Source organism: Balaenoptera ricei, chromosome 2 (assembly GCF_028023285.1).
Source record: "Balaenoptera ricei isolate mBalRic1 chromosome 2, mBalRic1.hap2, whole genome shotgun sequence".
In the NCBI taxonomy this organism is placed as follows: Eukaryota; Metazoa; Chordata; class Mammalia; order Artiodactyla; family Balaenopteridae; genus Balaenoptera; species Balaenoptera ricei.
Window position 1 is genome coordinate 154,060,905 of NC_082640.1, and position 1,077,611 is coordinate 155,138,515.

Below are 1,077,611 nucleotides of genomic sequence, written 5' to 3' on the forward strand. Positions count from 1 at the left end.
TTAACCATAACAGAGGATTGGAATGATGAGGAACTGGCTTGTACAGGAGTGATTAAACTTTTCTTATAAAGAAAAGTAAATATTTTAGGTTTTGGGGGCCATCTCTGTTGCAGCTACCAACTCTGCTACCGTAACATGAAAACAGCCATAGACAGTATGTAAATGAATGAGCATGGCTGTGTTCCAATAAAACGTTATTTACACAAACAGGCAGTGGACTGAATTTGGCCTGTGGGTCACAGTTTGCCAACCAGTGTGCTAGTAAGAAGTAAAGAGAACTCTAGGGAATTCCCTGGCAGTCCAGTGGTTAGGATTCCCCACTTTCACTGCCAAGGGCCAGGGTTCAATCCCTGGTTGGGGAACTAAGATCCCGCAAGCTGTGTGGCATGGCCCCCCCCCCAAAAAAAAAGAACTCTATAAAGGCTAAAAGAACAGATAAAATAAAAAATAGATATAATTTAAATTTTTAATAGCAGATATACTATAAATAATACAACATAATATAATATATAATAGCCCCTACCTGGGGCTGAGATGGAGCTCCCTAGGAAAAGACCCCTTCTACTCCCAGACTGAAGCCCAGGGCTTGCTGGAGAGTATAGCACACTGAATGGCAGAGAAGTCACTGTCTGCTGCACCACTGAAATTTGCTGGAAATCCACTGTGCTAGGGAAAGCTGTCCACAGAGAAGTGTCTCACTGGAGGCACTCTGCTACAAAACCACCTGAGGGGAGGGTTGCTGGGGGAGGCTGCCGGCCACTGAATGCTGATGGGGCCAGGCACTTGATGGTGCAGAAGCTGCGTGGACCACAGGAGCCTGGCACTGCGGGAGCCAAGCCTGCTGCAGAAGCCTGCAGAGCTAGCGCAACAGAACCAGAAAGCAAGCCCCTTTCCTTCCGCAGTGTCTCTCCAGTGCCATCTATTGACAAAGCATAATATCGTGCCAGATGCCAAAGAAGAGAATATAGAAAATAGAAGGGTCATTTTACACACTCATAAAGCAGGCAAAAAGGATGAATTGGAGCTGAAAGGTAATAAATTGATAACTGGCACCAGAGGGAACCCAGAGGATGTGGTGTAATAGGATGCATTATAAAGGCGTTTAAAGAAGTGGGTACAACACCAAAAGCATGATCCATAGAAGAACAAATTAAGTTAGACTTCATCCAAATTAATAACTTCTGTTCTTTGAAAAATAAAGACTGGGAGAAAATATTTGCAAATCACATATCTGATAAAGGACTTGTAGTCAGAATATATATTTTAAAAACTCCCCAAACTCAAGATTAAGAAAACAACCCAATTTTTAAAATGGTCTAGTGGTTTGAACAGATACTTCAACAAAGAAGATATATAGGGACTTCCCTGGTGGTCCAGTGGTTAAAAATCTGCCTTACAATGCAGGAGATGAGGGTTCCATCCCTGGTCGGGGAACTAGGATCCCACATACTGAGGGGCAACTAAGCCCGCAAGTCACAACTAGAGAGCCTGTGTGCCACAACTACTGAGCCCGAGCACTGCAACTACTGAGCCCACATGCCGCAACTAGAGAGAGAAGCCCACGCACCACAACAAAGAGCTCGTGCACCGCAGCAAAGATCCCGTGTGCCGCAACTAAGAACAGACACAGCCAAAAATGAAAAAGAGGAAGGAAGGAATAAAGAAAGAAAGAAAGGAAGGAAGGAAGGAAGAAGGAAGGAAAGAAAGGAAGGAAGGAAGAAAAGGTATATAGATGGCAAATGAGTACATTTTTAAAGTGCTCAATATCATTAGTCCTTAGGGAAATACAAATTAAAACCACAATAAGATGCCACTACATACCTACTATAATGGCTAAAATAAAAAAGACTGACCATATCAAGTATTGATGAGAATGTGGAGCAACTGGAACTCTCATACACTCTTTCTGAGAATGCAAAATGATACAACTACCTTGGAAAACAGTTTGGCGATTTCTCAAATAGTTAAATGGGAGTTAAACGTACATCTATCCTATGACTCTTAGGTAATTTCCCAAAAGAAATGGAAGTTTATTCATTCAAAGACTTGTATGTGAATGATCATAGACTCTGTGTTATAATAAAAAAATAGGAAACAACCCAAGTGTCCATCAACAGGTGAATGGATAAACAAATTGTAATACATCCACACAATGAATACTACTCAGCAATAAGAAGGAATAGACTTTCAATGCACTCAACAGCCTGAAGGAATCTCAAAGTAACTATGTTGAGTAAAAGAAGCCAGGCCAAAATGATTCCATTTATGTAAAATCCTAGAAAACGCAAACTGTAGGTTATAGACTGTGGTGATAGAAAGCAGACCAGTGGCTTCCCGGGGATGGGGGGAAGTGGAGAGGAATGGGAGGATTTTACCAAGGGGAATGAGGAAACTTTTGGGGTGATGGACAGGTTCATTGTCTTGACGGTGGTGATAGACTGTGTGATGAGTGTATGGTAATGTGAAAACTCATCAAATTGTATACTTTTAACATGTGCATATAAATTATACCTCAATAAAACTGTGAAAAATAGAAGTAGGTATTGATCAAGTGTGCCATGCTACTGAGAAGTCAGGCAACAAAGAACTGAGACGTGCCCACTAGATTCAGCACTGTATCAGTCATTGGTGACTTTGGGGAGAACAGCTTCAGAGAAGAGGTGGGGTGGGAGCCTGATTGGAGGAGGCTGTGAGAAAATGTAGCCAACGTTTTCAGGCTGGGGAGGAGAAAAGAGTTTAGTATCAGGAAGAGGAGGTGGGATGGTAGGAGCATTTTTATTTATTTAATTTTATTTTTTTGGCCACACCGCGCGGCTTGTGGGATTAGTTCCCTGACCAGGGATTGAACCTGGGCCTTTGGTAGTGAGAGTGCGGAGTCCTAACCACTGGACCACCAGGGAATTCCCTGGTAGGAGCATTTTTAAAGAGCACAGAGGAAAAAGTTAAAGATAAAGGGGAGATAGGAGATAAATGATAGAGTAAGGTCCCTGAGAAAGCAGGAGATGATGGGCTAGAGACAAATTCACTTCAGGAGGAAAGGAAAATATGATGAGCATGAATTCAAATAGACTTCTAAACTTGGTAGCAGAATATTCCTTCTGGTTGTCCCTATTTGTGTGTGTGTGTGTGTGTGTGTGTGTGTGTGTGTTAAGAGGTCAGGATACATGTTGAAATTGAGGCAAGGAGTTTAAGAGGGATAGTGAAGGTTTGAAATAATCTTTGTGGAGATTAGGTTGGTGGCAATTAGGGAAATAAGAAAAGATGGACAGTTTCATTGGAAACCCTGGGTGGCGTTGGTGACTATGTACTTATAATGGCATCACCATGCAAGGTGACATGATTTGTCTCTAGCAGCTCTCATCAGCCAGCTGCACAAAGAGGACCAACGCATGGGTTCATCCAGAGTTGGGGTTTTCAGGCTCTTAGGGCAGAAAGACAAGGGGGTCAGGGGGCTGAGGATATTGGTAAGGGAATGATTGAAGTGATGAGTATGAAATCTCAGTTGGATAAAAAAGGAAGTGATGACAGCAGGGCCTTATAGTGGTCTGGAGGTCCTCCTGGGGTTAAATAACTGCTACGTTGGGATTCGTGCCACAAGAGAGCTAGATGAATAGGAGGTGCTGTGGTGGGGTTGTCTGAATGCAGGATTTTAGAGGTGGATGGTTCCAGGTGTTGACAGGCTGAGGGGTGGAATGAGGTAGAGGAGGTTTCTGATGAGGAGGAGGTCAAGGGCCTGAGGGTCCAGGGAGTTGCTGGCACATCTATGAAGATAATGAAGTCACCTGGATGATGGCAGTGTTAGGATGAGAAGGCTGAGAAACAGGCACCAAAATCATCTGCGAAAAAAGAGACATGGGAGGGAAGTAAATCCAGGACAGGGTCAGAGAGGAGGAGCCTCATGACTTGGGGCTCAAAGGAGCAGGCGTTTCATGTCAGGATGGAGGAAGGGTCTGGAAGTGGGGGTGGGCTGTGGAGAGGACAGTGATACCCTGCCCCCGGGAAGCTGAGGCATGTGGGATACGGGAGAATAACGAGCCTCCACTTCAGAAACTGCAGGCCAAGAGGTGTCCACAGGACACAGCCAGTTCTCAGCTGAGGCCGGGAATTGGGGGTACATTAGAGATACAAAGGCTGAAGATGTGAGGGTGTTTCTTATTCATGAAAATGGAATTCCGGTGAGAAGTGTGGAGGGGAGAGGATTGTGGGCTTGGGTCAGGGAGAAGATCAATGGGTTTATGTTTGGGAATGTTCACTTAGCAACCCTGTGTGCAGTGTGGTATGTTTGTTCTTTCAACAACCAAGAAAACTGTCAGTGTGGATGCACTGTGATAAGGGCTGTTGTACAAATAGCACAGGGCATTTGCAAGTAGTGAAGTGGAGCACGCCTAGGGGAAGGCAAACAAAACTCCAGCCGATGAAGGAACAGGATAGTCGAGAGGCCAGGAGGAGGGGCAGTTGAGCCAAGTGAGCCAGTAGATGGGATGGAGGGGTGATCAAAGCATACCAGGTATGGGTTTGAAGGCACATGGTGTGATGGAGCTCACAGTGTTCTAAGAACGTGAATGAGTCTAGATCAAAGGGTGGGGATGGGTGAGGGATGGTAGATCAGGTCAGAGACAGGCAACGTTCAGATCATGAAGGGCCTGTGTGCCAAGCTAGAGTTCGAACTTTATCCTGAAATCAAGCCTGTGAAAGGTTTTAGGCAGAATGAGATAATTGGATTTATGCCCAGCTGCTGTCCTCCCAAACAAATTGTAATGCTCAATAAACCAATTTCTCCCACCCACACTTCTCTGAGCTCCAGACCTATATTTCCAGCTACGTGCCAGACCTCTGCCTTTGGCTGTCCTGGCCTCTCCCTGTGTGTGCCTTGAATCTAGTGAATGACACCACCTTTCTCTATGCCTACATCCAATCTCACGGGTGCTGTTAGAGAAAACCATGCTCCTGGGGAGGTCGGTGCCATGACAAATCAATGGTTAACAGCAAAGCTGTCTAACATGCATATTCATTAATTTGCTCCATTATCATGCTCAGTCAATGTTTGGAGATGACCCAGTCAACATACTGGGTTCAGGATAGAACTGATCTATGGCATATCATTTTCTTTGTCTCTTCCAAGCTTTCATTTAAAAGATAAATCCATACAGAGTAAGATTTCATTAGTAAGGCTATCTATTACTTTCTATTGCTTAAGGAAATTATTTTGCAAATACAGGCTTAGCAAGAATTCTCCAGGACAGTTCTCTTAAGTTGTTTTTTCAGTTATCTATAGTTTTGTAACACACTATATATGTTACAATCCACCCACACATAAAGATTAAATAGAATTTATTTTATAATGTTCATGATCTGTGGGTCAGAAACTCAGGAAGGGTTCAGCTAGGTGTTTCTTCCCCTCCATGTGGTGTTGACTGAATTACTCCACGGGGTAATCCATGGAGTAATCCAGATGATGTCTGGGTTGGTCCAAGAAGGCTTCCCCTTACATGTCTTGAATCTCGGCAGGATAGCTAGAAGCTGAACTCAGGTGGACCACTCTCCTTCTCCATATAGACTCAGGGCCTCTCCGTGGTCTTTCCAGCAGGCTTGTTCAACTTCTTCCAAAATGACAGAACTCGAGGAATGATATTTAAGAGATAGAAAATTTCTTAACGTCTGGGCTTGGAAACTGGCACAACATCACTTCCGTGTAGTCTATTGGTCAGAGAAGTCACACCACAGTCACACAGAGCCCACCAAGATTCAAAGAGAGGAGGGGCACATAGACCTACCTCTCCAATTGTCAAGAGACCAAGAGAATGTATGCCATCTTTATTTTTTTTTCTTTTCCATTATGGTTTATTACAGGATATTGAATATAGTTCCCTATGCTATACAATAGGACCTTGTTGTTTATCCATTCCATATATAATAGTTTGCATCTGCTAGTTCCACAATTCCCAATCCAACCCTCCTCACACACCACCCCCCCTTCCCAGCAACCACAGTGTATGCCATCTTTAAACTGTGCTCTTGCTCGGAATCTAGAAGGATATTTTACAAGTGAAATTATTCTTTTGGTATTTCTGTAAAATTACTGAAATCGTTATCATTCAAGATATGTGTGAGGGCATTGTTCAAAAAATTTTAATATCAATTAATTTTTATTGAGCTGTAATTAACATACGACAATATTCATCCTTTTAAACTATACAATTCAGTGGTTTTTATCATATTCACAAGGCTGTACAATCATTACCACTGTCTAATTTCATAACATTTTCATCATCCCCAAAATAAACTTTATACCCTTTGCCAATCACTCCCTATTCCTTCCTCTCAGCTACTGCCAGGAACTAATCTACTTTCTCTCTCTATGGGTCTGCCTTTAGAGATTTCATAAAAATGGAATCATACAATATGTGGCTGTTTGTGTCTGGCTTCTTCACATAGCATAATGTTTTGAAGATTCTTCCACATTGTAGTACATATTAGTGCTTTATTCCTTTTTATGGCTGAGCAATAATTCATTGTACGGACATTCCATATTTTCTTAATCCGTTCATCAGTTGATGCACAGTTTAGGTTATTTCCACTTTGGGGCCATTATGAATAATGCTACTATAAACATTTGTGAACAAGTCTCTGTGTAGATATATATTTTTATTCATTTTGTAGATGTAACTAGGAATGAAATTGCTAGATCATATATTAACAACACTATGTTTAATTGTTTAAGGAACTACGAGACTGTTTGCCAAAGAAGCTATTTTACATTCGTATCAGCAGTGTATGTTGCCAGTTTCTCTACATCCTTGCCAATACTTGTTATCATCTGTGTATTGATTTTAGTCATCCAAGTGGGTATGAAGTAGTATCTCTTTGTTGTTTTGATTTGCATTCCTCTGATGACTAATGATGCTGAACATCTTTCCATGTACTTATTGGCCATTTTATTTTTAGGTATGTATCCTTGGAGAAATGTCCACTCTGATCATTTGCCCATTTTCAGTTGGGTTATTTATCTTTTTATTGTTGAGGAAAGTCAGGATTTTGACCCAGGAAATCTGGCCCCGCAACCTGTGGGTCTAACTCTCATGCTCTCCTCCCTCTTGGTATGCATCATGGTTACAAAGTGGTACAAATTTTGTTTTATTACTATTTACTCTAGGTAAGAAGTAGGATGAAAAGACATTTAAAAACTGGAAAATATAGCTTCTCTTGGAGGTGATAACTCTCTTGGTTTGGGAAAAAAAACATTTATAACACCTTTAGGAAGGCAACAGGTACCCAGTGGAGACAGTTTAATAAAGAAATAGCTAAACTGCCTTGCATGAGAAGATAAAGGAATTTGGGGGTTTGGGCGAATAGCCAAAAAGGAACAAAGATAAGACTCCCTAAAGAAGAGACTTAACAAATCATCACATTGCATACTTTAAATATCTTACAATTTTCACACTACCGTATATAAAATAGATAACCAACAAGGACCTACTGTATACACAGGGAACTATACTCAGTATTTTGTAATAACCTGTAAGGGAAAAGAATCTGAAAAAGAATATATATATACATATATATATATATATATATATATATATATATATATATATACACAACACACATATGTGTGTGGGTTTGTATAACAATATCTGTGCTGTATACTTGAAACTAACACAACACTTTAAATCAACTATACTTCAATAAAATAAAATTTTAAAAATCTTACAATTTTATTAGTCAGTTATGCCTCAAGAAAAGAAGAAGGAGGAGGAGGAGGAGAGGGAGGAGGAGGAGAGGGAGGAGGAGGAGGGGGAGGAGAGGGAGGAGAAGAAGAAGAGGGGGAGGGGAGGAAGGAAAGAGGAGTAGTATTAGTAAGAAACATGTCAGGAACTAAAGTTTATAGATAAAAGTAACCAGTGAAAATTTTTCGGTGTCAAGGTAACCAAAGGACTTTAAGAACAGGCCTGTTTAAAGTTTAGTATTAAGTCATTTATGTTGCTGAATTATAAACCCCCTCTATTTTCCCAAATCTTGGAAAAATCACACAATGTGTGAATTCACAGAAATCTTCGGGAGATTGATTGTTGGTCTTCCCAATAGATATAGGAAAGGGATCTAAGCCAACTTTATGTAAAATCAAAAGATGGGATGATTTCACTAACATTCGATTACATCTTATCATTAAAATGTAACACAGTGATCAAGGATTGTTAAAATAAATGTGGCAGAGTGAATTGCTGAGACCTTAAACTTATGTTTTGCTTTTCACTGCTCTGAAAAGAAATCTCCATGTTGATTGTTAGGGGTGGGTGTAGGGGAGCCAGATGTCGTATCATAGTATGAATGTGGTCCGATGGTGCCCAGCACTGTTAAGTATGTGGATAGGACACCAGTAATAAGATTTGAAATGTATGGAGCTAGAAGCTAATCAGTGGAAAATTCTTCCAATCATCAGAAGTGTAAAAGGTAAGTGGAATGTGGACTGTTTTGTTCTCATCAATGCCTAGTCAAAATGGAAATTATTCAATAATGCAGCATATACAATTACAAATGTACCATTTTTTCCTGTTTTTTTGTTGTGAATACATGAAAAATAATTGATCAGAATTTCCGTTTCTAGGGCGGCAATACTACAAACCACAAGTGTATGTGACTGTGTATGAAAGTACATAATTTATGCAACTATCAATAATTCAAAACAAATTTGAATAAAACCTCAATCTAAGCATGAGAAAACATCAGAAAACCCAAATTTAGAGGCATTCTACAAAATAACTGGCCAGTACTCTTCAAACGTGCCATTGTACCTAACAACTAAATGTAGTGTAGGGTCCTGAATTAGATCCTGTTCAAGAAATAGAACATTAGTGGGAAAACTGGTGAAAATAAAATAAGGCCTTCAGTTTACTTAATATTATTATACAAATGTTAATTTCCTAGTTTTAATTATTGTACTAAAATTATTTAAGATGTTAACATTAGGGGAAGCTGTATGAAGGGTGCATGGGATCTTTCAGTACTATTTTTGCAACTTTTCTGTAACCCTTAAAAATAAAACTTTTTTCAAACAAATTTGATCATCCATGATAGAAGTAAGGCTGAATTATCTTTTAATTCTGTCTGTGGAAAATTATATTTACAAAATCATTGTCACAGCAAGAGGCCATCAGAATTATGCAGCCAAAAAAATGAGAAAAAATATCATTAAACATGTCAGGCAGTTAGTTAATAAAAATATAATTTTCTGGACTTTGTGATCTTTGTGGCAATTAGATTTTTTTAATTTTATTTTTTCTTTTATTCAAGTACAGTTGATGTACAATATTATATGTTACAGGTGTACAATATAGTGATTCACAATTTTTAAAAGTTATATTCCATTTATAGTTATAAAATATCGGCTATATTCACTGTGTTGTACAATATATCCTTTTTTAATTTTAAATATCTATTTTATTTATTTATTTGGTGGTGCTGGGTGAAATACAGTGAAATGCACAAATCTTAAGTGTGTATTCACTGAGTTTCAACAAATGCATAGATCGCAAGATGTAGAACATTTCCATCACCCCAGAAAGTTCTCTCATTAGGGGTGCACAGGTCCCAGCCATGGCAGACTAATGGAGTTATCAGAATTAAGCTGGGAGGAAGGCCAAAAGTTTAGGAGATAGCCAGCACCCCTAGGCCCTGGAAAGGTACTAATAACTGATCCTGGGCAGTAAGCAGGTTTGCTTCGTTAGACTCCAGCTGAGTCAAAGGCACAGGATACAAAGCAAAACATTACTGGGCTCTAATCCTTTCCAAGAATACACATACTGAAGTTGTATCATCCTGTTATCCTGAAGGCCCTACCTCTTGGAGGGCAGTGGTTCTCAAATGGGGTAGTTTTGCCCCCCAGTGGACAGTTGGCAATGTCTGGAGACGTTTTGGTTGTCACAGGGGGGAGTAGTGCTACTGGCATGTATGTATAGAGGCCAGGGACGCTGCTAAGCACCCTCCAAAGTACAGGACAACCCCTTACAAGAATTTTCTGGCCCCAAATGTCAATAGTACCCGCTGTCGGTAAGTGTCCCTGACCAATAGGCGGAAAATCAATAGACGTTACATACTATCAGTAAACTTTTTTTTTGAGAAGGATAATGAGTTTATTTCACCTTTTAAAATCGAGAAAAAGGAACAATCGGTGCTCGCTTCGGCAGCACATATATTAAAAAAAAAAAAATTGGAAAAAAGGAACAACCATTATTACTGGGTAAAACAAATATAAAAACTGTGCTTCCACTTGGGTCAAGTCAGGGGTAGGGACATGGGAAGAGGCAGCAAGTCCCTCATGGCTGGAAATAGAAATATCTATGTGGTACTACATAAACACTTTTAGGGGGGTGGCAGGCAGTTTGTGGTAGGAAGGTTGGATTTGGGACCTTCTACTTCTCTGCCTAGATTCCAGAATCTGTGATTCTAAGACTAGGTGAAAGGAGGGAGAGAAGTAGAGGTTTATCATTCTTCCTCCTGCTCTAATTTGTAAGGGGCTTCTTCCAAGAGTAACCAGGGCAAGGATAACCACGTGGCCAGTGCAGTATGACCCCATTTGAATTCAGACCAAAATTCAAATCGTAGAGCAGCTTTCCAGCTTCGTATCATGTGATCTCTTCATAGCACACCCTTCAAGGATGGCTTACCTTCTGACCTGTGATTTATCAGTGTCAGGAAGAGGTGTTACAGGTGGTGAATGCTTCCTCATAGCTGAATTTTAGGTCTGTTCCTGCACTGGTTCTCCTGATGTTTTCATCTCTTTCTATCACATACAAGATTGAAGTCCCTAAAAAACAGATATCAGATTGGTCTGTGATCCTTTTGGTGTTGATTCCAATGATGAAGTACGTCAAGATGATAGTTTTGCTTATATAGCAACACATGTTTAAGAATGTCTCAATACTGGTTTGAGAAATAGCTTTGTTTTGTGATATTGCAATGGTTAATTTAACAAAAATAAACAAGTAAGTTGTTTCAAAGTGATCTTGTTTGTTTTGCTCAAAACTTTAATTTTTAATAAGCCAGAGGTTATGAGTTCACAAGGTACAAAAGGGAATATTCAGTGAAAAGCCTCCACCTATTCCTGTCCCCCGTCCTCTTAGAAGCAACCATTGTTATCTACTTCTTGTTATCTTTTCTGAGATAGTCTATGCATACCAAATAAATATGTCCATATAGTCCCTCCATTTTTTAAACAAATAGTAGCATATTATGGACACTGCTCTGCTCCTTGTCTTTTTACCTAATATTCTCAAAGATTGTTCCATGACCATATGTTAAAAAAAGTATTCTTTGTTACAGCTGTATAGTATCCATTGTATAGCTATGGACATTTGGACATTTGGAAGGTTTCCAAACTTTTGCTATTACACACAGTACTGCATGACAACCTTACAAAAACAAGAAAGTGGAATGTCTAGGTCAACAGGCATGTGTTTTGATTAATTAGATGTTGCCACACTTCTCTCTGGAGACTGTAACAATCAATTCTCCCAGTAGCATTTCATCATTATTTATTCACATTCTCACCAGTGGACCATGTTATATAACCTTTTTGATCTTTGTCAATTAAGTGAAGAGTGGCTCCCAGTGTAATTTTAAAAAAATATTTACTTATTTATTTTTACTCATTTAGGCTGTGCCGGGTCTTAGTTGCGGCACACGGAATCTTTGTTGCCACATGCGGGATCTTCATTGTGGCATGCGGGATCTTTAGTTGCGGCATGCAAACTCTTAGTTGCAGCATGCATGTGGGATCTAGTTCCCTGACTAGGGATGGAACCCAGGCCCCCTACATTGGGAGTGTGGAGTCTTAGCCACTGGATCACCAGGGAAGTCCCCAGCTCCCTGTGTAATTTTCATTTGCCTCTTTCTTATTATGAGTGAGGTTAAAGAATCACTTGTATTTTCTTTTCTGTAAACTGTGATTTCAATTGCATTGTTTATTCTTTTTCTTAGTGATTTTTAAGAGTTCTTTATACACTAAATAAATTAAACTCTTGTCTGCAAAACATGTGTTTCCTATCTTGTTATTATTAGGTTTTATCACTCTAAAATCATTTAAAAAATTGTTCAATGGTTTTTCTTAATACTTTAATGGTTTCATTTTTCACATTTATATCTTTGATCTATTTCAAATTTTGGTGTAAAGAGTAAGGTAAGGATCAAGTTTACTTTTTCCCAACTGGCTACCTAGGTATTATAATACTTTATTAAATACTCCGTCTCCACCACTAACCCCCACTGATTTGAAATGGTGTTTTTATCATATCTCTATTTCCATTTGTATTTGGGTCTATGTCTTGGCTTTCCATTCTGTTCTATTGATTTGTCTGACTATTCACCTGCTTGTACCACACTATTTAAATTATTATAGTTTTGTAATGTCGTTTAACATTTGGCAGGACTAATCAATCACCTGATGGTGGTCTTTGGATTATAATATTTAATAACATGTGTTTTCAGCAAACTATTTGTGTGTTTCCGTAATTCTAGATGCCTTATCTTCCTTCGAATATCTTTTCTATGCTGCTCCAGAGCACTACATGCTGTTCTTTAGGGCTCTCTGCCTCGCAGACAAGCTCAAGATAAATTGAGTATCATCTCCACAGGTGCAGGGGATCTTGAATTTGATTCAATAGTGATAGGGAGCCTACAGGACTTTAGTACAAAGGTACTCAGATTTGAGGTTATTAGATGTACTTTCCCTCGCATCATATGGCATTGTGTCTGTTTCACTGGTTGACCTCAGCTCTGATTACACGGGGTAGGGACGACTCAAATAAAACACCCACAGATCTTGTTTTCACATATAATCTAAGAGATGTTGTAGACCCAGTGTCACCAGGTATTGGAGAAAAGTACTCTGTCCAATCAGCAGGACCATGTTGGCCCAGCAGACATCCACTAGGAGGCAGGCACTGGGGAGCACCAGCAGAAAGTTCCCCTCAGGGGCTTCTGGGACTTTGCAGTATTTGCAGCTGACATTGCTGCAGTGAACTGGACCCAGAGCAGGAGAAGCGGGAAGAGATGGGAGAGGCAACCTGGGAGTCAAGAGGGATTCCCCTTGGGAATGATCCGACTACTCCTTGTTCTGTTCATCAGGTTCTTGGGATTTGCAAGGGGCAGGAATGGAACCAGGAAATGCTCAGTAAGTGTATGTTAAATGGATGGATGAATCAATGAATGAAGGAGTGAGCACCTGCCTGCCACAGGAGTCTTCTTTCATCACTCGTGTCTTCTTGGAGCCTCCTCTAGCTTTGCAGGAAGGAGCAGATCTGGGGCATGACTCTTGGAGTCCTGTCCAGGAGAGGAATACTGAGTGAGTAAAGGCTGTGAACCCTACATATCCTCCTCCCATCCCCTCACACACCTCCAGAGGGTGCTGAGAGTTTCTGCTTGGTTTGTTTCTCGTCTTTACCCTCATCTTTAATAGCATTCAACTGAAACATCACCTGCATTCATTAGCTTTCCCTTTTCTACACTAAACCCTTGAATAAAGCAAGTAGGACAGAAATCAATACAGCTAATCATAACAGCCAACTCTATTTTTTTTTTTTTTTTTTTTTTTTTTGGCCTTGCTGCATAGCATGCGGGATCTTAGTTCCCTGACCAAGGAAAATGTCCCCCCTGCAGTGGAGGTGCGGAGTCAACCACTGGACCACCAGGGAAGCTCAAACAGCCAACTCTTTTTCTTTTTTTTTTTTTTTAATTTATTTATGTTTTGGCTTCTTTGGGTCTTCTTTGCGGTGCACGGGCTTCTCATTGCAGTGGCTTCTCTTGTTGCGGAGCATGGGCTCTAGGCGCCCGGGCCTCAGTAGTTGTGGTGCGTGGGCTTCAGTAGTTGTGGCTCGTGGGCTCTAGAGCGCAGGCTCAGTAGTTGTGGCACAAAGGCTTAGCTGCTCCACGGCATGTGGGATCTTCCCAGACCAGGGCTTGAACAGGTGTCCCCTGCATTGGCAGGTGGATTCTTAACCACTGTGCCACCAGAGAAGTCCCTGAACAGCCAACTCTTTTTTTTTTTTTTAATTTATTTATTTATTTTATTTATGGCTGTGTTGGGTCTTCGTTTCTGTGCGAGGGCTTTCTCTAGTTGTGGCAAGCGGGGGCCACTCTTCATCGCGGTGCACGGGCCTCTCACTATCGTGGCCTCTCTTGTTGCGGAGCACAGGCTCCAGACGCGCAGGCTCAGTAATTGTGGCTCACGGGCCCAGTTGCTCCGCGGCACGTGGGATCTTCCCAGACCAGGGCTCGAACCTGTGTCCCCTGAATCGGCAGGCAGATTCTCAACCACTGCGCCACCAGGGAAGCCCCCAGCCAACTCTTATACAGTGTCTACTATGTGCTAGTCTCCATCTCAAATTTCCTACCTATTTAATTAATTTACTACTTAAAAAGGTAGGTGTATATTTTATCATGCCATTATGCAAGTGAGGAAAGTGAGTTAACAGAGAGGTTTAGTAACTTGCCCAGGGCCACCCATCTGGTAAGCAGTTCAGCTGAGATTTGAACCAGGAAGTCCACTCTAAGAGCCCATGCACTGAAACACTATACCTTTTCTTTGGCATGTACAATACATGTGTGTGTTAACTTCATTGAAACAGAACATAAAACACAGTCAAGTGCACAAATCAAGTGTGTGACTCAGTGAATTTTCACAAGGTGAGCACACCTGTGTAATAGCAACCCTCCCCAAAGAACAGAACACTACCAGCCCCCCCAGGAGATCCCAACATACCCCGCCCCAGTCTCTACCCCTTCCCCACCAAGGGAAACACTCTCCTGAATTCTCTCACCTCTCTTCTGGGGGTTTCTTCCTTGTCTTTCTATTTTAATCACACTGTATTTCAAGTATCATGGGGTCTGCTGCTAAAGTTAAAAATATTCTATTTTGGGGCTTTCCTGGTGGCGCAGTGGTTGAGAATCTGCCTGCCAATTAAGGGGACACGGGTTCGAGCCCTGGTCTGGGAAGATCCCACATGCCGCGGAGCAACTGGGCCCGTGAGCCACAATTACTGAGCCTGCGCGTCTGGAGCCTGTGCTCCGCAAGAAGAGAGGCCGCGATAGTGAGAGGCCCGCGCACCGCGATGAAGAGTGGCCCCCGCTTGCCACAACTAGAGAAAGCCCTCGCACAGAAACGAAGACCCAACACAGCCATAAATAAATAAATAAATAAATAAAAACATCTGATTGTCTTAAAAAAAAAAAATCCTTAGCCTCATTTCATTTAAAAAAAAAAAAAAAAAAAATATATATATATATATATATATATATATATATATATATATATATATATATATATATTCTATTTTGCAGGAGTGGAGGTGAGGGTGGTGGAGGGAACACATTCCCCAGATAAGAGAAATGACTGAGGGTGGGAAAGTTAGGGGCAGTTCTCCATCTCCCCTCATTCTCTTTGCCAGTAAGTGTGAGGCTCTGCTCTTTTCTCCAACCTTCTCTCCTGGGACTACATCTCCCAGCAGGCTGTGCTCTGACAGCTCTCGGATTTAAATAGGATTCTGGGCTACGCTTAGAGCCAGGCTGTTGCTGAACACCCAGGAGCGAGAGGAGCTGGAGGAAAGAGAAGCAGCAAGAAGCAGCCAAGAGTTGGAGCCAGACCAGGAGGAGCCCGAGCCAGAGTTGGAGTCAAAGTTGTTCTTGGTAAAGCAGCAGCAACTAAAGAAGTTGAAAAGATGCTGGTTTTCTTAGGACTGCTCACCTCCTTCCTTTCTTTCCTGTATGTGACAGCTCCATCCATCAGGTTTGTCTTAATTCAGTAACTCATTCAATAGTTTACAAAGCCCTGAATTGGGAGCCACGGAGCTTGTAAGAAGATGAGTTCTTAGCTGCAGAAGGAAGAGAAAGGGATGGAGGCCAAGGGAGAGAAAGTCAAGGCAGGAAAAGCAGGAAGGAAGGAAGTAGCTATGAATACCGTGGTGGAAAACGAGAAGGAAGCACCTGGGGCTGGGAGAGGAGGGGCGGGTTTGAATTCTGATGCTATTGGAAGGCTGAGTGGATGACTGTTAAGTAGCTTGACAGACATCTTATGGGGGAGTCCTTGCTCTTTCACTCTATTCCCTTGGGTTCCTCTGAAGGTCTCCCTTTCTTCACTGTCCCTAGTCAAGGTGGCCCTGCTGCGTTACGGTGGGTGGTCATTGCCGAGGGACTCAATTGTTAAGTACCAGGCATCTGGGGAAGGGAACAAACTCTCTTCCCTTTGAGACTACCCTCAACTAACATTTTGGGTTGGCTCTTCTGTGTGGGATTTCTGGAGATGTCAAAGAAATGTGTGTTATGAGTAGAGAACTTTTAAATTGTTGAAGATAAAGAAGGTTAAATGGACATATCAGAGACAGAGTGTTGCTCTAGGTCCTGCCATAGAAACCTGGGTTTGGGTTCCAGTTTTGCCACCATTAGCAAGTGACTTGAACTTCCCTGAGCCTCAGCTTTCTCCACTGTAATGTGGGGATAATAACAGAGTGGTTGAGAGAATTAAATTCCCTTGGAAAATGCCTAGCCTAGTGCTTGGCAGCTGGATGATGCTCAGGTAATGTTAGTTTTACTTCCTCCCGTCCTATTTTTGGGAACTTATCAAATCAACTCTATGTAAAAGGATGTTCTCTGCACAGAGGTCTGAACAAGGGAGGTTTTCTCTCTGTGCATTGATGGCGAGTATGAAATCTCTAGTGGGATGGCAGAATATTCTAGCTCTCTAAAACTGGAGAGGCAGCCCAAGAGCCGTATTTCTATATGGGACCCTGGAGGTGCTGTTCATCAGTTACTCACCATTGATGCTTATTGAACGTGAGGGCTCAGGACCACTGATTCCACTAATGCCCATCCCCCTCATGTTCTTAGGGCAGGATAGAGAAGGAAGATGACCTCCGGGAACCTCTAGAGATAAGAGCGAGGTATCTTTGTTGTTTAACAAGGAACCATTGGCCCTGGCTCAAGAGAACTTATTCTATTTGCCCAGATGATCATTTGTAGCTTCCGGGCACGTGACCTCCCAACCTGAGCTGATAAGCAGGAGACTGCCTTGCCCACTGGGAAGACGCTGTCCCCTGAAGATTAGCTTCTTTAAGTCTCCTGACAACAACGAAAAGAAATCCCTCTTTGAGGCTGGGTGGATTTTATGTATCTCAGTCTGGGATTGGAAAGGATGGTGCATAAATGTTTTGTTTCTCTTGCCTGTAGGAAGTTCTTTGCTGGTGGGGTCTGTGGAACAAACATGCAGCTTCCCGGGAAGGTGGTGGTGATCACCGGTGCCAACACAGGCATCGGCAAGGAGACAGCCAGAGAGCTTGCTCGCAGAGGCAAGTCCTTCCTTTCCGTTTCCACAGGGCAGCACCTCCTGCCTTTCTCACTAGAAACTACTCACGTTCCCTTATCTTTCCTCCTGGGCTTAGAAGTTCTGGCCAGGAACTCAAGGAACCTGGGATTCAAGTCCAGCTGTGACACCAACTTACTCTGTGGCTTAAACTTTCCTTCCTTCCTGCTCCTTCCCTATTATATAAAGTAAGGAAAACAGTGATGTCCGTGTATAATATTGGTCAGGTCAGTTATTCTAAAAGGAGATCCTAAGCCTTGTTAAATATCAGGGTGTAAAAACCAGGGTTCCCAGCCTGGGGTTAAGCTGATAGCAAGGAAAATCTGGAAGCGGCAATTTAGCCACTCACTGCTTTAGGGATGACGCGGGGAATGCTCTGTCCACCAGTCCCAAACTCACTTACTAGACTCTTCTTCAGCCCAGGGTCTGAACACATTGCTGTCTGTTTGTTTTGGCCCCAGGAGCCCGAGTATACATTGCCTGCCGAGATGTACTGAAGGGGGAGTCTGCTGCCAGTGAAATCCGAGCTGATACAAAGAACTCCCAGGTGCTGGTACGGAAACTGGACCTATCTGATACCAAATCCATCCGAGCCTTTGCTGAGGGCTTCCGGGCAGGTGAGGCCCTGGGGGTTGGCTAGAGAGGCAGGAAGCTGGGTGTGGGAGTGGCTGCTCCACCCTGGACCAACTCTGACCCTTACATCAGACCCATCATGGCTTCCACTGCACAGGTTCTGCCACACGAACCAGCAGGGCAGGGAATTGGCACGGGGATGGCGGGTGGACAGGCTGGGCGGGATCCTTATCATCTTCTTGCCTCAGCGGTGGGAATGCTGGAGGTGACAGCTCCCTGTCTGGGCTTGTACCTTGGCATCGAGGTGTGGCCCCGATGCCACTCTCTTCTTTCATCCTGAGAATCAAACTTCTGTGGCCATAGGCACAAGAGGAAGTTGTGCTGCTGCCAATATTCTTCTGTATCTTGGAAAATGACCATCTTCTATCAAGGACTATGAAATCCATGAGGGACAGGAACCATGTCTGTCTTATTTTACCACTGTATGCCCAGTGCCCAGCCCAGCTCAGAGTCAGTACTAAGTACACATTTGCTGAATGAATGGATGAATGAATGAATGGTGTCCAGGAAGATAACAGCAACTAAAATTAGAAACCCAGGACTTCCCTGGTGGTGCAGTGGTTAAGAATCCACCTGCCAATGCAGGGGACACGGGTTCGAGCCCTGGTCCAGGAAGATCCCACATGCTGTGGAGCAACTAAGCCTGTGTGCCACAACTACTGAAGCCTATGCACCTAGAGCCCGTGCTCTGCAACAAGAGAAGCCACCACAACGAGAAGCCCGTGCACCGCAACGAAGAGTAGCCCCAACTCGCCGCAACTAGAGAAAGCCCGGGCGCAGCAACAAAGACCCAACGTAGCCAAAAATAAATAAATAAATAAATAAATTTATATATATATATAAAATTAGAAACCCAATGACAGTGGCTACTGAATATCACTGAGATAGGTCCAAAGGCAAGGAACAAACACTCAGGACTGGCAGCTAGCTGACTCCTTGCTAACCACATGGTCTCCTTGGTTGTGCTCTTTAGAGGAAAAGCAGCTTCATATTCTGATCAACAATGCAGGAGTGATGATGTGCCCATATTCCAAGACAGCTGATGGCTTTGAAACCCACCTGGGAGTCAACCACCTGGGTGAGTATCTTAGAGTGAGTAAAAAGCGAGACATATGCCATCATGTTCTCTGTAGGGAGATGACCCTGTACCAGTGCTGAGAATCTCCACTGGTCCTCATAGAGACCAAGATTCTACTAGACTGGAGATATTGGTTTTTCTTTCACTATCTTCTCCTAACCAGTACAAAAAACAGAGCTCCTCCTATTCATACCGTTAAGAAACCCCCAAACTTAGGAGATCCCAGGAAGAAGAAGGTCCTTCTTGAATGGGACTGTGGTAATGCAAGACCTGCCAAGCAGGGTCAGAAGTGGGGGTGCAGAAGTCTGTGTTTGGCTGGAGGGGGGGTCATATCCATAACTAAGGACCAAGCAAGCAAGGGTTGGTCCATTGTGGAGGCAGACCTTGAGGACTTGAGGCATGAGAGAGGCTAGTGTTCAGAGCTCGAGGCAATGGCTCTAGTGAGGGGAATCACAGAACAGGTTCTCTGATCCTCTGCAAATGTTATTTTCCCTGACGATTCCATCCTTCCTTCTGTACATGCCCACAGTTGTGTGAGCATAACCAGATGGGGGATGTCAGAAGCCATCAGTTGCTCCTGACCGGGGCAAGGGCAGAGGAACAAATAACAACAGATTACGTATATATTGCCTTACCTGTAGTCCAGCTCTGGCCCTTGCCTTGAGGACTCCACTAACTCAGACTGACTGCCCATTAGCACTAAGTTACTCATGGTATCAAAATGTTCACACCCAGAAGATAGTGAGCTAGTGATGAAGCCCTGTCATACATCAGCTCCCACACCCCAAGCCCAGGCTGCGGTCCCACTCTTCAATCTCCCCTGCTGGCTCTCCTCACAGGCCACTTCCTTCTCACCCACTTGCTCCTGGGGCAGCTGAAGGAGTCCGCTCCTGCACGGGTGGTGAACCTGTCATCAGTGGTCCACCTCGCTGGCAAGATTCGCTTCCATGACCTCCAGGGTGAGAAGTCCTACAACCGGGGTTTTGCTTATTGCCACAGCAAGCTGGCCAATGTGCTCTTTACTCGTGAGCTGGCCAAGAGGCTCCAAGGTAAGTCTAGAGAAAGGGCCAGGGTTAAGACAGCAAAAGCAGGGGCTTCAGTCCAGATTAGAGGTTCACAGAAACTTCTGAAGTCAGGATGTCAAACGTGCACATTTCAGTGGCAGCTCTGTGCATTAAGGAGAATGAGGTTGTAAAACAGAGTAAAAACAGAGTCCTTGCCCTTGGGAAGCTTAAAACTGAACAGAGGTCAGGAACCTATAAACCTTATGTGTTTTGTCACATCTTATTTCATATTTATCATCTCATCTGATTTTTCACAACAACCTCTTGCAACAGGCAGAGTAGGTATTGTTTTCACTATTTTATGGGTCCAAACTGAGGTCTAAAGAAGCGGCCGGCTCAAGATTATATGGCAAGTGAAGGAGTGAGGACTGGAATGTGGGGACTCTGTTTTAAACCAGGGTGCTTCCTTCGCTGTGCCATTTGCTGAGGTTTACAGCGTGATCTGAGCTACAGAGCTGCCACTCGCTGCCTGGAGTCAGGGTTTCAGATACTTGGGTCTGAGTTCTTGCTCTACCACGTAGTAGCCACGTGTGTATACAAACATGTCCCTTTAACCTCCCTTGACTTCATCCCCTCAACTGGAAAATGAGGTGAGGCCACTCTTGATCCTATGATTCTGTGCTCCCCTGGAGTTTTTGCTGAGCTTCTGACACTGACATCTGTGAATCTGGAGGACCATTTGCTACAGTGAATAAGCCAGAGTTTGGGGAAAATGGTATTTACTATCAGAATGCAGAAAGTAGAAGAATAGGGTAATCATTTAAATGAATACTAATAATGACAACGATAATTGAGAGTTTGTGTGTGCCATATACTATCTGTGTCTCAACTCATTTAATACACTATTCCTATGAGGTAGGTGCTATTATTTTCCCCCTCCCTACAAAAGAAGAGATAGGCACAGATATCTTAAGAAACTTGCCCAAGCAAGATATATTAATTCCGAGGCGAGCCAGGATTCAAATCCAGGCAATCTAGTTCGGAAGTCTATGCTCTTTACTCTACATCGAGGTTCAGACCTTGGCCATGAAACCAGCTAGGTGTGACCTTGGGCAATTTACTTAACCTGTCTGTGATGAGAACTCAGTTTCCTCAGCTGTAAATGGGCTTCTTAATATTACCTACCTCATGAACCTCTTTGAGAGTCAAATGAGTTAACACATAAAACACGTAGCACTGCCCTTGTACATAATAAGTACTAAAAATAGTGGAGGCAGCAGGGGTGTCTTGGGGGCATGTTAACTCTCATCATTTCCATCAACACCCCTCAATCTACACCTCATAAAATGTGCTTGCCCGGCAAATGCAATTCACAACAAGGTCCTAGCTTCCTACCTTCTAACAGGATTGCTGCCCCTAAGACCCTCCAATAGAAATTCCAAAGATACCATTTAAGCCAAAGATTAAGATGACATTAAAATAGAAGGATGTTCAACCAAGCATTCCTTTTGGAGCATAGAAGGCTGAGAAGGCTATAGATCTTTCTGGATAAGATCAATTAATTACTCATGAGATTCTACCTGGCTAGAGGTGGTGTCTTCTGAACACTGGGGTTCTGTTTCCCAAGTCCCTTCTTCTCACTCGTGCATGTTGCTGCAGGAGATAGCTGTTTCCCTGGCCTCGGAGTGTGTCTCTGGTGTGACTGTGCCCTCTTTGTCCTAGGCACGGGGGTCACCACCTACGCAGTGCACCCAGGCATCGTCCGCTCCGAACTGGTCCGACACTCCTTCTTGCTGTGCCTGCTCTGGCGGCTCTTCTCTCCCATCCTCAAGACAGCGAGGGAGGGGGCCCAGACCAGCCTGCACTGCGCCTTGGCTGAGGGCTTGGAGCCCCTGAGCGGCAAGTACTTCAGGTGCGCAGAGGCCGCATGCGTTCTCCCCATCACCTGTGTGCATGGTGAGGCATAGGACTCCCTGGGCTTTGCACCTCCAGTGGCCAAGTTTCTGCCTGATGGGGGAATCCAGGTTCACGTTGGGCCAGTAGACCAAATGCTGTTACTTTTCTAAGGAAACTTACATTTGAAACATGGCAAGAGTTGGTTTTATGGCTCTGTTTCAAACCTGTGTGCCACAGTTCCAGGTAAGCCTTTGTAGAGCCTTTTTCTCTTCCTTGAAGCTTTTGGCTGACTTCCTTCATGAATTTTTAAATGACACATAGCACGAAACTCCAGGGCAAAATCACCTGTCCCTAGTGTGAACTCTGTCTCCCAAAGCTGCGAAGACTGGCACTATCTGTTGGAACATAAAAATAGACATTCTGGTGTTGAGGTTTATCACAAACTCAATGGGCAATCAGAGTCTGGGAATATAGGGAAGCCCAGATTACATCTCTTTCCATTCCATGACTTGATCCAGCCCAGTCTGCTTTTCTGTCCCACTTTGTTCAAGATGGTTCATTGGTACACCATTTATTAAGTGAAGCATTGAAAATAGCCTCAGTGTCCAACAATAGGGGAATGGATAAATTATCATAGCTAATGTTGCTTGAGCTCTTACAACATGTTTGGCACTCTTCTAAGTCTTACGTGTATTAATTCATATAATCATCACAACTCTGAAAGGTAGATCGTATTATTGTCCCCATTTTACAGATGAAGAAACTGAGGCACAGAATAATTAGCTTGCTCAGGGTCATATAGTTTATAAGTGGTAGGCCTGGGATTTAAACCCAGGCAGTCTGGCTCTAGAGCTGTGCTGTTCAGCATGGTTGCCACTAGCCATATATGGCTACTGAGCACTTGAGATATGGCTAGTCCAATCTGGGACATACTGCACGTGTAAAATGTACACCAGATTTTCAAGACATAGTGTGAAAAACAGAAATGTAAAATATCTCATTAATAATTTTTACATTGATTACATGCTGAAATAATTTGGCTATGTTGGGTTAAATAAAATATACTACTAAAATTAATTTCACCTATTTCTTTTCACTGTTTAAAAAATACTTTAAAATTTCTATTAGGAAATTTAAAATTACACATGTGGTTCACATTTGTGGTTCGCATCATATTTCTACTAGACAATGCCACCCTGGAGTCTGGGTGTTTAACATCACTGCCTTAATCATGTGATAAAAAATAATACAGTCACTATATAAAAGTATTTTCGAATAATATTCAATTAATGGGAAAATGTTAGTGATATAATATTATGAGAAAAAACTGAAGTATAGAACTATATAATTATTCACTGTAAATACATAGAAAACAGTCTGAAAGGATACACAGCAAAACATAAGTAGTAGTTACTTCCAGGGAGTTTGAGGAAGAGTTGGGGGGCGGGGGACAGTGTGAAGGAGGATTTTAACCTTTTACTCTAGGTATTCCTTTATTATTTAAAAATAAATTTTAAAGATTATATATTAATTCATTACTTGTAAAATTAAAATTGTACATTTTTAACAAGAGAAAGGTATCCTCCCCAAACTAGGTACAGTATGATCCCAGTTTTTTTTTAAATTAATTAATTTTTAAATTTTTAAAATTTATTTTTGGCTGTGTTGGGTCTTCATTGCTGTGCGTGGGCTTTCTCTAGTTGCGGCGACTGGGGGCTACTCTTCATTGCAGCGCACAGGCTTCATTGTGGTGGCTTCTCTTGTTGTGGAGCACGGGCTCTAGGTGTGTGGGCTTCAGTAGTTGTGGCTCGCAGGCTCTAGAGCGCAAGCTCTGTAGTTGTGGTGCATGGGCTTAGTTGCTCCACGGCATGTGGGATCTTCCCGGACCAGGGCTGGAACCCGTGTCCCCTGCATTGGCAGGAGGATTCTTAACCACTGCGCCACCAGGGAAGTCCAAAACTTCTATTTAAAGAAAAACACCATGAACACTGTGCTCTGCCCCAGCCCCCCTCACCTGCTCATCCCAAAACAAAACAGGGATGCTTAGTCAGGGGTTCATGGGGCACAAGGGGTCTGTGGATAGAATTTAAGGGGTCTTCGAACCTGGATGGAAAGATAATTTCATCTTTAGTTTCACTAACCACCATCTGAAATTTGCAATTTCCTTTGATTATGAATGTAGGAAGTGAACCGCAGTAGTAGTGATACCTGTGACTTTGTCCCCAAGAAAACTATCAATAATTTCATGTCACATTGCAATTGTTGCAGACACCTCAGGATATCACTTCTGCTCTTCAATACTTTGAAATCTGGTGGTGATTAGACCCAGTGCTAGCTCTTCTAATAGAACACATTACTATCCCACACATTGTTTTTAAAATATTTTATACTATATATAAGATAGATAACCCTCAAGGACTTACTGTATAGCATGGGGAACTCTACTCAATATTCTGTGATAACCTATATGAGCAAAGAATCTAAAAGAGAATGAATATATGTATATGTATAACTGAGTCACTTTGAGGTACACCTGAAACTAACACAACATTGAAAATCAACTACACTCCAAAAAAACTAAAATTTTTAAAACGTCAATACAAAAAAGAAAAGGAAATATTTTAAAACTGCATTTCAATACAGTTAGTTTCTTTTTATCTAATGTATTTTATTACACATTTAGAAATATATTCTGAGGAAGAGGACATAAACTTTTCCAGACTGTCCATTTTCACTCCTGGATGTTCACCCCCTTTCTATGCCCTCCAGTGACTGCAAGAAGACTTGGGTGTCTCCAAGGGCCCGGAATAACAAAACGGCTGAGCGCTTGTGGAACGTCAGCTGCGAGCTGCTGGGAATCCGGTGGGAGTAGAGCTGGTGGAGTAGGCACAGCTGTATCAGGCCCAGTCTACAACATAAGGAAAGGGGACCGAGGAGAAGGCCCACCCTGCAGGATTGTCCTGGCTGGCTGCTGTTGCGAATCCTGCCCTGCTCTGATACTCCTGACCCTTCTAGAAATCTTCGCACACCCAACCCTCTCGTGAGGCTGGCTCATGGCACGAGACAGTCACACCTACAGAGTATTCTTCTCCAAGACTTGCAGAGTCGGCCACCCTTTCGGGCCAGGAGGACTGGGCAGATGCCAGGCTGGGCACGGGGATGGCAGAAGAAGCTGGGAAATTGGGTCAATTTCCTTACCGAGACCAGCTAGCACGCTCAGCTGAGGTGACAGGAGCATCGACGTCACTTCTTTCCAGGGACTATAGACTCAAAAACTCTTGACTGATCTCTTTCCTCTTTGAAACATTAATCTGGGGTCTGGACCAACTCAGGAAAATCTTGGCTCAACCTTGGCCGATTTTAGTTCCTTCCTCCGAGCATCCTGGAACCACGATGTGAAGCTGGACCTTCCTGTTTTCTTTTTCCAGTACTGTTTTAAAAATTAAAAACAGATTTTTTCAGCTTTACGGAGATATAATTAACATATTGTGTAAGTTTGGACCATCCCATTTTCAATGTAGATGGTTTCTTTTTCTAAAGAGTTCCCTTTTACCTCAATTTTTAGAGAAAATAAAGACTGCACATTCACCTTATTACCTTATTTATTCTCTCAGGGTAGCAAGGGAGAAATGAAACCAAGTTGTTGTTTTTGTTTTGTTTTGTTTTAATATTTATTTATTAATTTGGCTGCACCGGGTCTTTGTTGACGCGTGTGGGATCTTTGTTGTGGCGTGTGGGATCTTTAGTTGCAGCATGTGGGATCTAGTTCCCTCACTGGAGATCAAACCCGGGCCCCTTGCATTGGGGGCACAGAGTCTCAACCGCTGGACCACCAGGGAAGTCCCGAAACCAAGTTTAATGAGTACTATCTCACCCTACCCACCCACCCATAACCTTCTTATAATATCTCCTCTGGGTGCAGAATAAGATGGTTCAGTTGAGTATTTTCTCTAGTTTCTTCCAGCTCTCATATTTGATTATCTAAGAAGTGATAGGAGTGACAAATTATACAGATGCTGAGCTTCACTATAGGTTAAGCCCAGAGGTAGTAGAGGACTTCATTTAATTTGATACACAGATGCAGAAAAACCAAGCTCTGATAAACCCTCTGCCTAAAATCATAGCTCTTTTCTCTTTTGGCCTCCCTGCTCTCCTCTGCTGTGGCCTTGGGTGACCTGTTTCTCACCTTAAGTGCTGAAGGTCTCCAAGAAGAGCAGAGAGACATGCCAAATCTTTTAGCCAATTGACCCAAGAAGTTATGTTATTGCTTCCAGTTTGAAAGCATCCGAAGGGCATGTGGTGACAAAAATTCCCTTTCCTTCCATAGCAAGTAGACTTGAAAAACAAACAAAAAACCATTTTACTCTGGAAATTTTCGAATAGATGAAAGTAAAGCAAATAGTATCATGAAAAACCCCACGTACCTTCCTGTCACCCAGCTTCAACGTTGTTAACATTTTGTCAATCTTGTTTCATCTATTTTTCCCATGACATTTTTTTGGGGGTCGGGTAGATATTTTATTCTATTTTATTTTTAAAATTTATTTATTTTATTTTTGGCTGTGTTGGGTCTTTGTTGCTGCACACGGGCTTTCTCTAGTTGCGGCGAGCAGGGGCTACTCTTTGTTGCAGTGCGTGGGCTTCTCATTGCGGTGGTTTCTCTTGTTGCGGAGCACGGGCTCTAGGCACGTGGGCTTCAGTAGTTGTGATACACGGGCTCAGTAGTTGTGGGTCATGGGCTCTAGAGCGCAGGCTCAGTAGTTGTGGCGCACGGGCTTAGTTGCTCTGCGGCATGTGGGATCTTCCCGGGCCAGGGCTCGAACCTGTGTCCCCTGCATTGGCAGGCAGATTCTTAACCACTACGCCACCAGGGAAGCCCTAACACAACATTTTAAATCAACTGTAGTTTAATAAATAAAATTAAAAAACAAAAACAAGTATAGTCATTTTTATCAAATTGGAATCTTCTCTCTCTGGAACATTATTTTCAGAGAACAGAATGCTAACAACATTCAAAAGATTGTTCTTTAAAATATATGGAATCCTTAGAGTTTGTGTGTTTGGAATCCTTTGGGCTATTACATTTTACACTTTTTTGTTTGCCAGATTACTTGCTAGTATGATTGGCTTAATGAAGTTCATCCGATTCTTGACTTGTATCAAATGCCTGAAGTCTGAAATTTGAAAAACCTCTTTGTATGTTTTCTAAGAGACTCAGAGAGCTTGGGGCCAATTGCTGGGGGCAGGGGGGCTGAGAGCCTCAGTCTGGAGTACAGGGGCTGGGGAATGGCAACCGAGCAGGGCCTAGGACTCAGGACCAAGACAGAAGCTTGAATATAGAATCCTCAGAGTCTGTAAATGCTAGAAGGGGCCCATCTAACTTGGGGAGGCCGATGAAAGCAATCTGAGTGGGAATCTGACACCCAAGAGGGAAGGACAGCCTAATGGCCTTAGGAACTTTGTAAGATGATGGCTGACCTTAAGGTCATGGTGTTTGGTAGAGAAATACTTCCTCTTGAGTTTTAGGGCGGGGGTTGGGGAAGATGGCGTTCCCTGCATTATCACCTAACCCTGGTCTCTGGAAAACACAGAAATTGCCCCAATTCTGCTTCCCTAGTCATAACTTCCATACTGTAGATCCCCTCACTTCCTGAAGAATGGCTCTACTTGAAACATGCCTCCTTTCCTGCCATCCTAGGCAAGTGGCACAGCTTAACCAGTCCAAGGAGGTACAGGCTGGAGGTGGTTACTCCTGACCACAATGCTATGCTGCTTCTCATTGAAAGAAGTCTGTGAAATATTATTTGGCCAGGAAAAATATTTTAAATTGGAAATTTTCTCTCCTATCAAATTTTCGGATGCGTTTATACCTAACAGTAGTGATGCCAACTATGGGAGAGCTGAGAAGCAAAGAATGCAAAAAAACAGAAAACAAAACAGACAAAAAAACCCAAAGAGGTGTGGGTATTGATTTCACATTTTGTTGGTATTTTCGGGCTATCAAGCAATCATTGTTTCCCTTTCTCCCTTGTTCAGATTCCAGACTCCGTCATTGCTCGTGGCCTTCGGGTGCTCCCATGAGACAGCCTCCCTCAGCACTACTCCTCTTTTGGAATCCTCTCATGCTCAGGCTTCATCTTGCTTCTGTGTAGCTCCCTGCCCAGCACCGAAAATGTTGCCTCATATGTTCAGCCTGGGCAAGGAATAAGTACCAGCCTTGGCCTCTTGCTATGTTTCCTGAAGAGACTTGCCCCAAGGTCACCACCACACAAGGGAAAGGTCTTGGCTCAGCACAGACAAGGCTGGGAATCCAGTGGCTGAGTCACCCTTCCACCTTCCCATCTCTGCTCCTTAGATTCTCCCACGACCACAGAGCCATTTTCCTTCCAGTCTGTTTGTGCTATGGATATGGCTTCCAGGCTTCCTGGCTTCCTGGAAGAGTGCTCCTTACAATACAGGAGACAAAATCATGGATGAAGGCACAGGAATGACAGTCACCACGGATTTCTCTGTTCCTAGGTGTCTCTCCAGCTGCCCCAGGTCACTGCCTTCACTATTCCTGGTTTCTGTTATGCTTTGAGACTCTCAGCTAGCCTAGCCCAGGTAAGGAAAATCTTTCCCTTTGGCTCCACTGAGATTGGCTTACATTTCTTAAAAATAAAACTTGTCTGGGAAACTAAAGGGAAAGGAAATCAAAGAGACATATGAAAATTGAGAAGCAAACAGTTCCAGACCACAGATTACCTAAGGGATGACTAGCTGCCACAGATTACCTTAGCTGGCACTTGGTCCTTGTCCAATTCAAGTCTGTGCTATGTGTCACCATGCCTTCAAGCCCTGGAGGATCTACCTTGTGTGTTTGGCCTCTTTTACAAGATAGACACCCACTTTGAGCAATCTTAGGCCAAAAAAACATGGAATATTTTGCTCATAAATTCAAAGAAGGGTTGAAACTGAAAAGTGGGAAAGGGTAGGGATAGATCTCAGAAATAACTAGAACTCAGGAATCAAGAATCACCACATTCCTATATATGTGCCTTTCTCTGGATGTGGGCTTCATTTCAGAGTAAGTGGCAAGACACTTGGCTGTTGAAAACTCTCAAGCTTTACACCTTGTGGTTTTTACCATTGAAGAGGCCCTGCAGCTATTTTCTATTTTTAGTATTTAAAGAATCTCAGGTTTGGCTTGCGTCTGATGCTCACTAGGAAGCATTCAGCTATGGTAAAGGGGGGAAGAGTCATGTGAGAATGTGACAGCTGTAGAGGTCGCATTTCAAATCAGGGAGAAAAACGTGGACTGTTCAATAAATGATGTTGAACAAATAGCTATCCAGGGACTTCCCTGGTGGTGCAGTGGTTAAGAATCCGCCTGCCAATGCAGGGGACACGGGTTCGAGCCCCAGTCCGGGAAGATCCCACTTGCCACGGCGCAACTAAGCCCATGCGCCACAACTACTGAGCCTGCACTCTAGAACCCACGAGCCACAACTACTGAGCCCACGTACCACAACTGCTGAAGCCTGCGTGCCTAGAGTCCATGCTCCACAACAAGAGAAGCCACCGCGATGAGAAGGCTGCGCACCACAATGAAGAGTAGTTCCTGCTCGCCGCAACTAGAGAAAGCCTGCGCGCAGCAACGAAGACCCAATGCAGCTAAAATAAAAAGTGAAAGTATTAGAAGAAAATATAGGAATATATCTTTAAGACCTTAGAAGAGGGAAGGTCCTTTTGAGATATGAAAAGCAAAAAGCATACAGGAAAAGAGGAATACAAATAAAAAACACACCAAATATTAAGTTAAAAGTCGTGATGTTGATGGGTATTCTTGTAATTCAGGTCAGGTATCCTGGGAAATAGATTCTGAGATGGACATTTGCACACAGGGAGTTTGTGGGGAGTTCTCTTGGGATCAATACCTAAGGGGGAGTGATGGAAGTAGGATTGGGCAAAGGGCAAAGTGGAACTGTGGTGCAGTCACACAAAGGCTTGGATGATCCTGATCCCACAGGGAGCTCTGGAACTGAGCTGTCCTGAATTGAGGAAAGGAGGTTGACTTTTATTCCCCACATTGACCAGTCAGTGGATGTGGGCAGCTTCCACGAAGGTGGAATGACCTGGGTGAAGGCAAGTTCTAGAGAGAGACTCAGCTGTGAGCTGTCAGCTACCTACGTTCCCGGCATCTGGGGGAATGGGGGCATCGTTTCTGAAATGAAGAAGCTGGTTGGCACCCCACAGCATCTGTTACACTGATATATAGATCAGAGAAAAGAGTAGTAATCACATTATATAAAGAACTTTTACCTCTCAGTAAGAACAAGACATAGTACCCAACAGAGCACTTTGCAAAAGATATAAACAGGAAATTTGCAGAAGAAATAAAAATGGTCAATACACCTTAGTAATGATCAGGGAACTACAAATCAAAACAAGATGTGATTTTTCAACGGGCAGATTGTGAAAAATTAGAGAGCTTAACAAATTTTGGCAAAAGTCTAGGAAATAGATATTTTTATACACTGCTGGTATGAGTGGAAGAAATGGTGATGCCATTTCTACCCAGAGATCTACTTCTTAATATCTGCAATAACATTACTATGTGTGTGTAAGGAGGCATTGCTTGTACTAGAAAAAAATTGGAAACAACCTAAAAGTCCATCAATTGGAGAAAATGAAATAATCTTTGGTATAATCACGCAATGAAGTAGTACATTGGATTTGGGGTAATTAGTCCAAAAAAATGATTATACACACACACACACACATATATATATATATATTTATATAAATTGATGAGTTGCAGAATGATGAATATGTGCAGGTGATAAGATTTATATTTAAAAATTACACACATCTAACATGATACCATATATTTTCTATGGGTACATATATAAGTACGTAACAGCACAGAAAAAGGTCGGAAACTATATACAATGAACACACAAGAGAGGTTGCCCTTGAGAAGAATTATGGGAAATAATATTTCAATTAAAAAAAAATAAGAATATTTTCATATTTTACTTGGAAATTAAAAATTAGTAGTTTCAGCAGTTGCTGTTGGCTACCACTGTCACTGTGGCCCTGATTAACCTATTGCAGTGCTCTCAACCCTAGCTGTATTTTAAAATATATAAAATGCCTTGGGACTTCCCTGGTGGCGCAGTGGTTGAGAATCCGCCTGCCAATGCAGGGGACATGGGTTTGAGCCCTGGTCCGGGAAGATCCCACATGCTGCTGAGCAACTAAGCCTGTGCGCCACAACTACTGAGGCTGAGTGCCACAACTACTGAAGCCCGCGCGCCTAGAGCCCGAGCTCTGCAACAAGAGAATCCACCGCAATGAGAAGCCCACGCACCGCACTGAAGAGTAGACCCCGCTCGCAGTTACTACAGAAAGCCCGTGCGCAGCAACGAAGACCAAACAACGAAGACCCAATACAGCCAAAAATAAATAAATAAATATATATAAAAAAAAAAAATATATATATATATAAAATGCCAATGCCTAGGTCTTACCTCAGATTCATGTTTAACTATTCTGTTCTTGGGCAAAGCTTTGGGAAGTCCTGGATGATTTTAATGTGCAGCTGGGGCTGTGAACTGCTGATACAAGGCAATCATGGTGAGCACATTTCCCTTGCAAGTGATTGATTCGTTATGGAAAAAGCATGTGCCTCAATCATGGGGTATGGAAGCTTCTGGGAGACGGCTTCCTCACTGACTAAAAAGTGAGACATAGGAAGAAATTTTCTGTCTTCTTCTGTTGGACATTGTCATGGCTGAATATGACATCTGAATCTACCACAATTATCTTGAGTCATGAGTGGAGCTGAGCTGACCCAAAGACCAAACTCACATGCTGAAGATGGTAGAGGGAAAGATAGAAAGAACCTGGGTCGCTGACGATAAAGCAGTGAGTCACCGAATTAGCCAAGACTGGATTGCCCTCCCTTAAGACTTGTTACATAACACGATAAATGGTCCTTATTGTTGAACTCTACGTCCTAACTGACACAATAGTATTATGTTGAGCCATATAAAATTGCTGATATTCTACCATTTTTTAAAACTACTTTTTTCCATCGTCACTGCGGATGCAAGGCAGATGTCTTCCTGACCTACTTTCATCACCTTCAATTTCATTATCTGTTTCATTATATTTTTCTCCACCCCAAAGATCTGTCATCTTTCATTAATTTCAGTATCCACAGTGATAACTGATCTAACATCCCAGTACAGAGTCTTAATAGCTCTGCTATTCATTCACAGGTATTCGTCCAAATTTTAATCTATATGTACAATCTATTTTTTCTACATATGGATATATGATATCTCTTAGCCAAAACAATCAGCTGAGAAGATAAGAAAACATGATGTACAACTTGTTCTGATAGAAAATAGATTAACTGCTGTAACAAACAATGTTAAATTTTAGTGGCTTAATGCAAAAAAGTTTATTTCTTGCTCTTGTCATAATCCAATGCAGGGATCAGAGTGGGAAGGTAGCTCTGCTTCACATGGTTTTCAGCTCAATAAAGTCACTAATTACGTTGTTTTAATCGCCCAATATTTTGTGTTCTAATGGCAATAGTTATTTAACTAAAGGATTAAAAAAAATACAAAATGTACTTGTATTCAAAGTATATGCAATTTAAATATATTTTCATAAAAATGTAAATTAAAGAAATAAAAAAATTATTTTAATGTCTTTATTTTTCTTCTAAAATATTTAAATTATCTATCAAAATTAAAAGGCAAAATATAAAACATTATAGGATGAATATCAACATTTTAAATCAAAATTATTTAAATAAACTAATTTTTTTAGTTTTTAAAAATTTAATTATTTCTATGAATTTTTATAAAAATAAAACTATTCATGATTCTAGTGTTCAATGTCCCTTTAACCGCCAATGTAAACAATGGATATCATACTTCTTGCATGTTTCCTCTACGCCTACATGTCTATCAATTTAAAAGTAATATAAATTAATTATTTTGTAGCCTCCATTGTACGTGTTGCAAACGCATACATACTGAAATATGGAGAGACAAGAAAATAGACACTCAGCACTACTACGTGAAAATGATACTCATTTTAATGCAAGTCTCCATTACGATCATGCTGAGAAAGAATTTGACAAGTTAATTAATTGTCTTTTCCCCAACTGCTTCCTCTCTTCAAATTCTCCCTGCACTCAGAAGCAGCAGCACAATCTACACACCTTGAGAGCATTTGGATGCAGTCAAGGTGTGCTCCACAGTGTTAGTCATGGGAGCCGATGTCCAGGGTATCAGGTTGTATTATGTCAGAACTGAGCACCAGAGCCTAAGTAAAAGAGATGTCCACATATTCTTAAATATATTTACTATTTTCTTGTCCATGCTTGTGAAATGTAGGGCTTTTAAAAGTGCATGACTGAGGAAAGGAGCCCTTCTATAGTACAGTCCTGACATAGGTGTTTGGACCTCCAGCCCTGGGAATTCCCAGAAAAGAGGCCCCTTTCATGTGCCAGGGCCCATGTCTACCATGAAGGTTTAATGTCGATCTGGCATGAAAGAAAGGCCGAGTGTTTACTGAACACAATAGAATTTTGCCTCATACAGTACCTGAGAGAGTATGATTAGACAGCAAATATCTCAACTCAAATAACAACATGGTACTGTAGGAAGACCAAGAGAACAGTGGGTATGTATATGTTGCCCAAAGCACTAGTATTTGAAAGTGTCCTGCGTGTCCACTCAGACTCAGTTCCTTGATCTCCTCAGCACTGACCTTTTCCTCCACCCCTCTTCGTCTCCCATTCCCATGACAAGGACCACACCTGGGCACTTTGTCATCACATGAACTTGCTGCTTCTCAGATATCTTAACTTCCAACATCCCACTCCAACCACAACCTTCTGCTCCCCCAGCTTTCTCTCTTGTCAATTCCCTGTGCCATTATCATCCCGTCTAACAAAGGCTAGAAGAATCCAACTCTGATTTCTACTTTATTTTCTGCTGGAGAAAATCAGTCAACCTGGCAGATTGGAGCCACTATCAATCACTGGTCCTCAGTGTCAACTGGGCTTTCAGTGCTGCCTGATCACCTGTTCTTCCAGTCAAGGATGGATCCAAGAAAGCTTATACAATTCATGGGATCATCTTTAAAAGAAGAATACAAAATTACAGTTACAAAATTAGGTACAAAATTGAACATTGATTTAGAATGAAGAAACCCACCCACCCCCAACCAAAAGTGATTAGAGCCGTGGCAATTCAAGATCTTCTGAGATCTCTTTAGGTAATTTGACAGCAATGCTTGCATAAAAATGCCTTCCGAAAGCAACCTGGCTTCCCCTCCCCACCTAGTATACAACTTCCAGCAACTCCCTTAACTCACAGGGGCCCAAGTAAGCTTCAAAAACTTCATAGTGAAAATGCCGCTTAGGTTACAATATGGAGAGGTTCACGTCCTTTCCATATTCTCAAGCCACTCCACCCAACAGCTCCCTTGAACTATTAACAGCTGATTTCTCCTCTGACTTCATGGAGAACTGGGAAGCCATCAGTCTTAACTCCCTCAACTTTCTGCTACCAAACCAGCAAACTTGTCTATATCCCACTCATATTTTCTTCCTTGCCTCTTCCCACAGTAGAAGAGGTGTCACTCCATCCATTGTTTAATCTTCATGTTGAGAATTTCTCTTAACATTTGTCTCCTTCTTTCATCAAAGATGAAGTTCATGTTTCTATTTGTTGCCCTCCTTGGGTTTTTGGGTGTGGTTTGCAAGTAGAGCCATATGGAAACTAGAGATACACACTTGCTCCCTTGGCTTCTGTGACTTGCATTCTTCTGGTTCTCCTCCTCCTTCTGGGACTTCTTTGCAGGTTCTTCTTCCTCTACTTGCCCCTTAAATTGTAGATACCCTCACGCCAACATTAGATCATTCATTTATTAAAAAAAAAACACACACTTTGTGCCAGGATTGTTGCAAGCATGGGCGGTAGGAAGTGAGCCAGAGAGATCCTGTTTCGGCCCTCACTACAAGGACACGCGGCAGAAATGCCCATGCTAGTCTGGGGTGGAGGGAAGAGATCTGAGAAGACATCCTAAACCAAGTAGCATACGCTTAACAAGACTTGTTCACTAGGTGAAGAGAAGGTAAAAAGTGGTCCAGGCAGCAGGCTCAGAGGGGGCAAAGCATATATCACATCTGAGAAGCTGAAAGAGGAGAGTGGGGGTGGAAGGTGAGAAATGAGAGGTAGGTAGGGATCCAGTAAGGAGGGGCCTTATGAGCTCTGGTGAGAATTTGGACTTTATTATTATTATTATTTTTTGGCCACGCCACACGGCATTCAGGATCTTCCCCGACCAGGGATGGAACCCATGCCCCCTGTGTTGGGAGCTTGGAGTCTTAACCACTGGACTGCCAAGGAAGTCTGAATTTGGACTTTATTCTGAGGGCTACAGGAAGCCTCAACTACTACCCAAACTTGGTAACATCTCTGCTTCTACTTTTCCCCCTGACTAACCTGTGCTCCATTCTGCAGCCAAAGTGACCTTAAAATTTGTCACGTCACGTCATTCTCTTGCTTAGAACATTTTGGTGTCCTTCTATTATCCAATGGGTTAAATCCCAAACTCCTTAACAAGCTTACGAGACCCCACATAACCTGGTCACAGCATGCTGACCAGGCTCCAGCCTGATGCGATTTCTTTGATTTCTCTCAGTTAGATACTCTGTTGTCTCTGGACCCCTTTCTCCCGCTACTTGTATCCTGAGCATCATGTCTGCTGGGAAGCCTTCACTGGCCTCCCTCCAGTCTGTATTCAGTACTCCTCCCATGAGCTCTCATTTACACCCTGGACATCCTCTCAATATTTAATATATGAGACCGGGCATCTGCTATGACTCTGTAAACTCCAGCATACAGCTCACAATATAACCTTAATATTTGTTGAATAAATAAGTGAACAAAAAATAAAATAGGGGATGTAGTCAATGTCTTCTATGATCACTTCTAGCTCTAAAAAATACATAGTTCTTTGTAGGTGCTGTCTGATGCAGGTGATTTAGGAACAGTTCAATAATTTACTTTTAAAAAGATAGTGGGAGTCAAATTTCTATTCATTGAGTTCCTATTTCCATTAAATTGGAGTAACTACTATATTGGATTTTTCCCCTCTTAAAATATCAACACAGAAATGAAAAGTATCTTCTCAGCTTTTCTTTAAATATGTTCAATCTTGCCCATTTTCCCTACAAGCAAAGAATGTTTTTCTCTCTAAGGAAATGACTTCTATACTGGTAGTTTCCTTAAATGAACTATTTCCATTAGTTCAAACCAATTAAAAAATTCAGCTAAATTTTTTAGCTGGGCACAGCCCATCATGTGCCAGGCTCAGTCCTGGGGATATAAATAAGGCATTTGAACTTATAGTCATTTGACCAGCTTACAGTCTGGAAAAAGACTCTTGAACAGATAACTTTAAAATGTTTCACTTTCTCAACTATTTCTGGTTCAGGACATGCTATATTCTTTACAGTTTAATTCAAAAATCTTTATTTACTGGTAAATAATGTGCAAGTAATTTGTGGCTGAACTCAAAAGGTGAGCAAGAGATGATCCTTGCCTTCGAGGAGCTTATGGTCTATGAGGTAACAAAAGGACAAGTAAAAAAATGACTGTCAGGAAGGCACAATAGGGGAGTTTTAAGAGACACAGAAGGGTTAAAGGAGTAAGAGTCCACATCCACGGGGTGGGAGCAGAGAAGGAAGAGGGGAACCAGAAAACAAAAATGTTCTCAGCAGAAGTGCCATTTGAAAAGGTCCCTGAAGTACTGATAGAATTGATGTAGGTGCCTTATGTAAATGGAATAATATATTATTTATTATTTGTCCTGTTGTATCTGGCTTATTTAACTTAGCATAATGAAAAGACAATTTTTATGTAATCTAATGTATTGCTCATGAGTTTTTAAAATACACTGTAACAGGGCTTCCCTGGTGGTGCAGTGGTTAAGAATCCGCCTGCCAATGAAGGGGACACAGGTTCCAGCCCTGGTCTGGGAAGATCCCACATGCCGCGGAGCAACTACGCCCATGCGCCACAACTACCGAGCCTGAGCTCTAGAGCCTTCAAGCCACAACTACTGAAGCCCGTGCGCCTGGAGCCCGTGCTTCACAACAAGAAAAGCCACCGCAGTGAGAAGCCCACGCACCGCAACGAACAGTAGCTCCTGCTCGCTGCAACTAGAGAAAGCCCACGCGCAGCAACGAAGACGCAAGGCAGCCAAAAAAATTAATAAATAAAAATAAATAAATAAAATAAATAAAGTACACTGTAACAAAAATAAAGGACCATCAAAACCTAGAAAAACATGTTTGCAACATATATGACAAACAAAGATCAAATTCCTTACGGTGGTTACCAGGGGCTGGCAGCAGTGGGGGGACGGACAGAGAGTTAGTGCTTAATGGGTACAGAATTTCAGTTTGGGAAGATGAAAAAGTTCTGGAGAGGGACAGTGGTGATGGCTGCACAACAATGTGAATGTATTTAATGCTACTGAACTGTACACTTAAAAATGGTTAAAATGGTCATTTTTTTGTTGTTGTTGTTATGGGCATTTTAACTACAATAATGACAATTAAATGTTTCAAGGATCCTTGGGTTTGTATCTGCTTAGAAAGACTTCCTATGCCTGAAGATGATAGAGTTGTTTATTCTTCTAGAAGTATTGCTTGTTAATATGGAGTTGGTAGGAGGACCAACTTTTGGATAGGTGTTTGAGGTGAAGAAAAGAGGCTTCTGCAACAGTCAGGGGAGAAAGTGACAAGCACCTGAAGTAAGGTGATGCAGTGGAAGGGCCAGTGTCTTCTGACTGGGAAAGTAGGATGAAAGGATTTGGCTTTCAACTGGATATATGCATGGTAGGTACTTGAATGTTTGTTGATTGAGAAGGGAACAGAAAGTCAATACAGAGAACCCCTGAGGTTTCTAACCCAGGCAGCATGCACAATAGTAATAATAACATTAATTAATTGATACTAATATTCACTGACACAGGAAGATTAGGTTTGTGGGTGGAATAGGATGTGTTCCATTTTGGACATGCTACTATTTTTAGAGGCAGGCAGGTCAGCCATCTGGGTGAGTTCCAGGAAGCAATCAAAAGGTGGATCTGCTGTGGAAAAAAGGGGGAGAAATTTGACTTGGAACTCAGCCAATCAAGATGATTGCTGAAGCTATGGGATTGTATGGGAGAGTATAAGAGTGTCAAGAGAGAATGGATAAGACCTTGAAGAATTTTAGCCCTTCAGTGGGATGAAGAGGAAGTATAGCCAGAGCAGCAAATAATTTGTAGAAAAGGTACTTGAAGGGGGCTTGACGAAAGGGTTTTAACAACAGAACACTGGAGGGTTGGGGTAGCGGAGGTGGTTAAAGAGTTCCAAGCAGAAATAAGAATGTGAAGAAATAGGGAGCAGGAAAGCACTCCACCAAAGAAGCCCTTCAGTAAACCAGATGTTGAATAAATTTATTGTAGAATCGGAGGTTTCAAGGATGGGTTAGTCAACATCATTACTGTGGAAGAGAGGATGATGACCCAGAACAGGCCATTTCCCTCAGGGTAACTGTGACTATTGATATTTGGTTGCTTGAGTATGAAAAGTCTGACAGCGTTTGATCTACTTCACTTAAGCTCCAGCCAAAGATATCTGGTAAATTTGGAACATCTCAGGTTTCTAAACATAGTGTCCTCTATCCTAGGTTTAGGTTGGGTGTTCCAATTTCCTTTGTTGTGACGCATCTTTGTGCCAAATCCCAAACAGGTGGTTTTCAGGTCTACTTTCATCATTACTTTTTGTTTGTTGTGTTTGTTTTTGAAGTTTTGTTTATTTTTTTAAATGAGAAATTGGATGAGATCAGGTTTCGGGGGAAAGGTGATAATGGCAGCAATGCTACTGTTCAAATATCATACTGCACACGCGTGCTGTCAGAGGGTGGCAAGAAAACTATCTAAGCCCAACTTGAGTTCTACTTTCCCTAAAGACCCTACACCTGATTTCAGAGTCACAGTTTGGTTGCTATTAAAAAGATACGTAGAATTAACAGCTTGAAAAAAAAACTTCAGAGTTCCATTTTTCATTCTCAGACTGGCAAAGATCTACAAAGTTTGATAACTGTGGGAAAGTAGGCACTGTCCTACAGTGCTGGTGGGAGAGTGAATTGCCATGACCTCTTTGGAAGGCAACTGACAATATTTACCAAATGCACATATCCTCTGACCTAGGGTATTCGAGATGATTCCCTGCAGCATCATCTGTTGAGGTAAAGATGGCAACAACCTAAAATGTCCATCAACAGAGACTGGTTAAATAATTACAGTGTACCTTCACCACGAAATACTTTAGGCGTTACTGCTTCTTTATGCATAAAATAGCTCTGGAACTATATGTTAGAAACTGGTCACCCTGGTGGCCTCTGGGAGGGCACTGGGCTAAGGGGACAGGGGTGGGAGGGACTTCTCATTTGCCTTCTATACCTGATGAATGTATAACCTACCTCCACCCACCACTCTGAATGAAGCAAAACAGTTTCCTGGTGGCAGAGAGTACACTAATAGTTTTTAACATATTAGGAATCTTGAGATAAATCCTAACCAGAGTCCTGAGTTATGATGGGAATCATTTAGAGAAGTTCAGGAGCTGAAGGCCATCTCATGTTTCCCACTCACCTTTTCTCTCCACACAGAACACAAGGCACGAAGGAAGGGAAGGATAAGAGCAAGACAGCACAAAGGAGCCATGAAGCCAAGAACTTGTAGGACAATTTATTAAGACTTGCTTGTAGTAAAACATTCAACCCTTTGACGTGTCCATTAGTTTGTTATTTTGTTTTTTGTTGGAGACCACAGCTTGATGCCCAAAAGCCTTTAGCCTCATCTTATGTCAGTCTAGTCAATGGTTGCCTATTTTATAGTTCAACTAGTTGAGGAGAGAGTCAGGAAAATCTGGTCTTAACATCCCAAATTAAGGGCTGTAAGATTTGCAACCCATTTATATAAAGTGCTTATGTTCAGTGCAAAAAGGGCAGACTCAGAAGGGCAAGCAGATGCCAGGAAATGATGTTTTCTGGGAGACAGATGCATTCTATGACTCAAAGAAGGAAAAGCCACTTGTCACACTTCCCCATAAAGGGGTCTAGTATTTTCTTTTCAGCCTCTCCCCTAAGAGGACCAAAACTTTGAATCTGACAGATGCTCTTACAGTTGTTTACTATTAAAAAAACCTGGTTCAGAGGGAAATCCACAGGGTTTCTAAGCACCAGAGATAGTGACTTTGGCTTCTAGCTCCCGTTTCTCTCAGCAGCAAACGTGAGATCAACAGGCTGAGCTCTGGCTGGTGGGAGGCTCGCAGATGCGGAGCTTTCCTCACACCCCTCATTTGCAAATCCAAGTCATGGACTATGGCAGACCTTTTCCAAAATGCTGTCACATCTCCGGTGGGAAGACAGACCAATGCTTATTAAAGGAGCACTTCACCTAGTTGCCCAACTGGACATGACCTATTTCATCATCCCCTTGTTTAGTTCTTTTTTTTTAAAAAAAAATTTATTTATTTATTTATTTATTTATGGCTGAGTTGGGTCTTTGTTGCTGTGCACAGGTTTTCTCTAGTTGCGGCGAGCGGGGACTACTCTTCGTTGCGGTGCATGGGCTTCTCATTGCAGTGGCTTCTCTTGTTGCAGAGCATGGGCTGTAGGCGCGCAGGCTTCAGTAGTTGTGGCGCACAGGCTTAGCTGCTCCGTGGCATGTGGGATCTTCCCAGACCAGGGCTCGAACCTCTGTCCCCTGCATTGGCAGGCAAGGATTCTTAACCACTGCGCCACCAGGGAAGCCCCCCTTGTTTAATTCTTGTCTGCTGGCCCAACTTCAAAGTGAACCTGTGACTCCCTTTGTTAAGACAAAGAAGTGCACTGCCTTCTCAATGACCTTGGGTCTCTGCATGTCCATCCTTCTGTTCCGAAGAGACTGAAGAGAAGCAGGAGGGAAGAGGAAGTGATTTCCTAACCAATTTAAGGGGCACAAATAGGCCTGTAACTCAAACAGGCAAAGTCTAGCCATTCAGTCCCAGGGTCTTGGCTACTGTTTCTCTCCCCAGACTCTCAAAGAGAAGCTACTTTCTCTCACTTTGCAGCAGGGATATTGACAAAGGCCAGTTCTTTGCTTGTAAACAACTCTCCTGCAATCCTGTTTGGAGAGGTTCCCTCTTCTCTCCCTGTGGATAAACGTGATGGCACCCCTCCTGCCCATGTGTAGGGCTCCAGACCCCATCACGTGTACGGGTAGCCACAGCTTTCAGATGCCAGCACCTGAGGACCTTTCTGTTCAGACCACCTTCCAAAGATTCATGGTAACTCTTGGCGCTCGTGAGAGAAGAGACACTCAGAATGGTTTTATACCACAGGAAGCACCTGCCCTAAAGCCATCTCTGAGTTTGGGGAAGGGAAGGAGGGAAAAAGAGGCAATCCTTTTGATGCTGCTCTATAATTCTCTGTTAAAACACTTCTAGTCACGAGGAGCTACTGGAACGTCTCCACACAGAGGGAACTGTGTACAAACAGGATGAACCCGGGTTAAGAACCAAAAACGCGGGGAAGGTTTTCAGACCGGCAGAAGTCTAAAGTAAAGTGCCTCTTTGCAGTGGGGGGAGAGTTTCATTTGTTCAGAAATGCCTCGGCGTAAACATGAGCGCGATGGGCGTGCACACACACACACTCACTCTGAGGTAGAAAGAACTGGCCATCTCCAGACACACACACACACTCCACAATTTTACAGAAACATGGCACTTGCGTGAAAGGTCCTGTCTTTGCCCAGGATGGCAAGTCGGGTCCAATTCCAGCTCTTTCCCACCTGGGGTGGAGCCAGGGAAGTCCCGTCCCACAGGAGGAAAGAGCTGGAAGCATGCCCATCACTCTCCTCCCACAGTTGTCAGGCCCCGCAGCCCAGGGTCACTTCCTGGAGCCCGAGCCGTGGGCACCCCGGCTGTGGCTTGTCAGAAGCCACTGGGAGCAGATGTCTTGCACTACTGCGTCCCCACTGCTCTTGGCGGCCTGTTGCACCTGCTGGACGAGGACTGCGGCCCGTGAGTGTTCTTGCTTCACAGCGATCAAGTAGGCAGAACGCAGCTTGCAACACGTCAGGTAGGCCTGAACCTGCCAGTTGGGTGTAAGAAACAGCGGGAAAGAAACCATCACTAACAAGTCACCAACAGGCACACAGAGAGCTCAAGCAGATGAGATACCACTTCTCACCTACCAATCAATAATTGGGTTCTTGCCTTTTATTACATTACGGCCACTCTTTAAATATTACAGTGTTATTTTATAGTGTAAAAAGTTATTACAAATAAGCTAAGAATTTCAAAAAGAAGGTAGGCAGGCAGAGTCTGGCCTCTATCCACTCCCTCCAAGGCCCTCCTCTCTCCTGGGCTCTCCAGCTTCCTCCTGGCCTCACTGCCGACAAACTGTGGTTTTGTAGTTATTTGGCTGATGATTTGACTGATGACTGCCTCCTTGGCTAGGATGGCAGGAATAGTGTCCGCTTTTTCTAACCATTCCTGGTGCCTAGCACAGGGTCTGGCATGCAGGTGTTCAATGAATATGCATGAAGTGAATGAGTGAATGAATGAGTCATCATACCTGCCCCCTACAATGGGCACACAGAGCCCCTTTCTCTATTTTCTGTTTCTGACCTGCTGAATTAAAAATCTTTTAACAGGAAATGTGGGGAAGAAAACGCAGACACACAATTAGAAAAACTCTAAATAAGGCGTGATCCCAGGTTGATCTGACTTGCAGTTTGGCACAGAGGCAGCTCAGTTTCCTACATTCAGGACACCCTCCAGCTCAGGAATGCCCAGCTGGGTGGAGACGAGAGCCCCTGCCTTCCCTGGCCACGACGTCACCAGCAACCCCCTGGTTAGCCAGGGTTCCAGGCCAGCGAACAGCAAGGCCCAGGCGAGTTGCCTCAGAACTCCCGCTAGCAGCTGCCTTTCTGCCGTGACAGTCCTTCTGGTGGTTGGAGGGGACTCTTCTCTCTTGATGTTTCAATGCTCCATCTTCTTTTTTTACCTTGGTCACTAAAGTCTTCCTTTCCTAAGCTCAATTATAGATAATCGCCTACAGCTAGAAGACATGTTCTGACATGTCTGAGCTCACTGCAGTGATCAAGTCCTGCAGTACGGTTATCTACCTGCTGCCCTAGGACATTCGCTTCACCCAGGCCCTCAGCTCCGCTTGGCACCAGTGTACGTTAAACAGAATATCACAAGTTGGCAGGCAAAGTTCCTACCTAGAGGAGAAGGGCATTTTTCCAGAAAGTCTGGAATAGAAACTGAACGTGTGACCTGAGATCACGTAAGTGTGTTAGAACAGCTGCTGCCAGGAAAAACCTGAAAAAGTAACAACAACGGTGTAGCTTTCAGTGTCCATCTTTCCCAGGCACAAAGTCTCTGTCCTACAGAGCAGGCGGATCACTGAAGGCTTGGAAAAGAACCATAGTCGGAGAATCTAGAAACCTGGGTGTCTGGCCTGGCTGTCGGGTTCTCATTTGGATTCTAGAAAAGTAATTTTCCACATTTCAGGATGTCAGAATTCCATCCTTTCCACAGGATCTCATCAGGATGTTGCAGAATTAAGTGAAGAAATGTTACGAACAGGTTCTCCCTAAACCCTCAAACGAAAAATGCCCTGCAAATCAGTCCAGGGATTAGCAATACCGCCAGGGGGAGCAGCAAAGTGGTTGCGTAAGAAGCTGTTTGCCTAACATTAGTGTTCTTCACAAGGGACTCAGCTGCCAGATCATTCCTCTGCTAGTGGCCAGGGCAGGCTGGCTTGGTTTTCTCCTGCCTCTCTTGGCCTGTGGGCCTTCCTCCAGATGGCAGGTGGATTGAACCTGCGGTGAGCCACAAACAGGAGCAGCTGGCACCCTTCACAAAGGTTCACCGATTTCCTACTCAACAGGAAGAGCTTGCAGGCCTCAGGGGCAAGGCCTGTTCTGGAGACTGAGGCACCAATAGACATTGTTTGTCAAAGGGTTGGGTGGGTTTTTTCCTTACTGTAGAGGGTACCCTTGTTCCTCCAGGATAAAGAGATGCTTGCTCACTCTGAGAACCTCATTCAGTGAGTCAATCTGAAGATGAAAGTGAGGATTTCCTAGGGCTCTGAGAGAAAACCTCCATAGGAAATGGAGAGTTGAGAGCAGCCTAGGACATATGTGTCTTGGGGGATAAAGAAATGCGAGGGCAAAGGCTCATGTGGTCAGGTTTCTCATGTTCCCCACCTATTCCCTCCCTTCTACGCCCCTATCTGGGTCTCAGCCCCACCTCTGATAACAAAGAGGCCGAGATACAGGTTGAATGGTAGCGAGCAAAGGATAAAGGTGAAAAGGCAAGTCCAAAGTGCTGTTCCCGAGCGTTACTGGGTATGGAGACAGTTCTGCTCACCTTGTTGTCATCACTGTTTATCGCCTGGATCAGGCCCTCCAGCTCCTGTGCAGAACAGAGATACAGTAGTCATGACATGGAGGGGTCCCCAGCGTGGGAGCCGGGGCCCAACCCAGCCTCAGCCCAGCCGTTCTGACTCAGGGTGGGGATGCCTGCCTGACCCTTCTCTACAAACTCATCTCCTGGGAATTCCCTGGCGGTCCAAAGGTTAGGACCCCATGCTTTCACTGCTGAGGGCCCGGGTTCAATCACTGGTCGGGGAACTAAGATCCCACAAGCCACGTGGCATGGCCAAAAAACCCACAAAAACCAAACTCAACTCCTGCTATAAGAGCAACAGAAGAAAGCTAATGATAACACTAAGCTTGGGAATCTGAGAAGCAACAGCAAACAAGAGGCCTGTCCTTGGCCTTCAAGAGAGGATGTGGGGTTTCCCTGGTGGCGCAGTGGTTAAGAATCTGCCTGCCAATGCAGGGAACACGGGTTCAAGCCCTGGTCTGGGAAGATCCCACATGCTGCGGAGCAACTAAGCCTGTGCACCACAACTACTGAGCCTACACTCTACAGCCTGTGAGCCACAACTACTGAAGCCTGCACGCCTAGAGCCCATGCTCTGCAACAAGAGAAGCCACTGCAATGAGAAGCTTGCACACCGCAAGGAAGAGTAGCCCCCGCTTGCCACAACCAGAGAAAAGCCCACATGCAGCAATGAAGACCCAACGCAGCCAAAAATAAAATAAATAAAATAAAATAAATTTATTAAAAAAAAAAAAGGATGTGGCTTTGTTCACCCCAGTAGGAAGCCATCGGGGGACAGTTTTGCAGGCGACATGCTTCAAAGGCCACCTACAGGCCCACGATGACCTCCTCTACAATCACAGGGAGAAACTCAACTCTGTCGGTCCGCAGACACTTCCGGGTGCCAACAGCATCAGACAATGGGATGCTGAGGGACGGTCTCTGGATATAGTGGTTATCACCATGAATTTTCTTTCCAGGGAAGGGTTGATTAGTGAGGCCATCATTACAGAGGGGTCAGAAAGACAGAGGGATCGTGTAGAGTTTCAGGTACAGTATGGGGGAGAGAAAAATAAACAGGGGGATGTGAAGACACTGAAATAGATAGAGGAGCTGAGAGTTCTGGGGGTGAGCGCACCTGGGGTGGAATTCTCTTGAACGCTTCCAAGCAGTTGAGGAGGATGGTGTCCCCGTCACTTTTGGCCGCCATGCCTGACTCGCTGACACATTTGAGCAGCTGTCGGATCTCACTGTACTTCTCCCTCTCCACCAACTGCCGGGCGGCTTTGCAGTAGGTTGCGGCAGCGTCCAGCTGGAAGTCCTAGAACAGAACATGGGGTGATGGGTGTAGGGAGGCAGGGACACCAATGGCGGGAAGGAAGGTGACATTTACAGAGCTCCCACTGGGCTTGGGGTAGACAAGACTGTAGTCCCAATAGAGAACATACATAAACAAACAATCAGCAAAAAGTTCCTCTTTTGGAGTTTGGCAGACATTTAGGAAGCATCCATAAATATCGTAACTTTGATATCTACACTGGTACATCTCACTTGCTGCCGTGTCACTTTCTGAAAATATTCTAATCAAATGCCCAAGACCAGTTCATTCTCTCTCTAACGAGTCACCTTTCTCTTGGAAAATGGATGTCGGGGGCTGATATTGGCTGCCCTGGACACTTGGTGCTCTGTTAAGAGATGCCTTGGTGTTAGGAAACAGACCAATTCACCAAAAGACTGATTTGCTAGAAACTACCAGATAAACATTTTGTTGCCTTGGGGTCTTTGTCCAACATGGAAAATGGGTGGGAAGAAAGAAATCTGTCAGATTGTTTGTTGTCTTTGATCCTTTAGGTGCACAGTGCGTGAAGACCATGTCTGCCTGGAGGGTGATGGGCCTCAGCGTGCCTGTGTGTCACTGTGTGGTGGGGAGTGGTCTGGCTTTTCATGGTTTTGGCGCCCTGCTCCATCCTCTGCTCCAGAGCCACAGCTGTACCCGTGTCCTCTTATCACAAGCAACAGAAAATGTAAGCCTCGAGCCGGCTCATGGGCAGAAGGATGGAGGGGCAGCTCTTGCTGCCAGTGGCCCCTCCCACTGAATAGGACCCCCGCACCGCAGCCCCTCTGCCACCTCCTCCAGCCACACTCCCCCGCAATGAGGACAGCTGTGTGGAACTCTCCTAGACCTCGTTTCAGGTAGTTATTTGATAGCTTTTGATGAACTCGTCATTGGTTGCTTGGCTTTTGGCAAAGTGGCCTACGGTCTTGAATTTGACCTAGTTCTGTAACAGCCCTCCTGTTGATTTCATCCTTGATGTACATGTAAATCTGCTTTCCTTGGGATAAAAATTTTCTGAAGAATGATCTCTCACAGAACTGTGGTCATGTGCTAATCGCCCTCGGTATAATCCTGAGTAATCTGAGTCATACCTGCAGAACACGGAATGCAATTCCAAAACCATCTTCTACATTTTTCCCTCCTAGCATGACCTGAAAATGAGAGGGAAACATGCTTGAAGAAGCAAGAATTACTGGAGCAGCCCCTCAATCAAGAACGAGGCCCTCATTCATTCATTTATTCAACAAATATTTGTGGAGACTCTACTGAGTGCAGGCACTAGCGATACAAGAGTAATCAAAACGGACTCGATCTCCAGCCTTCCGGGGCTCTCATTCCATCGGGGAGGCAGCCATCAAAAGAATGACTGAATTAATGATAACTAGACGATTACAAGTATGATAGGCACTCTGAAAGAGAGCAGCCTGCCGGAGGTCTGACGCATCGTGCATACCTTGCAGGCAACATCCATTTTCATGTGGTTGTTTCCAAACAGGGTTGGCAGAGGCAAGGGGGTGATCTGAGATGTCCCAGCACTTTCGCAGCGATGTAAGAACCTGGTCACTTCCATCTGCAGCTGAAGTGTGTTCATGTGCCTATGGTGACAGGAGATGCACAGTCTAGCCTCAGGAGGGGCCTCAGGAGTAACTAGGGCCAGGTGACTGAGAAATCATAATAGGATGGCAACAGAAAAGGCAGAAGGATGTGGAGGGAAAAGAGATCCAAAATACCCTCTGAGCAGTTACGACAAGACAAAAGTGGCTGATGAGTGTTTATGGAGCACGGTGTGCTACTAACAACAACAGCGGTCGAGAGAGACATGAACCCTGCCCTGCAGAGTCCAGAGGCCAGAGGAGAGATGGATAACAGACAGACACATCAAGTATCTAGCGATTGGGACCGTGAAGGGATAAACGGTAGCGGTGGAGCATTTACTTCAGATGTTGTGTTCTCAGCAAAAACGCTGAGAGGAGGGAAGGACTTGGGGTGCTGAGGAACCCCCCGGAGGCCAGGGTGCCTGAAGCGCCACGAGAAAGGAGAGAGTAGCATGAGGTAAGATGGAGATGCAGGCAGGGGCCAGATCACCCAGGACCTCTTTTGCCTCTTGTAAGGGGTAGGGGCTTAGTCTGACTGTCACATGTGATCCCGGTTCCTGCCCCTCCCCTACCTTCCTCTTCTCCTACAAGCTCCTCTGGCAGCTTTCCAGGCTTGTACCGGACACTGTCATCCAAGAATGATTCCTGTTACGTGTGTGCGTGTATGTGTTTGTTTCCCAAGAGTTCAGAGATGGGCAAGAGCAGCTGCATCACCGACAGACCCTCGGTTCCAGCCTTTCTGCCCCACCCCAACTGTTCCCTGAACCCCAAGTTACCTTGACACATCAGCTGCCGTCATCTTCTTTCGGAAGAAGGTGGTTTTCTTCCTTCCAGTACGGCGGGAGGTTTCTTGGAGGTAGATCTTCAGGTGGTCCTTGGCCTTAAGCAGCCAAGAGAGCTTCTCTCCCAGCTCCGTATATGTCTTTGCTTTGTGACTGAAGAACCGAATACAGGTCATGGCGGCCCGGATGTGGTCCTGGAAGAGGAAAATGAATGTTCAGGTCAAAGGAGATTTGGAGGGCGGGGGGTGTGAGGAGAATTCTGATCTGATTTCCCCCCGTGAAGCCTGGCTGCCAGCACCCTTTCCCTCAGAGGCCCAAGAGATCCGAAAGTGAACTGACCGCCTGGGACCTTAGGTAGGACGTTATTCCACCACAAGAGATCTTTAACAAGGAGACTTCTGATTCTCCATTCGACTTGCCTTCACTTTTACTCTGGCGTTGAATAAGCCAATTTCTCTGTGATTTACTGTTGGCCACCCTCAGACAGATTGGAAGAAACATGGTTCCTCTCCTTTCATACATCTTCTCCAAAAACACTTATTTCTCCTTCATTCCTTATGAATTCTGCATTCATGCCCCATGTTTATCTTGAAACTACCATATCCCTCTTTTTTATCTTTACATTCCCTGAATTCTGAAGAATGCTATTACTGACAAGATTAAAGTCTGCCTCTTTAGGATGAGAATGGAAATCCTGATATTATGTAAGAATGCTAGAGAGTAACATGGATTTGCTGTAGGCTTAGTCAAGGAGCAAGGCCAGGAGCAAAAACGACAGTCTTGTTCCCTCATCCTGCATGGTCTCCCCACGTGGCAGGCCAACAGGGACAGAGGTAGAAGGCAGGATGGGGCTGCTTTTACCTTCATAAACTGCTGTAGCTCATACAGAATGTGGTAGTAGTTCTTCTTCTGTAAATGTTGGCAGGCGGCAATCAAGTACTTTCCCCAGCTTTCCAAGGTTGGATCAATGGATTCTAGCAAGTTTTCTAAAACGTGTAGCTTCCCACTTTTATAGCTTGGCTGGAAAATGCCTTCTATGAAGATTTCTGGGGGACTCTCCTGGAGCAGGGCAAAGCAAAAAGTCAGAAGTCTTGAGCCTGGTTCTGGCACTGTCTGGGACGCATTCTGAGTTTCCTTCCACTCACAGCCCTTCAGCATCCTCCCACAGCGGTGCGTCTTATCTGTTTGCACATCACAGATAGAACCCTTTGAGAATCCCGCTCGAGTGACTGCTCCCCTTCTCTCCTTCTCCGTACAGAAAAGCTCCTTGACAGAGTTATCTGCACTCCCTGTCTCCAGTTCCTCTCCGGTGACTGTCTCCTGAACTCACTCACATCTAGCTTTTGCACCTACAACTCCACTGCAACTGCCGCTTAGGTCACCAATGACCTCTATGTTGTTAAATCTAAAATTCTTAGTCCTTGTTTTCCACCTGCTCTGTCAACAGCTTTTGATACAGCTGATGGCTTCCTCCTTGAAAAATTTTCTTTATTTGGCCCCCAGGATACCACCCCCACCAGGTTTTCTTTCTACTTCTCTGGCTATGCCTTCTCGGTCTCCTTTGCTGATTCCTCCTAATCTCTCCAGGGCTTAGGAGGGAGCTGTTCTCTTTTCTTTATTTTGGCTGCGTTGGGTTTTTTGGCTGCGCGTGGGCTTTCTTTCTAGTTGTGGCGAGCGGGGGCTACTCTTCGATGGGTGCGCAGGCTTCTCACTGTGGTGGCTTCTCTTGCTGTGGAGCACGGGCTCTAGGTGCGCAGGCTTCAGTAGTTGCAGCACCTGGTCTCAGTACTGGTGCCTCGCATGGGCTTAGTTGCTCCGTGGCATGTGGGACCTTCCTGGACCAGGGCTCGAACCCGTGTCCCCTGCAAGGGCAGGTGGATTCTTAACCACTGTGCCACCAGAGAAGTCCCTGTTCTCTCTTCTTTACTCACTCTTTTGATTTCATAAGTCTTAGGGCTTTAAATTTATCTATCTGCTGATTATGTCTAAATCTCTATTCCCAGCCTGTTTATTCTTTCTGAACTCCAGAATTGTATACCTAACTTATACCCAACTGCCGACGCAAAAAGTCCTCTTTGGTATCTAGAGAACGATACATATTGATATAAAACTGCACTCCTGATTGTTTCTTCCCAATCTGCTCTTTCTGCAGTCTTCCCCTTCTCAGATGGCAATTTTGTTCTATTTGTTCAGGCCAAAAACCTTAGCCATCTTTCTCTTACACCACAACATAAAAGTCATTAGCAAATTCTATTGGCTACACCTCAAAATACATACAGAATCTGTACGTAGCTGACCACTTCTCACCACCTCCATGTACCATCCTGGCCCAAGTCATCATCACCACTTGCCTGGATGATTGCAATGGCCTCCTCCCTGGTCTACCATCTTCCACTCCTGCCTCTTTTTTGACTAATGCCAACCAATCAACCTGAATGATTCGGTTAAAACGTAAGTCAGATCATGTTACTTCTCTGCTCAAAATCTTCCAATGGTTTTCCTTCTCACTTAGCACAAAGCCCAAGTCCTCATAATGTCTACAAGGCTCTAAATGATCTAGGTCCTGTTAGCTTTCTGACCTTATCTGCTACCACCCTTTCCCCAGCTTACTCTGCTCAAGCTGCCCTGGCCTTTGCCCTTGCTACTCCCTCCACCTGGACCATGCTTCCTCCACAATCTGCACAGTTCATTCCCCACCTACTTTAGGCCTTTACTCAGATGTCATCTGTCCTGGGCACCCTGTCTAAAATTATACAATCCATCCCTTCCCTCTCCCCCACTTTACTCTTCTTATTACTCGTCACCTACACTATGTATCTTATTATCTTGTTTACTGTCTCTCTCCCTACTATAATGTAAGTTTTAAAGAGCAGCTATTTTTGTCTGCCTTTTTTTTTTCATCACTGTTGTGAAGAATAGTCCTTGGCTACTTAATAACTATTTCTTGGATGAATGAATACATGATAAATATCATAGACCAACTCATCAGCAAAGTGCAAACACATACTAATCTGCTCACTTCTGAAGTTCATCTGTGGTTCAGAGACCGTGAGTCATAAACCCCCATTCCACAGTCATAGAAAAGAAAACCATTTGGCCATTCAACCCCTTAAGAATTTCCATTTTGGGACCTCCCTGGTGGCACAGTGGTTAAGAATCCGCCTGCCAGTGCAGGGGACACGGGTTCAATCCCTGGTCCGGGAAGATCCCACCTGCCGTGGAGTAACTAAGCCCGTGTGCCACAACTACTGAGCCTGCGCTCTAGAGCCCGCGAGCCACAACTACTGAAGACCGCATGCCTAGAGCCTGTGCTCCGCAACAAGAGAAGCCACCGCAATGAGAAGCCCGCTAGCCGCAGTGAAGAGTAGCCCCCGCTCACCGCAACTAGAGAAAGCCTGTGTGCAGCAATGAAAGGAAGACCCAACACAGCCAAAAAAAAAAGAACTTCCATTTCATCCATTCATCTATCCACTCATTCATTCATAACTGGCACTAGGCTAGGTGCCTGAAGACACCCGGAAAGGTAAATATGGGCCTTCTTGCTCCAGATGCGAAGACACAATTGTAAATAAATAGTTGCAATCCAGTGGGATAAATGCAATAACAGAGTTATGTTTCTGGTACAGTGATGGTTTATAGGAAGAGGTGAATGCTCAATACAGAGGGTCTGGAAGGATAAACAGGAGTTTTTCAAGAAAACAAGGAGGGGCAGGGCATTCTAGGTACGAGGAGACAGCAATGCAGACTCATGGAAGTAAGAAAGGGCAATGGCACAACCAGGAAAATTTAAGTAGTTTGGCAAGTCTGGAATATAGAGCATAGCTAGGATTTGCAGTGAAAATAAACTGGAGAAATAAGGGGGCCTGATACTGTTGGGTCCTGCATTCATGCTAAGGAATTTGGACTTCATCTTGTGGCCATGGGGATCCACCGAAGGCCTTTTAGAGAGAGGAATAACATGAATTAAGAATAACATAAATAACATGTACTATGTTTTAGAAAGCTCACTCTGGGGCAGTATGGTGGGTAAGGGGTGAAAAGGCAGGGAATGAGGCTAGAAACACCACATCTTCCATGCTCTAGGCATTCAGTCGTAATTTTCACAATGTTTTTTTCTGTTGTTCCCCACCTGCTTGAGCAGTTCAAGGGTAGTTGTGATTACAGGAGATAAAAAGAAGCCTTCTTTCCTAGCTCTGACTAATGTAAAGCAGGGGCAATGCTGTCGTCAGCTTATACCGAAATAAGTAAGTAAGCAGCTTAACCCTCTGGAGTGGTCATCAGTTAGAAGAAACAGAACTGGGTGAGGTGAAGTAGCTTTACCTCAAAACTCTTTTGGAAACTGAAGAAAAGGAAACAGGTTAGCAATTAAACGCCAGATAATATAACTTTTACAATATCCTTGACACCCGGTTAAGACACAGTAGCTAAGGCAGTAGTAAAAACATTTCCCTTTCGCTGTCCTGTAGGGGTATGGCTACCACGACTCTGTACTGTTGACTCACTTGGAGAAATCCTAGAAGATATGCCTATTTGTAAACTTTCAGTGGCTGCCATTTTGGATGAAGGCAGCAGATTGGAATTAAAGCATACCTCAAGCTCCTTTAATTTTATATGAAATTTGGTACTAATCAGTCAATTCCTCAGAAAAATTTCATGGGACTGGGGCTTCCCTGGTGGAGCAGTGGTTGAGAGTCTGCCTGCCAATGCAGGGGACACGGGTTCGAGCCCTGGTCTGGGAAGATCCCACATGCCGCGGAGCGACTAGGCCCGTGACCCACAACTACTGAGCCTGCGCGTCTGGAGCCTGTGCTCCGCAACAAGAGAGGCCGCGATAATGAGAGGCCCGCGCACCGCGATGAAGAGTGGCCCCCGCTTGCTGCAACTAGGGAAAGCCCTCGCACAGAAACGAAGACCAAACACAGCCAAAAATAAATAAATAAATTTTAAGAAAAGTTAAAAAAAAAAAAAAATTTCATGGGACTTTCAGATAAAAAAGAGAAGGCCAAAGAGTCATGGTGAAACAGAGTTCTGACTTGGCTTAACAATGGCTCCAAAGAAATAATGCACTTCAGGGGTGCCTTTGCCCCCCGTGGGAGGAGGGCAGAGGATGTCAGAGGAAAAAATGGAGGGCACACTCTCCTTCTATGAGATACTTGTGGCCCAAATTTAGGATCTGGCTCATGGGTGCTTCCTGGCCTTTGTGGTAACAACCCTGAGTGGATGAGCATTGGGGTCAGCAGCAGGACACAGCCCAGAGCAGGTGGGAAGTGTGTGGAAACAGAGAGGTTAGGCAATTTGCTCAAGGTCACACCACTTACACCAAGCATATCATTCCAGAGACCATGCTCTCAGCTATTACTTGGTTCTGCTAAATTTCTGGGAGAAGGGATGAAATTTGTCACTGCCAGTCAGAAGGGCCATCTGGGATCCAGGTTAAGACTTTCGCACACTCATCAAATCATGATTTGTGCAGATAGAATTTGCCATTTGTGTTTTGTTTTGCTTTGTTTTTTTGGCTGCACCATGAGGCTTACAGGTTCCTAGTTCCCCGACCAGGGATTGAACCCGGGCCCTCGGCAGTGAAAGTGTGGAGTCCTAACCACTGGACCACCAGGGAATTCCCTAGAATTTACCATTTGGACCTGACTTTGCCAGAGATGATCTCATAGCTCAACCCTGGGGTAAGGTTAAGGGGGGTTACTGCCTCCATGAAAACTGGATGGGCCAAGCCAAGTGGGCAAAGCAGGCACTGCCGTGTGAGAGCCATGTCTGCAAGTCCCACCTTGTGGAGCAGGTGCAGCAGGGCTTCCCGCAGGCAGCTGTGCCTCACATAGAAGTTGATGATGGCCAGGTTGGTGCTGTAGTTATGCAGGTAGAAGAGGCATTCTTGGTAGTAGGTGTTGTTCATGATCTTCCCTTCAGGAATCACCTCCAGAGAGAGGCTCTGGGTCCGAAGGGTAGCTTCCAGCTCTTTCAAGGTGGCCAAGTAATCATCATCTTGCTGCCAAGAGAGGACAGACTGTGAGGGAACAGTGGAACTCAGGGAGTTCTCAGCAGCCGCTGGAAATACTGTTTTCAAAGAATATTTAACAATGTGGAAAAGTGCTCACTATTACATAGTTTTAAGGGTAGAAAACAGGCAGGATATAAAATTCTATATATTATAAACTGTATAACACCAATTAAATCAAAAACATAACAAAGAAAACTCACTAAAATCTAAATATTGCTTAAGTCTGGGTATGGGATTATATGTGATTTTCATTGTTTTAAAATTAGTTTTCTTTTTTTCTTGAAATTTGACTCTTTATGACTTATCTAACCATATATAATGGAAAGAACGAAATCCAAACCTGACAGCTCTGAGCCAGGGCTGCCACTGTCAGCTGAATGGAAGCTGATACTCTCCCCAGGCCGTTACTGCTCCTGGGCCTCCCCCTGGCCCTGGAGCCCACCCTCTGCCTGCTGTGCTCTTACCACGGATAGAAGTGGCCTCGCTGTGGACTCCAGGTACTCAACCACATCCTGTACCAGTCTTGAGCCATGACTCAGCTGATTGAGGTCGAGAGGGGGCTTCAGACAGCGACTAAACTTCTCCCGTGCAGCGGCGAGGTTCCCAGCTTTGAGGCAGGCCATGCCCCAAGCGTGCCATGCCCCGGTGGTATCAAGGCCAGTCTTTGTGGAGACCTGGAGGAAAAACTGCTCCTTTTAGGAAGAGGCACCCACAGCCATGCCTGAGGGTCCCAAAGACCGATTCTATCCCCTTGGTGTTGGTCCTAAAGACCAATTCTATCCCCTTGGTGTCGGTCCCAAAGACCGATTCTATCCCCTTGGTGTCAATCATTTCCCTCCCTACCACCCCACCTGCCATTACTCTCACGCTGGCAAACTGGACATGCCCTAGACACTCCCCATGGCCAAGGACAACTAGAGAAGGTAACTCGCTGGGGTAGATGTCAGCTTTGTCTGTGCCTCACCTCAACGCCCAGTTGGTAGTACTCAGCTTCCAAAAGCTGGTTCCTTAGCCTGGTTACTGCGGCTGGTTGCAAGATCTGATCCAGAGATGGCACGTGGCGATAGGCAGCAGCAACTAAAATATTCAGCACATCTACCTTGCTGATGTAGCTACAGGGAGGAAAAGGGCAAGGCAGTGAGGCTCCACAGGGTCATCCCAAGAACAGGTGCTCCTTAAAGGTTTTCTATTTCATTTCCAATGTGAAATGTGATAATGAGAACTGTGAGGTACATGGGAGAAAAGACTCTGGAGTCAGACTCTCGGAAACTCAACTCTATCACTTAGCGGCTCTATGACCTTGGGCAAGTTAGTTAACCTTTCTCAGCCTCAATTTACTCATCTGTAAAATGGACAGAATAACAGGGAGTTTTAAGGATAAAATGAAATAACCGAAGGAAAAGAGCTTAGGGTGGTGTCTAGAGCTTTGTAGGCACTCATCAAACGTTAGCTATCAATACATGGAGTACGGACGCTCCGGGACACTCAGGTCTCCTATTTTGAGGCAAGGCCTTTATACCGAACGCTGGGAGCTCGCAAGCTACCCGTTTCTTTTTGCTTCTCTGGAACCTTGCTTGCTTGGGAGAGCGTATATGGACTGTATCGGCAGCCAGCACTCCCGGTCAGTACAGAGGTCACATCACTACCATCCTCTGGAGGTGCTGCTGGGCAGGGGCCTCAGATTCGAGTGCCCTGGACTTGACATCCTTTCTCTGGGTTAAGGATGGACTCTTGTTACTAGGACTGCTGCCTTTGATCTTATTCCTGACACCTGGTGATTGCAAAAACCTTATAACAACGGAGCCCAGAGAGCTGTCTGGGATCATTCTGTTTAGCCCTGCCTGAGACAGGCCTACACTCAAGGTTCTTGAATCTTGTATCATAATTCTATCAAAACCCTCTGCGGATCCTGACTTGTCCACTGATTTCCCTGGAAAGGGATTTAGTACATCAGTGATTCTCAACCTAGTGGGGATGGGCAGGGGAGAGTATAGTGTGTAAAAGCAAATTCGGTATCATAATGTATTGGACGTGTGTAACAGGTGGTGTGAGTTTTGTTTTTAAACATTTATTTATTTGTCTACAGAAGAAGGTATGAGTTAAAAACAGTGGAAAAATACTCTGCAAACCAGGAGTTCTAAACACACATGAGAGATGAATCTACTATCATCAGCAACTGGGCACAAGTGCAGCGATTCCCTGGGGTGAGTGTACCGATTCCAGGGCTGGGGAGAAAGAATGTGTAATTTGAAACCACTGCTATTAAGCGTCAGAGAAGCCCATGGCACCTGGGGATGGGTGAGAATCCTACCGAAGCAAGGACTTCCTTAATTTCTGCTCCCTTAGCCCAAAGTGGATATTTCCTCCATCTATATTAGATTTTGAAGGAAGTATAGGACTTGCTGTTAGATTTGTTCTCCAGCCCCCATCTAAGTATCCTTTTCTGTTAATAAGATTTTATCTCATTTACATTTCTGATAGTTGAGAAATATTTAGATATATCTTTATTTTTGCCTTAAATTCTACCTTTTGCTATATAAAATGGTTTCTGTTCTTTCCTTCCCTTCTCCTCCATTTCTGATAAATTTGTAGAGTTTTGGTTCTTTTCATGGTTATTTAAAAAAATTGTATTTAACATATTATACAGCTCATATTTCATTTGTCAACTTGAAAAATGATGTAGAATCTTTTGCCTCTTGATATGAGTGAAATTAACTCCTTTATATTTCCTTCCACTTTCTGTCCTACCTCCTTCTGCCTTTCTCAACCTTCTGGTTTTTGCTAATAAGAATAATAAAACTAACATTTTTGGAGTACACAGGCTCAGTTCTTAGCCCTTTATATGGATACAGTACTCTCACTTTACAGCCATATGAAATAAGTATTATTATCACCCCCATTTTCTAGAGGAGGAAACTGAGGCCCAGAGTGGTTAACAGACTCTAAGATTACAGAGCTAGGAAGCGGTGGAGCTGAGAGCCACTGTGCTCTCTGTTATCTGGTGAGCTTGCAGGCCAGTACTCTGGGCAAGTGCCTGAAGCACTGACACGTCAAAGAAAATTATGCTCTTCGCTCTCAAATCTGGCTAGGACTGAGAGCTGGGAATGCACAACGTGAGTCACACATCTGGGTGGATAAGCCGGGAATTGGGAGTTTTCACTGTCAGGTTAATGAATGGAGGCAGAGCAGGTTGTGTAGGGAGCTGGGGCCTAATCCTCGCTTTTCCATAGAAACTTCTACTTTATGACTCACATTCCTCCCTGGGACATAGGGATAGACCAGTCCGCAGTGTGCTTGATAGATCTGTTACCCAGAACTCCCTGAGGCCACAGTCCGAATTTGGTCAAGACTATGGTAGAGGACACATCTCCTTTAAAAGCCAGAAAGTTCCACAGAGACTAAAGGTGCTCTCCAAAATTGATTTTCATTACAAATTAACCAGTCTTTCTTTCCAACTGGAAAAGAAAGACTCTATAGCTAGAGAACCTGCCTTGAGGATCCACTCAGGGAAAGAGAAGAACACAGGCTGTCAACGTAGGGAGAGGAAAGACTGCTTGTGATCTGGTAACAGCATTTCATCAACGTCAAAGGGAGATGCAAAACAGTTCAGCATGTCTTGTCAGAGGATTGGGAGGTGAAAACCCACAGTAGGGTGAGAAAAAGAAGCTGGATAGACATGACCACCATGTAAAAGAAGAGAGACTCATTTCCACTTACCTGTCACAAAGAGCCAGGTCCTGGCTCCGGCCCGCCTTGACGAACATCATCTTGGCGCTGAACAGCAGCTGCTTCATGATGTCTGTGAGCAGCCCTGCGTCCACCTCCGGGTTGGTGAGCCCCTGGGACAGCCTGCAGCAGTGCTCAATCAGCTGGTGGCCGCAGGCAACGCTGTCCTGGTGCAGATTCAGGATGGCGATACACAAGGAGGCACTGGGGGCCTGGCCCAGGTGGAAGAGGAGAGAAGCACACTGTGAGTTCCTGGAACAAAGCAAGTCTTCAAATGTAGCTGGGAGGGAGGAATTATTCTTCCCGTTTCACAAAGCTTGAAAAATCCTGAGGGAAGGAGCCAAAAATCCCACAGCAAAGCAGAAGTAGAGCTAAACATACTTCAGAAGTTCTAAGTAGCACTGGCAAAGTTCTGGCTGCTAGGTTTTTGTCTCCTTACAGGGAGGAAGGCAGCTGTGTCCACGTGTTACCTACTTCTTGGGAATGTCTGTAGGTGCCCTTCTTTTTTAGTCTACTGTCCCACTAGCGCAGGTGCTCCTTAATGCTGGCTTGGATGATAGTCATCTTGCTTGTCTGGCTACCTGGAGAAGTCTTTGTTTCAAGCCACTAGAAACAGTGCTGCTAAATTAATATTCCTAAAGCACACTCTGAAACCTTCCATGGCCCTGATGCCTACCAAGTACATATATCTTACTGCAGAGTGCAAGGCCCTACACATAAATAGCCTATTTCAACCCTACCTTTCCTGCCTCTCTATTAACACCCTATGTTCTCTCCAAATTAAACCACTTCTAATTCCCCAATCATTTTTGATACTGTGCCTTCGCTTGGATGTCTGAGTTTGGAACTCTTTGTCCTTCTCCTATCCTCACTCCACTCAGGACACCCCAACTTCTGCTTGTCAAACTCCTACTGCACTTCCAAGGCTCCTCTTAAATGCTACCTCTTCCACGAAGCCTTTCCTGATTTCCTCTTGTGTATTTCTCAAGCTGTTCCTCATTTTCTGCTTTAACTGGTTTACTTGTCTTAGCTCCCACGATATTACACTGTAAGCAAGTGAAGGCCTGCTTGTGTTTGCCCAACTCTGCGTTTCCTGCCATGCTACTACACATCATAAGGAAACTCAAATGACCGTCACATTTTATTGCTATTACCTGCTCATAGTAAAATTCACTCCGCACCAGCTCATTTTCCTCCTCATTCAGATCCAAAATCCATTCCACCTCAGCTGCTTTGGGGACTCTCACCACAGCTGAGTATGGAGGGCTTTCGCTCTTGGGGCTGTCTGGTGCTGAGAAGACAAATGTCGTTCATGTGTCATTCACTGGCCGGCAGTCCAGTCTAGCCCAGCCCAGGGAGCCACGAGCTGCAGGCAGATCCCTGCCTGATATCTTAGGGCCCTTCCTCTCCTTTTGGTCCCTTTTATTTCCTTTAGGAGACCACCTTGGGTACCTCAAACTTTCTTCTCCAGGCACAGACCTGGAATGAGTGTTACAATGTTTGTCACACAAACTTGTTGCTTCACACGAGAAACTATGAATGGTGCATGCTTCCCAAATGGAGGGATGAGCCACTAGCTATTCTAAAAACTAACCTGCCCAAACTATTAATAGTGATTACCGAGGGGAAGGAGGGAGCATTGGAAGGCAGGATGGTGGTGAAGGGAAACCTAGGGGGGGGAAGAAAGAGAAATAAGCTACTAAAAGTTAAGAACCAAATTCTTTGGCTGCTGGCCTTCTCGATGCTGGAAGCTAATGGGCCAGTATGATAGGTTAATATGATGACAAACCTTAAGGGAAATAGCCTGACAGAAATGCCAAGAATTTTCTTTGGTCAACCTGTTGGACCGAGTTGCCACTGAGGGTGTCAGTTACAGCAGATATGCTGAAGGAAGAGCCAACTTGAGCATAGAGACAAAAAGTCACAGGGAGGGAATTCCCTGGTGGTCCAGTGGTTAGGACTCCACACTTTCACTGCCGAGGGCGTGGGTTCAGTCTCTGTTTGGGGAACTAAAGATCCCACAAGCTGGGTGGTGCGGCAAAAAAAAAAAAAAAAAAGTCACAGGGAATGTGATTCAGCCTTACCTCCTGGTTGTCCTGGATTCTCCTCTGGCGCACTGGAAACAGAGAAAGAAAAAGTGAAATACCTGAATCCCGCCTCATGCTCTTTGTTTTGAGCTTAGTGTATAGCACTGACCTTTACTGTTACTCGAGTGAGATTATCAGGGAATCATCCAAAACTCTTTTCTCTCCCTCACCTGTCACAGCCAACCACTTACCACTTCTTGCCCGTTCCATTTAAAATACTTGTTTAAATGTCCCCATCTCTCTCCTCATCCCTGCCTCAGAGAGGGCCCTCATCATTTAATGCTAGAGCCTTTGCAATAGCTTCCCAATTGGTCTCCTTGAGTCTACCAAGCTATTCTCTACTTTGTAGCTACAGCAAGCTTTCAAAAATGCAAATCTGGTCATGCTTCTGCTTAAAATTCTTTGATAGCTCCTCAGGGTAAAATATTCCACATTTGCAGTTTAGCAGACAAAGCTCCTTATGGCTTGGCTGCCTCTTGAGACCATCTCCTACCACCCATGACCTCTGCTCAACCCATAAAAGTCCTCCCCACACTGCTACGGGCTCTGATCAAGTTCAGTTGGTGCCACCAACCACTAAATTCCAATGTCACAAGCCACAGCCCAAGTCTATCACCTGCACGAGGAGCCTTCTGGTCAACCCCAGCCCATGCTGTCAAAGAGCAAGCTCCAAGCCTTTGTGCCATTCCCTAGGTCCTCCCAGCTCAGCTGCCAGCCTCTGAGTCCAGAACCTTAGCCCATCACTTACCTATTTACACTTCCTCAAAGGACTCACATTTTCTCCTGCCCCTACCTTTGCAGTTGTTACTCCCACTTTTGGGCATGCTCTGTTTCGGCTTCTTTTCCTACCAACTTCTCATCCTCTAAGTCTCAGACCAAGTGCCACACCTCTAGAAAACCCTCCTGATCACTGGGCTAAGCTGGGTGTGTCTCCGCACTGCACTTACCCAAGGGCTCTGTGGTCTGTGTTTTGGCTGTCTCCCCACTAAAATGGGGGCTCCTCGAGGGCAAAGTGATTATTGCTCAGTGATTGCTGAATGAAAGAATCCTCACTGATACCAACTGCTCATTTCAAATCTCAGCAGTATGAAAAATGGGTAATTTCCCTGTCCCCCACCCAGAGGGAGGCAGTGGTACGCCAGGGTCACAGAAACTGTGGTATGAACGCGGCATGTCTTCCTTCCTATCAGGTCAGTAATCACCATGGTAAATAATGTTAAAAAAATGTTCATAGTAAAAGAAACACGAAAATGCTGTTGAGCTATTGGGCAGAATGTAAAATCCCTTTAAGTCTGTTAGTAAAACATGAAGAAGTCAAAGTAATTTTCCTCTTGGATGGCTGCTTTGGCTCATATTCCCACACGCTCTAGGAGTCTTAGTTTCACCCTCCTCTGCTGCTAGAAGTAGTGGAAAAGATTGAGCAATACTGGGCTGGCAAACACAGTCTTGACCTGTCTTGCCAGAGGCATGAGCAGTTTCTGAGGCTTGTTCTCAGCTGAACTGTGCACAGGAAAGTGTGTGGACTCTTCTAGTTGTGGATAACAAGCCAGAATGATGAGCTTAGTGAGAGCTGATGCAAGTGAGGCCCCAACATTCAGTAGCTGAACGTGTCTTTTGGAGTCCAGCTGAGACCAACTGAAGCAAGAGTGGTTGGAAAAGAGGTGAGGTTGTTGGAAAACTAAGATCCATGGCCTCAGTTAGGGGACAGGCCCATGGCCTCAGTTAGGGGACAGGCCAATGGCCTCAGTTAGGGGACAGGCCGAAGAATTAAGTGTCCTGATCCCAGAGAGAACATCATGTAAGAGCTCTGATCTCTGCTTCTATTCACCCCTACTTCCTCTCTTAGAAGTCTCTCTGACCAGGGTCAAACATTACACTGTAGAGTTAATGGCATTTCAGTGTGAATGTGAAATGAAAACTTTTTGTAATTGCTCAGATTTGAGACGCTTTCCATAATGAGACTCCTAGGATTGTCAGGACCCGGGGGAGGGTGCAGTGGTCAATAGCAGCAGTGGCCCCGCTGCAGGACACTCACTCTTTGTTGAAGTAACTATAGCACTGGTCACACACGCGAGTAGGGTTCTCTCGGCAGCCTTCCACCACCGTTTTCTTAGTGGAGCAGGAACTGCACACTAGCCGACCACAGCGGCGACAGTGATGACGCCTGTTAAACTGAGGAGTGTCATCAGGAAGAGAAGGAGGAAGAGAAGGTGAGACTGCAGGACCTGTGAGCAGCCGTCAATACATTTATCCTTGGAATTAGCCACCTGTGACTTACTAACAATACCATGTGCTTGGGCCTCTATTGAGAAAGAACACACTAGTCCTTGCCTTCAAGAAGCTGACATTTAAAGATCTCTCTCATCTGATGGACAAAGATGTCCAAGTCATGGACAGTTTTTCAACAGCTCCTGACAAGTCTTGCCTGTTTGTGGAGGAAACATGTGAAGACACCGCAAAAAGCAGTGGGGAAGAAGTGACTTTCTCAGCCAGTGAGGATCACATGTCTACATGGTATTGATGATGATGAAAAAGTGTCCTTTTTTCAAGATGCTTTTACAAATACTGCCTTATTTCATCATAAGAGGTTGATAGATATATTACACCGCTTTTATACACGAGGAGGAAACAGACACAGAGAAATTACATCATCATCCTTTTCATCGGCGGAGCTGTTGTGCCAGTCAGGTACTGTGTTCAGTGTGGTAACATTTGTTACTGTAGTTAGTGTTTATAGCTCCATGAGCCAAATAACCTATCATCCCTAGTTTACAAGTGAGCATCTGAGACTGAGAAAGTTAATAGTCACATTGCTAGTAAGAGGCAGTGCTGGTATTAGAACTGAGGTCATCTGGCGCCAGCACATAAAACCATTACCAGGTCACCCGTCTTTTTGCGAAAGACACAGGAGCTAGAAACGAGATGCCCCGGCATTTGGTGACTTCTCCCGTGCAATACCACTCTGGCTCTTTTTATTTATTTCATGAGAATGGCAGAGATTTTAGAATTTAAGGCTCCTTGAGGGTGTCTACCATCTGTCTAAATTCAGAAAATATATTCTGGTCAGGTCAAAGATAAATCCAGAGCCTTAGATCTGGTAGTTAGTTCTTCTGAACATACTCATGCCCTCTTGGGGACAGGAGGTGACTATAAACTCAGGCTCAGGAAGTAGAGATTTCCTTTAACTTCTCCTGCAGGTAAAGCCGGAGATGGATGCTGCTTACCATGGTGAAGCGCTCCCTGCAGCAGACCATGCAGGTGCTCTCACTCTCATCCGGTACCCACTGGTGCCTGGCAGGGGGCGTTGCTGGGGGCACAAACTCCAGTGGCGGCTGACTCTGTGGGAAGCTCCTCTCTCTCGGACTGGGGGAATGCACAATGGAGACACCTGGGAGTCAAAGCCAGAAGTCAGAGTAAAAGGTGATCAGTAGTCCAGCTAATAAACAAAGAAGGGATGAGAGAGTTAGAACTGTACCACTTTACAAACCCCTACTGATATCATAGATCCAGTTATTGATCATTGATGGCTGACTGCAAAAAGAGCATTGTGTGTCTCCTGATGGAAGGCACACGACCACCTATAAAATATACTAACCAAAAAATATTAAGCCTGAATCAAATCAAGCTTCCAGATCTATCTACCAGTGTACTGGAAAACACAGGGGACGGAGACCCAGATTGCCATGGGGTGATAATCAGCAAAATGCACCGTGTGGGACGCTCTAAAGGACAAATGACCCAGTTTCCTCCACAAATAAAAAGAGGTAGGGGAACCTATTGATTAAAACAGATTTAAGAGAGAGTTTAGCCAAATGCCATGTGTGGACATTATTTACATCTTGATTCTAGAAAGACCAATTCTAAAAAAAATCTTCATGAGACAACTGTGGAAATCTGAATAGTGACTGGATAGTTGATAATAATAAGGAATCATTAATTTGGTTTTAGGTATGAGAATGATGTTATGGTTTTGTTTTATAAACGTCCTTACCTTTTAGAGATATACACTGTTTTATTTATAAACAAAATGGTATGATATCTAGGATTTGTTTCAAAATAATCCAGTAGAGGGACAGGGGTAAAGATGAAACAAGAATGGTCATACTGAGATGATAAACATTGCAGCTGGGTAATAGGTATGTGACGCTTCATTACATTGGTCTCTCTACTTTCGTGTACTGGAAATTTTCTGTAATAAAAAGTTAAAAAAATTAAGTAAACCAAAGCTGCTCAGGCTGACTTATGCAGATTTGTGAAGCTGCTCATATCCCTGTATGTCTGAGCCCTTCTGTCAGGTCTGCTGATTATTGTGAAGCATGGCTAATTCTCAAAGCATGGCCACGAAATGCCACGGTCTTTGTTTTATGATATCTAAGGAGATTTCTTGTCAACTAGCAGAATGATGTTGGCAGGTCACAGAAAAAGAGAACTGGAAAAACACAGTGACTCTTCGCAGCACCCAGAAGAAGAGGGGCTGTCGACCTGTCCCCAGAAGCCTGCTCTCCTAACTGTTGGCAAAACAAACACTTGCTGAGCTGCTTCTGAGTGTAGGCCATTGGGCAAAAGTCAGGAGACTGTGGGAGAAGAGGGGTGGTGAAAAGGGGTGACCAAGACATGGCAGAGGCCTTCAAGGACCTTGCACCCTGTGTGGGTGACAGACATAAATAACTACCTGCAGGACAGGGTCAGAATGAACATGAGGACTAAATAAGTCGATCCTCCTTATTAGTAGATTCCGTATTTGTGAAGTTGCCTACTCGCTAAAATTTGTTTGTAACCTCAAAATCAATATTTGCATTGCTTTTGCAGACATGCACAGAATGGTGAATAATTTGAGTTGCCTGGTATACAGCTTCTCATCTGGGGTTGAACAAGGTAATGTTTTGTTTTCTTATCTCAGCTCTCATACAGAGATGACCAGAGGATGCAGATGGTAGGGGACAGTGCAGCAGGGTAGTGTAAGAAGCTCCACTCTGGGGCTATTTGGACAGGGTTTGAATCCCAAAGGCTCATTAGGCACTCATTAATGGGGTGGCTTCAGGCAAGTCACTTTAACACCCTGAACCTCTTTTTCTCTTTCATAAAATAAAGAAAATAGAATCTACTGGGATGAATTGCTTTCAATTTGAGATTATAATGTATGTGAAATGTGTGTGTGTGTGTGTGTTTGTGTGTATATGCATGTCCACACGTGTATACACACATGCGCATGCGTGTGTTTTCCCTAGCAGCAATGGTTTGGTATTTGCTAATTCAGTGTTTGTGGAGCCTTCACAGATATACTACTGCAAATAATAAGAATCGATTGTATGTTGAATTTTCTGGGATACAAAAAGCTGGAATGAATCAAGAAAAACAATTAATAAGAATGTTGTGACTGGAAATGAAAAAAGAAGCAAAAGAATCAGAAAATCAGAGTAAGGCAAGATTAAACTGAAAAATGGGTAACTCTCAGAACCTGTCCTTACCAGGAGCAGCAACAGAAGAGAACTCCGCTGATGGTGACCTAGACAAGGTCTCGAGGTCTGAAGCCGGACTGACAATTTCCTGGAGGTGAATCACAGAATCTGTAGGGAGGGAAAATGTTGACAGATTGTTCTATCATAAACATCCTTACTTGCTGTGCTAGGCATTTAGTTCAAAGCCCTGTTGGTTTTGCTGACTGTCATACCATGACTCTACTAGGTATGCAAAGAATGGCAGAGGTACTTCTAAGACGACAGCAAGCATGCTTCTTAAATGCCTCAATAAACAAACTATGTTAGGCACGTGAGATAAATGAAGTAGACACTAGGATTTTACAAAATAAATCTAAAGATGCCCAGGGGGAAGTAGAAGACATTTAAGTGGTGGTCCTGGAGGGTAGGGAGTAAGAAAAAAAAAAGCTGGCTGGGAACATCAGCCCCCATTTATTTCATTTTCTTCATTCTAGAAGAGGCTGAGTCAGTTCACACACTAGTGACATCTGATGTGATCCTGGGAATAGCGCATACCCTCAATACAAAATGATGGCACTTAGGAGCCCAGTGCACCAAGGCCAGACAGAAATCACCCCCAGCATGTTTTTGTTATTTATTTTTGGCTGCGTTGGGTCTTCGTTGCTGCATGCAGGCTTTCTCTAGTTGCGGCGAGTGAGGGCTACTCTTCGTTGCAGTGCGCAGGCTTCTCATTGCGGTGGCTTCTCTTGTTGTGGAGCACGGGCTCTAGGTGTGTGGGCTTCAGTAGTTGTGGCACGCGGGCTCAGTAGTTGTGGCTCACGGGCTCTAGAATGCAGGCTCAGTAGTTGTGGTGCACAGGCTTAGTTGCTCTGCAGCATGTGGGATCTTCCCAGACCAGGGATTAAACCCGTATCTCCTGCATTGGCACACGGATTCTTAACCACTGTGCCACCAGAGAAGTACCCCCCAGCATGTTTTGTTCCCCGAACCTTTATATTATTATGCACGTGGTGGTTATCTACCATCCTTTCATTCTGGTTATCCTGCCACTTCCTCCAAGACTGAGATCTCTCCTATATAAAAGAGCTATCTCTCCTGAAGTGTATCCTTTCACTCTCAATCAACTCAAAATTATAAAAGAGGAAAAATGAAAACTAAGGATGTAGCATGGTATCTCCTTCTCCATGTAGAACCCCCATCGAGGATGCTGGCAGTTACCTGAGCGTTTCTCCCGCAGAGGGTACAGAAAGTCCAGGGCTTTTCCTGCGTATCTGGAAAGCAGCGAGTCCACCTCGTCCATGGTGAAGCCAATCTCCCGGCCGGCCAGCAGCTGGTGCAGAGTCTGCACAGCCATGGTGGCCCAATCCACTTTCATGTTCATGAGCAGCTGCTCCAGCATGAGCAGGGGGTTAGAGGACAAGTGGGAGTAGCTGGCCCGGTGCTGCTCGGGCAGGGTTAGCAGGACCTGGGTGTGGGGCAGAGCCACAGAGTGAAGAAAACAGGACACGAATTTCAGAAGAAAGCCAAGATTCTTACTGGGAAGGGGGAAGGGTATCTGGGACCACATGGCACTTGGCCAGCTACTGAAACTGGCTAGGAGTCTCTTAGGAGGCAAGGCTAGACTCCTCTCTAAATCCTCCAGGTGGCAATCAAGAAGAGGGGCTGGCAAACTTTTTCTGTAAAGGTTTGGATAGTAAATATTTTAGGCTTCATAGGCCATAAGGTCTTTGTGGCAACTACTCAACTGGTAAATGAATGTACATGGCTTGTGTGCCAATAAAACCTGATTTATAAACTCAGGCAGAGGACTGGATTTGGCCCACAGGTGGTGGTCTCCTGACCCCTGGCCTAGACCAACCAGGCATGGTTGACCTCTGCCTGATCCTTAAAGCCACCATTCTGTCCATTTGAGGCTTTACTAGAATAAGCAATATAAGGTGGACTAAACCTGGCACCTCCAGTGTTCTACAGGTGAGTGATGACTCTAAATTCCTCCTGGAGGTTGTTATCACTGGGCTTGAAATACGTTCACTGGCTCTGCTCATTGCCAATTTTCAAAGATTCCATTTAGGTACAGTACATCCAAAAAAAAAAAAAGTGTATCCTCTTTAAAATCATGTTACATAGTTGAACTCTTAGCAAGTGGGCTAGTGGTCATATTCATGGCTCTCCCAGCACTCATTCTATTCATGGGGCGAGTTCTACACTCAGGGGGCAGTATATATGACTTCCAATCAGAATCATTATTAGAGAGTTAGAAGGCCTTATCTCTCCCCAAACTCTCCTTCACTGGATTACTTTTTCTAGCTTATAATTTCTTCTATTAGTGTCTCCAAGGTTACACCTCAAAGGTGAAGACTTATCTCATTGCCTAGACAATTAACCCTTTTCCTTTAGCACAAAGTACTTTTAAGGATTTAAAGCAGTAGTTTTAAATCCTCGAATCAGAATCCTTTTGGAAGACAGGCAGGCCCTGTCCCAAAAGGTTCAGTTTTAATTACTCTAGGGTGGAGATTAACTACTGCTATTTTTAGAAAGTCCAGGTGATTCTAATTCATGGTCAGAATTGAGAAACCTTGGTAGAGCAGATGCCAAGGAAAGCATAAAGAGAACTTAAGAGGACAGTAAAATTCACTTTGGAGGCAGAGCAGTAAGCGAACGGGAAGTCCTAAGGGATGTGGTGGGCTGTTAGGGTCAAGATTTTATATACCACAGGTCAAGGATGGCAGGTGCCTGGAAGGGCAAGTTCTGAATTGGGTGCTGGGCCAGCAGTCCCTCCCTCAGGCATGCTTTCCCAACACCCCCTTCTCCTCCTGACCTTGGATCCCATGTACAGTGCCTGGATTTCACAGCGTCGGTCAGCGGTCAGTTCTCCATAGAAGTGGGTGGTGAGGTAGTTGGCCAAGAAGTGAGAAGTGGCCAAGCTACAGTGCTGGTCGAGGGACTGCTCTGTGACCTCAAGGCACATGGTGAGGTCAGGAATTCTTCGCAGGAGCTGTTGCAGGAGGAAGGTAGAGGAGAAAGGTGAGACCTGCAGAAGAACTCTTAGTCCAGCCTTGTTTTGTTTGAGAACAGAACCTTTAGGTTTAGTCACTGTGGATTAACCCCTTCTCTGCACTCATTTTTTCACCACCCCCGAAGCTTCACATATGATGGCTTTGACAGGACCAGAGATCAGCAGAGTCTTGGACCCAGCTGCCCATCTGGCACCTAATGCAGGGCTAGGCACCTATAGGGAAGATGACTCCTGAAGGACAGCTCCTGAAGGACATGGAGGGGCAGATCTGAGACTGCGAATACTTTGCATGGGATCCAGCAGGAACAGAGCCACCTGATTTGACTAACCTTCTCGTCCCCTGCCAAAAGAAAACTGGGAAGAGTTGGAGGCTTACTTGCAGAGCCTTTTCATGATCTCCTCTTTCTAGAAGGTGGAGAAGATGCTTTTGATGTAGGTTGATTAAATGTTCTCTTGGAATGGGGTATAGGCAGCCCCACTCCTCACACAGCTCATACTCCTGGAAGGAAACACACATGCCTTCAATCCCTTTAAATTCCTGGCCTTGTCACTCATCCAGCTCTTGACTGATTTTTCTCAGCAGTCTTGAGTCTGCTAAAGCCCCAAGAAAGTTTGGGAAGTGCTGATGGGAACTTCACCGTGGGATTAAAGTGGGATCATAAAGGACTAGAGTGGCAAGGTAAGTTATGAAAATGATCCAAGTAGGCTGACTGTTCAGGATGTCCTTTTTCTTTTAGCTCTACTATAAAAAAGAAACAGATGACATACAGCTACTGACACTTGGTGTCAGCCCTGGGAAGATACTAAGGAAGTGGGGAAGACCGAGAAGACTGTCCAAAGGAGACAGCGCCTACTCAGCTCTGACTGTTGCCATATGAATGTGCAGGCCCAGTGGTGCCAGACTTTTAAAAATGCCAAAAAAATTTTTTTAATTAAAAAAATTCCCTATTTTACAATGTTGGCAACGAAATCAATATGAAAAACTAAAAATTCTGCAGAGCAATACTACATGAGCCAAACAAACATGCTGGGGTTGGATTCCATTGATATCACCCCTTGTTACTCCCCCCTCCAACACCAAATTTGTGAACTCTGGATTAAAGCTTCCCAGAGCTTTGTCCATGTATTCTAATATGATGGCATCTGGAAGGCCCTCCCCACAACTCTGCCTGGGGCCACCTTCTTCAGGATGCTTCCTTGTTTCTTGGGCTGTCTTAGGCACCTGGCTGTGCTCCCACCATAGTCTGGGCTTACTTCGGTCACTTGGTATATCGCAATCACCCAGGGGTGTGTCTCGCATCGCCCTGCCCTGCTCCCTCCTTTCCCAAAATGTGAGCTGCACAAGGGCAAGGACTAAGCTTAATTATCTTTGTTTCAACACCATCTAGCACAGTGGTAAATAACAGACAGTGAATAAAGGTTTCCCGGATGAATGAACATCTGAATAAATACATCTACATTTTGAACTATGGTATATCAGCTCCTTAAAGGGTAAAAAATAGTCTCCTTAGCACTCAAATGTCCAATAAACACATGAAAAGACAATCAAGGTCATTAGTAATCATGGAAATGTAAATTAACACCATAATGACATACCATCTTATTGGCAAAAAACGTGAAAAGCTGGATAATGCCAAAGTTGCTAAGAAGATGGAACAACAGGAACTGTGGGTGGGAGAACAGGGACAGGACGACGGATCTGAAGAGCAACGTTGTAACATCTTAGAAAAGGTGAGGATGCGCATGCCTCATGATCCAGCAATTCCACTGCCAGGTATACATTCTGTACCTACCGTAAACAGTGTAGGAAATCTTGCGTATGAAAACAAGGGTGATAGTACAAAAGTGTCAACTGTATTATTCTCTATTCTTCTATGTATGTTGGTAAGTTTCACACACACAAAAGAGAAAAAAAAAGTGTTATGTAGTCATAGAAAAAAATGTGAACCCTGATACGCGGAAAGAGGTCTACATAACCAGCTAAGGCATAGCAACTCTGGAAAGAGGAGGAAGGGGAATAGTACCCAGGAAAATGGTACCTTGGCTTCTAGAATCACATTCATGACAGTTGATGGGTCCTCGACACAACAGTTCCTCAGGGTCTGCCAGTCACACCACATGGGGGTAGCCTGCAAACCTAGGATCTAAGGAAAGACAGAAAAAGCTATCAAACCACACTGCAATTTCTCTGCTCAGGAACAAGTCATTGGAGTTTCCAGGGATGGGCCATACCCAGGTCTCTGTCCCAAAGTCAGGCTGTCAGAACTTGCCAGGAGAGAGGAAGGATTAGAACGAACGGGACAAAGAGTGTTTGGAGAGGTGAGAGAACCTATCCAGCAAGTATAATCAGGGAGCAAAGGCTGTGTGGGGAGGCCAGGATTGGGGCCTTTCACTTGGAGGACAATTCTCAGAGGCTTCTGTGCTTTGCAGATTGTTCAGTCTTCTGGAGTCACTTGTCCCCTGCCCCTCCAGCTCAAAACTCTAGACAGGTTATTCTTCTGTCCTGAATGCTCTGTGGGATCACCTTTCATGCAGCATTTTAGCTCTGCATGAAAACTGCTATGGAAGAGTGGAAAGAAAATCTTTTTCACCTGCCACTTTCACTTTCCTTGGTTGGGCTCTGGGCTCTGTTTTGTTCCAAGCACACATGGAAAAATTAGCATATATGTATACTTGTTATGTAGCTGTACCATCGAAATCTGTCTTCCTGAGCCTCTTGATCTTGAACATGACACATAAATCCAAGAATCTTTCACTGTGAAACTGTCAGTCTCATGCATCCCTTTCAAAATGGCTCTTGAAATTTAGCTGAAGTTTAAAACAATCTTTAAAGAACACATAATAGAGATTAAATTCTATAAAAACTCTTGAACAACAAAAAAACAAAAAAAAAACCTTTTGAACAACAAGATACAATATACAAAAAACATACAAAGAGTTCAAATATACAGGGATACCTTAGGGATACTGTGGGTTCAGTTCCAGACCACCACAATAAAGTGAATATTATAATAAAGTGAGTCACATGAATTTTTTGGTTTCCCAGTGCAAATAAAGTTATGTTTACATTATACTGTAGTCTATAAATTGTGTAATAGCATTGCCTACAAAAAATGTACCTGCCTTAATTAAATATTTTATTGCTAAAAAATTAGTTTTAGCAATTAATTTGAGCATTCATCTAGTCATAATGTTTTTTTGCAATAGCAACATCAGAGTTCACTGATCACAGTGACTTCCCCGGTGGTCTGGTGGTAAAGAATCCGCCTTCCAATGCAGGGGATGTGGGTTCGATCCCTGGTCAGGGAACTAAGATCCCACGTGCCGTGGGGCAACTAAGCCTGCATGCCACAACTACTGAGCTCGTGTGCCTCAACTAGAGCCCACGTGCCGCAAACTACAGAGCCCATGTGCTCTGGAGCCTTCGTGCCACAACTAGAGAAGAAAAAAACCCGCACGCCACCACTAGAGAGAAGCCCATGCACCACAATGAAGAGCCCGCGCACTGCAACAAAAGATCCTGCGTGCCGCAACTAAGACCTAATGCAGCCAAAAATAAATAAAATAAATAAATGATAAATAAATCTTTAAAAATAGTTATAAAAAAGAGTTCACTGATCACAGATCACCATAACAAATATAATAATAATGAAAAAGTTTGAAATACTGTGAGAATTATCAAAATGTGACACAAAGACATGAAGTGAGTTAAGTGCTGTTGGAAAAATGGTGCCAAGAGACTTACTTAATGCAGGGTTGCCACAAACCTTCAATTTTTAAAAAACATAGTATCTGCAAAGTGCCAATAAAGCAAAATGCAGTAAAGAAAAGGTGTGCCTGTACATATGAAAAAGGCATTGTGGACTGTAAAGCATCATTCCAGTGTTAATTTTATTATAAATTTTTAATCCTTGTCTGACATGTACATATTTAAAATTATAGGAGTAAATAAAATAGGAACCAGATAGAGGCTCCCTCGCTCTTCACCTAAGAATGGAAGCCAGATACAGAGCAGAAGCCAGATACAGAGCAAAAGCCAGGCCCAGATTTTCTGTTTCTTAAAATCCGCCATCACATGAGAATAGGCTGGAGTTGGTAATAAGGTGAGAAGCCTATTTCCTTTCTCTTGATGCCGAATCTTATACCTTCTGATACACCAGCAGCTCTGCTAGCTTTCTCTGTAGCTCACACTCCAGCCCATCTTGGAGAGCTGTGTCTGAAATGCAGTAGGCCAGGATCTCCAGGCACGACTCCAGGGGCCACCGGTCCACAAACTGCAGTGTTAGCCGACTTCTCAGAGATGCATCCTTCACAGCAAACAGGTACTGCCAACCTTCTTTGACTACAAGACAAAAAGATGCTCAGCAAGCCTGGCGCTGGAGCTCAAGAGTCCAGGTTACTTTTTAAGAGAAGGGCTTTGTTCAATTTCATAGAACAGGAGCTTGGAGGATCCTGAAGATCCTTCTGACCTGAATTAGTTTTTACACTTGGAACACTATAGGAGACATACTATACCCTGTTTCTCTTTATGCAAATGTAATCATAGTCATGGGACTTTCTGAAGAGAGGGAGAAAAGGAGAAAGGAGAGGAAGAAAAAGGAAAGATTTTCTCCTTTCCACCGGGCAGCTGAGCCCCTGCCCAGAAGCCACTCCCCACAGCCCGCCCAGCTCTTGCTCCCCCTAGTGGAGGGCTGTAGGTCATTGCTCTCAACTCTGGGTACACATCAAAGTCTCCTGGGGAGCTGTCAAACAGGCCCAGAGTCTGTTTTTATAAATAAAGTTTTATTAGAATACAGCCACACTCACTTGTTTATGTATTGTCTATGGCTGTTTTCATGCTATGATGGCAGAGCCAAGTAGTTGCAACCGAGCCTGTATAGCCTACAAAGCCCTTTACAGAAAAACTTTCCTGACCCCTACTTTAAAGCAAACACTTGCCTGAACCCTATCATGGGCTTCTGGAAACAGGGCTCTGATATTTGTAGTTTATAGAATTTCACAACGATTCTGCCATGCAGGGTTGAGGATATTGGTTATGAGTGCTTGTCCTAAAGTTCGATGGACTTGGGTTCTAAGCTCTGCTCTACCACTGACTATCCTGGGCAGTTTCCTACCCTCTGAGCCTCGTTCGCCTCTCAGTATCATGAGATTATGGTGGCACCTTTCTCTAGAGTTACTGTGAGCACCAGATGCGGTGATCCACTCAGTGAATGCCCAATACTATTACCACTGGTGAAGGAGGGAGGCATGGCTTTCTGCTCACCACCTGCCGCAGCACAGCTCAGGACCGCATCCTGTATGCTGCTCAAGTTGTCCACATCTCGCCCGTACACTTCAGTGAGCTGAAGGGCCCGGTGCCAATCTCTGGCCACCAGGGCTTCCTCGAAGGCCTCGGTGAGCACATCCAGGGCTATGGGAGAATGCAGGCCCAGGAGGACGGTAGAGAGACTGGCCCGGCCGCAGAGACTCGCTGCCAGACTCTGCCCCTGCTTGGAGGACCCTCGTAGGGGCTCCCAGGCAGCTAGGAGGGAGGCCTCAAGCATAGGGAACTGTTCCAGGAGGCGCTCACACTCCCGGGCTACCTGCTCTGCAGTCAGAGGCACCTCCCTGCGGCCACGAAGCTCCTTCCAAGACAAGCCGGGCTTGGTGGTCTTTAACCCCTGGGAAGCCCCCAGACAGGCCACGGTAGCCAGCAGCTTCGAGCGGGACTTAAGGAAGGCCAAGGCAGAGGAGGTGAGGGCTGGGCCTGCTGAATCCCTCGGGGAGGAAGGGGGCTTTCTCTCCAGCGTGGGATTCTCAGTTGGCTTTGAGGAGCTCAGTGTAGAAAGTGGGAGGTCCTCCAGGCAGTGGGAGGTATGCAGCTGGGTCAGGATGCCCAGCTGGGTCAGAAGGGATGATGTCTGCTGGCTCTGACGGGAAGAGCAAAGGGCAAGGGGCTCACAGCAGCAGCTGACAATGACCTGTGGCACACTCAGGCTGAGACCCTCCCGGGCCAGAAGGGCTGCCAGCCTGGAGGGAGAGAAGCAGAGGGCATGTAAGGCCTCAGTGCCTGGGCACCATCACCCAATCTCAGAATTTCTTTATGTGTAAACAAGCAAATGTAAATGTAGACTCTCTAATTGTTCCCCCACCCCCTCTCTTTTTAACTCAAAAGGCAGCCTATTAGACCCAATTCTCTGCCCCTTGCTTTTTTACTTAATAACACATCTGGGAGATCTGTCCATATCCCTCTACAGAGAGGCCCCTCATTCTTCTTTCACAGCTATATAGCATTCCATTATGTGGAAGAAACTGAATTTAACTAGTCTCCTATTAGCGGACAATGGCTATGCCATACAAAGCTATAATAAAATGACTTGGTACATACAGCATTTTTCATACTTATAATAAAGGATAAATTCCCCAAGGTGGACTGTTAGGTCAAAAATGTGGTTTGTCATTTTAGTGGATATGGACAAACTGCCTTCGCACAGGGGCTGTACTAATTTATATCCTGCTGGCAATCTGTGAGAATGCTTGTTTTCCTACAGTCTCGCCAACTAATGTGTTATCAAAGTTTTGGATTTTTGCCTACTCATAAGTGAAGAGTCACCCCTTAATTTTATACTTGCAATATAAACATTAGAGGTGGAGAGAGAGAAAGAAACGAGGCACACTGAATTTTAATGTAGCTTGTATAAGAGTAAATGCAAATTAAGGGAAAAGTCTGGAAGAAATCTCAACTTCCTGTATTGAACTCAAACACAGCCCCACTGAGCCCTTGGTTTCCTTGATGAACAATTAGGAAGGCCCAGGCCTGGCTCCTACCTCTCTGGGGGAACTTGTCGCTCAAGCAGGAGGTGTGACACCAGTTGGGAAGAGCTCTGTTGCAGGAGAACAAAGGGGTTTCCTACCTTGACCTCTACGTGATCTGCAAAAGTAAAGAAAGTGATCTTTGCACCACTGATTGCAACATTCACAGCGCTGTTTTCTATAATCAATAAAAAAGTAGTGTCGAAACTACATGGAGGGGGCTTCCCTGGTGGCGCAGTGGTTGAGAATCTGCCTGCCAATGCAGGGCACACGGGTTCGAGCCCTGGTCTGGGAAGATCCCACATGCCGTGGAGCGACTGGGCCCGTGAGCCACAATTGCTGAGCCTGCGCGTCTGGAGCCTGTGCTCCGCAACAAGAGAGGTCGCGATAGTGAGAGGCCCGTGCACCGCGATGAAGAGTGGCCCCCGCTTGCCGCAACTAGAGAAAGCCCTCGCACAGAAACGAAGACCCAACACAGCCATAAATAAATTAATTAATTAATTAAAAAACAAAAAACAAACAAACAAAAAAACTACATGGAGGGCTTCCCTGGTGGCGCACTGGTTAAGAATCCACCTGCCAGTGCAGGGGACACGGGTTCGTGCCCTGGTCCGGGAAGATCCCACATGCTGTGGAGCAACTAAGCCGTGCACCACAACTACTGAGCCTGTGTTCTAGAGCCCACAAGCCACAACTACTGAGCCTGTGTGCTGCAACTACTGAAGCCTGCGCCCCTAGAGCCTGTGCTTCCACACAAAAGAAGCCATTGCAAGGAGAAGCCCGCGCACCACAATGAAGAGTAGCCCCTGCTCGCCCGCCGCAACTACAGAAAGCCCGCGTGCAGCAACGAAGACCCAACACAGCCCCCCCAAAATAATAAAGAAATAAATAAAGAAATAGAAAAAAAATTTTTTAAAAACACAAAACTACGTGGAAAGCCCTTCTGTTGATATTTTTCTAGGTAAAAGGTATTCTTGACAGGATGCTGACCACAGGTTTATCTACGCCTTACCACTGTTCTAAAGACTTCCAACTACAGACAAACTTCAGGGAGCAGGCCTAGCCACAAACAGCTGATCCTGCTCCCTTCGATATGACTGAAGTGTAGGTAATACTCGCTCTGCGGACTTGAGTAAGAATCTGGCACTCGAATCAGAGACTTAATTCCCCTGGTGGGTCCTCATATCCACAATAGATCGAAGATCTGGGAGAGGTATTTTTGAGTCATTAATGCCATCAAAACGTATTGAATACTCTCCTGTGCTGTACCATTGTACGAGGCATCAAGGAGACAAAGGTGAATAAAACACAGAGGTGAGTAAGAGAGGACCTCACATGTAGTGTCCTCGGCTACTGCTGTACCCAGAGCCTCTTCAGTGTGCGCCTTCCTCTTCCTTGCCCCTAAACACCTGTGGGCCAGTCCTGACTCTATTTTCTCTTTCTTGCTACTCACCAGGCTCAGAGCTCAAGCTCCGCAGGAGAACAGCAGCCAGCGTGCTGCAGTACCTGAAGAAGGTGCCCATGTAGTCAGTCTGCCTGCCGCCTGCTGGCATCTGTTTGCCCAGGTTCTTCTGGAGGAGCTGAGTCTGGATATACACAGGGTGGGCCTCTGCCTCCAGAGCTTTCTCGGCCACCTGCTCCACCAGGGAGGTGAGTGGAGTACTCCTGGGCTCTGGGAGGAGTTATGAAAGGAGAAGGCATGTAGTGTTGAGTCTGTGCATCTGGCTTTGGGTCAGTTTCCAAACAATATGGGAACTGCGCCTCTGTACACTGTGTGGGACATCCTATAGGCTGGCTGCTACGCTGACAAGGCAGTTATAAAATCCTAAGTTGGTTGCTTATACAAGTGATTCTCAGCCAGGAAGAGCTTTGAGTCTGGAGAAATCAGGGTGGACAGTTCCATTTTCACCCATGTCGAGGGTGGAACAGCTCTGTGAAGCTCACAGCACTCTTTTGCGGAAGGGTTAATCAATGTTTACGCAGTCCCTTCTGGGTATATCTCTCATAAGGAATGAGAAAAACGTGCCAGCTAATGGAGTGCTAAGCAGCCCTTCACTTAGGAGGTGGGGCAACAGGTGGAATTAGTTACGAGACAGGCCCTGGTTAACTAGAGGGCTGGTAGGGCCCACTTCTGAGTCCTCAGCCTCTGCTCCAAAGTACTCTTTCCCGTTCCACTGCGTCCTCTCCCCATTTCAACCTCATCTGCTCCCATGCAGTCGGGCCTGTACCTGGCAGCTCCAGTGCTTCTCTCAGTGACTGAAGGATCTGCTCCAGCTGCTGGGCGAGGGTAGCGTGGCTGGCGACACAGTCCTCGGTGAGGCTGGGCCAGCACATCTGAAGCAGCTCAGCAATGCTGCACCGTGGGGGACCTCCCCCCTTTTCCTCTACACTCTCTACGGAGAGCAAATGAGAAAGAAAAAGTGAGGTCTGATGCTGACCTCATGTTCCGAGGCCGGGAGATTAAAAAGGGGTAGTAAAAAGCAGCTCACCTGATTTGATTTGTCCGGCTGACAGAAGTGGGTAATTGAGAATCTTACTGATCTGCTGAAGAACGCCTGGAAAACCTCGAATGCCATCAGCACTGAGGAATACGTGGTCTAGCCGGCGACCTGGAAACAGGATGAATCGAGAAGGAATGCAGAAAAAAATACGGAACTCTCAGAGATTGACACTCGGTCCTGTATTTACCTGTGAAGTTTTATCTTCTCCAGTATTGAGGAAGAAACATATGCTGTGCCAGTTTTCATGACAACCAGCATACCTGGCTTATTGCATGCCTGCTGTTCCAGGGCTACCTCTGGCAAGATGCCTCAGCTGTCCACAGCAGCAGACCCAGAAGCTCTGGCATTCCTAGGGAATCGCTGTCCCAAGCCGATCAGGCACTTCTTGTGCATTTGCCTTGGTACTTCCTTCAGCCGAGAACTTGAGCTGGGATCTTATCTGTATCTTGACACCCTGACTAGACTATAAATAACTTTATGGACAGAGATTATTCCTTATACCTCTCCTGTACTCCCATATACTTGGGATAATCTGGAAATGCAGTAGGTACTAAATTAATTCCTGATTGATTGGCATGAAACCAATCAGCTTGAATATTATTAATAGCTTGGATAATATCTCCATTCATTTTAGAATATAAGTACTAGATGAGGGAGAGGGAAATTGTTCGATAAAAACAGCGTTATGTATGCCACGGCATACTTTCCTAGAAGGACTATGTCAACGTTACAGGACTTTTAAATCAACAGCTCAGAAGTGATTTGGAAGGGTGTGCAGAATAGAGTTAACACAGCAGGCCTGAGACAGCTATCCTTAGAAAGGGCTGCTTGCAAGGTTGGTCCCTGGTTGGTGTCTGTGAACTTGACTGGTAGAAGGTCTCCTACACTGATATAAAACTTTCCCTAAATGATGAGAGCGACTGATTGTGCCTAAACTGTTTGTACAATGTGGTTTATGCTGAACACCTGCCTTCCTCCTGAGAGCGTGGAATTTTGGTACATGCTGGGCAGAGGTTCCCTGTCACCAGCTCCCAGTAAAAACCTTGGGCACTGGCTCACTAATGAGCTTCCGGCAGACAACACTTCCCACTTGTTTGTTGTCACAACTCATTGCTGGAGGAGTTAAGCACATCCCGTGTGACTCCAGTGGGAGAGGACTCTTGGAAGCTTGTGTCTGATTTCCTCCAGACTTTACCCCATGAACCTTTCCCCTTTGCTAATTTTGCTTTGTGTCCTTTTGGTGAAATAATTCGTAGCCATGAGTATGACTATATGCTGAGTCCTGTGAGTTCACCCATCGAATCACTGAACCTAAGGGAGGCTATTCATATCATATCTATTCACCATTCCTCCCTCCATATTACTCAGAGAGAACATGTTTCTTTCTCTCTCCCTGGCCAGTCCTTCCAATGCTGGGTGTGTGTATCAAGGATGGGTGGGGAGTGGAACTTTGCCTAATTCTTTCTTCACATTCCTCTACCTTCATTCCTCCAAGAGTTCCATATACACATTCTGGGATATTATTAACCTCAAGGTACAATCCTCCCTCCAACTGTGATCCACTAAATTTTCCCTTATACCTGGTTTACAAGCTTCAGACTCAGGTTTTAGGTTAAGTGGGATTCACTCTGGAGGAGGTATGCAGTTTAAGGGCACAAATTCCATTGGTACCATTTTTGAATGTATATTTCTTCCTTGAATTTACCTATAAACCAGAAGAGAATTTCCCCAAATGACTGGAATTTGCTATATCTGTTAAGAAGGCGAGACTCTCAGTAAACTATATTTAAGTTGCCAGACCGGACATGAGGAAATGAACTAATAATCCTTTCTCCCCATCCCTCCTTCCCCGATAACTTTCTTCTTGCATGATTATCAAGCATCTCAGAACCCCATCTCCTCATTTGAGAATTAAGGGATCAAGCAAAAACAGAACACTCACCCCGACTCTCAAGGCTGCTGTTCAGGCGCCGCTCAGCGGTTTCCAAGAGCTGCTTGCCGGTTTTCCAGAGCTGGCACCGAGAGCAAGCCAGGTCAAATGCAGCCATGGCGGGGGGGCTGAGGTCTTCCAGAACCTCTCTCAGGGGGGCAGTGGGCTCCACCGCGCTACTGCTTATCCAGAAGTCCTCCTGGAGTGTGGGGATGGGGTCTCCCGAGGTGCTGAGCAGCTTGTCGGTCACATCAGAGATGGAGTAAAATACCATCCCTGGACACCCAGCAGTGGGATACAAGGCAAGAGGTTAAAATGACTCTCACTAGCACTTTTATTCTGAAAAGTAGTTATTTAAAAAATGTCTGAGGTCCTTCTGCACAGTATACCATCAATGCATATCAAGACCATCATTACAGCCCACTCCTACGGCATCAAAACAATGGCATGGAAAGAAAGACCAAGAGAAACTCAAAAAGGTGGAGAGGAGTTAGGACTTCTTCCAAATGGGATCTAAAAGTAGGGTGAAGTGAGGTAGATCTGTGTGTGCTCATCAGCAAAGATCTCTAAAATACACCACTAAAAAAGCAAGGTAGAAAATAGTACTTGTTGGAAGAGCTCATTTATATTAAAAACAAAAAGGATATGCATCTATTCTTTTGAATTTGTAAAGAAAATCTCTGGGAGCTTATAGAAGGAGCAACAAGTGATGGTAACTTGATATACAGAGCCTAGACCAGCAAGAGATGTAAAAATATGGGACAAGTTTCCACTTTCAAGAAATAATGAAAGGATGAGCCCTTTCTGCAGTGCAGCCAAGGGTGGGAATTGACATCTGTGAATCCCAGGCCACAGGTGTTATTTACAACTTCTTCACTTGCTAGAAAAGTAGAATAATATGCTTTATCCCTGAATGATTACATGGGAAGAAAATAATCAATTCCCCAAATCCCAAGATTAATGGCCATCAAAACACATGGTGGAAACTGCATTCACATTCTTCAGTTTAAGTCACGTAGGACAAGCTTAATGGAGGAGCTCGAGGGGCAGGTAAGTGACCACTGTGGTCGGCGAGGTTAGGCACAGCTAGAAAATGACTCTGGAGGTGTCAGGAACGCTGTTCTTCAAGGCAAGCGTCCTTCTCTAGGTTTCTGCTCACCTTCATGATGAGCCTCTGATTTGGGTGGTTTTTCCCCCATACCCTCCTCCCGCAGCTCCCTCACCACCTGGCAACAGGGAAGCCGGACCTGCGGCTGCAGCGCTGCCAATGGCCTGCAGAGTTGAGCGGCCGCTGCCTGTTCTTCGGATGGTGCCACTACCCCCGTCCGAGTTCTGGTTTTCGATCTTGTGCTCTACTCGGGCCAGCTCCTGGATGACCTCCTGGTAGCGCTCCATGAACAGCAGCTCCCCGGAGCTGGGCGAGGACTTCAGGTTGAATGTGAACACCACCTGCCACAGGAGAGGAAGGAGTGTGGCTTGCGGCAGGCCCGCTGAGGTGGAGAGTGTCTACAGATCTGAGGTCTTGCTAGTCATCAGACTCTGGCCCTGAGACATCTGCTTTGTGGGGCTGGAAGAGCACTGGACATTCAAAGAGTAGGTCAAATGTAGAAATGACTCGTAAAAGTCAGCAAGAGGGCCACTGAAGCCCCAGCAGAAAATAGGCAAAAGATGTGGACAATTTCAAAGGGAAAATACACAGGACTAATACACAGGTAAAAATGTTTTCCCTTCCCAGTAATTCAGGGAATTTAACATTAATACTACCTTGCATCTACCATAATGACAAAGTGTTATAATAAACCCTCAGGGGGTGGTGGCAGAATGAACTGTCACAACCTTTTTGAAAAGCGATTTGGCAGTCTACAGAGCTTTAAAAATGTTTATATTCTTTGACTCAGTCATTTTTATGAAAAACTTTCTTAAGGAAATAATTCAAAAGTCAATGTATAAAGGTGATAATCTTGACACTATTTAATACAACTATTACCAGGTTGAAAATAAATGTGAGTTAACAGGGAATGGTCAAATGCAGCTACTAGATCAGACTATCATAAGGTCACTAAAATAAGTTACTAGGTAAATGCTTATATTATAATGTAAAAAAGGCACAAAGTTTTAGATTCAGAATGATCTTGGCTCTCTATAAAAGTCACATACATCTTGGAAAAACATTGGCAAAAATATGCTTTTATCTTTAGTATTGGTTGTTCTGGACAATAGGTTAAAAGTAATTTCATTTTCTGGTTAATACTTTTTGGTATTTTCTTATAAATTATGCACAACTTGCTGTGTAACCAGGTTTAAAAATAAAACCTTTTATTAAAAAAGAAAAATGAAAAAAAGAAAAGATCAGAGCCCCAGGAAAGGAAGAGGAAGTGAGGACATTTAGCGGTAAAGCATCAGGGGGCTCGCAACTGACTTCCTCTTGGTTTGGGTGTCAGAAAGGCTGGTGAGGGTCCTATCCTTCCCAGAGGGATAGAATTATCATTATCATTAAAGTACAGGATCTAAAATGTGTCAGAGGAAGTTAAGTAAAAATTATCAAATCACCTAGATGTCTCCATGATTTATTCCTCAACAAGTAAACTCACGTGAAAGAAAAATTCTGATCTATGTGTTAAGGGACCAGTGCAAGCGTCATAAATATACCAAGAGAGTTTTAAAAACTAGAAGAGTGGGCTTTTATGCTTTTAAATTTAAACAATAGCAGAGGATTCTTGTATCTCTCACAGCTTGCACATAATCCGCTTAACATTCCAAGAGGTAGCACAAGCAGGTATGATATTTAACTCCAAGTTTCAGATGAAGACGTCAAAGCTCAGAGGGAGTACAGTGTTTCTGGTTTCTACTCCCTGCACTTTTCCCTACACAACATTCTAATTTGCTAGCTCCCTACACTTCCTGTATGTTAAACTGGCATTCTATTTATTATTAAAAATTGTCTGCATAGTGATTTCTAACTATATAAAACCACATATGTGTTCAGAGAAGGACTACAAGGAAAGAAAGAAAAATATTTCAACGTCTTGACGGTGGCCGAATATTTTCTTTTATCTTGTTAAAAAACTGTTTTATGTTCTGAATACAAACAGATGATTCAACAGCTTAAGTCTCCTCCTTCTGGATCTTGAAATCCACAGTGCTCAAGATCAGGCTCCATACATGGAAACTCCCTCCTGCTTCTCCTGCTAGACGTGGCCCCTCAGGTGCGCCCGACTGGCTCTGCTTGCACAAGCATCTGGCCTTACCTGAGGCCCCGCGGGTCCCAGACGGCAAAAGGCTACCTTAGCGTTCTTTACTGTGACAAAGTAGAGCCTAGGCTCCTAACACCTGCTGCACAAGTACCCGCCTCACCTGATGGGCTTCTGCGAAGTTCCCCCGGAGGATGCAGGATGCCAGCAGTGACTCAGGTGGGGAGAACATCATGCGGATGAGTGAACTTTGAGGTTGAGGCTGCAACCGGCCATCCAGCTCATTCTTCCCAGATGCAGCGCTCAGACTTCCTTCTGTCGGGACACAAGAACGTCGGAGGCCAAGGAAGGGATAAAAATTGAGGAAAAACTATTCTGTCACCTGCTGCCAAACTCCTATCTTCTCAAAGTCCTTCTCTAAAAGGTCTGTAAATGGATCTTGAATTTTCCTCAAATGAAGTGCATACCTATGCTATCATCTTTTTCTTTCTTTTTTTTTTAAGTTGAAGTATAGTTGACTTACAATATTGTGTTAGTTTCAGGTGTACAGCAAAGTGATTCAGTTATATATATATATATTTATTTATATATATTCTTTTTTTTAAATTCTTTTCCATTATTGGTTATTATAAGAAATTGAATATAGTTCCCTGTGCTATACAGTAAATCCTTGTTGTCTATTTTATATATGGTAGTGTGTATCTGTTAATATGTTATCATCTTTGAATATAAGACTTATGTACCAACAACCTTCCTTGGGTATTCACCTCTGTTTCTCTCTACTGATGGGTAACTCAGCTGATAGTGAAATAGCCCTTTCCCCACTGAACACAAGCATGAACTGCTCAGTCCAGGTTTTCACACTGTGGTGTATGGCAACTCTGTATCAGGGCAAAGCTGCTGGAAGTTGGCAACTGGTTGGGACTCCCATACCTGAAGTACTTGTGCTCAGCTCACTACTCGTACTTTCCAGGGATGGGTTGGAACCTCTGTCCCGGCCGTCTAGAGGTATTAGGAGGAAAGAGAGAAAATCAACCATCAGTGCCTCACAGTGTAGAAAGTGAGAAGTTGGCTTGAAAGCTGAGATCTGGGTAGAGTGAGAAGATAATGGGTAGCTACTATACCAGTGGCTCCTTCTACAGTAAAATGCAAATTCCTACAGACCAAAGGTACAGGGGTGGGCTTAATATGGTCCCAGTGCTCATTTGGATAGTAGCTTATAACAGTGGTTTCCAGTCTCTGGGTCTCAGAGCCCCAGGAGCTTTCAAGTTACTTCTAGGGGTCAGCGACCCCCATTGCTCACTAAGCACTGTCAATAGTCTGAAAAAAAAATTAAAGCACAACTATTATGACGTGGAACCAGTAGGGTGCCAAAGAGGGTCACAACATTTTCTGACATAGAAAAAGTTGTCCTCATAGTTGAAAAAGTAGGGAACCAACATATAAGGCCAGGCTGATCAAAGACCATGATATTGGGACTTCCCTGGTGGCGCAGTGGTTAAGAATCTGCCTATCAATACCAGGGACACGGGTTCGAGCCCTGGTCTGGGAAGATCCCACATGCCGCGGAGCAACTAAGCCCATGCACCACAACTACTGAGCCTGCGCTCTAGAGCCCGCGAGCCACAACTACTGAGCCACAACTAGAGAAGCCCGCGCACCGCAACGAAGAGTAGCTCCTGCTCGCTGCAACTAGAGAAGGCCCATGTGCAGCAACAAAGACCCAACACGCCAAATAAATAAATAAATTTATTAGAAAAAAAAAAAGACCATGATATTGAAAGTCCTGGAGAAAAAGCATCTTCTTCTCAACACCTGCTTTCCTACAGCTGTAGGAAAAGAGAAGATGGATTGTGCATTCTGGGCTGGATGGGTCAGGTGGATGCAAACTGACTCAAAGCAATCAACTGAGCAACTTAAGGGGCTCAGCCTTTAAGTTTTCCATGTTTCTCCCATGGTAGTCTCCACCCCAGTCAGCATGTTTACGTCTCTTGTTGCCACTTAGCTAAAGCCTACTCATTCTTCTGAGCTTGATTCAAAAGTCAACTCTTTCAGAAAACCTGTTTCTCTGCCTTTGTAGACTATGCTGACCTCCCCCTCCATGAGATCTCTTCGGTTTTCAGGCCATGCCTCCGGGCATTTTAAGTTTTTCATGTATACTGTCTATGCAGGTAAATTATAAATTCCTTGAAGGCAAAGTCCTGGTTTATGCCTCATTCACCTCCCTCAAGATACCTAGCATTTTTTTTAGCACACAGGAAACTCTTTATGAACTCCCTGTTAATTATTTAAAAACTACCAAAAACCATAATGGAAATTTGATTATCTAAAAATTTAATATTTCTGTATAATGCTTCTGTGTTAAACTCCTTTAGAGAAACTCATAATCAAAGTCAAAAGACAAAATGGAGCAAAACTTGTAGCACAAAATGACAGAATATTTTCCTTAAGGTATAGAGAGCTCCTTACAATTCAACAAGAAAGACAAACCCAACAGAAAATATGTACCTTAGACTGAAAAATATAAACGGCCAATAAATATATGAAAAGACATTCAATCTCAAACTAAAAATTAGTATTAAAACAATGACACACTATTACCATATTAATCATATTGGCAAAGACTAAAAAGAAACCTGATACTACTCATTTTTGATGAATGTATATGCAAATAGGCACTTACATACAGGTGATGGGAATGTAAATTGGTCCACCTTTTTTCGGGGCAATTTGTTATATCTGTATTTTATACCCATGTATACTTTGACCTTCTATATTATACTGCTAGGGACTTATCCTATAGATATACTCACACAAGTATGCACAGACATACGTACAAGGTCGTTTACTGTAGCATTGTTTATAATAGTAAAAAACTGGAAACAATTTAAATGCCCACAAAAGGGTACATATGACAATGGACTACTAAGCAGCCTTTCAAATAAGTGAAGAGAAGTGAGTTCTCAGTATAGAGTACGATACGTTTACGTATGTAAGAGGATATAAATAAAAAAGAAAGTTGCAGTTCTCTATATGTAGTATGATGCACCTGTGTATCTAAAATGATATACATGCTTGTATTTCATGGAGAATTTTTCGAAGAAAACTATTAGCAAGGGTTACTTTGGGGGAGTGGGATTAGGATAATCTTAGATCACTTTTGTTTGGACATTATCTTAAAGGTGAATTGCTTTAAGATACTTTAAGATCTTATCTTTATCATTAGTGTTAAGGTACTTTAAGAACTGCTTTATCTTGAAGAATATTAGACAAGTGGCACTATACCATTGGCCGCTTGTGGGAAGGAGGCATGGAGAGAGTTCTTCAGATTACCTGCCCGGCTCCTTCTTGTCCGACGACCCCGGCGGAGACGGGGGTGCCATGTGGCGATGGGCCGGTATCTTCGGGAGGGTTGCTCCTCTGAAACAGCAAACCCAGTGGGTCATACGGGAGGGTGATCAATTTTTTTTTTAATTGAAGTATTGTTGCTGTACAATATTATATGTTACAGGTGTACAATATTGCGATTCACAATTCTTAAAGGCTATACTCCATTTATAGTTATAAAATACTGGCTATACTCCCTGTGTTGTACAATATATCCTTGTAGCTTATTTTATATCTAATAGTTTGTACCTCTTACTCCCCCTACTCCTATGTTGCCCCTCCCCCTTCTGAAAGTGATCAGTTTTGATTTGACCCACCTCCTGGGGTAACAGGTAGGGGAAGATCTGGACTGGCCTGTGCGACGCTGAGCGGTACCCCGGAGTTCTGACGCAGGTGGCCATGGCGATATGCCCCGAACTAGTGTGACTTCATGCACTCCTAGCTGTCCCACATTCCCGAGACTTTTCTCCCTCCTCCCTTTGTTATCTCCTCTCACCTGAGCCCTGGTTGCTGGTCACCACCTTGTACCTCCACTGGGCCTCAGAGAGAACCTTGGAGAACTGGTGCAGGCGGCTCTGCAGTCCGTCTCTGCTGCTGCTGCCCAAGCCACTCTGGCCTTCAAGCAGCTTTGGCTTCTCGGGGGCGCTGCGGCTGCTTAGCTCATCCAGCTGCTCCTGCAGCAGCCTAAGGAAGGCCCCCATTACATATTCATCAGCCAGGAACCCACTGACACCGCTAGTAAAGTGCTTTAGGTCCAAAAAGCTGTGCCTGTGAGGCTCTGGGGAACTGTCTTTTGGCTCTGCCTTCAGACAGCTTGGAACTGTGTAGGCCAGGCTCCTGGAGGCCCCCAGGGAACCCTGTTCTGACCTCCTCTCAGGCTGTGCTACGTGCTGAGGGCTCTCTGACGGGGACCTCAAACCCAACGGGCCCCTCCCCTCAACGTCATCATCCTCAGCGTAGTCCTCGGGCAGGTGAGGCTCTGGGTGAAGATCAGCAGAGGTGACGAGGAGCAATGAGAAGACGTTTTCTAGAAGTTCCAGGCACAGAGAGTCAGGAACACTGCACAGATACTGCTGACACCTGGCCAGGTATGTTGAAAAGAGATCTGAAGCACCTGAAGACGCATGTATAAAAGAAGAGGCCAGAGAAAGAGAAGGAAAGAGAGAAAATGCAAACATTAGAAACAGTACTCGCCAGACTCAAACATTCTCCCAAGTTTAACTCATTTCTTTCTTTGTAGTGACTCAGAGAACTGTGGTTACAGTCAGAAGACTAAGAGGCTATTGAGCCATGTCTTTTCATGATTTGTAGAAAGATTTTGCTCCCTTAACTAAAAGTACAGTTCAGTGAACACTCATTATTTTGTTTCTGCTTTTTACAATTACATTACTCCTCATCTCTGAGAAGCACTCCATATTTCAGTTCCTAGAATGAAGGCAGCCTGGAGACTCCTTATTCCTCAATTCCTGTTTGCACTCGTTGTTATACTACAGGTGATCACAGCCTACCCAGATCTCTTAAGAAAATGACCATGCTCTGAGGCGAAGGTCTATTCCAAAGCTGCAAGGGAGAGATACTTGACCACCAGTCACAGAAGGCAAGGTAAGGAGTTATAAGTTTTTAAGAAAAATGAGAGCTAATAGGACAGAAGGTTCTTTCAAACTGTAGGCTGTGACCCATGACACTGACTTAGACGGCTGCATTTGAAAAAATGAAATAAAACAGAAAAATAATCAGGAGTGTGCTCTGTTTGGAAGGGTAAGTAATGTTTCTTAAAACTTATTTCAGTTTACGCATCACATACACACATATACACATACACATGAAAGCACAAATTATATACCTAGGTGCAAACTGGAGTGATGTGAAATGCTATCTACTGTGGACTGGAGTATAAAAAAAGAAGCATTTGGAAAACACTGTACGAGGTGCTCAGGCTCTGTTAGAACTTATGCAGATCACTTGCTTTCTCCATGTCCCTTTGATTCACGGAGGCTGATAAATGGATGAAATTATTCGTGGGCATAATAAAACCAAGGCCACCTCCCAGCCCTGGTGGCAAAGGGTTCCCACACAAAGAACCTGCTGGGACAGGTTGTTCCCAGCTCCCGCCAGGGAAGGGGTCGGGGGCGGCGCTGCACCTGGGGAGGAGAGAGAATCGTTCACTGGCTCTGCAGCCGCGGCCAGGTCCTCAGAGGGTCCGTCTTTGCATTCCTGGCACTGGGAGTGCCGGTGTGAGTTCACACAGAGGGCATAGATGGCATACTTCATGGCACAGAAGCTCCGGTAGAGTGTCAGGTTCTGACAGCGGCTCAGGTGCGCAGGGACCGTGGCGTCAGTTGAATCTGAATTATAGAGAGAAACAGGCAGAACTTCAGAGATGCTTCTTTTTTTTTTTTTTTTTTAATTTATTTTATTTTTGGCTGCATTGGGTCTTCGTTGCTGCGCGCTGGCTTTCTCTAGTTGCTGCGAGCGGGGGCCACTCCTCATCGCAGTGCACGGGCTTCTCATGGCGGTGGCTTCTCTTGTTGTGGAGCACGGGCTCTAGGCGCACGGGCTCAGTAGTTGTGGCTCGTGGGCTCTAGAGCGCAGGCTCAGTAGTTGTGGCGCACGGGCTTAGTTGCTCCGTGGCATGTGGGATCTTCCCAGACCAGGGCTCGAACCCGTGTCCCCTGCACTGGCAGGCAGATTCTTAACCACTGCGCCACCAGGGAAGTCCCAGAGATGCTTCTTTCAGGCAGGGGCTGCATGTATGGCTGAAGCAAAGAGATGCCACACTGCTAGTCCCCTAGGTGTTCTCACCCTCTCTCCTTTCTGGCAGTGTGATCTGCGTCCCTTCCAGGCCTTTTTTTCTGTTCAACAACTTTCAGTCTCTCGGTTTCCTTTTCCCCACCAACCTCCCCTCTACATGTCTGTTCAACCTAGGCCTCGTGGCTATTTAACAAGTCTTTCCCTTACATTTCTTAAAATACTTGTTTTTCCTTTTTTAAAAAAATAAAACTTAAAGTACATGTTTGGTCTACCTTTCGAATGCCACATTACCCAACAGGCAGGCTTAAAATGTGTTTAGATTGAGAAATAAGAGAGCAAAGGTAACACGGCATTTAAAAAAAAAAATACTTGATATTTTTAGGAAAGCCTTGAAGCAGACATCATGAGAAAAACATAAACTCTGTTGAGATTCTGTACACTTGTTTAATAATTTATAATTTTTCATTAAAATTTTGTTTTGAACTTAGGAGGAAGGAAGGTTACCATCTTTACAGAATCTCTAAACATCTTAATCTACCCCTAATTCTTATCATAGCAAAAGTATAACCTGTTCAAAGAAAAAACATTAAATGTAATAAAGCAAAAAGAAGAAAAAAATACCACCCATAAGCCTACCAGCTAAACACAACCACTGCTACATTCTAGTTTAACCCCTTTAGTAGTTTTGTGTACATGTATATGTGTTTGAGTGTAACATTTTATATACTATTTAATTTTCCTACTTCTTAAAAATCCTTTAGAGCATAAGCATTTGATTATGTTTCTTTACAAACTAAATCTCTGCTGGCTGCATATAGTTCTACTGAATGAATCCCTTGTCTAGGCATATTCCTCAAGGGCAGGACATTGGAATAGTTAGGGATGCTTTGCTACTACAATGCTGCAACAAGCCCCTTTATGTATAGGTTTCCCAGTGATTACTTCTTAGAAGCTTGGCCTTGCCAAGGTCAGGGTAATAAGCAGAACAAAGTCAATATTGTTCTATGGCCTTGACCTCTTCATGGCATTATTGCCCAGAGCCAGGACTTGCAAGCACGATGAGAGGGAGTGGCTCCTTACATTTTTGCCCCAGATGCCTCTCTTGCCTCACCCTAGTCCCAGCCCTATTATCACTCCTCTTTTGCCTTTTCCAAGTTCAAGTTCTAAGTGTGTTCTGGTGGGTCATCAGGGATAGATTTCAAACACTTCTTCGGAAGCCTTTTGTACTTGTATGTAGAAAACAGAGAGTTCCCAGTTCTTTTAGGAAATCTGCTAAACAAGTTGTCTACCTTTCCAAAAAAATATAGAATGTAGTAACACTAGTTTTACAATTAGTGGTAGGTCCTTTAAAAAAGTAAATCAAAGCAATATCTAGGCTGACAGACATCTACTGCCATATGAGAATGTTTGTTTCTCTCAAAAGTAAGGTCCCTGGCCTGTGTAGTAGGTTGTGACCACACTATCATATGATTTTTGAGAGCAAAAAGAGTGAGCTTGTTAATGGGGACTTGAATTTTAAGCAAAGATCTAAGGTTAAAACAAGGCTTTGTTACTGTTTCAGGCAAGTCTTTCTTCTAAAAGAAAAACTCTAAAAAAAACTCAAAAAAAGAATCTTCTAGAAGAAAGACTCTTTACCTGTTCAATAGACTATGAAGAAGATATGGGAGGGAAGGAAGGCACAAAATGTGCTGTAAGAAAGCTTATGAAGCATGGAGAGACTCACCAAGAATTTGCATAAATACTGCCAATGACAATGCTGTGAATTCAGACGGCAGTTCCTAATTCTGTTTCAGTGAAATGAGGGTATGCTCATGGTTCCTGAGCTGGATCCATGAGGACAAAGGTTCCTATGGAATTGTTCTCATAGGATTCCCAAGCCTCACCAAGAAAGGGGAAGATGTCCCTACATCTTGTAATCTGATTGTGGCAAACAGCACTAATTTAGAGGGTACCTGCTGGACCACCCATCTTGATAGATCCCAGCAATCACATCTAGATAAATCTTGTGCTGTAAGAAACATCTGCAAGATTGTCCTAAGCGGGAACCTTGCCCAGGTCACTCCATCGCCAACTCACCATGCTCTTGCTGGGGGTCCTTGGCTGGCACCTTCTGTAGGAGCTTGAGGACATCTTCCTCCCTGAGGGCTGGAAGGTTTGTAAGGTGATGGAGAGAGTAGAGCACTGAGTGGCTTTCTCCACCATGTAAGTGACACAAGAGATCTCTCTTTGGTATGGGGTTGCTGAAAGGGAAAGTTGGGAGGATGGAAGGGGAGGCAGTTTATATAATTGCTTTGAGAAAGACCAGTCTCCATTCCCTCTTATTCTTTCTCTTTGGCCTGTAACACCACAGGTTTCACTTCCCCGAACACTAAATTTCAGTTGGTCTATGATAGAGGATAGCATTTATTTACCCCCAGGGAAGGACATTCATCAAGCTGGCTTCACTTGTCTAGCAAGGACCTAGGAAGGGCCTCTGTGCTCAGCAGGGTCTAGAAAGGGCCCACAGATTAAGCTTCCTAATTTCTGTAATTTTCCTAGCTGAGAGCTGACACGAGCTTCTCTGCTTTTCTTTGAGTCAGGGCCCCTTGCTACTTCCCCCAGCGGCCTACTCGACTTCAGAAGTGCTGGTGAGGTGGGTGAAGAACAAAATAAGAACCTAGATCTAGGGAAGACCCAAGGCTAAGTTATCAGGAAAACACAGGGCCGTGCACACATTTCAAGAGGCAGTTGTTGAATAAAAATGTGATCCAAGATAACACGTGGCTAAGAATGTGGACCACACTCACTAGCTGTGTGACTTTGGGCATCTTATTTAACACCTGTGGGCTTCAGGTGCCCCACCTTTAAAATGAGGATAATATTGGTGTTTACCTCACAGGATTATTGTCAAGCTTAAGTGAAATCATCATGTAAAGGGCTTAGAGCAATGCCTGGTGTATAGTAAGTGCTCAGGAGATGTGAGGTTTTGTTCTTGTGATCACTGTCATCCTTAAATTATCCTCTAGTTATGACCTTATGGCTATGGTGAAGATAATCACTACTTATGTTTCTTTTGTGGTTTAATAGCTGAAACAATTATTTGTTGCTGGTCAACACTGTCAACTTAAACCATTTACAGGGAAGATGTCTTGAAATGGCCACACGTGCAGAGCATGGGTCAAGTGTGTCCAACGGTGGGAAGGGGGCTGGCTGTGCAGGGCCGTACCTGCTCTGCTGCACACACCACTCCAGGACCTCCAGGTGAGCCCACAGCCCATCACAGGCATCCCTGAGGAGCTTATCACAGCCTTGGTCCTGTGTTGATACGGGAGAAGAAAGAGATGCTGACTCAGGCACCTGGGGTCAGAGATGTGACCGACTTCAGGACCCTGCATTCTGCCTCAGCCCAAAGTGCCACCACACTCATTTCTGGAGCAGCTTGGGCTGCAGAGTGAGAGTTACCTGGGTCCTGTGGAGTGTCTGGAGCAGCCTCTTGGCTGACGCTAGGCTCTGGCAGTGTGTCCAGCCCAGGAGCACGAGCAGTCGACTGAGAGGGCTGAATTCTCTATCTAGCAGGCAGCCAAGACTTGGGAAGTCTTCCTCCTTCAACAGGGTGAGTGCTGTCACCTGGAAGCCAAAGGAGGCTGCTAGAGGCAGCTCTGGGGACTTGCTGCTAATCAGGGTAAGAAGCTTTTCAGTATGGAAGGGAGGTTTCTGACAATGACAGAAGTGGCCAGTTGAATAAAAAGTGTTTACGAAAACACTAGACTGTAAGCTACTAGAAGGCAGGGATTGACTTCTGTTGTATCCCCAGATCCTAGCATAGTACATAGTACATAGAATGAGGTTAATAAATAGCTGTTGAAGAACTGCCCTGGTGGTCCAGTGGTAAAGAATCCCCCTTCCAATGCGGGGGACATGGGTTCCATCCCTTGTTGGGGAACTAAGATCCCACGTGCCGTGGGGCAACTAAGCCCGCGTGCCACAACTATGAGCTCGTGTGCCTCAACTAGAGAGCCTGCGTGCCACAAACTACAGAGCCCACACGCTCTGGAGCCCACGCATCACAACTACAGAGCCCACGTGCCCTGGAGCCCGTGCACCACAACTAGAGAGAGAAAACCTGCACGCCACAACTAGAGAGAAGCCCGTGCGCCGTGACGAAGAACCCGTGTTGCAATGAAAGATCCTGCATGCCGCAACTAAGACCTGACACAGCCAAAAAAAATAAAATAAAATACAATAAATAAATATTAAAAAAATAAATAGCTGTTGAATTAAACTAAAGCTCAGTTGCAATCTGGAAGGAGAAGGTTAAAGTAATTAGAGTCCCCTGTCAGCTAGGCAACATATCGCTGCCACTGTCTTTTCTTCCTCGCACCCTCCAGAAAGCTTACATGTATCCAACATTTCAGTGCCTGCCCAAGGACTGATACAAAATGCTGGCAGTTCTAATTATGAATGATACTGGTTCTCAGAGCCTTCCGGAACTGTAGGATGGACACAAACTAGACGACTCACTGCTAATTAAACTGCTTTGTGTTGGATAAATGAGTGCGAGAGAAAGGAGGAGTGAAGAAGCCTGGAGAGAGTCCCTGGGTACTTGAGTGGTGGAGAAGCACTGAGTTTGACTTACCAGGATCTGCTCGAGGAAGTGCTTGCTGTTGCTCAGGCAGTAGAAATAGGCCAATTTCCAAGCCTGGGCTGGGTCAGGATTGGAGAACAAGGCTAGCATTGCCCGCTCAGGATCTAGATGAGCCGGTGAGACTGAAAATCAAACCAGATGGGGTCACTGGGGAACTGGACTCTTCTTTCCTAAGGTAAAGCCCATTTGAAAAACCAATTGATATGAGAGTTCACTCTTTTAAAAAGTTAAACCAGGTTTTCTACACTTCTATCTTAAAGACTCTTTACTTCTCTCAGTAGTTTCTGAAAAGTTCTTTTCTGCTATGAGTATTACTTCATTTTTTTTCTCCATCACTCCTTCTTAAGCTATGAAAGCTGTGCTTTCAAAGAAGAACATCTTGCCCATTTTTGCTTAGCTTCTCCCATTAGGTTTCCTGAACAACACGGAAGGGAGCAGGCTAGAGGGAGTCAGAGGGGTTGGGCAGAGTGGAATTAGAGAAGCAGTGCAGGGAACACACCTTTTCCCGAGGGTGTGGGCATCGGTGGCTTTTCTGGGGCCTTCTCTGCATAGGTGTGGCCATACAGGGACACCAGGCCCCGCCCGGCCTTGTGCAGCAGGCAGCCGAGCAGCCGCTCCTCCCGCAGGGGACTCGCCTCCGACCTGCTGGCCTCCAGCAGTTCCTCACACAGGAGACGCAGCTCAGCCCCGAGCGGCTCTGCAGGGCAGCGCAGAGTCCGCAGGGCTCCGTAGATGGCATCGACTGCCCCTGGGTGCCCGCTGGCAGGACCCCGCAAAGCTCGCAGTGCCTTTCGAATGAGGTCCACCAGCGCCTTCTGCAGGGGCCAGCCTTGGAGGCCCGTGCCGTCTTCCTCCCCAAGCAGGAGCTCCAGCAGGGCCTGCGCGGGCTGAGGCGCCTCCCGCAGGAGATCCCAGAGCAGAGCGACAGCTTCTGAGCTGAGCCAAGGGGGCCAGCTCTCTTGCCTCTGATTTCCGTCAAGCACAGGGTCTGCTGCATCTTGTGCTAAGACCGTGTACAGCTCCTAAATAGAGGATGAAGAGAGGGAGGGGCGGTATGTCCAGAATGTTATCACTTACATGTCTTCATGTTTTCCTCTTTTCAGTGTATATATATGCACGTGTGTATATACAATAGTAGCAATAGCAAATACTTCTGTAGTAGTTAGTATGTGCCAGGTCCTTTACACGGAAAAATTAAATTAATACTTACAACCACCTTAGGAAGAAGACACTACTATTATCCTCATTTTGAAGGTGTCCTCAAATCAGGGGGTTAAGGCAAAGAGAGATTTGCCCAAGGCCTCCATGCTCAAGCTAGTCACCCCCACCCCCATTGCCTCTGAAATGTGCATTGTCAATCTAAATCAGGGACTGCAAACTCATAGACCAGGTAACAGATGGGAATAAGACACTATGCCCAGCTCAAGGCATCTAAATTCAATTTTTAAAAGAACACTACAGACCAGTTTTTAACCCCTGATCTAAATCCCAACCAAGATTTTGGATACAGCCCATTCTTCATCCTTCCCGAAAACCTTCCCCAGTACCTCCAACTCACACAATTCTCCCTCTTTATTGGGCTTTCAATGTTCTTAAAATTAGTACCATATGGCTTAGTACCTAATTGTGCCATGTGTGTATTTCCTTCCTCCCCAACTAGATTGCAAGCCTTTAAAAGGCAAGATCTCTGTAGCCTATAATTTGTTTGGTAGGTTATTTCCCACACTTCAGCACCATTCCTGTGGGTGGTGCTCAGGGATACCTGTTCATTAACTGCCTCCAAGATGGTCACAGGACCATGAGTCCTTGACCTAATACAAGTGAAAGTCCCTACCTTAAATCCTATTGTGAATATGTCTTCAGTTAGCTGGTGGCTGGGTCATGAAGAAAATAAGTATTGAGCCTCAGACCATCCCTCAGGCACTTAAGTATAGATCTAGTTAAGATTGTGAATCTGCTCCCAGAAGGTGGTTGTAAAGATTAGCTATAACACATTCAGTGCACCTGTTACAGAAAAGGTATTCAGCAAATACAAACTAGTTCCTTTCTCCCTTTATATTCCCTGCCACATTCTGGTGAAAAATTTAAACCCCTAGTTTAAAACCAAGTTAGGTATTCCTTTTACATGAAATGAAAAAAAAAATTAATCCTCAGCTATAATTAGTACTTCTGGCCAAGCTACCTCTAAGAATTCTACAATCAGGTAAGTTTCCCCTATCTCTAAATTCCCCTCAAGGGGCCTCCACCTAGCCTGGTCTTGCCTGAGAACAGAGAACTGCCAACATCTTGGGGACCTGTTTCTGCTGGATCCCTGAAAGCTGAATTTGTTGAGTGACTGCAAACCTGGGCAGACAGGTCCAGGGCCCTCTCTCACCTTGAGGATGTCCTCTGGTATGTCACCTGGGAGGTCTTCTGACAATAAAAGAAACTCAAGTTTTCTCCGGAAACCAGCTGGAAGTAACTTCTAGATGAATCATAGAAGGAAGCATAGAGATTAAGCATATGCTTTAGCTGACAATTATAAGTAAATACTTCTTTCCGGTTCATCTTATTTCTCCTGTTTTCTCTAAGATAAAGTACTTCTGACCATTAAATTCCTGGGTATGTCTTCAGACACTTTTCTTTATAAACGGAAACAGCTGAACTGAACACATATTCCTCTTAAATACTAACACTTAAATCCCACACTGTTTAGCCTCAAATGCCAAGGCTTGCTTATTTCATGTGATTTTTTTCCTCTAACTTGAAGTCCTTCTCCAAGACTCTCCCTTGCAGTGTCCAAAACACCCAGTTATGGGTAAGCTGGGATGGAATGGCCCACATGATCCTCTTTTGGCCTAAACCCGTTTTTGGTATTCAGTTTTAGTTGGAAAATAAAAGTAAAAGGGGAGAGATCTAATGTTTATGAAACACTTATTATGTGCCAGGTACTATATGCCATATTTTCATGTGTTTTTAAAAATCTCATTATACTGCTAAATCAAACAAAACTATGGCATCAGGATGTTTTTAAAAATAATCTTCAGTAATGATGAAATGGTTAGGAAGTATTTTCTAATCATTTCAAGCATGAAAAGGAAAAAGTGACCCCATTGTTTGTTAATGAGACAGGACATCAGAGACTAATGTATAAAGGAAGAGAAAGCCTCTGACTCTTCCTGCACCTGCTTGTTTCACAATAACTTCCCTTCACCTGGTCCTTAAAACTAAAATGATAGTCCCTCTTTCTCCAGACACAAATATAAATGAGATGAAAGTCTGGGACTAATTCTGATAAGCACTCTTTTAAGTTAGAGACACCTGTAAATCATGCCATCTGAATGCTTATATAATGCTAATGATTGGAAGGTGTAGAGAAAATTCATTCTGGCACGCTGAAAGTTAGTGATTCTATCAAGGACTAAGAGGAAGGAATAGATAAGCCCAGACAGCAGGCCCTTAATAAAAGAACTGGTTAAGATTTTAGGACTTTCATTAAAATCCTAAAGACTGGCTAGCTTGTATCTTTTTTTACTGGTGAAATTACTTTATGCATATGCAGGGTCATAGGCAACTAACATTCCTAAAACAGGCAAGAATTTGCCCAATGTTTCCAAGCACAGATTTTCTTACTATAAAAGCAAGCCATGTTCAATGCAGAAAAAGCAGAGAATACAAACAGGCAAATGAAAACACACTACACAACACACACACCCCCCAAATCTTTCCACTGAGGGAGAACTATAGTTACAACTGTGTTCTAAGGGTATTCAGACCATTTTCTACATATGCATATATGCATGCATAACATACTGTTTTCTAAAATTTTTTTTTTCTTCACATACCAGAATATAAACATCCTTCCATGTCACTGAAAATTCATTTACCACGTAATTTTAATAGTGCCATGGTATTTTACAAGTAGATTAATCAGTCTTGGATTGTGGACATGGGAGTTGTTTCTATTTTTCCTTTATTAGAAGCAGCATGCTGTGGACATCATGCTGTTCACATGATAAAAGATAAAAGGGCATAAGGCAAAAATGGATGAAGGAAAGGGAAAATGGAATCAGTTTCAACGAATAATTCAACAGGAGCTTTTGGCAGCAGGTGGGAGACTGGAGCAGGAGCAGCCAGCAAGTTCCTAGAAGATGAAGGCCAGTCCAGGAAGGCCAAGTCCCTAGAAGATGAAGTCCAGTTCTGGCTTTGTAGAACTACCTCAAGAACGCATTTGAAGTCTTGGTCCTTGTATTAAGTTTTAAAACTCTCTGAGGTCCTTGTATAAAGTTTAAAACATTCCCACGACTGTTTAAATAACTGAGGTACTGGAGCTTTAAGGACCAAATGATCTTCAATTCTGGGAAAAACAGCTCTTAGTCTGTTAAAAGGAGCCAGGGAAGTGAAATCCACCTCCTGATCTGGTTGACCAACTGTCCAGAAATTTAACAACCACCAATCAGCCATAAAGTAAACAAATACCCTCTGCTGAGGCAAAAGTTCATCTGGCTTGACAAATTCCATGTTTGTACTGAAAAGCTCCTTAGTCAGTAACAATAACATCTGTTATTTTTTTTCTTTTCTCTTTGAAGATACTATTGAATATTTTAGCTGAAGATGTCTCTTTTAGATCTGAAACTACAGCCAACTCTTAAACAACCTGGGGTTGATTATTTTTCAGTTTTGCTTCTTTTCCTTCCCTCTCCTGCTGATCTTTTTGTCATTTCTCTTTGCTAGACCATTACCAAAAGCCTGGATAATAAATACATTTAGATTAGTAACTTCTGGTGCTTTTTGACAGCTAAGTGAAGAAGGGTAAGTGTCAGGCCAAAGCAGAACTAAAGACAAAATTCATTCTGATGACTGAGAGAAGTTAAGAAGAAAATTAGGCTAAATTATAGACATTTACAAAATAGAATTTATGGTTTCTTGCGGCTTACCTGGTGGTGCAGTGGTTAAGAATCTGCCTGCCAACGCAGGGGGTACGGATTCAAGCCCTGGTCTGGGAAGATCCCACATGCAATGGAGCAACTAAGCCCGTGTGCCACAACTATTGAGCCTGCGCTCTAGAGCCCACGAGCCACAACTACTGAGCCCACGTGCCACAACTACTGAAGCCTGCGTGCCTACAGCCTGTGTTCTGCAACAAGAGAAGCCACCGCAATGAGAAGCCTGTGCACTGCAATGAAGAGTAGCCCCCGTTTGCCGCAACTAGAGAAAGCCTGTGTGCAGCAACAAAGACCCAGTGCAGCCAAAAATAAAAATAAATAAATAAATAAAAATTAAAAAAAAAGAATTTATGGTTTCTTAATTTTAAGTCTATGTAGGCTAAAAATATTGTTGAGGTGGAAAAAGCAGAGGACTGATGACTCGAAGGCAGAATACATTGGTTCCAGCTCCAATTTTGCCAACTAACTTTATGGTGTGACCCTGGGCCAGTCATTTCTTTTCTGAGTCAGAGGTTCCTCACTTAAATCTTAAAGTCTCAGGTTTAATACAAAATTGCCTGAGAATTTTTTTAACGGATATCAATTTCTGATAATTAACACATATTTCTAAAAGTGCTTTGAATGGTAATTTTTCTTAAAAAAATAAAAAATAAAAAACCCTTCCTTACAAGTTTTCTTTCACTATTAATTTGCTCACTTTGTTTTCATATTTGGTAACTTTTACTTCAATTCATGTGAGTTGTTAAATTATTAATTAATGATGTTTAAATCTATAAGATTTCACTGTACTGGACTAGTTAAAATAAGATTTTTGGATGAACAACCAAGTTTCAGCTCAGCCCATTCTCCATTACTTGAGTATTATGAGGATTAGACTTTATTCACTATCTTGCCACTTTCACTGAGTTCTGCAAAGTTCTGTTTGGGCACAAGACTCACAATAGTATTTAACACAATAGTATCACCTCAGATGGTAGGTTAGTGAATTAATGCCAATGTAAGTTAGTGAATTAATAAATGAATTTAGGTAAAGAGACAGCAATAAATACTTAGGCCATTCTCACTGTCAATACTGAGAAAGGAATATGACAAACCTCAAAATAAAGGAAGTAACAGACAAAAGGGAAATTTCATAACTCCTTCCAGGTTCTTTTCAGTCTTGGCCTCGGGCAAAAATTTTAAATGTAAACCTACTTACCTTTTCCAGGGCCAACCATTTTTCCAGTACAAGAAGCCAGACCCAGGCTAATCTTTGAGGGTTGATATCCTGTCCACATCTGAAAAATGTAAAAAGAAAAAATTTCTAAACAAAGAGTCTCTACTGACCTTTTCTCTTTTGTGATCCAAGATTTAGATTTCACTACTCAGTCTGTTTTAAACCTGAACTGGCAAGACATTGTCCTGAGAAATTTTTGAATGTATATGACAGATCAATAAAACGAGAACCAGAACAGAACTAGCAGCTTTCATTAAAAAAAAAAAAAAAGTCACAATTCTACCTCCACCTCCCTATCTAGTCTTTAAAACAAACTAATATTACACAGAAAACCATAAGAGCAAAGCTATCTGAAATAGAAAACTTGAAATCTTGAAAACAGAATCAAATAGTCAAAGAAAAAAGGAACTTCATAAAAATTTATTTTTAACTCTATGCCAGAAACAGGATTATAGGAATTCATAAGCCTTTCTTTGAAGTTAGTAATTTAAATTAGACAGCAATTGGCTAGAATCCAAATTTAAGGGAAAAAACAAAGGAAGAAAAGAATCATGTAAATCTCCATTCTATATGTGCTAATACAGTACTTTCTCATAAATAACTGCCAGAGTAAGGAAAAGTGAGGGAGAGACTGAATGTTTAACTCCTATACCACTAATTGTTAATAGCACTGCCAGGAAGAACTTCATTCAAAATTCAGATAGAGAACATTGGTTGCCAGGGGACAAGGAGGGATCAATGTACAAAGAGGAATTCCCAGGGAGCAAGGGAATTCTTTCGTGGTGATGAAATAGTTCTGTACCTTGATTATACTGGTAGTTATATGAGTCTAAGAATGGATAAAGATACACAGAACTACACACATAAAGGTGAAGGCAGATTGGGACTTCCCTGGCAGGCCAGTGCTTGGGACTCTGCATTTCCAATGCAGCGGGGTGCGTGGGTTCGGCCCCTAATAGGATCCCGCATGCCCTGAGGCACGGCCAAAAAAAAAAAAAAATGGATGCAGATTTAAAAAATGGTGAAAACTGAATAAGGGCTGTAGTCTAGTTAACAGTACCAGTGTCAATTTCTTGGTTTTGATATTTACTATAGTTATATAAGATGTCACAATTGGAGGAAGTTGGGGAAAGGGTACTCTTTGTATTGTTTTTGCACTTCTTGTGAGTCTATGCTTAATTATTTCAAAATAAAAAGCTTTAAGTAAATTCACTTCTGGTCCTTTGTTAAAGCTACAACAATATCTTCAATTTCACAAGCAAGAAGGGAGCAGGTTTGCTCTTTTGGGGGTAAAGAAAATGCTTTTCAACGTAGTTGCACTATCTACTTTAATGATAATAAACAAGAAATGGTGGTTCCAGGCTTAAATACCGCTCCAGATGATAATTCAAAGCCAAACTGATAAAGTAATAAATAGGCATGTATTATAGAGGTAAATTTTCAGAACATGTGAAATACACTCTACTTTTGTTAATTCTTCAGAGGTGATTGAGTGAGGCACATGGACCAGAGCTCAAGTACTGAACCTTGCGTCTCCGGTCCTGTGACTGCCTGGCAGGAAGACTGAGTTCCCTTACCTCAGCTGACTGGGACACACGACCAGCGCCTGAAGTATATCTTCCACCTTCTTTGGGATATCCCCTTGGGCCTCGTGTAGCTGAGGTACACATGCCTGTGCCAACTCCCATTCTCCTCTCCGAAGGCATTCACAGAAAAATCCAAAAAGCTGCTTCTGAGAAGCAGTTTCCTCTTCTCCAAATGGATGATGCATTTTCCCAGCACAGAGTGCAGGGAGATAGAAAGAGATGAATTACGCAAAACACATTGTCAATTTTCTCATTCGTGGAGTACCTCCTAGAAACAACACACACCCGAGTCAGAAGAAAAGGAAGGAACTATATTTAGACAAACTAGCCAGTACTAGCCGCACTAGGAAAGGCGGGGCTTACTTTTCTAATTAACGTTGTAAATTTGATTTGACAGGTTACTGTCTCTTTTGGGAAGTTCCACCTTTCCCCAAGGGGTGGATCCCATCTCTCTAGGCGCATTCAATATTTAACGAATATTAATCGTCATATTAGCCCGCGGCGCAGACCCGAAACTCCACTTCCGTATTTCCTCCTGAACTTTATGCCTAATCCGGCTCCAAATCCCCAGGTGGTCGCCTCTTTACGGATGAGAAATTCAGCAGGAACCTCCCTAGTTTGAGCCCTCTTTTAAGGCAGAGGATTGAAGATCAGGAGAGGAATCTGTGTCAGAACTGGACGGCAGTTGGGATTGGGGCTCAGGGACGCTCCCTACCGGGGTCGTGGAGAGCGCTCCCGCCTTCTCTGGGGCGCCTTACACTCACCTGCTCCCGGCGCCCAAATCAGCAGAGCTTCCAGCGCAGCCATGTTTGAGCTGAGTCAGGTGACAAATCCCGTTCAGAAGGTTGAGGGCGGGAGAGGATGACGACTGACAGCAGCTATTCTAATTGGTCAATCGAGGAAAGATGCAAATAAAGCGCCATATTTGTTTGGGTCACGTGACTCCACCTCCGCATTAGAGGAAGCTAGGAAAGAGGTATCAGCTACCTGGTTTAGGACCACCGCTCACAGTTTTGACAGATCCTCCGCTTGACACCTTCCGTTTTGCCTTCAGTGGAGCAAGTGGCAGGAATCGCTGTGTGCCTTGATTTTTTTTCTTTTGTTCTGTTTTCTCCCTAGTTTGAAGTTAGCGTTTACTGAGCGCCAACCAGTGACATTGCTTTGCCACGCTTTGGGTATACCCAGAGCAAGGAAATTTAGGTCCTCCTCCATTATTGTTCATCCACTTGGGCTCCCTTATAATCCCAGAACCCTACGTTCTGAATTCCCAGTTTCTTCTGCTTAACTCCATTCATTTATTTGCTCATTTACCCCACGACCGTTAATTGAACTGTGTGCTAGGGCCTACTTTAGAAGCTGAATAAGATACGGTCCTTGTCCTCAAGGAGACCACAGTCTAGTGAGGGGGTGCAGGTCAATAATTAGGATGCAGTGGGCTAAATTATAAGATAGAGGTATGCACGGGGAGATGGGAGCAAAGAATGAGCAAAAGCCTTTCTCAAATATAATAATCTGAAACCGAGTCTTAAAGTAACGGTTTACTAGTTTGCTAATCACAGCTGCTTTTATACTGAACCTTCTGTTTGGTTTCCTTGGTGTTCTTCAACTATAGACTCTCACGTTTCCCCATAACATGTTTTCGGTTTGAGCAATTTTATTCAGCGTTTTCCAAACTATTTCACAACCAAAGTGTGGTGAAAAAAAGCAAACCAAAACAAACCAAAAGCTCTCTTCCAAAACCTCTTCGATGATTTGTGGATTCTCATCTATTCCCAGAAAACTAACATGTCTCTGGTCCATTAATCAGTTTTTAAATGAAGTGACAAAAGAAAGAAGAGAGAAAATTACAAGCAAGTTTTTTCCTGGCTCATATTCTCCTTCCTGATGTTCCTCCACCGGATTTTGATAATCACTGTATTGAGAAGTTGGGACTCGTAGACTTATTACAGAATGTGAACTACAATTCCCAGCAAGCAGCGGAGCCGACCTGGGCCTGTGCCTACCTTTTATTGGATATTTCGCCAGGGTGACGACCCAACCAGTGCTTTGTTTGTTGCTTTGCGTCCTTTTCCGCGGGGAACTGTGTGAGGGGTAGGGGAAACTTTGAAAGTTGGATGCTGCAGACCCGGTACTGGAAAGTTTCATGTGGGGGGCGGTTTGGGGAATTGGGGTGCGCTCATTATTTCCTGCTCCCTTTCTGGGCCAGTGTTGTTGATATCGGGGGAGCGGAGAGTCACTCTTGGGTGCAGGGCACGCCCCCTTAGGTCCATAAGGATCTTAGCTTGAGCCCCGCCGCAGATCTTAGGCGTCTGGCTTTCCTTTGTGGGGGACGCTTGGAAGCTGCACCTTGTTGGGAAGAGTTATTGCTAGGGGATTCTGGGGTGATGTTTTCGCCTCTTGATGTCCACCCGTGTTCCCACTTGTGGGCAGTTTGAGGTCTAGGTAGGGGAGCCCGTCATTAAGGGAAGTTTAATGTCTGACCCTCTTCAGATGGTGTTGAAGAAGAGGTATTTAATAGCGTGGAATATGGAGTCAGATCCCTGGGTTCGAACGCTTACTCCACCATGTGCTAGTTGTTAGACTTCGCTCAAGTTTTTCAACTCAATGCCTCAATATTAGTCTCTAAAATGGGGTAAAACATCTGAAGCTCTTGGAACAGTGGCACCTAATAAGGGCTCAAGAAATATTAGCTATTATTTGTTAATTCACAGTTTCCATTGACCATCTAACATGTGGATATTTTTTTTCTTGATGAGGAGAGGATTCAGTTTCCAGGATTGAACATCTTCCCTCACACCCTCAGTTACATGCTCGTGCACACACACGCAGAGCAGGAATTTACGGTTTCTGGTGGAAAAAACAAACATGCAAGCCATAACAATACGTTAGGAAGATTATCGAACAAATGTGTACACAGTGTAATGAGAACATTGGAGAGGAAGAGCCTAAGTAGCGGGAAGTCTTTGGAGGAGAGTCAGGGAGGCAGGGAGGCGCTTGTGTAACCTACCAACGTTACCGCCGGAGGGCAGTTCACGTGAGGCAACTAATGCTGTTTTCCTGAATGAATTGATCATAATCCCTAGCCTTGAGCACTACGGAACCAGGCACCATCCACATCCTTCAACCTTCACTGCATTCCTATGAAGCGGATATTTGAATGACGCTTGTTTTTCAGGTGAAGAAACTAAGATACTGGGAGGCAAGTGATTTTGCCAGAAAGGCCAGAATGTGGGCCTTGCAATCTGATATATAAATGAGAGGGAAGTGAGGGACCAGTTTATGAAGAGGCTATAGGCCATCATAAAAAGTGTGGAATTTACCCTGTGGTCTCATGGTCCCATGGGTGGTTTTAAAGGATGAGAGTGACAGGATTGGAGCAAATTTTTAGGAGGCTACCTCTGACAGGATTGTGACTTGCAGGTCAGTTTGGTGCTTATTCCTCTCTGCTTCCACAGCACATTTATATTCCAATGACAATACTTGCTGCATGACTGTAATTATTTGTGTATATATCTCTTTTCGTCTTTTACTGTGAGTTCCCAAAGGGGAGGAAATATACTTAGATGATTCTTGTGCCGTAGAAGCTCAGCAGAGTGTGTGCTTAAGAAGCATCTGTGGAAGGAACAAATGAATGTTTTTGTTTGTTTGTTTTTTTGTTTGTTTTGCGAGGCAGGGAGTGACCAGAGGCTGTATGCAATAGTCTAGGCAAGTGATGGGAGTGGTCCTACTAAGGCAGAGGTAGCAGAGTTGGTCATTGTTAAAGTATTCCAGGTAGTTTGGGGTTTATAGTTCTCCTTTTTGATTGAATTTATCAGTCTAAATTGTGTCATTGCCCAGAGCTACCTGATCTGTGAAGACCCTAGGCAATGATACAGCAGATGTCACTTGGTAAACTTTCTTTTTGAGAGACAGAAACCAATACTGACAAATTCCCTTTGAGTGAAATGAGAGGGATGTATTTTGTGTTTGTGGGAAGGATGTGTGTGTGTGGGAGAGAGAGAGAAGGACAGAGAGCGGGAGAGAGGAAGAGAGTGTTAATCTGATCCGAGAATATAGATGTTAAGTAGAAATTTGGGCCATGGTATTGGAAATAAATATCTACATTCTCAGTATATATTTTTGTTCCAAAATGTGACTCTTTTTCTGGTAATTATATTGTTTTATCCCCTGGAACAATGAAGAGTTCCTATTTCTACTCTATTCAGAGGATATTTTGCCATCTGAGTGAGATACACAGCTTCTCCTTTGCATGAGTTATTAAGGGAATCAGAGTGATTCTATTCTAATGCTCTGAAGACAAATATATCATGAGCCTCATTTAGCCCTCACAGGGTTCAACCAGAAGAGTGAAATTTAATTGCATGTGGGGATGTGAGCAGCTAGTATAACAAAAAAACAATTTCAGTTTGTAAATAACACCTGAAATAATAAAATCTCATTTGATTCAGAAGGTTTGTTCTGATTCATAGAAAAAAGAGAGTTTAAATATGATTACAGACTTGTAGTACAGTATACAGGTTAAGAGGCTAGGCCTAAGAGTCAGGCTTCCTGGGTTCGAATTCTGGATCTACCATTTACTTTTTCTGGTAACAGTGGAATGGCTAACCTTTCCAGGGTTTAGTTTCTCATATGTAAAAATGAGATCAGTGATCAGTCTTCCTTATAGGGCTGTTGAGAAGCTTAAATGTGATAATTGATGTAAAGCTTTGGAACAGTGCCTGGTATACAGTAGGTGGTCAATAAATTTATTATTGTTACAGTGCAATGAAAGTAAAGACTTTCTGGGAGTGCTGTTTGGAAATGTGTGTATTAATTACACATCCAAATAAAGTTTATAAATGCACTGAAAATCTTAAGATGCTATATAAATGTGAAACGGTTTTATTATATTTGTGTAATAAGTTTTAAAGAATTGTGTGAATTGCACATTCTTATATTGTTTTGTTTCTGTGTGTGCATGTTTGACAAACGGTTGTCTCCCCTGTTTAAAATATTTGGAAAGATTTTATTGCCTTCCTTTATTTTATCAGTAATATTTTAAATACCATACGTTTCATTTTGTATATGGAGACGCTTGAAGGATTTTTTATTTTGTAGAGTGTTTTCGATAGCCCATCTACTGTTGCTTATGCTATTTTCCAGCTTTTTTTCAAGGTTCTTCTTTATCTTGCTGCATCTGAAGCCATGGGTAGCAAGAAACTAAGACGAGTGGGTTTATCACAAGAGCTGTGTGACCGTCTGAACAGACATCAGATTGTTACCTGTCAGGTAAAATTTATTTAATTTTTTTCAGTGAGAAACTTTAAGTACAAATTAATCTTTTCTCTTTTCTTTTTCTTTTTTCTTAGATTTTTTCTTTTGATGTGGACCATTTCCAAAGTCTTTATTGAATTTGTTACAACATTGCTTCTGCTTTATGTCTTGGCCTCTTGGCCATGAGGCATATGGGATCCTAGCTCCCTGACCAGGGATCGAACCCGCACCCCCTGTAGTGGAAGGTGAAGTCCTAACTACTGGACTGCCAGGGAAGTCCCACAGATTAATCTTGTGTACCTAAATAACTCCTTTTTTTTTTTTTTTAAAGACACCAATTGTACTTGAACATTTGTTACTTTTAAAAAAAAATTAATTTATTAATTAATTTATTTTTGGCTGTGTTGGGTCTTCGCTTCTGTGCAAGGGCTTTCTCTAGTTGTGGCAAGCGGGGGCCACTCTTCATCGTGGTGCGCGGGCCTGTCACTATCGCGACCTCTCTTGTTGCGGAGCACAGGCTCCAGACGCGCAGGCTCAGTAGTTGTGGCTCACGGGCCTAGTTGCTCCGCGGCATGTAGGATTTTCCCAGACCAGGGCTCGAAACCGTGTCCCCTGCATTAGCAGGCAAATTCTCAACCACTGCGCCACCAGGGAAGCCCAGTAACTCTTAATTACACCTGAAATATGAACATTTAGGTTTATAAGAAAAGATAAATATGGTGCTTGCTAATTTTAAATAACAAACCACTTAGCTTGTATTTCCAAATGTGATTTCATTTATCCAAATTCAAGATTTTTGCATTTTGGGTGGGATTGGGTGGGGAGAATGCTCATAGCAGGTGAAGTACACCTGCGCCGTTTATTTGGGATTCTAGAGAAGTTTTGTCCTCATAAAAGAAATTTTGCAGTTACATGAGAAATATGACTCAAATGAGGAGACAGTATTAAAAATGGGTAATTTCTCTTGAAAGCAAGAAAAATTAGTAGTTAGGATTATTTTTCTATTGATGGAGTGAGAGAAATATATAAAGCAGATGTTGTATATTTAAGCAAAAGAGTAAAGCAAATCCCTCTTAGGAGGCTAAATAAGATTTAAGGTTTTCTGTTAGGATTTAATCCTTAATAAGACAGACTTTCAGAGCGTGCTGCAATTTTTTAAAAATTGCTTTGTGTGTTAATGTCTGTGCTTCCTCTGTTATGCATTTTATAATCCTGATGTTCATACTTTGAAACACTCTTAAAAGTATGAAATTTAACATTTCATTCCATAGTCAGTTTTATTTATTTATTTATTTGGCCGCATTAGGTCTTCGTTGCTGTGCGCGGGCTTTCTCTAGTTGCGGCAAGCGGGGGCTACTCTTCGTTGTGGTGCGCAGGCTTCTCATTGTGGTGGCTTCTCTTGTTGTGGAGCACGGGCTCTAGGTGCCCAGGCTTCAGTAGTTGCGGCATGTGGGCCCTAGAGCTTGCGGGCTTCAGTAGTCGTGGCGCATGGGCTCTAGGTTGCGTGGGCTTCAGTAGCTGTGGCATGCCGGCTTAGTTGCTCTGCGGCATGTGGGATCTTCCCGGACCAGGGATCGAACCCATGTCCCCTGCATTGGCAGGCAGATTCTTAACCACTGAGCCACTAGGGAAGTCCCTCCATAGTCGCTTTTATTCTCTTTCAATTATTAAATACTTCTTCTGAATGATTTCATAGCTTAGGAAGAAACTCATTTTTTTTTTTAAGTAGTACAAACTTGTATTTATTTATTTTAACATCTTTATTGGAGTATAATTGCTTTACAGTGGTGTGCTAGTTTCTGCCTTACAACAAAGTGAATTAGCTATACATACACACACATCCCCATATCTACCCCCTCCTGCGCCTCTCCCCCACCCTCCCCATCCCACTCCTCCATGCAGTCACAAAGCACCGAACTGATCTCCCTGTGCCATGCGGCCGCCTCCCAATAGCTATCTGTTTTACATTTGGTAGTATATGTAAGTCCATGTCACTCTCTCACTTCATTCCAGCTTACCCTTCCCCCTCCCCATGTCCTCAAGTCCAATCTCTACATCTGCGTCTTTATTCCTGTCTTGCCCCTAGGTTCTTCAGAACCTTTTTTTTAGATTCCATATATATGTGTTAGCATATGATATCTGTTTTTCTCTCTGACTTACTTCACTCTGTATGACAGACTCTAGGTCCATCCTCTTCACTACAAATAACTCAATTTCGTTTCGTTTTATGGCTGAGTAATATTCCATTGTATATATGTGCCACATCTTCTTTATCCGTTCATCTGTCGATGGGCACTTAGGTTGTTTCCATGTCCTGGCTATTGTAAATAGTGCTGCAATGAACATTGGGGTGCATGTGTCTTTTTTTTTTTTTTTTTAATTATTTATTTATTTATTTATTTATTTTTTGCTGTGTTGGGTCTTCATTTCTGTGCGAGGGCTTTCTCCAGTTGTGGCAGGCGGGGGCCACTCTTCATTGCGGTGCGCGGGCCTCTCACTATCGTGGCCTCTCTTATTGCGGGGCACAGGCTCCAGACGCGCAGGCTCAGTAGTTGTGGCTCACGGGCCTAGTTGCTCCGCGGCATGTGGCATCTTCCCAGACCAGGGCTCGAACCCGTGTCCCCTGCATCGGCAGGCAGACTCTCAACCACTGCGCCACCAGGGAAGCCCCCATGTGTCTTTTTGAATTATGGTTTTCTCTGGGTATATGCCCAGTAGTGGGATTGCTGGGTCATATGGTAATTCTGTTTTTAGTTTGTTAAGGAACCTCCATACTGTTCTCCATAGTGGCTGTATCAATTTACATTCCCACCAACAGTGCAAAAGAGTTCCCTTTTCTCCACACCCTCTCCAGCATTTGTTGTTTGTAGATTTTCTGATGATGCCCATTCTAATTGGTGTGAGGTGATACCTCATTGTAGTTTTGATTTGCATTTCTCTAATGATTAGTGATGTTGAGCATTCTTTCATGTGTTTGTTGGCATTCTGTATATCTTCTTTGGAGAAATGTCTATTTAGGTCTTGTGTCCATTTTTGGATTGGGTTCTTTGCTTTTTTTGATATTGAGCTGCATGAGCTGCTTGTAAATTTTGGAGATTAATCCTTTGTCAGTTGCTTCATTTGCAAATATTTTCTCCCATTCTGAGGGTTGTCTTTTCGTCTTGTTTATGGTTTCCCTTGCTGTGCAAAAGCTTTTAAGTTTCATTAGGTCCCATTTGTTTATTTTTGTTTTTATTTCCATTTCTCTAGGAGGTGGGTCAAAAAGGATCTTGCTGTGATTTATGTCATAGAGTGTTCTGCCTATGTTTTGCTCTAGGAGTTTTATAGTGTCTGGCCTTACATTTAGGTCTTTAATCCATTTTGAGTTTATTTTTGTGTATGGTGTTAGGGAGTGTTCTAATTTCATTCTTTTACATGTAGCTGTCCAGTTTTCCCAGCACCACTTATTGAAAAGGCTGTCTTTTCTCCATTGTATACTCTTGCCTCCTTTACCAAAAATAAGGTGACCATATGTGCGTGGGTTTATCTCTGGGCTTTCTATCCTGTTCCATTGATCTATATTTCTGTTTTTGTGCCAGTACCATTCTGTTGTGATTACTGTAGCTTTGTAGTATAGTCTGAAGTCCAGCAGCCTGATTCCTCCAGCTCCATTTTTCTTTCTCAAGATTGCTTTGGCTATTCGGGGTCTTTTGTGTTTCCATACAAATTGTGAAATTTTTTTGTTCTAGTTCTGTGAAAAATGCCATTGGTAGTTTGATAGGGATTGCATTGAGTCTGTAGATTGCTTTGGGTAATATAGTCATTTTCACAATGTTGATTCTTCCAATCCAAGAACATGGTATATCTCTCCATCTGTTTGTATCATCTTTAATTTCTTTCATTAGTGTCTTATAGTTTTCTGCATACAGCTCTTTTGTCTCCTTAGATAGGTTTATTTCTAGGTATTTTATTCTTTTTGTTGCAATGGTAAATGGGAGTGTTTCCTTAATTTCTCTTTCAGATTTTTCATCATTAGTGTATAGGAATGCAAGAGATTTCTGTGCATTAATTTTGTATCCTGCTGCTTTACCAAATTCATTGATTAGCGCTAGTAGTTTTCTGGTGGCATCTTTAGGATTCTCTATGTATAGGGTCATATTGTCTGCAAACAGTGACAGCTTTACTTCTTCTTTTCCGATTTAGATTCCTTTGATTTCTTTTTCTTCTCTGATTGCTGTGGCTAAAACTTCCAAAACTATGTTGAATAATAGTGGTGAGAGTGGACAACCTTTTGTTGTTCCTGATCTTAGTGGAAATGGTTTCAGTTTTTCACCACTGAGAACAATGTTGGCTATGGGTTTGTCATATATGGCCTTTATTATGTTGACGTAAGTTCCCTCCATGCCTACTTTCTGGAGAGTTTTTATTGTAAATGGGTGTTGAATTTTGTTGAAAGCTTTTTCTGCATCTATTGAGATGATCATATGGTTTTCCTCCTTCAGTTTGTTAATATGGTGTATCACGTTGATTGATTTGCGTATATTGATGAATCCTTGCATCCCTGGGATAAACCCCACTTGATCATGGTGTATGATCCTTTTAATGTGCTGTTGGATCCTGTTTGCTAGTATTTTGTTGAGAATTTTTGCATCTATGTTTATCAGTGATATTGGCCTGTAGTTTTCTTTCTTTGTGACATCTTTGTCTGGTTTTGGTATCAGGGTGTTGGTGGCCTCGTAGAGTGAGTTTGGGAGTGTTCCTCCCTCTGCTATATTTTGGAAGAGTTTGAGAAGCAGAGCTGTTAGCTCCTCTCTAAATGATTGATAGAATTCACCTGTGAAGCCGTCTGTTCCTGAGGTTTTGTTTGTTGGAAGATTTTTAATCACAGTCTCAATTTCAGTGCTTGTTATTGGTCTGTTTATATTTTCTGTTTCTTCCTGGTTCAGTCTCAGAAGGTTGTGCTTTTCTAAGAATTTGTCCATTTCTTCCAGGTTGTCCATTTTTTGGGCATATAGTTGCTTGTAGTAATCTCTCACGATCCTTTGTATTTCTACAGTGTCAGTTGTTACTTCTCCTTTTTCATTTCTAATTTCTATGGTTTGAGTCTTCTCCCTTTTTTTTCTTGATGAGTCTGGCTAATGGTTTATCAATTTTGTTCTTCTTCTCAAAGAACCATCTTTTAGTTTTATTGATCTTTTCTATTGTTTCCTTTATTTCTTTTTCATTTATATCTGATCTGATCTTTATGACTTCTTTCCTTCTGCTGACTTTAGGGTTTTTTTGTTCTTCTTTCTCTAATTGCTTTAGGTGTAAGGTTAGGTTGTTTATTTGAGATTTTTCTTGTTTCTTGAGGTAGGATTGTATTGCTATAAACTTCCCTCTTAGAACTTCTTTTGCTGCATCCCATAGGTTTTGGGTCATCGTGTTTTCATTGTCATTTGAAGAAACTCATTTCAGCCTGACTCTTTCTGGTCATCTGTTTGTGCCCAAACTCTTTCAGGCACAAGGGCAGCGCCAACATACACCTGAGTTGGATTCTGCTGCTATGTACTGTTACTTGGTGTGTCCTCTGGTATATTCCAAGGTGGATAATTAGAGGATAAGATTATATCATCATATCTTTTAGTTAAGGGCTATTTAGGGGCAAAATACTATAAGAAACATATAAATCTTTGATCTATAATAAATTTTGTTTTTGTTTTTTTTTTAAATCTTTTTGGATTTATTTGGCTGTGCCGGGTCTTAGTTGTGGCATGTGGGATCTAGTTCCCTGACCAGGGATTGAACCCAGGCCCCCTGCATTGGGAGCGTGGAGTCTTAACCACTGGACCACCAGCGAAGTCCCTGATCTACAATAAATTCTGCTTTATTTACACATGGATAGTGTCAGTTGAAAGTTTCCTTTTAATTCCAGTATCTTTGTTGCACATATATATTTAAAATATTTTCTTTATGTTTTTTAGGACTTTCTATGTCTTTCCCCACTGGAGCTTATGAAGATGACTGGCCTTAGTTATCAAGGTGTCCATGAACTTTTGTGTGTGGTCAGCAGGGCCTGTGCCCCACAGATGCAAACGGTATGTATATATTTTAGAATTATGATTTGATTTTTATTTTGAAATGATTCTGTATCTTGTTTAAAATCTTTTGGGTGATGAGGCAAAAGCAAAAATAGAGATGAGCACCTCAAAAATACCAACCCTCACAGCATAGAGTTAGTCCTCTAATGAGAATATATGTAAGAAATTTATGTAGTTTATAAGCTCATGGGAGACAGTTCCTAATTATGGGAATGAGAGGGTAATAGGATTTTTTTTTCTCTGTAGCTGGTAGTGATATTTCAAAAGGTCATCTTTCTCTTTTGTTTGTTTGGGTAGAACTTGTGAACCTCATGGTTAAAGTATAATATACTATTAATTTTAGAATGCTCCTGTCTCTGTAATACTAACTTTTATCATCATTACTTACTATGCATCATAAAGTACACCTGTTGGACTTATACTCTCTTACTGATTGAATGAATAATACTTGAAAACTTATCCTCACTCCCGAGAAGAGTTAAAGTGTTTTGTAATAAGCCCTCATCAGGTTGTACTATTATTTCATACTTTCTGTCTCATGACTTTAACTTTTCAAAATGTAGGTTTAGTGCATGGTAGAAAATATCTTGTTTTCCCAGAATAAGAGTTGCCTAAAAGTCTGTCCGGTGTTTTGCAAATGTATTTGTTTATGTGGGTTGTAAGTTACTTACCTTACTACCTTATATTGAAATTTGGTAACCACCAAGCAATAAAGTAGGGTCTAACTCTGTGAAGGAGGAAGGAAGGAATATTTGTCTCATTTGAAGCTTTGAAAACAATGAACAAATTGAGGATTTTCTTTTGTTCAGATTTAGCTCTTATCTAAGGAAAATACATTAAAGGCAAAATAGTCAGAAGGAGAATTAGAATTGGAGTTAGAGATGGGCAGTAGTCTTAGCTTTGTCATTGATCTGGTATCTTTGAACAGCTCACTTTGTTTTATGGGAGAAGTGAGAGAGTTAAAATAGTATCTTATGATTCTGTGACGAGGCTCAAGTTAACTTGTCACTGTTTTGAAGGTTGTAAATCACCAAGAGAACATTTTGGTTTGACATCTGTCATTCTATTTGGTCAATATCTATGGCATATTCCTAGTTAGATAATCAAGTAAGAGATTGTGGGTAGGAATTTCACCTTTAGTCTCCACTTCCATCACCACTTTCAGCTACAATGTCACTACCATTCCAAATGCCAGTTCAAAGAGCCATCTTTCTCCTTCGTTGTAGATTACTCTTGTAAAATTCTTTAGATTTGAATCCTGTCTTAAATATTGGCTTAGCCTTAGTTCATTCCCTCACAAAGCTTTTTTTGTTAATTTATTTATTCAGTCATTTATTCCTTCAACCAATATTTATCGAGTGCCAGCCACGGATCTGTCAGGTACTGGGGATATTATAGTGAAGATGACTGATAAAGTTCCTGCCCTCATGTAGCTTACAGTCTAGTGGGAACAGTCAGACAGTAAACAAATAATTATATAAATGATTAGTTAATTGTAGTAATGACAAGTCCTATCAAAGAAAAGTACAAAGAGCTTAGAAACTGAATAACAGGGACATTACTTAGTTTAGGGGTCCTTAGGAAGGGCTCCCTCAAGGAAGCGATACTTCAGCTAAAACCTGAAGGATGAATAGGAGAGAGATGGACAAAGGAGTTGGGAAGGGAGGGAGCAGGGTAGAGTTTGCAGGCACTGTGACTGGGAAATGCAAAGCCCCTGAGAAGAGCAGGAGAATGGTGCTTGTATGGTAAGAAAGTCAGGCCAGTGTGAATGAACGTAGCGGCAAGGAAGAGAGTGGCAAGAGATGAAGCTGGAGAAGCAAGCAGGGGTCAGGTCACTGGGGCCTGCAGACCACGTTAAGGATTTTGGACTTTATTCTGAAAGCAGTGACAAATCTTCAAAGGGAGTAATCCAATACGTGTTTTTAAAAACTCAGTCTTTAAACATAGACAAGTGATTGAAAAGGAACAAGAAAATATTTGTGAAGACTAGTTAGGTATCTATGACTGTATTACAGACAGATTGTGACATGGACTATTAGTGTGGTACTGATGCTGACGGTATAATGTCAGTTATCGTGAGAGATACTTAGGAGGTAGAATGAATAGGATTCGGTGATGATTTGGCTGTGGGTGGTGGTGAGGTACAGGAAAGTGTCAGAGATGATTCCTTGATTTTGCTTTGAAAGATTGGGTGGTACCGTTTCCTGAGATGAGGAATATTGGAAGAGGATCAGGTTTGAGGGAGGCAGATCATGAATTCGTTAGTACCTGTCGAATTTTTGGTGCTTGTGAAACATTGAGTAGAGATGCGAAGTAGGCAGTTAAATATGTGGACTTTGAGCTTGAAGGAGGGGTCTGCACTAGAAGCGTGCATTGGGGAGTCATTGGTGTGAACATGGTAGTCAAAGCCGTGAAAATGGGTGAGAGATTGCCTACAAGGTATGTACAGTAAGAATGTAAGTGTGCCCAAGACCAAGTCCCGAATCCAGCCAACATTTCAAGATCAGATTAGATAACAATGAATCTAAGAAGCAGCCTCCAAAGTAGAAGAAAACTGGTGGTGTGTCATATCGCAGTGTCCCTCTTTGTCTCACTTATGTACACACTATTATTTCTGAAGTCTTGTTCTGTTAGTTCATTTTAGTAGCTTTTTGAGTCACGAGATCTATTATTCTAGTAATTACATTTACAGTTGCAAAGGAAGTACTTTAATGTTAACAGATTGGGCTGCCTTTACATGTCTGTAAAGTGTCCCCATGCCCACCTATGTTGCCTGATAGACTGTAGGCAATATTTAGGTATTTCTAAATCAGATGAAAGGCACACGCCTTTACTGTAGCTTTTCTAGTTATTTTATGTGCGTGAATGTAGCCTTTAAAAAACTCTGTGGCAATCCATGGTTTAACTGATCTAAGAACTCAGTAGGTGAGATTAGACAAGAGTGGGCACATTTATGGCTCATAAGTATTAATATACTGGTCTTCCTACGTCCTCATAGGAGCAGAAGAGCCTTGGATTTGAGACCTAGACTTATTAAATTGTAAACTTTAGGTGGGTAGAAACTAGGTCTGTTTGGGTTACCACTGTATTCCCAGAGCTTATCATAGTATATGGCATGCAGTTGGCAATTATTTCATATTTTTTGAATGAATGGAGGAGTGAAAGATTTCAGTTCTGTGGCTTGACTTCAGTTTTGGGCAACTTAATATAATAGTAGTAATTTTTAATGTTAGAGATTGCAGAGAGGCAAGTGTTCTTACACATTGCTTGTGGGTATGTAATCATGTTAACCACATCTGCAAAGACCCTTTTTCCAAATAAGGTAATATTCACAGGTTCCAAGGATTTGATGTGGCTGTCTTTTGGGAGGCCATTTCTTAGTCTACCCCATCCACCTTCAAGCTGTTCTTCGCAAAGCAACCTTGGTTTGAAATGGTAGCTTGGCCGTGTCACTCCCTGTTGCTCTCAGCCTACACGCCACACTTCAGCAACGCTCTTCCTGATTCGGCCCCTGCTTATTTCTCCAGCCTCATTGCTTGCCACACCACGACCTCACGCCTTCTTTCAGCCGTTCTAAATTAACTCTTTTTGTTTTTTGTAGTTTTTGTGAGTTTCCATTTCCTTTCTTTCTTGCTTCTTGACCTTTCTTCGTACATTCTTGTCTCTTTGGCAGGAACATGCACGTTCCCTTTGCCTGTCTAACAGTCATTTCAGGTTTTAGCTCAGACGTCCAGATCTCCCTTGAAGCCTTCCTATATCACAAAATCCAGATCAGGTATACTCTCTCCAGGTCTCCACTTGCCCTATCACAGTATCTCTTATTTACGTGTATTGTAATTACTTAGTTTCTAGTCCTAGCTTCATAGTCCCTAGTTGGCTATAAGTACTTTGGGGCAGGGGCTCTGTCTTTTATATCACAGCCCCCAAATCTAGCACAGTCCCAGCACAGAGTAAATAGTTGTTGAATAAATAAATAGTAGAGGGAAAAAAAGGGGATTGGGGTTCCAATTGCTAAAATTTGAGTTTGGAGTTGACTTATGTTTTTGAATAAATATGGAGGTTGAAAATAACTTAATCTCTTCTTTGTTCAGGCTTATGAGATAAAGACACAGAGGTCTGCTGCTCCATCACCAGCATTTTTATCTACAACCCTCTCTGCTTTAGATGAAGCCCTGCATGGTGGTGTAGCTTGTGGATCCCTCACAGAGGTAAAAAAGAAACTTTCCAAACCTTCTTCCATTGACTTAGAACCTTCAGAGCCAGGAGAAAAAGGTTAACTAAAAACATAAATTATTTTGGGAATATTCATCTAAATTAAATTATAAGTACCTCAAGGGCATGGTTCTCCACTCAGTCCCTAGTACAATACTAGTACAGTACATCAAAAGGAAGATGGTCCAAAAAATCCTTGCTGACTGACTGAAATCTGCTTGGGTTGCTGTTTCTTTGAATTAGAAAGTGATGAATATTATGAAATAATATGAAACAATTTGGAGGAATTAGAAAAGGATCACTACTTAGTGTATTAGGAAGGAAAATTTGAAATTTTATTAACATGCGGGCAAATTATAGTATTAAACTGAAGTGAGCTATTTTTACTTCCTGTTAAAGATAAAATTTGGTTCTAGGAAGTAATAGGTCATTGTATTAGTTATATATTGTTGCATAACAAATTACCCCCAAACTAAGTGGCTTAAACAACAATAAACATTGATTTCCGTTTCTTTGGGAGTGGCTTAGCTCAGTGATGTTGGCGAAGGATGCGAGGGGGCAGCTTGGTGCCGGTTGTTGGCGGGAGGTCACAGTTCCTCCCCAGAGGCCTCTCCACAGGTTGCTTGAGTCTCCTCATGGCACGATGTCTGACTCCCTCAGGCAAGATGGAAATGGCTATTCCTTTGATGATTTAGCTTTGGAAGTTATACACCGTCACTTCTGCCACTTTCTCTTCTTTAGAAGCGGGTAATTAAGTCCAGCCCACATTCAGGGAAAGGGAAATTAGACTCTACCTTTTGAAAGAAGTGTCAAGAATTTGAGGGTATTTTAAAAGCACAACAGTTCTTTTCCTTGAAAACTGCATTCATGTGCTTACTGGTCCTCGAGTGGTGACTCCATAGACTATGTTTACCAGTACACTCCTGAGGGACTTCTTGCCTGAGAGTTCTAGAGGAATAGATGCTTGAAACAAACTTCTAGCAAGAGTAGACGCTTATATTCTGATAGGCATAAATTTAACTGTAGATATTTTCCCTTGAAAATAGGGAACCTGTTTTAGATAGTATACATTATTTTATTTCCGGTCTTCCAAGCAAGAAAGATTTTTTTTTTATAAAGTTTTTTTTTTTTAAGTTTTTAATTTATTTTATTTTTGGCTGTATTGGGTCTTCGTTGCTGCGTGCAGGCTTTTCTCTGGTTGTGGTGAGCGGGGGCTACTCTTCGTTGCAGTGCGTGGGCTTCTCATTGTGGTGGCTTCTCTTGTTGTGGAGTACAGGCTCTAGGCATGCGGGCTTCAGTAGTTGTGGCACACGGGATCAGTAGTTGTGGCTCACGGACTCAGCAGTTGTGGCTCGTGGGCTCTAGAGCGCAGGCGCAGTAGTTGTGGCACATGGGCTTAGTTGCTCTGCAGCATATGGGATCTTCCCGGACCAGGGCTCGAACCCGTGTCCCCTGCATTTGCAGGCGGATTCTTAACCACTGTGCCACCAGGGAAACCCACCAAGAAAGATTTTAAAATGTGTGTGTGCTATGCCTAGTAGATGCCTATTGGATAGTAGGTAAATGAATGAATAAGTGAATTAACCTTTAATAGAAATTAGAATGTGCTGTTGCAGGGCACTGCCACCAGATGGTGCCAGAATCCTATCTTACATTATCTTTTTGTGATCTAGTTGGACCTTTGCTGAAATAGGTTTATTTTTAAAAAAAAGAAAGAGGCTTTATAGTAATTGTGATCCACAGTTATAAACTTACTTATTTAAATAGCAAAACTTCGGGAAGATTAACCAACAAATACTTTTTTATTTTTTAAGTTTTGGAATAGTTTTCAATACTTTTTCATGTAGCTTTTATCAATTCTTTCTGAATCCAAGAGATAGTTACAAGCCATTAGATGTTTTTTCATCATCTGATTGGCTGACATGGAATATAAATACCCTGATTGCTTATTAGAGGCAAGTTCTCTACTTTCTGTTTCAGCTACAGGTCGCCTCTGCAATCTTTTTGGGATTTTTCAGCTGAGAACAGGGAGTATTTGTTGACCTTGTATTAAAAACAAAAACTTAATATCTATCTTATGTATACAAGATTAAATACATCCTGCATGTGTAAGTTATGAACATTTATGAGCCTGTGACCCAATATAAAACGCAGAACAATACTAAAATCATTGAAACCAACTGTGGGCTCCTCCCTGATCCCATCTTTGGCCTTCTGTTGGGAGGTAACTTGGATCCTGAATCTCCACCATTTCTATACTATTTTTTAAAAATTGAACTATAGTTGATTTACAATATTATATTAGTGTCAGGTGTACAGCATAGTGATTCTACCATTGCTATACTTTTTTTCCCCAATGGTTACCAATACCTATAGTTTTCCTTTATCACCCATATACATAGGAAATGTAGCATTTTATTTAGTTTTGCTTATTTTTGAGCTCTATTACACCATATATTGGTGATTAAATCATATCTCTTCTATGAATTGATTTTTCCACTTAATATTATTTTCTAAGATTTATCCATGTTGCAAGTAGCAAGAGTATAATTCACTTTCACTGCTGTGTCATACTCCATTTTTAAAATACGGCCACAGTTTATTTATCCCTTCTCCTGTGAGTGAACATTTGGGTTGTTTCCAAATATTAGCAGTTTGCTGCTAATATAAACAAGTCCTGTAAAAACTGTTGTACATGTCTCCTGGATCACATGTACAGGTATTTCTCTAGGGCAGAGATTGGCAAACTACTGCCCAGTGGTCAAATCCGGCCAGCTGCCTGTTTTTTATAAATAAAGTTTTATTGTAACACAACTATGTTCATTTGTTTACATTTTGTCTGTGGCTGTTTTTGAGATACAAGGCAGAGTTGCGTTAGTTATGACCGACCTCATGGTTTGCAAAGCCTAAAATATTTACTAGCTGGCTCCTGTCTAGGGTATCTGCCTTGCAGTGATTTGCTGGTTATTATAGAATATGCACATAGGTAACTTTGCAAAATCAGGACAAATTGTTCTCCAGAGTGGTTATGCCTGTTTACATTCCTATGAGCAAAGTGCACGAATACCTCTTGCTCCATGTCTTCTTGCCTTGGTATTACCTGATTTCTCAGTTTCTGCCCATCTTTGTGACCTTAGTTTTCATTTTCCTGATTACTAATGAGCTGGAATATCTTTTTATAAATCATTCGGATATTTAAAAAAATTATTTTATTTTATTTTTTTATACAGCAGGTTGTTATTAGTTACCTATTTTATACATATCAGTGTATACATGTCAATCCCAATCTCCCAATTCATCACACCCCCACCCCCACCCCCCCGCCACATTCCCCCCTTGGTGTCCATACGTTTGTTCTCTACATCTGTGTCTCAATTTCTGCCTTGCAAACCAGTTCATCTGTACCATTTTTCTAGGCTCCACATATATGCATTAATGTACAATATTTGTTTTTCTCATTCTGACTTACTTCACTCTGCATGACAGTCTCTAGATCCATCCACGTCTCTACAAATGACCCAAATTTGTTCCTTTTTATGGCTGAGTAATATTCCATTGTATATATGTACCACATCTTCTTTATCCACTCATCTCCCGATGGGGACTTAGGTTGCTTCCATGACCTGGCTATTGTAAATAGTGCTGCAATGAACATTGGGGTGCATGTGTCTTTTTGAATTATGGTTTTCTCTGGGTATATGCCCGGTAGTGGGATTGCTGGGGCATATGGTAATTCTATATTTAGTTTTTTAGGGAACCTCCATACTGTTCTCCATAGTGGCTGTATCAGTTTACATTTCCACCAACAGTGCAAGAGGATTCCCTTTTCTCCACACCCTCTCCAGCATTTGTTGTTTGTAGATTTTCTGATGATGCCCATTCTAACTGGTATGAGGTGATACCTCATTGTAGTTTTGATTTGCATTTCTCTAATGATTAGTGATGTTGAGCAGCTTTTCATATGCTTCCTGGCCATCTGTATGTCTTCTTTGGAGAAATGTCTGTTTAGATCTTCTGCCCATTTTTGGATTGGGTTGTTTGTTTTTTTAATATTGAGCTGCATGAGCTGTTTATATACTTTGGCGATTAATCCTTTGTCTGTTGATTCGTTTGCAAATATTTTCTCCCACTCTGAGGGTTGTCTTTTTGTCTTCTTTGTAGTTTCCTTTGCTTTGCAAAAGCTTTTAAGTTTCATTAGATCCCATTTGTTTATTTTTGTTTTTATTTCCATTATTCTAGGCCATGGATAAAAAAAGATCTTGCTGTGATTTATGTCAAAGAGTGTTCTTCCTATGTTTTCCTCTAAGAGTTTTATAGCGTCTGGTCTTACATTTAGATCTCGATTCCATTTTGAGCTTATTTTTGTGTATGGTGTTAGGGAGTGTTCTAATTTCATTCTTTTACAAGTAGCTGTCCAGTTTTCCCAGCACCACTTATTGAAGAGACTGTCTCTTCTCCATTGTATATCCTTGCCTCCTTTGTCATAGATTAGTTGACCATAGGTATGTGGGTTTATCTCTGGGCTTTCTATCCTGTTCCATTGATCTGTATTTCTGTTTTTGCACCAGTACCATGTTGTCTTGCTTCCTGTAGCTTTGTAGTATAGTCTGAAGTCAGAAAGTCTGATTCCTCCAGCTCCGTTTTTTTCCCTCAAGACTGCTTTGGCTATTCGGGGTCTTTTGTGTCTCCATACAAGTTTATAGATTTTTTGTTCTAGTTCTGTAAAAAATGCCACTGGTAATTTGATAGGGATTGCATTGAATCTGTAGATTGCTTTGGGTAGTACAGTCATTTTCACAATATTGATTCTTCCAACCCAAGAACATGGTGTATCTCTCCATCTGTTTGTGTCATCTTTAATTTCTTTCATCAGTGTTTTATAGTTTTCTGAGTACGGGTCTTTTACCTCCTTAGGTAGGTATATTCCTAGGTATTTTATTCTTTTTGTTGCAATGGTAAATGGGAGTGTTTCCTTAATTTCTCTTTCTGATCTTTCGTTGTTAGTGTATAGGAATGCAAGAGATTTCTGTGCATTACTTCTGTATCCTGCAACTTTACCAGATGCATTGATTAGCTCTAGTAGTTTTCTGGTGGCATCTTTAGGATTCTCTATGTATAGTATCATGTCATCTGCAAACAGTGACAGTTTTACTTCTTCTTTTCCAATTTGTATTCCTATTGTTTCTTTTTCTTCTCTGATTGCCGTGTCTAGGACTTCCAAAACTATGTTGAATAATAATGGTGAGAGTGGACATCCTTGTCTTGTTGCTGATCTTAGAGGAAACGCTTCCAGTTTTTCACCATTGAGAATGATGTTTGCTGTGGGTTTGTTTTATATGGTCTTTATTATGTTGAAGTAGGTTCCCTCTATGCCCACTTTCTGGAGAGTTTTTATCATAAATGGGTGTTGAATTTTGTCAAAAGCTTTTTCTGCATCTATTGAGATGATCATATGGTTTTTATTCTTCAATTTGCTGATTTGGTGTATCACATTGATTGATTTGCAAATATTGAAGAATCCTTACATCCCTGGGATAAATCCCACTTGGTCATGGTGTATGATCCTTTTAATGTGTTGTTGGATTCTGTTTGCTAGTATTTTGTTGAGGATTTTTGCATCTATATTCATCAGTGATATTGGTCTGTAATTTTCTTTTTTTTGTAGTATCTTTGTCTGGTTTTGGTATCAGGGTGATGGTGGTCTCATAAAATGAGTTTGGGAGTGTTCCTTCCTCTGCAAGTTTTTGGAAGAGTTTGAGAAGGATGGGTGTTAGCTCTTCTCTAAATGCTTGATAGAATTCACCTGTGAAGCCATCTGGTCCTGCACTTTGTTTGTTGGAAGATTTTTAATCACAGTTTCAATTTCATTACTTGTGATTGGTCTGTTCATATTTTCTGTTTCTTCCTGGTTCAGTCTTGGAAGGTTATACCTTCCTAAGAATTTGTCCATTTCTTCCAGGTTGTCCATTTTATTGGCATAGAGTTGCTTGTAGTAGTCTCTTAGGATGCTTTGTATTTCTGCGGTGTCTGTTGTAACTTCTCCTTTTTCATTTCTAATTTTATTGATTTGAGTCCTCTCCGTCTTTCTCTTGATGAATCTGGCTAATGGTTTATCAATTTTGTTTATCTTCTCAAAGAACCAGCTTTTAGTTTTATTGATCTTTGCTATTGTTTTCTTTGTTTCTATTTCGTTTATTTCTGCTGTGATCTTTATGATTTCTTTCCTTCTACTAACTTTCGGTTTTGTTTGTTCTTCTTTCTCTAGTTCCTTTAGGTGTAAGGTTAGATCGTTTATTCGATATTTTTCTTGTTTCTTGAGGTAGGCTTGTATAGCTATAAACTTCCCTCTTAGAACTGCTTTTGCTGCATCCCATAGGTTTTGGATCGTTGTGTTTTTATTTTCATTTGTCTCTACGTATTTTTTGATTTCCTCTTTGATTTCCTCAGTGATCTCTTGGTTATTTAGTAACGTATTGTTTATCCTCTGTGTGTTTGTGTTTTTTATGTTTTTTTCCCTGTAATTGATTTCTAATCTCATAGTTTTGTGGTCGGAAAAGATGCTTGCTGTGATTTCAGTTTTCTTAAATTTACCAAGGCTTGATTTGTGACCCAAGATGTGATCAGTCCTGGAGAATGTTCCATGTGCACTTGAGATGAAAGTGTAATCTGCTGTTTTTGGATAGAATGTCCTATAAATATCAATTAAACCGAAGGCCTGAACCAAGATGGCGGAGAAGAAGGATGTGCTCTCACTCCCTCTTGTGAGAACACCAGAATCACAACTAGCTGCTGGACAATCATCGACAGGAAGACACTGGAACTCACCAAAAAAGATACCCCACATCCAAAGACAAAGGAGAAGCCACAATGAGACAGTAGGAGGGGTGCAATCACAGCAAAATCAAATCCCATAACTGCTGGGTGGGTGACTCACAGACTGGAGAACACTTATACCACAGAAGTCCACCCACTGGAGTGAAGGTTCTGAGCCACATGTCAGGCTTCCCAACCTGGGTGTCTGGCAATGGGAGGAGGAATTCCTAGAGAATCAGACTTTGAAGGCTAGTGGTATTTGATTGCAGGACTTCGACAGGACTGGGGGAAATAGATACTCCACTCTTGGAGGGCACACACAGAGTAGTGTGTGCATCGGGACCAAGGGGAAGGAGCAGTGAACCCAGGGGAGACTGAACCAGACTTAACTGCTAGTGTTGGAGGGTTTCCTGCAGAGGCCGGGTGCGGCTGTTGCTCACCGTGGGGACAAGGACACTGGCAGCAGAAGTTCTGGGAAGTCCTCCTTGGCGTGAGCCCTCCCAGAGTCTGCCATTAGCCCCACCAAAGAGCCCAGGTAGGCTCCAGTGTTGGATTGCCTCAGGCCAAGCAACCAACAGGTGGGGAACCCGGCCCCACCCATCAGCAGTCAAGTGGATTAAAGTTTTACTGAGCTCTGCCCACCAGAGCAACAAACAGCTCTACCCACCACCAGTCCCTCCCATCAGGAAACCTGCACAAGCCTCTTAGATAGCCTCATCCACCAGAGGGCAGACAGCAGAAGCAAGAAGAACTACAGTCCTGCAGCCTGTGGAACAAAAACCACATTCACAGAAAGATAGACAAGATGAAAAGGCAGAGGGCTATGTACCAGATGAAGGAACAAGATAAAAACCCCAGAAAAACAACTAAATGAAGTGGAGATAGGCAACCTTCCAGAGAAAGAATTAAGAATAATGATAGTGAAGATGATCCAAGACCTCGGAAAAAGAATGGAGGCAAAGATCAAGAAGATGCAAAAAATGTTTAACAAACACGTAGAAGAATTAAAGAACAAACAAGCAGAGATGAAGAATACAGTAACTGAAATGAAAACTACACTAGAAGGAATCAATAGCAGAATAACTGAGGCAGAAGAACGGATAAGTGACCTGGAAGATAAAATGGTGGAAATAACTACTGCAGAGCAGGATAAAGAAAAAAGAATGAAAAGAACTGAGGACAGTCTCAGAGACCTCTGGGACAACATTAAACGCACCAACATTCGAATTATAGGGGTCCCAGAAGAAGAAGAGAAAAAGAAAGGGACTGAGAAAATATTTGAAGAGATTATAGTTGAAAACTTGCCTAATATGGGAAAGGAAATAGTTAATCAAGTCCAGGAAGCACAGAGAGTCCCATACAGGATAAACCCAAGGAGAAACACGCCAAGACACATATTAATCAAACTGTCAAAAATTAAATATAAAGAAAACATATTAAAGGCAGCAAGGGAAAAACAACAAATAACACACAAGGGAATCCCCATAAGGTTAACATCTGATCTTTCAGCAGAAACTCTGCAAGCCAGAAGGGAGTGGCAGGATATACTTAAAGTGATGAAGGAGAAAAACCTACAACCAAGATTACTCTACCCAGCAAGGATCTCATTCAGATGTGATGGAGAAATTTAAACCTTTACAGACAAGCAAAAGCTGAGAGAGTTCAGCACCACCAAACCAGCTTTACAACAAATGCTAAAGGAACTTCTCTAGGCAAGAAACACAAGAGAAGGAAAACACCTACAATAACAAACCCAAAACATTTAAGAAAATGGGAATAGGAACATACATATCGATAATTACCTTGAATGTAAATGGATTAAATGCTCCCACCAAAAGACACAGACTGGCTGAATGGATACAAAAACAAGACCCGTATATATGCTGTCTACAAGAGACCCACTTTAGACCTAGGGACACATACAGACTGAAAGTGAGGGGATGGAAAAAGATATTCCATGCAAATGGAAATCAAAAGAAAGCTGGAGTAGCAATTCTCATATCAGACAAAATAGACTTTAAAATAAAGAATACTATAAGAGACAAAGAAGGACACTATATAATGATCAAGGGATCGATCCAAGAGGAAGGTATAACAATTGTAAATATTTATGCACCCAACATAGGAGCACCTCAATACATAAGGCAAATACTAACAGCCATAAAAGGGGAAATCGACAGCAACACAATCATAGTAGGGGACTTTAACACCCCACTTTCACCAATAGACAGATCATCCAAAATGAAAATAAATAAGGAAACACAAGCTTTAAATGATACATTAAACAAGATGGACTTAATTGATATTTATAGGACATTCCACCCAAAAACAACAGAATACACATTTTTCTCAAGTGCGCATGGAACATTCTCCAGGATAGATCATATCTTGGGTCACAAATCAAGCCTTGGTAAATTTAAGAAAATTGAAATCGTATCAAGTATCTTTTCCGACCGCAACGCTATGAGACTAGATATCAATTACAGGAAAAGATGTGTAAAAAATACAAACACATGGAGGCGACACAATACACTACTTAATAACGAAGTGATCACTGAAGAAATCAAAGGGGAAATCAAAAAATACCTAGAAACAAATGACAATGGAGATACGACGACCCAAAACCTATGGGACGCAGCAAAAGCAGTGCTAAGAGGGAAGTTTATAGCAATACAAGCCTACCTCAAGAAACAGGAAACATCTCGAATAAACAACCTAACCTTGCACCTAAAGCAATTAGAGAAAGAAGAACAAAAAAACCCCAAAGCTAGCAGAAGGAAAGAAATCATAAAGATAAGGTCAGAAATAAATGAAAAAGAAATGAAGGAAACAATAGCAAAAATCAATAAAACTAAAAGCTGGTTCTTTGAGAAGATAAACAAAATTGATAAACCATTAGCCAGACTCATCAAGAGAAAAAGGGAGAAGACTCAAATCAATAGAATTAGAAATGAAAAAGGAGAAGTAACCACTGACACTGCAGAAATACAAAAGATCATGAGAGATTACTACAAGCAACTCTACGCCAATAAAATGGACAACCTGGAAGAAATGGACAGATTCTTAGAAATGCACAAACTGCCGAGACTGAACCAGGAAGAATTAGAAAATATGAACAGACCAATCACAAGCACTGAAATTGAAACTGTGATTAAAAACCTTCCAACAAACAAAAGCCCAGGACCAGATGGCTTCACAGGTGAATTCTATCAAACATTTTGAGAAGAGCTAACACCTATCCTTCTCAAACTCTTCCAAAATATTGCAGAGGGAGGAACACTCCCAAACTCATTCTACGAGGCCACCATCACCCTGATACCAAAACCAGACAAAGCTGTCACAAAGAAAGAAAACTACAGGCCAATATCACTGATGAACATAGATGCAAAAATCCTCAACAAAATACTCGCAAACAGAATCCAACAGCACATTAAAAGGATCATACACCATGATCAAGTGGGGTTTATCCCAGGAATGCAAGGATTCTTCAACATACGCAAATCAATCAATGTGATACACCATATTAACAAATTGAAGGACAGAAAGTAGGCATAGAGGGAACTTTCCTCAACATAATAAAGGCCATATATGACAAACCCACAGCCAACATTGTCCTCAATGGTGAAAAACTGAAACCATTTCCACTAAGATCAGGAACAAGACAAGGTTGCCCACTCTCACCACTATTATTCAACATAGTTTTGGAAGTGTTAGCCACAGCAATCAGAGAAGACAAAGAAATAAAAGGAATCCAAATCGGAAAAGAAGAAGTAAAGCTGTCACTGTTTGCAGATGACGTGATACTATACATAGAGAATCCTAAAGATGCTACCAGAAAACTCCTAGAGCTAATCAATGAATTTGGTAAAGTAGCAGGATACAAAATTAATGCACAGAAATCTCTTGCATTTCTATACACTAATGACGAAAAATCTGAAAGTGAAATTAAGAAAACACTCCCGTTTACCATTGCAACAAAAAGAATAAAATATCTAGGAATAAACCTACCTAAGGAGACAAAAGACCTGTATGCAGAAAATTATAAGACACTGATGAAAGAAATTAAAGATGATACAAATAGATGGAAAGATATACCATGTTCCTGGATTGGAAGAATCAACATTGTGAAAATGACTCTACTACCCAAAGCAATCTACAGATTCAATGCAATCCCTATCAAACTACCACTGGCATTTTTCACAGAACTAGAACAAAAAATTTCACAATTTGTATGGAAACACAAAAGACCCCGAATAGCCAAAGCAATCTTGAGAACGAAAAATGGAGCTGGGGGAATCAGGCTCCCTGACTTCAGACTATATTACAAAGCTACAGTAATCAAGACAGTTTGGTACTGGCACAAAAACAGAAATATAGATCAATGGAACAGGATAGAAAGCCCAGAGATAAACCCACGCACATATGGTCACCTTATCTTTGATAAAGGAGGCAAGCATATACAGTGGAGAAAAGACAGCCTCTTCAATAAGTGGTGCTGGGAAAATTGGACAGATACATGTAAAAGTATGAAATTAGAACACTCCCTGACACCATGCACAAAAATAAACTCAAAATGGATTAAAGACCTAAGTGTAAGACCAGACACTATCAAACTCTTAGAGGAAAACATAGGCAGAACATTCTATGACATACATCACAGCAAGATTCTTTTTGACCCAGCTCCCAGAGAAATGGAAATAAGAACACAAATAAACAAATGGGACCTAATGAAACTTAAAAGCTTTTGCACAGCAAAGGAAACCATAAACAAGACCAAAAGACAACCATCAGAATGGGAGAAAATATTTGCAAATGAAGCAACTGACAAAGGATTAATCTCCAAGATTTACAAGCAGCTCATGCAGCTCAATAACAAAAAAACGAACAAGCCAATCCAAAAATGGGCAGAAGACCTAAATAGACATTTCTCCAAAGAAGATATACAGATGGCCAACAGACACATGAAAGAATGCTCAACATCATTAATCATTAGAGAAATGCAAATCAAAACTACAATGAGATATCATCTCACACCAGTCAGAATGGCCATCATCAAAAAATCTAGAAACAATAAATGCTGGAGAGGGTGTGGAGGAAAGGGAACTCTCTTGCACTGTTGGTGGGAATGTAAATTGATACAGCCACTATGGAGAACAGTATGGAGGTTCCTTAAAAAACTACAAATAGAACTACCATACGATCCAGCAATCCCACTACTGGGCATATACCCTGAGAAAACCATAGGTCAAAAAAGTCATGTACCAAAATGTTCATTGCAGCTCTATTTACAATAGCCAGGACATGGAAGCAACCTAAATGTCCATCAACAGATGAATGGATAAAGAAGATGTGGCACATATATACAATGGAATATTACTCAGCCATAAAAAGAAATGAAATGGAGGTATTTGTAATGAGGTGGATGGAGTTAGAGTCTGTCATACAGAGTGAAGTAAGTCAGAAAGAGAAAAACAAATACAGTATGCTAACACATATATACGGAGTCTAAGGGAAAAAAAAGCCATGAAGAACCTAGTGGCAAGACGGAATAAAGACACAGACCTACTAGAGAATGGACTTGAGGATATGGGGAGGGGGTGGGGTGAGATGTGACAGGGTGAGAGAGTGTCATGGACATATATACACTACCAAATGTAAAATAGATAGCTAGTGGGAAGCAGCCGCATAGCACAGGGAGATCAGCTCGGTGCTTTGTGACCACCTAGAGGGGTGGGATGGGGAGGGTGGGAGGGAGGGAGATGCAAGAGAGAAGAGATATGGGAACATATTGTATATGTATAACTGATTAACTTTGTTATAAAGCAGAAGCTAACACACCATTGTAAGGCAATTATACTTCAATAAAGATGTTTAAAAAAAATAAAAATAAAATAAAATAAAAAAAAAAAAAGAAAAAAGAATGAAAAGAAATGAAGACAGCCTAAGAGACCTCTGGGACAACATTAAATGCAACAACATTCGCATTATACGGGTCCCAGAGGGAGAAGAGAGAGAGAAAGGACCTGAGAAAATCTTTGAAGAGATTATAGTTGAAAACTTCCCTAACATGGGAAAGGAAATAGCCACCCAAGTCCAGGAAGTACAGTGAGTTCCATACAGGATAAACCCAAGGAGAAACACGCCGAGACACATAGTAATCAAATTGACAAAAATTAAAGACAAAGACAAATTATTGAAAGCAGCAAGGGAAAAATGACAAATAACATACAAAGGAACTCCCATAAGGTTAACAGCTGATTTTTCAGCAGAAACTCTACTAGCCAGAAGGGAGTGGCATGATATACTTAAAGTGATGAAAGGGAAGAACCTACAACCAAGATTACTCTACCTGGCAAGGATCTCATTCAGATTCGATGGAGAAATCAAAAGCTTTACAGACAAGCAAAAGCTAAGAGAATTCAGCACCACCAAACCAGCTCTACAACAAATGCTAAAGGAACTTCTCTAAGCGGGAAACACAAGAGAAGAAAAGGACCTACAAAAACAAACCCAAAACAATTAAGAAAATGGTCATAGGAACATACATATCGATAATTACCTTAAATGTGAATGGATTAAACGCTGCAACCAAAAGACACAGGCTTGCTGAATGGTACAAAAAGAAGTCCCATATATATGCTGTGTAGAAGAGACCCACTTCAGACCTTGGGACACATAGAGCCTGAAAGTGAGGGGATCTAAAAAATATTCCATGCAAATGGAAATCAGAAGAAAACTGGAGTAGCAATACTCATATCATATGAAATAGACTTTAAAATAAAGAATGTTACAAGAGACAAGGAAGGACACCACATAATGATCAAGGGATCAATCCAAGAAGAAGATATAACAATTATAAATATATATGCACCCAACATAGGAGCACCTCAATACATAAGGCAACTGCTAACAGCTGTAAAAGAGGAAATCGACAGTAACACAATAATAGTGGGGGACTTTAATACCTCACTTACACCAATGGACAGATCATCTAAAATGAAAATAAATAAGGAAACAGAAGCTTTAAATGACAGAATAGACCAGATAGATTTAATTGATATTTATAGGACATTCCATCCAAAAATAGCAGATTACACTTTCTTCTGAAGTGCGCATGGAACATTCTCCAGGATAGATCACATCTTGGGTCACAAATAAAACCTCAGTAAATTTAAGAAAATTGAAATCATATCAAGCATCTTTTCTGAGCACAACGCTTTGAGAATAGAAGTGAATTACAGGGGAAAAAACGTAAAAAACACAAACACATGGAGGCTAAACACTACGTTACTAAATAACCAGGCAATCACTGAAGAAATCAGAGGAAATCAAAAAATACCTAGAGAGAAATGACAATGAAAACACGACATCCAAAACCTATGAGATACAGTAAAAGCAGTTCTAAGAGGGAAGTTTATAGCTATACACGCCTACGTGAAGAAAAAAGAAAAATCTCAACTAAATATTCTAACCTTACACCTAAAGGAACTAGAGAAAGAAGAAAAATAAAACCCAAAGTTAGCAGAAGGAAAGAAATCTTAAAGATCAGAGCAGAAATAAATGAAATACAAACAAGGAAAACTATAGCAAAGATCAATAAAACTAAAAGCTGGTTCTTTGAGAAGATAAGCAAAATTGATAAACCATTAGCCAGACTCATCAAGAAAAAGAGGGAGAGGACTCAAATCAATAAAATTAGAAATGAAAAAGGAGAAGTTACAACAGACACCACAGAAATACAAAGCATCCTAAGAGACTACTACAAGCAACTCTATGCCAATAAAATGGACAACCTGGAAGAAATGGACAAATTTTTAGAAAGGTATAACCTCCCAAGACTGAACCAGGAAGAAATAGAAAATATGAACAGACCAAACACAAGTAATGAAATTGAAACTGTGATTAAAAATCTTCCAACAAACAAAAGTCCAGGACCAGATGGCTTCACAGGTGAATTCTATCAAACATTTAGAGAAGAGCTAACACCCATCCTTCTCAAACTCTTCCAAAAACTTGCAGAGGAAGGAACACTCCCAAACTCATTTTATGAGGCCACCATCACCCTGATACCAAAACCAGACAAAGATACTACAAAAAAAGAAAATTACAGACCACTATCACTGATGAATGTAGATGCAAAAGTCCTCAGCAAAATACTAGCAAACAGAATCCAACAACACATTAAAAGGATCATGCACCATGATCAAGTGGGATTTATCCCAGGGATGCAAGGATTCTTCTATATATGCAAATCAATCAAAGTGATACACCATATTAACAAATTGAAGAAGAAAAAACATGTGATCATCTCAATAGATGCAGAAAAAGCTTTTGACAAAATTCAACACCCATTTATGATAAAAACTCTCCAGAAAGTGGGCATAGAGGGAGCCTACCTCAACATAATAAAGGACATATACGACGAACCCACAGGAAACATCATTCTCAATGGTGAAAAATTGAAAGCATTACCTCTATATCAGGAATAAGACAAGGATGTCGTCCACTCTCACCACTATTATTCAACATAGTTTTGGAAGTCCTAGCCTTGGCAATCAGAGAAGAAAAAGAAATAAAAGGAGTACAAATTGGAAAAGAAGAAGTAAAACTGTCACTGTTTGCAAATGACATGATACTATACATAGAGAATCCTAAAGATGCCACCAGAAAACTACTAGAGCTAATCAATGAATTTGGTAAAGTTGTAGGATACAAAATTAATGCACAGAAATCTCTTGCATTCCTATACACTAATGATGAAAAATCTGAAAGAGAAATTAAGGGAACACTCCCATGTAGCACTGCAACAAAAATAATAAAATACCTAGGGAGAGAAAAGACCTGTATGCTGAAAACTATAAGACACTGATGAAAGAAATTAAAAATGATACCAACAGATGGAGAGATATACCATGTTCCTGGCTTGGAAGAATCAATATTGTGAAAATGGCTTTACTACCCAAAGCAATCTACAGATTCAATGCAATCCCTTTCAAATTACCAATGGCATTTTTTTTGGAACCAGAACAAAAAATCTTAAAATTTGTATGGAGACACAAAAGGCCCCAAATATCCAAAGCAGTCTTGAGGGAAAGAAACGGAGCTGGAGGAATCAGGCTCCCTGACTTCAGACTATACTACAAAGCTACAGTAATCAAGACAATATGGTACTGGCACAAAAACAGAAACATAGATCAATGGAACAAGATAGAAAGCCCAGAGGTAAACCCACGCACCCATGGTCAACTAATCTATGACAAAGGAGGCAAGGATATACAATGGAGAAGAGACAGTCTTTTCAATAAGTGGTGCTGGGAAAACTGGACAGCTACCTGTAAAAGAATGAAATTAGAACACTCCCTAACACCATACACAAAAATAAACTCAAAATGGATTCGAGACCTAAATGTAAGACCAGACGCTATAAAACTCTTAGAGGAAAACATAGGAAGAACACTCTTTGACATAAATCACAGCAAGATCTTTTTTTATCCATGACCTAGAATAATGGAAATAAAAACAAAAATAAACAAATGGGACCTAATGAAACTTCAAAGCTTTTGCGTAGCAAAGGAAACCATAAACAAGATGAAAAGACAACCCTCCGAATGGGAGAAAATATTCGCAAACGAATCAATGGACAAAGGATTAATCTCCACAGTATATAAACAGCTCATGCAGCTCAATATTAAAAAAACAAACAACCCAATCCAAAAATGGGCAGAAGACCTAAACAGACATTTCTCCTAAGAAGACATACAGATGGCCAAGAAGCACATGAAAAGCTGCTCAACATCACTAAGTATTAGAGAAATGCAAATCAAAACTACAATGAGGTATCACCTCACACCAGTTAGAATGGGCATCATCAGAAAATCTACAAACAACAAATGCTGGAGAGGGTGTGGAGAAAAGGGAACCCTCTTGCACTGTTGGTGGGAATGTAAATTGATACAGCCACTATGGAGAACAGTATGGAGATTCCTTAAAAAACTAAAAATAGAGTTACCATATGATCCAGTAATCCCACTACTGGGCATATACCCAGAGAAAACCATAATTCAAAAAGACACTTGCACCCCAATGTTCATTGCAGCACTATTTACAATAGCCAGGTCATGGAAGCAACCTAAATCCCCATTGGGAGACGAGTGGATAAAGAAGATGTGGTACATATATACAATGGAATATTAGTCAGCCATAAAAAGGAACGAAATTGGGTCATTTGTAGAGACGTGGATGGATCTAGAGACTGTCATACAGGGTGACGTAAGTCAGAAAGAGAAAAACAAATATCGTATATTAACGCATATATGTGGAACCTAGAAAAATGGTACAGATGAACTGGTTTGCAGGGCAGAAATTGAGACACAGATGTGGAGAACAAACATATTGACACCAAGGGGGAAAGCCGCGGGGGGGTGGGGGTGGTGGTGTGATGAACTGGGCGATTGGGATTGACATGTATACACTGATGTGTATAAAATTGGTGACTAATAAGAACCTGCTGTATAAAAAAAATGTGATCAAATGTATTTTTTTGGAAAGAAGCAAAAAAGACCATATTTACTGTCTAAATTATATAATAATTTAATGATATTTAGCATCTATTGTACATGTACTTTTATTGCAGATTTTATTTGCTTTGGTAATAAAAAAAAATAAAATAAAACGTGAAAAAAATTAATTCATATTCGTCAAAGATAATGGTTTTTAGAGGAGAGTGTGGTAGTGAATAGAAGTCATTGACATTCCTTGATCTGAGTTGACTGGGTTCAGTTTTTGAAAATTCATTTAACTCTATTATGATTTTTGCACTTTCTGTATGTTGTTTGTTATACTTCAAAAAAAGTTTAATAAATAAAAATGCTCCATAAAAAAAAGAAAATCAATTAAATCTATCTGGTCTATTGTGTCATTTAAAGCCTGTGTTTCCCTATTAATTTTCTGTCTGGATGATCTGTCCATTGGTGTAAGTGAGGTGTTAAAGTCCCCCACTATTATTGTGTTACTGTCAATTTCCTCTTTTATAGCTGTTAGCAGTTGCCTTATGTATTGAGGTGCTCCTGTGTTGGGTGCATATATATCTATAATTGTTATAATCTCTTCTCAGATTGATCCATTGATCATTATGTAGTGTCCTTCCTTGTCTCTTGTAACATTCTTTATTTAAAGTCTATTTTATCTGATATGAGTATTACTATTCCAACTTTCTTTTGATTTCCCTTTGCATGGAATATCTTTTTCCATCCCCTTACTTTCAGTCTGTATGTGTCCCTAGGTGTGAAGTGGGTCTCTTGTAGACAGCATATATATGGGTCTTTTTTTTTTTTATCCATTCAGTGAGCCTGTGTCTTTTGGTTGGAGCATTTAATCCATTCACGTTTAAGGTAATTATCGATATATATGTTCCTATGACCATTTTCTTAATCGTTTTGGGTTTGTTTTTGTTGGTCCTTTTCTTCTCTTGTGTTTCCCACTTAGAGAAGTTCCTTTAGCATTTGTTGTAGAGCTGGTTTGGTGGTGCTGAATTCTCTTAGCTTTTGCTTGTCTGTAAAGCTTTTGATTTCTCCATCGAATCTGAATGAGATCTTTGCCAGGTAGAGTAATCTTGGTTGTAGGTTCTTCCCTTTCATCACTTTAAATATATCTTGCTACTCCCTTCTGGCTTGTAGAATTTCTGCTGAGAAATCAGCTCTTAACCTTATGGGAGTTCCCTTGTATGTTATTTGTCGTTGTTCCCTTGCTGCTTTCAATAATTTGTCTTTGTCTTTAATTTTTGCTAATTTGATTACAATTCGGCATGTTTCTCCTTGGGTTTATCCTGTGTGGAACTCACTGCACTTCCTGGACTTGGGTGGCTATTTCCTTTCCCATGTTAGGGAAGTTTTCAACTATAATCTCTTCAAAGATTTTCTCAGGTCCTTTCTCTCTCTCTTCTCCCTCTGGGACCCCTATAATGCGATGTTGTTGCGTTTAATGTTGTCCTGGCGGTCTCTTAGGCTGTCTTCATTTCTTTTCATTGTTTTTTCTTTATTCTGTTCTGCAGCAGTGAATTCCACCATTCTGTCTTCCAGGTCACTTATCCGTTCTTCTCCCTCACTTATTCTGCTATTGATTCCTTCTAGTGTAGTTTTCATTTCAGTTATAGTATTGTTCATCTCTGTTTGTTTGTTCTTTAATTCTTCTAGGTCTTTGTTAAACACTTCTTGTATTGTCTCGATCTTTGCCTCCATTATTTTTTTTTAAATTTATTTATTTTTGTCTCTGTTGGGTCTTTGTTGCTGCACGTGGGCTTTCTCTAGTTCCTGTGAGCGGGGGCTACTCTTCGTTGAGGTGTGCAGGCTTCTCATTGCGGTGGCTTCTCTTGTTGCAGAGCACAGGCTCTAGGCGCATGGGCTTCAGCAGTTGTGGCTCATGGGCTCTAGAGCACAGGCTCAGTAGTTGTGGCACACAAGCTTGGTTGCTCTGTGGCATGTGGGATCTTCCTGGACCAGGGCTCGAACCCGTGTCCTCTGCATTGGCAGGCGGATTCTTAACCGCTGTGCCAGCAGGGAAGCCCTGCATCCGTTCTTTTTCCGAGATCTTGGATCATCTTCACTATCATTATTCTGAATTCTTTTTCTGGAAGATCGCCTATCTCCACTTCATTTAGTTGTTTTTCTGGCGTTTTATCTTGTTCCTTCATCTGGTACATAGTCCTCTGTGTTTTCATTTTGTCTGTCTTTCTGTGAATGTGGTTTTCCTTCCACAGGCTGCAGAATTGTAGTTCTTCTTGCTTTTGCCCAAAAATAATTTTATTAAGGTACAATTTAAATACTCTAAAATTCAACCTCTGTAACTGTGTAATTTGATTATATTAGTGAATTCATAGCAAATCATCACCACAATCGAGTTTTACAACATGTCCCATCATCCTAAAACATTCCTTCATGCCCAATTATAGTTCATCCCAACTCCAATCCTCATCCCTAGGCATCTAGTGATCTACCTTTTGTCTACATATTTGCCTTTTCTAAACATTTCATATAAATGGAATCAAATAATATGTCACTTTTGTTTTTGGTTTTTTTCACATAGAATGATGTTTTTGAGGTTCATTCATTTTGTAACATGTATTAGCAGTTTGTTCTTTTTAATTGTTGAGTAGTATTAATAGTATTCCATGCTATGGCTGTAACACATTTTGTTTATCCAACCGTCAGTTGATGGGTACTTGGATTGTTTACAGCTTTTATCTATTAGGAGTAATGCTGTTATGAAAATTCACAAACCTGTCTTTGTGTGGACATAGGTTTTTACTTCTCTTGTGTAGATTCCTAGGAGTGGAATGGCTAGATCATCCGCTAGGTGCATGTTTAGCTTTTTAAGAAACTGCCAGACTGCTTTCCAAAGTGGCTGTGACATTTTACATTTTCACTAGCAATTCATGATGGTTTGTTTTTCCACATCCTCACCAACACTTAGTATTGTTTATCTTTTTGATTTTAGCTGTTCTAGCGAGTGTTAGTGGTATTCATTGTGGTTTTAATTTGTGTTTTCCTAGTGACTAATGATATGAACACCTATTCATGTACTTATTAACCATTTCTATGTTTTTCTTAAATGAAATATCTGTTCAAATCTTTGGCCTATTTTTTAATTGCTTGTTTGTTTTTTGTTATTGAGTTGTGAGTTCTTTGTATATTCTGGATACAAGTCCTTTATCAGATATATAATTTGAAGTTATTTTCTTCCATTCTGTGCCTTCTCTCCTCATTTTCGCAATGGTAACTTGTGAAGTTTTTAATTTTGTAGTTTAATCTGTCAGTTTTTTCTTTTAAAGATTGTACTTTGGTGTCACCTCTGTGAATTTCTTGTCCAGCCAAGGACACACGTTTTTGCTGTTTTCTTCTAGAGTTTTATATTTAGGTTTTACATGTAGTCTGTGATCTATTTTGAGTTAATTTTTGTGTGATCTATTTTGAATTAAGTGGTAAAGTGAATTGTGGAATATCTCCTCTTTTTTTATATTCTGTAATGGTTTGTATAAGTTGAGAATTGTTTCTTGAAAATTTGGTAGAACTTGCCTGAAAAATTGTCTGATCTTGGTACTTGTGGGAAAATTAACACAATTAAATAAATTATTTTAATGATTAAAGGACTATTCAGGTTTTTTATTCCTTTCAAGTAGTTTTGGTGGATGATATTTTTAGGAATTTGCCCATTTTCTTTAAGTTTGAAAATTTATTGTCATAAAAGTTTTCACTGTATTCTCCTTGTCTTTAAATCTGGTTTTATATGTGGTTCTACCCACCCTTTTCATTCCTAATATTATTTACTTTGTCTTCTCTTTCCCTTCCTTTTAAAAAGATCTGGTCAAAGGTTTGAGTATTTTATAGTCTTTTCAAAGAACTGTGCTTTTTGTTTTGGTTCTTTGTTGGTTTTCCTTGTCTTCTACTTCCATGATTTCTGTTATTTTCTTATTATCTCCCTCTATCTAATTGTGTTTTTTCTGGGATTCTTATCACCACCCCCCAACTTCTTAAATTACACATTTAATTAATTAATTTTCAGTTTTTCTTCTTTTTACTCTGAGCTTGTAAGGCTATGAATTTTTCTTGCTGCATTCTTTTTTGTGATAAAGTATTTTCATTTTTATTTAGTGCTAATAGTATTTAAAAATTTCCATTATGATTACTTGTTTAACTCATGTTTTTTTGGAATGTTTGAATATCTGAATTATTTAATTAAAAATTTACCTTTCACATTTTAATTAGATTGTCAACCTAATTGCATTTTGGTCAGAGAATTTTGTGTGATATTGAGTCTCAGAAATTTTCTGAGACTTCTTGTTGTTGTTGTTGTTGTTTTTTAATATTTATTTATTTATTTATTTTTATTTTGTAGCTCCGGGTCTTAGTTGCAGCAGGCGGGCTCCTTAGTTGTGGCAGATGGGCTCCTTATTTGTGGCGGACAGGCTCCTTAGTTGTGGCTCAAGGATTCCTTAGTTGCGGCTCACTGGTTCCTTAGTTGTGGCATGCGAACTCTTAGTTGTGGCATGCATGTGGGATCTAGTTCCCTGACTAGGGATCAAACCCATGCCCCCTGCATTGGGAGCATGGAGTCTTAACCACTGTGCCACCAGGAAAGTCCCTGAAACTTGTTTTAAGGATTAATATGTGATCAACTTTTGTAAGTGTCCCGTGTGTCCATGAGAAGAATGATTATTCTCTGATTGTGTGTTCTGCCTGCGGCCATTAAATTAAGCTTGTAATTTGGGTTGTTCAACTCTTCTTTGTCTTTGCTGATTTTTTTTCTCAACCTGACCTGATACTAATTCAGAGAGGGTTGTTAAAATACTCCGTTATATTGTTAACAAATTTAATTGTAGTTCTCTTATTTTGTATATTTTGAGCCTATTTTATTATGTTTAAATTAACAGATTTAGAATTGTGTATTACTGGAGAACTGAACCATGTACTATGGTTCTTCTGTGTAGCACTTGTCACCGTTAAAGGTTTACTGTTTGTGTGATTAGTTAATGTATGTCTTCCTCATTGGAGAATAAATTCCAAGTGGGCAGGGATTGTCTTCTTCTTATTATTATTACATCCACAGTATTAGCACAGGTAGAAGGTACATAATAAATATTAATTGAATGAATGAATTTGTTTTCATTTATTTATTTTTTAGCACTTCTTTAGTACTTGTTTGCTATAATGTTTTGGTTCTTGCTGTCTCTCCTACACTCTCCTCTTTGGTCTTTGAATAAGCCAAACTTGAGGAACTTTTAATGTTATTATTCTTTCATGGTACAATATTTACTTTCGTTTGTATGCCATTTGTTTTTCAATATAGTACATTTAAGGAATATGATTTTTCTACTTCATTGATTTTTTATTAATAAACATCAGTGATTCTTTTATTTTAGAAGTTTTTTTCTTACAAGTTTTAAAGTTGAATATCTCTGATTCTATATATCTATATCTACATATTTATTTATATAATTGTGGTTACATACTGCTGTTTAACAAATCATTCCAAAACTTCGTGGCTAGAAACATCAATAAATGCTTATTATCTCACACAATTTCTGTGAGTCAGGAATTCAGAAGCAGCTTAGCTGGCTGTTTTTGGTTCTGGTCTCTCATGAGATTACAGTTAAGATATTGGCTGAGGCTGCCATTATCTGAAAACTTGACTGGAGCTAGAGGAGATGCCTCCAAAGTGGCTCACTGACCTACAGAACTGTGACATAATAAACGGGTGTTGTTTTAAAGCTGCTAGGTTTGTGGTCATTTGTTACATAGCAATAACTCATACAGGTCTCAGTGGAGATGTCTAACTAAATTGCATTGCACGATCTTTGTTTCTGGTGAAAAGTTCAAACCTGGAGTCCTGGATATCAGATAGAAGTTAGATCTGGTGAAGGTAAGAGGTAAGGCATCTAGTTGAGTAAACTTAGACTAGGCCTGGAGATGACTTGAGGGAGTAAGAATAAATCTGGAAACATTCTGCTGTCACTTTTATAGCTGCTCTTTCCTGACTCTGACTTCAAAACACCCTAATTTATTTATCATCAGTTTTGATTTATGTGAACTGCACTGAATCTGTGTATGTTCAGTTACAGCACCAAGATTAAAAGTGGAATTAGAGAAGTGCTACTCATGCCAAAGGCAAAGCAGCAGAGGAGAAATCAAAGAGAAACCAACTCTGCTGAATCACTAATGGAAGTGAGCTACAGGGCTTTGTCTCATTCCCAGAGAACATCAAATTCCTCACTTATGGAATATATAAGCAGATAATTCTGCATCTATTATAACAGTATTGGTAGTAAAGATATGTTTAAAGTTTAACCTTTAAATGTTTGCGTTATGTGGAGATCAGACCATGTAATGGTAGCCTTCTCACATGAGGTAATACAGATCAGATCAGTGTTTCTCAATCTTTTTTTCATTATCACCCCCTAAGGAGCTTTTTAGACATTTTTTCCCCTAATAAACCCCCACCCCCCCATGAGATTTTAATACCATAGATATACTGTATATCTGTTTATGTACTGTATGTGGATCTGTGCTTTATATGGAAAAAGAGTAAAATCCCTCCTCCCCAATCAAAAGCAAGTTTTGCCTTTGGGGTCACTATCATCCCTGCTGAGAGTGCATGACAAAGATGCTGATGTGATTAGGTAAAATTAAAGGTTGTATTTAAAGGGATCATTAAAAAAGGTATTTTCATACTGTAATCCAGAGATTACAGGACTAGAGTACTGGTCCAAACTCATGTCAGCGAAAAGAGATGTAGCATCTGCATGTCTTGTTTGGAGAGTATCTCTGGAAGGGTAAACCTGTGAAGCACTGCCAAATCTTTACGACATTTAAGAGTAATGGTTACACCCAGATCCTTGCTGTAAGTAATGAGAAACAATGTAGCACGTGTCTACATTATTTGTGTTTCCTGAGTCATTTCTATGCTTTGTTCATGATTTAAGGAGACCAGGTGTCCTCCTTGAGTAGGGCAGTTTTGCTTTGGAAGTGACCATCCTACTGTCCCAGAAAGGTAGAGGCAGGACGCCAGAGTCCTGTTTCGGCTTCCTAACTTTTCCTCAGAACAGTTAAATATTTCAGTTCTGCTTCTTTTTAGTTGGCAGGGTGGGCTGTGGTCTGAAGATCACAGGAGACAATAAGTCAGGGCTTGTAAATTCAAGTGTCCACAAGGGCCTTGGCATATATAGAAATGTATCAACAGTGAAGTAGAAAACATAAATGCTTTATCAGTCAATTTTGGCTGCTCAAGTCTGCTTACAACAACAGCAAACAGTAATTTTTCTTGCTCATGGGTCTGCAGGTTAGCCAGGGTGGGTCTCATCTCCTTCAAGCTGCAGTCAGATTCTGGTTGGCTCCACGTGCAGCAACAGCAGTAGGAAAACTAGGGAGAGATTTCTAATCAGCGTTCCTTGAATGTGGTCTGCTGATGGGATTTGTTTATCCTGCCCAGTGTTTTGAAAGGCAGGACAACCAGGCCTTTGTCCTAGTACAGGAGTTTAGCATATGTGGTTGCTTGAATCATTGTTCCGAATTCTTCACTCATTTCCTGATTTAGAAATGAACATCTTTCTCCATAAAGGTTTCATAAAGTCTTTTATATGGCACATATTATATGATTGTTAAATAAATTATATCTCTTGACAGTTTGATTTTTTTTTTTTTTTTTTTTTACTGTGAAGCTTGTGGTACTTGTCATTTCCATGTCCTCTTGCCTTTTTTCTGTTCTGTTCCCCTCCCTTCTTTTTTTCATTCCCTTCCCATTTACTTTAAAAACAGCAGTTGTCAGTATTGAGTAAGAGGGAGTGGTGGACAGAATTTAAGATATGAAATCTTCCACTTGTTGATATAAAGTAATTTAAGATGAAGATTTCTTTCACAAGGCAAAGAGCTACCCAACCTTTCTGAGATTGTTTGCTTTTTGTTTCTTTGTTTGTTTGTTTTAGGATTCAGAGAGTGACTCTTAAAAAGAATTCTGTAGGTCTGAAGACCTAATCGTATTTATACATAATAGTAGAGCACATGGAGACGGGTAGTTAGATGCTGGGGGAAGGGGGCCATTAAAAAGATGCTATGACGTTTCCACGTGCTCTTTTCTCAGATCAGAACCAGGCAGTCCTTAAATTTTCTCTGCAAAGTATTGGCTTGGTGGATTGCCCCATCCTCATGCCCCTATTTTGAATGTGGGGAAGAGTTACTAGGTAAGATTTTAGGCCCCAGTAGGTCCAGGTTTCACATTCATCTCTACCAGTGAATCTTTTTTAAGACTAAAATGACTAGGCTTCATTTTCACTTTAATATAATTAGACTTTCTTTTCTTGGTAATAATTCTCTTCCCCCTTTAAGGCAATTGCTAATATTTGCTTCCTTGTTGATATTCTAGTGATTTTCACTACCAGTTGTTTTCTTTCTGTTCTTTTACATTTCTCATGCAGGATTGTTGAAACTCAGGCTCTAACTCTATGAAGCTAATTGTATTTTACTGGTGTCTTCCGTGTGTAAATGCTGTATTCACTCTGAGTTTCCAAGAAGCAAATCTCTTAGACTATTCTGGTTTGGCATGTTCTCTCTTTCTAACCACCATTGGAGCTGAACCTGGGAACTGAACACAATTTGAAATTTTGTGGTTTGGCTGCTAGAAGTCAGAGCTAAAGTATCTGAAGCTAAAAATTATTAATGTTGAAATGTTTTAACCCACTAAGTAAACCTGAAAAAATAATGAAATTTAACTCCAGCCAGCCCATAAAAATTGCATATAGCATATTTTTTTGAGGTTAGAGAGGAAAAATATATGAAAATGATCTGAGATTGCTAAAGAATTAGAAATCAGTTATTATAGTTTAAAGAAAATGTTAATATCCAAATTTGAATGCAAAGTAAAACAAGCATACAAAAACCAAATGAACCCAGAAATCTTATGTTATTCACGTGATATTCTACTTTTCTCAAGACTGTACTGAATCAGTACATAAAAATAATGTTGCAGGTAAAATACCAGTTGCACTTGTTTAACTTCAGATTTTTTTTTACATGTTTTCTTTGAAGATGGAATAATAAGATAACACCTTACAGTATCATGGTATTTGATACTTTACTGAATATATTCATATATAACATCTTAAAAAATGTTTTTAAATTGGGGGCTTGTTTCACCTTTCCACTAAAAATCACAAAGCATTTCATGGGTTTAAGCTCATTGAATCTTAGAACATATCTAAAACCGGGCATGTAGATACTATGTATAGAAAGGAAGTCCTTTGTTCCTCGTTAGTTAGAACTCTGAAGAGTCATCATTTCTCATTTTCAAGATCCCCTTTCAACTATTATTGATAGAAGTTTCCTTTGCTCTGATGTCTGGTGATTAATTTGATCCATGTTGTCCTTGATGATGATAAAAGGTCCATGAAAAGTGTTTTGGGCTCTTCAAAACTACCAGTCTCCAAAGGACAGTATGTAAGATGGTCCATTGGGTTGTGGGAAGAAGATATTAGAACTTTTATTGGTATTTCAGTTTAAAACATGAAATAAACCTTTATTGATATTTAATAAGTGGATTGACACTGGCATCCTCACTTGGTCTGTATGTTCGACTGTCATGTGTCAGGTATAGTCCATGAGGAAAGGATACAGAAGGTTGACAGGGGCACCTTGATTGTATCTTTATTTTCAACATATTGGGATGAATTATAGTTCTGCATGTACCTAGTTAGGTGGATTTATTGATTTAACTAAATCATACCTCACAAAGCAGACAAATGGCATAAAAAGATTCCTGCAAAGAAACTATATATTGAAGGCAATACTAATAATGTGAGCAGAAGTGAACCACATGTACATAAAAGTCAGAGCTGATGACTCTCCTACAATTAATGAAGTAAAAATCAATGACAGTCTAATCTCATCTGTGAAGACATCCAAAATATTTGAAATTATAAAGAAAACAGTTTGATATATGGAATCGTATCCATTATTGTTAACAGTGAAACTTCCTCTGTTATTTTGTTCCTTGAAATACTGGCAAATGATAGTAGGAAGCCATCATAGTTAAGAAACACATCACAGGAAGACGAATCTCCACAGGTTTTTCAGTGACGTTTAAAGTCATGTGATACATATTCAATATCTAGAAAAATTTCACTAAAATTAATGATAGATATTTAAAAGCCTCTTTTGGGTTTTCTTAAGAGCAAAAGATCAAATGCAATACATTGTTAATACTGTCAGGGACACTCTTGTTCTTCCTGTCCTGTTACAGTAAAGTGGATGAAATAAGACATAGGAGACAACATGGCAACAACTTAAATGGATTCTTTTGCGAATAAATACTTTCAGATGGAAATCATTGCTGATGATAAGCATCAAGAATTAAAACGTTATTCATTGTGGAAAGATGCTATATAATAAAAGTACAGAAGTTTCTAACAGGGCTCAGATTATCGTATTAATAAGCTAGATTCTGTTTCAGTAATGAAATACATGAACTAAATTATTTTTGGGCCACAAAAGTAAAGATATATCAAGGAAGATATATTCTCAAAAATAAATGACTTCTTGAATATAAAGCAATGTTTATGAGGGAATTTCCTGGTAGTAATGTTAATGTTCTGACTTTGACAGGGGTTTAGATTGCATATGTATATACATTTGCTGGAACTCATCAAATGATACACTCAAGATCTGGGCATTTCATTGTGTGTAAAATTTACCTTAAAAGAAAAAAAAATCATACACATTAAACTCAGGTTAATTATATACACACTGAACTGTTAGGTGAAAGTATATTTATGTCTTTGACTTACTTTGAAATGCATTTAAAAACATCTAAGATGGACTGATGAATGGATAGAAGGATGGATTCATGGATAGTATAGTGTAGTAGTATACTGTACTATATAGTATAGTAACAATAAAATGGCAGTTGCAGAGTCTAGGTGGTGGGTATACGAATGTTCTCTGTAAAATTCTGAATTTTTCGGTTACATCATCCTTAGGCAGTCTATAGCAACACAGAAGCTGATGTCAGATGTGTGAAGAGTGCTTCAGGATGGTACAATTTTTATAAAAACCTGACTGGTAAAGTATTGACTCTTTGTGGTATAGTCTGTAATGAGATGAGGAGTGACCATGAAAGTCATTTGAATCACAAGAGCTTCTTTGGTTATCTCACAGCAAAGATTGTAAAAGACTGTTGAATTTAAAGATGGGTGAAACTTTTTTTTTTTTTTTTTTAAATTAATAGTAACCTTTTATTTATTTATTTTTTATACATTTACTTTTGGCTGGTGTTGGGTCTTCGTTTCTGTGCGAGGGCTTTCTCTAGTTGCGGCAAGCGGGGGCCACTCTTCATCGCAGTGCGCGGGCCTCTTCACCATCGCGGCCTCTCCCGTTGCAGAGCACAGGCTCCAGACGCGCAGGCTCAGCAGTTGCGGCTCACGGGCCCAGCCGCTCCGCGGCATGTGGGATCCTCCCAGACCAGGGCTCGAACCCATGTCCCCTGCACTAGCAGGCAGACTCCCAACCACCGCGCCACCAGGGAAGCCCACTTTTTTTGTTTTTTGAGTGAAACTTTTTTAGAATGAAAAGACAAGATATGTCAAATTTGCTGACACTTTTTGTATAACAAGTGGCTATGTAATATGCCACCTAGCAGATTGAAAATCAAGCAAGCAAGCAACCAATGGAACACTCTTACTCCATCCCTTCAAAGTAAAGGATATTTTTACAGTGAGTGGGAAAGTAACTGCTTCTTAAAAGACAGAGATCAAAATACAGAGTGCTTTTCAAATCATTGCTTGGAAATGTTTCTTTTTTAAATAAATTTATTTATTTATTTATTTTTGGCTGTGTTGGGTCTTCGTTTCTTTGCGAGGGCTTTCTCCAGTTGTGGCGAGCGGGGGCCAATTTCATCGCGGTGCACGGGCCTCTCACTGTCGCGGCCCCTCGTTGCGGAGCAAAGGCTCCAGACGCGCAGGCTCAGTAGCTGTAGCTCACGGGCCTAGTTGCTCCACGCCATGTGGGATCCTCCCAGACCAGGGCTCGAACCCGTGTCCCCTGGATTGGCAGGCAGATTCTCAACCACTGTGCCACCAGGGAAGCCCCGGAAATGTTTCTTTTATCATGTGATTTTTGTCATCAAAGATGTGTATCTTGTGAAAACTTTACTATCTGCACACTTTTAAAAATTTTAACAATATTTTCTATACTGTTAAGAAATCTTCCAAATAGTTTCCTTTGATTGTGAAACCAGTTGTTAAAAATGTTAAAAGTCAATATCTTTTGATTAGTTTACAAGAATAATTAATTGATATGAGGGAAGATGGAAATTTATTAGCCAGAGTTCAACAAAAACTTTTGATAATTGAAAAAGGTATTAAAAAAAATAAAATGATTTCCTAAGTACAACAAATCATGTATTTCTTTAACTTCAATCCTTGCAGTTTTGCAATTATCACCTTCTCAACTGTAATTGAGCCATTGCAATTAAGTACTGAAATAAGCAAAACTTAGGAACTGACATTTCAGTTGCTGAATTGCAAAATATTTAAATCAATATTTAAAAAACAGCATACATAGTTTCATTTATTTTCATTGTTATCTTTGCTCCACTAAAAGTGCTAATAAGTTTTTATGAGAGTGAAAAGATCTGTACAACTAATATATGTTATGAAACTATTGATTTGTATTGTATTTTAGAATTAAAACAAGATATGAAACTATTTTTAAATGCTTGTAATCTTTATTTTTTAATCCCTACTTTATGTGGTTTTATACTGCATAGAATGTATTAGTAAAATAGTATATATATAATTAATACATATGCAATATATTGGAGGTTCATACTAAAATTTTTATTTTATTTTTTTTTCGGTTTGTTTGTTGGAGTATGTAATCAAAGAACTTTGGAGTTTTCACTGATCACTCATGATCTGGCACACTGTTATTATTAGCAGCAATTATTTATCCTAAAAGTCTGAATCATTGTTTTAGAGATTATAAATCAGCACATGGTTTCTAGCTTGTGAGCCTTTGTTTTTTTTAATGTTAAGCTTTGATAAATGAAGTGTACCCTTACTCTAAATTCCAAAAACAGTGGTTCTCAAATGTAGAGCAGCATCAGTGTCAACTTACTAGAAATGTAAATTATTAGGCCCTATTTCAGACCTATTGTTAACCAGAAATGCTGGTTAATGAGCTTGCCAGGTGATTCTAATGTTCACTCATGTTTGAGAACCATTGGCCTCCATGATTTAGACTCCTGGGTCATCCCTTCTTATTTCTTCCGGCTTCATAGTATATCTGAGACAGTTTCTTCAGATCTAGTGTATCTCAGTCTTAGCTTGGACTTTTGTTCATCTCTACCTGAGATTTTCTTCTCTCATTTCCTCCTCTTCTTTTCCCTTCTTCCTATTGTGAAAAATTGTTCATTAGTGTTATCCTCACAAAAGGGATAGTGTTTTGGTTCTTAAAATTTGTATGCCACAGCCAGTATGACAAATAGTGTATTAAAGGGAATATTTTTAATATTTTCAAATTAATTTTTGTTAACTACTTCCTGTTGGACTCAAATATGCCTGTGATTAACGTCCTATTCTTTTCCATCTATACCCTCTTGTTTTCGAATTTTATAATCTCAAAATAGCTTTCCACCAACTAAAATTTTAAAATATACACTTCAAAGTATGAATCACCTAGATTCAGTAATTATTGAATTTTGTTTTATTTGCTTTATCTCTCTTCTACACAGACACACACAGAGACACATACAATTTTTTTCTGATTCATTTGAAATTAAATTGTATATATCAATACCTTTTACTCCTAAATACTTTTAAGAATAAAGATCAAAGTACCTTTCAATGGGACTAGTACAAAATTGTTTTGAAAGGCCAATTTATAACAAATGCTAAACCAATTATTAAAGCCTCTTAAATATTTTCAAGATCTTTCTATAAATGTCTTAATGAGGAAGAGGTATAGAACTCCAAGTTGTGAATTTATAAATGAATCCTCAAGGCTTTCTCAACCAGTTTTTCATCTGAACTACAGAACACAGAGGATGGTTTGGGTGACTATTTTCTCATTTCTCCCAAGGATGGTGCATAACTAGTACCGGTTCAGATGCATAGGGGAGAGGTTAATTTATTACATACAAGGGGCGTATTAGAATGTTCTCTCTGGGAACCCAGGTTAGTTGGACTGTATAAGTGGCAAGTTCTTAAAAGGATTTTGCTTTGATTAGATTGTAATGTTTATACAAATAACAATTTTTTTTTTTTTTTTTAGATTACAGGTCCACCAGGTTGTGGAAAAACTCAGTTTTGTATAATGATGAGCATTTTGGCTACGTTACCTACCAACATGGGAGGATTAGAAGGAGCTGTTGTGTACATTGACACAGAGTCAGCATTTAGTGCTGAAAGGTGGGAGATTTTATTATTTTTCATTACAATGCTTTATTTTTGTAACTTATATACAGCATGTAACATTTACAAACAAGTTAACATTTTTTATCTTTGAGAATACAGAGTGTTAGATACTGTTTTAAAGGAATTTTCCTTTTAAAATTGACACAGGCAGCAATTTCTTTTTGCCTTTTCTATCCCTTTCTTATTGGTTTGAGTGGGGTTCCTGAATAAGCTGTGTTTTGCAGAAAGTCAGGAAGAAACAAGTTTAAGAAACAGAGAGAGGTATGTAAGTAGAAAATGGAGAAGAGGGAAAGTTAATAAGACAGACAAAAGGTAAGCTGCTTTGTAAGTAATTTCTAGTTGGAAGTAAAATATTAGTGAATGGAAAAATTGCAATTTTCAAAACATTTTTTGCTTGAGAAATATTTTACTTTAATCTTTGGAATAGTATGGTATTAAATGCAAGAAACACACTGACGGTCAATATATGCATGCTTAGAAAGAAAAGATTTCCTTAGTTTGGCAAGGACCTTTATTTTAACATTCTATGAGAAAGGCATTCAGTCATTTGTGTAACTCTTTATACCTGAAGATAAGTCTGATCTCCTCTTCCCCTGCTCTGATTGACGTTCATAAGTAACAGTGCTTTATATATCTAGAGAATGATTCAATTCTGTTTTCTTAGCCAAGGTATAGTATAGGTATAGTTCTTTGGGTCTTTCTCTAGTTATATCACAGTGAATCTTACTTATTTCTCTCTAAGAGTACTACAAAGATCAAAGTGTATTACCTGACCAGATAAATTCCAAATGGATTATTTTGCCTAGAGCTTACTTGCTTTGTTCTACATGTCTTGATTATGTATTCTTTCTAAGTATATGCCACTGGTTTGTCAGCTCTTTGAGTTTGTGTTATATCTTTGTATCTTGAAAGCCAAATCCTATGACTGACACATACTAACTGCTCAGAAAATGTTTGATAAATGAAGGAATTGACAGGAATTGAAGGAATTGCTCTCAGATCGTGGAATCCAGATACCATATCCTACTAAAAGGAATGAGGGTTCCATGGGGGAATGGCTGATTCTAGCTATGGAGCAGAAAGTTTTGTTTGTTTGTTTTAGTAAAAGGCAAAAGATTTATTCAATCTGAAGAGAAGCCAGAGTATTAGGAGGTTTTTAAGTTGAGTCTGAAACATCTTATGTGATAGCAAGAAAGCTATCAACGACTAGCTAAGGGAGTGTCAGAAGGACTCTGGAGTCAACCTGAAGAGCTCCCACTGGCCAAAGATGAAACAAATTGAGCACCAGTAGAACAATAATAGAAGTTGATTGAAATACATGGAATATGTTTAAATTCATGATTCTATAATATTAAGAAATGGAAAGCAGGACTTCCCTGGTGGCACAGTGGTTGAGAATCCGCCTGTCAATGCAGGGGTCGTGGGTTCAAGCCCTGATCCGGGAAGATCCCACATACCGTGGAGCAACTAAGCCCGTGCACCACACCTACTGAGCCTGCACTCTGGAGCCCATGAACCACAACTACTGAGCCCGCATGCCACAACTACAGACACCTGCATGCCTAGAGCCTGTGCTCCACAACAAGAGAAGCCACTGCAATGAGAAGCCTGTGCACCACAATGAAGAGTAGCCCCCGCTCTCCACAACTAGAGAAAGCCCATGCGCAGCATCGAAGACCCAACGCAGCCAAAAATAAATAAATAAATAAAATGAAAAGCAACAAATTGATTACCATTGGAGAATTCTGGAGAAGCAACTTATTATTTTGAAAATAAGTTAAAAAAAAAAAAAAAGAAATCAAGCATTTATTCTCTTTTCAATACGAACTGTATTACTAAGTAACAAATTACGAATTTGTATTACTAAGTAACAAATGTCTCTTTTATAGAAGTATTCCAATAATAAATGATGAAGGAATGATACAATATAACCAAATTATAAACCCTAATAATCTAGTGATCTAAGAACTGAATATTGTGATATAATAAATACATATTTTGTTGTCATCCTGGTTACTGACAAACAAACTTCTAAAACCTTTGGAATTTCCTGAGTGATAGAGCTGAGAGGAGCATAATTTGTTATTCGTAATTAGCCCCTTTCCAACCATACCTGAGTTTATGCTAACGAGATGACTCTTGGTGGGTCCCTAGATTGCATCTGAAGGGGGCTGGTAGCCAGAGGAACTGGTCATGTAATTATAGGGTTGAACTTTCAGCCCAACCTCCCCAACCTCTGAGGAGGGAAGAGGGACTAGAAATGGATCAATCAGCATTCCCATTTAATTAATCATGCCCATGTAATGGAGTCTCCACAAATCCCTCTAACTTATAGGGTTTGGAGAGCTTCTGGGTTGGTGAACACATTGAGGTGCTGGGGGGGATGGTACTCCTGATTTATAGCTGGTTGGTCTGAAGTACCAGAGGCCTGGGACTTGTGATTGATGTCTGAAGTGGGGGCAGTCTTGTGAGTCTGAGACTTTAACCTGCGGTGTCTGAGTTAACTCCTAGTAGTTAGTGTTAGAATTGAATTGACTTGTAGGACACCCAGTTGGTGTCCATAGGGAACTGGAAAATTGCTTAGTATAGAAAACCCACACATTTGGTGTCAGAAGTGTCGTGAATAAAAACCGTTCATAAACAGAAAAGTGTGCTAGCATCACAAAAAGGCAACCAGTCATTGTGGTACTTGCTGATGGAAGAATAATCAAACCAGAAAGTGATCAAGCTTTCAGATCCAACGACCAGTTTACAACATATACAGAGAAGAGAGCAACACGTGAAACTACACCCGAGGGATGTAATCAGAAAATCCAAACTGTGGAACACAACAAACAACAATTTGTAGGATTAAAAAAAAGAGTTGGAGGATAAACTTCTGGATTAAAAGAGACTTAAAAGATGTATCGAGGACATTTAGGTTGCTTCCATGTCCTGGCTATTGTAAATAATGCTGCAAAGAACATTGGGGTGCATGTGTCTTTTTGAATTATGGTTTTCTCAGGATATATGCCCAGTAGTGGGATTGCTGGGTCATATGGTAGTTCTATTTTCAGTTTTTTAAGGAACCTCCATACTGTTCTCTATAGTGGCTGTATCAGTTTACATTCCCACCAACAGTATTACTCAGCCATAAAGAGGAATGAAATTGGGTCATTTGTAGAGATGTAAATGGACCTAGAGTCTGTCATACAGAGTGAAGTAAGTCAGAAAGAGAAAAACAAATATCGTATATTAACGCATATATGTGGAATTTAGAAAAATGGTACAGATGAACCTCTTTGCAGGGCAGGAATAGAGACGCAGACATAGAGAATGGACCTGTGGGCACAGGGGGGAAGGGGAGGGTGGGATGAACTGGGAGATTAGGATAGACATATATACACTACCATGTGTAAACTAGATAGCTAGTTGGAACCTGCTGTATAGCACAGGGAGCTCAGCTTGGTGCTCTGTGATGACCTAGATGGGTGGGATGGGTGGGAGGGAGGTCCAAGAGAGGGGATATATGTATACGTACAGCTGATTCACTTCATTGTCCAGCAGAAACTAACACAACATTGTAAAGCAATTATACTTCAATAAAAAAAAAATTGAGCTTAACAAAAAGATGTATTGCTCACATCACATTGTACACCTTAAACTTAAACAATGTTATATGTCAATTATATCTCAGTAAAGCTGGGAAAAAGACATAGTGATCAATTGTAATGTGATAAACTTATTTGGATCTTTAACAAATAAATGGTAAAAAAAAAAACAAAAACAGAAGCATAAACATGTGACACTGCTGGAAATCTGAACGTTGAAACATATTTGATATTAAAGCCGATACAAATATATTTGATGCTAAATCTGGTAAAGACATTGGCTCACTCAGGTTGTCCAGGTGAAAGGTACTCTTTAAAATGCCAATGACTAGCTTTCAACTCATAAGCCAAGAAGGTATTAAATAGCCAATTAGGTAATAAATAGCTAATGTATAAATAGCTCTTACAAAGGTCCTGGGGCATTTGCTTAAAGAATTGAAGGATTAAGGTTATTCTGAAAACAGCAGTTTAGTTCACTGTAATTGGATTCTTGCTTTTTTTGCACCACTTTCAAAGCTGAGTTTACAATGTCTTCTTAAACTGTTGCATTATTTCATTGTTATCAGTATTACAGTTCAGAGTAGGTTAAAAACCTATCAGTGAATTAGGTGAAATCCAGTAGCAGGTGACTAGTCTACATTTTCCATATTAATTTGTGGAGATTTTTGTTTGTTTTTCTTTGTCTTTGCATTTAGTCTAATTGGCTACTTTTTGCATTCTCTGTATTAGTTATTTTCCTTCATTATCTTTTCCTGCCTATGTACATATTACTTAGTACTTGCATTAGAGGCAGGCTGGAAAATGGAGTGGTAAAATTTTTGTCCCTTTTGTTGGAATTATGTTGCATAATTCACAAGGAACTCTTATGAAGGTCATTTGAAGACAAGGGTTGAGATGTATATTGTTTTTATTTTTCTAGTCTATTCTCCACAACACTTGAAAAGTGTGATCATCTGGTGCTAGGGTCAGGTGGAATCAAAGGTCCCTATGCTCTTTTGTATAGATGCCAGACTTGGTGTTCTTATAGTGCCTTCTGGAGTTTGTCATGGCAGCTCAGAGCATGGAGCTGGCTCTGTGATGCTTGGTCACATTTCATTTGTGCTGTTACAATATTGTTTGATCCCTATTTGGAGTTACTGGGGAAGGTTGGTCAATCAGTTAGGAAAGCTTTCTCCTGCAAGCAACTGGATACACAAAGAACAGCGGCTTAAAAAACAAGAGGTTTATATTTTTCCCCATAACAGGAAGACCTGAGTAGGTGGTTGCTGGCACTGGTTCTGTCTCTCAGTGATGATAGAGACCTAGGGCTGGTACATTTTAAGCATAATATCCATTCTGTGCTCGAGTCAGTGAGAAGAGAAAGAGCCAATTATATCTTTTATCAGGAAAATATACTTTTCAGAGTAGCCGCCTCCTCCCCTCTGCTGATTTTCTTTTCACGCTCTGGAATCCTTCTGCAGATTTACCACTTGGTCACCCCTACATGCAAGGGAGGATGGAAAAGTGAGGGTAAAACATATTTGTAACAAGTGTGATGGGGCTGGTTAACATAACTGCCTGAGTAAAATTGGGGTTCCCATAGCAAGGAAGAAGTGGGAATGGATATTGGTAGGTAATTAATAGTGTCTGCCACAACTGGGATAGTTTTTGGACTTAGATAAAAGATAAAGCAGGAAAATATAAGACCCAAAAAGGAATATGCTTTAGCTTTCTGTATGTCTCTGTATGGATAATTGTCTCCATTTTGTCCTTCAAACAAGCTCTCCGAAAAGCACAAATGAGGGCTTCCCTGGTGGCACAGTGGTTAAGAATCCGCCTGCCATTGCAGGGGACACGGGTTCGAGCCTTGGTCTGGGAAGATCCCACGGGTTGCGGAGCAACTAAGCCCGCGTTCCACAACTACTGAACCCACGTGCTGCAACCACCGAAGCCCACATTCCGAGAGCCCATGCTCCAAAACAAGAGAAGCCACCACAGTGAGAAGCCCGCACACTGCAATGAAGACCCAACGCAGCCAAAAATAAATTTAAAAAATAAATGAATTTAAAAAAATCAGTTAAAAAAGAAAAACACAAATGTGAAAGTGAATTGAAGGATTAACATGAAGGAAGATTAAAGGATTAACATATAGAGAATTTAGGGTAAGTGAAAAAAGTGGAAAATAATTTCTGTCAATAAGTTGCTAGATATCTTTTTATCAAGAAGGAGGAAAAAAACAGAGGAAGAATAAATAAAAACAAGTGAAGTTTAAAATGTATTAAAAAAAAAGAAAGGACTTCCTTGCTGACGCAGTGGTTAAGAGTCCGCCTGCCAATGCAGGAGACACGGGTTTGAGTCCTGGTCCAGGAAGATTCCACATGCCGTGGAGCAACTAAGCCCGTATGCCACAACTACTGAGCCTGAACTCTAGAGCCCGCCAGCCACAACCACTGAGCCCACGTGCCACGACTACTGAAGCCCGCACGCCTAGAGCCCGTGCTCCACAACAAGAGAAGTGACTGCAATGAGAAGCCCGTGCACCACGACGAAGAGTAGCTCCCGCTTGCCGCAACTAGAGAAAGCCTGCACGCAGCAACGAAGACCCAACACAGCCCAAAAATAAAGAAAGAAAGAAAGAAAAAAAAGAAAAAAGAAAACCTTGAGGGTGGTATACTTAAAAGCACTTTGGAATGGTTAGTTATATATTTTTTTAAAGCAATACACTAGCTAGCTCATTTTTACATATTTTTGAGAAGTATGTTAATCATGCTTGTTCATCACAGGCTGCAATTGTATTTCTGTACTGCTTAATAATTAGATAATAGTATAATCTGGTGCTAAACCCTCAGGTACTCAGGGACTGCCTTGGGGAGAGGGGAATGCTAAACAGGCAGAGTTCTGGATCTCCTTCTTCTGATTGATTCAGGAAAAGTCTGTTTTTATTTGTTTTACCTATTGGACTTATGCTTCGGGTCTCATATAGTCTTAGATGCTATATGCTGTACATACCTTGAGACTATGGATAAATAGGTTAGTGACCTGTCTATGGAAATTTTGGCAGCCATGAAAATTCCAGTATACATGAATTGAATGAATACTATATTATCCCTATTGGGGATAATTAGAAAAAGATGGAACTGGAGGTTAAGAATAAAAAAGGAGGTAATATGGATGGTAGTAGTAATAGAAATTTTTGAAATAAAACTTTGGGAGAAATAAAATGGATAAAGGAAAATAAAGCAATCTTAGAACTGCAAGTGGATATGTGTGTGCGGAGGACGGAGGGATCTGGGGAAGCAGGAGATGGGACCCAGGACCCTGGAAGTTGGAGACTTGGGGAGGTGGGACATAGAATTGGAATTGTAAGAGGCAGAAGTAGACATTTCTGAGATGTCATGAGATCAGAAGAGCTTTGAAAACTAGGAAGAAAGATGTAGTCCAACAGGGGAGGAAGAAAATCAAGTAACCACAAAACTGTAAAATTACAACTATTATAACTAAGTATACAAAGGAGAGCTATATGTTGTGTTGGTACCATGTGGAAGCAATGGCCAAGCTTAGATCTGAAGGAAGTTTTGTACTTGGTATTAATGTCATTTCTGAGGGTGCCAAGTACCCTACAGCCAGTGCCCTTTAATTCCTACCAAACTACCTAGAGTATCACTCTTTCTGAACCAGTGTATCAGGGAGAGGCATGTAGTGGTAGTGCCCAGCATGACTTTGGCTGATTCTGAAGGCAATACCAGTGTGGTCTTAGGACCATTTACCTACTTGCTAGTTGGTACAAATCCAGATCTTTAACCCAGGGGGCAAACAACAGGGGAGATAAATTCCCTTTTACTATTTTTTGAGATGGTTTCATGAGTCTGAGTAGGTTTTTCTTAGTTCAGTTCCAGCTGTCCTATCATTTGTGAATCGAGGTGAATTAGTGGCGAGGGAGATCCTGAAGAGTTTTTATGATAGAAAATGAAAATTAGTCATAAGTACTTATTATCACTAAAACAAAACATTGGAATATTCTGGAATCTGTAAGGAACTAATAGATTCACGTTGTTATACTTTGTAATACCACAGTATTGAGCAAGTACATATTGAATTAATGAACAGGAAAGTATTACATGAAGCTTTGAGAAACCATAAACTTATATTTCAGCACATTTATGATGCTAGATTTCAACTAGAATTTTGGAAAACTTTTTTTTTTTTTTTTTTTTTTACATTAAGCATGTGTTTGGTTTCAAGTTGGCACGTGGTCGCTAATGTAAAGCTTTTCTTTCCTTTTATAAAAGAGCTGTGAAGTAACAGGAGGAACTTATAACAAAAACCTTGATCTGAATCCAGTCTTCTCCACTTTAGTGAATGGTAATTCCATTTCTCCAGCTGCTCATCCGATTAGTCAAGAAATCCCTTCGATACTCTATGGAACTGTATCTGGAGTGCAGTTACTTCTAATCACCTGAGCTGTTCTCTAGGTCAAGTCATCATCTCTATCTGGACGACAGCACTAGCTGATCTTGCTGTCACCCTTGCCCCTCCGTAGCCTCTTCTACATTTGGTAGCTAGAGTGATTCTTTAAGAAAAGAAAAGAAGTTGGATCATGTCAGTCCTGATCCTAGGTTTCGCATTTTACTAAATGAAAACTAAAAAAAAAACCCCCAAAACTCACAAACATAGAAATCTTATGTGGTCTTGGCCCCTGGCTAGCTCTCTCACCTTATTTCCTTTTATTCCGCCTCTTGGTTCCTGTGTTCCAGCTACTACAAGCCTCCTTGTTATTCCTCCAACACCCCAGGCATCTTCCCACATCTGGACTTTTGCACTTGCTGTAATTCTCTCTTCCTGTGTGCTGTTTCACTGGATAGCCACATGGTTCACTTTCTCATCTCCCTTAAACCTTTGCTCAAATGTCACCGTATTAAAGAGGCTTTCCCAGACTACCCTCCATGAAATAGCTCTTACTTCTGTCTGTCACAATCTGTTCCCTTAACCTGATTCACTTTTCTTTAAAAGCACATATTATCCGACATGTTAATATATATTTATTTGTTTGTCTTTGTCAGTAGCATGTAAGTTCCATGAGGGAAGGATTTTTTGGTTTAGTTTTGTTGTTGTTATTCATAGCTGTATCCTTAGGTCCTAGAATGGTGCCTCGCATATAGTAGGTCCTCAAATATTGAATGAATGAATCTTAAATGCATCTTTTGAAAAGAGTACTTTTAATAAAAAAGATGTCCACTAGATGGCACTGCTTTCAAATTTTATGTAATTAATGTTTGGAAGGAAAACATAAGATCTTTTCTTTCGCTTGCTGTAACCAAAAAAGATCTTTGTGGTGAAGATTGTCATAAGAAATTCTACGATTAATGTGAGGCATATAGAATACTACATTTGTATTTGGTTTTTGATTTATATATTTTTAGATACTTTTTCTAAAATAAAAAACATTTGGAGAAACTTATAGAAAATGACAGCATATTCGTATGTAAATATCCATTTGATACAGGTATTCAGCATGGTAACTGTGGATAAGGTTAGTTCAGGTCCACACATTGACCACCCTCCTTCTGAGGTGCCTTTAATGGAATGAGAGAGCAGAAATAGTTTCCAGAGCCTTTGACCATCAAGCCGCTGGTTGAACTCCAGCCTAGTGTTAGATTCAGAAAATTATTATCGTCTGTCAGCTGTTCAGTTGTTGTTGCCAATGACTTAGGTACTCTGAATCTGGTTCCTAATGCGACTGGGTATCCAAATTTTGAAAAACTTCCATGTTTCTGGCAGGTGTCACCATCCCTATCCTATTAAAAATCAGCAGGTTCCAAGTGTCAGAGCTTTTTATCTGACTTCTCTGACTAGCACTAAACTCAGCAAATAGTTGCCCTAATCAAGAAATTTACACATTTTCCCCAGACTCTCTAAATTTGCCCATTCTGCTTTGCCAGTGTCATCTCATTTCTTCTTGCTTTCATCACTTACCTCATTTCCTCCTTCTTTTCCAGTCCCTATGCCTCCCTCTCTCAAGTAGTTTTCCTGAATGGTCATTTGATCCATTCTGTACTCAACTTTTTACACAACTTTCGGTACTATTCCTTACTCCTAAAGTAATTTTTCCTCTTCCTGTTCGAACCAATGATGCCTTTTCTTTTCAAATTGTTCAAAATATACTTTTTGAAGAATGTTATTAACTAGTTTTATTTTTTTTCTTTCCTGTTTTAGAGTTTCTCTTTCATTTCTGAGTATGGCATATGTGAGGAACTTATTTTCCTCTCTTTAACATTCTCAGCCTCTTCTTGGAGCTCATTAACTATTTAGAAATGAAAACACTCTTCTGTAATACTTTTGTGTTGTTAAATGGAACATAAAATATAGTATTTTTATGTATATAGTATATATATACTATATATACTATAGTATATAGTATTTAGTATTTATTGTCCTTCCTCCCAGTCACCCTTGGATGGTTAAGTATGGGGCTGATAAAGTATCATTTTAAATAGGAGACAATTACACTCAAAGATTTACATTTTTGTATTTTTAGCCAGAAATATTTGAAATTTCTAGTACCACTCCATGTCCTGTATTAGTAACGATTATAGTTGCATCTGTTTCAACTTGTCACTCTCTAATGCTCGGCCTACCCCATGCATTAGATCTAGCTTTGAGGTCGGAATTCAGTGTTCAGAAAATAATTTTTTGTTTACTAAGGAAATATTGGACACATCCATTTGTTTAGAAAATAGTTTCCTGTTTACCAAGGAACTATTGGATAGCACTTATTTTGTATGTATTTAAGTTTTAATTGAGAAAACATATTTTTCTGGTCTGAGACATGGAGATTTACTGATATCTGATTATTAGAATGATAATATTCTATATTCAAATATATTTCATTTCTGAAAATGAAAGCATTTTTCTTATTTACTAAACATATGGTGCTAGTCAAATTTTCATTTGTAAAAAACCATATATTTTTATGTTAAACCTCAGAGATATTGCTTGCTCAGCATTAGATGAGATTAAAAGCCCTTGCTAGGCTTGTGCTCTGACTGGTAATCTCTTTTAGTGCTTACAAACGAGGGCTTACATTCCATAATTGTATATGAAGCCATTTTGCTTACACCTGCTCTTTTTTTTTTGATACCTGCTCTATTGATAAGGCTTTTTTTCCAGTGTTACTTACGGCTTATGAGTTTCCTAAGTAAAATTTATGTGGCCTTAAATATTGACTATTTATTTATTTATGTATTTTAATTTTTTGGTACAATTTTTAAAGGTTACTTTCCATTTAGTTATTACAAAATATTGGCTACATTCCCCATGTTGTACAATATACCCTCGAGCCTATCTTAAACCCAGTAGTTTGAACCTCCCACACCCCCAACCCTATATTGCCCCTCCCCTCCCCTCCCCACTGGTAACCATTAGTTTGTTCTCTGTATCTATGAGTCTGCCTCTTTTTTGTTATATTCACTAGTTTGTTGTATTTTTTTAGATTCCACATATAGGTGATAACATACAGTATTCATCTTTCTCTGTCTGACTCATTTCACTTAGCATAATGCCCTCCATTCATGTTGCTGCAAATGGCAAAAAAATAATGACTGTTTTTGCTTGTGCTATTTTTTCCTCCACAGACTGGTTGAGATAGCAGAATCTCGTTTTCCCAGATATTTTAACACTGAAGAAAAATTACTTTTGACAAGCAGTAAAGTTCATCTTTATCGGGAACTCAGCTGTGATGAAGTTCTACAAAGGTATGCTGTCTTAGATTTTGGTATTTTAGTAATACTTTGAAGGTTTATTTTTTGTTTTTCATGTTTTCAGCTTCTGAGTAAAAAAAAGTCCCTACATATTAGGATTATGAGAAATGATTATTTCAGTGTTCTTTATTTACTACTATTGGTTGAAGTATTTCTTTAAAAATGAAAAATATTTTAAATGAATAAAATGTTTTAGATTTAACTAATTAAGTGATATATTATCTACTGTTCCATTAACAAATTACCCCAAAGTTTAGCAGCTTAAAACAGTAAACATCTGTTATCTCACATAGTTTTTGAGGGTTAGGTATCTGGGAATGGCTTAGCTGAGTATTTCTGGCTCAGGGTTGCTCAAGAGCTTGCAGTTAAGCTGTTGGCCAGGGTTGTAGTCATCTCAAGGGTCGCTTGAGGCTGGAGAATCTTAGAGAATTCCAGGATCATTCATGTAGTTGCTGGAAGGCCTCCCTTTCTTCCTGGAGAGGCCTCTAGTTCTCACTATGTGGGTCTCTCCATAGGGCTGCTTACAACATGTTGTTGACTGAAAAAAAAAAAGCACACAACCTAAAAGTTGAGAATTATGTTTTATTCAGCAGACATACTGAGGACTTAAGCCCAGGAGGCAGCCTCTCAGATAGCTCTGAGGGACTGCTCCAAAGAGGTAAGGGAGAAGCTAGGATATAGGAGGTTTTGCAACAAAAACAAGGTAGTTGGAACATCAGAAAATTACTGTTAATTAAAGAAAAAACAAACATCTTGAGTTAATGAATTTAGCACTTTTCTATGTATGGGAAGATGCAAGAGTCTGGGCTCATTGAAATCATTCCTTTGATATGCACCTTAACTGTCTAGGGCCAGTATCTTGCTTTTCTCTATCCTGAATTCCCTCAGGGTGCACAGTCAGGGCAGCTGCAGTGGCTGATGGCTTGATGGCCTCAACATCTTTTGTTTACTGATGTGGCAGGCGACATTTTTGGTCCACAGTGGTTATCTTGCCTCCGCCAGAGCCAGTGCTCTGAGAGAGAGTGGGCAAGTAAGAAAGAGCCCAAGATGGATGCTGTAGTCTCTTACAACCTACTCTCAGAAACGGTGTACTGTCATTTTGTCATATGCTATTGGTTCACAGGACAACCCTGGTACAATGTGGGAGGGGACTCCACAAGGATGTGAATACCAGGAGGTGGGAGTAAATGGGGAGCATTTTGGAGCCTGGCTACGGCAAGCAGTTTTGCTCTAAACTGGAGCTTTAGCAGTATCATAAGAAAACCAAGGGGGCTACCCTGGTGGCTCAGTGGTTGAGAATCTGCCTGCCAATGCAGGGGACACGGGTTCGAGCCCTGGTCTGGGAAGATCCCACATGCTGCGGAGCAACTGGGCCTGTGAGCCACAACTACTGAGCCTGCGCGTCTGGAGCCTGTGCTTGCAACGAGAGGCCGCGACAGTGAGAGGCCCACGCACCGTGATAAAGAGTGGCCCCCGCTCGCTGCAACTAGAGAAAGCCCTCGCACAGAAATAAAGACCCAACACAGCCAAAATAAATAAATAAATAAATAAATAAATTTAAAAAAAAAGTGGATAAGCAGTAAAATCTACATTTGAGCTGATACAAATTGTCAGAAGAGAAATAAATATCGACACGTTTCACATTTGAGGTAGATTAGGTAAATGTTTGATTAAAAAAAAAAAAAAAAGGAAACCAAGGAGTGAAGCTAAATGAAAACATTTTGGCCTGTTTCCAAAAGAGTGCAATATATATAGAAGAGCTGAAAATAATGTATGTTTATTGACTATCTGCAATAATTACTGTAACTTAGGGAAGAATAATTTGTTGTTTTAAAGGTAGTTAACGTTTCCATGCCCTATTTTTTTAAATTATACCTTAAATTTATCCACTGTTTTATAAATTCTGCTTTTACAGGATTGAATCCTTGGAAGAAGAAATTATTTCAAAAGGAGTTAAACTTGTGATTATCGACTCTGTTGCTTCTGTGGTAAGAAAGGAGTTTGATACACAACTTCAGGGCAACATGAGAGAAAGGAACAAGTTCTTGGCAAGAGAAGCAGCCTCTTTGAAGTATTTGGCTGAGGAATTTTCAATCCCAGTAAGTTTTTCTTTTTCTCTTTTTTTCCTCTTTCTTTCTTTTTTTCCTTTCTTTTATATTTTCACTAACCTATAACATAAAATAATATAATTAAAAGGAAATTAAAACATGACTTTTTAATGGTAGCACAGTCTAATTGCTATAGCAAATACCACCATCTTCTAAAATTTGTTCATCTCTTGAGATTATTTCGTCCTTTTCACAATTTGAGCCTAAGAAGATTTAAATATTGTTTTCCAAAGTTCCTATAGTCAGTACTTTTCTTCTCTCTCATTGTTTAGTTTTTGTGCATGTTTTTGTATTACTTTTATCACACTGAGATAAGTAATAAGTATTAAAACTCCATGAAATTGCCTGTGTCTATTTCTATACAGCTTTTTTTTTTTTATGGCGGAAGTTGTCAGTTTTATAAGTATTTAAGGTTTAGATATTGTTGTTGTGTTCAGTGCTGTTTTGTACACCATAGGATTTGGTTTGCTTCAAAAGCCAGAGGTTGATTTTTTAGGGTGTTTGGAGTGATAGTAATGAAAGCGTAAGTAAGGAAAACTTGAAAAATTACTCTTGGCATGACTTTCAGTAGTGGGAATTGTGATCAGGAAATCTGAAGATGAGGTGTATTGCAAGGGTTTGTGGTGGGTAAGCTACAAGGCATACATGAGTACTAAGTTATATTCCCATTAGCAGTGTGTGGAAGAGTGCAACTTGCTCTGAAGTCTCACCAACATTTAGCATTGTCAGGCTTTTCAATTTTAGCCATGCATCATCACAACAGAAGATAGGAAAATTCCTTAAACTGGGATGAAATTTAGTGATGATTTTATAATTTTTAGATTTGTTTGGAAAATTAAAACCTTGGATCTTTGTAACATAGAGAATATGTACTGTTAGTGGAAACTACCACATAGCCTTTGAGATTTATAAACCTAAGCAAGAAGTCGAGGGAGAAAATATGGCATTCAAAAAGTTCTACATGTTTTAATGGCTTTTAAATTCATATTTTGGATTATATGGTATAATTCCCGGTGAATAGAGTGCTGTAAAGCTTATCTTGGATGATGCTTATCTTTTAAATTTTATTATGGTTGCTTAAAAGGACAAATTCAAATCCATATTTTCCCTGGTCAAGGAGAATAAGGGAATTTAAAAATATTTTATAGAGTTACTTGATTGAGTGGAAAAGTTAAGTATATATGTTTATTTTATTCATATTGTTGTCTGACTTAATCTTGTGTAAAATATGAAAATTCGCTTTTTAAAAGTTATATTTGTTTGTTTTTATTTATTTAAAATATTTATTTGTTTGCGCCGGGTCTTAGGTGTGGCAGGAGAGCTCCTTAGTTGCGGCATGCGAACTCTTAGTTGCGGCACGCATGTGGGATAGTTCCCTGACCAGGGATGGAACCTGGGCCTCCTGCATTGGGAGTGCAGAGTCTTATCCACTGCGCCACCAGGGAAGTCCCTGTTTGCTTTTAAATTGTAATTGTAGGCTAATATGTTTCAGTTTTTTCTGAGGTGATTATTTATTTTCCTGAGTGAGAAAGGGGCTCTGCTTTTCTTTGTTTTTAATAGAGCCCTTTGAAAGAATAGGTACTTAGTATCCCCATATCCTGCTGTCTTTGCCTTTGTTTTTCTGTTCAGAGGTAAATGCAGAATATAACATGTACTTATGTAACACAGTATGGTATTGGTTTTTCTGACAAATCAGTATTGGTTTTAGAAGGCTTTTGAAAAATACTTCCTTTAGGAAATCTCAGAATTTTCCTAGCCTAATTACCTCACTTAAATGGAAAATCATAAACTTTTAAGCTTTTATGCTATACTTTGAATAGGTGGCTTCATATGGAAGTAAATGCCTTAAAAGGTGTGTTGTTTTCTGGTTCATTATACCTTTCAAATTAGCAAACCTTACGCTTCCTGGTACTTAAACGTGCCAACAAACATTCCTGCCCCAAGAAGTGTTTGCTGTTCCTCAGCCTGGAATATCCCTCCTCTATATCCATTATCCATATTGTCTCCTGTTATTAGTGAGGGCTTCCCTGACCATATAAGTATTAACCACACTCCCTGCCTCTCCATGTCTCTTATTATGCTTTATGTTCCTCCATCATAGTTTTCACCCTCTAGCATTATATATTTATGTTTATTGTTTGTGTGTCCCCACCACCCCATAGTACGGTTAAAAGGATTCTGTCTACTTTGTTCATGGCTTTATTCTCAGTACCAGGAATAGTGCCTAACGCATAGTAGGCACTCAGTAAATGTTTTTGAATGTATGAATTTAGATACTGCTTTTCTTCTTAGACTTGATTTAATCTTATGTATGTTTATACTGAACTTAAATTTTATTATTTGCTTTTATCTCTACTTTGATCCTATCTTTAATATTGTTTGCTATTTATAATAGTAATAAAATGTAACTTTAGATGGCAGAATCTTATTATATGGGAGCTGGACTCAGTTCACACTGGTGTCTTATAGGAAGAAAAAGAATTCTTAAGATTCTTAAACTTGGAAAAGGCTTTAGAGATCTAGATAGTGTCACAGAGCCAGGAATTGGAAGAGATTTATCTCAGTTTAGTAAAACTGTGGTAAGCGAATGTCTGATGGCCTCTGAAGATTGGGTAGAAAGCCAAGCATTCCAGCCTGTTCTTTGGCTGTGGATCTGAGATGGTGGATAGGGCCAGGATACCTGGCATTTTGATACACTCTAGTTATCTTCATTCAAATGAGAGTAAAGAGTAAAACCAACTTGGCTGTGGGTTGAGTACTTCATTGAATTTAAATATTTCTCTACAGTGAACTTTCAGTGCTTTTAAAATGTGGGAAAAAAGCTTAAAATATAATTTGTATTTAATTTTGATTGTCACATTGTGTATATGTTTGTGTATGGTATGTACAGTTGTCCCTCAGTATCTGCAGAGGCTTGCTTCCAGGACCCCTGCAGATACCAAAATCTGTAGATGTTCAAGTCCCTTATATAAAATGGTGGTCCTCCTTATCCGTGGGTTTTGTGTCCAGGGTTTTGCATCAAAAATTCTCCAAGTAAACACAGCATTGTAAAGCAACTATACTCCAATAAAAATTAATAAAAAATAAAAAAGTAAAATGTATCATAGATTAGAAAAAAAAATTCTCCAAGTGAGAATTTTTGATCCATGGTTGGTTGAATCCACAGATATGGAACCCATGGATATGGAAGATGATTATATGTGTGTTTGTATGCAAGTATGCCTGCGTGTGTGGAGATTTCAACATCCTTTCTCAGTAATTGATGGAATTAATGGGCAGAAAGTCAGAAGACTTGGATAACATAATCAGTCAACTTCATCTAATCGGTATTTACAAAACATTCCATTCAAATGCCTGCAGAATATGTATTCCTTTCTGGTACACATGAGATATTCACCAATATAGACCATATTTGGGGACATACAATAAATCTCAACATACTTAAAAGATAGAAATCATACAAAGTGTGTTTTTTGACCCCAAGAGAATTAAACTAGAAATTGATAACAGAAACATGTCTGGAAAATCCACAGATATTTGGAAATTAAACAAAAACACTTCTAAATAACCCATGAGTCAGAGAATAAATCACAAGAGAACTTAGAAAATATTTTGAAGTAAATAAAAATGAAAATACAATATATCAAAATTTGTGGATTGCAGCTAAATCAGTGCTTAGAGGGAAGTTTATTTAATTAAATGCTTATACTGGAAAAGAAAAGTTTTCAAATCAGTGATCTAAGCTTGTAAAAAATACAAGAAGAAGAACAAATTAAACCCAAAATAAGCAGAAGGAAGGAAATAATAAAGATAAAAGCATGAATCCATGAAATTAAAAATAGGAAACAATAGAGAAAAGAATCAATGAAATAGAAAGCTAGTTCTTTGCAAAGATTAATAAAATTGATAAAACTGTCCCCAGACTGACCAAGAGAAAAACAAATTAGCAATATCAAGAATGAAAGAGGGGATATCACTGAAGGTCCTACAAATATTAAATGAATCATAAGGGAATGTTATGAGCAACTTCATTTCAGTAAGTTTGATAACTTAGATGAAATGGACAGATTCTTTGAAAGACACAAACTATCAAAGCTTACTGAGGAAGAAAGAGATAACCTGGATAGTTCTATATCTGTTAAAGAAGTTGAATCTGTAATTAAAAATCTCACAAAGAAAATGCTAGGTCCAAAGTCTTTACTGGTAAAATCTATCAAACATTTAAGGGAGAAATAATGTCAATTCTATACAAACCTTCCAGAAAATTTATAAGAAAACTACAGAGTGGTGTTCCTCATGAACATAAATACACAAATCCTTAAAATATATTAACAAATTAAATTCAGCAATAAATAAAAAAGATAACTGCATCATGACCAAGTACAGCTTATTTCAGGAATGCTTCATTGATTTTGAATGCAACATTAAAATATAAAATTTACTACAGCAACACATTAAAAAAAAGGATCATCTCAGTAGATGTAGGAAGGAAAAACAATTGACAAAATTCATTAGCTATTCATGATGAAAACTCTGAGCAAACCAGGAGTAGAAGGGAACTTTCTCAACCTGATAAAGGGCATCTACTAAAAAACTACAGCTAACATCATACTTAATGGTGAAATATTGAATTCTTTCTTCCTAAGATTGGGAATAAGGCAGAGATGGCCTATTCTTGCCATTTCTAATCAACAGTGTATTGTAGACTCTAGCCAGTGTGATATGGCAAGAAAAAGAATTTAAGTATACCTGTATTTAGATTAGAAAAGAAGAAATAAGACTATCTTTATTCATAGACAATATGATATGTTTGGTAGAAAATCCCAAAGATTTTACCCAAAAAGCTACTAGATTTAACAAGTGATTTTAGCAAGATTACAGGATATGAGAATCGATATATAGAAATTAATTGTTTCTTTATATGCTAGTGGTGAACAATTAGAAACTGAAACTGAAAACCTATACCATTAATAAGAATACCAAAACCATGAAATCTTGGTGATAAATGAAACAAAATATATGTCAGATTTTCATACTGAAAACTATAAAGCATTGATGAGAGAACTCAAAGTAGACCTAAATAAATGAAAACATAGCATGCTCATGGACTGAAGACTCACCAGTGTCAAGATGTTCATCCTCTCCAAATTGCTCTATGTATTCAATACACAATCCCAATCAAAATCCCAGTAGGCTTTTGGGTAGAAGTCAACAATCTGACTGTGAAATTTATGTAGAAAAGCAAAAGATAGAGAACAGTTAGAACAATTTATAAAAAGGAAAGCATAGTTAGAAGACTCACACTCCCTGATTTTAAGACCTACTAGAAAGCCACAATAATTAAGACAGTGTTGTATTGGTGATAGGATTGACACCAGATCAATGGAACAGAATAGAGTGCAGAAATAAATCCATAGATTTACAGTCAGTTAATTTTGAACAAAGATGCTAAGGTCATTCAATGGAAAAGGGATAGTTTGTCAACAAATTGTGCTAGAACCATTGGATATCCATATGTAAAAAACAAACAAATCTTGACTTGCACTATTATAGAAACCCAACTCAAAATGGTTTACACACTGTAACATAAAACCTAAAACTATAAAACTTCTGGAAAAAAAACATGGGAGAAAATATTTGTGGCCTTGGGCCAGGCAAAGATTTTTTAAATGACATTAAAAATATGCACCAGGGATTTCCCTGGTGGCGCAGTGGTTAAGAATCCGCCTGCCGATGCAGGGGACACGGGTTCGAGCCCTGGTCCGGGAAGATCCCACATGCCGCAGAGCAACTAAGCCTGTGCACCACAACTACTGAGCCTGTGCTCCAGAGCCCGCGAGCCACAACTACTGAGCCCACGTGCCACAACTACTGAATCCCACACGCCTAGAGCCCGTGCTCTGTAACAAGAGAAGCCACCACAATGAGAAGTCCGTGCACCGCAATGAAGAGTAGCCCCTGCTCGCCACAACTAGAGAAAGCCCACACACAGCAATGAAGGCCCAATGCAGCCAAAAATAAATAAATTTATTAAAAAAAAAAAAAAGAACCATAAAAAATTAACATTTCTATTCTTTGAAGATACTTAAGAAGATGAAAAAACAAGCCACAGACTAGGAGATAATATTTGTGCAACTCATATGTTAAAGGACTGGTAACTAGAAATATAAAGGACTATGAAAACTCAGTAACAATCTAATTTTAAAAATGGGCAAAAAAATGGGCAAAAGATTTGGATAAACACTTCAGCAAAGAAGATATATAGGTGGCAAATAAGTGCTCAAAATTATTAGTCATTAGGGAAATGCAAAGTAAAATCACAATGAAATACTACTATACACCTATTAGAATGGTTCAAAAAACAAAAGCAAAAACCCTGACAATACCAAGTACTGACAAGGATACATGGATACAGAGCAGCTCGAATTCTCCTACATGCTGACGGAAATGCTAGATGGTATTGCCACCTTGGAAAACATTTTGACCGTTTCTTGTAAAGTTAAACATCTACTTTAACTATATGACCGAGCAATCTTTCTCCTAGGTATTTTTTTTTACCCTAATAAATGATATATATCATGCAAAAATCTGAAAATGTTTTTAGTAGTGTAATTCATAATCACCAAACACCAGAAACAACCCAAACAGATCTGGGTTAGAATTCAGACTCCTCCATTTACTACCTGTATAACTATAACTTAATTACTTTTCTGTTTTTCAGTTTCCTAATGTGTAAAGTGAGAGTAATAATGCCCAACTTTATTTTTATTTATTTATTTTTAAAATAAATTTATTTATTTATTTTATTTTTGGCTGCGTTGGGTCTGTGTTGCTGCACATGGGCTTTCTCTAGTTGAGACAAACGGGGGCTACTCTTTGTTGCAGTGCGTGGGCTTCTCATTGTGGTGGCTTCTCTTATTGCGGAGCACGGGCTCTAAGCACGTGGGCTTCAGTAGTTGTGGCGCTCGAGCTCAGTAGTTGTGGCACACAGGCTTAGTTGCTCTGAGGCATGTGGGACCTTCCCGGACCAGGGATGAAACCCGTGTCCCCTGCATTGGCAGGTGGGTTCTTAACCACTGTGCTACCAGGGAAGTCCAGTAATGCCCAACTTTAAAACAGTGGGATAGTGCCCATTTTTCAGTAGATCCTTGGAAAAGAGGATAGTACTTAAAAAAAAAAAGTATTTCCCTTATAGTAGTAATTGGTTGTTCTTTTGAATTAAATATACTTAGCACAGAGGCTCATATACAGCTTAACAAATAAAAAAAGCTGTAAGGAGCCCTTATATCTAATATTTAACACCTTCCTTTTATAAATCAGAGAATCTTATTGTCTTATTTCCTTCCAGAAACAGTAATACTTTGTTTCCCACTTGTTTGCTCCAGGACTTTCAGATGCCAGTGAGCCCATACTCATTTTGCCCTGTTAACTAACTGTGCCAAAGGTCAGTAAACTTCTGTGAAGAGCCAGATAGTAATATTTTAGGCTTTGTGGGCCCTAATGTCTCTGTTGTAACTACTCAACTCAGCCATGGTAGCATAAAAGTAGCCATAAACAATTTGTAAACGAATGGGTATGGTTATAGTTCAATAAAACCTTGTTTACAAAACCAGATAGAGGGCCATGGGCCCCAATGTGCCATCCCCTGATCTGGACCCTTCTCTTTTCTCTCTAGCCGTGGACCCAGGGCTGGTGCTACCAGTAGATTAAGGAATTTGGAGGAAAGGTACGAGAGCAGTCTGCTGATAAAGCAGTGTTTTCTCAAACTAGTTTAAGGCATTGGCCCCTTTTAAATGCAAGTGATATGCTCTTAACCCCCATTTCTGACTTCAGATTTATTATAATATCACAGAAATATATAGAATTATAGGGGCTTCCCTGGTGGTGCAGTGGTTGAGAATCTGCCTGCTAATGCAGGGGTCACGGGTTCGAGCCCTGGTCTGGGAAGATACCACATGCCGCAGAGCGGCTGGGCCTGTGAGCCACAATTACTGAGCCTGCGCGTCTGGAGCCTGTGTTCCGCAACAGGAGAGGCCGCGACAGTGAGAGGCCCGCGCACTGCGATGAAGAGTGGCCCCCGCTTGCCACAACTAGAGAAAGCCCTCGCACAGAAACGAAGACCCAACACAGCCATAAATAAATAAATAAATAAATAAATAAACAGAGCAGCCCTAAACTTTGAAAAAAAAAAAAAAAGCAGATGTTCAAATGTCAACATCTAAAGATCAGTCCTTGAAAACCCTAAGTCCACTATAAATAGCTACAGATTTGTATCTATTTAAAAAAAAAAAAAAATTATAAAACTAGCTAATAACTCTTCATATTAAATCATACTTATGAAACCATAAAAATGGGTTGTATTGAATAAACAATACTATTCAAAGTAATTATTCTAATGTTATAGATGATCATTTGCTAAATTAAATTATCACTTGCAATATAAATATCTTATAGCATAGCTTCTTTTGAATTATATGTGTGCGTGTGTGTGTGTGTGTGTGTGTGTATGTGTATTTACTGTAGTTCATATGATGACTCAACTTTGAACTACTACAAAACCTTCTTCTGTTTGGGAAGGGTAACATCATTTGGCCCTTACCTGGGCATGAATGCATTTACGTTTGAATTCTGCCATTACTTTTTTCTTATTAGTCTCTGACAATTAAAGTTGTACCACTTGACATCACTTGATTGAAAATATCCATTAATATCTGTTGGCAGTTTTTAATTATAAAATGCCTATACTAATATTTTGAGGCTATCATTGAAATGGAAATATAAAATTTAAAAATTCTCAGAGACAATTTACAAAACTTTGAATATGTTCACCGACTACAGTTTGAGAAACACAGTTGTACTAGTCTCGTAGAAGTTTTTTCCTGAAATTTGTGGGGGAAGTTTAAGGGACACTCTGCTATTGGGATGTAGGATGAAAAACCTTTGTCTTTTTTTTTTTTTAAATTGAAGTGTAGTTAATTGACAATGTTTTGTTTGTTTCAAGTGTACAGCAAAGTGATTCAGTTATACATATACATATATGTATATATTCTTTTTCAGATTCTTTTCCATTATAGAAGATCTTTGTCTTTTTAAAGTGTGTCCATGCTAGTATTAGAAAAAACAGTAGGCTCTAAAACCATTTATAATTAATGAAAATAACATAAGAGAAGAATTTAAATATTACCTGTATAAAATAAATTGTGGTTATGGTTATTTATGTTGCTTGTTATCATTGATTTCTAAATATCGTACAAAACAGTTATTATACATATTGTTAATTATGTATCAGGTTAAAATAATGAGATTTTCTTGCCAAAAAAGACCTTTAGACCTTAAGGTCTAAAGATCATTTAGATTAGCTCCTTCATTTTATAGATGACACTGAGGCCGAGAGGTGACCTTACTTGTTCTCCTATTTTTAGCATAGGAGAGGGCAGATGAATGGGTAGAATGTAAGGTCTTTTGGGTGCCAGTTCTGAGGTTTTTTCCTACAGTAGGATTCTCTTTTTTTCTGAGATCTACAGAATGATGGTGGTGCTTCTTTGAAAATGCTTCCAATGCATCCTGAACAGGCCCGTACAAATACCAGAAAAGTGCACAAAATGCCAAGATCTAAATTTTTACTGTTTCAGAGAATTTTCAACACGGTAACTTCAGTTGTTGGTATATGAGTAGCACTGAAGTTTCCTGTCTCTTTCCCCTCTATCTTCTTTTACCTTCATTTCTTGATATTGTACAAATGTTTTCTGCTGTAAGGGAACTAGTACCAGTTACCAATATTTAGAAAACTGGTATATCAAGAAAAATTTGAATATACTATTTAAACATTCTAAGAAGGAAAAGTCTTATTTTCATTGAAAGTTGTTAAAATCCAAATTATTTTACTGAGATGTGGTTTTGACAGGTTTTTCTCTTGTTGCCATCTGTTTTCTTGATTTTCTCTTGTTTCTGTCTGTGTTATTGATTGTATGTTTTTTGAGAAAATGCATTGCTCTAATTTATTGCATAATGCGATTTCTTTTGAAATATTAATGCTCATAAAATATTTAAAGCTGTTTAGAAAAACGAATTAAAATGTATATTCCCTATTATCATATTTTAAGGACACAAGGGTTTAAAATCTTTGGCAAGTGGAAACTATTTGTTTTTGTTTTGAGGCAAATATTACAAGGTTAAACTTTTTACTATTATTTGACAAAAGCATAAAAATATTTTTTTTCTCAGTTTAATGGTAAATTTCATATGGGCCAGAATTTCTCTTCTTTTACTTTTAGCTGTCCCATCATGCAAAGTGGGTTTAACTTATAGGATTATGACTTATCTTAGATACTAATAAATATTGAAAATTAAAAAAAAAGGAAGCTAGGCCAATGCGTTTAAAATAATTAAAGTTTTGTTAATTACAAAATTGTAATAGAATGTTTATGACTTGTGAGATCGAGGAAAAAGATATGTATGAACCCAATTTTAACATTTATTCTCGTCATAAATGTAAAAATTCAGGACTTGCATTTCTGTGAAAGCCTAATGAAGTTTCTCTAATTGTGAAATAGAAACCCTACACTCTAGATATATGTAACTAAGCCATTAAAACTCTAGAGTTACATTTTATTGTTGTGTAATGTTACTGTATGATTTTTCAGAAATCATATAATTTTTGGTTTACTTTGATTACTTTCATATTAATTACTGAAAGCAAACACTGAGAATTCTATGAGGTAAGAAAAGTCTTTTACATTTTTTTTTGTTTTTCTTAAGTGCCTTGTGTTTGCTAACTCACATTTGAAGTCAGATTATCCTTAAAGATGCCCTATATTCATTCAGGTGGCTGAAACTCATAGACTAGACTAAACCTTTATTTTATTTCATTAGTTAGTGAGAATAATTCTAGAAAAATTATATCTTTCCTTTGTGTAGCTCTTTATAATTTATAAAACTTTGTTTTTATTGGTTTTTAAAAAAAAATAAATTTATTTATTTATTTATTTTTGATTGTGTTGGGTCTTTGTTGCTGTGTGCGGGCTTTCTCTAGTTGTGGCGAGTGGGGGCTACTCTTCCTTGTGGTGCGTAGGCTTCTCATTGCGGTGGCTTCTCTTGTTGGGGAGCACGGGCTCTAGGTGCACGGGCTTCAGTAGTTGTGGCGTGAGGGCTCAGTAGTTGTGGCTTGTGGGCTCTAGAGCACAGGCTCAGTAGTTGTGGCGCACGGGCTTAGTTGCTTCACGGCATGTGGGATCTTCCCGGACCAGGGCTTGAACCCGTGTCCCCTGCACTGGCAGGTGGATTCTTAACCACTGTGCCACCAGGGAAGTCCCAAGTCCTTGTTTTTATTGTTGACTAGAGCAAAAAGCTAGAAACAATTTAAGATTAATGAGTGGGTGATTGGCTAAATTAATGGTGGAACATCCATACAATGGAATACTGTGTTGTTAAAACGAATGAGATAACCCAGAAATGTATTCACAGGTTGTGTAGGAAAGTATTAACTCAGCTGGGGTGGGTTGCTCAAACCCAGCATATTCCCAAGGAAGTCTTATCTTCAGGACTGCCAGCTCCTGGGAAATGAACTCAGAACCTTTGGAATATTCTGCTTAATAAGACTGTTTTTGTATGCCTGATGCCTTGTTCCACACAATACCAGTTGAATCAGGTAGTTTATGCAAACAATGTGATTTATGGAGAACACCTATTTGGCTCTGGGGACTAGAATCTCAGTAGCTAAGGTCAGTCATGCAGGCCCTGCATAGTATGTGACTGACTCCCAGTAAAAACTCTGGACACCAGAACTTGGGTGAGCTTTCCTGGTTGACTTTGCTTCACATGTGTTGTCACACATCATTGCTGGGAGAATTAAACACGTCCATGCAACTCCACTGTGGGATGACACTTGGAAACTGGTACCTGGTTTCTCCTGGGCTTTGCTCATCCTCCTTTTCCTCTTTGCTTATATCAATCTGTATCCTTTTGCTGTACTAAACCATAACTGAGTGTAAGAGCTTTTCTGAGTCCTGTGAGTCCTTTCAGTGAATCATTGAGCCAGAAAGTGGTGTTAGAGACCCCTGACACACAGGGGCATCAATAGATAGGTGCAAGAATGTTTATGGGAGCTTAACTTAATTGCTCAAAACCGGCAAAATTTAGTTATTAGTATTGCATCAACCTTAATTTATTGGTTTTGATCATTGTACTATGATTATATAAGATGTTAACATTAGGAGAAACTGGGTGAAGAGCATACTGGAACTCCCTGTACTCTTTTTGCAACTATTTGGTGAATCTAAAATTATTTCAAAATAAAAAGTTAAAAAAAGAGAGTGTGTTGGGGTGCTTTTATGTTCATAAATTGGCTCTGGAAGCTCATTAAGAAACTCCATTGGTGGCATTTGGAGAAGGAAAACAGGGGCTGGAAGAGGACTTTTATTTGATGCACTGGATCTCTTCCATTTAGTTGTCTGGTCCTGTAGATATTACCTAATACCTCTTCAATTTAAATGCTGCTCTTCATCTTTCAGCAAATCTATCTGGCTCCATTTTCAATGTGTATTAAGTACCATCATCAGATTAATTCCCATCATCTTCAATGCTATCTACCCTGGTTCTGGGTGGTTAAGAGTACTGGCTTTGGAGTTAGATGTGGGTTTGAATCATAGCTTCATTGTTTGCTAGTTTTATGACCTTGAGTAAGTTATTTATCCTAGTTCGAACTCTTAGTTTCCCATTTGAAAAATGGGGATAATAATATCTGACTCATAGGGGTGTGAGGATTAAATGAGACAATGTCTGTAATGTTCTTTGTACAATGTTTGACACATTCAGTAAGAGGTAGCCATTAATCATTAACTTTAGTAGTTACCTCATTCCAGGTGCTTGGTATATTTTATCTCTCTCCTCCTGTTTTTTTTTTTTTTTCCTCAGAAGGCTGCAAGCTCCTCAAAAGGAAAAATCATGTCTTACGGCTGTATCCCCTTCTAGCTGTTCTGTTGTTGGTTGCTGTTACTGCCTAACCCTCCTATACTTGGTTCACTCACTTATTCTTTGGATCTCAGTCACTCTAGTTTTTTTTTTTTTTTTTAATCTTTTTAACACAGACTTTATTGAAACATAATACTAATACAGAAAAGTACACAAATTATAAATGTATACATCAATAAATGTTCACAAAGTGAGCACATTTGTATAGTCAGCACTAGATAAAGAAACGGACCATTACCCCAGAAGCCCTCATGTCCCCCTTCTAATCAAGGGTAACCAATATCCTGACTTCTTACAAAACCAGAGGTGAGTTCTATGTATCTTTGAAATTTAATAAATGGAATCATTTAGTTAATACTTTTTCTGTGTCTGGTTTCTTTTGCTCAGCATTGTATTTGTGAAATGAATTCAGTGTAAGCATGTAATTTAAGGTTTTTTTCTTTTTTGAATTTAATTTATTTTTTTATACAGCAGGTCCTTATTAGTCATCAATTTTATACACATCAGTGTATACATGTCAATCCCAATCGCCCAATTCATCCCACCACCACTCCCACCCCCCACCACTTTCCCCCCTTGGTGACCATACGTTTGTTCTCTACATTTGTGTCTCAATTTCTGTCATGCAGACCGGTTCATCTGTACCATTTTTCCAGGTTCCACATATATGCGTTAATATACGATATTTATTTTTCTCTTTCTGACTTACTTCACTCTGTATGACAGTCTCTAGATCCATCCACGTCTCTACAAATGACCCAGTTTCGTTCCTTTTTATGGCTGAGTAATATTCCATTGTATATATGTACCACATCTTCTTTATCCATTCGTCTGTCGATGGGCATTTAGGTTGCTTCCATGACCTGGCTATTGTAAGTAGTGCTGCAATGAACATTGGGGTGCCTGTGTCTTTTTGAATTATGGTTTTCTCTGGGTATATGCCCAGTAGTGGGATTGCTGGGTCATATGGTAATTCTATTTTTAGTTTTTTAAGGCACCTCCATACTCTTCTCCATAGTGCCTATATCAATTTACATTCCCATCAACAGTGCAAGAGGGTTCCCTTTTCTCCACACCCTCTCCAGCATTTGTTGCTTGTAGATTTTCTGATGATGCCCATTCTAACTGGTGTGAGGTGATACCTCATTGTAGTTTTGATTTGCATTTCTCTAATAATTAGTGATGTTGAGCAGCTTTTGATGTGTCTCTTGGCCATCTGTATGTCTTCTTTGGAGAAATGTCTATTTAGGTCTTCTGCCCATTTTTGGACTCAGGTGTCTGTTTTTTTAATATTGAGCTGCATGAGCTGTTTATATATTTTCGAGATTAATCCTTTGTCCATTGATTCGTTTGCAAATATTTTCTCCCGTTCTGAGGGTTGACTTTTTGTCTTGTTTGTAGTTTCCTTTGTTTTGCAAAAGCTTTTAAGTTTCATTAGGTCCCATTTGTTTATTTTTGTTTTTATTTCCATTACTCTAGAAGGTGGATCAAAAAAGATCTTGCTGTGATTTATGTCAAAGAGTGTTCTTCCTATGTTTTCCTCTGAGAGTTTTATAGTGTCCGGTCTTACATTTAGGTCTCGAATCCATTTTGAGTTTATTTTTGTGTATGGTGTTAGGGAGTGTTCTAATTTCATTCTTTTACATGTAGCTGTCCAGTTTTCCCAGCATCACTTATTGAAGAGACTGTCTTTTCTCCATTGTATATCCTTGCCTCCTTTGTCATAGATTAGTTGACCATAGGTGCGTGGGTTTATCTCTGGGCTTTCTATCTTGTTCCATTGATCTGTCTTTGTTTTTGTGCCAGTACCATATTGTCTTGATTACTGTAGCTTTGTAGTATAGTCTGAAGTCAGGGAGTCTGATTCCTCCAGCTCCGTTTCTTTCCCTCAAGACTGCTTTGGCTATTTGGGGTCTTTTGTGTCTCCATACAGATTTTAAGATTTTTTGTTCTAGTTCCGTAAAAAATGCCATTGGTAATTTGATAGGGATTGCATTGAATCTGTAGATTGCTTTGAGTAGTATAGTCATTTTCACAATATTGATTCTTCCAAGCCAAGAACATGGTATATCTCTCCATCTGTTGGTATCATCTTTAATTTCTTTCATCAGTGTCTTATAGTTTTCAGCATACAGGTCTTTTGTCTCCCTAGGTAGGTTTCTTCCTAGGTATTTTATTATTTTTGTTGCAGCGGTAAATGGGAGTGTTTCCTTAATTTCTCTTTCAGATTTTTCATCATTAGTGTATAGGAATGCAAGAGATTTCTGTGCATTAATTTTGTATCCTGCAACTTTACCAGATTCATTGATTAGCTCTAGTAGTTTTCTGGTGGCATGTTTAGGATTCTCTATGTATAGTATCATGTCATCTGCAAACAGTGACAGTTTTACTTCCTCTTTCCTAATTTGTATTCCTTTTATTTCTTTTACTTCTCTGATTGCCGTGGCTAGGACTTCCAAAACTATGTTAAATAAGAGTGGTGAGAGTGGACATCCTTGTCTTGTTCCTGATCTTAGAGGAAATGCTTTCAGGTTTTCACCATTGAGAATGATGTTTGCTGTGGGTTTGTTGTATATGGCCTTTATTATGTTGAGGTAGGTTCCCTCTATGCCCACTTTCTGGAGAGTTTTTATCGTAAATGGGTGTTGAATTTTGTCAAAAGCTTTTTCTGCGTCTATTGAGATGATCATATGGTTTTTATTCTTCAATTTGTTAATATGGTGTATCACATTGATTGATTTGCGTATATTGAAGAATCCTTGCATCCCTGGGATAAATCCTGCTTGATCGTGGTGTATGATCCTTTTAATGTGTTGTTGGATTCTGTTTGCTAGTATTTTGTTGAGGATTTTTGCATCTATATTCATCAGTGATATTGGTGTGTAATTTTCTTTTTTTGTAGTATCTTTGTCTGGTTTTGGTATCAGGGTGATGGTGGCCTCATAGAATGAGTTTGGGAGTGTTCCTTCCTCTGCAATTTTTTGGAAGAGTTTGAGAAGGATGGGTGTTAGCTCTTCTCTAAATGTTTGATAGAATTCACCTGTGAAGCCATCTGGTCCTGCACTTTGTTTGTTGGAAGATTTTTAATCACAGTTTCAATTTCATTACTTGTGATTGGTCTGTTCATATTTTCTATTTCTTCCTGGTTCAGTCTTGGGAGGTTATACCTTTCTAAGAATTTGTCCTTTTCTTCCAGGTTGTCCATTTTATTGGCATAGAGTTGCTTGTAGTAGTCTCTTAGGATGCTTTGTATTTCTGTGGTGTCTGTTGTAACTTCTTTTTCATTTCTAATTTTATTGATTTGAGTTCCTCTCCCTCTTTTTCTTGATGAGTCTGGCTAATGGTTTATCAATTATGCTTATCTTCTCAAAGAACCAACATTTTTGATCTTTGCTATAGTTTTCCTTGTTTGTATTTCATTTATTTCTTCTCTGATCTTTATGATTTCTTTCCTTCTGCTAACTTTGGGTTTTGTTTTTCTTCTTTCTCTAGTTCCTTTAGGTGTAACGTTAGATTGTTTATTTGAGATTTTTCTTCTTTCTTGAGGTAGGCTTGTATAGCTATAAACTTCCCTCTTAGAACTGCTTTTGCTGCATCCCATAGGTTATGGATTGTCGTATTTTCATTGTCATTTGTCTCTAGGTATTTTTTGATTTCCTCTTTGATTTCTTCAGTGATTGCTTGGTTATATAGTAACGTATTTTTTATCTTCCATGTGTTTGTGTTTTTTACGTTTTTTTCCCTTTAATTGTTTTCTAGTCTCATAGCATTGTGGTCAGAAAAGATGCTTGATATGATTTCAATTTTGTTAAATTTACTGAGGCTTGATTTGTGACCCAAGATGTGATCTATCCTGGAGAATGTTCCATGCACACTTGAGAAGAAAGTGTAATCTGCTGTTTTTGGATGGAATGTCTTATAAATGTCAATTAAATCTATCTGGTCTATTGTGTCATTTAAAGCTTGTGTTTCCTTATTAATTTTCTGTTTGGATGATCTGTCCATTTGTGTAAGTGAGGTGTTAAAGTCCCCCACTATTATTGTGTCACTGTCGATTTCCTCTTTTATAGCTGTTAGTAGTTGCTTTATGTATTGAGGTGCTCCTATGTCAGGTGCATATATATTTATAATTGTTATATCTTCTTCTTGGATTGATCCCTTGATCATTATGTAGTGTCCTTCCTTGTCTCTTGTAACATTCTTTATTTTAAATTCTCTTTTATCTGTTATGAGTATTGCTACTCCAGCTTTCTTTTGATTTCCATTTGCATGGAATATCTTTTTCCATCCCCTCACTTTCAGTCTGTATGTGTCCCTAGGTCTGAAGTGGGTCTCTTCTAGACAGCATATATATGGGTCTTGTTTTTGTATCCATTCAGCAAGCCTGTGTCTTTTGGTTGGAGCATTTAATCCATTCACGTTTAAGGTAATTATCGATATGTATGTTCCTGTGGCCATTTTCTTAATCGTTTGGGTTTGTTTTTGTTGGTCGTTTTTTTGTATTGTGTTTCCCACTTAGAGAAGTTCCTTTAGCATTTGTTGTAGAGCTGGTTTGGTGGTGCTGAATTCTCTTAGCTTCTGCTTGTCTGTAAAGCTTTTGATTTCTCCGTGGAATTTGAATGGGATCCTTGCCAGGTAGAGTAATCTTCGTTGTAGGTTTTTTCCTTTCATCACTTAAGGTATATCATGCCACTCCCTTCTGGCTTGTAGAGTTTCTGCTGAGAAATCAGTTGTTAACCTTATGGGAGTTCCCTTGTATGTTATTTGTCATTTTTCCCTTGCTGCTTTCAATAATTTTTCTTTGTCTTTAATTTTTGCCAATTTGATTACTATGTGTCTCGGCGTGCTTCTCCTTGGGTTTATCCTGTATGGGACTCTTTGTGCTTCCTGGACTTGGGTGGCTATTTCCTTCCCCATGTTAGGGAAATTTTCGACTATAATCTCTTCAAAGATTTTCTCTCGTCCTTTCTCTGTGTCTTCTCCTTCTGGGACCCCTATAATGTGAATGTTGTTGCGTTTAATGTTGTCCCAGAGGTCTCTTAAGCTGTCTTCATTTCTTTTCATTCTTTTTTCTTTATTCTGTTCTGCAGCAGTGAATTCCAGCATTCTGTCTTCCAGGTCACTTATCCGTTCTTCTCCCTCAGTTATTCTGCTATTGATTCCTTCTAGTGTAGTTTTCATTTCAGTTATTGTATTGTTCATCTCTGTTTGTTTGTTCTTTAATTCTTCTAGGTCTTTGTTAAACATTTCTTTCATCTTCTCGATCTTTGCCTCCATTCTTTTTCCGAGGTCCTGGATCATCTTCACTATCATTATTCTGAATTCTTTTTCTGGAAGGTTGTCTATCTCCACTTCTTTTAGTTGTTTTTCTGGGGTTTTTATCTTGTTCCTTCATCTGGTACATAGCCCTCTGCCTTTTCATTTTCATTCATCTTTCTATGAATGTGGTTTTTGTTCCACAGGCTGCACGAATGTAGTTCTTCTTGCTTCTGCTGTCTGCCCTCTGGTGGACGAGGCTATCTAAGAGGCTTGTGCAGGTTTCCTGATTGGAGGGACTGGTGGTGGGTAGAGCTGGCTGTTGCTCTGGTGGGCAGAGCTCAGTAAAACTGTAATCTGCTTGCCTCCTGATGGGTGGGGCTGGGTCCCCTCACTGTTGGTTGTTTGGCCTGAGGCAACCCAACACTGGAGCCTTCTCCGGGCTCTTGTGGGGCTAATGGCAGACTCTGGGAGGGCTCACGCCAAGGAGTACTTCCCAGAACTTCTGCTGCCAGTGTCCTTGTCTACATGGTGAGCCACAGCCACCCCCTGCCTCTGCAGGAGAACCCCCAACACTAGCAGGTACGTCTGGTTCAGTCTCCGTGGGGTCACTGCTCCTTCCCCTGGGTCCTGATGCACACAATACTTTGTGTGTGCCCTCCAAGAGTGGAGTCTCTGTTTACCCCAGTCCTGTTGAAGTCCTGCAATCAAATCCCACTAGCCTTCAAAGTCTGATTTTCTAAGAATTCCTCCTCCCGTTGCTGGACCCACATGTTTGGAAGCCTGATGTGGGACTCAGAAGTTTCACTCCAGTGGGTTGTCAGTCACTCTTCTTAGTTCCACTCTCAACAATGTGTACAAAACTCTGTGCTAGGCACTATGAGATCATAATGATGAATAAAACATAGTCTTTGCCCTTACGGCATCTATAAATAAGTTAATTGTAGGAGACAGATAGCTTTCTGTGGTATAATGGAGAATGAAATAAGTACCTTGTCTACTGTTCTTTTTCTGTTTCTAACAGATTTGTAAATACCTTGGTACCCCCTTCTCTGTCCTTTACTTGGGACTGCAGATCACACAGAGAGAAATAAAGGGAGGTAGCATAGATCTTCATAGGCTCCAGCTAAATTCTGTTGCGTCTAACCTTGACCCTTACTGTCCATTCTCATTCAGAAAGAGAGTGTTCTTTTGGAGACAGATAGTCGTTAAACTGATAAAGTATAAGCATAGTTCCAAAGTTGAGTTGGTAGGAAAAAGCTAGAGATGAAAGCAGGTTGCAGCTCTTAGATTTTAGTGTTACTTTGCATATATTACAGGGTGCCTTGATGTGTTTGTAGAATTTTCCAGTTGAGAATCTTAAGGTTGTGGCTGAGTGTCAAACTTCAATTCTCAAGTCAGAACAGAGATGCAGAGAAATGAGGTGTTTTATCCAAGACTGCTCAAGAAGTATTTGCATAATTGAATACTATCACTTGCTACTTCTCTCTTGGATTATTATTGCAATGTGTTAATTGGTCTGCCTATCTCTTTTTCTGTCTAGGTACCTACATAATTTTCCCAAAGTATATCTCTGATCTCATCCTCTGATTAAAAGCATTTCATGGCACCATCTTTTTTATGGAATAAATCTACTAGACTATCATCACTATGAGGGCAGAGAACTTAGCTGTTCTGTTCACACTTGTATCCTTTGCATGTAGGATGGTACGTGGCACAGAATAGTTACACCAATCAGTATTTGTTGAATGATTCAGTCTAAGTTCCTGATAGGATATTCAAAGTTCACTTTCATATGGTTCCAACCTACTCCTCCTACCTTTCTCTTTGGTGCTGGCTGCTGGTCTATCCCTGTCACCCTATGTTTATTCTAGCTGTGGATGTCCTTCTCTTTCATCTCTCCCTTCCTAAACTTTACTCTTCTTTCATGTCTGAGCTCTCAAGTTTTCTCTCTTTTCTGAGATTTTTGTGTCACTTGATTTTTAGATACCAATTGATTCTACACACAGGTTTTAGCCTCAATCAATTCTATCTTCTTTTGTAGTACATATGGTCTTAACTTCTTAATTGGAACTTTAATCATTTATTGCTTTGCAGTGTTACTTAAATTTTTGTATGTTCATGTCTGAGCTCCTTAGTTATATTAGGAAGCTCCCTGAAAACAGAGCTATTTTTATGTATCCTTTAGAGCTGCTTATATAGAATAGTATCCATATTGAATAGTGTCTTAGATTAAGTGTCCAGTATATATTTGTAGAATGACTGTATCACTTTTTCTAGTCATGCGATTTATGAAATGCATATTTAATTAAGTGCCTACTTGCGTTCTTACAATACCTAAAGGGAAAACATTCTAACATTCTTTATAAAAAGTGAAAAGATACTTCGAAACTAAACTTTGATCTCTCCCCCATCCCTTTCCTTCTCCTTTAAAATTGATTTGTTCATAATTTGAAAGCTCCGTACCTTTAATTTAATATGATATATGAACTTCTGTGAGACATCATCAATCAAGATTTTATACAAAGAGCTGTGATCGTCAAGGTGGGAATTTAACATTAGTGCTCTGTATATACTATAACTCTAATGCCTTATTTAGAAGTTTAATAATATTGGATGATATTCTATTTTATGATTTTTAACTTATCAAAGGAGAGCATTGTAGAGAAATGGGATCTTGAGTTTAATGGAGTACTAACAGCTCACTGTTTAATTAAATTCAAATAAACAATTCGAAATACAATCTTGGCTATATGAGAGGTTGCTCAAAGGATACTCTCTTGTGTTTTTAAAGACAAAAATTATTTCTTTGGTTCATATTATTGTATGTCCTTTGTCTATCTTGAATGTGTTCATTGAGTTAATTCCACTTAACTTCCAAGTATATACATGTTGATATGTTGTTAGTGTTTTAATTTTACACTTTTAAAAACTTTGTATTAGTGCTCGCTTCGGCAGCACATATACTAAAATTGGAACGATACAGAGAAGATTAGCATGGCCCCTGCGCAAGGATGACACACAAATTCGTGAAATGTTCCATATTTTTATCTGTCATACAGAGTGAAGTAAGTCAGAAAGAGAAAAACAAATACCGTATGCTAACACATATATGTGGAATCTAAAAAAAGTGGTTCTGAAGAACCTAGGGGCAGGACAGGAATAAAGATGCAGACGTAGAGAATGGACTTGAGGGCACAGGGAGGGGAAAGGGTAAGCTGGGACGAAGTGAGAGAGTGGCATGGACATATATACACTACCAAATGTAAAATAGATAGCTAGTGGGAAGCAGCCACATAGCACAGGGAGATTAGCTCGGTGCTTTGTGACCACCTAGAGGGGTGGGATGGGGAGGGAGGGAGGGAGACACAAGAGGGAGGTGATATGGGGATATATGTATACATACAGCTGATTCACTTTGTTATACAGGAGAAACTAACAGAATATTGTGAAGCAATTATAGTACAATAAAGATGTTAAAAAAAACAACTTTGTATTAAAAAATTTTTTTTTATTCTTTTTTTTTTTGAACTTAATTCTTTGAGAAGCTTAATTCTTTGACATCCTAAATCTTGACTTCTTTTTGGAAGCTTCTAGTTTTATCATTTCTGTTTTTCATCAGTTTGTTTAGCCAGTAACTTTATTTCTCAGATAATTTATAATTTTAATAGAGTTAGAAGTCCTAGGCAAAGTTTTAGTCTTAAAACAGAAAACAACTTTAATTATTGCAGTTAGAATGTTTTCCTTTATTGAGTATAAGAATTAAAGTAGGCATTTAATTGACTTCATAAGATTTAAGGAAATTTTCCAAACATTTAAGTCTATGTAAACACATAACAGCTGTAGTTTAAAGGTTTTACCTGTCTTCCAATACAACTAAAATAATTTAAAATAGAGGATATTAAAAGTTAGGTATTTCTTTTGTTTTTTTAAGTATAATTGATTTTTTAAAAAAATTTATTTATTTGGCTACGTTGGGTCTTCATTGCTGTTCATGGGCTTTCTCTAGTTGCCACAAGCGGGGGCTACTCTTCGTTGTGGTGCGCGGGCTTCTCATTGTGGGGGCTTCTCTCGTTGCGGAGCACAGGCTCAGAACTGGGGGCTTCAGTAGTTGTGGCACGTGGGCTCAGTAGTTGTGGCTCATGGGCTCTAGAGTGCAGGCTCAGTAGTTGTGGTGCACGGGCTTAGTTGCTCCGCGGCATGTGAGAGCTTCCCGGCCCAGGGCTTGAACCCGTGTCCCCTGCGTTGGCAGCAGATTCTTAACCACTGCACCACCAGGAAAGCCCTCTTATTTGTTTTGATTCTCTTAATGTTGATTCAGTCTCTGCTGGGAAATGTCTTATTAAAAGTAAAACAGTAAATCAAATGTTAGCTCTTTAATCCCTAATACTATTTTGATTTTTATAGGAGAGAAAAATAAATATATGTGGGTAGAAGGAGAACAACTGATCTCGTTCTTACCATTAACGGTTTGAAAACCTAAACTTCTTTTAAAACTTGATCATAAATGTTTGGGTTTTGAAGTCCCTTTTAAGATCAAGGACCTTATTTAGTATCTCAGAGTTTGTATTGTTTTACTGGCAAAAGTACGTAGTTGTTGAAATTGGTCTGGTTTATTTAAATCATCTTGAAATACTTGAAAGGCTGTAAATTATAAATAGCTGCACCTTATCGAGTACTTACTTTGTTCCAGGTACTGTAGTGAGTACATTTCAAACATTTTTCATTTAATATGTTAAATAACTTTATGAGGTAGGTTATATTATTCCTGTTTTATAGTTGAAGAAATTGAGGTTTGTAAGGGTTAAATAACTTTCCCAGAATCACACGGCTAGGTAAGTGGAAAGGGTAGGATTTGAACTCAGATATGTCTGATTCCAACGCACATGTTTTTATTTCCAGTGGAACTTTGCTTCCTAATGCAGTTGTCAAAATTATTTTGCTCCCTTACCTCTTATTTTAATACTAAAAGCTGTTCAATACTCAGAATTCTTTCTTCCAAGCCTTTTTCAATGGGAAGTCTCACACTTTGCGTAATGCTTTGACTGTTGTTTGGAAGTGTAATGGTAGAAGTGCTTCTCTGTTAGTTGTATTGGTATTTCAAGTAAAAGAAATATTTGAATACTTGCAGTTTTGATTGCTTTTCCACTGCATATAAATTGTACATGTATGTTGAGTATGATTAATGACTTTTATCTGCTAGTGAATGTGCTAAAGACTTGTTGGGTTTCTATATTTTCCAGCTGGAATTGGCCAGCCATAGCTTAAATCCTGTGGTAAGTATGCTCTCTTAGGAAAATAATTCCTAAACACTTGTACTTTGGACCTCTCTTAGGGAACATCTGAAGTACAGACAGCCTCCTAAGATTTTGCTTTGAGGTTTAATGAAGACTTAATGTGTGCTGTGACCGGACAGGAGACATTTCAGTTTCATGGCATTTCCAGATGTGTCCCGTAAAATTGGGTGTTCGTGAATTTAATTAAAAGTTCCTAGGAACTTACAACTTAAGGTAGTATCATGACTCAAAGGATCTTTAGTGTATATATTTGAGGGAGGGACAGTTTTGACTTGAACTGGAATAAAGTGATGCTTATAGTTATGATAACCAAAGTGCAGTATTTTAAAGCAATTCTGAAAATGTTACAATGTGAAAAGTTTTTTTTTTTTTTAAATGCTCCTAGTTTAAAGTTACTGCAGTTGGTTTCATTTCTTAGACTATATTGTAATGAATCTCTCTTTTGTTTTTCTTTGTGATCTTTAGCTTAGTTTACTGGGTTGTCCAATGACATGAGATTGGCCTGCTCTACAGCCTTAGAAATGACAGTTCTCTGTTCAACAGTAGACCTCTCCTTTCACTTTTCTCTTCCCATCTTTGGGAATCATGCTTTGAAGAAGTAAACATTTTATAGAAATAGCAAGATGCAGTAGAAAGTACCCCAGAATTTCAAGTCAGAAGATATGAGTTTAAGTACCGAATGTATTTCAACTGTGTGATTATGGACCAGTCAATTCTCCTTCCTCAGCCTCAGTATCCTTATCTGTAGAAAGGGCATAAAAGTTCTTGCCTCATAAGCCTTAATTTTATTATTACTAACGATAGTAATATTATTACTAATACTATAGTAGATGAATAATAGTAAATACATATTGCTAAATTACTAACTTATAGAGAGTTTTACAGTTAACAAAGCACTCATATATAATAATTTTATAGGAAGATCTATCTACCTCTCTATGAAAGGACTTTGTAAATTCTGAAGCACTATGTGAGTATTAGTTGATATTTTCATAACCAACTGAAGTGGCTGTTTTCAGCTTTAGTTATTAGAATGATGAATCAGAGTTGTTTAAATTTAGGTGACATTTCTGTTTAGCTAAAATAAAAGTTTTGGAATGTTTTCTGACTAGTGTTAAGATTTATTTTTAAATTAAATTGCAGTAACATCTGATTTCTATATTACTCTCCTCATTGTTTAAAGAAATAGAGACTCGCTGAAAATCATGAGCGGTCAGGAGTACTTGGGGGCTAGTGTCATTTCTAGGAACTACAGTAGTGTTACTGTTCCACTAAGAGTAAGTTTATCATTTATTGCTAAATCTGTGTGATTATTTAAAAATAAATATTTAGCACTTTATGTTTACAAAGTACCCTGCAGTTGTTAATTAGCCTGCATCAGTGTTTATCTCTATAAAAGGCTGAGCTAGTGCCTGTATTGGTCAGCTTTGTACAGGATTTCCAGACACCATTGTGATGACTCAGTCTAACTCTGGGGTCAGTTGATATTTGTCTGTATACTGCAGGGCATTGTCAAAGCTTATTCCATTGTTCAGTCACACCATCATTTTCCCAGAGAAATTATTCTGAAAAAAAAAAACTCCAGAAAAAAATTATAAAACCTTTTCTGTGCATTTGTTTCAGAACCTCACAGTTTCTAGGACCTAGAAGTTCTTTCTAAAGTATAACCTAAATATTTCCCTTCAGAAGTTAAATAGCTAATAGTTTTAAGGTAACTACCGATTAAGGCATTTTGTAATGAAATAGTCTTTGCCTTCAAGACTCTTATATTCTACTAAGTGGATGTAAGACACATATTTAAGAAAATGTCAGTGTAGTATGAGGTAGTAGATAATGAGTTCTAACCAAGTGGTTGTGGCATGTACTGTTAGTTGCCTACCCAGTACTTATTTTCATCCTCCCATTGTTAATGGACCCCGATTATGTTTTGGTGGCAGTGTGTCCACCTTAGCTAAGTTCATGGCAATCATGTTCCCTGATTTCCCAGGTTCTTTGCAGCTGAAGATGGTCATGTGACCCAGTTCTGGCCAATCATATCTGTTTTAGTTCTCTATTGCTGCTTAATAAATTATTCCAAAATGTAGTGACTTAAAACAACAAATATCATTTATTATTTCTCCTGTGGGTCAAGAATTCATATAAAACCAGTGGTGACCACTTGTCTCTGTTCCACGATTTCTGAGGCCGCAGCTAGAAGACTCAAAGACTGGGGGCTGGGGTTGTATTGATGTGAAAATACTCCTTCCTGTTGTTTGGAAGTTAATGCTTGTGTTTGCTGCAAGCCCAGCTGGAACATTCACACGTGGTCTCATCGTGGTTTCTGGGTTCTAAGAGTTTCCTGAGAGAGAGAGCCCCACAGATGGAAGCTGTATTCTTTTTATGATGGTGCCTCAGAAGTCACATATTATCACTTCTGCTGTACTCTGTTGGTCAAAACTATCACAAGTCCCCCTTTCAGATTCAAAGGGAGAGAATATGACTTCTCAGTTGGAGAAGTACCTATCACATTGTAAAAAGAACACGTGGGCTGGGATAAATATGATGGTGTGGCCACCTTTGGAAAATACAGTTTGCCACCACATTTAAGTGAAGACTTATTAGTAGGGAAGGGGAAGCTTCTAAGGAAGCTTTTACTTTCCAGATAAAAGGGAAGTGATATTTCTGGCATGGTCCTTTGTTGCTTGTCCCCTTTTCCTGCCTTGAAGGAGCAGCAATCATCTGTGCTCATGATGTGATAAACCAGTACACTAAGGATGTTGACATCATTGGATGTCAGCCCTGGACTGTCTGCTTTCAGACATTTTCTTACATTACACAAATAAATACCTATTCACTTAAAGTGCTGTAGAGAGGTTTTCAGTTTTTTAATAGCCAATCATAATCCCGAGATCTTAATGGTTGTCAATATTGAGTGTGCATAGAAATCACCTGGAGGGCTTGTTAGGGCTGACTTAAAGGGAGAGATGGAACTTGGGCTAGACAGGTAAAATTTGGACAGTTAGGATTAGGGAAGCAATTCAAGTATTACGAATGGAATGAGCAAATACATAAAAGCAAAAAAAGTGTAAATTTTCTTTTAAACTTCCGTAAGTTAGTCAGCTTACTTGGAGCAGCAGTTTTTACTGAGGGTGGGAAATTAGGTTAAAGGGGAAGTAATAACTAGATTAAGAAGGCCCTTGAAGGGCAGAGAGACATTTCTTTTTCATTTTGTAGGTAGTTAGATGCCCAGAACTTATTCGTCAAAGGCTTGTACTCCTTGACTAACGTTTGCTCATTTCCCCCACTCCAGCCCCTGTTAATCACCATTCTACTCTCTGTTTCTCTGAGTTTGCCTTTTTTTTTTTTTTAAAGATTCCACATATAAGTGAGGTCATACAGTACTTATCTTTCTGTATCTGCCTTTTTTCACTTAGCATAATGTCCTCCAGATTAATCCATGTTATTGCATATGACAGAATTTCCCTCTTTCTTTTGACTGAATAATATTCATTCATTGGTTGACACTTAGGTTGTTTCTATACCTTGGCTATTGTGAAAAATAATACCCTTAAAATTTTTATCTTTCACTAGATTTGTGTAGTGCCATATTTATGTAGTGACTTGAATTAGGTACCAATTAGAATTCAAGTTGAATATCATTGACCCACATCTGAAGATAGCTTTGTAATAATTTATATTGTACATCATAGGTCTGATTTTGAACTAATAGTTCTCCCTTTATAATGTTAGTGCCGAATACAAGATAGAATCCTTTATGAAATAGTGAGCCCAACCTGTAAAATGATCACATTCCTTTAGTATTAGTAGTTTTAAAAAAAAGTCTCATCTGTTAGTATATTATGACTGAGATGTTTGCCAAGTTTTTCTTAGGAGCAACTGTTGTGCAAGCTTTGAGCCCATATAGTTGACTCCAGCCTTTGCTTTCTGTTTACTAGCAAAGAGTGTTTCTTCTAGAGAATATTACATTTCCTGAGTCTAGAAGTTCTGCGAGGCAGAGCAACATTGAGGGTCAGATCACACAGCCCACATTTTTGGTATTGCTTTCAGAGACCTCTGACGCAGTTTTTGTGACCCTGATTTTTGTTTAAACTAAATAGTAGTTGTTTGGCATTTGTGACATATGTGGCTAAGTCTTTTTTAGACAGTTTTCTCCACAAATTGTTGCTCTGTGTTATTAAAGGGAAGTGTTTTTTTTTTTTTAAACAGTTTTATTGAGTTATAATTTACATACCATGTAATTCACCCTAGGAGGAAGCCTTGCTTCCATGGAAAGATTGATAGATTTGAGACCAAAGCTCACATTTCTCTATCCATTCATTTATTCATTTATATATCCCACATTATGAATTTATTTCCTACGTTACTGCTAGGCTACTATATATCCTATTGCCATTATTATTCTTATTATGCTATAATCTTATGCATTCTGTAGTAATAAACTTCTTTGTCATTTTAGATTGATAAGTATTTTGAAATTATTTTTATAGTTATACTGTAATATGAATTCTAATAGGTGAAAGAGCTTTGAAAGCCATCCTATAAAAGGCAGTAAAGATTTTGAAGATGTCCCAGTCCAGTGAGATTTCTAACAGCTGGAAAAGTTGATGCACTGGATTCAGAACCAAATGATAACATTGATGGGATGAGGGAGGAAAATATTTATTTATATTGGATGTTGTTTATAGCCTACTAAGCATCTGTTCCTCTTTCTTCCTTCCTAACGGACCCATGATTTTTTCAGGATTCCTCTACTTCCATGTAACCAATAAGCATCAGGAAAGCTGATTCCACCTCAGTTCAGGGGTGGGCCTGGTTGGTCCAAAGGTTACTTTGCCGCTTGGTGGTTCAGGGATGAGCACATGACCTAATCCTTGCAAATAGGATGCAAGGAAAGTTTTTTAAGCTTTGGGGCTGTTCTTCCCTGCTCTTACGAGAGATCCATGGGAAGCCACTCTGTATCTTCTGTGGAACATTACCAAGGAAACATGTAGCCCTGATTACTGTTATCTTCCATACTGTACCCAAGAAGGTGGAGCCAACCTTAAGATGAAGCTGACATTTTGGATGGTATCTCAGAGAGATAGATAAGCTATGGGTTCTTTTTTTTTAAAAAAATATTTATTTGGTTGTGTTGGGTCTTAGTTGCAGCAGGCGGGCTCCTTAGTTGCGGCTCGTGGGCTCCTTAGTTGTGGCATGTGAACTCTCAGTTGTGGCATGCATGTGGGATCTAGTTCCCTGACCAGGGATTGAACCCGGGCCCCCTGCATTGGGAGTGCAGAGTCTTAACCACTGTGCCACCCGGGAAGTCCCAAGCTATGGGTTCTTGATGACATTATTGAACAGTCTTATCTCTGGGTTTCCAGATATGTTAATCTATGTATTTCTTGTGGTTTCAATCCCTGGTATGGAAACTGTGGTCCATGGACTGGCAGCATCAGCATCACCTGTGAGCTTGTTGGGAATGAAGAATTTCAGGCCCTGCCCTAGTCCTGCTGAAGCAGAACCTCCATTGTAATGGGCTCTCCAGATGATTCAGATGCACACAAAAGCTGGAGAAGTGTTATTTTAAGCCACTTTGAATTGAGTTTTTGTTTACTTACCAATGAAAGCATCCTACTATGACATTGTAGAGTTTTTTCTCAAAGGAGCTACAGCCTCCTCCAGGCATGCCATGTAGAAATAATGGGGTTGGGGGAGGCACCATTTCTGATTGTAATAGAAAGAGCATTTATTGGATCATGATACAGAGTTTAAAAAATTCTCATCACACTTTGACTGACGTATGGGTTTTTTGGGTTGTTTTTATAGTTATTTTTAGATGAAACCTAAAACTAAAGTCCTTGCTACTTGTGGTCACAAAGACCCTAATGTTATTTTTGGCAAGTCAGGAGATGTGCGCTTAGCTGTGCTGGCTGAAAGCCAGCTTGGGGAGTTGCATCTTACCTCCCCTAGGGTTACCCCTTCCCGTTCTCTCCTCAGTCCCATTCCTATTTCAACTAGTTAGAGTTTTGTACTGCATTTCTATTCCAGAACCATTAACCCATTAACCTCTGGGGAGTTCTTCTTGCAAACTGCTGCTTTTTAGACCAGATGTATGTTTCAGTTACATGAATAGAGAAAATAATTTTGTCCCCCTGCTGTAAATTGTAAATTATTGGTATATATGAGGGTTAAAGATAGCATGAGTAAATTAAATCCACTAGCAATCTAGGAATTTTATTTTAGAATTTTTTTTTCTTCCACTTTTTGTGCAGAATGAGATGCAGCATTCCAAAAAAGCAAAACAGATTATAAAATTATACTTCTTCTTTGTCCATTTTTCTAGAGGCCTTAATGAGCCTGTGGCAGGATAAATTGGATAATTCAATTCACAAATTAGTTGATCATTTCTGTAATTAATTGAGGATGAATGGTATCTGGTATGCTTTACAGTGAGAACTAGCAAAGGTCTGTATTTAATCAGAAGGTTGTTAGCTCTAAAAGGAGTACTTTTAATGGTAATACCACTATGCCAATTGATTTTATTATTGTTCTTTGCTGAGTTTTTACTGTGTTAGGCATTATGTTAGTTACTATGAAAATTTATCTCTGATCCTTAGACTTACTCTAAAAGGTAGACCATTTTATCCCCATTTTAGACATGATAAAATTGAGGCTAGAGGGAGTAAGTAACACTCCCAAGATCATATAGTTAGAGCCCAGGACTGGTGCACCCAAGCTCATTCGGGTCCTCAAGGAGTTTGATTTCTACTGAGTGGGAGACTGACATGTAAACAGTGCACTGTAATACAATGAGAGATAAAGTAACATTTTTAAATGAAGTAAAATTTCAAGATAGAGATACAAATGTAGAGGAAGAGGGGATTAATTCTAATCCGGAAGAGCATGAAAAAGGTAATTCATCTTCCTTCCTATTGCTTTAGTTCCTTGATAAGCTTCTCCTGACTTCTCTCATTCTCTTAATGGTATCACCATTTTTTTTCAGTAATCAAGACTCAAAACCTTTGATATGTTGATTTTCTTCATATTCTCACATTTTATCAATCTGTAAAGTCTTTTTCGTTCTTAGTAGATTTTCTTGCTGTCTCCTACTGTTCATTCCCACTTCTATAAAGCCTAGTTTTATCTATCACTGTATCATCTAGGCCAGTAGTTATCAACCTTTGGTGCACCTAAGATTCATCTAATGGTGCTTTGTCAATGTACAAATAGATTTGATTCATTAATTTGAGGTCACAGGTGAAACTGACACACCTCAAAGTTGAGAACCACTTACCTAGGGCAGTGGTCCTCAAAGTTCGATCTGGGGCTCCCCAGGGTAGGGTGGGTGTCCCTGGGAGTCTCTCAGGAGTATGCAAAGTCATAACTATCAATATTTTCATAGTTGTACTAAGATGTTATTTGCCTTTTTCATTGTCCTGGCTTTGCACTGATGGTGAAAAAACAGTCAAGGGTAAATTTGTAGTGCTTTACTCAAATTAAGACAGTACTGCCAAACTATGTTAGTAATCATTGCATTCTTCACTGCTACACACTTGTGAAAGAAATCTAGTTTTGCTTAAGAATGTCCTTAATGAATCAGTGAAAATTATTAATTTCATTAAATCTTACTGCTTGAGTACATGTTTTATTATTACTCTATTTGACAATGCATGTGTGCATTCTGAAGTACAATGGTTGTCTCAAGGAGGAGCACTTTTGCAGTTGTTTGAGAGCTAAACTATTTTTTTTCATTGAACACCATTAAAAAAAAAAAGACTGATAGACAAACTGTGGTTATTCAAGACTTTGATATCTGGCAGAAGTTTTTCCAAAAATGAACAAACAGAATTTTATTATTGCTAGTGGTAAAATTTAAGCTTCCAAGCAAAAATGAAAATGTGGAAAAAACTTCCCAATACTTGAAGACTTTTCTGATGAGATTGATGGTGTTTGAAATGTGTTGACATTGGAAAGATAACCAATATATTCCACATGACCAATGCAACAGAGCCCCAAAAGTTCACTGACAGTAGTTCAAGTAGCAGCTAACCTTTTCTCTACATCCTCACCAACATTTGCTATTTTTTTTAACATCTTTACAACATTTGTTATTTGTGTTCTTTTTGATGATAGCCATTCTTACAGGTGTGAGGTGATATCTCATTGTGGTTTTGATTTGCCTTTAAAAAATGACCACTTGTTGAGCTTTGGTGTACTATCAAGGAAGCATATCTATAGTTATCTGTAAAAGCTGTTGAAACACTTCTTTTTCCAACTACATATCTGAGGCCAGATTATCTTCAGATATGTTAACCAAAACTATGCATTGTAACAGATTGCAGAAGTAGATGTGAGAATCTAGCCATCTTTGATTGTGATTTACAGACATATAAAACAGTTCCACTCTTCACAAATTTTTTTGGAAAATACATTTATTGTTCATAAAAAATGTGTTAAGTTAAAATGCAATGAGTTTATTATTATTGTCTTAAAATAAATGAGTAGATAGGCACTTAAGCACTTAGTTTTAGTTTCTAATATGGTAGATATCAATATCTAACATGGTAAATATCAACATATAAAAAAGCTCCTTGGGAACCGCATTAATTTTTAAGCGTGTAACAGGGTCTATAGTGGGTTGAGTATTCCCCAAAAAGATATGTTCAAGTTGTAATCCCTGGTCCTTTATTTGGAGACAGGATCTCAGCAGACGTATTCAAGTTAAAATGAGGATATGGTGGATTAGGGTGGGCCCTAAATCCAATTACTGGTGTCTTTATAAGAGAAGGAAGAAGGAGATTTGAATACAGAGACACAGAGGAGATCTATAAGGAAGAATGCCACGTGAAGACAGAGGCAGAGATTGGAGTGATGCAGCTATAAGCCAAGGAACACCTAGGATTGCCAGGAGCCACCAAAGCTAGAAAGAGGCAAGCATTCTTCTTTAGAAGCTTCAAAGGAGTGTGACCCTGCTGATACCTTGATTTCAGACTTCTAGCCTCCAGAATTGTGAGAATATCTTTCTGTTGTGTTAAGCCACCCCGTTTGCGGTACTTTGTTAGGATAGCTTAGAAAAGTAATACAGGATCTTGAAATCAAAAAGTTTGAGAATCTCTAACCTAGGCTACCCACCTCTCTTTTTTTCCAGATTTTGTCCTGTCAATACTGCCTGCTCACTACTGCCAGGTTACTCATCCTGAAACAATTATTATGCTTCTCTTATTAAGAAAATGTCAGTGATTTTTTAAAATTACCTTTCAAATAAAGTTCAAACTCTTTAGTTTGTGTTCAAAGCCATCTATAATCTGGCTCTAACATACTTTTCCAACTTTGTGTCCCACATTTTCCTAAGATACTATACCCTTTGGAATATTCATTTGAGTGTGCATTCAATCATGCATTCATTTGTTCATTCCTTTGTTTATTCAACAGAAAAAAAGTACCTGTTCTGAGTTTTTATTCTAATAGTGTGTTGTCTAGTATGGTAAGCACTAGCCACAGGTGGCTATTCATTTTAAGTTAAATAAACTTAAATAAAACTAAAAATTCAGTTCTTTAGTCTCAGCGGCTGCATGTGACTGGTGACTACTGCACTGGACAGCACAGATATAGAACATGTCCACTTTGTAGAAAGTTCTTTTAGATAGTGCTATTCTTATAAATAGTCTACTCCCTTCACCTTGCCCTCAAATCGCCTTGCATTTTCCTTCCTCTTCATCACTCCTAATATGCCCTTCCCTGCACTGGCTCTCCCCACCACACACCCCATGCCTTTCCTCCAATTCCCTGGCATATCAAAATCTACTTTTGGTTCTGACTTAAATAATTCTTTTAAGATGACTCGAGCTGGATATAATCCCTTATTTCTATTTCTGTAACACTAATTTTATTCTGCGATATGTTTGTCCTGACCTGTACTTGTCCCCTGGCATGTAAGATAAACAGTTATGGTATCTTTCCTACTAAGCTCATTGAGGGTAGGAACCTTGTTTAATAGACTGGGACACATTAATCATCATAATGTAAATAGAAGAAAAGAAAAAAAATCCAGACAGATGAAGTAAATGTTTAGTGAATATATTAATTTTAAAATCTTAATTTGTACTAAAAAATCCTCTCAGGCACCTCTGTATGGTGGTTAGGATGCCTTAGGAATAAGAATTATACTTCTATAGTATTTTTCTTTTTTTTGGTCTCCTGTTTCGGAACCAATGGATGTCTCATAAGCTCTTCAAATTCTTTGTGTCTAAAACTCAACTTCAAATGCATGAGTGGCTCCTATTGGCCAAAGATGAGAAAATTTGAGTCTCAAAAACAAAACAGAACACCCTACACAATTGATTGAAACACATTTAATACATAAAATAATATATATCATAATGATAAAAGGAGAAATACCCAACATCTCACTGGGAACCATTGGAGAAACTAGGGCACTAATTCCTTAGTCTGAAAATTGGCAATTTAAAGGAAAAAATTCAGCATTTACCCTATCTTCTGTATTAGCTATACTTCAGGGAAATCAAATAGCCCTTTACAGAAGAATTCCAGCTAATAAATATGGAAGAAATGATAGAAATAGAAGATCATCATTTTGTGACCCCCAGAAAAAAATGATTGATTTAAGTGATAATCATCGATAGATAAGTTTTTTATTTTTTTAAAATTATTTAATTATTTATTTATTTTTGGCTGTGTTGGGTCTTCGTTTCCGTGCGAGGGCTTTCTCTAGTTGCGGCAAGCGGGGGCCACTCTTCATCGCGGTGCGCGGGCCTCTCACTATCGCGGCCTTCCTTGTTGCAGAGCACAGGCTCCAGAGGCGCAGGCTCAGTAATTGTGGCTCACGGGCCTAGTGGCTCCGCAGCATGTGGGATCTTCCCAGACCAGGGCTCGAATCCGTGTCCCCTGCATTGGCAGGCAGACTCTCAACCACTGCGCCACCAGGGAAGCCCCGATAGATAAGTTTTTGTTTTGTTTTGTTTTGTTTTTTAAATTTATTTATTTATTTATTTATTTTTGGCTGTGTTGGGTCTTCGTTTCTGTGCGAGGGCTTTCTCTAGTTGCGGCGACCAGGGGCCACTCTTCATCGCGGTGCGCGGGCCTCTCACTGTCGCGGCCTCTCTTGTTGCGGAGCACAGGCTCCAGATGCGCAGGCTCAGTAGTTGTGGCTCACGGGCCCAGCTGCTCCGCGGCATGTGGGATTCTCCCAGACCAGGGCTCGAACCCGTGTCCCCTGCATTGGCAGGCAGATTCTCAACCACTGCGCCACCAGGGAAGCCCAATAGATAAGTTTTTAATGAGAGTTTAAGTATGATTGCTTGTGTGTTTTGTTCCTTCACCTGTATGTGTGCGATGCCTCTTTACCTAAGTATGCATGTCTCTTTACTAAATATGCACCTAAATAGTAGAATGTCCTTTAGTCTGAGTTTTCACACGAATAGATGTAAGAAATAGTCTTTTTTTTTTTAAATAAATAAATAAATAAATTTATTTATTTATTTATTTATTTATTTATTTATTTATTTATTTATTTATTTTTGGCTCCGTTGGGTCTTAGTTTCTGTGTGAAGGCTTTCTCTAGTTGTGGCGAGCAGGGGCCACTCTTCATCACGGTGCGTGGGCCTCTCACTGTCGTGGCCTCTCTTGTTGCGGAGCACAGGCTCCAGATGCACAGGCTCAGTAGTTGTGGCTCATGGACCCAGTTGCTCCCCGGCATGTGGGATCTTCCCAGACCAGGGCTCGAACCCGTGTCCCTTGAATTGGAAGGCAGATTCTCAACCACTGCACCACCAGGGAAGCCAGAAATAGTCTTTTTGACAAGAATACCACAGAAGTGATGCGTATTCTTTTCAGTGTATCATAACAGAATGTGCATGATATTGATTTGTTCTATTACTGTTGGTGTTAACTTTAATCACTTTGTTTAGGAAGTATCTGCCAGGTTTTCTACTGTAAATTTACGATTTTCCCCTTTGGAATTAAAGTGTCTTATGAGGAGATAACTTTGAGGTTATAAATATTCTGTTACTCCTCAAGCTTTCATTATTTTAGCATCCATTGATGCTTCTTGCCTGAATCAATTATTACTATGATGGTTGTCAAATAGTGATTTTCTAATACTATCATTTTATCTACATTTATTAATGGGCTTTCCACTGTAAGGAAGAGGTTTCCTTTTTTTCTGTTTATTTATCTATTTATTTATTTTTATAAGCATGAACTCATGAATTTTTTTTTTTATTCAGTGATCTGTAAACCATTACTGTTATTTATTCCGATTCTGAAATTGTCCCAGATTTGGCCAGTGGAAACCTCATCTAGCTCGCTTGTATGTCCTTCTGGCAAATCCTCATCATTCTTTGAGTACTTTCCTTCTACCATAAAATGATGTTCCAATGCTCATCTTGTATTGGGTTGGCCAAAAAGTTTGTTTGGATTCTTCCAGAACATCTTATGGAAAAACCTGAACGAACTTTTTGGCCAACCCATTCTTTCCCAGGCTTAGAATCAATTCTTGCTTCTTTTAATAGAAAATAGTATTTAGAGGGACTTCCCTGGTGGTCCAGTGGTAACAAATCCATCCACCTTAAAATTCAGGGGATGCAGGTTCGATCCCTGGTTGGGGAACTAAGACCCCACATGCTGCGGGGCAACTAAGCCCGCGCGCCACAACTACTGAGCTCGTGCGCCTCAACGAGAGATCCCGCGTGCCACAAACTACAGAGCCCACGCGCTGTGGAGCCCATGCGCCACAACTAGAGAGAGAAAACCCTCATGCCACAACTTGAGAGAAGCCTGCGTGCCTCAATGAAAGATCCCGCATGCTGCAACTAAGACCTGACGCAGCCAAAAAAAAAAAAAGTAGTATTTAGAAACCAAAATCTGGGTAATTGGTATGCTCATTGATTCTAGGTCCTTTTAGCAGACATAACTAGGGGAAAAAAGCATGTGTGTGTGTGTGTGTGTGTGTGCGCGCGCACGCGCGCCAGCATGTGTGTACGTGCACATATGCATCTATTTCTACATTTATGTTTACATCTTTATCTACTTCTATCTGTGTAAAATCCTGACTTCATACTGATACTGCCAGTTCTACTCCAGTATCACAGGTTCATGATATTCTTCTCCCTTTCTGCATTTGTAAATCCCTTCTCCAATGGTGGGAAACCTGACTCTCATTTTCCATAGTATGTTTACTTATTTACTCAATCACAGAATACACAAAGTGTTTCAGAAATGCTAACCTAAACCCCTGGGGGAAAACTCCCTACTATTTAGAATTTACAATTTGTACTTAAAAGAATCTTTAAGCAGGGACTGTAACTCTAATATTGTGTTTAAAAGCTACTTTGGTTCATTCTTTACCCCCTCCCCCCACTCCCACCCCAGTGTGATTATGTTATACATTTGAAAAATAGTTCTGTTAATATACCATTTTAGGGTTTTCCCCCCACCCTGCTTGATTTTATTTCTGCATTTATGTTTTAAAAATTAAAAAAATTTTTTCTGGTTGCACCAGGAGGCTTACGGGATCTTAGTTCCCTGACCAGGGATCGAAGCCGGGTCCATGGCCGTGAAAGCGCCGAGTCTTAACCACTGTACGGCTATGGAATTCCCGCTGCATTTATTTTTAACATAGTTCTAAAAGTTAGAAGTATACAGAAGTTAGAAGTATACACAAAGAAAAGTCACGCCCCCGTTTCTTCTATCCCATTTCCACTTGCTCATCATTCCATCCCGTTCCACCTACCTCCAGTAGATAAAAAATCTCGTTAAGTTTCCGGTTTATCCCTCCTGTGTTTCTCTTTGCATAAAAGCATATGCATGCAGATGTTCTTCCCCCTATTTCTTCTACATAATGCAGCATACTATAGATACTCTTTAAAAATTTTTTATTGAGGTGTCATTCACATAGAATAATTTTTACCCTTTTGCAACCATCACCACTAAGTCTAGAACATTTTTATTACCCCCAAAAGAAACACCATACCCATTAGCAGTCATTTTCCACTCTCCTGTCCTCCCAGCCCTTAGCAACTACTAATTTGTTATCTGTCTCTATGAATTTGCCTATTCTGAATATGTTATATAAATGGATTTGTACAGTATATAGTTATTCTTTTATACTTTGCTTTTTCTGCTTAGTATTATAACCTGCAAATAACTCTGTATCAGTTCACAGACATCTTTCTCATTCTTTTTTACAGTTACATTGAAGTCCATTGTGTGGATATGCCATAGTTTGTTAGTTTATTCAGCCACTCTTCTATATGTGGATATTTAGGTTATTTTCTAGTACTTGACAATGATAAACAATGCTGCAGTGAATAACCTTGTGCTTATGGATGTTAGTACTGTTGGAAGTATATCTTCATGGTCAATTCCTAGAAGTGGAATTGTTCGGTCAAAAGGTAAACTCATATGTAATTTTGTTAGTAATTGCCAAATTTTCCGTAAGAGTTGTACTAATTTGCATTTCCACCAGCAATGTATATAAGAATAGCAGCATAGTATGTTATACTTGTTAATTTTGCTTATCTGATAGCTAAGAAATGGTATCTCAGTGCATTTTTCTTATTATGAGAAAAGGTGAACATCTTTTCTTAGGTTTAAAGGTCATTTTTATATCTTTTTGTGTAAATTATTGATTTTTTGCACATATTTCTTTGGGGTGTTTGGACTTCTTTCCCTTAATTCTTAAGGGTTTAAAAATTTATTGGTGATTATTAGCCTTTTATCTGTGATGTATTTTACAAATACTTTCTCTGTTTTCTTTTGACTTTTGTACATTTTTTTGCCATGCATAAGTTTTTTATTCTTATGTAGTCATATATAAACATATTTTCTTTTAAGTATATCCAGAATATGAGTCATAGTTACAAAGCCTTTCCCTATACTGAGGTTAAAGAGGAAGCCAAGTACTTGTGTTTTCTTGAAGTATGTACATACAGGTGATCTTCATTGTTTGTGGATTCTGTATTTGTAAAATTGCCTCTTCACTAAAATTTATTTGTAACCCCAAATTAATACTCTTGGTGCTCTTGCAGTCATTTGTAGATATATGCAGAGTGGCAAAAAGTTTGAGTCACTCTCGTATTGTAAATGGTGTCCTTTTCATAGTTTTGTGCTTTTTGTTGGTGATTTTACTGTTTAAAATGGCCCCAAAGCGTAGTGCTGAAATGGTGTGTCCTCAGCACTTCAGTTAAGCACAAGAAGACTGTGATGTACCTTAGGGAGAAAATATGTGTATTAGATAAGCTTCATTTAGGCATGAGTTATAGTGCTGCGGCAGTGTGTTCAGTGTTAATGAATCAACAACATGTATTAAATAAGGTGTCTTTGAACAAAAAACACACATAAAACAAGTTATGTGTTGATCAGTTGTTGAAAATATTATGTGTGACCAGAGGCTTGTAGGAACCTAATGCTGTGTTTCACCTAGGAGCAATGATTCAGTATTTGCGAATTCAGTGTTTGCAGAGACTTTGTAGAACATAATTGCCATGAATACCAAGAATTGACTATAGTTTCATTTTTTACATTTTGATCTCTGATCCTTTGGGATGTGTGTGAATGATTTGTTGTATGGACCTAGTTTTATCTTTTTCCAAATGGCTAAACAGTTGTTCCACCACCATTTATTTATTTATTTATTTATAAAATCCATCTTTGTTCTAGTGATTTGAGATACCACCTTTATCATTACTAAGTTTCTATATGTATGTGGGTCTGATTTTGGACTCTATTTCGTGTTCTGTCTATTCGTGTGCTGCTACTGCTTTTTTTTTTTAACTTAAAAAAAAAATGTAAAGACTCAGGTCAGGAGAACTAGAAGCCCACGAGAGAAACCTAGGCAGGATCACAGTTCAAGGCAATCTGCATGTTTTAATTATAGAGGTTTTGTTTTATGTTCTAGTGTTTGGTAGGGCTAGTTCCCTCTCATAAGTATAGCCTATTTCACTGGCTAATACTTTCAGTCAGTGTTGAATAGTAGTGGTGATAGTGGGTATCCTTGCCTTGCATTTGATTTTAGTGGGTACATCCCTAGTGTTTCTTTATTAAATAAGATGCTGGCTTTAGGACTAAGGTATGTATTATTTTATCAAGTTAATGAATGATGCTTTAATTTTGATATAGTAAGACTACTAGAATTTTTAACTTAGTGCTGGGAAGGTCTAAGTAGACAGAGGAAATGAAGTTGAAGTGGAATGAAGTAAGAAGCAAGTGAGAAAGGAAAAGGCTTTGGAATGATCAATAAAACTGCTCAGTGGGAAAGAGGATGCTGTTTTTAATGGTAACACATTTCACCATTCACCTGGTTAATTAATCTAAGGCTGAATGTCTGCACAATAAGATAGTAGAAATAATTCTAGAAATATTGTATCCACTCTGCCTCTACTATATTCCTGGACTTTGCTGGCAGCTTGAGTGAATAAAATAGTTACTTATATGGTTGTAACCCTGAAAATTGATCTTTGCCTCATTTCTGAACTTCCAGTTTTTCCAGAAATCAAGTATGATTTTCAGCACTCCTTATAGCAATCGTTAATGTTTGTTGAGTGCCTTATATTACTCGTAAATGCCTTATATTAGAATATATATATATGTGCATATTTACACATGTACACACACACACACACACATACATTGTCTAGCTTCAAGTGAGATTTAATCCAGAGGGCTCAAATGATTTCATCAAGAGTCAGCCTTCTTTCTCTTGATCTTTCTGTTCTACTTTCTTCAGTGTTACCCTCATTCTCAGGGTCTACTTTTGGCAAAACAGCTTTAGATTTATGTCTTCACTTCCTCGTAGCTCCTGTACAAGTCCTTGGGGTTCATTCTGACCGGACTAGCCCCATCATATGCCCACGGTGGCGGGAGGGTTTGCTGCACCTGCTGGACCTGGATGGCACACTCCAGTCCTACTGGTGGGGATGCAGGCTCCTCCCAAAACACCTGGTCTGAGAATCTGGAGGGGTTTTCAAAAGAAATGGGGTATATTTACCAGAAGAAAGGAGGATTAAATGACGGTCAGGCAAAAAACAGCAACTGTTTGCTGCACTAACTGAGTAAAGTTTACTGGATGGACTTGAGTTTAATAGTGAATGAAAAAATTGTGGTATTTTGGAGAAAGGAAAGTGCCTGAATGAATTCTTTGGAAATAGACACCTTACTGCTTACTTTCTCCCCTGCTTTGGCAATAGCTTACTGTTTTTTTCCAGAACTGATTCCTGTAGCTTTATTGGATTCTATCATACTTGCTGGGAGGGAAATGACATCAGGTAAGTAGTGAATGTGAAAATAAGCAAAACAGTTCTGTTTTCCTGCAACTTTAGTCCTGCCTCCCAGACCTACTGCCAGAGATGAATAAAAGGCCTCCTCCCAGCTTTCCTCTTAACTTGAGGGGGTGAAGTGTGTCTTTCTTACATAACACAGAGAATATTTATCAAATGACATACTTGTACCACAGTACTGATTCTCTTTGTTAGTATCGTCTATAAAGTTACGACATGTATAAGTCTCTATCCTTCCTTTCTAAGCCTGCCAATACAAAAAAGTAATATTTCCTCTTGGAGCCTGAGGCTTTTTCCCTCCCTAGCTCTTATTTAAGGAGAATATGCAATTTAGATGTTTGAATAGGAATAGAGGAAGCAGCCAAAAACTTTTCAGTAGTCCAGTTAAAATACATAATAGCATGTGTTTAAAGTAAATCTTTGGAAGAAAGGTTGGAAAATCCTGGATAAAGTCATATAGTATGTACATCAAAGGCATGCCTTGCTAAGTAAAAGTGGGAGGAAGCAGTACATATCCTACCAGGGGGTCAGAGATTCCTACTTAGATGTTCCTCTGGCAACCTTGTTCCCATCTAGGTAGTTGAAGGGCTGAAAGAAATTTCCAGTCTTGTTTAATCTGCTGGCTTTTATCGAGTTAAATGCCATCACTTCTACAGCTTCACACATTTGCATAAACACTCTCCCTCAGAATTTATACAAAGGGTTATATTTTTTCCTTTGTTGGAAATATAAGAAAAAAACGTGCAAAGCTTGGAAGTCTATAGAGGATTCACCTCATTTTAATCGTAGACATGGACAAGGGGCAGTCTAACTTAAACATGTAGACTTTGGCACCAGGCCAACAAGAATTCTAACCAGGTTTTTCATGTTTTGGCTGTGTGTCCTTAGACAAGTTAATCTTTGTGGGCCTTACTTCTCTTACATATAAAAGTCATTCATTCATTCAACACATTTATTATTAATTACTCTTCTATGTGCTGGGGATGCATCAGTAAACAAAACAATGAAGGTCTCTTCCTTTCTGCAGCCTATATTCTAGTGGGGGGAGAAGCAAGAGAGAGAAATTATGTGTTAAAAATAGTAATTGCTGTAAGAAAAGAAAAAGCAGAGCAGGGTCTTAGAGAAATGGATTAGGGAGGAGAACAGGTGCAGAATTAGGGTAGTCAGGGTTGACATCATTGAGAAGGTGACGTTTGAGTGAAGTTTTAAATGAGGTTTTAAAATGCTCACTCTGGTTGCCACCTGGAGAGCAGACTATAGGGGGTTAAGGAAAAAAGCAGAGAGAATTGTTAGGAAGCTTTCATAGTAACCTAGGTGAGAGATGATGGTGACTTAGTTGTAGAAATGAAGATGGTGAAGAATGGTTGAATTCTGTATACATTTTGGAGGTTCAGCCAACAGGATTTTCTGATGGCTTAGATATGTTTTGTGAAACAAAAAAAGTAGCCTAGGCTTTTGGCCTGAAGAACTGGGTGGATGGAATTGTTATTAACTGACAAGAGGAAGACTTTGGGTAGAGCAAATTTTAGGGGGAAGATCAGGAGTTCAGTTCTGTATGTTGAGTTTGAGATGTCTGTTAGGCACCCACATAGGGAAAAAGACATACACCCATAGGGTGCTTGTGATGATTCAATATGGTGACTATAAATCATTTAGTACGGTACGTGACATAATTTTCTGTGTGAGATCAGAGAATATATTGCTACATGAAACAAGAATAAGAAGTTGCAACGGGGATATTCAGGGGCAAAGAGCTCATAGAATATAATAGCAGAACTTCTAAAAATAATAGATTGGAAGACTGAGGAAATATCCCAGAAAATAAAAGTCAGAGAGATGCAAAAATATTAGAGAAATATTAAAAATCATAGAGAATCCATTTAGGAGGTCTAACTCCTTTCTAATGGGACTTTCTGAGACACAGACCAAAGAAAACGAAAGGAAGAAATTATCAGTGAAACAAGACAAGAAAAATTTCCAGAACTGAAGGACAAGAGTTTCGAAAAGGAAAGTGCTCAGCACTATGAATGGTTGGAGGTGAGGGGGGCGGGGGAGAGACATATTACCAAGACATTTTAGAGCACCAGAGAGGAAAAACAAGTCACAAAGAAAGGAACAGAAGTTAGCAGAATGTCAGACTTTTCAAAAGTAACACAAGAAGCAAGTAGACAATGGAGCAATGCCTTTAAGGTTCTGAGGGAAAATGATTACAAACATAGATTTCTATGTCCAGCCAAATAATCAGTCAGTTATGAGGATAAAATAACAATATTTTCCAAATGCAGGGTCTCAAAAAATTTATCTCCTATACATCCTTTCTCAGAAAGCTATTGAAGGATCAAAAAGAGAGGTAAGACATGAAAGAGACATGAAAGAAAAAAGACGACATGAAACCCAGGAAAATGGGATATAACACTAGAGAGACATAAAGGAAATTCCTAGAATGATGATGAAATAAAGCAGGATGACAGCTGAGTAGCAGGTCTAGAGATGATCAGTAAGTACAGTTGGGGCAGGAGGATGTAAGATCCAGGGAAGATGTCTCTAAGAAGAAGATTGAACTGACATATGATGTGTTTGACTATTCTGAAGGAGTTTCATAGCTCTTTCAGAGAGTTAGGGAATAAACTGTTCCCAACTTAAAGGAGCTTACACTGTAGTATGGCGTACACACAAGTAAGTGGGTAATTACTGTATTCTGTGAAGGTTTGGAAAGCTTAGTACTCTGCTCCTAGACCACCCATAGTTGGAATGTAGGTTTAGAAATCTAGTATTTAGCTCCTTCAGCATCTGTAATTGAACTGTCAAACCAACAGCTTGGGGCTAACTGTTGGGTTAGCTGAAAAATCGTTCCACACTCTAGAAAAGAAAGTTTTTTCTTTTTTCTTTTTCAGGGGATAGGCAGGGGGAAACTACTGTTAGCTTAAAGAATTTAAAATATATGTATATATGTTTATTTTATTTATTTTAGTTTTGTATGTATGGCACTGTATATTTATAAAAATGTCTTGTTTTTATTTTTTATTATTATTATTATTTTTGGCTGCACCATGCAGCATGTGGGATCTTAGTTCCCCGACCAGGGATTGAACCCGCACCCCTTGCATTGGAAGCGAGGAGCCCTAACCACTGGACTGTCAGGGAAGTCCAAGAACGTCTTGTTTTTAAAATGAGTGTGGAATAGTGCAAGGGAAAAAACTTTCAGTTGTTAATTTAGGTATAGAAAGCAACTAAAATTTCTATATTATAATTAAATTATAATAAATTATAATTATTAAATTATAATCAATAAATTATAATTATTTTATCCTCCCAAGATGGCTTATACCCCATTGACTTATGCCAATAAGGTAATGTTTTCCCAATATAATAATGAACTTTTTTGTGTGTGGACTTCTTCACTCTAAAGTTATTTTGTAGTTGGAGATTGATTACAAGCAAATTCAAATTGCACTGTTCAAAGAATACTTCTTAATTAATTATAAACCTATTTGGCCTAGACTTTGCATTTTTCTTGGTACACTTTGGCCATAATAAAAAATGTAGCAGTTTTGTGTCACATCAATATTTCTCACATATAAATATGGAATGATATTTATGTCTTATCTAATTTCTCACTTGGTCAGTTAATATATATACTGTACAGATAAATGGAGCGAGTACATAAAGAAAAACTGCAAGGGGAGAAAAAGATAATCTAAATGAAGATTATCACTTTAAAGTTTTAGTATCATGTAAGATTTTATGGTAGTTAAATTCCTATAATAAATGGTTATCCTATAATATATGGTTTGGGAACATAAGTTAATTCACTGAACAAACACTGATAGAGCACCTGCCATATGTCAGGCTCTGTGCGAGGTCCTGAGAATACCGGGCAAGTTAGGACATTATTCCTGCCCTCTGATAATTCTTGGTCCCAAAGAAAGAAATTTAACTTATAAACAAGTAAATGTAATAAAATAGAGGGTTAGAAGTACGGTAAATGATATTTACCAAATGTATAAAGAGAGAAGGTCATCCCAAGAAAAGTATGGATTAAGAAGACAGACATGGAGAGGTAGTACTATCTGTGGAAATGGCAAACATTTTTATTTGTTTGTGGCATAGAGTAAGAGGAAGGGCTTGGGAAACACATGAGTGCCATCACGTAGAGCAGGGGTGCCATACTCAGAAATTTAATCACTTCCTCCTAGGACAGTGTTTCTCAAATTTGTGTGATCATAAGAATCACGTAGAAAGTTAAAGCAAAACAAAACAAAAAACCCCCTAAAGCTTACCCCAGACCTGGAAAATCAGCATCCTCAGAGGAGGGCTGGGAATCTGTTTTTAGCCAGTGCCCTGCTAGTTCTTACTGTAACCAATTTATTGAACAAGTCCAATTTATTAGATATAAGCAAGTATTGTTTCCCAAAATTTCTAGTCTAGGTGACTTCAAGCAAGAGCACACACCACAACTTTCCTGTGTGTGTGTGTGTGTGTGTGTGTAGGAGTATGCATGTATATATGTATGTATAACTTTGGGAAATATATTCTCCCAGTGCAGGCTAGAGCTGTGACTCAGACTCCTTGTGGTCCAACTCAGGGATACTGTGTTTTCAAGATCCAGGTCCTCTTTGGCAGCAGAATAAGTGAATAAGGGAATTAGAGGTTTTCAGGGTGGTTAGTGGAGGGCAGTGTTCTAAATCTTCTAGTTCTGCCAGATACTGGTGGTCTCTACCAGGGCTGTGATCTTAGTATAGATGATTATAGATGTCCAACTTCATTCATTCTGTCAGTGAGGACCCCCACAGAGAAGGGTAACCGTGGCTTCCTGCACTGGTCCGTGTTAGCGGTGTGTTCTTCACAGGGTAGGTGTACTCCCGGGCATCCCCTTTCCCCATCCTTCTTTTACTTCATGCTTCTGAACTTGGGGGCATTGGAACCGATAAAGCTCTCTTATGTGCCCCCCAAGGGCCCCAGTCCTTTTCTTACCAGGCAAGCTGTATTCTCTACAGTCCTTTTTTGGGGTTTGGGCTTTGGGCATGGACTACTCTAGCTAGTGCTCTTCTTTCAAGAATCTCCAGACAGGGACTTCCCTGGTGGCTCAGTGGTTAAGAATCTGCCTGCCAATGCAGGAGACCACGGGTTCGAGCCCTGGTCTGGGAAGATCCCACATGCCGCAGAGCAACTAAGCCCATGCACCACAACTACTGAGCCTGCACTCTAGAGCCCACGAGCCACAACTACTGAGCCCACGCACCACAACTACTGAAGCCCGATCGCGTAGAGCCCGTGCTTCGCAACAAGAGAAGCCACCGCAATGAGAAGCCCGCTCACTGCAACGAAGAGTAGCCCCCGCTCACTGCAACTAGAGAGAAAGTCCACGCGCAGCAGCAAAGACCAAACGCAGCCAAAAATAAATAAATAAATTAAAAAAAAAAAAAAAAAAAAGAATCTCCAGACAGTTAGCTACATATCTCTCTAGTTCAAGTGCTTACAGGTTCTGCAGCTCAGCAAGCAGCCCACTTGGAATCAAGCTGCCAGTCTCTCCTTGCAGACATCTTCGCCTCCCAGTCTCTATGACCAGTTCTCTTGAGGTGCCCGTGTAGTTTGATGATGCCACTCCCACGAGGCCAGACTTCCAGGCTCTCCCTTCCCTTGCCTTAGTTCTGTCTTTGGGAGGGTTGGTTAAATGCACCAGCTGGTTTTGCTACTCCTTAGCAAACCTTGGGGGAGAGATCTGGACATAATTTTCGGTGCTTTTCCTGATTTGGGCATTTACTGCCTCTTGCTCTCAGCTGTGGGCCCTTGTCACTGATTCAGGGACAGTAGGACAAATGCCACTTAATATCTTGTTAGATTATAATCAGGTAAGTTTAGGAAACGTTTTTGCAGAGGAATATATAATCAGATTTGATTTTATAGTGTTTAAAGTGTAATTTAAATAAAAGATCTCAAAGGAATTATATCTTTGCTGATTCTACCAGAATTGAATTTGTCTGCTTTAGGGTAAGAAACAAAGTAAATATACTCATGACTATGAATGTTTGTATAGTATCAACATCAGTAACTTCTGACAACTTAATTGTAGATATAAAGACATGGGTTCAGTGTATCTGGTGCTGCCAGAAGACCAAACTGGCACAACAGAAGAACTGGAATTCATTGATATTTCTTAGTTAACTTTCAGGTTTTTCAGTTTTATTATGTGGTACTTTCTGGATAAAGGGAGCTTAGACCACTAGGTGGTGCTTTATAACTAGAAAATACAAGTACTCCCTTACTACTACTAGGGTCAATCTAGCAAAGCAATGGCCAGTGAGAACAGCTGGTGCCAGTCCTAAGACACAGGTTTAAAATAAAAGAGAAAGGAAGAAAGGAAGAGATAATGATAAAAAGAGAAAAAGGAGTAGGAGGGCAAGAAGAGAGAAAAGGAGAAAGTAAACAGGTATATTGTGAAGGAGGTTGTCAAATACCATCAGTAATTACCTCAGGAAAGTGGCTCCTATGCCATTTGTTGCTGATTTATCAATATTTCCTTGTTTATTCATTTATTTGATATGCATTTAATGAGAGTCAGCTGAGGATACCATGGTAAACAAGACGTTCTCCCTACCCTCTGAGATTTTACAGGTAAAGGGAGCTTAAGATATCTGAACTTAAAATCTTGACCCTTTCTTTGTAGAGTATGTTAAATAATATGGAAAAGAATACTTTTAAATTTTAGTTTTGTTTGTTTCATATCCTCTATTTCAATCCCCTACCAGAGAAAACCTTTCCTAGAATTCAAAAAAGTATTCTTATTAAAATATTTGAAAATTAGCTCCTCTAGGGCTAGTAATTCAGGAATCCAGAGCATGCAGTTCATTATTTGGCTCTTATTAACGGGTATGCGGGGGTCGGGGTCTAAATGTGTTGAGTGAATGATAGGTTCAGATAGGGACCTCAGCAAGCCATCTCCTGATCAGAGTCTACAGCCTTCCTGGCTCTTTGTAGAATTCAGGCTTCTGATTTTGAACACTTTCCTGACAGCACCATACTTCCTCATCAACTATAGCACGCTGCTGCCGTTGCCTGTTTACAAGGCATTCTGTGTTTCTCCATAACAGTGAATTCTTTTATGGTAGAGTCTGTGTCTAATTTAATTCATTCATGTAATCCCAGTGTTTGGCAGGTGTGAGTGCTCAATAAATTTTGGTTGAAAGAATGAATAAATCTTATTACTTATATTGTACTTGGTAAAAGATAGCTTCCTAATAGGACACCTTTCTGAAAGAGTTAATTTTTGGATATACCAGGAAGACCTGCCTTTAACACTTTTCACATACATGAGAGAGTGTGTAGACAATTACTTTGAAGTATAAGATGAAGTACACTTTCAAAGATAACCAAATGATACACCAGTCATTAAGATAGAGATGGATTTGTAATGCCAATTCTGTAAATACAACTCTTAAATTTTAATGTTGGATTCTGTTGCTTGACCTTGGATAAATAGCCCACCTGTAGTTTTCTAATTTTTTTATTTCTAACATAATAGGGACTGATGGCACCTATTATTAACTACTTCAGGCTCTAGGACCTGCTGTGGACTTCATGTTACAAAGATGTACGTTGGAACTAAGTCGGGGTTGAGTATAGGAGTAAAAGATAGGAAGACGAATTTCACTGCGGGTGAATTCTACTGCCCCCAGAAGTCAATGTCAGTAGATCAACATCTATTTATTGAATGCCAGAGCTTTAACTCAAGAATACATATCACAAAATAGATGTATCATTATAGATCTCAAAATGCTTGCTATTTTATAAAGAACATGTTACAGAAAGCCTTCAAATAACAAATGCTTTTTAAACAGTTTTATTGAGATATAATTCACATATCATACAGTTCACCCTTTTAAGGGTAGATAATTCAGTATGTTTTTTTTAAGCATATTCACAGATTTGTGCAGCTGTCACCACTAACTCCAAAACATTTTCATCACCCCCCAAAGAAACCCCATACCTAGTAACAGTCACTCTCCATTTCCCCCTCCCCCAGCCCATGGTAATTACGTACCGTTTTCTGTCTCTATGGATTTTCTTATGCTGGAAATTTCATAAAGATGGAGTCATATAAGATATGGTCTTTGTGACTGGCTTCTTTCACTTATCATGATATTTTCAAAGTTTATCTGTGTTGTAGCATGTTATCAGCACTTCATTCCTTTTCATTGCCAAATAATATGCCATGGTATGAATAGACCTCATTTTGTTTATCCATTCATCAGTTGCTGGACATTTGATTTGTTTCCACTTTTTGGATATTATGAATAATGCAGTTATGAGCATTCACGTACAAGTTTTTGTGTAGACATGTGTTTTCCTTTCTCTTGGTTATATACCTAGGAGTAGAATTGCTGGGTCATATGGTAACTGTAAGTTTATCATTTTGAGGAGCTGCCAAACTGTTTTTTCAAAGTGGCTTTACCATTTTGCAATCTCATCAGCAGTGAATGAGGGTTCCAATTTCTCTATGTCTTTGCCAACCCTTGTCTTTTTATTTTTTTTAATTTTAATTACCACCATCCTAGTAGTGGGTGCGAAGTGGTATCTCACCGTTTAGTTTTTTTTAAAAAATTAATTAATTAATTAATTTTGGTTGCATTGGGTCTTCGTTGCTGCATGCGGGCTTTTCTCTAGTTGTGGTGAGCAGGGGTTACTCTTCGTTGCGGTGTGCGGGCTTCTCATTGTGGTGGCTTCTCTTGTTGTGGAGCATGGACTCTAGGCACACGAGCTTAGTAGTTGTGGCTTGCGGGCTCTAGAGTGCAGGCTCAGTAGTTGTGGCACACAGGCTTAGTTGCTCCGTAGCATGTGGGATCTTCCTGGACCAGGGCTCAAACCCGTGTCTCCTGCATTGGCAGGTGGATTCTTAACCACTGTGCCACCAGGGAAGCCCTCTCACTGTGGTTTTGATTTGTGTTTCCCTAACTGCTAAAGATACGGAGAACCTTTTCATGTGCTCATTAACCATTTGTGTATCTTCTTTGGAGAAATGTCTATTGAAATCCTTTGCATGTTTTAAATTGGACTGTTTGTCTTTTTGTTATTGAATTGTAAAAGCTCATTATATATTCTGGATATAAATCCCGTATCAGATACTTGATTTTCAGATATTTTCTCCCATTATGTCTCTTCACTTTCTTGCTTCTTTGAAGCAAGGTGGTTTAGATTTACCACCATAGAAGGTGGTATAGATTTATTGCAGTGTGTTTACTTGTTATATCAGGTAGGTTGCCATGAAGGGGATGAACAAGGTGTTGACAGTTGTCTTATATTGATACCCAAGGCTGTTCCCTAAATCAGTATGGAACGCAATTATAGGAAGCCAAAAAAGAGCTGAACTACTAAGAGTGAAACATAATGTCTTCTAGCATATAACATACCCTCTTCCTGCTGTCTTTGTCTTATCCTAGTTACAAACTAGTAGAGAAATGCTAGGGGTTGGGATAGTGAGAAGAGAATAGTTGTTTCCCTCTTTTGTGGTTCAGTCAATGTATGTTTTTAGAGATATAGCTAAAAACAAAACAAAAACCAATAAAGGGCCAACTGGTTCCAGCAGGGATGGCAGTAGTTCTACTTTAGTCAAATCACTATCAGAGAAATGTCCTCACAATTGATCATAGCGCTACAAGCTGTTGTCTTTCTTTGACTTTAGATAGAGTGAGAGTTGCCCTTTGGCTACAAAACTTCTAATTTAGATGGTGGAGAAAATGGAGGGTCTCTGTCGTGTTTTTCTATTAGTAATTGGGCAAGTGGACTGCTCTGATGAACGTGGAGTGACACACTGAGATGGTTGTGATCACTTGCCCATCTTTTTGGCCAGTCTTTCCCAGTGGTCCATTCGAGAACATCTTGGTCCCCTTACCACACCTTCAGCTTGATATCAAAGTGCAGTGGTAATAATGAAGATATATATATTTTTAAAATAAATTTATTATTATTTTTTATTTATTATTGGCTTCTTTGGTTCTTCGTTGCTGTGCACGGCTTTCTCTAGTTGCCGTGAGCGGGGGCTACTCTTTGGTGCAGTGCGTGGGCTTCTCATTGCGGTGGCTTCTCTTGTTGCAGAGCACAGGCCCTAGGCACGTGGGCTTCAGTATTTGTGGCACGCGGGCTCAGTAGTTGTGGCTCGCGGGCTCTAGAGTGCAGGCTCAGTAGTTGTGCGTGGGCTTAGTTGCTCTGCAGCATGTGGGATCTTCCCGGGCCAGGGCTCGAACCCTTGTCCCCTGCATTGGCAGGAGGATTCTTAACCACTGTGCCACCAGGGAAGCCCAGTGAAGATATTTTAAAAGTTGACTGAGATAAACTTAAAAATGGTCATATGTGGCAAATGATAGGCACAGATGAGTGATTTTTTTTTTTCTTTTTTGCATTGAGTGTTTGAAATAGAATACTAAGAGCCTTCTGAGAATGATGTTCAATGTCCCGAATTTTTTTCCTGGAATGGCCTATTAAAACCATTATGGATTCTTTTTTTTTTTTTCTTTTTGAATTTATTTATTTTTTATACAGCAGGTTATTATGGATTTTTGACCAAGACTTCTCAGCTGTATTATGTGAAAAGGTTTGGGTTTTGTAAAGTAGCTTGGCATGTGCTACAGTGCTTTTTAATTTTTTTAAATTTTAATATTTTACAATATGAGCGGGAATTTCAGACTATAGGTGACACTTGTTTATGTGAACAGTTCCCCAAACTTTGCTTTCTAAAGTGTAACTGTTAAATCTTTTGGAATAACAGTACAGTTGTCTCTTTAGAAAGATCCTTTACATTGATGTCTTATGACTGGCTTAAGTTCTTCTGGCACATTCTCTCCTGATTCCCCTCTACCCCCAGAAAGATATTTTGGATCTTCTTAATCTGTGCCTTGTTCAGAAAGAAGAGGTGAGTCAGATAAATTTTCTAACACTAACATTTTTGGGGGAGGTTGCACCATATAGTTTTGAATCCAGAATGTCATTAACTGTCACTTTTGCTCTTTTGGGCTGGTGGACAAATTTGTAATCAAATATACTGCATAATGGTGACATAATTGAAGGTGTAGGTTTATCCTTAAGAACACAGCCCCCAAAACACTTGTGTTCAGTATGTAATGTCTAAGGTGGTTGTGAAACTCTTTGCTGTCAAATAGCGGGGACTTCTCCATCAATTTGCGTATGGTTTGCTTTGTAGATGACACTGTCTTTGAGTAGAAAACAGTTGACACTTCCATGTCCCATTGGCATTTCTGGTTAAGTGTAGCTCAAATACTATTATGTTAAACTTTCGTGCCTGATAATGTGCTCTTCCAGACTAAGGAGTCAGCACTCTGTGACCCTAGAGGAATAGTCTCATTTGACAATTTCAGTACCACCTAAGATTTTATCTAGTGTGTGATCTAGTGACTGTTATATTGGAGTCTAGGGAGATAATTGATAACCTTGGTCCTGGGTTCCAGGGGATAGGATATCTGTCATAGAAGAAAGGCAATGATTAAAGGAGCAATATTTATTGTTGTTGATCAGCTCTGACTGTGAAACATTTAAGGCATTTGGGCTCTAATTTGAAAGATTAGTTGAAAAATAATTATTTAGCACTTATTCTGCGCCTATTACTTTGTTAGGTACTGGGAAGTTAGAGACATAATTCCTGATCCTGAGGTACTTACATTTGGGGGAAGATAGGCAAACAGGTAGATACTTAAAAAAAAAAAATACATTGAGGTAAGGACTTTACTCTTTTTTTTTTCTCCCCAATGTGGAAGCATACACGAAGGGGGATTAACAAATACATCAGCTGTGGAAAAAATTATTTTTTTAAAGGCAAGAATAAAATAAATGCACAATTCAGAATATTGATGATCATTGGGAGGGAGGCAGAAAGATGGGATCCAGGAGGAGCCCATGTATAACTTCATTGGGATTGGGACTATTCTAATTCATAAATTGGGTGATGGGTTCATAGGTATCTATTTTTATCATTACACTTCATAACCTATATAACATACATATTCTTCTGTATCTATTAAATGCTACATAATTTTAAAAAATCAAGATATTTCAGTAAACATTTCCCAGTCTTAATTTATTACAAGCATTTACTTAGGATAAATTGGAGAAAAACTGAACTCAGCCAAACTTTCTCTGTCTGTTTAGTATCTATTCACCCATCCATCTGTTTTTTTACTTTACTTAATTTTTTGAAATATAATAAAAATAATGTAGAAGTTTTTTAACATGACTTGAATGCCCTGTTTCTGTGCTCCCTAAGGTTCCATGTACTCCCTGTAGAAAACAGTTTATAGGTCAAAAGGATTCTGTCTGGACTGGCCAGCCAGACATTTAAGTATTCATTACCTCTGTGTGTGTGTGTGTGTGTGTGTGTGTGTGTGTGTGTATTTAATGATGTTTGTGCATGGCTTAGCTAGGGATTTTGAAATATTTGTAGGGTTTTCCTATTTGCTGGGTTGTTTTAGAATTGAGAGCCATCAGCAGAAAAAAAACAAGGAAGAATACTATTTCTTCTTTCATCTATGTCCCATATTATACAAGTGTTCACTGAAAGTAGCACCAATTTTCTGGGAAAGGTCATGTCTGAGACTTTTCTCACCCTTTACCCCTACTCTCCAATTCATGTTTCCCTTTTACAATGTGGTCATGTGCTTGCTCAAGTCTGGCTTATGAACCGTGTAGAATATTTGTGCAGTTTTGTTTTTTAAGCCCTACACTGTGCACATGATGCATTATTTAATTTGGAATGGGCTCTGAGTTTAGTCACACGTGCTTCTTGTGGTGTTTATCTTGGAATCCACAAGTGGGAGGGAAGTATTTTTGCATTTTATACATCTGGACGTTGTTCATGATCCTCTTGTGACTTGGAAATTCTCTGTGGGGCAAAATCCAAAGAACAGTATTAAAAATAACATGGAGTTATAATGACATCTGAGTAAAAACCCTTGAGAATACTGTTCTGATCCGGCAGAGTTTGATATTGATGGTGAACTTTTTCAGTTGCCTGCTTCACTGTTGGCCTGAGTAGTTTGCTGGGATTATGGTTACCTGACACCCTTGCATGTAGGCTAATGCGCTGCCAGACTTTCTGAAAGTCTACAGCAGATTTAGCCTTTTGGGAGGGGAAGATTTTGCCTTGATTTTGCATGGGGTAAGACAGGTGAAGTAAATTCTGTTTATTGCTTCTGTGCCTTTGCCACTCTCTTGCTCCACAGGCATCTTAAGATGCGGATGACCTGTGAGGATCTTTCCAGTCATTCCCTTGATCCTGATTCATTCCATCTAGTTTAGAGCTAAAGGTTGATCCTGAGAACACCTCAGGGGCTGTGTCAGGACTGGGAGCGGGGCGGGGCAGGGGCGCTAGTAACCTTATCTTTCCCCTGATTACGCATGAGAAGTTGTTTTCAACAGGATTGGACAGGTATAGTACAGTACCTCCTCTTTTTGGCTAGGGTTCTGCTAGAATGGAAAAAGTGAGAGGGGATGTACCGAAGCCTTGCAGCTCTTTGAGTGAGTTTGCATATGGACAGTATTGCTTTTTGGCTCCAATCTAGTTTTCTTTCATTCCCATGTCTCATCTTTTATGCAGCTGCAGAGAGCAGGCTGGGAAAGCAGAATGAAAGCTTCAAACAGATTTGCACTTGAATAAAAGAAAGAGTGATTTCTCTTGGTCAGAGTACAGACCTGACTGAGGAGGAAGTTGTTTGCTTTTTCACTTTCTGAGTAAGGACTGTTTGCTTTTTTCCCTTCAAATGTAATAAAGAGGGGAAAAAGCTAATAAGTTGGACCTGCTAGTTAAAATTCATATAGAATTTTCAAATGTGCTTAATAAGGTTTATCATATGATTATAAAAGAAGTAAATAGTTGGAGGGCAAAGGTCAAACTTTGGTTGAGGTTTTAGAATGAGTTGAATATGAAGTGGTTTGAGTGCTTGGATAAGACTACTCAAGTAGGAGCTGTTTCTCTTTGCTGGTTTCTTTGGCCTTTACTTTGGGAACTTTTTCCCCTTTACTTTCGTAATGCATTTTGCAACTTTCAGTTAAAAAAAAAATCCAAAAGAGTTCAAGCTTTTAGCATATAAACACATCCTGGTCCTATGATGGGAATCACAACATAGCCGAGAATGGCTTGACTTCAGCTGGAGAGAGGTTAATAGTAGTAGCTCCAAGGGTTGATACCAAGATCATGCTTGTTTAACGTTTTAATGACTCCAAAAGGAAATGGTGAAATCTGCTGATGACACCAAATTGTTTTTGCTGATCCAAACAGGGATTTCTGGGAAGCTTCTTCACAGTATTTGGAAGAGTGGAAGAATTGGGCAATGTGGTAGCAGACACACCAAACTTGAAGTGAAGGTTTATGTAGCAGGAGTAATGTCAATACATTGAAGTTATGAAGCCTGCCAAGTCCTCCAAGAGGAAGACTGTGGGGTCCCTATAAAGGAGTTGGCTTTGATTCCTCTCATGAAAGAAGATTTAGGACAAAGAACATTTTGGTATATAGAAAATGAAAACTCCTATGGTAATAGTTGTAATTATAAAGTATAGTGATTTAAAGATATGGTATCTGAGTTTCTTTCTTTGCTAATGCCAGCAGTACTATATCCAAATAAGTGCTGTTTCCCTCAAAATAGCCATGGAAGATTGTATACTCATTTTATGCACGCTCCTCTTTTGGGGAATAGCTCCTAGTACATTCTTTTGACTATTTTCTGTGGTGGAAGGTCTTCATTTTTTAGGTTATTTTCGATTTTTTTAAAAAATTAATTAATTAATTTTTGGCTGCATTGGGTCTTTGTTGCTGCACGCGGGCTTCTCAGTGTGGTGGCTTCTCTTGTTGCAGAGCACGGGCACTAGGTGCGTGGGCCTCAGTAGTTGTAGCACACGGGCTCAGTAGTGTGGCTCGCAGGTTCTAGAGCACAGGCTCAGTAGCTGTGGCGCACGGGCTTAGTTGCTCCATGGCATGTGGGATCTTCCCAGACGAGGGCTTGAACCCATGTCCCCTGCATTGGCAGGCGGATTCTTAACCGCTGCGCCACCAGGGAAGCCCCTATTTTCGATTTTTGATATAGCTAATGGTCATTTAGAAACAAGTGAATAAGATGAATGATCAAACTAGATAAATTTAAAATATAAATTATAGTAGTGAAACTAATTTTTTTTTGATTGCTTCAAAATTTTCTGGAGGACTTCCAGAATCATATGTGAAATGATTACCACAATCAAGTTAATTAACACACTCATCGTCTCACATAGTTATTATATTTTTCTGTGTGTTGAGAACACCTAAGATTTACTTTCCTAGCAAATTTCAAGTATACAATACCATATCATTAACTATAGTCATCATGCTGTACATTAGATCCCCAGAACTCATTCATCTTATAACTGAAGGTTGTACCCTTTGATGAGCATCTCTCCATTTTCCCCACCTAGCCCTGACTAACCACTATTCTACTCTCTGTGAGTCTGACTTTTTTATATTCCACATATGAGTGAGATCATACAGTATTTATCTTTCTCTATCTGGCATGTTTCACTTAGCCCAATGTCCTCCAGTTTCATCCATGTTGTTGCAAATGGCAGGCTTCCCTTTAGAATAAGTTCTTGGTTGATTTATTTCACAAATGTTACTCATTTAGATAGGTAAGTGGTAGAGTCTTGTTAAAATACTTGTTTCACTATATTATAGATACACCATGTTTATAAGTGACCTTTTCTTTTTAAAACTGGTAGAGCTCTATGTCCCCCAAGTGTACTCTTAGGGAGGAATCAGGAGGTTGTATAGTAACTGGAGATTCATTTAATGCATTGATATTTTCTCACTAAAACCTCCATCTGTGTAATGAAAAAGACCCTGTGGGTTAATAAATAAGATAGTCACTGTTACAGTACAGGAGCTGTGGGCTGGCCATCTACATCCATCCATCCATCTATCCATCCATCCATCTATCCGTCCATTTACTTGAGAAGAATAAAGACACAGCCCCTTACCTCAAGATTTCTTTTTCTGCCATGCCAGTATATCCATGTGAAACAAACAGCAGTCAGTTGCACCCGTGTCAGTGGAGTAAGTCAGTGGTTTTCAGACTTTATCTATGGAAACTGTATTTGGATTAAACGAGGGCAGGATGGGAATGCTGTTGAATTTTTGTCTTCTCTTTTCCCCCTTGATGAGAATCTGTGGAGTAACTTTTGAAAAGCACTGGTACAGAGAATAAGTTATTTGGAAGGTCAGAAAAGAGTTTGTGTACTAAAAGCAGCTAGGGAGGCTTACTTCATTTCTTCCTTACTCTTCTAAGATTATTATTGTTTTTTAAAATTTATTTATTTTATTTATTATTTTTGGCTGCGTTGGGTCTTCATTGCTGTGCGCGGGCTTTCTCTAGTTGCAGTGAGCGGGGACTACTCTTCGTTGTGGTGCGCGGGCTGCTCATTGCGGTGGCTTCTCTTGTTGCAGAGCACGGGCTCTAGGCACACGGGCTCAGTAGTTGTGGCATACGGGCTTAGTTGCTCCGCGGCATGTGGGATCTTCCTGGACCAGGGCTCAAACCCATGTCGCCTGCATTGGCAGGTAGATTCTTAACCACTGCGCCACCAGGGAAGCTCTCTTCTAAGATTATTAAAATTAAGAATTTCCACTTATCAGTCTTATGCTTCCCTATCTTGAAAGTCAGTAAAACACAAAATCCACCCACATATTTAAATTTATGACAGAGTTTTGCCTTCATAGTTCTCTGTGTTTAAACTCATAAAATAGAAGTCAGGAGAACTTCTAATCTAAAAGCAGATGGATAGCCCAAGAAGAAAATGTCTTAAAGCTCCACAGTCCTAAGTGCTGGGCCCCAGACTGGCTGTGTCAAATTTGACAAAGCTTTCGAATTTCAGCTCAGACATATTGAATCAGAATCTCTGGAATAGAGCCCAGGTATTTTAACAAGTTCTTCTTTGCATAAAAATAACACCTCCTAAAAAATAGATGTATACAAAAAAAGCTTAAAGATAGAATGATGCTAAAATGTATTGAAATAAAGCATGATATGGAGTTTGTCCTATGGAGTTCTGATGACTGAAGTCTGATTAATCATTATTTGAACCTACCAATAGTAATAGAAAGCTTGATATCATGGTTAAGAGATGGGTTCTGGACCTAGAATGTCTGGATTCAAATCATAGTTTGGTCACTTACTAGTTGTGTTACCTTGGGCAAAGTTTTAATAACTTCTCTGTGCCTCAATTTCCTTATCTGTAAAATGGAGATAAAACTAATGACACCTCAAAGGATTATTGTGAAGATTACGTGAAATATTGAGTGAAAAGCACTTAAAACACTATTTAGCACACAGTAAGCCCTCAGTCAAACTTTACTACTATTATTACTTGTTCTTCTAATTACAGAAGTAAGTATTTGGTCCCTACTGTGATTTCTTCTTATAATGAGTTCAGGCCTACTAAAGAAGAAAGTGAAAAGAAAGCAGGAAAAATGATTGCTCAGATATGAGTGTGTGTGTGTATGTGTGTGTGTGTGTAGGTAGGTAGGCATTTACACTAAGTATATTGTATAAAAATATATAATGGGGAAAAAAAGCACACCCTCTTTAATTTCTTCGGAATAGGATTTTAAAGTAACAGATTCTACATTTACTACATTTTGCATTTCTGCCCCACTCTGATAAAATGAGCAAAAGTGATGTGATCCTAACAGACACAGTAGATGGCGCTTTAGACTTAGTTTTTAAAGAAACTGGCACTAGAAGGAAAAAGTAAAGCACATTTTAATGGGCTTTAAAAAATTTTTCACCACCAAGGCAAATTTCATCTTAGAGTATGTGCCTTTAAGAAGAAAGAATTTTTTTTTTTGACAAAGCTGGATAATAATTTTAGCAAAAATAAATCTCCCAGTTGCTATGTTTGTGCCAGGTTTGTCACTTGGAAAATGTTAGTTGTGTTTTAAGCCACAAACATATAAGGAAGTTATTTTCTTTCAAAACATTGCCTTATTTTTGAGATTGTCCCCCCCTCCCCACCCTGTCTCTGTATTTAATATTTCTTTTCCTAGTTTTTTTTGGGCCCTTTATTATTATTAATTTATTTATTTAATAAAAATGTGGTCATAAAATTACTTTGAATCACATCCATTTGTAATGTAGTCATATTTAAAAATTCAGCTATATTCATTCTAATAGGCCTGAAAGTGTAGGTCTCCATTAAAAGATAATTATAGTACTTTTGTTACTACCATACTATGCTTTATGTACTTGATCTTACTTAATCCTAGCAATAACTCTATGAGGATTGTTATTCTCTTTTTTTTTAGATAAATAAACTGTCTCAGAGATGTTTAGTAACTTGCCGAGCTCACATACTTAGTGGTAGAAGTAGTAGCTGCTTCAAGAGGTTCATCGGTGCACTATAGGTGTATTTTTTGAGCAACTACTGTGTGTCAGGCTTGCTAAGTACTGGGCATAGTATAGTGACCAACACTGACTGGGGCCTTTCCCTTATGGACCTTGCAGATTGTTAGATATTTGATAGCATCTCTTTGAAGTCTACAAGATGGGGAATAGTTCATGGAGATGCAAAAATGTACATCAGAGTCACTGTGATTTTTAGGTAGATCAGGGAGCCCTTTTACCAAAGAGAAAGACTCATACCTAGCTTGAATGTATTGCTATTTTAAAATACTTATTTAGGTATACTCATTCTAGCCAAGGGAAGAGCAAGACCTCTCTTCTCTCTCCAACTCTTTACAGTTAAACCATAAAATCGACAATAAAAAGCAACATAAGCTAAACTGTCTTCCAGATAAGGATCAGGAAGAGTAAGGAAAATGCGAGTGTACTAGAATGTCAAAATTTTCCATTGGTTAAATGGTATTAAAATGTATAAAGCAAGAAAATGTCAGTGAGAGTCTGAGAGAATAATGTAGTTTGTGCACAGTAAGACCATGGTAACTTCTAGATGGTTTCACTTATACCATTTCGTGAAACCTTTTGATGTACAACCAGGCTAGTGATACCCTAAATTGCTAAGTACCCCTTCCACCTGGGACATTTAACATTTTTCTTTTAATTGATTTCTTTTTCCAAAAGTTTCACTCTATTATTTTCACATATGATCCCAAACTCCTATGCTAGAAAAAAGTATGTAGTTGATGAGGAAACATAGACCAAGAGTTTTAAATTGAGGCCCATACCTGGGCTTCAGTAAGTCTTCAGAACTCCTGAAATTGTATAACATTTTTTGTGTAAGTACTTAGGAACATTACTCTGGGAAGAAACTCCATAGCCTTCACAAGATACTTAAAGAGTTCTATGACCCTTAAAAAGTTAAGGATTATTATAATTAGGACTCTACCCAAAGGAGTCTGCTAGATTCACTGCAGTTCAGAGTGATGAAAAGAGAAGTATCTTCCCAAATAGCATCTTGGAGAAGGAAGGGCTGTTTTGTTCCTTTAGGGATAGTAGTTTTGAGAGTCTGAGTGAATTTGGGATTTGAAGGTATGTGTTTAACTGTGGAGTTTTGGAACTCTCAACTCTCAGTAGGGTATCTTGATTTCAGTGGAGGGATACCTTTCAGGGAATTTGAAAATGCTTCTTTCTAATATAGTCTTTTAGTCAAATGAATGGTTATTTTTAGAAAATGAAATAGAAAGGGAATAGGAGTGGGAAAAGAGTTGTTAGATCTTCTCAGTGGAATAAATAACTGAAGAAATTAATTCCTAAATCTTAAATTTTATCACAGGTGAAAGAAGTTCCTTTAGATCAGATAAAAGTCTCTGGTATAAGTTGTTTGATAATACAATTTGATTTTTTTTTTTGATACACGTTTAAGGGGGTAGGAGATGTGTATATTTCTTCTCTCTTTTTTTTTTAAATATAATAATTAATTTTATTTATTTTTGGCTGCATTGGGTCTTCGTTGCTAGGCGTGGGCTTTCTCTAGTTGCGGTGAGCGGGGGCTACTCTTCATTGCGGTGCGTGGGCTTCTCATTGTGGTGGCTTCTCTTGTTGCGGAGCACGGGCTCTAGGCGCATGGGCTTCAGTAGTTGTGGCTCGCAGGCTCTAGAGCACAGGCTCAGTAGTTGTGGCACACGGGCTTTGTTGCTCTGCGGCATGTGGGATCTTCCCGGACCAGGGATCGAACCTGTGTCCCCTGCATTGGCAGGCAGATTCTTATCCGCTGTGCCACCTGGGAAGCCCCCTATTTCTTCTCTCTTCCCTATCACCTCTCTTGTCCTAACCTTTGTGTATACTTTGCTGAAGAGCAGGTAGTTGTAACTTACAGTTATGTATTTCTGATTAAACTCTTACCTGTGGTTCCAGATAGATGAATCAAGAAGTAAAATTAGGGCTTCCCTGGTGGCGCAGTGGTTGAGAATCTGCCTGCTAATGCAGGGGACACGGGTTCGAGCCCTGGTCTGGGAGGATCCCACATGCCGCGGAGCAGCTGGACCCGTGGGCCACAACTACTGAGCCTGCGAGTCTGGAGCCTGTGCCCCGCAACGAGAGGGGCCGCGATAGTGAAAAGGCCCGCGCACCGCAATGAAGAGCGGTCCCCGCACCGCGATGAAGAGTGGCCCCCGCTTGCCGCAACTAGAGAAAGCCCTCGCACGAACCGAAGACCCAAACACAAACAAAAATAAATAAATAAATAATAAAGTAGCTATTAAAAAAAAAAAAAAAAAAAAAAAAAAAAGAAGTAAAATTAGATTTCTTAATTTGATATATTTAAGTCTTTTATTTTGATCTAATAATTTTTTGATCAGTGATCTTTTAATTCTAGTACAGTCATGTATAATAATAGTACCTATCAAATAGGGTATGGTGAAGATTAGACTAAATTATAAATGTAGTGCTTAGTGTAGTATCTGGGATTTAACAAATGCTTAACAAGTATTAGCTATTGCCATCTTCGCCATCATCATTATCATCATCAGTAGTAGTAACATATGTATTATATATCCCCATGACTGAATATACAGCATAAAATCACCCAAAGACAAAAAGCCTCTTGTTTAAGGGAACACATTATCTCAATAGTTAAGAGAGAGTTTCCTGTAAGGCATGTTTATCTTTCATTCATGGATATGGTAATATGGATAGCTCTTTTGATGTGAGAAAAATAATGTCGTTAAATCGATTGTAAGTTTCATGAGGGCAAGGACTGTGTTTTATTTGCCTGTATCCTTAACTCTCATTTTATTGTCTGGCCCATGGTTGGTGTTCCATTAATTATTTGTCTTTATCTATGTTTTCTTTGTTTTTCCTTTAGTTTCCAAAAATACTTGCTGTTTCCATATTCAGAATTCCTTATGAAAGAGTCACATTAGTATTGTGACTTTTAGAATTATTGATTAATATACAGATCTTTTTTGGAACGAGGATGGTTTTTTTTTTATTTTTTTTATTTTTGGCTGTGTTGGGTCTTCGTTTCTGTGCCAGGGCTTTCTCTAGTTGTGGCGAGCGAGGGCCTCTCTTCATCGCTCTGTGCGGGCCTCTCACTGTCGCGGCCTCTCTTGTTGTGGAGCACAGGCTCCAGATGCGCAGGCTCAGTAGTTGTGGCTCATGGGCCTAGTTGCTCCGCGGCATGTGGGATCTTCCCAGACCAGGGCTCGAACCCGTGTCCCCTGCATTGGCAGGCAGATTCTCAACCACTGCGTCACCAGGGAAGCCCACGAGGATGTTTTGTTTGAAGCAAATTACTTGGGAAACAAGGCTTAACTCAACTTAAGAACATTCAGGCTTAAGACTTTTTGTACAAAGGCAAATATTTGGTCTTAAACAAAAAACTTTATCTTCATTTGTGTATGTATCAGGCAGTCACTGATGTTTAACACTTAAGTTACCTAGTGTACTGGTGTATATATAAAAATGGAAAAACCTACTGCCTGGAGAACAATGTCTTCAATAAGATATTTAAGAAACACTCTTTACTCTCCTATTTTAGAGAACTTTACATAGCGCAGCAAACATTTACGACTACAGGAAACATGATATTTTTCAGAAATGAATACTGGGACTTCCCTGGTGGTCCAGTGGTTAAGACTCTGCTCTTCCAATGCAGGGGGTGTGGATTCGATCCCTAGTCAGGGAACTAAGATCCCTCATGCCGCAGGGTGGCCAAAAACTTAAAAAAAAAAAAAAAAAAATGGAATGAATACTGATCATAAATAAGTATGGCCACTGTGACAAAATTAGGTAAATAGTTCTTTCTGTTAAGGAAAAGCTCTGTCTTTTGGAGATGTATTTAGATTAAGTGCTAAATTGGACATATATGTTAGTATTCCCACTGTATACTAGAGTCTAGCTATACATAGGCTCAGAGTAATTTGTTGTAGTTTACAGGAACATTGTAGATATGACCCTTTTGAAAAACAGACTCTCATGAGGCTTGGTTGGTTCTAGAATCACGCAAGGTTGAGTTCTGGTTAGGGGACATTTTACTTCTTTGGTCATAGCAATGTTGTCTCCCTATTGCCTACAAATAGGCAATGAACTCTGGATACCTTCTGGGACAGAGTAGAAAAAGTACGTATCTCTTGTAACAGGAATTGGGGTCTGGAGATAAGTGATATTTAACATGCAGTGTTATAATATTTTGTTCTGGTAGCAAATTTGCCTACAGTAAATTTGCCTAGTTGGTAGCCTGTGGTTTGGTATCCATTGAAATATACTATTACTCATTTGGTCTGGAGTTGAGTGAGGTTTGTAATAACAATATCAGTGTGTTATCAGAGGGCTTTTGTTCTTTTTCTTTCTTCTATGGTAGTGTGCTATTATTGTTAAATGAAATTTTAATGAACATCTTTAGAAGAATAGAAATTGAAAAATTACTTATTAACTAACTTCAGCCTTTAATGTAGCATCCTTTTTTTCCCCCTAAAGCTTATTGTCCTCTTGGTTTAAAAGGTTTAGACAGAGAGGAGTAAGAATGGTCAAAAGTTTTGAAATTGGAAAGCTGAAAGCTGTTTCCTCTTGATCATGTGATCGCAGGAGTCACAAAAGAGCGGGCCTCTTTATCAATAGGTGAGAGTTCAAGCCTATCTGAATTTAGAATATTAAATTATATTTTAACCATAGTAGCATTGTTTTAAACTAATGTAAGTCATAATTGACTTTATACCACTCTGTTGTTTTATGAGGTGATCTCATGTAGCTGCAAAGTTGTTTATAGTTAACCCTGAAGGTACCTCATTCTCATAAGGGCACCTTCTATAGCTTGGTGTTTATTTGCAAAATAAACCACATTTTTCCCCTTGTCTTATTAAAATGATGGAACCATTTTGTAGCGTATGGAAACATTTCTGCACCTCATGTTCTTTTGAGCAAATAATCCCATGTGATTTACAAATGTTGGTAAAAGCAATAGGTATTTACAAACGCTATTAGAATGGTAAAACTAATATATAGGTATTAAAAACAAGTTCTTCATTAGGATAAATGAAGACCAGAATGAATAAAATATTAGTCACTCTTTCCAGTGTTTTAATTCCAGAATGACTTTAATTTTTTTGCTACTTTAATTTTTGTTGATACTATAATACCAGTAGCATTACAAAAGATTCAACAGTCCTCTCGATAGGTAACCAAATATTGCCCAAACCAAAGGTAGAAAGTTCTCCCTGGCTTCATTTATAGAGAAAATGATACCTGGACGTTTAAAAAAAGTTGTCCAAACTCTTGAAAGTATCATTGTCAAAACAAAATGCATACCTGGTTGAGATTTTAAGCATATGAAGTCTATGCATGGAAGAATGAATGAAGTATTTCTGTAATATTAACGAATGATCAGATATATTGGGAGAAATAATATTAAACCTTGCCCTATATTCTGACTGTATATGAACAGAGCCAGAGCACTTGTAAAAAATAGTAACATATCACTGCAATAAGGTATGGTCTAAACTTGTTCCTAAATGACATCTTGAAGTTTGGCCTTGTCCAAAAACATTTTTTGAGGAAGGACCGATGGTATAGCTGCTGTCTTCAAGGAAAAAGAAAAAGCGACATCACAGCCTTATATTAAACTTCATGAGGTGAGGTAAAGGTGTCCTGTGAAAAATTTTTAAGAAGGAAGAGCAGGAGGTAGAAGAAGGAAAGGAGCTTTTCAAGAAATAGAAATAGTTTAAGATATTAGGGTATCTAATATTGTCAGGAACACTGCATGTAATGAGATTTTTGGCAGAGTGCGACTTCAGAGTTCTCTGAGGATTCTAAAAGCAAAAATTGTTTTTTCAACACAAAACTATTTCTGAATCAGATGTTCTTTGGCATCCTAAACTGAGTGTCTGCAATTACATCAGCTGTTTGTGAGACTTCATTAATTCAGTGCATATTCTAGACACGTCTACTATAGGATACAATGCTGAGCATTTCAGAAAGAACAAGAGGATTATGATATTGTTTCTGTCTCAGAGAGCTTATTATCTAGTGAGGGAGAGAACATACATATGCAAACATCTACAGAACAAAGCAGAATGAACCATCCAAGAAGACTCTATAGACAAGACAGATTACATCCTTTTGTCAAGACGAATGCTTCACGAAGGAGGACATGTGAACCGGATGTTGTTGTATGTATAGAATTTGGACAATTTAAGATGGGATTGGGGTAGGAGTTAGGCTTTTGGCAAAGAAAGAAGCATGAGCAAAGATGGAGCAGAGGTGAAGATGTGGGACGTATTTAGGAACAGGGAGTAGCTGAGGGAGGGTGAAGTATAGGTGTCATGGACGAGAGTAGTAGGAGACAAAATGGGAAATAAAGCTTGGAGCCAGGGTACGGAAGGTTTTAAAAGTGAACTGAAGAATTTTGGACTTTATTCTCTAGGCAGTGAGGAGTCCATGAAAACTTTTTAGCAGTGACGGGACAGGAGCTAATGGCTGTGCTTTAGGGTAATTAACTGGAAGGATACAGTGGTGTAGGGAGAAACTAGAACTGAGAATTGAAATTAAGAGGTCATTGCAGAGGCCCACATGAAAAATAATCAGGGCCTGGCATAAGGTGTGGCAGTGGGAAAGAAAAAGAAAGGAGAAACATTTGGTAGGTAGAATCAGCAGAACGGAGCTGTGACTGTGTGTGGGAAGTAAAGGAAAAGAGAGAATTCAAGGACGATTTGCGTCTGGGTAAATAGGGCATTGGTGTTGCCATTAACAGAAGAGGAATATTAGGCGGAGGAGCTGGTTTGGGGAATTAAGATTCGTTAAGACAGAGGTTGAGGAAAAAAAAAGATTAGTTAAATGCTTGAAATGAATGGGTAGGGGCACATAAGAATGGTAAGAGAGAGAAAGAAACAGGAAGAGAAGAGAAGATGAAAGATGAAGCCTTAAGAAATACTTACCTTTGGGAGTTTGAATAGAAGAAAAGAAGTTAGCAAGAGTGGTCAAAGAGGGGAGGAAAAGATCAGGATGCTGTGCTATTAAAAGGTCCCTCTTAGGCTGTGTGACCCTGTTTTACTGCAGTCACTGCAGTTTGACTGTCCCTGTGGTCCCTACTGTACTCCCCCAAAGACTTTTCACTGTGCAGTGAATGGTCTTTCTGCCAAAGAAGAACCCCCAGAATTTCTGGGAAATCAGTTACAGTAGCCCTCTAACGCAACTTAATTGCATTGTTCTTTTTATTGAGACATCACAGGAGGAGCTATTATGACCGATAATCAACAGGAGGGTATAAGAATCAGAGGCTTCCATTCTGAGTGCCAAGACTATATACCATGCCTGAGCTCACCTGATAGGTGAGATTCTATGTGCTTAATTCCCCACTTGGGACAGACCCAGTGTGAGTCTCTTGCTTCTTTTCCTGTATCTTATGAGTGAGGGAAGGCTGGTAGGCATTTTGTAGGTGTAGAGGCTGGCTCTCATGTTTGTTCTCTAGATCAGTGTGTGACTTGGAAACCAAGAGGTGAAAGAATTTTAGAATTTAGTCAGTAGTATCACGTGCTCCACGGAGGAGGAAGTAGATGAGGATTAAGACAAGACCACTAGGTTTAGTGGTTTTGAGGTCACAGATGGCCTTGAGAAGATAGTTTTAGTACAATGATATGGGTGGAAGAATCCAGGAAGTTAAAGAATAAGTACATTATAAAGAATGGAGTTAACTGTTGTAAAGTACTCTTTCAGGACATGAATGAGAGTAGAGAGATAGGAGCACTAGGATGAAAAGAAGACTTTTTTTTTTTTTTTAATGGGAAAATGAACATATTTGTAGGCAGAGGTAAGGGAGCCTTTGGAGAAGGAGAGAGAAGGTACTGGGGAGGAGAGGGTTCATTACAGACTGACAGATCTTGGAGGAGTCTGGAAAGAAGGAGATCAAGAGTATGCGTTGAGGTATTGGCATTGGGAGGGAATATTTAGAAATCAGAGGAGAAAGGACAAAAGATGGATGAAGGTAGGGGAGCTCCCTGGTAGAGAGGACAAATGCTGAGGGAAGATATACCATGTGACCTCAGACATCTCATTAAAGAAGGAAAATCCATTTGCCAGGAATGAGGAGAAGGGAGAGAGGAGAAAAGATGTGGAGTGGTTGCAGTGAGAAATAGTTAAGTTGAGATAAGTCGTTGAGTTTCACTGAGGACACAATTGAGGATAATCTTATCTCTTGCCTTTCTTTAGTAAGATTTATGTGGGTTTTTTGTTTTTTACTTAAAAGGACAGAAGAAAGTTCCATGAAAGTTTACACTCAGAAATGTGAAGAATTTTATTGTCAGCTAATTCACGCTGATGCACATATCTTGGATCCAGAAATATAGATGATGATGGGACTGTTACTGCTTATGGGTGGATCACAAAAAAGCAATATACACTTAGGACTTGATGGCTCTTTCAAGTGTTACAAGGAAACAGAATTTCTTCAGGGACTTGTTCTAGGAATGTAGCTTGGGATTTCGCCAAGCATATCTTTTCTGTCACTCAGTGGCATGGTTTTGCATGACACAGTGTCTGAGTCCTCTTGTTTATGATTTCTTCTGTTTCATATGAAAGATATTTCTCTAGGTTTGGAAATACACCAAATCAAGAAATAGCTTGATGTGTAAAAGATGTTTGACTCATCCAAGAAGACTTTTAATTTTCTGAATTTGTCATGATAAAAATGGAAATACTACATATAGATATTGGTGGTAGTTCAGAAAAGTGAGACATTAAATTCTATGTGGCCAACATTCATTGTGTTTAATGAACTTGACAAACATCTATAGAACAAAGCAGAATTGAACCATCTAAGTGGACTCCCAGATCCCATCCTTTTTTGTCAAGGTGAATGCTTCATGAAGGAGGGGCACATGAACTAGACAATATAGTACATATAGAATTTGGACAGATGAAGATGGGATTGGGATAAGAGGCTTTTGGCAAAGAAAATAACATGAGCAAAGATGGAACAGAGCTGGAGATATGGGACATATTAAGGGACCTTCTTTCCTTAGTTCCTTTTCTGAAAGTAAAGACTTTAGGTAACTGCTTGTGGAGGACACTCAGTCCGGATAACATAACATCTTTCTTTTTCTTGTTGTACATTAATGGTGGTTGTCTGATTTTTAGAATTACTTGCTATTCTTAAACTGGAAAGAAAATAAAAGAAACATCAAAGTCTTTAAGTTTTAGCAGTTGGTATCTCCATCCATTTCAACTAAACAGTGTTTTTAAATACCTACTATATATAAGATGATGATGAACAAGATAAAATTCGTGCCTGCAAAACGTGCGCACTCTTTTAAGAGAAATTTCACCTTGGAAATTTTAATTGTTTGAGCAAACTATGCTTTAATGTTCAATATATTAAACAATATAAGCAAACCAAATCGTGCATAATATTTTATATTCCCATTGTGATTCTAGAGCTACACTGTCCAATATATTAACCACTAGCCACATGTGGCTATTAAAATGAATGAAAATTAAATAAAATAAAAAATTCAGTTACACTAGTAACATTCCAAGTGCTTAGCAGCCACATATGATTTGTGGCTATTATTCTGGACAGCACAGATAGTGAACATTTCCACTGTTGAAGAGAGCTCTATTGGGCAGTGCTGCTCTAGAGGTCTAGAACATATTTTAATTGTTTTGGTCAGGTGATTGGCTTAGTCATTCATCTCTTCAATAAACCTTCATTAAATGCCTGCCATGTGCCAGGTGTTGGGCTAGAGCTAGATGATAAAGTCCTAGTTCCTGCCCACATGGACTTTTCAATCTTGTGGAGGATAGAGATAAATTAACAGGTGGATAAAATAGGATGTGATAAGTGCTACCACGGGAGGAGAAATTCAAGAGGCTGTGAACGTATATAAGGAAAAGTACGGAAGCAAAACTCAAGGTTTACCTCTGGGGAAAGGTCAATAGGTATTGGCTTGGCTAAGCTGTGGAGAGTGAGTGAAAGGATGATCCCAGCAGTGTAAAACACCTGGATGTAAAAGAACATGGCACACTGGAGGGACAGAAAGATGTTCACTGTGACTGGGGCCCACATAATCTCTAAGATCTCTTAATTCAGAGTCTTTCTTTTTACGATATATTTAAACTATTTTTAAAAACAGGCTCCTTCCTTTTCTGAAAGGAGAAAAAGGTCCCTGGTCCCTCTCACTGTTTGGGGAGCTTCTTATATCTATTTTATATTTGTAGATCCTACAGTTAGAGGAAGACAGAAGAGGTAAAAAGAAATTGGAGGAAAGAAGGAACAAAGAGAGAAAGATGGCCAGAACAAGTTTAAAAGAAATAGGACAGGTAATATTTGATGGGGAATAACAGTACCATTTATAACACTCAGATTCCCTGTCTCTAATCAAAAGTTCAGATCAACCATCTCAAAAGCTCATGTCCCAAATGGTTAACTTGGTATCATGAAATGTATTTATGTGAGAATATTTTTGATAAGGTATCTAAAAATTGAATTTCTATCCTGATTCACTTCATTAGAAATCATAATAGAATTTTCTATATTCTATTTTCATGAGTCTGTGCACTTACAGTGTATGCAACCAGGAAGAAATTTAAAAGCTATTATTTTATTTTTATAGGGCAATAAATAGTCACTGTAAGTTCAAAACCTAAGGTTACACAAGGAGTCAGAGATGGAGTAGGATCAGGACACAAAAGAATTGTATCTTTACTCAGCCTTCACCAATTCCAGAGATTATTCTATGTATTATACAAAATACATTACACATAATAAATCTCTCACTTTTGGTAAATATTTAGCTGTTGTTGATTTATTTCTGCCCTACTGGCAGCCATCACGTCTCTGTTCTACATTGTGAAAGTCTGTTTATCTGACTGTGTCGACATCATCTGCTCTAACATGGAGGCTTCTGGAAGGCAGGGATCATGTCTATTTATTTTGCATAATGCTTAGCATAGAGCTCTGTACATGAAGCTTTATTTTCAATTGATAATGATGATTTTATGTATTTCTTTTCTTTCCTGTCTTCAGATTGGTCAAATCTTCTGATAACAATTAATCCAGTAGAACACAGAGGTGAAATTAACTGTTAAATGCCTAGTCAGGCTGGGTAGCAGAATGTCTCACACAGCTATATGAGGTCTTATGCCACCACCAAGAGGTACCCTCTTGTAAAAAGATGAAAAATACAGAGAAGCCACCCACATTGGTTTTCATGAAGGAAAATTTGGTGTCTAGTTTTACCACCAGTGCTTGTCAAATAAACTTGGTATGGAATCAAGGCTGAATACAGTAAACAGAAAATTCAGATAAAAGCTAAGTGAAAAAAAAATCCTCTTTATTTTCATCCCTATTCTTATTTGGGACAGCCTTCTGGAATAGTGTTGGAAGGTTGAATGTAAGTTTGATGAAATGGAGGTGGAGCCAAGTGAACAAGGTACTTTTTGAAGATCCTCCAACTCTTGTTTGAGTAAAAACAAATTTTACTAGTGTATCCTCCTTCAAATTGTCTATCTTTTTTTAAACTTGCATCACTAAATTATAAAACTAGGCATCCAAAAGCATTATGTGGATACAACTATTAAGTTTAGTCTTGTTAGAATATTCCAGACACTAAAAAGAAACTTCCTAGACTCTTAAGGTACCTTTAAAAATTTCCTTAAAAACTTTCTTTTCCCCCTTACCTTGCCTTTTCTGCTCTTTCTCTAGATTTATCATGAATTTTTCTATTATATATTTCAGGGAACCTTTAAGGGTTACTTGCTACATCTTTTATTGTAGTCAGTTTTTTACATAACTTTATTAACCTATTATAAGTGACATTTCTTCTATTTGATTTCTAGATTCTTCATTTTTATTTTTTATTCTATATTTTATTGAGGTTTATGTGTGTAAAATAAATCTTATCAGAGGAATCAGTTATTAATCCTGAAATTTAGATTATGATTTTTAGACTTTCAGAAGGTTTCTGTTTGATTCTCTTGGGTTCCTTTGAGCAATACTTACTTTTGAAATTTATGTTAGCATTGAAAAATAAAGATAGCCCAGGAATAAGTGTGCTCATGTATCTGTAAGTGTTATTAGATGATTAATGATTCATTTATAAAACAGTCAAAAGTTATCATGCTATATCTTCTTTCTCGTATATATATATATTTTTTGACGTCTGAAACTTTTCTTTATCAATTATAATTTGCCTATTCCTTCCAAGAATAAGACTTTCTTTGTAAAATCACTTTACAAACTTTTTTGAAATATACAAATATAAAATTAACATTCTATATGAAGTATTTAAATATACTATTCATCTCAGCAGATGAAGAATCAAGTTCAGAGAAGTTAAGTGGTTTATTCAAAGTCACACAGCTTCAGGACTTCCCTGGTGGTCCAGTAGTTACGACTCCATGCTTCCAATGCAAGGGGCATGGGTTTGATCCCTGTTCGGGGAACTAAGATCCCACATGCGACACAGCACGGCCAAGAAAATATTAAAAAACAAACAAACAAAAAGTCACATAGCTTCGTAGGAGCTGAGACTCAAATTCAGGAATGGTTTGATTGCATTTCACTTGATCTTTTCATGACATCATTTCATTTCTTCCTAAAAAACATTCAAGTCTTTTATGATTAATTTGCATAAATCACATTTGTTTTCTTAGTTATCAGCGAAAGTTCTTGTTTTCTTCAGCTCAACGTTTCATAAGAGCCTATAGTTAGGCTTTTGTTCCAGGACCCTGACCCCAGATTTTAGAAATTTGAAAGCATCAGAGTATAGGTATATCAGTATATCCACAATATATCTAAGAGGAAATACATTTAAGAGAAATATATTTTCAAGAACACTGGATGGAGCCTGGACATATTAATCAACAATTTATCAGACTCTGAAAGGAATTTCCTTGTCTAGATACAGTTTTTTTTGTTTTTAATATATTTATTTATTTTATTTATTTATTTTTGGCTGCATAGATACAGTTTTGATGGAGAAATCATCTGAGGTCTATACGTGCTTAACCTCTGAAACAGAAGAACAAGATCAGTCAGGAAAAAAGGAGAGGTTTTCACTCACATGTGTTGTGTATCTCTGTCTGAGACAGATCGTGTGCTGGTGATCAGAATACTGGCACAGCTTAGTTTACTATTTTTCAAAAACTGCCACTAATCAGCTTGAGGAAGAACATTATTCTTGGAAAGTTATACATTTTGAATCATTGGCATAAAGATTGTTAATCCTTAGCTGGGTACTTCAGTTCTCTTAAAACTTATAGCTCAATATCAAAAAAACAAACAACCCAATCCAAAAATGGGCAGAAGACCTAAATAGATATTTCTCCAAAGAAGACATACAGATCGCCAACAAGCACATGAAAGGATGCTCAACATCACTAATCATTAGAGAAATTCAAATCAAAACTACAATGAGGTATCACCTCACACTGGTCAGAATGGCCATCATCAAAAAATCTGCAAACAATAAATGCTGGAGAGGGTGTGGAGAAAACGGAACCCTCTTGCACTGTGGGAATATAAATTGATACAGCCACTATGGAGAACAGTATGGAGGTTCCTTAAAAAACTAAAAATAGAACTACCATACGACCCAGCAATCCCACTACTGGGCGTATACCCTGAGAAAACCATAATTCATGATGTTCATTGCAGCTCTATTTACAGTAACCAGGACATGGAAGCAACCTTCGATGTGTCCATCGACAGATGAATGGATAAAGAAGATGTGGCACATATATACAATGGAATATTACTCAGCCATAAAAAGAAACGAAATTAAGTTATTTGTAGTGAGATGGATGGACCTAGAGTCTGTCATACAGAGCGAAGTAAGTCAGGAAGAGAAAAACAAATACCTTATGCTAACATATGTATATGGAATCTAAAAAAAAAAAAAAGGTTATGAAGAACCTAGGGGTAGTACAGGAATAAAGATGCAGACATAGAGAATGGACTTGAGGACATGGGGAGGGGGGAAGGGTAAGCTGGGACAAAGTGAGAGAGTGGCATGGACATATACATACTACCAAATGTAAAACAGATAGCTAGTGGGAAGCAGCCACATAGCACAGGGAGATCAGCTTGGTGCTTTGTGACCAGCTAGAGGGGTGGAATAGGGAGGGTGGGAGGGAGATGCAAGAGGGAGGAGATATGGGGATATATGTATATGTATAGCTGATTCACTTTGTTATAAAGCAGAAACTGACACACCATTGTAAAGCAGTTATGCTCCAATAAAGTTGTTATAAATAAATAAATAAATAATGGGGGAAAATACTTATAGCTATCTAAATTATAGCTATATAAGCTGTATATGTATGTGTGTCTCTCAATATCAGTGTACGAGTAACAGATATGTTCATTGTGAAAAAAATTAGGAAATTAAGGTAGGCAAAAATGAAATAAAAATCACTGACTACAACAGAAAGCTATTAAAATTTTGTCTGGGGCTTCCCTGGTGGCGCAGTGGTTGAGAATCTGCCTGCTAATGCCGGGGACACGGGTTTGAGCCCTGGTCTGGGAGGATCCCGCATGACGTGGAGTGGCTGGGCCCGTGAGCCATAATTACTGACCCTGCGCGTCTAGAGCCTGTGCTCCGCAACGAGAGAGGCCGCGATGGTGAGAAGGCCCGCGCACCGCGATGAAGAGTGGCCCCCGCTTGCCATAACTAGAGAAAGCCCTCGCACAGAAACGAAGACCCAACACAACCATAAAAAAAAAAAAAAAAAAAAAAAGCAAACCTTAAAAAAAAAAAAAAATTTTGTCTGTAGTCTTTTGGGCTTTATCTTACATGTATAACATGTATACACACACACATAAATCAAACACAGTATACATAATAAAAATAATAAATACACTTTAAAAAATGCACTCATATTGATGAAAAGTGAGATTGTAGAGCTACGGAAACAAATTAAGGAGTAGAACAGCACCATTAAAAAACTAATAAGTGAGAACCAGTAAGGAATAGAATAGAGATGGCTGAAAATTTAATGGTTTGGAGCAAAAGCTTGAAACAATCACAGTAAAAACAGGGGTGAAAGATTAAAGCAAATTGGTTAACAATGAAAGATATGACACAAAGGTGAGTCAAGGAAAAGATTACTGGTGTCTGTGAGTTAGAGGACTCAACAAATGGAACTAAAAAAGTATTTAGAGAATTGATACAGCAAAACTTCACTGAAATGAACAACTGAATCTGCAGATCAAAAATACACATTGGATACTGAAATTGGTAAAGAAGAATCAGTATCAACTCATATCCTGGTTGTTCCTGAAGAAAGACTTCTTCGGTCATTCACACAAAAGCAAAAGTCACCTGCAAGGGAGAAAATTAGACTGGTCTCAGACTTCTCCACAACAAAGTGCAATACTAGAGAAGCTGTGTCAACAAAGTTCAGATTCAAGAAAGTATGACTAAGAACATTGTATCTAGCCAAGTTGTTGAAGAATAAAGGCAGCAGGCATATATATAATCCTCAAATGTGAAAGAACCTTGAGAATACAGCATCTGTGGGATCTTTCTGGAAAACCTACTTGTTAAAATTTAGCCAACCAAGAGATGAGTCAAAATAAAAACTGGTTTTGAATATTAAATACGTTTATATATAAATCTCAGATTTAGAAACTGTAAAAACTGTGGTAACAGAACAGAATATGAACGTGAACATTATACATCGTGGCAAAGTAAAACAAAAATTGGGGGACTTCCCTGGTGGTCCAGTGGTTAAGAATCCACCTTCCAATGCAGGAGACGCTGGTCAAACCCTGGTGGGGGAACTAAGATCCCACATGCTGCGGGGCAACTAAGCCCACGTGCCGCAACTACTGAGCCCGCGTGCTCTGGAGCCTGTGCACCACAACTAGAGAGCCTATGCCATAGCTACTGAGCCCACGTGCTCTAGAGCCCATGTTCCACTGCTAGAGAGAAGCCCGTGCGCTGCAATGAAGAGCCCTCGCTCCGCAACGAAAGATCCTGCCTGCTGCAACTAAGACCTGACACAGCCAAAATAAATAAATTAATTAAAAAAAAACAATTGGGAGGTAGGTGGAAGGGAAATGGAAATTATTAATCTCCTTATCTTTCATAGCAACAATTCAGTCAATATAGTCTAAAATTTAATATAGTTTTAAAGTAATATTAATCTCCTCTATGGTTTTTTATCATTTTTCATAAACATGGATTTTTTACAATTAATGTTTTTTGAGTGAAGAAGCAATTATCTAAGGTTTAAAATTTCTTCCGTTTTGTTTTAGCTTCTGTTACTTTCAAGTAAAATTAAAATTGATATATTTTTATTTTTAAAAGTGAGTATACTTTTATCCTAGAAATAATAAATTTATTTTTGTTAATCCATCTATCCATCTGTATATGTGAGTAATTGTCTGGAGTGATATTCACTAAATCTTAATACTGAATATATCTCAATGGTGAGATTTTGGATCATTTGTTGCATTTTTCATTGTATATTTTGTATTATTTGAATATTGATAGTGAGAATGTTTTAGTGAAAATGACACAATGAATTTATTACCCTGAAAAATGGATTTATACTTATATACAGTTTTTCAAATATAGAATTTAATACCCTCATTTAAAAAAAATTTATCATGACCCTTTTCCTCTTGTCATGATGTTTAACAGCTCACAGTATTTTTATGGATGTGTTGTATTTCTTCTTCTGATCTTGATCGCAGTTTCTTCATTTGTAATTATAGAGTTGGATTAGATTAGTAGTTTCCAATCTTTTTCTTTAAACAGTAGAACCTTTTCAATAAATAAAAAAATTTATAACTTGGAATATAGTTTCAAAGCTGTACGGATTAGGTAATTTCTGAGGTTTATTCCATTTTACCACAAAAATTAGTTTGTTTCTTAGGAATTTTTTTTTTCTTGAGTGACTGCTTTTCATGTATTAAAAAAAGAAAAATCAAGCAATAGCCATGATCTTAAGAATCAGAATTTTAAGGTGAAAGGGAGGGGCCTTTAAAAACCATTTCATCTATTTCCCTAATTTTAGATACAAAGAAATCAAGTTTAAGTTGCTTTACTAACATTACACAGCCCGCTGAAATGTATGAGACTTCAGCCCAGATCTGCTGACTTTCTATGCTGTTCTTTCCCCTACAGTACATGTGAATATATATATATTTTAAAAGATGGGCAGGAAAGATACAATTTTATCTTAACCTATTTCACATGTAGACTAACTTGTAAATGTCAGGAAATACACTTAATTTATAGTGTATTTATTTTCTTCCTCATGAAAAAAAGATCAGCAGTGCAGGCATTTATTGAACTCTGAAGTTCCAGAAGTTAGAAAGGAAAGTGAGTGGGATTTTGGTAAGGAAGAAAGCATTTACTTGTCAAAGATTTGTAATTTACTGTGGTTACTGAGATTAAAATAAAACTAAAACTTCACTTGGCAGAGGATTAAAAACAAAACAGCTCCAAAGTGTGTGCACATTATGGAGAAGATGCCATTTTTCCTTCAGGCGTCCAAGGGGGGAGGCAATATTGTTTCTTTGTGTTGCCGGAGTTGATTTATTTAGTTATGATTTCAACATGCCTACCAGGCAAACCCCAGAAAACATTGCACAACATTAACCAGAACAAATGGTGTTTTTTTTCTATATCCCTCCCCCTTAAGGTTTTCCAAATAGAACTTCAGTTTTTTTGTTTTTTGTTTTTTTTTCAAATTGTTTAAATGGCTCTGATTATGTTTGACTATTGGGTGTGGCAGGTTTTAGACTCTTAAGTGGTACTACAGGTTCCTGAACAAGAAAGAGAATTAAAGGTGAGGTGACTTGATTATTGGAATGTGTGGAATGTAAAGTCTGAGCGGTATTATGGTCTGCCGCAGGCTGCTCTTAGTAATAGACTTCTTGTTAAAAGCCCTATTATTATTGGAAATTTATTTTGGAAATGACTAAAGAAGAAATTTGACAGGAAAGTAAAACAAACCACCTTGTCTCATATTTCCTTTCCACACAGGCACTTTGAAGAGCTATCTTAAATATTGTCAAGTCTCAATTATCCTGGGATAGGTTAGCATTAGCACCATCCTCACAAACTTGAATTAAACGCACATGGCGTTGCACTAGGTACAGCTCAGAGACAATTAGCAAATGAAATCCTTATCCTTTTGGAGCTTGCTAAGAGTTGATAGCCTAGCACGTAGTTCAACAAATCCCAATCTTATTTTTCCACACACTCTCTAAATACCCCCTCCCTTCCTGTATTCTCTCTCTTCTTTAGTGGCTCCCCATCCTCTCAGCTGGAAACATCACATCCATCTTGAGTCCTTATGTTCTGTTAGGCTCCCCACCAATCTATCCATAAGTCCTGTCTCTTCTATCTCCAAAATCGCTTTTGAATATGTTTGTTTCCTCTTCTTCATTCTCATAGCCATTGCCCTTGTTTAGGCCCTTTTCATCTTTCATTTCAATTCTTAGGAGAGCTGCTTATCTACTTTCAGGCTTTCCATTTTCCAGTCCATCCTCCACATTGCTGTCAAATCTCTAAAGACAGATCTAATCGTATCATTCTCTGGCGTAAAAACCTTTGATCGGCCTCCATTACCTTCAAGGGATAAAGTCTAAACTCCTTAGCTTGTCATGTAAGGGCTTCATAGTCTGGCCCCAATCTACTTATTCTCGCCTCATTTTCTGCCACATTTCCTCCTCCCCCCACCTCTGTTACCAAACACACATATACATTTACTCTTGTCCCACCAGCTTCCTCATAGTTTCCTGAGCTTGCCATCTCCTTGTACTTTTGATCATACTGTTCCTTGCTCCATACACACAGAATACTCTTTCTTGACTGTCCCAATCCCCAATCCCGGTCACCTCCCCACCAACACCAGAAAATGATGACTATTTTCAGTTTGGTATCTATCCTTCAAAGCAAACCTTTTTTTTTTTTTTTTTAATATTTATTTATGTATTTGGCTGCATCAGGTCTTAGTTGCGGCACACGAGATCTTCGTTGCGGCACGTGGGATCTTTCATTGCAGCGTGCGGACTCTTTGTTGGTGTGCGTGCTTCTCTCTAGTTGTGATGCATGGGCTCCAGAGCGTGGGCTCAGTAGTTGCAGTGTGTGGGCTGTCTAGTTGTGGCACACGGGCTCAGTAGTTGTGGTGCTCAGGCTCTCTAGTTGCAGTGCATGGGCTCCAGTGCACAGGCTCTCTGGTTGTGGTGCGTGGGCTCTAGAGTGCGCGGGCTTAGTTGCCCCGTGGCATGTGGGATCTTAGTTCCCCGACCAGGGATTGAACCTGCGTCCCCTGCATTGGAAGGCAGATTCTTAACCACTGGACCACTAGGGAAGTCCCAAAGCAAACCTTTTTATGTGTGTTGACTTAAAGACAGATGTATGGGTAGATAAATAGGCTTATGAAAGACATACAGTGCTTTGTGTTTGGGTGTTTGTGCATGCTTTCCCCACAAAAATAGTATCATACGTATTGCCTCTCATTGGTCAAACTTTCTTTCTAGATTCTACAATTTATCTTGGAGATCTTTTTATATTAGCACATACAGATGATGATTTACCACACTTTTTCAGCTTCTACCACATGGTATCATGTTTAGGACTAGCTTGAATTTTCCTCTTCTCTTGTAATCTCATATGGACAATTAGAAGGTAAAAGAGAAAAAAATTATAGCAAGCAAGTATAATTTCTGATGCCCATTAAATAAGGAAGAAGCTTGTAATTGCTGGCTGGGGGAAGGAATGTTTTACTTAAAACTTAGACTGTCTTAGAAACACTGTTGGACCCAGTTCAAAGGATATCACTGACATTAACACCCTCTCCCCTCCCTTTCCCCTACCCCACCTCCCCAACTATTGCTGAAAATTAAATGTACCCAGGGCTCTTTGTGGTATGTGTACATCTGGTTTTCCCTTTTCCATATGCTTAAGTCCTCCCTCCTCAATTGCTTCTGTTTAGCACTTAATTTAAATTCCCAAATTAATCCAAGGAGCAAATTTGAAATCTGTAAATTGAGGGGGTTTGATGATTTTTTTAGGCCTTTTAGAGCTCTAGGATTCTTTTAAGTAATAGTTTTATTTCAGAGAATACATTCTGATAAAATGAAACTTTGTTTGATTTAGGTTGTAAATATAAGTAATTTAAATATAAATATAATATAAAGTAATATAAGTAAATATAAGTAATTTAATAATATTGAAATAGATGAAACTTGTGATGTTTGTCACTCTTCCTTGAAGAATATTTATAATGATCATTTAATCTTCAAAGTAAACCACTCAAAGGACTTGATAACTGTCCTTTATTATTACCACCAAGCTCTAGGCTTAATTAGATTGGACTATTAGTATCTGATTTTTTTTTTTTCTTGTATAAAGCTAAGAAATGTAGGGCTAAGTCAAGTCAAAGTGAATGGGAGATTCTGAGAAAGTATTCCTCAGATGTTTGCACTTATTGTATGCTTTTGAGTGTTTAAAGATTTAGAGGTACCACCATATATCAGGAACAAAGAGTTAGGAGTCAGGAATGGGGGAGTCAGTCCCAGCCCATCACCGACTCACTTTGTGATTGCAGGTCACTCCTTGCTCTTAAAATTTCCCATGTGTAACATTTAGTAGATTATTTCTCACTCTTAACTTACCCAGGGATGTTTTGTGAAATAATAAAGATAACCACTGCCAGTTATTTTGTGCTCCTTGGTAAAGTTTCTGCATAAATTAACGCCAGCACTAGGGTGGGTTATTCCATTATTTGAGAGAGTTCTTAAAAGTGAGAGAAGGACCCAAAATAGGTCACCGAAAGTTTTTATCATTTCTCCTAGGCTAAGGAAAAGTTTTCTGTGTTAGATAGAACAATGCTGAAAACTAATATAAAAGTAAAGGTTTGTAACATTGTAGGAGCTAATTTTTTTTTTTTTTTTGCTGCGTTGGGTCTTCGTTGCTGCATGTGGGCTTTCTCTAGCTGCGGCGAGCAAGGGCTACTCTTTGTTGCAGTGCCCGGGCTTCTCATTGCAGTGGCTTCTCTTATTGCGGAGCATGGGCTCTAGGCACGCGGGCTTCAGTAGTTGCAGCACACAGGCTCAATAGTTGTGGCGCACGGGCTTAGTTGCTCCGCGGCATGTGGGATCTTCCTGGACCAGGGCTCGAACCTGTGTCCCCTGCATTGGCAGGTGGATTCTTGACCACTGCGCCACCAAGGAAGTCAATAGGAGCTGATCTTGATGTATACAGTTCTTTCCAACGCTAATGTTCTGAATCTTTTTGCTGCCTTTTACAAAAGTTAGTGACCCACCTTATAGTTAAGTTTTTTTTTTTTTTGGTTATATTTGTTGAAATATTCTCCATGAGTTCTCTCATTTACATAACCTTGGAATAGAAAGTCATATGTAAAATTTGCCACTTTCCTTGAATTCTTATCCTTTCTGTGGAGTTATTGTGTTAGGTTCTCTGTCTAAATTCCACTTTTCACTTTCTTGTGATTGGTTGTTTTTTGTTATAAAAACCTCTAAGAAACTTTTAACCTCCTTGAAAAATACCCGTTGTTCTTTTGGTTGATGCAGACACCAATAAACTTCCTCTTTAAAGAAAAAACAATTGTAGACAAAAGGAGATATTTATTTGAGGAAAGAGTTTAAAGAAATGCATTTTTTTTCTCATTGTACTTCTTTACAAATTGATGTCACCCCAGGGGGTGTGAGAAGTCTTTCAAGGCTTAATGTCCGACTGGTGAACAAAACTGACACTTGATTGCATGAAGTCCAGCAGTGTTTTGCTGTGTCGTTTCTGCATCTGGAGACTATTCTGTTATGATGTAAAAAATTAAGATTACAATTTTTAAAGTATATATTTCACAATCAAAGTATTTATAAACACATATGAAACTTGTTCTACATGTAACCTATGCTGAAATGGAATGGTCATGTTTATAACTCAGTAGGTAAACTACTCTGGAATGTTTCAGACCCGTCTCAGTTGAGGCAAGACATTTTGAACTAATAATGGAAGGAAGGGTCTGTTTCCTTATTCAGTACTTTCATATGAATTTAAAAAGATGGCTGATGTCTGGTTAGTTCCAAATTTAAGTTTGCTATACTTATGTCAGTAGAACATGTTTTCTTTCTGTTTGTAGACTTAGTAGTGTTGGTCTTGGAATTTGGATTTGCAGGTAAAAAAAAAAAAGTTACTGTTTTTGATTCCTCTTGAACTTTAGAATTCAAATCAGTCAAGTAACCCAGAAGGGCAGTTAGGATACCACTGACATGCTTTGTGTTTCTGTTGTTTTTCCTTTCTTTGCCTGCAAACTTAACTTGTAGTTTTGTACTTGAAAATAAATTACTATTAAAATAAAAGCAATTTAATAGCATTATAGGAAACTTGGATAATGGAGAGAGGAAAATGAACTGTAGTAGATAGGATTTGAGGTGAGTCTTGAAGAATGCACAGTACTTGATGTATCCCAGGCTATCTCTTGGACATTTTTTGATCTGTGTGACTGTTGTGTGCTATATGTTGTATAGCTGTGGTCATTCTGCCTTGGTGGAAAAAGTTGGATATTTATTCTCTAACTTCAATATAATCTTTTTTAAAATTTCCTAATTTTTTTAATTTTAATTTTTTATTGAAGTATAATTGATTTACAATGTTATGTTAGTTTCTGGTGTCTAGTAAAGTGATTATTATACATATATATATTCCTTTTCATGTTCTTTTCCATTATGGTGTATTACAGGATATTGAGTATAGTTCCTGGTGCTATACAGTAGGACCTTGTTGTTTATCTATTTTGTATACAGTAGTTTGTATCTGCTAATCTCAAACTCCTAATTTATCCCTCCTCCACCCCCTACAATATAATCTTAACATTTCTCCATCTGTAAAATGATAATGGCTATATAATTTGAGATATATTTAATTCAGTGCAGGCAAACCTTTTAAATTTGTGGAAATGACTTTCACTGTGAGTGGATTTAAGATAAAAGATAGCATTGCACATTAGCGCATTCTTCCACGTTTAAGACTGGAACCACTTTTTTTTTTTGGCATAAAAGTAAAGATTAGGCTCCCAAGATAGTTTGAGTGCCTTCTGCATGTTCTAGCTGGCAATAGTCTTAACCATTTTATATCCAGCATCTGGTTTATACATGAAACCCCTATAATTAGCCAGTAGTACTTCTTTGCCTTGTCTTTCGGGAAGATTTATAGTACGCCTCAGGTGGTGTCAGGTAGCAGGCAGAAGACTGAATAGCTAACTCTCTTAATTTAGAAAAAGTGTGTATTCCTGATACCAACATTGTTAAAATACGATTTAAAAAAATCGTTTTCCCTCTTCATTTGACATGATTGATAACTCTACTGGCTGAACAACCTAAGAAGCTTAAGCTTGTTGGGTGCGGTTTTAGAGTCTCAGGAAAGCTGGGAAGAACCTAAGCTTTAGAGGGGTTAGGCTTGTGGTGTTCTGGAGTGTTATGCAAGGAGGAATTACTGGGCCAGGTGCCTTTCATGTCTGTATCTGCCAGAGTAAAAAGCAAGAGTTTGTCCCAGTAAAATTTTCATATGTTTTCTTCTCAAAGCAAAATGGCTTTTTAATACATGCAAGAGTCCAAATACTTCATAGGTAATCAATCTCAAAAAAAGGGAAGTTTGTTTTCTGGTTGGTTATCAAGTTGATACACACTTCTATTGCTGTGTTCTGCTTAAACCATAATTATCAGAGAAATCTTGGTAAATAGGATTTTCTGAAATGAAACCTGTTAATTACATCAGACCCTTTGGCTTTATGTGAAACTATTATCATGGCATGAATTGAGAGCTGATTGTGCAACCTACTCATTTGGAAAATTCTTCACCTCAAATTTTACTTCAAATCCATGACTTCTAATGGAAACGGCATGGTGAGAGGCAACACTAGATTTCTAAGCCTAACTCTTTTCCTTAAAAATCCCTCAGTGATCAAATTGCCTTGAATGAGTAGATCCCAAACCAGGGTTTGGGATTAGTTAGTTTCAAAACATTTTATCAAACATTCTTCTAGGGACAGGTCTATGCTGGCTAGATCCACAGAAATCAAAATTATCAACATAGTGATGACAATGTAATTAGCCACCATCTATCAGCAGTGTATAATCAACCATATCTGAGGCTGCTGAAATGTCCACTGTGGTAAAAATTCTGGCTCTACCCTTGACTCTTATTAATGACCCTAAGGATTTTGACTGAACTCTGTAAGTGGCCTTAAATCTAACCTGCGATTTACTGTGTAGTTCTAGGTAAATAGTGTGCAAAGTTAGGAAACTAGATCAAAACAAAACTCACTTCATATCTAGGATAAATTATGATAGAGTGAGAAATTGGCAGTAAGAAGTTTTAGTGAATAAGACCCTCTAAGAAAGCCGAAGTAAGTGCTTGTTGCATTCAGACTTTTACAAAAAACTTTGTCTAAACTGTTAAAGTAGATTTTATGTAAATTGTTCATGCTAAATATTTGCATTATATATTCCTATTCCTTTGTACTTCCCATTTGATGAAGTTTTCAAATTGTGGTTTGCTGGAGGGGGAAAAAAACCCCCAAAACCAAACCACAAAGGACAAATTGAATTACAAACCTGGTGTGGTCCTTTAACTCAATTACATCTAATTTGTGTTATTTTAGTCATCCTGGGTGGCAGCTGTTCTGCATGATTGCCCACAAACAATTTCAGTGTAAGAATTTGTCCTGATTAAGACTCCTTAAGATTGGTAGTAGCCTATTTCTATTTTAAGGGGCAAAGTTATAGATTAATTTTGTGTTATCAGGACCATTTTAAAAGTTAAAAATTTAGTTGGTTTGCTCTTTAAATTGACTTAAATAGTAAACATCTAATGTTTATTTTAAATGTTAATTTTTTAATAAGTTCACCTCATTTTCTTATTCTGCTTCAATTTAAGTTTCTCCTAAAAATAGCCTCTTAATTACTTCATTCAGGCAATTATCAATTTGAAAGCAAGGGAATATGGAATTTTAGATTTTGATATACCTAAATAAATATTTTGACATTCTACACCAACATTTGGAATGACCTGGGAAGAAAGGACAGGAAAGAATATGGATTTAGGATTGTTCAGTATAATTGAGATGGAGGTTTCAGTTAGAGTTAAGATTGAGTCTGAAATGCAGTTGAATTTACAGAAATGAAGAATTTGTAAGTTCTTCAGAATTTATAGAAATTGGAACTCAAGGGACTCATGCAAAAACTGACACAGGAACCACTTATATGAACAGTGTCTAACAATTGATACTAACTTGTTCTTCACTCATCTTTTTTTTTTTTTAATAAATATGTTTTCATTGCTATTATTATTATTTTTTTAAAGTTTTGGCTGCATGTGGGCTTTCTCTAGTTGTGAGTGGGGGCTACTCTGTGTTGCGGTGCGTGGGCTTCTCATTGCGGTTGCTTCTCTTGTTGCCGAGCACGGGCTCTAGGTGCTAGGGCTTCAGTAGTTGTGGCATGCAGGCTCAGTAGTTGTGGCACATGGGCTTAGTTGCTCCGCAGCATGTGGGATCTTCCTGGACCAGGGATTGAACCCGTGTCCTCTGCATTGGCAGGCAGATTCTTAACCACTGCACCACCAGGGAAGTCCCCACTCATCTTTCTGTTTTTAATGATTATTTTATTTTCTGGGGATGCATTTTCTGAGCAAAATACTCAGTTTAGGTCATGGCGTATTACTAACTTGGATGGTAAGAGGACAGTTAAATGTCTTTTTAATATTAGAGATGAAATCTGAAAAATATATAGATGCAGAAGAGAACATACATGATAGAAAGACCTCAACTAGTTTTCTAAGGTGGGAGAATGGGACAGTGCTAGGTAGGCAATTATAGTGAAGAGATACTGTCCAACACAAATAGAAGAAAAATCTTAATTCCTTCAAAATGATGTATGAATATGTTTGTAAAGACGTTGTCTTTCTACTACATCCAGTAATTTTCAATTAGCAACTGAACATCTGCTATGGATTAGGTATTGTTCTAGGTACTGGGCCTTCACTGATCAATAAGCTACAAGTCCCTACTTTGGAGGGATTTACATGTAGAAGGGATGGCAAACATGTAAATAATAATTTATAGGGAATTCCCTGGTGGTGCAGTGGTTAGGACTCCAAGCTTTTACTGCCAAGGGCTTGGGTTCAATCCCTGGTCAGGGAACTAAGAGTGCAAGCTGCGTGGCCAAAAAAATAAATGAATAATACTTTATAGCACCAAATGGTAGGTGATGTGATGGAGGTTTGGGTAAATTCAAAGCTTCATATTTTGTTAGGGGAAAGTATAGGACTAAAGTTAGGATGTTAGATCAAAATGGAAGTGTATTTCAAAAAATACTACTGTATATGAGGCATACCTTTCACTAGGCATTTAATCAATTACTAGTTGACCCATAGACTTAGGAATATATATTAAGTTTGTGGTGTCTATCAGCTGCCTGCAGTACTTCCCTATCGTTGTCTTCATAAGGAAGAAAGTAACAATTTGATCACCTTTTTTTTTTTTTTTTTAAGACACCAATTGTACTTGAACATTTGTTATTATTATTTTTTAAATTTATTTATTTATTTTTGGCTGTGTTGGGTCTTCGTTTCTGTGCGAGGGCTTTCTCTAGTTGTGGCAAGCGGGGGCCACTCTTCATCGCGGTGCACGGGCCTCTCACTATCGCGACCTCTCTTGTTGCGGAGCACAGGCTCCAGACGCGCAGGCTCAGTAGTTGTGGCTCACAGGCCTAGTTGCTCCGCGGCATGTGGGATCTTCCCAGACCAGGGCTCGAACCTGTGTCCCCTGCATTAGCAGGTAGATTCTCAACCACTGCGCCACCAGGGAAGCCCTGATCACCTTTTATTCTAAGCATTTTCTTGTATATTATCTCACTTTAATTAGTTGTGAACTATACCAAGTTTAGTAACATTTTTTTTAACATTTCATCATCCTGTATTCTTCTTTTACTTCTGACCCTATCTACCTATCTGCTCCTTGAAACTCCCCTCACCCCTTGGTTTTCAATGGCAGTCTATTTTCTGATTTCCCTCCTGCCTTTCTAACCTTCCTTGGTGTCCCTTTTGCTGGCTTCACTTCTAGAGTAGTTATCTATTGTTATAACAAATTACCTTAAAATTTAGTGGCTTAAAGCAATGAACATTCATTATCTGACTGTTTCTGTGAGCCAGTAATACCATATCTGTGTTATTCACATGCACATGATAAACATTCAGACATTCAACAAATACTGTTGATGTTTCATAAATGGATGCTATTATTCTAGTTGAGGTTCTCATCACTTCACACCTAAATGACTCCACCTACTTCTTTGTTGGCTTCCAGTCTTTATCTCCATGTTGCTGTTAAACCAGCCTTTCTAAAGAAATTCATGCTGCTGCTTCTCTGATCAGTAACCAGTTGTGACTCTCATTGGACTAACTTTAAGTTTGTATTGGTCTTCTTGGTATTCAAAGCATTCCATGTATGAGCCTCACCCTATTTATTTAACCATGTTTCTTAACAAACACCTACTTTAGTTAAACTGGTTATTTATGCCTTATACATTTATATCTTATACATTTATACCTTATATACATGTACCTTATACATCAACCCCCAACCCCATCCCTAATACTATGTTCAATTTTACTTTTTTGTTGCCTTTATTACTGATTTTCTCCTAAATTTTATTGATTCTCTCTCAAATCTAAATATGTTCTTTCCACCTTTTCCATAAAGTCACTTTGGACTTTTCTGGCCCACCCTAGTTTTTAATCTTTGAATTTCTGTTACTTAATGCTCAATACCAAACAGTGTACTTCTTTATCTTTAGTTTGAGTTAATTTCCCTTCCCAACTAGAATTCCAATTATCAGAAAGCACAATTCTTTCATCTCTTGAGTCTCTAGTGTACTGAGTCTGTAAGCACATGTTGGTTGATTGAGAATTAGAAAACTTGACTCACCTGTAAAAAATCCTCTTTGCAATGCCGCTGAATGAATTTTAACTCCCAGAGCAATAAATGAGGATGAACTGGGACTTCAGGACAGTTTGGAACTACATTTCATCATTTTCCTGAAAAGAAGCATTGCTGTATAAAGTGATTAATTTAAAAAACGTTCCCTCTGGCCAATAATCAAAACTGGCTTTTAGTCTTGAACTATCAAAGCGAAAGTTTCAGTTGCCTGGAGAGAACAGGTATTAAGTAGCAAGCAGTTCAAGGTCTCTGATCCCTAGTCTGCTTCAGCTATGGGCCTAGCCAACCCCTTTGGCGTAGATAAGTAGAACAAGGAATTTACTTTTATCTTCTCTGTCTTGAAAGTTTCATGGATTTGATTCACAAAGAAAGGGTAATAATTGAAATTTTATGTCAGCATCTTCTCATTCATCTAGAAAAGTTAAAGTTAGATAATAATATTAATCAAAATATAAGAACACATATGGCCTGAAAATATAGTCAGGGCTAATTGTGTTCCCTAATACTCAGTATAATTTTGCACCAACCCTGGAGAATGAGGCCTGAGAGCCAGTGGGAAGTAAAGCTCCAGTTCTTTTGGTAGCTTTTAGTTCTGTGCTTTTGCTAAGATAGAATTCTATTCACATTATTAGTTTCTATCAATATTCCCTTGTATGCTCTTATTTTTTTACTTCCCTCTTTCTCTGCCTTTCTGTTCCTCTTTGTTACTTCCCTCCAAAGCCATAGGTAGGGTATTTGGTCATGGTTAGAATATAAGAAGAATGTTAAAATTTTCATTACAACCATCTCAAATTCTTTTTAGGTTTGTATTTTAGGATTATTTATAATATCAAGTCTGTGATTTAGGTTATTATTTGCACATTTTTGGTTTCCCTGTGGCTAAATTACTGATGTTTATACAAAAACTTTTTTTCCCTTGTTATTTGCTCGTGTAGGTGTTTCAGCCAAGATTCTTGACTTTAGCACTGGAATATTTGAATTAGAGAAATTAAGGAAGTTGAAAACGTTAAAGCTCTTGATTCTGGCCTTTTATCTGTATAGCTAATAACTTTTGGCTATGTTTCCTGGAGAAGATAAAGAATATCAGTTGTGAATTTACCTGGTTACTGCCCATATCACCTTGATTCATACATCCTGCCTCTGTGTTCCTTCCTCTAGTTTCCCTGCACCTCTCAGGGCCTCCTCATAAATGCCAATCCAGTGATATTAGCTCTATTACGTCTTTTAGTTTTCTTCTTTTCTCATCCCATACTTCTTCATGTATACCCCTTCCCTACCTAAAGCACTACCTCCAGCTATGATTAAAGGTAAAAGATAAAGAAGTGGGAGGAGGGAGAGAGTGAGGAGGGGCAGAGACACAAGAAAAGTGTCAGGAAGAGAGATGAGTGTAGTCCTCAAACGACTCACTGCCCTTTCCAAACACTTCCCTACTCTGCCTTGTTCCTGTTGTCACCACTTTAATATTTCTAAAAGGAATTTAAAATAAAAATAAAACAAATTTGTTTGAATTTCAGTTCTCAACACTCAAATAAAAGTGCTTTTCTGAAAATCACCAATGATGTCCTTAAATTTCATGGTTTTTGCTTAGTCTGTATCTTCCTTGATCACTCTGCTGCATTTTATAGAAATTTGAACATTCACTTCTTGCTAAAAGGAGAAGGCTTATTGAATACAACTTTTGCCACATGAAACCTTGCCTAATCAGCCTCATTTGAGAGTACACATTTCATTTGATGGCATTTGCAAATTATCCAACCCCCCTGCCCCGGAACTTGCTATATGAAAATGCTTCCATATGCTAAAAGCTAGTCTACTTATTTTGCTGAAGCAGAAAAAAAGAAAAATGTACTTTATTGACTTGCTGTTTTATAAACACGAAGCTACAACGTGGGCAGATTTGGCAATGGCAGCCCCTCAGAGTTCACTGTAAACAACTTTGCAGCCCTGAGGCTTCTCTACGGTCCAAGATGAGTGTGGAGAGTTTTTTTGCTCCACAAAAGTAAATTGTTAAAAATGCATTTTTGACTTGTATATGGTTCTAAAATATTTAAATACAGTTAAAATATAGTATTAGACTTCGATTTCTAACAGATTTGGACATTTAAAATAACTAAGTACTTTAAGTTTCAGATTCTTTGTTTATCTGAAGGCCTTTATTTCAATAGCCACCACTCTGGTCTTGGTCCCCAGCACCACATGCCTGGATTATAGCAATAGTCTTCTCATTGAGCTCCCTAACATTCGTCATTCTCCCTTTTAACCTATCCTACCTGGTGCTGTAGGATAATCTTTCTTAAATAACTTTATGCCTTTTCCTATCAACTGATCTCATTTATACTAATCTCACCAATATTTCTGTCAAGACCTGACTTACAATTTCCTTTATGGAGGCTTCCTAACAATCCCATCTGGCCCTGTTTTTTCCACAGTACTTTTCAACCAAGCTCCTGCTCTGTTATATATAGTTGATTTATTGAAGATTTTCTTGTTGTTGTTGTATGTGTGTTCTTTCCTTTTCAAGTGGATATCAGTGTGATAGAAATATGGCCTGCTATTTCTTTTGACTGGATTCTAATACACTTATGAGCAAATAATGGATATAAAATATATATATTCTGTTACTACAGGTTATCAGTTAAAAATTGTGGCTATTTGCTTAAATTGCATAAATTATCAAATAGAAGAGCTGAATGATGGTACCTGAACAGTGCTTAATATATACTAAAGACTCTAAAATAAATCCTACTGAAGGCTGTAGGAGACTGTACTTTGTCTTCTTTATAAAGATTTATTGCTTGGCTTTTAGAATTGATGGTTTTATCTTTTAAGTAAAGAAATTGGTCTGAGGTTCATGTGATTATAAATAGAAATTCTATTATTTCATTTTTATCACTGCAGCATCTTGCACCAAAAACATATTTTAAAGAACAACTTTGAAAAAGGAGATAAAGTTCGAGGACTAACACTGCTTGATTTCATATTTTTTATTTGAATTTTTGAATTTTATTTAATTTATTTTTTTTACAGCAAGTTCTTATTAGTTATCTCTTTTATACATATTAGTGTATACATGTCAATCCCAATCTCCCAATTCATCCTGCCACCACCACCCCCGCCACTTTCCCCCCTTGGTTTCCATACGTTTGTTCTCTACATCTGTGTCTCTGTTTCTGCCCTGCAAACTGGTTCATCTGTACCATTTTTCTAGGTTCCACATATATGCGTTAATATACGATATTTGTTTTTCTCTTTCTGACTTACTTCACTCTGTATGATAGTCTCTAGATCCATCCACGTCTCTAAAAATGACCCAATTTCGTTCCTTTTTATGGCTGAGTAATATTCCATTGTATATATGTATCATATCTTCTTTATCCATTTGTCTGTCGATGGGCATTTAGGTTGCTTCCATGACCTGGCTATTGTAAATAGTGCTGCAATGAACATTGGGGTGCATGTGTCTTTTTGAATTGTGGTTTTCTCTGGGTATATGCCTGGTAGTGGGATTGCTGGGTCATATGGTAATTCTATTTTTAGTTTTTTAAGGAACCTCCATACTGTTCTCCATAGTGGCTGTATCAATTTACATTCCCACCAACAGTGCAAGAGGGTTCCCTTTTCTCCACACCCTCTCCAGCATTTGTTGTTTATAGATTTTCTGACAATGCCCATTCTAAATGGTGTGAGGTGATACCTCATTGTAGTTTTGATTTACATTTCTCTAATAATTAGTGATGTTGAGCAGCTTTTCATGTGTCTCTTGGCCATCTGTATATCTTCTTTGGAGAGATGTCTGTTTAGGTCTTCTGCCCATTTTCTGGGTTGTTTGTTTTTTTTAATATTGAGCTGCATGAGCTGTTTATATATTTTGGAGATTAATCCTTTGTCCATTGATTCGTTTGCAAATATTTTCTCCCATTCTGAGGGTTGTCTTTTCGTCTTGTTTGTGGTTTCCTTTGCTTTGCAAAAGGTTTTAAGTTTCATTAGGTCCCATTTGTTTATTTTTGTTTTTATTTCCATTACTCTAGGAGGTGAATCAAAAAAGATCTTGCTGTGATTTATGTCAAAGAGTTTTCTTCCTATGTTTTCCTCTTAGAGTTTTATAGTGTCTGGTCTTACATTTAGGTCCATAATCCATTTTGAGTTTATTTTTGTGTATGGTATTAGGGAGTAACACTGCTTGACTTCAAGACTTATAAACCTAGGGCTTCCCTGGTGGCGCAGTGGTTAAGAATCTGCCTGCAAATGCAGGGGACACGGGTTCGAGCCCTGGTCTGAGAAGATCCTACACGCTGCGGAGCAAATAAGCCCACGTGCCACAACTACTGAAGCCTGCGTGCCTAGAGCCCATGCTCTGCAACGAGAAGCCACCTCAGTGAGAAGCCCGCGCACCACAACAAAGAGTAGCCCCCACTCACCGCAACTAAAGAAAGCCCGTGAGCAGCAATGAAGACCCAACACAGCCAAAAATAAATAAATAAATAAATTTATATATTAAAAAAAAGACTTATAAACCTAGAACAAATAAGACGATGTGGTATTGGCATAAAGATAGAGAAACAAATCAATGGAACTGATCCACACATAATTGAACAACTGCATTTTGACAAAAGTTTAACTAACTGGAGAAAGGCCAATCTTTTAAAAAGATGATGCTAAAATAGTTGAATATCCATATTAAAAAATGATTCCTATCATACCATATAAAATATTAACTCAAAAGGGATCATAGACTTACATGTAAAACCTAAAACTGTAAAGGAAAACAGAGAAAAATCTTTATCTTGAGTTAGGTAAAGGTTTCTTATACACAATTCCAAATGCACGATCCATAAAAGAACAAATTGATAAATTGGACTTCATCAAAATAAAAAAATTTTGGTCTTCAAAAGAGAGTGAAAAGACAAGCCACAGACTAGGAGGTAATATTTGCGGGACCTATGTATGATAAAGGACTTATACTCAGAAAATACAAAGAATTCTCAAAACTCAGTAATAAGAAAACAAACAATGCAACAAAAAAATGAGACAAAAGATTTAAACAGATATTTTACCAAGGAAGATATATGGATGACAAATAAGAACATGAAAAGAAACTAAACATCATCAGTTATTAGGGAAATGCAAATTAAAACAACAATGATGGGCTTCCCTGGTGGCGCAGTGGTTAAGAATCTGCCTGCCAATGCAGGGGAACCTGGTTCGAGCCCTGGTCTGGGAAGATCCCACATGCCGCGGAGCAACTAAGCCCGTGAGCCACAACCACTGAGCCTGCGCGTCTGGAGCCTGTGCTCCGCAACGGGAGAGGCCGCGACAGTGAGAGGCCCGCGCACTGCGATGAAGAGTGGCCCAGAGTGGCCCCCGCTCTCCGCAACTGGAGAAAGCCCTCGCACAGAAACGAAGACCCAACACAGCCAAAAATAAATAAATAAATAAAGTTAAAAAAAAAAAAAAACAACAATGATATACCATACCTATTGGTATGGCCAAAATTTTAAAGATCGACCATACCAAGTGTTGGTGAGGATGTGGAGGAACTGGAACTCTCATGCCCTGCTGGTGGGAACATAAAATTATGCAATCACTTTGAAAAACAGTTTAGCAGTTTCTTTTTTCCAGCTTTATTGAGATATAATTGATACTTAACACTGTGTAAATATAAGGTGTATATGTTGATTTATATACCACAGAATGATTACCACCATAGCATCAGCTAACATTTCTATTCTGTCACATAATTACCAATTCTTTTTTGTGGTGAGAACATTTAATATCTACTTTCTTAGCAACTTTCAAGTATATAATATAGTATAATTAGCTGTAATCACCATGCAGTACATTAGATCTTGTTAACCTTTTAACTGGAAGTTTGTACCTTTGACCAGTATCTCCGCATTTCCACCATCCCTCAGCCCCTGGTAACTGCCACTCTATTCTCTAGCAGTTTCTTAAATGTTAAACATACACCTATCATTCAATCCACCCATTCTACTCAGCTTTTTACCCAGGAGAATTAAAAGCATATTTCCATACAAAGATGACTTGTACATGAATATCATAGCAGCCTTATTTGTAATGTCCAAAACTGGAAATCACCCACATGTCCGTCAACAAGTGAATGGATAAAAAAACTGTAGTGTATCTATGCAAGAGATTACTACTCAGCAATAAAAAGAAATTAATTACTGGCATATTGCAACAACATGCATAGCTTTCAAAATAATTATGCTGAGTGAAAGAAGGTAGACCTTCACTCCCCCCGCAAAAAAGTATATACTGTTATTTCACTTGTTTAAAATTCTAGAAAATGAAAACTATTCTATATTGACAGCAGATCACTGGTTACCTAGGGATGAGGGGCAGGGGAAGAGGAAGAATTACAAAGAGGCACAAGGAAACTTTTGAGGGTTATTAATATTTTCACTATCTTAATTGTGGTAATGGTTTTGCATACATGATTCAAAGTCTATCAAATTGTACTCTTTGAATATGTGTAGCTATTTTATAGGTCAATAAAATTATATCTCAATTTAAAAAAAAGAAAAAATATTGTAAAGAGGTGTTAAAGGTGCAATTTAGCAGCAAAAGCAACATCATTTAACATATACATTAGCATATTATAAATAATATATAAACAAATATATATATTTATAAACATAAATATAACAACATATACATTATTGAAGAGACCCACATGTCACCTACCATGTTTAGTTTTACAGAATTGCTAGAATGTTATCAAAGAAGACCATCATATAAAGGGAATTATTATACCCTGACCATCCAGCACTCATCTTTCATTCTGCATAGAGGATCTGTATAGCTACAATGATAATAATAAAAAAAGGAACAGCAAGCTTTAGTTTTAAATTCTGGTGGACCATCTCAATCTTTATCTAAATATCAATATTTTTCTTTTTTAAAAATTTTTTAAATTTATTTTTTATTTATTTATGGCTGTGTTGGGTCTTCGTTTCTGTGCGAGGGCTTTCTCTAGTTGTGGCAAGCGGGGGCCACTCTTCATCGCGGTGCGCGGGCCTCTCACTATCGCAGCCTCTCTTGTTGTGGAGTACAGGCTCCAGACGCGCAGGCTCAGTAGTTGTGGCTCACGGGCCTAGTTGCTCTGCGGCATGTGGTATCTTCCCAGACCAGGGCTCGAACCCGTGTCCCCTGCATTGGCAGGCAGATTCTCAACCACTGCGCCACCAGGGAAGCCTGGAGCTAGCTTTTTTATTAAAGATTTAGTTTGGTTCTCAAAAGTTATAGCTAAGTCCTGATGAGTAATTTACTAATGACTTATGTATCTTCCTGAATCTTATGTATCTTCCTATCTTTTATCTCTTTGTGTCACTGTGCCTCTGTATGAATTGCCAAAGTTTCTGTGATTTCTATTGTCCTTTGCCTTTTGTCTATCTTTGTTCAGCTGGACCCTCTGCTTTTCTCTCCTCTTTAGTATTTACCCCTCTAAGCCCTACAGTGCTTCAGATGCCACATACGTCAAACCTTTCGTGACATTCTATTCATACATGTTATATATGCCTCTTTTGTGCTTAGGGTGGTCTGTGCCATTTATCACCAAGGTAGGGACGGGGGGGAGGATGCCCTGGATGTTCCACTGTGCTACAGGAAGAAAATATTAGAACTTTACAATTATTTTAAATCTCATCCTGGTTAATTTTTATTTTTTGGTGTGTATATGTGTTATAATGTACATTATAAATTATTATCCAAACAGAAGACATAAAATAAGTAAAATACATATAATGGGGATGGGAGTACATGCCCAAAATGTGTTACTGATGGAGCATACACCAAAAAGTTCGGGGACCACCGCTGGTAATATATCTCTAATTGTCGGGTCTGTTTCTTCATTTGTAAAGTTAGGTCTAGGATTGGGTTAGATAATTTCTAGGGTCTTTTGTAGCTTAAATGTTCATTGAGTTAAAAATGTTATTAAAAAATATTTCAAGCATACAGAAAAGTTACAAGTATGGTATAATGAATTCCCATATGCCATTCACATAGTTTTATCCACTGTTAACATTGTGCCACATTTCCTCTTTCTCTCTTAAATACATATATACATACATATCATTATACTTTTGTTCAGAACCATTTGGTAGTAAATTGCAGAGGTTGTGACCATTCAACATAAATACTTTAGCATGTGTCTGTTAAGAACAAAGACACTCTCTTATATAGACACAAATTCAATACTGGATTATTATCTAGTATATGGTGCATATTCAGATTTTGCATATTGTCCCAGTATGACCTTTATAAGCTGTTTTTCCCCCAATCCGAAGATTGGAGGATAGGATTTTTTTTTTTTTTTTTTGTCGTGTCCTTTTAGTTTTCTTCACTAGAGCAGTCTTTTAAATTTTCTTTGTCTTTCATGACACTGACGTTTTTAAGGAGTATAGGCCCTCAGTTTTGTGGAATGTTTCTTTTGCGTTTGTGTAACCGTTTCCACTATACCTTGGTTTTTTCTTTTTTGTAGTTTAATTCTCTGTGTGTGTGTGCACACGTACTGTGTGCTCATGTGTGAGTCTTCTTTTCTAAGCTAGATTGTAAGTTCCTCCGAGACAGTGATGATTCATCCTGTTCATATTTGTTCTTCACACTTCCAATCACATATAATACTTTGCCTATAATAAATGTTGCAAATATTCACAAACCAAAAGTTCGTTCATATTCTGTAGGTTAAAAGGATGCTTTAAAACATACAGAGAAGGATATAACAGATTAATTAACTCTCAGTAATTAAGGATGTAAAAGAATGCCATGGTAACAATAGAGGCATTATGTTTTATTGAGTCTTGAAGGAAATTGGCTACTACAAAGTGTAATATAATATGGGGCATGCTCAGAACACTGTGAATCCTGTACTCATTGATGTATTTCTTTTCATCATTCCTCTGAGGAAACCCTTTGCAATAATGTTTGACCTCTTCCATATACACAGTTCCAAAATAGCATTTGCATCTGTTATGGTATTTTTTTTTTTTTTTTTTTTTTTTTTGGCTGCATTGGGTCTTTGTTGCTGCGCGCTGGCTTTCTCTCTTTGCGGCAAGCGGGGGCTGCTCTTTGTTGTGGTGCGCGGGCTTCTCATTGCGGTGGCTTCTCTTGTTGCGGAGCACGGGCTCTAGGCGTGCGGGCTTCAGTGGTTGTGGCTTGCGGGCTCTAGAGCGCAGGCTCAGTAGTTGTGGCGCACAGACTTAGTTGCTCCGCGGCATGTGGGATCTTCCCGGACCAGGGCTCGAATCTGTGTCCCCTGCATTGGCAGGCGGATTCTTAAACACTGTAGCACCAGGGAAGTCCCTGTTGTGGTATTTCAGTGGGAAGTGAAATTAGAATGAAAACTCTTAGACATAAAAATATGTTTCTCAAGATTGGAAGTATCTTAAGGTTGTCAAGAAAAGGTATTTATTATCCTTAATTATCCTTTCATTATCACCTAAGCAAAGTTATAAGAAAGTGATTCATCCAAAGTGTCAAGGCAGGCACAAGTTAAAAGTTTTCCATTTTAAAATCAGCATCTGAGAAGATGCATTGTAGCCTTTTAGAGGCTGATTTCCCCAAAACCCATCAATTATTTGTAAATGTCCATAGTGAGCTTGAATTTATTATTTAGGATTATTTAGGATTTTTAAATCGGTAGGCTTTCAGGAAGTCTCAGAACATGGTTTTCTCTTCTTTTGATAATTAACATTTAATATACTGGTTTTCTTAGTATTGACTTTCATAACTATCATCTGGGGCAATTATTGTCTCAGTTGATTATTTATCTCTAAAGGCCTATTCTAACTCTACATTTATCTGAACTTACTGAATAACTCCTCATTACTCAGCACATACTTTAGTGAAGATATTCTTAGGAGTAACGGCTGACCTTCTCCATATTGTGGTTCGTCTGTGTGTATGTGCCTGTGCATAACTTGGCAGCCGCTTCCTCAGAGAAATAACAGTCAGTGTGGTTCAGCCAAAGTTTAGAGGAGTGAAATGACTGAAGTGGGAGTTTTTTGTCTAATGCCAAGTGATATTATCCTTGGTTCTTTCTTATTGAATTGCTCAGGTAGCAGGTAGTGTTTCATTGCCTTGGAAGGTATTAAAAGCACAACAATACAAAGCAAACAAACAAACCAAGAAAACCCAACAACAGCCGACAAACAGGAAATACCAGGTAATTCATATGCTCTACTTTCTTGCCACAGTGTGAAGCCAAAAACTCTTCCTGTAACTGAAAAATGTATGCTTAGATCAAAATCTGATTTAGAGAATGAAAAACATCTTATCTATTTTTTCCAGGATCAGATTTAATAGAAAACTGGTGATGCACTAATCTTTTCATAGACATGACTTGGGAATATTTCATATATTTGTCAATTTTTTTAAAAACTGAGTTTTTTGAGGCTGATATCTACTGCAGCAGGAAGAGAGGTCCTGTTATTCACTGAATTGTATGAATTAAAGGCATGATCAAAGAACAGGCCATTGAAAATGATGGCTCCTGCAGGATTAAAATTGCTTTGATCTTCTGTTTTGACACAATAAGTTTATCTTTAATTATATGTGATGATAGTTGATTACTGTACACTTAGACTATTATAATGTGGATTGTAAAATGTAGTTTGCACTATATAATAACTTGAGCACCCATTTTTCAGTAGTTATGGGTTTGCAGAGGTATGTTTTAGTTTTGTTTAAGTGAAAACTATTAGATTTCTGAATTAGCAGGCGCTTAAAATGTAAAATATTTGGCTGCCAGGCAAAGTGTCTTTCCTGTAAAATAAGGATTATCAGTGTGCTCTATTGGACTCAGTGTCTTATTTTATAAAGGTAACAGAATTATGTATGGTTATTAATCCCTGATCTATCCACTAACTGGCTGCTTGACTTTAGGCAAATCACTTAAGTTCTCTGGGCCTTTGAAAAATGAAAGCCTTTGACTGGATGAAATTGTTACTGAATACAGGTTCGTGTACCTGATGCACAGTGAGGCCAAATAAACCGAAATGTCAAGAGTTTGGAGCAGAGAAATGTTTACTGCAGGCCAAGTAAGGAGAATGGGTGACTCGTACTCTAAAAAACCCCCGATAACAATATCCCAGGTTTCAACTCTGAAGTTCTGTAATTATACTATTCTATGATGTCTGTGATAGACATAATGCAGAATAAAATAGAAATTCCCAACACATTTTCAAAAGAAAGATTTTTGTAAAATATTGCATGATTTAACGGTTTCTGACCTTGCATTTTGATATGGAAATGAGATACTTAAAAAAAAAACCTACAGTGACTTTTTCATTTTGCTGGGTGGGGGCAATGGATTGGTGGGAAACCCCACTCTAAGGCCACAATTGTCAAGAGAACTTCCATTTGAAATTTCCTGTGTTATGCCATCACCTTAGCCTTGAGGGTATGAGGTCTTTCTTTGAAATTGCCTGTTTTGCTTGCTTGAATTTACATGCTGAGCCCTGGATTTTTCCCAATTTAGGCAGTTATATGCCCTGCTTATGAAATGTCTATAAGAGTTTGAACTGGATTTTAATTCTCCAGAGGAGATTACAAAATGATTCTTTCTTTTCAAATGGTAGCCAGTTATAGTGATTTGATTCTTAACACTGTTTCATCAGTTTTGCCAATGTTCCTAATGGGACAATCAGGCAAAAAACAAAAGCAAAAATGAATAAACAAACAAAATCCTTCAAGTCCAGGGGCTATTTGGATAATTTAATTAGGGAGCATAATAGTCTATGTGTTTTTATCCTGAATTTTGCGTATCTTTGTCATATGACAATATTTTACTTGCTTAAAAGACATCTTCTGTTTTAAGAAACTTTTCCCTAACTATGGTTAGGACCCTCTAGAAACATGCATGATGATAGGTCCATAGTAGAATTTTATAAATATAAATTTTTAATATTTATTTATTTTTTATATTTTTATAAATATAAATTCACTCAATAGATATTTAAGTGAATTGCAATTTCAGAAATATTTTCCAAACATAAACATGAAAGATTTAAAAGACAGGATTAATGGTTGAAGTTACGAAGCTTCTTAACAAATGCTAGAATTATCTTTGTAAGACAAATGAATTGTATTTTTTTCTTCATTTTTTAATTGACTGTAAGATTCATTACTTTAAATTCTGATCTGTCACACGTAGCAATTGGGTATGATTATTTACTGCCTAGGAACGAAGCATGGGTACTTTGATTTGAGTTTGGGTTTTTTTGTAGTTTTGTTTTGTTTTTTTTTACTAAAGGATCATAGTATGTTTTATTTATAAGTACTTTGGGATTTTTTTTAAAGCTAAAGGCTATAAATACATATAATTTGTACTAAGTAGGTGGCAGAGTGAAAAGCGAAACCAGAAAGGTATAATTGTATAGCTACATCTCATGCTACTGTCTTCTTTGCTCACAGTCTATTGCTATGTTAAGATTTTAGAATTTGTTTCTTTTTAGAGAGGGTGGAAAGGTGAAGTCTTAATATAAACCATTTCCAGGTAGGTAACTGTATACCATATACTAATGGAGAAGAAAAGTAGTACAGGTAAATCAAAGCAGTAGATAACGATTGCTCCTCTTTATTGGTAAAAAGAGCATGGGAAAGGCAGTTGGGAACTGGAGCTGGGTGGGCACTTAAATCTGGAAAACCCATTGTTGGTGTCTTTTTTCCCTCTGCTTCTGTCTGCAGCTTGGTCAGGATCCCTTAAGATGGAGCTGCAGACAGAAGGATGAGGGGGGAAAAGAGAGAGGACAGATCACTGAGGCTAAGGCAACAGCATCTGTGGGTTCTCTCTCTTTCTTGTTCTGTGCAGGTGGTGAGTCTGACATGAGTCCTCAATAAAATTCCAGGTTAGATGATTTAGCAGATCAAGACTCAGAAGGAAAAATGTTGATCTCTAAGGAGCCAACCTGATTTTATAAAAAAATGTTATGGTAGATTAACCTAAATTCATTGTCCTTTAGCAGGTTATTAGACTATTAATCACACAATGTAAGTGTCTGAATTTTATACAGCTTTTTGGTATGGTCCATCATGATATTGTAGGCAAGATGGGCGGGAGAGATATGATAATACAGTTATGTTGATATGTAACTGGTTGAACAATTATCTGAAAGGGTGTTAACAGGAAAGGAAGACTCTGGGATACTACAGGAATCTTGTCTTCAGCTTCATGTTATATATAAACAAAGAGTTAAAAGAAAGTATAGCTGGCTCACTGATTAAATTTGTAGATAATACACAGTTGGAGAAGAATGGCTAAAATTACTAGATGATAGCGACAGGAATCAAAAAGGGATGATGGACTTGACCAAGAAGATAAAATTTACTGAAAACAAATTTATAATGTAATATATAATACTCTGTATTACAGAATGGGGGAGAAATGGCTTAGATGTAGGGGTAGAAAACAAAGACTTGACATCCTTAAGTTAACAGAAAACTCAATGTGAACAACTTTATTACCTTCCTTTACAAAAAACACAGTATGATCTTAGGCTACATTAATAGAATGTCTAGAATAGGGTTGGTGATAGTCCTGCTTTATTCTAGGTGCATCAGATTTTCTTTTTTTTAAAGATTATTAACACTTTAAGAGTGACAGATTCAAGCACACCCAGGAGAAAATGGCTAAAATAATAAAGATATTTTTCATATAAGCAAGCTAAAGAAGGGATGTTAGCCCATAAGAGGTCATAATAGCCATCTAATCTTTTTTTTTTTTAATTATTTATTTATTTATTTATGGCTGTGTTGGGTCTTCGTTTCTGTGCGAGGGCTTTCTCCAGTTGTGGCAAGTGGGGGCCACTCTTCATCGTGGTGTGCGGGCCCCTCACTATCGCGGCCTCTCTTGTTGCAGAACACAGGCTCCAGACGCGCAGGCTCAGTAGTTGTGGCTCACGGGTCTAAGTTGCTCCGCGGCATGTGGGATCTTCCCAGACCAGGGCTCGAACCCATGTCCCCTGCATTGGCAGGCAGATTCTCAATCACTGCGCCACCAGGGAAGCCCTGCCATCTAATCTTTGATGGGCAATCCTATAGAAGAGAGGTTAGCATGAGACTGTGAGGCTCCACAACATAAAATGATAACCAATGGTTGTATGTTGTATGGAGATCGATTTTGGCTCCGTATAAAGAAGAGTTTTCTGATCCTTAGGAGTGTCCAAAACAATGGAATGGGCTGCACTGGGAATTAAGCAGTGAGTTTTCCAGGGTGCTGCCAAATTGTTTTCTAGGCCTGTGGTAACAGAAGACATTTATTCATCCTATAAGCAATAAAACTAGTTGGTTTCTGAGATGCAGCCTGACTTTTCTTTGTTGGTGTGTTCCCCATTTGTTTACAACCAGTCTTGCTTCCTGTCATTTGGCTATGAAGCAGAAAATGTCTTTGACCATAAATGGTAAAGCAGGAATCATCTGTATAGGTTATTATCAAAACATGCCTGTTGCTTTTGCAAGGAGATTTTTCTTGTCTGTTCACTCATAAAATATCTTTCTGAAATTAAAAGGACTTAACATAAGAGTTTAGAAGGGAAAATAATGTTTCTAGGAAACATTATTTATATATTTGATACATTTTTATTAGCACCAAAACCCAGATGATCATATGGCAGCTATTAGAAGATAGTACTATGAAATGAATACATGCAGACACATCAGAATAACCAAGTTCACTGGTTTGTTCTCTCATTTGTTCTTTTACTCATTCATTCATTTATAATATTTTTTGACCACTTGGTAAGTGCTGGGCACTTTGCTAGGTGATAGGAAGCTGATATATACTACAATTTCTCTCATCAGACAACTGTTAATAGGCTCTGTTTCTTATAAGTTGCCAAGAAATACTTTCATTTAAAGTAATAAACAAGTATCACTCCTTATTTTTTATTTTTTGATGATAATAAACTACAAAGAAAAGTATAGGGAATTCCCTGGTGGTCCAGTGGTTAGGACTTCACGATCTCACTGCCAAGCGCCCGGGTTCAATCCCTGGTTGGGGAACTAAGATCCCACATCCCATATCCTACAAGCCATGTGGTGTGGGGAAAAAAAAAAAAAAAGGTATAAAAGGAACTCTGGAAAATCCTGAAGTTAACTCTGGATTATATGTATTTATACAAAAATCACAATTTTGTGTACATCATTAGTATGAACATTGCTTTGAAACTGGATTCTCAGGTGGAACTTGGTTTTTCAGGGTTCTCTTCATTTAGCATCAGTATTTTATATATTTTATTCTTTGGACTGTTCATATCCATGTTGCTCTTTGAAAGGAAAAATAAAATACCATGTAAGGGGCTTAAAAATACTAAATACTATTCTTTAAGAAAAAAGTCTTTCTTGCTCTCTTGGCTAAATGTTTTTAGCTAGTTTTAATTCAGTGTGCATTATTGCTAGGTAGACAAGAATGATCTTGAAAAAAGAAAGCTTTTGAAATATTAAGCCAACAAAGGCGTTGCCTGCAGGATAAGTTAATAGTTGAACATATTCACTGGTTATGCTGCCAAGTTTTATCCTTAATTTATTTTAATATAAGATGGTTACTCTGTCTTTCATCATAAAAGTACACCTACCAATGTTAGCTTATAAATCATTATCACACCCAGGTAAGGTAGATTAGTGGTATCTAGTTTTATAATTAGAAATATAAAATGAGAAGCAAGTCCTCTTCTGTGTGACTATATAGCCAAGCAGTGTTTAAGTCAGAGAGGGTTCCCCACTGGTTGATCTTCAAGTGATCTATACATGACTAAGACTATTGTTACTGCCATTTGTCTTTCTCTGAAGTTTTCCAGGATTCTTTGGTGAAATGTTAGCTCCCACCAATCGGTCTTCCCATCCCCAACTTATGGTCTTCTCTAACATTTCCCATAATCATCTCAAGATTGCAGAGAAATGGAAAAGATATTTATATACTCATGTTGATAACAGCATTGTTTACAATAGCCAGAAGATGGAATCTATCCAGATGTCCATCAACAGATGAATGGGTAAACAAAATGTGGTGTATACATACAATGGAACATTATTCAGCCTTAAAAAGGAAGGATATTCTGACACATGTTACAATATGGATGAACCTTGAGGACCTGAGTGTAATAAGACAGTAGTAAAGACAAATAGTATATGATTCCACTTATATGAGGTACCTAGAGTAGCCAAACTCATAGAGACAGAAAGTAGAACAGTGGTTGCTAAGGGGTGGGGGAGGTGGTAGTGGGAAGTTGTTTAATGGGGACAGAGTTTCAGTTTTCCAAGACGAGAAACTTCTAGACATTGGTTGTACAACGTGAATATACCTGACACTGCTGAACTGTATACTTATAAATGGTTAAAATGGTAAATTTTTTGTAATATGTACCTTACCACAATTAAAAAGAGAACTTTCAAAGGTATTTCAAAAGGTTAGCTAAATAAAAGTGTTCCCTTTACATTAAAAAAAAAAAAAAGTTGCAAAGAAATGAAAAACAAAAACAAAGAAATGGCCTCCACCAAAACAGACTGGTGACCAGATTAAGGATTTCTGGCTTTGACCTTCAGAATTTGGACTGTGAGACAAACCTGGTAGAGGATATAACTAAGTCATTTACTCCACATGTCCAAAACTGAACTTAGCATCATTTTTTTTTTAAATAAATTTATTTATTTATTTATTTTTGGCTGCGTTGGGTCTTCGTTGCTGTGAGTGGGCTTTCTCTAGTTGTGACGAGCAGGGGCTACTCTTCGTTGTGGTGTGTGGACTTCTCATTGCAGTGGCTTCTCTTGTTGTGGAGCACAGGCTCTAGGCACACGGGCTTCAGTAGTTGTGGTGCACAGGCTTAGTTGCTCTGTGGCATGTGGGATCCTCCCGGACCAGGACTCGAACCCGTGTCCCCTGCGTTGGCAGGCGGATTCTTAACCACTGTGCCACCAGGGAAGTCCCTGAACTTAGCATCTTTTCCTCACAAATTTGTTCTTGCTTCCTCTGTCCCATTTTAGACATATGAATGTCAACTCACACTTCTTTTTGTCATTTACCCTCCAAATACTACTGATGGCCAAATCCTGCTAATTACATATTCTTCACCTTTCTCTTATCTGCCTTCTCCACGTCACTGATACAATTTATTCATTTAAGGAATACTTTGTTAGCAATATATGTGCTAGACTCTGTTCTAGTTGATTGAGATGTATCGATGAATAATAAAAAAAAGATTCCTGCCTTCATGAAGCTTGTGGTGAAGACAGATAATACAGACTAGATCTAAGAGTTAAGTGAATTGTATAGTATTTTAGAAGGTGTTAATGCCATGAAAAAAGAAAAAGTAGGATAGGATGGGGGTTTGGGACTGTGCGGGTGTGGAAAGAGTTGTGATTTAAAAATGGTGGTTTGTGTAGACCTCACTGAGAAGATGAAATCTGAGCATAAACCTGAAGGAGGTAAAGGAATGAGCCACGAGAATATCTGGGGAAAAGCTTTCCAGATAGAGGGAAGAAGCCAGTGCAAAGGCTGTAAGCATGCCTGGTGAGTTCAGGGACCACCAAGGAAGCCAGTACATCTGGAGTACAAGAGAGCAAGGGGAAGAACCATGGGAAATGAGATTATAGAGCTAACAGTGGTCAGTTCGTGTAGGGCCTTTGTTGGGCATTGGGTGGAGGGATGCGTTGAGCAGAGGAGAGACACCTGATTTATATTTTAAAAGAGTCACTTTGATTGCTGGGCTGAGAGTGGATTGTGTGAGCAAGGGTTGAAGCAGAGAGACCAGTTAGGAGGTCGTTGGAATATTTTAATCAAGAAAAGAAGGTAGGGCTTCCCTGGTGGCGCAGTGGTTGAGAATTTGCCTGCCAATGCAGGGGACACGGGTTCGAGCCCCGGTCTGGGAAGATCCCACATGCCGCGGAGCAACTGGGCCCGTGAGCCACAACTACTGAGCCTGCGCGTCTGGAGCTTGTGCTCCGCAACAAGAGAGGCCGCGACAGTGAGAGGCCTGCGCACCGCGATGAAGAGTGGCCCCTGCTCGCTGCAACTAGAGAAAGCCCTCGCACAGAAACGAAGACCCAGCACAGCCAAAAATAAATAAATAAATAAGCTTTCATTTAAAAAAAAAAAAAAGAAAAGAAGGTAGCTTGGACGGAGTGGTTAGTGGTAAGTGGAGGTGGTGAGATGAGGTTGGATTCTGGATTTTTAGAAGACAGAGACAACAGGAGTTTCTAATAGATTAGATATTGGGCATAACAGAAAGAGTCAAGATAAATCTAAGGGGCTTTTGTTGTTGTTGTTGTTGTTCTGAGTAACTGTATTTCCCATCAACTGAGATGGAAATGCTATGGGTAGAAGAGGTTTAGAAGGGAACAACAGACCCTGAATTGTTGGACTTGTTAACTTTGAGACGTCTATTTGAAAGCCAAGTGAAGGTATTGAGTCAATAGTCAGATATGTGAGTTCAGAATTCAGTGGAAATAAATTTGAGAGTCGGATGCAAATATATGGTATTTAAAACCAAAGACTATATGAACGCCCTGGAAGAATGAGTAGATAGGGAAAAGGGACAAGAACTGAGCACAGTGCTCTTCGACACTAAGAAGTCTAGGTTTGGGTGAGATGGGGTAAGAAAGGGAATTGACAAAGGAGACTGAGAAGAAGCAACCAGTGAGGTAACGGGGAAGTCAAGTGTGGTGTCCTGGAAGACAAGTGAAGGAAGTATATCAAGGAGAAGAGAGGGATTCATCATCCCCTTAGTTAAGGTTTCCTTAGTCATTTCCTAAGTTATACAATATCCTCTGTGTATATATGTTGTTCAGTATCCATATTTCCAACCCTGTCCCCAGCCCTTTCCATATACCTTATCCTTTTCCTACTATCTCTGTTATCAAAGTGCTCTTTAAAACAAAGGAACAAAAATACGAAGACACAAAAACACAAAGAAAATGTTAGTCTGCAATTAAAAATTTATCAGGTACTCCCAGTTGTCTTTGAAATCCATACTCCTTTTCATGATATGGATTTTTATGATCTATCATCTCTATTTCTCTAGTCTCACCTCTGTTCCCTTTCTATCTTCTGCTTCAGCCTTACTGAATTATTTACTGACTCATACTATCTCATGCCTCTTCTCTTTCCGGAATACACTGCGTTTTCCTGCCTTCATCCTCAAATTCACTTATTGAAAATCTGTATATCTTTCAAATCTTAACTCTGGCATCACCTTTGGTGAAGGCTTTTCTGTAGAACTTACCTCCAAGCAGAATTGACCCTTTCCTTCCTTGCCCCAATATAGCAACTACATACTTTTCTCAAATATCTTTAGATTATTGGGTATATATAAACATATTTGGTTATCTGTCTTTCTTCCTCATAAGCTTTTTTTTTTCCAAAGATTTTTTTTTTTTTTTTTGATGTGGACCATTTTTAAAGTCTTTATTGAATTTGCTACAATATTGCTTCAGTTTTCTGTTTTGGTTTTTTAGTCGTGAGGCATGTGGGATCTTAGCTCCCCGACCAGGAATCGAACCCGCACCCCCTGCAAGTGCGGGTGGAAGGCGAAGTCTTAACCACTGGACCACCAGGGAAGTCCCCCTAATAAGCTTCTTGAGGGCAAATATTATTTCTGATTCGTCTCTATATCCCTAGATTCTTTCATAATGTGTGATACATAGTGGTACCAAACAATTGCTTGTTAAAAGGTAATTTTTTTGCTTTAAACAGTCTTTGAAGGAATTAAATAAATGAAGAAAAAAGTCTTTTATGTTTACTTTAACATTAAACACTAATATTTAAATTAAATTCATTTTATAAATTTATTAAAGTTTAATTTATAAAAAGATTTAATATAATAAAATAATTTATAAATCATTCAGTATTTATTAGTAAATATTAAGTATTGAAACTAAATATTAATAATAAATGTTACATATTTAACTTTTCTGGTGTTCTTTGTTCCTTTATATAGATCCAGGTTTTCATCTGGCATCATTTAACTTTATCCTGATGAATATTCTTTAACATTTCTTTTTTTTTTTTTTGAATTTTTGAATTTTATTTTATTTACTTTTTTATACAGCAGGTTTTTATTTTTTTACTTTTTTTCAATTTTATTTTATTAATTTTTTTATAGAGCAGGTTCTTATCAGTTATCTGTTTTATACATATTAGTGTATATATGTCAATCCCAATCTCCCAATTCATCCCACCACCACCACCCCCCACCAACTTTCCCCCCTTGGTGTCCATACGTTTGTTCTCTACATCTGTGTCTCTATTTCTGCCTTGAAAACGGGTTCATCTGTACCATTTTCCTAGATTCCACATATATGTGTTAATACATGATATTTGTTTTTCTCTTTCTGACTTACTTCACTCTGTATGACAGTCTCTAGGTCCATCCACATCTCTACAAATGACCCAATTTTGTTCCTTTTTATGGCTGAGTAATATTCCATTGTATATATGTACCACATCTTCTTTATCCATTCGTCTGTCGATGGGCATTTAGGTTGCTTCCATGACCTGGCTGTTGTAAATAGTGCTGCAATGAACATTGGGGTGCATGTGTCTTTTTGAATTACGGTTTTCTCTGGGTATATGCCCAGTAGTGGGATTGCTGGGTCATACGGTAATTCTATTTTTAGTTTTTTAAGGAACCTCCATACTGTTCTCCATAGTGGCTGTATCAATTTACCTTCCCACCAACAGTGCAAGAAGGTTCTCCTTTCTCCACACCCTCTCCAGCATTTGTTGTTTGTAGATTTTCTGATGATGCCCATTCTAACCGGTATGAGGTGATACCTCATTGTCGTTTTGATTTGAATTTCTCTAATGATTAGTGATGTTGAGCATCCTTTCATGTGCTTGTTGGCGATCTGTATGTATTCTTTGGAGAGATGTCTATTTAGGTCTTCTGCCCATTTTCTGATTGGGTTGTTTGTTTTCTTAATATTGAGCTGTATGAGCTGTTTATATATTTTGGAGATTAATCCTTTGTTCCTCGATTCGTTTGCAAATATTTTCTCCCATTCTGAGGGTTGTCTTTTCGTCTTGTTTGTGGTTTCCTTTGCTTTGCAAAAGGTTTTAAGTTTCATTAGGTCCCATTTGTTTGTTTTTGTTTTTATTTCCATTACTCTAGGAGGTGGATCAAAAAAGATCTTGCTGTGATATATATCAAAGAGTGTTCTTCCTATGTTTTCCTCTAAGAGTTTTATAGTGTCCAGTCTTACATTTTTAATCCATTTTGAGGTTTTTTTTTGTGTATGGTGTTAGGGAGTGTTCTAATTTCATTCTTTTACATGTAGCTGTCCAGTTTTCCCAGCACCACTTATTGAAGAGACTGTCTTTTCTCCATTATATATCCTTGCCTCCTTTGTCATAGATAAGTTGACCACAGGTGCGTGGGTTTATCTCTGGGCTTTCTATCCTGTTCCATTGATCTATATTTCTGTTTTTGTGCCAGTACCATAGTGTCTTGATTACTGTAGCTTTGTAGTACAGTCTGAAGGCAGGGAGTCTGATTCCTCCAGCTCCGTTTTTTCCCCTCAATATTGCTTTGGCTATTCGGGGTCTTTTGTGTCTCCATACAAATTTTAAGATTTTTGGTTCTGGTTCTGTAAAAAATGCTATTGGTAATTTGATAGGGATTGCATTGAATCTGTAGATTGCTTTGGGAAGTACAGCCATTTTCACAATATTGATTCTTCCAATCCAAGAACATGGTATATCTCTCCATCTGTTTGTGTCATCTTTAATTTCTTTCTTCAGTGTCTTACTGTTTTCTGCATGCAGGTCTTTTGTCTCCCTAGGTAGGTTTATTCCTAGGTATTTTATTCTTTTTGTTGCAATGGTAAATGGGAGTGTTTCCTTACTTTCTCTTTCAGACTTTTCATCATTAGTGTATAGGAATGCAAGAGATTTCTGTGCATTAATTTTGTATCCTGCAACTTTACCAAATTCATTGATTAGCCCTAGTAATTTTCTGGTGGCATTTTTAGGATTCTCTATGTATCATGTCATCTGCAAACAGTGACAGTTTTACTTCTTCTTTTCCAATTTGGATTCCTTTTATTTCTTTTTCTTCTCTGATTGCTGTGGCTAGGACTTCCAAAACTATGTTGAATAATAGTGGTGAGAGTAGACATCCTGTCTTGTTCCTGATCTTAGAGGAAATGCTTTCAGTTTTTCACCACTGGGAATGATGTTTGCTGTGGGTTTGTCGTATGTGGCCTTTATTATGTTGAGGTAGGTTCCCTCTATGCCCACTTTCTGGAGAGTTTTTATCGTAAATGGGTGTTGAATTTTGTCAAAAGCTTTTTCTGCATCTATTGAGATGATCATATGGTTTTTATTCTTCAATTTGTTAATATGGTGTATCACATTGATTGATTTGCATATATTGAAGAATCCTTGCATCCCTGGGATAAATCCCACTTGATCATGGTGTATGATCCTTTTAATGTGTTGTTGGATTCTGTTTGCTAGTATTTTGTTGAGGATTTTTGCATCTATATTCATCAGTGATATTGGTCTGTAATTTTCTTTTTTTGTAGTATCTCTGCCTGGTTTTAGTATCAGGGTGATGGTGGCCTCATAGAACAAGTTTGGGAATGTTCCTTCCTCTGCAATTTTTTGGAAGAGTTTGAGAAGGATGGGTGTTAGCTCTTCTCTAAATGTTTGACAGGGGCTTCCCTGGTGGCACAGTGGTTAAGAATGTGCCTGCCAGTGCGGGGGATACGGGTTTGAGCCCTGACCCAGGTAGATCCCACATGCCGTGGAGCAACTAAGTCCATGCGCCACAGCTACAGAGCCTGCGCTCTAGAGCCCACAAGCCACAACTAGTGTACCCGCAAGCCACAACTACTGAAGGCCGCGCACGTAGAGTCCGTGTTCCCTAGCAATAGAAGCCACCGCAATGAGAAGCACGTGCACTGCAATGAAGAGTAGCCCCCACTTGCTGCAACTAGAGAAAGCCCACATGCAGCAACGAAGATCCAAAGCAGCCAAAAATAAAGTAAATAAAATAAATAAATTTATAAAATAAATAAATAAATAAATAAATAATAAATGTTTGATACAATTCACCTGTGAAGCCATCTGGTCCTGGACTTTGTTGGAAGATTTTTAATGACAGTTTCAATTTCATTACTTGTGTTTGGTCTGTTCATATTTTCTATTTCTTCCTGGTTCAGTCTTGGGAGGTTATACCTTTCTAAGAATTTGTTCATTTCTTCCAGGTTGTCCATTTTATTGGCATATAGTTGCTTGAAGTAGTCTCTTAGGATGCTTTGTATTTCTGCGGTGTCTGTTGTAACTTCTCTTTTCTCATTTCTAATTTTATTGATTTGAGTCCTCTCCCTCTTTTTCTTGATGAGTCTGGCTAATGGTTTATCAATTTTGCTTATCTTCTCAAAGAACCAGCTTTTAGTTTTATTGATCTTTGCTCTTGTTTTCTTTGTTTCTATTTCATTTATTTCTGCTCTAATCTTTATGATTTCTTTCCTTTTACTAACTTTGGGTTTTGTTTGTTCTTCTTTCTCTAGTTCCTTTAGGTGTAAGGTTAGATTGTTTATTTGAGATTTTTCTTGTTTCTTGAGGTACCACTGTATTGCTATAAAATTCTCTCTTAGACCTGCTTTTGCTGCATCTCATAGGTTTTGGATCATCGTGTTTTCGTTGTCATTTGTCTCTAGGTATTTTTTGATTTCCTCTTTGATTTCTTCAGTGAACTCTTGGTTAATTAGTAACGTATTGTTTTTCCTCCATATGTTTGTGTTTCTTACGTTTTTTTTTCCTAGTAATTGATTTCTAATCTCATCGTTCTGTGGTCGGAAAAGATGCTTGATAGGATTTCAATTTTCCTGAATTTACTGAGGCTTGATTTGTGACCCAAGATGTGATCTATCCTGGAGAATGTTCCATGTGCACTTGAGAAGAAAGTGTAATCTGCTGTTTTCGGATTGAATGTCCTATAAATATCAATTAAATCTATCTGGCCTATTGTGTCATTTAAAGCATGTGTTTCCTTATTAATTTTCTGTCTGGATGATCTGTCCATTGGTGTAAGTGAGGTGTTAAAGTTCCCCACTATTATTGTGTTAGTGTCGATTTCCTCTTTTATAGCTGTTAGCAGTTGCCTTATGTATCGAGGTGTTCCTATGTTGGGTGTATATATATTTATGATTGTTGTATCTTCTTCTTGGATTGACCCCTTGATCATTATGTGGTGTCCTTCCTTGTTTCTTGTAACATTCTTTATTTTAAAGTCTATTTTATCTGATATGAGTATTGCTACTCCAGCTTTCTTTTGATTTCCCTTTGCATGGAATATCTTTTTCCATCCCCTCACTTTCAGTCTGTATGTGTCCCTATGTCTGAAGTGGATCTCTTCTAGACAGCATATATATGGGTCTTGTCTTTGTATCCATTCAGCAAGCCTGTGTCTTTTGGTTGCACCGTTCAATCCATTCACATTTAAGGTACTTATCAATATGTATGTTCCTAATACCATTTTCTTAATTGTTATGCGTTTGTTTTTGTAGGCCCTTTTCTTCTCTTGTGTTTCCCACTTAGAGAAGATCCTTTAGCATTTGTTGTAGAGCTGGTTTGGTGGTGCTGAATTCTCTTAGCTTTTGCTTGTCTGTAAAGCTTTTGATTTCTCTGTTAAATTTGAATGAGATCCTTGCCAGGTAGAACAATCTTGGTTGTAGGTTCTTCCCTTTCATCCCTTGTTGCTTTTAATAATTTTTCTTTGTTTTTATTTTTTGTCAATTTAATTACTATGTGTCTTGGTGTGTTTCTCCTTGAGTTTATCCTGCCTGGGACTCTCTGCGCTTCCTGGACTTGGGTGGCTATTTCCTTTCCCATGGTCGGGAAGTTTTCGAGTATAATCTCTTCAAATATTTTCTCTGGTCCTTCTCTCTCTCCTCTCCTTCTGGGAACCTTATAATGTGAATGTTGTTGCACTTAATGTTGTCCCAGAGGTCTCTTAGTCTGTCTTCATTTCTTGTCATTCTTTTTTCTGTATTCTCTTTCACAGCAGTGAATTCCACCATTTTGTCTTCCAGGTTACTTATCCGTTCTTCTGCCTTAGTTATTCTGCTATTGATTCATTCTAGTGTATTTTTCATTTCAGTTATTGTATTGTTCATCTTTGTTTTTTTGTTCTTTAATTCTTCTAGGTCTTCATTAAACATTTCTTGCATCTTCTTGAATTTTGCCTCCATTCTTTTTCCGATGTCATGGATCATCTTCACTATCATTATTCTGAATTCTTTTTCTGGAAGGTTGTCTGTTTCTACTTCATTTAGTTGTTTTTCTGGGGTTTTTATCTTGTTCCTTTATCTGGTACATAGTCCTCTGCCTTTTCATTTTGTCTGTCTTTCTGTGAATGTGGTTTTCGTTCCTCAGGCTGCAGAATTGTAGTTTTTCTTGCTTCTGCTGTCTGCCCTCTGGTGGATGAGACTATCTAAGAGGCTTGTCTCTCTCAGTATTTTTATGTTTCCCTTTATATCCACGCAATAAATAATTTTAGTTATTTTGCAGTATTTATCTATTTCTGTATCTTTGTCATTCACATAGCTGTTTTATTTACTAATTTTTCTCATTTATGGGTCTCATTCTCTTGCTTCCTTGCGTGTCTGATAGTTTTTATTAGATGCTGGACACTGTAAATGTTATTTTGTCAAATGCAGAATTTTATTGTCTTTCTATCAAGAGTTTATTAGACTTAGTTATAGCCAGTTGTTTGAGTTAATTTTGGATCAGTTCTTTTGACCTGGGTTGGAGTGTGTCTAGAGTTGTCTTTCCTCTAGGGCAGTGGTTCTCAAAATATGGTATCTGAACAAACAGCATCAGTATCATATGAGAAATTGTTAGAAATGTGGATTCTAGAACTTTGCTCCAGAATCACTAAATCAAAAACTGTGGGGGTGATGCTTAACAGTCTGTGTTTTAACTAACCCTCCTAGTTTTTTGATGCATTCTAACTTTTAAGAAGTGCTACTCTAGAGCTACTAGGGACCCTTCTGGAGTCTCTATGCAATGCTCTAGGTATTCATCAAGACCTGTACTTTAGCTGGTCAAAATATTTCACAGCCTTGTATGAATTCTGGATGTTATTTAGATTACCACTCATTGAACTTTGCTTGTCTTTGTGGCATTTATTCTGTGCATGTGCAGCTTAGTTTTCATCCAGAGTCTCAAGAAGACCCCTATACAGATTTTTCAAACTTTTCTCTGCATAGCTGCCTCCTCTTTAGTACTCTGTCCTGCAGATTCCATCCCCTTCCTCCTCTAGAAATTCTGAACTCTGTTCAGCCCAACTCAGCAAGACGTCTATACTCTGTTTGGGTTATCACTCACTGTGTTGCATTCCAGAAAATGCTTCCAGACAGACATCCTGGGTAATTTGGGAGCTTACCTTGGTCATTTCCCTTAGCTTAGGGATCCAGTCCTATACTGACTTTTGTCCAAGGTGTAACAATAATTCTTTTGTATATTTTATCCAGGTTTCTCATTGCTTATAATAGGAGGACAGCTCTGGTCCCAGTTACTGCTATGGCTGGAAGCCAGGTACTTATTTTTTATTGTCATGAGTTCATACGAGAGCTAATTATATGAGAAAAGTGAACATTGTATTAATTTCTTCATATTATTTCTAGCACTACTAGAGTGCTGTATGTACTACATAATAGACACTGTGCCAGGATAGGAATATTCAAACCTAAATAGGATAGGGCCTTTGCCTTCAAAGATCTCGTAACCTATGAGGGTGGACTGACATACAAACAACTCATCATAACTCAGTCTATGGTGAAGGCTATAATAGAGGCAGCATGAAATTATATAAAGACCATGGACTTTGAAATCAGACAGGCTTCATTTGAATCTCATATCCATGACATTATTGTGCTGTGTAACCTCTCATAGCCTTAGTTTCCCATTCTGCAGAATGGAGAGAATAGTACTTTGTACGACTGTTAAGAAGATTAAAATGAAATTCTTTTATAGAACGTGTAGTAGAGGCTCATGAAGTGGTAGTTTCTTTCTTCTTAGAATAAACATAGGATGCAGGAACAGAAATTATTACCGTAGAATTCTTGAGGGAAGAAATGATGTTTAAATTGTGTCTTGAAGGTCAAGTAGGATTTTGATATATGTTAGATGTGTTCTAAGGACATTCTACTTTTATGGAACCAAATGAGCAAGGGCTTAAAGGAGTAAAAGGCAGGGAAGCTTGCAAATATACTTATGAAAGTTAGGGTAGTCCAGAGCCTTAAGAAAAGCAGTTTGGATCTTAAAAAGAAAAAAAAAAAAAAAAATTCCTAGTATTAGGAAAGTAAAAATGAATCAAAAAGGACAAACAGAAAATCTAACCCGTAGTACAAGTATACTTCCTTAGTCCATTCCTATTTACTGCCATGACTAATAAATTTGGGCAGGCCTGTGGAAAATTCCTGTGGGCTGATATTTTCCTAACCACTTTTCAAAACTACTTTAAGTTGATATTCTAAGCTGATCATTTCATTAATATTAAACTCCAGAGCATGTCCCCAAGTTTCCAAGTTTGCTAAATTGTTTTTCTCTATTATCTGTTTTCTTGGGTTACTTCCATTTTTCTTCTTTCTCATCCTGCAAACATTGATTGTCTAGGTTTTCTAAGTGGTAATATGAAAGTACTAAAAAGATCTTTCTAAGACTCTGGTATGTCTTTCTGTGTTCACATTTAGTAAGAATTCTAAAGGGCTTAAAAAACTGTATAAATAATTTACATTTTTCTTGGTGAGGGATCATAAACATAAACTTAAGTTTAAAGAGGATTTTAAACTTTATTTCACTGAGGCTAAGATTTGTCCTAATGAGGTTTTTGTTTGTTTGTTGTAAATTATTATTTTTTATACTGTCTATTAAGAATCAGATGGCTTCCTGGATTGAGTTTGCTTCACTTCTCCAGTAGGTAACTTTTATCTGACCTTTAGGTATTTATTCTAATATAGTTTGGTTTGGTTTTTGAAGCTCTGGAATGTTTTAGAAAAAATAAGGCTTGGGACTTCCTGGCTGTCCAGTGGTTAAGGGTCTGCACTTCCACTGCAGGGGGCATGGGTTCGATCCCTGGTTGGGGAACTAAGATCCCACATGCTGTGCAGAGCAGCCAAAAAAACCAAAAAAAACCATAAAGGCTCATGGAGAAGAGCTGTCATCCCTGAAAATGAAAAGATCAGAAATAGGAAAAACAAAAGTCAGATATCACCCTTGAAATCTTGATTTCCGCAAGTCCTTTGCCTCCGTCTCTGATACCAGTCATTTGGAAGTCTATCCCTCTCCTTCTCTGTGATGTTTTCACCAAAAATCCTCTTGTGTTTGTACTAGGATTATATTGAGTTCCTAACTTAAGTGGGGAGAATTTACATATTTATAACAGTGAATTTTCTCACTCATGAAAATGTTTTTTTCTCTATTTATTTAGGCCTTCTTCAGTAATATTATAGAGTTTTATCCCCAAAGAACTTATACATCTTTTATTAGATTTATTCTAATAAAAGTTTTTAAGAGTGTTTTAAAAATGGGAGTTATGGACAGTCAAATTGGCAATTGCCTCAGAAAATTGATTTTAAATATAGATTTTGAATCTAGCAAACTTGCTTTACTTGCTTATTAAAATGACTTGTAGATTTTCTTGGATTTTCCAGGGAGAGAATCATATCCTATGCAATGGCAATTCTTTCCTTTTCAAATCTCATACTTCTTTATTCTTGAATGGAAATGGTGATAGTGGGACCTTATTTTGTTCCAGATTTAAAGAGACTTCTTCTAATGTATCATTTTTCATGTTAGAAAGTTTCTTTTTGTTGCTGAATTGGTGGACAATTTTTAAAGTAGTGAATCAGTATAGAATTTTACAAATGTTTTTTCTGTGTCTACTGAGATAAATCATATGGATTTTCTCTTTTATTAATGTAGTAAAATATGTTAATGGATTTTCTAGTGTTAAACCATTCTTATATCCCCAACGTCTATTTGGTTATATAAAAATAATATATTCCTAGGTTTCTTTCTTTAATATTTTGTTAAGGACTACCGTGGGATTTTTCTTTCTAGTATTATACCTACCTTCTAGATCATAGGGTAAGCTTGGTAGCTTTTCCTCATTTTCTATTATCTTTAAACATTTATATAACATAGGATTTATTTCTTCCCTGAAGATACGGTAAACTTATTTTATACCCTCTGTAGCTAGTGTGGAGTTTTTAGGTGGGAGATTTTTTGTTTTGTCTTAAATTTTTTAAAAATTGGAGTATAACACACATGTGGAAAAGTGTACAAATCATAAACGTGTAGCTCAATGAATTTTCACAAACTGAACAAATCCATGTAACCAGAATCCAGATTAAGAAATTAAAAATTACCAGCACTCCAGAAGTCTTCATTGTGTGCCCTTTCAGCCACTGCTCCTCCCTAGTGGTAACCACTACTCCAATTTATTAGAAAAGTAGTCCCATTATTTAGAAGAATTATTTTAAAGATGTAGTTTATGCAAAGAAACTTTGATCAATATAACATAATTTTTTTCTACTTATTTTTTATTTGTTTATTTTTTATATATTTTTTATATTGGAGTATAGCCGATTAACAATGTTGTGATAGTTTCAGGTGCACAGCAAAGTGACTCAGCCATACATATACATGTATCCGTTCTTCCCCAGACTCCCCTCCCATCCAGGCTGCCACATAACGTTGAGCAGAGTTCCCTGTGCTATACAGTAGGTCCTTGTTGGTTATCCTTTTTAAATACAGCAAGGTGTACATGTCAATCCCAAAGTCCCTAACTATCCCTTCCCTCCGCCCTTCCCCCACCCCGGTAACCATAAGTTCATTCTCTAAGTCTGTGAGTCCGTCTCTGTTTTGTAAATATGTTCATTTGTTAGATAGTGTCTTTTGAAGCAAACTTTTAAAACTTTTAATGAATTCTAATTTATCTATTTTTTTCTTTTGTTGTTTGTGTTTTGGGTATCATATTTAAGAATCCATTACCAAATCTGAGTTGCAAAGATTTACTCTGTGTTTATAGTTGTAGTTTTTACATTTAGGTCTTCCATCCATTTTGAGAGTTTTTGTACATGGTGTCGGGTAAGGGTCCAATTTCATTCTTTTGCATGTGGATATCCAATCTCAGAACTATTTGTTAAAAACACTAGTTTTTCCTCATTGAATGGTCTTGGCACTCTTGTTGACCATAGATCTATGGGTTTATTTCTAGATTCTTAAGTTTTTTCCTTTGTTCTATATGGCTCTCCTTATATCAGCATCACACAGTCTTGATTACTATAACTTTTTAGTATATTTTGAAATCGGGAAGCAAGTCCTCTTCCTTTGTTCTTTCTCGAGATTGTTTTGGCTATTCTGGGTCATTTGCATTTTTGTATGATTTTTAGGATTAGCTTGTCCATTTCTGTTTTTAAAAAAAAACAACTGGAATTTTGATAAAGATTGTATTGAATCTTAGGGGAGTACTGGTATCTTAACAATATCAAGTATTCAAGTCCATGAACATCTTTCCTATTTTTTTTAAGATCTTTAAATTCTTTCAGTAATGGCTCTTGCCACTTCATTTGACATTGTGCTGGAGGTTCTAGCCAGGGCAATTAGGCAAGACAAAGAAAAGACAACCAGATGGGAAAGGAAGAACTAGAACTATCTCTATTTGCAGATAGCGTGATCTTATATATATAACCTCCCATAAAGAATTCCCCCAAATGAAAAATAAAACCTATTTGATATAACAGATGAGTTCTCCAAGGTTGCATGATACAAGATCAATGTACCCAAATCAGTTGTGTTTCTATATACTAGCCATGAAATGTGAAAATGAAATTAAGAAAAGAATTCTATTTATAATAGAAAGAAAAAGAATAAAATACTTAGGAATAAACTTCACCATGGAAGTGTAATACAGTCAGCGCTTCCTATCCATTGATTTTGCATCTGTGGATTCAACCAACTATGAATCAAAATTTCTGTCCACAGGTTTTTGGTATTGGGGCGGGGTGGGCGCTCCCTCCTGGAGCCAGTCTCCCACCAATACTGAGGGACAGAGACAGCTATATTGTTGTCCTCTGATTTTCTTGTTTTACATCTTGCATTTGGGGGATTTCCCTTTATTCATTTGAAACTCATCTGTGTTTTTAAACCAGAAACCTTTGTGTATCTTATTTAATATTTCTATATATTTTGATTGAAGAGAGAGTAACTGTATATCTGTGTGAGTGGTTGGAGAGTTCTAGGTTGGATTATTCCCTCATATTGCTGGAATTTCATCAGTAGATTTTCTAGGTGTAAATAGTTTTCAGTAGCTCCAACCCAATTTTAAGAGAAAGGTAATAAGGACTTTTCCAGCATAAATTAAATGGAGCAGATTAATAACAAAGTGCTGATAAATATGACTACATGAAAAACTTAAACATCTCTACATTAGAAAAACTTTAAAGGCTGACAACAAAGAGGTAGAAATATTTGTAACATGTATGTTGATAAAGGGCAAATCTCTCTCTCTATATAAAGTGTTCTTAAAAATCAATGATAGAAAAAAGTGCTAACCCCAACAGAAAATGGCCAAATAATATTTTTTTAAAAAGAATTCACAGAAGAAATACAACTTGTAATAGAAAAAAAATATTTAGCTTCATTGATAAAATAAATGCAAATTAGAATAGTGACGTTATTTTTTGCCTTGCATATTTTCAAAAAATATGATGCCTTTTGTGGGCAAGTATGGAATGGAAAGCCTCATAACTCAGTAGCAGAAATGTAAGTTGGCGTTGCCTTGTCAAAGACATTTGACAACGCTTATAAAATTTGGTATAATATATCTGTATAATTTAAACCAGTAGTTCTACTGCTTGGAATTTATTCTAAGAAAATAATCATTATTTTGAATACAGATTAAGTACAGTGATGTTCATCCCAACATCAACTTTAATGGCATAAATTTGGAATCAACAACAGAGAGACGGTTAATTACATACAGTAGAATATTTTACAATTATTAAAATTAGTATTTTTAAATGTGGGCAAATTGCTCTTCAAGTAATGTTAATGTTAAATGAAAAATAGCAATATACAGAGCTATGTAAAAAAGTATAACAGTTCCATAAAAAACAACAATCACCCCCACAACAACTATTAAACATGTACACGCATACACATATATAAAAATAGACACCTCTTTATATTGGAAATAAATACCCCATCTCATTGATAGCAGTTATCTTTGGGTAATATTTTCTCCTTTAGATAGTTCTGAATTTTCCAGATTTTCAAGAATAGATATATATTGCTTTTTAATTAGGAAAGAAGTACAATGATTACGAATAAGATGTTTTCACATAGATTAAACAGGTTATTATGGCATGGTGAGAATTTGTTCATATGGCCCTAGGATTTTCTTCCTTCGGTTTATGAGTTAAAGTGCTGATGGTTGTGAACTAGTTTGCTAAGTGATAGGAAGCAGCTTTGAAACTTGAAGTATTCTAAATCTTAAGGGTTTACAATGAAGAAAATACTTGGGCAAATAGTGTCAATAAGCCTGATATATATTGCTAACTTGTCACCAGTTCGGTTAACATCTGTGTGAGGATAACTTTGTTATTCCTTAACTTTGTTATTCCTCCCCCATTTATTACAGTCTCCCATCCCACCCTTTGCCAAGCCCATACAAGTAGTTCCGTGTTGCAGTAATAAGCACTAGGCCCATTTGACTATTTCTCTCTCACTCTAACCTCCTTCCAGAACCTAAATGTTATATTTTATTTATTGTTGTGAATATGTTAATGGGATTTCCCTAAATAAGGAGAGGCATCTTCCTGGTTTTAGAGTCATGGTCTCTTTAATTACAGTGGAGTTTTCATATTACATCTAGAGTGGAAATCTTAGTTAATTCAAGCTTATTTTGCATCTCCTGTTTATCATTGTACTGGTATTAGGGGTATAGCAAAGAATGGACCATGATTTTTGCCATTCTGTAGTTCCCAGTGGAGACTTTTATAGGCAGGAGAGAATGGTATAGTATAGTATAGGCAGGAGAGAATGGTATAGTAATTGAAAGAATGAGCTACTTTATGGGTTTAAATGCCTGCTTTATTGTTTATCAGCTTGTTATTTAACCTCTCAGCATCCTCATCTCTAAAGTAGAAATAACAGTGCTTCCTTCCATCACTCTCTATTTGCTTATATCTTTCCCTTTTCTTCATTGAACTTGTCACTTCTAAGGCATTATGGTTTTGTTCATTTATTTACAATAATGTAAAATCCTGGTTCACTCATGTATTTCCAGCGTCTAGCATAGGATCTACTACGTAATAGCTCTCAGTAAATTGTTGTTCCTTCTCCTGGGAGCATTATTTCTACATGTTTGCACATAGCTTATCCTCATGCTTTAGTTAGTCCCCTGCCCAAGTATCACCTCTGTGGAGGGGCCTTGCTAGACAACCTCATCTATAAAATAGCATCCTCCATTATTCTCTATTTATCTTGCCTTATTTGTCTCCATTAACGCTTAACACTACTGATGTTATATATCTGTCTGTTTTCTTGCTTATTGTCTATATTTTCCACTAGAATATAAGATCTCTGAGTGCTAGGACTTTTTTTGTTTACTCCTTGATCCTCAATTTCTCGCCAGGCACATTAGGCTCTCAAATGTTTTGTTGAATGAATAAGTGCATAAAAGTGCTGAATATATGGATGCATAGGTAAAGGGATATTGCTTACTTTATAGGGTTGCTATCAGTGAAATGAAAAAATTCACGTGTTGTACTTCCATAATGACTGATACAAGTAGATGTTTAATAAATGCTAGCCATAATGTAATTCTGCTCCGAATTTCTAATTCTTACAATAAATTTGCAAAAGTAGTATTTTTTTTTCTTTTTTTTTTTTTACTATTTTATAGATAAGAAAATTGAGGCTCAAGATTTGTTCAAGGTATAGTAATTGCTGGCTAGTAAGGGCCAAACTTTAATCTGGGATTCAAACTTTAATCTGCCTTTTTCTTCAGCTATGGCTCTTTTCACTGCTGTGTTACTCTCAAAAAAATTTAAAGGAGGCTCTTGGGGACGGTAACATTTGAACTGGCTTTGAAAGATGAATAGGAATTTGCTTGGCATAACAGTGAGGGGAGGGGTGTTCTAAGCAGAGGGAACACCATGAGCAATGACAGAAACCATGGTTATGCAGGTACACATATGGGAACTAGCTCTGGACTCTGAAGAGCAGCAGCAGAATTTTTATGATTGGGGTGGAATGGACACTGTGGCTCAGCCTTGTGAGTAGATTTTACAAGTTCAATGGGTATGTCTCTGGCACACATGCAATAGACCTGAGCTGTCCAAAATGGTAGCCAGTGGACACCTGTGGCCATTTAAATATAAATTAATTAAGATTAAAGTAAAATATTAATTCTCCAGATGCACTAGCTGCATTACAGGTGCTCAAGAGCCACAGGTGGCCAGTGACTGCTATATTGGATAGTGCAGATATGGAACATATCTATTGCAGAAAGTTCTGTTGCACAGCATTGTTTTACACAGTTAACACATGATTGGATAGAGGACTTGAGCAGAACCTTTACATAGAAGAAGAGAGTAGTGAATTAAAAAGAGCCTACATTTCCCAAACTACAAATGTTTTTAAAAACAGAGTGGGGGGCTTCCCTGGTGGCGCAGTGGTTGACAGTCTGCCTGCCGGTGCAAGGGACACGGGTTCGAGCCCTGGTCTGGGAGGATCCCACATGCCGCGGAGCGACTAGGCCCGTGAGCCACAATTGCTGAGCCTGCGCGTCTGGAGCCTGTGCTCCGCAACAAGAGAGGCCGCGATAATGAGAGGCCCGCGCACCGCGATGAGGAGTGGCCCCCGCTTGCCGCAGCTGGAGAAAGCCCTCGCGCAGAAACGAAGACCCAACACACCCAAAAATAAATAAATAAATTAATTAATTTAAAAAAAAACAAAACAAAAAAAACAGAGTGGGGAGCAGTTTTTGGAAATTCTACACTAATCAAGCTTAAAAAGGTCAGTTAGACTGGTTTTTCTCTGTAGATGAAAACTTCAATTTATTTGGATTGGATAGAGATACAAAGCCAAAAGCTTTAGGAGTATTGGGACATCACTACATGGACATAGATTAAAAATTATCTAATGTGCCTCTCTACCCTGCCCCATTAGCCTGGCATGCCAAAACAAATGGAGTCAGAAACTTGGAATAGCCAATCCCTGATCTAGGCTCTGAACCATTACTCATTAGGTAAAGAATTGACTTTACTTAATATGGATCTATCATCATCTTCATATTTACCGAAGTTTATGTCCTGTCTCTTCTCACTTTATGAAAACTTCACATAAATCCTCAAAATATCCCTGTGAGGTTGGCTCTGTTTCTTCAGGTACAGAAATAAGAGTGCAGACGGACTTGTCCAATATCATATAACCAGGAGGTGGTAGAGCCAGTATGCAGTCTCACATTTTCTGACTCATAAGTCATGTGCTCCTCAAACCACCTTTACAATGAGGATACATCGCTTTAACCTGGATAAAAAGGAATGTAAAACTCTTATGACCAAAATGAGAAGAGCTCAGATGAAAAGTAGGATGAGAGGCTTTAAAGAAGTGACTGTTTGGGCAGCAACAGATTGATCCTCAAAATCACTGAAAGTCACCAAAGTCCTCTCCTTTAGAGTAGTAAGAGAGTAGCAGGAGGAAAGCAGTCTGCTAAAACTTGGTAATTAACTTGATTTGCTATACTGAGGAGCAGCTGGGTGAGAGAGCATGTTTGATGCTGGGAGTCTAATGAAGTATTACAGGTAAAAGAAGACCTGTGCTTGGACTTTGTAGAAAGAGATTTAAGGGAGGTGGATTAAAGTACATTTTGAAGAACGAATAGACAACATTTGGCATAAGTATCATTATTCTAACAGTCAGGCTTAAAATGTTGGTCTTCCCAAAATTCTACTCAAGATTGATTGTGTCATCCTCTGGACTATGATAATATGTTGTTTATACATATATTACAGTATTGATTATGATCAAACTTCATTTTCATCATTTTTGAATGCCTTGTACAAAGTAGGTTCTCTGTAAATGTTTGCTGGACTGAAACTAATCATCTTTGACCATGCTTTCTATCTTATTCTCAGACTTAAGAAATTACCAGTTTGTGACAATTTTTAGGCTCCCTCTATCTATTTATCTGTTTCTATGCCCACTTCTACTTTCCTTCCCACCACTTTAGCTCAGGCACCAGCCACCTATTTTGTGGACAATTGAATAGTTTCTTAATTTTATTTTGTTTTTCCTTCAGTCTTTCAACCTTCTAATCCGACCTGTACAAGATATCTAGATTACTCTTCTTCAGAGATTGCTGTTACCATTCCACTTTAATTCAGTGGCTTCCCATGATCTATGCATTAAGTGCAAATCCTTAACTTGATATTCAAACATTTTTATATTTAATTGGAACATACCTTTCCACAGCACTAGGGAAAGTTTTAAAGGAAGTAAGTTCTTAAGAATTGCTTACTGATGTGTTTAGATGGCTTTGAGGTTCAAAAGATTTTAAAGACTAAAACAACGTAACAAATGTCTTGAAAACAATAGAAATCGATATATAATTAATTGCTTGGCCATGTGATTATTCCATAGATGCGTAGAAGTTCAGGGAAAAAGGTCATTGAAACCTTGGGTCATCAGACCTACAGCTTCATTGGAGAAGCTGAGAGTTGTTTGGGATCCTGAATCATTTATTCATTTTATTTATTCAGACCAAATTTCTCCCTGCTTTTCTAACAAATATGTAAGGTTTTAGAGTAATGGGCTCGGTTTTGTCAGTATAAAAATATTTCCTTTGTCAGAAGAATTCAGATGCTTATAAATAGATACTTGTGCTTAAATGTCATTATTTTAAATGTTATAGGATCCCTTCCCAGAACTTTGAAAATGTATATACCTGAGCTATTTCTTCTCATCAGCTTCTACTGTGGACAGTTAGTTTGAAGTCATATTGGAATAATTTGAGGAAAAGTAGAATTTGGCAGATATAGCATTTGAGTATCTATCATAAAATTGAGGTTTCAAACAGGATATAGCATTGTTTAAGCTCAAGTTATAATAAATAGAATTTGTCAGTTGTGTAGTAATATAGGCTCAAAAGTGCTATTTTTATGGGTGATAGTTTTTTTCTGTATGGTTAGCTGCTCTGTTTTGTTTGTACTCAATACAAAGAAATTTATATTTCTTTGTCTTTTGGATGATCTTTTGGTGAAAGAAATGTAGAGTGTTAAACACAATAATAAAAATATCAGATGCCGTGAAATAACACTTCTAATTTTCCAGGGATTTTCAAAAATGGAAGGGTGTAAATTGGCTGTACCTTTTTGGTGATTGGTTTGGTTACTTTTCTTGATGACTGTTTTAACTAATTAATTCAGCAAGATAAATTGTTTCTATTATCATGACATGGCCAACACCTTAGTTACTAGTGTTCAGCTATCTATTCTTAGTCTGTAAAAAGGGCTGTCTTTGAACCTATACTTACTGCTTTTTATTTACTTAAACTTTATTTACTTTCGCATTCCTAAGCAAAATGAATAAAACTTTTTATACATGTGATTTCATTTCCTCACTCCAGTACTCATTCCAGTTTCTATGGGCCTTTTGATTTATAGGCACTTAAAAATCTTTCCCCTTCCAATTTGAATTTAAGTAATCAGCTTCTTCCTAATTTGGAACTTCAACTTGAAAATTAGTGTGTTTGATTTGGCATTAGATTGGGCATTTTAGATGAGATCAGATAACTTTGGTTTTAGGTGATCACAGAAGTATTTGTCAAGCAGTATCTTTGTAGCTTTGAAGAAACTGGAAAACAACTTTTCTACTAAGATTATGATTCTCTTTAACAGTCACTTTAACTGCAGTTGGGTCCTGGTTGTACCAATTCCAGTTTAAACAACTGGACCTTGAACCTGTTTTCATTCTGATTAAGAAGTTTATTTATATGTTTGGGAATACAGAGGCACAACCTGTTAACAGTTGTAAATTTGGTTGATTAAGCTCTGTGTAGACAAATTTACTAGGGAGAACTGTTCCCTAAAAATTCCAGTTCACTTACATGTGAAGGTAGTCTGGCTATTTCTCACCAGTTTCCATCATTTCCTGCCAAGAATAATAAACATTTTCTTGTAAAGGATTGACACTAGAGGTTAGAAGTATTCAGTGTTTTATCAGTCACACTGGGCTATCTCAATAAACAAACAAAGAGATATCCATGTAGATGCCTGGAAAAGCAGTTAGACCCTAGAGAGATCATTTCTTTCAGACAGTCTTCCAGACCTTTTCAGTGTTGGTGAATGTCAATTATGAATAGACATTTATTATAATGGAAATTATGGATGTTTGGAGCTACATTTTCACTTACCAACAGTTCATGGAAGCTTGTGGTTTCAGTGGATAATAGTAGGCTGGAGCCAGAAACGATGTTTTCTTAATTCAGTATAACTGTAGATGCCATTATAAGTATTATAATAAAAATGGGTTTATTAATTTAAACTTCTAGTATTCAACATTTCCCTATAGTGGTCTGTCGGGCAAACTATGGCCCAAGGGCCAGCCCACAGAATGTTTTTGTGGTGAGCACAGTCTAAGAATGGTTTTACATTTTTAAAGGGCTATAACAAACAAACGAAGAATATGCAGCAGAGACTACATATAACCTTCAGAGACTAAAATGTTCATCTGGCCCTTTAAGAAAAAGTTTGCCAACTCCTACTAGTATAGATTAGCAATAGTCATGGTGATGATCCATTACAAGGATCCAAAAAGTGCCATCGGAATCAACAAAGCGAGATGAAAGTATGGAAAATATGTTTTCCATAGTTTTAGTTCTAGGGTATTTTATTTCTGATTTGCATGTGGTATGTAAAATAGAGATAATACCAGTAGCCTTCTAGGGCCGTTAGGAGCATTGACTCATGGCTCCTTGCAGTGCCTCACACATGGAAGAAAACTGTTATCTATCAATGTTGTTATAATACTGTGTTGAATGCCTGACAGTTGTTTCTGCTTTGTTTTATGAGTCTCTGTTCTGTTTTATCTGGGCCCTGTTTGCATTATATTTAATTTTATAAGCCACTTTAAAATCTTTTTGATTTTAGTTGAAATGCAAATCTTAAGTGTAGCGGTTTTATTGTTCCTGGTCCTATGGCTGTGTAACAAATTACCCCAAAATTTAGTGGTGTGAAAAAATAGGTTATTATGCTCACAGATTCTGTGGATCAGGAGTTTGGACAGGGCACAGCAGGATGGCTTCTCTCTTTGTTCCACAATGTCTGAAGCTGGAAAACTTCAAAGGCTGGGAACTGGAATCATCTGAAGACTCATTCATTCTGGCAGTTGTTGCTGGCTGTTGGCTAGGAAGGCTCCAATTCCTCTCCATATGGGTCTCTGCTTGTGATCTCTCCAAATGGATTAGTTTGGCCTTCTTTAAGTGTGCTATCTGGGTTCCCCAGAGCATGCATTCCAAAAAGAGAGAGCCAGGCAGAAGCTGTATCCTTTCTATGACATAGCCTTGGGAATTACAGAACATCATTTCTTTCCTTCTTTGATGTTCAGAACAGTCACAAGTCTACCAAGTTCAAGGGGAGAAAAAAGACTCCACCTTTTGATAGGGAGTGGCAGGGTTCTGGAAGAGCATGTGGGACCAGAAAAAAGGCTGAGGACATTTTTGGAAATACAATTTACTATAATTATATCATTTTATTTATTTAACAATCACTTATATAGGATTTAATCAATATGCCAGACACTAAGTACTTTACAAATATTAATTCATATAATTCATAATAGTCTTATTTTACAGATGAAGAAACTGAATCAGAATATTGGATTAACTGGAATACAACATTCTCTGACCTTGATGGATAATAAAGAAGTTACTGTGGTTTTTTTAAAATTTGCATAGTATTATTTATTTAAAGATTTAAAAATATTTCAAATGCACACTTCTATTTCTTGCATTAGAATGCATTTAAGAGAAGCATAGTTTCTAGTAGGTAATTTCTTAAATGAGTGCAGTGGTCAAGCCTCCAAGATTCCATCCTTACATATTCTTAGAGCTGGGCTATGGTAAATAAGTTGGGATTTCTTCATGAAGCAGGTTTCAAATGAATAAGTATGAATAATACTCTGACAACAATCGTGTACTAACTTACCAAACTTGAATGATAGATTGATTCTGTGTCCTTTTATGAAAATCAATACAATATCTTGGTCTAGGTGTGATAATCTTACCTAATTGCTATCTTTACCTTCACTGCTGTTGAAATCACACCCTTTTGTTGGTAAGGTCAGTGACCTTTCAGTCTCCATTGTCATGAAGGCGTTTTATCAGGGAGAAAGAGTCCTCCTTCCCTTTTTCTTTTTTCCATTAACACTATGAGTGTTTGTTGGACATATTTCAAGCCCTTGGGTTTTTTTGTTTTGTGTGGTTTTTTGTGTTTTTTTTTAACATCTGTTGATAGATTTTTGCCTTGGAGATTTAACAGTCTCTGACCAAGTTGTTTATAGCTTTTCAGTCTTTTTTGTCCCTCAGAATTCAGTAGTGATGTTTTAAAGGTGGGCCAAAGTGACTTTCACCCTGGTTCATTTGTGACACAGTTAACACTATATCTCCTAGTCTCTCCACACACACACACACACACACACACACACACGCACGCATATGTATATCAAGTATAAAGTATGCAGATAAGAAAAGGTTAGCTTTGTTAGATTATCAAAACTCAAATGAAGTGTCTAACATTTTGGGGGGAATATTTAAATTTCTTTCTAATTGGAAAATTTGGGGTGTTCTTTTAAAACAGATATTTGATTAGGAGTACGTGTAGAAATTTGCATATCAAAACTTGCCAAATCTAAGACTCACTTATTTTATTTTTTTAAATTTAGAGAGCTAAGAGAGAGACCAGTACTACTCTGAATATGAATGAACTGATGACATTGAGTGGAATATGTAATATAGAAGCATGCATTATTTATTTATTTATTTATTTAGACTTTGAAGTAGTAAGAATGAATGCAAAAAGGAGCTGTCCTGTTGTTCATTCATTAATCTGAGATGTGGTATGCTGTAGTGGCAAAAAACAGGGGCTCTAGACTTAGACTGACTGCATTTATATTCTAGCTCTTCTGCCATCTGCGTGATCTTCGTGATTCCGTTTCATTGTATGTGTAATGGCTGAGTTCTCTCATTGGTCAAGACAGAACCTACCTCATAGTGTTGTAGTGAAAATTAAATGATTTAATATATGTAAAGTGCTTAGGACAGTGCTTAGCACATTGTAAACTCATAAATGTCAGCTCTTATTCATTAATCCATTCTTTCACTCACTCACTCATTAAAGAAACATTTATTGAACATCTACTATGATGGGGATAAAAAGATAAAGGAAGCTCTGCTCTGAAGGTATGAGTAGTATAGTGGAGCAGAGGTATATAATAGTCATTATAACATAGGATGAGGGGAGTGATATGTTATAAAGCAGTTATATAAAAGTGCTCTGAAAAGGAAGAGGATGGAGTTTTTGATAGCCTTAATCATTTTACTTTTCTATGGCACTATTTATTCATCTGAAAATGTTCTCTTTTGTGGACCTTTTAAAATTCTTCAGGACATAATCTCTCCTTTCTTTGCATCCCTGTATCATTTTTATCTCATGGTATTTATCATTTTTTACTTGAAGACTTCAACATTTCTGTATCACCGACAGCCACTCAACACAGTACTCTTCAAAAATACTTTATAAACATTTACCAAGTGGCTCAAGTAGTAAAACGGATTAAAATGCTTAGATGTCAGTCTCTGCTCCCATCTTTTTGAGGGCTTTTAAAATGTGTAGATAGGTTGAAAAATACACAGTTTGAGGGTGAAATAAATAAGATACATGTATAGCTCACCATCTGAATTATCAGGCTAATTCTCTGGATTCTCTAGGAGGGTAAAAAGCCCCATTTGTACCATTTTCCAATTTCCATGGTATGAATACTCCCACTATGGCCAAATGCATGCTACAACATGACATCACTGAATGTTGACGGAAGAGATGTGCAGTAGAATACCATTATATAGTAGTGTCCCCACAATATAGATACAGTAGATGTTAACAACTCTGAGCCAGGATAGTAGCAAAATGTAGTAACACAATGAAAAATGATGAATTTTGAGTATTTGTTTTATTTAAAATTTATTTAATTATACATTTACAAAATTTAATTTTTAATGATCTCTGTATTTAACAACTGGCTTAGGAAATTCCTGAAAGTTTAGCAATAAGCACTTGTGAACTCTACCACATCTCTTTACCCAGGCCCTGCTATTTACTGATTGTATGACTTTGGCTCGTAATTTCACTGCTAGAATTTAGGCTAAGGAAATTATCTGTGAATTGGAAAGAACACAAAGATATTTATCTTGGCATTATTAGCATAACAAAAAGCAACCTAATTGTTTAAAGTGAATTGTGGTTAAGAAAATTTATTGGAATGTTTCCTAGAATTAAAAGCGACTTATGTTGTTGGTTTAATAACAACATAGAAAAATGCCATATGTTGAAGTGAAAAAGAAAAAAATGCTGAATATCTAATCTATATAGAATTATCAAAATTTTTTAAAAATATAAAAATATGTTAATTAGAAGGAACTGTTAGTGGTGAGGACATGGCTGTGTTCTTTATCCTTTTCTTCATTTTACAAATTTCCAGTAATGAGCATATTTTATATTTATAATGAAAACATAGTATCATCTTTGTCACAAAACCAAATTCTAAATAATACCTCTAATTTTGTGTTGAATTAAAAGCATTATCAAGATACATCTTTCCAGATTTAGACATTAAATATTTTTTCTAACAACCAATAGAACATACAAATTGAATTAGGTTTTTATAGATCAATACTGGATTTGTTTTTCCCCCTGGATTTCATGTACAGGTTATCATAGATTTCCATGGAAGATTTTGAATTTTTGTAAAAGTATCCTACGTTAAAAGCGTTAACTTCGGAATTACCGATTTAGAAAGGCTGCTTAGTAGTTAAGTAGCTAACTATCACTTTAAGAAAGTTGAAGACATATTGTTCCAAAATGATGCTGGCTTCTGTGTCCCACATTCCTGTCTAATCTATGCATTGTTAAAAATTTATTTGACCATTTATAGCTCTTCTTTTGTGAAAGAATTTCTCAGACTTTTTCAAATTATCTTTAAATAAAAGCAGATAATCTAATTTCACACACTTCCAGAAAATGGTTTTAACTATTTTCCCTGTCCCTTTTTAGTCAATGACTGGTTAACTATAGTAGACAATTTAGAAAAGCTAAGCTTCTGTGTGATTTTTTTCTCCTAAAGATGAAGATGTGATGAAGCAAATCACCTGTGGCATACCTTGTAGCAGGAAAATGCTTTTTTGGTGACTTTTAAAGGTACCAATTTAAATGTCAAAGCAAGTTCTATTAAGATTTTACCTTTGTTCCAAGGTTGTAATGTCTCTTACCACTTTATTTACTTGGTTTGGATGGGTTTCAACAAGGATTTGGTTTAATGTAATTCTCTATATTTTTATGGGGGAGAAATTGAAGCGTTTCATGATCTCTTGAACTCTCCCTCCTAGGAACTCCTAGTACTTCTTATTATTTCTGTGTTTGTGTCATGTGCTAACCTTATTAACCTTTTGAATTACTCAGCTTTTTATTTGTCTGGATTGTCTTTCTAAAATACCATAAACTCCTTGATGCAGAGATGTGTGGGCCATGGGGTATGATAGGTAATGAACTTTAGAGTAAGTAAATCTGACTTTTCACTTCCCAGCTATGGGACCTTGGGTAATTATTCTTTGGGCCTCAGGCGTCTTATCACCAAAGTGAATATAATGATCTCTAGTTTGTGGGGTTACTGAGGGGGTTAGCGGTAAAGTATGTAATGTTCCTGGCATATAGTAGGTATTCAATAAATTAGTTATCAGGTAATCAGTAACAACTGAGTGAATGACTGTATATTAGTCTGCTTGGGCTGCTATAACAAAACACCATAGATCAGGTGCTTAAACATGAGAAATTAATTTTCTCACAGTTCTGGAGGCTCAAAAGTTGAAGATCAAGGTGCCGGCCAATTCAGTTCCTTTTCCTGGATTGCATGTGGCCTCACATGGTTAGGGCTGGGGGTAGAAAGAGAGGGGGGGGGGGAAGAAGCAAACTCTTTGAGTGCACCCCTTCCCTTCAAGGGCACTTCTGGGAAGTTGCACATAGCACTTCCTCTTTGGCTAAAATTTAGTCACATGGCCATAACTCCAGGAGCAACAACCAGGAAATATTGTCTTTTGGTTGGACATCAGTGTACCCAGCTAAGAATTGGGGTTCTTATTACTAGGAAGAAGGGAGAAAATGGGCAGCGGGGGATAATTAGCTTTCTATACTGCAGTAATCATTTTTATTTTCAAGTATTGTTCTGTTTATTAGGCAACTGATAATGCATTGACTTTTTAAAAAATATGTAGTCCTAAATTCTAAAAATATGTATTTCTAAAAGATACATAGAAAATTTGAGTTGCTTGAGATCACTCATGGAATATACTTTAGTTACTAGTCCGGATCTAAAGAAGGTAATGAGCATCGCCTCTAATCCTGTTTTTCTTTTCTTTTTTAATGTTTGAACTTTAATGTCTTTTAAAGAATCATTAAAAATTACTTTAAAAAAGTACAGTAGAGATACAGTTCCTTTTAGAAAAAAATCAGAAAATATAGAGGACTAAAACATAGAAAACATAGAAAAGAAAACCACCTATAATTGCACTATCCGCTATTAACATTTTTAGAGTGTATCCATTCAGACTTTTTCTGTGTTCATATGTAAAAATTCATTGTTTTACGTGACGTGTACAGAATTTAAGTTTGGGAAGATGAAAAAGTTCGGGAGATGGATGGTAACAATGGTTGCACAACAGTGTGAGTGTATTTAATGTCACTGAACTGTACACTTGAAAATGGTTAAATGGTAAGTTTTATGTTATGCATATTTTACCGCAATAAAAAAAAACATTTATTGTTTGCATAAATGAGCTCGTACTCAATATCTTATTTTATAACCTACTTTTTATGTTCAACAATGAAAAAGAACACCTTTCCATATAAGTAAGTATATTTTTGCCCTGTGAATCTTGTGGCTGAGTATTTATTTTATCCTTTGGATAACACCACCTTTTATTGAGGGCAGTGTTAAGGAAATAAAAAGGAGTGTTAGCCCTTTCCTTTTTAAGTGGATTCACAGAGAGCTTTGTGATGCATGGCAGAGGACTTGGGGAAATAACCAGATGGTGGAAACTGAAAACCTCCCCTGGGTCCTTAAACTGTGTCTGCCTTGTTCAAATGACTCTCTAAATAAACTGCTTTACTGTTCTGATGTCAACATGGCAGCTTTGCTTTCTTTTTTTTCCAAGTATAAATTTTTTTTTTAATTGTCTAAAAGGATGTTTATTCCGGACTAGTGGTTTTCTTGGATTTCTGCCCTACTATGTTAATGTCATATTAGAGGAATCAGGGCAAAAGAGAAACATAGATGGAGAATATTGCACCCTGAGAATTGGTTCCTTCACACAAGGATCAGATGCCAGTGATGGCAGGCATGTCTGAAATTTCAGCATTGGTAAGCCACTCTTAGGAAGGTTCCTCCTGACTTGAGGTCTGGGTCTCTCCTGAGATGCTATTTTTTCTACACCTCTTTTGAGAGGATACCCATCATTTTCCCACACTTTCACACTCACAGGGTCATTGTCTTCCTAAGCTCCCCCTACCTCTTTTAGACCACCATTTCCTCATCTGCTCTAAAATACTCTGCTTCTTTGAGGATGCTTTTGCTACTCAGCTAAACCAACTCGTATTTCTTTTCTGGGCTATCATTGTCCCCCAGTCCCTCTACTTTACTCTCCATCTTCTTGTATTTGTACCTCCATTTCTCCCATTATTCTTCTTCCAATTCCTTTGTCTCTTCATCTTTTTTTAAAATCACATCTTTGATACCTTTTTCTTTCTCTCTTCTGAAATTCAGATGTTTTCCTCTCTGGCCATAATTTCCTTATCTTTCCAGCTAATCCACCACATCTTCAGCCTTATAAGGACTTGCAATTATATGGGATGCATTCTTCACTCTCCTTTCTCTTCACTTCAGGGTCCATGGACCATAACTCTAACTTATCTCTTGTCAGCTTACTGAACTCCTGGGCCCCATTATCAGTCATGTCTGCTTGGTATATTCCTAACTGTGGGTGACTCTGAGCTTTTTCTGCCATTGCTCCTGAGCTGCTGAGTTCAGTTGGAGAAAAATATAGAGTGAGGCAGATTAATGTCTCCATAAATACAGGGCCCTCACCTCATCTGTCCTCTCAGCATTACCCAGCAAACTTGTGTCATTCCCTAAATAACTCTCTCCTCCATTCTCCATGACAATATACTTCACCTGGGGCTTCTCCTGCTGGTCCCAGCTTGTGTCCCCCTGAGCCCCTCATATAAAACAGTTCTCCCTAAGCTCTCTCAGCCCCATTACCCTGCTTAATTTCCTCCATTAGCATATCACAATGTGAAATTATCTTGTTTATTTTATGTGTTCCCCTGCTTAAATTTAAGGATCATATGAACTGGTAACTTCATCTCTTTTTTTACTACTATGACCCCGGTGCCTAGAATAGTACCCAATGCATTTTGTTCAATGAATGAAGGACAATTTCAATTATTTTCTACTCTTCTCAAACATCTTACTCATTCATTCTGTCTTGATCCTCAGCAAATGACTACTTCCAAGTCAATAGGAAAGATAGAAATCTTCCAATGGAAAACTCGTTCCTCATCTGCCATTAGAAGTAAACCTTTCACGCAGACGTAGAGAATGGACTTGAGGACACGGGGAGGGGGAAGGGTAAGCTGGGACGAAGTGAGAGAGTGGCATGGACATATATACACTACCAAATGTAAAACAGATCACTAGTGGGAAGCAGCCACATAGCACAGGGAGATCAGCTTGGTGCTTTGTGACCACCTAGAGGGGTGGGATAGGGAGGGTGGGAGGGAGACGCAAGAGGGAGGAGATATGGGGATATATGTATACGTATAGCTTGATTCACTTTGTTATACAGCAGAAACTAACACACCATTTTAAAGCAATTATACTCCAATAAAGATGTTAAAAATAATAATAATAAAAATAGAAATTAAAAAAAAGTAAAGCTTTCCACATGTTTTTTTTTTTTCCTTTGTCCCTTCTGTTATGAAAAAAGGTTTCCCTCATTTCCTAAAGTCCGGGGCCTATCCTTTTCCACCTTAGAGGGGTCTTGATTTTTCTTAATCCTGTCTCTCTCTTAAATCCTGTGTGTAGCATGGTGATTATGAGCATGGGCTTTGTAATCAGACATACTTGGATTCAAAGTTGAGGTCTGTTGCTGTGAAATTTTGGGCAAATTATATACTATCTCTCATCCTCAGTTTCCTTGTGTGTTAGTTGGGGATAATAATACCTATGTCATAGGGTTGTTGTGAAGATTGAAAGATTGAATATTTTTATTTTTAAAGTGCTATAAGCTTTGTGGTTGGAACAAATTAAGCACTCAAAAGAAAGGTCTTTGTATTATTATTATTATTTCTGTATTATTATTATTACCTCCCTTTCTACTGGCTTCTAAATTTATTAAGCTCATCTTTAAAAATTGTCCTATTTCAACTACATATTTAGCACTCTATTTTTCTCTTCCCCATCACACCTCTTCTCCAGTTTTTACCTCCTGCTCATTTTGGAACCCACTCCAGTCTGGCTTCCCAAACATTTCAGATTTTATTCCCAATCCTGATATCTCATTACTTTCCTGCCCTTCCCTCTCCAAACCTGTTCTGCCTCCAGTGACTACATCTCCCAGCGGTTCAAGTCAGAAACCTGGGAGGTAGCCTTGTCCCCTTCTTCTTCTTCCTTCCCTACATTCCATCACCAAGCAGAATTCTGATAATTTTACCTCCTAAATAGCTCTTCAATTTTTCTACATCTCTTTTTCCTTAGATGCCATCATTCCAGTCCAAAGAGCTATCATCTCCCAAAAAATTGTGATAACAGCTTTCTGTCATTCATTCCTGTACCACACTATTCCATACTCCACACTGTAGATAGAGTGATCTTCTAAAAAACGCAAAGCTGATAATATTATTCCCTTTTCTAAACATTCCAGCGACTTCTTATAATCCTTAGGGCCAAGCCCTTCTTGATCAGATCCTACTTATTTCTTCAGCTTTATCTTGCACCATGGTTCCCATTGTTCATGCCCTAGCCCTGTTGAATTTAATTTCTTTCCACTTTGTTCAGCTCTTTCACGTACTGTTCCACCGCCTCTTTCATCATTCCTCTTTCCTGCTTAAGCCTCTGTTCTCAACCTACATTTTACTTCCTCAGATGGGCCTTCCCGCAGGGTTGGTGTCCCTGTGGTCTGTTCCATATCATTATATCATCATAGTGTTTGTTACATATGAAAGTTCCTTGTCTCCTCTCACGATCCCTGAAGGCAGGAACCATGTGCTGTTTGCTCATCAGTGTATTTCCTAGTAGAGTGCCTGGCCTATAGTAGACACTCAGCAAAATTTTATTAAATGTTGTTGGTAAATAATTAATTCAGTGAGGAGAAAAACCATCCTATGTCACAACATTTGTTAGTGTTTAGAGCTACATATGGTATTCCTGTATTTAGCTTTGAATATATCTTTAAACATAAATAAATGTGGAAAATAATAAGACTGCTTTTCAACACATGCTCTTATTTTTCTATCTTCACACATTCCTTTATTTTAAAATCTTTTAATGTTTGTTTTTATTCTATACTACAAACACCAGTTTTTTTCCGTCCATTTGGATGCTTTTGAGTGTAAAATGCCACTTAACATCAGGACGTCTGCCAACTTTCATTCAGTCTTACAGCTGTATTTGGATGACATTTCCATGGACAATTTTGTGACGTTTTTCAACTAGATGTTGAGTCTAAATCATGTAGTCTTCTAATGGTGCATTTGAGAAGATAGTGAAGCCCACTGAACTGTCTTGTTCTCCAACAAGCTAAATAGAAAGCACTAGGAGGACATAGGGCTGTGGCTTAGACTTTTTGGCTCTTCATAGCCCCTCCACAGGCTGTTTGCATGCGTGGAGACTGCAAAGGGGGAACCTGTTGCTGGATTAATGACCCTCTCCTTCCCAGTCAACCTTGGGTCTAAGTAGGCTATGGAGCTGAATCATCCCTGACAAGGAAAAATGAATGCTCTAGAAAGACATGGGTGACTAGAACCTGCTAGCTAAGACGCATTGTCTTCAAGGTTATTTATGAAAGCTTCATTATGGAAGGTAGTTGACACTGATTGTGTTTTTATTGTTCCTAAGGAAGAAGTCCTTTTTTTTTTATATCTGAGAAAACAAACAGATTGCTATATATTAGTTTTCTTTGCCTTACTACCTTACTAATATGAGTACCAACTCTTTGACTGTTTGTTTGATAATGTAGTTTGGAGCAGCTTTTGTTCATTTTTTAGTGCATCTTGGATCAAAAACGTAATTAGGAAAATTTTACAGGGAAATATTCCTAATCTTGTCATTACTGGGCCTTTCATACTGTTGGAATTAGGATTTGTCAGAACTCTTTTCCCAGAACAGATTAGACTTTTGTTTTTAGACCAGTCAGGATTATTTGCCTTCTTAAGTCTATAACAGGAATGTTAGGAAGATAGTTTATTTGTATAACCCCATTTGATACAAAATTATCATTAACTAGAGGTAATTTAATGGATGTCCCTTGTGCACAGTTTCAGGCAGACCTAGATATCACTTTTAGCAAAAAAGGTAAATCTGTTGTTTTAAAATCCCTCAGAGGAAGATTAGTCTAGTTAGTTACGAAAAAGTCCTTTAGGGAGAAAGAGTAAGCTGTTCCATATTTTTCAGATTCTGCTCTGGCAATTGTCTATACCCAGAGAGCCTGGAGGGCTCCTCTGAAGAGTTTGGGATTCCTAATGTTGCAGATTAAGCAAATTCACCCCATGTGCCTTGGATTTCAAGCAGAAGCAAGAAGAGGATATGACAAAGGAGTTAACTTTGCGCCTCCAATGTTAAATATATTCTAAATCCATTTTGGGTTTAGGTCTGCTGCTTGGTTGCAATATGATCTCTGGTTCTTTTGGATTCTGATAATTTAATTTACTCAGTTCTTTTACTTATATAAGTTAAACTGTCAAGAATTTATATTCATGGATTTCATCATTTTATCTCTTATTTCCAGAGTCTTTTTTTTTCTTTTTTCCTTATCTTTTTTTTTTTTTTTTTAATAAGGCAAGGCTGAGGAGGCGGCTTTTTTTTTTTTTCCTCTTTTATTTATTTATTTATTTATCTATGGCTGCGTTGGGTCTTCGTTTCTGTGCGAGGGCTTTCTCTAGTTGTGGCAAGTGGGGGCCACTCTTCATCGCGGTGCGCGGGCCTCTCACTGTCGCGGCCTTTCTTGTTGTGGAGCACAGGCTCCAGATGCGCAGGCTCAGTAATTGTGGCTCACGGGCCTAGTTGCTCCGCGGCATATGGGATCTTCCCAGACCAGGGCTCGAACCCGTGTCCCCTGCATTGGCAGGCAGATTCTCAACCACTGCACCACCAGGCAAGCCCTTTCCTTATCTTTTAAAAAAATAACTTAAGGTGTTTGTCTTAGGAAGGTTAGCAGGATGTCAGTTTTAAAGTGTTCAGAAAATGAGTTGTTTTTGTTTTATGTACATGCTCAGATACTCTGTGTAAACGTCAACTAATTCAAGGAAAATTAATTCAAGTCTTTAAAAAGTGAAGAATTACTTTCTCACAAATTAACGCATTCTGAGTTATATTCTTGGGTGGGACACAAAAATAAGAAAATATAACATTAATCTCCTCTTGTTGAGTACCAATATGCAAGGAAAGCTTACCTCATTGCTACTCCAGCACTCCGGAAGGTGGATTCCAGCTGCCATTTATTAAGTTAACTCTGTGGGAAAAATATATCCAGAGTTAGATAGGGAACAGCAATCAGGATTCTCCCCCTCTCACTATTTCCTTCTGCTTGATTGTGGTAGGAAGGTTTGGGCCAGCAGGAGCTGCCGCTGATATTCTGGATGCTGAGAGGACCATGCCTTCCTCTGGTAGTATAGAAAATACTGTCCCCTGGTAAGAGGCCCCAGGGCATAATGGAAAGAACACAGACATTTGAAGCAAGATGGACTTGGGCTCAAATCCCTGTTCTGTGATTTACTTGCTGTTTAGTCTTAAGCAAACTGCATTTTCTGATGCTTAGACAGATTAAATGAGTTTGAAACTGAGGGAGAAAAAATATGACATTTTATGTTTATGGTCTGATTCACCCAGTAGAGCTGTGCCTCCTGTTTCAGAGCATAAAAAAGTAGGTACAGCCTTCAAAGGTCTATTACTATTATTGCCCTATTGTTCCTGACCATGATACCAATTTATTAATGACATAAACTAAGATTTATAACAAAACCTAACACCACATTTAGGTATCCTTGGAATACAAAGAAAATAACAGAATTAGTTAATGGTAAAAGAAGTTAAAAGTGATCTACTGCTCTTTCCTAGAAGATTATAATGATTAAAGATTGGTTATATGGTAGATTTCAAACCCTAAGGATTAGAATTTTGGTCAATGGAACAAACACAGATTATGTTAAGGTGTAGAATTTTTGCTAAGATTGTTTATGCACTCAGTTATTCTCTCCTTTTTTACTCTGTATGATTTCATTTCACATTGTAAATCTTCAAATGCTGCTGTCTTGTTATATGGCCTGTTAGCAAGTACCTGGCATTTGAAGTGTGCGGCTATTGTGAATGGAACTTCTTTCTAAGGAAGAAAAAGTAAACTGTTGCCATCGCTATATGCTCAGCAGTTAAAAAAATAGAAATGATATGCATTAAACACATGAGAGAGTTTATAGAGAAGATTCAATTGAAACCATTGTGCCCCAGTACCTTAATAATTTAAATGCAAATACTGGCATATATCCAGAAAGTAAGGTTCAATTAAATACAGTTGTTTCATCTTAAAAAATCATCTTTCTACCAAGAAATCTTGGCAGCCATACTGATGACTTCTCATGAGAGGGGCAGATGGGACTAAAAAGAGGCATGAAATCTTTTTTTTTTCCCCACTTTCTAATTCTTCATTTTTTTAATGTCAGGAGGAGCCAGGCCTAGAAATCAAGCACTCTGATTTCTCCTCTGCTTTTCTAGTCATAAGTTTAGTTACTATAGCTGTCTCTTATCTGTTCAGATGTTATAATTTGTAGTGATGGCATAAGTGGATGTAATGGAAGTGGAAATTGGATATGATCTAGATGGCAGTTTATGGGCTTAGTTTCAAAGACCATTTTTACCTGGAAAATAAATAAGAAGGGTTAACAGGCATTTTCTAGTGATCTGTGGTTTATCTGTTCCTCGTGTTCCACCTTGACTTAGCACTAGTTTCTCAGGAACCTCTAAAACCTCTCCTGCCTATGTCAGAAATCATTTTTTTCCTGAAGAGATCAAAGCTTTTATGGACATTATTTATTGTAGTCTCACAATATTCTAGGGAGCTAAGTACAGTTTACGTGGCTCCATCTTTATTTTTGAAGTCAAGTGAGGAACAGATAAATCTCTTCACTAAGGTTATAAAGTGAGGCCATAGTAGAGGCAAAAATAGACTCCTTAGTCAGAAACATCTCCTAATTCTGGCCCTTGCATCTAAGATGCAGTAGATTGTTTGGCCTTTCTCTAAACAGGCCTTTGACACTTAGAGTGTGTGGAAAGTATGTGCTTCCGTCAACGAGTTTTGCTGTTTAGTTATTCTTTGCCTGTTAAAGTAATGACTAGGGGACTGAAGAAAATAGAAAGTACTTCCAAACCTTAGTTCAGCCTCTGCCTTTAGTTCATGTGAACTTTGAACACAGAGTGCTTTTATTTCCCTGGGAGTACTTTTCTGTCTTTATACTCAGAAAGAATTTTTCTTTAGGGCACTGCTGATACTGAGAAATTTTAGGGAAATTATTATTATTTTTTTTAATTAAAGCTTTATGTGTGAAAATTAGACCTTTGAAATAATGTATATTCCAATACTAGACCACATTGAAAGAGAGGATTTGGGGAGATAACTGCAAATTTTTACATTTTAAAATGTAGGTTTAGTGCCTTTTCCCCCTTTTTTCTTTTTTCCCTGAAAGTCATTGCAAAAATGGATTACACTTTAAAATTACCCTAACTCAGCAACTTATATTACTGTGCATTAAAGTTCTTAAAAATGAAATCGTGTGCTTATAATAAATATTTTGTTAAAATAATTTTTCAACTATGTTTTCATTTGAGTATTTTACCACTCAAGGCTTATTAAATTTATGATTTTAATTGTTTTACACACCCCACCCTTTTCTTTTTTAGTATCAATAATGCTTATTTGGAATTTTTAACACAAGACAGGAATTGTTTTTCTTCTTTCCTTTTCTTTAAGGGCTGCTTCTCAAATTAACCTGCATGCCTAAACCTGCGTTATAATTCAGAAGGAACAGTGGAATCTATTGCATATGATCTTTTTGTAAAGCCGGGTTAGCGCCGCTGTCCTCCTGATCTCTTAAACATTGCAATTTTTGTAAACTTTTCCATGTGCCTCCAGCATCTCCAATTTGTGAACGAGTCTCACTATATTTATCCCTATTGTGTACTTCCACGTTTGTTTTGCAGTGTAATAACACTTGACAGTTATAAATTTTTCCATATGCTCCATCTTGTAGAGATAAACAATATGAGTGCTGTACATTTCCCTCAGCTTTGAAGACTTACTTTTTGAAATAAACAATTCCATAGGATATTATGCTCAGTTTTGGAAAGTAATTTACACATACTTTCCATGAAAGGGAAGGCAGTGAATTTTCACCCTTTTAATGTGAAAATTTACCCTTTTAGTGTGAAACTGGTTAATTGAACTTTTCTAAAGGATTGAGAGCTACTTAATTGCTTTTAGTTTTTCAAAGATTAACCAGGCAATGCAGAGCTATTTTTGAAAGTCTTTAAAAGTGCTAGTTAACATCATAAATGACCATTTCGTGGAATAAGTTCTCTCATTCTCTCACTGGTTTACTTTGGCTATAGGGATTAGTGAAATGGCTTTGGATTTCCTTAACATTTTCCCTTTTATCTTTACAAATTGAAAAGTTAGTATTGCCATGTAATGATGGCATCTAAAGCATTTATATTGTGGTTGCTTTTTTTGTCTATGGAAAGAATCCTTATGATTCACTTATAAGGAGCTATTTCTTTTACTTTCTGTTCCCTTAGGAAATCAAGTCTTTCTGACCAGTTTTAAATGTGGAAATTGATGCAAACATCTTTATTCTTATCTCCATGTCCTTTTTTACCCAAACAAATATCTTCTGCCTACATTTCTTTCCCCCAAGATGCAAAGGTGCTTTTATTACTTGATTTCCTAAAGGCTCTGGGTGTATAAATGTTTCATATGTTTTCTGTTGTTAACTACAAACTTGACTACATAAAAGATACAAATTGCAGTATTGCAATTTTTATTTATTTTTGGTTTTTTTTTGTTGTTGTTGTTGTCTCTTTAACACACAAAATTCATCATCTTTGTCCAAGAGATTTTTAACTTGGAAAACTGAAAAGTTGTTTGTAAACCTGGTGGAATAGCAACAATGTGTGGGATGTGATTCGAGACCAGTGGTGGGCAGGATCCAGCCCCTACCAGCTCCTGACAACAAACTATTAAATTTTCAGAAATTTTCTGAGCTGGTTATCAGTAAAAATTAAACTATATAAACTTATCATTAAAATAAATTACATTAAAAACAAAAAATAAGTACTCAAAACTCATCACTTCATAATTATTTTTACTACATTTTACTGTTATCAATGCTCTTGAAGTCATTTGTGCCTATTTTATCTGCATTGGAAATACTGTATAATGGTGTATACTACTGAACACTTTTTCCAGCTCTGTGTTCACTGACGTCATGTTGGTAACTTGAAATCAGCCACAAAAGAGGTACTAACCCCATGGAAATTAGCAAACACAACAAATCAGGACTTGATTTATTGTTTTGTTAATTGTCTAGACTTAAGAAAGCGATAAAGCGTTAATAATGTAGATTAAACTTGAAAGTGTGTCATGTCTATAGCCACTATATTTTGAATAGCACAAAAAACTTGAGAAAATATTTTTCCAGTATTTGAAGCTATTATCCGATCCAGCAAAGAAGTGGTTCACTCCATGGAGAAATGAATGAGTGAAGTTCTGATATATGTCTGTGTTCGTGTTCCTTTTTCTCATTAACTTGAACAAAACCGTCAACCAACTAAGCAGAATTGTAAGAATGATATATTGCTCCAAGTATACCAGACATCAGATGCTAAATACATCAGGAAGCCTTTTATAGTTCTCTTCTGAAAACCATGCTACTCACAAACATGCTGCCTCTTTTCCAACTCATCTATGACTTTTCCTCTCTTTGCTCTTAAGGTTATTGTTAAAGGCTATGACAAATTCATTTGTTCAGTCATCCACACCCATCCCTGTGACCACAAATCACCTTCGAATGGTGTTACAAAAAGTCTGTGGGAAAAGAGAAACATCTTAATACTGGATTTATGAAATCGTAGCTTTCCTTCCTTGGAGACATAATTCTATTATTTAACCCACTGTTGGGAGGTTGTTTAGATTTACATATCAGGGGGAAATGGCTTTACTCAACGGAATTTGTTTTCCTAAGCCTTACGGATAGTGATCCATGATAGCATATGCAATTCACACAAGTAAATGTGGGTGAGAATATCATATGGTTAAAGTTCAGTTTCTAAGCCTTGAGTGACCAGAAGGTTTTGAAATACATTCAGAACTCTATTGCACACCTGCTCCTTATGATGGGGTAATCTGGTCAAGCCCCTGCCTTCAGAAACTTAGTAACCCTATTTTAATTGATGTTTCAACTTCAGTCAGTTGAGTATCACCCTCATCATTTTTGTCATATCCATGTATCTCTTGTACCTTTATTTACTTAGTAATTTTTAAAATTGACTTTTTCCTTTTAACATAGCTTTATCCTAGGTGACATTACCCATGAAATCTTGAGTTTAAGGTAATTATCTTGAGTTTTAAGTTATTTTTTTCTAATACTTATTAAAATATTGCCTAACAGTTACAATTTTTAAAAGTTTGTCCTTGTACCACCAATGGTATGCATACCACACTTTGGGAAATATGCTTCTGGTGGTAATAACTAGGCATTAGGCCAAATAGTTTTGTTTCCTCCTCATGTCAACTTTATGAGGTAGGCATTGCTATCTCTATGTAATAAGTGCGGAAACTGAGAAATTAGAGATGTTAACTAACTTGTCCAGAGTCATGAGTTGAGCCAAAATTTACTTGACCAAGATCCATACTAACCCTTGCTACCCACAGTAGGATTTGTAGACCAGCAGTATCAGCATCACCTGGGAGCTTGTTGGAAACGCAAAAGCTCTGGCCCAGCTCCAGACCTAATTAATCAGAATCTGAAGTTTAACGAGATTCCCAGGTGATTCTCATGGACGTTAAGATGTGAGAAGCCTTGATCCAGACTCCTGTGCGGTCTGCCTACTGTAAGAGAAGAAGATGGATGCTTCGGCCGTTGATTTGGCTGGTCTCCTTTTCTCTCTGCAGTATTATTTCCTTCATGCCCTGCTGCTCTGAGATACAACTGGTTTTTGAGAAACTTGGTTATCGATGGGAAGGTAGGAAATAGTATTCTTAATCATTTTGGTTATTTTTCTCTCCTAAAGTCATCTTTTGTTTGCTTTCCTTTTTTCCTTAATTGAGGTATCAAGGCTAGGCTGAGAGGTCAACATTTTCACTCTTTTCTCCTGGTTTCCTTCCCCAGAATCCCCAGATCAAGTTCTTGCCCTTTGAAATGGCCTGGTCGTTTTTTTCCTGCCTACCCCAAAACTGCTTAGGTCCTGAGCACTGTCTGCACAGCTACAACTAATTTTCAATTATTCTTGGATGGTTGTAATAGTATGTATACCATCCTGACTCTTGGCTTCTTTCCTTCTGCCTGCTGCTCTCTGCCACTTAGCTATTTTATTGCTGGCTTTTCTTTGCAGTAAGCTGTGCTTACCCTCTGCATTTGTGAGGCCTCTGTTTCCATTCTGCCGTGCATCTCACTCTTGCCGTTGCTCGCACAATTGGAAGTTTTAATACAAGCAACAGCCTCAGGAGACCCTATTAAGACAATCTTCTGGAAGTGGTCAAAGTGTTGGGAATTTGACGGTTGGTTCTGGGAATATCAGGAATGGCTGTGACTGATGAGCGTAACTGGCTATAAATTTTGAAGTATCCCAGTGTGTCATCAGTATTTCATCAGCTTATTGTCTTTGTGTTTTTTTCATAGAATTTCCCCGTGAATCCTATGCCTGGAGGAGTCTGCAGGGTTTCTAGACACTGCAGCCAGTTTGGACAGTTACAGGCCTTCTGTCTTGGTATTTATGTAGTTGCTCGTTCAGTCTCCAAGACGACTAGTTAATTGAGATGAGTAGAAGTTGGATCTATCATGAGGTCAGACCTTGCCTTCTTGTTCACTGGTGGCCAGATACACGTCACAATAGTATTTCATTTTCTTAACTTTGATACTGTTAAAAGGGAGTTGACTCATTTGAATTATAAGAGGCACTGAAAGAAAACTGTACTATTCGTTACATATTGTAAAGGGAGAAACAAAGAGGAATGGTTGTTTCTTACCGTAGTAATTTCAGACTCTGAAAGATTTGTTTATCAGCCAACTGTAGACACACCTATCCCAACCCAGATTTTTTTTTAATGCTCTTCAGCTTTGTAGTCATTTAGACTTGAGGTTTTTTGTTTTTTGTTTTCTCCTTTCTGGCACATTTTTTGGGTATACACCCTTCTTCCTTCCCCTTTGTCATTTTCTTATTTCCTTGAGAAAAGGAGAGTCCCTCTTAGAGTGTAGAGTAAACATTTCTTTGTGAAGTGTGACTTATTGACGCTTCAGGGGTTGTCAGTGTATACACAATAGAGAAGGTAATGGAAGCTCCCAGGCATGCCAAGTCAGCACTTTGTGCATGTGAAGGCCAAAGAGCACGTTAAGCAGGCTGAAAAAATTTTAACAAGTCAGAACATTTTACAATTTCCATATTTATCAAACATGTCAGGGGATGGGATCACAAAGCCTTCCAGGGATTAACTGCCTCTAGGACTTGAACTGTTTTATTAAGATGGAGGAAGCCAAGTTCTCAACACCCCATGATTTGCTCTAATAACCACAAGAGTTAGAATGTAGGTGATCCTTGCTGAATGAAAGGTAATCCTGAGGCTAAAATGCTCCTTGAATGGGGGAAAAAAAAAAATCTTCTCTCAACAGACGAACTGTGTGTAAATCTATCTGACAGACCTTTGGAGTTTGAAGTTTATTTACCTAGAGCTTCAGTTTTATTAATTCTCCGGTTGGTGGTTCTTGACCTTTGACACTTAAGGGCTTAGAATATGAAGCCTAAGTAGATGTTCGGAAACATGCAGACATTCTCAAAGAGGGGTGGCCATTGGGTTTTTGGGGCTTGGCAAAGCATCCTAGAGTTACTATTTGTTTTCAAATGTTTGGGGTTTGGCAGATCCTAAGATGCATTTTGCCAAGCATTTTCCTTTGAATTTTAGTACAGGAATATCCTGGGTGGAATTTAATTGCTTTATTGGTGATTCATTTGCATTATACCGATCAGAATGCTGTTTTGGAAAAGATACTTGATGACTGACAAATATTAGGAGCTTTACAGACAGCTTTTTTAGTACCAGCATTTTCTTAGATGAGGATAGAAATGGAATTCAAGCTCCAAATATTTTCAGTAAGATTTGGAACTTGGAATCTTTAAGTAGTGGTTTCTAAATTTGTTTATCACTTTTTCCACAAAAGCAAACCAGACTGCTTCCCTGGCTTGATCTGCAAATCTTTACAAAAGTTGCAGACCTGATCTGCAACCTTGTGCCAACTCTTAATTTGAAAATTAATGTTAAAGAAAAAAAAAAGGTTTTCAACAAATAAGTAGAGAGAGCAACCCTCTTCTGGAGAAATAAGCTGGAATTAAAACAACAACCCAAGGAGACTAAGCATAGGGTAGATTTTGGGTTCTAAAGCCAAATTACCAGGAATGACAAAACCCTTGGGGAGGACTAAAGTTATATAAGGTGCCATGAGCTAGCTTTTCCATTACAGTTTGTAGAAAAGCTTGTAAAACAAGGAAGCATGCTGAGACTTTACAAATGAGGACTAAGCCATAAACTTTTTAAAGAACGGAGAAAGGACATGGCTAAATGGCACTGAACTTCTTACTGCCCATTGGGTTGCAGCAAAGCATGATGATAAAAACAAGCTTCTTCTTGTCTATCGCCAGCTTCCTATCTTTTATAATTGGCCCAGAAACAGCAGTGCCAGCAACTTGAATGACTACTCACTGTCTCCTTGAGAAAACAGCAATGCAAATAATCATCTAACAGGAGAAGGAAAAAGCATTTCAAACAAATTGATGTGGATGTCTTCACGTTCAAATTATTTTAAAACTAACTGGTAGGAAATGTCAGGAAATTTTAGTTATGAATTCTGCTAACTGGTGTTAGGAGGGGACAGAATCATATAGACTCTTTTATTTGCTTCAGATAGTGGGGTGCAGGAGGCTATGGACGTGTGGTTGAGCTAGTGTTGATGGGTTTCTTCTCTCCCTTATTCCATATGTTCTTCAAACTGCTTAAAATGCCAAAGAAGGAGGAAAATCTGTTTTGAATCCTTGGCTTTATCCTGGTACTGGTTTAACTGGTGAGATTATTAGGTGGTCTATAGAGAACCACACTGATGTAGGTCTAAGATTTTTTATTTGGGCCAACTTTAAGTAATTGTAAGTGTTCCTTTCAGTGTAAGTAAAAAGTCATGTTTTTCGTCTTAAACTTTGGTCCTGATGACCTTAAAACAGACAATTTGCTGAAGACAACCTTTTCCTTTTTCTTTTTTTCTCTTCTCTTTCTCTACCCTTCTTTTCTTGTTCCTCCTTCCTACCCTTTCTTACTGGTTATAATCTAATTAGTGGGTGCTTATTAATGACCAGCGGGAACATTGTGACATTTTACTTTTTGCCTACTTACAGTCTGTTCTAGCAGGGAGGATTTGTGTGAAATTGAGAGGAGAAGATGGATCCCACCCATTCGATACTATTACTTTTTAGAAAATCGAAATGATTTGTTGCATTGTTGAGAGCATACCTTACATTTGGACAATAGAGAATATAAGTAAACGTTTTAAGGGCAGCTCTTGCTTTATACTTCTTATCTCCCACAGTGCCTTTTACATAGTAGAGGCTGAATACAAAATTGTTACTGATTTTAATTCTGTTAATTTTTGAGTATGAGGGAAGATAAATTAATTCTGTATCTTAATATGTTATGCAGGAGTGGTAAACAATATTTTCTGCCAAAAATCCATTAACCATAGGAAACAAAAACCAGTGAGGATCATATAAGTAAGAAGTAATTTAGTTTTTACAAGTTTAATTTTTTTAGAGAGAAGAATAAAATGTTCTGCAGTCTGCATTTGAAATTAAAATCAAGAAGCAAAGCGTTCTCGTGAATAAGTATGTGAAACAATAATGTGAAAATACCTTACCTCTGTATTTACTACTGTTCTACAGTAGATATTAATTAATGACTGGAGGACAAGCCAGGGTGTAATATGGGATAGGAGAAAAGAGAGCATCTTATTTAGCCTAGGCTGCTATAACAAAATACCACGGACCAGGTGGTTTAAACAACAGATACTTATTTCTTATATTTCTGGAGGCTGGGAAGCCCAAGGTCAAGGTACCTGCAGATTCACTTCTTGGTGAGCACTCTCTTCCTAGCTTGTAGACAGCTGCCTTCCTGCTCTGTATTCATCTGGCCTTTCCTCAGTGCTTGTGTGTGGAGAGAGAGTAGGACCTCTGTGGCCCTCTTCTTGTAAGGGCACTAATCCCGTCACGAAGATCCCACCTTCGTGACTTAATCTAACCTACTTACCTCCCAAAGACCCCACCTCCAAATACCATCACATGGGGGGAGTAGGGCTTCAACATATGAATTTTGGGGGGAATACATTCAACCTGTAATAGAGAGCGAGACATGCAAGCTGTCAGGAATGACGTTTTACCTGCTTAAAAAAGAAAAGCTTTATAGATTTGTTCGGGGTTTAAAATGATTAGATTTTAAAAATTTAAATATTTAAACTATTTTCTCAATTCTTCTCAGTTTTTTCTTCTTAGATTTAGTAGCAGCACTACTGGAAACCCTGGCTTCCTCCTCTGGAAATTGCAGAATACTGTATTTCATTGTAGAAAAAAAGGTTCTGTGGAAGAGCTTGTACATCTTGTAGCCATTTGGAATATTGCTTCTAAAAAACGTTTAAAACCATCTATAAACTTTGTGGTTTTCAGTATAAAATGGGATTAATTATTGATACTTCTCTACAAACCATATAGAATTATGCTGTGGTCCAATTTAAGCTCATTAGATGAAAGATCTTCCATTTTAGTATAGTGTTTATAATATATAAGGTATAGGATAATAGGATTCTAGGGATTTTTAAATTCTAACATCTCCTGTGTTTCTACCGTATTAAGAGGCCATTTCACATCATGTACTCACTGTAGGAGGCTTTTACTATATAATATGTCATGATCTGCATAAAAAAGATTTCTATTTAGAAGTAAGCTTCTTCAGAGCCAATTTTTATTTATTTATTTATTTATTGGTGTTTATCATTCCAGTGCTTTTTATTTTTTAATCTTTTTAAATGTTTTTTTAACTTTATTTATTTTTGGCTGTGTTGGGTCTTCATTGCTGCGCACGGGCTTTCTTCTAGTTGTGGCAAGCGAGGGCTGCTCTTCGTTGCGGTGCACAGGCTTCTCATTGCGTTGACTTCTCTTGTTGTGGAGCACGGGCTCCAGGCGCAAGGGCTTCAGTAGTTGTGGCTCATGGGTTCTAGAGCACAAGCTCAGTAGTTGTGGCCCATGGGCTTAGTTGCTCTGCGGCATGTAGGATCTTCCCGGACCAGGGCTCGAACCCGGGTCTCCTGCATTGGCAGGCGGATTCTTAACCACTGCACCACCAGGGAGGCCCCTATTTATCTTTTATGCGTATGATTTTTTTTTTTAACTGAAGTATAGTTCGCTTACGAATGTTGTGTTAGTTTCAAGTGTACAGCAAAGTGACTCAGATATATATATATATATATATATATATATATATATATATATATATATATATATATATATTCTTTTTCAGATTCTTTTCCATTATAGGTGATTAAAGATATTGAATATAGTTCCCTATGCTATACAGTAGGTCCTTGTTCATCTTTTTTATACATAGTACATATAAAATTTTGATTCCTTAAAATCAGAAAGCAAACGAAAGAATAGCAGGTAGACAACTTTTAAAGAAGCAGAGGGAATAAGAAGGAAAATAAAGTTTATGAGAAGAGTTTGGTTTTGTTAAGGGAGCCAAGGTATTCAACAGAGGGAGATGACAAAATTCTATCAGTCTCTGCTTGCCAGAGGAAGTAAAACCCTCTCTGACTTCTATGCAAAATCCTGTTAATACTAGATATTTTCACATTATGATTATAAAAGAAATATGTGCCTGTTGTGAGAAATTTGAAAAGAATGAGAAAAATAAAGGAGGGTAACCATGTAACGCCACCCACCTGGAGATAGTGACTTTTTTTCATGGTTGCATGACTTTATTAGTGCAATTTAGTTTTTCCACCTTTATTGAAATATAATTAACTTAATATAACATTGTGTTAAGTTTAAAGTGTACAGTGTAATGGTTTGATATATGTATATAGTATTGTGAAGTGATTACCATGATAAGGTTAGTAATATATCCATCACCTCACAGAGTTAGTTTTTGTTTGTTTGTTTTTGTTTTGTTTTTTTTTTTTTGTGGTGAGAACTTTTAAGATCTATTCTCCTAGCAACTTTCAAATATACAATACAGAATTGTTAACTATGGTCACCAGGCTGTACATTACATCTTCAGAACTTATTAATCTTAAAACTGGAAGTTGGTACCCTTTAACCGTATGCACACCCTCCACCCACCCAGACCCTGGCAGCCACCAATCTGCTATGTTTCTCTGAGTTCATTTTTTTAAGATTCCACATGTAAGTGTTATCATACAGAATTTGTCTTTCTCTATCTGACTTAATTCACCTAGTGTAATGCCCTCAAGGTCCATCCATGTTTCCATGTTGCTGTAAATGGCAGGATTTCCTTTTTTGTTTTTAATGGCTGAATTGTGTGTGTGTATGTTTGTGTGTGTATCACATTTTCTTTCTCCATTCATTTGTTGATGGACACAGATTATTTCCATATCTTGGCTATTGTAAATAATGCTGCAATGAACATTGTGGTGCAGCTATCTCTTTGAGACAGTGATTTCATTTCCTTTGGATATATACCCTGAAGTAAAATTTCTGAATCATGTGGCAGTTCTATTTTAATTTTTCAGGAACCTCCATACTGTTTTCCATAGTGGCTGCACTAATTTGCATTCCTACCAACAGTGTAGTAAAGTTCCCTTTTCTTGAACCCTCTTACACTCTTGGTGGGAATGTAAATCGGTGCAGCCACTGTGGACAGCAGTATGGAGGTTCCTCAATAAACTAAAAATAGAATTGCCATATGATCCAGCAATCCCACTCCTGGGCATATACCCAGACAAAACTATAATTTGAAAAGATACACGCACCCCTATGTTCATAGCAGCACTATTTACGATAGCCAAGACATGGAAGCAACCTAAATGTCCATCGACAGATGAATGGATAATGAAGATGTTGTACATATATACAATGGAATATTACTCAGCCATTAAAAAGAAAAAAATAATGGCATTTGCAGCAACATGGATGGACCTAGGGATTATCATATTAAGTGAATTAAGTCAGAAAGAGAAAGACAAATATCATATGATGTCACTTACATGTGGAATCTAAAATACAACACAAATGAACATATCTATGAAACAAAAACAGAGTCACAGATATAGAGAACAGACTTGTGGTTGCCAAGCAGGGGGTGGGGGAGGGAAGGGTTGGAAGTTTGGGATTAGCAGATGCAAACTAGTATATATAGGATGGATAAACAACAAGGTCCTACTGTATAGCACAGGGAACTATATTCAATATCCTGTGATAAACCTTAATGGAAAAGAATATGAAAAAGAATATATATGTATAACTGAGTCACTTTGTTGTAAAGCAGACATTAAATACAACATTGTAAATCAACTATACTTCAATAAAATTTTTTAAAAGTTCCCTTTTCTTCCATCCTCTTCGGCACTTGTTATCTCTTGTCTTTTTAATAGTAGCCATTCTAACAGGTGTGAGGTGATACCTCATTGTGGTTTTGATTTGCCCTTCCCTGATGATTAGTGATGTCGAGCATCTTTTCATATACATGTTGGCCATTTGAATATCTTCTATGGAAAATGTCTATTCAGATCCTTTGCCCATGTTGAATAAACACTGTCTTGGCCTGCAGTTGGTTTTGTTGACCACTGTTTTTTGTTCTCATTACAATGTCCCAGGCACTGTGTTAAGCATTTTACAAATATTATCTCCTTTCATCAACACTATGAGTATAGATATTATTATGCCTTGAGGTTGTGTTTCAGGGAACGTCTATAAATGAGTCTGCTTCTTTAAGTGGGCTTCACTGTATGGAGAGAATGCAGAAAATAGGAAAGAAAGCTAGACATCATTTATCTGTTCTTTTCATTTTCTCCTCCTTTCTCTTTCTCTGTCTCTCTTTCTTCTTGAGGTTTTATTTTGGAAGGAAGGAAAAGGAATTTTTTTCTTTTAAAGGATAAAATGTTTTTTAACTGAAGTCTTATCTGCCGTGTTTAGTGTGTGAACAAATTCTAAATTGTGAAAAAGTCTTATCAGAAGAAAGGCTGCTTTGAAAATGATATGGCCATGTTTGTTGGGTGTTCACTCCTCTAAAGCCTAGATGAAGTATACAGGGGAGTAACTGAATTTTATAATGTTTAGATAGCTACCTAGTGAGTAAGCATTCTTTATGCATTTAATAGGAAGTTAAGATCAGCCTCCATAGAGCTTATATGATAGAACTGAGTTAAGCAATCAGTAACTTGGACATTCTGTTAGCTGACTGAGCTGCTACTCAGACCCTGGGCCAGGCCCCACTTACCTCTAAGGTGCCAGGACACATCAGAGTTCCTAGAGGTTGCACTGATGCTTGTTGCAGAATACCTCTCTGAATAAGTGCCCCTGTTCCTCTGCCAACACCCAAGGCCTATTCATCTTTCCTTCTCAGAGGCACTCCTTGCCCTCTCCTTCTCCTTTTGGATTCCAGACAACTCCAGATTTCCTGGGTCCAAGTGGTCTGTAGTTCCTAGAGCCCAAGATCTCCTTGGAATTGCTATTAAGACTTTGAGATTTTATAGCAAGAGTTTGCAAACAGTCCTTCCGAGTATCTCTTGGGTTTGCCCCTCTGTATCTATCACCATAGCCAAGAGAGTAATCCAGGCCTTCATTACTTCAGCAGCCTCCTAAACAGCCCTTTTGCTTCTTCCCTCATTACTCACCCTCTTACATACCATCTCCAGATTTATCTTTCTAAAACATTTCTCTTCTGTCATTCCTCTGCTCAAGAATGCCTTGAGCATCAGGCCTAAATTTCTCAGCTTGTCTGCCAAAGCCCTCTCTAATCTGACCACCGCCTACTGGGCAATTTGATTTCCCATTCCCACATGAAACGTCCTTTGCGGTCCACAGGTGTGCATTTTAGCCTGTATCCCTTTGATTGTCTTTTTTTCCCACAGGTCTAGAAAATCCTTAGTTCTCTTTAAAATTTGCCCAAATCTTATCCTCAAATTCTATTTCTTCTATTAAGTGTTTCCTAATTCAATTTTCCTAAGTGTTTCCTTTTTCTGTACTTCCTCTATAGGCAGTATCATATAGATAAAATCATGTTATTATGAAAGTTATAAACTTCTCATCAACCATAATAAAAATTGAATGAGGGCTTCCCTGGTGACGCAGTGGATAAGAATCTGCCTGCCAATGCAGGGGACACAGGTTCGATCCCTGGTCCGGGAAGATCCCACACGCCGCAGAGCAACTAAGCCCATGTGCCACAACTGCTGAGCCTGCACTCTAGAGCCCGCGAGCCACAACTACTGAAGCCCGCTTGCCTAGAGCCTGTGCTCCACAACAAGCGAAGCCACTGCAATGAGAAGCCTGCGCACCACAACGAAGAGTAGCCCCTCCTCGCCGCAACTAGAGAAAGCCCCCGCGCAGCAACAAAGACCCAACACAGACAAAAATAAATTAAAAAAAAAAAAAAGAAAGAATGAATGTGTTTCCTTCTCTTCATCATCGTGGTAAAGCAGGAACCCTTTAAAAGCTTATTCTGTTTTATTTTTTCTTCTCCAGCTTTGTTCCTATCACCCCTCCTTGATCATTCAGATCATTGGACTATTATCTCCTCTCCCTTCCATTAAATTTCTCTTTTTTCTTTTGAAAGACTCATCAATATACCGGCATGCTCTAGTATGTATCACATTTTAGTCTATAGTGAAAAGAGCTTGTTTTTTCTTACACAATATTGTATAATTATTTTCATGTAAAACGTTTTTGAATCCTACATAAAAAGAACCTGAAATCCCATCACTGTAAGAAGCCTATCATGAACATTTTGGTGACTATCTGTTCAGGCATTTCTATTTATACACACATTGACACAAGTGCCATGCTGCTTTTCATGAATATCTTTACAAAAATGTATATGTTTTTGGAGAAGGAAGTTAATCTTTTTCCCCCTTTTCTTACTATCTCTTTGGGCATCCATGTTAACAAGCTATAAGTCTAAGCATTCACCAAGCTCATTTAATCATATACAAATACAGGGACTTCCCTGGCGGTCCAGTGGTTAAGACTCCGTGCTTCCACTGCAGGGGGCACGGCTTCAATCCCTTGTCGGGGAACTAAGATCCCTCATGCCATGCGGTGCGTCCAAAAAAAAAATCATATACAAATATAATATGTATAATGATATATATATATATATATATATATATATATATGGGGGAATATAGTGTTACATATGTGGAGGAGAGCGTATTTTGCCAAAGTGGGATCATATTATATACAGTTATTGGGATTTTGCCTTTCCCCTTAACTGTATATTAAGAAAATCCTTCCAAAAGAATTGCTTTATGTCTAACTCCAGAAGAAATATTAACAAGGAATTTGAATTAATAAGGGAAAAATCTGATTAGATGACTAGATACTAAATATATATGTGTCTTAATAGCTTTTCTCTATACCATTAAATAACTAGCTAAAAAAAATAATTATTGTTCTATTCATAGCAGTGTCAAAAATCTCAAAAATCCTTAAGGGTAAACTGAAAGGGAAAAAGTTACCAGATTTCTGGAATTCTGGTTTTCTTAAAAAATGGAGAAAATAATGTTAAAGTTTATATGGAAAAAGTAATGTGTGAAAAGAACCAATAAGCTTGTGAAAAAAGATAAGCTACTTACAATTTTTAAAATATAAATATATATTTAACATTTTTTTCTGTGCTGCTAAATTCTTCTACAACATGGCTTTTAACGGCTGGTATCTTTTTTTTTTGGCCGCACCGTTAGGCATGCGGGATCTTAGTTCCCTGACCGGGGATCAAACCTGTGCCCCCTGCAGTGGAAGTGCGGAGTCTTAACCACTGGACCGCCAGGGAAGTCCCCTACTATCATTTAAATCGTTTATTTTAAGTTTAGGTTATTTCTTTGTTTTGAATATTTTTTTGCAATTATAAATACGTTGTGGGGAGCATCCTGTGGATAAATTCTTGTGAACGACCCTGATTGTTTCTATGAAATAAAAACCTAGAAGTAAAATTGCTAGATGGATTTTCACATTTTTAAGGCCTTTGCCACAAGGGTGCCCATTATTGTGCTACTAACAATAGACTTTACTGATCTAATTCCCAGTGGACTCTTTGTTTACTAAAGAGACTGAACATTTTTTCACATTTGTCATTTATATTTGACAAGTATATTTTTCTTTTTTGACAGCTGTTTTTAGGGGAACTACAAAGGGATCAACTCATTAGCTTTAGAAACTAAGAAAACTTACTTGAGGCGTAAGGCATTTTGAGGTGTAAATGGTACACAAATTACAATCAAGCTACAGACTCCAACTTTTTTGAACATGACAGAAAGATCTGGTTTTTTTGCGTTTCTCTCTGCTTCAGTCTCTATGGCAATTAGGACATTAACTATAACAGCTTGAGGAAATAAGTGATAAGCACACTGTGACATCTGGGGAATTCTATACCAGAAATCTCTTAAATTTTCTTCTTAGGTCCAACTTGGGTAACACCATCAAGGTATATTTCTTCAGCTCCTGCTATTAATTAATTAGCAATAATAGTAATAATTAAAATTTCATATATCCAACATATACTGTGTGCCAGGCACTGTGCAGTGTACCTGAGATGGAATTTAAATATTTTGTTTCTTTTGACTGATGGGAAAATTTACCCTTAAGAGGGATTAACTAACTTGCCATTGAGTGAGAGGACAGAACGAACTCTGCAGTTGGCCTCATTACCACTAACTAGAATCACTCCCCCCATTCAGTCTTTTCTGTCATTACTCCTAACTCCTGCTTCATCACCTCTAGTCATTTCTAGATTTCTTTACTCTTTTTCTCTCTTGGTGTCTTCCTTTTCTCTGTCTCACTTCCCTGCCTCCCTGTCATATGGACACATAACTGCCTTCTTCTGCTTTTTTTTCTGTGTCTTATCACCCATTAGTTTTATAGGTAACCACATTTAATTTAACCTACCTATAAGCTTGATCTCCTTCCGTAGCAAAAGGGAGTGGTTCTACAGCCCATTCAGTTGGAAAGAATGTTTATTTGCCTTGTTATTTAATTGAGCTGTGGGTGCTGCCATTTAAATGCTGATCGGTTTTCTAATAAAGGATCCTAGTAGAATTAGGGAGCTGGAGTTTTGCTTTTTATTTTAGATCTTTAGAATGTAGTTTTTGGAAAAAAAAAAAAAAAGGTTACTTTCCCCTGAATGGCTCTGAAAGGTTGAGTTATATGTATGAAAGAATAGGCTCTTGAAATGTATTTTGGAAAATTAGGAGTATGATCAACTTATTAGGAATGCCTAGGCAAATCTTTGACATGAATAACTTGTCCACCTGTCTCTGCTTTGTTCTTTGGAATGAAAGAATGTATGAATCAAGCAGAATCTGTCTTTTTGAAATATCTTTATACCCTATCTCTGACTTCTATGTTTTTGGGTAACCAGAATGGTAGCATAGGACCCGGCATGAAGTAAGTGCTCAATAAATGTAAATTGCCTGGGTAAGTAATGGAATGAATGAGTTAATTATAGAGACTGAGAATGAGAAGATAGAATGGTTGTTCTAGAAGTGATTATTCCCCTCCAGGTAAGGCTTATTTAACTCTGGACTGTACCATCAGAAGTCCTTGTATACCGAAGTTGAACCTTTCTGGTCAAGAAGAAAGAACCTGTTGGATTCTTAAAAAGCACCTTTCATTCCTAATTTCCTTAAATACCTGAATCTATTATCTTGAGTAACTCTAATTAAGGTCCCTAGATCCCTCAGATTGTCTTAAATCCTTAGTTTTCTCCAAGAGTTCACTGTATCTGAGAAATACTGTAATGTAATCTGTTGATAAGTGTTCTTACTTTACTCTGAGATCAGATTGATGTGTGTGTGCTGTGTGTGATATCAGTATTTAAGCTGGTAGATTGTTCACATACACATATATCAAAAGCAGGACAAATGTTTTTTATAGAGTAGAAACTATAGTTCTTCCTTTCAGTGATCCATTCTTCTGTGTGTCTGATGTATTTGTAATCATAGGGGAAGGGTGTAGAAATTTGATTCCTAATGAGGTTCCAAGCTCTGTTCCTTCTTTCTAACTTGAATTTAGAGTTTTATAACTTACGAGTGAGGTTCATCTGTTGAGCAAATATTAATTGGATACCAGCTCTGTGCCAGGTTCTAGGCATTAAGGTTAAAGCAGTGAATAGGACTAACTTTTTAACTTTTTATTTGGACATATTTCAGTAAAATTCGAAAAATATTACAAAGAATTCTAGAATAATACCCTTCACGTAAATTTTCCAAATGTTAACGTTTACCACAGTTGCCTTACACACACACAGACACATCTTTATATTTCTGAACCATTTTGGAACTGAAGACATGATGTCCCTTTATCCTTAAATGCTTCCATATATATTCCTAAAAAGAAGGACGATCTCTTATATAACCATGATACAGTTATTAAAAGCAGGAAATAAACATTGATATATTACTATTATCTAGTCTATAGACCTTATTCAGATTCTTCCAGTTGTTCCAATAATAGCCTTTATAGCAAATTAAAATCCCTGATAATGTGTTGCATTCAGTTGCCATGTCTCTTAATCTTTACTCTTGGGCACTTTATTAGTCATCCTTGTCTTCCACTACATTAACATATTTGATAAGTACAGGCCTGTTATTTTATTAAAAGTGTATCATTTTGAGATTGTCTAATGATTCCTTATGATTAGATTCAGATTATGCATTTTGGGCAGTAGTACCACAGAAATGATATTTTGTCCTTATCTACTCCTATGAAAAACTATGAGTTCATATGGATAACTTCCATTCCAATTCAGTATCACAGAGTTCATTTTATTATTCCTCCTTTCTGTATTTTTAGCTCCCTTCTTTGACAGTGAGAAATTGGATCCATTATCTTCAATATATTTACTTATTTACTCAATCCTAGAATACAAAGAAAGCAGTTTCAGAATTACTAACCCATATGTCCACAAAAAGGAACCCTACTAACTGTATACAGTATTTTAGAGTGCTTTGCTTTTAGCCTAATAAATATTGTTGTATTTATTATAGTGCAAATAACTGTGTTCAAAAGTTACTTGGATTAGTTTTCCATTCTGTGTCCCCCTGCATTCCTCCATCAAGTGTGGTTGTATTATTCATTTGAAATACAAGTTCGGTTCACTTGTTCTGTTTATATTTCATTTTTGAGTCTTCTGTCACTCTTATTGTTTGTGTGTGCATGTGTAAAACATCAACATGTTTCCAAAACTCAGAACTGTACAAAAAGGTATACTCAGAGAAACATCACCTCCAATTCCTTCTATGTCATTTCCATTCTGCATCTTTTCTACCCACCCACATGTAAGTATCTAATCTCTCTCATTTCTTGTTCATTCTTCTGGTGTTTCTTTTTGCAGATATGTATATATTTCTTATTTGAACAGATACTTCTATATTTCTTGTTTCCTCTTCTTTCTTACACAAAAATGTAGCATACCATAGATACTCTTTTTTTTTTTTTTTTTTTAATAGTTTGCACCGTGTAGTAATATGCCAGTTACTAAGCAGAAATGCTGACATATCTCGAGTGGTCGAAGGTTTAAATTTATTTATTTATTTATTTTTGCTGTGTTGGGTCTTCGTTTCTGTGCGAGGGCTTTCTCTAGTTGCGGCGAGCGGGGGCCACTCTTCATCACGGTGCGCGGGCCTCTCACTATCACGGCCTCTCTTATTGCGGAGCACAGGCTCCAGACGCGCAGGCTCAGTAGTTGTGGCTCACGGGCTTAGTTGCTCCGCGGCATGTGGAATCTTCCCAGACCAGGGCTCGAACCCGTGTCCCCCTGCATTAGCAGGCAGATTCTCAACCACTGCGCCACCAGGGAAGCCCCATAGATACTCTTATGTATTTTTTTCTTAATAATATATCCTTATATCATTCCATATCAGTTCAAAGAGATTTTCCTCATTCTTTTTTTTTCCAACTGCATAATGCTCCATTGTGTCAATATACCACAAGACGACATTTTTGAACCAACCTTTAATTGTACGGAGGGAACTTTTTCCTCTTTAAGTTTTAATCAGTTTGGAGAGCTAGTTAGGTCATGGTGGTAGTAATATATTGTAATAATTTCCCCATACTCAACAGTTTAGGAATAAACTAACATTCCTAATAAGTGAAAAGAACTTATCTAAATATGTAATAAGTTTGGGCCTTAGTTTCTACATCTATAAATATGAAGGCATTGGTCTAGGTGATCACTAATGTCCTTTCCATCTTGAATATATTGATTTTGTATCCTGCAACTTTTTTTTTTTTAACATCTTTATTGGAGTAAATTGCTTTACAATGGTGTGTTAGTTTCTGCTTTATAACAAAGTGAATCAGCTATACATACACATATATCTCCATATCTCCTCCCTCTTGCATCTCCCTCCCACCCTCCCTATCCCACCCCTCTCGGTGGTCACAAAGCACCGAGCTGATCTCCCTGTGCTATGCAGCTGATTTCCACTAGCTCTCTATTTTACATTTGATAGTATATATAAGTCCACGCCACTCTCTTACTTTGTCCCAGCTTACCGTTCCCCCTCCCCATGTCCTCAAGTCCATTCTCTACGTCTGCGTCTTTATTCCTGTCCTGTCCCTAGGTCTTCAGAACCATATATATATTTTTTAGATTCCATATATATGTGTTAGCATACGGTATTTGTTTTTCTCTTTCTGACTTACTTCATTCTGTATGACAGACTCTAGGTCCATCCACCTCACTACAAATAACTCAATTTCGTTTCTTTTTATGGCTAAGTAACATTCCATTGTATATATATGCCACATCTTCTTTACCCATTCATCTGTCGATGGACACTTAGGTTGCTTCCATTTCCCGGCTATTGTAAATAGAGCTGCAGTGAACATTGTGGCACATGACTTTTTTTTTTTAATTATTTTTAAAAAATTTATTTATTTATTTATTATTTGTTTTTTTGGCCGCATTGGGTCTTTGTTGCTGTATACGGCTTTCTCTAGTTGTGGCGAGCGGGGGCTACTCTTCGTTGCGGTGCACGGGCTTCTCATTGTGGTGGCTTCTCTTGTTGTGGAGCACGGGCTCTAGGTGCACAGGCTTCAGTAGTTGTGGCATGTGGTCTTCAGTAGTTGTGGCTGGCGGGCTCTAGAGCACAGGCTCAGTAGTTGTGGCGCACGGGCTTAGTTGCTCTGCAGCATGTGGGATCTTCCTGCACCAGGGCTCGAACCTGTGTCCCCTGCATTGGCAGGCGGATTCTTAACCACTGCGCCACCAGGGAAGCCCTGGCACATGACTCTTTTTGAATTATGGTTTTCTCAGGGTATATGCCCAGTAGTGGGATTGCTGGGTCGTATGGTAGTTCTATTTGTAGTTTTTTGAGGAACCTCCATACTGTTCTCCATAGTGGCTGTATCAATTTACATTCCCACCAACAGTGCAAGAGGGTTCCCTTTTCTCCACACCCTCTCCAGCATTTATTGTTTGCAGATTTTTTGATGATGGCCATTCTGACTGGTATGAGGTGTGTATCCTGCAACTTTACTGAGTTTGTTGATTCAGTTCTAACAGTTTTTTGGTGGAGTGTTTAGGGTTTTCTATGTATAGTATCATGTCATCTGAAAATAGAGACAGTTTTATTCCTTTCCAGTTTGGATGCCTTTTATTTCTCTTTCTTGTCTAATTGCTCTGACTAAGACTTCCAGTACTATGTTTACTAAGAGTGGCAAGAGTGGGCATCCTTGTCTTGTTGCTGATCTTAGAGGAAAAGCTTTCAGCTTTTTACCATTGGGTATGGTTGTAGCTGTGGGCTTGTTATACATAGCCTTTATTATGTTGAGGTACCTTCCCTCTACCCACTTTCTGGAGAGTTTTTGCCATGAATGGATGTTAAATTTTGTGAAAAGCTTTTTCTGCATCTATTGAGATGATCCTATGATTTTTATCCTTTATTTTGTTAATGTGGTCTATCACATAGATTGATTTGCAGATGTTGAACCAACCATCCTTACATCCCTGAAGTAAATTCCACTTGATCATGGTGTGTCATCCTTTTAATGTATTGTTGATTCAGTTTGCTAATATTTTGTTGAAGATTTTTTGCATATGGTTCATTAGAGATATTGGACTGTAATTTTCTTGTAGTGTCCTTGTCTGGTTTTGGTATCAGGGTAATGCTGGCCTTGTAAAATCACTTTGGAAGTGTTTTCTCCTTAATAAATCCCTTGGAGGATGAGTGATTATTGATTTATTTATGTACTTATGTATGATTAGAGTATTTAAGAATTCTGATATACTTGCTGATGTGCAGATAACAGTATTAGTGTATATCCTTTACCACCTACATTAAGAGAGAAATCATTTATCATCAAAGGCAAAAATTCTCTTCTACAAATGATTCACAAAAGAGGTTAAAATAACAAATTGGACAACCTAGAAGAAATGGATAAATTCCTAGAAACACAACCTGCCATGAATCATGAAGAAATAGAAAATCTGAACAGACCAATTACTAGTAAGGAGATTGAATCTGTAATCAAAACCTCCCAACAAACAAAAGTCCAGGACCAGATGGCTTCACTACCTCATGGAATCTTACCATGTGAGATGGAGAGCAGTCATGTGATAACAGCAGCCAGAGATCAATAAGCAATGCTAGATATAGAAATCTTGGATATTTTAAAATATAAGATTATTTATATCTTTGTAAAAATATAAGATAAAATATCACACAGACACACTTTCTGGATATTTATAATGTCTACTAGAATTTGGTTACAATATTATCATTTGCCAGTAGATGCCACTATCTGATATGATATCCTCTTAACAACCAGGATATTATATTCCTTACATTCCAGGCCTCAAATACTCTTTAAAAAGTAGTTTCCTCCAATGTCTATTTTATAGACGGAAAGTCTATATTGCAAGTTTATTGAAAATGAAGGTCATTTCAATTGTCTTGAAACTTTAATATTACAAAAGCTTTCCTTTTCTCCTCTTTCTGTTCTCCTTTCCTTTATTTTTCTCTTCAGAGTTTACATTTTCCTTTTTTGAATGAAATTTCCTTTTGTTTATAGTGTTATTAACAAGTAAAGTGACACTTGACTTTATTTTGTCTTGATATTGCTGTAGCAGAGCATGTGAGATTCCTTCAAGCTTCATTCCAAGGTTGGCTCTGATTTTGTCAGTTTTCAGCACATATATATATTTTTTGAAATAGGTATTGTATCTCAATTGAATATTTCCTAAGAAACAGGTATAGCACTAAAAAAAAGCTAGAAGAAAATGAAAATATCAGTAAGTGTTGATGTGAACCTCAGTAGAGAATTTCCTAAGCATAAGAGCAATGGAAGAAATAAAAGATTAATAGATTTGTGTTAAAATATTAATAGTTTATTAATACAAAAAATTTAAATAGAAAAATAATAAAGTCATATATTTCGAAGGCATACTTAAAATTTAGTTATTTAGTTTTGTTTAAAGATAATGCCTAATGCTGTGTGTGATACGGGCACACTCATAGACCTCTGATTGGGGGTTTAAAATGGTAGAGCTTCTCTGGACTGTAACTTGGTGTCATAATATCAGGAGTTTTGAAATTGTCCATAAACTTTTTTTTTTTTTAACATCAGGATTAATAGAATATCTACCTTAAAGAAATAATCATATATATATAAATATTTATATATAAAGATATTTACTGCCTTATTATTTAAAATTAAAAATAGAAAACAATCCAAATATTTCACAGGGATTAAATATGTTGTGTATTTATACAATATTATACAGTATTATGAAGTCATTAAAATGTTTATAAAAATTTTAATAATGTTTTCACATGCTTATGTTATAGTGATAAATAAGACAGGAAAATAAACTACGTACAACATGATTTCATATATTTGAGAGAGAAGACTTGAAAGACATATACCAATGGGTTATGAGTGATTTTTATTTTATATTTTCTGTATTAAAAAAATTTTTTTAGAAATCACGTGCAATTTTTATAATAATCTAATGGATGTTATTTTCTAAAGACAGTTTCTTCCTTTCACCTGGTAAGATCAATCTATTGACTTGTAGTATATTCCAAAAGAATAATCAGAAATATAGAAAAGCATTCATTGTCATATTCATAATTGTGAAATTCTGAAAGCAACCTAATGTTTATGAGAGTTAAGGAGGATGATGGTTCAATTAGAGGAGAGGATATCATGTTTGCAAAGAATTTTTAATAGTATGAGGAAACATAATTTAGGGGACATTTTACAAAATTGTATATACAGTTGAGATCTCAAACCATGTTGATAATGCCTGAAATAAAGTATGGAAGGGATACAGAAAAATGTTAGTCTTTCTGCTGGATGGATAGCATGATAAATACTTTAAAAATTCTTTTCGCTTTTCCTGCTTTTCTATTTTTCTAGAAAGAAATATATAGTGTTTTCACTTTTGTTTGTTTGTTTTGCTTTGTTTTGGCCTAAAACAACAGAAATTTATTTTCTCACAGTTCTGGAGCCCAGAATTTCAAAATCAGTGTGTTGGCAGGGTTGATTCCTTCTGGAAGCTCTGAGAGAAAATCAGCTCCATGGTTCGCTCCTAGCTTCTTGTGACAGCTGGTAGTCCTTGGCATTCCTTGGCTTGTAGCTTCATAACTCCAGTCACAGCTGATCTCTGTCTTCACATGGCTTTCTCCCTGTTGTTCTGTGTCTCAAAATTTCCCTCTCCTTTCTTTTATATGGACACTGGTTGTTGGCTGTAGAGCCCACCCCAAGTCCAAAATGATCTCATCTTATATTCTCTTTTTTTTTTTTTGGAAGTATAGTTGATTTACAATATTGTGTTAGTATCAGGTGTCCAACAAAGTGATTCAGTTATATATATATATTTTTTCAGATTATTTTTCATTGTAGGTTATTATAAGATATTGAATATAGTTCCAGTGCTATACAGTAAATCCTTGTTGCTTATCTATTTTATGTATTGTAGTTTGTATCTGTTAATCTCATACTCCTAATTTATTCCCCCTTCTTCCCCTTTGATAACCATAAGTTTGTTTTCTATATGTGTGCGTTATTTCTGTTTTGTATGTAGATTCATTTGTATTATTTATAAGATTCCACATATAACTGATAGCATATAATATTTGTCTTTCTCTGTCTGACTTCATTAAGTATAGTATTCTCTAGGTCCATTCATGTTCATGAAAATGGCAATATTTCATTCTTTTTTATGGCTGAGAAATAGTCCATTGTTTATGTATACCACATCCTTGTAAGCCAGTTGTCTGTTGATGGGCACTTGGGTTGTTTCTATGTCTTGGCTTTTGTAAATAGTGCTGCTGTGAACACTGGGGTACATGTATCTTTTCGAATTAGAGTTTTCGTGTTTTCCGAGTATATGCCCTGGAGTGGGATTGCTGGATCATATGGTAACTCTATTTTTAGTTTTTAAAGGAACCTCCATACTGTTTTCCATAGTGGCTGCACCAATCTACATTCCCATCAACAGTGTTGGAGGGTACAGAGTTTTAATTAAGGGAAAAGCATTTAAAACAAGACTGATTATAATAGAGAATTTTGAGATCACATTTGATGTGAAAAATGACATTAAGATTTTCAGATGATTAATTCTTCAAGCAGTGTATTGCACATTCCTAAATAGAAACAAGACAGGAAAAAAAAATGGAAAAAGCATTAGACTGTTGCACAAAGGTGATTTAATATATTTTACTCACATGGCAGAGCATACTCATTCAGCAAACATTGTAAGAAAACCTTCTAGGTGCAGACGAAAGTACTGTGCACTCGGGGTATCTGAAAAGGCATGATCCCTGCCCTCAGGGATCTTAATATCTGATAGGGAAGATATAAGAGATGTTCACAAAGAACTGATAAAGTTAACACATTTAAGGTGACATAAAAGAATGATTAAGGGGCTTCCCTGGTGACGCAGTGGTTGAGAATCTGCCTGCCAATGCAGGGGACACGGGTTCGAGCCCTGGTCTGGGAAGATCCCACATGCCGCGGAGCAACTAGGCCCGTGAGCCACAATTACTGAGCCTGCGCGTCTGGAGCCTGTGCTCCGCAAGAAGAGAGGCCGCGATAATGAGAGGTCCGCGCACCGCGATGATGAGTTGCCCCCACTTGCCGCAACTAGAGAAAGTCCTCGCACAGAAACGAAGGCCCAACACAGCCATAAATCAATCAATCAATCAATCAGTCAATCAATCCCCCCCCCCAAAAGAATGATTAAGTATTCCCGAAGTTCAAAGGAAAAGGAAAAAAATCACTCTGGGGGGATCAGAAAAGATTGTGGAAAGGGTGGCATTTAGGTGGGCCCTTAGAGAATGGGTCTGATTTCAATAGTTAGAAATGAAAGGGAATGCATTCCAGGCAGAGGGAAGACATGATCAAAGAAACAGAGGTGAGAAAACGCAGAAGCAATTTTTAGATCAGTGAAAACTCTTTTTAAAATAACAACTTTTTATAACACTTAGTATTTACAATTTTGTGGTTTGCAGAGTTGCACAACCAACACCTATATCTAATTTTAGAATATTTTCTTCACCCCATGAAGAAACCCTGTACCCATTAGTAGTCATTCCCTACCCCCTGCCCCCACCCATTTCTCCCACTTTCCAGCCCCTGGCAACCACTAATCTATTTTCTGTCTGTATGGATTTGCTCATTCTGGATATTTCATATAAATGGAGTCATACAATATGTGACCTTTTGTGACTAGTCTCTTTCACTTAGCATAATGGTCATCCACGTTTTAATGTGTATCAGTGCGTTATTTCTTTTCATTGCCAAATAATATTACACTGTGTGGATATATCACATTTTATTTATTCATTCATCACTTGATAGACATTTGGGCTGTTTCCACTTTTTGGCTGTTATGAATAATGCTGCTATGAATATTTGTTCACAAGTTTTGTATGGACGTGTTTTCAGTTCCCTTGGGTTTTTAGCTAGGTGTGGAATAGCTGGGTCATATGGTAACTCCTCGATTGTTGCAAGCCTTTTGGTTGATTTCCAGAGTTCTGGAGGAGTTGATTTTGACAATTTTGCTACCACTGGATGCACCTGGTGATATGGAAGGAACTATTGAGGGAAATATTGGTTGTTTGAAATTGGGCTTCTGTGTGTCAGTTTCCTTATCTCTAACTGGGATGATATTACTTCTCTATACAAGAAATGTTCTCTGGGCATAGAGGCACTTTTTCCATGCCTTTTCTTCACAGATGGGGGAGCTGAAAGTACAGTGTTTTTAGTAGTCGCATCTCAGTAGCCATAGACAGAAATCAAGTATCTTATCCTGATAAGTATTTTATCAAGTGTCTTACCAACTACAGGTAAGAATGAATGACTAATATAATATTATATGTCAACTGTACTTCAGTTTTAAAAAATGAGTGAGCCGGAGAAGTTTAACCTGAAGGAGAGTGAATATAAGGGAGTAATAGGGCGTCTTTCTTCAAAAAGCTAAAAAATTGGCACATGGAAAGCAGAATAAATCCAATTTCTGTAGAAGGCAGAGTAGGACCAGTGGATCAAAGTTATAGGAATGCAGATTTTTAGTTACTTCTAAAAAGGGACCTGACAATTAGAGCTGACTTTTTCTGTTCAAAAGTAGTTAGCATGAGCTACTTCTTAGGGGGCTGTCAGAGTAATTCCTGATTGGGAGAAAGTTTGAGCTAACACATCTAAGGACCTCTCTTACTTGAAGAATACATCTAATATTTTTCATGTGTTGCAGCAGATTCTTGCTTAAACAAACTTTAGTTCATTTCTATTACTTATTACATGAAAGTGAAAATTTCCTTTAGGAATATAAGGGACCTCTCAGAGTTCAAGGAATATTTGTACAGCTAGACTTCAGAAAAAAAAGAGCTAAAAAAAAAAAAAAAAAAAAGAGCTAAGATAGCTCTGAGAAACTCAGCTGAACCCTTGTTTTAATACTCTGCCACTGACATGTTTAGCTTCCAAATACCAGTTTATGTGCCTCTAATTTCATATTCTCAAATGAGACACTCTGATTGCCTTGGTTTGTGTTATGAGTCTACCCTTGATGCAATCAGCTATAGGCAAGGGGTAAAGGTCATATAATAGAAAGTTAAAATGGTGGTAGTCCTGGGCTTTCTCCTCTGGATGGTAGTTAATAGCTCTAAGAGGAGAGATGGAATAAGTTGTGGGCTAGACACTCCAAAAGTTATTTATTACATTTCCCAAAATGTCAGTGGTAGAAATAGGGCTAGGATTTGGACTGTTTAAGTCTATTTCGGACAAGTATTTATTATATAAATATTATATGCAAGGCACCATGCTAGGTGATGGACAGAATGTAGAAATACAAGATATGGTCCCTGCCATCAGTATTTATAATCACTCTGTGCAGTAGACTGTTTGTTATTTAATAGGTCATCTTGCTTAGGTTTCACTTTGGAAGGATTAACCTACTGATTATGTTGAAAAGCTCGCTATAAACTGAAAAACGGGTTCAAGTTGAATATTAAAACATTTGCTTTTTTCTAGATATCCACACATGTAACATTTGTGTAGGCCAATTCTAAAAGACTTCAAAAACACAAAACACCCAATTTCTTCACATCAAACAAACAAAAATATGAGTTGTATATCTTACATTGCTAAGAATATATCATAGTAAAATGTGTGCTTACTCCTCTTTGTACATGAGGAGGAAGCTTACAAATGTTTTAAGTGTCTGTGAGCTACCCAGTACCTCGATATGCCACGTATATAACATAACATACACATGATGTGCAGATATTATATGAAGGATTATGCGTATTATTTCTAATCCTTATGTGCATTATTTTAAGGGTATGTACTTATTTCAGTTGAATGACTAAGAATATTGTATTATTTCCTGTCTGTGTTTAAGCTGCATTTAGGTTTGCAGTGTGTGAAAGGTTATCATTTCTGTTTTACATTCAGCTCTTATTCTTTCTACCAGTGGAATAGTTTATCGACAGGAGATGATAAAGTAAAAATAATGCGACATATGTTAGATTCTCAGCGTTAGCCTTTTTTTTTTCTTCCTAAATAAAGATGGTGAAGGTTTTCTAGGTGGAAAGTCACATTAAAACCTTATAAAGATAATTAGTAGCAGACCTAGCAAATTGTTTGGATGTTTCCTCAAAGGTGAACTTTAGCTATAATGTAAAAGGTATTTGATTTCCACTTGAATAGGCCATTGGTTTTATCGAGACCCTATATTTAACAATATCTTGGTCTATTTAAAATCCTGGATTTATTTTAAATGGCTATCCAAATTTTCATGGTACAAAGGAGTTAACATACTATACCTTCTTCTGGGAACCTGTGTCGTCTTAGAACCTAACCAACTTTGCCATGGATGTTTCTCAGAGACTATTTTTTCTAAATAATCATTTTATCTTTTAGAGCCTAGTGTGCATTTTAAAAAGTTGTTTCCCATTGTTCATATATTGTTAACTCTCCACTCTCCCAGTATAATTTCAGGAAAGGAACACTTAAGAGCATATGTTCAGTTAAAGCTTCTGCAGATAAATTATTACTCGCTCTACTTTTTAAGTTTCATGTGGTCTTGGCAAATTATGCCTAAATTGTAGTCAAAATATGCTTAGAAACTTATGGTCCCATTGATTTTTATAATATTTGTGACTGTTTAAAAAAAATGTACATCAATCCTACAGAGACCTTAAGTTCTACTTGATAGCAATGTTTAGCATTTACTTCTGCCTAAACTCTGATATGTTCAAGAAAGCGGAGGGTACCATAGCAGTATTTTCATTATTAGTTGCAGCATAGAATATTACTAACAATGTAAGTAAATATTTTAGAATTAGAATGAGCCTGCCTCTCTCAATGAAATCTAAATCTTTTAGTTGATTTTTATTTTGTCACTGCTGCACCCAGTGCTCTCTGAATATTTAGTCAAAGTGTATTAACAATATAAAAGACAAAAAGGCAAAAGTTTTTTTTAACGTGTATATTTTTTTCTCATTGTCCATTACATTAGACTACATCTATGCCATCTATTTTAAAATGAATTTTATGCATCCCTTTCTGTTTCCAAAAAGATTTCGGGTGTGTTTCTCACTCTCCCTCTCTCTCCATCTCCCCCGCCTCTCTTTCACACACACACACACACACACACACACACACACACACACACACACACACACACCCCTCCTAGAAATCAAGGACCATGTCTTTTCTTTCTCCCCTTTCTTTTACACCTGGCTAAAATTATATTCTGTATGCATGAAAGTGATCCTTGTATATATTACCTTGTGGTTATTAGGTAGTTCACAAGTTTCCTGAAGGACAGGTAGGAAAAACAAACGGGGTCCTTCTTTCATAAGGAAAGATTAGAACATGGCATCAGGTGACTTAGCCTTAGTGTTCTTACTCAATCATTACTTCTGTAAACCTGTAACTTCTTTTTCTCCACATTGTTACTTTTCTGCTTCATGCCTGATTTTCCTATTTGCAAAATGAGAATAAAAACAGTTGCTTCCCATTTACTTCATAGAGAATTTAAGGAATGGGCTAGTGTTCCTTCCCCAGATGTATCAACTTAATCTTATTTGTATATTTTCTGTCTGTACTTCTAATTCATAATGTCCAGTTGTATATATATTTTCCATTCTTTTATTTACATTCTTTTCTTTCTCTGGGATTTTTCAAAATCAAAGCATGTTAATCACATTTCATAATGCATTGAGTACTCAAGATACTTTTCAGACATGGGCAAATGTTTGAATAGCTGCATTTTGTTTTGGAGTGTCTATCAAAACCCAGGACCCAGACCAGTGAAGGGTATAATAAGAGGGGATGTCCCCAACCTGAAGTGCTGATCAGTTCCAAGGTGAGTGTTTCAGTCTTTTCTGAAAGCCTCTCTGGTCTACTCAGATACCTTCTTTTCTTTTAACCTAGATGATCATTTATGAAACAGTGATATGGCCGAGGGTTGAGTTTGATGGTCTCTTCAAGAGTATTAACTGAAAAGTTTGATATCTCATCTGAAGAACAGATGTTTTACCGCAATCCTCAACACATATGTGCCTGGTCTGCTTGATACTGATTGAGAAAAAGAAAAATAGTTTAGTAGTCAATATCTGGTGTCACTATCAATTACAGATAAACTATTAACAGTTACATTTCAGCATAATTATAATTTTTGAAAAAGAGAGCATTGACACTTAGACACAAACTATTAATTGATGGAATTTCACTGAAGGTTAGAGCGAGAGTAATGGCTACCATTTATAAGGCTGTGCAAAAATCCTGGCCCTGATGTGATTTATGAAGGCCAGTGGGAGCAAATACTTGGTTGAAGACCCAAAATTTTTAGCACTAACATGACCTGGAAAAAATGATCTCGTCCTGACAGATTTTGAAGTCAGGAGTTAACAATTATAAATCTCTATCACTTTACTAGGGCTCTTACAGATTTTTAAAAATTTTGCATTATAATAAGACGCCTAAAAGATGTCATTGTTTACTACTCTTTAAGAGTGTCTTCCAGAGATCACAGGTTTTGGGTTGGCATAACTGATACTGAATTTGTTTTTCTTTGTTAGAAGGTGGCCAAAGATTCAAATGCTTCTTGAGCCTGTTCCTAGAATGTGTGGGCAGGGCTGTGGCCCAGCTCCACAGAGCATCCTCAGCTTTCTGTTAGCTGTGGCCCCAGGACATGTGTCTAGGTTGCACAGTCACATCATGAAATAACATAGGTATTTTTTTAGAAAGAGAGGAGCTAGGGCAGAATCCATTTTTTGGCACTTAAATTTAAAACCACTTGTGTCAAAACTTATTTCTGTATTTATAGGTATTTCCTAATGATAGATAAATAAGTTAGGCAAAAACATCTCATTTTTTTTCCTTTTTCACAATTAAGGAAAATAAGCTTCATCAGTAGTCACTAATTAAAACTTAATGCTGCCTCTTTTTCATTGCAAGTACTATATTGATTTGAAGAGCAGGTTATTGAGGAAAAAGCTGCCATAGAGGGGTTTTTTTTTTTTAACTTAATTACTGTTTTATTAGGAGCTCTTACCAGTGCCATGTTAATGGAATGTTGAGGTACACATTGACCTACATATTAACAGAATTATTTAGAGAGTGATAAGTAATTTTTTCCCCCTGATGGACAATTATGCATTGTTTTGGCAAATAAGATTAAAAAAATTTTTTTTACAGTAGGTCCTTGTTGGTTATCTAGTTTATTTACTTTTTAAATTAATTTTTATTGGTGTATAGTTGATTTACAATGTCAAATAAGATTTTTTAAAAAATATTTCAGTTTTATTTATTTTGGAATAGAAATACATTCACCTGGTTCAAAATTCCAGAGGTACACAGCAGTATATAGAAGTCTTTTGCTCACTCTTGTCCCCAAACCACCATATTAAATATTTATTTATTTTATTTATTTATTTTATTATTTTCTTAATGTTTTTGGCTGCGTCCGGTCTTAGTTGCGGCATGCAGGATCTTCGTTGAGGAATGTGGGATCTTTCATTTTGGTGCGGGATTCTCTCTAGTTGTGGCGTGTGGGTTTTTCTCTTCTCTAGTTGTGGTGCGTGGGCTCTGTGCTTTGCAGCACGAGGGCTCTCTAGTTGAGGCATGCGAGCTCAGTAGTTGTGGTGCACGGGCTTAGTTGCCCCACGGCATGTGGGATCTTAGTTCCCCAACCAGGGATCGAACCCGGGTCCCCTGCCTTGGAAGGTGGATTCCTTACCACTGGACCACCAGGGAAGTCCCCAAACCACCATATTAGTCTCTCTGAAGCACAGCTTCTGTTACTAGTTTCCTACATTTCTTTCCGTAAATGTTTTATACATATAGAAGATATACATGTGTATGTATATATATATATATTACATATTTATATTTATATGTAACAAAAGAATTTTCCTTTTCACAGAAATGCTTACTACTATTCCACTCTTGCTTATTTTCATTTAACAGCGTATCTTGAAAATCATTTCATGTTGGTCTGGAAAAAGCTTTCTTGTTCTTGTGGTCTCATGGTGTCTGTTGTATGGGTGCATTGTAGTCTTATTTAACCTAGGCTCCTACTAATGGACATTTAGGTTGTTGCCAATCTTTTATTTTCACTAACAATGATTAATACTGCTTTCTGCTTATTTTTCACTTCCGAATTCATTTCCTGCTTTTGTCAGGGCCTAGATATTTGTACCAGGAACTGAGAGCTATTTATTCTGACACATTTGGTGTTTGTATATAGACATCCAGGTAAATGTACACACTGCTAAACTATCTAGTTCTAGTCTCTTTCCCTAGGGTATTCACCTATGATAAAACCTATTTATTGGAATCCTTAGGCTATACAAGTGCTGGGTCACAGCTCCTATTGGCAAACTAGAAAGTTCCAATTACTAATCTGTGATTTCAATTACTATGACATGTTCTGTGTTTCAGTTAGAGGGAACAGCCCTTATTTGGTGAGACTCAAATAGTGTTAATGAAAAATGTATCATTGATAAGGCAGGCTAAGAAAATGGGAACCATCTAAGCTCTTAGGGTGAGATGAGTATAGAAAATCAGAACAGTTTTACTGTTTGATTTTAAGGTCTTCATACATTATTTCAGTCTACATCTGTTAGGGCTACAGCTGGGACATTTGATGATCAAAACTCTTAAGGTAGTAATCAGATACAGTATTTAGACAGCAAATCAGTGAGCAGGTTTGTTGATCTATGTACATTATTCTAAATCTTGACGGTATCATATGAAGCACAAAAAATAAATATTGTCACAGCCAGCAATGGAGGTTTCAATATTTAATCACTAGATTGAACCACTTTTCCCCTAAATTTTTCACTCACTGAATCATAACTGCTGGTCTCTTAGCTTACTCTGATTTTGTGCAGAAAACATCATATCTTAAAAATGTGGTATCTGGGAAAGACAATAGAAATAAAGCCATTTGAATTGTTATATATTGGCATTGGTTTGATGGTTATTCGATTAAGATAGAAATGGAAAATATTTCTTATTTCTTGACTGTAAAAAGAAAAAACAGTTTCCAGTCATTGCAAGTGAAGCATCTTGAGTTAGGTTTTTTGTTTTTGTCTTTGTTTCCTGAGAGAAATGTAAAGAATTCCACTTATTTATTTTTATCTTAGGAATAGGAAGCACATCATCAAGTACAAGAGATAATAAAACATACCTCCTAACTATGTTATGATTGGTTAAGTAGAGCAGAGGAGGTAGAGAGGGGATGTGAAGGAGAAACAGTCTTTTTGTTTCCAAAAGTCATGATGAAAATCAGTGATAAAACATTGTGCGTGTGCATTTGCACATTGGAGTATTTTGTTATTGTGTTTTTTTTGGTTGTGAATAGAGAAAGAAAGGACCTTTCAATAAAGAAAAGAATAAATTTTATTAGAACTTGTTATAAATATTTTTTATTCTCAGAGCTGAAATGCTAAGCCATTATTTAAATTTTATCTCCATTTTTTTTTTGATTGGAGAAATCCATTAACTTTTACTTTAGAAAGTGGACTGTGTCATATCTCATTCTACAGAGGAATAAATGTGTTTATTATCTTGTGAATTATCTTGTGAAATCCTAATATTGTGGCATTTGGAAATAGTGTTACTCTGGTAGTACCTTGTTTTTGACATTGACATTTTGGACTGGATAATTCCTTGTTGTGGGGGCCTCTTCTGTACGTTGCAGAAGATTTAGCAGCAGCTGTGGCTTCAACCCACCAGATGCCTGTAGGAAACCCTCCGGTCCCCTGCCCTGGGGGACAAAACTGTCCCCAACTGAGAACCACTACTATAGACATACATGTTGATTCTACACAGCAGGTTTAAAAGTGGATCCCGCACAGTATTCAACTGTCTGATGCACTTCCCCAGTATTTGTGATCTGGAGCAGCAAAGCAACACAAAGACACAAATTTGGGGGCAATATATATATTTTTCCTAAGACCACCACTCAATCTTGGGGCAATTTTCGAGAAACATTAAAGCTAGCTCTTGGGTTCTGAATTGGTTGATTAATTGATTGGTCAATTGATCGATTCGTTCACTCAGCAAAACTATACTGAGCCCCTGCTACATGCCGCTTTCAGTGTTGGTGACATGTGTGCTGCTGTGTGGTTCTTGTGGCTATATGTAGTGAATTGGTGGGTAGTAAGCCTGCAGGTAGAACAGTTAAGAAGCTGTTGGGTGAAATATAGGTGAGAAATGATGGTTGCCTGGATTTGGGTAGTGAGCTGGGATGATGAGAAGAGATTTTATACAAAGATATTTAGGAGGTAAAAACATTAGGATTTGATGATTGATTGGAGAAAGGAAGGAGTCAAGAATAATTCCCAGGTTTCTGGCATAGTTAAAAGGGTGAAGAGTGTTGGCATTCACTAAGAAGAGGAATAGAGTTGGAAGAATGGGCTTTTTGGGAGAGTGGGAGCAGATATTGATTTTACCTTGTGACACTTTCAGTTGAAGGTGCCTTTGAGACATCCAAGAGGATGAGCTAGACAATGAACTTGAGAACTATTTTGTTCCGTGTTCTATCCCCCATTCTTTGGATGGTGTTTACATTTCTAGGAATGGAGGCAAGTTTAGCCTAGATATATAGATTTTGTGTTCTGCAGGGTGTAGCTGGTGTGATTGAAATCAGGGAAACAGATGAAATTTCCCAAGGAGAGGGCCTATAGGGAGAAGCAACATTCTGGGAGATATGTTTGCTCAAGGAACTGAAGAGGAGGGGCTGGAGAAGTATGAGGAAAATCAGGAGTGTATGGTTTATGGAAGAGAAGAGAACGTTTCCAAGATAAGGGAGTGTTTAATGGTTTTGAATTCAACTAAGAGGTCAAATAAGATGAAGACTGAGAAGACCATTGAATTTTACAACTGAAAAGCATGGGTGACTTTTTGAGAACCTTTTTGGTAGACTGGTGGTTGCAAGAGTTCAGGAGATTTGGTTAAAGAGTAAGTGAGAGTAAATGGATGGAATCAGCATGTGTAGGTCATGCTTTGATGTATTTTGGCTATAAAGAAGAGACTGGAAATAGTATGTGAAGGGTGGTATGGGCTGGGAGAGGGCATGTGGGCTTGAGCACGTTTAAATGCTGATAGGAAGGGGACAATGGAGACACAGACGCTGATGCAGGAGAGGAGAAAATGGGGATGGGATCAACTTGAGATGGGGTAGGTTCAGAGCACAGGGAGAGGGACTAATCTTAGATAGGGTAACCCTGCAAACTGGAGAGATGTCGTTAGTGATTGAGAGTGTTCATATTCTTCTGGGATTAGTTTCCAGTCTATGGGGCCTTTTTAGGGAATGATTCTTCTGGGGCTTCCTGAAGGCTCAGAGTGACAGAGGCATTAAGAGACTCCTGGCAAAGTCCATACCATTTCTAAATTCCCTAGGGTACATTGATTCCCAGAGGTTCATTTAACGACTCTTTATTTTGGGTAGCAGGCATGTTCTAGAATTGGACTCCGAACCTATGGGTTAGGTTAGGGCTTGGTGTCCAATTATTGTCTAAATAAGCAGAGTAGCAGGGTGCTTTGAACGCCTCTGAAGACTTACCCAGGTGTTGAAGTACAACCTGGAGATCACCTACAGCCAGTCTACTTTAATTAACAAATATGTCATTCGTATTATGATTCTTTATTATTACTAATCTACATGATAGATTGTTGATTGTAGAAAACTCTGGGTTATTATAGTACTAAGTTTAAAAAATGATACCGTTCAAGTGTTGAAGGGTTTTTTATAGCTCATTTTCTCCTGTGGTTTAATAGAAAGAGGGTAGGCTTTTGAGCCAGAAAAAAAAAAATGGATTCAAATCCTGGCTCCGTCATTGACTAAGCTTATGTGGCCTTGAGCAAGTCATTTACTTTGTAGTATCCTCATGACAATAATTCCTGGTGATGTCTAACTTGCATCACGGTTAATTAGAGGTCATGCATATATATCAGTACTTTGTTGATCTTAAATAGAAGCTGATATTGTTTTTAATTATTTAAAAATAATTTATTATTTACTATTATAGGACCCTTAGCGAGCACACTCTGAATTTGTTAGAATTCCAAATCAAAAATCAAAGATCTTATTTTTCCATGGATCTAAGAGAGATTAATGGTGATGTCCTTGGTCTAAGTTTTGGTAGGGACAGAAGATTACAGAAGTAATCCTGGGCCAACTGAAAATATCTTTTATTGGGCTTCATGTTTATTTACATAGTAAATAAGGAGAAAAGAGGTAACATTCTAGATTTTAAAAGTCTGTGGAAGTAAATCAAATTTTTATTGGATCCTGATTATTTTCTATTAATGCATCTCAGTTAGATGTTTTTTTTTTTTTTTTTTTTTAATAGACTTAGCCTCTTCAACCCCTCTTTTCTTTTGTTTAGTAATTCCCTTTCCCCTCTCTTTTTCCTCTTCTTGCTTTTCTTCAGATTATTGGGAACTTTCTCGTGTTGCAGCATTTGCTGCTATCAGTCATGCCGGGAAAGCTTCTTGTGCACCAGAAAAGCTATCAGATGTTTTCGTGCAAGAGAGAAAAGAGAGAGAGAGCTAGAGAGATAGGAGGAGGGGAGGGGGTGGAGGGGGGCTGGGAGGGAGGAGAGAGCTAGAGGAAGGAAGGGAGAGAAATGGTGTCTCGGGTCCCTGTGCTGGTGTTCTTCCTCCTTCAGAGAAGCTTCAGATACTGTTTGGCTCTGGCTCAGTTGCTCTATGGGTGTCACTGAAGAAGGGGGTCAGGGAGGGGGAGAAGGCAATTAAAACCTTGAACACTGTAAAGGCCCTTCTAATTAAGTGGTGAGGATGGAAAAATAAAATTCCTTCTTAGGCTTTATTTCTGTTCTCCCTTTAAAAGTCTGCTGAGGGATTGGAGCTCATGTCCCTTAGAAAAGATAAAGTTCAAAATAACAGCTCTGGGAAGAAAACGTTTTTATGAACTTTTCAGATAAAGCCATCCTTATTTGATTCCCTTGGACCCCCTCGCCTCTATCCTCCCCACCCTCACCGTCACTTCAGACTGAAGCACCCAGGACACAGTTCAAGTATCTAACTGCTCTGTTTCCTATGTGCAGCTTGCTTTTGGTCCTTGCTGGGAAATGCTCTGAAAACTGAACTGGCCACAGAACACAAAGGCCAACCCGTGTTGTCCCTCCTGGTAGCGCACTGTGTGATTTGTTCCCACTCCTGCTCAGGACTCATTAGTCGCTCAGTACAGAAAAGGTTGCTCCCCTGGAATAAAAGGAATGGGCCCAGCTCGGAGTTCTTTTTCTCCATTTGCTGTGTTTTATTTGGGTGCACTCACAGCCCCACACCTTCATTAGCGACCTGGTGCCGGTGGGGACAGGCACAGTGCTGAGACTAGCTTTTGCTGGTTCCCTGGGGTGTATCGGAGATCTCAGAACTCAATACCCTACTATGAAAATAAAATACTGTGCTTCAGACGACCTCTGGATGGAAAAAAGCCATACGTCCCAATCTGCCAGGGCCTCTCAAATTGCCATCCTTGCCAAGAGCCCGTCCCACCCCCCAGCTTCCTCCCCTTCCTCTGAATGTGGTTCTTTTGGTAGCCTCTGTGTCAGGTAAATGTTTATGTGTGTGTGAAAATGCAGGCTTTGGGCGAAAATCTTTTGTATTTAAAGCACAGCTCGGGATAGTAGTTTCTTGTGAGAACTGTAGGCAGCAGATATTTGTGAGCTTTTATGCCCCAAGTGATATCATTTCAGATTTATATAGGAAGTTTGGGAAAGGGTGTGAAAACTTAGAGATGCTATAGAAAACTGAGTTGTATATTTATAATTCAAGTTGTTTTTCCTAACCTTCCAGAGTGACCCAGTTCTTGTCTTATTAAAAACCCAATCACCTGGAGAACTCTCCCTGATACCAGAGCCACATGTGTTCGTGAACTTTGTAATAAAATGTGACACTAACATGAACGGTGTCCATCAAACCTTTCTTTAAAGCACTTGGGGTACTCAAAGCATTGTGTCTTGTTCAACTTCCCGTGTTAATATGCTATAATTCTTGGGAACTGATTACTGTACTTATTTTAAGGCAGTGTGGGAAAATAAAAATAAGAGACCTTTTGTTATTAAATGACCATTAGAGCCTTGAGTAGAGCTCAACTTTCTTATCCTTTGATTGTTGTCACATCATCACTGCAATAACAGGGTAAGATTTGCAGTTCTAATAAATTGTTCTAAATTCTTTTTTTTTGTTTGTTTTGTTTGTTTGTTTTAGTTGCAGTGAGCAGGGGCTACTCTTCATTGCTGTGCGCAGGCCTCTCATTGTGGTGGCTTCTCTTGTTGCGGAGCACGGGCTTCAGTAGTTGTGACTCGCAGGCTCTAGAGCGCAGGCTCAGTAGTTGTGGCACACGGGCTTAGTTGCTCCGCGGCATGTGGGATCTTCCCAGACCAGGGCTCGAACCCGCGTCCCCTGCATTGGCAGGTGGATTCTTAACCACTGCGCCACCAGAGAAGTCCAAATTGTTCTAAATTCTTTAAATCTCAAAGTTCATGGTTATTACATTTAAATGATAACATTCAGACTGTATGAGATATTTAGAGCCTTCATTTATAGAGAGTATTCAATAATTTAAGAAAAATCCCCTTGGAGTCTACAGGAAAATAATATACATTTGGAAATGTGAGATGCTGTTTTTGTTTTGTACTTCAGGTTTGCAGACGTGCTCTAATTTTCTACAGAAAGTTTTGGATAGAATCTTTGTTTAAAAAATTTATAGAGATAAGAGAGAAATATTTTCATAGTCTGGGTCTACACAATTTTATATTGCTAAAAAAGAAGTGGATTGTCCCTTCCTGCTACCACAGACAGCAGTATAGGAACATCTTTGGACTTTCCAGGGTATGTACTCAGGGGTAGGATTGCAGGGTCATCGAGAATACACATTCTGAACATCCCTAAGTACTCCCAGATTGCTTCCCGGAAAGGCTGCACGCGTCTGTATCCCACCAACAGTAGATGAATGCTCCTGCTTCCCCACATCCTTGCCAAGATTTGCTATGTTTAGACTTTCTCATTTTTCCAAACTGATGGGTGTGAAGTGATATTTCATTTTAATTTACATTTCTCTGATTACTAATGAAGTTGAGCATTTCTTTATATACTAGTTAGTTATTTGGTTTTTTACTATCATGACTTGATTTAAGGTTTCATGTTGATATAGACCTTAATTTTGAGTTTGGCAAATATATGCAAAAAATTACGTATATTTTAATTTTACAGTCTATGCTTTGAGGATCCAAGGCCACGGGGTTGCTCTCTGACACTTTTTTCTGTTAGCCATGTTACTTTTAAGCTTTAATTCATCTAGAGGTCACTTTTGAATATAGTGGCATTGTTTGAGACAGCAGATTCATACTTTGGAACATGATGCAGCAGTTTGGCATGAACTAAAGGGCCATACTGTATCATGGATGCAGTTTGAAGAGAGGATTCAGTGAAAAACAGAAGAAGGCTATGGATGCATAGTACATAACCACTTATGAAAAAATTCAAACATGTATATACACAGGACAGAACTTTATGTTTTTCAGGTAAACAACCCATATCCAAAGATAGAACCAGACAATTAAGTGTTTGCTTATGTAGGAGTAGGACAGAATGGGGATTAGAGATAAAGGGGAAAAAAACCAATAAATGAAAATAAACTCAAGAGAGGGGCCTTGCATAGATAGTAATAGTGTATTCTGGGCTGAGAAGTGTTATTAACCCAGTGGTTTGGGGATAGGGTGAATATAATTTAGAGGGGTAACCAGAAAGTAGGTTAGGTGACTAGCCAAAAAAGGTTAATTGAAGGAAAATAAAAATAAAATATTTTAAGTGTTGTGATTCATAAGTAAGATAGCCTGTAAGGAAGAAAAATGCTCTTAAATAACTACATCTGGTTGTGGGTTTTTTGTTTTTGTTTTTGTTTTCTGTATTAGTTCTGTTGGTGCTCTGTCCCATGCCCCCTCATTTATTTTATGTCTGCATACTCATTATACTAGCACTCTATATTTTTTATCTCATTTGTTCCTCATTACAACCTGCGTACTATAAATAAAGGAAACAGACTCAGAAAGTGGAAGTGATTTTTCTAGGGTCATACAGCTATAAGGAACAGAACCAGGATTTGAAGCCAAGCATAACTCCAAAGCTTGTCTTTTTTCTACCTGACTGCATTATATTTTTCATAGGCCATCTTCAAAATCCATATTTGTGTAGAGTGTGGTGTCTTCATTAGGCTTCTTAATTTTGAAAGAGGACATTAACCCTACCCTCTGCTCCCACTGTTGCTAAAAGAGGTGGACATCTTTAAGTTGCATCACAGAAAGTCTGTATTCAGATTCCTTTTAGAGATTAGAACTTTGAACTCTCTGTTGTCCAGTTGCTCAAAAATCTGCTTGTAGAAGATTGGTATTAAATCATGGGCCTTCAATGATGGCTGTTGTATCAAACAGTGGGATGAAATTGACTATCTGTCAGTGATGGAGTTTTTGAGGAGGCCTCAGTACACCACACCCCATCATCTTTAAGAGGACCTAGAGATGAAATTCCTCCCAGACCTCAGGGTCAGGAAACACTGATTCATTTTCTAAAAAAAAAAAAATCTTGTGGCCATTATGAATCTTATATTTGATTATATTTTCTTCTCTAAGTGGATTAGAGCCAAGTTTGCAGATCATTTCTCATAGCTGTGGGGGAATAAACAATATGCATTTGTGTGCTAATCTTACTCCTAGCATTATTTTCCTGTGTTCCTCTTTGATTTCGTGTTTCTTATTTGTTTGTATTGAGTGTATTTTCATAAACTGTCACAAATCATTTCATTGGTGCCGAAAATATATAATATCATGTGTAAGTTTTCCTGACTTGACAGTTCTATCATATTCCTGCTAGGAAATGTCATGTGTACACGTTCATCTTTCTCATTTGTTTCCTCCATTCTTTCATCGCCTTCTAATTTTCCATTGTTTATTACAGATTTCTCCCTTGATTAACAGACTAGTTAGAATTTCAGTGGTGCTTTTCATTGTTGACTGTCAACATAAAGAGTTATGTTTTTAGACAAATTAATCTTGTAATTTGTATTTCTCTAAGTCCATGTTTTTAGTAAAAGTATAAATTTTTATGAAAACATAAATAAATTTAACTAATTTGATTTTTTTCATCTGAAGATAAGAGTAGGGAAATTTGGAATCTCAGAGGAGTGCTATTATAGAAGGTTTTGAGAGTTTATATAGAGAACAGAATGATTTTTTTCAGCTTGTTCTCATGAGGGCAGTGAATTCCCTGTCTATTGCCTAATGGACATCTCTAATTGGATGTTCAACTGCTACTTCAGATTGCCTGAAACTTCACATATAATTCCCCTCCCCAATAAAGTTACCTCCACCGTTTCCCCCTCCCCATTCCCCATTCCATTTCCTGATTTGGTGACTGGTATTACTCTGTACCTCGTCACCCAAATCATATACATGTGGCAGTTGTATTAGACTCCTCTAATCAGTCACTCAGTTCTTTATGTTTACCTACTTCACAGCTTTTAAGCTGGCTCTTTTCCAGGCCCATTGCTTTTTACCAATTCCAGTGCCTTGCACATAGCCTTTCCTAAGCAGGCACTCCAAATTTTTGGTTGAAGAAATGAAGAAATGGATGAATGAATTTGGGAATGAATTGTCTTCATTTCATTGCTTCTGTCTGGACTACTGCAAGATCCTACCTTCCTGCCTTTATCCTGGCCCCTCCTAATGTCGTCAGAGTGATATTCCTAAAATGCAAATCAAATCCTGTCACTCTTCTGTTTAAAACCTTCAGTGACTCCTTCCAGCTTCCAGGATTAGGTTTGGTTTAGTATCAAGCCCCTTCATGCTAAGTCCCCTGCATCTTTTTTTTTTTTTCATTTTTGAATTTTATTTTATTTATTTTTTATACAGCAGGTTCTTATTAGTCATCAATTTTATACACATCGGTGTATACATGTCAATCCCAATCGCCCAATTCATCACACCACCACCCCCACCCCCCTGCCGCTTTCCCCCCTTGGTGTCCATATGTTTGTTCTCTACATCTGTGTCTCAATTTCTGCCCTGCAAACCGGTTCATCTGTACCATTTTTCTAGGTTCCACATATATGCGTTAATATACGATAATTGTTTTTCTCTTTCTGGCTTACTTCACTCTGTATGACAGTCTCTAGATCCATCCAGGTCCAACAAATGACCCAGTTTTGTTCCTTTTTATGGCTGAGTAATATTCCATGTATATATGTACCACATCTTCTTTATCCATTCGTCTGTCGATGGGCATTTAGGTTGCTTCCATGACCTGGCTATTGTAAATAGTGCTGCAGTGAACAGTGGGGTGCATGTGTCTTTTTGAATTATGGTTTTCTCTGGGTATATGCCCGGTAGTGGGATTGCTGGGTCATATGGTAATTCTATTTTTAGTTTTTTAAGGACCCTCCATACTGTTCTCCATAGTGGCTGTATCAATTTACATTCCCACCAACAGTGCAAGAGGGCTCCCTTTTCTCCACACCCTCTCCAGCATTTGTTGTTTGTAGATTTTCTGGCGACGTCCATTCTAACTGGTGTCAGGTGATACCTTATTGTAGTTTTGATTTGCATTTCTCTAATAATTAGTGATGTTGAGCAGCTTTTCATGTGCTTCTTGGCCATCTGTATGTCTTCTTTGGAGAAATGTCTCTTTAGGTCTTCTGCCCATTTTTGGATTGGGTTGTTTGTTTTTTTAATATTGAGCTGCATGAGCTCTTTATATATCTTGGAGATTAATCCTTTGTCCATTGATTCGTTTGCAAATATTTTCTCCCATTCTGAGGGTTGTCTTTTCGTCTTGTTTATGGTTTCCTTTGCTGTGCAAAAGCTTTGAAGTTTCATTAGGTCCCATTTGTTTATTTTTGTTTTTATTTCCATTACTCTAGGAGGTGGATCAAAAAAGGTCTTGCTGTGATTTATGCCAAAGAGTGTTCTTCCTGTGTTTTCCTCTAAGAGCTTTATAGTGTCTGGTCTTACATTTAGGTCTTGAATCCATTTTGAGTTTATTTTTGTGTATGGTGTTGGGGAGTGTTCTAATTTCATTCTTTTACATGTAGCTGTCCAGTTTTCCCAGCACCACTTATTGAAGAGACTGTCTTTTCTCCATTGTATATCCTTGCCTCCTTTGTCATAGATTAGTTGACCATAGGTGTGTAGGTTTATCTCTGGGCTTTCTATCTTGTTCCATTGATCTATGTTTCTGATTTTGTGCCAGTACCACATTGTCTTGATTACTGTAGCTTTGTAGTATAGTCTGAAGTCAGGAAATCTGATTCCTCCAGCTCCGTTTTTTTCCCTCAAGCCTGCTTTGGCTATTCGGGGTCTTTTGTGTCTCCATACAAATTTTAAGATTTTTTACTCTAGTTCCGTAAAAAAATGCCATTGGTAATTTGATAGGGATTGCATTGAATCTGTAGATTGCTTTGGGTAGTATAGTCATTTTCACAATATTGATTCTTCCAATCCAAGTACATGGTATGTCTCTCCATCTATTGGTATCATCTTTAATTTCTTTCAACAGTGTCTTATAGTTTTCTGCATACAGGTCTTTTGTCTCCCTAGGTAGGTTTATTCCTTGGTATTTTATTCTTTTTGTTGCAGTGGTAAATGGGAGTGTTTCCTTAATTTCTCTTTCAGATTTTTCATTATTAGTGTATAGGAATGTAAGAGATTTCTGTGCATTAATTTTGTATCCTGCAACTTTACCAAATTCATTGATTAACTCTAGTAGTTTCCTGGTGGCATCTATAGGATTCTCTAGGTATCATGTCATCTGTAAACAGTGACAGTTTTACTTCTTCTTTTCCAATTTGTATTCCTTTTATTTCTTTTTCTTCTCTGATTGCCGTGGCTAGGACTTCCAAAACTATGTTGAATAATAGTGGTGAGAGTGGACATCCTTGTCTTGTTCCTGATCTTAGAAGAAATGCTTTCAGTTTTTCACCATGGAGAATGATGCTTGCTGTGGGTTTGTTGTATATGGCCTTTATGATGTTGAGGTAGGTTCCCTTCCCTCTGTGCCCACTTTCTGGAGAGTTTTTATCATAAATGGGTGTTGAATTTTGTGGAAAGTTTTTTCTGCATCTATTGAGATGATCATATGGTTTTTATTCTTCAATTTGTTAATATGGTGTATCACATTGATTGATTTGCGTATATTGAAGAATCCTTGCATCCCTGGGATAAATCCCACTTGATCATGGTTTCTGATCCTTTTAATGTGTTGTTACCTCCTACATTTCTCTCTACTGACCTTGTAGTTTCATCGTGTGACTGTGTGTTCCATCTCCTCCCACATGCTGTTCATTCTGCAGAACCTAACTATAGGTTCCCTGGAGAACTTGACTGACTCTGCCAGTCTGAATTAGATGTTTTTTCTCATTGCCCTCATATTCCTTTATGCACAGCACATGGCACATCCCACATTAAACTGTTATCATGACTTCCTTATCTAGGGGCCTTTTCTTAATATGGGCTCTTTACTCCTAGACAGTGTCGAACATTTAGTGAATAACCAGTAATTGCCTGACTTACTGACTGAATACGGAATAGAATAAGTCTGTAGGTTATCATCCAATCTAACCATTTTTTCAGTAACTATTTATTGAGTACTTACTACATATCAGATATTGAGAGGCTGGGGATACCGCAGTGAACAGTTCCTACACAGTCAATTATAAAATTAGCAAATAGATGTACAGTGTTGGGTAGTGTTAAGTGTTATAAGGAAAATGAAGAGGGATATGGAGATTCTAGAGCATACCGTCAAGCAAGGCATGTCTAGAGAGGAAACCTTTGAGCAGAGACCTGAATGAAGAGAGAGGAACCATGTGGCTCTGGTGGTGGTGTGGGGAAGTGTGGTTCTAGGCAGAGAGAATAACATTTCTGAGTACGAGGCCCTGTTCTAGGGGCCCTGGGGACAACAGTGAACAACACTGTTTATTGTTTAACTGTGCAGTGTGTTCTTTTTCAGTATTACATATCATACCTTTCTTTAATTGCTTGATTTTCTGAAATTGAAAAATCCCACCATAGGAAAGTCCCTTTGTTCTCCCTAACTGCTTGTCACTTCCTACTCTTTTCTCCAGAAGGAGAACCCCTAGACTTTTATTATTTTGGAGCTCCTAACACAGTAGGATACTGATTCAGGGGGCAGATCCTCAACCTAGCCATATTTAATCATGGTGTTCAGGGTTGTGTGAAAGTGTCTTAGATATTTCTGCCTTTGAGTTGACACGAATTGTGTATGTCCATAAAATTCCCTTACTGTAACCTACAGTATCTACATGTAGATACTACCATTTCCTTTGTCCAGACCCCCAATGTAGCCCACAATCCTGGATAAAACATTTTTAGATCCTTTTGCCTCACTGAGACAAGAAATCACAATTTTTAAAAAATTGAAGTATGGGTGGTTTACAATGTTATGTTAGTTTCAGGTGTACAACACATTGATTTTATATTTTTATAAATTGTACTCCATTTAGAGTTATTACAAAATAATGAGTATATTTCCCTGTGCTGTACAATATATCTTTGTTGCCTATTTATTTTATACATAGTAGTTTGTCTCGTAATCCCATACCGCTATCTCGCCCCTCCCCACTTCCCTCTCCTCACTGGTAACCCCAAGTTTGTTCTCCGTATCTAAGACAACACAATTTTGGATGTTATTCCTTACTTTGTGACCTGCTTACTGCGTAAGTTAAGTCTGCTCTGTGGCAGTTTCGCATTTGTAAGCAGGGCACCCTTCCAGTTAAGTTGTAAAAAAATCTCTCTTTAAATAAGTCTCCATGCCCTTGAAGAATAGGAGCTCCAGAAACGTAGAGTCCAGAGAGAAAAAAAGAAAGAACATTCCAAAGAAAACTGTGTAAATTTGCAAATTTGTTGTCCCCTGGTGGCAGCTGACAGGTGGAATGACAACCCAACCAAATAACACTAGGGCCATTGTGATAGGAGGGAACTTAATATTGTTATTGTTCCACTTGATGCAGTTTGTGTGAGGCTTTGCCAGCTCTTGTATTGAGAACACCCAATCGAGTGGAAGAGTTTTTGGATTCTGCATTTAGAGCTGCCCAACAACTGAGGAAAACCGATTAAATCTGGAAGGTGGCAGCTCACTCGACAGGCTTCTCCGGGTACCCTTGAGGAGAGTCAAAGATAAATACCACGTTTTACGAGAGGAGTGTGGGGTGAGAGGGAGTGCCTGGGACAGGAGCTAAAATTTCACAGGGTGGGAGACGTTCTTACTGACTTTCTTCCTGATCACACTCTTGTCTCATGACCTCGTTCATGCTCAGATTAGAGCCAGCCCTTGTAAACATGTGTGAGTTTGATAGGGAAGGAAGGAGATAGAAGTGTATTCCTAACTACCTGAACTGTAGAGGCAAAGTGATCAAATACAAATTTCTTTAAAAAATGCCTTTCAAAGCTATTTTATAAATCATATTGGATGATCGTTTGCTTGTGGGATATGTAAAAACTCTGGCCTGTCACCCAAAGGTTTATTTTTGAAAGTCTGTAATTTTTTTCAGGAAAAGTTCATGGGCTTTCAATATGGGCCATGTTCCAAGTTCAGGATATTACGTCAAGGCCAGGTGGTACTCAGCTTCTCTGTTTACTGGGTTTGGACCCTGGTCCCTCATCCCTCCGTTGTGCCTTACTTTTTTTCTTTTTTTAAATCTTTATGAATAATTTTTACTTGAGTTTGACCTACCTCAGAGGGGCTATGGATATTTAACTGGTTAAAAATAATTCATAGACTTGTAAGCTTTAGAGATCATTTGGCCCACCCCTGCCATTTTGTAAAGAGGAAATGGAAGCCCAGAGAAGTCAAGTGGCTTGCTTAGGGACCGTCAGATGGCAAGTAAATACACAAGGACTCCACCCAGATCCTGACCGCACCCCTCTCTTTTTTTTTTTCCTATGTCGATGCATATCTTTTGAGCTGCTTAGAGTTCAGTATTACATACAGTGGAGAGAACTATAGCAGTTTACTTTATTGATTTATATAGAATAATTAATGAAATAATTGAATGAATTTTTGTATAATTCAAAACCTCATATTCAATCTCTTTTTTCCATCAAACCTTCTCCGAGAGCAAATAGAAAATAGATGACCATGTTAAGTTTCAATTTGTTGTGTTTCTCTTCCTGCTGTGGCAAATATGGTAATTAAAGAAATAAAATGAAGTAGCACAAAGTTAGTCAACCAGCAGATGAAGAACAAAACCAAAGGTAATAATTACATTATTAAGTGCCAATAATTGAGATTCTAAACTATGACTCCCATGAATATAGTTTGGGTTGCTGTGACTATTATTACAACATTTTATGTCTCCACAACCTACAGCACTTTCTCATTCTCTTTTCCCAGTGTGAAAAGTTGATTTAAAATGCTAGTACAAATTGAGGAAGGAAAGCTTTTTGAGATTTTCTTAGAGGATAGGCTGAAGAGGAAGGATCCTTGCCCTGACTAGAATTAAGGAGGAGAAAATATATTATTGACTACTTCCAGCAGACCACTTCTGGCAGAGAACAAACAAATTTTTAAAAAATTAATTTAAAAAGGCATTAGTATCAAATAATTCCTCAAAAGAAAAGTGCTTTATGGATGAAAAATATAGTTAATTACTCCTGTAGAAATGTAGGGAATTTTGCAGGTTCAATATTTTGTTCCCTATTAGAAGAGATAGTTGGCATTTGTCAGTATTGGTCGCCAGTACCACTAGTTGTCAGCATTAGTTGTGGCTAGCCTGGCCTATCCTCCTTCTGTCTTTGTTTTAGGGAATAGAACTCACCCAGTCACAATTTTCAGAAGGGCAGAGGTAACCTCCTTCAGTGTGACCATAGTACTGTTTATGTTGGAGACAAATCCCAGAAACTCAAGGTAACAACATACGCAGAGTGAGAGAGTATATCCAGGAGATTTTTATTTGGCATTTTTACTGCTAACAGTCTACAGAAGTTTTAGTATTTAGTGCCAGGTCAGGCTTAAGGGGCAGTTTCTATTTCTGTGTGTTTTTGAAAGGTACAAAGAATCAGCAAAAAGATTATATAGTAGATAATAGACAATGGAGATTCTGGCTTCTATAGAAACTTTCAGAGATACGCGGGAAGGCAAACAGCTGCTTCTATTTTGTTGTTGTTGCTTTAATTAAAGGAACTCAAGAAACACAGTGTATTTTTTGGTTCTTTGAGCAAGGCCTTTGTTTGCAAAACTCTTGGAAACCCACCCCCCTCCCCAAACCTGTAAATACTTTTGTGACCGATTAAAAAAGCAGGTAAACTGAGAAACAAAGCACTTAGAAGATAGACCTAGGGTCACACACACGGTGTGACCAAAACCGAATTGTGTCTTAAAACTCAGTTATCTAATCTCCCCACTCCACTGCGTATTCTGCTAGCAGTCATTCAGTAAAGTGCTTTTCAACACTGTGGAGTCTTGCTATAAACACAGTGGCTTTGGAACAGGGTTATCTCTAGACTGTTGACATCATGTCTCTGCTCACATACCAATTGGGTGAATATTGGCCCACATGATTCTTGTAAGTGGATTACAAGGAATCCATGATAGATTTCATTCACTTCTGATGAAACCAAGAACTTTGCCTCTCAAGCGCCTTGATGAGATATCGTTATTTGTTTATTACTCAGGGTACAGGTAGGGGCTCTCGGAAGTCTAGGGCTTTCAACTGAGAAAATCAAATCCATCATTTTACTGAGCTTACACAGTAAAGGAGTTAGCTAAATTCGTAAGGTTTATACTTTATTTTTACATGTTTACTTAAGACTACAGATACGAATAGGACTGTTGAGTCTGCCCAGGAGGCAGAACCGTTGTTTTGGATGAAACTAAATGAAATCCTCCTGATGCAGTAAAAGGTTGAAACAGTGGGAAAGACTTTAAGTTTGTGCCTTCTTCACCTTTAAACGCCAGGAATTTTTTCCCCCCATTTGAGAAAGATGTTCTAAGGTCTAATAGGAATAGCAATATCTTTAAGATTACAAGGAATAAAATACCAGAGCTTCCAAGTACTAAAAATTAGGAATAGCTCTGGCAGTTAACTAACTTTGCACAAGTTACCTAATTAAGTGAGTTTGTTTCCTGAACTCTAAAACAAGGATAAATGCTCTTCAGGTAAATGCTCTTCATAGTTGCTTCAAGCTTCTAGGTTCTCTAATTACTGTGTTATAGTCATGCACTGATAATAAAAAAAAATTTAGATATGTGCATAATTTTATTTTGCAGTAAAGAAGATGGTTTATGTTTATCAATAGTAGACTTGAAATTTCTTTTGTGTATGTATGATTGGTTATACATGGCCAACGAATGGAAAATTTCAGGTTGTTAATAAGAAATGGTTAACAATGGTTTCTTCTGAGGAGCAGGGCTATGGGTTTGCGGGTAAGAGAGGAAGAATTTTACATTTATTTTATACTTTCGTTTGCTAACTTTTCTTTTTTTTTTTTTACTAAATCCATGCATGGTTTAATTTTTTTTAAATTGGCCTTATTATTTTTCAAAGGACAAAAGGAAGACTTTCAAATCATCAGAGAATGTTTACCAGAATAATAATATCTGTAATTTAATTTCAGACTCCAAATATTTTATTTAACCTTAAAGTATTATTTGAAATTATAAGTAAACTTTTTGCTTTTATTAAAGGTCTTTTAAATCCTATCTATCAATGAGAGCAGCTACTTTTGTGTGATGAAACAAGCAGCCTTTTAAAAGCATAGAGGCAAGGTTTAGCAGTGTTAATGACAGGATTATAAAGCTTCTATTTATTTGGTCCTTTGAAGATCTTATTCTTTATCCTATCTGTAACAGTTTCTAGAATTATCTTCGTTTGATTTGCAGCTATGGGAATGAAATAGAGGTGGGAAAAAAATTGGTTTTCAAACCAATTAGTAATGATGAGTGCCAAGTTTAGAGTGTCTCACAGTTATATTGCCATGTCTTAAATGCAAAACAGTAGCTCTCTCTTAATCCTCTTACAAGATAAAACTACAGGAAATGAAAAAGTCTGTTGAAACATTAGAAGGCATTTTTAGAAGCTGCTTATGGCAACTGGACTTGAATTTTGGTTTGAACATTGGTTTTTGTCTTCTTTTCCTATTTTTACAGATGCTTCTATGAACTTTTGAGAAACCATAAGAACCCAGAAACCAGATGTTTCTAGCCTGGCATATTTGTGGGGTTCCTTTTCTTTTTATCTTTTCTACTTTTTTTCTTTTTGAAAAAAAATGAACTTTACAGAAAATGAGAACCTAAAGGAACATTCCATTCTATTTTTGAAAAATTGGAGTACCTTCTTAGCACTGTTAGTATATTTATATTATTATAATCAGTATAATATAGACGTGGTAGGTTTTTTATTTTCAGTTGTTCTATCAAACCTTGAACATTTCCCCCTATCTGGATCAATGTTTTCTAGCCTTACCCAGATTCAACAGTAGCAAGTACAGTGGTCCCTTTGTATCCTAGGGAGATTGGTTCCAGGACCCCCATGGATACCAAAATCCAAGGATGGTCAGGTCCCTTGTATAAAATGGCATACACTTTGTATATTACCTATGCACATCCTCCTGTATACTTTAAATTATCTCTAGATTACTTATGATACCTAATACAATGTAAATGCTATTCTATAGTTGCAAATACAATGTAAACACTATGTGAATAGTTGCCAGTTCTTGGCAAATTCAAGTTTTGCTTTATGGAACTTTCTGGATTCTTTTCAAATATTTTCAGCGCCCTATTAGTTGAATCCAAGGACACGGAACTTCTCATATCAAACCTGCTGATGTGGAGGACCGACTGTAAGCAAAAGTTAAAGATGAACTGCCACATTGGAGTTGTTAAAGTTTACTTTCGTTCTTATCAGATTTGCATTGCCTCTGGCTAAATTTATTTGTATTTCCACTTCTTTTAGGTTTTGGTACCATTATGATTTGGTTTACTTGTTACTTCATTGGCGCATTAAGTTATTTTTGCTCATGTCGATAATCTCATGGTAATGATGATAATAACTATTGTTGCTATTTATTAAGCCCTGATCTTTGCTAGATACTACTTTAGACATTTTGTTCATTCATTTCGCAAATATTTGAGTACTTTTTATGCCCCAGGCATTAATCTAGGGGCTAATGATATAGTAGTGATTAAGACCAAAAAAGCCCTTAAGAAGGTAATGTATCATATATTGTTTCTAATCTACATAAAATTGTACAAGGTAGATATTGTCTTAATTTTATAAATGAGAAAGACAAGGCTAGAGAAGGAAAACAAATTTTCCAGCATTCTGTAACCTATAAGTGACCAAGTTTTAGTTTGAACCTGTCTTATTTGATTCCAGTCTGCATTCTGCTCCATGCTACTGCCTCATGATAATCAGTACTATTTCCTTCTTCGTTAAAGATGTTTATAAACATCCAGCATTGGTTTGAACATGCTTGATTATAAACATAATTATTCCTTTTTAACCTTGGTGCTTCAAGAAAGCTAGAAGAGACACTCAAACCCAATACTTTAAGCATCAAAAAGGGTACAATACTTAGGAATAAATTTAACCAAAAAAATTTTAAGATTTTTACACTGGAAGCTACAAAACATTGCAGAAAGAAATGAAAGAAGCCTAAACAATGGAAAGATATCTCATGTTTATGGATTAGAAGACTCAATAGTTAAGATGGAAATATTCCACAAATTGTTCTACAAATTTAATACAATCTCTATGAAAACCTCAACTGATCCTAAAATTCATTTTGACTCAGAATAGCCAAAGTAATCTTAAAAAGAAAAACAAAGTTGGAAGACTCAACTTTCCAACTTCAGAACTTAATCGCAAAGCTATAGTAATCCAGATAATGTGGTGCTGGCATAAGATAGAAATATAGATCAGTGGATTAGACTTAAGAAAATAGATCAGTGGTTGCTAGGGTCTAGATAGAAAGAAAAATGGGGAGCGACTACTAATGAGTTTTTCTGGGAGGTAATGAAAATGTTTTGGACTTAGGTATTGATGATGGTGGCAGAACTCTGTGAGTATACTAAAAAAACACTGAATTGTAAAAGAGTAAATTTTACGGTATGTGAGTTATTTCTCAATAAAACTGTTACATGTATTTTTTAAAAAAACCCTGTTACTTTGGTTTTGGGAGTTTGGGTTCAATTTGGATTATCTGTTTGTGTTTGGTTATTTCAATTTGAGTATAGTGTAACCAGACTTTTATTATCCATGAGGACCTTCAATCTGCTTTGTCTGTCTGTTGCCTTACTTTATACCAGCTAGCCTTATTATGTATAGGCAAAAACTGATACAGAACAGTATGATGCCATTTTTGTTTATACTTCCTTCTTGATCCCTTTTTAAAAAACCTTAATGTTATATTATTTTTCAAACCAAGAGTGGCATATTGTTGTAATTACATCGCTTGGAAACATGTTTATTTTCAGGATTTGATTTAGAAACTGCTTTTACTCCTTTCTCTGTTATTCATGGCACTTGATGGCCACACACTTGAAATGCTCCCTGGCCAGAACACAAGAGTCTTGGGGGGTCAGTGTAGAAATGATTCATGGTTTGATAAAATGCAGGCAGGTGGAATATGACTTTTATAATGTGGCTGTGAGCCCAGCTTATGGTATGAATTTGTACATGTCTCTTTCTTTTGTAAACATGGAATTGAAGTAGGTTTGATTTCTTGATGTTCTGGCATGGTGCTGGTGAGAAGTGTGAGTGTCCTACCCAGAGCATTCTGTAACAGGAAGCAGAGTTTTCTGAGAGAAATAAGGAGCCTGGCAGAAAGAGAAGATAAAAATTTTTGCTGGGGGACAGTTCTTTTCCATTGATATTCCCAATGCATTTCCGCAGGGTGTGTCTGGGGATCCTCTGCTGTAGTTGCTAGATAATATTTCCCCTTTTGCAGGGTGATTGGATAAAGAAACCAGTGATTTGGGGCCTGGAGTGTAGACAGCAAGGAGCCATGGTTCTGAATGTGGTGTCTGGCCCCGGCATACTTGTTGGTGATGGTAATGTAAGCGGGACTGGAAAGAGCGGGCGGCAGTACTTGATAACAGGAGGCACTGGCATCACCAATTTCATTTCTGGTCTTCCCTTTTAAAATAGATTGTGTTTTAGAATCTTGTCAAATTGAGTGCTGAGTATCCCTGTAGCCATAGCCTGCCTGCCAAGTCATTGGCATACATGGAAAGAATTCTGTAAAGCTTCAGTTGCCAGCTGCATTTGAATTGTTAATTTTAATCAACTCTCTCATACATTGGTCCTACCCATCAGCAACTTTCCCTCTTTGCCATTTAGTCTTTCTGCCCAATTCAAGTGATAGCAACCTCCAAATTTAGCTCCCTTAATTCCTGACTAACCTTATAGTTGTTGCTTTCAGTGGTACCATGGGCAGTTGGCATATTTTTTTTAAATTTTTTTATTTTCTGTTTTTCAAAGCAGTTTTGAACCTTGATTAATAGTGATCCATTTTGCTTAAACTAGAATAGATCATTCAACCTTTAAAGGTGGCAGGAGTGGGTTCCTTGAATAATGACTATTTGTTCACCTAAATTTCTAAACAAATATATGGTTTCATGCTAAAAATGCATTTTAGTTATTACATCATCTTGGTGTTAAATGGAATCTTGAGATATCATCCACCCTCTTCTTCCTAACGGAATGCTTTAGCTAAAAGCACCCTAAGAAATTAACAATCTTAATTTTAAAAGCCTCTTCAAAGAGATAACTCATTCTAGAGTTTACGGGTTTTCACAATCAGGGGAATTGTGCTTTAAAATTTTTTAAATTGCTTTCCTTAAGCAAGGTTAATTCAGTTTTCTCACTTATTTTTTCCTATTATCATGTCAGGTAGATTTTGAATATGTTCACCCTCAATCTGAAGCAAGTCATTCTTCTCTACTTTACACTAAATATTTCTCTCCCAAATAGGGAAAAAAATCTCTTAGACAAGTGGCTTCATAGTCACCCTTGAGTTATAGCTCCCTCGAGTTCAAGTTGTGCTTGAATTGAACATAGATGTCTGATTTTACTACCCGGAGAGATGCTGACACTTAAGTGTTATTAATAGGTTGGAGTCTCCGAAGTCCAAATTCTGCTGAAGTTCATAACTAGACATCTGCCATTCCCAAGAACCATTACATTCAGGAGCTACTGAGAAATTGGAAAAGTAAGTTTAGTGTGTCTTCTGTGAAAGGTGGAAGTTTCAGGTGGAGCAGGGCTGTGCACAAAGGGCAGCAGGCCTGTTCTTTGAGGCTCCCTTTTGTGTTCAAAATCCTGGTGGGTTAGAAACTCAGAGAATGATGCAATGAGCACGAGGGGGCTGAAAAGAAGTGGAGGATGAGGAAGTTCTTAACTGCTGAAAGGAATTGGAAGGTGTTCACACTATCCCATAATCCCCTCTTCTTACCATTATTACTTTGGTAAATGGACAAAACTGAATTTCCTTTTTCACATCTGCCTCAAGGTTGTTTCCTACATTGGATGGAAGGGAATTAGGGAGGGAGCAAAGTGGCATCACTTACTTTAATTTCTTTTTTTCGGACTTTGGATGCCGAAGTCTTGTTGATGGTCAGTTTAGGTTTTCATGAGCAAAAGTAGGAATAATAATTATTACCATTTATTGAATACAAAAATTGTGCTAAGCACTTTTAAGTACATTGTTTTATTTAATCTATGCAGCTCTGTAATATAAGCGTTTCTCTATAAGTTAATGAATGTAAAGCACTTAGAATAGTGCCTGAAATATAGCAAGAACTCAATAAATGTTATTGTTAATACCCATTTTGAAGATAAGAGAATTTTCTTAGAATAGCATTGGTAGAATTTGAATCCATGGCTATTAAACTCTGAATTACATGCTTTAAACCATTATGCAATGTCGTGTCCCTTTCCTTCAAGAACTAAGCTTCCTTTACAAAAGTCTTTCCTGATCTTCTCCGTTATATACATTCTAGGATCATACTTGTTTTTTAATTCTGTATTCTGACTTGTTCCAGTTTGTGAGTCCTAAATCCTCCCGCCCCCACACTTATCCCTAGGAAAGTTCATTCTTCAAATTATCAAGGTCTGGACCAAATTTATTTAGTGAGAATGTAGAATTCTTCTTACAAGATTTTAAAAGGACAAGTAGATAATTACATGAAAGGATCTGTTTAGGCTCTTTTGCTGGTAGGGGGTAGACGGAATAACCTTTGGATCACTTCCACTTGTGTAATTCACCATTTCGGCAGGACAGCAACATTTCAGGCCAAAGTTCAACTTTTTTTTTTTTTTTTTTTATTAAATTCTTTTATCGTTGCCAGGAAACTAGAGAAAATGAATTCTTCACAGTATGCTTGTGCATGCAACTTGAAACGGTTTGCACACTAAATGAAATTAAATGAAAGACAGCTGTTTGGGAAAGAGCTGTCAGAAACTGATTGGGTTCTATTAGGGAAGAATAGAGGCTAGGAATAAGTTTTCAGAAACAGGATATCAGTGGTTTAAAAAGCAAGCAAATTTACATACACAAAAGCTCTCTTGTGGTTGTGCTGTTGCATGTCTTTTCAGTTCATTCATCTTAAATTATTATTTGCTCTTGGTGAGTAGGTGTCTGCTTTCCATACATCAAGTGTGCGGCAGTTCTTTCTTTTCTGAGAAGTAAATACAGCACAACCCCACTACAATGCCATTCTGAGTACTTTCGTTTTGGTTAAATTGCAGATCCAGGAATGTTCACCAAACCACTTCCTTTACCCAGAACTTCTCTCTTTCTGCCAAAATGCAAAAGAGGAAGGACCACCTTGGGCAGGTTGCCAGAGGTGATGCCGGGGTCTCCTAAAATGGCTGCTGCTAGCAAGTAGGGAGCAATTACATCCCATAACAGACTCAAAGCAGATGGTCACCTGTGGTGATAAGAACTGTGATGTTATTAAGCCTTTGATTTGTGATTTTACTTTGTACTTTCAAAGCGTTCAAGTTATGTTACCTGTGTGATGTTCCTCCCTGCCCCCAAGACCTCATTGCTCCTCGTTTGGATATGTGTTCCTGGGTCTTACCCTAAAACCCTGCTTCTGACAAAAAACTTCACTCTACTGTCTTCCAATCTTCGTGCTAGATGGTAGCTCATAGTAGGATCTCTGCTGGGCCCTCCAGCGGCAGATACGGTGCTACACATGGAACTGTCTTTAAAGGAATTTTTTAAAAACCTTTGGGGTCGTACTGTTGAAGTATAACTTATCCACAGCATAAGCTCATTCAGGAAATTCACTTAGCATTCGACGTTAGGAGTCCTAGGATAATGTTGCACTCATACAGCTTTAGTCTCTGGAGCCTCTCCTAACATTGAATTTTTATGTTTTCAACTCCGTTTAACAATGGTCTTCCATAATTCATTGAGATCCTATCTCAACTGCCTTCTTTTGAGATCATGCTTGCTGTCCCCTCAGCACCTTCTTTATTTTTTATGATTCAGAACACAAGTGCACGGTCACCCGCTTGGCTGAGGTTAAGGAATCCCTTGATTCATAGCGTGCACGTCTACAGCTCTCCCTCCATATCTACCAACCTTGTCACAGTGTAGCTCCAATTATTGTTCCTGGAGTATGTGAACCCAGGTCTCCAGGAGACTAGGAAATGGTACCATATCTGGTCTCGCCAACTAAGCACGTGGACGTATTTTCAAACTGAGTCACAGGAACGTCCTGGGAATCCCATAGTTCCCCATTTATAAAGCCACATGTGGAAATAAGAACAAAAGATTAAAATGCCAGTAGTCACTACTTTATATTTATTTACTTAATTGAAATATTGTTGATGTACAATATTATATAAGTTACAGCTGTACAATATAGTGATTCACAATTTTTAAAGGTTATGCTCCATTTATAGTTATAAAATATTGGCTATATTCTCTGTGTTGTACAATATACCTGTGTAGCTTATTTTGTACATAATTGTTGGTGCCCTCTTAATCCCCTAGCTCTATATTGCCTCTCCCTCCTTCCCTCTCCCCACTGGTAATCACTAATTTGTTCTTTGTATCTGTGAGTCTGTTTCTCTTTTGTTATATTCACTAGTTTGTTGTGTTTTTTAGAGTCTACATATAAATGATATCATACAGTAGTTGTCTTTCTCTGTCTGACTTACTTCACTTAGCATAATACCCTCCAAGGCAATCCATGTTGTTGCAAATGGCAGGATTTCATTCTTTTTTTATGGCTGAGTGGTAGTTTCTTGTGTGTGTGTGTGTGTGTGTGTGTTTGTATGTGTATATATATATATATATATATATATATATATATATATATATATACACACACCACATCTTCTTAATCCATTCATCATCTGTTGATAGACACTTAGGGTTGCTTCCATATCTTGGCAATTGTAAATAGTGCTGCTATGAACATTGGGGTGTATGTTTCTTTAGTTTCTTTGAGAAACCTCCATACTGTTTTCCATAGTGGCTGCACCAACTTACATTCCCACCAACAGTGTAGGAGGGTTCCCTTTTCTCCACATCCTCACCAACATTTGTTATTTGTGTTGTTTTTGGGTGATAGCCATTCTGGCTGGCAGTAGTCACACTTTAGGTTCAGCATCTTCTCTAACCAGGAGAAAAGTGCTAACAAAATAAGTACATCTTGATTATTTTCTCTACTTCTCTGATATAATTTACATATAATCTTACGTGAGTGAGTAAATGGCCTCCCAGTGATCACATTACAGCTCCTACACTCAGTATTACTTCTACCAAGTAAGTGGGGCAGGCACCAGTTCAGAGGCACCAGCAAAGATCCCCATCTTTCCAAAGACATTTCCTGAAGCAGATGTCATTATTGAAAGTAAGCTGTGAGCTTACCAGTGATTTTGTTGGTGAGAATATTTGCTTCTTAGTTCTGGAACTGCTTCTGTTAACTCCTCTGAATGCTTTCTTCCCTTTTCTCCTGGTTAAGCTCCAGAGTAGATACCAAAAACATTCCTCCTTTTGATCAGGAAGATTTTGGGCACTCATTCTGTGAATGCTCAAATGGACAGTCTATGGAAGTTAGGAATGTTCCACCTCTTACTTTCTCTGTATCACAGAAAGAATTAAATCATCAGACTTGTCTCATTGTTACCTAGTTAAGGAAGATTTAACTGTTTGTATAAATTACCTTATATATTCTGTGCCAGTTTCCCTTCTTATTCATTCAGAAAATGTTTATTGAGCACCTGCTATGTGCCAGGTACTGTGCTAGGACTGATGTTAGAAAAACTGGTGAACTATATCCCCTGCTCTTGAGAGCTTATGGTCTGGTGAGCTGTGAGGAAAGTGTTTTTCTGAGTGTTGGTATGATAATTACTTGCTGTTAATGGCATTTATGTCAATAATAGTTTTAATAGTGTATTTCTCTCCTTCTTCATCTGGCCAATGTGATATTTTTTTCCCTCCACAAAATATGATCAGCGCTTTTGTCTACCTGACCTCAGATGAGATGACAAAATGTGCATAGGGATACATGACACAGCCACAAATATAATTCTTTATGCAGATAGTCTTTCCGAATTCTGGGCACATTTTAATTTTTAATGTTGTCTTAGCTGTAGTAATATAGATTGAATTATCATGTGATCAAGCTGGAGTAATTGTTTTTAGTGTAGCCATAAGAAATCAAAGCTGACAGCTGGGATGCAGCTGTGTCCCAGCTGGTTCTGTTGAGCTCTATTCAGAGGGAAAAGCGGTGGCAGCTCCCCAGGCTCCCCAGCTCCAGGAGACGGTCTTCTTTAGTCACCCACGGCAAGCCCTGCCAGATGCTTTTGAGGCCAGTGCAATTAACACTCAGAAGTGAGACTTCAGCAAAAAGGTATTAAGAATATAGTGCATGTTTAGTGGGCATGTCATCATCATTTTCTTCCTTACAAATTTAATAAACCCCTGACATAAAGACTACTTACCTTATGTGATCAGGCAATATTTTCCCTGAATTAACAAAGACATGCTTTTAAGGTTGACTGTCTTCAAGTTCTCTAAACTGTCATTAAGATTTTGACCTATGCTGTCTAATTTTTGCCTGAAAATATTTATAGATTCTACTGGGTAGAATAGCATATTTATGTTTAAAATATATTCAGCTGGTTTACTGACTTTATTAATTCTCACCAGAATTTGCATTAGCTACTTTTAGCTTTCTTGGAGGCAAACCATTGTTTGTAACTTAATCAACATTGTCCCTATTGTAAATGATACTGTAACAAAAGCTGGAATAAAATTTTTGCCATGCATAACAAATGAGTGACTAGTATCCATAATATATTCAGAATTGTACAAATCAATTAAAGAAAACTCATAAGAAAAATAGCTTTGAAAAGGGCTTCATAGATGAAGAACTATAATTTGCTAATAACGTCAATAATACTTAAAGAAATGGAAATTTTAGTGCATTCTGTGGGAAAGCTCTTCCTAATACTGTGAGCAGAAGGGTGTGATAGTGAGACAGGTGCCCATTAGGAAAGGTTCCTTCAGCCAGACATCATTCGAGGTTCTCTTGGGAATGAGTTCTCACTCAAACAGTGCGAGCAGCTTTTTGTTCAAGGCTTTCTCACATGTAACATATTCTAAGGCTCTTTGCAGCCTAGAGCCTCAATTTTATTATTAGATCTGATTGCTGTGAGAAGGCTTGATCACTTTCCAAAAAAAGTGATTTTTTTTTTCTCATGTATGGCTGCTTTGATGCATATTAGAACTCACATCTGGTCATGAGGGTAACTGGATGGAACCCTTAAGCACAGTCGCTGTATTGACAGGCTTTATTTTAAGGATGAGCATTTTGAGGTTGAGCTTCCCGCAGTCAGTTCATACATAGGTCTTTCACCTGTATGAATTAAATGATGCAATTGAACATGTGATTTCCCAGCAAAAGATTTCCCACAGATAGTACATCCATGAGGTTTATCTGCAGTGTGACTCTTCTGATGAATAAGTCAGCTCTGACTTCTCTCTGTAGACCTGCCAACATTCAGTACATAGAGTTTCTCTCCAGTAAGAGTTTTCTGGTATGAAAGAACTCTCGATCTTTTGGTGAGAGTTTTTCCACATTCGGTATATATATAGTTTTTCTTCTCTGTGGACTCACTGATGTCCTAGGAATTGCAGCATCCATGCTTGTTTTACTATTTTGTCCTAAATACTTGTGATCCTTGTTAGTTCTGAGTTATGGCAAACCCTTCAGCCTCATTGAATGACATACTCTTTATATTTTTTTTGTTTTATATCTGAATTTATTAAAGTAGAGTTGGACTGTTTCTCTGTTACATAATAGAAATTGTTCCAAGTTACAATATTGGAAGACCATTTGTTTTATGCTGATCCATTTATGTAGGTTGCATACTGACTTGCTATAATAATCCTTCAGCTATGCAATCTGAGTGTCACACAGTTGAATGACAGTACTTCTCTTATCTACCAGCTTAGTATGATAGTCACTCTTTCAATTAAGCTTGTGAGGGATATACATAACCTTTTGTCATTAAATTTGTGCAGTTTTATATGATGGTTTCTGTGTTCTATTTCATAATATATCAACATGTTAAAATTGTTACTTCAAGAGTATTTGTTTTCTTAATCTTGTTACTCTCATTGTGATGAGTTACTTATCAAAATATGGGCTAAATATTTATTAACTTGTGTTTCATTGTCATGTGTTTAATGTACAGTACAAGTAGAAATATTGGTATTTCCCTAAGTCGTCCATAAAATCAATTTTATTGGACATCAATTGATTTGTCAGAATTAATTATTATTAATTACAAATCATTTTTTTAAGTACTATTTATTGAGTGCATACTACAGAACAGATACTATACTTATATCTCATGTACTATCTCATTTAATCATCTTAGTAATTTTTAGTATGGTACTGTGTTTTCAAGTGAGTAATAGTTTCGGACTGGCTCAGTAGAGCATGAGTGGCAGTAATTTGAAGGGATTCATTGAGAAAATATGTAAAACTAGAGCAACAGAGGCTAAATGATTCAAATCTTGTTCAGATATAAAATTTTCTTTTAGCCTTTATAGGATTCTGACCTTTGAATAGTGAGAGAATATGGTCTTCTGTTTAAGCAGAGCATTTGAGAGTCATGAGATTATATTGTGAACTTTAAATTTTTACTATCTAACTCCCTAAATCATTATATTTCTCTTACATTCCCCAACTGGAAACGTTGAGTGAATGTGCTTAGCTATTACTGAGGTGCATTCACAAGCTTAGAGCATCTGTGAATACTGCTTGGCTTTTCGTTAGTTGTGTTTGTTCCTGGTTCTGCATCCTAAGGAATTGGACTTTGCTTATATAAAGAGATGTCTATAAAGCCACAGGCAAGTAAAGTTGGAATTTCTTCCTTGGGGAAATTTGTAGTGTAGAGTTATAAGCAAATATTAAGGTTCAAAGCAGGCAATATAATGAGCACATTCAAGGAATTAGTAAGTATTTATGTAACACTTCATGTTTTCAAAATGTTTTACAGCCATATTCATTAACTTACATAAGTCCCCTGGAAGGTAACAATGTTATTACATCTGTTTTATAAGCAAGACAGGCAAAATATAGGCAAGTTAAGTGGCAAAGAGGAAGAGAAATTAGGACATTGATTCTAAGGCTTGGGCCTATATCCTATACCATCTTACTCCTTTAGGGAAATAAAGAAATAAAATGCTTCTGTTTTGTTGTAGACTTGGGCATAGTGCCTATTTGGGTAATTGTTTAGATATTTATATAATTTTACACATTATTTCATATTTTGGTCATATGGCTGAAAGGCCTTCCAACAGAAATTCTAATGAATGAAATTTTGAGCTTATTAACTCATGGTTAAGGTCCCTAGTTATATTGGGTTGGCCAGAAAGTTCTTTCGGGTTTTTCCGTAAATGCTTACAGAAAAACCCTAACAAACTTTTTGGCCAACCCAGTAAATTCTCCATAAAATGTTGCATATGTCATGACCAACATATTGGTGAATATGTCCAGGGGATGCTCAGTGTTGACCTTGATAGAATACACTGTGAGACCAACTGAGGGATGACCCAGGAGAGCTGACCTTGCTGACCACACGCTTCCTGTATATCACTCTCTCGCTCACTCTGTTTCTCTTTGTACTTTCCTTTTCCCCCCAAAGAATAGCAAATTTCTGCTAAAGAGCAATAAATTTTCTCATAACCTCAAAAAGGTAAAACGAGAAGAACTTCCATAACAGAAGAGATTAGAAAATCACTCAGCCTCTTGTGTTAGAAAGCGGGAGACATGATAAATTACTGCATTCAATTAACTTTTCTTTCACTTACTAAGTGCACAGAAACTGCTTCAGCACCTTGAGGTGTGACCATAAGGTAACGAACAGTGACTTTTTGGAATAAATATAGCTTAAGGTACACTGTTTAAATGAATGCCATTCTTCAGCGTAGCCACTCTTTACACTAATTCAACAATGCTGTCATTGCAAAAAATATTTTTAGACCTCGTCCTTTTGAATTGCCTTTAGAAGCCATTTATGAACTATAAAAGAAAACAGTCTCATATTTACTTAAAGTCACACCATGTTTTTTTAATCAACCCCTCGCCTACCAAGAAATTTATTACCCAGATAGATTACTGACCTTTTCACCAGTCTTTGTTCTGCACTAATTTTTCTTGTCTTTTTTGTTTTCAAAATCAGTTCTATACTTCAAAAAAATAAAGATTTGCCATTAACAAGGGTATTTATTAATTTTTTAACTTAAAAAAAATGACTTAGACTTATGAAGTTACAAAACACTATGGAGTTCTCATTATCCTTCACCCAGCTTCCCCTAATGTTAGCGTCTAACTTAAGTATAGTACAGTTATCAAAATCAGGAAATTGACATTGATAAAATACTATTTGCTAATCTACAGACATTATTGAAATTTCTCCAGTTTTCCCTACTAATATACTTTTTCTGCTTCAGGATACAATCCAGGATCCCACACTGCATTTAGTTGTCACATCTCCTTAGTCTCTTATAATCTGTGACAGTTCCCAATGAGAACATTTAAAAGAAAGTACTCCCCCTGAAAAGAAGAGCAATAGACTCTGAATGTAATTCCCTAAATATCTGTCTCTGTCACTGTCTTGTCAATATTTGATTTGTTGTGACCTACCATGTGCAAAATTTGTGCTGATTGCTGACATAAAAAGAAAAGTAAGACATGCTTGGACATAAAGGAGCTCACAGTGCATGAAGGCAAGAGACCTGTCTGATACCATGGTGCCAGGTGTATATCGAGCTCTGGATTTTTTCATGATCCTCAGAGCCTCTTGTTTCTCTGCCTTCCTTTCCATTTCGTCTGCTGTCACCTTAGTTCAGCCTCTCACAACCTCATGCCTTATCTATCACAGTAGTTTTCTAACTGGTCTCTCTAACTATAATTCCCTACCCGCTTCCAATTCACCTAAAATACCTCTTATATGTATCATCTCTCTATTCAGTAACTCTTTGTAGCTCACCCCAAGTTTAATTTCTTAATAATTTCCCAGTTTCTTAACTTGGCACTCTAATGTTTCTGTTAATCACTGGACCTACTCTAATAGCTTTCTAATTGGTTGCCCTATATCTGCTCCTGCACCTTCATATTATACAGAGTGATCTTTTCAAAATGTAACTCTGACCACACCATACTTCTGTTTAACCCTTTCAGTGATTTCCCATTGTTTATAGGATACCATCCAAAATCTTTAGCAAGACCTATTAGTCCTTGTATGATCTGACCATAATATTATTGCCTCATGGGGTTTTGGGAAGGATTAGATGAGTGAGAACTCATAAAGTGCTTAGAAAAGAGCTTGGAATGTAGTAAGCAGTCAATAAAAATACAAAATCTTATTTAATTAAGAATGGTGAATTTTATAAAATGCCTCTCATCATGTAAAGACATGATTATGTAATTTTTCTATTGATGTTCTAATATGGTAAATTATATTAATAGATTTATTAATACTGAACTATCCTTACATTCCTAGTATGAACTCCATTTGGTCATAGTGATTATTCTTTCAAGGTACCACTGGATTCTTTTTGCTAATGTTTTATGTAGAACTTTGTACCCATAATGACTAAAATTTATTTGTACTATTAATTTTTTTATGTTAGTTCCTCATTCTCTAGTCTTTCTATTAGATATCTTATTTCCCTTTTGTAGTACTTTTTGCTACTATAATTAGTAATTATTTGTCCAATTATTCACTTGATGTCTTTGAAGGCAAGAACCAAGTTTGTTTTGTTCGCCAATATACCCCTTACACCCAGTACAATTCTGAGAGCACAGTAGGTGCTCAACAAATATGTATTTATGGAATAAAGGAATGAATTAATTAGTAATAATACAAGGGAATAAATACATTTTTTTGCAGTGATACAAGTGGCTTTAGCTTCTTCTAGTGCAATAAGGCGCTATGTCAATACTGTACAAGTGCTTTAAAGTTAAGCAATTCCAAGCAGGGAAATTTTCAACAAATAGTGGCTCTTTTCCCTGTTTCCTCTGGTCTCATAAATATTTGCAGTTTAATAAAGAAGTAGAATAATCTTATAGGAGAAGTTATTGTATAGTTCCTTACCTACAGCACTTCCAGTTAGGCTGTAATTCTTATTTAAATAAGAAACACTGTATTTACAAAGATAAATGGGGCAGAGGGCTGAAAAATGTAGCCCTTTGTCATTTGTTCTCAAGAATCTGACCATTTAGAACTTCTTGACTTTTTGTTTTTCCTAACACTTACTTTTAAAGGGAAAGTTTGAGCATTAGGCGTAACCTACTACTGTCAAAGTTCATATAGAAGAGGGAGAATCTGATTGGACCTAATCCATTTTTAGATTGGTAAGAGGGCACTGACCAACCTATGGATTGTGGATCCTAGGTCAAGTTAGTACCTTTCATCCACTTGGCTGGGACATGTGGGAAGAGTCATATGGCGTAAACTTTGACTGTTACCCCTCAACAGGGTGAAATAATGTCTCTTAGAAGCATGTGGGTAGGCAGGTGCCATAATACGTATCTACTACAACTTCTTACTACCTTGAATCATTGGAAAAGTTTCATAAATGCTCTGACTTTTAGTTTCTTTACTTTTAAAATAAGGCTAATAGGGCATAGTTGCAAAGTTAGTGTAATGATTAGAGATAATATATGTGAAATGCCTGGTACACAGCAGTACTCAGTAAGTTATAGCTAGTGTTATTCATCTATGAGATAATAATAAAAAGTATTCTAAATTGGAACACACAAAAGAAAGCTATAACTTCCATGGGGTAAAAGATAATGTCGTGAACTCAGGGACACTAACTTTCTTATAACCCATTTTTCCACATCAATTTTTATATTATGCCCCTTTAAATAAGTGGTTATAGAGAACTCTACTTCTAGCAATATAATAGAAAATGAATACTTTACACCTAAAAATTCTGGTTAAAATATAAAATCTATCTTCTTAAAGCACAGTTCAGCTGGAGATAAAGTAAGAGAAATAACTGTAGGCCAGAAACGACTGAAAAAAGAAAACTTTTCCGAAGGAAAAAACTTGCAAGGATTTTCTCCTGAGAGTAGCTACTAGTCCTTAGTGAACTAGAGCCTGGGTTCTAGTGGACACCTGACTCACTCAGAGTTGGGGGGATAGAACACAAAGTTGGGGCTCAAACAAGATAAGAGGTTAAATGGTTCTTATAGCTCAGACTCCCTAGGGGTGATACTGTCAATGGGTAAACTAGAAAAAAAACTCATCCTAAAGCAGGAGACCTGTCCTTCTCAGCCATGGCTCTGGATGGATCAAGAAAAACAAAAGGCACTGGGGGTGGGGGCATCTCCAGTCATTCATTCATTCTTCATTCAACAAATATTTGAGTGCCTATTCTGTGCCAGGCACAGAATTTTAGACACTGGGCGGCAAAGATCTCTGCCCTTGTGAGAATTTCTAACCAAAACCTGGCTAATGAAGGTTTAGGGCTAGAAATTTAAACCATTTATGTGGCCTGGAAACCTGCAGATTAAAATTTGATATGAAGAAGTTTCTGTTTTGGTGATGTCCCTGGATTGGTAGTCCTCACAAGCATCTGTAGTATGAATGCTTACTACATTCTAGGTACTTTTCCAAGCACTTTATGAGTTCTCACAAGTAATTCTTCCAAAATCCCTACGAAGCAATAATATTATCTTCAAAGGCACAAAGAAGTTAAGTAACTTATTTACTCAGGACCACATAGTTTATATGTAGAAGAATTTAGTTGCAGAGTTTGTGCTTTTAACTACTATACTATGTTGTCTTTCATGTAAAGACACTTTTTTCATATATGTATGTATATATCTCATTTGAGAGGCCAACATCTTGCTTAATAGGGAAACACCAAAAGCATTTCCATAACATTATTAAGACAATGAATACCTCTATTCCCATTATTCCTTAATATTGTTATAGAGATACTGGCCAAAGTACTCTTACAAGAAAACAATTAGAGGTTAAAAAAAAAAAATTAGAAAGGAGAAGTGTTAACCATACTTTATAGCTGATATAATTGTATATCTGGAAAACCCAAGTGACTCAACTGAAAAGCGTATAAAGATAAGAATGCATAATGACAAATGCTGAGGAAGAAGAGTATTGAGATGGAGCTAGTCCATCTTTTTAATAAAAATACTGAACTATAATTTAAAGACTATGATGTTGGACTTCCCTGGTGGTGCAGTGGTTAAGAATCCGCTTGCCAGTGCAGAGGACATGGGTTTGATCCCTGGTCCAGGAAGATCCCACACGCCATGGAGATAAAGAAGAAGGTAAAGAAGTTTGATCAAAACTGGATTGTCAAGGGTTTGAGAAAGCAGTTGGTCTCATACTCCTGGTGGAATGATAAACAACTTCTGTAATGGACAGTCTATAAAAAAAACTTAAATGCATGTATCCTTTGACTAAGTAATTCCACTCTTAGGAATTTTCTTGCATTTGTACTTTCATCTGAGCAAAATGACTGACATAAGTGTAGTTATTGCATCATCGTTTGTAATACCAGAGGTTTGGAAACAACTTAAATATCCATCAGTTGGGGACTGATTAAATATAATATGGTATACCATAGAATATGCTATGCAACTTTTTAAAAGAATGAGGACGTTCTACAGTGGTAACGGAACAAAATCCAAGATATATTAAGTAAACAAAGCAAAGTGAGAACAGTAAGTCTAATGTGCTACCATTTGTATAAATTAACACAAGTACATACCGTATCTTTATAAGATTGTTTTTAGGGAGGGAATTGATGCTTGGGAAACAGGAAAAGAAAGAGACTCTCTTTTCACTGCAAGTCCCTTTATATTTTATATCATGTTCTGGCTTTGCCTGTTCCAAAAAATAAAATTAACCATGTAAATGTCGTGAATTTATTAGTCTTTTTAAACGTGAGATGATATCAATTCATGGTTGCATTTCAGACTGTTATTGAAAAGACCTACATGCACAGGAAACTGTGTGGAATTTCATTTGTTTCCCTTAGAAGGATAAAAGCCTGGTTGGCCCTGCTCTGATTTGACTGTGTTTCTGTAGGAGCTAATATTCCAACATGATGCATTAGCTCCCTAGGCTCTTGTGATTAGTGGTCTATAGGTCAGAGACCTATGATGTGCTGTTTAAATCATCTGGCAAATAGATGTTTGGGGGGTAGAACTCTTTCCCCATTTCCCCATTTTTTAAAAAGAAATTTAATTTTATAGTGGTAGCACATTGTGTGATAAGCACATATAAAGATTGGAGCCATCATTTTGGAAATGTCCTTAAATGGAAGGAGGGAATGTAAACTCATAATCCCATCCAACAGTGCAGGTCCAGCCTTATTTTTCCATTCCTACAATGGAGCTGCTGGGTAACACTGAGTAAGCAGTTTCATACACTTTGACCTCAAGCCTGTGTATTCCTAACGGAGGAGCAATTATGTTGGTACCTTTCTTATTCAGAGGGTGGTAGATTAATGAGACTTTGGGTAGTTTCAAGCTTCTAGCTAGACAAAAAGGACTTTTATATACAAGATGGTGTGATTTTGCACTTAGGTATTTCATTATGACATCTCTGTTCTTCGAGGCCATATATGAGTTTTTCCTAAAGTAAAACAGTGAACTACCTCCTTGATGTCACTGAATTTGCAGATTGTTTTGGTTCATTTTGAATAATGAATAGGTCTCATCAGTTGTTAATAAAAAGAAGACAGATTTTCTTTTTCTCATAATGACATAAAGATACAGTTGAAAGATTATATAACTTTCTCAAGCTCTCATGAGAAACCAGGTGACAAAAGCTAAGTTTTCCCACATAATGTCATATTGGATGAGAAATGTATCCTTATTTAAAATATTATATCAGCGAGTCACAAGCTTTACAGTGCACTCATGCCAGCAGTAACATTACTGAGCCCTATACCAGGCACATAACAAAGAGGTCTGAAAATTGGATAGGGCTCTAGAATCCATTTATACAGCATTCAAAAGAAAATTAATTTAGAGTCAGGCAAGTGGAACTGCAGAATTTAAGGGGGTGAAAAATGAATTTTCTGTGTTCACTTCTTTTTTTAATCCTCTCGTTTTCTTTAGCTGATGTTCTTCTCAGATGCCAGAGAGACCAGTCATGGTTGCCAGATGACTGGGCTCTGCTGGCTCATCAAGGGTCTGTGTGGCAGTGCTTGTTTCCATGAGAGCTGGGAGAAAAGATGCAATGGAAAAAGCACATGTAGCCGTTTGTAAGTAGCTGGCTATGTAATTCTCAGTGCCCTATGCTCCTCAAAATGTGAACTTACTCTGATAACCCTTACAACTGGGGCGTCATGAATACAATTCCAGTGCCTGTAAGCTGAGCTTATATGTGAGCAGTGCAGAGCACTTTGGTTACGGTGTACACATCCAGGTTTGCAGGGTTAATCGGTGCAGTTTGACTTTGGTCAATTCGATTGCCAAGAGGATTGGATATGAGTGGGAAAGACAGAGTGCCTCATTTCTGGAGATACTGTAATCATTTAGATATTTCAGAGATATATTTTTTAATGGTAAATCCCTTTTTGGGTGATCAGACAGTTGATCTTTAACTATCATGTAATCTGCTATGAAATTTGATGGTAGGCTCTTTTCCGAGAACTGGAGTTGCATCAAAGCCCATTCTCGTGGTGTTATTTAGAAGTATATTAAATATAACAAGGTACCAAGGTCCCACAGGGATCACATAAAAACAGAGTTTATTAAGAAGTTCCTGAAATGATACCTGTGAAGTCAAAAAACAAGACATCTCCATACCTGATCTTCATAATGACTATCAGTATTTATGTTGAAGGGAGCTCTTACTCAACCTGATGTTTTCTCATGGTGCTAGATCTGACATGAATTACTTGGCTGCAATAATTGTAATGAAATGGAGTTTGAATTATATACATCTGTGTTATAGCCATGCAGTTTCTTTGGGCTAATGATGTTTTTTTCCCATAGTAACAAAAAAGAATCATCATTCTTGTTATCAGTTTTTAAATATTCATACTTAGCTCTTGGTTTGTATGGACTAATTTTCTGATCACTTTCACTACCTTGGTTCTGTTGTGCATATTATTTTTCTGGGGGAGCCATTTAGTTCTTGTGTAGGCCAAAAAACATCTCACATTCAAGATGCAGAATTACTTTTCTTCTTTATGGATTATTCTGTTGTCAAGTCTTCTAGTCCTAAATCACTGTCAGCAAAGATTAGAAGCATCAGTCAGAAGTATTCTACTCCTTTGAACAACTATACAAAACTGTAACTACCTCCCCACCTCCCAAATGGGTTTTACATTGTGATACCTCTGATCAGTGTGAGATCGCTGCTGGACTGGAGCAGAGGCTGTGCAAGGACCCTCTTGTCAGCAGAGGAGCTTTTTAGCTTCCTTTATGCCTAAACTGCACCATTTGTCTATACCCAGAAGTGAACAGCTTGTTTTCCAATCACAGTGGGTTCTTCTGCAGTTTGACCTTTTTTGGAAATTAGGTACGCTTTCCAACGTATATGTTTTGAGGCCCTTGGGTATTTGAACCATTTCCTAGCCTACTTTCCCAGACATAAAAGATACCATGTGTGAAATATGTGGAATGAGAATGTCAAGGTGTTTGGGTGGATTCTTTCTGCAGAAAATATATTTGCTTATTGCAGTTTCTCTGTAAAGACTTTCAAGTAAGTAAGGGAAAATCTAAAAGCACCTCTTCAGAACTGAAGCAATTTATGTGTCCCAGTATAAATAGAACCTTCTAGAGTATAAGCCAGTGAACCGCCACAAATACCACCTCCTTTATGTAGCCTTCTTCATTGCCCTTGTTGAAAAGAAAGCAGTCATCCCTGCTCTGCTTTTCCAAAGCATTTTCCACTTACAAAAAAGTGCTTATCTCCTATCTCAATCTGCCTCTAATTAGGTTTTTTTCGTTTCTCTCCCCATCCACCATTGAAATCAGGGTAGGAATTTTGTCTTACTCATTTTGTATTCCTCCAACTGTTAAATCCAGACTGTTGATTGTAGACATAGATCAGGCACCGGCCCCAACCCACCTGATTGATTTCTTCCTCTAAGAAGGTCTGTTAACTCCCTCATCTCTGCTAGGATTATGTGCTCTTAAAAGCACTGCTCACACACTATTCCAGTGACTTGCTTGTATAGCTGTTTCTTCTATTAGATTGCATACTCCATGGGGACACGACTATACCCTCCATCTGTATTTCCCCAGGGCCTAGCAGTGTTGGGACACAGAGAGTACTCATTAAATTTCTACTGAATGAATGTTGGACTTAGTGAACAGTGGCCTTGAGTTATATGAAATGGGAAAGATAGAGGCCCATTTACCAAAGTCAGCTGTACTGCATAATAATAATAAGGCATAAATAAAAGTTTCACATTACAATACATGCACACGCTTTAGTGCTTTTTGTCCCTGGAGAACCGTACGTACTCAGGAAGTATTCTGCTTTATGTTCATATCATCAAGACAAGAAGGATATGTTGCTTTTAATTCTTACTTTAAAACCCAGAGATGATAATCTATTATCTCTTAGAAGGTTAAATAGAATTGTTTTCTGTTTTTTTGTCTGATCCATAACCAGATTTAGACTTGAATTTTTGAGTTTTCTTTGTATCTACTGATAGAATTGCCTGTTAATTAGTCTGTCTCTCCCAGGAATGTGCACTCCCTGGGTGTGGTGACCGTGCCCCTTATCCCCAGGTTCCTAGCATAGAGCCGGAAAAGTATGGTAGATGATCAATAAATATCTATTAAATTGAATGTAAAAATGAATATGACCCAATTAGAAAAACCTATATAAATTCTTTATCTTAATTTTCAAGTGAAAGTTCTCTTGATTGCTTGGGAAGACTCACTGGGCCAAATGGCTTTTAAGATAAATGTTGAAACTTTGCAAAGATGGGTGGCATTTAAAAGCTAGAATATGGGTCTGGTGTTGGTTGTTCCCAGATTCCTTTTTTAGAAAATTAAGCTTCATTCCTTTAGAAGCTTAATCCTATTTGTTTCCCTATTTCTATCTTAGATTCTCACCCAGAGAAACAGACTTTCAGAAAAGGTAATGTGAGGAGCAGTCAGTTAGATCATAAGAGTAAAGTTTCTCAGCGGTCAGATTTTCTGTAATTTTCAGATTGAATCTGACAGAAGTGCAGGTTTCGTTAATAAAGAGCTTATAGATCCTGCTCTGCCTATTCTCACATGAAATGAATTGGTATTAAATACACAACTCCTAGTAAGTTATCACTTTACTTTTAAAGTGGCATTAAATAATTTTAATTTAGACTCTCAAACTAATTTTGATACCCCTCTAATTTTAAAAGTTAATGTATCACTGAAATCAATTTTTCTTTATTCCCAAAGATAGCTTCCTAGAGATGGAAAGATATCTAATCTTTTCTACTTCCTGTGGCATATTATGTAAACTAAGCCACTTGCAGTATCATTTACTACTTTATATCTTTTTTTTATCATCATGGGCACTGGTCTTGCTTCTGGAGGAATGATCTGTGAATGAGAAAGCCACACAGTGATTTAGCTGCAGGAGACCTTAGAGACCACCCATTTTGAGCTCTTCATTTTACAGATGAGGAAATAAAGGCTCTGGATGTTAACTGACTTCTTAAGATTACACCATGGTAGAGCCTAAACTGGAACCTGAGTCTTTTGACAGCTTGTCCAAGACCCTTTCTACTGTGCCTTATAGGTTTTCTTTATCTAGTGAGGCAAGATGCTCACTTCCAGGCCCTTATTGCTGAAATTGACCATCAGAGTTGTATGAGTTGAGAGTTTTGGGTGGCTAAAATGTAAAACACACAGCCAAGATGTAAAGATTTAAATACACTACATTATTCTTTCAGTAGAGAGCTAGACAGTAGGTACAATGTAGATACCATAGGGGAACGACAGTAAGGTACCTCTCAGTTAATGAGGGAAGTGAGGTTTTTCCTTAGAGGTTAAACTAGAAATCAAGAAGTACTGGCTCCCAGTGGATGTTTATACAAAAGTCTTAAAGACTATTATGCCAAAGCAAAAAAAGATGACTGCAAATCTAAATAGCATGTGTTAACATCCCAGAGAAAGAGTGTATCAGTCAGAAAATGTGTTGGCCAGCTATTGAAGCCTAGACAAGGTCTATCACAAGGTAAAGGTTACCTGTGCCTTAAGCATCATGTATGTCAGTGGTTCCCAGACGGTAGTGCACTTCAGAATTAGCTGGAGGGCTTGTTAAAATACAGATTTCCGGGCCCTACCCCCCACATTCCCATGGCCCAAGAATTTGCATTTCTAACAAGTGCCTAGATGATAGTGATGCTGGTTGGGGAACTACATTTTGAGAATCACGGGTCTATAGGTGTATTATAATGTTTTCTATGTTTGTGTAACAAACTACTAAACTGTTAACAAACTTAGTAGCCTAAAACAACATTTGTCTATTAGCTCACAGTGCTGTAGGTCAGAAATAGGGGACAGCATGGCTGAGTTCTCTGTTCAGGCCGAAATCAAGGTGTTGACTGACAACATTCTCATCTGGAGCTCAGGGTCCTTTTCCAAGCTCATTCCTGTTTTTGGCAGAAATCATTCCCTTGAAGTAATGGTACTGAAGTCCTGTTTCTTTGCTGTCAGCTCTAGCCAGAGTTGGGGGCTGCTCTCAGTGCCTGGTGGTCACTGTCATGTTCATAGAGGATGCCTTCAAGGGAGAAACTATGCTAGACTGGCGGACTCAAATGCTCCTGGTCTAGGTAGTGCTTGATTTCTCTCAGGAGATTAATAAATCAGTATCCTGATTACATCTGTCAGCTCCTGTGAACTTATTTAATGTGAATCTCCTCTTCGTATAAGGTCCCATTCTTACTGTGTTTAATAGATTCGGTTTTGAGACTGATTAGCAGAGATTCAGATCCTGGATGAAAATAAACTCACCAAAATGGAAACCAATGTTAGGGAGCAGACTGGGCAGCGTGCCTACTTTCCTAGGCATCATCCCTAGCTCCTGCTTTACAACTGTACTTGTTCTTCAAAACTAGCATATCTTAGACTAAAGCCATGATTAAAATTAAAATGGAAAAGTTCTCAGAAATTCAGACAAAATGTCCACTGGTTTTTCTTTAGCCGGTCTCCCCAACATCTCCTTGAGATTGCTGAGCGATATGAAGTTTCTGAACCAAAGTGGGATACTGAAAATAAAATGATAAAAGGTAAAACAGTGGCAGCTTCACTTCATTTCCCTTGGAGATTCCTGCCAACATCAGGGAGGAGGGGTGCATGTCAGTTACAAATGGTTAAGAATTAACAACTAAAGCTTTGTGATCTACTAGTTTTTAATGCCTGGTCTATATGCCTGATTGTGTATGTGTGTGTTTTATTTCTGTTTTCCTAACTTTGTTTCTTTATCCCTTAGGAGAAGGGATATCAATGGCCCAGAGGTCCTTTAATACACATTTAATTAGCTGATTTTTTTAATATAACTCAAATATCCAAATATAGAATTCTTAAATTCCTTTAGTAAAGATTGATAATAGGACTATTCTTAGTTCATTCCTTTGTTAACTCAGGATAGGCTCACATTGCCAGAGAATAAAACTCAGTCTCTATTTCAGTTCTTTCCTACAGTCAGTGACAACCATGTCAGAACACTGGTGATAGTAAACCTTTGTAGACTAAACTGGAATGAGCTACATAAACCCAACAAAGTGAAATGTTACTCAGATTTTTAAAAGTCAACTATATAAATTAGGGCAGGAAATATTTAATTTTATAGAATTTAGTATGAAAAAGACCTAAAATTTTAGTTCCCTATAAACTCAAAGTCTGCCATCAGTGTCATACACTTGTGACATGGACTTTTACATAAGCCACATTTACATAAGCACATGTCCAGACCAAAGATGGACATATTATCCCTATCTCTGCTAAGATCAGGCCACCTTTTGTTTGACTGTTTGGAAATATTTTGATAAATGACTTAGGAGGGAATCATTCAAGTTAGAGATTGGAAGTCAAGTCACATGAAATAGTACAGTTTAACAAACTGGAGTTACGTAGTCTAAAAAGAATTTTGGGGGTATGTTTCAGTTAGGATTCTTTGATTGCATAAACTAGTTAAACAATAACGTACCTCACTGGAAGAGTATCAAGGGGTTTACAGACTCAAAGAGAAGGTGGAAGAATCAGGCTAGAAAAAATGGGCGCCACAGCAGAGGTCTCAGTAAGCCTGGTGGTCATATTCTGCAGGGTTTCACCGCAGAGTGATCGTGCCTCAGCAACCTTCAGCATTTTTGTCAAGATTCAAAACTAGGGTGTCTACCTTGGGCCATGTGCTCACTCTTTGGCTAGAGGAAGGCAGGATACCTTGACTCACAGTCCCACCAGGCTATATTCAGTAGGGGAGAGGTAATTTCCCACAAAGAATTGGGGTGCTATTATTGAAATAACAGGGAAAGGGTATGCTAAATGTCAAAAAGTAACATTTGTCAAAAAGTAACAAATGTCCACAACAGGTTATGTGATCATGATCTTTGAATGTTTGGAAAAGAGGTGAGACTTGGTACAGAAGTAGGGCAATGGTTAGAATGTCAAGGGGGTCTTACTGTATTTCAACTTGAGGAAAAACCTTCTAACAATTAGAGGTATTAACAGGCTGCATTGTGAGGTTATGGACCTCTCATTTTTATTAGGATTCCTTTGGTTGCATGCAGCAGAAATTTGGCTTGCACTAGCTTGGTAAAAAGAGAAAATTATTAGAATAATACTAGGACTATCTCATGTGAACAAGGGAAGGATTGACCAGCCAAACTGTGGGAAGGGCAGACATCCCACTGGGTCTCAGAAACAACTAGAACAAGGGACTCAAATGCATCTGGCCCTACTTCTGTTTCTCCCATCACTGCTTCTCTCTGAGTTTTGGCTTCATTTTTTTTTCTTTGCAGACTCTCCCTCATGTACGTTGTGTGAAACATGGTTGCTAAGAGTGCCTGAGTTTCACATCTCACAGTGCTGCAGAGAAACTCTCTTTCTCTATCACATTTGAGAAAAATTTTGGGACTAGGCTCTGGTCCAGCTTGGGCCAGGTGTCCAACTCTGGGCAAATCAACTAGGGCTAAGGGACCGAATACTCAGTTTGGTTCAGGTACCTTCTCTGGACTGAACTCTGGAGTACAGGAGAAATTTGGCTGTTGGTAGAACCACAACTGAGAAGAGCAGTTCACCACAGAATAAAAAGGGATGCTTTTGTCAGAAAGGAATGTGGTGGGCAGGTAAGACAATAAGTATCCATTGCTCCATCCCTGTACATGTTCAAACAAAGGTTGGATCAGTCAGAGATATTACAGAAAGGATTCTTACGTTGGTGGAAATTTGAACTGGAATTCTTAGAACCCTAAGCTCTGAGAACTTAGAACCCTAAGTTCTTTCCAACTTGGAGATACAAAGATTCCAGCTGCTTTCTAAATAAGGCAGGCATATATTAGTTTTGGGTTGTACATGAAAGTTTCTTTTTCTGTGTATTACCACTCAACAGTTATTCTAGTTGGAAACCAGGGAACATTTACCCAGCTTTTTTTTTTTTTTTTAGTTTGAGAGCAGAAGAAAATATTTTATTATTTAAAAATGAATGTCCAGTGGAGGGGTCATGTATACTTAAAAAAAAAATGGAACTTAGGGACTTAAAATCACATAAATTATCTTCAAAGGGATAGAACACTATTAAATTTGAATTATTTGTTTTTTTTTAATTTTTAAATTTTATTTTATTTATTTTTTTATACAGGAGGTTCTTATTAGTCATCAGTTTTATACACATCAGTGTATACATGTCAATCCCAATCGCCCAATTCAGCACACCATCATCCCCACCCCCCCGTGGCTTTCCCCCCTTGGTGTCCATACATTTGTTCTCTACATCTGTGTCTCAACTTCTGCCCTGCAAACCGGTTCATCTGTACCATTTTTCTAGGTTCCACATACATGCGTTAATATACGATATTTGTTTTTCTCTTTCTGACTTACTTCACTCTGTATGACAGTCTCTAGATCCATCCACGTCTCAACAAATGACTCAATTTCGTTCCTTTTTATGGCTGAGTAATATTCCATTGTATATATGTACCACATCTTCTTTATGCATTCTTCTGTTGCTGGGCATTTAGGTTGCTTCCATGACCTGGCTATTGTAAATAGTGCTGCAATGAACATTGGGGTGCATGTGTCTTTTTTTTTTCCTTTTTTTTAAAAAATATTTATTTATTTATTTATGGCTGTGTTGGGCCTTCGTTTCTGTGCGAGGGCTTTCTCTAGTTGCGGCAAGTGGGGGCCACTCTTCATCGCGGTGCGCGGGCCTTTCCCTATCGTGGCCTCTCTTGTTGCAGAGCACAGGCTCCAAACGCGCAGGCTCAGTAATTGTGGCTCACGGGCCTAGTCGCTCCGTGGCATGTGGGATCTTCCCAGACCTGGGCTCGAACCTGCGTCCCCTGCATTGGCAGGCAGATTCTCAACCACTGTGCCACCAGGGAAGCCCGCATGTGTCTTTTTGAATTATGGTTTTCTCTGGGTATATGCCCAGTAGTGGGATTGCTGGATCATATGGTAATTCTATTTTTAGTTTTTTAAGGACCCTCCATATTGTTCTCCATAGTGGCTGTATCAGTTTACATTCCCACCAAAAGTGCAAGAGAGTTCCCTTTTCTCCACACCCTCTCCAGCATTTGTTGTTTGTAGATTTTCTGATGATGCCCATTCTGACTGGTGTGAGGTGATACCTCATTGTAGTTTTGATTTGCATTTCTCTAATAATTAGTGATGTTGAGCAACTTTTCATGTGCTTCTTGGTCATCTGTATGTCTTCTTTGGAGAAATGTCTGTTTAGGTCTTCTGCCCATTTTTGGATTGGGTTGTTTGTTTCTTTAATATTGAGCTGCATGAGCTTTTTATGTATTTTGGAGATTAATCCTTTGTCCATTGATTCGTTTGCAAATATTTTCTCCCATTCTGAGGGTTGTCTTTTCGTCTTGTTTATGGTTTCCTTTGCTGTGCAAAAGCTTTGCAGTTTCATTAGGTCCCATTTGTTTATTTTTCTTTTTATTTCCATTACTCTAGGAGGTGGATCAAAAAAGATCTTGCTGTGATTTATGTCAAAGAGTGTTCTTCCTGTGTTTTCCTCTAAGAGTTTTATAGTGTCTGGTCTTACATTTAAGTCTAGAATCCATTTTGAGTTTATTTTTGTGTATGGTGTTAGGGAGTGTTCTAATTTCATTCTTTTACATGTAGCTGTCCAGTTTTCCCAGCACCACTTATTGAAGAGACTGTCTTTTCTCCATTGTATATCCTTGCCTCCTTTGTCATAGATTAGTTGACCATAGGTGCGTGGGTTTATCTCTGGGCTTTCTATCTTGTTCCATTGATCCATGTTTCTGTTTTTGTGCCAGTACCATATTGTCTTGATTACTGTAGCTTTGTAGTATAGTCTGAAGTCAGGGATTCTGATTCCTCCAGCTCTGTTTTTTTCCCTCAAGACTGCTTTGGCTATTCAGGGTCTTTTGTGTCTGCATACAAATTTTAAGATTTTTTACTCTAGTTCCGTAAAAAATGCCATTGGTAATTTGATAGGGATTGCATTGAATCTGTAGATTGCTTTGAGTAGTATAGTCATTTTCACAATATTGATTCTTCCAAGCCAAGAACATGGTATATCTCTCCATCTGTTGGTATCGTCTTTAATTTCTCTTCATCAGTGTCTTATAGTGCTCTGCATACAGGTCTTTTGTCTCCCTAGGTAGGTTTATTCCTAGGTATTTTATTCTTTTTGTTGCAATGGTAAATGAGAGTGTTTCCTTACTTTCTCTTTCAGATTTTTCATCAATAGTGTATAGGAATGCAAGAGATTTCTGTGCATTAATTTTGTATCCTGCAACTTTACCAAATTCATTGATTAGCTCTAGTAGTTTTCTGGTGGCATTTTTAGGATTCTCTATGTATCATGTCGTCCGCAAACAGTGACAGTTTTACCTCTTCTTTTCCAATTTGTATTCTTTTTATTTCTTTTTCTTCTCTGATTGCTGTGGCTAGGACTTCCAAAACTATGTTGAATAATAGTGGTGAGAGTGGACATCCTTGTCTTGTTCCTGATCTTAGAGGAAATGCTTTCAGTTTTTCACCATTAAGAATGATGTTTGCTGTGGGTTTGTTGTATATGGCCTTTATTATGTTGAGGTAGGCTCCCTCTATGCCCACTTTCTGGAGAGTTTTTATCATAAATGGGTGTGGAATTTTGTCAAAAGCTTTTTCTGCATCTATTGAGATGATCATATGGTTTTTCTTCTTCAATTTGTTAATATGGTGTATCACGTTGATTGATTTGCGTATATTGAAGAATCCTTGCATCCCTGGGATAAATCCCACTTGATCATGGTGTATGATCCTTTTAATGTGTTGTTGGACTCTCTTTGCTAGTATTTTGTTGAGGATTTTTGCATCTATGTTCATCAGTGATATTGGTCTGTAATTTTCCTTTTTTGTAGTGCCTTTGTCTGGTTTTGGTATCAGGGTGATGGTGGCCTCATAGAATGAGTTTGGGAGTGTTCCTTCCTCTGCAATTTTTTGGAAGAGTTTGAGAAGGATGGGTGTTAGCTCTTCTCTAAATGTTTGATAGAATTCACCTGTGAAGCCATCTGGTCCTGGACTTCTGTTGGTTGGAAGATTTTTAATCACAGTTTCAATTTCATTACTTGTGTTTGGTCTGTTCATATTTTCTATTTCTTCCTGGTTCAGTCTTCGAAGGTTATACCTTTCTAAGAATTTGTCCATTTCTTCCAGGTTGTCCATTTTGTTGGCATAGAGTTGCTTGTAGTAATCTCTTAGGATGCTTTCTATTTCTGTGGTGTCTGTTGTAACTTCTCCTTTTTCATTTCTAATTTTATTGATTTGAGTCCTCTCCCTCTTTTTCTTGATGAGTCTGGCTAATGGTTTATCAATTTTGTTTATCTTCTCAAAGAACCAGATTTTAGTTTTATTGATCATTGCTATTGTTTTCTTTGTTTCTATTTCATTTATTTCTGCTCTGATCTTTATGATTTCTTTCCTTCTGCTAACTTTGGGTTTTTTTTGTTCTTCTTTCTCTAATTGCTTTAGGTGTAAGGTTAGATTGTTTATTTGAGATTTTTCCTGTTTCTTGAGGTAAGCTTGTATAGCTATATACTTCCCTCTTAGAACTGCTTTTGCTGCATCCCATAGGTTTTGGATCGTCGTGTTTTCATTGTCATTTGTCTCTAGGTATTTTTTGATTTCCCCTTTGATTTCTTCAGTGATCTCTTGGTTATTTAGTAGCGTATTGTTTAGCCTCCGTGTGTTTGTGTTTATTATGTTTTTTTCCCTGTAATTGATTTCTAATCTCATAGCTTTGTGGTCAGAAAAGATGCCTGATGTGATTTCAATTTTGTTAAATTCACTGAGGCTTGATTTGTGACCCAAGATGTGATCTATCCTGGAGAATGTTCCGTGCGCACTTGAGAAGAAAGTGTAATCTGCTTTTTTTGGATGGAATGTCCTATAAATATCAATTAAATCTATCTGGTCTATTGTGTCATTTAAAGCTTCTGTTTCCTTATTTATTTTCATTTTGGATGATCTGTCCATTGGTGTAAGTGAGGTGTTAAAGTCCCCCACTATTACTGTGTTACTGTCGATTTCCTCTTTTATAGCTGTTAGCAGTTGCCTTATGTATTGAGGTGCTCCTATGTCGGGTGCATAAATATTTACAATTGTTATATCTTCTTCTTGGATTGATCCCTTGATCATTATGTAGTGTCCTTCCTTGTCTCTTGCAACATTCTTTATTTTAAAGTCTATTTTATCTGATATGAGTATTGCTACTCCAGCTTTCTTTTGATTTCCATTTGCATGGAATATCTTTTTCCATCCCCTCACTTTCAGTCTGTTTGTGTCCCTAGGTCTGAAGTGGGTCTCTTGTAAACAGCATATATATGGGTCTTGTTTTTGTATCCATTCAGCAAGCCTGTGTCTTTTGGTTGGAGCATTTAATCCATTCACGTTTAAGGTAATTATTGATATGTATGTTCCTATGACCATTTTCTTAATTGTTTTTGGTTTGTTTTTGTAGGTTCTTTTCTTCTCTTCTGTTTCCCACTTAGAGAAGTTCCTTTAGCATTTGTTGTAAAGCTGGTTTGGTGGTGCTGAATTCTCTTAGCTTTTGCTTGTCTGTAAAGCTTTTGATTTCTCCATCGAATCTGAATGAGATCCTTGCCGGGTAGAGTAATCTTGGTTGTAGGTTCTTCCCTTTCATCACTTTAAGTGTATCATGCCACTCCCTTCTGGCTTGTAGAGTTTCTGCTGAGAAATCAGTTGTTAACCTTATGGGCGTTCCCTTGTATGTTATTTGTCATTTTTCCCTTGCTGCTTTCAATAATTTTTCTTTGTCTTTAATTTTTGCCAATTTGATTACTATGTGTCTCGGCGTGTTTCTCCTTGGGTTTATCCTGTATGGGACTCTCTGCGCTTCCTGGACTTGGGTGGCTATTTCCTTTCCCATGTTAGGGAAATTTTCAACTATAATCTCTTCAAATATTTTCTCTGGTCCTTTCTCTCTCTCTTCTCCTTCTGGGACCCCTATAATGCGAATGTTGTTGCGTTTAATGTTGTCCCAGAGGTCTCTTAGGCTGTCTTCATTTCTTTTCATTCTTTTTTCTTTATTCTGTTCTGCAGCAGTGAATTCCAGCATTCTGTCTTCCAGGTCACTTATCCGTTCTTCTGCCTCAGTTATTCTGCTATTGATTCCTTCTAGTGTAGTTTTCATTTCAGTTATTGTATTGTTCATCTCTGTTTGTTTGTTCTTTAATTCTTCTAGGTCTTTGTTAAACATTTCTTTCATCTTCTCGATCTTTGCCTCCATTCTTTTTCCGAGGTCCTGAATCATCTTCACTATCATTATTCTGAATTCTTTTTCTGGAAGGTTGCCTATCTCCACTTTATTTAGTTGTTTTTATGGGGTGTTATCTTGTTCCTTCATCTGGTACATAGCCCTGTGCCTTTTCATCTTGTCTATCTTTCTGTGAATGTGGTTTTTGTTCCACAGGTTGCAGGATTGTAGTTCTTCTTGCTTCTGCTGTCTGCCTTCTGAATTATTTAAGATGATTTGAAAAAACTTTTTATTTTGAAATAATTATAGATTCACAGGAAAGTGCAACGAAATGTCCAGGGAAGTCTCCTGTGCCCTTCACCCAGCCTCCCCTAATGTTAATATTTTGCATGACTCTAGTACAATACCAAAACCAGGAAACTTGCGTTGGTAAAATCCATTGAACTTACTTTTCACCAGTTGTTATATATGCACTCATTTGTCTGTGTGTGTATGTATGTAATTCTGCAGTTTAATCACATGTGTAGCTTTGTTTAACCGCCATCAAAATATCTAACTGTACCATTACCACAAGGATCTCCATAGCCACACCCATACCGTCCCCCAGTCCCTAACCTCTGGCAACCACTAACCTGTTCTCCACATCTATAATTATGTTATTTCACAAATGTTATATAAATGGAATCATGCTGTATGTGTCCTTTTGAGATGGACTTTTTTCACTCAGCATAATTTCCTTAAGGTTTGTCCACGCTGTTGTGTGGATATATAATTCATACCTTGTTATTGCTGAGTATTATTCTATGGTATGGATGTACCATAGTTTGTTTAACTATTCACCCTTTTAAGGATATTTGGATAGTTTCCGTTTGGAGGCTATTATGAATAAAGCTGCTATGAACATTCATGTACAAGTTTCCAAATGAAATTGTTTTCATTTCTCTAAGATATGTGTCTAAGAGTGCATATCTGGGTTGTTTGTTAAATCTGTTTTTAGTTTTAAAAGGAACAGTCAAACTATTCCCAGAGTCGCTATTCCATTTTACATTCCCCCCAGCAAAGTTTGAGTCTTCTAGTTTCTTTGTATCCTCTTCAGCAATTGGTGTTATCACAAATTTTTATTTTATCCATTTTGATAGGTGTATAGTTAATTTCATTGTGGTTTAAATTTATATTTTTCTAGTGACTAATGATATTGAACATCTTTTTATGTGCTTACTTGCCATTTGTGTATCTTCTTTGCTGGAATGTCTGTGCACATCTTTTTTCCTTATTTTCTAATTGAATTGCTTGTTTTTTTAATGTTGAATTTTGAGCATTCTCTTCATAGTCTGGATACAAGTCCTTTGTTAGATATGTGGTTTACAGATATTTTCTACCAGGCTGTAAATTGTTCTTTCATCCTCTTAACATGGTCTTTTGCAGAGAAAAAGTTTTAAATTTTGTTGAAGATGATTCTATTTTAAATAATGAAGGAGTAGATTTTTCATGTTTGTGATTGATCTAAAGAATTTTAAATTGCCAAATTACCTGCTCCACCTTCTCCTTTTTCTGCTGAGACATGGTTAAATTTAAAACAAGTAAAATCATTTAGCATACGGTGTTCAAATGTAGTGGAATGCCTGTGTGTTTGACTCTATTCTAAAACCTATTTTTTTCTCTTTAGTGGTATTTTAATTAATGAAGAAAAAGAAAATTCAGCTTCTTTATGGAGGTAGTTTCATTTTTAATTTCAGCAAGATATTACAGACTGGAAAGAGGACACGTGATTCTACTTGTACCACTGACTTTGCAAATAAAGACACCTCACATTACTACTATTTTCCTCTCCACACAATCCCAAACACACCAGGAAGTGCAGCCACATTCCATATTGCTTTGCTTATACATGTTTGTCCTTTGGGTTTTCCTTTGGGCAGTCCATTTTTCAGTCTAAAATACTGCAGCACCTACCAATACATCAGGGTTATAATGGGGAACAGGATAGACATATAGGTGCTGCCCTCATGGAGTTTACATTTTCGTTCTTACTGTAGACTTGTGTTGCCCGTCAGTGTTTCACTGATTCAATTAAACATCCTTATTTCCCATTTCTTGTTACAGAATCTTTCTTACTCATCCAGAATAGTGTGTCCAAATTTCAGTGAATGATTTTAATGCTTTGGGAGTGGTTGCATTCCATTAAAATGAAAACCAAGCCAAACAAGTAATACAAGCATACACATGAAAATATGTTATGAGGAGGATAATCCTCATATTTAGTTACTTTCTTGCCAATTAAGGAAATTTTTGGCAGAGACTTAAGTTATCTTAAAAGTGATTGAGGATTCTAAATATGAGACCTCAAAGTCTCCCATTCAGCTTATTCTATAAAATGAAGCCCAGCCATTTGAATTAACTGGTTAATCAAATACCTTTTGCATAGGCCATGTTTTTAAAAAATTTGATCTTGTGTAATTTATAATAGCTGTGATTCCATGTTAGTTTTATGGTATAAATGAGACACTTTTTCAATCTGTAAACTGGCTGACCTATTTGTAGTCTGGCTTAAATGTAAATTGCTCAAACATAGAGAAAATTCTAAAATAGCATCTAAAATGTGTTAGTTAAAAAATCAAAATTGGTTAAGAAACATTCTGAGTTGAGATTTTAATTTTGAGTTAAATTCTTTGTTATTCAATAGGATAACAAAGTGATAGGATAAATAGAATTAAGAACAGAGGGAGAAAGAAACTAATATGCTCACATCTGTGAGAGACGATATTCTTTAGCATTGTTATAGCTGAACTTTGGAACCTACATCAAAGTGGAGAGTTCTTGTAGATTTGTAATAGTCATTGACTGATTAGAACTTTTTTTATTAGAAAGTAATACAAAAATATAAATAAAACTCTTTATTAGGTTGTATTTGTCTATAAGTTACATAACTTCAACTCCAAGTGATTTAACAAAAGGAAATTTACCATTTTGTCATTTCACATGATGAGAATACAGACTTGGTAACAATTCAGCGACTCACTGATTTCATTAAGAACTCATATTCCATCCATTACTCTACTCTGCCATTTAGTGGGGAGGCTTTGGTCTCAGACTAGCTCTCCTCATGTTCGCAAAGCGGCTGTAGCATTTCTATCACAATCTAAAGCAACAATATCCAAAGACAGCAGAGACCCTCCCTTGTGCAACTTTTTTTAGGAATAAGGAAACCTTTCAGAAAAGCCACTTGACAGACTTTCCCATATGTTTTACTGACCAGAATTCTGTTATGTGACCATTTTTTTTTTATCATCTTTATTGGGGTATAATTTCTTTACAATGGTGTGTTAGTTTCTGCTGTATAACAAAGTGAATCAGCTATACATATACATACATCCCCATATCTCCTCCCTCTTGTGTCTCCCTCCCACCCTCCCTATCCCACCCCTCTAGGTGGACGCAAGCACCGAGCTGATCTCCCTGTGCTATGCGGCTACATTTGGTAGTGTATATATGTCCATGCCACTCTCGCACTTCGTCCCAGCTTACCCTTCCCCCTCCCCATGTCCTCAAGTCCATTCTGTATGTCTGCATCTTTATTGCTACCCTGCCCCATTTTTTTTTTTTTAGATTCCATATATATATGTTAGCATGCAGTATTTATTTTTCTCTTTTGACTTACTTCACTCTGCATGACAGTCTCTAAGTCCATCCACCTCACTACAAACAACTCAATTTCATTTCTTTTTATGGCTGAGTAATATTCCATTGTATATATGTGCCACATCTTCTTTATCCATTCATCTGTCAATGGACACTTAAGTTGCTTCTATGTCCTGGCTATTGTAAATAGAGCTGCAATGAACATTGTGGTACATGACTCTTTTTGAATTATGGTTTTCTCAGGGTATATGCCCAGTAGTGGGATTGCTGAGTCATATGCTAGTTCTATTTTTAGTTTTTTGAGGAACCTCCATACTGTTCTCCATAGAGGCTCTATCAATTTACATTCCCACCAACAGTGCAAGAGGGTTCCCTTTTCTCCACACCCTCTCCAGCATTTTTTGTTTGTAGATTTTTTGATGATGGCCATTCTGACCGGTGTGAGGTGATACCTCATTGTAGTTTTGATTTGCATTTCTCTAATGATTAGTGATGTTGAGCATCCTTTCATGTGTTTGTTGGCAATCTGTATATCTTCTTTGGAGAAATGTCTATTTAGGTCTTCTGGCCATTTTTGGATTGGGTTGTTTGTTTTTTTGATATTGAGCTGCATGAACTGCTTGTAAATTTTGGAGATTAATCCTTTGTCAGTAGCTTCATTTGCAAATATTATCTCCCATTCTGAGGGTTGTCTTTTCGTCTTGTTTATGGTTTCCTTTGCTGTGCAAAAGCTTTTAAGTTTCATTAGGTCCCATATGTTTATTTTTGTTTTATTTCCATTTCTGTAGGAGGTGGGTCAAAAAGGATCTTGCTGTGATTTATATCATAGAGTGTTCTGCCTATGTTTTGCTCTGAGGGTTTTATAGTGTCTGGCCTTACAATTTAGGTCTCAAATCCATTTTGAGTTTATTTTTGTGTATGGTGTTAGGGAGTGTTCTAATTTCATTCTTTTACATTCAGCTCTCCAGTTTTCCCAGCACCACTTATTGAAGAGGCTGTCTTTTCTCCATTGTGTAGTCTTGCCTCCTTTATCAAATATAAGGTGACCATATGTGTGTGGGTTTATCTCTGGGCTTTCTATCCTGTTCCATTGATTTATATTTCTGTTTTTGTGCCAGTACCATACTGTCTTGATTACTGTAGCTTTGTAGTATAGTCTGAAGTCAGAGAGCCTGACTCCTCCAGCTCCATTTTTCCTTCTCAGTATTGCTTTGGCTATTTGGGGTCTTTTGTATTTCCATGCAAATTGTGAAATTTTTTGTTCTAGTTCTGTGAAAAATGCCATTGGCAGTTTGATAGGGATTGCATTGAGTCTGTAGATTGCTTTGGGTAGTAGAGTAATTTTCACAATATTGATTCTTCCAATCCAAGAACATGGTATATCTCTCCATCTGTTGGTATCATCTTTAATTTCTTTCATCAGTGTCTTATAGTTTTCTGCATGCAGGTCTTTTGTCTCCTTAGGTAGGTTTATTCCTAGGTATTTTATACTTTTTGATGCAATGGTAAATAGGAGCATTTCCTTAATTTCTCTTTCAGATTGTTCATCATTAGTGCACAGGAATGCAAGAGATTTCTGTGCATTAATTTTGTATCCTGCAACTTTACCAAATTCATTGATTAGCTCTAGTAGTTTTCTGGTAGCATCTTTAGGATTCTCTATGTATAGTGTCATGTCATCTGCAAACCGTGGCAGCTTTACTTCTTCTTTTCCTATTTGGATTCCTTTTATTTCTTTTTCTTCTCTGATTGCTGTGGCTAAAACTTCCAAAACTATGTTGAATAATAGTGGTGAGAGTGGGCAACCTTGTCTTGTTCCTCACCTTAGTGGAAATGGTTTCAGTTTTTCACCATTGAGAACGATATTGGCTGTGGGTTTGTCATATATGGCTTTTATTGTGTTGAGGTAAGTTTCCTCTATGACTGCTTTCTGGAGGGTTTTTGTCATAAATCAGTGTTGAATTTTGTCGAAAGCTTTTTCTGCATCTATTGAGATGATCATATGGTTTTTCTCCTTCAGTTTGTTTATATGGTGTATCACATTGATTGATTTGCGTATATTGAAGAATCCTTGCATTCCTGGGATAAACCCCACTTAATCATGGTGTATGATCCTTTGCATGTGCTGTTGGATTCTGTTTGCTAGTATTTTGTTGAGGATTTTTACATCTATGTTTATCAGTGATATTGGCCTGTGTTTTTCTTTCTTTCTGACATCTTTGTCTAGTTTTGGTATCAGGGTGATGGTGGCCTCGCAGAATGAGTTTGGGAGTGTTCCTCCCTCTGCTATATTTTGGAAGAGTTTGAGAAGGATAGGTGTTAGCTCTTCTCTAAATGCTTGACAGAATTCGCCTGTGAAGCCATCTGGTCCTGGACTTTTGTTTGTTGGAAGATTTTTAATCACAGTTTCAAGTTCAGTGCTTGTGATGGTCTGTTTATATTTTCTGTTTCTTCCTGGTTCAGTCTCAGAAGGTTGTGCTTTTCTAAGAATTTGTCCATTTCTTCCAGGTTGTCCATTTTATTGGTGTATAGTTGCTTGTAGTAATCTCTCATGGTCCTTTGTCTTTCTGCAGTTTCAGTTGTTACCTCTCCTTTTTCATTTCTAATTCTGTTGATTTGAGTCTTCTCTCTTTTTTTCTTGATGAGTCTGGCTAATGGTTTATCAATTTTGTTTATCTTCTCAAAGAACCAGCTTTTAGTTTTATTGATCTTTGCTATTGTTTCCATCATTTCTTTTTCATTTATTTCTGATCTGATCTTTTTGATTTCTTTCCTTCTGCTAACTTTGGGGATTTTTTGTTCTTCTTTCTCTAATTGCTTTAGGTGTTAAGGTTAGGTTGTTTATTTGACATGTTTCTTGCTTCTTGGTGTAGGCTTGTATTGCTATAAACTTCCATCTTAGAACTGCTTTTGCTGTGTCCCATGGGTGTTAGGTTGTCGTGTTTTCATTGTCATTTATTTCTAGGTATTTTTTGCTCTCCTCTTTGATTTCTTCAGTGATCTCTTGGTTATTTAATAGTGTATTGTTTAGCCTCCATGTGTTTGTATTTTTTACAGATTTTTTCCTGTAATTGATATGTAGTCTCATAGCGTTGTGGTCGGAAAAGATACTTGATACGATTTCAATTTTCTTAAATTTACCAAGGCTTGATTTGTGACCCAAGATATGATCTATCCTGGAGAATGTTCCATGAGCACTTGAGAAGAAATTGCAATCTGCTGTTTTTGGATGGAATGTCCTATAAATATCAATTAAGTCCATCTTGTTTAATGTATCATTTAAAGCTTGTGTTTCCTTATTTATTTTCATTTTGGATGATCTGTCCATTGGTGAAAGTGGGGTGTTAAAGTCCCCTACTATGGTTGCGTTACTGTTGATTTCCCCTTTTATGGCTGTTAGCATTTGTCTTATGTATTGAGGTGCTCCGATGTTGAGTGCATATATATTTAGAATTGTTATATCTTCTTCTTGGATTGATCCCTTGATCATTGTGTAGTGTCCTTCTTTGTCTCTTATAATATTCTTTATTTTAAAGTCTATTTTGTCTGATATGAGAATTTCTACTCCAGCTTTCTTTTGATTTCCATTTGCATGGAATATCTTTTTCCATCCCCTCACTTTCAGTCTGTGTGTGTCCCTAGGTCTGAAGTGCATCTCTTGTAGACAGCATATGTATGGGTCTTGTTTTTGTATCCATTCAGCCAGTCTGTGTCTTTTGGTTGGAGCATTTAATCCATTTACATTTAAGGTAGTTATCAATATGTATGTTCCTATTACCATTTTCTTAACTGTTTTGGGTTTGTTCTTGTAAGCCTTTTCCTTCTCTTGTGTTTCCTGCCTACAGAAATTCCTTTAGCATTTGTTGTAAAGCTGGTTTGGTGTTGCTGAATTCTCTTAGCTTTTGCTTACCTGTAAAGATTTTAATTTCTCCATCAAATATGAATGAGATCTTTGCTGGGGAGAGTAATCTTGGTTGTAGGTTTTTCCCTTTCATCACTTTAAATATGTCCTGCCACTCCCTTCTGGCTTGCAGAGTTTCTGCTGAAAGATCAGCTGTAAACCTTATGGGGATTCCCTTGTATGTTCATTTTTGCCTTTCCCTTGCTGCTTTTAATATTTTTTCTTTGTATTTAATTTTTGATAGTTTGATTAATATGTGTCTTTGTGTGTTTCTCCTTCGATTTATCCTGTATGGGAGTGTCTGTGCTTCCTGGACTTGATTGATTATTTCCTTACCCATATTAGGGAAGTTTTCGACTATAATCTCTTCAAATATTTTCTCTGTCCCTTTCTTTTTCTCTTCTTCTTCTGGGACCCCTATAATTCGAATGTTGGTGTGTTTAATGTTGTCCCAGAGGTCTCTGAGACTGTCCTCAGTTCTTTTCATTCTTTTTTCTTTATTCTGCTCTGCAGTAGTTATTTCCACTATTTTATCTCCCAGGTCACTTATCCGTTCTTCTTCCTCAGTTATTCTGCTATTGATTCCTTCTAGAGAATTTTTAATTTCATTTATTATGTTGGTCATCATTGTTTGTTTGCTCTTTAGTTCTTCTAGGTCCTTGTTAAACGTTTTCTGTATTTTCTCCAATCTATTTCTAAGATTTTGGATCATCTTTACTATCGTTACTCTGAATTCTTTTTCACGTAGACTGCCTATTTCCTCTTCATTTGTTTGGTCTGGTGGGTTTTTACCTTGGTCCTTTATCTGCTGTGTATTTCTCTGTCTTCTCATTTTGCTTAACCTACTGTGTTTGGGGTCTCCTTTTTGCAGGCTGCAGGTTCATAGTTCCCACTGTTTTTGGTGTCTGCTCCCAGTGGGTAAGGTTGGTTCAGTGAATTGTGTAGTCTTCCTGGTGGAGGGGACTAGTGCCTGTGTTCTGGAGGATGAGGCTGGATCTTGTCTTTCTGGTGGGCAGGACCGCGTCCGGTGGTGTGTTTTGGGGTGTTTTTGACCTTACTATGATTTTAGGCAGCCTCTCTGCCAATGGGGGGGTTTGTGTTCCTGTCTTGCTAGTTGTTTGGCACAGGGTGCGCAGCACTGTAGCTTGCTGGTCGTTGAGTGTAGCTGGGTCTTAGCGTTCAGATGGAGATCTCAGGGAGAGCTTTCACTGTTTGATAATACGTAGGGCCAGGAGGTATCCGGTGGAGCAGTGTCCTGAACTCGGTCTCCCACTTCAGGGGCTCAGGCTGGACACCTGGCCAGAGCACCAAGATCCTGTCAGCCACGGCTCAGAAGAAAAGGGAGAAAAAGAAAGAACGAAAGAGAGAGAGAGAAAGATAAGTAAAATAAAATAAAGTTATTAAAATAGAAAAAAATTGCTAAAAATAAAATATAATTAAAAAAAAGAAAGAAGAGAGCAACCAAACCAAAAAACAAATACTCCAATGATAACAAGCACTAAAAACTATACTAAAAAAAAAGAAAACAAAAAACACAAAAAATGGACAGTCAGAACCCTAGGACAAATGGCAAAAGCAAAGCTATACAGACAAAATCATGCAAAGAAGCATACACATACACATTCACAAAAAGAGAAAAAGGAAGAAAAAAAATATATATATGTATAAAAAATTTAAAAAGGCAGAGAGCAACCACATCAATAAACAAATCTTCCAATTATAATAAATTCTAAATACTAAACTAAGATAAACATAAAACCAGAAACTAATTAGATGCAGAAAGCAAACCCCAAGTCTACAGTTGCTCCCAAAGTCCACCACCTCAATTTTGGGATGATTTGTTGTCTATTCAGGTATTCCACAGATGCAGGGTCCATCAAGCTGATTGTGGAGATTTAATCCGCTGCTCCTGAGGCTGCTGGGAGAGAGTTCCCTTTCTCTTCTTTGTTCGCACAGCTCCCGGGGTTCAGCTTTGATTTGGCCCCGCCTCTGCATGTAGGTCACCTGACGGCATCTGTTCCCCGCCCAGACAGGAGGGAGTTAAAGGAGCGGCCGATTTGGGGGCTCTGGCTCACTCAGGCAGAGGGGAGGGAGGAATACGGAAGGCGAGGCGTGCCTGTGGCGGCAGAGTCTGGCGTGATGTTGTAACAGCCTGAGGCGCTGTGTATTCTCCAGGGGAGCTGTCCGTGGATCACAGGACCCTGGCAGTGGCATGCTGCACAGGCTCCTGGGAGGGGAGGTGTGGATAGTGACCTGTGCTTGCACACAGGCTTCTTGGTGGCTGCAGCAGCAGACTTAGTATTTCATGCCTGTCTCTGGGGTCTGCACTGGTAGCCGCGGCTTGCGCCCATCTCTGGAGCTCGTTTAGGCAGTGTTCTGAATCCCCTGTCCTCGTGCACCCCGCAACAATGGTCTCTTGCCTCTTAGGCAGGTCCAGACTTTTTCCCGGACTCCCTCCCGGCTAGCTGTGGCGCACTAGCCCCCTTCAGGCTGTGTTCACGCATCCAGCCCCAGTCCTCTCCCTGGGGTCTGACCTCCGAAGCCAGAGCCTCAGCTCCCAGCTCCCAGCCCCAACCCACCCTGGCGGGTGAGCAGACAAGCCTCTCAGGCTAGTGAGTGCTGATCGGCACTGATCCTCCTTGCGGGAATCTCTCCACTTTGCCCTCTGCACCCCTGTGGCTGCGCTCTCCTCCATGGCTCCAAAGCTTCCCCCCCGCCACCCCGCCGTCTCCGCCAGTGAAGGGGCTTCCTAGTGTGTGGAAACTTTTCCTCCTTCACTGCTCCCTCCCACTGGTGCAGGTCCCGTCCCTATTCTTTTGTCTCTGTTTTTCCTTTTTTCTTTTGCCCTGCCCAGGTACGTGGGGAGTTTCCTGCCTTTTGGGAAGTCTGAGGTCTTCTGCCAGCGTTCAGTAGGTGTTCTGCAGGAGTTGTTCCACATGTAGATGTAGTTTTGATGTATTTGTGGGGAGGAAGGTGATCTCCATGTCTTACTCCTCTGCCATCTTGAAGGCGCCCCCTTACGTGCCCATTTTAAAATCAGATTCAGGCAAGGAGAATGTCATTACCATGTTTGACTAGACTCCATGCTGTCCAACAGAACTTTCTGTAGTGATGGAAATACTCTATATTTGTGCTGTCCAGTACAGTAGCCACTAACCACACATGGCAGTTTTTGAGCAATGAAAATGTGGCTAGTGCCAATGAGGAACTGAATATTTAAAATTAATTCAAATTCAACCATATATGGCTAGTGGATGCCATATTGGGCCACATAGGGGTAGATCAGTCATTTGAGACAGAATGGATGTTGGTTCGTCAACTATGACATTCAGTACATCTTTCAATAAAACAGTCAACAGGTGGTGCATTTGTTTTTTAAAACTTTCTAATTAGTGACCCACCACCAAGGAGGCTCTTTTGAAGACAAACCAACCAAATAAATAAAACAAGTGCACACACTTGCACGGGCTAACAGTAGCAGCATCTCCTAGGTGAAAGAGTAAGGTGGGAGATCGTGGTATGACAGCATGTGGCATGGTCCCACTGATAATGGGGGTTGGATTGGGATATAACTGGCTACAAACTCTGCAGGTGAGAGACAGGCTGCTCTTCTCCATTAGGAAGCTGTTTTTTGTTTTTTGGTGTTTCTGTTTGTTTGTTTTTTGCAGTGTTGTAAATAGGGAATGACAACTCTTATTAATATATAATGCCAAAGCCTGCCTGCCTACCTTGTAGGTTGTACAGCCAGGGAAATACATAGATGGCACCTGGGAGGATTTATACATCCAGTAAATCTTTATCAATTACTTGCTATGCCCCACGTAGTATTCTAGGTACTGAAAAGATAATAAACAAGACTAAGACTGGTAAGCAAGTTCCTGTTTTAATGGAACTTAGTTGTTACAGACAAATAACTAATATATTTCAAATTGTGGTAAGTGTTAAGAAGAAAAAAAGCAAGGTAATAGGTAGAGTGAAGAAAATAGCCTTAACAAATGCCTAGATCTGTGACTGTCTTGTCAAAAGCTCAGAGGTTTTAAGTTTTTCTTCTGAGAAAAGGACATTTGGTTTTATAGGCTTATTTAATTTAACAGCAAAGAAAAAAAAGTCTCTGGATTAGCTATTTGCCACAAGAAAGGAAAATTAAATTAGTTTCCGTGAATAGTTTCCTGAATGAAAATTAAATTTTGCCTGAGATGTTATAGTGAGCCTGGTAATAGTGACCTGATAATAGGATGAAGTTTATTTCTATTTTGATCATGTTCTTTTGTATCCTTTGCCTTATCTGGAGAACTTTGGCTACTTAAGTCAACTTCTGGGCTCCAGCTCTCTCAACCATAAAATGGCATTATTAATAATAATAATTAATTATATGGATTCTGGAAAGATTAGCTATTATCAGAATAATTATGAAATGCTTTATAAAGTTGTAGGCCAAAGGAAACATTAAGCATTCTTCATTAAAATTGAGCAAGTCATTTAACCTCTCTGGGTCTTAGTTTTTTCTTAGTTTTTTCATTTAACCTCTCTGGGTCTTAGTGGTGAAACAAAGTAGTTGTATTGTCAAGAATCTTAGGAAACAGATCCTCTCTTTCAGTGCTGTTGGAAATAGGAATTATTATAACTCTTCTGGAGAGCCAATTTGCAGAATAATTTCAAGTTCTTTAAAACGTGCAAACCTTTTTGCCCCAAGGATCAGAATTCGAAGAAGTGTTCACAGGTGCATGTTTAAAGATGTTCATCATACTGTTGTTTATAATGGCAAAAAGACAGTAAATGGATGTTGAACAATTGGCATTTGGTTCAGCTATGGTGCATTCATTCCCTGTGAAATTCTATGCAGCTACTAAAGATGATGATAGCATTAATAGATATTAATGGAATTGGAAAGAAGTTCACGGTGTACTAGCATTTGTGGTAATCTGCCTCTTCACTTTGGCCTACTGCAGTCAAGAGTAGTAATTATGATTACTTAGAAAAAATCTAGCAATAGTGGCAGGTAATTATTGGGCACTCCAATATCCTGGGCACTCCAATATCCTAGGCACTAGGCTAAGCTTTATTCACATATTATCTCATTGAAGTTTTGTATTAACCCTACTGAGTAGGAACAGTTTGGAACCCAGTTTTGCAGATGAAGAAACCAAGGCTCATAGGAATAATGTACCTTGTCCAAGGCTTTAAATGCAGAAGTAGCAAAGTCAGAATTTGTAACCTAGTCATTTGACTGCAGAGCCTACGTTCTGAAACCACAGGCTAGGTTGCCTCTCTGTAAACTGTCTTTAGGTTCTAGATAGGGTAGCTATCACAGGTATATTGTGGAAACTCCTTCACATCCTTTCCTGTAACTGCACCCTTATTTGAGAGTACTTTGGTCCGAGTATGTGGCAGAGGAAGGAGTGGTCCACTCTTTAATACAGAGGTCAGCAGACCATGGCCAGTGAGCCAAATCAGCCTGCTGCCTATTTTTGTAAATCATGTGTTATTGCAACCCAGCCATGTTTATTCATTTATGTATTGTCTAGGCTGTTTTTGCACTGCAAGGGCAGAAATGAGTGTTTCAACAGAGACCATATGGCCATTTGTATCATCTTGTCCTTTACACAGAAGGTTTGCTGAAAGAAATCTGGAAGGGTGTGTGCCCTATTACAGTGACCATTTTTCTTTCCCTAAAGAGAGTAACTTAAAAGACAAAACAACCCTAAGGACTTCCCTGGTGGTGCAGTGGTTAAGAATCTGCCTGCCAGTGCAGGGGACACGGGTTCAAGCCCTGGTCCGGGAAGATACCACATGCCACAGAGCAACTAAGCCCGTGCACCACAACTATTGAGCCTGTGCTCTAGAGCCCGCGAGCCACAGCTACTGAAGCCCATGTGCCTAGAGCCCGTGTTCCGCAACAAGAGAAGCCACTGCAATGAGAAGCCCGCGCACCGCAACCAAGAGTAGCCCCCGCTCGCCACAACTAGAGAAAGCCTGCATGCAGCAATGAAGACCCAACACAGCCAAAAAAAAAACGACAAAACAACCCCGTTTTAGGGCTACTATCCTGCACAGGCCACAGGGATACAGGTAGTTGTAGGGTTTTCCGAGGCAGTGAACAAGAGCAGTCTATTTCAGGACAACTGAAGGCCCTCTGTGCGCGGCTGACTGGCATTCTCTAACTGGGTCTTCGTTGCCTTGAAACTCTGCCTGCTGCTGCTCCTCTGAGATGGAATGTGTATTCACAAATGAGGCGCTCCATTAGTCATGGTGCATTTCCTGGGCCCTGGAGACATGGGCATGACATCACCAAGGGCCAATTAAAAAAGGCTCCTCTGTCACACAAGCCCCTGAACCTCTTTAGAGGTCTGTATGGAGTGTGTGTTCTGTTCCTAGCCCTCAGGGTGTGATTTGAGACTGCCTTCCTCATCCAGCCATATTCTGGGCACAGAAGTCTAGCTTCCAGACCCGAGAGGCCAGGACAAGTTTGAAAATTTGCAGAGCTGGAGGCAGATTCCCATTTAGTATTTTTTTCCAGGGCTCAGGTTTTTATTCCCAGTTTTCCACTCTTAATGACGTTACTTTATGTGGGGAAGGGAGGGTGGTGAAAGATGCAGTCTGTGTTAGGTAAAAGACACTTGGCAGTTAGAATTTCTGGATAAGTATAGGTTGGTAACATAACAAAATCGGAAGCATATTTTGCCGTTTTTTTACATGGCTCTTGTGTGTAGCTTAACATCATAAAACAACATCTTTTAACAGTAAGGGCTCCTAGCAAAATTAGTGTGGCTTAGAATAGGGCAGTTACCAAAGGAACTTTACTGAGGGGAATTAGTCACTCATTAAATCTTTTATCTTCAGGAAGAAAAGAAACTTCTTTTTTTTCAATTCTTTTTTCTTAGAATTTAAGCATTTTAGGTATACCCCATGCCACACCCCCTCTTCCTAATTTATATATGTGTACTTATTTATGAAAATGACTTGTGGAATTTAGCCTCAGAGATAACTGTTCATTCTGTGCACCAGAAAGTTTACTGAAAGACTTGTTTTCTAATTGGTAATAGCTCAGTCTCTTGCTAACAAGCCATAATTGTAAAATTCCCTCTTTAAAAATTATTCAAGGAAACAGGCTCAGGACTCAACGTGAGATTACACTGGACAGACTTTTATAGTTTAATCCAGGGACTGAACCCAAAACTTGTGTTTTCCAGTCTTCACAGGCAATCTACGGTTGAATGAGAATGATTCTTTTAGTATTTTTTCATGTTTGAATTCTTTTTAATGAAGTCTAAGAGAAATTACGAGACACAGCCATTTTTGTGAGTGTTATGTTATCTGTGGCTACCCTAAACCACAGAGGATGCCACCCCTACAGCTTAAAAAAAAATCCTTGTTGTTTCTACAAAGATAAAGATGATGATTATTTTTTTAAATTGTAGAGGCTTTTATTTTAAGAATCACTTGAAAGCGTATGAATTTATTCCTATTTCCTAAGAACAGATATACCAGTAATTAAAGGAATTTCCTCTAGAACTGTGCAATATACTATAAAAGAGGGCACCTTTTAGCATTTCAGAGATTCCCCCCCTTAAAGATCTCTATGTAGTTTAAAACATTAATTATTAAAATTTCTAAACATCTCTGGTATTTTTAACGGTATATGTGTGTGTGTGTATATGTGTGTGTGTCTGTGTATATATATATGTGTATATATATATATATATATATATATATATATATATATATATTTAGATTTTATAGGTGAGGAAACTGAGGTACAGAAAGATTGAATCTTCTACCTTGTGTCATTCATAGAAGCAGATATTGAATGTGTAGATCATTCTTACCAAAACCCTTAAGAGGATATTCCTCTCTGTCTTTACATAAAATTGTTCTTGTTTTCCTTTGCTAGCTTCCAAGCTCTGCCTCGTTAACAACAAATTTTGTATTCCACAACCCCTTTGACGGAGACAAAAGAGCAGGTTAGCCTGGGCAGACTGGAGCAAGCCTGGAGAGGGGCCAGTTACCACAGGTGTAAAGGTGTGGGGCTGGGGCTCTGGGAGATCTCCTCCTGCCTTACTCTTGGCAGAGGACTTAATTCTCCTCAACCCCATCCCCCAATTTCTCACACCTGAACTAATATTTTGCCACCTCTCAGAGGGTTGTCATGAACACTGATGAGTTTAATGCCGAAAAAATGCTTCAAGCCTTTTGGAAAAAAGGTCTGTCTTATATAAGTACACAATTAGTATTGGCCACAGCACCGGTCACAAGCCTCTTGAGTGGGCAGTAGGCACCCTTGCATGAAGTTAACCAGATTCTTGTTTTGGCGAGGACAGACTCTGGAATGAGGTCTGCTGCTGCCTTGAGAGGACACGTCTGGTTTGAAACGTTGAAAGCCAGGTGATCCTTTTAGCAGCTACGCAGTAATGTCTCTTCACTGCTTCTGTTTCCTGCTAATTTGGGGAGCAGCAGATGCCTCCCTCGGAATCCCTCCCAGAGCGTTGGCATGCCGTGCTGATCTTCTCACTAAGCCCTAAACTTTTCCCACAGAAGAAAAGTCTCGAAAGGCTAGTCCAGAATAAGATAGCGAGAAGTTGTGAGAGATAGTCTGATTGGTTTATGAAAAGGTAAGGATGAGTCATGTCACTCCTCAAGGCACTGGCATCCATTTATTACACCAAAGCAAACACTGAAAGAAGAAAGCCTTTAGTCTCATTAAGGAACCCAGACAAAAATCCCACTTAATCCATCTTGCTTTTCCTTTTCCTCTAACTCAGCTGGTGTGCAGGTGTAGGGCAGCTTGGCAGAAGCTTTGAACATTTGGAAAACGGAGTCATTACTGAAAGTCACTGACACACACTTCCCTTGGAATGCTGCTGATGTCATGGAAAACTGGGACCTTAGCAGTAACCCCTAACAACCAGAGCTACAGTAAACAGTAAATGTTACCTCCACCAAGGCATTGGTTTTTAAAGAGTTTTAACAGGCTAGGGCTTGCCAGCCACAACTCATAAAAATGTTCGTATAATTTTACCCTGCTCTCTAAAAGCACTGGATAACGGCTGAGGTTTCTCTGCCACTCGGGTATGCAAAGCCAAATCCACGTCACTTTCAAGGTTCACTATTCAGAATTTACGGCACTTCTTTTCCATTCCTCTTCATACCCCCTGCCATGCTCACAGGATTAGGCCTGGGAGATTTAATACTTTTTCAAAGAAGTCTCTTGTCTTACTGAGCTGCCTCCATTTCTGGTGATGGGGTGAATCTGTGTGCTAGGTTTTGCCTAGTGTTTTATTAGCCTAGCGGTTAACCCAGTCTGGTTAATTTGTAGCCCTTGATCAATAGGTTATATTCCAACCAGTAGTTGGGCAAAGTGACACCCTGTAGTTCAAACACTGAACTAGGTGCATAGCAAGAGAACAAGCAGCACGTGCTGTCGTGTAGAGTTGTTGAGAATGGTTGCTGTCAACAGTTTAAGAAAGGAAAGGAAGACATAGAAACCAAGAGATCGGGAGGAATTTTCTCCCATGATTGGCTTTTTTTTTTTTTTTAGGAGAGAGGTTAGAGGAATATTATTATGTAAACCAAAACCAGCATGGCTTCTTTTAGACCTGTCCACAAGGTGGGAAGAAGCAGAATGCTTGTGCAAGGCATTGTCAAGGTGACCATATAACTTACCGTCCAAACTGGATACTTTGGAGAGTGAAGGGGCTCTACTAATAATTACTCTGGCGCAATGGGAATAAAGCTGGACTGTCTCAAGCAAAGCAGGAATATGGTCACCTCCATCACTGTGCTAAGACCCACCCAGCCCAAGCCCTTTGAGGAGGCAGTCTTCACAATGCCAGAGAGAGTGGACCCATTCATGCAACCTGGGTTGTCTCAGTTCCAAGAAAACAAGTCCACTCTTAGAATTAGTGGCCTAGATAGGGAACTCTTACTGCAAGATTTCCCCTTAGTTAAAACCTCAAGTAGAGTAAACTTGAACTCATAGTCTTTATTTACCCAGTTTTGAATATGACTTTTATCGCCATAGACCAGTGGTTCTTAAAATGTGATGAGATACCTGAGGGTCCCCAGAGATCCTTTCAAGAGATCTGTGAGGGTGAACTTTTTTCATCATAATATTAAGGCATTATTTGCCTTTTTCATTCTCATTTTCTCACAAGTGTACAGTGGAGTTTTCTAGAGGACATGTGAAGTATGATATTGTAATGAAGAGCCAGATTAATGAAGAACCAGATATTGGAATGTATTAAGCCAGACATTAAAGAGATTGGCAAGACTGTAAAACAGTGGCACTTGTCTCACTAAGTTTTTTCATTTTAGAAAATACAACTATTTTTCATAAAAATACATTATTTATGTTGAGGTTATAGGTTTATTAGTGTTACTTTTAAACAAATCAACAAATACTTAAAAATTATTCAGTTTTAATTTCTTTTTTTTAGTTTTTTTAAATTTTATTAAAGCATAGTTGATTTACAGTGTTGGGTTAATTTCTTCTGTACAGCAAAGTGAGTCATTATACATACACATATATATATATTCTTTTTCATATTCTTTTCCATTATGGTTTGTCACAGAATATTGAATATAGTTCCCTGTGCTATACAGTAGGACCTTGTTGTTTATCCATACTATATATAATAATTTGCCGCTGCTAATCCCAAACTAGAGATTATCATACTAAGCAAAGTAAATCAGAAAGAGAAAGACAAATACCATATGATATCAGTTATATATGGAATCCAAAATACGATGCAAATCAACATATCTAGGAAACAAAAACAGACTCACAGATATAGATAACAGACTTGTGGTTGCCAAGGAGGGATGGGGTAGGGAAAGGAAGGAATAGGAGTGTGGGATCATCAGTTTTAACTTCTGATATGGTCAACATATCCCTCATAAATAAAAGCTCTATGAGTCCTTAATAGTTTTTAAGAGTATAAATTGGTCCCAGGTGGGAAAGGTTTGAGAACTGCTGTTCTAGACCTTTCTCTCTCCTGAAGGAACATGCTGGTAAATTGAGGTGATAAATTCCCTGTGAGAGAGACCATCTTTATTCATTATCTCATCTACTACAGCACCCAGCAGAATGCCTTGCCCACAGTTAGTGCTGTTTATCAATATGCATAGATGAGCTCCTGTGACAGCTCTGAAAAGTTACCACGTTCTCTCATGTTTGGGTGTTACATTAACATTATTGTTTTTTTTTAATTGAGGTATAGTTGATGTACACTGTTGTGTGTTTGCTTTTTTTGTGTGTGTCTTTGTCTGTTGATATTTAATGTGTTCTAGTACTTTTTGTTAAATAATATTATTGATATTTTGACATAACAGTAATGATGTCATTTTTTTCCTTCCAAAGTTTTATGTAATAGATCAAATTCTCATATGAAACAATGTTAGATTTAAAAAAAAAACATGAAGAATAATAGAACTCATTACTTTTATTTTTTTAACCTGCCAATTCTTCTTTATCCTCATCTCAGGTGTCACCTTCTTCAATTAGCCTTCCTGGACCTTCCCAGGCTGGCCTGGCACCGCTCCCATGTGCTTTCTAAGTAACCTTTATTACTGGAAGTACTACTCTGGTCATGCCATTGACATTTTGGTTTCCCCCAGTTAGCTTTGCATGCCTTTATGTCAGAAGTACTGTCTTTAATTTCCTTATTCCCAGAATTGAATAGTACTTGGTAAAGGGTAAGCACTAGAGTATCTGTTAAATGAAAATGTATGGAAGGAAGGAAGAGTTAGCTAATTTAACTATTTAGTGAAGTGTTCAGTGCCCCACCTGCCTCCCCAAAATAGAGGGTATTTATTGCATCTTTAAAATATCACAAACAGGTCTTAGGAATTATCCAACATCTTGTTTCCATAGCTGGACAACTTTTAGATCTTATTTATCAGCCTGTTGAACTATTCCTTTTTAGAAGACATAGATATCATTCCCCCAATTTTTCTGATATTTTTAACTATTGTGACTTGCCAAATCAAAGCAGCTGAATTTGACACAAGTTCAATATAGTTTCCTTCAAGAATTAACTCATTTTTCTGGGCTTGAGATACCCTGTGGATGTTTTTTCCACCCAGGACATTTTAGAGTTCAATGAGAGACCTATTCTGAATGAGGATATTGATGGGGAGGTGAGCACACATAGACTTCACCTTGTAACGACCCCCAGTGTAACGCCCTTGCTCATGTTCTTTACACAACTATAGATAGTGCCCATAATGGCCAGTCCTTTGTTTCCCCACCGTATGTCAACCCAGAGCCTCTTCTTTTTCCTTCCAAGACGACTGAGATCTACATTGATGTGATTGAAGTCCCTCCGCAGGGTGCCTCTGGGGCCCTTCACAGTAACTATGCATCCCTTCAGGGTGATGTTGACATTTCCAGAATGTCGAGAGTCTGATTGTTGAGAAGTGGCTTCATTCTTGCAGTAGATGCAGCAAAGGGAGGTGAAGTATTTTTGTTTTCATTTTTTAATGTCATATTTTAACATGGTTTCCATAGTACTGAAAAGAAAATTTTTAGTGGAAGAAACCACAATTTGAGATTGCTTTGTTATGACCTTATGTATAAACCAATATACAGTGGGCCCTGCATATCCGTGGATGTGGAACCTGTGGATACGGAGAGCCAGCTGTACTGGGGCATTTTATGTAGGGGACGTGAGTGTCTGAGGATTTTGCTGTCTATGCGGGGTGTCCTGGAACCAATCCCCTGTGGATGCCAAGGGGCCATATTTCCACCTATCTCTCCACACTCATAAACTCCTTTTCAGAGTAGGAATCTTTTAAGCCCTTAAAGGTTGGTTACCTTTTTCTGAGAATGTGATATTTCTCAATATCAGAAATTATTTCTTTCGGCAAAAAGGGAAAAATTCCATTTTATATATATATATATATATATATATATATATATATATACACACACACACAAACATACATACATACCACATCTTCTTTATCCACTCATCTGTTTGATGGACACTTAAGTTGCTTCCATATCTTGGCAATTGTAAATAATGCTACTATGAACATTGAGGTGCATGTATGTTTTCGAATTAGTGGGAATTTTGTTTGTTTGTTTGTTTTGTTTTGTTTTCAGATATATACCCAGGAGTGGAATTGCTGGGTCATATGGTAGTTCTATTTTTAGTTTTTTGAGAAACTTCCATTCTGTTTTCCACAGTGGCTACACCAATTTACATTCCCACCAACAGTGTACGAGGGTTCCCTTTTTTCCGCATCCTTGCCAACGTTTGTTCCTTGTGTTCTTTTTGATGATGGCCATTCTTACAGTTGTGCGGGATAACTCACTGTGGTTTTGATTTGCATTTCCCTGATGATTAACAATGTTGACCATCTTTTCATGTGCCGCTTGGCCACCTGCATTTCCTCTTCAGAAAAAAGGCTATTCAGGTCTTCTGCCCATTTTTAAATTGGGTTGTATGGGTTTGTTTTTTTTTATGTTGAGTTGTGTGAGCTGTTTATATATGTTGGATAGTAATCCCTTATCAGTCATATCATTTGCAAATATTTTCTCCCATTCAGTATTCAGTAGGTTCTCTTTGTTTTGTTGATGGTTTCCTTTGCTGTGCAAAAGCTTTTAAGTTTAATTAGGTCCCATTTGTTTCTGTTTTTGGATCTGTCTCCTAAAACAAAGGAAATAAAAGCATTCTGCTTGGTTTTAGGTTGAGTCTTTTCTCTGAGTGCTGTTAGTTATATGAGTCTCCAAGTCTCTTTCTTTTCCTTAAGACCTAACATTTTGTATAATTATTTACCAAACTTATGTGTGAATTCTTGATCAGGAAACAGAGAGAGAATATGTCGCAATTCTTATCAAGTCCTCATTTAAAAAGGGTTTGGTGGGGGAATAGTAGTATTTTGTCTGAGATAGAGTCCTAAAGGAACACTGATTTTTTTGGACAGGGCACTGGCTGGATGGGAATGGGAGAGCTGGATATTTGTCCTGACTTTGCTACTCTCTAAATATTAGTATGATTTCAGCAGATCACCTTACTTCCCTTTGCTACTCTTAAGTTTCCCCATCTGTAAAATCAGGCTGGATTAGAAGGTCTCAAAGGCCCCTTGCAGATCATCTAATTCTATAGTTTGTTTTGTACTCTGTCAGGATTTCATGTTCTTGACGTTCTTAGTTGACAAGTAAGGTGTGGGAGGAAATGACAGTCTTGAGTAACCAAAATGGATTTTGTCTACCCGTATGCGCTAATCCCCAAAAGAAGAAGAAAATGCAAATCAGCCAGGGGCCGAACACGAAAACGGTGACAGCAAGGAGAACATTGAAGCAGACAGCTGAAAGCTTCATTTCCTGGCCCGTCTGCCATGAGAAAGGCTGAGACTGCCAAAGCCTCCAGGCAATCAAGGCCAGAACTTTGGCTCACTCTTATTTTGAACTACCCCCATACCACACACACAAACCACACAGGAAAATTGTCGCTCTCTCTTCATATTTGTGCATTTTGGCTGCACTCCTGTTTATGCCAAGTCCTTGCCTAATCCCCTTCCTTCCAGCTGTCACTATATTCTGCCTGTTGCTTTCCGGGCTTTGGAAAGCAGCTGCAATTTTCAGTGGAGGCCCAGGGGTGGTGGCCTTGGCGGTGGGGCGTTGTTAGGGTGTGTGGACTCTGTCCGAACCAACAGTCACTTTTACCTGGTTTATAGGCAGTTTGAGGAGTGTTCTCACTCTCCTTCCTTGGCGAATGTCAGAACTGATGGCTTTAATTTTTTTCCCTCTCCTCCCTCTTTGGGGAGTTTATCCCCCCTCTACATTCCTCAGCCTTTTAGTCTGAGAACGTCCTGTGGAAGATTTGGTTTGTCTTAGGTTCTTTTGCCAGGCTGCTCATCTTCTTCTTTTTTCCACATAAAACGTATTTATCTATTGGGAGAGCTTAAGATGGATAACCAGAGCTTACAAGCCTAGAAACTTGACCCCTTCTCATCTCTGACAGTATATCCCAAGCCATTAGGTCTCCCAAGGCCCAGAGAGCTCTTGGTCATTCGCTGTCCATCCAGCCTCTAGTTGGAGAGCTAGCTTCGGTGTCCTTTCACCTCTGGCATGTGAGGTTTTCCCATTGAGCTTGTCTGCATACATCTCGTATTGGCTCTTAGTGATGGTAACCGAACAAAGAGACACTTGGTTCTCATCATATTAGAAAGCTGAGCAAGAATCAGGAAATCTGCTTGAAGAATCTTGGCTGAATATAAGGAGAAGCCATGTTATTATGAAGGTTTTAAATCATTCCAGTGTGCACAGACTGACCTTGCTGGCCTGAATATTGAAAGCAGAACAAAACTCCCACCCAGTCATTGTTTTTGGCTGATGAAGAGAGCCTTTTTAGGTACAGTGGGTTGTTCTCTGCCCCTCTTTCTGGAAACTGCATCAACTACCTTGCCGTCTACCTAGCAGTGCACACACTCCTGTTTTCCTTTGTTTTTTTAAATAAATTTATTTATTTATCTATATTTGTTTTTGGCTGCGTTGGGTCTTCGTTGCTGCGCGCGGGCTTTCTCTAGTTGCGGCAAGTGGGAGCTACTCTTTGTTGCAGTGCGCGGGCTTCTCATTGTGGTGGCTTCTCTTGTTGCAGAGCACGGGCTCTAGGCGCACGGGCTTCAGTAATTGTGGCACGACACACTCCTGTTTATATAAGAGGAACCTCACATAGTTCTCAGAGCCTGGTGAAAAAAAACTCAAGGTGTGTCTGTGTTTGGGTTTGTCTGATGGTTTCTCCTATCTGTATGAATTTTGTATTTTATTTCAAAGAATTTAAATTTTAATTGATGTTAAATTCAAATAGGTGAGTCTATTTGATAAAATTCTTTGGTGATAGGATACTGTTTAACTTTATAGGTACTATATAAAGTCTTTTTATTCGTGCTGGGAATATAATACTACCAAGCCATTTTTTCTTTCAATTCTGCTGTTTTATCTCAATCCTGGACTTACTTGGCTATATTGTTTCTAATGCCCAGTTAACCCTTCTGTCACTCATCCTTTCTCCCAGTCCACATTTTTTGCCTTGTCTATAATTCATAGAATCATAGTTTGATAAAGCATGGAAGGGTCCTTAGATGTTAACTACCCAAGCTTCATTTTATAGATGAAAAAGTAACAGGATTAGGCCAAGGTCACATACCTGCCAGAGCTTAGGCTCACAAGTGTTTTTCCACTATACTACTCCAGACTCCATGTGTCAGGAATTTTCCAAAGCACTAGACTAGTAATAGCTACTTCAACAGGCAGGAAGTGCATCTTACTGGAAAGGGCAGAGGTTTTGGAGCCAGAGAGATTTGGGTTTGAATATCTTGTTCTGCCACCTACTGGCAGGGTAAATTGGGCAAGTAACTAAAGCTTTTAGGGACTCTGTTTCTTCCTCTGTAATATGGGAATAATAATAAGAATACTTTAGGGTTATTATGAGTATTGCACTATATGATCTGTATAATGTGCCTGTTATACATATTGTGTTCAACAAATTATTATTATTATTATAAAAAATCTACTGATCATAGGAAATATTATCTCATATATATAAATAATAATTTAAAATAGGTATTTTATAATTAGCTATTCTGAGCCGTTCTTGTTCAATTGTATTCTCCTAAAGTTAGCAGTAAAATATGAATGGAGTGAGTTGTCCGGAAATGAATTCCTGAAAGTTATTTATACCGTGACAGTGATTCATGCATTTCCCTTTTCTTTATAGCTTTCATCTGTACTTAGCTACAGTGTATCTTGTCCAAAAATTTTTGTACATGTTGAACTCACCCTAGGAAGACATCTGGAGTATACTTGGGTTTGGCCCCTGGTTTTCATTTAGCTAAACACTAGGATATAAATCTAGAATATAATCTACATAGAATGTTAAATTCATATTTTTGAGAAGCTTGAGATATTTAGTGTTATTCTGAAACTCTTTGTGTGATGAACAGCTTCGATGTGAAATTATATGTACCTGTTTGGAGTATAGGTTGACGTTATCTTGTGTTCATCATAAAAGGGCCCAAGATTGTTCTGTTAAAAGGAAGTAGAACTACGTTGTTGAACCCAATAGCATGGGGAGGAGGAATGAGTTAGGAAACAAAAGCTAAGATTGAATTAGCAAAGGCCAGAAGCAACAAAAGAAAGTTTGGAAGCTTCAGAAGGAGTGATTCAGGGGAATTTCAGTTGTGGGCCTCTCAGATTGCATAGATGTCGTTGGCTGACTGGAATGCACTTAAGCTTAAAGTGGATGGAAGGACCTTGAGAAACTAGACAGAAAGAATTTCGCTTCTCTAATAAAGAGAGGGCTTGGGAGAAAGAGCTTTGGCTTAGATTTTAGACAGAAGTTAAGTGCAACTAGAAAGAGGCACTATGTGCTTTCCTCCATATGGAACCCTTAATTGCTAAGGCACTTTCAAGTTCATGTAATTTGGTCCATAACTATGGTTAGATACATAGACTTTTCTTTCCTTGGTCGCTTTTTCAGTAAGGTGAAAGTTAAAGAGTGCAGCAGCAGTGGAGAGTGGAATGGATATTCCTTGTGCCTGTTCCTACCTGCTGTTATATATTAGGTTACGAGCCTTAGGCCAGCAGTTTCTTAAAGATAAAAGTAGGCGTGAGTTTGGAGGAATATTGGATAATTGAATATGACCAGGAAGTAGATGGTGCTATTTTGCTAAATTTTGGGTTCATTCAGATGGGATCAAACCAGAGGAATTTGGCAAGCATTGGGACTCACCACTTAGAACCACACTGAAATAGTTGTGGTAGCAAAAGAATTTCTCCAGGAGACTTATTCCACTTGAGGCATAACAGCCAGAGATTCCTGGCCCTTGAGGGGAGAGTGCCAAAGCTGATAAATTTTAGAACAATCAACTGAAGTCTATAAACTCAGGAGAAGTAGTTCAATTAGATGGTACTGGGACTAAATTGTTTCCATAATTTTCACACAGAAGACATAGTATGAGTAAATGTGTCCTATAATCCACTGTTTAGAATTAGCTCCTCCCTAATATTATGTCCTTTCCTTGAGATTTAATATATTGCAGTTTAATAAATGAGAAGATTATAAAAGAATTTAATTTTAAGAACTTGTGTTTGACTTCTTCTGTATTCGTGAAATTCTGACATGTTAACCTTACCATTTTTTAAGACTTTTCTGGAAGAGTTCTTCATGACCTAAAATTTACCTTCCTGTTTAATCATTCTCTGAGGCTTTTTATACTCTGGTAAAATTAACTACACTTCATCATCATCAGTATTGCTTATCCCTTGTCACCTGACATCTATCCCTGTATTGTCCAATTGTATCCCCTTCAATTGCCCAGTCCACTGACTTACATACATTAGGTTTTCATTAAATATTTTTTATTTAATGGTGAATGAGGAAGTACTTTATATTTTAAACAACTGACTATTGTGGAGAAAGACAACACAACAGGAAGGAATTACTGTGGCTAAAGAGTCAAACAGGAGACTAAAAATGGGAGCTTTAAAAATTTTTAACAGCTTTATTGAGTCATAATTGACATCCAATAAAGAGCACATATTTAATACAATTTGATAAGTTTTAACATATGTATACACCCATGAAGTCATCACCACAATCAAGATAATGAACATGTCCATCATCCCCAAAAGTTTCTATGTAGCTGTTTTAATCCATCTCTCCCATCCTTCCCCACCTTACCCTCCTCAAGCAAACCACTCATCTGTTTTTGTCACTATAGATGAGTTTGCATTTTCTAGAGTCTTATATAAATAGAATCATACAGGGTAAACTCTCTTTGGTCTATCTTTTTCACTCAGCTTAATTATTTTGAGATTCATCCATGTTGTTGCATCTATCATTATTTTATTGGTTTTTATTGTTAAGTAGTATTCCATTGTATGCATATAACACAATTTACTTATCCAGTCACCTATTGATGGATATTTTGGGTTCTTTCCAGCTTATGAATATTATAAATAAAGCTACTATGAACATTTGACTACAAGTCATTGAATAGAGGTATGCTTTCTTTTTTCATGGATAAATACCTGAAAGTAGAATGGCTAGATTATAGGATGGTGCATGTTTAGCTTTGTAAGAAACAAACTGTCTTCCAAAGTGGCTGTACCCTTTTGCATTTCCCCAGCAATGAAGTCAAGTTTCTGTTGTTCCACATGCTTGCCGGCATTTAATAATGTTGGTGCTTTGAATCTTAGCCATTCTAATAGGTGTTTAGTGGTATCTCATTATTATTTTAATTTTCAAGTCCCTAATGACATATGAGGTTGAGCATCTTTTAAAATACTTACTTGTCATCTGTATGTCTTATTTGGTGAGATGTCTATTAAGATCTTTTATCCATTTTTAAATCAGATTGTTTAAGAGTTTTTAGAGTCCCTCGAGTCCCTTGTATATTTTGGATACAAGTCCTGTATCCAGTACGTGTTTTGCAAAGATTTTCTTTCAGTCTGTGGCTTGTCTTTTCATTCTCTTAACAGTGTCTTTTGCTAAGAAGTTTTTAATTTTAATGAAGTCCAGCTTGACAATTTTTTCTTTCATGGAGAGTGCTTTTGCTGTTATATCCAGAAACTCATGGCCACGCCCAAAGTCACCTAACTTTTCTCCTATGTTATTGTCTAGAGTTTTATAGTTTTGTGTTTTATATTTAGTTCTATCATCCATTTTGAGTTAATTTTTGTGAAGGGTGTAAGGTAAGTGTCTAAATTATTTTTTGTTTTTTTAATGTGGATGTCCAGTTGTTCCAGCACCATTTGTTAAAAAGACGATCCTTCTACGTTGAATTGCCTTTGGCTCCTTTGTCAAAATTCAGTTAACTATATGTGAGTTATGAACTCTCTACTCTTTTCCATTGATCTAGTTATCCGTTCTTTCACTGATAGCACACTCCCTAGATTACTGTAGCTTTATAGTAAGTCTTGAAGTCAGGTAGTTTCGGTCCTCCATCTTTGTTTTTCTTCAATATTGTGTGGGCTACTATGGGTCTTTTGCCTTTCCATATAAGCTTTAGAATCAGTTTGTCCATATCCATTAAGTAATTTATGGGGATTTTGATTGGGATTGCATTGAATCTATAGATCGAGTTGGGAAGAATCAGCATTTTGAGAATATTGGGTCTTCCTATCCATGGAATATCTCTCCATTTATTTAGATCTTCTTTGAGGTCTTTCATCAGAGTTTTATAGTTTCCTCCTATAGATTTGTATATACTTTGTTAGGTTTACACCTAAGTATTTCTCTCTCTCTCTCTCTCTGTGCCAAGATAAACGGTGTTGTGTTTCTAATTTCAAATTCTAATTGTTCATTGCTGGTATGTAAGGAAGCAATTGACTTTCGTACATTAACCTTGTATCCTGTCTTCCTTTGGATTAAGTATTTTTTATGATTCCATTTTACATCCTTGATTGTCTTGTTAGCTATAACTTTAGTTGTTTTGGAATTTATAGTATACATCTTTAACTTATCACAGCCTATCTTTAACTGCTATTATACCACTTTACATATAGTATAAGAATGTTACAGTAGCTGTATAGTAGTTGTCATATATTTTACTTTTACATGTTATACATGTTATGAATCACACAATAAAGTTTTGTTTAAGCAGCCAGTTGTCTTTAAAATATATTTAAATAATAAAATATCTTACATATTTACCTACTAGGTACCATTTCCATTGTACTTTATTCCTTTGTGTAGATCCAGATTTCCATCTGATGTTATTTTCCTTCTGCCCAAAGGACTTACTGTATTATTTCTTGTAGTGTAGGTAAGCTGATGATGAATTTTTTCAGCTTTTGTATGTCTAAAGAGCTCCTTATTTTACCTTTGTTTTTTGGAAGATAGTTTTGCTGGGAATAGAATTCTCGGTTGACAGTTTTTTCTTTCAGTTTTTTGAAGTTGCGCTACTGTATTTCCATTTTCATTGTTTCCAACTAGAAACTGCACTTATCTTTGTTTCTCTGTATATAATGCATCTTTTTCTCTTGTTCCTTTTCAGTTTTTTTCCTTTCACTGGTTTGAGCAACTTAATTATGATGTACCTTCATGTAATTTTTCTCATGTTTTTTATGCTTGGGATTTGTTGAGCTTCTTCATATGAAGAGTTATAGTTTTCTTCAAATTTGGGAAAATCCTGACCATTATTTTTTCAAAAGTTTTTTCTTCTCTTTTTCTTCTATCCTCCTTCTTGGAGACTCCTATTACACATATAGTAAATCACCTGAAGTTGTCCCATAGCTCACTGATGCTCTTTTCATTTGGCTGATTGTTTTCTGTTTCATTTTAGATAGTTTCTATTGCTGTAGCTTCAAGTTCATTAATTGTTTTTGTCTATTTCTATGTTTACTAGTTTCTATTGTTGTGTCTTCAAGTTCTCCAATGTGTAATCTACCATTAATTCCATCCAGTGTATTTGTCATCTCATATATTATAGTGTTTATCTCTAAAAGTTTGATTTTGGGTCTTTTTGCTATCTCTAACTTTTCAAACATATGGAATATAGTTATAATAACTATTTTAATATCATTGTCTACTCATTCTAGCATCTGTGTCAGTTCTGAGTCCATTTCAGTGATTGAGTTTTCTCCTTATTATGGGTCTCACTTTGCTGCTTCTATCTATGTCTGGTTATATTTGATTGGATGCCAGACATTGTGAATTTTACCTTCTTGGGTGCTGTATATTTTTGTACTCCTATAAATATTAAGCTTTGTTTTGGGATGTAGTTGAATTATTTGGAAACAGTTTGATCCTTTTGGATATTGCTTTTAAGTTTTTGTTTTTGTTTTTTTTTGGCAGGACCAGAACCATTTGGTTTAAAGATAATTATTCTCCACTATCAAGGCAAGATCCTTCTGTATACTGTACTCAGTGCTCCATGATTTATGACGTTTCCATTCTGGTTGATGAGGATAGGCATTACTCCTGGCTTTGTCTGAGTGCCAGGCACTCTTCTCTTTACTTCTATCAAATCTTTCTTTCTCCAGCCTCAAGTAATTTCCTCACATGCATGTACTAATCAGTACTCTGCTGAGTATTTGAGGGAGACTCCACAGATCTCTCATGTGAACTCTAGCTGCCTTGTTCTTCCCAGTCCTAGGTTCCATCTCCTCAACTTGAGTGGACTCCATCTGGGTTTCCTCTCCCTGCATCACAGCCTAGAAATTATTAGTAAGCTGGGGCAGTCATAGAGCACTCCTCATTTTTTCCATCTCTAAGGGATCACTGTCTTTCATTGCCTGATGTCCAGTATCTTGGGGAAAAAAAGTTGTTTCATATGTTTTGTCTTAAAAATATTTTTTTGGTTGTTTTAGGTGGTAGGGTAAATTTGATCCTGTTACTCCATCTTGGTCAGAAGAGAAAAAGCTTCTTTTAAGTTTTCAATGGTGGTTATAGAAATGACCAATAGCAAGACAAGGAGTCTCTAACTGAAATACCCATGATGTTTCCTCATAAATTGAGAATTTGGAAAGAGAATTAATCTCAGAATTATCATTATTTTTTCATCCACTTACATGCATCACAGACATTTACATAACAAAATTCCTTGTACAAATGGTTGATCACATCAATGGGTAGATTATTGAATTTGAGGGAGAAAGACATACACAAGCCACTAGAATTATACGTTTCATAGAACATATTATGTAAAAAGGAAATGATGCCGAGTGAATTGAGTTGGTATCATAGTACAGTATTATTTTAATTTCTTTATTTAGTAAATAGCTGTGAGATTTTTGGTTTTGTTTATTCACTTTATTTGTGCTTTACTGGGAAGCCAATTGATTTTTGGCAAGAAAAGAAGCAGAAAAAAATACCAAAATGCTAGAGAAACATAGGTTATCTTCTGTCTGTTCTTACAGCCTCTATAATGTCAGCCAAGTCAATAAATGTTTGCCAAAAATCCAACTAGAATGTGATAAGGTACTTGCTGTAACTGCTTTCTCCTTTTATAGACAGTTTGAAAAGTAGGAAAGTTCATGGATAAACAGCAGTAATTAGAATGCAATTGTGAATCTTGGGTGCAATTTGCATGTGTGAGTTTCAGATTGACTTGGCCCTCAGGGCAGAGAGACCCTTCTAAGACTAGTAGCACAAAGATTTGGAGTTCATCTGCACAGTTTATGTGGCTAATTAGCACTTAGGGTTTCTTCAATAGGGGCTAGTGAAGTAAGAACTAGATAATATCTTGTAAGATCTTTTTTTCTTTTTTTTTTTTTTTTTCCTATCTTGTACTTAGAAAAGGGGCTTGGACTGTTGAATTGGAATGGAACAATTAAACAGACTTTAAAATAAAGCCCTGACATTCTGGCTGCTTGCCTGCTCTACTGGGGCAGCTCTGGTTCCAGGGAGAGAGAATGCTTTTTTTGTTTGTTTGTTTGTTTCCAGACAATTTCCTGCGTCATCACATTTTTTGTGTGAGCCAAGTGTTTGAGGTTGGTGATGTTGACAGAGCCCTTGGAGAATGGAAGGAGTTCATCTCCACAGAGAAAGGCTTGTGTATTTCAAGTTCGAAAATTCCAGAATATTTTTCTATAACATTGTTATTGCTAGCTTTTTATTGCTGGTCTCCCCTTATCTAGTTAGCAGCTTTTTAGGTGGATTAATGTTTTAAGTCAAGAAAGCATTTTAGAAAAACTATTTCTCTTGGCATTTATGAAACTCAAAACCACATATCTTGCTCTGCTTGGGTCTTCGTTTGGCAAATTGTGCATGTAGTATTCCCAGAAGGCTTAGGGTTTTTTTTTTTTTAACTATAAATTCTATGTTTATTAATATTTAATTTCCCTATAATAGAATCATTGCATGCTGAGTGACATTTTCTCATGAATTGTTTGGGAAAATATAAAATATGTTTGAACTATAATTATTATGATGATTTCCATTTATTTACAAATTTCCTTTTATTAATAATGTACCCAAGGCTATTCTTGATAATTTGAGAACAGAAATTTTGTTATATATATATATATATTTTTTTTTTTTTTTTCTGGTACGATTTGGAACTCTTACATAAAGGTATAAACTCTTATTCACAATTGAGTCCTCAGTCTGGTTCCATAGCACCTCTGATTCAAAGAGGGTGTTGCAGTTTATAAAAGACTTACTTTTGGTAGTGGAGGTGGTAGTTTTGGGAAAATGGGGATAGAGGGGGAGATGTTAGGTACACGCATATTTCTCTAACATCTGTTAATGTGCCAGGTGCTGGCCCAGACATCTATGTTATCCTTTTATAAACTGTCATTTCTGAATCTCAGAAAATGGCCTGATTAGGTGGGATTTGGAGAACTAGAAAATCTTTCTATTATTATTTTTTAAACCTATACCTATAAAAGAGAGTTATTAAGAGTTCATTTAATATGATGCTTCTTTTTCTCTGTTTCAGATTTAAACTGTTTTTCTATAAGCTAATCAATAGAGGGATGATAAACATTTTAAAGCATGTTATAGCAAAGGCGTGGCATTATGAAAAATGGGACATTATATGGAAGCAATAGAATAAAATGTATGGAATTAGGTAGTCTCAGAATTTTAGAACTACTTTTAGAAATCACTTGGACCATGTATTTCATCTGACAGATGAGAAAACTGCTATCCTCAACATGTCAGCCTTGCCCAACAGAGCTAGTTAGTGCAGATATAAGATGGAAACCTAGGTTGCTTAACTGACAGTTCACTATCCTTTCTATTATATCCTCATTCTGTTTTCTGCCTTCCACATGAGCTCTACATCCTAAATTAAAACAATAATAACAGCAATCACAAGTGATTGTGTTAAAAATACAATTTAAACCTGTTTGTTGGTTGGTTGCTTTATAGCTGGCTTGTCAAAAAGTCTTAGGGAGTCAGGTATTGGGTAGGTCATGGCCTCTAATCTTATTTTCAAAGTTGGAGAGAAATCATTGGAGACGAATTATATAAACTTTTAAACTATTCATTTGAATGTTTAAGTAGTTGTGATCTCTGCTGTGATGGTCCTAGAAGACATTACTCAGGCCGCAGCTGGCTATTCTTGAGACCACAGAAAGAGAAAGAGCCTCTGCCCTGATGTATTCCATGAGGTGAATAATAGGCAACATTTAAGGAACACCTAGCTCATGGCAGACTATTCTCATCACACCCTTCCCACAGACTTTTTTCCTTCCCCACATCCCATCCCAACCTTCCTTGACCAAATGCAATGAACAGGAGCTGTTGTATGAATTGGAAGGAAAATGTCTGAAATATATGAAGTTATAATGACTTGGTAAGTGCTATAAAACTACTCTATAACTGAGTTGGAAGTTGCATCATCCATGCCTGTGGCACTGTGGACTGGGCCCAAATGGTATAATTCTCTACTGTAACACTGAAGTAATGTTTACATCTGCCAAGAAAATATTTTAGATTTCAAACCTGTGAAATGGCCAGCTATAATTGTTCAATTCCAGTGAACCACAGGTATATTTAGTTTCCTTCCTTTACTTCTTACTGTCTTCTTTAAGTAGGCTGAGCCAACTAATTAAGGATTGTGCTCTTGTATGACTCTGCAAGGTGAGCTTTAAAGTCACTCAATATATTTGAATGCCTACATATTATATAGCACTGCTGTCTTAAATGTGCAAACTCCGTAATAGAGTGTAAGTCCATTTCATTTAGAGAAAACAATTATTTTCATCTACATATGTCAGAGTAATGATAGAAGTGGCATATTGTAATGACAGAACATGAGGAGTCAGAAAATTTAGATTCATTTTTCCCCCTACTGTTGATTCTTCATTTGATCTGACTTGAATCATTTCCTTTTTCTTTAGTTTCTGTATCTGCTGAAGGTGAATAATAATACTTTCATTTGCCACACAGAGGTGCTGGGAGAATGAAAGACAAATTTTTCCAAAGCACTTTGAGCTGCTTAAAAGGAAGACTTGTTTAAACAAAAGTTGATTCCATTTTCTGTCTTGTTATTTCTTATGTTCAGATACCATAGAAAGTGTTAGAAGAGACTCAAAAGGTTTGGTTGTTTTTTATAACTTCATTATAAAGTTATTATAGGTAGGTAAGGTAGGTAAGTAGTAAGTAGGTAAGGAGGTGAGTATAATTGCTTGCATTTTACAAACAAGGAAACTGAAGCCCCAAAAGATTTGTTTATTTTGGGGCTTAAAAGGAATATCCTTTTATGAGAATTGGGGGAAATTAGTGAGAGTATAGCCAATAACATTGGCCATGAGTTGATAATTATTGAAGCTGTTAATGGGTATATGGGGGATCATTATACTATCCTGTATACCTTGTCTGTGTTTGAAATTTTGCATAATAAAAAGTTTAAGATTGATTTAAAAGAAAGAATAGCCCCTGTTTTTATTTACAAAGTCCTTTTCAAAAGCTACTGAGTTCGTTTATCTCATAGGCATGGAGAATTCTTTATTTCTTAGGGTTCAGCAAAAAATTGGAAAAAAATACTTACATGCATGGACCAGAGCACGGGCATTTTAGTTTTTCATATTTGGTGTTTATATTCTATTTCCAGTGCTTTCTGAGTCACTTGCTACTCTTATCACTTTTAATGTAATATACTATTTTTTAAGAATTAATAGATTACTTTTTTTTTCTTACTCCTGTTCCAGATACTCGTCACCTTCTCTTTGTTGTTGTTGATTTTAAGTTTTCATTTTCCTATTTCTGGAAATTGTTGGGAATTATAAGCAGTCACTTATTAACCCGATTACTTTATGCTTCAGTAGACTTGTCAGTGGGCGGCCATGTGAATTATTTCGGCTTTTAGAGACACAGATCAACCTTGCTACCCCATACCCGCAATGGAAAGCTGCTGACCTCCCCATTGTAGGATCTTATAATCAAATGGCATTTGAAACATGTGAGAGCACTCATTAAACAAACAAACAAAAATCACCCTCAACCTGGGTTATTTTCACTGGTAGACTTGAATGGTTAGAGCTTGTCATTTCATAAGCTCCTAGATAACACAAATGCTGGACTGAAAATGCAACATACTCGGTATTCATTTGTTTTTAGACATCAAAGGAAATTAACTTAGAATGTAATCATAGAACTTTAGAGTTAAGAAAAATCTTGATAATCACTTGGTATAGCCCTTTCAGTGTATGTGTGAAAAAACTAAATATTAGAACGGCCAAGTAATTTGCTCAGTTACGTAACTTAGTACTGGCAGAGCTGGAACTTGAACTCGAGTTTCTTAGCTTTCAATTCAGAGTTCTTAACTAGGTTGCCTCTCAAGTGCATTTAAGTCCTTGATGTTGTTTGTGAACACTAGATATGCCTCTGCTTTTTATAGCTTAGAGATTTTACTGTTCTGGAATGCCATGCTGAGCCATTTTGGAGCCTGGGGCAAAAGGAGAAATCGGTGATATTGACCCTGCCTTTATTTAAAATTGTGATGTTTTCTTCATCATGGATTTTTGGCATTAATTTTGATTTTTAAAATCGTGTGTTAAAATATTATTTACCTTGCTTCTACCTTGAATACTGAGTTTTACATCTGAGGTAGGTGTCTCACTAGATTCAACCTAGTCCCATCCTTGTTATTTTGATTTAATCCACTATTTAATCCTTCTTTCAGTCTCTTGGTAGTTAAAAAAAAAAAAAAAAAAATCAAGCTATGGAACCTTTATACTCAAAGCAAACCCTTACTGTTGGCCACCTAAAAATGATGGCAACAAAGAGAACATACCAGAATTTGCATGTGCCATTCATTGACATCATAGTAGGTAACTTAAAGCATAGTAATTTTTGGATCCATGAATTTAAGCTCTTTTAGAATGTCAACCAGTTTATTGAAAAGAACTCAAAGCCAAGTCATGGGTTCTGTTGTCTGATCCTTGACTGCATTGTATTTTGAGGTCTTACGTAATTGTGTTTGTATTGATTTCTATAAATTGAGAGCCAGAAGAAGGAAGCTCTTTATAGCCTTATTGTGTTCATTGTTTTACTTGGTCTTTTCAACAAGCGTTTGAGATAGGTAACTTACAGGTTAGGACTCTTTCAGTTCCAAGTGATAAAACCCAACTCAACACTGGCTTAAGTTAAAAGGGAATTCACTAGCTAACATAACTGAAGAACGTTAAGGGGTAGATCTGACTTCAGGTATTACAAATCGTTTCATCAGGGCTTGGTCTCTCTACATCTCTTGAATCTGTTTTCCACTAGGTTGGTTTTTCCCACACAGAAGCTCCAGGCTTATGGTCCTACTAGCTTAACAACTTCAGGAGAAAGGGAATGAATCTTTCCTCTTTCTCCAGCAAAAAGCCTCAGAATTGAGTATAATTGGCCCAGCATGGGTCACATGCCTATCCTTGAACTATTAATTACTGCCCCGGGCATGCAGTTATTTCACTGGCTAAGCCAGCTTCATATGCTCAACCTTGGAGCAGGAGATAGACTGAGGGTGGAAAAGCTGTTTCTCCTAAAGGAAGAGAGGACTTCTTAGCCCCTGCTCCCCAAAACGTATGCTGGAGGGCAAAGACAAATGTCTACTAGGATGTCGTTATACCCATTTCATTAATGAGGAAGTTGAGGCTTAATTAAGTTGATTTTCATAAGGCTACACTCTAATGAGTGATAGAGTCTTAATTTTGATTCCAATCTGCCTAACTCTAAAGCCCATCCTCTATACTTCACACCTTGTTGTATCCCCGGAATACTACGCTCCTTCTCCTAAATGAAACTATGGTGGTTGCCATTTCTTTCTAGCAGTTGTTTTCAGCTGGGGTAATTTTGCCTCCAGAGGAAATTTGGCAATGTCTGGGGACATTTTTTGGTTGTCAGAACTGTGCAGAAAGGTTGAAGGGGTACTACTGGATGGAACCCAAGGATGCTGTTAAACATCCTACAGTGCACAGGACAACCCCTCATGTGAATAATTACCCAGCCTAAAATGCCAATAGTGCTAAGGTTTAGAAACCCTGCTTTATAATAAGGTTCCATTTCCAGCCTATTACTGTTAACAAAAATTTTGAAAGAAAGATGTAATACAGAGCAAGATTGAAAGAATTCCAACATCTAGGTATAATTAAGTAACCTTTCAATTCAGGGAGACTTTGATTTATTTTCATAACAACCACTATTAGAATACTGAGTTCTCTTGTTTGAATGGGTAAATCGAAATAGCACATTTAATACATTCCTTTTTTTAAAAAAAATTGTTTTATATAGGCTTTAGCTAAATTCTCAGGCATAATTTTTTTTATTCCAAAGCCATATACAATTTCCTTAAAATATAAATCTAGGGATATTTTAAATCAAATACTGAATGCTTTTATTAAAAATTTTTTTTCACAATATATATCTCCATTTATTTTATCTTATTTGATTTCTTTCATCAGTTTTGAGTAGTTTTCAGCATACAAGTACTGTCATGTTTTGTTCGATTTATACCTAAGTATTTCATTTATTTTAGTGGTTATAAATAGTATTTTTCCTAGTTTTATTGAGGTATAATTGACAAGTAAAATTGTATGTGTTTAAAGTATACAACATGATGATTTGGTATATGTATACATTGTGAAATGATTACCACAATTAAGTTAATTAACACATCCATCACGTCACATAGTTACCTTTTTTGTGTGTGTGGTGAGAAGGCTTAAAATCTATTCTCAGCAAATTTTAAGTATACAGTACAGTATTATTAACTATAGTCACCATGCTGTACATTAGATTCCCAGAACTTAATTCATCTTATAACTGAAAGTTTGTAGCCTTTGACCAGCATCTCCCCACTTCTTCCCCCCACCCCAACCCCTGGCAACCATGATTCTACTCTCTGCTTCTCTGAGTTTGACTTTCCTTTTTTTAATATTCCACATATTGGTGAGATAATACAGTATTTTTCTTTCTCTGTCTGGCTTATTTCACTTAGCATAATGTCTTCCACATTCATCCATGTTGTCACAAGTGGAGGGATTTTCTTCCTTTTTTATGGCTTCTGTATCAAATTTTCTTTATTTATTCTCAACATTTAGGTTGTTTCTATATCTTGGCTGTTGTGAATAATGCTGCCATGAACCTGGAATGCAGATATCTCGCCCAGATACTAATTTCGTTTCCTTCAGATATATACACAGAAGTGGGATTGCTGGATCATATAGCAAGTCTATTTTTAATTTAATTTCAGTGTCCCTATGTTCATGCTAGTATATAGAAATGATTTTTGATTGTTTATCTTATATCCTTTGACCTTGCTAGAACTCACTTATTAGTTCTAAGAGGGTTTGTTGGGTATATTTATTAGTTTCCTTTTTTTTTTTAAGTTCCAATACAGTTGATATACAATATTATTGTAGTTTCAGGTGTACAGCATAGTGATTTAACATTTAAATACATTATGAAATGATCACCACGATAAGTCTAGTAACCATCTGTCCCTATACAAAGTTTTTACAGTATTATTGATGATATTCCTTATACTGTATATTAAAAATCCCTGTGACTTATTTATTTTATAACTGGAAGTTGGTACCTCTTAAATCCCTTCACTTATTTTGCCCATCTCCCCTGCACCCTCCCCTCTGGCAACCACCTGTTTCTTCTCTGTATCTATGAGTCTGTTTTCCTTTTGTTTTTTAGATTCCACATGTAAATGAGGTCATATTTCCACATATAAGACATCTGACTTATTTCATTTAGTAGGTACCCTCTAGATCCATCCATGTTGTCACAAATGGCAAGATTTCATTCTTTTTTATGGCTGAGTAATAGTCCGTTGTGTGTGTGTGTGTGTGTGTGTGTGTGTGTGTGTGTATACACCACATCATCTTTCCATTCATCTATGGAGGGACCACTTACATTGCTTCCATGAATACTGAATGCTTTTGAAACAAATATATAAGTTTATCTCAGAAGCCTTTTAAACATTTCAAATAGAAGATTCTATACCAGAGGAAATTATTTTTGAACCTCTCAGCCAAAGCATTTTTTAAAATTCTGATGCTAATAGGAGGTTTAATGTACTAGAAAATGTACAGCATTTTTTTTCCTATAAGCCTGTCCTTTGTGAAAGATTAATGAAGGCAGAAGAGTGCGTTTAATATATTATAGCTGCTAGTTATGGGGTTTGACACTTCAGAGAAATCAAGCTGCTTGTTTAATGACAGGAAAATAGTTTGAACAGTCCACCTCCTTCAGACTGTGAGTGGTTTCTGGACTGTGCAAATCTGAATAATCCTAGCAAAGCTGTGCTAGTCACACCACACATAGTATTCCAGTAGAATGATTGAATGATTAGAGGGATACTACAGAAGGCATTGACAAGAGAAATCTTCCACAATCTAGCAAATCAAATTTATTATTGGAATTGGAAGATTTTGGACTTAACATTTTCTAATTTTGCCAGTTTTACCCAAGTAATTTTTCAGTGTTATGTTCCAGGTGCCTCGCAATTCTGTGTGTGCACAGAATTACAAATCCATTTCTCTCTCTGACTGTTTTCAGCTTCACTGGACCCAAACCAAATCAACAACGTTTTCTCTGATTTCAACCAGATAATTCCTCCTTGCCTTGATGTGTCACATGGGAGACCCTCCTCCTGTCTCTCTTAATCACTTGAGGTCCCTTCAGCTTATGCCTGTCATCCCCACTGGCTTGGCTTCATTCTTTACCTGACCACACTACCTAGTCCTACCGATTGCTTTCGTTTCTTCTGTTTTCTACTGGCCTCACTCCCCTCCCCTTTATTATATTTCCTCCATGCATATTAATCCTACCTCCTTCTGTGTTCCAAGCCTTATTTAGTGGCTCCATATCCCTAGACCGCCCCATTTCTTAGTTCGTGTCCTCACCTACTAAAGTGTCTGATGTCTACCCACCTAGCATATTTTAGTAAGGTATGTGTGTACAGAAAGACCAACCATTCATTGTTAATAAAATCCAATTTGCAGTTTCCTTGGAAATAAGGCAACTGCTGATCTTCAAACCACCCAAGGTCTTAGTCTCTAGAATGCAAGTTCCCTTGGCACAGTAGAAGGGGTAATAATTACATGTCTACAAAACATTTTGGGAAATTACCTTGATAAATGGTGCTGGGTAAAATGTTATAATTTATTAGTATAGTCCTGCTGTTTTCCTTGAAAAGAAATGTTCCTGGAGATTTGGAATTTCTTCTCTCTCCACTGGTATGTGTTTTCCTGGTGCTGTCAGAAGTTTACTCCTCCTCACAGCTTTGTGGTGTAGGTTGGTATTCCCAGTTTTACAGAGCAGAGAGAAGAGAGATCACTTGACTAAACAAGTCATCTGACTTGTTTAGAATTTCACAGCAAGCTAATTGCAGAGACCTTGAGTTTCCTGCCTCTAGTTTCTGTGACATAAATGTAAAATGATTTAATTTGCATTGCTATTTATATGAATGCCTTAGAGCATTTCCTTTCCTTTAATAAAATTGTGAAAACTCTTACCTGGTAAAGAGATTGTTAGTATAGAAAAGAAATGAACTAGGGACAATGTACCTGAATTTGATTACTGCCTTTTCAACTGACTAGCTGTAAGGGATGTTGGTTCCTAGGCTCTCCTTTTGAATTGTGAAAGCTATACTCTACATTGGTGATGTTCCTTGAAGTCCTTTGAGAAAAACAAGACAAAACAGAAAGCTTAAAGTACAAAGTGTTATTATTGATTAACTTAAAATGACCCTCGTTTGTTTGCAAAGCTCCAGTTTTGTTGCGGCAGGTGATCCCGTTGGTGAGCGTTGTGGAGTGTGGTGGGAAGCAGCCAGGTCTCAGTAATTTCTTCTGGATTTCTAGAACTGTTTTTCTGTTGAGTTGAAGTGAGGAAACAGCTGGTGGAACTGCTTTTGGTGCTGCCATGAATGTGTCTGGGAAGAAAAGGGTGCATTCCGATGGTATGTTAGGGGGATGTTAGCTGTTCAGGAAAAATAACCCTTACCAAAGTTAATGGCTCCCACTAGCATTTTCAGTAACATGTACCAGATGTGGGTAGTTAATTATTCTCAGATCTGATAAGTACCTGCCAGCCAAGGCTAATTTTATTTTCAGTAAACAGTGGCCAAAGGTCCTAGCTGTTCATTTGATAGGATAGGGCCTGTTTGCACTTATCTATTAATAAAAGCACAACACTCCTTTAGTTTTCCTTTCCCAGGGCCAGATAAAACATTTCAGACACTCAACGTATTTGTCTCAGTAAATCAGACAAAGTAAACAAATCTGGTGGATTAACTTGGTAAACAGAGAGTGGTTAAGTGTTACCTTTGGAGTTTAGCTCAATGCCATATAAATAGCATTAATCGCATGGTATTTTCAATAACCTTTATAGAGCAAGACAGAGTTGTTTTTTTTTTTTTCTTTTTCCTTTCTTTCTTCCAACCACTAGGGATATAGTGTGTTTCTTAAGTACTTTCAGATGTCCTTCAGTAGGAAGATTTGAAAATAACTTTAAAATGAAATTTATTCTTTTGTCCCATTAGTAACGCATCGGGAACCTTGCACCAGTTAATGTCGTGTGTAAACCTGGAACTCTCTGTGGTTCATCTTAGAAAGAAAGTAGAACTGCACAGTGGCATGCAGGCTTTGCCGGATAGAGATAACAGACATCTAGAGGTTATTGATTTGGATGGAACAGTGGGAAGGGGGTCAGCTTTTAGGGTGGAGAGAGGGGTAGGTAGGCAGAAATTCAGACTTTATTCATCCAGAATTTTTCTCTTGGACAGAGTCCTATTAGGGTCAGAAGTGCTATTTATTTTGTGATGTAGATGCTTGTCTTGTGAGAACTAGCATGAAACAGACCAGTTATTTCACACTAGCCAACAAAGCACTATTATTTCAAAGTAACTTCCAGTCACACCAAGCCTGGACTGGATTTGTACTGGTGACCTGGTGGTGTAGGGCTCCAGTCTCATGCCAGCTCTCTGTATCATCTTGTCTCTCTCATTAAACTTTCTTTTTTTTAGTAATGATCAACACCAACTCTCTTTAACCAAGATATATTGTCTTTTGCATTGGCTTTATACTTGAGATTGTAAGTACTTGATAAAATTTTTTTAGTTTTGCATGCTATAGAATAATCCACTTAATTTGGTAAACATGGTACATAAAAGAAATAGCTGAAAGGCCTTAGAGAAAATTCCCTACTCACACCTCCATCCCCGTTCCTCTGTCGCTGGATGACTGCAGTTATCTTCTTGCCACCAGACTTACCCAACTGCAGTCTATTCTCATACCATTTCCAGATTAACCTTCCCAAAATGCAAGTCATAAAAGTATTAATTTCTCACTTAAAAAAATTTGGCAGTGGCTTCTTGTGTTCCTGCAAGAGAAGATTTAAACTCCTTATATTGATTATCATTGTGTTAATGATCTTTGCCTTGTTTCTGGCTTTGAATCCTCATTGGCCTATGCTTCAGCCACGTTGAAAGTTTGTGGGTTCCTGAACATACATGTTGTTGAACAATCAACAGTTTCTCCATCCACTTCTTTGATGAATACCTATTGATTTTTTAAAACCCCAATTTCAGCACAAAGTCTCTTGTGACTCAAGTGGAGTTGATTACTCTTGTCTCATCATACCCTGTGCATACTTTTTATATCGTTCCTATGAAACCTATGGCACTTGTTTTGTATATTTCCTTTTCTTCCTACTTGATTACTGGAGGGATTGTATCTTGTCCAATTTTGTATTTCCATGTCCAGCTGAGTGGCTGGCACAGAGGTAGGACCTGGTTGATGGATGGATGGATAGATGGTTGAATGTATGAATGGATGGATGAAGTAAAGTCCTATGACCATATCTCTGTGCTCAAATTCCACTCCCTTTACAGTGTTGCATGGAAATGGCCCTTAAAAGTAACCAGATTAAGATTTGATAGGTAGACTTGCTCTTTACTTGTATGATTGAAGGACCAACATGAATGCTCCCGTAACCCTTATACCTACCCAGAGACTTCATAGTCTGAAATTTCACCTTGAAGACTCATTTATGGTCTTCTGATATTCCAGCTACACTCCCTGCCCTCTTTAGGACTTTATAAATTGTTGCCAAGTCCTTCCATAAGCATTGTCTTATTTAGTTTTGAAAACAACCTTATTAGATAGATTTTTATCATATATATTTTAGAGGTAAAGAAATGTAACTTCAAAGCAATTCACTCATCTGCCTAAGGTCATTCCATTGTCATGCACAAGCTAGGGCTGAGCCCAGGTCCGCTTAGCCTAACATCCTCTTTTCCTTAGCCCCTTGCCTTAGAAGGAGACACAAATCTATTAGGCATTAAATACCTCAGGATATATTAATCAAGCAGATCACTTTCTCCATGCCAGCTTATCAGAATTCTGAGGAAATAAGAGTTCTGATTTCTAAATTAGGAAGAAGTAGTATGGAGAGAGAAGATGGAGGATAATTTGGAGACTTGGTCAAGCACAGGGAGTTTGGTTGGATGTGACATTGGGCCTAGGATGGACACTATCTGAACATAAATATAGCAAATTTATATTTCTTAATTCACTACTTCTTTAGTAAACTACATTTTAACTTTAATAAAAGGTACATAGAAGTTTCTGTCATCATTATATTGATAATCATCCCGATCTTATCAAAGTATAAGATGCTAAATATTGAAAATCATATCCTTAATATCCCCAGAAGTGTCCTTTAAACATCTTTAATATAGTTGTTTCATTGGGAAACAAACTATTTTTATGACACAGGTAACACTGGTGGGACTATGATTTGCTCTTTGTCTCTCATGTCAGAGGCTTTCTTTCAAAAATCTGATGTTCTTTGGCAGCCCATTCATGTTGAAGAGTAAGAGGTGCATGCACATGTGTGGGCATGCTCACGTGTGTATCACACACACACAGGTGCTCTAGGTATATGGCCAGTTTTATTGATTGGTGTCTTCATTAGAAGGTTTTTGGCACAGACCCCACTGTTCTGTGGGTGGACCTTCAAATGTCTGCAACTGTATGTCTTTTCTCTACAGCTCATCTTTTTGTCCAGGGAGGACTTTAGCAATTTTCTTTTTGAGGGTTAAACAGCTGGTTGTCAGAGTTTAGGGAGCTGAAGGAGGGAAAGAGGCTAGAGGTGGGGATGTTGTCTCTCCCAGGATGTAGACTCTTACTTAAATCTTCCACTTCAGTTCAATTCAATTACCTCCTCCAGCCCCACCCTCTACCTTTGAGTCCAGAACCCCTTTACATCCATTTCACAGGGAATAAACCTCTGAAGTATGTGTAGGATGTCACAGCTAAACTCATAAAGTGTGGGTAGGTTTTGAACACAAGGAGATCAGAAAACCTTCCTGCAAAAGGAATAATGCAAACGAAGACATGAATTCGGAGGAAAAAACAGAGTAAGTGGGAAACAGCCAATAATTCACTTCTCTTAGAGTGAAGCACAGAAGAAGATCTGTATTTGAGGAGAAATGAATGTAGGAACAGAGGCCGAAGCTTCAAAGACTAAGAAGCGTGGACTTTCTTCTGGAGGTGTCAAAGAGACAGCTTCTGCACACTCATTCATTAATTTATTAAGATGGTTTCTGAGTGCCTGGTAGATCACTAGTGGGGGGTTAAAAATGAGTTAGACTGGACTGCTGCTCTGTGACTTTGACACAGTTCACTGTTTTTCAGTTGAGGTCTCAACATGGGAAGACTTCATATTTCTTATGTATAATGTTGGAGCTCACAGATTCTAAGAAGCTTATCACACTTGGGAGACTTGATGTTTTTTGTGATCTGCATTTCTCCAACAATGAGACCGTTTTGTTAGAATGTGAGAGCTTGGAAATGTCTTTCATCCTCTTGGCAGTGAATGTTATTAGTTACAGCACAAGTATCACTTCTTGGGGTGGGCCACATGATCATGGAACCAGAGACACTTGGATGGGAAGAGGCTCGAAAGAACATTATCACTTTGTAAATGGAATTAAATTTAATGTTTAATAGAAATGGACTTCTAGGATTTTATGCCATCTGACCAGAACCAAAATGCAAGGCAAAACTGTTGTGTATTGCCTAGCGTGGTGCCCAGTTCTGCAAAGTCCCTTTAAGCTTTTGATGATGACAGCGGTGAAAATTTAGAAGTAGTTTTTGCCTACATACGTATACCATGGTAAAGCAATTTTCTTCCTTAGCAATCTAGGAAGAACATTATATTTATAGATCTCAGCTACAAATTCTCTCCTTCAGACTGTTTGCCTGAGCCTTAAAAATATGGCATGATTACACAAGCACTCTGGAATTTAGATTAAACAGCATTCAGTTTGAAAATCTAATCATATCATCTAAATATCATTAAGTTATAATAGGCTGATTGATAGGGACCAACACTGTTTTTGCCTGGTGCTGCATGCCTTTCACTCAGCCAGCTTTTTCCAGCTAAGATGTTGATAAAGGCAACTATAAATCTTAATAGCTGGAGACAGTTTAAAAGCATAGTTCACTGGGGAAGGTCACACCCACTTAAGTGACCTATTTTGTATACTTTTCAAAAATAGGTTAATTAACTTAATAGAAATAATAGGACTCTCGTATTGATGTGCAATTACTACTAAAACAAGTTTTTTTTCTTTCCAAGTGAACATGATGTTCATGAAATTGAGGGCATAATAGCCATGACAAGAACCAGGCTTAGCAAGGCAGGTCATGTTCAGCAAGTGTATTTCAGACTTGCCCTTTAAAACCTGCCTTTATTCCAGTTCTAGGACATGGGCGTACCTCCACCAAAGCCTTTCATTCCTGGCACGTTGCTGTTTCAGTTTTCAGGAGGGATTATCCTCGCTGCTTTGTTTTCCTAATCACTATCACAGCGGTTTATACAGCCCCTGTTCCCTGAAGACTCCAGCGTGCACAGGACGCTTCATGAATTTTGGTCTCTGTTCTTTTTCATCTGAGACTGTTTTCTTCATTCTTCTAATAGATGATTCATCTGGTACCCTGGGAGAAGCATGGTTTCAGAGGAGTCTGCAGTGAAGGAGGGCAAGGGAGCGCCCAGGCCAGAGTCATATTTGGGACAAGTTATATTATCTTAAAATGACCTGGTTTCATTTTATTGTTTAGGGCCTGATTCCAATTTTCTGCACTCAAAGCGTTTTACCCTAGTCTTAGACCTCTTGTTGATGGGTATGACCTTCTTATTCTATTATTGGTCACTAACTTTGCATAATTTGATTTTTCCATTTATCTATTCCTTAAAATATACCTCATTGTTTTATATCTTAAGTTGATTATATGGGTGTTTATTATTTTTCAGAACTTTTAAATATATTTAAAATAGCATATTACATTTTAAGAAGTTAATCCCCTCCCTCAATGTGATATCTTGTATCACAAACAACTCTTTCTATGGATATTGCTGAGTCCTCACTGCTTGAACGCTCTTGTGGCCCAGGTGGTCTGAGAGGTGATTAGTGATACACATATACACGAGGGCAGGACACATTTTGAACTGATGGGCACATTTTGAACTGGTGGTCCTAGGTGGACCGTTCATCTTATAGCAATGCTGTTTCTCCACTTGCTTACACGGCCCTGTCAACACAGCATTTCCTAAACGGAAACAAATCTTGTTTGTATGTATGTGTGCGTGCACATAAAAAAAAGCAGGTAATACTTAGCTGTGATGAAAAGAGCCTTTTAACTATCTCCCTGCCTTAGGTTCTTCATTAGGAAAATGGCTTTCTTACAGAGGGTTACAATGATGATGAAGTTCAGTTTTCAGGCTTCTTTGTTAAAACAGAGGTAGATGAGAGAACTCTTTAGTTTTCTGTTGAGCGATGGAATGGTTCACTCTCCAGTGCAGGATGGAACCCACCCCGCTTGAGTATGCCATATTCCTCTATTTCCTAGGTTAATGTTAGTGATTTTCCCTCCCAAGCATTCTCTCTAGAGTTTAGCAGCATTCCTTTCTTGAAAGCAAAGACCTCATTTCCTATTTCTTTCACATCCTCTAATTTGCCTAGTACAGGGTCCAATTGAGAGCAAGCATTCATTGAAAACATTTTAGATAATTAACTACAAAACGTCTGGCTTGGGTTTTGGAGAGAATGAAAGATTGGGCAGGCGAAGTCCTGGCCCATGGGAGAATTGAAATCAAGAGGATATCTTTTTGTTACTATTTTTCTTTAATGATAAAAGAATTATAAATACCTTGTAATATAAAATTTGGGAGCACAAAAATGTTTTAGAAATAGACCCATCTGCTCCTAGGTGTATGCTTAGGTTAATTGAAAATAAGTTGTACACAAATGTTCATAGCATCATTATTTGTAATACCCCAAAAGTGGAAATACCTTAAATATCCATCAATGGATGAAGGAATAAACAAAACGTGGCTTGTCCATACAATGGAATATTATTTGATGATAAAGAGAAGTACTGATACATGTTACAATGTCGATGAACCTTGAAAGCATTATGCTAAGTGAAAGAAGCTATTGACCAAAGACCACACATTATATGATTCCATTTGTGTGAAATGTCCAGAACAGTGAAATCTATAAGACAGAAATTAGATTAGTGGCTGCTTAGGGATGGGAGTGGGTGGGCTTGTGGATAATAGCTAAAGGGTACAGGATTTCTTTTTGAAGTGATAAAAATGTTCTAAAATTGATTGTGGTAATGATTGTACAACTCAGTGAATATTTTAAAAACCATTGAAATGTTTTCAGTGGGTAAATTGTATGGTATGTGAATTATATCTCAATAAAGCTGAGATAATTTTTTAATTAATAAAAAATTAATTACCTAAAACCCCACCCTTAAATGTCTACTGTTAATAACATTTTGTTACATTTGCTTCATCTTATTTTACCTATTTAAATTTTTACATAGTTTACATAGTTTTATATAGTATTTCCACTTACCATTTTGTCATGAACATTTTCTCATCCTATTAAAAATTTTTTTGTAAACAGACTTCTAATGGCCACATAATAAATTCTTTCATTGTAACATAATTTGCATAACTGTTCTTCTAGATGTTTACATTTAGGTTGTGTCTGTTTTTCACAATTGTAAATAGAAAGTTGCATTTTGGAAAGACTGAAAACTTTTATTCTCATTTCTGAGCATAAAGGGTTTAAGTAAAAGAAAAAAAAAATGTAGAGAATAATGCCTTCATTGAGTTTTAGACCAAGGGTTCCCAAAATAAAAGCTTTGTGTCTTGGTTTTAGCCTTTGGGTAGAACAAAGTGAATTTTCATCAGGAGTCATTAAAAGAGCAAGCCCCACCTGCTCAGGGAGAGTTTTAGGTCAACATACAAATTAGCTCCTCTTCCACACTGCAGCAAGGAGCAAAAGTCTTTTGCTTTTCTGTGTGAAGAGGTAGACAGGTTCTCAGCCTGACTGAGTTCATGTCTTTATATAATAGGTTCTCTTTTTCCTAAGAGGTTCTACCTTATTTGATCCTTCATCATTTTGTTACTTGTAACTCTGGAGCCTGACAGTATGAAAGGGAAATAAGGCATTTCTAGAGTAGAGTAGGAGAAAAGGATAAAAGTTTTATTTACTAGAAATTTTTGTTTTATAATTTTCTAAAGAAAAAATTAAATGCAGTGTTTTAGGCAGTGATTACCTTTCATCTTATTCATCATATCTCATATTCTTAGGCTGATGAAAATATTTAAAACTTGAACATCTCTGTATTATAACCTCATTTAAATTTGTATACCCACCAGCCAATTTTACTATACTTCTTTCTATTACATTCTGTTTGGTCTCCAATTTCAATTTGTACCTTCCCTTCTCCCTTAAATTGTCCAGTTCTCATTCAGAAGGGGTAAGGAAATGCTTGGTCAGTTGTTGAGAGGAGGATGTGGGTCTTGTATGTTTTGCTGTCATTACATTCTTAACTTATTACATGTGTATTTGTCCTGTCCTCACTGACTTGACCTCTGATCACATTGCAAAGTACAAACATATTATAAGGAAAGGAGCCAAGGGGCTAATGGGCTTGTGCCTTCCTTAGCCAGGGCTCACTTCATAATTTCTTTTTTCTAAATTGGGGGACTAAGAAGCTTAGCTAGATTAAGAGACTTGTCTAAGTCACATAGCAAGAAACTGAGATCAGGCTTGAGAACTGTTGCCAAACTTTTCCTCTAAAATCTATAAACTTATGGGAGCTCAATCATACAATATGTGAGTTTGTATAAATAAGAAAAATAATTGAATCTCTATGTATCCAGGTTGAATTGATCTCTCACAAATTTCAAGTGAAGAAAGACCCTTAAAGGAAGAATTTAAGAGAATTCAAATGATGTGACCTGAACCATGGTTCCTTTCTCATTCAATTATTTCCTTTTAACCACTGATGGCTTTTTGTGCTTGGCTGGGTATGTTTCCAGCTAGTCAAGCTTATGTTATGAAAGAGAAATAAGACACTTAATCCTGTTACTGATTAACCTGCATTGGCCTCCCTCCCTAGTAGCTTGCCCTTCCTGTATTGTAGTCTGTTTACTCATTTCTGAGCCAAATCTCCAAGGTCTCTTATTATTGAGTGTAGGGCCATCTGGATCAGGAGTGGGGCCTTTGTTTTATTCTGAAGATGAGGTGACTGATTATACAGCTGTAGGCATTTGCATTTTTCAAAGGCATTTTTAAGTTTATTGCTTGTGAAAACCCAGTTATAGTAAAATATCATTTAAAAAAAGTTTACAGATGAGGAAGTTGAAGTCAGGGAAGTTTTGACTTGCCAAAAAAAGTTCCCCAACAAGTCAGTGGCAGAATTCAAATGGGTGTACACTCTTATATACTTAGCTCAGTGTCTAATTCATTGAGGCATGTATTTGTTTCTTATTTATAAAGCCAAGTAGGGCTGGCTTGAATCATTTGTAGTTAATAAGTTTTTGTGTTTGATCTGTTGCTACTGAAGCCCAGGTCAGACTTAAAGATAGAGTTATATTCTCTGCATTCTTTGCAAAGAGCTGATTGCTATTTTGTCATACTGTCTGTGGGAGAAACTCGACCTTAGAACCAAAACTTTATTCTCCACGACAGTAGTCAGTAGGTGCAATGAGACCTGGGGGATAACCTTTGGGCTGTAAATTTTCCTTCTGTGAACAGGAAGACCTAATCAGAAGCCCAGAGGTGACAAGAACAGAGTGATTACTCACTGATTTAGATTCCAGGGTTTGGGCACCTTTTGTGGGATAAGAATCACATGGAATATGAGTAATTTTTTTAAACATCTTTATTGGAGTATAATTGCTTTACAATGTTATGTTAGTTTCTACTATATAACAAAGTGAATCAGCTATATGTATACATATATCCCCATATCCCCTCCCTCTTGCATCTCCCTCCCACCCTCCCTATCCCACCCCTCTAGGTGGTCACAAAGCACTGAGCTGATCTCCCTGTGCTATGCAGCTGCTTCCCACTAGCTATCTATTTTACATTTGGTAGTGTATATATGTCCATGCCACTCTCTCACTTCGTCCCAGCTTACCCTTCCCCCTCCCGGTGTCCTCAAGTCCATTCTCTATGTCTGTGTCTTTATTCCTGTCCTGCCTCTAGGTTCTTCACAACCATTTTTTGTTTGTTTGTTTTAGATTCCATATATATGTGTTAGCATACAGTATTTGTTTTTCTCTTTCTGACTGACTTCACTCTGTATGACAGACTCTAGGTCCATCCACCTCACTACAAATAACTCAATTTCGTTTCTTTTTATGGCTGAGTAATATTCCATTGTGTATATGTGCCACATCTTCTTTATCCATTCGTCTGTCAGGGGACACTTAGGTTGCTTCAACGTCCTGGCTATTGTAAATAGAGCTGCAATGAACATTTTGGTACATGACTCTCTTTGAATTATGGTTTTCTCAGGGTATAGGCCCAGTAGTGGGATTGCTGGATCATATGGTAATTCTATTTTTAGTTTTTTAAGGAACCTCCATACTGTTCTCCATAGTGGCTGTATCAATTTACATTCCCACCAACAGTGCAAGAGGGTTCCTTTTTCTCCACACCCTCTCCAGCATTTATTGTTTGTAGATTTTTTGATGATGGCCATTTTGACCGGTGTGAGATGATATCTCGTTGTAGTTTTGATTTGCATTTCTCTAATGATTAGTGATGTTGAGCATTCTTTCATGTGTTTGTTGACAATCTGTATGTCTTCTTTGGAGAAATGTCTATTTAGGTCTTCTGCCCATTTTTGGATTGGGTTTTTTTTTTTTTTTTTGATATTGAGCTGCATGACCTGCTTGTAAATTTTGGAGATTAATCCTTTGTCAGTTGCTTCATTTGCAAATGTTTTCTCCCATTCTGAGAGTTGTCTTTTGGTCTTGTTTATGGTTTCCTTTGCTGTGCAAAAGCTTTGAAGTTTCATTAGGTCCCATTTGTTTATTTTTGTTCTTATTTCCATTTCTCTAGAGGGTGGGTCTAAAAGGATCTTGCTGTTATTTATTTCATAGAGTGTTCTGCCTATGTTTTCCTCTAATAGTTTTATACTGTCTGGCCTTACATTTAGGTCTTTAATCCATTTTGAGTTTACTTTTGTGTCTGGTGTTAGGGAGTGTTCTAATTTCATTCTTTTACATGTAGCTGTCCAGTTTTCCCAGCACCACTTATTGAAGAGGCTGTCTTTTCTCCATTGTATATTCTTGCCTCCTTTATCAAAGATAAGGTGACCATATGTGCGTGGGTTTATCTCTGGGCTTTCTATCCTGTTCCATTGATCTATATTTCTGTTTTTGTGCCAGTACCATTCTGTCGTGATTACTGTAGCTTTGTAGTATAGTCTGAAGTCCAGCAGCCTGATTCCTCCAGCTCCGTTTTTCCTTCTCAAGATTGCTTTGGCTATTCGGGGTCTTTTGTGTTTCCATACAAATTGTGAAATTTTTTGTTCTAGTTCTGTGAAAAATGCCAGTGGTAGTTTGATAGGGATGGCGTTGGATCTGTAGATTGCTTTGGGTAGTAGAGTCATTTTCACAATGTTGATTCTTCCAATCCAAGAACGTGGTATATCTCTCCATCTATTTGTATCATCTTTAATTTCTTTCATCATGGTCTTATAATTTTCTGCATATAGGTCTTTTGTCTCCTTAGGTAGGGTTATTCCTAGATATTCTTTTTGTTGCAATGGTAAATGGGAGTGTTTTCTTAATTTCACTTTCAGATTTGTCATCATTAGTGTATAGGAACGCAAGAGATTTCTGTGCATTAATTTTGTATCCTGCTACTTTACCAAATTCATTGATTGGCTCTAGTAGTTTTCTCGTAGCATCTTCAGGATTCTCTATGTATAGTATCATGTCATCTGCAAACAGTGACAGCTTTACTTCTTCTTTTCCGATTTGGATTCCTTTTATTTATTTTTCTTCTCTGATTGCTGTGGCTAAAACTTCCAAAAGTATGTTGAATAATAGAGGTGAGAGTGGACAGCCTTGTCTTGTTCCTGATCTTAGAGGAAATGGTTTCAGTTTTTCACCATAGAGAACGATGTTGGCTGTGGGTTTGTCATATATGACCTTTATTACGTTGAGGTAAGTTTCCTCTGTGCCTACTTTCTGGAGGCTTTTTATCATAAATGGGCGTTGAATTTTGTCAAAAGCTTTTTCTGCATCTATGAGATAATCATATGGTTTTTCTTCTTCAATTTGTTAATATGGTGTATCACATTGATTGATTTGTGTATACTGAAGAATCCTTGCATTCCTGGGATAAATCCCACTTGATCATGGTGTATGATCCTTTGCATGTGCTGTTGGATTCTGTTTGCTAGTATTTTGTTGAGGATTTTTGCATCTATGTTCATCAGTGATATTGGCCTGTGTTTTTCTTTCTTTCTGACATCTTTGTCTAGTTTTGGTATCAGGGTGATGGTGGCCTCGTAGAATGAGTTAGGGAGTGTTCCTCCCTCTACTATATTTTGGAAGAGTTTGAGAAGGATAGGTGTTAGCTCTTCTCTAAATGTTTGATAGAATTTGCCTGTGATGCCATCTGGTCCTAAGCTTTTGTTTCTTGGAAGATTTTTAATCACAGTCTCAATTTCAGTGCTTGTGATTGGTCTGTTCATATTTTCTATTTCTTCCTGGTTCAGTCTTGGAAGGTTGTGCTTTTCTAAGAATTTGTCCATTTCTTCCAGGTTGTCCATTTTATTGGCATATAGTTGATTGTAGTAATCTCTCATGATCCTTTGTATTTCTGCAGTGTCAGTTGTTACTTCTCCTTTTTCATTTCTAATTCTATTGATGTGAGTCTTCTCCCTTTTTTTCTTGATGAGTCTGGTTAATGGTTTATCAATTTTGTTTATCTTGTCAATGAACCAGCCTTTAGTTTTATTGATCTTTGCTATAGTTTCCTTCATTTATTTTTCATTTATTTCTGATCTGATCTTTTTGATTTCTTTCCTTCTGCTAACTTTGGATATTTTTTGTTCTTCTTTCTCTAATTGCTTTTGGTGTAAGGTTAGGTTGTTTATTTGAGAAGTTTCTTGTTTCTTGAGGTAGGATTGTATTGCTATAAACTTCCCTCTTAGAATTGCTTTTGCTGCATCCTCTAGGTGTTAGGTCGTCATTGTTTTCATTGTCATTTGTTTTTAGGTATTTCTTGATTTCCTCTTTGATTTCTTCAGTGATATCTTGGTTATTTAATAGTGTATTGTTTAGCCTCCATGTGTTTGTATTTTTTACAGATTTTTTCCTGTAATTGATATGTAGTCTCATAGCGTTGTGGTCGGAAAAGATACTTGATACGATTTCAATTTTCTTAAATTTACCAAGGCTTGATTTGTGACCCAAGATATGATCTATCCTGGAGAATGTTCATGAGCACTTGAGAAGAAAGTGCAATCTGCTGTTTTTGGATAGAATGTCCTATAAATATCAATTAAGTCCATCTTGTTTAACGTATCATTTAAAGCTTGTGTTTCCTTATTTATTTTCATTTTGGATGATCTGTCCATTGGTGAAAGTAGGGTGTTAAAGTCCCCTACTATGATTGTGTTACTGTCAATTTCCCCTTTTATGGCTGTTAGCATTTGCCTTATGTATTGAGGTGCTCCAATGTTGAGTGCATAAATATTTAGAATTGTTATATCTTCTTCTTGGATTGATCCCTTGATCATTATGCAGTGTCCTTCTTTGTCTCCTGTAATAGTCTTTATTTTAAAGTCTATTTTGTCTGATATGAGAATTGCTACTCCAGCTTTCTTTTGATTTCCATTTGCATAGAATATCTTTTCCATCCCCTCACTTTTAGTCTGTATGTGTCCCTAGGTCTGAAGTGGGTCTCTTGTAGACAGCATATATATGGGTCTTGTTTTTGTATCCATTCAGCCTGTCTTTGTCTTTTGGTTGGAGCATTTAATCCATTTACATTTAAGGTAATTATCGATATGTATGTTCCTATTACCATTTTCTTAATTGTTTTGGGTTTGTTAATGTATGTCTTTTCCTTCTCTTGTGTTTCCTGCCTAGAGAAGTTCCTTTAGCATTTTTTGTAAAGCTGGTTTGGTGGTGCTGAATTCTATTAGCTTTTGCTTGTCTGTAAAGGTTTTTATTTTCTGTTGAATCTGAATGAGATCCTTGCTGGGTAGAGTAATCTTGGTTGTAGGTTTTTCCCTTTCATCACTTTAAATACGCCCTGCCACTCCCTTCTGGCTTGCAGAGTTTCTGCTGAAAGATCAGCTGTCAACCTTATGGGGATTCCCTTGTATGTTATTTGTTGCTTTTCCCTTGCTGCTTTTAATATTTTTTCTTTGTATTTAATTTTTGATAGTTTGATTAATATGTGTCTTGGCATGTTTCTCCTTGGATTTATCCTGTATGGGACTCTACACTTCCTGGACTTGATTAACTATTTCCTTTCCCGTATTAGGGAAGTTTTCAACTATAATCTCTTCAAATATTTTCTCAGTCCCTTTCTTTTTCTCTTCTTCTTCTGGGACCCCTATAATTTGAATGTTGGTGCATTTAATGTTGTCCCAGAGGTCTCTGAGACTGTCCTCAATTCTTTTCATTCTTTTTTCTTTATTCTGCTCTGCAGTAGTTATTTCCACTATTTCATCTTCCAGGTCACTTATCCATTCTTCTGCCTCAGTTATTCTGCTATTGATTCCTTCTAGAGAATTTTTAATTTAATTTATTGTGTTGTTCATCACTGTTTGTTTGCTCTTTAGTTCTTCTAGGTCCTTGTTAAACGTTTCTTGTATTTTCTTCATTCTATTTCCAAGATTTTGGATCCTCTTTACTATCATTATTCTGAATTCTTTTTCAGGTAGACTGCCTATTTCCTCTTCATTTGTTAGGTCTGGTGGGTTTTTGCCTTGCTCCTTCATCTGCTGTGTGTTTCTCTGTCTTTTTATTTTGCTTAACTTACTGTGTTTGGAGTCTCCTTTTCACAGGCTGCAGGTTCGTAGTTCCCATTGTCTTTGGTGTCTGCCCCCAGTGGCTAAGGTTGGTTCAGTGGGTTGTGTAGGCTTCCTGGTGGAGGGGACTGGTGCCTGTGTTCTGGTGGATGAGGCTGTATCTTGTCTTTCTGGTCTCAGGACCGCATCCGGTGGTGTGTTTTGGGGTGTCTGTGACCTTATTATGAGTTTAGGCAGCCTCTCTGCCAATGGGTGGGGTGGTGTTCCTGTCTTGCTTTGCATAGGGTGTCCAGCACTGTAGCTTGCTGGTCATTGAGTGGAGCTGGTCTTAGCGTTGGGATGGAGATCTCTGGGAGAGCTTTCGCCGTTTGATATTACGTGGAGCCGGGAGGTCTCTGGTGGACCAATGTCCTGAACTTGGCTCTCCCACCTCAGAGGCCCAGGCCTGACACCCGGCCGGAGCACCAAGACCCTGTCAGCCACACACCATGTGTTCTTTTAAGAGCACTCTTAAGTAACATCCTGATTGTGTACAGTACAACGGCGAGGGTAAACAGCTGTGGCAGGGCGAGCAGGGCGAGCAGTGGCATATGAGTAATTTTGTGTAAAGGTCTCTAGAACTTGCTCGAGGGGCATAGACTGTCTCAGTTCCTTAGTAGAGCGACCTAAGAGGAGAAATGACTCTCACGTTGTCCTATTGAAGAGCAGTAGCAGAATATGGGGTGTTATCCCTGTTTCCTGGCTTCTTTCCTTGGGCTGTAACCACTAGACAACATAGATAAATATTTACTCAAGGAATAACACATAGCATTGAAAGAGTGAAGTCTTAAGGTGGGTAAAATATACAAAATGCTCCGACATACGTTATTATATTGACATCTGTGGCCACATGTTGGTCTGTGATGGGGAAGTCCTAGCCACTGAAACCTCAACTTACTCTGCAGGGCGTCTTTGTAATTATGGCACTGACTAGCCCGAGTCTTAGATTATTTCATCATGATGTTTCCAGTTTAGCATTGACTACATAGGTGATTAGCAGCTCCTATTAATTCCTACTCCTCCCCATATCTTCCTAATGACCTTTACATACTTTGTTATTTGTTTTTGCTCTGCCTATATTAGTTACTACTCTGCACATGTAGACTCTGGTGGAGGTGCTGGTGAGTTCTACTTTCTGGTAGATTTTAGGGTCCAGGATAGTTAAGAAATAAAGAACAACAATGAGAAAGAAAAAATACATCAGTTTGACTAAGACAAGGATATATAATCTTGATGGGCCTCAGTGACCCCGGGCTAAGATCAGAGCAACTTAGATTTAGTGTTATGAACGCTTTAATGGAAGCTATTTAAAAATAAAGCATACGAGCCTAAGACAAGCTATGCTGGAAATATGGAACAATGCTGGAGTACAGCCAAGAGCATGTGGTCAGACTCCATCCAGTGGGGCCAAGGTTAGGGGCTTTGGGTTGGATCAAGGTTAGTGACTAAAATGCTGTCCTTCCTGATATACACATAAGTAACTCCCTCACCTCCTTCCAGTCTTTACTTAAATGTCACCTTCTAAATGAGACCTACACATCTGTTCTGACCCATCTGTTTGAACTTGCAGTGAATAGAATGAGTTAATTAAACCTCGTGTTGATTAATCCTGCATTACACAAGAAAATTTAATGCTATAGATGGTGAGCTCAGTGGTATTATAATCTACATCTCAGTTTTTAGTTTAATAATCCTTGCAAATACTGGTTCTCTCCCTTTCTCCAGCCATATTTTGAATCATGGTGATCAGGATTTTCCTGAAAGATTCAACTAAGAATGAAACAAAGCAACAGACTGATTTAGTTAAAAATACATGATCTTTGTGTATACTAATTTACTGTATTTTGTCATTTCATTTCTTTCTTCCCCCATGTTTTTTTTTTTCCCCCTCCTCAATGGAAGCTCACAACCTCAAACTCCTTTTTCATCCTTTTGCTGTCAGTGGTGAGGGAGATGTCAAGATGCTTTTGCTGAACTTAAATGTAGTTGGTATGTTTATAATAGAAATGAAGCATACCAAGAGGCACAGTATTTGAGTTTCATCGGTCATGCAGGGTAATTTAAGTATTAAATGCATCAGACTGATTATTTCCACTTTCTTCATTGTAGGCATAGCTTATAAAGACTTGGTATGTGCACTTGTTCATGGCCCTCCCACCTGTGTTTGGGATGAGCTCATCATACCTTATAAACATAGCTGACAGCAGTAATCTTTACATGGAAAGTAACTAAGAAACACCTATTTTGGGTTGTATCGGATGAGCTATTACTGACTCACTCTGTAATGCTTTTCTGTCTAAATCAGTACTGGGGCATGATACTAAGTGTGCCAGTGCCTCACCAGTAGGGCCATAAAATGGTTCCCAAGTCAAATTCAAGTTCTGGAATTTACAGTGTCTGTTTAAATTCCAGGTGGCTGAGATAAGTTCTCAGTTAACATTTACACATTGGGTCATCACCTTCTAGTAAATTCACAGTATTGGTAGAAAATGTATGGATCAGTCTGACCTGGGTTCAAATCTTTCTACTACTACTTATTGTATGAATTCTCTTGGGGGAACCTCTTTGTGCCTCTACTTCCTCATCTGAAAATCTGACAGTTCAAAGACAATGGCTTCATGATTTCTCGACTACATATTCACTTTTTAGAATAGTTACAAATAATTTACAATATCTGTCATTGAGGTGTTGCCTATTTTTCCTTCCTTTGCCCTTCTATTGCAGTAACTGATATAGCAGCCTGCTTACTGCAGGCATTAGGAAATCGTCAGGCATGTGCTCTAATCTGCTGGCTCCTCCTGCTGACCTGGGACCCCATTTGGGTGCTGTGTTCTATTAGCTGAGTTCTGGGTGTGTGTCGACTTACCAATCTATCTAATTCTTAACACTAGAAGATAAGGAGGAGGCAGATTTTGTCTCTTAGGTGTATGCGTCTTGGGAAACACATCAACTCACACTTATCTACTTTTCTGGGGCTTTGCATGAAGGGTGGAAAGTGAGACATGAGAGGTTAAGTCACTTATCCAAGATCCACAACAGTAAATAGTGGAAAAGGAATTCAAACACAGGTCCAGCTAGTTCCAAAACCTGCACTCTTAGCTCTCAAATACTTTGTCATTTCTAAAAATAAGGTAATACAATCTAGTGCTGAAATAGTGAATTAGGAAATTCAGATTTCACTTCTCAGCTTCACCACTGCCTTTACCTCAAGCAACTCAATTATCCTTGGATGATTTGTCCATGAGGATAGTGAGGATCATAATGTCTGTCATTCAGGGGTAGAATAAGCATTAAAAACTAAAACAAAATAGCATCAATAAAGACCTTTGGTCTCCAGAGAGGATGAACATTGCATGAATTTACACTTGTTAATGTTTCATATTGAAGACTTCTGAACACATCCATTTTAAATACAAAAAGGCAAACTTTGGACCATGAATATACAGATTCTGGGAATCAAATGGTAACCAACCTTGAAACAGTTATAACAGTGCCAAAACAGGGTAGGATAACAGAACGATAACACCCAGGTAACTACCAGAGAAGGCTGCTGGGTTGTTTCAATTAGCAGCAAGAGTATGTATTTCATGGGCCCGGAGCATATTAATCAACTGCACTGTGCCAAGACTTGAGTTCTGTTTTTTACTAGAGATCTGTTCTGAATCACTTTGTTCCTAATATTGTCATCAAGTTTGCCATCCACAGTTGAGGCACATCACGAAATGAGCAAAGGAGATTTTCCTAAGGTATAACTACCAGAACGAGCCAAGAAAGATAACATTGAGCATTCAGGCTTGTTTCTGTGAAAGGTTTTTCTTCCAGACTCTAGAATGCCACTGAGTGTACATTGCCACATCTACTTTCAAGGCCGAACAGCACAGAATGCTGTACACAGACATACTCACTGATGTTTCTCCTGGAAACTTTTAAAAGTACCATCTTTTCCTGGATGCCAGAAAGACAGCAGCTGCCTCTGTTTATATGGGTGTGTGCACATAAAGGCACCTAGGTTCTTGTTTTTAGAGAATGATCTTGTTTTTTCAGAATGATCTTGTTTTTTAGAATGATCCTTGTTGCTGGCCAGTACCAGAGTAATCGAATTACATATGCCTTACTGATTCCCATCTACCAAAATCCATTTTTCAAGTTTAACTAGGTTTCTTCAATGGTTTCTTTTCCTTAAAAACATGCAGTTAATCGCAAGCAGTTATCTTTTCTCTCACTAGGATTGCACTGAAGTCCATTCATAAGGAGAAAATATATAAAACCGTTTTGATTTGGGCATTATCATTGAAGTTTCTCCAAGCAATTCTAAATTGATTTGAGAGAGAGAGAGAAAAGGAAAGAGAGAAAGGAGGAGGAGGAGGGAGAGGGGGAGGAGGGAAGCAAAAGGGGACAGAGAGAGAGGTGGGGGGAAGAAATGGAAATAAAAAACAATGAAGCTTTAAAAAAAAAAATGAGCTGAAACTCCTGGCAACACATACAAATAAGATTGCTTTAAGAAAGCCTCCCGGGGCTTCCCTGGTGGCGCAGTGGTTGAGAATCTGCCTGCCAATGCAGGGGACACGGGTTCGAGCCCTGGTCTGGGAAGATCCCACATGCCGCGGAGCAACTGGGCCCGTGAGCCACAACTACTGAGCCTGTGCGTCTGGAGCCTGTGCTCCGCAACAGGAGGGGCCGCGATAGTGAGAGGCCCGCACACCGCGATGAAGAGTGGCCCTCACTTGCCACAACTAGAGAAAGCCCTCGCACAGAAACGAAGACCCAACACAGCCCAAAATAAATAAATAAATTAATTAATTAAAAAAAAAAAAAAGAAAGCCTCCCAAGGGTTAAAAGAATTGAACTCTCCAGCCAAGAGGTTCAGATCTTCTGACCTTTGACTAACCTTTCACCTTGTCCTGTCTACTGTTTGTTGAGTCACTGTTGAGATAACCAGATATCCAGGTGCTGAGTATACTTTAAAGGAAGTTACCTTGCTGGAGAACATTTTCCTACTCAGGTATCTTTAACAGCTCAGTGCACATGACTTTGGCATTGCCTGAAAGAGGCAGCTCATCCAAGTGGGTAGAATACCAGATCATCTCGGCACTGCTTTCATTCATAATGCCCTTTTCTAACGTTGAGCTGGTGACTCTGCTGCCTTCTTCATTTTGCAGTAATCACGGTCTTCTCTTTCCTTTCTCACCCTCCTTTCCTGCCCTGAGGCTGTTTTGACAAGAGCAAGTATAAACCAGAAACCCATATCTCTTTGCAAAGCAAAGACCTAGAATTAATTAATTGATAAGTAGCTTTTTTTAGTATTTAACCTTGGACTCATTTATCAAAATTCTAAATAAAATTCTTTCCTGCTGACCCAATTAATTGAAATATGCTTTCTGAAGCTGTAGGAGAGACTGTTATTATTTTACCTGCTTTAGTGTTAGTTTAGTTGTATACCACTTTCCATGTTGCAGTGTGCTATACATACTGTCTTTTTTCTGTCATCGTCTCCCTGCCTCTACTCTCTGTCTCATGAATGAAGAAATGGGGTTAGTGCTTGACCATAATCACATGAGAAGCTGGCATTGGAGACTGGATTAAGATTTCAGTCATCCAAGTAAACAGCTTATTGAATCACATTCCTTCCCAAATCCTTCTTTGTTAAAAGTTTGAAGGTCAGGCTTTTTGATGTTCTCTTATTCCTATAAGTTAACCAAGGAACTTTTAAGCTGCATCTGGAAGGTTGTGACTTCTTCCCAGTCCTGGCCTGTAACTAGCATATTGGAAATTGGCAAGGATGTAGGGTCAAGAGAGAAGGGAGTTCTCAGTAAAGCACCGTGAAAGCCCTCCTCTCCACACTAACACATCCATTTCATTGCCCCTGTTTCGTGTGGCTGGCAATTGATGTTGTTTGGGTTGTAAAAAAATCATCTTGCCCCACTTTTTCTAGGCAGACTCAAGACAGGATTCTTTGAGGTCAGAACTCAAGCAACATATTTGGTTTTGTTGAAGAAGCTGAAATAGGAAACACTTGAATGAAATGCGTAGATAAAAATGTTGCTCTGTTCTGAATCACAGAGAATGCCAAGTGTTCGGCTGTCAAAGTATTGTGGGCGTGTGTTTCTATATTGGCATTTTGACATAGAAGCAGACGAGATCAGTGCCACCTTCCTGCAGAGTACACTAAAACCCCTTCTTTCATTAATATTTTTCCTTTGAAGATAAAGGAGCTGCTTCCAGTATGTGTGAGCATTCCTTTTACCGTTAAATTACTGTTTATTGGTATGTGATTTCCTTGTTACACTAGAATGTGGTAGATACTCTTCATATATAATCCCTGGATTACAGGCTTTGTTTTTAGGATGAGGCTCTGTTATCTTTCTTCTTTCTTGGCAAGAATCTGTTTGGGGATAAGACACATTTCATTCAGCAAATTAAAAATAAATATTTAAATTCAATTTTTTTTTGCTTTACCTAAAAAGCTCAGAGCACTTATAGCTAATATTACCCTCAGGTCAATCCAAAGGGCTAGATATATTTATTTTTTCTCTGACCTACAGATAGGAAATCGAAGTGCAGAATAGTAAAGGCCTAGTATCACATGACTTGTACTTACTAGGTTCTCAATAAATGTTTGGAGCTCATTGAATGGTAGGTTTCTTTCTGATATTAGTCTAGAGCAATGCCTCACAACCTTTCTATGCCATGGCACACACAGAAATTGATACTATTTACTCTATGGTACCTGGAATATTTTTTTCAAAGGTCATCTCTATTGATAACAATTTAGAGAGGTGGGCAACTTGAAAAATATTATGCTACATTATTATCGTATGTGTTGGGAGTAATACTGCCAAAGGGCTCATGTGTTAGAGTGCTAGTCTGTGACATGGGTAAACAGACAACACATCCTGCACACCATAGGAGTGTTATGCCAACGTCGTGCTGAAGACACAGATGGCTTACAAGGCGCCACAAAAAGCTAGGACTCCAGCCAGTTCAGGTCTTACTTCAAGACAGTTGGTTCCTGTGCAAATGGTAGAAAGTGTCTATGTGTGTATTGCTCCCTGGCATTCTGTGACTAGAGCTGGGCCTTTGGTACCAACAGTTTCTCAGTCCTGAAGAACATGTATAGGCCAGAGCATTGCCTGGCTCAAATAGTCATCCTAACGGTCAAGGAAAGGAGTTTCAGCACCTGTCACCTTAAAATATCCCAACTTTGGGTAGATTTTGAACCATCACCTACATTTTTGGAGCATTTAGTTTGATGGAGTACAGAGTGTTTTGAGAGCTCCACCTCAATCATCTTTATTTTGCCCTTGAGTAATATTTTGCCCAAACTTGTTTATCCTGTAGCATGCTTGCTAGTGCCTCCACTTGCCCTTGCTCGATGTGCTCTGGGAGTAGCATCTCATCCTGCCCACTGATAGTGAGGCTGTACTGTTAGAGAGGACCAGTCAGAGGAATACTCTTTCTAAGGAAAGTACTCAGTATTGGTAATGGAAGTATCATCATGATCATCATCATGCTTTCCAGCATTTCAGGCACTAAGATCATATATTTGATCTTTTTTAAAAAAAAAAAATTATATTGAAGTATAGTTGATTTACAATGTTGTGTTAATTTCTGCTGTACAGCAAAGTGATTCAGTTATACATATATATATATTCTTTTTCATATTCTTTTCCATTATGGTTTGTCACAGAATATTGAATGTAGTTCCCTGTGCTATACAGTAGGACCTTGTTATTTATCCATCCTATATATACTAGCTTGCATCTGCTAATCCCAAACTCCCAATCCATCCCTCCCCCATCCCTCCTCCCTTTTGGCAACCACAAGTCTGTTCTCTATGTCTATGAGTCTGTTTCTGTTTCATAGATATGTTCATTTGTGTTGTATTTTAGATTCCACATATGAGCGATATCATATGGTATTTATCTTTCTCTTTCTGACTTACTTTGCTTAGTACAGTAATCTCTAGGTCCATCCATGTTGCTGCAAATAGCATTATTTTATTCTTTTTTATGGCTGAGTGATAGTCCATTGTGTGTGTGTGTTTATCCATTCATCTGTTGATAGACATTTGGGTTGTTTCCATGTCTTCGCTATTGTAAATAGTGCTGCTGTGAACATAGGGGTGTATGCATCTTTTCAAATTAGAGTTTTGTCTGGATATATGCCCAGGAGTGGGTTTGCTGGATCATATGGTAACTCTCCACACTGTTTCCATAGTGGCTGCACCAATTTACATTCCCACCAACAGTGTAAGAGGGTTCCCTTTTCTTCACAGCCTCTCCAACATTTATTATTTGTAGACTTTTTAGTGATGGCCATTCTGACCAGTGTGAGGTGTTACCTCATTGTAGTTTTAATTTGCATTTCTCTAATAATTAATGATGTTGAGCATCTTTTCATGTGCCTATTGGCCATCTGTATGTCTTCTTTGGAGAAATGTCTATTTAGGTCTTCTGCCCATTTTTCGATTAGGTTGTTGGTTTTTTTTGCTGTTATTGAGTGCATATGAGCTGTTTGTATCATATATTTGATCTTTACGACTCTTTGAGATAGCTGCCATCATTGCCATCATCTTACAAATAAGGAAACTGAAGCAAAGAGAGGCTAAGTAACTTTTCCAAGGGCATACAGGCCATGAATTGCAGAGCCAGAATGCAAAACTAGAATGTCTAGCTCCAGAGCCCCGGCCTTATGCTCTATTTCTTCTTTAAGTAGGTGGGAGTGGGGAGAGTTACCTTAGGGAGCAGATGCATAGAATAATAGAGTAATCATAGTGGCTAGGTGAGCCCTTATGCTGAATTATATACTTCAAGAGGTAAGGAAAAGAGATGGGGAAATGTGGAAAGACAAAAGGGTTTTTCTGGGCAAGAGCAGCCATACGACCACCATGGGGAGGTTGGATCCTTCCTAGGGGCTACAGTGAGACTTCTTGTCCATATGTTTGGAGCACTAAGATGGGGAGCTGGCAAGACAAGCCAGCATCACCTCCATGCGGCTGGTGAGGAAAGGGAGGCAAACAGCACAGGCATGGGGTGTTTTGTATTTAGGTGAGCACACAGCCTAAGGTGAAAACTCATTCATTAGTTACATCAACATTTGGATGCTCTTTGAAAGGCTTCTGGGAGAGGTATGAGAATGATTTGAGGGTGGGTTTTGGTCTTGACCCTGTGCCACAGCAAACAAAATGAAACTCTCCTTGAGCTAAAGGTAATCAAGATGAAAGTGTGTTTACATAGATGAGCAGTGGGGTTTATCCAGAGACTCTGGAAGGTAATCCCGGGGTTCAGCGCTCCATGAATACCATCCCCTGTTCCTAAGCTGGTAAATTATTGGGAGCTTTTATGAGAATGGATTGTGGGAAACGTCTCGATGAAATTCAGCCTGTTTCACCTCAAGTCCAGGGCCCACTAATGCACTCCAGGTGTGCAGGCTGCTTAGGCTTTCTGCCTTGGAAGCCTCAAAGAAGAACTTTCATCCCACAAGGGAAGCTTTGAAGAATACCAAGGGCCTTTCTATCTCTCCTTGTTTTTTTGTATTTCGTCTGCCCACATTTGGTAATCGGAGATATTTGTGGTGGTAAAGCCGGACTTGTTCCTTCTCGGCCTGCCCCTCCAGCAGTGAAATTTTAAGCCTGTGGCTTCAATTGTGCACAGCAGTGATTTCTCTGTAGTGTCCCTCAGATGTAAAAGGAGAATGGCTGAAACACTAGAAAGGGGGATACAGGAAATCACCAAACAACAATTTTCCACGTCTATAGATCCTTTCATCTGAGGGCAAAAGAAGCTGGAAAGGGTGCCTCCAGAAGGATTGGCAGGGGGGGCCCACAATTTAAAACTCTCTGGTTAAGGGCTAAGGAACTAAAGATCAAAGGACTGTGTCCTCAGAACTACACAGTGAGTCACTGGAAAAACTCTGAGTTAAAATCAGGCATCCAGTTCTCCAATCTTATATGGCTAATAAGTACAATTGACTTTAAACAGTACGTTTATTTTTTTCATTTAGATCCAATACCTTCCTAAAGAATATAATTATATGTGCATTATAGATTAAGAATTTCAAGCCCTAGAGCAGTCTGAGGTATTTTGTCGTGACGATATAGTGGTTGAAGTGAAAAGGGACTTGAGAAGCCATGTGTCTATTGTGTGGTCCCTGTGCTTTCATGGGATGTTGGCCCCCCTTACAAACCGCTGCCATTATTCAGGCCATCTTGTGGCTTCCATTTAGAAGTTCTCCTTTAGGAGAGATTTTTTCCAAAGCTAAATTAAGAGCTATGAAGGGTACCGAGTAAGTCTGTGATTTCCTTTTTCCAGTTTTGACTGCTGTAAGCATTTCAGTCTGTTGCCCACTAGCTCAGATCAGCATGTTGGTTTTAACTTTATCTCCAAATGTAATGCTTTCACATATTATAACAAATGTGTTTGTAGATTTGAGGGCAGCAGGGTTTTCTTGAACAGGGAATATGTAAGTTCTGTAAATATTTTAATATCCCCATTTAATTTGGATTCTTTTTCATATGTCCTCTTGGTGTATGCCAGTTTCTGATGATGGGTGATCCGGCTTGAAGGTCAGGTGACTTGAAGTGCAGGTGGCTAACATGTGTGCATGCGCTCACATGAACGTTCATGTGGTAAAATTGAGCCAGAGATGTTAATCTTCTCACTACCTGCCAGAAGCTGGAAGAAACATCCACTGTAGAGAAGAGTTTTAAGTGCCTTCTCCAAGCATGTTCTAAGTGGCCACCTCCCAGGGAAAATGTTGAGGCCTTTGCCTCTTTGTTTCTTGGAGATTTAAAGAGTGTTGACTCTCCGACTGCACCTAGACTGGTGAGACATGGGGCTGTCACCTTTGGGGCCATTCAAGAAGGGTATTAGGGTCAGGGAAACTTTTGCAAATCCCTTGAGATGCATGCAAATATCAAGGTAGCAAGAATACAGTGAAAAGAACATGAGCTTTGCACTGAGGCAGATTAGAGCTTCATGCAGGCCCTGCCACTTCCTGGATGCGTAACTTTCGGTTGATTACTTAATTGCCATGATCCTCAGCTTCTTCTTTTGTAAAAATGAGAATAACGATAAGCACCACACAGATTTGTTGTGAGGATTAACTAAGAATACATACGTGAAAGCTTCTAGGATATAGTAGACTTTCTATAAATATTAGTTTTACTTTCCCTCTGTCTTAACCACCTTCTTGCTCTATCCTCACATGGCCAATAGGAAGAGAAGAAAGCTCTCTTGTGTCTCTTCTGGTAAGGACACTAATCCCATCATGAGGGCTCTACCCTCATGACCTAATTACCTCCCAAAGGCCCCATCTTCAAATACCATCACTCTGGGAATTAGGGTTTCAATATGTGAATTTTGGGGGGACACAAGCATGTAATTCATAACACCTTCCCTTTCTCCCTTTTGCATATCTGATTGGAAAATCTATATGTTATCATTTGTTTTAATTATGTTTTTCCCACCAAAAATACTATCAAAGTCTTCTCAAAACTTGAGTAGACATTTGGATTTTGTTGCATCTTTTCATGATTTGCTTATAACACATGTATGATTCCATCTGTCATTTGACTTTCTCAACCTGTGTGAAATTCAGAGTAAGAGTTCACTGACAAGAAGTAATTCAGCGTGCTGTTGGCATTTGCCTATCAAAGCCTGGTCAGCAGTTAATGGCCCTAGATTGAGGAAGACAGGCTGATCCATGACTATGTCAGGGTCTGGCCTTGCCCACAGGGACTGGCTGATTTGTCACCTAACACTAATTGTTGTCATACATAAACCTCCAAATCTCAATGACTGAATGAATACAAATTTATTTCTTGCTCTCATCAAATTTAATTAGATGTTTTTAATTGGTGGGAAGCTCTTCTCCAAGGAGAAATTCCTTCCACTTTGTAGCTTAACCATTTTCAACAAACGACTTCCAAGGTCACTTTGGAAGAAAAAAGAATATGAAGAATTGCAAATGGGAGGTTTTTAGGGGCCAAGCCTGGAAGTGTCTCAGATCAGTCCCATCCATATTCCATTGGCTTGGACTTAACATGGCCGTACTGAACGTAAGGACAACTAGAAAATGTGACGTACTGTTGTCCAGGAAGAAGAGGAAACAGGCTCTGTGATCAACCAGCCATCTCTGACAGGTGTATTTGTTGGTTCAGCCTCATCCTTCTGGACTTGTATTTCTTTCCTCGATTGACACTTGTTCCAACTTATGACATTGGTGATTTTGATTCTAGTTTGGTTAACACCTTACTTAAGGGATTTTGACTTACTTAACTTGCCCTCATCTTATATCCTTCTGACTCAGATTCTTGACCCTGCCCTCTGGCCACTTTTCATTCAGAGAAGATTAGAATTGTTTCAGAGTTAAAGAGAATTTTAGAGATCATTGAGTTCAACAGTCGTTTTTATACTAGAGGTGTTTATTTCCAAAGACCATTGGTAAGTTTACTGAGTACATAGATAGAAACAAATATGAACATATCAGGATCTGTGTTTCTGAAGCTTTCTTCTTTATAATGCTTGGGCATTTTGAAAGAGGGAAAGGTTGGTAGGAAGGAAGGAGCTTCCTGGTGTGATGGAAAGTGTTCATGGGTTTCAGCCGTAGCTTCAACTCTCATTAGCTATGTGAAAATTTCCTCATTTTAAAATGGGCTTAATAGAATACAGAGAAGAAATATTGGAAACCTGTACAACCAAGGAGTAACAATGTTATGTCTGGTGGTAAGACTATGAATGAGTTTTCGTTTGGTTTGGTTCTGTTTTGGTTTTTTACTGGGTTTTTTTCTCCAAATTTTATGCACTGGGAATGCATTCCTTTTCTATTTACTGCCCCCTTGCAAGCTCAATATCTCTTCAAATGTAAAAATCATGAACAAAAAAGATGGAGATAATTTCCAGCTCCAACTACCTCACAGAGTTATGAGAATCCCATGAAACAAGGTGTAAGAGCACACTTTGAAAAACGAAGACTAACTATATAATAAGGTATTTCTGGCAGGTTATTGCTGGCACGTTAGACTTAGCCTTAAAAATTCAGTTTTTGTGCAGGGTAAATGGAACACATGCAGACATCTTGAATTTCTTCAATTCACCATTTCGGTTTATTGCTCCTCCAAGAGGAAGAAATTCTGTAGGCCCAACATGAATATATGTTTCTCACAAAGACAAAAACTAAAAATTATTTGCTGCTTGTACAGACTGACAGTAAATTAATCAGTATTAATAAAATCATCATTTTAACGTCCACAAGGAAAAAATTATCTTACCAAGGAATTACACCATGTTCTTGAAAAAAGTGTGGAGATAGATGAGGATTGCCTGCTAATCTGGAAACCCTGCCTTTGATATGTTATGTTGACCACATAGAAATGTGACAAACCTCTTTGTTAAAGGTGACTGTCACTTGGAAGCGCTTTAGTTCAGTTTTCAATGGTTTTTCTGTTTGTAAAAGTCAAACATCCTCATAAAATTCGGACCTTTAGGAATTATATTATGGAGAAAAAGAAAAAGTCCCCCATTATCTTAGACTTAACTGCTGATAGCAGGTTTGTATATAGTCCTTCACATTTCTTCAATGCATATATGAATGTATTTACTATGCATTTTCTGAACAAAAATGTGTTTCTTTCTTGCATACTGTTTTGCACTTTTTTTTTCTTGTATTACATCATTACATCTTGGACATATTTCATAGGAGGATTTTTGATACCAGTTTCCTTACTTTTCTCATATTCTTTCAGAGCCCTTTAGACCCTGATTTGGATGGTAAATACCTTACAAAGTGAAAAACAAGAGAGCTGGAGGGTGATTTTAAAAAAAAACAAACAAAGAAAAGCAACCTTTTTTAAAGCAAGAACTTTTTCACTTTGGCCATGGCCCTACAGTCATATTGGCCAAACTATTACTTGTGATTGTTTTATTGATAGTGTGAGTCTTGAATTAATGACTTCAGAAAAGTAACTCCCCACCCCCACCCCACCCCCATCCTGGCATTCTTTCCAGCACGGGGCTTGGGAAAATTAATCAAATTTAAGGGTGATGTTGATCTGCCCTGGAAAGACAGAATGAGTTATCCACTGAGAAATAACATCTGATCCAGCCACTCTCCTATTTAAAAACATCTCTCGACTTCTCCTCTACAGGATGGAATCCAGATTCATTAGCTTGATATGTCAGATTTTCTTGGCCCATCTCTCCAGTCTCAACTCCCAGCATCCCATTCCATGTACGTATGCTTCACACACTGCACTTCTTGCTGTCTCTCACCTTTGTGTCTTTGCATTGACTTACCCTCTGCTGGGATGCGTTTTGCTAGCTTCTTTGCTTGGTGCTCATCAGTTCTTTGCTGAGGCTTTGCTAGACTTCCTAGGCAGAGTAAGGAACTCCTCTCTCTTCTCCACTTCTATTTTGGTGGTTCTGATGCTAGAGTATAACTTACCTTATCTGTCTGAATTCATACCTGGCCTGTGAGCCTTCAGAATTTAGGAACCATATTTTATTCATTCTTTATCTCCAGAGATACTCAGTAAGTGCTTGAGTGAATTAGTGACAACTATAATTTCCTCAGTCCATGTAGTGCTGATTTCTTTATGGGAAGGGTGGTTTGTTTTTTTTTTTAAGACTGTGAAACCAAGTATATTTGTTTACTACCTTGCCACTAGCCTCAAAGGTTAAGAGATATAACCTAAAATAGTGTTGGTTTCCTCAGTGGCAATTATGGATCCATGAACAAAAACAAATTTCATCCATTTATCTACCCATTTGATAAAGTTTTACTAGAAACTATAAATCTTAAGACTTGAGGTATTAGCAAAGAGATATGGTTAGGTTCAAACTGCCTTTTCTTTATTATTTATTCTGTGTAGTAAAAAGCAGCTGACCCTTCCCTTAAATTCCTAAATCTAGGTTTAGAGTGCTTAAGTAATGGAAATGGATGTTTAATTTCAAAATTACTTTTCCCACTAAGAGTTGCTGACATATTAAAGGAGATGGTATTTATGTATGTTTTTTTAAGCTAAATATCAGAAAACTTGCTCAGAGTAATTTAACAAAAGGGTTTAGTAGTCATCCTTGAAAAATGATCCTGAAATCAATTCCTTTAATTTACATTAGGCTCTCCAAGGAAATAAACACACTTCCCTATTTAAAATGAGGCTGGCCCAGGTACCTTTTCTGTGCTAGAAAAATCCAGGCTGAAATAATACTTTGTATTGATTCAGATTATAAACTCTTCTTTGAAAAGTATATATAGAAATAGGTAAATAATAGCACCAAACGGGCATGTTTTTTCTTCTGTCCTTATGGACCGAGATGACTTTCTCCCTTCTCAGCCTTAGTTTTATTATACGACTGCCCTTCTTCCATTAATTAATTAAGCAACCAGTTAGCTCATTCATTCACATTGTCATTGTTGATGCCTATTTTATGTTTGAGGTACTCTGTACTCTGGGGACACAAAGATGACAAGTTCAGATTAAAATTTTATCTCAACTCTCTATTCTTAAAAAATTAATTTTTACTCCCTGTGGCTAATTGGCTCAATTTAGCCAGTGTCCATTTAGGATCTATTCTATGCTCAGTATTGTTCAAGATCGTAATCCATAATCTTTCTAGAAGCTAGCAGTTTATCCCATTAATTTAAATGATGACTAATGAATTTTAAGTTCTTTGTGTTAATGTCATATATTTCTTTAAAAAAATTTTTTTTATTGAAGTATAGTTGATTTACAATGTTGTGTTAGTTTCAGGTATACAGCAAAGTGATTCACTGAATATACTGAATAAAGTGTGTGTGTATATGTATGTGTGTGTATATATATATATATATATATATATACACACACACACACACACACACACACACATATATATATTCTTTTTCACATTCTTTTCCCATATAGGTTATTACAGAATTTTGAGTAGAGTTCCCTGTGCTATATACAGTAGGTCCTTGTTGTTTATCTATTTTATATATAGTAGTGTGTATATGTTACTCTCTAATTTATCCCCCCCCCCCACCTTTCCCCTTTGGTAACCATAAGTTTGTTTTCTATGTCTAGGAGTCTGTTTCCATTTTGTAAATAAGTTTGTATCATATATTTTATTAGTAATAATGATTGGAAGATTCATACAAACTCTTCTATCCTGGGAAATATGTATCTCCTTAGTTCTCAATATTAATTGTCCAGATACTTTTAGTTAATGCTATGTTACTGCAGGCTTTTTGAAATATACAAAAAGAATGTATCTGTGTTAGATAAATGTTATTGTTCATCTTTAGAGGGATTGAGTGATTTGTTGGGAGAGTTGGGAACAGAAATGCAATTGCTTAAATCTTAAATTGTGTTAAGACGTGAACTGGTTATGATAAACAGACAAAAATTAATCATATGTGCCTTGATTATGGTTTTATGGAGGCCATAGATCTGCTTTATGGAAACTTGAGTTTCTGTGTAACAGAGTTTGAAGTTATTACGTGATCAGGCCACTTAATAGGACAACCCAATAAAAGGTAATTTGATCCTATGATAAGAAACTAAGAACTAAGTGGCATGACTACTTACCAGTTGAAATGAGAAAAGTCAGGCTCTCCTTTAGTTTTCATCTGTTATGGGCAGGGGGAAAATAGTTCTTAGAATCAGGTCTTGACCTATCTAAGACTGAGGGGACACCAGCAGCTTCTCAGAGTATACTTTCTGGGGAATGAGATAATGGAAGATCCTTTCTTCCTTGTCTTATGTGGTCTCTCTTTTGAGAGCCCAGGTCTTACTCAAGCATAGATTCTCATACTCAGAGAAAACTCAGATTGCTTTGGTCTTAACCTATAAATCAAGAGGTAAAGCCTTTTCCAGCTCTCCTTAAGAGTTCTGCCCTCAGTAAAGGGCGGAGAACGAGTTTATGTCATTAATCACTCAGGAATTGTTTACCACGTTAATCTAGAGGGCACTTGCCCATGGCGGGCAGTAAAGTTACCTTGGTTGTTTAAGAATAACATGAGTGGTTTACTCAGACTGTTCGCAAATGTTTGGACATTATTCAAGGGCTGTCCTAGACTGACCAATTACCTTTATTTTTCACTGCTCTTCCCAGATTCACCTTTACACCGTCCAATCACATTGAGAGGAGCAGGGGTTCCTGAAATTGCAACATTACTGACTTTCCAGCCATGTGACATAGCTTTTCAGACACCGAGTTAAATTTCAACCCAGACATCTCTCTTCAATTCAGGTCACCTACAGGCCAGACAAAAACCAAGGTCATGTGTTGAACCAATATAAGGAGTTTTGTTGGTTGCAATAACTATAATGTTATTCACTGTTTGAAATACTATACCGTGGTTAATCATAAGTTGCAGCTGTTGTGTCCTTTTATTTATGAGCCCTGAACCAAGAGGACACAGCAAGGGCCACTGTTTGAAAGGAACCTTTCATGAGTTCTTCCTTTTGGACGCTCCATCATCTTTCATTGTGAAAAGAAGAGGACTTTGTGTTGACTTGCAAAAGTTATTGAATATTGTATATTTTTCCTCTTGGAAAAAAGACTTTGCTGTTCTGAATTTAAATGATCATATTATAAACTTTATGTTTCAGTTAATGACCAATAGGACACTAGCCAGTGCTCTCCAGACTATTCCTTTCAATTGGTCCCAAACTTGATTAGTTCTTAAATGTCAGCCACCAAAATTATATATTGGTTCTCTGAAAGCAGATTTTGCTATCCAGGATTCAGGTTGTTTTTAACCATATATTTCAGCTGATGTTAATGTAAACAGACCAGATCTCTCCAGGCAGCTCTTCTTAACTGCCTCCCCAACCTAATGGTTGAGAACTTAGATGTCAGTCTCTCCCTCTCTCCCTCGCTCTCTCTTTTAAACTTTTATATCCTACCTTATTTTATGAGAATTCATCTTGTGCGTTTCCCTTGTTAAAAGAGGGGGTCATATCCAGGAATTTGGATAGGATCATTTTATGAAAGAATTTTCTAATTGATCATTTATGTGAATGGATTTTTTAAATCTAAGAATTGAATAATAGGTTATGTTTTCAGATTTGTTGATTTGTCAGCTTCATCCTAAATGGGATTTGTAATACTAAGGCTGGTGTAGCTGCTTTTTCTTCGAGGTACTCAAAATGTTTCTAAACTTTAAAATCACATTTAGTTTTTACTGGTAGCTTCTTGTGGATTTCATTCATGTGAGCTTTTACTCTTCAGTTGATGCTCCCTTGTGAGCCCTTGCTCCAGCCATATTGGTTTCATGTGGTTCCCTGAGTACAGCATACACTTACACACCTGTGTGGCTTGGATTATGCTGTTACTGTTACTGACCAGGGTTCTTGGCCTCCTTAATCAATAGAGATTGATAAGAGGGCAGACAAGAAATTCAGGCAAAGCTTTATTGGGGCTCCTGCTGCAGCAGGAGGGAGCGAGAACAAGTAACAGGTTCCCTTGCTCACTCGGTCCCTGAGGTGGGGTGAGCTGGTTCCTTATATGGGGTGAGGGTAGGGGCGGGTCCAAGGGTGGGGCCGGAGGGTGGCTTAGGTGGTCTGCCCCTCCCTCTGGTGGTGGTGTGTGCAGGGGGCATGCGCAGTACCCTGCTTTTTGCCCCTGGCCCTTCAGAAGTGGCAGTTGGGTTTTTGGTCTTTTTGTATCTTGTTATCCGCAATTTGCCCCAACTGCCCATGTATGCAGTTAATTTTAGTCCCTTATAGTTTCTTTGTATTTTGTTGCTTGAGGACACATTTGTCCAGGTGCAAGGACTGCAGCAAAGGGTCCCAGGTCCAGGTCCCAGTCTCTCTCATTATTGCAGACTTGTGTTCTCTTATCTTCTACAATATTTGACATCCTTCAAGAAGGCTCAAATACTCCTTCCATCATTAAATTCTGCCCTCTGCTTTCCACTTGGACTTAAATGCTGCTCGTTGTACCATTTTATTTGACCTATAATTGAAGCACTTATTTCACTCTGCCTTGTGTTTTAATCGATTTTGTACACATTTTCCTCCTCTAGGAGAGGCAAACTTCTTGAGGACCAGGACTCTATCTTCAGGCAGCATCCAAATGATTGGCTTGGCACAAAGTTGTGTGCATCTCTTGTTTTCTCATCAACATATGGAAACAATGATACTTCGATTTCTCAGAACTGCTCTGAGGAAGGGCTAAGAGACAGAGAGTAAAACTCTAGATCAAATTCAAAATTCTCTTTACAATAGTATTGTTCTTAAAAGGAATACCTCAGGTTTTCAGTGACAGAGTATGACATAACAGATATGCATTTTTCTAAGATACCTAAAACTCAAGATGGCTAGTTGGACAGAACCGGAGGTGATATCTGCCTCCAGTCTGTTTTAACCAAATCAGGTTAAGGCAAGGGTGCTGAGGAATGAGGTTTTCTAACTGAACATGTTTGTTTAGGCCTCCTTCAAGCCTCGTAACTCTGGGCTTCCTCTCTGCTTGTACCTACCTTTTCAATGCTCTTTTTGTGTGGGATAGCATGTTAGCTGTAAGAGATAATAGGAATTGTATTCATTGCACCAACAACAATCTGTCTTAGTGTGATCGCTTGCACTGGACAAATTACTACAGGAACTTGGCGGAAACAGTGTGGGACATTAAAACAAACAAACACGCCAAGAGGGCTGTCTGGGACCTAAGGAACAGAGTTACTGGATTTGTTTAAAGAATTAAGCTTATGAGCTACACTTTCCCCCTTTGCAGCACAGATACAAATCTTTACTTGAGGGACATTTCAACATCACAGCTGCATGTGTAACTTACAAAGGAAAATGTTTTTCACTTTGGAAAGAGCAATTGCTATTTTGTAATGGAAGACTGGGAGATAAAACTTGCATGCAAGACCAGCACAGCTTCATGAAGGGAGCAGGGTCTAGTGTAACAACCTCTAAGTCAGGAGATCTCCATTTTAATCTTATTGGTAGTCCAGTCAAGAAACATTAAGTGTCTACTATGTTCAGGACTGCTAAGCATCATGGACAGTATACTAAAAATAGAAGACACCATGTCTGCCCCTGACGGAGAGGAAATTTAATAAGCAGCCCATATGTACCAAGATCAACAAAGCACGGTGTTAGTTAGGCAGGGTGTCATCAAAGTGCCACATGGCTAACTGCAAACCAGAAGGCAAGGGATGGATTGCTGTAGATTCTGCTGCTAGTTGGCTTTAGATTTCTTGGATATTCTCCATGACTCATTTACTTTCTTTTAAACTGAGGATTACACCTGCTCTCTACCAAGTATATGGGAGTAATCAAGGTAATGTTGAGGCTGTGAATTTAGAACTTTGAGTCTCTTGCACACTGGCAAACAGAGTGAGAAGGAGGTATGACAGTGTGGTATGACCGTGTGGTAGAAGAGGACTCCTGAAGATTGATTAGTGCTCTGCGGTTGAAGGAGTAAGAGTGCTTTTAGTATGATTACAGTTAAAGAGATTTTTCCTTTAGTTTTGTAAAATGTGACTTTTCATTAATAAGTGGCAACTTATTAGAAACATCTATCAAGTTGATTTGCTCTTCCTTGACTTTAAGAAACAGGACATTTCATTTTCCTATAAGACTATTTTTTCATTTTTATTTTACTCCATTCATTAACTCATTCAGCGTATAATTACTGAGCATGTACTACTTGTCAGGAATATAAAGCTGAAGAAGAAATGGGCCTTGTCACTAAAAAGCTCATCGGAGACTGAAGAAACCGAGGGTGGGCAGGGGAGTTTTTACTGTTTTGAGTAGTTAGGATAGACTTTTTTCTATAGGTAAGTATGAAGAAAACAATGAATTTTAGCTAGGTTTACTGTGCCATCTTCACTTACTCATTTTTCCCTTCACTCATTTGTTCATTTTTTCAAGTTAATAGATAATAGAAACCTGAGTCATTCTTGACATCTACTTTTCATTTGCCCTTGAAATACAAATGATTCCCAAGTCCTTTTGATGTGTATCTCCAGGATATGTGTTAAATCTGTCCACTTCTCAACTTATTTACCCTCTTGACTGCTCCATTCACCTCCTAACTGGTCTCCCAGTTTTTGCCCTTAATTCCTTCTCATTAGAGGCTTTCAACATGTTTTGACTGTGACTCACAAGAAAAAATACATTCATGATGCCCCCAGTACACATATGTCTGTGTGCTGTGTTTTTATAAGTAACTCTGAAACAAAAGAGTCATAGAATAATACTTAATCTATACTCTGTATGACACAGTTTGATATATTTTTAAAATTCTGTTTTTTTCTTTTTTTCATGCTGGGCATGATCAACCAGATTCACTTCATGATCCACTAATGGGATGAAATACACTGTTCTGATCCTTTTCAACACAGTAGGCAGCGTGATGGTTTTATACCATTTCCCTGCTTAAAATCTTTCATTGGCTTCCTGTTGCATTTAGGATGAAACGTGGAAATAAAAGTGTGGTCCACGAGGTCCTGCATGATCCCACCTCTGCTTCCCCTCAGTCTTTCCCATCTCTCAGCATCTTTACATGTGTTCTTTCCTCTCCCTGGAGTAGTCTTCCTTCCCCTGGTCTTCACCCAGCCACTACTCCCATTCTCCTCCAGGACTCTGTGTAAAGATCACTCCCTTAAGAAAATTAGATTTCCTCTTATAATCCCTCATCTTCTTCTTTACTTTTTATTTATTATATTTGTTATAGTTTTATGATTGTGTGTTCCTTTGTTTGGCTTTTTGTTTAATATTGATGGCTCCTCCTAGATTGTAAATTCCATGACAGCTAAGGCCAGGCCTGTTTTGTTTATTGCTCCATCCACAGCACCTCAGACAGTCCCAGCATGGTTAGCAAATATTTTTGAGCACCTACTTTGTGTCAAGCTCTGTGCTTGGCCCTAGGAGTGCAAAGGTGAATAAGTCATAGACCCTGCTCTCAAGGGTTTGGCTTTTTTTGGCATGTGGTGTGTCTGAAGACAAGCTATCTAGAAGGCAAAAGAGTTAAAAAAAGTTAGAAAGGGTATTAGAATGCTTGAATTCCTACAAATAATGGTTCCTTTAGTTTAAGAGTAACTGGAGCAAGGTTTTCCGTATTTACTCGTAATACAAACTCAAGAAACTATAGTGGTATTTTGGAATGACAACTAAATGATATGTGCCTTTTCTTTGGAATGTTATTTATGTCTCATTATGTAGTTCTTAGGCTCAGAATCTTTTTTTTAGAAGTATTTATTTATTTATTTATTTTGGCTGCACCGGGTCTTAGTTGTGGCACGCGGGATCTTTGTTGGGGCATGCGGGCTCTTAGTTGGTGCATGCGGACTTCTTTTGAGGCATGCATGCGGGATCTGGTTCCCAACCAGGGATTGAACTCAGGTCCCCTGCATTGGGAGCACTGAGTCTTACACACTGGACCACCAGGGAAGTCCCTAGGCTCAGAATCTTAAAGTCTGAAAGACTCTAACGAGGCATTGAGACCAGTCTCCCATTGAATGCTGGAACACGCAATTATAACATCCCTGACAGGTGCTCATTAGACCTTGAACCCTTTCAGTGGTGGAGAAGTAACTCTTACACAAAACAGCCTGTTCCATTTTGGAACAGTTTGAATTGTTAGAAAATGTTTTATTATCGTGAGTTATTTTTCTGCCCATTTGTCTGCCCTTTGGAGTCATGGAGATAAGTTTGCTCTTTCTTCACAAAACAACTCTCCAGCTATTTGCAGATAGCTCACCTGATGTTCTTTTTTCCCAGTTGAAACAGTTTTGGTTTCTCCAGTTATTCCTCATGTGACAGGATTTCCATACCCTTTCTCTTCGTGTGACGCTCCTCATATGTTCTAGGTTTTTCCATGTATGCTTTAAAACACAGCATCCAGAATGGAGACGGCACTCCAGCTGTGTCTGGACCAGTGAAGGGAGACTATTTTTTTTCTTACTCTGAACACTATACTTCTGCTAATCTGGCCTTAAATCGCATTGGATTTTTCAGCAGCCAGGTCACACTGTTGGCTCACATAATGTTCACAGTCAACTAAAACCCCCTAGATCTTTTTCACATGAACTCTCGTTCAGCTTGGTCACTCTCCCATCCTGACCTTAAGCATGTAATAGTTTTCTTTCTTGTATCCATGTAATAGGTTTTTACGTTTATTCCCATTTAGTCTCCTCTTACTGACTTCAGACCAACATTGCCTTCAGTCGCTTGTGGAGTCTACAGGCTTGGCAAAAGAAGAAAAAACTCCAGCTCCAGTGAATACCACAAACAGTTATTTGCTTTAGGTTCAGGAAATGAAAAGTTGTGCTGGTTTTAAGTTTCTCCATTTGCCTTCGTCGTCCCTCCCCCATTCCATCCCCCCACCCCCTTCAGTGTTTTGGTCTGAGGCCCAGTGCAGGATGTCTGCCTCTCAGGCTCTCTTTAGGGAGGGCCCAGCTCTCATCCTCCGCACACCGCAGTGCAGGGGTAGCCGGGGTCTGTCTTGGCTCAGCCGAGGGACCATCCCTTAGCCTTGCTGAGAGAACCTTTGCTGCCTAGGGATGTGAAACATGCCGCCTACTTGCTCTGTGCCATCGCGCGGCAGATTGGCTCATTGTCTCTCCCAGAGGGACACAGAGCAACTCCCCCTCCCCCACCATCCCCTTTGTCCCCACAGTCCCGCTCTGGAAAATATCTGAAGGCCACAGAAGTGGGAGTACACTTTGATGTTTCTATTGGCTGGCTCCTTTTCCTTTTTCTTTTTTTTTTTTAATAATCAGAGTAGTAGAAAACGTGGAGAATTAACCGCATAACAGCAACAGAGGAATTCATTAGAAAAGCTGAGATGAATTCTGCTCAGATTTCAGGCTCTCAGACAGGAGTCACAAAGGAGTAATCGTCTTCTAGTTGTTTTTAATCATTTCTTTTGTGGCACCTTCCTTCTCCATGAAACCAATCTCAGTGTCCAGCATGAGGGAGCCTGAGAACACAGGCCGTCAGAATGGAGGCTTTGATTTGGGGATTACTACAGCGATATTAACTACTTCCTTCTAACCTCCCTTTGATGGAACTTGTCCATCTTGGAGAGGGCAATGGACAGTGCTATGTCATTGTTTTTATTTCAAGTGTTACCCATTAACTTTTTGTTTTAAAACTGTAAATAATGTGCATAAAGCTTTACTACAGAAAATTCTTAACTTGACAAAAAAAAGGCTGAGGAACCAAATTTTGCAAGTGTGTTTTCTAACTTAATCCTCAGAGGCCCTTCCTTTTATCAGCCTCAAAGGCAGCTCTGGTGATGGTTTTGCCCATGACTTAGTTAACATATGCTTAAAATTTTACTTGAAGGAACTTGGTAAAATAAAACATTGATTTTCTCTATAAATGCATAAAGGCAGTACCTGGATTTCCAGAAGCTATGGTAGGATTAAAATTTTACTCCAAAGTAGTCCTGACTGCTTTGCTTAAATATTGGATCTTCATTGCTATTCTATTTATGCACAAATCTGTTTTTAAAATGCAATCATAAAAAAATGCAATCATATTAGGAAGTTTCATATTGAAACTATTTAAGAGAAAAATCTTTTCTCAAGCACTTGCATACACTTCAGAAGTTCCTATTAATATATAATGTATTGATCTTATAAATATAAATCATTTGCATGTATTTATTAAAGCAGTTTCTATAAAGTCCCCTCTCAGACCTTTTAGTGCAGTTCTAGAAAAATAGATCTACCTGAAAGCAATGAAAAGGACAGTTCTTGAATCTTAGTGATAGTTTTGGAAAGAGAATTCATTAACCTGAAGTACTCATGCAGGTAATTAATTTAAAAGCCATTTGGTTTTAATTTTAAGCTAACCCAGTCAGCACGTGCTTTCATCAGACATTTAGGGCCTAACAGGGGCGGATTTAGTATCACGGAAAATTTCCCAGGGAACACTCTTCTCGGGGCTCATTTTAGGGCACAGAGTCAGACTCAGAGACTCAGAACCAGACTGTTGGCAATTAAATTACCTTTTCATGTCATGTTTCTCCTACCTGCCAAGTGGAGATGCAGGTACTTGTTATCTGCTTGTCAATGAGAGAAAATGTACCCCATCTTTTTTGTGTCAGTGGTTAGCAGGAAGGAGTGATAACTGTGGCCTGCAGTATTTATAGAGAAGGCCCTATGGAAGACGGGAGACTTAAGCAAGGATTAGGAGAATAAATAGGACGTTAGTTATTCCAAAACCATTTTTTGAGGACTTCTGATACATGGACATTTAAGATTTGTTGCCTGTTTCTGGTTTGGATTGGCACAGAGGAGTCACAAAGGCAACAAGAGAAAGGGAGTAAAAGCATAGGAGCCAAAAAGCTCATAGTGTGTTTTGTATTCATTAAGTAGTGGATGATATGATTCAATTTAAGTTTTAAAAAAACAGCCATTCATCCTAAGGAGATCATTAAGAAATGAGTACAAATATGTTTATACAAATATTTTTATTTGTGCTATTTATAAGAATGAAAAATTGGGGAAAAAAGCCTCAGAGAACTGATTAAAGAAGATTATAAGTATAGAATGGAATGCTCTACAGATACTAAAATCACATTGTATAAAAATATTTATTCAGGGATTTCCCCGGTGGCGCAGTGGATAAGAATCCACCTGCTAATGCAGGGACACAGGTTCAATCCCTGGTCCGGGAAGGTCCCACACGCCACGGAGCAAGTAACTCTGTGCACCACAACTACTGAGCCTGCGCTCTACAGCTCACATGCCACAACTACTGAGCCTGCACGCTGCAACTACTGAAGCTCACGTGCCTAGAGCCTGTGCTCCAAAACAAGAGAAGCCACCGCAAGGAGAAGCCCGCGCACTGCAACGAAGGGTAGCCCCCACTTGCCGTAACTAGAGAAAGCCTGCACGCAGCAACAAAAACCCAACACAGCCAAAAATAAAATTAAATCTTTAAAAATATATATTTATTCAAATGGGGAAATACTCATGGTATAGGGAGGAGTGGAAAATGTAGGTTATAAAATAGAATGTACATTATGATCCAGATTTTGTAAGGTGTTTATATTTCTTACATGGGAAAAAATCAGAGAAGATACACAACAAACTGTTAGCAGTAGTTATGTGTATGTTCTGAGACTGTGAGTTACTTTGACTTTCTTCTTTGTGCTCTTTGATGTTTTCAACTCTCTTCTACCAACAAAATGCAATTAATTTTTTTTAAGTTAGGCTAAGAAGTTAGGCTAAGAAGTTAGGCACTTATTTTTGATTGATTTATTCATTTATAAGAGGCCATGTAGAGTCCACTGTGAAAATTTGAGTCGATGAGTGACAGCATGAAAGTAATATTGTTGGGAGACAATATGATAATTAAGTGTTGGGTTGGCCAAAAAGTTCGTTTGTGTTTTTTTATAAGATATTACAGAAAAACTCAAATGAACTTTTTGGCCAACCCAGTATAAGATGTTTCAGGGTAGAGAGCCTAGGGTTGGAGTGACGAATCTGCAGATTGCAGCAATACATTATTGTAAAATGGTAGATGTTTGAAATAAGGTAGTTGTAAGAATTCAAAAGCAGGGATGGGAGGAGCTTCAAGATGGCAGAAGAGTAAGACGCGGAGATCACCTTCCTCCCCACAGATACATCAGAAATACATCTACATGTGGAACAACTCCTGCAGAACACCTACTGAACGCTGGCAGAAGACCTCAGACCTCCCAAAAGGCAAGAAACTCCCCACGTACCTGGATAGGGCAAAAGAAAAAAGAAAAAACAGAGACAAAAGAATAGGGACGGGACCTGCACCAGTGGGAGGGAGCTGTGAAGGAGGAAAGGTTTCCACACACTAGGAAGGCCCTTCGCGGGCGGAGACTGCGGGTGGCGGAGGGGGGAAGCCTCGGAGCCACGGAGGAGAGCGCAGCCACAGAGGTGCGGAGGGCAAAGCGGAGAGATTCCCGCACGGAGGCTCGGTGCCGAGCAGCACTCACCAGCCCGAGAGGCTTGTCTGCTCCCCCGCCAGGGTGGGCGGGGGCTGGGAGCTGAGGCTCCAGCTTCGGTGGGATCCCAGGGAGAGGACTGGGGTTGGCTGCGTGAACACAGCCTGAAGGGGGCAAGTGCACCACGGCTAGCCAGGAGGGAGTCCGGGAAAATGTCTGGAGCTGCCAAAGAGGCAAGAGACTTTTTCTTGCCTCTTTGTTTCCTGGTGCACGAGGAGAGGGGATTCAGAGCACCACTTAAAGGAGCGCCAGAGACAGGCGCGAGCCACGGCTATCAGCGCGGACCCCAGAGACGGGCATGAGATGCTAAGGCTGCTGCTGCAGCCACCAAGAAACCTGTGTGCAAGCACAGGTCACTATCCACACTGCCCCTCCCGGGAGCCGGTGCAGCCCACCACCGCCAGGGTCCCGTGATCCAGGGACAACTTCCCCGGGAGAACGCACGGCGTGCCTCAGGCTGCTGCAACGTCACACCGGCCTCTGCTGCTGCAGGCTCGCCCTGCATCCGTACCCCTCCCTCCCCTGGCCTGAGTGAGCCAGAGCCCTCAAATCAGCTGGTGCTTTAACCCCATCCTGTCTGAGCAAAGAACAGATGCCCTCAGGCGACCTACATGCAGAGGCGGGGACAAATCCAAAGCTGAACCCCGGGAGCTGTGCGAACAAAGAAGAGAAAGGGAAATTTCTCCCAGCAGCCTCAGGAGCAGCGGATTAAATCTCCACAATCAACTTGATGTACCCTGAATCTGTGGAATACCTGAATAGACAATGAATCATCCCAAATTGAGGAGGTGGACTTTGGGAGCAACGATATATATATATTTTTCCCTTTTTTTCTTTTTGTGAGTGTGTATGTGTATGCTTCTCTGTGTGATTTTGTCTGTATAGCTTTGCTTTTACCACCTGTCCTAGGGTTCTGTCTGTCCGTTTTTGTTTTATTACTTAAAAAAATTTTTTTTCTTAATAATTATTTTTCATTTTAATAACTTTATTTTACTTTATTTTATTTTATTTTATCTTCCTCTTTCTTTCTTTATTTCTTTTTTTTCTCCCTTTTATTCTGAGCCGTGTGGAGGGCAGGCTCTTGGTGCTCCAGGCAGGCGTCAGGGCTGTGCCACTGAGGTGGGAGAGCCAAGTTCAGGACACTGGTCCACACGAGACCTCCCAGCTCCACATAATATGCAATGGCGAAAATCTCCCAGAGATCTCCCTCTCAACGCCAAGACCCAACTCCAGTCAATGACCAGCAAGCTACAGTGAAGGACACCCTATGCCAAACAACTAGCAAGACAGGAACACAACCCCATCCATTAGCACAGAGGCTGCCTAAAATCATAATAAGGCTACAGACACCCCAAAACACACCACCAGACGTGGACCTACCCACCAGGAAGACAAGATCCAGCTTCATCCACCAGAACACAGGCACTAGTCCCCTCCACCAGGAAGCCTACACAACCCACTGAACCAACCTTAGCCACTGGGGACAGACACCAAAAACAACGGAAACTATGAACCTGCAGCCTGCGAAAAGGAGACCCCAAACACAGTAAGTTAAGCAAAATGAGAAGACAGAGAAACACACAGCAGATGAAGGAGCAAGGCAAAAACCCACCAGACCTAACAAATGAAGAGGAAATAGGCAGTCTACCTGGAAAAGAATTCAGAATAATGATAGTAAAGAGGATCCAAAATCTTGGAAATAGAATGAAGAAAATACAAGAAACGTTTAACAAGGACCTAGAAGAACTAAAGAGCAAACAAACAGTGATGAACAACACAATGAATGAAATTAAAAATTCTCTAGAAGGGATCAATAGCAGAATAACTGAGGCAGAAGAACACGTAAGTGACCTGGAATATAAAATAGTGGAAATAACTACTGCAGAGCAGAATAAAGAAAAAAGAATGAAAAGAACTGAGGACAGTCTCAGAGACCTCTGGGACAACATTAAACGCACCAGTATTCGAATTATAGAGGTCCCAGAAGAAGAAGAGAAAAAGAAAGGGACTGAGAAAATATTTGAAGAGATTATAGTTGAAAACTTCCCTAATACGGGAAAGGAAATAGTTAAGTCCAGGAAGCACAGAGAGTCCCATACAGGATAAATCCAAGGAGAAACACGCCACGACACATATTAATCAAACTATCAAAAATTAAATACAAAGAAAAAATATTAAAAGCAGCAAGGGAAAATCAACAAATAACCCATAAGGAAATCCCCATAAGGTTAACAGCTGATCTTCCAGCAGAAACTCTGCAAGCCAGAAGGGAGTAGCAGGACATATTTAAAGTGATCAAGGAGAAAAATGTACAACCAAGATTACTCTACCCAGCAAGGATCTCATTCAGATTTGATGGAGAAATTAAAAGCTTTACAGACAAGGAAAAGCTAAGACAATTCAGCACCACCAAACCAGCTTTACAACAAATGCTAAAGTAACTTCTCTAGGCAGGAAACACAAGAGAAGGAAAAGACCTACAATAATAAACCCAAAAGAATTAAGAAAATGGTAATAGGAACATACATATCGATAATTACCTTAAATGTAAATGGAATAAATGCTCCAACCAAAAGACATAGACTGGCTGAATGGAAACAAAAAGAAGACCCGTATATATGCTGTCTACAAGAGACCCACTTCAGACCCAGGGACACATACAGACTGAAAGTGAGGGGATGGAAAAAGATATTCCATGCAAATGGAAATCAAAAGAAAGCTGGAGTAGCAATTCTCGTATCAGACAAAATAGACTTTAAAATAAAGATTATTACAAGAGACAAAGAAGGACACTACATAATGATCAAGGGATCAATCCAAGAAGAAGATATAACAATTCTAAATATTTATGCACCCAACATTGGAGCGCCTCAATACATAAGACAAATGCTAACAGCCATAAAAGGGGAAATTGACAGTAACACAATTATAGTAGGGGACTTTAACACCCCACTTTCACCAATGGACAGATCATCCAAAATGAAAATAAATAAGGAAACACAAGCTTTAAATGATACATTAAACAAGATGGACTTAATTGATATTTATAGGACATTCCATCCAAAAACAGCAGAATACACATTCTTCTCAAGTGCTCATGGAACATTCTCCAGGATAGATCATATATTGGGTCACAAATCAAGCCTTGGTAAATTTAAGAAAATTGAAATCGTATCAAATATCTTTTCCGACCACAATGCTATGAGACTGCATATCAATTACAGGAAAAAATCTATAAGAAATACAAACACATGGAGGCTAAACAACACACTACTTAATAACCAAGAGATCACTGAAGAAATCAAAGAGGAAATCAAAAGATACCTAGAAACAAATGGCAATGAAAACACAACGACCCAAACCCTATGGGATGCAGCAAAAGCAGTTCTAAGAGGGAAGTTTAGAGCAATACAGTCCTACCTTAAGAAGCAAGAAACATCTCAAATAAAGAACCTAACCTTAACACCTAAAGCAATTAGAGAAAGAAGAACAAAAAAACCCCAAAGTTAGCAGAAGGAAAGAAATCATAAAGATCAGATCAGAAATAAATGAAAAAGAAATGATGGAAACGATAGCAAAGATCAGTAAAACTAAAGGCTGGTTCGTTGAGAAGATAAACAAAATTGATAAACCATGAGCCAGACTTATCAAGAAAAAAAGGGAGAAGACTCAAATCAATAGAATTAGAAATGAAAAAGGAGAAGTAACAACTGACACTGCAGAAATACAAAGGATCATGAGAGAATACTACAATCAACTATATGCCAATAAAATGGACAACCTGGAAGAAATGGACAAATTCTTAGAAAAGCACAACCTTCCGAGACTGAACCAGGAAGAAATAGAAAATATGAACAGACCAATCACAAGCACTGAAATTGAAACTGTGATTAAAAATCTTCCAAGAAACAAAAGCCCAGGACCAGATGGCTTCACAGGCGAATTCTATCAAACATTTAGAGAAGAGCTAACACCTATCCTTCTCAAACTCTTCCAAAATGTAGCAGGGGGAGGAACATTCCTAAACTCATTCTTCAAGGCCACCATCACTCTGATACCAAAACCAGACAAAGATGTCAGAAAGAAAGAAATCCTCAACAAAACACTAGCAAACAGAATCGAACAGCACATTAAAAGGATCATACACTATGATCAAGTGGGGTTTATCCCAGGAATGCAAGGATTCTTCAATATACGCAAATCAATCAACGTGATAGGCCGTATTAACAAATTGAAGGAGAAAAACCATATGATCATCTCAATAGATGCCGGAAAAGCTTTCGACAAAATTCAACACCCATTTATGATAAAAGGCCTGCAGAAAGTAGGCATAGAGGGAACTTTCCTCAACGTAATAAAAACCATATATGACAAACCCACGGCCAACATCATCCTCAGTGGTGAAAAACTGAAACCATTTCCACTAAGATCAGGAACAAGACAAGGTTGCCCACTCTCACCACCATTATTCAACATAGTTTTGGAAGTTTTAGCCACAGCAATCAGAGAAGAAAAAGAAATAAAAGGAATCCAAATTGGAAAAGAAGAAGTAAAGCTGTTACTGTTTGCAGATGACATGATACTATACATAGAGAATCCTGAAGATGCTACGAGAAAACTACTAGAGCCAATCAATGAATTTGGTAAAGTAGCAGGATACAAAATTAATGCACAGAAATCTCTTGCATTCCTATACACTAATGATGACAAATCTGAAAGTGAAATTAAGAAAACACTCCCATTTACCATTGCAACAAAAAGAATAAAATATCTAGGAATAACCCTACCTAAGGAGACAAAAGACCTATATGCAGAAAATTATAAGACCATGATGAAAGAAATTAAAGATGATACAAATAGATGGAGAGATATACCACGTTCTTGGATTGGAAGAATCAACATTGTGAAAATGACTCTACTACCCAAAGCAACCTACAGATTCAGTGCCATCCCTATCAAACTACCACTGGCATTTTTCACAGAACTAGAACAAAAAATTTCACAATTTGTATGGAAACACAAAGGACCCCGAATAGCCAAAGCAATCTTGAGAAGGAAAAACGGAGCTGGAGGAATCAGGCTGCTGGACTTCAGACTATACTACAAAGCTACAGTAATCACGACAGAATGGTAGTGGCACAAAAACAGAAATATAGATCAATGGAACAGGATAGAAAGCCCAGAGATAAACCCACACACATATGGTCACCTTATCTTTGATAAAGGAGGCAAGAATATACAGTGGAGAAAAGACAGCCTGTTCAATAAGTGGTGCTGGGAAAACTGGACAGCTACATGTAAAAGAATGAAATTAGAACACTCCCTAACACCATACACAAAAATAAACTCAAAATGGATTAAAGACCTAAATGTAAGGCCAGACACCATCAATCTCTTAGAGGAAAACATAGGCAGAACACTCTATGACATAAATCACAGCAAGATCCTTTTTGACCCACTTCCTAGAGAAATGGAAATAAAAACAAAACTAAACAAATGAGACCTAATGAAACTTAAAAGCTTTTGCACAGCAAAGGAAACCATAAACAAGACCAAAAGACAACTCTCAGAATGGGAGAAAACATTTGTAAATGAAGCAACTGACAAAGGATTAATCTCCAAAATTTACAAGCAGGTCATGCAGCTCAATATCAAAAAAAAAAAAACCCAATCCAAAAATGGGCAGAAGACCTAAATAGACATTTCTCCAAAGAAGATATACAGATTGCCAACAAACACATGAAAGAATGCGCAACATCATTAATCATTAGAGAAATGCAAATCAAAACTACAATGAGATATTATCTCACACCGGTCAAAATGGCCATCATCAAAAAATCTGCAAACAATAAATTCTGAAGAGGGTGTGGAGAAAAGGGAACCCTCTTGCACTGTTGGTGGGAATGTAAATTGATACAGCCACTATGGAGAACAGTATGGAGGTTCCTTAAAAGACTAAAAATAGAACTACCATACGACCCAGCAATCCCACTACTGGGCCTATACCCTGAGAAAACCATAATTCAAAGAGAGTCATGGGGGCTTCCCTGGTGGCGCAGTGGTTGAGAATCCGCCTGCCAATACAGGGGACACGGGTTCGAGCCCTGGTCTGGGAAGATCCCACATGCCGCAGAGCAACTGGGCCCGTGAGCCACAACTACTGAGCCTGCGCATCTGGAGCCTGTGCTCCGCAACAAGAGAGGCCACGATAATGAGAGGCCCGCGCACCGCAATGAAGAGTGGCCCTCACTTGCCGCAACTAGAGAAAGCCCTCGCACAGAAACGAAGACCCAACACAGCCAAAAATAAATAATAAATAAAATTAAAAAAACAAAAACAAAAACAAAGAGAGTCATGTACCAAAATGTTCATTGCAGCTCTATTTACAATAGCTAGGACATTGAAGCAACCTAAGTGTCCATCAACAGATGAATGGATAAAGAAGATGTGGCACATATACACAATGGAATATTACTCAGCCATAAAAGGGAATGAAACTGAGTTATTTGTAGTGAGGTGGATGGACCTAGAGACTGTCATACAGAGTGAAATAAGTCAGAAAGAGAAAAACAAATACCGTATGCTAACACATATATATGGAATCTAAAAAAAAAAGAAAAAAAGAAAAAAAATGATCAGAAGAACCTAGGGGCAAGATAGGAATAAAGATGCAGACTTACTAGAGAATGGACTTGAGGATACGGGGAGGGGGAAGGGTAAGCTGGGACAAAGTGAAAGAGCGTCATGGACATATATACACTACCAAACGTAAAATAGACAGCTAGTGGGAAGCAGCCGCATAGCACAGGGAGATCAGCTCGGTGCTTTGTGACCACCTAGAGGGGTAGGATAGGGAGGGTGGGAGGGAGTGAGTTGCAAGAGGGAAGAGATATGGGGATATATGTATATGTATAACTGATTCACTTTGTTATAAAGCAGAGACTAAAACACCATTGTAAAGCAATTATACTCCAATAAAGATGTTAAAAAAAAAAAGGATGGATGTGAAACATTATGAAGGGTGAATAGGCAGTATGTAGTGAAATGGCTCTGAGAGGTGGGAGGAGAGAAGAGTGTTGAGGAAAAATGCAATATTTTAAGCTTGCTTGGGGGAATAAAGGCAACAGAAGACAGAGATCACTGTCTTCGAAGTAGGGATAAATGGTTTTCAATCCAGGTTGGTTGATTTGTTGCTTTTTGTATTTTTTTTTTAATTGATTAATTAATCTATTTTTGGCTGTGTTGGGTCTTTGTTGCTGCGTGTGGGCTTTCTCTAGTTGAGGCGAGTGGGGGCACCTGTTCGATGCGGTGCACCGGCTTCTCATTGCAGTGGCCTCTCCCGTTGAGGAGCACGGGCTCCAGGTGGGTGGGCTTCAGTAGTTGTGGTATGCAGGCTCAGTAGTTGTGGCCCACAGGCTCCAGAATGCAGGCTCAACAGTTGTGGCTCACAGGCCCAGCTACTCCATAGCATGTGGCATCTTCCCAGACCAGGGTTCGAACCCGTGTCCCCTGCATTGGCAGGTGGACCCTTAACCACTGCGCCACCAGGAAAGTCCCGTGTTTTGGTTTTTTACTTTTTATTTGGAAGTGCAGAGAAGTTGCAAAGTAAAAATAATGTACTCAAATACGTTTACCCAGATTCATCTATTGCTAATATTTGATCACATTTGCTTTATAAGTTATTCTATTTATCTATCTATCGATTGTCTGTGTACATATACATAATATTTTTCTGATACATTCATCTTGATCCTTTACCCCCAAATACTTGAGTGTATATTTCAAAGAAAGTGGATGTTCTCTTACTTAACTATTGTAGAGAGTTATCTACTTTAGTAAATTTGATTATATACTTTTATCTACACTATCATTTATATTTCAGTTTTGTCACTTAACCCAGTAATGTAATAGTGTCCTTTATAGCATTTTTTTTTTCCCTCTAGCACAGGAAAAAAGTCTAGGTTTAGGTATTGCAGTTAGTTGTCATTTCTCTTTGGTCTCCTTTAATCTGGAACTGGAACATATTCACAGCCTTTCTTTTTCTTTTATGACTGACATTTTGAAGAATATGGTCTGTCTGTCCACTGCTACACTCCCCCCACCCACCCTGCCCCCCCACTTTTTAAAAAAAATTTGTCTAATGTTTCCTCATTCTTAGATTCAGCTTATGCCTTGTCAGCCGGGTGGTGTTTTTTCCTTCTCAGGTTATCATGTCTGGAGACACATAATGTCCATCTGCCCCTCACTGGTGATATAAATTTTGATCACCAGGTCAAGGTAGTATTAAATTTTTCTCTATATAGGTACTCTTTCTCCCTTATTAGCACTGAGCAGTCAGTAGGAAGCAAATATCTTGCTCCTCATTGTTCACCCAGATTTAGTGTCCATTAATGATTCTTGCATAATTCAAGCTTTTTTTTTTTTTTTAACTGCGTTGGGTCTTTGTTGCTGCGTGTGGGCTTTCTCCACTTGTGGCGAGCGGTGGCTACTCTTCGTTGCGGTGCACGGGCCTCTCATTGTGGTGGCTTCTCTTGCTGCAGAGCATGGGCTCTAGGCGCGCGGGCTTCAGTAGTTGCAGCACACGGGCTCAGTAGTTGTGGCACGTGGGCCCTAGAGCACACAGGCTTCAGTAGTTGTGGCACATGGGCTCAGTAGTTATGGCTCGCAGGCTCAGTAGTTGTGGTGCATGGGCTTAGTTGCTCCGCGGCATGTGAGATTTTCTTGGACCAGTGCTTGAACCCGTGTCCCCTGCATTGGCAGGTGGATTCTTAACCACTGCGCCACCAGGGAAGTCTCTCAAGCTTTTTAAGGTAGTTGCAAAATCATGATTTTCCAATTCTCATATTCCCTCCACATTTACCAGTCATCACTAGACATTTTCCTGTGAGCAAGAGAGCTCTCTCTTTTCCTCATCTATTTATCCATCCATCCTTCCTCCATCCATCCCTTACCAGTTTGGGTTGATGGAGTCCTAGTTTTTTTCAGTGAAGTGGTTAATACTGTACTGAATTACTTTGGTGCTCACATTGTCCCAGATTTAGCCAATGTATTCTTGTGTCATATCCCCATCATTCTTTTTCTTTTTTTCCTTTCTTTTTTTTAATACTTACTTCCTTACTTTTTGGCATAATAACTTATCTTAGGCTCCTCTTGTACCTATCCCTTCCTAGTCCTCAAATTGCACATTTCTCCAAGAATCCCCAGTTCTTTTTTTAGTGGAAATCGTATTAGAGACTAAATTCCGGGAATAGGTATGCTCATTGCTACTGTGGTATCTTTGATTCTTGGCCCTTCAGTGGACAGAGCTGAGAAATATATACATACACACCCACACATACATCCATATACATATTTTAGAAATTGTGAATTCATTCTGACACTTCTGATTTTAGTTCATTCCCACAGGGTTCTTTCTTGCTTGATTCAGTTTTCTGTGACTTCCAGTTTGATATAATGATAAGGTAAAAAGGTAAAGAAGTCCAGCATGCAGTGGGGAACACAGAAAATGGAAACTCACAGGAAAGGGTCAAGCTTAGTGATTAAGATTAGGGTGTCATCCACACAGAGTAAGGCATAAGTAGAGTTTGCCAAATCCAAAGGTGAGACTGTGAGAGAAAGATACTGAAAGAGGGAGCAGAGGATGGCCACTGAATTTTAAGTTACATGAAGAAGTTATAGTAGGAGGAGGAGCCAAATAAGAATAGCTCAGGAAAGGAGATATAGAAAATGAAGTCACAAAAGAAGGAGAAGCCAGTACTAAGTAGAGTTATAATGGTCAAGACTGGAAAGATTTTTAGTAGTCAGCTACTTAAAAATGGTCAGAGAAAACTGAAGACTGAACCTAGGCCTTTGGATTTGATATCTTATTACCAAAGATTTTTAAAACTAGAGCTCATTTGAGATTTTTTGAGAGTACAACTTTAAAGTAGCCATGTAGCTCAGGCTAATTAATATTTAATTAATGTTTGGGGGACATTTACATTTAGTTTTTCTCAACCTTTCAGATATGTTCACCAAATATTATTTTGTTTCTAATTACATGCGAAGCAAGTATGTTCTGTGTATAAAGTGACCAAATCTAAGAGGCATTGTAGCACAGGCTATTTTTAGGGAACTCATGTTTTTCTTTAAAAGCTCAGTTAGCATTTGGAATCGTTATACAGTATAATATTTAAAAGAAAAACAACATATTTCCTCATCCCCCAAGAGGTTTCTTAAAATAGCATGTAATTTTACCTACAGTGGGAAAAGTCTCAAAATTTATAAATTGGGTTGAATCTAACTCAGATTACCTGACCAGGAGAGCCCCCAAGAAAAACAAGGTGTGGTAAAGGTTATAGTCATGGTAATTAAGAAATTTGTGTTCTGCATGCTGGGCCTCCCTCACCAAAGGCAGTGACCTAGCCTGTGGCTACTGGCACCATTTCTACTGCTGAGACATGCTGTCTTTTTAGACAGAAGTCCAAACCAAATCTTTGCCCATTCTGAAAGCCAAAATATTCTTCTCATTCCTTTCAGCCACAGAAAGGCCTGAGCTTTTTGCTAATGGGACCCATGTCTCTGTGACCTGTTGATGCATCAACCTGTTTTCTTCCATGGCATGTAAGCAATAAAGGGTTTAATTTTAGTTGTGTTTCTTCACAGAGTCATGGAGTATTAGAAGTGCTCTAGAAGCCAGAAAGTATCTTTGAGGTCAACTGCTTTAAGCCTCTCACTTTCCAGATGAAAACACCAAGGCTCAGAGAGGTGGAATAATGTGTCCATGGCCCTACAGCTGGAAGGTAGTAGAGCTTGAATTCAGGCCAGTTGACCCTCCTCCCAGGTCTGCAGCTATACCATACATCATAGCATCTCTATTCAACAGCAGAACCTCTCTGGGGTTGTGCGTTATACTCTAGATGTTGTGTGCCAAATCTGTGTGGTGACAAGCTGTCCCGTAATAGAGTCATACTGTGCTTAGCAACAGTTTGGTGGCCAGCACCCACAAGCAAGCCCTGTGGGCAATCTGAAAGTACTGTCTTTTCTGAGTTGAGTGGAATCTGTGGAGATCTTTGATAGGCTTGTCGTGAGGTGAAGTTCTGTTTTGTTGAGTGGTTGAAGATATTTTCTAGGTTTTAGCGCTTCGCGGAAGCCCTTTCTTCCTTCGTGATGGATGATCCACTTTGGGGGCTCTGATGGACCAGGAGGATTTTCTCATCCTTCACATTACAAGACTCACAGACATTAGATTCAAAATAGTATTTCTTTCTCCTTTCTTCCAATCGCGAACAATTCTACTTTAGTATGCTAACGTCTAAAACTTTGGGACATAGGGGAGCCTGTTTCCATTTTTTCTGATTTTAGTAAACAAATATTTACAGAACGCTGTGTGAGCCAGGCACCGTGCTAGGCACTGTGAGGTGAACGAGGGCATTTGAGAACTGCTCTTTGTCCCTCCTGAGCTGAGGGTAGTGACCAAGTGTGCAGTAAGCCACTGCTGACTGTCTCTGAGTGGCCTTTGATGGGCGACCTCTTTGGTTCCCAGGGCCTTGTATTTTCACAGCTTCACTGATACTCCCTCAGGGGAAGTTGTCCCTCCCACTAAGATTCCTTTCAAAAAGATGAGGTTTTCTAAGAGAATTTAAAAATTTTTCTTTGTTGTCATGTTCATTTCATTTTTCTTCAACATTTGAAAGAACTGAAGTCAGGAGAAAGAAGAATATTTAGGTCTGAAAAATGTGAAAATCCCCTTTAAATCTACTGTTGAGAAATGATTGAAAAATATTCAATACCCTCAGGGATTTACTGCCCTTTGGATACTCATGCCTTAACTACCATCATGTTAGAAGATGCTGCGTTTAGACTTCAAAGAAAGGAATTATCCTGAGAACTTTTAGTAATGACTCTTTTATTGTAACCTTGGTTTTCTTCCTCCTGCTAATCTTTTTAAATGGGTATTGCAGGAAGCTGCTTGCCAGGGTGTGATATACCTCCAGGGAATGTAGCACATGATCTTTCTCCTTATTTGGCACTGAAATTTTATCAGGCTATATTAATCTGAGTGAAACACACTCTAGGAATATCTTTAGAATAGGTCTCTAGTTAGAAAAGTTGAGACCAGGTAACAGTGGAACCACAGGTTTTAGATGCATGCCTGAAGCAAATAAAAGTGACCAGTATTTATGTTGCAGTATCAAATACACCAGGGCCAAATAGATAGGACTATCTTATATCTTGTCTATGTGTGTTTTATTTTAAAGATGTTAGGGATGGTAACTCAGCTTAGTGTACATAGACACGAATCATTGCAGAAACCGGGCTTGCTTATTTGGTTGACTAGGCCTCGGACTAATTAAGCGTAGTGGAGTGATCATCATTTGTGTCTTGGTTGCCTTCGGTGAAGTCTGGGTGGATTGTGGTAGCAGCCCCCGCTGCTGTAGTATCATAGAAAAAACCCCTGAATTTAAAGCAGTTTCCTTACCTGTAACAGACAATCATCTCTACCTCACAGAGTTTGTGTGAGGGTTAAATGAGAAAATGGGAAAGTGCTTTGTCATCTCCATAGCACTCTGCAGAAGCAAAGAAATGTGCTTGTGATCATTATCACAATGACATGGAGTGAGTTATTCCCCAGATATTTATGATAAGGTTGTTAGAATAGAGTAGGTAGGTCACTCTACCAGACAGGATTCTGTATGTGTTAGAGAAATTCCCAGTTTGAGTCACAGAGTAAAATGAAAGTCAATGAGACGTGTGCTCCATTTAAAATGTTATTTCATTTTCACATTCCATTCTTTACCAGCAAACTCTTTCACTTCATTTCCAGTCACTTTCACTTTCAAGTTCTCAAGCTTCAGTTCAGTGTCAGTGATGTTCCCACACTTAAAAATTTGCATTGTCCTCCTTGATCTTCTCTCTGAGAAGTCTGTTTCCTGACTAATGCGCTGTGGTCAGAATGAGAGCAGTGCTTATGGTGCATTTCCTAGGTAGGAATGTCTAAAATCAACAAGTGGCCTAACCCAGAACATTCTCTATGACCTTTCCTCCTCCCCTCCTCCCCCGGTGCCTAGTGACTCTGATTTGTTTGCATGTAGGGCTACTTCCATTTTTAGTTCAAGGGCCTGACTGCCTGTGCACAGGACCCTTTCCATGTACTGTGGTTTGGAGCCCTTATTAGTGTCTGGCTACCTGCTTTCTTCTCTCAGTGAGAACGTTATAACAAGGCAGTAAACCCATCCATGACAGACTCTTGAGGATCCAGGGTGTTCTGGCTCAATCTCAGGAATCATAGTCTAGAAAAAATGCATAGCATATGTCTTTCTATCATCTTTCAGCACCTTTCTCATAAACCCTAGAAAATATTTAGCCCAGAAGAAAAGCCAAGCAAGTAGGGTTATGCTTTGCTTAGTATCTAAGCTGGCGTGAGTCCTCTAAGTGTCTAAGGGGAAGTAGGATGAGATGTGTCCTTTGGGGCTCAAGAGATAGAGCCAATGCCATGGGCAGAAGCTACACAGAGACAGATTTTGAACTTAATAATATGAAGATTGTTCTAACGGAGCTGTCCATAGACGGGATGAATTGCCTTAAGAGTCTGTGAGTTTCCATTACTGGAGGTGTTTAAGAGTAAACTAGACAACCAGTGAAGGTATACTGCAGAGAAGATTTATATCAATATTATTGGATTACGTAACTTTTATTTTTGTAAAGCATTGGAATTTTTAACCATTAAAGTAACGCATGCATTTTATAAAAAATAAAATAACACAGAGCTATATAAAGAATAAGTTAGTAATCCTTTTTCTTTCTCTTTTCTCTGATCACATTGCCCTTTCTCTATACCCTTTCCCCAGTGAAACCACTGTTTGGAGAATATAGGAAAAAGAACATCTCAAATCCTATTTCTGTACTAAAAATGAAAATAAAAAAGATATTAGGAGAACGCCTAGTTTTCTTAACTGAGTCAAAGGCTTTAGGCCAGAGCTAATTATATTATAGAGCATAGACTAGATATGGGGGTTACTCAAGGACTTGGTTGGAAAGTAAACTTATATATATATATATATATATATTTATATATATATATATATATTATATATATATATATATATATATATATATATATATCCATCCTTCAGAGAATGGAGCAGAGCAGAGTTGTGGAAAGTCACCTAAAGGGAGTGATAGTCTCTAGGCCAAAGACTGTCATAAACATGAGTAAAACACAGATGTGATGTGTCAGAAAGGAAACTAGTCAACATCAGAAGCACCCAAAGTGAATACTGGTTGTGCCCTGTGCCCCCAGTAATGTCTATAGGAATGGGAGTCTTCAAAGTTTCAGTTCCCCTGGCAAGAGTCCTCCTCTTTAGGAAATTCAGTTCAGTATTCAAGTCCTATAGCGAACTCCTCTTTCTGATATCTCATGATTATAGTTTGCCTCTGTAGGTAGAACTGTCTGAAGGGGAAAATGCTCTGGTCAGAATGTTATGAGTATCTAGTCTGTGTGATAGATACATCACTACTGTAAATCAGTAAATTGGCATTCTGGTTTGCTGCGCCAGTTTATTATGAACTTGGTTAGGGCGAGGTGTGAGATTTAAGCCTCGTCAACTCTGGGATACTGACAATGTCAAGTTTCTGGGCCTGCAAGGCTGGAACTGGACCATAGCTGTATAGTTTATGTAGCCTTAGGGTGCCATTTAGTACAAAAGAGAGATAATATGCCCTTGGATAGAAGTTTGGTCTCTAGAGTCTGATTTGGGTTTGAATGCTTGATCAGCCATTTATAAAATGTATGAACTAAGTCTGTTTCCTTCTCTGTAAAAAGGGAAAGAGAGAGTCATAATCCCAACCTCAAAGGGTTGTCTTGAGGATGAAATTAGATAGTCTATGTAAAATGCTTGGCCCAGAGCCTTACATATAGCTGCTCTCATCACCACCACCAAGGCAAATGACACCTTGTCATGATTATTAAAAGACAATATGAGCTTATTAAAGCAAAGCATTCCTATTTCCTTCTTTCATAGTTTATCTGATTAGTTATGGGAATGTCATAGAATAGACTTTTATTTCTGGGAGGAGTTTGGCAGAAATTTTTATTATATTCTTGTTGTATAGTTGGGTTAATTAAGTAGACTCATAGCTGGTTGAACAAATGTAACCAAGTGGTTTTTGAGCTGATTGATGATGCACTGATGTCCATCTGGAAGGAGATCATCACAGTAAGGAATGTTTGCTGATACTATTCTGTCCAACTTTCTCACTTAGAACTTTGATGGAAACAGAAAAGACGTGCTTGTGTAATATATGGTTGCCTGAAAGTTGAAAGAGAAGGCTAACACATCCAAGAAGAGAGACCGGATTTAAAAAGATCTGTGTAGGTCGATGGGATGGGTTTGCTAATAACAACCACAAATACATTTATTGAGCATTTACTATGTACCAGGCCAAATGCTAAATGTGTTATGTGGATTCCCTCATTTAATCCTCACAATGACTCTCTGAGGTCTAATACTATTAATATTCCATTTGATAGGACGATATAGAAGCACAGAGATATTAAGTTATTCACTCAAGTCCCCCAGCCAAAGAGGCACAGCTGGAACAGGGACCAGTTGTCTGACACCTAAGCCTATGCTCTTAACCACTGTAATAAGCTATCAGAGCCAGTGAGTCTAAATTTTAAATACAGAGGTCAATGTAAAGTTCCACACTTAGGTTAGCAAAATATTGTAAGTCCTAAAAGGAAGGTGGGAGCTTGGTTTGATAGCAAGTAATGAGGAGAAGTTTTAGTGTTGTTTGTTGATGGGTAACGCAGTGAAAGTCAATACTGTATGTACTTGCTTAAAAAAAAAGAACAATGTCTTCCATACTCTGAATGAGAGAGAAGGGAGCCTATTTCACGTCTGCTAAAAATCCTTCTCGGAATCCTTTGACAGGGCTGCAAAAAAGACCAGAATGTTACTCTAACAGAAAGCCCCTCAGGGAAGCCTCAGGGCAAGGGAATTGTGTTAGCCCTAGTACTGGTCAACTGTGACTCCAGGACCAACCAAGTTAGTGGGACACTCTTGTCCCTGAACTGTCCAGCCTCTTTATGGAACTGTGTGAAGACGACTCTGCCAGCAAGGGGAGGTGTGGGAGCTAGATGACTTCTAAGGCCCCCTCCCTAAGATTCTCTGAGATCAGTTATAACACACATAGAACAACGACTCTGAGTGTTATGGCTGGTCATGTTTTGCATGTGGCTTTGCTCCAACTGTTTGTTCACCAGAGTTTTGAATTAAAGGGAATGACCGTCTAGAAATTTATGCACATGACACTTCACGGAATAGAAGAGGCCAGCTTCTGGTCTCTGATATCCACATGCAGCAAATATAACTTGTATCCTTACCCCAGGACTCAATTTGTTGCATTGTGCTGTAGTAACAATTTCCCAGTTTTGTGTGCTATCTGTGAAACCACCTTTCCCTTTATTTCAACTTTGTTGTTGTTGTTTTGCATTTATACAATGAATTAAATGATCCTTTAGGGGTTCCAAATATATTACGGAAGAGAGAACTTGGAGTTCTGAGAACCTGAAGAACACTTTATTTTTCTCAGCTAGATATTTAGGACCTTTAGGACTTAGTTATCATTTTCAAAAAATTTCAAGATTAATCATCCCTGTCACCTCAAATGTCAGAGATAGTATATTCAGTTCTCTCTTGAGTTATCCTCATAATAACCCCACATTCTTACATGGTCTTTTACATTTTCCCAAATGCTATTTCACCCATGATAATCATCACAAATAATACTGTCTGGAAGGTCGAACAGAGGAGACAAGACAGGTATTATTGCCCCATTCCAGAAACAGAGAACGTGAAACCAAGAGATTAGTGGTGGTAACAATTGGATATTTTCTGAAAACCAACTGTGTGCTAACTACCTGCAATAGTTTATTTAATTCTTGCAGTAATAGTTCTGTAAATTAGGTATTATCATCTCCATTTTGAGATGGGGAAGCTGTGGCTCAGAGAGTGACTTGCTCAAGGTCACACAGTAGAAAGCAGAAGAACCAGAATCAAACCTAGGGTTTTTGCTTCTGAAATCCAGGCTCTTAATCGATAGATTATTACCACCAGAGAGGTTATGAACCTGCCCAAGGCCATCTGGCTGCCCAGTGGCCTCGGCCAGGCCAGAATCTATGTCTTTAGACTGCTCAGCACATTTTCTACTACGTATATACTGCGGCTGATTCACTGGTTTTCATTAACATTGGTTCTTTTCAGTATATAGAGGAAACAAATGAAAGCTGAGCCAAATTTTGCCCTTATAACATAGAGGAACTCACTCAGAACCAAAGAGAATCTCAGGCTCTTAGGGGATTTTTAAGTGCCTAATGGTCTCTTCATTGTCTATTACTTTTCACCATCACTATCACAATCATTTAATGCAGGTGATTCTTGTCTGATAGCTATTCACATGTGGTCTTGCGCTAGGTACACCTGTTTTACTAGGTTTGGCGTTTATAGAGGCAGTATGTTTTTCAACCAATTTGGGGGAAGTAAGTTCTGATATTAACTGTAGTAGAAAAACAAATAGGAGAGACAATAGGTTTAGCAGAACGAGCTCAGACCGACCTTTGGCATCAGTGTAAACAGTGTTAAAAATCCCAGCTCAGCCTCTTCCTAAAAGAGACACCTTAAATTAAGTTACTGAATCTCACTACAAATCTATTTCTGCATTTTAAAATGGAGATAACACTTGACTCCTGGGTTTGTTGTAAAGAACAAATGAAAAAGGTAATTAAGTGTTTACTGGGCATGTACTCTGTGGTAGGTGCTGTGCTTGCATTATTTATTTATTTATTTACTTATTACATCATTTAATCCTCATGACAGCCCTAGGAGATAGGTGTTATTAGTTTTCCCCCCCACTTCTAACCACTTGACAGATAAGGGAACTGAATCTCAAGGAGATTTTATAACTTTCCCGAGGTGAATTGTACCGTGGTGTCTTAGAAAAGTTTAAGAGGGCATCATATCAGACATACCTATATCAATTTTCCAAAAGCCATGAAGAATCCTTGACTCCCCAAAATGTTTCCCAAATGAGGCTGTCAAAATCTTCTTAAAGAATGCCACCTAACATCCATTATCCTAGCTGTTTCTTCACCTTTTAATTTGTTACCATAGAATTAATTAGATTTAAAATTACATAGAAAAACTTTTAAATGTATAGCCTATTCCTCTGTCATATGGATTTATGTATCACCTCCTACATCATCAGGAATCAAGACGAGTATATGTACTTGGATAAGATCTTACTTCACTGGACTTCACTGGACACTCCATTATCAGGGGTCAAGGGGAACCCAGGTAATCACCCCTCTCTGACCCCATTCTCAGCCTAGGCATCAGTCTCTGCCTCCAGTAATGCAGATCTGATCTCATTGTACTTTGATCACTGTTTAGATGTCACAAGAAGCCTGACTTGTAGGAAACCCTTTACCTCCTAAACTCTGATTTCTCTCTTCCACATCTCTCCTCGCACCAAGTCCTGTGTCTCTAGAATTCAGAATCTGACATCAGCAAAATATCCTCTATCCTCAGCCTCTTCTTGGAACATTCCTTTCACCTTCTAACTCTAGGAGAACTTTGCCTCTCATGCGTCTAAGCATGCTGCCCTCTTAAGTGGTGGCGGTTATTTTCCACAGTCTCCTACCATGAGCCCTGGACGTGGGGTAGGTATCATCTGTTTCCTCATTGCTGCTTTTTGACCATTCTTCATTCCTCCTTCCTAAAAACCTCCAGCCGTGAATCTCAGTGGAGATTTCAGAGAGCTTAATCCTGCACGGTGTAAAGGCATATCATTTGTGGTTGATTAATATAGAGAGAGTGGCTCCTTTACGGAGAAGGATACTTTGTAAAAGGTCCCTTGATCAAGAACATAACTGCTATTTTAGTCAGTCAGTGTTCTATATGATAGGGCTGTGCAAGACAAGGGAAGTGGGTTCAGCTTCCATCAGACTGATTGGGGGTTGGCACCATAACCCATGAAGAACACAAGAACGGCTGTATTAACAGGTGGACACACTGTCCCAAGCGCTGCTGGGATCTGTTCTGAACTCTGGAAATATACCATCCCTGCCTGAGAGCGATATTCACAAGATTTTTTACCTGGTGGGACTGTGTGGCTCTGGGCTAAATTAAATTTGACATAAACCTCGTTTTCATAGTCTCTGTGGAGGACAGAGACTATGAAACTATGACTATGGAGGGATCTACCAAATGTGGTGCAGAGAGTTGGGCCCCTATGCAGAAGAATGTTTCTCTAAAACAGAGGAAGTCATGGAAGACTCAGGGTCTGGACTGTGAAGTGTTTGTCTACCTAATTTTGAAAGGACAGCTATGTAGAAATTAGCAAAGCCTTCTTGTTGAAGGTTAGTCTCAAAAAGTAAGAGGGCCTTGTTGGATTTCTCCATAATTCTCAGTAGTTCCCAGAGGTCAGAACTACTCCTTATCTGTAAGTGGCAGGTCTTTAGATTGTAGACCTAGTGGGGATATAACTTTAATGCTGTACAGTTAAACCAACTTCACACTGTTTACAAGACATGTCATACTACACTGAAAACAAGAAATTAGAGTATGTGGAAACTATGCCACTAAAATTAAGCAGCATAAGGAAAATTAATATAACCCTGTAAGTCACAGCTTGACTTCTGTCTCAGGAGCCGACCCAGAGGCAATGGAGCCAAAAACAACTTTAAGACCTGTTCTGTTCTGACTTGTAAAGATTATTTGATGTTATCCCATTACCCCCATCTCAATTCCAAGTTAGTACTAGGGGTTAAGGAAAAGATTAATATTTCCTGATTCATTTCTGGTCTAACTTTGATTCTGGCTACCGTAAGGTGAGATGTCTACTTTTTGTTATCACTGGCAGTTGGCAGTACATTTTGTAATAGTGGCTGCCAGTAATATTTGTGATACTCTGAGGATGGACACTAAGGAAATATATGCTTATTGGAAGGTATGCCAGTTTTTATGTGATGACTTAATTTTGCTATTACCTGAGCATGAGTGCTATTGATGTGGAGTGATCTTTTAATCAAGAGCGGAAACTTCAAGTGTATAATTATGACATCAGTATATCGGTCTCTCTTTAGAGATAAAAATCATACAGTTAAGATCTGTGAAAAGTTGCCCTAATTATTTCAGAAAATTAATAGTTCTGTATTGAAAAAGTAGATAACTAATATAATCCAAAAGCTTGATTTTGTGGAATTTTTAATATGAAAATATGTATTAGATGATGAGGTGTATATATATTATCAAGGCAGAACTTGGAATATTGATATTCTAATCTGGCACTACTAGACATGGTAGATTACGCAGTTGTCATGGAGGGGAGCAGAAGGGGTTCAGTGAAGCACAAAGTCTGGCGACAGGGCAATGGGAAAATTCCAACAGTCTGACAGACTGGTTAGGTGGATGAAAGGCTGATAGCAGAGATACTTTCAGAATTAGGGAAAAACTACCAAATTCTGGAAAGATGGGAAAAACTACAAAATTCTGGAAAGATTAATAAAGAGAAAGGGAACTTCTAAGTCACTAAAACTCCCAGTATGGGCGTGTTGTTGACAGAACACCTGAATCTTGTGTATCAGAACTTCTGAGTTCATTTGGGGCAGGAGAATTTGATAATTTTTTTTTCCTCCCATAAGGATGACTTATGAAGGAAAACAATAGGAAATTGGAATTATCCTAAATAAATTTACTTTAACATAAACCCAGCTGGACTTCATCTAGTCCATAACATGTCTTTCCATCTTTCCCTCTCAGTTACCTTAAAACAGAAAGGGTGTCCTCTAGAGTAGCATGATGACAGATTCACAGACGTGGCTTTGAAAACATTCTCAAAGTCCTGAAGCCTCTGCCCTTATTTTAGAGATCTTCAGAGGTGGTAGAGAGCCCACAGCCTCTTTTAGTAACCTTGCCCTTTGCTAAGGAGACTCTTTCTTGTGTCTGTCCTGAGTCCCTTTATTATCTTTTGAGCCCTCTTTCTTCTGCTCTATCTTCAGAGGAGATGGAAAGCAGTGGGTTACTATTCTCTGCTTAAGAATCCTTATATATGTGAAGAAGCTGTTATTAAATCACCCCCTTTGACTTCGGATTTTTAGGTAGAATCACTCCCATATCTTTGGTATTCCATATAAGTCTTATTTTTCAAGCCTAATCAACTTTGTGGCTGTCCTGTAAACCATCTGGATCCCAGCACTTGATGCTATAGTCCATAGGGTCTGGCCAATCCTTTAATAAAAAGAACATTGTTTTGTGATTCCTAAGTACTTCTTCTTATGAGTCTCATTGCTTGCTTGATTTTGTTTTGGCTGTACCGCATGGCATACAGGATCTTAGTTCCCCAACCAGGGATCAAACCCCTGGCCCTTGCAGTGGAAGTGTGGATTCTGAACCACTGGACTGCCAAGGAAGTCTGCTTGCTTGATTTTTTTAACTTGAAATTTTTAATTAAACTATAATTCACATACCATAAAATTTGCCCGTTTAAGGTATACAATTCAGTGGCTTTTTAGTATGTTCACTGGATTGAACAACCGTCAATACTATCTAATTCTAGAACATTTTCATGCTTCCAAAAATGAAACCCAGTCAGTGCCCATTAGCATTCACACTCCATTCCCCCTCCCCCTAGCTGCTGGCAGTCACTAACCGATTTTCCGTGTCTGTATAAAAATGTATGTTGCCTTTTGTGTCTGGCTATTTTCTTTCAGCATGATGTTTTCAAGGTTCATGCATGCTGTAGTATGAGTCAGGACCTCATTCCTTTTATGGCTGAATAATATTCCATTGCATGGATATACCATATTTTGCTTGTTCTCACTTGGTTGTTAAACTCAGTTATATTAATGTCAAATATTCTAATCCTCCTTCAGGATACTCTGTCAAATTTGAGTTTTTGAATCTTATTTAGCTTTTCAATTCTTTATTCTTCAATTTTATAAGATTCTTTTGAATCCCTCATTTTACTGCCCAACACAGTATTATCTACAAACTGAAGAAAAGACCCAAGGCCAGCCTGCAGAACCTGCATCAAACGTTACTTGTTTCATTTTTTTTAAATAGACATGTTCATTATGTGATGGATACAACAACCCCTTCTCATTTGTCAGGTTTTCATTCCTTAAAAGTTTGGACATTTACTAAATAGTTGTAGTGCTTCTCAAAGCATGCTAACTCACTAGTCCTGGGAGTAGGTAGGGGTGGATGAGGGTGTTTGATGGCAGATCCTCAGTTATTACAAAACCTACCTCCTTTCACTGATGGTATCATTTGTTCCCTCTTCATGAGGACTGGACATATAGAGACAGCATGAGGACTCCTATTTTTTTTTTAATACATTTATTTATTTTTGGCTGTGTTGGGTCTTCGTTGCTGCACGCAGGCTTTCTCCAGTTGCAGCGAGCGGGGGCTACTCTTCATTGCGTTGCGTGGGCTTCTCATTGCGGTGGCTGCTCTTGTTGTAGACCACGGGCTCTAGGTGCGTGGGCTTCCGTAGTTGTGGCACGCACGCTCAGTAGTTGTGGCTCGCAGGCTCTAGAGCGCAGGCTCAATAGTTGTGGCTCACGGGCTTAGGTGCTCCGCGACATGTGGGATCTTCCCGGACCAGGGCTCGAACCTGTGTACCCTGCATTGGCAGGTGGATTCTTAACCACTGCGCCACGAGAGAAGTCCCAGCATGAGGACTTTTAAAAGAGCATGGATTTACTCCTGTGAACATGAGATACATTTGGCTTTGTGTCTTGGTTATGCTGTTTGCCAGCAGTTGTATCCTAATTGTTGCATCTATGAACTGGAGTAGTAATACCAACCTTGTACGGTTGTTGTGATGTTTAAATGAAATAATGTCTGTAAAGCCCTTCCAAATAATGCCTGGATGTGCTCAATAAGTGATAGTTATTATTCTCATGTAGAGTCTTGAGAACTTAAAAAAGAAATACATGGTATAGTGGCCTCTGACTTCAAGGAGCTTAGTGTTCTAACGGCAGAGAGAAAACTGACAATTGATAATCCTAAATTTAAGAACAAAATGAAAAACTTAGGAAAATGTACTGGGAAGGCATAGAAAGTATCAAACAATATTTTCTGTGTCACTTTGGTAAATTTTGGGGGTGAATGTAGAGGAGGTACCACTGATGTCAAGAAAGAAATTTGTCTTACTCAAATACCTGTAAAAGTAATCTCCTTGAGGGCCGGAACTCCCATCTTTGCCTCTATGCCTGGAAGTACCTCATAAAATGACTACACAGAGTGGTCACCCAAGGGGGGTTTATTGAATCACAGTCATCCTTGGTTCTCTTCTCACTGTGCATTCTCGCTGGGAGATCTCTCATTTATGCTTGCGGAATCCACCCACACCCCGACCAGTATCAGATCACTACCTCTAGACCAGACTTCCCTCCTAAGCTCCAGACTCACGTGTCCACGTGTTTGCTGGAAATCTACTAGATGTTGTTGGAGCTACCTGTAGCTCAGAATGCCCAGGTCTGGACTGTTAGTCTTTCTTTCCAAAATGACCATCCCTCACGTTTTTCCTATTTTTGTTAGTGGAAAATCATTGTCCACATAGTTGCCTAAGTCACAATTTGGGGGCCTAGGAACTCCCACTCTCCCCCCATCCAACTGAATATGTTTACTTTCCTCTTTCTCCTTCTGGTTCAGGATCCCCTCCAAGACAGGGTCCTTTTCTCACTACTATTAGCCCTCCTAGCCCAAGGTCTGATCCAGGATATACATGTTTTTAATAAATGTCTAATGAATTGGTATTTTTTTCTATAGCTTTTCCTTAATGAAAGGACACACACAAACACGTGTGACTACGATCACATACATGTAGTATCCATACACGTCCTCCAAGTTCACCAACTCCCATCCAGGGCTCTAACTCCCTCAATTTATTGATGAGATTAGTGCAAACCCACAGGCATGTGTAATTGTAAAGCGGATATGGATTGAGAATTCTGCCTTGATACACTCAAAATTCCTTCTTTCTGGCTAGTTAAGCCACACACTCCATCCTGCCAAACCATTCTCAGACATTTCTCAACCATTTTCCTTCTCCTTTGTTAACAAATTTTCAAAAATGAAAGAAAAAAAAAGGAAGGAAAGAAAGAAAAGAAAAGCCTACCCTAAGAAATTATCTTGGCCTCGATGAGAATATAGTTTGGATTCCCAGTTGACCATTTTCCATTCTATCACCGAGATGTATTTGGAGAACAACAATAAATAACCCATGAGCCCTGCCATTGTTTCTTTATGGTTTATGTTTCGTGCTCTGGGGCTTAGCCGGCAGGGAGGGAGGCTTAACTGACAAACCCAATTTCTGGAGCTGTGCTGATATCATCCATGATTCAAAGCCACAGTGAAAAATTACAGATCAACCTCAGCCACATTTTTTTGTTCTTCTTCTTCTTGCTGAGAAGCACACATGCACAGACAAAGAAGTCCCATGCTTGCCAAGTGGGACCAAACTGATCCCAGTGTGGAATGAAGAAAGATTGTGAAACCGTAGCGGGTGAAATTATTTAAACCATAAAAAGCAAATGGCTTTGTTTCCCTGGATTGCCTGGCCTTTTAAACTGCCTCCTTTTACACAGTCTCCATCCTGCACGAAGCCTGTTGTGTCAATTAGTTATTTACTAACTAACTGAGATCACGCTGAAGTGGCATGACTGTGTGAATGTCACTTGGACGACTTTTAGTTGGAAGAATTATTGTAAAAAGAGCATCTCTCCAGAATCCAATTCTGTTCTTTCCCAATGGCTTCCTTGGCTAGTGTCTCATTAGCTGTATCATTGATGCCATTCTGCCTTCCTTTGCTTGGCGGACGTTCCTTCAGCTTGAGTGTCATGTCAAAATCCTGCTCATTCCTCAATGTTCAACTTAAATGTCATCTCCTCTGGAAAACCTTCCAGGTTTATATTATGCTTTGTTCATATTCTGCTCCACTCTCTAAGTACCTAGCGTGTGCATAGTAGGTATCTGAAAAATATTCACTAAGTTGATATTAATATATGGCTCAGGAGATTGCTAACTTGATACTACCATGATCTTAATTCTTAACGTAAACGACAAAAGACATCTTAAAAAGTTATTTTTTTTTGAGCCTCAATGGCACATATAGAAAACACATAGGAGATAAGTATGTTTGTTAAAGAAACAACATTTAGACGTGCCATTGTGCAATTTAGAAAAAAAATTTGTTCTAAATTATTGTGAATTTAGAAAAATTGTACAAAGAAACAGAAAACACTGTAGGAACAATACATGATAAGTAAATTGTGCTTCGGCAACTCATCACTTCTTAGATGCCACTGAACTCTCTGTATTAATGTACAAACAGTGATGCACAAAACCCAAATCTACTTATATTGACATTCAATACACATTTTAGGATTCCTGTTCAGCTAATTTACTTCCTTACTTATGTTTTACCTGGATTCTTCTTAAAGTAGTTCTCCCTAACTGCCTTGGAGGAGCGTAGATAGGAATGTGTTGAGAGTTGGGAGATTCAAGTTTAAGTTTGCTATGAAGAAGCTGCAAATAATCTACTTTCAGCCTAAATTAGGTTGCTATAGTTTTTAAAACCGAAGCATGATCTTGGAATGCGAATTTAGAGAACCTTCTGGTAGGAACTATGACACAATCAGCTTGCTAGTTAATATTCAGAACCGTAGTAGGAAATTGTGCCCAGTTCTGTGGTTTGTAATTAACGGGGAGGGGTTGAGTCTCAAGGTGGCTGAGAATTCAGCCACAAGGGTGATTAAAGGATTGGGAAAGAAGAAGTATGAGAGAATTTAAAGAAACTGGGATTAGTCAGCTTGGAAAGAAAGGAGGATAAAGGGCAATTTAATAGCAATCTTTGCGTCCATAAACATGCTTAGCAGAACATAATGACCTGTGTTTTCCATCTCACCTGAGGATAACACAAGAAGCTTAAACTGCAGCAGGAAGGACTGGGGATAGACAAAAGGAAGTATTTACTAACAAGCAAAATTGGAGTAGACTACTGAGAAATGTACTAGAATTTCCATCTCTGAGGGTTAAAAAAATGTATATATATGTATGTATATATATACTGTTCTCTTTAGGCATTTTAAAATGAGTCTTGCTCAAAGACAATGGCATGGATTTGATGGCTTCCTTGAATACCATCAATCATGTAACATTATTTTCAACAGCTTCATGGATAGCAGGAGAGACACAAGTATACCAATCAAGTCAGGAAGCAGTGTGCAGTGTGAGTAGAAGAAAGGGTACCAGGCTGAGACTCGAGGGAACTTGATTGTTGTCTTGGGTGTATTTAAGTTAATTGGGTAACCTTGTACTGCCACTTAACTTCTCCATGCTTTAGTTTCCTCATATGTAAGATGAGGGAGCCAAGTTAAATGACAGAACGGAGTTTAAAAGATGGAAAGCATCATATCAGTAAACCTAAGTTAAAAGCTTCTTCTGGGCCAGCCATTGAACAAGACTCCTTTACAAATTATCTCCTTCATAGATCATCTTATCCAACCCATTTTATGGATGAGCCAACTGAGGGCCAGAGAGAGTAAGTGACTCATCAGTTTCATACATCTGGTTTTAGAGCTGGGTAGGACCCAAATCTCCTGACTCCCAGGCCAGTGTTCTTTTACTGAGCTAGGCCTCCGATAACCATGCTCTGATAAAGTGTTTGAGAATCCTTTCTAGTTTTTCTTAACCTTCACTTCCCTTTTTCCTTTCAGAAATATTTACTGTGCCCCATTAACATGGTAGGCACTGTACTAGGTGCTGGCCATACAGAACGGAACTTTGACAGAGTCTTCAAGGATTTTTAATTCGAAGAAAAAGTGCTGCAGGCAGCTTTGGGATTTTTCCAGGCACGAAGGTACCTTTCACGGTACAGTAATGCCTCCTTATCCCAAGTCGGTCGGAGGCCGAGTATCAGGAGGTAGAGATACACATCCTCCAAGGCTTCTGGCTTTGACTGAGAAGGCAGTAGGACTCCCCTGCCTTTTTTCAGACAGTCCCTTCCCTTTTTTTCCCTCTCCTCTCAGACCCTCTGATATGGACCTCAGCATGGCTGAGACATAGGTGGAACTTTCCCAACTCCCAGGACCAGGTTCTAAAACACCAGGGGTGTACCTCTCCTCCCCTCGGAGCCAGTCCTTCGGTCTGAAGGTTCCCTGGGTTTAAATCCCTACTCTGCCCCTCACCAAGCCTTCTGTGAAAAGCCTTCTGTGAAAAAGGGATAGTACTGACACCTCCACCTCAGAGGGTTGTTGTAACGATTAAATGAAACAATACAAGTGAAGCTATGATTATTACCGAGAGAACTGTAAGTGTTAACGCTCAATACGTTTTAACAGTTCTGATTTCCAAGGCAGCAACACTACCCTCACCTCTTCTGCAGTGGTCCCTTCAACTTAGTTCTGAGGAGACCAAACCCCTCCCAGGTCTTCTCAGTGAAATTGTGCTTTCTTCCTGAAGGTTAGTCTACTAGAGGGTGTTTCTGTCTGGAGACAGTGTACAGAGTGGTCACGTGTTCAGGTTCTATAGTCTGACCAACCTAAGTTCAATCCGTGCTCTAATGTTTAATTGGAGAAAACTTTCCTTTAAGTATGGTGGGCATGCCTATGTAAAGGTTGCAAAACATGTCTGCTGGCCATTTACATATTTAGTTTCATTCCTATAGAATTGTTCTACAGATCATATTATTATGTCATTAATTATTATTATTAGTGATAATAATCATAGTATTATGTAGTAAAGGCCTACTCTGTGCCAGCACTGAGCTAAATGATTTGCATATAACAATTTTTACGGTAACCATCTAGAGTAAGTGGTTTTGTCCCCACTTTAGAGATGAAAAAATTGAGACTAAAGGAGGGTAACTTATCCAAGTTCACAAACTATTAATTGGCAGAGCCAGAATTTTGAAACCTAGGCCCCTCTAGTTCCAAAGCCCAAAGTCCATGATATTTTTCACCATAGCTCCCTTTTTGCCATCCTAGGCAGGACTGGAGGTGTCACCTTGGGCCAGGAGTAGAGGTCATAATGGTTTCTAGGCCTTACTTATTAGCTTAGTGAAAATGGTCCCTATTGCTGGCAAAATAATTCACACACTGATTAATTGATGTTGAATCATTATTGTTGTTAGGACTGTACAACCTTCTTTCATCTTTTGTCTCAATTCTCTTGCTTTTACCACAGTGTGAAAATGTACTACAACACCAAGAGGCACTTTTAGAAAGTGACTTTTTTGGATTTTTTTTTTTAAAGGAACTTAATTCTATTTATCGTTTTGTGCCTACATATAACAGCTCCTGGCATATCAGATGTGTTTCATAAATTGGTGTTGAATAGGATGAATGAATGAATGAGAATGTAGTAGCTTTGTTTTAAAGCACTTGATATAGTGAAACAAGCTCTGGGCTTAAGTCAGATAATCTGTGCTCACAGTTTAGCCAGCCACTGACCAGCCATGTGACTTATGTCAAGTAACTACTACTCGACTGGCCCACACGTGCAGTTTGACCTTTGCAAAATGATGGAATTTAATCTAAATGATTGCTAAAGTCCCTTCCGAATCTCAGCTTTTGCAGCTTTCTGTAGGCTGTGAACGTGGGAATAAAGTACGATGTTTTTTTTTCAGCGACTCATCTGGAATCCCAGAAACTAGGAGATTTGGAAAGAAAACCTAATGTTTTCTGAAAATACTACAGAAATTCTTAACTTATAAACAGATAAGTTCCAAAAGTCTACTCGTTCTGAGGCCCCAAAAGATACTATTCTTGCAACAGCTAATAACATCTTTCGCTGATGAGCTAAGTTGACTGAGACGTAGCTTTATATTTTGGAAAGTTTATAAGTGGAAAGATCTTTTGTAAGTAAATGCCTATAGACTTCTGAGAAGTAATTATTTTCCTCTTACATTAAGTTGAACTATATTTAAATCTTTTGTATTAACTTATAGTTGTCATGCTGGTCAAGTTAACATGTTTTAATGGCTAGAAGCTGCAGACCTAGTCACTATTGGCCTAATTGTATTGTTGGCCCACCTATGGAACTACTGGCATTTAGGGTTTCTTTTTTAATTAATTAATTAATTAATTTTGGCTGCGTTGGGTCTTCGTTGCTGTGTGCGGGCTTTCTCTAGTTGCGGCGAGTGGGAGCTACTCTTCATTGCGGTGCGCGGGCCTCTCATTGCGGTGGCTTCTCTGGTTGCAGAGCACAGGCTCTAGGCTCCCGGGCTTCAGTAGTTGTGGCTCGCGGGCTCTCGAGTGCAGGCTCAGTAGTTGTGGTGCACGGGCTTAGTTGCTCCGTGGCATGTGGGATCTTCCCGGACCAGGGCTCGAACCCGTGGTCCCCTGCATTGGCAGGCGGATTCTTAACCACTGTGCCACCAGGGAAGCCCCCTGCATTTCGGATTTCTTATAAAACTCTTCCCTGGAGGGGCCTTTGTGGGTAAGATGAGCAATGCATTGCATTTTGGAACAGTATGCGATAAGAACCAAGATGATGAAATAATGTTTGAGACTTCTGGACAATTCTCACTGTAGGTAAGAGCATGACATTATGTAAGATGCCTCTGGCTTCCTCATCTCCACTTCTGGCAGGAATTACCATTTCCAAGGTCTTATGTATCGCAGGCTCAGAAAGAAATGACCCCATGGAGTAGACAGCTGCAATAAAATCTGGGTTAATCTGCTCACAGTTAGTTTCAGAGTAGAGCAGTCTCCAGGGTATTGGCAGTAACTAGGCCCCAGTCTCTAGTCCTAGGCTCACTTACATTCTTGCAAGGTCCTTGGCATATGATGGGCAGTGCTCCCTTTTCAGCTGGTCAGTCACCCTGTCTCCAAAGAGGCTGGCCCTGAAAGCTGTAACCCACAGGGCAAGTATCCCAGCTCCAGCGTGGGGCTTGCCATGCCTTCTTGGTTAGACAAGCCTTCAATCTGGGGCCAGGATCAGAGCTGGGTTGTAGATCTGTATCTTTGTAACAACACCCCCCTGTGTCCACCCCGCTGCAGCTCTCTAGATTGCTTCATCTCTAAATGAACGGCTAAGGGTTTGACAGAATGGTCGTGACCAGTTTCTGGTGCCATCAGAAGCCAGGCTACAGCTTCATCTCATATTAACATTTCAACTTTTGACTAGGCTGAGGTAACTCATCTCATTTCTACCATATCACTGCATTCTGCCCCTGCTCCTCAGAACAAGTTAAACTCTCTCAGCGGGGTTTCCAGGACTGAGAAGGCACAGAGAACAGGCCTGTAGCCAGTTGAGAGGTTACAAAAGGCATCAAACTGTAGGACAGTCTTACACAGATGACTTTTTTTTTGTTTTTTGACTGCGTTGGGTCTTCGTTGCTGCGTGCGGGCTTTCTCTAGTTGTAGCGAGCAGGGGCTACTTTTCATTGCGGTGCGCAGGCTTCTCATTGCAGTGACTTCTTTTGTCGCGGAGCATGGGCTCTAGGCACGTGGGCTCAGTAGTTGTGGCTTGCAGGCTCCAGAGCACAGGCTCAGTAGTTGTGGTTCACGGGCTTAGTTGCTCCGCGGCATGTGGGATCTTCCCAGATCAGGGCTCGAACCCATGTCCCCTGCATTGGCAGGCAGATTCTTAACCACTGCGCCACCAGGGAAGCCCCAGATGACTTTTTGATTCAATGTAATGTGGATTGTATTATTTGAGAGTTTTTGATTATAGGCAACAGAAGCTAACTCTGGCTAATTTAAAGGAAAAAAAACCAAATTTTGAATGGATATGGAGTAGGTCATAGAATTGAAGGAAAAGCAGAGCAAGGCAGCTCTAGTAATACAGGAAACTGGAACCAGTAGACACATCATAATGCCACTTCTGGGATGAATCCATTCCAGATATATTCTGTTCTTTATTGTTCAGCTAATTATTCAGATTCCCAGGAGAGAGCCTGGTTGGCTGGCTTGGGTTATAAGCCCACCCCTTGGCTAGGGTAATCACCTGCACCTGGAATGACAGTCCCACCAGCACCGCCTACAGTGAAGGTCAGGATAGTTCCCCAAACCACGGTGTTCCCACCAAAAGAAAGGGAGGTTCAAAGAAACAGATGTCTTCTACAAATTTGTACAGAGTAGCAATAGATTCAGCCTTAGAGCCAAAGAAATGGGCAGCTATGCAGGTATTTCTGTTTCTTAGGAGTTGCCATACAGATACCTACCCAGTTTAGGAGTGCTTGGCTGTAATTTTCATGCCCTTTTGTCTCCAATATACTTTTAGGATTTAAATCAGTAATTAGCAAGAGGCGTCTTTGGTCATTGTAGTTGCCTGGAGCAAAATGAATTTTAAAAATTCTTTGTGATAAAAATCACTATCATCATCATTATCACATATGGAAGGCCAGTTATTAAAAGTAACTGTCAGAAGAACATCCCAGTTAGTTATTTTCTCATTTTTGAGTTGTGTCGATTGACAGGATTTGAGTCTTTGCGGGATTTGATGAGAGTAACTGACTTCAAAAGAATCAGCGGGACAGATATTTCTGTTTCTATAGGCTGAGGGATTTCTAACAAGAAGCTGTATTGTGGATAGTAGATTATAATAACAAAGGGGGTTTTAAAATGAGGATGACACATTGACTTGGAATGTTTTCTCATCTGTATTTACTTATTGCTAAATATTTTCCTTCATGCTTTCTTTTTCAAGTGAATGGCCAGCTGCGTGCCACCTTTTTCTTCTCTCGTTGCCTCTGTTCCCGATTTCTTTCTTTTCCTTAGCCACTCCACTTTCCTTCCTCGAATCTTGTGTTTTCTGTCTGACTCTTCCTTTCTCTAACCCTATTTCATCTCTCCCTTTCTTTTCCTTATTTGGTCTGACAGTTCATAACTTCTATTCCTTTTCCTGAAATTCCCTTCTGTTCTCCTCCAAAATCAATGTTCTAGGGCCCTACTCCCGAATTTCTTATCTCTCCAATGTTAATCCCAAATGTGTTTACTGATCTGTGGGCCAAAAGGCAAAATCCCCCGGGCCCTCTCTCCAGTGCAACGCAGTGAAAAGCAGCAGCTAGCATTGCTCAACAAGTGCCTTGTGAACCATGAATCAATGGATGAGAACCCTGTTAGTGAAAGTTTGCATATATGTGTTTGTATGTATATATTGAGATGTATGATGATGCTCAAGCAGTTAGTTTGTTGAATGGAGAGGTACTTGGATTTTTTTCTGGCAGGGAAGAGAATTAGGCAGAAAGCTTTGCCAAAATTTCTTTCTTTATTAAGTTAATGGACGTGGTTCTAAGAAGTTATGGAAGGAAAATAGATGATGGTAAAGAGAGAAACATAAGAGATTGGTAAACCATCAGGCATTAGTAGATCCTACTGACACATTTTTGATAGCAGACACAGAGAATGTGTTATGAACGCAGTGATAGAACAGAAAGCAGAACCAAGAAAGAGACGGCAGTAAATGGTAATAAAATCCAAGTGATCATATGTTTAAATGAAAGAAAGAAGAAAGAGGGCAGTGTACATAATGTGAAAGGGCAAGAAAATGGAAGTAGAGACATACTAGGGGAGACAAAGAGATCAGAAATTCAAGAAGCTCTTCTTGCATCAATAAAACCTTACATGTTAAACAACAAACAGGGAACATGCAATTATACTACTCAGATGCAATGTCTCTAGTACTTTAGGGAAATAAAAGCTGGATAATATTAGAGTAGCATCTTTAAAAAAATGTAACTTCAGAAAGCAAGTCCCCTATAAAAAGATTGGAAGAATTTGAATAGATGAAATGAGGAACACTGGCAAGTGATACAAATCTTAAGCAGGAAAAGTGATTTTAAATGGTATTGCCAGGTTTTCAAAAAAGAAAAGCACTGTGGTCCTACCTACCCTGAGTGTTGGGAGACCAACGTGGCCTAAAAAAGAGTAGACCCACCTAATGTTTGCCAAGTATTGAGCTAGATGCTTTACATACACTTTTCATTTAAGCCTCACTATACATAAAAGTGAAGCCAAGGACTGAAAATGATATCCATTGGGAGGAAAAAGCAGAGGGAATTTTCTGAGCCAGTTCCAAAGTCATAAGCCTCTGGGGGAATAACTTTGGTTTTGTCAAGTCAGAGCGAACAGCCAAAGGCAGCAGACATAGGATACTGTCAGAGGTAAATCACCCAGCTAAGTCTGTTCTGTCTTTATTGCAAGGTCAGAGGACCATAGCAAGGTGGCCAAATGTTTTCAACCATGGAAATCCCCTAGCTTTCCAATGGCTGCAGCCCCATAGCTCCGAGGTTTTACTCACAGGATGGCTCTCTTCCAGCTTTCAAATCTCTCCAAGTTGATTAATCATTTTCTTCTCCTGACTCATTCAAGCCTCTAGAAAATAGCTGTAGGTACTGGAGGGGCTGTATAGATCAGTTGGCATGACGTTGGTCTATAGAAAAACTTAGGAGATAGCGCCAAAAACATTTAAGTATCTGTCCTCAGAGGCTAGTATATGGGCTATGGCCAGAGGCCATTGGCTCATTCATGTGTTTGAAGCAGGGAACCCTGCCCTTCTGCCTGAATGTTAAACCAAAGTGCCTTTGTTCGGGGAGACATCCTGACCCTGTCCACCTGTGAATGGCTGCAAGAAAGAAGAAATCAACACATCCCCTCCCTGAGGCTGGCTATTCCAGGAGATATTTGCAAAACTTATGGCCTTTCTACTCTACTTCCCCACCTCTTCCCCCTCTCTGTTCTATAAAAAAAACTGGCATCCAAACCCTGATAAGATGGGTTTTTGGAGACATTAGTCCGCCATCTTCTCGGTCTGCCGGCTTTCCGAATAGTAAGTCAGAGTCCTTGCCTCAACGCCTTGCCTCCGGATTTATTGGCCTGTCATGCGGCGAGCAGAGGGAGCTTGGACTCGGTAGCAGCAGGGGCAAAGGTGAGGGGATAGATATGAGATGCATCATGGGAGTCAAACGGGCAGACTGTAATGCCAGGTTGGATACAGAGGTTGATGTTTGTTTGGATGATGCCCCAGATTAGGGACTCAGGTCTCTGGGTGGATCATGATGCTTTTAATGAAAAATTAGGAGGAAAACCAGCCTTGGGGAGTGATGAGGTTCCTTTGTGCCACTTTGAGTTGAAATTAAGGCGCTAGTGAGAGGTGAAGTACTTGAAGCTTATTAGATCAATGAAGCCAAAGAGGAAGGGGGCTGAGAACAGTAGAGCGTGTATTCTGTTTAGATTATGGATCAGGAATCTATTCATGCTGTATAGGGAGAGTTTTTGGAATCACTAGCTGGATGTTTTAACCATGTTGGTTGTTTCTATGGCAGAACACACTTTGGATTCTATTATTTTCTTACGCATGACTAATAAATTTTTTTAATGAGGTTGGAAGCTCAGTGAAAGGCTAGCAGGACACTGACCCCATATAGGCCATTATCTGCATGTGCTGCTTTGGGAAGGAGTTGGGGAGTCGTTCTTGGAGACACAGAAACACATGTTCCCACTCAGCTTTCCCTGGCTGACCTGGATTCCAAATGACTGCCGGCCCTATAGAGATTTGCAGACATCCACACAAAAGGAGTGTCATTTGTATGCAGACCCTGAACTAATTGTAACAATCTGTTCCTTAAATCTCTGAGAAAGCACACAAATTGATTCTCCAGGACTTGCGCATTTTCAAGGACACCTGTATGACCCTTCATCACATCAGCTGACCCCTCCCCCTTTTATTCACCTGCTCTTTCAATTATGTGAGCAGGGATGTATCTGCCTCAAAGCTCCCTGTCCTGGGAAATTTCTTCAGAAGAAGATTATTGGAAAAAATGTTTCTGCTTTTGAGCCCACGCAGGGATTTAAATCTCCAGCCTACAGAGCACCTGGATTCAAGTGTCTATTCCCTTCTGACTCTGGAAGAATGAGCTGCATCTTGAATGGAAGCTCATAAGCACATTGAGAAACTCTGAGTCTGTTTCCTCCTGTTCTCTGAAGCAATGAAAAAATAAACGAATTCAGTTTTAAGGCTCACATGATGGGGCCCAGCAGTGTACCGGAACTCAGGAGCCTAGTTCTAGTGCCATGGGCGTAACTGTCTCATGCAGGCTTCTGGAACCACCTCCCTCACAAATGCCACGCTTTCCGTTTGTGATGACAATTGACTGACCAGGATGTATGCTCTTGTTTCACACTGCCCCTGACTTCCAGCGCCTTACACCCAAGAGATCTATGATAAATATGTGTCAACTCGTTCAGTTGTCCCAAGTTGTGGAGGTTACTTAATATATAAAGGCTTCTGAGCTCCTTGAATGCAATCAGCTTTGCTAACAGCAAAGGAAGGTGCATGTGTTGATCGAAGGTCACAAGCTGGCCATCATGAAATCCTCTCTGGCCCAGAGACACATGTTACTTAACTCAGTGATGCCTTTAAGAAAATACGAACTCTGTTTCAGTATTAACAAGTTGAGAGATAGCATCATATAAAAATCCAGGTTTCTGACTTCTCTTGAAAATTGGAAGATCTGGCAACATTGGGCTACATTCTCCTTTTTTTTTTTTTTAAATTTATGTATTTTATTTTTGGCTGCATTGGGTCTTCATTGCTGCGTGCAGGCTTTCTCTAGTTGCGGTGAGCAGGGGCTACTCTTTGTTGCGGTGCGCGGGCTTCTCATTGCGGTGGTTTCTTTTGTTGTGGAGCATGGGCTCTAGGCGCATGGGCTTCAGTAGTTGTGGCATGCGGGCTCAGTAGTTGTGGCTCACGGGCTCTAGAGCACAGGCTCAGTAGTTGTGGCTCATGGGCTCAGTTGCTCTGCGGCATGTGGGAACTTCCTGGACCAGGGATCGAACCTGTGTCCCCTGCATTGGCAGGCAGATTCCCAACCACTGTGCCACCAGGGAAACCCCTGGGCTACATTCTTGCTGGTTGATGATTGGTTAGACTTGCAGAGCTGCCGCCGGCTTTAGAGCAGGTATGTCTCTCCCATTTGCCAAGGCCCCCACCACTCTCTTTTTTTGTTATACTCGATGCACCTCAATCGTATGTTTCATGCCTCACTTCTGTAGGTTTTTCTTTGTAGGCTCTACCAGCAACATTACTTAGAAAACTTACAAATTAGCATTATGTTTCAAAAATATTTTACTGAGATATAATTCACTTACCATAAAATTCACCCATTTAAAGTACACAATTCAGTATTTTTTTGGTTTATAGTTGTGCAACTATTGCCATTATCGAGTTTTAGAACTTTTTCATCCCTGAAAGAGATTCTGTACCCATTAGCAGTCACTCCCTATTCCTTCCCCTACACCTAGGCAACCACTAATCTACTTTGTCTCTATGGCTTTGTGTTGGTTCTACTTTTTAGCTATTATAAATAATGGCATTAATGAACTTTAGTATACAAGTTTTTACAATGACATGTGTTTTCATTTCTCTTGGGAATATACCTAGGAGTGGAAATGTTGGGTCTTATCTTAATGCTATGTTTTAACTTTTTGAGGAACTGCCACATTGTTTTACAAAGTGACTACACCATTTTACATCCCCACCGGCAATGTATAAGGGCTCCAGTTTCTCCACATCCTCACCAGAACTTTTATTGTCCATCTTGTAGCCATCCTAGTTGGTGTGAAGTGTTATTTCATTATGGTTTTGATTTTAAGAAATCTAGAGACTGTGATACAGAGTGAAGTAAGTCAGAAAGAGAAAAACAAATATCGTATATTAACGCATATATGTGGAGCCTAGAAAAATGGTACAGATGAACCAGTTTGCAGGGCAGAAATAGAGACAAAGATGTAGAGAACAAACGTATGGACACCAAAGGGGGAAAGCGGTGGGGGGTGGGGGGGGGTGTGATGAATTGGGAGATTGGGATTGACATGTATACACTAATACGTATAAAATGGATAACTAATGAGAACCTGCTATATAAAAAAATACATAAAATAAAATTTTTTAAAAAACATTTTTTTTTTTTACAAAATAGAATTTATTAATTTTTACAAGGAAATGTTGCTGATAGATCATGCTAATAACCCTTCCTCATCACTGGAACTTTCAGCTTGGTCTCAGTTCTCATGGTCAGACCACATCATGTATTGCAGTGTTTTCCCTGGTTATGATCTGTGGCACCCTCATGAATGGGATTAGTGCCCGTATTAAGGAGACCCCAGAGAGCTCTCTTGCTCCTTCCACCACCTGAGGATGCGATGAGAAAGCAGCAGTCTGAATTCCAGAAGAGGGTCGTCACCAGAACCCGACCATGATAGCAACCTGATCTTGGACTTCCTAGCCTCCAGAACTGTGAAAAATAAATTTCTGTTATAAGCCACCCAGTTAATGGACTTGATTACAGCAGCCCTAACAGACTTAAACACTGACCTTCCAAGGGAAGAAGCAGTGGTCCTCCTCTAGACTCAGGTTCTCATTTTCCTCAATAAGCTATATTTTGGAGTCCTTTTTTTTTTTTTTTTTTCCTTTTGCTTTTTTTTTCCACTGAGTCCCAGGTGCCTGTCTTTGATATGTTTTCATCAACTCACCACTCTCTTCTTTTGTTCACTGCCCTCTCTCTTCTTTCGCTCTTTCCCACTTCCACCCACCCATCCCAACAGCCCAGCCCAGTGGTACTGATCCAGTTCTGAGACTCTAAAGCCTCCTTTGTATCACCACCAGCCAAAAGAACCACATGAGGCCTCTTTGTCCAGCAGAATCTGATATAATTATCAGATATTCCAACAATCTCATTTCAAATATTCTGTTCCACTGTTGCCTTAAATATACTTTACTGACAAGGTTTTTAAGTTGAGAAAATTTGGCCACCCTAATTGTAATGCAATATCTGAGTAAAAAAATGAAAGATCTTAGATTGGATGTGAGAAAGCTCCATTGGCCACATTGTTCTGGTCCACAACTATTCCGTATTTTTACTTAGTCTACCTGGAAGGCCACCGTCTGGCCACGAGAAAGTCCATGTAGGCATCTGGAGCAAAGAGACCTTTTCACTAAGTGTGACACTGAAATTGTCCAGGAGCCCCCAGCCCCTCTTTATCAGCAACAGCGGTTTTTACAGGGCACCCTTATTACCCGGGGTGTTATATCTGCAATAATAAAGACTGCCTTGGATCTTTTCCTTCCTTCATGTCTGAACAGACCTCGTTGTATATATTTAGAGCCACAGCCCAGGCCTATTACATCTGTAATGAGTGGGATGACTTAAAACAGCACCTTTCACCCCAGGATCTGGAAGCCTTTAACAGCCTCCACTCCACACTTCCACACACAAGCACTTTAGGGAAGGACAGACAATAGACAGGAACTTCTGGTGATTGTCCTGTCAGGGAGAAGGGAGAGAAAAAGAAGATGGTATGCACTGGCAGTGTAAGCCTTTCTCCCCCAGCCACTGTGATTTAAAGCTCGAGTGTCCAGTGTACTTTTTCTATAGCATAGGTATAATCAATACTTTTCACTTACCTAATCTTTCATTAGAAGTGCTTTACTCATCGATTGCTAGGAGGAAATATGGTGATAAAGGATGATTATTTCTCTAACTAAAGCACAGGAACTTGCTCTTTCTGGTGAGTCACTAGTAGAGTGAGATAAAGTGTCCAGCGTACAAACGGCCTCTTGTTTTCGTGTGGCCTGATATTTGTTCACATCCCTACTTCATTTACTTCTCAAGAAAACAGGCTGTATTCCAATACCCATCCCAACTCACTCATAGGTAATGCCGGAACTCCAGGACTTTAACCCATAGGAACTTGTCTTGATGTTTTTCTTTCTGAAGATTTAGGGAATTATTTTATATTTCTCCAACTTAAGCTTTCAGAGAAAGAGAGCTTTTCTTATCTTTTTGTTGGCTAGGGTGGGAAGCTTAGAAGGAAAAGGAGAGGAACTAGCATTTGCGTGGCCTCAGGCACTGTGCTGGTCACTTTGTATATATTATCTCACGAAACTAAAAGAAAACCCAATTCATATGTGACATGTCTGCTGAGACAAGCAATTCTGGTGAGCTTGCTATCTTAGAATGTTTATCACTGGGACTTCCCTGGTGGTGCAGTGGTTAAGAGTCCGCCTGCCAATGCAGGGGACACGGGTTCGAGCCCTGGTCCGGGAAGATCCCACATGCCGCGGAGCAACTAAGCCCGTGCGCCACTACTGAGCCTGCGCTCTAGAGCCCACGAGCCACGACTACTGAGCCCGCATGCCGCAACTACTGAAGCCGTGCACCTAGAGCCTGTGCTCCGCAACAAGAGAAGCCACCGCAATGAGAATCCTGCACACCACCACGAAGAGTAGCCCCAGCTCGCAGCAACTGGAGAAAGCCCGCATGCAGCAGTGAAGACCCAACACAGCCAAAAATAAATAAATAAATAAAATTTTTGTAAAAGTTGCCTTAAAAAAAAAAAAAGAACGTTTAGGGCTTCCCTGGTGGCGCAGTGGTTGAGAATCTGACTGCCAATGCAGGGGACACAGGTTCGAGCCCTGGTCTGGGAAGATCCCACATGCCGCGGAGCAACTCGGCCCGTGAGCCACAATTACTGAGCCTGCGCGTCTGGAGCCTGTGCTCCGCAACAAGAGAGGCCGCGATAGTGAGAGGCCCGCGCACCGCGATGAAGAGTGGCTCCCGCTTGCCGCAACTAGAGAAAGCCCTCGCACAGAAACGAAGACCCAACACAGCCATAAATAAATAAATAAATAAATAAATAATTTTAAAAAAAAAAGAATGTTTATCATTTGTTCTGCTGGCCAATAGCTGTTTGTATTCTATCATGGCTTTAACCCTGATACCCACCAGGACCTATGACATCTTGTCTTTCCTTTTAAACTGTGGCTCTGGTACATTAACAAACCCAAATTGCACATTCTTCCCTCTTGTAAGCTGCTATTCAGGGTCGAACTTAGCATTAAACAACCTTCTTTCTCTCTCAAAAATTTTTTAAAGTTTCTTTTCTTTCTTTCTTCCTTTGTTATGAGAAAAACTTATTTATGCTCTTTTAAAATTGTCAATCATGCTGTCATAATAAAATATTTGGTTTCATCATTTTGGCTCAATCTAATATAATTTCCATTTAAATTTAAATTCTTTTGGTTCTCAGATTTTATTTTTTTAAAAACTTGTAGTCTCTGCCTGCTCTCCCCTACCCTACCCCAGGCAGTCCAGCCCTTGTTTTTTGTCCCTGCCATTCAAAAGACCATTACATGATTCTCCTGCCCAATTCTGTCTCTCTCTTCACAAATTCTGGAGTCAGACTGACTGAATGTGTACCTCACCCCGAAAACTTCTGAGCTGTGCGACCTTGGGCACACACTCCCTCAGTTTCCCTATCTGACAACACTTACTGGGTTATTATCGGGATTAAATGACCTGGTGGTGTCTGCCCTGTCCCCAGGATCCCCCCTGCTTGGGTTGACTGTGTACACAGATGACAGACCAGTTTGTTTCAGCCTGGCCATACCTTACCTCTGAAGTTTCTCTGGTTCCCTCACCCTGTGCCTTGGCATTTGAGGGCCTTCCAGTTATAAATATCCTTATATTATGCAAACCTTTAGGCAAACAGCAACTTTCTGCATATTGTTGCGTATTTTTAATAGTTTATCTTTTTGGCTAGTTCATCTAGCATGTAAGAAGTATTGAGCAACATCACTATTAAATTGTCATAGTTGGGGTTATTTTGTATTTCCTGAGGTCTAGAGCTTGCTGATTGCTTTTGATCAGGCCTTTTTCTTCCTTGGGGAAATTTAGTTTCCCTTTGTTCGCTTATTTATAGCTCTGCAGTGGGCATGGTTTGGAGCCTTGGTTTTTATTGCTTCAATTGCTCTACAGTAATTGACACACGATACACATTCCAGGTCCCATGTTCCATTTACATATGGACACACACTACTCGATGACTCAAACAGACTATAATGAATCCCCTTTATTCTGGGATATCTTTGAGACTCTGGCTTACTGTGTGGGTCTGTTCTCCTTAAACACGGGACTGACAGCATTGAGTATTGGAAACAACTGACCTTTTATTTCCTTTGGCGTTTCATCACCATGGGTGCATCCCAATCTAATTATATGTTGATTTGTAATCAACAGAGGCTTCCTCTCATTTAATTTTCTGCTGACTTTATTTTCTCCCTGTTTGGAAACCTCCAGGATTATTATATCAATTTCAATTTCTTAAACAGGTTTCCTTTCACGATGGCCTGCTTCCAATCTCTTATTTTGCTATTCAGTTACTCTGTCAACCCATGTTATCTGTTTCAAAAAACAAAAAACAAAACCAAACAAAATGCTGATCTGTTGGTGGGCTCTATGCTGCCATCTAAAATGTTATGGAAAGAACTATTTATGTTGTTATAATGTTGTTATGCATTAGCTCAGTGGCCCACATCTCTCTGTACATGAGATGCACTTGACCTTAGAAGAAAAAAAAAAATCTGAACCGGAATCCTCATTGAAGTCTGATTTGGCTACAATAAGAATTCATTAAAAACACAGAAGCTGCATTTCCTAGGAAATGGAGGCTTTTTCCTGTATTTGGGAGTGGTAAAGGATACGCCCAAGAACTTGGAACAGATACAGCACTGGCAGACAAACAAAAGATCTGCAGGGCAGAACTTCCTTTTTATTCCCTGAGCTCTCTCTCCCATTGTCTCACAGAAGATGGGGCAAATACCCAGAGAGAAGCTGCTTCAGTATTGTCTTTTATTGATATGCTGCTTGTGTTCAGTGATTCCTCTGGCCCATAGTGTCTGCTGGACAGTTGGAGGCTTTCTGAAACCACTGTATTGTTAGAGAATAATTAGGGTGAATGAAGCAGGGGGTAGAGGTTAACAACAATTCTTTGTTGCAAGCAATTGCTTGTCTTGGCATCAGTATTGGTAACAAGGCCAATCTACTGGAAGGGATGGAAACAAAAGATGGAAAGGTTGCGGTTGGTTTGTCTAATCCATCCAGCAAATCCACCCATGCATGGCCATTGTGCCCTGTGAGCTCTCTGGAAATGCCTTTGGTCACACTGCATTCCAAGCCACTGGGTGGGTGATCTCTAGGCAGTCTTGTACATGGATTTCCTAAAATGCTTCCCATAGCAAAAAAAAAAAAAGGGAATGCACAGGTGTTGCCTTGGCAATTAATCAGCATACTTCATAAAGAAAATAATCTTCTAACATTTGGGTAGATGAATGTCCTAACACAAAAGAGCTGAGATGTGTCGAATGACACCAAGGTGAAAACACCTGGGCAAAACCATGACCTCCGTCCTCACTTTCTCCTCCATCCTCTCTAGGCCAGTCAGGCCCGGTCCTGGTCGTAGGGGTCTTAATCCCACTTGTATTGTGATCTCAAGGGGCCCCAGCCAGGGTAGGGTCCAGCAAACTGGGGTGGCTATAAATTTAATGCTTCTAAGAAAGTAGTTCTTACTGAAAGGCTTTACAAACTGGTTGCCTATCTCCCTTGGCCCGTTTGGGGAACTGGAGCTGCTGCTATGTTCTGAGTCAAGTCGACGTCCAGCTGTGGTTGATCAGATACCTGATGTATTTAATAATACATGGCAGGGTGCCTTGCATGGGGGACCTGGGTTCCTACTTGAAGCCCATTGTTCAGATTTTATAGCATTCGTGTGATTTACTAGTGTGTGATGCTTCTTACGTCCTTCTCCCAAATCAGCTTTCCGCCAAGGGTTCCCAGTCACAGAGGGGTGTGCCTCAAATACTTGACTCAAATTGTGCAACAAAAGTTACCCCATGTATCTTCCTGTTGCTCACCAAGAAGAACAGAGACATAGAGGCAGTTTGGAAGTGTATGGAGGCATCTCTCCAAGGAGATTTTTGGCGTTAGACACATCTCCCCAAAAGGTGAATTCCTGCTCTCACATATTAAATAGGGGTTTAATTCCACAGTCTGATTTAGACCAATGATGATTTACATTTGAAATCCCAAACCGGGAACGTTCAAGATCGATACTAAACTCTGAGCAATGAGGCAGAGATGGTGTTTACCTATGTGTTATTTTAAGCGTGTACCTACTCTCCTGAGTCTGTGTGTGTGAGGAGTGGTGGATATCAGGGAGCGGGTGGGGGAGGGGAGGTGGTATGGGGCCTTACGGAGAGGGGACAGCAGCGTGCTTATTTTCAGTATGTCAGCTGTTCTGGGAAACTGCCAAAATGAATGAGCTACCACAAGCCTTCAGGCTTGTTAAAAGCCAAGGAGAGGCTAGGCCCCTCCTTTTAAAAGGCTCTGTGGAATTTAAGACTTAAAATTTCGTGTGTATTTGGTTTGGGGCAAATGTGAAATCCCTGAACTTTCCCCAGGAAAATGTTAGCTCCCAGAAACACACAGTGGGTCCTAACTCTCTGGACAGAGTGTGTCTTGAGGGAGAAAAAAGAATCCAGCACGTTTCCGTTTAGCCTCCTGGCTCTGTTTGGCCAGCAGAGAAAGATTGATGAGAACCCTGATTAGATCTGTCTCCATGGCCTCCAGCGGAGTATTGGAAAGGCCTGAAAAAATCCTTTTGATACAGGGGGTAGAAGTTCCAGTAGATGGGGGAAGGGAAAGAACTAATCTTCCTGGCCCAAGTGTGCCAGGATGTACACAGACATAGCAGCTGGGGAGACTGGGGGGAATGAGCAAAAGCTGAGCATTTTTACAAGACTAGGCAGTGACATCCTCCTAAGGGAGAGGGAATCTGGAATATTTAAAATAAGGTGCTTCCATACGGGAAGAAGAGCCTGTAAACCTAGTGTGGTTGGGATTTCTGAAACAGAAATCAACGGCTGGGTTTTTCTAGGCATGAGTTGTATCCTCTGTTGGCAATCATGTTCCAAACCGGGCCTCTCTGCCGTGTGACTTCGGTCTGATGTTCACATCGTGAAAACTCCAGGCTGTTTTTGCCGTCCTCCCTGTTAATGTTGACATTGGTAGGGAGAGAGGAAATCTGGATAAATAGAACTCTTTTCTTGGCGTTGTTAAATATATTACTAAAAAGAGCAAAGGGTGTTTTCGGAGCTAAATGGAAGCAAAGTCTTTCTTTGGAACTTTGAAAGCCCAGGTAGGTGGCTGGGTAAGCATTTCTTGCAGCCTGTTTGTTTTAGCCCACGGTGGTTTCTAAGCAGCTTTAAGAGATCCTGGTAGAGGGCACAAACACACCCATTCCACAGCGGCCCTCTCGCCTAAGGCTGTCTTTTGTATCCTGTGACTGAAAACTTACACAGCTTTTAGGATTTTTCTGAAGATTACATTGTAGCTAGTCTACCATGAGCTTTGAATTTTCTTGGAATTTCACTGTCAAAAGCAGAACAGCTTTTTCATCGTTGAACTGGGAGGAGTGGTTTAGTTTGCCCCTTACTTTTTGCACGTTCAGAAACTGAAATTGAGAACCTTAAGCAATGTGCCTGAAGTTACACAGTTAAGTGAGTACGGGAACAGAAATGAAAAGCTCTTAAGTTTCCTGATGCCTGGTTTATTATCACAACGAAAGCTCCGCCCACAAGAAGGAAATTTCAGTTCAGATTCTCTATAACTTTAAGAACATAGACGAATATATCAATTTTAGTAGAAACAGCTGATCAAGATAGCCTTATCATTCTCAAGGGAATGTAATTTTAAGGAGATACATTTGGAGTAACCGGATTTTAAACTATATTGCTAATTCTTCACTAGTGTAGTGGGAGGGGGCTATTTTCCTATGCTGCATGAACTATTCGAACATTTTCTTATTTAATACTTCTTTTAACCGTAAAAGCACTTATTTGAGAATAAACACAAGTTGGTTATACAAGCCCTTCACACTGAGGGCTCCATACATATAGGCGATGCCGTAAACCAAAGAAGGGTATGACAGAGTGGGGAAGTGGTCTCCACAGTGCTTTATCGTTGACAAAATGCCTTCACATACGTTATCAAACTGATCCTCTGGACAGTTTTGTGAAAGTAGGGAGAATAGACATAAGTACAGCTGTTTTCCAGAAAACAAAACCAAAGCTCAGCGATATAGTGACTCACCCAGCACAGGTAGGTGCTGAGTTGGGACTCAAACTCAGGTTTTCACTCTAAGCCCGCAACTCGTTTCATGACCTCCTGGCGCATTAGTTACACAGGTGATAACGCCTTATGGAGCAATCCCTGTTTTCTTTTCTCTAGGACAGAAACTGCAGTGGCTACACTTTCCCTGCCCAGGTGCAGGTGGCTTCACTTCCTGGTTTGCATTATTCTATTCGTGGTATTTACCTTACATGGAGGGGACTAGGGCTTTTAAAAATCATTAAAATGGGTTTTTGAGGTTATATTTATTTCTCCTTCACATCCTAAACTTTAGACGTGATGCTCTCTGGCTTTCCATTCAGATGAGAAAATGACTATTGTGACTGTTGGTGATCCGTCCCCAGGATGCCAGCATAAATGAAGGATGTTCTTTTTAAGAAAGAAAAAAAAATGCAATTTAGCAAGGTTCTTGACTCTCTTTTAACACAGCATCTATTTTTAAAGATGTTATTTGTTTTCACGTGTAACACTAGGTGGCAGAATAACTACACCACAAAGCACGATATCCTTTGTTTCTTGCTACTCTCGGAGCAGGGACCCGAATAGTGAGGCATAAACCATCTGTCGCTGCATGAGATTGGACCAACCAACCTGGCCAATATTTTCTTGACAGGGAGCTGGCTGCAGTGATTCTAAAACATATGCTTCCAACATACTGTCTGTAAGGTTTCCCTCTTTCTTTTTTTTCCAGCTCCCCAGCATTTTACTTTTTCTGCCCCATTGCATCCGTGCAGACAAGGCCTGGAGGCAGCTGCTTTGAGATGGCAGATCTGGATGGATGCACCCAGCGGCGCTGGCACTCTTGCCCCTGTGTGCCAGTGGGTCATGGAGGTCTGGGGAAAAGGCACCTGAGCCCTTGTCCTGAGTGGTGTCAGCGGCTGTGGCCAAGGGCCAGCAGTGGCCAAGCTGGGCCAGCTTGAAAATGCTGCCCTCACGAACTCAGGTATACAGAAGGGTTTTTGTTTTGAAAGAGCAGCCTGATTGTGGTTCAGCTCTTTAGCTGGTTTAGAAATACTGCTGCATGGTCTGTGGGACATTGCCTCCAGTTTTTTTTCCTTAATGGTTTGCCAGTGTCTCAGCTCTCCCAAAGTGTCTGTTGCTCTAGATGCCTCACATGCCACAGGACACACTAAGCTAAATGAAGCTGCAGCACCGGTTTTGTCCTTTCATGTTGTAAAGAGGATGAGCTTGGGGCACAGAAATACCTCTTTGGGTTTTCGCTGAAAAGGAGAAGAATATCATTAAAACAAAACAATACATATCTAAGTCTAGTGAGAATACTCTGAGAATACTCTACCTTAAGGCACTCCAATAAAGCCAAGTCTGAATGTATAAAATTGATGAAGCAGAAAGATTTTATTTTAATTATAAAAGCATTCTTTACTTTACAACTGGAACCACAGTCGGATTTTATTAAATAGCAAGTTCCTGATGTGAATTGTAAATGATTCCATTTACAAAAGTGAAGAAAAAGAGTATTCAAACCTTGACTTTTTAGGAACCCACTTGTTGCACGAAACAAAGACCAACTGGACTATAGTCTACCCACGTACTTTCACCATACCCTGCTCTACTTTCCAGCTGGGAATCTCAGGGTATTTTTTTTTTAGTTGATAGCTGAGGGTGCTGGTAATATCCTAATTTTTCAGAGAAGGCACTGGTGACATGAAGGCTCCTTGTTAAAGTGACCCAGGTGAGTCACAGTAATCAGGGTAAGCCTGTAGCTTAGGGATATGGAGGTTTTGTATATTTGTTTGCCTACCAGAGCTGCCATTCTTTCATAAAGAATAAACTGTATGACTTTTGAGAATACCTGAAACAACATATAAATCAGACCAAGGGTATCAATCACAGGCCACCACCATAGGGATGCTTTGAACCTAGAAGAGGGTTGTGAGACCTTCTTGTTTGTTAAGAATGAAATGTCATAAAAATTCCAAAGCAGGACTCAGATTTCCAGGGGGAAGGGACCTCTTTATTGTTTCCTCTAATAGCTGCTTTGGTGCTTTAGTGAATAAATGTGTTGCTCAAAATAACCCTAGATGCAGTCTCAGAACTATAGCCTGGCTTTGCTCCCACTTTTGTACTGAGCATCTATTCTGAATTATTTATTTATGATAGTTTTGCTGTTTTTGTCACTCCTCGCTACCCCCTCTCCCCCCATCATTTGTCTTGTCTTTATTCTCACACCCACTAATTAATTGATATCTTCTGCTCTTAGGACTACAGCAAATGTGTCTCTGCGTGTTTATGTGGATCCTCACTAAGCAGGCCATGCTTTTAAGTTTCTGGAATAGAACAGTGGTAAAAATGAGTCACAGCTTGTTTCCATATTTGCTTCTGAGTCAAGACACTTAATTTTCTCATTATAATGCTCAAGGTATAGAGCTATAGAGTTTACTTATAAGAGAAACAACCAAAATTCAGTCAAATCCTTTAATTAGATGTTTTCAAATCTTACAGAATTCTCTGGATTTGTATTTACAGAATGAAAAAACACAGTGGTCATGGTTTTATTATTTCTGTCCATAGGGAGAAAAACCTTACCCAAAATAGGCCAAATCTTCTCCCAGATTCTCTGGCAACAGGCGTTTTGGGTGTTGCCCAAAGTTGCTCATAACCTTAGGATGACCAGCATTCACTGAGGGCCTTAGACCTACATTTAAATGACATCTCAAAACCAGAGACCTGAGGGGCTGGGATCTAACAGTAAGAAAGCAGGGGAGTAGAGCTGAGGAGTAGGGGACAGTCACAGGAAGGGAGAGAATATTGGCAAAACAAGATGGGAGAGGTGAGCTGGGGGCCCAGCCCCAGTGCAGTGGCAGAGCTGTAGCAAAGTGTGACCAGAGGTGCTGGCACCTCCCCCGTCATGGACACAAGCCAGAGATATCAGTTTCCCTTGGTTTTCAGCATAAAAAAGCTAGCTAATGTTCTTGAGTGTCAGTTTATTGAGCTCTCCAGTGCAGCCTCATAACTTACATTAATTGGGAGAAAAATGCTTCCAGAGAAGAGAGAGATGTGGGACAAAACAAGTTTGCCTTTGACTAGTTGTCACGGCCCTGCTGTTTGGAGTCATTGACAAGTCCTTGGTTCTTGTATGACGGACCCTGAATAAAAGAAGTGATTCATCTTCTCTCTGTTGCACCTTTCAAGGAGGACATTTTTTTCTTTCTTAAAGACAGATTTTGTTTATGGACTTAACATCACTGACAGTGGCCAGTGGGCTCAGAATCTTTGCAAGGTGTAATTTACTATTGTGCTCCTCCCTCCTAAGTTTGTGCACCTCGAGAAGCTCCATCCCATTAAAATTCCTTCTTAAAAGCATAAGGTGAAAGAGCCAAGCACGTGTTGTTTTTTTAAAGGGGAGTGTAGCTACAGAAGGGGAGAGGACCCCGGCTTTTTCTCTTTTAAATGCTAGTAAATAGCTTAAAACCTGTTGAAGCTTTTGGAGGAATGTGGAAGCGTTGTCATTTGGCTCTAATGTTTAGGAAAACAAAATAAAGGCAATAGTTTTAAGAAGAGACTTTCCTGTGATGGGCTCTATTCTCTGTAGTGTCCTGTAAGTGTCACACCTGTTCCTCCACGTACACAAGATAACCTCAGTTGCCTCCTTGTCTGCTGCGCCCAACCACTTTGCTTATTGCCCTACTGAATTCTTTTCAGACTTTAGTTCTGTACTTTTGCAGCTCAGCCCTTATAAAAGTGTGAGATACTGTTTTGTTTGGTTTTTAAATGTATTTATTTTATTTATTTATTTTTGGCTGCATTGGGTCTTCGTTGCTGTGCGCGTGCTTTCTCTAGTTGCGGCGAGCGGGGGCTACTCTTCGTTGTGGTGCATGGGCTTCGTGGGCGTCTCATTGCGGTGGCTTCTCTTGTTGTGGAGCACGGGTTCTAGGCGTGCGGGCTTCAGTAGTTGTGGCATGCGGGCTCAGTACTTGTGGCTCGCGGGCTGTAGCGCGCAGGCTCAGTAGTTGTGGCGCACGGGCTTTGTTGCTCCGTGGCATGTGGGATCTTCCCGGACCAGGGCTCGAACCCATGTCCCCTGCACTGGCAGGCAGATTCTTAACCACTGTGCTACCAGGGAAGCCCTGAAATACTGTTTTTGACAGTGAGAAAGAATAGTGTTGTTTAAAGATGAAATGCTAATACATTGTATGTACAAATTCTCCATTTTCTAATGTTATAGGAAGTGTCTGTTGTAACCCAATACAGTTCTCACTCAGCCATGTTACCTTGGATTCATGCACATAAAGATGGACCTGTCTGCCATTTGGGGAAGCCTTCATAACCTGGAAGGTTCAGGAAGGAACTGGTTTTTATTGAGAATTTAAAAGGAGTGTCTTTCATAGCCAATAGCCTTCCTTTTGGAGACTCATTTCTAAGGGGTCTTTTGCAGCTTCTACAAAAGAGAAAGAGCTCAAATTCTTCTTTCTACAGCCTGAAGGAATTGAGTATACCTATAGCCAAGCAGCTAAAACTTGAAAACAGCAAAATACAGTGTTAAAAAAAAGCATTGCTTATTGTATTTTAGCTGTGGACACTTGGAGCTTCAGAGAATGATTAGGTCCTGGTTTTCCTGGGAAATTGTCTGTGTATGGACTCAAATGTAGGGCTTGAGAAATTATATTATGGAGAAATAGGAGCCATATAAAATGATGTGAATCTAGCTTGGATATGTATTTTTGAATTTACATTTAAATATGGTCCTATCTTAGCTTCTGGAAATTCAGTACACCCCCTCAGACCCAAATCTTTTCTCCTGCTTCTCCTTCACCACTCCTCCTTTCATCTCTCTCTCTCACACACGTACACACACACACACACACACACACACACACACACACACATCTTTTGGCAAATAATGGAGAAATATACACAGTATTTTTAATGGGGTTATACTTAACTGTTTTGTAACTTGTTTCCTTTTATGTAAAAACTGCAGAAAAATGTACTTCATTCTTTTATAACAGCTGCTTATGAAGTCAGTTGACTATATGCATACATATTATGTATGTTTTTAACCCATTTGTTATTGATGGGCATTTAGATGGCTCCTAATTTTTCACTATTCCAATGAATGCTGCAGTGTTCTGTTCTTTTTCTATTAAAAAGGAATGTTTCTCATTGTAAATGTGGTCAAACTCTTCATTCACAAAGGCAGAAAAATAAAAAGAAGAAAATAAAAATCACTTACTCATAATCCTCTATCTAGAGATGCCTTTAACATTCTGGTTTATTTATTTCATGCTCTTTTCAATGCATTTGTGTGAGTATTTATAAAGTTGATAGGATGCTATGTGTAGTTTTGGTCCAATTTTTTTCTACTTAACAGTTTACCTTCGGTATTTTCTCTTATTAAATCCTCTTTTGAACAAATTCTCTACATGATGTATTTTGTCTTTTTGAGTTGTCTGTTTAGGTCTTTTATCCATTTTTCTATTGGGATGTTAATGTGTGTTTTTGTATTGATTTGTAAGGACTCTTTTTGTAGTAAGGTCATTAATCTTTTGTCTCTTATGTTTATTTCAGTTATTTTCCTTAGTTTTTCATTTACCTTTTAATTTTGTTTATGGATCCATTGATATATAAAAGTCCTACATTTTTGTGTAATCAAATATATCAGTATTTTCCTTTATAGTTTCTTTTAGGCTTAAAAGGACCTTAAAAGAAGCTGTCATAATAATAATAGACATGTTTTTCAGCACTTAGCTATCATGTCAACAGTTTCATATGTATAAATTTGTATATATTTACTCTTTATAACAAACCAGTGAGGTAGGTAATGCTATCTCTGTTTCACTGATGAGGAAATTAAGGCCCAGAAAGTCATGTAGATGGAAGTGGCATAAACCCAGCCCGTCTGGCCTGGGAGCCCACACTCTTCCCTACTTCACTGTATCACCATATGTTTCAAAGGGTATATTTATTTAGCCTCAAATACTCTGCTAAATCTTGCTGTGTCTCAACAATCACTAAAAACAAAAAACAGAACACCCATATTTTCTCCTAGTGTTTTGAATAGTTTTAATTATATTTAATTCTAGTTTGTCCGGATCTTACCTTGATGTGTAGTGTGAGCTGGGGCTCATATTTAATTTTTTCAATTAGTTAATGTCCCCAGTGTGTTAGCACTTCTTTAAGAATTTGTAAAGGATTTGCCTTTTCCAAGAAGTCTTTATAATTAGTGCTACTTCATGCTGTTTCTTCAGTTATATTTCTTCAGAGTTGTTGGTTTCCTCAGCAGCTCTGGTCTGTATAATTTTGTGGAATCGTATGTCGCTGCTAGATTAAAAGTTTCATAAAATAAAAGAGACTAACTCTTCCAGTTGTTTTTACTCTGTATATAAGAATAAGATAAGAGATTCTTATCCTAGGGTCAGTGGACCCATCTTCTCCCTGAGTTCTGGATATCTATGAACTTGGGTAAGAAAAAAAATTACATCTCCATTTTCACCAACCTTTTAATGAAATTGGGCGTTTCTTCAATTTTGAATGTAGACAACAAACCACAGTAGTATTAGCAGAACCTGTGATTTTAAACTACAGATATTAATATTACATTTCAGTTGCTCCAAATATCTTGAAATATTCTTTACACTTAATACTACTTTGACGTTATAGTAATTATATTAGACCCACTACTAGATTTTGCTATTTAATGGATTAAGAAGCACATTTATTAATATTTTATATATTCAAAAATTATTTTGAAAACTGGATTTCCATAAGATTGGTTTCCTTTATGATCCTATGTATTTTATTTTATGCACTTGGAAACATTTTTCTGAGAAGGGGTCCTTAGGTTTCATCAAACCACCAAAGGGATCATGGCATAAACATTGTGAAGAGCCCTCGTCTGTTTAAATGCAAGGCATACCATTGAGCTTTATAAATACTCCTTAGGTACTGAGTGATAAAGAGGTGGTTTGGGAGGAGCTGGAAAACAGTCCAGCATATCCCTCTCTATTGTCTTGATTCTTCCACTTCTGGAAATATTCTCTTTATCATCCTAAATAGAACTATTTCTTCTCTTCCCTCTCCTTCCCCCTTCCCCCTCCCTCCTTTTCACTTAGTACCTCTCATTTCTTCCCTATTCTCTTTCTTTCTCATTTCTCTTTCTCTTCCTCCTTCATTTGGCTCCTCCTCCCTTTCTTTTTTTTCCTTTTTCTCTCTCTCCTCTCTAAAAATATTAATATCTTAAGGAGTTTGTGTTTCAGCTTGTTTCAAAAAATGTTTCCTCTTTTAGGTCTAAGAATGAATTCAAAGACAGTAGGGAAAAGGAGTTGATAGAAAGAGTTAAAAACATCAGCAAGAGGTTGAAAGCAAGACTTGCCAAAAATAAGTGTGAGGTAATTACCTGGAGATAATTAAGAATCGACCTTAAAGGGCACCTACCTGGTTTGTTTGACCCCTGGAAAGAGCCTCTGTCTCTTGGTTCTGGCCCCATAAGTCTAAGTCCTGCTTTCATATTTGACTTATCCAACTCCTTTGATAAGTTGTTTGCCTCATAAGACAATCATTCACTTTTAATTTTCAAAGTACCCGAAGGGAGGGACCCATTTTGAAAGAATGAGACAATTAGACTGCATTACTGATTTGCAGTCATTTCTTTGGGATCAGTTCAAAAGTGTACATATTTAAGGGGCAAAAGTTAAAACATAGTTTTCCACTTAAAGTGGAACTTTTGATGCCTGGAATAAGTTAGTATTTAGTTTCTGAGATGCTCATGCAATGGTCTCACCTATATGCTGAAATGTAATAGTGATTCATCTTAGTCATTGGTCATGGGTACCTACCGATACAATCTGTATGGCTATAGAATTTTTCCTCTTTTTCTTAAAGTAAGTTCTGTTTGGGATAATGCCATTTTTCTACACTAAAAACATTAGCTCATCTTACAGCTAACATAAGCTGAAAATTTGAGGTGCCTGGGGGAGGGAAATAAGGCAGATGGATTGTTTACATGAGTGCTATAGTTTCACTTTTTATGCACCAGGTCACATTGGAAGAATTAATGCCCTGTAAGTTTGCCAATCAGATTGCTCCAGTCATCTCTAAACATTCCATTTGGTTTATTAGAATAATAAATACTGTGCAAAGAAAGTTCATCTGGATCCAGGATATTATACTGTGGTCAACCAAAGAAATATGTGCTACACCTTACCTCTGACTAGATTTGGTCAGGTGACACACTGAATTTGACGAATGGATACAGATTTACCCTATTTGGGCATTGAATTGGAGGACTGGTCACTGGAGTTATAGTTCGTGTAACTGGAGTTATAGCATCATTGTTGCTTGTCCTGGCCAGTGTTGGTTGCCATTTCTCTGGCCATTTCTGTCATGTCCCTCACCATCTGATGTCTGCTAAGCGTCCTCTGTGGAAAGGAGTAAGAAGCTTCTCTTCATCCTGCCAGGTCGATTTGGGTATCTGAAGTCACCCCCAGAAAAGACTTACTGAAAAGTCCATTTAAATGTTTCATCTGATTTGATGACTAGGACCCTGAATTAATTTCAGTTTGGGAAGTCTCAGTTTTTACGTCTGGCTTTCAGATCCTTCTCCTCTTATTCAGGCTTGTTGCAGCTGTTCGCTAGAGATACCTCTGCGGCTCTCAGGGAAATAGCTCTGTGAGTCACACTGCTTCATCATTATACTTTGGTATTTTCTCTCAAGCTGCTTTCCTTATCTGTAGAGTCCCTCTTCTCTGAGGTTAGTTCCTACTATGTTTCTAAGGCCTGGGTCAAGGCCCATCTCCTTCACGAGCCTTTCCTACAGTCTTAATCCATCACCAGTCTCTCTTGCTGCTAAACTTCTACAGATCTGACAGTTGGTACAAAAAGTTAAACTTTGGGCACAGGAAGTGATCAAATTGAGTCAGAGAAATACTAAAGTCATCCATTTAAATCTGGTTTTATTCGAGATCATAAGTAATCAGTATTTCTAAGAACAAAGTTCTTATTTTAACATTTTATTGCTGGGGATACAGGTTCTAGGGAAAAGGAATAAAATCTGAAATTGAAAAAAAAAATTACAAAATGACCGGTGTACTAATCAAATTAATTGCAGCGTTATTTATGAAGGGAAAAACACCCTCAGTGTCTAACAGTGGAAGAACGACTAGTTCCCTTAATACACTGTGCTTATATTAATTGATAACAATTTAAAATTAAATGATGATTTTGAAGACTTTGCATTGGTAAGAACTTTTGTATAATGGTAAGCAATAAAAGCAGAATATAAAATTATAAACGTGTATATATGTATCAGGATGGAGTGTGGATAAATGAAAACAGTTGATTTGTTAAGGTAGTGGGATTGGTAATCTTTTTAACATTTAACAGTATTATAAAATCCTAAAGTTTATTATATGAATATATTAGAGTTTTTATGTTTGTTTGTTTTTAAAATTTATTTATTTTATTTGTTTACTTTTGGCTGCTTTGGTTCTTTGTTGCTGTGCGTGGCTTTCTCTAGTTGCGGTGAGCGGGGGCTACTCTTCGTTGCGGTGCGCGGGCTTCTCATTGTGGTGGCTTCTCTTGTTACGGAGCACAGGCTCTAGGTGCACGGGCTTCAGTAGTTGTGGCTTGTGGGCTCTGGAGTGCAGGCTCAATAGTTGTGGCACACAGGCTTAGTTGCTCCGCGGCAAGTGGGATCTTCCCAGACCAGGGCTCGAACCCTTGTCTCCTGCATTGGCAGGCGATTCTTAACCACTGCGCCAACAGGGAAGTCCCTGTGTATTTTTTTTTTGCAGATTTATTTATTTATTTATTGACATACGGTTGATTTACAATGTTGTGTTAGTTTCAGGTATACAACAAAGTGATTCAGATATATATATATATATATATATATATATGTTATATATCAGTATATATGTATTTTTTTAAAAAAATGTCTTTATCACCTGGAAAAGCAGAAAATCAAAAAGTAATAAAATAAATTATCTCCTGATTTATGCGTTGAGCACTTAATATGCAGTAAGAGTCCTTACTTAGAATCTGGAGGTATATAATGTCTGAAAAAAATAAAAATAAAATGGTGCTTTAAAAATAAAAACAATAGATAGTTCATGCTTTTGATTAATGGGTAGATTTATTATTATGAGGAAGGTGAGAATATTCAAACTAAACGATGGAAACTGATTTTTTTTAATACTTTCTATGTGCCAGACATGGTGCTAAATGTTTAGTATAGTTTATTTCATTTAAATATCTGTAAAACCCTGGGAGAAAGTTATTACTACTCCCCTTTTAATGGTGAGGTATCTGAGATTCAGAAACATGAATTGTGTGAGATGACATGGGTAGTAGGATTTGAAACCAGTTGTTGGTTTTGAGTCTTTGTTTTTTTCTCATCCCAGAAACATATCTCTTTAGTCAGTAATAAAATTACTGTGACCCTGGGAAGTTCCCATGGGCTTTGTGTCTTGTGTTAATAAAACTTAAAAGCCTTAGGTTCACTGACTAATAAAACCGCATATGTGTGTAAGTATATGTGTATGTATTACAAATAATGATTTCTATGGTTCCTTCAAAATATAACTTATTTTAGAAAACTATGTCATCTCAAGGATAGAGTTTACAATGTAGACCGTGATGTCAGATTGTCTCTTTGTGTGTGTGTGTGTGTGTGTGTGTGGTGTCAAACAATGAAGGCACCTTTCTCACCATATTCTCACTCAAGGCTGTGCCACAAGTTGCCTGCTTTTTTAGGGCAGTTCATGACCATCCCCATGAGACGGTTTACTAGAGAGCATTATTCTCCCTCCTTCTCATACTGGTACTGTTGGAATTAGACTTGTATGGTTGTGAGGAATAAAGATCCACTGAAGCTAGCCCAAATGAAAAGAAGATTTGCTGCAAGGAAAGAAGAATCCCCTGGAAATTCAAGAACAGGAGCCATGACAGTGTGGAGCTTCATGGAGTCTGGTACTGGAAGGTAGACTTCAGCAGAGGAGCTCAGGGAGCCTCATCTACTGATGCGTCTCAGCTGCAGTCCGAGAAGCTTCTTCCCAACCCACCGCCCACTGTCAAATTCTTCCCTCATTTTTTGCCCTTGACTCAGTTGCTTAATTCTGCTCTAGTCAGCTTTGACTGGGAATGAGTAAACCTGGTCTAAAAAATGACCACCTCGGCAGTGGAAACTAGAATTTTACATAGGAGGCCATGGGAGCAGCAACATGGTTGGAGGAAGGTGAGGAAGGATGCCATTTAGAGGCTACATTTGCACAAAAACTTACAGAGAATTCCATTTGTTTATATCAGAGAATGTGAGGGAGGGGGGAGGGGATGGACTTTGTACCAACACTGCAGAAAGGACTGTTGATAGGTGGTCTCCCTTAGAAGGAGACCTGCTGTGGTAGGCCAAGATCAAAGTGTCTAGTGTAGGGACACGAAACAGATTATTGTTACTTATTCAGGCACTATGGATTTGTTTTTAATTACTGATATCTAGACCCATATTGAGACGCTGGGTTTCACTTGGAAGCAAGAGTTAGGCTCTAATTAGAGAGGGAAAAAAATTCAGAACCTAAGCTGGAGGAAATCAGACCTATGAAATATCCATTTCTAAGCTATAGTCATTGATCAACTTCCTGGTCTCTGCTAGGCTCCTAACTCCATTTCCCTATAATCATTCTTTTTTTTAATTATTATTTTTTTTATTTTTACATTTATTTATTTATTTTAAATTTATTTTCTGGCTGCGTTGGGTCTTCGTTGCTTTGAGCGGGCTTTCTCTAGTTGCAGCAAGTGGCAGCCACTCTTCATTGTGGTGCATGGGCTTCTCCTTGTGGTGGCTTCTCGTGGCGGAGCACGGTCTCTAGGCACATGGGCTTCAGTAGTTGTGGCATGTGGGCTCAGTAGTTGTGGCATGTGGGCTCAGTAGTTACGGCTCGCGGGCTCTAGAGCACAGGCTCAGTAGTTGTGACACACGGGCTTAGTTGCTCCGTGGCATGTGGGATCTTCCCTGACCAGGGCTTGAACCCGTGTCCCCTTCATTGGCAGGCAGATGCTTAACCACTAAGCTACCAGGGAAGTCCCTATAATCATTCTTGATGACCTCATTACCCATGTAGATAATCTGTCCAACATTCTACCTTCCCAGGGTGACTCCCTCCCCGCAGGGATGTATTCTTCCATCCTACTTCAGCAACCCATTCTGATGGGCTTACCTTACACCTGATATTACCGGTTACACCATCCCTTCTTCCACAGTCGTGACTTCAAGTATCCTTTTCTCTGACCACCACCTCCTGTATTTATAGCTCATTTATTCTATTATTCCCCACTCCAAAAACACTTTGATCACATGAAGATCCCCAAACTGAGTCCATGGTCCATAGTGATAGTCACAACTTTGTATATACCCTCAACTTCTTTTCCTTTCTTGCCTTTCATTATACTCATACCCTTAGGAAGACCTCTATACTAATTAAAGCTAACTCTTTGTCCACTGTGCTTTCACTGAAGAAAAACACATACTGTCTAAATTTATATTCATAATCTTTACTTGAATGCCTTCAGTCCTGCTCAGCAGTTCTATTATCCCCTCTCTGAAATAACCATTTCATAACTTCTCCTTTCTCTAACTTCTGATACTTCCTCTCTACTCTGCCCTGAGGAACTTTTCTCTAATTTCACTGAGAAAATGGAAGCAATCAGAAGAGATTGTTTCTCATCTTTCCACTAACAACCCTGTCAACTCTATCTACACCCATATTCTCTTTCGTCCTGTCTAAGGCCAGCCCTCAACTCGTGCACTGGATCCCACTCACTCTCACCTCCTTGAACACCTCACACCTTTCTTTCCGCCTTAATTTCTCTCTCTCCACTTCCTATCAGCATTAAAGCTGGAATAACTCTCATCTTGAAAATCTACTGTAGATTTCACATTTCCCCTCTGGCTACCCTTTGTTTCCTCCAACTCAAAGGATGCATCTAAATCCTCACTCACTGTCTTCCCTTCACCATCAATTCTCTTCTCATCCCACTCTGATTAGGCTCTTGTTCCCACCCTCCCACTGAAACCAGTCTTGCCAAGGTTACTAACGACCTTTGCTTTGTTGACTCCAATAGCCAGTTCTCAGTTTTCACCTTTCACGCATTCTCAATAGCATCTGACATAGTTGATCCTTGATTCGTTTTCTTTACTTGGCTTGGTTTCTGGGACGTCACGCTGCTGCTGCTTCTCCTCCAACTTCCCCTCCCTCTCCCCTCCTCCTCCTTCTTCCTCTTCTCCTTCTTCTTCTTTCTTCTTCTCCTTCTTCTTCTTTCTTCTTCTCCTTCTCCTCCTTCCCAATTGCTGCTCTTCTCTGCCTCCTTTGCTGGCTCCTCCTTCTCTTTCAAGCTCACGTCTTGGGTCTTAATTTTTCATTTTTCCTTTTTTGTTTCTTTTTTGCAGATATGTGTGTATATATATTTCTTATTTGAACAGATACTTTTATAATTCTTGTTTCTTCTTCTTTCTTACACAAAAATGTAGCATTCTATAGATACTCTTCTGTACTTTTTCTTAGTTAATGTATCCTTCAGTCATTTCATATCCGTTCACAGAGATTTTCCTCCTTTTTTCCAACTGCATAGTACTCCATTGTGTCAGTATACCATAAGATGACATTTTGGAACCAATCGTTGATTGTGTTGAGCATACTTTTTCCTTTTTAAGTTATAATTAGTTTGGAGAGCTAGTTGGGTCTTGGTGGTAATGGTATGCTGTAGTAATCTCCCCAAACTCAACAGCTTAGGAAGAAACTAACATTTCTAACAAGTGAAAAGAACTTGTCTGTATGTGTAATGATTTTAGACCTTAGTTTCCACATCTATAAAAATGAAGGCATTGGTCTAGATGATCTATAATGTCCTTTCCATCGTAAATATTCAATAAAAAAAGCACACCAAATCTGCGATTTGTCCAGTACAGTTAATTTGAAAACATGAGCATATTTTTAACCTCCTTGTTTTAAATTGAGATATTATTGATATATAACATTGTGTTAGTTTTGGGTGTACTATATAATGATTTGATACATGTATACATTTCAAAATGATTACCACAGTAAGTTTAGTTAACATTCATCACCACACATACTTACAATTTTTTTCTTCTGATGAGAACTTTTTAAAAAATTGAGGTATAATTAACATATAACATATTAGTTTCAGGTCTACAGTATAATGATTTAATATTTGTATATACTGCAAAATGATCACTACAGTAAGTCTAGTTAACATTGGTCACCATACGTAGTTACAAATTTTTTTTTTCTTGTGATTAGAACTTTTAAGATCTACTCTCTTAGCAACTTTCAAATATATAATACAGTATTTTTAACTCTAATTCCCATGCTGTGCATTACAGCCCCATGGCTTATTAATTTTATAACTGGAAGTTTGTACCTTTTGACCCCCTTTACCTATTTCACCCCCCACCAGTTGGCTCTGGCAACCACCAATCTGTTCTCTGATGAGCTGGGGAGGGGAGGTCCTTCTGTTTTTGTTTTGTTGTTGTTTCAGATTCCACGTATAAGTGAGGTCATACAGTATTTGTCTTTCTCTGTCTGACTTATTTCACTTGAGGTGCATCCAAGTTGTTGCAAATGAAATTTCATTTTTTTAATGGCTGAATAATATTCCATTGTATATACATTATACAACCACATTTTCTTTATCTATTCATTGATGGACACTTAGGTCAACCGTTTCCATATCTTGGCTGTTGTAAATAATGCTGCAGTGAACTTGGGGATGCATGTGTCCTTTTGAGTTGGTGTTTTCATTTTCTTCAGGTAAATACCTAGAAGTGGAATTGCTGGATCATATGCTAGTTCTGTTTTAATTTTTTTGAGGAACCTCCATACTGTTTCCATAGTGGCTGCACCAATTTACATTCCCACCAGCAGTGCACAAGAGTTCCCTTTTCTCTACATCCTCAGCAATACTTGTTATCTTGTCTTTTTGATGATGGCCATTCTAGCAGGTGTGAGGTGATACCTCATTGTGGTTTTGATTTTCATTTCCCTGATGATTAATGATGTTGAGCACCTATTCGTGTACCTGCTGGCCATCTGTATATCTTCTTTGGAAAAATGTCTGTTCAGATCCTCTGCTCATTTTTTAATCAGATTGTCTGTTTGTTTGTTTGTTTCAGCTATTGAGTGGTATGAGTTTTTTATATATTTTAAATATTAACCCCTTATCAGATATATGACTTGCAAATATTTTCTCCCATTCAGTAGTCTGCCTTTTCATTTTGTTGACAGTTTCCTTTGCTCTGCAGAAGCTTTTTAGTTTGCTGTAGTTCCACTTGTTTATTTTTGCTTTCGTTGCCTTTGTTTCTGGTGTCAAATCCAAAAATCATTGTCAAGACTGGTGTCAGGGAGCTTATGCATATATTTTGCAGTTTCAGGTATTATATTCAAGTCTTTAATCCATTTTCAGTTAATTTTTTTGTATTCGGTGTAAGATAGGGGTCCAGTTTCATTCTTTTGCAGGTGGCTGTCCAGTTTTCCCAACACCATTTATTTAAGAGACTGCCCTTACCCCACTGTATATTCTTGGCTCCTTTGTCATAAATTAATTAACCATATATGCATGGGTTTATTTCTGGTCTGTCTATTCTGTTCCATGTGTCTTTTTATGCCAATACTATACTGTTGTGATTACTATAGCTTTGTAATATAGTTTGAAATCAGGGAGTATGATGCCTCCAGCTTTGTTCTTCTTTCTCAAGATTGCTTTGGCTATTCGAGGTCTTTTGTGGTTCCACACAGATTTTAGGATTATTTGTTCTGTTTCTGTGAAAAATGCCATTGGAATTTTGATAGGGATTTTGTTGAGTTTGTAGATTGCTGTAGGTAGTTTAGACATTTTAACACTGTTAATTCTTCCAATCTATGAGCAACTTCTTTACATTTCTATCTTTGCTTGTACCTGTCCCATGGCTTTAAATATCAGCTATACATACACTGATGATGATTCCAACTCTGAATGCCTTGGTTCTACACTCATATACCAAAATGCCTCTTGACATTGCCACTTGTGTGTCTAGCAGGCATTCAAACTTGATATATTTAAAACAGAGCTCTTGATTTCTCCCCAAAGCTGCTTCTTTGATAATCTTTATGATCACAGTTAATGGCACACCATTTACCCAGTCGCCCAGGCCAAGAACCTTGGAGTCATTCTTGATTGCATTTTCCTCACTCACATTGAATCTATCGGCAAGTTTGTCAACTCTGCTTTCAAAATAAGCCCTGAACCTATCCTCTTCTCACCTCCTCCACCTCTACCATGCTGTCAAGTCACCATCATTAGTGATCTAAGCAACTTGTAATAGCCTAGATTCCCAGTTTCTACTTTTGCCCTCTTAAATCTATTCTCTGTGCAGCAGCCAGAGTGTTCTTTCTAAGTATAAATCATGTCCAATTACTCTGCTGCTCAAAACCCTCCAGTGGCTTTTCATCCATCTCAGAGTATAATCCAAAATCCTCACCATGGCCCCCGAGGTTTTACTAGGTCTGCCATTGTTTTGATTGGATTTCCGTGTTGACTACAGCTACACTTGCCTACTTGTCATTTCTTCAACCTACACACCAACACCATGTACCCTACTACAATGTAAGCTCCACGAGGCAGGGACTTTGTTTTAGCTGTTGCTATAATCTTAACCCCTAAAACAGAGCCTGTCACATAGAAGGTGCTCTATAAATATTTGCTGAATGAAGTGAATTGAATTACAAAAGAGTCTCTTTTCAAAAAAAGGGGTAGAAAGTGCTAAATGAACATCTTCTTGAGCTGTCATCAGTGAAATTATTCAAAGTATGGGATTTTTCCTTCACTTCTCCTTCACATCTACTGCTCCTAGAAATTATATGATTACAATGCCTTGCTAAAATTCTTGATTTTCTCAAGGAAATCACAGTGTTGCTTTTAGATGCATGTGAATGAATTTTTAAATGTTGGAAATCACATGCAGAAGAAGCATCAGGATCTCAGGAAGTTGTGGCGATGCAGTGCATCAGCATGCTGGTCGCTCCCACTCAACCTTTATCCCACTGGGCCTATCTGTTCTCTTGCTATTTTGAAAAAACTGAACAAAATGCAAAGAAAAGGAGGATGACTAAAAAACTCTCAGAGCACAGATAAAGCGCTTTAAAGGCCTTTGTTGGGGTCACCCCATGTGATTTAACATAAGGGGGTTGCCTTTTTTTAGTGATTGAGGAAGAATTGGCAAGGTTAAGCATGCAATGCCAGTTGTAATCTGACAATGTGGTTATAAATGGCCACGGTTTCATATGATTCCAAAGCAAAATGGATAGCAGACCACGGATAAGCACAGGTCTATGGTGGATACATACACAGAGCACCACTAATGTATATTTTTTACATTAGGTCAGGTCTATTCAAAGAAGCTGGCAACACATTATTTTATAAAGTAAATTCTCTTAGTCATCCTAGAAAATTTTGGTAAGCAACCAGTGTTTATATTTATTTTAGTCTTTTTTATTTCAGGTTAGATATTTTCCAGTGGATATTTGTACCAAACATTTCTGAAAAATAAATGATATAGCTCAAAATTGGTGTCGTTATTTCTATGCCATCTGGAGAAGAAATTGCCTTCTGGGATCTATAGCTTTCCTGAATTACATCCTTTGTTTGTTTGTTTTTAATTTGGAGGTTTATGTCGTTTTCACCAAAAACACTGGCTTTGGAAAACTCATTTGATGTGTGGTTTTCTGTCTCACAAAGATAGGTTCTGTGAGATCTTGATCAAGGTAATGATTGTGGGGAAGTAAAAAGAGGACTGGCTGCTAGGTCTCAAGATTTGGGTTCCAATCTTGACATGTCCCCTTCATGTTTTTTTTATTTATTTATATTTATTTTTGGCTGTGTTGGGTCTTCGTTTCTGTGCGAGGGCTTTCTCTAGTTGCGGCAAGCGGGGGCCATTCTTCATCGCGGTGCACGGGCCTCTCACTGTCGCGGCCTCTCTTGTTGCGGAGCACAGGCTCCAGACGCGCAGGCTCAGTAGTTGTGGCTCACGGGCCTAGTTGCTGCGCGGCATGTGGGATCTTCCCAGACCAGGACTCGAACCCGTGTCCCCTGCATTGACAGGCAGATTCTCAACCGCTGCACCACCAGGGAAGCCCCATGTTTTTTTTAATTGCAGCTCTCTGAGCTCCAATTATTTCATGTGTAAAAGAAAGGATAAAATTGAATTTCTACCCTACTTGGTTATTATAAGAATTAAATACCCATGTAGACATAACTGGGATAACTAGGATGATGCCTGACACCTTAGAAGATACTGGGGCAAGTATTTGTTTGATCCCCCATTCATCGTAATTGGTTACTGTTGTGCTGTTGTATCCTTGATTCTCCAGTTAGCTATTCAGTGTCTTTCATAGCTCTGATTATAAGAGACACATACATTTATTATTATTGGTTCCCTCAGCTTTCTGCATATTGTCTTCTGAGTGGATTATTTGTTACAGCAGTAAGTGATTCTCAAAGTGAGTACCCTCTGGGCCTCTTCTGGTACTTCCAGTCAGCCTTGTATGTTTCTATGTTTGTCTTATGTCTTCCACAGTAAAGTTGTTGGTACTGAGCTTGCTGACTCTTTCTCCTGTCAGTACCCTCTGTAGCAATGTACTTTGTGCAGTGTCGGGTCTACAGTGTGCTTGGTAGAGTTCTGTGGACTTGAATTTCAACAGGTACTGTGAAAGGAAGTGGGTATATTCTCTTGGTCAAGGAAGAAATCATCATGAATCTAATGGTTATGCCATGACCATGCTTGCTTCCCCCACAGAACTGTAAATTGGAACCCTGTGTTCTTTGTCTGTCTGGGCCACGTAGAAGGAGTCTGGGTTTTAGTTCATGGTAGAGGGACTTGGTCCTGTTGGAGATATCAGACAGGGATATACCTGATATTCCTGGTAGGTGATGGTTCTGTATCTCTGATACCTCTCCCCTCTTTTCAGTAGGCAGAGAGGGAAGATGGTATATAGAGAAGCCTCAAACCAATCAATCCTATGCTAATTCTTGGCTATCTATAACTTTAAGCTTGCAAGTTGATCTCTTAAAGCTCTATCTTCCCTCTTGGCCTCTTCCTAGTACTTAAGGTAGCAGGTACCAGTTAGGCGTGGTGCCCTGGCCATGATGCTGTGGTCCAAGCAGTAGGGCTAAGGCTGTATGGCCATAGCTTTATGACTGTTTTGCCTGAGATTCATTTATTCTCTCATCAAATATTTATTGGACACCTGCACTGAGCCAGGCATGAACTAGGTATTGAGGAGAGAATGGTGAGCAAGACAGAGTTTCTGTCTTCAAGGAGCTTACATTCCAATGGAGGGATTCAGGCAATAAGCAAAATAACAATTATATGAGATATTTTCCGATAGGATAAATGTGACAAGGTAAATAAAACCAGGGTAAGTGATAACAGGGGATGGTGAGTGTGTGTAGAGAGACTGGTTGCCGTAGTGGTTAGAGAAGTCCTCTCTGAGGAGACAACTTGAGCTGAGACAGAAATGATGAGGAGGATCCAGTCATGGGGAGAACTGAGGAGAACATATTCAAGCCAGACAGAAATAGCTGGTGCAAAGGCCCTGGGGTAGGAACAAGCTTGAGTGACTGAGACATTGTGTGTATGAATGTGGGGAGGGGAAATAAGTGGGGAGGAGAGGAGGATAGTGGGGATAATGATATAGGATAAGCTTATTTTCTCACATTTATAAGAGCATTCAACAGGTGACATAAACAATTACTGACACTATATTTAAAGATATACGTGGAGAATGAGTTCTTTAAAAACCATAAGCACTTATGCAAAAAATATTCATCTTCCATTCATCCTCAGGTGTCTCAGGTAGCATTTGTTTTACCTCACATTTCAGCTCGAATGCCCTTTGCAATTCATTCTGCCTGGTTTCTTAGAATTGATTTTCTCTTAAGGCTGGTGCATCCTTCAGAGACCTTAGACCAATTGGTCCGAAGACCCTTGCATTCCCTCAAGGCTGCGTGCTGTGGATGTTGCAGCCCCAGGAAGCATTCTGAAACCAGGCATCTTTCACAGCCTGGTGTAGAAGTTACTGCCTGCAGTTCTTACTGGCTTTCTCTTTCAGAAATCTTCTTTTGTTCCTGCCACAAGGCAAAAACAGGAAAAGAGATCTGTGTGAAAGAATGCTCTCCCTTTTTCTTTTGTGGTGATTGTGTATCTTAAGAGAAGGCCTCAAAGGTTCCCGGAGCTGTCTGTCTTTTCATGTAAATGGAGCCCTTAAGCCTATTTAGAAGTGTGCGAAAAGCCTGTGGGAGTTGGGGTGAAAGATACAGAGGTAGCATCAGCGTCCCAGTTAATTTATTCAAGTTCAACTTTGCGCTCTCTTTTGTGTATATAATTAAAAATACTGCAGAATTGTATTTTGCACGAGTAATTTTAATTATATGCTATGCATATTACTGTATACACATATTACTGTGCAGTGTCGTAACTGCAAAACCCTATATTCTTTACTGGCAGGTTTAAGGGATTTTCCGGGGTAATTTTGACTATGTAAATTTTGCCTTACATGCCAACTTTAGAGGGCAATCCCTGGGTAACATATGACCCTCTGTGTTGGATATTTAAAAAATCCTTCTTATCCCAAAGCAAAGGAGACTTTGGGATAAGGGACTTACATTCACCCCTTACCCCCAAACAGGTATAAGATTGATATTGGGCTTTGTGAGTAGCAAACGGATGAGGTAGAAGGAACTTAGGAGATTCAAACAGAAGAGAGAGCAGAGCAAGGGACTCTGAGGCAGGAGGTGGTGGACCAGGGATTCCAGGGTCAGGCAGGGAAGGGGGCTGACTGGTGGTCCCTGGGTGAGACTGTTCTTTCCAGTGAGTGCAGGGCTCAGAGCTATCCTAGCTGTGCGGAGTAACCCCTGCTGGGTGGCATCACCGCTTTTCCCTAGAAGCCCTTCACCTTAAGATAACACTTATAGTGCATTGTTCCATGTGAGGGTTGCTGTGTGTGTGTGTGTGTGTGTGTGTGTGTGTGTGTGTGTGTGTGTGTCTGTATGCACATGTGTATTTGTGCCTTGGCAGACAGAGTGGGAGGAAAAAGCAGCAGTGTTGGAAAGAAGACACAAGGAAGCAGGAGGATTTGGGGTCCGAGGTTTTAGGAGCAAGTTCTGCCTTTCATTGTTTCATGGCTGAGGCAGTGTTAGAGGGGGGACCTGAGATCCTGCGGGTGGAGCGGAGTGAAGGTCAAACTTGTATGACATTTGCAGCCCGTATCCCAGGCTGCCCCCCACCACCAGCACCTCTCCCCACTCCCTTCCCAACCCTTCCCAAACCCCAAGGCCACATCTGTTTATTCAGATGCACAAAACTTTCAGATTTGGTAGAGGAAAGATAAACAACCTATCCCAGTGCACCACCTAAGCTTTTTACTGAAGTGCAGTTGAAACTTATATTCAGGTCCCCTGCTGTGGAATTTTCACTCGCCCCCCTCACCCATGCCTTGAGGAGGTCGATGGAATTCTGAGTCTTATCAGCCTGGGCTGGAATCCTCCCCAGGACTCTTAGCCTTTCATTTTTTTTCCTTTTTTAAAAAATTATTCTTGGAGTATAGTTGCTTCACAATGTTCTGTCAGTTTCTGCTGTACAGCAAAGTGAATCAGCCACACGTATACGTATATCCACCCTTTTTTAGATTTCCCTCCCATCTAGGTCACCACAGATCATCAAGTAGAGAGCCATTCATATTTGAGCAAGTATCTGAGGCTCAGTTGTGAGGGTTGAAGGTAACAATGTCTGCAAGCACTTTCCCACAGTTTTTGCAGATTGCCTATGAAACAAACTGCTCTACCAGGAGAGTCTGCACATTAAAAATTCTAATGCATAATACAACATTTTAGTCCCAACTCTTTGTTGCAAGTGATGAAAACCCAAATCTAACCAGCTTACATGCAGAAAGATGGAATTTCTGGTTTCACAGAAGCCAGGGAAGACCCAAGAACTGAAAAGAGGGCAAGGAAGCAAATGGTCCCTGAGAAGGGATGGAACGGAATGAGGGCTCACAGGATGGACAGTCCCAGTGACGTTAACAACGTATTTTCAACCAAAATTTAAGTAAGGTTTTTGAACTTCAATCTTATGTTATAATAATATTCATTATGAATACTTAATTCTAATTTTACATTTTAGATTTATTGCATTAATATTGGTTACATATACAGCAAAGATTAATATATATCACAATGTTTTTCTTTTCCTGACAATTAGTTCTTATTTGAAGACACAAAACTACATTTTACCATAAGCAAAAAAGAATATGTCAGGCTTTCAATTCGGAAAGCGGAGTCAAATCTGCAGTCTCCTAGAGGAGGGAAGTTGTAAGGCCTACGTTCTTTCATAATGGGTCTAGTCCTTACCCCTCATCTGACATTTTCTTGTGGAAAACATCTGGTTCAAATGAGCACTAATGGCAGCCTTGATCATCAGAAACCAGAAAGCAAAAATCATAAACAATGTATAGTATGTAAAAGGGATGTCAAAAAGCATTATGCAAAGAGATGTCAGCAGCAAATTTATTTTCTATGTAAATTTCACCTTTTGGGTGTTTGTCTTCTCACTGACTTATACTTCTCTTCTGGGGAACAGCCAAGGCCCCCAAAACACAGGGGTGGGCCTTTGTCCCACTTTGCCAAACCTTTGAGATGGCTCTGCAGACACACCCTCTAATTCATGACCTTACTTGCCACTTCATCCAAATTCACTGAAAACAGTGGATAGAGCTCTAGGGACCAGGGCATTTTGCTTAGAGTACAGGTGAGGATTGTGTTTACCCATGACCATAGCTCCTAAATTAGTAGGACTGTTATGACTTAGCCATGTTCTCCTGGTAATCTGTGGTAGGGTTGTCATATTGGTCAACGTGCCTAGCCCCTTTGGGACCACCCAAAAGGAAATCTGAATGCCGAAAAGGTTCCTAATCCTCTAGGAGTTCCAAGACTAGGGATGACTTGCAGGGATGGAACCAGACTTCTGGCATATATCAGAGGTTTACAGTCGTAGAGATAGAATTTGCCAGAGTAGAAAAGAAGAGAAAGTTTCTAAGTAGGGAGTAGGTAGTATTTTGGATGGCCAGGGGTTTGTGAGAAGATTTTGGATGAGCCAATAATTAATACTATGGAATACCAGGGACCTTACCAATTTGTGAGGAATGCTAGAGGTACAGGAGGCATCTCAATAGGGTATTTGCCTTTTCAGAGACTAAGAAAGAGAGGAAAGGGAAAGTGGATATAAGTTGGTTATTGGAACTTTAATGGAGCCTTGAGACAGTTGTCAGGGGCAGGAGACTGAGGACAGGAGCTAGTTCAGACAGAGCAGAGGTTAGTTGCGTCTAGTTTGGGGGGATTTCAGAGTACTGAATAAGATGTCAGAAGCTTTCAGGATTCAAGGAAAGTGGATGGCAGGAAAAGAGAGAGAGCAGTTTGCTTTGCGTTTTAACCTCCTTTATCACTTCTCATCTGCCTGGTCTGGATATTACTTATCTCAAATTGAAGGTATGTGTTTGGAGGCTGAATACTGGGAAGAACATGGAATATATAGTCTGAAGACTTTTATCTCTCTGAACTTTACCTTTATGATAGCATATACTTACCACGGGGCATAAATGAGAAAATCTAGGTCAAGTGGGTTGGGTAGAACCCTGGCCAAGTGACCAGATGTCCTGGAATGAGTGGGATAGTCTTGGATTTCAGCTTCCTATCCTGTATCCAGTTCATTTTACTGATAGGGCTTCCTATTACCCTGATGTCTGGAGTGAATAGACCCTTATGAACTAGACACCTGTGATAACTTTTATCAGTGGTAAAATGGAATTCTTAAATTGGATTTGGAGGTAGGGTTATAATGGTAGAGTTACTGTGTCTCTGGGACAGTGATTTGGCCTTAGTAAAGTTTGGTCTGTTAAGATTCATCACTCATTTATGGCTAAGAATATCACAAATAATTGTTAGAACCCATAGTGAGTCTTCAGCAATCATTTCATCAGGATCTGCCGTGTATCAGGTGCTGTGCTAACGGCACAGAGGTGATTGAGCCATGGTCCTTGTTCTTAAGGTACTCCCAGACCAGTAGGACAGACTGGGATGAAAATAATTAACCATGCAGAATAAGATAGTAAGTGCTATTCTATTGGGATGAATCAAGTAGAGAAAGAAAATAATTCCCTCTGGAAGATCAGGGAAATACTCGCAGAGGAGGGAGTGGATGACTAGTGTTTTGAGGGATGAATATGATTATGCGCAGCAAAATATGGATTATAAGTATAGTGACATGGGAAATGCACAGTGAATGCGATGTAGTGCCACCAAATGGGATAAAGTGTATGCACTGAGTTTGTAGATGGTGGATGGATGATCCCATCATGTCTATTCTTTATCTCTTTCCCTACTCATGAGGAAGTCCTTGTCTAGCAAAAGTGATCAATGTTTGCACTTTCGGAAATAGGCGTTAGATACTTCCTTCTCTGGAAGGGGGATGGCTTTTTGATCTAAGTGAAGTTATCAGAGGCAATGTGGTATAAACGAACAGAGGACAGGCTATGAAACAAAATTCTAACTCCACCGCTTAAGAGCTGAGTGCCTTTTGACAAATTGCATATATTCCCAGTGACTTTGATATCTCTGTGAAATAGGATTAATAATAGCACCGACTTCACAAGTTGTTGCCTCAAGTGCACTAATAAGTATGAAAGCACTTTGTAAGGTGCTGTGAAAATATGTAAATCAGCAACCATCTGATCAAAAACATCAGCAAACCATTTATTTATGTAGTTCGATATATTGTGCAGAGCTGCAGAGATAGAGGACCCATCTTCTAGGAAGACAGAATCAGAATTCTGAATCAGCTCCAAAGCAGGAGACCAAAACCTTGAGTTCTCACTAGGTGCCCTTACCCTGAAGAGTAGACTTGTGAGTCTGCCTCTTTTTTTTTTTTAAACATCTTTATTGAAGTATAATTGCTTTACAATGGTGTGTTAGTTTCTGCTTTATAACAAAGTGAATCAGTTATACATATACATATGTTCCCATATCTCTTCCCTCTTGCATTTCCCTCCCTCCCACCCTCCCTATCCCACCCCCTAGGTGGACACAAAGCACCGAGCTGATCTCCCTGTGCTATGTGCCTGCTTCCCACTAGCTATCTATTTTACATTTGGTAGTGTATATATGTCCATGCCACTCTCTCACCCTGTCACATCTTACCCCTCCCCCTCCCCATATCCTCAAGTCCATTCTCTAGTAGTTCTGTGTCTTTATTCCCGTCTTGCCACTAGGTTCTTCATGACCCTTTTTTTTTTTTTTCCTTAGATTCCATATATATGTGTTAGCATACTGTATTTGTTTTTCTCTTTCTGACTTACTTCACTCTGTGTGACAGACTCTAACTCCATCCACCTCACTATAAATACCTCCATTTCATTTCTTTTTATGGCTTAGTAATATTCCATTGTATATATGTGCCACATCTTCTTTATCCATTCATCCGATGATGGACACTTAGGTTGCTTCCATGTCCTGGCTATTGTAAATAGAGCTGCAATGAACATTTTGGTACATGACTGTTTTTGAATTATGGTTTTCTCAGGGTATATGCCCAGAAGTGGGATTGTGTTGCCTCCAATGACCCTGTACGCTCTTCGGCTAGGTAAAAGGCAGTTTGGAAAGGGGAAGTGTATTGTGCTCTCAGGAAAGACATTAACTTTTTTTGCTCTTTGGAAATGTTTGTTCTTTTGGTTTTGAACTCCAAATGTGAACAATCCAGCTGATTCAGATCCCCAGATGAGCCCTAATCATAGAAACACTGTGACAACCACAAATATTAAAAACATACCTCAATTTAGGCAACCAAGGTAAGGCAAATACAAATGGTATTATATGAAAAAAAAAAAAAACATTCCCCTGTGCAAACCTAGCATGTCACTGCATTTGACATCAAGGAAATGACGACAGAACATGTTTACCACTGGGAAATTCAAAGGAGATAATTACTCTTCTAGACAAAGGCAGTAGAAAGAGAATAATAAAGAGCAATAATTGCTCTTGTTTATGGAAAGTAAGATTGGGAGATTATATTAACATCAGATTTAAAATTTTTTAATTTATATACAATAAAGTGTATAGTTTGATGAGTTTTGGCAAATATGTACACCTAATAACCACACTTCCATCACCCCCCAAAGTTCCCTCATGTTCCCTTGCAGTCAGTCAGCCCCCGGCCTCAGCCAAACACTTATTTGCCTTCTGATACTATAGTTTTGCTAAAGTTCATTTTAGTTTATATTTTGCTGGGTAATGATGTTTTGCAGAAATGATGATAGTTGGCCATTGTCAAAATCTAGGATTAGAATCCTTCCTCCTTTAGAAAGTACAATTCCAGTAATTTCTCTGAGCCTCAGTTTTATCATATTAATAAGGATAATAACAACTTTTCTCTATACCTCAGAAGGTTGCTGTAAAAATCCAGAGAGATAATAGATGAGAATTAAGTAAGGATTTGATGGATTATTTAGCCAATATTAATGTGAATCAAAAGGATGACATTTCTAGATATGAGCCATTTTATAGAGGAGTTTCCACGCCAGAGCTCCTGTCGTGCCTGTACAGACCCATGAAGGCGAGTCCTCCCTACGCTTGTCGAGGAAATTGCCTTTGAAATAGTTGGCTCATGGGCCTAGAATTCAGTCTCATGTCTCTCTAGTTGACCATAGAGGATTATAACTCAGCTGATATATCTGAGTTAACATCAGATTAATCATATATATCACATTGGGTATGAATATCAGATAAAAATATTCATATTTTTGCTGTGTTCACAATGCTTTCTCATAATAAACTAAGCAATTTATTTCATGCGCACACTCCCACTGGCCTGACTCTGGCGTGTCAGTTTTACAGTTCCCATCTCACACAGATAAAACTGAACTCTTCAGATGTCAAGTCATGTGCCAGAGGCTTCATTGTAGACTATCAACTACTGTTATAAATCGCTGTTGTTTTAAAGATGTGACCTAAATGCCATTTTCATTGGAAACTGTTTGAGTGGAGAGTAGAGACTAACATATAAAATTAAGCCTCTGATTGAGTTCTAACATTTCTCCGTGGGCAGCAACAAGAGAATTGCATTCCCTGTTGGCCAGAGAAAGCAGGCCAATTTTATCTTCCCTGTCTGGGAGAGATCACTTTAGACGCTCTGTAGACGTATTTAGGTCTTGCTTATTTTTCTTGGATGATCTGTTAGAACGTATACGTGTGTGCACAAACCCTCCCTCGCGGCCACGCACACCATGCTGCCATTTGCCTCTGTGTATGCTTGTGTATCACGTGTAGATTGTGCACCTTCACAAAAGACAAATGATCACCAGCTGGTCACTCTCACTTCCTCCCATGTACATTTTGTAGCTTCCCCATAGGGAAGCGAAACCGATGGTGGGTTGGAAGAGATTGCATTTGCTGAAGTGGATTCAACCAAGTGGCTGTTTATGGATGACCTTTGTCTTCTTGGGGCAGTAGCAGGAGGAGCTACAGATTCCTCAAGAATGTCTGATCCCATCTCATTACAATTAGAATTATAAACCATGGGCCTTGTGAGTTCATTCATCTGAGACAGTGATGGACCAGGAATCCAAAGACTGGTTTTGAGCTTTGCCTTTAAGTATCTACCTATATGTGAAAGTAGCTCTGTACCACTGTAGATCTTTTCCCACTTCTCTCCTAGCTTCCCTATGAGATTTTCTAATCCTCAAAGGCACTGCGTCTGTAATTTACACAATGTTCACTTTTTCATCTTTTTCTGTTCCTACCCTGCATTTGGTAGAGATGTAGTAAGGACTTGCTGACTGATAGAATGGGACTACATTCTGCCTTGGATGAGCTGGAATTCTTTGAAAGTCTTTCCGGCTAGAAATATTCTGCTTCAGGGCCGTCACTACTGTTAAGATTCTGTTGGAGCAGTGTGATCAGACACCTTCTCCTCTCAGGTCTCACCCTCTGGCCCCCCTGAGAAGATGGGGCTGTGAGAGCACTCGCCTGGCTCCAGTCTAGACCCTTAATGGCTCTTTCTCCTACTGCGCTGCGTTTCTGAGACCTTGTGTTTCAGTCCCTACACCTCTCTCAACTCTTAGCAGCCTGAAGAAGAGGAGCCTTAGTGGATATTTTTCCTTCCTTTCCCCTTCCTTCCTCGCTCTCTCCCTTTCTCCCTCCTTTTCTTTCAAACAAGAGGGATTGAACCCTCATGAATATTTAAAGTGGGTTTCACAGAACACAAAATCTGTACCAAAATCTGCAAGGGGGATTCAGTGTTGAAGGTTTAATTCCTCAGTATCAGCACACTTTAAAACATAAACCAGATCATGTCAATCCCCTAGTTTAAACCCATCAGTGGCCTTCCACCACCCTTAAATCCAAAGCCAAAGCCTTTGTGCTGGCCTCCAGGATGCTGCCAGAGTCGACCTTGCCCACCCCTCCGACCTCTCTCTTCACTCACTAACCTCCAGCCACACAGGTCTTCTTTGGGTTCTCAGAGCACTCCAAGTTGGTTTCTGCCTCAGGACCTTAGCACTCATCTCTTCTGCCTGGGACTCTCTGCCCTGAACTCTGTGCCACCTGAGTCACCACTCAGATCGCAGCCCAAGTGCCCTCTCTCAGACAGGCCTACCCTGACCCTCCCATCCATAGCCCCCCACGCAGTATTTTTTTCCCTTATGTCGCTCATCATATCTGAAATTGTCTGGCTCATCTCCTGGTTTCCGTGTATATTGCTGGACCCTGACTAGCCTGGGCACTCCCTCCACAGGGCAGATGGAGGCTTCATTAGTCCTGCTCTCCGTCATCGCTCTTAGAACAATGCCTGTCACACAGTGGGGCTCCGTGAACATATAACATGTGACTCAGTGAGGGATGGAATCTGAAGTTATTTAGCTCTCTCGGCTTTTCCTTGTCTCTCTCTCTCTCCCTCTCTCATTTCTTTTGCAGAACCTGCGTCGTGGAAAATGGTATGATCTCAGGCTGTAGTACAGGTCCTTGATCAGGGCCCTGGGTTTAGCTGCTCACTTGATTTTGAAGCTTCTGGTCATGCACAGCTGCCAATTGGAACAGCTGTTCTAGAACGACTCTCTTTTTCCATTGGTCAACAAGGAAATAAAAACTAGAAAAAAATTTCAAATAGTCTGTAAGACTTTACTAACATTAAGTCTGGTAATAACTTTTCAATCTTAACTTCCATTACAAAGCTACTTCATTTCCCCTAGTTTGTGAGATGCCCTGTGATCTAGCCCAATACAGGAGAAATATAGGGTATATACTGCTGTATCCTCAGATATGGCCAAAGAAAAGTGCTTGTGAACCGAAGGGGAAGACAGTTCAACCAGGGACCATTCATAGGGGAGGCCAAGTACCAAAACTGAGTGCCTAGCTTTAGCTCTTTCTTATTAGAAATTCTGGAATAGAAGGATAGCGTTTTAGGATTTTCCTAATAGAGGAATTCTGTTTTTATTTGGATTAAGAGCTTATCTCTGTAACTTCCCACAGACATAGGCTGAACTCGCCAGTGACTCTAGCCCTGTAATAAACTCTTACAGCAGGATGGCCTAGGCCTTGTGTACTCATGGAAAGTGTGATGTAGCTTGTCTTGTTGGTTTTGTACTATTTCCATCTGTAGTAGTGGGTGAGCTGTGTGCGTATTTACTTGTCACCTTGCAGTATGCACTTTCGGCAAATTAGGGGGCAAAGCAAAGGCCCTTGGCTTTTGAACTTTTCTGCTTTCTTGGCATTTCCACATGAGATAAGATGGTAAAGGGCTAGAGGATTTCTCTTTAAGATTTCTGCTGAGGAGATAGAGAACTGACCGATGTCCACATGCCTGCCGCCCTCAGCGTCTTCAAGTCCATATTTCTGCTTTCCCATGAAGCCTCTCTTGCCCACTCTGTTTAAAATCACAACTGTTGCACACTTTATACTAGGTCCCCTTTACTCTGGTTTGTCCCCCCCAGAAATGACCACTTTTGGACATGCTGTACTCTTTACCACTTACTGCGTTCATTGTCTGCCTCCCATTGCCAGAATATAGACTGCCCAGGGGCCAGGATTTCCTGCTGTTATATTCACAGTGTATCCTAAGAGCCTAGAACAGTGCCTAGTGTGTAGTTAAGCCCTTGATACATAGTCCTTGTATGAATGAGCTGACATCCCAGTGAAAGGAGAGATGATACAATGTCGTGATGAAGAGCTTGGGCTTTGGAGTCAGATGATCCTGGATTTGAACCCCAGCTTTGCCACTTACCAGTGTTGGTCTTCAGAAAGTGACTTAACCTCTCTGAGCCTCAGTTTTCTCATCTATAAAGTAAGGATTATGGCACTAACCTTGGAGGTGTGTTGTAAAGATCAGAAGGGATAAAGAGGCAACATGACATGACGGTTAAGAGGCAAGGCTTTGCATTCCAGTAGATCTGGGGTCTGGGCTTTACCTTCAGGTTTTGGCTCTCCCAGTACCTTGTGCAATTTTTGTAAACTCTCTAAGCTCGCTTTCTTCACATGTCAAATGGATATAATACTCTGGCCTACCTCGTAGGATAGTGGTCGGGAGGTAATCCATGTGAAACTCAGTAAGGGATCCATTAACTTGAGCTATTTGGAGGATGGGGATAATAATGTTTGTCAAGTTAGCCTCATTGCTTGCACAAAGTAACTGCTCAATAAATGGTAGGTTTGAGAAAAGAGCGCTATTGTTAGAAGCTTGGGACTCTCCTAAATTGATGTCGCCGTTTTCTTTGCATTCCCTTTCTCCAGGGGGAGTAAAGCAAATGCCTGTCATCTTTGTGACGTGCTTGTTTCAACTTAAAAATGGAACAGTGAACAGTTTTTATGTGCCATACTCCCTTCTTTGTCCTGTAATCAATTTGGTTTTGAGTTCAGCGGTTATTTTTGAATTCTTGGATTCAGTTGCCGCAGGGTCTCTTCTCCACCCACTGATCACTGGGGGGACTTTATGTAACTTGGGTGTTGAGTCAGCTCATTCACAGCTAATGGAATTGGCTCCAGTAGCGGTGGTTTTGGGAGATGGTGATGTCTCCAGGGTTCTGTCAGCTTCTACTTGCTTCTGTGAGAGATGCCTTTTCCCAGCTCTGCTCCTCATTTGTGGTGTGAGTCTCAGCAAGACATTTCACCTCAACCAAACCCTCCAGCTGTACGACCCAGATGGGAATCCATGCTTCATCTTGCCAGGTGACCCTGGCCAAATTATTCAAGTGGAGAATAAGACTCACTGTGTCTTATTCTCCACTGTTGTAAATTAACAAGTACAGGGAAATAAAAATAGAATGTTTTCACCCCACAGGGTTTTGCGAGGATTGAATGAGCTATTACATATAAGGGCACTTTAAAAGTACTCAGTAATGTTTATTATTATGTTTCTTTATAAAAAATGTTGAAATATTCTACTACTATTTTAAGTTTATGAGCATTCCTTTATTTAGAAAGCTCTGGGACTTGAGCTTCTGCCCCTAGTGCCCTGTGGGGTCCGGAAAGCACCTGATGAAGAATATATTTGCTTGAACAGAGCCACAGGGGTCCACTACATCTTCCTGGAAGTGGCCAAACACGGGTGCCTCTCCATTGTTTAGTTTAATGTAGGGAAATAATAGGGGTTAACTGGGTTGGTATGAAAGAGCTCAAGGTAGTGTGGTGAGGACCCTGAAGCTGGGGCAGCTCCTGGGGAGGGGGCTGCTAGCCAGAGTCAGGCAGTCTGGCAAGGTGGGCTTTACCTGCTTGTCTGGCCTCGGCCCGAGTTTCGACCCAGAGCTTATCACACTCAGGAGGACGTGGCCCTGTTCTCGGGCCCAGAGCTCACAGGGACTGAGTTATAAAAGCAGAATGCCAAATTATTCATTTTAAAATGAAAAAGAAAGCTGTTCTGTGCATTGGAGAGGCACGCCTGTCTAGCTAGCATGTTTCTCCTTCAAGGCAGGTTAAATGAGAAAACAAATTATTGGAAGGTTACTTGATAAGTACAGAATTGATCATAAAGGGGTTAAGTGATTCAGCTGGTTATGGTATCAGGAACTGTTAGCTTGCTGCACCCATCTCCATAGTCCGGCTCTCCCTGTCAGGTGATCTGTGTGCTTCCGGGAGTCGCACGCACTGGGGCCCCTGGCAGCCCTAGTTGGGTTTGGAATCAGTACTGGCGCCATTTGTTTCTCTGACTATCCTTTTTTTTTAATCGAAGTATAGTTAATTTACAATGTTGTGTTAGGTTCAAGTGTACAGCAAAGTGATTCAGTTACACACACACACATATAACACACACACACACACACACACACGCATATTCTTTTCAGATTCTTTTCCATTATAGGTTATTACAAGATACTGAGTATAGTTCCCTGTGCTATTCAGTAGGTCCTTGTTTACTTATGTTTTGTATAGTAGTTTGTATCTGCTAATCTCAAACTCCTAATTTCTCTCTCTCCCTCTACCTCCCACGATCCCCTCTGGTAACCATAAGTTTGTTTTCTATGTCTGTGAGTAGATTTCTGTTTTGTAAATAAGTTCATTTGTATCATTTTTTTAAGATTCCACATGTAAGTGATATCATATGATATTTGCCTTTCTCTGTCTGACTTAACTTCACTTGGTATGATAATCTCTAGGTCCATCCATGTTGCTGCAAATGGCATTATTTCATTCTTTTTATGGCCGAGTAGTATTTCATTGTATATATGCACCACATCTTCTTTATCCATTCCTCTGTCCATGGACATTTAGGTTGCTTCCGTGTCTTGGCTATTGTAAATAGTGCTGCTATGAACAATAGGGTGCATGTATCTTTTCAAATTCGAGTTTTCTCAGAGTATATGCCCAGGAGCGGGATTGCTGGATCATATGGTAGTTCTATTTTTAGTTTCTAGAGGAACCTCCATACTGTTCTCCATAGTGGCTGCACCAATTTACGTTCCCACCAACAGTGCAAGATGGTTCCCTTTTCTCCACACCCTCTCCACCATTTATTGTTTGTAGACTTTTTGATGATGGCCATTCTGACTGGTGTGAGGTGATACCTCATTGTAATTTTGATGTGCATTTCTCTAATAATTAGTGATGTTGAGCATCTTTTCATGTGCCTGTTGGTCATCTGTATGTCTTCTTTGGTGAAATGACTATTTAGGTCTTCTGCCTCTCACTACCTTTTCTATTAATTTTTGGCTGATGAACTTCCTCCCCATGTCATCCTGATGTATGTTTTAATTTATATTTTGTCTTTCATCAAGGTACAACATGCATATAGTTTTATAAATCTAATAATCATATAGTCCTTATACTGAAAAACAGCATGTCCCTGCCCCACGTCCGCTTCTCCCCTTTGATTCTTACTTTCTGGAAGCAGCCACTTTCAAATCATCGTACCATGATTGTGTTTCCTTCCTTCCTTGTTGATTCTGCTAGTTACCTCCATATTTCTAAACGATATACTTGAATTTCTATTTTTGATTTTTCCATTGAAGATGATGTCTGTGGAAATGACCATTGGTCATTTACTTAAAACCATATTTAACATTTACGTTATTGTGACAATGTAAGTATTCATGGCGAGCTACTAAAATGTACCATTATTATGTTTCCTTCCTCCCTTCCTTTTTTCCTTCCTCCCTCCTTCCCTCCCTGGTATGTATTTTTAATTTTGTCTCCGGAACATATTTCTCCATCCACTCTCGCTCTTTACGTTGGTAAGGGCATTGGAGACCATAACTGCTATGCCTTCGGCACACCTAGCAAAATGAACAATTCATTAATATCCTCTACTGCCCAGCCCATATTCAAATGTCCCTGATTGTCTCAAAGATGTCCTTTTATAGTTGTTTAGTTTGAATAAAGATCTAAATAAAGTCTACAAATTGTATTTGGTTGTTATATTTCCTTACTTATAATCTACAGCACCGCACCACCCCCCCACCCCCCACTTTATTTGTGACATTGATTTGTTGGAGAAATTGGATGTAGAATGCCGCACGTTCTAGTGATTGGCTGATGGCTTCGTCATGGTGCTGTTTAACTTGTTCTTCGATATCTTATAAACTAGTGGTTATTAGATTAGGATTTAGATTTTTTTTAGGCAAAAATATTCTATAGGTAGTGCTGTATACTTCCTATTTTATCATCGTAAGGCAATAATGTCTGGTTGTACCACCTTTAATGGTGATTAAATAGATCAGTGTATTCAGATGGTGGTACTCTGATCATTCCATTGCCAAGTTCCCTATCAACTTTTGACCTAATGGTTCACCTGATGAACATCCATTGATGATTATTGCCTAGATCCATTATTTTATGGAGCACATAACCTATCCTTTTGTTGTGTGATTCTGCTTTGAGCCAAGAAGTGCTGATTACGTAGTTTAACCCCAGAGGGTCATCTTATTTGCCTTATTTCCAAGTCTAGGTTGGGGTCAGGGGGACTTCTCTGTGACCCTCATGTACTATCAAATAAGTGACTAAATTTTCATGAAAGCAACATGCTTATATGTTATATTGGTTACTGTTTTTATTTGGACCTTAGTTGAGCTTTGCTGTTGGCTTAGAAAACATAAACAGAAAAGTGGAAAACTTTGTCAGTCATAGTGAAAAGTAACTGGCAGGAAAAAGATAGTTTTTTTTTTTTTTAAAGAAGTGGAACAAATCAGAGGACTCTGCTTTGGCTCATAATGCCTTTTTTCTCCAGGGTAGGAAAACTCTGAAATCTAATGGGGTCTCTTCTGCCTGTGAGGGAATTGGAGGGAAACTACCAGGACAGACTCTGATGACACACAGTCATTTGAGGACTTTTTGGTTATTGTTTTGTTTTAGTTTTTACTCCACTAGTTTGCTAAGAAGTCTTTCATAAAGATTTTTCCTAAACCCTGTTGCATATGAATTTAGGGCTTTTCCTTTCCTCTGTAATGGGGCCTGGTACCCTTTGATGTGTTTTAGCAGAATTTAGCTTCTAAATACAGTTTGAAACTTAGCTCTACAGTTTGAAACACACACACACGCACACACACACACGTACACACACGTACACACATGCCCTTGACTCTCTCGACTGACAAACGGTATTATTTCTTTACTGCAAGAACCTGTCCTGTAGGAACCAAGTTCAGTGGCAGGATGATACTGTGGAGACACCTTGCATCTCCTTCCTGAAAGGTCGGGATGTGCAGACCTCAGAAGCTTCATGATGAGGGGAAGTTTTCTCCAGTGTCTCTTGGCTGAGGGGCCTGTTTCCATTTTTTCAAAGATCTCCTTTTAAAGACAGGTGAATTCCTGGTGTAAATGTCTGGTCTGTTATTGTAGAAAGATGCAGATTGGTTACCTTTTGAGTGACTCCTGTATTCCAGAGTTTAAGGCCCTCCTCTGAAATATTCTGCAGATCCAAATTTTTACAATACTGGGGCCTCTTCTGCCATTTGGAATAACCTTTTACATAACTTTCAATGACTAAATGATGCCCATCTTTCAAGGCCCAGATCAAATGACACTTGCCCTGAGTCCCCCAGTGAGAAGTCATCTCTCCACATCTTCTAGACTCCTGTAGCTCTCTCTTTTCATCCTTCTCATGACAAGGATTATTTATTTGCTCCCTTTCATTCTAGTTTGTTAACCTACTCATGTTACTTCTCCTTTTTAACAGGAAAATATCAGTCTTATCTTTTTGTTTGGACCATAGTTGGTATTTAAGAAATATTTTATTAACATTTTAAATTTTAATAATTAAATAAATTACTTGAGTAATCTTATTTTGTCAGATATCCAGCTTATATTTCAACTATGCTTCAGAGATCTGTAGGGGAATATGTCAGTCTGATGTAGAGCCAGATTTTTTATTTCAGAAGAGGGAAGGAAAGAATGTGTAGAGGAATTAACATGGAGCTTGGAGATTCAAGACCCACCTGTACCACTTCAGAGCCATTGCTTTAGAGCCATTGGTAGGTATGTCACTAGGGGCCCTACCTGGTAACTTGAAGATCTGTAGCCAAAGTCACCCAAGACTTATTTAAGATTTAGTTCTTTAGAAAGAGGGAAGAAAGGGCTGTATAGATTTATGAGCAGTGGTAGATGGTACAGGGGTGGGGTCTTGGGCTCTCAAAGCCCTGCAAGGTAGTGCAGGCCAGGGCAAGGAGGTCTGGGAGGGTTTCCACTCTAGCTGTGCTGGGAAGGATGAGTGCACAAAGTCCATGGGGTACCTAGATCAGAGAGAAGATGGTGAGGCCTGCGGTGGGATGCCCTAATTATATACTTTATTCTTTAACCTCCTTGCAGTCTTGCCCTGAACCTACCTAGTCCCAGATATGGCTTTCTCTTGCCTCCGCTGTCCTCTCTTGGGAACTCCTTGGCTGAATTAATGAATGGGACCACTTCTGATAAACCATAACCAGCACTTATAATGAGCCTCTCATTAGTAATCGAGGACTACCCTCAGAGAGACCATGGAGGCTCTAACACTGTATAAGATAGTCATCTCTGTAGAGAAAAGAAGTGAAGCCAAGATCCCATTGGACTGGGCATCACAACTTCACAAGCAGCTCATACGTGTTTCAGAAAGACACTGAGACCCAGCTTTCTCATGGTTGTCATTCCTTTACCATCTGTCTGCCTCTCTTTGCGAGGTGTGCTCCCTATCAGGGTCAAGGAATGTAAAGAGCATGGGATTTGGAGTCAGCAGACCTGGGTTTGGGTCCATTTATATGCTGTAAACTATTGGCCACTCACTTTTCCTCTCTGATGTGGAAAGAGATGTAAAACCTACCTTATCACTAGATGGTAAGGAGATTCAGATGAGATTTTATAAAGAATTCTTCCCCATTAACAAGCTATTTCAAAAGCTACATTTTGCCACGGGTAAGAATCAAAGCCATGTTATGGTCTAATGGCTCTTCTTTTTATTAGTGTAAGCAATTCCCTACACCTCTTGGCACCTTGCTTTCCTCTCCTGTGAAATGGGCAAGAATATCGATACTAGTTGTCTAGAGAAGGAACTTACCTGGAGTAGAAAATGTACAAGGTAGACATAGGACTGGTGAGTTACCGTTATGCTGTTTCCAATACTACCGATTTCATCTCTTCCAACAGGATTTAGAATGCCATAATAGTTTTCTTGGTGTCATGCTTGAATTTGATGTATCTGGTTGAAAGAGTGGTTTTGGAGTCACATAGGCATAGCTGCTTGCTGTAAGCTAGGCACGTTATTAAATACATTTATCCTTAAGGTGGAAGAATAATGTCACCTACCTCATAGGATTGCAATGAGGACTGAGGAGGTTATGTAAATAGGGCATTGAGTGAGGTATTTGGCACCCAGTGGGGACTCAGCCCTGGACTATATATTGCTCTTCAGTTTTTACCTTCATCAAATAGCATTTATTAAAAATTCCAAATAAGGCTTGGTACTAGGTGCTTTTACTTTAAATAATAGGGTGCTAAGGGAAGGTCAGGTTAGGGTGAAAGGGCTGAGGGAGACCATTTGTATTTGTTTGTTTGTTTTATAATAAACAGTAGTAATATCTCCTCTCCTTCCCCGGTCCTGAGCCTGCTGAGTCACTGTTCCAGCCTCTCGTCCCCATGATCTCTGGCTGTGTCTATGGAATACAGCAAAACCCACAAGAAACCAGCACTAATAAATGGCAGATCATTTTGAGGGATTTTTGTTTGCGTTCCTGTGCTTGCTCTCCTGGCGAGATAGGAAACCTTTAATAAGACTTTTCCTAAATTATGCTGCATGTGAAATGTGGATTTTTTTTTTCCCCTCTGTTCTCCTAACAAATGACCATTTCATGAGGTTTCTTTTCATTTTTTTTCCGTCTTCTTTCCTGCTTCTCAGTACATTCCACAAAGAGCTTATTCCTCTGCTGGTTACTGATTGATGGTTCTACTCTATGTGCCCTTTAATTTTGCAATAAACCAACAAGGAGTTGAGACCACAAACTTAAAAGAGGATTGACTTATTTATTTGAGTGGATTCACTGGAGCGACGGCAGGTTTAGTCATTTCAGTGTGGTCCTGGGGAGGGCAGGAGGAGTCCATGAGAAGGAACACTGTGTTCTCAATAACCAGACAGAAGAGAGCTTGCTTGGCCTCCCATTCCTGGGCCCGCGTTCTCAGCAGTGATCCCTCCCAGGCCTTGATGGGAGCAGGAAGTCTTCCACGAGACTCGCCCACAGCTCCAGGATCCTGAATTCAGTGGGACTCCAGATATATGGAAATGACAGCCACCACCCACGGGTCCTGTGTCCTTCTTTGCAAAAGGATCATGATGCACCTTAAAGGGCTGCAGGAATAGCCACAAACCTGCCGAGGTCACCAGTCCTTTCAGGCCTAGCCTCTTGGCTGGATGACTTCAAAGACCCAGAACAAACCTCTGCCCCTACTACCTCCATCCCAGCTGTGTCCTCACCGTAAAACTGGGGCCTCCAGGATGCAGAGGCACTAATACACTTCATGAATTGATTACCAAACATGTTAAGAATCAGTTCGTTGTTTCTCACTTAGTACCACCCTGGCATGGAGTAACCAGTCTGAAAATAGATGCAAACATCATTTCAAGTAGGAAAATAACAAACTTCTTTTTTTTTTTTTTAATTATTTATTTTTGGCTGCATTGGGTCTTCATTGCTGTGTGCGGGCTTTCTCTAGTTGCAGCGAGCGGCGGCTACTCTTTGTTGTGGTGCGCGGGCTTCTTATTGCGGTGGCTTCTCTTGTTGCAGAGCACGGGCTCTAGGCACGCAGGCTTCAGTAGTTGTGGCACACGGGCTCTGTAGTTGTGGCTTTTGGGCTCTAGAGCGCAGGCTCAGTAGTTGTGGTGCACGGGCTTAGTTGCTCCGCGGCATGTGGGATCTTCCCGGACCAGGGCTGGAACCCGTGTCCCCTGCATTGGCAGGCGGATCCCCAACCACTGTGCCACCAGGGAAGCCCTAACAAACTTCTTGAATGACTCACATGGATCCTCAGTAAACTAAAGATAGCCCTTGTAGGGTATTTAAAAACATAAACTATAATGGAAAAGAATCCAGAAAAGAATATGTATATAACTGAATCACTTTGCTGTACACCAGAAACTAACACAACATTGTCAGTCAACTATACTTCAATTTAAAAAAAAAATGAAGAAAGTAAAAAAAAAACAACCATAGATACTATTATCATTTAGATTTAAGGATTGCTCCATACCCAGTGCTGCTCTCTACGAGTTGAAGTGAAGCTGGAAAGACAAATGCCTAAATGGAATTTGTCCCAGCTGTGAACTCCTATTCTAGATCCCGATGTTGTTTGTGGCTCTACCACTTTTAACCAGCTAACTGCCTGTTCTTATTCTGCTCTTATGTGGCAACCTTTCTTCTGAAACTCTTGTCATCACATTTTAGCAGAAGTGAAAATATTAGCAAAGGGGTTAGTGGCCAAGACAGAAATAGACTCCAGGAGTCTGTGTCCTTTCTCTTGCCATACCTGCTAGAGCATGGTTCCTCCCTGGCCTGAAGACTCAATGTTTCCAACTCTACCAGACAGCAATCTAACAGTCAACTGGTTTCTTCTTGCTACTGAAAGTTTGTCTTATTCTTAAATGTTTTGAACAGTTTTCCTTTACATGTGATTTTGCATTAAACAGCACAGAACTTGGTCAGTCTGATGTCAGCAAATGCCTTGCTCTGAAGAAATTAATCAACACAGATCCACAAGGCTGTGAGTTTTCACGTTGAGAGCCTTTTATGTGGTGGAACCAGTGTAGGCTACAGGGCCAGACAGATCTGGTTTGAATCTGGCTCTTCTACGTGCTATTTGGTCTGAGAAAATTGCTCAACTTCTGTAAACCTCAGTTTCCTCATCTTCAAAATGAAGATAATAATGTTTACTCCACTGAGGTGTGAGGATGAAATGAGCTAATGTATGTAAAGTACTTGGTACAGGGTCTGATACATAGGAAGTGCTCAGTAGATGTTAGTTTCCCCCCTTCTCCCTTCCCTCCTTTAGAAACACATAAAATCTCATAACATTTACACTGTAGGTAGAAAGATAAGAATAACACAGATGACATAACTAGAGAAAAATTCTCGTACTGAATTACTTGGTACTGATTCTAGAGTGGGAATATCCAGAACTGAGAAGTCAGTGGCAGCCAGCATAGTTAGGAAACATTTCATGGAAGAGGTAAGATTTGAACTGGCCCCGGAAAGGTGGAAACTTAAAGAAGAGTAAAGGAGGATATTTCAGACTTGGGGCACTTAGCCCGAGTGAGCGAACCACGAGAGATACAGAGATAGAATATAGAGGTCTCAAGCCTCAGTTTTTTCACTGGGAAAACTGAAGTGGATAGAATAAAGAGCTAATATTTATTAGGCACCTGTTAGGTATTAGGCACTGTCTTAAGTGCTTTATATGCCAACTCATTTATCCCCACAATAGCTATGATTGTTGTCCCAATTACAGAGTTGAAGAAAGGCAGAGAGAGATTAAGTATCCTACCTGATGAAACTATCCAGCCAGTAGGTGGTAGAACTGAGATAGAAACACAGGAGGTTTGACTGCAGAGCCCACCCTTCTAACACACAACAGGTGCCTCAGTTATTTTTCAGCTTCCCTCACTACGTAGTTAGGGTCAGCTAAGACCGTTCTGTGAACAAACTCTGAAAAATATGAAGTATCATACTCGTGGAAAATGGCATGATCGTTCTTGTTAATGACGTCAGATGAGAGGTGAACATGATGATAGGTGAACAACTGAAAGTGAGGAAGGAAGGATTTCAGGATGGCACTCACGTGATATTGGGCAAGTTTAGCAGCACATGTGCCTCACCATCCTCTGTAGCAACTCGGAGGTCTGACACCACCTCACATTTCCTCTTGGGTCGGTGCTCCAGGTGGCCAGTCCCAAGCCACCAGAGTGGGTATTGGAGACTGCAAACCTATTTGTCATCTGGCACTGAGTGTGATCTGCCCCTGGCCAGGGTATCTGTTTTATGGGCCTATAGCCTGTGATCGGTAGTTGGCTTGTTAGTGGCCATGATGGGAGACCTCCACTCCAAGGGCATTGCCATGGAAGGAAGTCCGTTCCTACTCACCATGTAAATATTTAGCCGTTTTAATGTATTTGTTCTGGGCCTATTCTTCTTGTGTCTCTCCTATGTTGACTCTGTTTAATCGAAGTTGATTATTGTTTGCTTTTATTGATATCATGTATTTAAGTATAGACCTAGACAACATTGCTTCAGCTCCCAACCTCCCCCCACCTTTTGTTTTTAAATAACACCTTACACAATATCCCTTCCTTGAGGACGTCAAATAAATAGTTTTGTTCAAAAGCATATCTGATGAGGCTGCTGCCTTGGAAATTTGTTCCTAGGCAGACCTTTTGACCTCCTTTTGAACAGATAGTGAGTGACCTTTGCTCCCATTTTATGCCACAGATTCACTCTGGAGATAGAGTTGAATGCACACATCCAGTGACTGAGTTTGGAGAGCCCTTGGTTAGGCTGCCATTTGCCTCCGTGAAATAGAGAAACAAGGAGTCAGACCACTGTTGGCGCATCCCCCTTTGGAGGTTTCTCAGAGGCCCCTCTGGGCTTCAGCTCCGCCCTCCTGTGAGCCACTAACAGTGTGGTGGGGCTGGAGAGTAGCCAGGTCGGTGTTTATCAGGCTGGACTCCCCCAAGAACCATATTTTCAGATTCCCAGGGAGCAAGTGACTCAACAGAAGTGTTTTCTTGGTCTCGAATGAGTCTAAGGAGGGGAAATCAGTTAATAGCAGCCGTCTGTGATGGACAGATCACAAAGCTGTGTCTTTCTAATCCTCTTTGCAAATCAAAGGGAGGGGAATCCCCAGAGGCCAGGCGTACACGTGAATAGAAAGCACCACCAAGTAACAAAAACACCTAAAAAGGTCAGCAGAAACTCAGGGGGTTGCTGGAAATTCACCTCCCCTGCCTTTTTGTGGGGCTCAGTGGGCAGTAAGGGTGTGGGCGAAGACAACCAAACAAACTGTACACAGAAGCCACTAGGCCACGGGAAAGGTACAGTGCAGTGAAGGGTGGTAGGAACGTTTCTTCCATGTCCGTGAACCTCAGAGTCATCTGACAATTGGCCTTGTTCTTTTCCAAGCCCTGGCTGACCAGAGACTTTTTTGTCCCCGTGCTAACTGCAGAACTGCCCACAGTTGGAGTATGCACCATTTGAAGCCACTGTGAGTGCACGGTCGCAGTTCACCAGTGGTGCGTGTTGTTTCCTGCAGTGGGCCTCACATCACTGACAGGATGCCGCCGAGGTTGGGTTGAAGGTGGAAACAGCACACCAGCCTGCTGTTTGTGGCCCCATTACAGCTGTCGCCCCATCTGAGGCCCGGAACCAACACGTGTTAACCTCAGCCCCACTGGGGCCAGTGGAACAGCGAGCCGACAGTGGAACCTGAGCGCTTCACGCCTACATCTACGGCACAATAGCTGCTGGCCCAGGGTTTCCACTACATCCTCTTGCATGCGTACCCCGGGAGAAGTAGGCCAAGGAGAAAGCCACCCTGTGGTGCCGCGCTGTTTGCTTGTGTGTTTCTTTTGGCCAAAATGGCAGACACAGTTCTACCTCAATGCATTGTCTCTAAACGGTGGCCGAGGCAATGGCTACAATGAGGTGGAAGCAGTATTATTATCCATCCCTTTGTGATTGAGTGAGTGTGTATTTGTGCAAAGCCGAGGAGATTCTTTTCTCTTCCTCCATCTATGTTGCCTCATACTGGGCCAATATCTTCTTTAAGGACTCTCCTACTAGCTTTACCTGTGAATTTCACAATGAAATCTACAACAGAGGTTTGTTTCTTCAGGTCTGTTATAAGAGGTGTGGATTTTATCAAGATTGAAAGTATCCTCACCATAAACACAAAATTATTTAAAGTTATCTCCCTTATTCTTTTTTCCCCTCCTATCTTCCTCAGGCACTGCCAATTGGTTCTATGTAGGATGGATTTCCTAAGGTTGGACATGATGAGAATCAATGATAGTGGTGGAATTTTAAGTACAACACTAATACTAACGTGGTTTGAAACATTTTTCATAGAGGGCTGCTACCTTTATGGTCATAATACACTCATTTTCTTCATGTCTTTTATGGACTCACTCTTAGGTACGGAGAGGTTAGGAGCCTTTCCCAAAATTGCACAGCAGGTTAGTGACAGAGCCAGAAATAAAAGGCAGGCTTCCTAACTTCCACAATAATGTTTTCTTCAAGCCAAATTGAAGTTTGGTCCTTTTACCACAAATATTTCGAAAGGAAAATCCCCCATAGCCTTTCAGATTTTCCCAGAAAACAGTTGTCACGCAGACCTTCAAGATGGCAATAGCAGGCTGGAATACTAAACCCCTATCAGTTCTTTATTCTAGAGCTGACAGTTGATATTCTCTGGGCTGAAGCTAAAGAAAAACGGTTTTTTTTTTCATAATGGAATGATTTATAATTTTCCAGAGCTTGGCAAAACTAAGCCAGTGAATAGGAAAACCAGATTTGTGATACTCAGACTCCAAAATATTTGGTCTGACTTTTCCTCAAATATTGGATATTTCCTTTCAAAGCTGGAAGTGACCGGAAGGGAGGAGGTGGGGAATAGTCAGGGGAGAGGTGTGAGTCTGCGAGTATAGCTGTCTACACCTGCTTTTGGGGGGGAGTTACCCTGTTCCCACACTGCACCCAGAGCACCCCTCTCGCTCTTCTTGGCCTTCTACCTCTGCCTCTCGCCCTCGCCTGTTTTCTTCTCCCCATCCCCCATTTCCCTCCGACTCCCGCTCCCGGCTCCTATTCAGCAGATGGGTTGGGGCAGACACCGTCATGGTTGGGAAGCATGAGGAGAGGATGGTGAAAACCACTCCAGGGCCTTTCTCTCAAGCCTTGGTGATGAAAGGACTCAATGAACCTTACCAATTTCTCACAGGAAAATTCCGGCCTCTGTCTCCTTAAGAGCAAGACATTCAGTAACCCTTAACCGAACCAGGATTAAAACTCAGAATTTCTGACTTATTCAAGGCCTGTGTTTAGATAGAAAGGCTCCATCCCTGTCGTACCTGGCAATTAGGATCATTTTAGATACCAAAAGTAACATTTTAAAAAAGTGTACCTTAAGCAGATAGATCGTTTTTTTTATACTGAAATAATATTGGTATAAAAATAAGATCTTACGGAAAAATCCAAACAAACTTTTTGGCCAACCCAATAATAATAACTATGCCTTCAAAACCTATGAAAAGCAGAGCCCTGTCATATTGTTTTTTTTCGTATTTGGAGAAAGGTTTGGTTACAGTCACTTTATTTTTTTTCATTGAAGTGTAGTTGATTTACAATATTGTGTTAGTTTCAGGTGTACAGCAAAGCGTTATACATCTATATATGTGCATACATGTATATTCTTTTACAAAAAGTTCTGTTCCATTACAGTTCAGAGCCCTGTCAATCTGAGAGTGCTAGATTTGACAGCAGGTAGGCAGTTTGTGGGCAGAGGCAGCCCTGAGGTCTCTCTCTGTCACTCAACTTTCTCTGCCTGGCCAGGTTATCCAGTGGGCTGCCTGTTTCCTTGGGAGCTGTGAGTATCAGGACAATCACCGCACCTACCCCTTCAGGCCTAGTTAAAGTGGTCTTGAGACTTCTCTGATTCTCTGTGTTAGGCTGTAGCAGGTTTCTAGCAGGGAATGGGCGGGAGGGAGGAGAAAGCAGACGTCCTTCTGGGCATAAAAATGCCCCCGAGATGCCTGAGGTTGCCTCATGATTCCTCTAGCCCAGGAATCCTTAAACTCTGTCGCACCAAGAACATGAAGAGCTTTAGTTTTCAAGCCTCCTATGGGTTTCGGAAGTGACAAGCCACATGCATCTGAAGCCACCGAAAGCCACTAAAAAGACTGGCAGAATTCAGCTAGGATTGCCTCAAATGCTTGACACTTTCATAGAAGCTGAAGCTACTTGGTTTATGGTTATTTATTAACGTCAGAGTATGAAAGGACTCTTGTCACAAGATTGGGCTTATTACAATGTAGCATTTTCATAATCTTTTAATGTATTTCTAGGTGTTAGATCCCTTTGTTCGTTACTTATATTAGATTGAGTTCTGGAGACCAGGGCATCAAGGCCTGGACCTGCCCGTGGCTCTGGGCAGAGAGTTCCTGGCTCTCCTTTCCTCTGCCCAGTGCTGTCTTAGGAGGGAGAGTGGGCAGGGAGGCCTGCAGACCCCCTTTCTTATCTAGACTATTAATCTCAGGCAGATGACTCTAGTTCACTCCCTGGAAAGCGGGGATTATAAAATTTACCTCTCATCTGCCCCCACAGAAAGCTGAATGAGGGCATGTGCCATATTCTTAGGTCCTTAAAAGAATCTGACTTATAAATATTGAGTTATTGTTTTGTTGACCATGAATCTCTCTTCTGCTGACCGAACAGGGCCAGATATCCCATTCCAACTTATTCTATTCCTGATTGACCACAAACTCCCTCTTTGTCACCTCCCAAGGGTCAAATAAAAGGAGGCTCTTTATCAAAAGCTGGACCCTTAGGCCTGACAGTTCCCCACTTTGATTTCTCCAGGGCTGTCCCACTTTCTCTTCTCTCCACCATTTTCCACTGGGCTGGAATATACTAAGTGGCTGCTCATGGAGCTCCCAACAGAGATTCTTCTTTAATACTTCAATGTAGGGTAGATCAGACTAGACGCATACAGAGACCCCTTAAGGCAGGATTTACTTTGGACCAGGAGCAGGAGGCATGCATGGGGTGTGGGTATAGCCTAAATTAGTCTGGTCCTAGAGTAGCTGAAGAAAGATGTGCCAGCTGAAGGCAGGTGGTCCACAATGGACACAGAGATTAGTGGAGAGTCAGGCTCAATTGGTCAGTGGACTCCAGCTCACCAGTCCCCTGACCCTGGAGGCTGACACTTCTTCCGACCAGTGTATTCTGCTCCTTCCCCCTTAACCTCTAGCTATTTGCTTTCGGAAGCTGCCTTTTTGATACTTAGTGGAAAAGAGTCATATGTTTTTGTTTGTTTGTGTGTTGGCTAGGTTTTCATCCCCAGGACCTTCTGCCTTCTGACCAAAATGACATTCATTCCCAACCATCTGCCTTACTAGTTCTTCTGGTCTTTAACTGCTTCCTGTTTTCCCATCTCCTCTCTAGCTTATAAGAGAAGCCCTGCTCTCTCTGAAGGCAGGGCCTATTAGGTTATTTATGAATCTGTACTCTGAAGTTTCTTCTTCTTTGAGAGCTTCATTGTTCCCTTGAACTGAGCTTAGGTGTTGAACTACAGTACACAGAAGGGTCGAGTAGGATGCATTTAGGGAAGTTGAATGATGCAAGGGAAACTTAGAACCCAGGGGCAAACTTAGGATTCCCCCCCCCCATTTTGCCTTGGAAGGGGAGCACTAAAAATGAGACTCAAGGTATATGTGACATGATATGAGGAGTCATTTCCTATTCATGTGTACCTGAAGCATCCTACAACCTGCCAGCTTTGCAAGGAAGCCCTGGGAGTAAGTGGTCTCCCCATATACAAAGTTGCATACAAAGCCCAATGTAGAGGGCTGCCTGTTTCCCCTCAGTAGGTAGATGGTCTTCTCTTGCCTGAAGAGTAAACTAAGCTGAATTCCATTTTCTCCTGGCTTCAGATGTAAAGATGTAATCACTACCATCAAAAAAACAAAAGCAAAATTTCCCTAGTCCAAGAATCTCACTCCAGCCTTTGGATTTGAAATTGATGGTAGTAGCAGGAAGGGGGATGGGGTGTGTTGTATGTTTTTTTAAAAATGGGATTTATTTATTTATTTATTTATGTATTTATGGCTGTATTGGGTCTTCGTTTCTGTGCGAGGGCTTTCTCTAGTTGCGGCAAGCGGGGACCACTCTTCATTGCGGTGTGCGGGCCTCTCACTATCGCGGCCTCTCTTGTTGTGGAGCACAGGCTCCAGATGCGCAGGCTCGGTAATTGTGGCTCACAGGCCTAGTTGCTCCGCAGCATGTGGGATCTTCCCAAACCAGGGCTCGAACCCGTGTCCCCTGCATTGGCAGGCAGATTCTCAACCACTGCGCCACCAGGGAAGCCCCTGTATGTTTTTAATAAGTCATACTTTTAGAGAAATGGCAAAAATAGCATGCACTTTCAATTAAATTTTTATGCGTTTTGAGCATATCACCGGCAAATATTTGTTCTTTGTCATCAGTGTACTATATGTTGTACAAAAGGGAATCAGGCATGGGTTTTCTTTCTAAACAAGCAAGGTGTAAAATCAGCAACGACAATGATGGAGGTTAACATTTAAGCATTTCCCATTGGCCAGGCACTATGCTCAGGACTTTATATGCTTTATCCAGTTTAATCCTCAAAACCCTGTGAGTTAAGAATTATACCCAGAGAAGCAGCCGCATAGCACAGGGAGATCAGCTCCGTGCTTTGTGACCACCTAGAGGGGTGCGATGGGGAGGGTGGGAGGGAGGGAGATGCATGAGGGAAGAGAAATGGGAACATATTGTATATGTATAACTGATTCACTTTGTTATAAAGCAGAAGCTAACACACCATTGTAAGGCAATTATACTTCAATAAAGATGTTTAAAAAAAAAAAAAAAAAAAAAAGAATTATACCCAGAGAGTTGTGAAACTTGCTCAACATCACATAGTTAGTAAGTGGTGGAACCCAGGATCTGAACTCATGTTTGTTTGACTCCAAAGCCCTCAGCCTAATCATTGTGCACACTGCTCTTGCACAAATTTAGTACCAAGTGTCGGAAGCCTTCATCTTTCCAGTGGAGCAAAGCAGCCCGAAAGACCCTCTAAAGTGTCAGTCAGAACTCATTTTCAGAAAGCAGATAGCGTTAAGACTCTGTTTATAACGTGTAATAGTATTTGATAAGTTATTTTAGGAGTGTAGTTTTCACGTCTCCAGTTTGCCTCAGAGGACAACACATCTATAGGCTTCTGCCCAAGTCATGATTATTTGTAATCAATGCTATTTGGAAATATTTCCATTTTATCATTTTGCTGACCACAGATTTAGAAAATCACAACAATTCAGCAAGAGCAACCCCCTGAGTTTGGTTGCTATGTATCCCTTCAGCAATTTGGCTTTCAGACTCAATAAAAAGGGAGTGGATTATTAGCAAAACCACTTAGGAGCTTGTTCTTTTGCCATTGGAGAGTGCAAATGGTTTCTTCTCCATCTACTCTTGCAATTGGAAGTGGCACTGGGGGTGGGTATCTTTGGAGGCACATCTGTAGTTTGGTTTTAGGCTCAGCAGGGTATCATCTTATTAGCTATGTACAATAAAGCCATCATCTCAGTATAAGTTTCCATTGTAGGACCAGGGAAATAACAATACAATTGAGAAAAATTGGTCTGAATATCTTAGTAAATGTCTTATCTTTTAACTTGCAAGTTTCTAGAGAAGGCACACAGAGCCTTCACCTCTTTATTTTCCCCTGTGTACATGGTGACATGCTTTGCATGGTTGGTATTCAATAATTATTTTTCTCATTACTGTTACTATATCACTAGTGTTCTCGTCATTTTCACCAAACCACCTTTTAGAAGAATTCCCCCCAAAATAGAGCTTACATGTCTAGATCTCCTGAAGCTTCACTTTTTTTTTTTTTTTAAACTATGACAGATACATTATTTTCTTCACTGGTAGAAAAATCACGTGGTATTCTCAAAACAATGCCGGTTTCTTACTGGCCTTGCTTTAAATAATTACTATCGTTTTCTTACTGAGATTTTTACACAAATTCTTTGCAACTAAGTAAAGCTTAGGAAGGACTAAGACCGGTGGAAATGATCAGGTACTGAAGTATATCCTGATGTAGAAAATTGTGATTTCATGTTCTGTTGTTAGATCCAATTATCTGAAGCATGTGGTATATACTTTATTAGTAATTTATTAACCTATATAACATTCTTCTGAAGGAAATAATAGCAACAACAATGGCTTACATTTACTGGATATTTATCACGTGCCAGACACTATATTAAATACCTTACATTGATTATCTCATTCAATTCTCATAACAGTTCTATAAGATAGGTGTTATTTTACCTATGAATAGATGAAGCTCAAAGATTCAAGTAACTTTCCCAAAGTTCACAGTGTCACAGTCAGAATTTGAACCCAGTTTTATTGAACTCCAAAGCCTGTACCCTATATAATAAAGAGGAAAATGAACATAATTCCTTATTCTGGCTCCTGAATATGAGTATTTATTTCTTAAAAGAGCAGGCTATTATTTGGCCATTTCCAGCCATTTTAATTGAAAGACTTATCATATGTGATTCTTACCAGTCCAGATGAAAATGAGCAATACAAAAGAATAGGAAGGATAGGATTAGCAAATACTCAGTGGAATACTGCAATATCCGGTCATCACTGCAGAGTAGCTGGGGATTCACACGAGCCTAGTTGACACACAAAGACCTTGGACAGGCTGTCTTTGTTAATAGAGTACTTCATTTCTTTACCTGACCCTGCCATCGTGCTCCCCTCTCAGCCCCCAATTAAGCTGCCATTGGCATAGGATTTATAACGTGTCATTGGTCCATTCAAGAGACAGTGACAGAGGTGTGGCTGAAAAGCTGGACAATAAAGAATGGAGACAATTTCCATTTCTGCTCCAATCAGGGTGGCAGCAAAACCACAGCTGACCCTTGGGACAGACCACGACGATTTGGCTAGTTGCATATTCCAGGTACCAAATGCCTAGTTTTTCAGAAGTTACGTTTCCTCTGAGGTACCAAGATGGTTCACCAAGATGCCCACGATGGGAACACCTCAAATCTTGGGAAATGATTGTGACGTTAGTCTTGCTGCAGTTTTCCAGGAGAGAATCTGTGTTTTGTTCTTCCTTTAGGTTTCTAAACAATAGAGTAAATTTTATAAATGAGGATTTTTAAGGAAAAGAATAATTTCTTGATGGAACCACATGTAAAAATATTGTGTGGAAATAAATCATGTGGATTAGGTAATTTTACAGTCCTTTCTAGGAACGTTAAATGTTATGAACTTTATTTTGTATAGGTTGGATTCTATTAATTTGTGTTTTAAATACATAGTGAGACTTTGGAATTCTTTTGTTAGAATTCGACTTACTGAAAAGAAGAAGAGTGCTATTCCTTTAGAGATGAATTTTATTCTAATTTCACAAATTTGGAAATAAAATTCTGACTTTCTAGTTAACAAGGGAAGAAGCCCCAGGCATCCAGATGTTAAATTATTGCTTTTCTTCGGTGCTAGTCATATTGTATGTTGTGAATATAATTTAAAAATGATAAAATGTGCACGTATTCATCTTAATTCTCTGGTTGGCCTTCTATTATTCAGGTAATATGGCGACACTTCTCTGTCCCAATTTACTCAACATTTACAAAGAATTGATTAGTGGTTTAAGCTCTGAAAAAAGTCAGTCTGTTTCCTCGGTCTTCTGTGATTTGAGTGACCTAGAGGCTTTGCCAGATAGTTCTGGCCTAAAGATAAAACTGATGAAAGTCAGAGCTGGGGTTTTCCTACCTGCGTACTTATCAGTCTTCCCCTAAACCACAGCCTTTTGATAGCTCTAATAATTAATTTGGTCTTCTCTCTTCTCCCTTCCCTCCGCCTTCTCCTTGTCTGTTCACAGGTTATCTTGACGAATCAAATTACAACCCATCTGAGTGGAGCCCTAGCTTCTCAGGCAGACCTGGTGTCTCCAGCTGATGATTTGTCCCTGTCTGAAGGTAAGGGATCTGTCTTAGAGGGGCTGAAACTTGACACTGACATACAGCTCCGCCACCGCCTCTCTGCCTTCTGCTGAGAACTGAGACACACAGCTAACAGGCCCTGGCCAGTGAACCCAGCCGGAGCCTGGTGATATAGGCTTGGCCACCTTTCCTGGCATCTGATCCCTTATATTTGGAGAGTGTGTTTGCTCTGTCTCTATAAGTGAGCTTCCTTTCTCACCTGAGTGAATCATCTTCACAGGCGTCTATCACCTCCACCGAAGGCTCGTCACTCCTCTGTAGGTTCTTTTGGGTCCCTCAGTATGAGAGCTGGTGAACTGCTAAATGACTTTGTTTTTGAGACTGATGCGGAAATGTTGGCTTTACCCATGGTCCCACAGCAATTTAACATTTTGTTTGTGCTGGGTACTTTTGGACTGGCTAAAAGTGTACACCAGGATCATGTACTGGAGATGTGGCGTTCCCAATCAGCTTTACAGAAGGATTAAGAAAAACTAGCCACGTTGGTAAATCTGCAAAATTTTCTCCACCCTCCCATGCTAGCAAAGGTCAGACTGGCTCTGGTTTATGTAGCTAGGGGAATTACACCACTGAGCCAGTGGGTGGTTTCTAGTTTTACTGAAAGTTCTTACTTGACATTTCTGAGTTCTGGTAGTTGTAGTCTGATTTCTTTCAGGGCAGAATGCTGTGGGCCTGGGTGGATGAGCATAGCTGTTCCAGGCCCCTCTGCACTTTCCATTTTCTGAGAGTTATTCGTGATGGAATATATGTGACCTCTAGGGCTAGCAAGGCTCCTAACTGCCCAGGTGGTTTTCCATGGATTGGCCTTGGTTTATGGTCTCAAAAATTGCAAGGAGCACATCCCTGCTTCTCAGCAGTGTTTTTCAGAGTGAACACGAATTACTTATTTATAACAACTGTAGAGTGCTCTGTGTACCCTATTTCCACACTCAGTGATGCATTGTCTTTCCCGCTGAAAAGCTGAATCGTCAATTTTCGTTCCCTCCAGACACTTCTTTCATCATCAAGTCTACTTGGTTGTCCTTTCCAAATATATCTGTCCCCTCTTTTTTGTAAGTTGTATTGTGATCAGCTGACTTATTAAAAACTCACACTTGGATTATGTTAATACATTCCAAAATGGCCTTCCCAACTCCAGCCTCTACCACGTGCATCTTACACTACCAAATTAAACTTCCGCATTTCTGGCTTCACTGTGTCACTGTGTCACTCTCCTACTCAGGAATCTTGAAATTGTTTTAGCCCATTTCCTGAGAATGGGCAAAAATCAACAAGCTGATTTTAAAATATTCAGGAATTTGTGGCTTGTTAGCTTGCAGTCAACCAGGGTGGAAGTATTTACACCATGGAAATCAGCAAATGCTGAAAATCAGGGTTTTTTTCTTTTCTCTTGTGTGGATCAGTTTCCCCAAAAATACGCTAGATTAAGTTGATGCTTCTTAACTCTTTGTCCTTTCTTTCCTCTTCACCCTCTGTGAAACTCCTCCAGCAAGTATGCTGACCTTCTGCCTGCTCTCCTGAGCCCTGGCTCCGTGCCTCTGCAGACAGCTCACCCTGTTAGAACAGCATTTCCCTTTTTCACTCCTACCTCTTCTTTTCTTCCCAAATCCCCCCACTCCTTCGAGGTTTATTTAAAGACCACCTCTTCACGTATGGACACCAAGGGGGGAAAATGGTGGTGGGGGGGTTGGTGGTGTGATGAACTGGGAGATTGGGGTTGACATATATACGCTAATATGTATAAAATGGATAACTAATAAGAACCTGCTGTATAAAAAATAAATAAAATAAAATTCAAAAAACAAAAGACCACCTCTTCCACAAAACCTCCTTGCCTGTTCCAGTCTGCCTTGGTCTCACTCTCTCTTCTTCCTCTGTGGCCCTTCTACCAGATCAGCAATAGACAGAAAAGATTAAAAAAAAAAAAAATTAACTTTTCATGGTTTCCCCACCAGATTAAGGCCACAGACTCTCTTGTATTCTTTTTGTATCCATGTTGTGCCTGAGTGACCAGCAAAGTTCTAGGCACATAGTAGGCAGTAAATAAATGCTGAACCAATACCATAGTAAATGCTTTGTAACAACAGTGAACCATGAGAATCACATAAAGACCTATGAACGTGATTAAAAATTATTATTATAAGTATTACACACATACACATTTATTCAGTTCCAAGGAGGAGACCAGATGAGAATATCTTGTTTCCTTATCTGAAAACCAATAAGTAAGAGTACTTTTCTTTGTCCTGGCTTCCTGGTTTATCTCAAGCAAAGAAGAGGAGCAAAACAGATATAAAGGAAATTGCTTTGTGGCTGCAGTGTAACCGCTTCAAAAAAATGGCAAAGTCCTGTTCATGGCCAAGGGAGAGCTACCAGCTCATCCGTAGACAACTTTTTCTTATTATGAAACCCAAGGGAGAATGGAAGCAGTTGAGTTTTCTAGATCTTTTCCTTCCATAGCTAAGCAGATAAAGAGTCTATAGAATTTTTTTTTCTGAAGCCTATAATGAAATTCCTTACCAGTGAATGAAAAAAAAAATTTTTCTTAGAACACTTATACCTATTCAAATATATTGCAGTGGTTGTTAATGTTGCTATGATTAAAATGTATAAATCTCTCTGTTGTTGTTGTAAGCATGCGTTGTATCATCAGCTTTGCCCTTGTGTTATTAACTCTGTGATCTTGGGCAGCTCTTTTAATCACTTTGGGCCTCAGTTTTTTCTGTTAAAATGACAGATTGGTTGAATATAAGATGGCTGAAGTCTTTTCTAGCTCTAACTCTGTAAGATTGTGATGTGGGTCTGAAGGTCAGGAGCGTTCACTCGGTGATGGGGTTTTAAAATTCTGATTTACAGGGTGGGAAGAGTGACCTTGTCGTCCTAGATTAAACATAATGGAAAGGATCCTCGGAAATCTTAGCACTGATACATCGGCATACCTCTAACAGCCCCCTCTCCCCACACTGCTGTCTCTCTCTCTCTCTCTCTCTGTGAACACTTCTGGGCTTGTCTGTCTGTCTCTTGCTCTCTCTACCTCTCTGCCACACAAACACGTACACGAGAAGTGTGTGCAAGCCGGTGAGAGTGAGAAACACACTGTGATGGGCTGAGCCCAAGGCTCACCCTGTCCTGTAATAGATTTCAGCTGCAAGAGCAGAGGGCATGGCTTAAACAGCGCTCCCTTGAAAACAGTTGCGGGGTGAGAACAAGCGACCGAGAGCAGCCAGTGAGAAAATGATCTGAGTTGACCCGAGAGAAGTACCCAGCAGGGACTGATGCGGGGAAATGAAGTTCCTTCTTCTCTGACTCAGAGCAGGGGATACGAGTGACCTGGCCCAACTGAGAGATCTCTTCCACACCAGCGGATCCTGTACTATTAATATCTGCCAGCTGCAGGCCCAGAGCATCCCCCTGCTGAGATCAAAAGAGTTCCTATCTTAGCTGGAACAAGGTCATCTGCACAGGGCTGTAAAAGCGAGCCCTGGCTGGCTGCGGGGACCTCGACGGGGGAGGAGAAGGCAGGAGATGGGGAGGTGTTCTCTCACGCTCCTTTAATCTCGGCTGACCAGCTGTTGCCCTCCCAGTGTTTGTAAAGTTGAGAGTTCTTTGTTTTTGTGTTGCTGGGGCTTTTTTTCCTTATTAAATTTGTGCCTGGGTTGTTGCTTGGATTATGTAGACCCACGTTCACTGCTAGGGTCCACGGTCTGATTCCCTTTGAGGATTCATTCCCCCAGTGAATTATTCAGCTCCCAGTTGGGAGAGCCAAAGAAGGGAGAAGTGGGTACCAGAGGACTCTCCCGACATTGCTCCTACCCGTAAGCTTTGTGTCCTGGGAAGGCATGAGAGGGCAAATGGAATTTTTCCTATTTAGTTAAAATAACTCCTCATATGTGCAAGTGTGCTTGTCAATTTTCAGCATGCCTTTCACAAGCATTCTTTTCTTCATGTGGGGGAATGGACCGGCTGAGACTTATGCAAATTGACCAAAGTTATATTGTGAACCCAAGGGCAGAAATCAGGATTTTTGACTTTATGATCTACATTGTTCTTGACCAGGCACCGTGAGTCAAACTATTTTCTTCTTCGGTGTTTTGCTCTGTTGACAGAAACTCAGGCATGTAGGTTATTATGAAGTTCAGTATCTGGTTACTTACTAGGTTATTGTGACTGTTCTGTGACCAAGGACATGTTTCTTAGATGCCCTTGACATTTCTTCCTCGTGGTCATCGAAGATGCCAAGGATGATGGGATCTCAGTCATAGAGAACACCTCTTTGCCTCTAGTGATCGGTAGAGAAAGGATCTAACAGTCCAGCTGGCCTAAGACACCAGGTCCTATTCTCAGGTCACCCGGGATTTGAGCAGAAAGGACTGGCTGAGCCCCCGTCCACCCAGGCACAGTTGGTAGGTGAGACTGACGTGCGGTGACAGTGGGCCCTGTGCAAGATCGAAGCTTCGTTCAACCTAGATCATTGGCTATCCTTCCTCAGATAATTTACTGGGATAGCAGGCACTTCAGTGTGGTGACGCGCCCATTTTAGGAGCCTAGGGTGGCACTTAATAGCCTTTTATCTGTAGTAATAGTTTTTGGTAGATAATAGCCTTAAAAAACTAAAAATTAAAAGTGCCTGGATGGGTCAAGGAAAGAACACAAGAGGAAAAAGTAGTATTTGCTAGAACCAAGAATGGTTTCTAGTTTTAGTATCGGAAGCCTTTCTATTCCAGTAGAACTGATGGCTGATTTCATGTGTAAGAGAAGGTATTTTGGGATTCATATTCCCTAACAAACCATCCCTGCAAAAAGCTGGAGTCCATTTGATAGATTATATGCAAGTGCGTGGCTTGTGTCTCTTTTAAAATAAATTCAACAAGCAAGAAGAGCTCAGAATGGATGGGACGAATCAGGGACTCATGGTTGTGAAAGAGGCAGACTTCAAAGCGTGGTATGAATTTTCAAGTTTTATTTCCACTCTTGCTTTCCAGCTGGATCTGCTCTGGATTTACTGCAGGATGTTTGAAAATGTGGCTCCCTGCTAATCTCAGACAGTTGCTATGATCAATGGTTTCTTTCATTTCCGATAAAAAACACTGGTGTTTCTGCTTAAATTGTGTGTACTTTCAGCTTTATTATTATAGTTGTAATTTATTGTCCAGCATTACCCAAATTTGTAATCCATTAACCACAAACTTTGGGGTAGTTTGGTCAAGTTAGCAGGACTCTGTCCACACTTTGGCTCCAAAGCCCTGCATAGCCCAACCTCAAACTAAATGTTCATTGGTTTGGGTAGGACCCTGTGCAAATGAGTGTGGGCGGAGCAGCTGTAAAAATCCACCTCTTGGGGGCATGGTGCAGGTTGGTTATAATTAGTGCTTTGAAAACATGAAATGTCACCATGTGACTTCAAGGTTAATATTAACAATGATGATCAACATTGTGAACATTAGCATTTCCATAGTATTTAAAAATGTCTTAATGTGATGAATCATTTAATCCACCTCAAGCAAGTGAAGCATGAAGGCGAGAAGGGAGTTGCCCAAAGGCCACACAGCAAGTGAGAGGTGGTGGTGCCGGGAACAGAAGCCAGATCCCCTCCCGTGAGATCCTAGATTTGCACACTGCTGCCTCTTAGGAGGGAGTTTGGGATAAAAATACTTGTGTCCTAGTGACCTTTCAGTTTTTGATTCCAAAGCCACAGACACGTATCAACACACACAACTTCACATGCTTCTATTCACAAGGGGATACACACCTACCCGTGCCCCACTCCCCCTAGTATTTAAGAATCCATGGCCCTTAGCTGGGTATATACCACTTCCTGCAACGGTTCAGATGCCATGAAAGGCCTAATTTATAGAAAAAGCGTAGAAGATTGAAATACCACCCAAACCCTGTAGCATTTAGCTAAAGAAAGCCTAAATGTTATGTGAGGTGCGGGCCACTAGAGTTGAGTGGGGAATGGGCACAGCCCACAAACATCTGAAAAGCTGTGGATCTCACAAGGGAGAGGAACTTGTTGAGGATTTTCAGCCCAGAGGCCAGCGGGCAATAGAACCATGGCCAAGGGATCAAAAGGAGAAAGGAACAGTGAAGTCAAGCACCAGGAAGCATTTCTTGGTCAGGAGTTCTGTTTTGCTAGTGAGAGTTCGCCAGAGAGACACATTTGAAGCAGGAGGTGCATTAAGATCAAATGAGATGAGAGCCAGAAGTTTTCTTCGGGAAGCAGTCTTTGAGGCGGTTCGTGGGAGGGCAGGGTTAGCTGTTTTGAAAGTCTTCCCCTCACCCTCAGACCGCTTCACTATTTAGGATTTACTGGCTCATTTCCCAGATCTACACATGTTCCTGTTCACATCTCAGTGTCATGAAGGCAGAAGGGACGAGAACACCAAAGCCAGTTTTGCCAGTTGCTTCAACTACAGAGGTGGCAGGGCTGGAAGCCCAGAGAATGGGATGCCAAGAGGGGGTGTGAACCCGGAGGTCTTCAAATCCAAAGGATTCTCTGAGAAGAGATCCTTGTTTACATCATCGAAGAGAATTCTATACCAAAGATGAGAGGCGTCCAGGTCAGCAATCATAAAGTAAAGAATGGCTGGTTTCTAGGAGTGGCGCCAGGGGATAACTTAGTTTTTGTTGTTATGTGGCAGGAAAGACTTTCAGAATGCATTGGTGATGTTTACTAGGATTTGGGGAGGATTGTAACAAGGTCTGGCAAGGTGGTCTGGCCCAATGACAGTCCAGCTGAGCTCCGACCTAGGTTTGGATGTCTCTGAGGGCTTTGCTTTTCTTCCTTCTTCTGATAAGCCACTCGATAAAACTATATTAAACTGTATTTTATTCAGTCAGACTGACTTTTCCTATGCATTAGCTGCATTCCTGCATATTTCCAACTATTCCTGCATAGTTTTAGAGCTATGGTCCCTCCAAAAAAAAAACTTTTTGGCTAGATGAGGAGACCTTTAAGTGCCTTCCAGCCTGATGATTTCATGAGTTGTGGAGCCTCTACTATATGCATTATGTTAATGTTACCGGAAATCCAGAAATGAGCAAGATATGGTCCCTGCCCTCAAGATATTTACGGTGCAGTTTGAGAATCATTCTAAAGAAGAACAGTATTAGGTAGAATGTGTGCAGTGCTTTAGACAAGTATGGTATGGACCAAAGTCTCTGGGATTCAGGAAGAAGGGAACTTCTCTTTCAGCAAAGGGAGATCTGAAGGGTCCAGGGAGGAAGGTGTAAGAGATAGGCCTTGAGGGATAGATAGGATTTCAATAGGCAGAGGAAAGATCAGGAAATGCTGAGAACTAAGGCATTAAGTTCAAAATAGGCCTTGTCTACCCTTATCTCCTATCTTTATCCTCCTCTTCAAACCTGTTCCAGCTGTACAGCCCACTCCCTTGTTCCTTAGGCTCTGGGCTTTCTGCCTCTGGTCTTTCACACTTGCTCTTCCCACTGACTGGAGCGCTTGTCCAGAACTCCCCTTGACCTGTTGCCTCACTACCTTCAGTCTCACTCAAGTGTCATCTTCTCAGAGAGGTCTTCCGTCACCTCTCTATCTGAGATGAAACCACTACCTCCATCCCAGCCTTCTCTATCCCCTAAGCCTACTTGATTTTCTTCATTGCCCTTATCACTACCTGATCTTATAAGTTTATTTGTTTATGAGTTTATGGTCTGCCTCCTTTGCTTTCATATCATCTTCTCAAGGTCAGGGACTTTGTCTTGATCACCCCTGTATCCCCTAGTTCCTAGAGGGTACTCAGTAAATAACAGGATCTGTGTTGTAGGGGAATGTAGCATATGTTGGGAAGGCAGCAAAGGAGCCCCATTTGCCTGGGGTTTTAGGGTAAATATAGGAGGTCATGCACAATAAATTTGGAAGTAGATCGGGGCCAGACTTTGAATGCCAGACTGAATTAAGGTTTTGTGATAGAATGATCATAATATGTACTCTGAAGGCTGTCGAGATGAGATGTGTAAGATGGCTTAGGGATGGGGATATGGGAGGTAAGGAGACAATGAACTCATCAAATATTTAGGGAAATGGGATACCCATTATGCACCAGGAACTACACTTAGTGCTAAGGATACAGAGATGGAAGAAATGATGTTCTAGATAGAGGATACATCATTACTAAAGATATGGTGGCAAGGGCATGGTCATTTGAAGAACTACCAGTCGTTCCTTATGACTGGGAGTGTAGGGGGCATGTATGGGAATGCAGGGGGTGGGACTTGAGAAGTCAGCAGTGTGGATCATGGACATCTGGCGTGCCATGTTAGGGAGTCGATGATTTTTCCTGAAGCCTCTGTGAGAAGAATGTGAGGATGATCCATTGGTAACATGTCATTTCCTTGATCAACATGATTGATGAGACTTATTCGACTGGCTGAGAGCGTTTCTCCTTCCTCCCTTATAGTTCCATGTGCATCTCTTCCTAAGCCACATGCTCAAAGGTGAATGATCTCCCTAGATAGAGTAGGGCTGTTCTTCAGTCAAGGATATGTGGTGGTAGTGTTTCCCCAACAGAACCCTCATCCCAGTGGTTCTCAAACTTTAGCATGCATCAAAATCACCTGGAGGGGTTATCAATACACACCTTGCTAGGCTCCCGCTCCCAGAGTTTCAGTTAGTCTTGGGAGGGGCCAGAGGATTTGCAATTCTAACAAATTCTCAGGAGTTGTTAATACTGCTGTTCTGGGGACCACACTTTGAGAACCACTCTTTATTCATTGAGTCTCTTGTCCATGTTAGGCATAGGAATACCACCAAGATGAATGTGTCTCCATCTGAGCTCTCAAGGAGGTAATACCCTAAGAGAGGGGATAGGCATGTAGAAGGGATACCATCAGACTCAGGCAGCCACCTGCCTCCATTGGGTCACCAGTGGTGTTTTCTGCAGGCTCTGTCTCATGTCTGGGAGAGAGTATTTACTAGACTGTTTCAGGGCTGTTTTGGTAGCAAGAAACAGAAAGCCACTCAAGTTTGCTTAAAAAAGTCAGGCCTACTTATAACTGTAGCTAACATTTATGGACTGTATATCATGTGCCTGGCATTGTACATCCACTATCACATTTAATACTCACAACAACCCTCTAAGGCAGATGGTAATCATTATCCCATTTTCTAGATGAAGGAACTGAGTCCTAGAAAGCAACACAATTACGGGCAGAGCCAGGATTCCAACCCAGAGAGTCTGGCTCCAGAACTTACATTTTCATCCACTGAGTTCTTTTGTAAGGATAAGTTGGCATTCTCATGGCTTTGTGCAAATAGGAAGTAAAGTACAGCCAGATTACATGGAAATTGGAAAGGTTTAAACTTAGGTCATTCTCTTCATTTTTCTCATATCTGCCTCAGCTTTCCATGGCACTGAATGTTGACCTTATAAGCTGATCGGCCCAATTTACCTTTTCACACTTGCTAATTCCGTGGCTGGGTTATCTTTTGGTCTAATCAGCCAATGCCAAGAAGTCGTATGATAAAAAACCTGGCCAGTACACCTATCCTTTCAGTAGGGTCCATGGATAAGGGGCATTTTCCCCTTATAAGATTCCTTTAGAAGGGTGTACCTATGGAGTGAGTGCCCCACTATAACATCTAGTTAAACAACTGTGTCCAACTGAGCAAGTATTTTTAATTAGTTTGCTAGTAAACACAGAGGTCTGTGTACCTTTGTCAGTCCCTCCAGTCACATCCATTCTCAAAATCTAGATCAAATTTTTGGTATTACCTCCCTATTGCTAGTACGTGCCTTCAAGCCAACATATTATTTTTCTTTAAGTACAAACAGATTATTTTTAAAATTTATTTATTTATTTATTTATGGCTGTGTTGGGTCTTCGTTTCCGTGCGAGGGCTTTCTCTAGTTGTGGCAAGCGGGGGCCACTCTTCATCGCGGTGTGTGGGCCTCTCACTATCGCGGCCTCTCTTGTTGCGGAGCACAGGCTCCAGACGCGCAGGCTTGTGGCTCACGGGCCTAGTTGCTCCGCGGCATGTGGGATCTTCCCAGACCAGGGGTCGAACCCGTGTCCCCTGCATTAGCAGGCAGATTCTCAACCACTGCGCCACCAGGAAAGCCCTGTTTTTCTTTTTAAACATTTGAAAACATTTTATTTCTAGTTCCAGTTCTGGCTCCTCTTTGATCTAATTTTTGTTATGCCCACAGTCAGCCCTAGAGTTTCTCTTCAGAGTGGAGAGAGGTCTCTTCTGTTTATTCAGAATTCACTTCCTACTCTAAACAATTATTATCTGGTGAGATATGAGGCCTAAGCTTACCTGTGTATAAGTCGCCTCCTCTAGAGGGTCATATGGCAGGCCCGTTAGCACAGACTATATGTCTGTCCTGTGGTCAGCCATCATTTACCTCTGCTTAAGAGAAGATAAGGCAGAGAAGCCAAGATGGCAGCTGGTAACTGAAGTGTGTGCAGGAAGAACTCTGTATCTATCAGTTACATCCTCTCCATAATTTACAATATGCTGGAGCAAAACTACTCCCTACCTTCAGGAGAGGGTCTGAGTTTTACGGATGAAATGCAAGTGTGTGTGTGTGTGTGTGTGTGTGTGTGTGTGTGTGTGTGTGTGTGAGGGCTTCTTATGTTTTAATAGAAGACATTGAGGCCTTTTTAGGTTCTGATGTTGATTTTTCTCAGCCATCCTTCTATCTAATAGGCCCATAACAGCAGCTAAGAGAAACTAAGTTTCCCAGGAGTATTACTTCCAGCTATAGAGGATGGATGACACCCCAGGGGGCCAGGCATTAAGGAGACAAACTTTGTTTTGTTTTTAAATATAGTATGCGGGGAGGGATAAATTAGGAATTTGTAGTGTAGTAGTACACACTACTACAGTGTGTACTACTACACACTGTATAGTAGTAGTGTAGTATATACACACTACTATATATAAAATATATAACCGGCAGGGACCTACTGTATAGCACAGGGAACTATACTTACTCAATATTTTGTAATAACCTATAAGGGAAAAGAATCTGAAAAAAATAGATATATATGTATATATAACGGAATCACTTTGCTGTACACCCAAAACTAACACAACATTGTAAATCAACTATACTTCAATAAAAATAAATGAATAAATAAATATAATGTATAGATAAATGAGGCTGGAAAAGCACCAAAATAAATTGTTTCTGAGTTGAGTGACAAGGAGAACATTCCCCCAAGAGACCACTAGACCAGAGATAGAATAGATCATTGACATCTTTAAAGGTAGAGCTCAGGAAACCAACATTAGTGAATAAGTGACTGCCAGAGCCCCAGGTGGGAGCCAAAGCCCAGCCAGGCAGAACCGCCTTTCTCCTTCAGAGACCCAACTGGAACCAAGGGAAATAGCTTGCACTTTGACATGATAGTCCAAAATTAAGGTAAATCAGCAAGAAAATCTTGTCTTAGGGTCGTTACAATGCAAGCTCCCTGAGGAGAGGCATCTGTGTCTCTTTCGTTCACTGCTGGATCTCTAGAGCCAGGAATAGTGCCTGATAATAGTAGTTACTCTTTAAATATTTGATGAACGAATGAGGCACCTACAGCTACAAGAGAGACAATCAAAGAATGATTTAAAGCTTTAGACCTATACTCACCTAAAAGAAGCATGAAACTGCCATTGTGATCTTTCTCACCGATATATCACGTATGCTTTAAAATTCCTACCAAGTGCAGTCAGCCTTAACTATGTGCCTGCACTGACTGTATTGACGAATAACAGTAGGCAGTGCAGGGAAAGTGTCAGAGAGGAAAGAACAGGGGCTCAACAGCTCTGCTTTGGAAAGAGGAATCTCCCACATTCACACAAGAGTGACGAGTGAAGTACTTTAGTCTGATTTACCATAAAGGTGTTTATTAGGACTCTCTACTGGGTCCTGTGCTAGACAGATGGCTAGGGATACAGGGACAGAAGCTAAGGCTCTGCTGTTTGGAAAGCTCACAGTCAGGTGGTTGGGGAATCATGGTGTGTGAGTGTACAGAGTGTGCTATGATGCTCTAGGGTCGGGATTTTGCTGGGGAAGCACATAGGAGCCCTGGTTTGGGGCTGGGAGTGTTCTCAGAAGGCTTTTCAGTGAGGAGACACTTGAGTTGGATCTTGAAGGATCAGTAGCAGTTCCCAAAAGGAGGAAAAGGAGGGGAAGGTGCTCCAGGCCAAGGGAAAAGCCCATGTAATGGACAAGAGGCAGGATACCACAGGAGACCTGTGGGAGGTCTATTATGGCTGGCATGGAAGGGGGTGGTGAGAGGTTGTACGCCCCCTGAAATCTCCTTACAAATGGACATTAGAGAAGCAGTGTGTTTTAACAGTAGATAAAGCACTACACTTGGAATTAGGAGACCTGTGTTCAAGGGCCAGCCCTGCCACAAACCCTCTGTGTTATGTTGAGCAAGTCACTTAACTTCTCAAACTTGAGAATTGGTCTAGTCTTTCAATCGTGCATTCATTCAAAATGGAACATGTATAATATGAAATGCTTGCTGGGGGTTCTGGGGTAACAAGAACAGTATCAGGCTTGGCCTCTGCCCTCTGGAACATAAAGGCTAATTCTCATTTTTGGCAGCCTTATCTGGTTGGAACCCTAGAATTCCTACATACTGTAATGAGCTAAACCTTACGTCTAAACTGGCTGTATGTGTTGTACTACAGTGGATAGAACAGGAAAAGATAAGAAAAATGAGGCCCACACGCATGAAACAGCTAAAGTCACACTACAGCCCAGCACCTAGAGAATTGCCAGGTTGAGGGAGACAGATTTTTTTATGTCAGAGACAATCAAGGAAAGGCGAGATCATTGTGATCTTGTGGTGGCTTGGGCCACCATCTTAAGATATCAGGGCATAAAGACAGTGGACTCCCTGATCAATCTGTCCTGAATCACAGTGTGTGTAGGGCCCTCTATATCAGCCAACAGCCAACCTCCACCATGGGGTTAGACCCACTTGCGAAGTGGTAGGCTGTAAATCAGCCCCACACTTACTGAGAACTTACCAGGCTGGCCAGGGTAGCTTCATGTAGCTTAGCACCTGTGGTGGGTGGCTGTTTTTCTGGGGCAGCTGTTTAATGAGCACCAAATCAGATAAACTGCCCTTGGTTCCTATGTGCTCTCCAGACACAAACAATTGAGCACATCCTGCTGGAATGGTCCTGTTAGGGAACCTGGCTTTCCTGTGCTGATCATCTGGTTTTCCCACCCCTTGGGGCGAGATTTTGGAGAAGCTGTTGAAGCAACTTTGAGCAAGCTGTTAACCCTTTAAAGTTTAGCTCTCTATCACCAAATATATTCAGAAATGGTTTGCAGCCAAAGCCTTACTATCTATGGCAGTTTTAAATAATTATCAAAATCACTACTTAATTCATCTTGCCCTCTACTCAGGGTTGGCTTAGAGAAGTAGGAGGTTACAATTCATGGATCCTTTTCTGGTTTTGTAACCAAGCTACGCTCTCAAGTTGAGGCAATCACCTTGCCCTTCTTAGTTTATCCATTTGTGACCCGGGGTAAAACTGCCCATGCCTCACCTGGTTGCGTTTCAAATTTTGTGAGAAATCTCTTTGCTTCATGAGAATGCACAGATCAGCTGAGACTAGCATGATTGATTCCAGACACGAATTAGAACAAGCCCAAGCTGAACAGCTCTCCCAGGAGAAGTCATTGGTTTGCATGACCCAGTATGGCCTTTGACCAACTGGCATCAGGAACCACGCTGGGCATGGAGGAACTCTAATCTTGATCTTTTGCCTGCCCTACTGATAAACATCCTTGCCATTAAATGTACCTGGAATTTGTGGAAAGTGTGTGTTCGGGAAATCTTTAAAAACACGTTAAGTCAGTAATGCTGTCTCTTTGGGAGGATGTACTTGCACGTCCTTAATGACCCAAATAAGATTCCAGTGGGAAGAGCCTGGCGGAGAAAGAGCGGGAGAGTGTGTGCTGATTTCTGGAGGACAGATGATGGTGTGCCGGGCTGTGGATTTCGCCATCAGGAAAGGAATCTAGAAATGCAAGGAGACTCATGAGAAAGGAGGTGACTTCTGTTGACAGGTCACCATTGTTCAGACTCAGTGGTGATGGGAAAGGAAATCCAGAAACCTACATGACAGCTTCTCTCGGACGGGACGAAAATATTGATTTTTTTTTTTCTAGCTGGAATTTGCCAGGGTCAGTTCACGTCTGGGTTTTCAGCACTTAATACAGGGCCCTTTTGTCTTAGGAGGCGGCTGAACTGGTTTTTCCTGCAGGCAGGTGCACAGAGAGCATTTATTGTAGCCTGAAACGCAAACACCAAGCCCCCAGGCCCTGATCCCCACACTCTCCAGCGTGGCTCAAGGAAGTAAAGTGAACAATGTCTCTTGCAACAGGCAAGCACTGTAAATGCCACTCCTGAATGAAATATTTCTTAAAACGTTGTATCTGTAACTCGATCGTCTCTTAAAACTTAATTGTATGTTAGGGAAAAGGAAGCCATTGGCTCCTCCAGCCGTCCAGGTTGAACGTGAGCGCACAATGGAGCATATCCGATTCACGGCCTGGCGTAGGTAATCAGATGACTATCTCCTGAATTGAATTTACCCTTTTGATACGGAGTCTTTCAGCTGCCTTGTTTCACATCTCCAATTCTGACAAAGCTGTGCGGCCTTTGAGTAATTTCCCTGAAATCTATATGCGGGAAGCCTGTGCTCTTCCGAACACTTTTTGGGATTTGTACCAATTAAATCTGTTTCTGGCACACTTTTAATGGCATACTTTCTCCTGAGTCAACAACCTCTCCAAAATCTGAGGTCATTTGTTTAATTTAAAAGCAAAGGTTATGAAACATCCATTTCAGGCTTCACCAGCCAAGCCCCTGCGGCTTTGAAAGGGGTGAGGAGACAGGGGAAAGTCTAATAAACTGGATTTCTTACACACAAAATAAGTTCATTACCATGTTTCTGTGAAATCGGTATCAAGCGAGGTTTTTCCACACCCTCCCCGCCCACCTTGCTGTCCTTTTGTCTTGAAACACTTCCTCTTCTTCTGGGGCTCTCATGCTTGAGATTGAAGTTCACCCTCATGCTGTTGTTCTTGCAAAACAAACATCTGGAGTGGATTTTTGTCAGCTGGAGTTGAGAGAGAACTGTAAATGATGCAGTGATTTTTTTTCATGCTTATTAAATTTATTTATAGCCAGTCTGAAGCCAGGAAACATGTTTTTAAATGGCTAGAGCCCTTGATAGGAGGTGCTCGAGGAACAGACAGTGGATGGTATTTTTCCCCCTACCATTTTCTAAATAACTCAAGGGTAGAATTACATAATTCGCCATTTGGGTGGTTTTTTTGTTTGTTTGTTTTTTGTTTTTTCCTGAAGAACCCTTCATCAGGACATTTCGTGCATCAGAATTCTTCCATTGTATTAGCCTATCCAATGTGCCATTCTTTCTGTCAGTGAGAGAAAAGAGAATGTAACTGCCAGGGTGTTTCTGAGTAATTACAATCATGGAGAGTGAGTTTCTGGTTATTTGAGACATGAACCAGGGGCACAGGTATTTTCTTTTGCCACAAGAACACAACTTGGATGCTATTCCTACCTTTTCTGCTCACCGCCGTCTAAAATTTTAAAAGCTGCCAAATCTTAAAGAATCTCATTCATTTTCTCATTATTTAAGATAATAAAAGCCTCCATGAGGGGCTTACTAAAATAATTTATGAAATACTTTGCTGTGCCCTTAGACCTTATTAAATCACAATGCCTCGGGGTTTATATAATTATTTAAGAAACAAAACCTTCTAGGCGAGGCAGAGTCAGATGATGATTTTTTGAGGTCCCTTCTAGTTCTGTGATTAGAGATTATTCTTTGATTTCTTTGATTTTCTTTCACTGTCATACAGGAAAAAAAAAAAAAAAAAAGCTGTTTGGGAATAAGGTTTGCTACCCACAGGCATTTTCTTCTCCAGAGAAAAGACTGTTCTGCTTCCTGCCACCCAAGTAAAGCCATCCTCAGCCTGAACAATGGAGCTTAATGTTCTCCATCTTGCTAAGGGTTAGCCTCTGTTGTTAGGAAAGTGAATTGAAACCAAATGCACTTTCTATTGGAAAAGCTGCCATTGATCTCAGCTCACAGACAATATTAAGAGGGGAGGCGCTTATAAGACAGGGAAAAAATCCTCGCCGTTATATCCTGACACCACTTATTTCACTGTGAGGCCTATGAACATATCTTTGAGGCAGCGTCACTCTATTTTATGATGTTCCTGTGCCCCTTGAAGATTGGTGTTCCGCATTTAGTTCTTAGAAACGTTAACAGGTTATTTAGTGAACTGTCTTGCTAATGGACTGGGAAAGCTATTCTTACAGCAAGACCCTTCATTCACTAAGAGGGCATAAGATAGCTCATGTTCTCCACCGAGAAAGGCAGCTCTGTTTCATCTGCCTAATGAGGAAGCTTGCGAGGCACAGCAACCTCATCAAATGTGGTGTCTGCTGCCCACTTTCCAGTTATTGAAGTAGAAGCCAAGTCACTGGCACCGGTACTGGCAGTGAAATGAGCCCCAGAGAGGTCACCGCTCGTCACCAGCATCACGATTCAGGGCTCTGGAGCAGAAGATGGCAGGCCCAAGGGTAAAGAACATTTATTTTCCAATCGGGAGAAAGAAGAATCACAAAGAAGTAGAGAGAGGCAAAGGGCAGAAGATGAATACAGCTGGACATTAAGCAACAGTGTATCTTCCAAGATCATAAAGCCAAATAGTTCCTGCTAGATTTAACTTTTATTATGTTTGGAGATGAAAATCAGAGGGTGGATAAAGGTGCCTGGAGATTTGCTGCTCTAGGCCACTCCATGCTAGGGGCATGGAGTTCTCAGTTTGCTCTTGGAACATTACACAGTATTTTCCTAACAACAACACCAATATTAATAAAGATAGTAATCATTTTTATTAAATCCTGCTAAAGAAGCATCTTTCAATGCAGTATTGTTTGCTATAAAACATTCCAACTAATGGTAGGGTCAGGATCTCTGCTGGAGATGTGGTGAGGGACTGGACACAGAGCCGCTGGTATTGGACACTAACAGAGTTAGTTCCTCCAACCAAAAGAATGGATAATCATGGGAAATGGTTATTCTACCTATGATGCTTAGAGAATTTCAATAGAATGTCATAGTGTTGTATAAGGACTATTTTTAGACTTACCAGGATGATGTATGTCAATCACAGGGAAACATAATTTGATGAATATGGAAGATGTTTTGTAAGGTGTTATTTGACTTTGCTATATTTTATGTTAGTTTGGAGCCATTGTCACACATGGACATTCTTTCGTTTATATTCCTGTTTTCTATAATTCAAGACCATAAAAGTAAATTAGTTTTTTTTTTAAAATTCCTGCCTCCTAAATAAGAGCTGTCACTTTTTTTTTTTAAGTTTAATATTTATTTATTTATTTATTTATTTATTTATTTATTTATGGCTAACACAGCCATACCCAACACGGGTCCTCGTTTCTGTGCAAGGGCCTTCCCCAGTTGCGGCAAGCGGGGGCCACTCTTCATTGCGGTGCGCGGGCCTCTCACTATCGTGGCCTCTCTTGTTGCGGAGCACAGGCTCCAGACGCGCAGGCTCAGTAGTTGTGGCTCACGGGCCCAGCCGCTCCGCGGCATGTGGGATCCTCCCAGACCAGGGCTCGAACCCGTGTCCCCTGCATTGGCAGGCAGATTCTCAACCACTGCGCCACCAGGGAAGCCCCAGTAAATTAGTTTTGAATCAGTAAAGTCTTATGAGGATGCCCACACGTCTCCTGCATAAAATTCTTCCTCCTCTGGCATCTTCCTTTGGGTAGAAGTAGGATCAGATACCCTGTTCACTTCAGGATGGAAAGGATCACATCAAAACTTTGTGGGCTATTTCCCCCTCAGGCACCCAAAGCTGATTTCCTTTTATCACCTGATGAATTTTTAAATATTCTACTTTTTTGTCCTCTGTGCCTGTGCTTTTTATGAAGCCACAAAGCCAGAAAACTGCATGACAGATGTGATTACAGCGTTACTGGGGGAGAACGCCATACTGATGTCAGGCCTGTTGTAGGCTTGGGTGCTTGAGGTAAGACCAGTCGGCTGCATGTGAGAGGGAAGAGGGCACTCTTTCGAAAAAGCAGGTCACCTTTCTCTCTAAGGAAAGCTAATTTGTCTGAAAACAAAAATAAACTCTACAGAGTGGTGAGCAGCCTTGCTTATTTGAATCAGGTTCCACCCTATTCTCTGGTGTTTTCTCCCTTAACCCCATTGCGAGCCATTTCACTTCCTTTCTCAGAGGCTTTCCCAAGACACTGAAGTCAAGAGACGTTTTCGGCCACGTTGTCCTCCCAGCAGGGAGCCCCGTCTCTCTTCAGACAGTATATTGGAGATGAACCTCTTTAGAGAGTGGCCTTTCTTCCCTTGCGTCTTACCTCCTCATCTCCCACTTTTCCAACCCGTACACCTCATCTTTGTATGGATGGAACTCAGTGTCCAGAAAGTTTCTGTGAGTGTGGAGGAAGGCAGAGTAGTGTTGGTGCCATGTCAACTCTGTTAATTGCAGCCCAACATGTAATCCAGTAAAACAGAAAAAAAATGGACTTTGATCCATATCAGGAAGGACGGCGCCGTTACAGTGGAGAAGGATATGAGGGTGATGAACGTCATCCTCGGGGTGGTGTTCAGCGTCAGAGGTCTTAATGGGGCCAGCGACTGACACTCACTGCTGGCATTTTACTTGCAGGAGTGATCGAGTGAAGGACTGTAATCATAATATGCTCACTACTTGCTATTGTTTTGTTTTAATATTCAACTATAGGAGTGTGTTAAAAGTTAAATGAACCCTGTGTGGCAGGGTTGCAATTTACTAGGGTATTCAGAGAAGGCCTCACGGAGAAGGTGACATTAGAGCAGAGACCCGGAGGTGAAAGAAGGAACCATGGGGACATCTGGGGGAACAGCAACCCAGGTGGAGGGCACAGCATGTGCAAAGGCCCTGGGGTAGCGCCATGCCTGGCGTGTTGGAGGAACAGCGAGGAGGCCTGTTCAAGAAAGAAGTCAGACAAAATCAATTTTAACAGACTACCCATAGGCAGCTTTTTCTGAAGAGGAAATAATTGCAAAATAAAAAAAATGAGACTTAATAAGTAGGCCATTTGGGAAGCAGGTAATGACTGTTTTAAAGGCTGGAGGTTCTAACATACATGTATGCCTTTTTTTCCCTCATCTCTTGCAAACAGATAATGGTTTACGTCAAGAGAAAATTCAGGAAAAAAGCCTTTTTTTACTTCCAGGAAATCTGGTCACTATGTCCTGCAGCCAGTGATAAATGACAATGCAACCAGCAGTGACCTAGGACATCCTGAATTCTTGCTCTTAGGAAGAGCTTGCATTCTCTTTTCAAAGGGTATCCTGTTCCTATTGCAATCCTTATGCTATCTCAGCTCAAGATCATCTTGTCCCCCCACTGTTACCATACTTAAAATAGCACCAGTGCTGTTTAGGAGACTCTACACATGGATGTTGATGTCATTTGGAGGGAGGGCAGGATGAAAAAAGAAGGTAACTGGATATTGGCCCCAAACATATTATAATGCAGCAAATCAACCCACCGAAACTCAGTTCTATTGTTTCAACTCCTGTTGTAGAAATCAAACAAATATTATTTTGTCCATTGGTGGGTGTTACTAAGTGCTGTTCATCCACAAAAGCCCAGGTTCCTATAGAAGAGCAGCATCGTGGAGGAGAAATGTGGTGTTTAAAACAAAATGTGCTGGTGAAAGGTGTTGCACCCAAGGCTGAGTTATAAACAGCAGCTGTTTCTGATTATGAAGATTGATTCATTCCGTCTGCTTGGATGCTACCTAAATAAGTGGGAGGAGCAAAATACAGTTCCCTGGAGCCTGTCAGTTGCTTTGTATCCCTGTAAGTTTAAAGCAGAAGATAGAACCAATCCATCGTTCTGCTTCCCTGCTGTCTTCAGTTTAAAACATGTTGCAGACGAAGGTCCAGCGGGAGAAGACTCTCTTGCTCCATCTCTGCCCCATCCAGCTGTCAAGGCAAGGTTGGTAGGAAGGATGGGTCTCCACAGATTATGAGGTCCTTCAGTCTTCAACCTGTTGTCTGGTGGCCGAGGCAACAGTTACACCGCTCTCTTCCCTGAACCAAGGCAGCTGGACTTCTCAGGAAAAAAAAAAGCCCAACTCTATAAAAATGGTTCTCAAAGCCCAGTTAAACTAAAATGTCTTATTAGCAGTTCCTTTCCACCGTTTATGGATTTTGCCAGCATCATTATCAAGCTTTTACTGTTTCTCTTTTCCACTGTCTTGTTTTGTTTGAGTCACGTGATAATGTCATAGCCTTTCTATCTGAAGAATCCGCGGAAGATAAAATATTGCTAAAAGCAATTGGGATGGTACTGAAAGTGTTAGGGAAGAAATGGAGGGAGCAGCCATTGTTAACAAAATAGCCTGGTTATAAGTAGTAAGCTTGGAAGAGAAGAATTAAGGCCATTTGGGTTATATATACAAAACACCTTTGTTTTACCAACCACAGAAAAAGCCCTTGCTTGGGGTGTCTTGAGGAGTCAGAACCTGGGGCGGTTCCAAGATTTCCAGCACTGTGCGTCAACCACCAGATGGCTATAACTTTCAAAGTTTAGAGGAAAGGGAATGATACGAGTTTTGTGGTCTTTGCTGATTTCTTATTCCAAACACTAGTTCAGTTCCGATCAGCCGATTACAACTGTGATTGCTTATACCTGGTGAATTCTAATACTCTGTGTGGAAACTGCATTGCATGTGTATGGGGGCCTTCCCATCTGCCTCCTTTGTGAATCTCTTCTCCTTTCAGTGCCTCCAAACTTGGGCCCCAGAGAGGAGGACAGCAGCTGAATGTCATGCTCTTGGGCCCTGGCCCAGACATGCATCTTTCTGGAAGGATGACTGAATCCCGTTCTTAAGTCTAAAGTTCCTCTTGATTAGCAGCTCCTTTTGTTTGTTGTTTTTAAGGCATCTCTGTCTTTCATGGGTGGCTTACAGGGATGTGTTTGAGAGCCCCTTCCAGCTGGGAAGCTGCCCAACTCCCACCAGCTGAGTCGGGGGATGGCTTCCCTTTAGTTCCGCTGCTGCCTGTGGCCTCCATGGACTCCACTTCAGCCCCGGCCACAGTGGCCCTTGTCTGCTGTGCAAACTTGGCTCTGTTCTCCGGGTTTTCATTCTCCAGCCATCTGGGCATTTTGAGCACCCCTCTTATCTTAGTACCTTGGCACTCAGGACCACATGCCATCCTATCATAGAGATGAAAACAAAGGCATCCTTCATTTTTGGCCTGCAGTTTCCCTAGAACCACCCTAGGCTGAGTGACAGTCAGCGAGATTGGGGCCAGGGATAGGTCTGGAGTGCTGTAAATGGTTTTGCTGATAGGAAGCATACGGGATGGTGGGACAATAGGTAGGATTGTTCGGTACTGGGATTCCTAGTGACTGGTCTTCTCCTTTTCCCCTTGGCTACTCTGAAATCAAGGAGCAAGAAGCCAGGAGCATGAAGACCCCTGTGGCCTCTGATTGCTGTAGCCCCTCCAGGCCTGGCAGCCAAAGATTAGGGTCTAGCAAGTGCTGTATGCCGGCGGAGTGAATCTAGCTCCCGACTAAGAATTCTGTGTACATCACCAGCTTTTGAAGTGCCTCCTTCCACCTCCTCAACTGCTGATTTGGGGAGGGTTTGATCAGAGTCCTGCACTCTTCAGAGAAGTGTCTGGAGAAATTAGTCCAAAAGCACTGACAGCAAATTCCCTGTAATCATTCTGCCTAGAGGAAAACAAACATTTGATCAAAGGACAGTTCCACCGCCCAGTTTACTCCTACTCTGCTGTGTCCCCTCTGTCGCTGCTCCCCAGCCCTCTGACCCCTGTGCACTCATTCAGATCCCTCATCCTGTGCACACCTCTTTTGGAGGGGGTCAGTGAGGCACTGGCCAGCCAAAGAAATTCAGCCAAACAGTGTTAAGTCACTTCCGTGTAGACCCAGGTAGTTGGGTGTGGCTGCAGCTTCTTGAAAGGCAGACCTGAAATGCTTGCTTCTTTTCAGAGACTCTCATTTCATATTTGGCTGCTGGTCATTTGGTTACTTCATTCATTCATATGTTGGAAGCCCAAAGCTTCCACACTGTCAATTTCACAGAGCAGTGTGATACTAACAAGACACGTCTTGCTTATGGAGCCAAAAAGGTGATGCAACCTCATTTCACACCAAAGCAGGTGGGTATGTTTATTTGTGTTTTAATAGTTGAGGCAGCAGAGACCCAGGGAGGGTCAGAAATTCATTCAAGATCATCCAGCGAGTCCAAGTTTTGACCCTCTGGTCCCTATGACAGGCAACAGTGGCGACTTTCCTGTAGAGCATGTGACCAGTGTAACTGGAATCATGGGTTCTAAATATGACTCCCTCTCCCCACCTACTAAAACCGTCATCCAGTTGTGAGAACCCAGTTGGTTTTCTATAGAACACCAGCTAATGGCACTTTGTGTGAGTTCCACCAGAAGAATTTTCAGTCTGTGTCTCATTTTAGGTGTTACATCTCAACCAAGAAGATAACTCTTCACATGTAAAATTAACTCCCTCTAGTTTTCACACTTTCTTTCCAAGAATCACCCACGGTCAGTCCCTAGTCCTCTGTCTGGCAAATTTAGAAGAAGTGATGCAGTATAGACTGATCGTTGCTCTCAATGCACATGAATGATGCACTGACCTTTTATGTATCTGTAAATGAGTGGAGAAGGAATGCATATTCTCTGACACAAGCTGGCTCTACCACATGGTTTGAAGTAAATGCCATTTTATTTTACATTAGGAAGGGAGACTTGGAGCAGCTTGGCAGCAGATCTGTGGCTGCGTAATTAAGCTAAGAACTATGGCTTTCTTCCACATAGGAGATTAAATACCAGTCTCTGGTCAGATCAAAGCAGGCCTCTTGGACAATCTGATCTTTGCAGAAGACCCCATGTTGGGCCAGCACAACAGTCTTTGCGTGTAATGCTCCCTATGTTTAAAAAAAGACCATTTTAGTGTGTTTAAATAATTAGGTCTGTCAGCATTTGTAGCTCTTTGGACCCAAAGTAAAACTTTAGTTTTATTCATGCTGAGTAAATATGGATTTTCTTCTACTAAAACAAGTAACTGTCTCTCAGAGTTTGAAGAAAAGTGAATGTTCATTTTCTGAATGAGAACAGAGGCGTTTCTCTTTGGGGAGCATTACAATAAATAACATCTTAGACTAATCTGGCATTTTCTTTAGGGCATTAACAAATAGAGTTTATGTAACCTCTTACTCATTTTCTTGATGTCTCATTGAGACAGTTTGGATACTGGTCCTATAGTCTCCATCTGTAAAATGGAAAGAACCAAAGTATTAAGTTCAACTTAGATGGATGACAAGAAAGAATGCAGACATCTGTGTGATCTGTCTTGCCAGGGTGCCGCCCAGAACTTTTAAATTTTGTTAAGAGCTGCATTGCACCTACCCACGGGGGTCCGAGCAGTGTATAATCTGGGCCAGGGTGCAACAGGTTTATGGCCAGGTGGAACTGGACAAATCAATGGAACTGGTTCCAGTTTACCAACCTGGCACTAATTATGTGCTGGTCAAGGAAGTGTTTTTCAGATCACGGGGAGCCACTAGTGAAAATCCATTGGTGCTTTGATGGTGGCCTTTGGAGATACTTCTATAATTTGAAACCATTCCCATGGCAGGCCCAGGGAGAGGTCTGACTTCAACCAACATGCAGCATTAGGCAGAAGAAACGGGGCCTTTCTCACTGAGTTGACCCGTGGGTGGGCCCTCTTCCACATGTTTCTAATTAGGGATGCAAGAGAGAGTAGATATTCCATGGTGACTCTCCTTTCCTTCTCGGCTGTGAGATAGAACAACAGCACCTTTGTGGTGACCTCTGCAGAGCTGTTGACATTTGGTGACCTGCCTGATCTCCCCTGCTAGCGTGGATGCACCTCCTGTCTAACAAGGAACAGCCACACTATCTGGTACTATGGTAGACCCTGGAGGTCAAAATGAAGAAGAAGATGTTTTCCTTGTGGAGTAGTCTAAGTTAATTTTTTTTTTTACAGATTTACCGGGGTATAATTTACATACCATAAATTCACCCATCGTAAATATACAATTCAATGATTTTTAGTAAATTTAGAGAGTTATATTACCATCACCACAATCTAGTTTTAGAATTTTAGTTGGACTTATTTTGAAAATGCCAAATAATGATCATAATTGGAATGCAGGTCATGCTGAAGTGCAAAAATAAAGTTTTGAGGCTATCTTGGGCTAAGGAAGAGGGCCACCCAGGAAGACATTTGAGACAACTAAGTCTCAAGTTTCTCCAAGTACATGAAGCCTTGAGATTAGCATTTATATTTAGAAAGATTTTCCATATTTTTACTCATCAAATGGTATGACCTACTTGAAAGAACTGAGCAGCTGTTTGCTACAGAACCTACCTCGCATGTCGACGTCAATGAATGTTTGTTGATTATAAAGCGAAGGTGCAGAAGATGAGAATGTAGGTACCCTTCCCGCAAAGGGCTTATAGTCCACTTTGAACATCTCATCAAGTATTTATTTACTTGCCCTCCCATCTTCAGGTACGGTGTTAGGCACTGCAGACATATAGATGAGTGAAACAAGGTTTCTACCTTAACAGCTTGTCGTCCTGTGGCTTATATTTAAACAGATAATTTCAATATGACGTCATAAGTTCTGTGGTAGAGTTAAGTGCTGTGCAGTATCAGAAAGGTCATCAGCAAAGATTTCCTAGAGAAGATATTACTAAGAAATCAAAGACATAGTTAATAATTACATCAATCCTCCTAACATAGATTGAGTACCTGCCCTCTGCTCCATTTGGACAAGGCTCTGTGAGATCTGGTCCCTGTTTTCAGGGAGCATTATAACTGGTGTGGAAACAAGTCCATCGGTACTTCCAGTAAGATGGTAATGACTGCATATAAGTGAAAAGAACAGAACACGCTAGGAATTTAGAGGCAAAAGAGAGGCCATTTCAGGGAAGCCTTCGTAGAAGAAGTAGCCCAAAGGCTACTTAAGAGGCTCAAAAAGCTCAACATCTGAATTTTAACCCATAAGTAGGATTTCAGCAGGCATGGTGAGAGTTGGGAAGCAGTCCAGAAGAAAAATGCAAGCAAAGGCTCAGGGGTAGGGAAGCTTAGGATGTATTCTGAGAACAGTGAGCAATCCAAGATGGATTGATACTCATGTCCTACAGTATGAACTATTTCTATATATCTGTGTCAGAAACAGGGAAATCAAGTGAATCAGAAGCTCTACCTTCCCTTGACTGTATCAAGGAAGGCTTCCTAGAGAAGCGGTTCATTTCATTCTGGCCCTTATGTAGGCTCTCTGCCAAGGGTTTATGATGATTAGTTTTCTGCTTCAGTTTCTTCTTTCATGATTCATCACGTGGCCACCATCAAAGCACCAATGACTTCTCACTAGTGGTTCCCGTGATTTAAAAAGCACTTCTTTGACCAGTACATTCTGGTGCCGGGTTGGTGAGCCAGACCAAGTTTCATGTGTTTGTCCAGTCCCACCTGGCCACGCACCCTGGCCCAGAAGTTTCATGCAACACTTGCAAGAAGATTAAAAAAACAACTCCTGGAAACATTGGGTCCTAACTTTTGAAGGAGTCATTGCTGGACCTGAGTAGACTTAGGAAGTAGACTGGAAGTCTAAGAAGAAAAAAAATGAGGAAGAATGGTACCACTTGCTTAAAATTCCCAGGGCTCCACAGAGTAAACCTCTTTCTAAATTTGATTTGCTAAGGACCTTGAACCTGGGGTTGTTTGGGGATATTTTGCAAAGTAAGAAATCTTGTTGGCTTTCAATCAGGAAGGAAAGAACTCAGTTGGCTTTGATATAACCAAGGAAGAGGGAGTTTTGTATTTGTTTGTTTGCATGGATGGTCCACCTACTGTGTGGCCTTGTTCACGACATGGCCGACCTCTCTCTGGGGTCAGTGTGAATAGCCAGGCTGCAGCTGTAGCTAGAGACAATGGCCAGCACTGTTGGGCAGTGCCGTTTAGGCCCCAAAGATTAATTTCATAGTATTTTGTGGCATTGAACCTGCCAAAGAAAATGCTGCTTCATTTGGGGAAATATAATTTCTGTATGTGTGGTTTTTTTTTCATGAAGAATAAAGAAGAGAGATTTTTGGAAGGACATAACTCATCCTATTGGCCTTGCTAGAAAAACCTAAAAAAGCAAGAGGTCAGTACTCTTGCAAGTGTCATGTCTTAAACGTCAGTCAGCCAATAATTATTCACATGCCATCACAAGGGAAGTCCCCTCCCATTGTTTGTTTGTTTGTTTGTTTCTCTAGACTGAGATGCTTTAAAAAAAAAAATCTCTGGGGCTTCCCTGGTGGCGCAGTGGTTGAGGGTCTGCCTGCCAATGCAGGGGACGCGGGTTCGGGCCCTGGTCTGGGGGGATCCCACGTGCCGCGGAGCAACTAGACCCGTGAGCCACAACTACTGAGCCTGCGCGTCTGGAGCCTGTGCTCCGCAACAAGATAGGCCGTGATAGTGAGAGGCCCACGCACCGCGATGAAGAGTGGCCCCCCGCTTGCCACAACTGGGGAGAGACCTTGCACAGAGACGAGGACCCAACACAGCCATAAATAAATAAATTAAAAAAAAAAAAAAATCTCTGGTTGGGGAAATGATATTTTTTAAAAAGTCTGTAAATTTAGTACTATATTTGCTGAGAAGTAACAGCCCTAGAAACTGTGGGGTTTTGGGGTTTTGGTGGTGGGTTTTTTTTTTTTTTTTCCTGTATTTTCCAATCTAGTACCAATTATGGATGGGAGGTAACTTTGCTTTGTCAGTCTGCAGGTTAGAAAGGGCAATTTCTTGGCTACTGTTTAGGGTTGCCAGATAAACTACAGGATGTCCAGTTAAATTCACATTTTAGCTAAACAACATAATTTTTTAGTGTAAGTACATCCCAAATACTGCACTGGGACATATTAACACCAAAAAAAAGTCTGTTGTTTATCAGAAATTTAAATTTAACTGGGCATCCCATATTTTAATTTGCTAGATCTGGCAACCCTATGTTACTTCCACAATAAAAATGTCACCCAAGGAGACTGGGAGCTTTCACGATTACCGAAAGTAGCTCTCAGTTTTGAACCCAAACAAAACAATATATGAGATAAAACTGAAAACAGAATCAGGTCAATCATACAAAGGTGAAGGGAGTCCTTCTTCATTTCTTTGTGTTTGTGTTGCTCTGTGGATCCATTTCTGTTGGGAGTGGCCCTCCTAGGTCTACTGTAGGTCAAAGTCATACTTGGTAGGCCACCTGGATGGCTTCTTTGTTCCAGCTTTAACTCAGATTATCAAATCAGAACTGGAGCTCCCTTTTAAATCCAAAGTGATTGACCTCCTTAGGGTAGCTCTGGACCCTCTTGAATTTTTGCTTCTACAAAATTCCTACCAGGCCTAGTGAAGTGGGGTCTGACTAGACATGTGAGAATAATGATGGCTATTATTTACTGAGCGCCTAATATGTGCCACTGCTTTACCTACATTACCAACATCTACCTACGTGAGTTCATATTGCCTCCTAACAACCAGCCCTATGAGATGGGTACTGTTGTCTCCATTTTACAACTGAGGTAATGAAGGCCCAAAGAGATGAAGTAACTTGCTGCAGGTCACAGAGCAGTTGAAAGGCAGAGCTGGGATTAGCATTCAGGTCAGTCTGACTCTAAAACCCCACTGCTTAACCACTGTGCTACCACACGTGGTACCCTTAGATCCCCATTCTTCCCTCCCCAGTCCCCAGTTTGACTTGATATTGGAATATGAGCCCTTTCTCTCCTTGTTCCTTACTAGCTGGAATTGGCCCTAAATCATCTTTGTCCATATGTGTCGTGCACCAGTGGAATAGACACAGACAGCTGGGCACTGGAAGATGTTAACTTTGGATGCTTCCTATTTTACATGAGAATGATTAAACCAATCGGGGAAAAAAAAGCCCAACGTTTTCAAATGTGTCATCATTTTAATATCTTTAAAGAGCCTGAAGAGACTGTCAAGCATGAGACTGTAAATAGCTAACAGCTCCAAGATGAGCTTACATAGGAATCACATGATTGTTCCAAAATGGCTATTTGTCTAACTCTGAAGAGCTGCTGTAGTGCTCAGCCAACTCTCCTGCCAAAGGCAGGGCCCTCTGTTCCCCACCCACTCCCTCCTCCCAGCTCTCCTCTTGGTAAAGAAGTAGCAAAAATATACCGCCAGATACCATTTTCTTCTTGAACCAACATGTGCTCCTCCTGGTTCACTCCTTATATGAAATGAGTTGTCAGCATTTTGAGCTCATCAAGTAAAAAGTTTTACTTGTTCCAGCTGGGAAAATCCATGAAGTTGGCCATTCTGTTCCTATCATCTGCTCTGGCCTGGTTGTTAAGTGTAAAATATCTCTGTGGGTGTGGTCTACCCAGTGGCATTTCTCAAACTGTGGGTTATGGACTCAAGGGTCTGGAAGAATTTCTTTCACAGGGTCACGCTCCAACACTGACTCTTTCTGGTGAAAAGCTACCCCAGCCTTCCTCCTCTGACTCTCAACCTGTCTCCCATCCTTCTGTTCCCCTGGAGTAGTGTAGTGGGCCTTTACTTTTCTCTTCCTCTGTACTCTCATCATCTGTCTCCTTTCCCCATCGTGCTACATTTCTCGGTGTTCCTGTTTCCTTTAACCACTAGCTCCTCATAGTTTTCAAAACTAAGGCCATCTAACCCTCAAAGGAAATTTAAAACAAAAAATGGGATGCTAGGAAAAACAGCAGAGGTGAGGGGCATAATGTTACAATCTTCTTCCTTAGCCCTCCACAGCTGAGAAAAAGAACCTTGTTCTATTCTCCATGGAGACTAAGGGCAGCCCCAGGCACTCCCTCCTCTATTCTCCCTCCTGACCTTCCTCTGTTCTTTTGTAACGCCTCTCCCCACTTCAGGTATAACTTAGTCAATTTCTACACTTGGTAAACTTGGAAACATTTTGTTTCCCTCCTTTTGGGTGATGGAATGCTGGTGCATGGGGGCTTTCAGAAACAATTCAGTAAGTGATAGCCTTAGAATATTGCAAAAGAAGTTCTGGGAAGATGTTATTGATTAGTTTCTGTCCATGGTATCTCATTTGCCTCTTTGAGGGGCTCAGCAGAAGCATTTGGTCCAACACCTGCTCTTCCGGTGGCACAGGTATAGGCCTTGAGCACATCTCCTAAATTCTGTATTTTTGTTTCCCCAACTGTAAAAAGGACAAAATAATTATTCTGACTTCACAGCATTGCTGTGAGTATTCAATGAATTACTATTTATAAATCCCTTAGAATAGGGCTTAGCACATAGTAAGCACTATATTAAATAAGGAAATATAACAAGGCAAAAAGTAATAAGAATGTCCTTCTTTTGATTCATGCCTGAATAAGTGTATTCAGCCTTTTTTTGACACCTTAGAGATCTAAAATAAACCCAAGGATGGCAACCTAACACACTCCATAATTTCACTCAAGGACTTTGACAATCTGGTCTTAATGTACCTCTTCTCACCTACATTTTGGCCAGACTGATTGACTATTTCCCATTCCAACTTCCCATTCAGTTCCCTTCCCCATCCCTTCCATATGTATCCAGTTGCCCTTGCTGCCTTTACCTCATGTTGGCTGTCAGCATGTATGGCCCAGTAGTTTGGGGTATCTATTTAAGTGCAAAGCCTTTCTTCTCCTCTGGATCACGAGCTGCTTCTGAAGGGTGAGGACTACATTTCTGATGGTTGTGTACCATTCTTCATGCCTTTTACATAAATGGTACTCTATAAATGTTTTGATCGGCTGATTTGAGCTTTTGCAGACTAGGAAACGGTTGGCCTAGAGCCAAGCGGCACCTAGATGAATCTTGCCTCTAGGCCTCATGGATATGTTCTGTTGAAAGGCCAGTGCCTCCCTGCTTTGTGTTAAGACGATGGGAGCCTCCAGTGTGGGCCAGGGCAGACAAAGCCACTGTGAGGTTGGGATGTTGGGGGCAGTGTGCTGGGATTCAAATGTGGGATGGACAAAAGGAGAAGTGCCTTCGAGCAGAGGGCTAGAGGCAGTGGCTTTGCACAATTACCAGGAACGCTTCACCTTGAAAAAGTTTGGGCAAAAAGGGACAGTTAAAACGTACTGTTTATAATGCAGTGGGCTGCCTCTGAAAATGTTCCAACTTTGCAGGCCTAGTGGGAAAAGGACTAAACACAGGGTCGGGAAAAATCACAGCACCACTGCTAAGAGGTGTATAGGTTGGAGCGAAACCGAGAAGTTGGCATAACCATGCGTGGCCGTCTCTAAAAAAATAAATCAGCGGGGTGCTATTACTCATATCCTGTGTGATTTTTGGTGGATGGATAAATAAAATTATACGAGGAAAACTGTTTTCTAAAAGTAAATTCTGCCACTCCAGCACAATGGTATGTATGTCCACCCTTTTATAAATATATTTACACTAACTCACGTGGCCACGTAGCTCTCAGATGGTAGAAAGACAGTTGGCAAAGACAGTTGGAAGAATGAAAAAGTGCTATGTGTTTTTTCCCCATTTGTGGGCAGCGTTTGATGTTTGTAGATGTATGGTTTTAATAACCTTGACTAGTAGATACGGCAACTGTGAGAATTTCCAAAAGGAAAGCAAGAGTCCAGAGAGGAAAACATCTGCTGTTTCTAGGGGGCAGTCTTCCCAGCAGCCCTCAGACCAGAAGCTGTTTTTCCTCCAAGGAGAGCCCAAGGACAAGATAAATAGGCTTCCTGACCCAAAGACAGGAACACCCAGGGAGACCAGGGGATCTGGGAGTGGGAGCAGATGGGAGGGGTGGAGTGTCCAGGGTGAGGCTGGGCAGCCGAGGGCAGGGTCCCTTAGAGGCCCAGAGGCGTGAGCCTGCCTTCGTTTGTGTCTTCATTCTTCAGCAAACATTTACTGAGTTCTTATTATGCGCCAGATACTGGGCTGAGCCCCAGCTTGTGACTTCATTGGGCATTGAGTCCGAGGCCTTGGCAGCTAAGGGTGACGTTCCTTAGAGAACTGGGAGGTCTGCCAGGGAAGAGGCACAGGACAAACAAGAAAGCACTGGAGAAACCATCAGAGGAAGTGATGCACAAAAGCTCTACACCGGAGAGCAGAGCAGGAGCAGACACATTCTTCCGAGACTTCAAGCTTGACTTCCAGCCGCGGAATTCAGATACTAAGAGAACTTGCAGAAGGAGTCCAGAGACCCTGCTCACCAGGGTAGGCCATTGTGAGTCTTCCAAAGCTACAAAGCCAGCCAGGTGTAGCAGGGGAAGCAGCTGAGAAAAGGAGCAAGTACAGACACCTCCAGTCACCAATGGCTGGAAGAGTTTACTAACCTCTTTCAGGACCATAAATAAAACCACACCCACAGCTGCACACACTGTACTTCATTTGATACGTGCAAAATAGTAAACTGTGTGTAGTTTACTTACAGTGCTGTTTTGATGGTTCTCAAATAGTCTCTTGTTTTATGTTCTAAAGTCCACTCAGATAGTGCTAGAATGGACCATCTGAGCCCAGGTAGCCTGAATAAAACAGCTGCTCCCAGTCTGCACGTCTGAGCAGGGATGACTCTTGTGAACCTTCCAGGCCTCAGCGTATAGACTCTTTGTTCGTCCCCCTGTTATCACGTGCATCACAAAGTTTTTATAGTAAATCACAAAGCAGTTTGGTTTTCCCAACAAATAGTCTGCCCCTTGAGGGTACGTCCCCTATCCTGTTCATCTCTTTGTCTCTAACACCTGGCACAGAGCCTGGCACACAGCGAGACCCAGAACCAGGACTGGTCCATTTTGGATGCTCTGATCTCAGACATTCCCAAGCTGACACTGGGATCAGTGTGCACATGCCTCATTCCGAACTTTCCTGCTTTCAAGTGGTATCTTCTAATGAGATTAAAAACCTCTTTATACTGTTTTCCTTTTATATCATGCAAATAATATATTTAAGATGTAATCTTCTGTGCTTCATGTTACAGATTAATGTTAAACAGACTTACTCCTTCTAGAGTGTGAATGTCTTTATTACCAGTTGCTTTACATTTTCATTCCTACCCATAATTTTTTCAGACTCTCTGAATTCCTGTTCAAGTTTCCTTTTCCCTGGAAGTTTATATCACCTCTCAGGCTGCTTTTGACCCACCCACTCAGTGCTTTACCTCCCTGGCTCTCATGCTCTGCCCCAGTTATTCCTTGCCTATGCCATATGGCCTTATTAATGTCAATGAGACATTACCCATCCCTTTTCCTGGCACTTATGCCTCCAGAGAAAACTCTGTCGTATGCATCTCTGAGCCTCCCATAGCAGCTAACACAATGCCTCTTGCTCCAGTAGGTGCTCAACAGATGGGTGCTAGTAAAGTTCCATTAGTGAGACAAGGTAGTCAAGAGCAAGTATTCGCTTGTTAGTGAGGGCGCAGTAGCAGACCGGTTAAGAGTATAAGAATTTGATTGGGACTGCCTGGGTTCTAATCTTGGCCTCGTCGCTAACTACTTGTATGACTTTAAGCAGTCTGCCAAACCTCCCTGGGTCTCAACATCTTCATCTTTAAAATGAGGACAGTAGTAGTACCTGCGTGATGAAGATGCAGTAAGGGCTACCTTAAGAGTTAAGGTAAGCACAGCACTTAGCACAGTGCCCGGCCCGTGCTGAGAGCTATCACCATCATCAACCACCAGCGCCACAGGTATTCATTATCAGACGCTGGGGTTTGAATAAAGAAAGTTAGTCTCTTGAGGTTATATTCCTGTGAAGTCTGGACTAGAATGCGCCTTCTTAGATCCCTCGGGGAGTACCCTGTGCCCTGCCTTTTTTCTACACAGGCAGCGTGTCTGCTTCAGGATCGTATGGGCCATCTTGACTAAGAGTATTTCTTTTTTTCTACCTGTAGTCTTTGACCTATATTTATCTGTTGGTGTTAGAGCAGGTATATTGCTTTCATCAGATTCTCCAAGGGGGAAGTCCATGACCCAAAATAGGTTAGATACCACTGCGGAAGACGTTGATGATGCCCTGATAAGGAGAGTGAGAGGGAACTTGTGCACACGGTGGAAATGTACACTCAAGACACACAAGTGTGGCTTCCCATGGCATTTGCCATCCTACTGTCCCTGAGAACGGAACACTCTAGTTCGTCTGGTATGTGTTTTTTTTTTTTTTTTTTTAAAGAATTATTTATTTATTTATTTTTGGCTGTGTTGGGTCTTCGTTTCTGCGCGAGGGCTTTCTCTAGTTGTGACAAGCGGGAGCCACTCTTCATCGCGGTGCGCGGGCCTCTCACTATCGCAGCCTCTCTTGTTGTGGAGCACAGGCTCCAGACGCGCAGGCTCAGTAGTTGTGGCTCACGGGCCTAGTGGCTCCGCGGCATGTGGGATCTTCCCAGACCAGGGCTCGAACCCGTGTCCCCTGCATTGGCAGGCAGACTCTCAACCACTGCGCCACCAGGGAAACCCTGGTATGTGTTTTAATGGGCTCCTACTGAGTGTCAGGTACTGTGCTAGGTCTGGGGCCCAGACACATAACTGGGACATGGTTCCTGCTGTTGAGGTGCTTGAGGTTCTAGCAATTTCCTTTCATCTTTTACTAAACACTAATTTAATAATTTTATGGCTCATGAATAAATAAGACTTGTCTCCCCAAGTGAACTCACTGTGTGCTTAGTACTGTTCTGAATGCTATTACAGTCAGTGCTGTTTGCCCCACTGCTACCCAGTGGAAAGGAAAGGTGACAGACAGGTCGAAGGACGAAGGACGAGGTAGGAACTTTGAGGGCAGTGGGGAGGAGGCAGCAGGGTCATGTCAGCATGCTGAAAGCTGAGCAGTCCTTGCTCCACACTCTGTTCTGTGCCAGGTCACCGGTAGAGGACTGAAGGCTTTTTTGGTCATAAACCTCCTTATGCCTTGGCTTGGCCTGCATTCAACTCTCATAAAAATACTAGTAAATGTTAGGACTAGAAATAAAACAAGGCACAGGTTGCCATTAGAACTTTTTCTACAACCAAATTACTTTTTCTTCAACTTGAATACATTACAGGTTGTTTCAGCCAGGATCCCATCAAGAGATGACTTTCATTAGAATCATTCAGGAGACTTGAATAATAAAAGGAGTACTTTCAGTGGAGTGGTCAGGGGCTTGTGCAAGTCTGCCAGGGCGAATAATAGTGGGGCTCCATTAGTACCCCTAGACCTGAGAGGACGAGGGGACAGGCTGGATTCTGGAAACAGGAGACAGAGAAGGCTGCCCCGGAGTGGGGGGGGATCTGAAACCTTCAGGAGGTGAGGGCAACCCACAGCCCAAGGCCACTCTGCCCCCTCCAGTCTCCTGCTCGTATTCTCCAGTGGCCAAACCCAGGAAAGGGTCCCGTTGATGTGGTCCACACAGGTCAGGTGCCAAAGCAGAGAGCAAGGTGGAGAAGGATGGAGAGAAAATCTGGAGGGACACACAGGAAGACAGCCGGCAAACAGGTTTGCAAGTTTGATTTTAGAGGTAAGCGTGTGCATTTCAATTTTATCTGTTTTGGCCAGCTAGATTTTTAATAAGGTTATAAAATATTTCTGCCATATTTATTACACCATCAGTTTGATGATCTCAGTTAGTTTTCTCAGTGTCTTACTAGTTCAGCCTTTTTTTTTTATTTAAAGGGGAAGTTGTGTATAAGCCTGTTTTCCTCCAGAGCACACAGAGAATAAAAATGCTATTTTTCAGAGATTTTCCTTTTTACAAAGAGAGTCGTTCCATTTCCTCTCTCTTTTTCTCTCTACTGCTTTCTCCTTCTGTGCTTAGGCCAAGAGTATAGGACATTTGGAGACATCTAGCATGGTGCTTCCCAAACCTTTCTCAGACAAAAACTCCTTTGGGAATCCAACTAAATTTCCTGGTTTTCTTTTGCTTTCAATACCAATGCCCATATTACCCAATGCAGTTATTTTTATTACTTACAAATATTTTTATAATTAACTTAAGACTCAACAAGGCACCAAAGGTGAACAGACTGTAATTATTTCAAGTTCTAACTACTGTGAGTGGATAGTAATCTTCTAAGAAGGTATTATTAAAACACAGTATAAAATAGTCACAAATATCAAGGCATGATTGCAAAGGCATATCTATGACTATAAACTGGAATGGCAAAATAAACTGGAATTTAAAAGTTAATCACTGTGCCATAGTAAATATGATTGTGGCACATTTCAACACAGTATTAGAATAGGATCTTATCTTCTGATTATTCACTGATAGGCTTTCATTTTACTATGATATTCAGCAAGAAACCCCTTACATCACTTTCAAAAGGTAGGCAGTTTCCTAGAACAGCTATCCTGTCTCTGCAAAGAGGCCCATAGGCACTCACTTCCGTGTGGAGCCCCTTGTTTCTTCCTCCCTTCCCATATACCTCATACATCTTTATCCAGCCTTGTTTCTGTGGCCACCCTGAGTATTTTACTCAGCTGGCCTAAAGTCACTGCAAAATTTTGATCAGAACTTCACTGAACCAGGGATCAAAGAAATGCTAAAGGAATTCTCATTATAGGCTTTAAGTGTATGCTGCTTCTTAGATGCGTGGGAGCGATTTCTCTAATTCTGGGGTTTCCCTCCCTGAAATTACACAGAAAGGACTGTATCTTCTCAACCCTAACCCTTCACCACCACCCCAAACCATTCCAGCCCAGCAAGCATTTTCTCTGGTGCATTGCTAAGCGATGCTCCTGTTGTCCTTAAGTGTTTGATGTCTTGGGCCAGTGGTCACGAAGGGACCAGACTGCCAGCCAGTGGACTCATTCTTCAAGTCTTTATCGATTCCATTCTATGTGTCACAGACCATGCCATTTGTGGCCTCCCTGAAAGCCATGGGGAGACACTGAAGGGCTATGAATAGAGGAGCATTGTGTTCTCCCCTGCCACGCTTCCCTTCCCCCTTCTTTTGGAAACAGCCCCTCAGTTTTCCTTTGGGGAACTACCCCATCCTAATCTCCATCTATGTGGTTTGCATGAAGCTGATGCCACCCTCCAGCGCTAGAGGTTGGCTCTGAACTTGGATCAGACCAAGCAGAGTTTCGGTGATTGGTTTAGGAATAAATATGTGACCCAAGACATGAGAATCTACCACAAGAGTTTGGCTGGAACTACCAGAAAAGAGGAGTCCCTTCTGTCTGCTAGGGTCCCTCAACTGGTATTATGTAAGCCTGTAGCCACCATTTAGGGGGAGCCTGCCTAAGAATGCCAACGCACTGGAACACAGAGCTGGAAGATGGAGAGAGATAGCTTCCAATCATCATTTAAGCACTTGGGTCCAGCTCCTTTGGTAATGTGACCCACTAATAGGCCCTACCTGTTGTTTTGCCCATGATGACAATTTGAGTTGGCACTCTGTCATTTACAACCTGGGCTCCTGAATAAAACATCCACACATCTGAGAATTCAGCACTTTCTGGGACCCCAGCCCCAGGGTGGCCATAAGCTACTAAAAAGAGAATATGGTCAGCTTGAGCTTCAGGGCCCAGAGAACTACGCAGAGTGTTGTTACTTTTCCAGAGAACATGATGATACACGTATGAAATTCAGGAATTCCAGGAGTGGACTTGGGACTGGTAATAAGGTGTATCACCAGCTATGTGTGTCATCTGTGATTAAATATGTTTAAATCCTGTGAGGGCTGGGTTTTACCTTAGGACAAACACGTTCTAAGTGATTTGAGGACTTTTCACTTTTAAACAAGTTAATGCTAAAAGTATATTTTTTAATAACAGAGTTAAAGAGGTCAAAGTAAAGAATCAATCACATATATATATACATGTACATACATACATGTGTATATATATATTTTTTTGTTTTTTGTTTTTAAGCATACTTTAAAATCTAACATGATGCTGGGCTGTATTAACAGGAGCATGGCATGAAAACTGAGTCACCATACTCAGTATTAACAAGACACTTAGTGGCAAAGCTGTCATTCAGTTACATGCCCAGCTTGGGCTTCTGCATTTTGAGAGGATGTGGAAAGCAAGTGAACTGATTAAAAGCATGGAAAATCAGATCTCTGAAGAACGATGAAAGTGGGCTATTTAACCTAAAGAAAGGAAGATTGAAGGGAGAGAATAAATGGTATTTAAGTCTAGAAAGAGTTCTTATAATGGAAAAGGTGGCCGATGTTTTCCTCCTCCACTGAATATATGAAGAGAAAATTGCCTTAGACATTGTATAAAGGAAGGATTTTTCAAGCAGATAGGATTCCTGTACTGGGTAAGAAGTTGGACTAGATGAACTTTAATATTCCTCTTCACTAAGATTCTGTGATTACTAGGTCGAGAATTTGCTTATCAAAAGAGTTGCCAGGGCTTCCCTGGTGGCGCAGTGGTTGAGAATCTGCCTGCCAATGCAGGGGACACGGGTTCGAGCCCTGGTCTGGGAAGATCCCACATGCCGCAGAGCAACTGGGCCCGTGCGCCACAACTACTGAGCCTGCGCGTCTGGAGCCTGTGCTCCGCAACAAGAGAGGCCGCGACAGTGAGAGGCCCGCGACCGCGATGAAGAGTGGCCCCCACTCGCCACAACCAAAGAAAGCCCTCACACAGAAACGAAGACCCAACACAGCCAAAAATAAATAAATAAATAAATAAATTTAATTAAAAAAAAAAAAAAAAAAAAGAGTTGCCAAACTGCTTGGTGCATATCTTAAAAGGTAACATGAACAAAATTGGCTGGTTTAGTTTAAATTTAGGTCTGCCCAGGAGTTACTTCTAACGCTCATAACATGCCTGTGAAGAAGCAAATGTTGTGTATGGACAAACCGCACGACAGAAAAAAGAAACCTAGTGGTCAAGTAAGGATAAAGCCTAGGATTTCTGTTTTCTACTCCTTCACTTTCTCTGTTAGAAAGCAAATGATAATTTGTTTCTGCAGTAACTATAGAAATGAGACAAATCATGGGATAGCTTGGCACTGGTGCCAGTATTTTTGGAGGGGTAGAGTTAAGTGTATGGGTCCATGTTGAGTCAGGAGCATGTAATGTTGGCTCTGGTATGTCTCTGGCTTATTTCCTACTGTAACTTTACTAGCCTAATTTGAGATTCAGAGACTTCAAACCAAGACTCAGGAAAATGGATTTTACTTAGGGAAACAATTCTAGTTTTACACATGGAAAAGCTATTCTAAAGAACAATAGCTTTGGCATTACTACTGCTTTGCTGGATCTAGACTTATTTTAAAAGTTAAGGTTAGAAAAAAAGTAAAGGTCATATGTCGCTCCACTTTCTTCTGTACTTTTTTGGGCCACTACATTACGTTCTGCTATGTGGCGACTTAGGGTGCTTTGTACAAGTTCAAGCTCCCTCTGACTATACTTTTCACGCATCTACATATCTACTAATTAGGTCCATTGTTGGGTTCTGCAGTTCCCTTGGCCACATTGCTTAGAGGTTACAGTCTCTGCATATTACACAGCAGCAGTCATTTCCTCTTCACGAAGCCCACATGGTCACTTACAAGTCATTTATACAGGAGGCTTTCCAATCTTTAAGTGAATCTCTTAACAAGCAGAGGTTGACTGACTTCACGGTCAGTAATTCTAAATAAATTCAGATGATAATGTCTAGATCTGTAGTTTTCAGGTTACAGGGAATAACTGGGAAGAGAGAAGAATAGCAAGTCTGCAAACCTGTTGTTGAAAGGATTGGGGGAAGAGTTTGCTGAAGCTGGTGATTTTGATAGAACAGGACCTCACAATCCCCCACCTATACTCATTTCCCGATTGAATTTTGTAGGAAGAATCAACTGAGAAACAAAACCAAACAAGCAAACAAACCAAACACCTCCTAACAACAACAGCAACAAAACCTAGCTTACAAAAGGAGTTCACATTTTAGGTTGACTTTTTGAAAAACTGATTTAGAAACAAGAAGCTAGTTTCTAAGTTTATTTCCACACTTGCCCTCTGACCTCTGTCTTGTTGAAAGATTCAGGGTATCAGATTCTGTCCCATCATCTCCTTTCAACAGAACTTACTGTATTACCCCCCCCCCACCCCCTCAAATATAAATGGCTAAAACAGCTGGCTCTTTCACTCTGGGTATACACACACAAACAAAGGAGACACACACACAGACACGTAGAATATACCTCTCTGCATACATAAACACACACTTTGGTCATTTATTTTTTTAACAGAATAAAGGTCATTAATCAAAATACAATTCATTTTAACAGTCAAGGCTTGACACGAGATCATTATTTCAGGAAAATCCAAAGAGACTAAGCTCCCTTTCATAACATTGTTTTCTTTCTAAACCTCTGTAGGGTGCATGGCTCTTCTCCACTGAGGAAGTTGGGGACAGCGCCGCAGAGCAGCCTGGTGCCCACATGTTCCAAGATCTAAGTTGTCTTGGGGAAGGAGCTTATGCCACATATTCAGTCACCTCACAGAGGAGGAGACTTTACATCTGTTGTATTTCTAACACTAGGCTGTCTCTAGTTAACCCCAGGGCAAAGAAAACAAAAATATTTCCTCCTGTTTCTCAGAAGGTGCAGAGAAATAAAGCTAAATGCCTTTTTAAAAATTCCATTTCAGTTTAGTTTAATCTGCTCTTTCCTTAAACGTTTTGTAAGCTGAGAAGAAGCATTTTCAGATTGTCTCATCTAGGTGAAACCTGTCTTTAGAAAGCGTAAGAGAGTCCAGGCCTTTTTCTTCTTCAGTCTATGAGAGATCATGAAAAGGCTGGTATAGATTTCTCCTTCTTACTGCCTAGGAAGTAGAGGTGTAGAGTAGCAGAATGAACAGACCAATGGCCAAGCAAATGAAAAAGATCCCAAGAGCCCTGTCTACAACCTACCCACTCAGATGAGTAACTAGTTAGCTGGTTCCTGAATGGCATGATCTCACTCTTTCTGCTGTTGGATACAGGCTCTGCTACAAAGCCTGACCCCAGATTGGGTGGCCCCTTTGCCCAATCAGGGCCGACCAGTGGCTCCCAAACTAGTCTGTAACTTATGACCCTCTAGCCTTAAGAAGTTAGGCTTATTCATATTCTGTAGATAAATAAGAAAATGACAACCCAATAGAAAAATGGGCAAAGGCTACAAACTGGCAGTTTTTAGAAGAAACCTGAGTGTTCAACTTTCCAAGTCATTAAGGAAACAAAAATTAATACAAAAATGAGATACCACTCTTACCCATCAGTTTGGCAACAAACAAACAGGCAAGCAAAAAACCCCACCAAAACCAAGAACCAAAAATCAAAAATAAAACAGAAAACTCCTAAATGTTGGTGAGCGTGTGTGGAAACAAGAATTCCCATTGCTAATGGGGGGATCGAACCTGGGCCCCCTGCCTTGGGAGCACAGAGTCTTACCCACTGCACCACCTGGGAAGTCCCCAACATGATATATATATATATATTTTTAAAATTTATTTATTTATTTATTTATTTATTTATTTTTGGCTGCGTTGGGTCTTCGTTTCTGTGCGAGGGCTTTCTCTAGTTGCGGCGAGCGGGGGCCACTCTTCATTGCGGTGCGCGGGCCTCTCACTGTTGCGGCCTCTCTTGTTGCGGAGCACAGGCTCCAGACGCACAGGCTCAGTAGTGGTGGCTCACGGGCCCAGTTGCTCCGCGGCATGTGGGATCCTCCCAGACCAGGGCTCAAACCCGTGTCCCCTGCATTGGCAGGCAGACTCCCAACCACTGTGCCACCAGGGAAGCCCATGATATATTTTTAAACATACAAGACAACAAAGAAAAAAAAAAAAACTGAAGAAAATATAGAAAGTGTTTGTTGTATTTTTCTCTGTGTAATTTTCTGTATTTAAAATTTTTTCAAAGTTAAAGAAAAAGAAGAGAGCCATCCAGGCATTTGACTCGTCCAATCAGCATATTTTAGTCCTTCAGTGGTTTTCTGATGTGCATCTTTCCTGTCCTGAAGCACATCAGCTTTCCTTTATGATACCAACAGGTTTCACCACGACTGATTTTCCTGCCTAGAGATGCTTATAAGGCCTGCCAACATGGGGAGTTGTAGAAGAGGCCTAGAATCTTTTTCTTTTCATCATAACATTTTGTAGAGCTGGAAAATAGCCTCAGGGATCATTTCATATAATTCTTTTACTTAAATGAGGAAATTGAGGCCTTGAGAGTCTTGTTCAAAATCACCAGCTAATTAAAGGTAGAGTAAGGACAGAATCTGTGACTACTGGTTTTCTAGTAACAAAAGTTTGACATATGGGAATTAATGGAAGCTCTGCAGATCCTTTCTTCAGAGCCTTCACTGTGGACAAGCAGGTACCTACTGCGGGTTTGGTGTTACGGAAATGGCCATCGGGCCATCAATACTTGAAGAGACTAGAAGGAGAAAAGTGAAAACTCTGTGCGGTCACTACAGAATATGAAGCAGTAAAGCTTAGAGGTGAAGGGGTTTATCAGAAGTGGCAGTTGCCTGGGTCTCGCCTGGCTCTGTCACTTCCAGATATTTTACCTTGGCTGTAATTTAACCCTTCTGTGTCACTGTAAATGTGAGCGTATTAATAGAACCGATTTCAGGGGCCAAAATGAGGGTTAAAAGAGTTAAAAATGTAATCTGTGAGGATGGTGTCTGATATATGTTTTCAACAAATGTTAGCTATTATTATTACATCATTTGTAGAACAAACTATTGAGGAAACTGGATATTTAATTATGGTTCTGCCATCTTTTGCCTTAAACCACACACCTAACTCTCAAAGCTGTCATTAGTATCTTCCTTTGTATTTGACTTGGATAAGTCTCAGTTTGGAGTTAAGAAAGCAGAATTCAAAAAGGTAAGATCATTTATTTGTCCAGAATAGTGTCATAAAGGAGTGGTAGTGATTATATTTTCTTTTCACTGCATTTCACTCAACACTTATCCCTCCCTTTTGGTACACATGGGGCTATAGCTTGGGGATACTAAGCAATGAAGTGACCACAGTAGAGGACTCATTCCTTGAGCGGTCTTATTGTCCAATGCCCAAGTTATCATGGTGCTCTCGAATCAATTACCAGCAGGTTCTTGAGGTTTTTCATGGAGGACGTAACACACACACACACACACACACACACACACACACACCTGCAATTCCTACAGTCATTTTGACAGAAGTGCCTTGAACTTTAATGGAAGATGATGCCGGAGTTCTACTCGCTGCCAAGTTTGTACCTATTATACGGAGGAGGTTTCTAAGTCCTAAATCAGATTCTCTTTCTCTGTATCAGTTTATTGAAACTCCTGTTGTTGTGTATGAATCCTTGTGTGCCTTTCAGACATCAATGCATTCCCTGGTGGAGAATTCATTCCCAGGGTTTGCAGGAGAGCTAACCATATTTTTATTTGTTACCAGTGCCTCTTAACCAAAGAATGTAGTTCTTAAAAGATGGATTTTTATAGAGAAGAATATTATAAACTTCTTTATAGTTGTTGAAAAAGAAATTTGACAAATATTACAATAATCTTTGTCATCTATCTCAGACAAGATCTAGTCTCTAAACCTGAGATAAATTCCTTTGTCAAAGTTATGAGGGTGATTTCATTTGTAGTTATACTTAGTAATTTATTCCATAATTTGGGTGTTAATCTTGCTGTCAGATGAACACAGTCAACTTTCGGACTCAGTTTCTCCCTGTGCAGGGGAGAATTTCTATACCAAATTCCCACTTACTTACCTCTTTTGCACAACCACATCTTATTTTCATTTGTGCCTTGCCTAGCCCATCACAACCTATAATTGTCTACCTAAATAATGTTTTCTTAAGATTGATGCTTCCAGATACCAAAATGATTTAGATTTAAAGCTGCAAGGGATAGTTTATTGTTATGTGAAGCAAACCTGAAGTACTTTGAATCCTTGGAAGCTTAAACCCCTTTCATGACTGATGACTGAAGTTGCCCAGAGTTTGTTCAGTGTGGAAGTACGTGCTAAGATGAGTCATTTACAGCATGCAGCTTTGTGGAAGTGATGTGCACTCTTGCATCCTATGGTCATTCCTTCCCCTTTTGCCATTGTTGTCTGGGTCTGGAGTGTCCATTTTCTTTTGATGCCCAGCTTTCTGCTATGTACTGGTTGCCATTCCATGAACCATAGTTCTTAGGTTGAGGTTTTAAAAAATTTCCCGTGCCTGGCTTCTATCCCAGACCTGCTGAATCAGACCTGTTGGGAACAGAGCAGGGCTATTTGGGTTTTCAGAAACCTCTTTAGGGCATTCTGATGCTCAACCAGAGCTGCGAACCACTGTCTTTTGTTTATGAATAGTTGAAACCCACTCAAACAAAAAAAAGAGAAATCTACCACAAGAAAGCAGGAGAGTCTTGCAGAACCCAAGGGCATGAGATCTATCTGGGCTTCTTAAGAGACCTGAGCCTGGAACTGGAGCACTGACAAGGACCCAGGTAAACTAGTCCCTGCTCCCCAGCTGCATCCGTGTTTGCCCATCTCCCTTCAGAACCTTGTGGACTCAGAGCTCTGCTTATCTCTGTATATCTGCTTCCTCCTTTTTCTCTTTCTCACTGGCCTCTTTCACTGCTAAGTAAGCGCATGTCCCAACATGGTAGCCTCCTCAGTACCCAGTTACGTGTCCTCAGTTCAGCTGACCAGTCTAGGCTGACTGGCACCTCTCAATCTAAATTCCTACGAGAACATCGGATTGGCCTAGCACAGGTGATATGTCTGCTCTTACCAATCAGATAACATGGTTCAAACACGGCTGTCAAGGGTCCACTCCTGTGTGAGTTCAGACTGAAGGCTGTTCAGATATCTCAAAATATTTATCTACTTGCCATATTCTTATTCTCCATCATACCAAATAACTTTATTTTTGATTTCAGCTTTATTGCCAATATTTTCACATTTAAGGAAGTTGAGATGCAACAATTTCCACATATCGGGGTGATTTAACTTTGCAGATGTCACTGAGGCAAACCTTGAATGCCAAAGTTGTCCTCTGTTCCTAGTTCTCCCTTTTATAAATACGCATCAGTTTAAATGTTGAGAAAATTAGAGTCTTGGGAAATCTGCTTCTCCCAAGTAGTAAAAGTTGAATAGTGATAGAGTAAGACAGCAATTGAATGGCACAGTCATTTTCTATAATATATATAATTTTCATCATCAAAATAAAGAATGCTTAAAGGCATTGAGGTAGTTTATTGCAGACAATGCTGAGGTGTGACCTTATAATTTTTACAGAAAAGGCTACTGCTTTTTCTTTGTCTACACAAGGGTTAAAAAAGAAGAAATGCTTTTAGAAGGAATAAAACATAGTGCCTGGCAAAGGATTAGTATTCAATAGTATTTTACCAGTAGTATTTACTTAGAAATATTTATTAGAAATAACTTCCTGGTAGTACTGAAACACTGGAATAAGCTACCAAGGAAAGTAGGTAAGGTTTTATTCTGTCCTCTTTTAATCATCTTACCACCATCTTACATATATGGGATAGTCACAGAGGCCCATGATGCTTGGCTCTCTATGAGAACAGAATTTGGTAGGGGAAGTAAAATACAAATGCAGTGGATAACACTCCTACCTTTGGTGTTCAGAGATCTCCACATGCTTTCACTTGTCCCATTTCATTTTTACAGGGTAAGAACAAGGAAATAGGGTTCACTGTCTCTGTTTTATTGCTGAGTTAAAAGAGGGTCAGCCATTTAATTAGAATTTAAAATTCTAATTTTGCTGATGTTTTCACCTTCAGGGAAGGTGTGAAGCAACGATTTCCACATACCTTGGTGACTTAATATTGCAGACCACTAAGATGAACTAAGCAGATAGAATGTTAAGATAGAGCGGAATATTAATGACTAAATTAGAACTGAAAATGAATTTGGTCTCTTTAAAGGGCAACAAGAACCAAAGTGACTGTATTTCAGTAGATGGTAATGCAAAAAAAATTCACAATGGATCAAATAAATCATCAACACTTGTATTAGTGAAGGCTGAGTTATAAGTATGATATAATAGGAAAACTAAAAACTGAAAGTGATAGTTGATAAATGTTACTGTATCAGAGTAGCTTCATCATTAGATGACCCTATGTCATTTGTAGAATAACTGGCAATTCCTGGAGCATATCTTACAGCATTAAAGCAGTAAGGGTCTTCATAAAGCTTTGCGGAAGTCTCAACTTTAACATCTTCGGTCAAGGGTACAATAAAAACAATCTATAAGTAATGTTTCCACGTAATTTGTAAGCTTATGATAAAAACTGTTATCCGGGGGTCTTGGCTGTAAGTAGCAGATCCAATGGAATCTATTGGGTAATTAATTGGGAAATCTAAGGGGTGGAGCTAACTGGGTTTCCAACGATGTCGTCATTGTTTCTACTGATATTTCCACCTCTCTGCTCTGCCTTTCTCCTGATGGTTTTATTCTCAGCAGGTTTTGTCACATGATGACAAAGCAGCTTCCCCGGTCCTTATCACTTAGGATCTCGAAAAGCATGAGGTCCTTTTTCTTTCTGCCTTTAAGTCAGCATTCCTCAAAAGAATCCAGTTGGCCCACTAGATCACTTGCCTACCCCCTAGGCAGGAAAGCAAGGGCCCTAAAGGTGGGGCTGGGCAGTTCTCTAAAGGAAAGAGAGGCTTCTGTTACCAGAAATGGGAGAAGGGGTGTTGAGTAGGCAGAAAGAACAGATGTCGACCCATACATTACACAATTGCCTGTCAGGCACTTTCACATCCTTGGCACAAAAAAAAAAAAAAAGCCTTCACTAATGAAAAATAAATGATAGCTTGAAATGCTATAAGTAGTGAAAGGAAAAAATTTGAGGTGCTTTTTTTTTTTAATTTTTATTATTTTTTATTTTTTAAAATTTATTTATTTATTTATTTATGGCTGTGTTGGGTCTTCGTTTCTGTGCTAGGGCTTCCTCTAGTTGTGGCAAGCGGGGGCCACTCTTCATTGCGGTGCGCGGGCCTCTCACTATCGCGGCCTCTCTTGTTGCGGAGCACAGGCTCCAGACGCGCAGGCTCAGTAGTTGTGGCTCACGGGCCCAGTTGCTCCGCGGCATGTGGCATCTTTCCAGACCAGGGCTCGAACCCGTGTCCCCTGCATTGGCAGGCAGATTCTCAACCACTGTGCCACCAGGGAAGCCCTGAGGTGCTTTTAAATATTCTCTCCAGTGACCCAAGGTTACAACTAATTATTACTTCCTCTTTGCTTGTAAATATTTTGCTTAGCCCTCTGCTCTGTTACTTGGTTATCTTTCTTCTACAGATCTCTCTTCCTGAAATAGGGTGTGAACATTTGAAGAAAGAACTTTGTCTTTTATCTATTTATCTCCAGTGCCTAGTTCAGTGCCTGGGACACAGAAGCCACCTGATGTTTTTTAAATGGAATTGGATTCTATCGTATGTACTGCTTACATTAGGAAAATAATAATAATAAAAAAGTTTGCTAGACTAGGGCATTGGGGGAAAGTTGTTACTCTCCATGAAGGAGGGTTTTCCCTGAGCCACTCTTGGCCTCTCTCTTTTTCCTCATCACTCCTCCGCACGGAAAATGGAATGGCTCAGCTGATAGGTGAGTCTGGGATAAGGAAGGAACGTCTCACATTCAGATATGGTCTTCCACCAGCCACAGAGTCATGGGAGCCACTGCCTAATCCACTTTGGGGGAAGCCCACAGTTGCTATTCACCCAACCCATGTCTTTCACCCCCTCTGTTTCTTTTGATGGGTTCAGAATTCAGGTGTGGAAAGAGTGTATAATTTAATGGTCCCCTCAAACCTCACAAAAGAGTTTAGAAAGATCCTGTGTTTGTCTTTAGATATGTGCAGAGAATGGATTAAAAAATAAATATCTTGGTATTTTATATATTATTTATATCCCATCTTTTTCCAAAACAAATGTAAGGTGGCTTCATCTTTGGCATGCTAATCTAATCCATGACATTCAAAAGCCACAAGGACAGAAAAAGGATTTTCCGAGACACCCTGAAGTGCAACTTCATTTATGCGGTTTCCTAGCCTAGATTATAATCAGGAAGGCCCTGATTCCTTTTGGTGTCGTTGTTTTTAAGCAAAAGAGATCCTATTTCTCATCCTCTATTCCTCCTTATGGTGAAAAGCTCTACCAGCTACCCCATCACCAAACCAAAAACCTGGAATCAACTCAGAGTTCTTTTCTTCTCTGTGCCCCTCCCCCCGGCTATCCACTCTATCATCAAGATTTTCTCCTTGATACCTTTCATATCTAGCCCTACATCCTGTGTCTAAGTTCACGCCTTGAATATTCTCTCTCCTGTACCCGCCCAGCATTTCCCTTTATAGTCCTTCATTCCCTTTTCCGACTGTGGCCAAAGTGTTCCTTCTAAGGCAACAGTGTGATTGTATTACTCTTATATTTGAAATCCCTCAGCATCTCTTTACTGTCTCTAGGATTTAGTTCAAACTCCTTAGCATACGTACAGGGACCTCAGGGATCTGGCAGCTGCAGAGTTCTCCAGCCATGGCTCTGAATGGTTTTTCTCTCGGCCTCATTTCTCCATTACCCCTCCTTCTCCAAAACACATACACTAGAGCCATTGTGAAGTACTCAGAGTACCTCTTCCAGGCTAGGCTCATTCACATTTGGGGTTGCTTTTGCTGCTCTCCTGCCTATAATTTACCCCTTCCAGTCTCCTCCTGCCCCCAAACCAGCTCAGCTTTCAAGGCTCAACCCAAGTGCCACTTCCTCTCTGAAGTCTTTTTGACATCTCACCCTCAGGAAAAATCAAGCACTCTCTTCCATGTATCTCCTTCTGTGTCCTATAATCCTTAACTTTTTTTTTTTTTTTTTCCATAAATTGTCTGCAACAGTCTGCCTCCAGTAAACTGAAAAGATCCTGGGGACTAAGTCCAAGTTGTGATCCTTTTGTTGTCTGACACTTTAGCAATGTCCCATAAATGTTTGTTAACTAAATGCATGTTTATATGCATGAAAGAAGAGCAGTTCAGGAATTTTTATTAGCAGTATTCCTTTACTTCCTGTAGCTTTGAGAATATGGAATTAGCTGCTCCCCCAAAATGGTTGGGGAGGGGGCCTGTATTGTAAAGATTTGGCTTTAAGAAGCAGCCTTGTGAAAGGCAGCAGGCTCTGCCTACAGTAATTTCAGCTACTGATGTTAGCAGCCTTTGTTCCTTGTAGGGTTCAAAGGGCTGTTGGCCACTTTTGGTCTTTATCTTACAAACACCCACACACAGAAAGATTGCATGGAGATCCAAGCAGAAAATATCTATGTGGATTGAGAGAGGACTTTAAAGCTTTCAAGAGCCTCATCTTTCTGGAGTAGTTTAAATATGCATCTCCCCAGCGTAGGGATAGAATAAAGGAATTGGCTCAAAATTCCATCCAGCCTCTGAAAGCCAACAGGACAAGAGAGAAGCTGAGAAGCAAAGACTGTTGGTAAAGTCAGCAAGGATTTACTACGTGACCATTGCATGGCTCATGCTGTGGGAGGGAACAGACGAAAGTTAAGTAAAAAGAACATTCCTCAAAGAGTTTATAGTCCAAACTTATTAACGTCACTAAAACGAATATACCTTCTGTGATAGGTTCTGATGAGAAATGTAGACTACTTTTATTTTTTAATTGTATAAAAATATAAAATACTTGGCAAAGCACAGACTGTTTTCTTATAGCTTATAATGGCTGAAAAGTGATGAGTCCAAAGTATGGTCATGTTCTAAATGAGAGGTTTTAAGCTGGTGCCCACTGGACCAGAGTCATAAAATATTCTCAAATTCAAGAATTTTTTAATAAAAATTAAGATTTCTTACTTGTGGTTTCTTGGGGGGAAACTGTACAAAGGCTTTCAACTTTGGATAAGTGGATTCTTGCACAAAGAATATTTAGCTCACTTGTGAGTTCCTAGGCATAATGCATAGGTTGGTTAAAAAACAATCCCCCCCCACAAAAAAAAAGCAATTGAAGATGAATATTGCCTTTGTTTCATGGCTTAGATCTGGGATCAACAAACCTTTTCTGTAAAGGGCCAGATAAAAGTAAAGGCTTTTCATTGCACATCATGTGGTCTCTGTTACTGCTACTCAACTCTGCCACTGCAGTGTGGAAGCAGCCATAGATAGTACACGAAGAAATGGGCATGGCTGTGTTCCAATAAAACTTTATTCATGAACACTGACATCTGAATTTCATATAATTTCCATGTCGCAAAATATTGTTTTTCCTTTGTCTTTTTTCCCAACGATTTAAAAATGTAAAAATTATCCTTAGCTCATGAGCCATACAAAAAAAAGGAGGCAGACCTCATTTGGCCCATAGGCCAAATGGACATTGGATGATTATCATTAAAAAATTTTGGTCTTAGGCTTTTTAGTCCTGACTAGTCCAAGAGGAACAAGCTAGGATGTTCTATTCTCTGTAGAATGCCAGGGAATTCTCCTTTCCTCACTTTTTCATATTCAGAAGGAGCTGGGTTGATGTCCCACTTGAACATGGAAGAGCCAAGTTGCTTACCTCGCATTTCCCAAAGCCTCAGCGGCTAGTCTGCATTTCAGACAGCCTAGGTGATGAGTGAGCCTTGTGTTTTCCATGGGGAACTCTATCCCTTAAGCATCTGTATCCCAGTCATACTTATGCATGGAAAAGGCTCAGTAAAATCTATTAATATCCTAGCTAGAAAGAAAACTATAAAATTACACATATATGCAAGCTTGTGTGTATTCTGCAGTTCAAAGTGTAGTCAGCAAAAAACGCATGCATGCTCTTGCACTGGGAGGAAATCGGTGTCTTTGAAATCAAATACCCTTCCATTGGCATATCCAGGCTTGAAACCCGGCTGCAGCTTTTAGCTTCCACCACATGTTTACATTGGAAATCTCTCTGTGCGCATATAGAGTTTGTTCTCTTATGAAATCATGTCTCTAGGGAAGGATAATTTAAAGCCATTTCCGTTTGTTATGTCTGAGCTGAACTAGACTATTAGGGCTTGTTAACGCTGGATAAACTTGAGCCCTATAACTGCCTTCATCTGCAGATTATAGAATCTGTCCAACAAATTGCATTCTGATGTTTTCAGATGAAGGCTAAGCAAGCAGGGGCCTTTTAATTTATATTCTATCACCATGGTTGTCTGAGGAATCACGGTTTTGACTTTCATGCCTACTTGGTATAGTATAGATGATATAAGCCTTGAATGGGCCGAATCCAAAAGTAATTGAGACACTAAACTACATCTGCATGCTGCTACAGCCGAGCAAGCAAGTCTGGCAGTCAGAAAACTGCTGGCTAAGCATCTTTCTCCAGAGTATCTCCCTTCCCCCCAGTCTTAGCATAAATCAATGTTAGGTCCACTGAAATATCGTGTGTGGTCTGCATTTAGAAATTTCATTTGAAAATTATATTGTGGCAACCATGAGACAGACGGATAAAGTAAAACAAGTTTTCTTTAGGCTCGTGTTAAGAAAATAGAATTAAGTGAAGATAGACGGTTTCCCTGATTTAGTGAAGGGGAGGTGATGGTTGCCCCAGGGATCTCACTCCCTCCATCTCCATTCATCAAGTCCACAGAACACACTTAACTGTCATGCTTCCATTTAAGCATTTGGCGTATTATCATTCTCTATTTTAGACAGCGGGATATTAGAAGGTAGGATTGCATCTGTTTGACTTTTTTTAAAAGAAAGTTTAGCAGAACTGCCAGTACAGCTTCAATAAAGTCTTAAATAGGATGGCACTGGGCAGCAGTGGGACCATGCAACATGGTGTCTCTGACTCTAGAAGAGGAATCCTTCCTTCATGGCTCCAACCTTATTAATAGTGTCTCTGCTGAATCCAGTTCTTTTCAGTAAACTTGTGGAAGGCACTGTCCTAAGCCCAGAGGTCGGTGACAGGGGTGGTGATGGGATATAGAGACCAGTAAGACATGGACCCTCTCAAAAGGTGACTGTGTATATGAATCACCCTAATCAGGAGCAGATTCCAAGAATGCCAGAAATGAAGGGCAGATACCGGATAGTAACATTTAAACGGGGCTTTTAGTGAGAAATCAGGTTTTAACCAGCAGGAGGGAGAATCTGCTAGACTAAGGGAACAGCATGAACAAAATTCCGAAAGTAGAAAAGTTCAGAACGTGTTCAAGGAGTGTGGGGCTGAGCCCTGCCCAGGCTTCCTTCCTTCTCTCTTTCCTTTATTCAGTAATTATTTAGTGAAGGCCTGTGGTAAACCAAACAGACGTGGCCCCTGTGCGCACAAAGCTTACAGTCTGGAGGAGGGGACAGCCACGGATCAAGGGGCCCAAAGTAAATGACAGGTTACAGCTGTGACCCTTACCTCCAAGGAGAGGGCTGTGTTGGCTAGGAGAGCATTGCAGGAGAATTCAACACACTTCTCAGGGTATCAAGTAGGCATCGATGGGAGGAGGGCATTGCATGAAGTTGGAGCGTACACAGCACGTGCAAGAGACTGTGAGAGTGAGGACATGTGTGGCGTTAGATGCGGCCCCCAGAAAGTCAGGGAGCAGAGTGGGGCTCTTGCCTTTGTTCTAAGAGCAAAGGGAAGCTATTGACTTTCTTCGAGCAACGAGCAGGATGACGAGATGTGTTTTTTGGAAAGATCACTCTGACTGCAGTGCAGGGACTAAATTACGGGTTTAGAGAGGGGCCGGCGAGTTTTGCTGGGAGGCAGATCCAATTTGCCAGGGGCGATATGCTGGTTTTCTGCGCTGGGGTAATGGTGGTGAGATGAAGAGAAGGGAATGATTTTGAGGGCTGAAGATGAGCTTGGCCTTACAGACGTTGAGTTTGAGATGCCTGTAAGACCCTGAGAAGACACACCAGGAAGATACAGGAGTCTGGATCTCAGCAAAAAGGTCTGGGCTGGAGAGACACATTTGAGAGTCATCTCCTTGTAGATGATAATTGAACCATGAGTGCGGATAAATAAATGTAATTAAATGAATGAATGGTAGAATGAATTAATGAATGAGGTTGGGAGAGGGGAGAGCACAGAGTAAGAAGAGGGCCTGCACAAGTATGTGGTGCCGTATTTCTGTGACTGCGAAGTGTCACTTGTGAGGATGCCAAGGTGAGTTTTTGGTCCCATGGCCAGGTCTTGTGCCTCATATGGACACACTTGGAGACCTGACAGGAACCTGGGAAGTGACCAGGCACCCCCTTTCCCACAAGGAGGGGCCCCTCCTAACCCTTCCAGCTTACAAGTGGGTGGACTCTAAGAGTTCTGTGAAGAGAAGATGTTTGTCAAACACTGTTCCCCAGCGAAGCCCCTAGGTTCCTAGGCTGATGCCGTCAGTGACCCTAATGGACCAGGGTCCTTTCTATGAGACGTTATGTTCATGAGTACCTTGGGGTATCAGGACAGAGTTCCCTCACTGCTGCCCTGGGTACGCGTCTGGGGACTCTTCCCTACTCTCCTCCCATCCCACTTGCCAGGCACCGAGAGACAGGACTGTCCACCTTGTTATCAGGAGGGGTTTGGGCTTCAGAGAAGGAGCTCCAGGGGATTCTAGGACTCCTACAAGGGCAAGCTCCCTGAGGCTCTTCTAGGTCTGCACCTGAATCCATTCACCCCTTTGTCATCTTTTCCGAGAACCCCCAGTGTTGGCCTGCCTGTGTCCCTTGCTTTTACCACCAGCAGATAGGAAATCTAGTGGGGTCAGGGGGAGGGATATAATGGGGAAGGTGGGATGGCAGGCTTTTTCCCCATGTTTAGCCTGCAGAGTATAGTCGTAAAACGTTTCCTCTTCCTTCTAGTTCCTGAAGCAAGCACATAGCTCTTTGGAAGTTTCTGAGGGTTTTTATGACTAGCAATGTCACAAAGCAGGTTAAGAGCAAAACAGCCCCCTCTGGGCCTCTTCCCTCGCCTCTCCTTATTTTGTGTTGTTTTCCTCAGACGCCTAACCCAGTTTTTGAGGTCAGTCGTGGTTTACACCTGGTGGCTTGCCATAATTGCCAGTAGCACCTCCTTTCCCTTTAAAAAGTTTAGAAGGTAAATTATGGCCACCCTATTTAACCCCAAAGAGAAAGAAAGAGTGATGTCTTGATGCTGATGACAAAGGATTGAAATCACCTTTATCTGCATTTTAGTGAGCCAGCAGACCAACTTTCTTGGTATTTTTGTCCCAGCAGCTGGGCTGGGCCTCTAAGGATGCTGGTGTAGGGGATGGGGTAGTGGAGGGGAGGATGCGTGTGAGATGCTGGAACTGGGTCAGGGTGCTGCCGCAGAGACGTGCCTACCTTTTCTCCTGTCCCTTCCTCCCTCCACTACCAGGTCTACCCATGGGAGATTCAGACTGGCGCTTGAGCAAGACGAGAGCGAAGACCAGGGTTGAGAAAAGTGGGTTTCCAAGCAGCTATGGGGGTCAACAGCAGAGAGGATAAAAATTTGGAGGCAGAGGTGAAACCAGGTTAGAACAGAACATAGAGTGGGGTGTTCAGGGGGGCCGGCCTGGACCATTGTTGTCTGGTTGTTGCAGCAGGGGGAGGGGAGCACAGAATTGTCAACACTTCACTTAAAATTTTTCTGAAAAGTTGCCACTTTGGGGAAATGGTTCAGGAAGACCTTCCCTGTGTCCACATAGCTGTGCTTCTATTATGAGGCTTCTGGGCAGCTCAGGCCACCCAGCTGGAGTAACCACATGGGGTAACCCAAGCCTGTGGGTTTCTAAGGGATGCACTTAAATCACCTGTACTCAATATAAGAACCATCCGTGACATTAAACAAACAAACATGTGATCCTTTCTCATCACCACTTCCATGAAAGATTTAGAATTGTTGACTATAGTGGTAATGTTTTCTTGACAAAGAGACTACTTGTAAAGTAATAAGATTAGAAAAAGAGCCATAGTCACTACTATTTTTGGTGCTACATAGGTAACCTGCTTATTATAAGAAGTTCTGCATCTTCCAGTAATGTTTTAAAATAGAAAAATGAAGTTTGTTGCTCCTGGGCACTCAGAAAGCCTGAAAACCTTACGCTGTCTGGAAGGGAAGACGAAATCAGGTTAGTCTTCGGGAAGCTGTCGGCCAGCCTCTGGAATCACTCTTGATTCGAGGAAGAAAAGGAGAACTCAGTGGTGGATTCAGGACTGAATTTTGAATCCGGAACCTCGTATCAAGCTTTAAGGTCTAAAATGCCTTTGTGTAAGCCACGTGGTCTCAGTGTGACTCAGTTTCCTTTTCTGTAAGAGGAGAAGATGTCCCAGTGTTAGAGTAGTATCTCAGTACCTTTCAGCATTTAGGAAAAATTCCAGTGAAGGGAGTGAGCTCTCTGACTGTGGAGGGGACCGTGGTGTACAGTGAAGGGGACTGTGTCTTGTCACTGGAGGGGTGACCTTGCTCAGGAATAGTAGAGCTGGTGCTCCTGCTTTGGTGAGACCAGTGCAAATATGTTTTTACATACCATTTCTTACTTTGTCTATTTTTGGAGACACAACTTTTTTTTTTTTTTTCTTTTTTTGATTTAACTCTTCGGATTGCATAAAGAAAACATTAAGACGAATCTTACTGAGTGGTAGTTTAGCTCCATTATCCTCCAAGTCAGTTGAACATTTATAAATAAAGAACAACCCTATTAATTAAAGTGGCTACATATAATATAATACTCCATTACATAGCTGTGCCATAACCCATTTATGTGTTTCCCAATTGTTGGTCATTTAGGTTTTTTCTGTAGTTTTTACTATCATAAAAAAACATTGTAATGAACGTCCTTTTTCACACAGATTTCCAAACTTGTCTAATCATCTCCTTAAGATACATTCCTGAAGTGATACTGATGGATCATATGCATGTTTCTATTTTTATATGAACTGCCACACTACCTGTGAGGAAGGTATTGATTTGCATGCCTGTACTGGGGGGGGGGGGGTTGTAATTTTTTTCAGTCTTTGTGAATCTCACGTGAAAATATCTCGCTGTTGATTGCATTTGCTTTACCTCGATTGCTAGAGAGATTGAGCATCTTTTGTGTGTTTATTGCCTGTTTGTATTTTTCCTATGGTGACAGGCTTGTTTAGTCCAGTCTGCAAACTCTGGGAGGGTTATGCTCTGGTTGGTCCATGGAATGCAGGATGTGGGCTATAAATTATTCTTCAGTTAGATGGCACGATATGAAAGCCTATAGTAAAGAAATTTTTAAAAACCATTAGAAAGCTATTTTCAGAGTATTCTATTGTATGATGAACTAAGCCATGGAGTAAGGTGGGACAGGGCTGTGCCCCTCTGCTGCGGGTCGGCAAGTAGTAACAGAATTCTTGGAAACCTCTCCAAATTCATACCACCCTGCAGAGGAGCCGCTGCAACAGCCGATTGTACCTCACCTGCTCGCCGATGCCATAGGCCTGCCTCTCCAAATTTTATGATGTATCTGCAATGAAGTTTTACTGCACCCTCCCCCCAACTCACGAAAAACCACGGTGGGAGGAGGGAAAAACAGAACCCACCAAGAGGAGCAGGCAGACCTGTCCGAGGGTGGGGAATTAGCTACTCCATGGGGCAGTGGGAGAGTAAACGACAAAAGGCATAAAGCACACCTCGCTTTAATCCCTTCCATCCGCCCAGCGCCCCCAGAAAGCTCATAAAGTCTCCCTTTCTGGGTGATTGGATTCCTTTAGCTCATGGGCAGGCAGGGTGTTTTTGTTGTTGGGAGAGAGGGCAGAGCGAGGGTGGGGGATTGGTTGGGGAAAAGGAGAATGGCCATCACTGGGGGAGAATGAAGAAGCCAAGTCCCCTCTCGTCTTGCTTCAAGGCGGTGAGTGGTAAACACCAACTGCTGCTGCCTGAAAACACATGGGGGGGCCGGACAGCCAGGCCAGTCTGCTGCTGCAGGCAGGACCCAGCAACTCCTCGTGGACGATTACCTCCCTCAGAAGCCATGCATATCTGCGAGTTTTTTCTTCACCTTTCGAAGGCTCCTCTTGGCTAACTCAAAGAAATCATTTTGAATGCTGCTGGCAAAAATGTTGCTGAAAGTTGTGTGTGGTGGGTGGTGTGTTTTCTCTCTCTAAAAAGAGTAGTTATTCTTCTCTGCCAGTATTTAGAAGCTAGAACTGTCTGTTCTTTTTGTTCGAAGTAGAGACTTGGAGACCAGTCCTTTCTGAGACTAGAAGACGGAGGGGGAAAAAAAAAAAAAAATCCTCTGGTTTGCCTTTGGCCTGGGGACTTTTTTGCTTGTTTACTTTTGACCTTTCTCCGTGTTTGTCGGCTACAGGGGAACCCTGGTCAGCTGAGCTAGTCTCCTGGGTCTCGAACAACAAACCCTCAAACGGTCCAAAAGAAAAATTCTTTGGCACTTGAAAGAAGCTCCTAAAATTTTTCTAGGCTTGCTCGTTTTCGAAAGAGAAAACGCACTTACTCATTTTCCAACCTCCCTTCTAGGCCTTCTCTTATTCCTCCTCACTCCTTCTCCCCCAAAACACACTCCTAGGCTGAGCTGCCTTTTGGGCTTCTCCACCTCTGCAGGTGCCACTCCGTCTCCTGGAAGCTTTCTCCCCAACCTTGGCTGCTGAAGTCCTCCTGGACATCCACAGCTGCCCTAAATGCACGGAGCCTTCCTTCCATTGGCTGACGGCCTTGAAAGCAGGACCCACCCTCAGGTGTCTATCGCAGTGCCTGTGGTACTAGGGGCAGCAGTGTGTTCGTATTAGCAGCAGGAGTGGTGACAGTAATACTTGCTCTTTATTGGGCATGTGCCTTGTGCTAGGTACTTCTCACATGCATTGCCTCTAATCCTCCCAATAACCCTGCATCATAGGTGGCATCATCTTCATTTTACAGATGAGAAAATTGAGGCTTAGAAGTTAAGAAACTCAGCCAGGGTCACTTAGCTAACAAATAACTGAAACCAAGTTGGAATCCAGGTCTTAACTCATTTCCACTCTATTTCCAGGTCTCTTAATAGATGCTCAATAAATATCTATTGATTGAACACATGGCCATGAAATGGCTTCCCGGGCCTGGGGAGATCTTTCCAGGAATTTCAGGAAACACAGCTTTTACACTTGGCCCCTTACACTTGGTTCCCTTGACCTTTAGTCTCTCTTCTTCTACACCTAATATCATCTTGTCTCCTGTTTTACCCCTAAGAGTCATACCCTCTCTTCACATTTTAGCTCTGGGGGTGGGGGGGGTGGGGATGGAGTGAAGGGGTAGCCTCCTGGTCCTTGTCTCGTGTATCTTTCCTTGAACTGATCTTTGTTGCCCTGAAGTCTTCCTTGTCACCTAAAGGAAATTAGGCTAAATTAAATGAAGCTCAAAGTCAGTTGAAGATTGGTCATATTGTATGGTTCAAACTAATACAGTGCCTCTATCAGAAGCCTTAAGAAGATGCCTATAAACTTCCCTCATGGAATTGTTGTAAGAATTACATACATATAAGACCACTAGTGCCTGGTGCATGGTGAATTCTCAAAAAATGTAAAGGTTAGCTCTTGTCATTTTTATTATTCCTTGACTGGGGTACTAAAATTCCTAAAAGAGAGTGAGAAAAGGGAAATACATTAATTAATATTAATAATTATTATAGCGATTAATATTTGTTACTATGTGTCAAGCACTTTTTCAAGGATTTTTCATATATTAACTCATTTAATTCTCATAATCTGATGACGTAGGTGCTATCGCCAGCTCTTCTTACAGGTGAGGAGATGGAGACAAGAAAGAGATTAAGTTGGGGAGCTCAGGTTCAGGTTTCTGCTTCTAGAGTCTATACTCTTTCATAATCATCACTACTCTGATTATGAAAAAGTAAGCACCAGACCTAAAAGAAACATAATAGAAATGTGATCTGTTTAATTCCTTCTCATTCCTTTCTTGAATGTGTATTTTCAGGGGAGTGAGCGTATCTGTGAGAGGCACTGCCTCTGGTGTTTTTGCACAATCTCAGGCACTACCAGGAGGAGGGTGGGTAACCCAGAGTTGTATGTGTTCCTGGTAAACAGCTCAAAATGGGCAGAACCCCATGCACCAAACCCAGCCTCTGCAAACCAGTATTTCCCAGTTGCCAGTTTGGCGCGAAACCCCTCATTACCACAGTTGAGTCTGTTTTGTGAGGAAAGATTTTTTGGTACAAAATTATTTTTCATAGTCACTCGTGTTACTCTTGAGCCTGCAAAATACCATGTCTTCCTATTGCTAAAGGCCAAAACAAATTCTATGGATAAGGACAATTTTTGCAGCTCTTTTTCAGAAACTGGTCCTGTGCAGAGGGTAGAATTAACCTAGGTGATTAAACAGTAAAAAGCAATGTATACACCTAGACACTACATATTTCCATAGGAAATCACACATATATAAAAGGAATCTTATACATAAACCATACATTTATGTGTATACATACACGTGTGTGTGTGTGTGTGTGTGTGTGCGTTGATATATATTTTTTTCATTTTTTCTGCCTATCTGTGTTTTCTGAATTTTCCTCGGTGTAGAGACAGACCATGTTCAAGGGTGCAGGCTGGGACTCGGGAGGCACCCTAGCTGCAGTGTGCCGGACTCTCCTCACCTGTGCCCGTTTCCGTCCTCCTGTCTCATTCTGCTCGTCACCCCGTGACCACCATCGCTCTGTGGTTCAAGTAGTGGGGTCAGGGGCAGAGGGCCGGGGCTGGTGTCATCTCCGAGCGTTTAAGAAGACGCTCTACCGCGGTGTTTCCACCAGCCTCGTAACCCACCAGGCAGAGCTGGAAACAGGCTGGTGATGCTGGTGTTGGTGGTGGTGTGTGTGTGTGTGTGTGTGTGTGTGTGTGTGTGTATGTTGAAGGTAGAGGCACCAACCTGGTAAGGCTCAGAGCCTGCCCTTCACTGTGTGCTTCTGTGTGCCCACGTATAAGATGGAAATCACAGAGGTGCCCAAAGAAGAGGTAAAATCGATGATGTTATAGCGTCTGCGAGAGGGCACTGTGCTGTGGAGAGGCCCACTTCGGGCCAGGCTGCCTGCCTGTTCTCATGCACGTGCTCGGAGTGGGGACAGCGAAGCGGTGGGCTTCCTTCTCAGGAACCGGCAGCGTGTGGCAGAGTGAATGTCTGTTCAGCATGTGCTTCGGCTCTGCCTCACCATCAGGCTCATCCTAACTCTTTCTCCGCCCCTGTTGTCTTCTTCCCTCTCAGGACTGCCCTTGTTGGTGCAATTCCCGGCTCCCAGCCCCCCCCCCCACTCATCCTTGCTCCCTTCTCCCCTCCCCTCCCTCTGCTACCACTCGCTGCCCACAGACCCCAGAAGAGCCCTCTCGTGACTCAAGACACCCATTAAACAAGAGTGAGACACTAACAATCGTCGGGCGCTTTGTGGGGAAGGCCAATTAGGGGCCGGCTTGACCAGGGCGAGCAGCGGGGCATCCAGAAAGACGCTTTGCTTCTGGGGAATGGGAGCCTAATCCCGTTACTGGCTGGATGGAGACTCCTGGGGCCCACAAGCCTCATTCCTGCTGCGCCTGCAGGGCTGTCATTGGAGGATGGCTGGGCCTGGAGGGCTCCGCTCACAGGAGGCCACCCTCCCTCCCCCAGCCCCCTCGCTTCTCTTTTCTTTCGCAGTGACACACACTGCAGTGCCTCTGAGGTCATTTGTTTCCCACAGCCTTACAGGGCGCTGTGGCAACCAGGGGGACAATGATCTCTCACAGGAATGATGGGAGGCCTTGTTTTGCCTTAAATAAGCCCCTTCAAGGGAGCAGTAACGTCTGTTGTGTGTGCGGTTTTGTTTTTTTTTTTTTTTTTTTCAGAAAATCCTCTTGCTCGGAGTTCCAGTGTGAAGGACGCAGGCAACTTCAATTGAAGACATAAAGAATCTTGTGTGTGTGTGTGTGTGTGTGTGTGTGTGTGTGTTAGGGTTTAATTTTATTTTTATTGCTGTTTTGAGACCAGGATCGTATTTTCCCTTCTGCCAGTTACCCTTTTCCCACTCCCGCTCCCTAGACCCCAGCGTTCTTTGGATAGTTTTAGGCAGGAATTGGCAGGTGTTGGGACAGAGATGCCCAGGGCTCCGTGCTGGCATCTGACTACCCTCGACTGTGGCGAGGCTGCTCTGGGGTGAACACCTCAGAGACTTAGTGCTCCGTACATTTCTGATCCTATTCCGGGCCCGCAGAAAGTGCCTGGGACTGGGTAGCTAAGGCTGCGATTCACAGCAGAGTGAAAGTAGGGCGGGAGGAAACAGTGCTTTGTGGCCCACCTCAGAACAGACCATCAGCTTTAATGCCAGAGCTTCAGGGGAGTATGTGGAAAGAAAAGGGCCTGTATGTGAAATCTGGGATAAAGAGAAGTCAGGTTCTGTGCCTGAGTTAGCTGTTCAGTGAGGAAAGATGCGAGGTTATTTCTCCCCACACCCTGATTTCACCCCACACCACTGGAAAACAAGGCTCTGTCCTATCTGTCTTATGCTCTCCAGTGTTTTAGGTCTTCAGACTGTTGAAGGTCGCTTACCCTTAGAGCTTACATGTGCGTGTGCTATTATTTGTAAAGGCTTTTTATGTGGTGAATTATGTTGCATCATATAATCTAGATATTTCATCTGGAGAAACTGAGGTTAGGCAGGTTAAAGTCTTTCCCAAAACCACATGATGAATTAATTTCAAAGCTTAAGATTAAAACCCAGATCCTTTCGTTTCCAGATCATTAATCAATGTGATCTACAAATTGTTTCTCCTTGTCCCCCCAAAAAAAAAAAAAAAAAAAAAAGGCAATCGGGACATTCTCTCGTCTGAGCTGAATGTATTATCAGAAACCGTATGGCTGTTTAAATTATTATATTTTAAAACTATCTTTTCTTCCTTTACTTTGTATGTCATATTTCCAACTGTTTACAAAATTTTATCACCTCTTGGCCACATCAGACCCAAAAACTGTTGGCTTTATGACTGGGCCACTAGAAGAATATAATATTTTTTCCCTTACCTTTTCATTTCCTGACTTTTTTCCAGTGATAATTTTAATACATTTGTGAAATACTCAAGCAGGAAGGAGAGTTTTCCAGATGTTTCTGTTGATTGCTCTATTGCAAACACAGAACAATTCAAAGACTGGTATCACTTTTTGGTAAATTGAAGAAACATATTTTTTCGATAACTATTTATCCTTGAGGTTAATAAACATTCCTAAGATTAACTCTTAACAACCCTAGTGTCATTTTAATTGTTCACAAATTCTAAAGTGGGAGTCCTGGAAGTTCTGATAAATGGATTGACATATTGCCTTATTTTGCTGGACCATCTGTTAAATGCTTATTCTCAACTGTTCATTAACTTCAAATAACAAACACACCACAGACAATTCCCTAAAGAGAGCCAAAGTCTCTCTCTTACTGTAATAGGACATTGGCCAGACCATCTTTTCTCTGGCCATGATGGAAGTGTTCCAGTCTTAGCTAAAGCTAGACCAACCCGTGCTTTAGTGTTCATTACAAAGGAAACAACAAAAATAAATAAATTAGAGTCACTAATATAAGAGCTGTAGCAGGCGATGAATGGCAAAAGAACACCCGATCTTGGGTCCTTAACAAGCTACCTTTGGAAATGTTTGACGCTAAGGACATGCAGATTGTTCCTGGTCTGCCTGGACTCATGCAGCCTTCCCTCCAGGCTCATCTCAACATCTCCCCAGAGGTTCCTTGCCTCCTGGCAAATCCCACTGCATCTTCTAGATGCACAGAAGATGAGTTTGATTAAGTCCAAAATGGTAACCCAAAATGTTGAGTAGCTAGAAACTGGCCCTGGTGGCTTCGAGAGCTGGTAAATAAATAACAGGCTTGTTGTCCCTCACCCTAGTTTAATGCTCTCAAGAGGTTCTTATGTTGCTCGCATTAGTGGGCATGTAAATGAAACCCCTGTTGGCCTTGGCAGATATTGGCCTCTTCTGTGACCTTGTTTGACTGAAACAAAAAGTCATTGGTGGAACAAAATTTCAGAGCTCTGAACTTGATTGAAAGAAAAGGGCAATTCTCTGAATTGGGTAATTGGATCACCCTCCCAAGTGCCCTAGGGCTTATATCAAACATATAAGAAGAGGATTAATAACTTCAGTGTATAAATGAGCTTCAGGCAGCTTTCAACTGTAACATTTCGCTCTCAGGAGCTTTAGGACATAAGAACAGATTTTTTCCAGAGCATTTCAAAGTGCTGTTTATAAAAGGCAGGAAGGGACTGCAGACTGCTGTGGTATCTATGTTATTGTGTATGGTCCAGTCTCATGGGCAGGCAACCTGAAAGCCTCTACAAAATAGCCACTTAATAAAACTATTCATGAGATGTATTACTGGAACTAAGAGATGATGACGATAATATTATTTCAAATTGTGCTTGATATTCACTTCCTTGGTCATCATTTAATTATCTAGACTAAAGTACATGTATCCGTAGACTGGAAAGCTCACCATCTTCCTGTTTCTTCCAGTTGAGTCAGTGAATTCCAAGACTTACCACAGACCTATATGCTTTTGTGTGAGTTGTAAGGAGCCATTTGAGAAGCTGAAAACTTAAAAAAAAAATTAATTTGTTAATTTATTCATTAATTTGCTTACTCAATATTTATTTAATGCCTACTATATACCAGACTTGAGAATATAAAAAAGCATAAAGTACAGCAAGACCCATGAACAGATATTTGAAATACAGGTTCATAAGGATTGAAGGAACACACGAGCAGGGAGCAATTACTTCTTAGGAATGGGGAGGTCCAGAGAGGGCTAAAGGTGACAAGAGGAGAGTCCAAGAGGTAGAAAAATGGAGAAGAGTATTCTAGGCAGAGGGTTCAACACTGGAAAAGGTTATGCATCAAGGCCAAGTTGATGAGTGATCTGGCCCAGATTAGAGATGTAGGCCCAAATTGTCATTCTCCTCTTGGAGAAGTATCAAGAGGGGTCTTGTTGGGTCCTGAGGAAGTTGGATTATTAGTGGTAGAGGCAAACTGTTGGAGCCACAACTTAGGTAGAAAGGGAGAAAGAAGTGAAAACTTCTGAAAAATATATTGTTTCGAAATATATCTTTAAGGGTATAGACATTCTGATACCTCTGGCACCCACATAGAAGAACTCATGGGGGAACAGTCTAGAATTGATTCTTACATTAATGGCTATAGATCTGTCTGGATGCCAGAAGAGTTTGCAGAATCCTGCTATTTATTTATTGCTAATTCAATTTAAAGGTGTTTTTTTTTTTTTTTTTTTTACCAAAGAAATACTACCAAATCAGGGTAGTGTTGCTTCTAAGAAATAAAACAGCAGAAAGCTAATCAGAAAAGGAACTAACTTTAGTCATAACCCAAGTATTTATTTTCATTTTTCTCCTATAATTTGAATAGAAACCTATGAGGCAAGTGTTTTATCTGTATAATCACAAGTGAGTGAACACCTTCAGAGAAGTTAAAGAAATCCTCAGAATCCCACAGCCAGCACTTGGCAAAGCCTATGTCTGCCTCTTATCGATACTCCCGCCCCCTTAGCTAAATCTTTGGGCTTATGTCCACCTACAGGAATAAAAGCAAAATACTTGAATTCTTTCATATTTGTTTTGGTTTTGTCACAGACTGTGTTTTTCCTTCTATAAAGTAGATTCATTTCATTCTTCTTTTTTCCCTACAATACCTGGGTGCTTCTAGCCAGAGGTGGCAAATAGGTTCCATCTTCCATTCAAAAGATCAGTAGTGGCTGATTGGACGGCTGCATTGTAACTGCTTAGTAGCAGCTCCCATGGGCTCTATAGTGGGGAGTGGTACATGGGCTGCATATATGTTATCAAGGCTGCTACATGAGCATCTATACATTATCCCTAAGGTGGTGCATGAGATAAATCCTCTAAAGTCCTAATATAAGAAAGTCGTGCCTCCCTCCCAAAGTAGGGAACACTCGGCTTCTGCATAAAGAAATGAAAAAGAGCAGTGAATTTATAAGAAAGATTTGCAACCTAAGAATTGGAAGGGAAAGTCTGTAGAAAGCTAGATGAAATAGATGACAAACATCTGAAGTGTGGCGGCAAAATCAAGTTGGGATTTTCATCTTCAGAGTAGCTGCTGCTAGAATCTGTTAGTTGTTTTCTTTTCTTTTTTTAGGGTTATTGTATTTTTTTCCCTCTGTGCACAGTGAGATGGCAACCACAGAAAGCGACAGCCTCCTGAGTCCCTTGGCTGTACAGTGAAGCCAGTACCCAGCTCTCCTCCCTGCAGCCCCACTGGCTTGTCCTAAAGAGGCCGGTGATTCATCCCTCTTGGGAGATGAGACATGGTTCCATATTGATATCACTCATTGGGCTCATTGCTTGAATCCCCAGATTGTTCATGTGTTTGTTGACTTTTCATCTAAAAGTAAAAGTCACTTAAGGCAAATAGCCTAGGGCCAATGGGTTTGGCTATTTGTAAAGTTTAGAAACCCATTTAGGAAACCACCATCAGGATTTTCTTGGCGTTGTATCAGATTTGGCATGTTGCACTTCAGCACACCAGCTCTTGCATAGATGGAGTCCATTGAATTGAGTTATGGAAAACCTTCCTAAGAAAATTAAAACACTCAGGAAGTAGTATTGGTGATCCACAAAGCATTGCCATGTCCACTAAGGTTCTCACCTGGTCATGCCATTGTTCCTTCTTGGGTAAAAGGTGAAATTGGAGTTCTGCCCTTCTCAGGGGAAGAAGTGCTAGCTGCTTGGCTTTAGAATTTTAGTGCAGCTCAGTCAATGATTTTCCTATTCCATAAACTCCTCCTGTTCTTTAAATGGGTGCCACATCCTTCATTTTCCCTCCCGAGTCATTATACATTATTTCTGGCTTCTCGATTCCATTCCAGAGCCTATTGAATTTAAGTAATGGATGGAATAATCGTAATGACTAGCTCAGTACAAGCTGCAGAATTGGAGACTGCAACCTAGTCGTCCCTCTGGGTCACACAGAAGTCACTTAGGACAAAAAGTGCTGTGTACAACGTATATTTTTTTAAAATGATCTTTCTTCTACTTTGTGCTGCAAAAACAAACTTTGAGGGGATGGTTCTCCCACAGGATATGGAAATGGCCTTGGACCATGTCCAGGGTTAGTGACACAGCTGCTGTTTCCTGCAAGGGACAACCCACATCCAGAAAGGGAAAAAGACAAAGTTAAATATATAGCAGGAGGGTAATGACTGAACCTATTAACAAGAATGAAAGGATCTGCCTGTTACACAATCTGTTTGTAATAATATACAGCCATTGGCAGGACTTACAGTTTATGTTTAGAAGACATATTTAAAACTCTTTACCAGAGGTCAACCGATCCAATAATAACCATAGCATCAACAACATTGTCTACTTATGGCATCCAATAATTTTAAAGTTCCTTAGGGTATCTAGTTTTATATTTACAACAACCTGGTAAAGCTGGTAAGCTGGATAGAGAGGTGAGCATGGGCTAGGGTATGTAAAGCAAGGTAAGGAGTTTGGATTTTATTCTAAGCATGATGTTCAGTTACATTTTAGAAAGATCATTGGTCCTGCTCTGTGGAATATAGACTATAAGGGAGCCAGAGTAGAAGGTGGGGGACCGGTCAGGAAACATGTCACTAATTCAGGTGAAAAATTATATGGCTTGGACTGGGTGGTGGTGGTGAAGGGGTGGTTAGATTCAGGATAAATTTTGAAGAAACTGTTTACAAGACCTGCAAATAGATTGGAGGTAAAGTGTGAATAAAAAAAAAAAAATCAAGAATTGCATCTAGGTTTGGAGGCCTAGATAACTCAGAATGCTGTTATTTTTTTCCTGTGGAGTTCCATGATATTACTTAGGCCAAAAAAATCTAGGAATGCTGGAGGAAAGAGAAGATTGGTGTGGACAGGAGTAGGGTAGGGATTTCTGTCCTGGAAAAGTTGAGTTTGAAATGTCTATTAAATATGCAAGTGGAGATGTCAAGTAGGCAGCTGAATATATGAGTCTGGAGCTCAGGGGAATCGGCTGAACTGGACGTGGGAAGAGGCTTAAGGACTGATCTCAGAGGTACAGCAACACGGGAAGTGAAGACAAGGAGAAATCCATAAACAAGACTGGGAGAGCAGGGATGGTAAGGTGGGGAGAATCCATGAGAGTGTGATTTTTCTGGAAACCAAGTGAAGCAAGTATTTCCAGAAGGAAGGGGCTAGACCCAGTGCTGCTGAGAGATCAAGTAAGACAATGACTGAGAATTGACCCTTGGATTTGGCAGGATACAGTCAATGGTGAGCTTGGTAAGAGTGGTGTCAGCGGAGTGTTGGGGATTTAAGCCTGACTGGAGTAGGTTAAAGAGAGAATCAGAGGTAAGGAAGTAAAAACAGCACGGACAACTTTTTAAAGGTGTTTTGCTATGAATAAAAACAAGGAAATGGAGTGGTAGCTGGAGAAGTCAAAGGTGTTTTTATTTTGTATTTTCGTATTGATGTACATGATTAGTAGAAAGGGAAAATGGGATAATGCTGGATAGAAAAAAGGATCACCACTAGTAAGTGCCAAGACCTGGAGGATGTAAGAAGGGATGGGATACAGGTCCACATGGATGGGCTGGACTTAGGTAGAAGCAGGACTGTTTATCCACAGGAGCAGAGAAGAAGGACGACTACATGAGTATAAGCGCAAGCACGTAAGTAGATTTGGTGAGGATGAGGATGAGGTAGTTCTCTTCTTATGGCTTCACTTTTCTCTGTGAAATAACACATGAGATGGTCAACAGAAAGTGGAGAGAGGGAAGGGAATGTTGGAGACTGGAGAACACATGAAATAGTCAGATAATCTTTATACTTTACCACTACTGCCTTTGATTCCTTAATGATTTCATGAGAAAATGAACACCAGGTCTAGACTTGGTAATTTACTCAACAGAGAGAGAGCTCAGAAAAACGATATGACTCCCTAAGTGGCTGTCCGCTCTGTGAGCTAGGGAAGTGGGATTTATAAAGAAGGGGTAAAATGCTGGTGGTCAAGTGAAACGCCTCCGAGGACTCCCCTTCCCCTGTTTATATCCCTCCAATAGGGTGTGTGGAGCTGGGAGGCTATCAGAGCCTTTGCCTCCTTCCTAGTTGCCCCACTTGGCTGAAGTCGTGGGGCTCAAGGCATGTTACCCAGCTCTCCCAGGGGCAAGGCTGACCCAGTTCATTCTGTCCCTTACTGGGTTTCTTAGAGACACTTACCAAATGAACTAAGTGTATCATCATTCCACATTCACATTATGCCTCTTTCATATTTGTGAAAGAGCTCTTGACTCATATCTGCGTGTACTACAGACCCAACAGTGGGAGCTTAGGAAAGGAGAATAATGACTAGAGGACTTTCCAGATGGTATATATCTAGAATATTCCCTGACAGATAATTGAATTCTGCTCAAATGCTGTCAGTATGCTGGGGTTAAGTAAAATTATTATATTCTAAGATCCTTGCTTGGTATTCTGATAACTAGAAAATAAAAAAGCTGGGCTTGTAGATGATGAAGAAGTTCTGGGGCTCCTGAAAGAATGGCAACATGAGAGCCAAACAGAACTTTCTTCCCACTTTAAGTTGGTGATATTACCTTTTTATGGCACTTTTCATTGCTTCTCCCAGGAATCCTGCTGTGATGTACTACATTCTAATGGTTAATGATATATTCTTTTAATCTATATTTTTGTTGCTCCATGAATAAATGAAGTAAATGAAAAAAAGTACATACAAATAGTACTATAGTAATTAAATCAAACCGGTTCCTTTGAGACAGGCGTGTGTGTGTGTGTGTGTGTGTGTGTGTGTGTGTGTCTTCATTACTTGCTAATCACCCAATTATTTGCCACGGCTTATTGATTAACGTAGGCATGTTGCATTTATCATCTTATCTAATCCTCAAAACAGCTCTATCATTGCCACTTTACAGATAAGGACATGGAGGCCCAGAGAGGTTTAAATAGTCTGCTCAAGACCACATATCCAGTAAGTGAAAGAGTCAGTAATTAACTCTGCTGTCTCTGTTTCCAAAGCCAGAGATCTTTCCACTACACCTCATTGCTTATTAAATTGTCAATGATAATAATGGCTTGGTTATTTGCATTTGTGAAACATCTTTTATTGAAACTCTAAACATTATTGTCTTCTTTGTGATTTGGATAAAGGAAGGAAAGAACCAACATTTATTGGACACCTTATATGTATCAGATGTAATTTTAGGCATGTTCACGTACCAGACAGGTTATATTATCTTCATTTCAGATGAGGAAATGAAACTTAACAAATTAACTAAGTTACCCAGTGCCACAGCTCACAAAGGAGTTAAGAGTCAATCCTGGCACTTTCCTTCAGCAAACACTAAACTCTATTGGAGCAGGCAGCGAGTCTGTTTTTAGTCCCTGTTATATCCCTAGTGTCTAGTACAGGCTCTGACTCTAGCACATAGTAGATGCTCAAGAAAAGTTTATTGAATGAATAGTGATTGAACCTGCTGTAAGCTGCAGTCAGAATGAACCAAGCCTTGTCTTATACTTCTTGGGGTCTTCATGATATAATGAGATGGTTCTGAAAATGAATCAGTGAATGCAGGTATGTTTCTGATTGCAGAGCCCTTGTTCTCCTCACAGTTGTGCGAGCTCAGTGATAAAATTGCTTTTCTATCATTGGGAAAACTGAGGCGCAGAAGTCACCCTGGCAAAGATTTTGAAAGTCAGTGGACAATTTGTGGCACAACTAAAATTTTGAGAGTCTCACTTTTGCAGCCCCAACGTCTTAATGACCCTGTGGTCCTGGTGGGGTTATAGCTTTTCATGAATCTGGTACTTAATCATTTAAAGAGATGGCAGTTTATCTTAAATACACCCCTTATTATGAATGTGACACACTTAGCACAGATGGTCTCAGAAGTTTTCCTGGCTTCCCCTACCCTCACAGTATCTAGTATGTTAATGTCAATATTAGCTTCACTGTTTTAGGTGACTTTGGTATGCTTCTCATTAGCTGGAACTGTGAAGAGCTCAGTTTTACCTACGCTGAGGGATCGCTAAATTCCTACTGGCATCTGAGTGCGCTGTCCCATGTCAAAAGTGAGGTCATGTTTCTCCTGGATTGTGCCTGTATCTGATGAGCCTGGGCTGGCGTGAATCCGAGACAATGAAATAATCACACCCATTAGCTCACCAGGGCCCTGTTAAGATGTGGCCTGGCTTTCCATCCATTTCTCCTGCTCGGAAAAACTGACACAATCATGGTGTGTAAAGGTTAGTAGAGATGTAACTGCTTCAACAACTGAAACTTAGCGCTATCCTATTTAGACCTGAGACCTGCCTCCCACTTGATCTTGGGAAATGGCACTTCAGGAGCCAGGGTGCAAGGATCCTCTTTAATCTTCTTGTGTGCGGTGGTAAAGTTGAATTTTCCTAACACTCTCTTTCCCCCGTCCCAGCTTCTGTGGCTAGTGGGTCAGTCTGGAACAGTGGTTCCTAAACTCTTCACTATTTATTATATTTCTCTTTATGGACCCAGCATTTCGAAGGTTTGGGTCTAGTAAACAAACCATTACGGGTTAAATAATGATTCTGTTTTCTTGTTGATACCTAGTGTCATTATGCTGCATCTTCTTCTGGCTCAGATCTTCATGGTGCTTTCTTAGGGCCACCTTCGCAGACCCTGTGACCACTCAAGTTATACCTCACAGAGTGCCCTTGACCTCACCCACAGAGCTCTTTTCACAATTATAACTAACTAATTACTTTTGTAACTGTTTGTTTGTTTACACTGTAGGCTCCACAAGCACAGGGCCCACACCCATCTTGTGCACAGCTGTTTTCTCAGTGCCTAAGTCTTTACTTGACACATAGTGGACATTCGAGAAGCATTTGCTAGGGGAATTAATAAATTATCTGATTTAATTCCAGTGAAAATAAATTTGTCCCTTATATTGGCTTGGGAAGCCTTATCCTGTGTAAAGTTGATAGGATTTTTGATGTGTTGATGATAGCTTGACTGAAAATCACCAAGCTTAGAATAAAGGTTAACTCTGGGTGGGAGAAAAGATGGTGCTATTGGAGAGGATTACACAAGAGGCTTTCAGAATGTTGATACGGTTCTATTTCTTAAGCTAGAGGACTCCTAGGGATTCAAGGGCCGCAGACTCACTCCTGAACTAGGGGGACATGCCAAATAAGCCACCTGCTGTTTATTCCATGCATACCCAAGGCAGAGTTGTCAGGACCACCTAAGGATTTTGTAAAAAGTGAGTGTTTTTAAGTAGCCTTAATACTTTACAGCTCTTATGATTGTTCACCTAACTGCCTTGAAAACTACCTGTTTTTCCCTGCTCGTGTCTCTGTAGACAGGCAGAGCCACTGCAAACAAACCATTCTGTCTCTCCTTTTGTATCTACTACCTCTTGAACCCATCTCACTTTCCTAAACCACCCGCTGAAACAAAACCAAATTAAAAACTAAAAACAAACGATCAGCCAGCAATGGTCAATTGAGCACCTACTGTGTCCTTTGTATTATAAGCTGTAATTAGAATGCCTCACGTCTTGTCCTGAGCTTCCTGGGGTCTTGTGGTGGATATCATCATGTAAGAATGAGAGTTATTGGAGAATGGTCTGATGTCAGGGCAATTTTTTTTAGTCTTTCCTGATAATCTGATGCCCTCTCATGTGGGTCACAATGTTTGGAACGATCAGAGATATCTTGGAAAAGTCACAGCACCTGCCAACACAGCTGGGCAGGGACCCAAATGGGATGACTTGTGCGGCATTGCTCCCTGGATATTCAGAGACCACCTGATACCAGAAGCTTGTTAGGCCCAGCTCCAGGGGAGGGTCAAGGCAGCAGGCCCAATCCTCAGTCCTCTCATCAGATTGCAATGATCAAAAGTTACTTGATAAATCAGTAAGGCTGAAAATATTCTTGGCAGTTTAAACAGGCAGAGATAAGAACACACACAACGAGTTCATTATGCAAAGGCCGGAAGTGACCAAAATCATTGATTGGCTAGTTATACATAACTCAAGGACCGTAATGATTCAGTCATTATGTGGGAATATTCATAAAGCACTTGAGTTCAATTCCAATAAGGAGGAGGAATGCTTCCAGGGAAATTGCAGGGTAAAGTCTGGGAATGCAGATGGTATAGGATGTTACTGGTCTGAAATGGAAAGGTTTAATGTATTACTGAGTTTTGCAAACAGATTGTTGGAAAACAGATTCTCTAAGTCTTTCCCAGCTTTCAGATGGGATGTAAAATGAGAAGCCTTAACCTTTACTTGTGGTTGTCTAAAAATCTACCCCATTTTTCCTAGGAAGGGAAGCAGTTGCCTTAACACCTTGGCCAGATTCCCAACATGTACAGGGTGGCCCATTTAAAACAGGCCCATGGATGCTTCAGAGTGAGGAAAGGGGTTCGTTGTAAAGCGCCATGTGTATGTGGGTGTTTAATGAATATGAGCTGATTAAATTGGCCACCCTGAATTATAACCTCATACCTTCCGCAGTTCCTCTCCGGTTTTTAGTTTGAGACCGTATTCTTCCTACATTTCTGCCCAAACTTGTTCAGCAGAAATGCTACTGCTGTTAAAACTGTTTGTGTTTTCTACCCAAAGTTTCTTTGTTTCAATGGGGAGCAAAAGAATCTCTCCTTGGAAATACCTCCAAGGTAATCAAAAGAGATAACCTACATGAAAGAATTGTAATTGTAATTTGGGCCTTACAAATTGCTGGCCCAGCTGCAATGACGTTCTGCATCAGTCACACCCACATCACCTCCCTTTCAAACCTTCTCTCCTCCATTTGCTTCCCTTCCTCTGGTCTAAGACAATACCAGTATCTGTCTGGAGCATATAGTGAGCTCTGCCACAAACAGAGGAGGGCTTGTATAAAGACGGAAAAGGCTTTGCTCTAGAAATCAGGTGACCTGGGCTTCTGGCTTGCTTTTGCTAATAGCCATCTGTGTGGCTTAGGGGAGTCACTGTGTCCTCACAGGCTCGAGTTCCTTCATCCATAAAAATAAGGGGTGAGACAAAGATCAAGATTTCTCAAATTGGGGGCTGTGCAGACTTGGGGTCTGCATGTTCTGTAGGGTTTTTAATTTTTTGTTTTTATTTTAAGGATTTTTTTTATTATTATAAAGACAATGCTTTGCAATTAAAAGACCTTTTCAAAAAGTAAATCTTAAGTTTCTTAAGTTGGTGATTCTGAAACTCAGACTAAGGTCTCCTAGAGGTTTTTAAATGTGTTTTGGGTGTCTCAAATGCTTTTTCTCCTTTCGAAGGAGGCCATATCTCATTCCACTTTGAGAAACACTGGACTATTTCCATATACTCATAAACTGGATATAGAGGTGGGACAAAATATTAGCTTTAACTTTCTGACCCTCATCCTACTCGACCTAATTACTTTTGGACCACCCCAATATGTTTGAGTCTTTTAGCATATGGGCTTCTTTGGTTTTCATAACTGAAATATTCCCTGTTTTCGATCACTATATATTAATTCATAAGAGCATGTTTCTCCCAATAGCTGTTTCCCTTTCCCTTTAAGACTCAGATGAGTCAATTTATTGGTAACTGACCTGGTTGAGACCACCTTCCTCTAGAAAGTCTTCTGTGTCGGTTGAAGTGAAGAGATGAGCCACTTATCCATGACCTCAAGACTGCACAATCACAGCTGTAATTTATATATGCCTTCCACTTTCACAGTATACAAAATGCCTTCTTTCATGTAGGTTATCTTTTTTGATTCTCAGTGCAATCTTGTTTTGTAAATGAACAAGTAGCGGGAGCCCCATTTTACAGATGAAGACACTGAGGCCCAGAGAGACCTCATATCTTTTGACTCAGTTTACTTGTTCTTCCCAGTGATGCTTCTTCATCCAATAATAGCAACAGATATATACTGGGTAGCTGTTATTTGCCATATTGTGCTATTTATTCCACTGTGGTTTGTTCCAGGAAATCCTAAGTGGAGCTTCTCATTCAAGGATAGACTAATATTGCCAGGCTTGTTCAGCCTGACATAATTCACATGACGTTATTTACTAAAAGACCTAGCTGGTCTTACCCAGCCCAGTTCCTGGTACTTAGAAATTACTCAATAAATATTTATTGGATGATGAGTGAAGAGATGAACAAACCTAAAAAAAATCATCCTTCTGATAAAAATTCATACATTGGAGATAATTTTTTCTGCACAGATTCTTTCCAACATTTTTTTTAAGTTCTCAGTCAATCAGATTTGCTCAAAGACTGCCAAGTGCTCTAAAGGGAGAAGAACAGGGAACTACTGAGAAAGGGGTACTGGTAGGCCAGCAGAGGAAATCCCCTTTCTGGCTTTATCTACCTTCCTGCCTGTGATCGGTTTCCTAGGCCTCAAAGTGGATATGGGAAATGGTGTCACTTTGCCTGGAGTTGACTGAAATAATCAACTCCCACCATATGGAGAGGAGAGAAATGATGGGGACATGTGAAGAGTACGTGGAAAGGCAGATCAATGTAACCAAGTTAGAAGGTGAGGATGGAGAGCAGAAGACAGTTTCTGTGGTCAGGAAATGTCTGAATGGAAAGGGGAGAGATGTTTTGTCTGCTCCTTCCATAGTGTGGTTTGGCTGCTTTCCCGTTACTTCCCAAGAGAACTGTTAGTGACCAGGGACATCACGTTTCAATCAAGGAAGCTCTCGCTGGGCTGGTAAGCTAGGCTCCCGCGGGTGTGGTGAAGTTATAGCAGGCTGAAGAGGGAGGCTCCTGGTCACACAGGGATCTACTCACCCTCTTCTGCTGTTGGCGGCTGCTGTGGTATCTATAAACATATAGTGTGCACTCACATACTCATAAACGCTAGTTATTGTCATATGATTGCATTGTCTGTGAAAGTGGATTGCCTGGAAAAAGTGATTCCACTTCAGTTTTTATATACTCATTGTTCCTGGAACCACTTCCTGAAATTCCAGTCTTTTATTTTGCTGTCATTTTCTTAAATTGCCTCTTTCTTAGAGCCCCAGGGTTCTGGAGATGTTCTTGTGCTAAAGCGTGCTTCTAAGTAGCTTCTGGGAACTGTGTGTAGTTGTCTGGCTCTGGCTGGCCAATAAGGAGGCTACTTTCCCTCCCAATTATTCCTCTCTGACAGGGGTTGTGGGTCATATTGAAAAGCTAAGGATGTGAGGGCACCAGAGTGAAATTGCAGAGCATAGTCACCCAACGAAACTGAAACACACGTGATTTACTGACCACACGCATGGTCTCGGAATGACATCTCACTTAAGGAGTAAAAGCCAAGGATTGTGGTTAGTGCCCCAGCAGGCCCCAGATGGTTAGAGTTAATATACACCTATGCTTTCTGCCAGGTAGTTTTCATCAGTTTCCTCAGGATGTCAGTGTGTGTGTGTATAATTAAGAGTATTTAATCACATTATAATTCCCCACAGAGAGATGGAGTGGGGTATGCAGTAGGGATCACTGGCTTTTACAGTCACGGCGAGAGTCATCAGTTAAAAAAGAAACCGAGAAAAGCCAAGTCTCTGGACTATGTCTTTGCCATAACTCATCAGAAGCTGGGTTGGTACCACCCCTCCAGTGTCACTTCAGTGAAAACATAATCCCATATCCTTTGCTGATCTCAGGGTTCTCGGTGTTAGGTTAGAATACTTGGGTTGCAGGAGGAAAGCTGTGTTCTAATTCTCCCTCCGTTGAGGCCGTGTTTGTGGAAACCCATAAGAGGCAACCTTCAGTCTTGTAAAAATAAATGAGGTGAGCACTTCAATCATTTTAAGTTAGATCTGATCAACAGAGTGAGTTTAGCCAACATCCACTGATAGGCTTCTAAGTTAAAAGAACAGAACCTAAGCCATGAAATCATTTTTATGTTTATGTTAAATCCTTCGCTTTTTCTAATTTTCCTAAATATTCTCTTTTCTTCATCCTGTCAATTGCCAAATTTAGCTGCTGGAAGTGATTTCTTATTTTGGATGAGGAAACCAAGTTCCATTGACAGTAAGTGACTTTTAGGATCACACAGCTACTTAGCTAGTCTTTCCACTTCACCAGATAGTCATCCCTGGGAAATATATTTTTACCTATTCCTTAGAAGAATTTTGCTAATGTGAGCTTCACTTAAAGCAATACTGTTTTATTTTCTCATTCCCTTAAGTTGATCATGGTGAATTTTCTGTTTAAATGCCATAGAGTAGAGTTTCCCTATAATTAGGTTCTAAAACCATTTCTTCATTCATTCACTAATGAATGAATAGCTACTGCAGATGACACTTTGTCAGGCACTCTGCTATGTCTAGTCCCACAAGGACTCAGAACTTAATACTCTTTGAATGCTACTCAGTATAGTTGATTTGCTCACCTATGTGAATGAAATTAAGATTTCAAGGTTGTATTCCCTTATCTGGCTTTAACTTGGGCCAGCCATCTCACTGATTGGACCAGCATAAATGTATCCTGGTTAGTCTAAAAACCACTTTAAAGACATATCCTACTGATGGTATTTTGATAGCTTCCTAGGATATGAAGGTGACATGGTTAAAACTTGAAAGGACTCTTGGGGACAAGTGGAAAAAATAAACCTCTTGTTAAATTACCAGCACAGTGTCACGTGGCTTTTTCTGGCTCAACTGGGCCTAGCCCTTTTGGTCTTTAGACTCAGACCACTGTACTTTCTGACACCAGATGGCCTTGTTTATATTCCTTAGATTCCTTTAGTTTACTCTGATTCTTCTTTCCAGATAAGAAACCAACTGGGAAAAAAAGCAGTTAATTCTTTTTTTTTTTTTAAACATCTTTATTGGAGTATAATTGCTTTACAATGGTGTGTTAGTTTCTGCTTTATAACAAAGTGAATCAGTTATACATATACATATGTCCCCATATCTCTTCCCTCTTGCGTCTCCCTCCCTCCCTCCAACCCTCCCTATCCTACCCCTCTAGGTGGTCACAAAGCACGGAGCTGATCTCCCTGTGCTATGCGGCTGCTTCCCACTAGCTATCTATTTTACTTTTGGTAGTGTATATATGTCTGTGCCCCTCTCTCACTTTGTTCCAGCTTACCCTTCCCCCTCCCCGTGTCCTCAAGTCCATTCTCTAGTAGGTCTGTGTCTTTATTCCCATCTTGCCCCTAGGTTCTTCATGACCTTTTTTTTTTTTTTTTTAGATTCCATATATATATGTGTTAGCATATGGTATTTGTTTTTCTCTTTCTGACTTACTTCACTCTGTATGACAGACTCTAGGTCCATCCACCTCACTACAAATAACTCAATTTCGTTTCTTTTAATGGCTGAGTAATATTCCATTGTATATATGTGCCACATCTTCTTTATCCATTCATCTGTTCATGGACACTTAGGTTGCTTCCATATTCTGGCTATTGTAAATAGAGCTGCAATGAACATTTTGGTACATGACTCTCTTTGAATTATGGTTTTCTCAGGGTGTATGCCCGGTAGTGGGATTGCTGGGTTGTATGGTAGTTCTATTTTTAGTTTTTTAAGGAACCTCCATACTGTTCTCCATAGTGGCTGTATCAATTTACATTCCCACCAACAGTGCAAGAGGGTTCCCTTTTCTCCACACCTTCTCCAGCATTTATTGTTTGTTAATTTTTTGATGATGGCCCTTCTGACCAGTGTGAGATATCTCATTGTAGTTTTTGCATTTCTCTAATGATTAATGATGTTGAGCATTCTTTCATGTGTTTGTTGGCAATCTGTATATCTTCTTTGGAGAAATGTCTATTTAGGTCTTCTGCCCATTTTTGGATTGGGTTTTTTTTTTTTTTTGATATTGAGCTGCATGAGCTGCTTGTAAATTTTGGAGATTAATCCTTTGTCAGTTGCTTCATTTGCAAATATTTTCTCCCATTCTGAGGGTTGTCTTTTCGTCTTGTTTATGGTTTCCTTTGCTGTGCAAAAGCTTTTAAGTTTCATTAGGTCCCATTTGTTTATTTTTGTTTTTATTTCCATTTCTCTAGGAAGTGGGTCAAAAAGGATCTTGCTGTGATTTATGTCATAGAGTGTTCTGCCTATGTTTTCCTCTAAGAGTTTTAGAGTGTCTGGCCTTACATTTAGGTCTTTAATCCATTTTGAGTTTATTTTTGTGCATGGTGTTAGGGAGTGTTCTAATTTCATTCTTTTACATGTAGCTATCCAGTTTTCCCAGCACCACTTATTGAAGAGGCTGTCTTTTCTCCATTGTATATTCTTGCCTCCTTTATCAAAGATAAGGTGACCATATGTGCGTGGGTTTATCTCTGGGCTTTCTATCCTGTTCCATTGATCTATATTTCTGTTTTTGTGCCGGCACCATACTGTCTTGATTACTATAGCTTTGTAGTATAGTCTGAAGTCAGGGAGCCTGATTCCTCCAGCTCAGTTTTTCCTTCTCAAGATTGCTTTGGCTATTCGGGGTCTTTTGTGTTTCCATACAAATTGTGAAATTTTTTGTTCTAGTTCTGTGAAAAATGCCAGTGGTAGTTTGATAGGGATTACATTGAATCTGTAGATTGCTTTGAGTAGTATAGTCATTTTCACAATGTTGATTTTTCCAATCCAAGAACATGGTATATCTCTCCATCTATTTGTATCATCTTTAATTTCTTTCATCAGTGTCTTATAATTTTCTGCATACAGGTCTTTCGTCTCCTTAGGTAGGTTTATTCCTAGATATTTTATTCTTTTTGTTGCAGTGGTAAATGGGAGTGTTTTCTTAATTTCACTTTCATATTTTTCATCATTAGTGTATAGGAATGCAAGAGATTTCTGTGCATTAATTTTGTATCGTGCTACTTTACCAAATTCATTGTTTAGCTTTAGTAGTTTTCTGGTAGCATCTTTAGGATTCTCTATGTATAGTATCATGTCATCTGCAAACAGTGATAGCTTTACTTCTTTTCTGATTTGGATTCCTTCTATTTCAAAAAGCAGTTAATTCTTAATTTGCTCTTAAATGTCTACCCATTGGAAGCACTCAATGCCTCTTGTCATTTGGTGCTGGTTCTCCTTCAGTACTTCATTCTCTTTGGCTGCTTAAGAGTTGAATTCTTATTAAGCAAGATAAAAATATATATTACAAGCTGATTATTTAACTTTTCAAAGCATCAGCCATAAGTTTATACTGTCTCCCATTCAAGCTTTTTCAGAATTTTTAGCTCTACCATGTATACTAGTATACCAGTTATTCTCAACCAGGGGTAATGTTGCCACCCCAGGGGATGTTTTGCAATGTCTGAGGTCATTTTGTTTATAACAACTGGAGGGGGATGCTTCTGGAGGATGCCATTAAATATCCTACAGTGTACAAGACAGCCCCCACAAGCAAGACTTATCCAGCCCAAAATGCCAGCAGTGCTGAGGCTGAGAAACCCTATAGTGTACAATGCAGGAAATGTAACTGAACTAGATGCTGATCACTTACCAGTTTCACTTCTTCAGGATATCCTCCTCTTTTTACAAGGAGGTTGTATCTAGTTACTTCCCATGAAAGACAGCTGACCCTTAGGGTTGGAAAGTGTGTTCCACAATGAAGTACCACTTCCAAAAAGGTTGTATTTGGTTCCCTCAGAGTGTTACTTTATGTACCCCGTGTTCAAGGTCTCCACCAGCATATTTTGCTGCCTCTAATTATCAGGCATATGATCAAGGGTCTAATATAAGTATTTCTCCAGAATTCCGTTGGTCTAAAGTTGACCCTGCTGGCTGACAAGCTGCAGAGACTTACAGCTGATCACTTTTACTGTGTCAGTCCCAAGGCCCTGTTCTAAGAAGACAGAGGTGAGCAGGTAGCCCCCAGGGGGTCACTGGGTGGGAAAGTTTGGGGATATGGGCAGGAGTGAGAAGCCTGCTTACAGGCCTCTTTCTCAATATCCCTATTTAGGTGCATGGTCTATTGAATAATTCAGTGACCACTGAAGTTTCTTCTCATGAGTCAGCTTTTTCATTTTGCAAAAGTGAAACCCATTTGCATCAATGAAGTTTAACTTAATTTTTCTTTTAAGTTTCTTATTACCTTATTGAATGAAATAAATAGGCAGAATAGGAGGAGGGGGTGACATTTACCAAAACGCATAAGTCAGGGATTTTTTTTTAGACTTCTTTTTCATTCTGAAGATCTTCTGTTGTTTACATACTGGAATTTTATTATTAAAGAGATTATTGTAAAATGAACCAGTTTTCAAAGTAGGAGGCAGGATTTTCCAGTATGGCTCGGTCCGGGCTAGCCTCAGTGCCAGGTGAGTCTCTGAGCAGCGGACACAGTAATACCACCTGGAAACAATGACCATTGAAAAAGAAGCAGAAAAAAGCAAATCCCTAAAAGAGGTACAGAGTAGTAAATAACTTGTAAAGCAGTTGTTTGCCTCCCAAAGTGGCAAGGTCTGGTCTAAGCCTGCACGAACATTGTCGATCACATGTGATAAATGCCTGTGAAGGAAACTGTTCCGCAGACTGTAGTTCTGACTAAAGGAAACTTATTTCGGGTTCAGAATAAAAGTTCCCTTTTCTTGTTTTCATCCCCAAGTAATAAATTATGCCCCTTTATAAGCATTCTCATATGCAACTGTGTGCCTTTTAAGCAGTTGCTATGAGGAATTATATGTCAAGTATAAAATAACAAGAATTCAATAAAATTAACTTTGTTTTTCCTCTAGAACCGAAGGTCGATATCTCTCCAAAGTTGTCTGAAAGACCTCGTCCTCGCCACTACACCCCACCTGTGGTTGATGGTCATATTTAGAAGGCAGTGTTACAGCTTTTCTTTCATGCAGGGTGGTTTCTCTGTGACCGTGATCTGCCGAGATGGACCGAGAGGGCCGGGCAGAGTTAGATAGCATGAGGACAGAGGAGAAGCTAGTGGGAGTGCACTGCAAGCAGAGATGGGAGAGTGAAGTTACTGCAATTGCCATCTGTCTCTGTTTTGCTCACTCATTAGCTCGGACACCACATTGTGTTAATCCTCACTTCCCCTGGCTATGAGCTTGCTCCAGGTCTCCTGGGAGTAGTGGGACTGCTCAGCCTGACTCTCCCATCAGCTGGGCCACCGCCTCCCGCAGTGGGCAACTTGCCAGGCCTGCACCCTTCACTGCTGCATCACCTCGAGGTGAAGCCTCCCCTCAGCCCGCAGAACAGGAATGGAAGGCTCTGGACTTGACTCATTCTTCCAAAAGACTCTTAGAGCCAGTGTGATAGATTTCGGCCTTTCATCCACTAGCATCCTCTTCCTTCCTAGCACCTCCTCAAGGCAACTGCAGTTTCGGGCTGACCACTACGTACCATCGGCCAAATGCTCTTCCATCCTTTCTTAAAATGCTGAAGGGCACAAGAGCCCATCCGGCAGCTAAGAACGAGTAAGGCCTAATTTGTCCCCGAGGACAATGTCCAGGAGGACATGTCTTACTTCTGGTCCTAGTCTAGCATTAAGAACATCCAGTGATGACTCGGCATTTTCTGCGAATAGTTGTTCAGGAGTGTCATCGTCTCTGACAGGCTGGTTGGGATACGCAAATCATCCCTATTCTCTTATTTTGACCTCTCTGGCCCTTGGTTTTCTCATCTGTGAAAGGGTGTTTTCTGAGAAGGACTAAATATTTTGTGAAGTCTTTTCCAGCTCTAAAAATGGAAGTACGCTGTACTTGTTAGTAGTGAAATTTACTAATACAGCCAGACACTGGTCTAGGCATTTAACGTATATGAACTCACTTAATGGTACCTATGAGGTAGGTACTATTACTATCTCTGATTTACAGATGAGGAAACTGAGACACTGAGAGATTAAGTAGTTTGTCCAAAGGCAAACAGCTAATAAGTAGCAGAGCCAGAATAGAAACCCAGAGCTCGGCTCCAGAGTCTGTGCTTCTAGCCACTTACTGTGGTCACTTAAGGTGGTCCCTTAATCTGCTCCATTTCCTCAGCATTCTTCCCAGAATTTGCAGGTTCTTCAGATGTGCTCTTATCAACATTTAGGGCAGTGTACTCTGGAAGTTTTAGTTGCCCCTTTCTTTGCAAATAAAAACTTTGAGATAAAAGCAGGGACTTACATAAGGCCACGCATAAGCTCTTGGCAGAAACCAGGAGCACTGCTTTCCTGCCGGGGGCTCCATCTGCTAAGTGTCTCTCCCACTCATCATGAGCAGAAAATTCGAATATTAGAGGTTAAGTATTCTCTGACCTGCTTAACCCTTTCAACCAGGGCAAATCAGGAACAGCTCCATAGACAGTTGGGTTAAGTTCCCAACTCAAATGATGAATGATCTATGCAGGATATAAAGCATTTACAAGCCTATGACTCACATGAATGTAGCAATAACATACCATTCCCCATTCCTCTCCTTGGCACTAAATAGCTCACACCTCTCGGGATGGCGGGAGTTACAGCTAATTCTGCAGGATTCCTCCCACATTCAGTCCCTGTGGGGCTCATCGAGGAATTTTAACAGCAGCAGATGACGGAGAGCTTGCTCTTTTTGGTCCTTTCTGACTCTCTGCCCTGATACTGCCAAGTACCCCTTCGGCCTTTACCATCTCCTCCAGTCTCCCTGAATTGCATGTGCCTTTAGCATTAGACTTTTTGAAAGCCAGTCCAGAACTTCTCTTTAGGGGATTCTCTCTCTTCTCATCCCAGGAGGGCTTCGCATCAAGCAATGGGAAGGTGATTGTTTTAGCCTCTCATTTAGTCCTGCCTTTCCACCTTGCTGGCACTAATTGCCTGCAGTGATATCCCAGGAACATGGACCACATATTCTCTTAGGATGCCCAAAGAGTGGTTTGTGACATGGGAAAGCTGGAATCGAGCTGAAACTGTACACTGATATCATCTCTCCCGTTCAGGTCTGGACCTATAGCAGAATGAAAAACAGTACTGAGATACCAAAATTATTTATGGCATTTAAATCACAAAGCAATTTAGGCGATGGTAATCAGGGATGGTGGCTGCTTTTTCCTCAGTGAAGTTAAACTATTGACCCGTTCCCCTCAAACTCCAGTTCCATGTTTAACCAAAGACACAGAAATAAATGTGTGTTGGCAGGAAGACAAACCCTGAGATGAAGCAGGAGGGATGTTGGCTGATAGAAAGGCTGTTCTTTTCATTTCTTTTACATTGCAGCAGTCTCAGATGGATAGTATCCAGGTAACTTGTAGCGCCTGCACCTTATTAAACTCCTGTTTGATTCAGAATTTACAGTTAAAATGCACCTGGAGTACTTCAAGCTAGAACAAGACTTTGGTTCATTTGTTCTCAAAAGTGATGTACAAATTGATGGTGCAACCTACAGCAAGTAACAGAAAAAACTTTCAGAATAGAATTTTTGTTAACGCCTTTATTTCTTGATTTATAAATTCAACAATGCTGATTTAGTGTCAACTGTTTGACAGATGTTTTGCCTTTAAAGCAGGATGCACCCATGGGCGTGTTTTCTCTATATTTATGAGTTAAGCCTCTTTTTATTGCATGTGACAGAAACCATACTTGAAGTAGCATAAGCAGAAAGTGGAAATTCTCATAAGGATACTGGCATATCTATAGAAGCTAAGGACTAGGACATAGCTGACTTCAGGAACAGACGGGACCAGTGTTAACAAGTCAGTCTCTCTCTCTCTCTCTCTCTCAAGCACTCTTACACACACACACACACACACACACATACACACACACACACACACACACACACATACACACACACACACCCTGTTCATCTTTTCTAAAAGAACTTCCACCAAATGGATATCCCCCTAGACCTGCACTGTTGATACAATAGTCACTAGATACATGTGGCTATTAAGCACCTGAAATGTACTATAAGTGTGAAATACACACTGGATTTCAGAGATTTAGTATCAGGGAAAATAATGTAAAATATCTTACTTTTCATATTGATTACATGTTGACATGATAATGTTTTGGATATGTTGTACTAAATGAAATATATTATTCACATTTATTTCACCTTTTTCTTTTTTTTTGATGTGGCTATTAGAAAATTTTAAATTACATTTGTGGGCTATGTCACATTTTTATTGGACAGTGCTTTTCTAAATGGTTTTACCAAAAATCTACAGCAACACAAATCTCCCCATTCCTGACTTGGCTTTACTTGAGGAACACTGAAGGGCAAGCAGAGACACAAATCATTAAATATATATCATCCTACTGCATCTTTTTCCTTTCCGTTTACCATTCATGGTAACTTCTACTTGAGCTGTAACAGTTTCTTCTTTTTGAAAGTGGATTTATACACTCACTCACTTCAAAAATATTTATTGAGTGTCTATTCTGTGCCAGGACTTGCATTAGGCACTGGGGATACAAAGTCCTGGCCTTCACAGAGCCTCTCTTCTAGCAAAGGTAGCCACTTTTGCTTGTTTTTATGAATGCACGCTCAGTGCAGGACGTGCACCTCCCGATGTGGCCGCATCTGGTCCAGGCTGATTCAACAAGCCTTATAGTGAGGCTGAGTCAAATGAAAACCTGGATTTCCAGAGTCACCATCAACACAGTGTTGTCAAGAGAGATGTGAAGGACACTGATATGCACAAATCAGGACCCTTCCACGAATATAATTTTGTGTTTCTCTTCCTGCTTTCACGGAGCCTGGTTCCAGAGCCCCTTTCTCAGATATGGGGCTGTGGAGATAATGTAGTCTCCTCCTTGTGGTCGCCACCACCCAAAGGAGACTGTTGTACGACTGAAAGCACAGTTTGACATATCTCTCCCCACCCAAAAGTAATAGTCGTTTCTCTAGACTTTTTGACAGTATGTGTGAGGAAGCCTCTAGATGCAGGTTTGGTTTGGTTTGGTTTTCATTTAAGTAACTTTAAAAATGCAGCATAACGCAAATAAAAAAGTGTACACATTGTAAGTGTACAACTCCGTGAACTTTTCCAGCAAACACACATGTGTAACCAGCACCAGATTGAAAAACAGAACATCAGTATACCCTAGAAGCTCCCCATTTCTATCACTACCCTGAACCCCCCACCAAAGGTAACCACTATCCAGATTTCTACAAACATAGATTAGTTTTGCCTGTATTTAAACTTCATATAAACAGAATCACATAGTAGGTTTTCTTTGGTAATTCTGTCTTTTGCTCAACATTATATTTATAAAATTTTTCCATGTTGCTGTATGAACCAATAGAAAATATAGATAACCAAAAAAGAAAATAAAACTTATAATGCCCTTCCAGTAAGATAATGTAAAATATCAGTGTTTATAATTCTATCCACATTTCTACACACATAAGTACTTATGTAAATTTTTTTTCAAAAATTAGACCAGGGCTTCCCTGGTGGCGCAGTGGTTGAGAATCTGCCTGCCAACGCAGGGGACATGGGTTCGAGCCCTGGTCTGGGAAGATCCCACATGCCGCGGAGCCACTAGGCCCGTGAGCCACAGCTACTGAGCCTGCGCATCTGGAGCCTGTGCTCTGCAACAAGAGAGGCCGCGATAGTGAGAGGCCCGCGCACCGCGATGAAGAGTGGCCCCCCGCTCGCCGCAACTAGAGAAAGCCCTCGCGCAGAAACGAAGACCCAACACAGCCAAAATAAATAAATAAATAAATAAATAGCGTTCCCTTTAAAAAAAAAAAATCCCTTCCAAATCCATTCTCAAAAAAAAAAAAAAAAAAAATTAGACCATAGTGCACATACTACTTTGCAATTTGCTTTTTTGTTTAATATATCAGGTCTACCAAAGTATCCTAACTGTTGGTCTATCTTAAGGAGGCTGCATTCTGAATTGACCTGAAAGGTAATATAGAAAAGTGGAAACTTACGTTTAAAAAAAATCAGGAACACACATTGTTATCTGTATTAGTCATTTTGATAGATCTGGATTTGATCCATCCTGGTCAGGCTTCCAGAAGACTTCTGAATAAAGGTAGTAAGCAAATGGATGGTGAGTCACCAGGGAAATCCGATACTCAGGATGGAATTGGACCTCTTGTTTCTCAATGAATCTTCTAAATTTCTCTCTTCCATTTTAAATCCAGGTTTTCTGATAACATGTAACCCATTCGGAATCCAGATAATTCTGTGAGTGGTTTATTAGAGTCTCTGTTCAACTCCTAGCTTACTCTCTTACCTGAGACAAGTCTATAAAATGTTCCTTATTGCTCAAATGGAGAACCTCATTGACACACCTGTTTGGGATCATAAGAAATAATACTTACATATTGCTGAATGTTCTTGAATGAAAAATTCCTTGGAGTTGCTGACTATTCTTAAAATTTCCTCAACTAACATTGTGGAAACCCATCATTGTGGAGATAGTTGCTGAGCTGGGTCATAAACTAGACTGCAAATCTTGGGTAGTGGAAACATCTGAGCCTTGAAGTTCTAGTCAGTTATTTTAAAAGCTACCCATTGATTTCCTAGATGTTCACACTGAGAGCTTACCCTGTAGTAGTTTTGGTTTACATGATAAATCTCCCCACTTGGGTCTTCATCCTTTCCCATTTTGGATTGTATCTGTTGGCATATGCCAGTGGGTTTTCCTGAGTGAGGTCACCTGGAACACTAGTATTCTGACTTTAACTTTCTTCTGTAGGAGTGAAGAGAAATAAATATTCCTGTTGGCCAGTAAAGCCTGAATTCATGACCTGAGACTCCTCAGACACTGTAAGGGACCTATAGGGACCAGCACTAGATAAAACTTAAAAGGTAGAAAATACAGTGGGCTGGGGAAAATGCTGGAGCCAATCTATGCAGAGATACAATAGTAGTAGGGCATATTAGAGATGGAGGGGATGTTAGAGACCCTCTAATCCTACTCCATTTTTCAAATAGAGAAACTGAGGCCTAAGGAAGTCACAGAATGAGTTAGTCACAGAATCGAGTTGGAAGCCGTTCTATTAACTACCCAGATATCTGTACTGTTTAGGAGATACAGGGAAAGACAGTGTCAGAGGAGTGATTAGGGTGACCTCTAGGCTACATTAAACTAGTACAATCCTTGGTAGGATCTAAAGCCTTACTCTTCTCTGGGCCATTTGACGATAAACTAAGAATATTAATTCATTCTTCCCCTTTCCTCGCCTTGGGATTATAATGGTGAGAGAAATTTGGCATTTTATCTGATCAGCATTGGAAACTTGACCTTCTCCTGGAGAATTCAAAAGTTCAGTTCAGGAGATGTTCAGAAAATGCCTTCTTCCAGAATCAGGTGGTGGAGATAATTATTATTAAATTTATAAAGCTTTCTTTCTGTCTCTCTCTCTTCCCCCCCCTTCCTTTTCCTTCCTTGCTTCCTTCCTTCCTTCCTTCCTTCCCTCCCTCCCTCCTTCCTTCCTTCCGGTATTCTTTTTTAAACTTGTTTCTGATGACCTCTTAATTCCTGCTTTTCAAGTTCAATTACATATCTGTTGTCACAGATACATCAGTTGTTGAGTCTTTAGTATGCAGACATGTTGAACTTGCCCTTCTGAAATTCTTCCGGGGTTAATTTGCGTTATGGTCTAGGAAATTAGAATATTTCCAACTCATCAGGGACCATCTTGGCCTTGAGCAGAAGTGGGGTCTGAATCCATTACCTAAGAGGACTTTGTAGGTTGTCACAGTTGGCGGCCTCAGGACTTCAGCTAATCCTGGAAATTCTTTAACTTCCCAGAAAGAAGGTTCCACAAGGTCAGGCTGAGGTCCTCAGAGAGAGCAGATGGAATAAAGCTTGCAACTAGTCGCTTTTGCAGCTGGACTTGAAGATAAATAAAATTATACCCATTTTTTTTTTTGGATCGTCAAGCCTCTGACTTTCATTTGTTCTTTACTCTTTTTTTCCCTGTATGTGGAGGAAAAAAAAAAAAAATGCACTGTAATCAGTGAAATAAAAGCAAGCAAACTTGTTGACTCAGTTCCCATGATGAATGCAAGGAAGGCCAGGCCAATAGAAACAACTGAGATATTACAGAAATGTGTTTCTTTCTGGCGACTACACAGTCAGTCCTTTATATCCAGTCATTGTAATCAGCCCATCACCCAAGACTCTTTCCAAGGTCATTATTCTGGTTGTGAGGGCTGTTTCTCCTGCAAACAAATGTTGATTTTACTAAATGTCCTCTCTCTCCAACTCTCTTTGTGGCAAACAAAGAGTATCAAAGCATCATTCAGGAAAAGAAAGTGTAAAAGATCAGAGAGATCAAATGCTTCTGATTTCCTAAGGGCTTAGGCATATCTGGCTCAAGCAACACAAATTATAAGCTATGAAGCCACCTGTAAAATCCTGTTTTAATTAACTTGAAGGCACACCAATGTTATTTCATTAAAATGAAATTCTGTTTAAATGGAAAACCACCACTACAGGGTACATTGGAGCATTGTTCACATGGCTTTTAGGGTTGGCAAGTGAACCCTGTATTTAGAAAGACCAAAGCAAATGCTCTTTCTTTAGAGCCTTCTTAAATTTTGAAGGACTTGTCATAGGTTCCTTGGAATGTAAGGAGTGTCCCTAGGTAAGGCCCCGGGCAGAGTTCAAAATGTTGTTTGCCGATTCTTCTTTTTATGACCTTTCCAGTCTTCTTTCTGTTCCCTGCCTCCCTCCATCTCTTTAGTCCTTGGCCTTGATGTCCCAGGACTACCTCTCTCACTTCCCATCTCACACAGACTGATTTGATCCCCACTGTCATTTGGGTGGACATTGGATGACACAGGGACTCGGCCAAGAGACAAGGATACTATTTCAGGCCGATAAGCAAACTGAAACTCAGATTGTCACAAGGGGCTGGTGAAAAATAGAAGCCCTCTTTTGAAACTCTCACTTCACGCATTATTTAAAGAGCTGGAAGGGACCTTAAGATCCTCTAATGGAAACCCCTCCTTTTCCTGAGGAGGACACTGAGACTCAGAGGTGAAGTGACCTGTCCCAACCAGTTAAGGCCACTCATGTGGGGCTTCTCCAGTGACTCCTGTCCTTTACCCTCCAGTCAGTGCCCCAGTTCTGTGGACCTGTCGATTACAGCACAGTCCACAGCTAGAAAATCCTGCCGGGTCAGCAGAACAGCTTTCCAGGCTGCCACAGGACATGTACACAGGTAGAGTCAGGAGGATGGCCGAGTTTTAGTTCTGCCTCTGCTTTGTTGGCTCAAACAAGTTGCTTCTTCCTTTGTCTGTTTACCCTATTGGTAAGGAGAAGATAATGAACCTTTCCACCTATCAGGCTCACTTGAGTGTTATAAAGAATAATGAGGTGATATTTGTAAAGTGCTTTGAGCAGCTGGGAAAGAGGAGGGGTGAGCTCAGTAGAAAGCATTATTAGCTGCAAGCACTTATCAATTGAGCTGTTTAACAATAGTGGAGAGTAAGAATACCCAGAAATGAATTCCAGTGACTAACCCTGCTTTGAATTTAGGAGGAGGATTAGTGGGGACCTAATAGGTATTCCACTTCTCCCGTTTCTTTAGTGTACCGTCAAACTAGGAAAGGTAATTACATTCTTCTATGTCGGATTCAGCCTGGAGTTTCAATTGGGGTGTCAAAGTGTACTTGTCTCCTTTTCTCATACTGAGGCTGTGTTCTGTCGCAATTGTTAAAGCCTTGGGCATCTTCTATCCCCGGGGGTAATTTCACTTAGGAACTATACAAAGTAATTTCTATGCAGTGGCTGGGCTGCTGTTTATAAGGTTGATTAGTGGAGCTTCTAAATCTAAAAGCGCCTGGGGAGCAATCTGGATGAAGCAGGGAAATAAAAAGGCAAGGTCTTCATCATGGTTGATCTTTTTTTTACTACGCTGATCCATGGGAATTTTCTCAGTAACTCGGATGTACGCACAGCGCAAAATGTGGGGCTTGACGGCCGTTGCCGCCTCCTCTTTCCTGGGGAAACGGAGACCTAACCCAGGTAAAGATAAACATGCCAGGTCACTAAATGTATTTAGAGCCACCTTTTAACTTCTCTTACTTCCACTGAGGGTTAGATGAGAGATGTTTATGGGAGCCTGAGACCTGTAGGAATGTTTCCAAATGATGATTCTGGTCTGTTTCTCCAAACTCATGCCCCACTGTCTCAAGATCCTCAGGCCTGAGTTCAGTTCTCTCTCGTTTTCTGGGTCAGGGAAGAAGAGAGAGGCAAATCCAAACCAGAGAAATGTTCTGAGCTTGCGCAGCTCTCTGGGGAGCTAACTGGACAGAGAGCCAAGAAGAATGTGGCTCCCTCCTCATTGGACGGGAGCAGGGCTGAATTTTATCATCATCCTCTCGAGGATGTACGGAGAGTTCAAGAGGTCATTTGAAACAGTAATTTCCCTGATCAAAGTTACATTAAGGAAATGACACCGACGCATCTTTGTCCCCTGAAGTTTATGGGCCTCTTTGCAATTGCTGCTTCCGCAAACTCTTACCCTTCTTAACCAATTCTCCAGGCCTCCGTCTGCAGGGGCTGACTGTCGGGCTTTCCCCTGCCAGGATTCCAGGGGTGCCTATACCAGTGTCGCTCTGTGGTGACTTGTGAGTCTCCAGTTACATCCTCCAGCATCAAGGTGCCTGTCTCACACACACACGTGAACACACATGAACACACCCTGGGCGCCAGAGGCCCCTGTGCCCCTCCTGTCATCCCCTTGTGTCCAGCAAAGCCCCACTTTGAATTTGGCACCTCTTTAGAGGCAGACTCAGACCTCTGGACTCCTTCCTGAGTCTGCCACCAACTCCTGCTGTGTTTCCTCAGCAGATCACTTCTCTGCCCTGAGACTCCATGAAATAATATGAGATTTACTTGGCAGGATTCTCTACCTCTTTCATAGACCCAAATTTCTTGTTTATTGTAGTTTGAATGTTTCAATCCTCCATAAAGCATTTGGAATATTTTCTTCATTTCCCTCTCCCAAGGGATCTGTTTGGTCCCAGACATGCCTTTGCGGGGGAGGATACTGTGACATTGGGCCCCAGCCGCTGTCCTTTCCTTCACCTCTGCCAGGGCAAAGACCAGCACTGGGCTGACCTTTCCCGGCCGGGCCAAAAGAGAAGGCTATGGAAACCCACACGCCCCCACTGTCCTTCCCTCTGTGGCCACAGCTGCTTGCCCTCCCCGCCCCCCTGCCTGTTCTTTTTCTCAGTGATCCTCAGCGCCAGTGCCCCAGCGAGCCGCTGGGAACAGAGGTCTGTCCCCCTCACTGGCCTCGGCTCCCCACACTAGAACATTCAGGCATCAATGGGAAACAGCAAGATCTGTCAGCATCGCCTCTTTCTTCGGGGCTTTGAGGGCCACATTCTCCACGGCCATCTGTTCCCTTTCACCTCTCTGGACAATGTTGCTTTTTAAAGCCAGCGATTCCTCCTCCTTTATCTCCTCCTCTCCCGCCTCCCCTTCTTCTGCGTTCCCACCCTTGCCCCCCTGATCTCTCTCTTTGCCCAACCCTATGAAATGAGCCTCTCGTAAGAGAAAACTTGCCCTTCTTCCACACAAAGCTGTTTTACAACCACTGTGGGTTTTGGAGTTTTTATTTAAAAACTTTTTTTGAAGTGCGAGTTAGCTACTTTTAAACTTTGTGATTGTCTTGGGTGGGGGTGGTATTCTTTTGATAAGGGTGGGAGTGGGAGGATAGAAAAACTTTTCAGTCATGCAGAAAGAAAATACAGAATAATAATGAGTTTTAGGTTCCTGCTGGCAGGCACTTGCCTCTTTCAAGAAGGAACTTGATGATGGTTGAAGGAAATTTTTATACCCTAGAGGTCTTTCCGCCATTTATTTTATTCTTATTTTGTTGTTGCTGTTGTGCTGTTTTTAATTTAGAGGTAGGGCTGCTGCGAAGCAGGTACAGTGATTCCCACAGTCCTGCACAGAGCTGTGTCCACTTACAGAGATGCTGGATCAGGCAGGAGGCCGTGATGCTGTTTAAGAGAAGCAGTAGGTCCTGAGGTTCCAGGACCTGTGAAGGGGTGTTTGTACCATTCTTGACCTGTGACTAAGCATGTGACCTTAGGCATGTCACTTTCCTTAAGAACAATGATTATAAAATCTTTTACTTAAAAAAACGCTTAATACCTGACTCTTCTATTTGTACCACGATGCTGTTTCATAAACAAGATGAGTCTATGGTAATGTCATGAAAATTTTATGGGCATCCTTGGCTATGGATGTTAGAATAATCCACTGCTGGGGTCAGACTCAACTGCTGACATGGGGAATCAGGTAGAACAAGGACTCCTAGCCCAGGCTGCCTGTCAGAATCATGGGCAAGGCTGGAACACAGGCTCTAGGGCCACTGTCAGGGTTTGAATCCTGTCTCCACCACTCACCAGCACATACAGTTGTGGGCACAGTATCATCATCTGTAAAATGAGGGCAATAATAGTATCCAACTTCATACTGTTGAGATGGTCAAGAGATTTTTATCATGTAAAGCATCTGGAATCATGTCTGGCACATAGTAGGTACATGTAAACGATAATTGTAGTTGCTATCTCGCTTCACATCCCACAACTATATTACAGATGAGAAAAATGGGCTAACTGGCTTCCTGTGGGGCTGTTCTGACCATCTGACATTTACCTTCTGCTGCTTTATTTTCACTGTGGAGTTAACATTGATAAAAGAACTAATGCAATTATCAGTGGGATTGTAATGACGATTAACATAGCACTTCCACTTAGAAATGTCATAAAATATAGAAACATCCTAAGATATAAAAAAGACATATAATCATGTTCTTCTGGCAAAGAAGGTGAGCCAGATGTGGAGATTATAGTCACAGAAGGAAAGCCAGTCATGATTTTGGCAACTAAGGTTATTTTACTTACATATTTTCAGTTGAAAAGCTACAGAATCTGGAGATTTATTTTTCTTTGGAATCAATTTCTAGAAACCTGTCATATGACTAAGAGTTTCCCAACAATAGGGAGAGAACACTAATCAAATATGCTTTTCTAGGCAGGTACAGATGACTCTGAATAAGACGTTGACTATTATAGTTTAATGAGGAAAAGAAAATGAGTGGAATATCTAGAAAACAGGGTGAGGGCGCTTTATGAGTTTTCCCTCCCAGAGAGGGAAATGAATGGTCATTCTTGTAGTACTTTCTAAATGGCTGAAGTGACTAGTCAGACCTCTGGGTTCAAATCCTCGCTCTGCCACTTGCTGAGTAACCTTTCTCTGTAGCTCAACTTTCTTCCCTAGAAAATTGGTGTGATTATGGCATCTCCCTGATAGAGATAATGTATATAAGGTATTGAGCGTACTGCCCAGAAATTACTAATTATCCCCAAAATGTTACCTCGTAGTTCTTTACTGTAATGTCTTCTATCAGGTGACATCTGAGATGGGGGACAGATTACACCAAGTCAATAGTCTTGGTCGCTTTGCTGAATCTGGTCATTTTTCAGTAAACCCATAGTTCTGTCCTGTAGATAAATAGTGGCCTTCAAGGAAGAAGGAAATTGCTTTGCTTAAGAACTCTTGTTTTGAAGATGTGGACTGACTGCCTGCTGCCACCAAAACCAGTTCCTCCGATTAAAATAACCCTGTTAGCATCAGCACATTTGGTTCATCAGTTCCCTCTCCCGCCATGAGGCTGCTGCCCGAAAGACTTTGCCACCAGGGATTGGGACACTCTCTTGAAGGAACACTTGAGGAAGTTAAAGCAAGGTCAACCCCCATTGCCTAAGATCCCCCATACCCTGGCCATCTGCACATTGTTCGGACCTTACAACTTGTGATCTGGGACCACTATGAATTCCTGTCACAAATGGGATTTTCCCTTCCTCTATGGCCCCAATTTATTTTGAGCCTTATGTTGGCATGATGGTCATGGGGATAGCCCTCGTGCACGCACGCATGTGTGCCTGTGCGTGTGTGCACACCCCCCAAAAAGGGAGAAGTGCGGCTGCTTCTGTCCTAGCCTTGACTCAGGAAGCCCAGCTCCAGATGTCAGGGAAACACAGGCTGAACTGAAGGAACTCGGCAGCCAGGCTGAATTCACCAGTGTGGGAAATAAACCCAAAGAACCTTTGGGTTCTTGTCTAAAACTCAGGGTGCTGAGGATGCTGGGATTGCCTCACTAACTATTCAACAGTCTACGTCCCCCCGCCCCCTTCTCAGAGCCTTCAGGGGCAACAAACATGTGTGACGCCAGCATTCCATTCCCTTCCACCCATGAAAATACCCTGATTCCTATCATGATCACTCTACTTCCCAAAGGGGTGCTTAAGATGGGGCCGGAGGAAAGCATACCAGTAAATCTTCGCACTCTGGGCAAGGTGATAATTAAAAGCATTCTCCACGATGATGTGCTCTGGACGCCAAAAGGGAGACAGCTGGGACAGCAGGAAGTCTTAGAATGCCTGGGCTCGGGCCCCAGCTCTGCCCCTGACTAGGTGGGTTTCAGTAGTCAAGTAACTTCTTTGTCTATGATATGGGAATAATGATTACACCAATGTTGCAAGTTTGAGGGAAGCAGTATTTATTAATGCCCTTTAACTTGGATTCATCGGATGCTCTTATATACTCTGGAGTTTTCAAAGCACCTCAGGGAGTCTGTCTCCTGTCCCACTTCATTCTCTTTACTTTCTGTTCCTGTTCTCACTGAAGAAACAAAGGGAAGCTTGAACTGTGAAAGCTGAGCTATGCTTGGTGTCTAGAAGAAATGCTGGTCAAGGAGCCTGTCTGAGGACCTTACTGAGGGTCTCTGCCTGCCTGGGTCCCATCACTAGCCCTGTCCTGTTTCATGCCCCAGGCTGTCAGCTGCCCCTCCTCCACCTTCTGAATTAGGGTTTTGGGTGACCCCTTTGACAACCATTCTAACCAGATGAATTATGGCGTTTCTAAAGAGCATTTACATCTCTTCTCTACCCCCTTGGGAAATAGGCCAAAGGGCATTCCCCAGAATGATGTCTTCCATGATGAAAAGGATGCAGATCTACATCACAAGATGCTAGGTGGAGATTTTCTAATACAAATGCATCCATGACGTCCATTACCTGCAAAGAAGCCTACAGTTACAAGCAAAACAACAAATGCCTAACATGTGATTTTTTTTCAGACTTTAATATATACACACAGGTGATCTGGGAGAGCATTTTGAAAATGCAGACTTCTGGGCATCACTCCTCAGAGATCCTGACTCATTAGGTTTGGTATGGGGACAAGGATTCTGCATTTTTAAAACAGGTTTACCTGGTTTGGGTGATTCTGATGCATAAACACACATGGGAAACAATGCCCTAGTTCTTTCTCCAGCCAGTCCTGTGTCCTGATTCTATATCACTGGCCCAAGTCATCTCTTAGAGTTGGCCAACCTATATTTTCACACTAATTTGTTTTTCTTTCTTTCTTTTTTCTTTTCTTTTTTTTGTAGAAAAAGAGTTCAAACCTACAGAAAAGTTCCAAGGAAAGTACAATGAACTCCTACATACCCTTCCCCTAGATTGTTGACATTTTGCCACATTTGTTTGGTCCCTCTCATATTATTGTTGTTATTTTTTATAATATTAATTTATTATTGTTATCTTTGCTGAACCATTTGAGAGTAAGTTTAAACATCATGACCCTTCATTTCCAAATACTTCAGCACTTATCTCCTAAGAACAAGAACTTCTCTGACATAACCACAATATAATGATCTCACCCAGGAAATTAATGTTGATATAATACCATTATCTAATATACCAGCCATATTCAAACTTTGCCAGGTGTCCTAATAATGTCCTTCATGGCAATTTTTTTTTTTTTTTTCCTGATCCAAGATCCAGTCCAGGGTTAGACATTGTATTTAGTTGAAATGTCTTTCTGCATTTATGATTTTTTTTAAGCCACTGCTGTTTTCACAGAACTGTTTTTCAAGCACATATTTCCTGATAAACAACAGCATTTCTTTTCCCCTTCTGTCCTTATTACTTGCAAAGAGCCAGTGATCCAGTGTCAGCCTGAAGCAAAAGCAGACTTACCTGGTCCGGATTCTGCATCAGTCGAGGCCTTGGGAAAGGCGCCTGTCTCCTGGTCCTGGGTTTGCCTTGGAAGCTGATTTCCCAAAGGCAAACCCTGTGACTATTAGTGTGTCCCTCTGGTCTTTAGTCAAATGGGCTGTCACCTGGCTTATTCATTGTCCAGACTAATTCCTTGGCTATGTAAAGCTACCAAATATTACTTCACTGTAGTTTAAATTTCCCCAGGAAGAGTGACCGATAAAAGATATGCCACTTTTAAAACAAACAAAATAAATAAGGTAATAACAAATAAAAACAGTTTAAAGAATATATAAATGCCAATGTTAAAAAAAATGCCACTTTTTACCGTTCCTAGCTTTCTCCAAAGGCAATGCACACATCTGAGGGTGATTTTTTTCCCAGCAGCCAGGACTATAAACAATCTGAAATCAGGATAAGTTGGCTGTATTCCTTCTGCTTCAGCCAGGAAAAAAAAGTCACCTGAAAAAAAAAAAATCAAATGGTCAAAAAATGAGATGATGACCAGATATAATACACAAGACTTACTAGAATCCAGCTCTGGTATTCTCAGATTCTACAATGAGAGTAGAAAAGCAAAGCTCATACCAAGATGGCTGATTGGCACGATTTTAGGAATTCACTGATTTACAGCAAGCAGGTAAGACACATTGTTGTGGAAGAAAACCCATTTCACATAAGCATCTTCCTGGCTTACGCTGAATGAAGCCTAAATTAAAAAGAAAATGCCTCAGCTTTTCTTAAATGTTTGGGTTTTTATTTTCTTTGTTTTATTTTGCCAGCATTTACTTAAGGATAGTATGTGTTTTCTCGAGTGAGTGAATTTATTTTTAATTAAAAAGTTCTTTTCAAAGGGTCAGGAGGCCTAGCTACAGGCCACTGTTGAGGATTTTCTTTTTTTCCTTAAATGGAGGGTAGCAGGAGGAAAGCCGTGTTATTGGAGAAAGGGTTCAGGGGCCTGGCCTCCTGGCAATGTTGGAAGCTGAGCTGGGTGGAGGGAGATTGCTCCTTTCTATTCAGACACCCTAGTTCTGTTCTACTCAAACCTATGTTTTCCTAGCTGTCTTTAAGGACCTTCACGATTGTCACTGCAAACATAGCCACGAAGTCCTATGCAGTAGCCCGCAGAGAACTTTTGGTTGGTAAATGAGATGGGTTCCAGAATGATCAGTTTTTTGTAAGGTGAGCATCCTCACCCCGATTTCTGGACATTTCCTACAAGATTATCTCTGTAGGGTGACCATACATCTTGGTTTGCCCAGAACAGTCCCAATTTATCTTTGTTATCCCAATATACTTATTAAAATGTCCCTGCTTCATTTTCAAAAGCGTCCTGGTTGGAGGATAACCTACATGTCCACTCTGAGACTATGGGAAACTTAAAGTATTTTCTTCCCACACAAAACCCAGTGGAGTTGTTTGAGTCGTTTGTGCTGATGCACAACCAGTCTTTATCCTAGTGATTAACTTAACTCTACTTCTACCTTCTGCTGTGGAGGACTACTCCGTCTCTAACTCTTGCATTGCAAAGGTTCTGATCACCCCACCTTTTCTTGCCTTCTTCACATTTCTCACCTTCCTCAGTAATGAGTTTTATTGAAACTTGGACCAGCCTGCGTGTGCTGTGCAAGGAGAGACTGGACAGCAATCACCTGTTTCACCTGTAGCCAAGAGACACTGGGACTGAAATCTTGTGCTTTCCCACAGTGAAGCAGCCTTGTTCTTTCCTCAGGCCGAAGGCCTTCCTCAGTGGACAGATACTGTTGAGGCAGTTATTGTGTGGTTTTATGCCTCAGATCCTTTATTTGTAAATCTAAAAGAAGACTAATAGCTTTAAAGTATTTTGAGAATCTCAAGGCTCAGAAGATTATAAATAACAAGAGAAATTTTTTTCTCATCTAAAATGGCAGCATAGATACTGTGGTTACTTACTTAATAGATAGCGTGTGGTCGCTGGGCCATTTGCAGCTGATGGGTTTTTTCCAGTACTCTATTTATAGAGCTAGGTCAGAAACATCACTTCCGCTGGAACTTGACCTACAGACCATTGTCAATTTTAAAGACCCAAGGAAGTAGAGTACGTTGCTCAATACAGCTGTTTCACAGGTTCAGTTAGTGAAGCACAGGCCCCCAAGGAAATTAATTTTGCTGGTGGATAGATGTCTGAGCCTGTCTCAGTCACTTTTATATGATACCTTTGCCCTGTGGCCTCATGGATCTTGTAGGTCATCTTGAATCCTTATTCTCGAATGCCCTCTTCTTGGCAGTCTTCCTCCCTTTTGATTGTCAGTCTCTTCAATGTGGGTCGCTGAAATTCTGGCTTTCCACATCAAATAGAAAAAGAGCTGATGATCCACCGGCAGAAGTAACTTAGGCTACCTTGAGAAACTTGGGAGAAAGCAGACCTAAATATTTCCCTACTTCATCTTTCTATTGGGGCTAAACAAGATTCTCAGTCACTTCCTGAGTTCAAATGAATGACCCAACAACAACCAAAAAAACAGTATGCTGAAGATCAGCAACTGCCATGGGCCTGGTTTTAAACAGGAGAAACTGAATTTAATGAATGATAATCCCTTTCTAATCCCTACTCTTTCACTCAGACTCCCATCTTTAAGCTTTCTTCTTATGAAGTTGTGTTTGCTGGGACTTGGCCACTGGCCAACACATGTTTACCCATGAAAAGGTTTTAGGAGGTAGGATTGGCTAAGAAAATCCCTAATTTGGAGAGAAATCTGCTCTTAGGAAAAGGACCCCGCGTCTGCACTCTCTTCAGGCTTAAATGAGTGCTGGGTAAGGGCACAGACATTCAAAGACAGCACGTGGAGTAGAGCATTCTCAAACTTCCTGGAAAAAGTGAGGTCCAGAATGAGGAACTAACTTCTTATCATTAAAATACCATAGATTCAAAGTTTTTAGAAAAGGCGGGAACTTTTGAGAGAATTTTGAACAACCCCTTCTGGTCATGATGAGGAAACTGAGGCTCAGAGAACTGAAGTAACCGGTCGTTACTAAGGCCTGCCCTGATGTTCTCTGTTACATCACTCTCTTCTCCCACCTGGTCTCATTAAAAGCCCACAGCTAAGTCAGAAATAGAGCTCCAGGGTCCTGTCTTCCATCCAGCAGCCGGCCATATGCTATCATGTATTGTATAGAACACGCTTCAGGATGTGAGGATGAGAGATCAGAAGGAGAATGTCAACTCCAATGGTAACATACCGTCCCTTTCCCTGAACTTATTTCAGTACTGAAATCATTTGTAAGTATTTTAATTCTTTTTCGTTTTTTAAAATTTCCTCTTTCTAGTCTCAATAAGTTGTCTTTCATCTAAAGGGGAAGGAGGGACCGAATGTCCAGAATATCCCTTAAGCCCTCTTAAGCCATGAACTTCTCCTTCCCCTCTGTTCCTGTTCTGGGAATCACTGCTTTGTTTACACTTTTTTTTTTTTTTTTTAACATGGAAAAGTCTAGTCTTTTAAAGTTGACCCTTTTGCTGCAGGGCACACTTTTATGTTATGTACTGGAGATTCAATTTGACCTCCCAGAAATGCTTATTAGCACAGGAGTCATAAATTGAAATGTTTTCAGAGAAGGAGCTTCCTCACTGAAAGCTCCCCAACAGCCCCCTTCTGAATACTGACACTGGTTGGTACCAGAGGCCCATTACCTTTTTGGAAATCAAGGCAACATAGCAACCTGATTATCCTCCTCCAGTCTGATTGCACAAGAACTACGCCCTGTGTACAGAGCAGAGAGAGAGCTTCTTGCCTTGTAAGAAATTTGTCTTCATAACCCACTCCCACTCCAAAGGAGTGGGGAATTGGATCTAAAGATAGTAGTCATGAAAGATATTCCAGAATCCAAATCCTGTTGTTTTAACCACTTCATTCCTGAGCTTTACTAGCCTGCCTCATTACTAGAAGAATAAAAAAATGTAGAAGGTGATGATTAAACTTTTTTTCTCCCTAGAATTTCATCTTCAGTGTTTGATCATCATTGTTCCTGTCATTCATACATATCAAGTATCTTCATCTAAGGGTCACCAAGAACCTTTGGTTGCCTGGAGGCAAGAATTATTATTCATGTTTTACAGATGGGTAAGCAATTACAGAAAGAGAACGTGCTTTGACTTACCTAAAAGGGTCTCTGAGAGAGTAGAGTATGAATATTCCCCCTGTCTTTTTTAGAGAGACCTGACTTCAGTGTAAATAAATTAGATTTTCTCTCTGTGGCTTAAGCAGATACTTCTACAAGCTCAATCCTGTGACAGTGAAAAATCCCCAATGTTGAAAATATTTTCAAAACCCAGTTCACTTACTTGATTTTTTAAATTTGTATTGGAATCAACCAAATTCCAGTACAATGAAGTCATACTGCCTTGGCAGATCTAAATATCACAGTCATCAAAAAGGAGAGAGGGAGAGAATGCCCCAATTTTTATTCCTTCTGCTTAAAATGAGCATAGAAAAGATTCACTTATCTATTTCTTGACCAATTAGGTCATTGGGCAGGAAATCACCTTTCCTGAAAAGCCAGTAAGCAGATTCCTTCTACCTTAAATTTCCCATAAACAGCATTAATAATCATTTATGCCAGCCTCACATAGGAATGCTTAAAAGTCAAAAGACATTAGGGACCACTGAGTTTTCTAGTTGAAAATAAAGTTACAAATTTATAGTAACTGACAGCTTCCCCACATCCTTTCTCAAGCCACTCCACCACCTATAACCACCCTTCAATTGTTTTTCCATATTCAAAGCCCTATTAAGTGAAAATATTTTTCAATCCTGCCCAGATTTTTTTAAGCCTCCAACCAGAGAGGGTCAGTTTCAGGCCATCTGATTTACATGAATCCAGTGGCTGGGCCAGTTGAGTGAGGTTAAATAACTTGCCAAGCCAGAGCATGCATCGTCTTTCTGGAAACCCCTTGCCCTGGGTTATCACTGTATATCAGAACAAAGGAAGCCAAGTGTAGAGCCTGAGTGACACACAGAGTTCAGATGAGTTGATAAGATGCTCACAACATACTTCCATCAGTGTCTTCCCAGAGATGGGCCTCTGGGCTCTTCAGGCCCTTCCCAGCTGCCCACCCCTCCCCACTCCCACCCTGGGTTGGCAGAGTAGCCAGCTATTTGACATGAGCCTGGAGAAGGCTAATTGGAGTAGTGGTTAAGACCCAGTCATACACATGCTACTATATATAAAATAGATAACCAACAAGGACCTGTATAGCATAGGGAACACTACTCAATATTTTGTAATAACCTATAAGGGAAAAGAATCTGAAAAAGAATACACACACACACACACACATATAACTGAATCACTTGATCACTTGCTATACACCTGAAACTAACACAACATTGTAAACCAACTATACTTCAAAAAAAAAAAAGACTCAGCCTGGTTTCGAATCCTCGCTCTATCATTAACCAACCACGTGACCTTGGGAGAATTACTTAATCTCCTATAGCCTTGGTCTGTCAATAGGGATGATGATATCACCTACCTCATAGGGTGGTTGTGAGGATCAAAAAAGATGTACCTAAGATATGAAGCTCAAATAAGATGTAAGCCCTCCTTATTTAAAGGGCTTACCTAGTGCCTAGCTTATAGCACTTTAAAAATATTGTTTTTCCTTATCATTTAACTTTCAAGGCCCTGCTGTTATTGCTCTGGTGGTGGCTTAACGTTTGTAAGCACTCCTGAAGATGTATCTCCTCAAGCTTGCCCACTTAAGGTTTCCATTGAAAACTTTTCCCTGGTTATTTTCACTCATGGCCCGTGGTTAAGAACCCCAGCTTACCTGTCTGACAAGCAGCCAAGCATGTGGGTACTTTTTTTTAATACTGTTTTCATTGGTTTAGGCACGTGGAATTCTTTAAATAGCCACTACTGGTCAGTTGTGGCTCTGACCCTTATAAACATCTTCTAGGCCTGGGAAGTGCACCTACAGTCATATCACCACCAATTTTTTTTGAGCGCTTAACTAATTAGCAACTCCTAATTATTCACGTGTAGCTCTTTCTTGGCAAACTTTCAAACTCAGGCTCACTTCATGCTATCACTTAGTGGACATCGAAGCAACAAGTTTCTAGAGTTTGCTTGAAAAATGTAAATCTATTAATTTTGGCTTAAGCAAGGTAGAATTAAGAATGTAAATCTGCTGCTAAAACAAATATACACCATGGTTCAAAGTTTAGTAAGAATAACTTATTGACTCTTTAACCACTATTTATGAAGCATCCTCTGGGTCTCAGACCTCGTGATTCAGGCATACTACCATAAATCAGACATGGATTTGGCCCTCTTAAAATATACATTAGGGATGGTCAGAAAAGCATGCAAATAACATACCACAGGATAAAAAATGGCAGTAATGTGAGAGAGTAAACTAAGCATTATGGGCGTTTGGAGGAGGAAGGCATTATTTCTGTGACGATCAGGGAGGTGGCGTGTCAGAAGTGGTATTGAAGACAATGCATGGGCATAGAGGCATTCAGGTGTGGAGGCGGCACGAGGAAGGAGTGATTAAATTGGAGCAGAGTCTTTATGAAGTGGGATGGAGGGAAGAGGTGTGGAGAGGCAGGTCGGGCACAGCTGCAAGAATGCCAGTCTTAGGAATTTAGAACTCTTTAAAGGCACTTGGGAGCCGCCAAAAGTTTTTTTTTTTTTTTTTTTAATTAATTTATTTATTTATTATTTATTTATCTATTCATGGCTCTGTTGGGTCCTCGTTTCTGTGCGAGGGCTTCCTCTAGCCGCAGCAAGTGGGGGCCACTCTTCATCGCGGTGCGCGGGCCTCTCACTATCGCGGCCTCTCTTGTTGCGGAGCACAGGCTCCAGACGCGCAGGCTCAGCAACTGTGGCTCATGGGCCCAGCCGCTCCGCCGCATGCGGAATCTTCCCAGACCAGGGCTCGAACCCGTGTCCGCTGCACTGGCAGGCAGACTCTCAACCACTGCGCCACCAGGGAAGCCCCCCGCCAAAAGTTTTTGAGCATGCTGATCATAAGTGGCAGGGCAGCACGCTTAGGTGTGTGCTTGGGGAGATTAATCGGGCAGTAGAATAGAGGATGCTTCCGTAGGGAGAAACTGACAGGAGCATGGAGAGAGCGAGAAAGTGACAGCAGCCATCCCCAGGGGAAAGCTAATGTGGGTCTGATCTAGGTTGGGGTGGGATGAATGGATGTAAGTGAGACTTTACAGTGAAATCAATCCGTCTTCACAGTTTCTTGGAATTGAGAAGCACAGGAGAGGGAGAAATTTTTAAATGGAACTGAGGTTTCAAGCCAGATTAACTGGAAGGCCAAAGAAGGAGGAGTAAGTTTATACAGGAAGGGATGAGCTCAATTTGAAGATACTGAATTTATGGTGCCCAAATTCATTATGTCAGGCAGGAAGATCTCGTGGTTGAAAATGGGGGACAGGTGCTGAGGTTAAGTGGAAGGTTGAGACAAAGGCTTAGAAATCATCCACCTGGGGGTGTCATCCTTGTCAACAGTGAGGACATGCCATGTGGAGCAGACATTGCGAGCTTGGTGAGAATGAGTCATATGTGGCTCATCAGCATGTTTATTTACGTGTTTTTAAAATTTTTTAAAATAAGCCAACATTTTCCAATCAGAAGATTGTACTTAAAGTGTTGATTTTAAAAATTAAAAGATCAAAAGATGTGACTAACCGTGAACTCATATCGCCATGTGACAACAACAGCTGGAGCTGAACAGGGGCTGTCCCCTTGAGATCATGGGTGAATTGTCTAATCCACCACAGTCTCCACTACTCCCCGTCATCTCCTAACACTTAATATTTCGACAAAAAGTGGATTAATGATTGCCTAGGGCTGCAGGGCAGGAAAGAGGGGCTGGAGGCTTATGGCTAAGGGATATGGAGTTTCTTGGGGGATGATGAAATGTTCCAGAGTTGATTGTAGTGATGGTTGATCAACTCTGAATATAGTAAAAACCATTGAACTGTACACTTTAAATGGCTGGATTGTACAACATGTGAATTATCTCGACAAAGCTGTTTGGTAAAAATGCAAGAAAAAGGAACATCAGTGGCCACTGCCCTTGCAGTGTTGGTTTTCTTAAAGCAGAAAATACTTTTCTGTTATATGTCTCTATCAAAAAGGGGGAAATGAAAGACAGACTGAGAGGGTCATGTATTTCAAGAAAAATGGAAGAGAGTACATCTGTTTGGGGTAGTGAAGACTTTCTACGTGTTAAGATGCAGACACCTGGCCTCTTTATTAATGTACATTACCTTCCCAGCCACTGAAGGCAGGTGGGTGTTAGGGAAAAAACTGGCCATGGCCAGCTCCTTGAGGTCCACCCACAACTAAGGGGAGAGGGAGAAGAAAAGCGGAGAAGGAAAAGGAATACTCAACATGGTTGATACAAGGAGAAGCAGAAGAAGCCAGTACATTGGATGCTGGAAGAGGGGGAAGCTTTATCAGGTCAAGGAGGATGGGGACAGAGAAGTCAGGAGGTTACGGGACCATCCATTGAGAGAAATGGGGCCAGAGAGAGATGCAGATGCAGATGACAAAGCATTCAGAACACCTAGTTCAGAAGTTAGTATTTTATCCGCAGGCACAAGGACTGTGGAAGGATTTTAGGGGAGCAGTGTGATCAGATCAGCACAGTCTAGATGATATGTTTCCAAATTAATTCGTGTGTGTTTTGAATTGTGTGCATGATGAGCCAAGGTCACCCTAAATTTTATTCTTTCCTTCGCTAAATTCTCCCTAACTCTGAAATCCCCAGGCTTGTTGAGGCCCTGGATGTTGATGCCATCCAGTTCGTTCCCACACCTGCCTGAACCAGAGAAAACATATGGTTGTTTTTCGCTATCCCGTGGGTTCTCACCATCGGCACTATTTTGTCTGGGGCTAGATAATTCTTTGTTGTGTGGACTGGCCTGTGCGTCATAGGATGTTTAGCAGCATTCCTGGCCTCTACCCTCTAGACGCCATAGCACTCTCACCTAGACATGACCCACAGAATCACCTCCAGCCTAGAACCACTGAACTCCATTCATCTGTTGCTCTATTTGATCCCAGGAGCTTAAGACCATGCAGAGTTGGGAGGCCACCCTGAAAGATGCTGCTGACCCAGAAAAGAAGAATTCCTATTCCACACAGAGGGGTGAATATCAGATGATGCCCTGAGCAGGCAACAAATGAGGAACTCAAGACCTCATTTTGTTTTAGCTGATTCAGTGGACTTCAGCCTTTTGGTACTTGGGCTCCTCATTGGAAAGAGATGGCATCTTGAGGATACAAGGCAAACTACAAATCCCACTATGCCCCCTTAGGCTAAGGCTCATCTCATGGCCCAGGGCCAAAGTGAGCACAGGAGTTTGGAGGAGACCTCAGGATGTGCTACGTATGATAGTGGGGGCTGGCTTCTAAGTGGTGGGACTTGCGAGCCTGCCTCTAAGGCAGAAGAACAGGAGGAGTGCAGGAATGGGTTCCTCCTGGTGATGTCAAGAGAGATCAGTGAAGCTCTGGAGATGTCAGAGAGCAGCTGAAGTACAACTTGGTGTAGACTAGAAACTCAGATAACGTTTACTTCAGATCCTCCCCCTTATAAGAGAGTCTTAGAAAGTAAAAGAATGTTTCTCTTGGGATAAGAATGTCTAATACAGATTAGATATGAAATGGTGAGATCTTCCAGATTCCTCTTCTGGGTGCGTGTACGTTCCGCAGTTGGAAAGGCATAGGAATTTTATATACATATGCCACCATTTCCATATTGATAAGGAAAATTGAATTAAGACTCTTATCAAGCTGAAAAAGTCTTAACAACTCTATTAAACTAAGACTATTTCATAACTGGCTCTTATTCTATGTAGTAGGGTTATGCTTTTCTGCCATGGATGTTGAGTGGCTTGATTTATTATTAGCAATGGCTCCAAGCTTCCTTGCAATGCAACCTCTTATTGATATATAACTCTGTTATCTCTGAGCCCAGTGGTGGTTACTTTCATTGAGGCTGAAGGAAACCCATGCTGGCTTTTCTTTTTAGTCTCATATTCCTTAACCCCTCTCTTCCTTCTCTCCTTCATCAACTTTTGTGGTAACGACTTGGGCTCCCGCGTGCTCTCTGAGCAATGAGCAATGACTAGACTTTTGTTTATGTGAAACACCATGACAAGATAGGGTGTCCATAATCATGGTTTTGCCCTGTTTCGTTTCAGGCACTTCTGGATCCAGCTGTGTGACAGCTGCACTAGGAAACACCTGGAGTCACAGTGTGAACACCCGGCTGATTCTCCAGTATCTTGGTTCAGGGAGAAGACAGGTGAGTGCTTTGACAATGTTCTCTGACTGTCAAGGTCAGGGAACAAGATGTACCAGCAATCTGAGTGTTCATCTTCTGAAAGCATTGGCCACGCTGTCTGTCCTGGGCCAACACTGTCAGAGGGTGGGTAAGGAAACCAGCCTCCCTGCCTACCTCAAAAGCAGTTCTAATAAAGTGGGGAGACAAGTCACCCACAGGGAAAAAAATACAAAAACAGAGAGTTAGCTTGCCCCCCGATGTTTGCCAATAGCTTGTAAGTGACCAAGGTCCACACCCCTAGGGATCTCAAAGGGTGAATGAATGATCATTTCTCTTAGCTGGTATTTGTTGAGGGCTAGATAATTTGTGTACAAATTAAATAATGATGGTGCCTTCTCTTGAGGTTAGTATGTTTTGAAATAATTAGGCCACACAGACCCTGCTAAGTGGATAAACTCTTCCCAGATCCTGGGTACTTTTGCATTAACTTATAAACCAGTAGATTAAAGTACTGAATGATGCCAGAGATTATCAAAAGGATAATGACTCTTAGAGCTGTCTCTTTATGTTGTCTATCCTAGACTCAAGTGAGAATTCCCCCTTCCATCCGGAAAGGTTACTTTCTACATCTTTCTTGATCTCCCCTCCCACTCCAAAGAAAGGAACACCACAGTCTCACTCCTTTGGTAAAATGTTTCATAATTAGGAAGTTTATTTTTCCTGATGTCTAACCTCAACTTTATCCTGCTGTGTGGACCAGGTTCCATCATGACCTCTCCTGCAAGTGGGAGGAAGAAGAAGACAGGGTAGTTATTCTGATTTGTTAGATGGGGCAGAATTCAGAACCCAGACTTGCCCATCTTGCTAAATATATAACAAATCCAAGTTATTAATTAAAGAGGCATGAAATATCATGCTGGTGGTCCTTTCTGGGGAAGGTGGTAGGAAGGGAGTTGTTAACATTTACCTGCATTAGGTAAACTGGCTCTTTCTCAAGGAATCAGGAATCATCAAAAACTTTGCTTGTTGCAGACGTAACTTTCTGAGTGCCCTTGGTTACAGATGAGAGGATTCTTCTTAGTTTGCTTGGGACTGTGTAAATAACATTCCAGCTTGATGATTGAGTCAGCCATGTTCTGAGAAGATAGAGCTGCTTGTTTTCACTTAGGGGAACATTCTTGAGTTTTCAGGCCCTGGCGTGCTCATTACCTCAGTGATACCTTTTCCCTGATGATCTAAGTGTCCTGGGTTCTAAATCCATCACTTCTCTTTCAGTGGAACACATTCAAAAATGTTCCTGTAGAACCTAATGACCTTTGGTTTGTACCTTAAGTTATAAAGCATGTTAAATAAATCCTGTTTGCAGCTATCAGGGGTATCATTAAGGATTGTCAAGCACTACTACCTAAACTCTAATTTGAGGAAGCAAAATTCCTTGTGAATTCATTCATTTTCATAGATCCTTAACCCTACGCCTTGAAAACTTGTAGTTTATCTCTCTTTTTGATTTTAGACGGTACACACTGATTTGATGATTCAGTTTATTATCTATGGTACCATGGATTCCAGGTTCCCAGATCCTAGTTCTCCTAATTCTAGTTAGCATTTATTAGTAAATAAAGAAGTTAGCATTTATTAGTAAATAAAAAGAGCCACATTTTTCTTTTCCTTTTGCTTTAGTAAATTAACCAGTCATTTCCATTTTGTCAGTGTCAACAAGAAGTAGCTGGTAGGACACAAGCTATTATTTTGTGTACCTTTGGTGACTGGAGGATTTTGGTGGCTCTTGGTTCTTGGCTCATAAGGTCGAATGCGGACCACTAGACACAAGAAGAACAGGGAGCAAAGCATGGATAGGTCCGTGACAGTCTATCAACTCATATCCTATTGGCTGGGTCAGCAGTGTTATCTTAATCTACGAAGGACAACTTGTTACTATCATTACTAATCAGTCAAGAGCAGAGTTAAATGTCTATGAATCATGTTTTCAAACAATAATTAGAAATTAAAGTAAAACATGACCAGTGTTAAAATGGCCACCCCAGGCAAAAGAACATACATTTAATTAATCTATAGAAATGGACATGCCTTTTGGGACCAGTTGTTAAATTCGTGGCTCAACAACTAGGATAAATGTTGATATATAACAGCGGTCCCCAACCTTTTTGGCACCAGGGACCAGTTTCTTGGAACACAGTCTTTCCACGGACTGGGGGTGAGGTGGAGGACGCGTCGGGTAGTAATGCAAGCGATGGGGAGCGATGGGCAGCGGCAGATGAAGCTTTGCTCGCTTGCCCGCCACTCACCTCCTGCTGTGCGGCCCGGTTCCTAACAGGCTGCGGACCAGTACCAGTCCGCGTCCCAGGGGTTTGGGACCCCTGATATAGAAAACACATCTCTAGCTGATGACCTTATCTCGACTTAGCAGAGGGTGTACCTAACGATTCAGTGAGCCCTTCCTGTGGTCTTACTTCATGATCAAGTAGAGAAGCCATATGAAGATAAATCTTTTCTGGGATATGTGCAGTGAACAAGACTTTAAAGCTGCCCTTTAAGGGAATTGCACCAAATATTTCCTTTTAACACAATTTAGTAGGAGAGTTTGCCTAGATCATTCTAGGGTGGGCAGACCCATGGAACACCAGCCACTTGGGGAAGGTACCAGGATAGCTTTTTCTTTTTTCATGCACAGGCAGAGGCTACTACACCAAAAGATCAAGGTTATGGAATGAGGATTATGTTTTATCCCCTTTCTATGACACTGAGCCCTACAACAGGGTTTTTGCATGTGAGGCTTAGTCTGAGACCACAGGGCTGGAAGGGGGTCAGGTCAAGCCGAGCAGATCTTCGAGCCGATTAACCCGAGAGCTGAATTGTATAGTCCAAGGTAAGGAGTCCTCCCTGGGTGATTATTTTCTTTACACCCTGGAAACTTTGTAAAATTATATAACCAAGAAAGAAATCTCCTTATCAGGGCACTAGCCAAGTTAATTCTCTTGTTTATTCTGCTTCGGGGTTACAAAAAAACCCTCTTAAGAAGCTGGGAAACATTTTCTTTTGGACTAATTTAGCTTTTTTTCCATTTGACTTTTATTTACTCTTTCCCTCCTCTGCTTCAATCCTGCCCCACCCTTTCTGCAACATTTTTATTCTTACCAAAGACCTATCCTTAGAGTAGAATTGAAATGGCCTCTACTAGGTGTTCTGGGTTGTTTTGTTTTGTTTTCAGTGTTTTCGTTTTGGTTTTGTTTTTAATGATCAAAAGTATGTTTTGGTCCACCACGTGCATGGTGTGGGGGTGCGCAGAAGTAGAAGGCACAGTTCCTGCCTTCAGGGTCCTTCTGGTCTGGTACCGGAGATGAACCAAAATGCAGTGTGTGAGTTAAAGAACAAACTCATACTGAGATTCTGTCACAGGCAGTGTTTGATCTAATAAGTGTTTAAAACAGTAACTGCGTTGAAGCCAGAGGAAGGTAAACTCATCAGAGGCACATTCATCTTTTCAGGAGAAGGTGGGACTTGAGCATCACTTATTTATTTATTTATTTATTTATTTATTTATTTTTTAAATTTGTATTTATTTATTTATTTATTTTTGGCTGTGTTGGGTCTTCGTTTCTGTGCGAGGGCTTTCTCTAGTTGCAGCGAGCGGGGGCCACTCTTCATCGCGGTGCGCGGGCCTGTCACTATCGCGGCCTCTCTTGTTGCGGAACACAGGCTCCAGACGCGCAGGCTCAGCAATTGTGGCTCACGGGCCTAGTTGCTCCGCGGCATGTGGGATCTTCCCAGACCAGGGCTCGAACCCGTGTCCCCTGCATTGGCAGGCAGATTCTCAACCACTGCGCCACCAGGGAAGCCCTATTTTTTTTTTTTAATAATTTTTTTTTGGCTGCGTTGAGTCTTCGTTGCTGTGCACGGGTTTTCTCTAGTTGCGACGAGCGGGGGCTGCTCTTTGTTGCACCGTGCGGGCTTCTCATTGCCGTGGCTTCTCTTGTTGCGGAGCACGGGTTCTAGGCATGTAGGCTTCAGTAGTTGTGGCTCGTGGGCTCTAGAGCGCAGGCTCAGTAGTTGTGGCTCGTGGGCTGAGTTGCTCTGCAGCATGTGGGATCTTCCCGGACCAGGGCTCGAACCCGTGTCCCCTGCATTGGCAGGCGGATTCTCAACCACTGCGCCACCAGGGAAGCCCCGAATATCACTTTAAATCATAGTTTCTCAAGCCTGGCTGCACTTCCCACTCACCACAGGGGCATTTACAAAATACCAACACCAGAGCCGCACCCCAACCAAGTAAATCCTAATCTCTGCTGGTGGGGCCAGGCGTCAGTGTTCATTTTATTTATAAAGCTCCCCTCAGTGATTCTACAGTGCAGCCAAGGTTGAAAACCTCTTGCCTTAAATAGATCAAACTAGGTGAGTGAGAAAGGACAGGGAAGATGTGGGGGTGAGGGTGAACGGCAGAAGAAGAGAAACAGGAGGGCAGGTCGCATGTTCAGAGGACACAGGCTGGGGTTTGCCTCCTAACAAGAGCAGAGGGTTTGTGTATGCATTCATTTGACAAACCTTTATTTAATCAGCTCTTCTCTGCCATTTACTATGTAAGATGCTAGAGATTCAAAGTATAAGTTGATGTCCTGTAGTTGTTCACTGTGTACCTGGGGAAATAGACAAACATGTGAAGAGTACATGCATCAAGCGTACCAGTGAGCGTAGAGGAGGGGACGGGCGCTACAGCAAAGGAAGGTTCTGTGGGGATGAATGAGGCAGCAGCACGCAGAGTGGATTGGCTGAGGACTCCCTTGGGCGGCTCTCACAGTAACCAGGTGCCTTGTAACGAGGGACTGGAAAAGTTAGAATGAGGGTGGTTATACTTGAAAGAATGATGAAAAAAACTTGATGAAATATTCATACTATTTCTCATCAGATCCTCATGAAGTCTGTTTGTACAAACCACATATGGGATTATATAAATTTTTAAGTGCCCTGGAAAGAGTAAAGAAGTAAATTAATCCCAACTAAGCTTCACACCCCCTTGATGAAATAAATATTACGACTCTCTTATTTCAACAAATTGGAAAGAGGTGACTTTTTCATATAGGAGGTTTATTTAAATGGACTTTATAATAATATTTTCATCTTCTACTTAGAAGGTACCCTGGAATTACAGAACACTGGAGGGAAGAGCCTAAAGTACCCAGTAAATTGTTGACAAGTCCAATGCTGTTACTCAAACTCTTGATTCTTACTTGAATTCTCAGGCTTTTCTCGAAGTCCCAGGTTGTTTTGCATCTTGGAAGTATATAGCGTTTCCTTTCTGGTGATGTAATTCTGTGCTCAGTGTCCATTTTGTGTATTAAAAGACTCAAATACCATCACTGTGACTATTGTGATGGTGTTTGAGTCTGTAATACTGCAGCCCTAATCAGCCCCTCTTCCTTCAGTCTTGCCCACTGTTGAATGTAGTACCTGTCTCTAGTCTTGCACTTGTGAAACCTGAATTGTGAGCCCCTTGAAGGCTGTGACTGAATCTTAGCTGTGTACCCTCAGAGGCAAGGCAAATGCTTGACACTTACACGTCCAATGCATGTCTTTTGAAAACGAAAAAGAAAGCAGAAACGAACTCCTTGCAGCCATACCGTGAACCCAGTCTTGAGGAAGAAGGGCATACTGCTTATTTAGAATCACATTTCCCCATAGGATTTGAGTTTTGCAGTGTCAGAGTTCCTTTAAAGTATTAGTAAGTGTCATTTTAAAAGGTTAGCATCAAACCTTGTAATTCAAGCAGATACTTCTATAGAAATACTATAAGAATATTGAATATAGGAATATCTTTCGGCAGAACCAGCCTGCTGGGAGCTGTGGGAGGGTAGGAACCAGGCTTCCCTTGAAATCCTAGTTGGAATTCCTTTGTGTAAGCAAGCCAGAGGCCTAAACACAGACCCAGGCAGAGCGAGGGAGGGGTTCTGCAGCTGCTTTCAGGGAACACAGCCTGGGGACTTTGGCCGAGGGGAAGGATAAGAAATCTTTGCTGCTATCTTCCACAGGTCTTAAGTTCTCCTCTCTGTGGTTGAAAGGCTTAATGAAGGACTGAATAACTAAAGAAAAGATGATAAATCTTTTCTCCCAGATAAGCTGAAGGGCAGATTTGGGACAGGAATGTCAAACATATATCCATATTCACCGAAACAAAAACAGACCTTGGAGATGATGTTTTTACCTGATGTAAGCCATAGTCTTACGCACCCCTCTACCTTTGTAAAATGGTTCCAGGGCATTCATCATGTTTGTTCCCTTGTTTTCTGCCTCAGCTCATCTGCTTGTCTTAGGCAAAGAGACTTGTTTTTTCATGGTGACTTGATCCAGCCAGAGGAGAAGTTTGGCTGTGCTGCCAGGGTGGGAGAAATTTCTTTTTAAGCATAAATATCTGCAGAAATAGCAAAGGGAACAGAGAATCCCAGCCAAGTACATTGCCTTGGGTATATATGTTCCCTCCCTTTTCAGAGCTGCTCAAGTGTGAAATCTAACCTGCTGCCTACACTCTTCTGTCAGAAGTGCTCTAACAGGTATTGAGAGACTGGGAGAATGTATAAAAGGGGAGCCCAAAAGGGAGACTTTTAAAGAGATTCTTTTTTCAGGTCACCAGGTAAGTGTATTAAAATCTAAGGAAATTCCAGCTGAAAGTATGTAGTAACAGCAAATGAATACAGTGAACTAAGACTCACAGAGCAGAAAGACAGGCTCTGACGGAGAAAGGGTAGCTCACATACCTAAGTGCACACTTCCTGTTTCTATCTCCACGTTCGAAATAAAAATATCAATATCTTTCCCACCACTTACTAAAAAAAAAAAAACAAACCCCAAACTCCATGGGGCTCCCTTTGAAAAAAGTGTGCTCCAAAAATCACTACTTCTGAATGGGGTCAAGTAGAGAAAACTTTCCCTTGAAGAGGTTCCATTGGAAATTGACAGTTAAAAATGCACGGGTACAACTGCCCCCATGCTTCTGATGGGGGTGCCCCTTTCAGATGTTTTGGCTGTGATAGACCACATACCTCTACTGAGAGAGAGAGAGCCCATGTTCCTAGGAGATTTTGAGCCACGTGAGGTCAATAAAAAATAAAAATCAAACCAAAACAAGGGTTGGGGAACCACCATAGAGTTTTAAATGTCTTTTTTTTTTTTTAATGAATTAGAGTTGCAAAATTAATTGTTACCACCATTTCAAAAAGGAAAAGGTAATTTAACATCAAAAAGTAGAAAGGATGTGTCTGTGAATAAAGAATACTGCTGTAAATTGAATACATTTGTTTTTATGGAAGACTTAGTACATGTCGTCATTTCTCTCTTTGAGGATCACAGTCTCTGACCGCCAGGGGCTGGATGAGTGGTCCAGTCACTGAGTGTTTAGGTGACTTGCCCTGTGATGAGCCACTCATTTCACAGGTATTTTGTCACCTCCGTCATTCTCCTCCAGCTCTGACTAGTTTTATTTTTACACACTGTCTGGTACCAAATCTCCTTATTCAGTGACCCTCTCAGTTCTAACTTGCTAAGTAAACCAGGGCAAATAGGTGAACGAGAGATTTCTAGAGAAATCTCAGCTGTTGTAGTAAGTAGAAGAGACGCAGGGCTTTGGAGCCAAACTGAAGACCTCGTTGTCAGGCTAGGGACAAAGGAAACATAGGAACAACATAGGAAACAGCTACAAGATATCTTGGACAAGGCAGTGACCTGGAAATCAAGGATGCTGACATTTATTTGGCTCATTTGAAAATGAAGGTTGGACAGGATATTGTATTTTAGCCTTGGTTGGTTAGCTATGAGTGAGAAGGAAATGAGACAACATCTTTGGTTAGGAAAAGCAAAGGGGAGAGAAAGATTCAATATCTACATAAACTACAAACTGATTTACAAATGAACCAGCACTTTCACTAGAACGAAAGCATTTAGAATATGACAGTGTCCCACCTGAGATGCCCTCTAGGGATCATCTTAGCCAGTGATTGTCAACTACAGTGAATTTAAGAATCCCAGGTGTTTGTTAACAATGAAGATTCCCAGGCCCCGCCCCCAGTGACCACTCAGGGAGGGTAAGCACTTCCGGTGGTTCTCACAGGGGTGGTCCTCAGACCCACACTCTTTTCTGGTCCCTTCACAGGGGGGTGAGCAATTAGGGGTGACTTATTCAGGGTCACACAACTACTACGCAGTAGAAATGGAACTGGAATTAAATTCTCCCAACTTCTAATCTGTTGCTATTTTCACTTTGCTGACTTTTAGTAGGAAAACTCTGGGCAAAAAGTCCCCAACCCAGTCAAATTACTAGGTTTGCAGGCAATGTGATATTTATATTCCCTCTGACTTTCAGTGGTTCATAAAAAGGTTCTACAGAACTCTGCAGAAAAATATTTTTGAAAGGCACCATCCCACCCCACATTGCAATGAATTACCAGATATAAGTCAGCATTTTAAATTCTTGGGCCCAGACATGTGAATAAGTGACTTTTTCCAAGTTGAACTTCACCATGAGCATGGACTTCCCAGTGGAATGACTTACAGACAATCCTGCAAACAAGTCTGGCTTCTCTGCCCCTCTCCTGCAACTGTCATTTGTGCTCAGGGAGGGTCACCCTTAGAATCTTGACCTTCCTGTTGCCTATCTTTGTAGGCTAAAGGTGTGCAATGGTTTGAGAGAACTGGAGTTCTCTGGTCTTTCGTGTGTCTGGTCTTCTTAGCATGGGAGAAGCTTTGTAGTTATATTCTTTAGTCTTTGCATCTTTAGTTTGAAAAGTCAGAGTGGGACAGAGAGAGGAAAGGAGGCAGGAGGTAGCCCCTGGGGGGACCCATTTTCTACCATCTTGGAGTCCCACTGTTTGGTATTGAAGAGCATCCTTTCTCCATTCTAGTGCTCCCGACAACACTAACTTAAAGCCTCTTTAATTTCCAGGAACGGGAGGGAGTTATTAGCCTTGACTGAGTACCTACCTTTGTGGGTGTCATATTTGATAACTCCACGTGCATTTTTCCATTAACCCCCGCGACAGCCCTTTAGCATAGATCTCATCATCTACCTTTTTATCAACAGAAAAACCGGGCTAAGAGGATAAATAATGTGTGTCCGGTAGTAGTATTGAGATTTGAAACCAAATTTGTGTAACTCCGGAGCTTAAGTGTTTTTGGTTTTGTTTTTGGCTATACCATGTTCTCTGAGAGGTAGGGATTTATTTTTAATTTAGGAATAAAGTGAGATGCTAGAAAACGAAGCCTTAACTTAGTGATGATTCTTTTGGCTTACAACGAATAGTCCTTATTATCTTTCTCTCTGATTTTTCCGTGAGGATGGCTGGATCTCGAATGTCATTTAGCTTGCCTCCAAAGCTTACTGAGTTACATATTAGAACAGCACTTCTCACTCTGGGGCAGGGACATTAGGAAGGAGATGATGGGCTGCTTCTTGCTGTTTACTCACGCTCTTGCCGTTATTTGGCTTGTGACTCCTGGCATGTGACTGATTCAGAATGCTGCCTGCCCTGTCTGTGTATATGATTTGAAAAGCACAGCTTGTCACATATGTGGCCTAAGCAGGTCCAACTTGGAGGATTTGTTGTCTGATTGCTATGGATGGGGGAGTATGCCGGCCTGGGGTGGTGCACAGCCTGGGCCTGTGGCCTCTGCTTCTCTCCCAGGGCTCAGCTGTGGCTGTGAGGGTCGCAGCATGGTACAGTACTGGTTTGCATTTCAGCCTAATTGGAACAGTGCACGGGGTGGAGTGGGGTTCAGGCCCTTCCAAAATCTTAATGGCTTATGAAATTAGGTGTAGGGGCATGGGAAGCAAAGGATTTACATGATGGAGGTGTGAGAGAAAATGAATCAAATATGTCCTTAGCATTTGGTTTGAATATATGTAAGACCAATTGTGTTACCATAACATTTTATGGTATGCTAAACATTATCTGATGCATGATTGGTTGTCAGCTGCAGTATAACTCATTGAGCTTTCCCGATGTCGGCTGATCTAGGTAATTTGGGATTTTCAGTTACCATACAGTGGACATGCTGATTCCTTCCTTCCCTCAACCTTCCTCTTAGCCTGTTGCTCCTCTCTCCACACCCACCCACCAGTCACCTTCCCTGGATTTTTCAATCAGTCAATGGCTCCTGGCAACTGCCTTAGAGTTCAAACGCCTGAAGCAGAGATTTTTCCACAGAGGGTCTCTTTCTGAAAATTTCACTTCTTGGCTTGGCAGTGCTTAAGAGCTCTGGCATCTAGGACAAAGAACATGTGTGCTTGAGTCTTGGACCCTTGTTTTATTGTTACCAAAGGGACTATAATTTTGAGAACACCTTTGGAGAGCCAAGCTACAGTGGCCCTGCCCACTGCCTACTTGCTGAGTCCTCGACTCAGACTTGGCAATGAGAGGCTGAGCAGGGATTATGATCCATGACTCGAAGTAACAGAATTCTCTGAGTGTCAGGCTTCCAGAAAGAGGCACATCAATAAAAACCTCTAAAAGTTAGAATTGAGGCATCTGGTGTATCTGGAAGGGGTTGAGCACGAATCACCCGAAGTCTCCACAGCCCCGGCTTTTCTGGTTGCTTTGCTCGGTCTACTCGACCATTTATTGAGAGTTTCCTTTGTGCCAGTTACTGTGCTAAATGCTTGGTGGGCATTTTCTTGTTCAAGCCTCATAACTACCCTGGGAGAGATGTGTTACTAGGTACACTTTTTAAAGACGAGCATATTGAGGTTTACAGAGCTTTTAAAAACTGCTCTGAATCACTTAGCTTCTAAGGGGGTCCCCCCACACATATACACTCTTTTCCCTACATGCCTCTGTCCTTAACCATTATCCTGTCCTGAGCCCCATGTTAATGTCAGATTATTCGCACACACTGCTTGGAATTAATTGCTGAACATTTCTCCATTCAGCCACTGGGGTGTGGCCACCTTCAATGGTTGTACCAGGTAGAATGCTCCCTTCAAAGAGTGAAATGAGTCATTGTCTTAAGAGAGCTTTGTCTACCTCTGTTAAATAATCATTAGTTATTTCCTATGACAATGTGGCTCTGGGTGGCAACAGAACACCCTTGAGGAAGAATGAGCTCCACGGGACATGGTCCTCTGAATCTCGCCTTCCATTCAGGGGGCATCCTGGCCCTTGCTCTCTCAACTTCCGAGTTCTGGCCTTTCCAGCCAGGGTCTTTTCCACGTTCCGATTTGGCTCCAGTGTTCCGCCATGTATCGTCAAAGCACAAAGAGATAGTCTCTGTGGATTCTTGCCCACAGTGGGGACAGATCTGTGCCTACCTGTTCATGGTCTCCTCCAGTGAGAACCTGCAGGCTAGGAGGTACAGTGGTGGGCAGACATCCCTTCCCTCATGGATGATGCAGAATGACATATAAGCCATACCTGCCTCTTTACGCTTTCCTTGCAAAGTCACTTTCCCCACAGAGTAGTCAGTGCCATGGTTTACCTTTTAAATCCTTCCTGAGTTGTCAGTTCTTCTCTGGAAGTTTTATCCCAGCACCCTGAGGAAGATTCAGTCACTGTCTAGTGAAATGGGAATGCTCTGGCAGTTCTGTGTTCTCTTACAGGTGCCTCCTTAAAATACAAGTTCAATAGATCCAATGTGGCCTCACCCCTTTGACAGCTGTGCTCATACCACGCTGTTCTCTCTTGTTTGTAACTATTTAGACAGTATTCTCTCCAGACACAGAGTCCTGTACTGGCCATGCACTGGAATGTTAGGCTCTTCTTCTTTTTTTTTTTTTTAACATCTTTATTGGAGTAAAATTACCCCACAATGCTGTGCCAGTCTCCACTGCACAACAAAGTGAATCAGCCACATGTATACATATATCCCCATATCCCCTCCCTCTTGCGTCTCCCTCCCACCCTCCCTATCCCACCCCTCTAGGTGGTCACAAAGCACCAAGCTGATCTCCCTGTGCTGTGCAGCTGCTTCCCACTAGCTATCTGTTTTACATTTGGTAGTGTATGTATGTCAATGCCACTCTCTCACTTCGTCCCAGCTTACCCTTCCCCCTCCCCGTGTCCTCAGATCCGTTCTCTACGTCTGCATCTTTATTCTTGTCCTGCCCCTAGGTTCATCAGAACCTTTTTTTTCTTTTTTTTAGAATGGAATGTTAGGCTCTTCTTAGTGCCTGACCTCCATTTTCTACTTGGGGCTCCATTCTGGAACTAACCTTACCTTTTTTTACCCTTCTTTCCTCCTTTTCCCATTAGACCTTGCTCTGAGATCCCTGTGACGGCCTCTGCTAAAAGCGTGTCAGCATTTGATCCTTTTGCCTGCAAAAGGCTAGTCCTGCCCAAGAGCCAGACTCTAACCTATTAAACAGCAGACATCTCTACCAAAGGCTTCATTCGTCTCTAGGACCCCTGTGCATAGGGGGTCTCATTACATGTTGTGGTTGTCCAAAGGCCAGGTATTTTCAAAGAAAACCCACTGAGACAAGTTGACTGAGCGCCGGCCATAGCATCTGTGAAGTCTTGGTCACTTTTTTCCTCTCCTAAAAATCTAATATTTTTCCTCAGTTAAGAAATGGTATACATTACAGCTTAAAATCTTTAGCAATAAATCTTCTAGTGCCTGTAATTGTAATAATAGTCCTTTGTGTGTGCTCTAACCATAGACGTGGATCCTCTTATAACTCTTCTATTTTTATCTAGACTAGACCATTAAGCGTTTGACACTCCCTTTTCCTTCCATCCTTCTCTCCCTCCTCCTTCCTTTACTACCTTCAGATCTTTGCTGGGTAGATATGTGTGCCAAATGCTGGGAATATGAAGTCAAATAAAGCCCGATTTCCTGCCCTGAAGATCCATGCAGCAGAGGGAAAACACCTAGTAGAGGGTGACAGACATAAATACATACGAGAATATGTATGTCAGCGGAAGACAGAGTGGGCATCAGTATTGGAATGGTCAGAATCCTCAGCAGGGAAGGTGTAGTCAGAGAAGGATTCAGAGGAAGGTATAATGTTTAAGATATCGATAAGACTTGAAAGGCGTATCAGTACTTGCCAGGTGGATGGGGAAGGAGGCTGAGGAAGCTGTATGAACAAAGGCCCCGAGGTGAGAACTGCAAATGGTCCTTCTTTATTGCTACTGGGGAGGGTATGTGTGTGTCTCTGCAATGGGTGGGGGTGGGGGAAATGAGGCCTGTGTACAAAGATAAAGCAAGGAAAGGTAGGGCAAATCAGACTTGATCCCAAAGGCTCTCAGAAGCCCCACTGAGAGTCTTCCAGCAGGGCCGTGACATCAGATTTGTACTTTACAAGGCCCTCTTGGGCAGGAGTTTGCCATACAGTTTTGGAGGGGCTTGAAATAAGATGCAAAGAAATGAGGGCCTGAATGGAAACAGCGGCCATTGAGATGGAGAAGAAGGAAAAGAGACGAGATGGTAAGGAGGCGGGATCAACAGCATTTGAGCACAGAGATTGGATCTGGAAGGAGGGGTTGTTTCTGATGTAAGTAAGTGAGTAGATGAGGTTATCGCTCATTGACTGGGCTAGTCCAGGAGGATGAGCAGGCCTGGGGGTGGGGAGACAAGAGCTGGCCTTGCTTGGCACACACACCATTCCCTGCTTATGTGACAGTGTGGCAATTTCCACTCTTCCACCAGACCTCAGTGACTGCCATCAGGAATTAGCTTGGAGATCAGAAGGGATTTCTTGTACAGAATCTTGAGTCCAAAGGTTCTCTCCCCCGCACTGACCTCCCACCATTGCCTCCAGCCCACCATTCCCTTCTTCCCCACCCTCAAGTGCTGTTTCCTTCTTTTAGAACCCTGGCTTCTGTAAAGAGATGGTGGTCATCAGAATGTATGGGAAATGAAATTTGAAAGCATGTGCTGGGGAATGTGAGGGCAAATGATTTGCAGTCAAGCCCCTGAGTTCAGGGAGGAGAGGGCCTGTGGATAGCTGTAGCTCCCCCTCCAGTGAATTCTGGCAATCTTCAAGTCCAGGGGTGTGGAATCAGTAACGAAATTTGGAGATTTACCAGTTTAGGCTTCAAGGTTTTGTTTTTTTAAAGATTCCCATCTGCAAATTGGGAATCAGGAATCCCTGCCTTAGTGGGTCACGCCAATCGGTTGGTTCTTTGCTCTCGGTCCACTCCCTGCCTTTCCCCGGCTCTACTTGGTACCACAGAGAACTGACAGTGCGATCTGCCTTTCCCAGGCTCCCTTTCCATTGATTCTGTTTAGTCTGGGGCCCTGGACGGAGGAGGTAGGGCAGAGGTATGGGGGAAGCCATGTCTTTCTGCCTCCCTCTCTTTGCTTCCAGTGCTATCGCAGGCAATGACACCAATTCCTTCTCCGTGATCCCTTTGTGGACCCAGCTCCACAAAGAGCTGGAGTTGGGCAGCTCCATCCTCTGGGCCCTAGTAACAGCACCTCTTCCTTGTTCCTCCAGCCCTAGGGATGGTGGTGGCTTCTTATTGTTGCTAGTCTCTAGGTTGCCTCACTGTCCCCTATTTTCTTTTCAGCTCTTCCAACACATTTGTAACTAGTTCCCAACATTAAATTCTCTCTCTTAAACCACCTGGGGTGAGTCCCATTTTTCTGAGGGACCTTGATTGACATGGTCTACATGAGCTCTCTGGTTGGCACATGGTTAGTAAAAGACCCCAGACATTCTCCATTGGTTCTGTTCCCCAAAGGACTCCTTTGTCTACCATGATTCTCCAGCCCTGAGAGGTGGGTTCCTGGACTGGTCTGTCTTGGAGGGCAAACATTGTGTGCAGTGCTTCCTGAATGGCAAGAGAAAAGGAGCTCTCTTGGCCCAGTCTCCTTCCTGTGGGATTTTCCAAAACTTTGCAGATGTGTCTAAGCTCAGGAAACATTTTAGTGGCTGGAAATAATGCCTCCTGGGGGTTGGTGGTTTGAACCAACAGAAGCTCCTCTGAAAGAGGTGTGCTGAAATGTTTCAGGGCCTGTATACATGTATCCAGACCCTGCCCCTCCCTTGTTTAAAAGCATGGCAGGCTCCTTCCTTTAATGGGTTCACGTCATGGAAGAGGAGTTGGCATTGTCTGAATGCACTGATGTCACAGAGCAGAGGAGCAGCTCCGAAGGTCGGAATTCTCTCCAGGAGGGACAGGATAGTTAAGTGGTTAGCTATGTATTTGGATTCTAATTCAGATTCCACCTCTGATTCTATAAGGAGAATTCTATAATCCCCTTCTAAGGCCAGTAATAATGGCTATGAGATTGATCTAAATCATAATAAATCTCTTCTAAGGCCACTGTTACCAACTTAATGAATTGGAGCGCTCTGAGATTCTCATGAGGATGGGCACCATCCATCTGCAGGATATATCACTGATTTTCTGCAAACAGGCCATGGCTTTCACTGTGCTGTGTTGCCTGCATTTCTTAGCAACTTTCAGAAGGGACTCTGTTGGGGGATTATTGTTGTCTTAAAGCATTCATCAAAGAGAAGTAGAAGTGGAAGATCTATACCTGTGTACCTTCTCAGATCCTTCAATGTTGGACCAAGAAGTAGAGAGTAATCATTTCTAGTCTGTGGCGGCGAGCCCCCAGAAATAGCTAAGAGGCTCTTATGTGCTCTGTCACTACAGGGAATAGCTGAAACGCCATCCTTTCGAATGACTCTGAATCCAACCCCATACTGATTCATCTGAGCTGTGTCCAGGAAGTTCCCAAATTCTTTAACACAGTAACCAATAACTAGGATACTTGTGTGGTTAATTTGATGATGCACAGAACTTTATAGACCTTGGGGTCAGGTATATGTTTTATATTAGAAGAGCAGGATTTTAATGAAGAGGAAGCAGGTGGTGTGCACTAATGTGAATAGAGCTTCTGGTGTCTCTGAAATGTCCAGCGTTGTATGGTATTGTTACTTCTTCCTTCTAACCAAGTTTCTTCTTTTAGCCTACCAGGGAGCTGATGGAACGAATAATAGCCCCAGAAATAATATGGGAGAACTTTTCCATTTGAACGCATCAAAAAGCTAGGATGATTTTTTGTTCTCTCAGTGATTAAAATTAATTCATGGATCCTAGCCTATAACACACATACATAAGCCCACTGTCTTCACCTCTAGGTACCTAGAAAAAAGACTCTCCATTATGTAAAAAGATAATGATATTTTAGAATGAAGTTCTCTCTTTGTCTCTAATTAGATATGTGATCTCGGGCGAATGACTCTGAGTCATAGGTTCCTCTTCTGTAAAATAGATCTAGAAGATGAAGCAATGCCATGCTATACCTCATTTACTATTTTGAACAATGAGAATATTCTTCATTATTTATGGTAGGGCTTGCCACATTGTTTGTTTGTGCTAAACCATGGGATACAACCCTAGCACTCTGCTCAGTTATTTATTTGGCTGATGACTTCCTCTTGTAATGTTTCTTGACCAGTGGTCAGAGGAATACCTCTTGGAATCCACCAGCAGAGCTTGTTAAAATTCAGATTCCTGGGCCCTCCCAGACTAAATCAGCAGCACTGGGGGGTGGCCTAGATATCTGCATTTTTATACATTGCTCAGGTGATTCTTAGGTACACTGGGATCTAAGATCTACTGCCAACTGACAGCACATGGTGTCCATATGACTGACTTCAACTCTCTTTATCCTTTGCATCCAGTATGCAGGGTCTTAGCTTGGGGCCAACCACTGACTGGATGATTTGGTCACACCTTTTCATCTGTCTAGGACCGTTTTCTTATTTATAAAATGTCGGGGCTGGAGTATTAATCTCTAAGGAATCCTTGGGTTCTAACAGTCCATGGCAGTAGTTCTTTTTTTTTTTTTTTTTTTAATTAATTTATTTATTTTTGGCTGTGTCGGGTCTTCGTTGCTGTGTGCGGGCTTTCTCTAGTTGCAGTGAGCGGGGGCTACTCTTCGTTGAGTTGCGCAGGCTTCTCATTGCGGTGGCTTCTCTTGTTGTGGAGCATGGGCTCTAGGTGTGTGGGCTTCAGTAGTTGTGGCTCGCCGGCTCTAGAGCGCAGGCTCAGTAGCTGTAGCGTGCACAGGCTTAGTTGCTCTGTGGCATGCGGGATCTTCCCCCCGCCCAGGGCTAGAACCCATGTCCCCTGCATTGGTAGGCAGATTCCCAACCACTGCGCCACCAGGGAAGCCCCATGGCAGTAGTTCTTTAGTGACTTGTGAGAGTTCCTGAACCAACCTTAACAAATCCTATTTCTTGAGTCCCTACTATGTGCTGGACATTGTGCAACTTTTACATGTGCTTCATTTTTTTTCTTTACAGTAACCTATGATATTGGCACTATCAATATTCACACTTGACACTTAAGGAACGGAGGCTTGGAAAAGTGAAGTAGCTTGTCCAAGTCTACTTAGCTAAGAAGTGGAGCCACAGTGGAGTGGGATTGAACCGGGGTCATAAACACGTGAATAGCTGCCGGGGTTGCTGTGCCCCCATGGCTTCGAGAGGCCTGGGGCTTGTCCAGTGTGCTGCTCGTTCACCCTGTGTTCCACTCTCCCAGCTAAGGAGCCTGGTTTTGGTTTCCTTAGATGTTTACTTGGCCTCTTGCTTAAGCATTCGCCTCTCCTACTCAATAACAGTGAAAGGACCTAAAAAAAAAAAAAAAAAATCCCAGGGCTGGAAACATTTTGTTTCCTACAAAAAGAATATTTTGCAGCCAGCTCTGTGGTCGAAAGTATTTTTCCTGTGGTCTAGGGATGGGTTGGATCCCATCTCTTTTTGGCCAGTGTCTGAGAACTTAGCCTGTGGCTTCCCATCAAGTCAGCACACAGTACACTGTGTTTTTTAAATGAGTGTCTAGTGATGTTGAGTGTGTGCACAAGTGGACGGATTGGTCTGTCTCGGTGTATAAGAATGTGTCCATGTACCTCTGGCCTTTCCAGTGCAGAGAGAACCTAGGAGTGGTTTTCCACATGCTGCACACATCAACATAGCTTTTAAGGTTTCATCACTCACACGACAACCAAACAAATTCAGATGCTGACAAAATGAGAAGAGAGTGATATGTGAGCCTTACGTGGATTTGCAAGTAATCAGAAAGCCAAGGGAATCTGAGATTTTGACCTGTCACATTTCTTTCCATTTCAAATGTTCAAAACCAAGACATGGGGTTGGTTTTATTAGGTGGCAGTGTGGTCTGATGGTGATGGCAGAAAATGGGAATTCTGAGATCCGGCTGCAGCCTGGCCACTTGCAGAGTTCAAGACACTGACCTTTGCCCAGCCTTGCATAAGTCACTTCTTCTCAAGGACTGCATTCTTCTGTCTGAAAACATAAATTTAAAAAAACCCCAAAAAACACACAAAAAAAATGCTGTATGCTTCAAATAATCAAAGCTCTTCTATGGGAGATGAATTTTGAGCACTCCAACAGAATTTGAAGATAAGAAGTATTACTAGTGCCAGGTACATTTTCTTTACTCATAATTTAGATGCTTTCAGTAAGACTTTGCAGTGTGTGGTAGTGCCTAGAACTTTCTAGCCTTACTTCCTTTGTTCATGCTGGAAGGCCCTTCACTTGAAGAAATCCTACTTGTCCTTTATGGCATGGCCTGGATGATGCCATTTCTTTACATTCTTCTCACCCACCATGGAAAAGTGGCTCTTTGGGTTCCCACTGCACGTGGGTTTTAGGTGGCGCTTCCCTGCCACATTAGGTGTTCAGCTAAATTAGAAGGCAGGGCTGGCTCACTCCTAAAGGTCCCAGCACAGTGCAGAGAAGATGCCGAACGTGTATTTGTTGACTTAAATGAAATAGACTTCTCCAAGGATGACAAGCTACTATTCGTAACTTCAGCATTCTCTTGTGTAAGTCCTCTATATAGCTTTCCATCTGGGGACTTTTTTTTTTTTAATTTTCTTGGCCGTGCCACGCAGCACGTGGGATCCTAGTTCCCCGACCAGGGATCGAACCCGCGCCCCTAGCATTGGAAGCGTGGAGTCTTAACCACTGGACCGCCAGGGAAGTCCCTGGGGACATTTTTAGAACTCATCACATCATGGCATCCAGGGAGAAAAGTTGTAGCCACTGGATATGGGGGCACCATTCGAGGAAATGAGCAAATCCCAGTGATGGAAGGAGTTATGAATCCTTTTGTTTTTACATATTAGGGGGAAAGATGTTAGGGAAGACTTGAAGGGCTATTGGAATAGAAACTAAGCCATCATGAGTGCTTCATCTTAGAGGGGCAGGGATTGAGACAGAAGTAGACCCCATGCCAAGATCCAAAATTGGTGGCATTGGCTGCAAGGCTGCCCTTACCCTGGGATGCAGAAACTGGCCCATCCAAGTCAGTCCGTGGGAAAGGATGGCCGCAAAGAGATCAGGGTTCACCAGTGGGGAAAAGCTGGCGTTTGCTCCATTTCCTCACACAAGGCAGTGGAGCTATTCTCACGGTAGGGTTTGGGGTGGGGTTGGGGTAGTGGTAGTGATTTTAGTAAACCAGTTTTCCGATGACAAGGATGTTTCTGTTTTTACCCCTTAACAATGAGACAACAACCCAAATAACAGATCCCTCAGCACGTTGAAATGCCAAGGCTAAATGAACTGGTGGAGCTTTGTGGCTTTGGCTCTTGGCTTACAGGCGTATCCGTGCATTAGGGCCATGGCTTGGCAGTAGACAAAGCGGCTATGTGGGTCCGTAGGGAGCTCTCTGGCTCTGTGGCTTTCTTTGATATGCAACTGAACTTTGGCAAATTTTTCCTCTCAAGTCTCTGTTTATGAGGTTCGGGGGTAGACAGAGACCCTCATTACGGAGCCCAAAGCCAACAGCAAACTAGAACTACAGGATGTCTTCCCACATTCACACTCTGCTTTCAAGGCTAAAGGGCTGGCCCACAAGGCTTACAACCAAGGGACGAGTTAGGGGAAGAGACCACTGAATTCTCTTCCCAGCTTCACACAGCTCTAAACCTGTAAGCTTGGCCAGATCTCTTAAACTTTCTTTCTTCCAAAATGAGATCTCTTAGTTGTCAAAGGACCAGTAAGATCACCAATTTATTGGTTTCCAATGTAGTTGTGCTTAACAACAACAGCTAACATTTATTAAGTGCTTAACCGCTTACCATGGTACATGTAATTATCCATTAAGTCATCACATCTTTGTAAGGTATGTGCTATTATCCCCATCCTACAGATGAAGGAATTAAGGCACAAAGAGGTTAAATCATTGCTAGTTGTTGCTGTTCTTAATTATTATCCACTAAGTTAAGGTACAACTCTGCAGCTATATCTTAAAATTGAACAGCTTTCCTGAATCCCTATCTGCTCAGTTTTTATCACTGGGCCAGAGATAATAAAATTATTGGAATTAGTATAGTTCGCATTCTTAATTGCTGACTCACCTGAAATTGCAAGTAGGCATTGGCCATTTTCAAGTTATATCATTCTTATATTGAGAAACTTAGAATTAGGACGTTTCCAAAGTCCTGAGCAGGTATATAGAAAGTGATTAATTTGGTGAACAAGTGGGATTACCCATTCTACCGAACTTGAACAGTAAAGGGAAAACAAATGTGGTGTTGGGCTGAGAAGAGTTTAAAAAATTGGAGGTGGGGTTTCTGTTCAAGTGCCAAGATCAAGCCAGTGGACTCCAGAGGGGCTGAAAAATGAGGCTCTATGCCACAGTTTGCATCTAGGTTATTGATGTGCACCTTCTTTCCTACTCATTTCTATAGGAAAGAGCCTTTGTGGGGTAGCCTTTATGCTTTCTATAGCTACCCCAGGGAATGCCGAGGATAAACATTAACAGCTGCCATTTTTGTAACAGGCACATGATAAGAGCTATACAAACATTATCTTTATAATATACTGTGAGGTGGGTTTTTACAGTAACACTATGAAATGGGCATTATTACCCTGATTTTACAGTTGGAGAAATAGGCTCAGAGAGGTTTAAAAACCTCTCTGAAGTGAAAACAACTAGTAAATGGTAGAAAAGGCAGTCAAACTCAGATCTACCTCTAAAGTGACTGAGCCTTGATTTTTCTCATAAGGAACCACCTCTCTTCAATTTTCAGCCTGTGTTGTACCTACTGGCTAGAGGTCTGACCAATGGAGGGATCCTCTACCCTTTCTGTAGAGATGGTTTGCAGCAGTCAGCTTAGAGTCAACCCAGGACTTTGCTGGAACAATCAGAATTGCTAAATTGGTAGAATGTAAGCCTGGCCCTCTTGGTGGCCATCTTTGCCACTGTCCAGAGGGAACCCACTTGAGAATGACAATGAAGTCAACCCAGAGGGAAACAAAACCAAGAGATTTCATGGGGGGAGAAGGGGAAGTTCTGAGGTCATCGTTTGAGGCCCTGGATCCACCTGTGCCTGAGGTCACTTACCCTGAACATTCCAGTTATGTGAGCCAATAGGTTTCCTTTTTTGTTTAGTCTCAGTTGCATTTGTGTGACTTGCAACAGAAAGGGTACTGAGTATTACATGCATTAGATGCTCATAGTTATGTACCAATGTGAGACCAGAAATTTCTAAAAATGAGAATCATTATTATTAAATTGGTGTTTATATCCTCGCATTAGGTAGAGAGGAGTTCTGATTATTCAGGCCCCCCTTCCTCGTTTCTTGATGATTCCATTCCTGGGTGTCTCCTCTTCCTTTTACATTTGCTCTTCCTCTCCTTGGTTTCCTTTTGGCCTTCCTTATTCACATCCACTACTGTAGAGAGAAAAAAAAGCATGAAACGTACATTCAGCTTTTCTGATTTATAAGGCTCTTTGAGATAGTTCAGATAAAGAGTAAGTGAAAAATAATGACTTAAAAGCAATGAAAAATCATATGGAGGTTTTAGTCAGCCATAGCTTCATTGCCACGTATTGAGCTTTATGGAAGTACTTGATGTCATTTCTTCCACGACAAAAATACAGGATTTTCTGGTTTAGTCCCACTTAATCATTAATGATGGGCTGTAAAATATTCTTTCTAGTTCAAAAGTGGCATCAAATAAGTAACTGAGATGAAATTAGAAATAATTTTGGAAATGTGGTCATTTAGCAAGCTGGCATTTACTGAACATCTACTGTGTATTGGACTAGGCTCTGGAAAAAGCAAAGACGAATAAAACATAATGTTCAAAATCTAGCTGGATCGGCAAGCCTAGGAACCACTGACCATAATGTAGTGTGATGGGCAGGAGGATAGTGAAAACATTGTACAACTGGTCCTGAATAGGAAGGGACCAGGCAGGATGGAAGCCAGACCATGGGGGAAGGGGCTTCTGGAGCACCCCCTCCACTGTGTCAGGCAGTAACTCCTTAGTACTGGATCATGTAGGCAGGTCCTGGGGCTGGTGAAATACTGGAGCCCTTGGGGCCTTAGGAACAGCAGCTATTTGCCAAATGGCATGGCAGTATTTCAGTATTTTAACAACTGGAATGGCCTGAGTAAAAGCCTGGGAGTCATTCTGTAATCAAGGCCTCTTAAAGTAGAGGGGAGGGAGGAACAACGATCCTCCTGAGGCAGAGAGAGGCGGTGAGGGTAGCTTTACGGAGGAGGTGACTTTTGAGCTGGGCTCTAATGAAATTCATTCAGGGAGAGAGAACAGCCCAAGGTAAGGCATGCCTGACATCTTTAATCAGCAGAGTCAAATTTGGGAGTGATCAGGAGGAGAGGGGGTAAGAGGTGAGACTGGCGCAGTGAGTTGGCCCAGGTTGAGAAGGACCTGCCAAAGAGTTTGAAAAGTAGATAGTAGAGAGCCAAGAATGGTTTTTAAGAAATTAAAAACATGATAGTTCAATGGTGAGGACTTCTGGTTTATGTGCAAGGGGTCTTGCTTTTCTGATGGAAAGAGAAAACTCACTTTAAAATCAGATAGATATACGATCCATATGCTCTACAAGGACCCCTCTTTTATAGATTGATCTGATTAATCTGGGAAAGCTAGAAGTACAGGGATTTATGCCACAAAAGCCTTGGACTGATGTTCACCCTGAGACAAGGAACTAGGAAGTGAGTGTTTTTCTGCATGTGTCATCTTCTGGACTCCCGAGGCTTTCTGGGTTACTTCAAAGCTGCCCATTTAGCTTCTTATGGGCAGGGACCTCATCATATTCATCTTTGTTTTCCCTAATGTCCAGCTCAGTACCTAGGACATAGGAGGTACTCAGTAAATATTTGTTGAATTAGTGTAACATTAAATAAGTCATTTGGTTCTAAGCAACCATTGCTTACACTTATTTTAAATATGGTTTTATATAATTGCAAAGTGTCTGCCCTTTTTAGGTCCTGTATTTTCATTCTGGCATGATCTACTTGCAGTGGCATTCAGCTAGAGTCTATGCCTGCTCAACAGGAAATTTCTGGCAACAACAAATTGTATATCCTGGCTAGATTGCTGACTAAGTGTAGCAGAACACTCACTCTTTAACTTGACTTTCCCTACCTGTATGAGGGAGAATATGTTTTTGCTTATTTATTCTGAAACGGAAAACGTAAAAGTAATGCATGCTTGTTGTGGAAAAAAAAAGCAAGAAATATAGAATAATACAGAGTAGGAGGGAAAATCTTTCAGAGGTATATAATCTTCTAGGCTTTTTCTATGATATATTAAAATATGTTGTGCTCACAATATCATCCATACGTCATGGATAATTTTCCATGTAAATATAGGTACTAATCTTTTTTCATAGCAGCATGGTGTTCCATGATAGGGATATACAGAAATGTAGGCAACAGGATGATGACATTAACATGAATGAAATGTTGCATTCCTTAAACTCAAAAAAAATTTAAGCATTTTTGGTTTCAATTATTGAAAACAAACAACTTTGATCTAAGCTAGAGAAGTAGCAATCAATAGTTTCACTTCAGAAACAGCTGGCAGTCTGTTAGTATTTGTAGCCCTGCTCTGCTTCATCGTTAACCTTGTCTAACCCCTTCTATCTAGAAACCCCAAAGAGCATAGTAAACATTACACAAATACTCCATAAAAGTTGTTCTTTACTGATCTGGACTGAAATGGATCTTTAAATATAGTTGTTGTTTTTTAACGTCTTTTAATAGGGCTCGCCTTAATTGGTCCTCTCTCTTGATCCTGATTTTAAAAGGGGAAGATGGCTCAGAAAACTGCTCCAGGTCACCGAATAAAGCCAAGCTCAGAACAATAGGATTCCTTTAGACCCATCCCCCATGCTGTCCCCCAAATCACACTCCCCCGTCACATGACTTCTGCGAGATGGAGATTCTGCAGCTGTGCGGAAGAGGACTGAGGTCTCTCTGCTCTTGTGTTTCTGGACCTGGCTTTTGTTTTTGTGTTTTGTTTGCATTCTCTTTTTTCTTGCCTTTCTTCTTCTTTGGTGTCTCAGTTTTTATGGAGTCCTGGCTGGCTCCCCTAGGGATGAATCTGCCTGCCTGTGCATACATGAATCCGCAGTGTCATTAGGATAGTTACCTCTAATCATTCTTCCTCGTTGCTATTAGAAGAACTCTGTCTGAGCGCTAAGAAAACTTCAATATGTGGGCTCTTGTGTTTCCCATGAAAGCTTTTGTCCCATAGTAATGAGGCACAGCTCTCATTTACTTCTAAAACATGATTAACTCCTTGGGAAGGAGATGAAAAAAATAGAGAGTTGTTATTTAAGATGGGTACCCTGGGGGAACAAAGGAGAGGCTTTTCACATTGTTGTACCTCCTAATTGGGCCAAGCCAAGGTTGCTGGGTGCCATTCCAGAAGGCAGTTCCCTGCCTGGTGGGGGACAGGAGCAGAGGGGTGACAGATTGAAGCTGACATTGGAAAGGCGTGGGACCAGAAAGGGTTTAGGACTTTTTAAGGCCAGATCTTCTGGACTTGCCTCCTATACCACCTCCAAAGGGCCCCGGGCGAGAGAAGGGAGCTTAGACCCCACACTCTGCTCTGTAGTCCCTGACATCAAGAGTTCCCTCACTCAGAATCTCTGGGAAGGGGCTGGCTTGCTTTATTCCTCGCAACTCTATATTGCTTGAATTGTTTATAGTGAACATGTGTTATTTATATAATCAGAGAAACATAAAGCTATATTCAGATTGTGGGCAGGGGAAAAGAGAGTTGTTTGGTGTAACTCACAAATAATTCCATAGTGCAGTCAACATTAAAGATAAAAAGTGTTTGTGGGATTAGGATACTTTAAAAGGCACCTAAAAATTCTGAGCAGAGCTGATCCTTAGCATGATGACAAACAACGAAGACTAACGCCCACACCTCCTTCCTTTAGAGGCTCAGTGCCAGGACTTGCTGGATCCTACAAAGGGCCCTGTCCACATTTCCCAGCCCAGAGAACATCTGTATTGGACAGTTTTCTACCCCTTTGATGGTCAATATTCATCTGTATTCTCAGCTTCAGTGTCCTGCATTTTAGGAGATTATCTACTGACTTATTCTGGAGAAGTTTCTCTGCCTGATGGAACATGTATGTGTTTTACAGGGAGACCACATGAAGACACAGATTTTGTCCGAATATATGATCCTAATGAGAATTTCAGACTAAACTGACAGCTCCCGGTTATGCCCTAACAACACCAGAGAGAGTTACTATATGAAGTTCCAGCTTCCTTCCATCTTAATGAGCTTGTTGCAAAGACTAGTTCAAACTAGATTGAGTTGAAGCCCTAAGGGAAAGGATAGGGAAGGTACTCTATTGTCTCTCTGTTACACCCTTAAAGTCATCTGAAATCCTGTCTTGTGTTTCCTTCTTGTCCTTTGCCCTTTTTTTCACCAGAGGAAGGCTTTAGGGAAATAGTAAGAATGCTGTGGTAACAGAGGGAATTAATTTGACCATGCTCTGAAGAAAGAGTGTGTTGATTCCCACTAGCAATAGTTTCTCCACCCATCAGAGCAGGGCCAGGGATGTGGACCATTACACAAACCAGTCCCACTTGACCAGCTGTTTTTGGAGATGTCAAGCCCAGAGTTCAGGCTCTTTACATAGAAACATGTTGCCTTCCTCGAATCAATTCCTGTGAGACTAAAGAAAATCCCGTGTGGCCCAAGCATGATGTAACAGGGATGTGCTTCAGAATTCAAGACACACCCTCTGAGTTCCTGGCATCTTTTTTACCATAATAATCACACAGCCGCAGCCTTCCTTCTGTGACCCTTGCGAGCCAGGGTTGCCTTGGCTGTATTTCCTAGCGGTCCTAGACAAGAAGGTCCAGCTCTGCCTCCTATGGGTCTGTGGACAGTGCTGGGAAGTCAGGCCTGTCTCACTGGATGCTCAGAGAACTTAGTTTTTACATCTGGACAGAGATCCTGTGCATCATGCTTTTGTGGTCTACCTGATTTATGGTAGAGAAAGGGAACAGGTTTTTGTCAGTTGAAATTGCCTGTAACAGTATTTAGTTGCTTTAGTTGGAGCCAGATTGAAATTTCCAAATTTCTAAATTCAGACAGTGCAACCAGCACATACTTGTTCAAAGTTACTTAAAAGTTAAAATCAATAATACTTACACTAACTTTTGATTCTTAAAAAAACATGAAAAATAAATGTGGTATTTGATGGCCATGAGCTTACTAGTAATTCAACCATTTCTTCTTTCTTTAGCAGCACCCCATGGTAATACTAACAAATGGTAACACTAACAATTTCAGTAATGGTTAGAAATCTCATTTTAAACCTAAATTTACAGTGCTGTGGGCTGTGTATAAAACTATACATTAGCCTTACACACACAGACACTCTCACATGGGCAGCAAGCAAAAGCAAATAGATCATGGGACTAACTCTCTAGCCTTCAAGACAGAGAAAATCAGTAACTTTCCTGTATTTTTTACCTGCTCCCTTACCACAGTGGAAAGAAATTTACGTTTCTTAGGTTCTTATGATGTGCCATATTTTTCATTAATTTCATTCATCTCATTAATTTTCACAATAAGCCTATGAAGCTGGTATTATCGTGCTCATTTTAGAGATGAGGAAAGTGAGGCATAGAGAGGTTAGAGTGCCCAAAATCATACAGCCAAGATTTGAAGCCATGACTGACTAAATTCAAAGCATCTTACATTTTGTAATAATGATGATCATACTTGGCCCCAAGCCACCTTTTTTCAGTCCGCTGGAAGAATGATTTGAGGTTAGTTAAAAATTATATTGAGCACCATTGAGAGGAGCTTTTTGGTGTATAGTACTTTTATGTATGGTATGTGCACGCGTGTGTGTGTGTGTGTGTGTATGTAACTGACCCTCAAAGCTGGTATTATGATAATACCACCAAATCACTACCTGATTGGAGATAGAAGAACTAAAGCTCACAAAGAGTGCCTCCTCTTTAATGTGGAGGTTCGACCACTCATATTTATCTCCACCCTTTCTCATGATCTATCTGAAATTATTTCAGTTTAATAATAATAAAAAATGGTAACCCAAAAGGGCAAAGAGATTAGATCTCTTTGAGACATGAACAGGTTTCAACAAGATATTGGAAGACAGGAAGAGATAGAAGATTGACAAGATATAACAGAGGAAACTGCAAACCAAGGCATTTTCAGTGTAGCGTAACAGTAGAACACTTACAAGATTTCCTGAGACTTGGAAGCACCAGGTATCAAAGAAGGCAGAGAAGATGAAAACAGGAGATTGGTTGAAAATTTTACATGAAATATAGGAAATAGTTGGACCACCTTTCTCACCCTGGACAGCCAGGTGACCAATCTCCAACCCAGGTTGAAGGCCAAAATTTATCTTTGGAGAAAATAAATTAGAGAAGTTTCAGACTTGGGACTTCAAACAAAGCAGAGGACAAGGGGAGGCATTGGCTAAAACAAGGGATTACACCTGCCAAATGGTGAATCTGAAGCCCCTTTCTCTGCCCTGCTTCTAGAGTGTAGGAACTAGACAAGAGATTGGACAACTCTTTTCTGTAAATACCAGTCCACCTCTGAGAAGGTATCTCCATGTATTGAAATTCATCAGTGTCCAGTGAATCCCACCAATTTACAAATGTTGTCCATGTACACAGTATTTCTAATTATATTTTTAGAATAAATTATATTTTCTATTATATAATTTAAACATGACTGAACAACCAAGGATCACCAGACTTTAGAACGTGCCTCCCACATCAAAGAGAAAACAAAACAAACAAGAACCATGAGGCGTTAGAGATAATGCAAGATTTAGGGGGAAAAGACCCTTAAACTATAATTAATATCCTCAGAGAGTTAAAGATGATATGAAAACAAGAATAGGTTGTATTGAATTAGAAATAGTCATAAGACAAGAAAGAGCTCCTGAAAATCAAAAATATGGTAGCTGACTTAAGTTCAATTAAAGGAGTGGATGGTAATACCAAGTGATAGTATTTGAATTATGTGTAAGTGTTAAGTTGATTAAAAACAAAACAAAATAATTAATTTTCTAGAACTGTGAAAATATTTAAAACAGAAAAAGAATTGCAGGGTTGAATAGGGGAAGATAATAAAGATGGGTATTGAATCAGAATGTTAAAAATTTGTCTTGGGAGACGGAACATATAGAATGGTGGAGTAAGGCAACCTGCAGCTCCTCAAAATCAACAAGAACATTGACTAAAACTGTCAAAATCAACTTTTTCAGAACTCTGGAAATTAATTAAAGGCTTGGAAAGTCTGGCGAATTTTAATTCAAGAAAACCAGGTGAATCTCTGTAAGAACAGCAAGATTTGTGGCATTAAACTTTCACTAATTCCATTGTCCTTTCCCCAGACCTGCAGTAAGCTTGAAAGCCAACCATCTCGCAACTACATTAGCTTTGTACTGTAACTTGGAAAGGTTTGGAGCTCCCCAAAAGCCCTGTCCAAGAGAACTGTCACTATTTGACCTGACTCAGAACTTGGTTTGTGTGAATAGCCCTGCCTACAGGATGTTCGTTGAAAATAATCGGTAGCAATTGTTTACCTTCATGGCTGCCTAAGGTCCTATTACCAGTTAGAGCTAACAAGAGGCGGACCAAAAAAATTTTAAAGGAAAAATTGGGGGATAAGATGTCCACAAGGAGCTTTGTAAAGGTCCTACATATACCAGGGACTCTAGAAGGCTACACACATGTCCAGAGCTTTGCTCATGCCCAAGAAAGACCTGAGAAGACCTTAAGCTGTCACTTGAGGCTTGAGGCTTGTAAACAGGAAGTGAACGTTAAGACAAAGTTTTAAATTGCCTGAATGCATGCCCCAACACACACACACAGACCATTGGCAAAAGCTGGGAGACTTACTGATTCAAGGCATTTAGGGAAATCTGTTTATTCAAATACAGTTCAATCATTAATCACTAAGTGACTTCATGTGTAAGGCATCTTCAATAAAATTATAGGCTGACTCCTGATCAGAAACTGTGGAGGCCAGAGGCAATGGAAAGATGTAATCAAATTGCTGAAAGGAAGACTGTCAACCAAGAATTGTATATCCAACAAAACTATCCTTCAAAAATGAAGAAGAAATTAAGACACTCTCAGAAATACAAAATCTGAGAATTTGTCACTAGTACACCTACCCTACAAGAAATACTAAAAGGAGTTCTTCAAGGTGAAATGAAAAGACTCTGAGGGTAACTTGAATCCACCTGAAAAAGTAAAGAGCACTGGTAAAGGTAAATATATAGGTAAATATAGAAGCATGAATGTGAGATTTTTTTTGTAATTCTTTTTTTCTCTAATATGATATGAAAGACAACTGCATAAAGCAATAAATATAAAACTATGTTGGTGGACTTCTAATGTATAAAGATGCAATTTGCATAACAGTGGTAGTACAAAGGAGGAGAAGAGAATGGACCTACACTGGAGCAAAGTTTTTTTTTTGTAAACAATTTAAATTAAGGTAGTATCAGACTGAACTAGATTAGTTTTAAGTTAAAATGTTAATAGCAATCCCCAGGGCAACCTATAAGAAAGTGGATAGTAAAAGAAACAAAAGAATTAAAATGGTAAACTAGAAAAATATCTAACACTGAGAAGTCAGTAATAGAAAAATAGAGGAACATAAACCACAAGATAACACAGAAAAACACGTAGCAAAATGGCAGACATATATCCTATATTATCAATAATCACATTAAAAGTAAATGGACTCAGGACTTCCCTGGTGGTACAGTGGTTAAGAATCCACCTGCCAATGTAGGGGACGCAGGTTCGATCCCTGGTCTGGGAAGATCCCACATGCCGCAGGGCAACTAAGCGTGCGCGCCACAACTACTGAAGCCTGCGAGCCTTAGTGCCCGCGTACCACAACTACTGAGCCCGCGTGCTGCAAATACTGAAGCCTGGGTGCCTAGAGCCTGTGCTCTGCAACAAGAGAAGCCACCGCGATGAGAAGCCCACACACCGCAATGAAGAGTAGCCCCCGCTCGCAGCAACTAGAGAAAGCCCACGTGCAGCAATGAAGACCCAATGCAGCCAAAAATTTTAAAAATTGAAAAAAAAAAATGTAAATGGACTCAACACTTCAATCAAACCCCACCCCCATGATCCAACTGTATAAAGTCAAAGACATAAATCAATTGAAAGTAAAAGAATGGAAATTATATACCATGCAAACTGTGATATTGTGATTTATAAGAAGTATATATATTTGGTCATTCAGATGACCAAAATATATTTCTCATATATATTTAGTCTTCATCCATAGTTCCTGACTCACATGTTCCAAAACCCTTGGAATTTTCTGAGCAATAAGAGCAATGGGAGCATCTTTTGTTACAATATTTAGTCTCTTGTCCTTAGTTTCTGAAAATGCTTCAGAGCCATAATAGTGAAATGGTTGTCTTGTTATTTATAATAAGCCCTTTCCACCACAACTGGGTTTATGTTAATGAAGATGACTTTTGTGAAGCCCCTAAGGATAGGCGCTGGTTTCCAGGAGAACCAACCATGAAAAGAGGCTCGGAAATTTCAGTCCCACCCTCTGATTTCTGGGGAGGGCAGAGGGGCTAGAAGTTGAATCAGTCAGCAATGGACAATGAGTTAATCAATTATGCCTATGTAATTAAGCCTTCATAAAAACCCAAAAAGAGAGGGGTTCAGAGAGCTTCCACGTTGGGGAACAAGAACACTTCCACATACCACCATGCTGGGCCCCAAGCTCCACTGGGACAGAAGCTATTTTGTTTGGGACCTCACCCTATATGTCTCTTCATCTGGTTGTTGATTTGTATCCTCTAATATCCTTTATAATAAATTGGTAGTCTAGTGAGTAAGTGGACTTTCCTGAGTTTTGTGAGCCATTCTAGAAAATTAATTGAACACAAGGAGAGGGTCATGGGAACCTCCAGTTAGTATCCATTCAGTCAGAAGCACAGGTATAAACCTGGGCTTGCAACTGGCATCTGAAGTGGAGGGCCGTCTGAAGTCTTGTGGGACTGAGCCCTTTACCTGTGAAATATGATTCTATCTCTGGGTAGATAATGTCAGAAGCAGGGTTCAATTCTCAGACACCCTGCTGGTGTCTGAGAACTGCTTGTTGGTGTGAGAAGGTCTCCACAAGCATACACCTTGGAATTGGGTCTAGGAACCATTTTACAAATAGTAACCAAAAAAGGGCTAGAATGGCTATACTAATATCGGACAAAATAGACTTTAAGACAAAAATTATTACTGGAAACAAAAAAGGACATTTTATAATGATAAAAGGGCGAATCCATTGGAAAGACATAACAATGTTAACCATATATGCACCTAACTGAGCCCCAGAATATATGAAGCAAAAACTGACAGAATTGAAGGGAGAAATCGACAATTCAACAACAATAGTTGGAGACTTCAGTATCCACTTTCAATAATGGATAGAACAACTATGCAGAAGATCAACAAGGAAATAGAAGACCTGAACAATACTATAAACCAACTAGACCTAATAGGCATCTACAGAACACTCTACCAAGCAATAGCAGATATACATTCTTCTCAAGTGTTTGTGGAACAGTCTCATGGATAAACCATATATTAGGCCACCAAACAAGCCTCAGTTAATTTAAAAGGACAAAACCATGCACACTAATCACACTGAAATAGAATTAATAGTCAATAACAAAGGGAAATTTGGGGAATTCTCAAATGTGTACAAAGTAAACATATACTCACACAGCCACTCCTAAATAAGCAACAAGTTAAAGAATAAATAACAAGGGGAATTAGAAAATACTTTGAGAAAATGAGAACAAAAATACAACATACCAAAACTTATTAGATGCAGCTAAAGCGGTGCTTGGAGGGAAATATATAACTTAAATACCTATCTTAAGAATTTTATTGTATGTAAATTCACCTCAATAAAGCTGATATTTAATATAGAAAGAACTAATGATCCATATTCTTTGACTATATAAATTTGCATACTACCATATAGGTGTAGTCACTAAATTCTCTCTGATTTTAGCATAATTGGGGAAAAATCACTAACTCTTTCAAACTACATATAAAGTTCACTGGGAAAAAAAAAACCTAACATGGTTTTTAAAATATATGAACAAATATTAAGCTTATAGTTAATTATATGAATGCTGAAGTATCTAGGGGAAAGTGCACTGATGTTTACAATTTACTTTAAAATGCAACAACAACAAACAAATAAGATGGGTTGGTGGATGAATAGATAAGTGATAAAAACAAGTATAACAAAATGTTAGTGGTAGAATCTACTTGATAGGTTTATGGGTATTCACTATAAAATTCTTTTAATTTTGCTGCATGTTTGAAATTTTTCAAAATAAATGATGGGAAAATTATAAACTCAAAATACCACTCTGACCCTGAACTATTGCCATCCCATAATTTATAAGTTAATAGCCTATTGATCTGAAGAAATTAATGTTTTCCTTAAGGAACAAGCTCTTTTAATTTATAAACTTTGGGAACCTAATGTATTATGTAAACATTTTTAAACAATCTCTTCACCCGGAGAGATGTTATGAAAGAGCATAATGATACTCTGGGGGGGAATAAGATCTTGTAGCCTCAGGGCCAAACTTTCTAGGAGAATCTTCCCAGGGTCTAGAATTATATTTCATAAGGGATTCAAATCAGCTTCAGATTTCTGCCCCCAGTTTCTGTAGGAAAAGTTGTGAAATAGGCCACATGTAGGTAAATTAATAAGTTCGTGCCTGCTCAAACACAGTTCATTTTTCCACCCTGTCATTTTCCAGCACTGTATTACTTCTACAGATTTTGCTCCCCTATTTTGAGAAAGCAGTTTAGACACCGTTAAACTCATTCTCTACTCTCCCCTAATAATCTTGCAAAGCTGTTGGTACTGAGGCTTCAGTGTTCCATGGAGAGTGATTTTCCAAGTGACGGAGCCGATTCTAATCAGTATACAATCCAGATATGGACTGGGACCTGGACCTCTGCCACCTTTCCCTCCAGCTCTCTTAACACAATGACTAGGGAATTCCTTTGAGGATCACTGAGTACACTTCAAGCCCCCCTGATCCTGTGGCCTCCTTCCAGCCACAGAGATCTTCCTGTCTGGAGCATTTCCGGCCTTTCTGTCCCTTGGCTTGGAGAGTTCAGCTCAACCTGGAGAAGGGACAGAAGACTTGAGGTTATCAAAAGCCTGTTGAATTATCTGATGCAAGGCTGGCTGGCTTGTTTGCCTCCCTGGCTCTCTTCCTGGGCTTCAAAGCAGCTGAGAAAACAACCTTTTTCTAAGTCTTGGACAAGGAGGAAAATCCCTGGCATGAAGGATTTCTGTCGCAGACATTTGGCACAGCTAGAGGAAAGGTTTGGTTAGCTTAGCAATGGGTTTTATTAGCCCAGGCATCCAGTTGAAATGAGATAATAGGGTCCCTGTTGAAGGACATTTTAGAGTCAGTGGGTTTGCTCCCTTTGCTTCTCAGCAGGACCCTTGCATACAGATGAAAGTATTAGGCATGTTCAACAAGGGCATCGCTGGTGAGTTCATCAACGGCCACATAATCTTGCTGATCATGGGGGAGACTGAGATAGGGTTAAAAAATTAGCAAGCTAGGAAACTGTGGATGGATGCAAAGTCCTATTTCTGAGCTATCCAACTCAACTGCTTCTCACTCCAGTTTTCTTGGCTGAACACATTACATTGTCTTTGGGCCCTGCGTTTTGTAAATAGAAAGAAAGGGACAGAAAGAACACCAGGCCTACCACCTGCCCCTACAGGAAGAAACTCTGCTTACACTTTCCTTCTGCCAGCTCATTTTACTCTGCCCTTTGCCCCCAACCAATATGAGATTTGGGGTAATGGGTGGGAAGGGGAAGGAAATAAAAGAGAGGAAGGATTCATTAGCAGTGTTAAAGGAAGCCTGCCTGGCACAGGATATGGAGAAGAGAAAGTGGAAGAACCAGTGCCAGCTTACCCTCAGCGCACGGCTGCCTATTCATGTCTGCTTCCCTGGGCCACAAAGGCAAAATTCACTTTTTCCTCAAGTCAGGGCTCTTTTGCAGAAACTCATATACCCTGCCAGGACCAGAACTCTATAAAAACAGCCTCCAGGATAGCCTGTAGCCAAGGTTCCTGACATCTTTGTGCCGTCTTCTCCACACTGGCCTTCCTGACCACCTGTGGAGGTGAAGGGCTAGGCCGGGTTGCTCCAGAGGAGGATCGCACCTGTACTTTAAAAGGACACAGGCACTATCCCTAGAAGGTGTCACCATCCTGGAGGAGGCCTGAGGTTCCTAAGCCCAGCACTTTCTGTTCTATGGCTCCTTTTCCACATTCTGAGCCTCTTGGAAGTGGGATCACGCCAGGAAAAACATGTGATGCTATAGCAAGCTGAAACCGAAGACTTGACTTTGGTCCTGCCCAAGCTGAGAATTTTGGCAGTGATTGACTGGGCGGCCTGCTCTTTTCTATGGCATCTTCTAAGTCCCCCAACTTTGGGAATGGGGTGCCAGTTAAGTCCTCAAAATGGGTATGAGTCAGAGCTTCTGAGGGTCACCATTTTTTTTGTTTGTATTTCATAATTGAGCTTCTGTTATGCATACAGCACCATACTGGAGGTTGGTAGCACCAGGAGGAGCAGCAATGATGATGATGGTCTCTGCCTTCAAATACACGGTAGTAAATTCAAGTAACATTAACTATAAAATGCTGGAGAGAACAGTAAGGACTATTAGGGAGGTACAGATAGTGCGGTGGGTTCAAGAGCCATTACCCCAGGCTGGAGAAATTGGCATATGCTTTCTGGAAGCGGTAGCATTTTTATGGGGTTCAAAGAGTAGGTAGGATTTGGACATTCAGACATGAAGGGCAGAGGAAGCTTGTGAACAGCTGAATCAACCTGCATGGATGTCCTGTCTGGTTCCCTTCTTTGTCTTGAATCGTGCCATATCCATGCTGCAGAAGAAATGCCCTTATTTGGTGTCATGTATTCTGCCTCTTTGATGTCTTATCCCATGGAAGTGGATTGATCTGTGCTTGACAAATCGGGGGCTACCATCGTGCTGGTTAAAAGTACAGACTATAGAACTAGTTGGCTTGGGCTGGAATCCTTCGGCACTTAATGAGCTGCCTTAATGTCTTCAGCACTTAATGAGCTGCCTACCTCAAAGGGTTGTTCTGAGGAATAACGTCTGTTGGTTGTTATTTCCATCATCATCATTACTGTGGGAACCTTGGAAGGCCCCCCCACCCACCCCAATCCTGTAGGACTTTCCACCATTTTAGATCAATTCCTCTTTTCTGAGAGTCTCATATTAAAATGCAAGCACCAGAAAGGGTAACAGTGGAAGGTTTAAACCAGCTATGCTTTAGAGCTGAAGAGAATCAGCTGACAACTTATTTGCTCAGAGCAAAATAGGTACCCGAGTGGAGGGATGTAAAAGAAGGGGAAGAGGGTCTGTAAGGGGAGGCCAGTGAGCTGCAAGAGCCAACTTCTCCCCCCTTGTTTTATTTAGAGTACCTAGGCCTCTGGATTTTCGCTTGTACTCTGGGAGAAACCTTCACACATACAGCATGGGGATAAAGTGAGGAACAGTGAAGAAAATGCCCATCAGTCATTTTAGGAGCCCACACATGCAAAACACTGAACTGGGCCCTATGAAATGGAAGGGTATGGAATCAGAGGAAATGCCCCTGATCTGTGCAATCCCATCAAGAATTCAGAACATACATCTAGGAAATAAATTGAGGTAGAAACAGATGACAGTCTTTTTTGTTGTTGTTGTTCGTCTTAGTGGTGGAAGTTTAATTAATGGTCTACGCTATGATTGTGTGTCTGTTTTCTTCTTCTTTTTTAAATTTTTGTGTATTTTTGGTACAACTTTTAAAGTTTACTTTCCATTTACAGTTATTATAAAATATTGGCTATACTTCCCACCATATATTGGCTATATTTTCCTATTATACAGTACATTATTGAGCCTATCTTACACCCAATAGTTTATACCTCCCCTCCCCCCACCCCTCTGAGCCCCCCGCCCCATGGTAACCACTAGTTTGTTCTCTATATCTGTGTGTCTCAGATTGCAGTCTTTTAAAAAGTGCAAATTCATACAGCGCAAATTGAATCCTCCTGACCCATAGTAGGTACTCAGTAAATGTTTGCTGATGGACGGACTGAATGAGTGAACGAGTGCCCAAGAATGAAGGGCTCACAGTAGAAGGTCAAAGTGAAAAACAGCCCAAAGGCCTAAAGGCTTCCTTGTATTATCTTCTGCCACCAGAATGTCAGCTCCATGAGAGCAAGGACCTCGTCTGTCTTGCCCCCTGCTATGTCCCCTGCACCTAGAACAGTGCCTAGCACAAGGAAGATTGCCCAGTAAATGTTTATGGGTTGAACAAGTACATGCGTAGATGGGTGGATGGTACAAATAATGGAAATTACTTCCAGACGGTAGTGGGATTTGGGACCCAACGCCTAGTACATATTAGGTATACCTTAAATGTTCCTTGAATAATTTAAAAATATTGATGAACATGTTCCTTGCAAGGATAGGTGAAGAGAGGAGAAAGTGTATCCATTAGGGCATAGCTACAGTCGAGCTTGTCTGATACGAAGGAAACATTCAAGAAAAAACCATATGGCTATTTGCAGGAAGTGGGATTATGGCTCACAATACCACACACCTGTCTTGTGGAGTTCCAGGGTTTTCAGAGCCGCATGGGTCTGTACTCATTCTTACCCAACTACGTATTTCCGTGAACCCTCAGAGGGTTCCAAAGCCAGCTACACACGCTGCACACATGGCTGAGTATGATAAAAACTTTTTCACTGAGGCCCCGGGATTTTATTCAGCAGCCAGGCCCTCCCTGCAGGGCTTAGGTATTGAAGAAGACAGAAGGACACCTGACAACAGCACAAGTCAGGCAGTGATCAGAACACCCCAGCTTTATAGGTTGACAGCATCTAAAACAGAACAGCCTAAGGTATCTGCTAGGGAGGGTTGTTTGCTTTATAAGAGGGTAATTTATTGTTTGAAAGGCACAAGGGCATGGGGTACTCATTCAAGTCTAAAAAAGGGAAGAGTCAATCTGTATTCCCAAAGATAGGTGGCAAGCATCACTTTTTTTTCTGAAATCTCTTGGGCTAAAAAGCTAATTTACACTTCCCCTCTATACTATGTTACACTATAGAATCTCCAGGTCAGAAAACTCATATTAAAAGCAATATGCACCTTCACTCCAGGCCTCTTACCAGCATGTTTGCATTGAAGTGTTTGTGGTCATGGGTTGCTTTGGACGTCTAACCACCTTGATGGTTCTCCCCCAGTTGTTCTCTTGTTTGTCATTTCCCTGTGGGAATTTGGGCTCCAATCCAAACACATTGCACCCAGCATGGTTTGCTGAATGAGAAGAGCAGGACCTTGTTCTAGATACTTCCCTTGTTCTAGATACTATGTCTCCATTGATATAACCTGAGATCACACTAGATTTTTGCAAACCACATCTCACAGCCAACTGGTATTGAACTGTAGTAAACCAACACCTAATTCATTTTCTGAATGTTAAATCTCATCTTCCCCCTTCTGTAACCAATAGTTGGTCCTCTATTCTTAAGGCCAAGGCCTTACATATATTTCAATAAAATTGTGTCCTAAAAGATTTGCAGGATTTGTCCCAACACTGTAACCAAATTGAGATTTGTTTTCATATAATGATTGTCTAATCTAATATAGTAACTCCTCTCCTAAATTTTTTTGTCTTCTGTTACCATATTCAGCATCCCATCAATTGGTTTAGTCACATGATGCACAAGTCCAAATGTCATGTTTTCAAGGAGGTCCTCTCTTACTACCCTATTTTAAATTGACCCCCTCTTTTGATTCAGTACACTTCCTATACTCTTTCTCTGCTGTTTTTCCTCCATAGCACATATAATCATCTAATATGCCATATATTCCACTACTTATTCATTTTGTATATTATCTTTTGCCTCCTTTAGAATGTAAGCTCTATTAAGGTAGCAATTATTGCCAGTTCTATTCCCTGCTGGATCCCAAATGTGTTGTATAGATTGAATATAACAGTTGAATACATCAGTATCCTCATTCAGATCAGTAAAAATGTTTAATATGATAGGACTAAGGATAGAATCAAGTACATTCTACTAGAGGTTGTTACCCCTCACCAGATTGCTATTGATCTTTTGGTCACTTTCAAATCCACTTAATGGTGTTAGCATCCAGCCCAACTTGTTTTCACTTTATCTAGGAGGCTACTGAGAATTTGTTACATTTTTTGCTGAAAATCAGTTCATGCTGGTGGTAGCCCTCTGATCTATCAATCTGGAAGTTCTTTGCCAAAAACGGAAGTGGAATTCATCTGACGTAACTGATCACTTCCTCTTTCTAACTGCATGCAATCATCCTTTTGAGAACCCATTTTAAACCCTGCTTGGGAGGGACAGGGCGTTAATCAATGACCTGTCCAAACCCCTTGATTTCCTGGAAGGGAGGTACTTCCAGGTGTGAGGTCCCTTCGTGTGAGGTCCTTCTGGCTGGGGCTCTGGTCACGTTCACAGAGTGGGCATGAGCTCCCTGGGGGAGGAAGTTGTCAGATGATGGAGGTAGCGCCACTGAGCTGAAAGGCTTAGGCTCAAATGTCATTTAGTGGTTGCATTGGACTATTATATCCTTTTGTCTGAGTCTCAGATTCTGTGGTCTATAAAATAAATTTTCAAAAATTTAGTATGATACTTTATTGAATACTGTTTATTTATACCGTTTTGGTTTCATGTCCAATTTTTTCATGCAGGCAGTAAAGATCTGAGGTTTGGGATATGTTTATTTCTATTGCTCTTTGAGCTAAAGGATTTATATTTCTCTTCTCCATTTCCTTTTTTCCCATTCTTCCTGACACACCTGTGGTTTAGGCTCTTGTCATCTCGTGCCTGAATTATTACAGTAGCTTCCTAACTAACTCCAGGATTCCCATCTCTTTCTTCTCCATCTTCGATTCTTCAATCAGGCTAATTTCCTGAACCTGGCTATTCAAAATGTGGTCTATGGACCACACCATCAGCATCTCCTAGGATCTTGCTAGAAAGACAGACTCTCAAGCCACACTCAAAACCTACTGAATCAGAATCTGCATGTCAACAGGACCTGCAGGTGATTCAAACCAACATTAAAGCTTGAGAAGCACTGTCCTCTCTTCCGCCATGTGATTCCCCTACCAAGGGGCATCCATAAACTCACATTGAACCATCCCTAAACTATCTCTGTGAGAAAAGTTCCACCTTAATTTTCAGGTGAGAGGTTTTTGATGTGAAGATGTAAATGCCCACCTATACCATCTACTCATTGGTTCTGAGAATGATGAGCAAATTTACCTAGGTAACTTTAGAGCAGTTATAAAAGTTGAGATTCACCTTGAGTTGAATCCTTCTGGTAAAAGCAAAGTATATTGGTTTTTGGTGAGTAAAAGTTAAGTGGTACTTGGGAAACATGTGGTGAGTCGGTTGGAAACGTTCAAACTAAGGTTCTTAGTTTGACACAAGCATTTTATATACTTAATTTAATCCTCAAAATAATCTCATTTAGGTGGGTGTTGTTATCCCCATTTTACCTATAAGGTAACTGAGACTCAAAAAGGTGAGGTTGTCCAGAGCCTCAGTACTGGGTAGAATTCAGGCTACACCATAGTAACAGACATCCGAAATACGGTGGTTCAGACAAGTGGCTCTGTACTGAGCTGGACAGGTGACCCCAGGTGGTAGGCTTTGCTGATTCATCAGGTCACCCAGCTTCCTTCTCCCATATTGCTTCATCATCCCCCAGGATGTGGCTGAAGCTGGTTCCTGCCCTTGGGAAGAGGGAAAGGGAAAGTGAAGAGCCCATAATTTTCTTATAATCCAGAAGTTCTACCTGTCACTTGTACTCACATTCTGTTAGTCAAAACTTAGCCACATAGCCACACCTAGTTGCAAAAGAGGCAGAAAAATGTTGAAACCTGGCGAGTTGTTAACTAACTGGAAAAGGGTGGCGACTGGGGGAGATCACAGGCGCTGCCACAGGCACTGAGCTGATTAATGGAAGAGCATAGATTCAAACTCCATGACTTCAACCTGTGGTCTTTCTACCATTCTTTTCAACCATTTCTCATAGTTGACAGTCAGTAAATGTTTGTTGAATTGAGATAGATTGAGATAGTACATGTAAGCCTTTTGATTATTTGAAATTATTTCTTCCTTCTCCCCTGCCTCCCTGATTACCTAAGTGGCTCTGTGCCAACCTATCACTATTTTTTGATGATGTTAATTTGTAAAACGGAAAGTGGATATTCATCTTCCTTCAGGAGAAATGTTATAATACAATAATCTGCCAGTTCTTAGAGGTTCTGTGGAATCACATGAAGTGTGATAAGGGGTGTTAATGATAGTAATTTTTTTAACGACCAAATGACCATCCCCTTTAAAGTGGGTGTTCTTAGGAGAATGCCATTGCTCAAAATATTTTTGATATTTTATGTTGGCTGATATAGCAGTAAAGTCTCACCGCAATAATACTTCGTGACAACATCATCAAAATCACAGAGTCATGCATACAGTCATAAGCATTTAACCAACGTGTATGTGGGTCTCCTGGGGGTCAGCTATTTAGACTGGGCCTGGCTGGCTAGCTCTGGGTCAGGTGTCTCTCATTCTCCTTATGAGATAACAGATTACCTTGAACATATTTCTCTCTGGCAGTAGCAGAAGCATAAAAGAACAAGTGGAGTTACGTGAGGCTTCTTGAGGCCTAGGCTAAGAATTGACACAATCTGTTATTCAAAGCAAGTCATGTGGCCAACAAACCCACAGTCCAGGGCCATGGGAAATACTCTACACCTCATGTAAGAGGGAATGTAGTCACATGGCTAAGGTTGTGAATACAGACTTGGTGAAGATTTGGGGCCAACAAAGCAACCTATCATGGCTCTGCCTTTACCAAGTCATTTTCAATATTTGCAGTGATGTTAAATCTTTATCTTTTAGGGGTAGATTTTATTTTATTTTTTTAGTAAAATAGCTAAATTTATGAATGAAATTAGACAATCAGGCTAAATTTATCTTTGGGCAGAAAGGTGGCTATTTAGACATGCGATATCATAATGAAACTTATGTCTAGAACTGGTTCAAGAATATGGCATTCAGTGGTAGAACAGTTGGAATTGATGTACAGCCTTCCAAGGTGATCAGTTGACTGAAGGAATAATACTCATTTGTTTCTGAAATAATTTCACAATAAATAAACCTCACAGTTTACAGTCACATGTTCCCACTTTGTTTCAAAGTGGGAATAGGAATGAATAGAGGCTCATCTCTATTTCCTTTGACTAATCCTGAGCAAATATGCTTTCTGTGCAGATTCTCATTGCCAAGTCCCCTCTGGCGACCTTCACCACATTTGTCTACACCATCGAGAAGGAAGGCCTGGTTCTTCAAGGTAAGATTCTCGGATTAAGCCATTTCTTTAGTCTGATTATGCTCAGTGCTGCCCATTGCGGGGTGATAATTACTGCTGTGCTCCTGATAGAAGCTCCTTTGGGATGGAATCAAAGGCCAAGATGAATTGACCAGTGACGTTTATCCTGATAAGATAAGAGAGACTGGCAATTGTGGCAAGACTTTGACAGAGGTTACGGAGAACTATAGAATTTCCTAACAGACAACCCAAGAATGAGGGACAGATCGAGTAGGCTAGGAACTGCAACCACCCCAGTCCTCTTCGCAGGTTCCATGGGGTGAGGGACCAGGAGGTAGGTCTCTGACACCAGCGTGGAGGGCCCAGCCCTGCCTCAGAGCCTTCTCACTTAGCGGGTGGAGGAACGTCATGGCTTCACGAGCGCTACTTCCTCGGCCTCCTTCCGGTTACTCCATTTCCTCCCACTGTGCTCAAGTCCCGACTGGGGACCAGGCCTTGCAGACCTGCACTTTGTGACACGGGCCTGAGTTCTGGCTCGTGGTAGAGCCCCCCAAGGCCACAACCCAGAACTAATTCAACAAACAGGGGGAAAAGTGGATTGAGGGGCATCATTCCCAGATGCTGGGTCCTCGGGTGGTTAGGAAAAGCATCCAATGGCAGATCTGCAGAAAACAGTGAACAGGAGGGGGTAAATTCAAACCCCACTGAACTTAGCCCACAGGGTCAGATGTCCCAGACAGCTTTGTAGATTAAGAAGGGTCCCCACAGAAGTGCTCAGGATACACGACTGTCCCCCGCTGTCAGGCAGGAGGCCCTGCCCCAGGAGATGCGTAGGTGCCCATCTAGCCGGAACCACAGAGGAGCATATTGCCATTGCTTTCCACGGGTGGAATATCTGCCCTTTAGGATTTTGTAAGCTGAGTGTTTTTCCCAAGTTTATGAAACAGGGTAAGTCCTTACAATATCCCCACGGAGACACATTGCATTGCAAAGATCTAGCAGGACTTTTGTGGGGCAGGCTAGACGGTTCATGCTTCTGACTGAGGAACAGGCTGCAGCCTTCCTTTTCCTCTCCTTCTAAAACGTCCACTTCTTAATGGACCCAGAAAGCAGCGTGTTTGTTTGGTGCAGCTGAGCTCCACAGCAGGGACTCGGGTCCAGGGAAATTTGGAGTAAGAACTACTGACCTTTGACTCTTAGCCTTTGACTTATGCTATCTAAGTTCCTTGGTAAATATTTTTTTTACAATTGCAAATATTGTTTTCTGACAAAGAAGCAGAGATTTTAAGACCAGATTAAGCAAAGCAAACAGCAGGCCCCTTTGTTACAGACTCTCTAAGGGTGTATAAGTAATAAGCAATCAGAAAGCTGGACTTGTGTTTACCCAGTGCACAGTGTGCCCTTTGGCTCTTCATTTTTAGAGCCGTTTCTTAAAAGATTAGAAGTCTAGTAAATAGCAATTTTAGATGAAGATTTCAAGAAGTTCTATGGAAGATTACAAGATAATTTCAGGAAGAAAAGGGCCAGTTCTGCCCAGATGGCTTGTAGGAGAGCCTTGATATGGTTGGTGCCTGTATCTTGATCACTCGGCATTTTGGTAAATAACATTTGAAAGCATGGTCTTATTTGGATAACTTTTGGATAATATTTGAGGGAACAAGATACATAGAATTGCCTCTCTGACTCTCATTGCTAAGATCATGATTTTGACAGGAAGGAGGAAATTGTTTAGGGAAAGTATTTAGAAACTGGAACTACAATGAATTGGTAGGCATTGAGAAACTACAAAGAAAGACTATTAGAAATAGTTGGAAAATGGGAGAAAGTGGATTACTAAAGGAGGCTGACCTGGAGCTGGGTGTCCAGGAAAGAGAAACATTCAGGAAAGTGTCTGATGATGCAAGAATCCCAACCAGTAAATAAAAATGTCTGGGAGATTTCAGAGCCTCACCTATTTGCTTTTGAAACTACACCTTCCTCTCTGAGGTGTTTTGGAGGTGGCAGAACCCTCTGCCCCTGTCAGCAATGCCACTTAATGCAAACCTCTGGGCATTCCCTCCCCTCTGGCTATGTGCTCCCAAGGCTTTGGGGAAACAAAAAGGAGCTCTGATCCTCAGAAAAATGGGGATCCCTCCTGTATTAGAGAGACCACCTTGGATTTCCATTCCAGCTCTGGTAGGTTCTTGAGAAAATCTCTAGCATCCTAGTTTTGTTGGCTTGAGAAAGACAATGTTGACCTTGATTCAGTGCTTTGCAAACTGTTTTGCAACCCACTGGTGGGTCATGAAATAAAATTAAGGAATCATAACCAGCATTAAAAAAAAAAAAAAGAAATAGAGAATGGAAAATAACATATTATAACACACATATTGTACTGTTTCATGAAATATTTCTTGTGTGATTGTGTGTGTGTACATGCATTATGAGTTTATGTACAGAGGTTGCAGTGCAAAATGTTTTTCTTACTTGGATTGCAGTCATCGGCCTGGGTGATCTCTAAAGGCCTTCCCACTTCACCTTTATCTGATTCTCCAAGGAGATGGTGTACTTATCATTCACTTAGCTCAGGAGAGTTCTACCCTTGAGATCTCCACAAACCAGAACATAAAAGCTTATTTTTGCCCCCAGTCTTACCAGATGACTGAGCTAAAAAAACACCTGCACCATTCCCCAGGTTTAAAGCAAAGAAACCTTTGATCCCTGGGTGATAACCTTGGAAAGGTACCAGATATCAAGGCCAAGAAACTTTTCTTGTGTGAGGGGTTGCTCTGGCACAACAGTCCTGAGGTGGCATGGAGGTTGGTACCTACAGCTCCGGGAGGGGGTATGCAAGCCATGTCTGAGGGGCATAGAGACAGAGAGGGGAAGGGCTGGAAGAGGGAGGGCAGCTCCTGTGGTACCAACTGAACAGGAAACTGCCAGCCCAGCCACTGTGGCTCAACATTCCGTCTTTGTAATGGAGCTAGCCTGAAGTGGCAGTAAAGAATAATCCAAACGGGCTACCCTGGTTTTTCGGGTGGGGAGCAGGGCTGTTAGTGAATGTGGGAATGATCGCTGGGAGCCTTTCATCCCCTTAGCAAGCCCCAAGATTCCTACCAGCCTGCTAACCAGGAGGTTTTATACTACCTGAAGAGCTCCTGAGTGCAGAAGCAGAGGGAGGGAATAAAAGGTGAGGCCAACATTCGATTTACCGGCTCCACAGGCCATTCCCCTCCCCGGTTCTCAAGGATTAGGATGCTGAGAACAGCCGACAACTGGGGGCCTTACAGCCTTCCCGCCCCTTTGTTCACTGGGATGGGAGGGACAATAAAACGGCAGGCTGGAGAGACTGAGGGGCTTGGTATAGAGATTTCTCAGGCTGCTTTTTAAACACTTGAAGGAGCCGGTCCATGCTATTGTTGTAGTAAAATAGAAAGCGGAACTATTCTCCCTTTGCAAGAAAAAAAAAAAGAAAAGAAAAGAAAAAGAAAGAAAACCCACCCTCCAGCATCTTCAGGAGGCCGCCTGGCTCAGGCTATTACCATGGTAATACCGTGCTGTTTGCATCTTCTTTGTCTGTCCTCGCACTGGTCCGGGATCCTGGCCTCTTCTGGTTGGGCCCAAGACTCTGGAAATACTTGGGCCCCAGACCCTGGAAACATTTGGGCCCCAAAGGAGAGGGATCTCACAGCCCCCAACTTGCTGATGGTTCAGACTCTGAGAGGGGCCAGGTCCCAGCAGAGGGAAAGTTCAGCTATTTTGTGCAACTGAAGTGGGAAAGGTGGAGGGGGTCGGGGAAGATCCCTTTAATCCATTTTTCCTTTTGTTCCCAGAGTTCACCATGAAATCCCACTGTTCACTGAGTGGGAAAGCTTAGAGGCTTGACCAGCCCAGAGAGAGGCTAAGGGATGCCGGGACCTAGTGGAGAGGAAAAAGCGGGACTTGGCTTCGGGAATCGGCTTGCATGGAGTGGGTCCACAGAACCGCATGGCTGCAGAAGGGAAAGGGGCGTTTACAGTGAACTCCAACTTGACCCACATCTGTTCTGGTCGTGTCCTTTGCTTCCCCAGCAAGCCCCAAATGTTGTGCCACCCAGAGCACAGCTGGGGTCCCTGGACCTCTTTGTCAAGGCCGGGAATAAAGATTCTGTACTTGAAAGCAGCCAGGCCCAGGCCGTTGCTGATGCTACAGGAAGCAAAGGGAAAACCCAGGGCCTGGGTCTCCCGGAGCCATCCTGGCTTTCATGGGGCTCCAGGCAATAAAGGCCTGCCGACTTGGCAAAGAAGGAGATGCTCTAGGAAGGGTTGGCCAGGGAAAAGGCAGAGGTGAGCTCAGGGGGGCTCCTCCTTGTTCACTTTTCCCTTGCCCTACACTTACCTTTTCCTTAGGAATCTAGGAAGCGTTTGAAAAACGTAAACCAAGTTGTTTTGAACAGGATAGAGGACAACGGCTTAGTTTCTCAACAGGACAGAATTATGTGCTTTTATATTGTTTAAAAAAATAAAGATCAGGTAAGACAGGTTGAATCTGGATTCTGGTGCTATTCTTATTAGCTTAGGTTTGAATGAGCAGCATAAACCTTGGAATGGGGCTAGGGAAGCTCAGGGGAGCCCAGAGCGCCCAGAGATGGGTCCAGAGAAGTCTAGAAACAAAGCTAGTTTTCTGTTTTTCCAACCAGTCCCTATACTATAACCCAGTATTGGGACTCGGAATAAACCAGAAAACAAAGAAACAATGATTTTTTTAAGAGCTGGAAAGCTATGTGCCTCATCTTTCTTGTAAAATCAAGAGTGGTTATTTGACCACCTTTCGAAGCATGTTGGAAAGGCATTAATCTCCTCTGTTTGTTCCTTTGTCACAAAGTGGAGTTACATTCTTCCACCCCATTTTCTTAGTCACTGAGCCAACTGGATGATTCATTGAAAAATTCTTTTTCCCCAAATACCACGATCTGATTTCATCAGATTTCAGTTAAAATCAGTAACCCATCTAAATGTTTCTGCCCAGTGGACTCAAAGTGACCCAGGAGAATCTCAGTCTGTTTCCATCCAGGTATGGAGGTGTCTGCTTGGTAAATATCACCCCCACACCTGGCACAGCCTGGCATGCTTTGGGGAGCCTGGCAGAGAGCCCTGGGATTCAGTGGAGCAGAGTGAACTCGCTCGCACAGGTCACGGAGGAGAGGGCAGAGCAGGCCTGTCGTCTTGCCCTGAGCTGCTTCTGCCCGCCCTCCACGGGGTGCTTCCCAGGCCGGAGAGGCAGGGCTCCCATCTGCAGAGTCTCTCCTTCTCTTTCAACATTCACTTCACATCCCCTCCCTCCATGACATCGTCCCGCACTGACCCTTTCCTTGGTCCTTTCTTTTCCTCTCACTGTTAGCCTCAAAGGACAGATTTTGTTTTCAATGTGGAAAACATATTTTAAATACTGAACATTACAGAAAATAATAAAGCAAACCCATGACTCTAACATCCAGAATTAACAGATGTTAATATTTTGTCTTTGTTTTTCAGATTTTTTTTAATCGAAGTATAGTTGATTTACAGTGTTGTTTCAGGTGTACAGCAGAGTGATTCAGTTATACATATATATTCTTTTTCAGATTCTTTTCCATTATAGGTTATTATAAGATATTGAGTATAGTTCCCTATACAATACAGTAGGTCCTTGTTGATTATCTATTTTATATATAGCAGTGTGTATATGTTAATCCCAAACTCCTAATTTCAGATATTTTTAATTACAGGGATAAAACCTTACAAAATTCAAAACTCCTTTGCTCCTATCCCAAGTCCATTCCTTCTCTCCCCTACACTCCTCCACAGAAGTAAAAGCTCTCCAGGGTTTGATGTATATCCTTCTCCCCATTCTGAAAAACTTTTCTACATATATGTGAATCCAAACATCAGATTTGTTTTGAGTGCATCCTAAATTTTCATAAATGGTTTATTATACCATCATTCCACAGCTTGCTTTTTTCACTTAGCATTGTTTTTGCAACATATCTGTGTTGGTACACATAGATCATGTTCTTTCATTTTAACTGAGGTATCCATATCCATTGTATGAATGTACCACATGTTATCCATTCCCCTATTGACAAAAATTTTGATTATTTGTTAACTTAATGAATCCTGTTGCCCATGTTTCTTGGTATGTAGGTGTGAGGGTTTCTCTAGGTATATATCAAAAAGTAGAATGGCTAGTCAGGGAATGCACATTTTTATCTTTACTATATACTTTCAAATTGTTCTCCAAAGAGGTTTACCAATTTACACTTCTTCTGGAGATAGTGTACCAATTCCTATAATTATAAATTCACCGTCATGTTTCCATGGGCAATCTTCTTGTGTTTCTTTATGGCTGCCTCTTTTATCTCTGCCATTGGGGTGTAAGTTTCCATAGCTTTTAGAGGGGTCTTCTGTACAGTGCATGTGCTTTATGCATATACTTACATGATTAACTGACAGAAATTATTCTACTCCTCCTAAAGTTAACGATATACACCTCCCAGAAAGGGACCTTTTCGTTCCATTCATCACCTTCATTTTCAGGTGAGGGAACTGAGTTCCAGAAAGGTGAAGTGATGTTCACTGCCTCAAAATTGGGTTTGTAGGCATTCCCAAGTACTCAGCCTGGGCTCCTAAGATTTTTATAAAATCAGAAATGAATTTGGGCCCCCTTGTCTTCCATCATGGCAGCCCCTGTGACAACTTATCTCTCAGGCTTCATGAGCCTCTGTTGGGATACTCTAGGCCCATCCTGAATCTTTTTTTTTTTTTTTATAAATTTATTTATTTATTTATATTTTTTATTTTTGGCTGCGTTGGGTCTTCATTGCTGCGCGCGGGCTTTGTCTAGTTGCGGCGAGCGGGGACTACTCTTTGTTGTGGTGCGCGGGCTTCTCATTGTGGTGGTTTCTCATCCTGAATCTTGAATCCCGAAATTCTAAGCTAAGATGGAACAGTCACATTGATACAGTGATCCCTCAAGAAATTTCCTAAGTATACTTGGGTTATAAATTTGGCTGGGTGGAACCACAACCTAGATTAACAGTGGTGTACAAGGTAGAGGTTGACTGCTTTCTCACATAGCACTGTGGAGGAATGCAGTCCAGAGCTGGTATGGCAGCTTGGCCCCACATGTTGGTCCAGGGGCCCCAGCTCTTAGCTTGTTGCTCCATCATACCTAGGATGTTGCCCTTGTTGTCATGGTCCAAAATAGCTCAGTATCATGTCCTGCATCCAGGTAGCAGGAGTTGTGTGGGGTAGAGATTTGGTGGGAGGAAAGGGCAACCCCCTTCCTTTAAGGATATTAACCAGAAGTTACACACATTATTTCTGCCAATCTACCAATATATGGAAAGAAAGACTGGAAAATGTAGTTGTTAATCTCGGTGGCCATGTGCCCACCTAAATTTCGGGAGTTCTATTATCATGAGAGAGAAGAGGAGATGAATATTTAGTGACACATTTCTTTCAGAAGAACCCAGTTGCAGAGATTAGGCCCCAGCATACAACAGTACAGACCCTAGGGCTGGACTTGTTGCATAATGTTGAAATGCAACATAAATATTGCAGTTTCTCAGAGTTATCTGGAAAGCAGGGTTCCAGCCTAGTACTCAATTTGGCTCAAATAAAACTCTTTTCTGTTCTTAAAAAAAAGAAAAAATATTATATATTTAAAATGCTATCAGGACCTTCTTTGGCAGAGTCTAGAGCAGAGGAGTAGAGTATCACAGTCAGTAATGCCACCAAAGATCAGCACCCAGAAATCTTGTTCCGCCTCCCAAGACAGAATCTCTGTCAAGCAAAAACTTAGTACATGTTTTGCTATTGTGCACTATTCAAGAAAGATGCTTGAACAAGAGCTACTAGTGCTTATAGCACAAGGCAGGGTATAAATTTGGTTCCAAAGTCATAGACTAAACACATTTTTTTTCCAAAATGTTTTCTCCTGTCTCCACTTAAAAAAACAAAAAAAAACAAAAAAACAAACCAAAAAAAAGCCATGGAACAAAATGTCAGTTGGAATAAGGTTATAGAGAAAAACTTTATTCCAAGGCCTGGACTGTAGTTAGACTAGATCCACACTCCTCTTTTAGAACTGGGAAGCCATTTAGCTATCTTTAACAATTAACAGTTAACAATTTGCATTTGTGAAAATGCCCAGGTAATAATATCAAAAGATGTTAAATCAATTCAGGTTGTTGATTTTCTTTGAAAACCTCTTCCAAAAGGACTTGGAGTTCTTTCTGGAATATGACTTGAGCTCCATTTCAGTGAGTTCAGTTAAGCAGGTATTTCTCAAACATCTATCGTTTGTAAACCATGGTGCTCTGACGAGATAGGCTGGAAAAAAAAAAAATGGTCCCTTTTTTTTAGTAGCTCACAATCTAGTTAGCTCAAAAACAAAATGTGCAATCAAAAGCAAACTGCCACACCTATTATCAAGGTTCAAACAATGGGATTTGAAAGGATAGAGGAAATAGACTCATTCCATCTAGGATGACTGAGGAAGGTTCCTGAGAGGACATGGTACTTGAACTGGATGTCAGCTCCTGAATACTGACGAAAACGGCATTCCATTGTCTCTTGACAGAAGCCAGTTTCTTTTGCTGTTTGAGGATAGATTTGGGCACGCTGGGGAATGCTGATTAGTGCCATGTGACTAATGTTGAATCATGCTGACTAATGTGTTCTAAATGGATTGATTCAACAATAAAGGGAACATTGAGAGTCAAGAGTTCAGATCCTGAAGTTTATCATGTGATGAAGTGTAAATCACTTAGCCTCGGTACTTCATTTTTTTTGTCAATTAAAATGTGCTCATGATGAGAAGCCAACAAATCACCTTGACTAAAAAGTGCTTTACAAATCTCAAGGATAACAGAAATGCTTAACAACAATTCCCAGGACAGGCTTATGCAACCTTGGGTCATTCAGAGTCCATACAGAATCAGAAGATCCATCACATGCTTCTCCCTAGCCATGTGAAACTTCAGTTTCCTCACACATGCCATGAGAACTGACAAATAGTGCACGGCACTCACAAAAACTGACAAATAGAGGAGCTTTTGAAAAATCTTCCTATCTACCTACTGGGGCGTCTGTGTTTTTCGACAACAAATGTCGCCACAGAACGAAAAGCTTGCATTGCACACACAGCTCTTTCTCTCTTTTGACATCTCCCCAGCTAGACTGCTTGAGAACCTGGCCTTCCGTGTCCAGATGTTTACTGAATTCTGAAGCCCCCCCCCAAAGGGCCCAAGTTCTTTTGTTGCTCTCCAAATCACTTCCCACAGAGACTGACCAATGTCCTGAAGGAGCCCTTCAATAGGGAGGATAAATGGAGGCAGATGAAGACATGACCCCCTGAGGCTCACCCACGTCCCCGCTAACAAAGGGTCTGAGGCACAACCTTGTAAGGAGCATTTTGGTCAGGAGCATCCCCTCGAGAGGCCAAGTCTCCCCCACAGGGCTGCTTTCAATGGCTCCCATCGTAGTGGAAGCCCCGAGCATTTGTTAAGGGCTGCGGTGTGCTAGGTGTAGCACAAAACATCTAAATCATGGCCCCCCGGTCTTTGTGAGGGCTTCCTGGCTACAGATGGCAGCTGGCTTTCTCAGGGGAAACCTGGGGAGTAGTAGAGGAAGCTGAAGAGGGGCTCCCGCTTCTCTGGATGACCTCTTCCCACCCAGCCCGGAAAGGCTCCCCTTTTGTCTGTAGCTATCGGTAGTCAAGCCAGGGCTGTGGGGCCTTAACCCACACCTGTGCTGAGTTTCTGGGTGTCTCAGGTTTGCAAAGCCATTGGCTCCCTGGGTAATAGACAGGTATGTGTGTAAGAGGACTGCCGTCGGAAGGAGAGGTTTATTTAGACTGCTAGTGAGAAGTTAGTGCATTTCATGACAGCAACGGTTTTTCAAACATTCTTTCTCTCCCTCTCTCTCTCTTTTTTTTTTTTTCCTTTAGACCAACAGAGGCCATAGGGACACTATGACCTTTGTCTAGAGCTGATGGGGGCGTGATTTGTGAAATGAAACAGGACCGGGCTGCTTGGAAGAAGGAAACGGAAGCCAACATAATGGGGATTAATTAGTTGATTGCTGTTGAGATGGTAACAGATTTGCACACACCCCCCCCCCCCCCTCCTTACCATTGAGCCAGCCATCTCAGACCTAGCAGGGAAGGTGAAGATGAAGAGGCCTTTGTTCGGGTCTCTAGATGCTTGGGGCTGTAGGCTTTGCTGCCTTGGGATGGCAACAGCCATAATAATAATAATTTGCACTTATATAGCACCTTTCAACCAGGCACCTCAAAGCGGTTTAACCACATTAATTAATTAAAGCCCACAATCCCCCTGGGGAGAGGAGCAGGATGACTAACAGGGTTTGTAATTACAGGAGGGAACATTTCCGAATGAAGTATTGTCCACTAAATAAAAAGAGTAGGTGTAAAGGAATTGGGGTCTCCAAAGAGTAACTGATTCAGAAATGAAATCATGGAAAGATGGGGGAGGCTGGGGGCGGGCATGGGCATGAGGGTCTGCTCTTTTGTCAGAGGGAGGTCGATGGGCTCAGAATTCACTGACAGGTTCGGATCCAACTGAGAAGCGGGACATGTATGGTATTAGTGGCATTTGGAAGGTCATTAGTGGTACACCTATTGTGGTGTAAATTCAAGTTTCACTGGTACATTGTGTAGAGCCCTGCAGAACAAAGAGTGAGATTCCTGCAGTATTTAATAAAGGATGAAATGATTTCTTTAGATCCAAAGCTCAAGGCTGGGCCAGTCAATTAGCAAATAAATCAATTGGTGACCCATAGGATAATTCAGTCGTTTCTAGCAGAGCACCCAGCCTACCCCCTCCTTCTTCCATGACGTTTCCAACCAAAGCTTCAAGGCTGTGGGCTTCAGCCCCTTCAAAGCCGGGCATCAGATCTTCCCAGCCTTTGGCACTGGGACCTCTTTTACCCAAATTGTTGGTGACACTCAAGCTGCCCTCTGTAGAATCACTTTGTATCTGCTCCCCTTCAGAGGTTTTTAAATGCCTTGGATGCTAGGATCAAGTCTTGTCCTATCTCATGTCTGCTTTCAATGCCCAACAGAGTGCTGTGCACAAAGTAAGTACCCAATCGGTGAAGAATTGTTGGATGACAAAATCCTTTAACAACTCAGTATTTGTTGACTACATACGAAATGCTAAGGCAAAGCTCAAAAAACAGGCTATGTGTATTACAAGGAATGGAAAAGACTCGTGTACTCCTAACTATAATATAAAGCAGAATAAAATAAAGTTAACATTATAGATGTACGCCCAAGCCACAGGCTACAAGGGCCAAAGGAGGAACATTTTATCCAGCTGGAGTGAATCAAGGAAGGTATTCCTGGAGAGCAAACAATGAGCTGGGCATTGGAGGGCGAGAAAGATTTTGATGGACCTGGAAGAGGTGGAGGATACAGTTTCCAGACTGTGGTCATTTGTCTCGCTCTGAGTGAGGTGCCTTTGGAGAGCTTGTGGTCTTCAATAGAACATTTGTGAAAATCAAGCTGAGTTTTTGCAGCTGATTCAATGTACGTTTCCTGTGAATTCTTGACTATGAATTGGCTATTTTCAAACAGCCAGGGACTATTACAAAAGTTGAGAAAGATATTTTGTTCTCCGTAACTATTAGTTCAGTCTCTCTGCACTTTCACTGTCCACCAAGAAAGAAAAGCTAAGCAGTTCACACATTAAACTGGGCACTCAGGAGTGTCTGAGAAAGGTACGAGGAAAACATATCTCGATCCCAGATGTCAAAGATTAAATGGCTTCCTACTTGAGGCCTTTTTTTTTTTGACCCCAGGAAACAGTAAGACAGTGCTCTACCCCCAGTGATTGACAGACAGATCAATCCCTGTGCTCTCCTACTCCAAGGCATTTCACCACAAACCATGCTGCCAGGACAGGACCTAAGCACTGTCTTTGCATTGTGCCAATACTCAGTGCTGCTGTGTGTCTCACACACACTGTATGTGCATCTGCTTATCTGATCCTCCCCACAGGTTCGCAAGGTAGGACTTCACATCATTCCTTCTTTGCAGATGAGGAAGGAGGCAAGAAAAGTTCAGTCTCTTGGTAGAAAGTGATGGAATGTGGATTTGAACCCAGGTAGTCTTGCTTCTTCCTCTCCCCACTCACCCCTGTAGTATTTCTGTTCGTATCTATTACAACCTTTCTTAGTCATCCTCACTAAAGTACTCAGCACAATACTGTACACGTAATAGAAATTCAGTGAATATTTTCCAAATAAAAGAATCATCAGAGCAATACTGGTGGTTGGATCTTCCAACGGGAGAAGTGACTGAAGAGAATATGGTAGAGATTCCATCACTGTCTCCTTCTCTTTTCACCATTATTAAAAATGAGGAGACATGCATAGGAAAGGTGCCCCCAGGGAATATTCACACGGAAGAAGACACAGGTGGCATTCACGAGCTGAAAATCTGCCAAACTGGTACCACCCATGGAACGCTAGTGAGGCATCTTGAGTTGTTAATGACTTTTATTGAACTTGGATGCGATGAAGTAATTTCTTGGTGTGTGTGTACATATACATATATAACGCAAAGTCCAACTTTTGTCTCCCTACTTGTACTAGCATCCTAGTTACTGTGTTGATGTGCTGCAGTCCTGGTCAAGATTCAGAAGCATGTGGTCCCTGTCAGCCCATGGAGTGAACACTTCTGGGTTAACCCAGAATTGCCTAACTCTATGCCTAGTGACTTTTAGTTGTATGTTGTGAGCAAAATTACTGCTCAGAGACGGGATTGTAGAAGTTTGTCCTGCAAAACCAGGATTGCCAAATGAGAATTCTGGAGTTGGGTGATGAGGATTAGGTAATGGAGGAGAGGGGAATGAAGGCAAGAGGAAGTGCAAAATATCAGATTCTGTCCTAAAAATCGTGGTCTTAGAACCACTTGGGAGGGTCATTTTTTCCCCAAGCTTTGGTTTTAATATCATCACCATCACTTTTGTCCTACAGCTATGAAAGGACCTTCTTTATTCCACTACAGAATTCACCAGAGGCTACTTTTACTCAAATGAAGGGAGCAGTCCATCACACTTCTCAGATGAATATCCTAAGTGCGAGAGAAAGCACATTGCCTACTTCTCTGAATTTCAATGAGGGTGAGGTTCAGATGCAGCACAGGTGCTCCAGAACTCCAAACAGAACTGGGAGGAGAGATGACCAATAAATAGCGGGCATAAGTCAGGACAGACTTGGTTTTGCTGCTTAAACAAACAAGCCATGAAATCTCAGTGACTTAAAACCAGGCCTGTGCATGTCTGAGAGACCCTCCTGGGAGGCTGTCCTCCATGTGATGATTCAATAGTTCGTTTCGGTATCAACATGCACTTCACACTTGCCATTAGGAGGGGAAGAATGAGAAGGGGGTGGAGCATTGGCAATTAAGGGCCTCCTCTAAGAAACGACACACATCACCTCTCTCATGACCAAGCAGTCATGTCGTCCTTGGAGTTGGGAACCTCGTCTGTATTTGGAATGGAAGGAGAACTGGAGATTGGCAAACACTTGTAATGTCTGCTGCATACTGTAGACCCAGGGAGCTGGCAAATGTCTCCTTCTTTCACATCCACACCTTGTGCCTTTCCCTTGGATTACTGGGCATCTATCAAAGACTTACAGGGTAGTGTTGAGAGTTGAAGACCAAATAGTTTTGCAGCCCATTTTAGTCCACAGGTGACCTTTTTGAAAAAGAGGAGTAGCCAGGGAAAACCAATTAACTCTGGGTGCTTTTCCCTTGAAGCTATCTGATACTAATCACTCTCGGAAAAGATAATGGGTTAAAGGGAGCCATGGCCCGATTTCAATAATACGTCTAAGATAGAACAGCTCACTTTGAGTTGCCCAGGACCATCATGCTTTGTGTGAAATGGCTTCTGGAAACATGCCCTTCTGCTTCCATTCCCTCCCTTGTTACCGGACATGATTCAAATTCCCTCTAATCCCTGCGACTTTTCCAGAAAGCAGATTTCCCAGCATCAGAAAGAGAAGAAAAAGAAAAACTTTCCCTTATTATTCTTCCAATAATGAATTCCTGCTCTGAGTGGGCTGCTTCCATGTGTTTTCAGTCAAGTGCTGATGGCAGCCTTGCTGGGGGACATTTCCAAGAGGCTGTGGACATAATGGATGAGGTCTCGTATTGACAAGAGCTGCTCTCAGTTTTCCTTCCAGTTTAGCCCTCCTGAGCCCTGAAATCCGAGATGAGAAATGATTCACGAGATCTCACTGGTGAACCAACATGGCTGCCACACCTCTCTGCTCCTTTTAACTTGGTAAAAACTCATGGTTTTAAAGCTTCCCTCAGAGAGATTTGTAGACCTGAATCTTAGCAACTTAGAAAGGACTTACCTTTCTTAGACCAAACCAGTTCTTTGTAGACGCCAAGATCTCCTTTCTTTAGGACTGAAACATAGTCTTTACCTGCCTTGACATCAGAATAACAAAGGGAAAAATTAGGTCACACCATTTCCTGCCTAAAACCTAATCTCAAGTACACAAGATGCTTCCAAATAAACAGTGGTGGTAGGTCATGTTGGCTAAGGGAACCAGCCTACTCATTTTCCCCAAAGAAAATGTCTTCAAATAATAATTCAATTTTAACTTACCTACACAGAACTTGTTCAAACTGTTAGTTATAGTTGGGTCTTTCCATTGAGAAAAATCTCAGTTACCTTAGGTAAAAGGGGACAGGTGTTGTTAAGGATACGGGTGGTCTGGAATTGGAGAGCCTTGAGGAGCAAAGGCAACCCTAGGGATTCATTACCTTAGAGACTCTGCTTCTCTCTGCATATCTGTCCAAGGCAACTCTCTCTCCCAGCAGACATGCCCTACATACTATAGTTCTGCTTATTCAAAACTTGAGCTGGCATGTGGCTTGTCCTGGTCTCTTGAGCTCCTCTCTCTCCACCTCAGCCTTTCAACTCCAAGCCCATTGGCTTTTTTCCTTGGTATTTCCTAGTTAGAATTCCTAAGAGAGAATATGATTGGCATAGGCTCATCTTATTGTTTTGTCTCAGTTAACATCATTGGTCACTAGCCAGCCAGTCTGCTGTGGGCTGAAGGAGGAGCCGAAAGCATGGCTGCCTAAGCAGCAGCAGATGTGGGCAAGGCAGCTTGCATTAGAGGGACCCGTGAGAGGGTGAGATGATGAACTGTAGTGTGCTCTTTGTACCCTTAACTGGATTGCTACACAGATACTCATTCACTCTCTTGCTTCTACCTCCCCTTCTCATCACTGTAGACCTGATCTCCCCTGTCGCAGCCTGGTCCCCCATTATTGCTCATCCCTCAACCCCTGACTCCAGTATCCTACTTCTCGTCCTGTTAAAGTACGCCATCACAGGGACTTCCCTGGTGGTGCAGTTGGCTGGGGCTCCATGCTTCCAATGCAGGGGGCGGGGGTTCAATCTCTGGTTGGGGAGCTGGATCCCACATGCATGCCCTGGCTGGGAGTTTGCGTGTCACAACTAAGGAGCTGGTGAGCCACAACTAAGGCCTGTGAGCTGCAACTAAGGAGCCTGCTGGCTGCAGCTGAGGAGCACACGTGCTGCAGCTGGGGAGCCTGCGAGCCACAGCTAAGGAGCACGCCTGCTGCAACTGAGACGCGGCGCAACCAAATTAATTAATTAATTTTAAAAAAAAAGTACCCACTCATGGAGGTGTATGACTAGTGAGTGGGAAGGAAGAGGTCTTAACATGTATTTGAGAATAGAAGGAAGACTGGGGAAGGTGTGATATGGAAGGAGGAATGGAAATAAAACCCTTTCATAGCTAAAGAAAATCTCATTCCCACCAGGACCAAGTCCCTTTGCTCTTTCTCCCAATCTTTGCAGCAATTTCCCTCTCCCCAAAACCAGACATCAGCAGAAGCAAGGGAAAGTTCCGCTGAGGAACCCTGACCTAGCAGAGAGGGAACGTATTCTGGCTCCACTAATCCCCCAGACCTTTTTCTGACCCCTGTGGGGATTCCTAGTCCCCATCTCAGACCCTTGCCTTTCCCCAGCCCCCATCCTCAGGCCTCAGGGAGCCCTGGTCCCAGACCCTTGAATAATAAGTGCCAAACAATTTACTTTCAAACTAAGGTTTAGAACACAAGTGAAGGACTCTGTTTAGATAAGGTCTTTGCCAGTAGTGTCCTCCCAAGATGCACAAAGCTCTTCATTGGCAGTTTTCACAAATCTTCGTGATGGTTTTGGAGGACTGGTCACGTGTGGTGTTGCCCTATTTCAACGGAGTCAGAGAAATTGTGCTTTGTCTGAATTCACACAACAACCAGAGAACTAGGAGGAGTATTGAATTGTGATACTGAGCTTTGCCTTTTATTCATCAAAGACCATTGCCTGTATACCTCATCAGATGGTGGTAAAAACCCAACCCAATACATCTACATTCAAATTTCAGTATTTCCATATTCCTCTCAGTGGACATGAGGCTAGAAATTCATTAAAGGGAAATCTAAACAACCCTGTATTTTCCTGCTCTTTCCTGAGCTCTGAGTGTGTCACTGTTGATTAAATCATTGGTCAAACCTTGTCCTATGACTGACACTTTTATCTACTGACTAAAATTACAGAGTTTCCCTAGGAACCTAAGATGGCAGAGAAGGTGGTTCCAATGGTGCTTCTAAACCTGCTGCTGTGGGATTCTAGAGCCAGTTCCTCTGGATCACTTCCAGATCTCTGCTCATTTCATTTACGGTCTGGGGTTGAAGCCTATTGCCATTGGCTGTCCCCTGGGATCTGAGAACCAATCTGGGGTTTGTCCAACCTCTCTCTCCAACACAACCATCCCCCTTCCACAGCCATTACCACTCTAATAGCTTGAAAGTTGATGCAAAGATGGAGCAGAAGCCAGTCTGGCTTTCTCCCAGTTCTCTAGGCCCCTCTGGGGTTAATCAGCAACCACCTATCTTTGTGTTAATAACATAAGCCTCTCTAACTAGAACACCTGGAGGAAACCCATAGGAAGGCTTAAGATGAAGCCAATTCTGCAGTAATTATTCTGACAATCAGTCTGTTTAACCTGAACTCAGACTCTCCAGACAAAAACAGCTTGCTAAATTCAAGCACCTAACTGGATGGACCAGTAACTCTTAATGTTCCTTGAGCCAACTTGTTTTGCTAATACTTTTCATGCCCACATCTCAGCTCCAAAGGCTCCTTATGCTGTGAATGTCAGGCAACATCTCCCACATTTCAGGTTTACAAAATGTCCTGAGTACATCCCACTGGTAGAATTCTTTAGTGGCGTCTTCCCACCCCTTTCCCTACTCTCCCAGCCTGTCTGTTGGTGGGGTTCACACCCCTGGAGAAATAATAGGCCTTCTTAACTGGGATTGCTGGCCACTTCTCTTAGTAACTAATCCAGATGCCCTTAGGTGTTAGGTGATTACCTGTGCCAAGGAAACGGGCCAGGGGCTGGGGAGGTGGAAAGGGTGGGCAGGGGCCACATGGAAAACAATCCCCTGCTCTATTCATCTGCTAAAGCTACCATAACAGAATACCATAGAAGAGCTTAAACAACAGAAATTTATTTTCTCCCAGTTCTGGAAGATAGAAGTCCAAGATCAAGGTGCCGGCAGCTTTGGTTTCTCCTGAGACCTCTGTCCTTGGTTTGCAGATGGATGCCTTCTCGCTGTGTCTTCACATGGCCTTTCCTTTGTGTGCACTCCTAGTGTCTCTTCCTCTTCTTGTAAGGACACCAGTCTTATTGGATGAGGGTCCTGCTCTTCTGACCTCCTTTAACCTTAATTACTTCCTTTTAAAGGCCCTATCTCCATATATTATCATAGTGGGGATAAGGGCTTCAACATATGAATTTAGGGGTGGGGATACAATTCAGTCCATAACACCTGCCATAATGCTGTTTCCCTCAACAGATCATCTTCCCTCCTCTGATGCTACCCTTCTAATACTGAGTGAGAGAAAAGTAGATATTGGTCAAGAAATGGCAGGTGTGACTCTGTGCTGTCAGTTTGAGAATGGCCAAGCTAGGTTGGGGCACCTGAGACAGAGTAAAAAGACAGATGGATGGATAGATCCATGAAGGGATGGTTGGATGGATAGACGGATGGATGAATAAATGACTTAGGTAGTGTGTTGATAGCACCAGGGCACATATTAACTTATACTTCTTTGGAGTTGTAGTTTTTTACAGGGAGGGGTTGCAAACTCAAACGCTCACGCTAAACAGGTAACAGAGTTGCGAAAAGAGGCCAGGTGCAATAATTGGGAGTAGTTGGGACTGTGACAACGTGGAAAGAGTATGCCCTGTCCTAAGGGGCAGCTCATACCCAGCTCCAGCCCATTGTTACTATGTGGGATGCCAGCCTAATGTTGCCAGAACTTCTGATTTTTCAAGGGAAGCCAGAAATCTGGATTTTCAGATGAAATTTTTCTTTAAATAAATCTTTAAACTATGGAAACTAATTCACCAATTATAAAATACTGTGGAGGCCAAATAAGCACATTTACAGTCTGAATGAACCCTGGAGGCTGCCAGATTTCCACTCTTGGAATACTAGAAAGGCATCTGTAATGTCATCACATGAGGTTGTAGGTGTTTAAGAACTCAGGGTCATGAGTACATTGCCAGGTTCATATTCCAGCCCACTACTTACTAGTTTTGTAATCTTGGGAAAGTTATACATGTAACTCAGAGTTGTTATAAGGACGAAATTAGTTAATACACGTCGATGCCTAGAAGAATGCCTGCTGCCTAGTAAGAAAGTAATAAGTGAGCCAGTATTATTAGGCAGTATCACGAAACCTCTTGGTTGCCTCATCTGTAAAATGGGGACAACATTTGCCTTACCTATACCCTGGGGACAACATTTGCCTTACCTATACCCCAAAGGGAAGGAATATGTATGAAAGGGCTTACAAAAGTGTGCACATTGCTAAGAAATACACCACGCATTACCTTTGTTACTATACCTATAAATGAGGCTCAGCCTTGCCCAATGCAGGCATGGGAATCCCTAGAAGAAGGAAGACAGTGGCGACTAGAACTGGTCCTCTTTTCTTCCAAGGGTCACTTGGCCGTATTGCTGTTCTTAGAATTTGGTGAGTTTTTCTTATTTTCTTATGAAATTTTTAAACATTCAGAAGAGTTGAGGAAACAGTATCATGAACACCCAAGTACCCTTATCTAGATTTAATAATTGTTAACATTCATCTTGGTGAGTATTCTTGGCAGAGACGTGGGAATGGAATGTGGCAGAGAGGCAGTAAGGAAATAGGGCAAGTAAGACCCAGTCAGATGTAGGTGGTTCCCTTTTAGATAGGGCCCCAAAGAAGGGGGTTTTGTGCAGGGTAGCTTGTTATAGATGATACATTAGCACCAACGTAAGGAAAGTGGCATTATAAGCCGAAACACAGAAATTATTTTATTATTTATAAGGTTTGCATTTACTGTTATTTTAAGGTTTTATTTTTTTTTTGTTATTTTTAAGGTTTTATACATGAACATATTCATGTATTGCTCGTGTAATTGAAAATTAAGAATGTCTAAAGAGACTTTCAACGTGGAAATGTCTCTGTCATAAAGAATTCAGGAAATGAAACTGTGGATCTGTGAGAAGCCCAGTAAAATCACGGTAATAAAAAGAAACGTTGGTCACTAAAAATGAAAGATTTGAGGAGCAGAAACACTCAGAGTCAAAGAAAGTATATGCCAATTATAAAGGGCTCTTTTCTGTTGAAGCATCTAAAGGGGTGTCTAAGACATATTGCCCCATTTCTCAGCGCTAGCTCTTACTGCATGTAAATGCAAAGGCTTCTACCCTGGAAAGGATGCTTTACAACGTGAAAGCAACTGAACTTTGCTTTAAAATTCTATTATTCAGACCCTTCATTAATTTAAGCTGACATTCCTCCTCAGTTGAGGCAAATCATCAAAGCTTTACTGTATTGAGAACCTTGAATGCAGCAACAAAGAGCGAGGGGTTTGGAGGGAAACGTGGAGGGGGGAGGTGCTGAGAGCTCAGAGGCCCAAAGAACGGAGGGGAGGGGAGGAAGAGGGAGGGGAGGACTGGAGTCCTGAGAGGCAGAGGGGCGAGGAGAAGAGTTAGAGGAACCCAGATAGACTATGGAGGCGGTTGGTAGACTGAAAGGGAGAGGGACCGGAGGGCCCTTGGCTGCAAAGCTGCCCCGTGAGCCTCTGTTAATCGACATGGTAGAAGCAAAATCAGCCTGCCCCTCTGCCCTCACAAATATTTCTCCAGGGTCAGGATAAGAAGGGAGATAGGGAATAGGGGAAGGGAAAACATTTCCCTGTTCTTCCTTCATTCAGTTGCCTCTTGAATCTCCTGCCTGTGGTGCCCTGCTCAGCAGCACAGGGCCTGGCGGGAAGTCGGCCCTCTGGGCCTGGACCCCCTAGCACCCCCCGACCCCACCCCCCATCATCGGTCCCGTCTGGCCCAGTGACACCTTCACCCCAGGCCGCCAGCAGGTCCGCCTCTTCCTTTCTGGTGTGATTTACTGCAGGATGTACGAAGTGGGATGTACTAGGTGGAATATGTTGGGTGCATTGTTGAGGCATCAGGCAAGAAAGGATCTTTGAAACGTGAGGCCATCACCCACAGGCTTTTATTGTGCATCTACGATTTCTAAGAGAATAAAGTAAGATTTGTAAGGTAAACTTGAAAGCCTATGGGAAAACTGGGTTTTTTCAATGTGTAACTTAAGTAAAATACTAATTTTGAAAAGCAAGATACAGTAGTCCCCCCTTATCCGTGGTTTCACGTTCTATGGTTTCAGCTACCCACGGTCAACCATGGCCAGAAAATATTAAAAGGAAAATTCCAGAAATAAACAGTTCATAAGTTTTTAATTGCACGCCGCTCTGAGTAGCGTGATGAAAACTTGCACTGTCCAGCTCCATCCGGCCTTGGACGTGAATCATCCCTTTGTCCAGTGTATCTATGCTGTATACACTACCTGCCCATTAGTCTCTTAGTAACCTTCGGGGTTATCAGATTGACTGTATCACCGTGCTTGTGTTCATGTGACCCTTATTTTACTTAATAATGGCCCCAAAGTGGAAGAGTAGTGATGCTGGCAATTTGGATGTGCCAAAGAGGAGCCGTAAATTGCTTCCTTCGAGCGAAAAGGTGAAAGCTCTCAACTTAATAAGGAAAGAAAAAGTATGCTATATATAGAGTTCAGTACTACCCATGGTTCAGGCACTGGGGGTCTTGAAACACATCCCCCGCAGATTAGGGAGGACTACTGTAGTCCCAGATGGTCTTTTCCCTGCGTCAAAAGAGTCGTCAAGGATACAAGAGAGCCACGTGGACACCATGGAGCAGACAGATCCTGGTACCCAGCAATCCACCGAGACCAACTCAGAGGAGGCTATAGGACTTCAATTTCCAGACTGCCACCTTCCAGCTCTGTGACCTCAGCGAACCCCTGTGACCTCCCTGAGTCACAATTTCCCAGTGTGTAAAATGGGAACAGAAATAATCTGTCCAATCTTCAGCCCAAGGGACCCATGAGGGTGACCATGTTGGTGAACGGATGGTTTTCCAACCTTCACTGCAGTCTGAACCTGGGTTACTACATTGACCTGTTCTCCAGCTTTAAGACAAATCAGATCGTGCTATTCCTCTGCTCAAAACTCTGAAGTGACTCCCTTTTCACTCAGACTGAAAGCAAAGTCCCTCCCCTGTCCTTAAAGCCCCACGTGCTGTCCCATCTCATGGTCCCCCCCCCCCGCCCCCCACCTTGCTCACCTGCTGCAGCCACCTGGGTCTCCGTGCTCTTCCTCCCCTCAGGGCCTTTGCACCTCAGAACGCTTTGTTGGAATGCTTCTTCCCCAGACAGTCCCATAGCTGAAGCCCACACCTCCTTCCCCAGATATTGGCATGACTCCCCCACTGCTGAGTTTTTGCTAAAATGTCATCCTCTCCATGAGACCTACCCAGTTTAAATTGCAGCCCGCTCTCCTTACCCCCATCCTGCTCTCCTTTGACTTTCCCAAAGCACTCATCACCAAGCAACATAATAAATAACTCCTTATGTTTACCATTTGTTGTGTGTGTCTTCCTTGCTACAATATAAGCCCTGGAGGGCAGGCATCTTTGATTTTTCACTGATGTGTCCTAAGCACCTTGAGCAGTGTCAGGCACATTAAGGACCCTCAATAAATAGGTGGATCTTTCTTAGAGGTCCAGAATATAAAACAGACCAAGAAGGGCTGCTCCAGTTGAAGGGAATATGACCTCAAAGTCTCCTCCACCATCCCTGCAGGCTCTCCATGGAATAACTCTTGCTCTGATGAGGAGGTTTGAAAACTACTGACATTCCCTCCTATGTAAAACCAGCGTTGAAGATACAAAGCGCCATGTAATATCAAGTCCAAGGGCCTGGCACAGTGGTTGGTACAAGCAGGTGCCGGGTTGGTAGAGGTTATAAAGGGATTGGGGGGCAGCGGGGAGACAAGGATCCCAGGACTGGATCTTGGCTGTCATTCAGGTCTAAGCTTAACCTTCACCACTCAGCCAAGCCTTACCTGTCTATCCTTCCTTTGTTTCACACGGCATAACTGTGTGACTGGAAAACAAATTTTTAAGGACGTTTGTTGAGTATCTACCGTGTGCTGGGCAGTGTCTGCGCTCAGCTCGCTGCGTAAGTGATCTCACAAAACTGTCAGCCCTCTCACCACTGTCACTATGGTACCTCATACCAGGCCTGGCACATATAAGGTGCTCAATAAATGCTCACTTATTTCCCTAACAACCCTCTGGGGCAGGTACTATTAACCCCATTTTCCAAGTGAGGGACCGAGGTTCAGGTTTAGGTAGCTTGCTTCAGGTCATACAACTAGTGAGTGGCAGAGCAAGGGTTTCAGTTCTCCTTAGATAAGCTCCAGTCACACTGTTTCTGAGAGAGAATTCGGGTTAGACCATCCCTCCAGGCTCCCCTCAAGCAGATCTGTCTCGTGGCCACACCAGGAGATGAGGGGAGAGGTATTTCTTTCCTTCTTGGCTTTCTCTTCTCCATCTGGGTTCATGTCCTCCCTTTGTACAGTTGGCTCACCTGGAGGGGTCTCCTGCCACCTGTTGATTAATGGGCCTGCCTTTCCCACCCTCCCTGGCTGGGTAACCTCAGAGCTAGCAGTGGTTCATCTTGAATCATAAGTCAGGTTCTGAAAGACATTGCAAGCTTGTGCTCAGAATCTCCCTAGAATTCAAATTCTTTTTGAGGGTCATTTGCTTACGAGTAGAGTGATGGATTTCATGTCTCTCCCTTTAAGAAAAATCTGGATGGTATCTGCTGGTTTCCCCCTGCCCCCTTCAAAAACACAGCCCTAGTTAGTCCATCTGATGCAGCTAGAATTCCCCCAAGGACCCCACACTCAGTTTCCACTCTGGCAACACTAAGGTAAAGCTCCAATCATGTCATCTCTTTACATAAACAGAAATTATTTGTAACTAGCATGTTCACTGTGCTTTCCACATCCCCATTCTTAGCTGGGTTTTTCTTTCTTAGCCATGCCAGCTCTTAGAAAAAGGCTAGAGTAGTTCTTCAGTTGTGTGGGACTGTCCTGTGTCCTGGAGGACATTTGTCCTTCCTGCCTCATCCACAAAATGCCAGGTGCATCCCCCAGTAACTGTCAGAACCAGGAGTGCCTGTAGGCAATACTCTAAGCACCCCTCATTGAAACCACCAGTGATGGTACTTCTGAAAGATGGTGCACTGGAGGCAGATACTAGGTTCTGCCATTGGTGAGGGGGTCGGCCTACCCCCAGGGGCACCTCCTTTCTCCCAGTGTAAGTTGCTTCCTACCCTTGGACTTGATGAACATTTATTTTAATCTCTGACTTCTCCCATATAAAAATGTAGACAGTGGGAAGGGGAGGAGGAAGTACTGAAATTTTCCCTGGGCCCATATCCTCTTCTTTGAAATGATTTTGGACTCTTTTTCAAGTTAATGATTGAGAGAGTTTACTAGATGTAAGTTACCAAGCCCAGCAATCAGAGTCTGGGATAAAAGAGAGAAACAGGGACAGAAACAAATGGATTCACCAGGACCCAAACGCTGGGCTGCACCCAGTGGGGCTTCCCCACTTGCAGCCCACATCAGTCCTGACTTGCCGTGGAGCCCTGAGTTCCACTCCTCTCCTGCCCAACAGGGCATGGCGAGTTCTCTCTAATTTCTAAAATATCAACATTCTCTGTAAGGTGAATGGCCAGAGTCAGGATCTTCCAGTAGGGCAGGGATTCTATATAACTCCCTAGACCCTGAAAGAGAGTAACTATCAAGAACCATCCAGAGAGGCTGTCAGATGAATCAGTGTGTCTGTTCCTCTTGTCCTGCTTCTTGTTTCTCCTGGGCACGATTTACCACACATGCCAGTGCCCCGGCTCACAGGCCATCTATTCCAGACCTGCATCCCGCCCGCCCATCTTGCTGGGGCCGTGCTCTGTGCAGCTCTCAGCACATCCTGTTTGTTCAGTCTCCTTTGTCTCCCACTGGAGCAATAGGGAGAGAGGATTCCTCTGAGTCCGTTTGCTTTGGGCTTTGAAATCAGATCCTGGCACACCTGATTACACTCAATAGCTGGAAATGGTAAGGATGTCCGATGGGCAGAGGGCTCTTGTTTTAAGCTGTGCACACCAGGAAGGCAGGGGCTGGGTCTCCTCCTTGGGTCTGCGGTTGGAAGGGGCAGGATGCTCTGACAGGAAAAGCAAACAGTGTAACTGAAGGGAAATTCACTTGAAAAAGAACGCAGAGCACGACCATCAAGCAGCATGTAAACTGTCCCTGAGGACACAAAATGGAGCTTGGACTCATTCCTCTCGCCTCCTGCATCCCTAGTTGGGAAACATTCAGTTCCAGTAACCATCTGCCCAACAGCCGGGAGGGTCAAACCTCCCTGTCCTTCTTTTTTCTGTACAAGTGTTGCCACTGAGACCTTGGCAAAGGGAATAAAAACATAGCAACTTACATGCCACACAGTGGGAAGCTCAGCAGGCATTGGAACATTAAAGGGCAGCTCCAGTGCTTCCAAGAGCGCCTCAGCCTCCATGCACTGCAAGCTTTCCAACAGAGATGCTACCCCAGTGCACTGGTCCAGTGGCTTGAAAAGTCATTAGGAAAATTTCACACATACAAAAAAGGCATAAGAAGCAAGCTTGACCCACACCCAGCTTAAGAAATGAAAGATTACGGATGCAGTTAGAGCCTCCAACGCCCTCTCTGAACCCATCCTCCTCCCCACCTCTCCAGAGGTAACCGCTCAGCCATGCTGGGCATATCCCTATACTTTGTACATCCCGGTGATGTGTGCGGCCATCTGTGGGGTAATCGCTTAAACTTTTTGAGACTCACTGTCTTCACCTGTATAAAGGGGCTATTGAGAGGATTAAAGGGAATAATTTATGATAAATATTTGGCTGTTGTTCTTACAATAAGGAAAAAGTCAGCAGAAAGAATTAGGTCAAATGCAAGGCTCTTCCCAGCCTGGCCCTGACCTGCCTGGACAGCCTCCCCTCGACCTGCCTGGACAGCCTCCCCTCCTCTCTGCAGCCCTCCCCAGCCTTCCAAATGCCATGCTCCCCAGATAAGGCACCAGTTTTCACGGCTTTGGGCCAATGCGGCTGCTGTGCTTACCTGCCTGAAATGCTCGTCCCCTGTTTCAGTCTTCTTCAACTCTGGGCTTAGATGTCACCAACTCTGGGAGGCCTTTCCCATCACCTCAGGCAGTGACTCCCGGTGCTCCCATGGCCCTCTGTCTTTGAGCACTTGTAATGTGCACATGACATTCCCAATATGCCCACCCCACTTTCTCCCTGAGCTGCAAATGCAGCAAGGCCAGGGGGGTCTCCTCTGGCCGCTCCAGCCAGTGGCCAACCCATTGCCTGCTGGCGCAGGGCAGGCCCATGCTGAGTGAGTGAGTGAGTGAGTGGGGGCATGAATGAATGAATGACAGTTCAGTCATCAGACTTACAACTTTCTGCCCCAGTTAACATGGAGAAGTCCCCAGTTCTCCTTATAGGCATTTTTCTCCTCTAAGTCCCAAATCGCCTCTGTCCTCGAAGCACAAAACTAAAAGGTCTCTTTGTATTTCTCAAAGTTGGAGCAAATATAATAGGAGCATGAACTTTCTACCTTCATAATTTCAACAAACAAGAGCTTTAAAGAGAGTCCTGGACGGGCTTTATGCAGGCCTTAAACGTGTTTTTCTCGCTGTCTTGCCACTTGTGTTCTTTTTCTTCTTTGCAGCCTATAGAAATTCTTAAAGACAGAGAAATACACAAGCCCATTCGTCTTGCTTAGAAAATCCATTTTACCACAACAAAACCCAAATATTGGGAAACAAGAGCCTGGCTATTAAGGTGTTCTCACCCGCACCCATTGTTCTCTGCCAGAACATTTGGTTGCTACTGTGTAGATTCAGCTTTAGTCATGGAATTTTAGAGGATGTGTCTGAGAAGTGGGATCAAGGGCAAGCCTGATGGTAATCTGCACCATAAGCCGATTGGGTGCCCTGGCACTGAAAATGGGCACACAGGTCTGCCCAGGAAGGAAACGTGAATTGAGCATGAGAGCAGGGGTTGGGGTGTGTGCCTGGAACACAAAGGTCAGCCTTGAGTTTTTTTTACTCTCTTTTTTCCCACATTTTAAATTTTTATCAAGGTGAAATTAACATAATATAACCATTTTAAAGTGAACAATTAAGTGGCAATTAGAACATTCACAATGTTGTGTGCAAGCACCACCTCTTTCTAGTTCCAAAACCGTTTCATCACCCTGAAAGGAAACCCCATACCCATTAGGCAGTGCTCCCCAATCACCCTTCTTCTCAGATCCTAGAAGACCCCAGTCTGTGTTCTGTCTCTCTGGATATACCTATTCCAGATATTTTATATAAATAGAATCATATAGTACATGACCTTCTGTGGCTGGCTTCTTTCACTAGCATGTTTTTTAGGTTCATCCACATTGTAGCATGTATCAGTACTTCATTTCTTTTTATGGCCGTGTAATATTCCATTGTATGGATATACCACCTTTTGTTTATCCATTCATCCACTGATGGACATTTGGGCTGTTTCTACCTTTTGGCTATTGTGAATAGTGGTGGTATGAATTTGTGTGTACATGTATTTATGTGAATGCCTGTTTTCAATTCTTTGGGGTATATACGTAGAAGTAGGATTGCTGGATCATATAGTAATTCTATGTCTAACTTTTTGAGGAACTGCCACACTGTTTTCCACAGTGGCTGAACCGTTTTACATTCCCACCAGCAATGGAAGAGCACAGGTCAGATTTCATTCTTCTGGGAGTCACATTCTAAAGTGGTACGAGGCCCTTCCAGGTCTAAAGGGCCATTTTCGATGTACACAGAACTCACAGTCTATATGTGAAGATATAAATTCTGTACAAACCTGTGGACAGGGAAAGCGGAGAAAGTGGAGCCCTTGGTAGACAAGTTGAAGGATGGTTCGGAAAGTAATGGACTTTACCTGGCTCCTTGCCGCGCTATCCTTAGCTAAACAAGGAACACACTGAAGAATTTCATTGTCTACCATGGCTTCTTTTCACTTCTTTCCAGTTTGTCTTCACTCCTACTTTATTCTCAAGACCGTAGGGTCGCAGTGACTTTTCCACCCTTGACCAGATGCCAGTAAACATGTGGGACTCTGTTAGCTTGTGATCCAGCGTTTTAGAGCTCCCACATTTGTGAATGCTGAATGCTACACATGCCACTCGTCAACATCTGCAAGCCAGAAATAGGGGGAATACCTTGAAAGAGAGAGCTGCAAAAGCAGAGTTATTAATAGTAGCTGTTGAGAAGAAAGGAAGGCCATCAACAGAGCCCTGCTGAATTAGACTCTTCAGAGGGAAAGGGCACAGAACTGGTTTCTTTCTGGAAACCACCTAGAAGGAACCAAGGCCTGTGTTAAATCTACATATCAGTATTATTTGATTGGAAGAATGAAAAGTACTCTAGAGTTATAATCTTCTCTCACAGTCTGGCAGCTGAGATCTCAGCCATCTCAGCCATCTAGGGGGGGAAGGCCTTCCTGAGAAGGCTGGGGAACACCTGGGACGGCACCCTTTCTATTAGGCACAGATCTTCATGGCTGAAGAAGGGTCTGAAAGAGGAAATGGAGAAGAGGGGTCGGGGAGTAGGGCCAGAGGAGGCCTCTGAGAAAAGAGAGGAACGGAGTCTCCTAGGTGTTCTCTGTGAGCGCGGGGCCTTGGCAGGATGGCAAGGAGAAGAGAAGCGGAAGGGCCTGAGCACTGGGAGAATTAGTGCTTCCTGAGACTTGGCAGGAAGGAGACTCATCACACCATTTGGAAGTAGGTCTTCGCAGCTCACTCATAAGCCTCAGAGGCGCAATGCGCTTGGAACAGGAGACCCCAGGACTCAGGTCTGAATTGAGCTCTGCCACTGGACGCCGTGAGGGAGTTGGTCTCAGTTTTTCACAGGGCAGGTGGAACTTGTCCTCACTACCTGCCAGTAAATAAAGAATGAACGGCCAGATTATCTTTCAAAGATGGACCACACTCCCTTTTTGGGGTCAAATGGGGAACTGGTGATGTCAGCCTGGAGAGGAGTGAGCCTCCTCCCCAGCCACAGGTGAGATCTCTTAACTTTTTAGTCATAATCCAACAGGACATTTTGCAGGGTTAGTGGGTGTGGTGGGCTAAATGGTGCCCCCGCCCCAAAAGATATGTCCACATCCTAATCCCTGGAACCCGTGAATGTGACCTTTGGGAAAAGGGTCTTTGCAGATGTAATTAAGTTAAAGATCTTGAGATGAGATCATCCCAGATTACCTAGGTGGGCTCTAAATCTGATGAGAAGTGTCTTTATAAGAGACACACAGAGAGAGACATGAAGAAGAGAAAGCCATGTGAACATGGAGGCAGAGACTGGAGTGATGCTGCCATAAGCCAAGGAACACCTGGAGCCACCAGAAGCTGGCAGAGGCAAGGACATATCCTCCCCTGAGGGGAGCACACCCCTGCCGACCCCTTGATTTTGGACTTCTGGCCTCCAGAACTGTGAAAGAATGAATTTCTGTTGTTTTTTTAAGAAATTTTTAAAATTTTATTTATTTATTTATTTATTTATTTTTGGCTGTGTTGGGTCTTTGTTGCTGCGTGCAGGCTTTCTCTAGTTGCGGTGAGCGGGGGCTACTCTTTGTTGCGGTGCGCGGGCTTCTCATTGCGGTGGCTTCTCTTGTTGCAGAGCACAGGCTCTAGGCACACGGGCTTCAGTAGTTGTGGCACTCAGGCTCAGTAGTTGTGGCTCACAGGCTTAGTTGCTTCGCAGCATCTGGGATCTTCCCGGACCAGGGCTCGAACCCATGTCCCCTGCATTGGCAGGCGGGTTCCCAACCACTGCACCACCAGGGAAGTCCTAAATTTCTGTTGTTTAAGCCACCAGGCTTGTGATCATTTGGTGTGGCAGCCCTGGGAATCTAATACAGTGGAGATGCCCAGAGAGAGGTAGGGACTGGAGAGCGGGAGAGTCTAGAGGTCTGGAAAACCAAGTTCAGTCCTGGATTTGCTGTTGGTGTCTGCGGTGGACTTCATTAACTGTGTGCTGTGGGTCTGTTTCCTCTTGTTTTCCTCACATACTTGCTCCTTATGACTGAGTGTGGGGCTCGTGGCTCACTCAAGGAGGCTACTCAGGATTCAAGAAGATCAGATCAGACACTCCCACCTGTTTGAAATGGTGGTAGTAGTAATGACCACACTCCTTCTAGAGAGTCTAACATATACTAGATATGTTTACATACATTGTCTTGTTTGATCCTCAAAATAATTCTACAAGGTTAGTATTCACATCCCCATCTTACAGATGAAGAAACTGAGGTTCTGAGAGGTCATATAGCCTGTTCAAGGTCATTCAGCAAATGAGCCCAGGTCTGCCTATGCTCGATCCGCAGCATTACAATAAGGCTCAAGCCCCACAAAGACATTGGGTCCAGAGTCCCACAGCATCCCACAGCACCCAGCTGGATGATGAAAGGGGATTTGTTTATTTTCTGAATATTAGCAGCACTGGCATTACAGTTGGGTGATGGATGACTGAGATTAAGTTTGCTGAGAGAACCTGGTTAGACCCTGTTAACAGCAGAGTGATGGCAAAATATCCACATTCGGGGGAGATACGGCCACAACTGAGACCGATCTTGGTCCTCTGGGCCCCAAGGCCCCAAGCCTTTCTCCTCTCTCACCTTGTTAGAGGAAGAGATGAAACCCCTAACCGAGTGGCCTGTGCCGAGTGAGAAACTGGACAGTCCACACACAGGGGACACATCTGCTTAGCTCCTTCCCCAGCCAGGACCAAGAAGAGAGGAAACCAGCTGAGAGATGGGCTCTAGAAAGGCCTGTCCTGAGCAGCCCGGCACATCTGGGGCCCCCTCTTGCCTGGCGGGACTCGGGCAGGCTCCATGCATCAGGAGTCCCTGTGCCTTTCACAGCGTCCGCATCAGAGTTTTAGGAGATCTAGGCTGATCCCCCTCTGGCTGTGGCTTAGGCCGGGCCGTGGCTAACACGGCAGCTGCTTCCCTGTCCTTCCAGCACTCTTTGTTGGAGGGAGAGCTGGAGCACGGAGACAACCCAAGGACCTGCCAGATTTCCTCCCGTGCAGACCTCTGTGCGAGATAAAGTCAGGCAAGGCTGAGCCACAGGGCAGCAGCATAATAAATTCCTTCTGGCCTCCTCCCGGCCTCATTGTTCTATTGCAGGAGTTGTTTTGAGTACGATCAAAAGGAAGGAAGAGCCCTGTGCTATCAGGCTGGGGAAGAAGGATGCTCTCCTGACCGCTCCTGTTGCCCTTGGCCACCCTCACGTTAAATATGAGGAAACCGAAGGGCAGCGTGCAGCCTAACCCCATCCGCGTGGTGAGACGCATGGCCGTCTCTGAGGCAGCACCCCCGTCGGAACCCACTGACGGCCGCCGTGGTCGTCCAGCCCTGGTCCTTTCACCCCGGTCAGAGCGCTGGGAGGTCCGAGTCCAGGGTCAGCGGTGGCGTGGGGTGGGAGCCGGAAGAGGGCCCTGGAGTGGCCGCATTAGCTGTTGTTTACCCCTTGGGCTGAGAACTGAGGCTGTAAGGCCATAACCCTTGGAAATAATAGGCCAGAAAAGGAACTTCCCGAGTTTGGCTGGCCTAGTGCCTATGGCTCAAGAGAGTGAATAGCTCAAGCTCTCGGGAAACATAGTCAGCTTCAGGATTTGTGGCCTTTCCTCTGCTCTGCCCAGGTTCATGGGGCGGTGCGCGCCGTCAGGCCCCATGGCTGGATTCCTGTGGGGAACTGGAGCAGAAAGCATCACCTTCCTTCAGCCCCCGACTACAGAGGCAGGGAGGGCGGAGCTGAGGGTTCCTGCTCACAGACTCGAAGGCTCAGGGAGTCCTTTGCCCCTCAGACACCTGCCCTGCCCTGATGCCCAGAGCCTGATTCACCAGGTGCCTGCTGCAGCGGCCCGGTCACCTTTGTCTGGGCTGGAGGCCACGTCTGAGCCATCAGAAGAGCCTCAGTGGGAGAGGGTATCATTGTGCTTCCTCAACCAGAAAGGTGGTTTGAGTTCGGCCAGAGCAGCCCAAGCAAACAAGCAGAAGCCTGTCAATGGAAAGATGGGGGCTGCTGGGAGATCACACGACAACAAAATGAGAACCATTATCAGTCTCGTCCCAGCCCGAAGGAGGGAGAGCCTTTGAAGCCACAGACAGGCTGAACAGAACTTTCCACCTGAGAGACGCTGGAGATGGGAGGTCAGGCTGCACGCAGCCCCACAAAACCTGATCAAAGCCTGCTGCAGAAGGGGGGGTGGGGCACAGCTGCAGCCCCTGCTCCCTCCACGGGGCCGCCCAGGGCCTTCTGAAGACAACCCGGCTGCCTTTGCAGGGGCCTGTGGGAAAACCCAGCATGGATGCACTGTGCAGCCAAACCCCCTGAGCACTGCCGGGAGAGGGGAAAGTACACCCCTCAGTGGTCCTGAAAAGAAGAGGAAGGGAATCAAAGCACACAGAAAATGCAGAGACCACCCACCTGATGAGCTCCTACCTTTCGGAAACAAATAACTGCTGGCTTCCCAGGCATACTTCTAAAAGAACAAACAGACTGAACACGCCACCTCAAAGCTCTGTGCATTGGGGGATTTGTGGGAAGCCTGGCCCCTTGTAAGCATCAGAAGCTTAATTTAAAGCGTATTGACCTCTGCGGTGCCTATTCGAGGGTTTCCTTGCATCTGCTCTCCTCCCTGGCAACGGAGAAACAGCAAAAAGCCTCCTTCAGGGAGGCACAGGGCCCTATGTGGACACCTTTACCGCGCTTCTCTCAGGCTGGACGGTGGTGTCTGCCAGGGATCATTCTCGGGGCATCTTCTAGGCTGGATCCGGGCTGAGGGCACCTGTGTTGGTCCTGCCTCGACCGGTCCCTCTGGGACAGCCTAGCCCACCCTGCCTGGCCTCGCATCTCCTCCCTCCTGACTGGAGCTCGCCTTTGGAGGACTAGTGCTTCAAGGAGCCCACAGTTTGGTCTTTTCTGAAGGGTGTGCAACAGAGCAAAGTCATCTCCACTGTGCTCTCTTTCTCAAAAGACTGGGAAGGTTCTGTTCTCCTCCCTCTTGGGGATGGGTTTGGAGAGAGGGTGGAGGGGAGTAGTACTGTGGAGTCCTTGGAGGTATTTGGGGGAAAGAGGGAATGTATGGAGGAAGTAGGTTGCCCAGGAGAGCTGGGGGAAACTGAGGTGAGAAAGTTCCAGAACCTCTGGTTTAACCAGCTGACCTTTCTTTCTAAAATGGATGAACAAGGGCTAGACAGAGGGCCTCAGGGAGGCGAAACAGGATGGAGGACAGCGGCATCTCCTCTCCCCACGTCTCCAGAGGCCGGATCCTGAAGAGGGGAATTACTGATCACCCACCCACTACTCACTAGGAGATCTATACCTTTTTATGACTTCGCCTGTGAGATGGATGGGATTTTCTCCATTTTACAAGTAGCAAAACAGAGATTCCAGGAGGTGACCGAGGCTCTCCTAGGACGTACGTGGAACCGTGGAGTGAGAACTCACCCCCTGTGGCCTGGCTCCAAAGTTCATAACCTCCCCCGCTGTTTCTGGTCCTGCCCTGCCTCTCAAGGCTAGGTATGTGTTCGTGAATGCTCCATAAATATTTGTTAAACTGAGCTGAACTGACTAGCTGAACACACACAGACCTCTTTCACCCTGACCAAGAGGAATCCTTAGAGGGTCCGGGTTATGGGAAACAAATTCTCCGAGGCACCAAATAAAACCCTGCTCTGAGGTGCAAGAAGGCCTTTTCGGAAATTAATACCTAATAAACTTGACACTGACCCCCCAAAAGGAAAAACAGAAGGGAGATGGACCAGTAAAAAGCAGAGTAGGTAGATAATAAAACCTCACAGTGCCATCTTTCTTCCAGGATGCACAAAGCCCTCACAGGCTCTCATTACATCTTCATCCTCACGGCCCTGTCTAGAGGTGGTGGACGCCTGTGGACGGTAGCCCACACGTTAAGCATGGACAGACTTGAGTACCAAAAGCCTTAGCAGTCCTCCCCAAGGCAAAACGGAGCACAGAGACGAACTGGGAGCACAGACACTTTCCCCAAACCTGTGTGAGGTGCTACCTCTAGCTATGTTTCCTGACTCAGCAAGTAAAGCCAGGTCCTTCTTTGAGAGGTTTGGGGGGCAGGGGTCAGATGGGCTAGGAATGAGGGGGCACAGCTGAGGAATTAGGCCTCACTTTGGCCCGCGCACAGTATACATCCTCCTTTGTTCGTGCACAGGCACGTTCTTTAATTTAGGCTGTGCTCACTTGTGTACATCGCCGGTGCTCACACTCATGGGGCACAGAAGCCCGGGCCGGGCCCCTCACTTTGGGTAGGGCCACAGCAGACAATAAAACCCTCTGATGATGAAGGCAGGAAAATGGCATCCGGGGTGACACTCATCCAGGAAGGCCTGGTGGACGTGGGGTGTTGAGGCTCAGACAGCTGGAGAGCGGAAAAGGGACTTAATTGCAAAAGAGTCATTCTTTTTTGCTGGTTCATGTCCAACCATGTCATTTCTTGGCTTTAATAACATCATCATCATAATAATTGCACATGGCTTTTTAATGGCTCTGCATGACCAGCTAGCATAGGCACAAATTCCCTCTCTGGGCCCCAGAGCCCTGTCACAGCGTGACTCCATCTGGGACCCCAGGCTTATTTCTTGCTCCTCTCCTAATTTCTGTACAGGGATTCCCAATTTGTGAGCTGCAGACCTGTGGGGGCCATGGAGTTTCAGCAAGGGGTCCCTAACTCTGTACGCTACACCAAATACGGGCTGCAGCCTGAATCAACCGTATGCAAGATTCAGGCTCATTTGAAAGGGTTGTCAAATTTCTAGCCGTTCTTTGTCATTGTGTGTTTTCTTGGGTACCCAAGTTCAACAACTATTATGAGAAGGAGCCCGCATTGTGATAGTGGTTTTCAAACTGGGATCCGAGGAACCCCTCAGAGAGTCCCTGAAGTATAGCTGGGGGAAGGATCAGGATGGAGCCAGATCAGATGTGACCACATACACACACACACACACACACACACACACACACACACACACAACTAACTCATCCCCTTCCCTTGCAACCAGAGCAACTCTACTTTTTTCACTTTTGCACAGTCAGTGCAAAGACAGCGTCCCCTGTGCATACGTAGTGCAACATTTACTGCAGTCAGGGCCGGGGGTGGGGAAATCCAGCTCTTGTGCCCCAAAGTTCCCAGAGGGGTAGTGGTCACTTAGGGCTCATTTTCATCTCCTTTAGTTTCTACCCCAATTAGTCTTTGCTCATGTGGCTGGTGCCTTCTACCCAGGCCCTCCAGAGGACACGGTTTGCCCTCAGGCAGCCTGGGGCTAGAATAATGGGAGATGACAAAGCAGGACCCTGAGGTGGTGTTAGGTAGTTAGTCAGACATGAGCATGTCCTGCCCCATCCTGGATGGGGTCATCTTTCCCTCCCCTACCTGGACACTGGTGATCAGAACACGCCCAGAGATCCTCCCTCTTGTGGTCAAGGACCACCGCTGGGTTTCCAGCCATATCAGGACCAAGCAAGATAAAACCACCAGCACAGATTAGCACAGGCATACCAAGACCTAAAGAGTAACCCGGGGTTCATTATGCCGTATAGGTAATAAATCAGCATGGCAGTTTTTGCCTCCCCCCCTGACAATGGGACTTGTGGAAATTCCTCAGCTGAGCCTCTGTCCTCCCAGCCTGGTTTCAGACAGGGCAGCAAATAAAGAAATTCTCTAAACAATCCAGAACACTGCTTATTAGCATGTGAAACTCAGGCAGGAAATCGAAAGGGATGCCTTTGTCCCTGCTTTTTGCTCTACCGTCACATGTGCTTTAAAAAAGCCACCTTCCCAGCACTCAGGCTCAGTAAATGCTACAAAACGGATGGCAAACCTCTCTGTTACAAGAAGGTCCCATTAGAGGCAAAATGAGAAGCAATGGCAAGCTGACCCAGGCCTGTCAAGGCTATGACTGAGCCAGTTGGAATGTGGCTGTGTGTGTGTGTGTGTGTGTGTGTGTGTGTGTGTGTACATAGGAATATAAACATCCTTGGCTCTGAGCTCCTGGGGGTATGTGCTGGGGGTATGCTGACTGGGCAAAAAGTTTCATGTGTGTCTGAGAGGGTGACAGGGAGCTCCCACACACCTAGCTGCTCAAGTTTCTAGTTGTGGGAGAACCAAGGGGAAGTTTTGAGAATGCGAGGGTATCTGTGTGTGAGCGTGTGTCTCCGTTCATGCGTGCTGGGGGAAACTGAGGGGAAATTTTGCGTTTGGGTGTGTGCGCACGAATGGTGGGTGTGCATGCATTCAAGTGTGCCGAGGGGAAGTGGAGAGAAAGTTTTGAGAGTCTGTGAAAATCCTCGGTTAGAAGAAAACCTGGCAACTCCCCATACCACAGGTTGGTACACATTCAATGCTTGTGAAGCTAATTTCCTGTACTAGTTACCAGCCCTTGTTTATACAGGACACAAAAGATGATTTAGAGCAAAAGCTCCAGGTGTCAGAGGTGAGTCAAGGGCCAGTGTATTTCGAGAGGACGGGGAAGCAGAGTGATGGAGGTGGGCTAAGTCACTGCCCTGTGCCTTCTGAAGGAGCAGTGAAATCAATTTTCAATTTTAATCCACAGTTCCCACCCTTATATGCTTGAAAGGGAGAGAAGATTGAACTCATCTTAAAATTAATTCTGTCCTTCATCGCTCTGAAGCCATTTTAGCACCCAATCTGCTCAGCCAATAGCAGCCGGGCGTTCTTGTGTGTTACGTGTTTTTAAGCTCGGCTGGCTTGCTTCGCTCTGAGATTTAGTCTGGGAGCCCAGCCCCAGAAAGTGTTTATGAGATTTTTCATCCCGCTGTATTCTGACTCACCTTTGTTTGGTGGCACAGAGGGTAGCGCTTGACTTAAGCACTCTGTTCTTTGCAGGGGGCCCCAGATCACGGAGGGTCCTCGGGCCGGCATCACAGCCAAGCTGAGGAGTGTGGACCATCACCCTGTGGTGTGCTATGGGCAGGCATTTCTGAATGCCTCAAGGTAGGGAGACACTGCACTCCACAAACTCCTCGGCATGTGACCTTCTCAGAGTCTCTCTTGCCAGGGTGTTTGTTCATCCATGTGACACCCAGCTCATAACAAACTCTCAGTGACTGCTAATTAACCATGGTGCGTTCCTTTCTGTTTAAGGGCCATGAAGCCATTACCAGAGACAACAGAGCCAATATCGCTCATCAACCCAGCTCAGGACCTTGCTAGATCAGGTGTCCTGAAGACCTGCATGAGTTCCTGATGTGCCCATGTGTCAGTCATGAGCCTCTGCTCTTCCTGTAGTCTAGACTCAGGGAAGCAGGAGCAAAAATCTCCTGGCTGTTGGGTTCCATGGAGCAGAGAGCCCAATCCTATCAAGAGACCAAGTCTAGGCAAAACAGAGCTTTGAGGGTTATATCCACAACCCTTGGTGCTGGTGGAAGTGAAAAGTACCAACCAGGGAATGTGCTAGGAGGCTCACTGCGGGATAGAAACCGGAGGAGCTGTGCCTTATCCTCTTCCAGGCCAAGGTCTGAGCCCTGCTTAAGGCTATTTCTGAGCACAGAGTCCCTATGATGGTGGGACCCAAAGATGCTGATGGGAGCATTTCCCAGGTTTTGCCCTGGTCCAGCACAGGACTGCAGTTGTTTGTGATGGTAGGAGTTTGCTTTATACTTCATCCCTGCTCAGCTGGTGCCCTTCTGTCATCCTCAGGCAGTTCACAATTTCTAGTGAACTGGGAGACCTCTGAACAATAGCAGGACCCTAAGGATTGGGACCCATGACTCCTCAGCGAATTCTACACTCCTTTGAGGCACTACCTAAAGTTCAGGGAGAAGCTTGCCAAGGAAGAGGGACCTGGGGACAGCAGTGGAGATGGAGACGTGAGGTGCAGACCGTTATCCTTTGCAGGAACTCTCAGCTCCTGTTTGCTGGGGGTGGCGGGGTGGTCTTTACATAGAGTTGACATTCTGTGCAAGCTAGTGTGGCACTCTGTTGAGCTGTGATTCTGTTCAAGGCCCAACATAACCACCTCCCAGAAGAGGAGGAGAAGGGGGAGGGGGAGGGGTGTTCCAGGCCACTGCCACTGCAGCCTGGGGAGACATCCTTCCTTGGCTGGAAGTGTGTTCATTTGCGAAATGGGAGTATAGGGTTGTCAGGGCAAGTACTTGAACCCATAACGGAGTGGCAAGATAGTTGGCCAAGTTCTCTGTTGCCATTGGTTAATTGAGCATAAAGACACTTCCCTAAAGAGTGATGTTTGGGGGGCTTCCCTGGTGGCGCAGTGGTTAAGAATACGCCTGCCAACGCAGGGGACACGGGTTCGAGCCCTGGTCTGGGAAGATCCCACATGCCGCGGAGCAACTAAGCCCGTGTGCCACGTCTACTGAGCCTGTGCTCTAGAGCCAGCAATGAGGACCCAACACAGCCAAAAATAAATTAATTAATTAATTAATAAAATTATTTTAAAAAAAAGAGTGATGTTTGGAAGGAGCCTAGAGCTTGGTATGATGTGGCCGTTGAGTGGATCCTAAATCTGTCCTCTTTTGTCATGTGAGTGGAATGGTTGCCCAGTAGTTCTCTAGGTGAGGGGTCAGCAAACCTTTACTATGAGGGACACATAGTAAATATCTTCGGCTTTACAGGTCCTAGCATCTCTGCTACAATTACTAAAGAAGCCATAGAAAATATGTAAACAAGTGGGCATGGCTGTCTTCCAATAAAACTTTATTTACACAATCAGACTGTGGACCCAATCTGGCCCGTGGGCTGTAGTTTGCTGACCCCTGCTTTAGCTCATGCTAGGTGCCCAGCAAAACCTTGGGAAATTAATTTGTTGAAGATAGGTGAGTAGGGACCTCTCTGTCCATCCAGATCTTTGATTTTAACTGTTTTCACAGGCCCAGGTTCTGTGTTCCTGCCATGGGGTCACAGTGGCAAGACCCTCACCTCCTCTTCACTCCCCTCCCCCAGCTTTGACAGATCACAGGCTCATTCAAACCCACCCGCTTAATGGAGAGCAGAGTTTGTGAGCCTTCCAGGATCTGTTCCCCTCCCCCCTCCCCACCCAGGGCCTTTCCTTTCCATCCCGTTTGCGGGACACACAATTTGTAATCTCCTTAAAGCCCAAGAAGCGAGGTCTCTGATTCATGTAGATTAAAATCAGCTGCAACCTATTAATGGCCCAGAGCCCAAGACAGATTTTAGGAAACAAAAACACTGGACCAAATTAGACTGAACTGGCCTCTGTCTCCAGGGGAAGGAGGTGGGGTAGGAGGCTAGGGGTGAGGGGAGTGGCCATGTGGTTTTAATTAATTTGGATTCTCTTCCTGAAGCTAATTCACCCAACACAAAGCATGTGTAGCACCATGGAAGCCAGCAGCCTTGGAGCTGGGCTCTCCCTGGTGCAGCCCCGGGTCCTGTTGGGGGACCGGGGCTGGTTGTGTGTCTGTAATTAACAGGTTTCAAAGTGGTTATTTTGGAAAAGAGAATTTCAGTGGCGCGTTAAAATCCTTTCATCAGCCATCAGCCAGCATCCCGAGGCCTTCAGCAAGGCCCTGGCCACTTATGGCTTCAGAGAGCTTTGAATTCCCAGGGTCTTGTTTGAGAATGTGGAGGCTTTTGCCTCGGGTTTTATTAGGCTGATGGCTACCATGATTTTCATTATGTTTATTGGTTACTGGGATCATAAAACTGTTTCTCTCTTCCTAGAGTAAAAAGGAAAAGAAAAAGAAGAGCCCCTGCCTTTCTAGAAGTTGCATAACGTACAAGCTGTGCCTCCCTCATGGGAAAGAGCTGGCTCTGCCTCTGGGCCGGTGTGGGGTGGTGCCGGGTAGGGGTGGTGGGGATCACGAGGCTGGAAGAGGCAGGGCCCCCGGCCAGCACCCCATCCTGACCTCGCATCTGAGGAAACTGAGGCCTAGAGAGATGCCTCCTGCTGGACTCCTGCTCTCAGACTCTCGGTCCAGCGTTCTTTTTCCTCTTGGTACATCAAGGCTGTGAACAGAGTTGCAAAGGTAGAGAAGGAGTCTGAATTCCTTAGGGCTGGCTGGTGCTTTGGGACAGTTCTGAGAGTGGAAGGAAATGGTGAAATTCACATGTGGCTTAAAATAAAGCACTGCAGTGGACAGGGGACTGATTCGGGCCAGTGGGGTGCGTTCTGAGTATGCCCCTCCAGGAGGGGGCTCTCGGGCACTGGACCGCTGCACTGAGGCCCTGAGAGGAGGAGAGGAGAGTCACCAGAGCCTTCACTTGGTACCCACAGCCCTGAGCTTCGGAAAGGAGGGAAATAGGTACCAAATCCCACAAGCCACAGAGATGATTTCTTACTTCTCTGAGTATAAAACCTCTGAAACCTGGTCAAGCTCCCAGAATCACCATATGGGGCAACAGGAACTTTGGTTAAGCCTGCGTTATCTGATAAATGGAACCCCAGCCTGGCTTTACTTCCTATTTTGATGATGGCTACCTTCCAGAACGTTCTTTCGTGGAGGACATGAAAAATATTCTGGGAGAATTGCTATTAAATAACCTCTGGTGATTAAAAACAATGGGTGGTCTCCAGAGCAGTAGGCCTGGCTTTCAGTAGGACACAAGTAGTAAGACCTAGTCCACAAGAAAGCTATGAAGACGTGTTCAGAGAATTACAGAGTGTCAGAGCTGGGAGGGGAATTCGAGTCCAGCCAGCCCAGAACTTCGTTTTATAAATAGGGAAACTGAGGCCTGAAGCCAGAGTAGGGGGTCCAGCCCATGGTTTCTGTATGTCAGGGTTTGCTCAACTCTACCATTCCTTACCAAGCCACAGTTCCCCTTTGCCTAGACATTTTTGTTCATTCATTCAATGTTTATTGATTACCTCCTATGTGTCAGACACTTCTAGGTGCTGGTAATTTTGCTTCTTTGAATTTTCTGAGATGGAATAAAAGAGGTCCATTTCTGTGGAATACATTAAAGAAGGAAAGGAAAATCTCCCCCCCGCCCCCAAGTTCAAGTTTTAGGAGAACTTTGTGAGACTGGGCATCCTTGGGAAACACCTGCCGTTCTGGGTGTGCCTCTTAGATGGCCTGATGACGTTACGTTCACGTAAGGATGGACTTAACCAGGATGTCTTCACTTGCAGTCACCACTTGGGTGACCGGCCCAAAGGATTCTGGGAGTGACAATTGTCAGGGATTCTCTGGATCCAAGTTTGAGCCAGTGCTGTTGGGAACCCAGGCCAGTTGAAGGAGTACAGATTGTAGGGGTCCCTCAGTCTGTTCCCCATCATTCTCCTACAGTTCGCTTGCCAGTCCTTTGCTCTTGTTTACCTCTGTGTGAATAATTCCTCGACTATAAATCAGAGAACTTTGCACTGAGTTCTGGATTATCTGTGATCTTTAACTTTCCCAAGGCAAAAGAAATTAAACCAACAAATCTCTTTGTTTCTCATGGTGTAGCATCCAAATCATGGACACGCTGATCTGTGTAGAGCGAGCCAAGCCTGAGGCTACCCATCCCTCCCCACCCCCTCACACTCGCCTTGAGCAGTCATGTATGCATTCATTCATTGACTCATTGGTTCATTCGACAAATATTCAGTGAGCAAGTATGTGCCAGACTCCATTCTAGACGCTGGAGATATAGAGTGAAAAAAGACAATGTCCCTCCTTACTCTGTTTACATTTTAGTGGGAGCAACAGACAATAAGCAAACCAACTATATATATATATATATATATATATATATATATACACACACACACACACACACACACATACATCAACTAGTGATAAGTGCCTTGAAAAAAGTAAAGCACGATAAAGAGATATATGGGTGAGGGGGACACTTTTACACACAATGGAGTCAGGAAGACCTCTCTGAAGAACTGACATTTGGGCAAGGGTTGAATGAAGAGCATTCTAAGTAGAAGGAACAATAAATGCAAAGGCCTGGGACAGGGACCAGTCTGATGTATTGGGAACAGCAAGGAAGTCAAGATTGGAGCAGAGTGAGCAATGGGGACAACAAGGGTGCATAAGGTTGGAGAAGTAAGCAGAGTCCAGGTCAGGGAAGGAAGACTTCACTTGCGTTCTGAGCATCCTGGAGCATATTTGCAGCAGGAGAGTGATGGGGCAGAGATGCACATCAGAGAGCCATAGAGAAGCTGACAAAGCAATGATGGCTCAGCTCAGGTTAAACGTTTGCACTCAGACCCCTGGCAGGTGGTAGCTGTACCTCATGGGCGGTACCTGAAGTGGAAACCTTTTTGAGGGCTACATGTTTTGACAGGGGGAGGCTGGGCCTGGGAGCTCACTACCTCTCTACCAAATAGTCTTAAGCCCCAAAAAAGGAAATGCTGCTGTTTAAATAGTAGGGTTGGGACCCGTGAGTCATAGAACCCTCAGTCAACCAGGTTACCACTGGTAGGCTCTGGGAAATTGCTGATACTGGGTCTCAAGAGCCCCCAGCTGGGGAGTTGGGCTGCCTGTTGAGACCTCTGGATGCCTTCAGAGGAAGCAGGCTCAAACACAGACCTGGCCTTTAGGGGATCTGGCTTTATTTCTGGCTCACTGTATACTGTCTGGTCGGTTTCATTCCCAAGCCCTTCACTTTGCAAAATGTGGGCCACTTTACTGGGAGCAGAGGGAAGAAGGAAAAGGCATGGACTTTGGGTTCAGTCAGCCCTGGGATGCAACCCTTGCCTCACTGCTTAACAAGCTTTTGGAAATGCTACTGAAGCTCCTACAATGGCACTGTGCAATAGAGTAGCCACCAGCCACATGTGGCTATTTAAATTTAAATCAATTAAAATGAAATAAAATTTAAAATTCAGTTCCTTAGTCCCACTCTGCACACTTCAAGTGCTCAGTAGCCACATGGAGCGGGTGACTATCATGGTACTGGGCAGTGCAGACATAGAACATTTCTGTCATGGCAGGAAGTTCTATTGGACAGTTTCACTTCTTTGAAAAGGAAGTAACCCATGAGAAACGAACATGTTAACACGCACAAAGCACAGGGTACTTCTCCTGTCTTATAGGTACCCAGCAAATGACAGTCACCATGATTTACTGTATGGATCCCTGTCCTGGCTCGGCTGCTGACCAGCTGTGGGGCCACTCAACCTCTCTGAGCCTCAGTTTTCTGATCTTTAAAATGGGAATAATAAGTAATGCTGGGTGAATTTCTCACAGCCTAACATAATCCTTATTTTTCTTAGCTCTCCCTGGACCTCTGAGAACATCCTCGCCAACCCTCAGCTGACTTATCTAGACCCGAGTTTGGAATCTCCAGTCCTGCCGTGCTTAGCAGGAAGCATGACTTAGATCGTGGCTCAGTAATGGATGCTGGAGAGTTTAGCATCCTTTAGCACCTTGAAGGGTTTGAGCACGGTTAGTGGTATGAAGTTCTAATGAAACAAGTGGGCAAGTCTGCTCAAGAAATGTAATCATTGTGACTCAAGTCAGATAGTCCCCTGCTCTGGTGTTCTGCAAGCAGTCATGTCTTGGGTCCCCCAGCCCTGGGCCCCTGCTTCCTTTGCCTGAATGTTCCTTCTCTGGGTGCAGCCCTCAGGGAGAGGCTCTCAAGCAGCCCTTCTGGTATCTTGGCCTCCAATCAGTCTTCCTCTTTCTACTTCGGGGCTTTGTTGTTGTTTAACGTTTATTAACTGCAGGCATTTGGTGGGTGGAAGTGGATTTGCCTGGGGCTGGAAGGAAGTTATTTGCCAGGCCAGCAGAAGGTGCAGTTTAAGAGTTGAAGCTGGAATCCCCTTCACCTGCTTAATACATTTCAGGGGAGATTTGTTTTCAACTCCCAAATTACCTGCTAGGATTTTGAGACCTGAGATCCTATCTCCCCTGGCTGTTTTCTTTCATTTCCGATCAGAAAGACAAAGAAAAAAAAGAGTGAGAGGCTCAAGAACAACATTCTCCCACTCTTTTAAATTAAATTGCACACAGTGAGTGATTTTCTTTACTGTCTTCTGTAAGGCAGGCAGGAGACCGGCCTGTACAGGCAGTCAGAAACCTCTGCTCTTAGGGACCCGGGGCATCAGGCGCAGCTGGGCTTTTACAGAAAACTCAGGGAAGAGCGTAGACTTAATGTGTCCAGTGGAACTTTGTAAATCTCCTCCCTGCAAGCTGTTCCACCTGCAACTTTCTCTTCTCAAGTGATAGCAACCCTCAGGCTATTTAAGTCCCCAAACCTAAATGGAGTCATACTTGATCCCCGACTTTCTCTCACACCCCACTTCCAAGGTGCTGGGGCATCCTATTGTCTCTACTTGCAAAACCTATCCAGAATCCACCCAATTGTCACCATCTTCTCTGCCGGCCTCCTGGCCCAAGCCACCACCATCTCTTCCCTGGTCAACTGTGATAACCTCCTACCAGGCTCCCTCTTTCCACTTCCCACTAACTAGTCCCCCTACTTCTACTTGCCCTACCAGCGTACTCTCAACATACTCTGCCTCAAACCCCCAAATGGCTCACAATGACTCCCATCTCATCCAGAGTAAAAAGCCAAAGTCCTTCCAGTGGCCATCGGAGCCCTGAAGGATCTCGCCCCTGTTGACGCTGACCTTTCCGCCCTCCCCTCTCCCCCTCCCTGATTCATCTCCAATCACCCTGGCCTCCTTGCTTCCTTCAAACACACCAGATATGTGTCCACATTGGGGCCTTTGCTGCAGCTGTTCCCTCACCTCTTCAAGTCTTCACTAAAATGTCACCTTCTCATTGAGGCTCCCCCCAATCACCTAGCTCATCTCAAGCTCTCCCCATCGCCCCTTGCACTCCCGCTCCCCTTGACCTGACTCTGCCTTTTCCCCCTTAACACTTAGCACTTTCTAACATACAACAGTCACCCCTCCAGGAGCCCTCACAGATACCGAAATCTACATATTTGCAGGTTTCTCTTCCGCAGAGAGCCGAATGTACATCATTTTGGTGTTGGTTGTATTTATTGTTTTGCTATCTCCTCACTTCTAGAATTGTCGTCTCCACGAGGGCAGGGACCCTGGCCTGTGCAGCTCACTGCTGTCTCTCCAGTGCCTCTAGGCACTTGGCCCAGAGCTGCTCTTCTTCTCCCACCTGACCCCCTCTTGGAGACATGAGCCGTTCAGGGAACCTGATCAGAGAAGGACTAGAGCTGACGTGAGCCTCAAGCGTTGCCAGGCAACAATCCAACAGGCCAAGGCTACAGGGAGGGTTAAACTCATAAGGGAGCCCCCGATAAGTTCAAGTTCAGAAGAAACGGAGCTAGAAGGAACTGTCCCCAAGCTCATGGAGCATAAGTGAGCAAGAAGTTGCCTAAATGATGGTATGACTATGAGTAAGGAGACAAAGAAGAAGGAGAAGGAGAAGGAGAGGGAAGGGAAGGAGAAGGAGGAGAACGAGAAGAAGAATCAGTAAAGACTCTTTACCCTTTTAAGATGTGGATCAATTCCTTGAGGCTCTCAGCTCTCATGTTTTGGTCTTTGGGACTCCTTCATACTCTTAAAACTTGTTGAGGACCCCCAAAAGCCTCTGTTTACGTGGCTGTATCTGTTGATAAATCCCGGGGTAGTCAGCCTCCAGGATAGCCCCCAGTGATCCTTACCTCCCAGTATTCATGGCCCTGTGTGTTGATTCAGGGCTGGTCTATGTGCAGACAGAAAATGGCAGAAGTGAGGATGTGTGATTTCAGAGGTTAGGCCTTAAAAGGGACTACAGGTTTCTACTTGGTCTCTTCCACTGTTCACTCTAGAGAAAGCCGGTCACCATATTCTGAGTTCACTGGGAGAGACCTACGCGAAGAGGAACTGAGGCCCTTCTCAGGAGCCAGCACAGCTGGCCAGGCTTGTGAGCAGCCACCTTGGAAGCAGATGTTCCAGCCCTAGTCAAGCCTTAAGGCTACAACCTCCTGAGAGACCCTGAGCCAGAACAGCCCAGGCAAGCCACTCCTGAACTCCTCATCCACAGCAACTCTGAGGGGTAACAAGTGATGATTGTGTGTGGTTTTTTTTAAATTTATTTTATTGAAGTATAGTTGATTTACAATGTTGTATTTAATTTCTGCTGTACAGCAAAGTGATTCACTTATACACATATACACATTCTTTTTCATATTCTTTTCCATTACGGTTTATCACAGGATGTTGAACATAGTTCCCTGTGCTATACAGTAGGACCTTGTTGTTTATCCATTCTATATATATATATGCTATATATAGCATTGTATCTGCTAATCCCAAACTCCCAATCCATCCCTCTCCCACCCCTCCTTCCTCTTGGGAACCATCTTCATCTGTTCTCTATGTCTGTGGGTCTGTTTCTGTTTTGTAGATAAGTTCATTTGTATCATATTTTAGATTCCACACATAAGTGATATCATGTGGCATTTGTCTTTCTCTGTCTGACTTATTTCACTTAGTATGATAATCTCTAGGTCCATCCATGTTGATGCAAATGGCAATATTTCATTCTTTTTTATGGCTGAGTAGTATTCCAGCATATATAGGTACCACATCTTCTTTATCCGTTTAGTGACTATTGTTTTAAGCCACTAGGTTTGGGAGTATTTTGCTATGCAGTGATAGATATTTAAATCATTTACCATATTAAAAATTAAAACAGAAAACTATTTAATAATTATTTGTTCATCCATTTAATATATGTTTATATGAACAAATTCACATTTATTAATTCATAAAAATTGATAACTTTGTTAATTTGTTTAAAAGTTTAAAATAACACAGTCTTACTGTAAAAACAACTGTGTTTTCCAAAACAAAAGAGAACAAACTTTAATGAGAAGAATGACAGTGTTTTACATTTTTGCAAATCTCTTTAATGTCTGGCTTAATAGAAGACAGCTGGATTCTCATATCTACTTCTGCATTCAATCAGCTGTGATAACGTTGTTTTGGTTGAAGTTTATGAAGGAAACCCAGCGTCAAATGGATACATAGCTGGAAAAGGGAGGAATATTTTTTAATAGCCTTTTTAGATAATTGTGTATATTCTTCTTTACACTATACCAGAACTCGATAAATGGTCGTTTATTAAAGGTTAGTTGCAATGTGGAATCTGAAACTGTCTCAATGAACTCTTTGTACTTAGTTAGATTAAAATCTGTTTGGTCTGTGCTGCACTGAATGGATCTTTTGCCCATGCATGATTTTGTAATACCATGCATGGTCATTTGGAAAATATTGCTTCACTAAGTTATGCGGATCTGAATTTGATCTATTTCATGATGAAAACTAAAAATTCACATTTGTTAATATCACCACTGATCTCGTCAGAAACGTCTCTAAGTATTGAGAAGGTGTTAAGCTCACTGTGACAGATACAAGTTTTCAGAAATTCTAATTTTTGCCTGAAAGCTTTTATTTTGACAACAGGCACTGTCAATTATCTCTCTTGAAGTGACAGGTTCAGCTTGTTCATTTTGGAGAAAATGTCTCCAATAACGAAGTCTGAATAACCATGGTAATTTGGTCCTTTCGAGTAAACATGGTGTTTCATGAAAGTGGCTAGTTCAGCTCACAACTTAGACACTCTCACAAATGCTTTTTCTCCAAACAACCATTGTACCTCAGGATGCACCAGAAGTGCGTTATGCTTGCTTTCCAATTTGCCACACACAATAGTCAAAAGACGTGGACTTTGGGCAAGATTTCATATAATTAATAATTTTTACTGCTTCATCTTGGACATGCTTAAGTGAAACTGGTTTCCTCTTTTTTTTTTTTTTCTGTCCTGAGACTTTGCGGCAGTGAAGAATATGACAATTTTACCCAAATGTCAACACAGTGAAGCAGGCAAATAACATCTTGGAATTATGGAAATAGTTTTGACCTTGCAGATACCTTCTTAGGGTCTCAGGGACCCCAGGGGTCCATAGAACTCACTTTGAGACCCATTGCTTTAGGGAAATGGGTGCCATTCCATCACTTCCAGCGTTTGTAGGTGAATGTGCTACATGCTAATACATGCATGTACCAGGTGTTTGTGTCAGGTTGTAATGGCCACCATTTGTTGCATAAGCTAGAAACCTTGGCTTGTTAGATACCGGCTTATTCTTGTGGATGGACTAGATGAGACAGGTTCTTTATACAAGGGAGGTTAGGGTATTTTTATGCTTCTGTTTGCCCCACTTATGAAAGGTATGTGGATGGGGGAGGAAGCTAGGTTCTGAGAAATTCCTCGGATGATCAGGGTGGTATAATTAAGGTAAACAAGGAAGCTAACGTCTGCACCCCTTCCTTTATAACACTTTTCTTCTCTCCCTTTCATCCAATGAGCAGTGAAAGCTCAGTGGACTGCAGAAGGCATCCTTTTCAGAGTAGTGGGGTCCTTCAAGCTCCAAGCCTGAAGTGGATAGAGGGCTCACTCACTCTGTCAGTACTGCGGCGATCAGGATGAGAGAAGCAGCAGGCCCGAGACGCTGCATTTGTTCAAAAGGTCACGGCATCCATGAGGATGTTTATCATCGTGGAAGAGCTGTTGGCCTTGCCTCTCCCGAAGTCCTCAGCATTCCTACAAAGTGGACTTAGAGCAAGACAGGGAGGGATGGGGTTATTTTTCAGTCTGTTTCAGTTCAGCTTTTTGCTGCAGACGTGCAGAGTAGGTTTGAACCCGCACCTGACTGGGCTCAGCTCTTTGGTGAGTGATTGTGTAGCTGTTCTGTCTGTGATCGCAGGCCCTGTCTGCGGGTGAGAAACAACGAGCAGTTGTGTCCGGAGCCCTGGGAATTGGAGACCTTTCCACATCTGTTCGCCTAGTCGGGGGCGGGAGGAAATCACCAAAACCTTCCAACACGGGGCCAGAGCCAGGGCGACAGAGGGGAAGCCTTAAGCCTCTGGTGACCCCGGGTCATATGACCACCTCATGGTCCTCCCCCAGCCCCTTTCATCCCCTCAGGTCCCCAACACTCAGCCTTTTCATCATCCCCCAGGTCAGCAGATCAGGTTTATGTGAGTCGACCAGAAAGCTTATCAAACGAAGGCAGAAGCAGGTGTTTGAGAAGCTCCTCCCCCGCTGAAAGCTGGGTTGAACAAGGTTGTCAGTGTGGCTGAGGCCAGCATCCCACACTAATTGCGATTTCTTTCCTGGAGCTCTTTCCCTCTCCCTTTCCTCTCTTTCTGCTTTGGAACCCCTAGAGGTCTCTGGGAACCAGTCACTAAAACAAACCATTCAAAGAGCTAGGGATTTAGGGAAAAACAAAACTAAACTAAGAGATATGACATCGTGGGCTGAACAGTGACCTTTCTATGCCAGAGCCCAGGAACCACCGTTCAGAGGCATCCAGAGGCTTCCATCCAGTGGCCTGCTGGAAGCAGTTCCTGTGAGCTTGTAAGGATTGATTACACATACCTTTTCCCATCTTCAAAATCAGGATGTCATGTTGGTAGCTTGAATTGACCATGATGGGGATATTTACATCACAGAAATCAACAGGCTACAATCCAGACTTTCTCCCCTCCAAGACTAGTTGTTAAACATTCACCAGCACATTTACCAGCCTTCACTGTAGAGATTGCTGTTCAAGGTATGATTCTCAGAGCAATTATATCTGAATTTCCTAGGGAGAAAAGAAGGTAGGGGTGGGGGTATTGTTATTTCAAATGCAGATTTCCTGGCCAACCTGAACTAACTGAATCAGATTCTCTGGAAGGGGAGCCTGGGGAAATGCATTTTTAGCGAGGTTATTAATAAATTCGATAAAGTTTGAGACTTCAGGCTTAGGGAGTGGGAAAGAAGAGTGGGTGTCCATCTGGCTTTTGGCATCTGGAAGGAACAGCTGGCTTCAGTCCCAGTTGGCCTGCACATGGACAGCTGTTTTCCCTCGAGATATAAACTTCATGACAGGAAAAGGAATTGGGAACTCTGGGGTCCCATCTACCCACTGACAACATGACTGGTTCTGCCTTGGATCTCAGGATGTCTCCACATTCTAACCTTGAGACTTGGACCCAAGACAACATGAGCAAATGCCCAGACATATGCATTAACATGAAGAAAGTCACACAATTCATACCATCGATAGGGTCAGTGGATGCCCTACCTACGCAGAGGAGCCCAGGCAGGGCCCACAGTCAGTTTCCGTATTAGATTGCCTAGGACAGTGTTTTTCTTCCAGATTTGTACAGGTGTTAGCAAGAGCTTTCCAGATATGACTTATAAAGCAAGGACCTTGTTTACTTTAGCCCACTGGGCCTAAAAGAGAAGGTCCTTTAAAGAAGAACGAAAAAGAGAAGAAAAGAGAAATCTTTCTTTCCTCAGATGTGAAACAGAAACTTTGTAGAGGGCCCAACTCTGCTTTTGACCTGTTTTGCATCTACCTGAGGGAATAGTTCAGATTAATTTTCTCTGAGAACTTGACTGCATTTCCTAACAGTTCTTGGAGGTAGGTATTGATGAGAAAGCAGAGACCAGACCAGGTCACATGAAAACAGAGCTGGTAAAGTGGAAGGGCTGAAGTTTGGACCCCAATTCTGATGACCAAAAAAACCAACGCATTTTCCTCCCAAGCCCAATGCAGTATTTTTTCTGCATGTGGTTGGAGCCGAGAGGTGTCCTTAATAGGCAACTGGGACGGTGACATTGGACATCTGAGCTCAAATTATTGTGATTTTCTAAACCATCAGAGTTCCTTATATCCTGATGCAAATTCAGAAACATAATCCAAAGCCACATGTAAGACTTTCAAGGTTATAAACTATTAAATTACAGACTATTAGATTATTGGCTATTAGATTATCCACTGGAATGGAAAATTGAGAGTCGACCATGTTGATGAGTATAATTTAGGCACTCCCCATATCAGGCATTTAGGTTCGAAGCAGTTTATCAAGTTCATGATCAGGGCCTACATGTTTGTTCTAACTGTTCAGAGCTTTTATTAAATATGAAACTTCATCAAGTGGGAGGGAGAAGTGGCCAAATAGCCTACTTCAGGAAAACAAGATGTGATGTCAAGTATTTTTTGCTGGATTTTATGGCCTTCTTGTGCCTAAAAACTCTCTGCCTGACCCAAGCCCTCATCTCCACTTTGAAATCACTCATCCCTTCAGCAAATATTTAGTGAGGACTTACTATGTGTCAGGCACTGGGCTGGGTGTAGGGAAGAACAGGTGGAAGATAGAACGTATCTCATGCTCATGAAGTTTACAGTCTATTGAGAGACAGATACTATACAAAAAAGTATGAAAATAAAGATATGATTATACCTTGTCCAGTAGGCAACGGAATACCCAAATCAGGAGAGCACTTGTCTGGGGAGTTGGCAACACAGAAGCAGAGTGGAGCCCTCATCAGAGGGCCCAGATGAGACAATTTAGGAATGGTGTGTAAAAGGAGAGGCGAGGTCTGAGGCCTGCACCCTGGGCTGCCCGTATGGAGCTCTCTTAGGCAGAGGAGAAGGCAGGAGTCCTGGAAGCCATTTGAAAAGAGCGGTCAGTTGCATTTAGGAGTGGTTGGCACACAAATACAGAAGTCAGAAAAGCAATTCAGGGCCCCCTGGACACGTGACTCCCACCTCCTCTTTTCCCATGAGCCAGGCAGGCTGTCTGTGGGCCAGTGAGTGGATTAAACTGGAACTCCCAGAATCTGAACAACTAGCCTTGTCCTGGGCAGTGCTTCATGACTCTATCATTTTCTCTTTCTTCCTCAGTCCCAAGCTCCTTGGCCCCTTGGAGACGCTAAGTGTGTAGATGTTAGGATGAAAGCGAGTGAACCAGTTCACAGGGATGTGTGAATGCTGTTCAACCAGCTAGTTCTCAGTGAGATATATCGTTGAACAAAGGCACAACTAAATCTCAAATCTGTGCACTTTCAGGAAACCTCGTACGTTTCAGGCAATGCCCTTGGGCAGGAAGGCATTTGGGGAGGGGGTATCACTCTGCTCCCCTCCAGCTTCCTTCCATTGTTCCTGCAGCAGTTTCGCTTCTTCCTCCATTCCTGAATCCCTAGAGTCTTGAAAAGCTCCATCATTTGCAGAGTGGATCCTTTGGCACCACGGCCATGCCCCTGACGATTACGTTAGCTAATAACAGCTAGCATTAACTGAGCACTCACCATGGTGTAGGTACTATCTCCAGGACTTTACACAAGGTGGACCTTGTTTAGATGTCACAGCAACCCTCTGAGGTTGGGTCACTGTCCTCATTCTATAGGGAAGGCATGGAGGATTTGCCATGTGAGTCAGCTGCCTGTGGACACAGAGACAGCAGGCTGAGATTTGAAATAGGGTCTTGCTTCCCAGACCACACTCAGGGAGGTGAATCTGAGACCCCGTGTTTGGGCTTGCTGTCCTAAGTGTACAAAAGTGAACCTCAGTCGGGTTCTCTGAGGCGGCTCGTACTATGCCTGGCTCAGTTTGGCCCTGTTCTGAGGTTTTACAGGAGGACAGCCCAGGCCAAGCCCATAATTTCTGATTACAAACAAAACGGGAGTTCTGTGAGGTGTCAGCTTCTGTCTCTTAAGAGAGAGGACCAAAAAACGTCTCCTGAATTTTCTAGAATGAGGTCGAGGACACAGTCTTTTCAGGCCAGACCTCTTGGGTAGAGCTTGCAGTGACTGCAGAAGAATATGGAAACTCCCTTCGGCATTTCTGAGGTGTTCAGATTCTTCTCTCTCTGGAACAAAGCCTTTGGAAGTTTCCATCATCCTCCCTCTCCTGGCTCAGAGGCCAAGCTACACTTTATAAAACAACCCAGGAGCATCTGATCTGAAGCATGTACCGGCTCGTGTGGGCAAGACAGTAATTACCTCCAATTCCAGTTAGGAAAGCTGAAACCTGCCTTTTTCATGCCTCAAACAATTATGGAAGCGCCTTTTGAAGCTCTGGATAGAATAGAAAAGCAAAACAAACCAGAGCCAATTAGAGCCTGGGATTTGAGGATGGCTTAGTTTTGTGCAGCAGGACTCAGGAGGAACTGTGGGAGAGGGTCAGGGGTCACCCCAAACCTCCAGATGCCAACCGACTTTGCCTGTGCCAAAAGGACCATTATTTTGTATTTAAAATCAAGGCTCTTCTCCCTGGCTCGGAAACAATTTGCAGGAACGGCCTCTTCATCAGCTGTGAAGACTCCCTGATTAGATAAGGCCTGGAATGCATTTGATGTTGAGCAAAACAGTTCTCTGACAGCTTTCCTTATGTGCCATTAAAATGTTTTTCCCTCAGCTCAAACTTAGTGAGAGAAACTGAATCCCCGGGGACTCTTTTGTTTTGGGGTGCATATTTGAGGAATTTATGTGGCCGTTGTGCCATTTGAGGTTTAAATTCTCCAGCCCTGAAGCTCTTCTGGACTTGGTGGTGGAATCTGGCCATCTGGAGGTAGGCTGGGTAACTACCGCAAAGCAGACTACCAGGCATGAGGTCAGAGGTCAGAGGTCAGCAAGCGGTCCTGGGGTAGTGTGGGAAGCATGAGGACTCATGCTTCTTTGTAGAACCCAAGGACCATTCTGTGGTGTTCAACACTGGGCCACAAAGTGCAGAGATGGAAGTGAAGATGGGGCATAGAGGTTTGAAGCTCGATTAGAATGGTCTTGGCCAAGATCTGTTCCTGAGAAAGATTGTCCAGGTGGCCTTTTGAATTAGTAGGATTGGGCCGACCATGAGGGCCACATGACACTGTCCTAGGAGGCTCTCCTTTTGAGTTTGGATTCGGGTAAACTGTGGGCACCAGAGAGCCCCAAGAGAACCTCCTCTGCTGTATTTGTGCCCCTATCCCAAGCTGAGAAGAGCAGCTTTCTCTTGGCCTTGGCATAGCTACTCAGCTCTCCATCTGCCTGTCATCCATCCACTTGAAATGGGCCTTGAGGCTTCCCTTTGACTATAAGAAACAGCCCTTATGGGAACAGTATTCCTGTAGAGCAATACAAAAAGGAATTTTGCTTAGGAATGTGTCTGCTGCACTCAAGATTGTGTGAATATCAGTGTTCTGGAGATATCAAAACGGCTGGCTCTCTGACTATAAGAGAAGAGGTTCACGTCTTATTAGGTCTTTTGATAATCATAACAGCCAAGATGTATCACAGCTTTACCAAGTACCATGCACTGTTTAAGGGCTTTGTGTGGTCACTCATCTACTCCTTACTCCAGCCCTGTAAGGTAGGTGCTATTATTATCCTGATGGTGCACATGAGGAAACTGAGACAAGGAGAGGTCAAGTAACCTGCCCAAGATCACACAGGGAATTAGCACTGCTCATAATGGACCAACAGAGAAAGCTACTGCCATGATCCTGGAATGGCTTCGAAGCACTGAAAAATTAAATAATAATAATAATATTAAGATGCTTAAAATTTAAAAATCCAACCTTTTCAGCCTGGGCAGACTAAAAGTGTATGCCTGGGGTAAACCCTGAGCAGGTAACCCGGTAGATGTTGGAATTAGAGGCCTCACTCATGTACACTCCTGAAGGAGCTGTGTCAAGACCAAGAAATATAAGCACATTGCAAGTACTACACTCAGTACCCTAGAAGGGAGACGGGCGAAACACGCCCACAGGCTCAAGCTGCTTTTGAAAAAAGTGTACCTAACAGATCCAAAGCACATGATTAAGAAATGTTCTGGATACATGTAAGTTCTTACGGGGAGTAGAAATATTGACCCTCTGGAGTTTGAGTTGTTTGAGTCTTCTCAAGAAGATGGGTGCTTCTGTAGCTCTTTAAGCATCATTTATGTGATTTCCCAACCTTTTCTCTGAAGTAGACCCCCGGTGAGTCTTCTCCAGCTTGCAGCAGAGACTGCCAACTGCTTAGCAGGCTCTCAGTTGGGCTGTGAATGCCCATGATCGGGGTTCTCAGCTTTTCCATTTGGGGCCTATGGTAGGCAGAATAATGGCCTCACAAAGATGTCTCGGTCCTAATCCCTGGAACCTGTGAATATGTTATATTATATGGCAAGGGAGAATTAAGGAAGCAGTTGAAATTAAGGTTGCTAGTCAGTTGACTTTAAAATAGTAGCATCCTGGGTTATACAGGTGGGCCCAATGTAATCACAGGGTACTTAAATGGGGAAGAGGGAAGGGGAAGAATCAGAGTGATGTGATATGAGAAAGATTTTGACGGGCCGTTGCTGGCTTTGAAGGTGGAAGGGGGCCACAAGCCAAGAAATGTGGCAGCCTTTTAAAGCTGGAAAAGGTAGAAAATGAATTTTCCCCTAGAAGCTCTAGAAAGGAACACTGCCCTTCCAACATCTTGATTTTAACACAGCGAGAGCTGTGTCATACTTTTGACCTCCTGAACTATAAGATAATAAATTTGTATTGCTTTAAGCCACTACATTCGTGGTAATTTGTTACAGCAGCCGTAGAAAACTAATCCAGGGCCTGGTAGACAGCTACAACGTGAAAGACAACAAACTCCTCCAGGGTCCATGAACTGGCGGTGGAAAACGCTGATGGCCACCTTAGCATTTTCCCGATGACTGTCTGGAAACTCTCACCGCGCCCCTGGCCAATTACAATCTACATGTGCGCACTCCAGCCATCAGAGTTTTCCCTGGATGGGGCCTCTTCTCAACTAGGGATGTTCCATTTCTGGGCAGTGTTGCCAGGGCTTTTCCCCAGTGTGGTCCATAAACCCTGTGGTGCTACGGTGAGCTGCGCTTCACGTGCATCCAAAATTCCAAACACTTCTGGCCAGCTCAAGGTTTGGGAGATTTTTTTCTCCCCTTCCAAATAGCCAGCCACAACTTCTCTGAGATGTAGAATATGGAATTAACATGACAGAACCTTCATATGCTAAGTGTGGGTGGACAACCTGAGCCACCCTTGGATTTGAGAAGCTATATGTTGCAAAATTTGTGATTTTCTCCAATCTTCCACTATTCCTCTCACATGAACATCCAACTCAAACTTGTGAGCTGGGTTAAGAAACTAGAATTCCTGGGATTCTGGCTCAGCCTCTTACTAGCTCTGTGGCATTAGGCGACTTATTTAAATTCATTGTGCTTCATGTCTTATCTGTAAAATGAGGGAAATACATGAGTTAATATAGGTAAAGTGCTTAGATTACTGCCTGTCACATGTTCAGTGCTATTTAAGAGTTATTTGCTGTTATTATTACTGTTTGTGCTCTGGTTGTTATTGTTATTAAATGGGTCCCAAACATCAGGGGCAAGTCATTTGGCACGTCGGGAAAACCAGCTTCTTCAGGGTTTGCCATGTATTCTACTTCCGGCAATTGAGATGAATTACCACCGCACAGAGTGTGGAAGCTCAGGTGTGTAACATCCTCTTTGAAAACTTTTCTTCTCACAAACATCTCCTTCAGGAAGCAGGCTCTGGTATGCCAGGGTCAGATGAGTAATTGTTAGGAAAGACAAAGCCCTGTGCTTAGAGTTATGCAAATGTAGTGGAGAGAGGGCATCTCAGTTGCTGACTCACACCCGCTGGCAACCCAGCCTGATTCAACCAGGTTGCTCAGAGCTCACCACTCAGAGGCTCTCAGCTCACCGTGTGGACAACCAGGAGCCCCGACATTTAGGCCTCTTGATTCTTCAACACTTAGCTCATCAGTCCCCAATAGTGGTGATGGAGAAGGGAGAAGATTGGCCAGTTTTCAGCCAGAAAGCAACCCCTGTCCACAGGACACTGCTTGCATTGGCCAGAGACCACTCACAATTAACTGCCCCTTCTGGATGTGGCAACAAGCCTGTCCTGGTGACCATGTGACCTGGGTCTGTGCAGAGGTAGCAGGCTCTTAGTGGCTACTTAGGGGCTGCTGTAGGATGCTTCAGCCTGTGACTCACCCAAGAGAGAAGTTCCTGGGCAGATAAGGGCTCAAGAGAGAAGAAAGTTACATCTGCGCAAAGCTTCAATTATAAAGCACAGTAATAACAATGACAGGCAAAAATGCTCCATGCTCTTTGGTATCATGCAGACTGAAAACAGAACCAGGATTCCTGACTTTCTCTTACCTTGATCCCCATAAAAGATGGTTGAATTACAATATTTTAGCAGTGCTAAACCCATCAGAACAGCTGTCTGAGCTAACCTGGGAACCTAGACAAGTTAGATTCTTGACCTCCAGCATACAGGAGAAGGGGAGAAAAGAAGAAAGAGAGGAGGGAAAGAACAACCTCCTTCTTCTTTCTGTTCTGGCCAATTGGAGCCCAAGAGCCAGCTGAGCTGATGTCAGACCTAGGCACCCCAACTCCCAGGAGTCCCAGGCGAGCACCAGGAGCCAGGGAGATGCCTGTGTCTCAGAGAAGCAGCGCCTGGTAAGAGAAAAACACTACGCTGCACAGTCAGACACACCCAAACGTGTGTTCTTGCTCCTCCTCTTACTGGGTGTTGTTTAGACAAGTTACATAACCTCTCTGCAAACACGAGAAACTGCCTTGTACCTGTTGGTATTAGAAGGACTGTAAATACCAAGAGCACATTGGGCGTTCAGTAGGCTAGCAGCAGATATTTTTATTATTAAATATGACAACCACTTGGGCCAAAGACCACCTAATTTATAGTCATCTAACTGGAAGAAAACTACAAGTCATCAGCTAATTTATGTTCACGTAGAAAAACGTCTAGAAGGAAACTCATGGAAGTTTTAATAAAGATTGTTTCTAGGCAATGGGATTATGAAGAGATACTTTTGTTTTCTTTATACTCTTTTGTATTTTCCAAATTTCGATAACAAATATGTATTTTTTTATTATCTGAACTTTTCAAAACATTACTGTTTAAAAAGTCATCAATCCCAGCTTCCTGGCGCCAGTCATACAATATTTGCACTAAGCCATCCAAATCCAGAGTTGTTCAACCTATTGCTAAAGCCATAGGGATAGACTCGTGTAGAGAATTCCTTCTTCTGCACCATGAACCCTGAATGGAGCTCAACCCCCAAAAGGTCTTTAGCCCATCATAACCTTGCTAAACTATTTAAGAGAAAAACTTTAGCTATTGAGAACTATGTCACCCATCACATTTCCTCTCTTTTGCCTTCAGCTGCCAAGAAGCCTTGAACAAATTTAATGCTCAATTACAGTAATGATTAACTCAGGTTTTATAATTATGTTCCCTTCCCCCTCTATGGTTCAAACTTCTCTTTTTCTTATTCATCTAACTTATTGTACACATGTCTGTTATTGTAAACTATCTCAAGAATACTTTGAAAGTTGGATATAAATCATAAAGTACAAACAAAATTAATGAAATTTTACCAGATCTGTTGTAAGAACCTATGATCAGCCTGCTAAAATTCATATTACTAAGCATCTTGATTGGTAAGTACCAGGAGGGGGGCATGAAGAGTACTAAAGAGAAAGTCTCTGAGTCCAGGTCCTATATTTAGTGGGAAGAAAATTCTGACTACAAATATGGATTTGTCTGAAACTAAATATTTACCTTTTAAAATGATTGTTTGATAATCATACTAATATGTACTGTGAGCATCTACTGGGTGCCAAACACTGTTTCAAACTTTATCCCATGAATCTTATGAGGTAGGTATTATCATTTCTAATTGATGAATGAGAAAACAGGCTCAAGCAAGTTAGAAAACTTTCCCCCAATCTCCCAGCTATTAAGTGGTGGGTCTGTGGTTAACACCCTGGTCTGTCCAACTCTAAATAATTCAGCAAATGCTTCAGCAAATGAAGCTTCAGCAAATGAAGCTAATTTTCTTTTTCTACGTGAATTAATGTTGAAATGGTAAACAAGGCTGAAGCTGTATTTGGCTGAATTTCAAATCCAGAAGCAGTACAAGAAGCTTCTGTGGAGTAAAAGGGACTAAATTGCTCCAAGCATGGTAGATGACTGGATTTAGGCTCATGGCTTAAAATTAAGCACTGAAGTAGAACTTTTTCATTAGGGAAAGGAGGTTGAAAAAAAGATGCATGTGACACTACCTAGGACTGCTTCCATGAAACTGTAAGCCTTTGGATGAAGGAGGAAGTAGTCACAGCTCAGCAGCCAGAAACCAGGATGCTTCCACTACTCAGGGAGAGATCACTAATACCAATGGCTAGGCAGATCTCAAGCCATCACTTGGTTCTGAACCAGAGACCTCTATAAAACCTCTAGGGTAGAAAAGATCAGGAGAAAGAAAGTAAAAGGACAGCCCACTCAAATTGGCATCCAAGCAAAGATATTCAACACCAGGAAAAACAGTCAACAAAATTAACATTTGTTAGATGAATTTTGTCCAAAAGAAATTAATAGAACAATCTGACAAAGACTTTAAATTAAGTGTGATTAAATATTCAAAGAGGAATAACATCTATTTTTAAAAGAAAATTGTGAAACAAAGCAGGCATAAATGAAACAAGAACAGGTAAATATAAAAAGAACCAAGCGGAAAGGTAAAATCTTTAGATAGAATAAACTCTAGACAGGACATGGATGAAGAGGGGATTAGCAAATGGGAAGGTAGTATTTAAGAAATCACCCAAAATGCAGCCTAGAGTCAGAGTTAAGGCCATGGAAGATAGATTGAGAAGCTCCAATTTATGTCTAGTAAGAGTTCCGGAAGAAACTTGAGGGGATTGTGAAGAATCAACATTTGAAAAGATATTAACTGAAAAAATGCACTTTGAATACTGAGCACGATAAATAAAAATAAATCAACATCTATATATTTTGTAGCAAAACTATAGAATCTCAAGGATTAAAAAAAAAAAACAAAACAATATTGAAAGTTACCAGAAGAAAGAGAGGTTACTTGTAAAGGAACAACAATTGCATTGATAATAGACATCTCAGTAGCAACAAAAGATTGCAGAAGACAGTGGGATGGTATCTTCAAAGATCTAAGAGAAAAAAAATTGTTAATCTAGAGTTTTATACCTAGCTAAACTGGCACTTTAAAGTGAGTTAAAAATAAAGGAATTTTTAGAAGTAAAATAAAATAAATGAAGTTTGTCAGCCTTGGATCTTCACTAAAAGTACCATTAAAGGGTGTATTATAACATGAAGAAAACTGAATCCTGAGTAGGATATACAAATCAAGAATTTATAGTGGGCACAGAAGTAAATTGACTAAAATACACTTCAACAGATTATAAAGATAACTAAACCTGGAGTTTAAAGTAAAGGTTAAAACAAAATATTAATCAAGATAATATGATGGGAGAGGGAGTGTTCATTAGATAGTTTAAATGTGCTAAGACTTTTGCCTGTTCAGAGGAGGGTAAGATACGGAAAATCTTTATGCTTTCAAACATTTGCAATTAAATGTAGATGGTAAAACTTTAAGGTGGAACTGAATAGAACTTCAATCTATAGCTTCCAAACCAACAAAGAGGAAAATATGGAATACAGAACACCTTATCAATATAAGAGAAGGCAAGAAAGGAGAAAAAAAATGAAGAAACAAAGAAGGAAGATAAATAGAATAAATAAAATGGAAGAAATAAATCAAATATAATAATAACCACAATAAGTGTAAGTGGATTAAATGTACCTACTAAAAACTAGAGATTATCAGATAAGAATTTTTAAAGTATCCAGCTATGGGCTGTTTTCAAAAGACACACCTAGGTCAAACCACACAGAAACTTAGAAATAAATAGATGGCAAATGATATACCAGGAAATACTAACCAAAAGAAAGGTGGGGTCAGAGTATCAATAACAGACAGATAGAATATAGGGCAATATATATTAAAGGAGATAAACTCATAATGATAAAAGGAACTCTACATCAAGAAGACATAATAATCATGAACCTGAATGCCTCTAAAAACATAACCTCAAAACCTTGAAATATATAAAATAAAAACTGAGAGAATTACAAATATACAATCATTGTAGGAGACTTAAATTCATTTTTACCAAGACACTTATTAAGAACTTAAAAGATATAACTACAAACTGACCCTTTACTCAAAATTCAACAATAAAGGATACATATTCTTTTTTAAGAAAACATTGAACATTTACATAAACTGACATAATAGGCCACAAAAGGGGTCTCAACAAATTTTTAAGAATTGCTAAGAATTAAATAAGAAAAAGTCAATAAAAATAGTTTAAAATATGTTTGGAAACCAGGCTCCTAAGTAACTCATATGTTAAAATAGAAACAATGAAGTCATATATCAAAGCTTGAGGACAAAGCTAAAGCAGTACTTAAGAGAGAAATTTATAATCTTAAAAATCATTAACAAAAAAATAGAGTGAATATAAGGGAGTTAAGTATTTAAATCTAGAAGCAAGGAAACCAACAGATTAAGTCCAAAAGAAGCAGAGAACAAAATAATACAGTTCAGAAATTAATGGAAAAGAAACAGAGAAGCAAACAAAAAAATGGAATCAACAAATCCAGAAGTTGATTATTTGAAATTACTAGTTAAACAGATAAAACTCGATAAGACTGCTCAAGAAACTAAGATAAAAACATAATAAATGATATTAAGGATTAAAAAGGCACCATGACTCATAACTACAGATATAGTTGTGATGAAAAAAATTAGAATAAAGTAGGATGAGCAACTTTATGAACAACTCTATAAACAACTTAATGCCAATGGATGAAATCAATAATTTTTAGAAAAATAAATTTTCAAAATTCAATCAATGATAATTAATTGGAAAATTCAAATCAGTCAGAAACCCATGAAGGAACTGAATCACTATTGAAAATCTTCCACTCAAATGACATTGGACCTAGGTGGTTTTGCAGGAATGCTTTACCAATCAAGCAAGGAACAGCTAACTTCTATATAATACAAACTATCATAGAGTGTAGAAAAAGAGGAGAAATTACCCAATTTATGAGGCTAGTATGAATTTGATATGAAGTCTAAGGCTATACAATTGTAGATTAGTCTGTTACAAATATAGATGAAAAATTCCTAAATAAAATATTACCAGAGATGATGATGGTGTGTGTGTGTGTGTATTTTAAAAATCTTCTGTTGAAATTTATCTTAAAAATTGAAGGATTACCCAACATCAGAAGCTGCTACTATAATAGGCCACTGTAATAAATTAAAATAGAACAGGTTTATGATTCTTTACAGATGTAAGGAAGTCATTAGATAGAATCCAAAGCTCCTTTGCTATAAAAACTCAGTAAATTAAGAATAGGAGGGAACTTCCTTAACTTGATAAAGAATATATAACAAATACCTTTATAAACAAAACACTCAATGGTAAAACCTAAAGTGTATTCTCATTAAAATCAGAAAAAAGGGCTTCCCTGGTGGCGCAGTGGTTAAGAATCCGCCTGCCAATGCAGGGCACACGGGTTCGAGCCCTGGTCCCGGAAGATTCCACATGCCGCGGAGCAGCTGGGCCCGTGAGCCACAATTACTGAGCCTGCGCGTCTGGAGCCTGTGCTCCGTGACAAGAGAGGCCGTGATAGAGGCCCGCGCACCGCGATGAAGAGTGGCCCCCACTTGCCCCAACTGGAGAAAGCCCTCGCACAGAAACGAAGACCCAACACAGCCATAAATAAATAAATAAATAAATAAATAAATAAATTAATTAATTTAAAAAAATCAGAAAAAAGAAGGATCATGATACCTACTATCACCCCTATTATTCAATACCATTCTGGAAATCGTACCAGTGCAATGGGAAAAGAAAGAGAAATAAGATATAAGAATTGGAAAGGGAAGAGACAAAGCTATTTTCCTTAAAGATAATAAGATTGTTTACACAGAAAATCCATAGTATAAGAAAGTTATTTTAAATAATTAGAGAGTTCACCAGGTTTGCTGAATACAACATCAATATAGAAATTGCCAGAGGCCAGTGGGGAGAGAGGGATGAATCGGCAGAGCACAGAGGATTTTTAGGGCAGTGAAACTGTTCCATATGATACTGTAACGATGGATACATGTCATTTGTCTAAACTCAAACCATTATGCATTTATACAACACCAAAGGGAACCCTAGTGCAAACAATGGGCTTTGAGGGATAAATGATGTATCGATGTGGGTTCATCAATTGTAACAAATGTACCACTCTGGCGGGAGATGTTGATGATGCCAGAGACTATGCATATATGGAGGCAGGGGAATATCTATGTACCTTCTGATCAATTTTGCTGTGAATCTAAAACTTCTCCAAAAATAAAGTCTAAAAAGTCAGCAGCATTTCATATACACTAGGAAAAACTAATTAGAATGGAGACAGAGAATAGGATGGTAGCTGGAGTAGAATGTTGTATCGGAAGGGAAGATTTTTAAAGACAAGAGATACCTGGGCACTTTGTTGCTGATGCTGATAGAATGACTTAGTAGAGTGGAAGAAACTGATAATGCAGATAAGGGAGGGGGATGACCTCAGGAACAAAGTCCTTGAGACATAAAGAGAAGATGGCCTCCAAAACCCAAGTAGAGGGTTTTGGCTTTAATAGGAAGAGGAACACTTCTGTTGTAATGAGAGGGAAGACAAATACTACACCATACTTTTGCAGATGTCACTATGGGGAGATGAGAGAGTTTCTGTCTGAGTATTTCTATTTCTCAATGAGACAAGAGTTGAGACCTTCAGCTGAAAGTAGGTGATCACTGGAGATTTGAGAGGGAGAAGAGATATGAAGAGTGATCTTGGAAAAATTAGAAGGAACTTACTAGGGAAGCAATGTAGGATTTCTGGGCAATATTGAGTACTCATCTGAGAACTGCAGTAGTCATGGATTTAAAGTGTGATCAGTCAACTCAGTATATTATTCTCTCCATTAGTTGGGTTTAATCAGCTTGGGGTTGTGCTAGACAAGTTTGGCTTGAGGAGAGAGGGGCAAAGGAGTAGAGGATATTTGTAGTATTTGTAGGCAATGTTTACAATAATGGGCCATAAAATTGATAATGGGTAAAGAGACAAACAAAGACATGAGAGAAGGTGATAAATAGAACAAAACAGAGCAAAACAAAACAAAACAAATAATAAATGAGCAGGTGAGCTTAATTGATTGGAGGAGAAATACTAGAAAAAGTTAACTGGAAAGATTAAACTGGTGGTTAGATCACATGACAAATGAAATCTACTCTTGAAAGGTTGTGATGACAAGTCTAGGCTATGGCCGTTTTAAAGTAGCTGAGGAAGGTGGAAGAACAGATCATTGGACGTGAGGGGGCCAAGGAACTCAGGATGTTAAAGTCATGAAGAATGGTGACAGAAATAGAGGTGAAAGGGAGGAGAATGCATTGGGTGTTCCAGTGTCCAATAAATGAGTGATGGGGAGGTTGTTGATGACAGCAACAAAATGCGAGAAGAGTTACAGAGTCTGAAGAATAGCTGTGGTTTGTATAGGATGAGGAGGAGAAAGGGTACGAGAGTAGCAGTGGGAGTCAAGGAAATCAACTTCTTTATCTTCAGGCTCTGGGATATGTGTACAGTGAGAGAAAAAGCATAACCCTCTTTTGAGTGCAATGGGAAAAATCACATCCTCAGGGCCAAACAGGTTTCAGTTAAGGCACCAAATGAACAGAATGTTTAAAGCAGAGGATAAGGAGTTAAAGGAGTTCTGGAAAATTTGGTGGAATAGGTGGATATTGGGTCAGATATTAATAATAGCACCAACATCATTAATTCTCTCTGCCCTCACTCCCACTCACACTAGCATGTAAACTTCATGAGGGTAGGGATCTTTGTCTATTTTGTTTACTGATGTATCCCAAGGACCAGAACAGCACCTAGAACATCATAGATGCTCAATAAGTATTTGTTGAATAAATAATGGTAGCTAATATTTGCTGAGTGCTAATGTGTCAGAGTATGCTGAGCATTTACATGTCTTGTTATTATTACCCTGTTTTACAGATCAGGGCATTGAGGCACAGAGAGGTTAAATAACTTGCCTAACTAAGATCATAGGGTTAGCAAGTGGTAAAGCTGAAGTTCAAACACACTCTAGCTGTAGTTTGGCCCTAGAGCCCCTGTCTTCTTAACCTCTAAATTACTCCACCTCCTGTGGTTGGTGGACATCCAGAAAAATATCAAGATAAGGGCCCTGATGTCATATACTCTTGTCCATCTCTCACAGTGACCCAAGCACTTTCTGCTCTCAGTTCCTGGTCCTTTTCATTTCCTTCCTCCATATCTTCACCTACCCACCCCCATCCCCCCACTTATCTCCCATCTTCATTATTCTTCCTTCCACCTGGCAAACCTTCGGCCTTTTCCACTAACTTTGTTCAAGGGCAGTCAGGTGCATCGGAACCTAGTTTCTAAGCATGTGATATTGACACATCAATCTTTCAGCGGGCCTTAGGCTCACCAGGCTGACTCACTGTCATACTGATTCCAACTACATACTCATTCTGGGAGTGCCCTTTGAAGTGCTGAGAGTCTGGTGGCCATTTTATGAACAACTTATACTATGAAGTGAAAAACTAAATGAACATTCCAGCATTTCAGGAGAACCAAGAAAGAAACTGAATATGTGTAACTGGGTAAAAGAAACCTGGGATAGTGCCACTGTTTTTGTGTTAAGCCTCTATATTGTTTTTGTGTGAAGGTCAAGGTATATGGAAAGTCTCAATAAACACCGGATAAATTGGACTGAAAGTCAGTACCCATGGTGCATTGGGTATGATAATAAATGGACACGATAACTTGTGTCCATTAAGTTTCTTTGGCTGCATGCAACAGAAACACCTCTGGCTAACATAAGCCAAAGGGAGTTTAAGAGAAGGATGTAGGGGGCCCACGGGCTTGAGGGAAGACTGGAGACCCCGTCCCAAAAACGGACAAGAAGCAATCAAGCTCTGGAATCTAGGAAGTAAGAACCACAACAAGGGTCACAAAAGTCTGGTTAGGATACTCCGCTCAGACGGGATGACATTCCTAACATTCCCATTCTCTTTGTCGCTCTGCTCAAAACTCATATTCCAGTGAGGAAGAATCTGATTGGTCTAACTTGGATCACAAATCTCATGATAATCAGCTCTATCCACAGACTGTATCCTACAGGGAAGAGATTATCCCCCCAAAGGAAAACGGTGTCGTTAGGCAGGGGAAATGGTGCTAGGCATTCTAACACAACCAACTCCCACAATTCCCAACTCCTCCATGGGTATTTAAGAAGATAAACAACCTTATCTCCTCTCTAGCTATGCTTTCAGAGTCAGTCCTGGCTTGGTCTAAATAGAAAGATATCTTTGAGTATCAGGCCAAGTATGCTTTGGCATGATTATCAATATCAAACAATATTTCTTTGGAAGGAACTCTTAAATTTACTGTCACATCAATGCTTCCTCGTATACCAAGTTACCCTTTGTACAATTTTGTCTCCCTCTGTGGTTTGAAGTTATTTTTCCCTAAGTCTTTAAAAATAAAATTCCTGACTTGTTATTGATTTAGATGTTTATGGAAATTTTTAATATTTCCTTCCTCTTTTAAATAGTCTTTTCCCTTTGCCACTTTTCCCACTGGTTTTCTTTCATTAAAAATGAGGACCCAACATTTCTAGAATAACTATCACAGGAAGAGCACATGTGCCCCTAAAAAGAGATCCTGCTTTAATGATGATTAAAAGTGGTTGCTATGTTTTGGGTAAAGAGCCATGAATCACTGAAATCCACAGAGTTTTTGGTTCAGTTTTATTTATTTCTGCAATAGCCTTTAAGATCAGTGTGATAAGAGGCTCATCCCAAAAAATTGTTGGAAAAGAGGGAGGACCCTCAATGAAAAGTACTGTCATTTCAATTCTTATTGACTTAGCCCATATCTTGGGGTAATATAGATTTTTTAATAACATTTTGAGTGAGATCTTCATATATCTGTTCCCTTTGATAAAAGTTGTCTGTGACAGTTATTATTTTCTTATCCTTTTTATTTCTCTATTTAGTTACTATTTTTAAAGTATTTTCACTGCATAATCTCATTTTATTTCTCAAATGAGTTGGTTAGAAAAGGTATTTTGTCCCCATTTGATTAACGTAGAAACTGATTCATCAAAAGATTGTGACCTACCCACAGTCACATAGCTAGTTAGTCATAAAACCAGGCCAAGAATCAAGATATCTTCACTTCTGGGCATTTGATTATTTAAGTCAGGGATCTCAAATTGATGCCAGTACTGCATTTAGATCTGATAAGGGAGGCTCCTGCCTTGAACCCCACGTTTGAAAGGGCCTCACTCTGGCCCTTGTCTAACCCCATGGACCAAAGAGATGTGACCACCCTGAGCCCATGCTCCTCCTTCTAGACCACACTCTGGGTCTCCAAGCCTATTTGGGTCTGTCCTCCCAAGGGCAAACTGCACCCTTGATGTGGGTACCACTAAGCTAGAGGGACTGTCAAGGAGTGGCCATTTGAGATACAGGGGTAGAGCCAGAACTTGGACTTGTGGGCTAGAGTGTCCATGCGGGTGTATGAGGCCCCTGGTAATGCAGGACAGAGCCAGGGGTAGGAAGATAAGGGCTGGGGACTGGGAACCAGCTCTCACTCTGCTGCCCCATTTCTGTAAGGAGTGCCGAGGTATCCCCAAACTCTGAATTCACACCTGGCTTCCAGGTCATTAGGAAGACATGTTTTTTCACTGTAAGCAGACAGAACATATTTTAACAGTTAGTGAACTTGATTTATACCTTTTCAATATTTAGACATGTGATACGTGGACCTCCATTTGTACTTTTGGCCCAGGCCCTGCAAATGTGAGGGGTGGTCTTGCTGTATGCTAACATATTTTGTTTGGCTAGCACGCTGGGTTTTTTTTTTTTTTTAACATATTGAATTAGTTTCCAACATTAGCAATTGGGAGATTTCATATAAGAATAGAGATTTCTGGTTTTTCTTTTTAACAAAACACAGAAAATCATGTCATTCAGGGCCTGCCTACCCGTATGGCAGAAAGGGGCTGAGGCTGCATGTCAACTGCCCGCTCTGGATGGGGCGGGTGTTTTCTCATTGGCCATAGTTCCCACCAGTCTCCCTTCACTCATTTTGGTGACCTCTCTGGCCCCTGGGGGCATTTGAATTTGTCACCCCTGATTCAAATCCTTTATTAGATATGTCCTTTCGAGATAAAGCCACCATACTAACACATTTTATACATTTGGGGCCTCTTCTCTCCAACTTCCCTCAAAGAAAATTGTTTTTTGTTTTTCATTAGCTAACTGTAATTCCCTAAATTTCAATATGGATAAATCCTATAATTTTAGCATCCTATTTCCTAACTTCTGAATCTTGGGGAATCATTAAAACAACAGCTAGGAATTTCAAGAGAGCAGTCTGTCTCTCGGCAGGGATCCCGCACTTTCACCAGGCTCTTCGAACTGGAAACCAAACAAAATGGATTTTCTCACTTTGACCCCAGTGAGGGAGATTTTTGATAACTGAAAAAGAGCTTTTGTTCAGGTGTGTGTCAGGATAAATCAGCTCACCCCGCTGCATGGCCCCTTACTTCTAACCAGACTCATCTTCCCTTTCTGCCCCAGGGGAGCCCCCTGCCCTTCCTCCCCCTGTGCGTGGGGGCCACAGCCCTCAGTGCCTTTAGGTCTCCAGCGCTCTACCCCTTCCTCCACCCCGCCTCTCAGTCTGGAAAACAGCTTTGCAAGTTAACCTCCAGGGGCCTTCACTGGCTTTCCAGCGGGGTCCTCAGCCCCACAGGCTGCCAACATAGGCTCTTAACACTCCATAATGGGAGAGAAAAATCTGCTTGTTCGGTTGCAACCATCAAGCAAAGGACGTGCTGAGCTCAGATAGAAATAGCAGCAGGGTCAGGGCAGGGCAAGGCCCCAGCATTTCATTAGCTCAGCCCGCTAAGGGTGATTAAATGCACACAGTGGCCCATGAATGGGGCCATGGAGGGCAACCACACAGCACAGCACAGAAAAATCATTCTTTGGCCGCTGTCAGCCGGCTGAATGGGACTTAATTATCGGGATAATGAGAACTGATTTTCATTGTTTTAATTTTGGGGAAGGGGTGAGAAAGGAGGAACTTTCTTCCCTCATCTGGGTGAAAGCATGCTAACTATGTCCTCCAACCAGGCCCCACATCATCTAGGCTACTGTTAGCTAAGCCTCCTGAGTTTGCTGTTTTTTATGGATGCGATAAGAAAGGATGTTAGGCTTGTCTTCTATGTTGGTATTTCCTTTAGGCCCTGTAAGCTTGGCAGGATGTGTCCTCGTAAGAGCATGTCTGTGCTGGCATCTGACCCCAGCAGCTGTACCGAAGTAACACGGACAGAATCCACTCGACAGATCTGTCTGTTCTCTGCCCCTTCAGAGTGCTCCCAGGTCGTGAGTGAATCCTGTCTTGTTCCTTTTTTGTTGTTTTGTTTTTAATACAAGATCTAGAGAATTCAAACTATCTGCTGAGGTCAAACATAGGAGAAGAATTCTGAGTTCCTTGTGTTCATTTTGAGGCTCTAGTTTCAAGCAGTCCACTGCATACCAGTGTGGGTCATCAGAACTCTTTAAAAGTCAGAAATCCTTGACAGTTGAGATAAGCTCTGACCCCACGAACCATGGAGGTCATTAATCCATCTCCCTCTTATTCAGTTTAATTCACCTGCCACTCTCCCAAGATCTTGCTCTTCGCAGAGAAGTGAGAGGGTTATTTATTCTCCAGCTTGATCACTCTTTTCTCTAAATGACACACACTATTAGCTGGATGGTCAGACAATAAGTATTTGTAAACTTGGGTTTAGTGTGGTTCTAGGTGCTATTGAAACACATGATACATTCCCCCAGCGAAAGTCAGCTGGGGAGACCCAAAACGATTACAGAAGCACACAAGGAGGCCCTAATTGGATGTGAAACTCTGGCTAACCAGGAGGAAGAGGAAAGAGTGAGTTTAGGAGCAGTGAGGGAAGCTTTATGAAGCTGATGGAGGCTTGTGAGGGCTCCAAGTTAAGTAGTATTTCAACCAAGAGCAAAGGGTGGAATTGGATGGGGTGTTTGAGAGAAGGAAACAGACATTGTTGGAATGAAGAATCCACATGAGGCATAAGATTTAAGATTTTGTAGAGTAGGGCCAGATGATGTAGTTGTGAAAACCAGAGCATGCTTTTTTTCCTTCCTAACTCCATCTTTGGCCATAAAAAGTGGGTTGTTGTTGCTTTTGTTTTGTTTTTATTTTCATTTTCCCCTCCAAGTGCTTTGAAGAGAAAGGCAGAAAGGAAGGGGGCATGCTCTCCTGCATGGAGCACAGAGAAGGAAACTCTCTTTGATGTTTCAGGGTTTTTAGGTTTAGACCTCAAGACCAGTGCTGGTTCCTGCTCAGGGACTGCCTGACCTGTATTTCCCCTGGAATTCCTTATCCTGCCGAATTTAATTTAGCCGCTTCTTTTCCTAAAGACTTGACAGGATATAGGTTAAGTTCTTCAAATCTGGCAACTTTGTCCTTTGTCGCAAGGAACAGGTTGTTAAGGGGAACTGGCTGTAATAGGTAAAGGGCCCACCTGGCCCTTCTCCAAGGAGAAATGCCATAGTCCTTCCCGGAAGCCACATCCTACCTACTACATCCAGAGTCTTGATAGGATGTGCCTGCCCCTCAGAATCAATTAATCATGCCTGTTAGCAGTGGGAATAGCCTCTCTGACGGAAACAGTGGCTGTGTCCCTCATGATTAAAGAATCTTTGCCTTGGAAACCCATATAGGTCAGAGAGGAAAGTTGAGTCTGGATGACATGAAGTATTCTTAGGGTATGTTTTCTCATCGCTGAAACCTGCTCTGTGCTTCCATGTCATCCAAATAACTTTGTTCCCTGCGAAGCTATATCGTCAGTGTAATCCTTTGTGGCCTTGCTTGGGCTTAACCCTGTTCATTTCTGAAAGAACAGAGAGCTGGCAGAGTGGATTTTGTACTAACAGCCCTTAATATTTACACCTTTTGTTTCAAGATCTCCAAGCACTTAAAAATGGCCAGAAGTGGCCACTCTGCAATGCCTTTCCCTCTCCAGTCTTGTCTTCCACATGGCAGGCTATGCCATCTTTCTCCAAAACAAACCTAATCCCGTCTCTTCCTTTATTGGGACCTCGATTGTTTCTCTATTCTCTATAAAAACAGTCTCCAAACTTTTTGGATTGAACCCTCTAAGAGTAAACAATTTTTGAGTATGTACTCCCAAGACATGTAGTTTTATTTTTACCTTATATATATGTATTATTTTACTAATACGTTGTGTACTTTATAAAACATACACAAAGTTAAATTTTTTTAAAGGCTGAAATAAAGATGAAGTGAGCAATAGCTTAAAATATCCTGCTAACTGTGATGGTTTCTTCATACTATCATTAGCTAATATCACAAAACACAGTAAATACGTCAGGCAAAGTTCATCATAAATGATGGTGGATGTAAATCCATGTGTCTGATAGTTCTCTTGGAATTTCCTAATTGTTCTGTCTTGACTTCTTGTTGCATCTGAAAGTTTGGTCATTGTTTTTAGCTAGAATATGGCGGAAGAGAACTTGTTCTAAGAAAAGTATCCGTCTACTATTCTTGTTTTTTTACCTATACTTATACTACTAATATTATCTTTGATCTGTTGTTTCTATGCAAGAATATTTTTAGTCCCTTGTCCATTTTGTTAGGTTAAACTAGATAATATCCATAATCCAATGACCCAAGAACATGTAAACTGCAGTGGCTCATATTTTGTTAAAAGCCAGCAGAAGAGGAAGGACTGAGGTCACCACCATTGACCCCTCTGCACTGTGCAATTCCTAACCTTGCCAAAGAATGCTTCATCTCATGAACCACCCATGACATGTGGCCATATGCCACGGATGGAGTGACCACCCCAGTCAGTGTGTATATTAAATATTATAAAGCCAATTACTTATTTCTTAGATGAAAATAAAGTTTAAATCCTAATAATTTCTTCCTGAATCCTGACGAATCATCTTGTGTAAACTCTGGGGTGTACATTCCATTTGGAGACCAAAAGTCTACAGGATTAATTTTAAACATATTAGCACTGACTTAAAGGGCCCTTCTCTGTCCAACTTCAGCCCATCTCTCAAACTCCTCTCTCATTGTTCCCTGTCATGTACCACTGAGACTTCCCATTGCTTCTTAAACATGAAATATCCTTTAATAACTCCACTCCTTTGTACTTGCTGTTCCAACCAACCAGAATGCCCTTCTCCTGTTCTCTACTTCGCTAATTCCTATTCAACTTTGAGAACCCAAGTTAAATCTTTGAAAGACCTGATTCCCTTAGACCAGAGGTCAGCAAACTTTTTCTGTAAAAGGCCAGAAAAGTTTTGCAGGCCCTACTGCTTCTGTCACAACTACTCAATTCTGCCATTGTAGTGCAAAAGTAGCCGTAGACGATACAGACAAACCAATGAGCATGGCTGTGTTCCAACAAAACTTTCTTTACAAAAATAGGCGGTGGACTGAATTTGGCCCTAGGGCCATAGTTTGCTAACCCCTTCCCTAGAGAGATTCTACTGTTCCCCTTCTAGATTTTTCTCCATGATTGTCTGTTTAAAAGCTCATCTTCCCCAACATACAGAATTCCTTGAAGTAAAAATCTTTTATTCCTCTTCTCTAGAGGCTAGAAGTCTGGGGTCTAGAAGCCATTCAGTAAAGGCATATCATTCATCTTTAATTTTTATTGAAAAGTGGTTGATTTACAATGTTGTGTTAGTTTCAAATGTATAGCAAAGTGATTCAGTTATAGATAGATCTATAGATATATATATAGATAGACATATCCTTTTTAAAAATTCTCTTCCATTATAGGTTATTACAAGATATTGAGTATAGTTCCCTGTGCTATACAGTAGGCCTTGTTGGTTATCTATTTTATTTTATTTTTTTTATTGGAGTATAATTGCTCTACAATGTTGTATTAGTTCCTGCTGTACAATGAAGTGAGTCAGCTATATGTATACATATATCGCCTCCCTCTTGGACCTACTTCCCACCCCCCCCCCCACCATCCCATGCACCTAGGTCGTCACAGAACACCGAGCCAAGCTCCCTGTGCTATACAGCAGGTTCCCACTACTATCTATTTTACACATGATAGTGTATTTATGTCAAACCTGATCTCCCAATTTGTCCCACCCTCCCCTTTCCCCCTGTGTCCACATGTCCATTTTCTACGTCTGCGTCTCTATTCCTGCCCTGCAAATAGGTTCATCTGTACCATTTTTCTAGATTCCACATATATGCGTTAATATACGATATTTGTTTTTCTCTTTCTGACTTACTTCACTCTGTATGACAGAAACTACATCCAACCACGTCTCTACAAGTGACCCAATTTCGTTCCTTTCTATGGCTGAGTAATTTTCCACTGTATATATGTGCCACATCTTCTTTATCCATTCATCTGTCGTTGGACATTTAGGTTGTTTTCATGTCCTGGCTATTGTAAATAGTGCTGCAATGAATATTGGGGTACGTGTGTCATTTTGAATTATGGTTTTCTCAGGGTGTATGCCCAGTAGTGGGATTGCTGGGTCATATAGTAGTTCTATTTTTAGTTTTTTAAGGAACCTCCATAGTGTTCTCCTTAGTGACTGTATCTATTTACATTCCCACCAACAGTGCAAAAGAGTTCCCTTTTCTACACACCCTCTCCAGCATTTATTGTTTGTAGATTTCTTGATGATGGCCATTCTGACTGGTGTGAGGTGATACCTCATTGTAGTTTTGATTTGCATTTCTCTAATAATTAGTGATGTTGAACATCTTTTCATATGCCTCTTGGCCATCTGTGTGTCTTCTTTGTGAAATGTCTATTTAGGTCTTCCGCCCATTTTTTAATTGGGTTGTTTGTTCTTTTGGTATTGAGCTCCATGTGCTGTTTGTATATTTTGGAGATTAATCCTTTGTCTGTTGCTTCGTTTGCAAATATTTTCTCCCTTTCTGAGGGTTGCCATTTCGTCTTGTTTATGGTTTCCTTTGCTGTGCAAAAGCTTTGAAGTTTCATTGGGTCCCATTTGTTTATTTTTGTTTTTATTTTCATTACTCTAGGAGGTGGGTCAATAAAGATCTTGCTGTGGTTTATGTCAAAGAGTTTTCTTCCTATGTTTTCCTCTAAGAGTTTTATAATGTCTGGTCTTACATTTAGGTCTTTAATCCCTTTTGAGTATATTTTTGTGTATGGTGTTAGGGAGTGTTCTAATTTCATTCTTTTGCATGTAGCTGTCCAGTTTTCCCAGCACCACTTATTGAAGAGGCTGTCTTTTCTCCATTGTATGTTCTTGCCTCCTTTGTCATAAATTAGGTGACCATATGTGTGTGGGTTTACCTCTGGGCTTTCTATCCTGTACCATGGATCTATATTTCCGTTTTTGTGCCAGTACCATACTGTCTTGAGTACTGTAGTTTTGTGGTATAGTTTGAAGTCAGGGAGCCTGATTCCTCCAGCTCCATTTTTCTTTCTCAAGATTGCTTTGGCTATTCAGAGTCTATTGTGTTTCCATACAAACTGTAAAATTTTTTGTTCTAATTCTGTGAAGAATGCCACTGATAGTTTGCTAGGGATTGCATTGAACCTGTAGATTGCTTTGAGTACTATAGTCGTTTTCACAATATTGATTCTTCCAATCCAGGAACATGGTATATTTCTCCATCTGTTTATGTCATCTTTGATTTCTTTCACCAGTATTTTATAGTTCTCTGAGTACAAGTCTTTTGCCTCCTTAGGTAGGTTTATTCCTAGGTATTTTATTCTTTTTGTTGCAATGGTAAATGGGAGTGTTTCCTTAATTTCTCTTTCTGATCTTTCATTGTTGCTGTATAGGAATGCAAGAGATTTCTGTGCATTAATTTTGTATTCCACAACCTTACCAAATTCACTGATTAGTTCTAGTAGTTTTCTGGTGGCATCTTTAGGATTTTCTATGTATAGTATCATGTCATCTGCAAACAGTGACAGTTTTACTTCTTCTTTTCCAATTTGGATTCCTTTTATTTCTTTTTCTTCTCTGATTGCCATGGCTAGGACTTCCAAAACTAGGTTGAATAAGAGTGGTGAGAGTGGACATCCTTGTCTTGTTCCTGATCTTTTTTTTTTTTTTTTTAATTTAGTTATTTATTTTTGGCCGTTTTGGGTCTTTGTTTCTGTGCGAGGGCTGTCTCTAGTTGTGGTGAGCGGGGGCCACTCTTCATCGTGGTGCACGGGCCTCTCACTGTCGCGGCCTCTCTTGTTGCGGAGCACAGGCTCCAGACGCGCAGGCTCAGTAGTTGTGGCTCACGGGCCCAGTTACTCTGCAGCATGTGGGATCTTCCGAGCCCAGGGCTCGAACCCGTGTCCCCTGCATTGGCAGGCAGATTCTCAACCACTGCACCACCAGGGAAGCCCTTGTTCCTGATCTCAATGGAAATGCTTTCAGTTTTTCACCATTGAGAATGATGTTTGCTGTGGGTTTGTCATATATGGCCTTTATAATGTTGAAGTAGGTTCCCTCTATGCCCATTTTCTGGAGAGTTTTTATCATAAAATGGTGTTGAATTTTATCAAAAGCTTTTTCTGCATCTATTGAGATGATCGTATGGTTTTTATTCCTTAATTTGTTAATATGGTATATCACATTGATTGATTTGCATATATTGAAGAATTCTTGCGTACCTGGGATAAATCCCACTTGATCATGTTGTATGATACTTTTAATGTGTTGTTGGATTCTGTTTGCTAGCATTTTGTTGAAGATTTTTGCATTGGTATTCATCAGTTTTATTGGTCTGTAATTTTCTTTTTTTTGTGATATCTTTATCTGGTTTTGGTATCAGGGTGATGGTGGCCTCATAGAATGAATTTGGGTGTGTTCCTCCCTCTGCAACTTTTTGGAAGAGTTTGAGAAGGATAGGTGTTAGCTCTTCTCTAAATGTTTGATAGAATTTGCCTGTGAAGCCATCAGTTATCTATTTTATATATAGTAGTATGTATATTTTAATCCCAAACTCCTAATTTATCTCCCCCCTTTTCCCCTTGGGTAACCATAAGTTTGCTTTCTATGTCTGTGAATCTATTTCTGTTTTGTAAATAAATTCATTTCTATCATTTTTTTTTAGATTTCACATATAAGCAATCTCATATAACAATTTGTCTTTCTCTGTCTGGCTTACTTCACTTAGTATGATAATCTCTAGGTCCATCCATGTTGCTGTAAATGGCATTATTTCATTCTTTTTTATGGCTGAGTAATATTCCATTTTATATATATATATATATATATATATATATATATACATATATATATATACATATATATATGTGTATATATATACATATATATATGTATATATGTATATATATACCACATCTTCTTTGTCCATTCATCTGTCAATGGACATTTAGGCTGCTTCCATGTCTTGGCTATCGTAAAAAGCGCTGCTATGAACATTGGGGTGCATGTATCTTTTTGGATTATGGTTTTCTCCAGATATATACCCAGGAGTGGGACTGCAGGATCATATGGTAGCTCTATGTGTAGTTTTTTAAGGAATACCCATACTGTTCTCCATAATGGCTGTACCAATAGTAAAAGCATATTATTGATTATCAAGCACTACCATGATGTTCTTGATAGAAAAATGGAGAAAAATTCTTCCATTGGGTACAAGATTGAATGGCTTGCTTCTAAGACTTACCCAAATATAAGATATATAAAAATCCTAATTAATGAGATTAAAAGATTTGGCTTCAGTAGGAACTAGGCTTTCTAACAGGTCAGTGTCCTGCTCATCTGAGCACCCACATTCATATCCCTATCACATTGTTTTCACTCACAACTTCAGTAGAACCTGGAGAAGCACTTCATTTCCAATCACACAGGCACTGCTAAGGCCAAAACCTCCCTATATTTATATGTTGCTTTGTGGTTTGCAAAACATGTAGCACAATTCCCATTTTGTAGATGAGGCAACTGAGGCATGTTAAGGGAGTTGACCAGTGAATGATATAGCTTGGACTTTGACCCTGGTCTTCTGATTCCCAACCTAAGCTCTTTCATTATACTAGGCAGCCTCTCAGGTGGTTAGAACAAAATGACACAGTGCAAAACTAATTCAAAGAATAAGTTAATCCCAGTTGAAATTCCAAAGAGACTTGGGACAATGTACGTGAGAATTTCAATGGTATTTTGTGGAGTTGGCCCAGTGGAAGTATAGACACCCTGCCAACTTTGCACAAGATACATAAATCTCAAAATCAATTTAAACTTCATTTATATTGGAAACACAAAAATTTAAACTAGAACTTGGCTTGAATGAAGAGATTCACACCAAGCCTGCATCCCTGCTACTCTTGTAAAATGTTTCATGAACCCCAGTGTTGAAGACCTCACTGTTTTGTTTGACTATGAAGGCCGTCTACACATACTTGCTGCCAGTGGAAGGTTAATACTGACTCAGAAGCAAGAGGTCCACTGACTGAATCACCACGACTTACTCCAGTCCTTTGCTCTGTGTTCCTTGGAAACCTCTTGCCTCAGTTTGGGTTTGACCCAACCCACTTAGAAGGAGAGAGCAATTTTACAGCCCTGCATGGAGTGACTCCAAGCCAATCGTATCTATTTCCAAATGATCTGACGCAGCAAGCGGATCATATTTCCTTTGGAGGCTTGGCTGAGGACAGTTGAGTTGGCCACATTGAACCAGAGTGAATAAAATAAGGCTGTCAAGAAAAAATCTGAAATGGTCCCTAAGGACATAAGACTAACGAAATACTCAGGTCAGGGGTGGGGTGCTTTCTGGGGAGATTGAAAAAGAAAGGAGGATGAGGTGACCATGTGTGAAATTCAAATGAATCAACAGTGATTTGAGAAAGCCAGGCAGATTGGCACATGCCCAATACCTTTCTGAGAGCCGGCACCAAGCCTAAAAAAAGTCAGAAAATCTACCTCTTCTTTTTATTCTTACTTTTAATCAGATTTTTTCATTGTAATTTTTATGCTTGGTTCCCCGTCCACTTTCCCCCCGTCCTGCCAAAGGAGCCAGGGCCTCTGAGGTATTTGCCGAAGACCAACAGACCCCTATGTTCAATTATTCTGGTCTTAGGGAGTAACGATTAGGGAGTTCCAAGAATGGGATGTGGGAACAGCAGAGAAGGTAGGTTTCATTTAAGGTCCTTGGAAAGAAACAAGTACCCTAGTTGCTAGGATGGAAATGGAGCTGGTTCTTCACACATCCTGTGAAGGGATGAACTGAGCCCTAGAACCAACTCACAACCCAGGGGAGTTTCTGTTCATATGAATACAGGCAACTCTTTGAGCACCAATCTCCGTGGGCATATATCTGCTTCATTGTTCTCTGCTTTGGTTGTGCAAAAATATTTTCAAAGGCAAAGACATAGTGACAAAGTTAGGCTCTTTGAAGCTGTTCCTTGAGCAGGAGGAGGTGTGTGCCTCTGGCCGTCCACTTGGCAATGGATGTCTTCACACTGCTTCTTTCCATCCAAATATTTTGGCCACTAGAGTTGTTTCAGCAGGTAACGGTCTACAAAGGACAACAATCACTTCCCTTTGCTTCATGCTCTTCCCAGTCAATTCAGCTGGCATGTTGCAGGCACCCACTGTGTGCCAGGCATTTTTTCAGAATGGAACAAGACCTCCCTCAATGCCTTAGCAGTCTAGCAGGAGAGACAGTCAAATATTACAAGTACCTGGGGCAGAAACAGTGGAAACACCATGGAGACTCAGGGGAAGGAGCCGCTGCAAAGAAGCTTCACCAAAGAGCAGACGTGAGAAAGGGGAGAGGGCCTGACTGTAAAGGGAACCCTATCCATCATTCATTCATCCACACATTGATTCCCCAAGCATTTATTACCCACTTGCTATTTGCCAGAAACAAGGAGCTTGGGATTCAAAGATGAATGGGATATGGAGCATAGGGTGGAATGGTTTGGGGAGGGAGGAGGTGGTGGGAGAGGAGCTGAAAAAAGATTGGGCCGCATTGGCAAGGGCCTCGGATGCCAAGCTGAGGAGCTGAACTTTGTTCTGTAGGTATTGAGGAGCCTTTGAAGGCCTTCATGTGGGTGGTGGCACACATACCCACCCACCCCCCTTTTTTCCTACCTCAGCCCCTGATTTATCCCTCTCGGAGCACTCACTACAACTTAAAAGTATTTTATTCCTTCATGTGTTCTGTGCTTTTTCCCAGCTGGCTCCCCAACTGGGATGTGAGCCCCATGAGGACAGGGACCCTACTGGTCACATTTACAGTTGTGTGCCCAGTTCCGGGCACAAAGTGGGCCCTCAGCAAATATTTGCTGAATCTGATCTACGTTTAGAGAATTGTCTCCTGTTTGTAAAGTGGAGGGAGATCCAAGGCTGGGAGATCCCGTAGGAGGGACTGTAGTAGCAGAGAGGCTAAGAGCCTACCAGTGGCACAAATGGAAGGGAGAGAGATTTAAAGGACTCATCAGAGTTAACACTGACAGACCTTGATGTGGGAGAGGGAGGGGTCAGAGGTGACTCTAAGGTTTCCATTGGGATGTCTGAGTGGCCGGTGATATCATTGACTGAGAGAGAAAGGATCGGGGAGGGACTCATGTAGGGGCTTGTGGTGGGAAGCAGGAGAGCGTAGATAATGAAATCAGTTTTGGACATGTGTGATTTGAGACAACTGTAGAATGTCCTACTGGAGATGTTCAGCAGACAGTTGGAAATATATGCGGGCAATTCAGGAGGTGGCTGGGGCTGAGGTCACAGGTTTTCAGTGATAAATGAAGCCAGCAGAGAGTAAGGGCACTCAAAGAGAGCAGAGTTCGAAAAGAAGGCAGAAGCCCAAACCTGGAAGAAACATAATGAAGGGAGGCTGGGAAGGAGGAGGCCGTGGAGGAGACAGAAGGCAAGGTCTAAGAGTTAGGAGGAGAAGGGAGGAGGGGCTTCTGGCCACTTGAGAAATATGGGTCCACCTAGGACAGAGCCAAGGGAATGGGAGCTGCCCTCTTGGGTGACTAACTCTGCCCATTTCTTCCCACGTTAATGGTGAAGTGGGAGCTCTTAGCAATTCTGGGCCACTGAGAAGACTAGAAACACATCCGTGTAGTTTATCAGTATTTTCTCATTCTGACAGACCCCGAGGGCAGGGCCAGATTTAGACATGTACTGCATGGTGTGCCTATTTGAGGATGCCCTCCGCTTGGACATATTTTTGAGTGGGCAGCTACGACTCCAGCACCAGCACATCCTGCCTCTTAACACCTCCCACCAAGAATGGCTCATGGGGACTAGACCATTGCTTAACGGATGGCCCTACTTTGGGGTCCGGTTCAGGGTCTAGCAGGGTGATTGCAGACAGCAGCTGGTTCCACTTCTCTCGGGGAGACGTTTTCCTCTGGGAGCTGCTTCACACATTAGCGCTGATCTCAACCTCCCCTCGGTGTCGACCTTCTTTTCTCAGCATCCTCTGCCACAGCCCACCCTGTTTCTATAGACCCTCATTCTGCCTGCCTTCCTTCCAGCCACCATGTACTGGCTTCCACTTCCTGCCTGCCAGTACAAGCCAGTGATCTCCACACTTACTCTAGTCACTGAAAATGTTGTGGAAAAGGAAAGAAAACCTAAAGAGAAGCCCAGGACACAAAGCGGACCAGAGTGGGGATGCCGGGCTCTAGGGAGGAGTGAGGGGTCCAGGAGTCCCGCTCACTCCGAGTCCTAGAGCACCAGGGAGTCTTCTGTGAGCCTCGGGATGGGAGAGTCCGCACTGGTCTCCAAGCCTGTGCGCCTCGATTCCTTAGCTCATCCCTTCCCCTGGTCCTCCTGGCTCTGAAGTTCTCTGAGGAAGCGTCTGCAGGTCATGAGTCTCCACTCTCTACCTGGGCGTTTTCCCTCCCAGGGAGAGAACAGGCCAGGCTGGGACAGAGTGTTGGAACACCCTGACTTAGAACACGCTCATATCATTCCCTTCTTGGTCTCTCCCAGAGCTCCATCGCCAAGGCTTTCGGGGATTTTTTATGAATAGAGTCATTTAGTCTGTGTGGTTGACCAGCGCTTCCCTGGAAAAGGCTGCTTGGGGGAAGGGGACTCACAGACATGGGTGTCCCACTGTAAGAGTCCAAAACAAGACTCCAGTGGAGGAGCCCCCCCCCAACACACACACACACACACACACACACACACACACACACACACACATACACACACACAGCTTAAAGGATCCTGTCTTACAGGCCTCAACTGTTTCCTCTTAGGGAGGGAAGCAGAAGGACGAGAGGGAGAAGGGAGAAGCTTTGTAAAGTTAACATCATATTCTGTCTATCTATTAACTATCTGCCTATCTATCTATCTACCTATCTATCCATCTGTATCTATATCTATCTATCTCTAACTCTACCTCTCTCCCTCTCTCTGTCTCTCTCTTTGTTAATTGCTCCATCTCTCTCTTTTTCTAGCAGACTGACATTGCTGGGGCTTCCTTGTCCCTCTACCACCTCCCTTTAGGGCTGGGTGAATCCTGTCCGTCACGCTGCCTGGGACCTCACCGCTCACCCCCTATGGCTCACTCACCCTGGTGCCCAGCCCAGCCCAGCCCTGCTGCATACTTCCACTCAGCTCGTGCGTCACGGCTATTCATCTTGTTTAGTGCTCAGCTTGGCTGCAGATGCTGTAAAATGGTAATTTTAGACTGGCTGATTGGAAAGGGTTGTGGGGTGGCATGGGGAGGGGCAGGGAGGAGAGTTTGGTTTACTCTATTGGAGCTGGTTCCTAGCTGGCCCTGCCACTCTCTGTGTGCCCTTCTTCTCCAAGCTATGGCCCCATCGGGCCTCCCTCTCCTTGTGTTCAGTACTGACTTCTCTGAGCCTGGGAAGGAAGGAGAGGAAACGAGGGGATGAGTCTGGGTTCTGAGCCTAGCCTGTAGAATTGCAGGTTAGCGCGGGCGGGCCAAAAGTGCAGCCAGTGAACAGCGATGCATGGGCGGGGCAGTTTCTGAGCCTGCCATGACAATGCCAAGGGTGAGCGGCCCCAGGATTAGCCCCCCACTCAGGGCCATGTTCGGGGGCACACTGGAGATGAAGTGGGGGCCGCCGGAGGCCTCTGACCCCTCCTGGGCTCCCTCCCTTTTCTGCTCTTTCCCTCCTGACCTCCCCCTGTGGGGGGCTGTCACTCCCAAGGGCCTTAGGCTAGGCTCCCAGGGTTGTCAGCGAATCCCTCCTCCCACCCCTTTAGTGCTTAAAGGCGTAATTTGCATTTGATTACAGGACCCCTGAACAGTCCCTCGGAGGATTCAAATCCCCAGGGAAAGACTGGGAGGGTGACACTTCAGGGTGGGAGCTGAGAGAGCTTTGAGCCCAGGGCCGTGTCAGGTCCTTCAAAAGCCATCAGATATGCTTCCAGCCATCTGTCCCACCTCCTCAGCAAGACAATGCTAATTCCCAGGCCCTGAGTCTGACTTGGAACAGTCCCAGTTTTTGAGCCGCTGTCTACAAGTCACAGAATGTTCAGCCCAGGAACCAACTCAGATTTCTTTGAGCCTAACTCCCCATTTGACCGAGGAGAAGTGACCTGAGCCAAATCACAGGGCCCGGTACCCACATGCTCGTTAGCCTATGTCTGCTGCTTCGTCCGTGCCCCGGATACATTTTTACAGAAGGTTCTAGAAGAAGGGAAGAAGGGTCTGATAGGTATTTCATTGTTACTGAGGGAACCACAATCCTACCGCAGTCCCTGCTGATAGGTACTGAGCTGTCCCTTGGTCACCCCTGGGGAGAGGAAACCTGTCGTCAGCGAGAAGGCAGCCTGTGAGAATGCTGGTCAGCTCTGACTGCTGTCTAGTAACACTGCCACTGCAAGCTGTCCTGCATCTGTTTCACAGGGTGGGGTGGGACCTAGGAGAAGAGTTAGGCGGGGGTCTCTGAAGGGGGACATAGGCTGTCCTGCTTCGGGAAGAGAACAAGTGGGACTCACATGTCTTCTGAGGGTGCACCACGAAGAGACCCTCTCAGCTCTGTTCAGTGGGCCCCGCTCCCTTCCTGTGTATACACTACAGACAGACACCCCCTTCTAGCCTGCAGGGGGTCCGACCACCACATACTTGCATTTGTTTTCTTTGCCTCCTGGAAATATGGACACAACGGCACTTTACTCACTTCAGAGCAAGGGGTCCTTTCCTGGAAGACTGTTAAGGGGCGTGATCCCCACCGACAGTTGTACCGCAGTTATGGGGCCAGGGTGGTAAGTTATTATTCATGGAATCTTTCATGCTAAAGATGCACTGCCATGAAACGACACTGGTTTGGACTAATTCGGGTTACGGTCTAGAGAGCCTCAGGCATCACACATCCCCAGCCAAATGGTCTTATTACTCTCCATCCTGTCGAATAAATCAGAATCACAGCTAACAAAAATCTTCCCTAGGAGAGGTGTGGCCTGCTCTACTTTGAAAAGTAGATGGACCTCGTGTATAAACAGCATTTTGCCTGTTGGACTGTAAATGGTGTTGGAGTGCTTGGAAACAGTTTGTTCTTTTAGTGGATTACCAGTTTCCCCCTGAAAAAATTGTTTCACAGAATTTGCTAAGCACACTCTTCCTTTGTATGCAGTATGGGATTTTACATCAACCATCCCTGATGGGTCAAAACTCTGGAAGCTTTGCTACAACCCAGCCATCAACCCTAGCAGTGATCTGTGTTCTAGAGAGGTGGCGACAAAGAGAGGCTAAGCACAGGCTTTCTGGAGAGATTTGAAAATAACAGTACATTAGCAAAAGAAAGAGTTGCTTCCAGATTTTCAAAAATAGTTAAGGAGAAACCATTTGCAACCACAAGATCTGGTCAGTAGAGAACACGGACATGCTAGTGGAGGGTATTGGAAGGAGAGCCGGGGGAGCATGGAGGTGGGAGGAGACAAGAGCTTAACATTGTTTTCCTTCTATAAAATTCCCATCATCCCCCAGGCAGTCAGTTTTTACAGCATCCCTCAACACCTCCCAAATTTCCTCCGTCCAGAGTCCTGGTAAAGAAAGCACCCTTCACAGGGCTCCCACCCATTACCCATTCCCGGGCCCCACACGGGGCCTCCCCGTAAGTCTGCTGCCTCGTCTCCACTTCTGCTCCATCCCTTGCTCACCGACCCCTGATGGCTGCTCCTATGTGTCACTTCCTTGCTTCCACTATCCCGCCAACAAGTGAGATACTCCACCATGCACTGGCCCGGCAGTCAGCACCCCATGCCCTGGCTCCAGGACACCCTTCCCGTCTCGTGCCTTGTCCCTCATGTGTATGAGGCCGAAGAAACATATTTACCACCCATGGAGTACTCAGAGCGGGTCTAGCATGTGGTAAGCACTCAGCTGTTACTGTGATTTTATAAGGTCTCCTTTGCTTGGGCTGCACCTCCCCTTCTCCCTCCGTCTGGATGGACTCTACCCACCCCCCACCCCCTTCACGAGAAATGCCCTCCTCTGGTCTCCTGTAACTGTCTGATGTGGATCACATTCTTATATCTGACTGGCTCACAATATTTACGTCCAGGGTTTCTCTCTCTTTCCAGAATGAAAACACCTCTGGGTCAAGGACTTTCTCTCACACCTATTTATAAGTCCTCAGCACTTAGCACAGTGTGCTGTACACAGTAGGTGCTTATGTTAGACTGTGACATCCTTAATAATAATGATCACACTACTTTATTAAGCATTCCCCATGTGCAAGGTGTTGGGGACCTCTGCTAGGATTAATCTTCATAGCAGACCAATGAGTGTTCCCATTAGTTCTGTTTTATGGAGTAGGAAAGTGAGGTTCAGACGATGTTTACTTGCCTGAAGTCGTAGGTAGTGAATGATAGGGCTGCAATTTGAACCCAGGTTTGTCCACTCTTGAACTTGAACTTGAACTCATAAGGGCTCTGTTATACTCTTATGAAGACAGAGACTGTGTCTTTCCCTAAGACAGGGTTGCAAATTGGCAACCCGAGGGCCAAATCTGGCCCACAGATGTGTTTTGTTTGGCCCGTGCAGTGTTTTTTAAAAATCAGGAAATTTTACATCATCATCTACATCTCTGGCTTTGTCGGAATATCTGGGCGATCCAGTAACCCTGAATCTCAGCATGGTGATGCTGGGCTGCCGCCAAGAAGCAACTGTCCCTTCCTTTCTCTCCATCCCTCCCAGACATGGTCTGCATCAACTGTCCAGTTCCGTTCTTCTCCCCCAGAGTGTTGGCACTGGGAGTAGGTCAGTTCTTGGTAACACAGGACTGTCTACGTATTGTAGACTGTTCGGCAACCCTGGTCCTCACCCAGTAAGTCAGTAGCGCCCTTCCTTCAATCATTTTGGCACTCAAAAAAACACCCCCCAGACGATTCCAAAGCCTCTGGTAAGGGTGCCACACCATCCCATGTTGAGAACCCCTGGTAGACAACCCCTTGCACCACCAGGGCTGGCACACAGTAGGGCCTCACGTAAATAGATGAAGGAGACTTAGAATGAAAGAGCCATAACCAAATGTTTCCACATGTTAAAAGTTCCCATGAAAACAGAGGCGAAAAATGAAGTAATCAAAGTATTTTAAAAAATAAATTATCTGGAGCAAATTTAGTGCATTCCCCTAAACACCTGTCCCACAGTGGAAAAAAAAAAAAATTAGTAATAACACGTTCCCGTTGAGTCCTTTCCATTCTGCACGCCTCGGTTCCCGCTGTAATGTTAATTGGTTATGGTTTTCTTTGCTTCTAGTCCGTACATGTAACAAGAGTTACTGTGCAGCTGTCAACCAGACACCACCCAGGAAAGGCTGCATTTAAAGGGCAAGAAGCAGAATTGAATCACAGGCAGCTCTTCTTCAGAGAAACGTTAATAATATTTTTGCCTTCTGTTCCAATTATAAAAATACTGTTGCTTACAGTAGAAATTTCAGAATAAAGTACTAAAAGCAAAAAAAAATCACTCATAATCTCATCACCTGAAGATAATCAGTTTATATTTTTGTGTATTTCCTTCCAGTCTTTTTTTCTCCTATGCACATATTTGTGTTTATTGTTACTAAAAAAAAAAAAAAAATTTTTTTTTTTGGCTCTTTGAAAAATTGGGATCTTACTGCTTATAAAGTTTTTCTTGCCATCTCATGGCTGTACCCATAATCAGTTTAAACAATTCCCTGTTGCTGGGCAGAGAGCTGCTTCCCAGTTTTTGCTGTTATAAGCAGCACAACAATCAACTTCCTCATTCATAAATCCTTTTGGTTCACTCTGATTGCTTTTATAGAAAGTGTGATGTGCTCACCAGCACAGGAAGACATTATCCCCTCCACTGGGAGATGGTGTTGGCCCTGGATCTAGAAAAGAAGGGTAAAGAGTAGACTGAGGTGTGGAAAGGAATGTTCAGGCAGGGAGGAGCCCACATTGTTGAACTTGCACCTCTTAGTGTGGCCAAAGCCAGGCCATCTGCCGGCAACGAGTGGAGTCGACGTGGGGTTGGGGACTTGGGTTTGGAGCTGTCATTGCAGGAAGCAAACAAGGGCTTAACCAAAGGATGAAAACTGTTTGGCAGCATTGAGAGCCCAGTTGAGGTCACGCCATGGGATTTAGTAATACAGGCCATTGGCACAGACACGCAACTCCAGTGAGGCTGGGAGACAGAAGCTAAGATGGGGTGTGGGTAAGGGTGGGGATCGTAGGATTATCTCAGGTCTGGGAAATGGACTGACAGATCAGCCAGAGAGCCTCGTGAAGTCTTTTCCCACCCCAAATGATATGTAAAAATAGTCTTTACAACTTAGCAAACAGAACTAAGAAATTATAATTGCCTGTTAAAATGGCTTTACAGACCCAACGTGAGCTGAACAGAGCCCCTGAGTTGCTTTATGGTATAATAATAACAACAGTGAAGAATTTCTACAGAACACCTCAGTTTACAAAGTGCTTTATACAATATATTAGCACAGTCTCTTGGGGTGAACGTTATTAAGTATACGCCCATTTTACAGAAGGCTCAGAGAGTGTGATTTGTGTAAACAGACAGGTAGCAGCAGTGGAGCTGGGCTCCAGACCAACATGAAGGACAGAGTTGTGATAAATCATCCATTCTTCTGCCCTTGCGAGATGACTTTTGTTGGAAAACAAATGTATCCTAAGCCTATGACTTTGACCTCCTTAGCAAGATGAGTTAACCAGGTGAGCTACCAGGAAAAGCTGGTTGTCTCCATGTTTAGAGAGTGGACTTAGTATTCTACCTGCCAAACTGGCCTCCTCCCTGTGCCTTGAACAGACCAGGCATGTCCCTGCCACAGGATCGTACCTTCTCCTCTGCAGGTAGATCCTACACCTGTAATCTTCTCCCCCAGATGTCGCCGAGGCTCACTCCCCGGCCGCTTCAAGTCTTGCTTAGATATCACCTTCTCAGTGGTGCCTTCCCCGACCACCTTGTTTTAAATTGTGCCTCTCCCACCACCAACCCCCAGCGCTGGCACTTCCTGTCTCCTCCCCAGCTTTATTTTTCTCCATAGCATCGATCACCTTCTAGTATCTTGTACATGCTATTCATCTTCTTGTTTATTGCTTGTTTTCTCAACTAGAATGTAAATGTGATGAGGACAGGATTTTTGTCTGGTTTTTTTCCCTGATGTTTCCTCAAGTCTAGACCATGCCTGGAACATAGTAGGTGCTCAAAAAGGAATGGTTGAATGAGTAGCAGTAAAGGTATTAGAATAAATAAAGACTTCTTAAGAGCACTAGCATGGTGTCTAGTTCACAAGAGGGAGTCAGTATGTGTGAGGTCCCTTCTCTCCTTCCCTCCTCCTCTGCTAAATGATAACACATTAAGCCTTGACATCCACTCCACGAAGCGGACATTGCCGGGGGAAAACACCCACAGTGGCCCTCAAGAGAAGTGGGTGAGTCACACCCTAAACCAGTCAGCGTCTCCTGGTCCATCTAATGGCGGCTGAGAAGTGTGGTCACAGAGGACGTTTTCAGTGCGGGGGAAACGGGAGACAGGCATGGGGGACCCAGGTGGAGTGAGGTCCCCTCTCCTCTGCCTGCTGGAATTCCTGGGACGTCTGCTCATCGACCTGTGTAAGGGAGGCAAAAGTTTTCCTGGACCCTCTCAGGGTCCCTGGCTGGGTTTGAAAATTAAACTGCCAAAGACAGGAGAGAAGCATACACACTTATTTAATGTCAGTTTTGTGTGACACGAGGGCCTTCATAAGGAAAGGAAGACCCAAGGAAACAGATTTGATATTTTTATGCTGGGTCTGATGAAGAGTGGACAGTCGTGGAGGAATATGATAGCTTAAGGAACACGAGGTCAGAGGAGCAAACTGGGGAAACTCAGCAAGGCCTGTTTGTTAGGATTCTTCTCGGTGTTCCTTTGTCTTCGGAGACAAGATATATCTCTGGGTATGGGAGGGCACCACTCACATGAGGGTTTTATGGGCTGTTTCAGGGGAGAAGGGTCAGGGGAACAGTCAGAGCAACCTTCCTGCTTCCACCGTTTTCTCAGACTCCTTCAGCTTAAAATATTTCATATGCTAAGTTGCCATATTTGGGGGTAGAGTGTCCAGAACCCCGTCACCTGCCGTGGGGTTGCAGAGGGGCCCTTCTCTTCCGCGGGGGCTCTGCTGAGTTACTCATTTACCCACTCACCCCTTCACCCCGACTTCATTTATTCAGTACATATGTACTGAATGTCCACATGTGTCCGGAGCCTTCCGGGGCCTAGAGAAGCGGTGCTGAAGGGTGCAGACAAAGGCTCGTGGCTCCCGCTCAGGTACCGGGGACAGACCTCAAAGCCCCAGCTTTGGGCCTGACTTTCCTACCCTCCTTTTGAGGTCTCCTCCCTCCCGGGGCCTTGCTCAGGCTGCACGGGGAGCCAGTGGCCTCCCAGCCCCGCTCCTGTCCTCACCCTCCCAGCAGAGCAGCCAGCTCCCTCCCGCCTTGTTCCTAAAAGTCAGGGCCAGATGGAAGGCGGTGGCCCCAGGAGAGCCAGAGAACTGGTCGCGGGGAGAAAAGCAGGCCCAGCCGGAGAAGATGCCTGTAATTCCCGAAGGAGAGGCCCACCTGCCCCGAACGGCCGAGGCCAGGTGAGGGGGACGCCCGGGGTGTGGGCGGGGCGTCTGAGAGGGGAGGTGGCCAGAAAGAGCAAGAGGGACAGGGGGCGGTGAGGGCTGATTCTAGTGGGGAAACTGGAGGAGAAACCGCCCCAGGAGGCTTGAGGGAAGCTTTGCTCTGAAGGGCATGTCAGAATCCCCCGCATGGCCGCTGGGAAGCCGGCGATGGAGCCCACATCAGGCCTGACAGGCCTTTCTCTGAATTCGAGTCCGAGGGGAGACAACCTTCTTGGGAGGGACAGCCCATTTACACAGGTTTGGGGCCCAATTTCAGTCTGTCCCCCTCCACAGCCCACCATCCTCAGCTGGGCTCTCAAGACACCCCCCCACCCCCACCCCCACCCCCTGGCAGAAAGCCTGTGCTCACCTCTGCAGCCCTGTTTCCTGCCCCTTCCTGGCGTTCTCCATGCACCCCGGCCTTCTCACCGTCCCCCGAGGAGCCATGTGCCTCCCTGCCTCCCTCACCCCCGTTCCAGGCTGTCCTCAGGAGCTCCGGCATCTTCTTCTCCTTCTTCCCATGTTCCCAGACCCTACCTAGTCTTCATGCCTCCGCCAGAGCCGTCTTCAGCTCTTCCAAGAAGCCTTTGCTGGCCACCGGCAAGCATCTTCTGTCTCTCCCTGCACACACCCAACCTCTCCTTGGACGTTTCCATAAACCCCCTTGTATGGGGTCATTATCTTGAAGTTCATGACTGAGCTGTCACACTGTCTAGATTGTAAACTCTTTAAAGACAAGGACTAGGGATTAAAATTCCTTGTGTCCTGCACAGACTTACTACCATGCCATGGACGTGGAACCCCTTAGATCGTTGTTGATTGAATCCACTTCCCAGGGCCAGCCCAGGGAGAGGCTGACCATGGAAGGGGCTGATGGCGGAGGCAGTCAGCATCCCAAATGTGCCTGCTGCCTTTGGGTCTGGTCCCTAGAAACAGTCCAGTGGCCTTGAAGAATTCATATTGTTGTCAGAGGGGCTGCCCTTCAAAGGGTCCTGATAGCTCTTGTTATATGCAAAGTGGAAAAGGTAAGGGGACTGTTCTCGGCATTTCCTGCCTCTCAATTGAGTGAGGACAGACAGATGATTTACTGGGCATTTCCTAGCCTTTCCTTCACCATAGGAAACCAGTCTGAAAAAAAAAAAAAAAGGTGCAAATTTTAAAAAGATGTGTGCCTGTTTTGAAGGGGTTGGGGAGAATTCCTGTGTACCATTAAAGAGAAAAGAGAAAACTCTCTAACAGCCCGAACTCTGATCTAGAGGCACATAAATTTCTACCACCCTTTGAGAGCTCAAAGCTTTCAAAAAAGCTATCCTGGTGCCGGGAGGTTGCGGGACAGGGAGAGAAAGGTTGTGAGGTGTCGTCCTCTCTCATCTCCCCACTTCCAGGTGACCAAAGCTTGGGCTTAGGGTGGTGACCAGGTGCCCTTAGCCATCAGCCATCACCACGGATAAGTTGGGGGCGTGAGGCCTTCATAACCTGTCAGATGTTGGTTTCAGTTGGAAACAGTTAAGTATCTCCACCCTACCCCTTCCCCTGAGAGAGAGAGTGCCAGAGAAAGGGGCCAAGAATGGCGGGGCTCAGCAGATGTAAAAGCCTGATGAACACAGAGGCTTTGCCTCCCTTCCACTGCGCAGCGGGAGTCCTGTTAGTTTCCTAGGTCGGCCCTAGCAAAGTCCCACACACTGGTACTTAACTGGGTGGCTTAAAACAACAGAAATGTATTCTCTCACAGTTCTGGAGGCCAGAAGTCTGAAATTAAGGGGCCTGCAAGGCCATGCTCCCCTGAAGGCTCTCGGGAAGGATCCTTCCCTGCTGCTTCCTAGTTTCAGGTGTTGCTGGCAGTCCTTGTAGTTCCATCACTCCAGTGTCTGTCTCCATCTCCATGTGGCCATCTTCCCTGTGTGCCTGTGTCTTCTTCCTGTGTATGTCTGTCTCTGTGTCTCTACTCTCCTTATAAGGACACCAGTCATGTTGGAATAAGTGTCCCCCCTACTCTAGTATGAGCTCATCTTAACTTACATCTTAGTTACAACTGCAAAGATTCTATTTACAAATAAGGTCATAGTCACAGGTTAAGTAAGACTTCAGTATATCTTTTGGGGGACACAAGTCAACCCTCAATAAGAGTCAAATGTTTACTGTCTGTGGTTTCATTGGAAAGCCTTAGGTAACAAACAGTGACTCTGTGTGTGTGTGTGTGTGTGTGTGTGTGTGTTTGTCTGTCTGTATATGTGATTTGTCTTTATATATAGTGTTTTATGTACACACAAAAATACCTATACATATTTGTGTGTGCGTGTGTATATGTGTGTGTGTGTGTGTGTGTATATATATATATATGTACAAATACCCATATATATAGGTATTTACCTATATATACCTATAATGTAATAGGTATTTGTAATATGTATATGAACACCCTTGATTTGTATTTACACTGTCATATATATGACACTATATCAATATATATGACACTCTATGTAAGACATTATATAAATACAAATGCCAGGTATTCATGACTTGTATATGTGCTGTATGACACAATGTAAATAAATAAATATATGACACTATATAAATACAAATCATAGGAGCAATTCTGAGTAATGCCCTAATTTTATTAACCTAAAGAAGAAGACCGCAGAGCTGCTCTAAGTCCGTGTCCTGTGCTTTTCCCACTGAAGAAATGGTGGGAAAGGTCTGTGTTTGCCCAGGCTGGATTGTGAAGAGGACTCAAGCATGCAGGGTGGACAGAAGTGCCGTCTGTCTGCCCGGGTGGCCCCAGTGCTACAAGGCAGCTGCTCCGCTGGCCACGCTGTGTTCTCCCCTGCTAATCTGCGTGCTCCCCAGACCCAGAGATGTGAAGTGGCTCATCCAAGTCCACAGAGGCACAGACAGTTCCAGAAGCAGAAGTCGGCCTCCATGCACCCAAAGTCTCCCCATATTCATGTCACCTCCTTCTCTATCTCCTCCTTGTCCCGCTTTTCCAAATGACGGTCAAATTTTCACTTGAGTTTCTTCTACTGAGCATGCCCAGATATTATAGGTGGTCACCAAAATAGCACTATTTTCCCTTCAAATGAGCTGAGAAATTATTTTCATGGAGGTCCTACCTCATGCCAAGTTTAAAGTACTTTGTGTTCAGTTGTTTTGGAGTTGTTGGTGAGTTGAGGTAAACCTTTTCCAATTTTATAAAGGACTTTTTTTTTTTTTCATTTTCTCAAACTCCAAACTGATTGACCAAAAGCTTAATGTCATTTTCTGGACACGGTGGCCTGCCCGGGATTATCTTTCATTAATAAGTTGGGGACTCAGGGTCTCTCAGGGGCTGCCTCTCTCCTAAGCCTTTGAAAGTGACCTTCAGCAGCCCTGGAAGGCTCTCACCCTCACACCCTCTCCTCTGCCCCAGGTGGCCTACCTGCTCTCCATCCTGTTCTCTCTACTTCACAGGCTGCCTGACTTCCCTTCTGAAAGCCCTAGGGCCTGATTTGCCCTCCATCCTGCTTGCTGGGATCATCCCGCAGGAAATGGCCAGATTCAGGAATGCCTTTTAAAATGGGGCTCTGGAGCCATTCTGCTTGGAACCTTTGCTGGGGAATTTTTTGCCAGGGCCGTCGCCTCTCCAGGACTTTCAGCTGGACGGGCAGAGCTACCACGTTGCCTCCTATACCTCCCTCCGCTGCTCCTCACTCCCTCTCACCCTCCCCTCCCCATTCAAGCACACCCGTGCCTCTACCCAGGCAAACTCCGAGCTCTTTGCACGGTGCCCACTCCACAGCCTCTGAAGGACAAGGGGCAGAGCTCAGCGTGACACTGCTTGGTTTCACGTCTGGCTGGTGTTCAACACATCCTAATTCATAAAAAGCCTAAATGGTGGGCCTCAAACTTTAGGGAGCATCGGAATCCCTTGGGGAGCTTGTTAAAAATGCAGATTTCCAGCCCCACCGCTGAGACTCTTACTGAGGTTTCTGGCAGAGCCTGGGACTCTGCATTCTTCAGACACCCTAGCGGATTCGGGTGCCGGTTGTCCAACAGCCACCCTTGGAGAAATGTGGCTTAACCCTTGGTCAGGCTGGCTGACTTGGGACCGCTACTGTGCCAAGCACCGCCCAGGGCACTTAGAGGAGGTGACAAGGTGGAAGAGCGGAAGTGTGAGGGCACACGCTGAGGCACAAATATAAACCAGGTGGGCACGGGCTGGGGCCTGGGGAGCTCCAAGCGTGACTGCTCAGGGACCAGCACAGCAGGGCCCTGCGTGGAAACACTATGGGTCCAATGACTCGAGAGACCTTGCATTTCTGCTGCCAGTGCGGGTGCTGGTGTGGGACAGGCCATCACGCCAGATGAAGGAACTGCTCCTAAATGCCATATTGTGAGAAGGGAGCTCCTGCAGCTTCTCCCCAGAGTCAGCCCAGCATGGAGAATAGAAACACTGGCTTTGGACTCACCCTGTCTGGGTGATGGTCACTTGTCCGGTCTCTGGATGAACTTGAGCAGCCTACGTACTGTCTCTGTGCCTTGGTTTCCTCCTCTGGAAAAGGAGGACAACAGTACTCACTTCCGAGGGTTATTGAGAGGATTAAATGAGATAGTATGTACAACGTACTGAGCCGTGCTGGGAGCAGCGAGGGCTCCACGGACACGGACTATGGCCTTTGTTCTTACAGCTGCCCCCCTGCCTCACAGCACATCTCCGAAGCTGCCTTTTGCAGGATAAGACCACATGAATGATCTGGGTAGCTCACGAATGTCTTTGTCCCCCTGTTCCCAGAAAGCCTTCGGTTTTCCCTTTCTCTCCCTCTGAAAGCCCTTGACGCCCTGCAAGTGCCAGTTTGGAATAAGCAACGCTTACTAAGGCATCCCCCTTCCTCTCCAAGTGACCCCACCTCGCGGGACATGTGTGCCCTCCCAGTGATATTGAAGGAAGCACTCAACAGATGGGGGCCAGAACTTTGCAACCGAAAACTCCGGGTTTGAATACCCAACCTCTGCCTGACGAAGGCTGTGTGATCTACAAGGTGAGACAGGGAGTTCAAGGTTAGAATCAAAGGCTCCCGAGCAGATGCAGAAAGGAAATGCACAAACACAGAGGCCCAGACAGCACCCAGTTAATCCTTCTGTGCCTAATTCTGGTGCTGGTCTCAGCCTCAGAGGACGCTTTGCCTCAGTTTCCCCCTGCACACGTGTTGCACCGCATGGTAAACTAACTCCTTTTGCAGTATTGGGAGCGCTGTTAGTATTGGCTCTTTGTCCTAATGATCAGCTGTGAGCATCTAAGAATCGCTACAGCTTTATAAATAAATCTCAATTTGTCAGGATAACCAGGTAACCACAAACCAGCCATCCCCCTGCCCTGCACCCTCATCAGTAGCGCATGTCTAAAAGGTATCCTGCCTGGGACAGCAATGCTGTTTTGTGCCCATCTGGTATGTGGCACAGATAGTCCAAGGTGAGTGTCCCTGGGCCAGAAAAGTGAAAAAGGACAAAGCAACGTGTCTGCTAGAGACACTCAAAATCCTCTGAGCATTTTCAAGATGGAGACCGTTGCCACCACATCCAGACACCAGCTGTGTGTCGCTGCCGAGGAAGACCCTCCTCTGTGCTCCGTGCAAGGCCCTGGGTCCTGCAGGGTTCACAGCCGGGCCCCGTGGGCCGACCCCCCTCACCCCCAGTGGCTCCCTGGCTGGTGGGAAGGCGAGGCTGGGAGGAAAGCCAGAGTGTGCTTGGTTGACTGTGTTGAGTTCAGAGAGGGCTTCCCATTTGACTTGGCGAAGGAGAAGAGTTCTTTATTTCCCCCAGCCTCGGGGCCTGCCAGCCCCATGGCTGAGGGAGCAGGCTTCCCTCCCTTCCCTGACTTCCACACTGTGACTTGCAGAGTTCAGTGAAAAGCCCCATCCAGGACGGGCTGGGCTGGGTCTGCGTCGCGCCTGTGTGATCCCCAGAGCACGCTCGTTCTCCCCTCCAGCTCAGCCAGGCGGGCCTTTCCGGAGAACCTCCCGACCTGGCTTTTTTTCTTTCTTTCTTTTTTCCCCCCTAAGACCAGAGCCCAGTTATTTACCCAAAGAAAACAGGGAAGTGACAAGGTAACAGAGTACACATGTTGTGAAAACACGCAGGCTGAGGCTGAAGAAAAGAAAACATTCTTCCATAAGTAGCTGCCTTGTTAATTCATTTTTTTCCCCCAGATTAGAACCAGCCATTTCTTGTGCTCCTTCAAGCACCTTCTGTGGTTTCCTGACAGCTGCCTGCAAGGGGTGAGATTTGGCTTGAAAAATGGGCCATCGGTCATGCTTCAGGGGCAGGGCAGAAACCAAAATTCCCAGATTGCTCAAATTCACTGCTCCCTTTCTAGGGGGGAATGAAAGAGGGAGAGGTGGTGGGGAGAGGATTGTATAAACTCTGAGGCGTCACCTGATTTTCCATAAGACACGACAGCTCGGTAATGAACAGTCCTTGGGACCGGCTTTCTTACCTCCTCTGTAGCTTGTTTCCGATCCCTGGCAAGCCTGTGCTCTGCAGCCTTGAGGAACAGCCACAGGCTGATTCTCGGCAATTAAAAATAATATTGGCCCTGATAGAGGACTCTTGGGTGCCCCCCCCACAACACACACACACACATACACACCCTTTTCATTCTGTGCCAAAGATCACTTTCCCAAACCTGTTCAGAACAGCTGGCTGTGTCCAAGGAGCGAGCTCCAGCCCTGCACACCCTGAGTGGACCAGGGAGTGGCCAGGGTTATTAATAGCATTTGCTCTGCCTGGCGTTTGGGGCAGAAAAGAGGGCGCCTTTTGGGGCCGTAATCAGTTTGGAGCCTGATTTTTCCTCTCTGGATCCTTCAAACCTCAGGGCCGACAGAGAATGGCTGAGACAGTCTGCAGACGGCCTCACCCGGCCAGTATCCCTCAGTACAAATCTTCATGCTTCTCATTTTTTCCCTCCTCAGTGCTCCCGGTCTCCTTTTCGGCCTGTGGGTGTTGGCCCACGGCTTAGCCTGGCTGCTTTCGGGAGAGGTCACACCGCAGAGGCCTGGACGGCCCCTGTTAGCATTACTGTGGCGCTTTCTGTTAACGGGAGGCCTCTGGAGCTGGGCGATCCATCCCAGCATGGGGCAGGCCTGTGTGAGAGAGTATGACCTGTTGCCCTTTCCCAGAGAAGGAGGCTGGCGCAGGCCTGAGGTTGAGCTGGGGTCGGAGGAGCCCCCTCACCTCTTACTTACGGCCATAGAGTCCGTCAGCTCCCCGCCACCAGCACCCAGCAGCCTTAACCTCAAGATGGGTGGAAATCCTACCGTCTCCCCACATGACTTGCCATGACCACAAGGCACCTTCCCAAGAGCCCAGGAGAGGGCTAGACTTCAGGCCTGGAATGGCCTTGCTTCTCAGGTTGCCTTCAAGCTGAAGTGGTAAACCTTGAGATGGAGGTGGATTATGGGCCTGGGGATAAGGTTTGGCCTTCAGGTGAACCTCTCCCGTTGAGAATGCTGGTGGGTGGAAGGTACTTCCCATCAGAGCCCGTGGCCTAGTTGGTGGAGGGAGTCTCAGAGCACCAGTATTTGGGGCCGAGGCTGGGAAAGGCCAGCCGTTCCCTCTAGCGAGCCTCCTTAACACGGGTCGCCAGGGTCCCACTGGGGCAACATAGCCTCTCCCCACACTGGGCCAGGCTCCAGGCTCTAGCCTTAGGTGAAAGACTGTTTCCGACGATTGTTTTCAGATATTCTACATCCAGTGCGTGAAAACACAATAGTGACAGGAAAAATCCAGCACACACACGCACACACACACACACACACACAAAACACAAAGGTGGTCCCATCCCTCACTATGAGAAGGTCAGAGGACCCTTTTCTCATTTCAGTCCTTGATGTGACTCCAAGGGAAGCAGTGCCTTTGAACTCGGCAGCGTCCACCGCAGGCCCAGCTGCGAGGGTGCGGACGGGGAGCCAGACAGGACGAGCTGCCTTATCAGGGGCCAATCTCAGGCCCTCCTGTGAGGACCAGGCTTCCTCTAGCCCTAGGTGATTTAGAGCCATTTGTTCAATCATCCGAGGAGGCCAAGGAGGGCCCGGGGGCAGCGGGGATCTGCCTCTAAGCCAGAGCCAGGCCCTTCTGTTCTGAGTTTCTACACAGCCCCTTGAGAGCAAACCTCACTGTGTTCTAATCCTGGGCAAGTCTCTCCCTTGACTTTCGCACTTCTCCATTTTGGGCATCTTTAAAATGCCTCCCAGCAGTAGGAATGACTGCTAAGCCCTTGGGGGATGAAGAGCTGGCAGGAAATGAACTCTGTCAACATTCAGTTTTAAGAACCAGCCTTTGGGCTCCTACGATTGTTGCTGAAGGTTTTTCTCTGGGTTCTAGTGAGGCTGATCTCAGACTCCTCCTCATACCTTTCAGATCTCCGCTTTCCTTTACCAGAATCTGAGATTGTGAGTGTGGGAGGGCTCTGACTGGCCACGGTGTCCAACATCCCTGTTCTAACAGATGACCATCCTGGGGTTTGAATTCTCCCAGGATGGGATGTACACTACTTTGACGTCTGAGCCACTGTTTGAAAGTTTTTATCCTCGGGAAGTTTTTTCTCATATTGGGGTGGAATCTGCCACTCTGTGACTTGGATCCATTGACCCAGTTTTATAGTAATTCTTGAGAGCTGGGTGGCAATATAGCCAGGTCTCCATCCCAGGCAGAGCAGGTACACAAAGAAGACTGACCCCCACCCCCTCCACCCCTGCTTGTCTCTACATCTCATGCCTGATCATTAATATTTTGATTACATATTAGGCAGACTGACTCGTGCTTTCCCCCTAATGTATTTTCATGATGGGCTTATCATCTTCATGTCAATATTATTTTTTAAGATCTTGCTGAAAAGGTGCTATTTTCGGAGAATGCTCAGAGGAAGCAACTGCTCCCGTGCGTGTATCACTCCATCCCGTTATCCTGATGGAGCTGGGAGAGTATCTGGACCTCTTCTCTCCAGAGGTGTTTCACCTCTCCCATCCTTTTCTGGTACCACTGTGGCCACAAGCCACTCTTGCTGAGGGAGGTGCATCTGTTTGCATCCCTTGGGCATGTTGGGGTGGAAAACGTGAGGACTACTTTTCCAGAGCAAGGTAAGCTTGCTCCCTTCTCATGGTACCAACCCCTCACATTTCCCTGGTTTTTGTCACCCGTCTCTCCTGGCTTCTCCTGCTTAAGCAGTTCTAGGACCTACCCTTCTCTACAGCTGATGAGAAGCTAACTTTACATAGCTTCTTCCTAGAATGTTAGCTCTGGGAGGGCAGGAAGTTTGTCTGTTTTCTTTGCTGCTTTGTCCTCAGAGTCTATAACTATTTGTTGAATGACTGACTGGTTCCCAAGGTGCAACTTGTAAAGAAAACCACATCTTCATCTCTCAAACTCTGTACTAAAAATCCAGAGAATAAACAAGAAGGTGAATTTGGTCCATTGTTCACAGAACTGTCTTATTTATCATCCTTGTTAGACACTAGGAAAGCAACATCAAGGCCATATTTCAAACAGCAAGAAAGCGGCACAGCCAGGCCAGCCCTTCAAGCTTGAGCACTCCCTGTCTCACATGTTATGTGAGACACTTCACTCATAATGTGATCTTGATCCATTTCTAGAAAATTCCTCCTCAAGGAGCACTGTAGGATCTTCCCCACTGCCTTCAGATCAACCGCCCGATCTTCCATAGCTCTGCTCACAGATAGTCATGAGATCACAGCATACACCTACTGAGCTGGGAGAAACTCCTGCTAACTTGATGACTGGGAGAATGTTCTAGTCTCTCTTAATACTCATCAAACTCTGCTTCTACAGCTATAATTTTCAGTACATCACTTCTCAGCTCTAAAACCTATAAGGCCCTCTTGCGTTCTCCAAAATCAAGTCCCAACTTCTCTGCTTGGCTTTCAAGATTCTTCAGCATCTGTCTACCCACCTAGTCTACCCAACCTAAGTTCTCATTACTCTCTAATGCGCACTCCCTTCCACCATCTATGGTCAGGCCATGTTGTTTGTTGTCTTCCACATGTGTTTTTCTGGCTCTTTTTTCAATATGCTTGAAAATGGGCTCATACCTTTTAAAAAAATTTTTTTAATTAAATGGACATTGTTTTTTAATGACAGTTTTAGATTCACAGCAAAATTGAGCAGAAAGTACAGAGATTTCCTATTTACCCCTGTCTCCATACATGCACAGTCTCCTCCACTATCAGCATCCCCCACCAGAGTGGGTGCATTTGGTATAATCGATGAACCTACATTGACACATCATTATCACCCGAAGTCTATGGTTTACATTAGGGTTCACTCTTCGTGTTGTAACATTTTATGGGTTTTGACAAATGTATAATGATATGTATATAGTTAGACATAGTTTAACTATAACCATTATAGTTTCATACAGAACAGTTTCGCTGCCCTAAAAATCCTCTGTGCTCTGCATACCTTCTTCTTATAATCCTATTTTCTTCGTCGTGAATAATGCAAGTTCTACTTTCTTCACAAAGCCCTTCCCCATGGCTGTAGTCCACACAGACCTCTCCTTTCCCAGGACTCCTGCCACACCCACAGGTAGGGCCACCCTTGACTATGCCCTTATTGCATCCTTCCATGTTAGCTCTGTCTCTCTAACTAGACTGTAAGCTCCTAATACTTGGATTCCCCCATTGTGCCTGGCCTATGGTAAGAGTTCCATAAGCAGGGCCACCATATTGTATAGCTCTGGGGGCCCCATTCACATTACATTCCATGTGAACGGGGTCCCTAGAGTTATGTAGTGCCATAGCCCTGTTCACAAGTCCTTGGTGATTGAATAAAACCCAATCTAGGACCTGAAAAAGAAACAATTATCCTAGTCATGATCCAATTGTTCAGGTAATTATTAAATAGCTAACCACCAACAATAATGATTGATGGAGGGTGATCGTACCCTCAAAGGAATTATAGTCTCATGGCAGAAAAGCAAGTAAACAGACCACCATAATACAATGTGAATAGCGCTAAGATAGGACTGTGTATAAATAATATAGCACTAACTATGTAGCTTGAAGAATCAGCAGGAATTTGTCAGGTAGGTGAGTGGGTGGAGGGCACTCCAGCAGGAAGATAGAAAAATGAAAGCAGATGGCATATTTAGAGACTTGCAAGTGGTACAGTTTATTTCCCAATGACAAAATCGGAAGCACAATGTTTAAATGATTGCCTGTGCTCCCCAAGTAAACTTATACCAGGTCACTGGCACAATGGGACAGTGTACTGACTCAGTAACTGCTTCTGGAATCAGGAATGAAGAATAGAGGCCTATCCTGCTTAGCCATCTCTTGCTCTTCTGAGGACGGGGTGGGATAAGCCCCAGAGCCCCAGTGTATTTTTTTCATTTACACTGTCCCGTGTTGCTTTGTGCAAAATAAGGTGTACCATCCAAGCAGTGGAGTTGGGTCTTCTAGAGCCCTCACTGGATAGCCTCAGGAATGGGCTGCAGTTCTCTACAGGCTTTCTTTGAAAGCTTGCACTGTTTTGGCCTACTTCATGAATTTCTTCTTTCTCTTCCTCCTCTTCTTCTTCCTCTGCCCTCTCTTCCTCCTCCTTCTCATCCTCTGATTTTTTGGGAATATTAAATGTCTGCTGAACACCAATGTGGGCAAACATAGAGCAGTTTCTGCCCCTTACGTGGCTTCCTTTCCCCAGCCCTGTGCTAGGAGGTCAGTCATTGGCTGCCATGTTGGAGCTTGGACAGGACTGGGCTTCCACAGCGCATGGCCCGGTCCCAGAGTATGAAAAGGGTGTTGGCGCCTGGCTGGATGAAAGGACTGCGGCCCAGTGTTGTGATTATGGGCACCTCTAATTTCCCCCTTTCTCTGTTTCCGCTGTTTCGTCATCAACAGGAGTCGGTTTGAGGCTTCTAGAGCTTGTCTTTGTTTCACCTGGGAAAGTCCCCACAGGGAGAGCTAAGATCTCCCCGGAGGAATGGCTGGAGGCCTGACCTCTGTCACCCGAATTGTTTGGACGAAGAAGGCCCCAGAGGGGTTAGGAGGGTGATCAGTTGGGAACTTAAGGAGTAAAGACCTCTCTCTCCCTCTCCTGCCTCCGCTTATTGTGCTCAGAGGGGCAGCGGGGTCAGCGGCAGCAAACTGAAGGGCCAACCAGCCTCGCCTTGAAAGGGGCTCGTTTTGTGTTTCAGTAATGAGCGCTCTCTTTCTCCCCTTGGATGCACTCAGATTTCACGAGTTACAGGGAACCTGTCAACTGCTGTTTTCATTGTATGGGACTCACAGGGAACTTGGATATAGGGCGAGCTCGTTTCAAAGAAAGCAGGGGGAAGAAAGTCCTGAATAGATGCAATGTGCTGTCATATGCAGATCACAGCCCCAGTTGCTAGGGGACACCTCTGCCCGCCCAGAGGGCAAGATGCTGAAGTCCTGTATTGACGTGGCTGCCTCCTTGGAGATGGGAACGCCACTGCTGAAAGGGGCCAGCCAGCAGCCCGCACTGCCACGGGCTCCCGGGTTTGCCACAGAGCCCAGCTGAACAGCAGCTTGGGTCCCAGCAGCCTCTGCCCCCCGCTGGCTGTGCAGTCACGAGTCTGTCACCCAGGAGCTGAGGGAGTAGGCCAAGTAACCCTGGAAGAGAGGCAAGTAGAAAGGGGCTCTCTTTAAAGGGCCACCAGGCCTCTGCTCACAGAAGGGCCACGGGGCCCAGGGGGCATACCTGGGGCCTGATATTAAAGACAGGTTTTCACCTTCTTTGTTTGCCAACACTGGCAATAACATTCCTTTCCTGATGGGTTTGTTTTGTAGCTGACAGACATTGTTTTCTTTCCCCTGTTTACCTAGAGTGACCCAGAGTAACAGGACTGGCCGAGCCCACAAGAGGGAAGAGCAAGCCCGCCCTGGTGGCCCCGGGCTCCCCACACCCAGGTCCCTCTGCCCTGCAGCGCCCTGCCCTGCACCCACCTGTGGGGACAGAGAGTAGCCAAGGAGCTGTCCTGCCTGGAGCAGAGCCCAGGGCAGGACCTACAGGGGAGCCCCACATCAGAGGAGGGCCCGGAATAAAGACTCTCTCCAAGGGGTCCTTCAACTGGAGGTCCTTCGAGTGAAGGCATCTGGCAGAGTTCATGGTAGGACCTGAAAGAAACCAGAGGAGGGTACTGAGAGAAATGTTTCTAACAACTGTTTACCGAACACCCTACTCCATTTAAAAGGGCAAAAGCATGGCCCTGTCATCAGGGAGTCTGAGTCTGGGGCCTGTGGCTAAGCCAGGAGGTGGAGCCAGTGCCCTTGGCAACGCGTTGTGACCTCCTTCTGACCCTCTTGTTTTCACTCCTGTGCCCACTTTTACCACAGCTTAGCTTCTCCCTATGAGGGTTGCCAAGATAAATAACTTAAGTCCAGAACCCTGCCCTCAAAGAGGCTTTATATCTAGTGAGAGGGTAACTTTTGCAGACGTGGAGCTGTCATGCAAGGTGCTTTGTAAGGCTGAAAGCTCTGTGCAAATGTAAGACAAAATGACCCTTCCAGGAGGAAGCTCGAACATTGGTAGAGGTGAAAGGCAGGTACGGTTCAAGAGCAGTAAGCTTCCCTGACTGGCTAGAGCACAGGACAGGGGACCTCGTGAACTAAGGCTAGAGCAACAGGCTGAGGGCCACGCACGCTGCAGCACTGGGCTTGGCCGTGTGGAATAGAGAGAGTTTGCATGGTTAGTGTGTTCGTTTTCCATTGCTGCTATAACACATTGCCACAAATTTAGTGGCTTCAACAATACAAATTCTTTATCTTACAATGCTGGAGCTCAGATGTCTGACATGGGTCTCACTGGGCTAAGATCAGGGTATTGTCAGGGTGGTGTTCCTCTCTGGAGGCTCCAGGGGCAACTCCGTTTCCTTGCCTTTTCCAGCTTCTAGAGGCTGCCCACATTCCTTGGCTCCTGGCTGCTTCCTCCATCTGCAAAGCCAGCAATGGAAGGTTGAGTCTTTCTCACATCTCATCGATCTGACCTCCTCTTCTGCCTCCCTCTTCCATTTTTAAGGACACTCATTACATTGGGCCCACCTGGATAATCCAGGACAATAATCTTATTTTAAGGCCAGCCAATTAATTACCTTAAGTCCCCTTTGCCTTGGAAGGTAACATATTCATAGGTTCCAAGAATTAGGACACGGACATCCCCAGGGGGCCTTTATTCTGCCATCGGTTAGTCGGCTGGTTGTTCATTGGTCAGTTACCGGTTGTTTGGTTGGTTGGTTGGTTGTTAGTTGGCTGTTTTTTGAGACTCTCCTTCCAACCTTCCAGCCTCCACCCTCACCCAAGAGCTGGATAATCATATTTATTAGAGGAAAGGAAAAACAAGAGCGAGCAGTCTGTAAGGGGAAGAAGGGGGGCAGACACGGGAAGCAAACATCAATTTCATCTCATTGCCTGACAGAATGACGCTATAAAGCACAATCCCAAGAACGAGACAGCATACCATTCTGGAGGAGTTTGTTAGCCCACACACCCCCTCAGACCCCGATGCATAGCTGGGTCATGTTCCATACAAAAATTTGACCTCAAGTCCTTGGTTTCTGTCCTGTGTCCTCTGGCTTAGAAGCAGAGATGTTTGTAACCCATTTAAAAATATCTGGTCAACCTTTTGAGATAGTATTTCTAATCCAAATACGCTAGTGGGTTTCGCTAAGTGTCTAGTGGTCCCCTGGAGCCTCTCAATCCTGCAGTGGTTTTCAGTCTGTCTTCCATGCATCAGCCCCAGCCCTGCCTCATGAACCCTGCCCAGCTGCCTCCAGGACTTCACAGTTTGCAAGCTGGACTGTGTCAGCAACTGCTCTGCTTCCTACCTTGTTGGAAGCTGAAGCTTACTCCTGAGCTGTCCTTGCAGCTGGGTAGTTCCTCAGTTGGACGTCTTGAAGAGCCCCTTCGTTATGGTCTACCAGGAACCCAACTCCTTATTTCCCAGTTTCCTTGCCTGGAGCTCGTGATCCCAGTTAGACACCCAGATAACTCCTGGGATGCCCTCCACTGCCCACTTGCAGACTGTTACGTGGCCCCTCGAGCTGGGCTGTCCACTCATCCTTGACTCACTGTTTGTCCTGACCTCCCAGTGAGTCCTGGTTTCGATGACTGACCTTCCAGTTCGTGACTTCAACCTTGATACCCCTTTGCCCCTGAAGACCTTGACTTCCCATCTCCAAAATGCCTGTGTTCCACTAACAGCAGCCGCAGCATAATAATGGCTGATGATGGAGCGCTTACTGCATGCCAGGCACTGTGCATGTGTTACCTCATTTAATCTTCACAGCAACCCTAGAAAGAGCCCTGTGAAGAATGGGTACTAGTCCATTTCACAGGTGAGGAGACAGAAGCACAGAGAGATTAAATATCAATAGCTTACCCAAAGTGATATAGGTCATATGAGATGGAGTCAGGATTCAAACCCAGGGCGTGGAGAGCCGTCATCCCACACCTGGATTACTGCTATAGTCACCCTCTTTCCACTTTACTCTGCTTACCGTCCACTCCCAACGACCAGGGTGATCCATGTACATGAGATCATGTCCCCCCCTCATCTCAGAACCTTCCAGTGGCTCCCATCTTACTCAGGAAAAGCCAGAGGCTCAGAGAGGCCTACAGGCCCACATGATCTAGCCCTCCTCCTTCTCTGCCCACACCTCCTGCCCTCTCCCCATCCCTCTCTCTTCCTCTCCAGCCACACTGGACTCCTTGCTATTCCTCAAGGAAGCCAGGCTCCTGCCTGCCTCAGGGCCCTTGTACTTGCTAGTCCTTTTCCCTGGTTGCTCTCCCCAGTCCCCATATCTTGGCTCATTCCATTCTCAAGGGAACAGTCTACATAAGGAATAGAAACACCCTATCTTTGCTGGCACCCTTCTCCAAAGACTACCTATCCCCCTTACCTGGCTTATTTTTCTCCATGAAATTGTCACCAAATAACACATGAGATATGTATCTGTTGTTTATTATCTGTCTCTCCCACTGGGAGTAAAGCTCCAGCGTGTACTTGTGGAATGAACGGGTGAAGCCCCAGGACTCCCCTGAAGACCCTGATGTTCAAGGGGGCTCCAGCCACTATCCAGATTCCAGGTCCCAACCTCTGCCCATTCCTGGGCCACCAGGTGGAAGGCCTTCCATTCAGCCCACAGATGAAGATTTAGCTTCATTCCGGGGCTCAGTTCCCGCCACGAAACCTGGCGAACAAGAACATGCGGCATGTATTTTTGGGCTAGGATCAATTTTCCATTCTCAATGACTGCTGGGGTTTTCTGTTTGCGGGAGGGGTGGGTAGGCGGGGCAGGGTACTCACTCATGTGTTGAAGGGAATCCAGGGCTCTTTCCCCTACCCTCGCCCTGACTCCAACAAGCCAGGGATGACCAGCAGCTACATCTTCACCAATACCACCTCTGGCCACGTGTGTCTAGCTCTCAGCCCTCAGAACCTTGTCCCACCTACTGAACATTATTTAAAATAATAAAATTGAAAAATCATTGTTGATCTCTTCCCAAAGACAGCCCCTGTCCTCCCACCTGGTACCTGAGCAGCCTGTGTAGGTGGCACCCAGAGGGCTGCCTGAGTGAGGCCACGGCACCGGGGCCTCCGGGTTGAATCCAGCAGGCCCGCCCTAATGAGAGCCGGGTCAGTGGGTACCAGGCTGGGAAACAGGAATGTGTTACTGCAACGGCCCTGTGGTTTGAGAGTCCCGCAGGAACAGGTTCTGAGCCTGTGTCCCCCATCACTGTTCTCCAACAGAGAGTAGTTTATTTTTATTTATTTTTTTTATGGCTAGTAGCATAGCAGCACCTGTGGTAACCTCATTAGTCCTCTCCAGAGCTCCTTGGAGAGAGGTGAAAGCCTGCCAATTGAGCCAGGGGTTTTTTGTCTCAGGCTGCTGGGTGTGGGGGGATTGGGGAAACAGGCCAACGGGTAAAAGAGACAGGGGCGGGTGAGTGACGTCTTCTCGTCCAAATCCGCTGTGAGATTCGAGGGAAGAAAAATGTGTCTTTGTTTTTCTGATTGCCTTAATAAGTCTTTAACTAAAAAGACCTTCACTTTCAAAAAGTTTCTCAAGAATGACTAGTTCTCTAATGGGAAGCCATGGATATGGGCCTAGACAAGAAGCGATGGCATTTACTGGGCGTCTGCTTGGAGACAGGCACTGAGGCAAGGTGTCTCGATGCCTTTCCTTACTGGGAGCTGCTCGGCCAAGGGTATTCAGTCAGAACTACTGAGTCAGCAACCCTATGAGGATGTGGTTTTTATCTCCAATTGGAAAATGAAGGAATTGAGTCTGAGGAGTTGCATGACTTGCCCAAGTTCATGTAGCTTCTGAATAGTGGGGCCAGAATCCAAACTTAGGTCTGTCTGACTCCAAAGCTTATATAACAAGCCTCTGCTCCTGGCTCCCTGGAGTTCACCAGATTCCAGGCTGAGAATCTATAAAAGTTTGGGGTCCAGCTGATTCGGAGTGAAATGAGCTCAGTGGGTGCTTCTTGGGGTCTTGGGCCCCGTTTGGTAAGTTGAAATTGACGGTTGAATCCCCACCCTCAGCCTGGTAGATTCCAGAACACAGATTCTGTCCCTTTCACTATAACCTCCCTCCCCACTTCCCCCCACACACCCTTGGTGAGCTGGGACTGTCCCAAAGAGGAAGGTTCAGCAACTGCCAGGGCCATTCTAGAAACTTCTAGAAACCAGCAGCCACCCCTGTGCCCGGGCTGTTTGCCCAACAGGCAGCCAGTTTCATCCTTTGTGGATCTCCAGGCTTTGGAGAATGAGATGTTAAGACGTTTGCAGGAAGGTTTAGGATGCATAAGCGTAAAATCCTCGTCTTAAGGCAAGTCTCTTGGCATCCTTCCCATGGCACCTGGTGATGAGGAATGAGTCTTATTTTAGGGATAGAGACACTAAAGCAACGGGCATGACTAGCCCTGAGGGACACAGGGAAACACTCTCAGGGAACAATCCAGGCCTTGGTATTGGAGCTTAGAGCTTTGAGGGCAGGAGACATACTTGCCTCTTAACAAGTAGATCAGTAGTACTCCTCTGAACTCTATTGTTGGATTGGCTGCATTGGAGGCAAGATCTGGTTTGGACTTTGATTTGGCACAAGGGCACGATGTAAGGTCAGCAAGGGGTCAGCGATGGGTCTGAGCTGGATGATCTCTGCCTCTTGATTCAGAATCCATGCTCTTTTCTGAGCTCACCACTTGCCTCAGTACAGCAGATCCCAGCATGCAGACATTTCAAGAGCAAGAGAAAATGTTTAATTTTTTCTTATTTAGAAACCAGCCTGGATGAAAGAGGAATAAACAGGGCCATTCTGCTTGTGATTTGCTGAGAGTCCCTGGAAAGCAAGCTTAAGAAGCCAGAGCCTATGTCAGAGCAGGAGAGACCAATGCCCTCTCCAAGATGTGTACAAACAGAAGGGGCTTAAAAGCTGGCAGGGAGTTATGGGGAGAGAAGCAGAATTTCCAGTTTGGTTCCAAGTCTTTTCAGGCCTTGACCTTTAACCTAAAAGCCAGAGAACCAAACTGATCTCCATGATGCCTGTAACTCCAGAGGAGACCCACGGGACCAGCAGAGAGGGGGGCAATGCTAGCTTAGCACGTCCAGGGTCACGGGAACCCAAGGAACTGGCCTCCCCTCTGCAGGATAACTAAAGCAAATCCCCTGGTCCCTCCTCATCCCAAGATCTTATCATGACCTTGTCTGTGATTTTAATCATTTTTGAAGATGAAGGCCTGGCCTCAGAAAGGAATAACCAAGGATGAATCCTCTCGCCTTTAGTCTAAATGTTTCCACGGTGAAATGTAAAGTTATTATTCTTGTGATATTACTCATTGTTCCTCTGATTTTTACTTAAAAAGAATAAAAAATTTGAATCCCAGGCTGGTCATTGCCATTAGGTTCTAAATCCCAGGCCACGAGCCAGGGTTCCTACCTCCCACTCTTCACACCTTCCTGACACCTCAGCCCAGATCCCACTCTGCAGCTTCCGCCTACCTGGACCTAATCTTAGCCCTTCTGCCCATCAGCCACTCCTTCCCTGCTCGAGGCTTAGATTTCCTCTCAAAATGAAACAGGGGAGGCTCGTCCTGGGGTGCGCCTCTAAAAAGAGTGTTGGGCAGCCCCTCTCTGGTCCCCTGCGGCTGAGATCAGCCTCTTCGCTAACACAGGGACCAGGTCAGCCCATGTGCCTGCATATCCGGCTCTGTGCTTTGGAGAGTCTCCTTGCCTTCCTCCCTTTCTTTTTAATTTATTTATTTGTCTGTGCTGGGTCTTAGTTGCGGCATGTGGGATCTAGTTCCCTGACCAGGGATCAAACCCAGGCCCCCTGCATTGGGAGCATGGAGTCTTAACCACTGGACTACCAGGGAAGTCCCCTTCCTCCCTTTCTTATCTCACTTGAAGACAAAAATGTGTCCTTGCCAAGAGTCAGGTTCTCCCAAGGTGCATTTCTTTCAGTAAGGGAGCTGCTCCCCACTTCATAAAAATAAATCTCCTCCTTGTTTTACCTTCAGTATAGCCATTTCTAGAAACCGGACTCTTGTCTTAGAGGGACTGTGTGTTGTCCTTGCTTTTTCTTAAATCTATCCTCCAGTCGTTATCTGGATAGGCCTGGATATAGACAGAGTATCCTAAGATCATGAATGATCATTACAATCCTAACAGTTACCTTTATTGATTGTCATTTGCAGGCTCAGTGCTAACTAACTCCTTGGTGATAGTACGGCTCAGTAACTCGCCCAAGGTGAGCCTGGGTGAGCCTGACTGCAGAGTCCACTCCCTGAGCCACCACATTGAAAGGTTCCTCTCTGCCTTTTCTCATCTGCCTGGACCCCTGCCTACAGCACCCACCCACCCAAGCATAGCCAGCTTCTTGGGATCTACTTCATTAGACATTGCTCGGCCAATACCTCTGGTTCACAAGGCCCCACAGCCTGTCGCCAGCACACGATCATCTCCACCCAAAATCTCCTACCTGTGTAGCCTGGCTTTTATGCCCTCACAGGCTCTCCCACTGTGTACACCTTAAATCTCATTGGGACACCAAGATCTGCCCATCTCCCTGAACACCTCCTCCAGGTCCAATAGAACAGGTGTGCAATCCATTTGGAGCCATCACTCACTCCCAAGCCTGTTCCTGATTTAGAAAATCTGTACCCAAAAAAGAACCAGCCTTTGCTGTGGGTGACCTGACTTGCCACCGAATTCTGAGCGTGGCTCTTCAGTACCGCAGCAAAGGACCTCAGGGCTTCACCCTCGGACCTCTTTTCTTCTCTGTCTTCATTCACTCCCTAAAAGATCTCATGTTGTCTCCTAGCTTTGTACGACAGCCATCTGCTGACAGCTCCCGAATTGAATCTCTGGCCTGGACCTCTCCCCTAGATTCCAGAATTGCATAGCTAACTGCCTACTTGACATCTCCACTGGGATATAGCTGTTGGGCATGTTCAGATGAAAATATCCAGAATCAAACTCCGGCTTCTCATCATCCCCACAACACGCTCCGCCTTCAGTCTCCTCATATCTATAAAAGGTAACTCCATCCTTCCAATTTTCCAGGCCAAATGTTTTAGAGTCCTCCTTGCCTCCTCTGGGAATTTCACACCCCACATCTAAGGCATCAGGAAATCCTGTTGGCAATTCCTTCAAAATAAACCCAGGATCCAACCATCTCTGACCACCTCGATTGCTGCTTTACTGGTCAAAGCTACCATCATCTCTTGCCTAGATTATGGCCAAAGCTTTGTGCTGGTCTCTGCTTCCAGCCTCCCGTGCCTCCCTTCAAACTGTTCTCATCACTGCAGCCAGAGTGATTGTTTTGAAACATAAACCGATCATGTCACATCTCTGCTCAAAGCGTTCCGGGGGCTCCCAGCCTCACTGAGAGTGAAGACCAGTGTGCTTCCAGTGGCCTGCAAGGACACTTGGTAGGGCCTTACTCCCCCCCACCCCCGCCCCTGCCGGGCTCCTCTAGCTTTTGCTCTCTGCCCTGGCATGCTAGCCTCTGTGCTTTTCCTCCAACACGATGGGCATGATCCCACCTCAGGACCCTTCTCCTTGCTGGTCCCTCTGCCTGGAATGCTTTATCCCCTAAATCTTCACTAGTTCCTCACTTAAGGTTTCCAAAATATCACCTTATCAGAAAAGGCTTCTGTCATCTCCCTGTAGAAAAGAGCAAACTCGTCACCCCCAAACACTCTGTCCCCCTCCCTGCTGTATTTTTCTCTATAGCACTATAGTCACCAGATAGATGGTGTTTGTTTATTAATCGTCTCCCCCTCAACACACACACACACACACACACACACACACACACACACACACACACACAAAAGAATAAGGGCAGGGACTTTGTCTATTTTCTCCAAACCTACATCCCCAACACTTCAAATAGTGCCTTCCACGTAGTGGGTGCTCCATAAGTATTTAATAAATGAATGAATGACATGTCCTCGGGGGTAGGTTCAAAGCTGAGGGAATGTTGGGTGTGTCTTCTGCTTTGTGGGATTTCAAGCTGGCCCAGTGGGTCATTTCCATCAGGCAAACTCCTAAAAAGCACACTGACATTCCTGATGCGGTGGTGTGTGTCTGTGTGTCGCTGACACGTTGTCAGACACATTGCTGCCCACGCAGCAAAATGTGGCCACAGCTGTTGGAACTCTTTGCTAATGGAAGCGAAAGCAAAGAAAGCAAAAATGAATAATGTTCCCCCCATAGAGAGTGTGCCATGGCAGCCTTCATAGGGGTTTCAGAACCCACCAGTCCCCCTCACACATGACCTACTACACAATTAGTTAAAAACAAACAGAGCATCACATCTGAGCCCCAGGTTTTGAATGTCTTTTGATAACAGCTCTCCTTGAAAAATATATCAATTTGTAGGGAAAGGTCCTTGATAATGAACTTCCAAGGCCAAGATGGAAGGAGTAGGTCACAGGACCAAAATCCAGAAGGCAGTTCAGGGAATGTGGCCTGGATTTAGACATTGTACCCAACACGTGTACCTTCCAACACATGGCAGATCAAAGGGTGATGAAAGAAAGGAGGAGAGGAGAGTGCACTGGAGGAATGGCTAATAGATTTGTGTGTCACCCTACCCAAGACCTAGCTCTGGGAAGTATTGGGATCTTCAGTGATCTGGGTTGCAGGCTTAGCTTCTATCCAACGAGACCATCCCCAATTTCCCTTTGTACACCTGGCCTCGCTCGCCTCAAAAATTCAAGGATCTGAAGGCAAGTCACTTCAGAGCCTCTCGTACAAGGAAGCAGCCCCTAGTCTTCTGCTTCAAGATCTTTCTCCAGCTGCTTCCGAACTGCCAAGCTCCCCCTATGCCTCACTCTGGCTACCACCCATGGAGATATGGTCCCCCTGCCAGAGTGGGCCGGAGGAGGGGCCTCTTAACTTGGCACTTGAGCTTCTCAGACAATGAACCAAGGCAACTCAGACATTTCTTTTATTCCAGGAGCACAAGGACATAAGCAGGTCCACTAGATCAAAGGCACGGCACTGGCCTGGGCTTCTCTTTGACTGAGTCCTGGAGCCAGGCTGAGGGCTTGTGTTTCAGGGTAGCATTGCCAGATTTCGCAAATGAAAATAGAAAACACCCATTGAAATTTGAATTTCAGATAAACAGTGAATGATTTTTTTAGTTGAAAAGTATGTTCCATAAAATATTGGGGATATACTTATGCTGAAAAATCATACTTTGTCTTCTGAAATCCCAGTTGTATTTGGCATTCTTTATTTTATCTGGTAACCCTATCTGCACTGTTCCTAAACACACCAGCCATGCCCCGATCAGCCTGGATTGGGCTGGGCCTGCTGCATAGGATGCAACCCCTGACCCCAATTCCTGTTCCCCACAGGCACCCCTTTCAAGGGGGGCTGGCTGGCCTCTGTCAGAGCAGCCAGGAAAGGAAATGCACGTTGTACACATGAAACTTATATAATGTTATAAATCAATGTTATCTCAATTTATAAATGAATGAATGCATGAAAAAAATGAAAGAAGAAGAAAACGCAAAGAAGAAACTGCTCATGGCATCGTGCCCCCCACACTCAAGGGCACAGGGATCTGTGAAGGACCTTGTTAAGATAATCTCCCCAGTAGGAGGAGGCGGCCTGGGAGGGGGTGGCGACAGGAAGCGGAAGCGGGAGAGAGGGAAAGGACCCAGCAGGGCCAGCATGGAGCTTTGAAGGGGGCTTCTGAAAGGTACCACCCTGGGAGGCACTGATTTCCAGCAGAGCAGCTGCCTGCCCTGCCCTCCCTGAGGCCTCTGCTGGCTCCCACTATCCCAGGACAAACAGGGCCTGAGCTCCAGGACCCTCTCATTTCCCCCTTTTGACTCATCCCCTCTCCATTCTCAGCCCCCTCAGTGTTCTGGAAGGTGGTAAATATGGACACTGTGTGGACAGTTCTGAACATGGTGGAGGCCCCGTCGCCCTGCCCCACATCCTCCCGTCCCACTCAAAGACCAGCTGTGGTCTGCCTTGGATGTAGTGTTCAGCACACGTTGGTTTCCCAGGCTCAAATCCCCATCCCTGCCTCGACCTAGCTGTGTGACCTTGGAATACTTAGCGCTCTGCCCGTCTGTTTCCATCTGCAAATGGGGACTGTCTTCAGGATAAAATGAGTTAATATGCAGGAAGCACAGTGACCAGCACGGAGAAGACACTGTTACATCCGGGGTTTGTTTTCCATCCCTGCTGCTCCTGAAGGGCCCCCTCAATCATCCCTGCTGATTCTGTTCTTGGTTCTCGCCCTCTCGAGCCCCCTGCCACCATTGCCACGCACCTCCCGCTGTCTTCTCTCGTGGTATCCATGATGCTCCCCCTGCCACGCTGCTTCTCCCCTGTTGGCATCTCTGTATCCTTCTTACCGTCCTTTGCCTCCCTCGGTCCCTTCTAACCCCAGGTTCTTTCTAGGCGTGGCTGTGTTCTCATCTCTTGATCCCCTTCCCTTGGAGATCTCCGGCAACAGATGGGAATGCTAAGAGGGTCTAGCCTTGGATGCACACAGACTAGTTCTACAAGGGACACCACTGCTGTGTTTCCATGGTTATCTCTGGAGATGGGCGTCTTGGCCTCAGAAAGGTGAGGGAGCTTTTGTGTTTCACTTTCTACCCTTCTGGAAGATAGTTAACCCTTTCCGTGAGCATTAATTATTTTTCTAATAGTAATTGCAATGACAATGTGGTTTTTTTTAGAGGAGAAGAGATGGATGTCTTTTGACCTGGTTCCCAGGACCTTCTTTATCGAGTAGCCTGTTTTTAGGATGGGGTGGGGGAAGGCCATTGAGGGTACAACAGACGATCTGAGCAAAGGCACAGAGTAGGAGACTCAGAAGGGACTAAGAGGCTTTGGTGCCTGTAAACAGATTTCAGGCCCCACTAACGGAGGCAGAGCACATGGGGGACAGGCATTAGGGCAAGCCAAGGAGGTCATCCAGGCTCTCAGAATCACCCAGGGACCCACTCGGCCACCCTGTAGGGGAGGCCCTGCATGCCCACACAGGATCCCTAGCTAAACGGGTGGTCAAGGCCAGAGGGACACACCTGGGAGAGTGGGGGGCTCTTGGTGGGCTGAGACTCTGTGTCACTGTGCCTCCTGAGACTGGCTGCTGGTAAGCGGGTGATTCACCAAGGCCTGGTGTCCATTGGGTTTCCCCATCAGGCTTGCCTAGGGCACCTGCACACCTGCCAGGAGGGGATGAGCTCTTCTGAGGCCAGATGACCTTTAATAGCCTCGTAAGTTGGAGGATAGGCTATAAAATGGGTTAGGAGATGTAGACCCACCCCCTAACATTTGGAGATCCAGGCAAGAGTACAACAGAGGCCAGCTCCCACATCAAGCTAACAAACTATTAAATAGAATACATTCTCTTCTCTTTACCTTGACAAATACACTTTCATGACATCCTTAAGGCCAAGTTTGAATTTAGAATTCGTGGACTCCTTGGAGTTCCCCACTGTAATGTGGTGGCCTAAGCAGAGGCGGCCCTGGGCTGGCTTCATTCCCCGGCCCCATCTGGCACGAGGAAGGGCCCTGCGCACAAGTATGTGGACATTCAGCCCACATGTCCAAGCTCCAGATCCATACATGCCCCCCAAACCCACGCCGTGGTCACCCCTGAGGCCCACAGGTATGCACACCACGGCACGATCCACCCTTGTTGGCAGGACAGACTTAGGTTAGAGGTCCACGCTGGCCTTGGGATTAAGCTCAGGGAATTGGGCAGGAAACTCCAGGGTCCGTGTCCTGAAGCAAGGACTGGCCACGGGGCCTGTGTGGGCTTTTGGGGATGTGTCCCTTTAGCACACGGACGCCTGGCTCATGGCTGGTGGACTGTGGCTGCAGGAGAGCAAGCAGACCCCTAACTTGTGGGACTTAGCAAGAGACACTCTTGTCCCTGGACGGGGGCCAGTTCCCACTAGGGGTGAGGGTAGCCACTGAGGAGGAGCCCCAGATGTTTCCTAGAAGAGTGCTCAGTGTGCCCAGGCGCCTCCCTGTCCTGGGCTGGGCATCTGCCCAAGACCTCGTGCCTTGGGGTCATTCGGGTGTCACCGTCTCATGCCCCCGACACAGTGGGGAGCTTGTTTCCCTCCTCTTACACTCCCTAACTCTAATCCCCACCAGCCTGTGCCACTTGGCTGGCCTCCTTGGCAGAAAGGTGACCAAAGGACATCTCTCTGAAGAGTCAGATCCCGCAGACAGAACCCAAAGCCTCCTTGGGGCCGTATGAGCCAATGACTGAGGGTCCTGACCTCCAGTGACGGACCCTAGTGTCCTCTCGCCTCCCACTGCTGGGGTGTTGGTGGAGTCACTCAAAGCAGGTTCACTGATGAGAGAAGCAGGGGCTGTCACACCGCTTAGAGCAAGCCTCCTTTCTCCTCTCCTGCACTCACGCTGCTGCCCCACTGCCTGGACCAGCCGTCTCCATGAAGCCTTACCTTCTGATGTTTCTCAGCATCTACCTCGACCCCAGCCAGCTCACCTTCGTCCCCTGGCTCCTCCCCTTCTCCTAACATCTGCTCATCTACCCCCGGCTCATCAGCTCTCTCCAGTCCAAATCCCTTTCATTCTTCAAGGTACACTTTAAATTTCACCTCCATGAAAGGTTCCCAGTACTTCCATTAATCCTTCTCCTGGTTTATCACCTGCATTGTTTACCACCTGGACCCCATATTTGGCCCATGAATTATATTCATGTAGTACTTTATACCATGTGGCATTAGTATTCGTTCCTTGTTCCATAGAAATCATAGGATTAGAAGAGATCTTAAAGACCATCTCATCCAACCCTCGTTTTTTGAAGATGAGGAAACCAAGAGAGAAAGGTTTCATAACTTACCCAGGCTGAAGCTGCTAAAATTACACTAAAATTACATTCAACTCTTAACCCAACGCAGGACTTCCCCACAACCACCTGCTGCCCCTCTACGTGGAATTTTGTGTTGCCCACAGGATGGGGCTGTCGTGAGGGGCAGTCATGTGATACACTCATCAGCTGGGCAAATGGTGCCTCCCCTTTACCGGCAGGACAGAACCCAGAACTGCAGCCCACCTCTGTAGACCCCATGTTTGTCAAGTTCCTTGCTATCCGTTTTTTTGTTTTTTGGGGTTTTTTAAAATAAATTTATTTATTTATTTATATTTATTTTTGGCTGTGTTGGGTCTCCGTTTCTGTGCGAGGGCTTTCTCCAGTTGTGGCAAGCGGGGGCCACTCTTCATCGCGGTGCGCGGGCCTCTCACTATCGCGGCCTCTCTCGTTGCGGAGCACAGGCTCCAGATGCGCAGGCTCAGCAGTTGTGGCTCACGGGCCCAGTTGCTCCGCGGCATGTGGGATCATCCCAGACCAGGGCTTGAACCCGTGTCCCCTGCATTAGCAGGCAGATTCTCAACCACCGTGCCACCAGGGAAGCCCGCTATCTGTTTTAATAACCACCCAGCAAAAAAAAAAAAAAAAAAGGGATTACCAGAGGTCACCCAGATTTTCTCAGACCCGCTCTGATTTCCTGCTGTATCCCCTTTAATTCAAAAAGAATAAGCCCAATTCCTACTCCACTGTGGCAGAGGGCCAGCTCCTCCTGCTGCCAGTCTCCATAATCCCTCGCATTTTCAATTTGGAAGCCGGGAGAGCATCTTAGCAAGCCTCCCCTCTGACTTTCCCAGGCAGGAGGCTGGCGGGCCCCAGGGGGAAGGGGGCTGAGTACGCAGCTAACGAGGCACCGGGTGGAGGGGCCCAGCTTTAACACAGGGTGGGATCAAGGGAAAAACAGACTGGGGGCAGAAGAGCAGGGAGTGCTAGGGACAGGGTGACCTGCCCAAAATAAGGCTCCTAAACTCCAAGTCAACTCCCCCATTCAAACCCAGCCAGAATAGGGCAGAGCAAACACATTTCTTTTCTCCCTCCAGCTCTGGTTGCCCTGCGCACTACAAGGAAGAAAAATAGAATAATGAGCCACGTCGTTGGAGAGTGTCACCCGAGCAGCTCCGGAAGGACGTGGGCAGACGCCTGGCTGGGTGGCTGACTTTCTCTGTTTCTGGTAGAGATTTTATAAATATTCGGGGAGTTTGATCTGAGGCTGGTGGTGGGGAGGCGAGGGGAGCTGCAGAAGGGGGAGATAACTCAGCCCACGGGGGTTCTGGGACCTCTGCGAGGCCTGCTTTTCATTAGCGTCTCCAAGACAACGGCTCATCTGCTGCAGATCCCCTCACTCCCTGCAAAGCATCCTCAGTGCATTACGCCTTTCCTTTAATAGTGAATCTGCTGCACTCAGCCTTCCTCCAAACCCCCTCCCCTCAGCCTGCACCTCCAAGCCTGCAAAAGAGAAGTTAATTATGGGGGAGACTGTAGTCCAACTCTCTCAGGCTGGTGTGGAGAGACAGAGCCACGATCGTCCTGTTCCCAGGGCGGCGATGGGCCCCGGAGCCAGTTGGAGGCTGGTGGTAACGAGTTTGGGGTAACCAGGCTACAGCAGCACCCCAGTTCCTGTTCCTCTTCCGTTTTGCACACCCAGCCTTGACTCTTGTCTCCTCCCTGTCTGACTCGACCTTTCCCCTCCACATATACACATTTATTCTTGACCAAGGCAAGCAGTTGCAGACTTCCCAAGGAACGACCTCGCCAGTCATTGTGCCGATGAGTTCCAGATGCCCATGGGAGCACGAGCCCACGTGTGTCTCTGGTTTTCACCAAGGTGTCCAGTGGGTTCTAAAAGGGTGGTGTCAGGGAGGCTGGCCAGAGAAGAACGGGAGACCCGTGTTTGCAAGGCAGTGTGAGAGTGGGCGAGTCCACCCGAAGAGGTGACGGTTTCACCTTGGAGAGGAGAGAGCCGGGCTGGGTGATCGGCACAGCTGGGGAGGGAATGTGCCCCCAGAGCCTGTAACCCCAGCATCACAGACACTTCTCAGCGCTTACTCCATGGAACTTGGCTTATCTACTTAAAAATCATCTCCCTCTAGCCTGTGGGTTCTGTAGGGCCACAGCCAGGGAACCCTGGTCTCTGCCAAGCGCCAGTGTCAGCATAACACCCACGTGCAGGCGGCCCTCGGTTAATGTCTGTTGAAAGGAGAGCTGTCAGCGGACACACTGCAGGGACTGGGTTTTCTGGGTTGTCTTTCTAGCCTGTCTTTGTGCTCCTGGGCAGACCTGAGCCCCAGTCTTTCCCAGCCCCTCCTTTCCATGGAATGCAGGTCACCCCAGCCCTCCTGAAAGATCTGTACTCAGAGCCATCCCTGGAGGCTGCAACTAAAAAGCCAGAGAAGGCCCTCCCCGGCTACAGATGGAGCAGAACCAGGAACCCAAGGCATGTGGCTCAGACAAAAGCCGCTCCTGCCTTCTCGCTTGTGTTCTTTTTCCCACCGAGATTGGCCCTGGAGGAGCAAACCCCAAGTTCCTCTGCTGCTCTGAGCAGGAAATTCCTGTCAGCTCGTGGGAGACCAACCGGGGGAGATTTCATCACATAGATTCCCCCTGAGATACAGAATCGTATCAAAGTCTTATCTCGGCCCTGGGGGGCCACTGGTCTCCACCACCATCCACTCTGTGCCTCTCTCAAGCAGACCCTGTAAGTCTTTCTCATCCAAGGCTGACGTTAGGTTTTTTAGCAGTCAGCCCAGGAGCAGGGAGGAGTGAAATGATTAACAACAATTAAGCGTAGCTGACTGGCTTGCATAGGTGGTTTTCCAGTTCACTCTGGCGGCAAAGTTGTAATAAAGAGGCAGAGACGTGCCCACCCCAATGGCACAGATAAGCGTGGGTTAAGGAAGGCAGTGGGATGGAGATCCTCGTTCCTCAAAGTGTGGTCCGGGGGCCTGCAGCCGGGCCATCACCCAGAGCTGGTTACAGAGGCAGAATCTTAGGCCTCTGCTGAATCAGGGAATACGTTTTAACAAGATGGCCAGGGGATCGGAGGCACATTTGAGTCTGAGACACACTGGCACATAGGAAAGAGCATAGGGGTGCTTTCATCTCTGACCTCGTGGATTCTAATTGCAGCTCTGTCACTCAGTAACTGTGTGACCTTAGGTAAGTGAAGCCCTCTCTCTGAGCTTCAGTTTCCTCCCTTTAAAGCAGAAGTGGTGTTGTCTATCATAAAGGGTTGACGTGACCAGGGGCCTGGCACCAGTAGGCTCCAATCCTAGTAAATGTTAGCAGCATAAAATTGCTTGCTCAGAGAACAGTAATATCCTTGGCTTCCGCAAGCCAGCTACCCAGAAGATGGGGTTTCAGCCAGCCGTCTTGCTATTATTTCACTTTTGCGTTTTCTGGGGGAGGGGGGAGAGGGACTTATAGAACTCTGATCATGAACCCTGAAGCCAAGGGTCATAGTGTTTCATCTCCAGTTTCCCCATAAGTGAAATTAGGATGGTGAGTGCCCTTGTGGTAGGGTGGATGCTGTGGGTGAAGGAGCTGGAGGATGTGGACAGGCAGGGCCAGGCTGAGAGGCGGGGCTTCTAGGAAGAGGAGACACAGCCTCTGACTTTGGTAACGGAGCCTTATAAACAGCGCTTTGACCATTTCTCACAAGCAGGTAATAAGAGTGTCTGGATTTCATTTCTTTTACCATCTCTGCGTTTCCTTGCGAGACGATAGGATTCTGTTGTGGTTGAGGGGGTAGAGGGTACTAACTTACTCCCCTGTGTCCTGTGTTGGTGATTCTGTAGCTATAGTTCCCTCCACTTTCCCGGGCTAATATAATGGGGCCTGCTGGGACCTTGAGGTCTCCCTGAATGCCGGGCTCATTTTGCAGAGCTGCTTCCCCAACGGTGCTGAAGTTGTTTTTCAAATTAGTTCTGGGGAGAAAAGAGAAGGACAGCCCCTGGGTGTTCCCTGGAACGTGCCGGCTGATGACCTAGGTGAGTCACTGAACCTTGCTAAGCCTCAGTTTCCTCCTGGGATGATAATATTAAGCCTGAAGAAACTCTCTGACGATGCCAGACAAGTCTCTACCCATTCTGGGGATGATGGGATTGCTGGCGGATTAAATGAGGTGATACTGATAAGGAACATGGTCCAGAGAGGGACATGGTCAATACATGTTAGCTGCTATTCTTGTGGTTGTTGGAAGAGGTGGGCCTTGGACAGTTGGCCTCAGCCAAAAAATCACAAATAAGAGAGTGGCCTCCATTTGCAAACAGCAAGCCCATCCTCCCGGCTCCCACGCAGGTCAGCAACTGACCCTCCCCTCCCCCACCTTCAGATTTCTTTCTTTCACCACAGAAGTTGAGATTTGTGGCTCACCAGACGACCCCAGTGAGTTTAAAGCTTGAAATGAATACATGCTCAAAACTGCTGGCACGGCCCTGCCCCCATGACTGCCGCAGACCCCTCCCAACCTGGGCCTCTCTGGCCTCTCAAGGGCCAGAGCTGAGCCCTTGAGAAGGTATCTCGTCTGTGCGCGTGCTGGTCCCAGGGGCCCTGCACGGGGCGGACGAGGCTCGTCCTGATCCAGCAGACTCTCCTCTTCCTGGGTTTGTTAGAAGCCTGACCAGGCCCCGAGTCTTATGACTTCCACAGATGTTTCTGCTTAAGCAGCCCTGGCATCTTTATGGCCTGTTTTTTCCATCCTTGCTTCTCTTCCTCTGTCCCAGCAGCCCTGAACGCAATTTGGACTTCATTTACTTTCTCACGGTTACAGGGATAGAAAAGACTATTTTTTTTTTCATTTTTTCCCTTTTTCCTTGGTCTTTCAAGTGACACACACGCACGCACGCGCACGCCCACGCACGCGCTCCATATGCAGGCGGAGCCGCGCTCATGGTGCGTCTTTGTCCACGTTGCACTGGCATTTATTTTCGCTTCAGACTGAGCCCCAATTCAGAGCCTCCCTCCCTGCCTCCAGCCGCACCTCACATTCACGCCCTGCTTGTCCCCGCACGGTCATCCCGGCGCAGCTGATTAGTGTGTCCTCCCCGAGGCTGCTTCTGAAGGTTCGTGCTAGCCTCGGGCTCTGGCCCGTCCTTCCAGCAAGACATGGACGGCCTCGTGTCTGTCAGGTTCCATGAGTCTGGGAAGGTTTTGCCGCCTGATGGGGGGAGGGCTGAGACGACAGTGACCCCGTATCTCGTCACGCCGCCCAGGCAGCCGGTCTGCCCAGGGGCCAAGGTGACAGCTGTTAAAAGATGGAGCCAGTTTTCCATGGGTAGGTGACAAGCTTGCAACCGGTCTGGCCACTCCTCACATCAATACTTGTAATTCCACCCGGCTTGCTGCCATGGCGGGGTGTTCCCGCTCACCTGCCCTGCAGGGCTTGGGGTCACCTGTCTCAGAATCTGGTTCCCAGAGCAAAGAAAGACTTCAAGTCTTCCACTGAAGGCCACTTGAAGGCCTCTGGAGCTCAGAGCCCTTAATTGCCTCCCAAGACTGAGGAGTGGAGCTGGATTCCTCCTCCAGGCTCCCACCGCGGGTATAGACAGATCTACCTGGAGTGCCGTATGTTGACACCACCTGCTGCCTTACCTGGGTTGCCCATTGTCTAAGAGGTCCAACCCCGCCTTAATTCCTCCATGTCCCTGCAGCCTTTCTACCTGAGTGTCTGATGATAGACACTCAGGGGCTGTTTAGAGCTGAGCTAACCGTCAACAACTGCAGACTCTGGTGAACCATCTTTTGCTGAGCGTGGTGGAGGGGGAGTCATCAGGATGTCCCATCTTCGGCGCCCTCACCATGAGGGGCCTTGCCAGAGGGATGGTGGTGGGCGGCTGAGCTCAGCCCCATAAGTCCTCAGTGACTGTCCCACCCGAGAAGGTCCGGGCAGCCACCGTCCCCTCCTCTCCCCACTGTGATTGCGTTACCACGTACATCGCACCCGTCATCCTTCTCTTCTCTCCGTCCTATTGAAGCAAGTTAAAACCCTGGTTCTTGTTTGTTTGTGTTTTGGAGGCTTAGTCATGACACCCTTTCCACAGTGGATTAAGGGAGGCTACTCCAAGAAGTCAGACACAGTGGAATGAGCTTGGGCTCCAATAACAGGGTGACACATGCGAGAACTGTGGGAAATGGAGGCTGGAGGAAGCCTGGGAAGCAGGGGCAAGGGATGGATGGTCCCCCAGACCGGTTCCGCTGAGCTGGGCGTGCTGAATGGCCACCATGAGCTACTAGCAGACTCTTGAGGATGCCCCCTTCCGTTTGCTTCACTTGTCACACATTCACCGATAAAGAGGAAGAGGGGAGCTGTTTCCTTGGCTTTTCCATTCGTAAGTCCCTCCAGAATTCCCCTCCAATGTGGACACTTCTCCAGAAACAACTATATGGTAATATCATAACCAGAGATCTTGCTGGTGGTTAAAATCAATTCAACATCAACAGCCCTGTTGGTCTGGCTGTCCTTCCCTGAGCGTTTGCCCCTCGGTGTGTATGTGAGGGGTGGGGAGGTGAGTGGGGGATATGGGAGCTGCTTGTTTCATTTCTGCTGCTCCCCAGGGTCCCCACAACAAGTATCTGGAATAGCATCTCTACCCTCGTTGCTAAGGAGCGCTGGGTTCCTGCTACCATGTGAGGCTCTGGCTCTGCCCAGGGAGATCTTTAGGGATCCCAAACCGCCACTGGGCTTGTAATCCTGAGCCCCGGGGAAGTGGAGCTGATTGGCCAGCCAGATGCCCAACAGAGAGCCCTTCTGTCACCTCCCTTTTCTCCTGTCACTAGTGGATCCCACTGGAGGAATGGAACCTGGGAAACTAGAGCTGTGTAGAGCCAGGCACAGATGCAGACGACAGGTGACTTTCAGATGGTCAAATGGAAGCCCACCCTCCCTGTTCTCTGAAGGTCCCCTTCCCTGAGGGACCTGACCAAGCCCTTCTTTCCAGATGGCTGTGATGTCGTGTCCCCTCCGTACCAGGAGTGAGGAAATGGATGCTTTCCAGGACTTCAAGAACTAAACCCCTTCCCTGCCTCAGGAAGCTCTGCTTTCATGGGCTGATAGGGGAACAGCAAAAACCCCAGGCCTTAATTTCACCATAAATGTGAAGGCAGCGGTGCAGTTGGGGGTGGGGGGGGGAGGGCGGGGGGAGGCGTTCAAGGGAAGGGAGAGAGGAGCAAGCAGGTCTTTCTGGAATATCAAAGGGAGGTCTCTGTCACAAGGAGAGGACTGAGTGGCCCCAAATCCTGTAAACATATGCATCCCAGTTTTCAAATAATCACCATAGTAATACTAATAATTTTTGGCTATCATTCAGGGAGATCTTTCTCTAAATACATGCTAAGTGCCAGGCACTTAGCATATATTTATGCCATTTAATCCTGTGAGGTACCTATGGGGTACAAGTATTATTATGTAATTTTTCAAATGGGAAAACAAACATTGAAAAGTTAGGTCAATTGTCAACGGTCACGGATCTGAGAAGCGGCCGGATGATAATCCTGGCTTCTGACCCAGAGCCCAAAGTCTTCACTAGGATGCTCGTCCACCCGTGTACAGTAGTGACAATATCTACACTGATAATAATAATTGCCTACATTTACAGTGTACTCGCCATGTGCCAGATACTGTTCCAAGTGCTTTATATAGATTCACTTAATTCATTGCCACAAAACTCTGTTTGCTATTATCTCACTGTACAGATGGGGAAACTGAGGCACAGAGCATTTTGACATTGATTTGCTTCTGCAAATGTAAATTGAACACCTCTTGTGTGTTAGGCACCGCACCAGAGTTGAATAAGACATTGATCTTATCCTCTGGGTATCAGCAAGGTCCATGGCCGTGACCAGCAGATTGGGCTCGGGGTGGAATTCCAGAACTTGAAATGGGGGATGGTAAAAATAGGGCATCCTAAGGTATCCTAGAGAGCTGAGCATACCTGGAGGTCTCCAAAGCAGGGACCCAAGCACAGGAGCAAGACAGAATCCCGCTGTCAGACTGAGGTCCAAGGTCAGATCTGGACCAGCAGCAGGACAGATAGAACCAGAGCCATTTTATTCTGCCTGCGGTGGGGTCTTAAAGAGCAGGACTCCAGAGCCAAGCTGCCATGTTCAAGTCCTCACTCTTCTACTCTTCAGCTGTGTGACCTTGGGCAAGTTAATGAGCCTCTCTGGGCCTCACTATTCTCATCTGGAAAATGGGGGTAATAACAGTGCCCACCTCATAGAGTTGTTGTGAGAACTCAATGAACTAATACATGAGACGCCCTTAGAACAGGGCCTGGCCCGTGGTTGGCTCTCAAGCTCTCATCAGCCTGTGATCACTTTGGATCCTTGAGGCTGAGGCAGGCTGAGGCTCCAGATAGGGGCCAAGTTGTCCCAGCGGCAGAGAGAACAAAACTGTAGAAGGAACCAATTAGAAACTGTTCCTGTAGGCTTCAAAGAGAGGGAGAGATGAAATCTGATGGGACAGAGAGGGAATTCACATCCTTAGTGTAACAGGTTGGCAAACAGGCATTGGGCTCTTCCTTCTCAATCACCAGAGGCCAAGATGCAGGCGCCTAGCAGCTGGGCTGGATGGAAGTGGGGCATTTCTCTGGGCTGGCATTTATAGTGTCACCACTGTTATCCAATTATGGGCACGAAGAGAGATTCCCGCTGCCTTTGCACAGTTTCTCAATCACCCAGGACAGGACTATTGATATATTCCCAGCATCCTCTCTATAAACTTCCCCAACCTCAGTCTCTGCCTTGGAAGAAAGACGGGGCTAACCGGGGAAGGTGGTGGAAGGCAGCCATGTCCTGTTTCAGTGAATCTTTCCTAGAAGCCCTGCCTGCTTTCCTAGAAGAGGAGACAGCTGAGCTCATCAGCCAGGGCTGGAACGGCCCAGAAAGAATCCTTTCCAACCCCCAGAAGACCCCTCAGCAGCTTGGGAAAAGAAAGGCTCACTGGGGTGCTTTATTTATGGACGTGGGACTGTCAGACTGGGCAGGGGCGTCTGGCGACACAGTAGAGCAGCTGAGAACGAAAGACGGCCTTTTGGAGGTGGGACAAACATGTTGCCTAAGGGGAATCTTGTGATTGGCCCAGCTCCCCAGCCCCACTCTCTTTAGAGAGCTGACTCCAGGACTTTTCATATGCATCAGAGACTACAATCTCCTCTCCCAGAAACCCCATTAAACTGAGAGTGAGTTAGTGTTCTTCCCCACCTACTTTTAATTTCTCTTACTTCTTTGCACGGTTTAACCATCATATGCATTCCCATGACATTCCCGTTGAACTCATTCTCTTCCATGAAGTCTTCCTCTACTGGCCTCTTCCGGAAGCCTCGGGGCCTCAGCGGATAGCAAGAGGGTCTTAGACTTTGCCTTGAAATGAGAATTTCTTCCTTCTTGACCTTATCATCCAAAGGCTGCTGAAGATGCGTGGGGCCACTAGGATGAGAAGGGGGCGATGGCATGGGAGATGACCACTGATCTGCCCCACCGAGGCCCAGCTTCCCAGTCCTGAAGCACCTGCCCTTCCACCTCGGAGCACATTTCCCTTCTGGCTTCCTCTGGGCTAAAGTGCCAGCGATATGGAAACTGGAGGTGTCTAAGGCACACCCCCACCCCCACGTGGCAGCTTGGGTTTCTTGAAGTTGAGCTGAACTGGGAACCAATGACCTAGATTTTGCCCCAGATTCTCGACTGGGAGTTTGCTCAGTGCTCTCCTCTGGCCAAGCCAAGCACAGTGTAAACTACTTGGCATGAGGGGAGCCCTGGGCCTTTGTGCTATTCCCCTCACAATTATCTACTCTAATGGAGCAGAACAGCGACACTGAAAATATGAAACATGGAAGATGATTCCAAATGATGGATGATGCAGACCAGAAGGCATGCTCCCCGTTGCCTTTACTGCTTTACCCTTGCTAATTACAGCCTTCCACAGCTATTAGAGTAACCTTGCCTCTCCTGTCGAAAAGATGACCAAGTCAAAGGGGAACCAGTTAAGGGACCCCGTTTTGTCTGAAAGAACGCATCTGTGAGGAAGTAAGTTGAGCACAGCTATCTTTTTACATTGGTAGGTGTTTCTGTGGGATTGAGAGAACTTTCAGGGCTGCTCAAGCTTGAGTAGATTGTTTGTCTTTGTGTTCTGAGCAAGGGTTGGAAAGTCAACTGTGATAGAGTTTATCTGGCCCACAAATGACCGATAGCTTCTGAGAAAGGACTAAGTGACTTATGACCAGGACAATGAAGCAGCCTGAGTTAGTCTCCCCAGTATGTACGAATTGTTACCTACAATAGCAAAAAAAAAAAAAAAAAAAAATAGCCACAACCTAAATGTTCACCCACAGGGTATTAGTTGAATGAACATCTGTATGATGGAAGACTAGGCAGTCATTAGAATTACGGGCTAGAAGAAGGCTTAATCTCACGGGAAAGTGTTCACAACATATCATTAAAGGGAAAAGCGGATTATAAGGCAATATGCATAGAATGTAGCAGTTTTGCAAGAAAAAATATATTTTTTACATTTTTTAACTGGAAGAATACGTATAAAAACGTTAATAGTGCTGTTTCTGGGTATTAAGATTTGGCCCGACTTTTATTTTCTTTCTTGGATTTGTCTCTATCCTTCAGATTTTCCCCCATGAATACATATTATTCCAAAATCAGGAAAAAATTTATATTTAAAAAAAATGATTATCTGAGGAATCAACAGATGTGTTTCCTGTTTCTTATCCCATGTCTATTCTCCATTTTATTTTGGAGATTCAAATCCCTCAGCCCTTCCCACAACAGATACTGATGGAGCAGGAGGCCGAGTGCTTGGTGCTAAACAACAGCACCAAGGTGAGTTAGTCACTGACAGTAACAGCTTTGGAAAGATTTCATTTCCACCTGACACTGGGAATTAATTGTATACAAATCATTTTTTTTTTCTAATCGGGGCCGAGCTTCTCCAAGGGATCTTTAATATGTATAAAGGGGCTCACAGAGGACAATTATAACCCTCAACAGCTGCTCCGTGGGTTTTCAAACATAAGCATGATTCATCCCTTCCCCAGGGCCTTTTTACAGCATCCTGTCCCTTGGAGTTTTGAAAACCTGCTGTCCCAGTGAGATGGGAAGGAGCGGGGAGAGCCACGGCCCTGCTTCTTTTATGGAAGGATGATGAGGGGAATCGGAGAGAACAAAACTGAGGGGCTAAGACAGTCCTGCTTGCTGTGTCTAGTTCCTAGGACAGGGTCTCTCGTGGAGGAGGGACGGCCCAGAGAGCGGACGCAGGGGGTAAGAAATGAGTTCATAGGAGAGAACAGTGGGACCGAGGGAAAGTCCGAACAGAGACAGACATTAGTGCACACCGTTTCTGCCACAGGTTTTAGAGACCCCACCTAGCTTTTAGCTGCTCCTCATCACCACCTCCGACCTAAGCAAAATGGCCTAGACTATCTCCCTCCTCACCACAGGAACCGGCACTACAAGTACTCCTGCTGTCCTGAAGGCACCATTCCTGTGGACGGCAGATCTTACAGTAACGGGGGCACTGCTGCCCTCCCCGGCCGCTATTCCCGCCGCCGACTCCGCCACCCCGGGGGGTGCCACATTACCCGACTGGGGCAGAGTCAGATGGTGGCTTTTCTCAGTCAGCCTGTCCTTGGAAATTTCATTCCCCTATTGTATTGGAAAATTCCTCTTGTGCCTGTCATTGCACACATCAGGAGACCAAGGTTTCCATTTTCTCAGAAGTAATTAACCAGCTACTGTCATTGAGACCGAGGTTGTTCCTGGAATTTTTTATTCATTCTTTGAAAACTATAATCCAACCCCAAGAGACGAAGTCTGAGGCAGGGGCCTGAGTTCTCCCAAAGCAGAGAAATAAGCTGAGGCTAGGCCCGGCTGTGTCCACACCCTCTCAGCCCCACCACTGAAATCATTTCATGTCATCTGCTCTTGATTGCCTGGGGACACCTAGAGATGGCAGAATAGATAGAGACCGCTGAAGGAAGGGCCAGCTGAGGAGCACTTTCCCTGTAGAATAAGGCTTCCACCACCTTGGCCCTTGATAAGAATCCTCAAATATATATATAAATAAATAAAAGGAGATAGACCTAGATCGACCCTGATGGAAGGAAGTCTATCCTATCCTTGCCAGATCACAAAATAGGGAGATGTTCACTTTTCAGATGACTCACACAGAAATATGAAGTACTGTGTTTTAGGGGGCACAAACCCAACAGATTAAACAGAGGATCTTCACTGTTTCGGTTCCTGGGATTTGCTAAAGCAAGGAAGTCAGCTTGAAAAAATAGATGAGGATCCCCTTTGCCCTAGAGTGCCGTAGCAGGCTCATTCTGATTTTAAATCTAAATTCTCCAGTGCCAGTAGCTTCTGGGGAAGAGAGATCTACTTGTGCACAAAACAGTGCTATTGGTAGGAAATCCTGAGACCCTACTATCTTATTATCAAAGCTGATGAAGGTGAAGCTTTCAGTTGAGCTCACTGTCAGACCATGCAAAACAGACTTGACTCAAACCTCTTCATTCATTCCTGTGTCTGTTTAACAAACATCTATTGAACACCTTGTATGTACATGAACCAAATATTGTACACTACTTAACGGTCCCCTCTAGGAGCTCACAGCCCGGGAGGAGGGCATTCAGGGAAACTGAGAAACTACAATAGATTATGGTTAGAGCCTAAAACAACGTAAGAAGAAGCCCCAGAGCACAAAGACAAGGGCTGCTCATTCTACCCACGGCTTCTGAGGCCCTTCACAGTAAAAGAGACTTGTAAGTTGGCGTTGACAATGAGCAGGAGTTTTCCAGGCAGTTGAAGTGATGTTTTCATTGCAGACATGCGTGTGTTTCACTATGCATCTGAGCTCCAGGGAATCAGGATGCAGTGGCTGTGACAGTGGATGACAGCCTTCTGGAGAACATATACACCTCCATCCATCAGGAGCCATGGCCACTCTTCGGCAGTGAGCCCGCCCAGGGGGCTGGTGACCCAAAGCAAGCCTTCATGTTTAGTGCAGCCAGAAGACATCTCAGACCAGAGTCCTGAAGCCAGCAGCCTATTCATCCAGGGACGGTTCCTTCTCAGGAAAATGAGGGTCCAGCTCTACTTAAGCATGTAGGCAAATATGCCTGGACAAAGATTAGAAAGGGCTTGCCCAAGGGTGGGTCCAAACTTGCCATGGGTCTCAGTCCTTTGGTTCTGCTCCTCCCTCCCTCTGCCTGTAACCTTCTCACCCAAGCATCAGATGAACATGCACTCAGGGCTCAAGACTCGGTTCAAATGCCACCTCCTCTAAGAAGATTTTCTCAACATTCCCAGATCGAATGGTCATCTCCTTTATTACCATACCCCACCCTTGGCACCTCAGCCTTTTTACCTGTATCAGAAGTCACCGCATTCTTCTATTTACACATCTGTCTCCCTGAGGGCACCATCTCTGTAACCCCAGTGCCTACCTGAGTGCCTAGTGAACTTTTATTGAATGAACGTAGGCTGCACTTGTGTACTGAGCATGCCCTGGAGTCTTTTAATAGAGCAGAAGAGGGCTTCCCTGGTGGCACAGTGGTTGGGAATCTGCCTGCTAATGCAGGGGACGCGGGTTCGGGCCCTGGTCTGGGAGGATCCCGCGTGCCGCGGAGCGGCTGGGCCCGTGAGCCACAGTTGCTGAGCCTGCGCGTCTGGAGCCTGTGCTCCGCGGCGGTAGAGGCCGCGATAGTGAGAGGCCTGCGCACCGCGATGAAGAGTGGCCCCCGCTTGCCGCAGCTGGAGAAAGCCCCCGCACGAAGCGAAGACCCAACACAGCCAAAAATAAATAAATAAAAAAAATTAAAAAAAAAAAAAAATAGAGCAGAAGATACTCTATTGCAAAGTCCTTCCTGATAAAAATCATTGAGTGTCTAACACATATAAAAATATCACATATAATGAAACTAAAGTGTGACGGGAAGTAAGTACAGAATTTAGTTTGTGGTGGATCTTGGAGTGTAAACCCCAGCCAGGATCGTGCTGAGACCAGAATTCCTCGGAGCCCCTGGGCCACCCCAAATCAGACAAAATTCTAAACAAGACAGAGCCCCACTGAACAGTTCCACAGTGCTGGGCTCCAGAGTGTTCTGGAAGGTTCTCCTGGGCTGTGCCTCCAGAAGGTCAGGGCGGGGAGAAGCCCCACAGGCCCAGTGCAGTGTCAGGTTCCCCCTTTGCTGTCAGCAGGCATGGAAGAGCCTTGAGGAAAATGGAGTATTATTATTTGTTTGTTTTTACAGTGACTCATCTGTCGTAACTGGGTTAAAGTCCACTTAGAGAAAAGGAGAACAAAAGACCTCCTGTTAGTGCTGGAAGTTTGCCTCTTAAGATATCACTGAGAGGAACTTGGAAGAAAAAAACCCCAGCAGGGCAGAGGAAGCTGCAGGCCTTGAGGAACACAGCGGCACTTTGGAAAGGCAAACACGGCGGCTTTCATCTCCAGCGTGCTATCTGAGCTGGCCGCTCCCTCTGTCGCCCTGTGACCCGCTGTAGCGCTGACCCTCGGATGCCGGCCAGTGCCTTATTCCCACACTCTGTGAACGCAGGGAGGCTGCCAGGAGCTGTGGCAGTGCGGGCAAATCTCCATATCCAACCAAAACGCCAGGCTGAGCATGATGATGGTGATGGGACTAATACCTAGGACTTACTAGCTGCCAGACTGTTCTAACATTATATATCATAATTCATTTCATAATTTCCCCAGCTGCAGCAGAAAGGAGATGCCACGAGGCAGAAATGTGGCTCTGCCCCCTTTGGGAAGCCCACTGGCCTCAGTGTTGCTAGAAGAACCATGGGGCTTGTAGGCTCCCAAAGGCAGTGGGACCAGCTTTCCAAAGGGCATCTTCCAGGGTGCAAACTCAGGCCATCTGACTCCAAGACCCAAGGACTCACCCTTTACTCTCTTCAAATGAAAAAAAAAAAAAGTCCGAGAAAGACACGACTTCACAGTTCTCTTCCCACAACCTGCCTCAGCCCACGCTTACCCCCGATGTTCAACCTGCACCCATGACCTTTATCAGTCAGCTCCATGGAAATGTTATTCTCACCCTTGGCCACCCAGACCATGGGGTGAGTCTGCACCATGATTGCCCATTCTGCTATTGGCCCACTTCACCCTTATTGTAAGAAGCTGGAATTTCTCTGTTCCGTGGCTGTGAAAGAGGGATGGGGACAAGAAAAAGAAGACTGAAAGTCCCAGGTCCTTCCTCCATTCAGAAGCCCTTCACATCACCTTCTTCCTTCCCAGGGGTCTGCTGGTCCTCCAGAGATGAGGCCTTGGCTGTGGGTCCCAGGCCTCTGTCTTGCAGGCTGGCTGGGCCTTCTGGGTCTCCCAATTCAAATAGTCAACACTGATCATTCCATTTCCTGAACAAGACATGTTTTTGGTAATTTCTGATCAATCACCGAGGATTCTTCAACGGAAACCTCAAAATGAAAGTGTTATTATGCTAATCTAGCCTCTCTTTCCTCATGAATATTCATGTTCCATGGCATGCAGCAGAAACCACCTACATGCTGTAGTAGGCACCATAGTTAAGCTGATCCTGTGCAGGGCTGGTCCTCCAGTTTTCTGTGACTTTGAGGGAATTATTCCCACTAACGAGCAAGGCCTCCACAAACAATGGGTTAAGGTGAAGACTCAAAAGAAGCCGATCGAATGCTCTTTGGGATACTTCTCACTTTGGCTAGTCTCCCCGGGATCAGGCCCCTGGTGGAATCACAGGAGATTGAGGGCTTAATAAAACCCTGGCTTTGGGCCAACAAGCTGGTGGCCCCTTGAATTTCCCAGGTCCACCCAAGGGGCATAAACACTGGACTGGGAATGTGAACCACTTAGCTGGTCCCACAAGAGCCAGTCCTCAGTAGGTAAGAGCCTGAGAATCGCTAGCTCCCAGCGCTCGTGGGGCATAGGCAGGCCCAATCCCGGAAGTACAGCATGACTTTAAGGTAATGGTCCCCACGTCTGCACTCTCTGGGGCTGCAGCTGGGGGGCTTTGCAGACCACTTCCACCATTGTGATCTCTAGGATTCTCTTCCTTTCTTGGCCCAATAAAACCGAAACTCACCACCGGAAGTGACCAAATCACCCTCTCAGTGGGCTGTCCTTGATTATTCTTTTCATTTAGAGATCATTTTGCTTTTGAGCAAATGGTTGGATCTTGCACAGCCCAAAGCATAAGGATTGGGGGTATTGCCCTACTTCAGGGCACTAGAGAATTTCTTGTGTGAGGGAACCCACAAAAAACAAGTGGAACAACTGCATGCTTTCTTGAGTTTGGCAATTTTGTTTTTTCCTAGATACAGCATTTGCTCGGGACCCTTAAGGACTCAGCAGAGAAAGCTGCCTAGATGCCCATGTGGTCCAGGACTGAGCAAACAAAAGATCCATTCCTGAGCCCTACAGCCAGCTGGCCCTTAGAATCCCTCTGGGATTATCCTGCAGTCACCCCCTGAAGCATCAGACTCTGTAGTTGGTCTCATAGCCAAGTTTCACCAGCAACTTGGGGGGCCTGGCAAGATGTGGGTGATTTAAGAATGGCCTAACAGCGGAAGGGGTGGAGCCAGATACAGCACCTCCCACCCCGACTAGCTTTGTGACCCTGGTTGGCAGCATTTTTCTCATCTTGGCCACAGTGTCTGTGGCCTATAAATATAATGATGATAACTACCACCAATTTTCCCCTAAAGGAGGCTGAGAGAGTGAATTAATTAATGTTTATTGAGCACTTGGAGTTCTTTGGAGAAAGGCCTTTATAAATATAAGGAATGATTAAAGGATATCAGTTTGCCAACTCTCAGAGGAAGTACTTAACGGGATCAGGGGTGGATATCTTGATGACTGAGTTTCATTCTTTCTTCAAATATGCACCAGGCTCCCATCACTCAACTTTGCTATCCACTCTTCTTATTATCCTGGTGTTTTTCATTTCCATATCATAGTAGGGTCCAACAGATGTTATCCACCAATCCTGCCTACCCACTGCCTCCTTCCCGTACACCAGCCTCTGTCCCCTCCACTGAGGTTACCAAGGCTACCAAATTGTCAAGCCCAATGGCTTTTTCTCATTCTTTATTTTCCTTGCCCTTTCTGGAGCATGATACTGGTCACTACCCCCTCCTCACCCTTGAAAATCTTATTCTGCGGTATCCTCAAACCCAACCAGTCTAAACTGAAGTCATCATCGTCCCCAAGCCAATTCCTACCCTAATTGCCCTATTTCTCTTCACCATTCCCGTGGGGCCCAGCCTCCAGATCTCCCTCTCCAATGCCACCCCTCAGTGCAGGCCCTCATTGTCCCAACCTGCTTGGTCCTTGCAAAAACCTGTCCCTGGCCGGTGGAACCTCCAGACTCTAGGCAGGTGTGACGTGTATGTCCCTGAACTGGTCTCTACACCATCTTGGCCTCTGGCTATTCTGTTCCCAAACCCACCTAAGTCTCCTGCCGCCTTCCTGTTTTCTGCTCCATGCACCACGGGACATGCTTGTCCACCTTCCTGCCTGGTTCCCAGACTCAGCTTGCACTCTTGCTCCCAAAAAGCTGTCTGAACCAACTGAAAGTCTAGCAACAGAGGTCCCTTTCTAGGATACCACGGCAGACATCCCCCCAACAGACACAGACACATAGATACTTGCATAGATAGCCACACACAGAGGCACACAAACATACAAAGAGATGCAGGTACACACACAGGCCCACACAGACCTTCAGGCAAAATACACAGACACATACACACTTGTATAGACATACACAAACACATAGATACTCAGTTATAGACACAGACATACACATATGGACATGCACAGAGGCACACACACAGACACACACACCCAGTAGGCATGCACATAATGACACACACAAAGGCACATATGTGTATACACACATATCCATTTTTGCTGCATTCCCAGCATCCTGACAGACTGAACTGGTCCCCCTATTGCTGACTTTCTCCATTCCCATCTGTATTAGTCAGGCTCTCCAGAGAAACAGAACAAATAGGATATATAATATCCTATTATATGGTTATATATACCTATTTCTCTCTCTTTCTCTCTCTCTATATACATGGAATTGGGTCATACAAGTATGGGGGCTGGCAAGTCTGAAATCTGCAGGGCAGGCCAGCAGGCAGGAGACACAGGGAAGAGTTGATGCTGCAGCGTGAGTCAGAAGGCAGTCTGGAGGCAGAATTCCCTCTTCCTCAGGGAACCTCAGTCTTTTGTCTTAATGCCTTCAACTGATTGGACGAGGCCCACCCACATCATGGGTGGTCATCTGCTCTGTTCAAAGCCTACTGATTGAAAAGTTAATCTCACCTAAAAATTACCTTCACAGAAACATGTAAACTGCTGTTTCACCAAATATCTGGGTACCATGGCCTAGCCAAGTTGACACACACAATTAACCATCACACCACCCACCTGGTAAGCCAGCGCACATATAGATCTCTTAAACATCACTCTCATCACAATGGTCCCCTGCTCTAAAACCTAAACACCTTCACCCCTGACTCATAGCAGATACAAGGTAAATACTTGTTGAGTAAATGAATAATGAATAGCTTTGGTGATGGGCACCGCTCAGCTCAAGGCAGCAAACCATTGTGAGAGCTCTATAGTGCGCTTTGCCAGGAGCTGAGGATCCAAATATCAAGAGCCACTCTACGTGTCACTTGTCTTCTCCTCCACCTTCTCAAGGCCAGGCCCATGCAGCAGATGTCTCTAATCCCCACAGTACTTTAGACAAAGCAGGCCCTCAATTACTTGTGGATTAATTAATTTGATTCCTTTTTAGTGATCTCTATATCAAATTTACCTGCGATTTTAGGGCCTCGTTATGAAATTATGAATTGCCGTACCAGTCTGTTTCCACTTTTATTTTTAAGGTGCAGATGTTAAGAGGTATTTTCATACTCAGGAAGGGGATATATACCCCAGAACATTGACCGTGGTCTCTAGGGGTGGAATTGTGAGTGGCTTCTATTTGATTTTTTATTCTTTTCTGTGTCTTCCAACGTGTCCTCCGTGACCATGTGTTACTTTTATAACCGTAAGAAACAGGACCTGTTTTTTCTTTCATCTTTTCCTTTATGAGTATGAGGAGATTGGGGTCCTGCTCTCGGTACTTTCTGGGGGCCCTCAGCATATCTACTTAGCCTTTGAAAAGAAAGCGTTCTGGGACGTCCTTGTAAAAATCCATGAGGTCATAAAAGGTAAAGTGAACTGCAAACGGTTGTTCTGTTTTGATTATGTTCAAGTGTCAGGTAACATGGAACTTTTAATAAAAGCCTTCGGGGAGTTAAAGATTACGGCTGCTGTGAAACTGTTGTCGGGACAGAACAGGGAACCCAGGTACCCACGTCTCGCCTCGGGCCTCTCCTCCAGGCCTGCCGGTCGCCTATCAGCCTGTTGTCAGGCCGAGTCTTGCCAGGGGAGCACCACCCAACCGTGGGGGAAGCAACTGTTCCTTGAACTTTGCTTCAGGCCCCGCCTGCTGGGGTCTCGGGAGGGAAGCGTTCACCTCTAGCCCAAATGAACTGGAGCTTCAAAAAAATATCCACAGCCTCAGGCCCTGAACTTTGTATTTCTTAGACTGCCAGAATCCCTGGCTGCGAGGGACTCCCAAAGATGGGAAGGGGAAACCGGAGAGCCCGAGGAACGCAGACTCCTTGTGGCTGGAGAGTCTGAGAGCGGCCTTGGACGTGGGACCAGGTGTACGGGGAGCAGCTAGGCTAGTGTGCGAAGGCGGGTGACCCAGACCGGGAGGCCAGGGCCGCTCCGAGGCTGCCATTCCAAGAAACTCCCCCTGCACCAGGCCAAGTGTGTGAAATCCCCCTCATTCTGGACAGGAGCCTGCACAAATTGCTGGAGTTTCCAGTGTGATATTTGGTAAGTGCAAATGGGCTGAAAATGTTCTTGAGATTTTTCAGTTTTGTACAATTAGTGGTGGCCGCCGAGGCCCGTCTCACCGCCTACAGCATCCTGCCAGTGAAGGCAGTTTGTCCTGGACCACTTCGACCCTGCAGTAAGGCCTGCAGAGGAAAGCAGAGCCCAGTTCCACATCCTAACAGGCGCACACCCCCTGCAGCCCTTCCTGGGCCCTGTCCAGGCAGAGAGACAGCAGTGGCCCCCAAAATGCCCCAGGGGCAGCACGATGGCCCCCAGACAGGCTGCCCTCTTTGCTCCCTTTTAGTCACCAAATGTCAGAGCTGGAGGGAATCTTAGGACCCAACCTCCTCACTCGGGTTCAAGCTCCCTGACGGCAGGGCAGGGACGGCTCTGGGCTCTGTACCTTTGGGTTCCCAGAGCCCAGCACACAGTAGGGCTCCATTAATAAGTAGTGAGTGAGTGAGTGAATGACGGGATTGGCTCCTTTGTTCTCATTTTACCTTCACAGAGTGACACTTTGGACAGGTCGCATCTTACTCTGTCCCCTCAGCTTGTCGGTGGAATGCACCCGCTGCCGTGTGTCCCCTTCCCTCCTCACGGAATCCGTGGCATGGAGCTGGCCACACCGGGCAGCTCCCCACGTGCCCCCAGGCTGGCTGGGGCAGAGGCCTCGTCCCTGTCACAAGTGTCTCAGGAGCAGCGTCCATAGCAAGGATTTACTACCATCAGGCTCTGCGCTCGTTTCCTAGGGCTGCTGTAACAGTATCACAAACTTGGTAAAGCTTGGCTTAAAACAGCAGCCATTTATTTTCGCACAGTTCTGGAAGCTAGAAGTCTGAAAACAAGGTATCGCAAGGTTGTCTCCTTCTGGAGGATCTGTTCCAGGCCCCTCTCCCAGCTTCTGACGGTTGCCCACAGTCGCTAGCATTTCTTGGTCTATAGCTGCATCCTCACCCCAATCTCTGCCTCCATCTTCACATGGCATTTTCCCTGTGTGTCTCTTTCCTCTTGTTACAAGGACAGCAGTCATGTTGTATGAGGGGCTCAGCCTACTCCAGTACGGCCTCATCTTAACTAATTACATCCACAATGACTCTATTTCCAAATAAGTTCATGTTCTGAGATTCCAGGAATGATGTGAATTTTAGGGGGACACTATCCAACCCAGAACAGCCTTCCTACCCCCTCGGCAAAGTTCTGTCTTGTTCTTCACCTCCCCATGACCCCACAACCTCACTGCCCTTTCCTTTAGCTAGGGGTGTGGGCTTCTGGAACTCAGTCTCACCTAGTCTAAGCAGCAGTTGGGAGGTAGAGGGGAGGAAGGTGCCTGGCACTGTTTCCCCTCCTTGGACATGGGCCCTCTGCGTCTCCTGTACTCCCAAGTCTGAACTGTAAGGCAGTGCACTCAGCTCACACTGCATATTAGAAACACCCAGGAAGCTCTTCAGGCTCATGGGGCACTAAACACACACCCAGGATTCTGGCTCACTGTGTCGAGCTGGGACCTGGCCTCGGTATTTTTCAAAAGCTCACCAGGTGATTCTAATGTGAAGCCTTGGACGCGAACAACTCTCTCCTTAGCAAAGGGAATGCAGCCCCCTCCCCGCATTCACCAGCAGTATGGGTTTCTGCAGCTCACTGCCTGGCGGGGCCCCGAATACCCATTAGAAAACTCTCCCACCCCGTTCCCAGGCAGCGGGAGAGTGCAAATATGTACATACTTTGCGGGGGATGGGGGGGAACCAAAACAGACAGCAGAGACAAAATTTCCTTGACATTTCCTGTTTTAAAGTTTGAATTTTGCATCCTCTTCTAGAATATAGCTATCTTGTTTTACAATTTTTTTGTAAATTGATTTATTTTTCCCCTCCAGAAATATCCAAGTGTAGAAATGAGGCTCCAGAAAGATGTGCCATGTTTATACTCCTTGACACATTATTAGTTTCCCTTGAGTTTCCTGACTTTGAAAAGCCCGGCCACAGAGTTAGAGGGAACAGCAGCCGATCTGTTTAAACTTTGGAAGGAATTGCATCTTACAGAGGAAAGCCTGTGCCCCAGAGAGATTAAGGCACTCACCCAAGATCACACAGTTTGTTATTAACTGAATGGGAACTATACCTCAGGACCCACCTTTTCCACTGCACTCACCTATGTCAACTGTTGACTTGCTCTGTCACCTTGGATAGATCTCTTTTCCTCTCTGTGTCAGTTTTCCTGCCCATAAAATGCTGATGCTATCTGTTCTACCTCAGATGAGAGGGTGTGTGTGGAAGCACTTTAAAATTATATGTAAATGGACTTCCCTGGTGGCGCAGTGGTTAAGAATCGCCTGCCAATGCAGGGGACACGGGTTCAATCCCTGGTCCGGGAAGATCCCACATGCCACGGAGCAACTAAGCCCGTGGGCCACAACTACTGAGCCTGTGTGCCACAACTACTGAAGCCCGCGCACCTAGAGCCCGTGCTTCGCAACAAGAGAAGCCACCGCAATGAGAAGCCTGTGCACCGCAATGAAGAGTAGCCCCCGCTCGCCGCAACTAGAGAAAGCCCGCACGCAGCAAGGAAGACCCAACGCAGCCAAAAATTAATTAATTAATTAAAAAAAAAATTCTACATAAAGGCAAGGTGCTGTAATTGTGGTAATTATAGCCTAACACTTCTAGACGAGGCATGGAGGCTCCAGCAAGAGAGACCCCTCCAGGGTCATGCCGAGCAGGCCACTGCCCGAGGGAAGGAAGACCAGTGTGGTGCCACCTGGCCCTCTGAGCCAGCTGAGAGGTCCAGGCAAACTCCCCGATGTTCCCGTCCCAGGACAAGCTGAGGCCTGGGAGCTCACGCCCACGCTTCACTTGGCTCTCAACGGGTCCAAGCTTCTATCTGCCCAGCCCCGGGCCTCGGTAACAGGCTAAGAAAGCATTTCCCCTAAATGACCTTCCTGCCCAATCCTGAGAGTGTCTCTTCAAAATGGTAAGGCATGGAAAAACGACTAGCAAACAAGAGCAGTGCCTGCATCTTCTCTCTCCTTTAACGAGGCCGCAGAGACCTTTCCCCACAGCCCGTCGCTTCCAGAGGAAGTGGGCGAACCGCCGCTCCAGACCCCTCCCTCGCTGTCCCAGGCCTGAGCGAGGCTCTGCAGCCCACGTCTGCCCTTTTCTGTTTATACTGAGAGATGAGCTTCTGCTGAGCTTAAGTGCAGTTCTGGCCCTTTTGTTTGTTTTTAAGTCAAGTTACAACTTTGCTCCTGGATTTATTGCAAATTCCATTTATCTTCTGCCCAGGGTCTCTGCAGAAATCCTTTTGAGCTTTCCTCCCCTCCTGTGGACACATAACCAGGGGGCGCAGGGAAGGGACAAGGAACACGAGGACAACGGACAGACGGACACAGGGGAGGACACCCCGGGAAGGGCCAGAGGCTGTCCCTTGTGGCTCTGGGGAGAAAGAGCGAGGCTGGCGACACAGGATTGGCCATAGGTCACCCAGGGAGGCTAGGCCAAAGGAAGGCCAGCCCCCAACCTCCCGCCCCCTTCCTGCAAAGAGCTCCACAGGGAGGAAGAGCTGGGCTGAAAGGCAAAGAAATCCCAGGGCTTAGTGGAGGGAATAAAGAAAGGTTGGTTCTGATTTGGAGGGAAGGAGCCCATGGCGGTTTCTGCCAGGGGTGGTATGAGCTCGGTGGTCCCAAGGGCCTGGAAAGGATCACATGGGCTGTCTGACAAGGGCTGAGGGTCTGAGGGTTGGCCATGGGCATGTGCCCGTGGAGGCCACACAGGCCCGAGGAGGCCGACTGGGAGGTCCCAGGGCCCGGCTAGGCACCAGCACAGCATCTGGAGTTCCTTTCCCTCCTCTTCCCTCCCCAGACACCACTGGTTCCCCGAACTGCTGATGAAGAGCAAACATCCACAAGCTGAAGCTCACCAGGGAGAGAAAGAGAATCCAACTGAGCAGAACAACCTGCAAGCCGGCGTCCGGCCATGCTGCCGGCTGGTCCTCCCAAGGCAGGAAGTGCCGACAGCCTGTCCTAGCAGAGCTCCTTGGCTGGGGGTGTGCAGGGGACATTCACCGGCTGCACAATGGGCCTCACAGTTTGGCGGGGGGCGTGGCGGTGGGTGCAGATCCCAGGGGCTGGGAAAGCGGGACCTGCTGGAACCTCAGCGCCTAAGGGCCTAACCTGAGAACGGGTTTTAATCTGCCCTGGCCCAGGAGACTGGCTGCAGGTGGCTGGGTGACCGCAGAGTGCCCTTGAGCAGGCCCCGGGGCTGTGGGTCAGCCGCTGAAGGACTCCCCCTCACGCCCTCCCCTCCGTGTCACAGTGCAAACACGTGAAACTCAGGCCTCAGCGTCCCAGCCCAAGACCTCATCGAGGAGCCTCAGGAATAGGGGGAATGAGAACAGGGCGGGCTCCTCTGACTCTAGGAACCATCCCGGCCTCCAAACAGGTGCTATTGCAAATGAGGAGAAGGGCTTTCCCCAGCAATTTCGCAGGCCAGGCCCTGGGCTCCACCCCGGCCGGTGCTGTTGGGCCCTGGCTCTTCCTCATCACTTGTCACTCTACCACGAGACCAGCCTCCCCCTCCTCTGTGCTGTGGCCGCTCCTCATCTCTCCGGCCTCCATTCTTCTCCATCTCGGCCACATACCTGCCTGGTCCCCTTCTTTTCCCCTAACCACCCACCTCGGAGAACTTCTCTGCTGATGGCTCTTAGACCACAGCCTCCCGCCTTCACATCTTCCTTTCTCCTGTTCTCCCCTCTAACCCTGCCTCTTGTGCCCCGCACCCCACCCCATGTCCCTTTAGGAGCTTGCCCTCCCACCAGGCTCTCATCTGCACCCTCAGGCCCACCAGCCCAGTCGCTGCAGCTTCCAGGCCCTGAGGCGGGGTACAGCTGCCACCCTGGCTACACAGCTTACCTGAGTCCTGCTCTGCTCTCAGGCCAGCAAGTCAGCCAGACCGCTGTCCCTGAGCTTTCACTGTCCTCAGACCACCCCCCCACCAGGCCCCACGTCTACCTTCTGCCTATAGAATTTCTCACTGCCCACCTGACCAAGAAGGTCCAGGCCTTTCCACGGGGAATCCCTCAGTCTCCTTTCCCCCACCTCACAGCTCCTTCACCTCACCCTTCCCTCAGTCTGAGTGCAGCTGACATCCCCGCCTCCTTTGCACAACTAACTTACTTTCCTGGTCCAAGATGGCACCATGGGCTCCCACCTCTTCCAGACCATGTCTCTCCTGCCCTCATTTCTGGGTCAGAAGCTGCATGTTAACAGGATTCCTTGTGATCCGAATGTACATTCACGTGTGAGAAGCATGGCCACACCTTCCTTATCCTAAAATGACTTCCTTTGGCCCTGCTGCCTCTCAGTTTACCATCTTTTTGTTCTCGTTCCCTTTATTACAAACGTCTTTATAGGGTCCTTTACACCTTCTGCTTCTACTTCCTCTCCTCAGGACTTGGCAACTGGCTGCTCCAGGGCCATTTCACAGGCCTTCCTCACAACAGGGGCCCAGGAGCCACCTCGCGGCCTCCTCCTCACATGGCCGGGCCCTCCTCCTACCACTGGGACTTACTCCTCAGCCTCCTGGTTACTTCCTGCCAGGCTCCCGTTTTCCTCTCCATCCCGGTGCTCTTTACCTGCTGTCTATCTCATCCCCGCCCATATCTTCAACCACTGCTTCCATGAGCCCCAGATCTCTAGCTACCCAAATTTCCACATTTCTGCCTGCCTGCCGGTCATCTCTACACAGACTCCCTGTAGGCATATCAGAGTCTTTCTGCACAAAACTAAATTGGTCATCTCCTCTCTAAACCCATCTCTCTTCTTGAGATTGCCTGTCTCTGTTTATGAATCTCCACTCTCCCCATTGCCCAAGCTCAAAACCCTCAAAATTGTCCTCGTCTTCTTCTTCTCCCTCTCCTTGCACTTCTGATTGGCCTCCTGAAGCCTGCAGAATCTTCTTTTGCACTATTTTTTATATCCCTCCCCACCCCAATGTGGCTATGTAAATTCAAGCCATTATCAAGTCTCCCCTGGACATTTGGGCTCCCCTCTCGTGGTCCACCTGCCCTTGAACACAGAGTTGACCATAGTGGTCCATCTCCCTTTCAGAAACCCATGTGGACCCCACACTGCTCATGGCTCCCCGGGGCCTTGCAGGGGAGAGACCCGGCCTGCCTTCCAGCCCAATCCTCACTGCTGCCACTATCGCTTAGCGGATAGTGACCGAGGACCTACTGTGTGATGTGCGCCTGTGCTCTAGTCATAGCTGCCTACTTTCTAGTCCCAGAACTTACCACCCTGCCCTCACCCAGTTTGCTGGTTCTTCTTTTTTTTAATGTCCTTTTTAAAAAAAATTTTATTGGGGTATAGTTGATTTACAAGGTTCTTCTTTTTGTTCACTTGTTTTCCTGCCAGAGGCGCCTCCTCTCCTTTGCTCCCATATCCACCTGTCAGCACCTAATCCAACCATACTCATGGCCTAGCTCACAGCCCACCTCATCCAAGAAGCCTATAAGATTCCAGAGTAGACTCAATCTCTCCCCTTCCCCATTCTCCTTTACAGAAGTGTTTGTTTCCTATTACAACCACATCCAAACACATGTGTGTGTGTCTCATCTCCCTGGTTGTGTGGTCCTACAGGCCAGAGAATAGTTCTTCTTCAACTTTGTAGCCTACACATACTTAATAAGAGTTTGTTGCATTTGAATCGGGTCCTATTCCCTCATTTCACAGATGATAAAATTGTGGCCAGAGGGGCCCCAGGTTTTAGATGCTAGTTGGCAGCAGAATCAAATCCCAGCCTTAATCTCCTGGTTCCTGGTGCAGTGCTCAGGAAATTAGGAATCCCAGGCTCAGCTGCCCAATGTCTGATTACACACGCCCTCTACAGGGGCACCCAACTGTCCTCAGCTCTTCTCTTCCTCCTCTAAACTGGACAGACTAGGAGCAGAACAGAGAGACCTCAGATGTGTAGCCAAGGAGCAGCCAGAGGTCATCCAGCCTTATTTTTCCGACACCCACAGGTCTACACTGAATATCCAACAGTGAGTATAATCCTGTTTCCTTAACCTCCAGGGAAATTGCTTTCTCATCTTTTTCAGTAAAGGACATCATCGTCTTACAATGTCTCCAGTGAAAAATCTCTCTTTCATCTCCTCTAAATCTTTCTCCTACCCCTCCAACCCTTGACACCCATGATCAATCTCCCTTCCTGTGGCCAGGTCTTCTGCAGAGGTGGGAAGAGCTTCTCCTGCCCTCCTAACAGCATCGTCTGCACTACAGGAGGACTTCTGAAGCTGTAGGCTCCTAGGAGGAAATGCACCATCCAAAAATAAACAAATTAGTGTGCTTTGTAAAAGTCAAGTAGGGTACCACCTATCTGTGTAGCTGTCCGCTCTGGTTAGTCACACTGAAGTTCTCAAATGGGGGCTTTGGGGAAAGCTAAGCTTTTTCACTTGGCGAAGGATTACATGGCTTTGTGCCTGGGCATCCCCACCCAGAACTCACTCAGCGCTCCACCACCAGATCTGGCCTGGACATCACAGTGTCTGTGAGATTCACCTTCATTTGCACGTCTCCTTGCTTTCAGTCTATCTGTGGCCTTACCTCAAATCCAGTGAAAGTTTCTCTCTTTCAGTAATAAGGAATTGGTTCATTCATCTTCACAAAAGCTGGTGGAAGGATCATTCATGAGACTCATATCTTTGCAGTGAATTTCAAAGACCTGGCTGAGTAAATACCATTGTCATGCCAACCTGCCGGGGCATAGATTGCATCAACCACTGCTAGTCACAGCAAAGGACATTTTGAAAGTCCTCCACATTACATTCTAGGTAACTTGAAACAGAAAAATATTCATTTCTCTGAAGGAGCTTATGTCCTCTTTCAAGGTAAGTGGGAGCAGGCTGACCCAGGAACGGGCACTCACAGTTGAATGCTTTCACTTGCATGGGAAGTGCAGCTGTCTTGATGGGGCCCAGGAGACAGACCAATGAGGGGAGAATTCCTGTGTTTGGGACTGGGTTTGAAAAGGCTCCTGTTTGTAACAGCCGACTTACAGAAGAGCAGAAAGAATTTCCAGCTGTTGTCGTGGTGAGAGAGCCCTCCTGATTCTGACTGGGGCTGTTTTTGTGCTCTGGTCTCTCCTATCACATTTCCTGGGCTGGTTACCCCATCAAACTCCCAATCCTATGGGCCAGCTCTGGAACCAGATGCCACTTTGCCAGCAAGAAATATAAGTTGTAAAAGGACAGATATTGTATGAGTCTACTTATATAAGGTACCTAGAAGAGTCAAATTCATAGAGACAGAAAGTAGAATGGTGGTTTCCAGGGGCTCGTGGGGGAGGAATAGGGTGTTTGTGTTTAATGGGTATGGAGTTTCAGTTTGGAAGATGAAAAAGTCCTGGAGATGCATGGTGAACAATGTGAGTATACTTAATGTCACAGAATTGTATACTTAAAACTGGAAAAACGGTACATTTTATGTTATGCATTTTTTACCACAGTAAAATAAGAACAAACGAAATACAAGTGGGGACTCAGCTCTGGTCATAGCACTGCTGAGAGAAGGCAGCCAACTTCTCAATTCCCACCTCTAAAGAGGGGTGGTGTGTCTGTGTGTGTGTTTGTGCACATGTGCACTCACAGGTACATGCATTTGTGGGAGGTATGGCCCTGCAGGAGTGAAAATGGAAGTACAAACAGCGTAGTCAAGGAGGCGAGCATTCTGGACCAAGCAAGTTAACCTCTGGGCTTCCGCATGACTACTTTGGAGATCATTCTTCATAATGCAGACCAATGGAAGATTCTCAGTGGAAGCTGTTGTTTAAATGCCAAAAAGCCTGCATAATATTCTTGGAGGGCTTGGATGACCTGTTCAAAAATGAATTTCAGTTGTTCTAAGAAAGGCTAGATTTTTGGGGTGAGAGAAATTGGGACTAGAGTTCAGGGCCTGCCCCTGTGTGGCCAGTCATAATGCTTAATTTAAATTTAAATGCCTAAGATCAAAAGAGCGGCAAATATGAAAATGCTTTTTGTGAACAGTAGAGTACCTCATCATCATCTTTTATCTTTTTAATCAAGCCTGGCTGTGGGAACAAATTAGCAATGGATTTTAAAGAACTCATACTGCAGGAAAGTTTGCATAGACCCTAAAATACAAGTTCACCTGCACTGTCTGTTATAGGATTCTTCTGGCTTTGGGGGCAGCCCAGTAGCATCCACAGCTGAGAATAAAATCAAAGGTCCTAGAAGCTAGACTTTTTGAGAAAATAGATTCTGTAGCCTTTGAGGGGAGGGGTCAAGCTAAATCAGATATTCCTGAGAAGAGCGGCACATAAAGTCTTTATCAGTATCAACACTGATATATTTCTATCAGATTCCTTATTTTTTTTTAATTCACATACCATAAAATCCACCATTTTAAAGTATATAATTCAGTAGTTTTTAGTATATTCACAAGGTTTTATAATGATCACTAATATTATTCAGAATATTTTCATCAACCCAGAAAAAAATCCCATATCCATTAGCAGTCACTCCCCATTCCTCCCTCCTTCCAACCCCTGGCAACCACTAATCTACTGTTGGTCACTATGGATTTTCCTATTCTTTACATTTCATATAAATGGAATTAGGACTTCCCTGGCGGTCCAGTGGTTAAGACTCTGTGCTCCCAGTGCAGGGGGTACATGTTCGATCCCTGGTTGGGGAAGATCTCCCATGCCTTGTGGCATGGTCAAGAAAATAAATAAATAAATAAATAAATAAATAAAATGGAATTATACAATATATGACCTTTGGTGTCTTGCTTCTTTCACTTAACATAATGTTTTCAAGGTTCATCCAAGTTGTAGCATGTATGAGAATTTCGTTCCTTTTTATGGCTGAATAATATTCCATTGTATGGATATACCACATTTTGTTTATCCATTCATCAGTCAATGCACATTTGAGCTGTTTCTACTTTTCGGCTAATATGAATAGTGCTGCTATGAACATTCATGTATGAGTGTGGGTGGAGATGTATTTTCAGGTCTCTTGGGACCACAACTAGCAGTGGAATTGCTGGGTCATATGGTAACTCTATGTTTAACTTTTAGTGGAACTGTCAAATTGTTTTCCAAAGCAGCTGTACCATTTTACATTCTCACCAGTAATGTGTGAGGGTTCCAATCTCTTCACATTCTTATAACACTTGTTATTGTCTGTCTTTTTTATTATAGCCATACTAGGAGGTGCAAAATGGTATCTCACTGTGATTTTGATTTGCATTTTCCTGATGACTAAAAATATTGTATATCTTTTCACGTACTTATTGGCCATTTGTATATCTTCTCTGGAGAAATGTCTATTCAAATCCTTTACCTATTTTTAAAATGTGGGATGTTTATCTTTCTATTGTTGCATTGTAAGAGTTCTTTGTATATTTTGGATACAAGTTCTTTATCATACATGTGCTTTGCAAATATTTTTCCCATTCCATGAGTTGTCTTTTCACTTGATAGCATCCTTTGATGGACAAATGTTTTTTTTTTATTTGTTTGTTTGTTTTGTTTTGTTTATTTATTTTTGGTTTTATTTATTTATGGCTGTGTTGGATCTTTGTCGCTGCATGTGGGCTTTCTCTAGTTGCGGCGAGTGGGGGCCACTCTTCGTTGCGGCACACAGGCTTCTCACTGAGGTGGCTTCTCTTGTTGTGGAGCACAGGCTCTAGGCGTGGGCTTCAGTAGTTGTGGCTCGCAGGCTCTAGAGCACAGGCTCAGTAGTTGTGGTGCACGGGCCTAGCTGCTCCGTGGCATGTGGGATCCTCCCGGACCAGGGCTCGAACCTGTGTCTCCTGCATTGGCAGGCGGATTCCCAACCACTGCGCCACCAGGGAAGCTCACAAATGTTTTTAATTGTGAGGAAGTCCAATTTATTTTTTCCTTTTGTTGCTTGTGTTTTTGGTGTCACAGCTAAGAAACCATTGCCTAATCGAAGGTCACGAAGATTTATACCTATATTTTTCTATAAGATTTATATTTTTTAGCTCTTATGCTTAGGCTTTTGATCCATTTTGAGTTAATTTTTGTATGTAGTGTGAAGTATGGGTCCAACTTCTTTCTTTTGCATATGCATATGTATTTGTCTCAGTACTATTTGTTGAAAAGACTATTCTATCCTTATGGAATTTTCTTGGTAAGTATGTCAAAAATGGATCTGTCTTCTTTTCTAATATAAGCATTTAAAACATCAAAATTTCATCTGAATTCTAAATGAAAGAAGCCAGACACAGAAGGCCACATAGTGTAAGATTTCATTTATATGAAATGTCCAGAATAGGCAAATCCAGAAAAATAGAATGCAGGCTAATGATTTCCAAGTGGTAGAAGGAGGAGAATTTGGGGACTGACTGCTAATAGGTATGGGGTTTCTTTTTGGGGTGATAGGAATGTTCTGGAATTAGATAGTGGTGATACAACATAATGAATATGGTAAAATATAGTAAAAAGAAAATCACTGAATTAGACACTTTAAATGGTGAATTTTATATTATCTGAATTAGATCTCAATTTTTTAAATGTTAAGCTGTTTGCATAGGTAAGGAAAGAAGTTGACAATTATAACCTGATTGCAGGTGCAATATAACAGTAGTTTTTGAGGGACCGTAAGAAGATAATCTAGATTGTGGTGACAGTTGCATGATTCTGTAAATTTACTTACAGTCATTGAATTGTACACTTAAAACAGGGAGCTTTTATAATATGTAAATTATACCTCAATAAATATGTTTTAAATAAGATTTTTAAAAATTCCATTGAAACTGCTTTAGTTGCATTACATAAACTTTGATACATTATGCCTTCATTTTCATTCAATAAAAAATAATTTTCAATTATTTTTGCATTGTCTTCTTTGACCCATGGGTTACTTAAAATATAATGTTTAACTTCCAAATATTTGAGTATTTTCCAAACATCTTTCTGTTTTTTATTTCTAATTTAATTGTTTTGTGAAGATTTCAAATTTTAACAATTTGTTTAGTCTTTTTTTTTTTTTTTTTATGGCCCCAGTTGTATTCTATCTTGCTGAATGTCCCATGGGAACTTGAAATATGTATTCTGCTTTTGTTAAGTGGAGTGTTCTACAAATGTCAGTTAGGTCAAGTTGGTTGACAGTATTGTTCAGGTTTTCTATTTTTTCTGCCTATTTGTTCTATCAGTTCCTGAGAGAGAAATGATGAAATACCAAACTATAATCGTGGATTTTTCTATTTCTTCCTTCAATTTGGTCAGTTTCTGTTTCACATATTAATGAAGCTCTATTAGTGGATGCACACATGTTTAGGACTGTTATGTCTTCTTTAAAAACTTTTCTTTTTATCATTGTGAAATTGTCCCTCTTGATAAAGAGGTAATATTCCTTGTCCTCAAATCTTTTTTTTGTTATTAATATAGTTATCCAGCTTTCTTATAATTGTTGTATGGTATATCTTTCTTCATTCTTTTTCTTTGAAACTATTTATGTTTTTACATTTAAAAAGGGTTTCATTTAACATGCTTTTTTTTTTAAATCCAATTGGTGATCTCTGCCTTTTAATTGGGGTATTTGGACAATTTGCATTTAGTTACAAGTACATATAATGTACTTACATCATGTTTGGTTTAGGTATGCCATCTTACTATTTGTGTTCTATTTGTCCCATCTGTTCTTTGTTCTCTTTTTCACCTTCCCCTGCCTTCTTTTGGGTTGACAGTTCTTTTTTATGATTTAATTGTGTCTACAACATTGGCTTATTAGCTATACTCTCATGCTCTTTATGCTATTGTTTTATAAATTTTACTTCTACATATGTTATGAACTCCACAGTACATTTATTTTGTCTAGTTTTCTAGTTGTTGATGGTGGGAGAGTAAATCTGGACCCTGTTGCTTTATCATGGCTAGAAGCAGAAATTGTAAGAACTGATTTTGATAAAGAAATAATAGTGAGAGAGGGTAGGCCCCAAAACTAGACACTGATGACTTGGCTGGGGGTCCCAGGGTATAGAAAGGGACCAGGAAAACTCTAGCATCTGACAGCCATGTAGGAACAGGTATGACAATAAAGAAGGAAGAGAAAAATGTGCAGGCTACTAAGAACAGACCTTACCTGTTTTCTTAGGTGACAGGATAGCTTCTATGTGCTCCTTCAGATCCAGCCTCCACCCTTCACCCTACCCTGTACCACAGCTGATTAACCTGTCCATATAGCATCCCTGGGGCTCCTTGACCTCTGGTCTCTAGTCATGCTCAGGCAAAGGGAGGTAACAGCAGGAAGTTGGAAGGCAAGAAGATTATTTATTCCCCTAGTTCCTTCCCTGCCAATCACCGTGGATTAGTTTTGTGTCTCCACCAAAGGTCGCAAGTCCTGTCAGGCAGCCTTCTTCTTACAGGTACTCACTCTGGGTTCTAGTAACTATTTCTTCTTCTTGACCCTTCAGACTTAGGGATGGTAATGCCTCCTCAAAGTTACTAAACCAAAAGTATCACACCATCCTTTGTCAGTTCCCTAAACCCTGCCCATACCTTGCTAAATAATCCCTTCATTAAATTCCCTGTCTTTTCCCCACCAGGACCCTGACTGATACTACAGAGTTGTTGATGCTTCCCCTAAATGTGAGCAATCTACTGTCCACTAATTGTATGACCTTAGGCAGATCACTTTACTGACTCCATCCATTTGCCCTAATTCAGGAGGCTGCACCACAGCAGCAGCCCTGGGGCAAATAGCGACCCCTCCCTATCCCTTACCTTTTTTTCTGACCCCTATTCCCGCACTGCAATTCCTGGCTTAGCTGCTCTGCTTCGTATGGTCATCCAAGTCCCTCCCTCCAGCTCTTAGCAACAGATACAACCTGGAGAGGGCTAAGACAGCAGGCCCCATGAAGACCACTTACATGGACGTGACCATTAAGTGGGGATCATAGTCAAGGTCAAGTTCATACAAGCTACACAGATTTTAGCCCAGACCAGTAGGGCTAAACAAATAGGAGGCTCTTTTCCCTCCTGACGCATACTTCCTGGAAAAGACTTATTTTTAGTTTTTAACTAGAAAGACAGATGAATAGCATGAGTAAAGAAAAATGTTGAAAGGTCAAGGTTTTAAATAATAAAGAGGGAAAAGTCATGAGTTTTAAAGGTTAGTGTATTACAAAGGGAGTCAGTGCATAAAGCAATAAAGGTCAATAAAGCAAGTTAGACAGAGCGGGGCACTGCAGCCTCCTGCAGGCTGAAGCAGATTTAGAAATGGACACCAAAGGTATGGTGGAAGGAATCCACGAACAAGAGGAGCCAGAGTTGGTGGCAGTCTACTGTGAAAGACCTTCAGCTCCAGTGAAGACCCTATAAGTGAACACACGACCTCTCGGGCAGGCATCCCACCAGCTTCCTGTCCTGGGAGAGTGAAGATGAAGTGGCCTTCCCCACTTCTGTGAAAACCCACTAAACCCACTTGCCTTCCTGGGGAGGTTATTTCTGCATAGTGCACCTTTTGTGTCTTCCTCTTGATCAAAGGAACACTTAAGCCCCCTTTGAGGCATCTAACATGACAAGCCTGTTCACTCTTCAGGGCTGACATTTTTCCTAGAGTTTCACTTGACCCTTGCCCCAAATATAATGCACCTTTTCTCTGCCCACGTTGGGACTCAGTGCCAAAGCTTCCGGGGCCACTGCTCCTGGGTCAGTCCCTCTCTCTCCCTCTTCCCTCTAAGGCTGATTTCAGGTAAGGTTTACACTCCTTTGGGAATGAGACCTCCTCATCCTTACTCTTACATAGCCTTTTTAGAGAAAAGGCCAATGTTTTCCTGTTATTTGTGGACATTAACGGCAGCACAGACTTACCTGAGAATACACCCAGGCAGGTTGTTGGACTGGATCTATCCAGGAGCTCTGGGATTCCCGAGTGAGTCCGTAGGGCCCTGACGTAGCAGGACCCTTAGAATGGCACCCCTTCCATACAGCCTCTGCTTGACGCCCCTTCTCACCCGCCCCCATCACATAGCTGTTGTAATCTGATTCACAGTGTCCCTCTGTAAGGATAAGGACCTTCCATGAAAGAAGCCTTGCTCACCCCTGTACCAGCCGCCCACACTATTGGTTCACGGCTTGGAGGGTGTAACCCTTTGACCCCCTAACCCTTGACCCTGATCCTAATGAACTATTCCCACTGGGCCTTCCCTGGGAATAAGCCTATACTTAACATTTTTTACTGAAGGGAGAGAAGAGACAATCCACTCAATGATTTGCCATTGTTAGAGTAATTAATACTCCAAATCCCCGAGTAGGAGTGACTGAAAGGCTTAAGGCTCTTTAACTCTGCCTATTCTCAAACTAATCTGGAGTTTATTTTCCCCGCCTCCTCTAATCATGTTTCAGGCCCTCACCTGTCTGTCCACAGCCTCATTCACTTGGTCTGGGGAGAGATTTGGGAGGGAAAGTAGACACAATGCCTTGCCGCTGACTAGTGGCAGTTCTGGAATTTCTGTAAAGGAGGACCTAGATGTGGAATCTGGGTGATACAGAGTCTAGGGAGGTTTGCTTCAGGCTGTTTGTATAGTAAACACTATTTTTCACTTAGACTTCTTGTTTGTTTAGGACAGAGACTGGATGGAGGAGAGAAGGCCTTCTCAAACCACCCCTTGGCACCAACATTGTGGTTGACAGTCCCTGCTGAAACTGGCTTCACCCACTGTTGGATTCTCTCACTGCTGACTCTATTTCTCCCCCTTTTAATTCACTCAATTCCTGGCAAATCCTATCCCACTGGTCTTTGTCCTATTCATCCATCCATCCATCCACCCACCCATCCAAGATGGCAGCTCCTTCCCGATGGGAAGTGAAGCCCCCTTGCTAGAGAGAAACCCTGTTTTTTTCATCCAGGCCTCTGGGGCCACCCCACTTTGGCTTCACACCCCAAGTGGTGCCCAAGGCTGCTGTCGGTGTCACCATACTTCTCCACATCACCTTTCTCCTCTTCTCATTCCCTCCCCAGCCCTTCTCTTCTACCCTCAAGTTCCTTTTCTGTTTTCTCTCCTTTTTTCCTCTCCTTTTTTTTCTCCACTCCCTGTGCTTTAGGCCTACCCAAGGCAGCCCCATAGATATTGTGTAGCCATTAAAGTTAAAGAGGGGCCACTGAGCCCCATCCTAGAAGAGCTGATAGCTCCCGCTCACAGGTCCCCCTCCCCCAGACACCTCTGGTTTGCCTGGGGCAGAACTAAGCTGACCTCCACACTGGCTACCAGGGTCTGGATTTTAAGGCTTCTCTGGGGCGCCCAGGGTATCCAGCCTCCGTGCGGGGGCCCCTGGGCTGGTTATAGCCCATCTACAGGAGAAAAAAATAAGCTCCCAACATGGAGAAAACTGCCTTTCTTCCTGTTGCTATTGACAACAGAACAACAGAGGGTTAGGATTTAGTGGCCCGACAAGAATAAAAGAGTGCTGTTCGAAACCAGGGCCCAGATAATCTGCTTCCAGTGGTGACCTGGGTTCTGTGCACAGTGGCAATGAGTGTAACCAGACCCAGAGCTCTGAGGTGCAGGAGGCAGGCCCACAGCCACGGCACCGCCCCCTCTCCCCTCTCTCCTCCTGCCTCTGTGGGGTCAGTGTGGGTTTGGAGTAGCTGATGTCAGCATCAGGCCACTGATGAGGGCTCCTCTTCTGAGCTGAAATCTCAGTTCATAGCTTTGTTTCCTAAAAAGGGAGCAGGACCAGAGCCTGGGCACCCACAATGGCTCTGCAAGCATGCCTCTTACCTGGCCTGCACCCCACGCTCCAATTACCCCTTTACTGTCCTGGTTTCCAGAGCCCCATCTGTCCTAGAATTGCTGGCTATGAGGACCTTAACCATCATCTGGTCCCAACCCTCTCAGGAGCAGAGCAATCCCTGCTTGGGGTTCGACCCCCCACAGGAGATGAATTTCCTAAACACAGGAGTATCACAGGAGAGGGAGCCATTCTGACTTCCGGTCCACTCGGTGGAGAGCGAATGGATTCAATCAACACACAATACTTGGGACCACGCTTAGCCAGGATTGGTGCAGATGCATCTGATGAATGTAGACATGGTCCCTCCCCTCCTGAAGCTGTCTAGTGGGGAGAACAGAAATGTATCGAGCAACCTAAGTACAATACTGTACATAGGGGTGGTTAGGAAAGGCCTTCCCAAGGAAATGGCATTTAAACAGAAGGCAGGAAAGTATTTTTCTCATTCGCCTCTTTACCCCGAGCCTAGCACAGAGCTGGCACATGGTAGATACTCAGTAAATGTTTATGGAATGAATGAACAAGGAAATGAACAAATGTCTCCACGTTTCTTGAGAGCCCTTGGCTCTGCACAGGATTTGGGGCTGGGTCTACTAATGTATCCATTTACAGAACAATCTAAGTGAACTTGAAGTCATGAGTCCTCATGAGGTCTACTCATGTTATGGACGTGCTGCATGCTGTCATTCCGCTTTAGAGGTGAGTATGCTGGGTCACAGCTGGGGAAGATGATACTCCTGAGATTCCACAGGAAGTCTTCCGGACTCACCCCCTCCCCCGCAGATCACACCATGGAGAACTCCGTAAAGGGACTCATCAAAGCAGGGAAGGCCAGCCCCTTGACAGGTGATTGGATTTAGATCTGAAAGCAGAGATGGGTTAAAACTCCCTGTGTCCAGATGTCCTAACCACAGACCAAAGCTCAAGAGGAGGCGAGGGAAGACTAGCTCCACGGGCCTACCCTCTCTTTCTCAGAAGAGGGTGAAGCGTTCTTGGAAATTCCCATAAGGCATCCAAATGAGCCAATCCAGGGCTGGTTGTTGTCAGGTTTCCCAGCAGGATTATGGGCAGACTGGCCAGCTGTTCCATCCCCCAGGTCTGTCTTAACTTCAAAGACTAAGTTGTCTGTCCCAGGAAAAGTGGGCCCTACTCTGAAATGCCCTGAAACTCTCCCAGACCTCAAAACATGCCCACATTAAGGTGTTGCTCTTGGGCCTCCAGGAACCTAACATACAGCAGTAAGCATCCTCTTCCCCCTCCCTCTGCAGCAAACATCTCTCCAAGAAAAGAAACTGAAGCTAGTGACATTGAGTGGAGGCAGGACCACCATGTCCAGTTGTACAGGCTGTTCACTGTACAAGAGGGTGGGTGGGGGCTGAAATCCAGGCCTCACTCTTCTTGCCAAGCTGTGCCCCCTGGCCTGGTTACATCCACACGGAGGAAGGGGTGGCTTTTTCTAATTTGCTCATAAGTGCCATGCGGGCGAGCAGTGACCCTGGGTGGAGAGCACAAAGAATTACATCTGGGGAAGGAAATAAGCCAATCCTTCCCTTGTCACCACCTAGTCTAACCAGGTGTTCCTCAAGTGATTAGATATGTTAATAGGGCAGCCTTCTTAGAAGGTGATAGAATATGATGGATAAGCCAGTAAGTCCAGTAAGGCTTTGTGTTTTATTTCTCTATGTCCCGAGTTCAGATGACAGTGAAAACGAACTATTGAGATGTACTAAAGGAGGATCGAATGTCTTCTTTCTGTTAAACTACTTTAAGGAGAGTAAAGATTTACAGTTAAGTATAACCCTTCTGTGTTGGAAACACCAGCGTTTTGGAATCTCTCCCAGACATTGGGCTCTAGCTTCACGTACCTTAAGCCTGTTGGTCAGGAAGTAGGCCCCCGTAAGACGAGGTAAAGTGGGCATTTTCTCAGGAAAATGACCCTCCCCATGGAGGGCCAGGCTTCTCACCAGAGAACGCACTCCACACTGAGAATGATTCGCTGGCAGTGCTGTCTGAACAGTGGCCTAACACGATGTGCCACTTGGGAAAGGAACTGCGATTCCAGCAAATGCTTGATGGACGCTGAAGACAGGGCCGCGGTCCCCCTTCCTCGCTGCTTTACACTGCAGGGATGTATGTCAAAGGTAACTTATAACCCTGGTCAGGGGCAGCTGCCCCCTCTCAGAAATGTCTTCCCTGCATGGTCTCCTTTGGGGTCTGCCCATCTGCCCAGTCTTCCTAGAGGTCAAAAAATGAGCTATGGGCTGGGGACCCTGAGAGGAAAGATGAGGAAGGAGCAGGGCCTGCAAATCACAGCTCTCCTAGACCTTCTGACATGTTCACAGGCCGGAGCTTGAAGTGGGGTCAAGGGATGGAACTAAATTGCTTCCTGAGGCTCTGGGGACCCCCAAAGCTCAGTTTCCTGCCCTCACAGCCCCAAGTACTCAATGGCTCCTGGGCCACGCAATTCCCTGTGAGTGGCCCCTGGGGGGATTAGTGGGGATAAACCTATCCCAGGTTTCAGGAAGAGGAGCCTAGGCTCCCAAGGCCATGTGAAACTCACAGTATGCAGGAGTGGTCCTTGGTGGCGGGCACACGTGAGAGCATCTTGGCCAGGAAAGTCAGGCTAATATTGTATGGGTCCTGTGTGATCCTCTCAGGAAGCAGATGACTGGAACAGCCAGGACCCTGGGCAATTTCTTTCCCAGGTGAGACTCCCTTCTCTAACCCCATCATCCCTTTTGATTCTTCTAAACAAAAGCCACTCGTGCTACCTCAGTCAGGATGTTGCAGATTATTGCACATCCAGAGCCTTCCTGTGCCTCGTGGGAAGCACATATGACAGGAGCCAACAATTCATGAGCACCTACAGGTGCCAGGCATGGAGCAGAGTGCTTGCTTTGCCAGCAGGATCTCATCGAATCCCCAGACAACCCAGAGAGTTGTTGAGGAACTCGAAGTTCAGAAAGGTTAAGCAACTTGCCCAAGATCACACAGCGAATAAGTGGTGAAGTCAGGACTCAAACTCAGATGGTGTGGCTTTAGTGCCCATACACATTACCACCTCGAAGCACCAGAACTTCCAGGTCTTTAATGAAGTTGGAAGGCTGAGATACAACGAGGAGGGAAGACCACAGCTCCCCTGACTCTCTTTGCCAGCCAAGCACTGACCAAGTAGGTGACAAGCGTATCTGAGATACAATGCTCCCAGAAGCTGTTTAACCTGGGCACAGGGACTTTGCCTTACTCCCTATGACATCCCCAGTGCCTGGAGCTGGGCGGGGCAGGGCCCACAGGAGAATGTTTATTGAAGGGATGAAGGAACTCCTAGCTGCTCTTGCTCTTTCTCCTCCCTCTCTCCCAAGCTCTGAGCTTGCATTGGGCTCAGCAGGGCCCCTGAGCAGGCACCAAGTTCTACACAAGCAGCCCTGCATCTCCACCACTGACCCTGGCATGGCTTAAACACACAAGTCCATAGGTGGGCATGGGGAGTCCTGGAGGCTCACAGCCTTGTGGGGTTTTCTCCCATCCACACAGTTGTAACCTCCCTTTGGTTTCCAGAGCTATCATGTGTGTCCTCTCCCTGGCTCCAAAGCCTCCAGAGGTGCAAATTTAAGCAGGAGATTTTCAGCTACACTCTTGACCTTGATCTCTTCCCCTTGAGTGACCACAGTGTTAGTGGGGTTCAGACTCCCCTATGGTGTGGCTGGTTCCCAGGTGGGCCCAGGCAGCCATGATATAAGACATCAGCTATCAAATGTCAGAGATCAGAAGCCAAGCCACTTAAGCACCTTGCGATGCTGTTATTCTCCAAGTTTATCCACTAGAACAGCTTGACAAATCTGTCAGTGCTAGGGAGGGTAAGAATCAAATAAGAACCTACCCTCAGGATGTCCACCATGGCACTGAGGAGACAAATGTACATGGAACAATTAGCAGCAGTGCAAGGTTTGTGTGCTGTGTGCCAAGCATAGCTCAGACAGGAAGGGTGGCATTGGGGGCACACAGGGGGACAGAAAAGACTGAGATGAGAGCCCCTTGAAATGACTGAGTTATCATGAGTTCCTCTCTTCTTTCTTTCCTTCCCATCCAGCACTTCATTCCCATTCGGTTACCTATTGCTACGTAAGAGACCGCCCTCAAACTCAGCAGCTTAAAACAATTTATTACTATCTCTTACACCTCTGCCGTCTGGGCTCAGCTGGCGGATTCTCACTCAGGATCTCTTGCAGTTAGAGTCAAATGGTGGCTCCTGCTAGAGTCATCTGAAGGCTCTACTGAGCAGGACAGCCAAGTGGCGGTCACTCATTCACAAAGCTGGCAGAGACGTGAATGTTGGTGGAGAGCTCAGCTAGGGTTCTTGACAAGAGCCTTTCTGTGTGGCCTGGACTTCTTACAGGATAGTGGCTGGTTTCTAGAGCAAGTGTCCCAGGAGTGAAGTTTCTAAGAGAAGCAGACAGATATCACAAGGCTTCTCATGACCAAGACTTAACAGTTCCATAATGTCACTCCCACCAAATTCTGTTGATCAAGCAAGTGTCTATGGCCAGCCCAACTTCAAGAGGTGAGAAGCAGCACACAAACACCAAGAGGGAAATGATTGAGGGCTGCCATTTTGGAAACTGTCTACCACAACGTCCTTTACATAAAGATAAAATTCCCTTATTGAGCTGGAAGAGGGAGAGGAAATGAGCTCCGGGCTAAGGAAGCCAAGAGGAAAGAGACTTTCTCCCTGTGTCTAGAAGAAGGTACTTGGCCAAGTCCCTCCCCACACTGTTCTCTTACCTCACATCCCAAGGTACATTCTTAGACTATGTCCTAGGCCCAGAATGGAAAAAAAAATCACTTACATCATCCTAACTAACGAGCCTTCATCTGAGAATGAGTTTGCTACGTGACTGTTGCCACAAAATTGTTTATCTGCCCTTGCTGCAGCATGGCCTTTACAGGACACAATCTGGTGCCAGTGACATCCCAGTAGTGGTTCCCTGGAGAACCAGAGGTCAAGGATGGTGAGGGAGCTTGTTGCCAAGATGATCTCACATAGAAATCTCTTTGCTTTCTTGTGACCACCTGGTAACTGAGATATGAAGGAAAGAGAAACAGCCATTAGTTCCTCAGATGTGTGTCCACAGGCAGAGCAGAGTGGGCTACGGCACAGAGTCCTAGCATACAAGTTATGAGACGTCCCATTGATTCCTTCCATTCCCCCTGACTTGCTTTGACGGGGCGTCCATCTAACCTCCCTTGTTTGGAAGGTTGCGGGATCACCTGGTGGTCTGAGACTGCCCTTCCCATCCACCTGGATAATTCAAGCATAATAACTCACAATTCTAAGCCTGCAGTTAGCTCCCGCCAGCCTCTGCCTGTCACTCCTCCATGACGTGGGGTGACGGGGGGCGGGGTGAGGGGGCATCATTGCCAGTATAAAGCGGATGGGGTACTTTGCACATCCCATCCCCCACCAAGTCACTCCTAGTCTATTCTACTTGGGAGACCTCTTCAATAATCCTCCCCTCAAACAACGAAATGTTTAATAACTACTATCTTTCTTTCTCTCTCTTCTCTCTCTCTCTCTTAGAAACTCCAGTGCATAGATTGGATGAATTACATTTCTTGGTTCGTGACCCAGTCTTATCTTTGTACCACGCACACTCCACTTCTATTTAGTTATTTTAAAAAAATAAACATCGTCCAGCCCACAACCCCAAACAAAAGCCAGGGTCTTGACAATAACCAACATATCTTTCAAATCCCAAGTGACAGTAAACAGGAAAATGAGACAGCCAGTCACCCAGCATACACAAGACAGAAGAAACTAGGCCTTTAAAAAGGTTTCGCTAGCGCCCGAAGAAGGCGTCTTTTCGAAATGCCTCGATTTTTACATGGCCCAAGCGTCCCGTGAAATCCTGTTCATTTAAAATCTGGGTTCCCAATTGGTATATTTTATTTTAATGATCTGTGCTTCCTATAGAAACATGGAAAATGACTATTTCTTTTTTCAATTAAACGTGTAACGGCCGGCAGATGAAAGCCAGCTTCTCTCTCCGCCTGCCCCGGGGAGCGGCCCGGGAAGGGGTTAACTAAGGCCCCGCGGACCGGGGTGGAAAACTCTCGGTAACCCGAGCGCGGCCCGGCCCGCCGCGCGCATGCGCCGGGGCAGCACTCCGCGCGCCCGCCCGCGGCTCCCCGCTCCCGGCCGCCTGGTGCACAAAGGCCTGCTTTGTTCCCTCGGCTCTGTTTTAAATATCTGACGGCTATTCGCCCCACCCCTGCGCCAGATCCCCGGCCTGGCTGCAGGCGCGGCACAAGGGCGCATTGTGGGGCTGAGCGAGGGGCGAAGGGGGCTGGGGGCCGCCGCCCCTTTGGGGACGCTCCTGTTTCGCCAAGTTGACTCAGCCATTTGGGTCACCCGGGCTGAGTCGTGGGGGTGGGTGCAGAGTAAGGGGGCGGGGGTAGCTCATCGTCTTTTTTTTTTTTTTCCCCCCCAATCCCAGACGTAAAGATTGGGACCTGGGGACCCTGGGAACGAGCAGAATCGTTTCCAAAGCGGGCCCGGGAGGAGGTGCTGAGGTTTCAGCCGAGCAGCAGGGTGGGGGCTGGCCAGCCCGAGCCCCAGGGCTGCCAGGAGGGCCGCGAACCCTCGAAGCCAGACGCTGGGTTTCTTATCTCTCCATCGCTGTACATATTTAGAAAGTGCCGATCACTCAGACGCTTTGAAAAGCGTGGCATTCCAGCGCAAACCCACCCGAACAGGGGGTGGGGCGGATCCCTTCTTCCTCCAAGTTCGCGGCCCAGGAGGAGCTCCCGGAAGGGCATCACCCTGGACTGTCTGCACCCACAGCTTTCAGGCCCTCGAGGTGCCCCGCTCCGTTTTAGGAATACTGTATTCCCCCCCCCCCCCCGGGGAAATCATACCCTCCCTGGTGTGGCCTCTCCCTCCCAAGGGTAGGTAATGAAGGTTGGGATGGGGTTCAAACAAAAGCAGGCTTTCAGCTCGCTGGAGAGCTCGCCCTGCCCTACCCCCGCCCCTCCCTTGTCTTGCTGGCATTCCCTGCGGACTCCCAGGTAGTTTTTCTTCCCAAATCAGGTGTTTGTTTACCTGCTGAGAAGGAGGAGGGGAGGTTTGCAAAATGACTATCACAAAACCCACCTCTCTTTCCCATTTTCTTCTTTAAAGGTAGGGAAAACACTGCCTTTCAGACCAGGTCTTGGAAACTTAAAGCAAAACGCAAAATGTGGGCCTTAGCAATTCTGAAAAGCGTGCTTGGTCTTAAGTTTAATCAAAAGGAGGTTTTTGTATCCCAGCTTGTCACCAGAGCCCCCCGTACCCCTCAGAGTCTTGAAGGGAAATTGTGACCCTTGCGTCCAGGGCAGGTGAAGTAGGAGGAACTGGCTCGGAGGATCTGATTCAGAAGCAAAGGGCTTTGTAATTTTGACGTGGCTGTTCTAGGCCTGACTGGGGGCCCCCAAATCCTCCTTCATGGTTTGTTAGGAGTCTCGGGGAGGGACTCACATTGCCTTGGTCACATTTCTCAGCTGCGAAGACCATAAATATTTCCTGAGATATATTTTTTAGAATCATGCTTTATAATTTTCACATTTCACATGTCGTCTCATTTCACCAGTACCCTTGAGGGTTAGAGCCAAGAGCTCATACAAACCAACCCTCTTATTTTGCAAATGAGGGAAATTGTTCAGAGCCACTCAGAAAGACAAGGCAGAGGCAGGCCTGGAGGCCAAGGCTCCTACGCCCAGGATGCAGACTAAAAGGCCAGGTTTTCACCTATTGCTTCCACACAAAATCCTTTCCCAGTAAAGTATTCTGATTCAAGAGTAAGAAGCTTTGAGGAAAGATTCTTGATATTCAGGTAGCTTTGAGGAGAGACTAGGAGTCGCTTCTCAGTATATCCCCCAGAACTGCTGAGTTTGCAAGGACTACACTAGCTACAAGCCTAGAGATGTAAGTCATGCTCTGCCGCCAGGGTTGCTAAGTCGCAGAGAAATCCTGGGTGTCTGTTTCCAGGAACTCTTCAGTCTGCTGAGGAATTTCTTCAAGCAACACTGAGTGTCCTTTCACCACTCTGTTGGCCGGTAAGCCCCCTATCTCTGGAGGTGATAGCCTCCTCCCATTCCCCCTCTCCCCCCGCCAGCAGACCAGCCTGCCGTGAGTTGTACCTAGAACTTGACTCCTGCCTGTGATAAATGTACAGAATCTCTCCAGCTGCAAAATAGGATGGAGGTCCCTATAGCCCCCCTCCCCTCACGCACCTGCAGCCTCAGAGATGTTGGAAGTTTCACTGCAGGATGTCTGTGACGCCATACGAACTGCTCGGAGAAAAGCCATCACCAGCCTCATTGCGTGGCAGTGCCTGCCCAATTGGGCAGGAGGTGGCAGGACTTATACCCCACTGAGCTTCAGAGGGTGGGATCATTTTAGATGACCCTGAGCTTGTACCTCTGACTTTGGTACAGCCTCTTTTTTATCCTGCATTGGCCTCTACCACCCCCACCCCCCCCCCATCCCACCCCCTCCCCCTTGAGCCAAATGCTGGTTTCAAGCTTTCCCAGGTTGGTGGATGAACTAACGTTTCAAGCCATCACATGGAAACTCAGCTTGGCAGCCAACTATTCAATTTCAGCAGTGTTACCTTTTGACCATTCAGCAGTGTTTGTGCAAGTGTTTGAATATTTTATTGCATTTTGACCTTATTATTTTATAAGACTGAGTGGAAAATGGAAAAATGAAGTGCCGATGCTAGTGATAAGAAGGGCAGGTCTCATAAACCTAATATAATTGAGACAAAGATGGAAATCATTAGGCAGGCCGAATATGGGGAATATTTAACCTCAATCAACTGCTCGCTGGATGTGAGCCAGTCGACTGTGTGTTCAATCAGGAAGGAAAAGAATAAAACTAGAGAGTATATGTGAAATTCTGAACATACACTGTCAAAGAGTCTATCTAAAGGTCGGATGTGATCAGGGATTTACCATATTTCTTGAATTCTAAAGCTGCAGATTTTCAGAGCTGGGGGGAGGGAGATTCCGTGAGACTAGAAATCCAGAAAATATTAACTTAATATTATATTAATATTAATTAAACTGACAATATTTAACTTCCTGGGAACAGAACCTTCCCTTAGAACGTGCAAGTCGGCTGCTTGCCTCTTGCGTGTCAGACCAGTGGATTTTCAGGAAAGCATTGGGTATGAAAGGAGAGGGTGACCTATAGACGTGGTCACCATGGGGGTCACCCCAACGCCAAAGTTGGGAACAAGGCCTTGAATTGATGTGCCAGAAGGGACGGAACTCAACAGAGGCCCTCATGCTAGGAGATTTTCGCAGCCCGCATGTGCCCGGCTGTCAGAAGATCGTGAGAGTCAAAAGCAAAGAATGTGAGGCTGGCCTCTTCTTTGGGCACGGGCTCCTTTCACAGCCATTGTCCCAGCTGTCCCCGGGGTGAGGGCGGGGGCACGCTCCCCCTCTCAGCAGTTGCCCAGCCCATGCCCTCTGTGTGGATTAGCCGTCCTTCCTCTTGGGCTGCCTGCTGACTCCCGGCTCTTCCTTGAAGACTCAGCTCACGCTTCTGCCCTCCCACTGCACACTCTGCGTCCACCCTCCACTGTTGCCCTTTCCACACCGTCACTGGCTTGCCTGGGAGACCTCTGAGGGCAAGGAGACCCTCACAGCTTCGGCATCTAGGCTCAGCGGCCCTCAGGAAGTGTCTGCTAAGTGAGGGAGGAACTGAAGGGCCCGTAGACCCTCGGGAAGGCCAGACCGTTCATGGGTGATTGCAGGGGTGACCTCGCACATCCATTTGAACTCCTCACACTCTTAAAAAAAAAAAAAAGCAAAACAACCTTTCTTCCTCCTCCAGACGGCAAACCATTTGTCTCTAAATTCCTCTCCCTTTGCCCCAAGTTGCCCTCATCTGTGGGCCTTCTTGCCCACACTGGTGTCTTCAGTCTCAGCCCTGTAACGCTTCCCCTCACCACCCCCCCTCCATGGTTCTTTACGAATACTTTTATTAAGTAAATCCACTCACTTTTCCTCCAACCATAGGATTCTTGCTGAATCCTTACCACTTTCCTCAGGCAAAAACAACCCAGAAATGCTGTCTGATCCAAAGCATTTCCCAGCGAGGGCGGCCAAGTGAGTGCAGGCACCTCTCGGCTGTCTGAGACTGTGATGTGATGTCTGAACAGCCTCTTTAGAAACAGCCTTTTCCAGGGATGCCATCCAGATGGGGACACACCATGTCAACCCCTCATGGTTGTTGGGGTCCTGGGGAGAGATGGGGGAGCACCCAATCAGGGAACTTAGCTGACTGGGCCTCGGTTGGCCTCACTGGGTCGGCCATGAATGAAAAGGGGGTCTGAGCTCCGGTTTGCACCTCTCCACCCACTGACTCTTTCTTGGCCTAACACACCTCGCCCGGCTGCCCTTGGCTGTGATGGTGGGAAGCAACTGTGTGAAAAGCCTGAGCAGCAGTGGGGGCAGCTCAGAGAAGCCCACCACTGGCCCACCTCCCACCCCACGCAGCATGGTGCCCAGCGGGCCGCCTTGGCCAGCTGGCTAAGCTGCTCTCAGCACTGGTCAGTCCCACTGACTCTTCAAGTCCTCTGGAGTGCGAGCTCTCTGGGGTGGAGCCCAGAGTCCACTTGATAGAAAGCTGATTCTCTTCCTGTGGGGCAAACAGCTCTGATCAAGACAAGTCAGTCAGGGGGCGACTTGGCAGAGCTACAGTGCCAGGGCTCGGATGCATCCTTTCTGTGTGATTTCCCAAAGTCAGGCAGGAAAGCATGCCTGCCCCCCTCCACCCAGCGCCTGGCTCCCCGCACCAGCATTTGCATCCTCCCAACGCTATATAAAAGGAGCCAGTCGCCGGCCCCCAGCGAGGACAAGGCTGTGATTCAGCCAGGCTCCTGTGACATCCCAGCCTTGAGAGTGCAGCTGGGGCAGTTTATGAACAGCGCTGGGTCCCAGGGGGAAGTCGGCCCTGTCCTCTAGCCCACAAGCGTCTATTGTTCACTTTCTTGTTTTTCTCCAAATGTTGAGATGTGCTCAGAGCACAGAAAAGCCCCAAACCAAGGCCATCAGCCAGGGCCAGCTTGATGCTGGAACTCTGTGGGCCTCCTCTCCCCCTGACAGTTGTTCCCACCTCTCCCTAAGATGTGACCCTGCTGGGGCTGGGGCAGAGGAGGTGGCCTCTTCTCAGCCAGGGCTCTTTGGACCACAGTGGGCTTGGGCTGTTGCCCCGAGCAAGGTGTGAGGCCACAGCCCAGGCTCACTTGGTTGGCAGCCAGGCACAACTGCCCGCGTTACCTCGGGCGGGCCACGACGTGGACGGGAGAGTCTCTTCCAATTGCTTGTCGCTGACCACAGCAGTGTGACAACGACACTCGTGTGCCGGGTCTTGTCTGCATCAACGACTTGGGCTCCAAAGGTCAGCCTCTTGGGTTTGCCTCCTGGCTGCAGCTCTTACTAGCTGTGCAATCTTGGGCAAGTGACCTAGCCTCTCGGAGCCTCAGTTTCCTCCTTGGTAAAATGACACCTCCCTCATAGAGCTATTGTGGCTTTAACGTGCCAGTCAAGGGAGACACCGGCACGGCCCTCCGTAAATACTGGTTATGCTTTGCGTTATTCTTATTCTTGTCTGTGACCACTATCACACCATCCTGAAGCCACCCCCTCTGCTTCAAGCACCCACTTTTGTCCCTACACTGAATGCCTTTGACAATCTCCAGTTGGGGGTCAGAGAACAGCTGTGCGAGACCGGAGTGCCAGAGGAATGAAGGATGAGGTGCCTCGTGACGTAGGGGAGGACAGAACGTGCTCAAAAGCCAGTCGCCTCTGCCTCCGCCTCCCCTCAGCCCCAGATCCCTTTCTCGGGGCTCATATTACCTGCCCTCCCCACCACAGACGGTTCTCAGCCCTGCCGCGTGGCCTGAGTTCCAGCAGGCCCACCAAAAGCCCCACCCCTGCCAGAAAAGCCCCTCTGTCCTGTGTGCCCACCTTGGCGGCCACCAACAGCCAGTTGGGGTGGGGTTGGGCGGGGGGGCGGGTGTGCACAGGGGTGCAGTCTCTGGAAATTTTGCCAAATCAAGAGAGTGTGGGGATCCAGATCCCAAACTCCAGACTCCACAGGCCTGGGGTGCTAAGTGCAGTTTAGAGATTGGGGGTCCATTTACAGCAGCCCGAAGGGCTTTGTTGTGAAGGGGAGTGGACAAGAGTCGGGGAAGGGGGGAGCCCGGGGAAGGCAAGAGAGGGTTCTGAGTGCGACTTCTCCCTGCCTGGGGTCAGTTAGTTCCCATCCCCACTGGGGGCTTCTGGGCTTCTGCCTCCTCAAAACAGAACCAAGATGATCCCCCCCCTTTGGATTCATTAATCCTTTCAAGAATAAGGCCCTGGGAGCCTTCTGACAGGGCCATATGGTTTCCTTATCTTCCTTATCTCCCAGCACTCACCTTCCATTCGGAATGTTTATCCCAAGATAAAGATCAGATTCCACTTAGGATGATTGAATGGGGGCCTCCTCCGGGTATTTCCCCCACAATTTCAAATGAATGGACGGTCCAATCCAATAATAAATGAGGCAGACCAGGCTCTGATAATGGATAGGGCACCCCCCACACTCTCAGTCCCCCTCCATATAACCCCAGCCTCCTCTCCCCCCCTTCCACCTGGGCAGCTCCACTTTTACCTGCTTTGTATAGTGGAGTTCTGCATAAGATTTTCATTGGACAAAGTGTAACTGCCTTAAATGATGCTTTAAAACCAGAGATCTGATACTTGACCAGGGCTTTTCAATAGAAATGTCAGGCAAGCCACAAATGCAAGCCCACCTGCCGTTTGATACTTTCTAATAGCCACATGAAAAAGGTAAAAATGAACAGGTAAAATTAATTTTGAGTACATTTCATTTATAATTATGATTAATCATATAATAGTTATTTACTATACTTAATATAATAATACATTCTATTGAGCCCCCAAGTATCATTTCAACATGTAATCAATATACTAATGATTTGTGAGGTATTTCACATTCATTTTTTTGTACTTAGTCTTCAAAATTTGGTGTGTGTTTTACGGTTTACAGCATGTGTCGATTCAGACTAGCTACATTCCAAGTGTGTTCTGTAGGCCCTGTGGCTAGTGGCTATTGTGTTGGTCTGGGAGGCTGTAGATAGATGACACTAAGAAAGCCAGGGCCAGGACAGACTGTTACGGGCAGCATGACCGTCACCCTTGAGCTGGCTGCCAGCGAGAGGCTCTGGGGGAAGGTGGGCAATCCACAAGTTTGTTCCCAGTTCAAAACCAAGACCCAGACTCCATCTTCCTACCCCACTAGCCTTTCCCCTCCCGGGAAGGAAAACACACACATTCAAAACAATTTTTTTAAGTGGTAGCAATTTTTTTTTTTTTTGGTCTGCACTGGGTCTTCGTTGCTGCACGTGGGCTTTCTCTAGTTGCGGCGAGCTGGGGGCTACTCCTCGTTGCGGCGCACGGTCTTCTCATTGCGGTGGCTTCTCTTGTTGCGGAGCACAGGCTCCAGGCACGCAGGCTTCAGTAGTTGTGGCTCGCGGGCTCTAGAGCCCAGGCTCAGCAGCTGTGGCGCACGAGCTCCGTTGTTCCGCAGCATATGGGATACTCCCGGACTAGGGCTCGAACCCGTGTCCCCTGCGTTGGCAGGCAGATTCCCAACCACTATGCCACCTGGTAAGGCCCTAAGTGGTAGCAATTTTTATTGCTGCGTATTTAATGTTAGTCATTTCGGCTGCTGATAAACTTGTTCACTGAAGCCTCTATCACTAAGATACTTTTCCTCTGGGCTGTTTTCAAGGTGAAGATGGTGTTGATTGGCACCAAACATCCATGCCAATGGATGGATGAGCTCCACTGTACTTTGTCAGAAGAGGGGGGAGTCCTGGCTGGAGTAGACAGCCAGATTGGGGTCACCAACGCCAGTAGATGCACCCTGATTCTAGGAAGGAGGAGGCACAAGTCAGACATTGACAGGACACTCGGGCAGAGCTGCTACTAGTCATTCAGACACCATATTTAAATGACCAGTTGTGTTCTGAGCAGGGAACCAGAGAGGACCGGGTCTGTGTTTGGTGATTCCTGTGCACGTGCGTGGTTCCTTCTGCCCATGGTGAGTCTCTAATGAGTTAATAATGTGGCAGGTCTCCCGCGGCAGCTGAGTTATACCCAGTGCCTCCCCTGCTCTTAAAATCAAGGTAAACATGATGCAAAGAGAAGGATGGGAGGGGAGGCCTCTGGCAAAGCAGGAGGATGTTAAAGCCATGAGCCTCACATGGAGAAAAGGTGGGGAGAAGGTTCCAGACCTCTTGGGGAGGCCTTCCCGACCACCCCGTGTAAGAGTTGCTCTCTGGCCCCCTCTCTCTGCTTCATTTTTCTTCATAGTCCTTCTAATTCTCAACATGCTATTACATTTTTCTTTGTTGACTGTCCTCATGTTGGTTCTTGCTGCACTCCAGTGCCTAGGAGAATGCCTGTCACTCTCAGTAAACATTTGTTGACTGAATGAATAGTGTTGGGAGGTGGTGCAGGCCCCCAAGGAGCTGTGGTCTCAGGCATAGCAAGAGGAGGAGAGCGAGCCCTTTGGAAAGGCAGAGAGGGGTGGGGTGGGTGCAGGGAGGGGTGTGAAGACGCAGAGAGAGATGGTGGTCTGTGTGTGTGATTCCCCTAGTAATGGGAGACAGAGAAGAATTTGAGAAAGTGGAGGAATGTGATTGCAGCACAAAGGCAGTGAGATTATTTTGTCAGCAACATTTGGATCCCATTGGTGATGAGAGACATATGGGCCCGGCAAGGAGACAATTGTGGTAGTCAAGACAGGATGTGAATAAGACATAAAGAAGTGTTTCATCAGTGGGGATGGAAAAGAACCAGGGCTGCGGTAGCCAAGTCAAGGACTAGGAAGGGTCGGCCGCAACGTTCCCATGGGCTGCCTCTTATCCACCCGCAGTGTGCTACACGCACGCACAGGCGCGCACACACACGTGCACACCTGCACACACGCCCACACGCACGCCAGCACCCACTAGGCTGCCCGGGAGGACCGTTCATTCAGAGGCCTCCATCACACATTCTAGCACAACTGCAAACCCCGCTTTCTGCTTCAATCTTTGGTCTTTGTCTTCTGTTTGCTTTTTCCCATCCCCGTGAAGGCAGCTTTGTGGGGAAAGAGAATGGCAGGACCCAGAAACTCTGGAGGAGGCAGTATCTTCTTCATTCACAAGGTTTGCTTCTGCCTAGTTTGGGAGGGAAGAGGCATGGAAGAAATTCGCAAAGTCCGCAAGACGGAAAGGAAAGCCCCAGCGAAGGAAAGCCTGGAAGAAGAGAGAAATCTTCCTCTGAATCAAGCCAGGGAGGGCAACTGTTCGCTGACATTCTAACACACGGTCACACATGTGAGGGCCACGTGAAGGGGCTGTCATTGAGACTGGGGACCCAGGGGAGGCGAACGAGCTTGTTCGGAGTGGGTGGGGACATGCTTGGGGATCCAGCTGAAACAGGACTTTATTTTTAAAGAGCCTTAGATTGATGTCTCTGCTAGCCTAAATATAACCGAGCAGCCAACTTCTTCCCAGCTCGGCCAGGGCTCCAAGCAAGCTCCAAGGCCCTGTATTTAAAAAGAAAAAAAGGGGGAAGGGGGAGAGAGAGGAATCCACAGACGCAGAAGGTCACGCAGTCAGCCCTCTGGGTGTGCTGGGAGGAGGAAGATGGATGAGCTGGCCGTGAATACTCTGCAATCCCCGGCCTCACCCTCCAGCAGCAGAGATGGAGGGTTGTTGGGGGAAGGGGTAGGGAAGCAAGCTTCCACCTTGTACCTGGGCTCTGCCTGGCCTGGTGGGCACCGTGGAGACCCAGGCTTGTGCTCCGGGAGCCCACAGTCCAGCGGGAGGGAGGGCAGCAGGGCTGAGCAGGCACACAGCGTTGCAGCACGAGGATGGTCCCCACTCGAGAGGCAAGCGGAGGGCTGTGGGCGTCCTTCCACGTGGCTGGAGGACCCGAGAAGCCCATCTTGGAGAAGAAAGGATTTTAGGTAGGAGGATTTTGACAAAGATGGAGAGAGAGCAAGAAGAAGCAGAGACAAGAGTGGACAGTATACATTTGGGCGGCCCTGAGCGTTTGCATTTGACAAGAGTACAAGAACGGGAGAGAGAGAGAGAGAGAGTAAGTGGCAGGGAGGGGCTTGGAGCCTCCATGCCTCTCCCAGAGGCTTGTCCTTGAGTCTGTAGACAAAGGGGAGCCATTGAAGACTTGGGGGGAAGGCAGCGACACTACCCAGATAGACTGAAGGAAGGTCACTTTGACAATGAGGTGTAGGGTGGAGCAGATCGGGGGAGCCTCTGGGGTGGGGAGAGCCCAGGGACACAAACATCAGTGAGGGCTCTGAGTTTGTTGAGGCACGCTAGCTGCTGCAGCAGACTCCTGAACCTCAGACACACCATAGATGTTTATTTCTTGTTCACATAAAGCTAACTCGGCACGGGGCTGAAGGGTGAGACTCTGCTGCTACAGTGATTCAAGGATCCTAGCTGAGGAAGGCTCTGTCCCCTTCAGCATGTGGCCCTGGCGGTCACTGTGCAATTGACATCCACCTGGCACAGGGTTTATTGATATGAATCAGGAATTCCTCTGGCCAGACCTCAGCCACACGGCCCCAGCCACATGCAGGGGCCCCGATGGGTAGCCGCCGGCTGGCCATGCTTTTCGGAACATGATAGTCTGGAGGTCATCTCGGCCACAAGGACAAGGAAGGGGGACTCAGATCTGAAGGAGCATGTCCGCAACAGAAATGAAAACGAGGGAAGAGGGCAGAGTGTCCACATTTAGGAGTTAGGAGGAGGAGAAGCCAGGGAAGGAAGCAAAGGGAGGCAGCTTGAGGGGAAAGAGAGAGAATGGGTCCGTTCCGCAGAGACTTCAAGGAAGGGGGACTGAGGAAGAGGCCCTTGGATTTGACTCCTGCGAGGCCTGGGGGAGGGGTAGGCCGAGCCAGATTTCAAGGCTCAGGGAAGCAGCTGGCAATGGTTCCCTAGGACTAGCCACGAGCACATCCCTGAACTAGGTGTGCGCGACCCCTGGTAGGACATTCACATCACTACTGACTTGCTGTGGAGCTGCAGCAGGAACACGGGCTTTGGAGTCAGAAGATCTGGGTTTGCAGCCAGGCATAGTCACCTTCACTTGAGCAAACCACTTAACCTCTCTAAGCCTCAGTTTCCTCACTATTACCTACTTTCCAAGCCTGTGGGAAGGGTTAGAAGTAATCTGCTGTGTAAGGCACTTCGCTTGGCGCCAGTGTTTGGCAATTCGTGCAGCAAACGTTTCTTGTGCGCATACTGGGAGCCAGGCAACCTGATTAGGTGTTGGGTATTTAAAGGACCCAGACAGAATTCCTACTCAAGAGGCCTATACTCTGGTAGGACCGACGGCCACAGAAGCAGATCCTTAAAATACAGCATGATAAATGCTACATTGGCAGTATTTCTAGACGGGGAGACCCAGCCCTGCCTTGCTGAAGGAGGTGACCGGCTGACCCTTAGTGGAGAAGTGCTTTCGGAGGGTGATCGTGCCCTGGGCACCGCTCCGTCCTAATTCACGCAACAAACACTTACCTGTTCATCTCAGTTCACACAATGAGTGCCTACTGAATGCTCAGACAGGAAGGTTGCCCCTAAGGTCTCGGGGACAGGGGAGGGTTCTGCAGGGCCGTGGGGTCTGCTCTTCTTCTGGTGCCAGAATGAGCCCTAGGACCCTTACCGTAGGGCCTGTTCCTGGTCACCCAGCTACAGGAACGACCTCTTTCCGCCTCTTCTCTGCCCCCTAGGGACCCCGGAGTCCTCCCCTGTGACACCATCTAGGGACCGTCTGCAGCAGATCTTCAGTGAGTCCAGGACTCCTTCCTGCGGCCCCGAGTGGAAACAGGGCCCAGGTTTCCACTGCTGCTTTTTGAAGCCCACAAACCACCCTGAGGGTTGTCCTCCTCCACGAATCTTTGCCTCCAGAGCAGGGCTGTGTTAGAAGGGGCATCACCTTTCCATCCATTTCCCATCTCACCTCGGAGTGTCACTTGTTCAGACCCTCCTAGATATGTCATGTGTTACTCTCCTGTGCTTATTGTTCTATGTATTAATACTTGAGACCACAACTTTGGCCTCACTTGTTTTAAAATTTTTTATTGTGGTAAAATACACAGAGAAATTACCACCTGAGCCATTTTTTTAAATTAATTAATTTATTTATTTATTTTGGCTGTGTTGAGTCTTCGTTTCTGTGCGAGGGCTTTCTCTAGTTGCGGCGAGTGGGGGCCACTCTTCATCGCGGTGCGCGGGCCTCTCACTATCGCGGCCTCCCTTGTTGCGGAGCACAGGCTCCAGACGCGCAGGCTCAGTAATTGTGGCTCACGGGCCCAGTTGCTCCGCGGCATGTGGGATCTTCCCAGACCAGGGCTCGAACCCGTGTCCCCTGCATTGGCAGGCAGATTCTCAACCACTGCGCCAGCAGGGAAGCCCACCTGAGCCATTTTTAAGTGTACAGTTCAGTGGTATTAAATACATTCACGTTGTTGTGCACCCATCCTCACCTTCCATCTCCAGAACTCTTCATCTTGCAAAACTGAAACTCTGTACCCATTAAACAGTAACTCCCCACTGCCCCTCCCCCGAGCCCCTGGCAACCACCACTGTACTTTCTGTCTCTCTGACTCTGACTAAGTGTCTTATATAGGTGGCATCATGTAGTATTTGTCTCTTAGTGACTGGCTTATTTCACTTAGCAAAATGTCCTCAAGTTTCATTCATGTGGTAGCATATGTCAGAATTTCTTTCCTTTTTAAGGCCAAATAATATTCCATTGCAGGTACATACCACATTTTGCTTATCCATTCATCCGTCAATAGACACTTTGTTTTATTCCACATTTTAGCTATTACGAATAATGCTGCTCTAAGCATGGGTGTACAAATAATCTCGTTGAGACCTTTGCTTTCAATTCTTTGGGGTATATACCCAGAAGTGGAATTGCTGGATCATATGTTTGTTCTATTTTTAATTTTTTGAGGAACTGCCGTACTGTTTTCCACCTTGGCTAGACTGTTTTACGTTCCCACCAACAGTGCACCAGGCTTCCCATTTTTTCTCCACAGCCTCCCTAACACTTGCTATTTTCTGTTTTGTTTTGTTTTGTTTTTTGATAGTAGCCATCCTAATGGGTGTGAAGCGCCTGCTTGTTTTTTAAGTTTACCTTCTACTGTTAAGTATTGTCATTAAAAACTTCAGACAGAGACCCCTCTCCCATTCTCCCACTGTTGGAAATTTAGGATTCCTTTTCTTTCGATATTTTTGCTATCATAAATAAAATTGTAACAAAAATTTGTGCATAAATCTTTGCAGCATTTTGAATTATTTCCATAAACAAGGATTGACAGATAAAATACAGGATGCCTGGTTAAATTTGAATTTCAGATAAACAATGAATGATTTTTTAGTATAAGTTGCCCAAACTATTGCCAGGGACAAACTTATTCATAAAATGTATTTGTTGTATACCTGAAATTCACATTTAATGGGCATTCTATATTTTTATTTGCTAAATCTAGCCACTTTACCATAGGTAGTTTCTCAGGAGCAGAATTAATGTATCAAAGTTGATGAACATTTTCAAGGTTCTGGATGCATATGGCCAAAGGTCTTTTCAGTAAAGTGATGCCAGTTCTTTCTCTCCAAACAGTGAATAAGAATGCCTGTTTCCCCACAAAACTGGCATCTTTGAGTTATTTCATTTAAAAATTAGCAAAGCTTTGCTTCTTTGATAGGAATAAAATGATCATTCACAAAGCTTTGATTATCAGTGAAGCTGGCCCTTCCTTTCCCAAGGCTGGTCTTTTGCACTTCCTTTTGTATAAACTATGTGTTCCTGCCTTTGCTCATTTATCTTTTTGTTTTTCTTGTCAAACTATATGAACTCTTAAAGGATAACAACCTTGTGTCTCTCACATTTCATTGTAAATACTTCTCCCAGCTTGTTGTTTGCCTTTTAATTATGCTTCCATAATTTTCAAAGTAAGGTATTTAAACATTTTATGTGGTCAAACCTCTAGTTTTTCTATGATTCTTCCAGTTGCTTTGAGTCTAGAGCCCCTTCTTGTTTAGAGATTAGGTATATCTTTTTGCTTATATTTTCCTCTAGAAGTTTGTGTAGGTTATTTTACCTGTTTTTTGTTTGTTTGTTTACATTTAACTCTTTAAACCATTTGGAGTTTATTTGGAAATGATGTGCAGTGAGTTTCTAAATTAATTTTTCTCTCAAATCTCTAATTTGTTTCAGCTCTATTCACTGAATAAAATCCTTCCCTTCTCAATGATTTGTGGTACCTCTTAATCGTATACATAAAGAAAAATCCATTTTTCTTAAAAGTGACCTTATTCATGTCATTTAATCATTCATGTATTCAAAAAATATTTATTGAGCACCTTCTGCAGGTCAGGTAAATATTTAAGATTTCTTCCAGCATTAAAATTCTAAATATACAAGAACTTCTGTCTATTTATTCTCAGATCATTGGAGGAAATGGACATAATTTGCTTCACTTGTTGGTTTTTATTTGTGTCTAACAATAATCTGTTTTACTGAAACTTAATGTTATTCATTCCCTTTCCAGGACTTTTACCTCCTACTGCTGTATCATGTCTTATTGCATTGGAAGAAACTTCAAATGACTGTTATATAATAAAACTGTATAGTTTTATATAGCTCTTATTTTATCTCCACTTTTAATGATAATATATCTAATGTTGTGCCATTAAGAATAGCCTTGGGGACAGACTTCCCTGGTGGTCCAGCGGTTAAGATTCCACGCTCCCAAGGCAGGGGGCCTAGGTTCAACCCCTGGTCAGGTAACTAGGTCCTGCATGCCACAATGAAGATCCCACATGCCAGAACTAAGACCCAGCACAGCCAAGTTAATTAATTAGTTAATTAATTAATAAAAATAAATAAAAAATATAGTTTTACATTTGAAGTACAAGTACTGCTGGTTTATGGAATTGCATAAGGCAGAATTAGGGTGAATACAGACAATCTCCACCACATTATATTACATGGTACTTTTGTGAGCAGCAACTCTGAACTTGAACTATGTGTTAAAATCTTGATTGCACATGCCTACTAATAAAAAAACTTGAGGACCCTCCAAATATATATATATATATATATATATATAATATATATGTGGTGTTTTACAATGTATATATTATAGCAAATAAGCATATACTATATGCACATATGGGCATATTTACCATAATACATATACTGTAAAACACAACAAATTAAAATTTTAAGCATAAACATTCTAATCTTTTTCCCTTACCCCAATAAATCAGCTTGCACATACCCTACTTCTGAGAGCAGTCATATAAAAGATGAGTATTAGTGGGATGTTTGGGGGCTTCATTCCACCATGGCGAATACAGAGTTCTGTGGACCATCTGCACACTCATCCCTATCAGTCACCAAGGATAACAAATAATGCATTTAAATTTGAATATGCACAACTCAAAATGCCCCCTGAAGCTTGAAGAATTTTTTAAGCCAGTGGGATTAAGCTCAATAATTGCAAAAGCACACACACACACACACACACACACACACACACGGGAAAAACAAGTTACTCAACTCTGCCTGAACTTGTGCAAGTTATGTAGCCACTTTGGGACTCAGTTTCCTCATTACTAAAATGACAGGGTTAGGCTAGATAACTGCCAAGCCCCTTCTCGCATTGACATTTTGTAACAGTGATGACCCTGGGGGGGTATCGGGTTAGGGGAGAAGCAGGTCTGCATGTCAGTCAGCGGGACAGCTCTGTTATTAGGAAATCAAGCAGAGTGCAGTTCTAGGCGGGATGACCAGGGGCGCAGTGTGCACTAAAATCAGTCTTGGCCATCACCAGGGGCAACCCTGGCAGCAATCAAAGCAATGGGATATGAAGAATTTGGAAATCTTTAGGAGGGATCAGAGAAAGACATCATAAGGATTAAAGCCTTGGAAAATGGGTCCTCTGAGGAAAAGTTAAACACATGGAATTCCTTGGGTTAAAGAAGGGCATATTAAGATGGATCTAGCCTCGAGCTCCTGGCTTTTGAGGGAACGTTTTAAAGAGATTGCAGCAGTCTTAGACAAAGCACTTTCTGTTGCAAAGACGAGACCTACTCTAGCTAGATCATAGAAATCCACAGTCAGAAACCCAAGTGTCACCAGGACTCACGGGAACAGAAGGCTGTGAGGAGCTGGGCCAGCCCTCCCTTAGTGACTTTATGTTCCGCACATTCTCCAAACCTCTGCTCTCCACTTCTTACTCACGCTTGCCACTTCACTGCAGAAAGGTCAGCTCATAGCCAAGCATCACGGCCCCCACTTCACAGCCACATTTTCAACATCAGTGTCCAATTGGCCCAATCTGTCTACTTCCAATCCTAGATTCCCCTGAAAGGGTTTATTTATCCTAGCTCATGTTTTTGAGCCAGGCCATCCCAATCACTGGTCATCATTGGTGGGTCACCAATAAGTGTGTGCCCACCCCTGGTCAAATCATGTGAGATGGGGAGATGGGTCGTGTGCTTTGGAGCAGGCTGTTTAGGGCACATTTCCTCAGATCAGCATGTGGGCAGACCAGCCATGAGCAACGTCTTCAGCAAAGGGACCAACTGTCTTAATCTGACACTGACATGAGAATAAAATGTCTGACCCTGAGCTCGTACACAGGAGAAGGTTGTAATAGCACCTCTTAGGACCCTCTTTGAAATAATGTGAGACTCCTCCTGCCTCGAGGCAGCCTGACAGAGCTCTGCCTTTGAGGCGGTGGCCTGGCCTGCAGGGCCTCTGAGAGTCCCCTCTGGCCTGTTGGCCTGGGAGAATAGAAAGTCACTTCCCCTGGTGGAGCCTAATTTCTCTGTCTGAACTTTGCTGATGGGAGATCAGCTATTTGAGGACTTTACAAAGCACCAAATCTGGTTAACCACAGAAAGAGTTTCACTGCTTAACCAGAAGATACCAGAAGCAACCCAAGGACTTTTAGGCCCTCCCAGGTTGGCCTGGCCTGTTTGCATCCATTTTGGATATCCAGTTTCTACCTAGAATCAACGTACAACCCAATTCCTTTAAGCCACTGTCCTTCCATTTTTTTTTTTTTTAATATTTATTTATTTATTTATTTATGGCTGTGCTGGGTCTTCGTTTCTGTGCGAGGGCTTTCTCTAGTTGCGGCGAGCGGGGGCCACTCCTCATCGCGGTGCGCGGGCCTCTCACTATCGCGGCCCCTCTTGTTGCGGAGCACAGGCTCCAGACGCGCAGGCTCAGTAGTTGTGGCTCACGGGCCCAGTTGCTCCGTGGCATGTGGGATCTTCCCAGACCAGGGCTCGAACCCGTGTCCCCTGCATTGTCAGGCAGACTCTCAACCACTGCGCCACCAGGGAAGCCCTGTCCTTCCATTTTTTGATGCTACATGTAGCTCTTCTGCTCAGCATCCTGCCTGGAAATCCCCATCATCTTCCAGCAAGTAGAAAATGAGACATTCATGAACAAGTGGGCAGGGTCATTCATTGTTCGTGGTCTTTTTCCTGTGCTGGGTCTAATCACACTACCAGCCTCACATATAGGCCGGCAAAAAAATCCATTGACCTCAAATGCAAGGGCCATGAGAACATAGGGTTCAAATGAGAGTAAGGCTTCATCTACCCAAAACACAGCTACCCAGACACCTCACTATCTAAAATCAGACCAGAACCTGGAGACGAGCCAACTGACGTCCAAATGGCCAAAATTGTCTGCATAGGCTCATACTGGTTTAGCATCTAATTCAAAGCAACTGTCCTCAGAGAACTAGGTGAACTATTACCCTCTAAGAAAGACTGGATGAATCCTATAGGAATAGAAAAGGCTAAATTCCTCACTCATATTCTGTTTACTTTCTGTTTACACAGAATTTTAATAAGTTTGCGTATCTGGTTTCTCAACCCAGAACAAGCTAAAAAAAGTTAGGTCATGAAGTAAAGTGGCATGCTCCCTGATAAAAAGTAGACCCAGGAACACCCAAAGCACAGCAATCGGAAGCGACTCGGGATAGAGACAAATGGCCACACGTATGTCAAAGGTTTGGGGCCCACTGGAATAACAGCACGGTGACTAAAGTTTATCAAAATTATTCTAAGCATAACAACAACGTTAAATTAAAATCAGCATATTCCATCTTAAAACCTGGGAGGCATGTGAGTGTTTTTTTTGTTTTTTAGAAAGATTTCCATCCAAAATGATTACATTTTAAATGTAATGTTTCAAAGGGCAAACCTTTAGCTAGCTGGAAAGCTCCACTAACCAGAATAATACGTTGCTTTCTGGATAACTGAAGTTTTATTATAGCTCCATTTGAACCCTCTAGACTTTTTCCTAAAGGGCAGTGGGGCATTTAGTCAGCAGGGGAAATGCTGTTGCCTTGACTTATGTGCTATTGGGAATAAAGCAACAGGGGCTTAAGGAGGTTTTACTGTATTTGGTTTGCAGGCTTCGTTTGGCACCATCTCTTTAAAAGGCTGCCTGCCTTTGAACTAATCCTCTATTTATAATCCAGCTGGAGAAAGGCCTCGGCAATATATACAAATTCCTAGGATTTACAGAGTGCTGCTCACGTAGCTCTGAGCCCCCATGCAGAGCCCCTGCCTCGGCCCTCACTCTCCAGAAAGCCTCCTGTCTCCTCGCCAACACATCTCGGTGCCGTGGCCCATGGGCATGCCCAGGAATGCACCCGCCTTCTTGATGGAGAGCACAGGGCTTGTCCGGGGACAAGGGCATGAGCTGGATTAGGCTCGGTAAACACCATCGCTCACTCTTGACGGCCTGCACTGTTCAGACGCCCTTTCCTAAGGGCCTGGGGCTGAGGCTTCATGCACTGCTCTCCCCTATCAAGCCGTTGTTCTCTTATAACTCATTCACTCCCCACAACGACACCAACTTCACATTTTCCTTTTCCCCCCTCGCACAAATTATTGCAAGTCATGGCAGTCTAAATATAGCCCCCGGTCTCTTTTCCAGATGCTGAGGTCTTGACATTTTCCTGATGTCTCTCCAGCTGCCTCTCTGCTCTTGCTTTCCTTTCTCCTTCTTTCTCGCCTTTTTTTCCTCCCTGATACTCCTACCCTCTGCCTCCCAGGCTCCTCTTGTCTTTCCTGCTTCCCCAGTTCAAAGGATAGTTCTAGAAGCAAGGCCTGGAACCTGGCCAGCCTTCTCCCCGGATCTCCAACAGTGCTAACAGTGGAGTGGGGATATAATCAAAGGAAGAGGCAGGAAACACAGAGTCCTCTAGGACCCTCAGTAATGAACTCCCAAGAGTCCTTGCCATCCCTTCACTTACTTGCTCTGTCCAGGGGCCATTTCACCTCCATCCTTCCCCACACCCCTCTGGGCTTCTTCTTGGGTCCTGAGCTCCAAAGAGTGGCTGGTCACTTCCTCCACTTAGGAAACCTCCTGTGTTACTGAAGAATAGCCGCTAGGACTCACTTCAGCCATCGCTTCCTTGAGGTTAAACAATATAAATTCCTTTGCTTTTCATCACCAGGCCTAGGCATCCAGAGCTTTAATCATTTTCATAGATTCTGTCTGTACAGACTCCAAGTTAGCCGTATCCCGCCAGTAAGATATGAAGCTGGGCCTTGAGTCCTCTGCCCTAATACAGGTTGACCCCTGCTGTGCATGTGTATTGGAGGAATTCACCCGATACTTCTCAATCACAGGCCTCTGTCTGATGAAAAAAGAGGTGCTACAGTGGAGATGTGTGTCCATGCCGAGCTTGACATCTACTCCAATGGTATAATATAGGTTCTTTTCCGCAGTGAAAGCAAATTTTAATACAAGTATGTATTTTATTCCATCCTTTTCAACATACTCACTCGCTATTGGTCAGCTTTCTTAAATTCTAACTATCAGGCTCAAAGTGACCCACATGCTATAGAGATGGGGATTATATAATACTATTAGTCAGTCTGTTCATTTATTTGTTAGATACCTCTTTAAGCCAAGCACTGCAGGTAAAAAGATAGAGATAAGAATTCACCTCGAGAGACACACATTCTAGTACAGAGTGGCTCAACCTCGGCACTATTAATATTGGGGGCTGGATACTTCTTTGCTGTGGGCCTGTCCTGTGCATTGTAGGGCGTTTAACAGCATCTCTGGCCTCTACCCTGTAGATGCCAGTGACAATCCTCCCCAAAGTTGTGACAATCAAATACGTCTCCGGACATGGCCAAATGTCCCCTGAAGGCAAAATCACCCCCGGGGGATGGACAAATGTGAAATCGATGGTTACAGTTCAAAGAAGCCTTACAATAGATGCATAAATAGAGGACTGTACGTGGAGTAAGAGGGCATTTTTAGCTGCGTTCTAAAGGATGGATACAAGTTTTCTGGGTAGAGACAACGTTAGGGGGAGGAGATTCCAGGTGGAGGGAATGGCACTTGCGAAGGCATAGGGGCATCAGAGAACAGTTCAACGTGCCTGGTGTGGCAAGTGCCTGGGGAAGAACAGGTAATGAGGGTGAATTGGGGCTGGCCCCAGTTTATAAAGGGCCTTGTGTGGCTAAGATGCTTGCACGTGATCCTAGGGATGAGGGAAAACAAGATTTTTAAGCTGGGGAGCGTCATGAACAGATGCATTTTTGGCATGATGGGATGGTGAGGGGGAGAAGCTATGGTGGTAGTTCAGGGAGAGATGATGTCAGCTTGAATTAAGGCAGTGGTGCTTTGGAAGTGGAGGAAGAGGCAGGATTTGGGAGCTCTTTCTGAGACAGAACATGCAGGTCTCAGACGCAGCAGATGCGGGGGACAGAGAGAGAGAATAGAGTTGGACGTGACCCCGGTGTTTCAGAGTGGATGGAATCCTTCTCTGTCAGTCTTAGAATCGAGGCCTTTTTCTATCCTGGAAACACTCTGGAGTTTGCACAGTGCCCGCCTCCCAGGGAAAGACGAAGCCTTGGAAATACGTTTACATTGGGGAGTGTTTACATTAATCCTTCTTCCTCGCCTACCTCTTGACCAGGCTCGTGGGAGGTATCTGGTGGAAAGAACCCAACCTTTAGGAATTGGGTTTAAGGGACCGAGCTTCTTTCTTTGTCACCAGCAGCACCTGGCAGTCAGATGACTCTGAGCCTCAGTTTGTCCATCTGCGATGGAAGGAGAACCCGCCGCCCCTCCCCCCGCCGCACCAGGATGTGGTAAGTCTGAATAGGGCAGTTTCCGTGGGTGGTTCGGACCCCCATAGGTACTTGGCACTTAATGCCTGCAGTTGGCCAGGATCGTGAGTGGTTGTAATCAGGCCTGATGGAAAGGCCCCTGACTCCACCGCGGCCTTGAGCAGCTGCCAGCTCCGTGACCAGCCTGCTTTGAGATTTGCCTGCAAATTCTTTTTTTCAGGGTGTCTGGTTCCTGCAAACAGTCTTCCCCAAACCTTCTCGGGCTCCAAGAAGCCCCTTTGGCTATGCATCCCACTGTCCTTCGTGGTCCCCCAGCTCAGTGAGAAGCTGAGACAATCCCACTCCATTTGGCTTCATGCAAACCCTCCCGTCCACCTCCCCTCACTGCCTTCCCAGTTAAATTAGAGGGAAAGGAAAGAGCAGCCTGGGATAGAAGGAGCTCAGAGAGAGGCTAGCCCAGCTAGCCAGTCATGACGGGCTCCCGCCAGCCATGGAGCACCTCTCCTGGCAGCTACTCTGCCAGGTGGGTGGATGGCACCAGGAGGGAAATGGTGGGGGTGAGTATGTGGTATGTGTGTGCATATGCGTGTGTGTGAATGTGTGTGTGTGTGTGTGTGTGTGTGTGAGCTCACTGCCCCTCGCTCCCAGGAGCCCCAGCACTGATGGTGATCTCTCTCAATGCACGAACAAGGGGCTGCATTGTTAGCCTGCCTGTCTCTTGGTTTCTGATTCACCCCGGGCCACTGCAGCCTGAGCAGGTTCGCAGCTGCTCAGGGATATACTTTCCAGCACATTTAGGACTTGGAACAGCCCCAGGTTTCAGGAACACATGGTGAGGGGGGGAGGGAGGGGGCTCGAATGGACTCGGAAGGGGGGAAGTGAGCTACTTCTTTCTTTCTTCAAGACGAAGCTCCATTTTCATCATCTGATAGCAGGAACAGCATCTGAGGACGGCGGATGAATTGCAAACCTGTGCAGGTCGGGGGAGAGGGCAGGCGAGTGGGGGGAGATGGGCAGATTGATTTCATCCTGGCTGAGGTCTTCTCGTGCAGCCCCGGCCCCTCCGACACGCAGCTCCTGCTCCACTTACAGTCTCCGCCCAGCCCTGGCCTGCCTGCCGGGAGCCTGTGAGGCTCTAGCCCGCACCGGAAGTCAGCCCCCGGGAACCGAGCCTCTGACTTCCAACCAACCACCAAGGCCAAGGGACAGGAGAGGAGCCGGAGGCTGGCCCTCAGATCTGGGGTCCTGGGGGAGCACCAATGTCAGTGGGCCTGGTTGTACAAATGAGTGGTGTCTCTCCTCTCCGTCCTGGTGTCTTGTTAAGGAGGGAATAGAGACGCTGCTGAATAGTGGTGGTACTTTCCCAGCTCCAGCATCAGCTCTTTTTCTCCCAGGCAGTTAACTGTCTCACAGCAGACAGGATCCAGGTGACACTGCTGTCCCTGCATTCAGCCACATTCAACCCCAACCATTCATCCATCCGTCTAATGTCTGTTCAGGGTCTTCTTAGTGCCAGGCACGGTCCAGGCACTGGCTCTTAGCAAGGAACAGAGAAAGGTCCTTGCCTTTGGGGAGCCCCGGTTAATGGAGAACCCAAAGGAAGAGGTCCACGCATCTAGCACAGAGCGAAGGGGCTCGGTCAGGGCGAGTCCAGATCTGAGACCCTCAGTTCCTCTGAGAGACCTGGCGACCTGTTCAACAGGCTTCAGGCAACCTCCTTCTCTGTCACCATCTAGCTGGGTGACCCGGGGCCAGTTTCTCCGTGCCCATCAGTCATCTCAATCCACCAAAGGAGATGGTCACTGGGGGTCCCACCTGCCTCCCAGGATGGCGGCAAGACTCAGGTAAGACTGTGCACACGACTCTTTGGCAAAGCGTACAGCTTTGTCTAATTCTCATATTCTTCGGCTCCCCCTTTTCCCAGTAGGGTAACTGAGGGTGACTGTCCGTCCCACACGAGCCAGTGTGAGAATAGGGAGGCCCATGTGTGACGCTGGAGCTTGCCGCCCCCCTTGCCCCCCACCCCCGCCGGCCCCGACCTCTCTGGGCAGAGCTGCACAGCGCTGGCCTCTGTGCGGGGCTCAGAGCAGATCCCGGGCTCCCAGACAGAGCCCCTTTCTCCGCGCTCCTGCACAAAGCTCACTCACAGAGCCTATTCAGAGGGCTGAGGGATTGAAAGGGCGACCTTTGAGCCTGCCTCAGTGGACGAGGGAGTTAGGCCGCACAGCCCTGCTACCCTGAGGGATCGGCCGGGCCCTGATTCTGCACAGACACAGCAAGGAAGGTGCAGAGGGGCCCGAGGACAGGGCTGAGTGCCCGGCCCCTGACCCCTCTGCTCTGCAGGGCTCCCATTCGTTCCCAGAGCCAGTGAATAATTACCACCCACCCATCTGGGACTGATGAGGTGGGCAGGGAGGGGGCATAGGGCATAGGCGTTTGGAGACTAGCTGAGTTTGTAGCTGAATAAAATGGTTCAGACGGCATGGCTAAAAAGGATAGCGAGTCAGCACAGCACAGTCACAGCTCTGCCTAATAGAAATTTCTGTGAAGATGGAAGCTTCCATATGTACCCTCTCCGCCTGACAGCTGCTAGCCGTACATGGCTATTGAGCACTGAAATGTAGCTGGTGTGACTGAGAAACTGAGCTTTTTGTTTAATTGAATTAATCGAGTCGCCGGGCTAGGGACATCCCCATTGGTCGGCGCTGGTCTAGTGGAGAGGGGTCACTGAGGCTCTGAAGCCACCCAGACCAGGTTCACATCCTGACTGTAACTCACTGCTGTGTGACTGAGGCGTGCTGCTGGACTTCTCTGACTCAGTTTCCCCATTATTCAATATATGGTTGAATAATGATACTAAGTGAGCCTGGTGGGGACCAGGCTTCTGAGTAGCCTGGCACCGAGCCCAGGGGGCCAGCTCATAGGCGCAGAGATGAGCTGGTAGCTGCCTCGGCCAGGACACGTCCTCCCCCAGCACGGGTCAGTCCGGGGGCTTCAGCATCTGAGTTTGGGAGGAGGAAGCAGATCCAGCCTTCTCCCTCCGAGGTCTGTACTTCACGGAGTGAGGCCTGTGCACAGGAGAAGGTCACGTCTCCATGGGGCATGAAAGGTTTGACAGGGCAGGTCTGGGAGCCTCGGGACAGGTTGCCAGCCCCGACCTTGTGCTCTGTGTCCACCTGCTTGGTCCTCCATGAACAAACGTCCCTGGACTCAGTTGGCGAGCCTGCTGTACCCGGGCTGGACCGTGATGAGGCTAGGAGGAAGTTCCCCTCCCTGGTCCTCTGCTGCCAGCTGCTTTCCTCCTAAGCCATTCACCTGTGCCAACTTTTCTTTTTCCTAGACTCGCGTCAAACCCTACCTGTCCCACGTGCATCCTGGTAAGACTCTGCTCATTATTTTCCCAAGTGGCAATTGCCTTACCCTGGTCCCAGATACTGATGTCTTCCTAAGATCTGACCCTGGACTTTCCAAGGAGCCCATGGCCACTGCAGGACTCCAGGAGAAGGAGTGTCAAGCAATGTGGAAAAGGAGGGAGATTCTGGGCCAGGTGGGCAGCTGAGATGGGGTGCAAAGGGCTCCCCAAGCCACTCTCTGAGGGCAGCCTCATCCTCTGCCTTTTCCTGTGGGAGCCTCTGAGCCAGCATCCTGGAGACCTCGGGACACTCAGCCCCAGCCAGCACTGACAGACCTGTCCTCGTGGTGCATGGCACAGGGGTTCATTTAGACGACAAGGACCCCTGACCTCCTTCCACTAGTGACGATGACCAGGCAGGAGAGCTGGCAAGTGCCAGGGAGCCAAAAGACACAAAGAGAAATGGCCCTTATGGTGCTAAGAATGGTGAAGCTTGGTTTGCCCATCACCCCTTCATCTCAGGTGTGCCAAGAGTATCTGCTCACCCCTACTTCACAATCCCAATCCCTCTACAAAGAAGAGAGGGAAAGAACTCAACTCCATCTACGGAGGGGAAGACAGAGGTCCTGAAAGTCACCTAGCGACTCAGCATCGGCTTTCTCCTTCCCTCCCACCCACCTCCCATAGGGTCATCATCTCTACCACCACCACCTCCCTCATCACCATTTACTAGGTATTTATGAAGTGCCCAGTTTTGTGTGGAGCATGCTTTGTTATATTGTTCCATCCTGTGTGAAGTAGGTATCATTATCCCCATTTCACAGATGGAGAAACTGAGGATCAGAGAAATTACCAACTTATCCAGAATCACACATCTCCTTTGAGGCGGGAGAGAAGATGTGAAGCCCAGGCTGTCACTCCCTGCAAAACTGCACGAGCCGTCAAGAGAGAGAAGCATAAGGGAGGAAAGCTGGTGGGGTGGTCTCTCCTCCATAATGTGTCACGGAGCCCAGAACAAAGTCTGCTGCCGGTGGACGTGGCCGTGCTGCCTGGAGCGAGTGCGCGCAGAGAGCGGAGAGCCGGCAGGAAAAACGCTGCAGAACCAGCTGCAGAAGCAGAAGCCTGCGGAACTTCTTTCCAGGGCCTTTTCCTCCAGGCCAGCCTGTTCCACTGGAAAAACAACCTCCCCTGCCTGGGGACTTGGGGCCGGCTGGGCCACCTTCTGGTCTGTCTTCATTCAGATCCCGTTTCTCCCCTCCCTGGGAGGTGGGGGAGGGAGTCACACTGGGGAGGGCGAGGGTGAGGCTGAAGTCTTCATCTGTCCCCCTTTAAGCCAAGCAAAGAAAAATAGCCCTTTGCCAAGATCTTTCATCTCAGTCATTTACTCTCGCAGATGTTTTCTGCAATATAAACAAGAAGCAAAGAATGTTGGGGAGGAGAGGAGGGCGGGAGGAGAAGGAAGAGTGAATCGACAGCTTTGAAATCTGGGCCTGCGGAGGGCAGGAAGCAGGCCCTCGGCAGGGTCCCTACTGCCCTCAGAGAGTGGGCAACCTCGGGTCACTGCACCGGGCCAAGCGGAGGGTCACTTCCCAGGGTGTCTTTGAAAGGAGGCTCTAGAGAAGTGGCCCCTGGAGTGGGTGGTCTCCTCACACAAGCCTCCCCGCTGCCTGGTACCTGACACATGCAAAGCAGCTTCTGGGGCCTCTGGGCTCAACCTGGAGCCGGGCCCTGCTGGGACACACACCTGCCCACCTAGTGCTGCCCGCGCACTGGGCGAGGCCTGGGGGCAGGGATGCTCAGCCTGCTTCCAGCGGTTCTGTCAGCAAGAGCGACGGGAGGCAGGGGGACCCGCCAAGAGAACTGGGATTTGGTTGCACCAAGAGAGGAAGGAATCTTGGGCTGGATTGGGTTGGAGGAGCACGTCGTACAGAGGATCAGGAAATAAACCCAGGAAGTCAGATGTCTCTAAACTCAAAATGCCATAGGATTCCTATTGATGTCAGTAGCTCTTAAACGAAACTCAGATGCCTAAGGGGGCTGGCAGGAACCCAGAGGAGTGAAGCTGGGTGGACTGCCATGACCCGGAGAAGGTCCGTCTAAAGAGGGCCAGCCACAACTCAGTGACAGCCGAACATTTAAGAGAGCCCAGAAATTCAGAGTAAAATCTCCGAGGTTGTTTTTATTCCTAATATTTGCGGTAGTTTAAAACAAAACAACAACAACAAAACTCACTGTCGGCCTCATGAGACATGCCTATGGGCAGTTTTAGTTTGTGAATCACGAGTCTGAGACATTTGCAGCATGTTGGCTGAATAAGTGAATGAATGAACGCTTTCTGTTTACTCCTCCTTCTCTTGACTTAAAGAGATTTGTGAGAGGCAGGTTGAAAAAAAATCAAGCAGCAAGCTTTTATTGGGTGCCTACTGTCTCCCCAAGATAGAGCTAAACATTGTGATGGATTCAGAAAATCAGATGACCTGGTCCCAGCCCTCGAGGGTTTGCTCTGGGGTTGGGGAGACACAGTGACGCAGGAAAGGAGACCCACCCTGACAGTACTTGCTTGTGTGGTACAGAATGTTCAGGGGATGGGGAGAAACCAGGCACCGCCTCCCAGACCTCAGCAAATGGGTGGCATACCCGCTCATTCAGGCTGATGGTGAATTCTAAAACTGGAAGGCTTCTCGCCCCACCCAGGACATTGAGAACCCTTCAGAGTCAGGACCCAGAAGCACAGAAACAGGAGGCCCTGCCTGCTAAGAAAAAGTGGCCGCCCTACTAGTGCCACCCACCTCCCCACCCCTACTGCCACCAAATTATGGGTAGGGTCTTCAAGGAAAAGTTATGGGCGGGGGGTGGAGAGGGGATGAGCCGAGCACAGGCCATGGAGGAAAGGCTGCCACTTAGGAAGGAGTGATAGGCAGGCCTGGTTCTCAGCAACCTTTGGGAAGGAAAGAGGACAGATTTCACATAAGGGCCCACGAGGTTTCTGGGCACCCATGGTTTCCTGCCAATGTCCGCAGCTTTGAGCTCCTTGCAAGGAAGAGAAGGAAAAGGGAACCAACTTTGGGTTGACCCCGGGCTCCACCCATATTAGCCCCTGTATGCCTCACAACGCGCTGCAGGGCAGAAGACAGGGCAGAGGCTCCCTGAGGACAGGAACAGCGTGTGACCTCTGCTCACCTGCACGGGGCCCACACCCAAGAGCTCAGTGAATTGTCTGAAGTCTGCAAGCCAAACATGGCCAAGAGGAGACTCCAACCCAGGTCGGCCTGACCCCAAAGCCCAGGCTCTCTCCATTCCACTGGGGAAACCTGCATTCCCCAAGGTTCTCAAACAGTTACTGGGTGTGCTCCGTCATCAGCGATCACGGCTGATGGATTGTTGGTGGGAAGGAAGTACAGTTTGCAAACATTACTCATGCAGCTGGGCGTTTGGATTCACCAGAGATCCTTTGAAACAATACAGGCCTCCTTTTCACTCGGTGCCTCAGTGTCCTCTGCATCAACCCTTGGCTGGAACATCTCTAGGGAGAGAGCCCCACGAGCTCACGCCCCACTCTGACCGCCAGCAGGCTGAGCTCCGATCTGCCTCTCTTTAGGCTTCAGCCGCTGGGCACGGTGCTTGCTTTCTGCACAACACAGACAAGGCACCTTGAAGACCTCTCTCTTGTTGGCTCTCTTGTCTGCCGCTCCTTTTCTTTCACACGTTCCTCACGAGATACTCTCTCAGACACCCTCCCCCATCCCCAGGCCTCTCCCCAAACGCAGTACCATTTCTTTGTGCTTCTCCTTTCAAAGTGACGCTCCCTCTGGCCTTCCAGATGGGACGGACCAGTAAAGGGTCCAGTAAGAGAAATTCCTCCCTGTCCTCAATGCTCTTCTTCAGTTAATGTCACCTTAAATCACACCAGTTTTCTTGGTAAGCATGCAGGTTGACTCATCTCAAGCTTACCATCAACGTAAACCCACAAGTCTTTCACATCCTCCCATCGGAGATTTTGTAGCTCCATTTGTTTTGGCCCCAAAGTTCCAGATGTACCTTTAACCCTATTATTTTTCATCATATTATATTTAGCCAGAATTCATCCAATTTCCCTGTCAGGATTTGGGGAGATTTTAATTCTTTAATCCAAAGTATGAACTACTTCTAGCCACAAGTGGGTAAGCCTGATCTCTGATGGTTCTTCCTAGTCTCTGATGGAACTATTGAAATGTAAGGGCTATGGGAGAGCTTTGGGACACTGGTGGGACCGTCTGTCCAGGCTGACATTCATCTATCTGTGTTTTAGGGCCAGTCACTCAGCACATCCCCAACCGCTCTATTTATGCTGTCTTCCAGGCCTCATTGTCCTCAAGAGTGCCATAGGTACCTGCTCTGCTGCCTACTGCAATGCCATAAACTTCCAGCTTAGGAATCCCATGCCCTCCCTAAAAGGGCAACTGGTAGACCATCTCTTTTCTTGGTGACTCCATACTGATTCCTAATGGCCAGCATTTTCTTTCTCAAGTCTTTAGAAGACATTCCTTTACCTGTAGATGAAAGAGATTAGCCCTGAATCCCAAAGAAGAAGCTGCCCTCAGACAGCCAGGCTTGTTAGCTCATTGTTCTGGGCATGTCCATCTCTCCTCCAGATCCCCTCTCCGTCCTTCTCCCCCCGCTCTGTGCCCCAGGAGGCTGACTTTGAGGACGGCATCACTGGGTGCCCTTGCCCTCTGGCTTCAGTTGGGTTCAGCAAATGAGAGGCACCAAGAGAGAGGAGGGTGGGGCAACGTCAGGGGTATGTAGCCCCCTGGTTTCTCTCTACCAGCCCCTACTTGGCTGTGTCCCTCTACTGTCCCTCTACCCAAGACCACAGCTCCTGTTGGGCAGCTCCGTCCTAAGGCACTTTCCCTCATGCCTCTCTCCCTCTGTCCACACAGGCCCTCACTCCTGCCAGCCCTGGAAGGCTTCACCATGTCTTGTTAGTTTCCTTTAACCTTACTCAACCTGTAAGTCCTCCCATTTCTAAATTCTCCTCAATTAACCATTTGGAGTGTGCCATCTCTCTCCTGCCAGGATGCTGATGGATGCACTCCTATTCTGAATCATGTTGCCTAAAGACTTAGGACAACAGTGTTCAGGTATGTGGGGGGTTGTGTAGGTGTCGGTGAGAACAGCATAGTGGTTAAGTGCACAGAATTTGTTGTCTAACCAAATGGGGTTGAATTCTGTCTCCACCATTTTCTCGTTTTGTGGCTATTTAACTTCGTGAGCCTCTGCTTGCTCTTCTGTAAAATGGGAGCAGTAATCCCTCCTCACAATTTCATTGCAAGGACTTGATGAGATTATATTTGTAAAACACTGAGTTTAGCACCAAATTATAGTGCATCACTCTATTAATGAGAGCTATCCTAGATTATATTAAGAGAAAATCCATCAGCACCCATAGAGGGTGTTGCTTTGGCACTAGGATGAGCTAGCAGTTTGCCACGAGGTTTTACTAGTTATGGCTACAGGGGAATTTGGACCTCAGGTAATCTGCCCACACACTACAGGAGAAAGAAAACATAAACATTTTTGTTGTTGTTATTTTAGTAGCTGGAGAAGCTGTCAGTTCTATTACTTATTTTCAAGAGAAAGTTTAGCAAAGAATACTCTAGGAGGCTGTTTTTTACATTCTATCTGAACCCCTTTCCTATCCCTTTTTTGGCATGATCTTAAAGTCCCCCAACCACAAAGCACAATTTCTACATGTTTAAGCTCCAGAAATGTGGTGTCCTTTCGCTTGCCCTTGCAGGGTTTCCTCCCACCCCATCCTCCCCCCAATGATGTTCTTACCAAAATAAGGCTCAGAAGAGAATCTCTTAACTCTGTCCAAAAGCTAAGCCCAAGAGAGGTCAAAGGTTCTCTGGTCAGTCACATTTCACCCAACTATTTTTAGCTGGCGTAGGGCGAAACAAGTTTCCCCAAAGATCTGGGCCCTGTGAAAGTTGGAAATTCTGCCAAGATGGAGGAATACAGCTCTCCCTGTTGGAAGAGAGAGAACAATTCCTTCCTTCATCGCCCCAGGGTATCCATTTGCTACCAACAGATCTTCCACCTGCTCTGTCTTGCTTGCATTTGATCACATTGGATTGGTCTGCTTATTTGCTGTTCCAACCCCAGCCTTTACCACTGAGCCTTTCCCATGGAGCTGTCAATGTGTCAACTCATCCTGTGGACCATCTCGTACCACGTTATCCTCCAGCCCCTGTGTTGGAAGCTTGCCGGGTTTCTGGAGTCTCAACCTGGACACACTTCTTTTTCCAGCCAGTGCACCTCACTCCTTGTTTCTCTCTTCTGAGAGCCCCAAGCTCGGCCATGCCCCTCTGTCTTTTCAGCCCCTTACTCCCACGTGGCTACATCAAGGGCAAGCATCTTCCTGCCCAGAGATATCTGCCCTTCCACATACTCCTACGTGACCTTCCACTCTCTGACCTCTGTTGCTGGAATCCCTTGAGTTAGAACACCAGAGATGTTTCCATGACTTTTAAGGCTTATATTGGCAAGGCATAAGGAGAAGGGAGTGAGGGACCAAGCTCAGAGTTTCTGCCTGACCCCAGATTGCTGCTGAGGGCAATGCCATGGGAAGGTGACCTCCCCACAGGCCCGGGTGCTATCCCAGTGGGATGACACCATTGGAGACTCAGTGTCAACTCTTCTGTTCCTCCACTCTTCAGGCAGGATACTGGGCAGATGGAAACTGAGTTTCAAGTTAAAGGATGTGGATAGAGCTCCATTCAGTGATTTATGGTCTAGGCCAGGGTTTTCAAAACTGTATAAAGAACTATTCCTGGCCAAGTTCCTTATTAGTCATATGTGTGAAATGGAAACATCACTTTGTCAGAAATATACTCCCCCCTACCTCCTCCCCAGCTATGTCTATAATCAAGTTCTGGAAATAGAGCTGGGTGTTGGGAAAGGGACTTAAGGGAAGGACACTTTACTAATAGAACTTGCATCACCCTGGCAGCGGCAGTTGCACCAAGCACTAATGGAAAGAGATCCTGGGGCAGTCAAAAAAAGGATAAAGCAACTTCATGCTGGCCTTGCCCCCAGAGGTGCTTTTCCATAAATAAATAGATTATGAATGTTTAAGCTTTCTCATTTGTCATTTTTAACTATTCAGCATTCATCTACTCTTCTGGTACCCAAGCCCCCTTTTCTTCTTGGGGAACCCCACCCTGTCCTCTGTTCTCGGTCCATGAGATTCCAGGGCAGCTCAAGAGGAAGCACATGACCCAGGCCTAAGCCAATCAGTGGAACCCGTTCTCCTGGGCATAGTGATTAGTTTAGGAACTGCCATCTGATCAAACAGATTCAATAAGATACCTTGAGGTTTTCCCTAGGATTTCTGGGAAAGAGACTCACTCTTTTCCCTTGAACCTCAAATCTGAGAGGTGTAGGGCCTGGAACTGCGGTTATTTTTCTGTCATGTGAAAACTGAGTCTGAAGCCAACATAGCAGAGAACAGAGCTGAGAGATGGAAAGTAATCAAGTCCTGACAACATATTCTTTTGGCCCTGAATCCAGTTGTGTCTGATGCTAGCCCTCAGGATCTTTTGGTTGCAGGGACCATTAGATTTCCTTTTCCTAAAGCAGTTTGAGGCAGATTTTCTGGCCCTAGTTGACAGTTATTGTTTAAAAGGACATATATGATTTAAATGGAACTAAAAGAGAGGAGGCAGAGCCAGCACTAGGCCTGTAATTTGCAAGCACAATCTGTGGCTCAGGTGCACAGACAGAGGCTTATCACACGCTTTAATGTGAGGAGAACACACAAGGATGTACTCAGACAGGAAGAGGAAGAGCCCCAGACAGGAAGTTCCCCCAGCAAACACCACCTCTTCAGAATTGAAATCACTAAAACACCATACCATTTCTATTGAGTTTAGTCTGTGTTACACCCCACTTTGTGTATTTAACGCAATAGTAAATACTGCTACTTTAGTAAAACTCCCCCATTTATATCGTTACAACTTGTAATTCCCTATAATTTACTCCTTTTCCTTATGAATTAATAAAAATGTCTATTAATCTGTGAAATGACTTCTAATTTAATCTGACTTCTCCCTCATTGTACTAATCGGAGTTCTTTAGAGAAACAGAACCAATGGGAGGTAGAGATAGAGATAGAAGACAAGAGAGAGAGAGTTTTTTCTTAACTGGCAGCAGGCAGCCTGGATTCAGGTAAGAGTTGATGTTACAGTCTTGAGTCCAAAGGTTGGACACTCAGGCAGAATTTCTATGTTGCAATTTGGAGACAGAATTCCTTCTTCTTCTTCAGGAAACCTTAGCCTTTGCTCTTAAGGCCTTCAACTGACTGGATGAGGCCCACCCACATTATGGAAGGTCATCTGCTTTACTTAAAATCAATTGATTGTAAATGTTAATCACATCCAAAAAATACCTTCACAGAAGTATCTAGACTAGTGTTTGACCAGATAGCTGGGCACCACAGCCTAGCCAAGTTGACACATCAAATTAACCATCACACCCAGATTGAGCCAATATTTCCGGCTCATCCACATATCAGTGAGGGTTCAACTCTGGATTCTCAGGCCAATACCAAGGTGGACTCTACAAATAACTTCCTCCTGTCAAAGTTCTATTAGTTCCCAGCATAGAAAATCCATAATGATCACTCAGTTCAGTCTGGACTGAATGCTTTACTACTTCTGTTGCTGTTAAAGTATGTAAATTAGCTCTTATTTATTAAATCTCCCTTGGTTTACTTTTCACTGTTTGCAGAATTCCCTTCCTAACACCATCCCAGAAAAGCACTTGAGCCCTGCCCCATGGCCCCCCAGTGGCTGAGGATGTGACCACTGTGTCCTAGTTGAAGGCAACCCAGCCTTGGGGTGTTGGCATGAGGCACCTCCAGCAGGAGAAAGCATTTGCCTCATGAGTTCTGCCTGTAGGAGAGCCTCAAGTGAAGCAGACATGAAGAAGACATTTCACCTGGCCTGGGTCTGCTAGGGAAACTGACCTGTGGTTCCCCATAAGCACAAGTTACTACAAATCCCTGTGCTTTCAACCAAAGGGCCTCACCCTGCCTTCTGAAGGTCTAGGATACATCTACTTACACTATAAGCCACGTACTTATTTTTATTCTCTCCAGTTACCTGCTCTAGGTTCCATCTTGGCATCCAGACCTGCGTTATGCTCCAGGATGTCTCCTTGAAGCAGCTACATTCCTACGCCAGGAGGGAACGGTGGTGGGCGATCAGCAGGCCCTGTCGGTCCACAGTATTGCTCTGCCTACAGCCTCGTAAGAGGTTTTTCTGAGGATGTTCTTTAGGCTTTGGTGCTATGGCTGATGATACCAGGTCAAAGCCTCCAATGATGCCTGCTCATCCCAAATCTTACATTTCCCAGACTCCCTTGCAGTTAGGTCGAAGCCATGTGACTGATTCTGGCCAAAGAGACGTGGACAGAAGTGATATCAGCCACTTTAAAGGCCCTTAAAAGCATCCCAGCAACCCTCCTGTTCTGTCTTCCCTGACTACAACAACCTTGATGTCACAAGTTTCAGATGGCGTAACAACTGAGATGTGAGGGTGTGTTTGTTACTGCAACACAGCCTTGCCCATGCTGACTAATGCAGAGCACAAGAAGGAGTGTTCCTCTGACCCATGGCCCTCCTCAGCTCAGGGAGCCATCTCACAGATGGGGGCTGTTCCCCACCATCTCTCCCAACCTCTGATGGAACAACCTTGGGCATCTGCTGCGCTGATGGTAGCAGGTCAGGAGCAGCATCCTTGTGTCTACAGCTGCCCAGGATCTACTCTGTGCCCAAATCCCTACAGAAAGTCTCAAACTGGTGAAATAATTGAACCACAGTAGGCTCTCCTGAAAAGGCTTTCACAGCTTTGAGCTCGGTTAGAAGGAAAGAAAGAGAGGACTTCAGGCCCTAAACCGTGTGGAATCCTTTCCATTTTAGTTGGAGATATCCTTGCTGGCGTTTAAAAACAGTCTTATCTGTTGAGAATTCATGCAACTTAAAGTTCCTACATTACAGAAAGCCTACCAGTCCTGCCACGCCGTGTGACCCATGCATGTGGGTGGGGCTGCTTGGTATTTTCATACTGTTGGAAACAGTGGCCTTGTTGATCTCAGAGAGTCCCAGATGAAGCTGATTTCGCTATTTTTAATCTCTCCAGAAATAAGCAAAGAAGAGAGGCCTCATCGCAAACAGACTGAACTTTACATAGGAAATACGTAGGTCTCCCGAGGCACCTAGAAAGTGTCTGAAACCCTAACAGCCTCCCTTCCTCCCCGACTCCACGACTCCCCTCTCCAGAGCATGTAGGCCCTGCACCCAGGGAGGCCTGGTAGAGGCAGGAGGGGTTGGAATCAGAACTTCAGCTCTGGCCTTGGACTGCCCAAACCAGCCCAGCCAGCCCTTTAGGGGGGTGGGGGGGGCGTGGTTTGCCTGAGAAACAGGAAGATATTTTGCCCACAACTTGAACCATGGCTTTGGGAAGGCTCTTTGTTCTCTCATCCCCATTATTTCGGGATTTCTGGTCCTCCTCTACTCTGCGCTTGTCAAACTCCAGGCATGGGGAGGATTTCAAACAGCACCATCAAGCCTCACATACACACACACACACACACACACACACACACACACACACACTGCAATCCCATTTGCCAGACAGCCCTGGGATTTGTGGCCAAGTATGGCCCAGTAAGAGCATCTAACAGGTCACATGGCCCCCAGCCTTCCCCACAAGCTCCAGTGCTAAAGCCCCAGCCAGAACCCTGGGCCTTGCTGGCAGCTGTGCCGCTGCGTCACTGTGGGAGGCGGGATGAGGCCCTGTAGCCTGCTGTGCCTCAGTTTCCCTGCCTGTCAGTTTGGACAACCATGACCACAGCTAATTCTGAATTGTCTGCCTGCTGGTGGGACCAAGCACTGGAGGGGGCTCAGATTTATGGCACGGAAGTCCCAGAATGAGTCAAAGAAGAGAGAGACCAAAATAGATCGGGAGCCGAGGGCCCAGAAAGGCAGCCAGAGAAGATTAGACACGCTGCAGAGAGAACCATCCCTATGACTTTATTGAGGGCTCTTGCTCATAAACAGCCAGTGTGTTATTTTAACTTCCACAGACCAGGTGGATCCTTGCCCAGGATGGGAAGTTTGGAATTGGAGCCATCCGTGGGCCCTGCTGCTGCTGAGGTCACCCCAGGAGCTGGGGCTCTTCCAAAGGAAATCAGCATGGGGCTCCAGGGCTTGGCGAAATGGCTGGACAGATGGACATCTCTGAGTGAGAAAGTCATGGTTCTGAGGCAGGGAGGAGTGGCAAGTGCCCCCCCCCTGCTGCACCTCTGCTGGTGGGAGCAAGTCTTTGTTTATGGGAAATTTCTGCTGAAAAGTCCTTCTTCCCTTACTTTTGCTTCTTGATCTCACGAATCCACGTAGAGGGCAGTGGGCCAGGAGCACACACATGGAAAAGTCCGAGAACTGCTGCCATAGTTCCCATCCTTGGCAGCACCCCGTCCCCAGCCATCCCCAGCCGTGACTTTCCCTCTCACATCCTGACCTCACATCCTCTGTCTCATTACCGCATCCACCTGGCCCTCCCGGCCATTTGCTCCTTTTCATCTTCCCTTTCACGTGGAGAGCAGCGCTGGCAGGTGTCTTCCACCCTCATCTTCCCCTGGAGCTTCAGGCAAAAATGAAACTTGATTCAAGTTTGCCGGCAACATTGTCCAAAGCCAGTCTTGCCCTTTTGTAGATAGGGGCTCACACATATCTCATTTCAGCTCTGAAGACCCTTTTTTCCCCTCTCGCTGTCTGCTCTCAACCAGCCATCCATTTCCCGCTCATCTCTGCTGAAATGCTCCCAGCCAAGTCAAGCCAAGCCAAGCAGCTGTCTGTGGGCTCACAGACCCTCCAAGGATGAGGGTCTCTTCTGTGGCTACCAGATTGCACCCTGATGCCAGCCAGCTCCTGGCATCTGCCACTGGCCCTCCCAAGATGGTAGCCTGGGGAGACACAGCCCAAACCCTTGATCCAGTCTCTTCCCAGTCCAGCTCTGTTGGCAAAATGAAATTCCCTGATGAAGAAAAGTCAGCCTGGACTGCCCATGATGCATCTATGGTAACTGGGCAAACCACTTGTCCTGGGTTGGTCAGTGCTTGGGGGCTTACTAGTGGGCCAGTATAAGGAAGGAGGTAGGAGGAAGAAGTCCAGGGCAAGTGTCAGATCTGGGGACAAGCCATTCATTGCTGGCAACATGTCTTTATCTGGAAAACAGCACACAGGAACACAGTGAAAAAGAAGCTTTTAAAGCCCTCCGTGATGTAACCCCATCCCACCACAGCTCCAGTCTGCTCTGAAGGCCTTCCCCCACCTGAATTCCACCTTGGCCAGACATACAAACCCACCCTACATCCTGCTTATTCCTGCTCTCTGTCCTTGCTCCTTCCATTCCCTTTGCTCACAATATCTATCTAGATTTTGCCCATCTTCTAAGGCCCTGTTCCAAGCCTGCCCTCGCCCCAAACCCCAACCCTTGGCCAAACCTCAGAGAAGCCTGGAGCCCACACCCATCTCCTTCTCCACTCGTGGTACTTTTTTGTCCACTCTACACAGTTTACTTCTTCTTGGATGGCCATCCCATATGTTCTCTCTTTCAGATGTGTTGGTCTTTGTCTCCCTGTGTGTCCCCAATCTTGTCCCCAAATTCTTGTCCCAAGGACACCTCCCCAGTGCTCTGAACACTGTAGGGCTTTAGACAATACTTACGGATTTGATTGGTTATCCAAAAAGGAATTTAAGTGATCAGAAAGATACATCAGCTGGAAGAATGATAGAATATTCAGTGAAACTGAGTGTGGGTCCAGGTGGTCCTGCTTAGGGGAAGTGGTGTAATGGGTTTTCCTTTCTAGGCTGACCTCTGATAGTCCTAGGATCCCACAGAGGCCCATGGAAGGTGGTGGTTGGGTGAACCGTGTTCTGCAACCCAAGGGCACCATAAATGCAAAGGAGAGAGCTGAGCAATGTTAGCTTCACAACTCCAGGTGATGAGAACGGTATTTATAGACTCAGTGACATGTTTGAAGCAGTGAGTCCCAGAGGCTAATATTTCAAGCTGGACATCCTGAGACCCTGACGTTCTGTTTTTATTCTCCTCCCCATCCTTCCCTCCTGTAGCCCCTGGAACTTTCCATGCAGTTTGGACAAGAGCATGAAACCTCTATTGTTTCTCAATCCTTACTAGTGCTAGGGAAGGATTGAAAAACTGCTTTGTGGAAGGATGATTGGTGATGAGTGGAAAACATTCTGAGGCCTCAAAATGACATTTGCCATTACACCGAAACTTCCAGTAGAGAATGTCAAATTTCTAGGCAGAGAGGAAGGCCTATCTGCCCTCAGAGAACTCCAAGGGCAACGGGGCTGGGAGTAGGAACAGTAAGTCCTTGTTTGCAGATGAACCCATCTGAGCCCAGAGGGTCCAGAATGTCTAGAGCCACCTATTTAAGAATTTTCTTTCTCTCAAGACCATTTTTATATTGGATAAAATTTCCAGAGGAAAATCTATAAACAGAGGGTGGGAACCTAAAACTACTATTTATATGGCCCAGAATACAAATGGAGAAATCAGTGTTTTCCCTCATAGCAATCTAGAAAGTACTAGCCACAGAACAAATTACAAACAGCTACACAAGCATTAGGGAAGTCCCATAGATCATAGGGGATGGAAAATAACCATGAGATCATCATGCTCGTCTCCCCAGGGGCCTGGACAGCCAGGATGCAGCTTCACCACCCCCCTTCGGAGAGTGTTTCACCTTTCTCTTGCTTTGGACTGTGAAAAGAGTTCCGGATTCATCGTCCATACATTCCCCCACCCCCATCCCCAGACAGGCAGCACCTACAAAACAGAGCTCCTCATGCTTGGAAATTAAGTCCAGAACATTCTCGACTGTGTGGTTTTCTCGTTGTTTGTAAACAATGCTGGATGCTCACCCCCCATGTTGACCAGCACTATGGACCAGCCAGATCTGGCCAAATTGAAACATCAGATCCTGCTTAGACTTCAGAGTCTAAGCCCGACTTTTAGAAGCGAGTCAACAGGAAAAAAGTTGTACCTGTTTTCATGCCAAGAAAAGCTGATATCCGGCAACGTGGTAAATATATAACCCTGTTGTATGTTATATACGAAAGTCATTAAGAGAGTAAATCCTAAGAGTTCTCAACACAAGGAAAACAATTTTTTTCTATTTCTTTTTTTCGTATCTATGTGAGTTGCTGGATGTTCTCTAAACTTACTGTGATAATCGTTTCATGATGTCTGTAAGTCAAGTCATTATGCTGCACACCTTAAACTTACACAGTGCTGTGTGTCAATTGTATCTCAATAAAACTGGAAGGGAAAAAATCTAGTTAATACTTATCCTCTAAATTTAGGTTAGTCAAAGGATAAAAATGGATTTACTGGTGATGATGATGGAGGGATATGAAGCATTACGAGTTCTGCTTTCTTCTCTTTTAAATGAAAAAACAATGTACAGTTGCCAAGAACAAACACAAACTGCACAAAGAAACAAACAAAAAACATTATATAAGTGGAGGAAAAAAGAAAAAGAAACGCAAATATCCTGTACCCAGAAAACAAACAAAAATAATGATCTAAAAATAACTTGAAAACTTTTGTTTTCACCAATGCAAAACACACATACACATACGTGTGCACACACTTTTTTCCCCTCCTAATTACAAAAATAATAAATGCCCAATGCAGAAAACTTGGAAAATACAGAAAAAACACAGCTGGAAAACTATTGATAGTATTTTGTTGTATTACTTTCCAGTATTTCTTCATGAATAGTCACCTATATATGAATAGTATAATATATACCAATGCATAGTATATAGTATATTGTACGTAATATATATTATATTATGCTATATTATATATTACATAATATATAATTATATAAATGAAGAGGGATATAGAATTCTTTACATATAAAATATTCATTCTTTCATATATATTCTTACATGTTTATATAAAATTTCACATAAAATGTTAAGAAATTCTCAATTTTGTTTTTTTATTTTTACTCTTAGGTAACATACATTAATTATAGAAAAATCGGAAACATGCTTGAGCTGAAAGAAAGAGGCGAAAATTATGTCTATTCCTCTCATTCAAGAAAGACCACTTTCGTTTGCTGTGTGCCCTTCCCATTTATTTTAAATATATATTCGTAAGTATGAAATGATATGTCAAATTATACAGATGTAGCATCATGATACTTGTTTGATTTCGTAGGTATGCTGGGGCAATACCAATGAACATCTTAAACTGTTGTATTTTCCTTTCCCTGGGAGTCACCTTGTGCTATGGCTTCTTCTTGTGGAGGGGACACTGTCTGTGATGATGGGCCACTGCCCGGCCTCCAGGGTCCACGCTGACTCTTGAGGAATCCTAAATTTTAAAGGCTTCCTTTTCCATTACAAGAGCAGAGCCAGGAGGTCTGATAACGGAACTTACTGTAAGCTACAGTGCAGAAAAGATGGTAGGCAACCCCTCCGCAGGCGGGAGGGGACCGCGGAAAGCTCTTTCGGGTCAGGAGGAGAGGCAGAGGAGGGAGAGGAAGAGGGGCAGCAGTTAGACAAGCCAGGCCTTTCCTGCCCCCCTTCCTTGACATCATATCTTGAGGATTGGGGTGCTTTCAACATCTAGAGGGAGTTTGGGGGGATCTAAAAACATCTGAGTCAGGCCTTGCTTTTCTGAGATATCGCTTGAGGAGATTTCAAGTCTCTTGGGTTCACCTGGCACCGATCCCGCACAGGGCCATAGGATGGGTAAGAAATGACAGCAGGAAGTGGCGTAGGTCTTGGCACATTGGCATGAGTCTCACAGCTCGCTTGGGTGTCTCAGGGATTCCGGATTCCCTTGCAGGCCCAGCACAGTAGCAGAAGCACTGAGAAAAGGCCTGGGGTTGGGACCAAGAGGCCCCAGTTATCTCAACCTTCCACCTTAAGTCAAGGGAGGAGGTGTGTGGTGAATACACTAACTTTCAAATACAGTTCAATTTAAGGGCCATTTATTGAGTTCCCACCTTACACAAGAAAGGCAAAGATGAGACTTCCCCTCAACGAGCTCAGTATTTGGAGAGTTGAATTTTTTCTATACCACTGTGGTACACACGTTACTAAAAGTCAGATTAAGGCAGGTGCTGGGGGAGCCTAGATATGGGACCAATTCCACAGATGCTCTGCTACTGCATTGGGCCATCAGCCTCTGAGAGGCTAGCCCAGGCATTGTCCCCTCATCCTGTTTCTATGACCTTTGTCTTCTCCCCTACCCTCCCTGAGCCCAGCCTCATCACCTTCTCAGTCCTCCATCCCAATCTGTTTTAGGCAACTTCTCTTCCACCCCTGCTTCCATGAGTCTCGGGGTGTTCATGGCAGTAGCAACCTAGGGTAGATAGGGCCAGGCCCTGAGGCTATGGTGAGAAAGTCACGGAAATGGGACCAGAATAATAACTGGGGTAGAAAATGGATAATAATAATTATTATTATGATTCATCACTTATAATTAGTCTTACTATGTGCAAGGCACTGGTTGGAGTGCTTTTCATGTAAATTTTGAATTCATACATTTGTGTTAACTCATACATTAACTCATAAGTGAGTTACCATCTAAGTGACATACCATCTATGTGACAACCTATAAGGGAAGTGTGACTGTGAGTCCTCCTCTTAGGGATAAGAAAACCTAGGCACAGACAGGTTAAAGTGACTTACCCAGGGTCACAGAGCTAGTAAGTGAAAGGTAGTACCCCATCCTGGCAGGCCGGCTCTAGATCCTCACAGTAGATGACAGTTGGGGACACCGAAGTCTCTGAGCTATAACAAGGGACATGGCTGCATGTAGTTTGGGAAGGCAGGCTGTCACAAAGAGGTCCCCCCAAATCTAAAACTATCCTTAAGCTTCTGGGAGATCTCCCAGTAAGAAGGGGGTTTAGGGTGCCTGTGGCTCCTCTTTGGCAGCTCTGGAAACTGAGACCTGGGGAGGTTAGGGCTGCATGGCCCACAGTTGCAGAGGCAGCTGCAAGAGAGTGGAGTTTGCACCTGCGATGCACACTATCGGGGTAGAGCCAGCATCCAGGGGGGCATACGTGTCCACACCTGCACAGGCACTTCTGGGGCAAGGCAGGAGTGGCGAGCCCCCCACTGAGGAATGAAGCCAGGGAAGGCGCCCTTTGTCTCGCTCCAGAGTGCTTTGTGGGTGTTCTCCCATGTGCTTGGCACCTGAGCTGCACTGATTGGCTGACAAGCCTCTCTGCCCAGCATCCAGGGACTGTGTCTCCGCTTGCCGGCAGGCCAGCGGGAGGTCAGCATCCACCAGAGGAGCCTGGTTCTTCTTGCAGAGGCACATCAGCCCATTTGGCTTGCTGCAGTGAGTGGTTCCCCCGGGCACCCGGAGCCAGAGGCCCCAGGGGTTCATAACAGATGGGCCTGTGGGACCGGCCACGTCCTTTCAATGCTTTATCTCATTCAGCTTTGGCAGTGACCCGGTGGAGGAGCCAGGCATGCTCCTCTCAGTGTCACAGATGAGGAAACCGAGGCTTAAGGTCAAAGCTAGAAAATGAGGTTTCGGGAACCTCAAATGAAATCTCCTGGCCCCTGTAACAAACCGTCTTCATATATATCTTCACACATACCATACTGTCCTGAGCACCCACAGCGTTTAAAACACCAAGCAGAACAGGGATCTTTGGGCCTAAATCGGCCTGGTGCTGGGACCCAGTTTGGGGGTCAGACTTAGGCCTCCTAAGTGGCAGGTCCTTTACACTTATTATCTTATTTAAACCAACCCTTGCTGCAAACTTGTGAACTAGGCATTATCGTCCCCATTTGGTAAATTAAAAACAAACAAGACTTCAAAAGGTAAAGTAACTTCACCAAAGTTACATAAATGATAAGGTTAGATTTTTAACCCAGGTATGTCTGACCCCAAAGTCTGTGCTATTTCTCTTTCTCCATCAAGTATCGATACAAGCTTAGCCATTTATGTAGAAAGAGAAACCTTGGGCCAATAACTTAACCACCCGTAGCCTCGGTTTCCCATCTGTAAAATGGGTATGATGCTGATAGCTCACTTACCTATCTACCTCACAGTTCTGTTCCAGTGGTCACATGAGCCCATGAATAGGAAAGACCTTTAGAACTTTAAGGCACTGTGAATAAATGGTATTAATCCTCACCTTGAACTTAGAAGTTATTATGGCTTTCTACTATCTAACCTTGTTGGTATCCAGTGGTACACTTCAATTTAGCCTATCTAGTTTATTTTCCACATTCCTGTTCTGATGGGCTAGTCTCTGCTGCTGGCTCTAAATTGTATCATCGGTGTTGTTCTCTACCCAGCAGTTAGTATCACCTCTTCCACACTGTCCCTCAGACATGCCCCTTACTACTCAGTTGTAGGTGTTCTGCAATGATCTTCCTTCTGGGACCCCAAGGGAGCAATCCAGATGCACTCTTTTCTAGTAGTGTGATGGTCAACATTTACCAACTGGCTTCCCACGTGTAGGACTGACATGAATGTTCGTTGATAATTGCATTTACAATCATAAGTAAGTCAAAAGTGAAACAATAAAGATGAATTCCAGAACTTCACTCATTTGTCAACATCAGGAGCGACTTCTTTGCTGAATTTGATAGTTATTTTTGAGTACTGGAAGAATATGACCTTGATTTGTTGTGTCATTCACAAAGTCATTGCTACAGATGCAGCACACTTTTATGTTTAATCTGCCTTATTAACATTTTCTCTATCACTTTCTTAAGTCTAGACAATCAACAAAACAATAAAGCCCCAATTTGTAGAGTGTGCCAGTTTCTGTGGTGCAAGGAGTCTCACCATGGCTAATTCCCAACTACCCAATGTGATGTTACTGAATGTGAAATTGGGAAGAGGAGCATAGGGACATAGCACTATGTAGTATTCCCAGTATATTGATGTAATAGCAAATAACTCAAGAGCGTAGGTAATAGCAAAGGGTAGCGAAATAATTAGGATGCAATCTGTTTTTTACTATTGATTACCTTTGTTTTTAATATCATTTACTTAATTATAAGTTTATATAATTTAATTTGCCATAATGGCTGTGTTGAACAAGCAGCTTGCAAAATTCCTGAAAATCTAACAATCAGCTAACGCAAGCCAGCTCCAGCACACCACTGTCCCTTCCCTCCTTCTTTTTAGTTTCTATGGGCCTCATGCCATCTGATGGCCACACCCTTCATTAAAAAGCTCCAGCTAGACCAGGTCCACAGGAATCAAGAGAAAATTATCCAATGCTCAGCTTCCCCAAATAAGCAATGTCAACGGCTTCAGTCCAGTGGAGTGACTTAATGATCTGTTTCCTTCAATAAACTGTGATTTCTGAACTTAATTCAGATACCTGAGCATCACCGTAAGCTGAGAATGAGGCCTGAAGGCGTTCATGATGTAATATACTAGGTTTAAACTTGGCAAGCGGATGACATTGTGACAAATGGATTTTCTTAGGCCGATTTTAGGAGTCTGGGGTGTTTTTTTAAGAGTTAAGCCAAGGCAAAAAATAACCCTTGCAACACATCACTTCACAGCTGGTCGGCCTGGGAGGAGCTATTCTGGGATATCCAAGCTAAGGTGCCTCTTTAAACTCCAGGCAAACTGGAATCAGGATGTGGGGTTTCTATTCTTGTCTGTGTCAAGGACTTGCTGTGAAATCCCTCTCCAGTTAGTGCCCTGGCTGGTGCCTCAGTTTACCCTCTGGTGAAATCAAGTCAACTGCCTTAGCTGAGGTCATTAGACTTGAGCTCTGGGGAGTGAAAAACATCATTGCTAGGGCTGCCAGAGGGTTTGGAGCATCCACTCAAGGCTTTCTTCATCAGTGGAGACTCTAGGAGGAGCTCAGTTTTAGATGAAATCTTCTAAGAGACAACAAATGAGCAGGGTCTAACAGAGAGGAACAGGAAAAGCAGTAGAAGGTAAAGGAGGAGGTGGGCCTCCAAATGACATCCAGGGAAAATGTTGGGCCAGGAGCTAGAGGAACCTGGGCCCCATGTTCACTTCTCTAGGACAGAGTGCATGCAAAGGGTGAGTTAGTTACAGAAGAAAAAGCAGGCGAGATGGATTTAGTGGTACCTTTTGTTTGGGTTTGATGAGATAGTTTCCTGCGTAGAAAAGGAATGTGATCAAAGTTATAATTCTGAGACCTGCGTGGAAGACGACCAGGGAGTAGGTAAACTTGAAGGCAATACCATCCTGGAAAACACCCCTGGAACTGCGTCCTGGGCTACTGTGTAAGTAACCTCTCTCCTGTTCATCACCTGGCATCGTAGTTCTCAGAGAACAAGACTGTCTCCTCAGGGCTTCCCTGGTGGCGCGGTGGCTGAGAATCTGCCTGCCAATGCAGGGAACACGGGTTCGAGCCCTGGTCTGGGAAGATCCCACATGCCACGGAGCAACTAGGCCCGTGAGCCACACCTACTGAGACTGCGCGTCTGGAGCCTGTGCTCTGCAACAAGAGAGGCCACGATAGTGAGAGGCCCACGCACCGCGATGAAGAGTGGCCCCCACTTGCCGCAACTAGAGAGAAAGCCCTCGCACAGAAACGAAGACCCAACACAGCCATAAATAAATAAATAAATAAATAAATAAATAATAAAATTAAAAAAAAAAAAAAGACTGTCTCCTCTGTTGAGAGCTTGATCCGGCCCTTTGGATGAGGAAGCATTATAAGTGATCGCTGTGTACTTCTGTCCAGTTCTCCCCATGCCTTGGACTTCTACCATCTCACTCTTCTTGCCAGCAACCTAGAGGAGAAGGACCACTATCCTAATTTTAACATAGGAGCAACTGAGACTTACACTAAGTGACTTGCCCCAGATCACACTGAGGCTCAACCCATCACTCAGTGGCCGCAAATCCTGCAACTCATCCACACCAAGCTGTCTCTACCAAACCTAACTAGCTAGTCAGCTTTTCCCATCCACAGGCCAGACACATTTTGAAATAAAAAGCCGACTGATCTCTAGAAAAACTGAAAGGCCAGTTCCAGTTGTCAAACACTACAAGCTAGAGAGTTTCTTCCAAAAGTTCTATGGGAAGCCTGAGGATTCTGAATTCCAAAGCCATCCGAATGTGGATTTCCTCTATAAAGAGACCGTCCCTCCCCGTGAAGAACATACCCTTCTCCATGAAGCTAGTTCCATGTTTCCTAATAACTTTTGCTTACACCACAAAATTGTCATAGATTATGGAAACACAAAGGCCTTGGAAAAAAAAATGTCCCGAGGCCCCTGGAAGTCATTATTTTTTCCTTTAGCAATTGCTGAGTTAAGCAGTAAAAATATGGTTTCCATCTTGCACCCTTCCCACTCGCCGCACACACACACACACACACACACACACACACACACTCACACAGATGATCTGCTGGACATATGTTCAGAAGAAAGCAGGGACATGGGGGTGGGAGAAGATTCACATGCCGTGAGTCAAGAGCTCGAACATTTGAAAAGAAGAAGTGGGAGAGGGCGGGGAGTTTGCAGCCCTGGAAATGGACTATCCAAAGGATTTATTGCTTTTGAGTATCTCACAAGGCATTTTTTTTTTATAAAAATCTGTAACTTATGGCTTTTTTTTTTTTTTTTTTTTTTGTATAGGGCAGTAAACAAGAGCTCTGAAAGGGGAAGGAAGCCAGGAGAAAGCCAGCTCCATTAGTCACGCAGCTGCATATCCTGTCACAAAGAACCCCAGTTGAGTAATCGCCCAAAATATGCCTGTTATTTTTTTTCTGTCAGAAAAAAATGGGGCCTGCCAAAATGTACTGTAAAAAAAAAAGGGAAAAAAATCTGGTCTCTCAGCCCCAGAGGGGGAAAGGAAAAGAAAGAAGAAACAGGCGTAACTTCTCAGCACTCTTCTAACCCCCTTTCCAACTTATCTTTAAAAGAAAAAGCCTTCAGACTCTTCACAGCGATGGAGCCAGCTTGAAAAAAGCTGGCTCTGTGAGATGTTCCAGGTCTCAGAGTCTATGCAGTTACATGGTGCCGAGAGCTCAGTAAGAAGAGGGAAGGTAAGAGAGACGAGGAGGAGGAGGACAGGCCCAGGGGGAGAGGAGAAATGAACAGGCAAAGGACAGGGAGATTGAACCAGGCCTCTGATAGACTAAGTGGGTGAGCTAAGTGTCCCACAGGGAACCTGTGGCAGCCCATACCAGTTTCGTGAGCATGGCATGGGCCCAGCCAGTGGCCAAGCATGCTTCATAAGCTTTTCTGATGGCCTCAGCGAAACCACCATTGTCTCCGGCCTCCACCATGCCCTAGGCTGTTTGGGCCACAGAATGAACAATAAGAATTTGTGTAGCAGGACATCTGACTCTGGGGAAGTCTGAAGAACAGGAGCTGGGGAAGGACCAGAACTGCCTACAATCTCAGGAATTTTCCCGGATTGGCTTTTCAAAACCCCTGGATGCAAGGCTCCTGGTGGGGAAATGGAAGCACAGCAAACCAAGGTGTTCTAAAGCCTGGTTCGGTTGCTGCCTCTGTGCCACGCCCTTGGTCCCCTGGTTCTCAGGACCGGGACACAAAGGATGGTCAGTCCAGGCACAGAGTACTCTTGGAAAGTCACAATTTCCCTCCTGCTCACATTCTGATCCATCAAAGTTGTCCATGGGGAATGGGCTTTCTTAACCCAGTTGACAAAAAAAAAAAAAAGCAGGACGCCTTCCCCTTAAGAAAAAGAACAGAGGCCTACAGGGGAGGAACAGACAGATGTACTGCTTTTGCTCTGGGATCTCTGGAGCCTGTGCCAGAGGAGAGATCCCAGCCCTGCTTCAGCTCCACAGAGCCAGGCTGGGGGAAGATCCTTTCCAGGAGCACCTCTAGCCACCTGGGTCCTAATTTGGCTGCTTGGCAATTTGGGGCCAAGGGGACTCCAGCCCCAGGTACCGAGTCAATCCCCATGCCTGATTGCTTCTCCAGCAACTGACTACAGGAAGGCCCTGATTTTACCAAAATCAGCCCTTCCGGGCCTTTGAGCCCTGCCCATCCTGTCTGAGGCGCAGTCTCAAAGCCAGTCTTGAGCTTCACTACCCAGCCCTGGCCGCTGCTTCCCCTGGGAGAGCTAATTAACACCTAAAGCCATCCAAACGATGCTGGCAGCTTCCTGCAGAGAACTGGCCTGTGAGGTGGAAGAGCAGATTCTCCTCCCCGGCTTCACTGCTGATTTGCTATGAAATTTCAGGCCACTCAAGTGAACGCTCTGTGACTATTTTTTCCTCCCTTAGAGATTTATCAACTATTAGTCAGAGCCTCTATATGCCTGCAAGGTGCGAGGTACTGGGAATTCAATGGTGGAGAACACAGATCTGGTCCCTTTCTTCATGTGAAACCTGGGCAGCCTTTTCCGTACCTGCTGCAGCATGTAGGCTGCCCAGGTTTCACATGAAGAAAGGGACCGGAAAGGCTCATGATTTCTTGAGTTTCCTGAAACTAGCTCCTTGGGTGGATGAGTCTGGGGGTTGAGGGTTGGGATAGGAGCAAATATAACAAAAAATAAATGCACTGCAATTTTTAGAAAAACAAAACGCAAATACTAATACTAGCATTTCCAAAATGCTTCTAGACAGAGGACTGCCCCAAGCCACCTGATCATAATGAAAATTCTAGCAGGGCATTTGGAATTCCCTCTGTTAGACATTCCAGCTCGCTGGGACATGGAAAGGGCCAAGACTGCTTAATGATGCACAAACTATGTTGATGTTGATGCCCATCATCTAGCTCACATCAAAGCCCAGTTGCTGGACTGACCCGTGGGGACTCCTTCCTTGTCTCAGCTTTAGTTGCAGGAATTACTCGAGGGCTGTTGTCTCCCTCAAGGCTCAGCCCTTCTTGAGGCCAGGTCCTTCATATAAACCAAGACTTCAAATCAGAAACGTCAACACAAGCCCATTGGCTAATGCTCCAGGTCTGACGGGCCTGGCACATGAGCATGGGGGGAGGTCCTCATCCCCTGATTAGCAGGTGAATGAGGTCTCTGGAGGTGCCCACCCGCATGCGGATTTCCCTTTGTGGTGACAGTGACATCTGAGTCACTGAGCGTGGGGCTGCCATGTAGCTTCACGCCCTCCCCTCTGTGCCCCGGAAGGGGACTGGGGGCAGGTCCTCACAGCAGAGAAGCCTCCACTTCCTCCCAGCAACACTTCTCAGCCTCGTCAGGCCTTGCAAGCCTGCGGTTGACAGGCACCCAGGTGATGAAGTCTTTCTCAGCCCGTTCTTCTCTCATTAACCCTTTGAGGTTTCTAAGCCGACAACTCAGCATCTTCCAGGCTGTGGGGAACATGTTTGCCAGGTACACCTTCCAAACAGCTGATTAAGATGCCAGGCGGTCTCTGGTCGGAGGAAAGTCCAAGGGGGCTGCTGAAATGACTCACTAACTTAGCCCCTGTCCTTTGGGGAGCTCTATCCTGTCAGCGAAAGGCCTTCAACAGAGGATGCAGATGGAGAGCCAAAAGGGAAAAGCTCTAAATGCCAAAAAACCCAAAAAAACCAAAAACTCCACACATTCCAAGTGGGGTGAGGGAAGGGGCTGGGGGGAACTCTTTCACCTGCCAGGGCTTAGGGGTCCTGTGCTCCAGACTCTGCTTAGGAATCAAGCCCAGCAATGTTGGTACATCATGCTGGTGACAAGTGAGCATGAGGGGCAGACTCACAAGGCCCTCAAAGTCCACCCACCAGCCTATTCCTTGGTGCCCTCAGCCCTGATGCTGGGGGATAATGTAACAAGAGCCTTCAAGTATATGAAGAGTCAGTGCCTGACAAAGCACTTACTGACCAAGGAAAAATTAACTTCAGGTGCAGCAGGAAAGGTCTGGTACCAAGAATGTCTGGGGTTTTGAGACACTGGAAAAGATTGCTTAATACTGTAATTGGGCTCCCTTCCCTGGAAATATCTGAAAATAGGATAAGTACTCCCCAGTCTTGGATGGGTCAGCTGTGCCTTGAGGTGAGGGGATGGTTACATCGACCCATGGAGAGAGCTTGCCAGGAACTTTGAGTCTGAAATGGTACATTTTCATATGAAAAAAAAATTTTTTTTATTGTGGCAACATATACATAACATTCAATTTACCATTTTAACCATTTTTAAGTTTACAGTCCAGTGACATTGAGTACATCCACATTGGTGTGCAGCCATTACCACCATTCACCTACAGAAATTTTTCATCTTCCCAAACTGAACCTCTGTACCCATTGAACACTGACTCCCCTTCACTCTCTCCCCGGCCCCATTCTGCTTTCTGTCACTATGAATTTGACTGCTCTAGGTACCTCATATTAGTGGAACCAGACAATATTTGTCATTTTTTATATGACTGCCTTATTTCACTTGGCATAATATCTTCAAGGCTGATCTATGTTGTAGCATGTGTCAGAATTACATTCCTTTTTAAGGATGAATACTATTCCATTGTATGCATATGTCACATTTTATCTATTCACCTGTGATGGGTGTTTGGGTTGTTTTCACGTTTTGACGATTGTGAATAATGTTACTATGAACATGGGTGTACAAATATCTGTTCAATTCCCTGGCTTTCATTGTTTTTGGTTATATACCCAGAAGTAGAATTGCAAGAAGAAAAACTTCAAAAAGCATTGTGGCCTGGGAGAAAAGATGTCAGTATGCTCATATCACAATCCTGTATGGAGAATAGACACTTTAAAAAATGAAGCTACTAGTGGGAAGCACCCACATAGCACAAGGAGATCAGCTCTGTGCTTTGTGTCCACCTAGAGGAGTGGGATAGGGAGGGTGGGAGGGAGATGCAAGAGGGAGGGGATATGGGGATATATGTATATGTTTAGCTGATTAGCTTTGTTATAAAGCAGAAACTAACACACCATTGTAAAGCAATTATACTCCAATAAAGATGTTAAAAAAAAATGGAGCTACCATCGGGCTTAGGTAAGAGAGCTAAGGAAGCATGGAAGAGGGAATCAGTGGGTTGCTGGATCAATCTGGGAAGGCTTCACAGAGGAGATGAAATTCGAGCTGGATTCTGACAGATGACTAGGAGTTTGCCTGGTAGAAAAACTGAAAAAGGGCAGGAAAAGAAATAACCCTCTTTTTTAGAAAAAAGAGTAGACAGACTGTTAGAAGAACATGTCCTTTGACCCTGCACTGCACTGGTAAGAATTTCCCTGAAGATATACTCACACATATACACCCAAGACATATGTCCAAAGATCCTCATCGCAGCAATGTTTGTAAAACTATAAGCTGGAAGCAGCCTCCATGCCCATCACCGGGAAACTGTTTAAATAAGCTATGGTACAGCCATATGACGAATTAACATGCAGCTATTAAAAAGAACGAAGGGGGTCTCCATGTGCTGATATGGCAAGAATTCTAGACTTATTTTTAATTAAAAAAAGATGTCAGCATATATCTAAATTCTTTCCCTGAAGACTACACAAGAAACTGTTAGCAATCATTACCTTTGGGAAGAGCAACTGTGGTTTAAGGGTAGAGAAACTTAAGTTTCGTGATATCCCTTCCTATGCTTTTTTTTTTTAAAGCCATGTACATGTACTGCATTAAAAGAAATGTTAGCAGAACTCTCAGGTGATAGGATTATGGGGCATTTTTATATTATGTATGCTTTCCTTATTTAAAATATTTTAAAGACAAAAGCAGCTATTTTTCTGGAATGGTTTCGTCCCACTGGCTCCTAAAGGGTGGAATAGATGCTTAAAGGGCCAGCCTTCTGAGGAGTTTCTCTTAGAACTTTGCAAGGATTCCTTTCAAGACAGAATGGTGTCCTCGAATTCAGAAGAGAGAACATGAGGGGCAATGATAAGAGGAACAGGCCAAAGTTTAGGGTGAGGGAAGTAAGGAGTCAGGGGACCTCCCAGAACGCCTGCCCATCTGTCTAGGGATCCTGGGGACCTCTACATCTTCTGCACTTGCTGCACCCCTCATGGGTACCCATGTCTCCAGGACAGAGACCCAGCCTCACAGGGTTAATCCACATGCTTCGCTTCACTGAGCGCAGTGGAGGAGGCTCACTGTGGAGAGGGGAGCAGAGGGGCCCAGCCCACCCCATTCCAGGCAGCATTAATAAAATGCAGGTGTTTTTACAGTTTCATTACAGAGCAGGGAAGAAAGGGTTTCAACTGCAGCAAGCATATAGAAATATAGAAACAAGAGCCGAGCGCGGTGAGGAAAAATGTGTCTGCAAATAATGAGAAAGCATTTTGGAAAGAGGGCTGGCTTTGGGGTTAAGAGGAATGTAGCAGTTTCTGGCACAGGCCTACCCTATAGCTGTGTGTGTGTGTATGTGCGTGTGTGTGTGTACAGGCTCCTGTTCTGCGGCACACTCAAAGACACACACACACACACACACACACACACACACACCGCTCCTCCACCACCACCACAGATCTTTTCCCAGCAACACCTCAGACACCTTGAGTTTGGCCTTCACTCACTTTGCCACGGGATTGGTTCTGACACTCCTGGGCCAATGTGGTCTGCCTTTTCTCCGCTGCCTTCCTCTCTCTGGACCCTGCACCCATGCACCTCCCCTTTTTCCGACCAACATCTTTTCTTTCTGGGGCCTTTGCTGGACTGTGTCTCCATTGGCCTGCCCGGGTTTCTTCATCCCCCCTCGACTTTGCATCCAAGCAGGCATTTTGTGAGCCTGACTCCCCACTCCCTTTCCCAAGCCCCACCTTCCCTGAAATCAGGGAGAAAGGAAGAGAGAACAAAATGGTGCCTCTGCCCTGGGCTTCTAGAAGGCCATGGAGCTGGGTTGGTGTCACACAGCTCCTGCCGCTTTAGCTCTGGCAAGGTGCTCTGCATTTAATTTCATGAATCTGGAGGCTAAATGAGGTTAGAGAGGTGTGATACAGCAGGTACAGGGCAACCTCCCTCCTCCTGGCCACCCCAAGGACAGGTTAGGAACGAGAGGTAGCAGCAGCTCTGTGGGGAGCTGGGCCTGCTGGGGGTCCTCTGTCCCTCTTCTCTCACCTCTCCCAGGGGTTGGGGGTGGCAGATAAAAGAATCACTGCCTTGCCCTTGCCTTCCGGGGGCTCTCAGCTTGCCCTGAGTTAAAAGAGCTGAAGGGAGTTATTTCTGCGATTTGTTTAGTTGACTCCTTGTCTGGGACTACTGAGCCATGCAATCGTAATCATGTGACCCTGACACAGGAAAAGGCTTTGGGAGGCGCAGGCAGACCCCTGAGTCCCTGCTCACCCCAAGGTGGGCTGGTGTCTGAGCGGGAGGCCCAGGTGGAGGTGAAGCTCCTCCAAACAGACGGGGTCCAGATTCCCAAGAGGAGGGACGAGGAAGCAGATGTGTTGGGGGCCCAGGAAAATTTCCTGTCGCTGGCGGCTAAGCTTATCCTGAGGGTCTGTGTATGTGAACCCTGACCCAGGACCTGTGCGGGCCAGAAGCCCAGTCTAGCTGCACCTAATGCGTTCCCCAGAACTCAGCACCCCGAGCAAGGTCAGAGCAGGGGTGGCAGGCGGCAAGAGCTCGTGAGCCGTCCTCCAGCCCTCGCCTGTCTGGATGGGAGCACCAAGCTCTAGAGGCTCAAGTTTCTACTTTCTCAGCTCCCATCCTCCGCCCAACCTGCCTCCCCCTCAAAAGCGAAACAAAACAAAAAACAGACCCAGCAGAGCAGGGTGGACGGGCCGCAACCAAATTGTCACCCAGCTCATCACCACCCATAGCCCACCGGCAGGCCACGCGGCTGTCTGGAGTAGACAGGACTGGCCATCAGCTGTAGGGGCTACAAGGTTCAGAAGCTCCAGGGAATTCAGGACAGAGTACAGTTACTGGGGCTGCTTGTCCCAGGCCCGGAACTGGAGTATTCTGCCTGACAAAACTTGGACTTGTCATTTGTAGGGCTAACAGTGGGAACCATCCTGAAATCCAGGATGCAAGGTCACCCCACCAGCATCAAGTGGCCTTGGGGCCTCTTGTGTCTCCACACCCAGCCTTGCTTCCCTTCTGGGAATAGGATGGGGGAAGTCGAGCGGCTGGAAATCGCACTCAGGCATTATTCCTCCGCGGCCCTGTGCCCCGTGCGGAGGAGTTCCTCGAGGAGCAGACGTTTCCAATGAAGGGCCCAGACTAGGGCCCCGGGGGAGAACAGGACAGCCGTGCCCCTTGGCTCCCAGGGAGGGGCCGCAGCCCCCGAGCCCCTGAAAGCAGGAGCCGCCTAGTGAATGGAACACACACTCACTTGAATTCTCAGCTCCTTTCAGGAAATTGCCAAGTTGGCCCTTGGCTTTCTCCTTCCCGGAGCCCCTGCTCCGTCTCCATAGCAACCGCCTCCCCATCCTCGGGAGCCTCTCCCGGTCCTGCCCGCCCCTCCCCCCCAGCGCCCTCGGCGTCTCATCTGTCTGGGTGGGAACCGGGATTAGAGTTCGTCAGGGCCCGGGATGCTTTTCCCAGGGCCGCTGTGCCTTCGTGATCCTTTTGCGCCGCCCGGCCCCTGCCCCAGGCTTTTCAAGTGCCCAGACTTAATGACTGGCCCTGGGTTTCCTCCTCTTCCCTTTCTCTGCCTCCAATAAAGCGGGAGAATTAACCCAGGTTTTAAGTGCCCCGTTTCCAAGCTGCATATCAAAGGGGGCTTCCCCAAGCTGCTTCTGCATTTCAAAGGGGCTGATTTATCGATTTCACTTAAACCGGCACATTTTGGGGGAAGAGTTTTACCCAGAGGTCAAACCCTAGAAAAACAAATGGATCCCCGTTCACCCCCTCCTGGGGTGCTGTGGGCTATTAGTATGTCAACTGCCAGGGGACAGAGGCAGGTGAGGAAACAGGCTGCTGGCACTCTTCAGCAGCTTGGGGCCAGATTGTGCAGGGACTAGCCTGGGCCCCAATTCTCTCATGTCCTCTGAAGGCTGTGCTGTAAAGAAAAGGGGAGTGCACGGAACCATTCCCGACGTGGTCCAAGTCCTGATATCTGTTCCCTGCTTCCTCAGTCTTTTCTGGGGGTCCTAACCTGGGTCCTGAACAGCCTCTGGGCCTGAGTTAGCCATTCCAAGTGCTATGAGGGCGCTCACGGGCCCCACTGATTCTGCCCCTCCAATGTGACCCTGGCCCCTGTGCTTCCCTGATTCATTTCCTTTCTCCAGCTCTCACTGTGGACGCTTTGCAGGCACTTACTGTTCAGCTGCTCTACCAGCGGGGCCACTGAGTCACCCGCACTCCCGCTCCCTCCTACCGTCTCAGTGGAACCTCGCCCACGCCTTTCCTTCCCACATGCAGCGGCACATGCGGCCACTCACTCTCCCCCCCCCCACGCCCCCTTCCACCCAACCTCAACTCAATAAACTGTCCTTATTATTTCCTGCCCCCCAAAGGAATCATCCCCAAAGCCCGGAACCTTTCTTTCCTGTCTGTTCGTGCTGCGCCACCCCTCCAGCAGACTCTCGCAAATCTCCCTGGAGAGTGTAAGGTCCTTCCTCTGATTTAGTCCAGATCTGAGTCCCAGGCTTTCTCAGGTTTTAAGTCACCACCAAATGTGCAAGTCCCGCAATGCACTAACCAGAAAAGCCGCAGGCGAACAGCAATGAAGAAATCTTCAGGAGGCTGGGCAGGTGGCACCCATCTCGAGGAACTCCTTACTTAGTAGCACTGAGGACAGCAGGAGGAGAAGCAGCACCCAAAAGCGATCTCTGGAGAGGATATCCTGAATCAGGTTCTCGGAGGCAGGTTTCCCCTTAAAGGATACATCTCTGTTTCTTTTTCTCATTCATCCATTCATTCACTCACATGGCCTTTATGGAGTGCCTGCTCTGTGCCAGATGCAGCGGGAGCTCCTGACAGGGCCACTCTGGAACAGGGGAATTAGACAGCAGGGCCAACCATTAATTACAGTGTGAGTAGATCAGCCCTCTCTTTCATAAAGAGGCTGGCCACTGGAGCTGAGCTCACCTAACTCTCTCTGTAGGGGGGATCCAGGGAAGGCTGCAGATGGGGGGACCTGATCTGAGTCTGAAAGATGAGTGGGAGCTTATCAGAGAAACAAGCATATTCCAGACAGAGGGAACAGCAGGTGCAAAGGCATGGAGGCGCCCCAAGCCACCACATGTGCTGGTGTTAGGCAGATCAGCGTGGCCAGCATAGAGAATGTGGAGGAGGGAATTGTGGGGAGATGAGCCCGGAAGGACAGAGGCAAGGTTGTGATCACCATGCCAAGGGATCTGGATGTTGTGGCTGAGCTTCAGAGCACGTGAAACCCAAAGAGGAGACTGAAGGAGGTAGGGCTACTGTATCTAGCCCACCGCCCCCTTCACCCTCACCGCTAGCTTCTTTGTAGGGCTACACGGGCTCAGACCCTGACTTTGTTTACCCTGCTCCACCAGGGAAGAGAGACAGGCTCTTCTCCGGGAGGCCTTGCTGCAGAAAGCTCTCATCACTGCCTCCTGAGCTGGGGAGCCTCAGTAGAACATGCGAGGGGAAACTTCTCTCTCCCTAGAAAGAGGGAGACAGGAAAGGTTAGGAGCAAACTACACAGGGACTGGTAATATGTACAGACGAGGCAGGGAGGATGTGGACCGAGAATGAAAATACTGCCCATGGCCCAGGACCCCACAGAGCAGAATTTTTGGAATTTTATAGAAGGAACTCCTGGGAGGGGGTTGGACTAGGGTCTCTAAGGTCCTTCCAGTGCCACATTTTGTGATACCAGAGCTGGTGCCACAAAGCAGACAAGCCCATCCCGTCATCATTTTAGCTTCCTGTTGCAAAGGCGGTAAACTGCCCAGCCCAGGCCGAGCAAGCCATACGCACGCAGCAGGACTCCCATTTCTGCAGCCCATTTCTGCAGCCCAAGACATCCAGAAGTCTCTGCAGAGCACATTGTCCTAGGCATGGGACTTCTGAAGTCACAGGAGATGGGGAACAAAACAAAGATCAGGGCATGGTTCTCAACCCTCATCTTTATGATGTTCCTCAAGATCCAGGAGTTGAATAACCTGCCATTCACACATTTCACATGCAAACAATAGACTTCGTACAATAGATATGTTCCCCCAAAGCTGTCCGGGGTTAAAATGGTGCAATTCAAGTAATAATTTTAGATGTCTCAGGAGGAGTCAGTCTTTGTACAGTGTGTTCATGTAATCTGGATAATTTGGATAACTGTCATGTATCTTGGGTTGGCTTAAAGCCAGGCGCCATCCCGAACCAAAACAGGAGCATTGACTGTGTGTGGCCTGGCGCCTCCCACTTGGACCTGCACAGTCTGTCAAATGTCCCTCTTAAGTCTTGAACTCCGCACTTGATTTCACTGGCATCTCCGGCCCCTGGTGACTTGCCCCAGAGTCACCCTCCCAAGCACCTTCCTCCATACCCTCTTTGGGGCTTTTTCTCTTCAGTGAGCATTTGCTAACTCTGTCCGAAGCTCAGGATATGCTGAGGGTGTGAGGAAGGGAAGAAGGGAGGGAGGGAGGGAAGACTCCACCCTGCCCTCGGGGAACTTCCCCATGAGGAGGGACCCCCTGCTCTGCTCTTCTGGGGTATCAGCATGCCCCTGGGCCATGGGAAGCCCCACATAGGCTGCCCCAGGCTCCACCTGGTCAGGTCTTGCTTGGAGGCATTTTTCAGGCAGCTGCAATGCCGGCAGCAAGCCCTGACTTTTCCAAAGGCTGCCTTTAGCCTGTCCCAGTTTTGCTTCTCCTCCATCCAACTCACGAGAGGAGGGGTAGAGAGGGAGAGAAAAAATCCAATCATGCACAAGAATCGTATTTTCTGTCTTTCCCTCTGAACTTTCATGGCTTCAGCCAAAACACTGCACCCCCTTCTCTCTGTGGGCTCAGAATCTATGCCCTGTCACCTGGACCAGGCCTCCTCCTCCCGCTTAGACCCGCCAGCCCTTCAGGAAAGCTATGCTCTAGTAACATTATCTCATCTCCTCCTCTTTCTGTAACTGGTCTCTGGCCTGCAGTAAGGTCACAGCTCTCCACTGCCAACCAGAGCCCACATCCCTGATTCAGCAACTGAGGCAGGTGTTTAAGAGAGTCTGGGTGAGGGCCAGTGGAAGCCAAAGGAAATAACATTGGTCTGATTTGAGGCCTTCAGGAGTGAGTCACCCCTCAGCCCATCAACCCTCACGTTACACAATATCACACCCACATTATTCATGAGTGATCATCTTCGGTTTACTAGACAGCAGAGCCCAACCAGGACTTTGGGAGCCTGAGCATGACTTATTGGTCTGCTGTGAGCTCAGCATCTAGTACACGTCTTACCTCTATCCAAAAAATGAAGTGCTAGAGCACCGAGTCAACGAGGCTCATCCTCGGAGTATCTTCCTGAGGACTCTGGTCACCCCTGAGCAGTCAGTCCTGTATTTCACACCTTAGAAAAGTGTTCCCTGTGGATGCAATGAATGGGAAGGGTCCTGGGGGGAAGGTGGGGGCAGGCTGGCCAGTGTTTGCAGCATCCTGGTCCAGCCCTCCTTTGCCCACAGTCTTGGGCTGGCACTTCTGGCTGCAACCCGCATCCTGCATCCTATGGGATAGACCAATGTTATCTTTGTTTTTCACTCCTTCTATGCAGATCAAATTGAGGACCCACCAAATTGGAGTTGGAATCAGATAGTGGCTTTCCTTCACATGGGGCAGAGGGGGACTTTTCTGGGCATAGTGGGATAACACTGTGGCTGTAAATGTGGCTTTGGAGACCCAGAGACCTGGGCTCAAGTTCCAACTCTGCCACATGCCAGCTCAGCAAATGACTTCACTTCTCTGAGCCTCAGCTTCCTCTCTTATAGAATGGGAGTAATAATAGCGACAACCTTGTAGAACTGTTGTTCTACTGAGTTTTTAATGACCTTGTGTTCGTAAATGCCCAGCACATAATAAGTGCTGCTTAAACGGTCCTGCCATTGTGCTGCTGTTGTTGTTACTATTATTACCACTGTTACCACCATTCTCCTTGGGCCAAAGTTGTCTATTACATAAGGAGCCTTATTTATTGTCTTATTTATTTTTGCATTCTCAGCACCAGGCACACAGTAAGACACAGTAAATGGTGATTAAATTAAACTTCAGAAGGTGAGGAGCCTCAGAGAGAAAGTTTGTCATGTGCAAAGGTCCTGTGTTGGGAAGGTAAATGGCACATTTGAAGAAAATGCTGTAGAAAAAAAAATACAAGTATCAGCTGTAGGGGATAAACAGATGCCCTAACCAACCTTCCTATCCCATAATTTGCAGCACAAGGTCACTGAAGCCTGGGGCCTTGGTGCCTGCTCAGGGCCTTCCGCTTTCCTCCCTGGCTAGGAAACTTCCAACAGGACAGAAATGCCTAAGGACCCAGAGGAGTGGAAATATCCCGAGAGAAGATGCTGAGGCCTTTAGTGTTTAGTTGCCATAAAGAAAGAATCCCCCAAACCTGTCTGGGCAATTTGTACTTGGAACTGGATAACTAGGAAGCAGAGAAGGAAGTGGGGGAGGAAGCCCAGGAGGTGGGACTGTGGTTGCCAGGTGGGGTGGGGGGACTTTGTATACAAAGGCAAAGGCAATGATGAGGGGAGGCAGGGGCTCTGCCTTCCATGTGGCTCCTAAGGCCCCAACCAACATGCCCACAATGCATGGGTACAGCCCAGTGCCACCAACGACACTGAAGGCTATCTCCCACCTCCACTCTTCTCTCCTCCCACCCTCTCATTCCCCCCCGTTCTGCTACAGCCTCCCTCAACTTAACCTATTCACCCTCCCAGGGGTACTTGTGTTTAATAAAAAGAAGGGTCTCAACGTGCCAATGCAGGAGCTCCCTAACAGTTCCTTTTCTGGCCCTCAGAACACAAGGAGCAAGATTTCTGGCAGAGCCTGCTGGGGCCTCTGGGACGGGATGGGGTCTGAGGAGGCTGAAAGGCAATAGGAACCAGACCCAAGGTGGGTCTCCCCAACTCTTCGTCCTAGAACCTAGTTACACTGTGTCTTTTTAAAGTCAGGTTTATTTCAATGTAATTTAGAAACAGTACAATTCATCCATTTAAAAATATAGCTCTATCCGAACTTACGGTTACCAGGGAGAAGGGTGGTGGGGAGGGATAGATTGGGAGTTTAGGATTGACATGTTGTACACACCACTATATTTAGAAAACTCTGCTCAATACTCTGTAATAACCTAAATGGGAAAAGAACTTGAAAAAGAATAGATACATGTACATGTATAACTGAATCACTTTGCTGTATACCTGAAACTAACACAACATTGTTAATCAACTATACTCCAATATAAAATAAAAATTTAAAAAAATATAGTTCTATGAGTTTCAACATGTAACCACCAACGCAATGAAGATACAGAACAGTTCCATCACCCCCGCACCAAAATTCTCCAGTGTTCTTTGTAGTCAACCCCTGCCCCCAGCCCCAGCCCCTGAAAACCACTCTTCAGTTTTTTCTTCCCTGTGGTTTTGCCTTTCGTATAAATGGAATCATACAGTATGTAGCCCCCAGGGTCTGCCTTCTTTCACTTAGCCCAGTGCACTTGAGATTTGGCTGTGTTCTTGCATGTACCAATAGTTCGTTTCCATCGCTGAGTCACTAGTGTCCCCTATATGGGGCGTAACAGTGTGTCTAGCCATTCAGTAATCCAACGATATTTGGATTGTTCCCAGTTTTGAGCCCTTATGAATAATGCTATTATAAACATTTGCATACAGGTTTTTGTATGGCCATAAGTTTTCATTTCTCTTGGTAAATACCCAAGTGTGGGATTGCTGGGTCATAAGCGTATGGTTAACTTTACACCAAACTGCCAAACGTTGTCCAAAGTGAGCTGCACCATTTTGCATCCCCACCAGCAATGAATGAGTTCCACTTGCTCCACATCCTCCCCAGTCCTCGGTATTGTCAGTTTTTTGTTTTTAGTGTTTTTTTATTTTAGCCATTCTAAAAGGTATGTAGTGGTTTCTCATTATGATTTTAATTTAATGATTAATGATGCTAAACGTCTTTTCATGTATTTGCCATCCATGTTTCTTCTGTAGTGAAGTGTGTGTTCAAGTATTTGCCCATTTAAGAAACTGGATTGTTTTCTTGTTATCGAGTTTTGAGAGTTTTTTATATATTCTAGATACAAGTCCTCTGTTAGATACAGGTTTTACAAACATCTTCTCCCCATCTATGCCTTGTCTTTTCGTTTTCTCAACAGTGTCTTTTGAAAAAAAGAACTTTTTAATTTCGAGAAGTTCAATTTGTCAGCTTTTCCTTCTATGGATTTATTGTGCTTTTGGTGTCATGTATAAGAAATCATTGCCTAACCTAAATCACAAAGATTTTCTCCCATGTTTTCTTCTTTTACACTTTTAGGTTTTTTTCCTTTTATACTTTTGCTCCTGTTTCTGTCTTTTATACTTTTATGTTTTACATTTAGGCCTATGATTTATTTTGTGTTATAGGCCAAGGTTCTTTTTTTTTTTTCTTCTTTTTGCATATGAATATCCATTCTCCATTGAATTCCCTTTGCACTTCGTCAAAAATTAACTGACTATGCATGTGTGAGTATATTTCTGCACTCTCTGTTGTGTTCCACTGTTATAAATGTCCATCCTTTCATCAATTCTCCTGTCCTGATTACTCCAGTTTGATAGTGATTCTTAAAATCAGGGAATGTGAGTCCACCTAGTTGCACTGTGTTCCTGCAAGGCCCTCCTCTTTCCCGTGGTCTTTCGGGCCAGGAGGCAGAGGCTGGACAAAGCTCCAAGGCCCTGATGTGGCCTTGCCAGCCCTTGTGATGCAATCCCCACCGGCTCATCTCCTATCACCCTGCCTGCAGGAATGACATGCTTATATTCTCTGCTTTTACCCAGCAACGTCAGACCTCCAAGTCTTTGCCTGCACTGCAACCTCTGCCTGGTAGGCCCTGCCTCTGGCCCCACCCCACCCCTTTTTCTTCTCCTGGTTAACTTGGATCATCCTTCAAGGCTCAGCTAAGGCATGCTCACCTTCAGGACACCTTCCCTGACTTCCGGGGCTGGCTGAGTGCCCGACTCACTGTTTCCATGCTCCAGCCCCCAAGCCTCCCTCTATCCCACATTCAATCTGTAGACATGTAAGTGACTGTCTCTCCCTCTGCCACCAACTCCCCGGAGCACATAATGTGTCTACTTTAGCAGGCTTCTCCTGGTGCCCAGCCCAGCACCTGGAACAACGTTGGTGCCAACACATGGCTCTTGAATGAACAGAATCGGTGGCACGTTCCTCAGGGCCCCATGTCAGTGACAATGGGAAGACGCCAAGCTCACAGCCCAGCCTAGAGAGGTGATTAGCTGTCTACCACTTTCTCCTCCTCCCCCTGGTGTTCTTGTCAGAGGCCTCGGAAGCCTCAGCTAGTAGGGAAGGATGTTCAGAAATTCTGGCTCCTGAGAGAAAAGGAATTTCCCCTAAAGATTCGGGATCTCATTAGGAATAGCCAGGGGAACAAGTGTGGCCTCCTCAAAAGGTTCCCATGTAAGCAATTCAGCTCTGTGGCTGGAGTGTGGACTGGAGTCAACTGCCCAGATCTGTTTGGGTTCAGAGTACACAAACCCACTGCTGCCTTACCTCTAGGGCAAGTTACTTCCCTTCTCTGGGCCTCAGTTTCCTCATCTGTAAAATGGGAACAATCAAAGTGCCTCTTCTTTGGGTTGCTGTAGGGATTAAATGAGTCAATATATGTACAAATAAATATAGGTGCATACTTAAATATATACTTACTATAATAAATAGAACAAATACCCAGTAAAGTTGGGTTGTTATCATTATTTGGGAATTGAGACACCCTTGATGTCCACTGCTGTCAAGAAAACATGTGAGCACAGCTTCCTCTCCCACCGGTAACCACCCCCTTCGGGCAGAGGTCAAGGCCATCAGCTCCCCACTACAGCACTGCTGCTCCCGGAAGCCACATGCTGGGGAACAAGCCAGCATTGGGGACAGACTACCGCTGCCTCAGTGTCCCTGTGTACCACTCAGGTGACCAGCACTGTGGAAATCCCTACCTAATGAGGCCTGGGTGGGAGTTCAGACCCGGAGTCCTTGGAGTCCTTGGACAGAGATGTGTCAGCTTCAAGGCCAGAGCAACTAGACCGTCTGCTATGCGAAAGGAAGCTCACTTGCAAGGGAACCCCGCGAAGCAGAGTGCTGTTTGCCCATAGGTTGGGTCCCCCTGAAGGAAGGGGTCAAGAGAGCACCACTGACTCTATTCCAGGGCAGAGCACGGAAAACTGTCTGAAGATGAGAGACACTGAGGTGCAGAGGGAGGGAACCCCGGTGCATCCAGCCTTCCTCCCTGACCTCAGGCCACACACCTGGCTGTGTGCTCTACTCAGAGTGGGATGTTACATTCACGAGAGCCCCGGTCAATGCAAAGGGCCCTGTTTTCAAAGAAGAAAACGGCCTCTGGTTCTCGGAGAGCCTGCCCACCTCCTGCGCCTCTCACACCTGGGCCACTGGACATGGGCCTCCCCGTTGGCGGCCCCAGGAGGGAAGCAGCTCCCTCCTCCTTGTCCCATTGGTTCTGGCTGGACCCCCTCGTTCCTCGGGCCCCTCTCCCCCCAGCACCGCCTCCCCAGCCCCTGCAGATCTGAAGAGGGTGGTGGAGGTCTGGCAGACTGGGTGCCTTGAAGTGCTGGCCAGGGAGGAGTGGGTGGACAGCGCCTTTGCCAGAGCCCTGGGGAAGAGGGCAGGGCATTCTTCAGAGCCCATTCAGTCGCTCAGCTATTTCCTGCCCTGGTCCAGCACCCGCATGCTCCACCTGCTCTTACTTAACCATTTCCTGTTTACTGCCTGTCTCCTGCCGCCTCCAAGCTCCAAGGCAGCAGCCAGCAGCCCAGCCAGAGCTCCCCGGATGGACGCCTGGACGCCTGGACAGACGAGGCCGGATGGCTGCTATCTGGGCGGTGGGTGATGCTCTGGTCTCTCCTTTCAGTCAGTTTCATCAACCCCAGGGCTAGATAGCATGACCCGGCTTCCCCAGGGTTAGGACATGGGCCTGGGAGGAAAAAGAGGACCCTTCCCCGGGAAGGTCATTAGTCATCCCCTCACAAGGATCAGCCATGTCCTCTAGTAGCCTCTTCTTTCCTAGGGGCCCCCTTCTCCGTGGTTACCTGCCCAAAGAGTCTCTCCCGCCCACCCCTACCCGTACACACCCACACAGTTCAGACAGACACGAGAGCCCCCGTGGTCCTTTTCGTTTAAAAGGTTCCTCTGTGACACCGACATCCCGTAGGAGAAATCTTCGGGGGTGTTCTAATTACAGATCTGGGGGCAAAGACTTGGTCCCAATCTCAGCACCGCCCCTTCCTACCTCTTTAACTTGGACAAATTAAGTAACCCATCTGGACTTCAGCTGGGTTTTTTTTTCTTCAAAGAGTAATAATATTACCCATCTCGTAGGGCTATTGTGGCAGTGATATCATACCATCATATGTGAAAGTTCCTGGTACAAAATAAGCACTTGATTCACGGTATTGACTACTATTATTATATAGAGATAAAAGGAAAAAGTATTCCTTTATATATAGCATTTATTGAAAAACGGTAAGGAATCCCTTGCTTCCTTGCCCATCTGAAACCATGGGCTGACATGGAACAAAAGAAGGTAAGAGGTTTTCTCAGCATTTATACCCGCTGGCTGTAGAAATTAGCCCCCGGCCCCAATTATGGAGGCGTGGATGGGGGTGGACCGTAAGAGCAGGACCGGTCCTGCAGGGAGAACTGTGGCTCCATGCGAGGACCCAAAGGGCAGAGAAGGCTGCAGATGTGTCCTGAGAACAAGCCATCCCTGGACACGTGGAAGCCCACGTGAGGCCCCCTCTCAAACACGAGGCTCCCCACGCCAGCTGCCCCAGCCTCTTCTCTCTTCTTCCTCGATGTTGGCACTGTTGACACTTTGGCCAAGATAATCCTTTGTTGTAGGGACTGTTCTGTGCATTGTAAGACGTTTAGCAGTATCTCCAACATCTACGCAGTAAATGCCATTAGCATCCCCCTGCCAGCTGTGACAACCAAAAATACCTCCAGACATTGTCAAATGCCCCGGGGCTGGGGGCTGGCGCAGTGAGAGCCGCTGCTCTAAAGGAAGGCTATGGGCAGTAGAGAGGGGCCCCTTGGTCCTCCACAGGTCCATCCCCCATCTCCCTGCATTCTCCTGGGCCTTCCTCCCCACTCCCCACCCCCACCCCAGGCCTGGCTGGCATGTCTCCCCCAACATCCACTGGAAGAAGCAGTGCCAACTGCCTGGTAAATGAGCCACCCAAAGTCGGCCTCCAAGAGCAGGCAGCCCGCTGCATCTTGGGAAGGCAGCCTGGCCCAGCTGGTGGCAATTAGCGGATGGGCTGACTCAGCAAGAAAGGCCAGCGCTGGGCCAGGGAGTGGTCAGCAGAGGAGTCTGGAGGCTAACAGAAGACTCCAGTGCCTGAGCTGAGCCAGGGATGGCAGGCGTGAGGCAGAGGCAAGGCCACAGGTGGTGTGCATGGGTGCTGACCTGGGCACTTTCTGTTTGGTCAGCAGCCCAGCCCTGGGGAGGCCACTGAGAGCTGACAGGGAGCTCAGGTCCCCAGCTGCTAGGCTATGCCTCCCAAGGGCCCTGAAAGTCCAGCCAGGCTGGACCCCAAATATGCAGTGAACCCAGGCTGGCCACCTTTGGAGCCTCACAGGGGCCCGGGGGCACAAAGCTTCCATTGCAACAGGTTTTATAAGTTCCAGCAAAGGGACAGAAGAGAGCCCTAAGAAGAAGGTGTAGAGGAGGAAACCAGCAGGCTTCACAGAGGAGGTGACTTTGGAGCCAGTTTTGTCAATGAAGAGGAATTCGCCAGGCAGAGAAGCCAGTGGAGGAAGGGCATTCAGGGAAAGGGTGCACAGTCCATGCACAGGCCAGGGCCACCCAAAGAAGAGGGAAAGGCTGCAGCTCTGTGGGGCTGGTGTCGGACCCCTGGTGGGCAGCACCAGGTTTAGCCCTTGGGCCATGGGGTAGAGGGTGGGGTGAGTCTCTGAGTCTCCCCCACGGGAGAGTGGCTGGAGGCCATGTAGAGAACGGGCAGTTTGACTTTGCCTCCCTCCTGCCCCATCTCACCACTGAAGTTCAAATCACCTTGATTCCAAAGTCAAGCTATCCTGGTGTGAGCGAGCTGGCCATTGCTCCTGCAAGAAACCAACCCCAAGTATACCCTGACCTTGGTCAGTTCCCTGGGGAAGAAACTGAGGCTCCCCCCTTGCCCTGCCCAGCAAGAGGACAAGGTACCATCACCTGATCCATGACCAGGGGCAGGAGGCAAGAAATGGAGTGTTTGAGACAGGGTCTGAACACCTTGCTGTCACTGAGTACTGATCACTCCCTGTGATCAGTGATGGGGGGTGGTTACTGTTCTCCCCCCTCATCTTGCACTGGCCCACCGGGGACACCCCTTTCCTCCAGGCCATTTTGGAAAAAGTCACCCTTGCTGTAAGACCATCCCTCAATCACCCCAAGTCAGGGAGAAGATCAGAGAGAGCCAGGGTACCCAGGGCCCAGCCCCTCCCTGCCCTGTCCCTGTGGGTCTGTCCTGTCCCACCCAGTCCCAGGAAAAGGCTGGAACAGTTTCCATTTCCAACATGTCTGGACCTCTCTTTTCTTGCCCAGGTAGCTCTTCTGGGAAAACCTAGAACGGCGGGGCGGGCTTTTGGGGATTGGCAATCTTACATGTTGCTGAAGTACTTTTCTTTAGAGGAACTCAAAACCTCTTACAAGAAACAGGGGTTGTGCCAGCTGTGGGAGGACCCAGAGAAGGAGGGTCACATGCCAAGTGGGTGGCACCTTTGACAGTGGAATGGATGGTCTAAAAGACTGGCTCCAAGGAAAGCAAAACAACAGAATCCAGAAGCTGAAATTGCATCCCTAATACAAGTTATTTGAGGTTAAAGCAGGATTTGCCTTTCTATGGAAATCTATACAAACCTAATAAGCACCGGGGAGGGGGGGGTTGTTGCAGAGAGCAGGAAGAATAGAACAAGATGTGACACTCACTCTGCCTCTGTCTGTCTTTCTATGGTGACAGACTGCTGACGGTGCCTCTAACATGAAAATCTTCCTTCTGAGACTCTGCACCAAGGCTTCCTTCTCCTCCTCTTCATCCAGCAAGGCCCAGATCTCCCACTTGCTGGAGACAGCCACTTTAGGCCACCTCTCCTCCTGATGGTCACCTGTATATCCTACCTAAAAGACAAGGCCATTGCTTTGGAATGTCCTTCTGGTCATCTTTCCTTTCCCACAGACTCACCACCTCATGCTTAGCTCCCCACCGCATTGACCATTCCCACCAATCTTACGTGCCATGACCAATTAACCGTCCTAAAATACTACTTTGATTGGTTACCCATCCTTGTCCAAAGCACATGGTCCAAAATCCCTACCAAGGTACTCAAGACCCTCCACAGACTGATCTTCCACCTCTGGTCCTTTCCAGCATGAAGTCTCTTCTAGATATTTCACTATCTGCTCACCACCACCCTGTGTGCCTCGAGCCTTCCTCCCTCTCCACCCTTCTAGATCCTTCCCATCTATCCTTAGGAACCAGCTCTGCCAGGAAGCCTTCCCATCACAAGCCCCCTTCCACTGAGTCTGTTACCCAGGAGCTTGAGTTACCTCCTTGGGTTTAAATCCAGAACTCTCCCTTCTCCAAAGGCCTCACTATCTGTACTTCTCACTCTGTCCTTATTAACACACGGCCTGGGTTGTGAGCTGTCTCCTCAAAGAAATTGGGTTGTCAGATTTAGCAAATAAAAATACAGGACTCCCAGTTAAATCTGAATTTTAAATAAACAACAACAAAATTTTTTTAGACTAGGTGTATCCCATGTAATATTGGGACATACTAAAAATTTATTTGCTGTTTATCTGAAATTCAAATGTAACTGGGCATCCTGTATTTTCTCTGGCAACCCAAAAAAGAAAACACAAGCCCTTGTCTGGTGCCTTCCATCTCTTTTGGTGTTTGACACTCAGTGGCGTTCTTCAGGACCTGTATTATTGATTGATTCCTTCTATATTCAGTAGGGAATTGCCGGCTTTCATCTGCTGTTGGCCCCAAGACCCAGAGTCCATTTAAATGCCTTTGGTCCAGTCTGAACATCTGTAACAAGTGCAAAGCAGGCCACCTATGAGACTACCTCCTCTTCTCCTTCCTCATTTTAACATTCGTCCTCAAACCCGCACTGGCAGCAGATGGGTTCCAGGTAATAAAACGGAGTGTTTCTTGCTAACCAAAGGAGACAGACGCTCTGGAGCCAACCTGCCTGATTTCAAAGCTCAGGTCGTCTGCATAATGGCTGTGAAGCCCCGAGCAACGATTTAGCATCTGTGAATCAGGGATAATAATACTCCTTACTTTAGAGGGTTGCAGTGGGAATTAAATGAGATAGTGCATGGAAATTGGTGAGTACTCTTACTTACGTGGAAGGCACTCAGTAAACGTGAGCTGACATTGTCAGTGGTTATCTGAGGCTGTGCGTGGCTGTTGGCATCAGCAATCTCCTTTCATTAGCTGCTAAGCTGTCAGAGTGAAACCCACAACGGAGGTCATGTGTGAATGGGCACAAGCAACAGAGCTGTGGTACTCACAGGGGCAGGGTGACCCAGGGAGAAAGGACTTCCCACCTTAGGTGAGGGGGAGCAAGAGTTACAGCGGCTTCCTTCGTCTAAGAGTGCGGTCTGGCCCCACTTCTCCAATTACATTGCAAACTGTCACCCTCCTTTTTGAAGCTCCCTAAAGAATGAGTCTCATATCTTTAAAAGTGTGGTGAGAGATATACTGTCTTCTGTGATGAAATGGCTGCCAGGCTCCAGACCCTACCAGATGTGGACAGAGGAAGAACCACCACTGGCCTCCTTAGGACTCTAAGGGGGACCATCAGGGCCTTGGGGAGACAACTCCCACACCCAGATCTTTCCATGGTCTGCCACCCAGCCCTCAGCCTCCTAGACCTCCGACTCTCCTGAACCTCAACATGGCTGGAGTACCCTGGGCTTTTGGAGGGACTCTACATCAATTCAACAAATATGAAACCCCAAAGGATCAATTTGTTGACTGACAACTCTTTGAATTCACTGAATTCACTAATTTCACAAAACCTTCTTGAATATTCTCAATATGTTTTTCTTAACAGCAATTTAAGAAATATTCAGTTTGTCCAAAGCTCGGAGACCTAGAATGATTTAGTGTTCTCAGAAATATGTTCTTCTTATGAATATATTTTTAAAAAATATGTTATTTAATGAAAATATTTCATTCTTCTTATGAAGGAATCTACTCGAGAAGAATCTATTGAATTGAATAGAATATATTCTTGATGCAGAGTTACTAACGCATTCACAGGCAGAACGAATCAGATGTTCGTGGAGAACATTTTCATTGAATATATTTCAAAAGAGTATTGTTTAAAACAATTTTGGTAAACTGACAAATTTGGTAAATTCAAAGAATTGGCTAACTGATTCCTGAGTACCTTGGCTTTCAGAGAACCAGCCTGGTTCTCATGAGAGAAAATCAACTTCTCCCTCTCGTCATTTATTTACAATTTGTTTCTGAGAACCTCTAGAACAGTGGTTCTCAAACATGAATGTGCATTAGAATCATTTTGCAGCTTGGCTGAGCTGCTGATTCTTGGATTACAGCCCCAGGGGTTCTTGTTCTAAGTTGGGCAGGGACCGGGAATCAGCATGTTTAATATGATTCCAAGGTCACTCAGATGCCAGTAGACCCCACGCCTCACTTTAAGAATCAACTTGGGCTTCCCTGGTGGCGCAGTGGTTAAGAATCTGCCTGCCAATGCAGGGGACACAGGTTCGAGCCCTGGTCTGGGAAGATCCCACATGCCGCGGAGCAACTAAGCCCGTGAGCCACAACTACTGAGCCTGCGCGTCTGGAGCCTGTGCTCCGCAACGGGAGAGGCCGCAACAGTGAGAGGCCCGCGCACCGCAATGAAGAGTGGCCCCCGCTTGCCGCAACTGGAGAAAGCCCTCGCACAGAAACGAAGACCCAACACAGCCAAAAATAAATAAATAAATAAATAATAAATTAATTAATTTAAAAAAAAAAAAAGAATCAACTTTAGGGTGATGGGGAAATGGCTAATCTTGAAGAGTTACTATGATATTCTAAGACAGGATTTTTTTTTCTTTTTTTAGAGTGCTGTGAAATTACATCTAACATTAACACTAGATTTATAAAATAATAAAACCCCTAGTATCCCACCATTCTAACACAATTAACTTTTTTGCAAACAATCTTCAATATGAATGCATACTTTACATATTACCAGAATGTACATACTTACTGACATTCTACCTTGTCCTTTTACTACCATATAAGAAACATTTCCCATCATTTTGCAAAGGCATTATCACTATCATTTCTAATGATTGTGTAATATACCACCTACAGATTTGCTATCATTTATTCAACTAGTCCTCTAATCTTTTATATCTCCGTTGTGCTAAGTTGTTTGCAATTTTTAGCAGCAGCGAACATCTTCAAATGTGCAGTTTTTGGTTTCTGTTGAATAATTTCCTTACAATTCACTTCCAGAACTGGTACTAGTGGTGTGGTGGGAATCTACAGTCATTCCCTGCAGTGAGAACAGAGTAGAAATAAGGTCCAAAGGCCATTCCTAGGATGACATGAAATGTGAATATTGTAATCCTCCATTAAGTCATTCTCATGGAGCCCTAGGAATAAGGATCACAGTTAGTTTTACAGATCAATTTAAGATCAGGTCATTGAAGAAGTTGGACAAGTAGGGGTTCTGAGTTTCTTACAGCATCATGATCTTTGTGTAGCATGTATTGTGAAGTCCTGAGACACTGTAGGTCCTTAATGAGTCCAGTATTCGATGCATAATAAAGATACAACACTTAGCTCGTTAGCAGCCTGGCATAATTGAATTGCACCATTGATACTCCTTGCCACACCACCCAAAGCATCTAAGTAACATCGTCCCGCTGAGTTCTAAGACCTTGGGAAGGGTGGAGCCAATGCCCTCAATTCCCACTCGGCCCTGCCCCCAGCTATTCCGCCAGTAGAAGTTGGAAATGGAGGTCGGTATGTTCTGAAGACCATTAGCCAACTCTCACTTCCTATTTAGAGCTGATGTTGTAACAGGGTGCTGAGGAACCAGGGAAAACCAGGAGGAACAATCTGGTTGCTCTCCAGATGTGTAACATAAAGCGGTTATTCTGATTTTGCTTTCATGCACACAGGATCTTTGTCTTACTGACGCCTTAGGAAGTACTCAACAAAGAGTTGTTGACTGAGTAAATGAATAGATGGCCTTTACCTAGCCTCCTGGACCCCTCAGGCTCCCTGTCCCCCAGGCTGCCTCTCCTTGATGTGCTCTGTAGGGGGCACTCTCACTACGGCCTTTGCTGCAGCCAACACCTGGGATGCGGGCAGCTGTGTCTCCATCCTGGACAGTGCTGACCTTGGCTTTATTTATCTCTTTCATCTGACCTCTTGGAAGCTGTCAACAGGGCTCACTCTCCGCAGGACAAAAGGCAGGCAGATGGGGGCATTGAAGCACAGACTACGTGCAGGATGTTTATTAGCTGGTTGACCACTCTAGCAGCTATGAAGCCTCCTTTTGTAAGGCATCATGGGAACATCCTCTGCCTAGAAACTGGAGCCCGGGTTCTTCTTCCCCAGCTGTCTTCTCCATCTCTCGCCAGCCTACTTGAGTTTTCCTCCCTGGCTGTCCAAGCAACATCTCTTGGCAGGTCTCCACCTCCTCTTCTGAGATCCAGCTACCCCAGCTAAGAAGTCAGCTTGTAAACTCAAAACCAAGGAAGTCCTTCCTTTCTCTGTGCTCGGCCTCCTCCCAGGCCTAGCATCTCTATGAGCCTCACCTGGGCACCTAAAGCCCCCTATCTCATTTTACAACAACCAGGAATAGATGTTAAAGGCGGAGTCTTGGTTCCACCAATCACAGACCATACATTCATGTGGGGACCACAGGGGGGAAGCCACCTGCATCCCCCCTCCACTTCCTCTTCCTATAATTCTGAATCTCACATAAAAAGTAGAGAGGAATGCTTCCTGTCCCAGCCCAGCTGTCAAGAGATGAGCTAGAGAGGGCCGCCTCCATCCAGTTGGCCCAGGTTGAGGCCCAGACAATCAGACACCTCCTAGTTCCCACGCTCAGGCAGCAGGCCTGAAGCAGAACTGGTTTCATAATCTCACCTCTGCCAGTGCTTTTTGCATAATGATCTGCCTTTTGGTTCCCACATCACAATCATAGTATTTATCTATGCAAAACAGCACCTCATTAAAAAAAAAGAAAAGAAAAGAAACACACCACCATTGGCCCAACCCTTCATTAGAGTATAATGCACAAGCCCTGGGCACACCTAGGGTGGAACCAGCACCCAGACTGGTCTGGTTTTAGGCTTCTAGGCCTCCCTGGTGCTCCTCATACTAGCTCTGCCCCCACCCTCTCCTCATTCCCCCTGAGTGAGCTGGGCTGCTCCCCAAATCTGTGCAGTGGGAGATGACAGAGGAGCCCTTTGGGACCAAGAGATGGGTCCACGGGGGAATCCCTACCTCCAAGAGGCCTTTGTCCCCAAAATGTTATTTCTAAACCCCTTTCTGTTGTTTTCAGCCTAATTTGTATAATATTTGCTGACTACTGACTTTTTTTACTTTTGTTTCTCGTTAGAATCAAAACTCCATGAGAACAGGAACCGTGTTACACTTTTTAGGGCTTAAACCTAAAGCCCTAAAGTGCTTGGCACATAGTAGGCCCTCATTAAATATTTCTGGGATGCCTGATTCAATTTTTGACTTCATAATGATAAATTCCGTGATTGTTTCTCTGCCAAACTATTCCCTGTACACCACCCCCTTTTGTTTCCTTAAACAATTCTTTCAATCCTTAATGCCCCAGGTCTTGGAAATAATAGTTAAAACGCCTTCCTTTTGAACAATAATGTTATGCTTTTTGTATTGTTAGAATGATTTCAATTCAGTGTGCAATATTTAAGAGATACAGAAAGGAAATCAAGAAAAACAGAACACCCCTGTTCACACCAACAAAACCCCCCAAAGCATTACTATTACAGCTGAAGCCCCCAGGCTATCCTGACACCATCAGCCCCTTCCCCTTCCTCCCCTTCAGAGAAAAACCTATAGCCCAAATTTGGTGACCATCTGAACTGTTTTACAGTCTACCTATTAGGTTTGCCATCAGATAAAAGACTAACGCTATTTTTCCTCTGAAGCTATTTTTTTCTTGTTGTTTGGGCTTAGGAGACAATGTGGACAGGACAGGGCACAGTATGTACTGCAAGCCAGGGTCAGACATGTGTTCTCAGCTCCACCCCTGTGCCACACCTGCTCTGCGTCCCAGTTTATCTGTAAAATGGCCCTAATAATACGTGTCTCTTCCCCACTCCTCAGAGTGTGCAGATGAGTGAGATAAATGTAAAGCGCTTGGAGCATCAATCAAGGAAGAGAGCACTAGATAACCCCCAAGAGGGCAGGTAGCACACGAAGCCTCAGCAGGCACCCAAAGCAGATTTCTCACGCCTGAGAAGGGCGGGCTGAGTGCATTTTCCCTCCGGTGCCCAGGCCCACAATGCAGGCACCTTCTCACTACCCAGACAGCTCAGCCTCGTCTCCATGGGGAGGCCTCCCATCAAGGCTGTGTCATGAGACAGTGTCACCTTCTGGCCACGGGGGACTCATTGCATCAGCGGAATTGGCAATGTCTTGCCCACACTGCGTCTGGATCTTTCCCGTCTCCCTTCTTGCCTTGTGTGAACCGCAGCTGTACCACCTTCACAGCAAGCTCCTAAGGGATGGAGGGGATCAGGCCAGCTATACTCCAGGAGGAACGGAGAGAAAGTCCCAGCAGAGTTACCCCAGCAGTGGCAGTGTCTGTGAGATCTGTGCGATCGCACCAAGGAAGTAGGCCGGGGGGGGGGGGCCATAAAGTTGAAGACTCCCTGCTCCCGGGACCCCAAGAGAGAAACAAAGTTAAAAAACACAAAGTCAACATCAAAATACAAACATAAAAAATAGCTCATTTCCACGTACGGCCATCTACCCACATTCACACCAGAGGGCTTCAAGTGTGGGAATCACGTAGGGAGAAGCAAAGCAAGATTGTCCGGCTGGTCTACGAGGCTCCAGAAGGCACACGACCTGAGGCAGGATAGTCAGAGGACAGAGGCCATAGACTGAGGTTTGCCCAAGACACCAGCACTTGACTCACCACGGGAGGCCTCTGAGATCATGTGATGATATGGTGGAAGACAGGGGCAAGGCGGGTAGGTAAAAGAGTTTACAAACACAGATGTTATCTATGCTGCAGAAGTCACTGTCATCGGAAAATATTCCCACGTGTGCTAAGTGCTTTCAGCACTCCAGCGAGAGAGGTGATTCAGAGGGCTGACGTTGCAGACAAGAGCAAGTATGGGAGCAGCAGTGGCTCCCACCCTTGAATCTCCAGGATTCACTGCAAATTCCAGGTACCCATCCTGTGGCTAGTATTCCAGACAGCCCTCGGGACCAACAGTTCTCCTCGAAAAATCCCAAAGACGTGCGCTGGTGGAAGAACTGGAGGCTTGGAACTCCAACATGGGGTGTCACACGTGGCTGCAGATGAAGACTGAGAGGGTTGGGACTGGAAAGCAAATGCCACTATTGGGGACTTTCCTGGGGGAAGAAAGAATCCTGGGCTAGAGAGCTGAGTTCTAGACCGAGCTCAGCCACTTACTATCTGTGTGGCCTCGGGTGAGTCATTCCATCTCTCGGGGCCTCAGTTTCCTCGTTCGCAACACAAGGGGATTGGGCTGAATTACCTCTAAAGTCCCATCACGTTTACTTCCTAAGGACAGTATCAAAGGTCAGGGAAGAGACCGACATTGGAGTCTTCCTAGATGTAATGCTCAGAGCCACCTGAATAGAATGGAGTGTCGAATTAGAACTTGTATTTGGGAAGCATCAGAACAAACTGTACAGCCCCGCTTCCCACAGCCACACACAACACCTGACCTCGTTGCCCTGACGGTCAGAGTATGAGCCAATGCACTCCAAGTTGGGCAACCCGATTCTGGGTCTAGTGCTTCTGCCGGCTGCGACTTCAGGCAAGACGGTTGTCTTTTGGCCGTGCCTGTTTCCTCATCTCTAATAATCTCTGCCTCCTCCTTGCCCTGGGAGGAAGCTGTGAGAATTCACTGAGTAACGTACATAAAGCACTTAGCTTGCAAAGGGAGAAGAGTCCCGCATAAACAGAAGATGACGATGGTGGTTGTAACAGCTGCTTGATTCCCTTAACTCTTCCCCAGCCCTTCATTTGCTGATGCCAGAAACTAACCTGATGCCGGAAACTAACCTGTCGTGAGTCACCACCGTCTTATTCTCAAGGTTGGTTCAGAGAATTCCCCTTGAGCATCAAGTTCGTGCCTAGCCTCATGGCCAAGTGACAAGACGTCAAAGAACAAGGCTGAGAAAACATGATGCCAAACCTCCCTAATGCCTGATTTCACTTTGCTTTTTACCCACTAGACTGTACGTTTCATAAAGACAGGGACAACTGGGCCACCATGTTGCCTAAGTGCAGCATTCAGCTGGCACTCAATAAATGAATAAATGAATGAATGAAAGGCACAAACTGCCCAGGTGAGATTTTGGTGAAAGGAAGGAAACTAATATTTTTTAATGCCCACCCTATGCCAAGAGCATTTTCTGTTTTTATTTTGTTTGCTCCTCTCCACAGCCCGATGGAATCAAAATTATTCTCCCACTTTATGGTTGGGCAAACTGAGCCTTGAGCATGAAGTAGTTCACCAATGTCTCACACTATGTCAGTTGTAGGTGTAGCTTTTAAACCCCCAGGACTGCCTGGCTGGATTCCAGCACAGAGCCTTCAATGACCATGGGAAGCAGGCAACCCCCTTGAATGAGGATAAGCTGAGACGCCTTCTTCAACGGGTGTTTGAACTGGACCAGCCAAGCAAACAAGTACATATGACTCAGCCAGGCCCAGACAGCCCTCAGTCCTACAGGACTTGGCTTGGTTTGTCATGGACCAGCAGGGTAACAGCATGGGAAGGGTGTTGCCTGTGAGCAGTAGGAGGGCCTTATCAATGCGGCCTCTTAGGCAACACATGCTGGTTGAGAAAGAACCCAGGTTTCAGGAGGTTCTCAAACCTTTCAGGGGAGCTGATGGAGCTTGGGCTGTCCCTCCTCCCTTCCTTTTTGCCTTTGTTTACCCCCACCCTCCCATCACATACATACACCCCAAATCCCTGATACAAGGTCTCCCCCCCCCTCAAATACACAGACACACAACATATTTCTCTTTTACCAGTGAAACTCCTTGGATCCCAGAAGCCTGGTAAGAACTGACAAGCAGGAACACAGGCAATACTAGTGACCTCACTCACCACTGCCCGCTGGGACATTTACGTGTACATACGGTACAGGCATTGCTGCCCTGCCCCAAGTACTGACCCAGGCTCAGCCCCTCTGTTCCTGAGCTCTGTTGACCTTCACTCGTCCCTTGATATAGGAGCAATGATCTCTGGTCTGATATCAGAAGGGACTTGTGCTTTTAAACACCTGCAGTGGGCTTGCTGGAGTGAGCAGTCTTTAGAAAAGCCCGTGAGGACAAGTGTTTACTCAGGCCTTCAGCACTTGTGAAGGAACTACTGGAGGCTGAGAGGCGCTTTCAGCTGAATGTCTCTCCCAAGGTGTGGTGACTCCTTCACCTGGGGCCCCATAACTGCCAGGTGCCCTGTCAATCGGAAGGCTTCCCTAACTGCTGCCCAGAGTAGGGGGATGGGACTGGGTGAGCTCATAGGATTTTTCTTGCTCTCGCCAGAGACCCACCTGAGTCGGCTCTTCCAACCCCTCAGAGACGGGGGCGTCTTGATTAGGAAAATTTGACCCTAGATTTGCTCACTAAGACCTACAGAATAACTTCACTAATCAGGAAGCCCAGAACAAAGACTTGTTCTTAAATGTGTGAGACCACGTCCCAGCTCTGCCAATTCCTGCTGCATTCATTCGCCAGGGCTGTCTCAACAAAATCCCACAGAATTCAACATATTTCCAAATTTACTCAGGCCTGTGGCACTCGTAAAGGAATTACTGAGAGCTGACCATAATGTGCGTGGCTTCAACAACAGAAATGTATTTTCTCATACTTCTGGAGGCTGGAAGTTCAAGATCAAGGTGTCGGCAGGTTCCTTCTGAGGCCTCTCTCCTTGGCTTGCAGATGGCTAACTTCTTGCTGTGTCCTCACATGGTCTCTGTGCGTGTCCCCCACCCCTAGCACCCCACACGGCCCCCTCCCCGTCCCGTGTCTCTCTGAGTGTCCAAATTTCCTTTTCCTATATAGACACCGGTCAGATTGGATTAGGGCCCACCCTAATGGCCTCATTTTAACTAAATTACCTCTTTAAAGGCCCTATCTCCAAATATAGTCACATTCTGAGGTAGTGAGGAGTTAGGACTATTTGGGACACAGTTCAGCCCGTAATACCTGCCTTGGCCAAATCATGTTCCCATTTTGTGCCTTTATTTTCCTCACTTGGAACCCATTTCCAGGCCAGTAGGCTTTCTGAGGAAGACAGTATGGTTGTAGGCCTCAAGGAAGAACTGTGTAAGAAATGCCAAGGGCAGAGTGGGAAGCAGTAAAGAGCCCTCTGTGAGCTCTCCTTGAAAGGCTAGAGGCATCTGCAGAGAAACAAGCCCCAGCTAGAGACCCTCTTCTCTTTGGAATTCCCTCTCCTTACTTCCAAAGGCATTGTTTGTAGATTTTGATTTAGCCACTTCCAGGTGAACTCAGGCCTCTGTCAGTTAAAAAAGGAGACACATTTCTGTCTCTGTAAAATATCTGATGCTTCTATTTTTTTTATTATTCATTTTTTTTTCTAGACCTCAGCAGTAAAGAATTGTTATCATACTATTCTATTCATGGTGTCACCATGCTCCCTGCTTTCCCCCCCCCCACCCCAATAGCCACTATACTAATGTGTTTCTAGATAGCCTTTGATATGCATACTTCCTTGTAAAATATCTGGTAGTATTTTGTGGGGAGTTCTATTTTTAATTTACAAATGGCGTGCTCTAAGTAGCATTTGACTACCTGCTTTTTTTTTTCCAGCTCTAAGATAATTGTATAGTATAATATGTGCATGTAGTTCCCTACTTCTAAGGGCTGTGAGTATTCCATAGTATGTGCCACCACAGTTAACTTATCCATTCCCTTGGTGATGGACAACTAGCCTGCCACAAACAAGGCTGAAGTGAATATCCTAATGACCTGTGCAAGAATTGCTCTTAGTGAGAATCCCAGGAGGGGATTCCGTGACCCAGGTGGACACACCCTCACGGCACTGAGCCCTTCCAGACTGCTCTCTGGGATGGTTGCACCAAACAGATCTATTTAATAAGGAGCTCAGTATAGTGCTATTAAGTTTATTAGCTATTAACAAAAGAATTCTATGCTGGGACATCAGGGTTTAACCCAGCTCTGCCACAGGCTGGCCATGGGGTCTTATGTAAGTTACATCACCTGTCTGGGTCTCAGGGTCCTCTCCTGCCAAGTGAGTGTTCCAGACAAAGTCAGCTCCGAGGCCAAGTCTAGCCCCTCGTGGGAATGCACCCGGGGGAGAGCAGTAAATTGGAGGAGGAACAATATTGGACCCTAAGTCCTGGCTTTGGAAACCTTAGCAGATTACTGAAGAAGACGGTTTCCTCACCTTTAATTTGGGAATACATATGTAACAGGAGTTCTCTGACAATTAAATGAAATGCTGTACATAGAGTACTTGGCACTTTGAGATGTTCAAGCAAATCAGTTCTCTTCTTTCTCTTCTTAACCCACACCCCTTCCCCTGTTTTGTTTTGGTTTGGTTTTAGTTGAAGAATTCACCTTTGCTGTTCTCTCTCTCTCTCAGGTGTAAATACACACAGTAGAGTGCATTAATCTCTTTTTAATAGCTTTACTGAGATATAATTCACATACCATAAAACTCACCCTTTTAAAGTGTGCAATGCAGTGGTTTCTACTATATTCACAGAATTGTGCAACTATCACCACTGTTTAATTTAAGAACATTTTCATTCCTCCAAAAATACTGTACCCATCAGTCGTCACTCCCCATTGCCTTCTCCCCCTAACCCCTGGCAACCATTAATCTACTTTCTGTCTACGATTCTGGACATCTCATACAAATGGAATCATTCAATATGTGGCCTTTTGTGACCAGCTTCTTTCATTTAGCATGTTTTCAAAGTTCATACATATTGCAGCATGTATCAATACTTTATTCCTTTTTATCCTTGAAAAATCCACTCTGTAGACAGACCACATTTTGTTTATCCATTTGTCAGCTTATGAACGTTTGGGTTGTTACCACTTTTTGGCTATCATGCATAATGCTGCTATGAACATTCACATACAGATTTTTACGTGGACATATGTTTTCAATTCTCTTGGATATGTACCTACGAGTAGAATCACTGGCCATGTGGTAACTCCATGTTTACCTTTGTGAGGAACTGCCAAACTGTTTGCTAAAAAATCTCTTTGCAATCCCAGCAACCATGCATGAAGACTCCAGTTCTTTCCCATCCTCCCCAACACTTGTTATTGTCTTCTTTGTTTTAGCCTTCCTCCTGGTGGTGAATGAAGTGGTATCCCACTGTGGTTCTGAAGTGCACTAATCTTAAATGAACAGCTGGATGGATTTTTGCAAATGTATACACCTATAAAACCACCACACAAGGGACTTCCCTGGTGGTCCAGTGGTTAAGACTCTGAGCCTCCCGTGCTGCCACTGCACGGAACACGGGTTCGATCCCTGGTCGGGGAACTAAGATTCCCACATGCTGTACGGCGCAGCCTAAACATTAAAAAAAAAAAAAAAGAAAAAATCACCACCCAGACTGAGATATAGAACATTTCCCTCGTCCCACCTCCAAGTCACTATCCCCCTACCCAAAGTAATCACAGCTCTGCATCATCGTAGATTAGTTTTTCTGTTCTTGAGCTTTATATAAATGGAATCATAAAGAATATACTCTTTGGGGTATGGCTTCTTTCATTCAAAAAATGTTGTATCAGTTGTTTCAGCTGTTTGTTCTTTTTTATTTCTGTGTAGTATTCCATTGTATGAATATGCTGCAATCTATTTATCCATTCTCCTATTAGTAGACATTTGTGTTGGTTCCAATTTGGGGTTATTATGAGTAAAACTTCAAAAACAGTCTCGTACATCTCTTTTGGAAGACATATGAACTCATTTCTCTTGGGTATATCCCCAGGAGTGGGATTGCTGAATCATGGGGTAGTTTTAGCTTTAGTAGATGTTGCCAGTTTTCCAAAGTGGTTGTACCAACTTATACTCCCACCAGCAGTGCATGAGAGTTCCAAGTTGCTCTCCATCCTCACCAGTATTTGAACATGTCAGGCTTTTTAAGTTTTAGCCATTCTGATGAATGTGTAATGGTATCTCCTGGTGGTTTTAATTTGCACTAATCACATTGAGCCCTTTGTTCATTGCCTTTAGTCTGAAATTTAGCTAAAGGAATCTGATAGCTAATACCTACCTCTCCTTGGTGATTGCTGGAAGAGCTGAAGAATTGGATCCCCCAACAAGGGTGAGGTCTTTATATCCCAGATCCTTGGTCACACTCTACTAATTAAAGTGAACACTGATATAAAATGAGTTGGTGTGAGTTTATCCTTTTTTTTAATATTTATTTATTTTATTTATCTTTTTGGCTGAGTCAGGTTTTAGTTGCAGCATGTGGGATCTTTCGTTGCGGCGCTCAGGCTTCTCTCTAGCTGTGACATGCAGGTTTCTCTCTCTAGTTGTGGCGCACGGGCTCCAGAGCGCGTGGGCTCTGCAGTTTGAGGCACACAGTCTCTCTTGCTGAGGCGTGCGAGCTCAGTAGTTGTGGCATGTGGGCTTAGTTGCCCCAGGGCATGTGGAATCTTAGTTCCCCGACCAGGGATCGAACCCACGTCCCCTGCATTGGAAGGTGGATTCTTTACAACTGGACCACCAGGGAAGTCCCTATTCATTTTTGAATAATAAGTATTTTACTTCCAGCTCCTAGAACTCTCTTGCAACATATCCTTAGCCCAAGAGAGATGGAGAAAGAGTATTCTCAAAGAAAAAAAAATCAACCAAACCTCAAGGCCAAGATTTAACCATGTTTAAACAAAAGAACTTTCCACTTAAAAGTTAAAGTCAGATCTAGTATGTAATAGATGTTTAGGCTAGTGGAGTTTTTCAACAGAAGGTTTTTTAATTATTTATGATAGCTTAATGAAAGGAGCACTTGAAAGAGAGTCGGTTATTTTTCAAAGACAGTTTACTCTGTCTTCAAGTTGGGTAAGAATTTCAGGAGATTCCTTAGGATATTCATATCGTCCAGGCTTTGGGAAGGATATGGAATTGTGGGCGATTGGGAGGATGCTGAGAGAATTGCCGAGGCAGTTGGTGAAAGGAGCAGTCCAACTACAGACAGCTTCTGCAGCGTCCACCACCCAGAACTGTGGTAAGATGCCCAGGTCCTTTGGATGGAGGAATTTCAGAGACACAGAGGTATGAGGCAAGACATGGCGTTCCCAACCCCTCCACACTAGGTCCCATCTAAACAGGACTTTCCTCTCCAGCAGTAAACTTCCATCTCCTCTGCCCGACAAATGGCACTGATGTATTCATGTCTTGTTAAGCCGTGGGGCAAAGGAGTAAGCCCCACGTTAAACAGAGCAGAAATCATCCCACAACATTTATCAAATACTGAAACAATTTTGAATGTGGAAAATTTCTTCTTAATAGGGAAATGGAAAACTACAGATATAGAATCATATAATCCTAGAGCTGGAGAGAACCGTGGAGGTCATCAGTTGAACCTCACGCCTACTTCTGGAATTCACATTACGACATCCCTGCTGTCCTCTGCTTGCACGGTCCTGAGACTGGGGCCTTTCTCAGCACCTCCGAGGAAGATTTCCATTCATTGTTGGATGACTGTTAGATACCCGTCCTTACATTGAACCAAAACACTCCTTCTGGAAACTTCCACCCTTCAGTCATAGTTTGAATAAATCCATTTCCTCTTCTCCATGAGAGCCCTTTGGGTATTTTAAGGCTGTCAACCTGATCCCTTCTGAGAGTATTTTTTCCCAGTTCTTCCAAATAATCCATTATAAAACACAGCCATGGTCAGGCCTCAATTCACTGGAGTGGAGTCTTCCTAATGCTTCTTTCCCTTGTCTTGAAAACCAGATCCATGTCAGGGAACCCACTCTCAGGGATTTGCCCAAAGGTACAGGCAGCACTTCTGAGAAATGTAAGGTATATACTGTGGTATCGGAGGATTTTATTTTCAAAAAAGTTTTTAGCAAGTTGGAGTATTTTTGGGAAATAAGTGTGACACTGTTGACCCCGATCTGCAACAAGCCCAAGTAGTTTTCCCAGGAGAGGGGTGGGTTCATGCTAATCCAATCACATACTCAAGCTCACTTTAACTCTTTTCCAGGCATCTATGAGGATAGCAGAATAGCTCTGTCTGGAGACTGCTGGATCTAGAGCAGCAGTTCTTTGTTTTATCCACCTGGGCAAAGTGGCCTCGACCAGTGTGGGAGAGGAAGAGGATGTGGATACTTCAGAGCAAAAGTTGGGTGAAAACAGCCTGTGTTCATGCCTTACCTGATATGCAGGTAAACTAACTGCTTCACCATTTCATCCCCCACACCATGGGTCCCAGGGGGAAGTAGTATGCTTGAGAGCATGCGTACAAGTGTGTAGAGACACACACAGACTCACAAGCACACACACATGTCCTTAAGGCCTTTCCTATCAGCGTCCCCACTTGTATTCAACTACCCATCAAGGCCAGAAAATAAACACCAGGTCTTTACAAGAAGAATCTTGGCCTCTCCTTGGAGGCTGAATGATTTTATGGTAGAGGCAATTTTGAGCAGCCAGCAAAACAAGACAAAGGTCTTATTTGGTTTACCAAGCCCAGGTTACGCCCATTGTTCAGCGGGCCAAGCATCGTTAATCAGTACCAAGACCTTTGAATAGAATCTTTACCAAATAAATCTGTGTAGATATTCTTGCTACACAATGATAAAAGTACTATTCTGGTGAGGAAGCAAAATCACTAAGGTTTTAGGCAATATTTCCTTCCCTATAAAATAGAAAGGAATGCCTGTCCCAGAGATATAAAGGAAGGGAAATCTATAACTTATTATAAAACCAATTGCCAAAATACACTAAATGGGGCTTTCTGGAAAGAAGGCATTGTGCATAAAAGTCCTAGGAGAACCTCTCTCCCCAGTTCCTTTTTACATTCCCATGCAAACACATAAAGGGGAAAACTGCATGATTTTGAAACCCAAGTATCCTATTTTTAAAAAATCATATGTCAAAATTGGAGGATACAAAAGAATTCTAATTACAACACCAAGAGGAATGGTTATGAAATACCAGTAATGGTTGATAAATGCTCACCCTATTTAATGAAATACATAAACAAACCTTTGACCAGAGGCATGGACGTTAGCAGGTCACCATCAGGGTGATAGAAGCCTCTGAACACACCTCTGACAAGGGTGAAGGTAATTAGAGGGCCGGGTGTCTCCCTTTGATAAATGGTGCTCTCTGAGAAGCCCAGCTTGAGAGGGAGCTGGAAATAATCAACCGTTGTTTTGGAAGGGGCTCTCCTAGATCCTCTTAGATTATCATGCAGCCCATTCTACAGGCCTCCCATCTTCCCTCCTGGTTGTCAAAACAAATCTGTGGGAGAGGCATTCTCAGGAACGTATGATGCTCAGTTTAATATGGAAAGTGGGACTTCGCTGGTGGTGCAGTGGTTAAGAATCTGCCTGCCAATACAGGGGACACGGGTTCGATCCCTACTCCGGGAAGATCCCACATGCCGTGGCGCAACTAAGCCCGTGCACCACAGCTACTGAGCCTGTGCTCTAGAGCCTGCGACCCACAACTATTGAGCCCGTGAGCCACAACTACTGAAGCCCAAGTGCTTAGAGCCCATGCTCCGCAACAAGAGAAGCCACTGCAATGAGAAGCCTGCGCACTGCAAGAAGAGTAGCCCCCACTCGCCGCAACTAGAGAAAGCCCGCGCGCAGCAGCAAAGACCCAACGCAGCCTAAATAAATAAATAAAATTTAAAAAAAAATACAGAAAGTGATCCTCCCAAGGCCTGGGAAGAAATGAAGAAGCCGATTTCCTCTTCAGCCTTCACAGAACAAACTCTAAGGGAAGGGGCCGTTTAATGGGGTACATAAGAAAGATCTGAAATTTGTGGCTTCTTCAGAAAGTTGCCTCTCCGTTTCATTGTAGTCATCTAAAAGGTTAAGTCAACACTATGGACTGTGGTTCAATCCAAGCCTTCCCTCTTATTCTCTTCTTTTACTGGTCTTATGAACAGTGGGACCTGTTTACCCACTGCTTAGAGAAAGAGCATGGGACGAAAGCACTGCCCTCAACAGGGGTTGTTGAGTTTTTAAAGGATTAGCATACAATGAAACATGTCGCACCTAACTAGGCTTTTAATTCTGAATCTCAGCCTCCAGACTTACTAGCTGTGTGATCTTCATATCTCTTGAATCTCCATTTCCTCATCTACAAAATGGGGCTAAAACCTAGGTTGCAAAGATTAAATTAGTTAAATGAATTCAAATTTCATCCCAGTACCTGGCACATGGCATCCAGGAAACAGTAACTACTATTATAATCAACTTTTCACTGCTGATTCATTCATAGGCTCTAGAAATTTTGTGCCAAAGGGTCGATATTATGAAAATCATTCATTGTGCAGGGAAGCAATGTCAGATTCAAACTGTAGAGAAATAATTTAGTAACAAAGTCCTGAAATCTGTGTGATTCTTGCTCCTGAGATTGTGAACAGATACATTCCTACAAGATCCAACTGGTACATTTCTGCTGTAATGTTATGGAAGGGACTGGGTCTTAAACTAGGCAAATGTGAGTCCTGGTCCCAGCAACACTACCTTCTAGCTATGTAATCGTGGAACAGTTACTCAGAAAATAATTTGTGAAGTTTATAAAGCATTTACCTGTTTTGATAATTTTATAATGCCATGTTTTCTTTTTATAGTCATTTTAATAGCAAGACCTTGCATTTTTTAAAAAGGAAGCTTTAATCACTCTTTCAATTGTTTTGTTTTGCTTTTAAATTAGAAAACTATGTTATGTAACATTTGGAAAACAGAAAAGAGGAAGAAAAATCATAATGCTACCCTCCTAACACAGCCACCATCTCCATTGTTATTCTCTTACAGTGAAAGCACCCTCAAAACCACAATATAATCTTTCTTACCTGCCTTCCCTCCTCCATTCTCTCAATTGCTCAATTGTTTTACTGGCTTGTTATCAAACTAAAACACACACACACATATCACACACAAAAAATATTAAAAAGGGCAAAATATATAGACTTCAAGGATTCTATCAAATGGGCCTGCCCTACCTATGATCCTTCTCAATCTTGCATGTGCTCAGAAGACATTGGCTTTTGACTAATGTGGGCATTATCAGGAAGGGAACTGAGAAAACCACAGATAATACTCTCTCGCCAAAATTGAATCCCCTTGGGTCTTCACATCTGGATTAGTGGTACCATTGGACGTTATCCATTCAGAGATCTCTAACAAAAAACCTGAGGAAAAGTGACCAGAAAGATGGAAGAGATATAAAAAACAGCTGTGGAAAAATTATCTGACGTGCCTGGCACTTTCCTGTTTGAAAAGCCAAACGTGAACATGGCGTTAAAGAGAAAATAGCATTAAAGAGAAAATAACCTCAGCAGAGATATACTATTTTCTGAACTATCTGGGAGGGGGACACTTAGTGAGGAGGAGTGAAGACAATTCATAACACTGCTTCACCCAAGGGACAGTAAACCTTGAAACTCTGCCCTGAGAGGTACTGTGTACTGACAGGAAATAAAAATACATTCAAAGAGGCTTGGGGGTGGAAGGCTGGGGGCCAGAGTTGCCAGATAAAATATAGGACACCCAGTTAAATTTTAATTTCAGATAAACAACACATTTTTTTAGCATAAGTATCTCCCATGCATTCTTTGGGACATGTTTACACTGAAAAATTATTTGTTGCTTATCTGAAATTAGAATTCAACTGAGGGTCCTGTATCTTGATTTGCTAAGTCCAGCAGTTCTACTTGGAGAGGGGAAGTTAGGCAGAAGGAAAAAGAGGCAGAGACTGAGCAATAAAATGAAGTAGTGTTAGCAAAATGTTAAGACTTTTTAAAAAGGTTTGGAGTTAATAAATAATGGAGTCATCAGTGTTTATAAATAATGGAGTCATCAGGGTTTACTATACAGACTGTGAAAGCTTTCCTAATTGAGCCTCTAAAATTTAGAATGTTTCCCATCACAGAGGTTAACTGTGCCTCCCTGTCAATGTCCCCTGGGTGCCTTTGGGCAACAAAACCTGAGCCGTGCAGATTGGGGTGGATGCAGCATTAGAGCACCTGTGTTCTTCACCCTCCCTGTCTACCCTCTAACCTCTCAGAGGTCAACCCCCAGAGCCTATGCAACCTGCTCCCAGCCTCAATCCACAGGAACCTACTAAGCACCAGACACCATGTAAACAAGAGCCCAAGTACCGGGTCCTAGGGAAAGCGCCCAGTATATGTATTTGTTGAATGAATACTTGAATCAACTCATTCCCTTCAAAAGTCTGTCCCCAGCATTCTCTTACGGTTTCCGTTTTCCTTATAAAAACTCCTTAGCTTCCCTCCACACTGAACTCTAATAAATACCTGCACCTTGACCCATATGAATGAATGAATGTCAGGCCATATGGACAGGGATGGAAATTTTGTTCATGGGCCCGCCTGACCCTGCATGTCCTTCATGGGCAATACCATGTCCCACTTGTCTTTAAATGCTTCTGGCTGCCCTACACATATTATGGTGGCTCCTGTCACTTAGGGGGTTAGTTTTTCCCCGTGGTAGTTCCGTGTGAAAAGTCATCTTTAATAAGTAATCCTGTACAGATGCGTGAGTAGGGAATATGACCAGCGTATACCCTGGCTTCGGCCGATATAAGTTTAGGCATCTGAGAAGTGTTTGGTCCTGTCCAGGAAGTAGCTGGACCATGAAATCAGATATAGGGAGGAAGTCTATCCGTGGGAGGGGCCCCTCACAATGGAGCCTAAGGGGACCAGGGGACACAGGAATGCTGGCTAGGCTGAGGAGCTGTGTAAACATGGACCGCCCAAGGGAGCTTTGGCTGGAACTCATTTCCCTCTACCTCTGCTCAGGTGTCACCATGAGTCCATCCCAAGCTTGCTGAATTACTCTGTCCACGTTAAGGAGTGAGGTGCCCTGGGAGTGTCTGTGATCCCGTAGCTCTTAATGTTTTAGTTCTCCCTTTGTGAATGTATCAGCTTATTGAATGAGACAAATCAGCACATCGATTTCAGAAAATCTCCACTGACAGCCACAACTGCAGACACAAGACAGTGAGATTATAAAAATTCTTTTACTCACAGGGACTTTTAAAAAATCTAATTTGTTTTCTCTTCCCCTTGATGCCTTATTCATGATAGGTACTTAGCAAATATTAATTGAATGACTGAATATATGAATGAATGAACGGCAGACGTTCAAATCTTCTTAGATCCATGAGAATGGACCGTGAGACCAGGCTTCACGCCATTGTGGGAAAAGCCCCAGAGCAGTCATAGCTTTACCACATATGAGTCTTGGACTGGGACAAGTCACTTAAACTCCACTATCTTCAGCTTCTGAGGCTGTAAATGAGAATAATCTCCTGCCTTAATAAGGAGTTTTGAGATTCAACTGAGAAGTCATATCTGAAAATGGCTGTTACATAGATCTAAGATCATCAGATAGGATACAAAACCCAGTTCTTCTACCATATGACCCAGCAGTTCTACTCCTGGGTATATATCTGAAAAAAAATAAAAACACTAATTGGAAAAGATACATGCACCCCAATGTTCATAGCAACACTATTTACAATGGCCAAGACATGGAAGCAACCTAAGTGTTCATCAACAGATGAATGGATAAAAAAGATATGGTATAGATACACAATGGAACACTTCTCAGCCATAAAAAAACAATGAAATTTTGCCACGTGCAGCAACATGGATGGATTTGGAGGGCATTATGCAAAGTGAAATAAGTCAGAGAAAGACAAATACTGTATGATATCACTTACACGTGGAATCTAAAAAATACAACAAACTAGTGAATATAACAAAAAAGAAGCAGACTCACAAATATAGAGAATAAACTGGTGGTTACCAGTGGGGAGAGGGGGGAAGGGCAATATAGGGGTGGGGAAGTGGGAGGTACAAACTATTGGGTGTAAGATGGGCTCAAGGATGTATCGTACAATGCGGGGAATATAGCCAATATTTTATAATAACTGCAAATGGAATGTAACCTTTAAAAATGGTATTTAAATTTTTTTAATTTTTAAACAATCATTATTTTAAAATTTTAACTATACTTCAAAATAATAAAAGAAAATCAAGCTGAAAAAATTTTAATGAAAATAAAAAATAAAACAGGAGGAGATAAAAAACAAACAAACAAAAAGCCCAGTTCTCTCCATCTTCAGCTGTGAGACCCTGCTTCAGTTAGTTAACCTACCCAGGCCTCGGTTTTTTCATCTACAAATGGGAATAACACTCACACCCCCGTCCTTGACTTGTCATAAAACTAAAATGAGATTATATATACACAAGAGTGCTCAAAAGGTAACCTCATGTCAGTCTCCCTCCTCTGAGTTCCATTCTCTGTATATTTTCTAAATAGGTTGTCATCTTGCATTGCCCGGACTTATTCTCTGCCAGCCCACCAGTCTGTACGTAAATTAATTAGGTGATAAGTGTTTCCTTGACCGTTTTATTATTATTATCTTTATCATTTTGATGATGATTATTAAAGCAGGTGGCCATCTGATTGGCCATAGGTCATGTATGCGAAGCAACTGCAGTGGTACCTCAGGATTATTTCCTGATCCAGAACCTGTCACCCAGGTGTTTCCTCATCTGCGGGCTCACCCTTGAGGTTTCCTCAAATTAGGTCTTTCAGAAGAGACCCACCCACTGGAGCTGAGCTTTGAAGGGACTGACCCTGTGGTGTCTGAGGAAGTACTTCACGGGGGATGGCCCCAGCCACTCTCTCAGGAAAGCACAGGGACCTCTCCCCGCCCCTCCCCACCCCCAGATCCTCAGGCAAAAGCAGAAGAATCCAGCAAGGCTTCAGCCATGAGCCCCGTCCTCATTGTCTCCAAGAACTGCCCGGGGGACTTCCCTGGTGGCACAGTGGTTAAGAATCTGCCTGCCATTGCAGGGGACACAGGTTCGAGCCCTGGTCCCCTGGTGCAGGAAGATCTCACATGCCGCGGAGCAACTAAGCCCGTGCGCCACAACTACTGAGCCTGCGCTCTAGAGCCTGCAAGCCACAACTACTGAGCCCACATGCCACAACTACTGAAGCCCGTGTGCCTAGAACTCGTGCTCCGCAACGAGAAGCCACTGCAGTGAGAAGCCCGCACACTGAAAGGAAGAGTAGCTCCCACTCACCGGAACTAGAGAAAGCCTGTGTGCAGCAACAAAGGCCCAACACAGCCAAAAATAAATACATAAATAAACAAATAAATTAAAAAAAAAAAAAAAAAAAAGAACTGCCCGGCTACACCAGATAGGGGTTTGGGTTTTGTTTTTGGTTTTCATTTTCAAAAATCATTTTCAGAGTCCTGAACAGTGGGCTGCTTTATACTATTCATGTCGCTTCTTAAACCACCGTATCACTTTATTGACTCTGCTTGTTCCATGTAATAGATGCCACCCTTTTGAGGGCATCATGAAAGGTGCTTTCTGTCAATGCCAGGTTGCGAGGCCTCACGGTCTAACACCCCGGAGGGTTACACCAACATTCCCATGCACCTCTGTACTAGTGACAACATGCTGGGACCTCTCATCCCAAAGTCCTGGGTCAAGGTCTCCTGGCCCTTATCACTTGTTTTCACTGAGGCAAAACGCATCTGTTTGGTATGTGTATAGATTTTTTAACACCTTTCACAAAGTCTAGTGCTTGAGACAAAGTCAGCCCAGGTTCTGCATTTTGTCCGTATTTCAGCAACTCTTTCGCTTGATATTAAAAATAGCTTTGCCTTGTCCATTGAGATCAGACCCAGGAGACAGGTGCCTGTTATTCTATCTCTGCTTCACAAATAGCCCTCTATGAGCTCGAGCATCTATCAACACTTCAGGGGTCTCCACTTACAAAACAGGGCCAGGCCTTGGTACCTGTGAAGGTAAGCTCGGCTGAACTCTCCTGAGCCGTCCATGAAGTTCATGCGAGGCCTACACAGTTCCATTCCCACCACGGACCACCAACTGTGGCTCAAAACTGGGAAGCAGTTAAGAACATCTCCCACACTTAGGGTATCCTGCATTTCCCAGGCCAGAACCTACAAAAGTGTCCCTCAGACAGTGCTGGTAAACAGATTGCCCATCCCCCCCTCCCCCTCACTGCCCCCCCCCACTCCCACCCCAAGCCCATCTCCTACTCTGTGAAAGACCGCAGCCCCTGCGGTTGCCAAGGGAACCAAGCCTTTTATTCCATCCCAGTGACTGGCTTGTTGGGGCTGAGGAGTGGGGTAACAACTGGTGCCCAGGCCTTTAGAAGCCCCCCACCAGACCCTCCATTTTCTCAAAGCAGGCAGGGGTGAGCTGCACCCCAGTTGCCTTTTCACCCAAGCCCAGCTGGGTGGCATGGAGCCCTTGGGCTCTCAGGAGCTCCCTGGGCTGCCGCTCAGGGAGATCAGGGCTCCCCAGGCCCTCCTCTGGCCCTGGCCCTTTCCAGAGGACAATAGCCTCCATGCAAGGGAAAATTCCATCGCCTAGGGTTCAAGTCTCCAAGGAGTTGCTGGGGCCTCTGATGAGCCTGGAGTGGGCTCTGAGGAGCCGCTGCAGCTGCCTGGCTTGTTTTCCCCCTCGCTGTGTTTTGTTTTTAACCCCTGAGCTGCCAAGGATTGTTTTTCCCCAGCAAATGCCTGGGAACTGAGAGGAAAGAAATAAGGCTTTGTTCCCTTTGGGGAATGAATTGGGAGAGACAGGCGGTGTGAGGCTCCCACCCCTGCACACACATCTGCCACCCAACCCATACCCAGGAGGCTGGGAGCGGGGTGCTCCGGGGCTGCCACTGAGCCCCAGGGGCTAGTGCAGAAGCGGAAGCCGCTTCAAGACGGCAAAGCAGCCGAGAGCCATTTTCTGGGGCTCAGAAGATATTCAGGAAATAGGGATGTTGGGAACTGGAAATGTCTGCTCTTTCCCATTTCAAACCCCCAAACCGACTCATGCTTTTCTCCCCCTGCTGTTCCTTCCCAGATCTGCATAAGGAACTCTGGAAGGAAAGTGGAAGGAACTCAAAGTAAAAAAATAGGAAGATCAAGACACGATGCGTTTAAATACTAGGTTAATAAATGGAAACACTTAGCAGTCCCACTTCTACGTTTACCAAAAAAATCCGTTTTACTCAGGAATTTAATTTCATTGCAAATCAGCTAGAAATCAATGAAAAGTTTGGCCCGCTGCCATTTTGTTTTAAGAACGAATGAATCGCAGGTAGGGATCCATAAGAGAATTTAAGGATTATTTCGATCCCATTTAGAAACAGCAAATTTCTTTTTCTTTTCTATTTTTTTAAGGTAGTAATTGTTTGTATTTATTGAATGTCTGTTATGAATCATATGCGTTCTTTTTCTTCCAATTTTATTGAGAAATACTTGACCTCAGAGCAAATTTCTAAGAAATCATCAACCTGCTCCGCTTGCAGCAGGCCAACCAGCTGTAGTGAATGTCCACCCAGGTGTATTCAAGTACGGACTGTTGGTCTCTCCATCAAGAACGGCTGAGACAGAAAATGCTCTTGTCACTCTGCAGACAACAGAATGCAAATGAACACAAGCCAGGCCTAAGTGTTGACGGGATACAGTGGATGGTCTGCAAAGAGCATCTCTGTACCTGGCCATACCTGCTTCACTCCTTGAAAGAGGATCCCTGACCCTGGTGTGTAGGCAGTTGGGGAAGAGGACGATGTGAGCTGATAGAATCAAAGGTGCATGCTCACGTTGGAAGAACGCAGATTGGTACATAACGTACGGACGTGTGCAGGAGAAATAAATGTTATTAAAACTTCAGCCCTGTTAACTTTTCACGCATTCAGCTGAGGCTCTGGCTCCCCGTCTATTAAATCCTGCTGACACAGGGTCCCACGTTGCTTTTGGTCCATGCTTCCTCCAGTGTGGCAAGACTACATTTTCAGAAAGCTGTTGGGCAGAGTGAGGCAACTCAAAGCTCTGAAGAAGTGTCTACGTGCCTTTTAGGATCGGGGTTTAACCTCCCCCCAGGAATTTCCCAGCATACAGACAGAGGCCTTGAGAGAGCAGATAGAAGGCTGAGTCAAGCCAGGGCTCAGCATCCTTGAGCCTGGCCGTGGCTCCCCTCATGTCATCCCCTGCTCCCTCTCTTCGTCTGGTCCACGTACATGGAGCCCCAAGCTCCTGCACCTCAATCCATACTCCCCATACCAGTATCAGGTACCAAGCCAGAATCGACACTGAGCCCAAGGTCTCCGAGAAGAGGGCACTGCCAGCAGCCCTGAACCAGGCCATCTCAGAGGTGGGCTCAGTGCCACATAGCCTAGCCCCCACCAGTGTTGACTGTGCATTGGACCATCTATATTCTTTTTTGCAGCTTTTCTTAAGACAAAATGCTGGCCATTGGGAGACTGGCCAGGGTTAAGGTGGAGCTTCAATGTGGCCGTTTTCACAGCCCCAGCAAAGCTCCTGGTTGGTGCCAAATTCTCACTGAGTTGAATAGAATGGAGGAAAGCTGACCAAGCCATCAGAATAATAATAGCTAACAGTTACAGAGTGATCACACACCAAGGATGTTCTAAATGTTTTCTGTGCATTATTTTCACCTCATGCTAGTCCTATAAGGTAAGAGCTACTATTTTTTTTATTTGATAGATGAGGAAACCAAAGCAAGGCTGCAAAGCAGGCAATCCCAAGTGCACAACTACTGCCTCCCCAAGGCAGCCCAGTCCAGAAGCCTAGGTTGTTTGCCAGCGTCAGGAGGCCCGGATTCCCATTCTGGCTCGGCCTTTTATCCATGCGAGTATTGCAGACTGTCTCAGCTCCTAAGCTCCACTGCCCTCCTTGGTCAGGCACGAGGTCTCCCAGACCTCCCAGGTCCCTGGCCATCCTCAGATTCTATGAAGAACAGTGACAGGCAGCACGAGTTGGCACGAGGATGGACTCCAGACAGGGCAAACCTGACAAATCACCACTCACCCCACACATGAGCTTTACTATGCACGTTTCAGTGTTTGGGGAACTATGTGTTCTTTTGAAATGTGTCTGTTTGGGTCATGAGTAAGTATTGGCAGAGAGAGGACGGGTGCCTTTTTCCAGTTAATGAAGTGAGGCTTCATGGAGAAAGATTTTCTTAGTCACATTTCCTGTTTCACACTGACCTTTTCAAAGGAAACCCACAAGTGAACCAGTGCCAAGGCCTGCTTATAAGATCTACTTACAGGTATAATAAAGATGATCTAAATAAAGACCACAGGGGGCCCAGCTTAACCTGAATCAGTGGAAAGAGTAAGACACTAAGAAGGTCTGATGGACTGAGATAAAGGGGATAGTGATACTCCGTGAACTGCAAAAAAACAATGACATGTAAGAGATTTGAACGCTTGTTCAACAGGGATCCAAGCAGAGAGGCGGAGAGAAACCCTGCAGCAATCTCCTCATTGGTCTCTATGTACTTAGGGCTTAGCCTCTTGTTAAAACAGAGGCTCTGAAATTAAGAGAGATGCTTGGCATGATTTCAAAAGAAGGAATGATGCCTGCGTTGTAGAATTAGTTATGGGAATCGAGATTATTTAGCCTGGTGAAGAAAGGACCAAGAAATACCTGAGGAACCGGAAAGCTGGCGAGGGTTGGTTACTTGATGGACGAGATGGCTGAGGTGTGCCTCCACAGCTGTGACCACAGAATGGGAGGCCTGCACAGGAGTAGAGACGTGGAAAGTTCAAGGATGTGCTGAAGGTGCCTGGAGAGTGGAGCAGATTGCCGAGGCCAGGGCCGGCCTTACCTTCCCAGGAGAGTTGGACCATCAGGTTTCAGAGCCTAAGTCCCATGAGAGGAAGGGGACCAGCTACCATCACTGTGCATGTCTACACAAGGAGAATGTCACAGAGGAGAGGTGAGGTCTGGAAAGCTTTGTTTGTTTTGTTTTAAACAAGGAACCCTGGAATTGGACTGATGGTAAAAAAAAAAAAAAAAAAAATCAGGCAAAGGAAGCAGTGGTAACGTTAGCAAAAATGGAACAGGAAATAGGGGCAGGAGGTGACAGGCAATGACCCAGAGAGCACCTAAGAGTTAGAGGGTCTTGGTTTTTTTGTTTTTTGTTTTTGTCAAAGTAAAAAAGGACTTTTTTTTTTAATAGGTAATACAATCCGTGGTCAGAAATAAAAACAGAGAAAGTGATAATGTCTCACTCCCACCTTGTCCCCTCGATCTGTGCAGTTCTCATGTCCATATGCCCATCTGTATGCAGTTCTTGCATAGCCTTCCAGAATTTCTTTGTGTAATTATAAGCAAATGTAATTATAGGTACTTGCCTTTTCAATTCTTCTTTTGCACAAGGTAGCATGCTATCACATATATATAGTATTGTGCTCCAGGCTTTTTCACTCAAAGAAGCATTCCAGAATTCTTACCCTATCAGCGGGTAGGGAGGTTCCTGATGCCTTTTTGCACAGGGAATTGAGAGAGAGGACCCTGAAGCGTTCCTGACTGGAATGCCTTCAAGTCTCTTCCCAGCTTGCTTCCACGTTTCTCTCCCATCCAGCTGCACACCTAAAACTCTCACCCAGACACAGAGTCATTCTCAAATCCCCTCAAACCCTTCTGTCCACCCCAGAGATTTCTTACTCAGGCACCATATCCAAGAAGGTCCCTGAGGAACTTACAATAGTCTGTTTGTCAGAGAAGAAAGTAACATTGCAGAGAGAGAGCGCGGCCAGATGTCAGCATTGCAGAGGAAGAAACGCTCCTTCGTTCCCAGAGAGCCCCTGGCCCTTTGTGAGGCAGGATGGAGCCCTCAGCTGCCGAGCCCCGAGCTTCAGGCCGCCCCTTACCCCAGTGTTCCCTCAGCCACCCCACCCTTTCTCAGCTCAGTCGACCCAGCTGCCCTCCCCCAGTGACAGACCTCCCAGGACAGAGATCTTCAGTTTCCTCCCTCCTCCAGCCCTGACCAGCCTGGAGTCTGAGCGACTTGGGGACCTGGAGGCCCCTCTCTGCCAAGTCACAGTCGGGTGAGGCCCGAGGGCTGGTCAGATGGTGTCCACATGCTCCTCAGCAGGGCACAGGTGGGAGTGGGGAAGGCGGGGTGGGCACCTCTGCCAGGCCATCACTCCACATCTCACTCCTCCCCTGAGGTTGTGCCCTGATCCCTAACTGCTCGGGACCACCCCAGACAGCGTCATGTTCCCAGGGGTTTCCACCTGCCGTTCTGTGACTCCCCTGAAATAACATTTTGAAAGGCGGTATGTGTGGTGGTTATGAGCACTGGTTTAGAGTCAAGCAGTTGTGGGCTTGTGTCCTGGCTCTGGCCCTCACAAGCTGGCCTGAGTACACCACTTCACCTCTTAGAGCCTCAGTTTCCTTATCTACAAAATGGAAATAATACTTATTTGGGGGGATTACTATGAGGATTAAATGAAGATGATGCTGAGACACAGAGAACAGACTTGTGGTTGCCGAGGGGGAGGAAGGGTGGAGGAGGACTCGATCGGGAGTTTGGGATTAGCAGATGCAAACTAGTATACATAGGATGGATAAACAACACGGTCCTCCTGTAGAGCACACAGCACTATATTCAATATCCTGTGATAAACCATAACGGAAAAGAATATAAAAAAGAATGTATGTACCATAGAAATTAACAAAATGTTGTCAATCAACTATACTTCAATAAAATTTTTTAAAAGAATATATGTATATGTATAACTGAATCACTTTGCTGTACAGCAGAAATTAACACAACTTTGTAAATCAACTATACTTCAATACAAATAAAAATACGTAGCACAGGGAGATCAGCTCGGTGCTTTGTGACCACCTAGAGGGGTGGGATAGGGAGGGTGGGAGGGAGGAGATATGGGGATATATGTATGTGTATAGCTGATTCACTTTGTTATACAGCAGAAACTAACACACCATTGTAAAGCAATTATACTCCAATAAAAATGTAAAGATAAATAAATAAATAAATATTTTTTAAAAAATAAGGTGATGCTATTAAAAGTCTCAGTCTGGTGTGATCAAATGCTCCAAGAGTGGCCACAGTTGTCTCTCCTCCACCTGCCCTGCAGAGCCTAGCACCTGAGCACAAGGAACAGGTGGTCCCCTGGCTGGGGGCCACCCGTCCACAGGCTGGCTTTGAAGAGACTCACGCAAGTGGCAGCCACAGGTGAGAGAGGGCATCGGTCAAGCTAGCAGTCTCAGTGTGGGCCTCTGCCTCCTAAATTTCAGGGCACAGAAAGGCCCTCCTGCCCCTTGTTGCTCAGAGTCTCCAAAAGCACCCTTAGCTCCTGACCCTGGAAAAACATACCCACACGGCACAGGAGATTGTTTGGAAAGGCCTCTCTTTCCATACACAGCCGCTGCCTGCTTAGCCGGCGAGTTTCTAGTTTTTTTCTGCAGTCCTGGTATGTAGGCCTGGAGGAGGATTGAGTCTGGCTCCAGCACAGCCCCTTGATAAACTCTGAGAGGGAGCGAGAGGCCGGGCAGGGCCCACGCTGTGCTCCACTGGCACCTGTGACACCCCCTCTACCGAGCCACCCGGGGGCCACGTGCTGGCAGCGTCCTCGCCCTCTCCAGGCCCCGCACCCAGACCAGACCCTGCATGAAAAGAAGTGTCCACAGTGCCTGTATCCGACCAGGCTCTGACACGGTAGCCTCGGGAATTCACCCCCATCCGGGGTCCTCCCACTCCAGTCTTTTCAGGAACTCCTTATACAAGGTGAGATGTGGACCCACAACAACATAATCCATGGGCACTGCCAGGGTAACTGTTCACCAAGGAAAGGAGTCAGGAGGATCCCCAGTCCAGCAGTCTCCCCATGGGGTCACTCCAGCATGCTGTGTGTCCAGTGCTATAGGTGGACTGAATCTGAACAGAAAAAATTCCTGGGAAACCCAGCCGTTTTTGTCCTTGGGTCCCTGGGTTGTATGTTTAGAAGCTGTCTTGGCTTAAGTAGCTCTGTTCAGTTTTAGGATCTGCAAGGAGGATTGCCAGCCCAAGATACTAAACGGCCAGATCCATTAGACTCCTGAGCTCCCAAGGGCGAGGATGAGGGGTAAAATGACCCCAGGGTCCCAGCACCTTTTAACAACTTCCTGCCATGGCTCCTGAGACCCGGTCTGACATGACCCTGCCCACTGGCCAGTTTCATCTTGAGTCACTCCCCGTTCTTCTGTGTTCCACCCACAGACCCTCCCTCCATTACTCCAAAGCATTTCCCATCTCACCCAGGTGTACCCTCTTGCCTGGGATAGTCAACCCCTCCCCTTGCCTGGCTAACCCCTACTTCACCCTGTTCTTCTACATTTGAGTTTTAAAACCTAAGTGCAGGATTTAGGTTCATCTTAGCCAGTTGAGATCTTTCAGGAGGCTAACCCCAGCCCCCAGTGTCCTGCCTATTTATCTTAATGTGTGACATCTACTATTTCCAAATAATCCTTCCAATGTTTTTATAGTTGCTGTTGGTGCAGCTCCCTATAAGTCTTCGTCATCAGGTTGGATAGGAATGGGTCCTGCAGCCGCTGCTAGAGACTTCCTTCCTGGAAGTTGACATTTATCCGCCCATCTCCATGCTAATGGCAAAAGGATACGGTGGTTTTCCTGTTATCAGTTGCTATGAAACAAATCAGCTCAAACTTAGCGTTGTAACACACCAGCCACTTTATCATGCTCTCAGATTCTGTGAGTCAGGAATTTGGACAGAGCACAGTAGGGATGGCTCTCCTCTGCTTTATCATGTCGAGGGCTTCAGCTGGGGAAAGTGAATGATGGGGAAAGGGCGGGTCACCTGAGCAGTGGGGGCTGGAATTATCCAGAGGCTTCTCCATTCACACGCCTGGGACCGGTGTTAGGATGACTCAAAAGTGAGCTCAGCTGGGACCGCCCCACTTAGACTGACATGTGGCTTCTCCGTGTGGCTTGGGTGTCTCATAGCCTAGCATTTGGGCTCCAAGTGAATATTCCAGAAGGCAGAAGCTATAGAGCCTTTTATGACCAAGCCTCTGAAGTCACAGAGCATTACTTTCTCCATACTTTACTGATCAAAGCAGTCACAAGACTGTCAGATTCAAGGGGAAGAACACAGACACCCCTCTGGATGAAAGGAATAAGAATGTCAAAGTATTTTAGACCAGCACTGGAAGCCTATACTGGTGCAGAAGCACTTAGAGCTGGGAGTCCCTCACCAAGTCAGGGCATATGTTCTTGCTGTCAGGCTACTCAGTGGCAATAAGTAATCAAGGAGAAGCAATATTCAGGGTCTCTGAAATGCCTGCAGAGAAGAATATAGGCCAGGCTTCCACAATTAGGACACTTTAACAGAACTGAGATTCCAGGTGGGTCTCCTGATATTCTCCAGAAGCCCAATATCACAACCGGGGCATGCACAGGGTCAGACCAGCAGCATGTGACATGATGCCATCACACAGGTGTAGCTGAACACCTGCAATCCTCCTCCTGAGAGCGCATGAGAGTTTATCAAATGCCCACATTGAAATTTAAAACTGTCTATGGCAGGTTCCTGATCTGACAATTCAGACATTGTATCAAAAAAGGAAGGGAACCAAGGCTTGTTCCTGGTGACCCTATACCAGCTTCTAGTGATCACCATGCAATTCAAAAGCACATAGACCATCCTTAACCATCTTGGCTGAGATCAGTGTGGATCTCCCCAGACTGGGAAAGGGAGTAGTGAGTACACACAGATCAAGAGGGAAATAGGAGAAAGCAAGGAGGAGGTCTTTAGAATTATTCCTAAATTCCTCTAGAGATGTGAGAAGAAAGGGATCCCAAGGCCCCGGGGTTTCAGGTGGTCCCAGCCTGCCAGCAACCTGGCTCTTCCTCAATGTCCTGCTTCAAAGCATGCCCCATTTCTTTCAGAAAGAAAAGCATCTGCACTGAAAGGGGGTCACTTGAAGGCCATTTTATTTCACAGGGTGGAGTATTTGGGACTTGGGAGGAGCAGCAGAGGGGAAATAGCTTAGAGATAGATCTGAGAAAAAGTGAGGAAAGTGAAATTGATTTTTAGGGGGTGGTATACAGTTCTTCCTGTGGAAGCTGTGTGTAGTAACCCAGAGTACTATCACTTGCCGTAAGTCATCAACCTCCAGGTCTCTGGCGGACACAATCCTAGAAGCCCAGAGCGGGATGATACCTGTTCTGAGACAATCTAGTCCAGCCCTCCCATTAGAGGGATGAGGAAACTGTGGTAGAGTCCATTGTACTCACAGAATATCCAGTGCCCCCCCTGCATTTCCCAGTCTTCCTTGAAGCTAGTTAGGGATCATGTGATTCATTCTGACCAATAGACTATAAGTGACATATCAATTCCAGGCCCAAACTCTTAAGAGATGGTGTGCCTCCTCCATCTCTCTCTTCCCCTGCCGTGGTGACCTTACAGGCCACATGCTTCAATAGTATGGCTACAAGATGGAAGAGGTTCTATCCATCCTCATCAGAGCAAGAAATAAAGCTTGATCATGTTAAGCTACTGATGCTTTGGGTTTATTTGTCACTTCAGCATGGCCTGGCTTAGCCTGACTAATATGGAAATTGAGTCCTAGAGAAGGGAAGTATGAATATTGAGTAAACTTGAGTGATGCCTATCAGATCCTCCTCCATCAGGAATGCAGAATCAGTGCGGGTACAATGGTAGGATTTTCTGTACAGGGGTGATGGTCAGGCTGTATTGATCTGCTCACTTTTGTGTGGTGCTTTATAATTTACAAAGCCCCTTCATGGACCCTACCTTGCTTAATCCTCCAGCAACCATCTTGGCAGGACCATCTTCAGCTGTATTTTCTTAGGACTTTAAAAGACACGGCCAAAGTCATACAGTGAGGAAATGATGGAGCCAAGGCTAGAATCCAGGCCTTCCCCCCTAACACCACCTAACTGCGTCTTTAAAAAAGATTGTAACTCTCTTTTGCCCTCCCCTCTCCAAAAAGATGCTGGTTGGTATAGGCTTATTTTTTCCCGTAGGTCTATTTTTGCAGAAAGTTTATTTCAATATGTAAATAAATATTTAAGTTTTGCCTTGAGAAGATTCTGGTAGCCTTGGAGATAACTGGAGGTACCCCAAGGAGTCACGGAGCCAGGGCTGGGAAACTCCACCTTCAGGGGTCCCTGGCTGAGAGAGTCCCCTTGGCCGGTCCCTGAGGAGCCAGAGCCACTGTGGTCCCTATCAGACCAGCAAATGAAGAAGTTGGATTGGACCACATCAAAGCAAGATTTCTTCAAAAACTCCAAATCAGAGCCAGGTTCCTCTTCTTCACACCATAGAGAGTAAGTAAGAGGGACCTTCTGGGGCTGCTTCCTCTTTCAAACGAAAGGGGAATGGCTACAGGCCTGAGAGTGGCCATTTATGTCTGAGAGTAGGCGACAAGTTAAAGGCCAAGCTCAGGGACCCAGCCTCCCTGGGGCCCTGTGTTTTCCAAATTACAGCCTCAGCCACGGGGAGCCTGAGAGGCCCAACCCCTCTGCAGCCCCCAACCCTGGCTACCCACCTGGGCCCACCTGATCTGGATGTCACTTCAGACCCTCATAAGTCCTTCTCTCCTGGTCAACACCCAAATGGAAAACCCAGTCCTGGGGTCCCATTTCCCCTCTAGCTCCTTTCTCCAAGGACCTCCATAGTCTGACCTCCACCTTCACCTTGATTCTAAAACTGTTCCCACCAAGGCCATCACCAAGATGCTATTGTCCAAACAAGAAGACTGTAGCTTCAAGTCAGGCGTCATCACTTAGAAGTTTCTGACATTGGGTAAGCTACTTACCTTCTCTGGCCTCAGTTTCCTCATCTGAAAAATGGGGATAATAATAGGACTGGGTTGTAGGGTTGCTGTGAGGATGAAATGAGTTAATGTAGGGAAAGCACTTGGAGAAATGCCTGGTTCCCATGGTGTATCATGTGATGAATAGAAGTTATCAATCCTTCATCCAAAATACTTGTGGCCAAAGATCATAACTTTTCTCTTTTTTAAATTGAGATATAATTGACATATAATATTGTACTAGTTTTAGGTGCACAACTTAATGAGTTGATACGTGTATATATTCTGAAATGATCAACTGCAATAAGTTTAGTTAACATGTCTCTCCCATAGTTACAAATATTTTTTCTTGTGATGAGAGCTTCTAAAATCTACTCTTAGTAACTTTCAAATATACAATAAAATATTGTTAACTATAGTCACCATGCTGTACATTACACCCTCAGGATTTATTTATCTTATAACTGGAAGTTTTTACCTTTTGACCACTTTCACCCATTTCTGCCACCTCCACTCCCCACCTCTGGTAACCACCATCTGTTCTCTGTATCTATGAGTTTGGTGTTCTCTTCTTTCTTTCTTTATTTATTTCTTTCTCTCTCTCTTTCTTCCTTCCTCCCTCCCTCCCTCCCTCTCTCTCTCTTTCTTTCTTTCTTTCTTTCCTTTCTTTCTTTTTTTAGAGTTCACCTATAAGTAAAATCATACAGTATTTGTCTTTCTTTGTCTGACTTACTGCACCTAACTTTTCTTATTTTAGAAGGTAATATGGTATATAACCATCTCGTAACATACCTTCCTCGGTGGGTGCCAGGGCAGTGCCCCATGGTCAGGCACATTTGTGATTCTGCAGCAAATATGTCGATGTTCACTCAGAGAGGGTTAAGTAAAGACAGCAAAGAGCCTCTTCAGTTCAGGTCAGGTTTTGCTGCCAGATAAGATTTGGCAACACATTAACAACAACAACAAAACTGTTTTTATTGTTGAGATGTTTGGATTTCAGCCTTTCAGACAAGGGATTGTGATTCATATTAATAGTATTACTAGTATTCATATTTACACATTGGGATTTTTCTGTCACCTAGAATGTAATGTGTGCTCGATGACTCCTCCCCAGGAGGCCCTGGCTCCAGAGGTCTCCCCTGCAATCTCACCCGCACCTCAATTCTCTCCCCTTGGATGCCATAGCCCATGCGGGTGGGTGCTGTACAATCTGAGATCCTTTTATGTTGATATCTGCTGCATAGCCCCATGTACCTAAGTCAAATCTTTGAGGGCAGGAAGAGTGTTTTCTAATTCTCTGGTCTTCTTAATAACAAGTACAAAGTTGAGTAGACATTCGGTGCTTAAAAATGCCTCCTGCATGACTTCTGCTGCCCACTCTATGATTCTCCCTCTAATGTTGGCTTGCTTGGCACTAGAAGGAGACCACATGGTGTCAGGAAACCATGTGGCTTCTGTGTTCACTCAGGCCTGGGTTTGCAGCCCACCAGGCACCTCACTGGCCACCTGTGTTTCTCTTTATCTCTAAGGCTCAAGTTCGCATCTGTAAAATGAACACAGTAACCCCCCAAAATGTATTGAGCATGTTCAATATACTAAAACCTTTCCTAAGCCCCTATATGCTTTAATTCACTTAATTCTCACAACGACCCTGTTGAGACTACCATTTCTCCAGCGAATGCCAGGCACTGTGCGTAACATACAATTTACCATTTTTTCCATTTTAAGTGTACAATTCAGTGACATTAAGGACATACACACTGTTATATAACCATCACCACTGTCTCTTTTCAGAACTTTTCATCTTGCCCAACTGAAATTCTCTATCCATTAAGCAACAACTCCCCATCCCCCCCATCCCAGCCCCTGGTAACCTCTGATCTCTGTCTCAATGAATTTGACTATTCTAGATATTTCATATAAATGGAATCATACAATATTTATCTTTTTGTGCCTGGTTTATTTCACTTAGCATAATGTTTTCAAGGTTCGTCTACATTGTAGCATGTGTCAGAATTTCCTTCCTATTTATGGATGAATAATATTCTATTGTGTATCTATACCACATTTTGTTTATCCATTCATCTGATGATGGACACTTGGGCTGCTTCCACTTTTTGGCTATTGTGAATAATGCTGCTGTGAACATAGGTGTACACATATCTGTTCAAGTCCCTGTTTCAATGCTTTTGGATATACAAATACCAGGAAATGGAATTGCTGGATCTTATGGTAATTCTATGTTTAATTTTTTGAGGAATCGCCAAATTATTTTCCACAGACGCTTCAATACATTTTAGTTATTATTTCTTCATCCATTCACTCATCACACAAACAATTAGTGAGTGTCATCCATGTGCAGGCACCTTGCTAGGTTCTGGGAACTCACGGGGAGATTGTAGCATGGCAGCACATAGGAGGCACAGGCAACGGTACAAACAGTACAAATGCACGGCTTGGGCTTCTTCCCTGTTTGGCCCGGTTTATCTCCCCATCTACCTCCTCTTACAACAAGTTGATGACTCTTTCTCAGCACCGTTCCCATTTCACAATCGTCTCTCCCACCACAGTTCAAAAACCTCTCCACGCACCTGCAGGCTGAGAGAAGCCCCTTCCAGACTCTCCTTATTCTCACCTTTCTACCTTCCTTAAGACTACTTTGAATCACATCACCTTCCCTGAAGCTTGCAGAAGCTCTCGACCATTATTAAACTCTCACTTGCCAATCATGGACCTACAACCTCTCTCCCATCCCATTGGTCTTCATTACTGTCTGGTCCCCTAGGCATCCCCCACCCCCCCACCCCAAGCATCCACACACACCCCTCCCTGTCCCTCTATTCCTCCATCCTGGTGTCTCCCCAGCTGCCCTGGGGTCCCTGCCGGGCCCAGCCTGCCTTCAAAGTGTAGCAAAAGTTGGATTTTCCATCCAGAAATACGAAACATTCTTAGTGACATAGTCACATTCTTTTGTGAAGGCTTTCTATATGAATCCCACCCTGAAGCTTCAGGCCACTCCTATTTTACCGAATCAATTTGGTTTTAACAAATTTCTGTACATGAACCCTCTCTCACCACCTATTTCCATTATAAAATTGGAAGATGGTTTGAAAGAAAATGAGCTCATGGAAGGTCTCCCAAATGTCTGCTGGGACAACTATGGGTTCCCATCCCAAGGACCTGGAGGGTCATGTTCCACGCCGTTCCACCGGGAACCACAGCTTGGGTCCTGTTCTACAACATTCCTTGGGGAACCTCGGCCTTTTACTTTCACCCTCTCTTGGCCCCCTTTCTGCTAGGGATCTTCAGTAGGACTCAAGCTCAGCCTCTCAGCGGTAGAGAACTGCCTTGAGGTGAGCTTGTCCCTCCTTTTCTCCTATCCTATGGTTGGCAAGATTTTCCCAATGGGCTGCTTGCTGCTTTCAGGCCTTTTGGAGCCAACTTACCTGTGGAGGTTAATGTATAGATCCCCTCCTGACATCCCCCAAAGTCTCTAGCTCACGTCGAATCACATGGTTTCCTAAATCCCAGTTTTCTCAAACGGGAACAATGGGGAACTTCAGTTTTCCCTTCTCTTCTCCACCTCCCACTCAGTTCTCACAGTTTCCTCTGAGGCCCCTCGACCCATAACTGGCTGGGAATTCATGCTCAGCCAACCTGAAACATTAGCATACCTAAAAGCCACATTTACATTTTATTACTTTGCAGGAAGATGACTTACAATACAACCTACAATAAATGGAAGAAAAGAGAAATTGACACAAGTTCTCCTGGGTGGAGGGTGGGCGATATATACCTATATATTATTTTTAAGACTTTTTTTTTTTAATGAGAAGGTGATTAATGAAGTAGCCAGGCCTGTGGTATGCCGGGTGTCTTATACCACTGGTGTTTCTGCTTCATTTACCCAATTCTTTTTTTTAACCAGAGGAATTTTTCCCTAATGGGGAATCCCCTGATTTTGCATTCAGAGCTCTCCAAATTTAGTTCCTCCCCTCTTTTTGTTTTGTATTTATCTGTCAAACACAGCCAGACTGAGAAAGTACACTTTGAAGTGCTGGGGTGGAACATTTCTTAAGGTCTACTGTGGGCTGTGCATTTCTTAAGTTCAAGCCTTGAAAAAGGGTAAATCATTCCAGGGCACCAACTCGCCAATTTTATGCATTAGAAACTCTAAGATAAATTTGAGCAAACTTGCTGGAATTCAGTTTCACATCCATCTTGTTGGTCCAATGAGTTGATGCTATGTTACATGACAGCAGGGCTCCCCAGGGCCCCTGAAAAGCAAGGGCCATACAAGCCTTTGAGAAAACTCTCCTTAGCTGATGCAGCTGACCCTCTCCTACTCGGTCAGCTCACAGCTCCTGGAACACACCTGCTGCTGACACCGCCACCCCATCCCGCATCAGGACCCTCCTCTCAGCCTGCACCATAAGCAAAGGCTGGTGACACCTGGGGACAGAATATCCGGAGATGCCCTTCAGCTTTTTCAGTGTCCGGAGAAGAAGACTGCCTCCCGCTCTCAGTGGCTCTGCTAAGATCACAATGAATACGAAGGGAAAATCAGACCATCCAGAGATGGTGCTCAGGGACCCGTCATTGAAAACCTTTCGGGGGAGGGTGTCCAGGGCAGCAGCCCTGTCTAAGGCCATCCCCTGGCACTCCACCTGGACTCCACGCCCTTGTGTTGCCCAGGGGTGTCACTCTGCACTGGGTGCACTCTCCCTGCCCAGTTTCTCCTCCTCTACTGAAGCATTCCCGTCAGTGCACACACATGTTTTACTACTTTCCATCAAGAAAGAAAGAAAGAAAGAAAGAAAGAAATTGGGGACTTCCCTGGTGGCTCAGTGGTTAAGAATCCGCCTGCCGATGCAGGAGACAGGGGTTCAAGCCCTGGTCCGGGAAGATCCCATATGCCGTGGAGGAACTAAGCCTGTGCACCACAACTACTGAGCCTGCGTTCTAGAGCCCGTGAGCCACAACTACTGAGCCCACGTGCCACAACTATTGAAGCCCGCGCGCCTAGAGCCCGTGCTCCGCAACAAGAGAAGCCACCGCAGTAAGAAGCCCGTGCACCGCAACAAAAAGTAGCTCCTGCTCGCCGCAACTAGAGAAAGCCCGTGCGCAGCAATGAAGACCCAACGCAGCCAAAAATAAATAAATAAATTTATAAAAAAAAAAGAAAGAAAGAAAGAAAAAGAAAGAAAGAAATCCCTTGGAACAAGGTCACTCTTCAGCTACCACCTTATTTATCTTCTCCCTTTTGGAATAAAATTCCTCAAAAGAATTGATTTTCACAGTCACTATCCTCTCTCCTCCCATCTTCTCTTGAACCCTTTACAACTGGGCTTTTCTCCCCACCACTCCCCCGAAACCGCTCTTGCCAAGGGTTACAACAGTACCCACTGGTCAATTCTCAGTCCTCATCTTCCCCACCTCTCAGCACCATTGGGCCAGTAGACCACTCCCTCCTTCTAGAAACTTCTTTCTCCCAACATGTCTCCCAACATGCCTGTCTCTGATTCTACCTCCCTCACCACTGTTTTCAGTCCACTTGACTAGGTCATCCTTAACTCCAGGCTCCATCCTAGCGTCCCTCCTTTTCTCTGGCTATGCTCACTCCAGGGACGACCGCATCCCATCCCTGCTTGGAGAAGCATCCATATGCTGACGAGTTCACTTCCTGGCTCTGACCTTTCCTAGCTAGGTGACCTTGGAGAAGTCATGTAACCTCTCCGTGCCTGGGTCTCCTCATCTCTGAAATGAGGTGAATAATAGAATCCTGTTCATAGGGTTGTTATTATAAGGATTAAGTGAGTTGGTATCTGCAGAGCACTAAGACATGCCTGGTAGGTTTATGAAGTAAATGCTCTTGCCACCCCTTCGCCTGGCCAACCTCAGCTCACACTCTAAGTCTCAGTGTAAATGTTGCTGCTAGGTTTCTATGTGCCTTCTTCTCCTTGTCAGACTTATAAAATTGTGATGGATACATTACCTCTGTGGCTGTTGTATCTCTCTGCTACCTGGTTAGCCCCTGGAGGGCAAGGACAGCACCCTCCTTTGCTCTATCCCCAGCACCCAGAGTGATGGGGGCCTGAGGGGTGCCACCATGAAGAGTCACTGGATGGATGAATGAACCACCACACACATGAATAGATGGACTCCAAGTGGCTGCTGTGGCCATGGGGCTTAATTAAGGGGGTGGATCTCTCCTAAGAAAGGGGCTGAAGAAGAATCTTGATTAGGACACACTGAAGAGCCTGGGCCATAGAAAGGCTGTGAACTTGCATCACCATGACCACCACGGAGGCTCCTGTGTCCCTCTGTGCCCAGCTCCTGTGCCCTGGATGACAAAGCTTTATCCTGCAGCTGTGGTTGGTGCATCTGAGCCACCTGATGTTCTGTGGCTGAACAAGGTCCAAGCTAACCCACAAGGTACGGGAGGCAGGGATTCAGTTTATACCTGAAACTGAGATTCAGTAAAGAGCTGGTATTTCTGAAATGGACTTACTCTGGCCAGCCTGACGCCATGGAGGCAGCCAGTGAGACGAGAAGGTGGCTGCAGTCAGATGGACCTGGATTGAATCCTGGCTCTGCCCCAGGTCGCTTGTGTGACCCTGGGAAGAAATGGTTGAAACGCTGAGCCTTCAGTTATAAAATAATAACACTCCTAGTGCTGTTGGGAAGATAAAATGAGGTGCTATGCTTAGCACAATGGTGGAAATGAACATTTTTACTTCCCTTTCTCCAACCTGGAATAGAAGTTTTCCACAGGCAAGGAAAATGGTAGAGATTAAGAAGCTCCAGGAAGGAGCAAATCATTTGCTGCATCATGAATTACACCTGTTTGACCTTGGGTAGGGTGAATTCAAGCATGACTCAATTCAATTCAATTCAACTCATTAAAAAACTATTTGTAAGGACCCTGCTTTGGGCACGGCTATGTGACAGCCTAAGGAGAAGATAGCAAAATTTCAATTTCATACCTCTCTCTTTTTGTTCCTCTAGAACTCTGTGTGTAAAGCCATAAGGGACTTTTTTTTAAAGTCTTTAAAGTCCTGCTCTGTTAATCCCATGATTCAGATGGAATAAGCTTTAATGAGGGGAGGAAATTATTGCTTGAGTACCAACACTGTCAGATGCCTTCAAGTGCTTTCTGATGAAATTCCCTCCGCCACCAGGTGACGCAGGTATTCTGAACACATCACTGAAATGAAGCCCCATCTCTAGAGTCCCAGCGGGCAGGGCCTCCATGAAGGGCTGGAAAATCCCCGAGACTCAGAGTGCACTTAATCATTCTGCCATGACTTGGGGCTTTAGGGAGAGACCAGAGGAACCAGTTCAAACTTGCAGAAGTCCTAAGCCCTAAACATATGGTACCATCTGCAATGTGATTCAAAATAAAGACACTACAAATTCATAAAATGCAAAACTTGCGTGTATGCTGAAGTTAAAATTGCTTCTTTCTAGATGTATCTCTTTCCAAACACAATGTTCTGGATAATTTTATCAAAGCTGCATTTTTTTTCCTTATTGCTTTGGGACCCCTGACTTGCTAGTACCCTAATGAGGCCCTTGGTCTGCCTATTGGGTTGGGGAGCAGCCAGTGTCTGCTGGGTCCTCACAGATCAGGGGTGAATGAGGTCAGGCAAGGCCAGCTATGTCCAAAGCCCGCTGCTGAGGAGTTATCAACTCTAAACCTTTCATAGGGGCGTCCCTTATAAGCACGACTTAGAAAAGCAGAAAACACTGATGAGGCCCATGAGATAACCAGATAGAGAGATAACTCGAGAACTGTTTCAAGGTCAGTGGATTTGGCTGGATGCTCAAACTCATCTTCACTTCTTTTTTCCCCTCTCACATGAAAAGAAAAGATAGATGTGTAACCTCTCCATGGGTCAGCACAAGATTTTCAGGTAGAAAATCTTGGTCCCCGTTGAATAACTCCCAGGGCTCAGAGGGTTCCTTGGGAAATCTGTTGACAGTTTCTTGTGGTCTTAGACCCAGATGCTACTCTCCAACAGGCCTTGTGATCATGATTTTAAGTATCTCTGGGAAGACATTGAAAGAACACAGCCTCAAAATAATACTCGGCCTTAACATCCTAAGGAATGCATAGCTAAAATGGCATAATACCCATTGTTGTCAAGGATGTAGGGAATAGCAATTCTCATAAACTGCTGGAGGGAGTGTAAATTGATATTTCTTTTTTGGAGCACAAATTATAAAACCTATCAAAATGTTAAATGTGTACACACCTTCTCTGACTCAATTATTTCATGTCTAGAATTTTATCCTACAGAGGTGCATTCACACAAGTGCTCAACAATATATGAGCAAAGATATTCACTGCAGCCATTTTTATCATTTTTTTAAAACAGGAAATAACCTTAATGTCCATTAATAAAGGAATAGTTAAATAATGTATGGTATATCTGTTTTATGGTATATTACGCAGCAGTTTAAAAAAATAAGGTTAAGATCTACCTACATGATATAACATGGAAAGAAGCCCACAACTGCTCATTAAGTTAAAAACACAAGTTTTCAAACAGTATGAACAAAATTATATTTTTAAAAAAAAGTATGTATATATATATATTTGTATAAGCATAGGAAACATTAGGAAGATATTATGTCATTTGTGGGGAGGGGCTCTGGGTGATTGGGTAGAAAATGTGGGACTTTTATTTGCTGTTTTTCTATATCAAATTTATATTTTTTTTCATATAAGGAACATATGTGACTACTATTAAGTTTGTTTTATTTTTTTAAGAAAGTATGGAGGCCTTTGGTGATGTTTTGTCAACAACACATGCCACGACCAGAGTCAAGGCCACCTCACCTCCATGAACACTGTTCCAGACTCCATACTCCTCTGAGTATGCTGAACCCAAAGCTTTCAGAGAAAGATGCACGCTCACCTCCTGCCAGGGGAGAGGAAATGCTCACTGCTCTGTCTGCTTGTTGCAGACAGAAAGAGCTTTGCAATTTACACAGTGCCTTCCCTAATGTATCTCCCAACATCCTGGGAAATGGACAGGACAGGATTTTTTACTTCCATTTCTACAGGGGAGGCTGGGGGTGGAGATGTGGGAGTTACTGATCCAGCCCCTGATCACATGACTGGAAAGTCAGAGAGCCACCCCTGGATCTGGTCAGAAGCAAGTTAAGCTGCCGCGCTCTCTCCCAGTGAAGGAGCATACCTGTCACCAGGACCAGACAGGAGGTGCCACTGGGCCAAAGCAGGCTCTTCCTGGTCAGGTCTCGGTGGAAACAACCCACATTGTCTCTTAACTTTTCATTTTCAAGCTGACACAGTCAAATCTGACTGTGAAATCTGACACGTCAGGGACCCATCCTGGCTCTTGAAACTAGGTATCTTTGCACGTCTCTGTCTTCCGCCATCTGTTGCTTAGTAATGCATTGGTTTGGGCTGAATTGTGTCCCCCCAAAATTCATGTGTCGAAATCCTGACCACCAGTGCCTCAGAATGTCACTGAAATTGGGGATAGCATCTTTAAAGAGGTTATTAAGTTAAAATGAGGTCATTAGGGTGGGTCCTAATCCAATATGACTGGTGTCCTCATAAGAAGAGGGAATTTGGATACACACATACAGAAGGAAGACGATGTGGAGACACAGGGAGACGATAACCACCCACAAGCCGAGGAGAGCAGCCTGGGACAGGTCCTTCCCTCACGGCCCTGGGAAGGAACCAACCCTGCCGACACCTTGATCTTGGACTTCCAGCCTCCAGAACCAAGACAATGAATTTCTGTTGTTTAAGCCACCTGGTCTGTGGTACTTTGTTACAGCAACCCTAGCAAACTAATATATGCACCTCTCAGAAAACAATTTTGTGTTCCTTACCTCCCAAATTCTTGAGAGAGGACCTCATTTTCCTGTACAAATCATAATATCATCTAAAAAATTCTCAAGAGACCTGCATTAAGATAGTCCAGCTCTACAAAATAATCAGTCCTACTATCCTAGACTAAGAATTCTTTAGGTGGAACCTCTCAACAATAAGTGAGGAGGACAAATGTGCCTTGGGTAACTCTAGCTTAGCAAATGTCTGTAGGTGAAGCCAGGTGGTGGGAACACTTCCAAGAAGGATCTGGGCCCATCTGAAGATGAAGAACCCCGCATTGTTTTGCTTCAGGGTCCTCGGTCTACTTACAGATAAAATGAAATCCCTCAGCATATGAATCCTAGGAAATAGGAAGCCCTTTAATTTGTTCCAAAGAAGACAATTTCTGTTTTAAAAGTAGGGATTTATGTATTTTTATGATAAAGTAATACTCCCTTTTAGAAATTTTGGAAAATATAGAAAATGTAGAAAAAAGAAGAAAATCACTATAACCCTACCACCCCAGACCGTCTTTGTTTACATTTTTGTGTATTTTTGCTTTGTTTTACATAGTTGTATTTCATAATTGAATACAGTTATATATACAGTTTTACATACTTTTTTATTTATAAAGCATTCCTGCATGTTATTATAATCTCTCTGCAAACATCATTTGAAATGACTGCAAAATATCCCATCAAGTTGATCAGTTTTCTCAAATGTGAACTGCAGAAAATCTGCACGAGAATTACATGACGTATGTTAAAAATGCAGATTTCTGGATCTCATCCCAGACCCACTGAGTCAATCTCTAGGAGTGGAGGCTGAGGATCCTCAGCTTAATAAGCTTCTCAAGTAACTCATCAAGTTACAAAAACTTGAAAACCACTGAAATTGGTGTAACCAGAGTTTGATACCACCTTACCCCAAATGTTGCACACTTCCATTGTTTGCAATTTCTCCTTTTATATACAACTGTGTGAAGAACATCTTCATGCATAAAGCATATTGCAAATTTTACAGCATTGCCTTACGATGGTTTCCCAGAAGTGATACTATTTTGAAAGATATGAACATTTTAAAGACTCTTGATAACACACAAAACACCTGTACACACATTCAAGCACATAGCTTGCTCAGGTGTCAGGGAGAAGTCAGTTGCCAATTACTTATCTGTATTCCTGATATATACTAGCTTTTCTTTTCCAGCTCTCTTTTCAACAGAGTTCTATCTTTCTCACTGAAAATATTGAGTTGGATCACAATAAAGTAGGCAAGGAATGAGCAGACAGTCAATAAAATGTCCTTTATTGATACATAAAAGACTCTGGCCTAACCCCATGGAAAGCCAGGGCCACAGGATAACCACAGGCACTCCAGGGATTATAGATGCTAACCAGAACTCAAAACAGACACAGTATCACCCCATGCACCCCTGTCGCACATGCCCCAAGAACAGTGCTCTCCTGGACTCAAGGTAATGAGTCAACTTGAAGGCAAATGCACAGCAAGGATGGATATAGGTGGAGGCTGGGTTCACCCTCCCCGCTGAGGAGAAATCATCTTTCGAAGAACAAAGAACACAGCAGCTGGCAGGATCTGGGGACCCCGATGAGGAAAATTGGTTCACAGAGCCATGATGCACTCACGGTAGGGCAACTTACAAGCTGACAAATGGAATGTCAAATGCATAGCCCGGGGACTTCCCTGGTGGCACAGTGGTTAAGAATCTGCCTGCCAATGCAGGGGACACAGGTTCCAGCCCTGGTCCAGGAAGATCTCACATGCCGCAGAGCAACTAAGCCCGCGTGCCACAACTACTGAAGCCCATGCTCTGCAACAAGAGAAGCTACCGCAATGAGAAGCCTGCCCACGCACCGCAACGAAGAATAGCCCCCGCTTGCTGCAACTAGAGAAAGCCCGCCTGGAACAACGAAGACCCAACGCAGCCCAAAAAATTAAATAAATAAATAAATTTTAAAAAGAAAATGCATAGCCAGCATACTGGTATTTGACTGTGTGTTGAAAATGGCTCGGAGCAGGGGCGGGATGGAAGGAAATGATATGGAGATACCGGCAAGCTAAAGCAGCCCACTCTGCCACTGAATCAGGGCATTGAGAACTCATTCATTTGTTTAACTGGCCTTTATATAGCATTTCCCATGTGCTAGGCTTTGGTCTAAAAGCTTTACAAATGCTAACTTGTTCAAGCCCCACGATTAAGCCTGTAAGGTATCATCACCCCCATTCTACAGATGAGGAAACCGAGACACAGCGAGGCTAAGTAACTTGACCAAAGTCACACAGCTAATAAGTAGAGAAGCCAATATTTAAATCCAAGCAGTCTGGCTCCAGAGCCTATGCTTTTGGTCACTACTCTATTCTGCCTTAGAAGAAAGAACTAGGAAGCTTTGGGAACCCAGCACACAGAAAGAAATTTTAGAAAAATTTTAGAAAACTCAGGTTGTTCATTACAAACCAGTCTTTCAGCACATCTTCTCCTACTGGTGGAAGAAGAAGCCACCCCCAACCCCTTGGTCACCCTGCCTGCTGGCTCCAGACTGCGGCATCTAAACCCCTGGGGTACCCTCTCCCTAGTACAATAACTCCTCCCCTTAGGGATCATCTCTGTATTTTATATGAAGGACTGCAAAATCCATCATCAGAACCCCTCATCCCTTGCCTCCAAGGCCTTCCGCCGCTGCAACTAATTATGCGTGCTGTAAACTCCCATGTGGAAACAATCTACAGGATTTCCCATCAAATCTGGCTGGCTGGCAGCTTACATGCCTGCACTGAAGCAAGCCTGCCTCCCCTTTTAAACAAACACATTAAGTTAATAATAACACCAACCACGTTTGACAGCCACGTTTACTAATTAATTGTCATTTGTTCCTTCTGTTAGGCAGCGGGTCTAGGACCTGCCCAATTGACTGAGGAACTGATTTCTCTTAAGACGGCACCAAAAAGCTATTGGAGAGTTTAACTGAGCACCTTCCCTCCTGTTCAGCCTTGCACACTGGGCTGTTGGCCTCACCTAAGCTCCCTGAAGGCCATGTTTGGGACAGAGAAGAGCCTACAATTGCCTCCTGCTCACATCAGGTAGTGAGCTGTCCTGCCCCTTGACATGAGTACAGGCTGCTCCTTGAAACCTCCCCTTCCGTTCACCTGGCAGAGCCAATGCGCACCATCCTCCCAACCGCTCCTAGGAAGGCTTGATTGTGACCCCATCACAGATGAGCAACCGTGGCTCTGAAAGGTCAAGTGACATGCTCAAGGTCACACAGCTTGGAAGCAACAAGACCTACTGTCTGCAGCCTCACCCTTTGCCCAGGGATGATTGGTTAAGAAATTTGTTCCAGGGGATGTAATAGACAGCTTGCAGGAGAATAGAAGTCTCTGTACCTGGCCTTGGGCTCTGACCACCAGAACCCACCCTCTCACCCCACACCTGCCCCCAAAGGCCTTTGGGCTCTGGGCATTCAAGAGTTAAACTGTTTGCAGCCTCTGGAGGAAGAAGGGCGGATCCTTCTGGAAAGTTTCTCCTACTCCACAACCTCTGTTCCCTTAATAAGTTTATCCAAAGAATGCTGTTGCCTGGGCCAGACAGCCCTGGACTGATGGCTTCAGCCATGTCATCGCTGGATTGCACCCCAAACTGCTTTCAGTTCATGGCATCCCAAGATTAGGAAATGTTCCCTCTCTGCTTATCGTAACCTCACCCTCTATCTTCTCTCCCTTCTGTAACATTTACTGAGCACTTTGACGTGCCAAATGCTCCACTGGAACCATTAATATTCTAGATCATGTTTAGTTCTTGCAGCAACCCTACAAGGCATGTATTGTAACCGTGGTGCTGGTTTTACAGACATGGTAATTGTGGCACAGAGAGCTTTGTGCGTGACAGGTCACGTGACTGGCATGCGGCAGAACTGGCATCTGCCTTCGAACTCCAGGTTCCAGACACTGGGCTCCGGCTGACAGGAGGCACCTTTCACAAGGTCCCACCTCCCACCCTCCCGTCGCAGAGGCTGTTGAACTCTCGGGGCCAATGACCCCATAGTCACATTTTTCAACTGGGGCTGGCCTCTGGGGCTGGTTGCAGCCGTGTGTCATCTCGCAAGAAGACCCAGGGTCTCTGATGCAAAAACCAACGCCCTCACCTCTACCCTGGTTGGGCAAGTGGTATCAGCTGACTCCGAGGGCTGAGAGCCCCAGGTTTCTGAGGTTGCACTAAGGGAAAAAAAGGGAGTGCACCTGACTTCCTGCTCCGTCTGGGCCTGGCTAACCACGTCCCGCCGGCATCAACGTGGTGGCCGGGACTTAATGAGTAATAACATCATTGGGCTCTTCTGGAACCTCAAACCTCCGTATTTTCCCAGGGCCTCGCTAAGGGCCCACTGCTCTGTGACAAACACAACCTAATGTATGCTCGTGATACTCTCATGAGCCAGAGGGAGAGCGGTGGCCAAAGGGGCCCTTCTCCTTCTTTAAAAAGTGGAGACACTGAGTCACAGAAGGGAGAATGGGTTTGCCAACAGTTAATAGCAAGAACTGAAACTCAGGTCCCATTATCTGCCAGGAGACCAGAGCCACAAGGCCCCTCCACTCCTCATCCTGATCCAAGAAAAATGATGGTTTCTAGGTCTCTAAAGGCAGCTGGACTAGAGGCAGCTCCAGGGCACTTGTTTAAAGAAAGGCAGTGGCCCTGATGCGAAAGAGCCCAGACAGCTGGAGTGAACAGTTTGGCCATTATCTGCAGGCCTCCCCACCTTCCCCTCCCGCTTAACTGCCCTGCCCTGAGATAACATGCAGGGACCGCTCTGAACACCACCGGCTGCCTATGGACCCCGCCTTTCCTCCATGCTGGCATCCAAACAACAGAGAGCAAAGATACTGTTTGCCCAGAGAGCTTAGCTTGAACCCTGTGCTAGCCCGGCCACGCTGGCCTCCACAGCAAGGTCCAGCTCAGGGGTTTCTCGCCTCCTCACCTGCCTCAGACAGATCCGTTCAGCAGAGAGCTGGCCAGGCAAGCCTGTGAAGCAAGGAGGCCTGTCTCAGTGAGCGGGGATCATGCAGCTGACTCGAGCCTCCAAGGCTGGATCTGGGCCTTAGGGCATCTTTTGACATGGCCAAGCAGGATGGGCAAAGCCTGAGAGGGTAGCTAGGCACTCTGATTCCCTCTTCACAACCCCCAACTCCTAACTCTGCCCTTTCAGGCCTTCTTCCCTGACTCCTACCCCTCAGCTGGCTTCTATGACTCCCCTGCTTACCCAATTGGTCTCTCCATTCAGACCCACCCAGGCAAACCACTAGGCCTCAGTTTCCTACCAGTCTTCCTGGCCCACCCCTGATGAATGGCTTCGGCCGAGAACATTCGAGCTGGAAGGACCCCAAAGAGCCACCACCAGCATTTCACAAATGAGGAAACCATAACCCACAGAGGCTTAGTGACAGGGCCAGGGCACCCATTTGGTAATAGCAGAGCTGAACTGGTGTCCAGGAATTCAAGAAATGTTTGCTCCACCAACCTGCACACAGAAAGTCAAATTAAGGTAATTGGGGTGGTGGGTGGGGTTAGGAGGAGAATAAGTTTCATCCATTTACAGATGAGGAAACCGAGGCCCAGAAGGGTAAAGGGGGCTTCCCAAGGCCCCACGTTCACAGTTTATTAGTGTGATCTCCTAGATACAGACTAAATGGATGAGAGGCCCCAGTCCTATTGATGACAGCCAATGTCCAGACAGTGTGATTTTGTAACCTCAGTTAGTCACCTATTAACAGGAAGCTCTGAAAATCCTTTGGCAGGGCTGCCATAAATCCCTCCCGTTACAGGGTACTGTATACATCTCTGTTCCCAGAAGAGCTTCTCCACATGGGGATTCAGTTCCCAAGTCAGAAAAGAAACCAATGAATCAGAAAAGGAATAAGGGCCAGATAGTACTTTCATTTTTGTAAAAAACGGTTAATGAAGAAAGTTCTAAATTATTCAAGTCGCCAAATCACTAGCTCCTGGAGAACTCCTACTCATCCTTCAGTTGTGGGTATCATGGCACTACAAGGCCTGGAGTTACACCCCAGCTCAGTAGCTGTGTGAACTTGGTCAAATTTCTCAGTCCCTTTGAGCCTCAGTTTTCTCACCTGTCAAATGGGAATATTACCTCCCTTTCTGCCTCTGTGTGACATTGAAATTAGAAAATGGATTAAAACGAATGCTGTGATTTGTAAAGTGTTCTACAAACATAGGCAATTATTCGCGATTAACATAATATTCTCCTGATATTTGAGACAGGCTCTTGGTGGGGAGAGGGGAGGGGGATTTAGGTAACTCAGCCAGGTTGCTCCCACCATCCTGATTTAATGAGCCCCTCTCTTAGTTATTGAAGCTCCTCTCTCATTGTGCTTGGCTGGTTCCATCAGCTCTTCCTGAACTCTGCAATCCCCACTCACACGCCCACACATCCCACAGTCCCTCTCCCGAGCAGGCGTCAGCCTACCCTGACCACAGAGGATGGAGCCCCCAAGGGCTCACCCTCGCCCTCTCCCACTCCCAGCTCCCCTCCAATGGGTGAGCTGACCAGGTGATCTGGGGAAGCTGGCGAGGCCCCTCTCCTCCCTGCAGAGATATCACAGTGTGAACCAGAGGCTGGCTAACCCCCAGTCCTTAAGGCAGAGCCTCTCAGGTCAGTCAGGGGCTTCCTGTGTGGGGGTCAGAAGTGGGCTTGGGCCAGGCTGGTGGCAGCATCTGGTACCTCCCATTTTCCGAATCCCACACTAAATGAGAGGGAGGGGCAGGGAACTAGCGTTTACTAATCCTCTATTACGTACCCACGTTAGGGCTACCTCCCATAACCCATGGGAGGGTATTATTATCTCCGTTTAACAGATGAGGAGAAACAGGTTCCAAGATGCTAAGAAACGTATCCACAGTCACACAAGACAGAAGGGATGGAACAGGAATATAAATCCAGGGTTCTCACCTCTCGACTTGGGTAGGGGGTGACGGCATACACCGTGGTCATTTCCTGAATCTATGTATAGCAGAGTTACAGGAGCAGATGAAAAGAAAGCATAAAATTCCATGGACTTCTGGATTTTTTTTTTTATGATTTCACAATAAATACTGAAAGTGAGTATCAAAGGTAAAAATAGTTGCTGTCAGGGTAGATATCTTTAATATTGTTGTATTACCTTCTCAGTAAAAAAATACCAGAAGGATTCTGTCCCAACAATTTCCTGTTCCCAAAGTAAACAGCTGAGGTATATAAACAGTAGCAACTAATATTCATTGACCGCTTAATTGCACAAAGTCTTATAAAAGAACACCCACATTTAACCCACCAATGGCTATGCAATTGGTACTACAGTGTTGTTACCGGTTTTACAGATGAGGAAACTGAGGTGCAAAAGTGATTTCCCCCAGGTCACTGAGGTAGTTAGAACATTTGAACCCCAACAGTCTGATATTGGAGCCTGTACCCTGACCCTTTAAACTTAACATTATCCTGGGACTTCCTGGACCAAGGATGGAGCTTGAGCTAATGAAGATATCTACTGTGGGCTGGTGCCAGAGTCAGTAAGCACTCAGTAACCATTGAGTGGAATGGAAGGAAGGAAGGGATGAGTAGAGAGCAAATGGATGACTTCCTGGGGGGGGGGGGGTCTCAGGGGTAATACACACGCATGGAAATGTTGAGTTGGCCATCAGCAACTGGATCCTTCTAACTGCCACCCTACGAGGACAAGATGGGGATGGCAACCAGACGCAGACAGCTTCAGGGGAATCAGGCCCTACCTGCATGAGGTGCAGCTCAACCCTCAATCTGGATCCCACCTGTCCTACTTCAGAGATGTTGACCACCAGGGCAACATCGCCAGTCTGGCGTCATCTCAAACCATCCAAGGCTGGGCTGAGGGACCAGACAGATGCCTGCCACAGATGAGGTGGAGGTCAAGAGGAACACCCATGGGAGGGAGCCCCCAAACCCACAAGCATTTGCTGAGCACTGACATTGGAAGGCAACCAGGTGAGGCTGATGAGGCTTCTGCCCTGGGAGTTAACCACCTAAGACCATCTCAGAGTTGACTGTGGTTCCCACTTCTCCGTAGAGGAAAGTCTCCTGGAGTCCTCCCCCTTCCCATCCCAACCAATCCACCATTGCTCCTTTTTTTTTCCCTCCCTCCAAGTGCCCCTTCTTATTTCTCTCTGCCCCCCCCCCCCACCATGATCCAGCCCCTGCCTGTCTCTGCAGCCCCATCCCTCACCACTGCTTCCTTCTCCCTCTGGGTCTCACAAAACACCACTACTCTCTTTTTCTCCCAAATACCCCACTCTCTTTCACTTCCTCGGTGCTTTCATCTGCAGTATGTCCTCTGTCCGGGATGCTCTTCCTCTGTACCTCTCTCGATTATCTAGACAATCCTGCTCACCCTTCAGAAAGTCTTCCCCAACCATCAGGAAGGATGGGTCCCTGCCGTGTGCTTCCACAGCACATCCTGCCTTGGCCCATGATTCATATAGGCACTTAACTGCTTTTGATCTCCATGAGGGCACGGACCATGTCTATTTTGTTCATTGCTCTATCCCTATTCCCTAGCATAGCACCTAGCACAGAGCAATTACTCTTCTATTGTTTTTAGCTTCCCAGCTATAGTACAGTTCTGACTTTCTTTCAGGGAGGCTGAGGAATACAGCACTGAAAAAGTAAGGCAGGGAACCCTTGAATTAGCTTAAGCATATTACCATAAGGCTCTATTGTGGCTTGAAATCCTTTCCCAGAGACCCAGGAGGAGAGGGGAGAGGCAGAGTTGATATACCCACTGCTTTTGGGGTGCAAAGCCCCACTCCTAGGTGAAAGCCTTGTATTTCAGCTCAAGCCCTTGCCTAGCCAGCTCTTTGCAGGAAGTCCGGGCTGGGAGTGGGAGGTAAGGGAGAGATCCATAAGCCACTCAGGACTTGGCCAGCTGAAAGCAAGCCTCAGTCCAGGAACCCCACACTGCCTTCCGCCCACATAGCTCCTCCACACCCACCCTCAGGGACCAGCGGCAAGAACCCAAGCTTGTGTAAACAAGGCCACAGGAAAGCAAGCACCCTTATCTGCTATCAGTTCTCTTTCTCCAGCTCAGCTACTTGGCTGGAACAGCAGCCAGGAGGTGGGAGCTGGCCAGACTCCTCCCCTTTTCTCCTTTATCTTTTCTCCCTGGCCAGCACCACCTCCTCCCCTGTGGCTTGAGCTCCCTGGGGTCACTGCTCCCGCCAGCTGGAGAAGGGAGGCGGTCCTATCTTAACAACCCAAGTCAAGGCCAAGTCTCTGATTGTCTGCACTGGGGAGGCTCCCTTCTCCCTCCTTCCTTCCCTCCCTGCTCCCTCAGGATGGGGTCGCAGATGTGTTTATCTTGGAGGAGGAGATGGGGAGGGGCAGTGGGCAGCTGTCTGGAAGTTAGCTGAAGAGTGTGGAGTGTCCATGGGGTCTTAAGCTCTGGCTTTGACACCTAGGACAAGAGGGTTGCGTTTTGGTCCTCATGCCGTTCAAATACTCAGTTGGAACCAGATGAATGAGAGTTCATTAGCTGCAAGGTCTCTTCATGCTCTAAACTTGCGTGATGACCAGCTAGAAGGCTGCGGGGGAAGGTTGTTGGCTGGGGTGGGTCTGCCTGTCTGCCTGTCTCCTCTTTGGACTTCTAATTACATAAGTCTGGTACTGACCCAGAAAGAGGGGGTGGCCGGCTAATACTCTCTCGACTGTCATATTACACCAGAGGCCTTCCAACCTGAAAAAATCTGTGAGTCCGAGGCATCAGGTTCCATGACATGAAAATATCTGAGCCACATCCCTAAGAAAATAGATTTCTATACTTCTCAGACCAACTGAACTGTGAGGGGAGAGATGAGCTCCTCCCGCCTCACCCATGCCCTTCTCTTTCCCAATAGTCCAGGGGCCCCTTGGAGAAGTCAGACAGGGAGTGTGGACTCATGCCCCAAAGCAAGACAGATGAGGGCACCGATGGAGTGGAGCACCTGAGACTTACAGCAGCACAGTGAGACCCCAAACCTAGCCAGGCCAGGGATGTTAGGGGATAGACATGCCCTGGAGCAAAATAAACCAAAGCAGAAAACAAACACTGGAAGCAGATGTCAGGAGGTCCCGAAACTACAATATTGTGGCATTTCATTTTATGGAGCTGAGAATAAGTATATGACCCTAAAATGGTCCCTGAAAAAGACATTGGGGGAAGCAAGGGGGAAAGCAAGAGCTTCAGAAGGCAGCCTTGTGGCTAGACTATGGGTAGGCAAACTACAACCCACCAGCCCATTCTGGCCCACAGCCTGTCTTTGCAAATAAAGTTTTATTGGAACATAGTCACACTCATTGATCACTTACATATTGTCTCTGGCTGCTTTTGCACTACTACAGTTGAATAGTTGTGACAGAGACCATATGATACGGCCTCCAAAGCCTTAAATGTTTACTATCTGCCCTCTACGGAAAAAGCTTGCTGACTCCTGGGCTAAACCAAAACAGGGGCTGAAAGCAGCATCCCAAGGCAGGACGTGAAGTCCCAGCTCCTCTGGTTCCATCAGAGAGCTGCAGGTTCTCTGAGAGTATCCGTCTCCACACCCAAAGATATCAGAGTTTGGGACACAGACACTCCTTGGCTGAGGCAGGAAAGTTCAAATTGCATCTTAAACCCATTTATAATTCATTCAGCAACAAATACATGTTGAAGGTCCTGTTCTTGGCCCTTGGGATACAGCAGTGAACAAATTAGACCAAGACTCATCTCTTGTGGAGCTTATGTTCCTGTGACTGGTTTATACTTCTATCCCAAGACAGTTGTCCACAACCAGATTCTGAGGTGTCTACACCTCATGAGAATTGGTGAGGCTGGACCCCAAATGGCCTAAAGCAGACCAGGCTATAAAGACCTTTGTGGGGTAGACTTTGTTACTGTGGGGTAGAATTTATTATTATTATTAGAGGAGGAATACACTTCCCTCTCCCAGGGGAGTTTAGGTTTGGCCATGTGACTTGCTTTGGCCAATGGAATGTGAGCAGATGTGACAGGTGTCACTGGAGTTTTAAGGACCGGGGAGTGGTTCATCACGTCAGTCTCTTTTCCTTCTGCTATGAAACCATCAGTGTCCCAGATCAAGGAGTCCCACTGAACCTCCATCAGCCCAGGAGTAAAAACCACTCAGCAGACCTACAGCCAAGAAACAACAGACTTGTGGGACAAATGAAAAATGACCTTTGTTATTGTGAGTCACCGAGATTTTGTGGTAGTTACCACAGCATAAGCGTATACACCCTGACTTGGTTTTGGAAACTAGATGTGTCCCAGTGGCGGTGACTGTATGTGTTTTTTCTATTTCCCCATTGACTCTCATTGGGGAAATGCTCAGCTGATTCCAGTAGATGACATGAAATGCTCCACAGGCTGCGTGGACCCTTCACCACACTTCCTGTACAACACAGGCCTCCCCATGAGACTTTTCACTATGATTGATTGATTAGTACACTCACAGCTCCCCATACCTTCTTTCTGTGGCCCCCAAAGGACAATGTCTGGTCGATCTGTGTTGTAATCTCACATTTTTAAAATAGGTGGAACCATCTTACTCACACTTACAGATCCTAGCCTGAAGATTCTAGGAGAGTCCACTGGTTATAAAATACATCCATGTCCGACAGAGGAATGGATAAAGAAGATGTGGTACATATATACAGTGTAATATTACTCAGCCATAAAAAAAAAAATGAAATAATGCCATTTGCAGCAATATGGATGGACCTAGAGATTATCATACTAAGTGAAGTCAGACAGAGAAAGACAAATATCATATGATATCACTTATACGTGGAATCTAAAAAATGATACAAATGAACTTATTTACAAAACAGAAAAGCCTCACAGACATAGAAAACAAACCTATGGTTACCCAAAGGAAAAGGCAGTGGGGGAGGGATAAATTAGGAGTTTGGGATTAGCAGATACAGCTACCATATATAAAATAGATAAACAACAAGGTCCTCCTGTATAGCACAGGGAACTATATTCAATATCCTGTGATAAACCATGAAGGAAAAGAATATGAAAAAGAATATATATGTATAACTGAATCACTTTTCTGTACAGCAGAAGTCAACACAACATTTTAAATCAACTGTACTTCTAAATAATATACATATAAAATATATATATATATATATATCCACATCCTCATGTGTCTGTCTTTTCAGTTCAAAGTCATACACATCAAATTTATTTGTGTATTATCTGCTCATCTGTGCCCCACCGACTTTTCCTCATCCTATCCTCTAAGTTGAGAGTGTTTCGTGTTAGCCCACTCTGACCCGTCTCTACATGAGAAGCCATTTTCCCCTGTGGCCAACCGTTCTTGTTCTTTAGTGCATGTCCCAGTTTCCTTGTCAAAAACATTTGTCTTCTGGGATCCTACACACCCTTCTTCTGACTCTGTTACTTCCCTGGCCAGTCTGGGGCAGCCTGCAGGTGTTGGCTGGAGTTTCTGAAACTAGACTCCTCAAGTTGGAAAGATTGGTGTGCTTATGGAGAAATATTGGCGTATTTATCCAGGCCAGGACTGGGGTTGCCACCTGGACCATTTGGCAGGAAGGAGGCTGAGACCTGAGTCAGTGTGGCAGACAGTATTGACCTTTGCCTCACATGGCTGATGGACCTGCAGAGCTATTGGCAGAACAAGATGGAGAGCCATGGGAAGACCCAGTAGGTGAGACAGGTGAGGAAATAAACAGGGGTTACCTTGTTGATGTCAACAAGGTACCGGGAGCTCTGGTCCCCCTCCTAGCCTAAAGCTCCTCTCTTCTGGAAGACACAGGAAGAGGGGAGCCCAGGTAAGCCAGGTGTGAAGACATGTGCCTGGGGAGGAGAGGGGAGCAGGATGAAGGGAGAGGAAGAGGGGCTGCTATGAGGAGCACCCTTCCAGAGCCATATCCCCTCCTCCAACCCTGCGCGAAAGCTGCACGAGGCAGCACATCCTGTACAAGTTCTCAGTCCCAGAAACAGAGAGGAGAGGGATGGGAGGATCAGGGTTAAGGCCCTTCTGGGAGTACATGGGGTGGAGGCAACTGAATTCCTCTCCCAGTTCATGAGCTAATAGATATGAAAGCCCTTTGTACACTATGAAGCAACATACAAATGTAAAGTATTGCCATGGTTGTTGTTGTTGTTATTTATTCTCTCTTTTGCCCCATGAGGTCAGCCCAGGTTCTGTCAACCTCAGGGCTCAATTTCTACTTAAGGACAAAGAGCCTGGTCACATCCCCAGGCTCGCAGGAAGCCCTGTGGTCGTGGTATTTTGAGTGCCTCGTCTCCCCATGCCCCTTCTGGCCAGGGGGCTCATTGTTTTGGTTCCACCCCCCCGCGTCCCCATCTCTCCTGAAGCCACATCTCATTCATGCTTCCCCTGTACCCCATCCCATCCAGCTGGAGGTCAGCAGAGGCCTACCTGGTCTGAACCCCACATTGACACAAAGAGAAGGGTCATGTAGGGGATTCCAGTGATGGTTCTCAACGAAGCTCTAAGTCGATTGTCTTCCTTGTCCCAATGCCTCTTCTTTGCACTCCAGCCCTTTCTCCCCAGGCTACTACGTTCTCTGGCTGTTCCAGCTCGGAGCCCCATTGCCTTGCCCCTACTGTGGAGCCCACCTTTCTTAGGCAGCACCCGAAACTAAGCCATTAAAACCTACCAGTCCTGTGACCCATCCTCCGAAGCTCTGCTCTCCTGTTAGTGGCAGCCACTTATGGGCTATAAGCTCTCAGTAGTTCGTAAGCATGCAGCACTGTGGTAAGTGATGTGTGGGTATCAATGGGACGTGGACCTCACCTTCGAGGGAGTTAAGGAAATAAACACGTACCTAGAGACAGATATTCATTCAAGACAGTCAAGGCCATGAGTAGTACCCTATGTTCTGTGTAGCTCATGGAGTTCTCTAGAGTTCTGTGGAGCTCAGAAGTGGGGCCCAGCCTTCATGGAAGACGAATTTCATCTGGGCTGGGAGGACAGGGTAGGCCTTGCTGCCCTAACACATTCTAGAGAGATGAAACTCTATCCTGTTTGTGCAAGACCTCCGGGGCTGGAGGTTTTACTGCAGCCCAGCAATCTGGTGGGCTGTTTTCCCTCTGGCCTCTCTCAGACGTGGCAGTCCACTGCAGCTGAAGTTTCCTGCTTGTCCCCAGGAGATTGAAAACAGCTGGTCACCAGCCTCAGTGCGACCACCTTAGTGGACGAGAAGATGGGCAGTACAGGAGCTCGGGTATAGCTGAGAGCTGAGAAAACCAGCCCAGATGGGCCTGGAGGAAGATGACCGAGCGAGCAGCCCTCACCAGTCATCCGGTATCTGGTTTCCATGATTGACAGACACTTAATTAACCACCATTCCAACAAGGGGGTGGGAGGCATTTGGGGATCTGCGGGAGACAAGAGATTCCCGAGTGTTCCCGGGTAGTGGGGCTGGTTAGGAAGGAAGGCGTGGCCAGGTCGCGAGAGGACGTGGCTGCACAGTCTCAGAGCCGAGGAGTTTATGCCTCCAAATGGACGAGGCTGTGAAATGAACGTTCTGCTGTGGCTGGAGGCCATGGACCCACCCAGAGGGACGGATGGCCCTGCTGATGCCAGCCAAGGAGCAGGGAGGAGGCCGCTGGGAGGGCTGGACCATGAAGGGAGCAGCACCTGCCTGGCCTGGGGGTCTGCTCTTCACCCCAGGACCCGACTTCCTGAGAGAAACACAGAAAGACTCAGGTAGGAAAGGATGTCGTGTTCCTCTTCTTTCCCAATCGCCCTCACAAGAGCCCACCATGGCCACCATAACAGCCAGCATTTATTAAGCACGTACCATGGGCTCTTCATTGTGCTGAGATCCCACTGACCTGAGATCCCACTGACCTGTCCCCAACTCACAGCAACTCTTTACAATGGGTTGGGCGAGTCACCCCTACCGCAGACATGAGCAAAACTCAGGAGGTCTGGTGATTTTCCCAGAGTCACACAGCAGTAAGTGGCCCAGAAGCCCCCAGACGAATTCCTGCTCTGGGTTCCCCTCTTTACCACGTGACCTTGCATCATCCACGTAACCCCTCCGTGAGGTCAGGCACTGTTATTATTCACATTTCACAGATGAGGATATTGAGACTCAAAGAGGTCAAGTGCCTTCCCCAAAGGTGTGCAAGGAGCAAGGGGGCAAAGTCAGGATGGAATCCCAGGCTTTCCGACTTCAGAGCTCACACTTGTAATCGCCAGTCTCCACTACCCACCTTCCCATCCCCCACATAGGAGCAGGCGGAGTTCAGCTCGCTTCTTCCAAAATGAGTCACCTTCTCTGAAAGTAATGTGATCCGTAACATGAAAATGCATGTAAAGAAACGCACCCCCGTATGAGGACAGGCTCTGCAGGGCCACAAAATGATGCTGCTGGAGACACAGGTGTGAACGTGGCAGGGCCGGGGGCGGGTGCCGGGCACCATCTCACCCCACACTGTGCAGTGGACTTGGCATTTCATCTGCTCTTCCTACACCCTCTAATTTTAAAAACAGGTCCCTTTTTAATGTCATGTGGACATAGAAGATCGCTGAGTGGAATATCATCATGCTGTCTTTTTTATTGCTTATTATGGGTTCATTGTTACTGGGTGGGGAGAAAAGGTACCTCTTGGTAGAACGTAAGGGCACACCTGCCAAGAGACTGTGTCCCCAAACACCAGCACTGTCACAGCAGACAGCTTGCTGCAGGAGAAACTCACTTCACACAAAGGGAAGGGGAGGGTAGCCGCAGGAAGGCACTCCACACCTCTGAGAAAGCAAGAAGGCCCCTCCTGCTGGGAACTTATGGGGCCAGGACTGGGGAGTTTTGGGGGGACCTCATTTTCTGATCTGCCAGCCTCACACTACCTCCAAACTCTTCCTGAAACTGTTTCCTCAACCAGGGAGTTCAACCTGACTCAGCTGAGAAGGAGGCTTATAAGAGGAGCCAGTGGAGGATGGGATAGTTAAGTGACAAAGGACCAACTCCTGTCCAGACCTCCCACCCGGCAAAGGATTTAAGTGCCTGTTTTGTTCCCTGAGCTCCTGTACTCCCTCCCCTACATGTCCCCAGCAGGCCAGGAGGGTATGAATGGGGATACCCAGCTTGGCTTCGTGGTCCCACCAAGACAGTTCTGGTGGTGCTGCATCTCTGGGCCCAAGCAGTGAAGGCAGAGACGCAGCCCGGCTGCAGCAGGGACCAGGGAAACAGCTGGGGCACACAGAGCATCTTTATGGCAGCAGAAGGCAAACTCAGCCCAGGCCCCTCCTCCGTCCTCCACCTGGTGGAGGTGAAGAACTCGGGTCTTCCCAGAAGCCCCCCACCTGCAAGTCTGAACAAGGGGTTCTCACTGCCATCCATTCCTCTCAAGTGGACAAGGGCCACGTTCCTCGCTCTATGGTTTCTTGTACCTTGGTCTCTAAGACTTTTATTGCTTGTATTGTCATTTACCTTTTCATGCCTATTAGTCTTGTTTCTGAGAGGGATTGTGTTGTTTCTGGACTGTATGCATAGCTGCATCCCCCATAATACTCAAAGGCACATAGTAGGGCTCAGCAGTTACTTGTTCAACAAGTGCCTGTGCAGAGAAAGTTAGGACCCGTCCCACATTCCCTGCTATTTCCCCACACAGCTACCACAGCACACGTCCTCTGTCACCTTCTCTCTTGGTTCATTTCTCTGTTTCTGCACTGAGTCCTGGAACTAGGGCTCTTATCCACCCCTGTTGGAATCCTCCTTGCCCAGCACAGTACCTGGCACACATCTATTATTGGCATTCATTCACTTAACATTTATTCCATTCCTTCTTCCACTGCTGTCTCATATGCTTCATACACATTCTCTTTGATATTTAAACCGCAATTCCATAAGAGTCTATAAGGTAGGTATTCTCCCATTTTACAGATGGAAAAACTGAGGCTCAGAGAACTTAACTGGGGACATCCAACTTATAAGAGGCAGAGGTGAGATTCAAACCCAGGCTCGTCTGGTGCCCAAAGCCAAACTCTCTCTTGCAGGCCCGCTGCCACCTCAAGCCTCATAGCAAGAGACTCTCTTGTCAAACCCTTCCAGGCCTGTGGGATACAGAGGCTGCATCACCCTAGTAGGAAGCCTGCTTCCCCTGGGACCCAGGGAGAGGTCTCGGAGCTCAAACCTGGAGGTTTCCATCACCGTGCTGGGAGCATGGGAAGCGGGTGTTTTTATTCCTTGTGGCCTCATGGCTGTTTCCTATAATGTATCCGCCCTGGAGAATGCCCGGAAGAGGTGGCTTCCGGCTGGCACAGGGAGGAGAGGGCCTCTTCCCACCCTGCAGAGAAGGGGTTTTCGCTCCAAAGCAGCAGCTCCCTCTGCCTTACCTTCGGACAGGGAGCATGGGCGGGTTTGAGTGCAGGGTCTGGATTCTGCCCCCTGTCTGTTCAGATCAATTAACAGTTACTGAGCATCCCCTAGGTGCAAGGGACCGTCTGAGACGGACTCCTGGCATTGCCACCAACCAGCTGTGTGACCTTGAGAAAGGTATTCAATTGTGCTGAGGCTATTTCCCCATCTGAAAATGGGAGAACGATACTTATCTCATTGGGTTATTGGAACATTAATACAAAAATATAAGCAAGGAGCTTAGAACAATGCTTGGCACATAGCGAGTACTCAGCAAACGTTCAAAAGCACGTGAGACATAAACAGACACTACCCTCCGTGTCAGTGTTCTCATCTGTAAATTGCTTCCAATTTGCCAGTGAGAAAGCTGACACCAATAGTAGTTGCTCCTAACTTACAGATGGGAAAACTGACACAGACAGTAAGTGTGAAACTGGGACTTGAATCAAGAGGCCCTGGGTCCAAATCCTCTACTCTTCATAAGCCTCAGCACTCCACTGTAGCTCTCACCGTATAGCGAAGTGACACAGCTGGTGAGTGACAAAGCCAGGATTCCATCCCAATCCTGTAGAATCAGAATTAGGAAGTGATGAGGTGGGGTATTTATTATATTCACTTTTAATATAATTTATTTAATTAATTATAAGTTTGTATAATTTACTATTTAATAATGGCTGTGTTTAACAACTGACTCTCAAAATTCCTGGAAATTTAGCAATCAGCTCTCATGAACCAATACTCTACCATGACCAATTACTTCTCAGGGCTCTTGTAAAACTGAAGGAGATAAGGTCAGTGTCAACCATCGGTGGGCTGGAACCATCTGTGGGGCTTTGGGCAAGTTTCTTAACCACCATGTGCTTCAGATTTTCCCCATCTGTAAAATGAGGCTGTCATGAAGATTGCATGAGAAAATGTATGTAAAGAATCTAACCAGGGCAGATCCAGGGTGAGGCAAAATTCAACCTGTGATGAGAACCTACGGTACAAAATTCAACAAGGCGCTCCCTCTCAGGGTTGCCCTAGTGCAGGGTCAGCAGTGGGGCGTGCCTTAAATTTTGTATGCTAAATGCCTCACTTGCCTCACCCTGGTCCCATCCCTATTCCTGGCACGTAGTAGGTAGTTGCTGGCACGTAGTAGGTAGTTGCTGTTATTACCACAAGAGCTTCCAGGAGGGTGTAACCTATCAGGGTAAATAAGACTTACAGACTGGAAAAGTTACCTAACAATATGTTGTTTGTGAGAAAACAACAGCACAGTACACTGTCCTAAGGCATATGGTAGATACCCCATGAGCCTTTCAGATAATGGGGGTTAAATTTCCACGGTAATTGCCACAGCCTGAGGATACTGAGCCATCTCTAGGAGATCCAGGGCTGTCTCTGGAAACAGCCACTGAAAGCAAGAATTTCTTTGCATTAATTTAAAAGATAAAAACACTAGTCCTCAAATGTACTTTCTACTACATAGTAGGTAGATATATGTCTTATTTTTCTCCCCCAAAAACTTTTCCAGTAAAATTGACACCCGGGGGAGATGGGCCTGTTGACCTGTGGTTTCCCAAGCTCCCTGACACCCCACTGGGCTCCAGCCGCTCCTGGGGGTGATGGGGGTGGAGGACGTTGCTCAGACGCTGGCTGTGTTCTGTCGGGAGAAGGAGAGAGCTGTGCGGGCTGAAGGCAGTGAGATGTCTCTGGATGAGGGATAGGGAAGGTGTACTGGGGGTTGGGTTAGAGAAACAGAACCAATAGGCCATATAGAAGAAGAGAGGCGTAGAAAGAGATTTGCGGTGAGGGGTTGGCTCAGGTGATTACGGAGGCTGAGAAGTCCCACCATCTGCCATCTGCAAGCAAGAGGCCCAGGGAAGCTGGAGGTGTAGTTCCAGTCCAAACCTGAAGGCCTGGGAACCGCAGGGGCTGACGGTGTCAATCCCAGTCCAAGACCAGGTCCAAAAGCCTAAGACCAGGGGGGCACATGGTGTAAATTCCAGCCTGAGTCCGAAGGCCTCAGAACCAGGAGTGCCAACATCTGAGGACAGGAGAAGATGGACATCCCAGTTCAAGCAAAGAGCAAATTTGTCCTTCATCCACCTTTTTGTTTTATTCAGGCCCTCAATGATTGGATGATGCCCACCTGCATTGGTGAGGATGATCTTTACTCAGTCTACAGGAAACACCCTCACAGACACACCCAGAAAAATGTTTGACTGGCCATCTGGGCATCCTTTAGCCCAGTCCAGTTGACACATCAAATTAACCATCACAGCGTTGATGCCTTGACAATTCCTAAAGTGTGTAACATTTTGAAGGAAGTCAATTCTTAAATCTCTAAGTCATTTCTCTTCAATGCAATATTTGAGCAAATTCTGAACTAACAGTTAGGTATTGTGATAGCATTGGATTTGGAATTAAAAGACTTGGTTTTGTGGAAAGTAGATTGGCTATTGCTTAGGGCTGGGAGGGTTTGCAGGGGAATGAGGGCGGATGGCTAAGGGATGTGGGACTTATTTTGGGGGTAATGATGAAAATGTTCTAAAATTGACTCTAGTGATGGTTGCACAACTCTGTGAATATACTAAAAACCATTGAATTGTACATATTAAACGGGTGAACTATATGGTATGTGAACCATATCTCAAAAAACGATTTTTAAAATTTTTTAATTAAAAATTTTATGTGGTACAGTCATGAAAAATAAAAAATACATTTTTAAAAAATAAAAAAATAAATCGCTTACTACCTCCATAACCTTGGGCTAATCATATGATTTCTAGAAGCCTCAATTTCTCCATCTGTACAATGGGGACCATAGTGAGGAGCCAATGAAATGAGAGCCCTTCAAGGGGAAGAGTTTCTACACCAACAGTCACACGGCTAGGAGTTGACCATTTGAAGATCCTCAGTCAATGACACCAAAAGCCAAGAAGAAATTCCCTTTGGCTTCCAAGAGGCATGGTGAGCACTGCAGTGAGGACCACTCACACAGATCAATCCTAACCCAAGCATATTTGAGCTCTGCATGCTTAGTTCACATCCAGCTGGTCCCATGTGGAGATACTGCAAGAATATTTCTGCTTCCTGGGTTGGAAGGAGGGGCTTCCATTATGATCACTGCACACTTGATGTCTTAATATTGGTGTTTGCACCTTTCAGAAAGACCACACCGCCAGGGAACGAGGATGAGCCCAGAGCCTCCCAGCCTTTCTTCACATAGAAGTTTAGCCCCTGAGTCTGGGAGGATCTCCTAGCCCTTAAGGTGGGTTGGCCTTGGGGTCTCTCTCCTCCATGCCCAGTCTGGCTCTGCAGACTTTGGGGAACATACCTAGATTTGCTCTCTTCTGAGCCCAACGGTGAGGAAAGAGAACAATGGGTTTCTACAGGGCAGCTCGGGTCACTTAGTCAGAGCAGGGTGGAGAAGGAGAAAAGGCCAGGGACCTGCAGGAGGCATTTGAACATGAGCCGTGAAGGTGGGGAGGTGGGTAACCCAAAGGTGGAGGTGTGACCCCAGGCAGCCCAAGAAACACCTATGGCTGGGCACGTGCTCCCGCATTCATGTCTTGACAAGAACTGTCACTCCACACAAGGTAAACATCAGAGCCATACTATACAGTGGGTCAAAGCTCTTTGGCTAGCTTTTTGTATGTGTATTTCTTCTGCCTTTTATGTAGAGAGGTGAATTAATACCTCTTGGTGACGCCACCTACATTTGAAGTAGCTGCCAAATTTCCTTAAGCTCAAAAGTAAACTTTCTTTAATGGGTGATTAAACCAAGGGAAGCAGTAACATCGTATGTGATTCACTCACCTATGTTTTTTTCTATAAAAATATCTTAAGGAAAAAAAATTTTTTTGTTTATTTAGCTAAGCAAGTACAGGGCTTTAAAAAAGTAAACCACTAAATACAAATTATGTGTCCTTGACTCTACTTCGCTGTTACAACACATCCCCGTCCAACCCTGGATGCTCTTCAGAGAAAAATAATGAATTTCGTCCTTGGTCCTTTTACTCTGGGATCCATGACTGTGCTTCACGTCTCCTCTACAGCCCCCTCTCCCCTCCCACGGGGGGCATCCCAGAAGCTGGTGTCTGCTCCAGGGCTCCAAACTGGAAGCACACAACATCCCTGTGCCTCCTGAACAGCCTCTCTCTCAGTTATCCCTCGGTTCTCCAATCGGCTTCTTAAAGGGGCAAACCCTTTACCTTCTGAAATTCTATTTTTAAAAAATAAATAAACGAATAAACTATCACATGCTTTCAAAAACATTTACCCAGTTTTCTTTACAGTTCCCAGTGGAGCCAGCATCGGGCAAAATAATGAAGTAGAACCAGTGTCTTCTTTGGGCCAGTCTCTTCCCTCTTTCCTTATGCTTCCTTCTCCACCCACACCTTACAAGTTAGGACTCTTAGCTGCAAGCAGCAGAAATAAAGTCTGGCTGATTCAAGCCAAATAGAAATTCACTAAGAGGGTACTGTATACTTCACATAATCTCTGGGAGAGCTAGAGAACCAAGTCTGGGACTCTGCAGCCAGAAGCAATTCCCCCAAAATACACCACAGAACTTGTCTAGCGAGAACACCACCACCATGGGCACTGGGCACCATCGCTTGTGCCAACAGCACACGACCCCTGGACACTGGACTCAGCCTCTAGCTCCACAGCCACCACAGCCCCAGGAATTCAGACCACCTCCAGAGAGAGTTTACTGATCCCACTTCTTCGCGTCACTAGCTCCTATCCTGAGCCCAGAGGCAGGCATGTCTGATCAGCAAAGTCCAGGTTGTACACCCACATCCTGGCTACAGAGGGAGGCCAGGAAAGAGAAGACATGGTCTTTTCACCTTCTAAAGTGGCCGGCTCTGCTGCCACCCATCAGAACTAGGAAAGAAGGAATTCCCTAAACACAGGGCAAAGGGTCCAGACACTGGCCAAAAAGAAAAGTACATGCACACCACATCTCCTTTCTCCAAAGCCACTCAGCTCTTTTCTCCTCTTCCAACCCATGCAGAATGACTGCCTTAGTAAGCAGAGACGCAGTGTGCTATCCCTCAGAAACAACTTCTTTCTTACAGATGACCAAAGGAAAGGATAGTGTTTAAAAGAAAGCATCCATGGAGAGGAGGTATTGTAGGACAGAGGTGTTCCCACACTTGACCCAGACAGCTTCTGACTCCTACTATGTCTAAAAGAGCACAGCACACGCTGGTTTTCACGGTCCACCAGAACACAAGATGCCTCGAGGCACGGACCATGTGGTAGATTGTTTGCAAAAGTGGCTGCAAATGTTCCTCTTCCTGTACGCATCCTCCTAAGTATGACTTTCCAGCTCTTCCCACCTAGAAGTAGAGTCTATTTCCCCACCCCATGAATCTGGGCAGGCCTAATGACTTGCTTTGGCCAACAGACTGTAGAGGAAGTGATGTTGTACCAGTTCCAAGCCCAGACCTTCAGAGCACTTGCCTGTCTCGGCTCATTCTCTGCCATGAGAATAAGCCCCAGCTAGCCTGCTGGAGAGAGGCCATGCGGAACAGATAAGCTGTCCCAACGAGGCCATCTAAGACCAGCCAGCTGGTCGCCGAGTGAGCCCAGCTGAGACCAGAACTACCCAGCTAAGCCCAGCCCAAGTTGCCCATCCACTGATTTGAGAGCTAAATAAACTGGTTGCTATTTTAAGCCACTAAATTTTGGGGAGGTCTGTTATGTAGCAAAAACTAACAGATATAGGACAGGTGTAGTACCTCTGCAAAGCACCCTGGGCTCCAGACATGATGCTCAGCCTATATGGATAGAAGGGAGGCTGCAGATGCAGTTGGCACTGCTCCCCACCGACATCCCCTCACCCTCACCATCTCAGTGCATGCCTGTCCAAATACCAGTTGCCAGCACCTGTATCTCTGCTACCAGAGCCCACCTGCCCGCCCTCACATCAGGCCATGAGTGCCAAGTGGCCCTCAACTCATCATTGAGGGGTTGGTGTTTGAACACCCCAGCTCCCTTGCCCCTTGGGTATGCTGTGTCTGAGGCATGTGTCGTTCACTGGCTCCCAGAGCATCCCAGGAGGATCAAGGTCCAACTACCCCTGGGGATAACTAACTTGATAACAAACCTTTTATCGGCTGCCTTCCCTTCTCTGACTCACTTCTCCATCTCTCCCTTTGGTGTTTCCTGGGATCACCTCTCAGATAAACTACTTACACTCAAATCCTTATCTCAGAGTTTGCTTCTAAGCAACTAGACCCCTGGGCACTGAGATGGGGCATCCACACAGAAACACTTCTGTCATCAGCCCCTCACCTCTGTGTTCCACTACTACCGCCCAACTCCAGTCTTCGAGTCAGCTGCATAGACACTGCCCACTACCCCACCCCGCTGCTCCCGCGCACAAACACTGCAGCACAGCCCCTCACAAGGCTTCAGTGGCTTGAAGGACCACTTCCTCCACCATCTGGCTTTGTCAACAGTTATAGCTTTTTCCTTCACTCTCCAGTGAAGAGAAAATATGCCAACTGTCTCATCTCATGGTCTGGAGGGTGAAGGTGGTGGAGAAGGAAAGACTTAGAGGAGACCCAGACTTGGAAGAAAAATGTGTAGAGCAGGCTAGGCTGTCCCCGCCTGTTCCTCTGATCAGATCTGAGCCCCCAACAGGACATTGTAGTCAGAGGAGCAAGTTCAGTAAACACAGCCCCAGACCCCAGGGCTCAGGGGCCGTCTGCCCAGCACATACATTCAAAGATACTTACCAGATGCCTGTTAGGCACCGAGTACTGCTCTGGGTGCTAGGATAAATTGCACGCATGCACACACACACACACACACACACACCATATATCTATCCCCCAGGCCAGGGGCATCTGTCTTAGAGCCTCACAGCACAGAAGAAGCAGAAGTGGGAATGGATTCTGGAGTCAGGCAGACTTGTATCCAAATCCTGTCTCCATCCTCAAGGAGCTGTGTGACCTTGGACATGTTGGTTAACTTCTCTGTGACTGTTTCCTCCTCTGTGAGGCAGAGATAAATAGCAGTACCTATCTTACAGGGTTGTTGGGAAGGTAGGCATATATATGAACCCTTAATAAACCTCAGCTATTAGGACTAGTTTTCTTAAGGCGGTGCATCTCTGTTATATAACCTGACGTGTTTCCCACAAACTCCCACAAACTCCACTAACACAGGGCCCAGCAGGAATGTACATGAGAGAGGCCAGTGGTCTAAATTCCTTCAACATAGCCACCCTTTGTTTGCATGTTCTTCACGTCTATGAAGAACAGGCTTCTTCTCATTGCCTTTTTTTAGAAAAAAAGCCCTATTGGGCTTTTATTTTTCTTATTCTTGATAGAAATATGAGTACAGAGAAATATTTCTCTACCATTAGGGGGAAAAGGTTCAGGCAGTCCTGGGGACTTACAGGGAGTGGTGGGGACTGGGGCAGGCTGGAGAGCATGAGCCTCATCTTAAAAGAAACTGGTGCTACTTAGATCCACGTGACTGATGCCACAATTGATGCCAAAGGGGACCTTGAGTCTTACGTGGCCAGATCTCCCAATATTTCCAGAGATGTCCGACAACTGGATTATTATTTTTTAAATCTCTTCATTTTTTAAGTGTTAGCTCAAAATATTTAGAAATACTGTGTAAAGCAGCAGTCCCCAACCTTTTTGGCACCGGGAACCAGTTTCGTGGAAGACAATTTTTCCACAGACGGGGGTTGGGGGGGGATGGTGCAGGCGGTAATGCGAGTGATGGGGAGCGGCAGATGAAGCTTCACTCACTCGCCCGCCACTCACCTCCTGCTGTGCGGCCCAGTTCCTAACAGGCCGTGGGACCAGTACCAGTCAGCGGCCCAGGGATTGGGGACCCCTGGTACACAGTGCAGTACATTTAATGGGTCCATGGGCTGACTCAGACCCATAGGCGGTGACATTGAGGCCTCTCCATCCTTTGCTCATCTCAAGGCCTCTGCAGTCTGAGCCTCATGATGCAGGGCTGCTACCCTACACAGCCTCAGTGGGCACCATTCACATTCGATTCCTTGAGACCTGTGGCTCAGAGCAGTAGCAGGGGACCTCCCGTACCCACAGAGCCAGTGTAGAGCTGCAAGCAAGCCTTTCTCCAGACCGTTGCTGGCCCTTGCCAGTCTCCCTCCTCTGACTCACTGGCACTAAATGTACTATCCAATCAGCAGGGTCTCACAAGCTACTGACCTCTAATTATCTCAAGCTTGTCTTTTATTGTATCCGTATACAATGTTATCAAAGTACAAAATCCAGTCTTGTTAATTGATGGTTTCATTAGTTGATATCTTATCTCCCCAACTAAAATGTAAACTTTATGAACAAGGATCACATTGTATGTCTTTTTGAACCATATAACACCTTTATACTGTATTAGCACCCAATACCTACCTATACGTTGACTGCTTCATTACAGAGGTAATTCTGAATGTGTTGCTATTGTGGGTGGCATGTGGATAATACTTCAGGCTACAGAAAAAATCTTTTCCAGGTACATGAAGAAAGAGGAATATATAGGGGCTGGTCCTAAATTCATCTAAAAAAAAACTCACCATCTGGATGCCCTCCATGCCAGCCCATGCCAGCCATAGAGCGCAATCCTGCAGCAGGGGGTGTTTTAATGTTGTCGTTGAGAGTAGCTTACTGTTAATTTTCTTACCGGTAAAATGGAATCATCCAGGCTTACTAGCCATCTTCTAGAGAGGCCAGGGAGAAGAAAGAATCCATCTCCACCATCTCCATTTATAAAGTATATTTAAAATCAGAATATTAGGTATGTTGCGGCTGAGAGCACTGTTAGGTGGCTAAAGTACATGAGAAAAAGAATCTCAATTGTTACTTTATGCCTGGGTTGAACTACTTATATTTAACCTGGCGATTATTTAACAGTCCATTCCCTTTGGGGTCTCCCTGTCGTCTCTGTAATTTGTTAGGCAGAATAAAACAACCCATTTGCACTTGTATTTACTCTTCCCTTCTCAAGGCTACTTAATTTCTTTTTCTATTTTAATAGGCCTAGAACCCCTAATAAAAGAGAGTTGAACAAACAGTCTGAGAACAGAGGAGTGAATGCAAACACAAAGTACTTGAATCACAAGGTAGGCCAGCTGGAAAGAGTTTTGAAGATAACCGAATCCAACTCTCTCCTTCTACAGATGAAGCAACCAAGACCCAGAAAGGTTGGGTGACTCACCCAAGAGACCCACAGCCAGTGAGGGAGACTACCCTCATCCGATGCCCAGTGCTTGCCCCACTCTCATTAACCCGGGACACCAGGGGTCCTTCGAACCTCCCCAGCCAGGCTCTACAAGGGCCTAGTCCCATAGCACAGTGGGCTTGTAGACTTGGAAGCGATAAAGCCTAAACCAACAGCAAACTTTTATCCATTCAGTATTTGTTGAGTGACTGCTAAATGCCAGGAGATGAAACACTGGAGGCAGAACAGTGAACAAGAGTCCAGGTGCCTGCTTTGCCAGATTTACCTCCAAGTTTAGTGGGGTGATAGAGAACAAATGAAAGAATACATGAACGTGACACTTACAGAAAGTGTCAAGTGTTAAAATACCCAACCAGGATGGTATGACAGAGTGGGGAGGAGGGGGCAGCTTTGGACAGGGTGTCAGGGAATCACTCTGCAATGTCCATGATGGGGGCGTAGGGGCAGGAGAACATGCGGGATGGGCAGGGGGCCGGTGATGAGCACCGGGCTTTGTTTTGAACATTACCAACAACAGGAAGTTGAGCATCTCCAAAGGCCAGCTCAGCTTGTTAAAAAGTTCTTTCCTAGACCGAGCTGAAATCTACCTCCCTGGGACTTCAGATTTCAGTAACTCATTCTCATGAACGTCGCAGAAAGGAGTCAGCTAAGAGATGTTAAACAGCATGTTCAAATGCTAAACACAATCCTCAAATAAGACAGTTGCTTCAATGTCTTAATTTAAAATGGCGTGTTTGGGAAAATACAACATACCAACAAGATGACTTACATGTTCTCAGTAAACCTCCAGTTCATAAAAGGGTTTCAAACCACCACTTCAAAGGAGGTTCAGACAGCCAACTTCTAGAGTCCTGGACCTGTCCATGTGAGTCACCCGACATCATCAACAAGACACACCAACTAACTCTCTTCCACCTAGAACTCTAGTTGGGGTTTTACAGCATCAAACACTGCTGCCCCATTGTTCGAGATGGCAAAGGATATTTGGCTCTGCGCGTTTTGCTTTCTAAGATATTCGTGGAATCATAGAACTAAGAACTCATCTGGCCCAACCCCCTTATTTCATAGACAAGGAGATGGAAGCCCGGAAATAAGAAATGGCCACTCAGGTCTATCAGCAAGTTGTGGCCAGGGTGGGACTTGGCTCCTCCAGACCCCAAACCAGCTGGGCATGGTCGGGCAGTTGCACTTAACGTATAACTCCCAGCTTTGCCTGCATGTTAGGACAGACTTCCAGTCCTCCAGTGATTTCTCATGCGTGTTTAAGAAGAGAAAGCCCAGCTCCCTAACTCCCTTTTCATGTGGACCCACAGCGCAGAGACCTTCCAGACATCTGACTACACACTGAAGGGGTCGGGGACAGGCATTGCTTGGTTGTGAGTGGGGAAGGGGTCCTCCACTGTGCAGGAAGACCAGCTCCTGCTCCAAAGCCAACCAAAAGATGCAGAATGTGGGAAGAGAAGCCAAGGTCAGGGACCACACCGAAGCCAAACCTATTCCAGCTTCTATCTGAGTCCAAAAATCTGACGGAACCAACTGCCTGGCGGCAATGCCTATAAGCTGAGCAGTGAAATGGTCAGTAACACGAGAGGAAAGGGGGCTGAGTCTTAAGCCAGTCAATGAAGTGCCCGGGCCCTGCCCTCCTTCCCCCCACTTCAGGCAAGCAAGGGAGGATTTGAGCAGTGGCAGAGCTGATTGGCAGGGCCTCCTTCTTCTGCCCTTGCTGACGTCTGCTGCTGGCTGGAGCTCTGAGAACGTAGCATTTTTGTCCCTCTGACCCCCCGCATTAGCAGGAATAAATGACTTTCTTGGGTGGAAGGGGAACGCTGGAATGCAATTCAGTAGTATGGGCAGCATCTCTCAGAAAAGAAAGCATCAAAAAAAGAAATACCGGGACCTCTCTGGTGCTGCAGTGGTTAAGAACCCGCCTGTCAATGCAGGGGACATGGGTTCAAGCCCTGGTCTGGGAAGCTCCCACATGCCACGGAGCAACTAAGCCCGTGCACCACAACTACTGAGCCTGAGCTCTAGAGCCCGCGAGCCACAACTACTGAGCCCGTGTGCCACAACTACTGAAGCCCACGCACCTAAAGCCCGTGCTCCGCAACAAGAGAAGCCACCGCAATGAGAAGCCCGCACACCGCAATGAAGAGTAGCCCCCACTCGCCACAACTAGAGGAAGCCCGCACACCGCAATGAAGAGTAGCCCCCACTCGCCACAACTAGAGAAAGCCCACACGTAGCAACGAAGACCCAACGCAGCTAAAAATAAATAAATAACAAATAAATTAATTAAAAAAAAAAAAAAAGAAACACCAACTCCAGCAGTCAGCCAGTGCCTTCCAGAGCAGACCCCAGTTTCAGGTAGACAAGAAGGCTGGTAGCTGATTAAAGAGTAATCACCTTAGCCCTGGGCGGGGGGGGGGGGGGGCGCATCCCCAGGGTCTCCCATCGCTCATCAGGCAGGACGACACCCGTCTGAGCGGTACAATATTATTCTCTCCACCACTAGCCATGCAGCAGCACAGCCAAGGCAAGGACCTGGTTTTCAATCAGCTGGTGCACCGGAGGACGAGCCCAGCACAGTTGCCATCACCATATCGTACCTCAGATTCCCCCCTTGGTAAGAGAGGCAGAAAACAAGCCTTCCCTCTGCTCACCACCCCGACCCCCTGGGCTGCAGGGAGGGTGACCAGATGGGATGGAAACATCCCAAGGAGGGATGGGCTGGGAGGAGACAAATTCTCCTCCATAACTGTGGGTCCCCAGGGGAGAGCAAATATCAGAATCCAGACCTGCTGAGTGACCCCAATGCCATCTGACATCTGCCTCCCAAGTCGAGTATGGGGGCTGAGAGCTTGGGTGTTGGGGTCACACAGACCTGGGTCCCAGCTTGGTCATGTATGATAGGTGGTTGGGAATGGTGACTTCTCCCTGAACCTGACTTTCCCCATCTGTAAAATGGGTCTAATGATAGTACTTACTCACAGGTACTGTCAAATGAGACCGTGTGACGGAGGCTGGGCCCAGAGCCTAGCATGCTTGGTCAGTCTCCACAAATGCTGAATTGTGTGGGGTTTTTTTAATGTAAATTTTAAAGAATCGCCTACAACATACACACCACACATGAGTTTGAGGCAGGAAATCCAGAGGGTGGGCCAAGGCAGGAAAGCACGCCAAGTGACGACACTGAAACATCTCTGCAGAAGGGCTCTGTCACCCTGAGGGCTACAAACTGCTCCCACACTCTCAAAACCACCTTTGTCCAGGGTCTTTTCACTCCGGAAGCTCCTTCCTCTCCATGTCATCTGATCCTCACCACAGCCCTAGAAGGTGGCCAGGGTGAGTATGCTTCCTGTGCCCGCGCTTTTAAGAGGAAAAGGAGTCTCAGAGAGGTTAAGTGACTTACCCAAGCTCACACAGCTGGTAAGCGGCTGAGGAGAGTCACAGATGCAGGCTCCTGCCTGATAGGGCTGGAACGAGAGGGAAGCAAGTAAGGTGCCTGGGGCGTAAAACGTAAGGAGGCACTCGCTGGCACATGGGAGTGAGCACCTCCTTCACCTCGGCCCTGCTGCCTGACCCCAAGCCATGGGCCCTTCCCGGAGCACGAGGCTGCTGCTCCCACGCGCTGCACTTGCAGGTCAGCCCTGGGAGAACCCGCCCCCAGAGCCTTGGGGTGGCCACATCTACTGGCTGAGCAGGGTGTCTTCCTCCGTCAGAATTCAAGAACATTTTCCCAGAGCCCAGCTGCTGGAACCACTTCCCAAAAGAGTGGAATGGAACAGAGGGCAAAGGTGGTGCCATAACGGCCACGTGAGGCTTCCACACACCCTTGAGCCTGAGGGCCTGGGAAGAGAGGCCGGGCCAGGCCCGCGGAGGCCGCACAGTCCCCACCAGCCTTAGGGAGAGATGGGCTGCGACAGGCAGGGCACGTGGGCGACTCCCAGGACCGTGACCCCGATATGCTGGTCTGCCCAGCCAAGCTCTCCTCTCTACAGCCTCTCAGAGCCCAGCTAGGCCCCAGCTTGGCCTCCCTCGACCTCACACAAAGCGTGGGAGGCATCAACCAGCTACCACAGATTTCTTTTGAATCTGCCAAGAGAAACTCTTTTCTAACGCGGAAGATCCCATGAAGTAATTAGCAGCTTGCCCCAGTCTGGATTACTGTATATTTAGCTTTTCTAAAGAAGCAACACCTGTGTACCAAGGGGCAGCATCAGGTCATTGGCAGCTGTGTAGGCTTGAGAACTGATCTGCTGGGATTCAAATCCCACTTCACCTGGGCAAGTTACTCACCTGCTCTGGGCCAATTCCCTCCTTCTATAAAAAGGGGACGGGATCAGCACCACCATCTTCAGGTTGTTGCTATACAAAAACCAGCCACGATGTATTAAGTACCTATAATGGGCCAGGTACTGAATTTCTTTTTTTTTTTTTCCTTATATGTACTTTTTAACACTCATAGCAGCTCTGTTTCTATTCTTGAGGTGTAGCTTACATGCGGTAAAGTGCATACATCTTCAATATGCAGCTCAATGAACTTTTTATGTGTATATACTCTACCTTCTAATCAAGTCTCTATCGATACAGGTCAGTTTTGCCTGCTTATGAACTTCATATACATGAACTCATATAAAATGTGCTCTTTTGTGGCAGGCTTCTTTCACTCAACTTTCTGTTTTTGCAATTCACCCATGTTGTTGTGTATATACGTCATTTATCCTTTTACACAGCTGCACAGTATTCCATTGTGTGACTGCTACAGCTTGTTTATCCACTGAACTAGGTGTTTGTCTTCACCTTCATCACCACCATCATCATCATTATCATCATCATAATCCCATTTTGCAAATGAGAAAACTGGGGCCCTGAGCTGCTTACTAAGTTTTTAGCCTGAGGTCTCGGAGTGCAGTTGACTCCGAGCAGGAACTTGAATCCAGGTTCCTGACTCCAAAACCAACTCGTTACCTGGGCAACAGAGCCTCCCTTCCTCCTGCAGTGCTGGGGTGGGCAGAAATGAACTCTGTCCCATGTGGTCATGAGCTCCTTCTCCCTGAGGCGCCACTGGGAGTCAGGGGCAGTTACCTGACTGGCTTCTGGTGGTGAGAAAATTGCCTCAGGTTTGGCCATTACCAATATTTATTTTTCACTGTCCCCCTGATAGCGCAGGTACCGTCGTCACTCACAGCCCTGTACCTTGAGACCCAGCCTTTGCCAATATGTCGAAACAACTGCAAACAGCCTCAGCGTGGTGGAGGCGTCCTCGGCCCCCAACCAGCAGCTGGCTCTCGTGGGCAGGAGGAGGGAACCTGGCCCATCATGTGGGCAGCCCCTGCCCTGGCTCCTCAGAGACTAATTTCCCACAGTGGTAACTCAGATGGAACCCTTTGGGGCTCCTGCAAAAAGCATCGTTAAGCCCTTGGGCCAGAAGGTTTCTCTGTAGGCCAAGCTTTACCCACCAAGAGGTGGGGCACCACAGGGCCCCCCAGTGCTGGCTGACCTCAAGAAAAGGCCAAGATTTCACATTGCTTCCCAACTCTCTGACTCCCTGTTTGCTGCTAGAGGCCGGCCTGAGGAGGGCCATCTGCGAGACAGCCGGCGGGTGGTGAGGACCCTGGCCGGTCTCCCCTGCCCCTGCCCACTGAACTCAGGTCGGGTTTAGGGCAGTCCAGCCAGATGTGATTAAATGGTTGGCTACGTGCAGGGAGGGAGACCCTGGGGGAAGAAGGGCACAGGGCCAAATCCCAAGGCGGCCCTGGGGCACCCTTTGCCCTGTCAATCATTAACAGAAGCCACCCCATGACAGGCAAAGAAGGAGAAAGTCCAAGAGGGTGGCCTGCCCTCCTCCTGGGCACCATCCTCCAAACGCACCAATCCAGGGCCTTGTGGGACATGAGATCATGACCCCCGGTGGAGGGGGTGTGTGCAGAGTCATCTAATCCAACTGGTCCTCTCTCAGGCCCCTGCAAAATCTCCACAAAGGCCAAGGGAGACAGGAACTAACACTGTCGATTTGCAGTTACTATGTGCTAAGGACCATGCCAAATGCATTCAGCGTGCCAGCCTATGACAAGGTAGTGAAATGCAGTCATGGAGCAGGCCTGCCTGGGTTCAAAGCCTGACACTTCTAACTGTGCGACGAATGAGTGAACTTCTCTACACCCCAATTTCTCCATCTGTAAAATGGTGGTAGTACAGAACTTCCTCTGAGGGGTCACTACGAGCATTTAACTAGTTAACACACGTAAAGTTCTCAGACTACCTGCACTGATGAAGAGCCATCATTGCTGTGGTTCACAGTCACCCCTCAAGATACAGATGAAAAATCCAAGATTGAGTCATTTGCGCAAGGCGCAAACTGGCATAAGCAGAGCTGGGATTTGAACCCAAGTTGAAGGGCTCCAACCTCCATGCCATAGAAACTTCCTCAGGCCGTGACCCCATCTGCCCAGTAACTGGTGCTTTGTGATCCAGTTGGCTGCAAAACCCATCTCATGTCTGCCTCCACATTCTCCCAAATGTCCTCCTTTCACCAGAGTGACACTGAGGTACAGCAGACTCCCAACCTTCCTCCCGAAAATGAGGCTTCCAGACCTAAAAAGGTAAATCATTGCTCAGTGGCCAAAAGAGTTCATGTCTTTGAGCTGCTCCGAGGGAAGAAATTTAACCAAAAGCCAGACCATGAGTTGCAGGGCCAACAGCCATGGAGGCCCTGCCCAGCCAGGACAGACCTTGTAAAGGCCCCCCAAAGAGAAATGTCCCAAGGTCCAGAGCAGGAGGTGGGGAAGTAGGCCTCATGCCCCAGGAAGCTGGCTGACAAATGCAGGCCTGGTCTTTCCTGCCCCACTTCCCTCTGTGGAGGCCTTACTTCCAGCTCTCTCTGCACGGCTCCCATCTTCCCCAGCTGTAGAGGCACTCATGGAGGTCCCCCGCCAGCTCTGGGCTCACATCTCCCTGGATTCCCTGCCAGCCTAGAGCACAGGACTAGGGCTGCTGCTGCTGAGGCCTTTCATCACCTAATGTCCTGGAAAAAGCATGGGCCTAAAAAGATTCTGCTACTATATTTCCCAAGTAGCTTCGGACCTTGGTATCTCTTCTACCTTTAAGATCTATATGGTAAAAAATCAGGTTCTTGTGGTGACCATGCATGGGCCTGGGTGGCCTAAATCTCAGCCTGTGTGAGTTTCCCATGGAGACACTTAGGTGGGGTGAAGGGTCAAGTTCTGGGGGCAGAAAGCTTCCCCAGGCCATAGGCAACCTCACCTCACCTTTTCAGCCAGTGTCTGCACTCCAGGGTCTCTGGGAATCAATGCTTCCATCTTTGTTATCACTCAAGGGACTGACTCCAATGGAGGGAATCCTGGGCTGGTCAGTGGATATGCTCAGCCCTCTCTGAACCCAACCGGTGTCTCCATGAGCTGGGGAATTAGAAAGATACCTGCCATATGCTCAACTACTCCTACGGAAAACAAGCTCAAGGTGCACTATTATATGTCTTTTTGCTTTTAGTCAGAGAGGAAGCTCACGTGTCCCCACCACCACCATCACCACCCACCACAAATACACACACTCATTCCCTCCTCAAGAGACAGGAGGCCTAGGTTTCCTCCAGACCCAAGAAGGGCTGCTTTTCCCCCTTCTTCCACCACCAGCCCCTGCCCTGAAAGAGGTAATAGTCCCTTTTTTCTACCTCACGGCCCTGCCCTCCAGCAGGCACCTGCTGGCCAGGGAAGGAAGAGTCGACAGGGTGCCTAAGGTAGGTCTCCTCCAACCTCAAGGATAGCCCTGGCCCAGCTGATGTCTGCTGCAGACCTGCCTGCCTCGGGAGAGGCCGGGTAGAATTCAAGTGGAAATTCAGCTTACTGCCCAAAAATTACTGAGTGCAAGGAACCAAAGGCAGCTAGGCCTCAGATAACAATATCCATCTCTGCCTCCTCGGAAAGAAAACCTCCCAAGAACCAGACTCAGGATTTTCAGAAGGATCCAACCTCTCTCTGGCAGGCAAAACATCCCCTCTAAGTGGTCACCTGACATCGATCGGCTGGGGTTCCTCTAGCCAAGTAGACCTCACCCTTCCCAAGATGACGGCCTACCTATTCTGCATGGCATCAAGGGTACAACGAAGACTAAGGCGGCAAGAACAGATGACTTCCTGTTACGCTGGCCATTTTCATACCCCTTCCTTTTAACAGCCCTCCAAATACAGAAGCACATGTTGGGTCCAAGTGAAACCACCTCTGCTCCCAGCCCCCTGTGACTGAGCCCCTCACCACCCTGGAAGCTCCTCTCTGAGCCTTCAATGGTTCATCATACCCACCCGATAAGTGTTATGAGGGTAGGGCTTCAGGTCAATTTCCTGTGGGAAAAAAACAAGCCTGGCGGGACTTCCCCGGCGGTCCGGTGGTTATGACTCCACGCTTCCAATGCAGGGAGAGCGGGTTTGATCCCTGGTCGGGGAATTAAGACCCCACATGCCAGGTGGCGTGGCCAAAAAAAAAAAAGCCTGGAAGCACCCAAATAAAAGAACACACTCAAATCCAAGTTTGCTGGAATGCCACGTGCTACATCCCCCTCTTCACCATTTCAGCACCCCCAAACGTTACCCAAAGGAATTAAGACCACAGGCTAGGCAGAGAAGACAGTAAGCCCCCGTGCCTCAGCTCTCTGAAGAACCTTCGAGGCTGCAAGGGTAGGTAAGGCTGGACCCTTGTCAACAACCAACAACAGGGCAGATAATACAAATACAGGCTGCTTTGCAATAAACCTCTACCCACCCCCTCAAAGCTCAGCAGACTTCCAGCCTCAACCAAAGGAACCAGCCATTGGTTTAGCTGTAAGGATGAGAAATCAACCAATGCCCCCCTCCTCCTCCTCCTCCCAGCACCTACATCGTCTACAAAGGACAAGCCTACAGGCAGAGGGAAAAACCACAAACCAAGCAAAACCAGTTTCACCATCAATTTCTTGAAAAAATGGGTTTATTGATTTTTAAACTGCAAATAGTCGTTACAAAAAGTTTTTTTTTCTTTTAAATAAATTCACACAAAGAAAGAGAAATAGAAAGCGACGGTAGTGACCAGCAAGAGGAATAATAATTACATTCATCTTAATGTGTGTGTGCCAGTTCTGTTTGCATTAACATTGGAAAACTCCAAAACCTGGAATCCAGAACCTCAAATCTGCAATCGGAATGTCTAGAGATGGGCACGTGAAGTCAAAGGGTTTCTTTTTTTTTTTTTTCCCTTTTAGAAGCTATACATTAAAAGTTGTTTTCCTTCTGTACTGTCACAGAACTTTTACATACATTCTCAGTCCTAGTTGTGAAAGGCCAAAAGAGAAAGAAACTCAATTTGCAGTCCAACACAAAGGGGGGAAATTTCTAAAATAAATAATCCAACAGTTTTTTGCATTTTTTTAAATTAATTTTTCATTTTTTTAAAATAAAATAACCAAAAAAAGTGTAAAGTTACAAAAAATGTCGTTGAAGAATAATATATTAAAACTGTGGAAAAAAAGGAAAAAGACACGTCACAAAATTTTAAGATTAATATGAAGATCATAATTTAACATAAAAGAATATATTCTATGGATTTGTCATCCCGATAAATATGAACAAAATTAACAAAAAAAAGCATAGTTTGGCAATAAATACGTTTTGATAAGTTAAATAAGCTTTTTTATATTGATGTGCAGTGACAAGCAAAATTTTTGCTCTCCAATTTCTGAAGTTATATGAAGTTTAAAACCCAGGGAAAAAAGCATGGCGTGAGTGCTCTAAGGATAGACCTACGGTATTCTAGAGCAAAAACCATTAAAGCTACTTCTACAGGAAATCGTTTTACACAGATATTGTATGTGGAATGAATACCATTAACTGCTCACCCCTTACATGTTTTTTTTAAGCTTTACTCTCATTTTTTTGTTGTTTTTTCTTTTAAGATGTCACATACGAACTGGGGAACTTTAGCACCAAAATCAAGTCTCTCATAGTCCATCTAGCTTCCCCTTCCTCCCCACTTAAAACAAAAGAAAAAAAATTAAATCACAAAGTCCCACTTATGTCGCAATCTTCATCCGCTTTTGCAGTCTTCCTTCCTGCAGACCTACACGAACCCAGGCAAGATTAGTCAACAGAGGTTCAGGTCGGGAAGAAAAAGGTTTTGAATGTCAAGCTAGGTTTCCCCAAAAACCCAAGTCTGGCAACAACTCTCCCAAGGCGGGTGCGGGGGGTTACTGGGGAGAGGGGAGAAGGAAGTGTGTGGGAGACTGGAATCAGGAAAGGTGCAGTTGTGTTGCCAGTGGAGGGAGCTGCTGGTTCTAAGTCCCCCCCTCCCCCGCCGCCCCCCTTCCCCTCCCCCTCCCCCTGGGCAGAGGCTCCGGGGAGGCCCACGGGTGCCCTCTGGCGCTGAAGAGGTAATGTAGTCACAGTGACAAAGTTAGATCACAAGGCACTAAGTTGCTTCTGTAAACTGTTACTGCTTTTTCTTTTGTGATTTGGCACTTAAGGCTTAAGCTGGAAAAAAACGCATCTACTGACAAATATGGGACTTGTCTGTTATGCATGGTAAGTGGGCTATAAAATTGAGGTTGGGGGGGGGTTCTAGCCAGAAGAAGCTATTGACAAATTGACTTGTCCTTATGTTGGGGAGGAGGGGCGTTTAAAGAGGGGGGAGGGAGGGGGCATTCCAAGGTCCAGGGGGAAAGGGGTTGAGCTTAACCTTGTTAATGTACGGGTTTGTCAGGAATCGGATGGGTAGGGAGGGAAGGGTAGGGGATGTGGGTGCGGGTGCGGGGTCGGGGGTGGGGGGTGGATAGGCGGTGGGGGGGGGGTCCCTCCCTACCCTGGTTTAGTCATCTGAGATGGAAAGTCTGCTGAAAATGGGCAGGCGTCTTGAGTTGTCCAAAGTGGGGGAGTCTGAGCCACTGTGGCTGCTGCTGGAGCTGCTCAGGTAGCCCTCCTGGTCCGAGAGAGAATCCTGAGGGCTGGGGGGAGAGTCAAACATGTGAGGGGACTCAGACATGGGCCGAAAGAGGAAGGTGGTTGGGGAACCACCCCCCGGCAGCCCCATGCTAGGGGCAAAGAGGCTCGCCAGCTCCTGACTGGAGAAGGCGAAGGGGTTATTGGTGCCATCGGGCAGGGTGGGCGAGCCCAGGAGGTCATCGGCGCTCAGGATGGGGGGTGGGGTGATGGACGTGGGGCTGTCCAGCAGCCCGGTGGCAGCGGCGGTGGCAGCGGCACTGGGAAACCCAGCAAAGCTAAAGCTATGCTGGAGGCGGGGACGGTCAGCAGAGAGGTCCCGGGCCCCGGCCAGGGCACGGCGCTCCTCAGCGTTGTGGATGAAGTGGCAGCGGGGCCCATACGGGCAGAAGCCGATGGTGTGGAAGGTACGGCACAGCTCCGTCTTGTACTTGGGGTGGCGGGTCAGGCTTCGGAGCTCGTGGATGCCGTGCGCGAACTGGCACTTGTCGCCGTACTTACAGGCTCCGTTCTCCTCGAAGGGACGGCACAGCTCCGTCTTGTAGCGGCTGGAGTTGACCTGGCCGCTCCCCGGCTGCTTCTGGGTGGGCAGCAGCCGCTCGCCCCCTTCTGAGAAGGAGCGGTCTCGGAAGCGGCTGTCCCGAGAGCTCAGAGCTGGAGCTGGCTCGCCCTTGAGGCTGCTGAGGAGCTGGTTCTGGTGGAACTTGGAGCTGGGCAGGGTGACCGAGTGCCTCCGGGGGAAGCCCCCACCGGCAGGGGTGCCCACCGCCTTCCTGTCCAGCAGGCAGCCCCCGGCACTGGGAGTACTGTAGTTGAGCATCTTGTTACCCTGGAGGAGAGAGAGAGAAGAGAGACGGCGGTTAGTGACAAAGCCCATCCTCCAGGCCCAGAAGGGTACCCACTAAGGGCAGCCCCCTCCACGATCAGAAATGCTCCGTCTCAAAGGAACCCGCCATCCCCACCTCTGCCCTGGCAAACCCCTCGCCCTCTTTCTCCCATTCAACCAGCCAAGAGGGTTTACTCTGGCCCCAGGCATAAGAAGTCACAAAATTCCTGGCCTGTGTGAAAAAATTGTTTTACACATGCACCTACTCCACGCCGATCCCTGGAATGCACCCTCATATCCTGTCCCCAAAGCTACCACTTTCATCCATGAAATCCAACTTCTTCACCTCCCAAATAGATGCCTGCGTTGAAAATATCTCACACAACTCACAAACTCTCGTTTCCCACCCTCAGGAGACTATGAGCTAGGTCTCCTTTTAATCAGTCCCTGCCTAATTAACCGCCGCCCTCCCCCCAAACCTGGCCTAAGACTCTCAACTTCCTCCTTCAGAAGCATTCCATTCCTTTGGCAACAGATTTCCAGACTGCCTTTGCTTTACCTTGCTGATGGGAGGGGAGAGGGAGGGGCAGGAAGAGAAATCCCGGATTGGCAGGGGGGTGGGTTGGCAGGGAGAGGGATGTGATTCCCGAATACAAAACTCATTGCCCTGTGCTCCCAGAAGAGGTGCCTTCTACAGTGATCTCTCCCACCAGTCACTGCCCACCCCACCCCCTCCACTGGGAAGATGCCTTTGCAGTTAGTCTCCTGGCTGCAAGAGCACGCTTGGATAAGAGCGCCAGTGTTTAATCTTTAACGCAAAGCTGCAGGTGGGAAGGAAAAGGAAGGCACCAAATCCCCCCAGCCTCCTCCCAGTCAATAATGGATTTGGGGGGGGGGGGGGCAGAGGCACCAAAGGCAGGTCTCTGTTCCAATGGGACCCTATTCACCTGCCCAAACTGTACCCAAGATTTGGAAAGGGTGTGAGCAGGGGACCTGGGAGTTGGCTCCCAGCCCATGTGGGTGTCATTGTGCGATTTCTAAAGTTGGTCCCTTAGGATCAGCTGCGGGGGATCGGGAATCTGTAACAGCAACCACCCCACAGAGCGGATTACAGGAACCAAGTTGAGAGCCTGTTCCCAACAATGAGGTTCATTTAAAAAGTCCCGCGGGGGGAGGGAGCCAGAGAAAGAGAAATAGATCAAAGAGCGGGAGAGCCAGGAAGAGAAGGAAGAAGTGCCGGGAGAGTTCAGGCAGCCGCCAGGGCAACAGAAGTTTGGGAATGCGCAGGTAGGGAAGGAAGCTGAAATTCAAACTTTTTTGATGTTGCTCTTCAGCTCCAGGGTATCCCTGCACCCCAACCCTGCAGCCCTGGGGCCCTGGCAGCTGCACGGACTGGAGAAGCAAGCTGGGAAAAGAGAGCAACATGACCCGACGTGTTTAAAAGCAGGCAAAACACTTTAGCAATTAAAAGTAGCCTAGCAGCTTCTCTCTTTCAAATTGGGGAGAGGGGGCGAAAAAACTTGAACATCCACAGGCTTCTGTTATGTACGCTTAAACGGCACTCCTGGAATATTCCGGATTTAAAACTTGCTTTTTTCCACACCGGCTGGCAAGCTACACGGCTTGAGGGCCTCATTAAATCCTTCCTCGCCGAGACCCTTGAGCTCAGACCGGCATTTTGTAGTCGTGTCCCCCCATCCCCTCCATATCGAGGAGTCGCGGTCCCTCAGAAAACAGGTAAGCGGGTGAACCCGAGTCCCACTCTCACCCCAAAGATTGCAGCACGATCGGCTATAACAGAGGAAGCCTGGCTGAGCTGGGACGAACTGAAGTCCCATTGCAAACTCGTTTGGCAACATCCTTTGAACCACAACTCCTGGCCTTTTCTCGCAGATTCCCGGCCTCTCCAGAACAGAAGGGGAAATCTCCCAGCAAAACGTCATCCCGAGACTCACTTCCCCGAGGGACCCCCACCTCCCGACCCACAGTCCGGCAATGGGGCTGGAGAGACTCGAACCCCTCCCGGCAGCGGCGACACCCAGAGCGCGCACAGGGAAACCGAGCAGACTCGCGAAACCCGGCTCAAGAGCAGCACATTATGGACGAAAGAATCACCGAAAACTTGCCCCAATGCTAGTCAATGCCCCGCGTCCCCCAGGCAGCCCCACGCAAACTTCGCCCCTCAAAACTCTGGTCTCCGGATTCCCATGTAATCCCCGCCAGGAACTGTTGAAACTCAAAGGGTGGGGAGCAGAGAGTCAAATTCCTTCAAACTGAGGGGGGAAACTGGGGCGGAAAAAACAACCATCTCGCCTCTCCTCCTCTCCCCCCAGCGTTCCCAGACCTAAACTTTCGGGGGTTCTTTTAGAAGACAAAAGAAAAAAGAAAAAGACTTTGAAAAGCAAACGCTCCGCCCCACTTTACCTTGCATAAAACTTCGCTCAAGTCGAAGATGGTGGCAGACACGAGGGTGGTGGTCATCCTGGGCACTCGCACGGGGCAGGGACGAGGATCTGGTGTGCCGTGAAGGTCCCGGTGCGGGGAAGGCGCAGCCTCCGGCTCTCCGGTCTGGAGTCCCACACGCCTGCTCCCGGCGCCCCTCGCCTTTCTGACTCTCCCGGGCTGCGGCGCGCGAAGCCCAATTTATATAAGTTTCAGATTTGGTGGGCCGGAGGGGGAGGAGGAGCTTTAAACTTATTTAAATGAGGAAGAGGAGGAAAAAAAGTTGATTGACACTGAAGTTGAATCAGCCCTGCGGTCAAACTCTGGGAAAAAAAAAAAAAAAAGAAACTTTCGAAAGGAAGAAGGGGGAGGGGAGACGAGGAAAGAAGGCGAATTAAAAAAAAAAAAAAAACCACTGCGAGCCGCGCACAACTTTTTTTTTCTTAAAGAGGAAAAGTTTCGAGTCCGCTCGCTTGGCTACCCCGCGCTGCAGGCGCCCTTCTCTGGGGCCGCGCGCCCCACAGTGGGGGAGGGGCGCCCCCCCTTTTGTCAGCCTGCGAGCGCGGCTCTGTGACATCACTCATTCCACCCTCTTCGGGGTTCTGGTTGTTGTGTTGTTGTTTTTTTGTCGGGCAGAAAGGCGGGCTCGACTTTCTCTTTTTACAAGCGGGAGCAGAAACCACTCCTTAGCGCCGGGGCTGCAGTTCCCATCTTGAGCTGATCTCCCTTGAAACTTGTCCAAGTTGCCGCACAACTTAACTCTTTTCCCGAGTTCTTTTCCGCACTCGGCTCCCCTCGGCAAACCCCAAGGGGAGAGGAGATTGGAAATAAGGGGCGCACAAAGCGTTCAAGCCTAGGGTTTTGTTTTTTTCAGAGGCGAAGGTGGGGGTTGGGGGAGGAGGATTAGGGAGACTTTTCCCCCCCCCCCCAAGGAGGACCCGGCCTGGCGCGGGCGAGCACCAAGCGGTTTAGCGCGCTGCACGCGTCTCCACTCGCGCTCGTTTTGCAGCGGACACTCTCCGAGTGTGGGCAGGAGCAGGGGTGGGAGAGCGTCGCGAAAAAGACCACCGTCCGGGCGGATTGTTTGGGTGTTTGTTTAATTTTTACTGGAGTATAGTTGCCGGGTTGTTTTAACAGGCCTCCTTGTGGTATTTATTTCACGCATCAATCTTTAAATATTTTTGTAAAGAAAACCTAAATCCTCATGAACGCCCCTAATCCCCACCCCCCCAAAAAAAACACCCAGCAACGCACGATTTTCCCCGCGCGCTCCGAACCATGGACCGCGCCGAAACTTCCCCCACCAACACACACACGCACACGCACACCCCCTAGATGCCAGAACAATGAAAAAAAGTTACTTTGCTAAGAATGTAGGTAAAGAGATGGGGGCAGGCAACACTTTCAACTTACTGTTGCTTCTCCCCCGCCCGCACGGGAACGGAACATATGGCTTGTCACACTGCGCTGTTTTGGCGGGATGGGGGGAGGGAGGTGTGGGATCCTCGAAACCGAAAGGCCCTGAATTATCACTCTTTTGAAAACTGGAAAGAATATATTTATTTACTGTTAGGTTCGGATGCCCCTCCACCCACCCAAATAAAAAACTGTTAACGTGTCCCCCACCGCCCCCTCGGTCTCCGCCGGAGTGCTGGAGTCAAGACCGAGGTGGAAACCGCGGCGCTGCGTTTCTTTCCTGTTTCCCCGCGTGCCCGGCCGCCTCCTCGGCCCTCGCACGTTTCTTCCCAGCACTCGAGGCCGCCGGGTCTGTTAATGAAACCCTGTGCACTGAGTGGCTAAGAGCGGGTTCCATTGCGATGTAATTAGGTCACCCCATTATGAGCACGTTTCTTTGAAGAGGTCGGGGCGGGCCGAGCAGAGCGCTGGAGTCACACTCTCACCACCACCCCCCCACACATATTTTTACTGCATTTCTTATTTGTCAATAAATTTGGCCGGGCAAACCCGGAAACCAAACCTTCCAAATCACAACCGTTTTAGGAACCTGTTGTTTTTCACCTTCGCGAAACACACAGCTTTGGCTGCAGCCACAAACCTATGTGATCCCCAGTCCGGTCTGCTTTTATTTGTCCCCTCTGGCTTAAATTGATGGCCCCATTTTTAACCCGGCTGCTGCCCCTTGCTTTTCTTCTTTTGCTGTCCAGCTGCCTGTTGCTTCCCTCTCCCTGCTCCCATTTTTCAGCTTTTCTTGAAATCTGGCAAGCGCCAGAAGGAGAAATAACTTCCATCCACCTTAATTTAAATCATTCAAATGTAGGTTTCTTTCTTAAAGGGCTGTTTGCTCACTCCCTTCGCCGCCTCGAGAAGGAGGGGTTGGGGGAGCGGTTTTGTGCAGTTTCTTAGTGATGAGGTAATGAGTTCCAGATTTCAGGACAGAGTAGGGTGCGCGTTAAAACCACAAGGTTTGTCTGCGTCCCGATGTGAAGCTATTTCGGTTTTTTGATTCCCCCATTCCCCCAGCAAAAAAAAAGGCCCGTTGGTCTTTAACTCTGGAGGGTTCGCGAAGCTCTGCTGGGGGGACGAGGGAGGGGCGGAGAAGCAGGGGTGGAAAGCGAGGGGGAAGGGGTCCGGAGCGGGCTGGGCCCAGGGCGCGTCCCGACCCGCACCCGATGTCCCCCTCTCCGGGCGGCGCAGCTTTCCCCCCCGCGGTTGCGGGGCCGGCCAGGAGCACCTTGACGCGGCCTGGGCGCCCCAGTCTGGCTAAAGAGTCTTCCCCCCCCCCCCCACCCCCGGAAAGAGAACGCCGATTCCTCGAATTTCCTCCGTTTCCCAACTCCCGGAGGGCGCTCCCCTCCCCCGCTCCCAGGGGCGCGGGCTCCGCGGGCGGCGTCCAGCCTGGCCCGCTCGCTCCGGAGTTGTTTACCGGCCCCACCGACCGACCGGGTTTGTTCCAGCTCCCGGAGCCTGTCTCTATAATTAAACTCTTTTTTAAATTGTCGGGTTGCAACGTCATTTCAGGGACTTTCCAAGGGTGAGGGAGCCGGCCTCCTTAACCCTTCGCTGACCCGGCATCCGCGCCGCGGCGGACCGGGGAGCAGCGTCCCGCCGGGCCGAGGAGGGCCAGAGCCGGCCTGCCCCCGCCCGGACGTGCTCGGCAGGTGCCCGGTAGTGGCGGGAAAACCTACGAGCCACGACCCGGGCCGGAAGCCCGACGGGAGGCGTGCGCGGCCCTCCCCCGCCTCCTGCGCTCAGCCCTAGGGTTCCTCGCCCGCGCCGGGCCCGGAAAGGCCTCCCCTTCACCTGCACGGTCTCTTCCGAGCGGGAGGCGATAAGCCAGCCAGGTTCGCCGTCCCAGGCCCGACTTCCGGGCCCTCCCCGCTCGTGAGGAGACGGTCCCCTTGCGAGGAGGGTCTAACCAGGTATTTTTGGCTTGGGGTTGTTAGGTTTTGTGAAGGGGGAAAGTGAAAGCCCTCGGAATTAGGAAGCGCGATGGATGTATTCACCGGCCAGTTTGGGCGCACCTCGCGGCAGGTGAGGGTGTGGGGCGCTGGGCCACTGGCCCCTGGAGGGCCAGGCCTTGTCACCAACGCCCTCCAGGCACTCCTATCCCAGAGCCCCCTCCTGGCCCTGCCATTGTGGAGCCCTGCGATGTTGCGCTTCCTCCCCGCCTTCAGGTCATTTGCAAAAGAACCCAAATTCTTCGGATCGGACCCCACACTTCCCCCCACCCTCTGCTACACAAGACCCTGGGACAGCGGCAGGGTTCCTGAATTAGAAAGAGGGAGGAAGGGCCAAGCGCTGCTGGAGAGTTACCTGGTTCAGATTCAGGTGTAGTGCTTGTGGAATGCAGATTCCTCAGCCTGGACCCAGGCCCAGTGAATCAGATGCTCTGGGGTGGGGCCAGGAATCTGCATTCCTTGTATATTTCCTGCTCGTGACTCAGTCACCAAGGTTTGAGAATCAGTGGTCCAGGACTTTGAAGTTGGGCCGTTTTGGATCCAAATCTTGGCTCTGCCATTTTCTAGCTGTGTGACTTTTCAAGACACTGACCAAAGCCTCTAAAATAGGGATAATAATTCTGCCTAAAATTGGCCAGTAAAGTGCCTAGTCTCATGTCTAGCTGAGCCCTTGTATATGCCCAGCCATTGTATGTAAACTAAACCATTCTTGGGGCCTTATTAAACTATGAAACAAATTCTGGGTGTATTCACTTTGCAAAAGGATTCTTCAGTATAGAGGTCCATGAAATGGTCAACTGACAGCTTTGATCCGATCACTCTGTGACCCCAGACCCAGCTCTGGACAAGGCAAGCCCCGAGGCCTGGAAAGGGGGAGAGGGCACTGGCCCAGAGCCTGGGGAAGAGCAAGGTGAGTCAGGATGAGGTGATGGGGATCTGCTGCCCAACTGAAAAACACCTGATTGTTGTCACAAATATTTCTGAAAACTAGATCACTGGGGCCTGTTGATATCCAGTAAAAGCCAGACTCTTCTTTCTCTCAATATCCTCAAGCCCCTCATAGTGCTTAGTGGGCATGGCTCAGCTGCCAGTATCCTCCAAACCAGCCACAGGCTTCAAGAGAGGGCAGTTGACATCTACTGTAAATGCAGCTCTGCACAGTGTCAGGAACTTCTGGGGTACAGCTCAGGGAGCCCACCACCTCCTGCTAGGACTGAGAGTCCAGCCCCAGGGCTAGCACGGCCCTGGGGGCTCTCATTGCCTGGCAGTGAGATACCTAAACCCTCCTTAGGTCAATTGTTTTAACACTTTCCTGACAGAGATGTTCCACTATTCCATTAAGTTCCCAGGCGAGCCCACAGCTGCACCCCACCCCACCCTGCCTTCCTTGCCTGGGCCTGCCTAGAGACACAGGATAGCGCGTGAGCTTTGAGCCACCTAGACTTTGATGGGAAGCCCAACTCTGCCGGCTGGTTACCAGTTGCACAACCTCGAGCAAGTCACTTCACCTCTGGGATGGTCAGGAAGGTGAAGCCCTTTCCAGACAGTGCTTACCTCAGAGAGCCATTTGCCCCCAGCCACTCCAAGCTGCTAGCAGTTGCTGGTGGTTGCTGCACACCCCTCCCTGGGGCTTCCTTTTGCTGGGGCTTCAGGCAGCTCCCCAGCAGGCAAAATGCCTCTCTCCCAGTGGTGCCTTGCAGCCTGCAGCATTTTATGGAAATCACCTGTTTACTCCCCACTGGACTTTGAACTCCTCAGGGCCGGGGCTTCTATATTACCTGGAACTCATGAGTAGAACTGCGTAGGTGGTCAGTAAATTTTTTCGATTTGCACTGAACCCTTGCTGTTGAGCCCATTCGGACACATTGGTCACCGTGAATCTAGCAGCAGGAGTAGAAGAAGGAACTGGCAGAAGTTCCAGGGGTGGCAGGAAGGGAGGGCTTGGGCTCTGCAGGAAGGGGGGATGGCAGCCTTAACACTGGGATGTTCAGAGGGCCAGAGCTGGTAACTCAAGGAGGCTGGGCTTCCACAGTTCGCCCAGGGCATGTTCTGTGCAGCTGTTAAGAGGCACTGGAATGAGCACTGGTCTAGGAGTTAGGAATAGGATCCTGGAGCTATTCTGCCTCCAGTTCAGTGGGTCATTTCTCTAGTCTGGGCTTCAGTGTTCTGAGATACAGATGGAAAGGGTGGACTAGGCTGGTGGTGCTCAGACATCACTCTGAGCAGAATTATCTGGGGAGCTTTCAAAATGATGAAGATGCTAGGTGCCAGGCCCCACCCCACCTCCAAACATTCTGCTTCAGTTGGTCTGAGGTGAGGCCCAGCATTTGTATTTTCTAAGCTCCCTAGATGACTCTACTATGAAGCCAGAAGCACTGGATTTGGTTGTTTTAGAGCAGTGGTCCTCCACTGGGGGTGATTTGCACCCCAGTGAACATTTGGCAACGTCTAGAGACATTTTTGGCTGTCACAACTGGAGGAGAAAAGGTCACTGCTATTGGCATCTAGAAGGTAGAGACGGGGGAAGCTGCTAAACGTCCTGCAATGCAGAGGCCAAGCCCCCACACCCCCTCACCACTACAAAAAATTATCTGGCCCAAAATGTCAATAGGACCAAGACTGAGAAACCCTATTTGAGATGTTCTTTCCAAGATTCCTGTGTGCCCCCAAAACCCCCTCTTTTCGGCAGCCCAAGTAATTTTTTTTCAAAACCTGGATCTGATCTTGTATTACAATTGCCTAAAACCCTTTGCTACCCATCCCTTTTAGAATAAAAACCAAACCCTTAGTCTAGCGTAATCAGACTCTTTTACTGCTCCAGTCTTGACTATCATACCCCTTCCCCTCCCCACCACCATCTCTCCCACCCCTCCAAGGTACTCCCTGTGCTCTAGTCAGTTTCAGATGAAAATGAACCATCCTTCCTCCTGCCCCAGGGCCTTGACACATGCCATTTCTTCTATCTGATTGACCTTCCTTTGCCCCAAGTAAATTCTAAGTCATTCTTTAGTACCCAGCTCAAGCATCACTTCCTCAACCATTCTTGGCGCCCCTCCCCCCATCAAGGCAAGGTATCTGTCTTCTCTCTTCTGTCTTCATGGAATATTCATTTCCTTAGTTATTTCAATTTGTGAGTTGTTTTTTTTTTAACTATTTAACATACAGTAAAATTGACCTTTATTTGGTGTACAGTTCTATGAATTTAAACGTGTGAATAGATTTACGTAACCACCACTTCAATCAGGAAACAGAACACTTCCATCATTTTTTTTCCGCAAAAAAAAAAAAACTCCCTCACGCTCTCCCTTTGTGGTCAGACCCTCCCCATCCCTTACTCTGGCAAACCACTGATCTGTTCCCTATACTGTCATTTTGTCTTTTCCAGAATGCCATATAACTGGAATCATACAGTCTATATGAATTCACAGAGCATGATGCCTTTGAGATTTATCCATGCTGTTGCATGTATCAATAGTTCATTCCTTTTAATTGAGGAATAGTATTTCACTGTATGGGTATACCACCATTTGTTTATTCACCTGTTAAAGGTCACTGGATTAGTTCCTGTTTTTGGCCATTGTGAATAGAGCTGCAGTAAACACTTGTGTATAGATTTTTGTGTGAACGTAAGTTCTTATTAAATAAGTAGGAGTGGGATTGCTCGGTCATATGCTAAGTGTATGTTAAGGTTTATTTTTTTTTAAACTGCCAAACCTTATTTGAGAGTGGATATACCATTTTGCATCTCCCACAACTATATATGAGAGTCTCCAGTTGCTCTGAATCCTTAGCAGCACTTATAATTGTCAATATTTTTTCTTTTATCCACTCTAACAGGTGTGTAGTGGTATCTCATTGTGGTTTTCATTTGCATTTGTCTAACAGGTAATGATATTGAACAACTTTTCATGTGCTTATTTGCCACCTGTATGTCCTCTTTGGTTAAATGTCTGTTCAAGTCTTTTGCCCACTTTTTAATTGGGTTGCTTGTTTTCTTACTGTTGAGTATTGAGAGTTCTTTATATATTCTGGATACAGGCTCTTGTTGAATAAGTGGTTTGCAAATATTTTCTCCAGTCTGTACCTTATCTTCTCGTTCTCGGAACAAAGTATCTTTCACAGAGCAAAAGTTTTTAAATTTTGATGAGGTCTAACTTATCAGTTTTATCTATTATGCATCATGCTTTTGGTGACACATCTAAGGACTCCTTGCCTAACCTTAGGTCATTAAGATTTTCTATAGTTTTATGTTAGATCCATTTGGAGTTAGTTTTTATATAACATGGTTTAGGTTGAAGTTAAATTTTTCTTGCCTATGCAAGTCTAATCCCAACACTGTTTATTGAAAAGAGTACCATTTTTCTATTGAATTGCTTTTGTACCTATCCAAAATTCAGTTGGCCACATTTGTATGAGTCTCTTTATTCTCTTCTGTTGATCTGTGTGTCCATTCCTTCGCCAATACCACACTGTCTTGATTATCATAATTTTACAGTAAGTCTTAAAATCAGGTGGTATAATTCCTCCAACTTTATTCTTAATTTTCAAAATTGTTTTAGCTATTCTAGTTCTTTTGCCTTTTCATATAAATTTCAGATTCAGCTTGTCTATAACCACAAAAAAATCCTACTGGGATTTTTATTGGAATTGCATTAAGTCCATAGATCAATTCAGGAAGAAGTACATATTTACTTCTTTACTATTGTGTCTTTTAATCCGTGAACATGATATGTCTATTTATTTAGGTCTTCTCTGATTTCTTTAATTAGTGCTTTGTAGTGTTTAGCACACAGATCTTATATACATTTTGTTAGATTTATACCTAATATTTCCCTTTTTTTTTGGAACTAGAGTTGGGCCTTGAACAATGCAGGGGTTAGGGGCACCAACCTTCCTCACAGTCAAAAATCCACGTATAACTTATAGTTGGCTCTCTGGAATATGAGCAGTTCCTCATATCCATGGTTCTGCATCTGCAGAGTCAACCAACCTTGGATCACATAGTACTGTAGTATTTACTACTGAAAAAGATAAGTGGACCTGTGCAGTTCAAACCAGTGTTGTTCAAGGGCCAACTGTATTGTAATTTTTTATTTCAGTTTTCAATTTCTCATTACTTGTTTATAGAAATACAGTTGATTTTTGTGTATTGACCTTGCATCCTGTGATCTTACAAAAGTCACTTTAGTTTTAAGAAGGTTTTTTTTGGTAGATTCCTTGAGTTTTGGTTTTTTATTTTTTTAATATAGAAAATCATGTTGTCTGTGAATAGGAATAGTTTGACTTCTTCCTTTCCAGTCATATGCATTATATTTCTTTTCTTGCCCTATTGCCCTGTCTAGGACTTCCCCTATGATGTTGAATAGGTGTGGTGAGATTGGACACGCTCACCTTGACCCCGATCCTAAGGGAAAGCATTCGATCTTTCACTATTAAGTACGATATTAGTTGCCGGTTTTTTGTAGTCATCTTACTTTTCGACATCTCTCTTCCCCCCAGCATGTCTGCTCCAGGAGCAGGCTCTTCCTGCTCTCAACTCGACCGGCACAGTGCCTAGCACACAGTAGGCCCTAAATAAGTAATTCTCTACTTCGGCAACTTAGCCAGCAATAACCACTGTCCTGTGACAGACAACAGAGGGGACTGGCTGAACACACACAGACATCGCAAAGAATAATGTTACAATAAATATCCCAACGGGTCCAACTAGGCAGTGGCCCCATCGAGTTGACTATTTTAAGCTGTACAGCATCTGTAGATCGGCTTTCTAGCAAGCCATACTGTGTCAAAGCATTTATCTATGAGGAATAGATGACTGCTGTACGATAATTATTTTAGATCAAGAGCATTCCATTCTCAAAGGGAATTTAAACAAAAAGCTCTCAGCTCTGAAAAACAGGGGCTTTCAGGGTAAAGAGTCCCACTGCTCTGAAATCTTAGGCCCTCAGACGGGTGGGGTTGTTTCGCTAAATTTATTTCAGCCGCTTATAGAAACAGAAGGGGGAAGCGGGGGGCGGCTGCTTGCACACCAGCCCTGGCTCTGGAGTATTAATATCTGCCGGGTCAGACTTTTATTTGGGTTTTCTTTTACCTTTTGGGGGTGGGGAGGCAGGCAGCAACAGGAATATCTCCCAGCAGCACGTCTCTGAGCTGTGGTTTCCTACCTTCCTCTCTATACATTCCCTGGCAGGCCAGACCCAGCACACCCCTCCCCTGCCTCACCTTGGGATGGCCCTCTACCCACTGAGTACCAAGCACTGGGCCAGGCCTTTTACTTTTTGACAGCAGCTTTCCTCCCAGGCCCAGAAAGAGTCTGAGCTCAGAGAGAGACAGACAGACTGAATCTACGTGTCTACTTTCTCGCACAAGTATGAGTGTAGGGAGAGACTAGGGCCTCTGTCCCAGGTCCCCATCAGGACCGCCCCTCCACCCATTTGCACCCCCAGTGGCTCCGCTACCTGGTGAAATCCAGGCCTTTTTATCCCTGTCTTCCTTCTCCTCAGGCTCCCCAAGCACCAAACACACATGCCTCATAGTACCCGATACCTGAACACTGTCTTCTGTCACAACCCCCCAACACAGAAAAAGGAGTTAAATGACACCGCCCTGTTGCTTTTTAAAACCTGTCCCTGCACTGCATTTAGAATTATCTATGGGGCACAGGTTAATTACCTCCCACAGACATGGGGGAAACTGAGGCACGGGAGAGGAGGCGGCAGCAGGTGACCTGCACCCACTGCAGGTTAGGTGAGACTAGTGTCCACCAGCTGGCCCCTGGAGGTTCCACGGAACCCGAAAGCACCAGAGAAAGGCAGGGCCCTGTGTCTGGGAGCTCACGGCTACGCGGCTGCAGCTGTCTTGAGGGCAGGAAGAGGAAACACACACAAGGAAGCTAAAAAATCTGCTGGGCTTAAGACTTGAATAATTACATGAGAATATGGGGAAGCACCTCACACAGTGCCAGGCCGGTGGGAACCCAACAAATGGCAGCTTGATTCTTTGGCAAACTCCCACTTCCTGGGTCACCAAGTTAGGTGGGGAAAGAGGCACCTGTCCTCTCTACTCCCCAGCCCCCGGGTAGGTTGGTGGGAGGGAGGATGGCCTGGGGTGGGAGGTGGGGAGAAGCCCAATATGAAGATTCTCCAGCTCTAAACCAGGGGATCTGCTTCAGCGAGGATCAAGGGTATAGCACTTACTTGTAAACTGTAAAGTGCCTGCAGGTACACTAAGTTCCTGTTTTGTCCTAGCACCAGCCAGCTTGCTTTGAAATTATCCTCCAGCCCTATCCAGCAAAACCCAGCCCAGAGAGGCGCAGACCCCGCCCTCAGGAGCTGTCCCCGTGAGAAGCAGGACCCACCCTCCCCGCCAGAGCAGGGACCAGACAACTCTCGGAGGGGCGCCACACAGGCAGCCAGCAGAGGAGAGCATGGGTCTTTGCCACAACCCTGTGACCTCTTTAGAGTTGAGTTTCTCCCGCCAACTGCACCCTCCACCCCAGAGGGGGACCACGGGCCCCCAAACCAGGGCCTGCCCTTGTCTGACCAAAGGCAACCAGATCTGCTGCAGCTGTTCAGTAAGAGAACAAGCTCTCCCAGAGACCAGCGAAGCAGCTGGAGAAAGATTCCTGCCAGCCCGGGGGTGTAAATATTTATACAACGTGGTGCGTGGGAAGGGGGAAGGCAGAGAGAGGTGGCAGGAACGAGGCGGCACTGAGACCGCAGATTGAAGGAGCGTGTGCTTTGGGCTCAGGTGGGAAGGGCAAGAGGCTGCCGGATCCTAATCCCCACCTAAATTCCTACATCAAAGAGGCCGGGTCCTCGCCCCCAGCCCTCCTCTAGAATTGAAGGGAGAACTTAGAAGAAAATTCATCATCTATCCCCTCATCATCCCTCCTGTCTAGGTTGGCCCTCTGTGTAGGGAAGGAGGGAGGCTCTGCCTTGATAAACCAATTCTGCGGGGCCCAGGAATCAGGGCCTGGGGGCTCCTGGGGCTATGGTTCTAGGGTCTTGAGGGATGCTAGACCCAAGAGTTGGACTCTAGGACTGGAGGCTTAGAAAACATAAGGAAATGATAAGCAAAATATAAAATAAGCAAAGATTTCTCTCAAGCTTTGATATAATCAACAGTCTTTTCTAAAGTGGCCCCGGAGATTGTGCATTGATGAAGGAGGAGGAATGGATGGGACCCGGCAAGGGAGCAAGGTGTGGAGAAGGCGAGGGGGCACTTCCAGAGAAGCACGTGGCCACCATCACCACAGGGCCTAGGCGAAGGCAGCGCAGCCCGGTGGGCGTCCACCTGGCGCTCTTGGGCCCCTCCACCCCAGGGTGCAACTCAGCTGCAGCTGTGCCCCTGGCGGAGCAGTGACACATCCACCCCTCAGCTGGGCCCGCTGAGGACTCAGCCAGCACCCAATGGCATTGACGGCCCAGGGTGGGAAGCCAGCCTGGGCCAGGGAGGACAGCCAGATGGACTCCAGTTGATTTGCCTCAGACAGCTGGGCAGCAGGGCCAGGCCGCTCCCACCGCCTCCCACGCCACTCCAGACAAGGAGGGGTGCGGCTGCAACTTCTAGGATTTCTCTGCCACCGCACCCATCAAGAAGTGCCACCTGCTTCTATCGGTACCAGACCTGACCCTCAGGGCCTCCCACAGATGGGGTTTGTGTTGCTCCCAGTGGCCAAGAGCCTTTAAGACACCTCGCAGCTATCAGCCTCTTCTTGCATTCTTCCTGGGCCCTCAAAACGCCCACTGGCCAGGGGTGGGGGGCTGTCGGGAAGGAAGGACCTTCCACTGGAAAACTGCCTCAGTCTCCCCAGCAGACAGCTCCAGATGCCCAGGCTGGCTTCGGCCAGAGACCGAGGGTCAAAGGATCCCCAGACTTCCCCCAGAGGCAGCCCCCAGGCTGCAAGGCCTCCCACCTGCAGCACAGAGCTTGGCAAGTGATACATTCCCCATGGGGCACCTCCCCTGAGCCTCAGCCTTTCTGGGTGGAACCTGATGAGTCCTCCACCTGTCCACCGAGAAGGGCTGATTCCATCGCCTCCCTGAGCAGTGGGGCCCAGGCCCACACACCGTGGAGGAAACACCATCTGCCCCCAACCTTCAGCCCAGGCCTGGCAGACGACGTCAAGCCGCACAGAGGGAGAGCAGCACTGCCCCAGCCCACTCTCCAGAAGGAAGCCCCTCTTCCAAGGACCCCGGGGCTGGGGGAGAATCTGCAGACACTCAGGTCCTCTTCTGCCACCGTGGCTCTGCCTGCCGGCTGTGGCCTGCTTCTTGCCAGCACTGCTTAAACAGATGAACAAGAATTAAAAGCCTGTGTGGCCCGAGGAAAGCTTTAGGGGACAGAACTGAAGCCGAAGGAAAAGGAACAAGAACAACAACAACAAAAAACGATAAGAAATGGGAGAGGAGGGAAATTCAGGAAACAGACAGAATAAACCATCCGGGAATCCAGATGTAGAACAAGGAAAGCCAAAAGAAAAGAAAAATTATGCTAAGAAGGCAGAGTGGGGTGGGAAGGAGAATTGAGAATGAAAAAGAAGAGGGGGTAAGATATGAATACTCTGAAAAAAAAAGAACGTGAAAGCAAACAACACCAGAAAAAAATTAAAAATAGAGACCCAGGAGAGAAAAAGAGGCAGCAATGGATTTAAAACAACTGCTTTGACCCTCAACCAACCACAGTCAGGAATGTTCTGAGCCTTACTGCTTTTTGTGGATTTCAGACTCCTCCAAACACTGAGCAAGGACAGTCCTAGAAAAGCAAGCTTTCCTTCTTGCCCTTGTTTTTCCTACAATTCGCCCAATTCACCCCCACCATTGGTCTTTTGCAGAGTGAGGGCTGATCTTCCTGGGGCAAGGCCAAAAACCAGTCTAGTTCACTGCAGAACCTGGTGGCTTCCATCATGCTGTCTCTGGAGGGCGCCCTGGAGAATCTGAGCAGAAGCGTTAGGTGTGATGGAGCTGGGTCATCAGTTCTGCATCTTCCAGGGAGCTCTCAGAGGACCAGGGCTAACCCAATCCACAGACCCACGGCTCCTGGAACAAGAGGGGTTCATGGAAGATTGGTATACCCAACTCTAGGCAAAACTAGAGGAGTCCCAGCAAATGCAACTTTTGGAAACAATGCTGACGATCTAAATTCATCTCCAGACATTCTGAAGGGGACCTAATGATAGCCACAGTTTTCTCACTGCCATGGTGGGCAAACAACTTCTGGAGGTTTGCCTTCACTGCCTAGTGTCCATAAACCCCATGAACACTTACAGAAGACACTGGTTCCTCTCCTTTTGCCTGTCTGGCCTCTTGATTCTGCCTTCTGTTGCTTCTCTTTCTTCTGTGACTCCGCCAATGCCTCTCTCCTCTGTGTCTGCTTTGGTTTTTCCATTTCCCTTAATGAATCAAACCCACCTCTACCTACTCTTCCATTTCTCTAGGGCAGCAGGAGTTGGGAGAAAGCTGAAACAAACCAAGGCAAAATCAAGAAGTAAAGGAGGGCTTCCCTGGTGGCGCAGTGGTTGGGAATCTGCCTGCCAATGCAGGGGACACGGGTTCGAGCCCTGGTCTGGGAAGATCCCACATGCCACGGAGCAACTAGGCCCGTGAGCCACAACTACTGAGCCTGCGCGTCTGGAGCCTGTGCTCCGCAACAAGAGAGGCCACGACAGTGAGAGGCCCGCGCACCGCGATGAAGAGTGGCCCCCGCTTGCCGCAACTAGAGAAAGCCCTCGCACAGAAACGAAGACCCAACACAGCCATTAAAAAAAAAAAAAAAAAAAGAAGTAAAGGAAGTAAAATGCGAGTGAATTTATATAGTTTAGCACCCAGCTTTTGTGCCCCGGCTGTCCGCGGTGGGTGAGGCAAGCTCCCCATGGACAAGGGTTGAGCCTCACCAGGCCACCTAAGACGGCTCCTCCAAAGTTCAACCAAGGGAAGCCACACGGGCTGAACTCTGATTGACTGAGGCAAAAAAACTGTGCCCACACCAGCCCTTCTCCCTTGAGAATTCTTAAGTACCTGCCCCTGATTCTGTACATTCCGAAAGTCACGTTTTTCCAAGTATCAACAACTGAGAGATGTGACAAAATGTACAGAAGGGATAATATCTAGGTTGTGGCCTTAGATACTCAACCCTGTTTCTTCCCATCCCTCCTAACCTTCAAACCCGTCACAGTCATGTAATCTATGACTCAAACTATTATTTAACCATAAAAAAAGACAAAGCAGGAAATTAGAGGCTGAATGACCTAAAATGTATTCCATTCAACTGAGCTAATCTTCTAATAAGGGTGTGTATGATAATAAGTAATGCCATATCTGTTCTGGAAGATGGGAATGTTGCAGGGAAAAGTGCATGGCGACTGCAGCTCCTAACTTGTCGAGATTTGTCCTCAAGAGGGTAAGTGCCTGGTCCTAGGCCAAGTTGCCTAGCATTTTGCTAAACAAATCTTAAAGTCTGAGAACCAGTGTGCTGCAATGGAGAGCACCCGATGTTGAGTGACCCCCTTCAAATCCTAGCACTGCCCCTTCCTAGGCCAGCAAGGCACTTACCTGCCCTCCCCTAGTCTTGTCTGTTGTGAAATGGCAGTGACAGCAATACCCATCTCCTGGGGCTGCCGTGAGGACAGATGAGCAAAGCACTTGGCATGAGTGAGCAGCTCACTCCCTGAACCACCCCGTCAACTGTTGCTGTATGTTAAGCAGCAAATTGGCAAAACCAAGACGGCTGGAGGCCCCACAAAGTGGGGCTCCACGGAGTCACTGGAAAAGAGTCAAGTATCCCAAGCAAGAGAGAGAAGAGGGTCCCCTAGGAGGCCCAGGCAGCTGGCGGGTGGAGCACGGCACGGAAAGCCAAGGACAGCCACTCAAACCGTGGGTGGGAGGACACAGGGGGCTGCTCTCCAGTCCTTCCGCATTAGCGCAACGTGCTGCATCCCCACCCTCCCTGTGTTCAACCTTACGTGAGACTCCGCTCACACTGACGTGGCCCCCACTATGTGCACGGCCCTGGCCAAGCGGAGGGCTGTAGCAGGGGGTGAGCTTAAAAATGATCGCCGGCCTCAGAGAATTAGTAACTGGCCATTTTTGCCCAGATTCAGAAATCTGTCCTTGTAGGAGCTATTGTAAGGATACGACCAAACACTGAGAAATTCTTATTTCATGGCCGATTTTTTTTTTAAGTAGAAAGGCAAAGAGTTCAAAAAATGTTCTGGAAATGTGAACAGCAAATGAATCTTGGTAATATTTAGGTAGTATTATTAACTTTTAGGTGAAATAAGAACAATGTGGGGGGCTTCACTGGTGGCGCAGTGGTTGAGATTCTGCCTGCCAATGCAGGAGACACGGGTTCGAGCCCTGGTCTGGGAAGATCCCACATGCCGCGGACCAACTGGACCCGTGAGCCACAACTACGGAGCCTGTGCTCCGCAACAAGAGAGGCCGCGACGGTGACAGGCCCGCGCACAGCGATGAAGAGTGGCCCCCGCTCGCCGCAACTAGAGAAAGCCCTCACACAGAAACGAAGACCCAACACAGCCAAAAATAAATAAATAAATAAATAAATTTATAAAAACAAAAAAAAGAACAATGTGGGTAAGTATAATGAGTTCTTTTTTTTTAGAGATACATACTGAAATACTGATAGATGAAGTGATATGACCTGACACATTGGAATTACTTTAAAATTATATGGGACGTGGGGAGGCAGATGGTGATGTAAATGGACAAACTTGGCCGAGTTGGTGATGTTGGTGACGGGTATGTCTCCTTCTGTATATGTTTGAAGTTTTGCATAATGTTTTAAGTTCATAAAAGCTGAAAAAAAAATGTTAACTCAGGGATTCTCCTCTTACTGGTTCTTGCAACACGATATTTACTTCCCAAGGACATGTGCTCTTGGACAAGAGATAAGGCTGTGGGGAGACCTGCCAGGAGCTGGGAAGGGCTGGAGAACAGACAGGGAGACCACCACTCCGGGATCAGGAAAGTGCCCCAAACCCTCCGCCTCGCACATGCTGAGGACCAAGAATGCAGTCCTGCCCCTCAGGGCCTCCCAGGCCGAGAAAAAACATTCAGAGGGACTATTGTCCATTTGCACTGCTTTTGAACTCAGTGAAAATTATTTAATTGGTTTCAATGTATTTTAAACCACAATGAACTTTTTTTTTTTCTAGCAGACAGCCACTATAGCAGAGTAGGCAGCTATTCTAACCTCACTTTCTTCAACTGGTAAAGTGGGGAGAATCACACGTACCCCATTTCCCAGAGTGTGAGGTAAATGAGATTAATGGTCCTAAAGTGCCCTAGCACTGGAAGCACTGATAAAGGCCGGGTCTGATTTGAGGGGTGTTTGGCAAATGTCGACCAGACCACGGTGGAGCCACCCCAGCTTGGGCGCTCTGTTTGATATGTAGATGCTTCACTTAAACATCTAAATTAAATACGAGTCAAGGTACACATTCTCTGAGACCTCTTTGGGCCAGGCAACCTGCTGAGTGTCGGCCCCTTTGGGTATCACAAAGAAGCCACTGCTGTCCCCTTCCCTCCCCAGAGGAGCCACCCCTGCTCTGGGAAGAACAGGGATGAAGCTCCCAGAGTTTTCTCTCTAGATGAAGAATGAGTCAGAAAATGAGGAATAGGGGGCTTCCCTGGTGGCGCAGTGGTTGAGAATCTGCCTGCCAATGCAGGGGACACGGGTTCGAGCCCTGGTCTGGGAGGATCCCACATGCCGCGGGGCAACTAGGCCCGTGAGCCACAACTACTGAGCCTGCACGTCTGGAGCCTGTGCTCCGCAACAAGAGAGGCCGCGATAGTGAGAGTCCCGCGCACCGCGATGAAGAGTGGCCCCCGCTTGCCGCAGCTAGAGAAAAGCCCTCGCACAGAAACGAAGACCCAGCACAGCCATAAATAAATAAAATTAAAAAAAATAATAAAGCAAATAATTAAAAAAAAAAAAAAAAAAGAAAATGAGGAATAGGGCACTGCCTAGTCTGGGCTGTGGCTTTGAATGGAGAAATGCATCCTAAGAAAGCAGATCTTCAGCAGCTCAGCTCACTCCCAAACATGGGGGCAAGGGGTCTGGGGCGCACAGACACACAGACAGCAGGCCCTGTGCTCAGCAGCACCCCGACAGGGAGCTTCTGGAGCTCTAAGCAGCTGAGCGGGCAGGACAGCCTCTAGACACCAGGGGGCAGCACAACACACCCTCCAGGGGTCCGAGGGACCCACCAAAGGTGACCTGGCAACAGACAGCTTCCAAGACAAATCTCAGTAGCCAGGGCATGCAGAGGGAAGAATCCCAGAGAGGCAGATGGCCCACACCGCCAGTTCAGAAGTCTTTGCCAGTTGCCCCAGGCAACTGGTGAGTGGCTTCCTGCAAGACCAGCTTCAGCCAGAAGAGGGTGTTTGTGACTTCAGGTGAGGGACCCACAAGCTACAGGGCTGGCAGGGACGAGGGAGATAGTAAAAGCAGAAGGTAGACTGGTGGCTGAGAGAACGGCCACGCCAAGTCTTTGGATCCTTGCTCTAGAACCTCCTGCCAAGCGGATGAAAGGTGTGTCCCATCCTAACTTGCTCCACATTCTTTCATTCCACTGTCCACTGGACCCCACCACATGTTCTCTGTGCCTTCACCCCAGAAACAAATAGAAAGGAAGAGAGCCCAAGACAAAGTTCGAAAGTTCTCGAAAGGTCCTTGGGCTTTGGGATCTTTGAAATGCATTCACAGGATTATTCTAAGCTCTCAGAAAGCCCCCTGGCTCCAGAGAAGAGAGCAGTCTCTGTTGTGAGACCTTTGGAGCTACAATGCCTGGGTTCAAATCCCAGCTCTGCAATAATGGGCAAGGTACTTAACCCTCTGTGCCTCAGTTTCCTGCTCTGTAAAAAGAGGATAACAGGGCTTCCCTGGTGGCGCAGTGGTTGAGAATCTGCCTGCCAATGCAGGGGACACAGTTCAAGCCCTGGTCTGGGAAGATCCCACATGCCGCGGAGCAACTAAGCCCGTGCGCCACAACTACTGAGCCTGCACTCTAGAGCCCGTGAGCCACAACTGCTGAGCCCGCATGCCACAACTACTGAAGCCCACGCGCCTAGAGCCTGTGCTCCGCAACAAGAGAAGCCACCCCAACGAGAAGCCCGTGCACTGCAGCGAAGAGTAGCCCCCGCTCGCCACAAGAGAAAGCGCGCGCTCAGCAACTAAAACCCCACGCAGCCAAAAATAAATAAATAAATATTTTTAAAAAGAGGGTAACAATGACTCTCTAGGATCACTGCTTACAACAATGGCTGGTTACAATATGGGAAGGCATTTGAAGAGAGCGTGAAGTCCTCATAGAAAGCAGCTCAGAGACGTGCATAGTACTGCTCTCAGCACAGGCCAAAAGCCCCAAAGGTCTGTGCTTCTTTCCATCAGAACTCAGTTCAAGGAGACCACCAGGCTGTGGAGGCTGCCTGGAGCACAGGCCCTGCGTCTGGAGTGGGAATGGGTTTAGCTAGTGTTTCCCTGGGGCAGTGGAGAGGTAAGCAGGTACCCAGCGCAGCCCTCCTGTGCCCACTTTGGGTTTTGTGCAGGACAAGCAGAAGACATCACTCAAATCTAAGCTGGGCTTGTTAAACTCCTCAGCCAGAGGCTGAGAGGCAGGCTGGCCGCCCTGTGCGGACTGGGGAGAGCCAGCCTTGCAGAGGCGAGGCCTGCACCAGAAGGTATGAGGAGCCTGCCGGCCTCAGAGCAGGGCTGGGCTTCCCCGGGATGCAGAGGGATGGGGAGGAAAGAGTTAAGTCGACTCTGGGCTCTGCAAGCTATAAACAGTGAGCCAAGAGAGGGAGGGAGCTGACACAGGATGTGGCCAGGGCTGAGCTGTCTGATTATTAACTTCACTTTTATTTGGAGGGGGATTCAGATTCTCTGTTTTACTTCCCATCAAGGAAGTGAAAGCCCAGGTCTCGGAGGGGCCTGGTTTCAAATTGTTTTGTCACAGCTCATTTATTTTTCCTCTTAAATAAATAAACAAAACCACCTCTTTGTTTTCCCCTTAATGAGCGTTCAGCAAATCATCTGCGGGTGAGGCATGAAAGGAGTTTTCTGGAGTCCTTCATGAGGCACTTTGGCTTTTTCTTTTAAAAGGAAAAAGAAAGGATTCTTCCTTTAGCTTCCACCTTCTCCAAGACTCTCAAGGCACTTTGTTTTCTGCTTCATCCTGAGATCTCAGCCTGAAATCATGACCTCAAGCCCAGCCAGATGCATAGACCTTCCTTTGCTGGTCCTTGGGGTCTGCCCTGCTGCCTGCCATCCCATGTCACAGGCTCCGACCCCAAGGCCACACAGAGGAAGCAATGAGAACACTTGGGGCTCAGTGCTTAGTCCTCTTGGTCAAGCTAGGACCCATGGTTTTTGTTCCTATGGCACCCTGACGTTTCCACCAAAAATAACAAAGCAATTAAACACACAAAAGGACTCCATTACAGGGCTTAAGAAAACACCATTACATGTTCCTTTGCTCAAGGTTCAGAGTGTTTGGGAAATCTGTTTACAACACCAAAACCCATTCAATAATTTCATGGTGCTCCTGCAGCAACCCTTTCCTGAATGACCTACACGTGCGAGGCACCAAGGGGGATGCAAAGACCACCGTCATACAGTCCCTACCTTCATGGTGCCCACGATTCAGTGGCAGGGGATGCAGAGAGGAAAACAGGAGATCCTACAGCAGAGACCAAGGGAGCTTCCGGTGAGCAGGGAGGGAAATGACAGGCTCTGCTGGAAACGAAGGGGGAGAACTGGAGGAAGGCTTCCCGGTGAAGCTGATATTTAAGCTGCATCTCGAAGGGCTGATGATACTAAGAAGAAAGTGTATTCTAGAAGCTGAAAAGTACCCAAATGACAGAGAGACAATATCGATGTGTGAGCCAGATCAGATATGAGACCACAGGAATGGTGGGGCCTGGAGGGCCTATGGTTCCTCAAATGGCATTCAGAATGGCAGCTAAAGTCCTCACGGTGGAGAGGGGCTGAAAGGAGGCGGCCACTTGGAGTCAGCTCCAGGCTGCCAGTCCTTGGCCTGGAGACTGGCCTGCCTGTGAAGAAGCTGCCCTTTACGCTGTGAGCAACAAGATACAACACTTGGATACACGCTCGTCTGGGCTCCAGACGCTCTGCTAGCCCCAAACACCTGATGACCACCAGGAACGACGTTTGCTGCCTGTTTGCTGCCTCTGGCTTTCTCTTTTGGAACACGGGGCAAGAAGAAATCAGGGGGCTGGAACAAGTCCAATGCACTTACAAAGGCTCGGGCTCCTAATGCTAACGGGATGGGGTTTCCAAACGCCCCCGAGGGAGTTGCCAGGATCCAGGATTTTCTTCAAGTTCTTGGAAATTCTTTGCCGTCCCCGTGGCATCGCAGCTTCCAACCGCAAGCCCGCCCTGGCCTGGCTGGGCCGGGGCCCCGGCCACGAGAGGGTTAAGGCGCCGCCAAGATGGCCGCCTTGTTTTGCACTTCGGAGGGGGTCACGCGGGAGGCTGCCCTTTGCCTCTGGGGAGGCGGTCAAGGTCCTGCCCCTGGCGCTCTGCCCTCGGCGGCTTGACGGCATCTCCTCCCCTGCGCGTCCTGCACTCCGGGACCTCCGAACCTTTCAGGCCCCAGGCGAGCCAAACTCCCAGCCTTCCAGGCAGCAGACCGGGCCTTGGAGGAGCGAGGCAGGGAGGCCCCCTCGGAGATACCGGGCCGGGGATGCGCGCCGGCGGAGTCCCTTCGGCCTCTAAGAACGTCTGGGGCCCGTGAGCCGAGGCCGCAGCCTGGGCCGCGATCCCTTTCTATTTTCTCGTCTCCTGGCTGAAGCCGCCCCAGCTGTCTCCCGGGTAGGCCTCCGAGGGCTGCTGCCGGCAGCAGCCGGTCAGGGGCGCGATGGACGTGGTCGCACTGCCCTCCAGTGGCCAGTCCGCCGAACAGCACGGTGGGCCGGGGTCGGGGTCCCGGAGATGGCGCAATGTCCGCACACTCGGCCGTCCCTCCTTAGAGAAGGGCTTCCTTCCCCTTGCTGCATTTGAAGATGTGGCCTTGCTCATCCCCAGTGCCTTTTATAGGCGGCTCAGGTGGCCCTTTGCCACAGTGGACACTGATCCAACAGCAGGGGATTTGCCTCTGCGCCAGTGGTTCTCAAACTTTTGTGTGCACCGGAATCCAGGTGCCTAGTTGGTTCAGACCCAGATTGCTGGGTCCCACACCCAAAGTCAGAGAATTTGCATTTCCTCTCTAACAAGTTCCCAGGTGCTGCTGCTGGGACTACGTTTATAGAACCACTGGCTCAGTGGCTCATCCTGTCCTGGGGATTCTGTCATCCACCCACTGGGCACTGAGGACCAGAAGTGACCGCCACCAAGATCCCACCCTCATGGGGCCCACTCTAACAGAGAAGAGAGATTTGTTTAAACAGATAATCTCATAAATAAATATAAGATTCCATTTGAAAAAGTTTTCAAATTCCCATGAAAGAAAAGAATAAGGTGCTCAAAGAACATACATACATGGAAAACTATTTCAGATTTGGGATGCCGTGGCAGGTGTTCCCTCTCCGAGGAAACCCTTAAGTTGAGGCGGGAAGGCGAAGGGAAGAGATCCTGGGGAGGCCGGGAGAGGGACTGAGGCTACAGGTAGAGCAGGTGAGAAGCTGTAGACGGTGGATGGAGATGCAGAGACTGGAGGGACAGAGCTGGACTGGGGGAGCGGGTGGGCAGAGGGTCAGAGCCCCCACGTCTATGCATCTGGTACCCAAAGACCTGCCTCTTCAGAAGGGGCAACATTCAGAGGAACCTGGCTACTGAGCCCTTAGCCACCCTCCTCAGTGCCCAAGAATGGGGTCCCACCTGCGGGAACCTCAGCCAAGTGCCCATGACCCATGAACTTGTTGCTTCCTGAACCAGATCTGCCCAGGCTCCTTCCCAAGGCCTGAGGGAGTGCCGCATTTGATGGATCCAGGTGAGCAATGGTGAGAAGACCTGGTGTACCGTCTACGCACCCGTGCACTGGATGTTTCATCTCCTCCCTACTGCAGGTCCAGGATACAGCCGTTTCTCCAGTGAGCATTTTTAAGTACCTACTGTGTGTCTGCTCTGGCGTCACTACAGTGACGCGTGAGGTGTGCTACAAAGGGTGAGGCCTGCCCCCAGACTGTCCTGCGGGGCAGGTAGGTGGAGGACACCATCCCTGACCCCAGTCTCAGTTCCCAGCCAGCTGCCTGAACCTGCATCCCACCCAAATATCCCCGGGGCAGCTCCTGGCAGGGAAAGGGGGAGGGAGCAAGATGGCAAATGGAAGCCAGGAACTCTATTGTGAGGATGCTTGTTACTTGGTATCAATGCCAGTTTGATGGCAGGGGGGTGAGGTCACCACCAGCCATTCCACTGCCTCTATGCCTCATACTTCGGTGAGGAGGCATCTGCCCATTAGGGCTGTCGCCTTGCACAGTCACTTCCCTCCCCAGTTTTCTCATCTGAAAAATGGGGGTGGGGATGAGTTGTATTAGACGATCTCCAAGGTGTTTTGGTCCAAGCCTAGCCTACCAGCGCACTGCTGGAGGGATGGGTGAAAAAAAGGCTCCTGCTCAGTGACCCCACACACAACTCTACAAAGTCAGGCCTGGAGGCTAATCACCTCCAGGTTGGGGGGAGGGAGAGAAGAGCATCTGGAAAACTATTGCAGCTTCAGAGTCAAACCAATCCAGTTCCAATACTGGCTCTGCTCCTGACTCACTGTGTGATCTCCAGCAAGTGGCTTAACCTTTCTGAGCCTCAGCTTCCTCGTCTGAGAAAATGAGGATAACATTGTACCTTACCTCATAAGGTTGATCTGAAGGCGAATAGTGATAGCTACCGCTTATCAAGCACTTATTCCACGTGAGGGCCCACGCCAAGGGCTTCTCAGGAATTACATGAGGTCATGCATGAAGCACTGGCCCGCTGCCAGCAAGGAGTGAGGTTCAATAATAGGAGCCTTGGTGTTATCATTTCACAATCGGCCCCAGTACTTTGCACAGGTGGGTACATTCAGTAGACAGGAGGGGACTAGCAAGCCCTTGGCATATAGTAAGCACTCAATAAAAGGTAGCTTTTATTATTAAGACAGAAGGGACACTTGTGAAGAGTTCTTGCAGCAAAGGGCAATGTAGGAGGCGTGCCGTGAGGATGGTACACCCACTTCTCCCCAGAGGGCCAGCCCCGTGCCTAGTTAGCCAGTGCCTGGGCTGAGACGTCAGCTCTTACTCTTCCCAGAGAGCAGCTAATTAGCCTCCTCTCAGCCAGGAGCTCCCCAGATGAAAGGTGCCTAATACAAATGCAAGGCGTGACCCCCATATTTATAACCAAGGTTCCCTTGGGTGAGGAAGGCCCGGAGGGTGGAGAGACAGGCCAGATCAGGGCCTCGCCTTCTTTATGACAGAGGTTCTCAGGAAAGGGAGCTGCGCTGGGGTGTTGTGAGCCTGAGAAAAAGGCTTCAGGGCAGTGGGTGTGGGACACCCAGGTCCTGGGAGTGGGAGGAGCTGGGTGGCTGAGGGGGCAGAACACTCCAGGCCCTAGGCTGCATCTCAGACCAGGAGCTCTGGAGCCAGGAGGCAGCCTAGGGTAGGGTGGGTCCGAGCCACGGCGCTGATGCCAGGCTGCCTGATGGAGATCCCAGCTCCACAGTGGCCCTTCTATGTCCCAGAGCCTCAGTTTCCTCATCTGCAAAGTGGGGATGGTGATAGCTCTGACCTCACAGCACTTAGTACTGTAGGACCTCGTGCGTTTGTTCCTTCAACAGACATTTATTAAGCACCTACTCTGTGCCAGGCCCTGGGTGCTGGAAATACCATCATGGACAAACCAGATCAAGCATTTCCCCCCTGTGAACTTGCATTCTGAGTGGAAGATAGACAATAAACACGAGCACCAAGATATTCCTAATACTCTGCCTGGCAGTGGTCTGCACTGTGAAGAAGACAGGGGTCGAGCGAGGTACAAGGATATGGCAGGGGTGACATCTCAGACACAGTGGTCACATGCACTTTCCAAGGCAGGTAGAGGCAGGTCTGGGCAGATTAAGAAACAGACCGAGGTTGAAGGCCCAGCCCAAAGCCGCCCAGCAAATCCAAGGCTAGAACCTGGGTCTGCAGCACAGGACCCTTGACCCACAGCTGGTGGAGCAGCCACAGAAGTCCCCTTTACCTCTGGCTAAAGGATGCGCCAGCCTAAGCCGCCTGCCCTCATCTCCGCCTTGGCCTGTGCGCTGGACCGCAGTCTGGATTGGAGGGAGGAAGGGTTGCCGCTGCCAGGGTAACGCAGCTTCCATTCCTGACATCCGCCAGGGCCTCACATCCACCTCACATCTCTCTCAACCCTCCCAACCGCCTAGCAAGGTCAGGAGCAGCCCCATAATTTTCACTGAGGTGAGATTCACATAACAGAAAACGAACCGTTTTAAAGTGAACAATTCAGTGGCATTTAGCACATGCACAGTGTGCACTCCCACCTGTACATAATCATTTCACCAGCCCAGAAGGAAACTCATATCCATTAAGCAGTTGCTCCCCATCCCCCCTCCCCCAGCCCCTGGAAACCACCAGTCTACTTTCCATCTCTGTGGATTTGCATATTCTGGATGGTCCACGTATCCAGACCTTTGTGCCTGGCTTCTGTCACGTAGCCTGTATTCAAGGTTCACCCACATTATAGCATAGATCAGTATTCTGTTTCTTTTTATGGCTGAATACTGTTCCATTGTATGTTAAGCATCTCCATTGTACAGATGAGGAAACAGACTCGGGGCAAACAAGCAACACCCAAAGGTCACAGCCTGTCCGTGGCAGAGCAGGATTGGAATCCAGCCTGAGTCCACACCGTGGAAACCTGGCCACGCGGGCCCGCTCCCCAGAGGGCCCCAGCCTAGCCCTGCTTCCCAGGGTTGGGGAGGGCTGCCCCTGCGGGCGGATGCGGGCTCCCCGCGTTGTGGCCCCGCCTCTTCTCAGCACAGGTTCACAGGTGTGGGCGAGATGGCCTCCCACTCACCCTGCTCCAGGCTGGGCCAGAGCGTGGCTGAAGAGACCACCTCCTCGAGTGGAATTCCAGGTCCCGGCCAACCGCAGGTCAGGGCACTCCTGGGCCCCAAACCCTCCTTCTCAACTGAGTCATGAGGCTGTGAGGCGCCTCAGCCCTGGGGCAGCCTGGTGGGCCGGCCAGGTCAGGAGCACTGTCCCCAGCCAGCTGATGGTCCTGGGCAGCAGTGCTGGCCCACCCAGCAAGTGGATACTTCAATGCACAAACGTTTATTAAGCACCCATTCTATGCCAGGGGCCCCACCTTTAAGGTGCTCCCTCTCTGAGGAAGGCACCAACCCCAGAACAGAAAGCGGGTGCTGGGACCAAGGAATGGGACACAGGGAATCCCTGACCTCGGTCAAGAAGGCTGCACGTGCCAGGCCTGCCAGCCTCCCTCCCGCCTCAGGGCAGGTGGAGGGCAGAGGGCAGCTCGTGCACAGGCCGCTGGGATGCCCGCCTGGGATGCCCACCTGGGCTCTTCAGTGCCCAAGCAGGAAGCAGTATTCACTATCCACGTACCCTATCCTGACCGCATGCCCACCTAGCGTCCATTCATTCATTCATTCATCTCATTCGGTCGGTCAGCACCCATCACCCTACTCGGCAACAAGGATACAAAGGTTAAAAAAAACACAAATAGTCCCTGTCCTTCAAGAGCTTAAAACTGAGCGGGACTATGCAAAACCAGCAATGACCACGTGGCCCGGGGCAAGGAGACCAGAGCCAGGGCCCCAACCCAGCGGGCAGCTGCAGCTGGAGTGTGGGTCCCACACGTCCCACAGCTGCGCCCATCTCTAGACTATAACCCCTCCCCTGACCCACACACCCATTCAGTAAATCAGGCTGAAAACATGGGGCTGAGGGCTTTGTTCTCCTTAGCCGCTACCCCTACCTGCACCCCCATCCAGGATGCAGGATTTTCCCCAGCACGAAATGTCCCCCCAAAGGTCCCCTGAGGACTGGCAGAGGGGAGGAAAGGACACCCAGAGCCCCAAAAGGGCTCGCATCGCTCCTAGAGGCTGCCATGGGGGTGCTGGGCTGACCCAAATGGCCAGGCTGGGCCCCTGCGCACAGCAGCACCCCAGCCGCAGGGCACTTCCTCGGTGCTGGGCACATGCTCAGCACATCACATGCATTTCTTAAACCAGTAAGATTTTTACCAGTGACTTGCCCAAGGTGCCAGGGCAAGTGGAGAATTTGCCTTCTGGTCTGACCCACTCCGAAGTCCACACCCACAGTTCTACACATTTTCCCCCAGACAAGGCTGGCACCCAACACTCCCCCAGGTACCGTGCAGCCTCCTGGACAGACTGTCTGGGGGAGAGGGAAGAGATCCCCCTTAACCCAGAGTCCCACCCCAACCGTGCTTCTGCCCTCTCCCCTCGCCCACCCCAGCTGACCCTCTAGCTCGACTAGCTTTTCTGAGGTCAAGAAGCACCTTCCGCCCCCAGGGAGCCCCCAGAGCAGCTGGAGGGAACAGTCCCACTGGGCCTGTGGAAGGAAGGGAATGGGGTGGGGACTGACAGGTCCTGGCCATGTATAGGCCTCAGATGGGAGGGGAAATGATCCTTCCAGGGGTCAGATGCTCTAGGCCTGTCCCCACCCTCCACAGCTGTCATGGAGACCTTGGCTGCAAAAGGGGAGGGAGCAGGCTGGTTCTCCCAGGTGTCTTGGCTGAACTGATGCAACACCAGAGTGCCCTGCGGGCCAGAAGGCAGAGGACGGGGTGTGTGGGAAGGCGGTGATTATCGCCCTCCGTTTCAGGGCTAGGTGTGGGGGCCACCTGCCCAGGGAGCATGGCCTGGCCAAGAGGTAGGGATGAGCCCCTACCTGTCCCAGGTGTATCCTGAGGCAGATGGGGCCGTCATGGGGAACAGGCCAAGTGGTGTCCCCACAGCCAGGACATGGCCACTGAGAGGCCCAGTGACTGCAACTCCATTCCCTGGGCTCTGGTTAAAGCACTTTAATTAATCCTGAAGCCAATCTTTACACCCAGGCTGGGAGGAGGAAGGTGCACAGGGTCCCCATTTTACAGATGAGGAGACTGAGGCTCAGAGATTTGAGAAATGTGCCCATTTCCATGTGGCCTGGAAATGGTACAGTCAGGATTCACGTCCAGTCCCTCTGACCCCAAAGGCTTTGCCCTGGATCACTTGGAGCTTCCCTGCTGGCTGTGCCCAGCACCAGGACTGGCAACTGAGCTGTTCAGACACTCGCTGGATGAGGGGGTGAGCAGACAAGGAGTGGACAAGTGGACAGAGGTAGGGATGAGTGAGGGGAGAAGTGCACCTACTTCTATGGCCACCGAGCAGCTGAGTGAGTGGACAGGTGTGCAGGTGCACTAGTACACAAACGGTAGGATGGCTAAAGGGCTCAGGAGGCAAAAGTAATTGCGGCTCCGTCACATGGTCTCTGGAAGACAGGAAGGAACATGGCTTATGAGAAGCTGGGTGGCCCATCCGGGTGCTGGCTGACCATAAAGAATACCCCCCGGGTCTCCCTCCCTAGACAGCAAGTCTCCAGAACAAGGGGCCCCAGGGCCCCTGCCCGCCACATGCACGCACACTCCGTGACCAAGTAACTGGCTGGCCTGGTCAGGCATCGACAGGCCATCGAGAGCTTGATTGCTTTAGAGGACCCTGGACCAGGTATCGACCTGCCCACCCCTGCTGGGAGGAAAAGAGGATCAAGAGGTCCATTGGCCCTGCCCGAGGGGCAGGTAGGGGGTGGTGGCCAAGAGGGCCTTGCTGCTGCCTCATGCAGGCAGGTAGGCCTGGCCAGGACAGCGGCCACCCGGCCCCGGGGTCAGTGCCCAGGCCTGTTTGCCTACCGGGGTGGGTGGAAGCAACTCACCAAGGGGTCGCTGGTGTGGCCAGGGAGGGCCAAGGGCCCCTGCTTCTGGGGTAAGGCCCCACTTGGGCTCTGGACTAGGGGGTGGGGGGAGCAGGATGGACCCAGGAGTGGAGACGATGTGGCAGAAAGGGGTTGAGGAGGAGGCTGTCGTTTTCATGTGGGGCCGTGAACCCTAGTATCTTAGAGCTGGAGGGAGGGGCGCTTAGGGGTCTGTGAGCCCACCCCTGACACCTTCCATGAGGCCCCAAGGGAAAGCAATCGGACCAAGTCAAGGGCAATTCTGTGACCCGGAGGGCTCTCAGAGGAACTCTCCCCCACCAGCCCCCCAGCCAGCTCTCTGCGGTGGGGCTGGCAGGTGGAGGCCCAAGTGTCTCTGGAGAGCAAGCGCAGGTACTGCTCACCTTGGGGACAGAGGAAGCCAGGAGACCCGGGGGCATGCCTGGCCAGGCACCGCCCTCAGCCCTGAGATGCTATGCCTCCCCCCGCCAGGGGCGGGGGGCGGGGGGGGGGGGATGAGGGGGAAGACTTGAAGTCCAGGGAGGTAATGGGCGTGTGAAGGGGCGGGGCCCGGGTGCACAGAAAACTGCTCCACAACTTGGCTCCCTCCCCTGCGCCCGCAGCCCTGCGTGAGCCCCCTGCGCCAAGGAAGTCTTTAAGGGGACAGAGACCAGCACTGCCCTCCCTGGCCTTTCCACGTCGGGTCCTCGGGCTTGTTAGCCCCCTCTCCCCACATGGGGACCTTCTGGAAACTACACTGCATTGGAAAATGCCGCAGAAGTCAGTTTGGACGTGGGAGCAGAGTGGGGGGCAGGGAACCGCCCGGACTCAGCACCGGCCCTGAAGAGGAGGCGAGCGCCCCCTGGTGGCTTCTTGGGGCGCAGGCACGTAGAGCCACACTCCCCCGACAGGACTCCTAGGAGGGCAGCCTGTACGCAGCCTCCTAGAGGCTCCAGGAGCATCTTATAACTCACCCACAATCTCCTAAGGAAAAAAAAAAAAAAGTGATGTGACTTATATCAAAAGGTCATTGTGAGGACTGCACAATATGTGCAGCCCTCTCAGCATGACATTCTGCAAATAATAATAATGATGACACAGTGACCCTGGGGAGGTAGGTGTTTATTATTTCCAGTTTTCATGAAACGGAGCCTTTCACAAAAGCACTCAGATAGAACCTGGATTTGAACCGAGGTGTGATGCCAAGCTTGAACTGTGGTTTAGGCACTATAATCACTCAGATCTTAACAAGAGAGACTGCTTGCAGCCTAGGGGTAGCTTTTTCTCTCCTGTCTCCTGCTCCCGAGAGACTGCACTACTGGGGAGAAGACAGAGAAATGGATCTTCCTCTTCGCATGGTCAAAGGGTCGGTGTTAAATCTTCGCTTATCTTGTACTTTGCAAAGGACTTTCCCCTGTTATCTCATTTGCACTTCACACCAGGCCTGTGAGGGACATGCAACATGCAACTCCAAAGTCAGTGGTCCACATAACTTCCAGCCTTGCACCCACATAAGCCCCACCTGGTACCAAATCCAATACCCAAGATTTCTGTAAAACTCCACTCACAGAAAATACTTGCAAAACATATCTGACAAGGGACCAGTATCCAGGATACAGAAAGAACGCATATAACTCAGTAGTAAAAAGACAAATAACCCCATTTAAAGATAGACAAAAGATTTGAACAAACACGTCTCAAAAGAAGACATATGAATGGCCAATAAGCACAGAAAAGAAGATAATCAACATCATTAGTCATCATCATTAGTCATCATTAGGAAGTATAAAATAACACCTTATACACCCACAAGAACGGTGGAAATTGAAAAGCCTGACAAAACCAAATGCTAACTAGAATGTTAACGGGAACACTCATACATTGTTGGTAAATGTATAAAATGGTACAACCACTCCGGAAAAAGGTCTAGTGGTTTCTTATAAAACTAAACATACACCTCTTCCATGACCTAGCAATTCCACTTCTTAGGTACTTACCCAAGAGAAATGATGATATACATTCACAAAAAGACTTGTTCGGGAATGTTTCTAGCAGCCTTATTCATAATAAGCAAAAACCCAGAAACAGGCTAGCGCATATACAGACCGTGGCATACCTATACAACAGAACACTGCTCAGCAATAAACAGGGACAAATTACTGATTCACACAACACAGGGGTGTATCGAAATCATTATACTGAGTGAAAAAAGTATTACACAAGATAACCTATCGTCTGATTCTATTTATTTGGAGTTCTAAAACTGGCAAAATAATCTGTGGAGGGAAAATAATCAGAATGGCAGTTGCCTCTAGGGGCTGGGGCAGGGATTGATTGCAAAGAGGCATGGGGGAACTTTCTAGTTGCTGGTAATGCTTTATATCTTGATTGGAGTCTGGTTTCATTATTAGATGCATTTGTCGAAAATTCAAAGGGACAGTTATTATGAACATTTCATGTTATATAAGTTTTACCTCAAAGGAAAAAAAAAAACTATAAACAAATACTGAATCCTAGTTAACAACTTGCATGTGGAAACATTTAGGAGGAAGTAGGTCCCAACCCGTCTCTCCAGTCCTCTATCAACTTGCCCCACCAAACTGGTTACTCCCATGAGTTGGGGCTGAGAGCTGGGCTTCTCCAAAGCCAACAAGCAAACACATTACCAGGAGGCCTTGATAAGATGCTCCTTCTGAGTGAGTAGGCCTGGGCTGGGGCCCAAGTCTGCATCTCTAACCAGCTCCAGGTGATGCTGCTGCTGGTCCTCGGACCACACTTTGAGTAGCAAGGACTTTGAATGTTACCTCCTGACAAAGGTAATTCGTCTATCAGGATCCACAACATGGAGGTCGCCCCAGTGGCCTGGCCCACGTCACAAATCTAAACCTAAATCAGGCCCCACTTACTGAAACACCTCACTGTCAAGGAAACCTAACACACACCAATGGCAATCCTCCAACTGAGCTGGAGCTAGCTTACCTGGCCCTAGAAAAGAGGACCCGCTGGCCTTACAAGGAAACCCCTGACCCCTTAGCCAACCATGCCCTGTTTCCTCCTTGCCGCTTCTAATGCTCTGTGAAACTCTAGCCTCAAATCCCTCAGGAAGGGTGCTCCACCCTTTGTGAGGCCCTGTACTCCCCCAACCCATGGATTGTTTTCCCTTGAATAAAGGACATTAAACTCACTACTAAACTGTTTTATTTTTGTCATCCAACACTTCCTGCCTCTTCTCCTTTGCTCCCACTCTTCCCCCCTCCAGCTTGCATTGCCTTGCCCACCCCATGACTGGTCTTCTCAGTGCCCATCCATATCCTACCCTTCCCCACCCCTCTTCTTCCAGCAGATGGCAAATAATAATGATGATGATGATAAATGACAGCAACACCAATCATTTGTGATACTTACTAGGTGCTGGGACTGTGCTACACGCTTTACAAGCATTGTTTTGTGTTTAATCCTTTTAACAGCCCTACAAAGTTGATACTAATATTGTTCCCATTTTACAGACAAGGAAACTGAGGTATAGAGAGGTTATGTATTTGCCCAAGGTCACATAGTCTTGGCCATCTGGATGCTTCCTTTGGTTCCAATTACTGACAGCCTTATGGTAACAGCTGTTGTGTCTGCGTGTGCACACACTCACACACTTGTCTTCTCTTTCCACTGACATCACACTGTCTTTGAGAGCAGGGACAGGGTACTTCCCCCTCTCTCTGCTCCCTCCCCAGCCCCTCACCCCCCATCAGAGCCTTTGCCAAATCAGGGCTTCTTGTTCAAAACAGGACATGACACAGTGCCCAAGCACAGCCCAGCCTCATCTGTAGTGGGGGCCATAATGCCCCACTCTTCCTCCTACAGGACTCTGGTGTGTGTGCCCCCCAGCTCAGAGCTCCTGGCTCCCCCACTGACCCCTGGTAGCCAGCTCTCTACACTGCTGAGTGAGCCTCCCAGCCCATCCCCTCTGGTTCAGCTCATCTCTGCTCCCCGATCCTTCCAATCTTCTCTCCCACCCCAGGGTGTCCAGAGTCTAAACCCGCCAGCCTGGGCCCCCTTCCCCCTCACAAAGGCTCCTCTGCTCCCATCCCAAACACTATCCCCTGCACCGCAGGCTCTGTGAGAGCAGGGACCAGGCCCATCTAGTCACAGCGGTGTCCCCAGTGGCATTTAGTCACAGTAGGTGGATGGGGGAGGGGTCTCCCGCGCTCGCCTGAGGTCCGAGCAGAGCTCAGGTGGGAGGTCACTACCTCCCCCCACCCCACCAAGTAATCTTGCACTGCTCGGTGTCTCCACCACCCTCCAGCCTATGCCAGAGGCATTTCCCACGCGGAGCCCTAACCGCTGTCCCGCAGTTTCCAGCCCTCCCCAGCACCACCTCCCTCCTCCCGCATGGCCTTTGCTGGTTTTTCTCCTTCCCCCTAAGATCACTTCGGGAGATTTTACTTTCCCAGACAAGCTCGGCGATGCAATTTCTCCTCTTAAGAGGTTAGGCCAATCTCTCTTCCCAGAAAAAATCCTCCGAGGTTTTCCTTGCGGTGGGGCAGGAGGTTTGAGAATTAAATGTTCAGGGCAACAGCGGGTTACTCTGTTCAGTCCTGTTCACAGCCGGGTGGCCAGTGGGGAGCACAAGCGCCACCTGCTGGCCCAAAGCAGAATTCACGGCAAGGTCCTGGGGAGAGGCCCGCACAGCTACTCCACCGAGGGGCAGCCCAGACCCGGCTCGGTCCTCCCCGATTGTTCTCAGTTTAAAAGCCCCATCACAATAACGATGTCTAATTTACTGTCCCCCACATATATTAATTGTGTGATTTCCAGGGATGGAGAGATTTTAAAAGTACCAGACACAAACACATCAAGTTGTATACATTAAATATCTACAGTTTTTTGTTTATCAACCAGACCTCAATGAAGCAGTTTTTTTTTAAAGTACCAGACACACTATATACATTAGGCAATGAAAAGATTATGTACTTCTATACACACACGTACAAATACACTGAGACATCTAACTGATGATGATCTCTGCCACTTCTTGTACCAAATTAGACTAGGCAGCTTTTAAATTATTAGATTGTCTTAAACTCATCTTCAAACAAATAGGCTCTCTCAAAAACATTAAGGTGGGAACATAAATTAGAAATAATTTTCAGTCTATCAAATGATAAAAGTACATACCTCTCAGTGCATCAGAGCAACAATCCTATTACTGGTAATGAACCCTACATACACATCCACGATCACGAGTGCAAAGAAGAATGCACGGGGATTTCTTCTGCAGCCTCCTTAACACTGGAAACTATCAGGAGGGCACTGGTTAAATAATAAATGATGGCACATCCATGCGATGGAAAGCTATAGAGCCATTGAAAAGAATGAGGGAGACCATACCTGCTGATACAGAACCATCTCCCAGATCGTAATGTTGAATGACAAAGCCCCAGGCTGAATATCCGGACTGTGGTGATGGTTGCATGACAACATGCATATAAAAATTCTGGAAGAATATATAAGAAACTTAATAGTGGTTGCTTCTTGGGCAGGGTAAATTTTTATTATATACCCTTTGTACAATATATGTATTTTTACTATGAGCATGCATGCTCTTTCAGTAAATTATTTGTTAGTTGCATTCATCATTCCATAGTTACCACAGCAGCAACTGACCCAAGAATTTAAATAGAATAAGAAACGATTTCAATTTTTTAATAACTTAAAGAGGGACTTCCCTGGTGGTCCAGTGGTTAAGACTCCGTGCTTCCAAGGCAGGGGGCTTGGATTCAATCCCTGCAGGGAACTAAGATCCCACATGCCGTGTGGTGCGGCGGCCAAAAGATTTTTAAAAAAGAAAAAAGATGAATAACTTAAGGAAAAGAGAGAGATTTTTTCCACCAAAGACAGGTTTTATACACAGGCACTTACTTTCTCATAAATAGAATTTGAAGAAAACTCTTTTTTTCCAGTGTGATAAGACCCAGATTAAGCACGTGTACACACACAAACACAAACTCACATAGTCGGGGGGTGGGGGGGGTTCTGAATATTCTGAATTTTCAGAATAATGTCTGTCTATTATAGAAATTTTTGAATAAAGAAAAATATAAAAAGAAGGAAACTCCAATCACCTATAATCCTACCCAATTACAGCAACTGCTAATATGTTGGTGTATTTTCAGCCTATTCTTATGTATACATATTTTCTGTTTTACAGTGTCATAAACATACTACAGATCATTTTGTGTCCCATTTTTTCCATCAATTCCCTTATCATGAAAAATTTCCCATGTCCTTAAAATATTCTTCAAGAACATGCTTTTTATTTATTTATTTTTTAAAGTTTTGCACTTCTTTTTTGGTTCTTTTTTTTTGTATGTTTGTTTTGTTTCGGTTTTAATTTATTTATTTTATTTATTTATTTTTTTTGGCTGCATTGGGTCTTTGTTGCTGCGCGCAGGCTCTCTCTAGCTGCGGTGAGCGGGGTTACTCTTCATTGCGGTGCGCGGGCTTTTCATTGTGGTAGCTTCTCTTGTTGTGGAGCACAGGCTCTAGGCACGCAGGCTTCAGTAGTTGTGGCATGCGGGCTCAGTAGTTGTGGCTCACGGGCTCTAGAGCTCAGGCTCAGTAGTTGTGGCGCACGGGCTTAGTTGCTCCGCGGCACGTGGGATCTTCCTGGACCAGGGCTTGAACCCATGTCCCCTGCATTGGCAGGCAGATTCTTAACCACTGCACCACCAGAGAAGCCCAGAACATGCTTTTTAGTGAGTGTATGATGTTACATCCTATAGGGATTTTCTAATTTGTTTAACCAGTCTCACTTGTTGGACACTTTGACTGCTTCCAGAGTTTGCTTTATAACTAGTACTGCAGTGACCCTCAGGCTGACATATCTTTGCGCCCCTCCTGACAACTTCCCTAGGATTGAATCTTAGAGGTGGAATGTCTAGAATATCATAGGACACGTTCATCTCAGCACTCTGGAAACAGGTTGCCAAAGTCCCCTCCACAAAGGTCATACACTTGGGTGAGTGGGGTGGGAGAGGCTTGGCCCCTGACTGCTTCTCTGGAGGAAGAGCAGCGGTAGCAACATGGATTGGACGGCTGCTATGTACAGAGCACCGCACCAGGCACTTGATACAGATGATTTCACTCAATTTCACAACAAAAGAGGCGTTATTATTGTCTCTGTTTGACCCACTAGGAAACTGAGACTAAGATTCAGACACTAACCCAGTCTCCCAGTTTGCACCAAAGCCAGGCCTGAACATCAGGTCCATCGAAGTCCAAAACCCATGCTCCTCAATTTTTAAAAAGTTTTGGTAAATTTTCAAAGAAAACCATTTTTCTAGGTATCCATGTACCTGGGGCCACAGTTAGGGTTTCAGAGCAAATTGAGTAGGTCCATGAATTGGTCAATAGGTTTTGAAATGCAGATATAAATTCCACGCAGACAAAAAAACAAACCAAAGCACAACCACCAACCATTTAGCCAAGATACTGGAAATGACAACAACAAAAACTTTTGGGAAACAAATTCTTGATTCATAACCGTCAGCCTTACCTTAAGAATGTGGCAAAGGGAAGTCAAGTCGTGAGTCGTGGATTGAAAAACCTTGGACAGAACAGAATGACGGTAGAGCCAAATCATGGCCTGTGTCTGCGTGAGCAACAGAGCCTCCCAAGTGCCTCAGTCAGGCCCTGGGGCGCAAGTGGTCAGGGCTGCAGCTCAAGCAGGGCTGAGCGAGCCTGTGGCCTGTTTCACTGGGTCCTAAACCCCTGCATGAAGTAGCCAGGAGAAATCAGATGGGCCTGTCAGCCTCCGAAAGATGGGAGAGCCACGTGGGCCAACATCCACGGCCCAGAGGCAGTGGCAGAGCCTGGACACAACATAAGCCACTGTAAACCCTGATTTCCTGGGCCCCTTGGCACAGGGGCCTCTGGGCCGGACACCTAACCCCGAAGGGATATTAGAACCCAGTCAGCAGGCCATTGCTTCACTGTTTAGAGAAGCCCCACAGAGCCTGGGGATGGCGGGAAAGAAAGTTATCTTTGTCTCTCAGGCCAGCACGGTCCGGTGGAAGTATAACACGAGCCACATACATGGCTTTAAAATTTTCCAGTAATAGCATTAAACAAGTAAAAAGAAACAGGTGAAACTAATTTTAACATATTTTATCAAACCCTGTATATCGAAAATAGTATCATTCCAGCATGTATTCAATATAAAAATTACTAAGATATTTTAATAACTTTATTCATATACTTTACATTCTTTTTTTTTCATATTAAGTCTTTGAAATGCAGCATGTATATTACATGGACAGCACAACTCAATCTGGACTCGTTACATCATTTCAAGCACTCACTGGACAAGCAGGCTGGTGGCTGCAAGACGGACAGCTCAGGCCCCACCCCTGGTCCCCTGTAGTCACCACCCCTGATGTGAACAGGCCCACAGTACCATCCCACCCAGCCTGACATCTCTCCACCCCTGCTCTCCTCACAGTGCTTTGCACCCAGGAGTCCCTTACAGAGCCTTTGTAACAAGGGAAAAGAAGCCACTAGGATTGGCCTGGGATCTAATCGGGCACTTATGAGACAGGTAATGCTATCAAATCACTCCCTAACTCTAGTTCCTCATGGGGAACATGGGGAGCCCAATGGTTTCCCTGCTTCCTTCATGGGCCTGGGGTGGAGAGGATCCAGTCCCAACACTTGCCAACCTCATGGCAAGGCCAGGGATGGGCTCATTTGTCCTCATCCACAGTTCACTACACTTTTACCTCCCATCTTCTGAGAACCCTGTGTGCTCAGCTCTGCCCCAGGAACTGCAGAGTGGACCCGAGAGATAGAAAACAGCTTCCCTGGCCTCAGGAGGGCTGCCCAGTCTCCTGGATGTCAAGATGGACATTCAGGGCAGCCAGAAACCACATGCATGCCCCAGACCCCCAAGCACAAGCCCTGGAAGGGCAGCACACTTGCACAGTTTGGAACGGAGAGTGTAGAGGGTCCGAAATGACCTCTCCAGTGGGGGGACTTAGGCGGGGAGAGGTCATAGCACCCTTCTGTTACTCCAGAGGCAGAAAAACTGCCTCTGTTACTCCAGAGGCAGAAAAACCTCAGATGAGAAGCAAAAAAGAACTACTACATTTCATCAATACTAAGATGTACATTTTTTTTCATATTTTATTACCTCTGAAATCTGAATGTATCTCACAATTGCTGGCAGGTCAATTTATCTGGCAGTTTTTTTCTTTCTCTCTTTCTTTCTTTCCTTGTTTTATTTCTTTCTTTGATGCCTCTTAGAAATTTTTTATTGAGGTATAATTGACAAATAAAATTATAAGATATTTAAAGTGTACAATATGCACACATACATCATGAAAGGATTCCCCTCGAAAGATGCTTCTTAAAATTGATGGCATGTTAGACTCAATGAAATACGTTATTTATTGAGCCCTGAATATGTTGCAGGCACCATGTTGGTCAATTAGCATTCATTATCATACAACTTATTACAGATGAGGAAAGCGACTCAGAGAAGTTAAGTAACTTTCCCAAGGTCACACAGCTAGTAAGCAGCCGAAGCAGGATTCACACTCAGGTCTGCTGGTCCCCAATGCCCCTGTGTTTCCCACCACATTGTCCTAGCCTCCCTCCTTCTAGATGAAATGAGGGGGACAAGGTCAAATCCAGGTTGTTATTTTTGTCTTGGATGTGTATGTCCTGGATGATTCTCCTGGGTAGGTTACTCCGTCAGCTCTACTTGGATCCTTACTATTCAACTGCAAGCTCAGAAGCTTAGGAAGCCCTAGTTCATGGCTCACAACTCACCTGGCTCTGGGGCAGCAGCACAGACATCCCTGGCCTGTCTCCACCTCCCGTCCTCCCCAGCTCTAATTTTGGGTTTCCTGTTGCCTTCCCAGGCTCACTGGGTGCTTTCCTGGCCAAGCCTACCCCCTGCTCCTCCGCCCACCCCAGATTCTGGGGAAAGAGGCTAAAGGAGCTCCACAAGGCAGCAGTTTGGGGCAAGACACTATTGCTAGTTGTCTCAGCAGACTGAAACTGACAGGATGACCAGGCCAGGGCTCCCACTTTCAAAACAGCCCATGACAGAAGAGGCCACTGGGAAGGCCTGCCTGGGTTCCAGCCCTGGGGGAGCCAGTAGGATTGGAGGTCAAACCAGGGTGAAGCGAGGGGACAAGTCCCAAAGAGTCTGAGGGACCCCTCTCCTTTCTCCTCCTCTATGCTGCAGCCACCCACCCCCCAAGGACCTGACAGCACCCCCCAGGCCCACGCCCCACACCTCGGGGCTCCGGCTTTGCCTGTGTGTTCAGTTTCCCCCTGCCAGGCCCTGAAGTTTACGTGGACCCGAAGTCGATGCTTTGGGCCTCAAATCTTTGCTGGAAGACTGCTGCCTCTAGGCAGTCTTCAGCCCTCCCAGGCCCACCGGTCCCCTTCGCCTCTGCCAGAACCCGCCTCCCTGAGTAGTTCTCACCTGTACCACCATGAGGCCTCGTTACTCTCCTTGGCTTGTGGACAAAAAAAGCTGCCTGCCATTTCAGTAAACAGGCTGCCCGCCCCCAGGCCACCAGCCACTGCAGCTGCCCCCAACAGGGGCACCCTGACCGGAATTCGGGATGGAGAGAAACAGGATACTGGCCCCGGAGAGCTGAGGTGCATATCAAAGGAATGATTTCAATCAGCCCAGACTCTTGCATCTTCCCCTACAGAGAAAATCTCTAAAATCATTAACTTGAGATGTCTGCTTTTGTGATTAGCAGTAATCTTTACTACATGTTTGTTTGTCTGTTTTTCAGCAAGAACTGTGTATCCTATCTCCTCCCTTACCCGTTCGGAACAGTTCCTCAGAGCGAGCTATCTGAAAGGCTGTATCCCGGGCTGTAGTCCTCAGTAGGGTCCCCGAATAAAACATAACTCTCAACTTTTAGTGTGTGCATTTTCTTTTAGTCAACAGGCTCAACAAATATTTGTGCCTACAATAGGTGGACGCTCTCCTAAGTGCTGAGGGGACAGGACACCACAGAGGGGACGTGGCGTAGAAGCAGACACGGTGGAGGGCTGCAGGCGGCAGCAGCACTGCCAGGGAGCGGGCTCACACCGCCCGGAGAGCAGCAGCGGGCACCTCCGCTCTACCCTCCGGTCTCAGTGACGTCAGCTTGGTATTGGAACTCAGCCCTGCTGAGAGGATTTACTCCATGGAAATCAGCAAACCAGGACCTTTTTTTCCCCCCTAAACAGCAAGTTGTTAAAGACGGACTAACAGGCCACTGTGGGAGGAGAATGATGAGGGCCATGGGCCTAGGGGGAGCCACTGGTTTGGGTTCCCCCTAAAAACACACCCTGAGACAAGGAGTTAGGAAGAAGTGGTTTATTTCGAAAGTGATCTCAGGGGACAGCAGCAGTGAGGCAGGGAAGGGAAGGAACTTATTTCAGGGGGTATTACAAGACATTTCGCCAACATGGGCAAGCAGAGCTCAATCCTGGGGACCACAGACAGCGAGGAGCAGAACTCAGTCACCCACCAAGCCCTGACGAAGCTGGGGCGTTTATTCACCCCTGTGAGTCTGGTCCGCACTGACTCCCTGGCTTCTTGGACCCAGCCTACTCCTGCCTTCCGGAGACTATAAATCCCCCAGGGCAGAGACTCTGCTACTCTGTCTACTGAGGTTCTTGAGACTCTTCCGGGAAATCCATGAAATCAAAACTATTTCTATAACAACACTAAGACGTTAGTGTTTTGCCTTCTCATTCTCACATGGGTCTACAGTAGAATTTTCCAGAGGCTGCATGACATGTAATATTGCAGTAGATTGCAAGCAGAAGCAAATGTGAGTGTCCAGCTGTTCTTTTAAGCCAGACATTAAAGAGATTTGTAAAACTGTAGAAAAAATACTTATCTTCTCACTATTAACTTTTTTTGCTTTGGAAGATAAAATTATTTTTCTTAAAAAGTATTTCATTATAAATATGACAATATTTACATTCTTTGTTATTTTTAATCAATAAATTCTATTTTAAATTTTTCTTAGTTTTCAGTTATATGGTAAACACTGTTAAAAACAACAGAACAGGCCCAAAATGGAGTCACTTATGCTAAGCCCCATGTCACCAAATTAAGACTTAAATACTTAATTACTCTTCCAGAAATGGAATCTTAAACCAGTCAATCACGAATCACCTCTTCACCACTAGGGAGGTGATGTGCCTGGTTGATCCCTGCCATCCCCTAGAGGAAAGTAACCTTGCTACAACCAATCCACTTTTTGCTAGTATAACTTCTTTGTCCTGCTCCCTTCTGCCTATAAAATGTTTCATCTTGTACAGATCCTGCTACATGGTCTGTTGCCCAATTCATGAATAATAAGATCTTTAAAATTTACTCAGTTGAATTTTGTTTAAACAACATTGATAGATATAACCCATACAAACAAAAGCGTTTGCGGGTTCACAATTCTTTAAGAGTGTAAAGGAGCCCTGACACCAAAAAGCTTAAGAACTGAGGAGTTACTGTTTAAAGGATAAAGTTCCAGATGGGGGAAGATGAAAAAGTTCTTGGAGATGGATGATGGTGATGGTTATGCAATAATGCAAATGTACTTCACGCTGCAGCACTTTACACTTACACTTTAGGGCTTCCCTGGTGGAGCAGTGGTTAAGAATCCGCCTGCCAACGCAGAGGACATGGGTTCGAGCCCTGGTCCGGGAAGATCCCACATGCCACGGAGCAACTAAGCCCGTGCGCCACAACTACTGAGCCTGTGCTCTAGAGCCTGCGAGCCACAACTACTGAGCCCACGTGCTGCAACTACTGAAGCCTGCACGCCTAGAGCCCATGCTCCACAACGAGAGTAGCCACCACAATGAGAAGCCGGTGCACCGCAACGAAGAGTAGCCCCCGCTCGCCAAAACTAGAGAAAGCCCGTGCTCACCAATAAAGATCCAACACAGCCAAAAATAAATAAAAATAAAAATAAATTTATAAACTTACACTTTAAAATAATTTAAATGGTAAATTTTGTTATGTGTATTTAAACACAATTAAGAGAAAAAAGGGGGAAAAAAGTCTGAGAATCACTATGGGCTCAGCTCAAGGAACAAACTGCAGATGTGTTGTGGTGACCATGCAGAGAAGGTTCTTTGGGGAGAATTAGGCCTGAAACTTTAAAAACTAGGAACATGCCAGATGATTGCTTCGTGTATCATTATCTCCTCTTTCATCAACCCCATTTTACAGATGAGGAAACTGAGGCTCAGAGAGGTGGAAAGATTTGCCCAAGGTTAGTACCCTCAGGATTTGGCCCAGGCAGGATGGTCTGACCCTACTGGACCCTCAGTCCCCCAGGCCACAGTCCACCCAGACCAGGAGCTCAGCTCCAACTGAGCAAGTCTTTGTCATGACAATATGTAACTTAACCCAAGGCAAACAGTCCCTATCTAAAAGGAAATACCCCGTTCCCACTGCAAAGCTGTTTTGCAAGATGCTTTGTCATTTTCCCAGATCTTTGAGCCTTATCGCAAGTGCTTAACAAAGTCTCAGCAGGGGACCAGATTGGTTGCAATACAAAAACCCCATCACCAAGTACTGGGGACGGAAGCCAAGCACACAGGTCAACAGAGACACTATGGAGGCAGCTTCTGTTATTGAGTCCAAGCTCACCCTGCTCGCTGCAGGACAGACCAGTGAATCGGGAGATGAGGTGTTGAGGCAAGGAATAGCAACTTTATTCAGAAAGCTGGCAGACCGAGAAGATGGCACACTAGTGTCCCCAAAAAACCATCTTCTTGGGGTCTGGATGCCAGTGTCATAAGACAGAGAGGCGGAGGAGGTGAGGAAGTAAAGTAAAAATGCCATTAGTTTTGCCTGGCTTGGCCAGCATAGGGAGGGGATGTGTTAATTTCTTCTTTTCTGCAGCCATTCACAGGCTGGCAGGGTCAGATTGTCTCTCTGTGAGCTGAACAAAGGCACTTTAGTTTAACATTCAGGCACAGGGGCAGGGTTCCCTGAGGCAGGCCATTATGTATGATTATAATAACATAAGCAACAAAAAGCAAAGTTTAAAGTCAAAGAAACAGATCCAACATGGAGTCAGATTTGCTCTTCCCTGTTACATGTGTACCTGCAGCTGTCAGCCCAGAGGAGCAAGCCAGGCTGCTGGGACTGTTAGCCGTTGATTCTACTTTAGAGGCAGCAGAAACTGAGAAAGGTACACTCTCTACTGTAGCCGTGGTGTCTGGTCCATCTCCATTAGAGGAATGTGACCAGGGCCACGGGCCCAGGGAGACGACAGGGCTATGTGGCAAGGCTGGACTTGGTCTTCATCACTGTGCTTATAGATACTTTGATGAGATTTGAAAGGAAAGTTCATCACACAGTTAAAATCTGAGGCCTGTTATGAGACCATAGAACCTATGGTAATTGAATTAAAATGCTAATTAATCCTGCAGTGATTTTGTGATGCATTCATTTGTTAAATGTAAACGCTTAAAATGTGGGCAATTTTGTAACCCCAGTTTCTTTCAGTCTCCCTCTCTCCATCTCTCTCTCCACATATGTGTGGGGATGTGTTTATAAATACACACATAAGTATACATGTGTGTACACACACATATATGTATATATGTTACACATTTATATATACATCATAGCCTTCAGAATCTAGCTGACCCAAGGGGGTGGTCAGGGGAAGGGACAGTCCCAGGTGGCCCACCACCCCAGCGCCTTCTCCAGGCGGAATCCCAGCTTGCCAGCCTGGAACCTACAGACAGCAGGCCACACAATATACAAGAGCCTGCTAGAGGCCATTGTTTCTGGTTTCCACCTAGGATTAGTCCTCTGGGGCTGCAAAGTGGGGTGTAAGCCCCCACTCTGCAGATGGGACCACCTCCCAGCCCAGCATACAGAAACTACCAGGGCCTCTGAGCCCCTGCCTCTGGTCTAATGGAGAAAATTGCAAATAAATAGTGAAAACAGCGCCACGTACAACATTGTTTCACATAGGTTATCTCACTTCATCCCCCCAGGAACTCCACTGAGGTATTGTTGAAACTGTGCAACCCAGATTGGGACTTGAACGCACAGTCTTTTAACTGAGATCACACACCAGGTCTCAGGACTTAATGAAGCTCAGGTTCTTGATGTCTCGTCCCAGAAAGCATTCTGTGAGGGACAAAGTGATAGGTAAGAAGTGGATTAATTTAGAGAGAAACACACTCCACAGACAGAGTGTAGACGATCTCAGAAGGCCTGAGTGGCACCAGGGTATGGGGTTGTCAGTTTTTATAGGGGTGGGTAATTTCATAGGCTAATGAGTGGGAGGAATATTCCAGCTATTTGGGGGAAGGGGCAGGGATTTCCAGAAATTGGGCCACTGCCCACTTTTTGACCTTTATATAGTTGGCCTTGGAACTGTCATGGCGCCTGTGGGTGTGTCATTTAGCTTGTTGATGTGTTACAATGAAGGTATACTGAGACTCAAGGTCTATTGGTAGTTGACGCATCCTCCATCTTGGACTTACTTGGTTCTAATGGGTTTATGTCGTTTTTTTCAAGGTTGTGCTCTGCCCCCTTCCCTCCTGTTTCACTGTTACACCCACTTTAGAGAAGAGATCAGGAAATGGAAAATTGAGAGAAAGTGTCAGAGCTGGGATTTGAGTGCAGGCCGGACTCTAAAACCCTCACCCTTACCTCTGAATCCAGCTGCTGGGTGAAGAACTGGACAAGTGACCCCTATTTAGGTGGCCTGCAATATTTTCTATTTCTTTCTGTGGAAAAGGCAATTGATTTTTTTCAGTTATTTTTTTTTTTTTAAACTGAAATGAATTTTAATACAGAAAATGAAGACAGCGTTTTGCAAATTTATCACTCACAGGGGTATCTCTATTTGAGGAAATCAGCATGTTACACTTTGAGAGATGAAATGTCACAGCTTGTACACCAAAATCAAAAAATGAAATTAAATTAAAAAATGAAATGGTTACCAAGGTAATGCAGGTCAGGGGATCAAAGGTGAAGGGTCACACATTATTAAAAAGAAATCCAAAGGACGGCTGCATCATGAGCCCTCACTAGTGTTCCAACGGTGCTTCTCTTTGGGAAAACTTGAACATTTCGGCAGACATTCAAGCAGCTTTTTCGGTAAAAAGATTTTTACATGACTACTATCGCTGTTCCCATGGTCATTTTCTATAGGTGGCACGGTGTTGAGGACACAGTAGGTACTAGTTCCGCAGAATACACTTTGGGAAGCGCTCTTCCGGCTTGTTTCCGGCAGCCGTTTCCCCTCCACCCGCCACATCCTCCTCCTCTTTGCGACCGGGACCCCGAGCGCACGGGTACCGCCGCAGCTGCCAGCCCGCTGACCCTGTTGCCGCCACGCACCCGCTCAGTTATTATTTTAAAAGGAACCTTTTCTAATGGAGAAGTTGGAAAAGTATAAATAGTTACAGTCAGCATGATACCAAAACCGAGCAGGACCCTAGGGGCCCCTCCCAGATAAAAAAGCCTTTCTGGGCCCCCCTTTCTCATTTGCAGAAAAAGGCTTTGGTTTCCTAGACCTTACCTGAGTTCCAAAGAGCAGAATCAACCAGTACTAATTAGGGAAGTGAGGGCATGGAGAAACCAAGGAAAAGCAGGCAAGAAACAATAGTGCAGAGATAAAATACAGTCCTAGTTCCTCCTCAAGGGATGTACATAACAATCTGATACATATCTTTGAGTTGTTCTGCAGGAACTAAGGCCCCCACCCAGGAGGAGGATGGTAACTACAGGCGGAGACCCCAGACTGGCTGGAACCAGAAGGCTGATGATTGAGATTCCTGGAACACTGCCCTGTTACCTCACCACCAACCAATCAGAAGAAAGTCACACACCTGCAGCCCTCGCCCCAAATGTTGCCTTTAAAAACTCTTCCCTGGGGGAGGGGGGGATGAATTGGGAGATTGGGATTGACATATATACACTATTGATACTATGTATAAAATAGATAACTAATGAGAACCTACTGTATAGCACAGGGAACTCTACTCAGTGCTCTGTGGTGACCTAAATGAGAAGGAAATCCAAAAAAAGAGGGGATGTATGTATACGTATAGCTGATTCACTTTGCTGTACAGTATAAACTAACACAATATTATAAAGCAACTATACTCCAATAAAAATTAAGACAAACAAACAAAAAAACTCTTTCCTGAAAACCCTCAGGGAGTTTAGGTCTTTTGAGCACAAGCCTCCCATTCTCCCTGCTTGGCCCTTGCAATAAACCTTTCTCTGCTCCAAACTCCGATGTTTTGGTTTGTTTGGCCCCCGTGTGTGTGTTGGGCACACAAACTTGAGTTCGACAACAATACCACCACCCAGAAATAAACACTGAACATTTGGGGTATGTTTCCTGTATACAGTCATTCACTGATGTATAAGCTCAATATTGGGATAGAATGTATTTGCTCTTGTTAAAAATAGACTGAAGCTATTACAAATTTTATGAGTTTATTTGAGGAAAAATTGATTCAAACTGGGCAGCATCTCATCTAGCAGAGAGAAAGGGCTCTGAGGAGCTGTACAAAGTGAGACTTCTATAGGCAGAAAGGAGCAGGGACAAGGAAGTTAAACCAGACAAAAAAGCAGATTGGCTATTGCAAGGCCTCCTTCCTCTAGGGGATGGCAGGGGTCTACCATGCAGATCACCTCCCTAGTGCTGATCAGGTGAGTCCTGATTGACTGGTTTAAAATTCCATCTCTGGGAGAGGCCAAAACTATAATTAAGTCTCAGTTTGGTGACATGGAGCTTTGAAACAGGAGAGAAGGAGGCAGGGCACAACATTTAAAAGAATGACATAGACATAGGACATGACAAAAACTGGTTAGAACTAACTAGATCCAAGATGGCGGAAGATTTGACTTCCAGTGAACCTTGAGCCTCATTATACACTCACTGTAATACATTAGCTAAATGACACACCCGCCAGCGCCATGACAGTTCTGAGGCCGACCATCAAAGATCAAAAAGTGGGCAGTGGCCCAATTCCTGGATATCTCTGCCCCTTCCCCAAAATACTTGGAATAATCCTGCCCCTCATTAGCCTATGAAATCACCCAGCCCATAAAACCTAACCACACCATATTTCACGGCCTCTCGCCTTCTGAGATGGCCCACACTCTGTCTGTGGAGAGTGTTTCCCTCTAAATAAATCCACTTCTTACCTATCACTTTGTCTCCCACTGAATTCTTTCTGCGATGAGACATCAAGAACCTGAGCTTCGGGCTTCCCTGGTGGCACGGTGGTTGAGAATCTGCCTGCCAGTGCAGGGGACACGGGTTCGAGCCCTGGTCTGGGAGGATCCCACATGCCGCGGAGTGACTGGGCCCGTGAGCCACAACTACTGAGCCTGCGCGTCTGGAGCCTGTGCTCCACAAGAGGAGAGGCCGCGATACTGAGAGGCCCGCGCACTGCGATGAGGAGTGGCCCCCGCTTGCCACAACTAGAGAAAGCCCTCGCACAGAAACGAACACCCAACACAGCCAAAAATAAATAAATAAATTAATTTAAAAAAAAAAAAAAAAAAAAAAAGAACCTGAGCTTCATTAAGTCCTGAGACCAGGTGTGTGATCTCAGTTAAAAGACCGTGAGTTTGGGCTTCCCTGGTGGCGCAGTGGTTGAGAGTCTGCCTGCCAGTGCAGGGGACACGGGTTCGAGCCCTGGTCTGGGAAGATCCCACATGCCGCAGGCAACTGGGCCCGTGAGCCACAACTGCTGAGCCTGCACGTCTGGAGCCTGTGCTCCACAACAAGAGAGGCCGCGATGGTGGGAGGCCCGCGCACCGCGATGAAGAGTGCCCCCCACTTGCCGCAACTAGAGAGAGCCCTCGCACAGAAACAAAGACCCAACACAGCCATAAAATAAACTAATTAACTAATTAAAAGAAAACATCTTAGAAAAAAAAAAAAGACCGTGAGTTCACGTCCCAATCTGAGTTGCACCGTTTCAGCTTTGCATCAGTGACTCCACTTTGGGCCTGTTGTCTTGCTTTTAACAAACCCCATGAGGAAACAGAGGTTAAGAGAATTAATTAAGTTCCCCAAAGTCACACAGACAGGAAGGGACAGAGCCTGGGAGTTGAACATAAGCAGCTAGGCTCTGGAGCCTGTGCTTTCAAGTGACAGGGTTCAGGACACGCTACCCTTAAATACGGCACCTGGCATATTGAACATGCCAAACTGAAGGATTTGAGAAATTGTACATGCAGGAAGGACTTTCTGACCTTCCCCTGAAGCACGTTAAAAAAAAACCCCATGTGAGAGGTGCCCTCCCTATGCCCAGAGGAAAAGAGCATCCTTATCTTTGAAGATGAAGGGACAGAGAGAGGAATCTGAAGGAACAGGCCTGGCTAAGTTTCCCCCAGTTTACTACACTTCCCTCATGACTTCTGTCCTTTCATATTTCTCCACAACTTTCCATTCTTCATCCAACCTAATATAAAAGTGCTTAGGTTTAACCATTTCTTTAGGTCTTCATTTTCCTTACGAAGGCTCTCAGGTCACATAAAATGTATATTAAATAAATGCATACACTTTTCTCTGGTTAATCTGTCTTTTTTTACATGGTCCCCAGCTCAGAGTCCAGAATTTAGACGGGTAGAAGGAAAGATATCTTTCCTCCCCTACATGACTCTACAATTTCCTCTATATCCTACTTTGGGCTTAAATTTTGGGCGTTCCTCCATGCCATCATGCATTCTTCTCCTACATTTGTTAATACTTTGTATTTCTTAGTGAGCAAGGTTTAACCACACCGCCAAAAAACCAAAAACAAACGAAAAAACAAAAAAAACTCTCAGCATCAGCCTGACACCTGACTTTAGCCTCTCTCAAATCAGGGTCCTTAGACCTTCCCAAGTTCAGGAATCGAAAATCCTATGCGTATTTTTAAGTTTTGTGTTCATTGTAAAAAATAATCCTAAGATTTTTTTACAAGTTTTAAAGGTGTGGTTTTTATATTGATATTTCAAAACTGAAAAACACTTAAAGTTGAATTAGCCCTTAAATTTTCAAGTCAGGGGCCTTCCCTGGTGGTGCAGTGGTTGAGAATCTGCCTGTTAATGCAGGGGACACGGGTTCAAGCCCTGGTCTGGGAAGATCCCACATGCCGCGGAGCAACTAGGCCCATGAGCCACAACTACTGAGCCTGCGCGTCTGGAGCCTGTGCTCCGCAACAAGAGAGGCCACTATAGTGAGAGGCCCGTGCAACGCGATGAAGAGTGGCCCCCGCTTGCCGCAACTAGAGAAAGCCCTCGCACAGAAACGAAGACCCAACACAGCCAAAAATAAATTAATTAATTAATTTAAAAAAAACAAAAACAAAAAAACAACACTTTGTCGGAAAAAAAATAAATTTTCAAGTCAGAATTTCTCAAACTGGGTTCTGGGAGGTTTTCTTAAAAATCTGTGAGGACATGTTCCTTTTAAATGAAATTATTGCTCCCGGTGAACTAGCCTGTTTTACTGAGGATTGCCCAATATGTGCTTTTCCCCAAATGAAAAGTATTTTAATATATGTAATTGTAAAAATAACACTCGCTTCATGTAAAAAAAAAAAAAAATCAGGTAATACAAATGGTACAAAGAGGAGGTCGTGAGGAGGGCACACCCTAAAGAAAGGAGAGCTATGGCGGGCGAGGAGGAGTGAGGGGGAGCCCGAGGGGTCCTGGGGGTGGGGAGGAAGTCCTCCTGGGTAGGAAAGCGAAGGCGGGGGTGGGGATCCTCTTGCAGGCAAGGCTGCTACTTAGGGACCCAGTGCCTGGGCAGGAAGAGCCGGTGTGGCCACCACCCCCAGCCTCTGGTACACCAGGGCCAGGCAGCCCCAGAATTCTCCCTCGGCTCCCAGTGTTACCGAACCAAAATCGGGTCCCACGTAAATCACATACACATTCTGGCAACTGCCAGAGGCCGTGCATCAGGTGAAGCAGAAGCCGAGAACCTAGTGCCCCTGCCCCCAGCTCTGTCCTTCCGCAGGCCTCCCCTCCCGGCCGGCACAGCTCACAGAAACTCCCGGCCCTCTCTGGCTGGAGGGCCTGGACCCCCGGGGCACAGAGGAGGGGTGGGCGCACATCGCCCCCTCAGCCCCTCGGGGCCCAGCCACGGAGGCAGCCCCTTCCCCACGCAGCCCTGTTCCACAGAGCCGGGTCAGAGGACTCACAGGCTCTGTCTTCTGCCCAAATAACTGAAGGTCTAGGCAGGGACCCCAAGACCCTTGAGGCCCTGAGCCTGGGTGAACATCAGGCCTGTGGCCACAGCCCCAGCAGGCTTTCCCAACTCCCTCGGGTGCCCTTCCCTGGCTGTTGGGCTGGCCGGGGGCCTCAACTGGGGAGAAGCACAGCAACAGCAGTGGCAGCGGGGCCCAGATTGAAAAGCTGGCCTCCCTCCTCGCAGCCTGCCTCAGAGTTTTCCTGCCGCTCCTGTGCAAGCCCTGGGTTTACCTGGTGGGAGCTCTTCACTGCAGAGGGTGTGTCCTGATTGGATGGCACTTGTGGGCTCCCCTGAAAAGCAGCCCCACAGCGACCGGGACTTAGCTCCCAGAAGGCTTGTTGCAGCACCTCGTCTTCCCCTGTGAGGCCCTTCCCAGGGACTAGCTGCTCCAGATCCCAGGACTGATGCCACCCTAGTGACACCTGGGGCAGCTGCTTGGCAGGCCCACCAAACCCTCACTCAAGCCTGCTCGCGGCAGGTGGGCGAGTCAGCTCAACGATATTGAAACCCAGTCTCCCAAACCCGAGTTCCTCTGCTGAGTTTATGATTAATCTCTCTATGCAAAACTTTATTCCCTTTCTTGTCCCAACCCTGTACCCTCAGGATTGAGGAGTATCAAAGAAAAGGGGGATTGAAACTGAGCAGGATCCTGTGAGGCCCTCCCAGGTACAAAAGCCTCCGTTTCTCATTTGCAGAAAAAGGCTTTAGTCTCCTAGACCTTCCCTGAGTTCCAAAGAGCAGATTCAGCCACTTACTAATTAGGGAAGTGAGGGGATGCAGAAACCAAGGAAAAGCAGGCAAGAAACAATAGTGCAGAGATAAAAGAGTCCTAGTTTCTCCTCAAGGGATGTACATAACAACCTGATATATATCTATGAGTTGTTCTGTGGGAACTAAGGCCCCTACCCACGTGGAGGATGGTAATTACATGCTGAGACCTCGAGGGGCTGGAACCAGAAGGCTGATGATTGAGATTCCTGGAGCACCGCCCTGTCACCTCACCACCAGCCAATCAGAGGAAAGTCACACACCTGCAGCCCTCACCCCAAATGTCACCTTTAAAAATGCTTCCCTGAAAACCCTCAGAGATTTTAGGTCTTTTGAGCATAAGCTGCCCATTCACCTTGCTTGGTCCTTGCAATAGACCTTTCTCTGCTCCAAACTCTGACATTTCGGTTTGTTTGGCCTCACTGTGTATCGGGCACACAAACTTGGGTTCAACAAGGATGCCATCCTGTGCTTTCTCCGTGCCTCCTGCCAGGCAACACAAAGGTCCCCAACAATGCCAAGGTGCTTGATTTCCATGGGGGTGCAGGGGAGGGGAAAAAGTCTTTTTTTCCTCTACCCTTCTTAGGTTCATTGTACAGGGGCCCTGTATATTATACTAACAAAGCACAGATTAACCAGAGAAAAATAAACAGAAGTTTAACATGTGCACCCCACTTGCACATGGAAGCTCTCAGAGTTGAGTAACTCGAAAGAGTGGTTAGAACTTGGGCTTGTGTAGCATCTTAACAAAAGAACAATACATTTTTAGAGAAGTGACATGCAGCTCGATATCAAAAAAACAAACAACGCAATCCAAAATGGACAGAAGACCTACACAGACATTTCTCCAAAGAAGATATACAGATTGCCAAGAAACACATGAAAGGATGCTCAACATCACTAATCATTAGAGAAATGCAAATCAAAATTACAATGAGATATCACCTCACAACAGTCAGAATGGCCATCATCAAAAAATCTACAAACGATAAATGCTGGAGAGGGTGTGGAGAAAAGGGAACCCTCTTGCACTGTTGGTGGGAATGTAAATTGATACAGCCACTATGGAGAACAGTATGGAGGTTCCTTAAAAAATTAAAAATAGACCTACCATATGACCCAGCAATCCCACTACTGGACATATACTCCGAGAAAACCATAATTCAAAAAGAGTCATGTACCACAATGTTCATTGCAGCACTATTTACAATAGCTAGGCCATGGAAGCAACCTAAGTGTACATCGACAGATGAATGGATAAAGAAGATGTGGCACATATGTACAATGGAGTATCACTCAGCCATAAAAAGAAACGAAACTGAGTTATTTGTAGTGAGGTGGATGGACCTAGAGTCTGTCATACAGAGTGAAGTAAGTCAGAAAGAGAAAAACAAATATCACATGCTAACACATATGTATGGAATCTAAAAAAAAAAAAAAAAAAGGTTCTAATGAACCTAGGGACAGGACAGGAATAAAGATGCAGACATAGAGAATGGACTTGAGGACACGGGGAGGGGTAAGGGTAAACTGGGACGAAGTGAGAGAGTTGCACTGACATATATACACTACCAAATGTAAAATAGATAGCTAGTGGGAAGCAGCCACATAGCACAGTGAGATCAGCTCCATGCTTTGTGACCACCTAGAGGGGTGGGATAGGGAGGGTGGGAGGGAGACGTAAGAGGGAGGGGATATGGGGATATATGTATACGTATAGCTGATTCACTTTATTATACAGCAGAAACTACACAACATTTTAAAGCAATTATACTCCAATAAAGATGTTAAAAAATTTTTTTTAGAGAAGTGATAAGACACAGGAAAAGGACTGAGTTTCTAGGGTGGAAAATTGTGGGAAGGCAAATATATGGGGAAGCCAATGGTAGCTAAGAGCTAGTTTTAGCAAGGTTTGTGTGTAGATTCCTCTGATGCTGTCTCTGGGTTGCTGAGGATCTAGAGTTGCAGCCAGTGATTAACTTCTGGACTTCCTGGTAGAGAGCAAAGTTTACAAATGATACATACATTTACAAATTTATGTCCTGCTTTTAGGCAAATAGGAGAAGGGAAGAGAGCTTTTCTTGTATCTTCTTCTTCTCAATTGCCTTCAGTTCAAAATAATCCTTATGTTGAAGTGGCATTTTTTGGAGTGGCATCAGGGGCTACCCACCATGATGGAGTGCCAATGAAAGGAACCTCAAAATAGAAGAAAGGAGAGGAGGGATTTCTTCTCTCTTGGAGGTTCACACCCTGGCATCCTCATCTGCAAATTGGGGCCATCAATCTCCAAGAGTCACCAAGGACGGGAAATGAGATTGCATCTCTGAGCACCTACCAAAATGCTTGGCATGTAGACATTAGTTTGAATCAGAATATCTGACTATTATAAAGTTCTTTCTTATGTCCTGACAAATTATCCCTCCTATTAATGATGAGATCTTAATCTAATGCTTCCCAAAGTGTGGCCCGTGACCCTGCTTGGACTACTTACTAGATTCTACCCATAATGTCCCGGGGACAGATTTCCAGTTGTCTTTGCTCCTCTTAGACCCACTCAATCACAATCTTAGGGGACAGAGCCCTGGATTCTGCATCTTTGACAGACTCCCTAAACAATTCTTGGGCATAGCAAAGTTTGAGTACCACTAGTAAAGTGAATGAAACATCGTTTCTGGAGATTAGAGAGACCTGGGTTCAAATCTCAGCTTGGCCACTAACTTAAGGTTTCTATGCCTTGGTTTCCTGGTTTTTAAAATGGGGATAATAATAGTATGTGTGATGATTAAATGCAGAGAAATTGCTTAAGACTTGGGCCAGCACAAAGTAAGTGTCAACAAGTGTTAGTCATTGTTTTTCTCCTGCTAAATGTTGCTTCTGCTGTCCCTCTGTGGCACAGACCATGGCCCCCAACATCCCAGGAACAGCCCAGCTGGGACCCGTTGGGAGCAGTGCAAAAGCAAGCAAGGAGGATGTGAGGGCTCAGGCTCGGGTCTTGCCCCCTGCTCCTCTCAAACTGGGTAACGCTGTAAGGACACATCTGGCCACTGGAGGGCAGCATCCACCTAGCTATTTAAGAACAGCTGTCCCAAAAAGCAGCTTTCTGGTAGCAGTGGGGAAGGTGGAAGCCTTAACGGGGGCTTACTGGACACTGGATTAGTTGCTTCGTTCTAGGATTTCATTTACATCCACCCTACTCTAGGCAACCCTTAGTGGATAGATGTGTTCTAAAATATAACCTATAAAGAGAAGTTTTACGTAAAGAACCCTATTTTCCCATTGCCTTGAATTATAAAATGAGAATTTTGATCCTAACTCTGGGCTCTCCCACAGGTGCCCAGTGACAGTTTTCTGAGTGCCCACATGCCTGACCACCAGGACTCCCCACACCTCCCCAAGGCATGCAGGAATCTCCCTATTTTCCAATCCTGCCAGCTGCTGGCTGCACATGAAGAAACACGTAGGCAGCCCAGAGAGAGGTGGCAGCCCCCTTCCCACACCTTTGGTGTTCCCTTCTCAATGCAGCAGCAAGGATAGTTTCTGCAGCCAGCGGGTCCAAGTGTTCTAGTACTGTGTGAGGACAAGTCATGGGGCCCCTGGGCGCCCATCTCAAGAGTCTCAGGTGAAGTCACTCTCCCAAGCATGTCCCCAAGAATGGTCTGTGTCTTAGTTTGGGTTACTTACCCCCAAGGAAATCTCTAGACGATGGTGTGCTGTGAACTCACTGGACTGAAGCAGGACAGCATGTTTGAGAATGAAGTCCATCCAGAGAGACCAGGTCCTGCTGGCAGCATGTAAGCCCCTGCCTCAGGCATTACCTCTGGACACTTCAGTTATCCAGGCCAGTAAATCACCCTCTGGCCTTACCAGCTTGGGTTGGGTTTTGTGGCTCTTGGTCTAGAAGGGTCCTAACCAAATACACAAGCTAATAGTTACTGAGCATCATGCTCAAATGACGCTGGGTTGAGTACATGCATGAGGTATTACATCTAATCATCTCAGGCTGATTGTGTATGAAACCAAAATACCCTTTTCTCTCTCTCCATCCCCCCTTTCTCCTCCCACCCACCTTGGCTCCAAGCTTGGCTGTTCTGGACAGAGCAGGAAAAGGAAAATGTGTCACGAGGTACCAGGATCCAGTTCATCTCACTCACAAGCTTGAGCAGACATGGGGCTAGGTCTCTCCCCCACTGCAGCATTGCTTCATTTTGTCTGTTAAAGACCAGCTTTCCATGCTTCTCCTGCAATTGGCAGATAATGTGAGCACAAGCGTCTTCTGAGTTTCCAAGCTATTGGTCCAGCGCAAGATCAAATTAGCTCTTTGAAGCTGCTTCTCCACACTGTTCACTCATATTAAGTTGAGGATCTTGGTCTCGTTTCCAGGGTATCTCCCACATCCTGTTTTTTTTAGACCCACTTTCAGGGTTTTACATGCATTCCCATGAAATGTAACCTTATAAGATTACTCCCATCATTATTGCCTGTTGAGATCTTTTGAGATCCTAATTCTCTCATTTACCTTATAGGCTTCATAGCACCTGTGGGTTTGATGAGTCCAAGTCAGTAGGACTTAAACAAAACAGAACCAACAATCGGTCCTTACAGCCTATAGCAACCTCTCAGAAGTCATCAGATTCATAAGGCAGCACACTCTGGGCACGCTTTTTGTTTACACAGCCACTTAGCACTGCAGTGGGGCTCTCTATCGTCCCCACCAGGAATAGAGGAGACGCTGCTTGTCTGAATTTCAACAAGGACTGAGACATCTTTATATTGCTAGTTCTGAAGAGCCCAGTACCAACCCCAAAAGAAGACAATGTTAGTCAAGCAGCGCCTGCTCTTCATGGAACCGGGCTGCCCCCAGGGATGACTGCATCCTTTTACAAGTGTTCACAAACCTCTTTCAAATAGCTTGCTTTCAGAAGCCATCTTCCCAGGTATTAAGAGTTTGCAAAATCTCTCTTGCACTTTCTGTTGGAAAAGTAGGATTCAAGGAGATGTCTAAGAAAAAAAGTATAATTAGAAATGGAAGATGCTAGAGAGGGGCGATTAGAGACCATATGTTAAAGTAATCTGTGATAAGAATGGATGTTTTACATTGCCTGAGGATCTCTTAGCTTGCCGAATTACATAGAGTAGGTTTAGGATGAATCTTTCTTTTGTTCTCTCATCAAAAATAGAATCCAGAAGGTTGGGGAGTTGACAGGGAATCTGTTCCGTGGACCATATTTCATTGAATCTAAAATACGGTCAGATTTAGAAGATGCTCCATTATTTTATAAACCATCAAGAAAGAAAATGTGTAACCAACTAAACTGTAATACAATGCTTTCTTATCATTCTTTTATTTTGTACTTATGTGCATTATGTACTTATTGAAAGAGCTCTTTTAGACTTTAAACGTTTTTATCATCTGTCACTCTTGTGCAGAGATAAAAAAGAAAGTATGAGCAAAACAAATTTGCTAAAACTTCCTCAAACGCAGAGTCCAACTCTTCTGAATTCCTTGTCAGAGTCTTTAAGTGCATTTTCCACACGCCATTTCGATCCATAGCATTAATAATGCAGCTTTTCATAAGAGAGAGCGCCACTATGACCTCCAGATTGTCTTTCTGTATACCCCTTCTGCAGGCTTTGATCCTGGTGCCTGATCTTACTAGAAGGTGTTAATGGAAGTATGAGACAAAACCGGGACTCACTTTCCTACTTCAAAAGGGCAGGCAATGACTCTAGGTCATGACTGCCACCTTGCCAACAGCAATGGTAGGATACCATTCATTCTAATGTGAGATTGGTCATAAGCTACATCCCAATCTCAGAGATGTGAAAATTGATAATGAACTGAGGTAGCTCTTATAAGGCCGCCTTTTGAGTTATCTGTCGCACCCAGCTCCTGACCGATGGCCCCAGCCTCATCCACTGGTAGGAATCACCGAGTCAGACCAGGCCAGGCTGGGCCAAGTGGGTCCTGCCATCTTGGAATTGGGACTAGCTCCTTGTGTAGAGGAAAACACTGGGGTACGTGGGGTCAGCCTCTCCCACCACAGGGGTCATGACCAGAGAGAGCCGGGCCCGAGAGAGGAGCGAAGCTCCCACACAGAGAGGGGCCGAGTTGAGATGGAGAGATGGCAGGCTCCTGGCTTCCTGAGGGCTTTCTGGGGGCTGTGGCCAGTCCCTACCTGAAGCTGGGCTGCCGCCTAGGCCCTGGGTTCTGGACACACCCTGAAGCCTATTTCCCCTTTGTCTCTAAGCCGGTGAGGTGGTCCAATCACTAGCAAAGGGTCCCACTGTAGCACTTTAGCTGTGCTTGCTCAGACAGGGGCTCCTCCACCACTCTTGGGGCTCTGAAAGCCTCCATGGTCACAGAGTGGCTTCTAGAGCTGTAGTTTAGCTGAAGGACCCTATCCCACCATGTCTGAGTGTCCTGTTACCTCTGGGCCCTCCCTGCCTCGACGTAGGCTTCCAGCTCTGATGTCCAGGTTTGCCCGGTGCTGGGTGTGAAAGGGGTGTCTGTCCAGTGCCATCCTCCAGGGCACTGCATGTAGACAAGGTTCTTCAATGGTTTCAGTGGCGGTGCTGCTGTTTAGTTACCTCTCTTCTGTCTCCCTAGGTTTGGCCTGGTCTGGGGGTGAAGGAGCAGCCTGTGACCTCGGGGCAGACTTGTCCGTGTGAGGTCATCCACCCCATCAGGGGTTAAGCCCACAGCCTTCAGCCCCTCAGCCAGTGCCACTAACCAGGTGAGCTAATCAGCCTACCCACCTCCTGCTGGGCCTAGTCATTCTGGCCCTTTTGGGGTTTTGGAGCTTTGAAGCTTCCATCTCCCTCCTCTGCAGACTGGCGATTTTAGGGTTAGGAGTTCTGGTCCAGTAGCTGTGACAGCCTCCCAGGGCTGACGTTGCAAGTTCAGGCCTTTGAAGCGGGGGTGGTTTCTCCAGAGCCTCAAGCCTGTAACATGGGTCACTGGCATCAGGGAGGCAGCCAGCTTCCCAGAGGCCTGGATAATGGAGCAAGTATTAGTGTCCTATTGTTGCTGTAACAAATTACCACAAACGTAGTGGCTTAAAATATGAATTTATTATTTTACAGTTCAGAAACCCAAAATGGGTCAGCAGGAGGCTGACCCCTGGAGACTCTAGCGGAGAGTCCATCTCCTTGACTCCTACCAGCTTCTAGAGGACAGTGCATTCCTTGGCTTGTGGCCTCATGTCATTCCAACCTCCACCTCCATCATCACATCTTCTCTCTGACACTGCTGCCTAGCTCCCTCTTAGTAAGAGCCCACCCAGATAATCCAGAATAACCTCCCCATTAAGTACCTTAACTCAATTACCCTCTGCGAAGTCCCATTTGCCATGTAAAGTAACACGGTCACAGGTTCCAGGGATTAGGACATGGACATCTTGTGGGGACCGTTATTCAGCCCACCACAGAGTTCAAAGACTAGAAGAGGACTCCTCTTAATGGTATTTTCCTAGATGTACATTATATGTTATCACCTGAACCTTTGACCCCAAAAGCCAGCAATGAGTAGGAAAGGGACTTGAAATCGCCTATTTAGAAATAAGTAAACAGATGAAGTAAATCAAACTCTTAGTACTAATACTTTGGTGGTGTTCAGCAGTTTTGTAAGCATCATGACAACCAGTGGGTTAATTTAAGGTGACTGAACACGGCAGAGAACCTGGCATATATTAGCTTTGTGGTTTTTCATCTGAAATGTATAATTGAAATGAGACGTGTGATTTTAATTCTGGACGTGTAAGAGAATTGTTAGTAAACAGCTTTGAACTGCTCCAGAGAACGTGATTTACTACATTTATAATATTTCAATTGCTTTGTGCTGAGTGAAACTTTTCCGCTTGGATTTGAATCTTCCTGGGTTGGGAGTCTGTTGTCCTGGAAAGAATTATTAAAACTTATAAATACATTTAAAATATCTACAGGAATTTAATGAAGTTTGCAAGTGGGGTTGTTTTGGGGGATTAAATCTGTTAAATGTATGAATGATTAGGACAAGGAAGAGTGTTTTTATTTTTACAGAAAAATTACATTATCAATAAAACAAGATGTCCATGATGACCTTAAAAGCTTAAGAAATCAATTCTTAAGATTTTACCTCTTTAACAGATTGAAAATTAATTTAATTATAGTCATTTGCACACATACAAGCACCCCTGAACACTGAGAAACTCAAACACTTGAAGGCTGTGGAATAACTCTGTAAACACGCTTCGTTCAAATGACCCACACATTCTTTTAAAAATTGATCATGTCTCTGGAAACGAAGGCTTTTTTTTTTTTTTTTAATATTTTGGCCACACCGCATGGCATGTGGGATTGAACCCGCATCCCCTGCAGTGGGAGCATGGAGTCTTAACCACTGGACCACCAGGAAGTCCCTGGAAATTGAAGCTTATTAAAGCACTTACACCCTGAGTTTAGGAAACTTTCCGGTTGGAACAGTTTCCCTCTCCTCAACTCCTATACCACCATGCCCTTGGGTAGACTTGCATGTAAATAGCTAAAACAATGTATCTTGCTTATCGGCCTCTCTCAAAAGACTTTGAGGGCAGGCTGTGGCCTTTTTCCACAGTTTTCCCCACAGAGCTGCAGTCAGAGTAGACCCACCTTGAGCATTTACTGGCTTTTTACCAGCCAGTGGTAAAACCTATAGGAATGTTTTCCAAAGCAAAAGCCAACCTCTCTCCGCATGTCTTTTCTCCTGAGCAGCCTTGCCTCTTTCCCAGGGCAGGGGTGTTCCAGAAACTCATAGAACTAATTCCTAAACAAGAGGGCCTCACACTGAAGAACTTGTTATCTTTGGCCCCAGTTCAATAAGTTCTGATTTAGGCTTAGTCCTCTTATATGAGGGGACGCATCATGTTGAGGGTTCTCTTTTTAAGACCTCCTTCAAGCGAATCCCTTGAAACTTAAAATAAGATTGACCACAGCTAACATTTATATGCACTAATATTTTAGGAGCTCTGTGTATTATAGCATCAACTTTCCAACAGCACTATTATTCCCTGTTAACAGATAAGGGAACTGTAGTGCGCAGTTACCCATTTTGTAAATGGCAGTCATGAATTTGCACACTGGCAGTCAGACTCCACAGACCCAACTCCCTGTAACCACTACACCAAACTGTTTTACTCCTAGACACAGCCAGAACTGGAACACAGACCTTTAGCTTCCGTTGCTAAGTTACATTTCTGTAAATCACTGCACTGTTACGATTACTGATATCATTATTGGCAGTCTTCATTGCCTGATAACCTCGAGGAGGAAACACACGTAAGGGGAAAAAACAGGAGAAGCTAGAGCAGTGCACACAGATGTCCCGGGGACCTTGTTATAAGGCAGATTCTGATTCAGGAAGGTCTGGGGTGGGGCCTGAGAGCCTGCATTTCCAACAAGCTCCAGGTGATGCTGGACAGCGGCCACCTGTGGGACAGTCTGAATAGCAAGGGACGAGATGCCTCTGAGAATGTGTCCCCTGTGGCAAAAATAAAAGGAATGGGGGCATGTAGATGTCACAGAGCTGTTTGATGCTGTGGGAAACAAACGAAGGTGGAGTTTACTTTCAACTCATAGGAGCCTCCTGAGGAAACTACCTTCTCCTTTTAAAAACGAAACTGGTGTAAGAAGATGGAACGCGCCAAGGTCAAGAGCATATTAGGGGTGGTCCAGGTGCCCCCACACCATCGACCCCACACACACTTCTGGAAAACAGTAAGCAAGGAGCAAGCAAAGAGCT

General features: G+C 42.6%; 5 protein-coding genes, 1 long non-coding RNA gene, 1 other non-coding gene and 1 pseudogene across 20 annotated transcripts; 3 read left to right on the top strand and 5 right to left on the bottom strand.

Annotated features, from left to right (window-relative positions):
* Positions 1-15,710: 15,710 nt before the first annotated feature.
* RDH12 (retinol dehydrogenase 12) lies at positions 15,711-24,894 on the top strand. Its single transcript, XM_059915757.1, has 7 exons — positions 15,711-15,778; positions 17,215-17,333; positions 17,809-17,964; positions 18,954-19,058; positions 19,898-20,107; positions 21,785-21,974; positions 24,728-24,894. Exons 1-7 carry the CDS (start codon positions 15,711-15,713, stop codon positions 24,828-24,830), a joined length of 951 nt encoding a protein of 316 aa, XP_059771740.1. The 3' UTR covers positions 24,831-24,894.
* An 8,649-nt stretch (positions 24,895-33,543) lies between these two features.
* ZFYVE26 (zinc finger FYVE-type containing 26) lies at positions 33,544-102,191 on the bottom strand. Of its 5 annotated transcripts, none has more exons than XM_059914491.1 (43): positions 102,132-102,191; positions 101,359-101,635; positions 99,764-99,842; positions 96,015-96,104; positions 94,140-94,662; positions 93,632-93,762; positions 92,458-92,622; positions 92,222-92,310; positions 91,093-91,256; positions 88,407-88,610; positions 86,762-87,379; positions 86,212-86,298; positions 83,812-83,880; positions 83,042-83,193; positions 80,935-81,136; positions 79,700-79,963; positions 77,746-77,865; positions 77,485-77,649; positions 76,710-76,928; positions 75,272-75,374; positions 73,728-74,473; positions 72,610-72,806; positions 70,504-70,608; positions 68,841-68,963; positions 68,267-68,443; positions 66,667-66,913; positions 65,479-65,577; positions 63,235-63,398; positions 62,046-62,182; positions 60,008-60,039; positions 59,078-59,214; positions 57,915-58,135; positions 55,162-55,309; positions 54,662-54,871; positions 53,967-54,185; positions 49,046-49,243; positions 48,179-48,378; positions 47,261-47,402; positions 46,899-46,958; positions 45,610-45,792; positions 44,454-44,498; positions 42,070-42,162; positions 33,544-34,101 (listed from the first exon to the last, which is right to left on the bottom strand). In XM_059914491.1, the coding sequence occupies exons 2-43, from the start codon at positions 101,550-101,552 to the stop codon at positions 34,090-34,092; spliced, it is 7,533 nt and encodes a 2,510-aa protein (XP_059770474.1). In that variant the 5' UTR covers positions 101,553-101,635; positions 102,132-102,191; the 3' UTR covers positions 33,544-34,089. The 5 variants fall into 5 exon arrangements, with proteins under 5 accessions (XP_059770474.1, XP_059770473.1, XP_059770471.1 ...); XM_059914490.1 differs by lacking the exon at positions 33,544-34,101 and adding an exon at positions 39,761-40,975; XM_059914488.1 differs by lacking the exon at positions 33,544-34,101 and having other exon boundaries at positions 41,642-42,162.
* A 1,249-nt stretch (positions 102,192-103,440) lies between these two features.
* RAD51B (RAD51 paralog B) lies at positions 103,441-824,321 on the top strand. Of its 9 annotated transcripts, XR_009500945.1 has the most exons (14): positions 103,442-103,495; positions 104,451-104,542; positions 106,510-106,635; positions 112,563-112,676; positions 116,771-116,887; positions 148,514-148,650; positions 159,857-159,976; positions 161,898-162,081; positions 561,343-561,439; positions 666,515-666,618; positions 708,300-708,378; positions 744,877-744,984; positions 745,690-745,864; positions 824,226-824,320. XR_009500945.1 is itself a non-coding variant. In XM_059914493.1 (12 exons), exons 2-12 carry the CDS (start codon positions 104,525-104,527, stop codon positions 718,320-718,322), a joined length of 1,113 nt encoding a protein of 370 aa, XP_059770476.1. In that variant the 5' UTR covers positions 103,442-103,495; positions 104,451-104,524; the 3' UTR covers positions 718,323-718,795. The 9 variants fall into 9 exon arrangements, 1 of the variants encoding a protein (XP_059770476.1); XR_009500950.1 differs by lacking the exon at positions 104,451-104,542 and having other exon boundaries at positions 103,441-103,495; XR_009500951.1 differs by lacking the exon at positions 104,451-104,542 and having other exon boundaries at positions 103,442-103,458; positions 824,226-824,321.
* Positions 183,258-183,364, top strand: LOC132361671 (U6 spliceosomal RNA). Its single transcript, XR_009501943.1, has one exon. It is a non-coding gene; the product is annotated as a U6 spliceosomal RNA (small nuclear RNA).
* LOC132360677 (large ribosomal subunit protein uL6-like) lies at positions 403,289-403,825 on the bottom strand (annotated as a pseudogene).
* Positions 824,322-901,577: 77,256 nt separating the features above from the next.
* On the bottom strand, positions 901,578-970,318 carry LOC132360678 (uncharacterized). Of its 2 annotated transcripts, XR_009501157.1 has the most exons (5): positions 970,187-970,318; positions 932,541-932,729; positions 921,895-922,016; positions 921,088-921,375; positions 901,578-902,754 (listed from the first exon to the last, which is right to left on the bottom strand). It is a non-coding gene; the product is annotated as an uncharacterized LOC132360678 (long non-coding RNA). The 2 variants fall into 2 exon arrangements; XR_009501158.1 differs by lacking the exon at positions 932,541-932,729.
* A 41,898-nt stretch (positions 970,319-1,012,216) lies between these two features.
* ZFP36L1 (ZFP36 ring finger protein like 1) lies at positions 1,012,217-1,017,684 on the bottom strand. Its single transcript, XM_059914495.1, has 2 exons — positions 1,017,485-1,017,684; positions 1,012,217-1,015,063 (listed from the first exon to the last, which is right to left on the bottom strand). The coding sequence occupies exons 1-2, from the start codon at positions 1,017,539-1,017,541 to the stop codon at positions 1,014,104-1,014,106; spliced, it is 1,017 nt and encodes a 338-aa protein (XP_059770478.1). The 5' UTR covers positions 1,017,542-1,017,684; the 3' UTR covers positions 1,012,217-1,014,103.
* Positions 1,017,685-1,061,899: 44,215 nt separating this feature from the next.
* Positions 1,061,900-1,062,142, bottom strand: LOC132360679 (calmodulin-binding transcription activator 1-like). Its single transcript, XM_059915758.1, has one exon. It carries the CDS (start codon positions 1,062,140-1,062,142, stop codon positions 1,061,900-1,061,902), a length of 243 nt encoding a protein of 80 aa, XP_059771741.1.
* Positions 1,062,143-1,077,611: the final 15,469 nt, after the last annotated feature.

Bases quoted from the DNA above. Each gene is read 5' to 3' on its own strand.
- RDH12 (XM_059915757.1), top strand. From the start codon at position 15,711: ATGCTGGTTTTCTTAGGACTGCTCACCTCCTTCCTTTCTTTCCTGTAT. The intron at 17,334-17,808 runs GCAAGTCCTTCC...TTTTGGCCCCAG, and splicing joins CAGAGAGCTTGCTCGCAGAG to GAGCCCGAGTATACATTGCC. The intron at 17,965-18,953 runs GTGAGGCCCTGG...TGTGCTCTTTAG, and splicing joins TGCTGAGGGCTTCCGGGCAG to AGGAAAAGCAGCTTCATATT.
- ZFYVE26 (XM_059914488.1), bottom strand. From the start codon at position 101,552: ATGCATCATCCATTTGGAGAAGAGGAAACTGCTTCTCAGAAGCAGCTT. The intron at 99,843-101,358 runs GTAAGGGAACTC...TACATTTTTCAG, and splicing joins GTGTGTCCCAGTCAGCTGAG to ATGTGGACAGGATATCAACC. The intron at 77,650-77,745 runs GTGAGCTGCTTT...TGCTCTCCGTAG, and splicing joins AGCCGGACAAATCAAATCAG to AGAGTGTAGAGGAAAAGGGG.
- RAD51B (XM_059914493.1), top strand. The intron at 106,636-112,562 runs GTAAAATTTATT...TATGTTTTTTAG, and splicing joins ATCAGATTGTTACCTGTCAG to GACTTTCTATGTCTTTCCCC. The intron at 112,677-116,770 runs GTATGTATATAT...TTCTTTGTTCAG, and splicing joins GTGCCCCACAGATGCAAACG to GCTTATGAGATAAAGACACA.
- ZFP36L1 (XM_059914495.1), bottom strand. From the start codon at position 1,017,541: ATGACCACCACCCTCGTGTCTGCCACCATCTTCGACTTGAGCGAAGTT. The intron at 1,015,064-1,017,484 runs GTAAAGTGGGGC...TCTCTCCTCCAG, and splicing joins TGAGCGAAGTTTTATGCAAG to GGTAACAAGATGCTCAACTA.
- LOC132360679 (XM_059915758.1), bottom strand. From the start codon at position 1,062,142: ATGTGGCGGGTGGAGGGGAAACGGCTGCCGGAAACAAGCCGGAAGAGC.